The 1,153,433-nt window shown below is 38.5% G+C and overlaps 5 protein-coding genes and 1 non-coding gene across 17 annotated transcripts; 2 read left to right on the top strand and 4 right to left on the bottom strand.

Annotated features, from left to right (window-relative positions):
* Positions 1-184,192: 184,192 nt before the first annotated feature.
* On the top strand, positions 184,193-913,800 carry MAGI2 (membrane associated guanylate kinase, WW and PDZ domain containing 2). Of its 10 annotated transcripts, none has more exons than XM_071552710.1 (24): positions 184,193-184,721; positions 408,405-408,521; positions 622,536-622,655; positions 673,218-673,433; positions 681,723-681,936; positions 693,480-693,559; positions 760,752-760,809; positions 767,078-767,199; positions 768,606-768,788; positions 798,368-799,003; positions 823,796-823,827; positions 828,208-828,397; positions 838,742-838,780; positions 843,967-844,061; positions 850,436-850,628; positions 851,598-851,684; positions 853,698-853,946; positions 864,219-864,404; positions 867,639-867,813; positions 870,399-870,639; positions 872,360-872,503; positions 890,400-890,538; positions 897,098-897,186; positions 910,842-911,001. In XM_071552710.1, exons 1-24 carry the CDS (start codon positions 184,421-184,423, stop codon positions 910,896-910,898), a joined length of 3,963 nt encoding a protein of 1,320 aa, XP_071408811.1. In that variant the 5' UTR covers positions 184,193-184,420; the 3' UTR covers positions 910,899-911,001. The 10 variants fall into 10 exon arrangements, with proteins under 10 accessions (XP_071408811.1, XP_071408814.1, XP_071408805.1 ...); XM_071552713.1 differs by having other exon boundaries at positions 897,076-897,186; positions 910,842-910,930; XM_071552704.1 differs by lacking the exon at positions 897,098-897,186 and having other exon boundaries at positions 828,208-828,391; positions 910,842-913,800.
* Positions 719,642-719,760, bottom strand: LOC139670751 (5S ribosomal RNA). The gene has a single exon (XR_011697536.1). It is a non-coding gene; the product is annotated as a 5S ribosomal RNA (ribosomal RNA).
* A 25,088-nt stretch (positions 913,801-938,888) lies between the features above and the next one.
* On the bottom strand, positions 938,889-1,005,889 carry PHTF2 (putative homeodomain transcription factor 2). Its single transcript, XM_071552702.1, has 18 exons — positions 1,005,782-1,005,889; positions 991,095-991,171; positions 978,135-978,191; positions 974,835-974,904; positions 972,659-972,817; positions 967,770-967,935; positions 966,938-967,102; positions 961,992-962,193; positions 960,551-960,709; positions 954,831-955,049; positions 952,346-952,474; positions 950,918-951,190; positions 949,626-949,757; positions 947,560-947,646; positions 946,260-946,415; positions 942,898-942,993; positions 940,470-940,595; positions 938,889-939,691 (listed from the first exon to the last, which is right to left on the bottom strand). Exons 2-18 carry the CDS (start codon positions 991,137-991,139, stop codon positions 939,671-939,673), a joined length of 2,262 nt encoding a protein of 753 aa, XP_071408803.1. The 5' UTR covers positions 991,140-991,171; positions 1,005,782-1,005,889; the 3' UTR covers positions 938,889-939,670.
* Positions 1,005,890-1,006,252: 363 nt separating this feature from the next.
* TMEM60 (transmembrane protein 60) lies at positions 1,006,253-1,010,178 on the top strand. The gene is made up of 2 exons (XM_071552701.1): positions 1,006,253-1,006,339; positions 1,009,522-1,010,178. The coding sequence occupies exon 2, from the start codon at positions 1,009,564-1,009,566 to the stop codon at positions 1,009,966-1,009,968; it is 405 nt and encodes a 134-aa protein (XP_071408802.1). The 5' UTR covers positions 1,006,253-1,006,339; positions 1,009,522-1,009,563; the 3' UTR covers positions 1,009,969-1,010,178.
* Positions 1,010,179-1,018,224: 8,046 nt separating this feature from the next.
* On the bottom strand, positions 1,018,225-1,062,966 carry RSBN1L (round spermatid basic protein 1 like). Of its 2 annotated transcripts, XM_071552700.1 has the most exons (9): positions 1,062,343-1,062,966; positions 1,050,691-1,050,804; positions 1,037,741-1,038,001; positions 1,037,358-1,037,422; positions 1,026,734-1,026,871; positions 1,026,405-1,026,547; positions 1,024,115-1,024,282; positions 1,019,419-1,019,527; positions 1,018,225-1,019,333 (listed from the first exon to the last, which is right to left on the bottom strand). In XM_071552700.1, the coding sequence occupies exons 1-9, from the start codon at positions 1,062,926-1,062,928 to the stop codon at positions 1,018,677-1,018,679; spliced, it is 2,241 nt and encodes a 746-aa protein (XP_071408801.1). In that variant the 5' UTR covers positions 1,062,929-1,062,966; the 3' UTR covers positions 1,018,225-1,018,676. The 2 variants fall into 2 exon arrangements, with proteins under 2 accessions (XP_071408801.1, XP_071408800.1); XM_071552699.1 differs by having other exon boundaries at positions 1,037,358-1,038,001.
* Positions 1,062,967-1,075,596: 12,630 nt separating this feature from the next.
* PTPN12 (protein tyrosine phosphatase non-receptor type 12) lies at positions 1,075,597-1,153,226 on the bottom strand. 2 transcript variants are annotated; one of them, XM_071552697.1, is made up of 18 exons: positions 1,152,890-1,153,226; positions 1,118,924-1,119,032; positions 1,115,012-1,115,088; positions 1,113,903-1,113,998; positions 1,112,834-1,112,872; positions 1,112,027-1,112,098; positions 1,109,009-1,109,068; positions 1,105,698-1,105,840; positions 1,104,218-1,104,284; positions 1,103,564-1,103,641; positions 1,103,376-1,103,474; positions 1,092,820-1,092,905; positions 1,083,961-1,084,922; positions 1,081,132-1,081,209; positions 1,079,746-1,079,834; positions 1,078,412-1,078,442; positions 1,077,505-1,077,621; positions 1,075,597-1,076,904 (listed from the first exon to the last, which is right to left on the bottom strand). In XM_071552697.1, the coding sequence occupies exons 1-18, from the start codon at positions 1,152,986-1,152,988 to the stop codon at positions 1,076,843-1,076,845; spliced, it is 2,364 nt and encodes a 787-aa protein (XP_071408798.1). In that variant the 5' UTR covers positions 1,152,989-1,153,226; the 3' UTR covers positions 1,075,597-1,076,842. The 2 variants fall into 2 exon arrangements, with proteins under 2 accessions (XP_071408798.1, XP_071408799.1); XM_071552698.1 differs by having other exon boundaries at positions 1,103,564-1,103,602.
* Positions 1,153,227-1,153,433: the final 207 nt, after the last annotated feature.

The following is a 1,153,433-nucleotide window of genomic DNA, read 5'->3' as shown; positions in this document are numbered from 1 at the left end:
AACACAAGGGTTGTAATATGAATGGGCATTTTCAATGCTGTTCCAATTTGCAAGTAAACAAGGAAGTCTCTAAGGCATGAAGAAAAAGAGTAGAATCTTCAGAAAAATAGACTTTGGTTTCCATATTTATTAAGTAATATAAATACTCATTTTAAAAGGATAAAATATTCAAAAAATGGAATATTTCCAACAAGATTAATTTAGAAAATAGAATTTAGAAAATTGTAGAAAATAGCAAGGCAACTTTTTTGTATGACAGTTTTGTCAAGAGAATCAGTATCATATATGTTCTGTATCCTGCTGGAAGGATTAGTAACAGAGTGATTTTAAAATAATTTGATAGCGTTTGTTGTCTCCATACCTAAAAGTTGCAGAACAGTTTCAATTGCCAGCACACCTAAACATTATATAGACCAAATGTTTATTCCAAATATTCTCAGTGTTTTTGAAATCCTAATTTATTTCCATGAATGTTATTTACATTCAAATGATTGTAGTTTCACCTTAAGATAGGAGTTTTCTGTTGTATCTATTAAAACTTTACCAAATTGTTCTTTTCTTTCTGTTCCATCTGGATCTCTCTGAATAAGATCAATTGATAGCAGCTCTGAATTCATCAACTTGTGGGACTTCATGGACAAATATGATCTTACAGTTTTATATTTTATAGTACCTTACAGGCAAGCAGTCTTAAAGAGTTTAGCTATAGTGTGAGTACAGGGGAAATGTAAACAGTAAAAAGTGGAGGATTTAAAATATGGTTCCACCATTTTACATAAAATTAATATAAATTTATAGATATTTTCTAGCAGTGATATTTTGGCCAAAGCCAAATGCATAAGTAAAGAAGAAAGATTTTAACTGTCATTCTGATCTATCAGGTTCTGAAACGTGAACTGATCTATGAAGAAGCAATTGCCCACATTACTTGCTATTCTTTCCCACAGCAATATCAATCTTTCCAGGACAGAGACATAATAGAACCTGAATCATCTGGAAAATCAGGTCCTAGTATCATCACAACATAACACAGATGCAATTCTTTTTCAGTAAAATTAGTAAATCTGTGCATGTATATGTTAGTAAAAAGCAAATCAAGTGCCTGAAAACCTGTAAGAAAATGGAGGACAAGACTTGCTGAATGGCTGCACCCAAATAATTTATCCAACTCTGCAGATATTACACATAATTACTTTCAAAATTCCTCTGATATTTTACATACAATTTGTTTAAGCTAGTTCTGATTAATGATATGTTAGGCATATGTTTTCTTTCAGCAGGCTGTAGAGGCTGCTCCTCCTCTCTGGGCATCAGTTCTGCCTATTTTGGTTACTCTGTTTCATTTGTGTGTGTTTTGTCATTCGTAAGTGTACAAAAGTTAATAGCCCCCAAATGCATTTGCTAGCTGGCATTTAGAAACTTCATCAGAAGCATTTAAAATATTTTGCTGCAAAACAAATATCAGACAAGGTCATTTTTTTCATCTCATATGCTGCCACATCCATCGATTTTCTAACGTCTACTACCTTTCCACAGCACCCTCTAGAAACAGGCTTTTTGATTTGCCTTCACAATATTCATAGCCATACCTAATGCACATTTCCAGGAGCATAACACAGGAGGATCACTCACTTCTACCTACTTTACAAATGAACTGGAAATTCTCCCGTCAACTCCTGGGGAAGACATACTTAATAACTTCTATTAGTATTTATAGAAGTTACCAGCATGGATCCTGGTGCATTTTATTGAGGAAAGACTTCAAATTAGACTCTGAATCTTGTCATTTATTTTTAATTGCATTAATAAACCCATCAAAAATACAGTGGAAGATTTCCTTCCTTTCTAACCTGTTTCTGGATGAAATGTTAGCCCCTTTCTATGAGAATAAAAATTGAGTCAGTATTGCTACTGAGAAGCCAGGTACAATAACAAGAACTATGAGAGCACACTTCAATTCAGAAAGGAAAAAGAATAAAAAGAGAAAGAGAAAATGCCGTTAGGAGTATAGCAAACTTCTGCTTTTAAATTAGGTGGTTAATTATTAAGGATGAGTGGGCCATCTTTAGTGTGCACCGTTTCACACTTCAGTATAATCTGACCTGCTTCTCCGACACCCCCTTGTCTCAGGGGAGAAGCTTGTGTGTCATCATGAGGTTGTGTGCTATGCAGGCAGTGGTATGTGCCTCTGGTAGGGTCTCCCATGCCAGCCAGCTCTCAGCTGAAGGGTCAGACCAAGTGTGTCCTTGGGCAGGATGGGCTCTCTAGCCCTCTGGCTACCATCCTAGGAAAAGGACAACTCTAACTCCAAAATCCAGGCAGGTGGAGCTCGCTTAGCCCTGTAAGGCCATCCCTGTAAAAGAAGGATACTCTAACCAAACCTGCGTCCTGAGGTATTCGCTGTCACTGTCCAAGCTCGCTCGGTCCTGGCAGGTTAACCTTAGGAGTAAGGGGTGGGGCCAGTTCCACGCATGCTGTGCCTCACCTGTAGAATCTGGGATTCAAGGGGACACACCATTCACGATGCTGCTGCTTCCTTTGAAAACACATGCAGAGCCAGTCTCGAGGAGAAAAGACAGCACAGAAAGAGTTGTTCCTCAACAATATCGCCTAAGGAGACTTTCCGCAGTGCCTTTTCTGACTAGACTTGCCTATCCCGAATCGGCCCTTTTAGCCACGAGCATGCTTGCAGCAAGTGTGGGTAGTGCCCTTCCCAGTGAAGCCTAGCCATGATGATAATCTGACCTGCAGTAAAGAATATGTTTTTCTGGCTAGTATAAAACATTTTTGTTAACAAATATGTTGCTATCCTGATGACTACAGCATATCACCTCAGTTATGCCCTCCCGACTGTACCTCCTTTGACAGAGTGATGTCATTATCACACTTCCCAATTGTTTTGATTCATTCAGTGTCCCTTGTTGTACATTGGAAGAGGGCTGTCAACACTGTGAAATGGCTGGTATGATTCTGACAGCTTGTCACGGAGAAACATTCTGCAGACTCAATAAGAAAGGAAATTCATTGAATGGAGTTGTCAGTGGTGTTGGAAAAAACCTGATTTGGGGTGTGTGTTTTTTTTAACTTACCTGTCTATGCAAAGACTTCTGGAAATACCAAGTTAATTGGCAGAACAGCAAATTACCTGAATGATTTAGGACCTGTCTCTGAAGACTCACATTATTCTCTGTGCCTGAAAAACTTTTTGGAGAAGAAAACTGGCAATATAAATAATGACATCATGTTAGAAAATCACCTGCAGTTAGCATCCAAAATTTAGACATTGACATGTTATAACAAACAACTTAAATAATTTACTCTCCTTTTTTGGTTAGCAACATCATCATCCTTCTGCACTGATCAAAGAGAAGTGTGGCAGTTTTCTGCCATGATTTTGGAGAGGTAACCAAGAGGGATGTTTGTGCTGGCAGATTGTTTGTTAAAGGGCTTAGAATGACAAAGCAAGCTGAAAATTTAATCTAAGTAAGAACAAGAATCCCCATTACGGTTAACCTAAAAATGCATGAAATTAAGATTGGTTTGGCCCAATACTCTATAATTAAAGAGTTGTGGGCTTTCAATCAGAGAAAAATGTCATCTCACTCCCTTATTAAGTGCCAGAGTAACTTAGCTTCATTTCATGGTTCTTGCACATAAATTGCCCTTAGATTGATCAGTGTGGAGAAGTTCCTTAGTGATGCACATAGAAATTTATGTCACAACAATTCCTTTGGGTTCTAGGGAGAAATAGAGCCATCCTAGCTGAAAAGTAATCCCCAGGTGTACCATGGTTATGCTGCACCAGTGACCTTCCTTTTCAGGTGCATGCTATAGGTTGGGAAGCATCAGGGAACATAGACAGCTGAATTGTTCACAGTTTCTTCCCTTCCCATTGTTCAGTGGGAAGCAGAGTCCTACACTCACAGTTCATATTGAGCTATGGGAGGACCAAAAAGTGCTATTTATTTATTAGTTCATTGTGAGAAGAGGAGGACAAATGGATGAGTTTTGCTGGTTTGGTGTGAGGCTCATTAGATCTGATATAATTTTTCTGACTTAATGAAGGCATTTCTGTGGTCAAAGCTAGTCAGCCAAAAAGAGGCTTTCATCAGAGTTGTCAGAGATACAAACACCTAGATCTCACACATAAGAATTTGTAGAATCTTTCTCAAAGGAGATTCCAAGGTTCTTCTATCAAGTCCTTTAAATACAAAGTCAGTTATACTGCAGTTCCTATATAGACATGAAGAATTTAAATTTGAACCATCAAACCTGAAAATTATGTACCAAATCACCTCTTATCTAAAATCCTTTTGATCCTTCTTGAACATCTCCAGTATTTCATTCTGCAGTCAATAAGGAAGGCCTAGTTATTACAAGGTAGGCTGCCAGCAAATATTTTTGTCATAACCACATAATATAACATAGATGACAGATCTGTCATGCAAAACCTAGGCAGAATAGCTAAAAGAAAACAAGACACCTTAGTCATAGATGCAGATAACTTCTTATGTAGAGTTATATCACTTAGGGAGGGAAGTTGATGTCAATGCAGTTGCCTACCTCAGGTGAAATCAAGAGCAGAAAAAGATGGAAGCCAGATTTTCTGTAGAGCCAATATAAACCCCCCCTAGTTGTTCCCCAAAAGACAACTGAGTCTTTCTGAATCTGATTCTTAAATCCAAGCTCTGTAAATAGCTGTGTATAATCTTTCAGCTATCAGTGAGGTTCATGTAAAGTATTTGGAGATCTCAGTCCTGGATATAGACAGTATTCCTTAGCTTTCAACCCTCAAAATAACCCAAATCAAGACAGAATAAAAGTATCCAAAGTCTATACTGACTCCTATGTAAGAACTACCTAGTAATTCTGAAGACATGGCTATGACATCTGACAAATCACTGGCATATTTTTTGTTAAAGTAGGTTTGGAATAATACCCAATTTAAAGCCATATTCCTTTTGTTAATATTCCAAACAGAGGTTTTTACGGTTCATTATTAATCATTAATTTCATCAGTATAGGCTTTAAATGACCAATATATCCCCCTAGCTGCTTAAACTGTAATTTTTTTCTTTCACTTGTTGATCTTGATATTGAGATACTTCTCCAAAGAGCCAGAATACTGATTAAGCAATGATTTATAATTAAATTATCATTTATTGATCCATGTTCTCAAAAAAATTACACAAATTGAGCTGAGTTCAAATACTGCCACTTCTTTTTACAATGAGATCTTTGTACTTACTTTCATGTCTCTTGGAGTAGCTACTTACCAGATAAAGGATCACTATTGCAGTAAAGGTGTCAGAATCCAACTAATCACTTCCTGGTTGCTTTGTGTAAAATAGATACTTGATGTTATCTTTTGTGAACAAAACAAATATATCTCAAAGGTTCCATTTAGTTTCATATTAAGCTCTCTTCCAATTATTTTGTGGACTTCTCTGCTTTGACAAAGTCTGTCAAAGGATTTTAATGAATTTTAATTTAATTTAATTTTAATGAATCATCCCTAGTGTTATTTGCTCCAGAAAGCAAAAAGGGAGAAACATGAGTGTTTCAGTATTAAAACACAGTCTAACCACTGAAGTTGAGATCATGTGTTTTTACAGAGGACTCAAAACTGGTAAGCTGTTGAACTGTGGGTATGTAGTCCTGCCCCTTTCATCATGTAGGAGTAATCCTCAAAGACCTGCCAAATTGCCAGCATGCCTAAGGAAGAGTCTGAGAAATCTTTACTCCAGATTCTGCCTATAAAATCTAGCTGCCAGTCTGCCTCAGAAGAGCTGCAGAACAATTACCTCATCAGACCAGATCTGGAGTGAAGTGATGGTGGAGTGAAGTCCTGATTCCTGGATGGGACTGGCAGGCACGACAGCCTCTCTCCCCTGGACATGTTCCTAAAATAAGAGAACAAGCTTTGAGCTATTTATTCAGAATTTAGAATTGATCTGCTTTTGCACTATGAGTTCAACATGTCTAGAGCACATCTGGCTCACTCTCACACAGAAGGCAGCTGTGCAACATGTGTGTGTGTATTTCAGTCCAGGAAATCCCAGGCAGAAACATGACAAACAGTTCCTGGCTTCTTCCATCAGTTTACAAACATTATGGAGAAATTCACATACCAACATGTTTCAAAATTAGTGGCTTAAGATGATGTCTTATAGCTATATATCTGTTATTACAAAATGAGACCTAGGGAGATTTTTGTCTCATTTTGAAATATTCAGTGTCACATCTAATGATGGACCACTGATTTAATCCCAGTTTAAACTAGTCTGAAGTTCGACCCTACATTAGCAAGTCTTGAAAACTATTGAACTATCTCGAATTACTTGGGGGATAAGCCACCAAACTTGGTAGTTACAAATTAGTGTGCCATGATTCAGAACAGTGTCTCATACCAGATATTCTGTAGCAATATTCCCAATTCTTTTCATATCCTGCACTTCTAAGCTGAAGGCAAGAACTTGTTTTTATTTCCCCTTTACCCTAACTAAGCTCTTATGTAGAACATGGAAGAGATGTGTAGTGTAGAAATTTTTCATGAATAGGATGTGCAATTTTGTCAGTTAGATTGGTTGCCAGTGGCTTCAGAAATAGAACTTCGGCACAGCCACCACTCACTGTAACTTCCTCATACATTTTTTTTCTTTTCAGACTTCCCATAAAATGTCTTTGGAAAAACAGCTAAAAGAGATTACATTCCCAAGCTCTATCAGATCATGTATAAAATAAGCAAATCAATATGGCTCCAGTGCAGCATTTAAGTCTTTAAAACAAAAACTACCAGAATCACTTATCTGCTACTAGAAACAACACAAATACTGTAGATTCCCCCAAAGATAGTGGAGAAGGAATCAAGTACAAACTGCAAATCTTTGGATATAGATACATTCAACACAATTTTTGGATGGGTACTTGAGTTACAAAGCACAGTGTTTAGAGCTGATGACATCAGTGTTTAGTGAATTATATTCAAAAGATGAAATATATTGGGGGCTGGTAGATAGCTGACACATATGCTCTCCACCCAATTCTAGGCAATGCCCACATGTGAACACAAATGAATACAGGTGAACATTTACCAGCTGTCTTGAGAGTTCACCAGAAAAAATATGGCCTTATCTTGTGGTACAGCTCATAACTGTCAGTGATTATATTTTCAGTTTGCATTCAGTAAATTTATGATGGTCTGAGGTAATACTTCATGTCTGAAGGGAAGTGTGTAGTCCAAAGCAGCAAACACTCTTTTAGGATCCAGACTCTGTGATTTGGCAATGGTGTTTGATGTTATTTTTTAAACCAGTTTTCAACAGATTGGAACAATGTGATTGCACAACCCTTGCAATCATCTTCCAAAGTTTTAAAAACAAATCACAAGAGAGAAGTTGAACAGATTTCATTAGGTGCAAGGCAACACTGAAAAATTAATGTCAACCAAGTCATAGAGACAACAAGTATAGATAATGGTAGGTGTGAAATACTTGGAGATACAGAATTCACTGAAAAATTATTTTTTCTCCTTTGTTTTCTCTGTGCTGGCTTCCTTCCCAGCAAACAAATCTTTTGATAGTGGTGATATGTTTGAAGTATCATTTGTTATGACTTGCAAGAGTCCTCAAGAAGTTTCCAGGCAGGGCTAGAATAAAACTTACATACCAATAAAATAGGCAGAAATAGTTGGAAAGAGTAGAAGATATCCTGTATAAAAATATTTTACAAGCATCTGAGTTTGCAATCATTTTGCTGTCTTGTTTCTTATCAGAAAATTGTAAACAGCTTCCACAATGGTAGCCTATAAAACAATGTTCCTGATTACAGTAAATTAAGTTTACAATAGCCTTTTTGTGGTTCTCACAGTAAACTACTAAAGAACAATAGTATTATTCAGGGTATACATGTTTTGGGGAAATACTTCTACAGTATTTCACCTATTAAATTTGAGCAATTCAATCAACCAGCTTGATGGGTTTGATGGCAACATCTGGTCTGCTTAAGACTGTGAAAAACTTTTCTCTTAGTTCTACATTTCTAGGCCTTTTGTCTGTCTTTGGGTGGCTTTTTCTGCTGTAATCAGGTAGCTCCACTAAGTTCTGAAGTCCCTGATTTTGTATGTGAGTTATTCATCACCTTGGCACAGCTAAGTCCCCTTTTAAAACAGTGTCAGTTAGGGAATGTTAAGCTTATATCAAACTATTTCATATAGTTACATATTTCAGTTTCAGCTTTCAGGAAACCGGCAACTGTACAATAGCCTCAATACAGTTTCTCTAGCCTGAGAAAGGACATGAAACCCAGATGAAACCAGGCAGTACACGACCAGCATCAGAATTAAACAGTTCTTGAAGAATTTCTTCTATGCTCTGCCCCAGGTCCCAGGGAAAAAAGTGGGTCAAGGATGAGGTTTCCAACATTTCCAAGGGAAGGATGAAATTTAGCCATGGAGAGATTTTCTTTCTGTCTTCATGCATACATGATTTTTTTTCTTGATCCAAAGGGTTGCCCTTAGTCCTGACCACTGCATAAAAGCCAAAGAGTAGCATCAGCTGGTGCCTGTGGTGAAATCTCAGGTAGTGGAGAAAAGTCCTGTGATTTGGCTGTTTGACTGTGAGATAGGCAACAGAATTCCACCCCAACAGGCATCTAGGGATGAGTCTGTTGCTTGGAAATAGTGGCTTATGACTGAAAGGGGGAGGTACAGGGAACCCTAGAGCATTCAGAATTAGGACATCTCCAGCTAGAATTAAAAATTTATCCAAAATTACATCCTTCATATTATTGGTCTATTTAACTGCTTTCTGCAGCAAATTATATGAATCAGTCACGATGATGATGAGTTCAATTAACTGTAAAGCCAGCACTTACTCTTTTTGCTTTGTAACCTACAAACTGTCCAGTGGTAACATAATGAGATCCAAGCTGTGTATTGAACTCCTACACATCTTTAATGGACTTCAGAGTGGTGATCATTAATTAGAAACAAGGGGAAAAGTATAGCCAAACTGGATGAAGATGGCCACCAACTTGAAGGTAAAAGGTATTGTAAGTACTTTTCCTGACAACATTACTGGTGATTACTAAGTATCACAGCTAGAAATCAACTCATCTAGTTATTATTGAAGTATATTATAAATCAGGATCTGGATTCTATGAATAGAAAAAAATCGATGAGAAAAGACCTATTTCACATTTCACATGACATATTTCATGTTTCTTATTTCATTTCTCATTCTCAATCTCATGGACAGAGGTGATCTTGTATATACCTAGAGTAACTCCACTGGCTTTGTGAAGATGCACAAAGCATAATACAGCTCAGAGGCATGAGATGACAAAGCTAAAAATTAACTACTGAGTGCTATTTCCCAATCAGGCAGGTTACAAATGAGTGGAGTGTAAGCTTTGCCTATTACTCATTCAGTGACCTGATGGTCGTAAATCCTGTGAGGACAGGTCTCAGTTTCCACCTCAGGTTCTGCCCGCCAGTAAATGAAATGTAAAATTCTGACAATCACTTTTTCATTGAGTCTCTGTTATAAAGCAACTGAATTTGTTATATGATAAGATTAAAACCACAGTTGAACTAGCTGAAGTTCACTAGCTGAACTTCATTTAGCTCCTGCAAATGGTTGTCATAAGTGTGCCTAACAAAATCCAGTAAGAACAAATTATTCAGTTATTCAAGTTGCTTCCCCGGGGTTTAGTGCTCAGGTAGAGTGCTCTTGCAACTGGCAGGTGCCTAAAGACAGTGCATTGCCTGACATTACAATAATAGCAGATATTGAGTGTGCTGCTAAATACACATCCTCTCCGACAGCCAATGTTTCAGTGTCTGCACTGTGCAGACTGGCAGTGATTTCTTTAGGTGATACACATGGAGCTACAGCTCTGAGCCAGTTAATAAACTTGTTGGATCCTACTAGCTTTTGTGTTATGCTGTGCCTATTCTTTGTTGTCTAGTGTAGGAAATAGACTTTGATTTGCACATAATTCCTCTCCTGCTTTAACATCTAGTTTCACAGAACTAAAAAATTGGCATTGATTTATTTATTTACAAGGCATAAAATTGTCATAAACTCAATAGCCATTAAACAAAATTATTATTCCATGATAACTATGGTTGATTCAGCTTCACTTTCATGGCTGGATAATGTATTTATTCTGTATCATTTGAGCATGTGGTTAAGGATAACAATATTTTTATTAATATGCTATAAAGAGAGAAGTTTTAGAACATTTAGTTTATTCTTTTTGCATTTTTATGCATTTGCACCTTCAAAATTCATTTCATCATCCATACAATTTTAATGATTTTTAGTCCTTCCAGGTAGATTGTCAAATGTATTAATTTACAAGAAATATTTGGATTTTTAATTTATTTATGGTGACGAAACACTTCTTTTTTAAGTTGAGTGCACTACAAAGAGAAGGTACAACTAAAACCAAATATTTAGGCATATATGGAAAGAATAACCTCTCTGATTACAGAAAAAAATTGAAAGTCCTTTTCACACTGTGAGGATTAAATTGAACTTTCTATTCTTTCTGAATTTTCTGTAACATAGTTTTAAAGATATTTATTTTTTTTGTAAAAAAATATAAAGAAAAATGTTGAGGTTACTTTATTTAGTTTTATTTTGAAACAAGATTAGAAAAAGTTTGACTCAGATTAGAATTTCTATTAAGTTGGCTGTTTTTCCACAAACTATTATTTCAAAACAAAGCATATTATTTCTCTGTAATTTTCATTCATCTGTCACAAACATTTAGTATAAGTAGCAGAAGGCAAGTTATCCAATTGCTGTTAATTCATTTTAGAGCTAAGCAAATATTGGGTTTCTGTGTGAACAACCACAGAGACATTTTTTATATTTCAATTATTTGCTCACTTTCACCACCTTAATAAATTTCACTATTTAGATTTTGTAAAGTAGAACACTTCCATCTCTTAAAATGTAGTTGGTAAGTTAATTAAAAAGCAAGAGAAAGGGATATTTTAATTGTTTGGCAATGGAAGATTGGTGGGGCAGATGGTGGACACAGTACATCCTGTAGCTGAGCAGTAGATGGGGTTGCACTGAGGGGTTCCAGACCCAGAGACTCCCGAGGCAGAGCAGACAGCCCTTCCAGGAGCCAGCAGCTCTTGCAAGAGAGGATGACATTGTTTGAGCATTGCCAGGAGCAACTGCAAGAAATTGAAACACCTCCAGGGAATACTGAGCCTAATGCTGAAAGGCAGAGTTTCTCAACACCTCCTTCACCTCTGTCTGTACCAGCACTGTTGGTCTTGGGAACAGAAATCCAGGCTGATGCGAACATAGACCCACAGTCAGTGAAGTTAAAATTGGTGTGTGAACTATTACAGGAGCTTGAGCCCTACAAATCCATAGGCCCTGACAATAATCAACCTGAGGGTGCTGAGAGAGCAGTCTGACAGTACTGCAAGACCACTATCCATAATCTTTGAGAAGTCATGGAGGTCAGGGAATGAACCAGAAGATTTGGAAGAAAGTTAATGTCACCCAAAAATGTCAACCCCATCTACAAGAAGGGCCTAAAGGAGGCCCCAGTAAATTATAGGCCTATCAGTCTTACTTCAGTTGCTGGGAAAGTTGTGGAATAAAGCCCCTTGGGAGCTATCATATGCTAAATGAAGCACATAATTGGGAAAAGCTGGTATGGATTCACCAAGGGCAAATCATGCGTAACAATCTTATGACAAAGTAACCTGCTCAGCTGAGGGGAGGGGCAAGCAGTGGACTTTGCCTATCTAGATTTCTCCAAGACTTTTTATATGGTTTCCCATGGTCTTCAATGTTATGGTCTGCACAGGTGATCTGTGTAGTGGATGGGGAGGTAGTTGACAGTCCAAGCCCAGGAAGGGGTGTTAAATATCTCCTTTTCAAACTGGCAACATGCCTCAAGTGGGGTCCCCAGGGATTGATATTGAGTCAAATGCTGGTTAACATCTCAGACTAGATGATCCCTGAGGCCCCTTCCAACCTGATATTCTAGATTCTATGATTCTATGGTAGTGTCATGGGTAAGTAGTGGAGCTCAAGGAGAACACATTAACTAGACTGTCCAGCAGAGGGTAAGTTAATTAAAGAATAAAGAAGCAAGAGTCAATCTTCCCAACTCAGAGCTTCTGTCAGCTTTTTTAAGTTGAGCAGAATCATGCCCACTAAGGGGGTCAGAGCTCCAATGAAACCCCCAAATTATGTTAGCATTTCATTCCTCAGTCCAATAGTGCCCTCAATGGCACTATATGGGAACCTGCTAAATAATGTCAGGGCAGTTCTTCAGAATAATATAAGCAAAAGATATTTTCACCTCCAGATTCACATTTCATTTACACCTTCAGGACAAATGATTGAATTTTAAAGGGCAGTGAATCAGAAAATCATTTTGATTATCAAAAAGGCATATGTTCTCAGCAACGTAGTAGCTAATACAGTGTTTGGATGCACAGACATGTAGGGCTGTCTATTCATTAAGGCATGCCCAAGTTATCATTCAGAGCTGGAAGCATTGTATCTGACTCGGGGCAGTGCTCCATGCAAGACTAATCCATCCTGCTGAGAGGTTACACAGCCCTCAACTACGCTGTCTTAAACCCACAAAAAAGTCTTGAAAAAACAAATCAAACTCAGTGCTACTGTGCATAGTATTATAGAAATCTGATGAAATGTCATACACGTTCTGTGGCCTCTGTTCAACTTAGTGAAGATTAAGATGAATGATTGAGTCTTGGTGTACCAGCACGAACTCCCAGCCAGCATCACTCACTACTGCTGGGCAGCTGTCAGACCCAATGAGATTGCTGTACTCTTTTCAGTGTAGCTGACACACTCATCAGAAGAATATATGAAACCAAGGTGGTAACTGACTCCACCTAATTTTCTTAACTGTCTGCAATATAGGTGTTTACAGACCAGTCAGATCTATCTTCCCTCAGCACAGCAAAGAAGTCAATGAGAAAATTCAGTTGCATACATATGGATAGTTGAAGCCATTCAAGATGCCCTGGAGGATGTTGTACATCTACACAGGGCTGGACTATATGATGACCCCATCCCAGAGGGAAAGGAGGGTCTTGCTGCATCAGCAGCAGGAGGATGCACAGGTTAGCCCTCAACATCTAACTGGCACAAGGCATCCTCCAGCTGCTTTGGCAGCTGAATATTGCAACTAGAGAGCTCTTTTGCTTTACTGAGAATATCTATATTGAGAAGTCAAAAAGCACTCTACATTCTCTATGTTTAATAAATTTCTATTGTCTATAGTTGTCTAAACCTATCACACACATAAGCATTATACAACTCTGTAATACCTAAATTTGGTGTCTAAATCTGGAGCCTCATTTCTAACAATCAAGGATTATGTACTGGATGTTCTAGTCTATGCACTGCTGAGGCACAGCATTACTACATTTTTTTCCAAAGGGTTACCTCATTCCTGGAAGTTAATTTTGGAACAAAATTTTGTTTTCCACATACTTTCCAAAACACTGATTTTCAAGGGATGATCAATTTGTTAAAAAAAAAAAAATTCAGGTGGATGAATTCAGGCTACAAATATGGCAAGCTTTGCTGCAGCTTCCCTTTGAAATCCCTGATTTTATGGACATTTGACTCACCTGCAAAGCAAATCTGTCATTTCCAGAGGCAAATTACCTGAGACACATCAAATGAAATTTATCAATCACAACCACTAAGGCCAGACCTGTTTCATGCAGTGGAGTAATGTACAGAGATTTAAGCTACCACAGGACCAAGCTAGTAAGCAGAGAGTGCATAACACTGACTTATATCTGGAATTGATAGTTTATTTATGCATAACCATTTTCAGCATTTAGCTTATGCAAAGCTGAAGAGCAGTACTGAGTGAGGTTTGCTGTGCAGATTTAAGCCTTCTCTGCACTAGTCAACATGTCTGAATCCAGATCTGACATCTCTGTCCCTCTTTGGAGTGAACCAACAGCAGAACTAGGGAGGAAATGCAGTCTGGAGCCTCTGCATCCCTGTCCCACAGAGTGCTATAACCTTGCATTAAAATATGGGGGAAAATAACAGGAAAATCTGATCACCTGAATGCAGCAAGAAGAAAATGTCACTGTCAAAAAAAATTCAGAGTAAGAGGGAAGGGATTATCAGGTATTTTGTGCTCCCCCTGGCAATGTGCTGATAAAAATAAGGCAAATAATTCCAATTTATCTCAAATAACTGGATTTTCTCCCTGCTTGAGTTTCTTTCTTATCAGATAAGAAAGAAAAATATAATTTTAAATTTATAAAATGCTGAGCTTGTGATTAAAAGTAATGGGTACAAAATCTTTTCAGGTTTTGGTTTCTTTTTTTCCAGTTCAGTTGAATGCTTTTTTGCCCGTATAGGAAGCTGAGAAAAAGAAATATATTTGTTTTATTCGAGAACTGTAAAATAAAACATAATAAACACCTGCTATTTGCAGATACTTCAAAGAGACAAACTTGAAAAGAAAAAAGCAGTGAGCACTAAGGAATCCAATTTATATTTTCTGTCAAAAATGGAGATTTGGTCTCACATGAAGAGACACAGTAACTAGTCCAAGCTATCAAATATTAATAAAGTCAATGCAGAGGTCACTTGCAGTCTTCTTGCACTAATGCCAACTATTTTTACGTTTCCCCCTTTAATTCCTTTTTACTTCAGGTCTTGTCACCTAGAACACCTAGACAACCTACAACATGTGCTTAAAATGTTGTCCTTTCATTTTTCAGAGGCAAAAAACAGCTATCTGCAGCAGATGCCTCAATCAAGTCCTGATAGGTTACAAGTCTGCACCAGACATTACATGGGTACCTGGCGAGCTCAGAGAAATCTGCCATTAACTGAGTCTGTTTTAGGCCAATAGCCAGGAGGTCTCCTGGCCCAGGCTTCAGGCAGAGATAGCAAAGAAGCTTCCAACAACAAGCCCTCAGAAATGGCACCCAGGGACTTACATGCCTTGGCAGACTTTACAGTGGAATGTGGAAGGAGGAGATAAGTTTTACATTTGGATGCACTGAGAAACAGTGATAAAAATTATTATCAAATCATTATCACATTGCCAGAATGTCCAATTCAATTATAAATCTTGCATGGATAATAAATATGTAGCCTTGGGCCTGTATTCTTTTCTATGTACTACAATTTTCTTTGGCTATAGGACAAGTTTTAGTCAAGTAGGAAATTTCAGGGCCCGAAGAACATCATGGCTACAAGATGAAGCTCTCAGCTTGAGTGAATTTTGGCTTGACAGAGCAGAGGAGGAGGAGGAGCATCAGGGCACTAGGCATGTCTCCAACACAGCCTCCAGTCTCCTGCCACACACAGCAAAAGGTTCCTGGCTTCCTTCTGCCTCCTGACTGCATCTGGTACTGATTGGGAAGGTGGTGCTGAGGAACGTGGCAAGGAACCTGTTCTTCTTCATCTTCTATGAATTTTACACAAGCTCTTGACTATAAACCTCCTCCTCTGAAACTACCTTTAGCTGCACTGACACAGCTTGTGATAACTCTGGCCTCAAGCTTCACAAAACTTTTCACACTCTGATGATGCAACAACCTGTTTTTAAACCCATGACTAGACTTTACTGTGAAGGCAGTGAAGTTGTACTTCAGATAGGGAACATTGTGACTTGTCTACTGCTAAAGGTATTTTCACCTAAACTAACTCTGTGACACTGCTTGACCAGTTCTCCAACAGACACCACTTAGAAATTCTGAAGCCATAGTCTTTTGTGGATTCATTTCAAAAATCTCAGCTCAGTGTTGGTGATGCCAATGCTGCCATGTGGTTCTGTAGTTGAAACTGAGGTTACATGTTGGGTGCCAGAGAGAGCATGATATGGATAATTGTTTAATCAGGCAAGTCTTGGTGGACTAACACTGAGGAACAGCACAGAGCAGGAATCAAACATCAGTGGCATCAATGTATGAAAACAGCAACAGGAGGTGTAATGCAAAACCTGTTAATTGATGCATTTTAACAAGCTAAGGTGTGTGTACACAACTTGTAGCAGTGAGAGCAGAACATCATATGTAAACACAGCCCTGTATCATGCTAATCAAAGATCTGCCATTAGTTTCTGAAACAGAGCTTGCTTTGAAACCTCCTTCTGTCAGTAGCTGAAAGTACATTTGTCAGCTCAATAGGAGTTGTGCAGATCCTTGCTTCCAGCAGAGAGAAGCTGGAAAAGCCTGTATTTCTGTAATGGAAGGGGCTTTTCTGACCAGTCTGATTAACAAGACAGAGCAATTTATTTGCAAGCAGATAATTCACAGTAATGTCATTTTTCATAGCTAGTCATAGGGGTCAAGTATATTTCTTCCAGAGCCCTCAGCACGGACTTCTAAATACACCACAGGATCAAACCTTTTGAGCTGCTCTAGTTTATGGGTTTGGACATTTTTCACCTGTTTGGTTTCTTTTGGGCCTTGTTCTAACTCCTACATGGATCTAATCCAAACAGTTCAGCTGCCCTAATTGTAGAGATATGGAAAAAATAATTTACTTTTTCTTATATCTCATTATCAGAAGTATTTATCATTCCAAGGACTGATTTTGTGAGGGAAAACTTCTCCAGCAGTGCATGAATTCCCTAAGGATTATTAGTTGTATCACAGCATTTTCTAGTTTATGGATGCAAATATAAAGGTGACTAGTATAGAGAATTTAAAAAAGGTTCTTCTTTGCTCTTATGTGGGGAATAAAGAAAGACTAGAAAGCTTCTGTTAAAAATTATTTCCTCCATAGTGTATATTAAGTGTACTGTCCTGTTTTGTAGGAATCCTCTGAGATCAGAGAACTACTGAATGTATAAGAAACCTCTAAGTGAGATTTCACTGTCTAGGGTGGAAAGGGGATTTAGCAGAATTTTTATGTCATTTAAAATTACATAAATGAAACTTTAGCACTATTCTTGATAGAAATTGGCTTTTAGGAAAACATTCTCATTCCTTTTTCATGATATACCATGAAATACAGTAAGGATCACTGTTCCTGAAAGTACCTCTCCTTCTGTGTCTTGACAACATATCTGTCAATTCCTGAGAATTTTTGAACCAATTGGCCCAAAAGTACTACATTCCTGCAAATTTCATGGGGAATGGTGGCTATTCAGAAAAGAAAAATCTAAGTAAGCATCCCTACAGTGGAAAATATGGATTATTTGACAACATTATAGACCTTCATGTCATCCAGGTCAAGACATCTGTAGCTTCAAGTCTGATAGCTGGTAAACAAGGATCATGGGCTGAGGGTGTACTCTCTGGTACATGTTGGAAAGCAGAGGTGTTGTAAGGGTCGTAGGGCACATGGACCAAACTACATGTTGCAGAAAGGATCCAGTATTTTCTTAGCGAATTATCCTCAAAAGAAAAGGATTTCAGACAAATTCTTTCCTGGTATAAACCACCATGAACTTAATTATAGTAGCTGATTATCTGGCCACAGCTGCAGTGCTTATGAAAAGTGAGACTTAGCTCATGAAGGAGACTCTTGCCACAGAGAATTGTTTATCTTGTTTGTGCCTCTTATTTTTTCAGAAGGTCAAAGAAAAGGTGAATATTTAGATAACATTGGATATTACCAGAATTCTGGTCAAATTTTAATTAATGAATTGCCAGAGTACCTCTGTGAATGATGCATACATTCCAATAAACCATGGTAATGATAATGATATGGGGGAGATTGAAACACTGAGATTGCTTTTCTTGCTCCAGAACATGCAATGAGTCAGGAGGACAGGAATTCAGAGCAGCTGTTCATATTCCTTATGGGGGAAGTACAGCACTGATGAAGACACAAACACTGAGATTCCCCCAAGTCTTATCCCAAGGTGAAGAAATGAGGTAGAGAGTGATGTCAGTGATCAGTTACATGAGCAGAACTCGGTCATTTGTTGTGCTTTTATCCTGCAATTCCTTTTCTTCAGGACTACATTACAAAAGCTGTTCCTGTCATAAACACATTAGACCCACTAGGTTGCTGAGTATGTGATTTGTTGGAGATTGTTCAGCAATCTTTAACGAGAGCATCTCTAAAAGATTTTACTTCATCAATCAAAACAGTAGCATCTGCATCCTTTCTTCCCTATCAATTTTGCCATATTTTTTCTTTCTCCATTTTTGTCATTTCATCAGCTGCATCTCCTGACAGCCTCCCCCTCAACCCCCCTCAGCTGCCACAGTACAAAAAGATGATGATTTTGATTCCACGAGGGCATCTCAAAAAACAAAACCAGAATGGTTAACTCTAAGTCACTGGGGCAACAGCTATGAGTACCCCAACAACTACTTGAGTGCTGCTGTTCTCTTAAATTTTCTTCACACTGCAGAATTAACAGCGCAAAACATACTGCAATGACCAAGGCAGTGAGCAGAACTGGCAACTGTCCAGTGTGTTCCATGCTGGCGGGAGTTTCAGGGGGAAAAATCCTATACAGATGGGACAGATGCATTCATGTGGACCCCAAATCAAACAGGTGTAGAAATAGATAAAAAGATATAAAGCAGCAAACCTTCAAGGTAAAGAAAACCATTTCAAAGACGTTGCTAGAATCAGAAGGATTTGGGTTTGGGGTTTTTTTTGACTTGTTCTACTGTGTGTTTAACTTAGGCCAAGGGACAGAAGATGAATTGTATGATCTGGCAATAAAACCGCATAGCAATACTTCACTTCTCGGTAATAACTTTCAGGGAGTTTCTCATTAAAACTGCACTACTGCATTGTACATCTACACAGAGCTCAGCTTAACAGTGTAGCCAACAGCATAACACTTTGCTGCAACTCCCTTATACCCAGCCTGAGCATGATGTGTAAAATATGCTTTATTTTTATTAACACTCTTGTTCCAGAAGATAGAAGTTACATGTTTAAGCCCATCCCTGTGAGAACTGCTGATATGAACAATGATTTTCCAATATCAGGAAATTATATCTCACTGTAGGAACTATTTGTATAAAATTTAAATGGCAAGAACAGACTGAAGGAGCTGAACACACACTAGCATAGGTAGGCGTGGCAGTTCCCAGGAGACAACTTTGTGAAAAGTCTCTCCTGGTAGAGAGACTGAGAGTCTTTGCTGATGCTCTCAGACACAATCCCAGAACCAATTCCAGTATTTGCCCTGGCAAATAGGAACAGAAGACTGGTGAGTAGCAGTAACAGGGAAATGGGATGGAGAAAGAAACAGAAAGTAGAGCAAAAAGTAGAAATAACTGCAGCACTAATTAAAAGTAAAGGAGAAAACTGTAAATCTTGGTTACTGTGATCAGTAGCAGCCTTGTAAAAAAAGGTAGGTTAATGTAAGTGTGACTCTCAGTCAACCGACCCTTGGTTTTAAACTGCAGGTATGCACAGATATATAACAGCTGCATTACAGAAATTATGCCTTTCAGACAGGGAAAAGTAAAAGGCACTTTCTATGCAAGTTGCAGATAAAGGATGATGCTGAGATATCATTCTTTTATATCATCCTGAGATACTGAGAGATCTGAAAAATGCAGTCCTAGGTAAATATTTGGAAGTCAAGATTTTTCGTTGGTTTTTGCCTGATTAAGGCATTGGGTGAATGAATGTAACCACTTCACTTAGTTGCTGAAGTTTCTTCATCTACAAAAGTAATAATATTTAATTGTAAAGTACAAACTCAGAGGCAGGTACTTTTCACCAAATAGCATTTTATTACACACACCTCATCCTGCACTATTCCAAGGTCACTCAGGCTGTCAGCACAGAGATTGAAAGTGTCTGATCAGACTTTTCTCAGTATTTCACTATGTCTGAAATGAAAAGTGCCTTCAAGTCATGTCTTATATTTCTTTCTAATCCCTGAATGTGTCTCTCGTGTTCTGAGACATTACAGAAAATGATGACCAAGAAAATGAATTTCTACTTTAAATGATGCCTCCTCGCTTAAATTAGCATGATGCTATTAGAACACCATGTGACAGACTCACATTGAGCTAACCTTTTACTATTGCATATTCACTCCTTAATCAGATGGAGAAATGCCTTGCTAGCTCTTGAAAATGCTGTACCATGAACACTGACTAATTATCATATATTTACATATATTCAGACAGCTTTTGGCATACTACACTAGTATTTATCTGTTAGTATCGTAACCGTCTTTTTCTTTTGTAATTAAAAGATTTTATAATTTTTCAATTTACTAAAAACCCTCTCCTAGCATTAATTTGCTGGTACACTCTAAAATAACCTCTGCTGTCTAAACTGAGCCACATGTTTCAAATGATAACGAAGGGAACTTGATGAAACCAGGTAGTATACTCTGGATGATATTTGTGGGATAGGTATTCTTGATGATAGCAGTCTGTATCTGTAATACATTCTGGGACAATTCAATCAAGTTTTACTACCTCTTTTGCTTTCTTTGAGGCTCAAAGTAGAACTAGTATAAGGCAATCACTGATTCATCCAAGTTGTTTGTCCCAAAAAGCAGGTTGCTGGCATTATGGACCATGAAGGCAGGCTCCTAAAGACTGGGGCACTCATTCCTTCTCTGAAAGGTTCTCTTCTTTTAATGGCGTCACATTCACAACTTGTCTCACTGAGAGGCATCTTAATCCCATAAGTAGAGTAAAAACAACTCCTAGCCATAGCAATAGTAATCAGCGGCACAAGTTAGGAACTAGTCTATCTTACATGAAAACTTTCAGAGAGAATCCAGGTAATTTTTTAAAAGTTCTGAAAAATGTGTTTATGAATGGGTGCTGCTGCTGACAGTGCAATTCTTCTAAGTAGTTCATACCGAATCTTACTTCTGCCTCAGATGAAATACAGCTCTAGTATCGCTCACTGTAGGTTACTACCAGACATAACCAGCTAGCTGTCAACAGGATCACATTCTGAATTGACACACTTGTTTAATACACCACTAACATTACTAACAAGAAAGATCCCACAGGTTTGCAAAGGAAAGTGAATATACTGAATTTTTCACCAGCTGCTCTTTTTGTACGTAACAACCCTTAAAAAAACTATGCTCTTGTTCACAGCCCTGACTACAACATCAGCATGTATGTTACTGAAGGCTCATTAGGATATGTTTTGTGTCGCACTGGTACATTTATGTGTAAATTTAAGAGCAAAGGCCATAATTGAACTCTCTAGTATCTCAATAGGAAGATATATTTACCCTTTAAGAACAGAGATACTTTAGTCACAGTCATGTTTGCATTACATCAACAGAACATCAAAACAAGACAAAATCAAAGTAAAATTTTTTTTTGTACTGCTAATCTGAATGAGCTGAATACAGAATGATTGCCTTTTTGTGCAGTGGAGTACAGAGATCTCAAAGTCTGGTAATAGAACAAAGGTTTAGAGCATAATGACAAACTGTTTTGTAATTATAATTTTGCATTATGTATTTGCACATGGCAAAGACAGACAAGACCATTATAATCTGCACACCCCCATGAAACAAAGAACTTAATTTTCCTGATTAACTTCTACTTACAGCAGTAACTAGAGGAGTAGCCAGTGATTTTTAAATTTTAGCAGTGATGGAAAAGCCATGCACTACAGCTCTTCTTAAACTGTACTAATGATTAATGGCCTTTGCTGTTAATAGTGTGTGCTCTGCTTATTGACTAGGTTCCTTTAGGTTTAATTTCAAGCATTTGTATCTTTTTACACATGTCTCTGTGGAACAGAGGTGCCTCTGTTTTTATCAGATTTCTGTTCCACATGTAGGTATTTAAAAAGGTGATTGGATCATTGCTTGTAACTTTCTTTTTGATAAACTCCTCTGTACACAATGAAGGTTTCATTAGTCCCTCGGCCAAGTAATTGTACTGCAGCCAAGGTTCAGGTGGTTATCACTATAGTCCCAGTACGCCTGTTTTAAAGCTATTTCTAATGTGGGTAGAGCTCCCCATGCTGTAATCAGGGTCTGTATTCTTCCTTCTTAAATGGGTAATTTTACAGTCAATTTTATTGAAGGTCAAATTAATTGCTTGCAGCCTGATTTATCAAGTAATTATTGTGATTGGTTTCTTTCTGTAACATATCCTCACCATTACTTATCATTCTCATTACTTGTGTCTTCCATGAACTTTGTCAGCAGATATTTTCGATTTTCTTCCAGGTCAGCAGTACAATGTGGAATACATAAAATCAAGGAGCAGTCTCAAAAGGCCCTGTAAGAGGTCCAGCTTGAAGTGGCATGTTGAGACATAGCAGTTGCCTTGCTTTTAGAGTCAGCTAGGTAGATTCTGGGCTCTCAGTGAAAATAGTTATCAATCTCAGTTTAAATACTTCACAGAAATCTAAGTTTGCAAGCCATTCCTTTTGCTAGCCTTAACTTAAAAAGAAGCAGCAAATTAAATCGTAAAAAAAATAAAACACCCTCTTCTAAGTAGTTAATTAATTGTATTTTAGCTGTTATGACATTATTTGTATAGAACTGATGGTCGAGGTCATGCCTCTAAGCCACTGTTTACAGGGCTGCAGCATTTCTGTCCTTTCACTACTCCAAACCCTTCATGTTCCAAGACTTTGGACTAAGTGTGGGGGAGCCAGAGAATCCTCAGCCATCTTCCCCAAAGTTATTGAATGCAAATCATTTGAAGCCAGAAACAGGATAATATAATTCTGTAGTTGATGCTTTGCATCATCCTGAGTGTCTCTTGAACTAGTTGTCAGGATTTCTGATTGTCTCCTAGTGTCTCAAAGCTGATTTTTTTTTTTTTTATTCCACATGCTTTATATTACAAGTCAAAATCACAGTTTCAGTGCTGGCAACTACAGTAATTAGTGCAAAATTATACCCAGGAGAAAATTCTGTACTAATCTCTCCTTTGTTAATCTAGTCTCCTGTTTCCTCTTTTCCCAATCCTGTTCACCTGTTGCAGAACAGTGGCAGTTAATGTGCTAAACCTGTGTCTGGCTCCATTGCCATCTTAACTGGAAGGAGTTGAAAAAAACCTTCTTAATTGTGTTGCTTTGTTTACTCCAAGGGAATTTCGTGCACTGTTGGACATTGACATTTCTAAAGTTCTACTGAACAAAATTAAGTATCCACTACTACTGCCCTTCAACTTTAAAATCAGAAATATGCATGTCTGCCTAGTGGTATTTTTACTGCAGGAAAGGTTCACATCATTGTTTTGACATTCTACAGCAACTGTCATTTATGCTTTTATTTGTGTCACTTATGCTTTTATTTTGATGGTCATACATGTGCACTGCATGATGGATGACCTGAATTTTGTTTGTTGGTTTTGTAACCTGGAACCCTTGAAAGAAGTAAATTGTCAAACACTCCATCTGATCTAAATATAGCATAAGCAGCATGACAAATGGAAGGTTTTTTTAAGGTTTCTCTACACAGAGTTACAACAAGGTCTTATGGTGTCCATTAATTAATTTTCTTTTTTTTTTAATTTACATTTGAAAACTTTATCTTCTTCTTAAAAATACTCGTCACTTCAGAAGGAAAAAACAATTGTTATCACCACCTCATTATGCAAACATATAAATGCAAAAATGAAATTTGAGTAAAATAGTATTTTTGACAGAAATATGAGACGGTCAAAAATGGACTTTATTCAGAGGGAGGAATAAAGTCATCTTATTGTACAGCTTCTTGCTTAATATAGGGTTCTACAATCCAGGGGCAAGCAACATGCTAAATAATTCTTAACTAAGGAATTTACAGTTTTTATATCTGTCTACAGCAGAGGCCTAAAGCTAAACCATTATTCATGAAACAAGGGGGAGAAGAACAAAGAGTAATTTGACATAGGTTTTACAGTCTGGATACCGAGCAAGGTTTACATGTGCAATCTACATTTCTTTTAAATGCAAGGGACAGCAATATCTGCAGACGTTTATTCCAACTCTGTTACTGGCATCATTTTCAAGTTCTGCTGGTTTTCCAAGGGGCTGCAGACTTCCCAACCAATCTTCCCACATTTGGGGTGGTTTGTGATCCCACAGAAATATCATTTGAATTGATCTTCAGGTGAATATATACAGGCTTTCCCCCCCTTGGACTTGCTTGTTTATCCATGTTTCCCAGATTTTCCTTTATTTTACTGACAAGAATTGAAAAATTCCTTATGAAAGAAATAACTAGGTCTTAACTAAGTCAATGAAAGATATCTGCCTTATCTCCTGACAGTGTCCACTTTTAGGTCTCTGTACAGAGGAACGGATTCCTTCAGTGTTCATCCTGGCTGATCAACATTTCAGAGGGCACAAGACTTGTGGTGTGCTTAACAACTCCTTCTATGTTATGAGTCAGATGACTTTGTAACAGTGACTTTGAAAACCTGTGTGACCTCTGGCTTCTTTAACCCTTCAGTAACACCACTACATGAAGTCTGTGTCACAGCCTGTGATACACAAAAGTCTTGTAGTTTAGATTCCATATCAAGCCTAAGCTCATGAGGCTTCTGTATATTTCTCAGTACAGCAGGCACACACCTGTTTGAAGACTGTCTGTTGTAGTCATAAATTCTGCAGTCTGCTTGAAGCAGAGGCAGATGTCAGAGATCTTGTCACATATTGTCACTTAAAGCATGATAGGATGGTGTTGACTAGAGATCGCTAACAAAGGGTCAGTCGGATGGGTCAGGTGAGAGTGTTGGTGGAATAATAATCAGTGTGCTGGCAAAATGGAAAATGTAGCAACTGACCTTCCTTACAGTTCTATTGTGGGTTGAGTAGTATTTGATGTTTTCAATAATGACTTGGATGATGGAATGAAGAGTGAATTTAGTAAATTTTAAACTATTATCCAGTTTAGAGGGACTTTAAGTGTGTTGTAAGGTGGTCGAAATGACTTTGAAAAATTGAAAAATATTTTGGAAAACCAGGATGTAATTTTCTATTTTGAGAAGAACAAGAAACAGTAGGAATACAGGGTATGAAATTACTAAGGTAAAAGTACTGCAGGTTAAGGTGTTGTAGTGAATCTCAAACTGGAGAGAAATCTAATAGCTTTGCTGTTGCAAAAGAAGTCAAACATTGTACTTCACTTCAAAGCAGCACTGTCACATGAAATGCTTTTCTTGCTTTGCTTATCTGGAGTCCTGAATTTCATTTTGGACATGCAGCTCAAGTAGAGCCTGCTTGGACAAAGCCTAGAGGAGAACAAGGTGAATGTTTAGAGCTCTTGGATATATAACCCACTGACAAGTCACAGAATAATTTGGGCTGGAAAAGACCCTTGAAGTTCTTTGAATATAACCATTAACCCAGCACTGCCAAGCCCACCACTAAACAGTGTCCCTAAGCATCACATCTACACATCTTTTAAATACCTTCAAGGATGATGACTGAAACACTTCCCAGTGTCTGTTCTAGTGCTTGGAAATGCTTTCAGACAAGAAATTCTCCCCGGTGTCCAGACTAAACCTCTCCTGGTGCAGCTTAAGACCATTTCCTCTCATCCTATTCCTTGTTTCTTGGGAGAAGGGACCAAATCCCACCTAGCTACAACCTCCTTTCAGGGGGTTATAGAGAGCAATAAGGTCTCACCTGAGCTACCTTTACTTAAGACTAAACAACCTTAGTTCCCTCATCTGCTTTTTATTAGACTCCTAGTAAATAATGAATGAACCAGTCTAACTTAATCTAGAGAAAAAAAGGTGATATATTGTTTATTTATACATTAAGAGTCTTCAAATACATCCTTAAAGGGGACAGAAACAAACCATTCTAAATATCTACCGCCATCAGGTCATGGTATAACAAGTTTAAATGGGACAAGAGAGATGTAAATTAACAATCTAGAAATAAAATATTGAATAATGAAAATAGTTTAGCATGACAGGGTTCTTATAAATATTGTTGAATCATTGTTCTTTAATGTTTTGGAAAAATATTCCAGCCAGCCATTTAAGGAATAGAGGGAAAGGGTAGGATAACAGTCCTTGTCTTCTGCAGAGAGGAAAACATGGCTGGAGCTCAATTCCAGTTTTTTCACTGAATGTTTGAGTTCTGTCTTGGCTGCTGCATCTTACACTGTGCCATCCAGCAAGCATTCCAACGTGTCTGTGGGGCTCAGACTACAGGAGTGAGGGTCATCACTACAGCCAGAAATGTTTTCTGTTTACTGTGTTGCAACAGAACTGCTCTATACTGATCACCTCCTGTTTTGATGTTGTGAAACGCCTCATTGTAGCATATGGGTCAGGCAGCATAGAGTTGGAAAACATTTGATTATTTTTCTCAACCTTCTGTTGTCATTCAGTCTTATAGGGGAGGCCATGAACGTAACATCTGAACAGAAGAACATTGCAGGTGCTGAAAGTACCCTGAATATTCATGGACACAGATCATGTATATCTGCTCCATGTGTTAACCCCTGCCTGGGACACAGCAAAGTCACTCTGATTAGCACATTTTCTGTCTGTGCTGCAGATCCTGGTTCAAAACAAGTCTTGCAGATGGAATGGTCATTTGGGTTAGATATACCCTAGAATCATAGAATGGTTTGTATTGGTAGGGATCTTAAAGATAATCTAGTTCTAACCCCTCTGCCATGGGCAGAGACACCTTCCACTAGACTAATTTGCTCCAAGCCCCATCCAACCTGGCCTAGAACACTTCCAGGAATAGGGCATCCACAGCTACTCTGGGCAACCTATTCCACTGTCTCACCACCCTCACAGTAAATAATGCCTCCTTGCTATCTAATATAAACCTACTTTCTTTAATTTTAAAGCCATTGCTCCTTGTCTTGTCACTACATGCCCACATAAATGCATATATCAAGAGGCATTGTCTCCGGGAGGGCTAAGGGCTGTTCAACAAGAACTGTTCATGTTTTATGTTTTCAAAGTTCTGTATAGCAATGCAGTGTCTTTGGTTCTTGGTATAAATATAAGTGGGTCCAAAGGATATGGGTTTGTTTTGGTGGACGACCAGTTTAAATATAGTATGAACCTCTTTAACAATCTACCTGTTTTTCTCTAGAAAGTTTATGAAAAATAAAAAAAAAAAGACATAGCACATGCATATTTCAGCTTTCACGGATTCGGCACTTTAGATTTGTCTTTTTTTTTCCATTTAACGTAAAACATATTTTCATTATTTTTAATGCACTTTGAAACCAGCATTGCTCTGACTGTTTGGCTCAAGTAAGATCAACTCATGATGACTTGAACTCTTAGCAATTTTTTTTCTCTTAATGATAAGGATGATACTTTTCAAATCAACACATTTCTGAACAGACTGGAACAGAGGAAGTGCTGGCTTCAGTGACATTTTAATGTATTATAGAGTAAATATAGTGCTTGAAAAGAGAATTTTTTCCTTATATTGTAATTAGTCTTCTGATCGAAGCAAGATTATTTTATTTTTATGCTCCATTACAATATAATTTAAAATATTACATTTATTTAATGAGTAAAGCAATACAAGTGTTTTGGCAGGACAATATTTTTGCTGTACCAAAACTACTTTTTTTACTTCAAGCAGTAAGTCTCAGCACCAAAAATATTTAATTCTTGCTTGCAGTATGGTAAATATTTAATCATTCATTGTCACTGCTAAGCACAGCTTTTCCTCTAGTTCTTTTTTTACAGTGTGACATGACTAACTACTCTTGCCATTATGTTCTCATTTACTAATGTCATCATGAAGCAGTAGCTTGTTGTCTTTATAATGAGATCAGTGCCTGGAAAAAACAAAGCAGAGTAATCATGCATCATATTTACCATAACTGACATGTTATATAAGGAAAGACCTTGTTGCAGCCTTCCAGTACTTGAAGTAGGCTATAAGAAAGATGAGGACAGACTTTTTAGCAAAGCCTGTTGCTATAGGACAAAGGGTAATGGTTTTAAACTAAAAGAGGGTAGATTTAGACTAGATATAAGGAAGAAATACTTTACAATGAGGGTATTGAAACAGGTTTCCCAGAGAGGTGGTAGATGTTCCAGCCCTGGAAATACTCAGGGTCAGGCTGGATAGTCAGGTTGGATAGAGTTCTGAGCAACCTGATCTAGTGGAAGATGTCTCTGCTCATTACAAGGGGGTTGAACTACATGACCTTTAGAGATCCCTTCTGACCCAAACTCTTCTAGGATTCTATGAACCTGCTTGGATAAGAATAAACTATAATGGATCTGGAGCATTCAATACTGAACAAGAGAACTGCAGAAGCAAAGAAAAATGAGGTAACAGTCTCCTAACACAAGGCAGAGGTTTTGCACCAGGTTGGTCAATGTTAGCTTGGGTGCAGCTCTGTAGAGGATGTAAATTATTGTAGCTGAGCTGAAATCAATAGGGTTTATCAAAAAAGCCAAGAAAATGAGCAGTGAGGGGAAGAAAATGTGAAACAGAGGAAAGGGTTGACATTACCATTGAAAAATGCCTTCTGTGGATACCTTCTCTATACAATGGCAGTAATGTTGAGCCACTCACTGCTCTTATTCCACAGAACTTCAACAGAGTAGTGAACGAGACTGATTAAAGAAACATAGCAAGCAAAGCAAAGGTTAACTATCAACATTATATGAACTGTAAACTGAACAAAAAGGACTTAGTACTATTATCAATCTTTGATTTGAATTCGGAAATTCGTACTCCTTTGTACCTGGCAGTTTTGGGTCATACATGCAGATGACACATTATATACGTAATCTACAATTTCTGTATCATGGTATGCCATGCCTTTTGCTCAGTGCATGGTTTTAGCATTTACAATGTTTTCAAAAGTTACTTTAAGATTATCTTGTTATTTGAGAATTTGAATAATGTCAAGAATTTCTGAGGGGGGTAATGTTTTGAATTTTGTGCTGTGCATGAGGGGCAGAAAACCTTATCTTAAATGTTAGTTCCAAAAATTCTGTGTCCAAATAACTGCTAGGGTTTCTTCATGCTGATTACATGGAGTCTTCTCTGCTTGAATCTTCTCAAATGCTGTAAAACACTTTTTTCTGAATATGCCAGAGTCATTCGTATCAGTTCTTCATAAAACATGCTTGTCACATTTGAATCAAACCAGAACTCATATTCCCTTAGCCCTTAACATTTTCTCAATCTAAAGAAGAGGACATCAGCAATGCAAAGGTCTATGTTTGTTTTAGCTTGGGTAATAGAGCTGTCTGGACAGAAGGAGAAAGAATTCACAATTTAATTTGTGATGTGACAATGCAGCCGCACAGGAGAACATTGCTGAAAATTCCACGCAATGCATCAGCTGTGCTGCACATTTTTTTAATGAGAAAGAACTGGAAACGTAGAGCATAATAGCCTCTCAGACTAGCAGGAAATAGTAAAAAATACCTATTTCTTCTACAAAGATGATGTCATGAAGTTAAACATTGCAAAACAAGCTGAAAGATGAGGGCTACAGCTCTTGAATTCATTCTCTGTGGAGTTTTTTTATAAGTAGGAATTTACTCAAAGAGAACAAGTTTTACCAAGCCTTTATTTTTTAATTATTTTATTTTTTTAATCTCCTCACAGTGTCCCCGTTCAAATCTCTTCTGTGCTCCATATGACACTTAGTACATGAGAACAAAGATTTATGCAGCAGTTGCATTAGCTACACAGATGCATAAACTTTATTCTCCTCTTCCTTCTAGTAATACCTTCTCCTAGTCCCAATATCAGTTCTGATTTATTGTGAGCTGAAGAATTCTCTGACTGAAAATCTATGTGATGAAAGTACAGTAGTACCAAGGGATTATATATAACCAACGGCTCAGTGAGATCTCTGGGTGGCTGAGATGAAACATAAAAACAAGCCTCACTCCCAGCTCTGACAGTAGAGGGAAAATTGTTGTTCTCTTTTCTAGTAGGTAATGACAATTGGCATCATCACAGTGACACTGGAGAGGGATGGAGCTCACAGTCCCACTGTAAAATTGCATATAACCTGTGAAAAGGATGAAATAGCTTCCACATGCACTGTATGGGGAAACAACAAGCTTTAGCTGAATCCTTCTGTATGGTGGAAACAGCCAGGAAATCATTTTTTGCAGGTCTGCAAGGAGGGAAAAGTATTATTATGGCAACCGTTTGGGGTTTTTTTCTTTGTCTAAAGAGTGCCTCCAAAACTCTGGGATTCCAGGCAGCTGGGAATTTTACAAGCTTTTCTGACATGTAAAGTGTTATTGTGCACAAATATTTGCACAATGTTGTGCACGCCTTGAGTATGTGTGAACTAGTTATTGATGTCATTATATAACAACTACAGTATTGCTAATAACAGCAGCAGTAAAAAAAGTGCAAATTTTAGTTTTCTGTCCAAGAAAGAAACAGCATCAAAAGGATGTCTGTTTGCACAACATGTTGTGAAAAAAAATGAACATTAAATCAAAGCTCAGCAAAGAAATAAACCATAAAGGCAGGCTGGGTGAGATGCCTGGCCAGCTGGACAACATTTACATTCCAAGCATCATTCCCATGATTTACTCTGAACATATGGTGAGGTCATGACTATCAAATAACTCTAGTGCAGATTCACATTTCTTTGTGCCTGGAAAGAAAATTGAAGGACAAAAAGATTAAAAACTGAGCATTTAAAGAACTCTTTTAATATTTCACAGAAGTACATAATGTCTTCCATCCACAAGGATTTTCAAAAAGTTTCTATAGAGAAATAATTTTCTCCTTCATTGCCTTTGCAAAGATATTTGATATGGTGGGATGAAACTGAAGATGAAGTTCCCATAACATTTAGTTGAGTCTTCATGTAAGCTTTATTACAATAAAAATATTTGTCAAAGCTGAAGGCACAATACTGGAATGCTTTGTCAATGTAAAAGACATAAACCAAAGGCATTTATTATGGTGTTTGCTTTTTATCTAATTTTTATCTATTTTATGGCATTTTTTTAACAGATAGGAAAAACTACTCTGAGCTAATTAAGGAATGCTAGTAAATTCCAACAATTATGAACTCATATTTAGTAATTAATATGCAGCTTGTACACTCGACTCACAAGTGTATTCATCTCTACAGCTGTTCATTATCAGCTTACTCCTAATTCTCCAATTCCATTCAGTCTTCTGTGCCTTTTTCCCATGTTCTACTAAGTATCCTCTTTTTTCCCTCCCATATTCTTAAATTATTTTCTTCCTTTTCCTTCATATCTGACTACATGTACAAGACATGCTGAGTTCCTTCTTTCAATTGCTCCAGTACTGGCACTCACAACAAAATATGATTGATGTAGACGCAATTTCCTCCAGCATTCTGAATGAGACCTGATTTTTCTACTTTTCTAGATCCATTTGGCATATAGGTTGTGTCTAACCTCCTTCAAACAATCCGCTTATATAACTTAATTCATTAAGTCTCATCTTACATGCAAGATATTTTGTCTCGTATTTTGGCTTCTCTTATCTGTGAAAGACTAACATGAGCTTTTCCTCTGTTGTGCCTTTTTTTTTTTGTTATAGGTAGCCTATTATCCACATTCCTCAGGTGATTAAATAGACAAAATCATATAGTCTACAAAACTCAGACATCTGAAGAACCTGTTTGCTGCCTTAGGTCACTGCTAAAATCTCCCAGGATTTTGGTTATCATCTTTCTTGAAATACAAAGGTCAGATCCATACTGAAACATAAATACAATTGAGACGGTAGGAAATAACTCAGGTGAAGGTAATTGAAAATTTGTTGAGAAAGAAGAAAATATCTGAGAAGCAGGAAAATACCCCATAATACTTGTTGAAATAAGCCCAGCAGATGGACCTAGGCTGAAACAAATATAGAAGTTGAACTTTAACAGAGCTTCACAGTCAATGAAAGAGCTTAGTCTCTTTAGTAATCATAAAGCCAATGTCTACAGCTTGTGACAAATCTAAAAGGTGACACTTCTACCATCACCATACACTATTATTATCAGTGCCATTGGAAAGGCAGACATGCTGTTCTCCTAATTACCAAATGGTATATTGCAACTTCATGTCCTCTATGGGGGCAGCACAAAAACACTGCCTAGGAAGTGCTGAAAGAGAAGAGCTAAATAAATTGTGCTGCAGTCTTAAAAAGTAACAAATAAAGGTATATAGGTAAATGAATTTTTAGAACTTGAATTTTGAAGCAAACTACATGTGAAAAAAATTCATAGTAATACCTCTATGATTTTCATCGTTCCATTTTTTATTCCTGGTATCTGGAGACTTGCTGCCTGAGAGGAAATGTAATTAAAGTGGACAATTACGTCTCATTCAATTGCAGCAGTCATTACAGATTTGGAGTATCACTCAACCTATTAACATTCAGGTTTCATTAATCCAAATTTTTGTAATAGATGAAGTGAGGTTTTATTATTATCATTGCAAATAACCATATTCCTTATGCTTTCAAACTGCATATAAAGTATTATGGACAGATGGAAAGTTTTTACTTTGTGCACATTGGCAAAGACTGACATTAACACTCATAATCACCCACCTTACTCCTAATTGCACACTTACCTGAGGTCCAATCCTATGTCCCACACATGGGTGTTGAGAAACATGGTGTATCACATTTGGGCAATATGAATTTATATTGTTTCAGTCCTGGATTCCCAGGAGAAAAAACAGGGCTGAATTGGGTCTAGGCAGTCAGAGTCATTTGTTGACTTTCCTAGGAAGTTTTTCCAGGAGCCCACGTCCCAAGGCATGCTACCAAAAGCTTGACTCTTGCCCATCAGCCTCCCCCTGCCCAACAGACTGCCCCTCAGCCACCAGACTGCCCTTCTGTGTTGCCCTCTTGAGTACTTGCTGTAGAAAATCACACGGACCTACTGTCACCTGCTGGCATCGCAAGTCATGTGACATAGTCCTTAAGGGTCCTTTTTTAGGGCTAAGGCAGAAAAACTGTTCAGCCACCATCAGTCTGGCCCTGCCAGAACTTCTTCCTGACCCTGTGGCTATTGAAGAGCATGTTCTGGTCTCATGTATTCAATTATTTATGGTAGAAGAAGTCAAAGGCGAGCACATCAGCTTTCCTGGCCCCTTACCAATGGCTGAGCTCCCAGGCTAATAGAAACTAAGCATAGACCCTCCCTACTATCCACATCCCAGTAGCTACAATATAAAAATCTACCCCAAAGGTGCAAAGTATCCTGATGAGGATACCTGGGGGATGTTTCCATTCTCATTGCTTAGGCTGTCTAACCAAACTTTCAGCTGGAAACCCAGTATTAGCATTCTCTCCACAATGATATCCCACTAACACCTTTTTTTATGTTCTTTTTATTTAAGTATGCCTTTCATTTGTTAATTATAATTAATAAATTGCTTCTGAAACTCCTATGACGGAACATGACCACAATAAGATTAGTTTGCTATAACAATTGCACCATCTTAATTTTTTATTTATATTTTTACCTTTAACATCTAATAAAATACAAAAAGTCCTTCCTCAAGTAAACAATATAATATTAAGTTTCTCTAATATTCTGCAATACAGAAGCATGTGTTGCATTGAAAAACAGCTGCATTAATTCTAAATGTTTATATTGAATTTTCTATATTGAATTATTAAAATGACACATTAATTATTTATGTGCAGTGTTGATGTACTCCCTAGTAAGAAAATGTAGGAAATAGAGCTGTCACATATAAAAGAAAGGGGGGAAAGTTAATATTTGCAACAAAGGACTCCTACTTGTTCCAGACTGAAGTTTGTTGTTACCTTATCCATCACAGGTTGACATAAAGTGTTTTTCACTGAGATACATAGTTACAGGGACATCCAGATGATTACTGCCTTTTCACATTCACAGTGTTATGGATCACAAAAATGCATGCTTTCTAGATTCAAAAGAAGTAATTGATTAATTTTGGTTCTGGTAGTCAAGTGGCAGAATATCTTAGAGGTTGAAATGGCCCACATTGGAATGAGCAGTGAAAACAACTGCCTTAACAGAAAGGATTTCCTGTAAAGAATGTTTTGGTAGATGTGATTAATTATAAACTGATTTTCTCTCCATTAGTACTGTGGTTAATAGAACTGATAGCTCAAGGGAAAAAAAATCTAAAGCCAGATCATTCCACAACACACTTTGAATTTTGCTGACTGGTATGGACTGTACTACAGCACTGTCATTAGTGGGAGACAGTTATAAAACCAGGACCAGCTCTCTTGTGGCATTCAGTCGTGATTCTCTGAAGCCAAAACAGGCTAATCGTCTCCCATATGACAATCCATGACTTTGTGCACCAGGCAGGCAGCTGACTTGAAAGCACAAATAATTAACTTGTTATGATTACAGGATTGGAGAAGGAAAAAAATAGGATATGAGACTATGATTTGCTGACACAAATTTCGCTACCTTATTCCCAGGACTGTCAGGCAGGATGGTGCCCTTGGTTTAGGGTTTATGGATTAATTAATATGTAAAAGGTCCTGAAGAAATAAAGGGGAGGAATTCAGAAGCATCATTCTGCAGAGAGAGGTTCCTTGACTTGTTATCCTGATTTCCTACAGAACCCAATACTCATGGCTGCTCCTGCTCTCTGAACCACATAAAGGCTTTTGGTAATTCCTGGCAACTTCAATTAATGCTAAAAAAATGCCCCCAAAATAAAAAACAAAACAACCAAAAATCCCAAAACAAAACAACAAAAAATAAACAACCAAAAAAAAAATCCCAAACAAAAACCAAACACTAACCAAAAACCTTCAAAGACACTAAGTTCTTAAATGGACACACTGTATGCAAAATATATAAAGTATATGAAGTAGAGTACAACCTCATCCCTAACTGAGATATCCCAGAAATTGCATTTTGTGAACACACTAACCATAGAAGGAACTGTGATTGGAACTTGAACTTAGATTAGTTTATTACAAGTCATAAATGCGCTGGAAATGAGGTCTCATTAGGAATAGTTTCACAGAATAACATTTGCTAGGATAGAAAACTCCAAAACTATTGTGGAAAATCACCATTACTTTTGTCTTTGCTGTTAAATAAATTTCCCAATGACAGTTTTTAAAGCCTACAGTGATGGAAAGAGATAAAATACTGAAGTTAGAGGGATCCTCAACAATTACATATACTAATTACTAAGGGGTCTACAGTAGTCAAGCAGGAACTTGATAATTTCTGTAAAGTAAAAGTTCTATAATAGTTATACATACAAGACTACAGAAATAAATTTGTAATTTAATGATTGAGAAGATGATAACCTAAATTTTCATACAACCCCTTAAATTAATAAAAAACTTTGCCAAGTCTTCAAAACGATGACTAATCAGAAACATGAATTTTAATTTCACATAAAAAATTCTATTTCAAAATTTTTGGGCCTCTTTTTCTGAATCACAGCAAGCTAAAATAGACTTAGTAGAATGATGTAATCTGAAATATTTTATTTAAAATCAGTAGAGTTTTGTCTGCTTTGAACACTAACACATTGTAATAAATAAGATTGGTGGAAATAATAATGATCTCTTTATTTAACCAAACATGTAGAAGCTTATTTATGAAACTAACATTGTGCAATTCTGTATTGTGTGACATAAGATTGCTTTGAGAATGACTCAACTGAAGGCATATTCCAAACTTCACTTATGGATTATATTTGCTGTTTGTGTGTAAGTGATAGACATGACAACTCTTCACTTCATCTAAGCATTTAAGGGAAAAACCACCCACAACCCACCATGTTGATAAATTAATCTCCAGAGCTATTCAAGGCAATGGAATCATGGATACAACTTCATGTTCAGCAATGGTAATATTGTGCCCTGTGAACAGTAAGAATTATATATCCAAGTAGTGGAAATTGAGTAAAGCTACAGGAAGAAAAAATAAGCCTCATTATGCCTGTAAAGCATTTGAAAGCTGATCAACTCCACTGGAGTCTACAAATCTGCAATTATTTCAAGAAATTGGACATATTAAGAGCAGTCAATGTAGTCAGCAGCAACATACCCTCTTTGCTTGGAGGTCAGGCCTAAAGAGAATTCTACATTTATTAGAGAGTGATGTGTAATATATGTATATGATAGAGAACTATTTGTTGCTCCCTGAAGATTATTAAGATATCAATTATTTAAAACATTTTAATTTTTCTCTTTCATCTGGATGAGTATTTATGCTCTACTGCAGTTTTTAATAAAAGACTGTATCACTTTTCCAGTTTAGTTTCTAATTTAAACAGGTTTCCCATCAGTGTGTGGCTGATTAGGTGTTCCATCTGAGATTGCTATATCTTTAATGTGATTCTTAGATGGTTCCCTCACCTACCTAATCTATTGGGTAGTAACCTATTAATAGGAAAACTGATTAGAATTGGAGTACACTGTGCTCTCAATTACATGAGCCAAGTGCGGTGGGGTAGGGAAAACACAGTCTTTGGATTCAATATGCCTTTTAACAGAATTACCAGTCCATGAACATGAGATGTGGAATGTGCCTGTAGCATTGAGTCAATCCTAATTTTCCAAAAAGCTCTGCAAAGCAACATTATAACTTCTACACAGCTGTCACATGGAAGAGTTACTGGATTGCACTCTGGAACTATTTACCAGGTGCCGGGGAAAAAAAGAACCTTACCTTAAACTTTTTGTGGTTCAAAGCCCCACCTCTGCAGAAGGGAAGGGAAAAGCAGGAATCTAAAACCTCAGATGTTCAAGACAACTCCAACAAGCTCTGAGTGGAGCCCTTCTTCCTATTGCTCCAAAGTGGGTGGATGTCAGACACTTTTTTTGGCTTTTAGGCTGTTTTGTTTTATTTTGTCTGTGCAACATTTTCAAAGACATTGGTTTTACCCAGATAGATCAGAAGAAATTAAAGAAATTGTTTTTTCAAACCGCTACCTCATCTTTCATTCCACTCAAAATTTTGCAGGGAGAAAATATAGCTTGGGTAGATATTATTAAATGTCTCATAAGTATTACTGGGTAATATCTTTTAAGATGAAATTTAACCTGTAACCATGATTTTCAAAATTCCTTGTGCTGTTATGGGGGAAGAATGCTATAACAGTACTGACTAGGGGGAAGTTTTACTCAAGATAAGTATTTCTTTGGGCTACACAAATGCATTCAAAGATGCATCCTCTGTACAAAAAAAAAGAAAAAGCAACAAGCAAACAAAAACAACAGACAAACAAAACCAACCAACCAAACAAAAACAACCAAAAACCAAAACCACCCCCAAAAAAAAACAACACCAAACCCCCAAAACTATTGGGTTTATGCACATAAAATGACAGGAACAAAATAACCTTGCAAGTCAAACTCAGGAAATATTTCTGTAGTCTCAGATTCCTGCAGTAATAGATAGGAGGTTTCTTAATCTAGGATGAAATGTTTAAATTACTGAGCATTTTAGTCTGCAACTAAACTCTTCTTTGAGAATGGGAAAGGTCAGTTCCCTGGGGAATTGAGACCTCGCTGTCCATTTTGTCATTTCAATTACAATAAATTTGCTTTCAAATTGAGAGTTACTCCCTAAAACTTAAAACCATAAATGTGTTATGGACTGTTAGAAAGAGCAGACAAAGCAGATAATATCAGACATCTGCTGAGGCACAACAGTCTCTGGATTCTTTGGATTCTTTTCTTTACAGTCCGAGTTCTTTTACTGCTGCAGACTTACCATTCCATCCTGCCTCATCTCTCCTAATTTTTCCTCTTAGCAGTTAAATGGATTTTAGTTGTAACCACATATACATCACTCAAAATTACAAGATCTCTATGAAAGTTTTAGGACTAAGACCCTGGAAGAGGGGCTTTATAAAAAGGAAGAAGAGTTGCTAGACCAAGCCAGCTGTTTGCATGGTCCATGGAAGGAGTTGGAGGTCCAGAGACCATATAGGTGTTTTATGCAATATGTGATTGGCTTATTGGCTTTGGAGAGTAAACTGAGGATGGAAATTTTCCCTTTCTCTTTTCTAGGTCCCTCTAGTCTATTTGTTGGCTATGAAAGAGCAACAATATTAATGTAGATAAACAAACTGTGCAAGTTGATTGATTTTTTTTTTTCAAGACAAAAATATATTTAAAAAAATTAAATAGAGGAGAATATAGGGGTGTATTTCTAAGCATATACCTATGATTTGGGAGTCAAAAACCCATTGAGGAGAATATATGGTAAGTCAATTTGATTCTGATTCTGATTCTCCCCATTTCCCCATCAACAAACAGTAACTGAATATGTAACGATTTATTCCTGAGAATTTTTATTTCTTGTTCTGTTCCTCTGTGACATGCTCAGTAAATGAATGCTTAAAATTATTGCCATGGAGTTTTTACCAGGAAGGAACAGGCCATTAAGTTTCAAGTCAATGAGGATGATTGCAATGTGAAACTGACAATTTTCTTGGAATTAATCCTGGAAGTGAAAAGCTGTGTCAAAGAATTAAAATCAAGCTTCATTATTGGACACACTTCCACCATGTCCACAGAATTTAGATAATTAACTTTTATATAAGAAACTTACCCCATTTCTGATTTTTCAGAAATGCCCCTTTCCTAAAACCCACTAAACTCGATGAAAAGAATTTTGGAACTCTCATAAAATCCAAATTGAGTCTTTGCTTATATATTCATGTATATTTTCACAAGATCACTTTACCCAGTTTTATAATTCCCCAAATTCCTGAGAAATCACTTTGAAAGTGGATGGGTTTTGATGATGAAACAGGGTGGTGTAACCACTGACTAAGAATATCTGTATAAAACCTCACCAGCAGCATAAGTAATACCCACAGAAACTGCTGAAATATCTCTGTAATTTCTATAGCTAGAGCCTGTTTCAATATAGGGCAAGAAGAAACAGAGGTTCAGTCATCACAGAGGGCATATAGCTTATCCAAAAGGAACATATGCAGGTTCTGTAAGGCAACTTATCAAAACAGGCAGCTGGAAACTGTGTTTATCTAGAAGAGCTTACAATCTAACCAGCAAAGACAGTGAATGAGTAGATAAATACAGGTACAAAGCAGTCAAATGGTTTTGTCAAGGTTAGTGACAGAGCTGAAATTAGAAATCAAAGTAACATAAGTCTCAGCCAAAGGATTTCAGATCTGCTAAAGGATGTGCATGGCATGTGCCTTTAATAAAGTTTTAAAAATTATCACAAAGGAGATACTTGCTCACAAAAAATACCTCATGATCTGGCCTGGCTGCAATCAAATGCAGCTTTTTCATGAAAAGACTACTTTTTTCCCCCCAGACTCTTGCAAAAGAAATAAAGAGGCAGAAATCAAATTGAATTTTGATGAACAACTGGAAAATCTTATCTGCTGTTCCAGCATATTTTTCTGGTGTAGCACAAAGAAAAATAATAATAAAAAGAAATACAGAGAATGAAATATATATAGATTAGCTAATTTGGATTTATTGAACCTCACTCCTTTATAGGAACATAAAAAAACTGACTGGCTCAGTAGAGGAGACTGTAAGGGACAGAGGTTCATGGAGAGTAATATAATATTTTGATACAACTTTTCTTTAATGATGTGTCTGGACACATACTTGCTTTCTCTGACAGAACTCTGCCCATTTTTTTCTTAACCTTTACTGTCCCAAAGTCCAGATTAGATCAAAATGGATCACATACCTGCAATACATAAAACTAACTACACCATTTTCAAAATTACACTTTCCAAGGCTTATTATTTTTTATTGATTATTTCTTTACAAATTACTTTTAGAGAGGTTTTTGTGTATTATTTTTGCAGATGCAACACAGAGCTCAGGAAACTAAGCAATAACACGTTATATGAGCCCCCACCATGAAGAAATAACATTTGATTGAGAACAGCAATACAGCAGAGAGGGAAAGAGAGTAATATCTCTGAGCTGTTGGTTCAGAAGCTGTGGCACAAGTGGCAGCTGGTGCTGGTGCCTGCAGTTTTTCACACACATGGTATGATGTGCAGGAATACATACTCATGCATGAGATATTAGAAAGGCTGCCGAAATTCAATGCAGGAAGACAAGCCTGAATCATACAAAAGTGCCTGTTTCCTGCAATTACTAGTGCAAAGAGCAAAAAGCAAATTACTCCTCTGAACTTAACTGTGACACACTGTAACACAGTTCCAACAACACATGCCAAGATTGTCTCCTTTCAAGTTCTTTTGTTTCTTTAAACTCATAGGATGAGTTTTGTGATAGTCTCTGGGCAATAAACCAAATTTAATAATCTGAATCTATCAATAACAAAAGTAAAGGAGAAGAAAACAGCTACATTTCTGTTATTAACAGCTGCACCATTCTCTGAGGATCATCAAAAGCCTCTCAGCTGCTAAAAATACACATGAAAGGTGCACAAGGCTGTCCGTAGTAACTCCAGATGAGATACTGGATGTTACATGCAAAGTTACAAGTAACACAAGTAACAAGTAACAACTGTTGAGACATAAACACTTGATACTGAGTGCAAATGCCTTTTGCAGTTCTTACAGTGGAAGTTTCCCTTTGCTTGAACAATAACCTTTTAATTTAAAGACAGAACTTAACATTCATCTAGATTATAGATTCAGTGAGCGTATCTTGAAAAGATATAGAGCACAAAGCTATAGCTTCAAGTTAACTTTGGACCTGTGCAATACTTAAGTCTGAGCTTGTCAGCCCCACCTCTCTAGTCAATGGAGAGAAATAGGCAGTTGGAATGTCTACCTTGGACAACTACTTTAGGAAAGGATGAATCATGCTCTGGAAACATTTGTTTTCCCTTGAGCTTTCTACACTGTAAATCTCTCAAGATAAGGGTCTTTTATATGAGTTTGTGACTCCTAATGCCATAGGACATTGACATATGACTCCTAGTTTCAGTCCTAGAGAAGGAATAGGCTGTGAACAAGTATAAAGAAGAGGTAAAGGACAATCATTTAGAGTAATTCTGAGCACCACCAGAAGACTGGAAATGGGTGATCGATGCAAATGGCACAAAGATAGAAAGTGAGCTTTGTGGATCATTGACTTTTGTGACCTTGGTCCAGAAACATATGTACTAAGAACTGATGAAATAAATCACTGTGCCTAAGTACAGTGTCTTTGTCACAGGGTGAAATATTCACTCACAAATCTTCATCTCCTTCTGCAAACTTTAAACTTTATATCTCTGAAGTAAATTATTAGCTTCCACTGTCAGTGTTTCCCAGCTAATGCAATGGAAATGAGGAACAGCTTTACCAACACTGAATAGCAAGTCTATATTAGAAATAAGAAATAGAATGGGAGTTTTCTTAACAGGTTTGATTCCAGTTCCACTATGATTGCTACAGTAATTTTCCACTTAATTCGTCTAATACACTGCAATCCTTAAATTCAAATTGTTCATGCTTTCACAAAAATACTTTTCTTTGATGCATTGACCCATTGCATTAAAGTAATAAGTAAATTGTTTAAGAACATGAAGTGAAAATAATATGAACCATTTTCTTTCTAATTCTTTCAAAAGGACCATATATACCACCTAATAGCCTCCTCCAGCCTCCAGTGAAGTTCATAGAAAAACTCTCAATCATTTTATTGAGGGCTGACTTAGTCTTGCGATTCTACTAATTTAAACCACCTAAAAAGGAGTCCCCTGGTTTTTAAAATAAATGGGGCAATATTACCAGGAATAAGCATGTGTTCCACAGTATTTTATTTTTCTTTTATTACTGACTTAACATCCTTTCTTATTCTGACCAAATAGCTGAAGGAGGTGAAGAATAAAAACTATTCCCCAAAGAAAATATAAAATCCTATCTTCAGAGCTATGACCATGTTCCCAAACTTAGATGGCTGCTTGACACTCTAAACTCTCCTTCAGAACTGAGTCCCTGTTTTGCAGTGGGTTATGGTCAGCTACTGCTGCCAGCTTAGAGAGCTGCAGCAACAATAAAAGGTGCCACCATTCCTCAGTCACAGCTCAGCCCCACCTAGAGGTGAGAGCAAACTGAACATTTTGCTGCCATTAATGCAGTGAAAGAGGTCAGAGACAGACTAGAAGTATGGTTGACATTAGTTTCTGAAAAAGAGAGTGATGCAGAAAACCACTTTTTAGCCAAATCCTCAGCTGATACAAACTGACCTACCCCCACTGAAGTCTACTGATGTCACATCCATGGACAGCTGAAGAACTGGCTCATTGTCACCACACACTGGATGGCCTCAGGTTCAGACTGTCTACTCTGTTAGATTCATGTGACCACACAAGTGGCTTCACAGCTCCACTTTGCTTTTGATCACCAACTAACCTCACTGCAAGAATGCAACATAATGCTTGTTGTCTTCACTGCAGACATGCTTCTACTATATATTTATTCACTTAGTAACTGGAAGTTATTCTGTTTTATATACATCCATTCAGATGTAAACTTACATAGATATAATTCTGGGAAACAACAATCCATATTTATCAGCATTGAAGTCATGAAAACAGATACATTGTGCACCATTTGAAACATCCACCTCAGCTCATCAATAGGTTATTTCACAAAGAACTACCAAACAAGCACTCCAGAGCTGGTTTGCAGCATAATTGCTACCTTGCCTTGAGTGTACTGCAGACAGTGTGCAGCATTTTGGAGGGCTTGGGTCCCTCTCATTCCCAGGAAGGATAGAGACAGAGGAGGTCCTGATGGCAGTATGTTGTCTCAGGCTTATAATTTTTTAATAGATGTGAAAATCTTCAGAATTTGGAGGAGTGAGACCACTACTTGGACAAATTTTTAATTTAATCTCTTTGTCTTTTCTTTATGTCTGTCTTGGATCAGTTGCTGAGGTTTGTTGGCTTCTGAGAATTATCACCTCCTTCCTCAATTTCTGGATTTCACCAAATGATGTGATGTATAATATTGAAAAATAATCAAGCAGAGAAACTCAGAAACCACTGCTAGTAGTTGCTTTTCAGACTTTTTTTAAAAAATCACTTTATTAACTGTCTTTCCTTTTGTTGCAACCATTTTTTTTCATAGACAGCTCTTCAATATCAGTACATCTAGTTTGAAGCTGAGTCAAAGGATGCAGAAACATTTACTTGTGTCCATCTCTTCTGGTATCTAGCAAAGTTAAGGGAAAGACTGTCCTGGCCTTGACTGTGTGCTTGCTGAGCCAGTAAGAGAGCCTTTAGGTCTGTTGCACCTGACAATCACGCTGCATCCTTTTCAAGGTGAATGTTTTGATGGCTTATGACTAAATGCTATTGTTTGAGATACAAATACAATGAAAACTTTGAAAACTGGTGAAAAACACCATACCTTTCAACTAGAGCAATTCATTTACCAACATTCCCGGTTGACGCTTAGTGAATACACTGCACAAATTTAGTACTTTATGTCATTAACATCCCCATGTTTTTGTAATAAGGCTGTTTTATTTTAATAGCCTGTTCCCATAAGGCTATTCATGTGATTGTGATTCATTGTAGACATAAAAGCATTTGTTTTTATCTGAAGAGTGCAGATATCAAAACACTGCATGCAAATACAAGATAAAAGTTGAAGAGCAAAAGAGAAATAGAAGAGTGAGTTACTGATCTTGCATTAGGAAGAACCAGGCAGCACAAGTGGGACAATTGTGCATCACTAAGTGGGTCATCACCATACTGAGGTCTGAAGCACAAGTCCCCAAATTTAAAACTTCTTTGGTCATCCGTACCAGGTTCTGTTCCTCATGGTAAGCCACATATGCAAGAAGTGGGCACGGATTGCATGTTGCAGAGAGTAGTATTGAGTATTTATCATGACCTGTGCAATCTGCCTCTGAATTAGTCCTGCAGAAAAACCTTGGGGTTTTTTGGTATTCTATGCAAAACCTTGTAGAATTAGGGTCACAGAGCTTGCCTATATTCACACACACATACTAGAGGCAGGCTGGAACATTCACATTGCAGCACAGACCTTTGGGTACAGCTGGCACTCACTACATTTCCCCTTAGATGCAGTTCCCACTTGTACTTACGTCTGCAGGTTTGTATTTTGGACTTATAGCCTTTAGACCTCAAATAAGATCTGTCAGACAAGAAATTATGTATTAAGTTGTAGTATCAGATATTAAAGCTGAGTGTAATGACAGTATTTAATGCTAAAACAAGGAAAACATTCGCTGGTTGAAGAGCTTGTGGAAACTTCTCTCCTGACTATTTCTAAGGATAGACTAGATTAGTGTGACGTAGGTGATCCTGTCTAGTCAAAAGACCCAATTGACAAGTTGACCTGTTTCTCCCCACCACTTGTAAGGAAATCTAAGTGAGTGGATGTCTATGAACAGTGATGTTTCAGGTTTATACAGGAAAGGAGATGTACCTCTTCAAGAGTGAGAAATATGTTCATAGCTTTTACCTAAACAGAAATATATTTGCTTGTATCTTCTATATTATAGGAATGTAGAATTCCAAGATAATGAAGACATTCACTCAATTGCCAATTCAAACAAAAGGCAAATTTGGAATTAAGTGCAGACTGGGGTTTAAAAGATATATCTGCATGAAGTTTACATAGTAGTTTGCATATCCATTTGCTGCAGCAAATCAATTCAACTGTTCCTTCTTTAGAAAATACTCTATATCACTGAAATATTATACTGTATGAATTACTGTTTTTTGAATGGCAGATTCACAAATCTCAGTCCTCTACTGTCTAAATGTTTGTTGCAGCAACACCAGCTCACACCTGAAAAACTGGCAAGAGTCTTCCTTGCAGTATCTTGGGGTGCTGCAGAGCTCTAACTTCTGCACAGTCAAAAGTTAAATTTAAGAACTCCAAAAAGTATCCTAGTGCTTTACAGGCTATGCATTTTGAATTTTAATCTGGAAATTAAACAAAAATGATATTTTTTCAGGTGATTTGGTTGCTCTTATTTAAAATCTTTTTAGAACACCAGCTGCAGTCTCTGCCTACTTTATTCATTAAAAGAAGATACTTGTTAAAACAATAACATTTTAACTGAAATAGATCTTCAGATCTATGACTTAAGATCTTCATCACTGTTTTCTGCTTGTGACAATGCTACACTGGAAATCTGTATCAAGTAACACGATAATGAGCCTGCTTTTACAAAAAAATTATCCTCTTGGTTATTAATAATAAATAAGGTTGGACACTAATTCCTGGCATAATATGAAAAGCATTTTATGAACTAGAGTCAGAAAAAAAAAAAGAATGTTTATGATTAATGAGTTATTTTGAATCATTTTCAAAATCAATGGTTAAGGCTTTAAACTTCCTATGTTTAATGCAAAACACAATGCTGGCCAACACCATCTACTGCTCTTCTAACAGATGGACTGCTACCCAGGCTCCTGGACTGGTCTGACTGGAAGGTACCTGTTCTGCAGCCAAAGGTACCACCCAGCTCTGATCTTCCCTATTCCTCAAGAAAGATGAGGCAGCGCAACCCAAAAACAGCAGAAAATGTAGCACCAGAAGGAGAAAGATCAAGGTGAATGAATTTGATTTTAATCTGTCCACTTGACCTTCGCATTCATTCCAGCTCTTCTTGTACGTAGTGCTCACTGCTCATCAAACTTGCTACCTCAGCTTCTGATTCTACTTCTTCTCAAGAAACAAAAATCCTCTTAACTTTTGCAGAAAGAGGGGCATGGCCCCTGTAATCACTTAGCAGTGTTTCCTCTTTCCTCTAAAAATAAATTAAAAAGAGAATAGCCATAAGACTTGGGAAAAAAAAATCCCCCTAAGGAAAGAGTAGGTGATTTCGCAGAATTCCCCCCAGGGCTTAATGAAGGAAGGCTTTAATGACTTTTGCCTACAGTGAAATCCTCAGGAGTGACTCTGTGGCCCCTCCAGCAGCCGTAAGTCCAACGTGTTCCTGAAACCACATCTCCTGTGGTAGAAAAGTCTGAGCCTCTGCAAGCATTGAATTCTACTCTTACTATATCACATGAAAACCCGTCCCCTAATACCCAAGCTACATGCTATTCTTATTCATCTGGGACATGGAGAACAGCTTTTCTCTTTGAAGCAACTTTTCATATATTTAAAGAGTGTTACCAGAATCTCTTCTTCTTTTTTTTCCTTACTATATTTCCATTATATCTCCATTATGCTAAGCAGTTCTACTTTATTTAGCATCTCCTTGCAGCTTGTGTGCCTTGGATCCATGATTGCTTCCGTTTCTATCTATTCCTCTCCCACTTTTGCTACACTCTGTAGCAGAGCTGAAGAGCTAAGTGTGTACAGTGTATCCTAGACTGTTATGAGTTCTTATAACATCAAAAGAAACTGATAAACTATATGAATGCTGCCAAAAGATTTTTTTTTAGTGATACCGTGAGTGCCCCCCCAAAGCAGGACTCTGAGCCAAGTTAGTGTAGGGTAAGATAAAAAGTAAAGGTCCTTTAACATCACAGGCCTATGGCCCACAGGAATGCATGATGACATGCATGTGTCCTTCAGTTCTAGTTTTCATGGCTTTTATAATATGATCCTTCCAATCATTGCTTTACACATTTCTCAGTCCAGCCCAGGTTCCACCCCTGGTCCAACCCCCCCTAGAATTGAGACTGGGGTTGTCAAGACCCTCTGTCTTCATCCATCTCCTCTTCCTCGGGCACACAAACGTCTCTTGGAGCATTTCCATTTCTGACTTTTGGGTCACTCTGGCCTGTGTTTATGTTTCGTCCTGTAGGCCTTTCTGGTAGCATTCAGCTCTTTACCTTGAAGAGAGTCTAAACAAAATTAAATAACTAAAGGAATTTGAGCTCCCAATTTTGGGACAGGGGTAGTGATAGAAAGACATTAAGCTTAAACTAGAAATATTAACCCACTAAAAATCTACAGCTACTGAGTTCCTAAAATCTACAAAATGTGAAAATCAAAAATCAAAAACCCCCTTGGCACCATAGTGAGAAGCAAATCAGTAACAAATGATAAAATTTTTGGATAAAGAGAATTCAACATTTTTATTTAATATATTGACAAAAATGTCTTTAGAATAAAAGGCATAGAACTTTCCATGGCTATAAAAAACCAAAATAAATGTAAAAATTAAAAAAAAAATCTAGCAAAGTCCATCATTACTCTATATTGAGTCCATTATCATACTTATCAGTGAACTAGAAGTATATAGAAACTATTTGAAAAATACCATGTTAAAAAGAATTACCTGAAGTAATCCCATCCCTTACAAGGTATGCCTTAAATAACAAGGATAGCTGCATGAACAACAGTAATATCTTCAATTTTTCTTAGGTCAGCTTTTTAAGATCCCATGTCATGTTTGCTTTTCCCCCCTAGATTCTCTGCAACTCTCCTTACTGTTCATTATATTTAGTAGTCACTAACAGGTAAAACCACCATGAATTTAATGTGTCCCATTAGGTCTCTACAGTGCATTATGTCAATATGTTCCACACTTCAGTGATGCACTCTCTGAAAAAGTCTTTTCTTTTATTGTTTTAAACCTATTAAACTTTATATTCTTGGCTGCCCTGCTGTTGTTGAATTGTGAGAAACAGTGAATAATCAATTCCTATTCTCTTTCTTCAGGAATTTATAGGCTTTTATCCAAAATGCCTAAATCATTTATTTTCCAATCTGATTGTTCTGCTCTATTAATCGTCTTATTTTATAAAAGTTGTTCAAACTTTTGATCGGTTTTGTTCTACTAAATCGTCTCTGAGATGGAGTGACAAGGAGCCTACAAAGCATTCATGGCTGGAAATGACATATTTGGTGCTACTTGACATGCCATTTTTATTGAAAATATATAGTTTTTTAATGTAATACTGTATTTTTCCAAATTCTGAAGTAAATGTAATTTTTGGATAATACTTTGGATTTTCTTTCATTGTGTTGGAAACACAAGAAGAACAACCTAGTGTGTGAAACCTCACTGACTCTGACACTTCCCATTTCACATCTCATGGTTCAAACACTCAACAATTTCAAATGTTTGCTAAATGTAAGTACTATTTATATATAAATATATAAATATATAAATATATATATATATATATATATATAAATGTATATATATATAAATGTATATATATATATATATATTTGGTGCTGCATGAGTTTACTTTTTTTCTGTCCTAATTGTGTTATCTGCCTGACTACAGCTGACTATTTTTCTGAAGACCACTGTTAAAAACTCCACTTGTGCCACCTTCGCCTATTGATGTGTGATGATCCTCACTCAGCAGCTGAACTCTTCCCAGGGTTCTTCCTATCTTTCTTAATTCATTAATAGAATGTCTTCTTGCTTATCCTCACACCTCTGGCAAGCTCTATGTCATTTTGTACTTTTTTTTGTGTGCTTTCTGCCATTGTCCATGGATGGTCATCTGCATTTACCTGTCCCTGGCTTAATGTGTCCATGTCCACACTTCCTTCCTATATTGGCACCTTGCGATCCTGCCACAGCAATCTCTTCCTCCATTTCACCTTCTGCAATGGAACAGTTTGTAGTTGTCCCATTACTACAACTTTCTTGAGAGCTACCTATTAGCTCATTTTCCTTTTTATATAGGTTTGCTTTAAATAGTAATATTTTGAGTGTAATGATGCCCAGACAATGCAGGGGTGGAACAGACAGTCAGTCTAATGGGTTTCTTTCCTCAACAGACTTCAGTTTTGTTCAAGGAACCTACTGCCATTATAATTTGTATTGTGACTGATTTCACTGCCTACTCACAGAAAATTGTATCTATCTCCACAGCAAATTTGCCCACAGAGAACAACACATCTAAGTGTTTAGCACCTCAGCCTTAACACAAAAATCTTCAATATATATGGCAAAATAGATGCATATTTTGATGTCAATATTCTGACCATGTCAATAACCTTTGGCAAGATATAAGAGAGTAAATAATGATATAATGTTTTTTAAAAAAAGATATAATTGCAAAAAAAAAAAAAGGGAAGAGTATGGATATATACATGGAATATTTACAATGCCAGCTGCCTCCCCTGAAACAGTGTATTGTAAAAAAATGAGGAAAATTAAATTTTGCAGCATACACACAGGCACTTTAAGTACCAGACTGATAACAAAAAATACTATTTGTGTGTGAGAAGGTACTATATCAGGGATTCTCACTGGTTCCACTAAGATATGACAACTTCACAGAGTTACTAAAAGGCTACTCACAGATGTTACAGAATATAAAGCCCATTGGACCCTTCTAAACCAGCATCTCAGTGTTTAGTCAACTGCAGTTCCATGGTCACTGCATTTCTACATGAACCATTTTCTTGAACCTTACAACAAAATCCAGCTCTTCAAGTCAAATACTGCATTAATTTTATTTTGCATGACAAATACTAGTTTTCCTATATCTCCTAGTAACATCTTGGATAATCCTGCAAGAAGCCAAATTCAAATAATATGTGCAATACCATATATTCAACTTCAGGCCATTCAGCTGTAACTGATAAATGCTATTACCTTTAAAAGTCACTGCTCTATTTGATTATTGCTCTGATTGTTGAAAATGTCTCATCATCACCATTATTCAAGTTTATTCTCTATTTCTTGTGTGATTTGTACAACCTTTGTCAGAAGTCCCCTAACTTTTCCAGGTACATATCTACTGTTCTGCTTCACTGTCTTTGTAGTATGCCGTAAACAATAGTGTCTTAGCATTTTGGTAAATTGTCTGGAAAATTCTGAGGGTTTTCTCCCGTCTTTTTGCTACAGAAACTTCTTGATTATATTCAAAAATAACATAAATGTTAAAATCTATCATGAAGCTATGGTTTTTTTGTATTTTTTGTTCAACTTCTAGCATCAGAAATCAAGCCTGAAATTATTTCACACTTATGTCTGTAACACAATACTCATATTTGATATAGTGTCATCTATTCTTACATTTTTTCAATAATCATTTCTCTGCAAACATCTACATAATATTTTTTATCCTTGAGAAACTTTTCAAAAACAAAGCAAACATTTGTCTTAAAGCAATTCACATTGCAGCAAACAATTAGTGAAACTAAAATAGGAGAAAAAAACCCCAAATCTAAAAACTTTACTAAAACATAACAAAATTCTAAACATAAATAATATTAGGTGAAAAACAAACCCTGAAAGTGATCAGTAATTGAAAGTCATGGCATGCAAAAGAAAGAATGAATGCTATTATATTCCTAAATCAGCTGAGTTATGTTTCTGGATGTGATGTTCTGGGTCAGCAACTCAGGAAAACTTTATAATAGAGTTGTTCCAAAGAACATTATAAGTACTTTTACCTTCTAATGTGAAGGTCTTGAAAATAAACTTTCTTTTTGAAAGGAAAAGTTCAGTGTCTGTCACTGTATGAGTCCAATTTCTAATAAGCCCTTCAGCATTAATGGAGAAGAGACTCATATTCCATATTAATGGATCCCAGAAGTGCTATCTGATGACAAATGTACAAGTAGTTTTATCTTTTGGGCATAGTAACTGAATTTATTTGACTAGGCATGGAAAGAACAAAGATCTGCTGGTAGCTTGATTGTATTAAATAACATCAGCACTAATAAAAGTAATAATCAGGGAGCACCCACAGAACAAAATCCAGGATCACCAACAGAAGCAGAAGAGGGTAATTTTTTTTATCCACACCTCATAGATAGACATGGCTTCCTTTTTATTATAAACATTTTTTGAATACTTACACATCCCTATTGGAAGTTGTGAACAGAAAAATCTTCGCAGAATCTTTCTAAGAGTGCATTTAAAGAAACAGGTAAAGGTATCTCAGCTACATTCCAATGGGCAGCCCTGAACTCAGTGATTTCCTGACATGGGATTCAGGCAAACCTTTCTATCTTCAAACATAATGTGAGGGGGAGAAAAATCAGTAATCATGTAAACCAATCACATCCAGAAGTATCCCCAATCTCCTTTCCTCACATAAACCTTGATGTAGCTTCCTTAAACTTTCTAAAGGACAAAGTTGGTGTGTTCCATGTTAACAAGAGGTTTTGTTCATTTTTATGCAGTTTTAAAGGTTAGAGAACTATTTAACAATAACATTATTTTATTTTTTCTACATGCTACTTTGAATCAAAGGATCAATTTATCAATTGTTGCATTTATTCATCCAAACTATGGAATAAATTATATTTATATTGGCATTGTGTTGAGTTGGTTTGGGTTTTCATTTTTCCCTCCAAGAGTGCCATGTTCCATGTCATACATGCAACTATTATAGGCAGTTTTCTCTTTCAGATATGATGTTTTGTCTTTAAGTGCCACTGCAAGTGAGTGCTGTGGTTTCTGAGGTTTTATGCTAAGCCAACTATATTCAGTCACACATTTTATTTCTAGATGAAAGCACTTATACAGTTGTCAAAAGTCTCAGTCCTGCAATTCTTCATAGACCCATCTGTGTATTTAATCCATATAGTCCTCATTTTACATCGTTTAACTGGAAAGGCCTTTCTTTTTTTCCCAAAAAGCTGTAAGGCAAAGCTGTGAATCAGGAATTTTTTTTTTTCAGATGGCAGAGTGTTTGTCAACCAAGGTTCAGAAGGAATCAGACTGCAGCCTTTCCATATCTGTGTTGACAAAAGAGAAGGGACAGACAGAGTTGGGCACTGAAGGGGCCATCGTAGTGTATTCACTGCCAAGACCATCATAAACCATCTCTGGTCCAGAAACCATTTAGACACACAGTTGGAGACCCATGGAGGCCAAAGCCAACAGATCAGAGCAACCCTGTGGTCACCTGGCTCTGCCACATGGGAAATAAATGAAGTACTGCCTGTTTGGACATGACACACCAGAAATGTGAGAGAAACCAAATGCATGGGCTCTGTTTCTCTGCTGCTTTATTAGTTACAGATTCATATTGACAGCACTGCACTGGGCTAGAGTCACCCTGCATAAGAATACAACATGGTGATTATTTGCTGACCTGTTATAAATGCAAAACCCTCCCAGTAACATGGATTACAAAAAAAAGTTCTGCTCACTTATTTTGCTTCGAAAGTCCATCAGAACTCAATCACTCACAAGTCTTGTTTCCAAAGTCAAGTTGCAAATGTTCAAGTTAAGAACTACTTCTGTGAGCAAGACTGTGCCTTTTTGTATAAGACAAACCTACCCTGTATTTATCATTTCCCCAGCAAGGGTGAGTGGCTGCTGGGGCCCTGAAAACCTCATTTTCTGTCCCAATATTTTTTGTTTTAAATAGAGGATGGAAGTGTAGGAAATTAGGAGGGTTGGAAATGTTCAAAGCAAGAGTATATTTGAGCACCTGAATTGCTAAGTTCACCAGCAAGAGAATACATTGAGCTGAACCTCTGCTATGTTTTGGTATTATTTTTTCTGTGTTTCTATCATTATGTCAGGTTTAGTCTTTTTTTTTTTTTTTAATGTGTATGTGCATTAATGAACAAGAGAAAGTTCTGACTCCTGTTACTTTCAGCTATCTGATTTATGCAAGTTTTGCCAGCTGATATACAAATGGAAGCACCTGAGTCATGGTTAACAACATTGTTCTCCCCGTTCATTTTATAACACACAACTTTTTATTTTTATTTCTTAAGATATGTTTGCAGTCATGCTGAAATAACACACAGTCCTGGGGAAGCAAAACAGTATTCATATATATTTAACAGGCTCCATTTAAGTTAATATAAAGTCACTGTTCCTTGAGATTACATCCGAAAGAAGTTTTACTGCAAATGTGGAGGTAAGAAGGCACTATTTTGATAGGTAGAAAGCAGCATACATAGTTATTTCTGGGCAATGAATTTCTATTTCCAAGCAAATAGAAATCCTAATGTTTAATCTTATTAAAATACCAAGGCAAACCATTGAGACCTCTGAGAAGTAACATGGTAATGTCATCAAAATATGAGATAACTGAAAGCACAATGTGACTTCAACATATGTGGTAGTGTGGAGCTGCCATGCCAAATGGCATTACTTGTGGTTTATTGGCCTTCCGGGACTTCAGCTGTACCAATAGAGGTGTCTGCTGCCAAACACCATATCTGTATGCACAGTTAAATTGCACCTCCTATTTTTAGTTGCATACAATACCATTTTTTCCTATTTAAAAAATGTTTTGTGCTGTGTATGCTTTTCATCTTCACTGTGTCTGAATGTTTTATTGAAACACTAACTGAGCTAACTTGAGAATTACTGGGTAGAATATGTACTAGGGAGGCAATTTAGATGTGGTGGGGCTTCAATTTATTTTTCAAATAATGACCTATGGTGCACCTTACTGTCTAATTATTCCTGGTTGAAGGCTATTAGTCATACTTTGCTACAGTTTAACCTAACAAATTTGAAGCATTTATGAAAATAAATTTGTGATTTCAGAAGTGGAGTACATACCTTTATTTATGCATGTACTGCATAATAGAAATTATTTTCATACATTCCTTGTCTAGTTTTAGTTCTTATTATTGATTTTGATTTTTTTTTAAAGTTGACCTCTCAAGTGTAATGAGACATATTTATCATTTAGCCTTGAGCCATGATGGTCTTCTGTTAATATTTCAGCCATATGTAAGCCTTCAGTGTCTGCAGTCTTTCACTGGACACAATCCTCTGCTTTCACAGTCGTTCTGATAATTTGAAATGTTTCCTTAAGAAGAATGCCTGCATTAAAAAAAAACTCAGTTAAAACTCATGACTCAGGGTTTTTACCATGTTCAGGTCCTCAGCGATACTAAGCTACATATTGTAGAATCAGTAGCACATGAACTCTGTACTGTTTAAATTCCTTGTCACAACAAGTATTTGGTCCAAAAGATTGACTCATTGCATCTGTCTTAAATACACAGGATTCCTATCTAAACATGGGGAGATACCTCTAGAAAGAGATGTGCAAAATCTTAATGATGGCATCTATCTCTCTAGCCTATATAAAGCAAATATTTCCTAACAGGGCAATTCAGCTTTGCACACACCCATTGAGGAGCTGCCTAGAGCCAATGGAATAGGGAGCTCAAAACCAGAATGGTCTGAACTATACCCAGCCACTGCTCTGCATAGGGCAGACCAAAGTCCAGACTTGCAAAACCAGACTGCTAATTTCAACTGGTTTTGTCTGGTTGTGGGAGACAGAGGTAGCAATGATTACCCATAAAACAGTAATCAGTGCTATTCAATGCTATTCAATGCATTTTCTACCAAAGGTGGCTGGGAGGAAGCACGTTGGTGCTTACAGATGTTGACAAGTAAGTTCCCCCTTATTTCCATGAAATTAATTGTATACAGACTTTCCAATCTCACTTTAGGTGATGCAAAAAAAAATAGTATGATTGCCAATTGAAGTTGTTTAAACAGTCTAGAAATTACTGCCATATGATGACATGTATGTACAAGCACTGATTCTGAACACATAATTTTCTCTCTTCCTTAATGTAGCTAAATGGTTTTGCTTTCTCATTCTCTGAGCAGACTGGGAACTGTTTGCTGCAAAATCCAATTCTTTATTACATAAGACCAGCTAATTCAGGGACCATCTGTAGGTACTTATAACTTAAATCATTCCTTTCATTGTGTTTTATACTGTGCTTGTCAAGGTTCAATTTCATCTCCAGCAGTGCTGCCTGTTTACCTAGTTTTGCTCTTTCCCAATTGTCACATTCCTTTTGAGTTTGCACATAAATAATCTTGAGACGGCATCATATTTTACAAGTTCTCTATGTTTTGGTGGAACATGCAAAAAGGATGGCTAAATTGCAAAGGATACAGTACTGGAATTGCTGTCCATCCTCCTACGGCCTCTCACACGGCTGCACACCACCACTGCATGAAGCAACAACAGTGAAGTGCAATTTTCATCCTAAACATATATGGGGTCAGGCCCAGCCTTTCTGATGCCCATGCATCCTAGTTCAGACTAGAGAGGAGGAGTAGGTGTCTGGTAGAACAGTGGCTGGCACTTCCAAGAGTCCACTGAAGATTCATGTGACATACCAAGCACTTCCTGATGGATGACTTCTTTCAGAGAGCATGACTACAGCACGGAGAGAGATAATTAGCACTGAGTTAGCTGTCTTAGGTACCAAGAGCAATGATGCCTGAGGCTGTGCTATATGCAGCTATACAACCATATAACCACTTGCCAAAGACTGTTGCTGTGAATATCCTACTATTGATATCTAAGCCAGATGGACTTAAGGTACTGCAGGCGTATCAGCTGCAACCCTCACGCATAGGCATGTGAGTGCTCTTTAACTTGCTTTCTGTACATTTTCTGTCTTTTCAGAGATGTCAATATCTCTTATTAGGCCCAAGCACTTATAGGAGGTATAAAGGGTATGCGTCTCTGATGAGGGATTAATCTCCCTGAACTCCAGTTCTCAAGTGCATGCAGCTGGAGCTGCAGTATTGGCTGACAGTTCTGCACCCTGCTCTGTGTCACCAGCTCCTCAGGTTTTATCGTGTAGTTTTGTAGTCTTTGGGGATTTTTCTGAAAGTTCTAGTTCTCCTGTGACTTTAAATTTTTCATAATGTGACCATTTTATTGTGAAATATGTTTCATTTGCCCCACAAGCACTGGAAAGACTAGCATCTATGGTTACTAATGCCGCGTGATTTTAAAGAGGCTCAATTACAATTACAAAAAATTGATCAGTGCTAAATGTAGCCCCCAATCAGAACTCGAGACAACTTAGGCAAGCAACACATGCTGTGGTTGCTGTCAGCTGCCAAACTGCAGCGATAACCAAGTCTTCTCATGTTGAATCTTGGTCTCCTCCAAGAAAAGGTGCTGCAGAATTCACGAGCATCACAGGAGCTTGCAGCTAGAGAAAGGAGGAAACAAAAGTAATAAAAAGTGGAAAAAATGGCTTTATGTCAAGTGTGAAAGCTACAAAAGACGAAAAAAGGAGAAAATGGCATATCTACAAGTGCTCTGAGAAATGGAAGAATGTAAGAAATGGATGAAGGTGGTTGCAAGGTTAGGGAACAGCGAGGGAGGAGCACAGAAGAGAAGGGTGGGTAAGTCCCTACCTTATTGGCAGAACCACTGCTGTGCCAGATCCCATCTGTTTGTCCTCTCTCACGGAGTCTTGCTAGACAGGAATCTGAGGTGAAGGAAAGCAAATTACCCTTGAACATCTATCCAGGGACATTTTGCACTTGGAAGGAAGGGGCAGTCAGGAGAAATCCTTTGGGAGAAGGAAGGAAACATTGACAAGGGTTTACCAGTAGGATTGCTTGTCTATCTTTTCAAATTGTACATACATTGCAACAGAATCTATACCTCTGTATCTGCACGATGTCAAGCATATTTCAAGAGCTGTAGTCAAATAAAATACTGTGAGAAAAGGAAAGAGAGAACCATGGGTTTTGTGCACTCAAGAACTCAAGACAATCCTACTGAATGATAATTTATCTATACTTGAGAGTTTCATTCTTCCAATATGTTTTTTTTTGTGTGTGTATCTTCAGCTGTCTTAAAACCTGAAAGGTGATATTATGGAACACATAAATGTGCAGTGAATGGCCCATTGGCACACTGTGTCATTTATTATTCACTGATTCTCTGTTATGCAGATTTCCTTTCCAGTTTTCTGGGAAGAAATTTATAGAGGCAAGCCATAAAAAGCAGAGAGAAGGTGCAGGGAACAAATGCTCTTTAAAAGGAGAGAAAATACAAAGGAAAATTAGACACAGAAAAGAGAGGAAAAGGGAGTAAAATGTAAAGAAATGGAAATGAAGATCAAACTGAACAAGAATTACTCATCTAAGTAAAGTATATGTGTAACAATTTTTTCCTAAGAAGCAGTAATTTTTTAAAAGAAATTGCACAATATTTTTGTGCATAAAGTGATATCCTTCTATTGCACTGTTCTTCCAGAGGGGTATATAAGCCTGCTAATGCTATTTCTCAGGTATGCAAATCTTCTCTTAAATATTATTTTATCTTATCTCTGTAATGAGTGCAAAAATTCAGCAAAATATGATGTGTATTACTTAATGCATCTTCCTCCACCATTTGAAAGCTGTAATTATACAATTTTTTGGATACTGCTAAGACTGTGATCCTGCACTTTACCATGAAAAAAAAATAGGAACATCAAATAGCATTCTCTAACATATGGTAAAATACATTTGTTGACATAAATATTGTTTCTAAGAGTCCAGAGTCATCATGTAAGTCTGCTATTTTCTGGTAATTCTGATTGTCAACATGGCTCCCCTGCCAGTGATTTTTTCTCTGCAATCACAGAAACCTGCAGGGCTATGAAGGCTTCCTAGGCTTCCTCAAAATTTTTAGGCATCACAAGATCTTCCCAAATAAGTGTATGCTTATTAAAGGCATGATAATCTACATAAAACCAGAGGTTACTGCAGTGCCTTGACTACAGGTATGCTATCCTCACTAGAGAGACTTTTCTCTTAATTCCAATTTCATGCATTTTTTCAGCAACAAGAAACAATGAGGGAAATGTATTTACTAGGTGTAATTTTGTTAAAAGGAGCTTACTATATTCAATGTTAATGTCTAACACAGTTCTGATTATGAGGTATATGCTAATAATGCTTAAAATGCACTCAAAATGCCCCTGTGCCTTTGTTTGTCCATGTGAGATAATTATAGAAAATGGGAAAGTTTTTCGGGTGAATGGGTTCTTCAGTTCATCTCCTCTTAGTGCACAGCTGTAATTTGAAATTCTATATATCATGGCTTTATTTCATTAGATAAATTACTAATAAATAAATGAATCCATCACTGACTCAGGTTGTAACCTTAGGAAAGTTCTCCTGCCTTTACTTTCTTCACTTTTTTTAATCTGCTTTATCAATCTCATTAGATTTCTGAGTCAGGGATTATTTTATGACATATTTTGCTCTCAGCTATGGCTCAGTAAAAAAGACCTTGATCTCCTTTAGAGTCTGCTCACTACTGTAATATAAAGTAATGTGAATAAAGAGTTCAAAATAGTAATACTACTATTGCTGTCCTTGAAGACTATTCTATAAACCAATACTCAAAGGAAGTAGACTTCAATCAAAGGAAGTTTTCCTTTTTCATGTTTTGCCAGTGCCTTTTCCTTCTGTGCATAACTCTATCTGCTCTCAGCAGTTCTGCTCAGTGCTGTCCTGAACACTCCTTCTCTACCTCAAAAGTCCACTCATCAAAGATTTATAAATTAGATGAATGTTTCATCACCTCTTAAGTTAAATACACAGATTTCCCTTTCTAAATCCTTCTTCAAATCCCTCTCAGCCATTGGATTTCATTTTGTGGTTTGCAGTATTTCATGCAAAAGTACACTTTTTCCTATAGACAGCACAAACAAAATATCACCAAGATAATTGATGGCCCTAAAAAATTGCTTCACAAGACCTGAAATAGCAAAGCATTCATATTAATCCTGAATGTACTGTACTGCAGGAAAGTAACGTGGATCCCCAGTGACAGACCATAAACCACGCTTCTACCAGTTTTACTACCTTTCTGAGAAGAACAGCTTCTGTGTTTAAATTTAAAAGTAAATGTTAGATATTTAAAGCAAAAGCATTCCTTTTGCCCTTCAGATGCTTAGCCACTCATAAGGCACAACAGGAACTCCTTTGCCAGCACTGACATCCGGCTCTCATGCTGCTGGTGCCACAACGGATTACACTTTACAGAAATATGAGACTGCTAGCAGCAGGTTTAGGAAGGTTCAGCCTTCCCCCACCTTTGAAAAGCTTTGTTTCAAAATGTGATTCACAGCTCCTACATGTTTTTTCCCATGTGGATATACATTTGAAACAGTATGACATGGAAATAATGTTTGCTTGTCTTTTGAGGGATATGAATACAGCACATATTTTTCTAGTAAAATAACCCAAGAACACTGCATTAAGTGATGGACTTTTTTCATACAGAGCTCTTTTCTCAAGGTCAAATCTGTTCCCAATGAAATTCAGGGGAGATTCACAACTGACTGCAGTGGGATTGAGATACTGCATTTAAGGCCAGGTTCTCTCCTGAGTTTAGCTTTCATGTATGCAACAAAACCAGTGCTATGTGTGTGACATAGTATGTGGGACCTTTTACAAACTTTCTCATGGTTCATAGTATTATATTTGTAACTCCAAGTTAGAGCTGGAAGAACAGGAGCAAATTCTGGCAGAATCCATCTGCCTGAAATATCTAGTGAAAAATCACTATTTCTCTAAAAAATAAAATGAGAGTAATGGCAGCTCCAGCAGGGTCATTTGAGTAATTTTTAGTCAGTTTTGTTTCCATTCTTTTTACCTTCATTGTCTTTCATCTCATGCCACATCCTGTATTTTCTCTCTCTCCCCCTCCTCCCATTTCTCCCATCTTAATCCTTATGTAAGAATATAAACATCCTTCTGCTCTTAAGATACATGGGTATCTTAATTTTTCAAGGCACATTTCCACTGAATAAAATGTTATGTTCTGAGGATATAGTTCAATAATGGCTTTCAATAGGTATTATATCTGAGATTTCTAGAGGTTCCAGCTCTGTACAGTTTCACCTGAGCAATCTCTATACTCATGGTAGCACTAGTGCTGGGGAAGGTTATAAAAGTAGCCCAGCCACTGTCAGAGATATTCAGTTGCCTGTGCATAAATGTCTAATGAAGAGATTCCCTGGGGTATCTGAGACATCATCACAGCAGTAGCAGATGTAAGAAAGTCTGCAACCTGCAACCTTGTGCCTGTATTTGCACAACAGAATCAGACCTTAACTCCCACTTTTCTTGTAAGATGAACTGCTTTATGAGCTCTGAATTGAGCAGGATGGCTATAACTGTTACATAAGAGAGCTTAAATGTCACTGGCGAAATATAAGCACCTCTAAGTATATGCTTAGATTATATGTCTTGAGTTAAACCTGAGTTTCATCTATATTGTTTCAATTGGCACTAGCAGCACTGTGGTCATTGTCACATAATACCATTGCCAAAAGATTTCCTAGTAATTGGTGACAGTTTTGATGCCAAAGCAATGCGGGCTTTTCTGAAGATTAAAAATAAACAATCAACCAAACCCCAATAACCTTTTACTTAAGAATCACTTCTAAAGGGAAGGAGTGTCTACAGTCAGTTTCTTGAGATACTACTGAAATCATATTATACCAGATAAAGTATGGGAACCATCTAATCTCTTCAGTCTGCCATACTGAAATCTAAGAAAAGGACGATCCTTATCCAAAATAGGAATGAAGCTTCTTGCTGTGACACAGCATGAGCTCCAGTTCAGAAGACTCCTAAGTATTAGCAGATAATCTAGTGCTGGAATAAAGTAATTACTATTACTCTTGTATTCAATATATGGAGGCTGCAATATGTGAGGGGTTATTGCCTTCCTGAATTTGAGACAGGAATGTAAACAGTATTTTAAACAATAAACTTTCTTTATTGCAGTTCAGAAACATCTAACTGGCTCTAGTGAACTCTAATTCAAAATTTTGGTTCCATACACCAAATAGAGCGTAGTAATCTTGTTTGGAAACATGGTGTTTTATCAATACAAAAATGTTAGATTAAAATCAATACTATAACTGATGTTATTTTTCAAGAGGAGAGGCATGTATTTTATCTATTACATATTGGAGATCAGCTAGCTACAGACCTTAATAACAGCTAGACCAGAAGTCCTTGACATGCAGCAGCACCAACTCATTATTCAATCTCACACTGCTTTAAAGGCTGCAGGTACCAGAAGGGTCTTGAGACAGAGAAACTTTCCATGGAGTCTTACATGGCGGCCATCTCTCACTCTTCCTGCCAGAGTCAGCTTTGATGGTCTATGCTCTTGATCCTACAGAGTATTGGGAAATCTGAAATAATGCTTAATCAAAGGCAGCTAGTTGTGCTTAGAATTTCATCTGCTTTTGATTTACCTGCACAAAGAGTTGGGAAAAAGTCCATAATGAAAAATGTTGGCCAAGTTCATGCATGAGTAGTGCCTTCTTTAGCAAAGTAGAAACATGTGACGTGTACACAGCAGAAAAAGGATTCTTCTCTTAAAAAAACCTGCCTATAATATTTTACAAAAGCAACTATTCTGTTTCAACCCACTAAATTCCTCAACACTGTAATTATAAAAATAGTGTTCAATCTGAGGCACAGCAAAACAACAGAAATGTTTAGAATTTAGGGTTTGTAGAATAGCAATGGATTTCTACCTTCCCTCATGTTAGCGATTTTCAGCATCATTTATAATTTTACTTACACAGTTTAGGATCACAACAATAGATAAATCTAATATGCACAATCAGGGACTGTACACTTAGAAAGGAAATACTTCTGAGATTATGTGATCTTGATTGTGTTTTAAGTGTCTGAAGTGGAGCATTTCAAGGAGGGACCAAAAGGAAATGTATAATGAATGATGTCCTGAAAATTTCATAAAATGTGTTTTCAGATGGAGAAAACTGCTTTACTTATGACTCTGTCTGATTGGACACCACAACTCTAAAGCCATTTTAATGCAATCAGTGAAGCTTTCAGCTATGTAAAGCTAACAGTCTTAAAATTGGACCCATCTTGATTAAATAAACCTTAAAATCAGCTTTAATTTACTATATCTATCTCTACAGTGGGTTTAGAGTCTGAATTTTATCAATAAATTAGCATTGATGACAAGCCTATTCTGATTAAAAATAAAGATACATTCAGACAGCAAGACTATGTGAGATGACATCGGGTACAGATTCTATTAATGGAAGCCAGTGCTGCCGAATTCTTAGCTAAGACAGCAATTAAAGTATAATGCGTTGTTCTTTTAGACTTTCATGAAATGGAGGTTATTACAAACACTCCTTCACTTTTATGAGGTAATTGAGAGGGGAAAAAAACCTGGAAATCAGTCAACAGTTATTAATATGGAAAATGACATAGCAGATACAAAGCACTAAAGCTTTTTGAAATCAGAGTTTCTGTAAAAATTCTTGATCAAAATATCACTCTTGCTCACAACAACCTTGCAAATGTGCTGAGGTTTCAAATAATAGTCTCCCCAGTCAAGGAGGAGTGCAGGTAGGGAACTCAGCTGCTCCTTTACTTGTCACGGCTACAGAGGCCATGTAGCAGGCCTTGGGTATATTCCATCCCATTTCCTTGACGTGGATCACACCTCAGCTGATGTCTGTGCAAGAAATGAGCAATTAGAGAGCACGCTAAGATTCCTCTGAGTATGTAGGGAGAGGCAGAGAAAATGGGGATGTAATTTCAGACTCTGATATAAAGCTCTGACATTAACTCAGGCGGGTGCACACCAGGGATGGCTTTAGACATCATCCCTTAGCACATGCTGGCCCTTTATCCGGATACAGAGTCCATTTTGCTATTTTGACACAGGTAGTAGCCAAGTATTCATTTTAGATGTTACTTTGCTATCTTTCAGCCATGAACACCATCAGACTATGCAAACATGAGGCTCCATGGTGCTGGAAAAACCAGCTCCACATTCAGCATGTCTTTCTTTGCCTCCAAAGCCCATGCTAGCTGCCTCATGTATTCCAGCTGTTTCCAAAGTGTGGAGCTGTGAGCCACACATTTCTTGATAGCACAACATACCTATTTGAAGAAAGCTTTATTTTCTTTGGATGCACTCACAGGGGTGAGATTAGCTGAGTGACTGATCAGACTCATCAGACTGACTGCCTTTTGAGGGAAAGGGCATCATCAGAAGGGCATTTCCCATGAAGCATGGAACTGCTTTCACAGAGCTGCTGCAGGATCTTCTCATGCATAGAGAAGTTATTGATCTGGCAGCTCTGTGGGAAAGCTTGTAGGTTTGGTCAGAAGGAGAGGCAAAGTAGAGTTTTTTCTGTTGGTTTCCTTATTGGTTGGATATCAGAAGCCTTAACTTAAACCTAGGGAGGGAGGTTGGTTTGTTTGAGTCTGTGTAAAAAGCTTTAATTACAGATCTATTAAATTAAAGTCAATAGAGGTTTTGTATTGATATTTTTATTGTCAAATCAAAAATAGTGTAGGTCTGTGCCATATTTTGAACTGCACCATTAAGTGTAAAATCCAGATAAGTTCCAATAATGACTTTCTTGACTTTCTGTAATGAAGTAGGACTACTGAGGTGAGACTTTGAGAAAGAGTAATGCAGATAACAACACTGAAAACATGGGGGATTGTTTAAAAATAAAAATAGAGAACAATTAAAAGCTTTAAAGATGAACTTCATCAATCTTGGATTTCAATATATAATATAATATTATAATAAAGAATGTATAATATTTATAATAATAAATATTTTGCATATAATTATATAATAAACAGGAACATGAAAATCTATTTTGTTGAGGTCAAAGATGCACACCACAATTGATGCCCTTGTTGGCAGAAAAACACATCAGGTTGTTTATCAAATGCAAACTCAACCTTCCCGTCTCCTCAGCTTCCACCTAATTATCACAGATTTCAGGAAAAAAATATATTGACTTACTTGTTCTGATGTATATTCAGAAAGTTATCATTAAAGATAGCAATGCAAATTTCTAGCATCCAAAATATTTTTAGTGGAAGAGTGTTACATGTCAATTGAATATGAGTATCCAGCCTTTCATTGATCAGAAGATGGTGTATATAGCTCAAATGTTCCTGTCTCTGTTTCACAGTTTTATCTGTTATGACAGGTGAGCTTTGGTTTCCAATGGAAGGTGATAATGTGCTAGTCACATCATCCCATTTGATTAGTTATTTCATAAAACTATTTTGATGACTAATCACTTTTACCATGTCAAAATGAATCCTACTCAGTTTGAAGGGTACTGTACAGACACAGAAGTAATGGATTAAAATTACATGTGTATAATGACTTTAAATTTTTTAAAATGTAGAAAGAAACTTTAGTGCTCTACACAGTTTGTAAGCGATATATATGCCTGTGCATAACAATAAGGGAACACAAGACTGACTCCTGAAGTCTCATTCTCTAATAACACATATTGTATTATTCTTTTCATAAACCAATATGGCTTTCGTCTTAAAGTCAATTAAGTTTTATACCCTTATGTTCCTAATTGGAAGTCTGTTCCCAAATTTTGTTTCTCTCATGGTTAAAAATCTCCTCATATCCAGCCTAATTGCATTCTTAGCTAGTTTATATGCATTTATTCTTGTGTCAGCACTGTCCTTTACCATAAATAGTTTTTCCCTTCCTGATGCTTACCCATCAAGGATCTTTACAGAGCAGTCATATCCTCTCTGAAACTTCATGTGACAGAGGATACAAGCAAAGCTTTTTCAGTAACATTTTATGAAAAAGGTTTTCCATTTATTGATCATCTCTGTAACTATTATGTTTCTGATCCAGATTTTGACTCAACTTTTTAAAAAATAGCCAGAAAATCTGTAATATTTTGGATGGGGTTTTCTCCAGCATCTTGAACAACGCTAATACTTCTATGATCCATCTGTTTCATCACTCTTTTGCATGAGAATTTTTCTTATTGTTAGTTGTGGCATTTTATGTGTTGATTGGCACATGCCTGTCTCTACTATTCCCAAGACTTTCCCCACCTATTAGTTTGTCTATATACATCTGTGGTTTTCCTAAAATCACTAGCATTTTTGTTGTGAATAATCACAGGAAAAAATGCAGAATATCTTTCATTCGGCAGAGTATTTCTCTCTCCCTTGATAATTCAACTCTATGCTAATCTGAATAGCAATAGTCCAAAGTAATATTATTACAAAGTTTTGTTCCAGAGATTCCAAGTTTAAAGTTCCTGAACTTCTCCAAGACAACTTTACAGACAGTTAACAAGAATTAACCAACATGCAAATTTTTGAAATAAGTTTTAAAGACCTTATAATTACCAGCATTGCCTTTAAATATTTAATTGCAGACTCTGCAGATGAGTTCTAGAAAACTCAGGTAGGTCACATGGTTTGGGAACAGAGAATTCAAACCACAAAACATACCTGGTATTTTGGGTAGATCAGATGAGCAATGAAAAATGGCATAATGAGGCAACAAAAGTCTCCTCTCTTAGAATGAGCAAATGAAAAATTTGGTTTGTAAAGGAAAAGCAATGCAGAAATACTCTCCAGCATTAAACTACCATTAAAACTCCGTGACATGCATATGTGAATCTGGACACATAAGATACATGTCAAAACATGAATATCACAAGTTAGCCAGATGGACTAAGTATAAAGGTCAGAAAGATAAAATAATTTACCTTTTTTGTCGTTGTAGTTCCTTACATTTTAGAAGAATATTGCAACAGGTGAAAGAATTTTGCCAGACAATATTTTGACAGAAAAACTGGGACAGACCTGATGTACCTTTACAGTCTAAACTGCAATTGTCCTTGATTTAAGAAGTCTGACTCAGTACAAAATGAAATTATGAGCCATTGAAATTCTTAGAATTAAAAGTGATTGCTTTTGCAGTGAACCTGTGTAAGCAGGCAGTTACTTCAAGAGCTTTGTCTGTTTGAAGGAGTTTGCAAGCAGCTGTCACAGATCTTTAGCCAATTTTTCATTGTCACACAGAAAAAGCTCTGTCACCAGAACCAGACTGACTGTCATTAGCTGTTATGAAAACCACTTGGATTTCTTGGAATATTTTATGTGGAATTTCTGTAATATTTCTTGAACTTATGCAGGATGGCAACCTGACACCATGGGACAATCTGCTGATCCTCAAGACAGATGCTGGACAGATGCATTTTCCCACAGAGCCTTGCAAAGCACCGTAGCTGTGTTTTACTGTAGTGTGAGAACATCTGTGAGGAAGGATGGGCTTGGGGCATACTTCTGCTGTTCACCCTCTGGGTGACCATGACCAAACCCAGTCTGCCAAGCAGAGCTGAGGAGGTGATGATACTTCAGCATGAATGATGGTGGGATATTTGCATAGGGCTCATAGAGGGAAAGCTTTGGCCATGTCTACCTGCAAATCAGCTACCATAACTTTCTACTCTTTCCAGTCTCCTGGAAAGAGTAGACTGAAAGTGTGACTGAAATATGTGCTACTCATATCAAATAAGAAATTACCAAAACAAATTCAAAGAAAGTTTCCCTTATAGAAGCATCAGGTCACCAAGTGCAACTTGAGTCATGGATTACATATTTCCAGGGCCTGGAAGGGTGAATGGGTGATGGTATCTGAAACTGAACACCCTTTTGCTCAGACCCACAAAATGTTTCACTTTACCTCATTGCTGATCTAATCATAAATTCATGACTGCTGTAAAAAACTCGGGCTGTTGGCATTATTGACCCAAGCACGACACCCAGCAATTCAGGAGGGACCAATCTTAACATCTTGTTTCGTTTTCTTTCCTGAAGCCAAGAGCCCGTATCACTTTCAAGTTCATTGCAGCTTTCTTATGTGCTTCAGCAGAAAACAACCCCTCTATGTATGCTTTTGATCCACTAAAATAAAATTTATTTATGGTAAATGTCACAGAGTTTCTACAGGCGACCTTATGTATAGTTAGCCATACAGAGAAATGCATCATGCTGAGGAAAAAGAGTGAAATTTATATATATAAATGTGTAATGCCAGAGTTATTATAGGCTTTAAACAGGAATAGCCCTTGAAAAGAGTAAAGAACTATATAGACCTTCAGAGGCAGGGATTCAGAAAGTCCCCTGTCAGCTTTTGTAATGTTGTAGGGAGTTAAAAAGCTTAAGATATTCAAAATCAGGTTAACACAGATTTTGAATCAAAGGACAGGGGTTAGAATTTCCTTTCTTTTATTTTGAAAAAGGTATTAATTCACTCAGACTTTCAGTTACTGAATCAGTTTTACTGGAAATATATTCAATTTCCCAGAAAAAAAAAATTTCTTTTATGACTGAGGCACTGAAAATTTGCCTAAGAAGGACTTTTCCCACTGTATATAGTAAAATCAACTTGTATCTATGAAAAATATTGCCTGTAAGCCACAGTTTGCTGAGACACAGACAGCCTAAAAGTTAATTTGAACTTGGGTTGAACAATTGTTAATTAAATGGCACTAAAGCTAGGTGAGCAGCTTAATTTACTTACAAACTGAAATTAGTGAAAAAAAAAAGCAAAGACTTGAGTTCTGAATAAAGATGCCCAATTATGGATTCATAGCTTTCATTTTCTTTAAAACTGTCATTTTAGTTTGGATTAATTACCCTGAGATTCCTCACATACACACACGCAAAAATCCTGCATCTGTTTGACTCACTGAAATTTCAGTTTTTTCCAAAGTGGAAAATTGTGGTAAAATGGACAGAAGTGTTTTTGAAAAGTGATATTTAGCACCTCTCCAGTATTTTTCATACAGGTACAGATGGAGATAAAAGTAAAAATAGTTGTACATCAGGATCTTTTTCTGCCAAAGAATTGTAAGATCAAGTCAATAAATTTCAGTGCATATGTTAGGATACTTGCTTTCAGGTGAGAAGTAGGGAGAATTCAGGCAGAGCTTGATCATGTAACTGAGAAATGATAGGTTTTGGGAGTATGGTTGTTTTTCAATCAGCTTTTTAGGTGAGCTATCATTGCATTTATTTCCCACTTGTTTTTCTCCTACTCCAATTATGGTTTTACTCAAAACAAGTGTCTTATTTCAGGACATGTAAGAACTTGACAAACTTCCTTTGCACTTTTGTGCAGACTAGAATTTCCATGGAACACGGGCAACAAATACTGCCCCAAAATAGCTGCCACGTCTTCTGTCAGTGCTGAAGTGCATACATGGGCCTTTCCACCCCTGCCAGTCTCTGGAGCTCCTCCCATCCTGCCCACAGCCTACAACCCCATTCCAGCCCCTGGGACCATCAGTCCCTGCCCCAGTGAGGCCACAGGACATGTCTCCAGCTCTGCCACAGCCCTATCCCACCTGTCCATATAGGCTGTGCTAAGTCTGGGCCATCAATGGCCAACATACCATCCCCAAGGAGGTTCCTGATACTCAGGGATGGTGCTACCCTGGTGTCTTTGGCCACCTCTGCTCCTGTCTGGGATCTTCTGCCCCTCAGCCCCTGCACACCAGAGAGTGGATGGGATGGGTGTGATCCAGGCAGCCATGAGTAATGAGCTAGCAGCAGGAGAGACGTAAATCACAGCCTTCCAGAAGATTCAATAACTTGTCAAGCAAAAGGGTAACAGAGATTCTCTTGGATTGCGAACAGGACAAAGCAATTACCAGCTTTCTTTCATTTGAAGAACAGCAGCTGAAGCTGACTCATGTAAAATGTTAAATCTTATACTGACCTACTCTACCCTCTATTACAATTACTGTGTCTCTACCTGGAGACTTATGTTCTCCATACAATATGTTCAGCTCATGAAAGCGATGTATGCACACAAGCCTACATACTCGTGCTGACTTTCAGGAACACACACACACACACACACATATATATATATATATATATGTAGAGAGAGAGTGAGAGAGAGAGAGAGAGAGAGGGAGAGAGCGATAAATGGATTCTTGAAAGTGTATAGATAGATAGATATATCTAGATAGGGCAAAAAAATCTCTGTGAAATATCTGTATGTGTAGTCAGATTGACTTTTAAGCATACAGTTCAGCCTTGGTAAATGCTCACAAAAATGCTGCTTGGAAAACTGGTAGTAGTTTTAGCAAATGTGAATGTCCAGAAAATTCAGATCTATACACATACTATGCAGAGGGAAATATTCCTTGGTGAAGACTTAAAATAATCAGTCTTCAGGTAAGCAAGCCAAAAGTGAAAAGCCAATTTTACTTAATGCCAACCCTGAAAAAGAATATTTAAAATAATGAGGTTAAAAATAATAATTAATAATAATATTTTTGTGATGTGAATTTTCATATATTTTTATTTGAGGTAAAATTCTAGATGTTTTCAGATCCATGAATTCTCCTAGGGAAAAAAAATAAAACCAAAACCAAAATATTGGTTACATGTATATTAATTTTCAATTAATTAATGAAATATTTCTAGGTCCCAAAGAATCATTCATAACATGGATTTTATTCATAGCAGGGATTTTAATCACAGTTTCCCAGTCATCTCTGCAGCAAAGCACTACCATGGTGTTTCACAGAACTCTCTATGCTCCCCAGCAAAACATATTGCAAACTTGTCCTCAGTGACCTTTTATAAGCAAGCGATTTGTATTTTTACTTTCTTTGACCACCCTACATATCTTGTTTTGCCAATCAAAGCCCGTACTGAAAAGAACTCACCATCACATTGACAGATCGCCGCATTTCTGACTCGATTCTGCATGTTCACGTTAAATTCATCTGCCTTGGCAAAAGGATTGGGACCATTGTTTTATAGACAAATGTGTTCAACTGATCAATAATCTACTCTTCTGAGGCCATGGAAAATATTTACTTGCTGACAGTGAATGCCAAAATTCCCTGCCTAATTCAATATGCTAACAAATGAGGACACATTAAATTGCTTTCCTGTCTGTATATGTCTATTGACAAGAGATTTTAAGCTAATCTCCTTTATACCACAGAACTATTCTAATGGCTGAATGTTTCAGCCTTTGTATCTGTTGGGTAGTAGAAGCAATCATGCCTTCTCTTCCATAATTTCTCTTCCTTGCCTGCAGATGTAGACAGAACATTTTCTCTGTAAGCTTAATGGAACAAGTTTACATTTTTGAAGAACATGCATTTACTAATAATAAGTACAACACTCTGTAAAGCTGATGCTCAGGTCTGGAATTCTGCTTTTCACCCAGCACCATCACATACTTTCTGCCGTGCCAGAACAGCATAGTTTCAATACCATGCCCATCTGCCAGATCTAGACTAACATATATTTTCTTGGTAAAAGACTTTAAAGATTTCCCAAATTTTATTTACATGACATAGGGTTAGAAACATTATTTGGACAACTACCTGATCTAGGCCATCAAAATTTTCAGTGGTTGTATGTGTATCACATCAGGCATTCAGAATCTCGTAGGAACCTGAAGTTAATCCTTCTGCCATATGTTGTGGTTTCACTGTAATCAGTGTACAGTTGAGTCATACAGTAGTTTCCCACCACTCTGGCCCAAACCCACAGTATATGAAGCAAATTATCCAAGACACATGTGTACCACTGAGTCCCCTCCACCACAACATTTCCAAGACAACACCTTCATTACAGATTTGGCCAACGTTTCCCCAGCCTGATGTGTAAGTTAAATCAGGCAAGACTATCTAGGAAGGATACATCTATAATGTTATCAGTTAGATATGGCATGGATTTTACAAACATATCATATAATTAGGGCTTTTTCAGATTCAAAGATGCATAAGTAAATTGAAAAAAAATAAATCAACACCAAAAAAAACCCAACACCAAACTACTCATTGAATTAGTCATAGGGTAGAGTTAATTATAGATCCATGATCATCAAAATATCACCTTGACATCTAATTCATTATCATGTTCTACAGAAAATAAAACAATATTTCTTTGCCGCCCACACATAGTATTTGCAGAAGTATCGTGTTGGGGTCACATGAAGTATATTCAATGCCTGTATTTTTATAAATTTGATTTATATTTAATCCCTCATATTAATAATGTACTTTTATTATCAAAAGTATTCGTAATTTTATATCAGAGGGTAGGTGGTGGCGGTGGATATTCTATTTTAAAAAAAACCACAAAAAACAAAAACAAAAAATTGAAACAATAACTCAGGACTTTTGAAATACAGTCCTGCAACTTGTGAAGTATTGTAATTCAGGCAGTATCTCTTTCTGCTACCATGACTATGAACAGCTTCCTATCCACATCATGTGTATTGATAAGATAGTCAAATACCACAGGTCTGTGATTTGTAAACATCTGACTCAAGGGCACTGCTACATTCCCTGATCATTCATGCAGTGGAGTGCAGCAAAACAGAACAGAAAAGCTCTTTGGAGCTCTGACTGCATTGCCCAGAGTTCAATAAATTAACTGAATCTGTGGGAAGGTTAAAAGAAACAAGCTGGTTTGATTCAAGTTATAATTATTTTGCTTGTACAATTTTTGGCATTATCAAAGCTTGTTTATGCCCCAGAAAGACATGCACTTCTTCCAGCTCCATGCAAATTATTACTCTATGCATGACCTTGTCAGGCAGCCACTTTGAGCATTTCATTGTCTTTGGGAAAGCTCTGTTTTAATTCAGACAAATAATTGTCATGAAAGTGGTGCAGCAAAAAAAAATGAAACTGAATCCCTTGGTATAATGTTGCAATACCCAGTTTTCCTAATGACTTTCAAGACATACAAATGGGTCATAAGGTATTCTTAAATCAAGTTGTAGTGATTTTGATTCAAGTAACTGATAAAACCAAGCTCCAGGCAACAGGGCCACATATATTTGTATTTTAATCATAAGACTGTGTGCTGCATCTCAAAAGGGATTTCTGAACCACCACCAAAAATATGGCTGCAGTTCTTGCTCCCATATTATGCTGGCATGAGATTTGTTATTGCTTTTCAATTTCTGAACATTTGCCTGAAAAGTACAGATTCATGTGTCTCAATAAGAGCTTTCTCTTCATCTGACACTTGTCCCTTCCATCTTGACATAAAGTGATAACAGAGGCTCCCCATCTTCTCCTGTATTTGTGGCACAAACTTTGCAAAGATGCCCCCAGAGAAGTAAAATTGCTTCAGATTCAGACTCTTTCCCTGAGTTCACTTTAGAATATTAGGCAAACATTAATGGTAAAAGAATTTTTTCTTAACAAGCAGAAACGTTCATCTCTTCATTATAAATTGAAGATTTAAAGGGAAGCATTGGTGCTTGGGGATCAATTCAGTTGCCTGAACACTGATCTCTGACAATGTGGGGGTTGACATATGGTTTTCTTTTTTTTTTCTTTTTTTTCTTTTTTTTTTTTTTTGAGAAAAGAAGCCATAAATGATACATTAATCTAACATGTATGAGATGTGTATCAAAATCTCGGGGTTATTTTTTCTGTACACATAAATGCCTTTAATTTTCAGAGTGTCTGTTTTGTGCACACTCAAATTGTGTTTCATTTAGCAATTGCCAGTGAATAATGCAGCTATGGAATAGGGTTCAGGGCATCTGCCAGGTGCTGTATTCTGTGCCATTACTGACCTGCTTAGCTCTGTGCTGCTGGGAATACACTACCATTATCACTGAAGCTGATTAAAGATAATGTCTGTAGGTCTACATGACCTGCTGTGACACCTTCGAACTGCAGAGCAAATGTACTATTAGAATATGAAGTCACCACGAGAAGAGGTTACAGTGGGACACAATTCATTACACATTCCTTACACCAGAGTGTCCAGTACTTTAAGGTGTAAAAAAAAGCCTTTAAGGTCCCCTTTATCCTTCTCAGGTCTTAGCACTGAAGAATCCCCACTTTGCCCTCCAGAACCATGGCTTTCACAATTTAAAAGTAGCATAGAAGAGGTAACTTTTCACTCTGAAATAGCAGTCTTAAGAACCGTAGTTCTACCAATGAATCAAGAGGCATAATAAAAATACTGCAATCAATGCTCATTTTAGGCTCATTTAATTTTTAATTTTTATTTCTGAGTTTCAAAATTGGATGAATAATCTTCTTTATGAACATTTACATTGCACTGTAAATTTGATAGCAGAAATGCTAAATGTTACAATATTTAATTTGATTCCTCTAGTTTAGGAAAAAAATTTATATTAATTGCTTAGTTTTTTATATATATTTCAGTCTGGCTTTAGGAAAAAAAATAAAAATAGTGGCATTTCAGATTGTTTCTGAATCATTAGTGTTAAACAGCAAAATTTTCTCTGAAAATAAAGTAAACCTCAAAATTACACTTCTTGCTTTCAGATTTAAAGCCCTTATAAGAAAAATAAGTGAGATATGAGAAAGAACCTGTTATTTAAATATTCCTCATGAAAACTACTGTTTCCCTTTTTGAGATCCTGGGTCACTTACTGATTGAAAAGTCCCCTAAAGCCAGACATTTCAAGGAAGAAAAAATTCAAATGGTATCTTTCAAAACTTGCAGCCAGACATCCTCAGTGGTTTTGTGTGCTTAAATCAGTTTTTCTTGTAAACAAACAAGGCCATCTTTCTTTGGTTAAGTAAATATAAATAAAATTAACAACTGTGCAATAACTTCCTGTACTCACATAAGAGATTTTGTGACTTTTTAAACCATAAAATTAAGCCTTCAGCAATGTTGTTACTGGCTAGAAATTCAAGTGAGAAATGTTTTGAATTACCATGAGTCCAAGCTTTTTCTCTCATTTAATACCTTCAATTTAAAGGAATCTCATTCAAGGGCTGCATGCAGACATTGCTGGTGGCATCACATGTGAAACATCAGCAAGGATCATTACTGTTAATCGTGAAAAAAACAAACCCTCCCCCCAAAAAACAATAAAAAATTTAAAAGTAATCATAGTGCCATTTTGGAGAACATCCAGTAGACCAATAAAATTTATGTACTGTCTTGCTGCTTACTAGGCAGCACAGAAAATACCTGATATGGAAGCTCATTACAGGCTCAAAAGAAATCTCATAATTTATTATGAGGGACACAGAAACAAATAATATGTGAAAAAATACTCAAAATGTTTGTGGAGAGAGAACTAGGAATCCTGTTTGTAGCCAAGATGTATTCTTGTAAACTAAACCACAGACTGAGTAGGATGAAAATGGAAGTGGAGATCTCAGCAGACCTGTGCTCTCTTAAATCTCCAGGAATGTCAAATCTACTATTTTTTGAACAACTAAACTTTTTTCAGTAGAAAGGTTTCTTCTTCCAGGTGTTCAATGCCACTGTTTTCCAAGAAGTTCCTAACTCCCAGTAAATCACAGAATATCCTGATTTGAAAGGAACTCACAAAGACTGACTGCAGCTCTTAAGTGGCTCATATGCAGATCAAAGCCACAATCTTGGTGTTATTAGAAACCTGCTTTAACTAACTAAACTAATTTCAGGGGCTGAGCTTCCATTTTCCATCTGAACCACATATCTTTCTTAACACATTATTTATAAAATGATAATCATCTTATCAATTCAAGAGCCAGGGAAAACCAGTCAGGAAAACCAGTCAGGAAAACCCAGGTGAACAGATATCCAGATTGAAAGAATTATTTTTGTTTTTCCACACTAATTTATGCCTTTGAGAACCTGTGTTACAACTACTAAATCATCTCTTGCAAGTGCAGATTGTACCTTTAAAGTAAAAGCAAGCTGAAAAGTTCATTTACTATGGTTGTTAGACCAGGTACTGAATTTTAAGAAAAGTATTTCTGTAAAGGAAAGGTCAGAGTTTTGAAGCACTGAGGAAATGTAGAAATCACAGAGAACGAATAGTATGGTTGGAAACATGATGATTTCAGAGTAAAGAATGCAGGAAAATTACTTCTTTCTCTAGTTTGGCTTCTTCAACACAGTTTTGATGGTGACCATCAGAGTAGGAGTGACACTGAACTCCATGAGGCTGGGTCATGCTTTCACTTCACTGCCGATTTGCTGCTCTGCTGTAGATATATTTCCTATACTAGTGTAGTTATGGCCTTCCTGACTTCTTGACACTGTGAAAAGAACCACTTGAGATACAATTTTCAGGTCTAATTCCTTGGTCATCTAAATATACCATAGTTTTGAAGGAATCATTGCAGGCACGAGGCTGTAGGGGTGATCCTTGGGCTGTTGCCCTGTAGGTTGCAATAATACATATTCTGGATGACCCATATGAGGTCCTACACCTGCATGAAGACCTGTGCATCCCACAGCTATGTGCTCTCATTCTAAGCTCAGTGTTGCTGAAGCCCATCAGACCAAACTAAAGACCAACAAAAGCGCAAGTGTGCTCTGTGTGTGTGTTTCTGGTCCAGCCTTCTCACATGACAAGATAATTGATACCAAGGCACAGAGGAAGGGTGAAGGTAGAACAGTGTATATTAACAATGTCCACAAAATCAGAAGGGAATTTAGCTTTCTCGCTCACTAGTCTCCACACTGTGTAGCCTGACATAAAAGCAACTGGTAGAAGGAATCAAAGGCTAAGGAAAGACTACAGACTCAGGTTCTTCCAAAGACAGAGCCCACGTCACCTCCTTTATCAAGGCAGATCTAGAGATGTGAACAGACCCAAGGCAGCCCCTACGCACCCCTTTGCTTTCCAACAGCAAGAAGTGCCCGGCCACGCTCACGCATGCACACCTGCACACCCTCTCTGGCATTGCTGACCAGCCAGCACAGGTCTAACAGGCACCCGTCCAGTGCATTTGAAAGTGCTTGTTGGTCTCAATACACTCAGTATCAAAGGATCCCTGAGTGATTAGGGATGCACTGGTTCTGGCTGGGATACAGTTAATTTTCTTCACAGTATCCTGCATGATGCTATCTTTGGGATCTGTAATGAAACCAGGGTTTGATAGCACATTAATTTCTAGCTTTTGCTGAGCAGACCTTGCACAGAGCCAAGGTCTTTTCTGCTGCTTACCCCATCCCACCAGTGAGGAGCCTGAGGGTGCACAAGGAGTTGGGAGGGGATACAGCTGCCACAGCTGACCCCAGCTGCCCAAGGGATAGATATTCCACTCCATAGGGTGTTGTACTCAGCAATAAAATCTCGGGAAAGAAGCGCAAAGCAGGCGGTATTTAAAATTATGGTGTTTTTCTTCACAACTAACTATTGAGAATGATGGAGACTTGTTTTCCTGGAGGTGGCTGAACTATTGCCTTTCCATGGGAAGCAGTGAATTAAGCCCTTGTTTTCCCTTGCTTGCACACACTCTGTTTGCTTTAACTATTAAACTGTCTGTTTCAAACCACAAGTTTTCTAACTTTTCCCTTTGATTCTCTCCCTCATCCTACTGTGGGGGGAGTGAGTGAGTAATTGTGTGTGGCTGAGCTGCCTGCTGGGACTAAACCATAATAAGGGATTAATCCTGTAATAATCCTGTATTTAATCCCATTGGTTGGCCTGAATGTATAAAGCATTGTCACTCTGAAAGGGAACACAGCGTTTCTTATGGGTCACATCCTTTAACACTGGATTTCTGGACACATTTGCACCTCCTCGCTTACTAAGGGGTTGTGGAGTCAAAGGTCAGAACCCTTTGAATTCCATGATATATGTGGAGCTTTCAAGATCAGCAGAGTATCAATCAGCTTTCAGTCAATTTCCTTTTATTTTATGTGGATGAAAAGATGCACGGTTTTACTTAGTGGATGTTAGAACATAACACAGAACATGTAGTTATTCAGTTTCTGCCTAGGTGTGCTTCATCACAGCCCAACCATTTCTGAAACTCCACAGGTCTTATAGAATATAAGAGATAAAGGGTCTGTTTAAACACCACAGTTCTTATAAATTCTTATCTTGTCCATTTTTTCAGCTGGAAGGGGTGATAGAAGCATGAAAAAACATCCTAACAGGGTACAGAGTCCATCAGTGCCCTTAAAAGAGACATGAGCCTAGCAGTCATCCAGTAGTGTTTTCTTTGAAAGGTGGATAAGAAAGAGCCAGAGGTTGTAATGTGCAATGAAGATTAAAAGCACTTTTCCTGTAGAGAGAAGCACACCTGACATCCATTTAAAGATAATGATAGCAGTCTATTAAAGGCAGGTGAAACAAAGGGACAAGGCAAAATGTGTCTAAATAAAAAATAATGGTCATGGAGCTTAAAGGAATCAAAAATAAACACATATCAGGTCACTAACTAGTAAACAATAAAATCTTAAGTGCCATTTATCACAGAACTGAAGATACATACATAAAAAGAACAATGTTCTTCACCTCAAATAGTAAATCAAAAGCATGCTTTTAACCAAGAACAGCCCAAACGACAGAAACAAAGAAACTCTTGTGATTCACTCTTGACATTGCAGAGATAATGACATCACCTCTCAAGACAGTGAAGGCTACATCTGAAGTACCTTGTTAAAGCTTTTTTGGTTTAATTAAAAGCAAAGGTAAATGAAGGAAGATAGGGTGCTTGGGAAGTATCTTTTGCTGTGTGCTGGGTGCTGAGAGACAATTCCATCCAGCTGAACAGACATGTCCTAAATGATCTATAAAAACTTAAACAGTGTTCCCAACCAATCTGGTCACCATGAAGTATAAGACTCATTTCACAAGTTTTTAATTTTCCCTCATTCAGGCTGAGCTAAGAAGATAAGATACAAATACAGATTTCTCCCAGACTGCAGTTCACAGAACAGATTCTCAGCTTTTATACATGGTTGCATCTTGTTAAACGCCACAGAGACATGCAGATTCAGAGATGAGTATCTTATCCATCAAGCAAGTAATGCTGTTGTATGTGTGGAAAGGAACAGTTTATTTTAGGACTAGAAAAGGAAACTATTTTATTCAAGACTGCACTAGCCTTGCAGAGTTTGGTTTGCAACAAAATTTGCACACAAGATTCACCTACTTGAAACTTATAAATAAGGTCTTGTTCCACAGACCTGACCAAATTTCCTCAAAAAGTTGTAGAACTTTTCTGTCTCAAATATCTTCCTGCTGGCACAGAAGCCACTTATATGTATTGGATAGATGGTCCATAACAGAAGAATTTAGAATGTCAACCTCTTACCTTTATGCTGCAGGAAAATGATTATTTGCTTAATCTGATATAAATGGGGACAGTTTTTATGCCACTCAGCAAACAACAATGGTACACACACAGAGCCACATGTACAAAGATGTGTGCAAACACATACACCCATGTCTGCCAGCCAACCCCTTACAGTGGTTTTGCATAACATTTTGCATGTGAACTTTCTAAAATCCCACAAGACTACTTTGGATGTAGCCCACTTGGAAAATTCAAATGAAAAGCAGAAGGATGAATGTTTGAGTTGGTATTCTAACATACTTGGATGACTGAAACACACACTGCCAGTAAAACTGTTCAAGCTCTCTCATGAGAACTTAATATACAATTTCAGTATCTTTACTTGTCTGGTAATGTCTCTGGAAAACTAGTCATAATCATCACTGTAATTAAAAGATGTCTAAAATTAGACTGACAGAACCATCAGCCTAAGTCTGTATTCTGTCAGATTTGCCATAATATGTTTTGAACATACCCTATATCCCACATACCCTCTTGCTAGTGACTATGTGACTCTTGGAGAAAAATGTTTTCCTTTGCATTAAGAAGCATGAGAGAAGAATTTTTCTACATATTAAATCTTACTTACAGATGGATATTTTTCAAATGTTGGTATTTAAAAAATCCCCAACGAATTTCTACACAGGTAACATGTGCAAAACAATGGAACTAGACACAGTAACATTTGCTTTGGTGCCAGTTTTATTACTTCAATCAGTGTCACTTCAAGGTGGAAAATAGCTTGTGGAGAAGAGCTTAAAATGTTTTATAAAGAGAAACAAATACTTAGACAATTTGTGATATTGCTCCACAAAAACCAAAGACGTGTTTAACTGAAATTCTGAAACTAATTCAAATTTGAGAATGAAGAAGAAATTACTAATGACCACTTTAAAAAATTTTCATTCTCTAAATCAACACAAATCCACTCCAGCCAAAAAATAACTCACTGCTAAAAATAATTTATGCAAATAAGATTTGACTCAGGGCTCCCTCTGTGCTACCTTTTTATATGACTTCAGATCTGCCAGCACTGTCTCTCCTTTTCTTCTCCTTCCCTCATCAAATGAGGTGTAGAATACGACATGGGAAAGCATGGGAGGAGAAAGGGAAGAACAGAAAAAGGCTTTGACAATCTGTGTCTTGTGTAATGCTGCTCAGGGACAAAGCCTGATACGCAAAACTTCTGAACCATAAGTCTAATGTATTTCCTACTTGCAGGCCACTGAATTGTGTCATAGACTCTGTTTTGTTTAGGGTTGCATGGTATTCCTTGCAAGAATAAATTACAAAAACAAAGAAGTTCCATGACTATGTAAAGTCCTGTTGACAAGTGCAAGTGATGGGTAGAATAATTATTAATACTCTGTAAAATAATGATAAGTGTTTATTTCCAAGTTTCTTATGCACCCATCTATGCTTTATAAGGATGACTTGTGTCCTCTCAGTCAGTTCTTACTCTGGGTATACAGGGGACTCAGGTTCCAAAACCACTTTAGTACTTTAGAAAAGGTTCTCCATTATGAACTCAATCAGAATTTTCCTGAACTTTATGAGGTCCTCTGAAATGGATGAACATTGAAATGCCTTTGATATTATCATTTTCTCTCAGAGTAATAATTATAATTAGGTCTTTTCTAGCATCCTATTTTGGCTTTAGTACAGCTAGGGCTATAAAACAGACTTGAAATTTTTCCCAAGCACTGTTGGGAACTCTTTTGTATTTTAAGTCAATACCTAAATATAATCACTTTTCTTAATGGGAATGAAAAGTCTGTACAAAGTCAAAGGACTTTTATGATGTTCTCAAAAGATATTAGACCCTTATCCCCCTGAAGTAACCTTGAGTAAATGCCTAGAAACTCTTGTGAGGGCCATTTTGGAATGTTTCCTGATTTTCTTTGTTCTTTCCCCCACTTCATCAATTCATCCCTCTCTTATTACTTTTGTTCTACACAAAATCTTCCTTTCCAAGTGACCTGAGCCTCTTACACAATCCTGCCTCTCCAAGAACTTACTCGCTTTTCCTCTTTTCATTTCCAAATATTTCATGCATATCATTTACAGCCACTGTTTCTCTCTGCAGAAAGAAATCATGTTTAAAGACACCTGTCCATGGCTCCTTAATAAACAAGCTTATAGCAGATTCTGATAACTGCTTTCTAAAAAAAGTCCTCTGCCTTGCTGAGGACTGTCTTGTCTAGTCATATTTTTAACTTTCTTTCTTTCTTTCTTTCTTTCTTTCTTTCTTTCTTTCTTTCTTTCTTTCTTTCTTTCTTTCTTTCTTTCTTTCTTTCTTTCTTTCTTTCTTTCTTTCTTTCTTTCTTTCTTTCCTTCTTTCTTTCCTTCCTTTCTTCCTTTCTTTTCTTTCTTCCTTTCTTCTTTTCTTTCTTTCTTTCTTTTTCTTCCTTTCTTCCTTCCCTCCTTTCTTCCTTCCCTCCTTTCTTCCTTTCTTTCTTCAGCTTTAAGGTTATGGCTCTGTGTAGGTCATCCAGGTGTCCATATGTGTACCAGAGGGCTCAGTCATTGTCCACAGCTCTTTCCCTCCTGCAGAATATCACTGAGCAACAGTATTCAGAGCAGCTTTATTCTGAGGAGTCCCCATTTTTTTTCTGTGTGCAGCTTTCTCTTCTGATAGATATGTGAACTTCTTCTTGTGTTTCTGTCATATTGCTATCACAGGATCCTAAAAAAAAAAATTGGTTGGGAGAAAAACAGGAGTTCTCGAGTCCAGTCTGCTGCTCAGATCTGGGTCAGCTCTGAAGTCAGATCAGGCTGCCCAGGGTTTTACCCAGCTGCATATTAAAAACTTTCAGGGGAAGAAACTGTGCAGTCTCATCTGAGAAGTCTTATCATGTGCTGGGCTGTTCTTTGAATCTCAACCCGAACATCCTCCAGAGCACTCCAAAGGAGTGCTAATTTTCTTTTATGCCCACCTACTATGAAAAATCCAAATTCTTTCTTGTCATCAAGTTGCATCACCTGGATGCTGGTATTGCACAGACACTCAAACACTGAACTCTTGGTGTACAAGTTAAATTATTTGGATTTGGGCATAGGATCATGCACAGAGCATGGGGGATTGGACTGTCTGGTGGACCCCACAGGAGTCTCAGTTGCAAGAGATCTCATAGCAGACTCTTCAACGGAATAGAGTGAGACTTCCTGATACACTGTTCTGCTCAATTCATATAATCTACCTGACTTGTAGATTCATGATGACTTCAGCACACATGTAATAAAATATTATTGATTGTCTCAACTATACACAAAACACCTTTGAAATACCTTATGAAAGAGCTGTCCTACGTGACCATTTCTGTGTCTGTAGGAATATATTCTATTGACTATTTACACATTCTTTTCCATGTACATTTTGATTGATCCTGCAGGAAGAATCTCTGTGAGACTCCACCCACAATATTAATCAATAGGTGTAAGGAAATAAATTGGACGTGACACAGCAGGAGCAGCCCGGTGGAATCTCTAGGGCTGTCTGAAATTCCCACCTGGAGGGCTCTTGCAAAAATCAATAAAATACTTCATTCTCAAGGTGGCTGGTGTTTCAGACAATCACACAATTTTTAAATTCTGTGTTGGAAAATGATAATGACAGCATGTCCAATCCCTAACTTTCAAGAAATGGGGGAGTAATAAAGTCCTGGGAATCTTTTGCTGTTGCTGGTACATATATCAGTCATTTAAAAAAACATGTACCCCTCTGGGCATTAAGTGGAAGTCTCCAGCTGGGACTGAAATTAGCAAATAGTTTACAGTAGCAACATCATATTGACACAAGCATAGAAGTGGATTTAAGGTTTTGATTACTACTTTTAACATATAATAAGAAGAGCATTATATTCATTGATATAGTATGGACAGGTCTGGTTTTTTCACAGCTGATACATATTTGTAATGAATGTATTTATGTTTCTTGTTCCAAATGTATTTGTTCTACTTTATTCAGCTTTGCTAATTTGAGGTTGGTGCCTGATACTGTTGTTGTATTTGGAAAAAAATCCAGAAACAACCCCCCCCCCCAAAAACATAAAAGCTTATCCTTTTGTTTCTTACTTTATTTCAGTACCTTATTCTTGGAATGAAAGACTGAATTAAAGCATTCTGATGTCACTTCATTAATGAGGATTCATGGCTGACACTTACTTGTCTAAGTACTATTTTCAGTTACCCTGGTACAGCACAGCAAGGTTATTCATTTAATCAAGTTTAGAATACTCTTAAACCCCAGAATTTATGAATTTGAGATTGTGAAGAGGAGGGTGTTATATGGCCCAAAGAATCTATTAAAAGACTTTCACACAAAATAAAACTTTAAGTCCTCTGGAGCATGGATATCTGAGATGAAATGACAAGGACTAAAAGAAATTACAATGAACATAATTTTCTTTTACGCTACTTTAAACTTTTCTGTGAAAAACACTTAAAAGTCTTGGCCATGGTACTTGTTTGAAAGCTGCAAAGAAACAAGTTCATAAAATAAGTGTCCAATTCATTCAATCAGTATTTAGTCAAACAGTTCAGAAAAAACTCTTCATAATAAAATAAATCATATGTTTTCATAGGTGTGTGTGATTTTTATTTAACACAATCCTTAAACACTGGAAAACTGAAATATTCATAAATACAGTTGAACTGATGAAACTTTCTGTCTTCACTCTGGAGACCATAGTCAAGTTTGACAATGAATATACAAATGTACACAGATGCTCCAATCTATGAAATATTTGAATCGATTATATTTTTACAACACCAAGCAACTTAAAAAATCCTGTTGTTATCTTTTATCAGAAGGTTACAAAAGATTCCACCAGAAAAATTACAAAACCCTCTTGGTAAAAACATAATTACAAGTGAGTGTATTGTATACAAGGGCACATGATCTGTAAGATAAGAACAGAAGTCAACCCATCCTTGTATCTTGTGACTGACAGCAGCCAAAACAAATGGCCTGGGCAAATAAGAGAGGGGTAAGCACATAATGATTTTTCCAGAACATTTTTCCACCTTCCTGCTATTTGAAATTCAGAGTTATCTTGGAAGAAATGTGACAAATCTTGCCTATCTGGCCCGGCTGAGTGTAGCAGGAGGTAGGGAAAAGAGCAGATTTGGAGTTTGGGAATTAACATCTTTGTGCTTGGCAAAACAGCATTTGGATTTGTTTCATGCTTCTGTGTCAACATTCACATGTGTTTGGCAGGGAAGTTGTTCAGGGCAGCAAAGGTTCACAGCCTTTTCCAAGAGAACACAGCGTGCCAGGGGCAAAGTTACTGTGGTTTAAAAAGCTGACTTGGACTAGAATGGGCATGCATATTATCATCAAAATATCTCTAAATCTTCTGGAATGCAAAAAATTTCATTGACCTTTTCAAGATTTCCAGAGGTAGAGGCACTGCTGATACCCATTTAGGGTCTGATCCAAAACTGCCTTGCATCCATAGCAGTGTTTCTATTCCTATGGGACTTGTAATCCCATAAAGAGATTTTCAGCCTCTTTACTATTACTTTCGTTTACCTAATATAGTTAAGAAAACCTGCTTTGTTTAATTAGTTTAATTAAATAAGTGTGGTCTCCTTGTGTGAACATTATTCTTTTGGATTAACTGAATTTAGTTCAAATATTCTGAATCAGTTTATACCAAATAGAAATAAACCCAGTATTGAACTGCAATAGTTGCTGACATACAGTTTTCGGTGTTCCATATTTAACTTGATAGTTTGTGTTGAAATAGTGTAATTTCAAATTTTGGGCTGTGTATGATTCCATTCCACAGTACATCAGATATTTGAGACAATGTTTTCTGGGGTTGGGTTTACTTCCTCATCTATTTCTCCCTAAAAAATTCAGCACTGAGCTGAATTTGTTGACAACATTTGTTGAAAAAGTGCCAGAAAACTATTTTCATGACTATCAGCAGTCTAGAAATGTTGAGATCCAGAAGCTGTTGAAATCAGCAGGAAAATGCTTATTGACATTAAATTTTTTATCATGTCCAGCAGACCAAACCTTCAGAACTGATAGCAAGTTTTTTGGTGAGTGACGATTTCCAACATAAAGTATTTTATTTGGAATAGTAAAAAGAGTGGTTTCTCTAGGCTATTTTACAAAGCTAAGCATCAAAAGGGTCTATTAGAGCCAGATTTAAGCTGTTAAAAGAGAAAATTTTACAGGCAATTAATGGGGGGGTTTTTGCAACCCAATGTCTTGTAATCTCCCATTAGGGACAGTAAAGAAGATTTTTTTGTACACAGACTGTCAAAGGAAGCTTCTTTTCTTACAAATACTGTGTGTTAAGCTCAGTGAAATTATTGTAAAATGGAAATTACTGGCACAGTCTTGCTTTTTCACCCATTGAGAAATTACTTTAATTAAGATACAAGTCAAAATATTGTCCACCCATACACTCCATTATGAAGAGGGATTCTTAGAAATTTTATTGAGACAAAACCCAGAGCTGGTGACTTCAAAGGATATTTGTACCTCAATGTCAGGGACATTCAGGTCCTATGAATGTAACAGACATCTGTGAAGTGTCTTTGAGGGGAAATGAGATATGTGCCTTTTGTCATTGGCTTTTAAAGGAACAGGGCTGGGTCCCAATGAAGCAAGAGAGAGATGGCAACAGACTCCTATTCCTTGTACATCAGCAGTGATGGAAACAGAGAAAACAAGTATGTGGACAGCCTGGTCCACACCAGGATGGCCAGTGCCAGGGAAACAAGGCACATCATTGCTCTCCACATCTTCCTGAGCAGGTGAAGTGGAGAGAGAGGTGCTGAGCTCTTTACCCTGGTATTCATTCAGCGTCAAGACTTGTGGGAGTGGTTCAAAGCTGCACCAGGGAAGGTTCAGACTGGACATTAGGAAGCATTTTTTTATGGAGAGGGTGGTCAAACACTGGAGAAATCCTCCTAGAGAGGTGATCGATGCCCCAAGCCTGTCAGTGTTTTAGAGGCATTTGGACAATGCCATTAACATCATGCTTTAACTTCTCGTCAGCCATGAAGTTGTCAGGCAGTTGGATTAGATGGTTATTTTAGGTCCCTTCCAAGTGAAATATTTTATTCTACACCATTCTAGTCTAGTCTAGTCTTGCTCCTCACAGTCTCTTTTGTGTTTCAAAGTTTTTTTCCTTCCTCACAATCCCATGCACTGTGATCCAGAAGATTCTAGGGAGAAAGGAAGGAAGGATACTCTTCTTTACCAAGCTGTTTACCTCTCACCAAAATATTAATTTCCCTCTATTCCTCAGTGTGTAATATATTCTTGTTTATATGGTGATTCCCTAGAATTTGACGAAAGAGATGATATTGTTAGAAACAAGACAAATCCTCACCCTTAAAATCCTGGAAAGCAGGTAAAAAGAATAATCTTGGATTCAGTTGGGAATTCAGCAAATTTACTTTTTAAAGTAAAATAAAAACATTCTTATACTATTTTTTCAGAATATGACTTATTCTTTGACTTCTGTCAGGAATAGAGCTAACAGTAGTCCAGAAGATGAAAATAAATTATTCTCAGACTTTATTATTAGTTTTTAGTCAGATAAGTCCCTTGATTTTCCTGGTAGGCCTATTCTGAAGTCTCTTTACTAAGGTTTGATAGATTTCATCTTGTGTAAATTAGACCCAGTTCCAAATGGAACAGCAGAATCAAGAGAATATTGCAAGGAGAGAAAATTGTAATGGAAAGAATATTCAGATACTTCAAGTTCTTGTCCCCAAAATTACACTCAATAGGCAAGCCCATGAGAGCTCATTAACACAAAGCCTGGTTCTTGGCTTGGTCTGTCAGCTTGATGCCACTGAGCCCATGCAGTTACTCCAGGGTGAGATTGATGTAACAGAGTGAAGAGAAAATCCCTTATCATCATCCACATCTTGTCTCTTTTACTAAAAAAGTATACATTAATTCTCCTGTATTCCTGTAAGAAATTTGTATTTGCTGGGAATGAGACATGGTTTATAATATGACTGCAACCATTATTCTTTCTTCTGTTTTTTTTCCTAACCAAAGTTAACCAGAAATTGAATATCGAACTGCTGCATTTCAGTTGTAGAAGTCACCTTTACTTTCTATCTTTGATACTTAACTGGGAACGGGTCCCAGAATCATGACCCTCTCTCAGCATTAGTGGAGTAATGCCAGAGCCATTTTTGCAAATTGTGGTGGTGGTATCCTCTTTTTGGCCACTCAACCCACTCTATGTCAGTATCTGTAATAGTCCTGCTCCACGAGGCAATGGCCAAGTGATGCAAAAGGAGTTTAAGCAGGACCCAGTTTTGTTCCTGGAACAGTCAAATCCGTAAGCAGGATGCATTTCTTCTCAAGGGGATCTGAGAAATCTCACCTCTCGTTCCACACTAGAGTCAGCTTGGTTGTATTTATGTGAAGATACCAAAGCAGTCTTGGAGAAAAAGGTAGGCTATGTGTTTTTTTCAGCTAGCTGGAATACCTTCTGCAAGATATTTTAAAACATGAAGATTCCTTTGTTTTATCTACTGTCAATGTTTATGTTATCTCAATTGTTTTAGCAGTGTGCAGCAGCTGTGAAATTCTACAACAGAGATATTCTTGGAATAATCATCTCCTGCTGCAGTCTAATCAGAGTAGAGAATGTGACTGGGTCAAGGCTTTAGAGTTTGTTAAGATGAGATCCATGCAACGATAAATAATCTATGTGTCTAATGTGTTGCAACAAGATGCAAAAGAAAATTAATTCCAGAGGCAGTTTTTATTATTCTTGAATCTGTAACCTGTCATCTTCACTGTGAGTCAAATGCCAAATTACAGCTAAAATCCTGTTCTGCAAATGAAATCCTTTAGTCATGTTATTTTTAATTTTAAATTTAATTGTTTGCATTTTACAACTCTTACTATTAGCCTGGAAAGCAATTCTACCTCCTCAATTTTAGGACACACAGAAAGATCTTTTCCTATTCTAGTACTACCTTACCTCAACTGCTTTTCAGGAAGACTGTGGGTAATGAACTGAGGAGGAAACTGAGTATATTGGGAAGACCTGTGGGAAGCAGAAATCCTGGCGCAGGAAGAATCTAGAGATCTTTGGAAGATACAGTATGTACACTAGAAAGCAATAGAAAACTGAGGTTTTTATCAGATCTACTAGTTCTGCTAGAACAGTTTATTTCTACAGGAAAATAAACCCATGTAAATAAGCAATAAAGTTAAATTGTTGCTCAAGGTCAAAAAGCCTTCAGTAGGGTCTTGTGCCCCTTTGAGTTGGGAGCATGCAAAGTTGCCATGTCTCAGACTTGGGGACAGTGACTTCCTGCCAACTTTTAACACTATCTAGGTCAAATGCTCCTCATATACCTCAAGTTTTGGATCCTGTCCTCCGCTCCCAGTGCTAATTCTTCAAAATTACTTCAAGGCACTTCCCCAGACAAAAACATTAAAAGATTTACTTTCCCTTTAAAGTAATTGCTTTGGAGCGAAACACAACTCTTTTTTTCACAGCATGAATCAATTTTAAACAATATTTTATTGCAGGATAGGAAACATACCAGGTGGAGCTGCAATAACCTTTTAAATTGGCAAAATTAATCAAACTCCAAATCTGACAGGTCAGTAGAGTTAATATAGCTAGACTTTCAGAAAGTGCCCAGTAGTGATTACTGTTCAAGACTGTTACTTTCCAAATGGAAGAAAAAACTCAAGCCATTTAGGTACCATCTGCTGCATCCTGTATCCCCTTGCTCCCAAAGAGGTTGCACTATTGCATTCCATAACAAGTGACTGGACATGTACATAGCATAGGCTAATCTTTTGCTCTAAAAATTCACTAGCTCCAGGCAGACCTCTGTCTGGAGCAACTGTGAAACTGGGTTTAGGTGACCTTGATGTATATAACACAAAGAACAGAGACAATCATCTGAGAATATATATCTAAATCTAAACTACTGCAGATAAATGCTAGAGCTCTACGTTGAGTGGAAATTTGTTGAACATATTTGCAAATCGGTTTGGTTAATATCTAATTTTAACAGCAAAAGCTCTGCTAATTAGTTCAGCATTCAGCAACTCAGCCATCAGAAATGCTTTTCCCACTGAATTAGCTATGAGATGCACAGACCAGCTTATGAGAAGGCAAGTTATCTGAAGAGGGAAAAATAACTGGTATCATAGCACACAACACAACTATTGATCTGGCAGCTGATAGTTTTGAATATCTAACAGGACATTTGTAATAATCTAAATAAGCAGCAGCTGAAAATACTTAGAGAAATTAAGACAGGAAGAGGAGACAAGACAATATTCACTGAATCATCCAGAATATGAAACAAATTAAAAGTTAAGAGTGCACATAAACTTAAATGAGAGAAATGACAGGAACATTTGAGGGGAAAGTAAGATTTTGGGGATTTTTACATTTACTGTACAGTACTTTTTGAGATAATCCTCAACTTTCTATCTCACATTAGGTTGCCCAGGGACTCAGTTTCCAGACTGATAACATGAGGAGAAAGAAGTATTGCTTTAAAAAATTCACTCCTGCAGTAAGGGACGTTCCTATTACAGGACCAGTAAAGGAGACATACCATTTGCCCATGTATGCCAGTCTGAAAACACATATACATTTTCACACTGTGTATGTAAAGATCTTGAGCTTCTGGACCAGACTAGTTACTCAAAGCTGAGTAGATGCAAATTTTTAAATCAAACATTCTGATTGAAGGAAATCTGTCACGATGACCTCTAACTATTGGAACACTAAAGTCAACATGTACATGGACATCTTATTCCAAAGATTCCCAGGCACTTGAATTTCTGATTTTATGCATTTTCAGCATCATATCAGTGCCACAATATGTCTGCCAACCTCCAACCCATCTGGGAGCAGGACTGGAAGTTCAATGGAGCAATACACGAGTTCCCCAACCAAGGGACTCAGCAAAGATTTTATTTCTGTAAAATTTCAGCTCCAAGAGCATCCCTTCAAAATAGACCTGGAGGAGGTATTTGCATTGACACTCCTGTTTGGGAAGTGGGAATATTCCCCACTCTTTCTGATGATGTTGTTCAGCAAATAATTTGGCTACAGTGGGGGAACAGGGAACATCACTTGGTACCACAGCAATTACTAAGGTCCCATGGGATAACAGAAATTACAGAACTGATATAGCTACCTTGTTACCAAGCAGCTTTTCCCAGCTCCAATTTAGAGGATCTCAAGTTTCCAGCCACAGATCTCCCTTGTTCTTGGTAAATGTTAGGACAATACCAAATAAATGTCACCAGGGGCTGATGTGCCCAGGGGTCAGTTATTTCATCAAGGATGACCATGCATCTGGAAATCTGCACATGTCCAGGGGTCATGTGTAGTGTTATGAACAAAACTTGGGGTTTGGAAAACATCTGGCTCATTGATCCTCTGCTACAAGTCATAATGTACAAGGGGCCTGACTTACTGTGCCGGGACTCTGCATTCACTGTAGAGTAGTCTCAAAGGCTTACTATTAAAAGGTTTGTGTATTTGTTTAGATGGGTATCTTCACTTCAACAGTGTGAATAATCCTCTGTGTCTCCAACATTGCACACAGAAGAGCTTCACAAAGCTAGAGCTACTGTCATTGTTTTGGGTAAAATAATATGGAGGATTGTGATGTTAGTTGCTATAATCACAAAATAATAATAATAAATTATTGTAGCCTAATTATCAAACTAATATGATGGTGGTATTCAGGCATGTATTTCTCTCATGTATTAGAAATATCTATGTTTTTATTATGTGTGTTTCCAGAATTGAGTGTAAGATCTTAACAAGACAATGTAGACTACAGCCAAAAGAAAAAAAATAAAAGCAAACCAGAAAACCTGTGTGTTGCTGCTTTCCATATAATGTAATTCTACATAAATGAATTCTTTAAAAAATAAATTGCAAAAAATCTCCTGCTATCCTCATTGTAGCTTGCATATGCAATAAACTGTATAAAAGTCATAAAATAATCCTTCATTCAATGGTCTAGTATTTTGGAATATAGAAAGGAACATTTTCTGGGTGTAATGCTGCAGTACATTGCTACACTAAAATATGAACCACTTTCATGAGGTTACACTATAGATCATTTGGATCTTTTTGTAAAACCTCTTCTGGCAAATGCTTCATATCATATTGATTTTAGAAGAATACTTCAGATTCTTATGCTCTCAGGATGGCTTATTAGCATACAGTAATTCAAAAATTATATCTATTTTTTGACATTTTTTCTATCAATATTAGTTAACCCTTGACTATGTTAGAATGATTGAGACAGATGGCAGTATTATTTTTTTCCTTTTGCTCGTTATCTTGCTTACAAACTTTGAACTACAGATGCCTACTTTCATGAAGAGAAAAAACATCTAAAACTGAAATTCTCCTGGGTTTCTAGGCTCAAAAAATTAAAAGAAAAATGATGGTGTGGACTTCATACAGTTAAAAGCAGGGGTGGGAGAGAAAGGATGGCAGAAAAAGTAATTTCTGTATGTAAATACTGTCAGTCACCGTTATGTGCATCAGAAAAAAAAATACAAATAAGGAAGGTGAAAGGAAGATTGTGAAACAAGAAATTTTACTGATTGCTTCCTCTCTGTGCCCTTAATACCGGTCTCCACAAGACACTGTAATATCCACTCCTCATTAGAAAACTGATGTCAGGAACAGCCTGAAGGCTTTGGCCATTTGCTGAAATGGCAAATACAGCAGAAATAATACAACCAGTCCCCTCATGTTTGACAGCTGGGAGCATACTTGCTGCATGCAACTTTTAATAAATAGCCAACACACAAAAGAAGTAAATATTTGAAAGGATTCACTTGTGTATAGTGCACTCACCATGTACCAAGTACATCCACAATGAAGGAAAGAATCTTCTAAGGAATAGTCTTGAACTGAAAGTTTAGACAGAAAATATAAAAGGAACCACTGGAGATGATCTCATCCTGTACCTTGTGGTGCTCATGAATGAGTCTTGTTTGTTAAGATTTTAAGAGACTCTTCAGCCTTTTTCTATTACCTTAAATATATAATTTTCACAGTGATTAGAAAGTGTTTCCTTTAATTTAATTTAAATTCTCATGCCAAAATTTAATTCACTTTCCTACTTACTTTAAGCAGGTAGAAAAATGGTTATTTCTCCTCTAGCATAACCTTTGGCAAATCATAATATCATTAGTATGATTTTCCCCCTATATCTCTCTTTCTTAGACCAAAAAGAACTAATTCCTTTATGAGTTTGGTTTTGACAGTTCTAAAAATATTTTAATTACTGCTCTGGATGGTAATGGGTCTCCTTATCAAATGCTATCATTAGTAATGGTGAGACTATTATTTTTGTCTCACATTCCACTCAATAATTCTTGGAAAATGAAAGTTTATTTGATGTCTAAATATAGAAAGAAGTGGAGTGTTTCCAGATGACCAGAATAAAACTGTTCAATTATCAAAAATCTTACTATTACAATTTTAGTAGGATTGCTGGTTATTGTCATATATTTGTAAGTCTCTTGGCATGTCCTTTACTGGCCTTGTTGTCTGAAAATGCTTTGGTGTACAGATGGCCTGCAGCCCAGGTTGGAGGGCCATACTTAGAAAACGATTTTGTTTGCACTATGGCATGGAAAATAAAGAGTCTGTCCATTGGTATCCTCCTCACAAATAATGCAGATTTCTTATTGTTTTTGTAAGTCTGATGCAAACTTAATATTTAGTAAAAGTTCTTAAAATTGAACACATCTGGCATTACGAAACTTTTCATTCTCGTGCCAAGGTCAAGTCCCTCTAGGAGACACACAGTTTGCCATTAGCAAGTGGCATTGTGCAAAAAACCCTGGAAAAGCCTCTTGCACGCTACATGCTACAAGGTGATAATAACAATAAAAAGAAAAATACCTAAACCAAAAACTCTGCCTATAACTGCTTACTTTGTCTTAACAAGCATGTCAACCTACTCTCTACAGTGAGGACCAGCCGTAGAAGACCAAATTACTGTGTTTTCTGTTGCTTACAAATATGGAACCCTACATCCTGCCAGCATGGACTTGTGTTAGTGAATGATTGCCTTTTGCTATTGCTTCTAATGTCATTAAGGACTTCAAAGCAATATGAAGGACTTAAATTCATAATGGGTTAGAAAAATCAGCCTGTCGGTCACCATTTAAAATTGCTTATGTCTATCAAGCTTTCAAAATAAAGACAGAAATCTGATGGAGGAAAGGAGATCGATTCAGAAAGTTTCTGTGGATAATGTCATTCATGAGCTGACAGTTTTGTCAACAGCTGATTTGTAAATCACTGTTCTCTTATGATTTTCACTGGGAAGGAAAATCTCAAATCAAAGGCAGTGGCTCCTTGAATGTACAGAGTCAGATCCTAAAAGGAATATGATTTCCTAATAATAAACTTGAGGATGAGAAGATGAGAGCATTTGCATTATTAGATTAAATTAATTCTGTCCAAAGTAACCTCCCATGAGAAATGATCTCCTGATAAGGGAAGGAACAGTTTATTTGTTCAGTCTCATTGTCATCCCTTGTGTTGAAGAAGACTTTCCCTCACTTTCCAATAGTTAGAGAGGACCAGGGAGAGATCATGTGTAATTATTTACTACTACACATGGGATTCTTATCTTCTTTAAAAAACATGAGAGACTCAAGTTCAAAGTGGAGCACAAACACTGTCCTGTCACCAGTGCATTAAACTATTATAGTGAGTTCAGCATTAAAGAGAGTCTCAGAGGTGGACTTAAACTGAACACAAAGCACTCTCTGGTCAGAGACATTTCCTTCCACAAAAGTAACATTTACAAGACAGTCAGTGTTAGGGGAAGAAAAAGGAGTATGGAAATGAGAAAACCTACCAGCCCAATCACCCCATACTAAGACAGCCAATTCTGTGGCCCAGAGAGAAGTTAGCTTTATCCTGCCAAAACAGCACGTGGTTTTATTTATTAATTTTAGGTATACTTTTTATAGTATTCTGAATTTAAAATGGGGAAAAAGTACTTTATATTGATTTGTACATGTCAGTCAACAGTGGAAGAAGCCTTTCAATCATGTGAAAAAGATATTTACAAAGGTTCCTATTTTGCCATTTTAAATTAGATTTGTGAATATCTGCTGGATTGTATTCAATAGATATCATAGAAGCAGCTTCCATTACATTATAAAGAAAAAAAGACCTTTTCCTTCAGTGTTCATACCGCCATTTGTTCTATATTGACTATTTTGAGCTAGCACCATCTATCACTTTAATCAGACAATGTAATTCAATCTTTTCATTCTATATGATGGCATTCAAAATCCCAACAAACTTTAAGGACAAAACAATATGCAGCCTCCAGGGAAAATATATTTACTTTGTATGCCTTTCATATATGTTTTTATATGCCAGCATCTTGACTATGACTTAGCCTAAAGAAATGTTATGTGTCATCTCATACACTGGGAGGGTAGAAAGATGGTCTTTTCAAAGGCTTTGATGTGTATTAGGGTCAAATTGCCTTTAAACACTTTTTCCAGTGACCCAAAGGATATCTATGGTACTGATCAATTCAGTCATTTCACAGATGTATGTATAGTGCCTTTCAAGCACAAGTTACTGAGAATTCCTCTGCTAAGAATTCCTACAAGAAATTTTATACCTCCTGTGTTGTGAAAGAAAACAAGCTACGTGATCATTATAGTGTAATCTGTACATTAAATGTATGAATCTCTGAGGCATGCTGAGAGAAATTAAAATAAACATGTGGACTAAAACAAAGGCAAAAATTCTTAAAGTGACTATTTTTTAGTTTGTTTTGGGTTTTGTTTTTTGTTTTTGTTTTTGCTTTTTCTGGAAAATCTTACTTCATTTTTTCTCCAGAATCAATTTGTGGTTTGCTTAAAATAAATAACCCTCCTATCCTTTGTTGGTTAAACCTTAGAATTTTCAGTATTTAACAAAAAGAAAGTGGAAAATCTGAAAATATATGATGGATAAAACTCAAAAGGACTCTTAAAATCAATAGGCAGTGTGCTTACTGACAAAAATAATTATTAAAAAAGACATTTTGTTACAAAAGTGAAATGGGCCAAGTAGCATTGGTGTATATTTTCACTTCAGCTTGAAAAATACTAACAAAATTATTCAAGAATTGAGATAAATTTGAATAAAATATTCTAGAAGTATACTAAATGGTAGAAATACATAGACAAATCTGGTAAGTTTGAAACCATGAAGTGTTAAACTACTAGCCTGTGAATACTTCTGAGTTGGAAAAGACTGAATTAATGACGCAGCAGAGAGGAATCCTCAAAACCAAAGATCACATTCTAAAGGTCATAATTTTTTGTGTCTTAAGAGAAACATTGTAGAATCTATTCTAAATATGAGTCCAAACAACATTTCACATTAATATCATGTAACAATAGAGTTACTGTAAACCAATTCAGAGCTATTCATGTGGCCAGTCTTGACTAACAGTGCAAATCCAGCAGGAATCACACAGGAGAATGGTTAATACCAAATTAACCGTTAATACCAAATCTTTACATCATCTGCATTAACTGAAAATGTATTGCACTGTAAAAACAAATGGAAAAAATGGGGGGGGGGGGGGGGGGGAAGCATATTAGCCTTAAGAATTGAAATAACCTTCTGTGAAGTGCAGTTGTTTACTGAAGCATAGATATAAAACTTATTGCAATTGATATAATGCCTATGAACAGAAATTCCATGTAATATATGGAGGGAATTGACTCAGGACAGTGCTTTAGAAACAAGCACTCCTAAACAGGCTGGATAAAACACAGAATGCAGATTGGCAAAAGGAGTGCAAAGGTCCAGCCAGGGACATCAGTGCTGCGCTTAGACTTGACTTGACTCAAGGTCACTTGAGACCTTGAGAGTTCTTCTACCATGTCATTCTTTAAAGTCACACTAAGTTTCCTTGTAAGAAAATTTCTACACAAATGAGCTTATACCTCAAAGGCAATCACTTAAAAAACATCAGACAAGGCAAAAGGAAGGAGAATTCAGAAACAGCACAGCTGGTCACAGTCCTTAAAAATAATGAATAGTAAAAGAAATTATATTTTTCATTCATCACCACATTTTCTAGAAATTTTCAATTATGCTAGTTGCCACCAAAAATGCAAGAAATAAACTTCACAGGATGCACAAGACAGAAAGCAATTTTTGCAAGTAGAAGTTTGCACACATAAGAACAATAAATCTGTATTTACAAGTGTGTAAGGGAACGAATGGCTTGCCTATATGTTTTGCTTCTGCTCCTGAGTGCTCTTGACTATAAAGTGGTATTTACACTTTTCCTGGGTTTTTTTCCAGATATGACTATTCTCTTTGTTTTACTTGAATTAATAGTTTCTGCGATGATGTGAAAAAAACAATTCTTGACTGATTCTGCAGTGGAACACACAGTAGAAGCATAAGCAACTGTAGTTCCATTTATAAAAAGGTTTTGATGTCAAAGTAAAACAAATTATAAGAAAAATAAAATAAAATAAAGGATCAAACAAAAAAAAATCCACCCCCAAAAAAACCAAAACCACCTTCAACCCAAACTAAACCAACCAAACAGAAAACTAACCAACTAGTTAGAAATAAGGAATTCTGATCATTGAGCCTGGAATGGTTTCAAGTAAAAAGTGCAAAGACTATCTAAATGAATTGTACAGGAAACAATTCCATGTCTAACATAGCCCACAAAAATAGAAAACAATGTTTTATTGAAACAAATGATTGACAGAGTAGTTATCAAAGGTTCAATGTGAGAATGAAAGGATTTATTGCATGGGGTTCTGAAAACATCTGTTTTGGATTGAATCTAATTGATATTTTCAGGAATGACTTGAATAATGGCATTAAACACATTTCTTGTATTTGCTAATGACACCATCCCAGGTGAAACTGCAAGTACATTCACCTGGAATTCAATCAACCTTAAATTTGGGAGATTACCCGAAGAATAATAAGACTATCCTTAAAAAAGGAACCAGAGCAAGATAGTTGTGATAGAGCAGAAGTAAGTAGCTACAAAAACAGAGGAAAGAGATAGGTGATTAGGGAGAAGTTCCATAGGGTAGAAAAAGGCTTAGAGAGGATTACAAAATGAACCTGAATCCATCAAGCATTTTTATGTAAAAAAAATACAAATACCATCCAGGATGTACATGCAGGAAATGTATTTTTCAAAGTACTTGAAGCAACACCCTGAAAGACTCAGCTGACAGATGTTCTTGGGCCTAAGAATGGTAACAATCAGCTGGGCAGAGTTTGGAGAAGAGTAATGAGACGAACCTGTAGCCATCCACACAAGTTCACTCTAGGAAAAAGAATGGGACTGGATGTCCAGAGGAAAAGGTAGCTAAGTGGCAACTCCATAATTACTCAAAATTAGAAAGTGTTGCTGCAAAGAGAAAGGAAATAATCAATAATTACATGTTAAATTATTGTTTAACTTACTTTTTAAAAACTAATAAGCTTGCATTCAAGTAAAAAATGTTAAAATTAAATAACAGAAAGCATTTTGATAGAAATAATAGTGAAATACTGGTCTTTAGTAGTTAGGATAACCTGTGTAGCTGAAGGTCTTTAAGTGCAGGTTAGGCAGCTCTTTTGCAGTGGCCTCGGTTTGGGATGGGAAGATGACCTAAATGACCTCTTGGGGCCCTTTCAGAATTATGATTCTATATTTAAGATGTTAGAAATAGAGTGACACTGCAATTAAGTGAGGCTTGTCTAAGGAAATGCTCAGGGAAATCCTGAAAAGTATTATGGGAAACAAGAGTGAATAAAAAAAACAGAATTAGTCTCATCCATATAAATATAAAGACAGAAAAGAAGAAAAAAAGAAATAGAGTGTAATGTAGGAAAAATAAAGAGATTTTTAGAATAATATTGAACTAGGACAGATATGTCAAATAAACAGTGAGAAAGTAATTGAAAATCCAAGTAAGAGCAGGATGGTGTATTTATCATCTGAGGTAGGAGTAAAAAGGTTTATTTAGAGTTTTAGGAGGACAGAGCAATTTCCATGGCACAATAAACAAACAAACATACAAACAACAAATAAATAAAGGGAGGGCGAAATTCATTATAAAATATAAAATATTTCTGAGGATATGCAAATGCTAGAAGTGCATCTTTAAAAGTAATGAAAATAGAAACTATGTGGCACAGGAAAAAGATGTATCAATAGCTACAAATCCATTTTTTTTCTGAACTTTATATTATGCAAGACTTGGGAACAAATTTTTGGATTATAAAAATATTGAAAATATGCAGACAAATCCAAAATGGGATAAAACATCATCTGAATTAATCAAAAAACAGATTGTCTGAGGCTTGCCTGATCTCTCAGCAAGAAACTATTTTTAGAGGAAAAATTAAACATAGTAGGGTTTTTCTATCAGATCTTCAAATATTGTGCTGTATGGAAAACAGTTGGTAAAGTCTAGCTGTGTGGGAATTAGTAAATGAATTCTGATGGGAAAAGGAAATGACTTATGGAAAATGACACCTGGCCATGCTTGAGGGGAAAATACCAATCTGGATGTAGTTCACCCTTCTCTACCATTGATCTTTTAAAATGTTTTTCGACAACCTAAGCACCCAGGGTGTGCTGCTGAAATAGGGCATGGCCAGCACAGAGAGGGACTGGGACACCACAGCAAAAAATGAAAGACAGTCATGGTTTATGAGCAGTAGAAAAGGATGAAAATCAAGAGTACAACATACAGTACAATGTGTGTTGGGACAATAAATATAAATTTGTGATGTAAAATAATTGAGAATGGGATAAAGAACAATACCTTTGTAAGTGATAAAAACTGGTTCTCTCACCTCTTTTCCACAGGATACACAGCTCCCAGAGCTAGAAGTTAGTGATGGGGAGCTGAATAAAGACCTATAATGCAGGCTGTCATTGCAACAGTTTTCCCTTGGTCATTGGGAAACGGAGTGGCTTCCGCTTGCCTAGCCCAAGGCTGGCCGCGACAGGAGAGATGACATGACACTGCTGATGAGCCAAGGAAGAAGAGAAGCAATTTATTGAAGCAAGACACTCATATAGAGTTGGAGGTGGAACTTTCCAGAAAAAGGGGTGATTCCCCAATCCTCATTGGACAAGAAGAGGATTGAGAAACACACCAATCACAGCACAGAAATAACCATAAAACGACTAATAGGAAACTGTACTTAACAGCCAATAGGGACACAACAGGCTTAAACTGCAGGAAAAGAGCCCTAAGGGGATTACAGGAACAAAAACCTGGATAGGGATGAGTTAGGGAAAAGACAAATGGGACACCATGATAACTTTGTTATAACTGTGTCATGAGTATTTAATGTCCTTAAACAGTTGTTATTTTGTCATTCCTGTCCTCTTCTGGTGCAGAGGGCCCCAGCCTGTCATCATCATCATCAATCCGTTTCTTGTAATATGCTTTCTATTGTTGATAGCTTTGGTATTCTCCCATGCTATAACACAGAAGGTAATGGTGAGAGATCTGCTAAGCCAATTACACATCCACATGCTTATGGACCCAGATGGGGTACACCCAAGAGCAATGAGGGAGCTGGCACAAGAGCTTGTCAAGCCACCTTCAGTCATTTTCCAGGAGTCCTGGCTAACTGGAGAAGAACCTGTTGACTGGAAATCAGCAAACATAATGCCATCTGCAAAAATGGCTGAAAGGAGTCACAGGCCTGACATGCTGACCGCAGTGCCAGGGAAGGTCATGGAGAAGATCATCTTGAATGCCATCACATGGCAGACACAGGACAAACAAGGGCATGAGGCCCAGCCAGCACCGGTTTGGGAAAAGCAGGCTTGACCTGCCTGATTTCCTTCTATGTAAAAGTGACCCACTAGTGGATGAAGGAAAGGTTTATGTATATTGTCTATCTGGACTGCAGTGAAGTGTTCGAAATTCTCTCCCACAGCATTCCCCTGGAGAAACTGGCTGTTCATGGTTAGGACAATTGCATTGTTTGCTGCGTGAAAAACTGCCTGGATGGGCATGCTCAGAGCATGGTAGTGATGAATGGAGTTACATCCATCTGATGGCCAATCAACACTGGGATTCCCCAGGGCTCAGTATTGAGGTCAGTCTTGTTTAAGCATTTTCACCAATGTTTGGATGAAGAGATTGAGTGAATCCTCAATATGTTCACATGCAACATCAAGTTGGGTAGAAGTGTTGATCTGCTGGAGGGTATGAAGTTTCTGCAGAGGAATCTGGACAGGCTGTATTGATGGGCCATGACCAACTGTGTGAACTACAACAAGGTGAAGTGCTGGCTCCTGCACTTCAGGCATGACAACCCCATGCAGAACAACAGGCTTGGAAAAGAGTGGCTGGAAAGCTGCTCAGAAGAAAGGGACCTGGGAGTGCTGGTTGACAATCAGCTGAACATCAGCCAGTGTTTTCCCAGGTGGCCAAGAAGACCAAAGGCATCCTGGCCTATATCAGACATAGTGTATCCAGCAGAACCAGGGCAATGATCATCCCCCTGTATTCGGCACTGGTGAGGCCACACCCCAGATTCTGTGTTTAATTCTGGGCCCTCACTTCAAGAAAGACATTGAGGTGCTGGAGCATGTACAGAGAAGGGTGATGAAGCTGGTGAAGGGTCAAGAAAACATGTCCTGCGAGCAGTGGCTGAAGTTACTGGGATTGTTGAGTCTGGGTAAGAGAAGGGGACTTCATTGCTCTCCTCAACTACCTGAAAGGGGGTTTTAGTGAGGTTAGGGACAGTATCTTCTGCCATGTGTGAAGTGATGAAAGAACAAGAGGAAATGGCCTTAAATTTTGCCAGGGCAAGTTCAGGTTAGATATTAGACAAACTTTTTTCACTGAAAGAGCGGTTGAATAAGTGGCCCAGGGTGGTGGTGGAGTTCCCATCTCTGGAACTGTTCAAGAGGAATCTGGATGTGGCACTAGGGGATATGGTTAAGGGGTGTATACGATGGTGTTAGGCTGACAGTCAGTCTAGGTGAACTTGAATGTCTCTTCCAACCTGGATGTTTCTATAATTCCCTCTTTTTTTACCCCCACTATACAAGGATTCTGTTCTCCTACTTCCATAAATTATGCTCAGAACTGCCACTTGATTTTCCTTTTTTTCAGTGTAGCAAAAAGCCTTGCACTGGCACATTGCTGGTGAAGCAGCTGGAGGAACTAAACTCAGGGACAGCAGAAAGCCCTAGAACATCGAGTACTGACTCCTGTTGAATGCAAGATACTTGATATGGCACAGTATTAGACACCAGCAGCTTGGCTACATAGCTTTCCCATGCCCCTGCCACATGCTAAGGTTTCTGACAAATGTCTGTTCTGATTTCTACATACATTGTTTTGATAAGTAGCAGCCCAAGCACCCCAGTTTAATTACTTGTAAACTGTTGCTCCTAGTTCCTCTTGGCACTTACTCAGGTAAGGTAATTTTATCATTGTTAGTGCAGCTTCCTTTTGTAGATCCACACAATCATCTGCACTGCCTCACGTCTCCATCTTTAGCATTAACATTTGATATGGGTACTCAGTTGTGTATGTTTAGGCCAATTTTGACAGTGAAGAAAAAGACCTGGCCAGTCAATCAATCCTGAGAGCACTGTGCCTTGCAACCACCACAGTGGTCCCAGTCACGGGAAGTATATACTATCTCTGGAGGGAAAGTAATAAACCCCTGATGTAAGTTAGTGAAATTTTCTGTGTAGTTCTGGTTCCCTGTATTCAAGAAAGACCAGGCACAGAGATGGATTATTAAGCTTATTTGTTTTACAATACTAGCTGTCTGCAATAACATTTAGTTCAGGTCAGGACTGCTCTTCCTTGGGTAATTTCATCACCTCCGTTTACATTGTTTGTGTTCACTTCAGAGGCTCTCAGAGCACACAAACAAGAATGTTTTCTAATAAAAGTGAGCAATACCCAACCAGTGGGTGTTCAGCCCATGAGACCAGAGCAGCACTTGCATGCCGTGAGGCCAGAGGAGCAGACAGGTGCTCTCACAGTGGAAATGCCCCACTATGCACGTGCTATTTGGCCTCTGGAGAGTACTGATGGTGCTGGCAATGGTGAGAAACTGCACTGCACTGGGAAAAACACCCTGCACAGGGAAAACCCCTTGGAGTCAGGAGCCTGCCCCAAGGTGTGCAGCCCATGTTGGGGTTGCTGTGGGAGCCCCACAAGGGCTCTGTGGCACAGAGGTGGAGGGGGCAGTTCCCTGGGACATGACTTGTGAGCAGGGCAGTGTTAGGGTCACAGGTGGATGACTGGGATGTGGATTAGGCACTGGTCTGAGGTTAAGCCAACTGAACAGAATGTGAGAAATGGCTGGACAAGACACAAGAAAAATATCTGGTTTAGCAAATAATGTGAGAAGCAAAGGTAACAGCACTTTAAGGAATAGCTAGATTTTTAAAAGGGATAAGAGGAGGTATGTGAGAAACAGACATAATTCACAGATAATTGGTGACAGAATAAAGGGGACCTTTAGGAAGCCCAGAATTACAAAACCATCAGTCCCTAAGAAACATAGTAGTGCTATATAAGTTTGCAGCCTTGTTACCTGGGCAACTCTCAGAAATACTAAATATGTGTAGAGATGCAGCACTAGTGGCAGAAGTGAAGAAAGAGTAAATAGGGGCAGGCAAAAAAGGTACAAGAATATATCAAAAATGCTGACAGAAAAGAAAAAGAAAATTTAATTTTTCTTCTTCTGATGAAAGAGAGGAAGGAGATTTGTACTCTGCTTTCTGACAGATGAAGAGGCAAAATTTTAAATTCACAAAACTTTGATGCTATCCATTCAAAAGCCCAGGTGAGATCTATCCCTGTAGTTCTGGTGCAGCATCCTGAAATAAACATTAGAAAAGGGAAAGGCTGACCCAGGGAGAATAAGTGACAGAAGGAACTGTAGAAATGAGAGTAAATAGAAGAAAATTACTTTCACTTCCCAAAGGATTCCATCAGCCCTGAAGCTATGCAAATCAGTGTCTTCCTAACCTCAAGTAATCTAAAGAAATCCTGCACCTGCCCTTGCTTAAATTGTAAAACTAATACAACCTTGCAAGAAACCACTGCATGCTGTAATAAGCAAGATCATTCAACTGCAGCCCCATAACTGAAGTAATTAAAGACTTAGTTATACAAAAAAGAGCTCTGTGGCAACTTAATCAAATCTGGGACAAGATTATGTGCCCCAGCTTTATTGACAACTTCTGTCTTGGACATAGGAACAGTTAATGCATTTTCGCTGAGCATGACAAGAGCTATCACTCTACAGTGGTGGCTACTCAGGAAGAGGAAAAACTGCAACAGATACATCTCCTTGTTGTTTCAAAGAACCTGATCAGGTTTGTGTCAGGGCAAGACCTTAATCCACATGGATCCATTCCTCACCAAAATGATTCACTCTAATTTAACAATATACAACAAAATAAGAAATTTATTTACATTGTGATATGAATAAAGTTAGTTTATGCATGTTTTCCAGCATAGGAAATTCACGAATTCTCAAATGATCTGCAATTATACTTAAACTTTAAATGCCTAAATTGTGGCGACTGAACTGTTTCCAGTCGTTCTGGAGCTATGTGTTCAAGCTCCAACCAAGCTCAACACTTTGGCAGAGGAAATATTTATGAAAAAAATATTATTTTCCTTCTTATTTTAACAATTAATAATTTCCAGACTAAGGCATTCCTGAATTATGACCGAGATAGAGTATAGAAGAGTAGGGCAGAGCAGAACAGAATAGAGCAGAGCAGAACAGAAAGAACACATGCCCTTGTCAAAATATTCAGGTTGCACAAATGAAGTCATTTAGGAATTCAACTGAAAAAAACTACTTTCCCAGGCAGAGGAAATTCCTTCTAGACATACAGATTTATGTTTTCAACAGCTAGAGAAAATGAATATACATTTCTAAGGAAAGTAACAACAATGATTGTAGCTAAGTATGAAAGGTCTCTTCTTTTGCGAATCATCCATATTTTTCGGTGCTCACAGTTATAAGTTGAAAAATGCCATTTTCTGAAATTGTGCCCTAATTTTCTCTCAAAAGAAAAGTGGTTTTAGACCCTTGAGCTAAATTGGTTGAGCTTGCTGTAAACATTTTGAATATGTAGGCACAGCTTGCTGATGTAATTTAGTAGAATGGTCTCCCCAGCAAGAACAAAAACTTGAGCATAAACTCTAAGTCTTGGCTTTTCTGTAGCTTTTACTGAGATATATAAGAAAAGGATACCAACAACTCGAGATCTTGTGAATTTTTAAACATATGAATGATTGACTTATTTTGTCCTTGTAAACCTAAAAGAGGATGCATACACATTATGAGGTTGCCATGGGTCATGAAGACATCAGCATTAGTAGTAACTCCCAGTTACCATATATGAAGCATCCAGATTTTTGGAGTAACATTTACATGTTATTTATTTAAACCAATTGTGACATTTGAAGCAGCATTGATACATCTGTAGTGTGTAAAAGAAGAGACATGAGTCAGTTCTGTTAAAAGATTCAAAAAGGATATAGGAGTGATTTTCTGTATCACCAAAATCAATTGTAACTCTTGCATTCATTTTAGTGGCTCAGACCCATGCACTTATCTTTGTCCGAAGTTCTCTTCTCAGTCTGCCTCAGCTGAAGTCATGCACGTTTGGAAGAGAATTGTGATTCACTGATATTCTGCTAAAAGGGAGAAGTGTTACACCTGCTGCAGTAACATGTCTAGGTGGATTTGTTTCCAAGTAGGCAAATACAAGAGGAAAAAGAATGACAGTAAATTGATCTTCTATTGCTCACCAGAAAGGTGAGAATTCTTGTGAGTGTGAGAACTCCAGCTGGATATTGAGAAGAGTCAATACACTGGGCAGCAAGCAATATGAAATAATGATGCTGCAGGGACCTTTATATAAAACCCTCTGTATTTAACAATTATGAGAATAAATGCAGCCTCACATACAGGCAGTACTATACTCTTTAGCAGAGAGGGGATGACAGACTAGCTCACACAACATAGCCTAGGAATGAGCAGTGCAAGGGCATCAATATGTACCCGTAGCCTGTGGAGCACGAAGGTCTCCCATGACAGTTTTTGTAAGTGGACCTCTTTTCTTACATAGTAGGTCCTCTATTTAACAGAATTTTCAGATGAATATTGTCATTGACAAAAACAGGATCTCCAGAATGTTCTGGAGTGTGCACAATGTGGTTGCAAACTCAAACAGGTAAGTAATCTCAAAGGAGAATATCTTCAACAAAACCATCAAAGTAAAGAACAAGGAGTTCTCTCTCATGCAGTAGGCATGCCACAGAGGAAGGGTCCTGTTCAAGAATTAGGGAAATGGGATTGGCCACAAAAGGTGGCCAATTATAGTAAAAAGGGCAAAGATAGTGGAGAAATAGAACTAGGAAGTAAGCCTGCCTCTATAATCAAGAGCTGTAATTTTACTAGTGGCTGAACACTTTGAATTTGATAAGAGTTTCAGATGGTTTGCTTTGCTGGTACTTTTGAGCAATTTGTACCAGATTCCTGAATTGCATATGATGTCCCCCGCAACAACTAATAAGGCAGCTGATAAAGCTTCTATTCCTAGCACAGCATGAGAGTGTGGTTTAAATATGTTTGGATCAGCAAGGTGAGCCTCAAGTAGATAAGTACTGTGATGGATGAGCTAAGATGAACGTTTCAGCAGAGGAGGTATCAGGAAACAACATTCATGGATAATGTCATGGCATTCATAACAGGACAGTCAGCACACTTAGGGAGCCAATAGGTTTCAACATATAGCTGACAGCAGTGCAATACAATGTCCAGCAGTCCTACACTAACAGAGAGATAGGACTGGCTCAGGTAAGGATGCTAGAGTGAAGCTGCTTTCCAGGTGACTGTTAATGCTATTCAGTGAGTCCAGACTAGTACAATGGCCTCCAGCCACACATTTGTCACCAAAGTTGTTCCACGAGTCTAAATGCCAAAACAATCTCAACCAGAGTCCCTAAACAGAGGCAGTATCATTTATCAGACAGAACAGAACCTCACCAGTTGCTCATGCAGGAAATTGAGGGTCTCTCTTTAGTCTGTGGAGCATAAGAAATATAGGAAACAACTTTCTGGTAGCTGTACATTGAGAACTCCTCTTGAGATTTTGTGTCTCAATATATACCCTAATTAAAAATTTAAGTAATTAAATGACAGGCTCTTTTAAAAATGAGGACCTCATTTTATTAATACTGGATTTTTTCTCTCTCATAGGTAGCTCTGTGAATTTCAGCTCTGTTTTAATTTAACTGCAGGAATAATTGGACTTCAGTAGCTAGAAAGCATAATACAGTCTTACTGCAATGCTGCTTTCCCTTGCAGAATTATAGACTAAGAGTAAAAGATGTACCCTTGGCAGAGAAGAAGAGCTCTGCAATGAACATAGATTCATGAATTTCAAGGCCAAAAGAAGATTATTATGAACATTTATTCTTCCTGCATAGCTCAGGTTACAGAATTTCCCACAAGTGATTTCAGTGTCAAATCCAGTAATTTATGGCTGAATTATAGTACATACTCTGAGAATTATTGAAGATTTTTCCATAATGATGATGCAGAGAAGCCCAGTGGGCTCTGCAAATGTTACATCAGCTTCCTTACTAGAAACACACTGAGGAAATACAAATAACCTCACACTTTTGAAAGCATTTTTCAGCACGCTTCCACATCTTATTTTTGATTAGTTGACTGAACTTGGTTAGTGAGCTCTGCAACATGAGGTATTCATAGACAATTTGTGCAAGTATCACCTCTGAAAATAAGAGACCCAAGACATCTGGCACCACAGATGCACTTCTGCAGTGAAGGTTTATATGTAATAGACATATATGTGACCAATCCCTTCTTTAACTCCTGCTCTGTATTACCCTTGCGTCAGATGTAGTTACTCTGCACTTGTGGTCACTGTGCACCTGGGTACAGGAATGTTAGAACAAGCAAGATGGATCTCAAGTAGTTTCCTGAGGGTGTTCAGTAAATCTGCCTTTAGCTGTGCCAAGCTTAATGTGGTACCCAAGAAAATATTTGTTTGGTGCAAGGAACTTGCAATCATTTAACCAACATTGATTAACAGATCTGTCCAAATGGAGGCTGCAAAACCAAATTTCATCTTAATGCTCTTTCAAGCAACAAGGCTCATTTCTCAGCTGATGCAGAATTTGTTTAATTTACTGAAGTCAAAAAACCTGCAAGAAAATCCATTGTAACAAATGTGGATAATGTCATCTTCAAATTCATCTTTAAAAACTCCTGAAATGGCAGTGCTACCTAGAAAGAACTTATTGGTCAGTTTTTGTGGCAAGACTATTTCTCTCTGAACTCCAACAAACTGTTTCAGTACAATCAGTCCACCCATGGACTGCATACAGCCACTGTGGAAAACATGGAGAAGGGAAACAATGAGCTCCGCAGTGTCTCTTCTGCCCTAGAATAACAACGCCGCTATTAAAATCCACTCCTACTTCAGTGCATAATTATTGTTATATTTCTTTTGGAGATGACTGACTTATCAGCCTTGATCACTCCTCCCCTGGAAAAGGTCAGGGTCTCCCCAGGGAGGTCCTGCTCGTAGCCAGTGAAAGATTGCCTGGGACTCCTACCCTTTTGTCAGCTGACCTTTAAATACAATAATGTCAGTTTGTTAACAAGAACGTTTCATTTGTTAAAGTCCTTAGTGTTAGTCTGACATGGCTAACATTTAAAACATCTATCTGATTTTTCCTGCCCTGTGATCTCATGATAATGCTATAGTGTTAATCTTTGAGGTCAAAGATCTAGACAGATCCCCTCTCCAACCCTTACTTGCAAACTTAATATAAACACTTTCCTGTCACTAAATTACTTTTAAGGAAGTTCATACATAAATTCAAAGAAATATAATAGAATTTCCAAACGTTTTTACAGCAGTGGCTAAGAGTGTTCCTTCTGTTTCTCTCTGTCTGTGATTGGAAATTTTGGGAAACTTGTGGAAATTTTGTTATTGATTTTATGGGTCATTAAATCAGTGCTCTGTTCTACAAAACAATTACTATATTCATCTTCTCTGTACTAAAGGGGCAAATATTGAGTATTTATTTAAAGACAGTGAGAGCACAAAAAGTTTTTCAGCCGAGAGCTTAGCTAGAATACAGTTGGGTGAATATGAATCATCCAACATTGCAGCATAAATTCAGACATGCTTTCCCAAACTCTGAGGTTTTTTTTGGTCCTGCCTATATTCAGAATTACAGGCATGATATTAGGTCTTTTGGTGAGCACATATATTACCGGCAAAAAGTAAGGAATTTTCTGTTGGGGAGACATCATTTTTCTTGTCAGACTCTTCCACAAACAGAAGGTCAGGCTCTTACAGATCCTCTCCTAGGACTTACTCAAGCAGTTTACAAACTATGGGTAGCAGGCTAAATGTAAATCTTCCCTAGAAACTGGCTGAGTCCCTACAGAACAGCTCTTCTTCACAGGCTTATATAGGCAATCTATCAAAATGCACAGATTGCCTTTCTGCCTTCCCAGCTGTTTGCTTACAGAGGAAACTGAGGGTAGAATGTATGCTGGTTACTGCCACATGGGGATTGAGGCTGTGGGACACAATGCAGAGCACACCTGCCTCCAGCATGAACACATCCCTGAAGAAGACAAGAAACAAAGAGGTCACCCAGGCTTGTAAGATCTGTCACTCAATCCTGCGAGTGCAAACAAGGGGAGAGGAAAAAAAGCTATGCACCCTCAGAGTCTGAGAGTTGTTTGGAGTCAAGACACTGAGTAGGCAAAATGCAATTGAATATCCTTTATCTTGCACTGCAGAAGTCAAACATAGATATATGATAGATAGATAGATAGATAGATAGATAGATAGATAGATAGATAGATAGATAGATAGATATAGATAGATAGATAGATGTGTGGATGGACGGATGGGTGGATGGATAGATGGGTGGATGGATGGATGGGTGGATGGATAGATGGGTGGATGGATAGATGGGTGGATGGATGGACAGACGGACGGACAGATAGACAGATGATTGATAGATAGATAAGATAGATAGATAGATAGATAGATAGATAGATAGATAGATAGATTAAAAATCCAAGCTACAGTCCAAACTAATCTGTCCAAACAAAGGAAAAATGTTCTTCCAAACTCAGATAATCACCTTGGTCTTGAATATGTGATTGCTTCACACTTGCACCACTTCTAAGGATATGGATTCCCTGCAAATCACTAGAGCACTGACAGAGCTGTGCTGTTGATCTACCTCCAGCTGTGCCCCATAAGCAATGCTTCAGGCAAAGATGCACACACACACACACACCTCAGATTACTTTCCTAACTCTGCTTGATATATCTTCCTCTTAATGTAATTCTGAAGTTCACATTATCCCTTTTAGTCACAGCACTGCAGGCATCTCATGTTAAGGTAATTATCTGTGATGACCCTGAAGTCCTTCTTGGAATCTAATGTACCTATCACTCTCATTACCATAATATTCGAGTCTCCCTAGTATCAAGGCATTTGAGTCACTCATGTCAATCTGCAGAACACAACCTGGAGAACAGCAGAGGAGGAAAGTACATGAAGATAAAGATTCAAGAGCAAAAGCATAGAATTTTTAATTATTAGAATATGTTTATGAGATCAAAAGGGTAATGTAAATTTTCAGGAATAAAATGAAGCCTGAGTGACAATGTTTGATTGGAAATAATAATGTTGAAATCACTTTGCAAAACACAGTGCAAAACTGAATTGCAGGAACTGAAAGGAAATCTTTTTTGCTAAGAACAAATAGATTGAACAGAAGTAAATGACAGCAGAAGACTGATGCCATCCCCATGTACACTGCCTAAACCAGAAGAAATTTCATTGCAAACTGTGCAGTTACATACGTATAAGAGTGCTATAAAAACACAATAAAGCTCAAAGTAAGGGAAACTCAGCTGTACTGGTATTGATGTGTAACAGCAGACTGTCATGTAACAGTAATGGACATCACCCAGCATGGTTTCTGTCAAATTATGTGTTCACTGTGCTCTTACAGACCTGTCCTTGGTTACTTGTTTCTTGCTGGTTAGTCATGGAGTGACCTCCTTTAACAAATGATGCATACTTGCAAACATCTATACTTTTGCACCACTAATAAAGAAAGGATCAATCACATTTTTTCTCTGTTGAACTGTACATCTCATATTTGTGACCGCATTGAGGGAAGAGTCATTCTGGAACAACAGTGCCTCAGGGTGGGAATCATCGCACCTGACTTTATTTGTCTACAGTAGTCAAATTCCATTCTTCTTACAGCTAATTACAGGCTTTTCTCTATTAGGGCATAAATGGCATCTACTTTAAGTATAGGTGAATTATGATCTAGAAATGCCTATTTCTCTTTATTGCAAAGGGAATAACTAGATAAAATACAGCCTACGCAGAGTTGGCTGAGTGTCATCCCCACTGTTTACAATTTTGACAAATCTCACACATGTTTTAAACCAAATTTGTCCAGTGAAGCATTCTCTTAACAGAGCTCTTGGCAGCTAATATGCACTCAGAAAATAGGTCTTTCTGTGTAAACCTTCCCTGCTAACACACATGAAGGGAAGTCTGTGTCACTGTGTTGGACTATCTCTTAGACAAGCACTTTCCCAGTTATGAAAAGACAGCAGACTGAAATTGTATGGCTGCTTCCTGATTGCTTATTAGTCCTCTGTGGCATGGCATATAGTAAAGCATTTTAATGAAGAGATGGAAGGTAAAGTAATTTTCATGAATAATGTTTTAAAATCAGACAATTCTTGCTACAAATGTCAGGTTACTCCAGAAAGCCTGAAGGCCCTGTGGGATCTGTTGTCATGTACTGCCCAATACTCATGCAGTTAAGTGGTGTCCTCAGCTCACCTTATGCTCTTTTCTTCCAATTGTCACTGCAGGTACCAAACCTGATACCTCATCATGGATGATGAGCTAAAGGCCCAGCAGTGCAGAAGCCCAGAGTTTCATACCTGCTTCATGCCAGTCTAGTACAAGGTCTGCAATCATCTAGTCAGTGTAGGACATGAAGGGCACTGTCTAGTACCTCTTCTGTGTTTCATTTTCATTCCTTTTGAAACAGTGACATAGAATCATGGAATCATAAAATGGGCTGGATTAGAAGGGACTTTAAAGAGCATCCAGTTTCAACATCTCTGCCATGGCAGGGACACTTTTCACTAGATCAGGTTGCTCAGAGTTCCGTCTAACCTGGCCTTAAACTCTTCTAGGTATGGGGCATCCACAACTTCTCTGGGCAGCCTGTCCCAGTGTATCACCACCCTTACAGTAAAGAACATCTTCCTAATATCTAATTTTAACCTATTCTCTTTAAGTATGAAGCCATTCTCCCCTGTCCTCTCACTACATGCTACTGTAAAAAGTCTCCATCTTTTCTGGAGGCCTCAAGATACTGAAAAGCCACAATTAGGTCACCCCAAAGCCTTGTCTTTTCAGGCTTAAAAATCTGATTCTCTTAGCTTTCCTCATAGGAGTTGCTCCATCCCTCTAATTGACCTGGCAGCCCTTGTCTGGACTTACTCCGGCAGGTAATGTCCTTCCTGTGCTGGAGCCCCAGAGCTTAATGCAGAACTCCATGTGGGATCTCACAAGAGTGTTGTAAAGGGGTAGAATCACCTCTCTCAATCTGCTGGCCCTGCTGCTTTTGATGCAACCCAGGATACATTCTGGCATCTCAAGGGATATGCTTTGTTTACAAACAAAAGAAAATAAATTTAACCTCAGGCAATTAAAAAAATCTTTTGGTAGAAAATCCCAGGTAGAAACTCCAGCTAGAATAGTTCACCCAGAGAGATTTGTGAAGATAAAACCTGTCTGGACAATGTCCTGGGCAGCTGGGTTTAGCTGGCCCTGCTTGAGCAGGAGTTTGGACAAGCTGACTTACAGAGGCCCCTTCCAAACACTGTGATTCTGTGAAAAGTCTCACAAAGCAGGTGGTAGGAAGGCTGGTCAACAGAAAATGGAACTGATGCATTTGTGCCTGTGCCTGCAAAAGGTAATTGTGAAATAACCTTTAAATACACAGTGAGGAAGAATATCCCTGCTGCTGCTATTAGAGATTCTTGTTCAGCTATCCCGGTAAAACTAGAGTTGGAGATTTAATCTCTACCATAGAAAGTAACTGGAATGCCGTATGTCCCTCTCTATTTATTGCTCCCTTCAGTAGCTTCTTCACAGCAAGACAGCAATTTCTACCGTACAGTTTCAAATACAACAGATTTATTCATGTTACTCCATAACAGCTGCTTTCACCTGTATTGATTTTAAGATGATTCTTACATAGCAGATGTTACAGTTACTCCTGCTTCAGCCTGCTTATAAACAGAAAATCATATAGTTGTTCACAAATTAACTAGTCTAGAGAAAAATCATGTGCAATAACACAATCCATACAATGCCAGCATACAGCAGGGCAGTATTTTCAAGGTGTTGAAAGTGCACAAGAAACAGAGGACTTTGTCTTCTTCACAAAAATAGTATGTATATAATGTAAATTGACTCAACACGAAACATTGAAAAATGCACGCCTCATGATATTTTGGATATTTGGCCATATTTCAGATTGGCTTAGATTTCAAAATCAAGTTCTGCTAAATTAAAACTGAGATCTGAATGTCAAATAACACATCTTGCTGAACAATTGTGAGTTTGAAATTTCAATTATTTTGCAAATAGAACCACTGAGTCTCACTCATGATTCATTGGTTCACTTCAAATACTCAGTCTCCAAAGGGAAAACAATGGTTTTGGGGCTTAGTCCTTGTATTAGGACAAGCCTACAGTCCACAACAGCCTACAGTCCTAGAACCCCGCAGCTGGACTGTTTATAACACATTGCACAGGTTATGTTTTGTACCTTCTAGAGCTGCTGTAGTTTCAGTATTAAACACTAGCCTGTACTGTTAGTAGTACTTTTGTAATATCCCCATGCACAGTCATAGGAGTAACGGTCTGCAGATGTTTTCAAGATAGTCTGATCGTCCTTTAGTATTCTGTTGGTTGTTGCAAGATGAAAGAACCACTGAAGGAACTTGTGTTAAATGTCAGTCTCAGAGAATGACGTACAAAACAGCCTCATTCTATTTTCTGCACAGAGATTGCCTAGATTATTTTTTTAAATCTTTCTTTTCGGGTGGAATATATATGGACAACTCTTCCATGACACTTTTTTTTTTAATTTTAAGAATTTCTATGAGAAGTTGCCCTTTTTTTTCCCCCAGAAATTGACTTTGAGAACATTTTTTAAAATTCAGCTAACCCATGATTGCATTTTTTAACATCCCCAAAAGGGCTTAAATGTCATTCTCATCATTAAATATAAGTGCATAAAGAAAATATTTTCCCTGTTGTTATTTTATGAACATAAACCTCATCTATTTATTTAACCAGTTATTTTTACAGTACTTGTTCATGCTTTGTGGATTTTATATTAAGATAATACAATGAGAGGTGGGGTGAGTTAGATCATGTGGACTTACAGCACTGCTTTGGAAGTTACTTTTCCATTCATGTGAAATAGAAATGAAGGGGAAACTTGGCCAAAAGAGAAACAGTTTCACAGTTTACCCTCTGACTTGTCAAATGATGAGTACCTTCCCTGTGGGAAAGTGGCACACAGCAACTGTATGAGCAACATGGAAGCTTCAGAGAGAGAATTCAAGCCCATGAGACTTGGAAGGCTGAATAACAGGAACTGAGGGAGACATAAAAATTAATCAAACTCACTTTCAGGGACATGTTTGGGCCATCTAATCTTCAAAGGTAAGGCACAAATCCTACCTAAAAAAAACTCCTGAGAGATGAAGCTGTTCATTAAGGAGAAGATCAGAAATACCACAGAAGCTGGAAAAAGTAAAAAAAATTCTGAGTGCCAGGTTTCCTCCATTAGATAATATCAATGTAGCATCCAGCACTAAGGATGCTCCTCTGAAATCGGGAACACTATCTGGAAGATGGGGAAAAGCTTGGTTGGAGTAGAAGTTGTACTCAAGAAAAAAGATAAACATGTTTGCTACTTCAAAATGATTATAGAAAGACTTTTGCCCATCACAGTCGGTATGGACATCATAAGGAACCTGAATCATTCACAACCCCAACAGGAGAAGGCAAAGGGGAGGAAAAAGCTTGTTGACAAGTTTTGTTTGCACGTGGAAAGAAGGGCAACAAAGCTGTGAAGGGTCTGAAGCACAAGTTTGATGAGGTGATGAGGAACCACTGAGGGAGCTGAGGATGTAGAGCCAGAAGAAAAGAAGATTTGGAGGAGATCTTGCTCCCTGCAACTACCTTAAAAGAGGTTGTAGCTGGGTGGAAGTCGGTCTCTTCTCATAGTGGCAAGATGAGAGGAAATGGCCTCAAGTTGCACCAGAGGAGGTTTAGATTGGATATTAGGAAACATTTCTTCACTGAAAGGGTGATCTGGTATTGGAATAGAACACCCTGAAAATGTTCAAAAGATATGTGGTTTTGGCACACAGGAACAGAGTTGAGTGGATTTAGCAGTGCTGGGTAAACTGTTGAACTCAATGATCTTGGAGGTGTTTTCCAACATTAACTATTCTATTATTCTATGATGGAAAGACAAAATTATTCTAGTTTGTTGTGAATAAAGGTGATGTGAACAGGAGGGATGAACCCTAAGGGAAAAGAACAGCAAGGATTTAAAGTCAAGATGGTTCTGAGGAAACTTTTAAAACAAATGGTGGGGGAGTGCCAGTCTTTGCAAAGATATTTTAAAGAAGAAACCTAGTGGAGCCCCAAGTATAAAGATGAGATCAGTAAAGACAAGTTCATTGAAGAAGGCAGTTTAGTTCTTTGAATAGGCATTAGCTTTATGAAAAAAATGAGGATATTCCTAGATGAAAATCTTTCCTTGGGGGTAAGGAGAAAAGGGTCAAGTGTGTCCACAGAGATTCAGTTTGAAACCAAAGTAATTGTGGAAAAGACTATGGTACAATCACACATGAAAGATGTATTAGTGGATCTGTAGATATATACTGGGTGATTAAAAATTCAAAATTGCTTCTTTAAGGGCAAGTCCTACTCTATAAGTGTTAGAGGGTTCTGAAGAGGTCAAAGAATTTTGTGAATAATAATTATTATTTCACTGATTTAGTCTAACCTGATTTTCAAAGACATTTTAAAGGAAATTGAGAAGCAAAGTGTTGAGAGAAAAGGTCATGGTATTTTATATTCAATAAAATACATAAAACTTAGAAAAGGAGTAAATAACTAGTTCTTACATATCAAGGATGTCACTGGTGGTTTCTGTTAGGATCTGTTCTGGGACCTTTGCTGGTTAATATATTCCTAAATGACCTAGAAAAGACAGTAATCGATGATAAGGTTTGCTGATGGTTCCAAGTTATTAAAGGTAGTAAGATGAGAGCCAGCTGTTAAGTCTTGCAGAAGAACTGACAAGACTGATTGGACAATAAAATGTCAGATGGAATTTAATGTAGACAAATGTAAAGTGATGTCCCTGTGGGAAGCCAATTGTAGCTTCAGACAAAGTGCTTTATTCTGAGCTGTCTTTTACTTCTTGGGAGTGAGAATTTGGGATATGATAGTTGGTTCTACAAAAACACCAGGTCTGGACTTGTTAGAGTTACTAAAAATGAATAAATACAGAAAAAAATAAAATAAAAAATTCTCTTACTGCTGTATAAATTCACAACTCACCCATGCCATAGCCTTGAGTTTGAAAAACATATGAGCAACAAGTGTGATATAGATTTATAAAATCACATTGATCACAGAACATAAGGAGAAGGATGGACTGCTCAACAATAATTAAATCACTGAAAAATAATCAGTCTTCATCAATGCTCAACATCAATAACAAAATTAGATGCCATTTTAAAAACAAGGGGAGGTGGTTCTACACACAATGAGCAGTAGAACTGTACAGCTGCTTGCCAATGTCTGTTCTGTGTGCAGAATATTTAAATGTCCAAGCAGAGACTGGATGAAATTCTGGAGGAGACATCCCATATGAGGTTAGTGTGCAGACTTTTAACAGGCTCAGGAAGTCCACTGAGAGGAAAGCATTAGGAAGAACCTGGTCTAGAGGAACTATTTGCCAGGACAGAAATTATAGGACCCATGTTTCTATGTGCTATTGGTTTGCAAAAGACAGTGAGTACTTTGCCACTGATGTGATCCAATCACCATTCATGACAGAATAAAGCTGTATAATCCAATTGCAAGTATTTGTCTAAAAAAAAATCCCATAAACTGTACAAGAAATATATATATAGTTCTACAAAATCCTGTTTATATGTTAACACTTTGCACTCTTAGGTTGCAAAGCATTACACAAAGCTAGACTGTCCACTTTTCCACAAATACAGGACTGTCTTCGTCTCCACTTTACTACAACTGCTCTCCTCCCTTGCTTTCCATGTCTCGATTAGTTCCTACTCCTGTACCTTCATGTCCCATGAGTCAACATCTTACGTCTTCTTTAGAGTGAGGTCCCACCTCCCTTTTCCATGGCTTCTGGGAGATAAGGTAGGCTAAAGAACATAAAATGAACATCACATTTTTCTTTGATCATCTGGCATTCTTCTTGAAATATTGTCAGCTGATTATGTAAATCCAGTGAAAAGACTGCTTTTCAAGGAATGTAGAAGTTATTGCATAGCATAACTTTTAAATTATGCAATAACAGCATAAATAGCCAGGGTTTATTTACACAGGTACAAGCACACTAAGTACCCATGGTTTTGTCCTAGATCAGTACAGATCAAGAGCCATTTTATAAGATGTATATTCCCCAATGTAAATTAAATATTTTTACCTTTAAAAGAAAATACAAATTACATTCTGACTCTTTATTAGCCCATAGACAGCTTTACATTCAGTTGAGCAGAGCAAGTTTTCCATCACAGTTTAAACACAATCAGAGCATGAAGAGCTAGGATTTATCAGGATTTATCAGTTAAAAAATAATAACCACGGTATATTGAGCTATTTTTTTACCACAATGGTGTTTCCTGAAGATGCACAAGAGTACTTTTCATCTCAGTTTATTTGACTGCTTTAGTTTACTGCTGAGCTGAAGCAAAGCTATGAGATCCAGAGCATTGAAAATGTGGGAAAGCTTATTTTCCAGTTTCAGTTTGCAAGTAATGAATGATGAGCAGTGAAATGGTGAGACATACCCATTTCAAAAATTTGAAGAACATGTCAAGCACAAAATATCAGTTCACTAGTGATGGATAATATTTTCCTCATTCAATACATTAATTAATTTTTCATTAAAACGTGACTTGAGGAGTCTTTTAATGCATTTTTTGTAGTTTTGAGTCCCCAATAAACAATAAAAAAAGATTAATTTTTAAATGAGTGACAATTAAACTGAATTTCCATTCAAATGCAACTTCACTCAAATAATAATTAGAAAGACAAATTGTCCCCTAAATAATGAATTCACCATTCATTGATTTCCAGTATAATAGCAGTATAAGTATTAAGCAGAACAAGAAAAGCATGTAGTTTTTGAGCAGCTTAAACAAAGATGTAGCAGACACCCATCTTTCACTGAGCAAATAGCTTCATTAAACTTATGAAATTATATCAGCTAATTAGAGCAGACTATTTTGCAGAATATCTTAGAGAAAAGGATAAACATTATTTAAATTAATGCTTGTTGATTTAAATGGTACTTAAAATCACTATGACATAAATCACCCATCTTGGTGCAAGTTTTGCATATACATATTGGTTTTACATGCAGGCAATGACATCTCATTTGGAAAAGGCTGAAATCTATTCATGTCCCATTGTTAGCTGTTGAATATTTACATTTGCAAGTCTGATAATATTCCATCATCTGTGTTTTTGAGATGTCTGTTTTAAATTATATAAATTGCAAGCATTGCCTGCTTAATCTGCCAGTAAAAGATTTTGTTAAGAAATCTGCCTACAAATAGAATTTCCACAATTATTATAGATGTAGCTAAGGCATCTATATATGGGAGACACACCGGAGTGAGTACATCTGCATTTTGAACATTTGGAAGTGACAGTGTGATTTGCAAATAATGTGAAAATAGGAGTTTTATAGTAGAGCTACAGGATGTGAAATGGAGGAAATAATGAACTACTGAACTACAACACTCAGCTGCAGAAACTGAACACTTTATATGATTGTGCAGTGCCTCTAACCTCTTCATGATTGTCACCTAGGATAAATCATCATCTAGGATGCTGAAAGCCAAGATTAATTTCCAAAAAGCATTATGCACAGAAATAATGCACTTGAAAAGTCACAAATAAAGAAGAAAAGCTCACAATTTAAATCCTGGGGGGATTGGAGTTGGCATGGATTTAAAATAATTGTATTTGGGAAACCTCTTTTGATATCTAATTCACCTTAGCATCAGTAATCTTGCGGAGCTGGCTACAATTGTGAAGTGCACATTTGTACAGAGTAAGCAGCCGGTGAATGCTGCATCAGAGGAGGCAAGAGTGAAGGAGACTACTGTAGCAATCAAGAATACTGCATTACCTGCCAAGCAAACCCAGAGGAGATACAGCACTGACGAGCAACAAACACAAGCCAAATAATTTCTCCTTGCCTGTTCACCTTTGCCACAGGGAAAATATATATTTCTGGAACACTTGCTAAATTCAAATGTAAATACCCACATAATACTTGTCAGGTAGAATAACTGTAGAACAAACTGACTAATTTGAGGACATAAAAAAACCATAATCATATAAAAGGTTCCATTTTCAGAGTACATGATTTGTTGTAACTACTGAAACCATTGAAAAGCCACAGGAAAGCATGGCAGTTTCTTTTAAAGCTGAATCATGAAGGATTTATAGACGGCAAGTTACATACAAAATCACACATCACATTGGAATTACACATTAAATTGGAAAAATGAAGATGATTCAAACAAGAGTAAAATTTCCATGTTTGCTCATCTCTGGGCCTTACCAAAAAAGTAAATTTTTAATGGACATAATTAAAAGTTTTTTTCAAGGAAATAGACTACAAGCCAGACTAAGAAAAACAGTTTACAGAATAATTAGCTGACATAGATGTATTCAGGTAAGCATAGCTAGGTGTAATTCATCTTTGGCTGATTAAGGAAATAGACAAAATAAAGTCTGATTACTATCTTGTAGAAGTTGCGAGAGATAGATAACATCTTGAGAACTGGAAAACAACTACCAAAATCTCTCTCTGCAATTTAATGGAGAGAAAAGAGGACTGAGTGAAATACAGACCTAATCAGCCTAGTATTAAATCTTAAAATACACTGGAAACCTTATTAAAGGTTCAGTTTGTGGATGTCCAAAAGATAATTAGATGATAAACAACAACTAACATGATTTTGTCAAGAAAATTAATATGAAACCACTCTAGTTTCATTAAATAGCTTATTAGATAAGAACAAAAGAAAAATATATAGCTTATTTTAATAAGGTTTCTGACATTATCTAGTATGATGTTCCTTAATGTTATTAAGTAAGAATAAGTACTAATTCCAAGTGAGTGAATTAGTTAAAAATTGGATTTCAAATTAGATTTTACCTATGGTCTACTTTTTTAATGTTATGCGTAGTTCTATACATGTCTGATCTGTTTTTCATTCTTCTCAGAAATACCTATTTAAAGAGGAGGCTGGGCACATATTATGTTTCTTAGTTGACCTAGAAATTTCAAATATACTGCAGAAATCCCAGCAGATGAGATGCACTATATTTTCTCTTTCTAGAAACTTAGGCACCTCTTAGATGAAATATGGCAAATTAGTTTGGACTGATCTGATTTCATAAACCAATATTGCACTTAATCCCATTTTCCATTTATCTCCATGTCTTAATTATTCTTCTCTTCCAAATTTGTTCAAAAGCTTTTCATTATACTTAGGTCAAACTGACAGATCTCTAGTTTTCAAGATTACATTTTTTTTCCTCTCAAATATCATTAGTGCAATGCTGTTCTCACTGCTGTACCATCTCCAGTTTGACAGATTCAATACAGTCCCTTGCTGCCAACTTTGAAACTTAATGTACTAGTTCTTTCCAGTATTACACAATGCACATTATTCTTTCCCTCTAGACTGAGCACAGGAACTTTGCTTCTGCCTAAAATGGACAGGCACATTCATCACTCTTTTTCTTAAAACTAGAGGGGTGATGACAGATGCTGATGTCAACTTTCCCTTCAAGCCCACAATTCTCCTACAAGCCTGTTCTCCAAACATGAACCCAGCCCGCAATGAGCAGTAATCAGGTTTCCTTTTATTCAAGAAAACTGAGTTTGTCAAGAACCATGTTGATGGCTTCTTGCAGGCTTAACAACCACTGACATGCAGCCTTCCAGAAGGTGGAAGCACCTATCCCACGTGGTGCTCTTCTGTTCAGCACTCACGGATAACACAGTCTGTGGGCTTTTACACTCACTCATCTTTGTTCTTTCTTTACTCTGCATCATCTTCATTTATAATATACATTACTGCTGTCGTTTCTTTTAACACTTCCAAAATATTTTGACTTTCCTCACTTAAAATATAACTTGCTGAAGAATTCCTGCCAAAACACAGCTCATATAGAATACCAAGAGTATTCTCCCTTCTAACCACCTCTGTTAACATCTTGGAAGAAGGAGCATTCTGATTATGCAGTACTTACTGTCCTCTGCTGCTTAAGCCCTGCAATCCTAGAATTAAATTTTTCAATATTTCCTATTTTCTTGGTTAATCACGCACAAATTTTATTATACTGAATGAATCAAGCTGAAATTTTCACAGTTTGTGGTGTGCCTGATTTACTATTACTTCCCTCTCTATGCATTGTACTAGTTCTAATGCCTAATTGCAATATAGCATGACCATAGTAATTTTTTGCATGTAATTCTACAGCACTCATATCACATATTTTTTCATTTTTTGTCAGAGCTAGACAGACTTGTAATTCCTTTGCACATTTTTAATGGGAATCTATTGAAATTTTGAAATAATATTTATTTATACATACAGGTATAATAATTAATTTACTTAATAATTTTGCTTTCAAAGCAGCAGTCACAGAAAAGAATACATTCTGGTTTTAGTGATTATCTATATTTTTAGATCTTTGGACCAAAATCCCATTTGACTCATGCAAAAGAACCAGTAACTTTCTGTGAGCCTTTAGCAGCCAACGTCTCAGTCCCACAAAGGATATAGGGGCTGAAAAAAAAATTAGAGATGATTTAAGAGCCCAGTTTCATATGCATGATTTACAAATTCTGCATTTAAAGGCTGCCTAACTCTGCAATGGCCAAATCACCATAATACTTCAGGTTTTAATTTTTTTATGTTCCTAAGCACATGAAACTCTGCCACAGCTAATTTCCAGGATATCTTTCTTGACTAATTTGACCTCTTTTTTGTCCAACTTATGCCAATACACCAGATGGAGCAAAAGATCAGTCACACTTATGGGTCTCTGCTTGTGACCTCTATACTAACAGGGAGATGACTTTCTCCAGGAATATAGCGGTTAAAAGGCCAGGTTATCACAGCACACTGCATCTTAATCGATGGGTAGACAGTCTTGAAACTTCTGTAACAGATGGCCATTTTCAAGATCAGAAATTGCTACACCAATATAGAAGAATCTTACATTGGACTTTATTTGGGCAGAGAGAAGGAATTGAACTTCAAGTTTAAAAACTGCTGAAATGGCGCATAGTTCTGTCTTGTGGAAACCAGTCAAACCCGACCAAATCACCCAGGCTAACACAAGCATTAAAAAATTATTCTAGGAGGTGAATTAAAATGTTAACAAATGTTAAGGCTCTATTTGCCTTACAAGGATGCTTACATTGAGTCAAGATACACTTTGTCCTGTCAAAACCAGGATGTTGTACAGTTAGGAAGATATTCAAAGTAGGCAGGTTGATGATTAGGACTTTCACTTGGAAAGGTGGAAGACTATGAATCCACTCCACAGAACTTGTCGATTTTTTTTTCCACTGAATGTCAAGCATAGGAATAGTCCAAGGAGTAGACCTTGATCTGGCCTGGAATACTCATATTGGATTGCACTAAATAATATGTAATACAACATGAATAGCCAAATAAAGAAAAACTGTCTTCAAAATGGAAAATGCAATTCTATCATAGGCTCTTCTGTCATATCTGACTGTCACTTTTATTTAAATCCAGGGCCAAGCTCACTAGCAGTGGAAGGCACCAGAATGAAACTGCTTGTGCCTGATCCCAGGGGCTGAAGTAGGCAACTTCTAGGAGCTGGATTGTCATAGCCCATGGCATTAAAAGCTGATTTGACCCCAAAGCAGAAGGGCATACTAATCCAATCTGCCAGGATTTCAACACAACAGTTTTAGGCGTAGAGAATGGACAGGCTAATGGATTGCAGTTAATTACAGAATGCGTCGAGGTTTATTTATTCCACACTGGACTGGAAGCGTAGAAGGGTACAAAAGCAAGTAATAGCTCCTGTTGTTATTCTATGTGAGACATTTGGGAAGAGTTTGAGAAGATAAGGATTTATGTTCATGTCTGGTTTTTCAAATAGTCAAAAGAAGCATAGAAATGAAATGTAGAGATAGCAGACCCAGAATACATTAGGCAACCTGCAGTCTGAAGTGTGTAGTCTGCAGTGCATAAGAAATCACAGGGAAGGTACAGGGAAAGTATACACCCTTTCTCTGAGGGTTTATAAAGTGGCACACACAAGTTTTGGTCAACTGCTGTGAGAGACTGAAATGATTAATCAAAGAACCTGATCACAACTGCCTTGTTTTCTTTCTTTAGTCCACTCTTTATTGTTTTCCTCTTTTTCTTCAAAATATCACACTTTGAACAAAAGCTTTGGAGAGAACAGCAATTCTACAGTGCAGAGTGTCTCTTCAAGAATTAACCAGTTTGGACCTGGTTCATGGATGGGATAGTGTTGTGCTCCTAGAGAAAGCAGAGAGTAAGCAATATAGGCACAAAGTGTTGCATCTTCCAGGCCCTACAACTAACAGCAAGCTAGACAGGAACAATCACTGTTAACCAACAATCTGATCCCCTTCAAGGGTATCTTGGCTGAACCAACTAGTATGGTTCTCTGATATATAAGAAGAAAAAATACTGGATTTGTGTAGAGAGATTTTATCAGTGGTTTAACAGCAGTTAATCACTGACACTAGAACATTATGTGTATTTCTGCCTCTTTCTTGAAGAAGAACTAAAGAATGGAGAGGGTTCATGATAACTGAAGGTTTGAAAAGTATTGCATGCAACTAAATTTTCAAAAGTCTGAACCAACTACGGTTTAAAAAAAAAGGTGACTTGATTGTGGGCTGTAAATTCTAATTTGGGTAGCAAACTGATTGTAGCTGGCTCATCAACCTCCTATATAAATATAAAAGAAGATTCAGTGACTGCAAATTGAAGTAAGGAAAGTTCAGACTCAGAAATAAAAGAAGGTGAGAATTTTAAGAAGAGGTATAATTAACCACTGAGAGAGCCTGATAAGATTAATGTTATGTACATTGTTAGTTTGTTAGTTTGCCCTTTTTTAATAAAAAGAATATTTAATTCAAGCAAATTTATTCAGGAAAGACTTATGGCATGTATTATTCAAGAGTGTAGAATAGATGATGGTGATGATGATGATGATGATGATAATAATAATAATAATACAGAGAATACATCTATTCTGAGTGGAAGCCTGAGCTTATTTAATCCACAAGTATTTTGTCACTGGCTTGATTTCATTGTTTCATTTGATTCTATTAAAAATTCTTTCACTACACCAAATTTACTGGTAAAATGAGCATGCACAAAACCCAGCTGATGCAAAATGTTATTTCTGAAATAATTAAAAGACAAGGAAGAAGAACTTACTGAATATGATTGAAATTCTGCCATTGTTTATTCCATATTTACAGCAGTGTAGCACATCTCTGCCAGGGCAACTGCCTGTGACCCAAGCTCATGAAAGGGATCTGATCAAAGACAACACTGCAAGAATGAAAGATTTTGGGGGGGTTTAAAGCCAGATTCCCATGCACTTGTCTACAGTACACAACCACAAATAGTTAAACTGGCACAATAAAAAACACAGTTGATTTTGCCAGGACAACATGATAAATAGTCAGACCTGGCTTTGGCAGAGGGAATGGGAACTTTCAAAGCCAGCTTTGCCACCAAAATCGTGTAACCATCTCCTGGAGCAGAATATTGGGCAGAAGAGGACAGTACTGGCACACTGACCCTTCGTTGCCAAGGTTGTCGAAGCAATAGATTTTTTTAATGCAGTGTGTTTGAAACGTGTTCCTCATGCTTGTTAATGAAGAGTAAGAGCCGAAGTGCATTTACCACAGAACAGTTTTGATATAAACCACAACCCCACATTTCATTTGCTAATAGCTATACTTCCCATTTCCAATCGCTAAAGGAAATAATAGAGTCTTAATGGCATTCTTCTCTTTGAAATTCAGCCTCTCCCATACACTGACATTACACCCAGCAGTCATCAGGGAGAGAGGGCAGGATTGTGTTTTTCTTAGTGCTGAAGACTCAGTGAGCTGCTGACTCAGAATCACCTTGTTTGAAGATATGCCTTCCTCACACATCAGTCCTTTGCTTAGACCAGCAGAGCCATTTAAAGAATATTTGATTTGCCACATGGCAGCATGAGTTTTGAGTAACATTCCCATAGCACTTATAGTGTGGTTCAAAATAGCATCCATGTACGGTTATATATTAAGAAGATAATTTATTTTTAGCATTCAGCCCAGAGCATTTTTTAATGCCCACATTTCCTATTGCATTTTCTTTGATTTGTGCTGTGGAGAATCCCTAGTTAATGCAAAGTGCATCCAACGTAATTTTTTTAACATTTTTGAACTGACATGCTAATTTTAGACAGGATTAGTTATTCCCTCATCTAGCTACTATATTTTATTCTGTCGCTAACAGGCCTCAAGCCGGCTTTAATATGTCATGTCCTGAAAAAAAAGAGGAGAGAAACTGTACAAGGGAGACATAGCTGTGTATTTATATCTGCACAACACATACAGGGTAAAGAAACTCAGCTGAAAATGCCCATAAGCTTCCAGGTAGACAGTGAGGTAGTCAGAAAGGCATCCTCAATACCCTGTTGTAAAGCTCCAGGAGGAGTGACACAGCATTTCAAGAACCCGCCAGAACAAGCAGCTCCATCATTGCTCCTGACCTTGGTGAATTACTCCAACTATGTCATCTGTGATCACTCCGCTTTTGTAACTGAGGTGGAAGCAAGGTCAGGGACTAGATTCAGTTTAGTTACTTACTTTGGTGGGATCAGCTGGATAAGATCCCTGATTTATTGGCTTGGGCAACTGCTGGTATTGTCACAAGGGAGAGTGGGAATGTGAATCTGAAAGGGAAAGAGCTTTGAAAGAAGTTCTTCAATCTGCTGGCCAACATTTTCACACCTTCTCCATGTATATTAAATGCTTTTTACTAAGAAATCAGGACATAGTCTGTATAAGCTGATATAAACCCACTAGCACCTATATTATTACAGAGCATTTACTAGGTTTTATGACAGACAGTCTTAGAATTCAAACCAAACTGCCAAGGCAATTTTCTCTTGCGCAGAGCTGACATTAACAGTCACTAACCCAGCAGATTCTATATTCATTCCCTCCTCACCACTGCAAACCCACAGCCCTGTAGAACAGCATTGCCACTGCTAAATTAGAGGCCATAAGGACTGAGGTTTACCAGGGCTGCTCTACCTGCACTTTTCTTGACCTGCCTCCAACATTAAGGTGTTTATGGCTCATTTGTATTCCTTTTGTTTACCTTTATGTGGTGAAATCTTGGTTTTATACAGATAGCTGTAACAAGCAGTTATTCTGTGTAGAATGAAATAATTACAACTCTAGCACAATTATGTCATTTAGAGAAATACAATCCTGCTGCAATAGCAAAGACCTGAAGAAGCAGAGAGACATAGAAGAATGCAAGTCTGGAATGATATGAGGTGGGCACAGACTGGGACTGAGGTGGTCTCAGATATTAACCACCCACCAGTAGGCATAGAAATGCAGACCAAAAGCTGTAAAGTTCTAAGGATCATTAATGGTTTTACATATCTGGGGGGGAAGATGCTTAAACTGCTTTGATATTGAATAACCTCATTACAGGAGAAGCATTTTCAACAGGAAAACATCCCCAGGAAAACAATTGTCCTTTTCTAAATGAAATTTATATTTCCATCTTTTTGTAAAATAAAGATTAACAAAACTGGTGAAATTTTGCTTATTTTTGTTAAGTGAGAATTTCTCAATTATTTAGAGAAATTGGGTTTACAATTTTTCAATTAAAATATATTTCAAAATTTTGTATTGTATATTTTTATTATATTTCTACATGAAATATTATTGATGTATTTCAATACCTTCTCTTTATTAAACATGACAGAATCTGTTTTTCAGGAAAGTAAAAGCAGAGCTTTGTGAACTGCATGAGCTCTCTGAACAACTTGATTAAGTCTATTATGACTGAGATGAGTCAACAATTTTACAAATTGATGTTTATTAGTTCTGAAATATCCATTGATTTGTTCCAATTAAAAATAAATAAATTACTTTGTCAAGTTCATAAAATTCCTTCCAGAGTGTAATTTAAACCTTGTTCTCTTTGGATTTCAGGACTTTACATTGGCTTCTGCATCTGTTGTTCAAGATCCTCCTTGACTAGTAGAAAATATGTTTTAGGCTTCTCTTAAACTCTTTATTATGCTATTGATTGCAATATGTACCCAGCTCAATTAGGTAATTAAAAATTCTCAGTTAAAGCATGTGAAATATGTCATTGAACACAACTCTTCAGTGTTGATCAGTACTTAAAACTTGGTTTAATTTGGCCTTAGAGAATGTTTCTTCTCTCAGAGCAGCTCAAACAATACTTCTCTTAGTCAATTATGTCCTTGTCACTGATTAATCTACTTCTGGTCCCGTTCAAAAAGAAGAATGTTATCTTTTGATTTAGAACTAGATCTCAGTGCTTGGACTACAAAACCTACTCATTTGAAGAAGCAATTAATGTCTATGTCATGAATTGGGATATTTATTACCAGGTTTAAGATGTTTCATTAGAGGTACAGCTTGTTCCAGGGAAAAATAAAATAAAATAGTCACTGTAACACTGAGCACTGTAATGTCCTAATGTTTATGTTCTTTGGCTTCTTATCCTCAGAAAAATTCAAAGTGGTGCCAACAGTAAGAATTGTGCTGGCGAAGATCCACCTAAGTGTAATAGGACCAACAGGAGACAGGTAACTCATAAATCCCATCTGACCCCTGAGCACCCTACAAAGTCCCTACTTGGATCGCTAACTCAGCTCCAGCCAGAGCTACTCTCTCCTTTCTGCTAGCAGACACGTGCCAGCAGTCCCCCGTCAAAATGAGTTGGTGAAATAATTGAATAATAAATTGCTAGACTTGAGTGAACATACACTGTCCTAGTCCTGATACATGTCCAGGAAATTAATTGCTCACTGCTGCGAATACTGCACTGGCTCTTACATCTGCACTGGTACAACCATTGTGACTTCTCTTAAAGCACTCAGGGTGCAACAGACTGCCATGCTTTGCCCTTCTGAACAGGGCAGTCCCACTCTTCCCCACAGTCGAGGTGGGGAACAAAATCTGCTCTACCTGTTGAAATTATAGGAGGTTCTATCCTTTAATTTGTGAGATTTACATCTCTAATTTTATTTGCAGAGACAAAAAAAAAGCAGGTTTCTTGCAGGATCAAAGCTATCATATAAAATAATTCCATTCAACAGGAGCACATTCACGAGGCTTGGTGGAGGATCCACATGTCAGCTCAAGCATCTCCTCTTTAGTGCCCTTCTCTGCAGCTCCCATGTGTCTTCAACCCCATCTTCACTTTTTAGGATAATCCTTCTTTCAGGGCCTCAAACTAGAATAAATCTTAAATCTCTTAATGTATAATCCAGTTATGCATCTGCCCCAGACATGATTTTTGTATTTTCTTCTAGAAGGAATGAACATTAGTGGTTGGAATCAGAACCAATTACTTTTCTGCATATGTCTATTTATGTACCTGAAACTGCAGCCAAAAAATGCCCATATTCCTTTCCTTAGCTCTTGACCCACCTTATCTTCACACGATGTAGTGACACTTGGTAGCATCCTTGTCATGTAACATGGCACATTTCTTCATTTCAGATGATCATTTTTGCCCTCTTAAATCCAGAAAGCACAAATAGAAACTTTACAAAATCAAAATTACTTTCAAGCAAAATTATAAAATTTGGGGAAATAATGTATATTTAACATTTCACAACTGCACAGTTGACATATGGATTAAGATGTGACAGTTTTAAGCACACAGTTACCGATTTGACATCCCTGGATCATAGAAAATAATACAGGTCCTACCTTGAGACTCTGCACTAAATTCTGTAGTAGGTCAGATGGCATCAAGGTCTAGAAGTAGCACATATTAGAATTATGAGTATTTGAACATGACCTGTAAGTTCTCAGCATCACAGAGATAGGAACACTGATTTCCATTTTGTGCTGAAGACTAATAAATTTTAATCATTCTAAGAAAATTCCTAAGCTATTTCAATGACCACATGTGAACACTATTAACTGTAGTTTGTCTTTCATTAAATTGACAATCTTACTTTTAAAAGTTTTAAGATGTTATTATGAGCCACAAGTAGCTATCTATAAATTAGCATTTGAAAATCTACCTCTTTTAATCTGCTCAACATGACAAAAATATTTCTATTGCTACTGAAAACAGTTTCAGCAACTTTTAAAGCAGGGTCTGATAATGTTCATTTTATATCACTACTAAAATAAGTGTTTAATATGATGCACCTGCAATCAAGTAGTCACATCACTCCTGTTATTGCTATGGATGGTCACTAATACTTAAGGCTTTCATTAAAACCACTAATTTTAATGATACAGTTTTTAGGCTATAAATTAGGCTGTTCCTCAAGTATCTAATCAAATTGAGACCTAAAAGAGTAGCTGAATCTGCATTTCCTGAATTCCTTTAATATTATTATAGTAATTTGAAACAATTATGATATCAAATATTATTTTGCACTTCTGTAACTCCTTGTATAAAAATGCTGCAGTGCACTACAGAAAAAAAAGTTACACTTGAAATTGACCCATTATTGTCCATCATCACCCATTATTAATGGAGAAAATTCAGTCATATAGGTATTAACATCTTATGTGTCTGGCTAAAATCAGATGCATGAAGTATAATTTTCAAATATGATTTCTAACTCCATGTAAAGATGAAGTTTGATTCTTGAGGTTACCAAACAACCCTACCTTAAATTATACTTTTCTCAATTTCTCTGAAAAGTCAAAGTGACAAATGTGAACATTTTCATCTAACTGACATCCCAAAAATCTCCAGGGAATGTAGTGGTGTTGATAGTAAAATCCAGAATTTCCCAATACTGCTTTTGCCATCAGTTATCATGAACTTTCACAGGTACTGCATTCATTTTTTCAAAGTCAATTTTTCAGAATGTATTTTCATATTCATCAGAATATTTCTAAACTGGAATCATAAAGCTTTTAACTTTTTTGTATTAATTTGTTTGTGTTTCTTATTTTAAAATTAATTTTCAGATCTTGAGAATACATCTTTCCCCCAAAACCTGTAAATTTCAGTGTTTGCACAAGTTATTTGCCTTGTAATTGCCCTTTCAGAAAAAAAAAACCTACCAAAAAAAAACAACAAAAAGAAAAACCCCCAAAAATGATATTAATGCTGAATCCCTCACCCCACTGTAGTACTTTTAAAATCACTGAGAGTCCTACTGGTAATTTAATGTTCTGATCATTAGCATCAACTACTGTTCAACTGACCATGGGAAATAAAGATCTTGATATAACTTCATGCAGGAGAGGAATAAAAGCCTCTCTCAACATATTATTCATAAGGGTAGTGTCTATTTCTATTAGGATTCCTGAAACATGATGCAATCACAGGAAAAGAATGAACCATAGACTACAACAGTAACGCTTCCTGTATCATGATCCTCTTCCACAAATTTTCCACCAAAGGTAAATGCTCTCAGCTGGGGTAGGTTCCCTTACAGCTGTAGCAGGGCCACTGTGCCTTCCTTCACTGCTGAGCTGCTCACAGGCAATGGCATAAATGTGACATTTTGGTGTTTTTAAGTAGTTCCTAATAATGTGGATGAATTGCTGTTATTTTTTCACCTAATTCTTAGCACAGTGCAGAACAAAATCCAAAGCTCATGGGAGTTATTTTTTCTATAACTTCCCATTATCAGTGGTGAACATTAACAAATTTCTTGTCTGCGTTATTAAAAGAAAGTCGGGAGCTACATAACCATGGAAACATATCTTCCAGCCCCCTCAAGCACATGACTACTCCAAACCATGACAGGCAAAGCCCTGGAAGCAGGAGCACATGATCCAATAGGTCTGCTGACAATCTAGGCATTCACTTTTTGCTTGAACTTCCTTATAGTGGAGTTTTTTGCTCTGAAATTTGGCTTTTCAAAGCAAAATACAAACTAAAAGCACCAAGCAGTTTTCCCACTAACTGAAATTAGCTTTCTGTGTGTTTACCACTTCTGCTAAATTATGGGCTATGCCAACACCCAGGGACCTCACCACAGACCTGTTTTGTTTTGGGCATTCAAACAAAGACATAGTGAGAGATAGTTCTGGTCCTAAGGAGCTTACATTGCTTACAAATAAAATAGTCAAAGTACAAGGACAGAAGAAAGTCCTCTTTTGACAAAGTTTTTAAACACACACTATGATCACAGCATCACAAAACCAAGTTGCTTTACTGAGTTAATGCCTAAGTTCCTAGGGATGCACAGAAAATCTGCCCTGGTTTTAAAAGTTGAATCTCTATTTCCCATGTACCCCTGTTGCCTCAGCAACAAAACTTACAGTCTTCCTCAAAGAGAAGTGTGTCTCCTGTTCAGCTGATCAGGGCTTTCCACAAGAACACATTTCACTACAAATTTAAAAACTGTCACTATCACACTCCTTTTGCTTATCCATAAGGGGAGACTACAACTAAAGATCTTCACAAATGTGGAAAATGTTGGAAACAGCTGTTAACTTCCCAAGCAATACTCAGGATGGTGACAGAAAAGGTGTTGAAACAAAGCATTATTGCAACACTTCTACTGTTGATAAACCTGCTTCTTGGAAAGTTCAGCTTCCACTCTACATTATTATTCCTGTCAGAGCATCCTCTGAAGGATCCAGAATGAGGACATCCTCCATATCTAAAACTGGAGAGAGACTCTTGTTTAGGAGTAGCTTAGCTTTTTGTTCCTGTGGAAGCAATTCCTAAGGTACTCAACACAGCAAAATCATCTTTGCATTCTAAGAGCTCCCTAGTCCTAGGACATCCCAAACTTTGAGAAGGCTGCACCATATAGCCCTGCTGCATGGGACAGTGAATGGAGATGCTACACACACACTCAACGTTTAGAAAAGAAAGACATCCAGAAGCAAGCTCAGACCTCAGCACAGACATTCATTGGCACTGTCACAAACCCCACTTTTTTTCCTTCTGAATACACTTTCAGTATTGTTTCCAAGCACAGATTGCACAGTATGCACACTATTTATCAATTAATCTTCAAAGACACATGAAAGGTTTCTCCTTGGGGAAAGAAAAGAACTGCACTGATGCTGGATAGTCGTGCTGCTTACAGCAGTTTCAAACGGGTTTGGTACTGCAGTCTGGTAATTATACACAAAACAGAGCTGAATATTGACACTGGTGTTTGAAACACAAACACCCTAGAAGTACCCAAGCACTCCTGAAGGCTTCAGAGGAGATGATGTTGAGGACTGGGAGATAACATTTTCCAAGTCTGATCTGCCTTCTGTATCGTGAGGAACGAAATGTAGAGATCAAAACTGGCAGCTGCAGGATTGTTTCATCTTGAGGGTCCTGTAAGGTGATATCTTCCTTAAAATCTGACTAAAGCTTTATGTCCTGGGATGTAAATGTATATAGGTGCTTGCTGGTCACATCCCTTGAAAGAAGAATTCTGCTCACCCGCAGAAGTTCCTAACATGAATATTATCTCACAAAAAAAAGTAAACACTTGGCCCATGATGACTAAAAATATCAGCCCCAGATTTCTGTGCTCACACAGTGCTGCTGAAAACCTGCAGAGGGAAAGTCACTTGGCCTACAGAGAAGTGTCCATGCAGAGTACAAGAAATCAGTAATAAATATCAAGGTTGTTCATCTACTTGTCATCCAGACTACTCAGCCTTCTTCTGAGAATAAAAACCTAATGGGCCAGTACTGATGCTCTGGGTCTTTTACAATTTAGTTCAGTAATTAAAGCAGTAACCCAAGAAGTGAAAATGCTGAAAACACAGGACTAAATATTATTCCAGGTAGTCTCTTGCATCACCTTGCTTAGTCCTCCTTCTGTTAAAGGCAAACCATTGTGCAAGTCCAGAAAGCAGGACCTAAATGTCTAGAAGGACACCATGCAACTGGGTATCTACTTTACTGTTTGAATGGATTTGCTGAAACAGGAATTCTGTTTACATAACAAAATCTGAATTGAGCCCTGTAAATATAATGAAAGTCTTGTGACATAAATGACAACTCTGTGGTAGCTCTAATGCAGTGTGAGCTGCTCAGCTCCAAGGTAACTGAGCTTCACCTGCTGCAGGCAGACCTGCCCTTCTGTCAGTGCTAGAAGAGCACATCATTCCCATGCCAGCCAGCTGAAGAAATGCCTGGGACATACCACACTGCCAGTTGGAGTGCAACACTTTCCTCTCATAAAGTAAGAATGTCAGATTTAAACAAATCTAGTTGTAGCATTGTTAGGGATCCTGTCCAAAATAAGCAGATGTAATTACAACCACCTGAAAGAATATTGTGCCAGCCTCATGCAGAGTGGTTTCTGCTCACCCCTATTACTGAGTCAGATGAGTATGAAGAGAGGGAGTATGACAGGTGTTATACATCAGGTACTGGAAACATGGCTTCAGATGTGCAAGGGTAGTTTCATTAAGTGCCACCACATGTGGTAACTGTAAGACATTCAGTGTTATTTGGGGTTTTTTTTGCCCTATCAGATGACTGATGCCATTCTAGCCATTGCTTGTTGTTCTGCCTTGTCTTAAAATGTCTGCTGGGCCCTCACATATTACAGTTGTTGAAGTATTTAGAGGCTGATGAAGGAAATTTGTCCTCCCTGTTCTTCAAAGCAGCTACCTTTCTTTATCTTGCTGCATAAGCCTTTTACTTCTCTTGACTACTAAGGATAAGCCAGGTAAATACCCATTCTTTAATTAAGTTCAACCCAGCAGTCACAGAAAGCTGCCAGAGTTATTACACAAATACAGTATTTTTGCACAATAGAAATTAAAAATAAACTATCCTGTAATGTAAGTCAAGGCTCCATGATGCATGGGTACAAACCTCAAGTTCTTGATGGACAAATCTTAATTATTAAACTGTTTCATAAAAATTGAAAAGGTGATGAGAGAACATTATTGCTAGTCGAAGTGACATTTATTTTAATGCTGGCAGATTCTCTGGGAATTTTGCCAGAGATGGGTGTCCATCTGGCTACAAAGCACCCTTAGGCAGGACATGGGAGCTCATCTCACTCCTACTATTCCATGCAAAGGAACAACTACAGTCAGGCATCCAGGGAACTTTTAGGCTAAACAAAAGGGCATGCAATTATTATAAGCACTTATGGAGACAATACTCTGGGAGAATAGGCAGGCCAGGTTGTTGCTGAGTTTTTGAGATGCTTAATCAAATTTAGGCAACATTTAAGGAGATTAAAGTTCTTTAGAACTAAGGCTTAAAGGAGAATAAACATCATGAAGACTATTTCCTTCATACTCAAATCCCTATTGTCTAGATGAAAACAAATAAATTTCAGAGAATTTAAAACAAGGGATTGAAGGAAAACCTGTCTCTCAGTCATGCCTTTTTATCTCCACAGCCTGTTATGTACATTTTCACTTGTGAAATCTACCTATGCATTTTGGCTTGATTCTTGAAATACCCTATTTTATTTCTTGGACCTTACATTTACATCACTTCAGCATCATTAAGGTTCCATTGTTGTCAGAGCTTGACTTGGAAAGTATTGTTATAGGTTTGGCCTCAATACAGTTTGAACTCAGAAATATTACATAATTTCAAAAGTAAATTATTTAAATGCATGAATACTCATATGAGTATTATACTAATTAATAAAGTATCTGACTGTATCTCAGAGCACTAATTGTTTTTATTTATAAAAACCATGTTTATGTCTTAATTTATATTAGCTTATCTATATATATATTTATAACACAATCTTTATTTTTCTTGAACCAGCCTGTTGCCACCTGCTTAACTGTTGATATCTTCTTCCTGAGTGCTTCTAACTCATGTAGCTGGTGCAAAAGCTATACAAGTGTTGATGTTTTTCTACTGTGTAGGAATAGATAATGTGTGATAATATGTCAAGTATTTGACCATCAGACAGGGAGTGATTGTAGCCCCAAAGAAGTTCTTCCTTCTCAGTTTTTATTTCCTATCCTGTGGCAGGACAGTCCTACCCTGATATGCACACTGTGCATGCCATCTTGCAAACGATCATGCCAGTTCAACTGCTGACACCAGGATGTTGTCTTGGTGTTAAAATATGCTAAAACCATCCTGGTTCACCAGACTTTGAATACACATCTCGCTTTTTGAAGCAGGATTTGACAAATAAATTAGTCTGCAGGCTTGTAAATATGTGACTACCAGTCCATCACTTTATAAGGCTATAAAAGCCCAGTCCACATCCTTCCACATAATTCCTTAAAGTGTGGAGCTTATCCTGTGAGGCAGGGATGCCTCTTCATGTTTGCCCCCCAGGGGTTAAGTGAGAGAGAAATCTGCTTGCTGTCTTGTATGGTGAGTTATATCAGTCTCTACTCAACGATTGTTTCTTTTGCTAGCTTGGGTATGGTTGCTATAATACAATGGCTTTGTTACAGTGCACTATAATACTTTGTTAAATAATACCCTACTAGTAGATTTTTAGCTTTTATACTCTGTAGTAATTAATCCTGATTAAGCTCTTTCATCTATTTGCCAGTTTGTTAATTTCTCATAATAAATAATTAATTTTATATAAATATATCTGTCTTGCTGTCATCAAAACTTGGGGGTCACAGTGATTTAATCACATCTCCATAATTCCTTAAATCTAAAACGTTGACACAGTCTGAGACTAAGATTGGATTCAGCCTCACCTAAACCCTTCTCTGAGTTTAGAAGGCAAAGGAGTTCTTTCTGTAACTCATGACTCAATGGTAAGGCTTTTTAATAGCTTTGTTTAGGCCTTCCACTCTCCCATGACATATCCATCATAGGACTATACAAGCAGTTTAAAGAATGAGTGCCAAACCACAAGACACAAATGAGTGCCCAAATGAAAATGGAAGCACTTGTTGCCATCTATCTCTGTTTCTGTGCATGACAAATGATGTTCCTGTTACTCTGAAAGGGATTTCTGGGTTCTATGATTCATTAAGATCAGTCTGCCACTGCCAGACAGAGTGGGTCTCCAGGAAAACCAAACAGACTTCACTGGGTTTTTGCAGGTCACATTGATGAACACAAACCTCCAGCAATCTCACAGTGGGCATCCCTATCTATACAGCATGTTAAAAGCAATCCAATTGAAAGACATTTTTGAGAAGCAAAACTTAAAATTAAATCCTATAAATAAGCCAAAATTTGAAAGTGTAAAATACATCCTTTTAGTCAAGTCAATAGTCACAAAGGTGTCTGTGTCACTCTCATAAAGAGCCTCAGTGTCAAAGAAGAAAATGCAATACTGGGTCTGAAGGAGAAAATTCAATGCTGGGTGTAAAGAATTCTCTCTTTTGCCACAGTCCACTGTTCCTTCACTTTCGAAAGTAGCCGGGCAGGTGACATACTACAGCTACCTCATTTAAATTCAGCACTGCTGAAGGGAGCTTCATCAGCCAGGAGACCACAAGTCCTGGTTAAGGGAATAGCAAGAGCTGGCAGCTTAGATCCCACTCCTTTCCCTGTGGCTGGGACCATGACAACAAGCTACATCAGAAGAGGATGCCTTACTGTGTTATTTATGCATGGGGATCAATGCCCTTAATGTACTTGGTACATGATGAACACACAAAGATAAAAAAACAAAACACTTTCAGAATTTGCTTATGCTTAATAGATTTCCAGGCAGACAGACAAAAGAAGTTCTTGTCCTCCCTTGAAAAATTGGCTATGTGCTCATTTAATTACCATGTAATCATTTTTAATGAGAATTAGAAATCCTGGGTTATTCACTGAAATAATTTCTGCTACTACTGATCTACACAAAGAGAAGAAATAAAGAAACAAACATATGCTGACAATTGGTGTCCATTTTTTTAGCTTTTTTTCTACTCAAACACAACTTGTGGCTCTATATACGAAGATTTTATGACCATGAGACAATTTTTGTCATCACTACATCAGGTTTTTAATGTGATATTCTTCATAGCATCTAGTAACAAATACTCAATTGTCAGCCTCCAAAGGTTTTTACAGTATGTACTGCCAATAAAAATTAAATTGATAGTGACTTCTGAATAAGTGACTGTCCAGATCATTGACCCAAGACTTAAATATTAACTGAGTAGATGCCAAGGTCAATATTCTCCAAGATCACCAATAAATCCTGATATTCTTCCCAATAAAAAAGATGCATCTAATACCACATGTACTGAAACCTGTTGCCCTGATCCCCCATCTCTCTGCTACTCAAATAAAGGATATTCAGAACAGAGGGAAACCTTTGTTATAGGTAACAATAAAGAGGGAAAGGTGCAATCAACCAGCTCTGAGTGGATTTGCCATTCTGTTCCTTAAAATAAGCTGTCTGTTGTTTTAAAATATGCCAGGAAAAGTTTCAATCTGTAACTACCACAACATGGAGAGAACAGCAGGGTGCTGGGCTCAGCTGCAGAGGTTACTCTTCCAGATTCATATTCTCTGACTATGACTCTTCATCCAAATTTAGGTGAAACCACAGAGTGAACGAGATTTCCATCTTGCACCAATGAGCTGGGCAACCCATCTCATCTTTGTTTGAGGATCAGCTGAATTACTGGAAATTTCCTATGATGAACATTTAGGAAAATAGATGAGAAGAGCTGAAAATGGATAATGAGAGATATTTATGATGCAAAGATTTCCCTCTTTTTTCAATTAAAAACCCCCAAGTAAGTTTCAGGGAATTCAGTAACCAATAAAAATTAAATTTTGATTTGATCCATTATTGAATTTGCTTTGCAGGTAGTCAGAAATGTTGAAGTTGGGCTAAGTTATATATTAGCATTTATATTTCAATCATCTGAATTATCTGCATGTGTGGTCTTGGTAACAGTTTATTATTGCCCAGCTGCAGCTCTTTCAGACTCAATAGGATTTACTGTGTGGCAAAATGATCAAATCAGCAACAAGAAATGCAGTTTAGGGCTTGAGTGACTCACATAGTCACTCAGCAGATCAGGAGGAAGGGCAGAAACCAAATCAGGATGATTCCCAGTCTCACAGGTGGAATATTTATTCACCAAAGAGGTGAAGGTAAAGGTTAAAAAAAATCTGAAGTTATAAGGCATCTGGTAAAAGACATTGAGTTTAACTCTTACCCAAGGTCAGAATTAGAAGGCAAAACAAAATTTCATTTTAAGTCAAAACAGCCCTAAAGCAGCTACTTGCTTAGAGACTGTTATGAGATCAAAGTGATCAGCACAATTTCACTGTGAGAAGCAAAGTGATTAACATATCTTTATTTGATTGATTAAGCATAAAAAATAGATACTTCCACAGATAAACTGTGTTACCATATTAACCATCAGGCTCTAAGAGAGCAGCAAAATGATCCTATGCATAATTTGTGCTTGAGGAGCAAATGACCTGTGGATAAACGTGACCCAATTGATAGTGCATAGATCAAAAGCTGCGTTTTGCATATAGATGTAAGAATGACAAGTGTAAGAATGGAACCATAAATAGTGTAATTTAGCATTCAGGGTGGGAAATCCCATTCCAAGTCATTCAAAAAGCTGTGTGTCCTGCCATGTCTAGTAATTTTATGAGCTTTTATGTAGGTCTAACAAGACTCAATGCAAATTTTTTCAATTTTTCACACACAGAGAGCTTGTATAACACATGGTAGGATTCAACCTTGCTCTAACAAACTTTTTTGGGTTTGGGGATATTTTTGTTTGATTGATTGATTTGGGGCTTTGATGGTTTTTTTCTGTGTGTGTTCATTAATCCATTATTTCTCCCTATGGTGTCTTTGGAATAAGGGCTAAGGAATAAATTCAGATGAACAGATTTTTTTACCAGAGCAGAGTTTACAACCCATATGTCAAAGTCCAATATCACATAAAGAAATTTTCAAATGCTTGTTAGTACTTTTGCATTTTCTCCTGTGTATGTACAATCTGAAGAACACATCTCATTATTTATTTTTATACTGGTTGACACTAACCATGGAGGGGAAAGTGTGAGAATTTTTTTCTTATTTGCTAGCTCTACTTCTGGTATTTAAATGCAAATTACCTGCGGTTAGCAGGATTGTTATCTCCCTGAACCTTGTCTTTCTTGTATCTCTCATTTGTTCTGCTTTAATATCTGTGAACTATCTTTTTTAAATTCCTACAGGCAAGTTCCCACAAGTCTGTTCTAAGATATACAGTAGTAAATGTTCTCTTCTTTCAAGTAGTAGAGCCATTCATTTACATTTCAAGTCTCATGCTGCTGAAAACTGTGGAAAATAATCAGATGATTTGTTTATATATCACTGTTTTTCTAAAGTTCAAACCATTATAATAGGAAAATCTTATCCAGTATTCACAGAGAAAAATGTCAAACAGAAAATACCGACATATCAAGTATTCAGACGACTGAATCTCAAGCAATATTGTACTAGGGGAAGGGAACAAAAGCAATTTTGTAGTTAAATATTTCATAAAATGTAGAAGATGAACAGCAGGGAAAGGTCTCTTATTCGCATATCTTTTTTTTTTTTAACCTTTGCTAAAATCAAAACTTGTAAGACTGTAACTGAGAAGAGAGACAATGTCGTGAAAATTGTTTGGTTCACTTTTTGACTTGGAATGCATTGCCATAACTAAATTCCAATTTCCAGAGAGAAGATTTTATTGAAAACTGACATTTCTGAACAGTTGCAAGATAGAAAATAAACCAGCAATAAAACCACAAGGGCACGAGCCTGATGATAGATTCTTATGAGTATGCCCAAATTGCTTTATAAAATGTTTAAGAAATCTGTAGCTAAATGTAAACGGATGATTCTTCTTAATAGAGACAAGGCATATTTAGGAAACAAATACTGGCCTTTAAGTATTTGCTGCTGCTTTTAGTCTTTAAAGTTAAATTTAGGGTTTGTGGAAAATGTTAAATCAGCAAATTTTTTCCAAGTTAAGAAAAATGAAAAGAGCCACAAAACAGTTTTTTCGGCATAGCCCCCTAAATGCCTTTCTGCTGTGACCTAAGGAGACCTTGCTGCTCAGGTTTTGGACAGTGTGATGTGGCTTTCCATAAGGCAGCCCTGCTTGAGCAGCACTGTTGGACCAGGCGACCTCCAGAGATCCCTTCCAAGTTCAACAATTCTGGAAATCTGTGAAGGGGAATAAATGTGTTGGTAACTTTCTGGGAAGGGTACCTGTCCAGTATGTTCTTCTCAGTGCCTATCAGGGTTTGTTCTTGTGGATCACAAACCTGCCAAGAGAAAGTAACAAATTTCACTCCCATATGACCTGTCAGGTTCAGACCTCATTGCAGGGATGCCATTTAAGCACATGAGTAACTTCAATGTATTAGCAGTGCCACTAAATCAAGCCTACAAGGGTTTTAGTTATTTCTTTATCGGGCTATCTGTGTGCTTAAAATTATGTATGTGCATTTGTGTTTTGACCCAAACCTCAGCCTTGTCCTGAGTTTCCTTCCATCTGAGCCCCAGCCCCAGAACAGGCACTGGCTGTTCAGAACAGTCAAGCATCAAGGTTGAGAGCCCCTCACTTCTTCAAATTATATTTTTTTATGTTGTTTTTTTCTTTTGATATTTATCATCACTTAAACTGCAATACCTTTCTAAGCAGGTATTCCCTTCAGTGTAATGCTGTTAAGTCCTGCCCTGGAGAGTTTCATTCTTCACTGCTGTTCCAGGCTTATTGCACATAGAGCCTTGCAGCTAAGCAAAGTGCTGACCTCTGGACTCTGGACAGGTGCTTTTTTCTTTTTTTAATCAACAACCTTTATGGGGTTATTCTTTGTAAGGTCAACATTTCTGCCTATGGCCAGGATAAATCCTCAAATGCTATTTAAAATCCTTCTGTCAGCTTCTTTCTTCTATAGGTTCAGGGATAAACTTTTCAGTCTGGTTCTTCTAAAAAATGCATCATCTTATTTAAATGTGAAAAAGGCAATCTGAGTGTGTATTATGACTTCATCTTCGTGTACATATTAATTGCTCAGTAGCAGGATTAACTAGAGAGCTAGTGGAGATGCCACCTGTGACACACTGGGAGTTTCTTTGTAGTCTGAAAATGTTGATATAAACCTGGTCCTCTGGGGCCAGGTTTTTCTCCAGTTTTTGCTGTTTTAAAACCAGAGTATCTTCACTGACTCCTGTAAGATTTTAACTGACTTGCAAATTAAATAACTCAGAAAAAATAGTCCTTAATTTCAGTCACACTAGAAGAATTGTCAGTTAATTTCTTTTTCACAGAATAAAGTTATACTTGAGACCTTGGTTAACAAGTATGCTTTGAAAAAAATTAGTACTAAAGAACCCAAAACCTAATATTTTTCAATCATTGCCCAATTGCTAATTTATTTTTTACGTAATGAAGAGCTGGAAGAACAAATAATTATTTAATTATTTCTCTGAGGATAAACAATTTATGAAGCATGCTGGAGCATTCTTTAGCCCAAAAAGTAGTCCTCGGAAGGGCTTGGATAAAACCATAATCTGACAATCAAAAGGCAATGCTTCATAAAATTTCAACAATTTTTTTTCCCCAGAAAAATACTTAAAAGGAAACTATAACCCTTCCTTTCCTAAATTGCCCCAAATCCAACTTCATGAATCTTGGAGCAGGAAAAAGTCAGAATGTTAACACTTCCACTGCAGGAGTTTTCTTAGTGCCAGCCTAATTTCCCAGGAACTCATTCAGATGTTGTAGGAACTGGCAAGAGTACAAAACACATCAATGGACAGGTCAGGCAGTGCTTATCAGCCATGTTTAGGTTCTAGATGACCTTTTCTCAGTGCCAATGATGTTGACTTTAATCTTATTAGAAATTTCTGCTGCAGTAGTAATAGGTCACTGGTGAATTGTATGGAGAGTTTGTGCAACAGAAAGGTTTCATGTCTGATTTCATTATATTTATTATAGATAGATGGGCAGTGACTTTGTTCAGATCAGATTTAAGTTTTAGATGAGCCTTCAAAGTTTAGGCCTGAGTCATATAGGTTTGGTTTTGATAATGGCCAAATTCTCCAGGCTTACCTTGTAAGATCTCTGCTATCCCAACTCGGTAAAATTTTGTTCTCATGATGTTCTTCCTATGTCTAAAGTGGAACCAGAATAATCAGGATTTTAGTTTTGACTTGTCCTAAGTGTAACTCCCTAGGAATAGATAGAAATTTATATATATACACATATCGTGCTTCTCAGAATTAAAATCACCCATCTTTCACCCATCTTTAAATCCTAAACATTTGCTGTGTATTTCCAGTTTCTTCTTGGGCCATGTGAATATATTTTTGGAGCTTGTTATCACTGAAGCACTTCACATTGTCTTGTTTTCTTCAGTGATCTAAAATATGCATTAGATTTCAATTCTTATGTTAATATTGTGCAAGTTTCTTTGAAGATCAGCTCTAATCTTTCATCCATTTCTGTACTCGTGAGCTTTCCATGAGAAAATATATACCTTGCTACTCAAGAGCATATTAATATACAATGCTAATAAAAATTAGCTATTAAACTGAAATATGCAACTTTCAGATAGATGTCTTCTTTCTTTTTTTCTTCTCTTCAGCACCCTTTCCAGTAACACATCACCAATTTAGCTGGTAGGCTTAAGACTCTTAGTGTTCACTGATTGTGTATTGCAAAAGAGCCATTTCTAAGAACACAATTGTACAAGTCAATCTGGTCAAAACCCAAGAAAAATCAGTGTCTTCCATCTGAAAACTGGCTTAAGAGCAGAACTTCATTTAGAGAGAAAAAATACAGTGTAAATAACATTTTAATACATGACAAGCATAATGGTATGAACCTATTTTGTCCTTTTTATGGAAATAATGCTTTGTGAGATCACCAAAGGGGAGGATGACTTAATATTTTGCAAACTCTATGCTCTCTATGAATGAAAACATGATAGCTTAAATAAAGCCACTGTTTGCTAAGCTGTGAGAGCTCCTTCTGTCTCTGCTCTTTGCCTTCCCCCCCTCCATCTCTGGGGACTTTGATCTCCAGAGAGAGAGAGAAAGGAGGGTCACAGCTGCTTCAGGACACATTACAGGCCTTTTTCCTGGGGACCGACTTCGACTGCAAGAAGATTTCTGGGAATTACCATCACTCCTCAACTCCCAGCATTTCCTTCTTTTGAACAAAGGACAAGGAGAGAGAGAGTCTGCTCTTCCCCCACAGGAAAGGCTCCATGATGCTCCATGTGAGTTATTCGCCCCCTTGTCTATGCCTCGCTGGGAAAAGACTGAGAATTCACTTCGCAGCCAGCCAAGATGTGACACTGACACTGTCCATAAATATAACTGCACCAGAAGGAACCTACAGTTTTTGAGGGTTTTTTTTTTTGGTGCTGGGGGAGTAGTTTGCTCTGGTCTGTTTATAGTTATATCTCTCTATATATATCTAGTAGTTAAGAACAGTTATCCTTCTTATATACATTTTCTAATTAAAAGCTGGGTTTTTTTAATTTTATAAGGGGTGATGTGATTAATGAGGAGAAATCCTCTCCTCTGGTTTTGGTAAACATTTTGGTTTCCCTCAAACTAAGACAGAATCAAAACTCTTTAGTGGGGTCAATACTAGGCAAAGTTACCAGTACTCTTATCATTATGTCAGAGGGATGATGTATTCCTGTAGTGGCAGAGCACATATTTTATGATCACTGCACTTTACAGGAGCACAAGTACAAGAAAGAATTATCACATTTCTACTGTTTTATGCTTTCAACTTTAACTAGAAGGCCAGACACAGAGATGTTTTTACTATATCTTAACTAATACCTGTCAAGAATATTCACGAATCATGTATTTCAAAATTAAGGCTTCATTGTTTCAATGCCTCTCTCACTTTACTTCAGGTTAATTGTTTCACAGAATCTTGGCTATTATTTCTTGATATTCATAAAATGTTATTCTGTAACCTTTAAACTAAATGGTTAGGGGAAAGGAAAGCTAGAAATTTATGCTATTCAGGCTATAATTTTTTAAGTCCAAAGTAAAAGAAAAATAATCCATTGAGACAAATCTGAGTTTACTTGTCTTTGATATTTTCCATTTTTTCTTCTAGTCTTTTTCCAAAAGGAAATAGAATGCTAAATGTTGAAGTAGTCATATTAAGCTTTGTCAGTCAGAGCTCCTTTTTTCTTAATTTTCCATAACTAATACATTCTGTATCTATTTTCAATTGCCAATTTCCTAGCTGTATCTCATGGGGGAAAAAAAAGCCCTTTTTAGAACACCAAACCACATTCTGTGATTAATACATCAACAACAAAAGGAGGACTAAGGAGAATCTCCATCCTTTACCAAATGTGGGGGGAAACATAGTGACAAAAATGAGGAAAAGTCTGAGGTACTTCATGCTTGCTTTCCCTCAGTCTTTACTGGTCAGTCAAGTTGCCCTCCAGGTACCCAGCCCTGTGAGTTGGAAGACAGAGACAGGGAGCAGAATGAAGCCCCCATAATCCAAAGGCAAATGGTTAGCAGCCTGCCATACCACTTAGACGCACATGTCTGTGGGGCTGGATTGGATCCACCCAAGGGTGCTGAGGGTGCCTGGAAACTGAAAGAGGCTCTCCAGAGAAGTGGTCACAGCACCAAGCCAGTCTGAGTTCAAGAAGCATTTGGATAATGCTCTAAGGCACATAATGTGATTCTCAGAGTTGTTCTGTGCAGGGCCAGAAGCTGGAGTTCAATGATCCTTGTGGGAGCCTTCATATTCAGGATATTCTATGGTTCTGTAAGGGAACTGCTGGAAGTGCTCACCAAGCCCCTCTCCGACATTTACCAGCAGTCTTGGCTCATCAGGGAGGTCCTAGTTGACTGGAGGTCAGCAAATGTGACACTCATCTACAGCAAGCAATAGAAGGAGAACACAGGGAACCATAGGCCTGCCAGTCTGATCTTGGTGCCAGGAACGGTTATGGAGCAGATCATCTTGAGTGCCATCATGGGGCACATCTAGTATAACCAGGGGATCAGGCCAAGCCAGCATGGGTTTGTGAGAGACAGGTCCTGCTTGACCAACCTGATCTCCTCCTATGACAGGGTGACCCACTTAAAGGATTCAGGAAAGACTGGATGTTGTCTGCCTGGGCTCTAGTAAAGCCTTTGACACCATTTCCCACAGCATTCTCCTGGCAAAACTGGCTGCTCATGGCCTGGACAGGCAAACTGTTCACTGGGTGAAAACCAGCTGGCCAACCAGGCCCAGAGAGTGATGGGGAATGGAGTGACATCCAGCTGGCAGCTGGGCACCAGTGGAGTTCTCCAGGGGTCAGTATTGGGACCAGTTCTGTTTAATATCTTTATCAATGATTTGGACAAGGGGATCAAATGCTCCATCAACCATTTTGCAGATGACATGAAGATGAACAGGAGTGTTGATCTGCTGGACTGCTGTATCCCAACAGACAGCAGAAAAGTCTCTGCAGGGGGATCTGAACAAGCTGGATAGATGGACTATGGCAGTGTGTGAGGTTCAACAAGGCCAAGTGTAGGTCCTGCACTGGGTTCACAACAACCCCCTGCAGCACTACAGGCTGGGGACAGAGCAGCTGGAAAGCTGCTCAGAGGAAAAGGCCCTAGGGGTTCTGGTTGAAAGTGGCTGAACAGGATCCAGTGTGTGCCCAGGTGGCCAAGAAGGCCAATGACATCCTGGCCTGTACCAGTAACTGGTAAGGTCGCACCTCGAATCTTGTGTTCATTTTTGTGTCCTTCACTACAAGAAAAATATTGAGGCACCAGAGAAGGACAACAGATCTGGTGAAGGGTCTGGAGCACAAGTTTGATGAGGAGCAGCTGAGGGAGCTGGAGTTGTTTAACCTGAAGAAAACCTCAGTGGGCACATTATCACTCTCTATAACTACCTGAAAGGAGGTTATAGCCAAGTGGAGGGTGGCCCCTTGTCCCAAGTAACAAGTAATAGAACAAGGAGAAATGGCCTCAAGTTGTGTCAGAGCAGTTTTAGATTGGATACTAGGAAATATTACTTCCCCAAAAGGGTTGTCAACCATGAAAACAGGTTACCCTGGAAAGTGGTGGAGTTACAATCCCTGGAGATATTTAAAAGACAGGTAGATGTGTAAACTAGAGACATGGGTTAGGTGTGGACTTTTTTGTGTTGTGTTAACGATTGCACCTGAAGACTTTAAAGGTCTTTTCCAACCTAAACAATTCTATGATTATATGATACTTCCTTATCAGCCAAATTGCAACATTTGATTTACATAATTAAATGTGATTCCTCTTGCCACCTGCACAACATGACAAATAACTGAGAACAATTTTTAAAAAGCTTTACAAATATATCACCCTGAAGTGGTGTCTTTTCAGACTAACACATGTCAAAATACTCTGAGCTGAGGTAATATAGTAAAAGAGGTTTGAGGTAAGCAGGGTTTATGTGCATGTGCATTTCTTTCAGTATTTCTTGTATGAAACATCACAGAGAATATCCACAGTCTATGCAAGTTTTTATCAGTAGTTTTCTATATTTTCACTTACAACTACAGAAAAATACATAATTTTTTGCCTGCTACAATACACATCTTTGCTGAGGAATTTAGCTGCAGAACCTAATTGATATATTATGTTCTCTATCATTTCTATGACACTCCAGGGAAGACAGAAGGAGAAATTTATATCTGCAAAAGTAGTCTTTTCGCCCCAATGGGCAGCTAGGTCTTGAAATACTTTTAAATGGAATTTCAAGCATTATTACTTTAGCAGACAGTCATATGCTCTCTAACCACATCTGGTACTCACCCGTCACTTGCCAGTTCAACAAAAGAGAACTCTTTTTCACTTTAAAACAATCCAAACTGTAACAGTAAAGAATGGTATCATTAGGTCTTTATACAACTCAGAGTTAATGCTTCAAAATTATATGGAGCTAACTGGAAGGATTTTAATTCTGTCAGACCTGTGAGAGCTGGGGTTTATCTCATATCAAAATAAATCTAAATTAGTTTGTGTGAACTCAGAAAACCTATTAGCTCCAGTTGTTCTAGCATCTCAGGAACCTGGTGTTGTTTTTCTTAAGACAGTTTGTCTTCTTACCAAAACTTTCAAAAAACCTACAGATAATCTCAGACTCCAAAGAGACACTGTTATGCATTTCTAGTAGTTCTGATTATTTTGCTACCTCAGATTATTTGCCTGAGTTGCCCATTTGACGCTTCAGCTCAGACTCATCTCATCTGGTTTTAGGCATCTAATATATGTGAGAGTACTTGTACTCAGTTCCTGTAAAACCAGTGGAGAAAGACAAGCCACTCTCATGGGCTATACATGGCTTGGGTGGGCTGAGTCCTCCCCTGAGGTGCCCATCCTTCTCTTCTCTCTGAAGGAAGTTGCAACAACTGTGCATCTCATGAAGACTCCTGAGCGAGGCACAGACAGTTACTTTTGACTGCTCTGGACCTGGAGCCTCAGACCCTTAGCTGACTTCAGTTTGTGTGGGAATAATAAAATAGTGGTTTGTTCTGAAAGGGCTTTAATTGTAACACTATTTGTTCTTCATTGTTTTGTGCATGCCATTATTACATCACCTCCAGCTTGTGGATTATAAAACAAGTGAACTTGATATGTAATATTATATAATCAAAGCACTGATAAATCCCAGGAAAGTAGATGGGATCTTTTACTTTGCTTTACTTCACAAGCCTCTTACTTCAATTTTCATATCAGCATTGCCACAAGGTTTTGAGATCTGTTTTCTAATGACTTCTTAGCACAACAAAAATTATACTCTGATAGAGCTCTTCCCCATTCAACCTACAAAGTAATCAAAATGGCCATATTAAAATTTCTAACTTGAACTCTGTCAGGAGAGAAATAGCTTGAAGTAAAGAAGAATAGTCCTTTTCTCTCATCCTTTCCAGATGCACTAGAATCAACAAGGAATGACTTGCATATTGGTGGTAGTCAACCAACCTATATATACAGAATTGTGCTAGTAGCTAGCTGAGTCTGGGAAACAAGGATGAGAGTACAGGGGGAAATGTCCACACCACAGAACAGTGCAGCTGCAGATTTGAAGGCAGCAGGAGAAGAAAACATCCACATTGCCCAGAACCACCCATTTGTCAATCCCTCAGCTGAGCTGAGGTGGAAAATGTAGAGCATGAAATCTGATTTGAAATGGCTATTATTGAAATAAAATCAAATGGAGACCAAACTCCTGGAACTGATGTCTATCTCACATATTGAAACCCTGGAAGTCCATGACAAGAATTGCAGCACTGACCCCAGATGAAACCCAATTCCTCTTTCATCCACATGTTTTTAGTTCTCTGGACAGTCTCTCTGTCTCTCTTCCTGTTCCTGTGGTGTCTGAAAGTACTTAGACAAATTTATCTGTTCTTCATTATTATTATTAGGAAAGATATTATTTGATTCTCTTTCACTTGACATCATTGTATCCCTGATCAAAATTCCCACCTACGTACATTCTGTGAAGCCAGCAATGCCTTCAGACACCAATCCTGTTTAAATACACTGCATCTTTTCTTTCCCACTAGTAAAGTGCTATCACCCAAAAGGTTTTTGCATCCCATCTGGCATGAACATAACACATAAACTGCTTAGCCTAAGTCTGTAGACAGCAGCTTTTCTTCAGAATTATTTAAACATGATTTAATATTGTCCTTTATACTAAAATTAAGTGGTAACATGCTCCTGGCAATACCTGCTGGGGTAATAAATGCCTCCAGAGTTAGGACTGAGGGTCACAACAAGAGGGAAAAAGACTTTGAATACCTTCAGAGTGCTCCTAGTGCATTAGAAACACTGTGCTTAACATGTCATACTGTGAGCAGGAAATGAAAACCAAATAATAAGATGAAAATGCTCTGCATTAAAATGCCAGATGTATAACCTTTCTGACAATAAAGCAAGCAGATTCTTGTTTAACATTACACTTCCATAATAATAATTATTGTTAATATTAGCAAGTTAGTTACCTTTCCACTGTACACAGTAGGTTGCAGTCAGAATATGATTTTAAAACTGTAGTGTATTTGTAGAGGTTTCTCATGGTAGGAGAATCAACATCGAATCAACAACTTTTGGTGTTATAAGGTAGTTTTGTGCCCTGTTGATGTTTATTATTTCCATAGGCCATCTTCAGATTGTGTCCAGTGTGAGAAACTGTACCATAAAGGAAGAGATACACAAAAAGATGGATTTACAGAGGTAATTAAGGACATTAAAAGCTGAAAAGTACCTACTCATTGGGATTTACAGAGGCATGTAAGCACAGTAGACTCTAGACAGTAGCTTTTGCCAGCCAAATGCAGCTCTGCTCCCAGCATTTCTTTGACTAAAACTAGTTGTGCCCACACTACTTGCGAGGGCAAAGCGCTGATTTGCACATGCCCCCCCTACACTGCTAGAGAGTCCCTTCTAAGTGAGCAGGCAGGTCTCACCAGGGGAAGGCCGGATGATGGGCAGCTTCTGGCCTGAATGTCTGCTCAGCCTTGTCCTACACACTCTGGAAGGGTGCCACAAAGACCATTTTTGACTACGCAAGGATCTCAGATAAATGCAATGAATTTTTGAGAAACAATGATTTCAGAAGTACTTTTGACAATTAGAGACAGAGGTTCCATTGTTAAATTCTCTCTCATAGATGAGAACATAAACATAAACATTAATCTAAGCATTTTATTCCTCAGTCCCGAATTTGTCTCACTCTACTTGGCAATAGCACACGTGCAATGAATGCCTATAAGGAAATAATGTTCTCCCCTGCGCCTCCCTTTTCTATCAGTAGGAGCTTCTAATCTGATAATTTTAAAATTCTCACACAGAAAAATGTTTTCAGGTTTAATATATCAAGATAAATAAATTATACCAAAATGTTTGCAAAAGAACACTGCATAAATGCTGAGAGATTAATCATAAAGAACAATTACAGCAAACACACTTTGAATATTAAGCCTAAAATTTTTATAAGTGTATAAATCTTCAGAACATAGGCTTAGAACAAAGCTGTTGCTTTCAGAAGAAAGTGCAATGTAAGAAAAAGATTACCTATTGTTTATGTATATAGAACACCATAATAATGTAGCTGCATTGTCTAAAAGCACTAACATCATATTAATTACTTTAAAGAGCTAAATTATCCCCTACTTCAAGTGCCAAAGGTCTCTTAGCTGTAGCTGAGCTAAGAGAATTCTTCCTCAGTATAAAATCTTTTCTTTAAAGATACACTTTTTGGACTTAATATATATCATATTCATATGTGCATTAAATAAAAACCAGGAAGAGAAGACACAATTGTTACCTCTAAACAGCTGAAGTGCATAAATAACAGAAAGGAAGATGTGTCACAAGATAATAACAAGAAGATACAACAGAATAGTTCAGGCTGAATAGGAGAAAAAATGTCCTAATAATTATAAGGTTTATTAGACCATGGAATAGTCCTTAAGTGGGTATAATAGAAACCCCGTCTCTAGGCATAGGTATAAGGACTTTGGAAAAAATATTAGCTAAAAGGTTGCAAGAAACAATCCTGACATGACTTAAGATGAAGCAAACTATTGTAATTGTGTTTGTTCATTCTTAATATTTGTGACTCATGATGGACAAAGATAAAAAGTAACACACCTCACAAACACACCAGACTTGCTGTGACAGAATCAGCTTAGTAGATTAATATTTAGAAGACAGATTTGCAGACCTATCAGTCATCCTATGAAAGTATTTATTATTCAGACTAGATATTGATAATAACTGATTATTCATATCTAAGTTTTTAAGTCTCCATTTCTTCCCTTAATTCTCTCTGAGCTTCATTTAACAAAAAAAAAATACAGTAAACAAAGCAGTGGAGTCTCTGATATTTATCTCTCTAGATCTTGTCAGGGCAAAATCACTATGAAAATTATGTTGTCAATGAAGTTCAATTTCCATAGCACTTTTATCTTTATTGCCATGGATATTTTCTTCCTTATAGGCACTAAAAATACAAAATTGATTGAAGAATGTGCTTTGTAATATTACGACTCATGTTAAAAATATTGAAGTTGTAGTCTTCTGTGTTGAGGCCCTTCAGGTGAAGGAATACAGCAGTATTTTCCATTGGTAGAAGAGGACATTCAACTCCAGGAAAATGAAAAAATCGGGGGTTAGGCAGAATGGGGCCAGCAACTGTAAGTTTAGTCTCTAGAAAAGTTAGGGTGACAGGTGCTAGAAAGATTGTAGTTCAAACAGTCTCTTCTTTTAGTTTCTTTCCCAAATCTGTATCTAGTTATGACTAAATCTTCAGCAAGGCACTTCTGAAGATCCCTCTGCCTTCCAAGTCTGCAGCTACTTCAAGCAATAAGTGACTGACCTTGAGAAACTTGACATCTCTTGTTCTAGAAAGAAGGTGGCAAAGAACAACAAAGCAGATATCTTCAGGTTGTCATCCATGCCAGAGAACCTGTGATATCCTGAAGAACATAATAACTGCTGACAGTTTCCCACCAATCCTTACAGATGGAATCAGATGAAATATTTTAGCTATCCCAACTACTATTCAGAATAGAAACTGCATTTGCAATTGTGCATACCATTCTGTCTTACAGCTGAAAAACTATGTACACACCCAGACTCACCCAAAATACAAATTTTTGCCCGTTCCTGAAGCTGGGAAACGTAAGAAGTCATGACTCTGAATAATGATGTTATTTTGATACAAAAGAGATACCCAGTCAAAAAGAGGTCTGAGGTCTCCTAACCTGTCTTGTTATAAAACTAAAATACATGGCAGAGGCAAGTTGGTTTTTGCTTTCTGCAGCTGAGCTCTTGATTGTGCCAGTAGTGTCATATTATCTGCTTTTATTTATACTCTGCTGCTATAGCAATTTACTTCTACATTCTGATTCCCTTCAAAATTTAAAGGTTAACAGAACAGAAACTTCTTAAATAAAAATCCTCATCTTGCTTCTCTGCTTAATATGATACATTGCCTTTTAGTATGTAACACACATTTTCACCTTTGATTCCTGGTTCTCACATGCATGACATTCTGTGCTTACATACACTCTCCATCACAACTTCAAGTAAATAAAAGCCAACAGGTCTGTTATTTCTGGCTGCTCTGTGTCTCATCCCTCATTTTCACTAGCAAGACGGAAACAACATGAGCAGGAGAGGGCTAATCCTTGTAGTTAACTACCTCACATGCCCGCCCCTTCACTCCTTAACAAGCATATTGTGTTCCAATTTTCCACCCAGCATCCCTATCGACTTTTCAGGGTAGGCGGTAGCACATGCGTTGTCTGCTTCTGAGTTTGGAACACACTGATTGACAGACATGCATGCTGATCGACAAATTTGGGAGGTATATTTGGCTTTCCTAAAGCATAGGGCAGTAATTTACTCCTTCTGTACTTGGCTGCAAATTTTAATGACCAGCTGGTTCATTATGGGGGTAAAGGGAGACAGACAGATGGGAAAAGAAAGAGGCAGAAAATTCACTGTTGCTGTTGTTATCAATTGTATGTGGAGAACATAACTTCAGTCTCTCTGTAAATTGAAAATGGCTCCCAATTGTATCTAAATATTTCTGTAAGTATAAAATGACAAATTATTTGACTTCCTCCAGTCAGCTACATTTTCTAAATATCATTGCTATAGATACCCAGGATAATGAAGAGAAAGGTCTTTCAGTTAGACTGTAGGATTTAAGGGTCATTATAATTTATTCATACCTGGATGATAAAAGAATCAGCCAATATCTGGTAAGACCAGTTTTTCTGAGGAATTCTGGAAAGAACCTGAGAACGAGAATAACAAGCCATGTAAATCCACTTTGGATAAAGTTTTATAGAATCCAAATAATATTATAATTTGCAGCTTTGTGTCAGCATGTAGCCAAAGCCCTAAGCTAGAGCTACCTTTAGAGAAAAGCATACAGGGAAAACAGATAATCCCGAAGATGTATCTTTTTCTTTTGAGTTTGTAGACAAGAGACTTGAGCAGTTAGAAATACTGTGTTTAAGGGACAAGATTCCCAAACAGAGATTATATTTATGTTATATTTAGCCATCTAAAGTTAGATATCCAACCTAAGCTGGTCATCTAGATTCACTTTGTAGAAGGAGAGAGGTCATCATTCACATCACCCTCCATTATTTACCTGAGAGCAATGAATTAGGTCTTCAACACATTTACTGCTTTCTATAGATAGTTTAGAAAACACAGTTAATTTTTAAGTTTTTGATGTTGACTGCTAACCAGGCTGAATGGGTTGCCATGCACAACGAAAGATTTGCAGTCAACTAGGATGAGGCACATGAAAATGAGGAGAACTACAGGCACTTTTGTTACAGAGGGGTCACCCTGTGCTCTTAGGAGGCAAGCAGAACCAAGATGCAGAGACCATGAAGGACTTGGCCACCTCAGCATGGCAAAGGCAAAATGTAACTGTTGAATACAAAACACTGTAAATGTGAAAGGAACAGAAGAACAGAAAGCAGGCCAGGGGACACCTACACTTCAGGGTTGCCACATTGTTCTACCTTACTTTCTCCAGATGATGGTTTACTTTGGGCTCATCTCAAACTACCTCTAGTCTGCCGAGCACTTGAGCACCTGGCCCTCAGTGTGCCACACCGATTGACAAGTAGGAGCTTCTTTTTTTTATTCCCAGGAAACTTGAACAGAACAATCTTCTCAAACTGTTCCAATGCACAACAGCCAGTTGTCTTCTCCAAAAGAAAAAGTGCAGTAAAATTGCCAATATCTTTTTACCTTTCTCCTCATCCCCTTTTATTTATTAGTCTAATAGAAAACCACTCTCCTATGAAAGCAGCAAATGAAAGTTCATTTTCTCCTTCTAGCTGAGAGAAGTTTTGAATGGCAAAACATATGTTTTGCCAGTCATCTGTGCAAATACAGATTTTTGTCAACAGATTTTAAACCATCTATTATTAAGTGTATATTATTTTAAAGAAGCTGGCTAACTACATCCATCTTAATAATCTTAACTGCATCCACAGATGCAGTTCTAATGAACTGGATTTTTCTCACTGGGCATAACTTGGGTGTGTAATTTGTACTTTGGTTCTATAAGCAAAGTTTCAAGGGTCTGATCCCCCCTTGCACTTTGATTTACCATGAAACTTTTAAAAAAGTAAATTCAGGATACTTGTGAAACACTGCTGAATCTCAACAGGAGTATTACATGTCCATGGTATAAGATGACATTGATGCAAAATACAGGATAATGCACAATCTTAGGTCCTTAGATGTCCATGTTCATTTTTTAGTCTGTGCATTAATATTCCTCCATACTTTTTAGGCTTCCAGAAGCCAGTAGCATTTTAGATCTGCAGAAGCTTGTGAATAATAATGTGCATTAATAAGGTAGCAGAAGACAGAAGTTCCTCCTGATTGCATATCTAAGATTGTTGTTAATGACTACATTACTTGCTAAAAAAAGTAAACAAATTCCTACATAGAGAGATCCAAGATATGCCGGTTGCCTAGTTGCTAAAGAATATTAACATTTCTACAAAGAAATGCTCTACTGTTCTACCACTTTCAAGGGATGCATTTCACAAGTAATGTTCTTTTGGAAAGGGTATCAAAACCACTTGAAAGTATGATACATACACAAAAGAAATGCAAGGATTTTGATCCTTTCACATTGTTGTGGTCTCTATCATCAAGTCCAACACTAAAATGACCACATAATGAAGCTAACCTTCAGATAAGTAATATAAAATATTTTTATGACACTAAATTGCACCTTTTTGTGTTACAATTGAAAATAATCACATTTTTTTAACCAGGAGCTTAGTTTGATAATCTTATGTGTATAGTTAGCATTAGAATTCATCTTAGATCCTTAAGTCTTTCCCATTGACTTCAGCTGAGCTTTTTCCACGAGGCTGGATTGCAAAAGGATTAGGCTCTTTTCATTTTTTATTTCATACACTTTTATTTAGGTATATGAGCCAATGCCAGTGTTGAAGGAGTTTATTTTTGGAATATGGGAAATGTAAGTAGAGAGTTGCATTAATACAATTATAGAAAGTTCTGCAACATACAACAATACATTTCATATCTAGCTTTTTAGATAAATAAAAAGCCATACAATCCTGAGATCCACTTAACAGAGCCTGACTTATAATTTTGCCTAGGAAATAACTTATTAGTAGTTATACAATATACAGCTTCCTGAGGAGCATTGAATAGAAAGTGCAGATTCCAACTGTAAACAAAAATACAACATAACATTGTTTGGAGACTTCCACGAAAACCAAATTAAGGATATCCAAATGAGAGTTAAGTTCCTCTTCTGAACAAAAAGTAAGAAGCAACAAGTTGTGGTCTATTCCAATAAAATATTCACAAGGGACTGGCAGAATGAGGTTCCCAGTAAAGGACTGTCTGGCTGCTGTATGACTCACCAAGAAAGTTCATGTAATGGTTGCTCATAGGGTGAGTCTTCTCTGACCCAGGATGTTAATTGCTATCCCTACTACCAAGAAATAAGCTGCATTGTGCCAGATATTCCACAGTAGCTTCTCTATGTGAACATCAATTTCCAGGACTTACTCCTCTGGAATAATTCGTAATGCTAAATTGTTTCAAAACAAATTAAATCATAGTTGATCCTTCAGAAATATTATATTTCTTAATTTATTCTTTAGTGACAAGGCTGGAGAAGACAATGGAAAAGCCTTGAAGAACCACACCATGTCCTGGCCAATCTTTTTCTGAAGATTGTTTTCTTTTGTGGCAAATATATATTGTTCTAGGAAAAAGACAAAGACACCACACCAAAAGAACATAGCATAGAGGCACAAAGTTTTGTTCTGCTTAAAGTTCCAGCAGAGCTGGGACCATGCACATGCTATTGTATTATATGCAATATTTCCTCATTCACCTAGCATTAGGAATGCCCATTTTAAGCATTAGTATTGTGAAATATACATGGCAAAGCACAGGTTGGGTAAAAGACCTCTTTAGCATTCAATTTTTCCATCTGATCAGTGGTACCTGACAAACCCACAGTATACAATCACTATTTGCTTGTTACATTTTATCATGCCTGCCAGTTTATAGAGTACTATCACAATTCCTACTAATATTTATAGGCAGCATTATGTAGCATTTATTTATACCATATAGTTAAATTCTACTTTGCACATGGATAATTTTACTTTACACAATTGAAAACAATGAGGTGCAAAGTGAGTAATGTGCAAAACCAGTGGGCATGATGCAAATAAGATCTTAGAAATGTCAGTGCAGCATTTAAGCATAGTAAAGAGAGTAATTCGTCCAGATACATCACACTACTTAGCCAGAACCACAGTGCCTGTAATGCTTGCAGAAAGGTATTCTTGCTCTTGATGTTGTTAACAACCCTGCCTGTATCACAATCCCACAATACTTGGCAATTTTCCTGAATCATCAGGAAATGTGTTTTATTTTCCTTTTTTTTAATGGAAATTTCCTACTTCTTACAATGTTAGTGAAAAGTCTTGAAACACATAGGTCCAGAAAAGAGACTCAAAATCCCCTAAACTATCATTATATTTTATACCTAGATTTTTGATGTGTATCCTATTTGTAGATTTGTGATACTGGCTTTTCTTATAAACTCTAGCAATTTATTACTTAGTTTCCAGTTTAAAGACTTTTTTTTTCTACAAAAGTGATCCTGGTATGAAAAAATGAAACAGCAAATCAGAGCAAACTTTACACTAACCATTGCTCCCGAGACAAGGCAGCTTGTCAGTGAAACTGATTCCTTAATTTTACTGTGAAGTAGGGCAATTTAGCTGCTGAGAAATTGCTGGAGGCTCCATGTCTCCCTGGCACAGGGGCAGACCTTCCACCAGAGTTCCTTCCATAGTCCCCCATACTTCCTCTGAAAGTTATTTTATAATTTGACAAAGTACTCAATATCAGATAACACATAGTTTTTGACAATGCCTGGACTGGGTTAGACAGAAAGTTTGGGGTTTTTTTGTTTTTGTCTTTAATGAAATTGTTGTATTTATCTTCACGTGAATGATAGTCAAAGTCAATGTATTTCTTGTATGGTCATAGCCTGTAACCACAAAGTGACATAAAGAAGACATCATGTGTATACCAGCCTGAAAACAGATATACCTCTTTTCAATATTCTCTCACAGTAGAGCAAATGAATGCCATTCTTGGGTGAGAAGACAGAAAACCTGAGCCTTTCCAAAACCAGCACTGGTTTAATATTCAATAGGTGAACAACTTTAGCTGAAAAGATGAGCCATGAGAGAGAGATCTAAGTCATTTCTCCCAGTAATCAACTTACATATTTCTTTACTCATCTGATATTTCATACTGCTTTTCCTCTAAAATATTCTCCTTTTGAGGATCTCATCAGGACTTGTTCTGGGTACAGTTTCCCAGAGCTGATCAAGTACATTGCTGGGTGTCCCTGCTGCCATACTGGGATACCTGCAGAGAGAAGGATGGAAATAGGGCCAACTGAGAGGTCTATCTCAGACTAGAAGAGTTGGATTGGCTTTTTTGGGTAACACCAGTATGTGACTGGCAGTTAGCAGATGGCATTGGAAAGGATATAGTTGGTGTGCAGAGCTACATGGGGTTGGAAACATACTGTTTGGAAAGGGAAATAAAGCATGTGGATGTTGGAATGTAGAAACAGTAATAAAAACTTGTCTGTGCTAAATGTTCATTGAATAGTGACATGATTAACAGAATAATAGATTCTTACAAAATGCAGTTTCAAGCAGTACAGCTTCCAGAATGAAGGATTCCACTCTGCTTCCAGTCCCTGAGCAGTCACTGAGTCTGATGAGCAGGGTGGGGAGGGATGATGGCAGAGAAAACCCTGGCAATGCACAAAGAAATGCGCAAAACTGAGTGGCTTTTTTGTTCCGTTTCATCATTATTCATCTGTTCTGACTGTTCCTACAGCAAAGGTATGACACAAGCAACCCTGAAATTAAGGACAGACTTCTTCATATGAATAGTTTTTCCATGGTGGGCACTTCAAAGAACACTTCAAAGAACACTTCCATGTTCTCATGGAAGACATATACATTAAAACGAAGGAATAACTGCAATGTGCTTGGTTGAACAGGGAGACCCTCTGGTCCCTGGCCCCATAAGTATGGGGAAAGGCCATCTTTAAGAAATCAGCCAAACCCTGTGTTAAGGCACTAGGTTGGGAAATAATAGATGTGGTTTCCATTCCTTCTCTGACTTGCTCCTCCTGCCCGAATTTGAGCAAGTTTCTAAGCCTTTCTCTGCCTCAGTCTATAATGGAGTAATAATATTTTCCTGCCTCTGTGGGACACTGTCATCCAGATATTGTGCTGATGGGTACAATTGAACAATCTGCCATATATTAAAAAGAATATTTGTTCAGATGGATGGTACTTTATCACTAAAAAACGTCAAGTGAATGAGGTGTACTCGCTTTTTATAGGTTCCTTGTATGTGCTTTGTTGTAATAAGAAATACATCATCACTGTGGGGACCTGAGTCATCTTTGTCCTTATTCTACTCTTTTTCTAGTGTTTTCCTTGAATGCAATACATACAAATCACTATAAAAAGGGAGTAATACCATGGCAAATCAGAGTTTTGTTTTTCTCCCTGGAAGTTGCACTAGCCCTGCACTCCAAAACAATTACTACCATATAATTTATTTTCACCTTATTATGTCTCTCTGAAATTCAAATCGGAGTTTGCCGGTTATGCAACAGCTCCCCATATTCATTTCCCTACACAATGAAACTTCAGCTGGGAATACATACAAATTAAGGATTCAAATCTTTCTAAGAAGTTTTGCAAAACTTCCTTTATAGCCAACTTCTATCAAATCCCGTTTGGTTTTATAAGCTGCTGAAAACCCTAATCAGAAACATCTGTGCTTATGGGCTCAAAACAGAACATCATCTATATTTTACCTTACTTCCCTGCAAGAATCTCTGAATACCTTCGAAATGGCATGCCTTTCCTAATTCAAACATTTGGCAAAACAGCATTATAATAAATGATGTAACAAGGGAGATCCTAATAAGGAACATCTGTACAGATTGCTGAAGGCAAGCTCAAAGTGTGTCAGAGTCTAAGAATTTACCACAAGGAAAAATTACTGAGAAAAATATGTAAAAAATGTTTATGTTCAATGCTGCTTGAAAAGCAACATGAACAAAATGTGTAACAATACCACACAAGTAGACCACAATTCTTTTCTCATATTTACAAACCTATTTAAGGGCTGGCACAGGGAAGTAAACACCCATCCCTGACTAGCAGCTGCTTAGAAATTCCCACTGTCTGTGGGCACAGGTCTTCCTGTGGTGCTTCAGACTCAGTGCAGCTGAGCCTCATTTCACACAAATGAGTACATTGAGCCTTAGACCACTTGCATAGGACAGAGAAAGATTATTATCTCTCCCTTTTTGATAGAAAATCTCACGTATAGAAAGGTCAAGACAAAATTGTTCTTCTGATCTGAGTGTAATAAAACTTGAGCAATCAATTTCATTTACCTGTTCATCAAAATATGTAATGTGTCTGAATCTTCCATCACTTTCAGCTAAAGGAAATATTTTGCCTCCTTGGACCCCCATGTACAAGATTTCTAGAGTCAGAGACCTCCAAAATGACTATTTGAACTAGAAGGTCATCCATCACATAAGGAATTTGCCTAAGGACGCTCCTACATAGACCATCCTAATAACTTGATTCCCTGTGCTTCAACACAATACTGTTTTTCATTTCTTACAAGACTTCTTTTTTCATCCCTCTGTACCAGTAGGAAATGAGTAAAAAAAAAAAACAAAAACATGCTGCTCTGAAACACACTATATTCTGAAAAGCCATAGCGGGCCATTGCCAACAGGTAGGAAAGGCAGACACTGAGACTGTAAGCAGGGATATAAAAAAGTGCTCTCTGAATGTTATGCCTTTAGGCTCCAGGTGGAATAAGCAATGAAAGAAAAAAAAAAAAGAAGGCTGGAAGCATTCTGAAGAATGAATAATAAAGTTGAACGAGTGAGCAGCACCCTATCAGCCTCTTGCTAACAAAAAGTCAGCCTTTCCAGGAATTGATGCCCTCTGCCTGGAGTGGAAGCGGCAAAGGTGCTGAAAGACTTCACTGTTTTGTACTTTCTTAAGCTTGGCCAGGCTTACTAGGAAAATACCTGCAGTATTATGTAGTACTGAGTGGGGATGTCTCTGCTGCACCAGATAACTGATTATGAGAGCTCCAATACTAGTTACAGTGTATGTCACTGATACTCAAATGAAAATTTTTGCTCCATGCTTGACTAATAACTGGACTTTTATTTTTTGTCATTCCTCAGAGCTTTTCAAAGAGTATTTTAAATGCTGGAAAGACCCTCTTTCAAGGTTTTAGTTGTTGATAATTGTTTCTCCACTCATGAGCCTCCATAGTTTGGAGGGGAGCTGAGGGTGGCCTTTTAATAACAAACCCTCTTTTTCAGAACTATGTAAAATATCTTTTTTATTCTACAAAAATAGTGCTGATTCTGTTAAAATAAACTCCCTGCTGAGATGCTGCAGTGAGTTTCAGTATTTTTAGACCATTTGAGCCCCAGGCAATCTGAAGTAAATATATTTATTTTATCTTATCCCTGGTGTAAACAGAGAAAACCTGAACATCAGGTTAAAGGTCATAATCCCATGTGCAACATCTGCTGTCTTGAATTTTGAAGAATAGTTCTGACTGCATGAGCAATAAGACTCAAGAGCTCTGCTCTAGATCTCAATCTTCTTGCACCCCTCCAAGTCTCCCAGTCCCAAGATGTTGGAACCTTTGAATTTCACCTCATGCATCAGACAGGAGTGGGTCAGCTACAAGCTCTGGACAAGCTTCAAAACATGACTCAGTCTCAGTGTGTCCCAGGTTCAGTGAAAATCTCCAGCAAGCTTTTACTACCTCTTGTCATCACTCTGAATCAGGAAGTAAGAAACGCTATAAACTCACGTACTTTAATCCATTTTTTTTCAATCTGTATTCATTTTTCTGAAGAAAAGTTGACGCTATTCATTGATTTAAAACATCACAGACAGAATGGGTAGGATCTTTATGTTACACTTCTCCACACAGATAAGCACATTTAAAAGCTTTAACAGTTTGTCTTAATTTCGTTTTTTTCTATGGTGCTGGAAAGTGAGGAATAGCATTTATTAACTGTTTAACACATGATTTCCTGCTTTGCCAGGAATCAGAATATATTTCAAAACACCAGACACCTCAGTTATGCCTGTTATTTACTCAAAGTTATTTCATATGTTCTGGACAAAGAACAAAAAATAATTATAAAATCATAGCATTATAAATTATGCTGAGTTGGAAAGGACACATCAGGATAATCGAGTCCAGCTCCTGTCCCTGCATAGGATCCTCCCCAAGAATCACACCATGTGCCAGAGGAAGTTGTCCAAATGCATCTTGGACTCTGTCAGGCTTGGTGCTGTGACACTTCCTGGGGGATCCTCTTCTAGTGCCCAACAACCCTTTTCCTGATATCCAGCCTAAACCTCTGACATAGGTTCAGGCCACTTTATCAAGTTCTGTCACTGGTCATGAGAGTGAAGAAATCAGTACCTGAGCCTTCTGTTCCCCTTGTGAGGAATCTGTAACTGCAATGAGGCCTCCCCTCAGTCTCCTCTTTTCCAGGCTGAACACAACAAAGTGCCCTCAGCCGTTCCTCACATGTCTTCTCCTCCAGACCCTTCCCCAACCTTGTTGGCCTCCTTTGGACACTCTCTAATAGTTTAATATCTTTTTTATATTGTGGTGCCAAAACAGCACATAGTATCCAAGGTGAGGCCACCCCAGTACAAAGCAGAGGGGGACAATTCCCCCCCCCCCTCAACCAGCTGGCGATGCTTTGCCTGATGCCCCCAGGACACGGTTGGCACTCCTACCTGCCAGGGCACTGCTGACTGATATTCAACTTGCCATCCACCAGGACTCCCTTTCTGCAGAGCATCTCTCCAGCCTCTCATTTTGTATATGTCTATACAAGCAACTGGAGTTGCCCTATCTCAGGTGCACAGTTCAGCACTTGTTCTTGTTCAACTTGACATAGTTGGTGATTGCCCATCTCTCTGATTTGTTGAGGTCTTTCAGCAGGGCCTTCTTGCCTTTGAGGGAGTTGACAGCTCCTCCCAACTTGGTGTTGTCAATAAACTTACTTAGTATCCTCTCCAGTCCTGTGTCCAGGTCACTTATGAAGATGTTGAAGAGAACTGAGGCAAGGATGGAGCCCTGTGGAACCCATCAGTGATCAATCAATCACCAGTCTGATGTTCCTCCATTTGCTACAACTCTTCATGCCCAACTTGTGAGCCAGTTCCTCACCCACCACATAACACAGTTATCCAGCTGTGTGCTGGATGTTTTATCCAGAGGGATACTGTGAGAGTATCAAAAGCTTTGCTGAAGTCCAAAAAGATTACTGACTTTCCTGAGCAACTAGATGGGTTACCCTGTCATAGAAGGAAATCAGGTTCAACAAGCAGAACTTTCCCCTCATGAAGGCATGCTGGCTGTGACTGATAACTGCACTGTTTTCCAGGTGTTTTCAATACCCCCTACAATAATCTGTTCCATGATTTTACCTGACACTGATGTGAAAATAATCAAAAATACTTATTACTGAAATATTTTATATATAATTGAAATTATATGTATGCTATTGACATATTTATTATTATATTGTATAAAATATTTATTATTGAAAAGTGTATAAAAAGTGAAAAGTAGTTATAGTTTCATGTGACTCAGTCCTTCAAGGTTTTACATCTAAGAAGTTCACAGTCACTCAGATCTCCGGGATATTCAGATGTAACCCTGTTGCAGGTCCATCTCTTCTCAGTGTTTGCACTGGCTTATAGACACTGGGGTGCCTATCTGCTGTGTACCTGAAGTCATGATTTATAAATAACAGTTCAAAACAAACTGTTCCTGCATCCTTCTGCTCGCAAGAACTGAAATACGCATAGAACATGAGTTCTCCAGGATATCATGCACTGTGCTTGTTTCTAGTGAGGCTATTCCAAACCTAACCTAATGAAACATCTAGGTTAAAACCCTATTATATTTATTTGTAGGAAAGCAGCTGTACTAGTTCAAGGCATTTTATTTTCCCCAGCAAGCTTTAGCATAATGGTCTGCCTTTCTTGTTCAAATTGTGAAGAAAACAAAATTGGCAATGTATGACAGGAAGAAAGCAGACATAAGAAACACATTCCTGACATGGATCTACAATGACACAAAAAAGACCCGAGCCTGGGAAATCATCAAAGTCTGGACATATTTGAAAGAAAAGGAGAAAGTCATTTGCAGAGATCTCTCTCAAAGACTGATATTTTTAGATGAGCTCTAGATGTCCTTGAAATGTCATTCATCAAAACGACTCCTGACTGCAGATCCAGGCTCTGGTGCTTAGAAGGTGCAGCTTACCCACAGCTATGGTGTTTTACCATTATGACTGAGTTACCTCACCCTTTGTTATCTAAGTAAGCTGAAATCATGCCATCACTCCTACAAACCAGTGAAATCATAGAGGCACACTGAACATTTTTCTATGCCAGCATGAATAAGAAATTCCATTTTGCATTAAATTAGATATTAATTGATAGCAAGCAATTATTTATACTGATATACTGAAAGAGTCTTTAGGAAGAGCACATGCAATTGTGTTTTTCAGCTTAACTCTCTCTCCTGACTGATGATTTTTTTGATTTCTAAAGCTGTGTGATGCATAAATTCTAGGCAATTATGAGGTTATTTAGGATGTAGGCAGATTTGGACCAGCTATGGATACATCTTCCTTATATTTGCACATCATCCATACAGATGACAAAGGGTCACAGGCTGAGGATGTTGGCAATTTATGAGATCTCAGAGTCTGTCCTAAAGAATCACATGGAGCTTTAGTATTTATCAGAGTCTCCCTGTCAATTGACCACAGACTTGCAGACCATCTGATGCAAAGGACCATGTCCACAGGCACAAGTCCCTGGATCATCCAGCATTTTCTTGTCCATGCAGGCGTGTAGTAGTTTTGGCTTTAGTCAGCACAGGTCCCCATTTAGGCCTCAGTTTTTAGCAGCCCTCAAAGGTTGTGACACAGATTAGAGGGGACAGGCATCATCTGACTTAAGCAGCCATAGAGGTATTTCATATCATCTGACATCATCAGGAAGTGTCGGGGAGTATAACAAGCAAGGTGGGAGGAGTCTCTGGGCTCTTCGGTCCATGCTTCTGACCAGGACGGTTCCCGCTCCCGGACTGCTGATATCAGGCCCTCCTGCCGGTCGGCACGTCTGCTTAGCTGGGGACGTGAGCACATTCCTGTTAATTCCTCTTTCCCTCTTGCTGGGAGGTTTCCTCTGGGGAGGGGGTTTGGTTGGTTTGGAGTTTCACCTGTTAGCTGGGGCGACCTCGGTGAGCCTGTTGTTGTTTCCTGTCACTATGTGCTATTTCATATTCTGTGTTAAGCTCTCCTCTTCTCTGTATAAATATAAAAACCTCACTGTGTTTAAAGCCTCGTTTCTGCTGTTTTCCCTCACTCTCCTGCTCTGGGAGTGGACTTTTTGACTGGGTACCAGGCAGTTGGCATTTTGCCAGCTCAAACTATAACAAGGCGCAAGCACTTCACACATCACAGCATGGAAATCAATCCACTAAACTACATTTTAGATCTTGGAATTGTATTGCAGCTTAATTAACACTGGAAGAGACAACACAGTTCACTGAGTCCAGTTCTTCATAATCTCAGGTAAGCATGTCATTGTCACTAAGGCCAGAGGTGCGTGAGGCCCTTGCAATGGACAGAAAATTTCTTACACTAACATTCCTATGACCTGTATTTATGCTCTCCTAAACAGAAAGAGCTCTTTGTTATTTCTACAAAGTAAAAACAAAGAACAGTCATTTAAGAAATAGCAGGCAGTCTTATACATCTTAAAAACAATAAATGGTCAGTAGTGGGAGAGATTTTACTGGTCCCTCCACAGACTGGTAACACCTTAGCACTAAAACTGAACTACAATTAAGAGACTGAGACAAAATGGAAAATATAGGCTCAAGGCAGAAAGACTTACAGACCTTAGAAATGGATTTCTAAATCTCCAAACACAATTTTTCTGAATAGCAGCAATAACTTTTTATTGGAAACTGTCTTGTGCTGCTTTTATATTTTATCATTGTAGCACCAACACAGATGCACTTCTGTGTGGTCATGGACTCAAGCCTGATGTGTGTTTGACCCAGACTTTGTAGAAGTACCTGCATTTACACACACACACACCAAGGAAAAGGGTGCCCCCTTTCACAGTCCAAAACTGCAGGGGTACTAGAGCATTCCCTATGATGTTAAACAGTGATGAAATTAACTGAAAGAACAACACAATTTACACCGGATGATTTCCATAACCTCATAGGACATTCCCATGATGCATGCCTGATACTGGCACCACAAGCCACGCACTAAGCCACCATCTGATATAAACAATGGATGAATAAGCCTGGAGAAAAACTGTGGAGCAGTCAGCATCCCTGGGCAGCAGCTGGGATTGGGGCCCCCTGCCCAGAGCCCTGTGTTTAAAGAAGTTCTGTCAAATGTAATTTTCTACCAGGGTCCACGCTTAGCAACTCCTTTCCTCCTCCTGTGGCCTCAGAGGAACCTTATACATCACACTACATAAACTGTGCTACCTGGCCCAGGGCAGGAACCTCCCATGTAGGTTTAATCAGAAAAGCAGATGGTCTAAATGCACTTCTGCATATTTACCCAGGCAAATGCCTGTTTAGAGAGTACCACCTCAGCTAGGAAGATGAGCTCATTCAGACTCAAAACCACCATGGGAATAACAGAGAACATGACAGTAGGCACGTTTGTGTCATCAATATGTGGGTTTGTGATGAGAGTTACAAACTTGTCCAGTGAAAGTATCAGCCTTGTCAAATCTCTCCACAAATATAACCACAAAGAGGAAGTGAATACAACAGTGTTTGAGGAATAGTATAATAAATAAATAAGTAAATACATAAATAAGCAAAGCAACCTCAAAACAATGACAAAACCAAACATCCCCCACCCCATTCACTCCTATCTCATCCCTTTCTCCAAGCTGGACAAGGTATAGATTGCCACCAACCATGCTTTCTTTGTGCATATTACCATACCCCAACTTCTGCTCTCTAATATGTATATGTATCTGTATTTCCATGGTATAATTTAGCTAAAAAATACATTAATCTTATTTTTCCCTTTGGTTTATTCAGCATGTAAACAGTAATTTTTAATTGTATGTATTTTTTAGCTCTTCAGAAAAAATTGCATAAATTTATAGGTCAAGAACAGATTTTCCATGATGCTCCTCTGGTTTCAAGCTATTGTGACTGGTAAATAAGAAAATGTATTTACTACCATAACATGGAAGTAACACAGAGAAGAACTAGCTCATGGGTTGATTCAATTCAGAAGAGCAAGAATCAACAACAGTCACTGTCTACTTAACCCATCAGGGAACTGAGCAAATATGACTCAAAAATAGTTTGCCCCACGGTGCCAGAAACAGTGAAATACAAAGCCTGCCTCATGTGTACACATTTCAGTTCTTTTCACAGCCACAGCAAGAGGAAGAGGAGTGTTCCCAAGAGGTAAAAGTGTGCAGCCTCACTAGCTGTTGTTGTCAGCCCAGATGAAGTGAGTGGAAGTACTCTGAACCAGGCAGAGCAGGACATCTACGAGCATGAGCTGCAAGAAGCTTATGGAGGTAGTGGTCACTCCTGCTCTGGCTATTACAGATCTGTGAGGGATATGTTTTTATCCAGTCTCCAAATGACCAAATAATAAAGAAAATCCACTTTAGGAAAGTAATCACCTTTTGCCTAACTTTTCATGTTGTTTCACTCATTAGAAACATGAAAGCTGTTACTGAAACATGACCAGCCAGCACTCCATGCATCATTTAGGATTTTTCCAGGACTGAAACCATCTGATATGTCAAACCCATTTGACATCAGCCTCATTTCAAAATGGAATAAAGATTGCAACCCCTAAGAGAAATTACTGCATTTTTCTGAAGGAAGGCAAATAGTATTAAACCAAAGAACAGGCTCTCTCACAGTCAGGTGTGGAAAAATGACCCCTCCTGCTTCTGTTCCAGGCCAGTGCATGAGAGGATGAACAATTATGATCAACTTTTATTTCTGAAACATATAACATTATGTGTTTTAATACAAATTGCAGGAAAAAGAAGAAAAACAAAACTCAAATGTAATTCTGATCCTGTATTCTGCAGGTTTTGGAGGAATATCAAATCTAACTCCATACTCCTAATGAATACAAAAAAAGCTGATTATTCACAGTTGGCAGGTTAGTGTGAGCCATACAACAGAAATTTGTGGCTGTTCTAGCTCTCGAGTTAGAATTAGGGCTATCAAAATGAAATTATGGATGTTAAGAGATTTTTCACAGTATCTGCTCCAAACCTGCTTCTATTTTGCATGTAAGTCCCTTTCTCTGCAATGTGCTAGGAAAGCAGCAGATTTAAATGCTCTCAGTTATAAGTGCCAACTTTAAGGAACTCAGGTGGGATTGACAGCACAAAACTGACTTAAAAACAGCCCACATGAGAATGGAACCAGACCCAGCAGTTACAAAACAGCTATATTAGAAGACAGTTAGCTGTTTCCATAGAAATGGAAATATAGATTCAATCCCTTCAAATCAGAGCTCTGAACAAAGCAGGAGTAACCAAACTATTTGTAAACCTGTCATGTCAAACAGAAATTTCTGGTTAAGTGCAGACTTGCAATGCTTATAAAGATAATGTAACTAATGTTTAAAATAAAAAGTCAGGCAAAATCCAGGACCTAGTGTCTCCAGGCTGCCTCGCTCATTCTTGCTGTAGAGGGAAGGAGAACTGGAAGGCAATTATACATCACTGATTATCGTGATAGCTCAATCCTTGCATCTTGCCATGATAGTTTATTCTTACTGGTGCTTACCCCACTGTACATCTCCTGCCACAGGGGCATCACCCCTCACGTAACCAGCACTAGGATGCAGGGCCACCAGATGGCACTCCAGAATGCCCGGCACCACCCCAGCTCTTGCTGCTGGCCTGCACAGGTACCACCTCACTGTCAGGGAGTCGGGGATCAGGGCTGGTAACTAAACTGCTAGAAATACTCCCAGGCAGAAATGTTTGTGGGATATGGCTAGTGACATCCCTCTACTAGGCACAAATTTCTCTCAGTTATGCCTGTGGTGTAGAAAGTCCGGGCTCCGTGCCCTGCAGCAGTCGGGGTACCAGCAGCAGCACAGGTGAGCCCAGCCATGCTTCCCGATGCTGGGTGTTAAACACCAAATAACAGTGACTGGGTGGGCAAAGCTGTCCGAGCAGAAACTGAAAAGAACATCAAGGAGTGAGAGAGGAGAATAAGCAGGAAATTGCAAGTGCAGAAGACTCTAGTACTGCAAGGAAGGCTGAAGACTTGAAGATCCTGTAGTTGGGAGATGATAATAATGCCCTGGCAGCCAGAGCACAGACCATGTCCGGTCTTTCAACAGGGACCCAAAACTCTGCATTTTTATAAACATTCATATTCCACACATAATGAAAATCAATTAGCAGACACTTTTCTTTTGCACTTAATCCCAATCTTAGGTTTTTCATTAGCTGGGGAGGGTGTTGGTGACTCCCACACCAGCAAGAATTTCCCAATTGCTTACAGAAACGCTGCCTGCCACATTCCTTTGAGGAATGCCTTCCCATTTGCACAGTGTAAACAAGCACAGGCATGGGCGAGACTTTCTGAAACTTTTTACAGCAGTGTAAAGTGGACACTCCCCCACATGCCTTTATTTCAGGATGAACTGAACTTTGACTTTGGTGCTTCTATCAGTAATTTTAAAGTGTGGTCTTTTTGGGGGGTGATAAAATAAAAAGTAGATAAAAGCAGAAAGGGCAAAATGTAACTAAAACAACAAATTGACACCTCCCTAGAAAGACTGAAAAAATAATTGTAGTAAGTATTTTACACTAGACTTTATTCTTAATTTCCAGTATATTCTCTTGTCCACTGTGTTTTCATATGGTTTTTTTGTTATCTTTGACCATAGTGGAAGGCTCCAGGCCCTTACTCCCTATTTCCAGCACATTGTCTTCCATGTCAGTAGCAGACATTTATGGTTTTGGTAGAAATTCTATATCTGCCTTTGTTCCTTATTAGGAATGGCTGATTTGTGTAGGCTGAAACTACCGATGGCAGTAACAAAAATATGGGAAAACTTCTGACACATTCCAGATACAAATTTCATTATTTCAAGAATAAAGACCTGATCTTCCATGGTATTTTTATTCTGATTAGGATGTTCTAGTTTGATGTTCTAAACCTCCAAAATTGTCCTGTATTTTCCTTTCAGCTAAGACAGTCATTCTAACAATGGCCATTAATACACTCGGAGACATCGGTTCAGTAAGTTTAATAACTTTCACTTAAATATTTCTATATTGAAGTAGATAAAAAATGTATATCTAAAGTTCCTGAAATACCATGCAGAAGTATTCCACGCAGAGAGCTGTAGGAAGTCATGAAACAGCTGAACATTTTACACTTGCATTTTCAATGTTGTGTTTCACAAAGCAGTAAGTGGGTTACTATGTCATAAATACCTTATTGTTTCTATTTTGACAGATAAAAACAGAGAAGAAAATTTTGTTTCTGAACCATCAATGGAAAAATCTGTGACTACATCAATGCTTAAAATAAGAATTACTTGAAAAGCCCAAAGCATTTCCGAAAGCAAATGATTCTTGAAAATTCTCGCACATGTTATAGACATAAAAGCTGAAAAAGTACAGAACCCCCAATCTCCCTGATTATGCTTCCCTTAAGTAACTGCTAATTAAAATAAATTCATGCATGTCCTCCTATCGTAAGTGAAAATTAGACTGACTGTTCAAAAAAGAAAAAAAAGGGAGTTTTCTGTGTAGCTGCAAAATCAGGTTGAAAAATGAACATTAAATTAATTTCCCCTCCTCTCTTACACCCACCCACTTGCACAGTTTCTTTTAGTGAGGATTTCTTTTTTCATTCCTACACCTTTAGCCCTCCTCCAGTGCTTCCTTCAAACATTGACCTTATCTGTGAGTGTGCCTACATGCCATAAAAAAACCAGCTGGAAAGGTTTTGCAGCTATTACTAAACTTGATTTGATCTCAACTGCAACTCTAACTGTGAACAAATTTGGCCAGGGCATACTCATTCCTCCTTGTGGTCCCCTTTTCAGCTCCATGTGTAGCCCTTGTTGAAAGTCATATACTAGGTTTTCCATCATCCTTTTCCTACAAAAAGTTCTAAAAGCAAAACATACCCACCTTTTCACCCTCAGAACTAGGAGGTGATAACACTTCCCCCTTACCTAAAAGCCAGCACAGTGTTTGTGCAACAAACAAGACAAAACTCTACTTTCTGTCCAGAACTTTGAACTTGCCACATGTTCTCCCTGTTAATGCAATTCCCAGAATCACAGAACATGCCAAGTCAGAAGATATCCCCAAGGTTATTGGAATTTCTCAGTCCTTTACACTGCTCTACTTTGCAAGACATACAGAAATAGCCACTTGATGACACCAAAGACAGAGATTATGTGGGATATGATATATGCATTACAAACATAAAGGTGATCAATTCCTGCTGCAAAGTTACAGAAATTTCAGCCCTTGCTCCAAGTACTATTTATTCAGGCAGTACAGTATTTTATGTGTGCTTTTCACTGGAAGCTGATGTTCTAACCATGGGGCAAAATGTCATCTCTCCTTTGAATACAAATAGCTATTTGTTCTTTGTAAAATAAAATAAAATAAAAACAGAACAGCAAACATGCATCATGAGAAACTGAGAAATGCAGGTGCTGTGCCATCAGGCTGCCAAAGGATCACAGGCTGATCACAGACTTTTCATTTACAGGATGAAGATTAACCATTAGCTGTTGGAAAAATTGACTATAAAACATGGTTTGTGCAAATAAATGTCTTTTCTTAAAATTTAACAGGGCATGGGGCATAAGAATGTCAGCAATTTTTACACTCATGTTGAAGACATTAGTGGATCTCTTCTTGGGCACCCAATTTTTCCTATACACCAGGCAGACATCTAATTATCAACATATAATTTATACCTATACAAGCATATAGGTCCAAGTTTCCCAATTACTCAAAGTTGACTCCTGCAACACTAAATTTCTGCAAGACATAAGTCCTTCTGGAGTCCGACATCTGACACAAGTACAATGTATCTTTGAAAGATGCTTACCCAGATCTAGTACTGATCAGTCAATTCTTCTCTTCTGCAGAAGTTTTTTAGAAATTGAGATGACAATTCATTATCCTAACTAGGGACTTTGGACTCCATTAGTTTAATATGCATGGCAGGTTTCACCACAGCCATGTTATCCGCTATCTGCAAGTTCTGAATTTTACAAAGTACATAGATTGAACATTTTACAAAGTATATAGATTTAATTTTTTTTCCCCTTATTAAGTTTTCCTATTTCCACAATAACCTGTTTTTGCAAATGACACTTTAAATGAACAGTAGCTGATTTTGATAGCTGTGTTACAGAAATACAACATTTGGAGTCTTGCCCATAGAAAAGCAAAGCTAAGGGTATGGGTATTAAGAAAAGCATAGTTTATATTTCTAAAGAATTATGTATATGCTTCTTGCAGCTACTCATGTCGGCTTCCCTGAAGGTAACCTCTTATATACATTCATTTTAGGATTCAGAGTTCCCACACAAACAAGGACACCATGCTTCACCCATACATAACTATGCAGGAATATAGCACAAAAATAAAGGAATAATATCCAGGAAGTTTAATTTTCAAAGCATTTTACAATGTTTAATGAAACCTGAGTACTGCCTCACCATTGCTTTTCCCATATTGTTCCTTGGATCTCTCACAGTGCTGCAGTTGTTTCCTGAACAGATTCCCTTTGCCCACCACAGGAATCCACACAGATCCTGCAAACCTGACAGTTTGTTTTTCTTTGCAGGTGGTCCTGACACACCCTTGACTAAGACATGTGACTGTGGGTGCTGGTAGGACCCTCCTGTTTGAGATCTACTGAGCAGGGAAGGACCGCATCTCTCTGACATAACACCAGAAGTTAAGAAGGGGCTTGAAACCCCAGAGCCATGTGATTCCACCTACCTCTTGCCTCTTGACATCTCAGTTATTCCTCTGAGCCTTGTCAAAGATGCTTGAAAGGAATCTGGATAAGGTGAACTCCATTGGGAAAACTGGGGTTTTTAGCTGGTTATCAAAGAAAGCTTCAGAGACCAAAATCAAATTTAGCACCTGTTCATTGGAGCAGAAAGAATGAACACCATCATCTTACACAAATGGTTCTGAACCTTGTATCCAACACCAAAAAGGACAGGAGGCCCACCATAAGGAAAGAAAACTCGCTTCCCTACAATATTATCAAGTATCAATCTGCATCACTTTTATTAATCTAATTCTCATGTTCCATTGAAAACATTGCACCATATGTCATAGCACAGATTCAATCATGTTTGCATATACACATTTGTTAACAGATCTTGGAAATATAAATTATTGAAGTGTTACAATGACTTGGTTTTGAACACAATAGTAAAAATTTATCCTAAATAACAATTAATGTTATTTGTTCACTTTTTTGTATATAGGTAATTAAATTGTCCCCCTTGAGAAACAGGATAATTTCTAATTCAGTATCAAAAGCTTTTTACTATAACAGATATATTACTATTTCTAAATAAGAAAAACATCAAACATTAATTTCATTCAAAGTCAGTTTTAAGATCACTCCCTCTCAAATCAGGGCTTGGCTAGATTTATATTAATTCCTTCCAAAAAGGAATCTCTAAAAATGAAGGAATCTTCAGGCAGTTGGATCTGATTAAATATGCCATGTACAGAGAAGAAACAGAAAATATTAAGACCAGGAAAAGAATAAGAAAGATTACATTGTCCATGATTTTTCCCTTGGGTTTCTAACTAAATCCTGTCTAACATAGACAGGAGTGTGTTTTAACTTTCATCTACTACTCCACAAATTATTTTTATGTCCTGTTACGTAAGTACATCTTGCTTGAGTGCAACAATGCATTAAAGGGATAATAAATAAACAGCAACATAATAAAGAATGGTATCCTGCAAATGGCACTGCATGGGGACAGCATTCTGTTCAGCTGATTCTTTGCCAAGTGTGTAACCCACAGATATAGAAATATTTCATTTGTTTAATTTTAAACACTTGACCACCAGACTTTCAATTCTGTTCTAATAAAATGGAATAATGGATTCATAGTTCATCTTATTGTTACAAATTCATCTGCACTTGTAAAATTTGCCAGGTAAGGTGAACCTAAGTATGAAGCTAGGAAATGTAAGTAGAGAATTATTTTAGAGCTCATCTGAAGAAAATATGGGAGAGCCTTAGAAAAGTTTGCGAACTCTGTAGATAAAATATCTTTTAAATAATTTTGAACATCTCAAACATAATTACAAATTCTATTCCCTTTGGCTTCCTAAAGGCCGTAACAACATCATTTTCTGTGTCAAGATAACTATGCAGAGCACTGATCTTAGAAACACCTACAGGAATCTTTTACTCCTTTAATGCGCTGTGCCCCTAAAGTAAAGAAACTCCTTATTTGTTTAAAGTTCAACACATATTTTAAAATGTGTGCATTCAGAGGCTATATCCATTTGCATTATAGAATAGAATCACCCAATCATTTAGTTTGGAAAAGACCTCTAGGATCATCTAGTCCAACTGTTAACACAGCATTACCAGGTCCACCACTAAAGTAGCCCCTAAGTGCCACATCTATACAGCTTTTAACTACCTCCAGATGTGGTGGCTCCATCACTTTGCTGAGCAGCCTATTCCAATGCTTGACAACACTTTAAGAGAAGAAATTTTTCCTAATATTCAATATAAACCTCCCTTAGCAAAATTTAAGGCCATTTCTTCTTGTCCTGACATTTGCTACCTGAGAGAACAGAGAACAGACCAACTCCCACCTGGCTACAACTTCCTTTCAGATAGTTGCTGAGAGTGGTAAGGTCCCCCCACAAGCCTCCTTTTCTCCAGGTTAAACAATCCCAGTTCTCACAGCCAATCCTCATAATGTTTCAGACCCTCCACCGGCTCTGTTGCCCTTCTCTGGACATGCTCCAGCCCCTCAATGTCTCTCTTGTAGTGAGGGGCCCAAAATGGAACACAGTATTTGAGAGGTGATCTCACCAGTGCTGAGTACAGGGCGACAATCACTGCCCTGGTCCTGATGGCCACACTATTGCTGATACAGGCCAGGATGCCATTGGCCACCTTGGCTACCTGGGCACACACTGGATCATGTTCAGCTGACTGTTGAACAGCACCCCCAGGGCCTTTTCCTCCCTGCAGCTTTCCAGCTGCTCTGTCCCCAGCCTGTAGCACTGCATGACGTTTTTGTGCCTGAATTGTAGGATCTGGCACTTGGCCTTGTTGGACCTCAGCCCATCAATCCAGCCTGTCCAGATCAATTTGCAGAAACATCCTGCTCTTCAGCAGATCAACACTCCCACTCCACTTGGAGTTGTCTCCAAATGTACTGAGAGTCCACTCAACCCTGTCATCCAGATCATCAATACAGACATTAAAAATGCCTGGCCCCAGTACTGAGCTCTGGAGAACCCCACTAGTGACCAGCTGGTAACTGGATGTCACTCCATTCCCCATCACTCTCTGGGCCCAGCCAGTTTTCACCCAGTGAACAATTTGCCTGTCCAGGCCATGAGCAGCCAGTTTCTCCAGGAGAATGCTGTGGGAAACAGTGTCAAAGGCTTTATTAAAGCCCAGGTAGACAACATCCACAGCCTTTCCCTCATCCTCTAGGTGGGTCGCCCTGTTATAGAAGGAGATCAGGTTGGTCAAGCAAGACCAGCCTTTCACAAACCCATTTTGGCTGGGCCTGATCCCCTGGTTATCTATGTGCTGACACTCAAGTGAGATGGCACTCAATATCTGCTCTATAACTTTTCCTAGCACTGAGGTATTGTTTTGCATTGTTGTAAATCACAGTTTTAGAACAGGTAACAGTAATTTTTAATACTTTTTGGGAAAAAAATCCAAAACTCAAATAAAATAAAATAAAAGTATGTACTATACATTTTACCCAAAGATTAGCTCATTGATTAATTTAGAAGAAAAGTTTAAGTTAATAAATAATAGTTTCAATACTCTAATTTTAACTAGTAACCATCAATTAAATTCAATTCACCCACACCAAGATACTATTATGATAAATGGCTACATTTATTTAATAATTTAGTATGGTATATTAGATGCACCAAATATTTTTATTTTTATTTGTTGGCCCAATAAGGGCACTTAAGGAGCTTTCTTCCTGTTACAAGAAAAGTGAGCTGCATGGTCAGGGATGGAGCCACAATGCAGTCCTATAATTTGTCAAGCATAGTATTTGTCCTTCAGTCTTAAAAGAACAGATAATTATTGTGCTCTCTGTGTTAAGTCATCAAGAAGCATGGAATATAAAATAAATCCAAGTCCCCAAAAGAGTTTACAAATCTGGATTACAGCCAGACACAACAGTGAGTAAAGTAAGCAGATGGAAGAATAAGGGCTAGGATAAGGAGCAAGTTTTTCCTGCTAAGTAGTAGTCACAGCGTAACACCTGCCTACCACCATCCTCTTATCACTACAGAAAGCCAAGTGTTAGTAGTAACAAATACTGTCAAGTGCCATGCTTTTGCAAAAAGGAGTGAGCTCACAAAGAGTAAGCACTCATAACAGTTAAAATAGCTGCTTGAATCAGAATTTCTAGAATTATAAAAAAGTGCCCGTGATTCAGAATAAAAAAATACAAGCAGTTACATTCTTTGTAAAAAAATTATGTTGCCTTCTACATCTCCAGCAATTATCCTGGAAAATCATCCACTCTTCAAATGACAAAGTAATCATATAACTATTCAACAGTAACACATAAATGTCAAACTAAAGGTAAACTTAGAGATGTATCCACATGTAGTACAAAGCTGAAGTTCAAAAAAATCATTAAGAAAAGAAATTCCAGTTTATTTTTTAACTCTTTTCCCTAGTAGGATTAAAGTGAGTTTCTTAATATTAACACAGACTTTCTTTTGATAATTAATTATATCATACATGCTATGCAAATCAATTCCATGGAGTTTAATGTTATCACATTTACACCAAGGGCTGTAAACTTGAATAGACTCATTATTTCTAAATCACAAAATTGACTTATTTGCCCTAAATGTATAGAGAACAAACCAACAGTGGAAGGGTTCAGTTTTTACCTATTTCTTATCAGTTTAGTTACTGCTGTCTAAGAGACAATGTGACTTCTTCCTCCTTTGCAATGATTGAAAATGTGTTCTTCACAAAGATTTTCTGTAAGAATCACTGAAAATTCTAATCTAATTCTTTATTTGCTATGGATTTCATTTTTAAAAAATAAATTGGCTCACTTGAGAAGAAATCAGTTTCAAAATTAATGTCTTTTACATTTTACAACAGTACAACCCAAAAGCAAGAACCTTCAATACTTTTTCATGCACAAAAATAATTTAAAAAAATCTGACTTTTTTTCTTTTGAAGACAATGGTAAGAGAATGGACTTCAGTAGAAGGCAAGATACAATGGTGTGCAGATCTGCTTTAGAAAGATCAGTGCTCACATAAAATCTGCAGGTGGAAACCTGTGTATTATTTGAGAGAAGGGCATCCTGAGGTTATTAAATAACTGAAGGAGCAATATCAGGGTAATACTAAAATACTCCAGAAAATAATATTGTTAATTGAGTAGGTCAGACATTTTCTCATATTAGTAGTGCAGGGAAACAGCTGCCAGTGCAGCACTCATTTTTTAAGTGCAAGAAGCAAGGGCAAAAGATTTTTTCCACTGACATGTAAAAATGTATACACAATAGTTGTCACACATTGAATGCATCATTGTGTGGGTCCCACTGAAAATTTGGTTTCATTCCTGAGACCTGTAAAGAAATTTTTAAAAATAATTATTAATCATAATAATATATATTAATAATAATATATAATATGTAATGATATATTAGTTTATCATAGTAAAAATTCACTATTACTTTATCTATGTAGGATGGTGCAACTTTTTAACTATTTCAAGCACTCCTTTCTATTCCACAAGAGATAAAATCCTGTCAAATGAACAATTTCTCATTTTCTCTCATCACCGGAAGAGATCAGTTGTGATCTGAGACCAGTTGAACTAATACCAATTGCATCCATTTAGTGCTCTAGGAATGCCAATATATACACCACATTATTCATTCATTCAGGGCTCCTGGGTTTGGAAATTAAGAGGGTTATTAATACCGGTTTGGAAGAAGTGTCTTAAGAGTGTCAATTAATTTTTAAATTGAATTGCATATTAACAGCTTAACCTTCAGGTCAAGAGGTGCTCAGAAGCCAATTTAATATAAAAGTCAATGGGACAACTGCTATGAAGGAGTACTGCTCAATCTAATAATTGCAGAACCGGTCTCCATCCATAACAATATTGGTTTTGTACAACTTTATGGCAAAGACGATGTGTTTCAATGAACAGTTATGTCATAAGACTCCAGCGACTCAGGTGTTGCTGGCACAAAATCACATAGAAATACTGAGTTTTTGAGATTGGACAGGACACATGCAGATCACCTCATTCAGTCCTATGCTCAGAGCAGGCTCAAGCAGAGCAAGTTGCTCAGGGCTGAGCCCCATTGGCATATAAATGCCTACAAAGACAGGGACTCTGCGTCCTCTCACCTCTTCTAGTTTCAATCACGCTTAACTTCTACTATATGCTCTGAAAGTGATCTTAGAGCTACGTGAACTTGTCTGCTTTTACCCATATTACCCACGACATCTGTATCATAAACTGCTCAGACCATAAACCATGACTTAGGGTGTAATTCCACAGCACAAAGCTCATGGTCATTGTAGGAGTCCTAAAAGAATTGCAAGTAAACACTATTTGCCTAATTCATTCAATTTGAAATCTAAAGTGAAAATAAGACACATCCCAAATCAATATAATGATGTCTTAAGGAGTCGTTTAATTCTTTTTAAATCCTTTCTGATGACAGCAGTTCTTTCCCTCTTCCTCTCCTCTTTTTTAAAAACTTGTTTTAAATAAATCACAACGCATTTTGTTAGTCTCCTCATTATTCCACTACCTCATTATTAACTTTGGGATGAAAATTAATGGATTGAAGGACGGCAGCAGCTGAACTGTGGATTGGAGGCATCAATTCGTACACCACTAACTGAAAGGGACAAAAGAGCAAGTGTTACAGGCTTCAGGTACAACAATCCAGACGTTGGCTATGGGAAGAAAGAACAAGACTTACAAATAAAGGATCCTTATAAGAATAAAATAGCACCATGGTATGAAGGTTATGAGAGCTCCAATGTTATTTAGGCAAAAGAAAACTAATGTACATGAATAAGGTCTTTCAGAGATTAATTAAATAATCTGTAGAAAATTGCCAAAATAATCTAATTGCTCAGGTGATGTTTCTTCTTCATGTGTGTTTCTAACTACACAGTCGTAAAAACGTTTTTCCCTTTGAATAGTGATAAAAAATTCAACACCTATGCCAGTCTAGAAAACAGTACAGCTTTCATTTCCAGCTATCATATAACAAGACAATGATAAAGTACAGTATCTTTTCCTCCCAGCACTAGAAAATACATTCCCAAAGACAAAATCAGAATAATTTGACTTCTGAAACTTTCAAAATCTATTTTTATATGCTATGCATTCAACACAAATCTCTCTGCTGAGCACAGTAAGAACTAACTTGGGCCTGTCTTGTTTTACAAAGGTGGGGCAAGCTTCTTTCTTCAAATTCAGTGGAGAAACGTCTGAGAGTTTTCCCCAGGATAAGCTGGGGTTCTGTGGTCAAGCCTTAAGTATTCCTGGAGACTGTGGCCTTGACCTACAATTTACAGGAGCAAAAATCTTGAGTTGAAACCTTGATTGAGTGTTGTCTTTGAATTGTTAGATTTAGGTAATTACATCAGCTGAAGGTTTTTATTTTCCTGAAAACACCATCCAAGAACAGCATCAGTGACCTAACAATACTGAGCAGTCTCATCAGTGAGCTACTATTGATCGAAGTGCCTGTGCAGAAATGTTCTCATTGAGAATTATGTACAACTGTTAGTGTGACTGAGCATGAGGCCATATTCTGACAACACACCACCACCAAAACTGCACAAAAACGTAATTCAGCTTTCTTGAATGCACTTTTGTTTGTCATCCACATTCCAAAGCAAAGCCCATCACATGAATTTATGTGTTTGTGGACCAATTCCAGAACTACATAAACAAAACTGAATAAAACCTCGGTGAGTGCAAACGCATTATGTCACATCATCTGGAGCACACGCACTCTGGGCATAGGGCAGAGACAAGGCATTATCAGCCTCTGCGTTTACACTAGTATTCAAGCTTTTGAATATTTATATCTCAATCTGGAATGAAACTCTTCTAATTCAAAACAATTTTTGCTACTAACCTCAGTGTGATGATACTTTTACTTAAACATGCATCCATCACCAGATAATCTTTCAATACAACTAGCTTGTGAAAGCAATCCAGATGTTTTTGTAGTTGGGAAAAGCATCCACAGCAGGGAGTAGAGACTAGCTGAATTCTGATTCTCAGCATCCGCTGACCAGGCAAGGGATGCCCTGTCCCTCCAGCTGTCATGAGGCATCTCAAGTCAGGAACTCTTTTGAATTTACAAGCTTGATAGAGCAATGGAAATTAGACATCATCCTCACCCAGCTGAATTCTTTGCAGCTTCAGGCTTACTAAGGTAAAGAAGTTGAGGATTTGGCCAATTCAGTGCTTCAGCACCACTTGTACCGAAGCATTAAATTAACTGAGATGTAAGTCTTTCCACCATAGGTTTGCTCATGCACAGCCTCTGAGCAGCAAACAAGCATTGGGTGAGTTCCTGCAGGTATTACTTTAGAGTTGTTTTCTCTAAACTCCTCATAGCACCATGCTTTAATATTTATGGAACTGTATCTACAAAACATGTAACCTCTTATAAATTTCCATGGTGATATCTGCGTGAAACTATGCTACTTCTAACTTCAGAAGTATTTGCTAATTTTCATGACAAAAAGGCTTTGCAATCACATTAAGCGTAAGAATTTTGACATCGAAAGGTGATTCCTCTCAGAGATGAGAGAGATGTGCAAATAAGGTTCTGAATGGACATGCTGTCACAATTTTATGTGGAACATCAACAATACATCCCTAGAATAATATGCTTTCATTTTATCTTTTATAAGTTCATAAAATATTCATCTCCTTTCCCAGCCACTCTGAGAGATCAATCTCAGCAGCACTGTTAGTTCATACGAAATGTAAAATGAAACCGATTATAAACATGAAAGAGGAAAGTCTCATTTTGTCTAATCCAAGGGAAATGAAAATGTGACAAGTAAAAAAGAATTCAGAGAATAGGTCTACTGTAGTATGCTAATCTAAGATATCAACACATAAGGGCAACAGCTAAATGTTTATAGTTACTTTACTGGTGAGATAGATCACTGAACACTAAATATTAAAATAGAAAAATGAAGAGACTAGATATGGGATAATTGAAGCTGGAGAGTGTACAAACCAGTGCCGTGGCTGGAGAAGTCATCAATTCAAACCCAAGCAGCTGCCCAGCCACTTCATTTCTATTTTTCAGAATACCAGCCACCACAGCCCTGTGTGCTGCAAGGATCTCAGCAGCAGTAACTCAGTGAGCCTCAGACTTTCCCTTCCTTTCACAGTAACAGATACTTGTAGGTATGCTATCTTTCCACTGTCAGGCCAAATTTAAAGGATTATTTTCCGACAGGGTATTGTGTGTAGGGTTTTTTTCTGTCTTATTCTGTCTTCTACTGTGGGTATTTACCGGGATGCAATTTAAACTTGTATTTCTGTAGAAAGAGGCTATCATTTGTTTATTTCAGTGGCTCTTTCCAAATTTATTTTGACAGACTGTCTCCAGAACTTTGTCCCTGGGGAAGTTTTTTACCTCCAACAAATTTTCTGTATCTCACCTTATTCAACTCATGAGCAGCTAGCAAGAGCAGCACATGAAATATATAATATCAAGGTTTGGTAGGAAAAGAGAAAGGAAACTGGAACAAAAGCCAATACAGAGATGCTCAGGAGAGAATAAAATGTCTCCTGCAATCTTATAAACCCATTGTAAACTATACTATTTAAATGAACTCCTCTCTCTGTTTTTTCCGCCACTCCCAAAGGTTGCATTTATTGTTCAGTACAGCCATGGAGACTATTTTCTTTATATCCAGAAGTTATCAGATTTGCCCTCTGCAAGAGCTATTGCCACAACAGAAATTCTCCAATGGGTTGAGATAGCTGACTATTACCCATTATTTTCCATTCTAGCCAGATGTATACTTTACAAAATGTTGAAGTTTATAATTAAATAACAGATTATTTTGAATCACTGATGGCCAAAACTATGGAACATTTGGGTCTAAGACTTAAAAAAATCCCAGCCAAACACACACAATTATTATTCTTTTGCTCTGTAGTACAATAAAAAACATGTATTTTTTTTATCAAGCTTTGAGAATTTGGAGGACCTGGGAAAAAAGGTTTTAGATAAATAGCCTGAGGTTTTAGTGTTTCTGAAGCAAGTGTTCTGAAAAGCTGAAGCCAGAAAGTTGGAAAAGATTAAATTAGTAATAACTCTAGGCTCATACTAGTAAAACTAAGCTCATAGAAGACCTGAGTGGCAATAGTAAATATTATAACAAATCTCTAGTGAATTTTTTGTGAAATTTGCAACTGAGAAGGTTAGGAATTTCCATTTTTTATCCAGAAGAAGGACGGACTTAACATTTTCTCAGAATCCCAAGGAGAACATGTAGGACTCCAAGTAGAAGACGGTGAAACTAAGACACTCTGGTGCTCCACTGGTGGAAAAATTAGCTATTACAACCTTTTGGGGCAACTAAGGGCATAGGCAAAATTTTTGTGAATTTGGATTTAAACATCTGAATTCCTAGTCCTAAATGAAAATATGTCCTTTGGTGGATCTAGATTGTAGTGTTGAGAAGCTTATGTAAAAATAAGGCTGCTGCGTAGCTGACATGCTAAACAGAGAACTGTGGAGAAAAGAGGAATTATGCCCATACTAAAATGGAAAAAATAAGAGAAAGCAATGTCATGTAGTTATCCAGTTACACAGGAAGCATATGGTGAAGAAGGAAATTTAATGTGTTCTGAGTTGAAGCCCAATGTTACAAACACAATTACAAGGTAGAGAACTCCATCCCTGCATAAATAATACAAGTTAATGGATATATTCGCTTTTTCCCCCCCTTTGGCACATGCATTACATCATTTTCTGTTTGAGGACTTCACTTACCTAAAAATGTAGCATACTGAAAATACATACAGAATTCAGTTACTTTTTTACTGAATCTGTAATGTTACAGAAGGAAGGATTCCTTTCCAGCTACAAAATACATTTATTTATGAAGTCTCACACTTCAGCTTACTCATGTGCTCAACTTTACTCCCAAAAGTACTGTGACTTACTGGTTCCTGTGTTTACAAGCTCAGATCTAAAGGAATAATAAAAGGCATTTGTGTTGTTTGGTGAACGTGTTTCATTATGTGCTGTTTTTACTTTTGCTCATAGGAAATCCCTTGTGTTAGATACCCTTACATTCATACTCAGGGCTAGTTCACACACTCCTGCGATGAGCCAATGGAAGAGATTAACAGACAGATCTTGGCAAGTCACAAAGTTCTTTTCAGGCTCTTCAGGGGGCAAAGAGAAAATCTGCTCGCTCGTCCTCTGAGCCAGACACTGGGACACTTGCTATGTCAGTGACAAGAATAATCTTGTTTTACATATTGCCCTCTATCCCTGTAAAAATGAAACAAAAGTATCTGATTGAGTGCAGCTGATGCCAAAGGACTTTATATGAGGTTGATGGCAAAACTTTATCCGCATACAATCAACTCAAAACTCTAAGAACTTATGTCCCCTGTAAGAAAAAGTTGCACAGAAGCACTGAATACTTTAGCCATCCTTTAATGACAGTATCCTTCACTCTTTCCTGATCTTAACAGGTATGACCTGCCATTCTACTCAACAAATTTCTTTAGTCTCTGAACCAGAAAACTGCCATCTTTTCCTGATATTAGCATCAACTAATAGGCAGCTCTGCTTCGGGAAATGTCCTAGGGCTCCTTCCATCTACTTTCCCACCTCTCTGCCAAACTGCAGATGCCTGTGCTGGGGTCTGGCTGGCTGACATTGCTGCCCACCTTCAGAAGGCAAAGTTAATGCACAAGAAACACCAATTCCATCACCTCCACATGGTATTATGTTAAATTAATATAACTGCAGTAAGAAATGAAGAGCTCATTAAACTTGATTTGTCCACAACATGTGTGAAATCAAAAATACTTTCACTTGTAGGCCCTTTAAAATGGGAGTTTGTCTCACCACTTATTTAGCAAGGCACCTATCTATTACCTGCTGCCAATGTCATCTATCTTAAAATGGTAATGAGCACTTAAAAATTCTGATCAATAAATTATTGGAGATCCCTAAGAAATAGAAAAATAACACCCACAGGATGCCCTTCCCACATCTAGGAATATTTCCAATATTTCTTGACATATTTATTAAAAGTTACATTTTTGGCAGATGTCCTAGTGTTGTACATATATTATGGTAAACATGGAGCTATTTAGAAATTTATTTTAATTATCACACAAATCAACAACCACAATACTATGCTAGCAGAATGACTATTAATTCTAAATTAAGAAATGGTGACCTCTTTAGTAGAGTGGGCTTTAGTAGAGCACAGAACTCAGCAAAGAAGTGACTGTGGTAAAATTTGTGAAACAGAAGGATAACAAAATGCTATGATTTGTAAATCTTTGTGTCAGCCATTTGCTTCCTATCCCAATTCTGAACTAAAACACAAGATAAAATGCAAGGGCAGGGCTACAGAGAGACAAATCTACTCTCTTGCTCTTTTTCCAAATGCCTTAGACTGTATTTGTCCAGACCAGAGACCTTCCTCCTAGTGGTAGCAGGACACTCATGATTGTCTTCAGAAAAGGAGAGCATTACATAACCCTTGTTCAACCAGTGAAAACATCTTAGTACCTTCCAGTCAAAGCACCTTTCCAGTTCCCCTGTTATCTCCAGCTATCTGGGCTTATGCATCTCTTATTTCTAGATTTTTGGGATCTTGGTTTTGTTTTGTTCATTCTTTGAGCCTACTTTTGTGAAACCACTCACACTCAGAGCTTTGCACCTCTGACCAGGTCCTAACACAGAACAGGTGAAATGATTTGCAGAATACAGATGTCAGCAATTTCTCGTTTTCTTCCCCTTTGCATGTGCCTCTGGAACACAAGTAATTCTGGGAGAACATGAACTGAAGAACCCTGGTTTCCCACAGACTTATACTGAGGCTGATAATGAGCTGTAATTGAAACTTTTCTCATTACCAAGACATTTTTATGGTCTCTCAACCATGTGAATCACTGTTTAATAAGGGGCAGGTTCATATTACAGCCTTTGGGACATTTGCAGGATCTCTCAGCCCTAGTCAGCTGCCTGTTTCCATGAAATAATTATATTTGAGATAGATTTGGGTGAAACTGCCCAACAGCTTCAAAAGTTATTGGAGAAGTGAAGGAGACACAGCCAAGCATGATCGCATAAAGGCCTGTTTCCATAGGAACCTAGCAGGAAAACAGCAATATGATTTGCGAAAAATTTCATTGCAGAGTGACTTTAATTGAAATTTTAAAAATATCTGACCATCTTTAAATCACATGCCGTAACACATGGTACATTTCTTCTGTCTTCCCCCACTCACTACCTTGATTGCAGACCCCTGTCTTCCTGTATCCTGCTCTCCTGTATCCTGCAAGCACAAAAACTATGCTTAAAGTCAGGAGGTTGCTCAGTTTGTATTTTGTCAACCTCCACTTCGGATGGAAGCTATTTTTTTAGGCACCGCGAGATTCACAGAAGTTTCACAGAAATTTCACATGCCAATTGCTACACTCCATCGCTCACACATGTGTGAGGCATATGACAGACCTAAGTACAGGAGGAGCGAGTTGGGTATCACCGCTGAACAGTGTATCCGAGTGCTTGGCTGAGGAAAGCTCTCTGCAGGCTGGAGTCTGCTAAAGGTCATTTCGGGTTTAAGGCCAAGTAGCAGAAGGCAATGTGACTGAGGGTGGTGAACACCTGAGAGGTGACTGTCAGCAGATTTTATGGAAAGACCTGCCATCCCTATCTTTGTTATACCCTCCTCAGGTGTAGCACCCACCTCTGGCCTCCTGCGGCCACAGCAACTAGCGTTAACAACGCCCATGTACAACTCAATAAACCGAGTCTGAGACCTCCAGGTGGAATGAAACTACCCTGCTAAACGCCCGCAACACGGAGATCTTCAAAGCCGACAGCTGCCGCTTGGGTTTGTAGCCACTGGCCGAAGCTCGGCTGCCTCTGCGCCTCCCCATCCACGAGCAGATGTTCGGGACGCACTCCTTCCTCCGCGCCTCCCTGGGCATCTCCCCAGTCTCCGCGGAGCACGGACGCGGTGCCCCCGGCGCGGGACTCGGCAGCCGAGGGGCATCGCCATCCTTCCCCCGGGCGCCCCCTCTCGCCGGGGCCGTGCTGGGGGGGCCGGACGGGGGTCGACGCTCTCCCTCCCGACCCGTCGGGCGCCCTCGCCCCCCCGTCCGGGCCGCTCTCCGCCTTCTGCCGGCCGTGCCAGGCAGCCTCTGCCTCGGCCTTCACTACCGGGTCAGGCGAGGCGGGAGCGGCGAGGCAGCGCCCGCCTCGCTCCACCACCGACATCGACTCTCCTCCTCCTCCTCCTCCCCGCGCCGCGGCCGTCCCCTCCCTCCCGCTCCCTCCCTCCTCCCCGCTGCCAGTTTCTCTACAACTAGTACATCCACGCGCAGGCAGGGTCCGGCCGCCGCGGTGCCATGGATATCAGCTAAAGCACGGCGGAGCGGGCACAGAGGCGCTCCCCGACCCAGCTCGCAGCCCCGCGGGGCCGCAGCAGCGGCGGCCGCTCCTGCCCGCCCCGAGCCTGCCCGGAGGAGCGCGGCTGCCCCGGGGAGGGGGGCAGAGAGGGAGAGAAGGAAGAAGCACGGACTGCAGGGAGTGAATCGGGCAGAGCATCCCCACGGCAATGTCCAAGGGCTTGAAGAAGAAAAGCCACTGGACGAGCAGAGTCCACGAGATCGTGATCGTGAGGAACCCGGAGGGACAGCTGGGCTTCGAGCTGAAGGGGGGCGCCGAGAACGGGCAGTTCCCCTACCTGGGGGAGGTGAAGCCCGGCAAGGTGGCCTATGAGGGCGGCAGCAAGTTGGTGCCGGAGGAGCTGCTGCTAGAGGTGAACGAGACCCCCGTGGCCGGGCTCACCATCAGGGATGTGCTGGCCGTGATCAAGCACTGCAAGGATCCCATCCGCCTCAAGTGCGTCAAGCAAGGTAAGGCGGGCACGCGCCCCCCCACTTCTGCCCACTCCTTTGGGGGCCGGAGCAGGTCTGGGGGAGCTGGGGGGGCGAGCAACTTTGTTGCTGCAGTTTGACTTTCCCCCTCCCCGGCGGAGCCGCCCCCTCCCCGCCGGCGGTGGGAGGATGCGAGCGGCGCTGCGCGGTACCCGCAGCCGGGCGAATTAAATGTGCGTCAGTGACAGCGCTTCGCCATGCCAGGGGGGGACGGACGGGGGGCGGCGGCAGCACCCCCTGCAGCCCCTGTCTCACGGGCGCGGGGCGCTGCCCGACCCGACCTGACCCAGCGGCCCCGGCCACGCTCTGGCTGCTGCTGCCGCGGGCGCTGCCCGTGGGGCCGGAGCGGCCGCCGGGTTCGCCTGCGGAGCGGGGCTTGCCCTTGGCTTCGCCTCGCCCTGGCCGCCCTGGCGTGGGGACAGGGGCTGTGGCCGCGCGCCGGGTCCCTGGCGACACCCAAGGGATGGCTTTAGCATCTCTTAAGTGTCATTAGCGGAAAAGTCATTCATTTGATCCGTGGTGAAAAAGATCGATAATGCCAGGGAACGGGGAGCTCAGAACTGAGTGGGAGGAGAGGCAGAAACTTTTCGGAGAGAACGGATACTCTTTCCTCCCCTCCGTGTGTGTGTGGGTTAGGTTTTTTGGTTTTGTTTTTTTTTTTTTTATTTTTAAGTAGTCTAATAGGTTAATGCATTTCCAGGAAAATCAGTAGAGGAGACGCCACAGATGCTGTTTACATGTTTGTTTCTGTCCTCTTTAAACTATGCTGAGTTGAGCTCTCTGCAGCTGAACGCTTATGAGGAGGTTTCTGCTATCCCAGCAGCATTTCTGAAGCACGGGAGCTGCTTTGGGAACGGCGTCTGTAGATGCTCCTTGGCCATGGGTGGTGCAGCGGCTGTAGGCGTATCGCTGAAGTACGCATTCCAGCCGGGCAGTGAGCCCAGCCATTGAAAACTTGGGAATTTCTGCGGTGGGAAGTTTTTAGATGCCATACATCAGAGGCGCCGGTGCTCTGCAACCGTAGCCATTAGCCTATGCTCAGAGGACACAGAGGAGAGTCCCTCTGACTTTCGGTATAATTTAATAATTGGCGTCGTGTTGTTTAAAGCATAAGCTGTGATACTTCTGAATGCTTGAAGAATATGCCAATTCTTACTTTATCCAAACATGACAGAACTAGTAAAAAGAATTTGACTTCCACTCAGGCCTTCATAATGTACTTTATGATATATCAGTTATCTCAGGAGGTCAAACCTCTAAATATGGATACGATCTGGGATTTTTCTGTTTGTCCTTATGGGTAAGTTGTGCAATATGCTGTAGATCATATCTTGACAGTCAGGCAATGCAGAGAAACACAATAGTTCATGTGATCAGTGAAGATTAGAAATAAGTATAATGGATTCTGTCTTGCCAGTATACTGTCATCTCTGGGCACCTGAACTCCAGAAAACCTGTTCTGTAATTTCTTCTTTTTATTAGTAGTTTTAGTGTGAGTGGTCTTACTGTGAGAGGATTCAAAGAGAAGCAGCAGTGGAAGTGTCAAGAAGATAAGGGTAATTGTCTGTTATTTAAATTCTTACCTTTTTATTTTTTTTCCAGAATTCCTATAGATGCTTTACAGTAAGGCAGATTTTAGGTTACTTTGAGTTACTGTGTGAAATAGTCTCTATCCCACCTCTTCACTGTTTTTCTAATATTTCTCTTTAAGTCAAAGCAACCACCAGTGATTCATTAATGTGTGCACCCTTAATTAAGTTACCTGTCATACATGAATTAGGGTCATTAGTCAGGCTTTAAGTCCAGGAATTACTGCAAGTTTCTGAATGAGACTTAAAGGGTGAATTCTGAATTTGACATATTTTATATATCTGTATCTATATCTGTATGAGGAATGTCAGTTACAATTTTGATGCAAGTTCTCAAATCACTGTTCAGATGACTGCATGTTTGGAAATAACAGTTCAGCATAGATTCTTGGACTGAGAAAGACTTCCTGGCTGGAATGATCTTTCCTGTGCACCAGCTTCCTTGACTTTGCCAAAGGGAGAGGCCTTATGGATCCAAGCTTTCTATTTAAAAAAAAAAAAAGGTCATTGTTTTGTGTGTTTTACTACCTGACTCCTCCTTCAAGTGTGAGCTGGTGTAGTCCCTGCACCCCTCAGTGACAAAGCACAGACAGCAGGAGTCTACGCTACAGTAACATTACTATTCCCCAATAGTATTTTGCAGCAGTGGGGAGGAGAGAAAACGCTGGGTAATAAAATCTTTATGTGTTTTTGTAACTTTTGTGCTCCTTTTAATTATAAAGCACCTTTAGTGTGCTGGAACAAGGTTAATGACTCCCATTATCATTGTTTCCGCATAATTTATCAATAATATCTCTGTCAATTAGAATAGAATGACCTTGAATGCACCATGTGATGTAGCTGCTTCTTCAGTGCTGCCTAGGAATGAAGTCAGAGAGAGATCTGTGGAGGTAGGACACAACTATTTATAATGTGATCCTTAAGACACTGTGAGTATTTCTCTTGTTTGAAAGTTTTGACTATTCTGCAGTGAAAATTCACTTGTAAATGAAATCAGGGAATGGCTAATTCAATTTACAGGACTTGGCTTAGCTGTTTTGAAGTACAGAAAATAAAGGTGCTTTCATGATTTTTCATGATGTTGTGTCTGATTAAACATCCCCTCTTCAAAATAATTAAATAACTCATCATTTATCACATTACCAGGGCAGAACAGTCATTTTAAAAAGTCCTATAGAATACTGATGTTTTATGTTAGCTGACTTTCTTGAATTAAAAAAGCAAACATATAATGTAGGAGTGGCTGTACACCATCAAGAGGAGTAAGCTTCATGTAAAACTGATTTGCAGTTTCACGATTTGATCCAAAATGAACTTTCCTGTATGTGAGATGTAATAAATAAGATTTTAATGCAGGAAATTATTGCCTGGTTTTGAATGGAGAGAAAAGAGTGTAAGAACCAGTATTATTATTTAATCCTAATTATAAGAGTTCCCAAAGAAGTATTCCTTGGAGGCTATTTCCTGTTTGGGTTTTTTGTTGTTGCTGTTAGGGTTGTGTTTTTTTGTGAGCCACTTATTGTGCTAGTATTGGCAGAATCACAGAGATTCTCTTGAAACACATGGGGTGAAATCTTGCTCCAGCTGAAGTCAATGGCAAAGCTATCCTTAACATCAAATAAAGAAGGCAGGATTTCCTCTGCCAAGTCCCATGCTTTTTTGAATATATATCCTTCCAATGGGAGAATTTTATACAGCAGTTAGATTAGTTTGGTATATTGCAAATGTGCATTCTGATCTCCTGCTCTCTGGGGTGAAGAGACTTATGCTGCTGTTTCTTAAAGAAATACTTCTGAATTTCAATTGTGTTTGTTCTTACACGCAGAACAGTTTGGATTAAGTACTGCCGTCTTCCCACAGATGCACAGATGCGTAGTTGTGAAAGTAGCAATGTGTTAAGGAAAGGCGTCTTATTTTGGATAAGTAATCACATGGGGAAGAGTCATATGGGGAGCAGTGTTGTCTTCAGTTCCATTCTCTCTTCATCACTGCTGTCTCAGATCCACAGTATCCATCTTCATTAATTCCCACACAGGTCCATGATGCACACAGACTCATTCCTTGAAGGGTTGCAGGAACAGCCCACTCAGTTGTACTGTATAAGCCAGGATCTTTATTCTTTGCATAGAGTTATAAACTTCCATAGGTGCCCTCAGCAGAGTCCCAATGAACAGTCTGAAAACATGGATTTCAGATCAGGAGCGTTGCAACAGATTTGGTCCTGGAGCTGCTGCCTGACACATCTCTTTTGCAACAAAAATGGTTTGGATGCTCTAAGTAACCAGGTGATCTGACCAACTAAGCAATTTAATTTACTTCTAGAAGTATGTAATGGTATGACCATATGAAATACAAATAACATTGATACTTCATGTGTACAGTTCCTAACAGTTCTCTAATTTGACTCTAAATTGTCCCACTTTAAGGTTCAACCCATAACACTAGCTCCTTATGTAAAAAGACATTTAGTACACATAATGTAAGGAGGAACTTAAAACCAGTTTAATTTTCTCAGTCCAATGATTAACTTAATAGTAAGCATATACTAACATGTTTTGCTGACCTGGGCATGTTTTCAAGTGCTTTCTCAGTCAGTAGAAGATTTGGACCTTAATTAGGATGGATACAACAGTAGCAAAGTTTGGGAAGACTGCAGGCCTATATCCTCCACATCTTATTCCTGGTAGCCGTGACAATGGTTTTCCATTGAAGACTAAAAGGAGAGGATGATACTGTCCCAGCACTCATTGATTTGTGTCTAAGGCATTTGGTAGCCCTGTAGTGTTTTTTATTAATGGGTTCATTGATAAGCTTTGCAATTAAAACCTAGCTTTTGTTTGTTTGTTTGTTTTTTCTTTAAGTCTGTGATGAGCCTTTTGACAAACACTGAAATGCTGTGGTTTTCCAGAGTTTTTGCCTGCACATGTAAATACCAGGTCAGCCAGTTAAAATGTTAGTGTTTCACTACAGACTTTTTCATACACATATTCCTATGTATAGTTATATTTTTAAATAATTTCTTTGGTTATTTAAAGTCGTAAATAATTCTCTTACATGTTCATTAAAACACTCTGTGCATGCAGATTGACTTTTGGTGGTTTTTATTCCTGGGTATCAATATGTACTATGTTGCAAGATGGGTAAGTTGGGTAAAATTATCTTCATGAGAAGAACAGTATTTTGCAATAGAAGAAAGCTGCATGATTTTCCAGAATAAAAAAAGGTCTTGCAAAAAAGGTCTTGCAAAAACCAAGCCCAAAGAACTGTGAAAACCTTCATGGTTGTACTTCTGGTATGCAATGAATAGATAGTATTTGAAGCTAAACTGTACTTAAGACCTACTTCTTTTTCCAAATTTGTGCTCCTTAGGATTTTCCTAATTCTTGAAATTAAATTCAGAGTTCTTTTTTTTTTTCCATTACTTTCTGCCATTCTTCTGCTTGTCCATCTTAATTTAAAGACCATTGAAGCTGACTTCTGACTCATGTAGCTCGTGATTTATTCTTCGTCTCTTCTAGAGAGCTTGTGATGTTTCATGTCAGGAACTCTGTGTTCACTGGCAGTAGAGTTAAGTTCATCAGTCTTTTCCCTTCTCTGAGAATTACAAATGTGCCATTAAAGGATGGGGCCATGGCTTAGTTAGTGCATCATTTCCTTGAAGAAATTAAATAATTGAGAGTGCTCTGCTTAGTTCTGTTGAGTCACATATGGTAAAGTTCATTTCACACTAACACTTGTCTATCTGCTGATACTGTTGACATCAAAGGAAAGTACTGGTGTGAGGGGGTAGAATTGTGTCTGACTTATTTTATGCATCCTATAACCTCACCTGCATTAATTCAGTGTTTCATGAAAGATATGGATTCTGAGCCTTTGCTTTCAATGTTCTTGATCTCCTAGCTCCTTATAGATGAGGAGCTCCTTTCATGACATGAAAGAGTTGATAAATTATTCATCTACATATTTTGTATACAAAAACTAGTGTATCCATGGAAAAAAGTGCTCCTTCAGAGGGAATTTATGGAAGGAGGTGGTGGTCACAACTGTGATTTACAAACGGTGGTGGAGAGGAAAGTGCTGCAGCACTTCTAAAAGCAGATGTTTCTTTTTCTCTTCCTCATGGTGATATAAACAAATGAAAAACCTCAACTTTTTTTTTACTGGAGAGCATCAAGGCAAAGGTCAAAGAACATGGTGCTATTGCTTGACTGTGCTAACATTCTGGAGTCATTTTTGCTTACATAGGTAGGTTTTATAAATATGTGAGTATACATATGTATCTGTGTGAGGTTTTTCTGTTTGTTTAGGGTTTTTTAACACCAGTAGGAATTTTTACCTGTAGGTTGAGGGTGTGTAAGAATTTGTGTAGTATTGCTACAGTATTACTCTAGAATGTTTTTCATACAAGTTTTGATGCATATATATACATATATGATAGTTACAATGAACCTGTTCACTCTGGTGGCCAAGCAATGCGCCAAATGGCACAGGATTCCTCAGCAAGAAATAAAATTATTGTAAACTTTAGAGTAAGGTTGACTGGATGCCTACCCAAGCAGGCGCAGTCTAGAGTGCAGAGTTGGAAAGTACTGATTTCAGTAGCAAAGTGCCTGTCATTGAGTATTGTTGCTGAATGTCATTGCAGTGCTGGACTTAACTGAATTTTCTGAAATCACAGAGGCTGTGATCCCAACAGTACCTCTTCAGCACACCTAATTTGTTACAAATCAGCTTTTTTTTACCTCATAGGAATCTGTTTGGTAATAAGGTGTTGTAGTTTTTTCTGACCATTTTTATAGCTTTCTAGCTGCAGGCTGAAATTACTCAATGGAAAGTGCAATGGCAGACAGGGGCAAAAGAAAAGGAAGATACTAAAGAGCTTTGACAAAAAATATTTAGCACTCCTAAACTGAATAAAAATCCTCATTGGTAATTGACAATGTCTAAAACACTACTTATGGTTTGAATGTTCTTTTAATACCAGCTTTAAAAGTCTCATTTATTTTAACCTCCCATCCATACTTCAGAGCTGAAAGAAGGCTGTTGTTTATGTGTGTCTGCCATGTATTTATCCATTTTACAGTGTGTAAATGAAACATAAATGCATTATTCCTGAACTCTTAGCACATGCAGATTTCTGGAATTCAGACAGCTTAATCAAAAGTTATGTTGCTGTCAGCATAACACTGTCAGGTGTCTTCCTATTCATATATACATTATGATTAGTTGTATATGAATAATGCTGCTTCACTCTGCTTATCAGCTTCAGATGTTTCTTCTGGATGTCTTTGATTATTTCCACAGTACATGAATTCAAGACAAAGGAAAATAAGACGAGGACCAAAATGGAGAAAATAAATTTGTGCAAAAGTCTCAGGAAAAAAATTAAGGTATTATTAAAGTACAACTTTACTGGTTTTAGAAATCACATGTTCTGTTGTATTCAAGAGAGATTCTCCAGCACAGGGAACATGCATTTCCTAGGTCTGTCTTAGTTCCTCTAAATGCATTGAAATCATAGCCTCATTTAGGTTGGAAAAGACCTTTAAGAGAATTGACTCCAACTGTTAACCCAGCACTGCCAAGTCCACAACTAAACGATGTCCCTAAGTGCCACATCTTCAGGGCTAGTGATTCAACCGTTTCACTGGGCAGCTTGTTCCAATGCTTGACAATGCTTTTGGAGAAGACATTATTCCTGATATTCAATCTAAACCTCCCCTGATGCAACTGAAGGCTATTAAATGTTGTCCTATTGCTTGTCACTTGGGAGACGAAGACCAACTCCCATTTTGCTATAACCTCGTTTTAGGTAGTTGTTGAAAGCAATACGGTTTCCCTTCTGCTTTCTTTTCTCCAGGTTAAACAACACCAGCTCCCTTAGCCACTCCTTATCATTTGTGCTCCAGACTCTTCATCAGTTCCATTGCCCTCCTCTGGACGCTCTCCAGCACCTCAATGTTTTTCTTGTAATGAGGAGTACAAAACTGAACACAAGATTTGAGATGCAGCCTCACCAGTGCCAAACACAGGTCCTGATGTCCACACTGTTGTTAGAATCATAGAATCATAGAATCAATTGGGTTGGAAAAGACCTCCGAGATCATCAAGTCCAACCCTTGGTCCAACTCTAGTCCATTTACTAGATCATGGCACTCAGCGCCACATCCAATCTGTGTTTAAAAATCTCTAGGGTTGGTAAATCCACCACCTCTCTGGGCAGCCCATTCCAATGCCTGATTACTCTCTCTGGAAAGAATTTTTTTCTGATATCCAACTTAAATTTCCCCTGGCAGAGCTTAAGCCCGTGCCCCCTTGTCCTATTGCTGAGTGCCTGGAAGAAGAGACCAGCCCCCACCTGGCTAGAACTTCCCTTCAGGTAGTTATAGACAGTGATGAGGTCACCTCTGAGCCTCCTCTTCTCCAGGCTAAACAACCCCAGCTCCCTCAACCTCTCCCCATAGGGCTTGTGCTCCAGTCCCTTCACCAGCCTTGTTGCTTTTCTCTGGACTCGCTCCAGCACCTCAATATCCTTTCTTAACTGAGGGGCTCAGAACTGAACACAATACTCAAGGTGTGGCCTCACCAACGCAGAGTACAGGGGAAGGATCACTTCCCTGGTCCTGCTGGCCACGCTATTTTTGATACAGGACAGGATCCCATTGGCCTTCTTGGCCACTTGGGCACACTATTGCTCATGTTGAGCTTCCTGTTGATTAGTACCCCAAGGTCCCTTTCTGCCTGGCTGCTCTCCAGCCACTCTGTGCCCAGCCTGTAGCGCTGCATGGGGTTGTTGTGGCCAAAGGGCAGCACCCTGCACTTGGCCTTGTTGAACTTCATCCCATTGGAATCAGCCCATCTCTCAAGTCTATCCGGATCTCTCTGCAGAGCCCTCCTACCTTCCAGCAGGTGGACACTCCCTCCCAACTTGGTGTCATCAGCAAATTTGCTGATGATGGACTCAATCCCCTCATCTAAATCATCAATAAAGATGTTAAACAGGACTGGACCCAACACAGACCCCTGGGGAACAGGGGTTGATTCAAGCCAGGATTCCATTGGCCACCTTGGCCACCTGGGCACATTGCTGGCTCATGTTTAGTTGGCTGTTGAACAGCACCCCCAGGGCCTTTTCCTCTGGGCACCTTTCCAGCCACTGTGCCCCCAGCCTGTAGCACTGCATGAGGTTGTTGTGCCTGAAGTGATCTGGCACTTGGCCTTGTTGAACCACCTCACACAGCTGGTCGTGGCCCATCGATCCAGCCTGTCCAGATCCCTCTATAGAGCCTTCTGGTTCTTCAGGAGATGAACACTCCTGCCCAACTCAGTATTGTCTCCAGCTTGACTGAGGGTGTCTACTATCCCATTGTCCAGAGCCTTGATGAAGATATTAAACAGGCCTGGCCTCAATACTGAGCTCTGGGGATCCCCCCTAGGGACCAGCTGTCAGCTGGATGTAACTCTATTCACCACAACTCTCCACGACAGCCGGGCAGTTTTTTACTCAGGGAACAGTGCACTCATCCAAGCTATGACCAGCCAGTTTCTCCAGGAGAATGCTGGTCCAAAGCTGTTCCTCTAAAATACCCACAATTAACTCACTCCAAAGGGAAAAATAGCATTCCCACTTCTTCAGCTGAAAGCACAAGTTAATGCATCTATGTTTCTTTCCCAGGGTCTCACAAAGCTTGTGAAACAAATTTCTTTAAAAAACTACTGAAACAATGGTTCCACCTGAGAAGGGGGGAGAAACATGTTTGTGTAGGATGACTTTCATATGTGTGTGACATTCCTACAAAAACTGAGGTTTACCAGGTAGTGTTTAGTTACCACCCAGTGAGAACCACATGCTGTGTCCCTTGCTACTGAGGTAGCACCTGGACCTCCCTTGCTCACTTTCTTCTTCTCTGGTACTGAAATGGTTGTGGTGTCATTGACCTTCAGAAGCAGTGCAGGACCATAAACACTTAGGTCATTACTGTACCTTTCACCTTGGGAAGCAGGGATGAGAGTGCAGGGGTTCAAGACTATGTGAAAATGGAATTAAAAAAAACCCAAACATGTATGTATTTTATGGTTTTTAGGGAAGACAAATGGGCTATGCCTGCTAGCACAGAAAATCTATCGATGAAGTAATGCCTTCTTATATTTCTATAAAACATTTTCCTGACTGTCTTGAGCCATCCTTGGTCAGATCAGTGTACTTCATGGAGCTCCCCCATACACCTTTTCTTCTTTACAAGCCACAGAACCATATCTGCCACCAGTGTCCTTATTTCTTGCCTGCTCCAGAGCTTTTGTGCTAATAAAGCGTTTTCCTATGTCCCTGGAATTCACCTTGAACCTTTCAAGTAGTGCACCTTTCAGGTCTGATATTAGCAACAACTAATTTATTCTGCCAGTAAGCTATTTCTACTCTCTATGCTGAGTTTACTTCAGAAAGCATGCAGAAACTTGTTTTGACACAGAATTTTGGCATTCCATGATTCCAGATCATGCCTATTCTGATGGGAGAAAGCCTGGTAATAACAATCTCCCATTGTCCGTGGTCTGGGAGATACGTGAAGAGCCTTGACAACATATGGTAGTGTCTATAGCCAGTGATGCCAGTCATCTCATTGAATTATCCAGAATTATTAAATTGCTCACAGAGTTCCCAGATGACCACACTGGGGGCCAGGGTCTTCCCTTTGGAAGTCTGTTCGGTCAGACACTGAGGACAAATTTAAGATCACTTACTCTCTGCAGAGGCATAGCAAGTTTGTTTTTTAAAACTCTGAAAAAATACTGTGTCCTCAATATGCAGAAAAAAATAAAAACAACCCCTTCAAATAGATTTCGTCATTATGAGTAGTGCTGATGCATAGCAGAACTGGAAAATAATAGTAGAAGTATAATGGGCAAAATTTTCTACACTGTATAGTATCAAGTAAATTGTGTAGCTGTGTTAATGTAACATTAGTATTCCAGAGTGGAAATCCTTCCTGCAAACAGATACAAGCTGTCTTTTATTACTTACCTATTTAATCTTGGTATCTTCATATCTCACATTGTCCTTGCATTTGTCAGAATGAAATGTGCAATATGATTTGTTAAATAGCACATATTAAGGTGCTTTTTGTAGTATGAAATAAAAAACCCCAAATCTTCCGTCTTGGTTTGCTTCATGCCAATTATGAATTAGTCTGCATATTTCTAATAAAATATAGCCATTTCATAAAGCAACACCTAACCTGTCTTGCGGAAGCTGAAAGAAAACAAAATTAGGGCATTGGGTTCACTCCAGGACATCAATTTCACATGTCAGTTTTTCTAACACACACCTTTCTTTTTGCTTAAACTGAGGCTGAAAACTAAGGAATGGTCCTGTTTGTACCCCATATGAGTTTTATTGAATAATTTCTATCATGTTACATTCCCATGGCTGGATCTTTAACTAGTATGAAATGAAATGACTGCGTTAGTTTCTGTTATTTCCTGACTAAATCCTTCTTTATGCTAAATCTTCATTAATAAATAGCACACAAACCTCTTGCACGCTTCCAAAATTGTATGTTAATATCAACAAGGATTAATCCCATTATATTTTAATTCTCTGTCCTTGTTTTTTTAATAGGAACGGCATTTTATACTTCAAAGTGTTGCAGAGTCCTCTTGCAAGCTTAATAAGCTCATAGAGCAGCTTGTAGGTGCTGCCATCATGGAAGTGCAATTCTCATGAAGTGGGAATGGCAGCAGCTGCTGAACTCTTATTTCAGACTGAGGGAGGAGGTGAACACTTCTTCATTTTAAACTGTTGCGTGCTTTGGTTAGATGAAGTGTAATTGCCCCCTAAATTCCCTGCACAGCCACTACACTACTCGTGTGCAAAACTGCTTGAAGCTCAGGTCTGCTGAGATGCCTACTCTAAACTTGATGATACTGGATGGTGTGCTGTGACCCCTTCAGCTGTTATACAGTCATTGTTTTTGCTGGTATTTCTGATTTCTCTTTCCATGTATGGTTCATTATATCTGCCTGTTGTCTCATGCACAAAGTCTGAAAACTTGTGAGAGAAACTGCCTTGTTGTAGCAACTAGCTAAACAATTTCAAGTTAAGATCTCTCCTTTCTATGGCAATGCAAGGAAATATTCATGACTTGGTAATAGTTATTGGAGATATTCTGTATCATTTTAACAGAGGACCTATAACTCAAATTGATCATATTTCAGTCCTGGTGATAGAAGCTGTAAGGTGAATAAAGGTTGAGCAATATGTTTAGATTTAAGAGGGATGTGTTTAGATTTTTTTAGTTATTACTAATGTGGAACTTCTGTTATTGGTAGCACTGATCTGTTGTCTCATGATCTTTCTATTGCAGCTACTGCTAGTGAAGCCTATTCAAAAAACCTTAGTTATACTGTGGACAGAGAATAAATTTCCCAAAGAATTTAGCTTTTCATTTTGCCTGCTTGATTGCATATGGAAGAACATTTCTGCCCTGTAAACTTCTGGAAGAATTCCTGGAATTTCTGATAAGCCAGTAAAAAGGTCTTTTCCAACACTCACTCTATTCGGTCATCTTCCAGTAAAAATAGCATAAAAGATTTCAGGAAAAGAATGCATCACAATACTGGAGGTTTTGTTGGAAAAACAAAATCAAGATGTTGGGTTTGCTTAATTAAAAGTCAGTAATTGACATATTAATTAAAAGGTCTTCTGAATTCATATTTATGTCGAGTATTTATGTTATGTCTTTGATACTTACGTACTGGAATAGTCATCAGAACAGATGAACCCATAAAATTTAAAGAGCCTCCTTTAAATATGTGTGAAATAGTGTAGGGGTTTGTGTACTTTTAATCTGACTTCCAGAAGTGTAACAGCTGCTTTGCCTTGATAGAAATTCATGTCTGTGCATGTGGTTTAAGGGTAATAAAATTAATGTTTCCGAGTGTAAAAGTTGGAGAAACTGAAGATTTTAATTTTTTTTTCATATCTGAGAAAGCAACTCCTGCATGTGATGAGAGCAATACCAATGGCTTCTAGAAAAGTAGCAAATCCAACTGGAACCCAATAGTTTTCTTTTGGGTCAATATTAAGTAGGTTTCTAGTAAGTAGTGAGTAACTTTGTCATCAGTTGCTGTAGGAACTGCTTTCAGTGAGCTGCAGAATTCCTCCCTCTTAATCTGAACATTGCTGTCCAGCTAGTGAGGAGGATGAAACATTAAAACAGAAGTCTTCACTTGTATTTCTTTAGACACTAATATTAATCTTTTTATTAGACTGTCTGAATTGCTTCCAGATTATCAAAACCATTTAGAAAAAGAGCTTATTCAGACTCCCCCAACAGGGAGTTATCCTTGATGTCCTTAGCTACCTCTGAATTTCAGTGTGAGGAAGGAAGCTGGCACTGCCTAAAACTTCCTTGCATCTTTGGTCTCCTAACCTAAGTTATGAGATATAGTTCTTAAAGACTCCTGGGAAATTGCTGAGTTTCATACTCACAATGATTATATTTTCATTCTGTTTGCTGTCGTTTTGTAGTTCTGTTTGTTTCTCTTTTTTGTTATGTTATTTAAAGCCTGTTGAGCTTTTTAGGAAGAAAGGGTCCTTCTAAATATGTATGGCTTACCCATAGGACTGGTATTGTATTTCTCCAGTGTAATGGCTTAGTTTTTTCCTTTTATTCTTTAAAAAAATTATTCTCTTCCAACATGAATGTTATTAGTTTATCAAGACTGCTGAAATCAGATCCCATGGTGACAGGTACTACAAGCTGGCAGCGAAAAACAGTCAGTGCCCCAAAGGGTTTATAAGGGCTAATTAGACACAGTGGATAGGTTGGAAGAGGCAGAACTGCACAGTGGTGAAATGACTTGCCAAAAATCTCAGATCAATCAATAACAGAGTGAAGAACACTGCAATGTAATTTAAAAGTCTATGCAAGCAGTACTGCATCCAAGTAAAGGCACACAAAACACAAAAAATCTTCTCCTGTTCAATGAGGATTTCTATTGCTTGAGTAAAACATTTTTTAGGTGTTTGCTTTACATTCCATGACCCCAAGTCTGCACAGGTCTCTACAGATGCGACAATGTGATGGAGTGTTGTCACCTAAAATAAAATGTTTTTCACAAATATATTGAATATATAGGAAACCAAAGTAATATACATTTAATGAGATATTTATGTGTGTTTGCAGTGCGAATTGGGCATGTAGGTACATCAGTCACACTGTAAGAGACATCCATTAAAATTCTTCTGGCCTCTTAAAGCCACTGCCTGACAAGTAACAAATTACAAATAATTTATATGGGATTTCTTTTGAGGTGTTTATTCCCCCACCCACCCCCTTTGTCTTTTTGTTTTAAAACCCTCCTAATTTGTTTTGGAAATATGAGAAGTCCTAACAAATGTTACCATAGCCAAAGTATGGTTTGCCAAGTGAGACATATGAAATACTAATTAGCAAACCAGTGGGAACCCTTAACTTCTCACAATGCTGGGGGCTTCCCCTGTGTGGTGGCTTCCTTTTAACCCAGACTAGGTGGGTTCATTCTCAGAATTCTAGATTGAGCCCAAATTGCAAAACATTAGGGCTGGGTTTGAGAGTTGCCTGATGACATCCTTCCAAATTACTGAGGAATCATGGGGAAGTGAGCCTGTCCTTATGTTATGAGGACACCTGGTCATCCCAGGCAGAGCTCCCTGTCAGTCATGGTTAGACTATCATGCTTTGTAGCTCTATGGTTTTGCCTCTCTGTGGAGACCTATTGGTGTCTCTTTATACTTTCGCCTCCTTTTTGGCATTGGTTTTGCATTTCTCACTGAAAACTCTCTGCTCTCACCTCTCTTGGAGAGGCTGGTACAAAGGAATGTCTTTTCACCGTGCTGCTAAGTACATTGCATTATCTAGATGGTTTCTGTTTTTAAGTGCCTGGGGCTGGTGTGGAGTTAAAGCAACAATCAGTGAGAGGTCAGGGTGGGATTTTTGCCTTGCACAAGCAACTTGACTTGGGTCTTGAAAACACCCTTAGTTTTCAGGAGAAAGGAGTTGAGTAACAATAGGAGTGACATCTGGCTGAGGTTCTACAATCTTTTTTTAATCTCTTCCTATGTGCCACAGTACTTCTAGATTTTTAAACAGAGCTGACACAAGCTGGTGCAGCACATTCTAGATATCTGAACTGTTGCAAGCACTCAAGTCTCCTTTTGGCAACGATGTAGTCCTGTTCCATGTGCTGCACCCTTCATTGCATAGTTAGTCTGGTAGGACTTTGGTCCTGAAGTTGATCATGAGCGTGCTGTTGCCCTGTTTGCATTATTAATTTATCAGGGCTTTTTACAGGTACAATCATTGGTAGGTCTGAGCACAAAGGAAACCCTGAACAGCTGAGGTCTCCAGCTGATAAACAAGGGGAGCTGATTCACAGTGATACTATGGAACAATTTGGTGCAGAAAATGTGTGATGTTCTCTGCGGCCAATATCACCAGGGTGAGATGAGCTAGACTTTAGCTCAGGCACCAGATTTATTGGTCCACAGTCCTGTAAAGAAAAGGTCCAAGCTGTACTTGATGGAATAGCGCAGGCATCATTGCCCTCCTGAGACCATCACCAGCTCTTCTCTGTCCTGAAGTCAGCCAGTGATGATGCTGTTCAGGCATGGCAGGTGCCCTCATAGCAGGAGGTGAAAAGACCTGTGTTTGAATGGTGCTGGGTCATTCTGCACTGGAGAATGCTGATTTTTTTTCTTATGCATTTGTGTGTGTCTCCCATTGTCATCAGAAGTGTGGGACAGCTAAAGCTGCACAGAGTGCTGGGCCCAACCACATCCTAAACCAGATGATTGAGTAGTGGATAGCTGTCTGGGTGATACAGAACCGGAGGTTGCCCTATGCGAATGTTGCGTGGGTGACCATAAAGCTGTACCTGAAGACACACTTTCAAGCAGGTGACCTGGGTGGGCTATAATCTGACTGGGAGGTCATCTGGTGGAGCAGGTCTATACAATAACCTTGGTGCAGGACTATGCTTAGGTAGGAATTGCTCAAGTAATATTTGAAAGATTTCCTTCTTTCTTCTCCATTTTATTTTTTAAAAACACAAAATTAAACCAAATGCCACTGCTTTAGTTTTGGGTTTTTTTAGCAGAATCCTTGTTTTCTGACCAGTCTTTCTTAGCTTTATCTGTCTAACTCAACAGCAGGTGCTTCCTGCGACTCTGCCTGGACATGAGTCACACACAGTGAGGTGTTCCATCCACTCAATCACCAAGTAGTTGCAGCTCTCCAGTTCCTGTTCAGAAGCCTTTCTAGCAAGAGATGACCCCATCACATCATGTTTATCTTCTAAGATCTGAAGGATCACAGAAGTAGTGTGGCATTGCTCTTAATCAAAAGTTTATGTACATGTTTATTCATGTTTTGCCTGTAAACAGTGTTATGTGTCACTTCTGAGAAGCAAATTCTGATCAAACCCAGGAGCAGCCAAGCCTCTGTGTATCTGTAGCCTTTTTAATTTTTTTCCCCTCTCCGACTGGTAGCTACAGATACTACTGTCTCTTGAAAACAGACTGAAGTTAAGGAGGGGAAACCTGCAGTGTGTGATTTACACTGGAGGTTTTCAGAGGGACAGCAGAATAGAGAGGGGAAAAAGCCTCAACCAAGATGTTTCACCCAGATTGTCAAGTCAAGGAACCCTCTTTATACTGTAGATTTTTTGTCTGTTATGAAGAGCCTATCTGTTGAACTTGAAGTAATTATTTTTTAAATCAAACAGTTACATTTTATCGTAATGTGTAGATAACTTTGCAAATACCAGATTTTTTTCTGCCCTCTTTTTCCCCCTTGCTACCCTAACCAGCACACTGCAAGGGCTGTGTGCTCAGAATGCTTTGAATCGTATGTAAAACATACCTTTAGAAGTAAAAGGGACCTGTAGCTGAGAGGCTCCATCTTTAACACCTAAGGGTATTTTACACATCTGGGGTTTTGCATAAGAAACAAAGAAACCGCTGGAGAGGAATTTTTTACAAGGTCATGTAGTGATAGGACAGGGAGTAAGAGCTTCAAATGGAAAAAAGGGCAGATTTAGATGAGATACTAGGAAGAAATTCTTTACTGTGAAGGTGGTGAGGCACTGGAAGAGATTGCCCAGGGAAGCTGTAGATGCCCTATCCCTGGAAGTGTTCAAGGCCAGGTTGGATGGGGCTCTGAGCAACCTGGTGTAGTGGAAGGTGTCTCTGCCCATGGCAAGGGCGTTGTAACTAAATGGTTTTTGAGGTCCCTTCCAACACAAACTATTTTATAATTAAGAATATTATAGGTCATATAACTTTAGAATTTGGCTTTGAGGGACTAGAAACTGCAGATTTCTGAGAGCAGAAATTGCAGGTGCTCTGTGGCTTTCACGGTGAGATACACATTACTTAAAACATCTGAGCCAAATGGAGCTGCCCATGCTGAGCAGCCCAGCAACTGGTCCAGCTGGAAGTGGCTGTCATCCTGCAAAATGCTTCTCGAGCCTGCTGGAGCCTGCTCCCACTTCCCCTAGGAGCAGCCTGTTTCCAGTGCCATCCTAACACAAACAGTAGCTTCTGACTGCTGCAGCCCAGGGATGATCATAACTACTTCCACCTGGGTTTTTTCATTAGTCAGCTTTGAGATCTTCCTTAGCTCATTTTCCTTGGAAAAAATTGTCTGTCAACAATCAGCTGGGCGTCATGTTTGCTTGCAAAACACCTGCAACAACACACAATTTCTGCTTTGCTTATGTCAAACAAGAGAGCCAAGAATTACATGTGCATGCTGATTTATGATATACTGTTTGGAATTACATTGGAAATGCATGAATTTCATGTGTCCTGCTGAGCTCTGCTTTATTTTCATAGGCCAATATCAACTACTCAGGGAGATTTCATTTCAGTTTTATCAAGTTCACAGTACTGTGTGGAATATTTTGCATTTCTCTTACAGGAGAATTACCAATCAACTGTTTGCAGTTCTTGCATTTCTGTGTGTTAGAGCTGTGTTTTAAAGGTTTATAATTGAGTTTTGCTTACTAAAGCTGTCTGCTAGCAATGCCTGTAATTTGTTTCTGTCTTAGAACTGTTTATGAACCCAGGAAATTTTGGATTGTCATTGTTTTTCAGAGAGGATTGCTTACTATACATACAAAGAAAAATCTGACCAGAAAAGAAAAGTGAGAAAAGGGGGGAAAAAAAGGTTGGAGTGTAAGGTACTGCTTACCAGGCTTAACAGGCTACAAAGATTAGTCAGTCTATAATGCTGGTGCTAGTACATGAAAATTTCTATCTTTTCAGATAACATATCCTAGCATAGGACTCTTCAATTGTATTTTTTTAAGAAAAGCAGCATCTACTGTAAGAGCTGGAAAGTTTCACTGGGAACTGGAGGTGTCCTGCCTTTGGAACCCTGGCTGAGATGCACAGGAAGGACTGTGCTACAGCCCAGCCTGGGAAATGGAAGGGATCTGGAGCTGGTGCCTCGACTTTGACTACAGGCATGGAGAAGGGACAAAGATTGTTCTCCCCAGTGAGATGATTGCAGGCCTGTGTTCTTATCGGAAACCATGAGGGACAAAGGAAATTATGCTCTTATTCCTGAGACAATTGCCTCCCTACCATTCTCGCTGCCCATCTCCAGAGAGGAACTTTGCATCTCTACTCTCTCCCCTTTCCTTCAACATCACTTCCTGTTGGATTGATTCCTAAAGTTTAAAAATCTACAATGGGCTTCATGCTGACTGTTGTAAGGAAGTGTTGCCCTACCCTAGCTCTGTGGCACCCACCCACTCACTGTTGGAGCCCAGTGCTGAGGCTTTGGATTTGCACCACATCAGGCACCTTGCTGAGCCGAAGGCCTCACCCACCAGTGGGCTTGTTGCTGTGCCTCTCCCCCTACCAAGCTGCACATTCTGTGGGCTTTGGGCACAGGGCAGAAGGCAGTCCTCTGTGGTGCCTCGGGAGCCAGAATTACTGTGCAGATACCAGTGTAGAAGTCTCATTGTAACACATCATTAGAGCTGTTTGTCATCCTTCATCACTCAATACAACTCAGATCAACAGAGGAGATAAACATACTTGATCTAAAAAATTCTGCGTTCCTCACAATTTTTATGATTCTGTATAACAAGAATCTTTAATAAAACTGTATGTTTAATGCATAAGTGGTTGTTACAGTGATGTAAACTATTTGATTTAAACCAGCAGAAACAAGGATTTCCAAATAAAGTCAAAAATCTGCCTTTTCATCCAAATTTTGTTAAGCATGTTATGTACGTAAAATATTTTCTTTTTTAACAGTTTTCTGGTTTAGGACATGCTTTTTTCATTGTATTAGTGAAAGAGGTTCAGTTTTGCTGAACTACATTAAAACAGATCCAGAGCAACTAACCAATCCCGTGTGTTTGGGTCCTTATTGGTACATTGGAGTATGTTCAGCATCAATCAGATAAACACTCTTTTGTATCACAGTCTTTGATCCTGTGATTTGATGGGAGTTTTGTGTATAATTTCACTGTGTTTCAAAGATGTTGGCACTTTTAGTGCTTTTCACACTTCTACCCTGTGTTTTAAATACGTGTTTTATTTTATAGATCAAATGCTAGAACACTCACCATATAGAAACATAGACTCATAAAATCATTTAGTTGGGAAAAGCCCTCCTAGATCATTGAGTCCAACCTTTGACTCATCACCACCTTGCCAACTAGACCACAGCAGAAAGTGCCACATCCAGTCATTTCTTGAGCACCTCCAGGGACTATGATTACCAGGTATTATGTTGTTGCTATCATGGAATCACAGAATGGCTTGGGTTGGAATCATTCTGGAAGATCATCTCATTCCAGCTTGTCTGCCATGGGCAGGAACACCATCGACTAGACCATCTTGCTCAGAGCCCCATCCAACCTGGCCTTGAACACTTCCAGGGATGGGGCATCCACAGGTGATCTTGGCAACCTGTTCCAGTGTCTATAGTCTCCCTTTACCCTCACTGTGAAAAATTTCTTCCTAACACCTAATCTAAACCTACTCTCTTTCCATTTAAAACCATTGCCCCTTGTCCTGTCACTACAAGCCTTTATAGTCCCTCTCCAGCTCTCTTGTAGCCCCTTTAGGTACTGGAAGGTGTTCCAAGGTCTTCCTGGAGTCTTTACTCCAGTCTGAAAAATCCCAATTCTCGCAGCCTGCCTTCATAGGAGATCATCTGGTCATCTTTGTGGCCCTCCTCTGGACTCACTCCAGCCAGTCCAAGTCCTTGTTTTGCTGGGGAACCCAGAGCTGGAAACAGTACTGTAGGTGGGGTCTCATGAGAGCAGAGTAAAGGGGAGAATCACCTCCCTTGACCTGCTGATTATGCTCTTTTGATGCCACCCAGGATATGGTTGACATGTGTTTAGTGAATATGGCTCTGTGAAGAATGCAGTATTGTTAAACATACTGTCTGAAAGAGTAAAGATATAACAGCCCTCCCCACTACTCAGAAAAACCCAAAACAAATCCCCCAACAAAAAACAAACCCCCCACCCAACAAAAAAACCCCACCCCAAAATCCAAATTCTAAGAAAAAAAAGGACAAACAGAAGGGACGTTAAAATAAAAAATTAAAGCATTCAAAAGAGAGTTTGGAGACTCCATATTTTAAAATCAGTATTAATCTATTACAGGTGATGCTTTAAAAAAGGTACATAGCTTGTAGCTGGTGGAGGCTGGGGATGTCTGTGAAGGCTGGGGATGTCTCTGCTGCAGCTCATCAGTCACATGGCCAGAAGGGAATGAGGGTGCTACTGCTGGGGGTGTCAGGGCTGTCTTGGTAGGGCCAGCCCCTGCTGGCAGGGGAGAGCAGTGCTGCTGCCATCTGGGGCTTTGATGAGGATGTCTGGGTGGATGGAGGAAGGATTGGAGGTAGCTGCACAACCACTTCTTGCCATGCCATGACAGACCACTAAACTGCTCTTTGAAAGCTCACTTTTGTAGTTAATTACATGCAGCTGTACTTGGAAGGAGATGTCTGTACTATAGATATGACAAAAGAAGAGTGGTTTATGATGGATATCACGTGATGCAGTGCTGGGATATGATAATGTCAGTGTTGTGTTTGTTACCTTGTTTAAGGTGATACATTTCATAGTCTCAGTATTTTCAAAGGGCTGTTTGAAATGTGCGATGACATAGATTTTAAGATACATAAATAGATTATACAATGGGCAAGCACTCAGGAGATGTGGGCTCTGTCTGTTTCTCCAGAAACCTTAAATAAATTTCTCTGTGTCTCTGCCTTAGTTCCACAAGGATAATAAAATCATATAGATTATTAAACTATTAATAGGTCTGTTCCTCAGAAAGATGTTCTGAGGCTAATTCAATTAATGATTGTGATGCATTTGTCTGCAGTAGCAGTAAGAGTAGCATACTAATATGACTTAGAGACATGTAATTGCTAATTATTCAATATTGACCTGATCTTTGAAAAGTAAACTCTGCAAGCTGAATCGAATCTTGTGTAAATAAGTTATAATTTTTTTTTTTTTTTAATTCAAGGGTGTGTTTTCCTTTGTTAATTTTCGCTGTATATAATGCACTGGTTCAGGATATTTTCCATATCAGTTTTATGATAATTTGACAATTCTCTGATCAAGTCAGTGATCTTTTCTACCGTGTATTTATACCCTTTTTTTTTTTAATCTGTTTAGCAAATATGGGTGTTTCCCTTAGCTGAGAAGTGTCTTTTCTGCTATTATTACTTTTTCAGAGGAATAGTTTCTCTTTGCTAGCTGGTAGGGATAAGGAGGACGCTTACTGAGTGCACTGAGCTTCTCCTTTCATCATGGTAGTCCACCTGCTAAAGGCTTTATTTAAGCATACTTAGGGCCCAATGTTGGGACTTTGGGGCAGTTCCAGATGATTTAATTCCTTACTTTCCAACAGAACTCTAATAGTAGAAGGTGATGCTTGTGATTCTTATCTTGTGATTTTTCTCCTGAGAGTATGTGAATGTTTTGGAAGATATCTGACCAAAAATACATTTCTGTGTTGCTTTTTTATTCTTCTTCTGCATTGCTCTGGTTCTGCAATTTGTCTATTTATTTATATAAGGTATCTACATTCTGCATTATATTTCTTTGCTTTTCTAATCTTTTGCACTTCATTTTCATTCAAAAATCATACTTGTGGGCATTTTCCTGTTGGTTGTAGAGGCACCATTGTAAATGAAAAGAGCTATAAAAACCAGTCTCAGAGGCAATACGACAGGTAACTAAACTTTGTTTGCTGGGTTTTAATTGCCCAAATCCTACAGACTGGTTGCAATATTTCCGTAAAATTTAGAAGCACTAAGTGCATACAAAATAAGGCAAGAAAAAATTAAGGCCACCCTTGACAACCAAGTTTTAAACTTGATTCCAAATGAAGGTCGTTTGGAAAAGAAAAAAAGTATAAGTTACTCCTTTGATTTCTCTGTTTGGTATTAAAGAAATTGAAGTTCAGCATTTTTTCTGAACATATTGATTCTCATATGTACTTCAAAATTGTTTCAGATTTCTTAGGTAGCTTGTCAGGTATCTTACATGCCAGGACTGGGGCTGTTTATTGTTCTTTTATATCAGGTAAGGGAGGGTATAATTTTCTTTTCTTTTGCCTCAAAGTGATTTTACGAAACTATGGCTAGTTTATTTGGATAGTCTTGAAAGGGCACCTCTTTTAAAGGAAGGGAATTCCCCTGCATGAAAAAATACAAGGTGTAAAGAAGCTGAATTAGTTTATTAGAAGTTTTTATGCACAATTTTGAGGCAAAATCTGTTGTCATTTAAGCATTGTAAACGCTGATCACATCTGCTGTGGAATTACCCTGGATTCATTGAAAAGAATGAAAAAATAATAGGCTTCACTTTGTTCTTTGTATTTTAAGGTAGTGTAGACTGTCATTACTCCATTTACAGAGGAAATATCTGCCTTCAGTAAAGATTGATAAAATTATTATTTATCCCCTCTAAGTTAGGTTAAATTCCCTCTATTGAATAATAAGAACCAAGTTGTGTGGCTGTGGTGCATATTGAACTATTATCCACCAAAATATTAACTTTCAGACACTCCATATCTCTGCTATATGTTTCAGGTTTATTGTTTAGCATAATGTCCGATACGAGGAGTTGCAGGGGAAGGATTTGTTCATTTTTCTGAGGCATGAAAAGCTGAACTCTGGCTAGAATTGATCTTTGCTTCCATCCTTCTACACAGCTAAAATTAACTTATCAAATATTCATGTCATTCACATATAAATCAAGAAACAGTATTTAAAGTTTTCATCATCTTTAGTTTTGTGTAATCTGCTGCCCTCTGAGCAGTTAAGATGGATGATGTTATGAGCTCTTAGCCACTACATAAATTACAGAAATGTTTTGGGTTTTTTTTTTCTAAACACTATATGGTAAATTACTGTGGCAAACCTGTATTCAGAAGGATCAGTACTGTGCCATATATGACTTAAGAACTGGAAAAGAAACTCCAAGTTAGGAGGCTGCATCACAGTGGCTGAAAAAAACAGTTTGTAGGTGAAGCAAATGTTTAAGTTTGACATAGTGATAGAATCTGGGAGCAAAGCAATAATGTTCAAATTTTTTTGCATTCTGAGAAAAATTCAAACTGTTGTCAGATTTGGGTTTTAAAAATCCTCCACCAGGTGTGATGTAGATAAATAAGTATATTTTTCCAAGCAGCTGTGTAAGCCTTGAGAGCATTTTTGTCATTTAATTATAAATTTCTCAGATAAGACCTTTCTTATATGTTCTAATATAAGCTATTAGGTTTAGCAGTACCAAGAAGGTTAACTCATAAGGCAGTTAAAATTAGTATCAGGTTTACCTTGTGTGAAAGGCAAGAAATTTTTAAATATATAAGGGAAAATGTATGTGATAATTAAGACTCTTACCTAACCAAATTTATCAAAGCCCACCTGAAACTGATTTTTTTTTTACAATCCTACCTGAGATTCATGTCAAAACTGAAAGTCTTTTGGAAAATATTTTAAAATTGTTTTAATAGTTTGTCTTTTTTAAATGTTGAGCGATTCTAGTTTTTATTGATTCTAGATTTATAGATGCTGGATGGTTTTGGATAGTAAGCTCTGATATCAAATACCTTAAAAGCATTTGTGCACAAGGTGAAGTGAAATGGCTTTTCATAGCTTTTCTGAATCATCATTTATCTTACTAGGAAATACAGACATCTAATGATTTTTTGAAAATCATATTACAATTTTGGGCCACCCAGACAATAGAATATTGAGAAAACTTAAGTTTTGAGATAAAATATTCCCTATTGGGATTCTAGAGTGTGTAGGTCTAGAGGAAAGCATGCTGAGACTGGGATTTCAAAAAGATACATGGGAGCAGGAAATCACTGAAATAGAATAGTCCTCTTGAAACTTTCTCTAAGAGAGTAAGGTTTCAGTGCCTAGCACAGTGTTGGTTTCATCAAAGAACTTTATGATCTGGGGAACTCTGAGAGAGCTCTTTGGGATTGTTGGGCACTGATGATCACTTGGGGATTGAGGCTAAAGCTTGTACTGTGTTGACAATAAATGCAACTTGACCTCAGTCAAAATCACAACTGTCTTTTGTTCTCCGGGATTCCAGTGTACAAACTAAACCTGGTGTAGGGTTATTAGTCAGTCTGGCTTCTGCTGTCCTGTAGTGCATGATTTAGTTCATTAATTTGTTTAAAAGAGGTACTTGACCATTTTAGCTATTGATAGGATTTGGTGCTGTCTCATTCCACTCAGTAATACACAGGTCTTCATTTCTGCAGAGCTCCTTATTCTAGGGGAGGAACCATTTCATCTTATTCCTTTGTTGTATATACATATAAAATAGGAATCAATGTTTACAGAAGGGGTAAAGGAAGTAGCCAAACATCTAGAAGATGCTAACAGATTATTTTCAGTCTCTCTGAACAGAGAAATAACTGGACTGTGTGAAAAGGAAATGAGAATTTGTGATGGTTATATGACTTTTTTTTTTTAATTGTACTGACATACATTCCAAATAAATAATTTAGTGCCCATGGTATATCCAAGTGTTTTTTGCTCTTGGTAAAACATAGTGATTTTCCCAGGGTAAATACACCTGAGAAATTGTAAGTTGGAAGTCATATGTAATGCTACACTTAGAGAGCACCAGTGTGAATTCCTTCATACCATGAACATAACAGTTCACCTGCTTCTGGGAAGGTCACCTGGTGGCTTCCATGGTGCAGATGCTGCTGTGTGGGCATTTGGAATGAAATAGAGAAAGTACTTTTCATGTAGGTCTCTACATTGAGGAGGTTGTGTCAGATATGGACAGTGCCAAGGGTGGTGGGTCTGAGGAGTTCTGGACTTCATGTGCTGAGTGAAGAGAATGTCACTGGTCTGATCTATGCTACAGTAGTTTTTGTAACACATGTACTGTAAGATTGTTCTTTCTATCTCCTGCAGCCATTCGTGCAGAATTTCTCTATCTCCCAGTCACAGTAAGAGTCCAAAAATTTTGTGGGTGCCTTCTAACGGAGCAGATTGCTGGGAAATACAATCGATTTGGGAGGTATCAGTGGCAGGTGTCATGTAAATTTCTTGCAGCTTCCAGTAACTTGTACTCCCTACTGCTGTAGGCTGCATTTCACCACCAGATGCACAAAGATAAGTTTGGGTTCTTTAAGAATGAAGCAATCTGTACTGTATTTCTGGAATGACCAGGAATAATCTGTGAAAATGAAATACGTAAAAATTGTCATCACAACCCAAAGAGTAGTTTTATGTTTCAGTATCTGCATCCTTTTCTATGAGGAGAAAAAAAAAAAAAGAAAAAAAAAAGAGAGAAAAGAATTTAAATTAGCTGAATCTGTTTATCTGTTTTTAATAGATCGTTGTGAGGGGAGGAGAAAACCTAGGGTCTTCAGTAGCATCATAAGGGGCCTGAGAAATGGTTGTCTCCATTTAGTTGAACACTATTTTATTTTATTTTATTTTATTGGTCTAATCCAGGCTGTAACATTCTTTCTTTTGTTTGGTCATAGCTGATTCCTCACAAGCTCTGCATGCACAAGTATTCACTCAAACAATGTAAAAGTAGTGAAGGAGAAAAGTGAAATGACCCTGTTCACTGCAATAAATAAATAGCTAAGAATAAGATAGAGGTAGTGCCAAAAGTCTGTCAGAATGCAAATTGTTATCTACATGTATAACTCCATGGTAAGATTTTGCAAGAAATTCAAACTTCTTAAAATTACTTGAGTTTAAAAAATATAAATGAATTCTAAAGGGCAATTTCTAAAAATTGTATTTCAAGTGAGTTTCAGTAATAAGAACACAGAAGCAGTTACTGAATTTATGTCTTAGTTTTATTTTTTGTTTTTGCTGGATTGTAAAAAATCTTACTCTATATTCCCGTTTGGACGCTGAGGATAAAATTTACGTCATTACATGTAGTTTCACATGTTGGGGAAATCTTTTGTACAGAAGAAAAGCAGATTTGGTCTCATGTTTGTGATGTACTCAGAATCATGTGACTTAATCACTTTGGGTAGCAACTGGAACAGATAATCCCCTTGGAGCTTAAGGAAGTACTCCAAAATCAGAGTATGATCTTGCAGTCTTCGATTACTTGACCGAAGACCTTCAGCCTCATTTTTAAACATTGGTGCTGAAAGGTATAAAAGCAGCTAGTGGGGTTTTCAGGTGGTTTAGGCACTTAGGAGAACTTTGCTTGCCAGCTGCTCCTTTATACACTCACAGACTTTTCCAGATACTCCTCAGTGTGTGTTAATCTGGGACTATGAATGGGAAGCCTTATTTTATTCTAACCTAAATATGTTCTTGATTAAATGTAAGAATGTAGATGAACCAGTTCTAATTCCTAAATGGATTAAAGAAAAGTGCAGTGAACCTCCTCTTTGAAAAGCAGAGGGGATCTTCAGTGGTTTGGTTGGGTGTCTTCTCTCTCCAGCTTGTTTGCTGAGGATCTCTGTATCCAGGAGAGAGCAGAAAGTTGTTACCCAGCTGGCTGACAGCTTTTCTATTTGTTGGTTGGAGCAGCCCTACCCTCTAATAATGACTGATGAGAGATTTTGTTTGTATTTTTTCTTCCCTATCTGGGAATATCTTGCTTAAAGAGAGAATGCCTATTTTCTGCTGTGCAGTATTGTAGCAGCTGTGATGTTCAGGAGTTCACCAACCCCAGACATGCAGTGGCCCTCCACAATACCTTCCTGTCTCCAGACCCCTTTGAACAATAGGCCAGGTGCATAGGGAGTGGGTTTGAACTTAAGGCTTTTGCTGACATTGTAAAACTTTTGTTACATTTGCAGAAATGGGTAAATTTGTGGAAATATATTCTTAAACTTGGGAATGGGTTGTGGAAAATTGTTCCTATAGTGAGCTCAAAAGTTCACACTGCTGAAGAGTGTGGAGCTTCATGGATATTGGGCCTCTGTGAGGAAGAAAGGTTGACAGTGATAGATAGTTGTGGGTTTTTTTATAGAAACTGTAGGTAAAATGCATTTTTTTTTTTAATCATTTGTGGGTGCAGTATCTGAAACTGTTTGAAGATTCCTCCTAATCTAATTATTGCAGAATCCTAATACCTGAACACAAATAAAAAAAAAACAAAACAACTACACAGAATTTTACTTTGCTTAGGCTGCTTAACAGCTTATGTTTGAAGAATGATTTTAGCCTCTCCGGTCTGGAATGGAATACCAATAATCAGATCAGAGTGAAGAATGATGCTTTCTCTGTCTTTTAGTGAACAGCAGCAGCCTGAAAAATCAAAGCATCTGTGCCATCTTCCTCATAGGAGCATATGCAACCATGGTGCAGTAGTTTGCATGCTAAAATGCATACTGCCCAAACTGGGCAAACAATGTTGTAAGTTGTCTTCATACATATTTATATGAGTGAATGAATTCTTGGAGTGTCTTGCTTCTCTTTTCACTTCATAGTTGAAATTTACGCCTATATGATCAGGTATCCATTGCACTCTGACATTTCACTGCTCAGTCACTTTCCCAGAGGATAATTTATTTATTCTTTTTATCGGCTTGTTTATAAACTAGTATGGAAAGGAGTTTTACATAAGGGAAAATGAGGTTTTGGCTGCGGGGAGGAAATGTGGAGCACAAGAGAATAGCTAGAAACCCTGCAGGCTAAGAGGATGCTCTGGTTCATGGTGTTGTTAAATCCTTCACTGGTACATCAATACTGTATTATGTCGGAAGCAACCCCTGCAGTTTCCCAGCCAGAGTATCTTGTGAAGTTTCTGAGTCAGCAGATAATGGAGACAAATTTGGGATTTGAGGGAGTCCTTAAAAGAGAATTTTTTCTTTAAATTGACATAAAAAATAAACAAAGCTTCCTAAAACCCCACTTATTTGGTCTTTCTATATTTAATTTCTTTTGTTCTTATACATGTGTTATTTTTGTAACACTTTTTTTTTTCAGTCTGGTCTGTTTAGGTTTTTATACCATTCATATCACTTTTGTTTCTGAGTGCATTTTAATACTATGTAAAATGACACAACAAACATCCTGTCACATGTTGCTCTTTCATCCACTCCCCAGGGAAGAATCATGCCTGCAGTGCTGTATTTTTTCAGACCTTTGTTGTTGCTGGAGGTTTGGGGGTTTTTTTTTAAGCTATATACATGCTGCTGCAAGTTTATGTTACAGCAGGATGGATTAAAAGAGAATCTTTTGTACTTGGAGGAGAATGAGGTGAGTTTTGAGTTATTATCTGAATGTCTCCCCATTAAATATGGGAAAGGGTGGCAATACTCAACCACTTGTCTCTACTTTCAAACCCTGATGAGATTTTTGCTTGGCTTTTTCAGGCATGCCATGAGATAATTGTGGGAAAGTTAAAACAGAGGACTTGGGTTTGCCTTTGATTCAGCATGTGGTAAAGTCAGCAGCTGTCCTGGTTTGTGTTTGTGATCCACTTTCAGCTTCTGTGATATCATCTCTCAGACAAGCCCTCTCCCCTCACAAGTGACAGGGAGACACAGTCTGCAGGTAAAGTCAGAGATCCCAAGAGCTTTGTTGCAGGACCAGCCTTCATTATGGTGGTGGTAGTATGTTTTGTGGGAATGTCTAGGTGAGGAACAGGATCTGCTTACTGAGTATGACATTGTCTCAGGCAGTAGATCGAGACAAATACTCTTGGAATCAGAGTTGCTGGGAGGGCTCTGATACACTGATTGATTTAGTAGGAGTCTAAGTCTGGAAATTCACATTAATGGTCAGAGAGGGGTCATTGCAAGGGAGTTTCTGTGCTCTCAAGGCAGCTGGCTGCAACCCCTGCTTGTTTAGTTCTAGCCAATGACTCTTGATTGTTTTGGAAGACATGAAAATAGTTGCTTAAGTCTGGGACAAAGAAGCTACTGAAGTGGGCAATTCTTCAATCCCCCTATAAAAAATGTAAAGAAAATAACATGATCCACATTTAACAGAAACAGCTTCAATTTTTCTGACCAATCACATTATTTCAGAGCTACATTTAAATGAGTCTTTGCCTTTTTTTCAGGACTTTATAGGGTGTCCTGTAAAAATACTAATTTCTGTATGAAAGTTACTTTTACTCACTAACGTGCCAGGTGATTGTGCCACATCACACCTGAAGTCACAGAGGCATCGATTCTGGACATGTGGATTTATCAGCGAAGGTTTAGCTGAGTCTGGCCTTTCTTGGATTCACGGTTTTTTAGTCTAGCAAGTTTTGGAGGTTTTGTGTGTTGTTTCTTTAATTCAGGCATACCTTTTGGAAATGTGCACCCTCTTGATGTAAGGTCCTAAAGGGATGAGAAATTCATGATAGGTAAAGTATTCCATAGCTAATTATTTGAATGCTTAAAAAAACCTTAATTATTTCTAGTACATGTTTCTGGCTTCAGCTTCCAGTTGTTGAACTTTGTTAGGCAATTGAATGAAAATTAAAGAACTCTTTAGTGTCAAAAATACCTCCATACTTTATATCTGGAGAGGAAGACTAAATTGCTTCTTAACCTTCTATGTGTAAACTACACACCTGAACTTTATCAGTAATACCTGTTTTCCAGCTCTCCAGTTGTTTCTGAGCACTGTTTGAATGCTCTCCTGATCCATGCATTGTGATCCATGCAGTGATCATTTTCACAACCAATCACCTTTTCCTTAGCCACCACCTGGTATAACTATATAGTTTTTTTATTCTGAGACACAGAATGATAGGATTAATGCCAAATTAGGTAATAAATCTGTGTGAACAGAGCTATGAATTGTGAAACTAGACTTTGTGTCCTTACTTGCATGCTCCAAAATAAGTGTACATATATGATGCACAGTTACTTTCAAAGTCATGAGTATGACATGTGTATGAGTATGACAGAATAACCGTTCTGACAATTGCAGTGGGAAAAAAGACAGGTCAAAAACATTTTTTGCAAGTGAAAAAATACAATTCCATGTTTATTGGTATCTATCAGAAAACAGAATTATGTCATTTCTAAGTGATGCTCTTCATTAGCAATGCAGCTATTAGCAGTGACTCAAGCCGCTCTTAGGCATAGGGAATTCTGTGAGGCATGGCAGGAAAGGAAGAAAAAACGACTTCAGGCAATTAAATAATTAATGAATGAACAAGATTAGGTAGGGTTCTTAACCACAGTTTCCCTGCCACAGTTTTGAGAGGGTAGTAAAGCAGTTAAGTTTGCCATATTACAGTCAAATGCCACAGCTAGAGTAGAGGGAAGAAAACAGAATACAAAGTCCCTGTTCTTCCCAAAAGGACAGAGTGTGTCTGGAGGTAACCACTTATCCAAGTGAAGGGAATAGAGCTGTCAAGATCATTTGGGAAGTCCATACTATAATTCTTGGATTAGGCTGCTGATATCTTGGACTTCAGCTTCAACAGCTCAAGCTTGGCATTTCTCTGGATAAAGTAGGATGTGTTGAGCTGCCCTTTTTTCTTACATGCATCCAACCATCTCGGGCAGCTTTGTACAACATACAAACATAAGACATGTTCTAGCTATTCTGAGAAATAGTGTGTGATCTGATCTGTTAGCTCATGTAAATGGTCCTTCTGGCTGGATAGCTCAGTGGTCAGCCATGCAGAGAGTAGGTCTTCATTACCTTCCCATGGCTGAGCACACCAAGATCAAGTAATACAGAAGGAGACATAAGGTAGGATAGTGGTTCAGGGGACAAGTAGGTGGGTCTGCCACTCATGGGGGTGAGAATGGGCAGGACTGAAGAGATGAAGAGAAAATGTGGTCAAAAGAGGATAGTGCTTGGAAAAATATAGGGGGAGGTAGGTGATAATAGGGAAAGAGATTTGAAGAATAGTGGGGACTTGCAGAAGGCAAAAAGGACTGTGGGGTGTGAAGGGGATTGGTCAGACACAGGATGTAATGGCAGAAGATGGGAATGTGAACCACAGTGTTGCTAAACTGGAATCACTAAATACAGATTCCTTAATCTGATTGGCACACTACCCCCTTGGGCTTAATTTGAACGGCTTACATACCAAAAGAATGTGATTTGCTGACAAAAAAGTTGTTTAATCTATGAAAAGCAATTTAAGAAGCAGACTATCAAGAAGGTGCTTAGGGCATGAAGGATGATATGGCAGATAGGAATACAGTGGCTTAGAAACATAAATAAGAGAAATTTAGCAGCACTATTTCCATTTGTAGAGGTTTTACTAGAGCACGTGTCAGTATAACAAGTACATTTTTATGTCTTATCACAGTAGTACTCTGCCCATTTATTCTACTGAGCAAAGAGTAAACATAAACTATAAATAACTAGGGTTTCAGATAGTGTGGGTTTTTTTCCTCTGGCTTTTCAGATAAGATACGAAATTGCCTCAGCAGGACCCTGCTGGAACATGTCTTATTGTTCCTAGTTCCCTTCTTTCTCCTTCAGTTTGGCAGTAGTCTGTTTTATTGTCTTGGGTCTACCGGTCCTTGAGAATGAAGTTTACTACCCTAATGTTACCATCTGCATTGTGAAGGGAGACTTAAGAACATCAGTCCTTTCAAAAGATAGCTAAATAAAGGTGGCATTTACATATATATGTGTGCATATGTGTGTATATACATTAGCTTGTATTATGTATATATATATGTATATATATAAAATAGCCTAATGACTTGATTTCTTCCCAGGAAGTGGGAGGTCCAAGTTACAAATTCTTTTCTCCCAAATGAGATCTAAAATGTCATTTGCTACCTTCTAAGTAGATGTCCTTACTCCTGATGCCAGATTCACTTGTATAGTGTAAAAACACTCTACACAGTACTTCTGAAATTATATGACTGTAAAAAACTGAATGCAGGCTGGTCTGCTTTCTCATCATTTATTTTTCTTAATTTTGCCCTTAAAAGAGAGAAGTCATTGAGTTAAAATTGTCTCCTGCAGATGTTTATCATATATAATGGGGGCGTCATCCCAGTTGAAATCTTTTCATTCTGAATCATTTTTTCAGGCAGTAAAATAATTTGTTTGGTATATGAACTTATCAAAAGCCTAAACTTAAATGTTTAAGGCCATCCAACCTACTGTTCTATATATAAATCAGCATAAGAAGAGTGTCTTACTAAATTGTGTGTGGTAGGTGGTTGCTCTTCTGAGATTTGGGAATAGGTCAGAATTTACTGAACCTACTTTGTTCATGGGCAGAATTAATGCAATATCTGTGGGAAACGTAGTCTGTGGTTCTTGTCTCTTCTTTTGTTATCGTTTTTTAGCATATCACTAAAGAAGTATCAGAATTATATGTTTGCGATTAAGCCATTTTTGCTCTTAGCAAGGAGTGCAAAATTTAGTTCTGATTAGTGAATCAGAATTTTTTGCCTTACATAATTGAAGTTAAAATATTCAACAATCCTTTTTCCTCTGAGTAATGTCAGAATTACAGTCAGCTCTATTCCTCTCATTCTGTGCCTTCCATGTGAACTGAGGTCACACCATCATTCACTGTAGTGTCTCGCTCTCTGACTTGAAGGTCAGATGAAGAGTTTCTCAGAACCTTGGCTGTTGGTGGCCAAATGTATTAGTAATCTTTCACATCACTCTGGTATTACTTGGAGAGTCATTATTGAATGAAGCTATGATGAATCATCATCTGCTCACATGTGATGTGGTCTGGCAGGAACGCTGGGGAACTGGCCAGAGTGGATCTACGGCTGATATCTCCAGAATTTGGTAAATAATCAGCCTGGGGAGAGCACATGACTCCTGTTAGCATTCCATACCTGGATTAAGGATTACAGTAAGCACACTGAGCATGCTGTATGTTTGCTGTAGCTGGGGGTTTATGTAAACAAATCTCTAGAAGTGGCACAAGAGCCACTGTCCATAGTGGGGCAGCCGCAGTGCAGCTGCTTGGTGAGCTTTTGGGGTGGAGAAATCACTGCCATATTTCAACACTTAGTTGCGCAGTTTGCCAGGCATGCCATGTTTATGTAAATAAATAATAAGGTTATAGTAAGTAATTAAGTTCTTAGTCCAAAGTTATGATTACTGTTTAAGCACCAAATTATTCCCAAGTGATGCAAAAAATTGTCGATAGGTGCAGTTCTGAATTGTCTTCGTTTTCAGCAACTGTGAATTCTTTTGTAACTGCTGTGTACTGCTTAATGCACAGGCTTATATTAGGTCAGATTTTGTAATATAGTGTCTTTTGCTGTGGGAAATAAGCAGCGTAGAAGGAACTTAGATTTTCAGGAAAATTTGGCAAAGTTATGTTTTATACTGCTGCTGCAAATGGAAGGAAAGCACACAAAGAATTGTCTGGACAGAGATTCAGCTTCAGTTTCATGCCCACATCTTTTTTAGGTGTAGAATAGCTTATAAAAATTAATAGCTTAAATGCCGTACAGACTGAGTTCACACCACACTGATTATATTCTGTCTACTTAAACGATAAGCTCCTTAAGATATAGCCTTTTTCTTCACACAGCAGCAATTGTTATGGGGCCCTGATCTCAAGGGTGTTTGTGCAGGCAGTGTAGTACAGTCTCTAATGATACCTGAATAGCCAGGCTACTTAGTGAAACTCCTTCCTTCCATGACACCATAAAATACTTTTTACTTGAAGTCTTCTATATATAGAACTGGTGAGTGTTTAAAAATGAGCTCAGAAACTGCCCTGTGTGGGTGTGGAGTGTCCCCATTTATTTTCTTTTCACCTGGAATGCACCTGTTTGGTTTAGCCCTGGTTGATTTAGATATTTTTTCCTATGACTAAATCTTTTATTTTGTAACCCATAGTCATTTTGGAAACTTACTATAACTGTTTAATTACAATTTGTAATTCATTAGTTGATTCTTGACTATTTACCAGAAGTTACATAGATGATAGGAGTGGTAGGATGCTAAAAGGGTTGGCTAATTATCTACACCATTTCTAAAATGATTTTTGTAAATGGCTAAATCATTAGCAGCACATCAAAGCATTCTTCTTGAAAGAAAAAATGAAGCTGCTCATGAAGTCTGTCTCCAGCCAAAAATGCCTATCAAATTTAAACTTGATATATCTGTGAATCAAAAGAATATACTCCTAATCTGAACATCCAGTATTTTCTGAAAGTTATGGGACTTAAGGATACACAATAATATTTGAAAACTGATCTTTAATTAAAAGTTTCTTTATGCAAAGTTTTGGTCTTTGATAGACTGGGCTTCTGTGAAAGTTGACTGATGTGTTTGGTTTTTAACACATGGCAGCTTGTTAATATACAATCTATATGTTATTGTAATATATCAAACATAATTTAAAAATAAGGAGTTTATAGTTTCTTTTAAAGCTATTGGTGTTGATTTAGGTATAAAAATAATGAGGCAGAAGAAATTAATTTACTGCTACTTAGGTACTCTCTGTAGTTTCTCTTCAGTTAGTAAGCCAAGCCTTACATTGTGTGATCCCCATTTCAGCAATCACAGATGCATAGTTCTGCTTTACAGATATTTCAGCCCTGGTTCATTGGCAGGTAGTATCTAGTTTTGGGAAACTGGATAGAGTTATAATCTTGTTCTCGCATTTCTTATCTGTAGGGACCTTTCCTGCTCCAATCAAAGTGAAGAGGAGTCACTTATTTAACTTCAAGCAAAGTGTGTTTGGCTGCTCAAAGGTTTTAGGTCCTCATTGTGGTTTTTATTTTGGAGAGGAGCAAATAAACTTTAGAAACATTAACCAGAAAACAAACAACAATAACCCACTCCCCTCCCAGTTTTTATTTTTTCTGAGAATTAGTTATGTATTTCCATCTGCCATACTGTTAGACCTAATGATAAATCTGGTATGTCAAGAAAAAGTTCAAATTACGAAAAACGTTAATGGACGCTGTCTGCACCATTGTAGTGATGGCTCTGAGAGAAAAGACATAGTAATGGAGAAAAAAATGGCATGCACTTTTTCTGTGAAAGGGAAAAAATGCGATTTGTAGTAGCAGAATTGTGGGGTTTGATTATTCAAAGTTATACAAGAGAAAAGATTTTTATAGAGAGATTTTCAGACAACTACTATACCAACAAAAAAACCCCAAAGAGCATCAGCCATGCTTTAGACATGCAGTTTCTTCTTCAGGTTTCTTTTTTTCTTAATTTTTTTAGCATGAAAAGCAAAAATGCAAAGACTGACTTTTCAGTTTTTATTTTGTCTTGCAAAATGAGAACATCATAGTCACTAAAAGGAAAGTAAGAAAGTGTGCAAAAAAAAATGCCCACCCCCTCCTCTAAAATTCACATGGCAGAGGGTCCTGAGAGTTCTCAGTTTCTCAGAGCTGTATAAGGCTTGGCAGCTTTCAATCCCAGATAGTGAAACTCGTCATCTAAAGAGGCATCATGTTTGTGCTTCAAGAGGCAGGGGTTTATATTTGTATTTATAATGTTTAGCAGTTCAAGGGAATGAAAGAGCAGCCAATGAGTCACTGTGTAAGCTGACCATGAGGATAGTGTCTGGAGTTAATTCCCACTGCTCTCTCTGCACCTGCATTGCAGTAATACCTAGGCATATAGTTTTTAATTGCTCTTCTCTGAAAATCTCCTTTGGTCCCTTCTGAAAGTAGGATTCCAGGTAGTACAGACAATTGATATAATTTGATATAAGAGCTGTCCTACTCCTAAGTAAATGCAAATAGTGAAAAAAATATGAATCATACAAATAAGTAAACCCACAAAAATTAAAAAATTACACTAATTCAGCATGGCATCTGACCAGTCAAATCTAGGCAAGAGAGTCCAGCTGTACAAAACAGAAGTGTCCCTTGTGATGAGAGTTGAGCAACACATACTGGGTGTGCTACTGATTTTGAGAACAATCATTCTATTTTTGGACTGTTGTGGCCAACTGTGGCAGAATACCTCTTAGGGAAGACTATTACACTACTACCTATTATTTCAGCTATACTTAAAATTCTACCAGCATTTGCATGATAAATCTATTTCTAAAGCCTACAATTAGATGGTAAATGTTCATTCAGCAACAATGACAGCTGCAATTAACCATTTAAAAAAATTGGAAATAGAAGTTAAAGAAGAGCGTCTTGGATCCTGGCACTTGTATACAGGAATTCAGAAGATACACAAGCACTTCAGGGAAGGGAAATGCTGCTGGTGTGAGTTTGTACAGAACAGAGAGCAAGGGCTCCATCTATCCTATTCTACAAGAAAGCTACTGTCTTGTCTTTAAGACCCCAAATCTCTGAATATCCAAACTCTGAGCCATTAGAGTCCCAGCTGGAGTGCCATGAGTGATTTCTGAGGACCAAGCAGAATGTTTGAATGACTAAAATTACCAGGAGGAGCCTGATTTCTATGAGGCTGAAAGACTAATGCCATCACCCTTTCCCCTCTGTTTTTACACTCTCTTGTTACTGTTTTTCAAGACCTCTCTTAGTACAGATGACTCATTGTCAACTGGTCCCACAGGACACTTGTGGCTATTCTTCACATGAGAAGAGTGCAGCTGGCACCACAACTTTGCCAAAGCCTCTCTCGTGTAATGAGCACATTACCTGGGAATTTTCCAGCAAATGGGTCACCAGTGCTACATGAGGGCAGAAAATCTGGAAGAGATTGCATGGTTGAGTACAACTGCCCTTGCTCATGGATGATACCTGCCTCTGCACTGAATGTAAGGTTTGATGGAACTCACTGGTTTTACCATTTAGTTCATGTTCTTAGCTCTGGCTGTCTGTGGGACTGAGAAGGACAATGCTCATCTCTCTGGAGAGGATGCAAGTGAAACACCTACACCATATAGGTTCAGGCTTCACCTTTGGTAGGCTTGCAGCGCATGGAGGTGTGTGCTAGTCAAGATTGTGCCATAAGTGTGAGGGACCAGCCTTTCTCCAGAAACATTGTCAGATCTTTCTTGGCATGGTTCTCATACTGCAGCAGGCACCACTTAGGTCTGAAACACTTTGCATTGGGACAGCCAGTCCTCTTCCTCCTTCTCTCAGTAGACTCCAGCTCATAGACATGACTCCAACTATTCATCTTCAGTCCATCACCACCTGATAGTTTTCTGAGAGCCCTCTGACTGAACCATACACATTTGGCAGCTGACATGAAGAAGGGCTTGTTCCAGGAACCCAGCCCAGATTATGCAGGAGAAAGTTCTTCCTGGCTCTTGCTGGACAGCACAAAAGATTAGGACATTGGTGAGTCTGGATTTGGATCTTGTGTTTTGGAGAGGGAGGGTAAGTTAGGGTACCTTTAGGTGATTTTAAAGGGAGCAGCTCTGAATTTGTAGTCATAGGAAAGCAGTGACAAGGACAGGCTGGGCTCAGAGTACTGGGTCTTTTGCATGAACTGGACCTAGCACTTTACAAGTTTTTTTCTCAGAAAGAGCAGGTTGTTCAGACTGCCTAGAAGAAAATGAATCTGCTCAACTACTGCCTATGTGAGTCAGACCCACCTCTGGTCAGGACAGTCAGGAGTGACAGCCTTGTCCCTTACTTTCTTCACAGAGTCATCAGGCAGAATGGCTCAGTGGGATGGGTTTTCCTATGTCCCACTACTTCTCCAGCAGAAGTCCAGGCTGCAGAGTGTACACCAACCATGTAACACCCCAGATTTCCTGGTTCCAGTAGACCTGTACAATTTCCACCAGGCCATAACAAAGCTTACCAAGAGGGTGGATGAGCAGGATGCAGAGCTGCAGCAGCACCGTGTCGGATGGAGGTCTGGTGCAGCTGTGAGCTGCTAAGGTGGAAGAACCTGGTGGGGCATAAAGAGTTCCTGGCACTTCTCACTCCACATGTGAGAGTTTGACTGACAGTTTTCCTGGGAAACTCCATAATCACCTGTCATGTGGAGACAGCCAGGCATCCCGCACCACTTCCAAGCAGAGAAAGTGTTTACGGTCCTGGTCTGTTGGCTCATTTGTGAGTCCCTGTATTCTCAAGGAATCCACTAAAATTGATGGGGTGATGAGCGATGCAGCTTTGAAGAGGGCACTGCAAACTGATTGATACCAGTAGTGGAATGTCCATAGCCTTTTGTGGGTCACAGTATTCTTTGGGGTTTTTTAAATGTTGTTGTTATTGGCTTTCTCTTTGGCATTTGGAGATGCCCTGTTACAGACTGGTAATTTTAATTAAAGCTGAATAAATTCTAATCTAATGAGGAAGTGGGCAGAGTGATGGACCATTGTAATAGGGCAGAAAAGACTAAAATCTTCATATTTTTAGTGCATTTCAACAGACATATGCTGGTGCTGTAGATACTTTTTTTATCAGGGTGCCGTTAAGAACATAGAATATTTTAGTTCTCTCTCTGTCATCAGCCTGAGGGATAAAGCCCAAAGAGTGCCCCTTGGGGCATGTAATTTTCTGAACTTCAGGCCTCACTCGCTAAGGATGTCCAGTTTTTCAGTCTTGTGTGGCAACTGTGCGTGATCTCATCTGGTTCTAGTAAACAAGTGTGGCCTATACAAAAATATGTATGGGGCAATTCAACTGGTGGGCTCTGAGTGTGCTGGCTGCAACAAGAGCAGCTGTCCCATGTTGAAATGTCTTCTCTTTTTGCTTATTAGTGTCCCGTTGTGGTAGGTAATCCACAGAGTCAAATATTGGTTCACTTTCAGGTCTCCTGCTTGCCAGCAGCTCTTCTATATAAGGTTAGTACAGTTGCCTTGCACTTGTCAAACCGGAAAACAAATGTGATAACAATTAAAGCTTATTTTGTACGGTACGTGACTGTTCTGTGTACTCAGTGTCCTTTGGGAAGATTCTGAGCTTTATGACTGCCTCAGCCATCATATGGAGTTTAATTGCCCCTTGCCCCAGGACTGGGGAACAGTTTGGGGATGAACTCTTAGTTTCTGACAGAGGCATGGGGAATTTGGCATGGTCTGGGTGAGGGGGCTGACTCTGCAGCAAAGCTGCAGTACTGGGGAAAGAGTGAATGGAAGAGTTGGCAAATGCATGACTAGTATTTTCCGGGTAAACCTGTGGGCTTGGCAGGCATCTGAGACATTTGCTGCTGCTCCTTATGTTGAGTGCTTAGTAAACCTGTAGTTCCCCACAACCCTTGTGATGACTAAAGGTTCTTTAAGTTGTGGCTGCAGAGTTCAAACAAGAATTTTCCTACATTAAAAAATGTGGTTTGGATGAGCTTAGGAAACCTTGACATTGTCTAACTCACGTCAGAGGAAGAACAGGCTCTTGTCTCCAAGCCTTCTTCAGTCAGTGATAGTCTGTGTCTTGATGTATCAGAAAGGCAAATGTGAAAAAAAAAACAACCAGAAAAAACAACATTGGAAGAACTCTTTAAAAGATCAAAACAGGATTGGAAAAACAGGTGAGCCTGACATTGCAAAATAAAGCTGATGCAACCTGCTGGTAGAGGGGGATCTTGATGGTACATAGGAGGCTTTGCAGATCACCTTGATTGCAGATGCTATGTTGTTACAGCTGTGTCCAGGATTGCTGCTGGGGAAGTACTGCAATACCTCATCCTCAGACAGCCCCAGCAGGATTTTTAAGGGCTCCCTATTGTCTTTGCACATGTTTGTTCCAATAGCATCTCACTGGCAATGCCATTCAGCATAAGCTGATGGCTGTTTGAAACTCCTGGGCACTGTGGTCATTGGAAGGGATCATACAATATGGCACTAAAAAATGGATAGCTTTGCCAGCAACAAAGGTACTTCCACTCTCACATAGTGGGAGTTTCTGTTCTTTGGCAGAAATAAGGTACCAGCATGTTCTAGAAAGTACATGCTGGAGCTCTGATCATGTGTAAGAAGTACCTGGCTTTACCTGTGGAGTTTGTTCCATGGAGATTTCTGAAGCCTGAAAATGTGATGGGTTTAAATTCTTTATCATCATAATGATAATGTATTTCCTCTTGTAGTATTCAAGGGGAAGATCTATCCCATTTGGAGCCTTGCTTGTTACTGCATCTCGTGGCTTTGCACATCTTGAGTGGGGAATTACCATCAGTACTGCACTGGCCTTGCAAGCCTGACAGATCTGCTGACAGTGTAAGAGCTAAGAAGCCCTTAAAATAAACCCAGTGGCTGCCACTGCAGTGCTGATGATTGCACTTTTCCATTTTGCCTGGCCCTCCTTGGAGCCTTTAGTTTTCTCCTGCTTTTACTGAACCTTGCAAGCTTTCACCTGTCATAGCAGGGTAATACAGCACAGTCAGTGTGAAGCAGGAGGGCACTGGCAAACTGAGCCCTTCTAGGTGGATAATGTGACTACCTGTGAAACATGCAGAAGCTAAGAGAGCTGAGGGGAGCACGCTGAATTGTGGAGTATCTGGGGATCTGAAAAGTCTCCTGTCTTTGATGTAGTACTGAGACACTGAACACAAGGTCAATAATGCAGACATGAGTGGGCCATGGTAACCCACATCTCTCCTCTAAGGTCCTCAGGAGGTTGTACACCAGTGCAGTGCCGGTCCAGGCAGGGCACCCCTGGTGTTTTATTGGACTCTTTAATATTTCAGGTTTAGTGAGTGTGTTAGAAATTTTAGAGAGTTAGGTAGGTAGTAGGTTTCATTACCTTTTTTTTTTTTTTTCAGATTTCTTAAGGCAAAGTGAGAGTTTACAATCATGTGTCTTTAAGTTTGGAGAATAATCATGAGGTACATAGGGCCAAAAGGGAGCCTAAAAGCTTCATCTGGGATGGGGGGATGTGTCAGCTTAATGTTCGCAAGGTGTTCAGTTAGACCCAACTCTTCCAGTTTCTGGTTGAATGCCTTAAACATTACTTTATGTTAAATATTCAACACTTGCCTGTTATGCTAAAGACAGGTAATGGCCGTCTTTTTTTCCTTTGAAAGAACAGGGCTCTGTCTTTTTGACTGGACTGAACATGGTAATTCTGAGGCATAGTAGGTGATGTTAGAGCAAGCTAAAAAATGACATGCCTAGTTATTTTCAGCATAGGTACTAATTCTGCTGGGGCAGCATGGTGACACCTTTAGATATGCCCAGTCTGGAGACCTCTAGGTGCCGTTTTGGTTACTTGGTGTAAAGTAAGATGCCTGTGACATGTCAGGAAGCTGTGCAGCCAAATAGGGTTTCCATGGCTTTTTCACATGGATTTATTAAATTGCCTGTTTGCAGTGAGTGGGTGGTAGGACATCTGTACTTGACAAAGGGAGTTTTGAGGACAGACTAATAATAACTGTTGAGTGTTTATTATATAGAGCCATCCTTATTAATGTCTTCTTAAATGTAAGTGCATCCAAATACATGGGGGTTATCAATTATTATTAAAATGTACTTACAGAAAACATTTTGGTGAGGGCGAGGAAGGCGCAGAGGCAACTCTGATATCTTCATCTAGTATGGCTGTAGTATTAGACCGTGTTTTTCAGAAGAAAAGGAAAAAAAAATTGGCCAAATTTGTACAAGATAGTTACCATGAAAATAGAAAAAAAAATCTTCGTCCTAAATACAGGGACCATGGTATTTTAAAGAGCTGATAAAGACTATTCTTTATAACTAATTTTTCAATCAACATCTAGACTCAGAAGGGGAAAAAAAGGACAAAACCTCGTTCTGTACACTGGTCCATGCAACCCAAAAACTAACTCGTAGGTTAAAATTCCTAAAATATCATTATGCTCTGTAATGCAATAGTGTGGATTTACTGTGTTTCCCTTGTAAGTGCCCTTTGGAAAGTACTTAAATATGGTTCAGATAAGTTACTGCAACAGTTCTGATAATTTTCTGAGTAAATATTCTGTGTCTGGAAGTTTCCATACAAGGTAGTTTAGCTGTAGCCACAAGGAATTAGTTAGCAAGAAGTTCCTATCTGCAGTTTGTAGAAGTTTATGAACTATAATGCAATCTTAATCAGAATCTATAAATAGGAATGCCTAAAAGTAAGAAATATTTTCTCTTCTTTAAGATGCCCCTACTAAATCCACCTTAGGCAGCCTCACAGCACAACGTGAAATGGGATCTGCCTCAGGTACTGAGTTATATTTACTTTTAAAACACTTCCATAAAGAGCACTGTAGTAGATCCTTTGTGCTAAAAAGGAAAAGCTGTCCAAAGTTAATGGTCTGTGGGAGATCTTAGCTAGGGTACATTCAGACACAAAACTTCATCTCACTGCTCAGTGACCCTGATGCTATCAGATGCTGAGTACCTTCAGGTTCCTTTGCTGTCTTTGGAAAAAGACCTGCACACCTCAAGATCTGGCCTTTGGTCTGCAGCATTTGCATGCTCATGCCGTCACTGTATGTGCAATGAGATGGATGTAGACCTTGATGCCCAAAGACTGACACTGCAGGTATCCTGGAAATATTATTGATAGAAGCTGAAGGAGCATTTGCTTTGCTTACAGGATAAGAAAAGCTTTAAAGCTTCTCTGGCATTCCTTTTGAGATTTCATGCTAACATTTATGGCTTTCTGTTTCTTTCTGTGCTTAACATTTTCTAGCTTGCAGCTGAGTTACTGGTGCTGGTTATCTCCTGGAGACACCTCCCCCTGTCTCTTTTTCTCTCAAAGATGCTTCATAGCCTCCAGTTGCCCCAAGTGTGATCTGCAGGCTCCCTTCAGTGCCCCACTCCCGCAGGCCCCCCAAGTCTCATGTTGCCTGCCCCAGCCATGAGACCCCACTGACCTCTCTCCACATGGGCATCCACAGCTTGCCCAGGGTACCAGTGCCCAGAAACAGGACTAGGGGAGTTGAACACTGTATGCAGTCAATGTTCTCTGCATTAATCTGCTCAAGATTTCTGTTTAATGTATTTTCCTCTTCAAAAGGCTGATCAGTAAGTGTGACAATTCCTATTACTAATTCAGTGACTTTAAACAAATCCTAGGCAACAACTGAGGCTTTTCTCAAGGGAGAGTGTACTGAAAAAGATAAATGGCAGAGTTTTTCCCCACTTTGGTATTTTCCTTGTTGAGTAAACCTGCACATTTATATAATCACAGAGCCAATAGTAAATGTATTTTTGTTAAATTTCAAGGGTTTGGTTTTTTTCAACCCATCACAAATTGTGTTACTGGAAACAGGTACATCTGGACTGTAAGTAGCGTGATTGTAGTTTTATTGGTTAAGTGTGGATGTCTATATGCAATGTTTTCATATGCCTTGAACTTGAACAAGAATGTTACTTGCATTAGTGCATGTGTTTCATGGCCTTTCAGAATTAAATGGAAAAGAAAGCCTTTCAGGAAGCCTTAATGCCTTTCCATGTGGAGGCGTGCCTTGTTGTGCACACAGTGTTTGATTTCTTTTCAGTTATGAAATTTCTTACCTTCTGGTCTATGTTCCTTCATTTTTTTTTTGTAAGGAAGAAAAATTAAGCTTTATGGAACTCTATGTATTTATAATGCTGCAACTTTTCTTGTTTAGTGGGAGAAGTTGCAAATATTATTTTATAACAGGAGAACATGTTGCTATATGAAATTGGAAAGGTTTGCTGGAAGGCCTATTTCTGTACTTAGAATAATAATACAGAATTATAGATTTTTATAATATAAGAATTGCAGAGTATGAAACAGTAATGCTATCAGAAATAATTTTTTGTGTGCTGACTGTGATTAGCTAGACCTTTTCTGGTCTAGGAATTAAACTAGAATTAATTATAAATGGAGTTGTCTGAACTATAAGGTTAAATTGAAAAAACTCATCTCAGGTTTGCAGCATCTTAATTTGATTAAGGTCATCCCTTCTTTCTGTTAGGGAATTTGATTTCCTCAACCTTAAAGAATTGGCTGGTATTCAGATGCTGGGACTCAAAGTAAAATCCTGTGCACTAAAATCCTTGGAGGCTGAAAACCCACCAACCCAGGCAAAGATCCAGCAAATTTACTTCTCAGGACTGCATAACCTAGTACACATCTCCTTTTCTAGCCTGAAAGCTTTCAGGATTCCTGTTATGAGGAGATAAGCACTTACCTCCTGCCTAAACTGTATTTACAATTGGATTTAAGGAGGGAATAATTTATACCTCAGCTAGGTCCCTCAAGAAGCCCTAGACAGTCCAGAATTTAAATAACTGTTTCAGGCTGAATTCTTGTTCGTCTTTCCGTGCTCTCTAAACAGCACCCAAAATGCTCAGCTACTGTGGCATGTAAGGATGAGGACTGTATGAAGGCTAATGCCACAATAGATCAGCATTTCTTTTAGTACGTCTCTAAATATAGATCTTGATGGAATGATATTAGCCATGAAGGGAATCCCTTACTCTTTCTGCTGCTGTTCATAGAGGAGCTTTCACCAGATGTGAAATGAGGACAGACAGTGTTGCCAGAGTGTGGATGAACATTTCAGACATGGGTGCTGATCCTTTGTGTTTGAATTGTCCTGTTGGGAGAGGGGGCAGGATGAAACAGAGACATTTTTGCCTTGCTGCTGTCATTTAGCAGTATCCCTTAGAACCTGAGCAAAATCCAAGTGTGAACAGATCAGTGAACTCAAACAATGTAGCTCCCAACCACTGGTGTACCACACCTGTGGTTCACATAATCATGTGATAAAGCTTCAAAAAGAGCTCTGTGTCAAGCTTCTTATCCTTTTCCTTGTTGCTAGTGTCATCACTGATGATGAATCCCTATGTATAACATACCACAATCTGCCCATAATTCAGCTGAAGTTTGTATTTTCCAGTACTTCATCTCCTTTGGTATGAGTGTTTAATTGTTGGCCTGACTGTAAGCATCAAAACAGTTCCAGAAGTGACTGAAACAGGCTATGGTGCTTCCGCAATTTATATTAGGAGTTGTGCTGCATTTGCAGTGCCCATATTAATTGGAAATATCCCATCTGGAAATAAGCAACATAAAGCCTTTTAATTTATATTTCACATAAGAAGCATTGTCAGATACATCTCTCCTACAAAAGATGGAGAAGAAGAGCTTCCTTTCATCAGTCTGCTTCCAAATGTTCCTAATAAAACTCAATGATTTCAGCTTTAAGTTTAGTGGCACATGTATGTACTGTTAACAAAACCAGCTGGGAACCAGACCCTTATTGTTACTTTGGTAGAAAATGAGAAAGGTTTGATCCAGCTGAGCAATGTTCTCAACGTGCTAAGCACCCTTATCTTCCAGGAACTTTAATGAAATTGAAAGCACTGAATTAACTAGATTGACCTGGCATGAATTAATCAAGACAGCCCATCAGCCATTTAGCAGAGTAGAGCTGAGCAATATTTGCGTGGTCAGATATCTTTGTATAAGATACTACTCCAACTATCAACAGAAAAGTTATGTATCTGAAGTAGTACATGATGGCTTCTTCCTTGATGGATGAGTAACCTGTAGGATGATGAAATACCTGGTGAAAAAGGCTCTAATTCAACTTGCTTTTCAAAAACTTATATTTTTTTTATGAGCAACATGCATTATTTAGCTAATTGCTACTTTAGTCCTTTCTATGGATACTAATTATGGTAGTTTGAAAAGTGTGTTGAAAAGAAATATATATCCTGTTCATCATTGCCATTTGCATTCTATCAGAGGAAGATGGAAACAAATACAACATTTTAGGTCAAAAACTACTGTGAGGATCCTGCAGCTGTTCAAGTTCTGAGAAAATTATTATCTGTACTCATCAAGTCAATGAGAGCTGACTCATGCTTATGTAGCAAATAGATGCTGTACTTTAAGGTACAATCAGCCCTATAATACAAAAGTCAGATGAATTACATTATGCCTACACCTTCAGTCACACCAACATTCTGCAGGTATTTGGAAATAAACTTTTATAGCGGTGTTGAATTGGTTCAGACAGGGTGGGAGAGGGGCTAGGACATCTTCTGCAATGGATCTTGGGCTTTGGAACTTCTGAGTTTAGAAACAGGATACACATTTTCAGCAGAATAATACTCCTATGTGTGTTTGGTACTACATATGCATCCTAAGGTACAGCCCAAAAGAATAGGGAAATATTTGGTTTTTTTCTTTTGTGAAAGTATATTGCTTTATCAGTTTATTTGTCACTTATGTACCTGCTCCATCACTGAAAATGCAGTTTAGAATTTGAATGGTGCAAGCTTTTCACTTAGGAGTAAATGTAGGCATGCACAAAAGCCCATGCAGTCCGTGTCAGAATATCTCAGATTCACACTGGCTCCCCACATATTCCTGCAGCTCTTGTGTGTTCTTTTGTTTAGACAGCAGCTCTTGAAGCATTATTCATGGTTCTGAGTCCAGTCAGGACCTCCTTCCAGCTGACCAACCAACCAGTTGCATGCAGAGCATGTGGCCAGATGTGCCTGGAGAATAAAAATTGCTAATGGTCCCAAGACATCCAGGAGTTAACAGGCAGGAGCTGCTCTTTGTGACTGCTTCTTTGCAGCTGCATAGACATAGTTAGGGACTTTGAGAGGAAATGCTTGGGTTTTGGATTAGTTTCCTGAATTTTCCATCAGTTCCTAAGGAGTTGTACCTGCAAAAGGTAAAGCAATTTGTCTCTTCAGCAGCTTTGCTGAGCCACATAACAGAGTAATCTCTGACATATTTTTCTTGAGCTATGTTTTTGGTTTGTTTTTTTATGGGCAGAGAGACTATAAATTCCTATTAAAAGAAGAATCATATGAAAATGGAGATTACATTGGAGATAGTATGACCAAAATTCTGCATGCTTGACAGTGATAAATTAGACCATTTAACATACGAGAAGTTCAGTGGAGCAATATTTCAAAATGTTGCGTACAATTAGGAAGTTCTACAAATTAATGAAAGCACATAAAAACTGGAGTGCAAAACTCAATAAAGAAAGAATGTATTTTGAAATAAAAACAAGAGGATATAGAGTGGTTTATGTATCTGTTCCATATGTTCTTCCATGACAGGTATATCTGTGAGTGGGAAGGAAAATTTTCAGATTATGGTCACTTCAATAATTTGTTTGAATTTGTTGTAAAATGTGTTGAGAGGACATGCATGACACCTATTGCTTCCAGTGTTGGCAAGACTAGAAAGGAGATGCATTTTACATACTTAGGAACGCTACTTCTGAGAATAATATTGAGTCTAATGCCTTTTCTCACGCTAGAAAAGAGAGCAGAAACTACTGGTAGTGCTTCCTCACATGCTTTCTGGTTTTGTTGTTAGAGACTCTCTGGCAGAAGTCATGCTAGCTATAAAAAATTGGTGACAGGGACTTTTAGCTCTTTGCATCACAAGCAGCAGAAGTTCTTGACATTTCTTGTCATCTGCACCAGACGTGCCTTCACCAGGTACTAAAAATTAACCTAATCCTGCAGCTGAGTCTCCTGGGAGTTTGTATGCCTTTGGGAGTTCTACAGTGGCAAAGGAAAAAAGAAAAACTAACAAGAATAAAAAAGCAACCGGCCTGGATTCAGCAAAAAGTTTCTCTTCCTCTAAGACTATTGAAAACTTTGCAGTTTGCTTTATAGAATCATAGGATCACTTAGGTAGGAAAAGGCCATTAAGACTGAGTCCAACTCTTAACTCAGAACTGCCAAGTCTACCACTAAAACACGTGCCTTAATGCCACATCTACATGTCTTTTAAACAGCAGGATTAAAAGCAAAGTCTTTGGGATGGCAGCTCGCAATTCAGGCCATTACTCTCAATACTGTGCTTCAGCTTCATCAATATTTTCACAGGGAACATGAAACTTCGGAATGCTGTTGCACCCTCAAGACACTGTGGGTTGAGGCTCCTTACCTTTTGCACCCTTTCCTGTGACTCCTCAGACTAGCAGAGACTAGCAGGAGCTTTGTCTGCAAGACTGCATTTTGCCATGAACACTATGTAGTTGTCAGTTCACCATATGCTTTATAATACAAACCTATTATTACAAACTCACTAGATACAAAAATTCCAGAACTGGTTTCATGACTTTTTGTGACCTGGGATTCTGTCACCCGCTGTTGCCACAGCAGTGTCTGCAGTAGTCACAGTGTCACTGCAGCATCAGTGCTGAACAAAGGTACCACACAGAAACAAAGATGCTGTGGATCTTCCCAGTGCAGTCATCTGTCATCGATGGCTTATCTCCAAAGCAGCACGTGCAGTGCCTGAACAGTCTCATCCCATTCCCACCATCATTTGCAGAACTCAGCTGTGGTGTTACGTGTCTAGCCTCAGCTCCCATTCTTCATTCATCACCCCTTCTTCCTAGGCTCAACAGAGACACACAGAGATAACGGAAAAGAGTACCAAAAAAGGCAGGATTTAGTTGCATTTTTCTTTTCTCTTGGGAAATTCCTCTGGAAAATTCAAAAGGAGACAGCAGGATCCACAGTGAACACACATATGTGAAGTACACTCCATGTTCTCAACTATCCTTATGAAGTTCAGCTGTTGCCAGTAAACATATATCCCATTTGTGAGATCTGAAAACAAATCACAGATATGACAGGTTATAATAAGATAGATGAGCTAAAACTCAATATTAGTTATTGGATTCAAGTCAAGGAAGCTGTCTCAGAGCTCTGCTCTTTTCCCCATTTGCACCTTTTATTTTTCTTTTTTTCATAATACATACCCAAGGGAATAATGGGTGAAGACAACCAGCCTGGCTCAGGACCAGGAAGCATATTCTTTGAACCTGGGCCTCAGCAGAGCCTTTCTGTAAATACTAGAAGAAACCAAAGAGATAAAGCATATAGTTAGGGTAGAAGACATGGTCAAATTCCTCAAGAAAATGGGATTTGAAGAGTTTAATAGTGAAAATTACAGGAATTGGAATAAAAAGAAAGGATTTTTTTTCTTTTTTTCCCTACATTTACAAATCATTAAAATGTGACAAAAGCCTTCCAGGTATAAGGACAGTCACTTCTTCACACATAGCCTGCAGGAATTGTTCCCTGTGTCGTACCATGGAACAGTTTTACAATAACAGCTCTTGAGTTAGTTTGCCAGTGCCTAGAAAGCTCCTCCTGTTTTGGGATTAGGAACTGACAGTCTGGAATTGATTTTACAACCTTCACACACCACGTTGTCTTTCAAGGCTTTTTTTTTTGGCTTGTCTTTTTAATTTTATTTGTAAGGCTGAGAGGCTTTTTGAGGTTTTAAATTTTTTTCAACATTTTCAAAATTCTGCATCTAACAGCTACTGGGTAAGGAAGGCTGATGGCCAATTACTGCCTCCCTCAGTCAGTGGCCACAGGTCAACATTTAGAGATTGAACCCACTCAATATATAGAAATTTTTCTTCTCTTTTCAACATCTTTCTTATTCTTCTAAATGCCCATTTGATAGGACAGTTCAGGTTTATATGAATGAGGGCAGAAAACAACACAAGAACAGTCTTTGAAAGAGTGGGAGACCTCTGCATGGTGTACCATGCAGTTTTCTCTTACATTTCCATTATTGCATCTTTAGTTAAGTGGTAGTTTTAATTAAAACTTTTTCTAGGAGTAGCTCGGGTGTTTATAATGGCTTCCTGCCATGTATTTTTGTTGTTGTCAGAGAAGGTAGTTTGAACAGCCTTTAAAGCTCGGCATTAATATGGATTATGTTTCCTATCCCATGTGGCTAAGCCTTTCAAAAATAAATCTCAAAGACCATCCCCCTCCTTTGAATTTGATTAAAATTAACTGATAGGTTTAATAGTATTTAAAAAGGCTTGTTGGATAACCAACATGGTTGCTTAGACTTCATTTGTTTAATCAGGTATATGAGAGTGAAGAGTTAATTCCTGCAGTGCTTAGTAGAATCTGCTCTAAATTTGGAAAGTATACATTGTCAATTTTTAATGAAAATTTTGAGCAGTGTCTTGGCATCATTTTTCCTTGGACACAAGCACAGCACAAAATGGAAGATAATGGAGCTGGTTTTGCAATGGATGGGGATAAAGCAGTTCCACTACATCACCCCACCACTCCATGGAATTAGATTATAGTGAAAGGCTCAGGTGCATAGACTTGTGGTTCTCCTGGTTTTGAGACTTTATGGAAAGGAAAGGAAGCTTCCATTTATCTGTACCCTTTTGCCAAAAGCACCAAAACATAGAAGAACAAAAAGAAGTCATTTTAGTACCACTGTCAGTATGCTGAAAACCTGCAACTTTTTATGCTGTGCATCTCCCAAATCCAGAGGCTTGCACAGCCTTTCCACAGAAGGTGTTGAAGGAACCCTCCAAGGTGCATGGGGGCTCTAAAAAAAGAGGAGGAGTGAAAGTTTTATCAATGCCCACTGTAGTTCAATATCGTACACTGGCATCAGCTGATGCCTAACAAATGCAAAAAATAGATGTTTTATGTCTATCATTACTGAGCTCAATTTGGCTGTTACACTGTTTTCATCTACATAAAAGGAAGTGCTCCGAGAATGTACATCATTATAAGAATGATGATTGTATTACTATAATACATTTCAGCTCTAAGCACTTCACAAACCACAGAGCCTTTTGAGCATGGATATGTAAGCCTCTCTAGGATAAAGAAAAATTAGTGGTTGTATTACAGCACAAAGCATGACATTGGGAAGAATACACAATGCATATAAATGTCTTTCAATCAAAAAACCCCATATAGATAGAAGATGTGCTTTATGGTCTTCATGCCATTTAACATCCTGCTTTCAATTTTTTACCGTGTTTAAAAAAAATAAATTCCAAAAACACTTTTTCCAGATTTGCCCTCACTTGCAGTAAAATTTATCCCTCACTGACTTCTTGATTTAGCTTCAACAGTTGTTTTCTCCAGAAATCTAGAATTGTTCTTTTTTTCAGTTTACTTTATGAAAACTCAAGAATTAAACAGAATTCAGCACCGAAACCTAGTTTTTAAAGGCTCACTCAATATGTACTTTATTTTCTAATTTGATAAGAGATATTTTGATTTGTAATCTAAAAGACCTTCATTGACTTGAGGGAATTTTTATTGAACACCTTATGAAATTGTTGCCATTAGAAATTTTACACATCACTTAGATCTGTGTGAAGAAATACAACATCACTGGAATGTTGCAATGGAATCTGGCCAAACAGATTGAGTCTGTCTCATCTTATACTCTGTGTCTCAGTCTTTTTAGCTTGGTGACCTCTGTTCAAAGTAAAGAATTTCCACACTCTTTGTGGTATAGTTTTAAAGTAAGAACAAAGGAAGGCAGAAATACTAACAGTGGTAAACCTGTGTAAATTATTAGTGTGTCTATGTTTTAATGCATAATATTCAACCCTGAAGGACAGAAGCTCTATGGAATAAGATTTTCTATTATTATTGGATTTCAATATCTAGCACCTTGATGTTTCTCTTAATTACCTTTTTGTAATTTGTAGGTACTCCCGAAAAACTCCAGAGTTCACAAATTGCAGCTGTCAAGTGTTTCTAAAAATAATATACCACAGAGATGGAAAGAATTAAATGTTCTGATGGCTGAGTTACATCTCTGCAACAAGGTCTGCATAAAGGGATACAGAAACTGCCAGAGACCTAGGCCAGTGTCCAAATCCAAGTAAATAAATTGTTCCCAAAAACTGCATCTCAGTAAAGATAATTCGATGGAAAGCAGAACTTTCTGTTTTATGAGCGCATTGTGAAGACATTGTCTTTTTTTTGTTGTTGTTGAAACTCAAAAATCTTTAACCCAAGAGTTTACCTGATGACTGGGAGAAATTGTAAAACACTACACAAATCCAGTCTACCACCTGTTAAGATTGACTGGATTCTGAAAGCAGAACATGGACTTCAGCTTTGGTTTGATCCTCCACACCACCTTGGTATGACAGAGGAACAGGGAATAATAAGGAACTTAATGTACTGGCAAATAATGACATGTAAAAGAAGAGTAATTAGTTGGGACAATGCAATGTCAGGTGATGGCACCAGAAGGCATATTGCTGAGAATTTAAATAAAATAATAAAATCTTAGTAAAATATAGAAAAAGTTGCCTATGTGTGATTAAGTAGCGCAAAATGACAAGAAAGATGCAAAAGAGTAGAAATGGTGATAGAGCAAGGGAAGGAGAGGTTCTTGTCAGTAGATTTTCTTTCAGTTGTTCCTAAGAGGCTGAATTGCTCTTGCCTCTGCAGACTGGAAAATTATTCAAGATCCATTGGTATTTTACCACAGATCATGCACCACAGCTGCTTGTGTCATGTGGTCAGCGTTGGTCGTCAGTGTATTTCCATACTTAAAATCTAGGACCCATAACTCCAAGAATGCAAGAAGATTTTCACATATAACTGTGTCCTAGTTCAGCAGCCGGGACCTGTTTATCACTGTGTGGGTGTGACCAAAACTGTGCATTCTAAACCCTCTGTCATTTCTCAAGAATTGTTAACAATGGAACATTTGCAGCAGCTGCCCAGGGCACACCCAACCCCTCAGGATGTAAGCTGGATGTGAAAGAAGCCTGTGAGATAAAAGCTGTGATAACTCCCCTCCAGGGAGTCGTTAGCACCTCCACACCCAGCCTGAGGGAGGCATGTCTGCTAATTGGCCATGAAGTATTCCAAAAATATCCCATGACTCACAGAGTGAGATCACCCATTGTGGAACTCCCCGCCCTGGGGGAGGTACTAGGCAGTCCCACCTGAACCAGAGGGTATATCATCTTGGGGTTCGGAGGCTTCTGGTGCTACTTGTCGGATCCAGAGAAGGACCAGAACCTCAACAGGACTGTGACCATCATCTGCACCAGCAGGTTTTTCTTTCCCTTCCTTTTACTTTGGACTCAGAGGAACCATGTGGGGCTCAGCACGGGGGCTAACAAACACCATTCTGTTTGTGCCCCAGGGTGCTGGGTTGTACTTCTGGGTTTTGTGGGTTAAATCAATTTCTCTTTGTATCATTGCAATTATTGTAATAGTTTTATTAAATTGTAACTGTGACTTATAATCTCTTTTGTGTTGGGTTTGTTTCTCCTGCCAGTTTACCTTTAAACTCGCACAAACTGCAAAATTTTTGGTGAGGTTTTTTGGGAAGTCAAACAAGAAAAAAAATTCCCTTGAAATCCATATTTTCATCTTATTTCCCTGTTCTGTGACCTTGGTGTGGTCTCTCTGGGTAGTGTGGGAAAGGAGTACAGAACCACAGAGACAACTGCCTTTTTTCTGTGCAGTGGCACTGTACATGAGAATCCTTTAAATACAGATGGAAATTTTTCTCTCTCCCTTCTAAGCATGCTTACATCAGCTGTGTAGATTGTAAAATATGCAGATCATTCATAAGAACTCTAGTAAATTTCCAGCATCAGATCTGAACATTTTTCAACAGTGGATAATCAGAACAGATAAATACTTCCTTACCTCACTGCCACAGAGGACAAAGATAGCCAGTATTACACAAAATGAGGATAAAGAGAAGGAACTTGACTATTTTATGTGGCTGCACAAATTACTAAGATGCAAAATATCCTTAAAAAGAAAGTTACTTTTTCTAGTTTAGGGTCAATAAATATACCCAAAAGAGCCGGTTTTCAGGTGATAAATCTCTAAAGCTTAGCATAAAACCTCAGAAAAGGCAATTTATACTGTGGGCTTCAACTATAATTTTCTTTCTTTGTGCAAATCAGTCTAAGAAGTTTAATACATAATTCATGTATGTGAGTAAATTTATTTATTTTGATGGCATAGAACAATATTGTCTAAATAGAAAAGGATGTGAAAGCACAGCTACTCTGTAGTATCGTAAGATAGCATTCATTATCTTCAAATGTATTCTGTGTGTGTTGTCGATGGATGATTTAATATAATGCAGCTCCATTGCCAGGGTTCTTTATGCCACACAAGCTTTAAAAGGCATTATCTGGCTAAAAGACAGAAATGGCCTTATTTAGAGCTCTACTTATTATCTGATCCCTGAAAGTGAAGGGAGAAAAAGCCCATAGATTTTAAAGGTTTTTATGCAAAAGGAAGATATTTAAAACCATTAATCTAAAGCTTAGAAATCTTCCATTGGTCATGGGAGGTTCAGATGATATATAAAGACAATAACTTGGTAATTTGAATTCCTACCCACTGTTATTATTTCGCCAGCAACATTTTCAACTTACTTCATACAAACTCCTGTCTTCCTGACTTCTCAGTAGTCTAATAGGTGCTTCAGAAACACAAGCAAGTCAAATACAGGCATCTAGGTAGAAAAAAGTGATGTTATATATCCTAAGCAAAGCCAATTGAAAAAAAATGCCATCCAACTGTTCAAAAAAAAAAAAAAAGAAAGAAAAGGGCAGTCCAACAGTTGTTCAGTGGATGTCACAGTAACACCAAAGGATCAGTGATTCAGTCTGTATCCATTCTCAGGACTGGGACTGTAACATCAGAAGTCCTTCTGAAGAAGACCATGAGACCTTGAGAGCTCAGACCTCACAGCACACACTGGGCAGGGTGGTGGAGAGGGTCTGAACGGACATTGTACAAAACACTTTGTGTTTGAAAGACAGGGCATCCTGTTTCTCTAAGTGTTCACAGCTTCTCATTACCAGAGTGACACACTGATAGTCTTATCTACATTAGGTACAACTCATCTCCTAAAGCTGTTTCAGAAAAGCATGTACTCATGACTCAGTCAGTTGACAGGGCAAGAAATTCTTTGGATGCCAGATGGGGAAAAGCAGAGTTGCAGGGGGATGTTGTTTACTGAAGGCTAGAAGAGGTGCACATTTTTTTTAAGATTCTTACGGAAGAATTATACACGCAGGCAATTAGTCAAGTCAGCCACATATTATATCACTTGGCATGATTACATACATTTTCATGCTTCCCTAAAATTGTTGCTAACTTCTCAGATTTGTTTGGTTGTCCTGCATGAAGCATCTTGTATGAGTTACATTCATTGATATTTCACATATGATAAGAACTGTTCATTTAAAAGGTTAAGATTTTTCTTATAGTCTCATAGTTTTGATGTGTTTCATTCAGAATTTGGCTAGAATGGTGTTATATCAGGTTTTTTATTGAAGAAGTTGTTTGCCCACAAAATGATGTGGTATCCCATAACAGGGTCTGTTTCTTGCTCAGAGCCAATTCATTGTATCCAGAAGCTGATGTCTGAGCTGAAAATACAGAAGTCAACATTATTTAAGGCTGTTTTGATCTCCATGACATTGTTGGCTGTAACTTCTTATCCCAGTAGTATTGTCACTGAGGGTACAGGAATGACCTGCTGGAGAATTTCCAAATAGGCTTGTGCTTGTGATTCATTATTCATTAAAGGAGGCAATCTATACAGGATTTTTAGGGTAGTCTAGTATGATATGCTGGTTTCTTCCTCATCCCTTGTTATCTTTTCTGCTGATTAGAAACAGAGACTGAGTTTTCTGGGATACCAGGACAGCTTGATTAAAACAACAGGCAACAATATGATTTAAAAAAAAAACAAAAAAGGGCCTTGTTTTACAATGAGAAGTTAGGGATATGCTAAGTTAGGGAGATTACCTCAGTTGGTTAAAACTTGGTTGTAATAATGCCAAGGACATGTGTTCAATCCCCTGTGTGGGCCATTGACTTAAGAGTTGGACTCAATGATCCTTGTGGGTCCCTTCCAACTCAGAATAGTCTGTGATTCTGAGAGAAGGAACTTAAGTGACAGAACTCAAGCCAAGAGCCAGGTCCCCAGCATGCAGACATTTACTTACTGGTACTTGCTCCACCTCAGCACCAAGGTAATAGCCAGGGGTGGTCCGGGAGTGGCTTTACTCATTGCCCTTGGATGAAGGGCAGTGTTCCAGAAGGTGATACTTGATTCCCCAGGTGAAAGAAAAACAAAACAGATGACTCTGAATTGACAAAAACAGAGGACATGTCTGTTGAACAAATCTGGTGAAATAAACTGGATTATTTATGATGATGATTGATATTATGATGTGAAAAGAATGAGTAGTAGGAAAAATATTAATAAACTGTTAAAGGCAGATAAAATGATAACGTGAAAGAGATGAAGATCTATTTTATGCAGTTACTGAAGTTATTCTGATGTCTCTGTTTTGTACTTGAATGTCCCTATAATAGACATTTTAGAAAAGAGCTAAAGAAGGACATTCCTTCTCTCATACTAAGCGTCTCTTAGACAAAAAAAAAAAAAGTAATGAGTGCTGTGAGTCAGCACTTTGTTCATTGTCCAAAATTTAATAAGGCAAGGTACTCAGTTATTTTCATTATGCATATACCAAAGTTGAGAGTAGCAAATGCCTAATTTTAATATAAATATTTCAGGCTTGTGCTCTGTAAGTAGTGAATGATGGTACTGAATTTTGTATTTTGAATAATTTAAGTCTCATTTTTTAAAGTATACAGCATCTGTAATTTTTTGCAAATGTTTTAGTTTCTCCCATCCAAAGACTGTTGTTCAACAAGTTACTTACACATGTGCATAGTTTAATGTGTAGATGCTCATTGATTTTAGCTTAAACTTTTGATCTTTTGAAGCTTTAATTTGTTTAATTGCAGTACTGAATTAAGGCCAGAATTGTTTAAAAATATCTTGAATTTAGTTCTTTGGGTTGCTATAACACCCAATTAAAATTTGTAAATAACTTAGTATGGCATCAGTCATTATCCGTTATTAATTTGTACTTTATTTACTGATAGGCACAATATAAAAGTCTCTGTACCAGAAGTGGAACGTGCTTTGCTTTGCTTGCACTGTGTACCAGTCAAGAAGGAAATGAAGGTCTGAGGCATTTTCCTGTGGCAGTTTCCCACCATCACTAGAACACAGGCCTGTCCCACAACCACAGTGTTGAAAGAGGGATATATAGGCAATAAAATGAGGGAGAAAGCATTCACAGACTGACAGGGGAAGAAAAGACAGTTATATGTGGAACGTGACATGATTTTCTTGGTTTGTTTTTTTTAGGTGGCTTTTTTTAGGCAAAAAGCTCTCTTGACATCGTTTTATCTGTAATTGTGTGAAGTAACGCTCTAGGGTCAGGCCTGTAACTAGTCAGAGCTTATTTAAGTCACGGGAGTCACAACAGAGCTTTGGCACACAGAGGTTTCGTTAGTCAGAAACGTCTCCTCTGATGGAACTCAAAAAAACCCCAACAAAACCTTGAAAGATACTGTATCCTTTGAGGGTAAGTAGAATTCTGTTAGTATTTAAAATGGATTTTGGTATTGGTAATGTGACTGAAGTTGGTTCTGCACCAGATTCCTGGTTCAATGAACAAAACTTAAAGAGTCTGTGTCACTTTGAAGATAAAATAGTCTCTCTCAGGAAGGACTGTCAAAAGTCTGATGAAATGAAGTGCTGAAGCTTTGACTGGTTCTTTAGTTGTGCTTTGACTCCAGAGTCCTTTGGGTTATTCTTTATTAATCTAAAGAAATCACACCTTCTGGCTATTTCACACTGTTTGAATTGCTAAACAAGCCTGGCTGCTCAATTTCTAATTCCAAAGGAGTCCTCTAGATCATGTGAACGACCTCGGGCAGTACTGCTAGTACCTGAAAATATTTTCCGGATTTAGTTACTAGCAGTGTAGTCAATACTACACAGGCTTATTTGGGGAATTTCTTTGCATCCGGAAAAGTCATAATAGCACTACTGGACTTCTTGGGGATCAAACTGCAGTTCTGGGCTCCTTCCACAGTTCTGAACTTAATCTTCCTTTCTCCACGCTCTTAATCCTATACTGGCAAGGCATTGAAATTACTGACTGTTCCAAATGAACTATAGTCACTGGGTTTCTTTGGTGTTGAAGTATCACTGAGGTCTCCACACGGAGACTATGAAGGCTCTACCTTCCCATATGGAACCCCTAAAACCTTATGTACAGGTGTACTGATTTGAAAAATCCTTCTTACAGAGAACAAAGGAGCAGGTGACTTTTATTAGTTTCTTACTCTATGCCTAGCACAGAGGCTTTAATTCAGTTGCTATCCCAAAATACCAAGCAAACAATAATAACGGTAATTGCTAATGATTTAGAGGGTCTGGAAAATCATCATGGGATTATTAGGAGAGTTTTGTATTTACTTTATATCACTGTGTTGACTAAAAGCTGCCAGAGCTAAGCCTGAAGACTTAGTCCTTGTCCTGCTGAGTAATTGGTTGGGCTTTTTAATTTTTATTATTTTGCTGATGTGCTTATTGAATGTTGAAGTTATTTAATGCTTTAGAATGCAATGTATATGGTCTAGATCTATTCATCCCAGAAGGCAGAGGTTTTGATTTACTTCTTTTTATGCTACTCAGTATAGAGTAAAAGCAGACTGGGGAGGAATTCAAGAGACTGATTGTATATATTCTCCTGAGAGTAATTGTTTTTGAGGTTGCAGACAATTGGCTCAAATTCCTTTACTTTGAAGTTCTTTTCTGTTTTGTTTTTTTTTCTTTAATGCTTAAATTGCACCGAGTAATTCTGCTCTAATAATAACTTCTCTGAAAATAAATATTCTTTTTTCTGACTTTATTAGCAGTGATTCCTAATGTAAAACATTGTGGAGGATGAGAGATCTGCAACACAGTAGATTATTCATTAGCTGTTCTAGTAGAGAAGTTTAGCTGAAAACCATTCCAATCTATTGATTATATGTTTTGAGTAAGATAAGTTTAACATTTTTGATAAAATCCTAGTTGATTTGACGAGGGAAGTGATCCTTCCCCTGTACTCAGTGCTGATGAGTATTGTGTTCGTTCTGGGCCCCTCAGTTCAGGAAAGATATTGAGGTGCTGGAGTGGGTCCAGAGAAGAGCAATGAGGCTGGTGAAGGGACTTGAGCACAAGTCCTATGAGGAAAGGCTGAGGAATCTGGGGTTGTTTAGCCTGGAGAAGAGGAGGCTCAGGGGAGACGTTATCACTCTCTGCAACTACCTGAAAGGGCATTGTAGCTAGGTGGAGGTTGCTCTCTTCTCTCAGGCAACCAGCAGTAGAACAAGGGGGCACAGGCTTAAGCTCTGCCAGGGGAGGTTTAAGTTGGATATAAGAAAGAAATTCTTTACAGAGAGAGTGATCAGACATTGGAATGGCCTGTCCAGGGAGGTGGTGGATTCACCAGCCCTTGAGGATTTTAAGATGAGCCTGGATGTGGCAATTAGTGCCATGATCTAGTAATCAAAGTGGGGTTGGACCAAGGGTTGGACTTGATGTTCTTGGAGATCTTTTCCAGCCCAGCTGATTCTATGATACTATTTTTATTCTTTTATAAAGGGTTTATTTTTAAAGGTAGTATTTGCAGGATCTGGAAAGAGCATTCCATTCCCTCCATCCCTGCCCTGTAGCTTTTTTTCCCTAAAGCCACTGTTTCAGCTTTGGATCCTTCAGGTCCTTGATGTCACTTCAATGGATTCTCAGCCACTGTATTGTCCATTTGATTTCTTGATATCTACAAAATCTCATAGCTCAAACTTGTCCTGCTTCACTAGTGCCTCTTATCCTGTTGTCCTGCTGGTCCTGATGGCTCAAGTCCTCCTGATGAAGCCTGCTAAGAAGTCTGGGGCAGTCAGCAGGAGACAGAGAAATAGTGCAATCTTAGAAATCTGGAGCAAATCACTCAAATCAAACTGCAAACCAAAGTTTTAGTCACGGTGTAGAGCCTCCATTGTACTACCCAAGTAAATGCTTAATTAATATGGGTATTTCTGGCAATGCAAACCTTGGTGCGTGAAGCCATCATGGCCCACAGTGCTTCACATAGGGTTTGATAGTCTGCACTGAATCACACAGTTCCAAAGCTGTTACTGGTGCTTAAGCTGACTTAAAGTTTACCTGTACATCTTGCAAGTTAGTAGAATAGATGTATCCTGAGGCTGGCAAGAGTTTTCCGTGGGAAGATGTTGTCTAAGGGAAATCTCTGTTTTCTAGGATAAAGAGTTGATATTTTTCACTGAAAAATCTAATGAAAATGAAACCTTGTATTCTGGGAAAAGATCTGCAGGGCAAAACAAATTCTAATAAGCTTTGTGAGTTTTATTAAAACATTTATTTGTTTCTCTTCCATTTCCACTAACTTCTTTCCCACTTCTCATGCCAACTGTGCCACTTTATGACTCTCACATTCCCTTATCATATTCTTTCTTTCAGTTCATTTGATATCTCCTCTGGCTGCACCAAACACACTTATCTCACTGTATTTTTACATATTATCTCCTGCCACAAAATAAACTTCCCTGTTTGTGAAAGATTTACACAATCTCCTCTTTTCTCAGTTGTTTCTGAATCATTACTTGCTTAAGATTTTTAGACTTGCACTTTTGGCAGTAAACCCTATTTATTCCTTCGTTTATTAGGTTCTTATTGTCCCCTGAGTAATCCTGTTCTTTGCCTTTCCTTTGTATTGTAAATTCCTTTTCTATTGGGTCTCCAAGAATTTATAGAGCATCTGTTGCTCTGACTCTGTGCCTGGCTTTCCGTTAATGATATTCGAGCTGGTATATTTAAATCTACGGCAATGAACAATTGTATGACCTTCAGATATGCTTTGAAATTGGGGAGTAAACATTCTGGATGATCAATAGTTTTCACGGGAATCATCAGAAGACTACATTATTTTTTGTGTAAGGGAGGAATATGGTTGCAATGTTGAACTACAAGTTCATGAATCTTGAACATGAATCTTGATACAAAAAAAAGTTAATTCCACTTTAATGTCACATTTATGACCATTCCCCTGCTAAATCAAAGTCTGTTGGTATTGTTCTTGAGAGGAAATACTGCTTATGTAGATTCATTTTTTGTCTGAGTGTGAAAGGCCACAAATATTTCCAGAATGCTAATGACATTTAACACTGTAATTGTTGTGTTGCATCATGCACTGGGCTGTTATTTTTTATTTTCTTTCTGTCCGCTTTTTCTTTCTTCAGAGCAATAGAAAATAAAATTAAAAATGTTAAAGCTTGATTGTCTTTTCAGAGGTGAACCAGGGCCTAGATGGAAGAGAATAATCTCCTGACTGAATGAGATTCTGTAGCTGAGGTGTGGAGAGTAATTCTTTAAAATTGTGATAAAACAAACATGAGACTCCCCACTAAATTCCTTTTACAGTAACAATGTTTCATGAAGCATAGAGCATGAGCTGCAGAAGCAAAAAGAGAGTGATGTCTGAGGAAGACACATCTGGGGCTTGTTTCATTTGTTTGATGGCACTTTAGTACATTAAAACCATGGTTTTGACAGCTCTCATTTCTTTTCCGCTGTAAATCCACTATATTTTCATTTACGAATATCAGAATTTTATCCCTTGTATTGCATGCTCCTAATTTTTCAGAAGTTGTTAGGAAATGAAAAAATTTTTTCACTAGATCTCAGAAATTATTATGACAAATGCTAATACAGTATTTTGTGCCAATAGACTAGTGCCATTTTTGAATGGAATTGCACCACAAGGAAAGAACTTACCCTGTTATTACTCCTGCTGGTTTGGATATAATGGAAATGGTCAGTAAATGAAGTAATGCCACCTAACTTAAAACAGTGGTAGCCTCATTAATGCAGAGTGGTTCTGTGGAATTTTCTGACATGGCTGATGACTCTCCAAATTTTGGGACTTGCAGACTGTTGATAACCCCCTTAATTTCTCCAACTGTCTTCTTAGCAGTATGCCGGAAGTAGTTACACAGCTCGGCTGCAGTCTGGTTGTCACAGACCTGAGGGCTATTGGTGGTTGGAAGAATGCAGTTCAGCAACCAGAGGGCAGAATGTGCTCTCCTAGGAGCCTGCCACCATTGTACCAAAGTGCTCTTTGCCTCAGACAGGAGGTTTGAAACCACAAATTGAGCATTAAGTTTATGGAAAACTACTTAAGGAACAAGACTTTAATAATAACATACAATGTTTTTACCAACCCTGAGGTGTAACATATGATTACTTATAGACAAGTTATTTCGTAGAAAGTTTGTGCATTACCAAAGTTGGCAAAATATGCTCCTGATGATAATTGATAATATCCCACTCAGATCTTGAAGTGGAACTTGAAAAATAAAGTCATTAAATCAAACTTATGTCTTCATTTCTGTGGTGTTTGAAACAGTGAGTGATCATATGCCTAACCATAAGGGCCTAATGTTATTAGAGATGCTCTGTGCTATCCACAGCAGTTTCTTAGGGCTAGCAGATCACCAGGGTCTTGTTTAGGCTAAAAGCTGGAAGTAGGGAGACTATCCAGGAAGATCACATGAGATACAGACTATTCAGGTCACTAAGAAGAGTCCACCTAGCACTCTATAGACTTTTGATTAGAGCACTTGACTGTAACAGGACTGTAAACACAGAGAACTTGATTCAGCTGACCACACATAGGTAGCTAGAGCCACTAGGTTGTTTTGGAGACTCTGCGGCATCTGAGACACTTATGTGGGCTCACAGAGATGACCCACACCTTCCAGAGTGGTGGCTGAAAACCAGGTGGACTTACTGTAGTACATGTATGTGACACCAGACACTTACAGGCCTTAGTTCATGTATAGATGTCTAAATTTAGATGTGTTAAATCTGTGAGCTGAGTGAAAACCCTACTGTGCACCTCACTAAAACAGAGAATTGGTTTTTAAATATCATTTATTTTATGTTGCATTTTTCCTTAAAAAGTATTTGAATAACTGTGACTAATGTTAGCTGTTCTGCTAGAAATATTTTCTTTAAAAGTAGCTATGACTAAGAATTTATACCTGGTCTTCATCCAGGATGAGTGTCTGCTGTTCTGGTGAGAAAGCAAAAACTACCTTGATCAGAAACAGCAACTGGCTGAGGAGCTGAATGTCCCACCTCTATAGCATAGCTGCAACTTTTTTTCCTCATGTGGTTTACAAAACTTAATAAAATAAATCCTGTGAACATTAGGCTGCAGATATTTTTTCTCCAGAAGTGTGCAGACAGTCCATATATATTTTGGTGGTAAATGCCAAATTTTAAATTTGACCTTTTGAATTTCTTTGGTTTTGATAGTATTTGAGATCCCAAGAGTACTATAAGCCTTAACCACTTCACCGAGGAGGTTTCAGTATTCTGGTGAGTGTTTACATGAAGCTGTGAATGCAAATGAGAGAATGGAGTCCCTGTCTGATGTGTGCAAATTCTCTCATGTGCAGCTTAATAACCACCAATGTGGTTCTCCAGAGGTCAATAATATGCTTTGATTTTGTATTTGTACTTCAGAGATACCATTGGAAACTTATGTGCAAAAGGAGGTATCTATTTCCCCCCGACCTTATTATTGTTCCTAAAACACAAAAAAAGAAAGAATGGTTTGTGAATCTATTATTCTAGATATGCCTGTCCACAAAGTCTTCTCTCGGTCATTCTTTACCATTACTAGCTGTCACTTAGTTTGTATTTTGGTTTTCAGGGTTGAAATGAATGGGGGTAATGATCTCCCTCACAAAGGCATGGGGAGTATTAATTGGTTTGTGCTTGAGCAGCTATTACAGTTCTTAATGGTTCCTTTGTTAACAGGATTGTTCTCAGTGACTTATTTAAGGATATATGATTCACTTAATCCAGATGATTTTCTTAACTATAAGAACTTCATACATTGGGAGCCATTTAGAGACCTTGGTTAAAACCCTGCCTTCAGCTGAGTCATTTGAAGTTCTCTAAAAAATGTTGATGCCAGGATCTCCTTGATTCCCCTGCAAGCCAGGTGCAAAGCTAATATCTGTCTATACCAATATATGGAAGAGAACTGCAGTGAGATTGCAGTGGTCTTGATATAACTCTGTGTTGGGTAGTAAAAAAGTATTGGGTAATGAGAAAGTATCTGAAAAATATTCAGAGGACTCAAGGGGCACAGAAAGGTACAGGTAAGAAAATCCTCCTCTGTTGACATCTGCTGGCGACACACCCAGCATGAATACAGATTTCCACTCATTTTGGCAGGTGCAGTATGCCATGTGACTATGCTCTTTTGACTCGCAGGCAGCTGAAACATGGCAGTTTTAATTGCTCAATGCTGCAAGTGATAATTTAAATACTCAGGTTTGTTGTAGGAGTTTTTAAGGCTGTGCTTCTCTGTGAGTGCTTTGGGTTTCAGCAGTGTAGTAGACTAATTCCAGGTAAGAAAAAAGACTATGGGACTTTGATACTTTTAAATATAGGCAATTCTCCAGTAACTGTAATCATGGTGTTCATTTATGTAACAGCACAACCCTGATTTGAGATTTTAATTGAAGGTTTCTTTGATGCCACTGCTAATACTGAGTTTGCTTTTCTATATACCACTTATCATGTTGAAAAAACATTTATATCGATGGAGTTTTACTTGTTTATGTTGTTTTTAAACCCAAGGAAGTTGTAGTTTGGCTATCTAAGATGTTCTCTGTGACTGTGCTGGATGGCAACATGAACACTTTCTGTGTCTGCAAGGGCAAAAACGTTTAGTTAAGTAATGCTACTTACAGAGAGACAGCAGGTTCCACTGGCATTGTGTTAATTTGGTGAGAGACCGGGACTTTGGCCGTTTCATAGGTCTTCTGATTTCTTCACCTGATTTTCCTCTGTCAGCTTTCACACAGACTACTGCTTCTTCCCTGTTAGCAGTCATTTCAGTTAGTGTGCTATTTGTGAAAATAAGCTGATTCTGTGTTAATAGCATGCACTAGGGATGATGTCTTCACCTCTCATTTCAGGCTGGTGTCCTCAGTAGCCCTTGGTGGTCATGCTGCTGTTTGCTACTGCCAAATGCATCTTTCATTTGAGTGGACACCCACTGGTCCGTCTGTGCCGATCTTTCGCAGAGTCCTGACTTTCCAGGGTCAGACCTGATGATTCAGTCATCTTAATTTACTCACTCCTGATCCTTTGACCCTACCTGATTGCTGTTCCTATTTGGTTATTTTTGATTCCTGCTCCACAGACAATTTCACTAGGAGATTTAGGAGAAGACACATTGCCCAAATGGATGGCTAAAATCTTAGGAAAAATAGTTGAGACAAGTCAGGAATGATATTTATACTAAGAGATTTAGAGCTAATATGACTCATTTGGTCATGTTGTATGACCTGCTGTATCTTAAAAGCCAAATATATTTTTTATAACTTCTCTTAATCCTACTTTAAAAAGTAGACTTCCAAATATTGTAAGATTTGATATTTCTTTTTACTACAATTTCCAGCTAGTCTGATTCCCAGTAACATAAATTGGTAAGATATTTTAAACAATGTTTTTCCTATTTAATCTTTTTACACATTTTCTGGAGAGCTCAGGTGAATCTTTTCAAGTGTTGCCTAGACACGCTTTTAAAAAAGATAGTTGGTGCTGAGCATTGAGCCAAAGAATCTCTCCAACTGTTCTGTAGCCTTCTGTAGCTGTCTTTCTGATAGATACTGGTAATAACAGGAAGACTTTTAATGTACACAAATTTAAATAGCCCAACTCTAGCATTTTTCTGCCTTGATGGTGGTGCAAGGTATCCGGTAGTGTTTGAAACCCAAATTCAACAGTCTTTCTGCTGTTTATAGTTGCATCATCCTCAGATATAGAGGGATCTTTTTTACAGAAATTCCTACTGCGTGTTACATCAACTCCCAAACTGTTACATAATTTCTGACTTCTTTTTATATTCAGGGTTAAAATTTTAATACTTATATTTTCCTGTCCTGTCAAAACACTGTTGTCATGAAATCTCATGATATCTCTGTACCTGGTGACTACAGCACACCGCAAATATATTTGCTATTTGCCTATTGCCTATTTATGAAACATATGCCTGTGTTTGCCCAATACTCTGGCACACTTCACAGGAGGCAACATGTGGCACCTGTTTCTAGTTAAGGAAAATGCTGATACAATCAGAGGCCAATCAAGGATTCCTTTGCTTCACACCCAAAATTCCACTGCCTGAGGGAAGGAAGGAAATAAAGTGAGTTAAGTTTGACTGTAGCAGCTCCTGTTCTGTCTAAAAATTTTTGCCTAGCTGCTATATTGTACTCATTGAAATCCTTCCTCAGGATTTCCCCACATGCTGTCCTGCATTCATGGAGTTAAGCAGCTGCCAGCATCTATTAGCTGCTTTTGGAGCTAATCATATCTTCCTCCTGCTGTACTCCTTTCACAAGGATATCTGCTTTCCATTAATTATTTCCTATCACATATTTAATACGATTGTAATATCATTGTTTTTAATCTTTTTTCCTATATGATTTCACAGGACTTAGTATGTATAGGTGCATACATAATTGAAGTAAATAACTAATAAATTTACATCTTGCTGCAAGAGGATTTAATCTATCAAGAGCTGTTAGTTTCATTCACGGGAAACATTTACCTATCCATCCCCTCGGGCTATGCAGGAGATACACTTTAGATAAAAGAGCAGCCTTTGTGCAAATAAACTCAAGATTGTTCTCTACCTTGAGATGACACACAGATCATTGTCTGCCTGAAGAGTTCCCATGGACTTGTGGAAGTGGGACTTGCTGTCTCTCTCGTTTTATTTAGGATCTTCTGCTAGTCTTATGGCCTCATTTTCCCTTCTGTATGAGTCTGAAGTAAAGCAATCTGACCCTTGATTTTCAGTTAGCGGTCATTTGATTTATTTTTATAAAGGTGCATTGTTTTCCTAAGGTTCTTCAAAGAAATGCAAATTATTCTTAATAGTGCTGTTTTCACCACTAAATTGGTGAAATTCCTCTTTTACTTGTAAAGAAGAATTTTTGCATGTAAAAAAATATTTACCAAGTAATTGTCTATGGGGCCAGCATAGTTTTATATATTAGGAGCACTGAGGTCAATGAAAGTTAATGTAAGAAATGTAGTCTAAACTGGTTGCAACTTATGTTCCTTTTTCTGCTGGGTTAACCATCATTGTTGGGAACATGGTTAGGGATTTTCAGAGGGTCTTTTGTTGTTATTATATTTGGTTGTGTTATTACATTTTGTTGTGTCATTATTACATTTTGAGTTAAATATTTTTTAGCTTGCAATTTCTTTCTCCTGCAAATACTTTCCTATGAATATTGCCCTTATCACAAGCTTAAATTGCCTGCTTTCAATCTGATCTCACAATACGGATTCCCTCCATCTGAATTTTCCATATAGAGCAAATATAAGCTAAGGTCTTAAATATTAAATCCACAGTATTATTTTTTACCATTGTCATGAAGTGTTGTTGAATTAGATGGAATGAACAAAGCTTAGCAGGCAGCAGAGAAAAAACTGTTCCCTAAAGTCAAACAATATGATGTATAAAGATGAAGGACAGAGAGTCTGCATTAACAAATCCTGCCAGGAAGAGATCCTAAGACCAAATGAGCAGCCAATTAAAGCAGTTTGTTGCATAAAGACAAAGTGCTATATTATACCATTGGTCCCCACCTTAAACACTCATTGATTTCTACAAGGCCTTTCATCTGCAAAAGTGTGGTAAAAGATAAAGATTTTAATAAAAATAATAAATGAAGGTATAATCATACTATTTCAAACTAATTAAGATCTGCCTTTGGAGAACAAGTATGTTATATTGGCATGTGTTGTGTCAAGAGCTGGGCTGCTCAGTAGGCAAAGGACACGAACTGCCTGCAGCAAGTCCAGGAAAGGGCCACTGGAACACAGAAGGACTTGGAGAATCTGCTGTATGAGTCTGAGAGAGCTGGAAGTAGAGAAAAGTCAGGTGGATCTTACGAATGCATGAAGGAAGGTTATAGAGCAGACAGAGCCAGGCTCTTCCCGGAGCTGCCCAGTGAAAGGACAAGATGCAACGGGCACAGATGGAAACATGAGAAATTCCATTTAAACATCAGAAAAAACCACTTTTACTGTTAGAGTGGACAAAAACCAGGACATTGCCCAGGGAGGCTGTAGAGTATCCATCGTTGGAGATAACGCAAAACCAACCTGGACACAGTCCTGAGCAACCAACTCTGACTAACTCTTCTCTGAGCAGGGGGTTTGATGAGATGGTCTCCAGAGATGTGTGCCAACCTCATCCATGCTCTAATTATGCAATTCTGTCATGTTGAGCAGTTTTCTGATTGTCAGAAGTTTTCCAGGAGCTCAAATTTCCTCCGGCTTCTGCATGGCAAGATTAATTTTATAGATTTTTTTTTTTCAGATTTGTATATACTGCTAGGAGAAACACCTTTTCCATAGTCATTATATAGATTTTTGCAAAGAAAAATGTTGTTCTTCCCTAGACTAAGTGGGTCTGAAGGGCCATAAAATACTTGCAAAGAGGAAAATACTTTTCAGTGTGGAAAATATCAAGACTTCATTTTGAAAAAGAGTTGCTCTTGAAAGACTGTGTAATATTAGTTCAGGTTAAACATCTGGAGAATGATAGTCTGTATTACTCTGTCTGGTTGCTCAAAACTTGTACATTCAGTAATTACGTTCTTTATTTTCCAAATGAGTAAATTGAGTGACAGAGAATATAAACAGCACAGCAACACAGTGGCATATGCAGAAATAAAAACGTTTCTGGGAGGTGTAATTTCTAGACTGATACAGGATTTCATTGTAATAATTGAAAATTACATTGTGTTTAACAATAATTTTTGTAGTAAGGAAATTCTGAAGATTGTATAAAATCCATCAGAAGTTAAAATTAATAATCTTCTGGTTAAGTGACATTGTGGAGAAGAACCGATTTGTTCTTGTTCAGTGAAACAATGGTTGTTGAGGGACCCACAAAGGTGAAATCTCAGCTGCAACTGAAATTCAACAAACCCCAGGATCCTGAGACTCACAAGTGTTTCTATGTCTAACAACACACATTTCTGTAAACTAACAGAATCACTGGAAAATAGTGTGAAGAAAATGTTTGCATAAATATGAAGTTGGGCACAGATATTCTAAGAAAGCATGAAGCTAAACAGCATAGGAAATGGAAGCAAGGAATTCTTTTATGTTTAAAATATGAACCTACATAAGAACAGATTAATGAGAATGGTCGTGAAAATGAATTCATTTAAATACACGCTATTTCCTTTTTTGGACCTGTTAAGTTACAGTTTCATGAGTATTTGTCAAAGTTAATGTTGTGAAGCTGAGCTGTTGCTCTCTCTTGGAGAATAAAAACTTGTTGTCTTTCTTTGTTTTACATATTCTCTTTAAAAAATGAACAGAATGCAATAATTAATATATATGCTACTAAATTCTCATGCATAGCTTGATTCAGCTATGGATCAAGAACATTTCGCTTCTTGTGAAAAAGTAGTGAACTGTATAAATATAGGAATCAAAGCTTAAAGTTGGCTGAAAATGATGAAGGGCTCTTCTCCTTGGAAACTTAATCTTTTTCAGTTTCTTGACATTCAGATAAGAAGAGCCATCAGGTTTTTCCAGACTTGCTCATGCAGTGTCACATCCATTGTGGTGCTTGTGGTCTCATGGGAAGAAGAATACTTTGTCCAGATGCGAGGTGATGCACTTGAAATAATACAGCTGCTATTTCAGATGTAAAACATACAAACAACCCACAGTGAAATAGTAAGGCAACACATTCGTTGAAGGCAGTTTTCATATTTATAAAAAAATTATGATGATTAGTTTCTGAATTCGTTTTTTTGTGAGATGTGTTTTCTTCTGGGCAGGATATTATTTTAAATTAAAACTCTGATTTGGGGAAATCTCATAGCAGATTTCCAGAAAAGGATAATTTGCATTTCCTTAAAGAGTTTTCAAACAAACTCTGTATTCAGTATTAGATTGTTCTCAACTTTCTTTATTGTTTGTCCTTAACTTTCTTTGTCGTTTGTTACAGTAGAACACAAACCACTAAAAATATAGTTAATAAAAAAACTATTGGATTGAGGACCTGAGAAATAGATGAACGTCTTTCCGCAAGATGCTCATAACTTGAAACCACTTTGGCCATATTTGGTTTGTAAATTGTAAAGAATTTTGACCAGAAAATAGATTGCAGTGGTATTATTTGTTGTGAAGTACATTTTATTTGATTAAAGGATTAATGAAAACGTGAAATAACAAAACTTTTAAAATGAAGTAATAAAGTTCCATGTAAAGCAATATGAAAATTAGTGAGTACATACCTATATTCTAGTTGAAACTGGTAGGTATTTGGGTACATGATAAACATACCTCTGAATACTTGAGATACACCAATGCTGTAGTTTGGTGAAATCATTCAAGTTGTAGGAATTGTAATATCTTAAAATTATATGTAGATAGACAAGGAATATGTTAGTCTAGCATTTTAAACAGTGCATAGCTCTGACTTTGTTCATATATTAGCTCTTACGAACATAATAAAGAAAATTCTTTAGATGGTCACATATGCCAAAAAGAGTCTGTAATTGTTTCAGCCTAACTTCCGTGGGGTCAGTGGAGTTATTCTGCCTGTAGGAAGGGAAGGTAACACCAGTCTAAAGCGCAGCTAAGCTACTGCTGAATGGGCAGTTATGATTGCACTAATACCCTTCAACATTCAAACACAAAGAACTGAATTATTTTTAGAGTGATAGGACTTCAAACTGATGTCTTCTGTGTACTTAAGCCAGTTACGTGGGACATATATCTCAATATGTCATAAAATCTCAATGTAGGCCTATAGCACGATACTTTAAATACTTGGACAAAAGGACTCTTAGTATTTAAGTCAAATAAAATTTTGCCATTGGCTTTAATGAATCCATGTTTGGTTTTTTTGCTGTACTTTGGTTTAACCTTGAAACCTTGTTTTTAGTGTTGTTTATTCCTAACATCTTCTTTCCTGTGGCAGGTAGGTTTTGGCCTAGGGAGATATTTTTGAAAGTTAAAATTTGTGCTTCTGCCGTTTCTAGTCTTATAAAGGAGAAATTCTTCTCCATGTATTGAAGTTCTGTCTTGAGTACTGCAAAATTACTCTACGCTTGTATCTCTACTGCCATGCCACATGTAGTGTAGTCTGTGGTACAGAACATCTGGGACAGAGGGATGGTGGAACATAGAATAAGAGAACTCCTGTGCTCTTGGGAGCACAGGAGAAGGGTATCCAAAAATGTCTCCAGTACCGGTGGGAACCTTTTAGGCAATTAATCTCATGGCCCAGGTTATATGTAGATACCAAAATCTAGATTCTTATTCTGGACATTCATCTATTCATCTATCTGTCTAATCTATCTATCTTTTAACTGCAAATGAATGAATAATCCCACATGGTGCATTTGTCTTGTATGCACCTGCTATCTCTCATCCTTGGAGAGACTTAAAAGCCATCTGGACATAGTCCTGTGAAATCTGCTGTAGTGGCCCTGCTTGAGCAGAAGGGTTGGACAAGATGACCTCTAGAGGTCCCTTCCAACCTCAACCCTTCTGTGACATTGTGTGATTGCTTTTTTCTCACGTAATAAGCAGTTTTTTAGTATTGAATGTTACCAGGCTTCCAGCATGTTGTTTATGTAGCTCTTTTAACAAGTGCATAATTAAAGTTCATCACATACATAATTATTTGCAAGGTAAGAGGCTAAATGAGGTCATAATATTGTAGATGAAACTGATCCAGCACTGAGCCCCTCAGTTGTCTTTGTGCTAGCATGAGTCCTCCAAAACCAAATTATTTCCACCCTGTTTATGTCCCCCACTACAGAATGACATTGTTCCTTGACTATGGAACTATCCAAAATCAAAGAATTTTGAGCATGTCAGGGAATTCTGAACATGAACTACTGGCTTCAGTGCTTTATCACAGCTAAATTGGGATAATAATATTTTCTGTTTTCTCAGGCTACAGGAACTGACCTGAGAACTGTATTCGACTTGACTCTGTTGAACAGATGTTGTAATGAGATGATAAACTAATTTGTTGCACAGACAAAAGGAACAGAAAATTGTTTTATTTACATGAAGGGTGTAACCACATGAAAACAGTTCGATGAACACGTTTCAGGAAGTTGTTGCAGAACATAGTTAGGACTAGGGCATATAAAAGACACATCTAGAAGCTGGTATGTCAGTGGTTGCTGTAGACATAATGACCTGCTGAAAATGCTGCAGTGGTAACTGGGTGTCTGAGGTCCAGGAAACTGAATGGGTAAAACTGGAAGCTCAAAGACGCAACTTGAACACCTGAGATGGCGTGAGAAGTCACCACAAATTAACTGTTAGTGTACAAGAATGGTATCTGAATTTCAATCCTATGGCAAGAGCTAGCCTCCGTCATTTGATCCAGAAGTGAGGTGCCTCATCCATGGAGAGAGCAGTTTTGAGTCTAGCCACTTGCACTTTTTTTTTTTTTTTGGAACATGTGATCAGAACCTACTGCTGCCATTGTAAGGAAATAGTGATAGCGTGACAGCACTTGACTTTCACAAACAACTGTAAATGGGTGAACACCTCCCAGGAAGCAGGAGAGCTACTTTCTACAGGTTCCACTCACATATTACCCAGGTGAGAACTTCAACATCCCCATGCCAGGCTGATGCAGGTGGGCACCCTCTCCTGCCCACTCTCTGCCCAGCCCAACATAAATCAGAGTGTGACTGACCTGAGGGTGCAAAACAAAGCCTGACCCTGTAGCTTTGTGTCCTGGACTCCACCAGTGAGCTCTGCAGACACAGGCAGTCCACATTAGTCTCTGGTGAAAATGTAGAACCTATTCAGAGACTGGGTACCATGGATCAAGACTATTCTTTCTCAGTGATTTCCTCATATAGTCAAGTAGAGCCTGCTCCTCCATGCCTTGGCTTCTCATGTCCCCACAACAGCAAGCCTGGCCTGCAGCCTGCTGGTTCATACACTATTGGCAACATGGCTTTTGTTCACCTCAGACTAAGGAGGGAGTTCAGTCCAAAGCCTTCTTTACCCCAGGAGAGTGTTCTGTTGAATAGATGAGAGGCTAACAGGTTTCTTTCTCAGCTCGTGAAATGATTTCCTTGCGCGTTTCCAGACATGTGACCCATAATGGAGCTGGTGATGCTTTGTGATTTGGGAAATTGTTCATATTGACTGAATCCAACACTGAAGAGCTTTCTTGCTCAGGTCTTGCAAAGAACTAGAGCATGCCTGTTCAGCTCAGGTTCCAGTGCAGTGCAGGGGGAAGAGCATCTACTTGGTTAGCACAGGCAGGGTACAGCCTACTAGGGACTTGGAGAAGCCCTTTTTAGATCTGGCCTGTACCTGAATAAAATGCTAGAATTACTTAGTAGCTTCTTTAAGTAAATTTATGCATTTTAATGATAGGAAAATGGTGGGTTATGTATTTTAGAAAAGCATACATTCCCCTTATTTTAGTGCAGCATAAGGCAAAAGCTGAATGTGTTATGTTAATGGATTCATGTACTGTTTACATTTTATTCGTATTATTTTGTTGGTCCTTAAATACAAAAATATCATTATAAATATTTTAAATGTTTTCTACTTGTAAGTTCTTTTCCCACAGCTGGTGGTCTACTTTGCCAATTTGGATTAAAGGAACATCATCAGTTGGGAATCTAATCCATTTTAAAAACAGAGTTAAAAGGTGAATAAATTGCTTCACCTGCTAATAATCCCCCTGCCAGTTTCTCTATTTCTTTTAAGATTTTTTTCCCCTACTTTTCTCTCACTGTGCCAGGGTTTGATCATTTGCTTACTGCTGTGAAAGGCAGCATTGCCACTGCTTTTGGGTGCAGATTTTGAAGCTCTAGAGGTGGCTGCAAGGCTCAGTGTGCTGTGGGGATCTGCAGACCTGCAGCTGTGTTGTGTGGTGCACTGCCTGGAGCCGCTGTGGGGCCACCCTCCCCACATCACCATTCTCGTATCAGCACTGCAAAGGCTGCTCTCAGTAGAGATTTTGGCATTATCTTTAAATCAGCTAGCTCAGTCTGCAGGTGGCAGAGCAAAGCTCCGGGCAGGCTGGTTTGATGTGTATGTGCCCTTGGAGAAACGGTAAGCAACTGAAGGAACTGACTACAGAGGGAACTAAACAACTGTGCTCCAAGGACCAAAATATGCACAAAGCCATAAATTAAGGGGAGAGGAGGAATAGAAATGCTCATGAATAAACTGCTAGCTTGTTTCGTGTGCTTGCAAAATACATTTTATAGCGCAAAGACTCCCAAGCGCATCACCTTCCATGAGGTACCTCGAAAACTTGTGAATGTAAGAGCACTACCAGCAGATGGAAAGCTGCTACATTAAGCTTACACGGAATTCCCTGTCATTCTGACTCATCCGCCCACCCACCTGGTCTGTGCTGCCAGTGGGGTCAGACTTCACAGGCACTTGGCTTTCTCTGCCTTGTACAGATTCCCATTCTCATAGCAGCATATGGGGTGCCTCCCCTTCAGATCTGATGCTACCTTCTCAGCTGGGTCTGTCCTGGGATGCCTGAAGTAAATGAGGCTATCAGGGATGGCAAAATATCCAGGTAACTGGGCAGAACATAGGCAGCTGATAAAATCATCTGATTTCTTTATCATTATTATATGAGATTTGACATCAATTACTTATCAGAATATGTTCTCTTAGAAACACAGACTGTTCTGAGTTGGAAGGGACCCACAAAGATAGAGTCCAACTCTTAAGTCAATGGGCCCACATAGGGGATTGAACTCATGACCTTGGCATTATACAACCAAGTTTTAACCAACTGAGCTAATCTCAGCAGCTCTCTCTTCACACACATATAACCTTTTGGTAGCCAGACATCTCTTCTATTTATTGCTTATAGGCAATATAAGCAATATATATAGGCAGGACAGTGGCTGAAACTGCCTGACACTCATTCACAACTCCCAAGATCACCAACCACTGCCACAGTGCATCAGTTCAACCATTCACCTCCTACAACATCTTGCAACAATCACTTCCAAATGCTTTCCAAAAATGTGCTACTCTTCCTCAGTATATAAGTTATACAACCATAAGCCTTGGAGGAGAAATTTTTTTTTAAATCTCAGGCATCACAGCATCTAACTTTTCCTGTAGACATATTTTCTCTAGGCCAGAATAATATTTTTGTCACATGCATACCTTTTCCAGTTTCATTAATATAAAGGTCTTGATAAAATGACTTTTATTTTTTTTCAGATAATCTCAGGTGACAGATATTTTCTATCTCCTCTGACAATTAATCAGTAAAACCCTGTTCCTGTGATGCATAAAAAAGATGCCTTCAGCACTAACCTAATGATTAATTTATGCAATGTTTGAATGCTTTTCATCAGTTAGCAGATACAATGATTTGATTTTCCTGTATAATGATTTCATCTTAGATACCTCACTTGCCAAAAAAGCCTGACAGATCTGATGTGAATGCTACTTTTTATTCCAGTAAATGACTTTGTATTCATATTTTTTACATTTGGTACTTGATTACTTTAAGAGATAATTCAAAATAATTAACTTCATTTTAATTTTGAAGTTTCATTCTTTTAAATGAGTCACTGTTGATTCCCTAATGTGATTGAGAATCCAGTCTGCCATTTTAAAGAGCCTGCTACTTCACAAGGAGCATGAATGCCCAATTCTACATTGAGCAGTTCAGTCTGTCTATCATAATTCTGGTTTTCCTCCTATGTATTGAACAGAGGAACTTCTAAAAATGTACAGGATCCAGGCTGCCTCATTTAAATACTGATTACTCTCCTTTGACTGCATGGGGTTTTTCAGCACCTTGAGTGACTTATTCAGATTTAGTGCCAACCACCTTCACTAAAAGTAGAGAGAAACAGTACAAATGTTAGAGAAATGGATTTGACACCCAGTTTGCCCAACCTTTTTTTGTCAGTGGGTAGTAATATTTCAGCAACCACCTTATGCATTTTGATAAGGATGCTTTTCAAACCATGGGAATCTATGGGCTTTTAAGGAACAAGGAAAAAGACCAAGGAGAAGACAGCTAATTGCCAGTAATTTTAAAATCACTATGCAGAGCTCCGCACTTCTGTAAGAATTAAGATATAACCTTATTTAAGGTAAAACTTTTGTGGTTTACATTATATTATTGTTGTTTAAAAACCTCAAGCTGGCCCAAGAAGCAAAGCCTAAATCTCCCCCTTTCCAATGATGCCCAAAATAATAGGTTAAAGCCAGACTTGTACAGTATGCTTTCCCTTAGGACCATGTCACCTGTGGCTGCTTGGAGTAGCTGTACTCCTCATGGCATGTTCATTCTGGGAGTGCATGCTCAGGGAATGTCTGGCAGCATAAAATGCTATACCAATTTGTGAATACAAGAAGGCTTGTATCATCAAATCACCATATACTTGGTTGATTAAATTTAACCAGGCAAGAAGTTGTCAGACTAGCTGGAAAAGTATCTAATGATTTTTTCTGGAAAGAGACAGTGGACCAACATACAGAAATTCAAGTAGGCTGGATGGGTTCACTTCCATGCTCAGATAGAGACTACTCCTTGTTTTGCCCTTTAATAAAAATAGGTTTGTACAAATGGCATTGCAAGTTTTAAGCTGGCCTTCTGAACTTGACATCTAGGAAGGTCAGGAGAGAGCTGAAAGGTAGTGTTGAAACAGTTTGTGTTTTACCTACCCTCATTAACACCTTAATTAGGGTGTAAAGCCCACACGCTCCCTGATAGTTGACCTAGCTGTTATCATACTTCCTGGCAGAAGGCTAATCAGGATGCCAGCTCCAGTTCAGAGGTGGTATCTTCTCTCAGTCAGTATACACAAAGATACAAGTTGTGTTAGTGGATTTGGCAAAACATCTAATTCCTTTGTCAAATTGATTAGTCTGGTCCTTCGGACCCTCCAGCTCTCCTAGAGCCCTGTGTTGAACCTGGGAAAGGTAAAGCACTCCTGAATCTTGCCAGGTAAGGAAGAAGCATCCTGGGGCAGTTGGGGGAAGGGTCGCATGTGGATGTCTGTGAAAGAGCAGGGATTGTGGAGTGGGTTTTGTACAGTTATTGTTGGTGGAGTTAATTTGTGAGCAATGGAACTCTATGAAGAACTTAAGGGCTGAAGGTCATGGAATCAATTATCTTGTACCTTTTGGTGGAGGGGGAGAGGAGATGCATTACTTGTGCCAGGAGGTACAATGTTTTAAAAAGGTATGTCATTTCATGCAAATTGAAAAAGGTTGGTTTTTATTGTAGTCTACTGCTAGATGGAGAGTCCAGTGGAGGGCTATGAGGAAAGGCTTAGTGAGCTGGGCCTGTTTAATCTGGAGAAGATACAACTGAAAGGGTATCTGATCAATGCATACAAATAACTTAAGGGAGGATGTTAAGAGGATGGGGCCAGATTCTTTTCAGTGCTGCCCAGTGACAGGACAAGGGTTGACTGGCACACACTGAAACACAGGAAATTCCATCTGAATATGTGAACAAAATTTACTGTGAGGGAGACAGAGCAGTGAAACAGGCTGCCAAGAGAGGTTGTAGAGTCTCCTTCTCTGGAGATATTCAAAGCTGCAATCCTGTGGAACCTGCTATAAGGGGACCTACTATAGGGGAACCTGCTTGAGCTAGAGATTGGACTAGGTGATGTCCAGAGGCTACTTCTAACCCCAAACATTCTGAGACTCGATGAAATTGCTGACACTTAGTGCAGTGCAATTATGTTCTTGTTGCTCCTGGGGTAGCATAAAATGCTGAAGTAGTTACCCATATATATTTGACAAAATGTGTGTAAAAATTTGCCAAGAGTGTCTCGGCACTGCTCTTTAGGGAAGTATTAATTGGAATAGTAAGGTAATAAAAGTTGTTTTGCTGCTGAGTTAAAAATAGTATTAATATTTTAACAAACACCTTTCCCACCCTGAGACATCTTAAAGCTGAGCCAAAAAGTGAATATCCTCTTCTATTTTACTGTCTTTGTTGAAGAGAAAGCTTTGTTCTTTTTTCCACAGCAGTCAGGAGACTTTTAGATTGCACATGTCTCCAAAACAACATCAAGAAGAAATTAATTCTTGAATAGTTCATAAGTCAATTATTCCTAGTCAGATTGTGAATACATCTAAGTTTAATTATTTTAAGGACATGCTTCCAAGTATGTAAAAACTTCTGGTTTTAACAAAGCATGCAAAATTAATACAGAGGCATAAGTACTGTGATAATTACCTTTTTTTAACAGAGGCAGAAACTTTCGCCCCTAATAGAAAAAGTGATGGGAAATTTTGGTCTTTAGACGTGTGTATTAATATTAAAGGCTCTACTGAAGTTGATCTCTGTGTAGATGGGCAATACATCAAATTCTCTGCTTAGTATCTCATTCTGGAAACCATGTTTATAGAGACTAGTCACAGAAGTAAGTAAAGGACTGATTTTGTTGAAGGATCATAACTTTGATTTGTAGGTTACATGTATTTTAATTAGATCTCATTCAGAAACGGTACGCAGGCAAAAGTCTGTTCTGAGAGTTTCTGCTTCTATTCCTCTTATCCCTTCCTGCTAGAAGCTGCTTTTTAATTATTTATGTGAGCTCATAGTGCACATCCTATCAACTTGTAACTGTTTGGACTCTTCTTCATGAGATAACTCTGCAGGAGTGGTCCTGATCCCCTTCATGATTTCCTTGATGTGTCAGCCAGGGAAATGCTTCTCTCTCTGTTGAGTTGCAGTAGCTGTCATAGGGCAGGAAAGAGATACAGTCTCTGCCACTCTTTCAATACATAAAATTGGATTCTTAATCATACAAAATCCTAACCACATAACATCTTGGAGGTGTTGTTGGTTGCAGAAGAACATTCAGAGAGGACTTCAGTGTCTCATCTGGTCTGTGGTGTGGAAGCAGGAGGAGTTATAAGTACCTTTTGGTACTAAACTTATTTGGAAGGGCTACCATCAGCTTGGAAATAAATGTGATTATGAATCCATAATGTTCAAACCCTGCACCTACCTCAGGTTCCTAAGAAAAGATTAGATAAGTGTTGTGAATTTAAGGTGCTTTCCATGTGCTCAGCCAGTACTGGAAGAACTGGAACAAAATAAAAAGCATTTTAAAGAACTAAGCATGGTGTCTTCTTACACTTTATTTTTCTAAGCCTACTACTCATTGTTGTAATAGACTTTTTAATGTGATGTAAATATTTGATTGGTGAAATTATTTAAATCATTAGTTTTGTGTGTTGAAGGATGGGTAGAAAACTACAGGTGGTTATACTCAAGTCACATTTGAGCCACTTCAGGAATTGAACTGTAGTCTGTGTTATATAATTCCAGTCATGAAAAGCCCATGAATTCTTAAGTATATACTTTGATACTGTCTGACAGGTTGATTCACTGTGCAGAGACTCCTTCACATTCATACACTCATCTCTTCATATTAGAACTCTGAGAGAAAAGAGATTCTCCTCACTGAGGAGAGTGCGAGGGGAATCAGGCTCCTGGAATGATTCTAGGTTGTAGTAATTCTCTTTTTGTTGAGACTCTGCTGTCAGATTTTTCTTTCTTTTTTTTTCCCACCTTTTTCCTTTTTTCAGTCTTTGAGACATTGTGCTTTTAATTACATGCAATTTTTGCTTACAGATTACAAAGCCAGTTGTGTTATTGTGGTTTATAACAGACTTGGTGAAATCCATCTCTTTTTCATGGCATTTTTCTGTAAATTTTTTGCTCAAAAATCTGTTTTGCTTAAGGAACAGAGAAATTTTTAATTTATTCACTTTCTTTAAATATTCTTACCCATTCTAGTTCAGTTCGACTAAAAGTTTTTCAGGGCAGGAACCAGTTTTTACCTTGGAAGAAAGTCTTGTACTGAAAGTTTCTTGATCTTCTTGAGGCCTAAGGACAACAACAACAAGAAAATATCTTAATTGTGTTGGTCTTCCTGCAAAACCTTTTCAGTAAAGTACCTGTTCACTCTTAAATCGGTTGTTATGTAACATCTCATAAAGAATGGAGTGTATTCTTGGGCATATCTCATAAATTATTGCTGTCCTTGTTGAATGTATAATACTCCTTGGACAAGAAAGTTATGGTAAGAAATGCTGTTTATTTTCTCCCCACAATACATCAACACTTGAGTAGCATAAACTTCAACATCCTTAAGTATCCCTAAGTGGCAATTTCTAATATTTGGAACTTTGCTTTGCCACAATTGGAGGTTTTAGTGTTTCTCAAGCCACAGCTGCATCTCTCGCTACTGCTTTACTGCGTCTGCATTCTCCATCTTTTGATATGTAGTGCTTGATAGGGTTTTAAGTTGGAAATAGAGCTTAAAATCAATGCTGTAAGCACCTTAAACAGATACATAAAACCGATTAAAATTATCAAACTATTTTGTAAGCACATTATTTTTAAATTTGACTCTTGATTGTTAATTATTTTTCAATAGAAAGCAAAACATACATTCAGGAGGCAAATATTAGCAGTTCCCAGTTTTCTTCCTTGAAGAGTCTCCTCCCAGTGCTGTTGCAGCAGTCCTTGAATCAAATATACTTGTAAGTCCTCTTTCTGTGCCAGAACTGAATCACTCCCAGGAACTGCTGCTGTATATAACATGAAGTAGTGTATATATCTGACATACAGAAATTGAATGTTTGATCACTGAGCATTCAGCTGGGATATTTCTATTGTGAATAGTTTATAAGCCAGAAAGTGCCAATTTAAAATTTTCAAGGAAGTACAAAACTTTTTTATGTCTCAGTGCTTACGCATGAATGTGTAACAGTCTAGTTGTTGACTCTGCAATACAGATTGAAAATGAAGTTATTCTATTCTAAAAACACATTTTCCCTGGAGACAAAAGTAAATTGGAATAATCTCATGAACTTTGTTTCATTGTGTATTTTAGGGATAACTGTAGATTCTTGTGAATCTGCCACATCAAACTCACCATTTTTAATTTATTTTTACTTTTATATAGAATATGCTGGTAAGGGATAACAATTTTTAATTAAATTTCTGCTATCTCACTGTAATTCATTATGTTGGTATATTTCAGGTTTTTTCATACTCACTGACTATGCATACCATATATTATTGTAATTTTGAAAAAGTAAATAATGGTGTTCCTTAGCAGAAATATAACATCTTATTATTCTGTTTTAATTTGTGCCAAGTGACAAACAACACTATTGTGTAGTACTTGTAACACTACAGCAAATAAAACTTCAAGGATAAATGAAGGCTACTGTAGAATATGTCACACTGAATTTACTGAAATCCTTTAGGGATAATAAACTTGTTCATGATCGTTTAAATAAAGAACTGGAAAAGAGAAAAGCAAACAATACATGAAATAGGCATGGAATTTATGCTACAGAAATAATTAGGTTGTTCTTATGACAAATCAGATAAATTCTTTAAACTATTTTTTCCCCACAAAAGAAAGTTTATTAAAATGTTCAGAAGGTAGACTGCATCTGTGCAACAGAAAATGGCTGCTAGAGACTTTGCAACCTTTACAGATTTTGTACTGAAGCAATGAAGTAGGGAGGATTGACTGATTCTTCTGCACAAACATTGCTACATATCTAACAAATAATTCAGCTTTTAAAAAAGTCTTCTAAATATGTTTATCTTTTTCAGAACCATTAGACTGGAACACATCTTTTGTTATTTATAAAGTACCTTGTACATATGCAGCACTAAGACTTTTGTTAGTAATTAGGTCAATAAAATTCCCATTTAAAATCCCTTAATTATCCATGTAAATGACAGATAAACCCTCAGAAGAAACCAGATAGGCTCATCAGACCTGTAACACACAGTCAAAGGAAATCTCTAAAATTGATCAGCAGTAGACAATAATATAGAAAGCTTGTACAGATCAAATTATCAAATCAATCTCTCTTTATCTTTAATCGAAATAATCTAGACAAGATTTATACTTGCCATACAGTGTCTTTAGATGTAAATTGTCATGTTTCTTGATTGGACTTGCTTTCATGTGTGGAGCTGCCCTAACCCATTTAAAATGCTTCAGCTGTCCTGCATAGATATACTTTAATAATAGAAATTATACTTGGCTCTCTATAACATTTTTTTGCATTATTGTTCAAAAAAAAAAGTTGCTCTGTTTGAGTGGGCTCCTTAAAAGCTCCTTGAGAAGCCAGTTGGTTCTCTTATTTATCCCAGGACTTTTCTTTCTTTCTATGCTCTGTGTATTGTGGCTAAGCACTGTCTTTCTCAGTGCTGTCATCCTGTGCTTACCCCACGTCAGTCTCTCTCATTAATATTTCTCTTGCAAAGCTCTCTTTTCAAGTAAAGTGCTCTTCCACTTTTAATGCAGTCTTCACCTGGCATTTACCTTGCCAGACAATGTGAGAATAGAAAAGCAGCTTTTGTTTCTTCTCCTTAAGTTGGCCACAGATTTCCCTCTGAGGTCAGGAGAGTCATAAGTGTATTGCATGTTCACAATGCTCAAGGTAGATACTTTCTACAGTAGAAATTTGGGACTGTGTCCCCTTGTCAGCATTTTGATGAGATCAGCTCTGATACTGGTACTATTAGTATTAGTATGCTATGTCCACTGAGAGACAATTAGGTTGTTGCTGGCTTTGCTCCTTGTTTTCAGAGCACACTTTGTATTGCTTGGGGTTTTTCTTCTATTTCCTGAAATACGCATTCATAATCATGATTTCCCCCCCTGAGACATTACTGTTTCTTTTATGAGTTTTAATATTTGTGCCTGGAAAAGGATTCCCACCTAACTTGATCTTTGACAATTGGTAGAGAAAGTGTTATCTGTTGTTGCTTTTATTGTATCTATCTGTACTTATATCCTGTTTTAATTTGCTTTCTATATTGTGTTTGAGTATTTGACAGAAAATCTGATTTTATTTGAGAGCTCTCAAGAATGTGTTTGCTGAACTTAAATTATTTGGTTTACCTGGGAGGGGAATATTGTAAAGTGGCATTTGATTCTCCTGTGAAAATACTGTAGTCCTGCAACTTTAACTTGGTTGTAAATATTGCACAGGTTCAGGTGATAAGGAGGGTATAAATTTATGTGCATAAACTGGTATAATAAAATATATTATTGCCACACACTTTGTGAATGAGTTTAAGGACCTGCAGAATTTTCATTAATGTATTTATTTATGTCTTTCACTTTCTATCCAGTGATAGAAATTTGGCTTTACTTGCAATTGGAACATTAAAATATTATAGAATAGTAGCAAATTCGTCTTTCATTTCATCCAGGAAGCAAACAATGAACGCTGCAGTGAGATGACATACCAACTTTTACATTGTGGTTTTTACATTAATATAATAAATCGTGATGAAAAAGCTTATCTAAATATGTGAATATTTTAGACTTAAATAGGATGGAGGGAAAGCTCTTCAATATGATGACAATATTGTCCCTTGGGCTGTGAGGCTGGGTACTTCTGCTGCAGTTAAAGTAGTTGTCTGAGCAGCACAAAGACCAGCACTCGAGGCTTGAAGAGCAAACTGGGAGCAGACTTGGGAGCACAGACTGTGGCTTTGGAGTCACTGTGATGAGAGCCTATGGATCATAAAGTTATCATAGTTTTTGCTGTCATAAAGCTTCATTCAGAAGTACAGAGTGCCCCAGTACTCTTCCTATTCAATGTACTTGCCATGTATGTACTTTAATGAACAAACGTGCTTTGAAACCATCGCACTTGCATGATTCAAAGTGCAGGAACATGACAGCTTGAACACTGTCACAGCTGATGTACATATGCGGGTTTGTTAAGCAGACACAATGAATTCTTGACTTCTGTTCATTAGCATGGTGTTTCAATGAGGTCCTAACATGTTAAGAGCATGTTATTGAGATGACGTGTGCATTCTGCAACAGCTTAATTCTGGCTGCTTTATTTTGTTGTCATGATTGACTAAATTGTCAGGTGATTTTTCTAATTTTAAACATTGTATCCTTTTGGTAAATAGAGGTAAGAGGAAGCACTGATCATGAAATGGAATAGAGAGGGTGAAATGAAGTTCGTTATGACTGAAACTTTAAAAGAAATAGCTACTCTGCCAGATTGACATGTAGATAATCATCTTCTTACAGAGAAGCCCACCTTTCTGTGAGTAGCTGGAGGAAGCTTTCTTTATGCTTTTCTAAAGTAAAATAAAGTTATTTTGACAGGACTGAGGCTTCAAAATATATTGAACATATCCTTGCCTTGATGCCTGACTTGACTACACCTTGAGACTTGCTAAAGTCTGTTTTCAAGTCACTTCCCCTTGCTTGCAGTATTTGCAGGGAGACTGTTGTGTTCTAGTTGTCATTTCTATCCTCTGGCAAGTCAAAACACAGTGCCAGCAATCTGCTTTGCAACCTGTCAGCTCTCCAAGGTTATCTCTGCTCATGCTGGTTGAACAGATTTTTTTGAGCCAATGTTTTTGGGTGCTGGGGTTTTTTCTCCTCCTTTTTAATTTGGAGTCGTATTGCCTTTCACTTCTGCTGTTGCTTTCACTTACTACTTTTTTAGCTACCCAATGGTAATGCACAGAACTGGAATCTGTAAGCTGGAATTTATGTGATTCTTAAATTCTGAACAGCCTAGGAGGATTTGTAGGCAGTCTGCATTTCATGGTGGATTGACATGTATATGTCTTTCATCCTACAATTATCATAGTACTTTTTTATTAAGAGAATTTTCATGATCAAAAGTGTGATTCTTTGGGAGACTGGAGAAGAAAGTCTGTTTCACCAAGACAAATGCTTCCAATGCACTTGGAAAAGATTCTTCTCAAAGCTGTCTTTGGACCAAGTCCCAAACTGATGCAGTAGTAAATCTGGGGCTGTCACTGAACCTTCAAAAACCTTAAAAAGTAATTGTTAATGATGGAAGCAAACAGAAGAATATGGAAACACATTAATTGAAATTTACCTCTTTTTAGGTGAGCATTTGGTTTGCTTTATTCTTTGAAAATTTATCTTCATAATATTCCAGAGACCTCATATTTAGTGTCAGGTTCTTTTGGCTTTAGTCACTCGTGATACAGGCCTGCTCAAAGGCTTGTGGCACACGGTGCACCTGTGACATTTGTTAATTCAAAAAAATTATCACTAAATAAATTCTGAATTTTGTATTTGTTGGTTAATCTATAAGGTAATGAGAGCTGTACATGCATACAAACCCACCTTAGGTTGTGTTATTTCCTCTTCACCCAGTCCTAGAAGTTGGTGTAATCACTGCTACTCTGAAGTGGAGTACACCAGTACAGCATGAGGGATAAAGGGAAGGGCAGGAACTTCCTTAGCGCAGTGTTAATTTACTTTCCAATTGGAAAATGTCTGTGCTGTGTTTCTGGAAGGCTTTCTTCATGTGAAATCTCTCTGTAGCTGGATCACTATTGAAATCTGTGAACTAAAAAAAGAAAGAGGAACATTTTTCTAGTCCTGGGTTGGTGAAGACTTTTGGAATTGACTGGTTTGGCACCCATAATTTTAGTGTAACCTTTCAGGCTCACACTCACCAGATACTTGATTTCTGAGGTGCTGGCAAGTACTGAGATACCTATGATCTTGGTGTCTTCTCAACTAGTGTCTCTGGCACAAATTTTGCAAGACTTGTCTGTTGGGATCTGATTCAGTGAAGAACAGTCTACAGTTATCTTCAAAGATAACAGGACTTTTTCCAAAGAAGACAATAAAATCTTGCCACAACTTTTTGTTTTTCAGAAATATTCTGGAATAGTATTAACTAGAGTTTGGTTTTCATTTGTAAATATGTTTATGGTTATATTTTTATGCTAAGTGTCTTTATACATGAATGATGTGTAAAAATATTTATATGCAGATATGACAGTTTCATTACTACAAAGTTCTTGTACTCCAGGCTTCTTTCACTGCTATTCACAGGAGGGACGTCTCAATTTTCCATTAGGACTGGTCATGAGTTGTGAGCAACTCATCTGACAGGCTTTGTTCTACATAGGCTCTTACAAATCTCCACTAGGTCGGTTTTCACTGAAGGGTATTTAGAGACTACCAGTTTGTTTTAAAACAGAGCTGAAGGAATAAGTTATACTCTTACCTCTCCTTTCCACGTAGTAATTCAAGGGTTGGAACACTTTTTCAGTACACATATTTCAGATTATTGATGTTTCAGATGGAAGAGATAGAAATACCTACTTGATTGTTTGTGAACTAGAGAGTGAGTTAAGAAGGGGTGGGTGGGCACTTCTACTCTTATTTTTTTTGTCAGGATTAACTAGTCACAGACTTATGAAAGAATCAAAATGAATCAGAAAAGGAGAAATTAATATAGCACACAGGCTGTTCACCTGTGACTGGGGAGTCTTAGAGTCCAGTTATATTTCCTACTTCTGATTTTTAGCTTCTGGTGTGTCAAACAGTCCTTGAGGAGACTGCAAACCCAGCCTTCCATTTTTCACCTAAGTCTTCTGTGCAGATGGCCACAGACTCAAGGCTTGCTGCTTTCTAGGGCCAGCAGTTCACAAAGTATGCCTGCTCTGTAGGAGCACTTGCAAATGAGGGAGCTCCTGGACCAGACTTCTCTATACCACAACACTGAGTGAATGCCTGTAAAAGAGGGACTTGGGTCCTTTCAAATGAGGAAAGTATTATTGTTTGAAGTTAGCTGTGGTAAAATGCCCTGAGAAACTGTTGGATAAACCTGGGGCAACCAGCTACAGATCAAAACAAATTGATGACTCCTGGACTTCCTTGAAAGGAGGCGGTTGAGTGTCTGGTGCTGATGTATGAAACCCGAGTATAGAAATGAATGCCTGAGACTTTCTGATTAATATTAAAGGTGCACCTCTCTCTCTCGCTGTTTGTGCTAACTGAAATAGGTGCCTCCCTGTTCAGCCTGTTTTGTCTCTCTTTTCCCTGCCTCAACCCCTGAAGATACTAATGTAAGAAGTTAAGACAGATCTGATAGCTAACACTTTAAATGTGCTTGATTGTCTCTACCAATGAATAGGTGAACTTAGGGAGACCAGCTTTGATTTATATACCTGAATTTTAGGTTTCTAGAGTTGTAAAAGATTAATCTCATCTTTTGCTGCTGAAAGGAAGCCAAGTTGTTTAAATGTCTCACAGTAAGTGAATGGCACTTTCTTTTTCACTTATGAACACAATTCATAGTAATTTTTCCCTTTTCGAGACCTTGGATGAACCTTAAATTATGCTAGTTTAAGTAAAATTAATTATAGTATTAACTTCTACTTCTCCAGGGCACAGTTACCCAGAATTATCAACTGCTGTCTAATGGTACCATTAAATACCATGATTGTGAATATGCTTTAGGCCATATAATTTTTTGTTGTTACTTTTTTGGGTTCTTCTCTTTTTTTTGTACCTTCCTGTTTATTGTTACCTGATCTGAACCACTATTGTACATCGTACTCTAAGTAGTTTAAGTAGAGAATGGGGATAAAGAGTTGGCCAAACAGTCCCTTTCTGATGGATGACCCTGCTAATAGTGACAAGTGATTTCCTTAGAATGGTTTGGTCAATAAAATCCTCCTGGAGTTGTGTAGCAGTTGCTGGTTTTGTAGGCTTGACTGACATTTGATTTCTCAGGTGAATTTTTCTGCTTTGTCCAACTGGGGCTGTCATTAAAAGGCTTTGCAATATTTTAAATTATTTGAATTTTTTTTTTTATTTCAGATCAGGCAAAGGATTTACTTCAAATGACAACTTGTATAGGAGTTCTCTGAGGGAAATGTAGCTTGCAAAGAAATCTCAAACTTGAAGAGAGTAAAGGTCTTCTTGTAGACAGATGAAGGTTGAGGTTTGCTTATTTTGTTACCTAACAGCATAGGTCTGTAACTAGTGCCAATCAAAAATATTGTGGTGTCCCTCAGGCATTGGGATTAGGACTGGGACTGCTGCAGTTTAGCATTTTTATTGGCACTTGCAGCCCAGAAAACCACCTGGTCTGCATCACAGGCAGTGTGGCCAGAGGGCTGAGGGAGGTGATTCTGCCACTCAACTTTGTTCTGGTGTAAACCTCACCTGGAGTTTGCATCCAGCCCTGGGGCCCGCAACATAAGAAGGATGTGAACCTGTTGGAGCGAGTCCCAGAGAGGTCATGAAGATGATCAGAGGACTGGAGCACCTTCTCGTGTGGACAAGCTCAGAGTTGGGGTTATTCAGCCTGGAGAAGAGAAGGCTCCAGAGAGACCTTACAACAGCCATACAGTACCTAAAGGAGACCTCCAAGAGAGCTGGAGAGACACTTTTTACAAGGGCATGTAGCCATAGGACATTGGGTAATGGCTTTGAACTGAAAGAGGGCAGTTTTAGGTTGAATGGTAGGAAGAAATTCTTTACTGTGAAGGTGGTGGGGTGCTGGAACAGGTTGCCCAGAGAAGTTGTGGGTGCCTCTGGTGTTCAAGGCCAGGTTGATTGGGGCTTGGAGCAATCTGGTCTAGTGGCAGATTTCCTGCCTGTGGCAGAGGTATTAGAAGTAGATGGTTTTTCAGGTCATTTGCAACTCAACCTGTCCTGTGATTCCATGACAAAACAGTTAATGCTAGAAAATTTCCTTACTTATCGCAGTAATCTTGTATCTCTTGAAAAAGAAAACTATGCCAAGAATTCACTTTAAATCAAATTAACTGGTTGCACTAACTGGCAGAATGCTGCTTTATCTTAGTTTTTCTAGTCTGATGTCAGAATTTTATAGAATAAAGCCTAATTTCTCACAAATGCTAGTCATAAACATATATAAACAATTCATGAAGAGCTATTCTGTGGGAGTTAGAGGAGTAGAGAAGTTAATATTTATTGGTACAATGTACTAGGAATGCTGCCAGATATCCTCTGATGCAGACTGAGCTCGGTAGCAGTGAATATAAGATTAGCAGCACATGGAGTGCAAGACTGGCAAAGACAGGACTCTAATTCATTAACAGAGAAGTTGGATTTGTGCATTAAAATTGTTATTGCACAACACTGTGCAAAAGAAAGCACTAGAGAGAGCCTTTTGCCTTGACTTTACCCCTACTTAACTAATTGCTCCCTCTTAGCTGCTGCTGTTATGGTTATAAACCTCAGCATAAATACCTCCAGTTTTCACTATAATTGATCATAACAAATCTTTTGCCATCAAGACTCAATTGAACCGGTCGCTTTCCTAAGACTGGCATATCTTTAACTTTATTTTAGTCTGCAAGGCCTGAGCTTGTCCAGGCTATTTACATAAATCTTGCATGTCCTTTATTTTTTCCAGAAACATTTTCCAGATCTGTTGCTTTTAGCTGGGCAGTATTGAAGATCACATAAATGTATTTCATAAGCTTGGACTAAACTCTATGTTTTTTTTTGTTTTAAGGAAAAAAACAGATTTCAACCAAGAGGAGCCTTTGGAAGTACAGTAATGTCCAAGATAGAATTTATGCTCTCAACTGAAAAAAAAATAATACAGTCAAATGGCCTATGGGCTTGGCTGGCAGCTCCAGGAGCTGCATGTATGAGAACTGGAGTGATTTGGATTTTGGCTATTCCTCCTATAGGAAGTGAGGAGTGAGGCTCAGGAAGGATGCCTGTTGCTTGTGAAGTTACAGCCTCACTTTGCATCTGTGCAAGTGGTTTGCTCAGTAAAATATCTTCACATTAATAGAAAAGTATAAATCACTGGGATTATCTAATTGGAAAACAAAACTAAGATGATAATCAATCTTATTTACACAGTGGGCCCATTTTTCACACAGTGTGTCTTCAACATTGTTCAAATGACAACTCCTTCTTTTAGCAGGCTTAGGTTTGTTCTTTTGGTCCAGGGATTGTGCTGCACAGCACCACTTATGCTTGAGATATGGATTTCATATATGGAATCATCCTTTATTGTAGATGCTTTTTTTATTAGAGGAGCCATTAAGCAGCAGTTACTTTTTCACTTGTACACCTAATCTTGATGCTTTAAAGGATTCTACTTGTCTTCTAGATCCTGTTAGCTCTTGAAACGATGACTTCCAATGGCATTCATTAATAAGCAGCCACAGGTTTTATGACAAGAGCAACTTACAGAAATATGAGCATGACAGTTGTCTATGGGGTTATTCAGCCAAGGTGGGCACAGGGCCTTTGTGTGTTGTCCAACGGAGAGATCAGAGGACTAGTAGAAAACCCATTTGTGCTCTCATTGTAGGACTTCTATGAAATACTTGTACTTAAGAAAGAAACGCTGACATTATACCTTAGTGTGGCTGTCTTGACTGTCGCATGAAATATCTGTGCCTCTTCTTTCATTTCTTCTTCTTTAGTTTTTATTAGGTACTCTATATTTTTCTGGTTATTTAATGCCACAGTATCCATGCCATGCTTTGGCTGCATTTTCTTAAGTTTCCTTTGTTCCACTGAACTAAGATTTCCCACATGATCCATGGCACAGATAACTTTAAGCACCTTTCTTCAATGTCCAAAACATTCTAAAACATTAAACTGTTGTGGTCTATCCTAAAGACTTTATTATTTCATGATTGTTTTCTGTCTTAAACTTTATTTGCTCTAAAGTTTTCATTCAATCTCCCCACGTTAGCATCTGGAGGAAAATAAGTGCCTTCAAGTTACATACTTTTTGATCCACCACAGCATCCTCATAAGATAGTATAAAGCCAACTACTTTAATGTTTTATGACTGTTGTTACAAACATTTGCTACTTAATTAAAGCCCCAACTTTATGAAGGAAATATTTACTGTGAAAGCTTCAAGTGTAATGTAAAAGTGGTAAGATGCAAGTCCCTATGATGGTGGGAAAGAACTTGATAATGTGACAGTAATGTGAACTAACAGGTGAAAAAGAGAAGACAAGTTCCCAGGCCTTTCTTAAAGTCAGCCATATAATTTGCAGTGTACCAGATGGTGTGGTGAAGCTGATGAGGTGTGTGTTTGTCATTAAAATGTATTTCAATTTTACTTCTCTGGGTGTAAAAAGAATTCAAAGCCTTTTGCAATTCCTCAAATAGAGAATTCTCAAGTTTATGGCTGAGGATTGCAAAAGTTTTATATTCTGTGGAGCTTGGGCTTATTTTTTGTATTAGGACTTGAAACTCTGAGGTTGTCAGTTTACTGTTTGGATGGAACTGCCAAGCTTTCAGTGAACATCTTGCAATATTAGTTTGATTTGCTGACATTAAAAGTCTTGGTACATTTTCTTTTTGAACATCCAGGTTTTGTTTGTGTAGTGGAGGGATTTGAAGTTTATAGCACGGATATGCTTTTTTACTACGCCTGTAAAAATCCACCCACATTTGGCAAAGTTATAAACATTTGAAAAATCACATTTCACACATTCTTGGTCAAGTTTTATTAAATTTTTTAGCAGCTACATTTCTAAAAGATTACGTATGTATTGGATGTTTGCCTTCCGAAAGATGGGGCTTTGCTTGAAATTGCTGCTCTGAGTTGAACAGGTCAAACCAGTACAACCAGAGGAACTGAGATTAAGGAATTTGCCTGTCATGTTTTCTAGTGAGCAACCTGTTACAATCAGCTAGCACATCACTTTGAATCAGAAACTGAGGATTAAACTTCAGAAGGGATAGGGATTGGGCAGGTGGGTGAGAGGCATTGTTACTTAAGTGGTAAGTTAAAAAAAATAAAAATTTGTACTTTTCTGCATGGCTAAAAAAGAAGGGGGATAAGTCTGAGGTAAGATGAGGATCATAGAAGGGAGCTCTGGCTGAGCAAGGGATGGGATCTGAACTTGTGGCCTTGGATTCCTGGATTGCATGAAGAGAATATGCTGCAGCTGAAGAAAAACATGAGAGGATAGAGAGGCTGGATGGGATCACCTGGATATTGTAGAGAGGCATCCTGGGTGTGTGGGATGAAATCTCTTAGGTGTCTTCAATCGTGAGTTCTACCAGGAGATTAAGTACACCAAGAGAACAAACTATGTGACACTGAGTATAGATGCAATGCAAACTTTGTGTTATAAAATTAATGCCTTCAGTGCAATAAATTGCTAATATAGATGCATCCAGTATTCCCCCAAAAATACTTGCATATGCTGTTGCAGAGCTTCTCAGTTATTTCATTGTTGGCTACCCCTTATAGCCATAATTTTTGTGACAGCTTTCTCCCCCACATTTTTTTTTCTAGTCCATCTTCCCCTTTGTTTTGCACTGTGGAAAATCTTTATGTTGATGTATAAATATCCTGAAACTGGTTTTCTCTAACTTATGACTAAATTTACCACCTACAATCAGAGAGAAGTCAGCAGGTTGTCCTTGGTGTCAATAGAGAAGCTTTATGCAGGATAATTTGAGTTTCCAAGATTAAAAAAAAAAAGTTGTTTATCTACTGATTTAGTTCTCTTAGGAGGTTGTGCATTATTTCTGTTGTAAGTGAATGCCACATGCCTGCCTTCAGTCTTTTGCCTGAAGTCCAAAGTATGGGAACCTTCGGTATCTTCAGTTTTATTTGGTACACTGCTGCAGCTACTTGGTGCTTTCTTGGCCTGTTGGTATCCTCTATAAGACAAGAGTAGCTTTCACATAAATTTAGCATTCCTTCTGTAGTCACCCAGGAAGAGCAAATTGTCACCTTTTCATTTTTTCCCTCTCCACAGACATACAGGTTGGTATTATGACACCACCACACACACAAACACACACACATTGTCATTACTACTGCACATCTTCATATTCACACTTGGCATCTCTTCCTGTACTTAAATATTTTGATTATCTGTAATATAGAGACACCTTCACGGTCCTTGGAAAGCTTATGACATTGTCTCACTTTCTACGTAAACCAGAAAGGAGATAATTTGGCCTTTTATTTTTTTTCCATCTTGCAAATAGTCTTCGCATAATGAAAAACAAATTGTCCAGCACAAGTGAAAATCAGATGGTGTGTCAGCATAACCTGAACCTGCTGAAATAAATTCTGTACCCTGACCCACCAGGTTGATTCATACAGCTCAGCATGATTGTTTCAGGTGAAAACATAGGGAGGCAAAGTGAGCATTTAGCAAACATCTCCTTTGTGACTTGCCGGCCAGCTTATGAAAGAAAACCATTTAGTGACTTTGAGAAGTACACCTTTATGAATTAGCATCATTGTAATTTTAGCCCATGTGTAATTGAATAGGTCACCAGTCATAGGTAGCTTCTCTTATTCAAGATAGAAGTTCTATGCCAGTCCATCTACAACTTGCATAGCAGTTCATAGTCTGAGGCAAGAAGGTCTGATTTTTTGAATCATTGTCTTCCTTCTGAGTGTCAATTGAATGAAACCATTCTGGAAGAACAATAGCCAAAGTATAGCAAAGATTGATTTCTGCGATGAGTAATGATTTCTTGACTCTGGCATAAATTTTCCAAAGAAAAATAGGATGATATTGAAGCACTTATCAAAAATTTTGATAATGAATTATGGGGTCCCTCCCCTTTTCTAATAGCATTCTTTTGTTTGCTTCAAAGGAAATGGGAAAGAAGGAACCATCAACTGCTGAACTTACATAGATGTTTTGATTTACTTTATCCTGGCCAAGACAAGTAAATCAAGCAAAGATTCAAAACTATAAAAGTGTCTGTAGTTGCTTACTCTTACCCTGACTATAATGTGTTCTTCATTTTTCATAAGAAAAGTGGCTTATAACCATATAGTGAAATTCTTTTTGAGATGAATACAATGTAAAAGCAGTTAATGCTCAACAGAAGGGAGGCCTATGGTAAAATTACTAGGCTTCTCCCAGACCTCATGTTTATAAAGAGTAGGTTAGGCCCAATCCAAATTGCATTAAATTTAGTGGAAAGTCACTGTACTTTTAATGGAAAAAGAGTTGGAGCCTTTATTAGTAACTTTAATATAGTACTGTCTCAAGAGGTTGCATTCTACTGCATTTATGTTTGAATATGACTGCCTTGCCGCAAATGAGATGGTTATTGGGATTTCAGCAGCAGCAGACAATTTCTTTAACAGATTACCATTACAAGTAATAGCATTGGGGGGAAAAAAGTTTATTGCCTGCTTGTTTGTTTTTTTTTTTTGTAGATGAAGGGCTAGAAACACCAACGTTCAAAGAGGGGTTGCATTCCTTAGTTTTAATGCACACTGCAGTGTTCCAGAGAAAGGGGAGATAAAGGGGGAACGTATGTGGGTATGGGGAAACGAGTCTCAAAATAGCTGATTCACTGACAGTTAGAGCTGAGGTGCTACAAAAGGTCCCAAGAAGTGAGTTAGACAACGTTGACATCAGGCATTGCCTGAAGGAAGTGAAGCAAAGCTTCTTTTCACTCAAGTAGGACAAATGTGGAGCTGTCTCCTTGCTTTTTTTTGTGAATAATTCATCTAAATGCCATGGAGCAGTCAGCCCAGAGACAGTAGCTCCGAAGCTGGAGGCAAGACAGTGGTGCTCCTGTTGGCCTGTGGCAGAGCTAGTTTATGCTGTTGGCCCCATATAAGCTCTGGGCAGGACATCCAGCGGGAGAGCAAATCTGTTGCCAACAAACTTTTGCAGGGCTTAGTTTCTTATTTTGCCTCTTCATCCATCCTGGGAAAGAAAGTGGACCTTTCCTGCTGACTTGACGGAATAAGTTTGTAATAGTTCTCAACTCCAAATGTGTATTTCACATTTTTTAGTATATCTGTACAGAGGCTCTAGCTCTCACTTGAGTGACTTCTATCTTTCAAATTTAAAGCTGGTGTGTTGGGAACCAGTTTATGTGGGATCTGGATGATGCTGTACTGCCAATTCTAAGGAATACCTTTCTGAAGCTTACTTGGTTTTTGTCTGCTTGATCATTGGTATATTTCTGGATTGCTTATCTTTTCTTTTAAAGGCAGTATGTTGCATTTCTCTACTGAATTAAAGCAGCAAATACATTAAAAAGTTAGGTAAATCACTTCCAGATGGTATTCTGACAATTTCATTGTCATATACATAGAAATGAAAGTACAGCATTGATTAGAAAATCAGGAAAGATTTTTTTTTTAACAAAAGAAATCTAAAACCGACTTAAAATTTACTTCTGTCACTTCCCTCACATTTTAGAATATAAAGGCATAGCATTTTGAAGTGCTAAAAAGATAAAAATTTAAATTTGCATTTCTTTTTTTGATTTCAAGGCTGATATGAGGTGGTCCTGAAGTGAGATAGGAGAACACAAGCTTCTTAAGCTTGTCTAAGTATTATCTACTAAATGTTTGGGAAAAGGTAATTTCGGAAAGAAATTAGTTTTAAATAGAGTCCCATAAATCTGTTGGGATGCTGTGTTAATATCACCATATAGCCAGGTTTCTTGAAGGATGTGGTTCATGTATAATGGCTTTTCTTCAAAGAAGTTGACCCGTCTTCCTTTATGCAAAGCAAATTTCTGAAAGGATAATCTCTAAGTTAAGGAGGTGGAAGTGGGCTATGTTATAATGGTAACAACTTCCCTCTTACAATTTTTCCACAATGCTTGTGACATTTTTTTTTCATTGTGTCCCTTCCCAGCTCTATTTCTACTCTTCTGTCCCTATCAAGGTCTTATGCTATTGGAGTTTACTTGACTCTGTCCTGTTCTAGATTGATGACACATAAGGGGCTTGTCTGATACCCCATAAAGAACTTGGATGTTGGGCATGGAAGGATGAGATGCAGATGGCAAAATTGCTAGTTTAACATCAGTTCAAACCAGTAGAGGACCTGCCAGCACATTGTCACAAAGAGGAGGCAGCTGCTGCTTTTTAGTCTTGAGCATTTACCGGTGCATCCATTGGCAGGATGAAAGCCAGCATTGCTTGGCCCTGTCACCAAGTGTCTTGTGTCCCTAATTTTCATAGCAGTTTGCATGGGCTTAAATACTTACATATATATATATATATATATGTAAGTCATGTGGGCATTGTCTGTCTCCAAATTTTACTTCAGAGATGTTTCATTTCTGATTTCATTTACTCATTCTAACAATGTACATTAGCTAAAACTACCCTTAGTGTTTCTGCAGAACATGAGTTACTTGACCAAGTAATGCCAATGAACCTCCTTACCCTCAGCTATTCCAGTGCTTCATTTCCAACCAGCTTCTAGATAATCACAGACCAGCATCTAGACTAAATTTTTGCCTTTGTTTCCTTACAAAGATTTGTATCTGATGTTTTCAGAATGGAGAACTAATGTTCACATGCAGTGATTTTTCTGCAGTATAAAAAGGGCTAAAATCATTTAGCATTGATGTTTCCATTAAGTAAAAAATATGAAAACTCTCTGTAGGAAGCAACATTAAATTAGTGCAGTTACATTTCACTCTAATCACAGCAAACAGCATTATTATTAGTTGCATTTCTAACTGCTATGAACATGAAGTAATTTAAAAAATAGAAAATACAAAGAAAATAGCAGTACCATGCACATGGCCACTTTTTCCTGAAATTAGTGAGAGACTGGCAAGTCAGTAAAAGAGCAGAAAGCTTCTAAGAAAGAGACTTAGGGCTAAAAAAGCATAATCCTTCAAATATATGGAGACCCATTTTCTTCCAGGCATTGGTCATGTAGAAAGAACGCTGGGATTTTGTGTTGGTTTTCTTTGTTTTGTTGTTTTTTTTTAATATAGTAACTGAATCAATATTCATTGTAATACCTCTGCCACATCCGTGACAAAACAAGGCCATAGGAGACTTAGGGCAGATAATCAGCCTTTTCTTTCATCATGTTTTTAGCTTCATCTGTCCAGGTTGGCACTTTTTGTGGTTATGTATGCCAACTATTGAGGATTATTTCTTTGGCCACACAGCAACACTGCATAGCTCTGTAACACTTTGGTCAGTCACATTTAGTGCACCTCTTTTGATTGGCTTTTCTGACACCATTGTTTTTTCTTGGCCAGTGGTTGACAATTTATTTCAATTAAAAATAACCCTTTTCCACTGCTCTGTGCCATGTAGAATTAAAAACTTGTCACTCTTTTTAATATTTTCTACTTTGGTACTGGATTTCAAGGCTACATACAAAAGGCTTTTCTTTATTTCCTGTTGTTCCATTTACTGTACCCTGAATTCAAAAACTAGGCACAAACAGAATAAATTACCCAGCATATTTAAAGTTGAGAATACCTACATAGAAAAGGTGTAAATCTCTTGCAAGATGTTATCTATACGCTTGTGTGAACTGAGAAATCAGAACTTTTGCTTTGAAAGACATTTACTTAAGTTCTTATTTTATTAGAAATATGATCAGTGAGAGCTGGTCTTAAAAAAAAAAAAAAAAGAAAAAGTGATTTAAATAGTTTTATACTTACCAAAATGATTTGCATCCCTTGTTGCTCAAAAGTAATTATTATTCTTTTACTGCTCATTTTAAATTTGGATTACTGTTTTCATTTATGAAACAAAAAAATGAAATATTATTTAAGTGAAAAATGTAAGTTGTTGAAAAGGCACTCTCCAATGAAGATTAAAGTTCTAGTAGGTGCTGTAGCAACTAGTTCAGCTGTAAACATACCTGTATTATTTTTTTTTGGCATTCCTGTAACCCCTTGTCATTATTACGTTAGTACTAAAGTGTGGAGTTTTTTTCCAAATTAAGCATCATTTTGCCTACATATGAATGTACATATATATGAGAGTGATCAATAGCATCTTCATAAATCCCACTGACCCTTGAGAATACACATCCTTCAATCTTTGCAGAATTAGGGCCAAAAATAATAAAGTTCACAAGTGTCAATTTTGTAGTTCATAGTATCCACAGTCATTTATTCAGGTGCTGATAGTGGGGAGAAATAAACACTGATTAAGCTAATAGGAAACTGCTGGGGAGAATCTGAGGAGTTTGGATATATCTAGGTTACAGTACTTGTATCTTCTGTAATTGTGACTACAGTAATTGTATCTTCCAGCAAAAGAAAAATTGTGACTTAGTGCTGTGCTCAAGCACCTTGCTGAATGGCACTTCTTTTTTTTTCTTGAAACAATGTGATGGATTATTCTATGATTCAGTATTATGGGATATAGATTTTAGAAAAATGTAATAATACTGATCTTTATCAAATTCAAATGTTTTAAAATTCTGGGTTTAATTTTGACCCTTCTGAGGGTTCAAAACATGCATAGATTTAAGCTATTTACTTCTGGGAGAATGCTTTCTTACATTCCCCTTCAAACAGATTGAGGAAGGGACTTGATTTGATGCATAGCTCAGTCACTTGATTCTTTCTTAATTATTTCGAACTTTGAATCTTAAATAGATACATAGGCATCTTTCCATCATTGGGCCAGATTGGAGTAGCTTTCTCACTTCACAGAACCCCATTTGACTTTCTCTTATTTATTTTAATGTGTTCCATTTCATGTCTCCAAATGTTTTCATTTTTACCCAGCTCTGTGGGTCAGTTCCAAAATTCACATGCTATAACCATTCCTCTCCCCACCTCTACCAGAATGAGCAATCGTATTTTATTCCTTATTCTCCCAAGTGGGCTAGTTCTGCCAGACTTGTGTTTGTGTTGTTCGCCTGCCAAACTCCACCAAATGTCTTGCTTTAAAGATGATGGGCCAGTCTCCGCATGGATTCAGATGGTTCTGCAGATTTTTGGAGCGTTTATTTTGGTTTATTTTTTTTTCCCTTTCTCTCTTTTGTTTGGGCCTTTTTTTTTCCTTTTTTTTTTCTAAGGTTTTACTTGCAGATTTTTTAGTCTGTAAGACATTGCAGCTGAAATGATCTTTAGCCGAGGAGTGACTTTTATTCTGTTCTTCCAGAACGATAAATGTTAAAATACACTTTGAGGCGATCAGGAATTCAGAGCACTGTATGGCAAGGTCTTTTACTCATTTATGAAAGAAATTCCAGCTGTCCAGGAATTTGTGGTTTAAACACAGTATTTACAGCTAGTACACTTTAACAGCTCTTCACTTGGTTTACATGACCTGTTAAGGGCAAAACTTATGTTCACTCATATTCTTCTACAATCAGTGTAATCCTGAAAACTGCCATGAAAGTTCAATTTCAGTAGTTCACTGGTGACATTTTTATGAAACTCCTCTGGGATGTGAATTTTTTATTTCAGCACTGTGGGTAATGCCTATGTAAATCTATCTAGGAAAATAAATCGAATTACATGCTAGACTGAAATTATTACTTTTTTTCCCCCTGAACTATTTATCAATTCAACTCCATTCCAGAAAATGATAATGATGTGGCTGTCCAGGCTGTCATCAGCATATTATAATGTGAGTGGGATATTTTTCATACTGTTGAGAGCTCAGCCAAAAGAAGCAGCTATATTTGAAATATTTTTGTTTGCTTTTTTTAATTTTATTTTTATTTTTAATAGGAATTCAAAGCTTTATGTTCCATGGTGCTGAAACATAACTGCCTGTGTAGGAGAAATGGATCAGTATGTCATATTCCCATGGAGGCCGTACCCTCACAAGTCCCTGGGGGATTTATACATGCCTGGACCAGTTACAAGTTTTGGGTGGTGGTGAAGGTTGTGTGGCTTCTCTTTTAAGATGCTGCTGTCACATGTACTGTTTCAGGGAATGACTCTGGATGGGTTCTGAAGAATAACAGGGAATCCTAAGAATGCACTGATGTCAGTAGTGGTTTTCCTCATGAAAACTCTTGCTCTTTGGCTGGTGAGGCCAGCCAATTAGGTGAGAAGAAACTCAATGCATGGAATATGTTACTGTCTATGGCTCCTGTTCTTCTGGTAGAGGTGTCTGAGAAGGACTGTGGAAGGTGTCATGTCCAGTGTTGAGCCCAATTAATAACTGTACTTTATTTTTCCATAATTAAGGCATTCCAGTGAGTCCCTTCTTCTACTGCTCCCCTTCATCTTAGATTTTTCCCACTTCCTCCATACTAAATTCAAGGAGAAAACCACTGCTGTTATCTCAGGCAATAAACATGCAGAGGCAAACAGAAAAAAATGAGTAATTTCCGTCGGTCTTCGTATTCCTGTGCCTTGAAGTCTTACGTCACAATCTAGTTATCAAAAAAAGGCGAGGGAGTAAACAAGAAGAAATATAAAATCATTTCCTTATCCGGTTTTGCAGCCTCATAACAGTGAAATGAAAAGAGAGATTTGGTATTTGTGAATTACCCATGGATTTAGTGCTTTCAAATGGCCTGTATTTTGGAGGCATTTTTCGTGACTGAGTGTGCTGGTTTGAAGGTGAACCAGCAGGGGAAATGAACTCACCACGAGAGAGATTATAAGTCAGACCTAAAATTTAATAATAATATTACAATAACAACACTGATACACAAGGGAAATTGCTTTCAACTCACAATACCCCAGCAGTATAACCCAGTGTCCTGGGGCACAAACCCAAGGGGGTTTGTCTGCCCTTGTGCTGAGACCCCTGTGGCTCCCCCAAGTCCAGAGCAAAAGGAAAAGAAAAACCTGTTGGTGCAGGCGAGGGCTGTGGTCTGGGCGAGAGCAGTGATCTCCTGCTGTCGAGGTCCTGCTGCTGCTCTGGATCCGACGAGAAGGTCCTGAGGTCTTCTTACCCACCACTTATGTACCCTCAGGGAGCACTCAGTCCCTCCCCCTGGGCGGGGACTCACACAATGGGTGATTAACTCTGGGAGCCAGGGGTTGTTGAGCTGTTGATGGCCCATTAGCAGCTCCGCCCCCCTCAGGCTGGGTGTGAAGTGATAATGGCTCCCTGGGCAGCTGCTGCTAATGGCCCATTGTCCTTGGGGAATGAATAGAGGGGGTGGAATACACAGGTTTGATCACCACCACACAGGGTTAGCTGGTCCCTCCAGCTGAACTAGGACACTGAGTCTTCTGTTACTCAAGTAAAATCATCTAGAAGAGAAAAACTTTGCAGATGACCTTATAACATCTGATTTTGTGAATCTTTTCATCCTGAAGTTAACGTAACTGGCACTTCTGTCTTTCCTGAAACTTGTGCAGTCATTTACAGCTGGGAAATGAGACAAGATCACTGTGGTATCATTTTCCTCTCACTTCAAAAAATGTATAAAGCATCTGTAAGAGAGTAGGTAATAGAACAATTGACCCACTCTCCTTCTCCAGGGACTAAAGTTAATGTGTTCATTTGATATTAGCAATATTAGAAATGGCTATTTAGCAAATATCAAGTGCATAGAATCATGGAATCATTCAGGTTGGAAAAGACTTTTAAGAACAATGAGTCCCAACTGTAGATTTGAAGTTAATGGTTTGAAGTTTACATATGGTGAGCTTCAAGGAAGGGATTAAGAACTCCTTGTGTTTTTCTGGAGTTATTTCACTGATGGGTGGATTTTCTCCACTGATTTTTGTGTGTGGCATTTTTTTTTTGTTTCTTATGAAAGAAAGAAAACATAACAAGATAAAGGGGATGTGCCACAAACATACACAGATCTTGAAAAGGTCAATGAGAGATTTTTATTTTCCTCTCAGCAAACCTGTATTCAAAATTTTATTTTTTTTTTTAATTACTACTTCCTGACAGACCTTTTGGACTCTCCACTTCTTTTCATAAAATCATAGAATACACTGAGTTCAAAGGGCCCCTTCAGAATCAAGTCTGACTCCTGGCCCTGTGCAGGACACCCCAAGAATCACACCATATGCCTGAGAATGTTGTCCAAACACGTCTTGGACTCAGACAGATTTGGTGGTGTGACCACTTCCCTGGAGAATTTGGTTTAGGAGCCTTGTTTGTTTTTAAACAGTATGTATTAATCATTGCCTCTAAGGTGTCTCTTCCAGAAATTTAAATTTTAGTTTGGTTTATCTATCGTAGGTGGGTCTAGTGGATGCTTTTTTGGAAATTTTACTCTAAAGTGACTATTCCTTGACCGTTTGTGTGTGTATGTGTGTGTGTGTGTGTGTGTGTGTGTGTGTGTGTGTGTGTGTGTGTGTGTGTCTCGGCTTCGCGAACGAAGATTTGGGAAGGGCTGTCCCCACGTGGGTGTGCCCTTCCAGCCGGCGCAGTGGATTTTTTAGGTGAGGCTCAGCATGCACAGAACTGGCTCCACCGTTTAAGTCCTGAGGTTCATCTGCCATGGCCGAGCGAGCTTGGACAGTGACATTGAAGTCCTCGGGACTAGAACCTACAGCACCCGGCATTTCCCAGGAGGTCTCCCATCCAAGTACTAATCCGGGGCTGACCCTGCTTAGCTTCTGAGATCTTACCTTGACCATTTACACCAGGGAAAAAGTCAAAAAGCTACAATGCTCCAGGTTTTCAAACATGAGAAGTTTAGAGTCCAGCATTTTAAGGCCATTTAAAGACTGTAATAGAGAGAGTTGTGATGCCTTCTGTTACTACTGGTAGACCATTAATGCTGAAGAGAGGAAAATACAAGAGAGAAAACAAAGGCAAGGGAGATCCTACATCTGCATACAATAACTTGACTAGGAGACTCTAAGGTCAGTGAGGAGAGGACAGTCACCAAGTTTGAAGGTGCAAAATATGTCTTTGCTGCCATTTTCTTTGTGATGTAGATAATGGGAAACTTGGAGGTATTTTGCCATTCTCTGTTACCACAGATTAAAATAGAAGTGCTTCAGCTAGAGCCTTGATCCTTTAGTGCTTTTCAGGGTTTTACTGTGTGCTGACTGCCTGTGGCAATGTTTGCCTGATTCCAGTGAGTTGTTTGAAGAGACATTAAAGTAAGTGTAACATTAGACCGAGAGATCAAATAGCGTCTTTCCCCTCCTATGGTACACTGAAATATGGTGAAACTTTGTGGTTTGGACACTCTTATAATAGCAAATTATGATAAATTAGTTTACAGACAGTCCTCAAACAAGACTAGGCTTGCAGTGAACTACCACAGAAACAGAAATAAGTCATCTGCAATTTCATTTAGCTGTGTGATGCACAACAGAGAAGTTACAAATGGTGTTATTTAACATAAGGATAATAATCAAGGCTATTTTAAGTGTATCTACAGAGCTTGCTATGCAAAATTTATAACCTGATAGTACTACTGACTGAACTTTGCTTGTGCTCTGTAGGAGGATGTAACATATTGTGGATTTTTAATCTAAAAAAATTTATTTTAGGAATGAGGAAAGGGAAAGTGTGCCTCATATGTCCTCTCTTGCTATTTTTCCTCTTAAGATGGGCTTTGCCAGGACAAAAACATTAAGACTTGTCCACAGAATACATTTTGAGCCAACCAGCAAATAAATCATTACCTGAGGAGAAGCTATTTGTGTGTATATGTGTGTGTGAGTGTGTTTGCTTTTCAGGAAAAAGCCGACTTGCTTCCACTAAAAGATGTGACACCATATTCATGCAGGCAGGTTTCAGGACACAGAAAGAACAGCCATGAAATAAGACCAGATCATTGTTGTGTCATTTTACTCTTACTTTTCAGAAGTCACTCAATTACATTTGAGGCACACTTTTGCTGACCTGGCACAGTGTTTGGTTCTGCATGTCAGCTCTGCCATCCTCACAGCAGAGTAATGCTGCAGAACTGGGGCAGTAGCTCTTGAGGGATGTTGTCCTGCTCAAGTGTCAGGAATAGGGTCTTTTCTAGAGCATGTGATGTCAAATATGAAAAGCCTTATTTTGGCACACACATGTCTTCACACACATATGTGCACATATATGCTGTATGGATGCAATTCTAGTGTACTTAGTTTAAAGAAGTTTCATTTGACAAAAGAAATGTAAGGAACAGTAAGACATTAAATGCATAGCAAGAGAGAAGAGATAGGAAACCCAAACCCAACTCTGTGGCAATGAATACTTTCTGGGATGGTCCTGGAGGTGTACTTGATTTGATTTTAATTCTCAAAAGTGCAACTTTGTTGTGTAATATCTCTGCCTTTTACCTTTTTCCAAAAGGACAAGCAAATATTATTAACTTTTTTTTATTTACTTTCATGCTGACTAATACATCTTGGTAGAGGACATTGGAATCACTGGAATGTCTATCCATTGATGGTGGGTGTAAGCTGACTACCCCAATAACAACAGAAAAATGTCAGATTTGTAGGAACTTGTCATTTCAGTGCATTCTTATCTGTAAAGGCCGGATTTATTACTAGGCCTATTTCTGTACATTCTATAACTGGGTTGGAATAGTTGTCACTGAAGCTTTAATAGAGTCACACATCAGACAAGCAGAAAGAAGAGAAGAGTGGCAAAAGCTTTTTAATACTTCATCAAAATTTTATTTCTTTGCTTTAAATAAAATCTAGTTAAGGAAATATATTTATAGGACTTCTAGTATATTTATGAATTCTGAAATATAAGAGTCCCCCACGCTTACATAGCTCTAAAGGAAAACATTGCTCTTCAGACACTTTTTTCATTCCTCTGTTTTGGGTAACATCTTACTGAATGAGTAACAAACTGCTGAACTCCCACAGTCTGTCACTCTGCACCTCAGCCTCTTCTGTGCTGTGCTGGATTGAGCCTGTACTTTTGGCTTTCCAAAATGCACTTTGCACTTGAGAGTGGAGTTGTTGATCTTTCTCTGGCATTTGCGTTGGCTTTGTGGGGCGACTTCCTCTGATCCGTGCTGTCGGAACACATCGGGGTGTGTGTATCGAATACCTGCTGCGCTGTTTTGTCAGCTCTGTCTGGATTGTACTGCTTTGACCTTGTCTCATCCTCCCTCTTGGCTGACAAGAGTGCAGAAGTACAGTGTGTTGATAGAGGTCTCCATCTGACATTTCCAGGTGCCCCAGTCAGTCAAAGAGAGCTGCTGTTTCTTCTGCTTCCCACGCTTGCCTCCTTGCTGACTGCCAGCACGGACCCTGATCTGCTGGGTGTGTGCTCAGCTGTTCCACCGAAACACAGACACACAAGATGCTCTGGCCGCATGTGAAGCAGCGAATGTCTCTGATACTGTTGTTCCAGTCCTTAATTCTCCACAGCGGAACATTCCGCAGGCTCGTTCCTCCTCTCAGCCATCTTTCTGATTAACCAAAGGCTGCAGAGATGCTGCTGAGCTCTTCTCTCCTGATGTCTTAAGGTCTACCAATATATAACCCTAAGTAGCCTTGAAGAAGTCAGCATACAAGTGAAGAATAAATTTTCTTTAAAAAAATACTTTTTCATGAAAAATTTGAAAATCTCTTCTGAATGAGGGATTGCTTTATTCTCACCATGTCTAACAAGAAACGATGAGGAATGAAACACTTCTGTGGGAATAACTAAACAGTCATGATGTTAGTTAACTGTTTGTATTTTGGTCACTGATAAAAGCAAAAATAAGCAAGTTTATGGTTTGGGTTTTTTTCCTTACTTTCTGCTCACTTTTTAGAGTGTTAGTGAAATAGTTCATTATTTGTCTGTCTAGGATTTCAGAAAATCGTTCTCATTTCAAGTGTTGACTTTCTCTGAAATTTTAATTGTGACAATTATATATTTGCTTTTAATAGGTTTCAAAAGGCCCAAACTGCTTTCTAGAAATAAAATCTTCACATGAGCTTTGTAATGAAATGAAGATGTCAGTTGGAGAATGTCAAGAAGGTCTCTAAAATTCAGATCTTGCCCTTTTTCAAGGAAGTTGGGTTGGGAAAAGTTAATTATAAATGAAGGTGGGCTGGAGGGTTTTGTTTGTTTGTTTTTAATTTCTTTAAAATTATTTTTAAGTGCTTCATAATGAAATAGTCATGCTTCATTTTATTAGAATTGTAATTTAGTCACATATTTCTGGAGGGGCATGACTGAACTGTTCCATCTTCCTCAGTGTTGGTCCATTTCTGTTTTACAGATTGATTTAATTGGCTGCAGATTCCCTCTGCACATTGAACACAAATCTATTGTTTGGTTAAAATCCCAGAGTCCAAATCAGACATGGGTCCCACTGACTCAATGGGAAATCATTCCCAAGAGTTGTAGGACTGAAGTAGCTGAACCTGTTGTGCTTCAGGGAAGTGAAAGCATTCATATCAAAACTGCATAGGAGAATATTATCAATCTCCCAGTTAAGCAGCATTATCTCTTCAAGTTTTTACTCCAGTTTTGCTTCCTTTCTAGTTGTACAAAAATTCCCATGAATGGGGCAGGGCAAAACAGACTGAGCTCTTTAAGATTTTTTTCTCATTTCCCAAGTCCTTCAGATAGACGTTCCTTGTTTTTATTTATCATTTAGTTTAAGGTTGCCTGGGTCCCAGAAAAGCCAGGCTGGAGCCAGGGAAGTATATCTGGCAAGCCAAGCAGTTTATATGGCTCGTGGGAAGACACAGCAGTAGACTGTCCCGAGCGCTGCTCCGAGCTGTCATGGCACGGATGGCAGCGAGCTGAGAACTTGTCACACGGTGGGAGGTTCGTCTGTCTGAGCTGGCAGGCACAAGGTTAGTCAAAATGTGTAATACTCTTGAATGCAAAGTCACAACTGAGATCTTGTGTCTCGATCTGGAAATTGAAAAGGACTTATGCGCAAGCATAAAATTCATATCCTGGTTTATTCATTTCCACATGCCTGCAGAAATTAAGTAAATGAACAAAAGGCTGTTGAATTCAACAGAAATTGCTGAAAACAATCTAATCAATATCTTTGCTGATGTCAAATACCATTACAGCTTCTCACTGGGTGAATTTTCCTGAAATCTGTCAAAAAATTACAATAATTTAGGATATATCAGGGTTGCATTAATTATACTCTGATAGAAAAATCATTAAAGCCTCATTAAAATCCTTATGTAAATCTTTTAATGTGTTCATAACTACTTGCTTAAATAATAGCACAAGCTGGTCATTTAGGTGTTCACTGGAGGAAATTTCTTTGAAATGTAGTACACAGTAAGGACCTGAAATGGATTCCTCAATGAAAGTAGCTCTGACTAAGGTCCACTCTTATGTTATGAGCAAAAGTGTTGTAGTAAATAAAGTAATGCAAGAATCTTGGGTTTGGAGCTATGGTAGTTGATAGGATAGATAATGGATGTTGTTTCTTTTAAATTCTATGTGTTTTAAAATTCACTAATTTCCTGGAAGACTTAATTCAGTGTCAGGACTAATGCTGCATTTAATATGTGTTAGAAGAGGATGACAAGAACTGCTGTTGCTGTTGTTGTCCTCAGTTTCAGAGGGTTTCTGTAGATTATTTGTGTAAGGCAGAAAAAGCTTCAGCCTAACTGTATAAATTCAATTGTGGCTCAGAGGAGGGAAGAGTTAGCTGGGGTCACACAGTCACAGGAAAACCTTTGCTGAAAGAGCCAGGTCTAGAAGAACGATGCTTACAAGGCCCCATGTCTTGGAAAGGAGCAAGTTGGAAGCAGAAGTACTTCTCCAGCACTAGGGTGGCTCGGTGCTACAGAGCTTCCATGCCAAATTCAGTTTTTCAGAAGAGTGCACTTCACAGACTTACTGCCATGTGTCATATTGAACAGAAACAAGCAACAAGGTCCCCTGAGGTAAAAGGGAAGTTAAAGGATTAGCTGGCAATGAGAGTTCTTCCCTGACTCTAATTAAGTAAAAGATTTTTATTGTGAAATGGAAGTCTGACTGAATCCAAACAATTCTGGTGATTGTCTCCAACCTTACACCTCCTTGGACAAAGGAATTTAAGCAAATGTCTGTGACATTAAAATTTAAGAAGCCTCGAAATTCCTCTGAAATTTGGCATAGATGTGGCTTACTTTTCCCTCTTTGGAAGAAGGGAAGGGGCATAAAGACTTTAATGTTGTCAGGAACATATGGTTTTGGGGGAAAAGGGGTGTAATCTTTGCTCTAAAAAACCCTCAAATGCTTGAAATCAGTGAAATGAGAGGAGGAAAGGAAGAAGAAAAGAAAGAAAAGGAATGTTGGGAAGAGTCCAAAATCACAAGCCCCACAGACGTTCCACATCAGCAAATGCCTTTTGTTTTTGACAATGCTCTAAATTATGTATTGGGGGTAGAAATGGCAGATTTTCCACATAAACACAAATGACAGCTTCATGATAAAAAGTAAATGTGTAAAGAGCAATGATGTTCAGAGAGGGTGATAAAGGTCTAGGATAGTGCCAAGTGACCAAAGAGAAATATTTTAAATGTGTAAATAATTGAAGGGATTCACTTATTAGCTCTGTATTTGTGCTATAGACAAAAGTAAGAAGCTACTGCTTACACTTCATACAGATTGTGATCCCCCAGGACTTGTGTGTGTGGCTAAATTATGCAAGCACAAGTAGTTTTTACCTAATGGGACATTTCATATGCTTAAACTTACTGACAAGGTGTAATGTTAAAAAGCAGATTCTCTGTTTTCACTCAAATAGGTGACAAGGTAAATATAACTGGGGAAAAACCAGCAATGTGTGTACCCCTGTAAAATTCAGTGCTAGGACTAATATTTAGTAAATAGCAGTGTCTCAGTTACAAGACATAGTCTAAGCCATGTAGTTTTGTGAGTGCATGTGCACATGTATATGTTGTTTGGCAGAGAAACAGGAGAAAAAGTTCTCTATTTTGGCAGATATTATTAGATCATTCAAGCTATGAAGTTCCAGTCTGTTAGGTAAAATTGACTGTAAAATGGGATCTCTCATTAGCTTTTTGTCATTAAGAAAAACTGTTACATTAAGATCAAAGATCAATCACATTTTATTTATAATCTACTTAATTTTGCCTTGTAGCACAGTAGTTATATTTGAAAAACAATATTTATGACTGAAAATGTTAACTGACAAAAACTGTTGTACAAAAATTAATTATAAGAGTTTATTGGGGTTTTGCGGTTTTCTCTTTTGAAGGGGAGCAAAAGAAAATTTGCTGACTTTTGAATTCTTAAGTGAAAGCATTCCATAAGTTTCTGCTAAAAGAATTTAGGAATGAGAAATAGTTACTTTATCATTACAGTATCTACTAACCACATAAAAATGGTATGTCTGTTACTTAGAAATAAAATAAGAGGGTTGCCTGGGAACTTGAGAGCTCATCTAGCTCCTCTCTTATCTGGAGGCAGGATCAACTATACCTACGTACTTCCTGACAGATGTTTATCTGGCTCTTTCTTAAAGATTTTCAGTAATGGAAATTCCATAGTCTTTGTAGCCAGGCAGTCTGTTCTTGTGCCTCTCTTATACCAGAAGTGTTTTTTTTCCGCTCTAACCAAAATCTGCATTATTGCAATTCAAGGTCATTTTACTGAAGTGGAGAAGAGATTATTTTATTTGTAGCAGCAACTACCAGATATTTATTTAAAGAGTTATTATGATCCACCAAAGTCTTCTGTAAGATAAAAAGTATTCATTCTTCACTTAACATTTATCCCAGGATTATTCAGAAATCTAGAAACTGCAGTGTAGCAGGTATAACTGCACTTAGAGTGAGATTGATTTGGAGTACTTTAATTAAAGCTCTTAATTATACCTGCTTATTGTAGCAGATACCTGTGATGTCACCAATGATTGTCATGCCAGAATGGGAAGAATAGAAAATGTGTATCAAGAGCTTTTAACCTCTTGATTTGTGGTTGTGGTTGCACTATTTTATTAATGTGGTGTTTCTGTACTACTCTCCAGTACATATTATTTTTTGTTGCAAATGTATATTAATTTGGGCAATTTTGCCATAGAAACAATATGAAAGATGGGAATTTTTTGTTGATGTTTACATAAGGAACCTGTTAAAAGATTGAAGGGGATTCAATTAAAAAATTGCAGCAAACATTACAATAAATTTGCAATGAATTGCAAGTATTTGACAGAATTTTCCAGCTCTTACTAACCTTGATTTCCTTTCTTTTAATTATGTTGCAATTCTAAAAGCCAGAACATTTCATTTTCCCTATTTTGTTTCTATGCAGAGGAAATTGCATTTTGAAGTTAGATATACTGAATTATTTTGAATGCATCAAATTTGCATTTGTGCTTTGCTGCTTGATTGATTTTGTTATCTTTCTGTTTTCATCTAAGAATAAAAGCAGAATTGTCCTAAAAATTTACATTATTGAAATAAGGGACCACTAATAGAGCGTAAGATGGAAGTTGAAATATTTCTAACAATGTTGTTTTGCAAAGTATCCCAGAACGGGTTTTAACAGTGGAGACTTGATCAGTTTGAAAGTTCATCCAGATGAGAAATATAAAAATGCAAACACGTTTGTTATATGCCAAATGCAGGGCTTGGGATAGCCATGATCTGAATAGGAAAGAGGGGATAAGGGGAAGGGGCTGCTCCTACCACCCTCCAGTATGCCCTGAAGGATGTGACAGCATCACTGTCAGCAAAAACCATCCCTCCTCCCCAGTCAACACCTGAAACACCACTTGGGTATAGACCATGCATTAATACTTCTGATTGTTTTTTAGATTCTGTGTAAATCCCTCAGAGTTTAAAGCAGTCTTTTTCTAGATGTGAGATGGATTTCTGTTAATTTAGTTCTAAGAAAAGTACAGCCACAAGCAACTTCAGTGTGTTTTCCTGACTTTGAGGTTAGCGTGCTACAGTGGGCTGAAATGCAAGTTCAGAGTTACTCCTCAGAAAGGTCTGATAATTTGTTACACACAGTCTCTGTGCTCTTAATGTTTTAAAATAAATTATTTTTTTTTCTTCTGCTTTCTTTCACCAGAAGGCATAGGCCAATAACAAACAGAAAACATCTACTTTAACTTCTGGTCTATGTAAGCTTTTGAATACCTCATGAGCTTCACAGCTGTGGCATTCAGCTGCCTTTTCTCTAACTCACTGTCATTTTGTGGTGTCTCAATGACTGTGACTGTTTGCAAACATTTTTTATTTTCTCTTTTCTCTGTGGAGGCGGCACATTCTTCACATGAAGACCTGAATGCAAGTCCTTCTGACACCAACAGGAACTTGGGGATCATTAGTTTGGGGTGGGAGTGGGGATGAACATTAACTTTGTACAGATATCGGATGTTGTGGGTAGTGGAGAAAGGAAACCCATTGATGTGAGCACTGTAAGTGCCTGCTGTACTTGTTCTTGAGATGCAGGAAGCCAATTGATCTCTGAACTCAATAGGTCAGCAATCCATTATTGTAGGTCAGAGGGACAGTCTTCCTTTTGTATTTGTGCTGCTTTTACCCAATGCACTGGAATGTTTTTTCAAGGTGAATTTTGAAATGATAATTCCAAAGAATCACATCCTTTCAACCTTTTCTATTTGTGGCCATTATACTGGGATTCCTTGCCATTTATTTGGCATATATATATAATCATATGTAGTAACCGAAATTACAATGTCAAATTACAAGTATTTGCAAAATTATAATCATAAATTTGCTAAATCATTAATACGTTTATTTTAAATACTATGAAATTAATAGTGGAATGCATCTGACCAAACATACTGAGCTAAAATACATCCTAAAAGTGTTTGCATATCCCCACAAAGTGTAAAAGGAACTTGTAGTGATCAACTAAATATATGTATCCACAAGGAGATTTTAGGGTTGGTTTGCTTGGGGGTATTTTTGTGGGGGAATAGTAGTAGTGAGTTTAAGACACAATGTTTCCTACATCTGGACATGAATTCTTGGTGTAATTGTTTTCTTGTGTAGCAAAGTGTGTTTATATACACATATGTATGTCTTTTCATGTGTAAATATATTTTTGTAGATATATCTAAAAAATCTGATCCAACAATGTTTGTATAATTAAGCTTAGACCTGAATAGCACAAAAAAGTATGAGCCTGTAGATAAGTCTAAGGGTAAAACAAAGCACTGACCTAAACACCAGCAGGGTTGCTGCCTATTTTCTGCATTTTGAATGTATATCCTGAGCTAAGGTGGTTGTGGAGCATTTTAATTGAGTTATGTGTCAAAAATAAGTTCTCTTTTGAAAACAAGAATATTTCTTGCAGAATTTCAAGTTGCTGTTATTAAATTAGTTCAATTTCAAGGAAGTAATTAAAAATTCAAGTTTCAGTTATCAAATTAATGCAATTTTAGTGAAGTAATTAAAGTTAAGCCAGAAAATTCTTGTTTTGGCATTGCATCAAGCTACAGGTTTAGGAGGTATTATCCCAAACATGCGAATAATCAGAACATACTTAAATGAAGCACGTGCCAATAAATTAGGAGACTTTCACAAGCAGAATTTTGTAATGGTGACTAGTTAAAGAAACTCATAGAGTATAGTCAGGAAAATATAGCCATGGAAATTAACAACAAACCTTCTTGATATTGTAGTGAATATAGAAATTACTGGTGCCATCTACTGTTGGTAAAATAGAGATCACAGAAAGATGTAAGCCAAGTGGTGGAAACAAGCATGAGAAGAGAGAGGTCAAATAATTCCACTCCTTAATACCAAACTGAAGAAAAATGTGATGGGAAGGTCAAAGTAGTTTGTCATGTTTCTGAGTTCTTACCAACAAAAAAGAAAAAAAAAAAAAGGAAATAATTGAGACTGTATTTGAGAAATTTGGGCTTTTTTTAATCCCTCAGACTCTGTGATTGTTCACAGAGGAAAGCCAAGACCAGATATGTGGAATGTAACTATTTTGGGATTGGAGTTTGTCTTGATAACTTTATCCTGTTTTTCTTTAGCTATTAAATCTAATGGGGTCAGTTCTTCAGCTTCTACCAACAGGTGTTGTTTAGTTAATGTTAGTGTTGAAAGGCCACACTAAAACATGACAGGGAGGAATGCTTCCTCTCCCCACCCCTTGCCTCTGCTTGGCAGGAACAAATTTCCTTCTTTGGCTTCTCAGGAAGCAGATAAATGTTGGAGTAGTTTGAAAAGTATTAGCAAAAATAGCAGAGAGATCAAAAGGATAACTGCAATAGAAATAATTCACGTTTTTACAAAAAAACCCCAACACTAAAGGACAAGTGTCTCAACATAAGAAAACCTGTCAGGAATTTCAGAAATTCAACTGCTTGTGCTTTGCAAGTGAGCTTGAAGCAGTGACGGAGGCAAGCACAAGATGTTTCTGTCTGCTTGTGTGCAGAGAACATCAAGGGCTCTTCTGCTGGAGATTTCATCTCTTTCATTACGGTCTGGGTTGGGTGTTTTTTTTCCTTTTAAAACTACACCCTGGTTTCATTGAACTCAGTGCCAAAGGTCTTGATTACTTTGGCCAAGGTAGAGTTTCATCCACAGGTGACCCTGAAATATGAAACTTGTCCATCTCCTGGACAGAACCATGCTCTGGAACGTAAGCTGTTCTTCGCTTCCAGTGTGCCTTTGAGATGACTTTCTTAATGCGACTAGGATTTATTTTAAAGTTCAGGGTAAAGGAGGTGACTACTTTGTCAGTGGTCAGATCAAAACATAAATTCAAAGGTCCAATTTTGTTTCTTCATGCTGCTAGGAGCTTGTCTGTAAAACTCAACAGGACTTTACTGGGGAAACATTACTGGAGAAATAGAGCTACCATACAGAAACACACAGGTAATGTTTCTTTAATGTTTATTTTAGGGAAACCCTTAAGACTTCATTTGATTTCAGTAGGGGGAAAAAAGTGCAAAAAACCAAAATGTAAACTTGGACTCTCATAGTCATACATGACTTAAATTCAGGACAGCTCCCCATCAAAGCAGAATCCCAAGCGTGTACTGTTTCCCAGGCTCCCTTGGAGATTCTGGAGAATGAAGCAGCTCTGGTTGCTTATCTGGAAAGCTGTCTGGAGCTAAAGAACTGCTGGCTGTTTTCTGTTTGCTGGCTCTCAGGCCTCAGGGAGTGTTTGAAATGCACTGAACTGACTCAAGGCATATGCGTTGAACATGGTTAGAAATGGTACATACAAGCCTGAGGTGCCAGTGCCCTTCACTGTTTGCAGAAGTTGAGTGATAAAAACTTCCTACATAAAGGGCTTCAAGCCAGTGTTTCAGACTCTAGAGCTGGGGGGTACTTTGTCAGGTTGAGGAGGGTGATTCTCTTGGTTCTCCCAATGTCTGCTGAACTTGGCTGTTGTGCTGCTCAGGGTATGAGGTCAGGGCATTTGGGTCAGGACAGACACCTGTCCTGAAGTCCCCAGATTGCTTAGGCAATTCATACTGTACAGCCATGTGGTTACTAACACCACCACTGCTCTGGAGCAGGAAATACAGTCCCTACAGTGCTGCTGGCCATCAGGCCATGATCAGGTGGTCTCCTGTTGTCTGATGGCCCAGTGTCAGGGTTTTGGCTGGTGACACAGCAAGCTGTGCCTGCCTGCCAGCCAACAGGAGCCTATATATGTGTAGATGTTGGTTCACCTGCAGTAACACCTTCATGGTCATCTTACTTTTAATGTATGAAGTGCAGAGTTAATCCTCTCCTTCTGTCTGAAATGCCGAAGAGATGGGTTTGTCCACTTGTTTGTTTGCTGTGATGGCACTGGATGCATCATTGGCCAGAATGGAGGGGATTTAGGCAGAAGGGTTCCTGCATATGGGGAGAGAAGGAAATTCAGGGCTTCAGCAGTTACTGATAGGGAGCTCCAAAATTGCTTTCTGTACATAGAAAACAGTGAGATTCAGGTTTCCTGTGATTCACCGTGAATGATTTTTACAATTTTGCTTCATTTCATTCAGAAACCAGAAGGTATTGGGTGAATCAAGCTGAAGGGTAAAAAGAGAAGGGACTGTCATGTCTCTGGAGTAGTTCAGTGCTGCCTTGAAGGACTGGATTCTAACAATGCCTGTGCCACTGAACTCCTCTATTGTGTTAGTCAACTTGCTTAAATCTGAGTTTTAACAGAAAAGAGAAGTTGGGAGGCATGCTGAGCACTCAAAACTGAATGCTTTGGATATGTAAAGCCCAAGTAATACAAAGAGTTCTAAAAAAATAACAGATTGTATTCCTTGCTAACTGGGCACCAAGTCACTAAATATGTGCTACTTTTTTCTGTCTAGTATTTCTTCATCTGAAAATTGAGCACAATATTATTCTCTTCCTAGAAGGTGAATAAACCAATATTTGTGTAGTTGTCCAATACTATATTAAGGAATACTAGAAAAATTCCTCAAGCAAATTAATTGTTCTGTTTCCAGAGCAAGTTAGAATGGACTACACTAAACTAAAGCATATGCTCACACACTGAACATTAAGGAGAAAGCCAGATTTTAACTATCTGTTCATTGAATGAGCATTGCCATCCATCTTTTACAATAAAATGGGCAAAGGTCTTGCAGAATAGTTTGGATATGGCTGTGCACTTAAGAACATCATGGTGCAGACACATGGATGGCTATTCTTTAGTTTATGGCATTCTGTAAGTTTTTTGACTGTGTATTAAGATACAGCTGAAATTGCTGTAAGTGACTGTGGTTTTTTTAATATATTCCACCCTCTTGCTTTTACAGCCCCTACCTATTTAGTTTGTATGTGTTCTATGTTGCAGCTCCTTTGCAAACTGTTAAACTGATGATTCAAGAGTGAATCAGTACATATCAATGTATAGAGACTGTGAAATTGTTCCTTAAAATGACTCAAGGCAAACCTAGAGAAAAAAAAATAAAAATCTTAGACTAAATATGTTTTCTTTGCCCAGATAATTGATGATCAGAGGTATTTTAAGTTTGTGCCAGGAGCACAAATCACTGCACAGATGTCTCTCAAGTGTGAAATTGCTCAGCCCATCCAAGGTCTACACTACTTAAAGTAGTGAGTATTAAATATATTTTCACCTGTGTGTAAAATCTGAATAATGGCATTGTATCTTCCTGCTACTTTTCAAGGTTTTTTCACAGACTGATTAACTCCCATTTAGGACTTGGGTAATGCAGATAAAACAAGAGGATTAATCTTTTTGGTGTGCATGCTTTAGTTTTAATATATGTTGCAACAAAAGCTTTTCTGTGCTGTATTTGTATGGTCTTTGTCTGAATGTTGTTAGCATTAGCTATTGTTCAATTTTTGCTAGTATTAGATTAATTCTGCAGCACTGCTGTAAAGCTGTGGTGGTGCAAAGGCACAGCACTGATCTGTGTGTATAGGTAGGGACAGGCTTCCTCTTTGGTTGCCTTGTTGGTATGTGAGTTTTTTTATGAGTGCTTTTTTGGTTGTGATTTTTTTTCTGTTTTGGGGTAGGATTTTTTGGTGGGTGCTTGGGGTTTTTTTAGTTATTTTGCTTTGCTTTTGTGTGTGTGTTAATGCTTTAGGATTAGTCAATCTACTTTCTGCTGCAGAAGTACTTGTTTGTCCTTGGGGAGATGAGAGGAATTTTCAGAAGGGTATTGTAGAGACTGAATACTAGTGATTTGTGCCAGTATCTTCCCTTCGAAATAGATGGCTCCCAGCCTTGATTGAAGTGAAAAGTGATTTTTAGCATATGACTCAATGATTTGATAGAATCTCTAAACCTGTATGGATCAGGGGGAGAAGTCTGTGAAGGTTAAAACTGTGGCATGAATCCAGGTTAAAGTCTTCAGCAGATACCCTTAAATGAGCACTTAATGCACTCATCAGCTGCTACTCTAATAACACTGCTTTGCCTCTGGGCAAAGGTCAGATTCACCCTCTTTTTTTTAAACATTTTGAATTGTTTAGTGGTTTAGGATTTAACCACTCCTTGTTTGTGATGAAAACTCTCAAATATACCATATTACCAGACTTTCCTTTTGAGATGCTTCCATATAAACTTCATAATGATGTGTAAATTACATGGGTAGAATTGGAAACTTAATGTCATTTTTACCCTAATTATGTTAAAGGTACTTTATCAACAGGTAGAGTAACCAAGAATATCACAGTCATGTGGGGGTTTGCCTCAGTCTGTGAATCTAAATTATAGCTTTATTTATATTATAACACAGGTTGAAATCTATTCTAGATTCAGCTTATCTAAATATCAATAATGTAAATTTACCTCCCTTCTCTTCCTGTCCTGAGGTTTCATAGCAGTCCTGGTGACTGAATGTGGCTACACATTTAAATAGCAATCATTAGTTTGAAGTGTAAGAAGCTCCTGGAAACTGTCAATTTGAAGTCATTATAGTAGATATGCATATCTAAAACTCTAAAATTGAGAGCAGCAGCCAGTCAGTTAATGTGGTTTTTCAGTGCAGCTTTCTCAAATGATTTCTATTCTGGTCTAACTTGAGTGAAATATTTTAAAATCAAAATGCCTAGGTTTGGTGTTTCAGTATATTTGATTCTTTTAAATTTTTTTTAAGCTCTGCACTTCAGTTTCAGATCCCATCAGAAGACAAACTTGATTACATTTCTGGACTTTTGGCTTGAGAAGTCTGTTGCAGAATGCTGCCTTGCTTTTTTGTTAAGCAATTTTTCTTTCTCAATCGATAGAAATCATTTGTGCTGGTGGGGTGGGGGAGGAAAAGATCAATGTAAGGTTTACAATATTTTGTTGTTGGTTTTAGTTCAGAGCAAAGGGATTTTAGACAATGTGGTACCCAGACCCCTGGTTCATTGCAGGGACTGCTTTCTGGTGACTTGGCTCTGTGTATTTTGTAACAGCAAGGTGACACTGCCATGAGGAAATTTGTCAGATTTGGCAATAATTAGCATCACCGGAGGCTTAGCAGAAAGCTCAAGGTCAAACTGTTTCCTTGAACCGATTTCTTTTTTCCTCTCCTAGGGAGGTGATCCTTGCAAAGAAGGGTTGAGGCATTCCTGGGACTAAATGGGGAAGGATAGATTTTTGTGCTTCTCTAGATAATTAGAGGCCTTTAGTCTCTGAAGTTCTCATCCTGCAGCTTTCATGAATGTTGATTTTCACTGGAAAAAAATTGTGAAGGGGAGTGAGAGAAAGCAGAGGAAACTGCACTACACATTTATGAGAACTTGAGCTAAAAATCTCAAACATATCCAAAGAGAAAATGGGCTCTTTGGACTTGGTATTTTCTAAGTGTTTGTTTTCCTCGGAAGATCAGCCTACTACTGGGTTGTTTTAGCAATGTCCAGTCAGCAGAGTCCTGGCCATGAAACAGCAATGACCTTGCCAGTGCAGGGATATTTCTTTAGCAGTGTTTGAGCACTGTTCAGATCCTTCCCTCTCTGTGATCGTGCTCAGGTTAGTGATTTGATTTTATCTTTTCCTTTCGGCAGTTTAATGCTGCATTTTTAAAAGAAAAGGTGTAAGTGAACAAAGTAGATAGAAGTGATATGTTTTGGACACCTCATTTTAAAAATAATGCTTTAAATGCAAAGACTGAAATTAAGCATGTTAATCTTTTTAAAAGACTCAAGATTTCTTCACTCTTCTCTGCCAGAATAATAGCAAAGCTGTTCCTACCATAGCTGTCTGCATGATGTGTAAAGTAATTATGTTGATCTATAAAATTATTGGTTAAAATGTAATTAAAATGAATTTAGAATTAAAGACATGAGTAAGACTCTTTATTCTAGGTTATTATCTACCTTCTTAGAAACTTTCTGTTTCTGGAGTCATCTTGGTAAAGAGTCTGGGCAGTTTCTGCCTTTCTGGTGAGCTCTCATGAATGCTCTATTTAGTATCTATTTCAATATTTATTTTTTTAAAGTACTGAAAAATAATCAGCTATTGATGTTGCCAGTTCTTTCTCCAAAGAAAAGAGAAATCAAATTAGCTAAGTTTTATATGTGGACTTGTATTTCTGAGCTCCCATGTTCAAATGTGATGTTCTTCATATCTGGATTACTTACACACTTTCAAAATGTACAATACAGAAAAGCTGCATCATGTACTGTCAGTGAGTTCCTGGGGTCAGTGGTCAGGGAGCAGTGGTGGGGCACAGGATCAGACCCAGTGGGGGCAGCAGTGGGCAGATGGGTGGATGGGCAAGGCTGTGGGGACAGGAGTGCCTGGCTTGGTGGATCAGGATTTGCAAAGTGGCACCTTAATTTCTGCCAGTGCTAACTGAAATATAACGCAATGGGCAGTATCAATTCTGGCAAACCCTGAACCATTAGCCAGCACTTGCAAACAGTGCACCACAAAGGCTTAAGATGAATTTTAGGAACTGAGGCCAATTCTGTACAATATAATTTTATCTCTCATGGAAATTTCTGACAGTAAATGTGCCCACTGGCTTATAAATGTGCAGAGTCCTATAGATGTCTCTTTTCTCTGAAGCAATTATAGACTCATAATACTGTACAGTAATGTCACAGAGAAGAGTAGGCTGTAGAGGACCTCAATGAGCCACCTGAATCAGGGCTGTAGTCCCTTTGGTAGCTCTGGCAAGGACTGTGCTGTGCATGGACTGGAGATTGTGGGTTTGCTGCTCAAGTAACAGAGTGCACAGTTGGGTTCCAGCAGTGCTAGATTGGACAGAAAAACTTTATGTGCTCTGGCTCTCTCAGAAGGATAGAGTGCAAAGTCTATTCACTTCAATCTATATCACAAGTTGAAGAATGTGTTATGGTGCCTTTTCAGGTTTGAATGTTTATTGCAGAAGGTTTATTGCAACTTTTGATAATTTCCACCAGTTACTTAAAGTGTGTATTTGTCTAAATAGCATCATTTTAGTTTGTGCACATAACTGATTTCTTAACACAGAAACAATGACTAAAAGAAGGGGAAGAAACTGCCCTAAATTAGCACTTTTTAATTGGTACCTGTTCCTATTATGAACTCAATAGTGTCTTCCAAAACCTAGAATGTGGAATTATTGGAAGTGTTCTGTGTCATCTTACTGAGCTTTGTGATTCATCTCAAAGTCTCAAAGAGTTTTCTTTAAGAAAACTCTATTAGTATCTTCCATAATATTGCTGTGCTTGAGTAGACTGGTATCTTGTCCAGTGCTTGCTGCACAGAACAGGAAATAAGACACAGTCTATGCTTCTTCCTGAGAAACAGGTAAACGAGCCAACAGTCTCTGAAATCCTGGATAAGGAAAGAGTTGACTGGCTTTGCTGGACTACAAGGCAGAAACAGGCTGGAAGAATTTGATCTGAGATGAAAACCTGTGCTTTGAAGAGCAGTGACATCCAAATGCACTTGCTGGAATCTGCTTTATGTCTCAGATTGTCTAACAAAGATGAGAGTTCATAAATTACATTGTGGTGCAAAATGTAAAACAAGAGTAGAGAAAATAAATCAAAATAATAATTTACATAATCTAATAGTTTTAATGTAAGAACCTCAACAGCTGCTTAAAAAAGATACCAAAATTGACATTTCCAGTTCAAAGTGTATTCCAAGTGTACTTTCTCACTAGTTTGAGTTGCAAAGAGAGCAATTTTTTTTACTGTTATTCTGTTATTGAAAGCCATGTCATCATTGGAGAGATGTACGTCTTTATTCAGTGTTCTCCAAATTATTCCAAATATAACACTTCAATGTCTCTATTTATTCCTCTATCCCATCTCAGTTCACTGTAACATGGCCCCAAACTTTGTGTGATGGTAAAGTTTGCCTGGCGATTTATTGCTCATTGTGGCCTTTCTGGCACATTGAAGTCATGGGCATGATTTCCCTTTGAATCCCACTGGGAACAGAACTCAAGAACTGCATCATTTGCCTAAAATATCCTAATTCCAGAATAGTCATCGATCAGAGGTTTGGCTGTGTTCAGTACTTTCATGTTGGTAGCTCCAACTGGGTGTCCTGCTGGCTTTGAATTGTTTTGGTCTTCTGTTTGTTCAGAGATCATCCAGTAATTTCCCTGTCCACAAAAGCAATCATATGAGATTATAAAAAGCCACAAACCTTTCCAACCCCAAACTATTCTATGATTCTGTGAAGAGATTAGATGAGGGGATGTGTGTGTGTGTGTGTGAGAGTACTTTTCACCAGCCTGTGCTGCGTAGTCTGCTGTTTATTTAAGGACTTTTTCCCCCTGCAGAATCCTTGTCAGCCCTGAGGATGGGAATGTTTTGTCTCACTGAGATCACGATCTGATGTATTGCTTTGAGCATACCTATGCAGAAGCTGCATAACAAGGCCAGCATGGGAGCTGTGGGCAGTATTTTTTCCAGAGTGTGTATTTTGAGCAAAATGATTGACAGTCTTTGGTTCTGGTATTAGGATGAGCATTTCCAGAATGGCAGTGGATGGATCTTATTTTGTGCACACAACTCTTTTCTGGATTTTTATCACTGTGGTTTGTCAGCCTCCTTATTGTAACACATGGCAGCTCCTGAGAAAGAGAGACGTTATTTGTTCCAAGCTTGGGAAATGTAATTTGTTATTCTAATTTTCTTTTTATGAGTTAGTGGATAAAAGTGCATCACTCTTCTTGCCTATTTTTGTTTTGGCTATGAAAACGTGACATGTACAAGATGTTTTTAAAAAATTTATCATGTTAAAAGAATTGTGCTGGGTAGTAGTGTGCTGTTCCTGCCCTTCACCTTGCAGAAGCAAGGACCACAGAGGAACACATTGGCAAGGCATTCAATGGTGCTCCAGAAAGCCTGATAAAAGTATTCTGTGGGTTGACCCACATATTAACTGGTGGCAAATTTAATTTTGGGATTTTTAAAGTTGCTTTTCATAGTGCATATTTGCTAAGAGATGGCATTCTTATCACAGGATGTTTTCTGTATTAATTTACAAGGGTTTGAAGGGATATGAGCTGTGAGTCAGGAATTCCCTCAGCTGTGAACTGTTTCGAAATACAGACTATGCTAGACAAGTACAGTGTTAGACTTCTTTCTGTATCCAGTTTTGGTGCCTGTTGGAGTTAGGATCTCAGGCGAGGTGGATCTTTGTAAGAATGTCTGTACTGAGAGCCAGACTCCTTTTTATGCTATGCTTTTATGATATTCAGGGTGGAGGTATACAATGTCAAAATGGTATCTCAATTCTGAATATGTTAATAAAGTTTTCTATAAGATCATCTCACAGTGAAGCAGGCATTCTTTCCTAAGACATCTGAACTCATAAAAGATGAATAGTATAGCTTTTGTGGAAGATTAAAGAGTGTTCAAGTAATACAAAAGCAGGGGACCTTTTGGCCTCAGAGCCATTGGGGAGGTAATTACTGTAATTGAACTGCACTGTTTCCTTTCATCACAGCTTGATGCATATATGGTATATTTTGCTTAATATTTGTATAAAGCCTGTAATCTTAAGTAACACATGCTGTTCCTTGGTGCATGAAGGTTTACAGTCTGTTTAAAAGGGACAATCTGACGTACTTCATGGTTGGAGAGATGCAGTGACAGCAAAGAGAAAGATGGATCAGCACTACCAATCATGGTCATTATGACAGTGTTGATGAAGGCTCTCTGTGCTTTATAAACGCCTGATGGATTGGCTCCTAAAGGTTCTCTTTTAACTCTTTGGCTGATAATTTAGATTAGTCATCCAAGTCTGGCTCTTGCTTCTTACCGTGTCTTTCTCACTTGATGCTGACTGGGTTCAAAAGGAGGAGACAGCCATAAGAAAAAGCAAGGATACCTACTTCAGTCATTCTTACTTTTTTTGCTGAGTAGCTTTTCATAGCACACACAATTGCTTTGGCCAGGCCAGGAGAGAAATCACACGATACTGGCCCAGATGTGAAAGATTCCCTGCTTCTTTTCCCTGAAGAGGTTACTGCCAGTCAGCAGTGAAGAGGCACTTGAGTCACAAAAGCTGTCCCAGTAGTCATTCATCTGGCTGAAGAACTTGACTACTCAAGCTGGAGCATGAAGTCGTAGAGTTTAGGGCTGACTTCCTTCTCCATGCCAGCCTTCTCAGAAGATCTCTCCTGGTACCTCAGTCCTTCAGGGGCAAGGCTCATCAGAGGTTTTGAGTCCTGATCTTTAGACCATTTCCTAACCCTCAAGTGCATCAAGTATTGCTCAGAGGAAACTTTCTTCTTATTTGTTGGAAAGTTGAGACATTGGTAGACGCCTGGAAAAAGTCTGAGTTCAGTTTCGCTCATTTTTCCACAAAAGCTATAGCTTCAGACAAAAGGAGGAAAATCGGCATTGTCCAGCGTGGGAAACTTGAGCTGTACAAGAATCTTCCTGCAAAGTTGCCAGTGGAGCAGAAGCCATGAAACATGGATGTTGGATCATGCATAGGATCTTCAAGCATCTTTGAATGAAGCCGTGAAAAACAAACCTGGATTTCATCTATAAATACCTCCAAAAGAGATGCTGTTGTTAGACCCCCGCTCACTGTCCACATCTCCTGCAGTACCCAGGTGATTTTATTAAGCCATTAGCTTTTCTTTGCCTGGTATAAATAGAAATACTTTTAATTTGATCTTTAAAATATTTCTGAATAGTGAAAAACCTCCTAAGTAACAAAAATCAGTGTTTAGAAAAAGAAGATGAAAAAACATTCTGCTCATCATCATTCCCTTCAGAGACAGAAAAAAACCTTTATGCTCTTTTATTCAATATCACGATTTGTGATAAAAATATGTCTGGTGTAGTAAGTTAAGGCTGCCTGGATGGAATATGTAGGCTCATTTAGCAGAAGCTGATCTCAGAAGGATGTTAGATGATCTTGAAAGGACAGACATTAAAGACATGTCTGTGTCAGAAACAAAACTATAGCTGTTGGGGAAATCATCAGGGAATTGTGATTTCTTTTGCAAGTGTGCTTCAGTGACTTGGTGTTCATGTTAATCCTCTCCAGTAATTTCTCCATACTGCATCATATTACTCTACTGGCAGAAGTCAGGTTCCTAAATTTCATTCATTTATAAGGAATTCACCTGCTTAAGATGACAAATAGTCCTTAAACATGTGTTATTAGGAATAGTGAAGTGAAATAATTTGGGGACAGGATATCTAACAGAGAAGGTATAATATCCCTTGAATCTGAAATGAATAACTGCTTTGTTCCTACTGGGATAGTCAGCGTGCCTGGCAGATTTTCTGTGGAGAAATTGGGAGATATATAATAGCACCCTGCAGCTGAAAAAAATCAGCATTTTTTGTGGACTAGGTAGCAGTACTAAGGAGAAAACTTGCCCTGAGGCTTACAGGGTCAATAGCATGGAGAAAAACCTGTCCCTGGAATATCCTCATGCACTGTAAGTCAACTTGATGTTTTTGTTGGGGTTTTTCTTTGTACTTGGTACCAGTAATAAACTACCCTGTGGTCTCTTCAAGTGTCAGAACTCATCTGGATGGGTGATAAATGGTGTCTGGCAGATTGCAAAGGTTGCAGCTATTTATCTTCACGTTGCTCTCCAGAGCCAGATAAAGTACGGGTAGGGAGCAACAGAAGCAATATTTGTGCCTTTTTGCCCAGAAGGCTCTAGTTTGAAGTTCTAATTAGCATAAGAGCAGGATTTTAAACATACTTCTTTCTTCATTAGGATGTTTCAAGTTATCAAGTTCAACACTCTATTTTATAGCAGCTCAAAATAGATACTTGCATGAAATGGTGGCCACTTTCCTGAACTTTATAGCAAAGCTAGCAAACCTGACTTACTCTTCTGCTGAAGTCAAAGCATTACCATGAAGTTAGTGGCTCTAGGATCTTAGTACTCACATGCCTTGGTTCTAATGCTACCTTAGATGCATTTATTCTTATATTCAATCAAATGATCACTAGGCCTATGTGTAACCTATTAAGGGAAGAAAATCTGCCTAAAAGGTTAGTGCATCCCAATGGAAACCCTTCTGGCAGTGTTACCCATGTGGATATATAGATGAAGCATACGTTCTCTTTGTTCCTAAAGAAAAACATTGATTATTATGCCCATTTGTTGAGTTGGAAGCCTTCTTGGATGAGACCCAGAGTGAAACTTGTACTTTGGAAAAGTGCTCCTAATAGCCATAACCACAATTTACCTCAGTAAATGTGTTAAATATTTTTTTTCCTTTCAAGCTTAAACATTAAGAACATTAGTGTTGTTACAAAATGAAGGTGGAGAAATTAGGTGTTCTGTTAAAATGGCATGGTGAAAGCATTAGTATGGGCATTAGTTATTTATAATGGTCACTTGGTGGCAGATTTGAGCAGGTGTCTTTTTCAGTGGCCAGAGGCAAATAAGAACACGTACTTCTTAATTCTGAGCTATCCATATTTAAAGAGTAATTACTTTTCATACATTGGAGTTGATGATGCAGCAAAAATCCTCTTATGATAATTCTCATAGAATCATTGCAGTAAAGAATAGGCACGTTCTGTTTACATGAAATTTTCCTCTCCTCTCCCTTTCTCCAGCAAGATACGTTTCCTTGGTCAAAGCAGAGAATATTTTTCAGGTTGATAAATGTAATTTTCTACCAGAAGTTTTCATTATATCAAATTGGAGACCTGGTGTGGCTGTGATCTGTGATAAGAGACACTAAGGAAAAACACCAGGTAGCCATAACTCCTCTGTAATTGAGGAAAGCAGAGTGAAGTAATGGTTATAAAAGTTGTACTAGCAGATTAATTTCCAGAGGTGCCTGATATTAGCAGAAGATTGTGACAATTTGTGTTAGGATGGAAAGCTGATATCCATTTTAATGGATCTGCACACATTACTAAAGAACATATAGAGAAAAGCTAACAGTAAATATATGTAATTTAAATTTGTGGTAGGGCAGGTGCTTTAGTCTGTTATTTTGTGAAGCTTTGACTGCTGACAAAGAGTTCCAAGCAGAAAGTATGTAGTGCTTTGGATTTGCCAATGCTATTTGCATGAGAAAACAAGCCCATGCTTTTTCCTCAGGGAAAAATCTTTCAGAGGTTTTGTGATAATTTGGCACTTTTACAGTGCTAAAATGTTAATGAGCATTAGTAGCTCATTTCCATTCATCTTCCCTGGAGAAATGAGACTTTTGCAGTCCTAGAATGCAGGTAGTGGGATGCAGGTAATAATTTCAAAATCCATTGTCCAACTTAAGCCAGGTTTGACAGAAAGATGAAATTCCAGCAATTATGGTTCTGCAGGCTTTGGAAAAGGGAGACTAACAGTTCAGTTTGAGCACAGGTTTGTTAGACATTGGAGAATTCACATGGAAAAGAGCGGGTGTAAATGGTCCATGCTGGACTGATGTGTTTACCAATAGTTTTCTTATTGAGATGCTTGTAAATAAAAGGTTATCATATGTAGATCAACCTCATCAACCTCTGTTTTATGCCTGTGTCTGATCTAGTTCTAGGAAGATTCACACTTGCACAGGGAACCAGTAACAGAGCTGTTAGTAGCATCCTGTTCTGCTTAGTATCTTTCAGAACATGTTATTTTCTAACATTGCTTCTGATGTTTGTAAATATCACTCCTATTGTTGTACACTTTGGAGGAAAAAAACCCCATAAGCTCATTTTATCAAAATGGTTATTTGACCTAAGGCTCATGTGATAAATTCTAGCCAAGAGACACCTTTTACCTCTATGTTTTCCCTAAAAGTTCTTAAAATGCTTTGTTCACAGCATCTTGTGGGTCTTGCTCCAGGCCAAGAGCAGGTTCATTCCACAATATGCACTGCCACATCTTCCATACCTGTTCATTTTTTGCAATAGGGAAGACAGGGAAGTTCCAGACAAATCCCACCTCAGGAACGTTCCTGGATTTCACAGCTTTGACTTAGTCTGTGAGTGCTATCCCTTGAGCTGACCTTCACCATGAGAAGAAAGATGGTCTCCCTACCAGTATTTGTCTTGATTCAAATGTCTTTGATAGAGGTTTACAAATGTATGAAACCATTTCTTTTTCTTCTTCCAGCTACTACCATATTCACATCTGTACCTCCCTTAATTGCATTGGATGCAGAAATATCTCTTAATAGAATGAGCACCACATTTTTCAGTGTCACTGCAGGCCCATCCATCAGGAACTTTACCCGTCATCTAATTGTATTAACCTTGAGTGATTTCACTAGTTCAGCAGAACACAGAAAGAAAAAAGCCATTACCACTTCTATCTCTATGATTTAAATGTAGAAACTGCTCAACTATATAGGCAAATAAGCACAAACCCAGCCTATCATACAGGAAATCAGTCATTACACTGTTGCCCTATTACAGTGGGCAACAAAAATAATCATATTCTTCTAGGACTTCTGTTGACCTCAACCTGGAACATATTTTCAGAATCCATCTCAATACTTATGCTAATCCTATTAGACACTAAACAAGGAAACTTTTGCAGCATGTATTTCCTTAGTAAAATCTAAGGCTGGTTAAGTCCATGCAAAAAGCAGCAGTCTCCACTATCCTCTGTTTGAGCTCCAGCATCATCTGGCTACTTCAAATTTACAAGAAATTCAGAAGAAAAGGTCATGAAAGCTGCTGGACATAAGATGAATCAGTGACTCTTTCCTGCATAGCAGACAGAAATGTGTTATTTTAGGCACAGATTTGGAGGAAAAAATTAAAATTTCTTTTTTTTTTTTCGGTGGGGCAGGAACTGGTGGTGATGGTGGTGTACTTCTTATGATCCAAGATTTATGTTTCCTTATGACATACGTTGTCTTAGTCTGGTTTCAAAGCTAAATAATCATTGGAAAGAAATCTATACCTTTGTGACATGTCCTGTCTTCAGATTTTGCTGAACACTTTGTATTTTTTGAAGAGTCTGTTTAAAAACAAACAAACCATTAACAGGACTTAGAGAGCCTTAGAAGCTCTATTTAAAGACTACAGTTCTTAATTTTACCCTGTTTTCATGTAATTAAGTCTGGAAAAATGTTACATACTAAGTCCCTAGCTTCATTGAGCATGAGCAACAGCTTCCACCGTTCCAATTACAGCAAACAGGTCTAATTCAGTGGCAGCCTGCAAACCCATCAAGAATGGTGCAAGATGTGGTTTTCACACAACTCTGTAGCATACAGAAAGTAGCATATGAAAAATTCCCTTCATGTACTCATAGGTCACCACTCAGGACCCTTTAACTCCTGGGCTGATGGCAGGAAAATGCTTTGCTCTCTGCCATGCTATAATTTCTGCTGCTTGTTAAATACAACAAACAAGGACAACAGTAAAAATTCAGATCTGTTTTAAGTGCTTCTAAGTAATCTTTAATAGTAGTTGTCTATGTTTATTCTAGACATTATAAATGCTTATGGTAAGGCTTTTTGCAATGTACTTGTCTGTATCTTCTACCCTTGTCTTTGCTGGAGAAGGTGGGGTTTTTATGCAAAATATTTTTCATTTCTTATTTGCAGTCAGTCTTAAGAAAGTAGAAACTGGTATTTGCCATTTAAATAAAGACATTGAACTGAATAAATAATTGAATTAAAAGTGGAGAGTTATCTAGGCATCAAATTTGTTTAGTAATTTGTCTTCACAGTGCCACTGTGTATGTGTTTCTTTTCTGCATGATAGTTGATTAATCCGTTTCGACAGCTACTTAATTTTACTAGCTAAGATATAGGGCTGAGCATCTATTAGCAAGTATTTCTTGTGAGGCACTTGCCTGAGGCTAGTTTCTTATTTAAATGAAGAGCTCTCTAAAGCACAACAGCTAAGTATACCTGGGTGTGTTTGAAATATTATGCCTGTCTGTGTTGCTAATCAGAGAATGGCTTAGTAATGAGACTGAAAATCAGTGTGTGAAAATCAGTCATGATATGGAATTCTTCTCCTGTTTTCTTTTGAAAAGGAACTAATTACTATTTACTTATTCTCCTTTTATTGTGGGTCAGGGGCTTTTTAGGATGCTATTATTTTAGCTATTCCCATATGCATTAAAAATGTCAAGTATTTGTCATGTGCTGTGATTTTAAAAGTGGCATCATTTGTTCTATCTTGGTTGGTCTGAGATGGACTCTTAAGTAATCCTCATTGAGTATTTGAAAGAAACAGAACAGCAGCTTCTTCAGTCCACAACTATATCCCGACCAGGGAAATGAAATGAAATGGCCTAGGCAGTGCTGGAGTGTGCACATGTACCAGGAGCGAGGGGTGCAGCAGCCAAGGGGCAGCACCGTGGCACACTCAGGCCAGCTCGCAGCTGCCTCTTGCACCCAGCCGGGGCCACCCAAGCTTCTCCCAGGAACCGTCTGTGCAGATACAACTAGGGCCGTTTAAATAGCAAGTGTTGCTCCATGTGCCAGGGAGAGATTAAATTGCTTTGTATTCTCTTGATGTTCTAGACTGCTTCTGTTGAAGGCATTTTTAATTTTTTTTCATGCTCAAACGAAGCCAGAAATGTATTGATCCTGTTCTGAGGCAAAAACCCCTCAACCAAACAAAAGACAAACAAACAACCCCAAAACAAAACTCAAAAAAGAGGATGAAGTTTTTTCCTTGTCATCTGTATTAAATTCTCAGGTAGCTGCAGTGACTGTGAGACAAGAAAAGCTCAAGGTCAAGGGACAAGGTTGAACAGCTGAGTAAGGGGAAATATGTGTGATGCTTCTGAATTCTCTGTTTATGAGGGATTAATGGCCAAAATGTTTAGAGAAAGAAACTGTTCTTTGGAGAAGCATGGATAGGTTTTGAGTCTAGACAAAAATAAAAATGTGTGTGGTGGAAAGATGGAATGGGTGAGGGAAAATTTCTTCTGATCGTAATTTACCTGCTAGAACTTGAAAAATAACCATGTCTTTAAAAAAAAATCTTGGTAGCTGACCTGTTTTTTTTTTCCTTTTTTTATTTTCTAACAGATGATAGTTAAAAAGCCATCTTATTTTCTACGCCATCTTATTTTCTACTGAAACGTTTTATTTCCTTTCAATTTGCCTTCTGGAGTCTTAACATTACTATTCCTAGTCCTGACCTTGTGGCACTTGAATAAAATTGAAAAAAAGTGTATATTTTCTGATCAGAAGTTACAAGAAAGGACAGCCATAAGAAGGAACACGTTTGTGTAAAACTATTAGAGCTATGATACTGTTTTGCACTGCATTACTACATGCAAATATTGCATTGAAAGAAAACTGCTAAAGGGAGCAACAAAGACTGGAGAATAACTGAAAAAACTAAGTAAAGGGCACAAGGGGTAACAAACAGCAGAGGATCTAAAAGGTGGATTTGAGTGGGGGTTGTGTGACACCAATGATGGAAAAATATAGAAAGGAGCACTAGATACAGGAGAGGACAAGCAGAGTGAAAGTAATAGAGATTAAGGGAGCAAGAGAAAAACTGGAATAAAAGAGAATCAGAGAGATGAAAAAAGAAACTATAAGATTTGCAATAGGATTAAATTGAGCTTTAAGAGGGTATATGGGGAATTAAAGCAATAAAGAAAGCCCAAATATGGGGTAAACTGCTGTCTTTGGTAGATGATTCTTAAAAAATTTTGAACATTGAATGTACGCTTTTTTCAAATAGTGTTAATCTGGTGGCACTAATATCATTTAACCTTATAAAAATTGTTGCTTTCAGGGAACACTTACCACAAAAGTAATTTCCTGGACAACCCCAGCAATATCAGGTTTTAATAAATAAAAGGTACAAGCAATTAATTGAACTGCTCTGTTAACTAATTCCTGGTAAAAATCCCGCTTGAAATGCAGTTTCTAGGATTATGCCCCCTGTAGTTTTTTAAATATCCCAGAACTGGTAGAGTTCCCACTACTGCCCCCAAGCAATTATTTCACAATTTAAGAAAGCTGTGAAGATATCTTCTGAGCTCAGCTGTGGTCTTTGTCTTTTACTCAGTTAATTGCACATCCATGGGCTAATGAGAAGCAACTCATCCAGTATTAGCTTTTGTCCCTTGCAAAACTGTTTCCAAGTCCCTTCATGAGCTGTTGTTTAGCTGAATTGCGTATGTATTTGAAACTACTTTCTTAGCTATTTCTTTCATTTCTAGGGTCATATTGTAGCTCTCCTGTGGTTCTTTTCTGGGCTCTGCAGTTTTTCTTTCTTTCTCCTACATTATGCAAAATTGAGAGCCTTGACTCTATGTGGCTGCCATGGGGTGGTACGATTACTGTTGTATCTTTAACTGTGTTGTCTCTAACTTCTAATATTTAATGTAAGGTTCAGAATTAAGCACAAATAATAAAGGCTTAGATCTGGGTTTTGTTGGTTTTTGTTTTGTTTTGCTTGGGGGTTTTAGTTTTTTTGTTAGGTTGGTGGGGTTTTTGGTTTCGTTTTTTTGTTGTTGTTGGGGTTTTGGTTACTTTATTTTCTTTTTCTCAGTGTTTGGCACAATGGAAGCATTTCCCCACCACCACTCCCCGCTTCCCTGCTCCTTGAAATCCCCCAGAAAACAACAAAAAGCCATGCTGTATGGTAGCACTGCTGAAATGGAGTCCAGAGCCCCAAGGTTTTTTACTATAGGCCTCCACTACCTGCGGCCAAGGAGAAGCTGGCAGGCTCTCACAGCAAGCCCTGTGCTGCTCCAGTGCTTTCTCTAGCATGGATGTGAGCAAATGGTTGCAGCCTGGCAGTGATTGCTTTAAACATCTGCATGTGACACATGCTTGGGCAGCAGTGCCCCCAAGCCCAGAGCTGGCTGCACCCTCGTCCTGGCAAACCTCAGAGGGAGACAGGACATGTGGGTCCCAGAGCCTGGTCCTCCAGAATCTGGCAGCTCCCCAGCCCTCTGCTTCCAGGATGGAGCACATTGTCAAGGAGGGCCCAAGGAAGCAGAAATGAGCAGAAGCTTGATCTGTAAATCAAGAGCTTAATTAGGTAAATGAGTATTTTAACTTTTTTTTTTCTAATGGGCTGCAACCCATACAGTTAAAGATCTGAGATCCCTTCCAGTGCCCCAAGCTGGATGTAGTTTGCTATGCCAACTGTTACCGTTTAATTACAGGAATGTCCAACATATGTATCCGAGTAAGATGCTGCTTCCATGGAAAATAAGTTGGCAAGTAGTTGAAGATATTCAGCATAAATAAACAGGGATTGTTGAACTCCTCATTTGTGGACAGCTATTAAATATTCCAAGAAGACAGCAGTACAGCAGCAGTAAACCTGAGTTACTGTAGGCTTACAATGAATTTGCTTGCTAGGGTTTGTGAATTTTGTCAAGAGTCCTGGAGTGGACAGTGTTACATGGTTTTCCATGGGGATTTTGTATTTCGTTTGTATGATCATGCAAGCTTCCTGTAATTTGAGTTCCAGATCTTCAGTATTCCAGTTGCAGAAATGCTCCCAGTTCTTTCAGTGAAAGCTCTGCTCCAATCTTGCTGTGGTCTAAATTACCACATCTGTTGAATACAAGGTGGCCATTCCTACCTGACTAACCTGATTTTAGTTGTATGAAGGCCAGACCTAAGATCTATCCCCATCCTCAACAGTGCCTGCCACAGGTGTTTAAGAAGGGCTGGGAAGGCAGGATAGGTTGTGATACTTCTCTGGAATAATTTGATGGCTTCCAGCACATCATCACAATCACAGATTTGCTTTTTAATAGTTGTCAATGGATTTTTCTTCCATAAAATTGTCCAGCCAGTTTGTGAACTGAGGTAAGCATTCTAAGTCCTTTGGGAAGGAATAACATAGTTTAATAGTGAAATGTGTAGATAAATAGCTTCTGTTCAAACCTGCAATGTGATACCATCTTTTGATGCCCCTTAATCATTGTATAAGAAGGCAATGAACAAGCATTACCTATTCATTCATCATTCCAGATTTCTTACATTTCTTTTCTGTCCCATTACAGTTTTATATTTTCCAGGTTCAAGAGTCTGAGTGTATACAGTCTTAGTCCTCTTCTGTAATATTTCCTATTTTGCTTTATTTCAGTTTGAGTTACTGTGCCTAATGGAGTTTGCATTCATTCCATCAGTACTTTAGAATGATAGATATGTTCATTGGGTTTTTTTCTCTGAAATCCTAACCTTGAAACCTCACTCTCTTTGTGACGATAACTATTTCAGAGCCAGCCACAATGTACAATTCTTTCCCTCACATATGCCACTGTATTTTAATTTATATTTCATTATTTCTTTCTTACTTCTCACTGCCTTGAAGCTCTTTTACAGCATACCAAGTTGGCCTTTGTCCTTACTCCATGGAACAGGTTATATTCTCCCCCACATTTGTTACTGCACTGTTCATTCCCTTATTCAGATAGAACTTGCCTCCTTCCCGATTTTTTTTACTTTCCTTTTTTGCTGGTCCAGCTTTAAATATGCAAGAGAAAATAGAATTTATATGTCTCTCAGTCTTGGAGAGGTTTCCTAAAGCCTCATGCAAATTTGACTCAAGCCTGTGGCTAAACCTTACCAGCTCTAGGGATACCAGCTTTACCTTCCCTATCACTGGCAGGCTCTTCCACCTGCCCACCAAAGATAAATTCTCTGCCTCAAGGAGGCACAGCAAAGACAAGAGGAGGTATTGCAAAAGCATTTAATACAAGAGATACTCACAGCAGACAGCACAGAAGAGGCAGATGCCACAAACTTACAGGCAGAGAGGAATGGGGAAATGGCAACCAGGATAACAGCAGATTAGTCAGCCCTGTTTTTTCCTTTAGCTTTCATTGAGCTGACAATGACCTCAGTTTTTACAACATGTCTTTGCAAGGATTCTTTCGAGGAACTCAGAGGCTGCAGGTGCCATGACTTTTTCTAAACTATAGTGCTAGTTACACCTCAAGAAACAGCAAGTCCTTCTGACAAAGTACTTCAGATGAACGGATAGTTTATAGATTAGTGTCTGTAAATTCATTGCCCTGTCCTTGATATTTTTAGAAGAAATTATTAAGGTTGTAGTAAACAAATTGTTTGATCATTTAAAACCCCTTGAAAGATATGACTAATGCATTCACTTAACATTTTGTCTCATGCTGTGTGCTCTTTTTTTCCTCATCCAGACTGTAGGTACATCTCATTGAGCACCCCATGGCCATGCATCTCCTAAAGATTTTGTCATTCTAAATGCATCTCCCTGGTATTAAACCAGTGCTCATGCCCCACAGGGTTTGATTTCTCTACTAATGAAACAGCCACAAATGTACTTTTCAAAGAAATATTATGAGTTCTGCTGGTTCCAGTTTGCTTACCAAATGGACATTGTGTACTTGGAGAAGTGGAATCAATCCTATTCACTGGAATCAGAAATATGCCTATTTCCCTTTCACAAACAACTGGATACTTCTAGTCCAGATATTATTTAAGTAGTTAATTTTCTGAAGGACTAGCAGAAATACTATTTTTACTGAAGTAAAATAAGAATTTAAATCAATGTTTGGTTTAACACTGATTAATCATTGAGTATTTAATTGTTTACTTTCAGGGTCAACTCAAGAACTATCATAGAAACATCATGGGATGGTTTGGTTTGGAAGGGACCTTAAAGATCATCTATCACTAACTCCCCTTTCACGAGGTGTTCAAGTCCTTTTGCTTCCCAAAATAACCCTTCATATGTCATTTTCTTCAATGACTGTTATTAATTGTGTAGCCTCTCCTTATATGTACAGTTGTAAATAACTTGTTATATTTGGCTAAATAAAAAAAATATTTCTAAATTGGTAAAGAGCCTATCATTTTATCCCAAAGAAAGCCAAACACTGTGTGAACTTGGAATATGCAAAGTGTAGTAGATTATCGACTGTAGCTGACAATTTAAAAAAAGGGTCTGTCATCAAGTACAGCAGCTGTACTTTACATACACTTGAAAGTATTGTTATTATGGAAAAACAATGTAGAACATAACTTTTCCATTCAAGGCTTATTTTTTCTGTAAGCTTAAATGTTTTGTGGGTTGGTTTCTTGCTTTCTTTTTTTTTTTGTTTTTTTTTGTTTTCCCTAAAATACTCAAAATAATTTATTCTGAAAAAAAATCCTTAGTAAGTTTAAGTAAAGGAAAATTACCAGCTTTTCATTTTTATGAATACATCTTATACTTCTGTGTCACAATGCCTTAAGGTTTAGCAGGTCAGGATCCCTTGTTCCTCAAGCTATTTTGATGATCTTTTTCTGTCAAATCCAGGTGGTTCAGTTTAACATTGTTGCTTTCTTCTGTTAGAATCTGGACAATTTGAACTCCCCAAACAGTTACTTTTTCACCATTACCAATAATCCTGAGAATATGAAAACCCAGAATATTATGACAAGATTTATTACAGAAGTTAATAATCTATGAAAAGTTCAGCAAAGCTTGTAAAATATAACCTGTTAATAATCCTATGTGCCTGAATAGATGTAGGAGTATTTCAGCTTCTTAACCAGCTCAGTAGTTTAGCGTCTGTATTGAATTATTTAATAACATTTGCTTGATGTTATTGTAGACTTTTCAGTATTTAGTCATTCTTCAAAATTAGTTGTATTTATCTTACTCAACAATGCCTTTAAAATTAGTCAATTCAACTGTACTAATTATATCTTCATTTTTTTGAAGATCAGAATCCTTCCCTGTTTGCATCTGTCTTCTAAAACCAGAAGTGAACAATTACCAATTTTGCTAACAAAGACTCTTGGGTTGTCTCTGCTAGGACTGCTGGCAGCAGCCCAGGGTATTCCTAGAACATGCCATTAAGACTTTGCACCAGGTGACAGTAAAGGTACCAAATCCTACAGGTAGCATTTAGCTCCCAGCAGGCAATTCCCAACTGTGCAGCTTTGTGTGTCAACCGTAAAATGTGTTTTGTCTTTCTGAAGCCTGACTAAGCAGCTTTGGATATTACAAAGGCTCTGCTGCATGTTTTAATTTGCATAGATTAGTCTTTTTTATTACATTGACTAATCAAGAGACTATCTTAGCCCAGACATGTTTATAACCTTGTGTGGTTGTGTTTGGCTACATAGATAAAATATCCTCTCATTTGCATGATTATTGCATTTAAGCAATACACTTAGAAGACCAAAACACTAATTTAATAGTCCTTCCCTGCCTCTCTTCTTTGTCTTTCCCTTTTTCCTTCCAGAACTCAGTTGTCCATATCCTTACCTTTTTCCACTTCTTCACTTTGGTTAAACCTTTTGATAGCACTTACTGAACTACTTGGCTCAATTCTCAGGCTTAAAACCAAGTGGAAATATTGAAAGTGGATTTGGCAGGGATGGGGTTTGCTTTAGCTGGAGTTGGCACTTGCCATCTGGCATTTGCCCTTTCCCATGCTGTGCTGGGCAAACAGGACAACTCAGCTGAGGGGAAGGAGATGAAACCACAAAGGCAACAGAGACAGGAAAAGACAGAGTAGTAGTTTACTGTAGAGAAAGTCTTGGGAAGACAGGACAATCTTCTGGGTGTCTGAAGGCCCACCATAGAGTGGCTTTTGTGGCTGGCTGTGGCTTCTTTCCGGGCCAGGGGCTGGCAGGCAGGAGGAAACACCTTGACCCTGAATGTCTCCTTGCTCAAAACATAAACTACCCTAAGTAGAATAAAAAATGATTTGGTTTCAAAAAAAATTAATTAAAAATTAAGTGTATGTCCTTTTATTTCAGGAAACAAAATTATGTCAACATGTTCCCAAATCTGCAGAAGTACGGCTATAGCAGGTGGCTCACTGAACTATACAAATGCAAGATTAAGTCTCAAAGAAACATCTGGCCTTTCCATTTTTCTAACAGATGGATAAAAGAATGCTTAGCACAAATCCAGGCCTGAATACTCCTTCCAAGTTTTCACTGAGATCTGTATTAGCCGATTTAGGCTTTGGTATTTCATATCAAATGTTTGATAACTCTGTAATGAAAACAGAAGCCATTGCCTAAGAGTCTGATAATAAGGAATGAAACTTAGAAATAATAAATCAGTCAAAAGAAAGGTAAGTTTGGGGATGACACATCTAGACCAATCTGGCATCTTAGTTTTGTAAGATTTTAATAAAGCATAGTGGATAAACTTCCAGCAATGAATTGTAACACAGTTCTGAGAGATGAGAAAATGCCATTTGAAAGTGTGGGGTTTCTTTCATCTTGTTTGGAAAATGGGAAATTTTTTCTTAAATCGATTTTTTGTGGAAACAGAAATCATATTTGAGTTCAACCTGAGCTCAACAAATAGTTAAGATAAAATACTTGGAAATACCTCGGAAAAACTTTGGAAAAGTGGCAACTTTTAAAATGTGGAAATTCACACATCTGTGTGGATAGATATAAGAATTTTTCAAAACAGTGGTTGAATTTAAAAGAATTTAACCTAAATGCTGCTTAAATGAGTTACTTAATTTTGAACTTTCTTTTTTCTGGTATTACACCAGAAAATGTAAGACACTCACTTCCCCATGAGTGGTGTACCTACAGCAACAGCCTCAGCAACCAGAAAGAGCAATAGTGACTGTCTTAAGTGTTCTGGGGAGACGCATCTGTCACAGCCTCAGCTTATTAGATCTAACCCCATTACAAACCAGTATTGGCTGCATGCTCTCAGTGCTGTCATAAACAATGGCCCGAGTTTCCTTGTACAGTCATCCAAACATTGTTCCTAGCAAAGAAAGCAGAGTAAACTGTCTTCATAGATGGATGAATGTGCCCTCTGATTTATTCTATCAGTTCTGAAAAGCTGTTTGACTTAAACCAAGGAAAATGAACTACAGGCCAAGTGATCATCAGAGAGCAAGGAGAAATGGCTGATGATTTCAGAGCAAGGTAGAGTTGTCCTTGTCTACTCTTGTCCTTATGCTGTCACAGACACAACAGACAATCAAGATGAGGTGGTTTTGTACTCTCATGTACGTTTTTGTTTTTCATGTGGGCTTTGACATTTATTTGTTTGCTCTATCAATCTGTGTGGTACCAGTTCCATGGCTGACACATTCATGCCTTCCAAGTTAAACTATAGGATTATGGAGTCCTCATTTGTTTCAAATCTGCTGGTATTTGGAATACCTACAGTGCACAGTAGAAGGGTTAACTGCAGAACTGTAGCATCATTTGTTGTTTTCCTCTGATTTTCCTTCTCTCTTGTCCTTTAATGTGGGGTTAAAGAGCTGATTTGAAACAAAATGCACGTTCTGCCAGCCTAACATCTTTCCCTTTGTGCACCTATTGCCTGTTGCAATGGCATTTCAATTCTAATTTCAGCATCTTTTCACTGCTGAAGTACAAATGCTTCCATACATGGTCTAGATGAGTGGAAAAGTGTATCACTGTACTGTACCAGAACACCCCTTAATAGCACTGTTAATTATGGTTTCCTGAAAATGTTTCCTAACAGCTATAAAGATCCACTCCATACCTTCACCTACACTGCAAACCTTTTTGCCAGGATCTCTATGATATAGTGTCTGATATTGTTATCAATACTTATTGAAAAGATGGTTTTATGAGAAGCCAAATGTATAATTTTCTATTCATGGCTTTTAACAAAACCAGCCTATTTTCTGATCTTACTTACTCCATCTGATATTGTACAAATCATCTGAGCTTGTCTGGAAAACTAATTTTGTGTTACTTCTTGTTCAGAGTAGTAAGTTCTAATTTTTGTTTGGTATGCATGAACTGTAGTTTTCATTAATTCTTGTTACTACATTTTTAGCCAGAAAAAATGAGAGAACTGGGGTAATGGTTTGTGTCTGGATTTGCCATGCTTTTTGTTTTTTAATTTTCTTAGGGTATTGTGAATTATGGAGAACACTATAAGGGCTAGGAGATGATAGCAATTTTTTTTGTTAATTATATTTAAATTATAGAAATCAGGACATCTGTTCAAAAGTCAGGAACTGTTAGTCCAGGGTGAGCAGTCAATGCTACATTCACATTCAGACCCATAGTACTAAGATAGTCGTAATTTAAAAGTGAATTTATTGAAACTTAGTCACCTGACTGTCAGTTTCTAAAAAAAATTGAGTTCAATGGACACATGTACAGTTTTGCCATTGACCAATCCGTATGTGCCATCATCAATTTGAGTATTTACCGAGTGAGCTTACCCAGGCTTGGAAATCTTTTCCATATTCTGATTCTTGCAAGTTATCCCATTTTAAATCACATGAATGTGTTGCAGGATCAAGCTTTCAGTTTTTTGCTTTGCTTTTATTGTTTTAAATTGTAAGCTGTATACTCTTACAAGTAAATCAGAAAATTTAAGGCAACATCTCTTAGAGTTGTCTTAGGCTGCTTATATTTCAGTTGATTTGCATAAACCTGGCTTGCTTCTTTCTTATTCAGCATAAAATAATGTTTGTATTACTAGAAGAGACTCATAGAGGACTGTGGGAGGCACTTCACAGCAGCTGTATAGTGACTGGCTCTTCACAAGTTCCTAGTTTTAAATTGAAGTAATTTGAAGTTTTGTTGAACTCCACTCCTTTAAGCACCAGCACAAAGGTGATAGCCAAGACATGTGACACAGCTGTGCTCCTCTTGGCACATATGCTGTCAAGCATTCTGTGTGATAGCTCTTTTTGCATTCATATTGAAAATTGATTTAGGATTGTCAAAATAAATGGTACAATTATCCAAATAAATAACACAGCTACTAAGTTAAAGTTTGACTATGTTTCCGACTGAGTGATTCAAAAAAGTCATTTGCTTATGATTCATTAATGTAATTGTGTGGCCTGTCAAACCACCTGACTTTAAAAATGACTCATTAAAATGTAGTTATGTCAAATGTCTCTCAGTGAACTGCATTCCTGAATGTTTTCATTTTAGTCTCTCGTTTTCTGTGATATGTAAGAGAGACGTTTGCTACCTTCCTTATGTGGCTGGAAGCCACATCCAACAGGTCTTGTTTCTTCAGTATTGCCTTGAATATTTTAAGATCTAACTTTTAGTTCCTTCCTGATTTTGGCTGACTTTATAGAGGATATTGTGACTAAAGTGTTGATGATCTTTGGGTTTAATCACTTTACTGAGTGGAATTTTGCAAATCTGTATTGTGCAATTACTCTTTTTTTTCTGTTTCTATCATCAATTTTAATAATGATTGTGAATAATTGGGATCAGGAAGTTCAGACTAGATTTCCACTTAAAAGGTGTGCCCAGTAATCATGCTGATCTCAGAGGATAAAAAAGATTAATTACTGTACTCATCCTGGCTACTGCTGGAAATGTTGCTAGAAGAAACAGAGAGAAAGAGTGCAAAGCAATTAATTAATTGCTCTGTGTATGTTCCACTCCTAGTTCTCTTGCTCCTTTTAGTATTTTGGAGTGTTAGGATTTTTTTTTCTGAAGGTTTTATGATCACTTGCGAGTATTTAACCACTTTTGAAAAATTACTTAACAAATATATTCTGTGGCACACAAGTCCATTACAGTATCTTCCCCTCCCCAGACTGTGAGATTAGTAAATCACATTGTAAAGGAAATAAAATGTCTATTAGTCTTTTCCCTCCGCACCAGATGTGGTATCTTACATGCAGCAGCAGTAGAGTGGAAATGTAAATCCTTAAGAAAACATTAATATAGAAAGCATGTACGGTGATTTATGTACCATTTAATGAAGAGTAAAACAGGTGCAAACCATGGCCAGCATTTTGTACAAGACTCACTTTATTTGACTGTTTCCCCCTTTACATTAAAACCACAACCAACTGCAGCACACACTGATTTTACACAGTGCCTGACAACTTCATGTAAAATAGATCAGTGCATTTGAAAATAGTGTTCCCTACTCTTCAGGTACACCTCTGAGGAATGAAGGTACCAGTTTTAGGAGAAACCACTTAGAGATAGTGCAGGAAATGGAAGAGACATGAAGCAACAGTGTGGCTGACAGTTCATGGTGAGCAGCCCATGCAGAAGGACCCAGCTGAGTCACTGCTGCTGCCCCAGAGGTGTCAGTGGCACCGTGGGGTCTGATGGAGTCAGGTGATGGGTACCTGAGAGTGTGTGTGTGCACAGGCTCCTGGGCACTGCAGCCACTCCTCCATTGCATGGCAAACCCTCCCTCCCAGCCAGCAGCAGCAGTGGGAAGGGATACAGATGCTGTAACATCCTGACCAAAATTCTCGGCGTTTGTGGTCAGTGGCTCTTTGCACTGCCTGCCCTCGTCCTCAGGCTGTTACTCATGCTCCTTGCATTTCTTACTATTAATGTGGCACTCTTTTAACTCAGTTCCTTAAATAATGCAGTGGAGCCATTTGGTCTTTGTACAGATATTTTTATTAAAGAAGGCATCGATTACTATCATTTATTAATTATTATACCATGGCAGAAAAGCCCTACACAAAATTATGACCCCATTGTACCAGGCAGTGATTCAGCAAAAAAACAGAATGTTGTTCTGACCAATAGTTTTACAGTATCTACTTTTCTGTTTTCTACAAAGTTGAAGGCAGGGGAAGAAGATATATCATTTTAATGTCACATAGGAAAACTGTGACAGAATCTGGAATTTAAGACCTTATTAATCTTAGTCCACTGCCTTAAACAGAACAGCATTTTCTTTCTTTTCAGTAGTTAATATTATTTACTTAGTGTAGCTAAGCTTTTTCCCTTGCTTGGTAAGAAACACTATTAAACTATGGTATAAGAATACCATAAAGCTAAAACAATTAACATTATATTCACTTGGGCATAGACTTTGTGGTTTTAATATTTAGAGGATGTAAAGAGTATTTATTTTTGCAGTAAAGCAAAAATGTGTGTGCAAAAACTGTACTACCTTGTGTTTTGCTTTTCCCTTGAAGGAATGAACCAATTGCCCCTCTCAAGCAGAGCATGACATACTGGAGTAGATGTTAAGAGAAAAAAATTAATCAAAAGTTAAAATAAGTAGTTATGGCAAAAACAAAACAAAAGCCCTCTGCAAATTCAGGAAATTTGAAGTGAGACTGTAGCATGTCAAGAAGAAAATTACAATATGAATTTTCTATGTTATAAATGATACTGCTCTGCAAGGAAGGATTATGTAGATCTTTCTACTTCATTAGGATGCATTCACCTGTGAGATTATGGGATTCCCTACAATCCAAATGCAGTTATACTCTCCTATAGATGTCTGAAAAACAACTCTGTGGCAATGCAGGCGGAGAGGAAGAAATCTAACCAGAATAATATTGGCTTTTATTATTTCTAATTTATTTATAGAGGAGGAGGAAGAGGAGATAAATGCTGCTTTTCAGGCCTCGTATTTACTATGCTCTGTGAATGTTTTGCAGTGCCACAAGCCATATCAATACATTTGTTCTTAGCAGTTAAAACCCAGCTCTGTAAGGCAGTAGTGGGTTCTCGGGTCCAGCAACACCCCATGGCTCAGCTCATGACCTGCACTCACATTGCAGAGCTTTGCTAAACTTAGCAAATTTGTAACTGTGAGTTTTGTAAACAGTGTTTGTAGAATCCTAGAATGGTTTGGGTTGGAGTGGACCTATAAAAGTCATCTAGTCCAACCCCCTGCCACCAGCAGAGACATCTTCAATTAGATCAGGTTGCTCAGAATCCTTTCCAACCTGGCCTTGAATGTTTTCAGGAGTTTAGAGTCTCTGCAATTCATTATACCCAAACATTGTTGCCTTTGTCAAGTTTTTGGGTCAAAAATGTCTGGCATTTAAAGACTAAAACTCCATGTTTGTGGGTGATCCATAAGCCTGTTTAAACGAAACCATGTCAAAATTGTGACTGTAGACAAAAGTATCACATCTCCAGGAAAATCAGTTTTGGAACATTTTTAATGTTGCTACTAAACTTCTCTTGGATTGTATTTACACATTGGTTTTCCTACTTGTTCTTTCTAGTCAGTGTGCAGTGCAGTGGGAAGGGCTGTCAGGCACAAGGGATCTCCAGCAAACACACCTTTCTGAGGAAATGGTGTAAATGGAGGAAATATCTCACAGGCTCACTGTTTGCTCTTGGAAAAGAAAGAGTTTGAGGACAAACGGCATCTGGCTAGAAGAACTGGAACTGTGAACAGCCATGGCTGGAAAGAGTCTGGGGTATGAGAAGGGAATGCAAGTCACTGCCACAATGTCCCAGTGGCTCTGAACATGTAGGAGGGACGTCTCAACACAGGGAGTTTGTGCTTATCTGGGAGCACTTTGTAAACCAAGGCCGACTTACATAGAGGTAACATATGTGGTTTCGAGCAACTGTATCTAGTAAAATATATTAGCTCTCTTTGAAAACTTGGCTCTGGTAGTGGTCTCAAGATACTACCTTTAATACAACGGTTTTGTGCATATCACTGTATCTGCATATTTATGTGTACAAAGACCCTGCTCTTTGATCCTCTGTAAACTTTGCTCAAAAAATCCTTTTTTCATCTTTCGGTGTTTAGTTTTTTCAGCCTGTTTTCTATTCCATGTTTTTCTCCATCTCCTTTGCTTGTCACCATGCTGACAGCTGGCTCCTTGTGCTCTAGAGGAATGTCTGCACTTGCAGGAGGAAACCACAAAGGTCTCAAAGAGGACTTTATTGTAGTAAACTGAGGCATCGGGGGTACCTCTCTCTTCTCAAAACAGAATGAAAGCCTGAGAAACGCAAATCTGAAACTTTGAGAAAGAAATTTTTCAACTCCTACTTCTTTATATAAATTTGATGTCTTTGAGTGGGTAACAGTTAGGAATCCATGCTTTTAGAAAAGAAAAATCTCAGTCTTGTTGAATTGACTGCACATGCATTAAAGGGCATTATGTACAGAAGGAAGCTGTAACAGCAACCTGTGAAAAAAGATTCTCAGACAGAACACAAGGGTCTTTGAAAGCCATACTGCTGTTGTATCTCCTGATTTGTACAGGGTTTTTTTGCCTTCATTTTAACAAAGAATTGGTTAAGGCAAGGTACAGTAGAGGTTTACAAAAGAATTAATAGATAGAAAGGAAAGCAACTCACTCATAAAAACTGGTACAGAGTCACAATTTAAAATTATCTGGCATTTAGTAAAAGAAAACAATTAAGTACTTCATGCACTACTTCATGTAGAACTTCAAAATTAAGTTCCATAGAATTAAATTGCAGAACTTGCTACCATGGGACATCATACATTTCAAGAGGAGAAATGAGCCACAGTGTTATTGGACAGGTTCATTAAAAGAAAGAAAAAGAGACCTATTACCATCTCTCAAATTCAATTTCCCATTTATAGAGTCCCTAAGCAGTGGGTTGCCAGGCTCTGGAAGGTACACCATGGCACTACTGTGGGTAATTGCCACTGTCAGCTAAAAGATACTGACACAATACTATATCTTCTGAGGGCCTTTGCAGCATGTATGTATTTTTTGAAATTAATCCTAGAAAAAAATAAATCCCTGAAGTAAATAAATCTATATCCTTGGTGGAGGCTGAGAAGGGGGAGGAAATAGGGAGGAGGTTATGAGAAGTACTTTTAAGGATTTCTTTAGTGTTGTTTCAGACTCTTGGTTCTGTGATCTTTCCAAATTAGGTTCTGTGCTGATTGCACAAAAGGTCATATAAATACTTGTGCAGTAACAAAAAATTTAATACATCTTGGCCTGATTTTTTAGGGCAAAAGAGTATGTTCTTTCATTTTGGATTATTTATGAGACAAACTGAATCTTTCTGCAGGAACGACTTACAATGTATTCCATTGAGAGAACTCTTTTTCCTGATAATTCCATGGTGGGAAAACCAAGCTGAGGGGTAGGAGGACACACTATTGTGCAGATGCTGTTACCTTTCCAGCATCAGTCTCTTTCACCAGATCAGACCAATTGTTCTACTAAACAATAGTAGCACATAATCTTCCTTTTGCCAAGTCCAGGTAATCCCTTGAACTGTGTCTTGGAGAAAAGGAGGCTGAGGGGAGACCTTCTTGCTCTCTACACTCATCTGAAAGGAGTCTGTGGACAGGTGAGAGTCAGTCCCTTTTCTCACATACGTAGTGACAGGGTATTAGGAAAATTTATTCTCAGAAAGGTTTGTCAAGCACTGGAACAGGCTACCCAGGGAAGTGGCGAAATCACCATCCCTGGAAGTGTTCTTGTGGGTATGGCACTTGAGGATGTGGTTTTGTGGTGATGCTGAGTTGATGGGTGGACTTAATGTTCTTTGAGTCTTTTCCAGCCTTAAAGATTCTATCATTCTATGATTCAGTAGCATCAAACAGAGAATCCTGTTCTACATTTGCTGACCACAGCACTTTGTTGTGCCTAGATAGTGTATTTGCTTAGAGTTCCAGCTGGTTTTTCCTTGGACCAAGAATACACGACCTGTTTTGTACTGTAGACCTTAGCATTTTGAGATCCTGCTAATGAGCTTTTGAATTAGCCGAGTCTGTCAGAGGACCCGGTGGGTAACTGGAGATGGATGTTTGAGGGAGCGACAAGACATAACTGGAAGGAAGTGACTGACCTATGTGCAAGAAATGGAGACAGTTTGTAACTACAACTTGCAGTTTGCGATCATAGAACCAGGCAGAAACAGAGCTGAAAGAGTTATCTGAAAGCATTAGAATATAAAAATTTAGCACAGGGCAAGACAAACTTGTGTAGTCAGAAAAAGTTTCTAATGAAGCTGTTTTTACTGCATCTTCCTAAGATTGTTTTCTCATTTGAACATTTTTAAAAATGCTCTCTTACTGTACAGGTATCTTTGCATTCACTTGTTTTTTTGTGTGTAACTCCAGTTCATAGACTGTTTTGGCAGAAATTTTAATGTAATTAAGGTGCTTATATTAGACCATTGGAAAACACAACAAAGACAGATTCCAAACTAATTTTTAAAAAAATGTTTTGGAAGAGTGAGCTTCTGATAGCTTGGAAAGTGAAGTCATCTATGTGGACTGGATATCTGTTCATACAGAAAAGCCTAGTTGGGGTGGGGTTTTTTTTGGAAATCACTTGCTCTTACTGAATATGTTGAAATGGAAGGGAACCTGTATAGATTGCTGGAGATTTCTTCTATGAAACTTCCAAAATAAACATTCAAAGCACTTTTGAAGTAGGTAACAGCATGCTGAAGAAATCTATTCTGGGGGGAAGATTAAATCAATTTCTTTCCTGTGATTAGTTAGTGAAGCTGAGAATTTATTACAAAGACACCATGATGTGTGCAGCTAAATAGATACATACACATATATACTTCATGAAGCAAAATCATCTGGGAAACTGAACTGAAATGTCAAAATGCAGTACATATTGCTGCATCTTATATATAAATACTGATGCATAGTCTTTTAATAATCACATATTGAGCTTCAGCAGTGTAACTGCCTAAGCAGCTGCTTTTCTGCCAGAACTTCCATTTTTCAGTTGTCAGAAATTACTTTCATCTAGAGAAAATTTAGACATGCAGTATCTTTTGAGAGGACACTGTACATACTAAAGTCAAAACTCAGTAATGTTTTCATATTTAATAAAACAATTAGCTAAACTAAAGACTCTGAAAAAACTAGAACTTTAAATGTTGCTTCCCTGCTGTAGGCTGACAAAACCTAACAGCAGGCTGTGAAAGATTTTCTGAAAAAAACCCAAACCAAACGATGAACTCCAAAAGCCCCCCAAATTTGCTCTGCTGACTACCAGGGAAAGTTATAAGCTTTAAAATATTTTTTTTAAATTTTCCTCCCCAGCAACTGAAGTCACTCTCCAAATCTGAAAGAAATGAGTGGTAGTATACTTGAAACACTAGAGAATAGCTGTCTAGTTCAAATTCAGTTCTATAACTGAATGTAATTATTTTTAGCACCTGTTTTAATGAATATAGCCTAGATCAAATGGCTGTGGTGCTTATGCTGTAAGCACAGAAAACCAGGAGTCCTACTAATAAATCAAAGGATGTTTGTTTATGAAAAATTATGAATAATATTATGTAAAACTGTACAATTTAAAAAAAAAAGTTTTGTACTGTAATAATGAAACTTGTAATCTTTGCTGAAACTCCAAGTGAAATCAATCACCAGTTAGTGCAAGTTTTCATCTGGACAATGCTGGTTCCATTTCATAATTATTACTGCATTCCAAAATGTCACTATAGCTCCATTATAGAAGGGCCACACTCCGTGGCTCTGATTCTAATCTGAAGGTAGGGTAAAGTAGGCATGAGGTCAGTGAAGTTACAGGTACATAAAATACAGCAGTAAAGCCTGTCTCTGAGCTGGGGACAATCAACCTAGAAAGGATCCTTCTCACGACTAGGTTGTGGGTGTATATTTTATTTAAAATGGGAAGAAAGCAGTAATGGTCAAGGTCTAATGTCACTTTGATCTTGATTCATTGTCCCCTGTCAGGTCTGTAGTTTCCCTTAGGCCACAGGCTGCAGAGCGGGTTTGGTACTGAGTTAAATCCTTGGAGATCAGAGGAATGCACACACAGTAGGATGATAATCTTTCCAACTATGTCTTTGCACTCTGAAAGTTAAAGAGAGAAATGTTTGAATTTGAAAGCTGCCCTAGAGCCTGTAGACCAAAGATTAATGGAACAAATTCCATTAATTCTGTGAGACACTTCAGCACCATCAGCCATTGTTTCTGTGGAAGCTGGTGTTCATTTGGGAGACCAGTGGGTCTAATGGATATGAGGACATCTGCTGAAACCTGCAGGATTTCATTATTCTAATAAGTTACATATGAATTTAACTATGGATGAAAGGCTAAAAAAATTCATTGTTTAATAATAAAAAAAATATACAAAATTTTTGCAGTACCTCTTGAATCCTGCCTTTTAAATAAACACTCCCTGTTTCATTTCCAGGACATTAACAGGTACAAGGAACGTGTATGTAATATATTAGGAAGCGGTTTCCTTCTGCAGTTGCTTCACTGTGTAGTCTTATCCCTCATCAAGTTAAAATGTGTTCTATATTTTACCATCACATATCTGACTACCTCCTTATTGACATGATCAAGACTTTTTCTATGATAGCAGGTGGCAAATCAGTTTTTAACAATCTTACCCACTGAAAAAAGTAATTACTTCTGTACCTTTTTCAAAGGTTCTGTTTTAAGCTATTGCTTTTCATGTTGCCTTTGTTATTTTCCAAATTCCTTTTGTTAACTGCAATCTGTGATTGCCAGACTGCAGATAGCCACTAGTTTGGACAAATAGAATGTAGTATTTTTCAAGTAGGTATCCATTAAAAGGGATTTGTCTCTGCCAATTATGTTATTTATATGATATAAATAAACATTACAGTTGAATTTAAAGATAATTCTTGTTGTAGGTAACAATCTCTGGATATTTTAAAATTATTTTAAAGTTTTTTAAAAATTTTTAAAAAGTCTCTAAACTGGTGTAGTCAAAGTTCAGGTGTGTATCCCAAAAACTTAGCTGCAAGCACCAGGCACACCTAATGAAAATCAAGATGAAGAATAAAGATGTGTTTAATTTTAACTAAAAATTAATCTAATTTATGACACTGGTATAATTAGAAATATAGGTAAATACATACATTTATCAAAGAAGGAAAATCCAAATTTCTCTGGTTGAAAAACATATTTGTCAAAGTAAAGGAAACACAGTCTGGGTGTCTGAGTCACTATTTGTTTACTCCACACTAAGTTATCTTGCAGTGAAATTCTCAGATATGTAACTAGAAATTTAACCTTTATCTGGCCAATATCCAAGGAATGACACAGTATAAGAGCTTAGCAAAGGAGGAGGGGCAAACTTTGAAGCTGTGTAATGTGTATTGTAAGTGAGGAAATACTGATGGTTTTCAAAATAGGAAAATACTTTTCATTATTAATAAGGATCCATTTTTGGCAGAAAAATTTCCACCAAATCTCAATTAAGAATTTTTAACGTCTGTAGGTATGTGTAGTTGATGGGCTGCTGTTAAAAAGCTATTTCTGTTATCTACTGCTGACCTCTATTGGCTTATTCCCACTATATGCTCATGTTCTAGCACTGTTGCTTTTCTCCCCTGGGAATTGTGAGCTTATGTTTGATTTAATTTAGGGAGTTTTGTAGCAGGATGACAAACACTTGAGCAAATATTTTTATTTCTTGTCATGCACAAGTACACCCATTAAGTTACTTTTCAGTATCAGGTAAGTCAATGGAAAAGCCATTATCTTGAGATAGTGATTAGGAAGGAGCTGCTCATACCTATGAATTTAAAAATATGCTTAAATGGTTTTACTGAGATGTGGCCCTACATATACTGCACTATAAAAATAAAAATAAATGCCATAGTTGCAGTTTTCTTTTGCCTCTGTTAATCAAAAACTACTTTTGTTTTAGAAAGAATAATTTGGCAAATCATCAGACTGTAACGTAGTCTAATTGGTTTTGAAGTCACAACATAAAATTTAAATTGGAGAAGATATTTAACTGTGTAAAATATTCTGTTCATTCCCTCATAGAAGTCAATGCCATAATGTTATTTTCTGAGAGTTTGCGCTAATCACTTTTCAACTCTGTTTCTGGTTGATAAGAAACTCAACATGACCTGGCAATATTCACTGGCAGCCCAGAAAGCCAGTCATATCCTGGACTGCATCAAAAAAATGAGTGGCCCTCAGGTCAAGGTTTATCTTGGATATTAGGGAGGAATTCTTTCTGTGAGGGTGATGGGGGACTGGAACAGGTTGCTCAGAGAAGCTGTGGATGCTGCATCCCTGAAAGTGTTCAAGCTCAGTCTGGATGGTGGGGTTTTGAGCAAGTGGTCTAGTAGAAGGTGTCCCTCCCCATAGGAGTGGGGGCTGGAACTAGATGATCTTTAAGGGCCTTTCCCAACCAATCTATTCTGTGGTTCTATGAGTTGCATACTTTACGTCATCTTTCTGATATCTGTACACAGATATGTAATTTTATTTGCTTTTGTAATAACAATAGTGTCTTGAAACAGTTCTTAGACTAAAGCCACCTCCACTGAAAAAGATGTTCTAGCTCATACTGAACAGACCCCCACCCCAAAAATAAGATTTTTGTAAGGCCATTCTTTTGGTGTTTGAGAAGTGGAGACTTTAATGGAGATTAGTTTTCCAATTTGCTTTTTGGAGAGCGAGAGGGCCTAGGGTTAGCTCAGTAACAATGTACACAACCCTGTGGAGTCTATGCAATAGGTAAAGCAATGCTCAGGGTGCACTTTTTAGAAGAAACCTTGGTTTAAAATTATTTTTTAAAGCAGTTGCTTTAAAAATTAATTTAGAAAAGCATCTGTAGGATTTTCTGCTTAGAATGCTGAAATGGAATTTCAGATCTTAATGACTTCACTGTCTGGAGAGGACAGTTCAAGGAAATAAATGTCTAAGAAATAGGTTTTACATCATGGTAGCCTGTAAAAGCATGATGATTCTCCATATGAACCTTCTGTAATCACTCACACCACTGGGAGAAAATGTAAGAAACAGGTTTCAATGACTACACTGGGCTCAGAATTTCAGAGAATCAGGTCCAAAATAGTTTGGGATTTTCTTCTTTGATTCTCTTTGGGAAAATCCAGGAAATAGCACTGAGATAATGAATGATAAGGCTTAGAAAGTGTTTAGGGAATGCTATATCCCTCTGGGTGAATTATATGACACATGCACAAATAAGAAATAATTTTTCTTATTCTGTCTTAGACCTGCCAGAGAAAGACCAGGACATTTCTAATCCATTGGGATTCCTTCAGATCTAAAACTATTCCATTGTCATGTAGTCTTAAAACAAGCAGGAGATTCTCTTTGAAAAATAGCAGAAACTGCTGTTCTGACTATTCTCTATTAAAAGTTCTGTTAGAAAGAAACATTTCAAAGGTCATTTCCATTTCTAGAGAAGTATTTCTTATTTCTTGGCTTTCCAAGCAATCAAAACTTTGCTAGTGCTTACTAAGTCAAAAATATCTCATTGCATAAAGCTGGATTTAACTGTATCAAAATTCTTTATAGACCGTGATTATTAGTGCTCTTGCAATATGCTGAAGATTTTTCCAGCCCAGTATTCTAAGCCAGTGAAACTCTAACGATGGGGCTACTTATGGTCCAAACTAAGGTTTAGGCTTTGGGCGCATAGCCAGGATAATGAGTAGCAGGGATCAGAAAGATTTGCTGACAGTGAGGTAAGGCACAACCAAGTATCAGGCAAACAAAGCATGACAGCTTTGAACAAGGCAGAGAACCATGGCTGAAGATACTCAGAGCTTAGATTCGGGTGGATGTGAGGATCAGGAGCAAAAGTACTGACTCTATGCTGGGCTGACTGATCTGCTTTGGAAACCTATTCCCCAGGGAATGGTGGTACCTATATCTCCAGCAATCTCTGTGGGCACTGTGTGGCGTTTGTCTTTCTGGAGCCTTCAGGAAATAAGTTTGGTATAAGAACTACTCCAGTTATTTCAAGAGCTTTATTAAACTTTGCATTAATAGCTGGTAATCTTTATTCACCAGATCACTACAGATACAACTAATCATTTTATCATTATGATAAGGACTTTCAAAGTGTCATGTTTAATCTTACCTCATAAGGTATTCCATGACTATTGTAGGCATATGCTAATGATCTAAACACTGTCTTTTCTGAGTTTGTTTGTTTCTTTGTTTTCCCCAGAGGGAGCTTTATATTAATATTTGTTTAAAAAAATATATTAAAGAATTTCAGGAGACATTTACTATTTACCCCTGAAAACATTATTAAATTAAAGCAAGAAAAATCACTTTTCCATTTCCTTTTCTTGTTTGAGTAATCATCCTTGAAAAGCTTGAAAGTAATAGAAAATGAAAGTCTGAAAGACTGCATTTTCGACTCAGACTGGTTTATCTGATTCCCACAAGAATTTTACATATTAGATTTCTCTGTGTGTCTCTGCAACTATGCAGTTTCATAATGATAATATAAATACCCCTGCACTGGCTTCAGAATAATATCAAAGCCAGTACTGAGAAGCATCCTTGAGGCTGATACAGCTCAGCTTGCAGGTGGGGAGAATTCTGCTCTAGAAGACTCTACCCATTTCTTACAGTGCTTTTTTGTGGAACAGCAATGAGCATGAGGCATCATACAGCAGTATGATGCTGTTAAGGTACAGGTTTAGGAAGCTCTGATTGTAGTTGTCTTTCAAGCTTACATTCTTGTTTAGTGGTATTCCAAAAGTTTAGAAAAACTACTGTGCACCGAGTATCTGTTAAACCTCTGGCAGCAGTGTTTGATATTTTAGTCTTGTAGACAGCAGTGAGTGAATTGTGCTAATTAGCACTACTGCTCTCCTGCTCGGGAGTAGCAAGAATGTTTCTTAAGAAAAATTTCTTTTATAGGGTGTCTTTTATACATTTAATGTGTAAATTTATCCTCTTCAAATATTTATAATAGAGGGATTGTGTAACTACTCTGGGATAGGTTTGTAAAGAGCATGGAGCCATGTGGTATGTGCAGTGGGTAATTGGCCCACTGGTGAGAGGGGCAGAAAGCTCTTTGTGTTTCCCTGTACAACTGCCAGAGCAACATAGTTCACAGGAAAAGTAGTCTGAGGACATTCTGTAGGATTCAGTCTTGTCGAGTGGATTAAGCTTTAAGAGCACGTATCATAGCAATAGACATGCATGAAGTTATGAATTTAGAAAATCTGTCCCTCAGACACCAAGGAAAAATGCAAGCATCAAGTAATAAAAATCACCCTTTCCCAAGATCATCCCTGTCATTCAGCATTGCACTAAACAAGTCCAACACCTGTGTGACAAGAGATGTGTAATTCTGTGTTTTCTTCTTCAAATGCATTGGCACTCAGAGGTTTCTGCCAGCATTGCTGAATACACCGAGGGTGCTCAAGCCCTATGAAAGGTTCCAGTGCTCTGTGTGTTTGCTGCACTTCGTGGCTATAGGGGCTGTTTTCCTGGTGCTGGGCAGAAAACTAAAAGAATCTGATGTGTTCTTGAGAAGCCCTGTTATTCCAGTAATAGATTTAATGGCTCTTTGTTTTCACCACCTTCACATTCCACATGTCCCACATTCACACAGTTCCTTCTTCTTTCTCCTTCATCTGGTCATGGATTATTAAGTGATGACTGGGAACAGTGGGTATTAAAAGTGCTGTTGCCAGAAGAGCATCCATCCATCTGACTGGATAAGTGCATGTTCAAACCCAGTTTGTTTTATTTGTCAGTGCTGTCAGTTTGAACCCATACAAGTAAAATAGTTGATGGATAATATTTAGGCCAATGTCCTTCCCTATATTAGAAAAGCTAAAAGTTTCCTATGACTTAAACTTTGCTCTATTAGCAATATTTTCAGTCTTACATAAAAGACATTAAGAGCCACACCCAGTTTCAATGTCACGTGAAATAAACTCCCTGAGAACATTGGCTTATGCTCATTGACACAGGATTCTTTACCTTCTTTATGTGTCTGGAATCAAGCAGTAGGAGGAGGAAGGTTTTAATGTCTGAGGTACAGAAAAAAGGAAGAAATTCCCAACCATTGACAGAATAATAACACTTGTCCAACACTTGTAAAAGCTGGAATTCCAGAATTTCTTGTGTGAAATTAAATTCAAAATCTCCAACTAAACAAGAAGCCAATCTAAACCAGCATATTTGGATGTCACCTTCCATAGCTAGGAGAGAAATACTGCTTATGATATTGAATGTTCTACTTAAGCATTTATTCTAGTCATGTTTTCCTCTTCCACATTTCCTTGTATTAAAAAATAGTGAAGAATATATTCTTCCACAGATTTATTAAAAAAAAAACAAAAATCAAAAAAAACATTATTGTGACTAGAGGAGGCCATGTTTTCACAAAACCAGATGGGGATAAGCCATATTGTTGATTCATGTAAGAGTGGAAAACATATGGGATTAGCTCTTCTTTAAAAGTCTTTGCGTGTTTAATACAAATGAAGCTGTTACTTACTTACTGTTTAAGTAGCTGTGTTAGCATAACAATATTGAAAGCTCTATTAGCAGCAGCTTTTACTCTGTTAAAAGAAATTCTCATTTTTTTATCATGCCACATTTTCATTCTTCATGTCATTGTTATATTTGTCCAAAAGTTCTGTTGGAGATACTCATTCTGTTTGAGCAAATGAAGTATTTTGTATTAGTATGTTTCATGTTTAAAGAAGTAGTAAAGCATACCTACTTTTTGAGGTTGAAATATTTTGTCTTGGAATGAAAATAAATCAAATGGACTTTGAATAAGATTGAAAAATTTTATTATGAAATAATAAAATGAAAAATAATAGTTGTATCACGCTATTTTATAAGAACAGGTCATCTGCATTATAGAACATAAACAGTCTCTTGAGCCTTATTGAAAAACACAGCCTCAGAAAGACCTTTTTGTATTTTCAAATAAAACTTTAACTCCTTTGACAGAGTTGTAGTATTGTGTTATGGAAAACTACCTTCACACTTCCTCATATTCTCAGAGATGTTCAGTATACTGAACAGACTTCAGTATTTCTGGCATTTCTCACTTGGGAAATGTCAGTAGTGCTATTAGATATTTATGCTTGTGTTGTGGAAGTGCTCCCATGCATTAAGTCAAACTGGACCCTTGAGAATAGTGTTACTCTCATTTCCAATGCAACCAGCTAAAGATGTTTGCAAAGTATCCGAAACTCCTCAGTTAAACAGGAAAATAAGCTGTGAGTTAAATCACAGAATCTCTAAGTAACAGCGACTTTAATTTTAAGCACAGCAAAGTAGTGCTTTTGTGCCAGTTACCCTCACCTCCAATTCTATCAGCTGATCTATAGAGGTGCACCTCATTCTCCTGTAACATCCCTAAAAGTGTTCTGCTAACTTTGTCTCACATTAGCATTGGGAGGCAGAATTACAAATCCTCAGGTAACATGGTCAAGGCTGCTGGAGATGATTCTGCCTGAGTTAGGAACAGAAATCAGAGTGTGTGCTGTCCCTTGTATAATACTCGTATACAGAGGATTTAATCAAGGAAATAGTCCAACAGAAAGTTGCCATAGTCCCTCTATGTGCACTTGGTTGGTATTTCTACATGTCAGTAAATTCTCTGTGATGCAGTTAAATACTCACTAATACTTACTTGCTATGGCAGTACTCACTATGGCAGGTGTATGTAGAAGTGTGGGAGATGTTTGTTTGGTTTTGTTTTTTGTTTGTTTTTTGTTTGATTTTTCTTCCTGGGAACTGTGTGCAATTTAAGAATAAACAAGAAAAACGTGGTTTAAGTCACCATTTGATTTCCTCAGTAGTTAATTCACATCCAGTTTTAATTGTAGAGAAGTGGCTGTTTCCTTGGCAGTTTTCACAAAGACAAGAGGAGTTGCAATGAAAGGCTGGCTATAAAGTACTTATTCCTACAGGATTTCAGACTTTTGTTTTAAGTTTTAGGATAAGAACAGTTTTGCATATTTGTTTCAACAGGCCTTTCATCTGTAATAATAACACTTCACATTTTTGGTTTCCAAATGCCTTACAAACGACACCCCAATGATACAATAAGCATTTTATTTGCCCAAGGCAATGAAGGGAGTTGCTGTCAGCACAAGGATTAAAGTGAAAAGGAGAAGAATGTGTATGGAGAGAAATACTTTCAGGACAATTTTATAACAGTTCCTTATTTCATGTGAACTCCTCTTTTTTTCTTTGCCTTTTCCAAAATATACATTTTAACACTGAAGAGCTGAGAGCAGTAGAAGAAAACATGAGGGAGAAGATTTCAAATTTGGGTTTGTTCATGGACTTCTCACCTTCCGCAGCTCATTGGACACAGAAATTTAACACTTCTTTGTGGAACTTCAGTATCAGTCTTAACCAACCAGACCAAGGAAAATAATTATGGGGAGGCAAGTAGGAAACCCAGTGCTTGAGATTATTTGATGTACTGAAAACAATGTAGTACTGCATGTCCTTTAATGAATAAGTCAGGGTGTAAAAGTTAGAAAAGAACTGCAATTCCATTGTCAATGTCCCAAAATTTCAGTTTTTGTTTGTATCTAGAGAGGGCAGCAAAGAGCTGCAGTTTGAAACCTCTGCAGTAGGTAACCTGCCTTGTCTGCTTTTTCTTTGATAACAGCCTTAAAATAATTCATCTCAAAGTATTTTTGAAGTGTTCTTCAGTTTTCTGACTCCAAGTGTAATGACAAGTTTTTTGGAGGTAGCTCTAAGTTATGAGGCAGGATGGTCAGAATTAACAACTTGACCACAGGCAAAGGATATTGGCAAATCCAGAAAGTCTCATAATCACAACCTAAGCTCAGTTTATCAGTCTCAGTGCCCCCAGGTAGTTTAGGATATTAGAAACAGATTTTTTATTAAACCTCTGAGAAACCTATTCATTGCCAAATGTATTGCCCTGAAAGAGCAGGCTGGATGTGTACCCCAGATAGACTTAGCAGACATTAAACTGGTTTCATTGCTCTTCAGAAGGATGTCCTGTTCCCTCATGCACAAACACTGCTGGAGCAATTGTACTGCGGGCAGAGGGGACGAGTCTTTTGACAGTGAAGGAAGGAGGTTGGTCTCTGCGATATTTGGAGGGCAAATCCATGAAAGCCACATCATTAAAGGAAAGGAAGTGGGTACCAGTCCACTTTGCAGTGGTTTCAGCAGAGATTTCTCCTTTGGAGCAGCGATGTAAGAACAGTAGGACATTACTCTGAAGTCTAAACTCTTACAACATCTGAACTTTCCTTCATACTGTTCATTATTCCCAGCTGCCTGGCTTAAGTACAAATTTTTGTCCCAAGTGATGTCAGTCAGAATTTTGTCACTATTTTCAGAAAAGCTGGCATTTGAGCTTAGCAGAAGTGTCCTTACTGAATGTGCTGTGTTCCCGTGTGCTCACCTACAGCACAGCTGCAATCTCTCACATTCACAGCCACCCCCAATAACCAGCTTGTACATTTTGTGGTGTGCAACTATGCCCAGCAGCCCGAAGAAAATGTGGATTTATACCAGTTGCAATTTTCCCACATTCTGGGACCTAAAAGGGCTCTGTTTTATCTGTAGTGTGCTACTCATGTACTCTGATTCTTTAGAACAGGCTCAGAGCTGGCCCTGACCTCACGCACTGACTAGAATTGATTTCCATAACATCCCTCTTGAAAGCAGGAATTTATATCGTCTTTAAGTGGAAATTACCTGAGAGAGGAGGATCAGAAGGATGTTATCCATGTGTATAAATATCTGATGAGGGGTAAAGAAGGCAGAGGCAGACTGCTCAGCAACAGGGTAAGAGGCAACAGGCCCAAAAGGAGATGTATGAAAATCCCTTCATACATAAGAAATACATTTTGTATTTATTGTTTAAACTGTTGGAGTGGATGAAAAATTGACACAGGCAGCTCAGAGAGCTTGTGGAGTCACCACTCATGAGATATTCAAAAGCTAAACATGACCCAGAGCAATCTGCTGTAGGTGACCCTGCCTTGAGGACAGGGTTTGGGTGGGAGGATATCTGGAAGTCCCTGCCAACCTCAAGCATTCCATAAGTCCCCATCCAGATCTTCCTGATTTGCTTGAAAAAAGTGAATGGTTGTGCACATCCACTAAAAGCTGCATAAAATATTTGTTTAAATATAAAAATTATTACTCATTTTAAATTAGTTTGATTCTTTTCCCTAATAGTCTCAAAAAATTAATACCTTTTTAAAAAACATGTATTACAGTAACTATTTAAAAGATGATCTCCTTATCCCACTGCCTGATTTTCACAAAGAAGACTTTTTTCTGATGTCTGCAAGACTGTATAAATTCCCTTTAAATATTCCATTTGATAATCTTCCTTCAATCATAAAGTTTTTGAACTTCAAAAGTTATTTGAAGGTTCTGAGCACAAATAAAATATGAATTGTGGTGGAAACCTGTAGAAGTCATAAAGAAAATGGGCATGCTTTTTCTTACTCTTTTTGTTTTGTAAATTTTGTGACATATTAATGAAGATAAAATACAGCTTTTACAGAACTGTGGGAAAAAATTAGTGATTTTTTGGTAGTCTTAACTGGACATTCCTTGAAGTCAAGATTATTTTTACATCCTCAGTGCTCTAGTGTGAGAACTTTCCTAGTCAGGAAAAAATACTAAAAATAATAGTTATTTTTAAAAACCCCAACATTTTGCCAGAGAGAAACAAAACTGATTCAGAAACAGCTACAATATACTGCTTGGCTTGCATCAGAGGAAACTTTCAAGTGAGCTTTTTAGTAATCTCATCTCATATTAATCATTCTTAGATGTTGGGCCTATCATTTGCATTACTTTCTTACTGTTGGCAGCAGCATTTTGAGTAATTGAATACTGCTTTCATGTTCTGTTTCTTCATTGGTCACCCTATATTTAGGCTAAACTGTCATGACTGATTATTGGTTTGGGGTTCCCTCCATCCTTCTGTTTACTGTCCTTGCTGCCATGTGGACTCTGTCCAGAGGTTAACATCTCTCTTGATGTGTGGACTTGCACCAGTCATCCTGTCTGCCAGACAGCAGAGACTGCTACAACAATTTAACATTGCAGTTTTCAAGTAGATGCAATTTCTTTCAAGACAGGGCTTTTGTAAGAGTTGCTCCCTATCTGAGCCTTCTTAACTTGGAAGCTTTTCAAATCTTGAAGCTGGAAATGAGATCGTGGCCCTTGAGATACTCGTGTTTATTTGCTACAGAGGGAAAGCTACTCTTTTGTGTCCTTAAGGAGTTAATGTAGTGTATAAGCCACCCTGACGCCCAATCCGGTCAGATCTCGGAAGTTCAGCAAGGTCAGCCCCAGTTAGTCCTTGGATGGGAGACTGTGCTGGTTTAAAGGTGAACCAGCAGGGGAAATGAACTCACCACGAGAGAGATTGTAAGTCAGACCTAAAATTTAATAATAATATTACAATAACAACACTGACACACAAGGGAAATTGCTTTCAACTCACAAAACCCCAGCAGTACAACCCAGTGTCCTGGGGCACAAACCCAAGGGGGTTTGTTTGCCCTTGTGCTGAGACCCCTGTGGTTCCCCCAAGTCCAGAGCAAAAGGAAAAGAAAAACCTGTTGGTACAGGCGAGGGCTGTGGTCTGGGCGAGAGCGGGGATCTCCTCCTGTCAAGGTCCTGCTGCTGCTCTGGATCCGACGAGAGGTTCCCGAGGTCTTCTTACCCACCACTTATGTACCCTCAGGGAGCTCTCAGTCCCTCCCCCTGGGCGGGGACTCACACAATGGGTGATTAACTCTGGGAGCCAGGGGGTGTTGAGCTGTTGATGGCCCATTAGCAGCTCCGCCCCCCTCAGGCTGGGTGTGAAGGTGATAATGGCTCCCTGGGCAGCTGCTGCTAATGGCCCATTGACCTTGGGGAATGAATAGAGGGGGTAGAATACACAGCTTTGATCACCCCCACACAAGGTTAGCTGGTCCCTCCTGCTGAACTAGGACAGAGACCTCCTGGGAATGCCTGTAGATTCTAGTCCCGAGGACTTCACTGTCACTGTTCAAGGTCGCTCGACCATGGCAAATGGACCTTAGGACTTAAACAGTGAGGCCAGTTATGTGCACGCTGTGCCTCACCTAAAAAATCCACTGTGCAGGCTCAAAAGACACACCCGCTTGGGGAGAGCCCTTCCCAAATGTTCCTTCGCGAAGCCCAGCCATACACACACTGTATAAGACTGATTAATGCTGTTCACGTCTGTCTAATTGTGATAATTTACCTGGCCTGAATGGATTAAAAGGGGGTATGTTCTCCTGGTGAGATGTTTGCCCTCTCTATATTACCCTGAGATGGTTGATGTATTGACCAGTGCATAGTGGAACCGTGGAAATAAATAGGTCCTTTTGTACTACCAATTCAGTTACTTGTTATCCTAAATAAAATTTATAAGAAACTCTGTTCCTCATTACCCTTTATTTTGCTGCTTCAAATTCCCTGTCCACGGCCCCTGTAATCACCTTGAGTAACAGCATTTTTTTTTAAAGTGTATTTCCAGTTTGTTAGGATTTAATGATTCTCTTCAGGATACTGACAGTTCCTCCCAGCTTTTCTGAAAATTTCTATTCTTTTACAGAGGTCTTTGCTGCTTCTGGTGATTGTTATTTTTAGGAAAGGAAAAGGAGTAATGTTGACTGAAGAGTATATACCTGTCCATAATTTTCCCTATATGGAGAGAATATAAAGATGGAAACCATCTGCTATCTGTGTAGTTCCTCATGTTTCTGTCTTAAATACCCAGATAATATGACTGTAAGCATCTTATTTACATAAAATCTTTTACTGAATGTGGAAATTTGAATTTTGAAAGGTGAGGCATAGGTCCACCATTATATGATAGAAAAATTTTCCATGTGTTTTCTTGATCTGTAGACATACAGAAGTGCCCATATTGTTGTAGCTTGCTAGGAGAAGAGGAATCGGGAAAGAGGTGCTGGTGAGTGACCGGCTGGGGTCCCTGAAATGGTGTGACATGTTTGCATGGTGCAAGAGTGTGAGAGAAGGGGCAAATCTGCTGCCTCTCTGGGCAGTCAGGTCAGCCTGATCTCATTAGCTCCACTTCTGAGATAGCAAAGTAAAGAAATTGGAGAGCAGAGAGGGAGAAAAAGGTTAAGGATAATAATCCTTTTAATAAACCTTAAACGTAGCCCCTGTTTAAAGACTAGTCCTAGGACCAAAATTCAAGCTATGTATTGTTATGTTCTCAATTGGCAAATAGAAGACAAGTCAAGAAACGAGTGGGTTAGGTTTGCTAATATCACTGGGCTTATTTGTGTTGAAAGTGATGTTTAAATTTTAGCAATTCACAGATCTCTGTGTTTGTTTTAGTTTGTTTGAAAACAACTCAGTTTTATTGACTTAGAACACCTGAAATATGCCTAAAGGAAATCATAACAGAATGAAACATTGTGTTAAGAAAACCAACCCAAACCTTTCTCTGTGCTTCTTCTTCCCATTCAGAATGAAAATGAATTGAAGAGAAAGGATCTGAGAAGAAAGTCAGAAACCTTAGAAAAATATAACTGTCCTTTGAATGAGTGCTATTTTTCATGTGACCTCTAGACTCTCTCAAAAATTGTTTTGACCCTTGTTATGGCCAAGAAACAGTTAAGGAACCACAGGGGAATAGATATTATGAAAAACAGATTGCTTCAGTCTCAGATCAATCTTTTTTTAACTTCCTTGTTTAATGCTGCATAAAGTACCATTAAATCTCCCTCTAGGCTTTATGAATCCTACTTTGTAGGTGATAGATCTCAGACACTGGTAGGTATTCAAGGACTGGTGAAAATGAGTGTTGTAGAAAAGTTCAGAGGGGAGACTGTGCCCTGAGGACACAACAAAAACCAAAGTTTAGTACCTACAAATTTGGAGCCATCTCTGTTTTCTTGGTTTTCAAATACACCTCTAGTACCACTGAGTTGCCAGCAATATATTCTGGGTGATTCTGCAAGTAAGTGTTTCCTGCAATGTCTTAATTATGTTTTGTTTCTTTCATGATGGGATTCCACAAAGCCACAAGGATGCTTTTTAAAGTGTACTATTAAAAGAAAAGAAAACAGTCACCAAAGCTTCCCCAGTGACTAATGTTGTATAAATACTGTCATGGTACTGTTGGATTTATTTTTAATTATTAGGCCAGCCTGGGGAAGTGCTGTCAGAGAGCAGTGATAGCCTGTCCATTGCTCGTTTGAGCAGAACAAAGAGCTTGACTTGGAGCAAGTTGCAATGCAGATAGTGTTGTCTGAGTTTATTCTGCCTTTTTTGTTCTCAAGCAGCAGAAATGTGATCTAGAGCTGCATTGGAATTTAATGCTAGACTAGATTCCCTGTGGAGTTTTAACTACACTATATATTTCTCAAATTAACCATAGCCTTCCTTTTATTGTTTAGTTATGGTTCTGACCATAGTTAGGAAATCATAATTCTGGTCTATCAGAGGTGTTGCTTTCATCAATCTATTACCTCCTTTACTGAGTATCTTTCTTAATTTATACTTCTTTTTCTTCTGAGAAGTGTCTCATTATATTCAAATCAGCATTGGATCCAATAAAATCTTAGGACCTTTTCCTCTACAGTTTGTTCATGCTTTGTTGCTTAGGTTTTCAGGGGGGCTACACATAAGGAAATGTTGTTAAAACAGAATTGGAATAAGCTGAATGGGAATGAACAACTTACACAATGCATATCTCACTGTATTGTCTTGCATGTCATATGTTGTCTTTTCTTATCCTCTACTGCAATAGCTCTGTTATGTTTTATAAACCCACTGTTCAGTCTGACTCAGTATCACTGCTTTCCAGAAGTAGATGTGCAGTAAGATGCTGGTTATTTTTTTCTGTTACAGAGCCGAGACAGATTGCTGCAATTATAAAAGGAGTTTATTCTACTTGTTTGAAGGAAACAATGACTCACAGGATTAGCTTATGTTAAGACAGGTTGATATTTGGGGAGAGTAGTTGAAACAACCTGAATAATTCCTCAAACTCAGAAAGCAGTAAATAGCCAGGATGTCACATCTAGAGTAGAACTCCACTGCTTGACTGTGGACACCTAATGTAATTTTAGATGTTCTGGAATATCTGAGGTATTTGCAGAGGTTAAGTTGATTTGGCAATGGAGCTAATGAAGACCTGTTCTGATGTGCATCTTGGTGTCCAGGTGTTCAAGTGTCCAAGAACCAGGTAAAGTAGCCCGAGGTGTCTTCTTTTTTGGTGGGCAATTCAAAACTGGCCCTGCACTCTAAAACAACACAACAGTCTTGCAGTGAAAGGTGGATCCGAGATGCTTTGCTGTCTTTATGTCCCCTCATTGTCTCTGCATATTGCCCCTTTATGGGTTTTGGTTGGTTGGTTGATGGGGTTTTGTTTGTTTGGGTTTGTGTTTTTCCCACACAGTAGTGATGGTCTGCAAGCCATTTGTGAGGGAATACTTTCAGACCAGTTGAAACTTCAGCTAGTTTTATGTACGTGTTTATATAGATAGATTATAATAAGTTTTAGGAGCCTAGATATGGACTCCTTAACCCACATCTTGAATCTCATACCCACACTCTTCCTGCAGAGGTAATGTGCTGCTTTATGCAGGAAGCTCAGCACATTGAATCAGCAGTGCACTGTGGCATCTGTGGGTGCCAAGGTACTGGGAGAGCCAGGCTCATTGAATTCAGAGGATCACTGTGGCATAAGCTGTATTTAGTGTCTAAAGGAGCTGTGCCATTACTTCATTCAAATCTCTGTCCGATGAAATCTTCTTCTCAACCAGGCTTAAGTACATACCTTTGAAATGGTTTAGATCAACAGCAACCAAAAAATTACTCAGAACTTATTCTGAGTCTTGATGAAGAGGGAATGTTATGAAACCACACTGCATAATGTTGACTTCCTGCTTTTTGCACAAGCAAAAAGGCATGGAAATGCCTGAGACCAATCTGGTACCCACAAATAGTACGTAACATCTGGATAGCAGAGCAGTTTTGGATGGACAGGGAGAGATTGCAAACCCAGAGGAGACAGATATGCAGAATTATTTTAACTGTACTTTTTCAGCTTGGAAGGTCCTAGGGATTCAGAATGGAAACATAGGAAGTAGTGGCACTTGTTCCTTGCAGAGCACCAGGGTATTCTCACAGTAGAGGAGATCCCTAGCAGCTGTTAAAATATTAGAATTTAAAACGTTAATGTGTTTAATTGCAGAAAGTTCAAGGAAGGTTGAAAATGTCACATACAACTTACAGTTCATTATTCCTAGGTGGAACTACGCAACTCATCATTGCAGCCATTTCAGTGAGTGTCAAATCTAATCTTGAGAGAAGGCAGTTATTTTATAAAGGAATTGAACGGCAGAAAGGCTAAAATATTATTGTTCACAGGATCAGGTGAGAAGAATCCGTTCTTTCAGGCTCTGCACACATATAAGTATGTTCATAAAATGACAAATGATCAAGGCAGCTTCCCCCTCATCTGAGAACCGCTCATCAGGGGCATGGTTACTGCATGGACTCTTCTTGTCACTTGGAAAAAAAGTAGCAAGACTCATGAGCTGATCTGCTTTTGTGGCTAAAGGAAGATACAGTGTATTACTTTAAACTTGAGTGAAACCTCCTGTTCACTGTTGGCTATAAACAGCTTGTGGTGGCTTGCGCTGACAGACAGTATCTTGGTTAATCTCAGTAACTACATGGTGGGCTTTCAGTGTGGAGAGGTCAATAGGGCTGCCACCCTCTTGTCTGCTTAGGGAGCTGAGGAAGCCTGGGGGAAAGTCTGAAGTCTTCACAATCTGAAAAAATCCTTAAAAGTTTTAGTAAATATTTCAGTTTTCAGCATTTGCAATGGAAATGCCACGGTGTGTTGTTGCTGAAGTCTACAACTCAAAGGTCTTGTAGTAAACTCAGAGAAATGTAATGGAAATCAAAAATTCTCTAATAAAACTGATAATGTTGTCTTAAAGTCTGTTTTCATTATCCTGTAAATTTTCTTCCCTTTTAGTCTCACAATTAAATCTATTTGCATGAGCTACTTGGTGCTGCCCAGGTATTGAGAACTGGGAATTATACAAGGAAATATTTTCTCATCTGTGAGTTAGATTAAATTAAGCCATATATTCTGGAGTTTGTTCCTGTGTTGCAATAGTATTTTCTGTGAAGACATTTTCACAGTCTTTCTTCCCAGAAGGCATAGCAGTTGAAAGCCTTCTTTTTTCAGAGGCTTTTTTGCATAACAGGTTGAAAATAAAAAGGCAGTTTCATGTGAGAAGCACATGTGCACGAATGCTGCTAGCTTTATCCTTTTTAGTCCTACTTAGACTTTCTTCATTCACTACTTTAGTCAAGCACCTTTTAAAAATTCTATCATTTCATTATTTCTATTTGGATGAGAAAGTAATTATTAAGTATTTACAGGAGCTAGGATTATATTTTTTTATTACTGACTGAAATTGTGTTGGTAGGCATCTATCCACAGGTTTTTACCTACAGTCATCTACATGTTTCCTTCTCTTCATAAAAGTTCTGAGAAAAATGCAAAGCAAATATTCACAGAAATTTGTTCAATTGAAAGTAAAGCACGTCATTTGAGTTCAAACATGCCTCTATTGTGATAATATCATATAAATGTCCTAGTGCAAAAGTTAAACACAGAAATGTGCCTTCACTCAAGTTCTGGTCTTTAAAATTACTCTCATTGAAAATGACCTAGCCTGGACTTCCATTACTCATCCCATTACCTAATCTAATGGAGAAGATATGAACCTCCTTAATTAACCTGCTCTGAATTACATGTCAGGAGCAGCGCATGATTCATCAAGATAGAATTGTTTCCAACATGTGTCTTAGAAAGAGATCTCTACACTTACTCTTGTTTCCATTTAAATGTTAACGAAAATGGGAATCATAGGAAAAAAATCAGTATTTGACATAGCTTGTATAGATGCAACAAGATGGGTATTAGGAATATTGTCTTCTTTAGCTCCTACCAAAAAATTTGGGCTTATTCTTTAAGATTTTGCAAATGTTAATGTGACGGATTTGTTGTTGACATGGTTAATCTGGTATTTTTACATATCAAATATTTCAACTGATATATTTTGTAAATTTGAAACAAATATTTGCTATCTTATAAAATACAAAAAATAAGTGGTGAAAATGAATGGCATAATAAAATATAATAAAAATAATCACAATAATAATGTAACATCCTCCCCAGTTATATATAAAATAGTCAGATACCAGTGCTCCTGGATGTGAACAAGGGCTGCAGAAAACAGCAAAATTCTTGCTTGCTTAGTTCAAAATTAACTCCACATTAACGACATGCAGAAGTTAAATGCCCAAAAATCTTGGTTTCTTTTTTCCTTTCTCTTCCGCTGCCATTATTTTTGTCATTATATTGCACCTCCCTTGGCTCTTTAATCCCCTGAGACATTTCACAGTCCTGATTTTCACATTCCAGCTCTCCATTTTTTCCTGTGCCTAGTCAGCTTTGCGTTCTTTATAATCTTTCCTGCTTTCATGCAGATGTGTTTATCTCTCCACATCCCCTTATCTATTCACTCTCAAATCTCCTTATCCTAGATTCAGAACATACACTAACCTTACTCATGCTCCAATCTCCCCCTTGCTTTCATGGTGCATGTGGCTTTCAGTTGCCCAGCCCCACGTATATGTCAGTTTGCTTTTTCTCTGCTACAGCTCTTTCTGCCCTGCTTTGGTATGGGATGATCAGGGAAATCTGAACAACTAGTGAGTATCAATGTGAAAGTCCCCTTTTTGTCACTTCCTATTTGGTGACCAAACTAATATGCTGTGACTCGTTGCAGGAAGCTGAAGAAAGACTGACTGTAGTGTTTGCTGCAAGAAATATGTAGCAGTCCTTTTTCAAATCCCAGTCCCTAAAGCCTTTAAAAAATTTCATAAGGACACTAGAAGAACATAGATCTTGTGGGTTTAATCCATGAAGTAGCCTGAAAAATGTCACTGTCAATACTGGGATTAATATTCTTTGTTATGTACAACTGTACTAACAGGTTTGTGTGGAGTGGCCCCAGCAAGACCTCCAACCAAGGGTCTCCTAGCCTTCTTCCACAGCTTGGAAATGTGACTTTACCTGGTACTGAAATAGTTATTGCCTCTTACACTCAATTAGTTCATAGATACGAGTGACTATTTAATGTGCTGATGTGTGTTCTGGACTTTTTACCGATTTCCTGATTTACCGTACTAAGTATGTTGCATCTATTCTCCATTTTTGAAACAGAATTATATTGGGAGGAATGTGCTAAAACTATGTAACTTAGGTGAAAGAAAGATGATGTTGAACTAAGATGTTCAGCTGGTACAGTGAGCACTGTGCCTCAGGTGAGGAAGGGTATGTTGCATTTATCAAATTTCAACTTATTCTGAAATAAATTAACCTAGGAAAGCCACTGAGCTTTCAGGTGGGACTGGATTGTGTCCCATGTTCTGGCAATCGGGAGCAGTCTAAAGGGGAGCAAGTAGCTGAAATGTGTGTTGCCTTTCCTGCCTCACTGCTCCCCTCTTAGCATTCTCCACAGAGAAGTGACATGACTGAGTGATACAGCAACAAGGAAGGGGAATCTGATTTCTTCTGAAGCTTGTGAAAATGTTTTTTCTTCCTTCTTAATAGGAATCTCCATTCTCTTGGAGATGAACAATTTAATGCACATAGGCACACTTTGCACTTCTGGTTAATATAATGTTGTTCAGATCCTGGGTATCATATCCATTGAATTCAGAGGCTTTACTGATGTAGACATATAAATATCCTGTGTCCTGGGATGCCTTTGTAAATGAATTTTTCTCCTTTTTTTTTTTTTGTCTCAGCAGCTGATTTGTGTTATTCAACATCTGTTGCCTTTTATCATGGTGAATTTCAGCAATAGGCAGAGTGATTCCTTTCAGTTTTGGAGGAATTATAGAAGGAGCAGGAATGAAATATACACATACTGTTAGGAGAAAAGAAACACCAAAACCAGGAAAAAAACACCCCCCAACAAACTGAACAAACCACTCTACTGCTGTGTGTAACAATTAAGTGAAATATGTTGAATTTTGGTTTCTTCTTTTGATCACGTTAATCTGAGGGGTGGTTATTCAGAAAAAAATTATTAAAAATCTTAAGATTTATGGAATTCTAAATGATAAGAATAAATAATTCTATTTACAAGACTAGTCACCCTTTTTCACAAATGACCAAGATTGTATTGCATTTAATCAGCTTTTGAAAGGAACTGAGAGTTTTGTGGAGAAAAGACCACACAAGATGTGAAGGTGCCACATGTCAAGTGGATGGTTTAGACTTCCTTCACTCTTTTTTCAAGAGCTGAAGAGCTTTTTTTTTTTTTTTTTGATCACAGATTTGATCAGATTTGGGTAAGCCAAAACTGAGTTGATGTGCTAAAGGACTTTGTTCTGATTTCTTTAGAAAGAAAATTTCCTTTTTCTAACATTCAAGAGAAATGAATTTTTTCATTAAGATTTAGAGGTCCCAAAAGGATCAAGTAGTTATTTAGTACAAGTCAGGTTATTTCATTAGTATGAAAAGGCTTATGACTTTATGACTTGTAGTATACATGAGGAATAAAAGTACACAGGGAAGAGAAGCGATGGCTGTGCTTGTCTTGTGCAGAGGTGTGTGGTATTTGGAATATGCCATAAGAATGAACTTGAAAGGTCCTCAGAGAAGACGTGAATGGGGAAGGGATACAGGACACAGTATTTGTATTCTAGAGGCTTTATTTTGTACAAGTTAAAGCAGTATGCAAGGATGATAAGACTAATGAGGTAATTAAGTTGTAATTTTTTTATAGCCTTCTTCATTTGGAAGGAGCCTAAGAAGGTTGCTATGCTTAGAGTTTCTTTACAGAAACACAGGCTCTCCCTCAACCTGAGGTGACAGTAGGCAAGGTTATGGAAGAATAAGATAAGAAAAGACCAAGATGTGAGAGAATATGCTTGAATTGGTTAAAAACAATCAGGAAACAGGACAGGAATATGATTTTTGTATTACAGGTTATTCATTGGTAGGGGTTAAAAGGAATTTTTTTTTTTAACCTGGTCATGAATCACCTGAAAAATGATGACAAAGCTTGTTGATGATAATAAATTATTCTGTATAGCAAAGAAAAATGCCAACTTGAAAAGCTACTCTGAATAACTGAGAAATCCAGTGGCAGAGGACAGGATGTTCAGTATTGATAAAAGAAAAATTATGCAAATGAGAGAGAAACATTTTCTACCTCTGGCTCAGCAGTGAGCACTGGGATAGCGCCATTCTGGTTTCTATCCCTTATAAAACATCCGGGTTTCTTTCCCTTTTTTTTCTCTTTTTGATAATTTGAGAATTGAAGTTCCCAGCTGGTAGTTTTCCCTAAAAATAGTTTTAATGTGAGCACAGTATGTATATTTTCTTTCACTAATTTTGTAAAGGTATGTTACTAGTGGTACAAAATAACCCTAATTTGCTTTTGGATACTAAATCTACACAAAAAGATGAATGGGGGGGTATATGTACTCCATAGACAGCTTTCCTTTTGTTGCTTTGGGCAATCATATAGTTAAGTGGTAATGTTCCTGGGGATTGAGTCCATGAAGCAATAAATGGCTTTTATAGTTGATTAAATTCCGAAGTGCAGCTGGAGCTACAAAAGCCATCTCAAGCAGTAAGTATGTTATTACCATTATGGAAAGATAAAAGGAGAACATCATGGGACTAGGAATCTTTAAAATTTCAAGGCAGGGAGAAGAACAAGAAGGATAGTGTTTTCATTAAGAGTATTTGCAGGGTGGATATAAACCAATGCTGTCTATAGCATTTGCAATTCTGCACAAATCCAGGTCCATAATATGTAAGTCAAGACTGTTAACATTATATGTAAAACCTTGAAGGAGTGGTGTGATGACACTTATATTTGAGCTGGCTTGGATCTGAACTGGGCTGCTCATTTCTCAAGAAACTAACCAACCAACAAAACAAAACTAAAAACCACTGAGAAGGAACACCAGCGGGTTTTGCAGCAAGAGTAGTTTGGCACAATTTTCCTAAATCAATACTAGTTCCAAATTACAATAGGCTTGGAAGCTACCCTATTATTTTTTCTTTATAATCTGTGGTCTCCTAAGGCATCTCCCTCCCCCTCGCCAAGAGTCTTTTATTATTAAAGGAGGTTTGAAAAGGAAGGAACTGTGGAAAGGGTAAGGCTCTCTGATTCTATCTCTAGTTAAGTAGACAAAAGTTCTGCAGCAGCTGAACATGTTAATTCCTGGTTCAAATCCACAGTAAAAGTTAGGTTGCAGCTCCTTTTTTCAGGGAATGGATACAAAACTTAATCAGGCTAGGACTGAAGTGAACAGAAGCTCTTGTGCTGGTGCTATTAACTAAGACCACGGTGACCAAGTGGTCATTCAGGAAAAAGACATGATGTATTATGCCAAAAATTTAGGAACATGAGACAGTTGTGCTTTCCCATAAATATCTAAAGTGATTAATTTTCTTGCCCTCTCTGGCCCAGTGAAAGATATAAAAATAGTTACATGACACAAAATAATCCTTAGTTGTGTAGAAAATTATCAGAAGGGCTCAAAGCATATGGAATAAATCTGCCATAGTAATTGCCTGAATATCATATCTTCACTTTTGAACCAGCTCCTCAGGACTGGGCAGGCAAATACATCAGTATCCAAGTGTCTGAACTGAGTGATGAGCACTCATTCTCTGTCCAAGTCCATTCCAGACATTGGCGTTATTTTATCGAGAACAGCCCACGGTTGTACACTGGAGTACTGGTAGTTTAAGACTGTGCACGTGGACTGCTAGCATATACAGGGCTGGTTTTATGTCACATTTAGCCAACTATGTTGTGATCTCAGACCTTGTGATCAGAGTCAAACCTCCAGCAACTGCTGTCCAGTGTATGTGTCCCTGAATTTAAGACCTAAAATTGAGTCAACAATAGAGGGGCTGAGCAGAACTACTTCTTCATGGCATCTGACGTGCTTGGAGATCTCCAAGACTTTATCTCTTTATCTCTGGAATCATACATTTAGATTAACAGATGTGTCTCCTTTCCATGTATTTTAAGATTCATGAAAAATGGTTCAGTAATGAGGGCCCAATCTGTTCCCATTAAGTCAATGAAACTTTTGTCAGTGACTTAAATGGAAGCAGACCTGAGTCCCATACAAAAACATCCTGTTACTAGAAAAGCAAACAGAAAAAACCCTGAATTTTAACCAGGCATCCTTGTGTATTGTGTTGTTTAGACCAGGTTGTCTGCAAGTGTTTCTAGTCCATACCACAGCTTTAGCTTTTACTCTCCCTTGAGCTTGAAATATATTTAATATAAATAACATTGTAAAGCTGTTATTTTCACTAAATCTTGTACATAGGTCTGGAATGCATAATGTGACAATAGGAATACCATGTTTCTGACAGTTGTCTTTCTGTAATTTGATCCTGATGAACAAAATCTCTCAGGGACTGAATGCCAACCTTTATTCTGAATTACAGTCATTGCATATCTCTTTTTTCAGCCATTTGTCTAAATCCCTGTCTTGCTTCATGAAAGAATTTTTAATGTCTCATGAGGAAAAAAGTCTTTATTCCACCTTATTTCTTTTTAAATATAGAAAATAATATACATGTTATCTTATTTTACCTTTGTTTAAGGCATGATGGAAAACAGCATCCCTGCACTTTTCTCTTGTAAGTGTATTCTTGTGGCCTGAACACATGGAGTTCTTAACTGAAAACTTTAATTTCATCGTGTAACTATGGCAGCATATATTCACCCAAGTGTGAAAGGTCTCAAGGGTCCATTTGCTCAAAGCAGAAGCAACACTGAATTCAGAGCGGGTTGCTCAGGGCTTTGTCCAAGTGGGTCTTGGAAACACCAAGAATGGAGAAACTGCAGCCTCTGGGAATCCTGTTTCAGTGCTTAATTATCCTCAGAGTGATTTTAGTTTTTTCTTACACCCAGTGGGATCCCTCTTTTTCAAGTTATGCCCATCACCTCTCTTTCTTCTGCACTTCAGCAGAGAGCTGGGGTCTATCTTCTTGGTCACCTTTTTGCTATTTATTGGCAGGTTGCAATAGCTATCCCTGAAGCTTTCTTTTCTCAGGACTAAAAAAAAAAAAAAGAAAACTGGTCCCTCAGACCATACTTATTGAATTATATGTTCTGTCACACCTACAGTGTCTCTTGAGCTGTGAAGCACATAATTAATTGCATATGTTACTGTGTTTTTCCCGAGGTCAGATCATTTCTAGCATTATTCATTACAAATTTGACTGTCTTTTCAAAGTGGTAACTAAGCAAGTGGCTTATAGCTATTAAAGATTAGTCATAGACAATGTCTATCTGAAATTATTCGAACCCATAATTGCATTTTCAGTCAATAGAGTCCATTATGAGTATGTTTATCTCAAAAAATGCTGATGCATACCTTTATGTTTCATGTGCTTTAATGCATCAGCTGTCTAAGGAACTGTTAGTTTCCTTCAGGCTGCTTTCAAATGGGCATATTAATGCAGGGTGCATACAAATGCAGTTTATGGAGCAAGACAGGAGTTGAACATCTGCCTGCTGATACACACACAGGGTTCTTCTTTTGCTTCAGTTGAACATTGTGCCAGTCCTCTGGTCATCGTTGGAGGCAGAATGCAAAGGTACCCCACATAAGCCCACACATCATGCTCTTATTACTTGGTAATTATTTGCTTTACCAAAATGAGGCACAAAAGATCTTTCATTACTGCATTAGTAACAGAAATCTCAAGAGAAAGCCGTGAAAATGTTAGTGTTCAAATAAACTGAGTGTGTCATGTCAGTGCTTCAACATGACAGCTCAGAGATTTCTCAGTAGGCTTTCTTCCTGTAGCATCTCTAAAAACTGTTGGGAGCTGTTGAAACAGCCAAGTTCATGAATAGGTTGCATATTTGAGACTAAATTATATCCCTTTTTTCTCAGTTGCAAATATGTGGATGGACATTCATAGCTAGTATAAGGTTTTGGTAGCTATCCACAAGATTTTCACGTTCAGCTAAAGAGTGTAAACACAGCTGTTTACTTGTTTTCTACTCCTGTGATTAGTAATTGAAGCACTGTAATATTTTCACTTTTCAGCAAATCACATAGCCATCCATTGCTGACATTTCAGCAAATGGTATAAAATGCTTCGATTCTAACCCATGTTCCACAATAGTTGCAGGACTTCAAAACCACAAAATTATAGTTTGTATGTTTGATTTTTTTCCCAGTAGCTAAATTTAAAATAAAAATTGAGGAAAATATCTAACAAATCCAATGGTCATACCTATTTTCCACAAAGTTTGACATCTCACTCCTAGCAAAATAGGATTTTTTATTTTGTTCTGTGTTTCACCAATGGTTGCAACTCTTAGGTAGGTGAGGCTGCTATAGATGAAAGAAAAGGTGTGCAGGGTAAGTGGGATTTCATGAGCCATTGAATGTGAAGGCATAGGATCTTTTTGGTTCCTGATTCCTGGGAACTGTAGAAGATTGACAGGTATATGAACAAAATATTCCTAATTGTACGAAATAGATCTAGACCCCCTACTGTATCTGGAATATGTGATTTAAATGATACAAACCCTGTACAGTTCTAACATGAAACTTATATGTTTCACCAGAATTTACATTTCTTTAAGGATCTGTGAAGTGTAGATTTATAGCACTTGATGATCTTTGGCAATGCAGTATATACAGCAAATAATTTTCTGACTTGAAGCATGCATGAATGTTTTTTCTCCTTTATTTTATCAAATGGTTACACAGTGGATCATTCAGTCATTAGATGGTGTGTTTCTACCTTGTAAACACAGTTGTGTTCAGTGAGGAGGTTAGTGGCAGTGAGAAATGAGAAGTATTTCACCTGCTCTTGACATTATCATTATTAATTATTTTTATGGCCCACAAAAGTATGCTAGGCACTTGAAGGAACCACTAAAGCCATTTAATGCATTTTGTAATGCTCCAATAACCAGGGAATTTTTTATGCATATATTTTTCATTATGTAGATAACTTTGCAAGATATTCTGCCAGCAGTCACCTATCAGCGGATTAAAAATAGCCCACCGATACCGTGGAGAGGTTTCCGCTTCCAGGAGCCAGGCTAGGAAAGCGACAACCAGGGCTCCCTAGGATCAGGCCCCTTAGAAGCGAGGGACGGCTCCTCCCGCCCCCGGCCCGGCGACCGCCCCGAACGGAACAAGCCCGCATTTGCCAGGAGTCCACGAGGAAAAGCCGAGTTTCATGCCACGCGCTGGCTTTTGAGGAGAGCATGGGAATTCCCCGGATGTAGGCGGGGAAGAAAGGCGGAGACGGGGCGGAGTAACACAGTTCATTGGGTACATGCAAACGAAGGGAAGGAGGGAGGGGAGGAGCGGCAAAAGGACCAATGGGAGAATGAGATGGGCGGGGAAAGTCTACCGAAGGGCTTCAGGCACTTCGAGGCAAGCACAACCCCCACCCAGGCTCCAGCGGCGCCCCGTGGGCGGCCCCGCCGGCAACCGCCTCCATGACCGGGTCGGGCCAGGACAGGGGGCTGCGACCCGGAGGGTTTTGTGGGAAGAGGGAACCCGGACAAGGAACTACCAAGGGAAAAACAACCAGGGTAGACACATTGGGGTGTATAACATTCAAGCTGGGGAAGTGTCCATCCAAAAGCCCCCACGGTCCCGATCCAGCCGCTGCACGCGCTCTCCGGGGTCCCGGGCCTCCGCATCTTCGTCCGCCCAGCGCTTGCAATATATCTGCCATTTGGTGAATTCCTCATCAGTCTGGTCTCCTCCGACAGTCACCTGCCGGCTCCTTGTGTCACCATTGCATATGATGTGTAGGGTCCTGCTGATTTTTCCTGATTACTTGTTTTTTCCATTTCACGAGTGAGCCTGGGATTCTGACAGATTGTCACAGTGCTATGATATATGATTTGCATTAATTAAAACATAACTTTGCATTCTGCCCATTGTTAGTCACACCTTTATGTATGAAACATATAGATGTACCTAGAGAGAGAAGCTGATGTCCACAGGTGTTCTTGTGTACTCACTTCCTTGCTTAAGTTGGACACTGAGGGAGATTTTGTTTCAAAGGAGAATGAAAGTGCCTAGTCCTTTTTGCTCAGAGTTAGCTCTGGTTTTCTTATAGCCAAATCTCTACATGTCCTTTTACATTCAGAGCTGCAAGGATTTGCAGCATGAAAAGGCCTTGATGCAGCATGGCTTAGCACCTCCAGTTCATGTGTGTGGCTGCTTGCTGCCTTAGACATGGTCTAGGTTAGTACTGGTGCGTAGCACATCTCTGTGTACATCCCTGGTGGTATAAATGTAGAATATTTCTTGCCTACAATACAATTCAATATTTAGTGCTCATCATATATGGTACTACTCCATTGTGCTTGGCTTTACCACCCAGATAACTTTGGTTTAGTGCTGCTTATGTTTTAGGTATATGTGTATAATTATCTTATGTATTTCATTTTCTTTTGTGCTGGTTCTGCAGAGCAAGGTTTTGGTAGCGGGCCACTACAGGGGTGGCTTCTGTGAGAAGCTACCAGAGGCTTTCCCCATGTCCAGTGGAGCAAATGCCAGCTGGCTCCAGGGTGGACCCACCACTGGCCAAGGCTGAGTCCATCAGTGACAGTGTTAACACCTCTGGGATAACATAGTTAAAGGGAAAAGAAACCTGTGCAGCAGCGACTGCAGCCGAAGAGATGTGTGAAAGCATGAGAGAAACAGCCTTGCAGACACCCAGGCCAATGCAGAAGGAGGGGGAGGAGATGCTCCAGAGGCTGGACCTGGGATACCCCTGAAGTCTGTGGTGCAGACCATGGTGAAGCAGCTGTGCCCCTGCAGCCCACAGAAGTCCACAGGGGAGCAGAGATTCACCTGCAGCCTTTGGAGGACCCCACACCAGAGTGGGTGGAGGCTAAAGGGTGCTGTGACCTTGTGGGAAACCCATGCTGGTGCAGGCTCCTGGCAGGACCTGGGTCCCCATGGAGAGAGGAACCCAGGCTAGAGCAGCTTTTCTGACAGAACCCTTGTACCCTGTGGAAGGGACCCACAGTGGAGCAGTTCTTAGAGAACTGTAGCGTGTGGGAAGGACTCCCATTGGAGAGCTGGTGGAGAAGTCACCTGTGGGAGGGACCAGAAGAGTGTGAGGACTCATTCCTCTGGGAAGAAAGCTGTGGCAGAGACAATGTGTGATGAACTGGACACAACCCCAATTTGCCATCCCACTCTGCCACCGAGGGGAGGAGGCAGAGTTCAGAGTGAGGTTCAACCCAGGAAGAACACCAGGGGTGAGGGATAGGTGTTTTTATGATACAATGTTATTTCTCATTGCCCTACTCAGATTTGATTGATAATAAATTCAACTAATTTGCCTGAATCAGATTTGGTTTGCCCATGATGGTAGCTGGTGACTGATCTTTCCCTGTCCTTAACTCAACTCATGAGCCTTTCTCTCCTCTGTCCCACTGAGGAGGGGAGGGATAGAACATCTTTGTTTGCCACCTGGCATCCAGCCAGGGTAATCCATCACATCTTCATATAACTTTATGCTTGGACCAGTCTCATTAGCATTTTTTCATATAATTTGTCATAAAGTTTCATCATTATGTTTTTTAAATCAAATGAGGGTGCTTTTCCATATGATATCGAATCATGCCTGTTTAAGTCTGTAGCCATCAAGAATGTACAAAACAGGTGGACCATCATGATCTTTTGTCATTCCTAAGTAAACCTAAATCACATCTTCTTAATTAAAATGTAACTTTTTCTTTCATTTGCCTTGACTTTGAATGAATTGGAATGAAGAGCGAATGCTGCTTGTTTTAGTAAGAATGGAAGTTATATTGGACATCCAAGTGAAGTGCTGGAAGCACACCTCGTTAATCAAATTGGGAGCATTATATTTGACATTGTAAAGGGGTGCAGTAGCAAAAGCCCATTAACTTTAAGTGCTGCTTGGAATAGAAGTGTACCATTTGTATATGAGTTTTTGGAAGCAGATTTATACAAGGAGCAAACAAATTTAAAGTGCAAAGGGTATGTTTCTGTAATTTAAAGGTTGTCAGTATTCATAAGCTATTGAAACCAACCTATTAATTTGAGACAGTTCCATTATCTTAAAAAAAAAAAAAAAAGAAGAAGACTGAGAGAAAGAGCTCGGTGAAGTGTAACTGATTCCATATATGCGCTAAAATAAAATCATGGTGATAGAGATTTGTTCAAACAGCAGCTCAGGGCAGATTGGAAGATGTTTTAAAACAAGTGTGTTTTTTAGAGCAGGTTTTTAATGGTAGAGGAACCATATTTTTTTTTTCAATTAGAGAATGACAGTGGGTGTTTGTGAGTACAGAGTGCATGCATCCTCTTAGCATCTCACTGCATTTCCCTGGAGGGGAGATTACTGCAGTTTGTTTAAAAGATCTGGAATACAGAGTCAGTATTTTATGAATGTCCAGAAAGTGGAGTTTGAGTGTATTTTTTAAAGATATCTTATAGTACTCTTCATCATAACACGTTCCAGAGAGCTCTGCAAGGTTTTACAACACAAATCTGCATGCCTACAGGTACTTACTGCACCACTTGCCAACTTGCAGGTGAAATAGAAAATGCTTATTAGTGCTTTACAACAGTACAGCAGCCACCTGCATCATAAAACAGGGAAATTTCTTTAAGATTGCCTGCCTGTCTTAAGATTTGCTTCTTTATTATTTTACTATCAAAGTTCTCCTTGAATCTATCAGACTTGTGTAAAAATATCAGAAGGTTGTTTTAATACCTAAGTGTCCTACATAGTGTCTCCTGCTCCCCCATCTTCCTGTTTATGGGCAGTTCTTTTGGACCACATGCAGACACATGCAAGTGCTTTCAGAGCCCTCAGCAGCGTAGGCTCCTTCTTTTAAGTTTGTTTCAAAAGTGGCATTTGGAGTTAGAAATGAATCAGACATCACTGAATTACACATTGAATTTAATTCAAAAACTTCTTCTGCCACTAGTTAAAGAATTGATTTGTCTGTAAGAATCTTGTTATACGAGTGGGGAAAGCCTTGACACCAATGTAACAGAGCTGTGAAAATTGGCAAATGCCCAAGGACTCAGCTCTGGCAGGGCGATGATCCAGCTCAGTGTGAGCCCCAGCCCCGCGCCAGTGGAACAAGCAGCACCATTGCCTTCACAGTCAGGCAGGGTATCCTTTCCTAAAATTAATAGTGGTTACAGGAATGTTCCTCTGCACAGACCCTCCCATCATATTAGCCTTGAAATGCCCTATTTTTTTTCTTACTATTTTGCTTCTGTCAGAAATAGACAAAAAATTCTGTTGAAATCTATTAAGTTAAAGCCTTGTATTTAAAAGGTCCTGAGATTAATTCATTATTGAAACTTGCAGAATATAATTATTCAGCATTTTTTTACGCCCTATTGAAATTGCTGGGGCTTAGGAGTTGTTTGCACTTTCAGGTGGAAAGATTGCTCTGAGGGATTTGACGCTTCAGAAATAAATTGCTCCGTATTTATTGCTATAAAGATAATCTTCCAAACATGAATTGATGCGCCTCTGACTTCCTGAGAGTGAAGCACTTCTATTGTATAAAACCTTCTCAATCAACAAAAGAGGGAAGCTGCTTATTACTTTAGTAAGATTTCCTACTCCTACCTGGAAGCCTGAAGGACAAAGAGAGCATGATGTGACCATAAGTACTCAAAACATTGATGGAGGGGAAAAAAATCACACGGATGGTTGGTGACTAGGAAATGCTTCTGAGCACTCTGAGCAAAAGTAGTTTTTAATTGTAAAACTATGCCTGACATCTTTTTCACTAGACAAGTTTCTGTACATCTTCAGTAGATGTAATGGTTGTAATTCCTCAACTGAATTACAAACTGCACTCTTGTATTTGGTCAAGTTGGCCTCATGAAATTTAAAAAGAAAACAAAAAGAAAAATAAAAGAAAGATAACTTAATTGAAGAAGAGATTATTCCTAAGAGTCTACCACTCCACTTACTTACGATTTTCTTTTATCCCTGATCCCTTGGAGATTCTTTCAAAAGAGGGACAAAAGAAATGGTGGAAGATAAGATAATATCTTCTCATAAAAATAATTCCTGCCTTCCTGTTGTTGCAATCTCCAGGAAAGCAGATTATTTTGGCATCTGTTATAATACATATTTTATATTTTTCTTTAAACAATAATGTCAATAAAGGGTTAAGAAATCAGAAATTTTAGACACTGTGGGTGCTGAACAAACAAATTTGGAGACTGAATAAAAATCAAAAATGTCTAAAGGAAGATAATCAGGATCCATGGGTCAAGATTGATAATTTGTTTTATCTTACCTTTTTGTAGACCTTAAATACAGGGCTTGTGAAGGCAGAGGTAGAGATAATGGATATGTTTAGAGGAAAATTTTGGGAAAAGTGAATCACGCCATTAAGTATCAAACTTTTTAAAAGAAAAAAGCAGATTTGTTTACAAGTTTATTTTCAGTTTAAGTAGAAAAATATAGAAACATTAGACTAAAATAAAACCCCTTAATGTTTTTTATTGGGTGAATACATTATCTTTGAATGAGAAAATCAATGTGCTAGGAAAGATTTGTGCTCGTCAAGATTGTTCCTGATGGATTAATTTTCAGGATAAAGGTGGCATTGTTTGGAATCAGATGTGACATATTTTTGTAATGCTTTCAAATTACTGAAATCACTGCCTTAGGAAACAGAAAGAAAACCAACCATATTTCCTCTGAATACAAATGTGCAACATGTTCATTCCCTTTTCAGGAGCCAACCTTTGCCTCCCATTACAGGTCTTTTCTACAGGTATGCTGAATTCAGTCACAGTGTGACATGAGAGCCACATTTGTTATATGTGTGATGAAACTAAAGCTATATTAAAAAGAAATTATTTTGATTTGTTGAAGACACAATCTAAATGCTTTCAAATACAACCTACATGTATTTCAGACCTGTGATTACATGTTGTTGTCTAGCCAGTGTCTCTGTTAATCCTGAAAATACCTATTTCTGTTCTGTTAAGGATATTATCCACTACTGAAGTGTCAGGTGAGAGTTCATTAGATTTTATTGGTCTTGGGTTGCCATTGGCAGTGAGAAAGGATATTCTGGAATTGATAACCTTCTTGCCTCTTGGTCACATCAATTTAAACTTCAGAATCAGAAAAGATGAACTACATAAAATTTATTCATAATCAGAGATTGTATTTCACTGCAGTTTTTCAGCACAGCAGAAGCACACACCACAATTTCATCTCTCCTGTTAAGACTTAAAAGCTGTTCCAGTACTGAATAACTTTTAGAAGTGAATAAGCCACCAGCTTTTCTTCTTTTGTAAGTCTGTAATCCACTCTAATCTGTTTTAAAGATGGAAGTGTTATTGGTTGTGTGTAGGCTCTGCAGAGATCTTGGGATCAGTCATCTTTCCTGTTGCTAGAACATATTTCATTATCTAATAAAATCAGGAATTTTACAGTAATTATTCATATTTTTTGTTAGATCAGATAATGCCATTGGGTTTAAGTGACTTGTTTTGAGGTTTCTTTACCATGTCTTTGTATGTGTTGCACACATATTTTGTACTATGCAAAATCTTGTTGGAAAAGCAACTCTGCTTACTGCTGACTGGAGCCTGAAATAAAAGAATCAGAAACATCGGGTGATTTGGTTGCCCTGAGATAGCATCCTTTAAATAATTGTACAGCTTTATAAAAAATTGTCTGACAATGAACTATGATGATCAAAGAAGGAAAATGCTAGTATTAATTATAGTACATGTGACATCTACATGCTCCCTAAATTTTGAGAGTAAATTATTGAGTTTGTGGGGCATATTTGGAAATATTCACAATAATAAATATAGCACTGAATCTGTAGAATCCTTCTCTAGTATTAATCAAGTTCTTCAGTAAAGCCACTTTCCTAATAGCATTGGACCATGTTCTTCTCAGTAAAACAAAAATCATTCCAATTGTATAATTGATTAAAAGTTGAAGAAGTCCTACATGATGTTCAGAGACTGAAGTTCAAAGACTGTTTCTAGAGAAAATCATAAAGTTAAGTCTGTTCTCTGGCCACTGGAGCTGTTGGCATAGTCTGGCTCACATCCCTGTTGCTATTCTGTTTTCCAGCAGAGACAGTGGCAGTGGCCGTACTGAAGGAAACTCGATTCCCCTATCCCTTACACTTTATCCACTGAAAAATTTCTTCACTGTGTGGAAATGTTTTTTGTAAATTTAATCCTTATATTGGGGCTTGAAAGGATTTTGAAGTCAGGAATCTACACCTTTTTAAGTATGTTTGCAGGGAGCTTTAAGAGTGATTTATTCAATTGCCTGTGAGAAAATATCAGTTATATTTTCGTTCTGATTAACTTTGTAATCCACTTTGTTCCCAAGGTGCTAGCCTGCTATTTAAAGATTAGAGCCATACAAGTTTGTTGTTTGTTTGGTTTTTTTAAATCATCATTAGCTGCATTTAATTTTTTAAAATTTTTTTTATTATCCTGGTCATCTCTGAGTCCTTTCTGCTATATGATTGTCCTCAAATAGTTAAACCAAATAAGATAGGTGTAGGAACAACTAGTTGCTGGGTATGCTCTAGTTTTCTGCTTAGAAATTAATGGCATAAGAAGGCAACAATGTGAACAAATATATGAGGAGCTGTAGTTTTCAGTGAGGTCTGCAAGGTGAGAATGACAACCTGGAATTTCATATCGTGATAGAGAAGATGATGGGATTTATGAGTTGGGCTCCATTCCAGCAAAGTACTTAAAGCCAAAGCATAGTCCCATTATGGAAATCTATGTATAGAGGTAGATATATTCCCTCTTTAGTGAATGCATGCAAGTCATTAGCATTAATAGAATTTATGAGTTAACAGTAATGAGAAAAGGTAACTATTAATTTGAACAACTTTTTTTTCTTTCTTTTTTTTTTTTTTTGGTTAATAGCTTCTAACTTCTGTCCACAAAAAATATCTATGCATTAGGTTAGTTCACATTGTATCTCTGAGAGTCAGATAATTATGGCACTATCTTTTGGATCAAAATGTCTGTCATGTTCATGATTTGAGCTGCAGCTTTTGACATATAACTTTCATTTCAAAAAAGTAGAAATTAAATTATTAAAGCCATAAGAAAACTTAGGGCATCAGTCACAAATATGCTTATTTTTCAAGAATATGAACCCCTTGATAATCTCTCTTTCACAGTGTCTCTTAAGAATTCCCACAAACTTTAAATCAATGATAAATCATTTTTATGGGATCCTACAATTATTGATGAAAATTCAGAATATTAATATCGAGAGGTTGAAATAAGCATGAAAAATACTTATTCAAAAGGATCAGGGAGAAGTAAATGGATGATGTGACATAAAGGCAGAAATGGCCACTGGCAACTAAAGTTTTGACAATATGTATTTTTGAGTTACCTTAAAAATTAGTAAGAAGCAGCAAAATACTGTCTGTGCCTTTGTTCAAGTTTGGCCAAGCGCTGCCTGTTACAGAACTGCTTGTAGCTGCTGAACCATAACGGTATTTCCAGACTTAACCGTTTGGGAGTTCAGAGTCTGCAGGAAAACAATGTTTGGGATTTGGCAGAGAGCAGAGGAGGCAGGAGGAGGTGTGGCAGAAGACCCAGTGGAAAGGGAAACAATTTCTTCAAGATATGATGAGAGGAAAGGTTTGGCAAAGGTGGAGAAGAAAAGCAGGAGCCAAAAAAGAGTAAGTGCTGAAGAAGGGATTTTTGAGTAAGGCTAGAAGACTGATCAACCTGGGCTAAGGGATACAGCAGGCAAAGAAAAGCCATGGGTGATAGAGCAGAATTATGTGCAGCTGATATGGCAGGTTACCGTGAGTCCCCAGGCCAGGATCTGTTATTTCACAGCCCCACTTGTAATGAAAAATGTTCATCATCAGAACTAGCACAATACTGCTTGTCAAGTCCAACAAAACAGGGTTTTTTGCCCTAAGTAAAAGAGAAAATTATCTCTGGCTGCTGTGGTGTAGGACAAGAGTGGGAACACCTCCCTCTGTTCCTGCTGTCCTGTCCCAGGCACACAGGCTGGTGGCAGTGATAACAGCAAGGTGATCACCTCAGGACCATGCCACTGAGGACAGCTGACAGCCTGAATATCTCTTATGGGACAGTCTGTCAGTGTGGACTTAATTTTCCTCTGCCTGAAAGAGGCCCTATGCTTCTCTCCAGGTGGCAAGTCCACATAGAAAGAATCCCTACTTCCTCCCAACCACTACCCTTTCTTCATGAGCAAGCTGTCTTAGTCTGGGCATGTCCCTAAATAGCACCATAAGTGTTTTTCTTTTAAATTTTAACTTTTTTTTGTTTTTTAAAAAAAGTACATAAAACTGCTTACAGTTTGCTACCACCTTTTTCCTCTGCCCCTGAAACCCTTCTTTCCTCCACAAAATCTTGTCTCAGTCAGAGCAAGGGATAAGTGATGATCACTGAACCAGTAAGTACTCAATATTTCTTTTTAACATCAGCCATATGGTAAGTCTGTGATCATTGCCTAACTCGGTCAGGGGCTTAGAGATGTAAAGCTTCTTATGTCTTTGTTAGGCCAGCTGTTTCAATTGGGAGGTTGAAGATCAAGCAGCCATAGTGCTGAATTTATCTAAAAAACCTTACTGTGTAGGGAAGGATTTAAAAAAAAACAACAACAAAAAACAAACAACAAAACCTGACTCTAGTATGTCCTGAAGATTCCTACCTAAGAGTTCTTACCAACCATTCAAGGCTAGACAGAATGTGACATTCCTTCTTTCCTATCCTTCTTTCTGGTTCTTTCCAGTTCTTAATTACAGTATCATATATCCATTTCTTTTACAATGTCACAAATTTCAGCAACATCAGAAGAGGAAACAAGGATATTTCTTTTCCAGGTTTATTTTAAGCACAGTTCAAAAGTTTCCATAATAGCTGGTGGTAACATAAGAAACATTTTCTCTCATTCTAGTTTAAAATAAACTTTCCAGCACTATCACAAAAGCAGCAGCATTATGATCCAATTAATTCATGACAGTGCAATTACATGACAGATATCTAGTAACTTCTCACTTTGTTGGAGGTTGTAATCAGATGTGCTTTAAATGTACCTTATCAAGTAACACTGTCTTTAAAGCTCTTAAAGACATGGAAGTGGGGAGAAAAAGTAATTATTACCTAGAAAAAATAAGAAAAAAAAGCTTGTGTTTTTCCAGTATATATATAATGGCTTTACAGTGAGAGTAGAACTGGCTTCTGAGTTGGTTGTGGGTGCATGCTATGGTCCCAACCAGAGCCTACCCAGCTCTTGCCTTTGGCTTGCCCCAAAGCTGTTCCCATTAGCCCAGGCACTGATATTCCTGGTCCCATTCCCACAGGTTTGTTTCCTGCTACTGCAAATTGAAGCAATTGGATAGACAGAAATTATGCTTATCTTAAGCCTTATCTTTGGAAGGGGAAGAGAATGTGGTTGAGAGGATCTGAAACATCTCCTGGAAATAACTTACCATCTGCCTCTCCTGCTCAGCTCAGGAATTCTGTTAGAAACAGAAGGCTTCTACAGGTACATTAACCACAAAAGGAAGGTCAAAAAATGTGCACACCTCCCTCTCCCCTGGTAAACAGTGCTGATAAACTGGTAAGAGATGAGGAGAAGGCTGAGATACTCCTCAACTTTTCTGCCTCAGTCTTCATATCTTGGGCTGCATCCAAAGCAGGGTGGGGCAGCAGGTCCAGGGAGGTGATTCTGCCCCTCTGCTCTGCTCTCAGGAGACACCACCAGGAGTGCTGCATCCAACTGAGGGTCCTCAGCATAGGAAGGACATCAACCTGTTGGAACATCTCTCCTATGAGGAAGGGTTGCAAGAATTGGGATTGTTCAGCCTTGAGAAGAAAATGATTTGGTGTGGCCCAACTGCAGCCTTACAGGGCCTGAAGGGAGCCTACAAGAAAGATGGAGAGAAACTTTTACAAGGGCCTGTAGTGACAGAATACAGGGGAATGACTTCAAACTGAAAGAGAGTAGGCTTAGATTAGATGTTAGGAAGAAAATCTTTACTGTGAGGGTGGTGAGGCACTGGAACAAGTTGTCCAGGGAAGCTTTGGAAGCTGCCATCCCTGGAAGTGTTCCCATCCCAAGGACGGGTTGGATGGAGCTCTGAGAAACCTGATTTAGTGGAAGGTGTCCCTGCCCATGGCAGAAGGATTGCAACTAGATGATCTCTAAGATCCCTTCCAACCCAGGCCATTCTGTGACTCTATGATTCTTCCATGATTTTTTCAATCAAAAAGTCCTGTATTTGAGTCCAAATCCCCAGTTAGAAGGGATCAAATGGATCCTTCAGGACCGGTGTTGCAGAACCATTCCTGCTGCAGAGCGTGTACAGAGGAGAAAGAGGAGTTGCAATTCAATAAATAGAGCTGCAGTATCAGCTACTCCTTATTGTAACTTTCCACAATATCTCACAACGTATTCTTCAATAACTGCTGGGAAGTGTTGACTTGGGGAACACTGATCTCACTGCCAGCTTGTTCATGGTACTGGGGAGTTGCTGGTAACAGTGTGTCAGCAGCTGTAGTTACTGCCCTTTCCCTATCTGCCTCTAGGTTAAGAGGCATTTTCCCATGCTCTGTAATTACCAGCCAAACACCAAAGAATTAACACTGTCCATCTGACAGATTCTGTGATACTGTGTGATGGCTCCTGCTGAAGCAATAACCATTTGCTCACCGACCAGTTCCTGCAGGAAATTTGTTTTATAGCTCCATTCAAACACGTTTAAGAAAACAAGAATCTGAGGAGACTTTATGGGCTGATATAAGTAAAGCTAAGACATTGTAGCTTTCACACTGACATTTTCGGAGCTTTAATTTCAGCCACCAAATGTCACGCTCGTCGAGGCAATCAATTTAGAATGACAGAAAACATTTAGATAAACACCAAATCATCTGTTGCATAAATACAGGTACGGGGGGGAGGGGGAAGAGATTAGTTTACTAGTGAAAGAAAACAAATAAAAAGCCAGTCTATAAAAGAAAACAAATAAAAATGGAGTGATGGAGAGGTTCTCTCCAAATATCTGTTCTTAATGTGCAGTCATTTCAGTTTAGCACCATGAGGAATGAAAAGTGTAAGCCAGCATGGAGGGCTTCAAGCCAGACCTAGTGTACTGATTGTCAGCAAATGGTGATAACACTGTCAATTAACAAAAATCAGTGTCTGTCCTCTCTCACCAAAACAGTGATAATAAGCCCTTGCATCACCTGGCAGCATTAATTAGCATGAGAGACAACAGTCCTGCTGATGGGAAAGGGCCTTCACAGATAAGAACCCCCTGTACGTGGGTGGAGGGGCTCGTGGGCCGAGCTGCAGCTATGGTGTGGCCAAGCTGTGGTGGTGATGGCTGATGGGCTCAGAGGGGAAGAGCATGAGGCAGGAGTCTGGAAAATTAGAGAACTTAATTTTTCTGCTTATTTATGTTACTGGGTGATGCAGCTATGTCATCCCCTCTGCAGATGGAGTGAGGTAAAGAAGGCAGTGGATCCCAGGAAGAGGTGAATAACTTTTCATTAAGTGCTTTACATTTCCGGCAGGTAAGTGTAATGTGTCTTGGTTCTGAGACTCAAAGAAGAGAGAGGCATTAAGAAAATCAGATCCAGTACCAAAATATCACCAAGGGTTGTCTGGGAACCTTAGATAGAAGGAGTATAATTTTTTTTTTTTAATTTAGGGAAATGGCACTGAATAATCTGATCTTGATGTCATCAGTGGTAAGCATAGCTGAGAGCAGAGATTGATCAATAAAAGTCAGTCATAAAAGCAAAAATAGAAGTATTAGAAGTTTGCTAAAGTAGAAAAGGATATGAACAGAACATGTGAGAGCTGAATCCTTTAGCTGGAGATTTAAATGTGCTTCTACTCGTCATGAAGCTGTGATCCTGCAGAGCTTCAGTGCAATTGTGCTCAAGTGCAAAAATGAACTGAAGACTTGGATACTTGCTCACCTTTTGCTTTAAAATGTGGTAAATGGGAGGAAATTTTTCATTATCTTGTTCTTTGAAGTATTCAGCTTGTTGAGTTCAAGAATAAAAAATCACATCAGCAGCATAAAGTTTAAAGTAGTGAATTGATTTTTAACCTCCAACAGCCAAAAGGGAAGTTCTCAGTAACATAAAAATGTTAAGCCTTGGGGTTCTGGATCTGAATGCTGCTGTAGAGCATTTCCATTTGTGCAATGTGTACAGGAGAAATCTAGATCTTGGGAAATGCCTTCCTTTAAATTCCTTTAGCACAAATACATTAAAATCATTCATAGGTACTTGGAGCATCAACATTCATAGGTACTTAGAGCAAAAGTTATGAATGGGAAAGAATTCTCCGAATCCCTCTTAGTCACTGTCAGTGAACATTCAGTATTACTAAAAGGGAAAACAGTTGCTAATGGATATTCAGTAGTGAAATATGCTATTGATAAATGTAAGAAAAGACCTAGCTGATTAGGCAGTGCACTGCTTGTACATCTCAGAAGTATTCCCATCCTGTGGTCACATCTTTGGCTGGATGCTTCTTTTAATCCCAAAGTGCTGTGTTGCTCATTGCACCCTTTTGCTGTCCTTGTTGCAGTTTTTGTGAAGGTTTTACGTGTTTCAGAGCTGAGCTTTTTCCTACTGCAGGCAGCCAACACCACATAGCATAGTGCTGTGCTCTGCTCACTTGCTGGTATCGCAGTGTGTGTGTGTGGCTCAGCTTCGCGAACGAAGATTTGGGAAGGGCTGTCCCCACGTGGGTGTGCCCTTCCAGGGTGCGCAGTGGATTTTAGGTGAGGCTCAGCGTGCGCAGGACTGGCCCCGACAGTTTAAGTCCTGAGGTTCATCTGCCGCGGCCGAGCGAGCTTGGACAGTGCCAGTGGAGTCCTCGGGACTAGAACCTACAGCACCCGGTATTTCCCAGGAGGTCTCCCATCCAAGTACTAATCCAGGGCTGACCCTGCTGAGCTTCCGAGATCTGACGGGATCGGATGTCAGGGAGGCATTTAACTGCCTTGGTATCGCAGTAGTAGAGAATAAAAATGCAGATTGCATCTGCCTATTCAGTACAGTTGGAACTTAATAGAAATATCGAAATATTCTGTTATTTGGAAATTGGAAAGACAATACTGAGTTTAATTTGAGTTAACAACAAAGCCTGAAATCACTGCTTCTATTGGGAACTGTGTGGAATAGATTTGCTTGCATTTTGCCTCTGTGATTTCATTGATAATTTCAGGCTACTGAGCAATGTTTATTAAATTGTTCTTAATATTCCTGGTTGCCTGCTTGTGTCTGCATGATTAGAAAAGCAATGCTTTTGCACATTTCTGGGCATTTATGTAATAGAAAATATTTCAAGGGAATAAATGTGTCCCTCGAACAGGAGCTGGTTTGTAGAATGCATCTCATTGTGCCTCTTGCTTTAACCTCGGGACGTGTTCTTCCTGCTGTTGACAATGAACTTGGGCAGAGCTGGGGGATTCCAGAGAGTGTTTACAATGTTGTTCCGTGCTTGTACTGCGTGAAGAACATTTTAGACTTCCCTGTTTCAAAACTCAGAAGTTGCTAACCTGTTCTGCCGTCAACTCTTATTTTATAGCAATGCACAGGGCTGCAGATTTTGGGGTGTAACAATTTACAAGATTATTTTTAGCTTGGATTTAGTGTTTCTTTGATAATGGAGAGTAAAACAGCAATGGAGATGATCTCACCAACTGTTGATACTTTGCTGGCAAAAGTGATAAAATTTTTCGCTTCTTACATCTGATATTTTGTGACATTTCAATGGGAGGTTTGGGTCAGTGTTTCTTTCAGCAATTGCAGTCATATAGTTATTAATTTTCATAAAGCTGCATGAACTTCTCATAGAGATGGCAGCAGTGAACATTCCTCTTCACCTTTGTCCATCCTAGGCTACCCTATCCCAGACTTGCTTTTAACCTTGCAGTTTCTTTCACTGTTAGGCAAACCTGCAAGGCCTCTCTAGGGATAATAAGGTGTGAGAAATCTCATATTAACATATGGTAATAAACAAGCTAAAGTAATGTTAAGCAGTTGGAAAAGAAAACAGACTCAAAATTAATACTGGTTCTAGAAGATAATCAGTGAAATTAAGGACATTTAAAACTCCTGCATTATTTCCCCATTGAGCTGTCTAGAGTGTAGGTAAATAGTTACAAAGCAAAATGTCTCGTATTAACCTTTTCTTCCTATTTTTAATTCACACAAACTAAACACAGCCACTGCACAGGAACACAGATAGTTCCATAAGACAGTTATTCAGTTGGAAGAAACATTAACCTTTGAATATAAGGTGGTTTCAGTTTGTATTCTGTTACAGATTATGTAATGATTTTCATGTACTATAGCTCAAAGTGTTTTACTAAGCAATGGACTATGGTAGAGATGTGCCATGAATGCAGAACTCACCAGAACTACAGATACAGATGCATTAGAGTTATTTTTTGTGTCTGAATGCTGTCACTTGGACCTATACAAATGAGGATAGGGATGAGACCTGTGCAAAATAGATGTTTGCTTTTATGGACTAACCAGAAAATGTGAACCCAAGAGTAGTATTTGCAAACAGGAAAGCTATATTTGAGATAAAGCTTTTTTTGTCACCCCATGAAAACACAATTTAATATGTGTGAAAAATACAGGCAGAAAAAATATTAGTAAATAATAAGCAGTATTCTACATTTTGATTTTCTTTCATTTATTTTTTATATCACCAGCAGCTAGAATTCCATGAAATAACCAGACATGGATAGCCAAAGTAAGTGGTAGGAAATACTTATTCCCAGAAGATCTTGCACTCTGGATAGATAAGACCAGAAAAGTGTTGTGGTGGCAACTAAAAGATGAGGATTGATGTTTGAAAGCGAATGAGTTACAGTTGTATAACAAATTAATGGTGAGCAGCTGCAGAACAATGCACGCATTTTTAGCCTATTCAGTCATGAGGTTATAGCAATGTGCTTCATCATCCTTCTCTGGAAAAGCAGGACAGTCCTTGCACCTGCTGATACTTCCTTGACTGATCTAAAGTGACTTTGGTCACTACTGTGGCTTGGCCTTGTTTGATGATTTGCCTACATCCTCAATCACATAAAGATTGGAATAGTTTATGCCTTCTTTGATATTTGAATCTTGATGTTTCTATTCCTCTTTCCAGTATCTTGAACCCTCTTATCTTCCATGGAAGTCCCCTGTGTCTTGCTGTATTTATTGAAGCTTATAAGAAGATGAAGGTTCAGGATAGAATTTAAAAAGAGCACAGAATATTTTATGTGCTTCCTTGAAGTCTCATCCTTCTGTATCACAAGAGTGTGAAGGCAGTAGTCAGTGACTCTAGGAATAAAAAAAAGAAAGGGTATCTTAAAAATTAGGTATTCCAATTGCAGTATCTCCAGTCATGTGGTGTGGTATGTTATAGACTTTCTTAATAGATCCCTTGGGCAAAGTGAGTATCTTCACCACTTCCTGGTCTTACTGACTATCACAGAAGGGAACAGTGTGAAAATTGTTTCAAGTAAGAAGAACATCACACTGAAGCAACTACTGTAGCTTTTTTCCATCTCTTTCTGTTCTTCCTGTTGCTTTTATTCAGAGAAGGTCAGAGAATCACCAAATTCAGGTTTAGTAATTTGCAGAACTAATGTTTTTTCTTCTTCTAGAAGAAGAGAACCCCAATTTTTTCTGTGTATCTCATGCACATGTATGCATGAGATTGTACAAAAAGCACAATTCAAATAATGTAATAATTGGCCTGATATGACATTAGCAGCAGAAAACCATGAGAACATTATCTTTTGGAAGAGATGTATTACAGTTGAGGTAGCCCATTTCTGGAGTATGAGTTCTTCATGTACTGTTACAAGTAATAGTCAAATACCTTATCCTTTGGGCTGCAATGCTCAAATTTAATTTTTGAGTATGGTTTTCTTTTGGTTTGTTGATTTTTTGCATTTGTGCATAAAGGATGTGGGGCACATCTCCTTCAGATGTTGGCCAAAGTTGTATTTTTCTGTAATTATTAGACTGTCTAATTATTCACGGTGTGTCTACTCATGACACTTGAGTTTGATGCCTGATGTAAACAGAAGTTAAACTCTTTATTTCAATTAATCTTTGTATTCTAAGTAATGGATAATTTAGTTAGGTGAGCTCTGCAACTTTGGAGTAAATGTTTCAAGGAGATCGAATAGGCCAGAGTCATTTCTTTCAGAATCTTACCTGTGTTATTCTCTGCCACTGAGAGAGGTCAGCTCTGATGCCCTACATGATCTTTCATGGCAAGTCATTAAAACAAACACTTTTCTCCATGGTTATGTTATTTTTGCTGCAGGGGTTCTAATGGTCTCTCCATTCTTTGTTATGAATTGCTTGGTCCTTGCTACAAGCACACCAGTACATTATTATTTTTTAAAAAAATCAGTGGCCTGTTAACATGAGGTCTTAGTTCAGTGTGACAGCACTGTTTTTCATACTGGAGGATTGACTGTGGCTCAAAATACCAAGATCTGTGTTCTGCCCCTCACTCTTTAACAGTTTTGTCACTGTGCTGAGCAAGTCATGTTAACTGTCTTCTCTTAGAACTGTGGATGTTAACAAATACTGCAGTGTGTCACAGGGTGTCAGAAAACAAAATTTTGCTGCATGATCCACAAGGGCAAGGTATGGCAAAGGAAAGATACATTATTAGTCAGAAGTTAAAAGCAAATGCTATTAAAATAGCATTCAAATCATATGCATTTGAGGGAAATGCAGCTTCTGAGTAGCTAATAGAAAGCAGCATCTACTATATCTTATCAGGAGTGGAGAAAGAAAATGTCAAATGTGCTCTGCTTTGTTGCACTTCCAGATGCATCCCCTGTGTGCTCCAGCTCTCAGATGCCTTTGTGTCCCTTGCTGGACTGGGGATGTCTGTCTCATGCTGGGGAGCCCAAGCCAGGACATACTCTAGGGCTCCAGCTGTAGCCTCACCCAATGCCAGGGTGAGGTGGGGATCACTTCCCGTGAGAAAGGTATAGGTAGTGCAGAAATAGCTACTCTCTTCCCAGTTTAAGCTCTTCCAGAGCTTTGCACGTGATTTCTGTCTTTAAAACCACTGAAAGAGTCTCAAACACTTTAGGATTGGATCCGTATTAATTTAGCAGTCTTTTGCCCTAAGGATCTTTAGGTGTGGGGAGGAATTCATAGTACATTATGTGTAGAAAGCCCAGGGTAGGATTCTTTGCTGTTAACTGCTAAGGACTAGTCTCTCTGTGGAACAATTTTATTCACGTTCTTGCGGTTGATGTGCAGCGTGTCTGATATGTTAGTTGCCAGAGAAATAAGAATGTCTGACTCTTCTCTTGCATGACTTCTACTGTTGTTTATATTAAAAGCATGTTAGCAGAGATAAAACTACTGTCTGGCATGGCAGGAGGGGCAGTACTTTCCAGCTACACCTGGAAGTTGTATAGGAAAACAACTTTGGGAGAAGCCACCCATGAAAACAATGAAACTGGTTTGCATTGTCAATACTATGACAGTTACATAGAACTTAGATGTGATAATAGATGGGAAAATGTGAAAGTGCATTTACTGAAATGTGTGAATATTCTAACCAAGAGAGTGATTAAAGCCCTGTTTAACACATGTCAGTTCATGACACAAAATAGCAGGGAAATATTCCAGTATTTGGTGTGCTGATTACAGCCTAAAATAAAGTTTATTGCTTTGCAACTTGTCAAACAACTGTGTAAAATGTAAAACTAATCTAACAGGTTCTTTTTTCTTACTGATCGTACAGCACAACTGATGTAAAACCCTGCACCTCTTTTTAAATAAGACTTCAGTCACTTTAGAAAAATAACTATACACCTAAAATTCTTATTTCTAGGTTATGCCATAGTTTGATGAAAAACTGTTTTTGTGGAAGGGGCAGCAATCAGTTCTTAAAGTACAGAAGCAATCTTTTGTACTTGACTAACATTTAAAGCTGTCTTGTGGAATCTGTTTCTTGCCTTGCTCTTAGCTATTTGAACTTTCCTGTTGTCAGTAAAATCTATAAAAAATGACAAGGGGATTCTGGTTTATACACAAGTGAACTTTGAGCTCTTCTAAGACAGTGGTCACAAGCAAAACCTGAACATATCAGAATTATTATTTCAGAAAGCAGCAATGGCTGATTGTTTAGGGTGCTTTAGTGCATCCAACAAGATTTCAAATCTGAAAATTCTTTCCTGCAGTACTGCAAGAATTGTCCTCAAGTAAGTGGTGTCTGGTATGGGAAATAGGGTGTTTCTGAAGTTTCATGCTTGTTTACCCAGTAGTGTGTTTTGGACAGGAAACTTTGAGGAGATAGTTGTAGCTGCTGTTTGGCAGTATCCTATACACAAAGATGTCCAATGCTTCTGTGGTCTTCAGCTATAAAGACTGCTAAAGTCTTCCTGCAGGGAAAAACCTCATTAGCAAGTCATGGCTTCACCCTTGAACCACAGCAAGATGTTTTTGCTTAGTCAATAGAATAATGAGGTCTGAATAAAGTATTGCTTGGTTTGTGTTTATCTGCATTCATTCACAATGCAATAGCTGTATTTCTGTATAGTTGAAATTTTAAGCACTTTTTGGAGATGACTTTAAATGATTTTTTTTTTTATTTTCATTGCATTTGTTTCCTGTGGTAAGTATTGGCCAAGCTGTCAGCCTGGGAAACATGTATTCTGAGAGTGCCTAAATGAGCATTGCAGTGAGTGAGATTTTAGGACAAATTCTAGACTTTCTTATATATTTGTAAGAAATTACTTTCAAGTTGTATATGACAATTCTCAGTAGTTTAGGAGGTGAAATGTATACATCCAGTATGAAATCTAACCCCAGACTTCAGGTACTAGATTTATAATAAAAATGCTTTCCTGGTTCCAAGGCATGCTTTATAGAAGCTTTATGACAAGCAGATGAGAGGTTTTCTTTTTCTTTGGGGACTCTTTTGAAATTTGGGTATTTTTAATCCAAATGGACATCTGTTTCATTATTAGTAAATGAATTCCTGTTTAGAAACTATATACTGGTTTACAAAAGTGCAGATAATTTATATTAGTAAGGCTGTAGTTTTCACTAGAGATACTGGAGGTGCTGTTCAAATGGATAAATGTAAAAGCAATTTCTTAGGCATACTGTGTTTTATTTATAATTTTACATTAGGTATAAGTCAGCCCTTCTATGCGTAACCCAAAATTTAAGACTAAGGTCATATATCCATATATAATAAACATACATAATAAATAATATATCAACATAATTAAAATAACAAAAAAGTGTAAGATAAAATCTCATATCCATTCAAATGGTTTTAAAATCTCTGAGTTCAGTGTGCCAGGATTTCACAATCAGCCTTGTTGAGCCTCAGAAATATGTTACTTTCTGATGATGTCATCTGAGGCTGTGGTTAGCCCAGTGTCACTTTGAGTGCTCCCTGAGTGCTGCTAACAGGCCCTGGCAGCTCTTGTAAGACACAGTGCCTTCTGCCTTCACACCTAGATGAGTGCCACCTGTGTTTTTGGTAATACACTGAACATAAACTATGAAAGAAAACCCTTCAAATAACAGATCTTTCAAAATCTTAGCCCTGTGTAATAGTCTTTGTCCTTCAAAGCATATTTACTACAAGTTGTTTGTGCTTCTTGGAGTCTAACCTTACTGTGTGTGAGGGGCTCTGAAGGTGTAAAAACTGATGGATATTTGACAAGTAGGTTGATATCATTAATACAGGAGATATTCTTTAATGAAATTTGGAAAATCCAGCTGTGTTTTATTGATGGGGAAAATAGTGAAGATTTTGCTCTATTATAACTTGGTTGTAAGTCACCAGTCACATAGCAAAAGACCAGCCAGGACAAAGAAAAGAAACCTCTTTTCAGACAGATAAAGGAATTTCTCATTTAATCTGTTTCATTATATACTTTTAAGGGTTTTTTTCATGCTGAAGACATAAAAATCAAAGAGCAGCATATTGCCACTCACAGCTCCTTCTTTTCAAAATTACTTTTAATTTGCTTGTTGGTTGTGTAGCTCATTATGACACTCACAGTCCTTGCAAATTTTATGCATCTTTCTTCATTTTCAGTCTAAAAGATGGGTTTTTTTTCTTGTTCCACAGCAAAATCAAGCATTTACTCCTGAAAAACAGAGAAATCAAACAGAAAAAGTTTCGTTGGTACCCATGGAAAGTTGTGCAGCACAGATGCCTGTAAAATAATAGGGCTGCAAGAAAGGTAATAGAAAAAAGGAAAATTTGTTAAAGCAGGAGTGCTGCAAGATAATGAAAAATTAAGACTATTTTGAGAGAAAATTTAAGTCATAATCCCACTGTAGACATGTAAATAGGAAGGCAAACTGCTGAGGTATTGCTCTACCTCATTGGATGTGTATATAAAATCTTAAAATACTTGATGCTCTTGCTATTGCAAGGCCCCGTATGTATTTAAGAGTCAATACTTCACCAGGATGAGCACCCACCCAGGGTAGGGTTGTCAGGGTGTGCAATCTCTTGTTCAGGTGTGGATGCACTGTGGCATAATGAAAGTGGTTCTATCTGAACAGTAGATGCAACAGTTTTGCTGTATGATTCCTGACCTCTTTGAATATGAAAATAAATGTCTAATTCTGCTGCTCTTCATTGTAGTGCTGCTTGGACAGGGCAGCAAGAACCTTTGGACAGAAGCAGCAAGGGCTGGTTAGACTGCTGCACATCTGGGAAGCGTTTAGCTGGAATAGGTGGCAGGCTTCACCAAAAGTCAGGAGGGATACCTGGGGGTTTGTGCATCCCCTTTGTTTGCAGATGTTACCTGATCACCCTTGTTATCAGCACCAGCTCAAGAGCCTGTGCAGGTTGTTACCCACCAATTTCCGCAGCACTGAGAAAGGTCAAAATACACTTACAATTAACCTGACAAAGCAGGTCTAGTCAAAGAAACCTCAGGCTAAAGCCAGTTACTCCTATGGAGAGAAATTGAATCAGATGATACCCAGGTAGGTTGCTGTACAATTGCTCTTTATAGATTATGCAGTATTGTTTGATATTGGATATGTCAGCTCTACTTTTTCACCACTATGTTTCAGAGTGCATGCACAAACACATTTAAATATATGTGGAAATAGAAATATCAAAAAGATGGAGCTGAACTGAGCTACAGGGACAGCCAAAGTCTTCTCTTGTAAAGACACATTTTGAATTTGCCTTAATTTCTGTGTCACAACAGTTCAAGCAATAAAATAGTTCAAATCCTCCAAACTGTATGGAGGTTTTTCATCATGCTTACACAATTTATACCAAATATGACTGATGAAAAAAATTATTGAGCAAGACAAAACACTGTAACTATTATAAGCAATAATTCATATCCTTGCTAATTAAGAAATTAAGAAAATATTTATCTTATTTTTCTGTAGAAAAAATACTTAGCTAAATGTCAGAAAACAGTCCACTTTCTTTATCTCTCTGAAAGACTTTGTTATAAGAAAACCAAACCCACAACAGTTCCTTTAAAAGTAAAGCAAATTGTAAAATAAATTGATAATTACATCATCACAATCAGAGTGTCAGAAATACATTTAGAATAGTGGGAAATATTATTAGTGTATTGTTCTCTAGGAAAGAAGTATTTTGAAGTTGCAGTTTTCCCCTTGCTAGGCACTACACTGGCAAAGGAGGCAGACACCGAAGGTCCATCTATCACCTTCTCTGCAGGACTGCACAGAAAACTGACTTTTGTGGGTTCCCTGCTCATAGCTTGTTTGATGGTACCTGCACACAGTTGTTTCTGAAGTACATTAGCTTCCCTCTCTGTCAGTGGAAACAGAGGAGAGCAATTCCAGATGGAAATTCAGGTCCTTCTGATTTCCCTGATGGAGTTGCCCATTTCTTTTGTTGAGTGTAGAGGCAGTTTACTGTAATTATGGTGTAATTATGTTCACCTAATTTTAGATCTCCACAGGCATTTGTAGATCTGATTGGTGTGGCGTGTACTAAGCAGCTGCTTTAGAGTGAGATGAATCATGTCTAAAAATGCTCATTTCTCCCCATTTACTGTAAGAAAAGTCTGTATAACTACCTCTTAAGTAAATGCCTCAGTTTTCTGTATAGGAGAATAATTAGGTCATCAGCATTTCTGTGATGAGGGATTTAGTCTAAATTCTTTTCCTAACTCCTGCTCCACTTGGCCTAAACAATTCAGATCCACTAGCTAAAAAGAAAGAACATTATTGAAGGTTAACATAAAAAAAGAAGAATGTGGTTGTCACAGTTAATTAGCCATACCACCAAGGAACACATGAGTTCTGGTTTCAGGAAGTGCTGAGCAAAATGGTACAAGGACTGGAAGCCAGAACCTATCATCATGGATAAATGCCCTAAAACTAAGCCTTGTACTGAATGTCTCTTAGTCAGCAAATATTTATGCAAAATGGAAATGAGGAACAATTTAAAGTTGCCTACAGCCCCCTTGGAATACTCTACAGACTTGTGCTTTGCATACCATGTTAGCTGGGCTGAACCTGAGTAGGTTTGAGTCACCTGCTGCAAAAGAGGGATTTAAATGCAGGTCTCCTAACACATTTCTGAGCACATTCCTTAAAGGCTGAAAGGCAGAGAAGCACCACTGGTAAAGCAATCACCATTTCCTTCAGCAGTGTTTTGCAGGAGAGTGTTCCTTTCTGCCTCACTTCTGAAGGACAAGGCTCATTCCCATGGCTGGCCAGGGTCGTAGAGTGCAGGTTGGGGGTTGAGGTTTCCTATTCCTTGTGTTAATCTCACATGCAGCTAATCTATTGCAAAGCCTTCTTTTTTTTTTTTTTTGGTGACATCCAACTCTTCTCAATGTTCTCCATGCTGTCAGCCTCACTCAGTACTATGGATTATAACTGGGAAAAAGGAAAAAATCTGTGTGTTCCTTAATTTCTTTAGTGCTGAACCATTCCAGCCCTTATGACCAGACCTCTTGAATGACAAAGGACATAGCTTTTGTCAGCTCAGGGAAGCGTTTTTATCTCACCTGAAATCTGAAGATTATTAAAATAAATTGAAATAGAGTATGCATATATGCAAATTTCATTTTCAAGAAGCAAAAGATAACCCTGAAATCTGCCCTTCCCCATTTTCTTTTCATTACTTAGTAAGCTATCTGTGTGAGATCTGGTTGGTCTCTCAGGAATATAGTCTACCCTCAAAGTAAACAAGAGTACTGTATTCTATACATAGTGCTGATACTATAGCTTTAAAAAATTTAAAAAATAAAAAAAAATAAACAAGCTCAGACACTTCCAACACACTTTGACAAAAACAATTGGGTAATTTTACTGTGTTCAGTCCAGAATATGCTTGATAGTAAGACCTTCCAATTATATAGAACTTTGTATTTTAAACAATTTATATGTGCTCTGTAAAGAGAATCATAGAATCATGGAATCGATTGGGTTGGAAAAGACCTCCAAGATCATCAAGTCCAACCCTTGGTCCAACTTCAGTCCATTTACTAGATCATGGCACTCAGGGCCACGTCCAATCTCAGTTTAAAAACCTCCAGGGATGGTGAATCCACCACCTCTCTGGGCAGCCCATTCCAATGCCTGATTACTCTCTCTGTAAAGAATTTTTTTCTGATCTCCAACTTCAATTTCCCCTGGCAGAGCTTGAGCCTGTGCCCCCTTGTCCTATTGCTGAGTGCCTGGGAGAAGAGACCAGCCCCCACCTGGCTAGAACTTCCCTTCAGGTAGTTATAGACAGTGATGAGGTCACCTCTAAGCCTTCTCTTCTCCAGGCTAAACAACCCCAGCTCCCTCAGCCTCTCCCCATAGGGCTTGTGCTCCAGTCCCTTCACCAGCCTTGTTGCTCTTCTCTGGACTCGCTCCAGCACCTCAGTATCTTTCCTGAACTGAGGGGCCCAGAACTGAACACAATACTCAAGATGTGGCCTCACCAACACAGAGTACAGGGGAAGGATCACTTCCCTGGCCCTGCTAGCCACGCTATTTTTGATCCAGGCCAGGATCCCATTGGCCTTCTTGGCCACTTGGGCACACTGTTGGCTCATGTTGAGCTTCCTGTCAATTAGTCCCCCCCAGGTCCCTTTCTGCCTGGCTGCTCTCCAGCCACTCTGTGCCCAGCCTGTAGCGCTGCAGGGGGTTGTTGTGGCCAAAGTGCAGGACCCGGCACTTGGCCTTGTTGAACTTCATCCCATTGGAATCAGCCCATCTCTCAAGTCTGTTCTCTATTCAGATCCCTCTGCAGAGCCCTCCTGCCTTCCAGCAGGTCGACACTCCCTCCCAGCTTGGTGTCATCAGCAAATTTGCTGATGATGGACTCAATCCCCTCATCTAAATAATCAATAAAGATGTTAAGCAGGACTGGACCCAACACAGAACCCTGGGGAACACCACTAGTGATTGGCTGCCAGCTGGATGCAGCTCCGTTCACCAGCACTCTCTGGGCCCGACCCTCCAGCCAGCTCCTAATCCAGCAGAGGGTACACTTGTCCAAGCCATGGGCTACCAGCTTTTCCAGGAGTATATTATGGGAGACAGTGTCAAAGGCCTTGCTGAAGTCCAGATAGACCACATCCACAGCCTTCCCCTCATCCACCAGGTGGGTCATCTGATTGTAAAAAGAGATCGTGTTGGTCAAACAGGACCTGCCCTTCCTAAACCCATGCTGGCAATGAGTTCATGTGCCACCTTAGAACAAGCAGACAATGAGCAGTGATTGACACTACACAGGAGAACAGTGAGAAAGGAATCACCTGACCAAAACCAGAGCTTTATCAGACACTGGAAATAATTTCTTACGTATTACTTCTTGCTGATTTTGGACTTTTATTTAATGTAAATGAATGGACTAATGAAGCAGCATATCAATTTTAAATGCTGCCGCTCTTCTTTTTGATTAACCATTTTGCCATGTGAATGAGTGTACTTTCATAAGCAGACATTATCATTCAATCTTTTAGTGCTAATATTTATCATAATAAAAATGTGCATGCTATTGTCACATAGGTGTTAAATTAGATACTTTCATTTATTGGTGGAATGAATCAAATAACAGTAAGGGAATCCAGGTAAAATAAAGGATAACACTGAAGATAGAGCTGAAACTTTCAAATACATCAGTAATTGAATAATATAAATTTTAAGTTATAGCTATTTTAAAATTTACAAGCTGCTTTTTTTTAAAAAAAAAAAGAATTACCCCACTAAATTTTTAATGTATTTTCAAAAGGAAGTGCAATCTGTCATACTTCAGTGTGTGAAGTGTGCAATTGCCAATTAGTATGTGACTATGCAATTTAGACAAACATAAAATCAGGTAATATATCTATTTTTATTGAACTTTCCTTTGAAGCATCTAGATTAGCTACACTTAGGAATTCATTAGACTAAGTGGACTCAATAGCAACCCCATTTTTTGATTTCTGAAAAGAATTGTTTTTTTAATTACTATTTTTTGTTAAATATGAACTTCAATAATACATCCACCTTAAAAAGCCTATTATTTTGAGTGCCTTTTTCGAGCTTCTCTAGTTGTTATACAGACTCAATTTAAAAAAAAAAGGGAAATAAGTGGATTCTGTCTAGAACGATTTGTAATTTGTGATTGTTTCATGGCTTTCTCAGAAATCAGTGTAATTATGGTGTCATTTGTAACATTTAAATGTGTAAAATTCTTTTTATGTATTTTGGGACCTGTGACAGGAAACATCCTCCTATTTATGGCACAGACCATATATCTTACTGCGCTACGTGGAAAAACATGATTGGCCCTCCAGTGGGTTAGAACTATGTTAAGCTTTATTACCTTCTGGAACAGTGCTTTGCAAAGACTCTCTCTTCTGTGCTGAATAAAAATGACTGTTTTTTGCACTAACACATATTTTATTCCAGTGGAAATTCAGAAAATACAGAGCCGACTAAACTTAACTCTAGAAAATGTATATATAGCTAAGTCCTGAATACCTACTGTGTGTAGCTATTTATTTTTTCTCTCTAAAGAACAATGACAAAATGTTGGCCTGTGACTCAGATTAGAGGATATATGAGTCACCAACATGCCATGAGAATATCCAGTTGTCAAAACAAATTTATCATTTGTGTTAGCAGACTTGTTAAGTAGAAATAATTATTTCACTTTAAAGAATTAGGTCAAAATTTTATTTAAAAGTGAAATAAAAATAAGCTGCTGTTCTATTTTATTATAGCATTAGTTCCCACAGTAGTATCTTGATCTTACCTAAACTTCTGTCTTGGTGAGAGACATCACTGTTTTCTAACTGAATTTATGAGTAAAGAAGAAATTACAAGAATCTTAGGCGAACAAGTAGCTTAAGAATATGTATAATGTGGAAAGTATAAATATTCTTGTCAAGCATCACTGGAGTTTCTTTACATACCTAAATACAGAGACATCTCTCAGTTTGGGTGGACCCAATTGCTAGCAGAAGTATAACTCGACTGGTGTTGAGTTCTGGATCTGTGTTTCAAACTGGTGTTTGAAAATTTCTAAGTGAGTATATTCTTTTTCACAGGAAATGTAAGCCTTTCTAAACTGTTTCTTGCAGTTTCAAAATAGGTATGTTCTTTCTAGATTTGGTGTTCTTACGGTTCCTGAAACTAATGCAATAAAAATTAAAAAACAAACAAACAGCACAAAAAAAAAAAGAAACAACACAAAACCCCCTAAAGAAATAAAATAAAACCAAAACACAACAACAAACATGGATAATTAGTAGACTAAACACACCTTTTTGCATTGGAACAACTTTAATTTATGGCATGTGGAATAACAGTTACTTCATCACTTAAATGTGGTTGTTCCCTGTGTAGATCCACAATAGTTTCTAGGAAGATGGTAAAGATCTCTTCCTCTGGGTCAGACCTCTTGCACAAATTTTCTTTCTTTGCCATTGACTTGTACCCACATGGCTCATAGGTTAGCCTGCAGTGAGAGCTGTGGACCTCAGCACTGGCTGGTGAAGAAGGGCAGCAATGAGTTGGTCTTTGCAACATTCCAACTGATTCCAGTTTAGTCGCACTAATAAAGAATCTTTAGAATTGGCTCCTACACCCACTTTGGAAGTCTTTTGACTCAGATATAGGGATAAAACTGGAACCATCCCCTGAGAAAAGCTAAAGGACTGCTATCCAGAACTGTGAATAAACTGCTTAGCCAATACCAGCTTTTAGTTTTCTGAGCAGCTGCTGAGGTCTCAAGTAATTACAAAGCTTACAAAAGACTGCAGATTCAATGTGTTGTGAGGGGGAGTCTATATTCAGTTCATTTACCCTGAACAGCTATTCCACATCTGAGATGCTAAGCTTTCCCTTGTCTTTGTCTCTATTTAATGTATAATTATGGATTCTTAATTGCATTTTAATACCACCTGTTTTTTATTTCCGCATACTCCCTCTAGGTGCACTTTAATTCAAGCACAAGAGGAGTTTATATTTTAATTTAATATTTTTGCAAATAGGTAATTTTGTTTGGTTTTTAGTTACAAAATGTATTTTAAATTATTTTAAAAATGCCTAGATCAATCTTTCTTGCATGTATTAGCATTGTCATTAAAAATACCTGATTCAGAAGAAAAAATTACAAATTTTTCTGTTTAGATGATAAAAAATGATGATTGAAGATCTTAGCTTGAAAGTTGTCTGCTTCTGCACAATACAATGTAGTGCTACCAAGAAAATTCACAGAAAAATTTTTAAATCTTAAAAATTTGTGAGAGTCAATCTTCACTCAATTTCTCGTGAAAATGTCTGGCTCAAAGTCCTCCCTTTGAAGGCTTCATGTTGTACTGCTCTGTTATGTTACCAGCTGGGAGTAGCCCGTAGTACCTGTCTTGAGTTTTTCTTTTTGACAGGTGCAGACCTTTAGGCATGTTCCAAATTGCCCAGTTCTTACTGCCTACTATGAGGCATCTGTGCAGTTTGGTTGACTTTAGTAGAATCATTGCACAAACCTTAGAAAATAAAATGTTGTCAGCAGAATATTTTCTGGGAGGACTGAGGAATCTTATCAGCTGGACCTTCCTTGCAGGAAAAAAAATCCCTGGTAGCAAGCTGGGAAAGCAACAGGACTAGAAAGCTTGCTGCGTCTCCTTTATGCTAAGGATGGTGGTGTGAAATGTATGTTGCTTTGTGTTGGGAGTCAATTAGTTGTGGAGATGGAGCCCTACAGTAAAAATAGTCTGTTGGTAATGTGTTGGGGACAAAGTGAGGAAGGGGAGTCATTCATAAAATGATGGTTGCAAGTAGAATGTCTTACAGATGCAACATGAGAAGTTAATGGAAAATCTCAGTAAGTCTGTCTTGCTTTTGCAAGAGGAGGCTTATTACACTTGTTTAGTGTCCAATTCATTGAAAGATTTAAGTAGTTGTGGGTTGAGAATAGTAGCAATCACATTTTCGGCCCCTGATCCCAAGAGGGGGATGTCAGGACAGGGCTGAGCAACCAAATTGACTCCCTGAATAAGGGAGAACTACTTCAGGTGGTTGTTATTTTAATCTCTAAACTGTGACAGATGGAGTAGTATATTAGGTACACCTGAGCAAAGGACTTTTATTCCCACCTGATTTCTGCATCTAGATGTAGTTTGGGTAGGATCTTAGGTTTCTTTGTTTAGCCTTAGGCACAATGATCATTAAACAAATGCCCATGCCTGAGAAATTTTCAAACCATGAAGCAAGGAATTTCATTTGGATTTTTTTTGTAGCCAAAGTACAACATACTGAGGTATGTTAAATCTTTTTCTTAGATTGGGCTCAAAGTACATCAGATGTAGCTGTTAAGAGAATGAGGGCTGATACATGGTTTAATGTAATTCTTTATAGTGTGAGATAGTGTGAGCTTAACTGTTCTTCTTCTGGTAGTACCAGTTTGAAACAGGACTCCAGGAGAATGGTCAAGTGATGTTAGCATGGATTGGTATGTTTTAGCTTCATTCACAGAACTAAATCTTTTATGCATTAATGCATAGTCTCACATGTTTCTGACTTGGAAATTCTTTACACGTAGGCATTCCTTTTTTGACAATTTAAAGAAGAGCTTCCATTTACTAATGTTTTGCGCTTGTGCTTAAAAATTAGGATTTTTTGGTAGGGTATTTTGTTAAAAGTTTCATATGTGAAATACTTGCTGAAAAAAAGGATTATAATGTTGTTGAAGCATTGGACAGGTCATGCTGTGTGGCCATAAATGGATCAAATCCAAGCATATAGCTGTTGTGGGTGTTTGACTATTCAGAAAGTAGAAAGCAACAAATCAGGCAAGGATTTTAGTAAGCCTTCAGCAGATTTTCTGTGTGCTTATATGTACAGCAATCTGAATAGGTCTTTCTGGTGCAACAGATCATAGACTGAAGTTGTTCATATTAACTTGTACTGGGTCACCTGACTCGATTTACTCATGCCAGTAGCACACTGCAAAAATCATAGGACCACAGTATGGTTTGGGTTTGGATTGAATGGGACTATAAAGACCATCTCATTCCAGGCTCCCCCCACCGCCATGGGTAGGGACACTTTTCACTTGTCCAGGTTGCTCAAAGGCCCATCCTTCCTGGCCTTGAACATTTCCAGGGATAGGGCATCCAAAGTTTCCAACATCCTATTCCAATGCCTCTGTCCTAGTTCAGCAGGAGGGACCAGTTAACACTGTGTGGGGGTGATCAAAGTTGTGTGTTCTACCCCCTCTACTCATTCCCCAAGGACAATGGACCATTAGCAGCAGCTGCCCAGGGAGCATTATCACCTTCCCACACAGCCTGAGGGGGTGTGGCTGCTAATGGGCCATCAACGGTTCAACAATACCCCCTGGCTCCAGAGTTAATCACCCATTGTGTGAGTCCCCGCCCAGGGAGAGGGACCGGGTGCTCCCTGAGGGTACATAAGTGGTGGGTAAGAACACCTCGGGAACTTCTCTTCAGATCCAGAGGAGCAGCAGGACCTCAACAGGAGGAGATCACAGCTCTCTACCAGACTACAGCCATCATCTGCACCAACAGGTTTCTCACTTCTTTTTGCTTTGGACTTGGGGGGGAACCAGGCGGGTCTCAGCACCAGAGCTAACAAACCCCTTTGGGTTTGTGCCCCAGGGCACTGGGTAATACTGCTAGGTTTTGTGAGTTGAAAGCCATTTCTCTTTGTGTCACTGTATTTATTGTAATATTATTATTAAATTTTAGCCTCTGACTTATAAACTCTCTCGTGGTGAGTTAATTTTCCTTGCTGGTTCACCTTTAAACCAGCACAGCCTCACTACCCTCACAGTAAAGAATTTCTTCCTTATACTTCCTGGAGCCTTCTCTCCTCCAGGCTGAACAGCCAGAACTCTCTGAGCCTGTCTTCATATCAGAGTTGCTCCAGCCCTTGGATCATCTTCATGACCCTCCCATGGGCTTGTGTCAGCAGGTCTGTGTCCTCCTTATGCTGGGGGCCCCACGGAGCTCTGAAAATAGTTTTGCACTAAAAGAACAGTGTTTCAGTCATACATGGGTCACTACAGCAACATTTTTAAAGATGTTATCAGCTAATGGTTGCACTGCAGAACACCTTGATTTGAAAGTAATTCTTTCTACCACAAACTTCTGTACAAATATTTGGGTTAAGCTTTGAAGAAGAGGTTAGAAGTTAAGGAACTGGAGAGATGATTTACTAGAATTCATACATATTTTATTTCTTTTAATACCTCACTTTTCACCTCTTCAAAACAGGTTCTAATGGATTCTGGAGTATCTAGAGATAGTTTTTAACATTATTTTTTGATAGGATAAAGTGCATCCATATGTCTGCATTATTGAATGTTCCTGCTTGTCTCTGGAAAATAGCACTTGTGTTGACAGCAATACTTCTTTGCTTTACGTTTCTTCAATTAAACCTTTTGGGAAACCAATCCATATGGATTTAGGATCAAACTCTTATTTTGGTTGCACTGTTACATGATGTGGTATAAGCAGATTTAACATTTCAATAGATGCCTAAAAAGAATGAATGAAATCCTGATCCCAGTTTCTATGTCAATCACTGTTTTGTCCTAAGCCAGGTAAGGAATCAAAATTATATTCTTAGTAAAACACACAGAAAAACTTTTAATAGCTCGTTCACTTCCCATCTGGTATCCTAAAAAGTTTAAAATGAAGCTCAAAGGGTATTTAAGCAAACTTTTTTTGATAGTTTGGATAGGAAGTTTCATGTCCCAGTATGAAACCAAATTAGGAGCTAAATGTTGGGGGTGGAGGGAAGTGCATTAGAAGGAGTGACGATGCTGCTGGAGAATGTCTGGAAGTGGACTATAGGCAGTCTTACAAGATACTGGTTTCTAAATGCTAGAATTGGGTTTTCCTGCACCAGTCTAGGATAACTTTTTTCTCTCTTTCTCCTTTCTGATTCCACTTCTCTTTTACCCTGTCTAAAGGCATATCTACCTTGTGACTCACCTCCATAGCTGCAGTTAGCCAAGCAGAAGCAGAAGTCATATGTCATGCCCCAGCACTGTATTGTGCCCCAAAAAGTCAGCCTTGCTGGGAACCAGGATCTGCAGTGTGAGCACAGCTGTGTGGTGCTCCAACTGCATCAAGCGTTGGTCTCCTTGTGCCCCACTGTGCTCTGCAGAAGTGCTTTCCAAGGCACCCTCTCTCACTTCAAGTGTGTACAACTTAGGCCTATAGATTTCAGCCCCCCTGTTGGCACTGGAAAGCAGGCTGGCCAGAGCAGTTATTTTGCCATCTCAAGCATGTTTTTCAGTCCTGGATGATAGTACCCATCTTGCTCTATTAACAGCAGAGGGACACTGAATGACTACTTCAGACTGGATGTCTGACTCTTAGATACCTAAAGATGAATCATGTTCATTCTATGTTATCATTTAATTTATCCCCAGTAAGTGAAGAAATGGAAGATGACTGGAGCTACAAAAGTCCTGAATCCTTCAGCTTCAGTGGTTTGCATGTTTTCAATTTCCTCTTCCAGTATCTGTAGTATTAATTCTCTGACAATTCAAAACAGCATCAGAGAGACCTTTAAGAAATTAAAATCTGAAAGTGAATGAAAGCAAGTAGTTATATGACAGTAAAAATGGATGAGGAATAAGGACTTCTGTAAGAATTGTGCATAGTCCAGGTGGTGCCCTAGGGTACCAGATCCTCTGCCTCTGTGGCCTATTTGGAGTTTGCAACTTTAGGTATCTTCTTTTGCTACAATGCTGTCTGATATTGGGAGAAAAGAGTATGAGAAGAAGCAAATCAATTGGTAAGAATAAGTGCTAATGGTATAATAACTTCTACTTTTATGTTGTTGAATCTATGGGATTGTAAAGTGATTGCCTTAAAGAAAACCAAAGATTGCATTTCTATAGTTATGGTAAAAATCCTGTTGGAAGCAATCCCTAAACATTTTTCAAGATTCATCAATACATTTTTAAAAGTCTTTCTTCAATAGTCCAACAATTTTATTTTTGTTAAAGCGTAGCATGCTGTGACTGAAACCTACTGATGTGAAAACAGCATTGAGATATTTTGCTGCAAAGATGTTTATGTGCAAATCACAAGTGGTGAAGCATAGCAGCAGATTATCTGTGAAATTTGATCTTATGCATTTTCTGTAGGTATTTAGAATTAGAATTTCCAAACACTGTGAATTTATTAGTTGCACAATCCAGAATGCAACTTCCTAAACATGCTGGTTTTACAAATAGCTTTTAAATGGTGGCTTCAAAGGCAGAGGCTGCTGAATGATATTCTCAGATAGCACCTCAGCAGGAGCTTATTAGACAGCCTGGGAGGTGTGTACTTAAACAGACTCCGTTCCGTGGGTGGGAGGATGGTATTATTCTAATTGACCTTCAGCACATAACGTCCAAGTAGGTTTTTTAACCACCTAATAGGCAACAGACAGAGAACAAGGGTTTATTTTTAAAGTGTGTATGCTGGATACTTTAGCTTTCTGGTGCTTATAACATTTTTAAGGTAGCCTTAATATCGAATAAAGAGGTCTATTGGGCTTTTTATAGGCTATTATCACCTGTTAGCTGTACATTCTTGCAGAGAAAAGTCGATCATACTACTGTGTGGTAAGGGAAGTTCTACCACTTTTCAGCACCTCTCTTCTTCCTCTAATGCACTTACCAGCAGCAAATATGGTGTCTAACAAATCTGACTCAGTTCCAGGAAGCCCTGTTTAAACAATTGTTTTCCAAGCCTAATACCAGTTACAGCACCACAATATGTGAAATCCTACTTTAAAGAAGCCTGTTACACCTCTCACTGATGCTCTGTACCTTTTAATGAAAATATGCAAATATACTGTAAAGGAATGATTTGTTTCAAGAAAAGCGTCTTCCAAAATAACTTTTGAAGGAATATATGGCATTGGAATAAATGGACAAGTGTTACTGAATAAAAATACCATTTACACCCAAACTAGATTTCTTTTTAAATAAAACCTGTACATTTTTTAAATAATTAAAGCAGGGAAGCTTTCCTTCTGGGACTTTTAAATGCAACAGCTGGAAATGAAGTTGAGTGCTTCCTCTCTTAACCATACCGACACTGAAAGCAAACAAAAATTTCTTGTTGAGAAACAGGCTCAAAGAGTCTTAAAATATCTCTTGTAAGCTTTTTCCAGGGGAATGATAGTTCATGTTTCTTGGAGAAAGGACCAAGCAAAATGCCTGCCTTTAAAATGCAGAGAATTATTTGCAGCAAAAAGTATTATGTGTAATATCTGGTTTGGAACGTAAAAATTAACATGCCAGCCACAGAGGATTGAACCTGTTTATGAAGGCCAAGGCAAAATTGATTCATCTCTAAAGCACTGAGATTTCTGGATGGAGGAAGGCATCTTAAGTCCTTCAGTTATGACAATTTTTAACTGCAGTGCTTAAAAACAAGATAAATCCCACAGCTATAGGAAAAATCTACTCAGGCTAGAGTATCATTAATTTTGCATGTCCTGCTATGCCATAGGAATCAGTTCAGAGAAGTGGCACTTTTGCTGGCCAGGTCAGCCGTCTTTCAGATGCAGGAAGACACCAGAGAACCCAATGATACTAGAAGAGCTTGGTTATGGAGAAGGTCTTAGTTATGGAAAAAGTGTGAGTGATTTACAATACCCATCATTTTAAAAATAAGCCATAATAAGTCATGTTCTAGGCAAAGCAGAGAGAGTTTGTTGTTACTGTAAGCTTAGAAAATTTGAGTGGAAACTAAGAAATATCATGTTGGATAATCAGTGATCTGCTCTGCAGACACTGCTATATCTTCCATTTTTAAGGGACTCAGTGTACAGAAAAACAGATGTGAAAATGAAATTATTCCTTATTTGAATAATCAAATGTTAAGTAGAATGATGAATATAATCCTGTCAAGCAAATTGGTGTCCAGTCTTCTGTGGTGTACCAAAAGGAGTTTGGAAATTTCAACATGTGTCTTGTGTTTGTCAGAGTAATATAAATAAAAGTTTAATACAGGTGTCACTGGCTGAAATAGCATGTCCTGCAGCATGTGAGAGATCAGACTAAAGGATCTAAGGAGGTTTTTTTTTTCTGAGTTTGAACATCAAGCATTAGTATCTGTAATCTTAAGATATAACTGCGTACCCTTGCCCATATTTGGAGTGGTTTTTGATCTTTCTAAATCCGCAGCCATCAAATGACAGATCTGAATTTTCTGTGTTATGCTTTTAAGTTCCCCATATTTGTGATGCTGAAATTCAGAAAATATAATTTGCCTTAAAACCAAAAATAAGTAATATTAAGACTCTCATGCTCAGTTCCATATTTACAGACATTCTAAATTGCTCATTGACATTTTTCTAACACGATCATTGTTTCAGTAGCCTTTGGCAGCCTGGCTTCTTTGAATCTGAAACTCTGAATATTTAAAATATCCAGCATTTTTCAGTATCTTTTTTTTGTTTGTGGTGCAGTAGTTGGCTGCTATCTCGAAACACATCCTTTTTCCCTTTGTGGTATTCTATTTTTGGCACAAGGTACAAATTAATGCTTGGAATAGTAGTAATGATGATGATTATGTTAATGGAGATGACAATAATAATAATGAAAGTAGGAACAGTATAAAGTACCTGTTAGGGCAACAGATAACCTTTATGCCTGCAGAAAAGAAGCAAAATGAGAGCCATAGCATAAATTAGTATAGCATGAAAAGAAAATTTATAGCATGAGAAACCTCTTTGCAATGAGAAATTAATTTTACACTTTATTTCATCCTGCAGATCAGTATCACATGATGTAGACTGGGTTCATTTTGATTGCAGATAAACCAGAAAATGACCATTTGCGAGAGGTCTACCATGAGTCCATGGGATTAGAGTAGAACCTAAAGGATGCACAATCTACATGTTACATCCTCAACCAGTCACTCTACCAGTCTGCTGACACTGAGCCTCACTATTTGGTAATATAGATATAGCCTCTCTGTAACCATTCACAAAAGCACACAGCAGTAGCTAATAATGTTTAGGAGATGCTATAGTGCTGGCAGCATCTCAGGAGTTAGCTTTCCTCTTGGTTTTCCTTGATGTATGGCATTCCCTTCATCACTGAAATATCTGCAACCAAAAAAGTTGATACCTCCATATGCTGACTGTTCCCTTTCTGATGAGGCATCTGCCAGCTCTTCTTTGACAACTGGTGAATTAGTACATCTTTTGTGTGTTCTTTAAGAAGAAAACTCAGATTGTTTTCTTCTGGTGTCTTTGGTCTTTTGTTAATTGAAAGATGCCTCCAGACTGCAGTACAGGATTCTACTCAATTTTCTTTGAAATGCCTCTCCTTTCTTTGTTTAATTAAAGCACCAAAAATCAGATGCCTTTATGGAATACTTCTGAATTCACCTCATGAGTAAGATCATAGCTTCAACTGAAGTCAGTCTTGAAACGGTGAGCCAGTCTTTCTGATGCCCTGCTCCAAGCTTCAACCAACATTACACATTCATAAACTTCTTGAAATGTTTTGGTTTCTTTCTTTTTTTCTGGGACAAACGTGATTTGCACTTGCCTCGTTCTCTCAGTCAAAACAAGAGAGTTCTTCAGCGCTAAATGTTTCCCCTCAGGAGTTCACTATTTGATGTAGAAAGCTAGCACTGAATGTGAGTTAAACTCGCATGCTGAGACCATATGAAACATAACTTGCTTTATATATGTGTACAGAAAAAATGTGATCATTAGCAGGGCTCAAAATCGTATTTAATTTATAATGTTCTTTGATTGCAGAGTCGGAAAGTCTTTAGGGTGGTTGGTTTGTACTATACTAATATAGACGTATATATATTTCCCTTTTGACAAGGTGTTTCCTTAGGTCTGGCATCTATTGCAAGAAAGAGGTATAAGGACATAAATGCATTAGGTTCATGCAGATATATATAAACCTCAATACTTGCTTATTTGAGACATCAAGAGCTTTGGTCCTTTGGAGATTGCTTCCTCTGGGGGTTCTGCATGACTGGCATAGCTGGTAGGATGTGCTGTCTATTAATATGGATCCCATGCTGCATTATTTTTTCAGGTATTCATGCAGTTTCTGAGAGCTTCAAATACAGTAAGCCTGATGCAGTCTTTAAGTTCTCTCTCATGTAAACTCACTTATGGTTTTGAGGGGTCACTTGCTGGCTCAAGGAGCTTTCAGAAGCAACTTCGACATTTAAATTGAACCCGTATCACATTTGGGACAGAAGGGAGTCCTGAAACAAAAAAAATTCTTCCTAATGTGAGCGGATGATATGGTTTATTTATTGCATGAAATATGCATAATAAAGTCATTGTTTCTTCCTGTGCTCTCATCCTTTGTCTATCTTACTAAAGCAACAGAGACACTTACAGAGTCCCTAAATGTAACCATCTGTTTTCTCTGCTCTGACACCTCATACCCCAAAATCTGAATGCCGACCTACTTTGGCATTAGCATTATTTGAGCTTATTAGTATAGGATGACTAAACAATCTGACTTGCACACTAACATTGTTCTGCGTATGAGGCCCAAGTCTACCAATATGTGTCTCGGAGGCCTCACAGTAGTGTTTCAAAATGGATACAGGTAAAATAATGAAAGCCAAGTACGGAAGTTATTCTGTTTCCTTTCAGTCTTCAAGTGTGTAGAAGAGAATCCATGAAATGAACAATTTTCTTTGCCATAGCTGCAAAAGGATCCAGAATTTGGCTCTTTATTGTTTTGATTTCATTGTTTATTGCAGTCTTAGAGAAACAGAAGAAATTTATTAGCTTCCTAATTTAAAACCATAAAGCCCTCCATTATCTCTGCATGGTAGTTTAATACTGTCAAGCCTGTTAAAAAGCAGAAAAACACAAATTGACTGCTGGTATTTCTTATATGGTGTAAGAGTATATGGGGCCTGTAGCACTAAAAGAAGGAAATGGCATTGGGAAAGTGCAGGTCTATGGTATGCATGAAAATGTCAATGGAGAAAGGTAGGCAAAATTACAGGCACATCCTCCTATATAATAGTTACATCTGAGGCTCTTTTAATGCCATTGTACCATATGCAGACTGATATTGACCTTAACATGCAGAGATAAAGCTGGAAATGTGTAACTATTAATACACACCTCAGTGGCTTGCCAAATTCTTTATTGCCCCATAATTTTAGCCCACTAGTTTTTTCTTTTAATTAACAACTGTGAAAATGTAGTAAGTTCTGTTTGAAACAACTGAGCATACTCCTGAACTCCAGACTCAGTGATTTCAGTCCAGTAGATCATAGCCATGGGGACAATGTGCCTGAAGCTGAAGGGTAACAAAGTGAACCTAGAGCTCTGTCATCTGATTTTTGTCCCCTGATGTGACACCTTCCTGCTTCTGGGGATGCAGAGTGAGCAATTTTAGTCCAGCTGTAGTCCTGTGTTTTGTTCTGTGGATCAGCAAACTGAGGGACTGGAGAAGTGCAGCAGCAGTCCCTTCCCCAGAGGTTGAGGGCATGACGTCTCTGCAGGCAGAGTGCATGATCTTGCTGGAGTACCCACCATCTGCCTGCCTGCAGCTCCTGGGAACAGGAGCATTTTATTTCTCTGTTGAAACATATTATGTAAGCACACATATTTTGCACAATCTAATTTTGTACAGTGCCTCTTTTGGTCATTTGCATTTTCCAGCAGTGCTAATTAATTCAACACAAGGGGACTCAGCTAACCAACCAGACTGTCCCAGAATATAACAGCCTCTTCATGCACCAAGCAGCTGGTTCAGTGCTCCAAAACCAAGTGCTGTCTTTCATGCTAAAGTACTGTTCCACACAAAAGGTACCTTTGATGGCATAAAGACATTGCTTTATTGGCTAGGCTTAGCAATGTACAGTAATTTTGAAGGGTTTATCAAGTGACATTATTTTAAAAAAATCAATCCTAATTTGTAGCTTTTTGAGAACAAGCTAATTTGAAGCTACCTTGTCTTTTCATACTGGAGATCTACTGTTGTTGACTGACACAGAGCTATGGGTTCATGCAGGCTGTGTCCTTGCCTAGAAGCGAAGAAAGGTATTGCACTGCTTAGAAAACACTGTCAGCAGTAAGTAAATGGCAATTATTTGCTTTGTCATCTACAAATCTCTCTGTTGTGTTTGATGTTATTTTTTTCCTTTAATTTTATCTTGCTAGGTTCTCTCTAAAACAAATAGGAAGATTTCATTTTCCATATGTGAAAAAAAGAGAGGGACTGTAGGAACTGTATCTTGGTGGGAGTGATTCAGAGGCAGAATTAAAGAGTGTGTCTGCTCTGCCACATTGCAGCACCCAGGCTCTGATGGGCACTTGGGTTCTTCCTTTGCCTTGACAAAATGCTTGCTAGAGACAGACCACCCAGCAAAACAGTGCAGTGTGACCCAGAGTCAACTACTTGTAGCTCTTTGTTATGACAAATATTTTTGTATTTAATTAACATCTAAGTAGGGCAAACTGTCAAAGGTGGTTTAGAAACATTCTGTAACAAACCTGATACATAGTGCTGATCAAGGCAACTGAGGCCTCAATAACTTAGTTTTTGCTTTTCGTATTGAGTATGACTCAGTCTTTTACCCAAATTTGCACTGTTTTGATTGTACTTTTACTGTACATCATCAAAACTTGCCTAATGTGATGGGCTGGTGCCAGGAAACCCATCAAATGGTTTTTATATTAAGGTAACAGGTGCTATGTTTATGCTTGTTATAATAGCTTATAAGTTTGTAACAATAAAAGATGCTTCACTGACAAATTAGTATGTCTTTGAACCTTACTTATTTGTACCTTCACTTCTATTTCTCAAACTAAAAGTTATTTTTTTAGGCTAGTATTTTAATTCTTAGAATTATTTATTAATATTATAAGATTATTAGTCACTTTGTAAGACTGCATAAATAAACATGTTTTAGATGTCTCCGAGAAAGAAAAGAGGATTAATTATGCCATGTTATACAGTCATTTTAAACAACAAACCCTTATTGTGTTATAGATTGTTCTAGCTATATCTAGCATTTTAAAGAATGAGTGTTATAGTGAAATTATGTGCTATTTCCAACTTCCTGTGTACTTTTTGTCAGCATATCAGGGGTTTTTTTCTGATAGTCATCTGTATAATATTTAACCATCCTTAATGCCATAGAATAAATGGTTTCCCCAGGCTGGGGAGGGGGGGGAATGTGGTTAAAGGCTTGAACAACAAAGCCGGGGCAAAATGAAAACCTGACTAATATACAGCCTTAGAAATATGTCTACTATTCTTTCAGTGGTATCAACAATAGTCTTATAAACTTTTAAGTACTACATCTTCTGCTAATCTAGTTATTTGTTGTTTGATTTTTTTTTTTAAGCCTAATGATCTGTTCCACTAGTAGGGCAGCTTTCCTTCCAGGGAACCTCAAACACACCACAGTCTTCATCTACTGTTCTGTCTTGACTGAAATGCAGGTTACTTGGTGTGCAGCACATATCACCACTTCAACGTTGTCATACAAGGACTAGATATTGATGAAAAAGTAGATGTAAAGCACCTCCCCTTTTTGCTTTTCTCAGCATTTTACTCTTATTATGACTTTATATGGAATGCTGTGTCTCTTAATTCTGGAGAATAGCTTTTTGGTGGAAGGATACCCATTTGAAAGCATACAAGAAATTCAGTCTCAGAGATTAGCAATAATTTGGTGAACTCTGCAAAATTCAATTATCTATTGCAACACTGAGTTTGCAATTGACAAGTCTCGTGAGTACAAAGTCTGCAAAATGCTGTTAATGTATTTATGACTATCAGAAAGCAAGGGAGTGATGGATAAATGGTAGTGATTGTTACGTTAAGAGTTCAGACTGAGGTGCTGCAAAGACTTTAAAGAGTTAAGCTGCCATGATTCAGATACCAACCTAAATAATACTTTTAAACTATTATTAGAACTCATACAATGGTAGTCTCTGTGAGCTTGCTTTCCTCCTAAATTGTGTATTACTGGGATTCTTTTACCTAGATTAATCTTTCTTTTTACAAAGTGTCAGCACATAATTCACAGCCTATTAATATAGCAATATTATTTCCAGAAGTGAGAAAAATAAGACTCTATCTCAAGCAATTAAAATTGTGCAGCTATGATTTAAGTAAAATACCTTTCAAATAATTCAAGTCTGGTAAAATTATGTCACTATTCCAATTCAGTCTTTCATATTTTATTCAAATGCGTGTCAGACCTCAAAGTTCCCTCACAGTTGTCTTCCGCAAAGAAGATAAAATGAAAAGAGTATTAGAGAAAAAGAATATTTGTGTTCCTAGTAGATGAACAGTTGTATTGATGTATTAATGGAAAAGGAGTATTAGACAGAACAGTAACTTTTCCATTAGAGGTGGGGAGCAGTTGCTGTCTGCTTTTACGAGGAGTTGGCTTTACCCATTGCAAATCAAGGAGAGGGGAATGTTTGTCCACAGGAAGAGAAATTTGAACATACAAATTCTGCTTTTTCTAGAATAATAAAAATTTCAACAGATTGTTCTTGAAGATGGACAATCTATCCCTATATCTCTCAGCACAAGCTTTTAGGAGCAGGAGGAGCTTAGGGAGGACTGTAGAGGCTCTGGACAGGAGAGGTGGCTTTCATTACAAGTAAGATGTGAGTGGCTGATTCCTGAGGAATACTGTCTGAGCATGCCCTTCTTGCAGGTGTTGTGCTGACCCCAGGAGAGGTTGCAGGGTTTCAGTGCTAGGTGATTCACCCTTAAAGCACAGAGAATTACATGCACGTCATGAGGCATAATTTGTACCCAGCCTGAAAGAACGAGCACCACATTATCACCATTATAGTGTATCAGAGATTAATGCTGCATTTGAGCTTTTACAGAGAAATCAATTTGTATGTTTTTTTCTAATGAACATATCATTAAGCAGCACCCAGAGAGAAGCATGGGTTTTTTTTTCCAAGGATATATATGAAAAAATATTTTGCTATAGTTTGATTAAAAATAAAACTCTTACATCTTTATGACATTTTTTTCTCTATGGTTAGCTTTCTCTATTGGACATTTGTGGGTAATGCAGATTTTCTCAGAACACTAAACATCTTCCTGGAATTATATCCAACTCAAATAACAGCATAAATGTTTTTCTGAAGCTAAACCCAAGCTTAGTAATTCTGTTCAAGGGCTTTTAGTATGCTGCAGTCAATCTCTGGTTAAAGTTACTCTATGAGTTTGCATTATGCACCATCAATTTTCAAAGAGACTGTCTTTAGAAAAATACCAGTAAGATGTATTATTTCCATTTTCCAAATGACTTCTTGTAGAACTGTCTTTGGGAGCTGTATCTGGGAGTTGAGTTATATAAAAAGCATTGGATTGTTGTGATACCCTTTGACCAAATAAAAGGAGATTTCTATGAGTGGGAGCATCTAAATGCCGGGTAGTATTTGACTGCTAGTAAAAATTTCTGTAAATATGTACAAATTTCAAGAGAAACCTATTCATGCAAATATTGCTGAGCTTTATATGACTGCACAAGATGACTGTCATGTTTGACATTCTCACTTTGTAAGTAAATGGATAATCTCTTACAGTTTTATGTTTGTCAAAAACACCTATGAAGATAATTTGCCTCGTAGTAAGTCTTATAGGAGCAATCACAGTCTTTTAAATATCTCAGTAGCAATCATTAACGTTTGTATGTAAGTTATCAATAAAATCATTGATAAACTGGAGGCTCCTACAAATGGCTGTTTCATAATTAGCTTTAGTGAATTTACAAAACTGGAGTAAAAGGCAGTTCATTTCCAGACAGGCTTTGTAGAGACGCAGCAGCAGTATTTGAATATCACTTTATTTATGTACCCATTAAGTGGAACACTGAATAAAGATAAGTATTCTGAAAGCAAAGTGCCCCAAACTGTCCTCTCTGTTTGTTACATCAATGAGAACTGGACTTCTTTTTACAACCGGTTCAATCACGGGATTTCCCAGAAATTCCAATCTAGAACTGTGCTGAGAGGTAAAATAACTGAAGAGAACAAAACAAAGTACCTCTAAACAGCAAAGCTACAAAATGGTTTTCGTAGTTAAATGTTAGGTTTTTGAGGTTAACTTGAGGTAACTTTCAGATTAACAAAGTCCATGTTGCCAGCAGGCTTTGGAAGGTGCTGCAGCTGTTTTTGCAATGGATGACTTTCTGTAGCCAAGAGAAGTGGAAATCTGTATTGTAATAAGAACTGAAGTTCAGTAATCTGAGTTAAGGTACAAAATGCAGATGTGTTTGGCTCAGTTGATTCTCCTGCTGACAGTCTCCCTGGATCATTACAAACCACATTTTTGCTTCCTGCATAGTGCACACTTGGGTCTTCACATTTCAAGCAGAGGTTAGCCACAAAGCTAAGAAAATAAATGCAGGGCATTGTATGCTTTCATAGTGTTGCTGGGATCAGTCTACCCCTATGATGCTGGTCTCATCTTGCAGCTGCAGCAGGATATCTTTATCTAGTCCTTACCCAGCATAACCCAGTAGAAGGTACTGCAAAGGCAAGTGGAACACCATAGTGAACTGAACCCAAGTCCTTAGGCAGTGAAGATTCCTCCATTCCCAGCAACAGAGGAAGTGCAAACTCTCCACTGTGAAGATCACAGAATGTGCAAACCTTAGCCTGTCTCCTGGTTTTAGGGGAGCAGGTGGAATATATCACCCACAGAGATTAGGGAATTACATATTGGTACAGAGATGTAGATTGAAATATGAATCCTCATCATGGAGAAAATCATTCATTGGCCAGATTTTGTGCATTTTTTAATATGGTCTGTATATAGTGCCATCTCCATGCAATTTAACCTGTAATCCCTACAGTCTTGTATTTTAAATTTTTGAATTTATAATGGTAGGGCAAAGACATCAGAGAATTTAGCGAAGGATGGAAGTGTGTTATAAATACAATACATGTGTATGATATATAATGTAAAAGATCAATAAGCAAAAAGGTTAGTAATATAATCCATACCCAAAGAGAAAAATAGCAGGCTATGAAAGAGAAGACAATTTTCCATCAATGAACTAGATCTTAAAATGTTTTTCATCATCTATGGCACATATAAGAACACCAAGATGTAAATTTTTCCAGAGCCTTTACTCTTGAAATTTGTTTAGATCTCCATTAAAGGATCAAGGAATAGAATTTATTGGAGTAGCCCGAAATATGAAATAAATTCATTTTCTTCCAGAGGAGTCTAATTTTCTTGCATAATTCCCTCTTGGTTCTCCATCACACTTTATCTTACCATGTATTCCACAGTCAAACTCACAGATCATAGCTCACTCCTGATGATTTGAGACTGCAGATAAGTCAGATGACAGACTTGGTTGAAGGTAGTCATGAAAGTCAGGCAGAAGTTCAAAGAAGATTCACTGAGTTTAATCTAGGGATAGAAGGCTTTCAAAATAAAATGTGTGATCTGCAGCTGATGACTGGGGGTGTAATACTTGCTTCTTATAATTTACTAAATTTCGTTGTACCGTTTTCAAACTACTGTTATAGTGATGCCATATTTTACGTGAAACCTGAAGGAACTTCCGTGGTTGAATATGCTCATTATACCATGATTAACAAAATGCCAACATTCATCTTTATGCTACTCTGAGCACTAGATAGGTTTGTTGAGAATAATTTCCCTTAAATAATAGGCTTAGCGACAGGCTCTATTTTAATAATGAACCCTTATAAAATCCTACCAGAGTTTTGATATTACTTGGAATTTTTATATTCTCTCTTAAAAGTTATTTCTCTGGTTACTGTTGCCTGTTAAAGAAACTATTAAAGTAAATCATCTCATACTGATTCAGAAATTTTAAATGCCTGAGATCTTTATTAATCAAGTACTAAGTTAAGTCATACTCAATTTGTTTTAAAAGTACCACTTGTATTACCAACACTAGCAATTCATATGAGTAATGATAATCATCATTTTCTCTTGAATGAATGCTTTCTAAAGGATATTTTTAAGTTTATTGCAACAACATATCACTGAACTTGTGCAAAGAAAAAAGAATTCTGGTGCTCTTCTCAAGAGGATCATCTGGGGAAAGCACATGAGGATATGGCAGTTAATTTTCTTTTATGTTTAAAGTCTTTTAGAGCGTGAGTTGGCAGGAGTGTTTTGGAACCCTGGCTGATGAGATTTCTCACAGCTGGGTAGTACCACTGGCAGTGCCACTGCTGCTCAGGTTTGCATTGCTGAATCTTGTGTGTCCACCAGCCTAGAGCTGTGGGTCTGGAGAACAGGGCAGGAGGACAGGAATTGCAGGAATTACAACATTAGGTTGTATATAACAGAATGAAAAAATCTTAGAGAAGCTTATAGGTATGTGGTTATGGCGTCACTGAAATGCTTGTGTTGCCATAAAAGTCTGTAAAAAAGACTCCAAGCCAAGTTTTGTAGGAGATAAGATAATGGGCAGGCACTTTAATGAGCAACCCCGCTCATCCAGGAATACATCGACGTGCACGCATGCAAGCTCTAAGTTCTATAGCTTTTATAACATAACCTATCCAATCACTACTGTCCACATGTCCAGTTCCACCTCTGTCCCCTCACAGTTCCCACCCCTGTTGAATTGGGGCTGGAGTCATTGGGACCTTCTGTCTTCATCCTCCTCCTCTTCTTCAGCACACAAAGGTTCTCTGGACGCTCTCCAGGGCTTCGGGTCACAGTACTCCATGTTTATATTCTCTCTGATATTCTTTAATCAGGTACCTTGAGAAAGAGACTAAATAGCTGGCAGATCTTAGCTGCCTGTTCTGGAGCAGGGGTAGAGATAGAAGGACTTTATGCTACAAGCTGCTAAATATTAATTCATTAAAATCTACAGCATTACATCTACAGTGTTCCTAAAATCTACAAAATATGAAAATTGAAAAATCAAAAAAAACCCTTCGGCATCACTTGGAATGACTAAGAGAGGTTCTGTAGCATAACTTCAGATATTCTAGATTCTTATTGGACCATTTAAAAAGATATTCTGAAATGAGCAATTGGACCACATGGACAGTTTTTTATCTGTGATCACTAAAATTTTCTTGATATATCCCAGAGAGTCACAGAAAAAATATTCTTGCACATACCTTCATGGGCAAAAGGCTTATCTCATTGGTAGAGAAAAGAACTGATAAATCAGATATTTCTAATAGCTGATTTAAAGAATTCAGGTCATAATTTAGTCTACTGATTGAAGGTCAGTTAGATCACCTCTGGATGATGAAGGATAAGTTAGTCTAGCTTGCACCAAATTGTATGGCATCTGCTGAAGGTGTTCAGAAGAAACTTGAGCTATTTTCAAATATCACGGAGCCATACCATAGTATGGATATAAAGCTCCAGGTACCACCTGAGTAAATATTTGGGATGAGACTCTCTGGTAGAACAGTCCTGCTGAAGCTAGTGAAAGCCCGATCATTCAAGGTATTTGACTTTGCCCAATATATCGATTATATTTACAGTCAGAAATGGAGGTTCATTGAAAGCAAGGGGAGACCCAGACTGATGTAAATCAGGCAGTAGAAAAGAGGAGGCAGTTTATACTTCAAGTTTATAAGCTTGTCTGCTTTCACAGAGTAATGATGCTAAGATATTTCCTTTAGTTTCTCTAGACACAGATGCTAATACAGATCTGAAAGTCTTGCTTGCTCATAAATATTTGTAACCAGGAGTATTTGTAGGAGCCAGGGATGCTGAAGTCTTTTACATTTTAATCCCAGCAAATAAAATATCTAAGGCAAATTATTCTTGGCTGAGATGTAATTGATTGTGCTGTTAAAAAACAATTTACCTCACCACATTTTAGGAAGTCAGTTCACTGGAAGGTTATGATACAAGATGAGAAAATACTAATGCGTGAATACTCAGAAGTGTTCGTTGAAAAGTTATAACCGTAAAAATTTGTTAAGGGTAAGACAAATTATTTAGAGCTAACACTGAGGGAACAACAAGAGGAATGTTCATGTTTAGAAGTAGTCCTTCATGGAAAATAAAATACAAGAGCAGACTCCAGCTGGAGCATCAGTGGTTTACCAAATAGGAAGTTAGAAAATAACAGTAAAAATATTTAGTGCTAGAGAAAACTATAAACCTTTATCCCTGCCATTTTCTTGGAAATGCCAATTAACTTCTTCAGTTTTGAATCCTCTAATGAGCTACAAAGTATTCAGTATCCTTTTATCTGTGTATACTTTATTGTATTTCTTTTTTGATTGGACTTTGCTACTAGATTTTATAAAGGGAAGGCACCCTGACAGAAATGCATTAGAACATGGTAAAAAGATATACTCATTAAATTCATAAGTATAACATGCAAACAGAGCATTTTTTAGTTCATCCAAGTGTATCTAATTTTATAATATTTGGAATCAAATTCAGTCATGGTTATGCATTTGCCATTATGATTGGTAGCTCTCCCCAAACCAGACATACATTATGCAAGAGATCATTACTGGAAGTATTTAGTTCACATCCTATGTTTCCCAGCCAGCAAAGCAAAGGGATTCATTGGAGTGAATTGAAACTGAAACAGAGCACAGGCCTCAAGCCAGCAAAAAGAAAAAAAAAAAAAGATAGAAGCCCTGCATGGCTGCAAGCCAGTGCATGCTCCATCATGCAGTTGTCAGCCTCCTCTCGTGGCAGTGGCCAAAGAACTCTTTAAATTATGGTCTCTGAGTTGGGTTTCTAAAGCTTGAGCTGTATAATTCCTCTGACACAGTATGGCACATCCTTTTGCTGTCACATGTGGTGAGCTGGATGTGGCCTTGGTGAGCTCCTTGTCTCTGAGCTTCACCTCATGATCCACTGTGCAGCATCAGGGGATTTGTGCTACAGTGCCATGGGCACACATGGTCCCTGAGCATCATTCCGAACTTCTCTGCTGGGGGTTGCCTGGGAATAATAGAAAAGAAAGGGGTTAGGTTCGTGTCAGGAATTTTTCAACATCTCAATAGTTTTCAGTGTACTTCAAAAAGAGAAAATAAAGACACTGAATTATATAGAAACCAAGTCAGTCACTTGTTTAACTGGGTTGGATGGGACCACTCAGTGGTAGTTACTGACTGTAAAAAAACTTTCTCCATGTTTCTTTTCCTATGAACTAATTGACAATGTCACTGTTTCTTCTCTCTCTCCAAAGTAAACCAAATGATAATATTTTCTGTCTCTAATTTTCAGCCTTTTGGAGAACATAGTCCTATTATAATTACTCATGTTATTCTTGATTTATAAAGTCTGTAACACAAGCTGTAATTCACTGCTGCTGATTCAAGGCTGGCTTACGTACTTGTGATTCACTACAGTTTTCTTGCAAAAAGTCTTATGGGCCCATAATTGCACACATGGAATGTTGTTCTGATTGTGCTTTAAAAGGATCAGGCTGTTCCAAAGCTCAGGTATTATAAATACCAAGAAAGTACATCTGGAGTCAAGTGTGCTTTTAAAAAGCATCAGGTAAAACTACAAAGTTTTTCAGGGGAGAAAAGCAGAATGACAGTTGAAAGGAGAAGATAAAAATATTGCATCTACTCTTCAGGACTCTAGAAATATTTTTTTTTTTTACAATATCCGGGAGGAAAAATTCATTGTTGCATCACATGGAAAAACAAAGTTAGCTTGTGCCCAAAGAATTGAAAAACACCAGTTAGTTCAGAAAACAGAATTACTTTTGAAGAAGAAAATCTGTCTGTGGTTCATCTGACTGCTCTTTAAAATTGACTTTGCTAATCTTACAGTATATACTCGGATATTAAGAAAAAATTCATATTGTTTCCATTGTGTGTGGAAACTGGTAGGTTTTTTTCCTCTGCAGCATGTACTGCTTTTATTTCTGTTAGAAACTTGCTTGTGAATCTGCATGTAACAAATGTAAGGCTGTAGGCATCTCCTCATGTAAATATAAGTTTTTATACTCCAGTTTGGAATATGCAATTTGCTAAAAATATCAGGTGACTCTTTTTATGAAGGACTTAGGGAGTTTTAGTGCATTCATTACTCTTGGTGAACTGAATGAACTAAATGGCTGTGTTTGAATCAAGAGGCTGTAAATTAAAAATGTTCTTTGAGGGTCAGCAATCTGTGTAGGTTCCTAAACTTCCTTTGTGTTCTAAGTTGAGTGATTCAGGTTTGTGTCAGTGGGCAGGCTACAGCTGTTGTTCTCGAGCTGGCATTTTCTCAGGCTGCCAGAAAGCATCTGCATCACTGGGCATGTTCTGTATATTAGAGCAAGAAGAGCAAGAGCTGCAGGACCTTTACTCTCTGCAGCTGATCAGAAAGGACAGTAGATTCAGAGCATCTCTCTGCAGCCTCCTCTAGCCCTTGCCTCCTCTGGAATTTTTCAAGAACTTAGCAGGAGTAAGGATGGTCTGGTCTGCAAACCAAGCCCATTGCTTGAAACAGGGTTAGTGGTACAGAGTAGTAGACAAAGTGGCTCAGCTGGGATCCTGGAAGAACAGAGATCCATATGGAAGTTCTCAGCCTCTGGGAACTGGGCATACAGGTATTTCTTTGTGTCTGTTACAAGCTGGGGTGCCTTGTTTTTCTCTTGATTATGAAAGTTTGCTGATTTTTCTCTGTTGGCTAAAGATGAGAGAAATTATTTATGACCTTTTTTAAACCTGGAACAAAGCATTTTGAAGTTATTGACAAAGAGCAGCAATAATAAGATTATGGACTTGTAACTGACAGATAAATAGGAATAGCTGTAAAGAGAAATATATTTTCATTTATAACCATTTGTGCTTTGCAATGACTTTGAAATAATTAGGTAGGAATCTTATGTGTTCTTTTTTACAGAAAAATCTTTATATAGTCTAAGTTAATAAGACTTTTGCAAGAGTGTTCAATAGCAAATGCTATTTGAAAAGTGTTTTAAGGTTGAATATGTGAAGCAACAAGTTAGGGATCTATCTGCTTACTGTTTTTCATCTCGGAAATGTATGTCAGAACTCAGTGTAGTAATGATTTTCTATATTTTTATTATGTCAGAATATCAGACAGTGAAGAAATTGAATTATTTATAGACTTTTTCTCCATAATTATAAATCTGATCCATATATTCAGTGTTAAAAGAAATTAAGAGGAACCGTACCAGGAACTGTTTATTAATCTTGTTGGATGAGATTTGTAGATATGCCTTGCATAGTGAAACATGATGCACCAGTCAGTGGCTAAACAGCACTTTAATTTTTTTTCTCCTAAACTTATAATAAAAGTGGGAGATACAGGTTTAACTCACTTTTCTCCACATTTGCAGTGCTATGCTGAGATGTTGTATTACTAATGACCCTTTTCAGTGGTGGAAATAAAATATGAACCCATGTTGTGATAGTGTCTCTTTCAGATGTGAGTTCTATTAGAAATAAATAACACAAAATGTGATATAACATTTATATGATCACTAATTGAAACTGCATTTATTCTGGTTGCACATGGACTGAAGACACTGAACATTGCAGAGACATTTTGAAACAAGATTTTTGGTTTAAGAAGTAGATGGGAAATTAGCACAAGGCAGAGAAAAACATAATACCTAATAAAGTATTATTTAGATACTTATGTAGGTAGTTATATAATAGCAATATGATCAAGTTTCATGCAGGAAAAAATGAAACTGTCTATAATCCTTTATGTATTTTCGGAACCGTACAGGCTTGGCTAGTTATTTTTTCCTTAACTGTTTTTAACCTTTGCAATTATCAGTAGTAAATAATATTGTACCAACTTCATACTTTCACCAGAAAGCTTTTTGTTCTCCTGTCCCTAATCATTGTAGAACATGAAGGAAAATGAGCTACAAAGACTTCACAAGTGATTCATTGCTTCCATCAAGGCAATATAATTTTAAATTGTGCTTTCATTTGTCTTTTCCCTGACAGGAGGCATTGTTGATAAGGACCTTCGTCACTACCTCAATTTACGGTTCCAGAAAGGCTCAGTGGACCATGAGCTCCAGCAGATCATAAGAGACAATCTCTACCTCCGCACAGTGCCATGTAAGTAGGGTGGAGATGAACAAATTTGTTTCTTTAGTAGCAACAGGCTACCTGAATTAATGCTGCTGAGGCCATTTGCAAGGAGTGAAGAGGTCGGCTGTAGGTGATGCAGTCTTCCTGTAAATAGATTTGTGGCTTGATTCATGTCTTCTACATTGTTGCTGAGAAATCCAACTGTGTATTGCCAAATTAGTTTCTGAAGAGGCACAGCGTTTTCAAATTTGTATTTCCTATAAACTCTGGCTCTAGAATAGTGTTTCTTCTGCAGTTTTAGAAAGCACAACCTTAAAGAAAAAAATAAAAAAGCAGTTTTCTGGGCTGATTAAATTGATGTCCAACAAAGACGGTTTGGTCTGACTCACATTTCACAGTATTTACATTATATAATAATATATTGGAATTTAGAATGTAATAGGGCAATTGATGAAACTTGTAAAGTGGGAGATTTTGTTTGTGTGCAACAGTTTTTGAAATGAAAGTTCATACTGTCTTGCATATATGTTCATTTGTTGTCACATAAGTCAATGGTATTTATATCCAAAATATTCTGAAACCTCTAGAATAATTTTTGTTCTATTGACAGTATTCAGCTATTTTGACAGCAGACATGGAATTAAGCAGAGTCATGTAAGCCATGTCCAACTGTCAGGGCCATGACTTTCAGAACAGATCTACTTGGCTGACAGGCAATATATCATTTAAAATGGACTGAAGTTCCATTACTCTTCCCTCATAAAATAATTGCTTTGTAGACATAAAATGGGTCTTCTGGTTTGGGCAAAAAAAAGGGTGCACTTCTGAACTTAAGGGCTTGACACAGGAATGATAGGCAGAGGAAGGTACTCTGAGTATCTGTCTGTGCTATTTATATGGTAATGAGTGGATGCTCTTTGAAATCTGAGTTGTTGTGAATGCTGCTGTATTTTTTTGCTTTCATAACATTGAAGAATGGAACTTTGAAAAGCTCTACCTAAAAAAAGATGTTCAAGTGTTTCCTCTCTTTTTTGGGAGCTGATGATACATAAAGATAAATTGGTATTTTGAGGTTTTTTTGCAACTTATTAGAAAGGGAGGTGGGGAAAAGCAATTAAAAATTATTACCTGTATGCAGAAAGTCAAAAATATTACATGTATGTGAGCTTTATGATGAATTAGGTTTGTCTGAAACTGCTGAGAATCATCTCACCTGAAGTGGAAATGCAAGTACCAATAAGTTTTGAGATTAAATCTCACTTCTAAGGATGTCTGAGGGGGTTGTTAGCATAGAGTATATTTATTATGACCCCAGTACATGCTCATTAGTGCCAGAGATCCAGGATAAAGAAGGAAAATTCAACAGTATTGCAACTTCTGCACACGTACAACTGATATTGTCTGTTGGCAATATGGGCACAGTGAGGAGGTTTTGGGGTTGTTTTGTTTTTAATCAAGGCAGTAATAAAGTGTTCTCTTTTGTCAAGTAAAACACAGTACTCGGACCAAATTTGTCATTGAAAAAATAATAATTACAAACGTGAAGTCTACAGTTTGCAACCTATAAACACTTAATAATAACTTTTCTTTCTGCTATGGCCAGTCTATCTTCTGTGTCATTTTGGGGGTTAAATTCTTAGGTCATTGTTGTATTACATTTTGAGCATATCTACCTAAGTAAAAACTACATTTTGAAGTATGTGTTGCGGATGACAGCTGCTGAATTTCCAGATAAGATGGCATGTTCCTAGAGAGTTGAGAGGTCTTCAGCAGTGGTGGTAGAAAAAAAATTAGTGCCCAACTGTGATATTTTCTTCAAAATTTTCTTCAAAATCATATTAAAGCAATACTTCTGCAATGTGGGTGTTTTAAAATAAATAAATTAGCAAATGCAGACAGGATTTTATGTGATTAGCTAAAGAATTTTCCATAATCAGATAAATAAAAAGGACATCATGACATAGTTTGCAACCCAGACTTCCCCTCAATCATAATTGTGGTGAATCTTTTTTTAACGCAATTTTACTCTATCTCTAGAATTCATGTCTAGGAAGGAAAATGTTCTCAACTGTTTTCTTATTTTCATATAACTTAACTTATTTTTGAGTCTCAAACTTGCTTTTCAAATGGTACTGGAGTTCAAAATTTTCTCCTTTGGGCAGTGGGGGGTTTTTATGTAGCTCTATACACAGTCTAAGAGTACTGGTTAGCTGTACTGTACTTTACAACTGGTGGGGAAATTTCTTTAGTATGCGGTGGTAATATTTAACTGACCATAGTACTGCCCACAAGTTCACTTAATGAGTGCAGCCTAACCATGAACTGATAACAAATCTTACAATAGATGCTCACACAAAAAAAGCAGCACTCAATCTGGTCAAATTCTTGTGCAGAAAAATAGAGAAAGAAGGCCGACTACAGGCAGCAAAACTTTTATTTCCAAAGACAAAGCTGTAACACAAAGATGAAAAAAATCATTTCCTTTAAATACAATCTTTCCTCTGTTCTAGAGGCATAATTGCCAGTGAAACTGTGAGAACCTTTATAGCGAGTCCTTGACCATGCATTTTTACTGCTCTTTGCTTTCTGTTCATGCTGGCAGCATGGGCCCCAGCAGTGCAGTGGGCATGACCACTGGTTTCTCAGCCTTCTTGGTCAGACTAAGTCATCTTTCACGTCCATTAAATGAGTGTGTATTCTCTGAAAACTAGGGAGCAGAGCTTGAAGTCCATACCTGTTCTACATTAGGATAAGCCAATTTGAATTAGAACAGCTGAACCAGTATTTACTAGAAACTGAGTAAGGTTGGGGCTTAAACCCAACCGTGGGTAATGTTCAAGGCCAGGCTGGATAAGGCCTTGAGCAACCTGGTCTAGTGGGAGGTGCCCCTGCCCATGGTGGGGCGGGGGTTGGGACTGGATGATCTTCAAGGTCACTTCCAATCCCTTAACGCTCTTATGTTATACAGTTTGAGATAAGAATTTGGATTGCCTGTTGCACAAGAGTACATCCCTGTGTGCACCAAAGAAGGCATGGGCCAGAAGTACATGACATGAGCATCACAGATCAATTCTGCCCCCAGAATTTGTAGCCCCTGTGGATGGGCTGAATTGTTTAGGTTTGTGATCCTTACATTTCTCTACTGAATTAGAAATGACCATGTAACCCCAAGAGTCAAATGCTGCCTTCCTTAAGTGATTGCAGTTCTCAATGCCATACAAAATTGATTTTCCCTGTGTTGCCAACAGGAATTACATGCATGTATCCCAGGGCAGGATGTGTGATTGTATCTGCAGCAGTCAAGATACAGCTGCTAACAAGGCAGTTCTGGGGGAAAGAAAGGCTCACAATTTTCCAAATTCAGAAGACCTAGCTGAAGTTTGTCTTGTGAATTTTCTTCCCCTTTTTCTGCTATATGGGATTTTAGCAGTTTTCATATGCTAAACTTTCTCCTGAATTTACTTAGGCACACTAAACATTGAGGTTGTCCTGCAGAAAAGTAGGCATGGTAAAGAGTGGTGGCTGTTAAATACAGGTCAGCACTACCTGACACTATCCATCCAAGTCCAAGGATCTGGGGAAAGTTTGCGCCAATTTAAATAAGGACCTCATTTTCAAATATAGTTTTGTTTTATTGTATTTGACTATAATCTGGTCTATATGTAAATTCAACACACCTGCTGCACTGTTTGTGTACTGTTGTAACGCTATATATTGCAACTTGCTTCTGCTTATTTTCTAACCCTCTTCCCAGAAGAGAAAGTAAATGCAGTGATTTTTTTTTTTGTTATTGGTTTTATTTGTCATATATGACAAAAACGTGCCATTAACTTATATTTCTGTTCTACTGAAGTCAATAAAATGTGTTTCTACTTGAAGCAATCAGGGAATTCACACTTTCAGACCCAAAGAAATCTCCCCCTACAAAATAATGCAAACCAAACAAGGTCTCTCCCTCTGTCAGAGAAGTGTGTTACACTGGGAAGCCGCAGTCATTCATAGTCTTCTTCATGGGTACCCATCAGAAGTAAAGAACTTCTAAGGGTATGGGAGACTTTCCTCTCTTGGTTATAGGTGTTTTTGTATTTTATATTCCTTCTAATATATTTTGTGTTAGTCACAATAATGAGTAAATACTGAAAGAAATTCCCATTACACATCCAGATTTTTATCTGAGGTTTATGATTTCCATGTTGAGGAAAGAGTTGCAGAAGTCAAGTGGGCAGTAGCTACATATTGGTTGAGGGTAGCTCTAAACTCAGAAGCTCTTTGCATAGCTCTTCTGCTCTGAATAAGGATATGAGATATATTTGACTGATCTAATTTGGACAAATATGAAGCCTTTCATTTTTTTAAAAAGTTTTTTCCTGTTCTAAAAAGTATATAGCCAAGAACATTCAAAGGGGGATGTGTGAAAGAGACTGCCAATGGTTCCATCTATTTATCTTAAAAGTTTGTTCATTGTCAAAAGTATCCTACAAGAGATATTGTCAGTTAAAGATCTGCCAGTTTGTCATCATATGAAACTATTGTTAGGATAAAATAGCCTGTGCTTAGCACACCTAACTGCCAAGAAATATCTGTGTCACTGCAAGTAACAGTACCTAACTTTATTGACTACTTTATTCTTCCAGACAATGTTAGCTACTGCTTAGACTTTGATGCTTTAGAACAGAGCAATGCAGAACTCTGGAAAAGTGTTGTATATCTAATGGAGCACACCTCCAAGGTATAGTTTGGCAAGCATATTCAGTCTTTTTGGTGTGTCAAGAAAAACTAAATCAAATCAGGTGTAAATTTAGGGCCCCACTGTGCTACATTGCAGCACAACCAGTACCTAAAGACAATGAAGAAGTCACTTTCCAAATAACTGACAGCCTAAATAGCAGAGGTAAAGATCGATTGACAAATAAATGCACAGCACAGACAAATGCCTTGACTTGTCCTGTATGAGGTGGAATGGTCGTTGAACTGATGTTTTTGGACCTTGCTTTCTTTTCCACTGCCACATTCGGTATTCCTAATTACCTACTGGAAATGCACATGGTACAATGACCTGTTTCTCTGAAGACACTGGGAATGTCTCGTTAAAAGAGTTTGGCTTATGCATCTTTCCATGTGCTTTCATGGGAGTTTTGGTCTGTTCTAAAGCAGGGTGGTAAAGGTTGCAGTGAGCACCACACTTCCTCTCCATCAATGGGTACAGAGCACTGCCAGAGCTCAGAGCATCTCTAGGCTGCAGGCACTGCATTGCTCTCAGCAAGAAGCAGTGGATGAAAAGGAAACCAAGCAAAAAAAGAAAAATGTTTTTAATATATTTATCGAAGTTAATTCCTATTTTATTTTATTTAAGATCTTGGATGTCCAAATTATGTCTACAACTAGCAATGCTGATGGAAAATATTGTACGGTTTGTCATAAGTGGGAAAAAGAACATTATACCTGTCTCCTTTTCTCAGAAATTTCTCAGTTCTACATATTGAGAGCATCATCTCTTGGCTATTCAGTGACTAAATACTTACCTTGAAATAACTGTTATCCAAAGAAAATAAATACTGGTCTAAGTGAAGAGGGGAAGGAATGTATCTGAGGTAGTATAAATGTAATATGAAGTGATAATAGATGTAACAGAATGAAGAGCAGTAGTTGTGTACCACTTCTGATAGTACAGCTTGAATGTTCCATAAAGATCATATGAAGATATTAAACTGTTTTTATTGGCTGTATATTACAATAGCTTCTGTTTCTCAGAGATCCTTGCACCCAAATCACTTCTATAAGAAACTGAGGCTACTAATTCTATCCCCTACTCCCATTCTTTCTACTTCTTCATTACCTCCTTTCTGCTTCCTTAAACACTGTGCTATTCTCTCCCATTTTCAAAACCAATACCATACAAAATCAGCAAATATATTTTTATGATGCAGTGCCAATATAAATTGTCTAATAGGTAATCCGATGCCTCAATAACTGGAGAGTTTATATAATACCACTAAAGTCATTACAAGTTTTAGCAGTGGGAAAAGGATAAGAAAAAGTTCTGAAATTTCAAACCCAATCTTTTTAAAGCAGTTTTCTGACAAAAGAATATCACATATGTTCCTTAACTGATGCTAACTGACGTGCGATTTAAAGAGTTCTTGAAGGGTTCTTAGAATCCATAGACTAGCCTGTCATGTGATGATTCCATTTCTGGCAAGAAGCTCAGGTTGCTAGTCATATCTGTCTGGAATTATTTAGTTGTATATAACACATGCATAAAGGAAGAAGAGAATTCAGTTACAATATTTGTGCTGATTGTCCGCAGGAATCAATGCTTTTTTATTTAAACTTTGGGGAGGCTTTCTAGTGTTGCAGACTGGGTTCTCTAATTCACATGATACCAAAAGGATAGTGGCAGTTTTACATGAATTTTGATGACAACACTAATCTTACTGATTACTTGAGAACTAGCAGGAAACTAGAGGGGCAACAGCATGAATCTGATGAAGTACATTGTCTCAGCAGAACAAGAATAGCAAATAATAGAAGAGGCCACAAATAAATTATTTCACAAGTATAAGTGATAATTCTTGGCGGAGCCTAAAGCAGCTTGAAATTTGGGCACAGGCTGTATCTCCCTATGACAATACACTTTTCCAGCCTGAAGGTCTTAGATGTACTATTGACCTTTCTCCTTAAATAACCAAAGTATCTTAGAAATCTTAGAATTACAAGCATGATGAACAAAACTTGCAGCATTATTGAATGTACATGTTCCTATGATTTTTAACCATTTTTTATTTTGTACATGAACTTTCTGAATTGCCTTCTTGATGTCAAAAAATTTTAAAAGATATCTTCTAGATAAATCTAGCCTACATCTACAGTCAAATAGGTCAAAAATTTTATTTTTTTTCTTGAGGTAAGCTCAGATACTTTAAACAACTGAATCTTCTCTGTCAGTGGAAGATAAACTGTCAAAACCAGAATAATCTTGGTGATTTTCTTCAGAAGAACAACTGAACAGAGAAGATGGAGCCCCAAAAGCTGCTATTAGAAAATTAGAACAGTGTCAACAAAAGAAAAGAGTTACAGAGGGTTTTTTAACATCTGAAAAATGAATAATGCTTTGGTTCTCCCAATAGGGCTGAGATTAATTTATAATTTACTGGTGGAAAAGTGTTACGAGGAAACTCCTTTTGTGCAAGTCTTTTGCCTTTTATTTTCCCATATCCTGAGGATACCACTGTCCTGGTTTCATCCCATGCCAGTTTATCAAAACTTTGTATTTCTTCTGTGTCTTCAGGTTTTGATTTTACCTAATGCACCTTTCTTTTTCCAATGTATTACTGCTATTAACACATCAACCTCTTGACTAGCTATCAATCTAACATGGATTATTCAAATGATTCTGTCAAATTTATTTCAACAAGTCTGAATAGAAAAAATTTCTTACTGTGGAAATGGGGGAAATATATTTTGGTTAAAAAATTATTATAATAATTCAGAGATTCCAGACTGTATTTCAAAAGAAAGCAGGAATATGGATTTAAATGCAGAATAGTGTTGTAATTTCAGGTTTAAAATTCTCTTCCTTGAATTTTAAAAGCACAGCTGGACATATATTGAAGGGTCTAGAAAAGGCTATGCTTTCCATTTCAGAGGTTAGCTGGTTTTACTATTAAATTTCATAATAGATTACATTTGCCATTATGTTATCCATGTATTTCCTCTGTATCTCTGTTGAAAAAAATCACTAATACCTGTAATATGTTGCTAAGAAATTTTCACGTTGTTCACAAAAATAGTGGATTACTTAATAAGTAGGAAAGCATGAAATTCACACTAGGCTGCTGAAGGTGCAGTCTCTACCTGTGCTCTAGTGGCCTTTAGCGAGTGACAAAATTCACACCATCAGTCATTTTCAGTCATCTGTATTTTCTGATTCCCATTTTTGTTTCTGACTGATTATTGAGCTTTCTTTTTCTCCTTGGTCCTGCTGTGAGTCCTCCAACTCATATCGGTGCTGACTTGAGTAGATACTTGACCAGTATTTCATTTGGCATTTGCTACTAAGAGAAACACAGAAATGTCTTTTTTCTTTCTTTTTTTTTTTAATAAGCTTTAAATCAAAAGCAGCCTACCCCTTCTTGCAAAAATTGATTTTTTTTTCTGAAGGAGATTCTGTGGAGTGCTTCCTGGCAAGCTTGACCACAGGTGTGTCAGGAGTCATGCAGTAGAGCTCTCTACTGCTATGATTCACTCATTTCACAGGACACTTCTTTTAACTGGCAAATGCACATTGTACTGTCCTCCTTCTTGAAGAGCTCTTAGAATCCAGGGAATAGCCTGTCCTTTAGCGACCTTTAATTGAGTAGAAAATGTGCACTGTGGTGGCATTCAAAATGGTGATTTGGCAAGATTTCCCTTCTTATGTAAAAATAGAAGTTACTTTTACACTTTTCTGATTGTAGCACCATCTATAAAAAAACTCTCTTGTTCCCTTAGAGATGTCCTGCATTGACTTCCACTAAAATGCTGAGTGATTCTGCATCTCTGCAGGTTCTATCTGCTTGTGGAAGATGATCAGCACAACCTACATTTGCTGACTGGGGCTGTGTTGCTCGTGTAGCATCTCTCTTCCCTTCACCATTTTGGATACCATGTGCAGTGAAGAGCTGGGCTGTTGCCTTTTCAACCTCTGCAAACCCTTCCTAAAGCTCTGTGTAGCTGTTCTCTTCTGTGCAGTCTCATACAATAAAAAGGTTTTCCTTCTTTTGCCCTGCTAGTGATAAAGACAGGGTTAAAAAAGGATGTCAAAAATGCATCCCTGTACAGTGCTATTATACAGTGGTTGAGACCCTTAGTTAATTGTTGCAGTATACACAAGTTAGCACAACTTGGTGCCAAGCCCCTCAGTGCAGCTTGTCCTGGTTGCCCCAGGCTTTACTCAGACATATTTGATGAGGGCAGACAGTTGTATGTTTGTTTTAATTTTTTTGTGTCTGGATAGAAACACTTTGTACAAGAAGGAAAAATCATTCTTTGTGTATCACTACAGGTAATCTAAAGCATTATGGGCAGACTGAGGCTCTTCTAGTTATTTTGCAGCTTTTTTTCAAATCACTGCTCTTGTACTAACGGGAAGACCTCACTATACAACATCTGTGAAGTAGACAGTTTATCATTCTTCATTAAAGCCATGTATCTATATGCTACCAACATCAGTACCTAATCATTCTCATTTTCTTGTTTTTAATATCTTCGCATGATTTAAGAAGTATAAAGTGTAAGACTATACTTTGATAATCTCATTTTAATGTTATCTAATCAGAATAACTTCAAATAATATGACTTGCTTTCATATTTTTCAGAAGAAAATTTTAAAAAATTCTTGAACTAGAGGGCAAGAAAGACAATATTTATTTAGAGATGACGCTAATATGCTACTGAATTTTGGGAGGTGCTAGAGTAAATTAAAAATAGGTTAAAAGCATTCAAATTCTTCAATGGCATCTGACTTGGCATATTACATTCACTTAGTGGCCAACACTACTGCAATATTGCTGGGAAGAAGCTCTTATTGATGCAGCTAAAACAACATCTTGGTAGTATATACAGCTTGCAGTGCCAAGTTGTCTTGTTTCTGAACAGCATGAAATAGGAGGCAGTTGGTTGTGTGTCAAAAACTGCTCTAGGTGCCTAAAGCCATCATTCTTCATCATACTCCAGTTATTTTATATTTTCATGGCAGTGCAAAGGATGTCAGGGTTAGAACCACAGAGACATAGGTAGGTTTAGCTAGACTTTTGGGTTTTGTCTAGATCTGTGGTCATCAAAATCTGCTTTCTGTTGTCATCTAACTTAACAGAGAAGTAAAATTCCTAGTAGCTTAAGTTTTCATCACTACAAGTACTTAAGCACCTGTAAAATAGTTCTGGGCAGTCGCTCACATAAAATAAAGTTCCATACAAAGTGTTGTAGAAGTCACTGCTTTTGTTAGAAAACATTGCTAACAGGGAGAAGAGAAACACCCCACTTTGTTGGCTCCATATTACTGAACCCTGGCTGACTCCCTGCTCAGGAAGCTGTTTTGGTGTCTGACCCTGAGATGAGTTCAGTTGGTTGGACTGTGGTGCTAATAACACCAAGGTTGTGGGTTTGATCCCTGTATAAGCCATTCACTTAAGAGTTGGACTTGATCCTTATGGGTCCCTTCCAACTCAGCATATTCTGTGTTCCTGTGATTCCAAGCCTTCCTAGTCAGGGAAAGGAAGCTTATGACTTTAGGCTGTGTGTTTCATACAGGTTGCAGAAGTTGGCTTTCACCAAAGCTGGTCCTTAGGGCACAGAACTTTGTAACTCTAGTCCATACAGTAAGCAAGACACTTTCCCAAGTGTACCGAAAGGTTTATGTCCTCTAGATAAGCTCACACAGCTTATCTTCTTGAGGATACGATAAAAATCTCTCTCTCTTCTAAGTCCTCTGAGGAGATGGTGAAAGGTACAGCTGAATAGTGAGTCATTCCACTGTTCAGGGTTTCATTCAAGGAATATGTGAAATGTAAAGTTCCCCATCGATTACCAAAGATAAAGATTATTACCCCCCGTGCATCATGTAGAATGAGACTAGCTATAATATATATTAACTAATCTTTAGTTTATCTTTGTGTGCTTCAAAAATAATGATAATTTCTTACAGTGCTTCAAAACATGGTGTGAGATCATCAGTCACTTTTATTTGCAATGCAAATGCATCTGTACTTGTATTATGAGTTGGGCATCAACTCACTACTATTTCATTACACAGTTAAAATTGTACTGCCTCAGAAACATGACAGTGGGGAACAGAAACAATTTAGTAATCTGGATTTTAAAGCTGTCAAAGAATAGTTATTGTTGTTCTCATTTTGTACTTTATAGTGCAATGTCCTGTAAGAGAGAGGTGAAATTTTGGAGAAAGTCCTTCCTTTCATTATCTACACAAAAAGAGAACATCTAATTACTCCTTTCCTGTCATTATCCTCAATTTGCATCTCCCAAGTCTGATATGTCTGGTGGGCTTTTGCAGAGATTTTTAATTTTCAGAATCTTCTGAGTAAGATAAAAGATTATTTTCTGGCCTGGATGAGAGCAGGTCAATCTGAACTGGAGGAAACAAGTGGAAAAAGGAACAGGATAGCTGAGGGATTCAGTGTGACCTTGCTTCCCACTAGCTTCATGTGGCACTGTGCTTCTAAGAGCTTTTTTGCCTACTCAGTTGAGGAAAGTATCCAAGCTCTAAGTTTTGAAGAATTTATTTCTGTAATATAATTTCTACGTTATTGAAATTCTTCTAAAATTCTGAAAAAGCAGTAAAGTCTAGAAAAAAAAGAGAAGGCTTCTGTAAGATGCAATTATATTGTCTCTCTTTGTCCCTCTTGTATTAAATGTGGAAGACTTGAGCAACAATAATAAACATGAGAAAATGTTAATTCTTGTATAATCCTCCATTAGCATCATAAAAGAGAATTCTGAATAAAGATTAAAGGTTGTTTTTTAAAAAGAAAAAGGCTACAGATTTGTCTCTTCTACAAAAGAAGAAAACTTGACAGAAGATGAACATAAAGAAAAATGGGAGATAAAATAGAATGTTTGTTATAACAACAAATGTCTTCTAATATTGTGTGTCCATCAGGCAGTGGAGAGACCTGAAATGCAGACATATCATGGGAAAAACTGAAGTGCAGCTTTGTTCTTTAGTCCAGTACAGACCTTGGAATTCACAAAGTCATGTCTCAATGAGGGTTTTATGCAGAGAGCAGTGTGCACACATATCAACATTTCCATAACACTGTGCAATGCTATCTCTTCTTTTGGTAACTTAAGGTCGAGTGAACCTAATCAGGACTTAAAAATTTAAAGATTCTAACTGAAATTCTAGAAATAAGGTTGCAGTATTTTGTACTGAAGGAACAACACTGATAGAGTTGCCTCTCAAGGTCATGGGTAAAACTTAGTAAAAAGACATTAAACATTTATTCACCACATATATCACTTTCATTTTTAAAAAGTAAAGCTCCCCTTATAAATTTCTCACAACTCATTAGTCACTGCAACCTTTGAATGGTAGTTTTCACTGAGTTTGGAACCATGGAGGAGTTTCTGAGGATGTGTGTTTAACTGCATTATGGCCAGAGGCCAGATCATGCTCTTGTAGAAAGGCAGAATCCTTCCTGACTTGAACAAGAGCTTGCTGAGGGTTGTAGCATAGGTGTCATTGCTAAGGACATGCTGTGTCATAGATTGTGGTGTAAAGTGCAATAACTGGTCTTTTACTCTGCTTTGAAAGTTACCAAAGTCTAGGCAGAAACTAAATTTTAATAGAATAGTAATGTGTTTGGAGAGACAATTAGGTCTGAGAGAAAAATGCACCCTCCTATCCTCCCATGAAGTGATACCTCAGAGATCTCAGTACATGAAGTATTAGACCATGTGTCAGTCAACTATGAAGCCATTTGGGTGGTGGAGGGAGCATCAAAGGTAACTTCAGAAGATAAGTTTATAATGGATTATGTGATAAATTGAAAACTTTTTACAGTTTCTTGATTTTTGTTAATACTCATTCTGAACCCAGACCATTGTTTTAGACTGAAGATCACCTTAAATCCAGTTAAAAATATCTCATCTCATGGCCAGGCTTCGCAAACGGAGATTTGAGAAGGGCACTACCCACGCTTGCTGCAAGCGTGCTGGTGGCTAAAAAGGCCGATACGGGATAGGCAGGTCCGGTCACAAAAGGCACAGCGGAACGTGTCCCTAGGTGACATTGTCAAGGAACGGTTCTTTCTGCGTTGTCTTTTCTCCTCAAGACTGACTCTCTGTGCGTTCTCAAAGGAAGCAGCAGCGTCGTGAATGGTGTGTCTCCATGAATCCCGATTGGAGGCCACAGTGGACCATTGGTGACAGTCAATATGGCCAAGGCTGAGGTGTTGTTTCAGGGAGACCTTGTATCTCTTCTTCGGGGCTCCTCTCTTGCAGCAGCCGGTGGCAAGTTCACCATAGAGCACAATCTTCGGAAGGCGGTGATCCTCCATCCTGGAGACATGCCTTGCCCAGCGCAGCTGCGTTCTCATCAGCATGGCCTCAATACTGCTGACCCCTGCCTGTTCAAGAACAGACACATTGGTCACGTAATCAGACCAGTGGATGTTTAGGATTGAACGGAGGCAGCGCTGATGGAAGCATTCGAGAAGCCGCAGGTGGTGGTGGTAGATGACCCAGGATTCAGACCCATATAAAAGAGTAGACAGTACAATGGCTCTGTAGACACTAATCTTTGTACTTTTCTTCAGCTGTTTATTGGACCAGACTCTTTTATGGAGTTTTCCAAAGGCTCTGTAGACCCTAATCTTTGTACTTTTCTTCAGGTGTTTATTGGACCAGACTCTTTTATGGAGTTTTCTGAAGGCTTTGTATGCCTTTGCTAGCCTGTTTATCTCTTTGTCGATCTTACCGTCTGAGGAAATGATACTTCCCAGATAGGTGAACTGCTGGACTGACTTAAGCTCTGAATTGCCTATGGTGATGTGAGGATGATGGAAGACTTCTTGAGGTGCAGGTTGGTAGAGAACTTCCGTCTTCTTCAGGCTGACTTCCAGCCCAAAAAGCTCAGCAGCCTCTGCAAAGCAGGATGTTAAGCGCTGCAGAGCTGCTTCTGTGTGAGCAACGAGGGCGGCATCATCAGCAAAAAGCAGCTCACGGACAAGGTAATTCAGGGTCTTGGTGTGGGCCTTCAGTCGCCTTAGGTTGAATAGGCTTCCATCGGTACGATATCGGATGTAGATGCCGTTTTCTTCATCAAGGTCTGCTGTGGCTCTTTGGAGCATCATGCTGAAGAAGATTGTGAATAGAGTTGGTGCAAGAACGCAACCTTGTTTCACACCATTGGTTATTGGAAAGGGCTCAGAGAGTGCATCGCCATATCTGACTTGTCCATGCTGATCCTCATGTAGCAGGATGATCATTTTGAGGAACTTGGGGGGACATCCTAAACGTTCCAAGATCTGCCACAGGCCTTTTCTGCTCACAGTGTCGAAAGCTTTGGTGAGGTCAACGAAGGTTACATAGAGAGCTTTGTTCTGTTCCCTACACTTCTCTTGCAGTTGTCTGAGAACAAACACCATGTCTGTGCTGCTCCTATTGGCTCTGAAACCACACTGGCTTTCAGGTAGAAGATCTTCTGCAATAGTGGATACTAATCTGTTCAGAAGTATTCTTGCAAGGATTTTACCAGCAATGGAGAGCAAAGTAATACCTCGGTAATTTGAGCAGTCTGATTTTTCTCCTTTCTTCTTGTACAGGGTGATGATGACTGCATCACGGAGATCTGGTGGTAGTTCCCCTTGTTCCCAGCAACGCACAACAAGCTCGTGGAATTTGCCATGGAGTGCTTGACCTCCATGCTTCCAGATTTCAGATGGAATTCCATCAACCCCAGCTGCCTTGCCAGTTTTCACCTGTTGTATGGCCTTGAGTATCTCTCCCATAGTAGGGGCTGCATCCAATTCATGTTTCACCGGTTGTTGTGTAATGTGCTGAATTGCTGAGCCTTGGACTACACGGTTGGCACTGAAGAGAGTCTGAAAGTGCTCAGACCATCGGTTCAGGATGGAGGTTTTATCTGTTAGAAGCAGTTGACCATCTGCACTGAGTAGGGGGCTTTGAACCTGGTGTGTGCATCCGTACACTGCTTTCAGGGCCTCATAGAATCCTCTTTGGTCACCCAAGTCTGCGCACAGTTGTGTCTTTTCTGCTAGGTCGAGCCACCATTTGTTCTGGATGTCTCAAAGTTTCTGTTGGAGCTTACTGCATGCAAGATGAAAGGCGGCTTTTTTTATATGGCAAGATGGCTGAGCAAGGTGTGCTTGGTGAGCAGTTCTCTTCTTCTTCAGCAGTTCCTGGATCTCTTGATTGTTCTCATCAAACCAGTCTTTGTTTTTCTTGGAGGAGAACCCTAGGGACTCTTCAGAGGATTGCAGGATGCAACTTTTAATATGTTGCCAAAGCGCTTCAGGAGAGGGATCTATGGGATCATCTTTAAGTCTAGTTTGAAGGTTTCCCTGGATGCTGTCTCTCACTGTGGCTGTTTGAAGATTGCTGACTTGGAGCCTCCTCCTTGGAATGTCGCCTCTCTTAGGTTTGGGCTTGAAGTGGAGGTTAAGTTTGCAGCGCACAAGGTGGTGGTCTGTTTGACCTTCTGCACTGGGCATCACTCGAGTATGACGGACATCACTGACATTTCTCTGTTGTACTAAGATATAGTCAATGAAGTGCCAGTGCTTGGATCGAGGATGCATCCAGGTTGTCTTCAGGCTGTCTTTCTGTTGAAAGATAGTGTTGGTGATGGTGAGCTGCCATTCTGCACAAAACTCTAGCAGGAGGCGTCCATTGTCGTTGCAGTTTCCAATGCCATGCTTGACCAGGACTCCTTTCCAGGCTTCAGAATTCTTACCTACTCTGGTGTTGAAGTCACCAAGGATTATGATCTTATCATCTGCAGGAACATTTTGGGTGAGGCGGCGCAGGTCTGTGTAGAATTTGTCTTTTTCCACTGGGTCAGCTTGGAGACTTGCGGCATATACGCTAAAAAGAACAACATGTTGCTTGTTGTGTAGAGGGAGGCGTAAGGACATAATGTGATTGGAATGACCTGTCGGCAGATTTTCAAGTTTGGGGGCAATGGAGTTTTTAATCATGAAGCCAACTCCTGAAAGGTGTCTTTTGGTTTTGGGTTTGCCTGACCAGTAGAGTGTGTAGCCAGCACCATGTTCTTTAAGGCTGCCTTCCTCATGAAGATGAACTTCACTGAGAGCAGCAATGTCAATGAGCCGTGACAGTTCATGGGCAATTAGAGCAGAACGACGCTCAGGACATCCACTATCCCCAGTATCAAGCATGGTTCTGATGTTCCAACATGCGAGTGTTAGTTTGAGCACACCTTTGCAGGCAGGTGTATGCCTGTGAAATCTCTTTGTTTTTGTTTGACCGCATGGAAGATGCCAGTTGGCCGTGGTTATCCAACCGGGTGTGGAGATGAGCTTTGTTTAGGCCACCTTTGCTAGGCCCCTCTGCGTATGGAGCAAGCAGTGCTGTCCCTAGAAAAGGCTGCTTGGTCATTCAGGATGCTGCCGCAAGAGACTGTCATCTCCGGGGTCAAGTCTCTAATGACCCATATCCTGAACCGCCTGCATGCAGGGTTGGGTCTGCAGCTTCCAGCTGCTTCCTATCACCTGCCATTTTTGACCCTCGCCTGTTGCTACAGGGCTTTGCAATGTGGGTGAACCCTTCAAGCCTGCACAATGGATTTTTTAGGTGAGGCACAGCGTGTGCAGAACTGGCCCCACCCTTTACTCCTAAGGTTCATCTGCCACGGCCTAGCGAGCTTGGACGGTGACAGCGAATACCTCAGGACATAGGTTTGGTTAGAGTATCCTTCTCTTACATGGATGGCCTTACAGGACTAAATGAGCTCCATCTGCCCGGGTTTGGGGTTGGAGTTGTCCTTCTCCTAGGATGGTTGCCAGATGGCTAGCGAGCCCATCCTGCCCGTACACACTTTGTCTGACCCTTCAGCTGAGACCTGTCTGGCATGGGAGACCCTACCGGCGGCACAAACCACCTCCAGCATAGCTCTCAACCTCATGAGGGCATGCAAGCTTCTGCCCCACGACAAGGGGGTGTCCCCGGAGAAGAGTTAAAATTATACATGCAATAAAAAAAAGACACAAGACTTTCTATTTAATTTTTTGAAGCCTTTTCTGAAGTGTTTACTATTTATTTACCCATTTCTGTTCTTGCTGATCTTAAAGGAAGGAAAAAAATGAACACCTTAGCCTGGGTTAAGCAGTGAAAATAAACCATAAGTCACTTGAGGGATGATTTTAACCTACTAGGTAAGAACATAAGCAAAATTAGATGAGAAATGTACAGAGGAAGTCATAACTTGGAGCACAGTTTTTACTGCTCAAGTGAAATATCATCATGAACTTTCATTGAGTTGAAGTGAGAATTAATTTCATTCTCTATGTCCCTGGTAGAATTTTTTAAAATTACTACAGACCTTAACTTTCTGTCTGTTGGAAAATAATGCACCACTTCCCCAGACAATACAGTGAGTTTTATAGCAGTTTAATTTTCTTTCATTATGTGATTCCATGTAGGACCTATAAAGATGTGACCTGCACAATAGTTACAGTCCTTCAAAGTTGAAGCTTGAACAGTTCGTTGTCTTTGGATCCATTAGCTGAAAGCACAAAGCACATCACATTGGTGGCCAGAAGGATTAATTAAGGTGTAAGAGTACACAGAAATAAGAAAACCACGAGTAATTATGGGAACTAGTCTCAACCTGATTATTCCAGAAGTCTTACACAGGAGTTTCTGCAGTGCTCTGGCACTAGGTTCTTCCAGTCCACTTTTATTCTGGTGCAGGATCATGGCACGAGGTTGAAAATGTTTTTTCTTCCTCTTAGGTATTCCAGCAGTGGCGTTATAAATGTGTTTATAGAAACTGCTTCTGATGTAGTGCTGTATCAGTACAGAAGGAGGAGAGAAGGGGGATTTCCTACTGAGAGAGAGGATTATTTAAAATGGGTTCAAACCATGTATGTGCTCCACTGTGCAGAGTTGCTCCGTTCCCCCTGACTTGTGTACTGTCCCCATTCAGACAGTATTGTTCAGTACTGCAGCATGTGACAGACAGAGAAATCTGTGTCTCCATACAATCCTCCACGTGGTGCTGTAGTTTCGCTTGATATGCCAATTCTCCTTTCATATGCCCAAGAGAGACCACAGAAAATATGGGAACACAATTTCCTTGCCAATGTGGGGTGTCCATATCAACAACACACAGTCCTAACCATTTCAAGGTGATGGCTGTGTCTGCGCTAGAAAAAACTTATAGAGATGAATAGAAAATGGTGGCCCTGTAGACTGGTGGGAAGGGATTTCTTTCTCTTCATTATCACTTATAAAAACATATGATATAGTTAAATGTTCCATTAGCTTTCTCTCCACTGCTTCATCTATCTCTTATAGAAGTGAACTTCCAAACTTATTTTCCTATGACATTTGCTTCCATGTTTGAGATGAGAAAACTAATTCTGAGTGATAAAGCCCAATTTCCACTTCTGGAAGCTGAAGAATATTTCAGCATCTTGGCAATTATTCTACAGGTATTATACCAAAGCAATATTTAAAATATGTCCCTTAGCACACACATAGGGTTTTTTGTGGTAGAGTAGTTGGGGTTTCTTCGTGTTCTCCACAGAATAATTTAACAAATTTGGAGTCAGAGTTTTGGGTATGTTCTCCTTGTCCTTGGTTAGAGTGAGGATTCTGACCATCTGCTTTGTTAAATCTGGGCCATCTATTTCTCCTGTGTCACTGAAAAGCTTGAACAGGAAGCAACAGTCACAGCCTGATAATGTGAGAGAGACTAACAGTAAAGAGAGTTCTAACTCACCTTGCTATGACTCCCCAGCTCTACAAATGAGTTCTGCAATAGCATAGGGAAGAGGTAAGTATAGATAATCAGCCTGCTCTAATGCCATGGGTTCACTTATCGAGGCCAGAAATACATAAGCATAGTCTGCCTGTTCCAACCCCCTGCCATGGGCAGGGGCACCTTCCACTGAGGTGTGGAAGCCAATGCCCCTAAACTAACTCCGAGATTATCCTTCCAAGGGAAATTCATGTGAGGGTGAAGGCTCTGCCACTTCCCTTGATAAGACAGAGAGATTTTTCCCCACAAGGCAAGGATTTGGTTCTCTATATGTCACTATACCAGTAATGCTGCAATAATACTGTTGATTGGATAGAATTCTGCTGTTGGGTTGTTCTGCTATTGTGTATTGTTTGCTCATAGCACTCAAATAGTGGGTCAAGATCCTGCAAGGTATGGCAGATGAGTAATACCAAGAAAAGTAATCATTATTAGAGCTGTTTGGTGATTTCAGGAAGCAGCTTATTTTACATGAATGCAAGAAAAGGAGCTGGCAACTAAATAAACTACTTTATAAATTCCTAATTTTCTTTTTAGTTTCATCTGTATTATTTTTTTCTCTTGTATTATTCAAATGCAAATTCAGTGCATGGCAACTGAAGCATGCATAACAATTCTATTTTGTTTTTTAAAGGCTGAATTTTCTATTTATCCCCTTGTGCTTTAATCTATTCACACTGCCTGTAGTTACTGTATTTCATACATGTTGAGGGAATGCAATGTCTACATGGATTGCAGATGTGAAAGGATCCATATATCCTTGCTGGGCAACACACAGCATCCTGCAAGATCAAAGTCTAAAGCATGGTACTCACAAGACTTGGTGGAAGGGGACTTGTTGCATGTCAAAAGCTGTACCTTAGTGATTTAGAGCTGAATTAGGTCTGCAGGTAGAGCTCTTCTCATCCTCTTTTGGATTTTTTCTGTACAATGAATTTTAAGTTAGGACTCTTAAGAGTGAATACACACCAGCAAACTAATCTTCACTGATATCACTCAGTATAATTTCATTATTGTTGGAAACTTTCAGAGACTAGCCTTGTTATGGTAAGCAGGAAACATCAAATTCCTTTTCCAAATGACTACTGAATGCTAACAGCTCTCTGGATGTTACTGATATAAATTGGCACAAATGGGTTTGTTCACTGCTGAGCTAAATATGTTCCTTAAATATCAAAATAATTAAATTGGTATTTTTTTCGCATTTTTCTGTTGAGACTTGTAAATTGCTTTGCTTTGTTCTCCCCAATTACAAAAGAAATTAGCTAAAAATTTAATTATAGAACTGTGGAAGGTTTGAAATGTGAAAAGCAGGAGCTTTATTGTATTCTTTAAATATTATGTTGTTATTGTCATTTGCATAGTTTAAAAATAAACAAACAAAACACACTCCTCACCCTCAGGTTTAAATTAAGAAAACTGTTTTCATTCATTTTTATGTTTTTGAAACAATTCACTTTCGAAGGCTAATTTTGCAACACAATAAAGATTGTTGTAATTGCTGTCTAGGAAGGGATACCTTTGACAAGGTAATTTCTGTCATTTCTCCTTGTTTATTCCTTTAATCTTTACCTCTGAAAATAAATGTGGTGGTGTGGCTTAAGCACTATTATAAGCAATAACGTCTCTGAGTGCAGCTGGAATTGAGGCTCTACCTATTCTTCCCTTTACCATATCAGTGCAGGCTTCATAGTTAAACCCAGGTGCACCAATCACAATTAGAGGTAAGGTGAAAAATGCAATTCAGTGTGGTCTCATTTTCATAAACCTTATTTTGATTGGGCTATTTCAGCCCGCATGTGTTTCTGTGAACAGAACCAGTGCAGTAAGACAATGGGCTAGCACTGTTCACAGGCAAGAGGAATTCATTTCCTTGAAAGAATAAACAGCAGATATTGGAGGGAGAGACTGTGTTTTTATGACAAGAGAAGCAAGATCATGTTTTATCCTATCAGTCTTCTAAAGAAACCAGAGATAAACCAAGACATTCTGAGGACCAAATGTAAGTCACAAGATTCAATTACTTCAGTGACAATTTTGGGACTAGAAGTGACTTTGGTAGGAAAGGAATTTAGTCTGTACTGGGTATTTTCACAACAGCATAAGCAAGGTCAAAATAAAGAGGTGAGAGTGAGCCAGGAAAACAGCTTGGTAAGGAAGACCTATGTAAGGACAGAGTCAGGGAAAAAGAGAATGGAAAAATTAGAAAGAGTTGTCAGTGATAGATGATGAGATGACAGGGAAGAGATGCAGCCATTGAGACCTGATCTCCTCCTGGAGAGTCAGAAGCTGTGTAAGCAGCCTTTTGGTCAGAGGGAAGCTTGAATTATACCTTTTAGACTAAAAAGGACAGTATGTTGCAAGGTAAAAAATTTGTTGCAGCACAGCTCTTACATTTAGTAGGATGAGTGCGACAGATTGAGGAACACAGGAAAGAGTGCAAGAGGAGCAATCCAGAAAGGTGGAGTTGGTGTAGGGCTTGGCTGTACGTGGCAGCAACGAGGAAGCAGGGGGAGAAGGGAAGATGGACACTACCAGAAGGAGAGCAGATATAGGAGAAAGACTTCAAAACAGAAAGAGTGGAGAATCATAGAATCATTCAGGTTGGAAAATACCAAGTCCAATCCAGCACTGCCACCATATTCTCCAAACCAGGTTTTCAAGAGCTGTATCCACATGGTTTTGAACGTTTCCAGGGATAGTGTACACTTTCACTGGTTTATGCTGATTTTCTGCATCAGAACTCAGAATTGCAAGTGTGTGAGACAAGGCTGTGAAGTGTTATGGTCATGAGGTTCTCTAAGGTAAATGAAAAAAGAGGGTTTATTTTTCATAAGACTGATTGAAGTGGCAAAAACCTGGGGAAAATACTCTGTGACAGGATCATTAAAGATTGCATTATAATATAAATAAGAAATGACATGAATTAAAAGTACTAAACTATGACATTTTCTAATTTTTAAGTGCTATGGTTTACAAGTGTAGTAGTTTTCTTCTGTCGTAACTTACAGTGTAGAGGCAGTCATAACACATTTTTTAATTGTTTTTCCTTTCAAAGTATAATCACATTTTAAGAGGGATAAGAAAATATTTAGATTTTTATCTTCCTTTGCTCGACTACTCAGGAAAAAAGAGTTTTCAAGCTTATTTTAATGTAAAGTACCTACAGCTCTCAGAAAATGTGAACACTGAGACAATTTCTTAGTAGAAAACTCAGTATTGCTTTAAATATTAAAAGAAAAATTTTAGTTGGCCTTCTCAGGGAGACTGCCCATAAATTTACACTTTTTTCAAATGTTTAATTAGTTTTATGCAGTCATTCAGATGTTACTGGAGGAAAGAAAAAATAATAAAATACATGTTGGCAGTTGCACCTACAAATCTTGAGTAATACAGAAAACAAAAATAAAGATTCTGTAAAAGTAGAAGCTTGCTTAGAGCATATTTATCCCAGTTTTCATAAAATGGAGATTATGTTGTTTATTTACAGTAGTCGTGTAAAGCTTATGTGAGTCATGAAATAATTAATAACATGTGATCTTTGTGCCAAGCAGGCATTTATGTACCAACTAAGAAAGCCAGTAGCATTTTTTAAAAAACACAGTGGAGCTATGGTAAAAGAACAATAATTAATATTTTCTGCTGTCAGTTGATGTGGATTATGCTCTTTTAATCTCAAACATTTCTCCAGGGTTTCTGTCAAACTCAGAAGCACTTGAAATGCATTGTGAGTTCTGGAGTAGCTCGGGAATACATTGCAATGATTTGCTGCTTAAAATGAGGAATGTTTTTGTCTAAATGATAGTGTGAACTGAGCTTTCAAGGAGTTTTCTCCACACAGCAGCACTGGGCAGTGTTCCCTACCAAGGAATGTCCCTGGGCTGTCCAACAGTCAGAGGGGCTCAGGCATGTCTTGGTTCCATGCAGCTCTTGTGAGGAATCAGGAATAACTCCAAAGCCTGCAGGAGGCAAAAGAGTGAGAAATAGATGATGTCCCTTATGAGAGATGAGATAGTTTTAACCAAACTATTGCAGTAGAGGAGACTGCTGCTACAGAGAAAAGCTCTATGTTCAGTTTATTTTATCTTTGGAGATTTAAAACTTTCTAGATTAGCTGAATATTTACAACAAAATCAGTCTTGAATCTTATTTGTTATTTGACATTCACCTTTGGTTATATTATATATGTGTCTATTTTACTTGACTAGCATTTGATTAGCATTTAGCAAAATTAGAATGCATGTATGAATAGTTTCTTGGTTAATTCTTTTTTTTTAATAAATATTTTTAATCTCACCTTCACTAGTGATAACCAAGAGCTGCAACAGCTTCCTGTTAGTGACATGTCAGAAGGCCCAACAGAAGAATGTTCTTGAAAAGGTTATTTTGATGTTCATTTTAGTCACAGAATAACTCTGCTGTAGCAAGGGTGTGCAAATTAACAGATAGTGAAATTACTTAAGCATATTTAATTTACTTTAAACGCGAGTTAGTGATTGTGAATCTGATGGTTTTTGTTCTTGGCAAAAAGCAGCAACAGTTTATTGCAAGAAAGTTAAAACAGGAGCAAATTGAAATATGCTGATTTTAAATGTCCAAAATTGCAAATGTGAGCAAGCTTCACAGGATTTTATGGTGAATCTGGCTATATGTGCTGTAGGAAATTAGGGTCATTCTTGGGTTAGCAGGGGAAATTACTTAGGGTTACAAAAGTATCTGCTTCATTTTAGCATGTGTCTTGTTTCCTGCGTGATCTTAATAAATCACTAAACTTTTGCTGCAAAATCATTTTATTAGTATATAAACCAAGAGAAATAGCAGCCTTTGTACCTTTCTTGTGAAGGTAGGTTAATGAAGATTCATAAAATGATTTCATATCACCTAATGTAGTATGAAATAGAACATGCCAGCAAGTTAAATATATTTAGTTAGTATTCTCAAAGTTGAAGTCTAAAAAATTACTCAGATCAGAGGGAAAAACGTTCCTAGGTAGATTTCAAATAGTGGCATATTGCTGCACACAGTCATTGTAGGTTTTGTTTCCACCCTCTCTCTTTAATAATTCCTCGCCACACGTATTAGTGTAAGTCCTAATACATCAGCTCTGGAATCCTTGAGCAGGGTGTTTTTGTTAAACCCTAAATTTGTAAGACTTCACAACGTTGTGGGAGTACTCGGATTTTTATTATTTTATTTATCTGAAACATGTTTTTTATTTTCATGGTTATAGTTAATAAACATATAATCCCATATATTTCAAGAGGGAGAACATTTATTGAGAAAAATGCTAAAACATTCCTTATATGAGTAATCTCCTCATGGTACCCTTATGCCAGGAAGATAGTCTTGGGGAAGAAGGTGTTTTTGGCCTCTATGACTTAGTTGAGATTATTTTTCATGTAAGAATGGTGAAAAAAGATAAAAAAGAAAGAAAATAAAAACTTTTTTACTTGCTGTCCAAATATGGGACTTCAAATACAGATCTAGATCCATGAATAGCTCAGTATTAGTGTTAGCTAGTAGTTAAATGGAAGTTCTGCAGTACATTGACTGATGTCCCGTTCTTATGTTACTCAATTCTGAGTTCAAGATTTGCAATTAAATTTGCTGAGTGCAAGGTTATTATAGGCCTTAGTGGATTTCTTCTGCAGCTCTCTTATGCAGAGTATCTCCGACTATTATTTAATTTCTTATTTATAATTTTAAATTTGTAAACAGAGGTTGACAGAAATGTTAGAAGTGTTATGGCCTACTGTGTCCATCGCCCTGAGAACTGTTTTGTGAAGTGTCTCCTTATTGTCACTTGCATTTTCAAGCACAACTTACATGGAGAAAAAAACATTTCCTTTTCTTTTTGATAATTTGCATTGAAAAATAATGCTTATTCTGTAGAGAAAAATATCTCTATTTGGGCTATGGCACAAAAAGAATTTTAGCTGACACAGTTAATGACTTAGATGTTGTCATGTGAAAGGGAGAGGGACAGAAATACAAAGACTTCTAGTCCCACCTGTGTTAATATAAACTTAATAGCCATAAGTGTCTCCAGAAAATCAGAGCCTTTGGCCCCAACACTGCCCATCGACTTATGGATAGCACACAGGTTGGAAGGATCTCTAACCTCTGCTATGAGACCACACTTAACAGCAAGAAAAGAACTTTTTCCACAACAGCTCCTGAAATAACGTTTATTAATACAAGTATGTGACAGTTATTGTGGGTTTTGCATTGCCGGTGATAACATTTGGCTGCAGGATTGTATTTAATTGATGACAAAAACCCCAAAAGAAACCAGCACAAAACACATTTTACAGAGACAAGCACACCAAACTTAAGTTTTGATACAGTAGTGTATCCCACTCCTATGACAGACAGAAACTAGCAACAAAAAACTACTAACTAGAAACACAACCATCCAAAACACAAATCAGTAAAATATCTTGCACACCACCTTCTCTGTAACACAAAGCAAAAGGAAAGAACAGAGCTACTTCTCATCAAAATACATGTTGAAAATGAACTGCACACTGCACAGGAACACAACAACTAACATAAAGTAAGGTATATACCTAGTAAGTTGCAAAGAGTAAGGCAAGTTACTATTATTAATATTAAAGCAGCAAAACAGAGTTAGTAAATAAGGTGCTTATAGAGTAAGAATCAAAGCAGCTGTAAGCATAAAAGATAGAATGTATAAAGTAATAAGCTTTGTAAGAGAGTAAAGTATAAGATATAAAATATAAAGTATAGAAAGCACATGGTTTCTCACCCCTATGTTGTCCGAAGAGGTGGGAGGAGGCAGAGCAGCTGCTCACAGCTACTCCCACAGAGATGATGACATTTCTTCACAGTTTTTGCTCATGGCCAATCTCTTTCTATACCTTTTTTTTCCCTTTAAGTCCTTTAGGTATGTTGTGTGACTATAGTCAGTACTTTGGGGGTGATAAAGAGCTGCCTGAGGGGTGGCTCCTTGGGTGTCTGCAGGGTACCACAGGGTGCAGGGAAGAAAGGCCATGTCATTTCCATAACACTCCATTCCTCGGTAACCCCATCAATAAGCACTTTCAGGGAGACAATGGCTCCTGCAAGCATCACTCCAGGGAGGCTGAGGTGTTTCGCTCAGCTTATCAAGACCTTGTCAGGGCCATCACCCCACAGATGTCAAGGCCTTCAATTACACATTTATAGCATAGACATTTTTCTAGGATAAAGGAACAACTAAGAAAAAATGGGAAGTATCATTTCAATGTGTACCACATATATGTGAATTATGCTCCAAACATCCATTTTCAGATGTTGTCTCATAGCTTTCTATGCAGTAAACACTGAGTAAATAGTGTTTTGATCAATGGGGTAAGAAAAATGCCATTCATTTCCACAAAGAAAGTTTGCCTTTCAATTTTTTTCTAGTTCCATTTTCTTCTTTGATAACAGAAGATAAGATTGTGTGATTCAACTGAACACAAAGAAAGCAAAGTTGAAGCAAGAAACAAGAAAGCAAAAGCAGGCTGAAGGACACTGACAAACAAACAGGAAAACAAGTACATGTATGTTCACACATTAAAGTGTATGCTTTTATTATTCACAGGTTTTATTCACAGTTGTTCTTTCTGGAAAAAGTAAGGAGATATGTCAGATAACCTGAGAAATTCCATAGCCAGGGGGTAGCAGCTTTTGTAGAATGAATATGTAAAACCATCCAGAATTGTCTTCCAGGCAAAAGAAAAAAACAAAACAGAGAAAAATGTAATGTTTAACTACCCTAAAAAAATATTAGGAGTATGTGAAGAATCTATAAGGAACAGCAAAAACAAGAAAGTGTGCTCTGTTCTATTGGTTGGAAAGTAAGACTGAGAAAAATAAAATTGAATTAACCTTCCACAGAACAAAACAAAACAAAAAAGTAGGTTATTTGACAACCTAAATAGAAATGAAATAAGAAAAACGGTGGTTCATTAGTAGGGGCTGACTAGGTTTAGGTATACTCAGCAAAGTGCTTGTCTTACTGAAATAGCTTTGCCTAATTGCTTTAGCAAAGTAAAGCTCCAGTTTTAGTCAGCCTCTATAGAAAGATTCAAGAATTAATACCAGAGGGATAAAAAGAAATATTTAAGCTAAAAGAGGTTAAAGAAATGGTTAAAAACTGAGTATGAATCCATTAAGCCTGGAAATTAATGGCACTTTGGAAAATCTGATGGGTTTTGGTTTTAAAGGGAGCAAATTGAAACTAATTTTAGATATATGAATGAGGCCACCTTGTATTTTCCCTGTGATTGTAGACTGGTGATGTGTTTGTGTGCCGTAGCCTCACAGACAGGACACTAGTTAATGTTTTCGTGCACATTAGCAAAGTTTGTCAGTATATGCTTCAGTCCCATTGAAGTCATGGGTTGTTGAATTTAATTACTAAAATATATATTTCTGTATTAAAAAAACTTGAAGAAAGAAATTATCTCATTATTTTGTTTAACCTGGATATAGATAATTCCATCGATACTTTATAGACTAGATACTTTAACTATGCAGACTCAGAGAAACAGTGGAAGATTTCTCAGCCTTTCTTTAAAAAAGCCCTTCCTCAAATCTAATTCACAGTTTTGTGATTGTCATCAGTTCATGCCAGCAACAGAACAGCACTGATGTTAATCTGTGGTATAAAGCCATTATTATAGTATCAGAAGTGTGAGTTTCTCTTTGAGCTGGGTGTTTATATGCTGTTATGATATGTATAGAGAATTATAGTCAATTATTCTCAGTGTAGTCACTACTGTAATTTTGTACGTGTGTGATATAAGTGAGCAATAGAGGAAGCAATAGACAGATGTATCTGCTTTCATGTTTTGGCAGTTTCTGTTCAAATTAGGGACCACTTGAGGTTATGATGATCAGTGGGATGCACATTAGTGAGAAATAAAAAGATGAATGTGAGTTTGTTTTCACTGAAGCTAGAGACCACTAGGAAAAAGAAAGATGATAATGAACATCTTGGAGGTGAGACAGCTTCTTAAAGTTAAAATATGCAATGGTGTTAATTTAGTTCTGTTCTATTTTTAAATTCATTTCAGAACACTACAATTTTTTTATTTTGTTATCTGTTAGATTTTTATTGGTTCATTGCTGCATAAAGGATTTCCATGTACAAAGTGCCATGCAAGCACTTAGTTTAAAAATTTGTTGCTTTAAAAGTGTCATAAGTAAAATAAAACTATAACACATCTGGTGAATGGAGTGTAAGGCATATTGCAGAATGAGGGAGTATTCATAAGCACAAACATCTTTTCTTTCCCACATGAACGGTTTCTAGTGAAGAAGAGCTTCAGGAAAAGAAGATAAAAATTTTTCAATCCAGAACTAAAGGGTAGTTTGTACAGCACAAATTTTATACTAAAAGAAAAAAAAAATAAAAGAGTAGTATGTTAAACCTTTCCTGATACCAGAGGAGAAAATATTTGTCCTATTCCCTTCTCACTCCCTTTACCTTGTGTATATGTGTGTGTGACTCTAAACAAATTTAGAACATAACTGTATAAGTTAATTGTTAATGAAATCACCTTTTATGAGAAATGAGCTCTACAAAGCATATAAAACACAACACTTCTACTATTTAATGTCATGAGTACAGAAGTGCAGAGGGTCACCCACTCAATGTACTGAGTACCAGTACCCTGGGAGGCATTTTGCAAACACAGGTAGCTTCAAACACATAATCTGTGTAAAACATATCATGTATGGTAAAAGAAATGTGGCTGCAACCAACAAATACCTTGCATAAATATGTTCACACCACCTCCTAAAGGTTGTTTGCACAGAGATGGTTATTTCCACAAAAAAAAAAATATCAATGTAATGGTAGTAATGATAAGTACCTTCATAGTTAATAACGTGAAACTTTTGTTCTTTTGAATAGAAACTTTTTTACCTAGAACTCAAGAACAATAAAGAATATTTAACTGACAATATTGAGTTAGATGTTTATTCCTAGATGCAAAAGTCTCAACCCAGAATTTAAAGTAGTGATTCCCTTTAGGAGCAACAGATGGATGGGACAACACAGTATTTTAAGGCTGTTTAAGTCAATGAGCAGCAATCATCCATGGGCTGTATATCACTCAACATAATTTTTTGGCTATATGGGATAGTCAGTAGTAAAACTTGTTCATTTCAATCTCTATAACTCTGTTTCTAATTATTAAAAATTAAAAGCCTTGGGGTTTTATATGCATTTAAAAAAATAATTCCTACATTTTTTACAGTTTTGGCCGTATTCATGTGCCATCAAAACCAGTAATTTTTCAGTACTTTTGAGGAGATGCATTGGCATGAAGTGGTTGCTAACCCTCTCACTAAGTGCAAAAAAACCAGACACATCAAGAAAGGGCCTTGATTGCAGAATCTGTTCACAGGAAATTTTATGTTGTCTGAGAAAGTGACAGCATTGCCTCTGAATTCCAACTGGGCACTTTAAACCATTCTGCTAAATTTATATATCTTTGAATAGTAAATTTTGAAAGTACTGTGGCATTGCAGAGTTTTACTTAGAAAATCAGTCTAGAAAATCAGCAGTGTTGCACCTATTTGTGCTTTTATACTCATTTTATCTTTCTTATTGATTGACTTTTTAGGTGTTTGTCTGACTTAAGATTTGAGAATTGCTCAATTATTATGTAACATTTCCAAAGGTAATGACTTTGATTTATGAAAGTCTTTCAAAGGAAAACATTAAAAAATTCTTAAAAAGCTAGGGAGCCTTTTAATGGTCTTTAAACTATGTGTATCTTTTATATAGTTTCAGAAAGATACTTAATGAGTTAGGCAGGAATTCCCAGACTAGCTGGTTCTGTTCTCACCCACCAATGGCAGTGACAGCTGCTATCATTGCAGATCTATATTTATGCACAGAAAGAGAAGTGTAATTTCTCTTCTAACTTTCTAAACTAATCTACATATTATTATCTTCTCATTTACCTTATTCTCTTCTTACTCTACCTCACATATCTGCCCTCATTCCTGAAGGAGCCCCAATTCATCCCTTCATAACTTTAAGGAACATCCAGTCTAAGCTATAATATAATCCTCTCAATGTAAGCAGAGCTGAAAGTTGTCGGATTTTCTGCCTGGTATAAGCATTCCACATTGATCTGCTTGCTACACCTCACTTGATGAACTAGTCTTTTTAGGTAAAACTAAGATGTTGTAAACATCTAATGAGCATGTTGACAGCCTGTCTTCTTAGTGTTATTAGCTTTAAACATCAGAAAGTGCTGGGACTTTTCTTTCTTTATATTTTGCTTACTACTACCATAATCCTTTCCCTGAAAACATCATTTTGGGAATCCAGCCCCATAAGTGAACACTACTTTCTTCAGTACCGAAATATTTCTTTGGTCGCATCCCATTAAGCAGCAATAGGAACCCTAATATTGTGTTGGTCTCACTTTTAGCCAACAAGGCTGCACCACTGTAGAGTTGTGGTTTTACCTTGATTTATTTCTGAGTGTGTTCCAAACCATACATTCAATCTATTCTGATGTCTACCCTGGGAAAAATACTCATTTCTTTTCACCATTTATACACACAGGCTAAATAAGCATCTTAAACACAGATGTCTAGGTATGTAAAGTTGGAGGGTATGAGTTCCTCCTGAGTCACTGTTCTCTCAATTCACACCTTGCATTCATGATACTAATTTCACTTTTCCGTGGTAACTTTTCATCTTTTCCTTCAGCATGTATTTTAAATTCTTTGTCTGTCAAAAGGCTCTTTAATGAAGATCGTTTTTTTCAAAAATTAAAGTCTTTTATACACCAAAGTATCAAGGAAACTTAATTCACTTTGAAGTATATATGAAGAAAACTGCATTTCAATTGATTCAGGACTTTTTTCTCTAGGTGAACTTGGACAGGCAATAGAGACCCTGCAGCAACAGGGTCTCAGTGGTATCTTACTTGTAGTGATTTTTGCATTCAACATTTTACATTAAACCTTTTGTATATATTATGTGAGTGATCTTCAGTTGGTTTTAAGTTAATTCCAAAGGGGGCTGAAGGAAACCTTTGGAAAATGAATAGAGCTCATTTTTTAAAAAAATGGTCAAGTACTGAACTGCATTCAGCACTACCAAATGCAGATGAGAGCAGAAGGAGCTGTTTTGTGGCTAATTCCTCAGTGGGTGAACAACTCACTACCACTTCTCTGCCCCAAATGAGGTGTAAAAACAGGCAAATGCTGTCATCACTAGTGCTGTTTTCCATTGACTTTTGTTCAATGGAAAGTGAAACTCCCCCTACTCTAGGAACTAATGGAGTTTGTCTGTTCTCAGCACATCCACTCAGACTCCAGGAATCATACTTAACCCTTAACTTATTTCGCAGTTCTTCATAGCTCCCAAACGTGATAAAGTTTCAAAGCTGTAAAATCCAAGGTAGTCTTTCCCTTTAAGTCTGGCTTTTCTGAGATATGCTTTTTGCAGACATCCATTTTGGATGTCAGAAAACACCCTATAGCTAAAGAGACAGTGACAAAGTATATGTCACATGCAAATAAAAAGGAATTGTCATCCTTTTACCATGAGATAGAAATGAACAATAGAAAAAGCTGAGTTAAATGTCTTATCGTATGCTAATGAAAGCCTGAGAGTGCAAATATTTATGATAAGACAGACATTTTTTCCTCACCTAGAGAAGAGGTCAAGGATCTATCAAGCTGCTTCTGTCCAACAGAATCTCTTTCAGGTTCATACAATACCTGTAACAGGACGTTGATATTTGTTACTTCTTGTGAAGTGCCACTGTATAGAGGTGATTATAAGATAACACTGCCAAAAGTATAATGACTATAATCCTAATTTACTTCATTTGTAATGTGCATTCTCTGATGTACTGCTGCCATTTTATTTGAGTCAAATGAAAGGAGAATGCTTGACATAATTTAAAACATCTGAAATCATGTACAGGGGTTTTTTTTATTGTTTGCCAGCTTGAATAATGATATACTTTCTTTGGCTTGTCATAATAATGCTGTGGTAAAATATATACATTATGATTTACATGAGTTAGTAACCAAGGAAACTAAATTGGTATTGTACCAGTGTCCTCCAGGACATGTATAATTAAGGGCCTGTCAGGTTTGCTGAGAAAGATCTCCACTGTCTCAGGACTTAACAACATCCTTGTAAAATTCTGATAGGCAGACTGAAATGTAAGAGGTGAGAGAGCAGGTACTGCATCAACTGTAACACACTTGTCTTTGTCTGTAAATGTGCTCCTCAGCAAACTGTATGCGTGAGGTTTATATTTGTCAGTGGCTTTTCTGATGTCTTTTCAATTGCTCACAGAAAGCAAATGCCTCAAAAACAGAGCCTTCTGTTAAAATGGAAGCTATCTATTGTACTGAAATCACTAGCTGTGGAAAACATTGGGTGACTTCCAGTTGGATAAAATTGGAGGATTAGAATTATTTTGGATTTTCTCTACATTAGGACCTTCATTCATTTTGCCTAACCTTAGGTGAAAACCCAGTCTAGTTTCATATGGACCCAACTTGAATCTCAGTCATATGGACCTTATGTCAAGACATAAGGCCAAAGCATCTCAGGTGAAGATAAGTTGTATGTGTCTTTGAAGACCCTCAGAAGAAGATCATATCCACTTGAATACCTGAACCTAAATTAGTCAGGGAGACTTTTAAAGACACCTGCCTCTTTCTGTTTCTATTTGCTACATAGCTCATTAAGGTACCTGGAATAACTGCTACAGTAATTGCTTAAAATCTCAGCAGAGTTGAGGTGGCTAAAATGGACAGATTGGATCCCACACATGCATCCTGTCACCAGGGCAGACAACTTGGTCAGTTCATGTAGGTCAAACCGAGTCAGGATCAAAGCAGTTTCATTAATTTATTAACAGTGTGTGATTTTGTGGCAGTCAGCAAACTGTACCGGCTCAACCACTGACCATCCCCACAGGGTCCCAGGCACTTTGTCCCACACTGGCACTTCTCTGGTAGGGTACAGATTCTCTACTGCGTCTCTTGAGGAGGCAGTCCCTGATGCTGGAGTGGCAACTGCTGGCAATGACAAAACTGGTTTGGGCTACTGCTGTCCCCACTCCCAGGTGTCTCCCAAGTGTTACAAATTTCCACTTTTTCTTTGTACATCTTTAAAGCTGATGCCTTATTTGTTTTGGACTTCTCTGTAACTCCCCTTTCCTGTTTAATCCAGCTAATTATCATCTTCCTCCTTAAGATAACTTTTAGAAAACAAATACTTAGATATTCTTAACAGCCCTGGTTACCCAGTCCATTTTTCCAAGGGTTATTTGTGAAAGCCCCCCCCAGATATCCCCTTGTTCTCCTGTATTAACTGGGGACAGGTACTGTGTAGTTAAGGAGTCAAATCCTAGATGATCTGAACAAATTTGGAAATAGAGTCTTGGTGAACAAAAGAACCCCTGGCATTTCAATATTTGGACTCTAATTTTTAAGAGGAACAGGGTTGATTTTCATATAGTTTTCCAACTTGAATTTGTTATATGTGGTTCACTTTTTTGATTTTGGATGCAAGCCAGAACTGTGTGTATAATCCCCACATTTTTTCATAGGAAGTATTAAAAATTGTGTCTGTAACAGCGAATACTGCTATTTCTACCCATGTAGTTCTAAAGTTATTGTCTTAGCTTTATGGACTCTTGCAATCTGATTTCTTTTTCTTTCTCATGTATAGCAAGACAGTGCAGTTAAAATTGTGACTTAACACTTCCATGAAAGCTGCAGTTGAAGCTTGACAGCTTCATAGTATTTCTGATAATTTTAAAAGAGCACATACCGTAACTCAGAATTAGTTTGCTGCAAGCCACAAATAAAATATTGATGAAACATGCTCATAATAAAAAAGTCTTATAAAATCATTTTTCCTGACTCTAAAACATGGTCATTTCCCCTTAATCTATATCACTGGGTAAGTTTGGGTAGTATGCAAACCTCCTCTTGCACTGAGGCATAAATTATCTGACATTGGATCTGTTCATCAAACATACAGGTTCAGAAGTCTTCAGAGCACAGAGAAATAAAACACAGCTTTGTCTCAAGATGCTCATTTGTTTAAACAACAACAAACTCTACTTTATTTTCCTAATATTTTCAATGATCAAAAATGGCATCCTGGTATGAAATGGATCATGCTATTACTGAGTGTGCAGAACACCCAAGGTCATTGGGTCATAGCTCCCTACCTGGTGTGTGTGGAAGAGACTTGCATGAGTGTGAGGCAGGATACCCACAGAGTTTGCTGCCAGAAAGTTTAACTGATTTCTTCAGGAACTGAAGATGTATTATTGTAGAGGCATAGGACAAATATCTGTTTGAAATACCAAAAATAAATACAATGGTCCAATAGCTTCTATGTTGCCACATGTGGCACATGTTCATACTTTTCATGGATAAGAAGTTCCATGCTTCTGGGACTTTTTGTCAACTTGCATTAGTTACAGTGTTGTTTTCTCTAAAAGAAGAGAGGTTTTGAGGGTATTTAGGCATTTGGGTCTACTGTGAACTTTCTACTTTTTGTTAACTGGCCATGATGTGAAATCAAACACCATAGAGCAGAATCAAGGTTAATTCTGGCATGCAACAGAGACCAACACACACACAAAAAAAAAGGTTATTGTTACTGCCACACACTACACCATAAAGATGCAGACACTATAATACTTTTCTGTCGTGCATTCCACAGTTGCATGAAAATAATACGGTACAGGACAAAAATCGTATCATAAAATCATTCTGAAACCTCCTCCAAGCTGTTGTCATGGCAAAAGAGTCTATTGAGAGTGCTTTTAATTCAACAGTGTTTCAGTGAGCCTTAAAAAATGTGAGTTAGAGCCAGCTACAAAATGGTCAGGAGTAAATTACAACCTGATATCATCTTGTCTCTGTGTATTTTAGATATTGTTTTTCATCATAACCTCGATACTATGAGTGTGGGAGGCTGAGATCTTTCTGCTTTGTGCATTTTCAGAGATAATTGCTGGACAAGTTGCAGTGTAATAATGGTGAGGAAGGAATCACTCCATTGTTACCCCCAATCTTCATATAGTGTGTGGAAAATGTCACCACACTAGGAGACCCATTCTTTAGATCTCTGAACCTGAAAGATGTAAAATTATCCCTGTTTGGAATCTTTTATGGCACAACTGCAGCAATCTCAAATTACTTCTGCTTATGATTTCAATTTAGGAGTAATTTCAAAATAATCTCTTTGAAAAAAACAGCATTCGTTTTTTACTGTAATTCTCACTGTTTGTAAGGAAGAAAATAAAGATATGATTGGTCATTCATCTGTTCACTGTAGTGGCTGGCATCTCTGTGCCAGAGAACACAGTTAGGGAACAGATTTATTGTATGAGCATTTCAGAATCAGTAATAACACTAATTAGTTTTCTTTTTTCCTGGAGAGAAACCAGAGTAACTCATCTTTGTGTCTGTGAAAAAAAAATAGTTCAAGATCCAGCTGTTGGAAATAGAAATTTGAAATACTCAGACTGGAAATAAAATGCTGCTTCCTAACAAAGAGGGTAACTTCCCACTGAAAATTTGCTCTTAGAATAAGTTATCAGAGGAAATGAGAATTTCATCTATACCTGCAATCAATAGTAGCAAAATCAAAGAATGGCTGAGGTTAGAAGTGACCTGTGGACATCATCTGGTCCAAACCCCCATGCTCAGGCAAGGCCATCTAGCACCAATTTCCCACCAGACTCCACCATCTGGAGTCCTCCAGGTCCTTTCCTACCAAGCTGCTTTCTGGATGAGCGAGGCCCAACAGATATTGGTGTGTGGGGTTGCTCCTCTGCACTTCTCCTTGTTGAACTAGCCATCCACAGAAACTGGAAAGACAACTTTTAATTTTATAACTGGAAATTACAATTCATTTTTCTGTAAAATAAATTATTTGCTGAGGCTGCATTGTACCGGTTTGTCAATACAATGAGCTTAGTTGTTCTGACCTAACATTAAGAAGGGCCAAAAATGTGAGCTGCCTAACATGGACTAGCAAGAATGGTTTGAGTTTTAGAATATTTTAGTCCTGGTTTAATTTTGATTCATGTTCAAAAAATAGATGAAGTAGATATTACCAACTAAGGAAATCCATAAATGTATCTTATCACTTCATGTCACGAAGTTCAGAGCAGAACAACAATGGGCAAATGGTAAGTTACTGCCATGGTTTAAGTAAGTGGTGGTTAAGTATGAATTGCTTATCACTATTAACAAGAGTGGGCACAGAGTGGCTGGAGAGCAGCCAGGCAGAAAAGGACCTTGGAGTACTAATTGACAGGAAGCTCAACATGAGTCAACAGTGTGCCCAGGTGGCCAAGAAGGCCAATGGGATCCTGTCCTGTATCAAAAATAGCGTGGCCAGCAGGACCAGGGAAGTGATCCTTCCCCTGTACTCTGCATTGGTGAGGCCACACCTTGAGTACTGTGTTCAGTTCTGGGCCCCTCAGTTCAGAAAGGATATTGAGATGCTGGAGCGGGTCCAGAGAAGAGCAACAAGGCTGGTGAAGGGACTGGAGCACAAGTCCTATGGGGAGAGGCTGAGGGAGCTGGGGTTGTTTAGCCTGGAGAAGAGGAGGCTCAGAGGTGACCTCATCACTGTCTATAACTACCTGAAGGGAAGTTATAGCCAGGTGGGGGCTGGTCTCTTCTCCCAGGCACTCAGCAATAGAACAAGGGGGCATGGGCTTAAGCTCTGCCAGGGGAAATTTAAGTTGGATATCAGAAAAAAATTTTTTACAGAGAGAGTAATCAGGCATTGGAATGGGCTGCCCGGAGAGGTGGTGGATTCACCATCCCTAGAGATCTTTAAATGCAGATTGGATGTGGCGCTGGGTGCCATGATCTAGTAAATGAGCTAGAGTTGGACCAAGGGTTGGACTCGATGATCTTGGAGGTCTTTTCCAACCCAATCGATTCTATGATTCTATGATTCTATGAAAGCATTTATAGTAAAAAAAATAAAGTAGGTTGCCATTTTTTATTATTTCTCACAAAATAAATAAATACTCCTATTATAGTTGAGTAGTTTCTATTTTTCAAATTTCAACTTCAATTAAAATTTATCCATCAGGTGGAAATTAAAGATGTGCTGTCCTCTCCTTTTCAGGACACTGGCAGGGGCAAAAGCAATATGTAGCAGCTCTCATTCTAAAAGCACAAGCTGCTGATTTACACCTAGTTGAGAAGTAGTGGGTCTTAGTCTCCTGATTTTTAGTATGTGAGAACATGTAATCTACCATGAAAAAGATTTCCCCATTTTAATAAAAGCAGAAATGGTTGGAAGTGTTCTAGATGTTACTGATGACCCCAATTATTGAAAGTAATTGCAAGAAAAATAGTATTCTACTTTCTGATCTGAGCCTTGGTTACATTGGAACAGAGACCCTGGGAGAGGAAATTGGCAGTTATTTGAGTGAGGAACTGAATTTTGACAACTGTGGCCCTTCCAGGTTAGAGAAAGATGTCTACTAGACATGTGAGAAAGATAATTCTGTCACTAGAAAAGTGAAAAATAAACATGAGTTGAAGGGGCAGCAGGGCAGTTTGAAATTGAAAGCGTATAAAAGCAGTAAAAGCAAAGAGAAGACAGGTGAATGCTGGAGAAAAAAGGCCAATATGCAAAATTCAGTTATTTTCCTTGAGAGAGAAAGCAACTTAGAGTGTGATTAGGACATTATCTGAGATAACTGCATATCAAACCATTCTCCTAGTCCTTGTGACACAACAGTCTTTTCTTGTGTTTCTGTTAGCATGTCACCTGGCCTTGGAGCAAAGGAGGTGAGCTAAAATGGTGCACTGGAAGATCATGATGAAATGAGCATTCCTGCAATGGCTGTAGTGATCAACCTGTCTGTGTCACATAACCTTTGACTACAGAGAACTGCAGAAACAAGTTAAATTGGAAAAGAGCAGTACTAGGCTAAGAGGCTCGTTGTTGTAAAGAAATACAATTTCTTTGTGTAGTTGCCTATGTAGCTGTGCTTACGTGTATAAAACTCCCAAATCAGAAGACTGTTCTCCCAAGTACCCCAGCTGCACACAGGTTGGAGGAGGGATATTGTGGTGAAGGATAACAAAGAGGTTATCTTTGTTAAAAAAGCAATTCTGTCCTGCCTTAAGTGACTTAGAACACCTGATTTCTACAATACATCAGAAGAAAAATTAGTATTGACTTAGTCCTAATAAAAATGCAGGCCTTGAAAAATAATTGAGTGTGAGGAATAGTATCCGTAAAATAATTAACTTCTCTTTATGATCAATTACAAGTTAAAACTTCCTTTCTGTCATCTCATTTTTAAAAATAGGGATGTCAAGGAAATGGGGGGGAGAATTAAAAATTATCTTACAAATGAGAACTCAACTCAGTGTTTAGTTAATCATAGTCATGGATATGTCACGAGTGGGCAAGCTGCTAAATGGTCAAATAAGCAAGAACAGAAACAAGTCCTTGTGGAAAGGATGGCACTGTTTTGAGTGGGAGCACTATTTGCTTTCTCATAATTTAAGAGAACTTAAATAAGCTCAGCTATACTGAGTCATTTATCATTTTGAGTTGCTGTCTTTAGGAAAATGTTGAACAAAATGGTTGACAATTTTGAGGTGTTAAAATATCTTGTCTGACATGTTGACGTTATTTTTTGTTCTTGAATTTCTGCAAAGGTATAGCCTAATTGAACAAAAATATATGGTCATCTCTTCTCTGTGATGACCAGTGACAGGACCTAAGGAAATGGCCTGAAGTTGTGTCAAGGGAGGTTTGGGTTGGATATTATGAAAAGGTTCTTCACTCAGAGAGTGGTTGGGCACTGAACAGGCTCCCCAGGGGAGCGGTAACAGCACCAAGCCTGGAAGAGTTCAAGAAGTGTTTGGACAATGCTCTCAGGCACATGGTGTCACTCTTGGGGGTGGTCCTGTGAAGAGCTAAGGGTTGGACTCGATGATCCTCGTGGGTCCCTTCCATCTCAGAATGTTCTGTGACTGTGATTGATACTGTCATATGTCATTTTGCACATTTCCACTAGTGGGGCATGGCATTTAATCAGGTTTTTAAGGCCTCCTGGTCCCTTTTGTCCTCCTCAATGCACAAGTATTTTCAAGACATATATTAATGACTAAAGTGAATCTTCCCCTTCACCAAAAGTAGCATGAAGCTTCTTTTAAAAGGAAATGGGGTCAGAGAAACAGTGATATTATGTGGGCAGATAATAATCAGGAGCGGTGGGTATGGGCACTCTGTGGTGTTCTGGGCAGGGATTCTTTCCAAAAGTACAGAGACCCTGGTTTTGGGTTGCCAACAGTGCTACCTTGAAGGGAGGCTGCAACATCTGTGTTCTCTCCAGATGTACTCATGCAATTTTAGATGCTTTTCTCCCCACAGAAACACATGGTACCTTGTTTTTTTATCTTTTGGTGTGTGCATATGACATTTCTAGAGAGCTTTTAAAAGCTTGAAATCTGCTTCCAGCTGTCTTGAGAAAGCCCCATTCAGAGGGGCACACATTATAAGTTACTTTTATCAGTAACTCTTAAATAGCCCACTAACAAAACTTAAAAGCAACACATGCAAACACAACTTGTCCCAACATTATTTTAATGGAAATTGTGTTTAAAGCCATGTTTTCTAGAAATTTCTGGAGCAAAGAATTGTAGAGTGTAACACTTTTTATACTTTCCCATTTTTAATGTCTCTTAAGACAAAATGTTTAAACTGAAAATGCTCCCTTGACTGTCCTGGTCAGACTTGGCTAGAGAGATGTGAGATAAAGGGTAACTCCATAGTTAAAGGGAATAGCAGTGCCCTCTAGATGAAACATCACTGATGCCACCAGACAGTTTGCAGGTCTCTTGCTTTTTGTACCCAAATAGTAAAATAAGTTATGCAAGCTGATGCCTGCCACCTTTAAGAAAAGACCAGATCCAGTACTACCATAATCACTGTGAAAGAAGTAGGAGGAATCAATAATGAGAAAAATAAAACTTACAAGTAATAGGGGGAAAAAACCCCCAGGTTTGTACCAAAAATACCTTCATTAAAGCCAATGGAACAACTACAGAATTTTTTAGAAAGCAAAGTTAATGAAAAGTCTTTAGCCTAAACTGAGACCCTCAATAATGTCATCTTTATTTGTTTTTTAAGATGAATGTGTTTTTAATAGGCTCCACTAGAAGATTAAATGAACTGTTCCATTAAAAATGTTCTTTTATTAAATGTTTATTTTGGGGTTAGACTGCAATCTGTTAAAAAGAGCAACTCTTCCAAAACTGTCAGAATAGATCATGCAGGAATTTGAAAGATGCCGAATATTTACTTAAGAGGAAATGGCCTAAGGAATTATTGCTAATTTTAATTAAGTTTTTTTCATACCCAATTGGTCTGCTGTATGTGGACATCCTCAGAACTACTCGTTTGCTGCAGAACACTTCCTGGCTGCTGCAGTACCTTCTGGTGATTCATTCACAAAGATTGCTTGTCATTTCATCTTTATTAATGCAGAAGTGGAAGGAACAATTTACTTTTAGTATTTTTAAGAAAAAGTATTTGGTAAAAAAATAATTATGTCTAACACTGTATCTTCTGTGAAATTGCTACATTTGTCATTTTTTGGTTTTTACCGTGTGTGTGTTGAATGAAATAGCCTAAAAATTTCTCAGTGTTGTCTACATGTTTTCCTGCAGAAGGTAATACATTGGCCATTTCAGGGGCTAGCTGAGAATATTGAACCACTGAAATTTTACTTCAAATTGACCTGCATAGCCCAAGCTGCATTCAAAGGCAGTTTGCTAACTGACCCACAAAGTTTATGAAAAACATGAACTTCATTAACACGCCATCTAATAACCACTAATGGTCTATTCAGGGTAGCTAAGGCTTTCTCCTCTTGTCCATCTCTTCTCTTGCACCTGGAGTAACTTTACATACTGTCCCTTTTTAGTAAATTGCTAAGACCTAAAGATCAGTTTAGTATTCCTGGAAAAACAAACAAAAAAATCCAAAAAACCCCACGAACCAAACAAATGAAGGAATCAGAAAACCCAAACAACAGCCAAAACAAAACAAAACAAAAAAAATCAACCAACCAAACAAACAAAGAAAAGCAAACCAAAATTCCTCTACCCCTCTGCTAAAGCTATATTTCACTTGGAGTAATGATATAAAAGAACAACAGTCCAAGCTGGGCTGTTTTGTTGGGCTTTGTTTTGTACATGTGCATAGACTGTGCAGTAAAATTCCCCAATCCAAACAGCTACAAAACCACAGGTGCAGGGAGATTATGAGAAGTCTCTGGGTAATTACCCAAGGCATTGTTTTTGTGTTTGCCTATTGTCTTCATTCAATGGTTATAATTAGACTGCTTATTTTAAAAAATCTTTTTAATGAGATTCCCATTCCAGTTTACCTGGCAGGTACCCAGTTTGTCCCAACAGATTTCTAATTATGTCCAGTGAGTTGAGGAGAAGCGACTTGCTGAACTACCACCATTCTTTGACCAGGGAATCATTTTAACTCAGTAAACATAAGGCATTTAGATATCAAATGTCTTAAAAGAGCCTTAGAATTCAGTAGTTACAAATGATTCCTCCTGCTGATAAGAAGCCCTTCCTGGAAGCCAGAAACTTGCTAGGCACCTTGTAATTCCTCACAGATTGATTGTAAGGAGTTTATTGCAACAGCAATCACCAATTCTTTTTCTTAAGTGAGATGCTGTTTTGTTATAGCCTGGTACCAGCCAGTGAAGGTTACTCAAGAGAACAAAGTGGGGAACAAAGAGCACATTTCTTTGGATATAATGCCTTTGATATAATGTCTTTACTGTGATCTTTTTCCTCTTCCTCGCCAGCTCAGGTGGGAAAATTTTTGTTTCTTTCAAAGAAATGGCTCTGTGTCAGTGTTCAGAGCTTGCACTGGATTATTTTTATTTGGAAAGAATGTCTGATTGATAAGAGATAGCAATGCACAGTGGGAGGCCTTAAGATCAGAAGAAAACAAAATCAACACAAGATTTTTTGGGGTAGAAAATGTGATTCCATGGGTACCTTTATTGTGTAGGAAGTTTGCTTTCTCTTTGTCCATGACAGTGTAGCTTTTGATTTTCTGTGTTTATAAGGATCTGCCTGAAAGACCTTGAAAAAGCCTATCTCCACTTGACTGAACAACCGGACCTACAAAAGCCAGTCTTCCACAGGAGGTTTTACTTTGGGTAAAACAGCTGCAGATTTTGGCAAACTCAGACCTGAATCTACTGTAAATTAATCAAAATACCCAGAGATGTCAGCTTCATCGAAGCTGATACACCAGCATTCCACCTCAGGAAAATTAAAATCTTGTATCAAGTTGTAAAAATGCCCTTCCATAAGAGGATTCTGGTGTTGAGTCTCACAGCCATCCTGAACCCTGCAGCATGTTTGTCATGGGCATTTTTTTGTGATCAATCAGCACCATGAACAAGAGTTTGGCTGTTGATGATCAGAAAGTGCCTTTGTGAATAGAGGAACCTTTTCAGCAGCCTCTCTGCTCTCAAGAAAACTAGACACAGCAGGATCTCTCTACAGGGGAGTGTTTTCATTTGGAGAAACAGCACTTTCAGTAATGAACATTTTTTTATCCTCATGCAAAGCTAAGTGACATTGGTGGTGACCTAATAACACTGAAATACAACTTGTCCTTTAAAGCACAAGTAAATGCAGAAACAATACAAACATGGATCTATTAATGGGATTGTTTTTTCTATCTGTCCCATGGATAACAGATTGCTTAAAAATATGCTAATGTATGTATTGCATGCACAATGCAGTGGAGGGTATATGTCTTTAATGAAACCGTAACCACTTTAAATATACTTTACAGTTTCAAAGAGTTGAATTATCTGGAAACAAGTAGTTTAAAGAAGCAACTCTATCCCCAGTTTCTGTCATCCAACTCTTTCCCCACCACTATCCTATCTAACATATGCTGTAATCCCAGCATAGCTTCAATTGGCATGATATGAAAAAATCAGTAAAAGTGAATAGGGCAATCTCCACAGATCTTTTTACTTAAAGCACTTGTTAGATATTTTCCTTAAGGATGTGTAACCTGATCCATCTTGCTGTGGAAATAAGAACTCATGGAACCAGTTAGGATATTAATAGAAACAAGGAGTGTTAAAGCTGAAGAGTAACATTTCATCCCACCAAAGTGAATGTCTGTGAGAAGAGCACTTTGGGGAATATCTTTTGTCTGCTCTTTCAGGTTGCACACAAACACAGAGACACACACTCTCACTCATTCTGGCACCCAGCACTGCTAGGAAGATGAAGAGCATTCCCTTTGAAAACTAAGAATAGGATTATGGGTGGCAGTCAGATTTTGTCTGGACCAGTGGACTAGTGCCAGTTTTGGCATTCCTAAATCTAGGTGGGAACTTAGTCTTGTCAAAATACCACACAGGGGAAAGGCCTGGGCAAGCACACGTCTCTCCCCTAACTTGTTTATTTTTGATGTGAAGGACACCCAAAAGCATAACCTAGGAGGGAATTGTTGATCTCCTGCTGGGATGGACAAGACACCAGTGCTGAGCATGGTGTGCATCTGTATTTCAGCATGTGTCTAGGCAATCTATGTGCTGTCCAGGGTGTCCTTTCCTCCATGGGATGTCTTAGATGACAAGCCTGCCTCGGGTGTACCCTCGCTTCTGTGAGGGTTTCTTTCATCTTTTCGTTCTAAGTAACTGGGGATTAAAAGTCTTTGAGAAAAAAATAAGGTCAACTGAAAGAGCCTTTTTATTACTCTACTTTCTCAGTTATACAAAACCTTAAGTAAAGCATCTGACTTGGCATAAGAGCTCAGTGTCACGAAAATTACTGTCTGAGAAATGTATTAATGTTTCCTAAAAAGTTAGGAGTGCAGTTGTAATTTCTTTCTTTTTAGATCTAGGTCAAAAATGTCAGTACCTATCAGAGAGGTGATGCCTTCAAAAGGAAAAAAAAACAAAAAACACCACTACAGAGTGTGTGAATACTTCCAGGGACACCATCACAGTCTTAAAAAAGAGAGAGGTTCTGCCATACACCATTTACAGAGTATGAGGGTATGTCATGGACAGGTGTTTTCTTTAAAGAAAATCAGTAGAGAGAAAATGCATAGCTAAATTTCACTATCTAACCAGAATTTGAATATAATTTAATATTTCATTCTTTTTTCTTTCCTGAGAGGAATCAGTTCAAGTTCTTCATTCCAGACAATGGAAAAAAAAACAGCTTTTAGCCTAAGGTAATTACTAATTATCATAATCTTCACAAGAACTTCCTCAGACGGACATGAGTGTACCTGGGGATCTTTAATCAAATTGAATGGGTACTTTCCTTTTGCTAATTAAAGCTGGGAAGTTTGGAGTGAAACAAATTAACAAAACCTGGTTATTCTATGAAATGTTAATACAGTATTTTACTAGCACATCTTTGGGTAATTGAAACCCAGTATACCATCAAAATAATTCTCTAGAAATGCATATTGAAAAAGAATAGCTTTTTGAAGACTGAGATATTGTATTTAATCTAGGAGGTGGCAACTCATGCTGACACTGCAGTAAGCCATATATCACCTCCTGTTTTGAATAAATCTGAAAAATACTCATTTTATACACACTAAAAAAAAAAATTCGTGGAATTATATTTACTCATTGTGGTAATATTCGACATAGATTTTCCAGGAGAGAGAGGGATTTCAATGCAGCTGTAGTCCCTTTTCCCACAGCCATTGGCCACAACAGACAATGCATGTACAGGATGCCAAATGTTTTAGGTCTGTCTATACTGCAGGTTGGCAGCAAATGCAGGGAAATTTTCCACTCCTTAACTGTTTAGACTAACATATCTGAAGCCATGTGTATGAAAACCCAGCTTACACATGCCTTTGGGGTTTTTTCTCTGGTGCCTTTTTTTGCCATTATCACATACAGCAAACATTAGCTTTGGATGATAGTTTCATTTCAGAAACCTAGACATCAAGATTAATTAGGCATAAGGCATTTTTGGTTTAATGTTAAAATGAGTGTTTCCATAGAGGACTGTGTGAATTTCAATTCACCTGAAAGGATGGGCATATCTGAATAAAACAAATTCAACAAATAAGATTAACATTGTGCTGTTTAATTTCTGCCATACTAATGTAAAGGAGAACCAAACTAAGACAAAATACATCAATCCTTAAAAAAATTAGTTAAGCTCCTAATGTAGCAGTTGATTGGAGATTGTGTTTCAATCTGTGCATTGTCTTTTTGACATTACTGAAATCATATACAGGTATATTGGGAATAAATATTCTTAAATAGTTTTTGAGGAGAAAGTCTTAAAAAGGTTAGTTTATTAAAAGTACATGATCATGTGTAAGGTATACAGCACCATGGTATAAACAAGGACTGAATTTAAGATCTTAAAAATGCAACCCCCTACATAATATCTTCACTAATTATTCTTAAGATACAGAATCTCACTGATGTCATAACTAGTCAGGAGAGTTTCACTCTGTTGCAGGTACCAACATATTGGCAGTGTTTGAACATGCAACTCAAACGGATTTAGGAATCTGTTGCAGCAGGTTTCTTCTAAAAGCAAATTCAGTGTGAGGCAAACTCTGCATGTGTGCAACTCCAGCCATCCATCCTTTCACAGGAAATGCACAGCTCCATGATACTCTGCGACTGTTCCCGTGCTGGTCTGTAGTTTGTATGCAGTTCCTTCTCACCTCTGCTTCTCCACACAGATACTTTACACTCAAAGGATGTCAGTGTCCTCCTGTGGAGGATTTGGACCTGGATGTACATAAAGGTCTAAAAATGCCAATAAAGTTATAGCTCCCAAAGGTAAGGCAGTAGATTTCAACTAGTGTATGAAATAGAAGTTGAGCCTAGTTTCAACTTCATTGCCTAATTTCAATGCTGAATGGTAAGTTAGCAGCAGGATATTTTTTTTTGCCACAATTTAGTAAGTGGATTTTTCCTGTGTGGAAAGGTGTGGCAGTGGTTCTCATATGCCTTTTGAAAATTATAAGCAGGTTTGTGTATTTCTGTGCTGTCAACATTCAGGTACCTGATGAAGTTCTAACAAGTATAGTATTTCATCCACCATCTTCAGGCATAATGAACTGTCATTGAGGAAGTGCTGAATACTGCAAAGCTTGGGAGTGTCATCTGGCTCACTCTTGAGTTCCAGATAAAAAATTGTCACAATATATTCTGAAAGTGTCTAAGATCAAAGACATGAGAAGTAGCAGAGGATCTGAACCTTGTAACAGTAAAAGCAAAGTACCATGGCCAAGAAATTACCTTCATATTTTAATGCATCTGGACTAGGCCTAATTAAACTTGAAGATTTCTGTAAGAAAATTGGATTTTGAATCTTTCTTTACCTCAATGAATTCTTGTGCAATGACTAAAACCAACGTATCTATGTTGTTGAGTAAGCAAATATCTGTGTATAGACAACTTGTATATTATTGACATTAAAGATACTGTTTCCGTTTCAAATCCTCACACTTCCCTGAGGCTTTCAGATTGTGGAATTTCTCGAAGCTTCTATTGTGGAATAAGTACATTACCTGGGCAATACTTGTATTGAACTCTGCATTCTTAGTGAACTGAAAAGTACATTCTTTCTAAGACAATTGATCAGGGAAATCTGTTGATGTTTATATGTGGTCTGGTCTTCTGGTTCAATAGGTCACAACAGAAGACTAATTTTTCAGCATAAGAACTTCAAGTAAGTAAGCAGAGTGAATAAAAGTGAAGTAAAAGTTTACTTTGCAAATTATTAAGGAACAGCTTCAGTCACTCAACCAGTAGAGGGAACTCTAATACAGTACATGGCAGGTGACCTGTGGAACAGAGTAGCATCAGCGACACAAAATGCAAAATACATTTATGCTGTATATCATGTGTAAAGCAAAGTACCTACCTCATCTGTCACGTTTACTATTAAGTAAGCTTGTATCTCTTGACTTACTTCCTTTCCTTTCCTTCTTTTCCTTATATTCTATGGTAGCAGTTCATATGCCTGCCAAATTTAAGGGATGGATTATCAATGACAGTATCACAGTTCTAATAGTTCATAAATATTACAGACCATGTACCATTGACTATTTAGTTGAAATTAAGCCAAAGGAAAAAAATGAACTTTCTTTTCGTAATTTTTTAAGATATCACAACTGTGTGACAAAATGGCAGGTAGTAGTTCCTATTAGAATGACTGGCACATGTCCTTTCAAGGAGAGAGAAGCAGTTTACAGCCCTAAGACACAGGAGTCACCAAAAAACCCCAATGTTCTGCTAATCTGCCTTTCTATGGAAAGTCCATAAAAGGAACTTATTCGCTTTCTTTTTTTTTTTTTTGACCTTTATCATCTGAGTATGCTTTAAGCTGGTGTATCACTGTTTCATTGTTTTTAAGGCTTGATGTCTTCACTCAGTCATCATTTTGTCATTTACTGCTTGCGGTTTTTTTGTTGTTATCCTTAGAGACAAAATGTCACCACAAAAGTTGATCACTAACTAGGTTTCTTGGAGAAATTGTTTCTTGTTTCTTCCCAAATGTTAAAAGTCAGAAATAGATGTAACATTTCTTTGTTGAAACTTGAACTTGATATCCTTCCCGTGTCTGTCTTCACCAAATAGCCTTAGTTCTTCTCGCATGCTACACTGAGCTTTCAGACATGTTGTTATTTAAGCACATTGAGGTATTCTATGGTCCTCTATAAAAGATAAGGAAATGTTTAAAAAATACAAAACCTTATGACAACCCTGAGGATTTTTTAAAGCTTTTTCAAAATATATGCACCTAGGCTAGAGTATTTAGTATTAAGATCTCACATGAAAAGTGATTGAATCATAGGGTTTTGAGGAATATTTGTTCTTACAGAAAAGACAAACATTGCTACACATATGATGTGTTGGTATTTCCAGTGGCAGCATTTCAAACTCCATGCTCAGAAAAAGTCTAACCCAGCACCTGCTGTGGACTTGCCAAGTGCCTGGGTTGTGCCTGCTCAAACACAGCACAGTAGCCATGAAAAGCCTGATCTTTAATACTGTTAAAGTCAATACAAAGTTATTCTTTAGCATCTACAGAAGCAAGAGGCGAAAAAAGGTGCAGGCATTCCTAGATTTTTTTTTTACTAATTATATTTTGTAATTGCAATAGAGTATAACTTTTTGATGACAATTGGAACCAAAAAAAATACAGATGTGAAATGTAGCCTTTCTCTTTACCCAAATTTCTTATTGAGTTTGGATTCTACTTCCCTAGGAATAAATCTAAAATGCTAATTCTAAGAGGTAGCACAAAACTTAGGAAAAAATGAAGTCATGCATTCCAGGGGTCATTTCAGAATATCATGAGGATACCAAAAAATGAGGAGGAATTCCTGTTTACCTTTTACTTTATGGACATTGTTGAATATGTATTGATATCCATATACAGACAAAAAGATATCTTTGAGACTGCAGGCTGTGTGCCTGTTCATAAATTCCCTGTGTTTAGTGCTTTGCATTAGCTTCCTTTGCAGTATACCCCTGTTCAATGTATCCTGCATTAAAGGTGCTAAATCCATTAAACGTTCCTTTAAATTTGTCTGAAACCAAGGGGAAGAATTAGGTGCCTCAATAACATTGGAGCCCTTCATCAGTTCTGCAGTGGCGTCAGACTTGAGAACATCACTTAGGTTCCCTGAAAAATTACACTAATGCTAAATATTTCATTTTATAGATTACATGTCTAAATTAGGCATGAAGTGGATGGTCAGAATATGACACTTATTCAGGATACTTGTGCCATATGTTACTCCCTGGTTGGGTTTTCTATTCTCTGCTCTTCCAGGATGGCAAAGCAGGATACCTTACTTTGTTTAGAAATACAGTTTCAAAAATAGAAAACTGTAAATGCGTATTTATCCACCTAAATAATCTGAAAGCACCAGTCTTGACAGATATCTCTAGATCCTGAAATACACATTCAAAATTATACTTGCAGAACCTTGACACACCATCTCTTATGTGTATTTATTTTTGTTGTTTGTTTCAGGATAATTTTTGCTGATTATTTTTCCCCTCTTTGTTTTCTAATCTATGTCTAGAGGCAATTAACAAGCACCAAACATTTCCATAGCGTCTTTTTGATCAAATAAGCAGGGGTTTTTTCTGCAGGGAAAGGACTTCATTGAATTTAGTGCCTCCACCAAGATGCTATGCAATGTCAATTCCAATCGGTATTGACAGAGTTAAGAAAAAGAAGACCAGAAAAGGTAGAAGGACTTATTTTCATCACCTCTTCATAAATGGATTATTCTATATAGAGGATTGCTATAATGATGCACCATTGGTTGTGAGGCTCTTGCATTTTCAGAACATTTCTCCTTTCTTGGCATTTCCACTAATTGCATAGGAAGCTTTTGCATTTTTTGGGATAAACACTTTTCTATATACACAATGCAAGGTGAGTCTGTGCAAATAGATTGCCTGCTTGCGTTCTATTTTTCCTAATACTGCTGGCATCTAAAATATTTCTCATTTAACATGTTAGAAATTGATCTGGATAATTGCTGCATTATTCTAAGTGATGGAATGGATAAAAATTTCCTAAAGTAAATGCAGAACACATCATACAATATTAAATAAAATGTGTAAAGGGCCACATGTACAATACAGGAAGGTAATTTGATCTCTGTTAAATTATTTAGAGAACATTTCCATTTAAGTAAGGAACTAATGATAAGCAACCAGGTGAAACGTTGTACACTGATTTATGGATTTGTATTAAAGATTTCACATGGTTGATTACAGATCAGTAAGCCTGTGGTGTCGCTCCTGTATCTGAAGTATTTTATATTCTGTATATTGAAATGAGAGTTAATATTTACATTTCCAGTGCTAACATATGTGATAGGACAGATGTAAAAGGACAGTCACTGAAATAATAGGTTGCCATTTTATTATTATTGCTTCTTGTACAGTGCTAGTGGAACCTCAGGAATGATAGATTTCTTTTATGAATTTTGTCAGTACATCAATATGTTATATTTGTAGAAAACATTGAAATGTTTTAAATTTTTTTGCTATCTTGAGGGGTATTTTTGAATGTTAGTAATTAGTAGATTATACTTTACCTAATATGCAGTGGATGTGAATGATAAAGACAGCAGGCTGGCTGGATCAGATTTACTGGAAAATATTCAACAGACCTTTTTAAAACTGATATTCTTAGAGTATTCAATTTACCACTGAAGCCAAACAAAATACAATATATTAATCCACATTATAGCTTTATAATGAATATATAATTACTAACTTCAAGGGGTTTTACTTTCTACATTTATATTTGTAACATAATACTGATTGAATGTTCTGCATTACAAGATAACTGACTTGCTGACCAAAGAAGAGGTCCACAACTCTTGTCTTTCTGAAGAGCAAGATGAGACAGAAACCAAGCGCTTGTCTGGCATGGCATTTAAACATTTGCGACTGTGGTACATAAATGTGACTGAGCAAATTTGCTGATTGAGTAACAGTTAGGCCTGTGGTTTGCTGACCTCCCTTAGAAAGTTTAGACTGGATGTTGCAACCAGTAGCTCAGAAGCAGCTCTTGGCATTTGACATCAATTCCCAGCCATGCTTAATCTTCACTTCCTTCTGTGAATGCTCCCCTAACCAACAGGAGCCAGAAAGATGCCCTAGAACTGCAAGATCAATTTGTAGTGCTTATGATGCCATGAACAATGTACCTGCTCAAGTACAAAATCCAGAAGGCAAATCTGCTCCCTGCAACCCTTAGAGAAATAAAATTGATAGAGCCTGCCTTGCCCCATGGATCAGTGGGTCTAGAACTCTGCAAGTACAGCCAGTGGGGAATGCAATAGTATGATGTTCCAGAATCCCCTAGCTGATTTTAGGTGTATGTCTTTAACCAGTAGTGTAAGTTTACTTTCTTCCATGTGAAATGGGATTACTCATTTGAATAACAGATGAGAAAGAATTCAGTAATCCTTAACCTCTGCTAACTGGTTCAACCAAGCAGCCTGAAGAGGTGTACAAATTTCCTATATATAAAACAGGAAGAAGAAAATCAGCATTTGATCAATGAATCATGGAAGTCAAAAGGGCATTTGTAAAAATAGCTGATTACATTCACTTTATCTGTTTGCCAGTCTGCTTGTTTGCAAAAGTTTGCTTTATGAAAGATGATAAATACACAGTGAATTTTCTAGACATATATGTGCAAACTCATGCCTTAGCAGAAAGCAAAAATATGTATATAAGAGATCTAAATTTTTCACTTCTGACTTTAAATGTTTGTTAAGTTCAGCCTCAGCATAATAGTATAGTACAGGGGATTTATTTCATTCAATTTTGATGCCATTCAGCACCTTTACAAGGTATATATACATGTAGTGCTGTATACAGCATCTCTCTCAGGTACTTATATGCTTCCATTATCATGTTATCTGGGCATTTCACTATTTTTATTCTGTAACAGTTCAGCACCTTTGCAAGCAAGAAAATGTAGTTGGACCCATCATTCAATTAGGAACTTAGGCACACCATTAGGGAATGGTTAAGGAAATAATAGTTAGTGGGTCTAGCATTTTTCAAAATGTTTTTTCTTCTCTTTTCTGGTATTTTTTTGAAGTGACTTCAGATAAAATGGAAGCTCTTTTATTGTGTCTTGTCTGGCCAGATCTGTAACACAGAATAAGATTACTCTCACCTACCTTTGTGCATTTATAATGCAAATTTTACATTTGAACTAGTTACTAAACTCGTGTAGTAGCCCTCAGAGGGAAATGGGTGTTGAAGGTGTGAGTCATCTTGCCTTATTAACCACACAGGGAGTCTGGATAAGTAGCTGAGATATCTACCAAGAAGATGTCTAATTAAGCTAAATCTAACTCAAAGCAGTTAGATAACTTGGTCAAGACCACAAAAGAGCAGAACAGGGAGTTCAAGTAGTATTTCACCATTCCTGGGTCTGTGTCCTAAACTCTCACACAATCTGTCATTCAATGAACTCAATTACATTCTTATCTCCTCATCTTAATCCAGCCATAAATTACACAGTGAAATTTATCCCATTCAGCTTCCACTGCCTATGACGTGGCCACCAACTCAAGTACTAGTCACTTTAGGCTCTGTTTATTAACAATGTGTTGTAGAGGTCAAGGCCGAATGTTGACTCGGTCTCATTGACAGAGTCTGAGCTTTTGTAAAAATAAGGAGTTCATTTCAGAGAGATCAGATGAAGGCAACTGAGAAATCAGATTTGACGGGGGGGGGGGGGGGAGAGAGGAAGTAAAGTTTACTTTCAATGATTCAGAAAAAAAATGAAGAGGAAACTCTTGCTATGGTTTTTTTCAGCTTTGTGGTGATGATGCCACTGTTTGTGATTTGATCCCACTCTTTATTCTTGCGCAGTAGTTTCTATGAGGAAACATTTGTGTATGGAGGTTACAGACATCATGATATACTTTCAAACTACATTCTCATACATTACATCCAGTAAGATTAGAATCTGTAGCACATAGATTGTTTGCTTCTTTCTGGAGCAGAAGGTTTTGTTTTATTTCATACTGTGTTTTTTGAAAGTAAAAGCTATTTAACACTGATAGGCAGGTAGGTTTTATACTTTTTGTGGTCCTGTCTAGTTAGAAATCTGTTCAAGGTGATGTCAACTCTTTTTTTTTATTATTATTGTTTTTCATTTTAGGTTCTATAAATGATATATGAAGTCTTGAGACAAGAGATTTTGTTGTATTTCATGAGGGACCTTAAGTCAACGAAGGTGATGGATTGTGTGACCAGGAATATCTCTGGGAAGCCTCTGGTTTGCTGAGATTTACAACTTAGTAAGGGCTAGTCTTGTACAGAGGTTCAAAGAACATATGAATCAACTAAGAGATTTTGATTCAAGTATCTTTTTCATTCATTTGAGCCATAAAAAGAGCAGAACTCTTTCTCTGCATCCCATTTCTATCCCCAAGTCTCAGTACAAATTCTGAGGCTTAGAAATGTTGAGATGTGACCTGCTTTTTTATTTCAAACTACCTTTATTTTCTTCCCTCCTCTGTAAAGAGCATAACAAAGACAGCTCATAAAAGTTCAGGAAACATTTTAAAAGTGTGAAAGGGGACAAGGGAGAAAACTGTGATAAGTGGAGCGATTTTCTGCACCTGGGGTTTCTGTTGAGTACTTATTAATCACCCCTACTCCCTTTGCCGTCTGAAGTCAGTGAAACCACTCAGCTGAGTAATAGTGCAAACTTTCAGAAAAACACCTCTCAACAGGACAGACATTACAATGAACTTATCTAAGTTACAGTACCAGCAAGCACAAATGACTGAGTATTGATTGCAAGGAAAACACAAAAACTAAAGAGAGAATGATATTAAAAACAACAGAAGAGTTAATAAGGAAAGGTCTGTGATTGGGAACGGGGATGCTTTTGCACATTTTGAGAGTAAGAATAATGCTCATTTATCAAAATAGCTATTTTATTAAAATCAAAGAAATATATGGAATTTGCAAACTGTACTGTAATATTTATATTCAAAGCCTTATGGATTTTCCTTCTTTTGTAGTTTTTCACATGTCACTTGCTGATGAAGACATGGAGTATTTGTGTTTCTAATGAATACAGCTGTCAGAATAATGTAGCTGTACAAACAATTAGGTCTGTAACACAAGGTGCACACATGTTGAGTGAATATGGAAAAGGGAAGGAAAGAAGCCAGAGCTTTGGTCATAGGAAGAAGCTCCAAAATAAGGAGTTGATGGAACAAATATGCGCTCATTTTAAAAAGAAAGAAAAAGAAAAAAAAATGAAAAAGGAAAAGGTTTTACCAGTCAGTAAATGCCAAACCTATCAGGGACTTGAATTAAAAACCTGACACTTGTAGTCTTACAACATAACTATGTGCAACAAGTGCTGACTGTTGAAGATTCAAAGGAGTTAAAGTATTCAGAGTTTGCTGTACTGCATTACTAGTGAAGCTGCAGCAAACAGAAATTAATATTTCATATGTATAGTACAGGCAGCAAAAGAGAAATGAAAATGAAAAGTAAATTATTCTTTAAAAATTACTGTTTCTTCTATTTAGGTCACCTTCTATATTATATGGTAACCTGATTGTTTTGACATGCTTTTGTGCTCTGATTTTTAGTATTATTGAATAATTTTATTACTTGGCCAAAGAAATAATGTAAAAGGGTCCAGTTTCTGCCTAACATGCAGTGATACTAAAATGTTAGTTGGAACCAGAAGCTGTATTACGGTGATGGAGTAATAACAGGGTATTTGCAAAGTATCATATTTGTGGCTTACATCCCAATGAACAGAAGAGTAGCAAGGTCAGTTTATGATTCAAAAAGAGCTGAGAGAATTAGACTTGATCTGGGCCAGTGCTGGTCCTGTATCACCTCCACAGAGAGCATGATGTGGGATCCATATGCTTTTCCTAAGGAAGCAAGCCAGGGTCTCTCACTTGTGGAAACAGAAGCAGCTCCAGGGTTTTTGTTGTTTCTATGGAAACAAACTCCCACTTTGTTTACTAGGCAGAGGAAATGCTTTTTAATGCATGAATTAAGGGGACAAAGCATTGCACAGAACAGGTGAGCCTTCAAAAAATGCTGGGAGTCAAGACCGGAAAAATCAGTCGTGGCAAAATCAGGGCTTAACAAGAGCTCATCTGAGCACTTTGCTAGTTAAATGGAGGAGAAAAGCAAAGCATCAGCTGCTGCGTTAGGGAGGATGGATGGCTGCTATTATGACAACAAGTGTTTCAGGGGTTCCTAAATTGTCTTCTGTCTCACACTCAAAACTGCCACATTTGAACACTGAAAAATCCTCTTTCACTTCCAGCTAAATGCACTTTAATGGCTTGTAGACAGCCATAAAGCTGAGCAGCAGGCATAATTCTTCAGACAGGATATAACATCGAGTGTGTTTCTTGATTATCCAACTCAGTCGGGCGATCTACAAATTTCCAGTGCCTCACACTTTCATATAAGATATTTTTCTAATAGAATGGATTCATTTACCAGCCTGGATATCTTTCTTTATGTTGTACTGTCAGAATTTATCAGTCCCCATCAGTCTGTATTTTATCAACCTACCCTCTATAAATTTCCATAACAAGAAATGGTTTTGTTTCATGATCTCTATTAACTTTGAGGTCATATTTGGCTTCCTGCAACATTTTTTTCAACACAGCAACTTCAGGAAGTTTGGCTGCAGGTTATGCTAAAGTATTAGGGCCAAGTAAAAATGTTCACAAGGAAAATGATGGGGTCTATAAACACTTTGTAGAAAGTATTTTCTTAGAATCACTAGGAAAAAACTCTGTCAAACCTGAGCATCCAGCAATCATGAAATCTTCATTACCATCCTGTGAATATCTGCTTTTTCCTCCAATGGTCCTCAAAAATCTGTACTAATAAAGTAGAATATCATAGAAGATCTCAAGCTGGAAGGGAACCATAAGTTTCATTCTTCTACGTACTGGTTATTTTACTTTACTAGTTACATCTCTGTAGTAAATGAGTGTTTTAGAATGATATTGGGAAAAATGCTCTTAAATAGTACCTTCAGCAAAATCCCTGCACAAAACAATTTGCACAGATATGCTTCTACTTACTAATATTAGAGTTAGTAATTCTGAGACTACTGTGCTATCTGTTGCCTTGTCTGCAAGCTTCAGACACTGATTTTCATTAATATTGGTTTTTTTCAGCATCCTAAATGAATTGAGTAACTTCAGTGATTTTAGAGACTTTCCTGAACGAGGTCAGGTGGCTTTATTTTCTGCAATAACTCAGAACACATGGTTGTAATGTCTGGTGAGGCTCATGCATGTGACAGCAAATTTGAAAGGCAGGAGATGGACAAGTATTCAAAAGATTGAGGTTAGGATTAGCACTGTGGCTTTTTGTTTGATTCATTCAATCAGAGACATTTGGAAGAATCTCTCATGGCAGTTCTTTTTCCAAGTTACCATGTAATCCCAAAGGCAATGGCATTTTTGTGAGGTTCAAATACAGTTATATTGCTCTCCATTCTAGCTCTGACATTTTGATAGTTAAATAAAAGAAATCCATAATCTCAGTCATCATCCTAGGGTCATGCAATTTTTAGAAAATAAGATCGAATAAAAAAATTAGGTAGCTCTTCTACCCTTTTTTTTTTTCTCTCAGCCTTCAGTTCTACTGACAAGCCTTCCTGATGCATGGTGAATACCCATTCAAAAACAAAATGAGGATTCATTTACTGTAGTGACAGAGAAATGTAGTAATACTGACTGTGATACAATCAAAGATGAAAAAGGAGAAAAAAAGACCTGGAAAACGTGTACAATTGTCTGATTGCCCTCAAATTTCATCATGTTATTTGGTGCTGCATATTATTCAGTGACAATTAAATCTTATTATTTTGTTTTTCTTTAAAAAACAAACAAACAAATAAACAAAAAACCAAAAACCCAAACAGCATTTGATGCCAGGAAAGCAGTTGAACATTGCAAGTTGGAAAAATATATTTTGCTCTCACTTATAGCTAAAAGAGTACTGGTTTGATGGGGATCTTACAAGTCAATGAAAAAACGGTTTATACTTTGAGTTACTTTGTTAAATTGCATGCACATGTACCCTTGGAGTTTTCCTTCCTGATGATGCTGTCTTCATTTTGAACTGCTGTTTTGACATTTGTAAAGTTTTAGCAAATGCTTCAGGAAAAGGTCAGTTTATAGTGACATTTTCCCTTTTCAAAAACCTGTGGAGAGGACACTGAATACAGGTTTACTTGATAAGTCATTACGGATTTAAAACCATGTCTCTTTTCTACTGTATTTTAGAACACTTGTTTTTCACAATCTGGTTTTGTTTTTGAACTGCTCCTCTAACCATTTACTAGAAAGCTCTTTTCATAGAACTTGGTTCTCAGTGTCTTCCTTGCACAGTGTTAACTTTAAAAATATTTCACAGCTTGAGGGGGTTTAATACTAGAATAGAATGTTTAAAAACATTTAAAAGGGCTAGGGTGTTAATATTACTGATTTATGTCCAAATACACTAAAAGAGCTCCTGCCAAAACCTCCCCACATACCTCTGTGGTTGTGCAGTATCTGCTCCTGCTCTGCTGTGCTGGGGCTTTAAGTCCAAACTGTTTTTTCCACAACCTACTGCTGGGTTATTTCCATCTGTCAGTCTGTTCTGTAATGGTTTGAAATCCACCAAATTAATTAGAAATTGTCTGGTACCATCCATCAATACTTTCTAACATAGAGATTCTGTCAATGATGCCGTTGAGTAATTTAATGTTTGGGGAATAAAAGTCCACTTATGAATGAGAATCTCATCAACCTTTTTTTCATGTTTTCAAAATCAGAACATTCCAGTGCTTTCTCTCTGATACATTTTATCACAAAAAATATGATTCTTCAAAGAAGTTCTCTAAATACTAAAGGAGAAATACTGCACTTTTTTCAAAAGTACGGAGTTACAGCAAGAGAAAATATATTGAGAAATATATTTTTGTCTGGATATCAGCATATTCCCTGTCCCTGAGATTTCTGTGCTTTCAGTTCTCCAGGAATTATGTTGATGCCCTAGTGAACTCAAAAATCTCTATCAAAGTGAGGTCTATTAACTTTAAATAATAGGCATTTAGAGAAAAATTGTAAGAGGTTGTTCAATGTTTCTATTGACAAGGTGATTATTAGAAAGTAAATGCTATAGAAAAATGTCCATAAATATATTTTTTTGACTGGGGCATTAACACTTTCAGTGCTGTATGTTTAATGATTGAAGGAATTGACCTTTAGTCATTATGTACTATAAACTTTTTATGCAGCAATGAGACTGAATATGCAAACTGACCTTTTCTTTGCATGAATTAGAATAGAAATTCTCCTGATTGCTCAGGACTGGGTGCATGTAACTCACTAGAGCTGTCAAACTACCTGTGCTCAGTGAGCTGATAGGATAATATGATAGCAATACTTTGTGTGGCCACATGATAGAGGTCCCATGAGCCAAATGGCACAGTTCAACTTAGCTGAAAGGACTAATCAGGGTATCTCATTGACACATATTTAGTCAAACATTACATAGCCACTCTGCCATCAGAAAGCAGAGTGATCTAATTAAACATATTTGATGACTTTGAGGGATGAGGAGGATGAACATACCCGCAGCAATTCTACCCTTTTCTAGAGCCAGCAGACATTCATGTGAACATTCAGCCTTTATCAGTTTTTTATATTTCCACTTGCATTGTTTTAGAGGGGATTATTTTTCAGCATCTACTTAGCATGTCCTTATTGGTACACTCAAAGAAAATACTTTTGATTCCATCAAGTCAGAGCAAATTTTTTACAAATGGTTTACCTCTCTCTTGGTGAGCTAGTTTGTATCACAAGTATCATCAAATAAATTCTATGTTCATATGTAGTTAATGAGAAGCATGTGGTTATTAAACAGGTGTGTTATAACTAGGCCAATGACAATATTCATGGCATATAGTCTTCTGAGCTGCTGCTGCACGATTGGTTTTGGTGGATTCACTTACAAAATGATAATATTCATGGCAGAACACTTCACCATATCAAATAAAAATAGCATAGATGTTTCATTAATTGATGCTTTTTTAAAAAGGAAATATATATATTTACAAGTTGTTTATGGCTTTCACTGTTTAGCTTTCAGTTGCAAAGTCTTGGACTGAAAATTGCATGAAAACAGAAATGCAAGAGAGACGCAATATAGCACTCAAACATGAACATTATTTGCTATCTTGAATTTTGTATTTCTTCCTCTAACAAATATATTAATCAACTGACCTATAAGACCTTTAAAAGAGCTTTCCTTGAAATATTAACCACATTTACAAAAAAGATGTTTTATAAGATTTGAGATATTTTGACCTAACTTGATTTAGCAGTTTCATGAATTTCTGTTGGTAACTACTTCAACTATTATACTTTTATTACCTTTCTTGTTTTTATGTTCAAGCCAAATGAATAGGTTGCATGAATTATTTCTTTTCCATACTGACTAAATAATTCTACTAGATATTTGAAAGGTTGATTTTTTTTCATTTTTCTGCTAAAGCAGTGAAACTTTCAAAAACGTACAGCTTATAAGCTCTTATCAATGAAAATCTCTTTCCTCTTTCTTTCTCTTTCCTGTTTTGTTCCTTCATGAAAATTCCATAGTGGAAAGAAACCTGCCAGGGCAATTGCCCATCTGACCTAGTTCACTCAATCTGAGCAATAGTCCATCCTTTTTGTAATTGAGGAGTGATTATTTGGGGAATTTAAATCTTCTGTCTTTTATGGAAGAGCCTAACTGAAATTTTTTAGCCTAAATATCCAGTGCCAGAAGTTTTGAGTTGGATTCAATACTCCTAAACATATAGGTAAGCAATTGAATGCTAAATACTGAGAATAAAATTTAGTTTTGTTTTAATGTTGATATAGTGGTTCAAAACTATATTCTTTCCATAGGGCTGTGTACCTGCTGGGTTAGGGCAGAAGTGGCTCTTTTGAAAATCATTGATAATAACTATAACTATATGCATTAAGTTAAATATATGTGTGTCCTTTTGCTTTCTCAGTCTATGCCTTTAATATGAAAATGAAAAACAATTTAATGGGGTTTGTAAGTACCTGCAACAAAATAGAAGAGTTAACTGTGCTCCTTTATGCCACTGCATTTTTCAAAGCCTGTAAGAGTTGTCAGCTGAAGTTACTTGGAAAGCATAATTTTGAGCTTTCACTAGTGTAAGAGAAAAGAAGTTTCATGACAGCAGTAAGAGATATATTCTATTCAGTAAAACCTGCATATTTGGAAGGTGTTCAGAAAATAACAGTAGGATAAGGCTGGTTCTAATTCTAGAAAAGCTGACACAGAATCCAAATCTGAACACGTATAGTATAAAAAATAGAGAAATAAACAGCTGACTTAATCATGCAAGAAAGTACTTAAGAAAGAGGTACCTATGGAAGAGGTAGTTTCTGTGAGCAGAAATGTTTTATTTTAAAAGACAAAGACATAATAAAAGCTATAGCTGGGGATTGGATGTAGGGAGATCCAAAAGAAACAAAGAGGAGCAGGTAGCACTGCGTCTCTCTCTGAATAAGTGCCATAGGTTGTTCACTTGACTGTTCAAATTCTATCTCTGTAGTCTTTTACTGTGTTGATTTGATTTCGGTTGAACACAATAGTAATTAGAGCACCTGGCTCAAGTGTAGACACCTGTGTTCAGGTTTCTTAAAGCAAATCATTCCCTTCATGTTTTTCTAAGGAGTATTCTCTGAGTCAGGGAGACACAGTTGAGACAGAATTTCTGTATGAAATCCTGTGTGGGCCATGCCTTTGAAAAGGTTAGATTAATCTATCATATCACCCCAAAAAAGGCCTGGATTTTCTTACAGCCTGGAATTCCTTCATCAGTAGCTCTACCTACTTTAGTGGTAGAAATAATAAAGAATTTCTAGATACTGTATTCAGTACATCAGCTGAGTTTCAGGTTGTTCTGTCAGCCAATTAGAAGTGGTTCAGGTTGTGTTGTGTTAGAGATTAGCATCTAGAATACTGCTGAGTTAAGAGAAGTGAAGAGTTTGTAAAAGATTTAGGGATAAAATATTTATTCCATAATTCACATCTTCTCTTTTAACTTAAAAAAATCCTCCTTTTAAAAAGTTGAAAAAGTCATAAAATTTAAAAATGCCAATGCTTTTATATATTTTTGCACTATACAAATGTTGATTTCACTATGCCAAGTAATCAGAGAATTACATATCTAAATGTTTCTTAGTATTTTAGAAATCATGCTGTATATTCCCTCATGCTAATGCAGTACAATGGCATTTTCTCTGTCTCTGTGGATAATGTTATTTTCTTCTAGCTGGCTTGCAGTAAACTTCAAAATTTGTTGCTCTTGTATTCCTGTTTGATCATCGCAGAGTGCACTTATATTCTTCATCATATATTAAAAAGTAAAATTTTCTACCCTTAAAACTTACAGTGTTCTGTAAAAAGTGTTGAGTATTATAAAAATCAAATTAGAGACAAATACATATTTGAATGTGTTTTCTGCAAGGCTATAAAATATGTCAGACTGTAAAGGAATTCTTAATTTTTCATTTAATTAAGAAGTTCATCTCTCTTTTTTGAAAGTTCCTTATCATCTCTCTCTCTGAGAAAAGCAGTCACTTCCACTGGAGTACAAACATTGGTATCTATTGGAGCAGTGGGGAATTTTTTCTGTAAACTGTTTGCTTGATCAGCTTTAGATTTATTACTATGTAAAGTGATTTGAAAGAAGCTTAAAAAAAGAAAGAAAGAAAGGAAAGAAAGGAAGAAAGAAAGAAAGAAAGAAAGAAAGAAAGAAAGAAAGAAAGAAAGAAAGAAAGAAAGAAAGAAAGAAAGAAAGAAAGAAAGAAAGAAAGAAAGAAAGAAAGAAAGAAAGAAAGAAAGAAAAGGAAGAAAGAAAGGAAGAAAGAAAGGAAGAAAGAAAGAAAGAAAGAAAGAAAGAAAGAAAGAAAGAAAGAAAGAAAGAAAGAAAGAAAGAAAGAAAGAAAGAAAGAAAGAAAGAAAGAAAGAAAGAAAAGTTATATTCAGCTCTGTGTAATTTTGTACACACATTTCCTAGGATGGAAAATTTGTTGATTATATAGGAGGTCACTGGCTAATCACAATGGTTCCCTTGGGCCATACAAAAAAATCTATGACTAAAAAACTAGTAGCAGTTTCTGTAAATAAGTGAAAACATAAACACTATTGTAGTACTTGAAAAGTGTTGCACGGGTTTTTTTTCTTTATTTCCAATAAAGTTAGAGAGAAACTGCAGGTCTCTTTTCACTTATGACATACATATTAATCTCTTGGAATTTTGTTTATTCTGTTTTAGGAGAATAAGTGAATCATCTCATCAGTTTTGTGTTACTTCAATATGTTGCTTCTCATTTTTAAAGAAAATAGAACCATTGTAATGTTCTCTAATCATTTACATAACATGTTTTTACAGCAGGAAGAAAAACATCCTCAAGCTATAACCTCTGTTGTCTACTGTGAAATTACTAGTATTTATTTAGGGTATGAAGTCTGAAAAATATAGTCAAAATTTGTATCACAAGACATTATGGAGATTATCAGATGATCAAAATTTAACTGGATTAAAAATGTAGAAGTGGCAGGCCTATTACTTTGCTGAAGAAATGCTCAACCCGTCTCTCAGAGGATATGTGCATGCTCTATGACATAGGCCAGGAGCTTAAATTTATAAGAAGGAAGATGAGTATATTTATATTTTAAATGCTACTTCACAGTGTTGGCTTTTTTTGTCCATTCTGTTATCAGGAAGCTTCTAGGAGTGTTGGTTTAAAATAGATACCCTGATTAAAATTAAAGAATCCAACACTTTCCCCCACTGCAGCAATACTAAGTCTAGGTACATTTTTTAAAAGTATAAGGTACACAAACTTTATCACCTATTTAAAATAGAAGGAAAACCTGTCATTCTCTTGACATTCTCTGTGGTTTATACAGTAGATAATATGTGAAGCTGAACTGAAAGCTAAGATCTTGCAATGATATTGGCAGTACTTCTACTGCCCTTCTGAGGAAACGTAAAAGACATTGAGGACCCTGTAAATTATTTTACTACAGTAAAGAATAGTGGTGTCTAGGCATAATTCTAATTTGTTCAGATTTCTTTATATTTTCTCTTTCCCCAAAAGTCCTTCAGGGGTCTCAGGTCAACCTGACTCTCAGAATGAGTTTCTCCTGATGAAAGAATCTTCAGTGTAGCTGGAAGTCCAAGACAACAAATGCTCATCTTTGATGCTCACAACAGCTCCCTCCAGTACAGTTTTTTGCACAGCAATAAAATCAGGAAACTTTTCCCAAACTTGGGCAGAAGTACTGTGCCAGGAACAATAACTTAACAGATTAAGTGCAGTAAGTTTCCTGACTCATATGGCAGAACCATGTGCTGGCATTCAGGATGCAATACAATTACAGTATTACATCTTAACACATAGCCAGGGATCATTTCAGTCACTCTCTCTCTGTACCATAAGGCAGTTTAATAGGGCATAGCAATACTATAGCCATTTGGAGCTGGAATAAAGACTGCCCTAATCATGTGGAATTCTAACCAGAATTTTGCTGTAGAGTAGAAGCTTATGCAAAAAGACCATCACTTCCTGAGAGCCAGGGAAGGGGGGAAAAAAAAAAGTCAAAAATCAAGGTCATTACAATAAATATTTAAGAATTTTATGTATCAACCAAAATCATGTTGCCTGCTATCATTCTCCTGTATGTCAGGCTTAACTGTGTATTCCCTGCTTGAAACAGTCTTTCTCTTAACCTGATTGGGAACTAAAGAAAAAGAAGAAAACAAAAAAAGAAAATACGAACATTGCATCAGCTTTGCTTTCAGTTAGTAAACCTATTTTTACTGACAGAATAATATATTGCAGAAGTGAGATATGTCCCTTTTAATGCTTGAAATATGTGAACTAACAAATCCTCTTTTGGAGTTTTTGTGTATATGAAAGACCACATTGCCAACAAAAGTGGAGTTGCTCAGTTCATAAAGACGGATTCATGACCTCATGACTCTTGAACTGCAAATGTCTGAAAAGAGGATCAGGCCTAACCATAATATCTGAAAATAATTTTCACTAATTGTAAATTACCATGTGCCAGATTTCGGCAATATTCAGGAGTGGCAAAAAGACACATTCATATGCAGTGCACATTTGAAGACTATTGTTTCAAATATATTCACTTAGTGATAGGACTTAGCAAACTGTGGCAAAAACTGCTACAATGAGTGATTTTTCCTATAGTCCTGTTTGTTCCTCATGGTGGCTTTGAAGCCCCATAAACCCATCCTCCCTTAGCCAAACATAAGATAGTTGTTTTCAAATCAAGCAATCTTTCATGTTTTTTACCCTTCTTATGCTGCACCCAGAGTATCTTGCGGGCTGAGTTTTACACTAATAAAACCCAGTGGAAGGCATGATTGGGGACCATTAACCTTTAGAACACAGAAAGCTTAAGCTCGGGGAATATTTCTGAGCTGCCTCACAGGGCTTTGAAGCCACTGCTTCCATCCTTCATCTAAATTGCCTGAATTCATTTTCAGGGCTGATAAACTGTCAAGTGAATTATGAGACATAGGCCTTGGGTTAATTTATAGAAATGCTCCTTCACTGATGCTGAGTAAATCCACCTTTCCTTTTTGAGTATACCTGATTCAGTCTCCAGAACTATCCTATTTTGCCGCATTACAAGCTCTGGATTTCAAACTCTTCTTTCTTCAATCATAGAAAACTATTACAAAACAGGTTATTCTAAGGAGCATTTTTCTATCATGTGTTTTGCACTCCTTCAGATACCATAGCAGCAATACAATATGTAAACAGATGGTCAAGTTGGCTTATTAATTATTTTTTAACTAAGATGAGAAAGTCTGTCTCACAATACTGCCAGCACTTCACCTGTCAAAAATGAGTTCAAAGGAATAATTCATCTTTTATCTTCCCATATTCAATGGCTAGACAGACTGCAATTTATGCTTATCTGGCTAGCTGAGTTCAGAGGGAATTCTGTGCAAGGAGATTCTGTACTTGCCAGTTACATTTCAGTGTTAGGTTCTGACTCTTTATTTCCATATATATTCAGTATAGGTAATATGGAAGTGGAAATAGCTTGGTTGTTCCTTTTCAATTAACTATTTTGCATATTTTATAGATCAGGGAGACAAGTACCTCAAGCTGAGATCTTTAGATTGTAATCCCATGAAAATTGCTAACAAAAAAAAAAAACAATTAATCACTGCCATATTATGTTACCTTTCAGTATCTCTCAGATTGACATTTATGTTCATATTTAAATATTTGTATGATTGAACATTCAAATGTGTGATGATAAATAGAGTATAAGTTGTCTTACTGAGAGAAAAGGTTTTAATATATTTCTTTGGAAAGAGAGACAAACTATTTACACTATTTACACTAGTTTCAGGGATTTTTGCATGTATCATTCTAGTATCTTAGCACTTCAGTTTGGGTAAAATCTACTTGCACTTCAATCTTTATAGTATATGCATGATTAGTTCTCAAATCCTGTATCAACAAGATCCTTTTCATGGTAATGGTTGTAAAGACCTCTCATGTATAGCAATTATAGCATAATATGCCCCGAGAGAACACTTAGATTTCTTAGTACTGTGTAAGCATCTTGTCATGGTTTAACCCCAGCTGGCGACTGAGCTGCACAGCCACTCACTGACTGCCCCTGGAGGGCATGGGGATAGAATCAGAGTAGCAAAAGTGAGAAAACCTGTGGGTTGGGATAAAGACAGTTTAGTAGGTAATGCAAAATCCCTGTGAACACAAGCAAAGCAAGACAAGGAATTCATTCAGCACTTCCTAAGGGCAGGCAGGTGTTCAGCTATCCCCAGGAATGCAGGGCTCTGTCACCTTCAGTGGTGACTCGGGAAGACAAACACCATCACACTGCTTTTTCCTCCTTCCCCCAGCTTTATATGCTGAGCATGATGCCATACAGTCAGCTGGGGGCAGCTGTCCTGGCTGTGTCCCCTCCCAACTCCTTCTGCACCCCCTGTCTCATTGCTGATGGGGTGAGTTGAGGAGCAGGAAAGACTCTGAGTGTGTGTAAACTCTGCTAAGCAATAACTAAAATATCCTTGAATTATCAACACTGTTTCCAGCACAAATCCAAAACATAGCTCATACCAGCTACAGTGAAGAAAATTAACTATACCCCAGGCAGAAGCAGCAGACCTCTGAAAACATAAAGTCCTATGAGTGAACAGTTTACCAGGCAGTCATGAACTGTAAAAGAGGGTGGTAGAAAAAATTTCTTGTTCAGAGAAGGGGTACTGTACCTATCACCACGTTACTGGTTCCATTTTATTCACTTCTAGACTAAGAAATCTCCATTCTCCGTGCACACATTACAAATGCTTTCAGCAATGAAATAAGGATTAGTAACTAGGCATCCTGTTTCCTTCAGCGTGTCTTACTGAAAAAGCACCACATTGCTATAACATACTGCAAGCATTTAATGTTGGAAAGCAAAATGCATAGAATGGTAATGTAAACCTTTCAGAGGTCTTTAAACTTTGTTATATATTTGGCACAAAGAACTGTGAAGATCTACAAGGAGAATGATTTTTTTTTTCAATTAGAATACTTTGAAGCAAGTTACTTCTTTTTGCTCTGCATTTTTTCCTGACCTGAATAATTAAATGTTAATGTGTTCATAGATCAGAAGTGTATCCTGAAAGTTAATTCACTCAGCTCTATACACAATTAGTATTGAAATGGAAAACATTGTTTTCTGAGGTCCTGATCTTACAAAGAGCACCCCGTGACAAGGACTTGGAAAGAGCGAACTGACTGCATGTGGAGGAGGGGTGTGGAAAGAGATGGAGGAGGAGAAAGAGGTTGTGATTGATTGGCACCACTTACATCCCTCCCATGGAAATGACTGAACTGGTAGGCATTTCCCACTCCTTGCCTTCTATACACGGGACTTGTCAGCTGTCCTGAATATCTTCACTTTTCTTCCTATACATCATCAGAAAGCCATTCTGTCCAAACACAGATACCTTTAGACCTTACTGTAGGACCTTGCTAGCCCTATGGTAGAGATTTCTCTGCAGTTATAACACAAAGGTCTTGCACACAAAATTATCCAGGTAAGACACACATGCAGTAAATCCATGCAGTGCAAACCATTGTGGCTTTGCAGAGTTATGGTCACAGCCCTGGAGAAAAGACTGTTTCTTCTCTAGGTTTTATGTTGCTCTCACTGTTTTGTCCAAGATTAATAAACAGAATAAAATAAGAAAAATAACCAAATATAAGAGAACTAGGGCTGAGCAGACATGTTTACTGTAACAATGCATTTCTTTTCTATTATTTACCTTTAGAAGGTATATTGGAGTAATAAAGAGTAAATTGATTGTGTTTTCTAATTAAGAAGAAAATGAGGAAAGGGGCTGAATATTTATTTCAGAATTGCAGTGTGCAATATTTAAAATGCATGACAAGCTACAGTCTTGCTTCCCAATTACTTAGTCCCTGTCACTTCTCATTAACATGTAAATCATGTTATAAACATAGTAAAGGTGGAGTAAAATATGTCCTGAGGGGAAGGGGCATCCTGGAAAATTGCTCTGGGCAGTGTGGTGATGAGAGTGTTTCATTTGCAGCTCATCTGTATTCCACTCCCATGAGAAGCTGCATATATGAGATTTAAAGCAATCATATTTTCTTTGTCCTAGGCTGGAGTGGTTGTTGCACTTAAACAAATTGATCTGCAGGTTCTGAATTATCTGCAAGGAAATTAGCACACATACCTAAGTCTATCAAATAGATTGAGAATTCCTCTAAGGAATAATTATATTCTTCTTTGAAAAGAAAGAAAAATTTGTTTATGATTTGAGGTGATAGTCCTGGAAATAAGAACGTTGTTAATAAGATGTCTTGATTCATAGCTGTACATCAGCAAAAGTCTCTTATTATATAAAAATGGATTATACAAAAATACAACAACGCTCAAAACATGCAGAATTACTTATGTTAATTAGTGAAGTTATTTTAAAGATGAAGATATGACTTCTGTAAACTCAGTTGCCTTTTAGTATCTAATATTTAATATTTCTAAGAATAATTGTTTCAAAACTAATTTATGCAATACCATTAACACTTTTTACTTACTCAACTGAGCTGATAAAAAGGTATCAAGAACTATAATTTTATTGAGAAAATCAGTTTATGGATATGACTTTGCTCTTTAGTTTACTTACCTGTCACTAACTGAATGATGAATCAGCTAGAACTAGAAGGTTTCCTGCTCAAACACTATGCTCAAATATGAGGAAGAATACATACTTCTGAAAGAAAAAAAAAAATGTCATTCTGGTGCTTTTTTTCCTCTGTGAACAACTACTTTGGAGTCCTTTATCTGAACCAGAAAAGTGAATTTGACAATTTCACCTTCTTGCTATAGTCAAATTTCACAATGGCTCATGAATAAAAGTATTTGGATTACACATTATAAAGGAATGAGTGGCTTGTATGTATTTAGCATAGTTAGTAACATGATTTAGTTCAAATTGCACTGATCTGGTGATCATGTCTCTTAGCTTCACCTATCTGGGAACTGACTTCAGGCTGGAGTGCCATTGAGGGGCTAAAGGATAGCAGTGCCAGAAGACAAACCATGAGCTTTTGTGCTTCCTTTCTCAACCCTTGCTAAAAAGCATCTTTTTCTATATCTGGTACTGTCCCGCATGATCCAGAGCCCCCAGGAGACTCAGAAAGAGGCTGACTTGCAGCTTCTTCAGCATTTGTGAGCCTGCTGCCCTTGCAGCTGGGAGGAGCTGTCAGCCCCCCAGGGGCTCTGCTGCTCTACCTGCGAGTGCCCTGAGCTGCCATCAGCCATGCTGCGGACTCCCTGGCACCTCAGCTCTGCTCCTGCCTTGGCACTGCCTTATGGAACCACTGAGAAACCTCAGCTTGGCATTGCCCATCTCCTCCCTCTTCCTACCACCCTGAGCAAAGATATTTCCACCTATGTGACCATAGCACACAAGTTTATGAGGGCCTGTGAATCCATCTTATCAACAGCTTGTTGCTAACTTACAGACTCTGACCCCTTAGCCAGAACCCTGCTTCAGGTATGGACTAAATTCCTTCTCTTTAAGGAATAACATCACAGTGCAATGACCCCACTTCAATTCACCTTTTGCCATGCTGAGGCAAGTCTGTGTGCAGGCCCCTTTAGCTGAAGATAATCACCTTTCTCACTTTTAACTTAACTTTTTCTTGTAATAATCAACAGATTTTTTTTAATACTGACTTCTACAAAAAAATGTGATAACAACTAATTTTATTTCAGCCCATATCCCTGCATACAACAGTCCTGAGGACCATCCCGTTTCTGTCTGCACTCATCAAAAATCTTCTCTCATCATTTTCATCATCTCAAATCTCTTAAATTTTCTTTAATCAGGAACTTTAAAATTCACTTAATGTTCACTGTGACCATTATCTCCTTTTTGCTTGAGAGCCCCACATGTCCAGTAAAGCACACAGTGAGCTGAGAGAGCAGTCATTGCAGTGTAATTGCTATCTAATTAGAAAATATGATGCAAAGCACTGTCTAAAATTTCAATTAATTCACTAAAATATACATCTCCAGATCTTCTGACTGTGAAGGTAACACTAAACATGTGAATATGATGTCTTCCTAAAAGTACAGGCTTCATGAAATAAGAAGACTCAGAGGCAAATAAACTGTCCAGATAATTTCAGTGTAAATGTAGCTCAAAGCTGATACTTACACTATTACTAACCAGAACACATCATTTTAGTGAAATTATACAACTGGTGCTTTGTAAGTGGATGTAATGGCAGATAACAAGGCATGGTCTAGACAAACCAGTTGCTGTGAAAATCTGCAGAAGCTGGGGAATGAGATAATCCTTCTCCCCAGAATAAAGAAAATTGTTTCACTTTTCTCAGGATGGGATAGAAAATTCATCTTTTCCTCAGTATTAAATACTTCAGTAAGCTCTACATGTGTGAAATACACATCCTTCATGCCAAAAGTCCCAGCTGTCCACTAATCACTTGCCAGTACCTCTTTTTTGACTATGATGCCACACTCACATGGAAAGTGCCAAAAAGTACAGTATAATATGATATACCTATAATATATACACTTACAAGCTGTAGGCTAATTTTAATGAAACAATTAAGTGCTCATATTTTTTTTGTCTTTCTACAACTCTTATTTCTTCCTTAACTCAATAGTTAGTTACCTGCCATCATGGCAGCATTTCACTCTGCCCTCTTCATTGTCAGGGAAAAGAGCCTGACTTTAAGAACAGGCACTTCACCTTCCCTTTGACCCACACCAGACCCAGTTCCCTAAGGGCATTTTTGCTCCCCAGAAGATTCTTCCCCAGTCATCAACCTGCAGATCGAGAAGTCTGCGAACTCAGTCAAAGATTTTGCACAGCATCAGGCATAGGGCCAGCAGGAATCTGGAACCTTTTGGAGAATAGCAGGAAGCCACTGAAAAGGTGACAGTTTCCTTCAAAATAAGATCTGGAGGTGTTAGCACAGAGGTACAAGATCCTTAAATGCATCATGTACTGAGCAAGAAAATGTACAGGGGGAAAAAAAAGATTACAATGAAAAGCAACCTTTGGGACATGGCAATAAATATAGAAATACATTAAGAAATAATAAAAGTCATGATCACAGGGTGTGGGTGGGCATTGCAGTGAATAGATTCTCAATGGAGTTCTACAGACAATAATTATTTCTGCTTCTGTACTTGTCTCTTGTTGTCTGTGTGGATTCTTAGTGGCTATTTTTAAACATAATCAAAAGGCCAAGTTGTATCAACAGAAGCTATTAGTTTCATTTAATGATAACTAGAAAGGAAGAGTTAAGTAAACCAGAAAATGGGCAGTTTAGAATAGTTTCCTGGTAACCAAAAAATTATGTGAAGCACAAAGCAGAAAATGAAAATTGAAATAGAAGTTGGGGAGGAGCTATGCACTTCGGTTGAATTTTTGCATTTGAATTCTGACCTGTTATTAAAATTTTCTGAGCCAGACAGAAAATTGAAGGCAGCCTGGGAACAGTGCTCAATGACAGTGACATTCCCTGACAGAGCATTTCTTTGCCTATCAGTTGTACTAATTGTATTCAAACTGACAGCGACAGTTTAACCCATTCACCAGGGGAATTGTCTTGGTGAGAGACCAGTGATCTATGTTTCCATTTAGATGTCAATCTAGCCTTGTGCTGTGTATTTTAAAGGTAGATTTACCCTTAAATTATTATACTAACATGATAAATATCATCTTCCCTTGAAATGTTGCACAACAGAATCTTAAAAAAGCAACTTGTTTTCTCCTGCAGGAAAACTTCGACAACTAAGGCTTTTTGCCCTTTTCAAAGCCAGGTTGAATGAAATCACTTCTTTCCTAAGGCAGTTTTCTTTATTTGATCATAAACGAAAATAATTTTGAGCATCAGAAAGTGTTTTGCCTCCACAAATATCCAGAGTGCTTCATACATCTGGAACAACTGAAATCCAAGTGTGTGTGCCATTTTCTTCCAATGTGAGTGGGTTTTCAGTTTTTACATGAGAGCCAGGAGACCCTATCAAGCTGGAAGATGGGAAGGTCAGATGAAAATCACTTATATACATCCATTCATTGTAGAAATTATGCTGCCTATAGAAAACTTTATTGTGGGTGGAAATGGAGAGAGATGAAAATCCTCTATGACTTGCCAAGCTCAGAGGGTTGGAAGCTGCTTTAGAAGCACATTCAGTTGTCCTTTGGAAACTGTCAAGTGTTATAAATGCTTCCCAGACCTGTTTATCTGCTTCTACAACACTGGTAGCTGCTGCAGAAAATATCACCAGAATAAATCTTCAGAAATTGCACCCTGCCATTGGGTTGTACTGAAGAGGAGAGGTGGTGGAACAGACTTTTGAAGTACAGCTAAAATAGTCACTAAATACAGTTCTGGTGTGGAAAACTCAGTGATATGGGATAGTCTATTACTGTAATGTGTGAGCTCAATCCCAAAAAAAAAAAAAAAAAAAGAAAAAAGAAAAAAGAGGAGGTGAGAGGCGAGGGGAGGAGAGGGGAGAAGGGAAGGGCATTGTAGGTGATCTGCCAGCCTTCTGGGCCTGAAAACCTGTGGCTTTTAGGATACAGCTGGTTTCTGCCTGGTGGTTGACTTGAGTGGTGAATAGTTTATATACCATGTTAAAATTATAAGAATGACCCATTCTCATAAAAGACTGGGCAAAGAGAACAAGCAAAATGGTGGAAGAAAATGCAAGAGAGATTAGAGAAAGGAGAAAAAAAAAAGATGAAGAAAAATAATGAAGATAGTTTGGGTTTTGCAGAGAATCAATATAGAAATGTTAGCTTAGAAAAAGTCTAGTAAACCCTTTCATGTAGCACAGAAAACTACAGTGCATCTGTCAACGTGTTTGGTTTTCATGACAACTTTTGCAGAGCTATGATATGAAGACAATATTTACCTGGTAGCCTAGCCATAATATCTCAGTAGTGAGATATTTTTGAGAACTTGACTTATTTTTAGGACTTAGTCTGATCTCTCTTCCCACACACCCTTGATAAATAAAGCATGTAGAGCACTTCTGAAATTATTAGTGGAGATATTTCAGAATTTTCCTTGCTGAAAGATGAGGAAAAACTTAAGCTAAATAAATAACCAAAATGATTGTGAATGAATGTTTAACTGAAAGTAATGGACATTGATCCAATGGAAAGTTCTTTTCATAGGCCTTGTTTGCAGGCTCACCATTAATTTGATCAATGTATTTAACTGAGGTAAGGGATCTGTGCATTACTGTATAGAGCACAAGAAGGCATCACAATAATGTTTAACTATGGTCTGAAAATCCTTACAGATATAAAATAAATACAGTATTAAATGCACATATTCCCATACCAATCCTAAAATGAAGGACACATGATTTGAACAGGTTTCATTTTATGTAACTTCAGTCCTGTTAAAGTGAGTTGTCTAATTTCATGCTAGTCACACAGGCTGCCTTTGCAGTAAATGGAATAAATAGGCGTAGCTGAAAAATAAATAATCTGGCCTACTTTGGAAGCTATTTTTGGATGAAACGTATTATCTTTTGGAGGTGCTTGTTTCTCTTTGACAACAATGAAGAGAACCTTCAGTGACTGGCCCAAAGTAATAGATTTAGCTTTTAGACCCCTAAAATATGGCAAAGCAGTTGCATCCTTCATTACATGAATGAGAGTCAAAGTGTAAAACACTTGTCTTCCAACAGGCAGTGTTTTCATTTTTCTTTTCACAAAACAGGAGTTGTTGTCTGTTAGTAATTCAGACATGGAGTAATTCAAGAATCATCTGCTTTGTTCTGCCTTTGTTTTCTCACTGTTATCTACAGCTCTTGGTGGTCTGTGTTTCAAAGGCTAATTCACAGGTGTTTATGAAGACTGTGAATATGATGTATTATTTTTAAGGTGCAAGAATATTTTATGGAGGCTTTATATTTCCATATTTTGTATGCTCCACTGAATAGCATAGTAAAGTAAAAAATATCTTCCAGTATGAATTTTTTAACAAACAAAATGTCTTTAGATGTTTCTGAAAACTGTATAAAAATAGAACAGAAAAAAAAACATCAAATGTAGAACAGCACATAGGAATGTAGCTTATTTTGATAGAAGACTGGAGATTGCTTATTCTTTGCTTCCAGCTGATGACTACTTTTGAGTGGTTAGCAGCAGTTCCTCAGAAGCTGTCCTGAACTTTTGTATCTGTATCCAAGTTGTGTACCACTCACAGTGTCACACTCATCTTCTTGACATTTTCCCTGTGTTATGTAGAAGCATTCCTGTACATGAAACAAAATATGGTATTTCTATAAAGTATACATAATTATCTTTTTTCCTTTGAATGTTTGGAGCGTGCTGTTGTGAAATGCTGATTGTAATAAGTCCTGTTGATTTAAGCAAATATTTGGAGTTCCATCTGAGTGGGTCTCTTCATATGTGGCAAATGGCCTTGTTAAAGACTGCCAACAAGATGCAGTGCAGAGCACACACAGTTGTGTTCTCAAATCCATGCAGCTGCATGTAATTCCCTGCAGAATCTGAAGATCTGTTTTTGTCATTTGCATGCGATCATGTTTGCTTGTGATATCAATCACTTTTTTCCTGCTGTTTTGAAATCACAGATTTCTGCTAGGTAAACTGCTAGCTTTTTTATTCTTTTTTTAAGGATTTTATTTTACTGTTTATTATAAGGGCTTTGAAAACAGGTGCCACTGTTAGCATAGATACTCTTATCACTGTGAGGTTAAAGCTGTCAAGGACACGAAATAACATCAAAACATTGTGACTGAGTACAAGTGATTGTGCTGTAGTTTTGAGATTCTGGTTTGCAAGGTAAGTGTCAGTAGAGGTAACTCATTAGCTACAAGGCTTTCAGTAAAAGACCATATAGTGGATTGGCAGTCATGTAATGTTTAGCTATATCCTCACACGTGGGTTTTCTTGCAGAACAAAGCTTCTCAAAAGGTTTGCTTCTAGGTAAGCCAATATCTTTATTTTTGGGCCCCCAGACTTTAATCTCCTCCTTTTTAAAACACCACAAAGTAAGACTCTCACCTTTTTCTAGGTAGAAAAGGCCATGAGATGAACCATATTCTTAGAGGAGTATTCACATTGTACAAATATCATGGAACTTGCTGTCCTCTTGTTCTAGACCCAGTGTCAACAGAGCAATAGGGTTTAATGAGACATGTTGAGGATCAGATGGATGGGCAAAAATGCTGTACCAGGTACACTGAACAGTCATAATTTGTGTAAAACAGATGATATGATACATGATTTGAACTAATGTTTTTCACTTTTTTGTTTTAAACATAATTTCACATAATATTTTCTTCAAACCTGATCTGTATTTAAAATAGAAATGGAAAAGGAGCATCTCACATAAGAGGTGTCTTAATAAAGAACACATGAGCAACTTCAGTTTTCTGCAGTCATTAAGAGCACTGATGAAGAGTGTATTTTCTCACCCTCTCGTTGGACTCTATGTGTCAGTCATCTGGAGAAAAGTCAATAGTGTCAGAAAGGTATCAGTGAAATAGTTCTTGAGAAGTTTTGATGACTAAAAAGTGTATTTTTTTCTGTAAACTGCCATCAATTATATGTAACGTGTCTTCTGGTTTCTATAGTCCGTGGTGAAAGCAACTGTGATTTCTCTTTTCCTAAGCAGTATGTTTATATCAGGTATTCCAAAGGTATTTTAGTGAAAAGAAGTGGTGATATTTTTGGGGATTTTTTTTTGTTGTGAAGTTAAAGAATTTTGTTTGAATCACCACAAGATTCTTCCAGACTTGATGTGAGTTCGAATAATCTTAGAGACTTTTTTAAGTGTGTATGGAAAGGAGTATCAATAGAAATACCTTCAACTGTGCATGAACTGGTTTATGTATATCATATGATATAGATGTATAGATAGTATCAGAACTATTAAAAGATAGAGAAGTTACATCAATCATACCTTAGGCATATGGAAAGAAGATGGTTCAGATTCTTTTGGGGAACTACATCTGTCTGAGAGGAAGATTCCAACATGACCACAGAAGATTTACTCATTCAGATCAGTTCAAATCAAATAACAATTGATTTTTTTCTGGAGTTTTTTGGGGCTTTTTTGTTGTTGGGTTTTTTTTAATATTTTCTTAAGAAAGAAATAATTGCCTTTAAAAATAAGATTCTAAAAGGATTATAGTATTTTTCCCTGTATTTTCAGACTGTGATTTATTTTTTAAGGACATCTATTAAAAATACCCTGTAATTTCTTTGTTCGTGAATAGACACTGTTGAAGATTTTTAAGTCATGTCCATGCTTTTTAAGCAAATCAAATGTGGCTCTGATAGTCAGAGATTACAGTAAAAAAATTATGACCCTTGGAACACCAACTCTAAGGGCATGAGACTATGAAAGGCAGAACCCTTTCTAGCATTTTTTATCCATTACCCTGAACAATAGCTTTGAACATGGACGTTAAAGAAATACTGCTTACTTGTGTGAGAAAATTTGTCATTCACAGTCAGGAAGAATCTAGTCATCTTTTTGTGACTGCACCCTCAGCAATTTTGTCAGTGACACTAAGCAGGGGGATGTGGTCGACACGCTGGAGGGAAGGGATGCCATCCAGAGGGACCTTGGCAGGCTGGAAAGGTGGGCCTGTGCAAACTTCATGAAGCTGAACAAGGCCAAGCGCAAGGTCCTGCATGTGAATTGGAACAATCCCAAGCACAAATACAGGCTGGGTGGAGAATGGATTACGAGCAGCCCTGAGGAGAAGGACTTGAGGCGTGGGTTGACAAGCTCACCATGAGCTGGCAGAAAGCCAACTGCATCCTGGGCTGAATCAAAAACACTGCGGGCAGCAGGTCTAAGGAGGGGATTCTTTTCCACTATTCCATTCTTGTGGGACCCCACCTGGAGTACTGCATCCAGTTCTGGGGCCTCAACATGAGAAGGACATTAACCTATCAGAGTGAGTCCAGAGGAGATCACAGAGATGACCAGAGGTCTGAAGTGCCTCCACTACAAACACAGTCTGAGAGTGTTGGGGTCATTCAGCCTGGAGAAGAAAATGTCCTGAGGCAACATTAGAGCACCTTCCAGTAGTTAAAAGGTGCCTTCAAGAAAGCCAGAGAGGGACTTTTTTACAAGGGCATGTACTGATAGGACAAGGGGGATTGGCTTTAAATTGAAAGAGAATTGGTTAAAACTTGATATTAGTAAGAAATTCTTCACTGTGAGGGTAAAGAGAGACTGGAGACACTGGAACACGTTTCCCAGAGAAGCTGTGTATGCCCCATCCCTGGAACAGTTCAAGGCCAGGTTGGATGGGACTCTGAGCAACCTGGTGTAGTGGAAGGTGTCCATGCCCATGGCAGAAGGATTGGAACTAGATGATCTTTAAAGTCCCTTCTAGTCCCTGAACATTCTATGATTCTTTCATCTTTAAAACACAGATCATTCCATTTACTTGGTGTGGAATTTGTGACTTATTGTAGTAAAGCATTGTTATTGAATGGTCATAAAATAGTTCTCTTTCCTGTCAGTTTAGGATTATGAAATGCCTTCCTAGTATTTTGGTTAAGATCCTTAGTACTGCAGGTAGAAAAAGAACTAAATATATTGCATATATCTGAATTTCTACTGAGATATTATTTTTTGAGAACTTGACCTATTTTTAGGACTTGGTATCAAAGGTGGGGTGCCACTGCCAAAACTGTCAAGCACCAGAGAGGTTAAGATATTGGCAATATACCAATTTAATCAGTACCTCTCAGTATGAGTTAAATGATAATGCAAATTACACTGTAAGAAAAGAAAATAACCAAATAAAAGTTTTGAGAGATGTATTGCTGGAACAGCAGTGACAATATATTGTCAATATACCACAGAACTTCTTACAAGGAAGAATGATATGTCAACAGTGTACCTAAAGTAATCACAACTCGAGCAAATTTGTTTTGACAAATGAGGTGGAATTCCTTTTGTTTTGTATTGTCTTGAATAGAAGCACTAGAAACAGATACTGCAAACCATTAGCTCTGCTGGAAAAAGAGGAAAAAATATTTCCAGGATGCTTTAAAGTACAATATATCAAAGTCAAATGAAATATTAATGGTCTAGATATCTACTGGTATACCACAGTCACACAAACAGACATCAATGATTTCCTAGATTATAAATTTCCTTGTGATTGTGGAAATTGAGATTACATTTGGAAGATAGGCATGCTGAATTTAAAAAATAAATAATAATAAAAAATTCTCTGTGAATGCAGTAATAGGAGAACTCTATACAAGAAACTATGAAATCAGCAAGGATGTCAAATGGATTCTGTATTTAAAATAATTCACAAAATTACTGTGTGAGCTAATTAAAAAAGACTAGAGGGAGTTTTATTGCTTGGGGTGTTGGAAATTAGAGTGGATGAGACACTAGGGGGCTTGTTCAAAAACCTTTGAAACCTTTTGAAGTCATCAGAAGCTTGTCCCTTCAATTTCAGCAGTTTTAGAGTCAGCCCCAGATAGTTGTGCTAAAGGAATTATTCTCAGTATTGGTGAAGGATAGGAACTCTGTTCTTTGATAAAATTCAAGGTCTTTTGCTAGCCAAGGTACACAGAAAGCAGTAAATTTTCCAAGCATAAAATTAATGCTGAAGAAAATTTAGTAACTGAATTGGGAGTCAATAAGAAATGTAATTTTTCATTACCATTACTAATTAGCTAGGTGAAGAAGTGTGGACTCTAATATGGAACCTAACAGGAAGGAGCCGTCTATTTCCCATAAGTTTTTCATCAGGTATTCCAACATTTTACAATAAAATTTTTAAAATACTTTAAAATGGATGAGTACATTCCATTAGACCTGCATATTCATAACTCAGTGGGTTTTTTTCAATAAAGACCAGAAAAGTCATATGAAGTTTAACTTCTACTCCTGTAAGTCTTGCAAAACTGTACTATATATAAGAATGACTGTATTAAAAATTCTCTATTTTCTTTGAAGGACTAGACTCCATCAGTCTGTTTTTGCAGATATTTTCATATATTTATATTTGTGTGTGCAGGTGTGTGCATGTGCTCCCTAAAAAGTCAGCCTGTTGGAATTTCTCTTCCAATCCTTAATGTAATATCAGAACTAGATGAAAGTGTTAGCCATGGATTTTGGAGAGTCTCTGCTATCAGTGTGAATTCTGACCCTTAGCTGTGGCATCTTGGATAACAAACTAACCTAGAGGAGAGCCAAACACTGTCCAGACCCCAAGGCCTGTTGCTGTGCCAGTGCCCAGGGGAGTCTGCCCGCAGGAGTTCGCTCTGCAGCGATGCCCATCTGAACTGACAGCAAAATGGAAGTGGCTGCTGCCTGCTCACTCCAAATCTATTCTGAAGTAGGTCTGCCACAGAACTCGTAACTATTCCACTCCTGGCTAAAGTGTCATTCATTTATATCACTGTATAACCAAATTTCATACCTTCTGTCAATCTCGGAAATGAGACTAATGTATCCATTTTTAAGGTCATTAAAAGATGGCAATTTGGGATGTTTTTTATATAACCTAAAGATCAGAGCTAAATTTGTAGCCTTTTTTTTTTGGTCATGATTTTCCAGTCTGTACAGTGACAGCCTCATCCAACTAGTTTTTGCTTAGGTGAAAATTCCATTGGTTGATCACCATTCATCTGTATCTTCTGTACTAAATTAGCTACTCATGGTTAATAAAACACAATGATCAAGTATATCTATCAATCACTTAGAAATCATGTAAAATCCCCATCACTTCATATAGAAGTTTTAAAACTTTTTAAAGAAACTCTTAGATGAAAACTGTGCTCTAAAACCATACCTGTGAGAAGAAACAAATGGACTTTAAAATAGTTCAAGATCTGTTTTAAACAAAATGGGGTTTTTAACCCAGAGTTACCAGAAAAAAAAAACTAATTGCTGAAGCTTGAGTACATATTTAGAATACCTAAAAAATTACAGTTTAAAAAAGTCCAAGTTGATCTATTGAAATTTATCATTTCTATTCATCCTTGAGTGGTGAATTTGTGTCTCTAAGCTTGAATAATCCATTCAGTAGGTTCCAGTCAAGCAAAACCAGGTAAACAAAAAAGTGGAGCTGAAATCCAAGACAATGATGTTTTTAAAATACACACCATTTAATTGTAACAGCAGAGTTTTTACTGATTACATTTTATTATATCTGTATTTTCCAGTGAGCAGTAAACAATAGCTTTTTTTCCCCCAAAGATTAATGACATTCTGCCCAGGCTGTTACAAGTGAGCAAGAAACAATGTAAATTGATGCAGCATCACTTCAGTTCTATACACCTGAAGATAGTCAGAAGAAAACCCTAATTTTCTGTCTATCAAGACTAAATATAGAATTAAAAATATCTGCAAGTGTATTGTTTGAAATCAACTGAAATGTGGAACAATATGCATTTTATTTTAATGATCCCATATTTAAGTATATGTTTATGTTTGTGGTACAAAGAATGAAATTAAAATGCCGGTACTGTTCATGTTTTTTGGCAAGAAAGCTCAACAGTAACTCTCTTAGAATTGCAATAAGATGCAAAAGTGATAGTGAACCTCAGATAACTCTGTAAGGGAGGCCAGACACTCAGTCCTGACAAAACTGGTTGAAAGTCATTCTGGTCTTTTGGCTATAAACAATCCCCAGTGAATCGGATTTGACATCAAATTTTGTCAGTGACTCAGTTTATGTAACAAAACCATTACAGACTAGACAGAAATGGCATGCTCTACTTAGGGAAAGCTTAGGGGGGAAAAGGAACTATAGGCATGGCATAATTTCTCTTTGGATAAGTTACATGAAAGATGGGCTTCATATAGTATGTAATTCTTGCAAAAACCCCAGGACTGGCAGTCTGTGGATTGGCAACATCCAGGCAGGGGCTGGACAAGCGCATAACTGAGTACTGACTCGGGGAGGGCATGGGAAACACATTCCTCTCTTTGACAGTAATGGAAAAGAGGCCCTGAAGAAGAAGCTGCATTTGATAAAAGGTTCTTATGTCAAAACATAGTGCCAACAATTTTTGCTAAAGTTCAAAGCAACACTGCAGTGTTTTCCAATAATGGGAAAGCTGCATCACATCACAGAATATTGTTCTGTGTTGTCCTTGAATACTGTTAATTAATTTTTCTTTTGCTATCTATCCATAAGAGGCCAGAATGATTCTCCATTTAATATGCTATCCATATTAGTATATATTTTTGAGGTTGTCCTTTCTTCCATTCTTTTTCAATTCCTAAAAGCTACTGCTCTACTGAAAGAAAAAAAAACACCAAACCAAACTGCTGAAACTGCTATAAGTATAAAAATAACAACAAGTGGTAGTCATTCACAGTATCAGAAAGTTTTTACTTCTACACAGGAGTTTTTTCATCTCCACAGATAAGGTTTAAATAATACTTTTAAAGTATTTATAAAATGTTTCCTTCTTCAGACATCAAAATATTTTAAAAAGACGTAAATCAGGAGTTCTTTGTGATGTGAACCTGAAAATGTAGTTAGTCACATAAATTTCCTGAGGTCACAGAGAAAGTTGGTTAAAGACTTAGGAATAGACTAAGCATCTTGTTCATAATTTAAGTATCTTTGACCAGAAATTGATTTTAAATTCATTAAATATAAGACTCTCTCTTTTCTTTTTTTTTTCTTTTTTTTTTCTTTTTGCTAACAGAAAAGACTTCCCCTGTCTAGGTGGGAAAGGTTTAGATCATAGAAGATCACAGCAGGTCAAATTAGAGGAATCTAGATATTAGAAAAAGTTTTCTGTGGTTCGTGGACTGACGAAGTTTAGCTTTTATTTTTGGTAGTGCAGTTAGTGACAGTAGAGATATTAATAACCACACATTTGAAGAGTCATAGTTATTTCAAAGTTTCAATAAGATTTAATGATCTATTTTGCTGTTTAGTATCAAAGCATAGAAAATTCCTGACCCAAATAGCTAATTTCTAGTAAGGCATATAAGAAAATGAGGGTAGAGTCTTAGAATATGATATCCAAACAAATAAATGCAGAGATGAATTTTATATCAAATTTCCTTCAGGGCCCACATCTGTGAGCATGGAAACTTTCTAATGCAACCTGAGTGATTAGGTTGTGTAACTCCCTAAGTTATTTCAAAATTTATTTTCTGTGAGGAAATGCTATTTATATATGACAGAAGTTGGATGGCAGAATCCCTGTGCAGAAAGGTGGAAGCTTATTGACAATATGAAACTTATATTTAATTACGTTACTCTTCATCCACTCTGAAAAACTGCAAATATAAACATTTATTTATTGCACCAAAAGTTTTAAATAGATTTACTCAGAGAAGGTAAACTTAAGTTCCTGTTTAACTCCACAGAAATGCCTGTGTGATGTAGGGAAGAAAGGAAATGGAAAATAGTGGAAAATGCATAACATCTGAGTCGTCAACATTGTTTGATGGTGCTACTAGTAGTCTTATAAATTCTTTTCGTATGACTTTTATGCTTAGGTTACTAATAATTTCAGGTTATATTAGGCATTTATTTTTGCACTCTTCATTTACAGTGAGCGGTTGTCATTCACACTTCAATATGTAATTGCTCCAAAGAAGAAATTTCTGTATAAACTGAGAAGTAACTAAATATTTCGTGAGATTGGAAAACCCATTATTAGTTCCCGTTGACTGTAATAATAAAAAGCCCTAATAAATAAGGTGAGGGAATTTTAGGAAATTAACTCCATCAAATAAGGCTGTCTTGGCACGCATGTAATCGGTCAGATGCTTCAAATATTCTTCCTCAGCAATGTAACGGTATTTACACAAAGATACTCCTCTAGCTTTAGACATTATCTCCCTGAAAATTAGTAGCTGATAAATTAGGTGCTGATGGGGAGCCAACAGAGTGCAGTCAACTGTGAGTGCGAAGATAGCACTATTTGCATTCCTTATTATTCACAAAGAATTACAGGCCGCCCACACATCTGACATGATTAGAACGCATGAAGAGTAGATTAAAATCATTCTGTATTAAACATACAAAATGAAGTGGAAATGAAAATACAGTTTGGCCATTATAAGGAATGGATATTTTTTGGTATTTCCCAACTGCTGTCTGTGTTTCTGTGCCAGCTGTCTCTTCAAGCCATAGAAAGCTTTATGCTTCTGTTTCAATTCTCTGCCTTTACATTTCAGTTAAACTTACTGCCTAGGAATTAATTACATTAGAGGCTGTTTTGCAAGCCCTAAGTCACCCTGGAGCTGCCAGCTCAAGAGGTGATATTTCTCCCTGGTTTGTTTCTCATTTTTAAGTTATTTTAATGTTAATTTCTAATAGGAAGGGTTATTAATGAAGTTAATGTGTCTGTCTTAAAGAGTGGTAGACTGTGTCTGAATCCTTATATTCTGCTAAGCAAATGTAAATATACCTGTCTTTAAATAACTACAGCTAGCAATGTATGTTCAATGTTGCAAAAAATATGACAAGACAAATCTAATAAACCTGAAAAGAAGTTGGTGTGAAAACTCACAGGAGTCAAAGGGAGACTGAGTGAGTGTTCTGGATCAGCACTGTGCTCCTGGAATCACAATATATATCCTGGAGTGTGCTACTGCTTTCATTTAACTTGCAATTTTCATGAGCCCTTAGTTTCCCCTTTCTGTGAGGACTTTCAAGTCAGCAGAAGTTCATTGGCATTTTGTGACAGAAATCTGATTGACACAAATATATATATATTTTTTTTTAAATCAAAACATTCAAGCTCTACAATGAGATGATTAAATTCTACGAGACACTTACCCTGGTATACTGTAAATTGGTAATAATTCCACTAAAATCGTTCTGATTTGGATATCTTTTCATGAGTAGACACAATCAATCATCTCTTCACTCTGCCTATGATCCTTGCCACTGGTCAGCTGTGGTCCAGGTGGCAGGGGCTGTGTTAGAGTGCTGTACACCTATTTCAAAACCACACAGCTTCTGGATCAGGAGGTAATAGAAACAGTCATTTTGTTTGATTTGACAATGTCTGTCATACTGTTTGAGCAGAATTTTTCAAACACTCTCCAGGAAAGATCAAGAGCAGCAGAGGGGATTGCAAATTAAATCACAATAGTTAAGGGTTAGACATACTTAGCTTCTCAGAGACTTAATGAACCCTCATTACTTAGTTAGCATGATACCAGAAGAAATTTGAAGATGGTAGATGCAAAATAAAGAATGCTAAAAGATTTATTTGAATTATCCATAAACCACACTGGACCTAAAGATATAGAAATTGCTCCTGCTGAGGAACAAGGTACCATTTCAGGGAGGCGTTTTTTTAATAATTCTGTTTAGTGCACAGGAGCTTTCAAATAGACAATGATATTAAAGCAATCAAAGACCACCTAGAAAATAATATGGAGAGTATTCAGTATCATCAGTCTAAATTCTCTGTGCTAAATTTTATTAATCTAATTTAAAAAAGAATAGAGATATTTTGGAAAGCAAAATAAATAGAAGCAGAAGGCTTTGAAAGTCCTGAAGGGAGCATAAGAAGTCTGAAGGTAACTTGTATAAACAACAACTAAGATGTAATATATTAGGAGCACTGGCAGCATAATGGTAGCCCTTATTGTATCTTTTATCTTTATACCAAATAAAAGGAATAGTCTCTAAAATTGAAGGTAGTCACTAACATTGAATGACAATGTGAATAATTATTTTCTATTGTCCTTTACTTTGCATGATGTTGAATTTTTCTGTGAATAAATTGAAACTCAGAGTTTGGAAGTATTAAAAAACATGAGATACATGTGGCTGAAGAATACTCGTATCAGATAAAACATGTCCTTTTAAGAAGGGATACAAACTCATAGATTTCTGAGTTTAGGAAAAACCATGGCATTTTTTTTTGCCTATGGGCCAATTGTTTCATAATTGTCAACTGCAGAGTTCCTTTCTCCTTCATTTGAATCATAGGGTGGTGGCCTCTGTCAAAGATGTGATAGTGGATTAGATGGATAATTGGTCTGATTCTTTATGACAGCTGAAATAATTCTGTGTAAAGTCAAATTAAAGGAGAAGAAAATCAAGCTTGTGCATTTGTCTGAAGATGAAAGCAACTGCCTAGTGTGGTGGATACTTGCAGGGAGGCTAATTCTTGCAAGCATTTCTGCTACACCTAAATAATGAAATTAGAGCTTCTAGAGGTTATATGAAAATGTAGTTCATTGTAGAAATAGCTTGTGCTAATTTAAGTTCTGGCAAAGGTTTAAAGCTGTATGAACATTACTACTTTTGCCTGTAGTGAAACACTTGGCTGTGCTGCAAGGCCCATCATCCAGGCAAAATGCAGCAGTAGGTATGGTGATGGTCATTCTCATAGCTGACCCAGCTTGCATTTGACCAGTGAAATACATGTGTGGGTTGCCGTTTCTGCTGTATGTACTTATCCTTGTGGAATAAACTTGTAGCAGTGAATTACAGACATCTAGCTGACTGGTTATAGACATTTTAAGCCTTTCTGGTTCATTAGATTGACAAGATAAAAATAGATGTAGCTACCTTTCAACATCTACATAAATTACAAGATCTGTATAATGAAGTTGTCTGTTCATTAGAGAAGTAGCAGGAGTAGTTCTTTTTATCCTGAAGGGTGCTTGAAAGAGAGTCCTTTCCTTACTTGTTGCTTTCTTTTGGCTTTCAAAGAGCATATGCACAAACAGCCCTGAGTTATATTTAATGAATGCAACAACAAACTTTTCTTCTGTGCAATCCCTATTGCTTAACAAGTACATCAGGACATAGAGAGCATTCTGTTTTTCATCCAATGTTGTGTTGCTTTTTTGTCTGCTTTTGCACTCTTTTGGGCAGCTGTGATCACTGGAAGGACAAAATGCTGATCACAAGTTGAAGGGAAGCTTGGAAACAAAAAAAGAGACAATGTTTATGAGAGGGAGAAGAATATATGGATAAAAAAGGAAAATGCCAAGACTCATTATTCTCAAAACAATGCGTCTCTCTTATTTTCAGTTACAATGAATATTTGAGTTCTGCACTCCTCTAGTGTTACCTTTTGATAGGAGCTGATTACCTATTTTAGACTACTTCTAAAAATTCCAGTATGATTTGGTTAGTAAAAGCCTGTTATGTCAAAAAAACCCCAAACCAAAACAAAACCATAGAACAAAATTTTCTTCATAGACTGCTTATCAAGTGACAAAAGAAGAGGAGTGAGACTGTAGAAATACGAGGTCAAATGGTCTTGACCATCATGGATTTATAGCAGTAGTTTTTAGAGCAACACTAAGCTGCTAATCTCTCACGCCAGACACATAGAGAGACCTTGAGCAAGTCATGAATTTCTTTAGTGCATTTCCATAGATCGCTGTGTGATGGCTGTTACAACCCTTGGGCTTCTTGGGGTCTTGGGGCACCTGGGGCACCTTTATACCTCATCTAAGCCATACTAGTCTTCCAGGCGGTCAGACAGGGTCCACTGAATTAGCTCTTCTTTGGTCAGCTGACCAGCAGCAGTCCTACTGGGTGACCAGTGAAATCAGAAACACATTAGACGGACTTTCTTGTACAGGATGAATGGTCAGAGAAAAGTACATGGTATGTAGGAGTAATGGAGCAAATTTTATGCACTGAGCTTCCCATCTTTTTATGTAATGTTTGTGTTTTCTAGCACTTTGGTTAGTTGTTTGTTTTGTCATATCTTTAGATAGATAGCATACCTACAAAGCATAAAGTAGTAAAGAGTCCTCCAAGCAAGAAGATTGCAGTGTTTTGCTTTGCCTTGCTCAAGCTGTAGCTTCTCTGGAATTATTTTCCAATACCCAGAAAACAGGCAATTCCAAGGAGTGGTGTAAGTACAAAATATGCCAATAGCTCCCTACATACAAGTAATTTGGAGGACAGAGCTTTAGCCAGAAATCAAGATGATTTTTTAAAGCTTATCATGGCATTGCTAAATGGACTCATTTGTCTATGCCTTTATTTTTAGTATTTTCTGACATTAGAGAGCTAGTGATTGAAATAAATCCTTCCACTGATTTGCCCATATTCTTCCATGTAGTGCCTAGATTTTTCTGGGAAACTCTGACCAGGAATTTCTGGGGTATGGGAGGCTGCTTAGCTCATGCAGTTGAAAGTGGCAATTCAAATGTCAAGCACTGAGTGAACAACTGATTTCCACTGTTCCATAGTTCAGTCCTTTCTTAGGCATTTATGGTTCAGCAGTGTAGCCTTTCTCATTTTGTGGTCCCAGGTGTGAGAAGCAGCTGGTTGGCTGCGCTTGCACGGGTGACCAGCTGTGCCTGGCACGTATTCCTGCAAGAGAAAATTGCAGTGCACAGTGTGCACTACCTAAGAGAAGATGCTGTGTCCACAGGTTGGTACCACAGCCTGCCCCATAAAGCAGCCAGATGAGCTTCAGCTTTTCACACAAATGAATATATCAGATTTAGTATCTCCACAGACTCCTCTACATGTCCTAGTGCAGGGATGGTGCAATCATTGGGGAACGTAAAATTAGATTTCATGCACAGACTGAATTAGATATCTATTTTACATATAGGTATGTACATATATTTTGTGTCTGAGTCATGCAAGTTGAGATCTATGTGTAAATGTTAAAAATCTGGTATTTGTAATTAGAAGTTGTTGGACAAGTAACAGGATGCTGCTCCAGAATGCACTGAGATATTAAAGTCTGAGTGTGACAAGATTTAGATTCATCCTAAACAAATGAAATATATTTAATCTTGCAAATGCTCATATGATGACAAAAGGAAAAAAAGTGTTTATATTTTTTTCAAGTTATGATAACATGTCTTGCCTTTTTAGGAAAAGATACAATTTTGATAAATGCCAGATTTTTTATTTTTCATTAACCTTGGTTACAAATGCTGGTATTAAGGCTGACTGATGTACGTTGCACAAATATGATGTTTAAACTATGGACCCACACACAAAGTAAACAGTTTCATGCGGCAGACAGGAATGTATAATCCTGACAAGCACAGGCCTACCAGTGATACAAACTTTAGGCTATGCAGTTTTGTATTCTTGCTCTATTAGACTTTCTCTAAAAGAAAAAATCCTTCTCAATGATAAATGCTCCAGTTGGGCAACAACTGCATAGACTGATAAGGAGGCTGGAGAATACACTTCCTTCCAATATAACTCCTCATAATCCAAGTTTTTAGACTTACCTACAGTATGTGCACGCAAAGCATTCAAACATCAGTTTTCAGTCACTTGTAACAAGAAACAGGTTAAGATTTTTTTTTGTTTTGTTTGTGATCTTGTTTCACAAGATTACCAGAGTTTCAGCAAAGTTCTAATTTTAGAAAGGTTAAGAGATATAATTTGAATGTTGAAGAGTCATAGTAACTAATATTGGATGAAAGGTTGTTTTGTGATGGGTGGACAAAGAAATTTGAACTGTTAAAGGAGAAAATAGGCAAAAACAAGGTTGTAAATAGTAAATAAGTACTGGACATTGATAGATCATGGGCTTACAAGGTACTGAGCAGAAAGAGATGGAGAAGATGAATGATTCTGAAGGAGGTCAAATGCATCCATCGAGACATGGAAAAAGAAACAAAGCAGACTAATGACAAGGTTGAGCAAGTGGTAAATGGATGAGTTGATCCATGACTGAGACTCATTATGGGAGGTGGTGCTGAGGAGGTGAAGGGGATGTGGTTGCAGCTGTACCAGTTACCCAGTATGAAAAAAGAGAGACTTGAGTAGAGGGAAAGTTCAGTCAGCATTATTTTTCTCTTTATTTTCCTCAGTCTTTGTAAGCTTTGAAATATTATGTGTCCTATCTATAGGCCCTGAACTTTGGCTATGTCCATAATGTCATAGACAGAGTTGAGAATTGTTTGATTCATAATGCTTTTTCTTTGTTCAAGCATTCACTTATATGAATTTAGAGTTATATATCTAGATATACATTTAAGGAGATTGAAGCCAGTAAGATAAGTTGGTAAACTGCCTGCAGTTTTCTCTTCTTATATTAAATATGAACATACTGAATGCTAAAGCTGTCACACAATCAAGGTTGAGGCACCATTGTGGAGCTGTAAGCTCAGGAGCTAATCTTTTTGAGGACTCAAAGAAATTAGATGAATAAATCTGATCCTAGAAGAAAGTACCCTTTTTATGTGGATGGATGGGATTTATTCATTATGGGCATATTTCTTCCCATGTGATGAATATAGAGGAAAGGTTGATTTGGCTTCTGATTTTAAAGAAAATGTCCTTATCTGAAATGTGGAGAAAATCACGTTAACAAGGTTTGTCCACGAGTGTCATTTGGCTACAGGAAAAGACAAACTGATTCAAAAGTCTCTCTTCTCCTGAGACTCTTCAGAGGCTTTAAAAGTGGTTGAAAAGGTGAATTGGCAACTTTTGCAGAGTATCCATAGTCCTTACTGCTCTCCTCTAGCATTGTTTCATCTTTTCTGTATTCCTAGATTATAGAGGGCAGATATAGAATCATAGAATCATAGAATCATAGAATCATAGAATCGATTGGGTTGGAAAATACCTCCAAGATCATCAAGTCCAACCCTTGGTCCAACTCTAGTCCATTTACTAGATCATGGCACTCAGCGCCACGGCCAATCTGCGTTTAAAAATCTCTAGGGATGGTGAATCCACCACCTCTCTGGGCAGCCCATTCCAATGCCTGATTACTCTCTCTGGAAAGAATTTTTTTCTGATATCCAACTTAAATTTCCCCTGGCAGAGCTTGAGCCCGTGCCCCCTTGTCCTATTGCTGAGTGCCTGAGAGAAGAGACCAGCCTCCACCTGGTTATAACTTCCCTTCAGGTAGTTATAGACAGTGATGAGGTCACCACTGAGCCTACTCTTCTCCAGGTTAAAAAACCCCAGCTCCCTCAGCCTCTCCCCATAAGGCTTGTGCTCCAGTCCCTTCACCAGCCTTGTTGCTCTTCTCTGGACTCGCTCCAGCACCTCAATATCCTTTCCGAACTGAGGGGCCCAGAACTGAACACAGTACTCAAGGTGTGGCCTTACCAACGCAGAGTACAGGGGAAGGATCACTTCCCTGGTCCTCTGCTGACCACGCTATTTTTGATACAGGCCAGGATCCCATTGGCCTTCTTGGCCACCTGGGCACACTGTTGGCTCATGTTGAGCTTCCTGTCAATTAGTACTCCAAGGTCCCTTTCTGTCTGGCTGCTTTCCAGCCACTCTGTGCCCAGCCTGTAGCGCTGCAGGGGGTTGTTGTGGCCAAAGTGCAGGACCCGGCACTTGGTCTTGTTGAACTTCATCCCATTGGAATCAGCCCATCTCTCAAGTCTATCCAGATCCCTCTGCAGAGCCCTCCTGCCTTCCAGCAGGTCGACACTCCCTCCCAGCTTGGTGTCATCAGCAAATTTGCTGATGATGGACTCAATCCCCTCATCTAAATCATCAATAAAGATGTTAAACAGGACTGGACCCAATACAGACCCCTCGGGAACACCACTGGTGACTGGCCACCAGCTGGATGCAGCTCCGTTCACCAGCACTCTCTGGGCCCGACCCTCCAGCCAGCTCTTAATCCAGGAGAGGGTACACTTGTCCAGGCCATGGGCTACCAGCTTTTCCAGAAGTATATTATGGGAGACAGTGTCAAAGGCCTTGCTGAAGTCCAGATAGACCACATCCACAGCCTTCCCCTCATCCACCAGGTGGGTCACCTGATCGTAAAAAGAGATCCGGTTGGTCAGACAGGACCTGCCCCTCCTAAACCCATGCTGGCTGGGTCTAATCCCTTGTCCACCCTGAAGGTGCTGTGTGATTGCACTCAGGATGAACTGCTCCATAACTCTGCCAGGCACGTCAGGCTGACAGGCCTGTAGTTGCAAGGGTCCTACTTGCAGCCCTTTTTGTGGATTGGGGTGACATTCGCCAACCTCCAATCAGCTGGTACCTCCCCAGAGAGCCAGGACTGTTGGAAGATGATGGAGAGAGGTTTGGCAAGCTCTTCTGCCAGCTCCTTCATCACCCTGGGATGGATCCCATCTGGTCCCATAGACTTGTTAGGATCCAGCTGGCTCAGTAAGTCACTAACTATATCCTCCTGGAATACAGGAGGGCTATTCAGCTCCCTCTCCCTGTCCACCAGCTCCAGAGGCCAGTTGTCTTGAGGGCCACCTGTCTTACTGGTGAAAACTGAGGCAAAGTAGATGTTAAGTACCTCAGCCTTCTCCTCATCTTCCTTAACTATATTTCCCTCCAAGTCCAACAGAGAATGGAGGTTTTCCTTGCCCCTCCTTTTGTTACTAATGTATTTATAAAAGGACTTTTTGTTATCTCTAACTGAAATAGCCAAATTTACTTCAAATTCCACTTTTCTTTCCCTATTTTTTTTCCTGCATGACCTAGCTCTATCTGTAAATTCTTCATAAGTAGCCAGCCCTTTTTTCCATAGTCTGTAAACTTTCTTTTTATCCCTGATTTCTTGCAGAATCTCCCTATTTAACCAAGCTGGCCGCCTTCCCCTCCGGCTGGCCTTTCGGCACACTGGGACAGCCTGTTGCTGTGCACTCAAAATTTCCTTCTTAAAACATGTCCATCTCTCCTGGACCCCCTTGCCTTTAAGGGTTGTTTCCCAGGGTATGCTCTGAATCAGTTTTTTGAATAGGCCAAAATCTGCTCTCTGGAAGTCCAGAGTAGAGGTTTTAATGGTGGCTCTTCTTACATCCCTGAGGACTGAAAATTCTATTATTTCATGGTCACTATGCCGCAGGCGGCCTCCAACCACTACATCATCTACCAGCCCCTCTCTGTTTGTAAACAGTAGGTCTAGCGGGGCCTTACCCCGGTAGGCTCATTTACCAGTTGATGAAGGAAATTGTCCTCTATATACTCCAGGAACCTCCTTGACTGCCTCTTCTCTGCAGTATGAAGCTCCCAGCAGATACCAGTATAACTGACTCTATGGTTTTCTTAAAGAGAGAGCCAGAAAGGAGCACTTAGTGTTTCTTTATGAGTTCCATAGTTAGTATCCTAAAAATGGGCCTGGGAAATGTCTCAGTCTTGCTAAACCCCCTCACTGGGAGACTGCTTGTGCCCCTTGATCTCCTGTGCCGCAGCTGTGACTGACCTCTGCAAAGTGTGACTGTGCATTCATATGAGCTCTGACTGTTTTTACTTTTGTAAGTACAAAAAGGAAAATGAAGAGGGGCAAGTTATTAAAGGCAAAATTTTAAAATATGCAGCAGCTTATCCTGCAATGAAAGCCAGTGCCTGACAAAAAAATATTACAGCAGCAATAAAAGTGTCCCAGACTACAAAGCTAATGATACCTTTTGTAATTAAGATACAAAGCTAAAGTAAACATTGCAATTCCCAATATATACCAGAGCTGGTGGATTGCTTTTGTCTGTCCTGTTTTCTTTCTGAGTAAACAGATAATAAATTCATGGTTTAAGTTGAGAATAAACTATAATACAACATGAAGTCCTTAATTATTTGACCATTTGGAGTACAATTAAATATCTCTAAAAAGTCATTAGTAGTTTACTTACCATTTCTGAGTCTTAAATGCAAAACTGAATGATATCTAATTTACTTTAACAGCCAAAACAAATCTTGCTGTGGCTTTGAGTATGTAGCAAAGTTAATCTCCACTTGTGCTTTTTATAAATTGAGAAAACCAGCTGGTTCCAACCTCTTATTTAAACCTGGATTTTTTTCACTGGTAGTGGACAGACACCTTGCTGAATAGCTCTTATCTTGAAATAAAGTATTTATTCAAAGCATGGCTGCAGTCATATGTTTTAAAAAAAAAGAAGTGTAAAAACCTACTAAAACATTGACATAACAGAAGATATGGCAGTAATTTTTTATTTAGATTTTCTTTCCTGCAAGTAGTTGTGCAGACTTTTCAGCTGGAGATTTGAATGATCAGTGGACACTTTCAGTTAATTGACTCTCATGATTAAATACTGAGACCATCTTTTTTCATCCAGTTTCTATTTATTCTGCCTTGTCCATCTGGAGTCATAAAAAGAAGAAAAACAAAATGTTCTGAAATGTGTTCATAGGCATGTATTCGTGATTTGGTATATTTTTGGCATAATAGTCCATTTTGATGTTACCTGATTACAGGAGAGATATGCATTAGCATCTATCTGTAATATGATTTTATCCTGATCCCATTTCCTACAGGGTTATATTTCAATCTGTTTCAAACTGTGCATGCAGCAAAGCTGTCTGGCAGCGAAGTTGATAGAGCCAAGTAGGTATTTGCTACAAGATAATTTGATCCTTTACCTTCTGCACCTTTTGGAACCCTTCCTATCCTACTTTGCTATCATTTACACCTCACAAGCCAATGTGCAAGTCATCAGTCATTCCATGAACATTAGTAAAACACAAAGCCTGTCTGAAGATTGAGAAGCATATAAATGCATACTGTATTTTATTTTTAAAAGAACATTGTGCTGAATAACCCCTGAAAGATGAGGGGCTGTATTTTTTTATCTGTACAATGCTTATCAGTTTCCTAGCTAGTGGTTGAATGTATTCGAATACAGAAAAAAAAAACAATACGATAATAATGTTTTTATTTAGACTGAAGTGACCTTATCTGAAATGTAACTTCACCCAAGATAATAGAAATATGCCAATATATCATTATGCTAACAGTATGACCCTAGTACTTCATGTGAAATTTGACATTTAAGCAGTTTCTGTGTTTAAGTATAGAAACTTTAGACAGTTTAGCCCCATGCCAAAGCTATATAGGATAAGAGGGGAAAAAATGGAAAGTGAAATCAGAATGTATAGGCAAAATAAATTAATGCAAAAATCATATAAATATCTTTTTCCGGATGAATATACTGGTTAGAGTTGCTATTTTAGCCATGCACAAATAGAATTCTGTATAGAATAGTCCTGTCACTGAATTTTGAGTGGCCAAGTGTTTGTGTCAAAGCAACCCAAGGTAGTAAGAGCAGAATATATTCTCAGTATAAATGGCTATGACAGCCACAAACAGGCACCCTAATGTGGTACCCACAGTTGTAGTCAACAACTACTGCAATCTGTCCTCTGCAACACCTCTCTATTTTCCATTATTTCACGGCTTGAGGCATCACCAGGCGAGTTGCTTGCCTTCCCTGCAGGAGCTGCTGCAGCCTGTTGTGCCAGTGCTGTGAAGTGCAGTGAGGCTCAGGGTCACTGTGAAATTGAGAGAGACATGGGCAGAGAGGGAAAATAAGAAGGTAGTCAGGAGAACAGAAGGGAAAATGGAGCGAAATCTCATTTGTATCAGAGAGGATTGTGTCAGTGCCCTGGTATAAATCAGAAATGCCTGGATGTGCTTGGCTAGATGTCCAAGGGATCAGGGCTCACTAGCAATGGGTAGAGTTTCTAGACCACAGCAGAGACACAGAGACTCACCGGTCTTTGCAAAGGATTACCCCATCAATTCCTACATATTTCTTTTTAAATTATAAAAAAAAGAAAAGGAAAAAAAAAGAGAGTCAAGGTGCGGAAGCAAAAAGAGAGAGACAGGAATTTATTTTGTCTAGCCTCATTTCTGATATCCTTTCAGTGCACAGTTTTCAGATGTTCTTTATTCGGGTTTGTTGGTGAGGTTCCTAACAGACCAGATTTCATTGTGTTTTTTATGTCTGTGTTTAGTTGAAGGTTTGTTGCCTTGTTATGCCCTTTCTGTCAGAAATGCATCTTTCCCCTTAGTGTAACACTTTATCAACGTGCTGCAGCTGAGATGGTAATTGAGATGGATCTATAGGCCCCAGTTACAACAGTAAGATAGAGCCACAGCAGATACTGAGAGGCATTCCCAAACCGCAACTGTCCATCACTTTCGCAGCAGTTTCTCTCACACAATTCTACTTTGGGGATTTTTCTGGCCAGATATGGCCTGTTATACCCATTTTAAAAGGACACAGAATGTCACCCCATGGATCACCAGTGACTGGTTCAAGTGCTTGACCTGAGAAACTCTGAGGAAAGATTTGTTTGTTTAAGACCTGCTGATGGAAGATTTGCTGTTATTTTGACTGAGCAGAGGAATAGGCTGCATGGTTACCATGCTGTCAGCTTTGGTGATATCTTCAGTACCTGGAAATGCCACGTTCAGGGAAGCAGAGTGAGGGTACTTCTGATGTACTCAGTAACCCATGTGCTGCTATGAAGCCCCCTTATACAACCATTTCTAAAGTGATTTGACCTTGACATCACCTTTCTTCAGTTTATATAGGCAAGCACAGTAATTGTGCAGAAATAAGAGGTCACATTAGAAAGTTGTCATTTAAACTGTTTTTATAGTTGAAGAGCCTTTTTTTTTTACTTTGTGTGTGAAAAGAATAAAAAGTATTTTCCCCAGTAGGAAAAATATATATATTTTTGAGCCATGTGTTTACATTTCTTTGCCTTCTGGGGAGTTTCTTCTTTTACTATTGATTAAGTTGACATAACTGCTACAGATGGAGTAAATAATTCCATTGTTTGTAGGCGTCTCAGAGAAGGCCACTTCTGCAGCTGTGGTCTTATTTTGGCTTTTGCATTTCCATTTGTATGCCCTGACACTTGCCTGGAGCTCCACACTTTTCTGTTATAACCTTTACATGTGGAGTGCAAAGAAAGGTGAATAGTCCTGTCTTAGATATATTTACTGTATGGTCATTGTTTTAATTGTGATCACAGAATGACAGAATAGTTAGGGTTGCAAGGGACCTCTGGAGATCATCCAGTCCAACCCCACTGCCAAGGCAGGGTCACTTGGACCAGGTGACACAGGAACACATCCAAGTGGGTTTGGAATGTCTCCAGGCAGGAACACTTCATGACCTCCCTGGGCAGCCTGTTATAGTGCTCTGCCACTCTCAATGTAAAGTTCTTCCTCAAGTTGAACTGGAACATCATGTGTTTCAGTTTATGGCCATTACTCCTCGTCCTGTCACTGGGCACAACCAAAAAGAGTTTGGCACCATCCGCTTGGCACCTGCTTTTGAGATATTTATATGCATTAGTGAGATCCCCTCTGTCTTCTTTTCCCTACACTAAAACAGACCCAGCTCCCTCATTCTCACTTCTTAAGAGAGATGCTCCAGACGCCTGATCATCTTTGTGACCCTCTGCTGGACCCTCTCCAGTATCTCCTTGTCTTTCTTGAACTGTGGAGACCAGAATTGAACACAATACTCCAGATATGGCCTCACTAGCTTCAAGTAGAGGGGCAGGATCAACTCCTTCGACCTGCTGGCCACAGTCTTCCTGATATGCTCCAGGATACCATTGGCCCTCCTGGCCCCCAGGGCACACAGACAGGTCATGGTCAACTTGTCATCCACCAAGTCTCCCAGGTCCTTCTCCACAGACCTGCTGTCTAGTAAATCAGCCCCCAATTTGTGATGTTACTTGTGGTTATTCCTCCTACACTTGGCCTGGTTGAAGCTCGTTATTCTCCCCACCCAACTTTCCAGCCTATCAAGGTCCCACTGAATGGCAGCACAGCCTTCAGGTATATCAGGCACTCCCCCTAGCTTGTATTATTAGCAAAATTCCTCTGAGTGCATCCTATCCCTTCACCCAGGCCATTGATAAACAAATTGAATAAGACTGGATGATGATGACGATGAATTAGAACTGCTTTAGGTTGAATGGCTCAAAGCTTCTGCAAACATAGAAGAGCGTTTTCTTTGTAGCAGCATTTGCACATGGGCAAGGTACAGATCCCCGCTGCCTGCATATCTGTGCTTTTATGTTCCCTTTAAAAATTTGAACTTATATTTTAACTGAATGTGACAGAAGTAGAGGAATCTAATTAATTAAACAATTAGATTTCCACAGATGTATAAATGTTTCAGTTTGGCATCAAGGTCAATCGGTCACAAGATGCTTCTATAACCAATCATGTTTTATTAGTTCCAGTAATGTCAGAACTTACTGTTGTATATCATGAATCATTCAATGGCTTTGGTGCTAGAGGATATATAGATACACACAATAGAATTTAGATGGTCATGCAATCCATGAGTTTTGAACAGTCCAGATTTTCACATGTATTTAAAAGCAATTGAGATGCTATTTGAGCATCCAATAAAATGTCAAATACCTAACAGGTTTTCATTTCTAGAAACCTTGGGTATTAACTGTCTAAGCATTTTCAAAAGTCTCTGTGTCTCTGTGTACCTTTGCAAGCAATGAGAGAAAATTTGTTGTACTGTTGTAAGTATGGGCAATAAAGATGCCTTTTTAGTCCAGTGATGTGCTTGTTTTGAGGACACACAAAAGCTCTGAGTTTCAAATTCCTCTCTGATACTCTGCAAATAAGAATATGGACAAAGAAATTTTAAAAAAATCTTTGGATTTTTCAATCAACTGTCTGGAGTCATCTTTCTTTTCCAAGGTGCATTACAAACATTTCATGAGTCAGGTGCAATAATCAGCTAAGCGTTTGAATCTGAGATAGTTGCCTCAGTTTTCCTAATACTCAGCAGAAAGAGATAGGTTCTGCTGGAGGCTAATTCACCTACCCTAAGATAAGTACTAAAGGTAAGTGGAAAACATTGCCCTGTGGACATTCCTGTCTCTTTTTGCAAGACAATCTAGATGGTTAGGTTAGATTTGACATCTATCATTTCTGTTGCTAAAATTAGCCAAAATGAATCCCTCATCTAGTCTGCAAATTGACATCAATTTCTGTGAAGTAAAAATATTCCTCAATGTGGAACACGTAGGATCTTCCCCTTAATATTCCTTTAAATTATCTGTTCTATTTCATATGAAATTAATCAATATGGTTTTGTAATCATATTTAAAACTTTAAAAATGAGGGCCAGTATTCAAAAATGAGTACTTTAAGTAAAGGTTCTGAATCCTTATATTTTCAGAGCCTAAAGCAACTTCAAAACATGCTTAATCTGATTTAGAGCCCAGAGGTTGATCTTGATCATGAAAGTATTTTTCCTACTTATTTCCCATTGTTTTCAGTTAAAGTTTAGTTGAGAACTGTTTGCCTTGACCAGTCTATAATCATATTCATCGGCTCTCAGTGTCACTGAAGTATTTATCTTTGTCATTGATAGATAAACAGTGCCAGTTCTGTGTGAAAGTTGAGCTGAAAAGGTTTTGCAAGTATTACTTCAGGAATACTAAAGATGGCAATTTATCTGTGTCCTTTGTAAATATATTCTGAAAATCTGCTAGGAAGAATTCAGTCCTCTATCTAATTAATCAGTTATATTGTTTCTGAGGACTTTATGTTGTTCTCCTAATCCACAACAAAGCAACGTGCTTTCTACAGGGAAGTGTGCAATTCATTATCTCCACTCATAAAATAATGTCAAGCTTGAGAATATGGAAGAATTTATATTTTTTTAAAAGGTATTAAATTTTCTTGAAAAATCTCTCAGTACAAAAGATTCCAGTAGCAATAAGCCTGCAAGCAGCTTACATTCTGCTTCTAAATAAAGCTTTTCTTCCAGGCTCCATTTTTCTCACCTCACACACGCAGGCTCACAGGGGCTCACTCTTGGCAGTTTCTGCCACTTTGTCTCTAAAAACAGACAATAGTCTGTCATCTTCATTGTAGGCTCTTGATGTTCTATTACACCAATGACAATTGAGGCAAAGACAGCTTCCAAGTTTGGCAAAGGCTGAAGTCTCCTCTCCTGCTTCCCCATTATCCACCAGAATTCTATTGGAAGCATGACAAAAGAGGGATGCAACTCATCTAGAAACATGAGCAGCATTCCTAGTCAACCACCAGTAGATCGGCAATGCCACACTCACCACACTTTAAGGGACAGAGCTATAAACTTCTCAGATGTTCCCTTTTCTCCCCTGTACCATTAATCTTTTGCTCATTATCAAGGAATTCTCAAGGACTAACACAGCCAGTTTCCTTCCAAGACTGATACTTCTGGATGACAAGGCCACCTTCAGATGTTGCTAAACAGGGAGTGGGTCTACCTTGGTCTTAGAGGTCATTCCATTATCTTGCAAACAATCAAAAGTAGAAATGGGTTTCCTATGCCACTGGAAATTACTTTTCTGGAAAAATTAAATAAACTGGAAATCTATTTTTCTGGGGAAAAAAAGAAAGAAAAAATGTTATTTACAATATTTTATTTCTTTTTTACTATAATGTGTAATAACTAAATGCCTTCTGGTTTTGAAGTGTAAATCTATTATGAAATTATTTTTCTAACTACTGATAATTCACATTGGCTGAATTTAGAAAGGAAAACAGTTTTAATTTTGGAGGATTGTTTTGGCTTTTCTAAAAACTATTCCAAGAGCTAGAGAGATGTTGCAGATGTGAGAAAGGGAACTGGATTCTGTTTCCTTTATGTGCAACAGCTAGACCATCAGCCAGTGTCCCTTGGTCAGCCCAGCAAAGGATTGCATAAATGTGGAGGGAAAAACATGGATGCAGTCATTTCCCACTGGGATCAATAGAAATGGTGATCACATTTGCTCTGAAAATCATGGAGAATCAGAGAAGAGGTTGGTACCCAAAGCAATGCATCAGACAGGCAGATGTGTGCTGCTCCCTGCAGAGTTACATCTCTCCTGCTGGCACATGCTGTTGCTGCCTATCAATCCCCAAGTTACCTTCTCCTAATAGTAAAATCACATTTTAAAAGATGCTTAAAGAGAGCCATCAGTGGTATCCAGAAATATAGCAAGCAAGGGGTTTGAGACAGTTAAGTTGTAAACATTCAGAAATGCCATTTCATTCCTTATATGATGTAGTATTGTTGAGGAATCAGATGCAAATAAACATTACTTTGGAAAAGATGGAGAAGGAGGACATTGTCACATTCATTGAAATAAAAAGGAGTACAGCTGACAAGATTTTTTTTCTTCACTGGTTGATCTGATATAATAAATCATCCTTGATGTTTCCCCCATTTTATTATCATTATCTGTGAACAAGCTAGAAATAAGTTGATTCTTTATGTGCTATGGCATTCATCTGAAAAACAAGACTGAAAATTCAGTCTCCAGAGGAAAACATTAAAATCATTAGGGAAATAAGGAACAGAATGCCTAATCAAATGATGACATTGGATGGAGGAAAACCATGATTTGGCAATGAGGCATTTTGCTTTGTAGTCAGAATTAACTTGGTAATTATAATAAGTTATGAATTTTGCAATTATTATTTTTAAAAATATCTAACTGTCCAAGAGAGTGGATTTCAAAACAAGTGTTTTCAACATCAGAGGAAAAATTGTACTAAACTCTAAATTACTAAATCGAGAGTTTATGTACACACAAAATATAATTGCAGCACTTCAAGTAAGCCTAGTTTGCATGAAAAGTATAGTATTTACTGGTGAAAGCAGGGATATGTGACCCGGGAGGAATTTCAAAACACTGTAAAAACATGCAGGAACAGGGTTAGAAATGTCAAAGCCCTCCTGTAGTTGAATCTGGTAAGAGATATGATGGGCAACAAGAAGGATTCGTGCAGGTACATCAGTACCAAAAACAAAACTAAGGGCAAATATATTCTTGCTGCTGAACAGTACAGAGTACCTGGCAACGAAGGATTTGGAAAAGGATGAGGTACTTGCTGTCTTCTTTCTCTTGGTCTGTACTGGGAAGACTAACTTCCAGCAGTTCCAGGTCCCTGAAGCCAATAAGAAGTCTGGAGAAAGGAAGGTTTATCCACAGTGAAAGAGGATCAGATAAGAGAACATTTAAACAGATAGGACAAGATGGGACATACAGAAATATGGGTGCATCCCTAATGAGGATGAAGATCCCTAATGAAGATCCCTTAGTGCCCAGGGATCTGGCCAGTCACTGCAAGGCCACTGCTGGTTATATTTGAAAGGTCACAGCTGCCCAGAAAAGTTCCTGAGGACTGTAAGAAAGCAAATGTTACTCCTCTGTCTAAGAAGGTCAAGGAGGAGCATCCAGGGAACTGCAGGCTCACCATCCTCACTTCAGTCCTTGGGAAAATGGTGGAGCCAAAAATCTTGGAAGCCATTACTAAATGTATTAGGGACAAAAAAGTTGATTGAATATAATCAGAATGGATTTATGAAACAGAAGTCATGTCTGAACATGCCTTTGTGCCCAACTATCTTGGGGAATGAGAGGAGAGCAGGAGATGATGTGTATCTTGACTTTAGCAAAGCTTTCCAGATTGTGTCCCAAATTATCCTCATAGACTAACTGAAAAGGTATGGATCAGATAAATGGACTGTGAGATGGATTGAAAACACGTTCATCTCTTGGCTCAAAGAGTTGTGGTAAGCCACCGTTAGAGCTACAACTGTAATGTGCAGGGTAATAAAGAAGCAATAAAATTATCCTACTTAGCAGGTGTTTGTGGAATTTGAACCACACTGTACTGACAGACTGGTGCAATACAGAATACACTTTTTGTGGGGTAGGTTATACAACTCAAGGTATTCATATCTTATGGGGTATCTACTCTGTGCTGGCATGGGGATTGTATGACTTGTGAGCAAGACTGGGAAGTGAATGTGACACAGGATTATTCCTGTAAAAGTACTTTGGTCACCTTTGGGACAGATGTTGAACGAGTATAATGAAGGGGGGAAGAAAGAGAGGATGAAGCCATGGCGAATGTGCTCTGCACTGACATAACCTGCTGTCCTCTCTCAACATGAAACAGAGATATAAATCAAAGAACAATATTTCAGGAAAAACAAAGAACAAGATTTCAGTATGTAGGCACAACTGCCAAGAAGATTTTTTTCTGCTGCAATTATATCCCCAATTATATTTCGTTTATTTATAGACTGATTATCTTTCACTATAGAAATTGCTCGACACCATACAATAATGTGAAAGGAACAGCAGTTTAGGCAAAGTCATACTTCTCACATGGAAACAGGGCTGCTTTGGAATGTTCCCATTAGATTTATTTTATGCATCTCTGTTGTAAATTCTACTGAGTTGAGAAATATTCCCTTTGAAGTTGTGTATCTAGATCTATATTTTGTTACAAATGAGGTTAGAAATATTTCATTATTGATTGTGTGATTAATTAGAATGGTAGCTAGAAGGAAAACCTATATTAATGTTCAAGTTAAATTGGTTTGTTTTTCTTTTGTTGGATGAAGTACTAAGTATATCAAGGGAAATTGCTTTGGAAAGAATCAGCTGGTTTAAAAGGGTTAACTGCATTTCTGGGAGGGAAAACCTATTTATTTCCTTATCTGTCTTACACCAGAGAAGAGTAAGTCACATGGAAAATATTTTATAACTGTAGCTAAGCTGTTAATTAGAACACTTTTCAGAAACAATGGATTATGTGAACAAAATGAAACAAATCTTTGATGGAAGAGAGCAATTCAGAGCAGTTATGTAATGCTTTTGCTTATGGTTTTCTGCATACTATAATTAGAAGTTTCTAGTTTTAAAATATGTATTTTTTAAAATTTGTGTCTTATTTAGAAAAATACACAAATCTCTAAGTATAGGAATAAAAACGTAACAGCCCCAAATCTTTTAATTTTTCTTTTTTTTTTCACTTAAATGTGCACATCTCCAGCACAAGGCAGTGTTAAGGCAGTGGTGGTAATAAGCTTAGCTATTGGTGACTTTTTTGTGAATAATAGTATGTTTCCTGAAAGATGCAATTCAAGGCTTAACCTCCATGAGATCTTTGCTTTAAGCTCTTAGATGATTTACAGACAGGGAAGGGAAATACCTCTTTTGAACATTTTTGAAACTAAACATTTCAGCTTTTTTATTCCAAAGTATGACATTTAGAAACTTTTGTATAAAAATTAGATTTTTGTTTGGTTAAACACACTGGAGAAAAAAGTACTTTCTTTTGGCGGGAACTTCAGACTTGATGGGAATGTTACAGGGCTGAAAAGGAACATATCATTAGAACAATTATCACCAAAAATAAGTATTATTCATGCTAGTGCAGAAACAGATGTCCAGCATTTACCTGTCTTTGGCATTGTCATGTAGTACATTCTGTATAACAGCTAAGATTGGAATGCAGTCATTTCTGGTATTTCTCCGAGTTATGTAGCAGGAATTAATACAATGAAGTGCAGGTCCTCTAAAAAATTAGATGCCTACCATGAATAGAGTCATCATAATGTATTGTACTATTATTACTGCAATGCTTTTTCTTTAAAGAATGTCAATGTCTGTAAATCTTGTCCATTTATTTTTTCTGGTAGATGTTGCTTAAAGGGGCAATTTCTACACTTGATAACAAAGATATCAGAGCAAAATTGAATCAGAACTCTTAATTCTCCATTATTTCTCTTAAAATAAATTCATGCAAGATAATCCAGTCGTTATCACTTGTGTGGCTTGGTAATATGAGAAGAGTGTGAACTTTATAGACTTGGTGTGGAAGCTGAGGTGCCCTTCCACCTTCTGTCAAGCAACCATCTCCTGCCAGAGAGGAGCCTGTCTGGGGGAACTTTGTGAGAAACAAAGTCTGTTGGGTTTTATTCACTTTATGGTGGCATGAGCTACAATTCAGATTTGCAAACCAATTAAAATTAAAACATAAAAAAGGCAGTGATTGCTTAATTTTGCTTTTGTTAACCAAAATTGACCATTCAAAGTGCCAGTTAAGGTCAGTGGAGAGCAACAGCTCAACCCCTCAATAACCAGCTAATGAAACCTTGATCAGGCAGTGGATGAGAGAGCCTTACTAGTAGATGTCCTAATTTTTAAAAAAAACAACCAGGGGCTAAAACACCTGCCTCCTTCATCCAATGAACCACAAATCCAAGGAGACCTAATACTGACTGGCAACTAGATATTAGCAGGTAGCTTTTAAAGCACTTTATATGAAAATATTGGAATTTTTTTGTAAATACCTAAAAAGAATTAATGCCAAAAACATTTATAGAAAACAGAAATAATTCTTTGTGCGAAATATAGTAAAGGACAACTTTAAAAATCAGTACCATAGTTATCTTACAAATATTTATATTTTTGCATTTGAATATAAAATTATTTTGAACATCTTACATTTGCTAGAATCCAAAGAAATTTTTTTTTCCTATAACCAAACAGGGACTTACTGCATAACACAAATAAGGCACCTGTTTCTGATGAGTTTAACCCTTAAAACCCACTGCTTGTTACTGGCTGGCTATTTGCCATGAAAACTATGAGCTGCCAAAAGGAAAAAAATGTTTTATTTAGTGAACAAGGAGTGTTTTACAAATATTGAGACTAAATTCAGGCTGTATTGTCTGTGTACCACATGTAGGCAGCTAAGATTTCTCACCTCTCTTTTGATGCAGACACTGCAAATAACAACCTCTCATACACAGGGTAAGGAATTTTTAAATGAAATAAAATAGCTGAAGAAAATGATGCAGAAAGAGAGAAGCATTGGGCATGAATTTTAATTTCATTATATATGTGACTTTATTAGAGTTTGCTAGAGAAAGAAACTGCTTCTGGAGATGCTTGAAGAGTAAGAGAATCAAGCATTTCTCCTTATTCAGAGATAACACAATTATATAACACAATAATCTTGAAGCATCAAACCTCTCAGTGAATTTGTTCTATTAAAGAAAAAGTGCATGTCCCCACTATATACATCTGTTTTCACACCACTCTTGATGGCAATATCAGATCACCATTAATTAAAATTGATGCTGAGTTTTTCTTTGTGTATCCATCAAATTATGACAATAGGCTGTGGCAATCTGAAGGGAGTTTTTATTAAACAGAGTTGATCTCCATATCTGCAAACAGCCTTACATGGGGGAACTGCCTCTGGAACCAGCATTGTGCTGCACCTCAACTGGGGTATTTTAACTATCATATGAGAATCAGGCTATTTTTACCTCTGCTTTGACTGTCCTGCCAGCACAGTGCCAGAAGATGAAGAATATGTTCAAATTCACATGACCATCAAAGTGGGATTTTGGTACTCACAGCTGGTGACTAAAATGCATTTTTTATTATTATTTTCCTTAACTTTAGCATCATCTCAGACATAAGCCACTACATTCAATTTGACATCATCAATTCTTAGTGATCATAATGGTTCCTGAAGGTGTTTGATTTAAAATGGTGTCTCATATACTTAAGAATTTAAATCGGTAACTTTTCACTTTCTGGTGCCATGGGGAGGTAACAGAGCACCTCAAAGGTTGGCTTCCTCTGGAAATTGCCTTCCCAGTTATGGAGGTAATTTGGAAAGTCCTATTCCCAGTGTTGATGGCATTGGCTTTTCCCTCTTCCTGGGTGCTGCAAGTCCCCTGGTGATAAATTCAGAAATATGACACATTATATTGCTTTGGCAGTCTTTCTTTCTATCAGATAAATTATTAATGATTTTACTTTATGATAACCTAAAAGCAACTTACTCAGTCAGTGAGTTCTTATCACTCAGTAATACAAGGATGTCATACCTGAACTGCTGGTTCACCTGCCCTCCCAAAACTGCAATCAGTTGATCATTCTTATCAGTACTTGTATGTGTTAATTACTCTGCATCACCTATCCAAGCCCTGTCTTTACAGAAAGAAACACAAAGATTTCTGCCTCTGCTTTAGCCTCCTGCCTTGGAATGAAAATTAAATACATCACTCCTTTCTGACCTTTTCTCAGGTTTGGCATGTTCACTTCTGCTGAACTTCTTTTCTGTGAAGAAGCAAACTTTTTCCCATATAGGTATTTTCTTCCTTCAAATATAAGTGTTCTGTCTTGTGCTTCAGGAAACTGATGTGTTTGCATAGAATTTTACACAGTAGTTTGTCAGCACTTGAAATAAGAAATACTGTACAACAAATTGTCCATACTGGAGTAATGCAGTTACAGGACAATTAATGCAGCCTTCAGGGCTCTCCTGCCTTTGTTAGTGCATAAGAATATTTTCCATTCATAATTCTCTCCATGACAACTCATAAAATGAACAGTTTGTGCTCATTTTGTGCTAGTACTCGTTTTGTTTCTCAGTCATCCAAGACCATCTGCACATTCCTTTTATTCTAAAGACATATATTTCCATTTCAAATCAACTTGCAGTTTGCTGAATATAGTAACCCAAATACTGTGATTGAAGACCTCTTTAGAAAAATTCAAATAAAGTCAAATACTTTAATTTTTTCTTCTAAAATTCCTGTGGACTAGGTACTTCCTCTAACAGCATGCTATCTCTTGAGTATGTATAGACTTACCTAATTTGTCTTTAATTCAGGAAGCCCACAATGATTTGCAGTTTTTCATCTGATGTTGTATGGAGCTTAAAGCACTGATACTGTGTTTCAGTTTGCATGATGTTTTTTTAAAGAACCTTTCCTCTAAATCCAGAAGAAGCTGGGAAAAAATGAACTGAGAGCTGACTTTCTAAAAGACTAACACTTACCAAGTTGTTATTATGACAAAACCATTTTTCTTAGAAAATTTGTCTTCTCCCAAGTCTGTCCCATGTCCTTTCATGACAGCAGAAAGCAAAAATAGTGAGAATGCATAATTTTTCTGTAGATTTTATCTCTCTTTTCAAGAGTACAGTACTTATGCACTCTGTCTGAAAGAAATAAACTTAAGGGATGAAGCACCTTGAGACAGGTCTCATGAAAAATAGGAATTGTCTGCTACTTAAATGCTATACATTTTGCCTGTTAGTTTTAATTTTGTCCAGAACTTGCTCACTCAACTGTTTTCTATATTATATTTGATGATTTTTTTATTGTTTTTTTAGCTTCACTTAAAAAGGTAAGTTTAGTGGTTTAAGGATGGTCAGAGGCAAGCATGTAAAATCATGTAAAAAGAAGCTGAGCATCTCAATCATAAACACAAGCTGGGGGAAAAGTCAAGCAGCATTTATGTTACATTGCTCCGTAACATCCAGCTCAGATTACAACTTAACTAATAAGTGTTTGACACTTCCCTATTCATAGAGAGAGCATGTTTGTTCACAAAGAACTCACAACCCAGCACACTCCTGCACCAGCCACGCTCTGTGCTGATCATTATGAACCTCCTGCAAGGAGCCTCAAGTTAGGAAATTTTAGCCCTGTACATATTCTTTCAAAACCAGAGATTGGTAAAAATATCTGTCGTCTTTTTTGTATTTAGAAGGAGTGTAACACACAGAGATTGATGCTATTGAGATTTGAGAGAAACTAATAATCCATCTCTCATAGTATCTTAGTAACTCCAGCATCCACTGATGGGAATTATGAAAGTAAGGAGAATGATGATTACTATTCTGCTGTAGTAATGTAGTCAGGAGTGGAAAAAAATACTTCCTTTTACCTAATTGCAACAGCATCACAGCTTTCAACTTTTACAATAGCTGTATCCACCTAAATCCACTTCAAGTCTTCTGTAAAAATGGGTTTACTCTTATATTTTAGCATCCACCAAACTCCACAAAAAATGAAATTGCTGTTTATGGAAAGTAGTCCAACAGATTAATTGAAATACATAGGAGTTAGTTACAGATCTATAAATTTCCCTCTGTAGCCTGATTCATAAGCTACCCACCAGTGTCTTGACCTGTCAAATTTAAATTGGGGAAAATGAAGAAATATAAAATTAACTTTAGCTTTGCCCTTGCTAATACGTGCCCTGCCAGATATATATTTTGCATTCTGGTGTTGCAGATAATATAAAAGAATCATGGCAAAAGCACTTCACTTACTTCACAGAAACACTTCCCCTCCCCTCCCCCCCCCTTAACTCACTCTATATTTTACCACTCTGTCCTGTCATCCACTGCTTTTGGAGATGGGCTGTCACAGATATTCCCAGTGGCTTCTGCAGAGGTAGAATTGGAGTGAGTTAGACTGAGCTGTCATGTACTGTAATTCTTTATTTTATGCTTTTCAGAAGGTTTAATTTTTCTGAAGTGAGACTCCGTAAGAGATACTAGGGGGAGTCGTAAATGTACATGAAGAAAGTTTGTCAGAGAATGTGATTTCTTAACGTAGGAGGGTATAGATTATACCTGCTTTCTGCTATGCAGTAATGTTGTTTTAAGATTGAAAACCTAAGTCAAACACAGAATCCCCCTCCAACAACAACAACAACAACAAATAAAACCCAAGAAAAAAAGCCTACCAAACAAACCCCACAAAATAACCCAAACTAAAAGAAATTGTAAAAAACGAAAAGGACTAAAATTGAACTGGGACTATTGGGTGAGTCGAAGGCACCTCACATAGAAATTTCTCCCTATGTAAAGAAGGCAAGAAGGACATTTTTAGAAAGGTGCTGAGGATGCACCTTCCTCTTCATCATGACTGTCTCGAGAGAAGGATATAACTAACAATGTTTTAAAATATCTAAATGATTTCATGGTAAATAATGAAATAATTTGCTGCACTATTTTGTCCTTATGTTAATGTAAATGTCATAATTAAAGCTATCATTTGGCATAGAAACAAGGAGCCAATCATGGTTTGTGTCTGTGGCACACAGTGATAAGCAATGTACTTTGTAACAGTATGAACAATGGACTTTTGAACTTTTGGTTATGCACCAATGGACTTTAGTGCATAACCTTGTCTATCTTCCAGAAAAATATCAAAAAAATGTCCTAAGGCTACAGATTTTTACATTCAGGATGATGAGTGTCGGATTCTTGGCACAATTACAAAGGTGTCCAATTTTATCTTGGTTTTGCTTTCTCTAATTATGTGTAATTTACTACACGATGATGGGGGTGGGGGTGGGGAAAGCTTTCTTTACACCTGCAATCCAGGAGATTTCATGTCTTTTATTATTCAAAGAACTGTTGATACAGATGTTATGCTCATAAAAATTCACATGCATATAATGTTTTCTACAATGATCCCCTGTACTTTATGAGCATAATTAAGCCCTGCAGCACAGTTAAATGCCATTCTGATTTCATAAACAGGTAAACTGAGGCATTGCAGTCAGGACTTGCTTAAAATTACACCAATTGAATGATAATATTAGCAGTGGAAGCCAGGGAGTCTGCCTACCAATTGTTTGGTCTGAATTGTAAGAACATAATGGCCTCCATTAACCAAAACCAAATTCTACTACAGCCACATATCTTTATAACTTTGTATGACAAATGTTTCACTTGCATTAAGCTATAATGGTTGTTGACATTTATATTTCATCAGCTACCTCAGTTCCAAGTGCCTCTTTCAGAGGGTTCAGCTTTCCAAAGTCACATCATAAATCCCTTTTTATACACTCACATTTTTGCCTTATTTCTTTCCATTGAGTTTCTACCCTGCTCTACAAAACCTCGTCACTATGACCCTGCAGTGTGCTAAGCACACTTGAAAATTCTCTGTCCTTTCCTGATGATTTGTTTCATTAGTGACATTCTTCAAATCAAATGTACCTAATCCATGGTTCAGTCTACTAACAGGAAATCGGTTCAGTGAACAGGGTTTTATGTAACAAAAGAAGTGCTCACTTAGAGAGTACTTTTAATACTTTGTTCATTGAAAAAAAATGCTGACATTTGGATTTTTCTGGCTTTATTGCGCTGGTGTTTCAGTTTGGATTTAACTGTAAATGAAAGCCTTCGAAAGCCATATAATCCATCGATCTCATACTTGCTGAAGCACAAGTTTCATGGTATAGGAATATTTTTTTATTTCTTTGATTTTTTTCTCTTGTAATTATGTCAGCTTTGTTACTTCCAGGCATGCTTAATTCTGTTGTGTGCTCTGCTGTACAATTCTTAACCAAAGCCCAAAGGTCTATTCCATTTTATATTTGTTTAATTTTGGAACATTAATTGCAATCCCAGCATCTGAGTTCATTTGGTGGGAGTAGAAGGTGTCTTCTCTTTTATGCTATCAGTACTTCAGCTGTTGGGCTGTTGAGGCTTAGCTGTTCTGCTTTGAGATGTGGGTATCGAAAAACATAGTCATCTTGATATATTTATAATTTTTGTTTGTTTACACAGACTCTTAACTATTACATGAGACTATTTCCTGTAGTTTGACAGGAATAAGATTTTTATTTCTCTTAGCTTTTCAGATGGCAGTACTGAAATGAGAAACTATACCATAGTGCAGGTTGTTAGGTTATCTTATCACCTCTCAAATCAGTTTAAATAACTGCACAATTCAGTGTTTCAAGGAAATACCAAAATCTGTTGTCACTACTACCACTGTTAGCTTGGCTGGCTTTCAAAATTGTTAGTCTATTGGTAATATTCCAGAGAGAAAGCTGGACCTAAAGGTCAGGAAATGAAAACAAGGAAGAGCAATTATGCCAAAGGAACTCTGTCTGGAATTGTAACACAGTCTAAGGAATTATTATGCCAAATAAATATATTTATTTATTTGTTTGTTTACTCAGGGGAGAACAATTCCAGTGTTTTTTGTTAAAATATTTAGACCATAAAGTAAAAAAGTCTTTTTACTGGCTCATGTCATGGTTCTTTCATTCCTTTGTTTTTCAATCTACTAGAATAACCTCTACCCCACAAAACGCAAATGATCTTGTTTAGCTCAGCTGTCATTGAATTATTAATATAAATTCATTTTATAGTAGAAGTATGCATGGTGATCAGATTTCAATAAAAATAGGTTTCCAAAGAAAGGAAGTGAGAAGAACCCATCCTGAAAGTGAACAAGAAATATATAACATGATTTTACACTTTTAGAAAGTTGAGCTGTTTTCTTATGATTTGTCTCATGGATTTTCCATTGCACTTCAGTGGGATATAGATAGTCTTTGAAAATCATAGCACAGAATCATGAGACAGGTACATATTATTTATGCACAGATCCATAATTTTTAAAAAGGAGACATTGTGCCACTTTCTGGCACTACTCCTTGAAGTGATGGTCCAGCTCATCACTCATCTCTGATGATTCTCTTCCTTGCCTCTGGAATACATATCTCATTAAATGAGCTGCATAAATGGCACTTTTAACTATGCCCTAAATAGGAAGGAATTTCCTCCTTATATATTCTGCTTGACCTTCTGAAAGAGAGGACAGAAGCAGTCCAGCCATTATCTAGTTTTCAATTCAGAAAACACTTTATTTGACTGTAGCCTGGTTTGAAAGCAATTAGTTCTCCACATTTCAGTCATCTGTTTTTCCTGTTGTGATGAAATGACAGCAGTGTTCAGTAGGCTATGCTACTGGCAATAAGATCATTGTATTGATTAAGCAACTCTTCCTTATCTATGACTACCTGTAAAATACAATATTTCACTATGAGGTGAAAAATTGAATAACAGAAAAATAATGTCAATAGCTCAATGTAGTATCTACAGTACATTCCAGTACTGATGAATAACTATTCTTCTTTATTGACAGTTAAAAATAACTTTAATATTTCACATATGAAAATTGCTGCCTGCACCATCACTGGAATCTGATGAGACTTATTTGCAAGGCAGAAATCCGCAAGTCCTCTTTTGAATCTTGCAGGGAACATGAGATCAGCAGTAAAGATCTATAACCTAGCCAAGGCTTCAGCTCTCATTTAGGAGTAGCCATAGAAAAGTTACTCCTTTTCTGCTCATTTTTTTTTAATGAAAAGTCCTTCTGTAATGGAATAGCAAGCCAAAAATATTTGTAGTACAATATTTTGTGCTTGCTAGGCTATAACAAGTTTCTAACAATACTCAAAAGTTAGTGATTGTTTTATCCAATGCCTTATAAGAAATTGGAAGGGTTGAATGAATATGCACTGAATTTTGATATATGTAACCTTTGTTCCTAAGAATCTTTTTGTCAGTGGAGAACAGTGAGATAAACTGTGATATCAGAAATCTTGACATGCATGTCAGAAATGGGTTTCTCTGCATGTGTGAAGGTGTTCCACAGAATAAAGAAAAGTACAGTAGAATAAAAAGTAAGATTAGGCTCTTAGTGTTGAGTCTGACAACTGGATTCATGCCTTACACTCTGGAAAATCAGTAGTTGCAGCTACCTACCTTCTGAAGAGACTGTAAGTTTTGAGCTTTTAGTATTATTTCTGACTTTTACATGTAGCAACTGCAATTATTTATCTGTATTTTGCCTGTTCCTAGTGTTTCCTTTGCATGGGATATAAATCCTAGAAAATCTTAATTCTCTGTAGTTCTGTACTAGGTCTTCTTATTGATAATATTCACTACCCATTGCCAGTCACAGCTTTTAGCTCAGATTAGTAGAAGAACAGATAATGACAGATTATTATTCATATTAGTAGTAGTAGTATTGGTTGTAGTACTAGTATTTTGTAAAAAGATAGTGGGTGTTATTTACAGAAGATCTCGTTATCTTGTATTGCTAACAACAGTCATGTTGGAATTCACAGATTTCCTTTAAAATCTTTACTTGTCAACTTTCTTTAGCCAAATTTAAGGCTGCTTAATTCTAGAATTCTTATAGAAAATACCATTTCTGGTAAATTTTGGATATGTTATGATGTCCATCATAGTCAAGAAATGCTTCTCGAGAAAACACTTTATTTATGCTGGGAAATAACAAGACCCATTAGAGATAAAATATTGCTAGGAACACACTGTACCAGCTTTGGTTTCCATTTGACATTCAGTCTCAGCGCCTACAGAGTGAGTGGCATTGTCTTGTCTGCTTTTGAATTCGAAGGCGTAGTATCTCCTGGCATTGTAATGAGGGTAATTTCCCTTCCTCTTTCACTGCATGTGGAAGTAGGATCTGTGATTTTGTGCCACTGTGAGATCTTCCCAAGAAAGAGCTTCTTCAGCCCAATGTGCTTTGTAGAACATAAATTCACCTACAAAGTTTGTCTTCAGGTGCCAGACAGACTGTTCTTCATCCCCCATTGCCAGGTTCTGTAATGACTTATATGTTAGACCAAACTGAGTTCTGAGTAATCCAGAGAAAGGCTATAATTTGTTCATGATGTTTGAATGTGACTGCATTTTTATGCAACTTTGACTTATCCATTCTGGTCTAAAGGATGCATATCTATTTTCTTGAAAATATATGGATTTTACCCTTCAGACCTCCCACTTTATATTACCTGATTTTCCTACTGTGTATTGTTAAGTGCTTTGACTGAAAGTGGACTTTCGGTAGAAGGGTGACTTGGAGCCAATACAAGCAGTTTTTCACAGCATTTCATGAGTTTGACTGTTTTCATTTGAGGATGCTTTTTGTGTGTGTGTGTGTGTGTGCCTGTGTCTGTATCTTCTAAAGCACATTGCATGAGTGTTTTGTTTGCTGTGAAGAAAAAGAGAGCCTGCTTCTTATTCTGCTGCAGAGGCCGTTGCTGAGGATGCACTCTGAATTCTGTGTAGCAGGGTAAACCTACAAAACCCACAAACTGAAAGAGATGTGAAATATATTTTCAGAACTCTCCCAGCTTTTAAAAAGAAAGAATGATTCCATGCTGCTAAATCCACAAAACTGGTCTCATGAATCTTGTGGTTGATCTCCAAAATGAGCTTTTTATTCAGGCCATCCTGATTTCCTCTCCTCATTTGTATAATCACAAAAAGTGTAAAAGCTTGATAGCTTCAAGGTGAAAATAGTTTGAAATTGGCCATTGTGCTTCAGTTTAATAGTGGAGATTGAATGACACACAGACAAATGTATGTATATGTGTCATAGCCACATCCTTATTTTCTCTCTTCTTGCTTCTTTCTCATGATGCCATTACAGAAACCTAATTTTCCTTAAGAAACCAAAATAAAAAAATCCAGTGAGTTACACCAGAGAGTCTGTACTGACTTTTGGGAATCACTCTTGATTTATATCTGTCTGAGTTAATTAAGCTCCAAACTTTAATGATATCATTTAGAAACAGACTTGCAAGGACATGTCATGTGGTTTTGTACAGGTGAGTAGGTCCAGTGAACTGACTGAGATTATTCATCCTTGTAAGTTTTTGCAGAATCGGGGTTTTTTAGTTATAATTTCAAACTTTTAACAGGTCTTTCAAGCTTTGAGAAGAATCTGCAATATTAAAATGTCTTTAATACATAAAAGAAGATTAGTAATGGCAACTGCATTGCTATGACTGTAGTGAACTAATTTATATGACTACAAACACAATAATTTCAGGATTTCTATAAAATAACTTTTCTAACCGTACACATTGTAAAAGAATGCAGTGTATCCGACAAGGTACCTATAAAAACAAACAAACTGTAATGCTTGATGCAACAATTATGTTGAATGCTCCATGATGATATTGTCAACACTAAATATAAGGCAGCCTTACAGAAACAAACACAATGTGGTTTGAAGAAGGAAAGGGAGGGCATTTTGTTTCAGACAAAAAGTTGCAGCAACAGTAGTTGAAAAGAAAAAATATAGGGAAGAGGACGAAGAAGATGGAAAGGCATAAGAGACATATAATAAGAGAGAATGGTAATGGATGGAACAGGAAAGCGCAGAGCGATGCGTTTCCATGGACTGAGGGCCGCTGGCCGCGGGGTTCCGGCTGCTGCTCTCCAGGGTCCTGAATGCTGAAGGATCGCCGAGTTGGACAGGAGAGGAACAGAGGGGAACCGTTGAAACAAGAAATCTGAAGTGAACGAGACCAAAATTACTGGAAAAAAAATTAAAATACTAGATTAAATTTTTATAAGAATTTAGGCTATGCACTAATTTTTTAAATTTGTTTGTTTGTTTGTTTATTGCGGTGCGGGTTGTGTTTTGTACATCCCGTGCTGTTTCACTGTAGTTCTTATAGGGAATGTGTATGTGCATGTTTTTGCATGCTCATGCACAATATTTAGAAAAGACTTTGATGTGTTCTGCTGACACAAGCTTCCCATTGTTGCATTCCTTGTGCATTAGATCTAATCAGAGATATGCTTCCATTCTGCTTTTCATACTGAGTTAATTCCCTCTTCCAGTGGGCAAGCACACCACAGAGTGTTTCATTTACTTGTCATGGTGAGATCAGAAAATCTATTGTTAATTATTATGGTTTCAATTCCCAACTCAGCTGCCTATGTCAGATGTGTCATTGTGTGAGTGTTTGACTATTAATGACTAGATGAATTATTACTATGTACGCTATGAATATGAGGCTTTTTTTTTTTTTTTTAGTTTAGACAAATGGTTCTAGAAAGCAAAAAATCAAAATGGTGCCAAAAAAGTCTGACAGTCTCTTATACAATTGTCCAATAATTGATTTAAATACAAAACTATCAGTTTTATGAGCGCATGTAAGAAATAAGTGATACAAGTCTTTGGACTTTTCAAATGTACCTATCATGCAATGAGATATCCTTCAACACAGTGTATGAATACAGAGATGGATACTAATAATAGTAATAATAATAGGAGCACATTTTTGTTAACCATAAAATATTACCTCACGTATCTAAAATGCTGAAAATACAAGAAAGATGAAATAAAATAATTAAAATAGGATCTGATCAATCATATATCTATCACACAGCATACTAACGAATGAATAAAATTCTTTTATATGTATTGTGAGTAAGTTATTTATACTTGTTTTTAGTAGGAACTCCTGAGTCAAATTGATTTTCTTATTTTGTTATTAGCATTATATTAATCCAAAATTTCCAACTGAAATTTTAAGAACTGTTTTAAAAAGAGGTGGTATCGTAGATTAGCTCAGTTGGTTAAAACTTGGTTGTAATAATGCCAAAGTCATGGGTTCAATCCCCTGTACGGGCCATTGACTGAAGAGTTGGACTCGATGATCCTTGTGGGTCCCTTTCAACTCAGAATAGTCTGTGATTCTGTGATCATATATAGGGACTAGTGAGTGCTGAGCAAACATGCAGTTGAGCAAATAATCTCTAGCAAATAATAACTTGGAAGCACAGTGCAGTAATACTAGTTGCAATATTACATCTATCCCTCTTGCAAATTTAAACTTTCTTACTCTTATTTTTTTCATTTCTACTTGTAGTAGGATCAGCATTGCACATAGGATTAAAGAATATTTCCTAAAATGTAAATTAGTTCTTCTTCAATCGCAGTGAAATAATACTGGAGTAAAAACACAATCATGTGTTATTAATGTTGATACAACCACAGTGATTTTTCAAATTTACAACTTAATTGTCATTTACAACTCAGGAAATTATTTTTCTCCATGAAAAAGTTTTACAAATCAGAACTTGTTATGCTTGACTATTTAACAGAGGAAAGAAAAAAACTTATAAAAATATTGCTTTTATTTGAAATTTTATTTCATCAAAATATCATTTGCATAAAAGGGGAATTGGCAAAATATTTGAGCAGTTTTAATTCATTTAGGTAATTTTCTTTGAAACATACTAAGTGCTTTTAGCCAAAACATTTGATGTCTTTACAGTTTCAGATCTTAAACTGGATGAAAGAGGAGTAGGAAGCAGTCAGAGAAGCAGACAAAGGATATGTTTGTATTTAATTCTTTCACATAAGTTAAACAGTTGAAATCTAGGGAGATTCTTTCCAAAGTAGTCTATCTATTTCTCAAAAAGAACAAAGAAAAATTGTATTTTTTTTCCTCTTGCACAAAGGATAGCTTTGCATCATTCAAAAAATGATGTCTTCCCAGTTCCAGAGAGGGAAACTATCAACAGATAGGCAAAGTCATAGATGCAGAAAGACATTCCAACTCTAGCTTCAAATAAAGTAGGTCACATGCTGTAAACTCAGACCAGGTAGAGCTTTAAATTTTGCAGTCAGTGCCATGAGAGTTGTGTGATTATTCTGCTACTTAATAAAAATGTGGCATCTTTATACAATACTTATTCTCTGGGAAGAAGGGGAAGAGGTCCTCTAATAAGAGAAGTGTGCTGAGTGAGTCAATCAAGTGCCATTGGAAGTAGAGGTCCACACTGTGAATAAAGCAGTAATTGACATCTTGTGGTTACCCCTATTGTAATTCAATTATACCGTATTGAATTCCAACAGGGAAAGGCGGTAGGGGTGCAGATCCTCACTGCCATGCTGCCATAGACCGTCCTACCGACAGGCACTGGAAACCAATTAAAAACTTACTTATCCAAAATAACACACTTAATGAACACACTGACTGAAGAGGACTATAATTATCTTCTCCCTCTCATCATGAGCCTGAACAGGCAATATTACAGTCTCAAGGAGAAACAGTTGAACTATCCCAAGAAAGTTAAATTAATCTCCTCAAAGAAATAACCAAACATTTTTATGGTTCCCCCCCACCCATTGCTACCCACCTGTTTCTGCCAAAGTTATTAAGACTACTAAGTTTAGCAGTTAGATGAAGACATTCAGTGTTCTCTGAAACACAAGTCTCAGAATTGGTTGGCAAAGAATTTTTATAAAAGTGAGGATGAAAGTTGCACATTCCATTCCCCAAACCCTCTACAAATTGAAAATTGAACCATCTACAAATTTTGTACATGGGAATAACGTTTCCCCCTACTCAGTCCTAGTAAGGCTGTATCTGGAGTACTGCGTCTGGGCTCCTGTGTACAAGAGAAACATGGATCTCTTGGAGCAGGTCTACTGGAGGACTACGAAGATGATTAAGGGACTGGAGGAAAGGCTGAGGGTACTGGGTCTGTTCAGTCTTGAGAACAGCTGACTGAGAGGGGATCTTATCAATGTGTATAAATATCTGAAGGAAAGGTGTCAAGAGGATGGAGCCAAGCTCTGCTCAGTGGTGCCAAGCAACGGGACAAGAGGCAATGGGCAGAAATTGATGCACAGGAAGTTCCACTTGAACATGAACTTCTTCAATGTGCAGGTGAGTGAACGCTGGGACAGATTTCCCAAAGAAGGTGTGGAGTTTCCTTCACTAGAGATATTCACGAACCTTCTGGATGCAATCCTGTGCAATGTGTCCACAGGAAAAAGAAGAAAAAAAAAAACCAAAACCATGGACATTCAAGCAGACTTGATGGTGAATTTCCTCCTCACTGCCAAAGGAATTTTGTTTCTTCCATTTTTATCATTCCTTTGTTTATGAAAGAAGGGGAAGTTTCCATAATTTCTTCTTGTGACTTCCCATAATCTGACAAGAAATGGCCATGAGCTCCAAAGGATATTTGTATTAATCTAGCTCATCATCTCACAGTTTCTTTTGTCTGTTCTAAAGTCAGATATAATGACTAATTCATTCCATGGAAAGGACTGCATTAAAGGCTTTCTCTAGCATGAGTCACAGCTCAAACAAGTCAAATGGCTTATTTTTAATGTCACTGGATTCAGACCACATCTCTACCTCAGCCTTCTTTCTTTCACTTTCTTCTGGACAATCTTTATCCTGTGATCACACAGGAACATAGGTACAGCCAAAACACAAACCAAATACACCTCAAAATTGCTAAACTTATTGATTCTAACTAACAGTGTTTCTGAGAGTGCAAGACACTTAAAATATGGTCAATGCTAGTTTTGTTGTGTTTTTCTCCATTGTATAAATTAGAATTATCATCAGTAATATTGGTGTAAAGGATCTGAAGTTAATAGTGGTTTTCCTCCTTTTGCACTAATTTTCAAACACGGTCTTGCAAATTCTACATCGGAAGAGTAATAGCAAAAGAAAAAATTCATGCCTGTTTGCTGCACAAATTCAAAAAGACTTGATAAATACATGACATATCTGTTTTCTTACTGATTGAATATAGTTTCATTTTTAAGCATATACTTTTATGACTTGAATATAAATAAACTGTAAAAAAGATGCAATGAAGTTCTATGGCTTCTTTTAGGATTAAATCCAGCCTTAAGGCTGATACGTATTATAAATAAAATAGGCATTTTTATTGTTATTTTATGTTGATATATGCATGTTTTTACTGTTTTGAAATTAACATTGCAAATATTGAGACTATTTCTATCACAAAGTAGACCATTAATTTATTTTTGTCATGCCTCAATAATTTGATTATGTCTGTTGTTGTTTAAATTAAGGCTCTAATTTTTAATAGGGTATCATTTAAAATCACTGATTCTGATGGGAAATTTTCAAATTCCTCTCAAAAGATTACAGGTGATAAACTTAATGATTAAAAAATACTGTCTTCTTGAGTAAAGTATCAATCTGTGCAGATTTTTATTTTGATAAGTATTGGTGTGCGGAGTTTCCAAAACATAATTATTATCTGCATGGTTGAGACAGGTTTTCATCCATATTTATTACATGGATGGGTTTAATTAATTATGTATACATGTCTGTACATATATTCATATATCTGTGTGCATGTATACGTATAGGCTTTAGATGGATGATAATCTTCCAGTTTCTTTCAGTGGATTAGACCTGTACTTATTACTACATAGTCATCTGAATTCTGAATGTCTTGTCCCTGACAATGTGTATGGCTTTTTTTGGAAGTCTAAAATCATTGCTCTATTTCTTAGAAACTAAATTACTTTCTTTTGAGAGTGGTAAACCATACTTTGCACTAGATGGGATTGTTGAAACTCTGTACTGTACTCTGCTTTGCTAAACTGGACATTTTTGATGACTGTAATAAGTATGCATAGGATGTGATCCTCTTGGTCATCAAGAAACTTAGCACATTCAATAGGAGTCCTGTGCAGAAAGACACAACTGCATTCTAGTACTTGACTTTAGGTTGGAAATTTTGTTGATCTGTCCCATGATTTTCACAGTCTTGTTAATTACTGTAAGTATTGGGCAGGGTAATTTGTGTCTATTTGCCTTTTCAGCAATGGTAGTTTAGGCCTATTTCTTTACTAAAACGTAAAAGTTTTATGTTGGCTTTATAGCAATAATAAATTACTGACAATATCCAAGTTAGAAAACACCAATATGTATGTAACTCTGTGTTCTGAGTTCTGAAGACATGTAGCTTGACTGTCCCTGCTAGGATGTTCATGACTTTCTCAGATGACTCTCTCCTATTTGACCCTTTCTAGCCAATAAATATGTCATCACCCTTCTTTCACTACTGTTGCTTCAGGAGAATGAAGGGAATAAAGTAATAGAGTGTGGATAATAATGTGGATATACAGTCCCCAAAAAACCTGAAGAATTCCATTTACAACCAGAGACTTAGATGATTGAGATAGAGTTGTTTAGTTCTACTGTCTTCTGTTGGTTTATATGGCCTTCATTGCTGGGATCATAATAAATGTGTTCAAGTCTTAAGTGTGCAATAGTAATTATATATCTTTCTATAAGGATACCTTGACATCACAGGAGTTGGAGTTCTGAACTTTTTTTCAACATATAATTAAATTACATGTGGCAAAGCAAAATTCCAGTGAATTTTTTTTCCTCTGAAGACTGGTTTCAAAGAATGTCATATATTATAGTTATGGGAATTTTTCCAACCCCTTGGAGTCAGTATTGACTTCTGCCAAAAGCTCATGGACTGGCAGAAATTTTGGCTATGATCAGAAAGATATGAAGCACTCCTATTAAAGTATTCCTATATGTCAGGGTTAAAAACCTTAAGTCTCTGAAAGTCAAAGCAAGATAGAGTTGTTAGTGTCAATCTGGTAGGGATCACCCAGTAATATGGTGCAGATAATCCATGATCTCTCATATAGCTCTTTTGCCTCAGTATCCTGAAAGAAATCCAGGTCGCTTCTTTGTGTGCTTACCAAAGCAAATACCTTATATCATAAGAGTGCTAGTGTGGAAACTACAAGGTGGAAATTTGCGTTCTCTGTGTAGTGCCAGAGGGACTGGATTGTCTGTGGGCAGATTTTAGTTAATATGAGCTGGTTACATGGTTATTTATTATATTGTTGGAAATATTGGGAAGCTTTAGAAATGCCTGCGCTAGATGATGGGTGGGTGAGTAGAGTTTCTGTCTTTAACCTGAGTCTTTGAGAATATGGTCATAGAAACATAGATTTCCTCTGGAATGGGTGATACATCACATCCACACGTTTAAAGTTTCTTAGAAAGACTGCTTAAATGTGGATAGCTACTTTACCCTTTGTGCGTAGTTTTGCAGATTTTTCCTGTTTGCTGCCATTTTATAATCAATGCAGAGGAGATATATTGGGTGAAATTCTGGTCTTATTAAAACTGATAGAAATTTTTAATGGCAACTGGGGTTAAAAATGCAGTATTTTATCAAGATTTACAGTCTTTTTTTCTTTTAATATTTGCTTGTAGCATACTCTCTGCAAGTGCTCCTGACTTCTGCAAAAATATTTGGGTATTTCTGATTACTTGGCAATAACTAGGACTCTCACAGAATCTGAATTCTTTCAGTCTTTTAGAGCTTAAATTCCAAAGCTCTGCACAGTATGGTAGCTTTAATCAGGGTAATCCCTGCGAACAGGGCCATTGAATAAAATACAATTCAGAAAGTCAGGTTGACGTGTAATGGCCCTTATGTCAAAGGTATTTTGAATTGCAGTAAATAATGTGAATAAAGAACTAATAATTGTTTTCAGTTGAGTACGGTCCATTTTCTGATGAGATATTAAATATCGCTTCAGCATAAATATTTAAGATTGTATTGTAAAAAATTGCAATTGGGAAGAATCTGTAAAGGGATACAGAAGCAGCATAGCATCTAAGAAAAAAAATAAAAATAATTATGTTTATTTAGGAATAAGCCCCTACTTTTAAATATTTAGGAGTGTCATGGTATACAAACTATATGTGGTTATTACCACTGAAAAGTTTAATTTCATATCTTTGCACTATGCCTGCTTGTGTGGATTGCTAGCGGAGAGCTGGAAAGCAGAAGGATGTCTAATGATCTCCTCCGAGCTCTACTTCCCTCCCTGCTTTGTAATGTAAATGGCTAGTTTGAAATCCACCACGGATCCCTGCGCTCAATCCCCGAGCATCCTCTGTGTTTTTAACCGGAAGATCACCTGACCGCCCCCTGAAGCAGCCCCTTTCGGAGGGATCTCGGCGGCGCTGGCTGGGGCTGGGGTAGGTGGTGGCCGGGGCCGGGGGCCGGCGGCGGAGCCGAGCGCCCGGCGCTGCCGGGGGCGGAGGGAGCGGGAGTGCCGGGAGCGCCGCTGCCTCAGCCCCAGAGAGAGGGAAAACAAAAGAGCTCAGCTGCAGTTTTGTGTTGCTGTGCCTGGCTTAAGCAGAAGATTCTAGACATTCGTGCCGAAAAATCAAAGCATAGCTGAGACTACATCTATCGGGAAGATATTTTCTACCCCCAGGATGGGCTGGATCCAGCACAGGTGGTTTGCAGATCATGCGAAGACAGACGGGCTGAGAGCCATGGAAAGGTGGGATAAGGCGCTGCCTCTCTTTCTTGATCTTTTTTTCCCCTTTTCTCTCTCTCTCTGGATTTGTAAAGCAGTATAGCTGGGACCTGAGTTGGGATCACTTACAGAGATTAGATGGGGTTTAATCCCACAAAGCAAAATCAAAATGAGAGGCACTATTGTGTTCAGACAGATGTTGAACCCAAACTTGGGCTGAGTTTGCTTGCTGGACTTGCTTTGAGGGATCCTTGTGCTTCTTTTGATGTTGTCTTTGTTTAAAATAGTTCCTGCATGAAACACAAGGCTTTAGGACGAGCTTCATGCTTCTGTCAGAAACTGTCAGATGACTATTCCGATGCTGGTAGAATTTTGCCAGAGAAGCTGCAAATGCAGGCTTTGGAGGTGAGGTTTTTGAAAATGGGAAGATCTGTTGACTGAATTCCTTGTGTTGCGGGCATGGTTAGAAGTTGAGCTGTGGTTGTTGTTGTACATTGTCTGAGTAGTAACAATGGGCAGTTCGAGTAGAGCAAGTTTGAATGGTGTTTCTTCAGCAATTCTAAATGCATCTCATTCTTATAATCTTTGGCTTTTCACAAAAGGCAAGGAATTTTTTTTTTTGAGACAAAAGTCATCAATTTAAAAAAAAAAAAGATTGAAAACCAGAAGGGAATTAACATTTTTATTCAAATGGTGTTTGTTAACACCAGCATGCCTAAACATCTAAAACATATCCCAGCAATTTCTCATTTCTCCTGCTGGGCAGATGCATTTCTTTTGTTCCTGATTTTTTTCCCCTGCCTTTTTAGAACAAATGGCATTTCCTTCTATTCCATTTTTTTTCTTTCTTAGTGGCACTAAGAGAGTTATATACAAATTAGCAATTTTGTACAGGTTAATGCTCTGCTTCATTCTGAAGTAAACTGCCTTAAGGTATTAGGAGGGAAGGGGGTGGGCAAACAGGCTTGACCGATGCCCAAGAAATACTGAATTCAGATGGATTTAGATCATATAGAGAAGCAGACATTTATCTGTAACTGGATTTCAGCTCCATGTCATGCAAAATCTGCAGACCATAGCAGGGAGATACTTAGCAACCAATAAATCAGATTTGTAATGGGCCTTTAAAAATGTCTGTGAGGGGTGACTGCCTGGGTCCCCGTTGGCCAAATTAAGATGCAATCTGACAGTACAGTAGCATCTGTGTGCTGACATTTTCTCATGAACCTAGTGAAAAATGGCTCCAGATCTCTTCTTCAGCCCTTAAAAGAGAATTTCTGAATAGCTATGCATTTTTCCCCTGTATTGTTGTTTGGTATAATCACCATTCTCTCTGATAATGTCTGACTGGCTTGTTTGGCTTTGTTTTCTTTGACTGTTTGACTAGCTGAGGGGATGTAGTGGGCAGTTGTTTTACCTGAAATCAGCACCTCATGCCAGTACAAAAGCTCAAAAAGAAAAAAAAGTGTGTTGCAAATGTGTTGTATAAATACTGCTAATAAAGCAGCTTCTGCCAGTACTGGTGGAATTAGGTAAGTGGGTTGAGAAACATGTGTCTTAGATAATGTGCCGCCCACGATACAGGTGAAAATATACCAGCCATTGGTGAGTGCAACTGACAGGTAAAACTGAAAATCCTAAAAAAAGGCAAAAGAATATAAAGTTAAGGGCCAGAGGTATATGTATTAGTACAAGCATTTGTTTATCCAAGGGAGAAGTTCACATTGAGATACTACAAGAGCAAGGGGGGAGGAGGAGGAGCAAGAAACTCCTTTAATTGTACTACAAGTGTGCTCGTTGGGAAGAGCCTCGTATGGAACGGCCACTTAGTGTGACACCACAGCTCTGCCTCAGCGCTCCTGAGCAGGAGTTGCAGCTCAGGGGTGGGAGCAGCCTCTGTCTGTGCATTTGGGGGGTGAGTGCAGGGGAGCGAGGAAGGGGACCGTGTTTCTCCAGAGTGGTCTGTGCCAGCGAACTCATGGGGTGACAGGGAAGTTCGCTCTGTTGGAAACCGCTTCTCTAAATGTTCCTTGAGATAAGAAGGCTCCATAGCACAAAAGTAGGGCAAGTAGGAGGCAGAAGGATAGCTGTGAGAAGTTGTGAGTAGTATGGATCCTCTCCAGAAAATTGGGCTCATGTTTTCTGTGACTGCTTAATAGTGCCTATGGAGACTTTTGGAAAATCACTGTATTTACTGGACTCCCCTGCTTTCTCTCCAATTTAAGGTAATAGCTTCTCTGTATTACAAATACAGTTTCAACAGGAAAAGAAGCTTTAGAAGCTTCCCTCATAAAACAAATGGTATAAATATTTTGCCATTTAGCCATTGCAAGAGGCATTAAATTTTAGTCACTGCTTAAAAAGCATGTTGTATGCAGTACTTATAAACCCCACAAATGTTACTTGCCAGACTTGTTACAGTCTTTTTGGATTAATTTTCATGGACCTAAATGCTTGGAGTTTGTAGTATAAAATTCCACTACTGCTGAAGAAGAGTGAAGAAGGAACCTTAACACTGCATGCAGATCCCACTGCTCCTTTGGTACAGGTAGATAATTTGACACTTGTAAACACTTTGCTTTGTGAGAAGTGTCATAATCGCACTATGGGATTGTGAAAAACTAAAAAACATCTTACAAACCGTCTGACAAGCAGAAATATCAAAAAGAAATGTTTGAACAAATAGAGTCAAAATGCTTTGAGTGACAGAAAGATTTCAGATGACTAATTCACACTGACCATAGTTACAATGCCCGGGAATACAGCTGCAGTTTTAGAAGCTAAACCAAACCAGGCTTATTTTAGAGATGTATATGAACATAATCAGGAAAAAATGGGAGTCTGATACTGAACAGGAACAAATTAGATTTCAGAAATTTACTGAACACATTAAGGAAAACTGGATTGAAGATCACCACAGTCAGAAAAGTTTCTGGAAGAAATTAAATGAACAAACTTAACCCTAATGAAACACACACATCCCAGCTAGGAGCATTGTCAATTGATTATGTGTTTCTTAACTACAACATCATTTGAAGTAGATTTTAACAGTGAAAGTCTGATTTAAGAAATTAAACAAGACTTTTTACTTCTATTGTCATTGCACATTAAAAATTGCCCAGGGACTTTGCTTGGCAGTGCACATTTTCTTGTGATGCAGCACTGACACATTAGACCTCTGTAAAGGGGGAGAGGAAAACAAAGATAGAAATGAAATGGTGGCACTTTGAAAATTTCTCACCACAAGTTTCTTCAAGCTGTGTAAATATTTCCTGTGGATAAACATAAAGGGCAACATTGTCTTCTGGCTGTTAATAAAATAAATAATAACAAGAATTAGATAGATTAGTATGTATTAAAATGAAAAAATACTCAGACCCATAGTCCTGAAGTCTGAGAAAATTATATTTACATTGAAGCAGTCCAAGTAGTGATTGTCAGTGCTCCAGCTGACAGACTCAGCAAACAGCCCACCTATTTCCCATTTCAGCAGCAAATGTCTATACAGAAATCATCATGTTCTCACTGCAAAATAAGCTTAAGAACATTAAAGGCCATATAGTATTCCCAGGTGCTCTAATACAACCAGTTTAAATCAAGTTTGCTGTGAATGATATCACTGTAACAGAGCTAATTGTAGTCCATAGAGCCAAGAAAAGGGTATGGTCAGCATAATTTACTTTTTTTTTTCCTAATAAGAACATCCCAGCTATTTCTCTGTCATTGCTTCTACCTGTATATAGGACATCCCAGGCCCATGTGTTTCTGTTACTAGAACCAGATAAACATTTCAGACAGATCTCTCTCTTGTCACTCTTGCAACTGTTTTCTGACTATATTATGCTGTGGCATAAAAAGAAATATGATTCCTTTGGTGACCTTTGGTGCTTCCATACAGAGCATACCCATGTATTAGTGACTGCCCACTATTTTGTAGAAAATGAAACGTTAGTGGTAGGTTTAGCTGCAAACTAAAAAACTAAAACTGAAAGCTGGCTGTGTGTTCTTTCTCTGAGCATGGAAGGGTAAGTTGACTTTTTCAACTAAAGGAAGAAAAACATTCTCATCTGGAAACATGCAAGATACGCCTAACCTGACACTACATTCTTATTCCTATCACCCTTCTCATTTCTTTGTATTTTGCCTCTCATACTTTTTTTCCCTGACTTTCCACAAACTTGTTTAGTTATGTATACTTTCTTTGACCTTACCAACTTTTTCCTCCTAATCCACCTCCATGTTCTGGGAGAGTGAGAAACAGTTTCTGCCCCCAGGCCTTTGTTTGATCTGGGTAAATAGGTTGTACAGATGTGCATATCCAGGTGCCTACAAACATGATACTTTCAATCTCATCAGTCTCCATACACCAAAAAGGAAAATATTTTTCATCCCAGCATCAGCCAAACCTACTGTGAAGAACTTAGCCAATATTCTCATGATTCAAACTGCTGAAGAAAGTAAAGAGAACTGCTGTCTTTCTCAAGAGACTTTTATAATCTGTATCTGTATCCTGAATACCTGTATCATCATATAAACAGTACACAAAGAGATTGAGGTTTGGAGCTCAGTTCTGCCTCTGTTGAAATTGGTGCAAAATTTCACTCTAGAGATGAGACAAGAGAACATTTAGTAGAGAAAAGCTGATCTTGAACAGGGGCTCAGATTAAATACATTTTATCACCATCCTGGCAAAGAAAACAAGCAAATAGGATTGACAGTGGGTGATCACTGAACCTCTAAACCCCCGTTATGGAAATGTGAACCAAAATGAAAAGTGCCTGGGAAAATTTCTTTAATCTGAAGGTATTAGGAGTTAAGTCTTTACAGCCATGACAATCCCCATTGACAGAAATGCTCATAACCCAGAGGGGATGGAATACAAGTGGGCATGGATGTGGGAAGCATTGCAATAGAGAGCACATCACAATAAAAGCTCTCATTCTCAGTTATCCTTTCCAGTCAAATAAATAAATTGCAGTGATGTACAGAAGAATTATTGCCACTAGAGTGCTTTTCTGATGACAGAGATGACATAGGTTATAAAAGTCTGTCCTAGATAACAGAAAGTCAAGCTTGCTGGAAGTTAGTAAAGATTTAGGAACTCTTAGGTTCTAGATTGATCCAAGCATGCTAATTGGATATGGATTGCCTAACTCCAGATTTGGTCATCTGCTGAGAAACCTGTTCTGATGGGAGCACAGAGCCTTGGCACTCCTGTGCTGCTCATGCTCCATCTGTCTCAGCTCCCAAGGTCCTGACTAAAATCTTCAGGAACTGATGTTGGCCAGAGTTACTGGGGTAATTCTGTTTATCTCTGTGAAGAGTGATGGCAGAAGCCATGATGAATCCAGGGGGTGATGAAACCTTGGCATACAGAGCCTCTGCAGGGACAGGACCTTCAGGGCAGAGTTCCCTTTTACTGAAGGATTTATCACCTTCAGAGTCAGCTTCTTAAAAGAAACTCTGTAGGGTAGCTTGGCATCGCCCTGTAATGTTATGCAACCAGATACAATCCAGCACTTTGTACTTTAGAATTCTGTAATGTAGCATGTAAAGATGTGTGAGGAACAGTGCCTTTCTCACTAATTAAGGTTTCCCATCACATGGATGGGATTAAGTACCTCTAAAAGCAAAGCTTAAATATGACACCAGCCCCTGGAATATTCCATAAATCTAGAACATCTGGGGAGATTTGCAGACAGCTGAATAATGGAGGTTGGTTAGATCATAGATGATCATTGTCTTCTATGACTGAGGCAACTAAGAATGCATTTGCCTCTGTCTTCAGAGCTCTGCAACTCCTCACTGACAGAAGATAACCCTGCAGTTTTAGTGTTTCTTGTTCAGAAGATGTAATAGAGAGAGGTTCTGGGAAACACAAGGGAGCAGTTTGTGGAAATGTGGGTATCTTTGCATCATTTGTTTTTATATTCATGCACCACAGAAATCTTTATGGTGTGAGTGGTAGTGATCCCTTAGATAGCACTAAGAGGGCTGTGCTGCACAAAAGGAAGGGGTAGCTCAAAACTTTCCTGGCTTTCACATTGCTGGATTTTAAAACCTGGAATAACTGAGGGGATAGTCTGTTCCCATTCTGTCACTACAGCCATCAAATGCTATCATCAAACCAACTGCAGCAACATAACCATCCAAAAACACCTGGAAAGTCCTTCTGAGAAAGGAGGAGTGTGCCAATAGGGACCTCTTCATTGTGTTGGGTTTTTTTTCCTTCTGCAGATTCAGCAGGTGCTATATATTATCCTCTACAACCTTCAGCCATTGGGAGCTAGGACACTGTAATTATGTTCCCTGTCCATGGAAGTTACTGGCTATTACTGTGTGAAATATGAGCTCTGCTCAGAATTCAAAACTAAACTGAGGAAGCATGTTTGCTGCTGCTTTCATTGTTGCTGACATGTAAAGAAGTCAAATTGCCAGTGCTGATGGTTTATTCCTAGAAGTAAAATTTTACATTTGTGTAGTTCATTTTATTAAAAAACAATTAACAGGGATTTACTTCTTCAATAGTCTGAAAAAAACCTGGAACACTGATGCAGAGGAAGTACACAACCATTTTTAAACAGAAGTAACTTTCAGTCATTTCTGTAGAGATATCAGGGCACTTCTCCACCTGTTGTCTTAATTGCACATTGCTCTTGAATGTGTATATGGGTTGATCTGTAAATACCAGGAATCAATTCACTCAATGACTCAGTAGCACAGGAGAAAAGAAAAGTTGGGGTTTTGAGGTCCTGCAGCTCATACTTTTGCAACCTCATCTACATGAGAATTGCCTTCTGTGAGGTTTCACTACTTTCTGCCTCAAAAAATGTAGTCTAGTTTTATCTTGCTCTGTTCTTCCTGAAGTTATTCAGAGGAAGTAAGATATGGTGGGTGCCTTGCACACTATTCCATTAGGATAAATAATGTATGCTGTCTATTGTGTTTAGAAGAATGCTTCAAAGAAAACTCTCTATGGCATAGTTGTGATAACAAGCAGGAAAGAAATAAAAGGAGAGAAAGCAAATGAAAATGTAGGTGCTTTGGCATCTGCTAGTTCAGAATTGCAGTGCTTGATACTGGTATTCTTGTTTTGCCACAAGTCTAGACGATGGCCACAGCAGTCCACAGAAAAGGATATGTTGCTTCTCACTGCCCTAAAACAAAGAGAAAGTTTGTGTTCCTATGTACCTGCAGAAGGTTATGTGCAGACTATCCTTGACAGAGGCACACTGCACTGTGACCAGCTCTTGAACATTTTCCTGGCCTGTTCATTTCTTCTTCCCACTTCCATTTTAATAAGAAGTCTCACATGCCCCCAGAGTCTCTCATGGAAATGACTATGGAAATGGCCATGGCTTTTAAGGAGCACTGAGGTTCTCAGTTTGTCTCTGCTCACATGAGATGAATGTCTGTGAGTGATTATTGCTAGAAATGTTGGTGCACCAAACCTACCAGCTCAGGTGTGGTACCTCTTGAAGGCAGAGGACACATTCTTACCCTCCTACCATGCATTATTTTTTATTGTACTGTGTGTTTGTTAATCACTTGTGTATATAAGGATTAGTCTATTTGAATTATCCACTGTAATAAGAATGTGTGATCAGACAGCCCAGACTCCACCTCAACAGCAGATGCAAAAATCACTGGTAAAATATCTTCAGTGTTTTACATGAAACTTGCTTCCTCAGCTGAAGTAACAGCAGGGTATTTGGCCCAGCATCCTACTTTCACACTGGGAAAGAGTAGAAGCACCAGGCAGCATAGGGCAATACTTTCCTTTTATACCTCCCATTTTCCAATAAAAGTTGCCAGGATACTATGATATTTTCCAGGTGATATGACATTCTTGTTGTAAAGCACAAATTGATGTTTATGTGGCTGCACAATGCAGAAGAAATGTCTTTTCCAGTGTTGATCCCATGAATACATGCTCAGTGGTGTGTATGTAACCAGACCTTTGCACCTCAGTATAGGGTCACCCAGTCTTCACCTGAGCTTACTGCTGCCTTGGTGATGATCATATCCTCAAGCAAATCAGAGCTTCCTGTCATCATTAGAAATACTTTAAAAGTTTAAAAGTCAAAAGCTTTGAGTTTTGGTTAAGTCAGCATGTAAATCTGTAAATGTGTTTCATTTATGATAAACATTTTTGTGCTTATGAGTCATGCCTGGCAAAGGCAAAGTGCTGTAATCCAAAAAGGAAAAAAAAATCAGAATGAACTGTTTTGGGGGAAAGTTACTATCTAAAGAATCTATTAAAGTCTTTGACGTAGAATGTGCCTCCACTTCTGTGATCACAGTATTCTCTGCAAATCACCTTTTCTCTGTTACAGGAACATTTTGCCTCTTTTTTTGCAGACATGCCTTTCAAATGCCCATGATAAGGGGAACTTGGTTGTGCATATGAATTTGGTTTGCCTATTTGTTCATCCTTGTCAGGATTCTCCCTCCCTCCTCCAAAGATGTAGGAGGAGGTTGGATGGAAATAGCTGGATGTTGATGAACAAGTGCATTTTGTCTTTAAGTGTAGTACAGTTGTCTGTAAGAGACAGCATCTGCTTTACTTTAGAATTTCTGCCCCTCTCTGACAGTAGCTATCCTTGAGTCTGGACTAGAACACCTCACACTGACAGAGAGAATTGGCCATTGTCGACAAAGGTTTGTAACCAACTATCTCTGCACCAGAGATACCGGTGGGAGAGAGGGTGTTTACCAAGCTGAGTGAGCTGCATGGAGGAAGACAGAGCATGGAGGGGAGCTGAGAGCAGAGAGCTTGAAATAAAGCTCCTAGAAGGAGAAGAAATCCAACAACTTACAGAGAAACAGGGAAGGCAACAAAAAGGAAAATTAAGAGAGATGAGAAAGAAAGATTAAAATGAGTGAAGGCAGAAACAGGAATCCTTATGCACACCCTCAAGCTGTCATGGTAAAGAATATAAGCCCTACAGCTTTTCCTTCACTTCTCCATGGAAATAAAACAATTATCATGAAACTATTCTATTTTATTCTTCAAAGAAGTTATTTAAAAGCAGTTCCCCATTGTGGAAAGATTTGACATCAAGAACAGTTACTGTCTCTCACAAACCTTCTTTATGGTTACTTTTAACTCAAATGCCGTAAAACTGACACCCAGATGCCAGCATGCTACCTTAACAGAAATGGATGGGCTTGCCTTGTGGGAGCTGAGGGGTAGGGGAAAAAATGTCTTTAAAAAGAAATATAATTGTGAGCTGGATTGTGTCCTTTGGTCTGGACAAAGAGAGTTAAACTAGTAAAGTTTCCTTCCCCAGGTGGGACAGGTTTTCAGGGCATTGAGGTCCTTCATTTCCACACCAGGCTCTGCTCCTCGCTCATGGTGCAGGTTTTCAGCATCCTGGTGAACCATAGGCTTTTGAGGAAGGAGAGGGTGAGGATGGAGAAAGCTAGTCATTGTGGCTCACTAGCCCTACTCATGAGAAAAGGGAAAGAGGAAGCAGTGTGAGAGAAATGGTCCATAATCCCTGCTGCTTCATGGCATATTATTATTACAAGAGAGAAAGAGATAAAAGTGTGCTTTTTGATGGAAAGTCACTTTCTAGCACTTTGTCACTCAGGTTCTTTCAGCCTGAGCCTGAATGAAACCTGGCTAAATAAAGCTCTAAAACATGTGCTTTATCTTAAAGTCCCTGAAGAAGTGTCTTCACTCCTGAAACATGTTGAAGCTTTATTACAAGCTATACTCTGATTTCAGGCACTGCAGTGTAAATCTGCAATTACTCACTCAAAATCAGTGGTATTATCCTAGCAGTGGAAGAGAACAGGTTCACCCCTTCCTCCCAAGCAGAGGGATGAATCTGTTCTCCTGACATAGTGCTGGCACTTACTTTCATCTGAATGATTAGAATTAAGCATCACCTTCCTTATGCAATTATATTTAATTAAGTTAAATCATTATGTTTTCAACCTTCTGTTACAGTGCAGAAAACTTATTTTAGCTAGAACTCACCCTTTTATTTTACTTCAAAATTCTATGCTCAGGAATGTTTCTAAAACCGCGGGAATGCATATTAAAACATGGAGAGCTAGTTGTCTCTTAATGTTGCTCCCAATATTTCTGTTTTCACAGTTAGAGATGCAGCAAATTTCAGGGCAGTGCAAGGTTTGTCAGTGTGTAATAAGGCCAGCATTGCTGGGTTTATCAGAGAAGAGGTTTAGATGGTGATTAATGAGGAATCACTGTTGCACTTATATTAATGTTTAGGATAGCAACAGGTAAGACTTGAGGGCAGAAGGAGTTCGAAGGGGCCTGTGTGTCGGAAGGCTGATAGCTCAGCTCTCAGAACCTGCTGCAGCCAGTACACTGCAGAGGGGCCAACCTGAGCACATCTCACACGTGCAGGTGACCTTGGCAAGAGGAAAAGAGTAGATGTTCACAAGAGAGGTGAATAATTTTATTTGCTTAGCTACTCTACTTTTGCATCGCAGGTGGTGGTGTCAAACAGAGGATATTCCAGGAAATAATCAAAGGAGTTCATTTCTAGGACCATTAGTCCTAATCCTCTCATCATCCTTTCTTTTTTACCAGTAATATCATGCTCTATTTTTACTGAAAGTTGCTCCTCTTTACTAGTCCTTCACAAGTCTGTTTCCCCTCATTAAGATGACTATTAACTTATTATTTATTCTGTCTGATGCAATATGTTCTGCAGATCTTTTCAGTATCATTTGTACACATTTATGAAGAGAAACTTAGTGTCTGCACTAAAGGGGTCATGAACTTGTAGTTCTACATTTAACATGTTCTGTATCTGTACAAATGTATCCTGTTCCAGGAATTCAAGATTCTTAACATAAAAGCAGATTGTACAAGGGTAATTTTTTAGAAGTGTAAACCATGCAGTATTAAAGTATTTCAAATAACTTATCCATCCATAATGCAAAGAGAGACACTAAGAGGTTCATATACAAGATTATAATTTTCCACTCATTTTTTGCATAGTAAGGACCAAACCTGAAGACTTTCTGCATAGTAAAGGCAAAAAACATTTAACAATTTCCTCATAATAAAAACCAAAACAGTGACCACTCATTTAAATTACCAGAGCTGTAACAGTGTATCACAGATTACACACTTTTCTAATTAATTAAAATACTTGTACCATTTTTTCAGAAGTATAGAATTGGAAGAGGCCTTTGAGCCATTGAATTCAGTGCCTGTATAATCATGGGCAACTGTATCATATAATCTCCTGAATAAACATATCAGTTTTTCTACACTAAATGTGTGAAGCACCAACTATGTTCTCATCTGTTATCAATGTTTTCCATTGATTTTGGTGCTGTGCTCTATTCACCAATTAACTAGGCATATCACCTTCACTGACCTAAATACAGACATTCTGCAGAATAATTTCTCATCCAGCAGCCAGATTTGCTGCTTTATACTCTTCCACCTGTCTAGCTGCATTGTGATCATATTTTTTCTCTACTGAACTCTTTTCCATTTTATTTGTTATTTTAAAGTCGTAGTCATAATATTAAGTAATGGGTGATTTTCAGATGGGTCAGTCAATACAGGACAGAATAATTTTTAGTTTATGTTTTAAAATTAAATTTATTTAAAGATATAATCCACAATACAGGTAGTTTTAACTTTTATTGCCACTGTACACATCCAGTTTGTGTCAAACAAGTCTAATTTAGTAATGCAAACAAACATTGTACTTGGTGTTTCTATCAAGGCACATACTACAGAAAAGAGTAAATCATTAAGCTGTTAAAAATGCTGAATGGTGAAACTTCCATTATGCCAAATTCTCTTCTGAACTCTTGGTTGTATCGTTGTAACTGATGGATCAGCGAAACACTTCTTATGTATAAACATGACTGCTGTATTTACTGTGCACTCAGTTCTGGGTGTTTGACATTTCATTACATTTAGCCCCTTTAACTGTGATTTTTGCTGTGTTTTTCATTGTCTTAATGACTTTAACATTAAAGGAGTAATTCCACACCCCTTTGATCACATCACATCTTTTTATCATATTTTTTGTGCTTACACATTTCAACATTATCTAAAGTCAATCTCCTGTGACCTTGCTTGGTCACAGACTTTGAATAAAGGATGTTCTTAGAAAATTAAGACAGGCCATTCCTTCTACATTGTTTTGTTGTAGGGGTCTGAAAAAATCTGTAGTTGACAATTAAAAATGAATGTTTCAGGAGACTATTAGAATAGTCTCTTGAGTACTGGAAGACAGCAGTGAAGAAACACTTTTTTCTGTAGAGCACCCAACTCTTCATATTAATAGTTATCCTTTGATCTCCTCCTGAAGCTGACAAGATAGGAAGCAAATTGGTAATTTTCAGGGTTTATTTCTTCTAATTTAAAAAAAAAAAAAAAGAGAGAGATAATTGCAAAAACATGCTTTACATCAATGGGGACTTGCCTAGTCAAAGATCCAGACAGGCAGAAAACAAAATCTGGATTTCTAAACAGCAGTTTAGGTACTATGTTAATACAATCCTATAGTTAAAAGGTAGTATTTCCTGCTCTGAAATTTGCAGTTTGTGTCCTAAATTGTATTCCATAAACAAAAACTGTTCCTTGTAGGTGAAGTAACTTTCATTTCTTGAATATTTGTTTTATCTCGTTCTTTGAAATAGTGTTACCTTGGTCATTAAGAGCTGCTGTGCCTCTGCGCTGTTATATCTCCAGACCCTTCTGCCAATGAGAATTCAAAGCACTTGTCGGTTTACAGGGAGCATCGCCTGCAGAGAAATTAGAGACTGAACTCAGGAGTGAAATGGTAACTTCTAGCTATATTCACAAGTGTCTCTCAACTCTGAGATGCCACTTGAGAAAAAGCCACATTGCAAAATGCTTTGAGATGCTGCTTTTGAAGTGGCAAGAGGTGATTGACAGATGGGAGAGTGGGCTAAAATCAGGTACAAAACAAGTAAGAAATGGCCACATATGGACAACTGGGTTCTCTAGCCTTTGATGAAAGAGATGAGTGACTTAGAATTTATACATAAAAGCAGCTGCCAAGCTTTTATTTGCCATAACATTGAAGACAATCAAAGTGAAAATCTGTCTCTTTCACATTTGGTTGGAGAAGATATTTAGCTTCCTGAAACACGCTTTTTTTTTTCCCATGAGAAATATATGACCTGTAAAGAGATCACTGAGGAAAAGAAGTACCACAGTGACCAGTGAATTCTTTATGAGAAATGCATTTTCACATAAGAATTTCAAAACAAACTCTACCTTGATAAGTTCTGCTAAAGCTGCCAGTTTTGTAAATACCAAAAAAAAATTATGGGGAGCTTTCTATGGCTGACATTAGAAATGTAAATTAAAAAGAAGTATAAAAACTCTTCACACAGGTAACATGAAGTAGGAGGAGTGTGCACCCTGCTTTTCATCCCGTGTAGCTTACTGACCAACACTGATGTCCCACTGAATGAATTGGTTATTTGTTCTGACAGAACAAGTCATAGGAAAGAAATGTAATGAAATGAGACAAGAAACCAAGAGATAACCATCTAAGGATTGTACACCTACATTTGTGAGTGCTAATTCAAAATCAATAGAAATGAAAGAGGTATAAAGTCACTCCAAGAAAAGTGTTAAGACCTGTGACACAGCTTGTGGTTAATGGAGAAATAATGAAGAAAAATGTCATGCATTTATTTAGAAACTAAGAAAGGGATTGATGGAGTGGGAAGCTACATAATTGCTGAAAGAAGGATATTATTATTTTTTCCCAGTAACCTGATGACAGTGTTAGTACAGAAATTGAATCTGAAAAGAAAATATTATTGTGAAAACAAAATTCATAAAGGTCATTAAGAAACTGGAAGAAGGAGAGGAAACTTCCTGCTGTTGACAGGCATTTCTAAACAAGTTGAAATCGGAATAAAACCCTAAAGATTAACTCAGTAATTTGAAAATTACAAGGAAGGAATGCAGTGGCTAGTGCTTCACACTACGCTAACACTTAGGCCAAACCCTTAATGGGGCAGTATATTTGGGGTGCTCAGCTGTATAACCATGCCAACTGAAAGAAAGCTTTGTGCAAAAAGAGCCTGTGAAGAAATGGGAGTCACTGGGATATCTTAGCTCATTCTTACTGTTAGTTTACATAGTGATTCTGATCTCATTAATATTCATATAGTTAATGAAAAAAGACATAGTTGGGAGTTTGAGAAAGACACTTTTATTTTAAACGTAATCTACATTAATGTAAAGCTTTCTGTGTTTACACTGTGAAATTGCTGACACAAGCTGAAAGCCTCTCATAAAGCAAGTTTATTTTTCAATACATCAAGGACAGAATGCACAAAAAAGCTTACAAAAGAGGGAAGCATATCTCAGAAAGACAGAAAAATATTCAAAATATGTTTTATTAGCCTTAAAAATGCTGTTTTTCATATAAATCTTTTATTTGTTTTGCCTTAAAGACTTAACCATAGCTTGTGACAGAAATTGTATAACTCTATAGATATATCTTTTTGAGATTCACTGGGAAGCATCCAATATTCTTCCTTGAACCTTTCATATAAACTTAGCTAGAGGTTTTACTTAAGGCTAAAGCCTCTCATGAAGTATTAAGGCTGTCCCAGCTTTTCCCATTTAATTTCTTCGACCATGCAGTTGAAGAAATGAAAGTACTAATCCTTCTCAGCATGGCTTTTAGTTCCAGGCAGAACAGGAGTTTGCAGAGCAGTTGGACTCTCAGATTGCGTCATGCCTGGAAGCCACATCCCCATTGCCATGGCAATGCCATACAACAGCTTCTCCAGGCTGTATCACCTGCACTGAATCGCAGCAATACAGGCTGAGCAGTGATCTGATATTGGAGTTTTTATAACCACATTGGGTAGAGATGGTTTGTGGAATGTCTGTGTGTGAGTGTCCTGTGTAATTTTGTCAGTAAAAGTCTGAGTTAGTTATATCAGTAAAAGTCTGAGTTAGTTGTATCAGTAGAAACCTGAGTTGCATGTGTTCACATAGGCTCTGTATAGCAGTAAAAGTCACCAGCTTTCAATACAAATAGGTTATGCTATGCTAAGTGCATCCTCCTGTATCTGGGAATTATACTGATCTCAAATATAAGAATGCAAACACAGATTGATGTTTGTGGGAAAGTTGGGTGTTTCAGACAAGTCCTTTTATTGTGGGCCTCACAGATGTGATTTGGCTGAGCTTTGTTGGGCTGACCAAGCTGTGACTTGGCTTTTTAGAGGCAAAGACAGCACTGGAGATTCAACTGGGATTCAGACCAGTTCTGGATTTGTTTGGATTTCTTTTTAATAGTGGCCTAGTCTGTATTCATACCTAAGTCTCTAATGCCTTTGATCTTTTGACTGTGTGAAATACAGACATGGATAATGATGCCAGTCCTTCTATGCAACATGCTTAAAATTAGAGATTAAATACATGATTATGCATTTTTTTCCAAAGTGACCAGGTTTTCTTTATCAATAATTAAGAATTCTAGCTTCTTATAGGTAAGATTTGGTGTCTACCTTACATGAATACTGATAAGCTCATTTTTAAGACTTTTTGCTGAATATTCTATTCACACCTTATTTTTGTCTGCATCTTTCCCGGGAATGTTGGCACTTCTGTCAGGTGCATAGCAAGTTCCAAATATATCCACCTTTGGGTATGCAAGAGTAAGGAGAAGAGACATTACTTATAACAAAATTGCTCTCAGATTTCACATGTGTTACCTTCTCCTGCAGCTTCTTCTCAAGTTGTTGGAAAATACATTAAGATGGAAGAAAAGGATTACACTTCTCAAATATGTTTATCTTCTGAGACTTTCTCTCCATTGACTTTTACTCGGGGTCCCTTTGACTCATCCTAACTTGATAACAGAAATCATCTCTCTATAGGAAAAAAACCCTTCAGTTGTGTAGCTTTAAAACTGGTGAAAGGCTTATTTAAACACTGGGAGAATAATCAACTCACCTTAAAATCATCTCTCTACTTGAGACGAGCATAGTGTTTTCTCTCCATTTGGGCTAATGAATGGTGCTGATGTGTCTAGTACTTTTTATAACGCAGATATTGCTTATTTAAAAAGCAACCCATCAAAGTGATTTAATGCATTAATTAGATAAAAGGAAAAACAAGTAAGCCCCTAAATGAAGTAAACATAATAAAGCTGGCAGATCCTTTGCAAATAGAGAAGTATTTTCTTTGTATATTGCAGTTTTTTATCTGAAAGGGATTTTTTTCTTTTATTTAGCCTTGATTAAGTGTTTCAGGGGTAAAAAATCCAATTATGACTAAACTCAACGTGTTGAAAATACTCAGAAGAGAACTTAAAGCTAATTGATGTATCTGAATTCATATTCAAAGTGGAGAATTACCTAACATATGACTGTAAAGCACTGTACTAAGGTGTTCATTTCCATGAAGCATCTTTCTTCTTTCAAGGTATTGCCCTCAAAAATTTAAATCAAAACGAGCAAATCCAGTATCACAAATGTACTGATTGCTTTTCTAACTGTCTGAAGAGTTCAAACTGCATGTTGAATTAACAGATCAGAATTCTCTAGAACTCTTTCCTTGACTCCAATTAACTTGTTTTCTGACCTTGGAGAAAGTCATTGGTCTTTTTTTTTTTGTCTGTATATCAGTAATATAATGATAATGATGTTCATGTAATGATGTTTGGGGTTTGAGTTTTTTTAATGCACTTATACTTAAAGGTAGAAACATGTAGTACTACTGTTACTAACTCTCCAGTCTCTTTAAAACCAGAATCTCTAATTTGATGTTGCTTTTTGCTCCATTTCTGTCTAATTATTAGCTGCACCTTATCCAGGGCAAAGAAATAATTTTATGTTTCAGTGGTCAAAGAGTACAGACACTAACAGAAGGCACCAGTGAGGTGGCAGTGGGTTTCCGATTGCTGCACTGGCAGATGGCTGCTGCATTCATGTGCCTGAGCTGGTAAATGAAGGCAGTTGTGAAAGCCACTGGATGGTTTTACACCTCCCTCCCAGCCTCAGGAACAGCATATATCCACCAGATACAAGTGGCATGTTACTCCTCAGCCTCAGCCGATGCTACAAGTGCACTATATATTTATAGTGGTCTTGTAAATAGAGGTAGTTTAAAGGCAGTGTAGGAAGGATATAACAAAGGCTCTGGGCATCTTTCCTTTGACATTTTGAGTTGTGGATGAAGCCTGCTCCGCTAAAAGAATTTTTTTTTCATTTATTTTATTGTGAGGTCTGTTTAGCTCTCAGTTTAGCACCAAAAAACCTCAAAGTATGCTATTTTTTGACTTGGTGTTGGTATCAGCTTTTACACAAAGCTGTAAAGTAAGTAAGCTTAAGAAGAATTTGAACAGTTATTTCTAGTGTGCTTAATTAGAATTCGGTTAAGTAAGGACAAATCCAGAGTGTTAGACTTTGGAGAGACTGTTCCACTTAACCACAGATCACTGGTCCACAAATCTTTTTTCTATTAATATAAATGCTTCTCTTGATTTTTGGGTCATATTGCTAGGATGTCTGAAATGAAGGCTGTACACTGGTGCTTACTCTGCTTACCTTTGGGTGTATCAATGCATTTAAAAGTGCACAAGAGAGGATACATGTGTATAGATCGTACATAGCAACTCCCTGTTTAACTCATTGCTTTACATTCTGGTGAATGCATCCTCAGTATCTCAGATATGGGTCAAATAAACAAATATAAGAAGACCTAAATATGACATAATTAAATATGTTTCATGTAATTAACTTCATTTGCAGCATTATTAACTTCAGCCATTCAGCTTTTATACTTGAATGATGTAAGTGAACTTTTCAGCTGTTAAGAAGCCCTTTTGTCAGTCTTGCCAGTGACATGCCTGTGCTTCTCAAAGGAGGCACATTTTTCTCTGTGGCTTACACAACACTTCAGAGAATAAAAGGGAGATGTAGAAATTGTGAAATGTGTTATACAAAATGATTGTTAATTCCCTATCTGATATAACTGGAATTAAGTCAATAGAAATGCTATTTGGCTGATAGAAGTTTTTGAAGTATGGAGGCTGTGATTAAAAGTAATTAAATATTGAAATGTTTAAAAAATATCCATGAATCCTGATTCAAATGAAGCATATTTAAATATTGCTCTTAGATGAGGTACATATTTTCTGATGACTTTTCTAATTTAAAGTCTTGTACCACTATTCAAATGACATCAGATAGTTCAGTTACAGAGCAGGTTATGTGATTTTATGTGTAGCAGGCTGCCTGTGCAAATTGTATGAAAATGTGTTTCAGGTACATTAAAGGAACAACAGTCCATGAGTTAGAGCATCTCCCCCTTCTGAAGGTCTTTGTCAAAGCACTGTACAAGGGTGAACCAAGTGTTGACATAATTTCACTTTCCCTGTAATCTCTGGTAGTTGTTGCATGGTCTTAGACAGCAGGTGAATGAAATCATTGTGTGTGGTTCACAACGGAGAAAGTGCACTTCAGCTGATTTCTGTAGATTTGGAACTCACATACTCCTACACATGTGAAACAGGACTAGCAGAAGCTGCAACATCAGTTAATTCGATGGACCTCCAGAAGCAGTCATACTTTGCCCGCACCCAACATCTGTTGTCCAAAGAATTTCATTGGCTTTTCCCATCAGGAAATAGCTGTGGCTTAGCCTCTGTGAGGTACATACATGCCAGTGTTCAGCTATGTACATGGGGATAAACTGAGGTATAGAAGTATCCAGAAACACCAAGCAGGCAGGTCAGGGACACTGCTACACTGCAGTCAAAGACTTCTCACCAGTAAATATAAACTGGTTTTTTCAGTGTCTCTACAGCTCAAGGACTGCAACAGAAACCAGAAAAAAAAGTACTGTCTGTTCCCACTGATTTTCAAGCCTGCTGCTGATTGAGACATAGCAGTAACTCTGTGATGCTGGTGTATGTGACAACTCACACCCATTTACTGTCCATTAGTGTTATTCTTCTGGCTTTACAAACTAAATCTGGCATCACATTTTACGGCTTGGAAACAGATCCTATGAGAAGCAAAGCACAAAGATGCAATCAGAAGTGTCTCGTCACTAATACCAGTCACCATCTCAGATTTCAAAAGTGCCTGGATTAGTGTTTGACAGGAGCCTATTTGTTAAGAGCAGGGAAAAGTTTGTTTTAAAAGAGAATGTCTTGGTAGGATGCCTATTAAAATAACAATTACAGCCTATAGAATGGCAGTTCTGGAGGAACCCTGGAAATGTTTATCTACCGATCCAGTGCAAAAAACTTGTGTAGATAATGATGTCTTGAGTTTATTAAGGGGACTTTTACAAGGCTGACAGACCAGAAGTCTGAACATTCCTAAAAACACACAAGCCAACTCTACTTCTTTTTCCCCATATAAAAGTATTGCAGTGATATCAAACATTTAAGAGACTAGGCATTTTAAAGTTGCAGCAAGCAGGGAAACACTTGAAGCATTGTGCATGAGGCAGAATGTCCCTTCATTTCCAGGGATGATGCTTCAAGTCAGGTAGGAATTTAGAATACGTCTGTACTGCAGAAGACAAATCAGTGTATCCCTTAAGTGTTGCCACTAACAAAATATGTAGAAAATGTTTTCCCCACATGCTTGGGTTCTGCTGGCATATGAAACCTGCCCTTGCTGGCTCCTTGCAACTGGTGTGAGATGAGCTCTTGCTGCACTACCCAGGGCCTGCAGCGGAGACAAGCAGATGCTCAGCTTTCCCTCCTTCATGCTCATTGAACCTCCTGGGCTGACTTTGGATTCTCTAGTTGTTTATCCCTATATTCTGGTATCGAAATTTCCTTCAGCTTTCATAAATTGTAAATAATTCTTGGCCCAACTCTGTTCTTGTAGCATTTATATACCACTTTCCATCCTTCTGTCAGCTGTCTGCAAGGCAGCTGTATCCACCATGCTGTTCTGGTCTTGGTGATTAGGGAACTTCTTCCCTCCTTGTAAAGTCTGCTAAGTCAGATAGTCCTACGCTCAGGGATCCACATGAGGCCCTGCCACAGTTTGCTGGTATCTGAAATTAATGTTAAAGCCTGACAACATATTTGAGGACCTGTGGTGTAGGCATTTTCTTTCCAAAGCTAACTGGAAAAAAAAAAACCCACAAAATTTCTGTATTAGCCATCAACTTAAAAGAGAAAATCCACAATTCCTAATTCAGTACTTACCCTAGAATGTACTTGCTCTATTAGGACGCTGAACTTTTGCCTGAAACTCCTGTGCCTGACTCAGAGAAGCTGCATCCAAAGTAAACAGTAGCACTCAATGTACCTGTAAAAAGCTTCTTAGGGAGAAAGAAACTATAATGATTAGGGGAAAAAAATAGTAGAGAAAGGGGCAGAAGCATATTTCTTAAAGGCAGGAGAGTATGAGAGCATAGAAAGGTCAACACTGTCTGTTTAGGGCCAGATTCTTAATTTAGTGTACTGAGGGATGCTTCATGCTGGAGGGGAGGCTTTTCATGCAGTGTCAGTTTACATTTGGCCAGAGGAAGAAGGATTACCATCTCCTTTCCAGCAATGTGGAAAGGAGGCCACCATCCCACTCATCTGCAGGCATGTGGAAACAGTGGGGGAAATTAAACTCACAACAGCTCACACTGTTTCATGTGTGCAAGTTGGAAATGGTGATATCCAAAGCAAACACTGCCTCCAACACATTGGCTGCAGTGGCTGCGACAGACTGCAGGGAGCCTCAAATCAGCACTGACTGACAGCATTTTTACAGGCATTCCAGCCTTCAGAAGGGGCAAATGGCTGAGGAAATGGGTCTGCAGTCCTTGCAAAATCTTTCACTATTTTTTTTTCAATATCTTTGGAGGTTCAGGTTCTGCAAACTGGCCAGATAGGGTTGCAAAAGCACACAGGGGCTTTCTTTGCATGCTTCAAATCTAGCCTGCCTATCTAGCAACTCCAAACAAGTTTATGAACACAGCAAGCTATACACATCCCCTGCTTGCTGCTTGCTGGTACAGTGTGTCCACAGGACTGTCCAACAGGCTTCACACAATTTTCAGCCCATAAGCTGATCTTCACACTCTGCTTCATGGCCTTGCACTCAGAGCACTCGCACAGCTGATATAGATATCTTGTGGCTGCACAAAGGACTTCACTCTCAAGATTGTCTATTGATCACCATTTGTGAGCCCTGAAATTCCCACTATTGCTCTCTTGTGAATCATTCCAAGCTACTCTGAGAAATTTGCTGCTTTTTCTGCTCTCTCAATAAGTCACCACCTCCTTCTCATGAGCTGGCAGCTGACTGAAACGGATATGAAATTTTCAAAGCATTGAAATAATATTTAGCACTCTAATTATATTTTTGTAGCTGCTAGTAATAATAATGTAATATTGATTCATCAGATCTCAGGCTAAAAAACTCAGCAAGTCAGCAATATTGGGAAATGCAAAATGAATTTTAGAGGTACCCTGTTTTCCTAACCTATAATGAAATACTCACTTAAAAGTTATGATTTTGGAGAAATAGGGAAAATTTTCCCTAAATGAAAACTTTAAATAAAAATAGATAGGTTTGTATATGACAGAATTATGCTAGAGGAGGTGGGGGAGGAGGGGAAAGGGGAAAAAAATGGAAAGGGAAAACATTAAAAACTAGTTGAAACAATTCATACTAGGTTAGCATAAAAGGGAAACTGAAAGAAGTCCCGTCCCTTTTGAGTTTATGAGGTGCCTGTGGCATGATGGGTTAAATTCAGGGGTGAGCATGCAATGCTGGAGAACAGAAGACTGAGGTGTGACTTGCTGCCTTGTTGACTGTATTTCTTTCTTTGGAATCCTTGCTAGTGTTTAAATTAATTTGTCTTCCTATTGCTGCTCCTGTGAAATTCATTAGCTATTCATAGGCATGGAGATCTATGAGGCAGGAAGGGCACTGGTCTAGAGGAAATTTGCTTTAGCCAGTGCAGCTGAGCATTCATGTAAGCTCTGTAGCTGAGAATATGACTCTTTTTAGTGATGGACATGTTCCTGAGGCTGCAAAACCTCAGAAATTGGTTGATATTCTTTCCCATGTGCACACATCTATCCCCTCGCTACTGGAGATACTGAGGCAGTCCTTCCACTGAACATCAGCTACCAACATAAGAGGTGCTTTAGAGATCCCAAGGACAGCTTAGCTTTAGGTATAAGACATAATCAAGGGGAAGAGCACCCATGGAACAAAATTGCCAAAAGGTCACAGAGAGAAAGGCCATTGCATCCCTGTTTTAACAGCTGCCAGCTGCACAGGCATGATGGAGAGATGCTCAAAGGTCTGTGTGAAGCTGCACACAGGACATGGGGAGCTCAGTTAAAAGAGTGCTCCTCACCTGAGGCAGCTCTGTAATTGCCACTGCCAGGCTGTGGCTGAACAGGTCTGGCTGCCTGCAGACTTAATTTTCCCCAGTCTTGCACAGATCTCTTTCTTAATGCTCTCTAATGGATAAATGCCAGCACAAAGCAGTAGATAAATATGTGCTACCAGTACTATTGACACTGAAGATCAGGCTTTCATACTTAAGGCTTATTTTCCTCATTTGTTACTTACTTAACTAGAGAAAGTAAAGGGAATATGTGCAAGAGGCAAAGTGCTTTTTTTGGAGGAATAGCAACAATAACAAATCATTCTGGTTGGTGAACTGTTCAGGGCTGTCAGAAGGTAAGAATTTCCTGTTCATTTTTGATGTCAAATGTGGAAGGCAATCTATTTCCCCTTTTAGCCTCTTGTTCTTGGAAGAACTGACCCTTTCAGCAGAGAATTTGAGTGGTAGAACTCTCATAGACTTCAAAAAGATCAGATAGAGATGCTAATGGAGTCAAAGAGATGGCATCCTGAAGCTGGGGAGTGATTTTATCTATTTAATGGAACATCACACTGTCATTGGACATGCTCTAAACAGTTGCCTTGATTGCCTTTTCCTAGAAGAGGCATCACAGTACATGAAATACAAAAGCTACTCAGTGGGTTCATCAGGGATCTAACAGGCAGTTTGCAGAAATTGCATGAGCTTGATTTTAGGAAAATTAGTGGTTTATTTGTTTTTTTCAAATTCTAGTTACTACAGGAAACCCATTGCTTGACTTTTTGAACAGTAAGTGCATGTGCATATGCAGCTTTCCTTCTTCACTGCCCTGTGCTTTTGTTACTTCAGGCAGACAGCTAAGTGGGATATGCAGAAATCCTACAGTCCTGTTCAGTGAAGTGCTCACAAAAGCAGAATGCTTAAACATATCACCTCATCACTATAATAAGAAAACAGAGAAGACAAATATGGCTGGGAAAAGTATGATGTGTACATAAACCCAAGTCTAAAACTTAACTGCTTGGTCAGATCTTTTGAGAGCAATGACTTCAGCTCAATATCTCTGGTAACAACATTTGTCTCTGCACACGGCTTCTAGCTTGTGGATGAGAATGGGTTTGGATGAATAAATGTTTCTTCCTTTTATACCACATAGACCAGAACAAGTTAGACTTCAATAATTATACAGCAAACTCAGTGGACCAATAGAGTAACATGAAATAGCATTGCTTCAGAAAGCCTACATATTGTTGATAAAAAATTCAAAATTTGTCTTCGTTCAATAGAAAAAATGTCAACAAAATTTCAAGGCCTTCAATTCTGGAGTTTTATTGTGGTTGATACTGAACTAAGAAACTTGCTGAAGTTGTGATCTGAGTGTAAAGGGCGGGAAGGGACACAGATGGCTCCTATAAAGTTGGTTGTTCTCCAGAAGTTTTCTTTCTACACTAACTTTACAAATGTAGCTAGTATTTTATAAATAGGTATCATATGAAATGCAACATGGCCTGTGAAATTGAAGCAGCTCTTGGCCTTACCTCCAAAAGACTGATTTGGTTTAGCTAAACCCTGCCAAGTCAGGAGCTGATTTCAAGGCAATTACTAAGCCATATGTTGTCCTTATCTTAACACAAACAAAAACTTGTTTTTATAACACTGCTCCAGTGCTATCACGTGTTCCTTCACAGAACACAGCCCAGTCTCACACCACTGGTTGTCTCCCTTTGGCTGTGCCTACCTCTGCCTGCAGACCCCAGCATACTAAGCTGGCACTGCTATCCTTGTTTGAAAGATGTTTGGGGGCTTGGCAGGTGCGGCAGCCTCCACTCGTGTCCAGCTCCCTGAGCAGGATGCCATGTGAGCCATTGCCCACAGCACAGGAAAGGAGGAGCAGGAAAGTGGGATGAATAAAGTCAGTGACCACTGTCTGTGCCCATACATCCTGAGGTCCCAGGGTGCAGTTCACATGTGAAGTATTAAAAAATTGTGAGGATGGTTAAGGGGGAATGCAAACTGGCCTGTAGTCCAGAATAACTCAAAAGGTGAATGTGGCTTTGATTCTACTGTGTGCTTAGCTTTAGGGACCATATAACGTTAACATGGCTGATGAGAGATATGTCATCATATTTTTGTTAATGTTTTATGTACAGGCAGTTCAGTAAACTGTGGGCAAATCTTGGGACTCACAGGAGTGCATGTAACAGGCAAAGACATTTTCTTTAAGTGGAAACTGTATTGAGCAGCTACCTGTAACCCGGGAGTCTCAGATGGAGAATTACATTTCAGAAGTGCTTTTGACAACTGTTTTCTTGGTGTAAAAAGCCATACTGAAATCTTGGCATATGTAATTTGTGTTGGGATTCATTGCAAATCAGCTAGTGCTTTCTTTCACAGGTTCTTTCAGTGGTAAGTCGGTTGCTGAGGGAGGCAGGTAGGAAGGAAAGGATAGAAAGAAAGGAAGGAAAGGAAGGAGGCAGGCAGGCAGGCATTTGATTTCTGTGACTTCTGAAGTCTCATGCAAAATTCAAAGTTGTGTTTAGCACAGAGGATTGTTCTACTACAATGTATTTGTTGAAATCAGCCTGTTGACGATAGAGATCCATGTGCAAAATTTGGGGGATTAGGCTCAGCCTTCAGCATTGTCAAGATTTGCTGTGTGACCAGGAGTAAGTTCCAATGTTAATGTTTTGCATTTTTCAGTTGGGATGACAGTATTCCTGAATGTCCTGCATGTGCACTGCAATCATGTAACAGGGTTGGGCACAAATTGGGAGCATCTCTTATCAATTCCATTCCTACCCTATCCTATCCTATCCTATCCTATCCTATCCTATCCTATCCTATCCTGTCCTATCCAATCCTACCCCATTGTATTTGCAAAACCATCCTTCTTTTCACATGACTGAATACATCAACACATAGTTTGCTATCCATAAACATTACATAGTCTTTAGCACTGCAGAAGATATCATTCCTTTAAAGTTATGGTAGAAGTCCCTTGGGAAGCCTGTGCCATGACTGCCAAAATGGGATGTCAAAATGAAAATAACTTAAAATGCCAGTTAAATAATTTATTTCAAATACTTTTATATGTAGCTGCAGGATGTTTTTAAATTTCTTCTCTACTTTGAGAAATTCAAGCAAACAATCTCCAGTATGCATTTTCCTACTGATTTTAAAACCAGATGCTTTCCCATATATGTATTATTTTTCAAAGACTCTAAATAATTTGTTTGAAAACTTCTATCAATTAATCTTAAATTAGAAAAATGCACAATTTGGTCTGTATAATCTAAACAGATCATGAGGGATACCTGCATAGATATTTGTAGCAAGGAAGGACCATTCTGATCAAGTAGTCCACCTTAATGCTTACCTCTAAGCACAGAGTTTCACCTGATAATACCTAAAGCAGAGGGAAATATTTTTCCTTACTATATTAGCAACTATACATTATTAGGCCTAAGAACCTCTGATAGAATTTGAGCATATTTTTATGAAAAGCTTTGCATCTCAATTTAAAGATGATTTAAAGATGTGGCTTGCATCCGTGGTGCCAGTCCATGCCAGTGCTGCAAGCTCTAGAACAGTGCACACAAAGGATAAATAGCAGCAAATGAGACGGTGCTTTCTCTTGTCTGCTGCATTTTTAAATGGAGGACCCTCTTCTGAAAGTTCAAAATCAGGCAGAAATATGTCCTCTTTTCTTTGTCTCTCTTGTCCGTTTCCTTTCTCTAAAATGTCATGAAATGAAAAAGCAATTTTTCCTTGTTTACTGCACTTGAAATGCCAGTTGTGTCATAGCCCTCTTGCCACACCATGTTCTTCAGTAAAACCTTTCCATTCTTCCTCCTCTGCAGCTTCCCACAACCCATGTAAGCCCACCACAACACCAGGAAATGACATCCAGGTAATGACAGGGTCCTCTTCCACTCTCTAGCCTTGCTGCTGTGCAGAGGACAAGACACAGAAACAGTTTTGTGCACTGCTGATGCTGTGTTAGGGCACATCTGGAGTGCCACTGGGAGTGGGTGGCTCCCGGGGCCAGGCTGGGTGCATCTCACAGGCAGAGGTTTGCTCAGTGGCAGATGATGAGGTAACGAAGCTTCAGTGATGCTAAATTAGACATTGGGACATTTGAAGAAAGGAAGTGACGTGACACACAATCATGCTTGGGGAAGGGAAGGAAAAACAATAATTAAATGATCCCAGATTAGCAAAAGAAATTGTAGGATTAAAAGTGTGGCTTTAAAATGCCACTTTGTACTGCTGCAGGCAGGAAGCTGCATCCTGCTCTCCCATCCATTTTATAGTACAGTAATTCCATTGACTTTGCTGTCGTTTTTGCTGATTTACAATCATCTGAGATAAACACAAAACCCAGTGTCTTTCCAAGTCATCCATCTTTGTTTGTGGAGAACTACTTGAGAGAGAAACAGCTCAGCCATGCGTAAGGGCAAGTCATAATCTGACTGTACAATCTGCAGTGGCATGTTGTATTATTAGCTCCTGAGTACTCTGTTTTGTAGCACAAATAGACTGAAACAGATCTTTTTTTCCCCCCCAGCATCACAGAAGCTATTTTTAATGCAGATCAAACTATGTCAATAATCTAGGGTACTAATTTTACTATTTTGTTCATATTTTCATGTTGTATGAAAATTTATGCTGCCCTGGTGTATTTTCTGCAACGAATTTGAGGTGTGCTTGTTAAAATTGGAAAATACATTCCAAAGGTGTGAAAATTTTCAGAGACCTTGATTTTATTCCTTTCCCAAGATCCTAAGGTAGGCTATAACCTTTACTGCCTACAAGATCTACTGTTTAAGTTGTGAGCTCTTTAAGACAGCATCTGGTTTCAGGGAGTCACATTTTCTACTTTGGTGTGTTTCTTTTTTTTTTGAGGAATGTAAAATCATATATCCTGTGTACAAAGCTGCACACACAAAAACAGAGATTACATTCACTTAACTTGCTCCTTTATTATGCTAGTCTATTGTTGGAGAACATGCTAGACGTTGTGACAGTCTGTGTTGGTAGTAGTGGCATAATGAGCTAAAAAAGATATTATGTGTTATTTTATTTTAATTCAAATGAGTTTTCATATATTCACCCTCAGAAAAGGCAGAAGAATTTAGAAATAGTCCATTGGCCTGTAAAAAGCTTCAGATTTTCTTTTTTCTTTACATGGAAATTTCAGGTTAAAAGGGAAGGATCTGCATGTTGTACACTGTAGTTGCATATGCTGGAATCAGGAATTTCTCAAATTGCTCTATTCTTGTTGAATAGAGGAAACTGGAAACAATGTTGACCACATCTTTTTGCTTTGTTTCTCCTGGAACTCTGATCTGCATGATATATCCTTTCCAACTTTTACTCCCTGCCACTGACATGGCCCTACACCAATGCCAGGAGCTTTCACCTTGAATGTTGAATGCCTGTGGTTTCCTCTGATCAGTAGTATCCTCCACTGTCTTCCTCTACAAGTTGACCTTTTCCTCACTCTGTACTCACACAGGATTCATAACTGATAGTAGTCCAAGGCAGTGACTTCTTTGCTTGTCTCATCCATGCTTTGATACAGTTCTTCAACGTCATCATTGTCATCATCTTCATCATCATCATCATGCTGTGCGTAGTGATATATATCTAGCTGTATAAAGAGTTAATGACAGACTACTTTACTTTAGACAGTTAATTTATCCTGATACACTCATCTTGCAATTCCATCTCTGAAGGAAATTTTATGCCCTCTGCATGAAGCAGTTTTGTTGGAAAGCTGTTCTAATAGTAATGGGATCCACCTTCTGATCGATGGATCTCTGTTATGGGTTTAAAGGTTGCAACACTGCAATGTCATCTCAGTTTTCATAAAGCTATTCCTTTCATCATGAACCTTTGGGAATATTGATAACTTTTGTATTTTGCTTTGTAATTGTTTTAGAAGATGTAAGTCAAGCTATAGGCCGAAGACACTGAGCTAAATGAAGCCTCAAAGTAGGTAACACTGCAATGAAATAAAGCAGTTGGATACAGCTCATCTTCCAGGGCATTTATTGGAGATGATAGTTTATTCTGTATCACATTTTTATTTTCAGAAATTTTCTTTCTTAAAAAAAATCTGTAGTAAAACATACTGAAATCTTCTGACTATTGAGTAGTAGATAATTTCAAGTTAGATGTCAGTAGTCCTTTCTGAATGAACCCCTGACTTTTATGTATACTAAATTTCTTCAGATTATGCAGATTGAAAATGCTCAGAATTGTAGAAAAATGTGAAAACAGGCCAAGGTGGCATTCTTTAAGTACTTACTTATGGAAAATGAGGCCACCAAGTATAAATATTGGTCATGAACATGGTGCCAAAATGTATCACCATTGCTCCATTTTCTTTACTGACTTTAGATCAAGCTCTACATGTGCCAGTGCTGGTGTGTTGTAATGGTAGGACTAATTATAATAATAGATGCAGTAGTGAATTTTCAGCACTGAATGGATTTTTCAGTAACTTATTCAGGTCACCAATTCTTTTCATTCAGGCTATGAATAGAAGTGATTTTCCAGAATTTCCTAGAAGAAAAATAGTCTGTGCTCTGTTATCAATTCATAAATCTATGTCTCTCAGTTCTTCTAAAGTGACTGATAGTCCATTAAAAATAAATAAATTTTAAAAGTGATGTACCGAATACAGAATTAAAGGTGTAGATTATACTTTATAATAGTGCATTCTGTACACTAAAAGCAGTACTAATGATTCCCCTGTTAAAATTTCCAGCTTCAGAAACTGTAAAGGTATTGTGTTTTATTTTAAACATATTATGAATGGAAGACTCTTATCAGAGTGCATTGAGCCTTTAAAAATCAAAATTAGTGGTTGTAGAGAGTTCTGGAATATCTTCTGAAAGCTTCTCTCATGTTCCAGTGTCAGCCTGTAGTTTATCAGAGTTGGCCCTGCCTGTCTGAGCTGGGTGCTACTGAGGGGTGTGCTAGAGGCCAGGAGTACCTATGCAGTGTTTTGGTATGTGTGGGACAGTCAGTTTGGGAAAAATTTCATTGCCTAAAGGGACCAGAAGCAGTATAACATGAGGATTTCCTGTAAGAACAAATGCCTATCCCTCATGGCCAGTGAGCATTCCTGGAAGCACAACCTGAAGATTTAGGATAAGCAGCTGGCTGGGTGCCAGTTAAGCACCTGCACCTTGCCATGCATTGGCTACATTTTATGTGCTCTGTAGTTTTCCCTGAGAAATCTTAAGATACCTGAGAGGAGAAGTATTTCATGTGCTATGTAGTGGTGACTGACTGGGCAGAGCATTCCAAGCCAAAGGGCTTCATGGCCAAGAAAAAGGGCTTCCTTGTAAATCTAGGCAGGTGTCACCACATGTATTTCGCTGGGAGCTAGCATAGACAGAAGAGAGAAAAGTGAGATAAATAAAAACATTAAGAAGCTTATCTGTAATATTTCTTCACAGGATTCTGTAGAGTCTGTTAAAGGTAAGATTTAATCAATGGGAAAGGGCATTCTCCCTCCTCCCTCTGCTCTCCAGTAACCATAGTTCTTAAGTCACTACTGTCTATGGCTAAAGGCAGGAATAAAGAGCTTTATAGTAATATTGATACTTTTTGTAGTAGTTAGGACTATATAAAGATTATGGAAGGAATATGGGCTGTGAGCATGTGCTGGAAATACCTTTTGGAGGACAGCTGAAGACTGTGGTTAAGACTGTCCATCTGGATAGCCACATAGATCCTTGATATACTTACAGGTTGTCTTCAGAAGAAAATGTGCTTGGAAATCACCAGCAGGAAAAATGTGGTAGCAGGACACTGTTTAGGTGGCTTAGTGTGTTGTCAGAGCACAGTGCCATATGCAGGTGAAGCGGTAAATGACATTGCAATACTCTTTGCCCTTCTCTTCTTGCAAGTTCTTGAAAGACCGGGTATTAATGTCACAACATATTCACTGAATGACACTTTAAATGCTATTTTTAGAAGGCAACTTGCATTTTTTTAAATGTAAACAAACCAACAAGAATTTGTTTTCATTAAAAAAAAATCTAAAATTCAAGAGTGATGTCATGATACCAGACATATTACATAATTGCATAATATGCACATATTATTGTACTACCTGTCTTCTGAACAAAGTCATAATTCCTTTTTACTGAGACACTAAAAATAGCCATGGCTGTAATGCATGTCATGAGTCATAAATCAATAAGAATGTTCTGCAAGACAGTCTATTGATTTAGTGCAATTAAAGTAAAACGTCTATTTTGGACTTCTTGAGTGTGTGAAAAGGGTAGCACTTTTGTCAATGGATTGTCTTATGGATCTGGGGTTTGTTCAGTTGTAGTCTGATACTATTAAAGAAGGATATTTGTTATTTTTGCATGTTTGCCTATAAGGAACTAAGGAGACCAGGTTAAGAAAGAGGAACTAGAGAGAAGTGTTAGCTCATACGTAATAACAAATTCTTCATTTAGAGTGCAAACATAACAATTTTTCAAGGTGCATGGCATCAGTGATAAAAGTATTAAATACGTAGTATTTACGCAAGCAGTGTACAATTAAAATGAGACAGCATAGATGAGTTTGGAAATGTATTAATCTAACTTCCTGTTTTCAAAAAAGTGAGAGGAGCCACTGACACCATGTGGAAAACTTGGAAAGTGCCTTTTACAAAATATTTTCCAACTTGGTAGGCTGTTACATCTTTCTTTCTGACTCATCAGCTGTTAATAGGACAGGGGGAAGGGGGAATGGTACTCCATGAGACTGCAGCCTTTTAAAGGTGAAAATGCTGTTCTGTGTGCCACGTCTGCTACAAGAGACCATGGAGTAGGGATGAGTGAGTTGGATTAAAAGAATTCATGTCAACTAAGTCACACTGGTCTACAAACCTGAGAGTCGTGGGAGGCTGTTAACAGCAGAATACACAGTGCTTTGAGGATGAAAGTGGGCAGAGTGTGTCTGCATGCATTATATGCCTGATCATAATAGCTGATGTGTCACTTTGTGGGCCAAGTCCCCCACTGTAGGGTGAAACTCTGTTAATACAGACAAAAATGTTCCTTATCTTTTGGAAAGTGGAGGAAAAGCCCACCAGTATTATCTTCCTTTTTCAATATCTCTTTTCCTGCTAATGATAGTGTTTCTTAGAATAAATCTTCCTCCTCACGAAATTTCATAGTAATATTTAGACCATCACATTACATAAAAGACAATTTAGTATTACCTTCAGAAAGAGAATATTATCAGATGGCAAATGAACTACAGGCAAGCTACAGAAAGAAGGATACTCCTCCGGAATTAAACCTTTTTCACTCAATATTCCTAGAGATAAAAATGTCACAGATAATGTACCAGGAGAGGCAAGAAGCATGGATGCACAGAGAAAATGACTCAGACATTGGTTTCTCTAAATAGAATGCTTTTGAGAGGACAGAAACACAAATGGCTTTCTAATGGCACTGTGTATCAAGAAAGATATTCAACATATCCATCACAAAAGAAACTTTCTTTCCTTCTCTTTCTGAAAGATATGTTTAACAGAATTATGATGTATCATTCCTGTTTGTGACAAAAACATGTGACTGAATTTTTGAAAGATTTGTTAAAACATTCAATTTAGTTGCAAAAGAAAAAGCTGTATTAAAAATTTGTTGACTTCATTCAACTTTTTCTTCAGTGAAGTACTTCTGTTTTGCTCCAGTGTGCATGATGTATGCTTTAAAACTAAGTTTTCATTCATTTTCTATGTACTTATTTAAATTGTCTGCTTTCATTATTGAACTCATTCATAATTAAGTGAGACCCATTAGGGTATTCTACAGCGCTGTCATTAGGCAGTCAGGATTGTCTGATCCCTTTTATGCAATTACTTACTTATTATACTCCTGTATTGTTCTATGTTTTATTTAGAATGACTGTTACTAATTTTGTTGAAGTGTGTAATTAATAAAATATATTAAGAAGCACCAAACATTCCCACAGTTATATTGACCATTCTCATAATTTCCAGTTTATCTTTCAATAACTTCTGGTTCCTATAGGAAATCCATTTTTTACTCCAGAGCATCATTTAAATGAAAATGCTAGTTAATGAAGTAACCTGATCACTTTTATGAAGAAAAACTGAGAAATAAATTTGTCTTTTAGGTCAAAAATTCACAATTAGGCCAGCAGAAACTAATGATGATAAGTCTTTGCACAAAATCACACGTGGAATAATGCCACACAGATGTTCAGTATCTTATGAGACAAGTTAGCATCTCTGTGTAGACTAAGGTCTGATCAATCCCAATTGCTTTTGGTGTTTATTGCTATGCTGTGTATCTGCTGCTTATTTAAGATGTATTCTATCAGTCTGTTCGTACTCAGGTGCATAAAATCACAGTAGCCTCAATAAGCCTGTGGTTGAAGGAGCTGTGTAATAAAATAGTGTCTTGGTTTTTAAAGTGTATTTTTGTGTAACAGCAATGCGAGTTCTGATGGAATAATCCTACAACATAGTGACATTCACACTATTTTCAGTGATCGTGTTTTGTTCCCATTTGGGCTCCAGTCCTCCAAGTGATGGTTATATGGAAGGACACTTACACCTAATCAGATCCCTATTTAAAGACTTAAGAAGTCCTGACAGGTCTAGGAGCCTGTTCATTTCTGGGCAAATGCACAACCAAGGCCTTTTTGAACAAACCTAAGGACTTAACTTCAAGAACTTCTATAAAATATTGTATTTACTTTAAAAAATTAAGAATTTTCAAGCTGCAAACATTTGTGGCACTCAGTTGAGGACACGTAGGAGAACTTCATCTTTATTTTGCTCCACACAATTGTTATTTATGATTGTTTTGGTATATTGTCTGCCCTACATTCCCTATTTTTAGTAAGCTATTTTTTGAAGAATATTGCCTATTGCTAACCTGACCTTCAAAAGATCATCTACTTTTTATTTTTCCAATAGGTTTTAACTTACATGTTATATTTATATCTCTGTTAAAATACAACTTCAAGGTCAATTGGTAAAGGGTACTGCAGTAGTTATTGAGTCCTCGTGCCACTAGTAGCATTTCCTCCATAACCTGTAAGATATGGAAATACTAATAACCTAGATAAGCACTACAGTAATACCACCATTAAAGGACTTTAAAGATCTAGTTGGAGGCCTACCATTTATGTCTCCTGATTACTGCTTTGTGAGAAGTTATTAATTGCTCCTCAGGAATTATTTAGGGACTTGGGCTTCTATTATAGAGACAACTAAAATGTGAGCAGGCAACCAAAAAATATGGAAAAATATATGCTGGATTACTCCAGGGCCATAACTCCTATATCATAACTTAATATTTACGGTGTTATTACTTGTATATTGGAGAAAGTAACATAGTCTCAACTATTTAAAAAAAAAAAAAAACAAACACCAAACCACAGTTTTTTCTTTTCCTCCATCTGTTGAAGCAGCATGTTTTGACACATGAAGTGAGTTTGAAAAGCGTCACACAAAAGGTATGAGAGAGGTTTAATTACCACCAATATTACTTCCAACTGAAAATACCTGATTAAATGGTAGGCAGATAGGGTTTGGAGGACACTGACAGGTTTTTTGTGTCAGTTCCATGGGTTAGAATTAGAGGGAGATTCGTGTAACATTGTGCAGAATACAAGGCACTTCAAGGCAACCAGCGACATAAAATTTCTCTGTTCCCTCTACCAGTTACCTTTCAACTTTCCAGCAGAAACACTTTCCCCCATCCCCATTGCATGCTCTGGACTCCACTGTCCCCTTCTGCAGGTGTCTATAAAGCAAGGCTTTGGTGTTTTCTTTCTTATGTTGGCTGCCTTTGTTGGATAGGAAAGGAAATTTTACTCCTTTGCTACTTTTTAGTCTACAGTTCCTTTTCTTCAGCAGATGTGGTTGGTTGACCTTGTCTGGATGCCAAGTGACTACCAAAGCCACTCCATCACTCCCCTCCTCAGCTGGGCAGCAGCAGGGAAAATAAAGCAAAGGCCTGTGAGTAAAGAGAACAGGCAGAGATCACTCACAAATTCCCATTGTGGGCAAAACAGATACAACTTGGAGAAAAGAAAAAGTAATTTATTAGCAATCAAATCAGAATAGAAATAAAACCAAATCTTAAACCCATTCTAACACACACTCCCTCACCCCACCCTTCCCTTCTCCCCACACTTCATTTTGTCCATGAATTTTTTACCTCCTCCCATGCACAAGCACAAATACAGCAGGATGGGGAATGCATCTGTAGTCAGTTCATCCCACCATGTCTCTGCTGCTCCTTCCTCTGCAGTGGTAGGACTTCTCCCACTCTTCCCGTGCTCCAGCATGGGTGCCTCCCATGGGAGACAGTCCTCCATGAACTTCTCCAACCTCAGTCCTTCCCACAGATTGGAATTCTACACGAACTGCTCCAGCACAAGTCCCTTCACAGAGTTCAGTCCTTCAGGAGCAGGCTGCTCCAGTGTGGATCCCCCAACGGGTCACAAGTCCTGCCAGCAAATCTGCTGCACTGTGGGCTTCTCTCTGCATTGGGCCACAAGTCCTGCTAGGAGCCTACTCCAGCATGGGCTTTCCATGGGGTCACAGAGTCCTTTGAGCATCCACCTGTTCCTCTGTGGGGTCCTCCGCAGGCTGCTCTGCTGTGGATATCCATGGGCTGCAGGGGCACAGCTGCCTCACCACTGTCTTCATTACAGTCTCCAGGGAAAAATCTGTTCCAGTACTGAAGCACCTTCTCCCTCTCCTTCACTGACCCAGGTGTCTTCAGAACTGTTTCTCTCACATATTTTCCCTCCTCTCTTCTCTGGCTGCAGTTGCTCCTATACAGCAATTTCCTCTCCTCGCAGAAGCCATCCCTGTACCTCGCTGCTGTCAAAACCTTGCAACTCAAACCCCACACAGCAGCTCTAATCATGACCTATAGGTGCATCTCCCCTTCCATTTCTCCTTGAATTGGGCACACCAGTTTTCCAGCTTCCTTCACCCCAAGGTGTACTCTAACATATACAAGAGCAGGTACTTGATACTGCTGAAACAGAGTACATCAGTAGCCTGAGGAAGCCACAGTCGCCCATCCTGCCTCTAAAGCAATTGCAAACTTTGATTGTTCATCAGAAAGCAATCAGGTGGTTATTTAGACAAGACCAAGATTTCATACTTGGAGTGGAGCTTATGTTACACAAGTTTCAGCCATCTAAATTCCTCCAAAGCTTTCCCCATCTCTGTTATTGTGCACAGTTGAGAAGAATTGTATCCGTATCTAGGATTTAGATACACCCTGGCTTTAAGTGATTCTGGGTTTTATAACATTGTTCTATATGTCAGCCCTAATAGACCACTTCCAAAGATGAACAGATAGTTTCTGTGGCCCAGAGTTCTTGGAACATTGGCACTGAATGTGAAAAACATGTGAGGAAGGAGATAACTCCTTGTCATGCTATTATTTGAGCTGGACATTGATATCAAGATACTGTTCCTCATAGTGAACCTAAAAAAGACATTTACAAATAAAAATAAGAAAATTGCATTGGAAAAATATGCTGAAAAGGTTTCTGCACATCTGCTTTCACTAGTGACTGATTTCAATAATTAGCAGCAAACACAGATCCATATTTGTGCCTTCAGATATCCATGTTTAACCAGTATTGATTAATTTAAAATGAATGTAATTATTCATGTTGATTTTCAGCAATATTCTAGTTAATGCATTGGTATGAAATGCGTAAAAATTAAAATGGGAATGGGAACTCCAAGACTTCTTTATTCTAATTACTTCATTTTACTATTTTAAAATAATTAGTACCAAAATTTTGAGACATGGGAAAAACTGAGTTTGAGTTGTGATAAACACACCTGATTTCAGGGCTCACTCTCGTATTCCTGCCTACAGGTTCAGATGTCTGAAAATCTGTGTTTGTATTTAAATATGGCCAAATCTGTTGTAATCTGATAAAGCTTCATGTTTTGCCAATCATGCAGAATTAGTAACAATTTTTTGAAATGATGGCTTAAACTAATTATTGAAAAATACTTTTTCTTTATGGGATTCTATGAAGGCTGGTCATTTTTTATGCAGTGAGACCAGACCCTCATGGTACTTCATGTCAGTAGCTCAGTGGAGATGAGTGGGATGGTTTAAGTCCACAATTTAAGCTTGTCCAAGATGGGCTTCAAGGAAGAGTCATTTGCTTCCTCCTTTCTCAGTCATTTGACATCTCATATTTGATCCAGAGGAGGTACATGTAGCAGAGGGGTTTGTCATCAAAAGATTATCAGGTGCACCTGCTCAGGAGGTGGATTTTCAGATAATTAATTGCACCTGCCCAAGAGCTGAACATTACACCCATTGGTTGAGCTGCTATGCACACCACCTCTTCTTTGGGGTATATGAACACAGGTTCAAGTAACTGTGAGAATGAGCTAAAAAAGGAACATGAAGACTGACCTATGAAAATTAAGATGAGAAGGAAGACTAAGCTATGAGTTAACAGAGTACATATCTCTCCCATGAACTGGTGAGTTACTGCCTCCCTTGCTGCTACAGGTACACAATTGCATTTATACTGATTTAACAAGAACAAGCATTACTGAGTTTATGCTGGTTTTAAGACAGGTTAAACTTACAGAAAAATACCTGGACTGCTAATGCCTAACCTGTGGAAAAAACAAAGTCTTCTATTAGAATTAAGTTATCAGAAATATTTTGACACATTTGAAATGACAGTGTGTGTTAGAATAGGATCAGCACTTTGTGTCTTATGGTTATGGCATTTCTTGATTTGCATTATCACTGAACCTCTGGGAGTCAGCAGAACTATCTACATGGGAGTTTTTTGTTTGAAAACCCAAAGACACTGACATCTAGGGGTTTTCCCACTTGTGTTGCTACCAACTTTTATTTTCTGATAGCTGATATTAACACATTTTCACAGTAAGTGTAGTAATTTATAGAAGCTGTGTTTTTCATATATTAAACTGAGGTCCTATATAGACCAGCAGACTAGAATTGTTGCCATTCATTCCAGTCCATTGGATAAGTACATAATTACATATTTAAGACACAGAGATAAACATATAGTAGAGGTATCAGTGAGGACAGTCTTTAGCTGCTGTAAATTGTTATGAATTCCTTTGGAGTACATTTATAGTAGCTGAAGTTTTAATCAATATTATGTATGTATTTATGGTCTAGGCTGTTCTATTATTTATGTTAAATGAGCAATAATGCTATTAAGACAAGTACTAAAGAGGAAATTATCTTTATTTTATTGTGTGAAGAGCAGATCTTTACCTGTGCTTAATACTATTGATTTTAGTGAGAATATATATAAATTCAATTATTCTTTCCCTTAAATGTTTGTCAGCACTGCATTTATTAGATGCATCCTAAAGAAGAGATTGTGTAGGCAGCATGAAAGGCATTTTTTTTTCCTCAACTTTGTTGTAATTCTGACATTTTCCCCTGGTGCATATTTATTAAACAAAAATAATGGGATTGAGCTAATCCTATTTGTTCTTAATAGATTTCAGAGGACTTAGTGAGTCAAGTTACTCACTCTTTAATATGATGCTCATTAAACATGAAATCTAACAAAGTTAAAATAGACATCGCTGACCATGGGTGAGATATGCCCATAAGCCATAGTTTTGCAAGTACTTTTTCTTTTTGTAGATTCTTTTCCTGTGATCTTGAGGCAGCTTGTGTTACCTACCATGACATGCAGTTGCTGGAATCTGAAATGAGATGAGTTAATGGCATTGCATTATCTCCTGATGACAAATCCATTAGCATATGTCACCGCTCTCACTTATAATTCAAGTCTCTGCTTGCTTGGTGCTCATTGCAAGGGAAAATCTACAAGCTTTTATATTTCCATTTCTTTACAAATGTTTTGTACAGCTTTATAAGGCTGAGCAATGCATTCAAATGATGGACTAATTTGGGTATTCTAATGACTATACATAGATTTGTTGTCTTTAATTATTTAAAATCTTCTTTGTCAACTGGAATGACCTACAGTATATAATTCATAATTGTTATATTAATTATGAATTGCATGGGTTATTCTACTCTACTGAAATGAAAAATTTAGATAACTGTTCTATACTCTTTTTGAATAATTTGCTTTGCAGCAACTATATGCAGCATATGAAGGCAAGGTTTTAGTGTGTTTTACTCTGTGTTAAAAGAGTAAGGATTGCAGAAAGAAGCCTTCTTGGTTCCCAAATTTACTGACTCCCCTGAGACAGGGGGGCAAGACAGGGCAGCACTGCAGAGCCTGGAAACAGCAGTGCATCCCCTGTATGTGATGAGTTGGATTAAGCTGGCCTTTGGGGTGGGGTCATTTATGGAAATCGCTGTTAAACACAGGGCACCACTGAGCTGGGAAGTAGCACAGTGGTTGGCAGACACTGTAACCTATCTAGCTGTTGGGGTTTAATTCTGTTCTTTACTTCCTGAATTCAATGCAATAGTCATGAAAGATTTATACTGAGAATTAGGAAAGAGATTTGTCTGACTTTAGTGGGACAAGGGCCAGCAGTGAGGAAGGGCAGGAAATGTGTTCAATGCATAATAGTTGGGGGGAAAAAGCAGAGGGAAGACAAAGTGGGAGAAATGAAGTCAGAAATGGATGGGTAATTGTCCTGGGTGGAGGCAATAATGAAACATTGACCTTTTGAAGTGAAGATCAGGAATTTGTAAGAAGCCATAGGTGGGGAAGAAGTCAGAGTCAGTTAAAGTAGGGATGTAACTGCAATGACTTAAGAACAGGGTATAATTGCCTTGTAAGAATGCCACTGAGTGAAAATAACTATATAAAATTGCATTAAATTTATAAAATAAATTGGTTGAATAGCAGACTTAAATATTACCTTTAAACTGACTGCATCAGTGGACAAGGGAAGAGCTATGGGTCTCTTCCAGCTGAACTTCTGCAAGGCCTTTGACACATTCCCACACAACATCCTTCTCTCTAAATGGGAGGGATATGAACTTGATGGATAGTGTTCAGTGGAAGTGGTTGGATGGTTGCATCCAGAGGGTGATAGTTAATGGCTCAATGTCCCACTGGGCATCAGGGACAAGTGTTCCTTGGGAGTCTGTACTGGGACCAGTACTGTGTAATATCTTCATCAATGAAATAGACACCCTCAGCAAGTTTGCAGGTGACACCCAGCTGAGTGGTATGGTAAACAAGCCTGGAGGATGGGATGCCATTCAGAAGGATTTGGACAAGCTTGAGAAGTCAGCCCACAGGAACATCATGAGGTTCAATAGGGCCAAGTGCAAGGTGCTGCACCTGGGTCAGGGCAACCCCTGGTTCCAGTACAGCCTGGGGGATGAAGGAATTGAGAGCAGCCCGGTGGAGAAAGACTTGGGGGTATTGATGGATTAAAAGATGGACATGAGCAGGCAATGCACACTCACAGTCCAGAAAGCCAATTGTATCCTGGGTTGCATCAAAAACAGCATGACTAGCAGGTCAAAGGAGGTGATTCTGTCTCTCTGCTCCTCCCTGGTGCAACCCTACCTGGAATACTCCTCTGGAGTCTTCAACACAGGAAAGACATGGAACTTTTGGAGCAGGTCCAGAAACATGATCAGGAGAACTGGAGCACCTCTCCTATGAGGACAGGCTGAGACAGTTGGGGCTGTTCCCCCTGGAGAAGAGAACACTCCAGGGAGAGCTTATTGTCACCTTTTAGTACTGGTATCTTCATTTTGGGTGGGATAGAGTTAATATTCTGCCTAGTAGCTGTCACAGTGCTGTGTTTTGCATTTAGTGTGAGAATAATATTGATAGCACACTGATTGTTTAGTTGTTGCTCAGTAGTGTTTACTCTAAGACTTTTCAGGGTCTCATACTCTACCAGTATGTCAACTGGGGGGAGCTGGCTGGAAGAGGGGATGATCATGGCAGGGGGACAGGATAGCCATGGGTCAGTGGGTGGTGAGAAATTGTATTGTATGCCACCTGTTTTTCTTAGGTTTTATTCCTCTCTCCCTTTTTATCTCCATTTTCATTAATTATTATTATTGTCACTATTACTATATATTACTTTATTTCAATTATTAAACTGTTCTTATCTCAATCTGTGAATTTTACCTGTTTTCCAGTTCTCCTCCCCATCCCCTCCCTGGGACAGGTGGAGTGAATGAAGGTCTGTGTGGTCCTTGGCTGGCAGCTGGGGTTAATCACACGAGAAGGCTTGTGAGAAGGTTGGGGTAGACTTTTTAGCAGGGCTTATTGCAACAGGGCAAGAGTTAATGATTTTAAACTAAAAGAGCATAGATTCAGACTTGAGAAGAGGAAGAATTGTTTTACACTAGGGGCAGTGAAACACTGGAACAGGTTGCTCTGAGAGGTAGTAGATGCCCCATTGCTGGAAACATTCAAGGTGAAGTTGGACAGGGTTCTAAGCAACCTAATCTAGTTGAATATGTCCCTTATCATTGTGGAGAGGTCAGACTAGATGACTTTTAAAGGTTCCTTTTGACCCAAATTATTCTATTAGTCTATGCATATCAGTGGTCTTTTTATAATAAGATATTTATTTTTTAACTTAACCTTCTTTGGAATCTACAAATGAAATAGTATGGCCTATATTCACTCTACCTAGCTTTAAGCATTTAAGTGATGCATTAAGTCAAATACCAAAGTTAGGTAATTAATTGACATTTAGTAAAGCAATCATTTTCCAGAAAGTGCCAAAGCTCTTGAAAAGTTCCTAAGAAATGAATGTCTTTGTAGTAAGAATTTTTCCTCCTAGCATATGTGCTTCATTTTTATTGTCTTCCTAGTTATTCATATTCTATAAATTTGTCTCTTCATTATATGAGTTCTTACAGAGTATTTCCTATTTTATAAGATCTATTGCTAAAGTTATGGCCTCATCTGTGTTAAATACCTGCCAGCAGAAAAGTTCAGCTCGTTTAGCCAGCTTCAGCTGCCAAATTCCAATTTACACAACTTCAAAATTTAGCCCATGCATTTCAAGTTCTTTCCCTCTGCACTGAAGGCCTTCAGGTGGAGAGAATACAGCAGTGGGGACATTTCATTCATTATTATTCACTCATTGTTCCTTGCATTATTCTTTTATGCTTTTCTTCTACTCTAGTTCTCTTTCTCTCATTTTACAATAGGAACTGATGAGGATCCTTCATTTTAGGGAATCACAGCATAGTTCTTTCAAGGCTGACCATGCAGTGTTTAAATTAATTGGCAATGGTTAATGATCTAGCTTTCTCAGTTGGGTTAAAGCAATCTGTGCTGCTCAGTGCTGTTATATAGGCAAACACAGCACCATAAAAAGTACAAAAAATGCAGAGTTTAGATTACGGACATAAAGAAGGATAGGTTTGTATGTGTCCACCTTGCTATCTTCTAACATTTAAATCTCTCATTGTTTTATTTTGACCTTTGGACCATAGGGTGGGTATTTTGAATTTGTCCTTTATAGGTCCAGTTTTCACTAAATTTATTATTGCAGCTTTCTTCTTACAAGTTCAAGATATTGATAAAGAGCTAATGCCCTTTAGGAAACAGCTTGTTATTAAATGTTCTACAGGTACAGAAAGCATAATTAGGCTTCTCAAAGGAAGAAAGCACCCACTTCAACCATCTTAGGTGCAGAGTGACCAAGGCAGAAAGCTGAATGATTTGTCTGCTACCTCCTTATTTCCAGACTGGGACCTCTTGCACAGACCTAAGTAACATTTTACTGACTCAACTTTTGAAAATTTTCTGAAGAAAATTGGGAATCTTCTAATTCCATATAAAGTAAGTTTTGTAGCCTCAGCTTTGCATGGTGGTGAGCAAACTCTTCATTCACTGACTTTGGTAGCTGAGAGCACTCAGCATTTATTAGATGAAATCCTTTCTAATTATAAATGGGGAATGAGTCAGGCTGTTCCAGTCATGATAAATGAACCTGATTAAACATTTTGTGTCAAATATAGCACAGTGGAAAGGAAAGTTAAGAGTGAGTGGATTGAAGGGCTGCATAATTACCAGGAATGGAGCTCATTCATTTCAGGGAAGCAGTGCTGTGCAGCAGCATCAGTGCTGTGAGGTCAGGAGAAGAATTTCAAAAGTGGTCCCAGCTCTGGTCTCCACTGGAAATGAGCCTGGAAGCATGTGGATTTAGCTTCCTGGCCCCTGGATACACTCAGCTTTGCATGGTTTTGCTGTATGTGCCCCAAACCTTAAAGGTGAACTGAATGTCTCCCAGTGACCTGCTCAGACCTTGACTGGAAAGTTCATGAATCTTCTGCTGGAATGTGCTTACACAGGCCTCTAAGCAAAAGCCAGCTGAGGCAGATAAATAAACAAGGAAAATATTAATAACAGAAGGAATTTGAATCTGTTCTCTATTATGCTGTATTTATACTATATTTTAATTGATTCTGGATCTTAAATGTCTTATTTTATAATTGTGGATAGTTATTAAGCCAATTCTTTAAATCTGATTAATTTCTACTTACATTTCTGCCTGTGAATGGCTGTTTTACAGTATTTCTCTTGATTAAGAAAGCCACATTGTTTTCTTTTTAAGTTTTGCAGGGAGTGTTGATACATACTGTCAAATAAGAGCAAGAGGAAAATAAAGTGTGTTTTACAGCTTTGTTGTGATTTAGTAAATAGAGGACTTTTTGTTACCTAGACTAAAATTTATAGAGCTATTGGAAAATGTTTGCTGCACAGGACGGGAGTTTTGATTCCTTGCTGGGATTGTTTGCTGTAACATTTTTTGCCATAACTTCATTGCAAGTTCCAATATACAACATAATAGAATGACCACCCTGGGAAAACTGCAAAGCCAGCAACTAGCATCTCCCATGTTTCACATGAAATATCAGTAGTGCAAATATCTGCAGTCCCACAGGGATCCATCCACGAGCCTGACTCTACATACACCATTAAAATATTGGTGCTGTCCCAGGGCTGCAGAGTTAAACATTTGTGTCAGGATCAAGCATGGGACAATGCATGGGAGCCTTTGACATTTCATTAGTCCCTAACATTTTCTTGAGCTGACTGCTTGAGAAATCACTCTAAACTCAGTTGCAGGATAGAGAAAATGCAGTACATACTGTGCTCCATGATGGAGTGGTGTTCAGGGGTGCTTGTTTTGGAAGGCAGGTCCTGCTGTGGGACACTCACTGGCGGTGCTGCCCTCTAGCCCTGTCTGCCTCTGCAGCATCACATCCCTGCACAGATCATCAGCAGGCTACTGGGACCCTCTAATAGAGGGGGGCCATACAACTGCACAGCAAGCCTGGGAGATGCCAAAGAATGGGTTGTAGCATAAATACTGCCTGGGTTTAGACAGGACAAGAATGAGTACAGCAATAATGACTTTTCTCACTGATCACTTCTCACCTTTCAACATGAGCTTTGTGGCACATCTCAATACATTGTGTCATAAATATTCTCTGTGGCCGTTAAAAACCCAGTCTTATTTCTGAGGTAACTTGTTTCTTATCTGTCATAAGCACTGCAGGCATCAGTGACAGATTTTTGTTTCAAAGTACAGCTGCATTTCTCACAACAAATACAAACTTCCTATCAAAATTATATCATGAAAATGAGGATATGGCAAGTCTCGCCCTGGTTTTCCTTTTCATTTTCAAAATGTCTTGGTTTGTAGTTATTTTGTTTTGTATGTGGAGTCCTTGGGGTGTTCAGTAGAAATGTCTATCTTATAGTTTATTAAAATCTCACAAATTCAATAAGCTGAGAACAATAGGATTGGAAACATCAGGCATGGTTTGTACTGCAGAACTAATTCAGTATAAATTTTCATGAGAAGTAATGTCATACAAAGACATGGAATCCTTGATTACTCTTTAAAATAATTCATTTCTCCCTCCTAATCACATTTCAAGGACACATGTTTTGGTGATGCCCATTACACTAAAGAGTTTCAAAGTCTTGGTGCACGCTTCAGATTTACTATATAACATACAAGAATATGCTCCATATACTTTCAGAAGGATACAATATGTGCCAGATAAATTAAAAAGTATTCAGTTTTCTATGGAATACAAAAAAAAACCAAAACAACAACTTGCTTTTTCTTAGAGAAAAAAAATGGATGATTCTCTAAAAGAAATTTAATAATCCAGTTCCAGATCTCTCTGGACATGCATGAATAATTTTATTTTGAAAATACAAGCAATAATGAAGAAAACAAATGTGATCTGCTTTCTTCAGGCCTCTATGATTTAGCAGTGATCTTTTAAAAGTTCTTTCAATAAAACACCTTGTATAAGCAGAGTGTGTGTCCTGATACAGACTTTTGCACACAGGGTAATACCATTACATCCTACTTAGCTGCTGAGTGTCTTATTAAAAATTATTTCTCCTTCATTAGTTTTTGAGGATTTTTTTTTAATTTGGTTTACTGTGGATAAAGTCGCACAGAGGTTGAAAGTGTAAAATTGCTTCATGGTAATTGTAAATCAAGGATTTTTCAGGTCTCTTTGCTATCTTACCCAAAACAATGAGAATGATCTTATATGTGTGGGAGTTCCCTGTAATTCAGGACCCTGATCACCTTTGCCATGTGTTTCTCTCATGAAAACATTTAGGCAATTCTCAGCTTTTCTTCTCCCCCACCTCTTGGGTTTTGTATCAATGAATGTTTTCCTGGATTTAGCTCCTAAATTCTCAAGAATAGCTGTGTGGGACATAGTCCTTGGAATTTTCTGGGCCATAATGCTGCAGTCTGAAAAAAAAATAAAAGTACCTATTACTATTAATGTCAAGTAATCATCATTCAAAGACAAATCGACCTTCCAGTTTATTGGGAGCAGTGTATTAATAAAATCATGCTTATAAAATTAACAGGCTGTAAAGGAGAAGGCTGAGTGAATTAGGGAAGACAGGTCTTCTAAGTAACAGAGAATGGATCAGAGTGTTAGATTTGTTTTGTAAGTGCCCATAGAATAGATTATCCTCAACTAATTAGTATGTCCTTAAAGCAGAGGAAATACTTCAGCTTTGCTCTCATCAAGATTTTTTTTCAGGTGTGTTCAAAGCCATGATACTCCTTGAATTCTTGGCTAATCTAAGCAGTGAATCAGGTGTTGCTGCTGACACTTATGAAGTATGAAATTTAGTTAGAGAATTGAAAGGATTAGGAGGAGTTTTTAATTATTTAAAGGATGAGGACCTGCAATGAGGTTCCAATGCAGGGTCAAATGGCTGGCTTCCATGTGAAGGCCTGATCACTTGGTGTTCAGGGTTATTTGGCATAAGGAACTCCAGCAGGAGGCAAGTGGATTTAAGGACTGAAGTGTTCTCTCTGCAAGTGGGACTTGGTCTGCCTGAAGGCTTCCTACTCTTGAGCAAACTCTGGAGTCCTTGCATCAGGAAAGATCCAGTAAAACAATGCTGTCAGGATCATTTTCCTGTAGCTGCCTAAGAAAGTCTCCCTAAATGTTGGCTCACTGGCAACATAAAGCCTCAGGCTGTAAGCACATTTTGGTAAGAAACTCCTGCCTTCCTCCTGGAGTTACAGGTTTGGCACCAAAACAGGAGAAGGCCCCTTTAACTACTGTGGTTCATAGCTCTCTCTCAAGTATGTACCATGACTGATTTTGGACATGTCCAGATCTTTTGTGGTTCTTTGTAATGATCCTTTGAGGTAGCAAAATTTTCAGTCTTTTATAGTGGAGGAAATCAGGCAAACAGATTTTTCTGTAGAACTTAATATTCCACCTTTATTTTCCCTGGGAAGAAAAGATTTTTGCACATACAAATTCTCTCTCTAAGAACAGCCTGAATGTCTGAACTCTGCTCTGTGGTAGTGATTATCTGTGATTGCTACACCAGCAGCTCAGGCCAGAGCTCAGGTAGTTCTGCAAAATGGTGTATTTTATCCATGGACATACCTGGGAAGTCAACCTGACTTACTTGCCCACAGGAGGAAAGACAACTGTCACTGACTTTTTTTGAGTTGCCAAGCCACTGCCTCATCTCGGATTTATACCTGTGCTTTGACTATATTGTAACATTTTGCAGACATATGCTCTGAAAGCAGCAGAGAAACTGCCAGTGATTACATGGCTTTCTTAGATAGTGAAAAAATGGTGAAAAGTATCTGAGACTCCAATCAGCTGTGATTGTCAACACCTCCCTCAGTGTTGGCAATCTACTAGCAATGCTAAAACAGTCTATAATCTGGCCTTGGCTCAAGAAAATATCACTCTAAACTAGTAATCTTGCCAGCAGTTATCCTAGTTTAAATCTCCTCTGCTTAAGTAAGGTAACTGCCTTACTTTTACCTGGAAAACCTAAGAACCTTTTGAATATCTTTTGATTAGACTTTTGATGCGTGTCCTTATAACAACTTTGTACAAAAACACACTTGAAGGACTGTAGCATATTTCACCCTGGTTCATCAAGAGATGGCATTAATATGTTTAAAGGAGCTGGCAAATGCAGCTAAATTAATCTGATTCTGTTCTCTCTTCTCAAGTGATTCTGCAAAAGCTGGGATGAGTGCTTGTTTCCTCTCACCAGGCATTCTCACTTCAGTGTCCCTTGCTTCTTTACCATTTTATATATAAATATCTGTATGAATGTGTGTATGTATGTGTTTATCTTGTGCATATGTACATATAAAAAACAGGGGTTTCCTGTGTTTCTCTGTATCAGATGATGGACATATCTTCTGATATTTTCCTCTTTTTTCCTTAGCTGGCATCCCTCTCCACTCTTGGATCTCAATTCCTAAGTAATTGTTGCTTCCTCTTAAAATCAAATTCTATCATCATAATTAAAATATCTCTTAGCTAAATGCTTTCTTCTTGTCTTCACTGATGGAAATATGATTATTTCTTGCAGGTCTATTAAAAATCTCTAATTTTTCCTTTCCCCAGGAAAATGCGGAGAAGCACATCTTTATTACATCTTTTTTTCCCTGCCATACACTCTTCCCTGCCAGTCCTGCTGTTCTAACTTGTGAAGGCATCATGAAAATCTACACATTCTTGATCAAAGACAGTTCAGGAACAATGACATTTTTGCACATCTAAATGTGGTGAAATTTTATGGGAAATGTCACAAAACTTGCTATCTGCTGAGAAATTCTGAGGAAGTGACAAAACTAAGCTCCAACAGGTGGACTTTTTTAAATTTAGCAGACATAAATTAAGATGTTACCACCTTTGCTTTCTGCCCGCAATTTCCATTAAAGGTTATTGTCCCAGTGGGAGCAAGAGCAGTATCCTTGTGCTGATTTGTCAGTCACTGCTATACTTTATCCTAAGCGGGGGTTTATGTTAATACCACCCTGTGAGTGCCAGTGCCTGGAAAACTGGTATGTGTTTCTTCTGACATGCCTATTGTGGAGCTACTAATAGCCAAGAGTGCACAAAGTGGACTGAAATGACTGGTATCACCTTCCCCGTGTCTGCTGTGTCCAAGGCAGTCTCCAGGTGCAGTCCTTAAAAGTGGAACACAGAATTAATGGGAAATTAGGAAGCCTTCTGTTTGGCTAGAATATTTTAAACTAGTTTTATTAGTTCCATCAGTGACTAATGTGTTGTTCTCCATAAATCAGCTTTCATTATATGTGACCATGCTGCCTCTGTCATCCAAAAGTTGATGGAACATCTCCATGTTGCACAGCACCAGTGTTTCCAAGATTGTTTCTGCTGCTTTCTGTACTGCTGTGACCACTAAGAGCTTTTATATAGAGACAAAGTAGTTTAGATGATGGGATTTTTGTTTTGTTTTTATTCAAGCTGCACGAATTTGTTTTACCAGCCTGGGATGTCACTGGTAGTGTTCCATTTAATTACCTTGCCTGGTAAAGTTGAATCACGTGCAAAAGGTCTGGTGGTTTATTGTTACCTATGTGTGAACAGCTTTAAATGAATACAAGTACTAAAAGATTTCACGTAGCTCCTGTTTCCAAAGAAACCAGTTTCCTGTTGTCTGGGTATGTTCTGAGAGGGCAGGTCAATTGTAAGCTAAGCATAAACCTTGCTGCAGCTTTGCGCTGAGAACAGACAGGAAAAAACACAAGATATGACAGAAAAGCTGATTGTGATAGCAAAGCGTTAAAGCAAAGTCTTTTAACACGGATTGGTGAATGGTTGAAAAGGTGTCTCCAGGGATAAAGACAGAAGTTGATGGAAATGTTCTCACTTTTCTGTCTTTGATTAATTCTCTCCTTTCTTTGTTTCTTCTTGTCTCCTCTATACAGCTATTTGAATTGGACCAAGGGAAAGGCAGGTGGAGCAGGGTGAGATATATATTGGGAACTTTAATGTTTACATATTACTTTTTTTCAGATCCTTTCATTATGGGATGCAGCATATAAAAAACCTTTTCTGGCATGCTTCTTTTTCTCTGGAATTTAGATTTATATTTATTACCATTATCTTCCTTTACCCACTTATGAGCAGATCATAACCACCTAAAATCTTGGGGTTTAGTTCCCTAGTTCCTGCCATTCTCCCCCAAAATCAGCTGGACATTTCATCCTGATGCTAACAAGGACAATAGTGACCAAGGCCAGTGCACTCTGGGCTCCTTTTGTCTGCTAAAACAAAATAGGAATTTTATCTTCAAATAGACTTATGTTTCAGGCCAGCTACCACAAATATAATAATATTCTGATATGTGTGGACATCTCTAAACAATATTGACATAGGAGGCAACAGACAACTTCAGAAATACATATTTTTCAAACAATGTTATAAAGAAATCAAGATAAAATTAACAGTACAGACTTTGACAACAAAGCATTGAAAGCTTTACAAGCAACTTGAATTTTTCTTTCTTTCCACAAAAAAAACACATGTCTTTACTATTAATCTATTGGAGTCAGTGAAGTTTGCTGTTTGATACAATAACTTATCCTTGCTGATAACTTCAATGGAATGAGTAAGCATGTGACACTTAGATCTTATTTTTACTGATAGTGTAGTGTCATTTCACTGGATCCTGCTCATACAAAATGCATTAAAATGTGGACTGTTATAACTGGACACACTAAATTACTGTTTTGAATCACAGTCTTACTCATTCACTTTGCTTTCAATGAGCATATTTTTGAAAAAAATAGTCACTGCAAATAAGCTGCTTTTGTTCTGCTCAGAAAGCCTGTGCCCTAAATTTTCAGGAGTCACATTGCATCGTACAGTTCATCAGCCTGAAAGAGAACCATCTAGCCAACATAACTGCCAGACATCCTTGGCTTAAACAAAAAGCTATCCTGGTCTCTCTGCAGATGTCCTTCAAAGACATTTTACAAATTATTTCTTAACAAAGAAACACTTTCTTGAATTGGATGTGAGACTTTTATAGAGTATAGCAAAAACCAAACATGAGATTGTACTGCTGAACCTTACAAATACACAGGATGCTAAGACTTTATTGAATATTCTGCAGGTAAATCAGCTGAGAAAGAAGTTTATAGAGGAGAAAAAGGTTCTTGTGCACCTTGTCCCTCCCAGATGGCCTATTTACACAGAGTATCAGCAACAGCCTGATAGCTACTAATCTGAGTAGTGATGACATGTTATATTTATTCTCTGAACTCTCAGAGGGCCCTGGGAGTGGCCTTCTGTAAGAGCTTTGGGGTGCAATGTCTCTCCCACACCACAGTGAAAGCAGCAGATCAAGGAAGGTGTCCTGCCAGCCAGGTCTTCCAGCTCTCCCTGTGGAGGATCAAGGAGCATGTCCTGATGAAAGGTAGTGGGGAACTGTGACATTGTGCTGCTAGGATCAGGATGTCTCTTTGAAAATTGCTTCTCTGAAGTCCACCCAGGAAGAAGATTATGTTTCAGGCTTGCTCCTGGGCCACTCTGAGGGCAGGTCTAGTGCCCTCCATGCTGTGACCCCAAAGACTGGCCTGCCCACCGCTTCAGAGCCAAGGAGAATGCTCTGTTCCAAAACTCCCTCTTGGAAATCCTATGGCTTTACTGATCCACAATGTAGACAACTGCAGGGGAACCTGCAAAGGAAAGGGTCCTGGAAAATAATGTGTGTGAAAACATTTACTCTATCACTTCTACATTTTCTAGGAAGGAGTTACAATCCCATATGGGCTTTTCACTCTAGTCTGCAACCCCTTACAAAGATTGTCAGAGACAGAGCTTCCTATGCCCATTTTTCTCACTTTCAATTAAAATAAAAAACCCTTCAGTACAATTTTCCAATTCACCATGCAGTGGTTTAATTATCAAATCTAAATAAGCAAAGTACAGAACCTGTTTTAGGAATGGCAAGAAAATGTGAGAATGTCAGGTTTTCAGGAACATTTCTTGAAGCAGCTATGGTTTATTTTGAGAGACTGTCAAACAGCAAATATATTCAGAATGTCTTGCATTGTTTCAGACAGCACAAATGCAGGGTGATAAAAATTGTTCTATGAGTTCACATCCTTCCACTTTGCAATGTGAATTGCAAATAGTATGTTATTTGTTACCAGGCACAGAACTGATTAACTGTGTGAAATTGGCAGAGATCCATGTTTCTAAAATAGGGATAATATCTACTTTAAACAGATTTTAGAAAGATAACATTTAAGAAACTAATTCAAAAATAGCTGAAACATACTGCATTAGGATCATTGATCTAATCATGTTACAAACTGGTAGCAAATACTTAGCATGACCCATTAGAATATCTTTGTAAAGTATCCTGCTATTGTTAAAAAAAACCCCAAAGAATAAAAATGCAATATATGTTACAAATAAATAATAATTTTCTTTTGATGCAAGTAGAGAGCCTAGGCATATGGAAGAGCTCAAATGGGATTTTTTCAAAGGTGTCTTCTTCTGAATACGGCTTGTCTTGGTGAATTGTTTGGGATATTGATAAAAAGTAAAGCTTGGTAAAGAGCTGAATGCTAAAATAAGGGGAAAATCATATGAAAATAGTAAGAGAAATAACAGAATAGTGGATAGCAGCATGCAGATTGCAGTATGAAAGGTGGTTTGGGTGAGATAAATTTTCCTGTATCTACCATAATGCTGTATTTATTTAAGATAATTAAATTCTTGAAAGTGCAAATTAGTGTTGATAATGTAGTTAGATACAGAATAAATACCTTATAAAAAATTCTGAGGATTTACTGTAAGCCTGAAGCATCAAGGTCTGTCATACCCCTTACACAAAGTAAAATATATAACTGCTATTACTTGGCATATTAAAATCTTCATATTACTACTGAATATTACTCATCTTCAGAGTAGTCCTTTTTACTTTGTAAGTGTCACAAAGGACATGAGATTTTTCTCAAGAAGAAAGTCTGTACCGATAAGGAATTGATTAGCAGTACAACTTCATAATGGCTATGCCATCTATCTAAGCCATGAAAACAGATCAGTAAACAATATGCCTCCCCAAATAAAGTTATTTTATTTTTCGCTAGAAAAGTTTCTGCTCACTTATTACAGCAACTCTGATTAGTCTGGTTTTTTATTGGTTCGCTTTTGTTTTTTTTCCCAATCAAAATTAAAGATAATAATGGTGACTTGAAAAAACCTTATAAACCCTTAGGTACATTAAGTTCTTTTCTTTAGTGACTGTCCCTCTCAGAATAAGAAAAATGGGTCAAGAGTTTAAACCTGTTGCAAATATTATTTCTTTATATCAGGAAAAAGATCCTCAGCAATGTGTTCTAGGTACAGTAGTGCTATCAGAAAAAAATTTCTTACAGAGAGAGTAATCAGGCATTGGAATGGGCTGCCCGGAGAGGTGGTGGATTCACCATCCCTAGAGATCTTTAAATGCAGATTGGACGTGGCACTGGGTGCCATGATCTAGTAAATGAGCTAGAGTTGGACCAAGGGTTGGACTCGATGATCTTGGAGGTCTTTTCCAACCCAATCGATTCTATGATTCTATGTTTTATTCTCAATAATAATCACCTTTTCTACTTCCCCTCTGTCTTCACCAAAGTACCCAAACCACAAATAAACAAAAATTCACAACGTCATTCACTGCAAGACAACTATGTAAAAATAAGAGCCTCTGGGCAGATTTAGACCTTACTAACACTGGTATAAATGAAGTGTCCCTTTGGTTGACTTCAGTGGACTTGCAGTTAACTGTGATTGGAATAAGACATAAAACATTGCTGGTTTGGACTGGGATGACTGGCCAGATGCTGCAGTTCTCCCTGCAGACAATGTGTGAGCACTAGCACAGGTGGCCAGGGAGGCTGTGGAGTCTCCTCCTTGGAGACAGTTAAAGTTGCCTGGCCATGGTCCTGGGCAACCTGGATGGCTGTGCTTGAGCAGAGGCTGGACCAAATGACCTCCAGAGGTCTCTTCCAAACTCAACCATTCCTTGATTTTCTGTAATGTCTGTTCGTGGAGATTTTCTGCTCAGTCAGTACTATCCTGTCATTACAGACAGATCAAGTGATTTCACTTCTTAGCCCAAACAACTATGGAAATTTGGGTGTTGCTTTGTTAGCATGAGAATGAACCATCCAGCTGATTTTGGGGGAGAATGGCAGGAATTAGGGAACCAAACCCCAGAACTTTAGGTGGTTATGGTCTGTTCAGGATACAGCACATGAAATAAATAGAAGCCTCAGATATTGCTGTTTCAGAGCAGGAAATATGTTTGAAGAGAAAAACCACATAGTTTTCCAGTCTGGTTTTAATGTGATATAGAAGAAATATCATTAATGAATAAAGAAGTGCAGGAGGAAGAAGGCATGCACATGGAAAAATATTGCTAACACTGGAAGAGGTTGGTAGACATAAAAGAACGAGAGTTGTGCAATAGCATGAGATGTCAGAGAAACGTTAAGAACCAGGACAGAAAATATGATTGTTAAAATCTTTTGCTGGAAGTATGGTAACAAGTCTTGTTTGGATTAGATTAAGACACTTCTGAAGGCTTTGTTGTCAGACAGAGACATAGTGCAGAAGCTCTGCCATGAAATGGGTGGTGTGAGAACTGCAGTAAATTTTGTGAAATGGAATGTTGTAAACATCTGGCTATATCCTGTATTTACTAATAGCAATACTAGTTATACAGTTCTACACCTTTTGCCAGCAGTCAAAACCCTAGGAAGGTGATTCTTTTGAACTTACTTTCAGCAAAATATTATAGAAGTTGCTATAGAAAACAGACTGAATGTTCATGAGGTTATTCAGTTTAAATTAAATGGAAGAATAAACAAAAATAGGTCTGTAGTTAAACAGTCTAATTTTGAAAAGGAAGACCATGAGATTAAGAAAACTAATTAGTGAAGTCAACTGGAATGAAGAGCTAGGGGATTTGAATATAGACAAGACCTGGAATATAGAGGCTAACCTAGAGTGTGTGCAAAAACTATGAACAAATTTTGAAAGGAAGAATAATTACGGATATAATGGTTAAATGAGAAATATATCATGAGTTTACTCAGGTTGATCATGCTAAGGTTGACTGTTTCTAAGGTAACTCATCTTTCTGAAAAAAATAAATAACTTACTACAAACAAAGCTAAATTTAATCTGTCAGGATTTCAAAAAAGCATTTAATATGGTGTCATATAGGAAGTTACAGGTAAACCTTAGAAAATGAGGATTAATAGAAGAATTGTAGGGTAGTGGACCATAAAGGAATCTAGCTGACAGTAGCAGGCTTTGCTGAAAGGGCACTATTGGCCTGAAAGGAATTTTATGAAAGAGCTAACAAGGATCATTATTAGGACAAGTTGTATGTTATGATTTCTTTAATGGTGTTGGTGTACAATACAGACTTTAGATAAATTTTTAGTAAATAGGATGAATGAAATATTATCAAAAACTACAAATAAGATGAAACCTAAGAGTACTTGATTAAAAAATCACATAGCTTTGAACTAAATATTTCTGCTATAATTTGGAGACATATCAGTAAAATGTTGATGGAGATAAAATAGCACAGATTAAACAGCAAAGTCTAATTAAACTGATGTGACCACGTCTGGAATTTTATGCTTAGTGGAGGTAATGAATATTTGAGAAGACAAATTAGAATTTTGTTAGGAACAGAGAAGGATATTGTTCTACCAATTGTATTAAAAGACTATTTTATGACAGAAAAAAAAAGAACTTGATATGAAGGAAAAAAAAGTGTTAATAAATGATAGCTCTGTTCCAAGGCGCAAACACAAAGGTGGTAAAAGATACTTTACTGAAAGAGCAATCTTGGCACAAGGATAAATGGGAATAAATTGGCCATGAACAGATGTTGGCTGAAAATTGGAAGATGTGCCTTATTACTCATAGGTGCTAGACCAGTTTTTCCAAGGGAAGTGTAAGGATAAAAGCTTAGTTTTAAATGAAGCTGGTAGTCTTATGGAAGTGAAAATGGGACATGTCTCTCCAGGAAGAGTGGTCTGTATTTGGTAACTCTCTGTCATTGCTTTTGCTTTACATATGCAACCATAAATGCAGATATATATTGTGTGTCTTGGTTGTATGCCTTGGCAGGTTTTTTATTCCAGATTTCTTTGAACTTGACAAAGAAGAAGCATTAAATTATTTCTAAAATATTTATCCATAGTGCATAGTACCTATATAAAGCTTGTTTTCAAAGTATTCTTTTAACACATCTGACATTCTGACATCCCAACAGTGGGAATAGATTGTTCCAAAACTCATTGGCTTGCTCAAAGTTATACTACAAGCCAGTGGCAAAAATCAAACTGGAGGTCCATCAGAAACAGGGATGGTAATTTTTAATGGCAAGCCCTAAAATACAGTGTGCTTATTTTTCAGGAACAAGGTAAGCATAGTTAAGAAAAAGATTGGCATGAGCTCTTTTTTCCTAGTTAGGCATTCTTCAAAACAGGATTATTTCAGTTATAGCCCTTTTGTTCTTTCTGTATCAGCATTACCCAAGCATTGTTCATTGTTATGCTTAGAAGGTAAGACTACAGAGCCTGTGGATAGGTAAACATACAACTCTAATTCCAAATAAAATTATAGGTATGCAAACCCAAGATGATCTCATTAAAGTAATAAACTCAGAAGGATATTGAAGACCAGATGGAACTCCAAATAGAAAAATCTATAATGGGACATAAGGATGCAAATTACCCAGAGCAGAGTTTTTCCACATTTGAATGTAGTTCCTTATGTCATAAAAATATATATACATAAAATACAATCTGTTAAAGTATTTGTGTTGAAATCACAATTTCAAAATAGATATATTTTGGATGGTTCCAAATTAATGAATATGTATGTCAATATTACCTTTACTCCAAAAATTCATTTGAAAATATCAAACTTTGTAGGATGAGTGGAATGAAAATTTCACATTTAACATGCCTGCAGCTTTTCAGAGTCTCTGTTACCTGTTTGCATATATGCTCATAAAAGTATATTCACTGGACAGTTCATCTATGGAATATTAAGAACTTACGGATAATTACAGATCAACTGGAGATTTCTTGTTTAGTCAGTGTCCATTATTCTCCTTTTATCTCTCTCTGTTGAGCTTTGATAGTAGGACCCATGCCAGAAGGACTTGCTGTGGCCAGAATTTTGGCAGTGAAGTGCAGAAAGAGCCATCATACTGGCTTTAGAGATCCATCTGTTCTTCTTATGCAAATAATATTGCAGCAGTGGAAAAACTGGCTACCTTGAACATCCCTTTATGGCTATCACAGATCTTGCTTAATTAGTGTCTTACAATAACTATCAGAATGTTTCAGTGTTGGAAAAAGTCCTGCATATCTCTCCCCAAAGACTTGTAGTGCCTTTGTGTCAAATTTCAGACTTGTGTCCTACAGCCTCGTTCACAGTCCCTCTCCTGCACTCCATTCAGGCTTGCTGGAGTTTTGTCTTTTCTGTGGAAAACATGCTGGTAGCAGAAACAGTGAAGACTGATAAAGCAATACTAGTGAATGGAGTAAGTGGATTAGGATGTCTACTGTATGAACAGTTATTGCCTTAGAATCAGTTTCTATCATATACAGAAAATAGGTAAGAGTAAGGCATGAACAGGTGTTTGCTTGAATGTAACCCTTTGTATCACAAGAAGCAACAAAAGAGTATGTGCAGCTCCACTCTTAACAGCAGAGAGTCAGATGAAATAGGAAGCAAACATTTTGAAGTGTTGTTCACTCACTGGGTATTGTGTGGTGTCATTCTGTGGAGGGCTCCAGAGGCAAAAGCATAGACTTTGCTGAGATCATGTTTTTTCAAGAGAACATTATTGACTTCTAGCAATGCAAAGACAGTGTTTAGCACTCATTTTCAGTCATTAGTATGACCAAAAATGGAGCATTTAGCAATGTCCCAAGTTCTTGCAGTGTGGTAACACTCTGACTTTGTTTCCCAGACATGGTGGCTGGCCCTGACTTGAAGATCACCCTCAATAACATTTTTACAGTAAAAAAGGAATTTATCATGTTGCATAGAAATGTCAGGTGCAGATCCTTTTTTATTTCCTTCCCTTGTGCTACATTTTTCTCTCAGTTACCAGTTTTAAAGAAGACTCCTGTGGGGGTTTGGCACAAGGCAAAATAGAGCAGCTGGCAATCCCTAAACAGCAGAACAATCTTTGTAGTCCTTTTGCATTAATTGATCTTAAGTAATTCTTTAAACTCTATTGCTTTACACTGAGGTCAGTTTGGTTTTCATTCAGTTTGTAAATCATGATAGCAAATAGATGTTTTGGAAGCAGCTTGCCCTGTTGCTGTAATCTTAGATAGGCTGGTGAAGGTGGGGAGCCACTTCACAGTAAAAAAATAGTGAGGCCACATATAGTGTGAAAAGTATAAAAAGGCTTGGCAACATATTTCTTAGTTCTTTCCAGACTGGAGAGCAAATTAAGGTTGCAGTGCATATTTGGGATTATTATTCTGAGTGGTAAGTGTTCAAAAGCATCTTTAAACCTCACTTCAAATTATGTATGAAGTTGCAAACCACCTCCATCACAAAGCTTACAGTAGACTGTATTTTACACTAACCACAGCTAACCATCTTACAGTGAGATTACTTTTAGAAAGCAGTCAGCATGTGATGTGGACAGCATTCAATAATGACCTGCCAGCTTCTGACCTCACTCCAGCAGGAGGTCCAGTGGAGTCAGAAGAAGTCAATAGGACTGTCTGAAATTTACACCAGAGAATATTAATTTGAAACCTGGTCTGTGCCTGGCTGGCATCTCCTGAAGCAATGTTTCTATTCTAGCTGCTCTTTTAACTTGGTATTCTTCTGGTTATGGGGCTTAAAAGATTACCCTAACTTTATTTCAACAAAAGGTGCTTGTCCAAAAAAAAGAAAAAAACATTAAGTAGTAATAACACTTAGGTCCATTTTCAAATTTTGAATGTTTGAGTCTTCTTTTAAGCCACAAGTGATTTTGAATCCTGTTTCAGGTTCTAAACATGGAAAAGGCTAATTTCACAACAGGGAAGGTATAATCACCAGAAAAACAATTAAAAGCAATACAGTCTAGTTTTTCTGAAAGTACAGAATGGTTTCATGATCTGCACTGAAAAGTGGATGTTAGTCTTTTAGTTCACAAGACTCTTTCTAGACTAAACACATTATCATATATATATTTACTCCAATTTTAAAGCCAAAGCCAAAATTCTATGTCCCATGAGTTAGGGAAACACAAATCTATCCTATTGGTCATTACTATTCATAATTATAGATTATGAGTAGAGCTCCCTATTTCTCCTCACATAACAGAAAATGAAGAGTTTCTAAATTTTAAAGTCCAAAAGGCAAGTAAAAGGACTGTAGATTTATTTTAAAATCTAATCTTTTAAAAAATGTTTATGAACTCTAACTGTTTCATTAGTTGGAATTGGTGGAGCCTGAGGAGAAGCAGAGTACTGTCTGATGGTGTGAGGTCCCCAAGTAAGCAAAGTTCTTTGCTTCTTTGTGCAAACATCTCACCATACAGACTCACATGGATATTGATTCTCTTGGAGGTGAGAACCATTCCCGAGACTTAAGTCATGAGAGTTAGTCACTCTGCAGAACTCAAAAATGCATTTTAAACACTTCAAGAGTGGGAAGTTTTTCCTATATACCTTTGCAAGTCTGTCAGTGTGGAATCATGGGAGTATGAATTCATATTTGCTGTCAAGGATGTAAGTGAATATTTTAGACCACGTGTCACTTATTTGCAGAGTTAAATTTCCCTAAGAATCACTGGTGAGCACTTCAGAACAGAAAATTAGCCTTTACAATAAAGTTTTAAATTCTGTTCTGCATCAGTTTCTTTATTTCTTTATTCGTTTACCTTCAGAATCCATTTACAGCACATGCAGACAAAACTATTATTTTCTGTCTTCGGAAAATTAAGCTGGAATAATTGAACTAATTATTTGAGTTGTTTGTAATGGCTCTTCAGAGAGAAGGCATTCATCTGAATATTGTATTAGAATTCATACTTTCTACTATAGTTGTTTCCTGAGTCACATACTGCATTGGTTATGTGGAAGGAAACTCTAAACAAAGTCAAGGTACGGAGATAATATCCAATTTCACTCATGTGTCTAGTCTCCCAATTTCATGAGACTGTTCCAACATCCAAAATGACCAACTCAGTTAAGGTCTCTCAAATAGGCCTTTATAGTTTCTACACCTCCCAGCATGAATACCTACTGAATAGTAACCATATGCCTTCCAGGTCTGATGTCAAATATAGTGCATGCCTGGATGTAGTAGAGATATAAGGTCCTAGTTTCCCAAAGTTTAAGTGGAATCAGCTTTTCTGGAAACACATGTACATAAGTTTTAGGGGGTGGGGCCAGACTTTTCTGTGGCTGTTCAGAAAAGCTTTATCTTCTTTTATTAACAATACTGTTGATATTTCTTCCTGTGTAAGATCTCTTTTCAATGTCTAAGGTCAGACTGAAGAGGGAAATAAGAATGAGGGGTCTTGGAGTGTATTGATGTAGTTTTACTTTCTCAAATGCCACCACATCTGGATCAGTGTCTTGGGTTGAGCTGGCAAAATGCCAACTGCCCAATACAGAGGCAAAACTTCCCTCCCTCCAGCTGAGAAAAAAGGAGAAAGGAAAAAAAGATAGAAACTCAAACCAATTTATGCTTAAACTATATATATATATACAGAAAAGAGAAAATTCAAAGAAACTACAATATAACATACACACAAGTTAGAAATAACAAAAAAAAATAACTCCCCACTTCCCATCGAACACAAATCCCACCATTCTAACTAATCACTCTGGAGAACTCAATTCCCCAGAGACAGACCCAAGCAGAGAGAAGGACTAAGAACAGACATTTTACTTCCCTAAGATAACATGGTGGTGAGCTGGTGCTCTGGGCCTCCTGTCCTTCCTGGGAGGGCACAGCGTGTCCTTCTGGCACCACAGTCACAAAGAAACTGACCAAGCTACTCCCACATCAGCTCTTACACTTTGAGATGATGTCAGAATATGGTATTGAATACCATTGGCTAGAAGAAGTAAGCTGTCAGCTAGCTCAGTTCAGCTCAAGCCAGCTGATAGTCTCAGGCCTAGTCTGAAATCTAAAGCCTAAATTTAGACCTATCTAGCTAAACCCATAAAAATCAGTAAGTCTACCTCTTTCTCCCCTCTTCAAAGGATGGTGATATCTAATAATTGCACTGATTTTAGACTACTTAGAATGGTTGACCTTTAAGCAGAAAATTTTTTTCAGTCCCAGTTAGAGGAGAGATTGTACTTTGCTGTGATAATTAAGAGAACTGGGATATTAAAGTTAGTTTAAAGTATATTCATGGAAATTAAATGCATTAATGTTAGAGTGTAATCATGATGCGAGAGTATGATTGAGAATTTTCATATATGAGGAAGAAATAAATGTCACTCATCAGTGCTGAGCACACCAATGGCTTAAGTTAACCCCTTTCTTCTCATTGCAGCTGGCTGGGAACACCCAAATGTTCCTCTGTTTAATGTCATCCAAGCCCTGGCAATTTTCATCTGAAAGCTGTTAATTTCTTGAGATGAACTAACACAGTTGCCTAAAATTGTGAAAGTGTAAACTGCTGAATAAGATGCACACAAGTGCATGTTTTCATCCTTGTTACTCAAGGAGAAACAATTGTATTTTGGAAATAAGAAAGAGAAGTGACCATGTAACATCAACTCAGTTTTGAAATTAAGTATCTCAATCAGTTGCTGGAAATTTTATTTGATCTATCTCATGTGTTTTCCTCAACCTGGACAGAAAAAACTAAAGTGCTTAACAATGTCATGAAATAGGAAAAAGATACTTTGAAAGCATAGGAAAATAGAGTGGGTTTGGTTTGGTTTTAAACATCTGACAGATCTTAAGATGCTTAAGATATTTGGGACAGGCAGTGGCCCAGCTTGTCCTGTAGACTTGTTGGATCCTTGTTTGGATCTTTTTCTGTGATTGAGTCAGTTTGTGGGCCCATCTTCCACTGATCTGCAAACTAGAAATGTCATTTTGATGATCAGTTGTGACTGACTGCATGACACAAACCCCAGACTTCCCCAAATGATTTGTGCCTGAACCTCTCACCTTCTGTAAGTGTCACACCCTACTTTCATTTGAAAGACTTCATATCAGGGAACATGTCCAGCATAAAACCTGCTCTGCCCTGCATTTTTGACTCTTCACCCTTGAAGTGCATTTAAACCACTGCTGCACATTTACTGTTTTTTCCCTACTTCAGTTATAACAGATATACTAAGCAAATTTGTCACCAAAATGCCATTAGTGAACTAATGTTGAAGAGAGTTGTTTCTTGAAAAAGTCTGTTAAGAGACTATTGAAAAGACAAAAATTAGATGGTGCTGTCTGACTCTTTTCCTGTAATAGCAGACTGTTTAAATTTTCATTCAAGTGTACTGGAATTGATGTAGAGGTGATAAATCAGTGACTGAAGCTCCCAGTTGCTAGTTGAAGCCCTAAAGGCAGACTCATAAGGCTGCAGATTGTGAGGGACGTGTACCCTGGTTCTGTGCAGACTCAACTGGTCATGTCTAGGCAGTTGGATCTTATTAGAGCTGAGCTTTCAAGCTTTACTTTTGGGTTTTTTTTCCCCCAGAATAACTGCATCCTTACCTGGTGTGCTGTCCCCAGGGCTGCTCTGTGACCACAGCAGACAGTGCTGGAGTGACAACTTTGGATGGCAGTGACACCCAACCACATATGTATTCAGATCTGCAGTCTGAGCAAAGGATTTTCTCCACAAATTTGGTTACTTCCTTTCTTTAGTCCTTTTCTCCCCCAGGCTCACCCAGAGCAAACTCATGAAACAACAAACAACTCACAAAATAAATCAAAACCAGAGACTGTAAGAAGGGAACAGGTCCAGCAGAGGTTCTCCAAGACTTCCATAATTTTCCTTTTGCAAACAGTTTCATGCTCTCAGTGTATGATTCTTGTGGTTTGAGGATTTTAGTCCATGATTCCTGTGGTTTTCATCCTGGCTGAGTCAGGCTGAGATAGCGCTACAGCTAAGATAGATATCTCAGCTAACCCAATTGGTCTCAGCAATACCAGAATCTGATTTATGAACTGGCTTGTTGACCCTGGAATAATTCATCCCTGTAAGTGCATGTAGGAAGTGTTTAACTTTTGATCAACTTGTATTCAAAACTTCTTTCAAATGGGATTTTATAAAACCATAAAATTGCTTTTTCAACTTGCTTGCTTAGAAACACATGTAGCAAAAAGGAAATATTATTTTCAAATATGCTAAGAAAATTATAACTTTTTAAAAAAGAGAATGCTGTCCTTGGAAATGTTGTTAACAGTCACAGAAACTCAGAAAGCCACACAATTATTGTTGGATTAAAATCTGCAGCTCTTCATCCAATTTACTCACACAATTCTGCATATAGAAGAAAACAAAACACATTCATTAGTAGTGCTTTGGAGGCTGCCTTGGACTTTGCAGGCCTTGCATTGGCAGTTCTCACTCATGCCAGCAGGCATAGAGAATAAGGGTGCAGCAAATTTTGGAAAAGAGGCTGGAATGTATTTCTCTTTTGCCCCTTTTTTTCCTTTCTTCCTGTCTTCCTTTCTTTCTGTTCCTTTTACCTTTTTCTTCTTTTTCTTTCATGCCTTCTCCTTTCCATCTCTCTCTTCCTCTTTTTTCTCTTTCTCTGTTCTTTCTTTTTCTCTATGCTGTTTGGTTGGGTTTTTGGTATGAAGTGTCCTATGGCTTAGTTATCATTTCACTTTGAAACTGTAACCGTTTATGAAATAACATGGAAAGCTTTTAGTATAAAAGAAAAAAAATCAAAAATATTTACTGAAATATTTTAAGGAATCTATTTCAAAAATATGCTTATATTAAAAGGAAAACAAAAGTTAATCAAGGTGTTATTTTTTAAACCTATTATAAGCTACGAAAGCAAAATTACACATTTCATTATGATTAACAATAATTACTTCATCCACACAAAGTAAAAATGGATTTTTTTACATATGTTTTTCAAATTCATCCATGAAAAGTCAATTATTTGCAGAGCACTAATCAAAATTCTAAATATCTGTGCTTCCTTTTTCAAATTCCTTTCCTTCCTCCCAGAGAATTGCGCTATGTTTTTGTTATACATCAACTGATTTTTAAACATTTTTGTTACTGCCTCTGTGTGCTCTGTTAAGTTTCCAATACCATTTTTAATCCAGACTATGAAGGTCACCAATTAGCTCATTTTTGTTCCATCAGAGAAGAAACAACGTTAACTTCAGTTGCATGGAAACTGAATATAAATGCCTCATTAATCTTAGACATATCAAAGCAAGTATCTGAGGATGGATGACAATGTATGAAAATAGCCCTAGAGAGGAAGACACTGAAAGATTAGACAGTGTTTATTATCATAAAATTATTCTTATGTGCTCTATAGACTCGGCAAAACCAGGGCACAGTGCAAGGTTTTGGAGAAGTAGAGCATTGTGTGTAAATAGTGAGGTTGATTTCAGAATTCCTTCCCAGGCTGTGTCAGAAGGTGTCCCAGAGAAACGCTCAACATGTTCTTGGCTTTTACACAAAGTGTAGTTAGTACGCACACTGAATAGAAAGCTTCCTTCCAGGGCAGGTGCCGCCTCTTGGTTGCCATGTATTTTGTTGCTGTCTCCTCAGAGGTTCCTTGGCAGTGCAGTAGGAAATCTGCTCAAAGTCCAGCTGGACTCAAAGCAGTGCCCTGAGACAAAATCTGTGCAAATACCAAGCACCGTCCCATCTGGTGGAAGCAATCTGCAGGTGATTTGGTGTTCATTTAAATGAATTCAACAAATCAATGGATCATTTGGATTTTACATAATCATGTGTAAGTCAGAGAGGAAAATTTACTTATTAAAATTGAGGGCTAATTATTTCTTGGTGCTACTACATAGCAAGTCACAGAAGTTTTTGTGTGAAACTAAGGATATTGATGTTTTTATTCATTGCAGTTGGACTGGAAATCAGTTGATGGGTTTGTGGGTTGTCTTTGGGAATATTTCAATAGCAAATACAGTATTAAGTACTTAAGACACTATAATGCATAAGCCAAAATGAAGAAGGATGAAATAGTAAAATCGTAGCACCTCATTTCCACACACAACTTCTTAAATTGAGATGTTCTGACAACGCACTTTGATTTTAATGAAGCTGTCTTTCCAGCTGAAGAATATTCCACTGTGGTAATTAAGATTCTCTTAGTTTTCCAGTTAAAGTGCTCTAGAGAATTGCTTACTCTTTCAAAGTGTTTCTTTTCAAAGCCAAAAAACCCCACCAAAACCGAACCCCAAGAAATAACAGTCCTTTTAAAAAGGTTTGTTAAATCTAACTTGAGATAAGTAACTCTGAGAAAATCAGGATGATTTCTTAATGTCTCTTATTAAAAAAAAATTCTCAAACAAACGCACAGTATAACAAACTATTCTTACCTTATCAACATCCTTCCATAAATATTATGGGAGCATGTGAGAAATTTGAGACTGGTGAAAGTTTGTTTTGTGGTTGTTTTTTTTTAAGAAAATCTGAAACATCATCTTGACTTTTTTTTTACTTTATTCAGTTATCTGGCTGTAAAATAATTTGCCATTCACAGGCTAGCTGTTGCAGCTATGAAAATTTTTTGAACTATTAATACCCTGACTTACAATTTATCTATATTTCCTCTCTAAGAATATATATTTTTTTTGTATCAGAGAAATATAAATATTGGAAATAGGTTAAATCCAGTAACACCACCTAAACTGAAGAAACCAAATCTTATTTCTTCACTGCTTTAACTCATTTTTCACTCTGTTCTCTGAACAGAACTTCAATAGACAATACTAACATTTTATTTTCCCTTATTGGTATTCCTGATAAAACCTCACAAAGGAGGTTAAAATATGATTTTTGCAATATTAACAGATAGTGCTGTGTCCCAGGGCTAGCTTTATCCTTTGTGGGAAATTTTTATTTGATCATTGGAAGTGTGGTTTGAAGGACCATCATTTGGTTTTTAAAGGGCTACCCTGTTTATAGGACATCATACTAGAAAGGTGCATGAGGTGTCTTACAAATTAAAAGATTCCTTTATTTCTGTTATTTTTTTGCTTCCAGAAAAAGAAGTTTACTCTGTGAGCAGAGACTACAGTCTCAGATTCTGTTTTATAAACAAAACTATAAAATGTCAGTTCCTTAAATGAAACTATGAAATTTAAAAAAAATTAAATAAAGAAAACAAGATACTGTTGTCTTTTATATAAACAATAGCCTTTGTCTATTACATCATTGCATTGTAATTAGATCTATTATGGCTGTATGCTCATGGTCTGAGTAAGTGGAATATGTGATGTGAGTTTAATTGGCTTATGTGTTGTGCTGAGTTCACAAGTGCATTAGAGCCTGCCTTGTCCTGCTGCTGAAGGAAACATCTCCTATGAAAAAATCAGCCATTCCACCACAGTCTTTCAGAACCATTCCAACTGCAATAAATGCCAATATTTTCTAAATTAGATTGGAGACAACCCATCCAACAAAGTAGCTATTACCTCCTGCTTTTCCCCTCCTTCTCATCATATTTGAGAAATCTCTGTTCTTCCAGGTCTGGTGCAAAACCCACTCATCAAAAGCACAAATTCCCTTTATATTCCTGCCACAGGCTTCAGACTATTTCTAGCTGCTCAGAGAATGAATAACACTGGGCAGCTCATTTCATCTGTCTGTATCTTTATATAGCAGTTCTGTGAATAGAAGGAATAGATCTTAACCCATCCCAGAGACTGCTGAATGAGGTGTGCAGAAGGAGCATAATCTGTAATGAATGTTATGGATACTCAGAAATAATCCTGTGGAGTAATGGCATAACATGCTTGCTTGTATTTTTAAGTCTTCCTGTATGTACATCACACCAACCATATCAAGGTGAATTATGTCTAGGGAATTAGAATCTTCAGCTGAATGATCTGAGTTTACTTACAAAACCAATTGTGAGGTCTATTTTAATGTTCTTAAGAATATTGATCAATTCAAAGTGGGATTTAAACATGAACAGGTAAAAATAGGGGGGAATGTATTTAAACCTAATTTACAGGTTCATATGCAGTACAAGGTCTTATGGAGACTGAAACCATCTGATAAATTGTATGACTGTCTTTGAGTGATCTCTTATTATTAACATCAGGTGTTCACTGCATATCTATACAGGCTTTTTACAAACTTTTCCTATTTATACTACAACATCTGAGATTTTTTCCACAAACGGATAGTGAAGAGTGAATGATCAAAGTACATTTTTTTTTTGCAAACCCTTGCTCTTTAGAGAGAGAATTGGTGGCAATTTTCCAGATGCAGCCTCAATTAATACCGTGTATGAATTTTATTGTCTTGTTATCTTAGGAGTGGGAAGTGATCCTGTATTTCAATCATGCAACAATAATTAATGAATAAATAAATACATAACATTCAAATATTTGTCAGAATCTGTGAGCAATCTAGACTGAGCCATGCTCTGACATCCTGTCTGGTCAGATGAGATCATTTGAGTTGTCTTTGTGCATCCTGAGTTCAAATTTCCCTTTTGTTTGAAATCAGTAGCCTTGCATGGATAGAAAAGTCCTGTCTGCTCCCTTAGGACATCCATTATATTGAGGACTTTAAAAAACAAACAAAAGTTAAGTCTTTGGTTTTGCCAAGTTACTTTATGATTGTGCAACAGTTCTCTTTATTTCCTCTTGCTTTTTTCAGACAGTTCAGGTTTGCTTTTGATGAGCTCTATACATAGCTCTGTCTGGGCTTTTTGTTGCAGGATTTAGAAAAATATATACATGTGTGTGGAGCAGATAGTTTTGAAAATGTCTTTCTAATCAATTATTTAAATAATCTGACAAAATAACATGCAGAGGTCTTTATTCTATAGAATGCATATAAAAAGGCACATAAATTGAGCAATGAAATGAAATGCAGTAATAATTATAACCTGTTTAAAGTAATATACTTTGTGTAGGACTGTTTTCAGTACTGTTTTGACTGACTAAAGGAATTTGTTGGATTTTTTGAAATATACTTAACATCAAAATCTTTGGTGTATGATGGTTTATAGTTTTCCCTTGACCTCTTTGCAGGTAGTTTGATCTGTCATTGTTTACTTCCAAAAATAGAAAATCTAGTAATAGAACTGTCCTACTCTTTGCTTTAGAAAGAAATCAGTTATGTACAAAACTTGAATTGCTGCTACATGTGTTTGGACAAAAAGTAAATGATGTGTGCACATTTGTGTTGCTGAGCTCTGTGATTTTCTTTCTCCTTTATCCCATATGGACTGAAGGCAATGCTAAAGTTCCCACAATTTCAGCTGTTCAAGATCAAAACATGGTTCACAATACTCAGCAGAATAATTAAAACCAGAATTTGCCATTGCTGATTGCATCATAGGTAACTTGCTTTTAATACCGAATTTCTGATATGTCCTTAAAATCCCATCATTAGGAGCATAACTCCATGTGTCAAGGTCCAAGAGGGGCATTTGTTCAGTGCTGGAAGAGAGTCCTCCTGTCTGCTTTCTGCTCCCTGTGCTCTCTGCTCTGCCTTCCAGGGACCTGACTCACAGTGACCAATACCAACATACCTTTCTCAGGAATAGAGTGGAGAAGGTGAAAGTATTCAATTAAGAAAGTCACAGTGCTCCTAACCTTGAGTGTCACCCCACAGCTCAAACTGTGAAGTACTTACTCTTTCAGGGACAGTTTTCCAAAGCTACATATCCACAAGTCGCACAGACAATTTCCAGTGGACTTCAGTTCTCCAAACCTTTTGAGACCATTTAATCACAGAGCCCAGATCAGGTTCCCACAGTGGCTGGGATAGGAGAGCGTGTGGGAGATGGAGGAGAAGTCAGGCCTTCCCCAAAGGATTTCTGCCTTTCTCTGACACCCAGCTTGCACCCTGCACATGCCAGATCTGTGATACTGCTCTTTTCCTGTTCTGCAGGGGTTTGTATGCAATATTTTCTGAGCAGAAGGACACTAGGCTTCCTTGAAAATAAAACCTAAAGTTGCACAGGTATCTGTTTGGGAAGATGTGGTTTTGAAGGTTCTTGTTGTCTTGCCCCATTGTGAGGTTTACAGGTGCAACCTGTAACGAATGTAACATCATATTGTCAGGTGTTTGCAACCATACATTTCTGTCTGTGAAAATCTTGCCTGCCCTAAATCTGAGTGAAAGGCAAATGTTTTTGAAAGCGTTGAGCTTAATCTACAGGAAGACTTGCTGCAGTTGTTTGATAGGTGAAATGTAATTTATATGTAAGAGCTAAATAGTTTTTGTTGTTTTGAACCCACTGGATTTACACTAGGAGTGGATTTGACCTTTATACGTTATCACTTAGAAGCTGTCATAGCTCTCTGAGTCTTCTTACAGGGGAATAGGTTCCCATAAACCATGCAATCTCTTCCATACCAGACTGCATTTGATTTCCTGCCTCTCCAGGAAATAAAAAACTGATGTCTGCCATGTAGGATAAGGCCAACACATGAATCAACACTTCAGTATGTCTAGAAAAGTGCCTGACTACTGGGTCTGGTGGGGAGTGGCATTATTGTTATTCTTTTTATCAGTAGATTAAATAGATTTGCAAATTCCTCAGTTAGTAGTAAATAAATGGAAATACCATCAGAAGATAAGAAAGCAGCTAAAGAGCTGAACTTCTGCAAGACTCTAAAATAGCACTAAGACTGCCAATGTAATGCAAGTTTACTGAGTTCACAGATCTGTGAACTGTGGTCTGTATCTTCATAGGTATCTCTTAGTGGCTCTGTTAAGGGAGAAGAGGCGATGGTAGAAATGATGCAGCTGAATATGTGCCTGCTCAGTTAATTTTGATGTTGTAAATGTTCTAGGTACGGCTCTTGGCAGTATCATAGTAGCCTTTACTGTGATGTTATTCTACAGTAGTCCATCACTGTTTGGCAATTATTTATCCCCTGAAGACTATGAAGTGTGTGTGTGCTGCTAGAATTACAGGGTGGGTGTTTCAAAACAAGTGTGCAATTTTTGTAAAAAGAACTATGCTCTTATAGATGTAAGACAAAGAAAATAGTTGATAATCTTTATTGCACACTATTTCTCCAGATGATTTACAAATTAAAATAACAAACCCATTAAGAATTAAATGATAAAGGAGAGGAGGGGGAATTGAGAAGAAATGGGGTAAGTAGTGGTGAAGGATATCTTCTGTTGGGATCGTTATATGAAACAGAGAGTTACTGAAACAGAGACATAGCGGGAGTCTAATCCAGACAGCATAATCTTAAGGGACTAAATTTTGTGGAATTTTGTGTATGGCCATTTCTTTAGGGATTTTTACTTAAGTGTATTAGATCAATAACACAAATGTTTAGAACCAAGGCAGTTGTACTAGTCTATGGATACCTGCAGACATCTCAAAGTCTGAAATGTTATTTTATGCAAACAAGCAGGATGAAAGTAGTACCAATCAGGGTTCTGCCCAAGCTGCACCTTTGGAGCAGTTTCCCAACTAGTCTGTCAATGATTTAAGTGTTAATAAGAGACGAGAACACTGTACATACATGCAGTCAGCCTTGTTATTGTTATTTTTACTATCCTATGCTTATCTGCTATATGTAGCTTGAAATGTTTCTGATTTTGGGCTTGTCACATTTGCAGCAGAAGAAGATAATGTCAGTGTTTAAATTTCTCATTTCTGTGAGCTAGAGAATGTACAAGCACGTAGATGCATGATCCCTTCAGAAGAAGGTCACAGAGAGGAGGTGAAAGCAGCACTGCCTTAAAAATTACAGCAATGACAGTAAATGTCTGCAGAATTGCTCAACAGGAGAGAAAATTTCTTCCTTCTTACAGTGTGCTCAAGACCTCCACACTCAGGAGTGAGCTATTTGTGCCCATAAATTGGCATATTTATAGCTCCTCTAGCTGGCCATAGACATGGAATCTGAAATTAGTCCTCCTTCTCTTCCTAAGTAGGTGGAATTATTTTCAGAGCAGTCAAAGTCTTTAAAATCTCAGGAGAAATATTTTTTATGGCCGATGCAGAGTCCTTAAATGGAATTGCCTTCAGGGGGATTCACGTATGTTTCAGTTGATTACGTATTTAAAATCCAAGCTGATGAAAGCAGACAATCATGTGCACAGTGAAAAAAGTTCAGGAAGGATCAGCAGAATTTATGTTTTAAACCAAAAATTACCTGGAGCATTCTTCAGGTTGTTCCAAAGTCTGCACAAAAATAATTTGTGCATCCTTTGCATCACTTAGCATTTTATTTTGAATATTTTCAGCACGTCTTGTAGACATTCCACTTGTCTTCAATGTATATCTTTTACTCTGCTCTCAGGCATCATGGTTAACTAGAGTCTGAGCTCATTTTTTGCTTCATTATTCCTGGGGGAAGTAATCTGAACAAAAATCAGTCAGCCCCAACTTACTTGCATAGTTAGTCACTAGGTGGTACTTACTTGATCTGTCACATGTAATATGAACAGAGTCACTGTGGGCACTTAAAATACATTTCTTAAATGTTTGGTGCAGGCTGGACATCACAGTGTACATAATAATACGGAAATGCTTTTGCAGTTGAAAGAGTGTTTTTTGTGATCTTCCTCTAATGAAACACCAGCTCTTGTATTCACTGCCTCTCACCCATTATTTCTCTAATGCTGCAGGATAGCATGAAGATATCAAGAATGGATTATTATTAATTTTTAGCTTGGATAATTTTTCAATCTATCCCAGCATTTTCATGCTGCGGAAATAAGTACTGAGTTAATAATTTTGCCACTGTTACTGACATAGTATAATGACGAAAAAAAATCTACAGTACAATAGAATACAACAGAACAGACTTTCAGAGGATTTTTCATATGTGCGGGTCATTATATCCTAAAAGTTAGATGAAAGCCTAACTCAGTTTTTGCATTCAAAGTCTAGGGCACGATCCCAGTAAGGGCTGAAGCTTTGCTGTACTTGTGCTATATTTACATATCAAGTCCCTGAAATGGTGACTGTCATGATATGTATTTCCAAAATAAAACCTTAAAATACAAAACTCAGAATTTCTGATAATTGTTTTTACAGGCTTTTTATCTTATTTCTCTAACTCAGCTGAAATCTGCGGTGGTGGCTCTAGGTGGCACATTCTGTGTTTCAATGCAAATGCCTTACAGTGGTGTCACCTCTGGGTCAGCAGTTCAGGCTAATGAGTGTAAGAAACATAGTGAATGTACATTGGATATCCTTGAGTGAGCTCATTCTGTACCTGTTGGATGGACACAGAGCACCACATTTAGAGGCACAAATCAAGACGTTAGTGAGAAGAAATTGAAGAGTTGGTTCTCTCAATAGCACATGTGAGCAGAAAGCACAAAATGTTTTTATTTCTGCACTTAGTTTTGTTGTTTTCTTATGCGTAGAAGAGCATTGTGTTTGAGGTTTTCAGAACAGACCTGTCCACAGGTATTAAATAAGAAGGGAGTTTTATAAGAAAACAGAGTGAAAATAGACTGTAATTTCATAACAGGTGCAGTATGTGTCTTGCTCCCTGCCTTACATCTCTTTCAGGCCAAGTTTCGTGTGTCAAACTGCACCATAGGATGATTTTTAAGCACACTTTTTGAGCACTTAACTGAAGGCATCTGTCCTAACAGTATTTTTGTACTATAATGAAGTATTCTAAAAACCATAATAATGAAAAAAAAATTGAAGTATCAGAAGCGAAATGTCACTTTTAATTTTCCCATTAATTATGTCAAAATAAATTAGATTAATGAGCTGGGTTTAATTTTTACCTCTTTTTGTGTATTGCTAACCAATCTGAGTCTGGACTATTTCTGATTCCATGACTTAAAATGGTGTAATAGTACATTTTATTGCCTGAAGGTGAAATGATTTCCCTTCATGCTGTGAACCAAATTTAGAAGAGCATATTGCAACTGGTGTAGAAAATTTATACAAGGAATAATCATTATGTTTCTGATGGAATGGATATTAGGGGAAAAAATACCTGTGATATGAAAAAGCTCCGGTACATCAAGGAAGGACACTGGGTACCTCTAAACAGAGTAGAGGAAATGTTTGTACTTCAGGCACAAGATGATACTTCCTTGTTCACCTATCAAGGCTAAAAAAAAGCTTTTAGTACTTTAACTAAATTCCTCTAAACTCTGGAGTATCAATCTTTTAATTAACATTTTAGAAATAACTTCATTCTTATATTCAGTTTTGCACTGCTAAAAGCACAATTTGTTGTATTATCCATATTTCACATGAACTGTGGTCTGCACTGGGACTTCTGTTGTCAACTTCATAACATTTTCTGCTTTTGGTCATTTTTACAGTATCTGTTCCCTGTAGTTTTATGCTGTGTACTTTCACTGTTTTGGCGTTGTTGGTTTTTTTTAATCTGATTATTGCTTTTATTTAACTTTATAAGTTACAAACAGGGCCTATATGAAAGAATTAAGTATTTGGTCTCGGCCTTGGTGAAACATCAGCATATGATTAATTACATTTTTTCCTTCTGGTCATGTTTCTGACAAAGCAATGTGAAGTAAAATCATTCTAGAGCACCTTGTGGAATGCAGATGAAAACTCTACCACATGAAATGAGAAAAAGAATGAAATTTCAAAGACATTCTCTTTTTTTCCAAGTAGTAACTAATTCCCAATAAAAAGATAAATAGTACTCTTCCCAGTAGCCAATTTGTAGACATCATTCAATGAATAAATATAACATGATGTTATGTTTTACAGGATCTGCCACACTGTTTATTTTACCTCAATATAAAATGTCAGCAAAAACATTGTGTCTTCCAAAAATAAAATATCCATATATATATAAGCATTTCATAAAAAAGCAAAGTCGGACACTGGAAAAGTATTCCTTCATATATGGGGTATGTTTTTATGCCAAAACAGCTGCATTTTAGAAATTTTTTGCAGCCAACATACTAATATGTAGCTCATTCAAAACCTTTTTAACAGAAATGTAGTATTCTCAGTAATGATCTTTTACAAACCTTCTTCAGTTCATCATCAAAGTATCTTGTTAAATAAGCAGCAGAATAAAGAAGTCCATGGAGAATGAAAAGTTAATTTCAAATCTGTTAATTAAAGAAAAGTAAAAAAGTCTGTTGCCGGTGGGAAAATCTGTGTCTCCTTCGCATCTGTACTATGGTGCAGGTTAAGGAACATGGAGAAATTACATATTCCCTCCAGGGCCTTTTCATGCTAATGTGTTGTAGTGCCATGTGAGGTAAAAGCACATCTAGTCTTTAGTTTTCTTTGGCAGCATGAAATAATTTTATATATACATGAAAAAAGCATAGTATTCCAATACACCTGTTTATGTTAGTTCTGCATTCCCAAAGCAACAAAACTGAATCATTATGTCAGAGTACAAGGGAAATGACATTACAGGTTGGGATTTTAGGTTCTTCTGTGTCCTGCTCCTTATTGTTTCATGTAACATCCCCATGTCTCAGAAAGCATCAAGCTGTACAGTTGTGTACAGCCTGTTGTGTTGGTAACATCCCTTCCGTTAATATCAATTAACAAGGATGAGTTCCTCCAGGGCTCCTGCGGGGCTTTAAAAAAGCAGAGTGCTGAAGATCTTGTGTATCTTTGTTCAATAAACATTACTGTGGTTACTTTTATATAACATTTCACTTTTTATTACAGTGCTTAATCTGTTAGCAGAAGGCAAATAGATGTTGTTTTTCATAAAGAACCAGATAATTCTTTAAAACACAATAACCTTCATATCCTATTTTTGATCCCCATTGATAGGCTTACTGTAAGCAAATCATAATATATTTCTTGGCTCCATTTTTACAACAGGGAACATTTTCTTAAGTATTTGTTTGCCAGTCAGCTGGGGACAAGAAGACATAGGTGAAATTGAGCATTCAGGATAGATTTCAGTGCACATGGCATAGTTCGTGAAAGTCTGCTATGTGTTTTGAGAGTTGTGCTAGACACTCTCAGGTGTCTAGCTGGAAGGGAATAGTTCTCTCCTAAATGCAAGTTTTTATTCTAGATTCAGAAGAACAAAACAAATCTCAAGCAAACCCTGGTGCTGCTGATGCATTTCAACTTTGCTTGCAAGAAGGCAGCACCCTCCTGGACATCTGTAATGGACTAGCAGTGACCCCTTCATTTATTGATAAACTTCATTAACACAGGATCATCCAATGATTAGCCAGGAAAGGCTCTCTGGAGGTCATTTGGTCCAACACTCACTCCCAGCAGGAATAACTGCAAAGTTATAGCCATCTTGGATGGTAGATTGTGTTGCTCAAGACTTTGTCAAGCTGACCTTGAGCATCTACAATGACATGTAGTCTCTAGGATATCTGTTCCAGTGTCTCTCTAGGACATCTGTTCTAGTGCTTGATTACTTCTGATGTTATATTTTTCCCCTCTTAATGTTTTCATTGATAGTGTTTGCTACTTTTTCTTTCTGTGTATTTAACATTAGGCTGAGAAAATTAATTCCCCACTCATTCTTGGATGTCTCTGAAAAAAACACTGTATTGGCAGATCCAGTTTCAGTTCGAAGCAGTGGACACTTTCTTTAAGTGAAGGAAAAGAGTTACCAGAGGGTGACAGTTGGCAGTCTCGTTGGTCACCAGTTCTTGAGCTGCACTGAAAAGGTTTTAGATTCTGGGACATGAAATCCACGAAGTACAACTATGCAAAGATAAGTGTCATGCATCTTCTGGACCCTGTAATTTATCCCTGGATGGATGGAGGTATGCTATTCATATGACTGGAAGCTGGTGCTTCTATGTCCTTCTCATCCCATTGCCTGCCTTTCAGAGAGGCAGCTTGAGGAAGAGTAGAGGTACACTGCCCAAAAATAAGTGTGCTAATACTTCTCTAGCTGAAATCGTCACTAACTTCATGCTGAATTCATAGAGTCAGAAGTTCTACAGCCAGAGGGGATCATTATGTTCACCTTGTCTGACCTTCTGTGTTACATAAAAGATAGATTTCTTCAACTATTTTGAACAATTAAGACATTTCTTATGAAAGTAACATAAAGATACAGAGAAACTACTCCATAATAATAATTTAAATTGTTAATTAACCTCTGTGTTAAAAACATACACCTTTTTCTAGTCTCAGTGCATGAATACTCAGCTTCCTGCTATTAGATAGATCACGGTACTTGAAATCTTATGAAGCACATAATTATTCATTAAACCAAATGTCTGCTTTAAAGCTATTTTATAATTGGAGACATCAGTCACTCTTCCATAATGTAAAATTTGAAATATTAAATCCTTCCATTGCAAGATCCTAGAACATACATGTCCTGAACCTGCATCTGATTTCACTCATGCTCATCTTTACTCTTCTGTTCTCATCTTCCTTTTACCTATTTTCACCCTACTTGCTCTGACAGAGTCAACATGTTATGAGTTCATTTACCTTCTGTGTGTTTAAATGTATTCCTATAATAGCACAAAATCTTTAGGGACTGAGGGATCATGTAGATATAGAATATGTACATGATTCTTGTATTTTTCCTTCCATTTTTAATGGCTAGTAGATTTATTTATAGTATATCACTATGCATTGGGTTTTACTGTACCTGTGCTGTCATTACCATTCTGGAATTTAAGTAAGACATAGTGAATTTAAGTAAGACTGGCATATGTTTCAGCTTTTGCATCATTGTAAATTTGAAGTTTTTCATGAAAGAACAATGAGAGAATATTTATGTCACTGTTAGTTTTCCTTTGTTAGAAGGGCAGTCAGAATGAAGACAGCTCCATACTGCTATAAAACAAGGCCTTCTTGGGTAGTGCAGCTTGGAGTGAAGGCAGAGAATTTGATGCTGTATATTTGTTCTTTATTCTTGTGTCTTCCTGTTGAGGCTACTTTTGAAAGAGTTCAGGATATGTTTTACCTTAGGATATTGTCTTTTTGTTTGTTGGCAGAAATTACTTTCATTCAGCAAAATGCATCTGTTATTGAGATTGCCACCACGCAGAACCAATTCCTTTTGCAGTACTAATTGCTTTATCTTCCTAACATTTTCTCTGTGAAGTCTGCTGCTTTTGCCAAACACTTTGGCTTCTCTACATTTTAGTTACAAGGCACATTTATGGATCACAGACACTTTACTTATCCTTCTGAGAAAGCAATAGCTCACAAGAATCCATGAAGGTTGAACAGGTGATCAAAGGGTGGACAAAGTAGTGCTTTGTGATGTTAGAGAACTAATTCACCTGCAGTGAATTCCTTCACTTTATTGGATTCTAAGGTAGATAAAGCAGCATTAAGATAGAGAGCATTACTTATTGTAAAATTTTAGACTGAAATTAATATTAAAGTATGAGGAAATTGTGCTGTGTGATTTATAACCTTGATTTCAATTACTTGAAGTTTTTTAAAGCCTCAGGTTGACTCCTTGCCTGGCATAAATCAATAAAATTGCTGTTATTTATGGTAGTTGCAGATATGATTACATATTGTTGGATTCTTCATGTCTCTATTCCTTCCTTCATACATTTCAGATGAAAAGCACCATGGCCGTACTTCAGAATGTCAGGAACTGTAGAATTGGTTCCTGTGGGAGATTTGCATCAGCTGAGCCCACTTAGCTTGACTGTTTTTTATTTGTAGCTGATCAAAAATTAAACAGTCGATATTGTGTCTTTACCTTCTTAAGTAGTAATAGTCTGGGACTGCTTTGAAAAGATAAGAGATGGATGTACATTTATTTTTTTATAATTTTTGTTAAATTACAGGGGGAAATGTGAAGGTGATACAAAATTTAGATTTGTTAATAGATCATTTCAGATAGGAATATGACATACTCCCTCTAGTGATGAACAGATAATTTCCAAAATCTTCAGAAGTTTATAAGATGACTTAGTCAAAATGCTTTTGACTAGAAAAACTTGGAAGCAATCTTTTATGTGCTGGTGGTTACGTGATATGCAATATGCTTTATTACGTACATATTTTGAATAATGTCTGAACAAGTAATTGAAATGTTTCATTAGATGTACTTGAATGTAAGACTTATGGACATATATCATGATCATTAGTTCCATTTTCTGTGAAGCTTCTGTGGATCTCAGAACACATCAGTGGTGAATTAATTTTCTCTATGCAGATAAAAATAAATTCAGAAAAAGAATAACTGTGAGTTAAATAATAAATAAGCCAATTTGCACTCATAATTCCTACATCCTTAAATCTTCATAAAGTGTCATTAAAATTCAATGTTCCTTATACAGATTGATGTGCAAGCAATACATAGTGCAAAAATTAGATTCTATGGATATGCAAGAGGTGGGTTTATGCAGTAATTATAGCATTACTTCATTTATAATTATTATCTTTATTAGATGTAATTTAGCCAAGCAGTATAATTTAGATACGCACATGCATCTACTACTTTAATAAAAATATGCTTGCTAACCTTGACAGCTTTGTGCCTTAAATGAGCATTTTGTATTGAAAACTCTTCTGCTTTATGCTTTCTTCCCGTGAAGTTCTGCAAACAAAAAACTCTGCTGTTGCTACCATTGTTTTATTCTACTTTCAGGAAACTATTTACCATAGCTAAAACAAAAAAGACCTTGGATCTAGTAATTTTCTTTGTCAAGATCAACTGATTCAGCAACTAGTTCTTGACTAGGTTTTCAAAACCTAAAAAGGTGTTATCATACCTATTTTTTAATTTCAGATGCCTTTTATACTGGAATTTAAATTAAATTCTTTTAAACATATCCTTTTTTAAAAAAATCAAACAAAACTAAGCAAATTTTTTAAACCCAACAAATAATAAACAGATAATAAATCAATGATCTTAGTGTTAAACTGTGGAGATTAGACTTTAAAGTCATAGAGTGATGTGAGCTCTAGTTACTTAGTCATTGAAGATAGGCTGGGTTTTTTAGGGTTGACAGAGATGATGTACTAATTGTATACCTGTGTTTCCTGTGGGTTGATAGTTTTGTCTGGAGGATTTCCTGAGTTCCATGCCTGTTTGTGGTACACTGGTACTACAAAGTGGGCGTTAAGGTTGAATTTCAATCTGGTAACCTGTCAGAGAAAGGTACATGATTTAAATGTTAGTCTGTGTGAGCTGGTTCAACATCTGTACAGAAGTCCTACTGAGTGGCAAACCTGCGGCTTTTTGGTAAATGAGGAGGAAAGTCACTCCCCATGATGCAGATTACTCCTTCCTTCTCTGGGCATGGTGGCACAAGAGTTACGTTGGTAGCACTGGTGTGTTCACATGTTGCTGTTCCCATAAAATACTGCAGCAATGCCTTGTCCTTCCAGAGCTTATTGTTTTTCTCCCCTAGAGAAATAATTGTAACAGCAGTATTGGCTGAGGTTTGGCAGTTGTGCATACAGCAATATATCTGACTAGTACTGAGGGAGCACAGCAGTATTCATGTTTAAACAGCTTAGTGACAAATATCGTGTGCTGCAAAAACACAAGGAAGGAGCCTGAGCCAAAATAAGCTTCTGTCTTACCGTTCTCCATCACAATACCAGTGGTGGCAAGTCAGCCTTGCAGTGTAAGTGTAGGGACATCACCTTTTCCAAGAAAGGATTACAGTGCTCAAAGATGTCCTGAAGGAGCCAACTCTTCCCTACACATTCTTCAAGATAAAAAAACATTTAATTTCCTTTTTTCTGTTCTGGGGATTTTCATCACTATTTTTTGTGAGTGCAAATTTTTCTACTACATTCATACTGTAGGTCCAGACTTTATTAAACTTTGGGCTCCTAAGTGATCTGAGGCATATTTCATGTCTCTGATTTCTCTGAAGTAAATTTTGATTTTCACCAATATTAGTAAAACTGAAGCCAAAATTAAGCCTTATAAATTATTTCTGAGTAATGGGCCAGCATTGCTTGACTTTTGATGGACCTGTATCTCCATGATACAGTCTTGCTCTCATTAATAACTCAGAAATTGAGTTTCTTCTTGAGTTTAACTGAAGAAGGGAAGTGCTCAGTTGTTATGAAAATGACAGGCACATATGTGACTTTGTGACACAGCTCCTGATTGGGTGGATACAGTACTCTCCACTGATGATTATGATGTAGTTCTCATTTTTAATGTTTGTTCCTAATCATGTTCTCATTTCAGTGAACTGTAGTTTTGCTATTGACCACAGGACTATAAAGGACGGGCTTATTGCCTCTTCACTTGTTGAGTTTAGGGAAGTCACTTCCAAATTAGCAGTTACCAGATTATCAAAAGCACAATATTGTTTCTAATGCCTCCTGTGTTATCTAGAGACAAAACCACAGTTTGGTGGATAAAAATCAAACAGCAGAGGAGAGGTGGTAGGGAACAGCTTCTGAAGTCATCTCTCAGTTTTCTAAAACCACATTTTAATTCAGTTTGAAATCTTCAGAACTGGTTTAAACAGAGTTTTTATTTCTCTGCTAAAGGAATGGAGTCATTTACATGCTTAGATGGAGCTGATGTTCTCTCGGTCTTTAGCACTTCTCAGAGGCTCATTGCTGATTTAGCAGTCACCCCATAACACTGAGTGTCGAGTCCTTAAGGTAAGCAGTGGCTATCATTGAGAAAAAGTGCTGTGTTCCACCCAAGGCCAAACATGTACTGTGCATCCCTTCTTTTGGGTGATTCAAACAGAGATGGTTGCTGATGACATTTTGGTTTATTATTGCTTATCCTGTTTAGAAGTTACTTTCAGACTTAAGAAGCTAATTTACATTCTTTTTGCTTATGGGTGGTTACCTATCCGTATATGCTTTGATTCAGATTCTGCTAATAGAGAAAGCCTCTAGTGGGCTGTGATCATCTTGAGTGTATTGGTAATAGGATCTACTTGCTGGATTGGCACTGGCTGGAAATGTGTCAGATTTGTCAGTAGTGTGGCTTTCAGATGAATTTAAGGAAACTTTCTCACTCTTTGTAACTTCAGAGACCTTTTGAAGCAATCGCAGTTCATTGCAGTTGTCATTCTTAAGCTGGTGGACAAGATGCCACAATGACTCCAACTCATTGGCAGCTAAATTGATCAAAAGTATGAGCTGTCCCCTCTTAATAGCTGGGTCCTTATGTCTGAGGAGTGCCTTCCAGAAAATGATGTTTGGGTAATTTGAGAAGTGTCTTGGTGGGGGAAAACACCATGGACCTGAAGGGTCTTGTCTGGATTTATGTCCTTATCTGGGGCCTTGTGCTAAAACACTTTAGCTTGGCTTCAACTCATCTAACTTTAAGCAGATACTAAAGCCGATAAGCAGGATGCTACTGATCCTAAATGTCTTCTGAAGTCAGTGTAGGAGCTAGAAGTGTCAATCTGACTAAAAATAATCTCTGCTGAATGTATACAAAAGCCTTGGAGGTTTTTTTTGTACAGCACAGCCTTATACTGTATTGTATCAATGCACTTGTGAAACATCAGTGGATATTAGCCATTCCTTTCAGAGCTTTAAATTAGGATGGAGCAGCAGAACAGTATACAGTATTCTCTTAGTTAAAAAAAAAAAGGCACTAAATAAAAAAAAAGAGCTTCCCATTTTTTTTACACTCAATTAAAAAAAAAACCAACAAAAAAAAACAAACAAAAAAAAGCCCCCCAAAAAAACCAAACAGTTTGAAGAATGAAGAGAGAAATTCAAGGGCCAGTAACATAGGAAAGTTTTCCTATTATTGCTGACAGTATTTTGATGAAAGTACGCATTATGAAATAAGCAGATAAGCTGCAGTGGAAGCAATAGAATCAGTTTACAAGGATGTAGGAATAAGCACTGCCAGCTTCTCTGCTGGCTTCTTTGTGTTTCTAAATATGGATTTTCACTCTGACATGTGGCATCTATATACACTTGTGCAACATTACCAGTAAAAATTAGACCAGTGTTTTGCTATAGACAACTCATGGAGAAAAATCAGGGTGTTCAGTGTAGCATCATTTGTATCACTTGTGTAGAGTTGGGTCAATCATGCATGTATAGAGTTTTTCCCACACTGTAGATAAAAATATCCCTGGAAATCCATGACACTGTGTTACACAATAACACCACAATTTCATCTTGTAATCAAAATTTAAGTTCTCTCATGAGTGGGGATAAGAACGTATGATTTTGTTAGCCAAACCACTCAAGACTACCTTTAATAGTTGTCAAAAACTCAGTTTTACCAAAGGTGAATTTAAACACTTGTCCTAGTTATTAAAACTGCTTGTTATTCCCCTACTCTGAGAGAGCAGCTGCTAACTCTCAAAAGACATCATAAGAAAAGTGATAAGACTGAAGGGATAATACCCCCAAAATAGTATTTTAAATCTTTTAGAGCTACTAGGTATAATAGGAATAAGAACACACACAGTAAAAATACAAGTATGCTGTATTGATTTCATGAAGATATTTTATTTTTAAGAGGAGCTTTTCAGCTAGAGAGATTGACCACTGCTCAGAGAAGGCTGTCATGAAGATTTCTACAACTGAAGTGTCAAACATGAGCCACACTTCATGACGAGCACATACTTGTGCAGTTGACAAGCCCAGAATGAGCTATGTAGCAGTCAATGTATGTATGTCATGTACACCACTTTCAGTAAATTGACGAGTTATAAATTCATTTCAGATTTTACAGCTATTGAATGCAGTGGCACTTCCACATGCTGGGCTGGAGGGACCACTTATTAATGGCATGTGGTGCCAGAAAAAACCCATCCAAATAAACAAAAAGTAGCCCACAATGTGTTAGGATTTGGATCGAGATGATTAGCATGAAAAAGCAATAGTAATGTGGTATGTAGCTACACAGAGCTCATGAATTGAACTTTGGAGACGCAGAAATGCTAAGATGCTTAAAGAAAAGAAAGTGTATCATTAAAAATAGGGAATATTCACATTCTTTGAGAGCTAGGAAGCTGGAATTATTGACCCACACTCTTCAAGGAATTCAGCTTTCTGATACTAATTATTAGAGCCACAAATTCTTAAATACTAATTAATTACATCCCTAAAAAATAGGAAAATTAGATATGTTTCAATTTGATATAGGTACTTTTAATTTGCTCTGTTACCATCAGAAGGAACAGATGCTAGTTCTTGCTATCTGTTTGGAGCTAAAATTACTGATCTCTAGTGACTACTGAATTAAATGTTGCAAGATTGATTATTAGAACTCATCATATCAGAAAAGGAAGCCTCATTGTACATGAAAAGCATCAAGTTTAATTAGCCAACCAGAGTAACACTTGCTGCTCACCAACAACTTTTCTTTCAGCACTGTGGAATACCAGAAAAACATGAAGGTCACACCTGGGATTGAAATCTTTCAGGTTGTTCCAAGTCCTTCTTTATTCAGACACAACCTTCCACAGAACACTTAGTGTTTTTCTGGCATAAGGAAATTGTCATGAAATGACCTTCCTCAGTGCTGTAGTTACACCTCAGAAATAATTCCTGTGGGAGATAAGAATAGCAATGGGTTTCCCTGCATTCAGAATTACGTGACATTTATTTCCTCATCTTCACTCTATTTGACTCCTTTGAAGTTAAATCTAAGCTTATTTTTTGTCTACCCTCAAAAGAAGAATGAGCAAGGTTTTTAAATTTCTTTTTTAAACATGAAGATATTCATAATATGTAAATCTGCATCATGCACTTTTGTCAGCATGCTATAAAATAATGATTTCTGTATAAATAATTTATTCAACTTGTTTCTGAGGAATAATTTATTTTTTTTAATTAATGTGAGTTAAGCTGAAAGTAGGGGTTTTTTACTTAAAAACAGATGGAAAAAATATCTGTTCCAAATAGTTGCTTTTTATGGGGAGTAATGTTTTTAGGGAAAATAATATGAAAACTAAGATGGTTTCAAAATAATAGATTTGTGAATAGCACAGTAGAAGTGTTCCATGATGCTTCATTGATCTGAAAGAATAGATTTTATTGTTTTAAATTGGACTTTGTAGAACAGAAAAGTAAAACACTGTTTCCTTGGAATTTACTGCATAAGCTCATAGGTCAATGAACGCTTTATGAGAAACAATGGAAGAAAAAGAAATGGAAATTTTTTTCCCAAGAGGTTCACACCATTTGTTGGATATGGTATTTGTACTTTTGCTGTTTGCACTGGGAATTAAGAGAAGGCAAAAGGGAAACAAGATGTTTTGTCTTACCCTAGAAACAGAAGAGAAAACTTTTGCTTGCTGTGCCACTGTGTGTGAGAGGTGCTGCCTGTAACCTTCAGGTGAGAAACGCACTTCCACAGGGACAGGGCAGCGCTGCCATGGGAAACAGCCCCACAGCAGGACCTGCCTTCTGCTCAAAGCCCTCACAGCATGTGGTGGCATCCCACAGAAACAAATCCTGTCTAGCACTGCTGGGATCCCTACTGAGGGAAAATGCCATTCCCAGTGTCTCAGCTTGGTGTTTGCTCTGCTGTCTGGGTAGCAGTTGGCACCAGGCACTTCAGCTGTGAGTCTGCTGGAGGTTGCACACAGCATTGCACAGCCACTCTTCTTTTCTTTGAACTTGTTCAGTAAAAATGAGTGCAACAATTCTGCTGGTACATGAGCAATTTTTTGTCACCAAACCAAGGTCTAGTCCAGTGTCTGGTGAACTTTTACAGTTAAAGACAAGGAAAACAACCATTGAAACAGACTGTGAACAGGAAGATAAAGAAACCCAAGTAATTTCAGACATCATCCCTTGTAGTTTCCAAAATACTTTTTGATCGTGCTCTGGATCAGCTCTTGCTGCCGTGTCTTGTGGACAGATATTGTTCAGAGGTACAGCAGAACACAAATCTAAAGACTATGGAAAGAGAATTGACATATCTGCCTCATTTTAATTACAGATTTTTTTTCATTCACACATTATATACTTCTCTATTTTAAGCATAAACACTCCTCATTTTTCTGTATGTCCTCTGCCCTGATAAGTAAAAAACCCTTAAAATCCTTTTATTGCTTCATACTACTGATTAATTAATTGTTCTGTATTATTGACACAAAATTCAAAAAAACAGCTGAAGTTTGGTTAGGAATACATCTGTGGATGGTTTCTATGGTAGCCTATTCCACAGTCCTTCTTTAAATGGCTCTCAAAGTAAAACTATAGATTTAGAAAATCCATTTTTAAATATTTTCATGGATTTAGTAGCAACAGCTAACAACTTCATAAATCCTTTTAGAATGTACTATTAAACAGACATTATACAGGGTGGCTGGCTTCCTAAGTTTGAATAAAATACAGAGAGTGAATAAGAATGTTAGTGTTTTTTCAGTTGAAAACTTACTATTGCAGGCATTACAAAACCTTTCAAGGTACACTGCATATGATTTAAGAGAGTTCTTCAGCTCTCTGTTGTAGTAAGTATAAGCTGCCTAACAAAAGTCATCCATAAAAATTTATTCATAATGTTAATAAAATCAACTGATATAAAAGCAGGTTCTGTTGTTGATAGCAGAAATGTCCCTTATGCCACAAGTGGTGTGTTTCTGGGACTCTGGAAGTATATTTGAATGATGTGTAGTATAAATAGATGTTTTGATGTCACAGTTGAACAAACTATCCCAAATCTCACTTAATAATATTTCTACTGATGTTCCAATCAGTTGGAGTGTCAGGAGAAATAACAGTTTTGCTAGTACTGGACAAAAACTCAGCTGTGATATCTCACTTTTCAGCAGACTTACACATGCAGACTACTGTGCAAGTACTTCTTTAACTATCCTCTTGAAGAGCTGCAGAAATCAGACATTTCTCAGAAAAGACTTTGTTCCTCTAAAGACCATAAGAAACCATGTTCTAATTAAGCTTTCCTAAGAATAGAAAGCATTTTTCAGGTAATTAGGTGTCCCTTTATTTTACTAGTAACATCAAAAGTCTCTGTCTGGATCTCATTAGCAGATGATTTTTATAAATCTGTATGAAAACCTAAATGTTCATGCATGCATGAGTCTCTCATAAAGATGCCCTAATGCATGTCTTCATTCTTCAGATAGTTGTCTTGTGCACAGATATTCATTTTCATGTGAAACTTGTTCTCTGTTATTAGCTTTTATCTCTGAAGCTTATTGATAAAGTTTTGAAAGTTACTCTTGCCTAAGATAATTAAAATAAAGGTGGTTTATTTGCTCAAATGCTGTATTGCAATGAAACTTGTATAGTGGGCTTATTGGTGGGTCAAAGTTCTTAAAATAAAGTACCCTGCAGACTTAATGAGGAATAGCAGGCACATGTCCCAGTTCATGCCACAGCACCAGGCAATGACTCACGTATCCTTGTAGAGGGAACATCCAGCATATCAGTGCTTGTCACGGGATAAGAGCACAAACATGCAAAGATCAAATCCTTGCATTGTACCATGGCTAGCTCTTGGTAGGACACACTTTATTTTAAAGAAAGTCTTCAAGTATCTGTATCAGCCTACAGCTGCTGTGCTGCATTTCTTCTCTGAGTTCTTCTTGATGGTTCCAGTGGTCCTTTCATAATTAACCAAATAAATAACCTTCCTAGCTGCAGTCCTTAGCTAGAACTACTGTCATTCCCATGTCTCAGTTTTACTTTTCTGTTAGCTCCAATTGGACTTAATTTTTACAGTGCATAAATTTGGGCTGTTCAGTGTCTGTCACATTGCTCAAAACCAAAAGAATAAATAGAAAACCCAGTCTGTGTTTAGTCAAAAACTCCTGAATGCATTCTGAATCTTAAAAAAAAAAAAAAAGTATTTCAAGGAATGTGTGCATCTGGAATCTATAATCCTGCTACCCACCAGGCAGGAGCTTATCTAGCTTAACTAATGCATATGTCTCAAGTTTAGAAGTCAAAACCTGAAGAATTATTGACTGAATGCGCATTCTTTCCATACAGAGCATGCTTATCTGTTCCTATGTGCATTGTAAATCTCAAATTCAGGAATTCATTGTCTCTATTTTACAGTGTGAAATATAAAATACATTGTCTGAAGATTTACGTGGTGTTACAGAATGTGGGCGCTGCAACCTAGTGCACAGTCCCTTAAGACTGCTTTTCTCAGTCTTATGTTCTGCTTCTTCAGCAAAAATCAAAATGTATCACACAATGTCATGAATCCCAAAGTATAAGACAAACTGTTAAAAACAGGGGTCAGGCATTTTTTTGTCTTGTTAAGGGTTTCTTTTGAGATGATTCAAATTCACCAAATTTCGGTGGACACTAGTTTGAGCCATGTAGTTAATCTACTATTTTACTACTCTCATAGATACTGATTATGCACAGGGATTGCAAAACTTGCTTTTAGTTTGCATGAATTAAACACATAGAAATGAAGCTGTTAGTTCTGTGATGAAGTATGCCTTAGTGCTTTTCACTTGCTACTAAAACTTGGTCAGAAAATCCTGGAGATAGTAAAAACACACTGTTTCTTTCAAATAATGTCTGGTTTTTCTCTCTGTGTACAGGTAACTTTGCAAATAATGTTGCAGTCTCATCATTGCTAATGCCTGGCTCTCACAGAATCACAGAGTGGTTGGGGTTGGGAGGGACCTCTGGAGATCATCTTGTCCTACCCCCTGCTAAAGCAGCTTTACCTAGACCAGCTTGCACATAATCATGTCCAGATCAGTTTTGAATATCTGCGGAGGAGACTTCACAACCTCCCTGGGCAGCCTATTCCACTGCTCTACGTCCCACACAGTAAAAAAGTTATTCCTCATATTCACATGGAGCTTCCAGTGTTTCAATCTTGTCCATTGACCCTTGTCCTGTCACTGGGCAGTGAAAAGAACCTGGCCCCATCCTCTTAAGGCATTTGTATACATTGATCAGATCCCCTCTCAGTTGTCTCCTTGCCTCTGTTTAGAGCATGTAGCATCCTTGCTAATGGTCTTTGAATTGATTAACATCAGCATCTTCAGGATCACATTTGCCAATAACCTGATTATTAATGCAGTTTGAAGTTATTACCCCCCAAAAAAACATTTTCAGGAATCCAGAATTCATTCCTTTGCTTCTTCAGTTATTTTTATAAGGATGAGTCATAGAAATTGCTGGTATGGCACACTTAGAAAGAGGAAAAAACTTTTCTTCTTCATGACCAATTGGCAAGAGAGGACTTATGGCATTGTGGTTTATATTGTTACAAGAATTATCATAAACACTTGAAGCTTCCAGCTTTGTAGTACATCTAAAATCACTTTACTTGAAAATTATGTTTATTATTCTCTTCAACTGGGAATTCAGTAGATCAAGACAAATGTGGTGTTTCTCTGCTTAATGCAGTTAGTAATTTGACAGCATAGGTATAATTTCCCATACATTTCAGTTCCTCACAGTAATAGTGTTCCAGAGTAATTTGGCAAACAAACAAAAGAGCTAATTAAGCATTGTTGAATTTTTCTAAGGCAAAGTATATACAAGGTCATAGCAAGGGCTCAGCTGAAGTTTATTAAGGATTAGCAGTCTGTTTCTGCAGGAGGGATCCCTCCAGCTACTGTAATGTATGACAGCCTGGCATTCCACAACAAGCTGTTGTACAGAGCAGAATTACAGAACAAATTTTCAGTAGAATGTCTAATAAAAGGGGTTTATATATTAAAGACATTTTTCTCTTTGTGTTTTGTTACACTTGGAACAAAGAAGTGTAATAAGGCACTGTTTGCTTCCACACATTTAGAAAATTACTCTAGGAGTAGGTCATTATGGAAAAAAGGACTAGGTTGGTCCTGTGCCTTTCATTTACACTGTAAATCCTTGTGGCAAAGACACACTTTGGCTTTTGAATTTACCTCATTCAAAAGGAACCAGTCTATGCATTTAAATACAAATCAGGTCAGTATTATGAAGATGCTTGAATAATGTTGTTCCCTGTTTGCCCTTAACCTACTAAAAGAAGTAAAATTTAGATATTTATAATATACCTGTAACCTGTGAGCACAGTCTGTGAACAGGTATTGGACCATGCAAGGACTAAGGCCTTTACTTCTACTTTCCTGACCATCAGGTAGGATGTACAGGAACACTATCAGTGCAATATTGTCTTTTAGATGCTGCTAAAGACTGTAAAATATAGATTAATTACTGTGCCAGGATGAAGTGATCTTTAAAATGTGTCTACAGTACTGAGCACAGAACACTTTTCTGAGGCTTTCCCAGAATAGTTCTGGGAGTTTGAGCTAACATTCACACTGCTGTGCTGTCACATAAGTAAAGAAATTTGCTTTCTTTTCCGTAACTGTGTGAGGTTAACAATAAAAGAAATATTGAGAGAGCACCTTTCCTGCTTTTCAAAATAGCACAGCTGGACAGAAACTGTGAAGATCCGGTGTTTCTTAGTAGAAGTATTTTCCAGGTCAAACTCTGCACCTTGTTCCCAAAGAAGCACTAAAATGTGAATCTGTAACTGGATGCTGAGATTAAAAAGAGACATGTAAATTCCTAGTTGTTCTCCTACCTGTACAAACTGGCGTGGAGCTTTCCAACCCTGGAGCTCTTCTAGAATCAATAAATCTGTACTTTTTTTGCTTATAATGGGAATCTTATCTGAACACTACATGAACTGACCATTTTTTCAGTCTGCACTAGCAGTCAACATAAAAATTCCATGTTTTTTATTGTTCCCCAAGCTCATATAAGCAGTATTTCAAAAATAGTTTATTGCTATTAAATTAACACACTCCTTATTTTATTAATTGTAAAGATTTCTTAGGTGTTTAAATATATACCCTCAGGTGCCTTGAAATCAGTTAAAGAAAAAATATTCTTTTAAAGGCTATTTATGCAAACAGCACCTAATTCCTCTCCTGGAATACAGCACTGTCACATAACACAAGAGTGAGTGTGGAAAGCCTGCATTGAATTGTGGTCAATCACCATATTTCCCCTGGAGAAGAGAAAAAACAAACTGCAAAGGCAAAGGGTCCTTTTAAAAAACAGTTATAAAAAAGAAGATAGAGCGTGTAATTTAAATATCTCTAAATGATGGCAACTATCCATCTTGAAGCTGTAAATCCAGATAAAGTAGCAGCTCACTGAATGACCTTAATATTGATTTTGAGAGCAGATTGATGAATGATGCAAGTAGTGGTCTTGAAATCAGTCCAGATTTTGTAGCCCGATTTCTAAGGTACCTTGATGTGATGAGTACTTGCTTGAGTGGACTGATCATGGTTACTTGAAAGCTACTCATTTTGTGTCTTCAACAGCAACAATAGATTGCATTTGTCATAAATATACATAGAGCAAATATCCTTTGCTGGTTTTGATCCCGAAAGATCTGCAAGTATCATGTTCTTTCATTATTGAATTCAAACATTTTTTTCATGCGTTACCATGGTAACAAAATGGTAACTGGGTTCCTATTTTCATTTTACATTAATAAAAGGCTAAATATTATAAGCAGTAGCAAGTGTGTCCTATTAAGCCTTGATGCTGCATAACAAGAGGTGTGTTTCTGTAGCAGTGTGATGCTTGGAATTAATCCTTTGTTTTAACTCTTGAATCACCATAGGTTTCAGGCCTGTTTATCTCTCTATATGAATGTATTTAAAGACAAAATCTATTATAAAGTGTAACTCTGTGTTAGGTTAAAAGCAAGGAAAAAGAAAATTTGCCTATGATCTATAAGATCCCAATATATAGATCACAATGCTCAGACCTTGATGAGTGTTAAAGGTGCTCTAGTAACCAAGTCTGTAAACCTGCACACTGCAAACTCTATGGTACTTACAGAAAACTGTAAAGGATGACAGAAGTATTATTAGTAAGAACTCACTTCCTCCAGGGTAAAGGAGTAAAAGAGGCAATAACCATTGATTATTCCATTAGCTAGGGAATTGCTTTAACCATTTCCAAGATCTCAGGTCCTCCAGGCAGAGAGAATGGGAACACATGCAGGAGGGAAATGGGACTCAGTAAGGTTTTATCAAGAGGAATAAAGTTCTGCTGGGGTTGGAAGCAAACTGCTGTACCTGGGGTAAGAGTCACCCTGAACTCAGGCAACTGTTGATCATGGTTTGCTCCTTTCTCTCTCTTTTTTCCTTTTAAGGAACTGACTACATGACCCCTAATAGGTGTACAACCCTCAATGTACAATACAGTTCAGAGCTCTTAGAGCAAATTCTCTGAGGATTATGAGAAAACAGGGTGAAACCTTCCATATTACTATCCAAGTGATAGTGTTATCTCCTTGGAAAATCAGTGGGTAACTGAGATTTAGGGAGGCTAAATTAAGAAGCTGCTTTGTACAGTAGCGCACTGGCAGTCCTGAAATGGAGTTCTGGGTCTTTTGGTTTTGCCATAAAAATTCATTAGTTTCATTTGAAGTAAAACAGGAACCATTTGAAATCTTGGAGTGTTACAGAACAAGGTAATGATTACATTTGTGGTTCTAAAATCAGGACATCTCATGAGCACCTTACATGTTAAGATAGGTGATGAGCTATTTGACTGGGAAACAGCCAGGCTAGAGTTAAGCTGTGTTAAGGTTACAGAATTAGTCTATAATTGTCCAATGCATTTCATTTGAAATAGGGGAAGCAGATTAGACAGAATATTTAATAGCACAAAGCTTATGCAAACGTTATCATATATGTACTATATCCAAAAGAACATGACAAAGTCTCATAAAGGCAGAAAGGTCAAGTCTTTAGCTTTCATCTTAAGAGAAGAATTCAGAGTCTGAAATTTAGTCCATGACACTTTCCTAGGGAAGTTGAGTAAACACTGTTACCAAATTAGAGAAACACAGGGATAACCAAGGTTGTTGTTGGACTTCCTGTGAGACTTTCAGTCATCCCTTGTGAATAACTGCTGAATATCTGCATATTTAAAACAAACTGCAGTGTATTTACACTTGATAGCGTAGAATAATTGAAAATTTAGATTGTAAGGCCGACCACTAGATCATGTGGTCCAACTTTTCACTCAGAGCAGGGCTTATCTCCATATTTTATGTAACTTGTATTTTTGTCTAATTAATAAACTGCTGGTAATCCTAGTTAGGCCACAATAAAAAATATTGAAGAAACAGTAAGCTAGAGATATTAATCTAATATGCCAGCTTCTTCCCTGTGCCATGTCAGGGTATAGCACAGCCTTGATTTGCTGAACTGTTTTATGAGGAAGATACAGTTCCTATCAATAGGAATTTTTCACTTTGAGAGTGACAAATTTCTCAGGAGAGAGCATGCAGATCAAACATCTGATGTCTGTGCATTTAGCACAGCTACCAGGAGCTCAGGGACTCACCAGAATCCCTGCATTTCTATACAGTTCTCTCGAAGGGCTGGAGATCACTGGGGATGGTGCTGCATCCCCAGAGGTCAGATAAGCCATGGGAACTAAATTGAACATGTTTATGGACAATCCAAGTGTCTGAGTGCTTTAACCATACTATGTCTGAAACACAATAGCAGTCACAGAACCACGGAGTCACAGAATGGATCACATTGGAAGGGACCACCATGGGTCATCTGGTTCAACCTCCCTGCTCAGGCAGGGCCATCCCAGAGAACATGGAACAGAATTGCATCCAGATGGTTCTTGAATATCTCCAGTAAGGGAGACTTCGCAATGCCAGTAGACAATCTGTTCCAGTGTGTGGTCACTTGCACAGTAATGAACTTCTTCCTCGTGTTCAGGCAGAAATTCTTGTGTGCCAGTTTCTGCCCAGTGACCCTTGGCCTAGTGGTTGGTAACGGCAAGAAGGAGCCGAGCTCCATTCTCTTGGCATCCCCTGTTTAGGTATTTATACACATTAATGACCTCCCCTCTCAGTCATCTCTTCTCGGGGATGAACAGACCAAACTCCCTTAGTTCTTCTTTGTAAGAGAGATGCTCAAGTCCTACAGTTATTCTTGTTGCCCTCCATTGCACCCACTCCAGGACCTCCATGTCTCTCTTGTACTGCTTAGGTACTTGCACCTAAAACTGCCCAGAACTGCACACGGTACTCCAGATGGACACAGTACTCCAAATAATAACCCTAATGCAGCCATTTATGCAAATACAATATTCTCAAAAAAGAACAGCCATATAAGATGAGTTTTGATTTTAAAAGTTGAGATGAGCAGGGAATTGGAATCAGACAAATGAGGAAAAGGGTCTTACTGATTTATCACAATATATCCCCATGTTACTTACTGAAATGTTACCTTCAGAGGCTCATTCAGTCTTTTCCATAGACATTCAGGCTGCCTGTGAGGAGGAAAAGGTCTCTATGACAAGCAGTTGAGTTAACCTAACTAAGGCACTTTTATGTCTGTGTCTCCAACTAAAAGCAAGGAGGTTGGACAGCTCTGAAGGCCATCCAGGGCTTTGACAAAGCTGAGCACTGGCCAATAGGAATCCTGTCATCATCACTGAGAGAACCTTGGCACTGCTAATGTGCTATTTGTTGCACAGAGGTCTCCATTAGACCTAGAGTGGGATTCAGTATGAGATTGGGACAGCTGCATTTTGGTCAGTCCAAAAAACAATTTTGTCCATTTAGGGCAATGCAAGGTAGAGTCACAATACAGTTTAAGGTAATAACTTTAAGGGTTAGTAACTCAGGAAGAGACAACACCTTTTGCACAATTATCATAATGTTAAACTTTTGCCCAGAAAGTAGATGTGGTTTCTAGCCACTGCCCAATCTTTAAACCAAACCCTGCATGTGTGAAGTAATCAGTACAGTATTGATAAAGAATTGATTGATTAAGATGTTTCAAGCACTCTGAGACTGAGGAGAATCTCAAACTCTCTCATTTCCAAATGGAATTTTGAGACTTACTTAGTGGTTTCAAATTAGGGATGGCCTGAACATCATAAACGAGGCCATTAGGAAATCAGGTCAATTCCAGAGGCTTCCCTGCTAATATCTCTTCTATATCCCAAACTTCTGCTAAGTAAACCAAGTCCCTTCTCAGCATATATGAAACATCGTTCATCAGCATTTACAGAGTTCTGTCATCCAGAGATGACAATAGAGGCAATAACTAAGTATAAACACCTTTGCAGTTTGACACCATGGTGAGCAGGTGATTTCAATCCCTCAGGCCCTAAAGCCTAACCATTTGTCAGGTCCACTTACGGCTCTGAAACAAGTATTGTGAATATAACCTGTACAGATTAGTTATAGAATTACTGTTTTGTGTACTAAATAAATGTCTAAAATATCAGGAAGAAAATTAATTATAGACATGACTTTGTTTTGTGTTACCTCTAAATGCCTGATGTCACCAAGGGTCTTTCTAGTAATGTAAGAACAACAGCATGACAGGCTTTCATTTGTGAGAATATGGATTCAATAATGTCTGGCATGATCATGAACATACATCGCATATACCTCTGTCAGTTTCAGCAAACGTAGCTAAATTGTTTTGAAAGCCATCCTCACAAGGAAGATGTGCTAGTAGGATGTTATGTAAATGGTTTAGTTTGTAAATTTTCCTAAGCTTTCAAAAAGATCATTCCACATTTAGGCCATGTGCTTGACACTGTGTCTTTAATCTTATTTACAGGCACCACAAGGCCACATAAAGAGGGGGAAGTCCCTGGTGTGGACTATATTTTCATCACTGTTGAAGATTTTATGGAATTGGAGAAAAGTGGTGCTCTCTTAGAAAGTGGGACATATGAAGGTAAGCACACTTTTACAGCTAAATTTGTATTGTGTTTCCATTGTACTTTTTTCTAAGTTGATGGAATTGTTCTGGGACATTCTGTTACATACGTGTCGCTGCAGCTGTTATCAGAAATCTGTAAATAGCCATATGGCCATTATGAAAATATTTTCACATGTAAAAGGTAAGTGGGTTCATTGTAATTTTAGTATATTATAGTCGTTAAGAGAAACATAGTAATCCCTTACAGGGCAGCAACACTAGTCCTTTACACCAAACACTTGAGGACATTTCCACAAAATTTCAGCAAACAGCTGATTTTCTAATGTAGGACAGTAATCAAATGTAAGGCTGGCACTCTTCCTTTGCATGTGTGACCCTGCAAATAGCTAGCGATAGCAGAGGTTGAAACCTCACTACTTAAGTGAAAGAGCAAGGATTTGCTATGTCATGTCTTATGGGCTTTGTAAAGTTATTGAAAAGAACTCATTAATTTTGTAGTACGACAGAGAGATAGGAACTGTGCTAATGACTGTGTTAGAAGATGCCTGTCTATGGGGCAAAGAGCCAGCAGCTTATTGCAGAACACTGCTTCCCAGGAGAACTGATGATTCATCTGATTTTAAACCTATTCCAAAACACAGCTCCCCTGAAAGTGAAACTACTGTAAATAGGAGGGCAGTTACATATCAACGTATCTTAATGCAACCAGAATAGTGATACACTATTTTAAACCATATGTTTCTTAGAAATAGACTAGTATTTAAAATAACTGAGTAATGGATACTGGTTTTTTTACTGTAATATGCAAAACTACAGGGAACACCCTTTAAATGAAAAATACGATCCATAGATATGGGACCCATGGTGAGTGGAACAATTTTACAGAAAGCAGCCCCATATTTTGACCTTGCAGCAAAAGATGCAGTGAAGACCTTTTTTGTCATGACTTTGTCCCTGTCAAGAAAAGCATCTGAAGATAAATAAGAAGCTAGTCACCCCAAAAAAAATCATTAGCTGGGCTATAAATAGCAGCAAAGAAGATAATCCTTTCTCACATAATCAGCACAAATTACCTATTGTGAATTAAATAAATTTTCATTAAGAATTATATCAATATGGAACTTGTAACAAAGATCTACATTAATGAAGGTCAGATAATGGAAAGTGTATAATCTTTTACCTGTCGACTTTTTTCACTGCTGTCTGACATATAATAGTACAACTTACCTAAACATTAATACAACACAATTTCACATTTTTTGTAGATTCATTAAATAACAAGTCTTTCTTGAAGTGTCTTTTTGTTACCTTAGGTGTTTGAAATTCACATTAGAGGAGCTTAAGTGTAGCACAGGTCTGTCATTGCTTGACCATGTAATTTCATTAGTTTGTAGCAAGTTTGTGGAGATTGAGCTGCTACATTAAATTAATTCACTGTGCTCTTCTGTCCCTCGAGGGATACTGAGAAGTGTCTTTTAATACCAGCAACCAGAGCTGACTGGACAGCAAGGTGAGGTATTGGTTGAGGAAATCTGCATAACTCCTCAAACATGCTGAGAACCCAGCTAAAGAGAGCTCCAAAGTCGTGACTGTGCAACGTCTGTCATGTCATTTGCTTATCACAGAGGACAAGTTCACCGAAGCCAAGGAGTCAGAAGCTAAACATAAAACAAAATGAACCCAACAGACCAATTCTACCTAAACCCTGACTTTGATTCCCACATTTCCTAATCACCAAATGTGCATTGAGGCAAAGATAATATATTATGTGTCTATGCATTGTGGCAAACAATGGGTAACACATTAGAAAATATAACTACTTCACAGATACTGTTTCTCCTGTTCCTATGCAAAGGCTTTTGGACATGACCTTACAAAGTTGCAACCCCTGTTTCCTGATTAATTTTTGACGATAGCACTTTCCTCTGGGAAGATTTTGGTTAATCATCCTGAGCACATTAAGTCTGCAGGGATTAAGTTTGCTGGGGACAATTATACCAACCAGAGCACAGAATTTTTCTATTTCCCTCATGAAGAGAAGATGATTTTTGAATCCTTCTATAGATCAAGCAAGTTACATGAGCATGTATATTCTGGGAGATGAATTTTCTGTCCTTAATAACATTGGGTTATAGATCTCTGAAACAAATCAGTCTTTCTAAGGATTCTCAGTGTTAACAGATTGGTTTGCAGATTTCTTTTTTTTTTTAATCATTCTGTATTTAAGTTTCTGTAATGTAGCTGAGTCAGTCTATGCTGATTAACTAACCACAACCACTATGCAGCAGTTTGTCTCTACCAGAAATATATTTTAAAGAACAGATTTCTCATTTAGTTGAGATAAAAAGAAAGACTGTGTACATGTGTTGTTTTTCACCGCTTCTTGATTAGAAGGTTCATTTCAGTCAACCTACCTTCTACTGGGTGAATTCCAAAGAGAATCAGAGACCTCCAGGTAAACCAGAGGAGAAGGAGGTCAGGTGGAGATGTACCTGACACTGAGTATTTGTATTGTTCATTGTAGTACTTAGTATTGGGAGGGGGATATTTTCTCATAGTAATGGCAAAATCAGTGAAAAAAAATCAGAAATGTTTTACTCTACTACCGTCAAATAGTAGTTGTGATACCAACTCAGACAGGATATAATCAAAAAGTAAAAGCAGTGTATGTTCTTAGAAAGGTATAGTTACACTGTTGTTTTTTTCTTCTTTTTTTTTTTAAGTACACATTGTACTTTGAGTTTTAAAATAGATCTTTAAGTTAAAAAAATGCCAAAATTAAAAATGGGATTCTCTGTGACCTCCTTCCTACTTCAGGTTTTGAATACGTCTTTCTTTGTCTACCACTTTTGTGACAACTGTGAATGACTGTAGTATTCCAAAGTGCTGTAGAAAAGCAATAGTATATTCATAATAAAAACTCTACAAATTTTTTACCAGTTTTGCAAATATGAAAATACTTCATTTCAGTAGGACTAAATCCATTATTATTGCCACTCTCACTCAGATTAACAGTCCAAGTCACATTTACTTCAGAGACATTGTCTTTGAGCTCTGAATTTATAATAAAATTACAGATTTCATTATACACATTTATATAAAACTAAAAATGTATTATACACCAGCACCTTGCTATTTGGGGCAGGAGGTGTCTGCCTGAAGCACAACAAACTCATTTATTAGGAGATTTTTGTATAATATAACAGCCAAATCCTAAATATTTCTCTTTGTTTACTTTTTAGTGGAATTTCAATTTACTGATTAAAGGAATTCTGGTTTGGCTCAGAATTATAACTGCATTGGAAATAAAAATCCAACACAGCTGAATATCCAGCACAGATATTGGGATGACGTGAAGTCATTATGTTTCTTTAACCAGAGGAAGAGGCGTTCCGTGCAGAATGAAAGCCACTGTCGTGTAGACTCCTGTAACACAGGAGGACATGACCCAGAAAAATAATCCACATTACCTTCCTAGTTGCTGGAATGCAGATCATAGATAGCCTTTGAACTGACACAATGTGTCAAGTTATAAAATACAGGAAAACAAAAGCTGTGAGGAACAGACAAACTCTGTGTGTGTGTGTGTGCTGTCTTTTACAACTCCTCCAGCAGAAGGGTTGGCTCAGTGTGCTGTCATCTCTCTGATATGTCAAAACTTGTATGGAGACTTCATGGGTCACTGACATCAAATGTTGTTCCCATGTCCTTATTAGATCAGCAAAATTTCTTAGCCAGTGCAGCATATTAGTAGACTGAAAATGGTCTTGAACTGAATATTACTTGAGAATGTCAACACTCATAATGTAACAGCTTCAGTATTATTTCTAAAACCCAGGTATGTTAAGATACATGATTGAAGGTTATGGTAAGACATCATTACAAAGTGTTAATAATGTAAGAGTGTAAGAGCAATCCATGCTATGGCTTGAAATACCTTTTAAAAGTAACATTTGCAGTAGCAGTACCAGAAATAATGAGAAATGTTCGGTGTATAAATGCTGTAAGAAAAAGAAACATGGTTGTTGATAATCCATAAAGACATAAACATATTTCAAATACACAAAAGCAATAGGGATTTTAACAGCATGGAGCTCTACAGGAAATGCAAACATAAAAAAGCTTCTCCATAACTGTTAAAGATGTGGCAAAAACAAGAACTGAAATTAATTCAACCAGTAAACCTATGAATAATGAAGTAAAACACTTTTTTCCTATCAATTTTTTGTTTGTGTCAGAAGATCGCTGTAACAGGTGTTTTGTAAAATGCATTTTATTTTCTATTAATATAATAATGCTTCTTAATTTTTTCCATGAAAAGCAACTAGTTTAGTTATCGTGCCATTAATTTTGTCAAAACCCATTTTATTATTTGTTTGATTGTTGGGAATTGTCTAGAATTCATTCACTGGTGAAAATTTGAAGCTCACTGAAGCTGACTGACTTTCCTTGGCCCCACTGAAGTTCATGGTAAATTTCCAGCTGGCTTAAATGGAAACAGAATTTCACCCACATTTTTTTAACTGCTGCAGTATTATTTGGCAGAAGGCTGAGTGTTAGCTGGAATTTCCTTAATATTCCAGAAATTTGTAATTATTAAGCCTTTAAACACTGAATGCATCCCACAGGAGAAACCTTAGTGTTCTGTATTACCTGTTTATTTGAGGACACAAAACTTTTGGTTGTTTTAGGCACAGTTTTGAGGGGCCAGCTCCCGTGTTTTCAGTTGAGTGACCATTATGATGAGCTTCATTAGGAAAGAGAGTGTGAGTTGAAGCATTCAATGCCTTGCCTGTGATTCTTCCAACACGCCAGCACATAAGCAACACTGGGAGGTGCTCTGATTCCACTCAGCTGGAGACAGTCCTCACACTGTCTCCTCAAGAAGACATTCAGTTTTACATAGGCTTTCATTTCATCTCTCAAGCTGAATTTAGCCTAAAACTTAAATGATCGAAGCCATTCTGTTCAGCTAATGCATTTTCAATTAACATTTCATTTTAATATCTGTAAGTTTAAAAGTTAAGGACTGCTCCATGTAGGCAATGGAGTTTTTAATTACTGCTTTGTGGAGAAAATGGTTTTATAAAGAGCTAGTGTTTGATTCCAGTAGTTTTGATTCCATTCTTCCTTGTAAAAATTGCAAGGTATTCAAAATTCCACCCACTTACTGTATGCAGGATTCCCTTGTGTGCAGGACATCCTGAGCACTCTACAGCAGATGGATATAAAGAAAATTAATCGTCATAAAGAAAATAAAATGCTACCCTCCTAAGACCTAAACACCATAGTTAATGAAATATTCTGATTTAAAATGGAAAACAAAGGAATCATGAGGATAGATGTATAGAGATAAAAATAGAAGTAATCCTTCAAAAGCCATATCTTTTAACAGCAGAAAGAGTTTTCAAAGGCATAGAAGAATGAAATGTTAAGATACTTATGATCATATTCATGTTGAAAGTGCCTCTTGAAGTGGTAAATTTCATATTAATATGATATCCACTTTTCACCACCATGTTCAGTGCGCATGTAACTGTGGATATTTCAACATCTAGGTCAACACACAGGAAATCTTAAATACAGTCAGTGACTTCATGGTCTGATTTAGTTATTTCCCTGTTCTGTATTAGTAAGAATTTATGTGCTTTGTAATGTTTCCTCCCTTATTTTTGAGGCAGAGGCAGGAGTTGAATCTCATTATTGAATATGAAATGAGAAGAATGAAAATGGTCAGAAGCTTAAAAATGTAATGCCAGTGAATATATTGGCAATTATAAGGAATCCTGTCAACATTTGTTAATGCATTTTAAGTCATAAAATATCACATGTCCTTTTTTTTAAAGTTTATTTAAGTATTTTGTCATTTTCTCAGGAAAGTGATAAGGAAGGAATCAAAATTGAATAAATATTACTTCCTTTTTGTATGAAAACTCTCTGCTTTTAAAATTTATACAATTACAAGGTAAAGGGTGACTTTCATAACTTCTGTGGTGCCTTTTTTAACTTCCTGAAAGGTAGGATTAGTGTGGGAGAACATATACTTCATGTCTGTTCTGAGGCTGTATGAATGCTCATTATTTTGAAAATGGATATTCCTGGTGTGTGATTGCTTCTGTCTCCAGGAAATCAGGCCCCTATGTTTATAGCATCCAGAGACAGGAACAGCAACACAGGTTCTTGTGCTGTCAGTGGTGCCGCTTGCTCGCTGCTGCCAGGGCTCTCAGGTGACTGTGGTTGTCCACAGTCCTGCTGTGGTCCTCTCACTCCTGCAGCTTGAGCTCCTCTCCCTTTTGTGCAACTAGGCTTATGGTTAAAGGGTGCCCTGCCTGTGTGGGTCCCATGGCAGGTCACCATCCTCAGTAACTGGTGACACTTCAGCAAAGCTGCTGGGAAACTTACGGACACCTGAGGCTGCAGATCATATCAATATGCAAATACTATTATTTCATAAAAATTGAAGATATGATCAGTTTTGATCTACTGCAAAAATGCAACTAATAAAAGATCACATCCAGATGTACATCATAAAAAAAGGGCCACCTGGGCCACATGTGTCAGTATAGGTCAAACACACTCCCATGGTCATCCAGGAAATAGAAGTTTATGTGACTAGAATTTTATGCATAAAATTAGAAGAGAGGAGTGGGATCATTCTGCCTTTATATGGACAGCAGCATCCTAATCCAAAGATGTGACAGCTCCTTCATCTGGTGTACTTCCAGAGAAATCAGAGATTGATCGCTGGCTTCCCCAGGGCTTCTGACAGGGTTCAACTGAAAGGAAACCAACAGCCATTGGAATTGTCTCTGTCTCCAGGAGTATTTGATGCCTCCATCCCCTGCCCAGCAGATGGTCATGGATACACACAATCTGGGTGTGAGTTTAGTAGGCTGTGACTGGGATGCACTTGACTGAAGTGTGGTGCAGTCAGCACCTAGACTGAACTCCCTGTCTGGCCTGTCAGACAGCTCTGCTGCTGCCTAGGGAGAGGGTGCTGTGAGGCTCCAGAAACCCTGTCTGCTCAAACAGGCTCACTGAAGCAACAGTAGATCAACACCAAAAGAATCTCAACTGCAGGGAAACCAAAAAAGAAATTTTGCCTTTGTGCCTTTTTCCAGGCTGGGTTGACCATGTGTCAGCTCAGCCAAGGACTCAGCCCTATTCTTTACAATTCTGTGCAATCACTAAGAGAAAGGTATTAACAAACTGAAGTGCCCAGGCAAAAGTAATGCAAATTACTAGGAGAGCTGTAGGGAATAAATTTAGAGAACTCATCAGGTAGAGCTTTGTTGAACAATGATTGAGAAGCTCAGAGAATTTAAAATGTGTGAACTTAATGGATGAATAAAGATAATTCAAAGTTGGGCAAATAAGTAACCAGGGCTCATGTGATGAAACTGGGAAAGGTGAATATTTCAATACAATATTGGGGGGAAAAAATTCTCATACTGATGTGATTTAAATGTTAGAATAACCTCCAGAGACAGAGATTCAAGTTTCATCTCTTAGAAAGTTTAAAAGTAGTTATTAGTAGAAATATTCCTGCACTAGTAAAGGGATTAATTAGAGGCTGTAGTATAGTATTGTATTGTATTATTAGTGCTATCTGTGTGACACATTAGGTTTTGACTGTGGGTTTTTTTATGAAACAGGTCACAACTAGTTCATGTTGGCATTTCAGTTACATCTCTAGCTGAACTTTGCCTGCAGTACGTATTGTGCTGTTTTAGTGTAAATGCAAACTGTGTTAGAAAAGAACACGAAACTTTGTACAGCCTGAGTTATCAGGCTATCACACTGTGGCACATGTGTCTGTAGTCTTACAAAAGATGTAAAAGAATTTAACATTTCTAATTACAAATCATTGTGATATGCTCTGGAGAAATGATTATCTACACTGCTCAGTTACAGACATTCCATTTTTCAATACATTACTGGAAAGACAGAATATTTGTTATATCCAGTTTACATGCATTTATCATGTTGTTAAATCTATGTGAAATTCCCTTGGATTTTATTGCTCTTGGATGCTAAACATTCATATTTGTAATATTACTCATTATTAATTTTCAGATGAAAAATGATCACCTTCTGGTATCTGCTAAATATCATAAACTGCAGACCAAAAGTGTTTGGGAGGTTCTTTTGAAAACAAGTTGAGAAAATCTCCTTTCTGTTTCTGTCAATCTCAGAATTTTCCAAAACTATTGGAACAGTTACATTTTCTAAAGACAAGGTATACTGAAGCTTCCATAATACCTTTCTGTTAACATCTTCCTATTAATCAAGATTATTTTTTACGAGTATGTTCCCCAAATTCTTCTTGCCTTTTTTGAAGATTAACAACTGCCTTCTCTAGTCTTTGCTCCCTTAATCAACACAACTTTTCAAGCATAATAGAGAATGGTTCCAAAACAACATCAAGCCAATTTCCCAGCATTTTCTGATGTATCCTTTTCAGTCTTATGGACTTACATATATCCAGCTGACCTAATTAGCACCTAATTCAATGCTTCTGTTCCATGGGGTAGTACCTGTCTTTGCCATTCTTTGCTCCTAAGCAGAGACCTGAAGGGCTTGAGAGTGAGCAGCACTGACAGTAAAGGTGTGAAGACATTGAGTCCTTCACCAGGTTAGCTTTCCTATGCTCTTCATCACTTGGTCACCTACCACACTGGGCAGCAGGTCCACATTCTCCCCAGTCTTGCTTTTGTTGCTGCTGTGGCTGTAGAACCCTCTCCTGCTGCCCTTGATGACCTTCAGTAATCTCAACTCCAGCTGTTCTTTGGCCTTCCTAATTCTGTCCTGTGTACCCAGGAAACTCTGTTTCTTCTTGTTTGCCTGTCAATGCCTCTGTCATTCTAACACAACTGTTGTGAGGAGCTTCCTAAGGGCAAAACTCACCCTGAGAATCTTTCCTTTTTTGCACAATGTTCTATAAAACCAAAATAAGGCTGCCCTATACTAGCAACGATTCAGTTTCTGTATTTCTGTTCTTTTAGTAAAAATTTCTTTGCAGCAAGACATAAAAAATTCCATTTTATGGCCTTGGGAAGAATTATGGAGGTTTTTTTGAAATCTCCTTTTGACTCCTCTGTTTCTATAACAAGGTATTGTAGGACTTTGCAGTCCTGCATGCAACCCTCCTCATGGTTGCTGTGGTGGACTCCAGACAGGTGAACATAAGTGTGCATCTTGCTGCCTGCTGGCACAAAACAAGAGAATGGGCTGCTTCCTGTCAAGATGAAATAATGAAGGAGTTTGAGAGAAGCACGTTGTGCCAAGCACAGAATAATGCAGAATGAGCGTGGGAAGAAGGCCTGGGTTTGTGTGGTTAATTGAAAAGAAGGGTTCAGCTACTGATACAGCTTTTTCTGCAATAGAGTTACATTACATCCCAAGTGAGCTAATTAAACTGAGATAAAAGACAAAAAACCATAAGCACTAAAAGAAGTGTTTGTGTTTCAAAGCATGGAAGTTTCTGATTAAAACAAAACAAAAAACCCTAAAAATATTAAAAACAAATGAACAAAACCTTTCAAGTATAGGGAAATCTGTATATTTGGTTTACACTGTTTTCAGAAATAATTACTCTATGTTTTACCATCTGTAAATGAAAGCATAAATAGATCTACAGGGTTTTTTGGCGAGTCAAAGGTTCCCCTTGTATTTCCAATAAAAATAATGGAGAAGCAATGAGAAACCAAGTTTAAATATGCTGCTAGAGAATTAAATATAATAGCCCAGGTGAGGACCTACATTTACAGTTATTTTATTTTGTGCATAAAATAAAAAATACCCAAGCATATAGAATAAGCTTTGAAAGATACTACTGATGCAAAAGAAACCTGTGCTGGCACAAGTGCAATATATTCAGTGCACCAGCACTGAAAGTGGTGCAGAAGTGCTGCAGCATCTGCAAACTGAGTAGCTCTTCAGGATTTAGATGTGTTTCCAGACTCAGTTAAGGGGAAGTCGAAGCTGCTTCAATGTCCAGGAAGAGATGTGATGCAAGCTAGCCATGACCACTGTGGGTTGACATCTGACATAGTTTAGAGCTTCCTCAAGGCTGCAGAAAATCAGAGGAATGCAAAGACAAAAAGCTTGCTTTGATCTAAATTCACCCCCCAAATTCTGTTACATATTCCATCAATGTATCAGGACTATAGGAGTAAAATCTACAATAAAAATTAAAGTCCTTTTAAATTGCATAGTGATGTGCTTGATAATAATACTGAACTTTCAGATTGGTGATGGGGAATCAAATACTCTTTTTTGTCCATTGGTAGGCACATTTGCAGGGTCTTCCACAGACATTGAAGTTCATTGCAGGGAAATGATATGTTTGTTTGTCCTTTGTGTTCTGTGCATATGAATGTTCTTTCCTAATAAGTACAGAGGTTATAGGAGTTTTAAATGAAAGAATTTTTAGTAATTGTATTTACATGGTGTCAGAGACCCTCAGGCATACACTGGAAGCCATTGCCTAGGTGCCACAAAAGCAGAGAAAAATATGGAGAAAACCTGTTCCCTTGGGAATTTATGATTGCATTATGGGATGAAGGACAGTAGATGGAAGCAGTCAGTAGGGAAAGCAGCTGAATGTCAAGCAATGTGCATCACACTGTACATCACAATGATGTCACAGCTGTGCATTGGAACACTTAGAGAAAGAGGTGAAAGAGGTAACGAGACATGTATTGAAGAGGCAGTGGGCACAAACACAGACATGTTATGTCTGAATATCCCTCAATATCACACTTTTTTTTCCTGTGAAAGTGACCCAGTACTGGCACAGTTTGCCCACGGAGGTTGTGGAGTATCCATCTTTAAAGACATTAAAAAACCATCTGGATGCAGGCAGCCTGCTCCAGGTGACCCTCCCTAAGCAGGGAGTTTGGATGAAATGGCCTCAGCTGCCTGAAGTTGGTGACTTCATAGTGTGACTATAAATAGTCCTTCCTGAGGGCATGTCAGGAGCAAAGGGAGAATACAAAGAGATTTTGTAAGAGCTGGTGAAAGCAAATGCTGAGTTAAGCAGGTGGGAAGGTAAAGACAGTATGGAAAATAAGTGAGGAAGAGAGAAGAGATGGGTGCTGTGATGAATAAAATAGTGCTAGTAAATTAGCCAGAAGTGACAGAATGATTGTTTAAAAGGTAGGCAAATACAGTGAGGATTTTGCATGGCTCTTGCAGCTGGGGGTGCAGTATTTTCTCACTCTAAGGAGGTGGAAGGTCCCATCACTGGGAAGATCTGGGTTTGGTGTAGCTCACAGATGCTTTCTTGCCCAGTTTAATGAGAAATATGTTATACTTGTTTGACCACATGGAGAAACTGAATTATTTCATCACTTAAAGCTTCAGTAGGAGAGTTAATTCACAACTAAAAAGTTTTAAACTACAGATTCTGGTATGGAAAATATTATTGTCAGCATTTTTAACACATTCTGCACATTCTGTTAAAGAGAATTATATTCAGCCTGGTTCATATTAACTCCAAAAGGATTTATCTAAACCAAACTAGTTTACCTATTTTCTATTACAGTAGGATGCATAAGCTGCTTACTATCACAAAATATCCCATTAACAGAGTTCTATGATACGGTTTTGAAAGGCTTTTGCACAGAGAAGAGGAGGAAAGTGCAAGTCTTTCCTCCTCCCTTGCCCAGTCTGTGCAAGGCCTGTTACAGTCAGAGGACAGGCTGTGGACCAGGTCTCACACTACCACTGTTTTGAGGAGCACTTAATTTCCTGCAGATAGACAGAGTGTGCCAAGGAAAGGAGGGTCCTCCTCACCAAGCTGACACTTGGAATATGGCAAACAGAAGTTTGCTTTTTCAGTTAGACCTAGTCAAAAGCCACTGGCTGTTGTAATTGAGGGTCCTTTGAGAAAAATTCTGTCTGACCTCCCTGTGGAGATTTTTGATGCAGGTACTCATGTTAGTAATCCCCAGCACACACTTTGTTGTCATATTTTTCCCAGCTGTATTTGGATACCAGTCTGCTGAGTATAAAACCTCAGCAGCTAAAAGAAATAAAAATGAAATCTCCTACAGGCTACTGAAACTGGTATTATCTTTGGAAAGCCTCTACTTCTCTGTCTGAGACAAGATAAAAATCTCTTGATCGATGAAAATTCAAATTAAAATTCTGACTGATTCAGCTATAAAAAAAAGGAGATACAGTATGAAGATGTGCATGTGTATATGCTCAGTGGCAAAATGTAGCTGGAAAGAGAAAGTAAGGAAAGCAAAATGATAGAAATGAAGGAGCTGCCCCTATAACACTATTAAACAATTTCCCTTCTTAATGTCGACTGGCTGTGCCTTCACAACATCAGCCCCCAGCCTTTTCTTCCTCATTGCAACCCCCACATTGAGGGGTTATTGTCAGTGTCAGGGTGGGTTCTTGCTAAAGGAAGAACCAGAGATGAAGACGGTATTCTTTGATTAGGGTAAAGCAAAATATTGTTTTGTCACTGTGGGGTGATAGCCCTAATAAGGCTTGATGAGTTGAGGGAATTGCCTCAGCCCCACAGAGGGATGCTCCCAGCAGAGGACAAAGAGCTTTCAAACTGATAAGATTAACAAAGGATGGACTGTTGTAAAAAATGGCACGGCCCTCCTTTGCAATATCTTCTGTGACTACTCAAGGAGCCACCCCTCAGGCACCTCTCTATCACCCCCAAAGTATTGACTATAGTCACATAAAACCACTTAAAGAAAAAAAAAGTATAAGAAGATATGGAGTTTAAACCAAAACTGGGGAGAAATGTCATCGTCTCTGAGGGGGTATCTTCAAGCAGCTTCTACCTCCTCCCACCTCTTGCAACAATGTAAGGGTGAGAAACCATGTGCTTTTTATACTTGATATCTTGTACTTTACTCTCTTACAAAGCTTATTCCTTTATACATTCTATCCTACATCTTATGCTTACAACTACTTTGCTATAAACACCTTCTTTACTAACTGTGGTTTGCTACTTTAATGCTAATAACAGTAACTTGCTTTACACTTTGCTATTTACTAAGTATATACTTTGCATTAGTTATTGTGTTCTTCTGCAGTGTGCAGTTCATTTTCACCATGGGTGTTGATAAGAAGCAGCTCTGTTCTTTCCTTTTGCTTTGTGTTACAGAGAAGGTGGTGTGCAAGCTATTTGATTGCCCTGTGTTATTGAGGAGGTGCGTAGATAAATGTTTTGGATGACTGTGTTTCTAGTTAGCAGTTTTTTTGTTGCTAGTTTCTGTCTGTCATGAGAGTGGGATATACTGCTGTATTGAAACTTAAGTTTGGTGTGCTTGTCTCTGTAAAATGTGTTTTGTGCTGGTTTTGGGGGGGGGTCTTTTGTTATCAATTAAATACAATCTTGCAGCTAAATGTTATCACCCGCAATGCAAAAACCCACAATAACTGTCACATACTTGTATTAATAAATGTTATTTCGGGAGCTGTTGTGGAGAAAGTTCTTTTCTTGCTATTAAGTATGGTCTCACAGCAGAGTTTAAAACCCTTCCAACCTGTGTGCTGTGCATAGTTGATAGGAAGTGTTGGGTGCATAAGGCTCTATATTCTGGAGACGCTTATGTAGCTATAAGTTCTTTCCTTGGCTTAAGTATGGTCTCATAGCAGAGGCCAGCAACCCTTCCAACCTGTGTGCCATCCCTGTCAGTAGACAGTGTTGGGTGCATAAGGATCTGATTGTCTGGAGGCACCTATTGCTAATAAGTTCTCCCTGGCTTAAGTGTGGTCCTCATAGGGGAGTCAAAAATCTTTCCAGCCTATGTTCTGTCCAGTGTTTGACAGGCAGTGCTGGTTCATAAAGCTTTGATTGTTCCTAGGACAATTATAGCTAATAGCTTTATAAATACAGGTGGGACTAGAAGTCTTTGTATTTCTGTCTCTGCCCCCTTTCACCTGACAGTCACCCATGGGACTTTATCCTTACTGAGATTATTGCAAAGGGTAAGGTAGAAACCACTGACAGGAGCACAGTCAACAGGAGGTGCATTGTATCACAAAGAGGCTGAGCTGATCATGGCGCACTAACCCTCTTCCTCACCTTTAGTGAAAGCTCAGAGAAGTAAAGAGAAAGATATTTTTAGAGATATTTTTGGTGAGGTAAAAAGTTGGTATTATCTCCTTTGCTGAGGCTCAGGTTGAATAGGCTGTAGCAGAACCTGCATCTGTGACCTTCTGGGCTTTATACAGTCTCTGCCTAAATTCTCTGTGCTTCTTTGTTTTTATCAGTTATGAGTAATTTGCTGCATCCTAAACTACTTTTGACTCTTGATACTGCCGTTTTTTATTGGTGAAAGTCACATGGGAGAAAAAAGGAAGTCATTCCAAGCATAAGATTAAAGGATAATGTCTTAGGAAAATTGTTGTGGTGTTTGAACAATTCGCGAGCTCCTCATTGTATGTATATAGACTGTGTGTTTGGAGTGTTTACCTTAATGGAACATGGCTGGTACAGAGCCTGATTTTTATGGGTGACTTCAAATGGTGACACAGCTAGAATGAACTCAAGAGACCCTTTTTTGAAGTGTGGCAATCCAATTATATAAACAAGATTTAGAAAGAAACCTGTATCACATAGCAAATTTTTTGTGATGGGTTTTTTTCCCATAGAAATGCTTTGTTCTTGTAGAATGCTGTTACTGTATAGAAAAATGTGGAGAGGAGAGAGATTGTTTTGTTGTTCTAGTTACAGGTTGCCATTTCCTCTGTTTATACCACTGCTATAACTTTTCAACTTGTCAGTGTATAATCTTTATTTGTAAAAAAGAGTTGAGCAAAGCATAATGATAGATTTTATAATAGCCTTCATGCAGCTGAACTCCAGTTTACAAAATATTTACTTTGCATTCCTGCTTTATCTCATTCTTTCCACTCCTCATTCTGAAGGTGCTCAGTAATCCATTGGTTTGTGGGATAGCATTTACTTTCAGAAGTGCCATTCTAAATGAGTCATCAAGACAAAAGAAGGTAAAACAAACCCGCTACTTTGAATGCTTTCTCTGTATTTTTTCATTTTTCACAGCAGCTCAACTTGATGAACTGCAAAAGTTTGCAATGATATGTGTTATGAAGACACACAATGTTCAGATAAAAATAATTATTGAATACCATTCTTTCATTCTGTATGTTTTCATAGTGTGAATGAGTCAGGAATTCAGCAGAAAAAAATAGGATGTGACTGAGAGGTTATTCACACATTCAATTCTCTTTATTCTCTATATTGAGAATTTCAGTTCTTAACTTTGTATGCACTAAATTACAGGGCATGTGCTGAGGGATGAGGTGAACACTCCTAAGATCCCAGAAGAGGACCTTAGCAGGACAGAGGACAGTAAAATGCATGTGTTTTAGTCTAATGGGTACAGATACAGAGATGAGTTACCATTTTTATTGATAGCCCTGATGAGAAGAAATTCAGAGGAAGTCAGCTCTAAAATTCCCTAGGATTGCAAAAGAAGCCTGACAGGTAGGGGTCAGGTTCCAGGTTTACTCATATCAGTAAACCTGATATTACTCAGTGCCAACCACTTTCACACTTACAGTGGCTATCTACTATCTGACAGACAAATTGCCACAGTCTGTCTGCTCGTCTTTTCTGGCACAGACAAAAGGTCATCCTCAAGATCACAGGCTTGCAGAGTTTTTTAGGTTGGAAGGAGCCTTTTCAGGTCATCTAGTGACTACTAGCTTTGTGAATGAAGAGAGGGAAGGAAATGTTTTCCTACCTGGGGTTGAATAAGACTTTTGACACAGTTTCTGACAACACGTGCATAGACAAGCTGGCAAAATATGGATTAGATAATTGAAAGCATAAAATGGAAAACTGGCTAAACAGCCAGGTCCAGAGGGCTGAATTGTACAAAATCAAGTTGGAGGTAAGACACTGGTGGTGTATCTCAGGGGTTGATACTGCTGTTCCTCAAACATCTTCATTCATGATCCAGAAAATGTGACAAATTTGCAGATGATACAAAACTGTGAAAAACTGATACAGCAGATGGTTGCAGTGCCATTCAGAAGGACCTGGGCAGGCTGGAGGATTAGGCTGAGAGGAAACACATGAAATTCAGCAAAAGGAAATGCACTTGGGAAGAGTAACACAATGCACCAGTACATTATCCCCAGGCAGAGCTTCAGGCATTCCAACTGCAGTCTCACAAGGTCACCTCGCCTTCCCAACCTCTCTTTCCAAAAGAGCCTGTATCCAGCTATTGCAGAAATTTAGTTCTGTGAGTTATTGCATCATGTCTCCATTAGTTCAATGACTGTAAGTGTGTGTAGATTTCTGATGGCTCCTGTGGGTTCTCCATGCTGCATCCATTACTGTCTAATTATTTCAGGGAGGCACACAGGCATATTCATTCACCAGAAATCTCTAGAGTTTTCCCCACAAGATTGTTTCATAGGCACTTCCTTCTTTATGGGCCTGTGCTTGCAGTGATTCCACTTCAGCATCGTTTTTGTTGGTTGCTTTATCCCTTCTCTTCCCACCTCTCCTGCTCTTACCTTGTGTGTTCCATCCTCAACTTGCTCACTTACTTTTGAGGAAAGTCCACCTCTCCTGTAATTCCTGGTTTAAAGCCCTCAGTTCAGCCGTCCTTGTCACACATGTGCTTCTGGTTGTGTGCTTTGGCTGCAAGAACCTCCTCCCTCATTCTGCATCATTCTGTTACTAAGAAATGGCTTCTAGCCTTCTTCTGTCATAAGTGTATCAAGGTCTATCTCACAATCACAGAATATCTTGTCCTTATTTCATACAGAAATATTCCTTTAAAACTTCACTTCTGTTCTCCATAGAAAATGTTCTCTAATTTCTGGATTTTGTTCTATATAAGCCAATACCATTCACTTTTATATCAGTACTGGATTTCCTTTACATGACTCTGCTTTGGTAGCAAATCAAGGGTCTAAACTTAATTGCTCTTTGCATTTTTGGTATAACCTTGACTATGAATGATATCCAACATAGTTCCTATGTGGGACTGGAAGATATTATATATGACATGTAAGTATCGCACTCTTCTGCAGTAGTTTCTAGAGGCTACACAGCCTATGATATCTGAAGTGGCATTAAAAATTATGTTTAATTACCAGTTCATTTTTCATTTCACTCTTACATTACCCTGTGCAAATGTAGCCTCTTTGTGTTCCACCTCATCATTGTTCTGCTGAGCTGAATGCACCATTTTGGTTTAGTCACTTCTATGCAAGGGTCCACATAAAACTCACCGTGAAGAGAGATCAGGTTACCCCACCTCGTCTTCAAAGTGTGTTTTAAAGCCATGCATAGTTTTGAGGCAGAATAACAGGCCACTGTGTTTTTGGATATTTCCCCCTCTTTCCTAAATATTGGTATTTTATTTGCTCATCTTCAAACATAAAATTTGATAAATACATTTAATATCCTCACTACTAATCCAGGAAGACATATACAGGTTTTCTGCAATGAAAGTTACCTATTATCTCTGTTTTGAGAACACTGAACTTTTATTTGCCATTCTACTTTGACCCCCACATTCTGTAAAATATAATTACAGCTATATTAATTCCTTTTCAGTCATGGAAAATAGCTGTAAAGAATAATAGAGGGGAGAGTGAAGTGAATTTCAATAGCAGAAGTGGATTAAGAATCAATTAATCAATTTGTTCTCTGTGTTCTTTTCCCTTAAACTCTCCCAAAGCTTCATGCTTTCTCCTTTCTCTTTTAGCTGGAACTGAAAAGAAAAAAAAAAAAAAAAAGGCAGCAAATGAGGTATTCAGTCCTGTGAAATACATGTAGAAAAACTCAGGGGAGCAAATTTAGAATATCTTGCTGCTCAGACATGAGTGTTTTCTTATCAGTACTATCTTCTTTTCTGCTGCTGCCATTTTGCTTTGGCATTTCTCAAAGAGTGTCTGCAAAAGTAGATATTTCAAGCAGTAGGAGTCCAAAAATAAATGCTCTAACCATAATCATTCCAGGTATAACTAAATCTTGTTTATGTATTTGATTACCCCTGGCTGGCTCACCTTCTGGCAAGGAAAATTTGTCATTTCGGTAGGGGGGAGAGGGGGAGTGTTTTAAAATAACTTCCTAAATAATAACACAAGCCAGAGTTAATAATTAGTTTTACCTATCAGATATCTGAATATTTATGACAATTTATGTATTTTTCATTTGTAATCAGTCACTTGAGGAAATCAATATATGAGTGCTTCATAAAATGCTATTTTTTCTTGTTTTACTTAATATGAACAGACTAAAATGAAATGGAATGATAGAAAGGAGAGCTGGCTCAGTCTTGTCAGGTCATTGAGGTTGTCTGCCTGCCAGCGAAGCTGTGTTGCCTGAGGTATCTGCAGGTGCTTTGTTTCAGTCTAATTTTAAATGACTCATACAGTGAATCTCCTTGCACCACCTCCCCTGGGAGACAGTTCTGTGATCTGACATCCTAATGGGAAGAAAATGCTTCCTGATACTTGGCTGGAGATTTCATTTTGCACAGCATCAATCCACTGTTCCTATTTGTATCCACTGAGGCCATTCAAAATCATTTTTCTTCTTATTCTGGGATTGACCCTCCTAAGAGAGGTAACGATCATGTTCCTCCCCGATTTCTCCCACACAGCATTCTGACTTGTAATTACTTCAGTCTAACTACTACTAAACTATTCATAAATACTTTCTAAGTATTCCTAGAATCATTGCATATACTCTGATGCTATTCTTTCCTGATATGCTTTCTTTTTACCCACTTGGTTTTTGGCACTGAAACACTTTGAATTCTGGGTCCAAGGTGTAAATTGTCAACATGCCACTTCACTGCAACTCCTCCAGTCAGTGCTCATTGTTATTTCCCCACCAGCTTCACTAAGAGAAGAGAGCTCTAAGACTCTCCTCACTAGCACATGGATGGTGTGGTGTATGTAACCAATCAAAAAGCATTGCAGGAAGGGAGAAGAGGAATCAAGCTGAAAGAGTAACGAAAAAACTGAAAGAAATTATTATTTACAGATTAAATTAGAAGAAATAAGGTGGTATTAAAATTAAATATCCTTTGATAACAATGGGAAATTGCAGGATGTTTAGTCTGGAAGAAACTAAAACTTCAGGGTACCACAATTTCATGAAGGATGGCTGGAAATCAAGTAGGTAATCTAAAGGAAGGGAAAGTGAATTTAGACTATTCTTATTACAGCAGAATTTTTTTTTCAGAGAACAAATGCACAGAAAGCTATCCCATCTATGTTTTAGCTCACACTAGAATTGGTTTAGAAAAGCCACGTGTTCTGTGGCACATGGGTAGATCAAATTAATGATGCTTGGGTCACCATGGCCTCATCGTCACCCAGGCATGATGCTCAGTGGAAGGGAATTTTGCAGTAAGACTTCTAGTCTTCCTCTTCAGAAAGGCTGGAAAAAGAACTCCCTGCCTGTAGAGGCACTCTGGAAGCTTCATTCTCCACACTAGAACCTCCAGTGGGGCTTGGGACCAGCTATCGTTACTTATTAATGACTTCATTTTATGCCAGCAATTGTCCCCTGATATATTGTATTTGCCAGTCAGATCAAGTACAGAATATGTCCTTTCTCTTAGCTAGAATTAGTTCATTTTGTCCTTCATTGATGCAATGTTTTTCCTGCACACCTTAACTGATTTCTGCCTCCTTCTTAGACACATTATTGTTCTTCTTTTCATGGCAGCAAATATAGGTCATTCCTGGAGGAGCTTTCTTATCCTTTTATTAGTCCCTCTGGGATGATACTTGCTGGTGCAAAGTACCCCTTTGCAACTTTTAAGCTTTCCCAGCCTTATTCCAAGTAAATGTTTTTAGTGGTGCCTTGTGAAGAACCATAAGGATAAATAACTTAAATCCCCAAAGAACTTATTTCCCAATAGTTAGTGGTTTTGCTTTCATGGAAACTATTTCTTAGTAAATACAATCAATAGCTCATCATCATCTTCACCAAATATTCCAGTGTTCACCAGGTCATTGATTATTTCATACTTTTTAATAGAACATATATTTCTCTCTTACTTTTATTATTATTTGTATTTTCTGTCTGCTCTGATCCCTATGTGGTATACTGTGCAATGATACCTTTTCCTCTAGAAAACTTATGAGCTTTTTTGAAGATCTGTGTTTAAGGTGTATTTTTACACAACTGATACATTCCTGAATGGCCCCACATGAACCATGAGTAAATAACTGAAAGTGAGCACCTTTCACCTATATTTGGGGAGCAAGGCTTGCAACTGCAATCAAGTAAGATAGCAAGACATTCAGTAAAATAGACATCAGTGAGGCTGAGATAATATTGCTTTTGAGGCACAGCAACGAAATGGGATTTCAAACATATGTGTGAAAAGGGAACTATACCTGAGCAAATCAAGCGTACCTTAGGAGGAAAAGATCTGTCTTTTTTTTCCCCCCAAACAACATAATTTTTGAAACAGCTAAAATGGCACCAGTAAGATAAAAGACAAACAAGGTGGTAAAGAAAGGAAAAATACAGAAGAGAAATGTATAGACATGACCTAAAAGGCTCCAAAAAGGTCTACTGAGGACTTTCAATATTAGAAAAAGCATTTTATGAAAAAGATGAGAAAAAATAGTGTGTCTGAAAGACAGAAAACACTTAAATCTGAGAAACCTTTTGAAATTTCAGAAGTTTGATCAAAACTTTGGTTGAATATGAGGTAAAATTCCCCATCATTAGTCATAGTTATTATGTAAATTAATATTAATTTATTTATAGAGTAAAAGCTTTAAAGCTTGAATAGTGTTGTTTATTGAATTAAAGTCTTCTTACACTAAGACATATTTGCTGATATGTCTGAATCAGTGAAACATTCCTGAAATGTGCCTGATGTTAACAAGAGAGGTTGTATAAGGACAGAACTCCCACTGGTTCCATGAATAAGATAAATTATCCCAACAAAAGGCGTTCTTTGCTAGTATCAATATGTCCAGTCTGGGGCTTTTGCCAATGCCATCACATTAGTTGAGAAGGCTGTCAGAGGTAGTTTTTCACACTCCCAATCAAGTTCTTGTGACAAAAATCCCGATTAGTCCTCAATCATTTTGGAATTAAAGAAAGGAAAATTAGAAATCTAGGTGATCTTCCTCTGTCTGGTCTAAGGACAGTACAGAGGCATCTGTGACATTTCAGATAATTAAGAAGCATAGTTCTTAAATATTATATGATCTAGAATACAACATCTAAAGCTGGAATAATTTTGTATTGCCTCTCATAATTTAATCATCACCAGTTTCAATAATCTGGGTAAAGTTCTGGCTAATTAACTAATTACATGTACCATACTTGAAGAACCAAAGGCCTTTTATCAAACAGGGTGTTTTATAAGTCTGCAAAGGAAATTAATTTGTGACAGTGAACACAACTGGATCACTGAGTGCACAAATGGGATTTGGTTCTCAGGAGATTCACAGTATTCTCATTCAGGTGATTCATATCCATAGTGTAATGTTAGAGCCGTGAGCTGTAATTGCATCACCAGTATAATGACACTTCCCAGTTGTGGGTCATACTGGAGCAGCTACAGTCATTAATGGCAACTGTCTTCCTCTAGTCATTCCTGGTGTGAAGTTGTCACATATCATTTAGCCAACACATTCTATTAAAACAAGGTGAAAATAATCGTGGGGAAATTCTAACTTTTTCTGTTTGTTTTTTAAACATATTAATTCCAAAATCAATTGTTTTGTTTTCACAGTACCCTATGCTAAAAATGCACATTCCAAAAACAAATGGATCGAGTGTTTGGAAAGCAGATCATGGGGCATATACTTGATGAATATATAATGACACTATAAAACTAGAATTTGTAACATATAAGAGAACTTACAGTTTTGAGAAATATACCTGAATGCAGCCAGCTTGAAATAAAGTGAAAAATACATGTCTAGAAGCATCTTATTGCCAGTAGGAAATGACTATCATAAGGCTAAGAAAGTAGTTAAATGTGAAAATGATTTATGAGCTAGATTTCAAAGTTTGGGGTTTGCATATTATAGCCTTCATTTTCATAACCTAAAGTCACTTACAAGATCACCATTCTGTTCAAATGCAAAGTTATGATGTACTCCTCCAGCCCGGTTAATGCACCTGGAAAAGCTGAAATTGAAAGGTGCTAATTTGTACTCCATTATCAGTTAAAATTATGTTTTCACTGATAGTTATCAAAAATTATCTTAATGCATGTTATTTAGTGTGTGGGTTTGAAGTAACTGGTGTTAAGAAAAAAATGCAGTAAATAATATGACATCTCTTTCAGTGGTTATTACTTTGGTAATTGAAATATCCCTTCACTCTAGTACACTACTTGTTTGTATTCTCAGTTTTCTGATTCTCTTACAGCTTGCTCTGTTCTGACTATTTGAATCTCAGCAGATAGATTAACAATCAATGTGAATATTTGTTGCAGTGTTCCCATAAACATCCTGTTTCCTGATGCCTCTCCATTTAAGATTTTTCATATTATTATTCCCGTAATAACCCAAAACATGTGAACTCTTTGTTCGCACCAAATCACTAACCATAGCTCAGAATTTTAATAATCCTTGAAATGAACCATCCACAAATTATTTATCCACACACAGAGCTCAAGCAGTAAGAATGAGTAAATTTGAGAAACTGTCAAATTAAAGGAAAGGCACATCTTTAGAATCATGTTCTTTGGCTTCTTTTACTTTTCATGAGTATGAACTATTGGTATAGTGAGTAAAAAGCTCTTTCCACAAGTGTTTACGAAAACAGCTCTACTGTCTATGGAAAATACTTAAGAGTCATAGAATCACAGAATCGATTGGGTTGGAAAAGACCTTCGAGATCATCAAGTCCAACCCATGGTCCAACTCCAGTCCCTTTACCAGATCATGGCACCCAGCGCCACGTCCAATCTGCATTTAAAAATCTCCAGGGATGGTGAATCCACCACCTCTCTGGGCAGCCCATTCCAATGCCTGATTACTCTCTCTGTAAAGAATTTTTTTCTGATATCCAGCTTAAATTTCCCCTGGCAGAGCTTGAGCACGTGCCCCCTTTTCCTATTGCTGAGTGCCTGGGAGAAGAGACCAGCCCCCACCTGGCTAGAACTTCCCTTCAGGTAGTTAATGGGGCTCAAAAATTTTCCCATATACTTTCATATCCTCAGAGTTTTGTATTATTATAGGGGGCTGTAAAAACTCGGGATCCTACATTGGAAGTCACATCCCTGGTGTTAAGCAGTTTCATTATCAATTATCTCAGCCTTAACTAAAGTAATGATACAATTTCTGAAGCTTTATCTAACTTTTGAATCCCGTTAATTTAGGTTAAAAATTTAGATTAAGATGATTGAAAATACTTGTGACAAGAATCTTAGAAGTGCTGCGGAGAGTTAGAAGATGTTTGAAGTGAGCTGAATTTAGGGAACAAAACCAGATAAAAGAGTAAGCTGTGTGGATAAAGTAGATTTAGAATTTTACCTGATTACTCAGAGTATTTATGTATTTATTCAATTTAATTTTTAATCTAGCCCAAAGAGACCAGCATAATGAAAAGATTAAATGATTTATATACCTATGATGATAAAGTGATTGCAAAACACACTCTCAAATATTTGAAATTTGTAAATGTTAGTAGAGAAGAATGTTATTTAGGATATTGTGAGCATATTAGTAGAATAGCCAGATTAAATTTTAAAAGAAAGGATCACATCTGGCTCTTAGGGTTGGTTTTTGACAGCAAAATCCTTTGGGATATAGAATATTTTTGAAAAGAAGCAGAAGAAAAGTTCTAATTTAAGAAGTGAAAAGTAAACTAAAGCACAGACTGAGAAAATAATTTTAGGAAATTATTATCGTAAGTGTCCCTGGAATCCAGCTTTAAGAACAAAATAAATCCTTCCCATCTGTACTTCTGATCAAAAATGCTAATTTTTATGTGTTTATTTTACAAGACTCATCTTAGTGTCACATGGTGAATAAGTGTTGTTTATTTACATTTTTTGCAAGATTTGAGAAGCTTTTGATTAGTGCTATGAATTAAAATCCCTATTTTAAGCTAAAATGAAAATTCACAGCAGAAACTAACATTTGCCTACAAATAAGATAAATTGGCTTTTCACAGCCACTAACCTGCCCCCATGCCTCTTGCTTGTATGTTGACTGCAATTTGTTCTCTATTGATTAAAGATTTCAGGAGTACCTCACATTTAGGTTTTCTTTCAATATTTAGTGCAGAGGTTTTGAGTGTTATTGAATGTGGATAAAAACCTCAAAGGCCTACCAGATATCCAAGATCACCCACACCATTTCAGCTATTGCCAACAGAGGATGTGTCAGGGGAGACTGTAGTTTCTAGTTATCTCCACTGGGGATGGTAACAAAAAAAACTATTGTCCCTAAAAGATTTTGTGATGCTGACAGAAGTGGTGGATGTCAGTTTAGTGCCAAGACACTTGTAACTAGAAGTCTGACGTCCCACTGCTACAGCAAATGAGATCCAATTAATTAGCCAAGGGGAGCCTGAAGAGGGATTCAGCTGATCAACAACTAGATGTCAACTTCAGGCTGGACCGAATCATTCCCTCCCCTCTGCAAAGTGTCAGGCCAGGGGATTTCAGTGGCTTAAACAAAGTTCTTTACTATCATCTGGGAAAATGTAGGCTGCCTTTGACTGGGAATAGGGTGGTAATACAGCAGCAGCTCTGTAGAGAGAACCACTCACATGCTGTGGTCCCAGTTCTGCACTTGGAACATCCTTTGGGTTGGGCTCTGTGCCAGCCTTGCAGGTTGTCCACACTTTGGGGGCAGAGGGCATCACCTGGGTTAGTTTGACCAGAAAGGAGTACAGTCTGTGTGCTCTGAGGTGGCAAACAGGAGTGGGGGGGTGGGGGGGGAGTTGCATTATGTGTGCACTTCTGATCCAATATACAGACCTTGTGTATCTCACTGGACTTTCAGCTCCTATTCCAGAAGGGCACAACTCTCCCATGAGTCCTGTTTCAAATCTTTCAGTCCTGTGTGAATGCCGCAAGTATCTTTCTGACTCCAAAATTGCAGAGGGCCCTTGGGTTAGTCAGCTGGACTGTATTCTGATTCCCACTGTATATCATGGTAGTTTATACACTAAAAGTAGGTACTTAAATTCAGAATTTGTTATTGATTGCCAAATCCCATGCAGCAAAATGGATTGGAGTTAAAAAATTCAGTGTCAACCTCTGCTAATGTTAGCGAGCTTTCTATTGCAGCAACTGAACCTTTTTCCCCCCAGTTTCTGGCATTGCCAATTGTGTCTAAGTTCACTTCATGCTCTAGTTTCACATACTGCGTTTTTCACTTGTATTCATATTTGAGTAATGTAATATTTATACATTTGATCTTGGCATCCAGTGAATGCTAACCATAGTTAGATGTTCTCTCAGTTCCAGAAGAACCAGCAAAGTATTTTGTAAATTGCACATTTCTTATCACATAAAATCTCAGACAAGTATTTGGCTGTGTATCAAATGCCTCTAGCTCACAATTATAGAATTAAATTATGGAAGATTTGAGAGTGCTCTGTTTTTTGCTTTATTGTAGACCCATATTACCAGTTTTGTTAGGGCAATCTTGTGGTCTGTGTTTTATCCAGCATCCCAGTAGCCACAGTCTGGAGTGAGCTTTGGTAGTTGGTCATGGCTGGAGTTTGAGAGGGCTACCTTAACACAAACTATGGTATTATTTGTTCTTTAGATAGACATTCTCAAAAACAATGATGCAAAACAAGTTGATCTAAAAGCAGCTGTGAAGACCACATCCACCATGAACATGGTACATGTTCCCACAGTAATATGAGAAAGAAAAGTCATATACTTACATCAAAGATGTAACTGTACAGGATAAGCCATCTTACAAATGGTGACACTAATCTGTAATAGGAAATGCTGAAATGACGGTGTCAATGCTAAATGACAAAAGCAGAGCTATAACAACTCCTTCCAAACAATTAACATTTGTTTTTCTCCTTTTATTTCCCTTAGATTTTCCCCAGCATTTGTATCCATGGGGAAAATAAATCTGCAGACAGAATGACTGTTACAGGATGAGCTGAAATGTTAAGAGAAACCCAAAAGAGTCAAAACTCTGCCATGGTCTAGTTGATGTGGTGGTGGCCAGTCAGTCATAGATTGGACTTGATGATCCCAGGAGTCTTTTCCAACCTTATTGATTCTGTGGTTGGTTACAGGTCTGTGGAGAATTCAGCTGAGGGCTAACCAGTCATAAACTCATTCAAGCCTTATTCAGGTCATTGGATCCAAATGGACACTCCATTCTGTGGCCTGTTAATTAACTGCTGGATTCCGCCCCCTCCCCCCCCCCATCTCTTGCTAGATTTGAAGGTATAACCCATGCTTCTCTTAAACTCCTATGTATTATAGCTATCAGATCAAGCTGCTGGTGAAAAGGAAGTGTGAGAATATTTTGCACTCACTCTGACACACCCATTAAATGACTCATTGAAAATAATATTAATTATTCCAAATGCTGGTGAATCTGAGCCAACTGATCCACTAGTTTATAAATAGCACAAATACCTTTACTTGCTTTCATGCTGTCTCAAGCTATTACGGTTCATTAAGATCAGATGCATGTTACTTTTCTCTGCTATTTGGATTATTTAAGCCATTAAGAAGACAGGAGTGAGAGAGAAAATCATGAGAGCTTTTGTGTCAATACTGTTGCCAGGGAAACCACTTTTTATTTTAGTGCATGGGACACCAGTGTCACTTGGAGTCTGAGCTGCAGAAAGACAGTTTGAGAGGAAGGTATCAGGAATGAAAAACAATTAAGGAAATCCTAAACTTCAGTTGTAAAGAGAAAAAGAGTTATTCAAGGTGTTTCAGAAGCTTCCTAAATGACCTGAGAGTTTGGGGGTTTTTATAAATCTGAATAGAATTTTGAAGGGAATGTTAAAGATGACAGATAGGAGAGACTTCTGGGTCTCTCCAGACATGTCATAGATAATCTCACATAGCTTCTTCTGTACATGCATCAGCATTTAAGTAGAATGGAGTATATCTGTCTGGAATGATAAGGAATATTTCACTCTCTCCAGAACTGTCCTCTGCACACAGATATCTGTATAAACACACTTGTACCCTCACATGCCTGGAAGGGTTTCTTGACTTAACCTGAACAGTCTTTAACAATTCTATCATTTAAAGACCATTATAGGCCACATTTCTTTTAAGGAAACCTTTATGTGTACTTTGTGAAGCACAATAATAGTGAATTTAGAAATTAAAACAAGAACAAATGTAAATCCAGTTTAAACTGTGAAGTCTATATATAACACATAAGAAATTTCACCACTGGGTTGCCTTGTGTCATTTGTCATTCTCATTTTGATAATTTGATTCTTGAGCATTAAACTGTAAATAAAAAGAACTTGAAGCTGCACCAGTAAAATAATATTAGAAATAATGGTTTTTTCTTCATTCTTTAAGTGAAGGAAGCACTGATAGCAAAGAACCACTGCAACAATAAAGTTCTGACATTCCTTCACCTCTCACCATGAGGAACTGGAGCATTCAGCTAGTAGCTGGATAAATAAAGTGCTCTTTTCAAATTACAGTATTTGTTAGATTCTAATTTCTTTTTTTCTCAGTAGAATTTATCTTAACTTTATGCATTTCCTATTTGTTTGGAGGGAATTGGATTTTGAAAAACTATTAATTAAGATTGGTTTTATACCTTAAATTTATTTAAAATAAACACCAAAATGCAATATTACTGTAGTGCTGTACTGGTAGCTGCTGACCTAGACAATGCTATGTATTTTTTCTGCCTCTTTTTTGTGATGTTCTAGTCACTTAAGCTCTTGGAAGAGGAATGATGATGCTAAATAAATAATGAGTTTTGAGCGATCCTTTGGAACACTAAAAAGCACAAAACTTTTTAGAGCAAGTGGGGATTGCAGTTGTTCCCAAACAAAATCAAATAGGTTCCTAACATCAAAGCTTGCTGTCTTCACATTCATCTCATCTCCTTAAATTTCTTCCTTCTGTTGCCCACTCAGTGGGAAGTGGAAGCCAGTTTTTCTGGGATGAGCATCAGAATCAGGTTTCAACCTCAGACAATTTTACATGTTCGGGTTTTCTTCAGTCATGTGGTGAAAACTGTAGTTTTTCAGCTACACTTATTGATGTGTCAGTGACACGGAGTGTTTTAAGCATAATGTAGGAAGGTGTCTTCCTTAACAAGTCACATTAAATGTTCACAAACAGTACATCAGTGTAGCCTGCAGCGGGTCAAGAGAATTAAAAGTCCAGTCCCAAGCTTTCTTTCAACACAGCACATGCTATAACTATAACCAAATACCTGAGTATGTTATGACCTGAGTGGATGTGAAACTAGATGTGTGGAAACTGGATATAATTTATTATATAATTTATGAATATATACATTTAAAAATACTTTTATTAAAGAGTTTATTTAAATAAATCACATATTATAAACAGGTAATTGTTTTGGTAGCCTAACTAGGAGTCAAAGTATCTAGCGAGTTTCTGTAATGTGGAATGTTGATAACAGTCTTCATAAGAACATACCTCTTGTGTGAGCACTTGAAAAAATGGTTATTAAAGTGAGTGTGAAGAATTTACCTCAGTTAAAATTCAGATGGGTTGAAATTTGACTTCGTGCTTGCTTGGTCAAGGTTACAGTATTTCAATGGTCTGTGATGCATTCACTGTCTTGCATATCATTTATTTTCCAGTTACAAAGCTATAGAGCTAACTAATACAATCTCATGTGTCATTTTTGCTCCAGCAGTTTGTTATGTGTTTGCTCTCAATAACAGGATGAAATAGATTTTATGTGTATATATATGCATTTCATTGTTTTCTAAGGTTTTGATACAGGTCTTCCTGTTATGTAAAGTTGTGTACATCCAGCTCTCTTGAAGGTTTCTCAGTCATCATGACTTATTAGGAAGCAAAATATTTCAAAGAAGTATTTGTCTGTCTGTTTTAGCCTGTCACTGTTAAGCTTAATTCATTTTATTCTTGCAGCTCCTTCTGTATAACAGCCCCTTACGCATCAGTAGGTATAAAATTGTTTATAAAGATGGTGTTTTTCTGACAGGCAAACACCATACCTTTCAGTACTTGTAGTGTGGTTAGACACTATACAGTCTTAGAAACCGAAATCCAAACACCTGTAAACAGATGTTTTACTGAGCAGAAGGCTGGTTGCTTAATGACAGGTGATTGATTCCAGAGATACCTGCATTAGAAGAGCTAAGTAAATGATAGCAAGTTATAAATTTTTTATGAAGCAATGATTAGTCTGGGGCACATTTATGCAGGTCATGATTTTTTTTCTCATAATTGATGGTGGTTAAAGAGCATAGTGAGCCACATTAAATGAGTGTGAGCTCCTGCTCTGGTGTTAGGGCAAAGAGATAAGGCTGGTAGGACCTGGGAGGTTACATCATCTTTGTGTATGAAGCTGCTTGATGCTCTCTTGGCTGTCACTGTCCAGTTGTGGTGCATAGAGTTCAAACAGAAAAATGACAAATTGGAGAGGAGTTCATAAGAAATATTAAAAGACTGAAAAACATGATGTATGTGGGACACTCAGACCTGTATCTGTTTGGTTTAGCACAATAAAGGTGAAGGAGTGACTTTGTCATATTTTGCAAGTATTTCTGCAGTGTTTGTAGAAATAGATACCAAGTAATAGATAGTTCTTCAGTCTCACAGCCAAAGTATAACATGATCCCCTGACTGTAACTTGAACCTATGTCAAATTCAGACGTAAAGCACGTGTTTTTACCAATGGAGACAAATAATGAGATACTCAGGGTTGCCATCTATTAAATTTTTAATACTAAGTTTGGATTTTTTCCTAAAAGACAGGTGACAATTCAAATGGCAATTAATTTAGGGATGGATGTATCCACAAAGGTACCATAATATGTTACGGTCTGAGAACTGGATATGATTCCCTCTTACCAATTATTAAGATTCCTATGAGGAAGAAGAGAGGTGCCTTGGTTTTGGATCACACTGGCTCCTACAGCACACTGCTACAATGAGTGTTTCATTCTGTTGGTAGACTCCCAATAGTGACAAATGCCAACAGGCTGGATAAAGTCAGGGTTGGAGCTGTCCCAAGGCAAGAGTCCTTTTTCCCTCCATGCTCAGGTCAGACATTGAGCCTTGCCCGGTGTGGTGCTGTTGCAAAGCATCACAGATGAGTCTATTTCAGGAATCCTGCGCATTCACAGCAGATGGGGCCATCTAATAGTTTTGGCATTCCCAGAGTGCCACCAAAGCTGTGACACTGTGGGGTTTGGCAGTTCTGCGCATGGAGAGCTGCCCTAAGTATGCTTAGGGGATTGTGAGGTTCATGTGCACTGCCAGAAGGCACTGTGTGGTGCAGGCGTGGCCCCCTGCACTGCAGCCAGCTTTTTGGGGTGCTGCAGGATGTTGCACAGGTCCCTTTACACCCAGGTCTGATGCAGGTCCTGTGCTTGGTCATTACATGGCACATGGGCTGTGTACACGTGAGATTTTGGCTGCTTAGCAACTGTATAATAGGGCTGTCCCAGAAGAACACACCGTCTGTTTGGTCTATAAATGTAAAATTTCCATTTAGAATCTGCATAGCACATTCCCAAAAAACATTGGAGCACTCTCTGCTTTTCTAACACCAGAGGTATCTGGCATAGTCAGTGCAGGACCTCCTTAACACAGTAGCAGTGCCAGAAGTGTCTGATAGGTTGTAGTTGTGTGATGCATTGACCGCTTCATGCAATGAAAGCTCCCTCTGGTCTTCTTGTCCTTCCTGCCTTGTTTCACTCTGTAGAGAGCACCATGGGCCAAGAAATTGCTTCATTTTTCAATCAGCTTAAATAAGTTACCAATATTTCTTTAACTCAAGATTCACAGTGTGTATAGAAAATTAGTATGCAAAGCATGCTTTGGCAAAACAGTTATTTAAAAATATGATTCTTAATCTCAAATGTCTTCTTTTATAATATGTTTCCTAAGAAACCGTAATCCAAATTAGACAGAGAAAAGATCAGAATGTGGGTATATGAAATCTTAGGGATAGATTTGCTAAAACAATTCACATTTGACTGTTTTTCAAATCCTTCAAAAAATTATTTTCAATTCAACAATTTTTACTTAAATTAAAATGTAATCAGCGAAATGATCTTCTACGAGTAAATAGTTCTGCACATTAACTTTCCTGTTTCATCTCATGAAATGGTATGTCTGGAGAGATAAGAAAAAGGAAAATAACATGTAGTTATTAGTGTGTTTAACCTGCTTTTCCACTGGTGACTGATATCTGCGCTGGTAGTAGTTAGGTTATATTTATTTCAAAAGCTTCCATGAAGAAAGTTCTTATTTGAAAAAACAAACAAACAAAAAAATCAGCACAGCAATTTATGAAACATGTCATTTGGATGAAAAAAACCCCATACATATTCATGGCACTCCATATATTACTTTCTTCATATAAAGTCTCTGAATGGATTTTGTCCAAGAATCTCCAATCACCAGTTAATTATCTTCTACAACTGTCTCCCCACAAACAATCTTCCTGTTTAGTGAACAGAGAGATTGACATATGAGTTTTCAAGTGACCTGTCCCAAATCTTACTTCAAGTTAAAGACCTACCAGCAGAATGAAGCAGTCCTGGTTGTTTTACCTTCACATATTCCCGATACAACTTTGCATACACTTAGTGCTGTTCAGGTTTCTGGATTGCCAGTTAGTCATTTCTCCAGTGCATTCGGTGTACAACAGTCTTTGGTTTTTTTGCCATCTGAAGGACATTCAGTTCTGCATTTGTGAAGTTTTTCTGACTCCTAACTTGAAGTGCCTGTATTTAATCCAGGCTTGCATAAAACTAAAGGAGATTTAGAGATAAACACAAAACCTTGAATATTAATGTAATGCTAGGGTCAAAAAAAAAAAGAGTCAATGAGTTAAAAGATATTTAAATTCCCTTATTGTGCAGTGTTTGAGTTGAATTGATTATGTCAGTATGACAGTTGGATATCACTCCTTTGTTGGGGCACTGACAGACATCCTGCCCAGCACCAGCTGCCTCAGTGGAGAACCGGCCACCTTGACTGGTCACTGTCGCTTTCTCCCACTCCCCTCTTTCACATAGTTCCCATTTATCTGCCAGCAGAGCAGGTTGTACTCAACAGCCCTCTGGTCTGCTTCAGACAAAATCAGCTAGGAGCACTTGTGTGAACTATCAGTAAGGATGATGACCCAGTAACAGGGCAATGATGAGGAATTGGGGTGAGGTACAACTTCTGCTAGCCTTGGATTTATTCCAACTTGCAACACTGCTGCAGTCCAAAAGCTATTATGGGAACTTTACACGAGAAATAGGTCTTACTCAGCAAGGTCAGTGAATATAGTTACAATGACATCTGTAAAAGCAGTAAATTTAGTCCTTCTGGACACAAAATGTGTACAGAAATTCAGCATTTTCAAAGAAAACACGAACTTTCTGGTAGGGAGGCACTGGTGAAATATATGTTAACGCAGCACTTTAACTAATGGCACACAGCAGCAAGTTTTAAGATCATTCTGAATGACATTTTTAATGTGGAACATCCAGCTTAAAAATCAGAACTGACAGTAGCTCTGTAAGTTTTTCCTTGCAGCCTTCTCAGTAATCACCTAACCTTGCCTCCTGTCTGAAGATCCTATTCTTGTGTATTCTCCATGCCTCAGTCACCTTTGATCTTCTGACGCTGCGAACCATTAATAGCAGGGTTTACACCGTTTACTTATTTTATAGTAGTGACTACATATTCCTCTGATTTACTGTGCATTTTGGTTAGCATATATGTAGTGCCCTAGCAGGGTCAGTGGCTACATGCCATTTTCATTACTTTTATGTAGCTTCAACCTGGCAAATCTGCAATTCTCTAAATTTTGCATACTTAGTCAAGTTCTGCTGTAACCACAGGCCACAATACCATCAAAACTCTTTAGAAATGAGCAGAATTTGGCAAACCTCATGAAAAATTATGAAATCTGCAATTTTGGCCTGCTATAACAGTGTTTATTACAAACAGGTCAGACTAAGTGTTAACCAAGTATGTACAAGGAACATACTATTTTTAGAAATAAGGAACTCTGCTTGGTTGTCACTTATAGGATTAAAGACACAGATTTTAGAAATGCTATTGTGAATCTATGTCAGAGTAACAGTTCCTTGCTGTGTTTCATCTTAGGAAGAGATTGTTGGTATTGCCCAAATGTTCTCCAAGGGCCCGTGCATATTCCCAGTGGCAACTGCTGGTGACCTAGTTAGAGTCAAGCTAAGATAGGCTTTCAAAACTCTCATGTCAGTGCATGAGAAGTCTTACTAGTGCATGACATTACTACCATATGTGTGTGTGTGTAAGCACATGTATGTGCACACCTCTGGCTGCACAAGTTGCTGTGTTTTCAGCTTCTAAGAGAAGATGTAGGTTGCTCCATAGAGTATTCTTATCTGTCAGTTATTACTTGCTGTAGAGGACTGTATGGCTTCTGCACATAGCTAATTTGTCCACAAGCTCATAGACTGGCAGTAGAGCCCAGAAAAAAATGGTACATATCAACTACTGAAGACTGCCATCCATGTCTAGTCCCAGTTATATCTGCTTCTTCTTACTTTTCACTTTTTCAGGGACAGGAATGTGACTAGTGGGTCTCAGAAACTGCAGAAACATGGTACTTCAGAATCTCTGAAAATATCAAGATCAGCCTTTGCATCCTGCTGCTCTGGCACATGAAATAGCTGTGTAACTGCAGCCCCGTCTTGAGGACTCAAGACCATCCTTTGCCACTAAGAGCTGTAACAGCATATGCCCAGTGCATGCAGACACCCAGCAGTTAAAGGGACAGAGTGAAGAAATATTGCTAGGAATTAATTTGTAAGAATCCAACCTATCTGTAATAATGTATCCCAACTTCAAAGACAGAAAAGTGGCAGTAGTCTTTTGAAAGTCCATAAGGCTTTGCCAGTCTAGGCAAGAATGATGAGAAAGAAGGTTGTCCTGCCCTGCCAGTGCAGTCCTGTGTTCCTTGCTCTTTCTCCTCAGCCCACACTTGGTTTTTTTGCTACTTGTCTGCTCCTGTTCTGATTTCTCCGGGTCAGAATCAGAACCGCTTTGCTTTGAAGCTCAGGTCAGCACTAGGCAAAGCGTTGGGCTTTCTCGTTGCTAAGAGCAGCCCGTCCTCTCCCAGTTGCATGCTGGTGCTTTGACAGGCTCAGAGCATGATTGGAGGGTTAGACATGCACAAAAGCAGAGAAGGCTTGAAATTAAATAGTCCTTGAAACTTTTGCTTAACTAGCCTCACTCTGGCACAGACCCTGCCTTAGGGGAATGATCCAGTGGAATAGCAATGACCTAAAGCTACTGATCTACCTTTTGAAGTATGCAGGGAGGTGAATTTATCTCGAAAATGACCATCTGAGAATATCTGGGCTTCAAATAAATGTTTGTAAAGATGTACATTAACATTAAAAGAATCAAGACTTTAATTATTTTTTTCTGACTAAAACTTGAACTTTTTTTTTCTGAAATACTGAATGCTATGCAGAAACAAAAGAAAAAAAAATGGAAAAACCTTGGGTTGGTGAGACCTTTATCTCTTCTCTCATTTATTACTAGTGCCAATGGAGTAGCTGTCCTAATTATAAAGAACTCACCCTTTCAAACAGAGGAGCTGGATTCTGATCCAAATGGCCTTGTAGAAAAAGAAATTGCTGAATGAATTCATTACTCTAATTAACATTTATGCTCCTAATGTTAACAATGTGCTTGTAAAAGGAACCAGTAGCATAGATATTTCTCTTTAAACCATTTAATGGTCTGGTGTGGGTACTGATTTTAATTGCCCTGTGGTTATCAGTTTAGACTGATCTGCTAAGGGTAATTGCATTGTAAATCAGACATCTCAAGAAATTCACTAATAAGTCAATAGTTGTTTGCGAGATGAAGCTGATAATGCTTATTTAGACAAGTGGTGTACCTAAGTGTTCTGTCTTGATCCTTAACTAACAACTAGGTAACAATGTCTTAGCTATTGCTCACTCTGCTCCATGGTTTTATCTTCCCTTTTCCAGGATTAGCCCAATCCCCTGTGCTTTACATGCCTAAACCATTTCTGTGATTTTTAATTCACAGAACTGTAGTTTGGAGCCCTGCATCTCTGTTTGACTTTGTTTATATATTTCTTGTCTCCCTTAGCATAAATCATAATGACAGCTTAATTGGTTTGTATTTCTGAAGCATTTTGAAATGTGAAGTGTTGCATAAGTGCTCAAGGTTGTTATTACTTTGTGACTCTTCCCAACCATTTTCTGTCCAGAATGAAAATTAAAGAGAAATTATATTCCATTTACCAGAGTAAATATGGTGAATCCTGTCATAAGTAATCACTCAAGGATCACCAAAAAACTGCCTTTGTTTCACAGAATTGCATTTTTTAAATGCTTGAACTTTGCATTTCCTTCATGACACAGTAAATCCATTAGCTTCACTGAAAGTATTTGATTTATTCTTACACAAATGGAGAATCAGATCTTTGATATCTTTGAGAGGGTAGTTTCATGATGCTATAAAGGTTCTGGAAAATACAAGTCTTCTCCAAAGGTTTAGCTATATTTAAAACACTGGGCGATTTGATACACTTAGAATTTGAGATTTTGACATCTTTATTTCACAGAAGGAACAAACATGGTTGTCCCAGTCTTTAAAACACAGTATTAGTACAGATTAGACTAACCCTCTAGCTTTTCCAGAGGACCAGGCCAGTGCTTTGCATCACCAGAGAATATTTATCAGTTGCAGTGTTCAAAAAATAAAGTCATATCAAGGCAGATGTATTTAATTCCCTTTGTTGCTTCCACTGGCTCAGAGGGCAGAGTTAAGAGGTATCCATGACAAAGTAGAAAAGTCTCTTACCCCAGAACAGGATTTTAGGATCAGAAATGAAGCAGGCGGGCAAAACAAGGACAGCCAACAAAAGGTAGCCTGGGGCAACGCAGTGTGTCAATGAGAAAGAGAGAGATAAGAAACACTTGGACAGTTGTGCATGTTGGCTTCAATCTGTAATGACTGTGCAGACCACACATCAAAAACATTTGGCTGTCCTTGACAGAGAATGAAAAGAGCCCAGATTTTTCAGCTGCATCTTCCCTTTTTCTTTTTTCCCCACAGTCAACCTGGTGAATAGCAAATCATTTACTTTACCTCTCTTTTTAAATTTTTGTCAAATGGCCTTCAGTCAGTTGTTAGATACCATCTTTGAGAAACAAAGTGAAAACTCTTCATCTTTTAACAACCACTCTTTCTGCTGTTGGTCAACCAGATCTACAACTCTCACTGTTGTAACTTCATTTTTGTCGTATCTTTCTAGTGTAAATTAAGGGAAAGATTTCCACGATCAACTCCAATAACACTTAATTCAGTTAATACAGCAGTGACAGCTGCTGCACTTCTGCAGTTTGGTGTGTCCAGAGACCTCCATGACCTTGGGACCAAAGTGCCTATTTGTGCCTAAATTCTGTCATAATTGAAAAATGAGTGGGAAGTACCTGTATTTCCCACACTTCCCCAGCAGTCCTATCCATGCTCAGAGAATATGTAGTTTGAGGTGGACAAATGGCAAAATGCCCAGGCTCTCATGGTGGTGATGACACTTTCGTTGTAACCTCATGGCCACTTTCTTGGAAGCCTCATGTCCACAGAAAAGAATCAGTGGCAAGTCAGAGTTTATTTAATGTCTCACTTTGCATTCCCAGTGAGAGCCTTTGCTACTGGATGAAGGTGACCCTCCACTCCTGCTTTTGGAAGAATGACATTGTGAAGCTTATAGTCTGTGGGGCCTGAAGAAAAGCAAGTCAGAAGTGGCCTGATTATATAGTTTAGCAGCAAGAATTAGGAGCAAGAGGGCTCATCAAGTATGACCAAGTTTATTTATTAGAAAACCCATGACTCACTCTTTCCCTCCTCTGTTTTTCTACTAACATGTGAAAAACTCACCCCAGGCAATCTCAATTACATCATTCCCCAATACCCATTTGTTTATTGCTAATCTGAAATTTTCTAAATGATTAAAAAATAATTAGCTTTTAAACCTTTTTACCTCCTGGCTGAAGGTTGTGTTATAACCCAGGTAGGCTGTGAGGTTTTAGGACATGTCCTTGGGTCTGCATATTTCCCCATCATGCAGCTTTGTGTAGTAACTGAGCCCTGGATGAACTATATTGTTTTGTTATAGCACAAGAATGCACTGATAGTAAAGTTATGGATTAAAATTCCCATTAGAAAGGATCCATATCTCTGTCATATGAGGACCAAGGTGGTAGATAGCAAACTGAGTAAAAAAATGCCATGTTGGAAAAAGTCATCATATTGGCTTTAAGGGAAACACAGTCTCTATTAGATGCTAGTTATTGCTTAGTATTTAGGGTCTATAATGCCAAATTACCTTAGAAAGACTGATGATTCACATTAATATGGCCAAATAATAATGTGTTCATGAAAACAGAATTTATACAGTTTGTTGGTTTGTTTTTTGGTTGGGTTTTTTTTTAGGGGGTTGTTTTGGTTTTGGGTTTTTTTTTATGTTTCTTTGTTTATTTTATTTACCTGGAATTGCTGGGAGTCTTTGAAAAGTATTTTTATTTATTCTGACAACTCCTTAAGGGAAAACCAGTAGGGAACATCTGATTTATTCATGTTTTGCAAGATGACTATCCAGGACAATCTGCAGATGCCTTTTTAGGTACATAAGGCAAGGATTCCCTATGTACCTCTTCAATTGGCAAGATAACTTTCCCTGGTAGCAACTTGAATAAATGAATACAAAACCTGATTGACTACAGAGATCTCTTTTTTTCCCTCAGAAAACAATTTTGAAGGAAATGTCAGATGAAATTAATGGTCTAGAGTGCCTTCATGAGGCTGCCAAGGCAGTTGGAGACACATTTCCAGCTATAACGGAGAAAATGCCACTCTGAAATTGTATAAGGTGTTTTAAAACAACTTTTAAAATAAACCTAAATTCCGGTGGGGGCGGGGGGGGGATGAGGGGGGAAGTAAGCACAGCACTGCTCAAGCCAGGGGTGGGGGCATTAATCCAGTAGCTTCTCTCAGGCAGAAGACAGATCAGGCAATTCTCGGGCCTACAAGACCTCTGCAATATCCTCTTTCTGAGTATGCTTGGCCCCTGCTCCCCTACACACAGCATTTTCAGTTAGATCTGCAGCAGCTGTGGATTGACTGAACATATGGCCAATCTCTCAAAAACTTCTAGTATAGTGACTCTATGTTCTTGAAATTCATTCCCATTTTTGGGAATGAATTTTTGACACAAAACTTCATCTTAAAAACTTTTAACATATCCCTTCCTTCATACTGCCCTATTACAGACATATATTGGATTTTTACAAATGAACTATATTTGATTTTTATTATAGGAAGTTTATAATTTTACTTGCTTTTTTAAGAGCATCTTTTATTTCATTAATTTTTCTCCCTGATGCCGAAAGGGTTTTTGTTCTGATTTTCACATTTTGTAGATTTTAGGAACACAGTAGTTGTAGATTTTTAGAGGGTTAATATTTCTAACAGTTTAAGTTTAATGCCTTTCTATCACTACCCCTGTCCCAGAACAGGGAGCTCAAATTCCTTTAGTTAATTAATCTTGTTTAGACTCCTTTCCAAGGTAAAGAGCTGAAGGATATCAGAAGGCCTACAGAACGAAACATAAACACAGGTCAGAGTGACCCAAAAGCCAAAACTGGATGAGCTCCAAGAGATCTTTTTGTGCCTGAGGAAGAAGAGCTGATGAAGACAGAGGGTCCTGACGACCCCAGACCCAATTCCAGGGGGTTGGACCAGGGGTGGGACTGGGGCTGGACTGAGAAATGTGTAAAGCAATGATTGGAGGGATCTTATTATAAAAGCCATGGAAACAAGAACTGAGACACATGCATGTCATCCTGTATTCCTGTGGGCTGTAGGCCCTGTGTTATTAAAGGACCTTTACTTTTTATCTTACCCTACACTAACGTGGCTCGAAGTCCTTTTTTGGGGGGAAGGGTCATTCACGGCATCATCCCCTTAAAAAAAGTCTGGGCCAGCATTGTGTGCAATACAAGTCTTAGATTATTGAAGATGTGCATTGCACACCATTGTCTTCCTTCAGTTTATGATTCTAGCTTTGCTTATTATTTAGCAGAAGGAAGATGCTACCATACAGTGAGATGTCTGTAGTAATGCCATCTCTCTAGAAAGCATAGTCATTCACAACACAAAGGTTCCCTGATTTGCATTAATCAATAATGAATTGCAGGTACTGTGATGCCTTCCCCTAAACTTACAGTTTTTTCTTTTTTTTTTTTTTTTAGTCCATCTGAAGCTTCAGAAACATCCACTTCTGTGGCCCAGGCTACACTAGATAAAATTTTGTCTAAAAATGCTCTAAGTCTTTTCTTATCTTTCCAGATAATTTTTAAGGGTATAAAACATGGTAAGCATTACCCTCAAAACAGAGGGACTCTGTTGCAAGCTGTTCTCTACTGTGGCAAAGGATTTTTACTTCTACAAGAACCTTAGCAATAAAATACACAAGGGGAAATAGAAAATCCTATAGTTTGTTTAGCCTAAAAGGCAGAAAGTAATAGAACGATTTAGTTTGCTGGGACCTTCATCATTAAAGGTCTGAATCATGTTCTCTATCATTAGTAATCTTAGAGGTATCTGAACCTTTTTGTAAGGTCAACAGCCAAAAACCACATGTTTCCAGAGACCAGTTCATCCCACCTAAGATCACTATGCCAGGCAGCTGGGTAGAGAGAGTTCATTACTTTAGACACCTAACTTCTGAGCAGGAAAAGTAAGCTTAGTTAAAAACCCACTCTATATCATTTAGGGATCAGACACAGCGATAAGTGACTACTGAGTGGTTGTATCCAGACAATAACAGCCAGATAACAACAAAAAAGAGAGGTGTGGTGGAAAGTAGTTTGATATCTCTGCTTAGCTGCAGCAAAGAATACACTGCTTAGGAATTGAACTATGTCCCTTTTCTGGGAAAGCAGGAATTTCAAATTGTACTACTGCTTTTTAGAAGATGCTTTAAAGTGTGCAAAATACTAAAGAATAGTTACTAATGTGTTTATCAAGCTGTATTGTTGCATAGTTTTGTTCCAATATCCTACATTCATACCTCTGTAATTCTTGCTTGTAAAGTCCAAATCCCATTTTGTGTTAATTATTAAATCCTGTCCCTTTGTCCATGATATTCCTTAAATATATAAGAGTAGCCTTTTATAGAGCTCTATATAGATTTTTTTACTTCTGGTACACTGTGCTCAGTATAAGACCAAAAATGAAAGTTAAAGTTCATTTCCTATTTGCTGGTGGTTGGGAGGTCTGTGATGATGTGCAGTGTGTACAGCACACTGCTGCATCACATCAGCAGTCCTCTCTCTTCTAGACCATTATTTAAAACTGATGTGTTCTGCTTCTCAGAGGGAAAAACAGACTTGAAGAATATTTGGGAGAAATAAGGTCAGGACCTTAATCTTCGAGGAACCTTAAAGCAAGACAGTTCCCTCTCTGTAGCCACCTCCAGTGGGCCTTAACACAGGATGGTTTGTAGCTACATTATCTTAAATGTATTTACACTTTCAACCCATGGGATTCCCACATCTGACAGGAGAACTGTTATTTCCCTTCTGTGAGAGATTTCGTGCTCAGGAGGATTGTATCTGTTCACATGGTTTGGTCTTGGTAGAAATTAAAGGGATGATGAAAACAGTTCAGGCAGTATTGGATTTTGTAAAGGTGAAATTGTTCTTTCTACTTGCTTCTTATAGTCTTACACAGCTTTAGGGATTAGTCTTGCATATATGCTTAAATTTGTAGATGGGTTTTAGCAAATAGTTAAAAGATTAATTAGCAAAATCTAAGGAATGCAGAGTATTTATAGGTAAAAGCCACCCTAGTACTTTAAAAGAGGGGGGAAAAAAGAGTAGTTAAAAGGAAAAGCAGTATGTAAAATGGAACTCTAGAAGCAGGAATGCACAAAACTTAGGAGTTTGAACTCTCTGAAATACACTAAAGCATGAAGTGACATCTCTGAGGAAAATATATTTTTTAAAATGAGAATTAACTTATGTATGAGATAAGCAAAAATGCCATAAAAATAGCTGCTAAGAGAAGGTTTTATTCTAATAGCAGTAAAGGTATTTATTGACAATGTTGGAGGCAAACCAGTTCATACTGGGCAAAACTTGCCTGCCTTGTTTGAGTAACATCTTGGGCAGAGCTTTCCTTTTGGCTTCAAATTTGGGTAGTGGTCTCCTGACTTCATTCTTCAGGGTGGTCTTGAAGCGTCTTCATCACTGCTGGACTGCTGCCTTTTCTTTGTTCAGTGACATGACCTGTCAAACTTGCAAAACCTTGGCTTCAACTCTACAAAATCTTAGATCTTTACCATTTCATCCTATTGAATTGTCTAGCTTAGTTTAATGTATGACTTCTAACCATGGTACACTAGTTTTTATAATTACTAGACAATCTGTACCTGAACAAAGTGGCTCTAGCACTTCATGCTGTTCAGCAGCCTTGCTGTGCAAACATTTTGCAGAGCAGAATTAGAAATTTCACAGAACTAGGGGGTTTTTGGTCTCTTTTCTCTTTCAGTATGCCTTAATTTTGGGGTCCTCAAAACTTTTAAAAATCAGAATTGTTTTAGACCACCCCCTATGCATATGTGATATTCTCTATCAGAACCTTAAGATTACAAAAATTAATTTGCTACTCATATCTACCTTGAAAAAATACTAATTAAGAAGTAAAACTGTACTCATATATCCTTACTTATACAGTCTTTCCCAGTCTGCATGGAAAAGAGAGATTCTTACTGGGTCTGTTGGCATCCAACAGTAAGAGAACAGCAGGTCTGTCATGTTGGAAGGTTTGACAGCCTGTCTGTCTCCATCCCTGTATTTGTGAATTCAGAAAGTTCCTCTGCTATTGCATTCATTGGGGGCCAGAACACTCTTGGGCAAAAAAACACAGCTATAATTAGTGATTTAATTTTAATGTAGATGAATAGACAATCCTGAAGCCAGTTATTATAATGTCATTACTTAACACAGAAGTAGCATATCTGCCTAATGTCTGTTAGGAGAAGCTGCAGAGACCAACCCAAATGACAAATTTGCTTGTGGAAGAGTAGGAGCAACACAAGACATCCAAAACCTGCCTGCCTCTGGGAAACAGCTGGACAGCCCCTGCCAGAAAATGCTCAAGTGCTTGTTGGGAATGCACAGGCAATAAATCTAAACACTGTTCTGCAAAACCCCGGAGATGTCCAGAAAGTATTTCTTTTGAGTAGCTTTAGTTATAGCTAAAACCCAATACAGATAGAAAATAGCAAGGTGGGGGAAAACAAACTTTTTAACAAGTATCCCTAGGGATCTCTATATTCAACAGGTATGGAATTAGTTCTGTATATCATGTGTAACTCAGTGAGAGAGCACTCCCAAAGTAAATAAATTTTAATTTGTATTTTTAATTTAGACATTAATGTAGCAGCAAGGCTCAGAGAACTAAGAAATCTGGATTCAAAGACATAGTTAGAAAAAGAAGAGCAAAGATATCTCTGGGACCTTCAGTCTCTGGCTGAAAGAAACTGAAAGTAGCCAGAAAGAGAAATTAAAAGTAGCTGCATAGATCATAATAAAAGTATAATTATGCTTGCAAATATTTCAGAGAACAAAAAAGGAGCTGTTCAAAAACATAATTGCAAATCTATGTTATAATAACTTTCTTTTCTCTAAATTCTGAGACATCTGAACTATGACCTTTCCTGGCTTCTTTGCTCTCTGAATGTCCCAAGTTCATGATAAAAATAATGCCAATGTAAATCTAAAATCTAAAGGCTTCAGAAGGCTTCATTTTTTAATTCCACTTTCTTTGGCATCACGCTAAGAATTCTACAACTTTAATCCATCATGTAGGTTGGCAAAACCATCATGAAAATTTATGAACCGAAGAACAAAATCTACTCACCCAACCTTACAGCAATGATTAAAAAAGTCCTAATTATAGTATAGTCACCCGTCAAAATAAATTACTCAGGGTGAGTGGGTGAAAAGAAGTTTGCTAGACTTCCTTAAGGAGGTGGTAATTGTCTTGAATTTTGTTAAAATACATCACTAATTGTATTTTAGCAAAGTCTATGTAGTGTTTTCCTCTTCAGGAATTTTACGAGATGGCTGTAAGACTATTGAAAAAAGGAATTTTTCAGTTTTAATATATTGTATACTTGTGTTATTTCTACTGTACAACGTGTTTCAGGACATATAAAAGAATGCTTTAAACTACATATACAGACGATCAGAAATGTTAGAGTAAAGTGAGTTAGTAAGAAGATGTCAATTGATTGGGCATACTTCCATGGCAAAGTCATGTGTGAGCACAAAGTGAAAGCCATGGTTGGCTCATGGAGGTCCACAGATCCTCCATTTAAGAATTCCTTCCTGTCTTTGACATCTATTGCACACAATGAAACATGATGCTCAAGAAAGTGGTGGAATCACCCTGGAAGTGTTCAAAAAACATGTAGTTGTGGCATGGTTTAGTGGTGAGCATTGTAGTGCTGGGTAACAGGTGAGCTTAATGATCTTATAGGTGTTTTCCACACTTAATGATTCCATGATTCTAATACCAAATCCTTTAAAGAAGAAGTCTGCAATCCATTCACCTGGGATATATTTGCCATGAAAATTTAACACAAAGTTTGAAGGACTAACAACCACTTACAGTCTTATGCTGCTGGTTATACCACCAGTGTTGAGCCTGCCCTAAATAATATCAAACCATAGGCTTGCTTTCTTGCTGTCTTTTGGAAGTTACCAGACACTTACACTTAGGCTTGCCTCCAAAGAATGCAAGGTATTAACTCTAGACTGGAGCAGATTTTGAGCCTGATGTCCCAGGGATTGTAGGCTGTGGATCACTATAGATGGAGATATTTTTTTGGACACTTCCTAGAAGATGATTGCGTCACTTAATACCAATTAATTATATAACTTGGTTAGCATCAGTTAAATGCTTAAAGCTAGGTAGGGTGAATATAGATCATAATAGTTCGTTTGTATGATCCAAAGCAGGTTAAGTTAAATATCTTGTTATGAAAAGCCCATTGGTTTTCATAGAATCGTAGCATTGTTTGAGTCAGAACGGACCTTTAATGGTCATCTAGTAGGTAGGGACACCTACAATCAGATCAGGTTCCTCAGAGCCTTGTGGAAATTGACCTTGAATGTTTCCAGAGATGGGACATTACCTCTCTGGAAAACTTGTTCCAGTGTTTCACCACCCTTATCATAAAAAATATCTTCTTTATTATCTCTTATTACCCTCTTTCAGTTTAAAATCCTTATGCCTTATCCTATTGCAACAAGTCTTTCTAAAAAGTCTTCTTATAAGCCTGTTTTAGGTGCTGAAAGGCCACAATAAGGTGTCCCTGGAGCCTCCTCTTCTCCAGACTGAAAAACCCCAACTCTCTCAGCCTGTCCTCATAGGAGCAGTACATCATTTTTGTGTCCCTCCTCTGGACTTGGTCCAGTAGGTCCATATCTTTCTTCTACTGAGGACCTCTACTGGTGGGGTCTCACCATTGTGGAGTAGAGGGTCAGAATCCACTCCCTTGACCTGCTGGCCATGCTGCTTTTGATGCAGCCCAAGACGCAATTGGCTTTTGGGGGTTCAAGTGCGCATTGAGAGGTCACATCCAGCTTTCCATCCACCAGCACCCCCAAGTCCTTCTCGGCAGGGCTGCTCTTGATCTGTTCTTCCCCAGGCCTGCATTGGTACTGTGGGTTTGGCCTGACCCAGGTGCAGCACCTTGTACTTGGTCTTGTTGAACCTCATGAGATTCCCATGGGCCAACTTCTTGAGCTTGTCCCTGCCCCTTTGGGTGGCATCCCTTCCCTCAGACATGTCAGCTGAACCACACAGCTTGCAAAATTGTCGAGAGTGCGCTCAGTCCCACTGGTGATGACACTGAAGATATTAAACAGTACTAGTCTCATTATGGACTGCTGAGAGACACCACTTATCACCAGTCTTCATCTGGACACTGACTATAAACCAATATAGATTATAAACAAATGCTTCTTGTTGTATGCAATAGACTTCTAGCAATAAATAAATGCAACCATCTTCTTTTAGTCAAATAATAAAATACTCACATTTATTCACATTATTATTTTAATTAAAACTAATTGAATATCTTCCTGCCTAAAAATCTGTATACTATTGCAATCCATTAATTTTCACAATGTTTTTAAACTGTTAAAATACCAAATGTAACTCAAATATAGACAACAATTAGAGTTCAGAGGACTTTCCCCTTTATTTATTATCAACAATGAGTGATCACAAAAACAGATATGGAGAGCTTTAACATTTATCATAACATTTGCAGTTGTTGTTCTCATAACTGAAAAATAAGGTTTATCTTTCATTTCCTAGAGTTGTGGCTGACTCACAATTTTGACTGATACTTCAGCAATTCCAAGTTGTATAAACAGTAAAGACAGATCAATCTAAATGAGGACGCTGAATAAGCAGAAGCAGGTTTGTGTTTGTAGCTGGGTATTGTTTCATCTCACTCTAAAAATAAGCATGAAAAGGAATGTGTATCTGTTCTGGGCTCAAAATGTAAGAAATGTCACAGTTTGAAGTTTCATACTGTAAACTTTTGGCTTCTGTGTAATTGTTTATTCTTACTGTAATTTCCTAATTTCTCAACACCACTTTTCGCTTTTCATAACACATTTTTAAACTAGACTGTTTCATTTCTTGCATAAGATCAGTGGAGCTTCAGGAGTGAAGGACATTGTCAGCAATAACCCCCTTCCTCCACACTGTGGGAGGCTCAGGCTGGTTGGTCCCAGGAGCTAAAGGTGCACATCCTCCTCCACAGCCTGAGGTGCAGACCTGGCACAAAGCCCTTCCTCTCCCTTCTCTGTGCAGAAGGATGGCAAGTGGAGGTGTCCACCCTATGCTGCTTTTTAGCTCTTTCCTCACAGAAAGGGAGAGAAACTAGGAGGGCCAGGCAGAGGGAAATGCATGTAGGTCAGTCCCTTCAGTGGAGCACAAAAGAGATCACAGCATGGAAAACACATTTATAACTGTGCCCAGTAATTGGGATCACAGAGCATTGATCACATTGCTGTAGTGCCTCTCAGTAGATCTGAGTCTTGGTATCATTTTAGCATGATAATTTTTCTGCTTTTTTCTTACCACCCAAATGGTTTGTCTTTTTTTCTTCCCCAAGAGCTTACCTTTTCTCAGGAAGAAAGTTAGGATATTGCTTCATCATCAAACACTTTATCGATAAAATAAAAGTCTTGCTACTTCCAGACATAGATGAGCCTGGGTTAAGGCTTAAAAAAAAAAAAAAAAAAAAAAAGCAGCTGTTTTGTCCTCCTTATTTTTCCCTTTTTTCTCCTTCTTGTGAGTTTCTGACTTCCTGATCCGGTCTCTGCCACCTGAGCTAACCTCACCAGTAATTTGTCTGACTTTCTCCTGGGACAATCAGGTAGACCTTTTCATACAGCTTAGGGGTCGCAAGGGATGCTTGGTAATTGTAACTATGCCTTGGCTTCCAAGCCACTTTGGCAGCAAACAGGTTAGGCTACACCATCTTCAGTGCTCAGCTGCACTCAGAACCAGCTGGGAGCACTGAGGCAGTCAGGAACAGCAGCCACAAGGATTAAGCAGTGGTGATTTTTCTGCACTGCCTGTCTGCTTGGAGGCTTTGTTTCAACTTGCAGCACAAAGAACACAGCTTAAACTCTGCTGGATTAAATTGACCTCTTCACTCTGTGCTGGGGTGGCAGAGGAGGGGATGCACATTTTTTTAAGTACAACAAGGAGGCCACTGAGTAATAGAGCGGCAGCACAGTCAAATTGAGAGAAACTGTAGCCCCATACTCTGCCTCTACTGCTGCCCCTTGGTAGATGGTAAAGTGTAAAATCAAGGAACAAGGAAGGCATGCAGACTAACATTCTGCATTCCACCAATCTGACTGTATGGAACTGCTGATTCAGAATTGGTTCCTTTACATTTGATAGGCTTTCATGGTCCTTTTTTCTTCCATGACTTTGTATAATTGCTTTTTGACTGTATTTATGATACTGGCAGCATCTGGCAGTGAATGCCACCATTCCTTTATGCTGCGTGAAAAAACAGCCAACACTTTTTGCTTGTTTTAAACCTGCTAATTTCATTGGACATCCTTTTGTTCTCATGTAGTGAGAAGCCAAGCATCTATTCATTGATTTTTCTAGGCACTTTCCCAGTGTTCTCCTGTTTTTATACATCTCTGCCATATCCCCCTTCAGTTGTTCCATTTCCAAGCTGAAAACTCCAAATCAATTTAAGCAGTTCCAAGCTTTAATTGCCCTTCTTTAGTTCCCCCATGTAATTTTTGAGGCAAGTAACAGAACAGCAGGCAGTATACAAAAGAGAGGGTACTATGTGATTTTGTATAGTGCTATAAAGGTGTTGTCTGGTTTGTGCTCTATTCATCTTTTAAAAAACTTCTAACTGCTGGTGGTTTTGACTTCTAATGAGCATGGAATGTATGTTTACTTTAAGTAGGCTTTCCTTTTTTTATTCTTTTTCTTGATTTGTTTTTTAAAATTAACCACTACTGAATTTATTTATTTGGTGTGCCTTTTGCACTTACAGGAAGGTGAATTTCAGTACCTTAAGATTAGTGTTTCAATAGTAACCTCTTGGACCAGCCCTGGCCTTGCTCAGTCAAGATGAAAGAGTGCTGTTTTTATCAGAGGTTTTCCAAACATCATGGTAACAAAAGTTTAAACATTTAGTCTCCACACTATGCCTAGATATGACATTTGCTAAGGTTTTATGAGAGAGTCTCTCATTAGCTCTAATGTTCCAAGTACTAAGTAACGAATTTCAAGACACTGAGAATCTCCTCTTCTTAAAAGATACATTTACATTGATTCTAATTTTTTTTTTGTAATGGAGCATTGCTCTTTCATTGAAATGGCTGGTTCTCTCAGATATTTTGTCTATTGGAACTGTATGAGTTCTTTTACTAATTTTGTATGATGTACTTATTGTATCAATATCTGTGAACCAACTTCTTATTTTTATTTGCACTGTTTATGCATGGTGTTTTTTAATTAAGTGTAGGTAGATTTACAGACAGGTAGCAATTAATGTAAAACTCACTTTTAAATCAAAGGTTATTGGATCATAATGGACATAACATATTATGTTAGAGGCCAGTAATTGGAAATTATACTGCATTTTCAATTTGAAACCGAATGAGTTAAATCCTCCTTGGCTCCTAATCTTACATATGTATTTTTCCTTATATTTTTCTATGAATGATGTTCATAGATTTATTTTTTTAGTGAATTCTATCTCAGTCTCCACTAATGCATATAATCAGTTAAAGTGAAAAATTGTTTAATATTTAGAAATAAAATGAGAGTATCCTTCATTTAAAACATCTCATGTACTATTCAGGATATTAGCTTTACTGCTAATTACTACTGCACTTGATTTTGTATGACAAAGGCAAAATTAAGAACAAAGGGAAAAAAGCCAAGGTACTGCATTTTTAGTTTCTCAGTTTGTGTCACAGTGGTACTATAACCCCGGGAGATGTGTGCTGATATTTATGGAGTTAGTGGAAATCAGTGCATACTTTACAAGTTTTGTTAAGTTTAAGGCATCTGTGGCATTGACTGAGACTGGTAAAATGGCTTAGCCCAGGGAGACTTTTAATTGAGGAATTTTTTTTTTCAAAATATGTGATATTTCAGATATGTACTCTCACCAAAAAGGCAACATGTTCTTAAAGCAATAGAAAAGTAGACTTCCAGTGAAGCACTGCCTCCAAGGCTGCCATTTCATAAAATCCAAAGAACATCTTCAGCAACTCAGGGTTTCATTCAGCCAACCCCAAGCCTAGAGTGATGTGAGCACCATTTAGCAGAGTAAATTTTTCTAGTGTATTACAATTACAGAAGCATCTGAGTATTGTTTTGCCAAACCACTGTGAAAAATTCATGGAGTATTCAGTAGTTGCAGGGTTGCTCAATTTACATGTATTGAGGTGGTCATGTGGCTGGACATTGTAAGTCATTGGAAACACACGGGAATACAAGTGCTAGTAATAATTTTACTCTACCTGCAAAATGTATTTTATAGTGGTTTACTGTGCTGGCAAACCACATGCATTTATTTTTTTCATGCCTATGTCGTTAAAATATTTTTTGTCAGTGGCTACTGCTATTTGATCATGCAAAAGTCCTAAATTGTGGGATAAGAAATTAAAGAATGGTCATGCAGTCTACAAATATTTTCAGCAGCTTCATATCCTTATACAAGTGCTTTTTTTCCTTTTGAAAATTTTTCAGACCTGGACAGTGTTTTTCATTTCCCATAATAACTACTGCAAATCTACTTGTAAAGCATCATGTTCACTGCCCTTCAATGCAACTTACAGATGAAAAAAGATAACTGCATACATAGCATGTTTTCCTCTTTATGTCTTCTATTACTATTTGTTTGTTTCTAGAAAGCACATGCTTTTTATACTATTTTTATTTAATTATGCTACTATTTTATTTTTAACGGTATTTTGGATGACAAATTTTCTGTATCAGTAAGAAACCAATTGTGAGATCAGGTGTGCTAGAAATGCAAACATACAAACATCGATAAATAAAATGAAACCAGGGTCCATCTAACATAATAATCCTCCTGACAGAAAGTACATGACTCAAAGGAAGTTGCCAGAAATTTCATGGGAGACAAATAGAGGGTTATCTGTCAGCCACCTTAAATCTTCTCAGAATTCCTTAGTACTTTGAGAAAATGTTAAGCCCTAAAGCATAAGGTTTTGACTTTCTTTGAAAATATATTAGCATTGACTATTAAAAATTTGGATCTCATGAATAGCAAAAATTTGACAAATATGAAAACCAAGATAGTTCATATGTTACTGAAAACTTCAAATCTCTGAATCACTGAATGATTATTTACTCTCTGATACTTTTACCATCATTTTGATCCTTCAGAAATCTTGTTTTGTGGCATAAATGTTGTAAAACTAATTTGTCCAAAACAATTATTTGAAATAACAGACTAGCTCTTACAAAATGCCTGTTTGTAAGGCATTTGGATGAGAGGAATGTAAATTTAGCCTGTTCAAGTTTCAGGAAGTGTTATTATGATATGTGCTTGTGAGCATGATTTGATCACTAGTGCTACCACCAAGAAAATTAATTACCATTTCATGAAAGGTAAATATTCAATTTCACAGGAAACCTTTTGAACTAATCTTTATATTAGCTGATGAACCCGATCCTACCTCACACAATCCATCCATATAAGACAAAAGAAGCAGCAGCAGCACATGTATTTCTGCGATCTTATGTTTTGCTTCTTTTCTTTTTTTTCCAGACAACTATTACGGCACTCCAAAGCCTCCAGCAGAACCAGCTCCACTGCTGTTAAATGTGACAGACCAGATCCTCCCAGGTGCCACTCCCGGGGCTGAAGGCAAGCGCAAGAGGAATAAGTCTGTGAGCAATATGGAGAAGACAGGCATTGAACCACCAGAGGAGGAGGAGGAAGAAAGACCTGTGGTCAATGGCAATGACGTGACAGTAACACCAGGTCTGTTCTTCCTTCTTACTTTGCAGTGCATTTCTCTTGTTCACAGAGTCCTCAGTTACCTCCTTCTGCAGTGAGAATATGCACGTTCAGGTAAGGATGTTCTTGCAAGAGTGGAAGCCTGGAATCCTGAATAATAGGGTGTCTCTGAAGCCTAAAACAAATTACTTAACCTCCATTTTGGGGAGTCATCTGACTTACCTCAGCTACTGTAAAGATTTCTGTCTCTGAACTAGTCCCTTTGAACCCTCTTTATAGACCAAACAGAAAAATACCTACTTTCTGAAGATAGTTTCTGTGACCTGTTTTAGATTTCTAGCTTAGCAAATCAGTCACAAGTGCCTGTTTCAGTCTGTTGGCTATTGAGGGAGTCTGGAGAACTGTAATTTAGTCAAATGAATAAAGTTTCTGTTTCGGGTCTTGTTCTCAAATGGTGATACTCAAAAGACTGCTCACCACATCATGATGTGAACTTCTGAAAATTGTTATGAAATCTTAGCAATATTGTGGAAGTCATCACATTAGCAGATTTGTGGCAGTTCCAATGAAACAGCTGGCAATAGAACCAGGAGGACCCTTTTCAGCAATGTTTCAGAGCCTGCATAGAGCTGACATGGGTTTCAGATATCTAGTCCTAAAAGCCAACTGTTGTTTACTCCTTGGATCACAGTGCTTCAGAAAAAAAGGGGATCAGAGTACTGACTGGTATCCTGAGTGAGAACACTCCAGCCTTTTCTGAAGCAGGTAATTAACTTCCCCCTCAACACTTCAGCAAGGCAGAGTTTTACAGTGCATGGTAATTCTTATTCTGAAACAGCATTTAAGAAGAAATTATTTTGTTGATTTTCAAGTAGAAAATTAAATAATTCATACTGATATATCTCTCTGAAAAATAATTCTGTGACTCCTTTTTGGTAAACTTAGAAATTCAGAAAGAGAGTGTTGAAGTCTGTAGTGAAAATCATACACGTGAGAAGATAAAATGAAATATTGCAAGTTCTCTAAATGTATAGGTTACTGTTAAACAAAATATCCATTGCCTAATCTTCTAAGCACTGTGAAAGGATTTTCATACTGCAGAGTCTATATATACCTTTTTTCCTCCTACTGCCTTACAAAGTATATTGAATTTAATAGCTTCCCATCACAGATGTGTTTGCCACGTGCCTTCCTGCAGCTGTTCTCTAACATTCCACATAAGGGCAAATCCCTGTACAGAGTCCATCCCCATCTAGCAGGAGGGTGTCAGGGAGCAGAGGGGTGCATGGGTCTAGTTCTTCCCCTCAGCTCTCCAAAGGGCTGCAGTATTGCTCCCTGGCCACTGCCGTCACACGCTGTGAGAGCCTTGCTCATCCTTTCCACACAACATTGCATTGGCACCTAATGCCTCTCCTACACAGCTAAGCAGGAAAGGATGAAGCCCAGAGATCCTTACATAAAACATAAGCACTGCCTCTGTTGCCAGGATACTACCACGGTGAAAGAGGCAAAGGCAGGATTTGGTCTCTGATGTGTATTGTAGAAATCATTAGAAAGATCATTCTCTGTAGTTATTCAAAATGTGCCACATAACAGACCATTGCTGAGGAGCAATTTCCAGGACAATATGTTTCAGCTCCAGTATCAAGAGTCAATGTTTACCTGCATTTTCCTTGCAATCCATTCCTTTACAATTTGCTTCTCCCAGGCAAATGCGATGTGAACGATGACTAGGCAGCACCCAAGAAGCAGCACTGGCATGTGCTGTGTTACAAAATGAAATACATGAGCATGGGTGTAAGACAGCCCCTCCTCCTCCTCCCTTCCTTGCCCCCCTCCCCCCGAGTGATTCCTGTCCATGTGGCCAGCAGAACAAGCAGTGCCTGTGTTGGCTTTCATGGTTTCATAAGCAGGGGTTTGTTGTTCAAATACACTGACTGAGGACTTTGGGGATTGTAGCAAAGCGGCTCTGTACATACATGCTGTGTTGCCTTTGTTGGGCAGTGTGGCTCCCACAGACCCTGTTACTGCAGTCATTTTCTCTGTGAGCTGACAGAGGCTTAGTTACCTCTAAAATGTGAGTGCATTTCTAGTTTGTGTCTTTGAACAATCAGGAAAACCAGAATATTTTGATTCATTTATTTATTATTAAACTCTTGGTGGAGGCAGAAATCTAGTTTTTATAAAGAATCGGCAAAGGTAGGATATTTGTTATTTCCAATTCTTTTAGAAAGTGTATAATGCTTCACTTCCAGCAGGAGGCTTTTATTAACTATAGGACTCTTGGGACATCTGAAACATTGACGCATTTTTTAAAAGATGCTCAGCAACTTAATGTCAACTGCATATCTGAGCCTGTCAACTCAAAGGAGTGCTGTAGCACCTAGGACTACTAGGTTGAAATAGTAAGAGATCTAAGATCTGAGAAACCCATCTTAATCAACTTTTCAGCATCTGTTGTCATAATCTGTGTGTCTGCGCTTATCAATTTTTCATTAATATCTTCCACATGTCATGCTTTGTGTGCATTGGATTTCTCTGAAACAGTTGTATATGGAAAAACTGGCCATAATTGTCTTCCCAGTAATTTGTGATGCACAGTGTTTTTATTCTTTTGTATTTTTGTCACCTATCCTCAGCCTAGGACCCACCTGGAATCCTTCTCCATGCTTCAGGATGAGATTTTGGGCCTTTTTAGGATGGAGCAGTCTTAGTCCTTCATCCAGAATCATGTTCCCTAAAACAAAATCGTATCATTTGAGAGATGGGATTTATCTCATCCAGATTTAGTAAATTGTATGCCTTTTTGTTTCCATTGTTTGTCCCTGCTCTCTTGATATAAAGAAGCAACTGCAAAGAGTAAGAGAGCAAAGCTGTTTTAGATACCTATTTTAGGGGATCACCTCTACAATTTAGAGTGATTAATTCAGCCTACAGATGCAGAGAAGCCCAGATGGCTAAATTTAATTGCCAGGAAGCAAATATGAAAGACATAATCTATAGATCAGCTGTTAAGATGGCCAAGTCTAGAGTTATTACTGGGGTTCTTATGCTTAGTGCCTACATTAGTGGGTAAGGCATCTTGGACCTGAGAAGCCTTTCCTGATGGACAGTGTTCAAATTAATGATTTCTGCAAAACTGATGCTTTGACAAAAAGAGTCTTGGTCAAATTGCAACCTGCAACTTGTCAGATAGTCAGTTTTTACTGCTACTGCTGTTTGTGTCTGCAGAGAATTAAGTCAGTCTCCTTCACAACCAGCATCATGCTTTGACACTGTGTTGGTCATGTCACATTTGCTTCCCACTTCTGACTGATGAAGTATTTATCATCCAAACTCCAGAAGAATCACTCTAACCTTGAAGGCATGCTTATATATGTGCATTATTCTGACATTACTTGAGCAATGATAAGTTCCACCCAGAGAATAAAGTTCTGTCAGGCTCAAATTAATTGAGGGGTAACATATGACATAAAGTTTCAAAATTATTATTCCAGACCTTAGGATGATAAGGAGACAGAAGACTAGAGTCCCAGTGCCATCAGTCACCATGCCAGGTGCACGAGTCCCAGGCAATAGGTTGAGTTTATTCTTTTATTATTACACAGCAAAGACAGCCAGAGGCATGAGCCAACATACGCAGATTCCAAGAGCCATGAGATTTTAAAACATACAAAAGCTGGTCTCCATTGGCTGTTTTTTTCTGTTCTAGGTGTGTTCTTTGAACTCAGTTTATTACAGGTAGGTCACAACCTGTGACCCACAGAATACCCTGTGCTCCCCCATGACTCCTGTTTTCCTTCCCTATGTCCCCTCCTGGTTCTCCCTGTGTCCGTGGGAGCAGAGCCTTCATGCAAAGCACCAAGCCCTGAATGGGGCTACAGCTCTGTGGGAAAGGGAGCAGCTCCAAGGCTGCACAGTGGTATCTTCACAAGAAAATACATACATGTGTATTGGCAAACATGAATTCAACTACTCTGGTATCCAAAAGTTGTTTAAAATGGGTGGACTCTTTCCTGTACAGAATTTAAAAAATTAGTCTTTTGATATGATAGGAGTATAAAGAGATGAAATATTTTTGTTCAGAACTGCAAGAACCACCCATAACTTACTATTGAATAGGATTTCCTTTATTTTTTGTTCCTCTGCTGATATTACTTAGTGCATTTCAGTTGGTACTTCTGGAACAAGAGAACTACTTCTCTGCATGAAAAATCTGCAGCATTAAAATAAAGGAATAAAGTGACAAGGTCCTCTTACATGTTTAGCGGCAAATTTCAAGAATGAAACTTAAATAATAGAAACAATTTAAAGTGTAAACGGCAGCATTGAAGGCCCAAATGCTAAGATTATTACAACATAACTACCAGTTATTATTTAGAGAATATGTCATATCAGCCAGTAATATTTTAACTGCTGGTATTTGGAGCTGGGAACTACAGAGATAAAGTTGTGGTATTTAATGATAAATAGTTATTTTTAATATACACATTACCTTGTCCTCAAAGTGCTTTGTATTCCTCACATACTTGCTGGTGCTTTACTGGTGTCTATTCTGTCACTTCCCAGGACACTCACTCTTGAGAAACTGTGCTAATCTGATTTTGAAAGCTGGACCATATAATCTGTTTTGTAGTGAGACACAAGCTCCAGTAGGCTATTTCTCTTGACATAAAATCCATTGATTGGTTTATTGTTGTGACAAAAATACCTCTGGACTCATATTATGGTACAATTTTAGGATCTTTTTTATATCATATATTGTCCAAAGGTAAATATGCTCACAGTGCCTTATTGTAGTATTTCAAACTCTACTTGTGTACAAAGACACTGCTAGTTTTTAACCAGAACTCTGTGGTTTGTGGGTTTTTATCAAATGAAACATTGCATATGAATGAATATAGCAGAAGGAAAAACATTAAGGTGAATATCTACCCTACCTGAAGGATGATAGATACATATAACAGAAGATAAGATGACACCATAGGGCTGTGTAGTGTACAGTTATTAAATAGGATTAGGCAATTACACCTTAATTACTTGGATTTTTGTCATCATGATGCCTTTTCCATTTTCAAAGTAAGCTATTAAAAGATAATTATACAATAATTAATTATTCATTACATCAGCTTTAAAATAATTCTATTTTAAGTTGTTAAATAAGCATCAAGTCCTTTTTTTTTCCTTGGTATATTTTGATAGCTTAGAAAAGCTCAGAATATTTTTCTAATCCTTAAGGCTTGGTTGAACTTATTTTTTTCTGTCATCATGAGAGCTGAGATTTGTTAATATAGTTATTGAAAATCAAGAATCTGACCTCTTCAGACCTGTTGAAAATAAGATCTTGAAGAAGAACACATATTGCAGACAGCATGGTAAAATCGCAAGACACAGCAGTGTCACCACATCTGTGGTCTATCAGACCAATTGGCTGATCAATAATCATTGTGTGTGATGCACCTGCACTCCCAATGTATTTGTTCTACTGTGGTCATATCTCCCCTGGGGCCTTATGTCTTGTATTCAGTTTAATCTGTACATCTTCCTTCCTGTAACAGAAAAGTGGTCAAGACTGCAGGCAGCCTCAGGAATACAACCCACAGATCTGTTAATGCTGTGTCAAACAGATGAGGACTTACCTTTGCTTTGCAGAGATAAGAACAAAATACCAATAAAAGCCTATCAGCAGTTACATTTTCCTATTCTTAGGGCAAGTGGAGACCACATATTGTCTCTCCTTTGCAGGAAACTTTTATATATTTGAAAATACTTCCATCAATCTTTTCTCCTCAAGACTAAAACCACCTGTTTTTCAATCTTGCCATGCTTCCAATATTTTTTTGGTTTGTTGTTTTTTTATCATCTTTCTTGACATGACATTCTTGACACAGCACAGGTCTCCTGACTAAACTTTCCTGTAGCTGAAGGCGGAAGGACTTGCATTGCAAATGTTTACTGTTTCTGCCTGTTAGGATGTTTGTTTTCCTTTGCAATAGTATCATTATTGATTGAATATAAAGGTTAGACATCTCTCACACATCCCCATACCTCAGTTACATTTTTATTAGGAATTCTGCCTCGGCATTTGCTCGCTATCCTATATTTTTCCAGTGATTATGGAATTTGGCACCAGATAGGGGCCCCATATTTTGAAAAGGCAATGCAAGGCAAGGGATAGCAGATAAGAAGGGAACTTCAGCTCCCTGGAATCCTGCTGCTATGCTGTGGGATTGAATTAAGCAAAACTTGTATTTGTGTCTGTTGCAAATTTATTTCTTCCCACAAACAGATCTATGTTTCCAAACAGCATAAAATTACTGTGATATCACATAGCTCAAGTATAAGTTATGATTTAGCAGCATGAGCTGCATGTGGATGTAGTGCTGTGGATCATCACCCTGCTCAAGACTGGATCTGTTTGGGTTTTTCCATGCTATTATGAAAGGTTTGTGTCAGTGTCAAAAGTGTGTTTTTTAGATAATGAAAGCTGTATCTACCATTTCTCCTCAAGGAGCAGCAACACCTGTTCCTCTGTCATGAAAAAAGATTAGTTTGACACAATTTCTGTCTGAAAAGTCTTGACAAATACTTATAACCTCTGAAGAGTTTACATGCAGGTGATTTGATTGCTGGGTCCAACCTTCTAGGAATTAAAAAGAGAAAGATGTGAAGTTACAGTTTCATGGGTCTTCCTTCTTTTTTACAAAAAGACATAATGGCCTAATTGAGTAAATTATTTCAAAGGGATCTTAGGTACCTGGGAAAGTAAGCATATAAAACTATCTAAAAACCTAAATTGTAGATACTTTGCTGAAATTGGGACTGGGTCTGTCCTTTCTGTTTCTTTTCCCCATGAAGTCTCAAAGGTGTTGCCGTTACTAGCCATGAGTCTGCCTCTGTGGTTCTCTCTCTATCCTGGTTTTCATTTCAACCAGCTCTGCCAACTGAGAACGGCTGTTTCATCAGAGTTTTACCTGGCCTGTTCTCTGCCCACTCTACTCCATGTTCTTTAGCCCTGTTGCTGACGTTAATTATGTTAGTCATTTAATCACAGGTGATTTTTTGCAGTAGTGACTGAGGCAAAAAGAGCCTTAATTGCCTTGGGGGTTTTATGCGTCATAAACTGTTAGCTTTCCTTCCTTTCTACATGGTAGAATGAGTTTACTTTTGCTATTATTATTATTATTATGCTTCATATATATATATGAAGCATAATAATAATAATAATATATATATGTGCTTTCTTATTACCTCTATTGTCCCTGACTGTATCCCAGTTTCTAGACTGAGTGTTCTTTTTTACTGTTAGATATCCATATTGTTTTTCTGTGTTCATCCTTAGCAATTTAATCTGGTTCCCATCTTTTGTACAGTTCTTTCTCAAGTAGCAGACCATTGAAAAGTCATGGCTTAATCAAAATTATTTCTGATTATACTTACTATTTTTCTTTTTCATAGAACAATTTTTACTTGCAATCTTACTATTGTTTATGTAATCTTTTTCAGTTCTCCTAAACTTTTTATCTCTACCATTGCTAGCTGTAACATCAGATTTATTGATTTATTAAAATCTGGGCTTTTTAAAACTATTGTTAATTTTTTTTTACTCTTCTTTCTTGCTGCCATAAGCACCGCTAATTAGAACAATTCACCCAAGTTGTCCTCCACCTGCATATTTCACACAGGTATCTGCACAGTTCTTTGCTCTCAGTTAATTTAATAAACTGTCATCTTCTTGAACTTTATTGCAGACTGCATTGTTGCCATGTTGAAGCATTTGGCATTGGCTGTGGGAAACAGCCTCCCACAGATTCTATCAGCAATGAAATCACAATCACTTCCTATACAGTTAATATATTGCTGTAAATTGATGGGTGTCATTGATTTCTTTGGTATGTGGATATAGATAAAGCAATTAGTGCATATACTTTTTTACTTGATAAGGATCTGGAATCAGTAGTAAAACAGCAGGGTAGTTGTTTTATGTGTGTATAGTTAGAAAAGTTAAGACGCGAGACGGGAGCGCTGCTGGATATGAAGCTGCCTTCTGCTCAGCTCTTACTGCTAGTCTGGAAGCACTCCTGGGACAGAATGAGCCAGAACTCTTTATTAGTTTCTTGTTTCACTTTGGTTTTATTGCTTTATTTTCTTTTATTGTGTTTCAGATAAAATGCACATCAGAGGCACCTGTGTGTAAATCCAACAGAACTTTTCTCTTTATTTCAAGACTTGCAGTTCATAGAGTCTTTCACTGAGTAAATTCTTCACAATTAACTTGGAAATACAAAAGCCATCATTTTCCTTCTCTTGTAGAATCAAGTGAACATGAAGAGAAGAGTACAGCTGTCTTGGGTGAGGTATCTTCCCCCCAACCGTGTCCTGCACCAGGATATACTCAGCCTGAAGAAGCAAAGGAGGATATGGATGTAACAAAGCAGACCAAGCCTGAAGAAAATGATGACTTGGGCCCACTGCCTGATAACTGGGAAATGGCTTATACAGAAAAGGGGGAAGTCTACTTTATTGAGTAAGTCTTATGTCTTCTATTTCTAATAGCTGTGGTGTATTTAACTGGGCAGAAAAATGGTTGTATGGTGAAGTGGAGCATTGCACTCATTAAAACAGCAGGAATGTTCTGACTGTCAAGGCTACTGAGAGCAGGTGACAATTCCCACATTAGTGATTTACATTGAAGCATACTGGTTTTTAAGATAGCTAACTGGTCTGCTTACTTTGATGGCAGCAACTGAAGCTGTTATTTCTGCTGTTGAAAGCAAGACTTTTCTGCTTTTCTGGTGCTTATGGAAAAGTAGCACCTTTGCTGGGTTCATCCTTCCTTCTGTGGACAGACTTGGAGAGGCTGGAGCTTTTTGCCAGTTTAAAGTAAGATGGGTGAACTAAAACCTAGCTACTGAACAGTAGGGGCAGACCTTGATATATTTAGGAATAGTAAAATAAATGAGTGGATTGTAAGGAGAATTAATTATGTGTGGAAGCTTTTTCCTGTTGGTAGACTATATGTACCTGTTGCTAATTAGTGCTAAGGAGACTGAGGGGAGATCTCACTGAAGTTACAACTTGCTCGTGGAGGGGCAGGCACTGATTTCTTCACTCTCATGACCAGTGACAGCACTTGAGGAAATGGCATGAAGCTGAGTTGGGGGAGATTCAGGCTGAATATCAGGAAAAGGTTTTTCACCCAGAGGGTGGTTGAGCACTGGTAGACTCCCCAGGGAAGTGATCACAGCACCAAACCTGTCTGAGTTCAAGAAGCATTTGGACAATGATCTCAGGCACATGGTGTGATTTTGGAGTGTCTTGCAAAGGGCCAGGAGTTGGACTCAATGATCCTGATGAGGCTCTTTGAACCCATCATGTTCTATGATTCTTTAATTATATATGTTACCAGAATAAAAAATACAGCAATCTGAGGTCACAGAATATTGTGTTCCAAAACAAAACAAAACAAAACAAAAACCTAACATCATCATCAGAACACTATTACACTATTACAGAGGTAGCAGTAGCATTTATGTTTGCTTTAAGGTACTGCCTTGCTTTGGGGCATTACCTGTTATTCTGATTATTAGTAGGTAAAAATAACATTGGTGGTGTCAATTCTGCTTTAAGTCCTGTGTTTAAAGTAACATTTTGTGACTATCACATGAAGTGTAAACAAATGATCAGAATAAAGTTTGTGAGTGTGACTTTTAAAGGAATACTGGCAAGACCAACTATAGCTTCTGGCATATAAAGGCTGAAAATAGCAGTAACTATTAAAACATAAGTGTCTTTGCTGTAAAGGGCAATATGCTTATTCTAGAGAAAGAGTAATTATAGTAACTTTGCCTGAGCAAGCAGGGAAGAACTAGGATGACCTCGTGGATAGCTCAAACCTTTGTTTCCTTCCATCCTCACTCCCAAATTTAATTTTTCTGCACATATTGAATGCTCTGACAGAAAGCAGATTGAATTATGTGGCACTTTTATTTTACTTGTAACAAAAACCTCTGATACTTTGGTGTGGGGGAGGGGATGATGGGTAAGTCACTAACACACCAAACTGTGAGAGTAATAAATACTACAGCAGGCAATTTAATAGAAAATAAATGTATATATTGTAACAAATGCAGTGAATGCAAATAGCCTGATGCTTTACAGAGCAGCCATTCCACTCCTAAAAATTCCTTTGATGTTACAACTTACTTCCTTTCCTGGAAATGCTCTGGTTTACACTGCAGGTCTGACAATGCTCATCATTCACTTCCACTAAATGAATGTTATGTAGAGCAGAGAAATCAATCAGAGGTGCAGACTGGATAGAAAGGCCATTGTAGGGGTTTCTTGCCTTTGGGATTATATTCTTGGACAATGTAGTTTCAAAAAAGTGCAATTACGTATCTGTAAAAATACTGGCTTATTTCCTAGAATCCCAGCAAAGAAACAATTCTCTGATCCTTGGAGTTTTCACATTGCACAGTCTTCACGGGGTTAAGTAGGAATGCAATGCTGTGGGGATGCTGTTAAATTGCCTCTTTGTTTACAAGTCACTTTGGTTAATGGCATGAAGAGACTCCATTTGCTTTCACAAAAAAACGGAAAGATAAAAAGACAACAAAAACCTATTTGTCTAACAACATCTCCCTGAACAGTAGTAAAGATTGTACTAGATTATTAAATAATAGATGAAAAACAAACACTTTTAAAGTGTACATCACAATGACTGGGAAAAAAAGCCACACTAGGCAGACTCTTTTATTGCTTTATTTGAGGCTCATGTGAATTGTGCCTTTAAACACTAAAGACGTCTAGCACTAAATGATCTCAAGTTCCAGGTTGTCACAGGTATACCCAAAGGTCTTGGATTTTGTGGTAGCCTTTTCATTCATTCACCTGAAATTAACCTCTAAAATTTGTATGTGATCTCATTTATCAAAAGTGGCATCAAAATAATATGGCAGATTTACAGTGAGAGAGGAAGTGACTTCATAAGGAAGATAGCTCTCTGTAGGCAGGATTATTTATTTGTTAATGGTTCAGTTAGCATTTTGTAAAGCACACTGGAAGGAATTTCCTCTGCCTCAAGGACTGAAAAGAAGAAAAAAAATAATCTAACAAATTCACTGAATGATTCAGAGGATGGTTGTATTTTAGAGCATGTCCTAGTCTAATTCTTTCTTTCTTTCCCTTTTTGACATAGGTGCATGACCTTATGTGTACCTATTTTAGCATTCACAGACAGAACAGGAAGAGCATCTCTTCTTGCAAAATAATACTTGCCACTGTTTTTCAGGAAGAGCTACTTAAGTACATTTCTTGGGCTGTTTCCAGCCTCCCTTACATACAAATTTTCAAATACAAGCCCACACTACACAAATAGGACTCCATCTCCTACATTCAGAACATATGCTAATGAGAACATGCAATAATTAACAGACTGTACATAAATTGGAATACCACCAAAAATCTCCAGTTCTGCTCCTTCTTTCCTCCTTTAAATATGGCTGGTGAGTGTGCTTAAATAAATTATAGCCATCCCTGATTTTTAGTTTTTTCCCTCTCCCAGGCCTAAGGAAAGGCTGTGATTCCCCATAGCCTTCAGAATTCATCTTGCCAGCAATTCCCACAGCACATACTGGAGACAGGAGCTTCATGTCGTCCTCAGAAAGTCAGCAGGTGCTGTGGTGGATCCCAGGCAATAGATGTTAGCTATGTTGGTCCAGTGCAGTTTTGAACGGAATAAGAAAGGACCAAGATACTCAGTGCATCTTCTATAATGTGTAGTCTGCCTTAATGTGGCCCTCAACCAACTCTCCACTTCCATCCCATACATTGTTATATTATATACTGTCCTGTACATTGTAATACTTATAAAAGGAAGAATTGGTTTTGTCTCTCTCTCTCCACCCCTCTCTTCACCTAAAGGCAGCAGAACTCTCTGGAAGGAGTGAAGGGACAGTAGAACATGAAAGCAGGAAGAGCCACAGTTTGTTAAGATGAGCTACAGCTAAGCCTGGATGAATAGTTTCAGGGATATTACATGTTACATAGCCCATAACTAAAGCTATTTGACTCTATACTGTTCAAAAACATAAATGGTTTCCTTTGGTTATGCCATATTAATAATTAATAAAGTCAAACCTCTTTAGGACATCTTTAAAGGATCATATTCTTTTACATGTGGGGATGATTTTTAAGAGAATGTAGCCACATGAGGTTTAACAAACCACTTCCAGTACATCTCACACATGTTCAGTCTCTTACTACTTCAACACCTACTTCTCTAAACAGCATAGTCAGCATTGCTTTTAGAACCTGTTGTAGTATCTTTTCTAGTTGTTAAAGCTTTTTTTTTTATGAGAGCATCATAAAAGACTAAAAAACATCCATAAAATAGTCCTTTGCCAAGGACTCTCCTCTTCACTGTAAAAAACAGCCATTAAGTTTTTAAATACAGCTGGTGCTATTTCAGGTGATATCTGAAAAGAAGTACAGTTACAAATTGGAAAAGTAAAATCTTGACCTAGTTTGCTTCTAAGAATATTGCTACTGACTTCACTTGGGTCAGTATTTCTTCATAGTAGTTTTTAAGGAAGGAAAGTTTTTGACACAGGGATAAGATTTATACCAACATCTTGCTTACCTGAAGAATCACGATCTATTTAGTTGTTCCTGGCTGCTCCATAAGTTCACCATCAGAAAGTAGGATATATTAGTTAAGCCTGAATACACCATTACATTTTATAACTTTGTTTTGCACTAGAATACTAAAAGTACTAAGGTGAACATACACCCTTCTGCCTGCTCAAGATTACTTCCATATCCTGCAGTAACTACCTGATCTCTTACAAGCATGTTTGGCACTTTTGTGAGTATGTAACATCAGCAGGCTATCAGTCCATAATATTGAAATTTGCCATGTTTTAGCTGTATGGTTATTTCTGCTACTTGAATTAAGTAGCAATTAAGACAAAGGAGTTTTGTTGTTGTTTTTTTCTTTTCACATATTGTTATAATATTCACTTTGGGAAACAATCCATCTTGTATCAGTATAACTTCATTGTATGAACAGTTGTGATCCATCAGTTATGATTACACATGTCTGTAATTCTTTTTCCTTGTTTATATGTTGGGTTGAATTTGTCAGTTTTGGTCACCATAAAAAGTCAGATTTCTAATGTGCTTTGTACTTCAAAATGACATACAGTGGGTTAGGCAACAGAAAAGTTCCTTCTTTGTTTCTTTCTCCTGAGACCACTTCCTTGCCTCATGGCAAGTTAATAAGGAAATAGTAGAACTGGAAAGAATTTCTGGAATGCTGGTTACTTTTTTTTTCTCAGCTTTTGATGCTGTAAAGACATTCTCAGTCTGTACTAGTGCTATATTGTCCCTTGCTCTGACTTGCTGTTTGTATCTATGCTGACGTCCAGGTCAAACTGCCAGCTCAACTCCTCTTGTCTTTCCTCACTTTCTTATTTCATGTCTTTCCCCCAAAGGTCTCTGATGCTCTACTCTGCAGAATTCCTCTTCCAACACATTTCCTCTGATGTTTGTAGTGTTGCTATAACTTTTCTTCTTTCTATTTATTGAACTAGAAGATTCAGCTCACCTGCCTTGCCATAGAGCATTAGGTATCTAGTATAAACCCATTGCCAAGACTCCTTCTGTGGTCAGTGGAGAGAAATAATTACCTCCAGAGGCTGATTCATCCTGTCCAAATACAAGGGTAGAATTAATTTGCAAATATATATCTGCTTCTGCCAGTAAAGATGTCCTGAGATATCCAAAGCTATGTCTGCAGTAATATGTAGTTTGTGTCGGGTACACTTTTGAAGGAAATCTTATGGTTGTCTTCACACACTGTAATTTGGTTCATGTTTCAGTGTACTCACACTGGATTTCTTTCAGATGGAACTGAAAAAAGAGTTGATCTCTAGCAGTGCTCTGAGTTGTCCACAACCCCTGGACCCCTGAACTCAGTCCATGAGACCAGATTTGAGTTAAAATGAGTCTGAATTCCTTCTGCTCTAAACCATGTCCATATCTAAATTAGCAATATCAGCAGAGTGCAGAGTGAAACACTTGGTGCTGATGACCCAGCATCCACAGCTTCTATGTCTCCTCAGGTGCCATGGGCTTCATGCCTGTGAATGCAGTGCATTAACTGAGCTCCTGCTGTGTATCTTCTGCTTTAAGTTCAAGTGAAAAGCTTACAAGCTTGGAGGATGCTCAATGTGAAAATGAAGACAACTAAGAGAGATTCACTTAAAAAGTGACCTCCTGATTGGAGCCAAAGCACCACTGTAGCAGTGTACTCGTAGCCCAAGAATTTCCATGGTCATGGCATGTATGACAGAACTTGTCAAAACCAGCACCCTTCTGGAGTGACAGCTGTAGGCCATTTGAGATGTTCCATAGCACTCATTATGTCACTAAGAGTATATGGTTAGGAAGTCCCACTGGCAGATATGTAAGATAAATTATTTTATATAGATGTGTCTCCCTTGAATAAAGAGAAATCCTATGCAATTAGCTGTGCAATTTCTGTAGTAAAATGAGATGAAGCCCATTCTTTGTCAGAAATTAACTGCCTGAGTCAAAGAGAATTACTTCAATGGCAGAAATTGCCATAGGAGACTTTAGTAATTTATATATTCCCCTAAAAATCTTGCATAAGCATCTTCTGCTCCTGCAAGTGCCTGGAGGCACCACCACTGTATTTTGGCTGAGTACATAAGTGCTTATTAACTGCCCTAGGCCATCTAAGATTTACAGGACAGACACTCCCAAACCCAGGTCTCTTAAGGACTGTGCACTCTGAGCACATCTAACAGTCCAGCAGCATGAAGGGCAACACAAACTGACAGGCATAGCTGCTGTCATGCAAACCATAGCCAGAGGACAACTTGCTTTTGGATCTGTTCCTTTATGTGTGCAAGAAGTCTAGGTAGCATCCCTCAAAGGACGGATTGCAAAATTGATGGTTTAATGCTCTGTTTTCTTGTCCCTCCACACACAAATTACTTGAAGATCATTACTGTGCTACTTGAAAAGCTCCACAGATCTACAAATCTCTAGCATACAAAAAGGAGGGAGGAGTTAGTGTTTTAGAAGTCAGAGGGTCTGGAATGTGTTGTGGATTTCTGTCTGTCTCATATACTCCTCTTTGCTCAAGTTGTTAGATCAAGGACCAACTTAAATGTCATGTATTCACAATAAAACCCCAAACAAACCCGTATGTGCTGTCTCCAAACAAACTGAAGGAGCACACTGGTAAATACCCATTTTGAAATGCCTTTCACAATAACATGTAAATACATACCTTGCAAGACTCACACTTTAGAATACGTTTGCCCTTAAGACATTAAGGCTATTCCTATCAGTAGCTACTTTCTATATTTCCTTCAAAAATATTTCAGGACATTGTCTGAAGTCTTTGTTAGTACGAGAAACTCTGTCTCTCAAAGTGCTTTAAACTGACAGATTGCTAACACAAATCCATTATATTAAAATCTTAGGTAACATAATTTACTGTCTAACAAATAATGACAATAGAAAATAATACATTGTTGAACAAAAAAAGCCACACTCCTAATGTTTTTTGCTTCTTAAAGATATGGAGGAGTATCCAGTGAGATTCCCAGAGGCTCTGATCTGGTACCCAGCTCCAGGGCTGTTAACAGGGAACAGAGGCATAAACAGTGTCTGTGAAGTCTTAAAAGCAGAGCTACAAAGAAAATCTGGAGAACAGGAGGTTGAGTCAGGGTTTCTGGGAAGTATTCTGAGCTTTTTTTCATTCTGTTTAAACCAGGTGAAGAATGCTTTTTCCACATATGTTTAAAATTGTCTATAAGTGATACCAGAGGGCTCTGATTATAATAAACTATTTCTGGTAGGTGTAAATACTTGCCAAAGAGAGAGGATTTAAGTTAGCTTAGCAAAAATTATTTTATTGACTTTTGGCTATAATATTAAGCTCCATTGCCTTACTGAGTGACCTTAAAAAAAGTTGCAATACACTTCAGGCCTTGCAATACACGGTTTCTATTTTGTGTATAGCAGGTATCAAATTAGGATGAATTTTAAAATGTTATGCTGTTCCCAGGTTCCACCTGCTTGAAACAAGGTCAATTGCTTTCAAAGTTTCCAAAATTTGGAAATTGCTCTTGATTTTAAGAGAGATTAAGACAGGCATTGTTGATTTACCAGTACTTACCTCTTAGCTCAGTTTTCCTAGCTAGCAATCAAAATTATTGAAATTATGTAATGGTGGATTTTCTAGATATGTCTTTAATGATAAGGTGTAGTCATTGCTGAGTAAAAAAGCATTGGCCAGTGGAAGATGGTGATGGAGCCACAGCTGTAGTTCTCAAAGGATGCTTTTCTTGCATTACTTCATTCTCAGTCAGTAACAACTACTCTAAATGCCTGTCTGAGCATTTATTCCACAACTGCTGCTGCTATTCATCTGCAATTCATTCATAACTAATCTGTAAATCCCCAGCCCCTTTTCCTTCTGCTCCATCCGTAAGACTTCCCAAATGGACACGCATGATTAGACCTAGTGGTAAGGCAGCAGGTTATGCCATCTACATGGGGTTTAGTGCTTAAAAAGCATTAAAGGTGCACAGCTTATGCAGCAGATATTAATGTTACTTTTAACATTGGTGTTGCTTTGGCCAATTTAGTGTTCCTTCTGTTTTCTCTCCCGTAGTTAAAGCTTTTCTATCAAGGCTTCTCTTACATTCTATTAAAAAACATTTAGGACATAAATGTTGATTCCCTTTAACTTCTATAGATTCTGTTCCATTGCAGAGCTGAAGAAGGAATAGGCAGGGCCTTGGGACATGGGGGAGATGGTGTCCCTGCAGTGTGCTCTAGGACATTCAGCAAGCCAGCACTGTGCTTTTGTTCTCCTCATGTTTCCAATGTGTCCCACCTGTGTGGGGAGAAATCTGCCACTCTTCTGTTCCTGTGATTGACTAACCCCAATTCTGCTCCTTGCTGGAAGAGTAGCAGGAGGTTACTCTTGAACAACAAGCACTGCATAGTGCGAGCATGGCACTGGAGTCATGTAGTCATGCCTGTCCTCCTCCTAGGAGTGGTGTTCATGTGTTGTGTACCCACTTAAGATACTCTAAGCAAACAGCACTACGTAGAGCATGAGAAGACACTGATGGTGCTCTAGAGCTGTCAGAAAACAGGTGGAGGTTGATTCCGCCTTCTTTCAAGTCCTGTCTTCAGAGCAGGAAAAGATTTTTTACCCACTGGAATACCTGTTTAGAAGTATGTAAAGTCTGGCAAGAGGTAGCATTTATGTTTAGTACGGATGACAATGTGCAGAGGCAGGGCAAGGGAAAAGGCATGGATATGGGTAAGGAGTGGGATGAATTTTAATAGGTACTTTACTCCTTGAATTATTTGTTCTAGATAAAAGTTCTTGCCATGAGTTTTGCTAAGTAGCTGAGTGGGTTTCAGAGACAGCACCTGGAAAGACGAAATTGAGTGCTGAAAGAGCTGATGTAAATGTAGTGTCATGTTCGTTCTCTGAAAGGTTGCTGTGAACTGAAGGATCACTCTTCTTTTGGAAGAGCTATTGGTTTTTTAGTTTGTTTATGGTTTTGCTTAGTATGGCCACAGTATACAAAACTGTCAGTCTTGCTGCATTTGTGGAAGACACATTTATGCTGAAGGGAAGCTTAACTGTTTGCTTGCTGTTCTCAATTTCAAAGGAAGCCTTGGAATTTAAAATTCAACTAATTCACATTTATAAATACTGATATTAAATTGGGTTTTTTTTCAGCTTGGCACATGTATTTGCAGATACTTGAAAACTCTTTTCTCAGGTCTATTCTAAAAGTGTCAGTGTAGTGTTTTCAGGGCTGGGGAATTGGTCTGTTCTGATGGGTGGACTTGAGAGGAAAACATTGGCCAGTTCACTTGCAACAGATTTGGCTTCTAGTATTGCTGCTGCCACTGGCTCTTTGGGTGGCTGTAAACAGTAATTTCATGACTCTTTAACTCCATTTTCTCACCTTTAAAACAGGGTTGAGTATTTCCTGTGTAAAATGCTTTGCAGTTTGCTCTATACCACTGCAAACATTACTAATAATAGTCATCTATATTATTCTTTTAAAGACATAGGAAACTATCTGTGATTGTGATTTAGTCCCTGCAATCAGGGGGGAGCCCTAAAATAATTCAGAATTAATAGCTGGGAGAGAGTGGCTGTTGTACAGACAGTCCCACACTCCAGAGGTCCAACTGCATCTTCCACCGGCATGTCCAAGCTCTCCCTAAGCTCTGTCACCGCTAAGGGGGTGCCCGTGGTGCTGTGGAGCTCAGCATGTGCTGCTGGATACACCCAGGCAGTTCAGTGGGTGCTGGGGTGATGAGCCCAGGCTGAGCTCCATCCTGCTGCACTGACACTGTTGCCAACATCTCCCCTGATTAATTTAAACCCTGCTCAACTACGTGTGCACAGGCTGTGGTGAGGCTGGGAGTGTGGTGTGCAAATGCACCTTACAGGAGACCACGGGCAGCAGAACCTCAGAGAGTGTCTCAGTTACACTGGCAATCAAGCACAGGCTGCTGGCATCATTTCAAATTCATCTTACCTTGGGCTCATCATTCTTCATACTCTGCAAATATAGCTCTGCTCTCAAAGTGAGGGTTTGTTTATCCTCCTCACCAGTCATGAATGGTGTCCCAGACTAGATAATGTTTTTAAAAAAAGAATTTAAGTGTCTCAATTTTCATTCTAGTTGTCACTTTATCCACACTTAACTCTCATCTACCTTTCCCATCCAAAATGTGGAGGAAGCTTTAACAGTAGTTGAACAGTAGTAGGCGCTATCACTCTGTTTTTGAGAGAGAGACATCAAGGCAGAGGAAAATTTGTCTGCCATGGAAGGCAAGGTGGGAGAAGGAATGGGTTCTATATCTTTATTTTTCCCTAGAGGAACCAGTGGTATTTGGATCACGTGGAATGTATCAGTAAGTCCCCAACTACCAATTGCATCCTAAACCATTTTTTGCCAGGTCCCCTGTTTTTGTACACCTTATACTAATGTTTATAAGAGAAGTCGTAAGCACACTTTAAAATGACACAGCAAATTAATAATAAACTAAATAATTCAGTACTGTATGGAACAAGCTTCCTCCTAGGATGTAGCAGATAAATAAAACATGGGTTAGAAGTGCCTCTGAATGATGGTATTGTAGGAGAGGCATCTCAAGGAGTAATGATCACATCCTTTTCTGTTTTATAGTCTTCCTTTCTTAATATATTTACAATATTTGGTTCTAAATTTAATTGCTTATGTGCAAGGTATAAATTGAAAGGATCTGGTTTTAAGTCTCATTAGATGCGCTAAGTATCAATTCATTTGGAAAATAATCTCCCAGAAAACAATTTGTGCCAGTTCAACGCTATTTGATGGCTGATTTCTCAAAGATCTGTTCTGAGTATAGAAAGAGCCACATGATTCATTCAGCTTGTGCATATCTATTTTATCTCTATAGAAGGATTATATATGGAGAGATAAAGGTTTGTTAAACAAAGTATCATTAATCACCCTGTCCTGAAATGTAGACTTTGCAGGAGCATGCTGTAATTTGCATCACTTTTGCTATGCCTTGTCAGTGCTGCTGGTGAGAAATAACAAACCTGTATTTATGAAAAGGACAGATTTAAGATGAAAATAATTCTATCCGAAAACTGTGAGAATGGTACAGAATTCTGTCTCCTGCACTCGTTCAACGGGAGAACACTGTATTTGTAATAAATTCCTTTTGCTCTGGATGAGTTCTGCATTTTCAATGAGGTTAACTTGGCAACATTCTAGTTGATTTTAATAAAAATAGCTGCTTTGAGGACAGGGAGCTGAGGTTGCCAAATTTACAGCTGCCTTGCACAATTACTCTTACACCTCCTTCAGGGCTACTTAGAACCAGTAAGCAAATTAAGTGTATCGATTGCAATTTTGTTGGACTAACCCTTTTTTCTTAAGGAATAAACTTGATTCCTTTCAGTATGTGTCTGCTCAGAGTGATCTCTTTTCTTTTCAGCCATAACACAAAGACAACATCATGGCTGGATCCACGACTTGCGAAAAAGGCTAAACCTCCAGAAGAGTGCAAAGAAAATGGTAGGTGATTAAGTTTTCCTTGCTGCTCAGAGGGGATTTGCCTTTGTGTGTGTCTCTCTCTTTCAGTTCTTACAAAAATCAGGCATTTGGGGGAATGATGAAAGGTGTTTAATTGCTGCTTTGGTTAGAAGCCATAAGTGATACCAGTTCTCAGTGTGCCATGTGTTTCTGCTTTTTATTCCCCTTTCTGATGCTATCCAAAGCTGAGGATCACAAGTGTGTTTTCTGCCTGTTGTGTGTGTGACTCCGGGACTGACCCTCTCCCTCATCTCCTACAGAGAACTTTGGTCTGCAGAACAGAATCCCTTTTCAGATTCTGAGCTTTTAATCTACAGGCGATTCAATGCATAAGGGAAACTAGCAGCACCGTGGGAATATGAATATTGTTTGATTTGTATTTAAAGGTACAGTGCTATGCTATTTAGTAGCCAATTTAAACAAAACAGTGTCTGATAAAACAGGGTGTGGGAGGGAGAAAAGAGATCAGTGTCTGTCAGAGTTCAGGGCTGGGTTTGGGGGGTACTGCATTGTTAATGCTTTAAAATTTAAAAGCGTATATAGTGTTGAGGATGCTTAAAGGAGCTGTAGCTGTTTTGCAGGAGAGATGACTATGCTGACAGATTCAGAGATAGGAAATAATACAAATCATATCAATCTGTCTTTGCATTCAATATAATTTCTAATTTTTCTCTGGTAAAGTTAATCAGTAATCAAAATCATTTAATAAAGTTAAAATAAAAATGTGTTTTAATAGATCTTTTTCTGATAAGGTTTTTTCATTGTTTTATAGTTCCATATCAGTTTAATTGGTCAGTTAAGAAGTAATGATTTCTAAAGACTGCTACTGATTTTATTTTCATGAGATACAGAGCATTAAATGCATGCATGCTATGTGCATTAATTCAAAGCATTTTAAGATATTTTAATGGTACTAATAGGCTTTCATGTACTGCATCTGATTTATTCTAAATTTTCCAAAATATATGCATTGAGTTAATGTAAATGCTATTAATAGAAAGAACTCAGGGCTGATAAAGGAGTCACTGAGGCATCATTGGCTGTATGAATTGCAGGGTCAGTGGTTTGGTAAAAAATATTCCTGGTTTTTTTCTGTAAATAGGTTTCTTTTGAAAGATTGCTATATTCCAAAAATCCCTTCTTTATTTCAGCAGCAATTCTGATGTTCTCTTCTGACATCAGAAATTACATGTCTGAATGATTTTGTGATGCTTATTCTAGCACTGACAACACTAGCTCCCAGAGTAAAATCTACAGTGAATAGAAGTGTGGTGCTGAAACAAAATAAGGGCATAGGAGTTTTGCATTCTAAATCTCTCACATTACTTATATGAAGCTGTATCTCAGCCTACTTCTTCAGAAATTCTAGTGGAAAAAGCAGGAAAATGAAATCCACCAATATCTATAGAGTAACATCACAGAGTTACTTGGAGTAAATATGTGTTGCTTTTATTTCCTTTTTTCTTTTTCTGTTAGCTGTTGTATACTGAGATCACAACAAGAACTGAAATAGCAAAAAAAATTACCAAAGTATCTGAAACAATTTAAAATGATGATTGGTGCATTAAAGAAACAGCATTATTTTGTAGTTATTTGACTACTGAATTATTGAATTACTATAGTATGCTGGGTCATGTTGTTCTTTTAAGATTGCTCAGCTCATTAATGCAAAGTACTTGGAGTGATGCATAAAAGACTTTAGGGAGAGATTTTCTCTTCTTACACTGAGTGTTCTTGCAACATCTCTTTGCTAAGCTTCTTCTGTTGTTAAAAGTGTCATCTGTCCTTTTTTTTTTTTTTAATCCAAAGAAAAAGTTCCTAAAAATCACTGATATGCCTTAAAATGACTGTACCTTCCTATGGAGGTCCAACACCAGGGACTTTGCTATAGCACATGGGGATTTGGAATTTTTGTTTTGATTAATCTCACATCAAGAATTAATTTCAACTCTGGCTGGGTAGCTGTTTTATGCCAAACATCCTTTCTGATACACTTTATGATTTATTCTGGCACACTTTACTCAGAGATAAAAAATTTCAGAAAGACATCAGTGTTTAGATAGGAAGTGATACTTACCTTGCTGCCTTATCGCTATCTGAGTAACTTGTGCTTTTCATTGACATTCATTTTGTCACATCTGAAATTCATATTGATCCTCTGAGATACCTTATGACGTCCTTATCACATCAGGTTTTCGTTGTGAACAAACCAGCTTCTGTGTTCTCCTTTCAGTGCAAATCCTGCCAAATCCTCCTCCTTCATTCTGCCACCAGCACGCAGTTTCCACACCAGGCAATATCCACGCAGCATACAGTATCTGAGTCCTGATGCTCTGGGCTAGGGATGTTGAGGGCCCCCTCTGCTCCAGACATTTTCTCTCTTCCACTTTCAGCTCTTCAGTTATCCTTTGCCAAATATGATTTCTTCATTATCTCTGCCTTCTGTATCTGCAAATTCCAGTGCTTGCTCATTTCCTTTGCAAAATCTGAATCAACCTGCCAGCGCATCCTTCCTCTTGAAAAATTTTCACATGCCTTTGCCAAGACATTGACAAGCTCTACCAAGTCAAGCTTTCTTTACCTCCATGCTGTGACTCTTTCTGTTTTCCCTTAATGATACCCACTGCTCTAAATCCTTTTGTAGGTCAGGAGGTTTTAAGGCTGATCTTTATTTCTGCCTCTCTCATGGAACTTATGTGTGAGTTTCAGCAAATAACTTTGACTTTTGCTCTGTCAGATCTACTTAGATGGCAGACCTTTGAAGCAAGAATTGCCTCTTACTCTATGTGTGGTGCTGATCTGAATTTCATAATATAATAAGCAGAAATAGCTGGCAATTCTTCAATAACAGCTGCAATTTTTTACACATTTCTGATTTCCTCCAGAAAATCTTGATTTAATAGATACAATTGTGTTTTCTCTGTTGAAAATATGAATTAAATATTTAGGGTTTCTGAATTGAAATAGTTCTTTTAATTTATTCCTTTTTTCCCCATCAAAATTGGTTAACCAATTTATCTGTGTAGAATACTACAGAAGTTATAGCCCTTCCCCTTTTGTTTCTGTGACCTAGATTCCCTGGTTTCTGTAAAGTCAGGGTTTGCATAATTACAGGTATGTTATGTGAGTGGTCATCTAACAGAGTCTGTTCTTTGGCAGAGAATATGAAAAGGAATGACAAGTCCCTTAGGGTAGTAAGAAATGTAGTTTAATATTGAAGGGCAGTTCAGCTGTAGTGACATGAAATATCACAGGTCAGAAAGTTAATTTTTCATTAAGAAATGTAGCAATTTTTTTTTCAAATTCTCTAATTCATTTTAGGGAACTTTCATTCTAGGAAAAAAAAATCAACATTTTATTCTGTACCCAATTTGGAGATTAAACAGCTGTTGAAATTTCCTGTGACAGATATGTCAAGTTTTACTTATTTGCTTACTACAGATTTCACTAATTTCATTACTAATGTATCCTAAGCAGTAGTCTCCATCACTCTTAACCCTCCCTTTCTATGTCAACCTCCTTTCTCCTATCTCTTAATTTTCAAATACAAGTAGGCCTAAAGACTATAAATAAAACTTTGATTTCACCTAGCATTCATCTGTCATCTTTCCATCTCCTCTACACCCACCGACATGACTGCAAAATATAGATGTTTCTGTAGGGTGAACCGAGTTGCCTTTATACTTCATTGACTTTCAATGTCAGCTCTACTTTGACAAGTAGAGGACACAGACACCCGATTCACATGTAAACACCACCTTTGTGTAGACAGACTGTTGCATTTTGGTGTCTTCCTCTGAAACTGAACCCCACCCTCCCATCACATTTTGTCAGGCTGTGCTTTTCCCTCTTCCTGTAGTCACAGGCAGTACCTTTTGATGCACTCAGTACCCTCAGTGCTCCACTTCAGAATTTGTCATTGGTCATCTCATTCTCCACTGTACTGTAGTAAGACAAATGAACCTTTCATATTTTTGTTTTATAGATGCATTTGGGCATAGACATGCTGGGTTTCTGCGTAAAGAATTACTAATTGATTCCCTGACAAATATTTTCACTGGAAATCAAGTGGCAAACTTTTACCTTGTATGGATACTGTTTTGTTTTTCAATGCCTGCTAGTGCCAACTTGTAGCAGATAAATGCTTTTCTGTGAAGGGTTTTATTTGATTGTAGTGGCCTTGAGATTGAAAACAATTCTTTCAGCAGCCCAGGACACAAGGGATTGTGGGGCTTTTTGGCTGATTGGAATGTTTCCTTATCAGAGATTTACATGTGAAACTTGGACAGAGCACTGCTATACATGGCTAGCAGAGGAGGTGGAATGAAGAGGAAGTGCCCTGCACTGTGTGAAAAAGTGTTAGCAACACATTTGGCTACTCCAGATCAAGTGCCTGTCTCTACTGAAAGAAGGATCTCTATATGAACCGGGACAGAAAGCTAGTTTTTGGGGTTTGTCTAGTGCCATGTGAATCTGAGCACACAGTACTGTGTCTCTCTTCATGGGATTCTGCTCATGGCTTCTGACAATTTTTTCTCTCAGTGACTTGTTAAAAGCTTTTTTTCTTTCTTTGCTAACCAGACTGGCCTGTGCAGGCTAGAAAGCAGCTGCTGAGCTTTGGGGATCTGTTGCAAGGGGCAGTGTATTTATCTTTGAGATACCTGTGTCTCAGCTAAACTGAGCTGAAAATTAACAGTAGACTCAGACCTCCACAGAGGAAAACGGTGAACAAATAGTACAAACCCATGAAGTCCATTTCCTCAGGAAACCAAAGTAGAAAGATATATCATCTTCAGAAAAGTAGCTTTTTAGTCTTGATGAAAACAAGGACTCATAAAATTGTACAAGTCATAACTGATATCTAATCCTATGTGCTAGTTACATTGTGTGTTAAATAGTACCATTTGTTCCACTACAGTCAAGGGTTTACCAGCATTACTATTTTAAACCTTGTTTCCAGGGAATTATATTTGCTGCTGGGAATACGTTAAGGAGACTCTCTTTTTTAGACTTAGTACCCATGTAGCTTAGTTTTTTTTATTTCAAATGCCGGAATGTTGCTGGTTATTAAATAGGTCACCATATGAAATAATGCTTTTATATAGAGTGAGACATGACTATATACAAAGAGGCTGTTACTTAATTTATTAGCAGTTTGTAGATGCATTTATTCAAGAAAGCTGTCTCAGAGAATTTTATCTTAATGTTAATTTAGAACATGACTAAGTCAGAAATAAATAAGGAACACAAAAGACTCACTTTCTAATACATGTTCCAGGCCATGGCAGCCATGCACTTTATAAAAAATTAGTTTATCTATGTTATCTTTCATTATTTCTGTTGGCATCACTTAATAAAAAACAGCTACCAGCCATACTGAAAAAAAATCCATTTCCGTCCATTCACCTGTTGAACTCATGAAATTCAGAAATACTTTAAGTGGCTTTAACTCTTCTTCACTGAAGTCATTTGGAGGCTGAAATCTAAACCTTAGCTAATATTTTCCATGAAAAATACCAAATTGTTATGTCTCAATACAGACATAGTAAGTTATTTCAAATGGGAGGGCAGACATCGTGCACAATCATGATGGACAGAAGGTGGCTGAGGCAGTGGTCTCTCTCGGAAGAGAAAAGCAAAGAATTCCCCATCACAGCTGATGTGGGCATCTAACCAGATGCTTCCTGCAGCATCTGATACTTGGAGACCCAGTGCCTGAAAGGGAATCCAGATGCTTGTGTTGGGAATTTATTTGTGGGTAGGAAATCAAGTACAAAATGACAAGCCAAAAAGCCTGCACAGTCAGGAGAGGAAGATCACTGAAGGCAGAAAAGGGGAAAGGTTAATCCCAAGCTTGCATCTCGAATTTTTATCTCTTCCAGAGCTTAGCAAAATATTCGAGGCTCTCAAGTATTACATCCACCTAAGAGCCAGAATGTGTCATCCTCTGCATCATCTGCTGAGGACCAGTTTTTATTATTTGTGTTTCTCAAAAAAGTCTGGAGGGGCCTATTTGTTTTATTTTAAAGCAAAAGTATCTGCATTATGGCCTGGAAAAGACACTATCCTGCAAGTGAGAAAAAAGTGTTGAGTAAGATCCTGTGCTAGGTGGAGTGCAGAATATAATGTCAGATTAATCAATCTAGAGAGAAAAGGCAGAGAGCAGCTCCAGAGAGCAGCACAGAGCATTACACTGTCCCTGGACATTTTAAACCATCTCCTCTGGGATGGTTTGGGTTCCTGTGCCCAGGACTGTTGTTTGGGGTTTTTCCCAAGGGCAAATAAGCAACGCTTATTGAGTTCAGCTGAGAGTGCCAGGCACACATGAGTGATTTTGCTGCAAACTTTGATAGTGCTCTGCAAGCGCTTTTCAATTCAGACATCAAACCCCTTCCTGTTCCAGGCCTGAGTCACTCCTGAGGAGGGACTGCCCATCACGCTCTCCTGCCTGGTGGCTTTGTGATAGGAACAAATGACTAGGAATTAGGAAATGGATTGTCAGACTACCAAATTCATTTGCAGTTTTGACTTAAATCCAGGTGTTTCCAGATGATAAGAATATTGCACCTTTAAACCACAGAGTTTTCACTTAGAACTCTCTTTTGCAGATTATTAACACCATTTTAAGAACTATTTAATCAGTTTTGTAATGGAGCTGGCTTTACTTGTAATAATATTGATCACAAAGAATTTTTTCTGTAATTTTTGACATACTGAACGTGGTTTTTCAGCTTGCATTTTCAATTTTGGATTAGTTAAACTATAAAAAAATATCTTGAACTGTTATGACCTTTGGAAGGGCATCTCATGCTGGCAGCACCATCTGGGCATTAATTGACAAAAAAACCCTCCCATGCCAAACTCCCAATAATGATAATAAAAATAAGAAAGCGGTCACCTCATTAGTGTTTCTTCCTGGGAGTTCAGAAGACACTTCTCTGCACAACCTGGTTCAGTGGCATATTTTACAAGAGTAATTCTTCATTCTTGGATGAGTTCTAAGACAAAATAGCGATCCACATGTACATACCTTGGCTGTCTATGCCCTCGGCAACCTCCTCGTGTCTCCCTGGGGGAACTCTTGAATACTACAGTGCTTCCTTGGAACACACTTATCAGTGTAAGAGATAAGTCCTTTAAACTGTAATGGACTAATAAGTATTAGTTTGCTTTCAGAATCATTACAGTTTCTCACAGTCTCAGCCATACAAATCCCTATAGAGTACTAACCTTAATGTTAAATACAGTCAGTAATTGCAAGGACAAGAATGAATAGAAGTAGAGAAAAAAACTTCTGTTTTCCTCAGTAATTCAGCTAGCATTTGGCTGTCTTGCACTCACTGCTCCCACTGCTCACCCAGACTGTGCACTTAAAGGAGAGATGCCCAGGATCCAGAGGCATCCCACAGCTGCCTGCTGTCCCAGCTCCCAGCCCGCAGGATCCCTGCCTCTGGAGGAACTGGCAGCTCAGAGTAACTGTTCCAGCCATGTGAGGATTTTAAAGGTTGCTAAATGCAGGCTGAGGAAGCTACTCACTTGTCCCATGGTCTTTGATAAAGCAAATCGCAGATTTTCATTCTAATTAGTTCGTGATGTTATGAAAACAAATCACTTGAAGTTTCAGAGTTTTATCAAAGCGGGTCAGGTAAACACAGCTTTCATGTGTCTGTGAAACTTATTTGCTTCTAAAATTCACTGAGATTCTCAGCTGAAAAAGTTCATTGAAATACGAACTATTTTTTGTTATCTCCCTTTACACTCTAAGTCCTTAATATAATGTGTATAACAAATGCCCACTGTAATGAATGCAGTATGTTCATCAGTGATGTAAGATGTCTTGAATAATACATTTTAAAACAGCAGTAAATGTTGACTACTATTTTGTAAATATTTTTCAAATCATAATTTAATTGCAAAATAAAATAAACACATTCACCAGTGATGTACCCCAAAACAGAGCCAGCAAGCTGGAGCTATCATGATGGTCCAGTTTAAGCTACACTTCAGTTGAAAGGTGGTCCAGGGCTACATGGCCACTACAGAATGGCTGTGGTAGCTTGAGTTCCTGCTGGAGCTGCTAAAGCTCCTCACATCCAGTTTCTGATAGCATCTCTTTTTGATTTTGCTGCCAAGTTAACTGGGTAAGCCTAAGCAGTTTTTGTCTGGAATGAGTAATGAAATTCAGAAAGGGAGGGAGAGAGATTTTGTAAACTCATCAGGAGAAACAGGGCCAGAGTTTTAACAATTCACATCTTTAACAAGCTTTAAATTGGATTCCCCTCACCACTGAAGCAAGTAGCAAAATTCTTACTGACTGCACAAGGTTGATTTTTGCCACTAAAATACAAGCATTGTGTGATGTAAGAATAGAGGTGGCCTGACATATTCCTGCAAGGAGCATGGAAAGGAATGGTCCTATCTTTTCACACAGAAAAGAATTCACAGCACCACCTGTTTCAAAGATCACACTCAAGGTCTTGATGCCAATAAAGAGCAAAAGGTTGGAAGTCCTTTAAAATATTGTTTAATCATAGGTAGAAATCAGCATACATGATTTTCAATCCTATTCTCTCTATAGCTTTAATTCTTCAACCCTTGACTTCTAAATGGCAATGAAGCGTGATAAATTTAACAAAGAAGGGTTTGTGGGATTATATTCATTACAATATGTCCAGTTACCTTCATTTTTATCATTTCTCCTCCCTGTGAATCTTTTATGTAAGCTCTTGTTTATAGCAGAGATATTTAATGAAAAAGGAATGTCAATCTTCTCCTTTTAGAAAATTGTTCTCCATAATCACATAATTTTGAATTTCATCCAGAAGGTCAACAATTTCATCAAATTTATAAGGTGTTCTTTGTTGGAAAGTTTCCCTTCTTGTAGAGACTTGTTGGATGTTTCCTGGCAATTATTTCAAAGTCCATTGCTGACAGATAAGAAATATGATGCCTTGATAAAATCTTTAATAACACTTGTTATTTGTCAGATAGTTTTAATGGCAAAATATTTGTAATTTTTTTCCAACATCCTTTGATTGCTCTTAATTTACAAAACAATACAATTAAAGAGAGGTGAAGATGAGTCCAAACTTTCATGTACCTTTAGAAACTGAGCCTGACAAATAGAGTTACCTCAGTGTTTTTGTCCTAATATTAAGTAAATTCCTTATACGTATGACTCGCATTTTATTTTTGCAATATGCTTTTAAAAAGGTCTGTTATTTTCTTTTTGTGACACCTGGGCTTTGATTCTAGCCTTAAATCCTCAGAGTGAGTGTTGGAGACCTGTTAAATAGAGCTGGAAAATCCTGTCTGAGCACAGATATCCTGTATTTAAGATTTGACAGATAACGCAGCACTTTAAAAAGTCTCTGTCTTTCATGACAAATACCCTGGTAGACCCAGTGGCAGATAATCTCTGTGGGACAGGAAACAAAAGTCGTGGTAACATTTCAAGCTTTTTAAGAAGTGTATCTGCCCGAGTGGGAGGCAGGCACAGGCACTCAGTATGTGGATTTCTATTGTGGAACCATTGGGAAGGGAGGAACTGCATTTTCAAGTTTATAGTAGAAGACTGGAATGAAATAACTGGTTCTAAAAGGTGAAAAATATAAAAAGCAGAGATAGGAAGAACATGTTGCTGGCTATATGAAAAGAGTTTTGGATTTGTGGTGCCTTTAAACATTAGAATTGTTTCAGCATGGAAAGATAAAGAGGGAAAAAGATTTCTAGATCGGAGGAAATCCTGCACCTGTTAAAGATAGGAACAAAGGACTGGTAAGGCAAGGACTGTGGACTACAGACAGGGACTGTTAGAATTTAAACATCAAATCTTTATAAGTTATTACATTCAACAGAATACAGTATAATGTTTCATCAAAATAATAATTTCTGATTACACATTCTAGTGAAGCGTCAGATCTTTGTTGTCTATGCAACTGTAAAGATTAAAAGGCCATAGAAATGCAGAGTGATTCCAGATGAATGTAGTCACTTGCTATAAACAAACATAAATGAGCCTTACATATGAATGTGTGGGTATTTCTGTAGCCATCAGGCCAGATTTTTGTAGCTCCTGAGACTGGGAGACTGCCCAGGGATCTTCCCTGTACTAAGATGGAACACGCAGTTCTTCCAGTGAATCCTCTTCCTTCTGGTGCATGAAAAAGGGTAAAAAAAGTCGTATGAAAGGAAAAAAGTCGTATATTACTATCAAAACTATTAACAATAGTGAAAAGTACCAATTTTATTTGAGAAATTACTTAGTCTCACTATTAAAAGCTACACCTTTCCTGTACTGGCACTGCAGTGTTAACATTGCTGTGCTTGACTCTGGAGGTGTAACTGAGAAGCTGCAGCTTCTTTTGTCTACATAGCTAAAGGTCCTGGACAACGAACATGGTTTCAGTGTACTTTAGCTCAAATAGACTTTGAAAAATGTGAGAAATGTTTTAGTTTTAGAAACTTTTGTTTCATCTTTCAGCTCTGACACAGCCATGAAAGACAGGAGTTGCTTTGTCCAAATGTTATGCTGTTTTGGAAGGAGGGAGATGTTAAGGGAGAGATTTACCTTGTTAAACTATCTTTTTTTTCTCTTACACTCACAGCTGGATTTCTCTTACCTATTTTCTTTTTAGTAGTCTATGATATTTTTCTTCTTCCAGGAAAAATTTTTACTTAGAGAATTTAAAATTGCAGTTTACCTTCTCTATAACAGAACACTTACTTACTGGAGGAAGCAAGGGTTTCCCTTACAGAGCATTTTTCACTCTTTTAATGAAATTTTGGTGATCCCAGTTTTCCTATGACAGAAATAGAAACATTCAGTCCTCATCTGAAATCCCTGTTCCTTCTATTCAAAAAGCATCCAGAGTACTTGTATATCACTTTCAAAATTAAACACTTCTAGAAATACTACAGCATTCATTGTGATCATGTGCAGCTACCGAATCTGAAAGTGTCTGTCACTGCTCTCACAAGATGGAGTTCATGCTTTTCATACTACACCTTTTGCTTGACCACCAGTTTATCTTCAACCTGTGTCACTTTTATAGAAATTTTCACCGCTGCATTAGTATTTATTAAACCTGCTATTATTTTTCTGGTGATCCTCTTTTTTCAGAGATAGGTATCTCCATATTTTCTACCTCTCAGTTCTCTGAGCCATGATATTTTTTCTTGGGCAATAGTCCCCACCACTATTTGATTTATTTTGTCTCTTTGCAACTGAAGAATATGTCGTTACTTGCAACTCCTACATTAATATACAAGACTGTACAGTGTTGCTCTGATGAGTACTGAAAAATGGTATGGAAAGACCTTAGATTGTATGTCTCCCCAACTTCTAAAGACATGGCATATAATACCTATTCACAACTCAGGGGACTTAAAAAATTGTTTCAGCTTTCTGTGGTTTATCTCCTTCTTGTCTCTTTTTTTCACATCCTTGAAGGGTTTTATCACCTTTAGTTTCTTCTCACCATCCTTCTGTTCTCATGCTTCCCTATGATGTCTGGTCTCATAGTGCCGTATTTGACATCTGCCAAGTGGTTTAGGTTATTCATTCAATGTGGGTGTTAATTTTTGAGAAGTTAAATTGTGGTTTGGGACTTTTGTTGGTTTAGTGAAATAATCATGGCAAGCAGAACAATATTGCCTACTTGCTGCTTGCTACACCAAGTGCTGAAATTTGGACAGCAATTTTTTGTTTAAAAAATTCCTGATTGTAGCTGCAATATATCTATTAACATGTAAATTTCTACTGAAAAATAATGCTGGGTAGAAAAATACAGTCTTAGATCTATTTCAGTAAATGGTATTCCACTAAAATTTCATTATGCTCAGCTTGAATTCTGTGTTGTTTTGATGATTCAAATGGAATCCACGACATGGTTAAAAACAGCAGAATTTGGTCTAGCAAGGAGTAAAAGCAAATAGCCTTTCCCCCCTGCTCTTAGTCCTATAAGAAATATAGTTGCGAGGTTAAGGAACATTTGGCTTAGCAAGGAACTGAAGAATTTATTCTGTCTCCACTATCACTAGGTAGGCAAAAGGAGAATAAGAATAAATTGTTCTGGATAAGGGACATTAATAAACACAACTTAATCTCTTACTTGGTAACATTATGAGTGACATTACTACAAAGAAAGAGGACAGCTGGCTGATCCTGTTGTTGCTGATGTTTTTAGGTTAATTTTGAAAGAGCCCTAAGGATTTATTATTTGTTTAAAGAAACCCAAATAAACTCTCAGTTAGTGAAAGGTGTTAAGGGACTTCAAAACCCACTGAATGGCTTCTGTTGAAATCCACTGAGGAGCATTGGATTAGGCGGAAAGACATGTCATCTCTAAGAAGGAGGATTTGCCTTTTTCTCGGTGTAAGCTCCCATCATTGATTGACTTGAAGGGCTCCCTATTCAGATGAGGAGTGTGCTTTTTGAGATTTTGTTTATGCAACACCAGATATTGTAATTATGTCTTCATGAATATTCTTTCCAGAGAGAGCGATGTTATTCTGGTGGCAATGCAATCCCCATTTAAAATTTGTGTGCAGAGAGTGTTTATTCTGGATTGTTTATGCCTTTGTGATACATTTTACTTCTCTCACTTCTAATTGTTTTTGAATGACTGTGGCAGTGGTCACTGACAATTAATGACTGATGGGCAAATTGCATGAGTGCTGGCTTTCTCCTCATAATTACCGGGACTCATAATCAGTTAGGAAACCAAAATCAACATCACCCCTCATACACTTCTCTGCCAGTCATCGTTATTTCTTAGTTACTGATCTGCTTATGTTTCCTTCATTTGTTCTTGAGGTTCACAAAAATGTAGTAACTGTTTTTCTCCTTGGAATGTTTTTTATCAATCTACCAATTGATAGAAAGCCCAGCTAGAATATTTAGGGTATTTTTGTTGCATAGCTTTTAATGTAAGAGAGACTCATAATGACAGACTCTTTTTCCTTTTCTGGGGTAGTAAATGTGCTCCATTACTGCCATAATAATTAAGTTAGGCATTGTTGTTACAAATACAGAAGGCTTTGAAAAATCAAAAATAAAAAATTTTAAATGTTTGTGTGGCAGAAAGGTGGAGCTGATATTTATAAAATGTCCATCTTTGCAAGACAAAACCTGTGTTCCCAAAAAGAAGGCTTGTATTAAAAAGTTAATTGGGCTGTGTGTTATACAGAGGTAGTGAATTTGCACTTACTTCAGAGTACATTCACTGTTACCAGTGTGATTGCTTTGGTACTCATACTCTGGGCAATAGTGAGGGCGTGCTCATCTCAGGTCCTGTTGGCCTGGTCTCACTGTTTCTACCATTCTAATCACTGTAACTTCTGAGCCACCAGTTTTGCTCTCTGCTCTCCTTATGCGTGCAGCTGTCCCACTGTTGGAGCTGTAGGGAGCTGTGTAAGAAAAGGGCAATATTGATATTCATTAGTATCATGTGCAGCTGAGAGGAGACGTTGGAATGGGGAATATTGCCCTTCAGCTTTTGCTGTTGTACATTGCCTTTCACATGACTCAATGCCCATCAGCCGAGATTTTGTACAGCCTTGAATTTGAGGTTAAAATAGTGCTACTGTGGGTTTGATCCTTCTGAGAACTAAGTCCCAGCTTTTATTTTTCAAACATTATGTGTAGCCAAATGCCGGTTCAGCTTTGAATATATTCAAACACACAGAATTTTGCAACACCAAGCAAAGCAAGATAAGCTTTAAACTGGTTGAAAGAATTGTGGATTTCTTCTTGGAGTTTTTACTTCTGTGTAATGTATTCCCAACACTGTAAATCTTTGAGTTTAATGCCAGAGATATATTTTCTCCACAAATTTTAAACATTGCCTGTGGGAATTGCTCTTCAAAGGAGTTGAACTAAGAGGATAACTGCGATCAGGTGTTCCTAGGCTGCATAGTTCAAACAATGTGGATTTTTGTCATGATGTGATGAGAGTCTCTGATGAGAGATGAGAAATTTCTTGCTATTGTTAAAAGTAAAATCATGTATGGCTACCTCAGCTTGACTATTTCAGAATGTTGTTTGTGTGATGGGCTTTAGCATAAAGTTGTTTTGTGGAGGTTTTTTTGTAAAGTGCTTTGACTTTTTTTTTTCTTGGAAGATAAGGGAAGGTTCCCTCAAACCTTCAGCACTAGAAAAATATTCTAGGAAAGCAACTTTATGAATTACAAGCATGTTCAATGTAGGTATTTTTCATGGACTGTTGTCAGAACTGGGAAAGTATAGTCCCACAAAAAAGCTTTATTATATAACTGGATTATGAGCTGTAGAAGTCTTTTTGGTCTAAACTTATGTGTGATATTTTCCCAGAAAAACTAGAGATATCTATAATCTGAAAGTGGCTTTTATTCCTGGACAAATGAAACACGGTTTTCTTTCTATTTTAGCAACTATTCAAGTTGTTTTAAAAAATAATGCATTCTTAAGTGAATTAGTGTTTTTACTTTAGCAGGATAGAATTAGAATTAGAAACAGAATTCTGAAGTTTTTTAACTGAGATTATGTAGCTGAAGGAAAGTTGGATCTTGTGCTGAACAGAGATAAATTCCTACTTTACACATAGTAAGGGCACCATAGTAAGAGCACAAAATCTATTTTACTGGGTCAGAATAGCTCTCTGTCTAACCTGTATCCTGTCTCCAAGTACTGCTATGGGCAAATGGTTGAGAAAAGACTATGAGAAACAAAGTAGACATAATCTTGTCCCTCTTGCACCTTCCTACTTCTTTCAGAATCTCTATGCTGGTAGTGGTCTAAGGATCACTGTGCTCTAACTGTCCTTTATAAATGTGTCTAATTCCTTTTTAGGGCCAGTTAAACTTTCTCAGCCTCTGGGAAAGGTTTAATATACCATCACCATATCCCTTTGTGTGATAGTTCTCCAGCAGGAGAATCCTAGTCTACAAAATCTCCTACTGCCAAACGAGGCCTTCCAAATCTCTGATGACATTGGCTGTCCCTTCCTGCACCTCTGCAGGTTCTGCTGCCAGTTTTTTGGGTTGAATGACCAGAACTACACATTACTTGGAATGTGATTGCACTGTTGGGGGCACAGTGGTGTTTCCTGTTTTAGCTTCAGTTCCTTTGCTGAGATTGCTAATGTTCTGTTTGCTTTTTGTATACCCTTGAGTTTAAACTGGTGTCTTGAAGATTTTTTCCCTTAGTGGTAATAATTACTTTAGAGCCATCATTACGTATGTGTGTGTATGCAGTTAGCAATATTTCTGCCTGTGTGCATTTCTTTGCATTTATGGAGATTAAAATTAATCTTCCACTTTAACACTCAGTATTATGAGATTGTTCTTCAGGTTCTCACAAACAGTTTTAATGTGATTATCTGGAATAAGCTTTCAGAGTCTTTTGTCAATATCTCAGAATCAGGAAAGTGACTTCAGAATCACAAGATCTTGAGAAGGAATTTTTATTTACCTTCTTTTTCCTTGAACCCTTAAGATGATTATTTGCATAACTTTATCCACCAGTAAAACAGACTAAAACCATGCCAGAAAAAAAAGCCAGAAAGAGAGTCAATACAATCATCTTGTTTCTGAAATGAAGGCTTTAGGAATGCATGGTAACAGCAGCTCAGTTTAATTAGACTAATTTAATTACTACACAGAAATTGAAGTAGCTGGACCAACTTAATGATGGAAAAGTGAGATATTGAAATCGAGAGATGGCAAGGACTCTTTGTATCTACAGACAACTTCAAAGGGTGTTTCATCTCACCCTTAGCTTTTATGCTAAATCAGGTGATTTTTTCTTCTGACATCCCTGTTCTCCCAGGCATATAGAGGGAGTGAATGGGGATTGACCCTAAATGAGAGTGGCATGGAGGTCTTTAAAGTGGGTAAGATGCTTCCCACTTCAGTTCTGGTAAGATCCATGAAAATTATTTTTAAAAATATTTTTCCTGGGTATTATCTATTCATCTAAGAACTTTAAAACTTGAATGAAAAGATAAAAATTGGGGGCTAAATTTAAACCAGCTTCATCCAAATTTGGTAATGTGAAGCATGAATACTGTAGTAATATTAAAAATGTTAAACTGCTCTTCAAGATTAAGTATTTTAAGAATTACAAGAAATAAATCTTTTAGCTTTAGAAGATTTTGCTACTGTGTTATATCTCCTAAGTAACATTAAACAGCACTGAGAAAAGGAAAAAAAAAAAGAAGACAAGAAAACTGTGCACTACAGGAACTGTTTGAGAAATAATGCTAATGTTAATTGCAAATGGGTGACCCAGTACCTGGTTTATTTTGGCTTATTAGGAGTATATAATACTCACAAATTCAGATTCATTTGTGATATACAAGCATCTCAGTTTAGTGAAACTCTCTATAGCTTGATAAACTGTAGGACACTGCATCTGGGAGTTTCTGAATAATTTATCTGAGGTAATGAGTATCATCATGTGATGCTGTATCAAAGCAACTGCTCAAGTGAATGCCAGCTGGGTACAGCCGTTGTATATCAAATAGTTGCTTGAGTTGTCTCTCCGGAAAAATTAGAGAACATAATGAGCAAAATTAGAAAACCTGTGGAGCAGCCTCTATGGATACCTATTAGCAAGAAGTAATTTGATTAGTGTGAAATCTGTGAAAGTTCATTATTTACAAAGTTTGTCAGTGTTATAAGGGAAACACATGTCTACATACACACATCTATTTTTATACAATATGGACATAAAAATGTATAAAATATAAGATGAGTACTAGATGTACTTATTTTCTACATCAGCTTTATGAAACACTAATAGAGTACTTATTTGCTCAGAATCTAAAAGAAACTCATTTCGTGCCCAACAGAAGCTTTTGGGTTGAGTTTCCCAAAAGGTTTTATAGCATTTTGATAAAAATAAATGTTTCCAACACAAGATCCAGGAGAGGCTGACAAAACAGATTTGCTAAGGGAAGATGCACAGTCCTGTTAAGTATTAGATTGATGTTTTTATGAGGCAGGTATATTGAAAGTGCCATTTGTGCCCACTCTGCTTGTTGCTGACTAGGAATAGAGACATGATGTGCAGAACTGAGAGGACAGACATGCAGAATCTTCAACAAAGTCAATGGATGCTGCAGCTGGTCTGCATCTCTCAGAATGAAGCCCTGCTCCAGATATTATAAATGCTTTACTAGCCTGTCTCCTAGTAAATATAATATCAGAATGTTTTAACAGTGAAGTCATTTATGACACCTTTGGAATCCACAGCTTTAGATCCCAAAACCAATTTGATGATCTATTTGTGTCAATGGCTTTTGTAACTATGGCTAATTGGTTTTTTTTCTGAGACATGAGAGAAATACTGCTTCATAAGGTTGTCATTAGCCTGGGAATAAAGAGGCCATTGATTAGAGGCATGAATAGAATGGCTTGGAAGCCAAATTACTAGTTGGGGATTCCCGAATGGCCGAGGGCACAGCCTGTCTGATCGTAGCAAAACTCTGCATTGCAGTGGGGAGATCTCTAAAGGTTTCATTATCTTGTGATGTTGACCTTAAATCAAGACTTGCTTGAAGGAAATAAATCAGAAGGCTTTTATTTTCAATAACAAATTTTAAATGCACTAATTCAAATATGATACAAACATGAAAGAAGTCTATAGCAGTTCACAGTGACAGACACATTTCTTTGATATAGAGGCACATTTCTGTAGTGTGTGAAAGCAAGAATAGTACTCTTATATAGTACATGAAATGTGAATATTGCAGCAATATTCTATTACATGGAAATTTAAAAGTGGAGGACTGCATTATAATTCTCTAATATTGCATAAAGCACTGACACTCTTAAATTGTAAAAATAACCAGAAAAAACCCACTATGTACATTAAGACAATGATGGTTTTGTTTCTTTTCATGCAAATATATTTTCCAAGCATGTTCTTTTCACATTATAGTGCCCTTTGACAGACATTAAGAATGACAAAGTGGAATCTTTAGTTCTCCAAACTTGAAAATGTACTGATATCCTATTTAAATTCGCTCTGCTAAAAACCTCATATAAACATTAAATGCATATTGGAATGTTCGTATAATTTATTGGATTTTGCTAGGTAGTACCTTTCTAAAGGAAAAAATATTAGTAAATACCCTGACCCTTAATGTGAAATGGTCCTTTCCACATATATGTACAGAAACGTGCTTTATCCATACATCAGCTTGTTTACATTTTAATGAAGAGAGTTGAAATTAAAAAAAAATCAGTTCATAAAATCAATTTACAATATTTACAGGCTCAATGAAATATTTTATTATTTTCTGTCTTTTCCCTTTGTATATCATGAATGTTAACTGAGCCAAAATGAAAAGGACATAACTGATCTCTTTTGAAAATATAATTTGACCTACAGATTTTGGACCATCACAGGAACACATATATTTGTAGTGAAGCACACGGTATTGTGATTTCATAGAATGTCATGTTTTGAATGATTCTAGTTAAATTGCTAGATCTGTGATGAGAAAACAAACTTTCAGTTAGCCTTGTGAATCTTCTCTGTTAACCCTTTATGAGAGCTTACATCACCTAGGCATGAGTAGCTCATTCTGGCACCAAAACCTTCACTGAAATCTTCTAATTCATTTGTCAAGTTACTAGTTAGCAGAGATGGACGAAGCTCAATAACACATTTTGAGAAAATGCTTTTGCAGGAGCTTCAAATATCCTGTCCCAAGAACCACAAAGTACTTTTCTAATTTCCTTTTTTGTGGAAGGTGATTGGTGAGTGGTTCTGCAACACCTCTGTTAGAGCACACTATCTATTCTGCAGAGAATGCTGTAGTGATTGCTGTTTAAGGACATTTTGCCTGTTTAATTTTTCTCTGTATCCCACATATCACCCCTTTGCCTGTAAACTGGATTCTCTGATTCCCACTCCATGTCCTGGCAAGGCAAAGCAAAACAAAGACACAACATAGTCTGCTGAGTATTGGAATTATCAGTGTTAAATGCTCTCTCATTACTGGGCTGAAAATTGAGTTATTTATTACCAATTTGAATGCCATTCTGAAGTTCCACTACAGTTAACACTGCCCTACTTTCATTATAAAATCAATTTCCTGGAGATGCCTATCTCCATTGCTTTGATATATACCACAGTGAAAGCTGGCATAGAGGTGCTGGTGCTCTTCCAAGGTAGAAGTACTGACTGCTGAAGACGAGGTGTAGTTAAAATAGGAAAAAGCAATAGATTTCCCATGCTTCAGACTGGCTGGTGTTCTCCAAGCCTAAAGGACACATCTCAGCTATTTTTGTACTTAAAAATCCCCATTCCCACTTTAGGTGTGTGGGGAACAGCTCCCATTCCATCCTGACTGTCTTTTGAGAAGTACCTTCTGATTAATCCCAGCCATCCTTTTTCTCTCATCTCTCTGTTGTCCTTCAGTGGGTATTTCCATGAGGATAAACTGTAGATTTCAGCTTCAGTAACCTTCACCACTCCCATACTGAGGACATGGAGCACTGGAGCTCCTTCTAGGATTGTAGGTGTGGGCTGCCTTGCTGGAAAGGGACCCACATTTCCCTGAAGGGATCAGTCCCTGTGGGCTCTCACTGCCCTGTGGGAGGGTGTTGCCATGCCCAGCTCTGGACATGCAGGTTTGAGTGCTGCCAGCACAGCCATGCAGAACAGAGCAAACTCAGTCCCCTGTGCTCAACACCAGGCCACCTGTATCCTGCACATTCCAGACTAGGAAATCCCCCCAGTAACTGGGAACGTAAAATTTATTCAACATAGAGAAGTTTCCAGCTGCCTTTGCTTACGCTCTAGCAATGTCACTGCAATCACAAGGTAACAGGAACAACAAAGGGCACTACATCATGCTATTAATGTCTCTGGTTTGGGGCTGTTTTAAGAGGATTTTGCAGCTTTAACAGTTTTATGTGCCTACAGATACTCTTAGTTGTGGATTTATTAGGATATTTTTTCTCTTTAAGTATTATTAGATACATCTTCAGGAACAGGGTTTAAACCTGTCTTTTTTTTGAGCTAATTTAATGTATATAAAAAGCCCAACTTTTCCTTCTTTAGACTAGAAAGCTACTTCAACTCTTAAACTGTTTACCATCCTCATAACCTTCTTTTACCTCATTTCTATTCATCCTATTTCCTTTTCTACCTCTCTTTTCCTCTCCATCCTTTAAGTGATCTTAGCAGGTGCTAAAGATGTCAGGCTGATAGCTCTGCAGATACAGACTCTCTCTGAATCAGACTTTGGAGATGCTAGGAGTAAGCAATGTCAGTCCTATATCTCAGATTATCTGTCATGGACTTTACCCAGGACCCTCTTTAGAGAAGGAAAATCTATACACCATGTTCTTTATCTTCCTCAGTGGTGACTGCTGAAATATTTGCAGATTGATCAATGGTGATGAATTGGTATGTAACAGGTATATGCTAATTGCATCATGTCATTGTGTCAGAAGCTCCATGTTTGATGGCATTTGGGCTGTTAACCAATTACAATCATGCTCATTTAGTATTTTCACTACATAAAACCCCATATAAACCCACTATAAATGCATCACTAAAATCACAAAACTGAAAGCCACAAATGCCCTGCTAATTAGAAAAATCCTGGACCAAGCGAGAAAGGAAGGAAACTGTGGAGGGGGGGGGGTTTAAATACACTTTATCAAATTCTGCTCTAATTCCTTCTTTATATTACAGTTTAACCCTTACATATTTTTCTTTTGCTGTATGTCATAAACCATGTCAATTTTCTCTGCATTTTTTCTTTTTAATAACTTCTTCCTATTTGTTTCCTTGTTGTTTCTTTATTGGTTAAACTCCCTCTTTCTTTGTAGTTTATCCAAACTCTAAAGCCCTAATTGTGTCACCTGCCTTTGGGTTTCTGCAGGCAGGTGCTGCTACCCATAGAGCAGTGAGGTACAGGGAATTGCATGTTCATGGTGTTGGGCATGGAGAGTCAACTTCCACTGAATGGACCAAAGAGAAAAACCTGAAGGATAATTTTAGTTCTGCTGGCTTCCCATTCTGTCATTTCTAGAAAACTTTTTGGGGTTAGGTCATGAAAACTAACAAAAACTTCACCATTCTTTATAATGCTACATCCTCTAATTTCAGGTGTCCTGGGTTGAGCAGGCAAAACGCCAACTGTCCAAGAAAGAGTGAAAAGGGTTCCTCCTCCCCCCAACTAGCTAAGAGGAAAAGAAGAGGGAGGGGAAAAAAAAAACTCAAAACCAGGTTTATGTTGAAACTAACTACATGTATTTATACAGAAAAGGGAAAAGTAAGAGGAAACTACAATATAACACACACTTACACAAGTTACATATATATAACAAGGAATAACTTCCCACTCCCCAATGAATACAAAGCAAAGTCTATCACACTAGATCTGTAAGTACTCTAAGAGACACATAGCAAGAAACAGAAAGAGTAACAACAAAAATGTTTCTACTTCCCTGATTTCAAACAAAATGCAAGCAGAGGCAGCAGGGGCAGGAGCAGGGCCTGCTCCAAGACAAAAGCTGGGTCACGTCCGGCTTGTACCTCAGCCATGGCAGAACTGACCAAGCCACTCCCACACACTGGATTTTACACCCTTTGAGATGATGTAGTATGGTATGGAATACAATATTATTGTCTGGAAGAAGTCAGCTCTTAGCTAGCTCAGCCCAGCTCAAGTCAGCTGGCAATCCCAGGCCTAGCTGAATTTTTAAAATCTAAGTTTAGGCCCATCTAGCCAAACCCATAACATCAGGATTGTCACCCTCCAAGAAAAGAAAACCTACAGTCTAGTTTTGCTCTTGTTTTATCAAGAGATGTATTAATGCACTAGAACATGGAAATTATCCTTACCAGTTCCTTTTATTTGTTTAAAATGCCTGTTCAAAATCATCACTATTCAAAAGTACACATCAACTTAGAAGTTTTAAATATCAGTTCTTAAATCCACCATCTTTTTAGAATGTACTGTTCAGGCACTGAAGGCAAGCATAAAAGCTATCAGCTGCAGAGTTGGTATTGCTATATCAAATCAATAGTATAAATTTAAATTTAGTCTTTGGCAATTGGCAAAAGAGAGTCACCTGATTGACTGTTATGTAATGACATGACAAAAGTTATTGAGCTGTTAAATTAAACATTTTCTGTTATGATGCTGTTAATCAATACAGTAATATTTGTGTAAATTTGCTCTGTAATCTAAGGTGGGTGGGGGAGTTATGTCTGTATTATGTTTTTGCTTTTAAGTTTGGTTTTTGCATCAATTTAATCCTACAAGCACCATCATGTTTTACTGGGCAGATCTACTTTGCTGTCTAGTCCTAAACTCTAGCTAGTCCTAACCCTCTAGTCCCACCTTAAGCTCATGTGCATCAGCAGTTTGAAGTCTCTTAGGTGAACCTTCTCACAGCCCAAGCAGCAGTCTGAGCCCACACATGCTTCTGTGGTTGTAATTCCAAAGTACATCTCATGGCTATTGTCATAGACTTTGGGGAGGGCTTAGCAGTGGAAAGCTGCTCAAAAATCTTTCTGGTCCCACAAATACCACTGTTCAGCAATTTCACCCTTGTAATTGTCACTTATGCTTGGGCTACTCATTAAATGATCAGCTTTTAGATGCCTCCTCTCAACTGAGAGGAGAACACTAACTTCAAATTTAGTTTAAGATAAAAGCAAGTTAGTTTTCTAATTTGGCACTGAAACTTGACTTTAAGTGCTTGCACAGCCATTTTGCATGTTTCTACCACATTATTTTACTTCAGTGGATGAACAGCAGAGATAAGCAGCTTTCTAAGCTGCTATTCACCTGTTCCTGATGGCACAATCAGTCCTATTCCCTGGTATAGATTATGATAGTTGGTAAACTTTGCACCTGTAAGGGAGAAACTGTAATCCAGCAGAATCATGTCTGAAGCTGGTGCATAAACAAACATTTGACTGCACCTTGAGTTTCTGCTTAGCTCTCCAGGACTGCCCAGTGCTTTATTCTCTAGAGAGTATCTAAAAATACAGCTCAGACTCTCACTGAGTTGGGCAAGGCTTCACCTTTCCGAGAGGAAGGACTACATCAGGAGATTGAAAAAGGCATCCTGGTGTAAGGGAAGGAGTTTTATTAAGTGAACAGACAGGGCATGTTTTGTCATCTCTGTGCTAGACTTGCAGCACAGACCTGTCCTTAAAGCTTGTGACTGGGAAGTACAGAGTCTGAAAGACCAGGACTTCTGTACCAGCTTCTTTATCACAACAAATGCAAATTCAGTATCTTAGTGTTCAACTGAATGCATGTTAAAGTGCATAGTCAATCATTTTTCATTTCATAATTTAATGTCATTTTTCCAGTTTGCCACTTCCAGCTGGCCTTTTTGCAATACATTTTATTTTTCAGTCATCTTTTAGTGAATCACCAGATAGAGCAGCTGTGACAGCTATCTAATAATTATATCTCTGTATTAAAGTCTAACGAAAATATAACTTTCAGGGAAAAGTCTCCAGTAGTGCCTAAGTAGTGGTAGCAAAACTACCACTATTCGGTAATTGAATTGGTGGTTGATTAAATATTTGTATAGACATTCACATAGCTGTATTAACTTCAAATATTGTTTATGCAAAATTTGCCTTTGGGATTAGAATGAAGAAAAGCAATGGAGTTTTTATGTCTCAGGAGTAATTAGTATTGCCTTGATGCACATTTGCACTGTGTCAATCACAGGCATCCAAAATCACCTCTGTGCGTGCCATGGCCTTTCCCTTGATTTAGTCAAAGCCAGGCAGGACTCCTGTATTTGAAATACAGAAAAGTGGATACTATGCCTTATTCTATCTACTCTGATTTATAAAAAGTGAAGTGAAAATAAACAATGAGAGTCTAGAGGTCTTTTAAGATAGTAAAAATTGAGTGACATGCAGGATGGAACCAGCTATTTGGCTTCACCTGGAACCAGAAACTGAAATCAGAATGCAATGCATAAATGCATTAATAATTTTGTATCCCTACAAGCCCTCCATAGCCTTGTGACTCCCCTTTCCCCAGTTAAAACAGACTTGTGTGAAGTTAGATATGAGCAATCTGGAGACCCATTATTAACCCAAAGGCCAGACTCTCCCTGTGGGCTGGGGCTGGAAAGACCCCACAAACTGCAGCCATTAGAGGTTGGACAGAAATGAGGGGAGTTTAATTATGCAGCCATCTACACAAGGGATGCCTGGGTCTTGGAGAGATTCCCAGGAACATAAGTAAAACCCAATTCAGTAGGTTTCTCTTACAATCTCATTCAAGAGTCAACAGACTGAAGCTTATGCTAGGGAGGAAGACCTGTTTTGTTGATTACTAGAAGTTTCTCATCATCTGTTTTGTAGGATTCTGACCTTTTCCTAAATGAAATGGAAAGTTTTCAGTTTTCTCATTGGAAATAGATGCAAGTGCTGTCAGCAGGAACTGCAGACATACCATTTCTGCCAAATTTGTGCTTTTTCTGTCAGTTTTTTCTTTTTGTTACTGGTATGCCATAATGCTGACAGCTTTTATTCTTTGAACAAAACCTAGCAAGGAAGTTTCTGTTGAAATGTGATTATTCCTTTCACTGACACAGATGGGGACTGTTCCAGTTACTTCTGATTCAGTATCTGTGCTGCTGAAACTGTCACCCTTCACCTTGTTGGGTTTTTTCAAACACCAAATATTTTCTAGGGGCTGGCAGTAGTCCAGAGAAAATGCTGCTGTGCTCCTGCTGAAATCATATCAGAAGTCCTTTGTATTTCAGCTGTAGTGCATTCAGGAGTAGATTTTTGCTTACCACAAATGCAGATTATTCCTTATATTCCTTATAGTTATTTTTATTCTCAATGAGCCACAAAAATGAGCTTCACTACAGCGACATGTAGAACCCGTTTCTCTTTAAATGGTAGACTTTTTCTATTCCTCCTAATGGGAAAAGGTGGAATTCGTATAATAGATTTACTGCCACCAAATGTAATACAGCACAAGAAATATGTCTATTAGTTCTCCTCTTGGAAGGTTTCAGTATGCCCCAAATGGTCTAAACCACCTGATATTCATGTCATTCAATACATGGCAGCCACTGCCTTCAAGAGAGGGAGCAGCTCTGAACTTCCCTCTTCGCCCTCACCTGACGGGATGTGCTTGAGCCCATCTCCCTGCTCTCTTCTGTGAACCTGAATTTGTCCCGGATTGACTGGATGCATTTCCATGGGAAATAGCATCCATAGATTTTCTGGGAATATGAATGGATCCTGCCTGCTTTCTATATGTGGACTGCAGAGAAAATCTCAAGACCCGTAATATGGTGCATTTCTCTCCCTGTTCTTACCTCCGTAAAGGTAGAGAAATCATGATGGTAATACATCTTAAATGATTGGTAATTAATATACCTAAATTAAGATATAGTTCCTCTTACACTTGTCTTGGGTTGAGCTGGCAAAATGCCAATTGTCCAAGACAGAGTGAAAAGGGAAGAGGGAGAGAGGAAAAAAACCTCCAAACTAGGTTTTTGCTTAAACTGGCTACATATATTTATAGAGAAAAGAGAAAAGTAAAACTACAATATAGCATACACTTACACAAGCTAGGAATGACAAAAGAAACTTCCTCACTCCCCAATGAAAACAATTCTATCACCCTGGATCTATGAGCACTCCAAAAGACACTAAGCAAGAAACAGAAAGAGTAACAACGACATGTTTCTACTTCCCTGAATTTAAACAAAATGCAAGTAGCAGGAGCAGGGGCCTAGCACAGTAGAAGAGCTGTAGCATGTTCTTCTACTTCGGCCATGGTGGAACTGACCAAACACCTCCCACTGCTGCACTCATATCTTAGGTTTGTGTCATCTGGTATGAAATATTTCTTTGGTTACTTAGTCAGGTGAGAGCTGTCTTCCAATCCATGTAGATTCTCTGAGCCTGCTAATTTGAGGCCTAGCTAAAACCACTACAACTTCCACCCCTTATTTCATACCAAATGACATCAAACTTATATTCTATAAGTTTACATCTATTTATTCCCGCACTTAAACAGTCCTTGTTCAATCCAGGGCCGTATTAAAAGAAAAACCCTACAGCACCTGGTATTCCCAGGCAGTCTCCCATCCAAGTACTAGCCGGGCCCGATCCTGCTTAGCTTCCGAGATCAGACAAGATCGGGCGTTCTCAGGGTGGTATGGCCATAGGCCATATAATTTCACCCTCCTGTTAAGGAAAATGGGATGGAAGAAAATGGGATGGAGGAAAAAGTGATGGAAAGGTGACTGAACACACATAGAAGAGCCTGGCCAAAGGAAGGAAGTGAATCCAGATGAGCAGAGGACAGTAGTGGAACCTGAGACCAACTTATTCTACATTACCTCTTGGCCTGCTTTATGCTACGTAGTCACTCAACACTTAGAAGGGCTCTAAGTTTTTTCCATTAGCTTCTGACACTCCAGGACATATGAACTTCATTGAAATGATCTTATTTCAGAAAGGAACACAGGCATTAGGAGAATATGATTTGTATAACATTCACCCCTGATATGTAGCCACTAATTCATATCAAAATTATAACTAATAATGATCAAGACAATCACCATAATGATTGCACGTGGCAAATACAGTTTTCTGCTACTAGATTTAGGAAAAAAATATACCTAGTGTATTCATATTCTTTTCAGTTGACTTTTGTAGAACTTTTAAGTAATCTCTAGGCTTCTTTAAATATTTCTGATATTTAGAATCATAACTTCTTATACTCTTCTAGATTTCATCTTCAGCAAGGAAGCCTTGGTGAGTATAAGGTATCCCTTCACAATTTCCTGTATATTTTTTTGCTTAGGTGAAACAATGCAGTCTTTAATAAAAGAAAATAGAGAATAATTACAAAAAGTGTTTCTAAATGCTTGTCTTGTCTGTGCTTTTCAAATAAGGAAAGTAGCATTATTCTTAAAAGTAGTTTTCCCTTGTTTAGCACTCTTTCTGCTTCTCCTATCTAAAGAATTAATCCACTCCTCTGTATAGCTGCTGTTGAACTATGGAGAGCATTTCCACCTTCAGCTTTGTTAACATTAAAATACATGTTCCATAGTCTGTCTGGAGGTGATAGATGTCCTTTTCCTCTGCAGCCTCAGAACCCCAAATCTAATCAAGTCGCTGAAGCCCTAGGGGAAAGGCCAGGATCCAGTAGCGCCAGGGAAGATGATGGACAGGAACTGTATAAAGGATAGTTTATTAGTGAAAAAGCCCTCTTGTCTTCTTTGTTAACACTTTCTAGAAAAAAACTTATAGCAAAAACATTAAAGAATTTACTCCTGTTCAAAAACATTAAAGTAGACTTTCCACTGTGATTCTTCTAGTGCTCATTTTAGATTTTGAAATTTGAAATCTGCAGAGCCTGCAAGGTAGAAGAAATCACCTTACCTTTATCATTTTTCTGTAGAACACTTCAAGAATGTATTGATTCAGACTATTGAAGGACTAAGAACAGCACTGATGGCTAAACTATAAATGCTCAGGATTTTTTAGCAGCTTGACAAAGTATTCATATTTTTTCTTCTACAGAACTGGTTTTATGTAGAAAAAAATTACCTATCCAATGGCAACAAACTAGAAAGACTTCAACAACTAACTTGATAGGGAATTTTTAATCCATTGGAATTTTTTGCTTGTTTTTTTTTTCTCTACCAATTCAGCAATACAAAGACTTCTATTATAGTAAAAGAAAAAAATACTCAAAAAATGATACATTAATAGATACAGAACATGCTTATGTATACCAAACCAAAGAGAAACCTATTTGTGCAGGAAAAGTTTTCTTTTGGATAAAAAAGCAGAAAAAAGATTTTCTGAGTTTTTTTCAGGATGTTGTAAAAGTTGAAAAATAGTTATTTTTAGTTTATAAATGCAAACAGATCAGCTTATTTTTTGTTCCAGATTGTACTGTTTAAAATGCTGATTTTATATAAAATGTCTAATAATTTACCTTTTGCTGTGGGATGGAAAATTAGTGGTTCTAAAATTTTTATGTTTAATTAGAAGTGGCATAATATTTTTTTTTTGTGAGCATTTAATTCTGGATGGAAATTCAGTTTTTCAGCTGCTGTTATAGTTGTGCTGTTCTGAGCTGCACAGAGAAAGCAAACAGACAGTACTTCCTGCTGTTTGGGTTTTCTCTCTGGGGCAGACCATCTTGGAATGATAAGTGAACATTGAGTAAGAAGATATTGATAATGCCAGGTGTTTAAATCACATTGTGCATTCTGCTCTAAGCATTGTACACACAATATTAGATCCTGTAGCCCTGAACTACATTTTTTCAAGTTGTGCTTTGTGGCCCTAGCTCTCCCTGCCTGCGCATATGGAGTGTTTCATAACCAACGCTTCTATGGTAGTTACACATCACAACAAAACAGCATTCTTTTGGCATTATAAACAGCTCTGGTTTAGGCAGACATTAAAACCAGAAAGTTTTCCATCTGAACTTTTGCTTTGGATAGGCCTGAATTAATAGATTTTAAAGCACAACAGTAGACTTCTTGGAGAAGAATTAGGTGTATTTTAAAAAATGTGTATTTGTTAAAAACACTGGAGGTAGAGTCTTCCTTGGAAATCAATCACTGGAAATGGAAAACAAATCCTATCTGGTTTCTCACTTTGATTGTTAATGCTAGGTGGTATGCCATGTTGTTAAAAGAGAAAAAACATTCAAGCACCTTACATTTTAAGCAACTTACCATTCTGCTTTGTTAAACTTGTCCTACAGTCTTCATTAATGCACTCCACAAAGGATAATGGCAATATGTTGTCTGAACTTGTCAGTTAGTAAACTAAAACCACAGTTAAGAGTGAAAATAAAAATTATAATTTGCATTGAGTCATATATGCCAAAGTTCCTGAATTATTAGGTAATCCAGTGACTAGATACAGTGAAAATCTTAAATATGGGTGGATATCTATGGATATTATAGAAGCAGCATCTGCCTCTCACCTTTGAGGAAATATTATTGATTTTCTCTTCCAAACAGTGAAAATTAAACCCATAAAAATGCTCTGTGGAACTTTTGGCTAAATATGGGTTAAAAATGAGATTAAGAAAAATAATTATATTAAGAAATTCATGCGTCTTGATTAAAGATAGTGTAGAGATATTCAGCTCTACAACCTTAGAAATCGGTAACATGGTGGTCTGGAGTCTCTGGGTCTTGCCATATAAAGAAGGCCAGTGGGGGATTTCTAGTCTCAGTGCAGAAGTTGGTCCTGATGATTTGTTAGAGGGCACATATTTTTTCAGGCACTCCTGACCCAGTGATGATTTCTGCTGAGATTATCAAAGAGACGTGGGAGTCACCTTTAAGAGTCCTGTAGCATTTATGGCACAGATAAAGGCTCACTGGCATACTCAGATCCCATCCATTCCAGCACACGAGCTGAAGTGATACGTGTGAAAGAGCTCCATCTCTTACAACATCTGCAGTGCTCCAGTTGGTCATTGAAAATGGGGGTTTATTCAAGAGTGGCTGCAAAGAGAGTGGAATAACTGACTGAGGGACATCACTAGTTCCTTGCCTGTGTTGGGTCCTTATTTCTCCAGACTCCAAAACGTGAATTTGAAACACTTGGGGAAAGCAGTGCACTGCTGTAAGGATCCACTTTTGCCTTTCTGGACTTCTTACCATCCTCTCCTACGTGCCTTTCTCACCCCAGACTGAAATATTGATGGGTCAACTATATGGCAATGAGAAAGCTACTTGTGTGTCAGGGGACAACCAAATTCACACAGCCAACTAGATAAGGTTTATGGTAATGTTGTTCATTGTTTTAACAGTCTCTGCAACTCAGCCACAGCAGGAGACTCTGTCGATGTACAGTAAACAAGAGCTGATTGATTTTGTAATCTCATGAGGGAGGCCTGCCTTCACATTTAACTGAAGCTCTCATTTCTTTTGCTCTAGTAAATCTTACAAGCTAGAGAACAAACAGCACTCTAGTACTTCATATATTTAAAAAAAGAAAATCCATTTCCATCTTCCAGAGGACAGAATTGTAGGTGCAGAAGGTCAGCAGCACAAGTTCTCAGGCACTCTGTAGAACCATACTCCTGAAAAAGAGCTTTTTTTTTGTTTTTTTGAAACAGCTGAGACAATTTTAGCATCAGTGTGGTATGAACTGCATCTTCCTCACTGCATGCATGTTCCGTTTGTACAATTCTATTTATATGAACAATAAGAAATACGTTTTGTAAAACCAAATTAAAAAAGGAGAAAAACAGTCTATAGGTGTTGGAGTGTAATGTAAAATTTATGCATTTACAAGAAAGACAATTTTTCCTTAAACTATTCCTTGTGGCTTTAGACCCTTCTCACATTGCTTTCTTCTTTTTTCTTTCTTTTTTGTAATCTTTTTTGAACATACTAATTTTGAGAGGTATCACTGAAGATATTTAAAAGACATGTAGATGAGATGCTTAGGGACATGGCTCAGTGGTGAACTTGGCAAAGCTGGACTAATGATTGGACTTGATTATTTAAGAGGTCTTTTCCAAATTAATTGTATCATTCTGTGGTTCTGTATGCCTCTTGAGGGTGATAAAACTCTTATGACATGTTCCCAGGACTTAGAAAGGAAGATATCTTCCATTCCTCTTTCACCATTCTGCACCTTTTTAGTGCCTTGTAATTGTCCAATGTTTGGGTTCTTTTTGCAGTGCTGTGTTATCCCACAATGTAGAAATTTATTTTTTCCATTATTTACTGTGACTTTAAAGAAAATGAGAAGTCTTCCAAAAAATACCAAGAACAGCTTTTCAATAATTCCAAGTGTAGGAAAAAAAGTTTCATTTTCTCATTGAGGGAGCGCTTATTTCCAAGGAGCTGAGAGCTGTCCTGGGAGTGGGTGGGATCTCCCAGCATGGTCCTGAGCCCACAGGCACCCAGGCAGCTGGGTGCTGCTGCAACCCCACACACTCCTTGTCTCATTTAGTATAGCAGACACCCAGCACATAAATTTTATGCTGAATGGTTAAAGATTTACAAAATCTTTAAGTAACTCAAGATTATTTTCTAGTAGGATGTATTTACCATCTTAAACCGTCAGTAACTGTGCTTTGTGATGTCATCTGCCCACTTCTCTCCCCATAGTCTTCCTTCAAATTTCTGCTAGGTTAATCTGATTACTGAAGTTGAGATTTAAATGTTAAATGACACTAAAACCCAAATATTTACATCCTCATGTGTGTATATTAACATGCCAAAGTTCTTAGAAAATTAAGTTTCTATCAGCATTTCCTGTTAAGCGGGAACAAGTGTCACTCATTTTAAAAACAAGGAAAAATTCTCATTGGGAAGAACAACAAGTAAATATTGCAAGGTATTTTGAAAGGAGGATGATAGACTTTGAGATCATTGACAGATGAATTATGGTCAAAAGAAAGTAGGGGGCTTTTTAGCATTTACCAGGACTTCCACAGCTGCAATTGTGTTGAAAGATAGCATTAAATTCTTATTTCTAGTCAACCTGTCAGAGATGCAAACCACTAACTAAAATAGTACTGTGTGTCCCATCTCTTTCTTGTGCCACTGGGATGCACAATATTTTTCAGTTTGTCACAGAACTGAGGTACCTTTACTAGTATTTTGTCTTCATATGCCAATTGCTTCCATGTTCGGTCTTACATAGGAAAAAATGGTAATATAAGAAAGCAAATTAGGTGAGAATGTACTTTGCAAGTGGGTAAAACAAAAACTTAATATGTAATTACAAAGTAAAATGAATTTTGTTTGGGGCTTTTAAATTCCTTTTGGAGTCAATGTCAGTTTCAAAAGTCTAAGAGAAGAAAAGAAAAAATCACCAGGCAGTGCTCGGTCCATACTCTTCAGGTTTACTCCTCCAGGCTGTCATTACTCATTGATACTCTGACTGATGTGAGCTGGACAACTTTCATGTTCTTCTGGAGTACTGATTTTGACAAGGCAAAATTAGTAACATTTGCAGAGTGCTTAGCAAATCTCGGTTATATTGGCAGGCAACATTTATTTCTTCAGCCTGGAGGCACTAGAATTGAGGATGCAGGATCCCAGTAGAGCATAATTCTCTTCAGAGAAAACTTGATGTCAGCTTTTCCTACAGAGAGGTGGATGAATTTTAATTGGGTGCATCTGGGATTTCCCCCATCTCCCAAGTTTCCCTGCTGCCTCCCATCTCTAGCAGGGTCAGGTCTCCCCAGCCGCTGAATTCAATTTGATCCTTTGAGAAAGTCTCAGCTGAGATTTCATAAATATAGCATGAGAAAGTGTGCCTCCATTTCCATATTTACAGCTTTAACAAAGCCACATCAGAAAGCACTAATATAAAACACCAGATTCTGAAGTGGAGAAAGGAAGCAAGTTATGCAACACTTTATCCATTGAGGTTAGATAGCCTGAAACAACATCACCAGTATGAAACTTCCAAAAGGACAGAGAAACTTACTTGGTCAATTTGTTTGTGGTGCTATACATGTGCAGAAAAGGGTTGCAAAAAGGTTTGTGAGAATCAGATCCCTTGGACAACTCTATCGCATGCTATCCCCCTATCCCAATCCCTGGGTAACCTCTAATCCCATGGTTTCCAAACTCATTGATTAGATTCTTCCATACCTGTATCAGTAAGTCCAATATAACTGGAGGCTATTTCTCTGTCACAAATTTTGTATTTCAGATTTGAAAACCTTTACTGACTTGCTATGGTCCATAGTCCTTCCCATGGAGCTGTCAGATTTTAGGGAAAGTTACAATAATGCTTTAAAAATTGTAGATTTACCTTAGTTTGTAACAAAACCAAGGAAGTGATTTTCCTTGTCTAGTGAATCTATGGTTCTGGTTAGCCCTGAAAAGAAAAACTTCTCCCAAAGCCTCTGATCCTTTATAGCAGTAAAATTTCATCTCATCTCTTTGCCCTTCAGATAGCCTCACATCGCTCCTCTACTACATTAGTAACCTTCCCCACCCAGATCTCAGTGAAACATCAATAATTATCTGCCATCTAGAAACCCAGTACCCTGCAGGAGGCTCGTGTCACCTCTGAGAGTGTGTCTGAGTGAGGAAGGGAAGCAGAATCATGTCTGACTGTTTGCCAGGAATGCAGAGGAAAGTGATCCTGCCAGTGAGAGCAGTGTACTCAGTGGAGCAAGGCTGGAGGGCGTGGAGGGGCCAGAGAGTTTGGCTGACTGGCACTGAAGTCAAGGTCAAGCTGAAGGCAAGATCAGAATTAGTTTATTCACCATGTTGGGTTTCTATTATTCTTTCAGTTCATAATATCTTTTAAGATAAATACATTAGTAGATGGGAAATGCTGAGCCACAGAGCAGAGTCGGCTGCTTACCTTAAAATATGTACTGTCTCTGATCTGATGTCTTCCTTACTGACTAGCTGGAAGGACATTTGGGGAAAATCACCATGCTTGAAAGTTAGGGATATCATCAAAAGAGTGCAAGTGAGAAAGAGGATGATGTGAGAAATGTGATTTGACATGTACAGGATTGAAGTTTAACCTATATAAGGCTGCAAAATGCTGAAATTTCGTTATGGACATCTCATTAATATTTGTTTTTCTTGATGTTCATAATATCTATCTTGGCACTGGATGCACATGATACTTCTCTGTCTAGCTTCATCAGATCCCTGCCTCTGATCAGATCTCTGTTGAGACAGACTTTGATAGAAACCTGCTAAAGCTATTTCACATCAAAGTCTGTGTCTCAGTAATATACATTTTTAATTGGTCAGAGCTGTTGTTTATGCTGTACAAGACAGTTCCTTTACAGTCTCATGTTTATCATTTAAAAGACTGTCAGGAAGTAATTGTTGGGTTTGTTTCACTTTGTCAGATTGGCTGCAATATGCTTCCATTAAAGATTCAAATTGAAGTGTTGAATTTTGTGTACTGTCTGGTTTTCAACTGGTAAAAGTAAACAGTAATATAACATCCAGAAGAGGAATATCTGTTTGCTAAATGTAGCTTAATTCTTAGATGATTCTTTTTTTCTTTTTATACATGAATTTAAAATAACTCATATACTTATGTCATTAATTCTATGTAGAGTCTCTAACTAACATGATGTTTGAATCTATAATTTAAATGAGGCTTTGCACTCGATCTAAATGAACACAGGAGACAAGTACTGTAATAGCTTGCAATTGACCTGGCGGAGCCATTTAGAAATAATTTGAGAGTAATACACTTGATCCTGCAACCTTTCCTCCCACAGACTGTCTAATTTCAATCTTACGGTTCCAACAGGGGCCATTAGCATGGCATCATCTCTGATTCATGGGGATGTGAAGAATGAATTCATTATATATGGAAAGTAACATTTTGATCTCTTGGCCATAGAAGAATGTTGGAACTGAGTGGGATCAAAACACATGATTAGAATCTTGTAGCTGAGATGATGGTGGTTATCAACGCAGGTGCATAAAGGGGATGGATGCCAATAGGCTTCCCTGTTGCAAGCTGCAAAATTTAAATGTCTTGCCACCGAGTTGGTCTGTCAGAATAGGGAAATTCATCTCTGACTGATGAGTATACTCTTTTCTTCTCCTTTACTCATTTGGAAGGTGCAGTTTCATGTAAGACCCCTGTTCTCAGAGGAAGCTGAGACTGTGACTTGTCACATTCACTGTCCTCTTCTGCAAGAATTTTAGGAGTAGCAGGAGAAACAGAGCTGGGATCAGAGATCTGAACAACCATGGGGTCAGTTAGATGGGGGACTTAGAGAACACAATATATTTGGTGACAGAATAAACTGCTTGGGCAGGAAAAAGGGAAGATGTAAAGCAATGATTTGTTACACCCTTGCCACCCCAGTCAGAGCTGTGTTCTCCTGACTCCTCTCACTGTTCTCAGCTGTGACAAGGGGACAGGATGTTCCTGCTTGTGTGCACAGGCCCTTACTCAGATTAAGTGTGGAAACAAGACATGAAATTCTATGTGAAATGGCATGGCATGGGTAAAACCAGCAGAGCTTATGAATGAAGGGTGAGGTTTACCTCACTGCTACTGAAATTGCACAGAGTAAAACCACACTGCCAGCCTTTCCCCACAGGCACACCCCACACCTGGCCCTGCTGTGTCTGCAGCATGTTGCACATGGCTGGATACGCCTGGGACTTACTCCCTGACTCAAAGAGCTCCCAACAAAGAAATCACTTAAAGTAGTCCACCCTAATGCCTTGGGATTCCTCATATAGAGGGCTAAATGAGTTGGAAAGGCATAGCAACATCGTTTTTAATAATTGTTTGGACCTTTTGTGATCAGGGCCACCAACAGTTCCCAGGAAGGGCAGCAGTTGGGTGCAGCAGCTGGAAGTTCTGTGGAACTAAAAATACGTAACCTGAGGATTGCTGAGGCAGCCTGTGATTCAGGCAGGGAAAAACAAGCTGAGCAGGAGGAGCAGCATTGCCATGGAAGGTCCAGGCTCTGTAGGCTGTCAGAAGGGGTGTCAGGCCAGCCCCCCACCGACCCCACACCTGGGTGGCTTGTGGGGTTTCTCTGAGGTTTGGTGAGGAAAATAAGACTGACTCCCTGTGGATGCCAAGGTTTTCTTGATTGGATTTCGTGACATCATGATTCTGCTCTTTGCCAACAAAGTGACCTAAACTGAGTGTAAAAGAGTAACTGGAAAGGTCAGAGGAGTAAGCAGAGTGGCTTTGGACCTCTCAGTCTCTAATTAGGGGATGGTTGCTTAACAGCATTTGAGTGGGAGGAATAAGCCCCCATAGATAATATCTGAGGCTTCAAACTGTCTTCCTTTCTCTTGTCAGAGGGGAAAAAAAATGCCTGCTCCTGCAGGAAAGGCATTAGTGTCTCAGGCCTGTGGGGCACGGCAGGGCAGGTACTTCTCTGAGGACTCTTGTGCTTTTAAGTGGCTCTAATTATTTTTGAACGACTAAGTAGAGTGCTCATTAAGCATTTCCCTTAAATGACAATGATGACCTACAAGGTCATGTTAATTAAGAAGCACAGTAAGTCAGTGTAAAGAGGTTCAGTTAGTACAAACAGTGGGCTCAATCCTACATAACACCATGCTCACAGTGGTCTGGGTTTGTGTTCATCCTTGTAATATTAAGAATTTGTAGGAAATAAAAATTGCTGCAGCTCAGTCCAATCTGACAGCAGCCACAGGCTCATTATGCTGTTATGAGCAGTATCTACTTTTAAGTAATACTGAGCAGAGCACTCTGGCTTACTGTGACCAGGAGCAATGCCAATTTACCCTGTTGAAAAGAAAGTTGACATATTCCAAAACTTTTACTCGTTTTCCAGTTTGTCATTTGCACTGGTATGGTGCAAGATCATACTCAGTGATGAAATTTTACAGTTGAATCATATTTCAGCTACAAGTCCCATAAGTTGCAGGAGGCTCTGGCTGTCAGACACCCTCCAACTCCAATTAGCACAACACAGTCTGGGCTGGCCATGGATTTCTCCTCTGTGAACTGCTTTAGATGTGCTGAGTGTCACATGTTCTCGAAACATGTTCTGGCCCTCGCCTCCCATTGCCCCACAGCTTCTCTCTCACTGTCTCAGCACAGCCCCATCATAATCACATGGGAAACCCGTCCAGCTTGGGGCTGGGTCCTCTTGGGCAAATTTACTGTAGGGGCAGTACAGGGTTTGTGCATCAGCTGCTTTATTTTTGAATATGTGTGGATTATATTACACAGTCGTGTCTCAAGATATACAGGACTTTGTGGGAGCCATTGTAAGGGTCCCTTGCAACTCAGAATAGTCTGTGATTCTGTGATTCTGTGACTGGATTAAAAGTCCTGTTTGGACCGTGTGGCATTCATGTCACATTGCTTGCTCACCCTATTCTAGTCCTGACTAAGCATTACAAAGCCCTAGTGATGCTGCTTCCAGATCTGCTCAGAACTTGAGTAAAACCTGTAGGTGATTGACCCTACAGAGCATCCATGTATTAAAAATGCTTGATCTGGTGTCATACAGATAAGAGATACTTAGCATCCCAGATATTTAGACTTTGGGAAGATGAAACATGCATGCTCCTTCCAGGTTTACACAAACTTAAAATCAATAGTCCTCTAAGAGGATAGATGGGATTGTTGTAGCTGAGAGACCTCTATGGAATGGAGGAACATCCTCTGAAATACGCATTTGGACCTAAAACTGCAGAAATTTAACTATTAAATTTAGGTCTCATTTTTGTAAAGGAGTTAAAAGGCTCACTTTGTAAATGCCTGCACACAACCATAGGCCCCACTGAAATGTACCAGAGCATAGAGCATTCTTACTCATCTGTGTTTAGAAAGCACCAGCTTTCTACTGGTTATTAATAAAACTTTGTAATAGAGGAGGTTTCATACTGGTTTTAGTGCATTTATATCTTAAAGTCTTTACATTTTTCATCCAAACAATTAAAAAAAATGCACAATTTCAGTTAGTAGTTTGCCTCATGAAATATTAAGACATTAAGGTGGAATTTTGTGCCTCGTGTTACAGTACTGTCCCCCTTACCATTGCTTCTAAGTCACATACACAGATGACTATCTGCTTCTTTGTGTTCAGTATTCAAGGGCCTATCTCTGCCCCTGTGAGCTGTGACAGCTGTGTGGAAGCCAGCAGGGCTTGGACAGTATACACCAGCTGAGATCTGCCCTTAGTATTCACCCCATCTGCTGTGTGACTCAGGCATACCAGAACTGCCTAGCACCTGCCGGCCTGATGTTTTTTTAATGAGTTGAACTCTTCATGTTGGGTATGTGTCTCTGCCAGGTTCCAGTGTAATCACATGTAATTTTTAGTGTGAAGTTTCACCTTGGGCTTTGAACTTGTAGGCACGAACAAAAAGTCTTGTTTTCTAGAGGAAGTTGCATAAGTAGTAATAATAAAAAAAGCTAGGGTACAAGGCAAGTGTTTTAATTCCTAGGTTATGGCATTCAGCTTTTATGAACAGGAAGGGGAGTTATCCTCAGTAGACAGGAAATAATGAGGCTGACCCATATTCCGTAATAGTGTATGAAAATTAACTAAAGATTTGTGTAGCTAAGATAATGAGCACTTGTATTTAAATTTATAGCCTGGCCTAATTGCATAAAAGTTTGTGGGAGAAGATGTGTGTGTACACTAACAGATTAGTGGCTGTCTCTGGAGCGTCTACCCAACTCCTGAAAAGCAGTTCAATATGTAATAAATCAAACTCCAATGGCTTGCTTCTAGAATGTTTGACTAAAAGTATCCTAAGATGCATGAGACGTGCTTTCCCAAGAATAGAGAGTTGTTTTTTAACTTTCAGATTAGAGTCAATATGTGATGTGTGTTTTGCAGTAGACTGAAATGTGTTTATTTAAGTAATAAAATGTATTTATTTATCAGAAAGTAAAACTGTCACTAAGGGAAAAAAGTTACCTGTGACAATCTGGAACCATGAATATCTGCTTCTAGTGAGCTGTTTCAAAAACATAAATAACAACTTATATTGGGATTTCCTAAATTCTTCATTTGTCCTTAGGAGAAATTATTTTAATCTTTAAAATTCAGGTTTTGGAAAAGCATTGTCAAGGAAAAAATAAACAGACTCACACAAACTTCTCTTCTTAATGCAAGTGGTTTGTGAATTTATTAATAATAATAAAGTGGCTTTAGAAACATTCAATATGTACTAATAATATTATTTTTGAAGTTTTGTTCTACCATTTATCTGGGAGTCTGAATGTTTTCTATATTCTGCCAATGATCAACAAAATAGTATAAATTCTCAGTCTCCTCTAATATTGAAAGGGAAAGGTTCCCTAATGATACATTAGAACATTTTAGTGAAATAAAATGTCAATAAAGAAACATTTTAGAAAAGGAAGTAAAAAGATTTTTGCTGATCTGCTGAAATGGTTGGAGAAGTTCAGGGTAACAGTGAGCCATCCCTTTTATCGAGGTGGGAATTGTCATAAAAATACAAGTAGCTAAGCTCCACTGGTTGGAATATTATATATAAACTTTGTTTGAAGAAAAAGATTCTGGAATTTAATTTCTGTCACTCACAAAGGACAGCCAGCAGGGAGCAACTCCAACATGATTATTTAAAAACTGAATATGCAACAAATACTCAGATATAAAACCCTTTAAACTGCATGTCCTGGTTTGTCTGTAATTTATTCTAAAAATGAAAGGATGTTTTCCATTGTACTGTTGCTGCTAAAGACAATCATGTGGGACAATTTGACAACAGCATATCAAAGAAACTCAGGCCCACAATTCTCTTTCATTTTATTTGCAGGGATCCATCCTGCATCCCTTCTTGCTGCCTTTACATGTTTCACATTTTGCTGTGATTGGTAGAGTGTTACTTGTGAATATTCTTTTTGCAGCCTGGAAGGAGAGTCCATCACAAAAGACTGATATAGACAATCCACAACTTGCTGCCAAATCACAGCGTTAAGAAAAATACACACACCCCCACACACACCCCCATTTTCTTAGTGGCTATTTCTTGCAATAGAAATCACAGCATAGAAAGTCGGGGGGGGGAGGGGTTAGGTTAATGGTCTGGCTTTGCAAAGTGTTAGGCTATGAGCATAGACACTCCTGTTGCTGATCAACACTAACAATGTCAGATGCTTCAGAGAAAAGCACAGGAAACCCAGGAGTGGCAATTAAAGTTTAATTTGAATTAGAGGAACTTTCCTCTTAACATTCATTAGCTTGTAATTTGACCTCAATCTGAAGGACATTTTTCCTTCAGTTATTATCACAAATACTCATTATACTTATAAATTTCTAAACCTGTTTTAAATCCTGTTAAGTCTCTTGAAGCTGATACTCTGTGGTACTGGGTTCTCCAGGTGTTATAGAAAGAATTTATTTCTGTTACTTGAATTCACTGCCTTTAGGTTTCCTATTTAAATGAGCAGAAGAAAGATAACCATGATCAATTTATTTTCTGTAAATCCATTTGTAAAACAACCCCCATTTAAAACAATTCTGATCTTTTCAGCCTCCCTTTGTGTGTAATTAATTTGCCTCTACCTTTTTATTTAATACTAATTAAATTCCCTAGGGTGAGATTCAATGGTCTTGTCTACTGCCCTGGACCATAGGCAGTCTTTCAAGCTCTTTCTACACTCATTGCATTGTGTAGGCAGAAGTATTTGCCCATTTAATCTTCTACAGCACACAGAAGTTGGAATAGGCAGCTTCTACCTGCCAGCTGAGTTTTGCATGGCTCTATCCCTCAGTGGTGGGATTGGGTGTTTAGGGGCAGGAGCTCTCAGTGCAGGTTCTCAGGACATTTCTAAAAATATCTCCAATGCTCATAGGAGGCAATAGTGCTGATGGGAGAAAGGTTTGATGTGGGCATCTGCAGCAGTGATGTTTTCACCAGGGTAACTGCACTCACAGTAGCTGATGAGCAGCAGCGTGATGGGCTGCACAGCCGCCAACTGGCAGGGAGTGGTTCCCAGGAGAGCTTATTCCCAGGTGAAATGTGATAATGAATGACATGGTGCTGGGCTCCCCGTTTTGTGTATACACAGAAGAGAGGCAGGAGTCATGGAATGAAAGGAGGAAGACTGTCCTGTGTGCATCCTTGTGGCCGGTGATGGTGTGCAGTGTCACTCCCCAGACTGGCTTGCATTACAGTGCCATGGCTGGAGGCCACTGAACAGCCGGAGGTTTCCCAAACCTGTTCTTAAGGCTTGTTCATGGGCGTTACAACAGCAACACTCAAAAGCACCAGATGCATCTAAAGCTCCCACTTAGAGCAGTAACACCTGAGCTGCCTCAGAGCAGTCATTTAGGGCATTTCTGAAGGCAAAAAAGATGGGTGGCTGGTGAATTCAGTCTCAGACCTTGCCTCAAGCATGCTCTTACATGACATTGCAAGTACAGCTGCTGTGGGTTTGGGAATATTACATTTTGTGTTAAGACAGATATCCTGATAATTTTTGTTACAGAAAAATCTTATGAAGCTTTCACTGAAATTATGATCAGCTTCCAGACCAAGTAAATATGCCAATGACCATAAGTTCTGCTGCTTGGAGACAGCTCTTTTCCAGGTGCCTAATTAAGATGGCAAGAAAAAACATTTTGTTGTCCAAAGTATTTGGTGTATGATTTTTTCCATGATGGTTTTCCTAACCTTTGCAAAAATATAAACCAAAACTATTGCTATAAAGTTCTAAAACTAAATTAACCACAAATATTACTGCTGCAGCTCAAGGGAAACTATCTCATTAATGCTTTGGAAACTGCTGTAAGAAATGTGTACTTTTACACCTCTTCAGCTGAGATGCAAATATCCAATATCAAGAAGACAATTTTATTAGCTAGCTATACTGTAAAATCACTATTTCAGCCTATACCTTTCTTCAGTATCAGAAAAGAAGCTGGAATACTATTAAGCATTAAAATAATTAATGGCTGGAGCTACTTATATACTGAATTTGCTAACTATATCATTGGCTGCTTGGTGCTTTGTAACTGCTAAGCATATTGCTGAATGAAATTCATTAACAGAATTTCTATTAAGCTGTAAGATCACCTTTTGTCGATCTCAAGTAATAGAATCAGTAAAACATTATTTAGCTGTTGAGTTTATTATCAGATAGAATCTCTGGAGTTATAAACCACTGTCTGCTTTTAAATTTTACTTACCTTTTTCAACTACTCTGTAGTACTGTAATGTCGTAAAAAAATTTGTTTAAAATCCAATTGTTAATTTTAATATCCAAGTGATGGACAAGTGATTGACTTGTCCACTTTCCTTTTCTGCCATTGTGCATAACTATATACAACTGATTTGCTTGTCCCTTCAGAGACTCTTCAGGTCTTTTAGGTGCCTTGAAAACTTGTGTTCTTGCTCAAAGTAACATTATTTGCATGATTCTGTACATATATTAATTCATTTACAGTAGCATCTTTATGCCACCAAGTAATCAAAACCAGAGACTAAAACATTAATCTCAATCTGCATTCCATCTGAGCTTTGAGGAAAACTAGGATTTTTATGAGTATGTTGGTTTCTCCTGAGCATAGCAGTGTGAAATATGTATTGAACCTCAGATATGAAGAAATTGCCATGTGGTAATTGTCATCCTGAATCTTATACACGGGGAGACAGAACAAAACTTTGGTCTAGACAATATATTTCAATACATGAACACACACAAAGAAAAAGAGACTGTTAAGTAATGCTGTTATGATGACAGCACTCTTATTCTGCAATTTGGCAGCGTTCACTGTTTGGGTGGTGAGTTCAAGACTCTGGAACCCATCTTAACTTTCCAATTTTAATTATAAAATTTTAAGCTTAATTTCTGTGTCTTTTATTGAAAATTTTAAGAAAAGGGCAAAATGATATACTGAAATATTTCAATATGCAATTTCATCTACAGTTTTACAAAGAGCAGCTTCATCCTTCATGTAAGCAAACATCAGAGTGGCTGGATTGTGGCTGTAGGTTGCTCTATAAGGTCGTCAGCTGGATAGTCCACAGCAGACATGTGCTCCCAGCGGACAACAAATGGTGAAATTTGAGTATCTTGGATTATATGATCTTGAAATGAAAAGTACTTACAAAGTCTGATTTTGTCTCTTGTCCCTCTGTTGCCCCATGCAGATATGTGTGCAGTACAATTAGGCTGAGCTGTGCTAAGAAGGTGCACATTTCTGTCTCATCAGATGTCAGATTTGTGCATGCTCAGAAAGGACATCATCTAGAGAAATTTTACCTGGCCAGGACATTACCCATGTGCATATTGCAGGTTTTGTAAAGTTTAGTGATTTTTATGAGTCTACAAAAGGCCCTACTTCACATCAAAACATTCTCTTTGTAGATTTAAGTTCTTTTCCTAAGCAGAAACCTCCTTTTAAAGCATTTCAGGTCTATTGATTTTTTTTTTATCATTGTCCCAGATATGTTATTCTGACCTTTTTCTAGGAAATAGCTGGAGCACTTTCATTTCAATTTTCTATCAGAAGTTCAAAGCAAGTAGAAGGAAGGTTACAAGGGGAGTTTTCCAGCAGCTTGGTGACAGTCATAGTGACCAACACTGTCTACAACATAAGGGTCCTGCGCCAAAGTCACTACAAAGCAGTACCATGGACATCTTGTCTTCCAAGCTGATGTCCTGCCCAGAAATGGTCTCCTGTTTGCCTTCATCACAGCCAAGAGAACCACCTGGGTTCTGGGCACATATTTTAATCATCACAGTTGCCACTGGAATCATGGGCTAGGTGCTTTAAAATACAGTTGCCACCTATTTGAGGGTGAATATGGCCCTGTAGAATGGATATGCTTCTGTGTATGACAAGATTCCTGGACAGTTTCTCTCTTCCATGCTTGATGCCACAGGAACTGGTTAGATTTGTTCAGCCCTACGGAATCTGGCTGTAAGCAGGAGTACCATCCCTGCTTTCATTCATCTAACGCTTACCTGTCCTCTCCTCCAGAATGTCAAGGGCTAAACTCCCACTTGCTGATTTTCTGCATTGCAGTTTCTTCTCTTTTTTCTTTTTTTTTCTGCAAGACCAATTATTTCTTTCTTCTCTTTAGATCCTAAGTTGAAGTGAGTTACACTTAAGACTTTAAGTGTATTTGAGGAAATCCTGATAAATTTAGTTTAAAGAGACAAATCAGGTAGATTTCTGTCTTCTGAGGAACTGTTAGCATCAGATACCCTGACAGGATTTTATTTCTTTCATTTCTTTTATTTATTTGTGTTGGCTTTTTCTATGTTCTTTTATTAAATAAGTTTAATAAATAATGTTGTTTTCCATAATGATTTCATATTAAAAAAAAGACTACAAAAACAGAAGTCCTGTTAAAAATGGTAATGCAATGTTGTAGCTTTACTGTGTTCTCCAGTAATATAGCACAGACTTGGTCCCTGCCATACTAAGATTTTTTCTTTCCTTTTAGTTTGGTTTTCCATATATTTTAGAGCCATTCTCTGCTAGCTTGGTGTTTCTGCAGGAAGAAAACACAATGTCAGTGTTCAAAAAATAATATCGGAAAAACATCCACTGAATTATAAAATCAGGCCTCATATGTCTACAAGCTTAAGAGTGAGATCTACAAAGAATTGCATGCCTATAGATGCACCAAATTGGATGCTGTGTGTTTGGGTGCCTGCTCTGTTCAGACTCCAGGCTGGCTGCTCTTCAGTCTGCTCCTGGAGCTGTGTAGCAGCAGCACTGCAGCATGAGCCCAGCTTAATGCACCAGCATTTTGGTCTGAAAATGTTTCAATTATTTTCCCATATTTTACGTGCTACACTAACCATTCAAGTGGCTGTACAGTTTCTGAAGCCCTTCAAGAGATGAATTTGTAATAATATGGTTGTCATAGTTTCCTTGGTCACCTGCCATTCTCCAAAATCTCTGCTGTTTGTTGACTGGTGCTTCATTACGTCACTCTGATCCTGAAAAGAAGTGAAATACCATATTTGTACTCTACTTACAAATTACCCACCAGAATTGCTGGTTTGAAGCATTCTGTGACGCTGTGTGCTGGTGATGCCTGTGTACCAAGAATAGAACATTTCAGTAGTTAAGGATTCCTAATGAACTAAAAGAATTTGCCACAAAGGCATTGCTGTCTGTTGCATCATTCAGTGTCTTCAGATGCTGATGTACTTATTAAACATGCAGGTTAACCTTGCTCAAATTTAAAATGTTTATATCCAGCACACATGCAAAGTTTTTTATTTCCACCAGGCACTCTAGAGTAGCTTCAAGTACATATGTAATGGTATCAATAAAAAAATTATACACAAGGCACTATTTCACTGTGAATTATAAAAAGTGAATCTCGTTATAATTTTCAGAGGCTTCAGAAGGTAACATAATTGTCATAATAGTCTGGAGGAAGGATGAAGAGAGAAAGTCAAATTTGAACACATATAAAGTTCGGTTGAAACATTTCTACAGTATTGATTTTATCTACCATTTTCTTCTTCAGATTAGGATAATGAAACTACAGATCAGAATTTGGCTTTTTGAAGTGTCTATTCTGAGCATTGAAAGTTTTTGGCTATTTTAGCATCAAAACAATATGGTGTATCACTTGCTGTTTGAAAGGTCTGTTACAAAGAGTATCACGGTCACGTCTGGCTTTATCATTTGCTTTTAATTTTCATTTGGCCAAACAGAATCCAGTGTAATAAATTTAAATAATATGCAGTAACTAGGACTGAGAAATTATTACCATGTAGTCAGCAAATGTCTAATGATACTAGAGAAAATAATGAACACCTAATTTAGAACTTACATTTTGCTGCTTGCATAATGACTGTAAGCAGTTTATAATTTTTCATGAAACTAAGTATGCAAAAAAATACTTTTTAAAATATTGTGATTCAGCACTTAGAAACACTTTCTGTGAGAATGTTTGTTTCCAACATTTAAGTCAGAGGTTAATTTTGAAATTTTGATATAGCATAAAAATTTGCCTAATTTTCTTCTTTTTTTTTGTGATTGGAAAGAATATTTTTCAGAAACAGTTGCAGTGAATCACTAAATTTTCATAATTGCCTTTCTTCATATATTCTAACTCAACCTTATTGTACATAAAGATGTTCTTGACTGCTAACTCCTACAATGGGAAGAGTAAAGGAAAAGCTGATATTAACATAAAAATAGCACATATTTATGTATCTACATGTTCTAGTAAATCCTGAATGCTGTGGTGTGAGACATTAAACATAAAACAGATGAGTTTTTTAATCATGTCCATCATAATCTGCAAAGTCTTGGTGTGGCAGAGGGTTACTCAGTTACAGGTTTAAACTCCAGGCCCTTGACATCATTGCTTTCTTAATCCCCTCTGTGGTTAATCCCTGCCATTTTGTGCACAGTCAAACAGTAAAAAATGCAGAGTATGTGTAATTTTTATCCTGGTGAGAAGGATGCTCTCCTTACAGGAAAAGATGGAAATTCCAGGTTGTACCCTGTTAAATAAATATTCATAGGAATGGAAAAAGCAAAAGCAGATAAAAACAGTTGCTTTCTGAGTGAGCAAGCCAATAAGGGTATACTTCAGGAAAGTACTGAATTTCCTTCAAGTCTCCTCTGAACAGGAAGGCCATATCTTGATGGGCAGTACTTGCATACTGTATTTAAATTAAACAAGTATTATCCTTATGAATCTCATACAGAAAAAATATCAGCATCCAAATCTTATTCCAAGTTTCTGAATAGTTATGGAGTGATCAATTTATGATCTTTAGGAAAATTTGCTTATCATCCAATTCCATTCAGAGTAAATATTGTTAAGCTTAAATTCTATCTTTAATCATATTTTGATGTTTAGTTATGGATTTTGTGTTCAATCCAGCTTTCAGTGAAAAAATTAATGCCTTGTTAATTTCTCAATTTATGGTACATTTGTCCACATTATTAATTGTAATTAGCATTATCTGATCCATAATCCATGTTTGGCTGAAACTCAAGGCTCTCAGGAGCTAATCCCAAAACATACTGTGAAGTCAAAAACCTGGGAAATAGGATGAGTGGAAAAAATTGGAATTACAGCTACTGCCTGTGGAACCCTGCTGAGAATCTTTTGCAAAAATTATATTTTACAAAGCTGTCTTCTGAGACTGAAGGTGGCTCTTTAAATCATGCTGAGAATAGTGTAGTCTAGTGGTTCACAGACAGTCAGGAGTCCTGGACTCTGTCCCATGCATTGCCAAGGATTTAGTGCGTGCCTATGAGAAACTGCATCTTTTTGTGTTTCAATATCCCCATCTGCAAAAAGGAGCATAATAGTATATGCCTAATTTATTGGAGATTTTAAAACATCAGTGTATTCTGAGGAAAACACGTTGGAGAGCTTATGCTTTTCCTGTGAAATAAAATGGGAAAAATTTCCATTTTTTTTCAATTGAGTATTGCTACCCTCCTACATAAGCAAAACATGTTATTAAAGGGAGTAGTTAAAGATAATTTTAATAGGAGCAAAGGACAAAACTGCCATTTGTGCCTTTGGAAGTATTCCTATTTCTGCATTCCAGCAGTTCCTATGATAACCACAGCCTCTATAGGTAAAACATCTATGTTTCTAGGAAAGTAAGTAGACAATACACACAACTTTGCTAGCTATAAATGTCATCAGTTAATTTCTGATTACTTTCAGTGCAAGCAAATCTCCTTTCTATTGACTTTAATGTGACTTGGCCCAGATCCAAGGGATTCAGTACAAGCTGTAGCTACCAATCTCAAAGCAACTTTATGCCACCAGTAATAACAACTACACATTCAGAAGCAGGTGCTGTTATTTTGTCAGATTTAATCAGTTAATCTCTTGGTTTAAATATCATGAATCAAAATCACAGTTTAGGCTATCATACCTAAATGCTTCTTAACATAACTTTTATTGTATTTTGTAGATATTTTGAAGTAGTCTGTAAGCACATATCAGTAGTCTTGTGAAAAAGGAAAGCTGAGCACAGAAACCAGATTTGGCATTTCATTTGAAAAATGTTCTGCAAAGCTGTTGAAGAAATTAGTTATTCAACTACACTTTTGGAAAACAAGTATTGCTTTGAGCAAGAACTTTAAAGAACAAACATAAAATACCTCAGTGGTGAGGATGATGCTGCAGAGAACCATGATTTACCTGAAGTCAGCACATAAATTCTTGAATATAAGGATCCTTGCAATTCAATAAATGCTGAGCTGTAACTAGAGGCAAATTCAGGCTTAATTGAATAGAAACATATCTGCATGTCCTGGAAATCTCAGAAAAGCAAAAATATTCAACAGTATGGCTCAGAAGCTAAAATGCCATTTTATCAGTTTTTCCATCTGCTTCCATCTCAGCCTGCTGCTAAGAATATTGAATTCTCTAGTTTTGCTGCTTATCATAGATAAAGCTTTTTTCATTATATATCTCAGATAAAAACTTTTTCATCAGTCCTGTTTGTCTTTATTGCATTTGCTTAGAATTTTTACAGAAAAAATCATTTTGATTACTACATTTTTAAAACAAACATTGTGTTTTGCCACTGCTTGACCTGTTGCTACTATAACTTTTTGAGGTCACCAAACAAACAAGTATTAGCTGATCTTAGCCTATAACTTACAATCTAAGAAACCTCTTGATAACTCCAATGCAAAACATGTTGAGGGGGTGCCTGACTAGTTCTTAAAGGTCTTATTCTGCATGAGATGTAGCAGGATAAATTTAGTTTGCATGCAGCTTTATGCTGCCAAGTCAATTGCTAGACTGTTTCTTGGTCCTAAGATCTCATTCACATCAATAGTGTAAATGTGCTGCCATGGGGTCCCACACACTACGGACTGAGGGCAACATTTAGACCCTTTTGGTCATTGGAAATTTTGCACATAAAAGAATTTGGATGGGAGAATTTAAATTGGCAATTTTGCTTCTCCTAATTTTGCACCTTTTACACTTCATTTGGGATGGGGGGGGTAGGTGGTTTTTTTTCTTTGTTTGTTTGCATTCTGCTCTTAAGCATCAGAACATCTGTGTTTAATGAGCGGGAACTGAAATAGGTCAGTAAAATGTTACCTGCTTGATTAGAAAGAACCTACTAGGTATGTGAGTGTGATTGAGAGTCCTACAGCTTAGATTTGAATGAGATGGCATGAACAATTAAGGATGAAGGGAATATTTTTGTGACACAGAAAAACAAATTTATCTTTAATATGCAACTAATTATTTAAATTTAAAAGTTTTAGACATGAAAAGCAAGCATTCAACAACACTTGAACGTTTTCAGGTGTGTCTTCCCGAGTAGGCTCTGCATTGGAACATATCTTGGAACCAGAATCAATGGCTGAAGCCAAAATGGACAAAAGGAGGAATAAATACAAAGGCTAAATTTATTTCATCTATTATATATTATTGTACATTTTACTTTTTTTGTGCACTTCCATTGTCTATCTTGTGCCTGTTTCCATGCAGTTCTTTAAGCATTTTTTTAAATACTTTTGGCAAATCATAATCCAAATACCTAGACTACCTCAGACCTTGTAGATGCTGCCAATGCATTCTGCTCTAACAGAATCACAGAATGCTGGAATGTTGGAAGGCACTTCTGAACTCCACCATCTCATGGTCACTGCAGCCAAGGCTGCCTTCTACCTTCACATCCCCAAGTTCCCTCCTAGCTGGAGAGTATGACATCCAGAAGACTGCTTCTCTTCTCTGGCTTCACTTGGATAAGACAGTTGCTGATGTAGTCGAGGAACCTCTGCTGTGTTATCCCTCTGGTAGATAATGGGGTGCTTGAAGTAACCCACAAAGACCAGGGGCTGCAAATGTGAGGCAGCTCCTGTCTTTCTGTAGAGCATCTAAGCTACTTATTCTTCTGTTGAGGGTTAATCCACTTGTTCTTCCTGGTCAGGCAGCCTATAGCAGTCAAAGACTAACACTTACTTGTCTTTAATCTTCACCCACAAGCTGTTGATTGGCTCCTTATCCATCCCCAGGCAGAGTTCCAGCTGTTCTGTCATATAAGGGCAAGTGTACCGCCTTGTCTTCTCAGCCTGTTCTTCCTAAGGAGTCCTCCTCCCCCAGCTAGAAAATTGGTTGTTGTCAGTCCAGTCAGGTTTTGCACACTGCACTGGATCAGTTCACAGAGCTAACATCATTATTTTGGGAGAAGAATGCCATGTAAATGACTAATGTATTATTTGTCTTGTGTCTGCTTCAAAGGCATGGTGGTAATGACACCTTGCTGGGCTGAAAAGCACACCTACACCACAATCAAGAACTAGCACTTCTGAGAAAAGCCTCTTTTTGACAAATTTTGCAGAAACCTCAGTACTTTAGATTTCTGATTAATTTCCAGTGCTAATTCAGGGTGAATCAACACAAATTGTTAGAGATAAAACATTTAAAAATTTATTAAGAAAAGAGGGAACACATTTGTGAGAAGATAAATGAGAATGGAACTGGGAATCTGGAAAAAGTATTTCTTAACAGTGATTGGTTGGAAACAGTAGAGGGGAAAGAGGGAGTGGGAGGAACAATGAAAAAGTGACTTGTCTGTATAGAAACTGTAATTCCTGAAGACAAGTTGTCCACATTCCCACATTCCATAGACATTCATGTTATCAATTATCCTTAATATCACAGAATGGTTTGCATTGGAAGAGACCTTCAAAGATCATCTAGTCCAGCTCTTCTGCCATAGGCAGGACCATCTTTCATAGACCAGGTTTCTCAAAGACCTCCTTCCCTTCTACTGAAGATTGCAGTTCCATTGGAGTTTTTAATATGATTATTAGCACATTCCTTCCTCTTCTGAAGATAAAAGGGAAACTGAATAATCCATTAGATCTATATACTTTGAAAGAAGAACCTTGAATGCAGGGATCTTCTTTTCATATTTCTAGCTCCCTTTTAACATTCCATCTTTGTGTGTTTATGAAGTGTTCAGAACTCAGCTGAAGGTTAACCTGGTAAAAGATACCCTTACTCCAGAATACCACCCACGCATAGCGATAACTATAGAACAGCAAAGCACAGCCTACCTTCATCCTAAACTCTTTTCAAGGGGAAATAGATTCTGATGGGGAAAAGAAACAGGGTTGAAATGAGAAAATCTAGACTTCTTTAAAGCACTAAACTAGACATGTCACATGTCTCATATTTAAAAAAAAATAGATTTGACAGACCAGCATATATAACACTACAATTTGATGCTATGAGGACCACTAATGTGTGGGCTGGGATTTTGTGATATATCAGACATAAGAAGCTGACATATTCTTGAGCTACTTAAACTATAGCTCCTGGAATATTTAAGTGTAAGAAAAAAAATAAATGTGAAGCTGCTGGTCAAAGATTACATCAAGATATCTAATGATACTAAGAGAAAGTAATGAAAGAACCTGAACTATAGTAATAATGGCAAGAAACAGTGAAAAAAAGGAATGTTGAAGGAAAAAAGGGGAGAAATTAGTCATTTGCTTTAAAACTACTACCTTACCCAGCTTCTAATTGTTTAGTGGATTTTTTTAGTAGATTTATCTTTGCTGCCTTTGTATATGATAGTGATTGGGTGTTAGTGTGCTATAATTTCCTTCTCTACTAGAACATATGGCCACGCTGTCTGGTTTTGTTATTTTGATCTTTTTCATCTTGCATCAACTGCATACAAATGGCGTTTCAAGGTATTTTCTTTGGCAAATATGAAAATGTGGATGTTGTCAATCTATTGTATGGTTTGGAATGGACGTCAGAAAAGACACCGTCCTAACTGAAAATTACACCTTAATGTTTTCAAATTCTGCTGGTGCACATTTGGTTTATTCCTGTTGTTCATTTTATTGCCTTGGAAAGGGAATGTGAAATGCTACAAATAGAATCTTCAGCAGAGATTCCCATTTTCTGGCCTCTAGATAACAAAAAAGTTATCAAAAATATCCATTAAAATTTAAAAAAAAAAAAGCAATAGAGAGGCAAAAACTGATCTAGGGTAGACATTAAGGGCCTTTGTGTGCTGTCCTTAAGAGATCATGGTATTATTTGGGGAGAGAAGGGAGAAGATCTGCTCTCTCTTCTTTCTTCTAAACATTTTCTTCTACTTAATAAGATTTGCATTAGACATGAGTTTAAATCAAAGACTTCAGACATACACTTTTAGATAGATTAAAAATTGAACTTTATATTCATATTTGGCATCTCAAGGCCATTCATATTGCAGTAATTGAATGAATTTTCCCTTTCTTTAATTCAATATTTTGTTCTCACAAGATTGAGTGCTGATGTCTTTGCTTTTGTTTTTTACTGGTTTTTTTCCCTTTTACTGTCACAATCTTTAATTGTCTTTAATATCAGAAATGTTTATCAATTTATCAAAATTAAAAAGATAAGTGGGCAAGCCTACTTATGAGGCAATAGCAATAGTTTCTCTTAAGGACAGATCTCCTTCTGACCATTAGATTAGCTAAAATACAACAGAAAAAACCCTCCATCAAGAGTTCCTGTTTTCTAAGATAAGAAGTGGGTAATGGACAGTTACCAGGGGTTAAACTCTGCTTCTTCCCATCAAGTAGTGACACTGGTGCAGGTTCTTTGGGAGAGGAGCCCGCTGTGCTGCAGGGCAGAGTCTGCCCTGCTGTTTGGACAGAGCTGGATCCCAGCAGGGCTGGGCAGCAGGTGGGTGCAAGATACACCCAGGGCTGGAAAGCTATTGCCAGTGGGAGATGTTAATTCCTGTGTCCATGCAAAGAAATGTTTCTACTGCAGCAGCCTCCATATTGTGTCTCTATTTCTTCAGTCTTTCTGCCCTGCTAAATATCCCTTCTTTTTCATTCCTGTAGAATTACACAGATTACCTCAGATTTACACAGTGTTGGGAAAGAAAGGCTTTGCCTTATTTGTGTAACCTTGACTTGTAAAAAACTTCGCAGTATCTATACCAGCACTGTGCTCTGCATCACAATTTGTATCCTTTATTGAGAGATCCTCCTCATGAGAGACAAGTGTCATTACACAGAGTCATCCATAGACCCACAGGAAAATTTCCAGTCCTTGAACAATTTTTTTTAATGTATTCTCTTGAAACAAAAATAAATAAACCTATTGCTATTAACAGTTAAGAGAAAGATCACAAAAGGAAATGAGAAAACTTTCATAAGAAAGAGAACAGTGCAGAATCATGAGAGGGCTGCATATAATCTGGTTGAATAGTTGTCTGGTTGCTGTGAATTACTTCCGCTACAGCAAGGAAGGTGCTATTGCCTGTCGTTTTTAGGTCAAAACAGCCTCCAGACTCCAGAGTTTGCTGTGTGAACACACAGAGTTTAGGATTGATGATTACTGGAACCTTGATACTAACACAGTATTTTTCATTATTTCATTGGCTACTTCAGTATGTTGTAACAAAATGTGGATGAGAATGCTTGTAATAGATTGCTATGAATAGCTGTTGTCTCAGTTCATGTTATTAAATTATTTCAGAGCTTTGGTAAAATCTGAATGGCAGAAGTCTGACCTGCAAATCAAACAAAGGGCAGAGTTTAGCTCAGAGGGCGGAGTTTAGCTCAGAGATAGTGACACCAGTTGCTTTCAACCTCCCTGTTCCGAAGCTGTTCATGAGGTGTCCATTTTTTTCAGGTAAGCAGATATTGTCATACCCAACACAAGAGCGGAGGAGCCTGGAAATCTGAGCAAACAATGCATATTGGGTTTGCATGGCAAGGTCTTGGTGGCTGGTGGCTTCGGTGAGATGCTGCCAGAAGCAGTTTCCCCCCTGCCTGAAAGAGCCAAAGGCAGTTGGCTCCAAGATGGACCTACTGCTGGCCAAGGTTGAGACCATCAGTGATAGTGGCAGCATCTCTGAGATAACATAGGTAAGAACAGGGAGAAAGAAAAAAAATTACAGCAACATCAGCCAGAAAGAGTAATGAGAATTCATGAGACAAACAATACTGTAGGCACCAAGCATGAAGAAGGAGGGAGGAGAAGGAGATGCTCCAGGTGCCAGAGCAGAGCTTCCCCTGCAGCCTGTGGTGCAGCCCCATGGTGAGGCAGCTGTGCCCCTGCAGCCCATGGAGGTCCATGGTGGAGCAGAGATCCACCTGCGGCCCCTGGAGGACCCCACACCAGAGCAGGGGAATAGTGTGATGAGTCCTCCCCGCAAGGAGGAAGGAGCATCAGAGAAAACATGTGATAAACTGACCACAACCCCCATGCCCTGTTGCCCTGTGCCACTGCAGGGTAGGAGGTAGAGAATTTTGTTGGTAATAAATTAAATTAATTTCCTCAAATGAAGTTTGTTTTGCCCAGCCTGGTAACAAATGTTTGATCTCTCCCCATCCTTATCTCAACCCATGATCCTTTCATTGTATTTTCTCTGCCCTGTCCAGCTGAGGAGGGGAGTGACAGAGTGGCTTTGGTGGGCACCTGGCATCCAGTCAGTGTCATCCCACCCCATAACAATGAGGTGTTGTGAGCATCAGACTCTTTAGAACAATATAAAATTGGCAGACCTGATACAGCCCATACTCATCCTGTTTACAATTGTGGTCCTAAGACAACTGAGTGGCATTAATTACTTTTATTAAAGGAAGACAAGGAAATGCAGATATTCTCAGGAGAACCTTAGACTGACATCTAAATGAGTTTTAATTTTATGACATTCTCATGATGCTAAGCACTCACTGGTGAGTTACATATTCATATCACTGGGGGTTTTGTGTTTTAAAAGAGCAGACAGCACATGATCTTAAAGCCATATTGTACAACCCCCATTTTCTTTTCGACTTTGTACAGATATAGACTCAGTTTCTGCAAACTCAGAAGTTACAAACACATTCTTCCTTCTTTAGGCTGTAGGATAGAAACTGCATGAACATTTGTTCTTATTTTAACTTGCAGGAGATGCCACTGTCTTCCATCACTTTTAGGAAACCAAAATTTAGAATAGACTCAATTTCAAAAAAATTAAAGCAGGAAAAAACCAAAAAAAAAAAAAAAGAGGGGAAACTGGAAACAGAACTGACAAATGAAAAGAGATTGACAAACCAAGGACAGAGATAATATATGAAGGGAAATGAGCAATTCAGGGCCAGTCAACAAGAATTGCCCAGCCATCATGCCGATTGTTGTATCACATCTTCCTCCCCTCGCGGCCACACCAATGCTTTCTTTACACCCTTTTTTCATACTCCCCTTGTCCTTTTGCTCTTTCTCATCATCTATTCATTTTTAAATGGTGGAAGGAAAAAGAAGAAATTAAAGACAGAAAATAGACAGTTGCAACGCAACTCCATGTTCACTCCTTCCACTTAAATTCCTTTACTGTTAAACAGTACAGATTTTCCTGCAGCACCAGCTGCCTTGTGTAATTAGCACTGCAACTGCAAAGTGGAAAGCTAATGCATTTTTATCATTTGACTGTGTACTGAAAGACTGGCACAGCCTCCCTCTGCCACAGGTGTTGGCAGTGCTCAGACCCAACTAGTTTACAAACATGGCACTTGCATAACTTTGTCAGTGGAGCAGAGAAATTATGCACCTAAAATGCATGTAGCATTCAGTTCTCTGCATTTGTGAGACTTCTTTATGAAAGACTGGATGCTTATTTTTTCCCATGATACAGAAATAATTTTTCTCTGTGAGCACAGATCAGTGAACCAGATGTTAACCAAGCCTGTGAAATGCAAGCACCTAATTACATATCAAGGAAGAAAATAGACACTAGTTTAAATCCACAAGTCCTGACTGCACCTCAGCACAAAAGAAAAACTTAGAAACTGAGCACACATGTTAAGTAGGTACATAACATTTTCCTCAAAATCATTAAAGTTCATCAAAGAAGAACATAATTAGCTATTGATAAGTGCACACAGTGAATATATCATAACTTACAAAGAAACTTAATTTAGCCCATTCTGCTGCATCTGAAAGCTATGAATTATAATCCCAACATAATTTTTATAGCAGTAGAGTGCCTATCAAGAGAGATGTAAAATCAAGTCTCTTCCAGCTCTGCTTGACTTTCAGATAATAGTCTCTACACCTGCCCAGTATAGAAGTCTCAATAAAATTTTTGTCCTCAGTTCTGTCTGCAGATGGCCAGTACAGTTTATTAAGTTTATGGAGACTGCAAATGACTGAAAAGAAATATAACCAGCCACTAAAAGTTGTTCTATTCTGAGTTTATTTGCTCTTCCCTGGTTATAATACAACTATGCATAGTTACAGGCAATGACAACAAAATCAATCTTATAAAGCATTTCTTCTTCTGCATTTTCTGCAATGTATTTATCTGATAAACTCGGACACCTTTCTGCTGATTTAGGAACAGCTTTGGTTGAACAGTAGTTTTTATATTTTTCTTTTAGGGCCTCAGACATGTATTTTTTTAAATAACTGAGACACTAGTCAGTAAGGTCATGCTGCTGCCCTTCTCACTGAGCTTTCTGAACAGCATGTGCTGGCATTGAGGTGACCCAGCCTAATCACTCAGTCTGGATTGTTCTCATGGGCTGTAGGGAGAAATCCTCAAAAAATTTCAATCAGGTATCATAAAGTCAGTCTGTAAAAGGCCTGTCTTTGTATGCCTCTATCTGATTACTTCTAAGCTGGTTTACAGAGGAATTAGAAAGGCATAAAATAGAGTCAGGCAAAGCTAGGCCATAATGAGATACTGCAGTCAAAGATGTGTTCAGTTTTTATATTTGATGTTCCTGTAGGGTCTATTCTGTAGTAACTTTGTGGTAGACCATACATCTCTTGGCATAAAATGTAGGGGAAGCAGTTTAGAGGACCTCTTTTTTTTTTAAAGAAGTTGTAGTGACCTTGATATTCAAGATGAAAAGACAGAAGTACAGTAAAGAGCAGAAGTTAAAAGACTGGCAGAAAATGAGGCATTCAAACTGAAATTTGTTTATTATGCCACTGAGTTGGTACAGCTTCAATTTGAAGACTTACCTTCAAACATTAACAACAAACGCAATTGCAATTAATTAATTTAATTTAAATAATTAATTTATATAATACCCATGCAAGGGCATACACTGAGGAAAAGGTTAGTTTCTACAGGAATGAAATAGATCAGTTGGTGATTCCAAAATTGCATATATCAATATCCTGAAAGTCAGATGCCTCATCTCTCTCAGTTGATGCTTATGATAAAGGCAGCCATGTGGCTGGGTAACCTGAAAGGCCTCTGACATGCAAGTAGTCTGCTGCTGCACATGGGTGAGAAAAGTGGGCAGACACTCTCTTCTTCCATAACTGTTGTTTTTTTCCATCTCTCTGTCCTGTTTCCATCTCCATCCCTCTAAGAGTAGTCCCTCAGTCCCCTCTCTAGTGTTGACAGTTTATTCACGCCTAAGAACTTTTTACACTAAGAAGGAAGAGAAGTGGATAAAGGGAGTGCAAAATGTGTGTTGTCACTTTTTATGACCATGAAGCACGTAAAAATCAAAAATAATGACTATGAACATTAAAGAACTGCTTTACCTTCCTTTTCCTTTTTTTCTTCCTACAACTTTTCTTCCATGTTAGTACTTACCAACATTAAAACATGAAGAAAACATGGGTAGATCTTTATTGTCTTACAATTATCCCACTTGAAGGAAAAGTGACTTAGAAACCTGATTAGTTTGTCCTTGTCACAAATTGGTACATTGATTGGAAACAATTGCAAAGTGCCCTTATGACTGCAAACACAACATGTCTGGTAGATTAACAAAGGACCAAACATCTGCTTCTCATGCAAAGTTCCTTTCTGATGCTGTCACAGAACCATACTGAGAGTGAGTTTTGGCAGATGGCATTACAATTCAAAGAAAGAAAAATAAGCTTCTGAATTCATACATATTTCCTTGTCATTCAAATGCCAAGGGTTTTTTAGCATAATGTTTAAAGTATGGAGTGAGTGTCCTCATAAATATAACTAATGCATAGTGATGAATAAGTTATGACAAGAATTTTCAGGAAGCAGCTACGTGCAACCAAAGCAGTTTTTATCTATTGTGCAACAAAGCAAAAAGTAATAGAGGATGGGACTTTAAAATTTGTCACCCTCAACAAGGCAATGAAGCCACTGAGGACACAAAATCAGACTCTAATCTTATTTCACCAGTATAAATCAAGAAATGCTGCTTCAGCAGGTACAGTGTTAACATGAATTTTCCAAAGTGCAGTGTAATCTCTCTAATCAATTTTATTGATTTATCTATTTCATCAAGTACTATTTAAACAAGTACTGTACCCACATTACATATATCCAGTTAAGTTCAGAACTGTGAAATTATATTATTAAAAAGCATGGTAGTCATGGAAACAGATCAGATAGAAATTACCTTGAGGAAGATTTTTCTATCTGATTGTGTACTACTTCATTGGCCACTTGGAAATAAAATGTGGAAATGTAAGATACATTGTACTTGATTAGAGCACTGGTGAATTTAATCTGCTCTCAGATTTCTATCCAAGGTCAGTATCTGATGATTCTGAGGCAGTTGCAGTGCATCACAAATAAGTAAAGCACCTTTGCAATTTTACAGTTGGGCACAATAGCTTTTTATTTTGGACCACTCACAGGTAATCAGTTCATTGTAAGCATACAAAGTAGTTCTTGGTTTTCTTTTTTTACATTATCACGACAGATGCTACATTTTTCTATCTCGTTTATACTATGTCTATCCATTTGCCTCACTGGCCTGTCAAATGAAATCTAGTAATTGCCATTTGGTGTAATAACAAGGAAGGAAAAAAATCCCATGAAAAAACAGAAAGCATTATTCTATTTCTTTATTTTGAAACATTGACTTGAGACTCTTAAAGGCCCAGTGAGAAAAAGGCAGTCATGAAACAAATGTTTTCTAATGTTGATTGAAATTTTAATTAAAGCTCAATGTTGTTATTTAAAAAATCATTCAGAAACAAGGCAAAGTAACCTACTTGACCAGCAAAGATGGTTAGAGGAGATGAAGAAAAGGGACTTTCCTTTGTGCAGAGGAACAGCTTTGCTGTACGGAGCTTTCTGGTAGGATAGACAGCTGCCTGATGGAGAGGCTGTGGGGCAGGATCAGAGGGAGGACATAAAGGAGACCATGGTAGGTGGTTGTTATAGATCCCCTGATGAGGGCAAACAAACCTTCTTTAAAGAACTCAAGGAAGTTTCTGATCACAGATTCTGGCTTTCATGGGGGACTTTAACCTTCCTGACATCTGCTAGAAGGGCAGCAAGGCAGAAGACAAGCAGGCAACAAGATTTTTGGCAGTTTGGGGGAATAAACTCTTCATACAGGTACCAGATGAGCCACTGAGAGGTGATGCACAGCTGGCCCTGTTATGAACTAACAGCAAGAACTAGCAGGAGATGTAATAATTAACGGCAGCTTTGGCTGTAATGGCCATGAAATAGTGGCGTTCAAGATGCTGAGGCAGAGCAGCTCAGACTGCTGGCTGGGTTCAGACCCTGACAATGCCTGTGATGATACATGAAGTGAGTCCTCTGAGAACACATTCCTGGACACCTGAAGGAGAGGGTGGTGACTGAGTGTAGTGCGTTACCCTTGGCTGGATACCAGGTGCCCACCAAGCTGCTCTACCACTTCCATTCTCAGCTGGACAAAGGGGAAGAAAAGATGGGGGAAAGAAATCATGGGTCAAGATAAAGGCAAAAGCAATGGTCACATATGGAGGCAAAGGAAAAGACTTTGTTTTCTCTTCCCATCAGCAAGTGATGTCCAGCTACTTCCCAGGAAGCAGGACTTCAGCACACATAGTGGTTGCTCTGGAAGACAAATGTCGCAAATAATGAATGCTCTTCTTCCTCCTCCTTTTTCTTAGCTTTTATTGCTGAGCAGACAATAGTTTGGAATGGTATGGAATGTTCTTTTCATCAGTTTGGGTCAGCTGTCCTGGCTATATCTCTTTCCAAGATCTTGCCCAAACCCAGCCAACTGGTGAGATGGGAATGCTGGAGTGCCAGCACAGCTCAGCAGTAGCCAAAATATTATGGGTGTTGAGGCTCAGAGAGCAGTGGTTAATGGGCCATGCTGTACCTGAATGTCTATGGAAGAGGAGTATTGAAGCGGTTTATAGATGAATATGTCCTGTTTGACATCTCTGTGTACAGTCTGAAGAGGGCAACAAAGTCAGCTTTGCAGGTGACCCCAAAGAGAACAGTCAATATGGTCAAGGGCAGAGCAGCCACTGGAACCTCACCAGGCTGGAGGACTGGGCCACCAGAAACCCTGTGAAATTCAGCAAGGATATATGCAGGGTTCTACACCTGGGCAGGAAGAAAATCCTGAAAGAGTACAGACTGGGAACTGGCTTGTCGGACTGCATCTGTCATACTCAGACCCCAGTGATACACAGGAGTGAGTCCAGCAGAGGGCCACCAAGATGGACAAGGACAGGGACACTTGCCCTGTGAGGAAAGGCTGAGGGTATTCCTATTTTCCCCTTAGTAAAGTGTGGCACTGAAAATAGTATTGAAAGGTGCCTTTTGGGTTTGTCACAGGGGAAGAGATTTTTTTTATTTGTTATACTAGAGTTTAAGAGGTGAGCAGCTAACTGAAGTTGTTGAAGCTTTTGTATGAATTTGAGATACTGGTAAGAGAATATCTAGCAGCATCCCATAAGGTCTAGCCTGCACTATTAGCAGCTACATACTTTTATATGGGTCTTTTTAGGTCAGTAGCCACACTGAAGGTTTTACATTTTATAACAGTAAATTCAGTAACTCTATGAATTCACAGGCTATGCTGTTAAACATTTAACAGCAAAGGAAATAATATAAATAAATGAAGAGACTGAAAAGCAAATAGAAGAAAAGCCTAACTTTGTGAGAATCAGGCATTTATTAAATAGAAAACACTGGTTTGTCACAAGGCTGAATTGATACAGTCAGTAATGAGATACAAGCACTGAAAGATTTCAACATACAAAAGATCAAAAAGAGTGTTTCTTTTCAGTCAGTTTTTTTTTCAAAGTCTAAAGAATATAGCATAAACCAGCTGTATTAATAAAATCAGTTTCAAAGGCAGAATCTTCCACTGTGGAGCTGTATGTGGCATGAAGCAAATCTGTTGAACTTCAACAATACAAATGATACTGCAGTGTGCAGTTGATGTACTTGGGTCTCCTTTTCTACTGGTAAAATGAGTGTGCCAGTGGCAGTCCCTTTTCTGTGTATGGATGAACTTTGAACCAGCTAGCAGTGCCACCACAGCTCCTTGGCACATGGATGTGCAACCACCAGGGCACGTGTTGGGCTTCTACAGTTCACATTCTGCACAAAGCTTTATCCTGAAGTGACTTAATTCCTAGCAGTGCCCACGTTAGCTAGTTTAAAGTTATGAGCTGTGGGGATAAGAGTTGAAGTGACTCTGTTTATATGTAGCCTTTTTATATTAAAAATGAGATAATGTGCAATTTAACACAGAATTCAGAAATTATCCCAAGCTATTCTCGGAAGCTAAGACTAAACTGCTGTTTAATTGTTCTATGGAAGACTGGTTGCATTCATATCCTGTCTCCTGAGCAAGAACTTGTAGCTAAAAGGGGAGATTTTTCAGTCTTTCCTAGTGCTCTCTGCTTCTCTAGCAAAACAATGGTCACTTTGGTGGGAGCTGGGATATCAGCAAGAAGTTGTTTTAAGCTTTGCTCTCCCCAAATGTTCTTTGAAACAAACCAAGCAGTCTGTTTGGAGTCTTTTAACAGAAACTCTTAGCTTTCCCTTGAAAAGGTCCATGGAGAGTACTCTTGTCCAGTTTTAGCTATTGCCCTCTAAACTGTTGTGAATTAAGTTCCTTATTAAGCCTTTATTAAGGAAAACATCTCAAGCACTACCTACAGTAATCTAGCTAAGTTATTATATATGTTATTTTTTCCCTTTTTTGATTTCTTTTTTAATTCTTATTTCAGTTAACACCTAACAAGCCCTGTATGTACTTTTGTTTGATAGTTAATACCAAGCAATTCAGTAGATACTTTTTCATTGCACTAATGCAAATCTTGATGAGCAGTTACATGCCTCTACATGTCAGAAGGATCAACTACATCTAATGTTAAAAAATATTCCTACTGTTGGCAATATTTCCCTTGGTAACAATGCTGGGAAAAATATTATTGAATTGATAGTAATATTTAGTAATCTACATTCTGTACAATTAAGGATTGTCACAATAAACTGCACAGAAGGAATAAGATGCATTGATCAGATGTGTTACTTAGACATTTGTTTTCATTGTGCAAGAAGATATTTTGCATAATGGCATTTTATTTGTGTGAATAAATTGTGCATGAATGCTTTGTGATTACAGACAGAACATAAAGAGTTATGACTCTGTGAAATTTGGTGTTATGAGAATGGCAGTTCGAGAACTTGGATTTAATTGAAATAGAGCTTATGTGGCTTGACTTGGAGGTGGTATATTTCCTAAATTTTCCAGATCTTCTCTGCAGGAAATAGTGAATTGTTTCTTGTTGTGGAGGTGGAATTGCCCATCCTACCTTCGTTGTTATTTTCACAGAGGCAGTGAATAATTCAACTTCCAATTTTTTCCTTTTAATTTTTTTATCCCACTACTTTGGATTTGTATGCTGGCATAGAGAAATCCATGTCAGTAACTGCATTTTCCAGCTCAGGTGGTGACATTTGAAACCAGGCTAAGCTGAGGAACCTGTTGAGGTAGTACAAAGGATGTTACCACATACCTATCGATTTTCTTGCTGTTTTTGGAGTTCCCAGATGGTGTGCAGGTAGATGACCTAACAGACTTCACACAGGTATGTGGGTAAGTAGGTTAAGTCCTAATTTTTAGTGAGCAGTGTTATCTTGTCTTTCCTGTATAAGAGGTTTCAGGAGCAGCAGCACAACTACGATGTTCTTCATGTAACAGTTGCTCAATGTGGACATGCACTAAGAAGCATCCAAACCAGGCATGTCCAACCCTCAGCTCCTGGGGGAGCAGCACGGCATGCCAGGAGTGACAACCACTCTGTGTGCTCTGCCTCAGGGTATTACAGGCAATGTTTTTTGTGTAAATTATTTGGTAAGGGACACTGGTTTAGAGTTACAGATAAACATTTGCAAAGACTGTATCTCCTAAAGAAAACTGGAAGAGTGTGACACTGCACTGTACTGTGAGCTGCATGGTGTTTTGTAACTTTTAACCCAGCTTTTTTGATACCCTCCGTCGTAGGTAACTGACTTGAAAAGGCAAAGCTGAATTTGAAACAGGGAGAAAGAAAAGATAAGAGAGAAAGCAAGAGATAAAACAAACAGAGGTTGTTGAGTGGAAAGACACAGTATTTTTCTGAGAAGTCTCATATGTAAGTTAGAAAAGGATTTCTGGCCTGTGCCTGGGTGTTAACAAGGCAGGTGAAACAAAAGTCATGCTGACTTCCACAGCTGCACACCCTTATTGACAGCTTTTTCAATAACAGTAGGCATTATATTTTTTGTCTCTCATGCTATATTCTTTTGTAATATACAAATATTTTGATTGCAGCTGAATCCAGAAATATGCTCCAATCTTTCTAGCCTGTCAGTAAGGTAGTGACACAATGCTGTCTGTTATCTAAAACCTTGAGAGGTTTTTATGACTCTCTTTAACACAGTTAGTACATGATAGACTTCAGAAAAATTAGTCTTTGGGCTTGGTAATATGCTTTTCCATCTTGGCACATTTAGATCCAAAATGTGGTCCTCCCTCCATCCCCAGAGAATGTTAAGTGGCACTATCAAAAATCATTCTGAAACACGACAGCTTTCAGAAGGCAGAATAAGAGCATCTGGGCCATTACCATAAGCAGTCTGTGATGAGAAGGCACTACAATTGATTACTAAAGTGACCTGCTTGAATTCACATTAGCCCTTCCCCTTCCCTTTCCCTTTTCCCTTCCCCTTCCCCTTCCCCTTCCCTTTCCCCTTCCCCTTCTCCTTCCCCTTCTCCTTCCCCTTCCCCTTCCCCTTCCCCTTCTCCTTCCTTTCCACTCTTTCTTCTATACAGAGAAAGGCTCCAGCAGTGAATAAAGTGAATGATAGAAGTGCAGAGCTCATGAAGATGAAGACTTCATATTACAGCACAATGTCCATGAAACCAGTGCTTGCAAAAATTGTACATGAACAAGCATAGTAGTGGTACAAAATTATTATCAGCTGTGAGATACAGCTCCCCTTCCAATTTAAATCATGGTGGCCATCAGTAATCTCCTTCACTAGTGTTTTATAACAATTCTCTTTTACAAATGTTTACTATTCACTGACATCCCTAATGATCATCCCAGGGCACAGTGAAATCAGAAAGAGAAACTGTGATGCCCTCACTCCTAATTTGGCAAACACTTAACTTCTGTTTTATGAAGCACTAAAGTATTTCTGTCCTGTAACCTTTCATTTCAATAGTGAAAAATGGAATAGATGCCACTATTTAATGTAATGAAAATAATCACAGTGCTCCTGAAAGCTAATGTAGCAGAATATTCTTCTTATAGAAACCCTGTAGTAAACTACACTCCACTAACCTTATATTCTGTACTTGACAGGTGGCAGCCTGGGCTTTGTGTGCTGGCAATTCTGTTCTACTGGTCAGCACAGAGTTTTAATTGAACATAGCTTATAGGCTGCATCTTAAATGGAAAAATAAGATTACAGAATAGCCTTACATAGAATTTATTATGGTACAGAAAGGTAATCTTATTTTTCTTTCCCCTAAACCCATGACTCCCTCATGATGTTAGATAATCAGTGGTTCAATCACAGAATCACAGAAGTGGCTTCTCTGTAATATGTCCATTAAATTTTTACAGAGTTTTACAGTAGAAAATGAGATTTTTCTTTTGCCTTCTCAATAGTTGTGCCAGTTTATAAATAGATTTAAGTATTGCTTTAGGAAAAAATAGGCCAATAGGTTAATAGTAAATCCTCAAGTTATTTCAAATTTTCATAAATATGTAAAATAAAATATGTCATCTGCATCTATATACTTTAAAGTGTATATACTTACAGAAAAATGCCAACTTTTAAATTTGCACAAAACATCTACTTTTTTTTCCATTTCATAATTGGAAAAAATCTATCTACTAATACACTTTAGGAGACAGGCCTATGCACGTGTGTGTGTGTGTGTGTGTGCATGGGTGCACGTGTGTTTGTGTGTATTGTTATGTACAGGTTTTACCAGTACCTGTCTCACTTCTCTCTAAAGAAATGTAATTTTAGATGGCTGGATATGAAAGCAACCTTAAATTAATTAGGAGAAGGAAACCTTGCAAGGTTACATGAAAAAAATAAAGTATTTAAACTAATACTTTGTATTCATCATATTCATAGTGTTTGGTAAAAGCATCACTTTTTCTAGCAGTTTTTTGCCTTAATTATCATGCATGTATTGGCAGTGAAATTTACTGTAGGGCCAGTACAGGATTTGTGCATCAGCTACTTTATTTTTGAATATGTGTGGATTATATTGCACAATCTTGTCCCAGGATGTACAGGATTTTGTGGGAACCATTGTAGGGTCAATCAGCTGTCGGAGGAGACCCGGGGTTTACACAGTGGCAAAAATACTACAAGAGATGGATAGACGAGGACGCCGAAGTCCAGGAACCCGGCTCCCCGAATATGGAAGCTCTGCGAGAGATTTATAAGGACTCTAATAAGCTCACACCCTATATTGATGCTTCCCCAGTCTAAATGTTATACCCTTAATGTGGCTACCCTGGTAATTTTTCCCTTGGTCGTTCCTTATCCAAGTTTCCTCTTCCCACAAAACCCTCCGGGTCGCAGACCCCTGTCCTGGCCCGACCCGGCCATGGGGGCGGGTGCCAGCGGGGCCGCCCACGAGGCGCTGCTGGAGCCCGGGCGGGAGCTGTCCCTGCCTCGGAGTGCTGGAAGCCCTTCGGTAGACTTTCCCCGCCCACCTCATTCTCCCATTGGTCCTTTTGCCGCTCCTCCCCTCCCTCCTCCCTTCGTTTGCATGCACCCAATGAAGTGCGTTACTCTGCCCCGTCTCCGCCTTTCTTCCCCGCCTACATCCGGGGAATTCCCATGCTCTCCTTATAAGCCAGCGCGCGGAATTAAACTCGGCTTTTCCTCGTGGACTCCTGGCGAGTGCAGACTTGTTCCGTTCGGGGCGGTCGCCGGGCCAGGGGCGGGAGGAGCCGACCTCGCTTCTAAGGGGCCTGATCCTAGGGGAGCCCTGCTTGTCGCTTTCCTAGCCTTGCTCCTGGAAGCAGAAACCTCTCCACTGTATCAGTGGCTATTTACAATCCGCTGATAATCAGCTACAGATTTTACTCAAGTTCTGAGCAGATCTGGAAGGAGCATCAGTAGGGTTTTGTAATGCTTAGTCAGGACGGGAATAGGGTGAGCAAGCAATGTGACATGAAGGGTCACTCAAGAAAAGATCAGCTATTACATATGCATTGAAAGAAAAAATCTTTTAACTCTTAAATCTCCATTTTTTCAAGCTTTACTTTCCCATTTGCCTGTTTGAGCATGTCAGTAACTGTCTATTCACATTGTCAGTATGAAAAAAAAGCTCAAGTCATCCAGGAGTACTTCTTTATGACCAGTTTATTGACTGAGCAGTATGACCTACATCAGTTCTGTTCTATCATTCAGTAGTCATTATCTCCAAAAAGTTATGTTAAAAGTGCAAGTGAGTTTAAAAGGAAAAAAAAAATCTGAGATACGGAATTCCAGAACCAAATTTCCTTGTAGAATCTCAATACCACTCCCCATACATTGTGCCATGGTCTTTAACTGCACAGAAATCAATATGTGAGTGTGATGGGAATGCACATCCTTTTGTGAGTCTCCTCCATCAAAGTCATCACATCTGGCACTGATATTTTTATTCTCTTTGTGTCAACTGAGGTACTTATCACATCTCTGATGCCTTTTAAACACAAGATGACGTTCTGTTGGCAGTATAATAACTTTTTAAGCATTCACTGTGAGTGATAATAAAATACGTATGGATGTACCTAAATATATACATGACAGTTTGCTTATGCATGAACACAGATTGATTTCCAAGATCATAAAATTAATGTTTAAACATTTTAGTTGTTAATATTAGAATGTCTTAGAGATCTTTGTTTCTGCAAAATGTAGTTAGCTTTATGTCCAGAGGATGCTGTAATATGTTATTTTGGTTTGTACGCCCATGTGCTGTTGTGTACTCCTATGTCCCTGATATATAACTAAACTTTGAAACAGGATGCCTTTGGAGGCTGTGGAATTGCCATCACAGTAAGATGGATAGTACAAACTTCTCGGGAACATGTCGTTATACTTACTGTATTTAATGGCAGGAGGCAAACTCTTTTCATTCCTTCTAGACCAACTTTTCCAGTATTCATAAGAAAAAAGTTCAAAAAGCAAAGTGTTTTTTGTGTGTTTAGCTATTTGGGAAAATAGAATGCCCTTGCTTTCTCTGACAGTGATGTCACATATGATGTGCTACAGTTGTTGGCTGGCACAACTGTTGGAACAATAAAGGAGTTACTAAAATGTGTGGCTCTAGAGACTTAGATCTGTGTTTGATGCCAGTTTTCAAGTTGCTACCACTTGTGGCTGCCATGGGGTGTGTTCAACATTTGGCATTTGCTTTGGTCACTGTATCTAATTTCTCTATCAAGTTAATTCCCTCAACACCCAACAAAGATCCACAATTTTGTTACTAGAAATCCTAGCATTCTGTACTGCATTTACTGAGAGAAATAACTCTTTGTTTTTCAGAGCTTCCATATGGCTGGGAGAAAATTGATGATCCCATTTATGGCACTTATTATGTTGAGTAAGTTCCCAAGTTCAATATTAAGTTGCTGTTAATATGTCATAATCCAATACTAGTATCCCCTGTAATGCTTAACCTGGCAAGGATTGGGTACAATTACTTGACACGTTAAACTAAGGGTATAGCAGGAATTCTCAGTCATCAATACAGCTTGTGTCCAATACATTCAGTGTGTCTCAAATCAGTGACTCAGGCATTCAGTCATTCCCTTTCTCCAGGGTCTGCTTTCATGGTACCATTCCAGCTGATACTTGTACAAAGATCAAATTCATGAAGGAAAACCTGCATTTTCTATGTAAGCTTTGGATATCCAGTAAGGTAGAAACCTTGTTAATCAATGAACAGAGCAAAGCATAATCATTTTAGCTCAGTTAAGATCCTTTTCTGGGTAGTCCTTCCATGCTGCAAATCAAGTGTTTATACTGTTTTTACCAGAAGGCAGGTTATTTATATACTGCATGTAAAATTTTAGGGAAGTTGTGTTTTATTTTGTATTTAAAAGTGCAGCTGAAAAGAAGAGAATATAAATTCTATTTTCATAGCACAGTCCTTGCTTTCATTTTTTTCAGATTTTATTTTAGTCATGAAACAGGAAAAAGTCTTATTCCTCTGTTCAAAGGGCAACAGAAAGCTTTTGTTTGAGGTAGTGGTAGAACCTGGCCAGTTCGTACATAAAATACGCAAATCTGACAGATGAATTTCTCTGCTTTTTAATTAACACAGTGAATGAGACTCATGCAAAATGAATCTAGATTCAGAATTGTGATAGCTGTTCAGACTGGTCAGCCCCAGCCAGCTTAGTCAGTCCAGATTCAACCGAAAAGAAAAAGTTTTGAAGTCCATGCATAGTGCCATTAAATTACTCCCTCTCGTTCTGCACAAGTTCTTTTATGATGTCCCCAAGGAGGCAGAGGTTGGAGTATTTCTGCATGTGCAGTTATGCAGTTGCTGGTGTAAGTCTCCTGTCCCAGTGGTTTTTGCGTATTTTGGTGAGTAACAGGTGGTGTTTGATTTCTGTGCATTAATCCCTTGCTGAGCCCCCACTTGGTTGTTAGCACAGCCCAAGGCATTCTGACACTGGAGAGGCTCACACTTCACTGCAGAGTCAGAAAAGGAGCAAGTATTTATCTCCATGTCATGTCCAGCCACAGGTAAACAAACATATGGCACCAGACCCAGATGTTATCATACCATTACATACCTTAGGGGTGTTAGTGCTGAGTTTATTAATCCTACCACAGGTAAGAGCTGTGGACAGATACATCAAACCTACTGCAGTCTCAGAGGTTTTTACAAGTGGAATGGATGTTCATGGGATGGCATTAAAACTGCAGCCGTGCTAAATTCATATGGAGTTTTATAGTCAGTAAAATGTAGCTGCACTTTAATTCGCTGTCTGAGCTCAGTAAGTTTGAAACAAAGATTGCTTTCCATTTTTCCTGCTAAAACATAACAGTCACACCTTTTTTATTACCAGTATTCAACAGATGAGTTCCATTTTTAACTAGATAAAATCAGATTACAATAAACTCTCTTACTTATAAAAGAGGGTAAATCATGAAAAGCAAGGTTATCAACCTACACACATTCAAGCCCTCTCCAGCCTTACATGCAGGCCTACAAAACCATCAGTGTAAGAAGGGCTTGTATTCTGCTCACTGATTCTTGTATCCCATAGGAAATTTGTAAGGATGAGCAATGAGGCAGACATACTCTGTTTCACTTTATGTGAAGCAATCATGCTCAGCTCAAATATTCTGAGGCCAAAGGCAAAGCTACAAAAAAACAAAAACAAAACAAAAACAAAAACAAACAAAAAACCCACAAAAAACCACAGCACCTCTTGCTGGTAAAGGTAATAAAGACTCATCACAACATATTTGCAAATTTGGCTAAAAAAGGTCTCCAGTATAACTTCTCTTAATCCTGCATGAATGTAGGTGTGAGACATTTTCATAATTTTTATTTGCCTTGTTATGCAGGTCCAGACTTCACTTGTAAGGTGTAGACATTTGACATAAATGAGAAGTGCTTGTTATATGTTTGTTAACTTTCATGTAATCTGGTCTTAATTGATAACTAAGAACTAGCAGCACTTAGCTGTGCAGGGCTGTGGAGAGAAAGTAGTTATTAGAGTGCACTGGGTCTTTCAGGATTCTAATTGCCAGAAGATTGTTTCTCTCTTTAAGGATGATTAACTGCAACAGAGAACTCAATTTCCAGACATGGGCTGCTTAATTGAACAACTAAATTAGCAATACAGGTAGTTATTCTGGAAACATATACCTCCTTGACTTACAATTTCTGATAATACTCTGTTACTATTTAAATAGAAAAAGTTATTACAGGTCTTTTTGTCATTATAAAGTATTATTAACTGGAAAAAGTGAATGTAAAGAGGAGTTAGGCACTAACAAGTTATGCATTAGAATATCCATCTTTTAGGCATCCTGATCCTTGGAATTACTTTGTTGGGTTATATGTAACAATTCCAAAAGCTATAGTCAAAAACTACCAAAAACCCCCATACATTAAAGTAGTTAAGAAAAGAAGATAGGTTAAACTCCTGCTGCTGCACATGCTTAGACCATTTTGTCTGCTAACATTTTGTCAAGGCTCAACACCTTGGCCATCAATTAAAGTCTGCAAACTAGGAACTACTGCCCATAAATCTCCAAAGGATGTTTCAGTTGTCTCAAGCACATCTAATGCCAAATTCCAGCACAAAAACAACTTAGCTTGGCCCCACTGACTCACAAGGTGGCAGAATGGTGTCTATGTCTTATAGACTGGTGGTGGCAGTACTTCCTCATGACACAGAGATAGTAATTGGACATCAGAAGTAAATGCAAATCCTACCTCTGAGAGTTTATCCCAGGTTAAGATACGGTGAGCTGAGAGAGGAGAGCAGTACCAGCTACCCCTTCTTGGCTGCAGAGGGAAATTCAGGGTTCCTAGGACTAGAAAGCAAACAAAAGGCTGTGGGCTTCGTCTGTACAGCCACAATGGCACTAGGAGAAATTAGGTGGGTGAGGCTTTGGGTTAGACGTATAGGTTTAATATGCATTGTATAAAGGAGAGGAAGAAAATTGAAGTTAGAATTGTTCACTGAATGAGATACTAAGAATAAAGAGTAATACATTGTTGGCTACCATCCAAAATCCGTTTTAATGACAAAAGCACTTACTTGTAACATCTCTAAAACTTGCATTTGGCTTTTCTTATTAAGGCCTAGGTTAGTAATATCTATTTTGTGTGATGTTGAAGTAGCTAGATGAAAGACTAGAATGTCCTTTCAAGAGAACTATTTAGCTTAATAACGTCTTTCTCCAGTAAACTCATCAGGAGCAATTTTTCTGATTTAGCCATGAAGCTTTAGAGCACTCAAAATTACATTAAAGGGACATCAGTCTAGAGGCATAATCCAGTATTACTGACTGATAAATACAACTGATTATCAGAATAATTTTCCTTTCTTTCATTCCTCTTTGACACAATATTTAATGTGCTTTTGAGACTGCACACAACCTCAAGACAGTCAAAATATGGAAATGAACTTAAGCTAAAAACTTTTAGGGTTGCACCAACAACTTGAGGTGCTTCAAGTACTTCTGTTGGTCTTCCTATCTGATCTAAGAGTACAGAATATAATTTTCAAAATAGCTGTTATCAAAGACATTTCTGTGTAAATGGACCAAAGCACAACTTAAACTCTAGCTAGAAACTGTTGAAAACATTCTGGCTGTGATATCAATATCACAGTAACTATTGTTTCTTGAGCCATGGATGCATCCTATATTAGCTAAAATGACTTATTTTATATCACAGAAGCTCATATAAGTTGGAACTTAGGTCTGCAAAACCCCTCCTGCAGCACTGAGATGTGTCCTGCGATTATAACATGACACTAAGTATAGTTCAAGGTCCTCAATGAAGATCTGGAATGTAGTCTTGGATACCCATTACATCTGCAGAATATGGAACAAAAGTCATGGGAAACCTATACTCTTCTGGAGGGCAGCTGAAGAACATGGCAGGATACTTCAGAGCCTCTAAAATAAGATATGATTCCTATGCTGAAGCAATTAACTCATTGTGTAGCAACCCTGGTTTTAAACTTCTCAACTGCAACCATGAAACAAGTTATATATTGTACCCTGTATCTCCTACTGGAAGCTGTTTTGTAACTTCACATTTATCCTTGTAAAAAGCCTGCACATTTCAAGGCTGAAATCCTATCATCTTTAATACATTCTAGTATTTACTTCCAAATGTATTCGTAGAATGCAATTATATATCAGAATTAATTCTGCTTGAATGAAAAGCTAAAACTCCTTTGATCTTCTATCATAGAAGAGTCTTTTTCACTGGTCTTCCTGTAAAACCTTTCCTGTATATTCATTTTATTTGATCATGGGTGCTTAGAACTTTATGTAGTATTTCACATGATACTTCATCACTGTCTTGTGTAATAGCAAAAGCAGTGCCTTTACAATGTGGAAATACATCACATGATGGGTGGTAGCATGAAACTTACTTTTTCCATGCTTATGTTAGTAGTTCATGATCACCTTATTTAATGCATGTAAGTCTTGTCTTTCTCAAGGGAAGTTTGTCTCCCTTCCATCTTAAGTTTCTAGGTTTGCAATAGACTAAGGAGCTGAAGACCTTGACAATAGAAATAACAAGCAAAAATCGAGGAAAGGAAAGTGTACCGTCTTAAACAGCCTGTCTGAAGAAGGAAAGAAATGAAAAGGACTTCGCCTGCAGCATAGATTTAAATTAAAATTTACAAGAAAACTATTAATCAAAATTTTAGAGTACAAAAGTGAGTTACCAGCCTAGTGAATGAGTTATAGCCATGTGAACAAAGCAGCAACTTTAGGATTTATCACATTTACTTCATCTCATTAAATCAAATATTCTTTTACATGACTGGAAGTCTTTTCATTGCATTAACCCTGACCACAAAATCCTATTTTGCAAGTGTATTGCAGTCCCATAGGACTTGCTGCCTTTTCTCTACCTCGCTTCCTAATGACAATTCCACTTAGATTCTTTGAAGCAGTGATAGGATCAGAATCCCAAGGGACCTGAAAAGTGCTTAATGTGGCACAAAAGGTCATTTCGATGAAAATGGAAGGTATTCAACCCTTTTAGGATCTTAGCATTTCAGAAGTTCCCAGATCACCTTTCCAAGTGCTTATTTGGGATTGGATTTTCAGAACTCAATAGATAGTAGCCCACTGAGAACAAATAAGGAGTGACATGTTTGAAACCTGCCCTCTATATTTATGTGTTTACTTCCCCAGAAGAATGTTTGAAGCATAAGCCCCATTTATTAGTTGTGATCCTATCTTTCAGATTTGTTCCATGCAGCCTATTAAATTGCTTTGCTTTTGTCAGAAAACATGTGAAACATATCCAGGATGGTAGGATATAACAGGATGGATATAACAGGATGGTAGGATTGCTCAGTGATTCATAAAATCTGTGCTTTAAAGAATTAAAAACATGGATATGATAAGATGTATGTAGTTAAGATAACAGTTCTAAACACAGTATAGAAAATTAGTGGTGCAATGACAGAGATGTACTTAAAAACCTACAGTAGGAAAAGTAAAACATCAAGGAAAAATACATGCAGTAACTTTTCTTATATTTCATACACTGATCTGTGTAGTTCTGATCTACCATCTGGCTTAGTTTCTGCATGCAGTTTTTCTGTATAGCTGAGCAGACATACACCATAGTATTAAAAAGGAATAATCTTCAGTTTATTTCCTGGGTTAGATTTATTTCTAAGCTGCCATCATAAGAGCACTTCTGTGTTCTAGGCTTTTCCTTTTCTGTAAGTGATGGAGTAATTTCTCTTACAGCTAATCAATAATAATGGACAAAACTGGTTCAGATCCTTTGAATCACCCACAGAACAGTTCTCATGCTGAAGACCAGAAAAACTGTTGCTGTTAGCATGCTTCAGCAGTACCGCTGTTTAATATGTAGTCCCATGGATCCAAACCATTTGTCTCTAGCAGAGTTTGACATATAGAAATGAGAGGACACTGCTCAGTGCTGTTCATTAGGCAGTGCAGATTGTCCCCAACAAAATTGTGTGGAGTATCAGGGACATGCTCAGGCCCGTTGGGGCTTTGTAATGGTTCACCCATTAACCACACACTCCTTAGTCACATACAGCATCTTACTGTGAAAATTATCATTTTTCCCCAACTGAACCCAGTTTTTAATCAAACCAAATTTTTTCCAGCCACATAAATAGAAGAACTCAATTTGAAAACCCTGTCCTAGAAGCAAAAAGGAAGCTACAGCAGCATAACATGCCCAACGCAGAACTTGGAACAAAGCCTATGCAGGCCCAAGGTTTCCGAGGTACAGTACTGTTCAACTCTCTTAGTTAAGATGAAAGATCCTGTTCTCCTGTTTATGTGACAATGATTTTGTCATAGTCTGATTAGAAGAGTAGTGTTGCCAATTCTCACAATATTGTCACCTCTATTCTAACATTTTTCTCCCTTAAATGTCTAATAGTTGCAGGACTCACAAGCCACCTATAATGCCTAAGCGTCAGAGGTGCAGAGAAAAGACAGAGAACTTGACTCTAGTATTTCCTAAAGGCTGAGAAACCGAAAGCACAGTAAGAGCCCCAAAGTAATTTTCTAAATAAAATCAAATTCTTCCCTGGAAAGGTGCAACTTTTTCTTGAGCAGCCAAGGTTGGCAACACTGAAATAATTAATTGTACTTTCTCTAAATTACTCTTAATTGATGTTTGGTATGTTTCTAAGCTAGTTCATCTAGTAAGCATCAATTAACTTAAAAGCCTCAAGCATAGTGTTATAGGAGTTTACAAGAATACAGCCACTTAGTAACGTAAAAATTAATGTCCTTAAAATGAGCTGTGTAAGCAGCAAACAATATTGGTAGAGACGAATGAATTTTCATATGAGGTTGTAGTCAGAGAATGAGGCTTGTTCTCCTTTGTAACAGTACAAAGCTCCTCATCAACCTTACCTAGACCCAAATTTGCCCGCCTGTGCCTTGCTCCCAAGAGGTCCTGCAGCGTGAGTGACCTGTCCCAGTGGCGGGGGACGCGCAGGCTGTACGGTACGTGCTCTGCTGCCCCAAGCCCAGCCACCGCTGCGGCTGCAGCCAGAGCAGCGCAAGTCACAACCCTCGCACCTTCCTCCAACCCCTCCTCACCACGTGCAGCATGGGAGAGAGGCACGGGGAGTCCCCACCACCCTCACCACACCATGGCACGCAGAGAGGGCACGTGAAGGTTGCACAGCAGTTGTGTGTGTCACAGTTTGGATGCCAAACCCCCCGTGTGTCTGGAGAGGAAAGCACAAATGGAATGAGATGTTCAGAGGCGATATTTTCCTCATTGTGTTTGGGAGGGAAATTGTGGAGAATGTATTACTTTGCAGACAAAGCAGGATTTATGGGTTAGGAAAGAGGTTTTTAAATTACCTCACAGATCATTTTTATTGTTGTAATTATTTTAGCGACACAATATCCACTTCTAAATGTATTTCTAATATGAAAGAATATTTATAACTCCAATTTTATGGCTGATCTGCCATAGATAAGAAATATGTTTTAAGCTTTGTATTAATACAAGAACTCACAAATATTTTCCTGGAATGCCTGCACCCTTTATTTTCTTGTGTTTCATACACTGTCACTTGCTGCAAGCCAATATTGTTGTCTGCTGTCCCTGCTGTGTTATAACTAGATCAGAACTTTTGTCTTTTTTGTTTGTGTTGACTGATGTAGAAAAACCACTCTTCACCCGTGATGCATCACAGCTGAAGGGGACTTTCCTCAGCACAACTCTTAAGAAAAGCAACATGGGGTTTGGATTTACCATCATTGGTGGGGACGAGCCTGATGAGTTTCTCCAGGTGAAGAGTGTAATTCCTGATGGGCCTGCAGCACAAGATGGGAAAATGGAAACAGGTAATTAAGAAGGTTCCTCTATTCTTTTATATGAGAAGTAGAATGAGAAATAGGTTTCTGAGTCACTCTCTCCATGACTGCATACGTTTTTCCATATGACTGTGTTAATGTGTAGAAAAGGTAAGTTTCTCAGTAAAACTTTCTTGTCATTTTACTTTCTAATAAATGCCAAGTTGCTTGTTTTCCCATTTCACAATATTTTAAGGGAGAAAAGATGTCTACATTTTCCTACATACAAATGGGATATGATGTTCCTTGGTTTATAAGCTTAAGGGGAGTCTGGAAACAACAGAGATAGAGCACAGACTACTAAGTGAAAATTTATTTCTTTAGAAAGGATGGTTTTGCAAAATAAGCCCTTGAGTCTGATCCAACATTGTTGTCATTATAACCATCAAAACAAGAGTTTTCAATGTGGCATATGGACACATAGACACTTGTATCCTATTAATAAAGAATCTGTGAGAACTAACAAAAGAAAAAATCTTCCTCTGAAGAGATTTAAAGCTGCTCTAAAGGTCTGGACCACCCCGGGATTATTTTCCTCTCCACAGATTGATGAAGATTGCAAACCACTGTCTGAAAGGTTTGTAGGGTCATGTCAGGTCTGTGCGCGAATAAAACTTCTCTGGAGGAAGATGAAGTCAGTTTCCAAGCAAGCTGGCATCTTCTGTAGAAGAAGACATTCAGAGGATAATAGAATAATTTCAGTTGGCAGGGACTTCCAGTCCCTTACCTCGTTTTTACAACAGGTTTAACTTTGCAGCTGGATCAGGTTTCTCTGGGCTTCATCTATGAGACTTGAGGAAATTTTATATGATATAGATTCCACAGCTTCTGTGGACTCCTGTCCCAGTACTTCACCACTCCTGTGGTGAAGACTTTTACCCAGAGAAGCTGTGGATGCCCCATCCCTGGAAGTGTTCAAGGCCAGGTTGAATGGAGCTCTGAGCAACCTAGTCTAGTGAGTGGCATCCCTGCCCATGGCAAGGGAATAGGTACCAGATGATCCTGAAGGTCCCTTTCAACCCAAAACATTCTATGGTTTTATGATTTTTGTTCCTTAGATCCAGCTGGGCTTTCATAATAAAGAAGTGGTATTTTGGGATTTTTGTTGCCTCTGCAGAAAACCAAGTTCATGGTGGCCATAGTAACTGTGAAGATGATTTTCTAAACTGTGATATTGGGTCACCCTGGATGGACCACAGCAGCCGAGCAGGATCCTTGTAGTATGTTGTGGTCTGGGAGGCAGACATAGAAACACACACAGGCACAAATAATGCTGATGGAATAGTCTCAAGTGATTTTTCTGGAAATTTCCTTTCATCCTTCTTTTCTCATAGTAAATGAGTGATCTGGACAATCATATGTCAGAATAAATCACCCTGAACTCTAGTTTATTCCATAAGACTCTCCAGGACTTGGCAAGTAGGAAGTGTGAAGGTTGTTAAAAACATTTTTTTTTAAATAAAACTTAGTTTGCTTCAAATCTTATGTTATAGCTGGCACGATGTTTCTAATGCCAAATAGATAAACAGAAAATTGATATGAAGAAGTAAAATGTAAGAAAGAAGTGGAATACGGTTTGTTGGCATTGGTTTTAATAAAAAGATTAGTCTAACAGCTTTTTTAATCCTCATTGCTTGTTGCCATTTTAACTTAATGCAATTTGGTTCCCAAAGGCAAAGCTTATTAAATTAGCTGGTTGAGCATATACAACAGACTTCCTGAAGTTTGGAAGATTTCAGTAACATGCACTTCACTTTTCCCCAAATGTTTTCATATTACCTAATAGATGACATGAGAGCTTTTCCTTGTTTGTCATGGTTTAGCATTCTCAGATGCTGCACTCAAATATACTTGTTACTCCATCTGAAGTGTGGGCTGGTTATTGGTGAACTTGTTCATATGGAGTTCTTCTCTCTGGAAAGCAGGGTTTTCTTGCAACTTACTTAAATTTTTATTGAAATTGAATATAGGTTTCATAATATTATTGAAGATGATTATTGCAGACACAGATGAGAATATATAGGGAAAATGTCCTTTAAAATGTATGGAAATAACACTGATTTTTTTTTCCCTGAGGTAACTAATTTGATTACATTAAGAATGCAAAACAGAAATGTACGTTCAAATACATAATCACTCTATAATTATGTAATCTGCAAACATAGAAAATTACATCTCAGAACAAATTTTAGTCTCAGATGTCTTCATTGTTAAGAGCAACAGAGCTCTGGTGTAAAGTAATTGCAGAATCTCAGACTAAAGATTGTGACATCTAATGTAATTTCTATCAATATTTGAAGTAATTTCTAAAGATGATCAGGGTACACTGAAAAAATATGTGTAAGGTCAGAATGTTTATAAAAACACTGTTCAGTAAAGTGCTGGTGAAGTAGGATTGCTCTTCCTATTCAGCCATTTTTACACCTTATCTTCTGAAGATATGAAAGCCTCCCAGGTTCCAATAGCTTTTTGTTTATAAAGCTGCTAAAATCTTTGGTCAGAAAACTATTTGAAATTACATATGTTCCTTTTTGTTTGTTAGGTAGCAATCATTGAGGAGGAATAGAGCTTTTAAAATAGATTTTATTTATTCTTTTGACACAAACTGTGTGGTGTTGTTTAATTTTTGTGCACTCCAGCTATTGGATCAGCTGTCTGATCAGATATGGTCAGACTCATAGGAAGCTTTGATTAATGATCAAAACATCATATTGTGGCAGTAAGGCATCACAGTAGAAATTTTTGGGGTCAGGGACAATGATCTGTGAAGCCACCTGAGTGTAAGGGATAACTACAGGTGCTGATGCTCCCAGCTCTAATTTAATTGTGGACCCTTGCAAGGCTGATGTTATTCTTTGGCAAAGTGGTTATCAAAATCTTCATGCTTCAGACCTGCATCCAATTTGGGGAAAAAAAGAAAGATCTTACTGATCTTGGCCACAGGCTGAAGACACCATCACTGTACTTCAAGCTAATTGTTAAAGAAACAAGCTTGGAGAAAACTACCATTGTAACTTTGGTTTACTTCACCCAAAATCTAACATAGGGGTCAGATAGAAATGCTATTCAAAGAGTGAGTCTATGTAAGATACAGTCACCATTTAACACAATCATAACAGTGTGAGTTTACCTGCAGGTTTCAAAATGGAACCATTTTGGATTTCAACCTTTGGAACACAGAATCATAGACAGTCACAGAATGGTTTGTGTTGGAAAGGGCCTTCCAGATCATCCAGTTCCATCCCCTGTACCATGAACAGGTACATCTTCCACTAGACCAAGTGGAACTCCAGTGTTGACCAAACCACACAGTTTGGTGGTGTTGGGACCTTGTTGAAACTGCACTCAATCCCAGTGTCCAAGTCACCAACAAAGATGTTAAATGGTGCCTGTCCCGATACTGACACCTAAGGAACACTGCTGAAACCTTGGAAGCCACTGGGAACACAGAAGCAGCTGCCTGACAGTAACTTGGCATTGCTATGAAACAATAAAGCAGTGAGGCAAACTGAGTGCACTGAGATGCAACAAGAGATGTCTGAGGTCCTAACAATCTGTGAGAACCACTTGGTGCCCAGTGCTGAGCACTAAGAGATACTTACATTTGTCCTAGACCCACAATAAACCTCACAAGTAGACTCAGAGGAACCACATCTCAGTGAATGAGTCAAAACCAAACAAAATTGCATTCCTGATCCCATTTACCAGATGTTTCAGAATTCGTAAGGGCTCTTATGCCCTCATGTAAATCTAGCATCTGTGAGCTAATGGCTGTTAATAATACTGCAAATGCCTTTCTAGGACTCGTTTTAGCATTTGGAGCTCAATCAAGCTGCTGGATATGAACATTACACTCCACAGCATCTCTGTCTACCTCAGGACAGCCTGGCAGCTGATACCACATTGTTGTCTGGGAGGCTACATTGCTTTGTCTCGTCTGAAGCTTCATGCAGCCAATAGAAAACTGTCTGTATTTAAGAGGCCTCTGCATCCCATTAAAATGCTGAGTGAACATCACTGGTAAAACACTGCATCTACATGAAAGGATTTTTATACAGTGAGTGATTTTGAATGACTGCTGTTCTAAGGCAAACAAAGATTTAGGCCTGCGGCTGACTCAGATGAAAGCTCAAGCTGCAAAGGCAGAAACTTTCCTGAAATTCTCAAGGTTATTCAATGGACTGGATAAACTGGAACACTCCCACATAATCGAGCTTGAGGAAAGATTCTCACTCTGTATTTCAGCAAGCTCCATTTCTTTTGGTGAAAATTTCCAGGAAACAGCAAGTGGTTGAATCTGGTGATGACCCTTCTGACTAACAAAGATCTGTGGTGATTACATGTTGAACTTTCCAGAAATAAATATATCTATATTTATAGATAGATAGATAGATAGATAGATAGATAGATAGATAGATAGATAGATAGATCGATCTGTGGTGAAATGTCATAGGTCAACAGTGTGAATCAAGAAAGGGGAAACATATTCTTTCATTTCATCTGCCAGGCATACACTTGGCCAGCTTTAGATACTAAGTCATCTCTAAACAATGCAAACTTTGGCTTCTCGAGATGTTATTCTCTCAGGAATGGTATTTTTGCTATGTTAGCTGATCTGTTCTAGAGCCAGAAATTCATAAAGATAAGGTTCAGCTAGCAGATAGAGATGTCTGTCTACAAGATAGACGTCTACATCTACCATATAAGTAGACCTCTACCACTTTTGCATGACTGTAATAGGATGAAGCCTAGAGACTAGAAAGCTAGAGTCTAGAGTCTGGTCCCACATCTACCACTTAAAATTTCTACTGCACCTTAAAGGTCTCCAAATGGAATGAACAAGCTGTTAAAAATGCTAGAAGGAATGACCTATGGTCTTGTTGCTATTAGTGGACCTGCTGTCAAGACCCATAACAATCTTCTGCATATGATGAATTTTTCAAGAAGCTAAGGTTACTTTAAATGTAAGCAAATTGGAGAAACCACATTCATTAATCTACAAAGTCATAAATGTTGTTATTTAACTGAATAAGAGCAAAATGAAAGCCATTATCAGGTGGTTGACCCTACAATGTCACTAAGCTTAGGAAATAATTATCTAGTTTCATTAATGCATGTTCTTTTCACAGCAAGGCCAATATCTTGCAACCTCTGTAAAGGGTAGTTATGACAGAAGGATTTGGGGACATCTGTGAAAGGATGCAGTTCTAAAAATTCAAACAGATCCTTAATTCTGTTCCCTGTTTATCCATCATCAGTTCATACGAACAAACCAACATCTCAGATCAGATATGAAGCAAACTGTCCAATTTCAGCAATAGAAAATATGAACAATGTATGCATAAAGAATGCCTTCAATCCAAAGAAGCAAGTGTATTAAAATAAAATCCATGTTTTGGGAGTCATCTGAGAACGTCAGTACTGTCACAATATCACTAAAGGGCTCAATGTATCATGACCACTTACCACTGCACCTATCTTCTTTTTCAAACAGCTCATGTCTCTCTCACAGTGAAAATCCATCTGATGATATTCTCTTTTACAACATTTCCTTCCCTTGATGGCAACTGTTTACCACAATTGCCATTCCAAGAGGGTCACTGACCAGGATCTCGATGAAGAACTGGTCACACACAGGTAGGGTTTCATTGCCACATAACCAGAAACTGGCTGAAATTCAGTTATCTCACCTGCCTGACACCACCTCATCCAGTGGCTCCAGGAGACTGGCATCCCAAAATTAAGGCATGGTGTTTAGGAACATGGGAGACTGTGCTACTAGTTGGACTGCTGAGAAATGACAATCTTTTCATTGCTGTTATGAATCTTCAGTCTAAAACACTCTTAATATACACCAAGGCCTCATCAAGTGTCAGTCCTGCAGCTGCAAGCTGCTGCCCAGTGCCAGGTCTGAGAGGAGCAGCAGACACAAAACCAGCTTGTGTTATCAGCCTCCTGTAGTATGCCCGCTTTGTTTGGCAGCTAGGGTGTTTCATCTGGACTGGTTTAGTCTGTCTAGGGCTGAACATCTCTCTGTCGTCGTATGTTGCTATTAATCCCATGAAGTTAAGAGAAGGAAAATTAACTGTTTGGAAAGTAAGTAACAGAAATAACAAAAATTATTTCAGGCATCACGGAGAGTGATTTCTCCCACCCATCGGTGTGGATTTGTGTTATATTTACTGTTTGCATTCCAACATCCGCCAGGAAAATGATGAAATGGTGCAAAGCATGGTAGAAACACTATCTTTGTAACAGCTACAACCAAAACCTATCGTTCCTTTCACCTTTCTTTTTTTGTGAGGCAAACAAGAAGTAACTATTTATTAAAACTGCAGTCTGGTTTTCCAGTACCAGTCTTCTCTCATTTCACAGTTTAATTTGGCTTTTCAAGGAGAAGACATTGAGAGGGCATGGAGGCTGGAACTACAACACGAACACTGTGATCTTTACAGCACACAACAGGATGGAGCTAATAATGCCCTGCTAGTTCATAGCTGAGACAGATATAACCTTTTTTATAATTTGTGCAGTAACACAGCATCCCACTTCATTTAATCCACTTTATGTTTCTCACCATAAAACTTGCACATGTCATATAACTAATAAAAAACTGTTCAAGAGGTGTACAGTTAAAATTAACCCTATTTTAAGAATCTGTCAGTGTTGGTAGTCCTCACTATTTTATCCTGAATTTCTATGTAACCAGAATTCTTTAAAGCACAACTCTTAAATCTTTGTTGTTGTTGTTGTTTAAAGGGAACTAAATGTAAATCTTAACTTAAATTTTACAGGATAAAAGTTTCTATTCCCCTGTCACAGAGGAAAGTGCTGAAGTATGACCACATTATATTTAAAAGGTTTCAAACATAAAGCAAAGAAAAAAAAGCCAGTTTTACTATTTATTTGATGTCATATATAGAGACTCTCTTTAGCTAGAGGAAGGGATATGACTCGTGGTTTTAAATGTTTGCTGGTGACAGTAAAACTAATATTTGCATTTTAGGAATATTAATAACAATTAAGAACTTGGTAGCAGAAAAAGATTATTTTTAAATCCCACTTTTTTCATATTTTAAAGCAGGCAATTTGTTGAACTATGCATATAAATAGAAAGACTGGGAGATAGTATTTAGGTTGCTAGAAATTTTAGTACTTGCATTAATATTTTCTAAGATTAATTTTCCATTATATTTTTTGTATTTCTGTGACTTTCAGATAAAATGAATTTGTTACAGAGGTCACAGTAATATCTTCAAATTTCTCCTTATGTTAACCAAAGGACTGGGAAAGATGTCTACTTTTGTCACAAAATTACTGAAGTCTTATCTCTATGAGTTCCTATTTTAGTGTTTTCTTCATATTTTTGTTCTTTTGAGACTTACAGTATTGTTAGGTACTCATCAAATGATAACCAGGACAGAGATGAGCCTAAACTAAGAAAAAAGTATCTATACTTTGTGTATCACACACTGTCACTGTGTATGTCTGAGGTCTTTATGTGCACCTTGTCAGATTTTTTTTGATTGACTGGTGTGATATTCAATATCCTTGGAGAAAATCCATGTGTCTTTATTTGTTCTGCCTGATTTGGAGTTAGAGGCTGAGTCCATGTTGCCTACCTGAGCTACTGAGCATTCATTAAGCACTGCATACAATAGACATTCCTCGAGGTACAAAGGGAGCTACTGATTCTTTTTAGCCCTATCATTTGGCTATTCCCTTGAAGTCTTCAATTAAAATTCTATATGCAAACTGAAAGAACAATTACAGTAGAGCATCTAAGTTGGATTTCAAAATGCTTCTGAAAATGCACAGTATATTCCTTAAGTCACAGGAACAATTACAAAAAAAAAATCTTAAGAACTTCTTGTCTTCATGTCAAATGTCTCACTTCATGAGATGATTCTGGATTTGCACTGTTAGTACTAATGGAACTCCATGGTGTCTGACTCCACATCTTGGGGTTTAGCCCTGAAGTATGCCATAACATAGAAATTTCAGGAATCTTCTATCTCAAGTTTTGGGCTTAGTACCTTAATTCAGGGTGGTGCAAAGCAGGACATTAAGGAAGATAAATCTCCAATATGGTGTCAATAGGGAGGAAAAGGTTGCCTCCAGCAGATAACTGAGACTGCCTACATTTGGGTGCAATTCAGTTGCATAAATGTAGGTGTTCAGTGCCATTCAAAGTTCCAGGGATCCCACCCAGCCTCCTCCTGCCCTTGCAGGCAGCAGTCTCTTGTAAGTTCTATGTGGAACTGCAAGTCACATGAATACCTCAAATGCCTGCCCAAGGCTGCTGTATATGTGTCTTGGGTTGAGCTGGCAAAACGCCAAGTGTCCAAGTGAAAAGGGGGAAAGGAAAAAAAGTCCAAAACTAGTTTTATGCTGAAACTATATGTATTTATACAGAAAAGAGAAAATTAAGAGAAAACTACAATATAACACACACACAAGTCATGTATAGTATAACAAGAAATAACTTCCCACTCCCCAATTAATACAAAGTGTATTACTCTAAATCTATAAGTGATCTAAAAGACACCCTGCAAGAAAGAGAAGGTATAACAACAAAATATTTCTACTTCCCAGAACTCAAACAAAATGCAAGTAGCGGCAGCAGGAGCAGGGGCCTAGCATTGTAGAAGAGCTGTGGCACATTCTTCTTCTTGTGCAGCCATGGTGGAACTGACTAAGCCACTCCCACACACTGGATTTTACCCCTTTTGAGATGATGTAGTGTGGTATGGAATACAATATTATTGCCTAGAAGAAGTCAGCTGTTAGCTAGCCCAGCTCAGCTCAAGTCAGCTGGCAATCCCAGGCCTGGTCTGAACTTTAAAGCCTAAATTTAGGCCTACTTTGCTAATCCATAACAAAATGACATTAGACACCTGCTTAAACAACCTCCTTCCTCCTTCAACAAGGAGTGCATTAATAGACTTGTTTTTTTCCCTATCATCTCTTGCAGCAAACAGTGATTGTTTAATTACTGCAACAATAACCCTTTTCTTTTCTGACAATTTTAAGGATATTTGTTTCCCCTAGCCTAATTCAAAGCTCACGTTTGTGGTTTTATGAATACTTAAAGGAAACTACAAAAACCCTTTTAAACTTAATAGGCTTAATTTTCTCTCATTTAACTATTCAAACAACATTGTAAGTTGTCTGATAGTTGAGTTCAGCTATATACTGGGGATTATGAACTCATTTTCATCTTCAGCACTTAGAATATTTTGCTTCCATATATTATTGGCGCCCATAAGGAATATACCAATATTAGGATTGAATAATATATGTAACTTGTTTTCTTTCTTGTAGTGACTTTTCTTCAAAAGACTCTTTTTCTTCGAGTCCAGGTAATACACAGAAATGCAGGAGGAATCTGAAAAGAACAGCAGTCTTTCATTTTACTTTTATAAAATCCGTGTTTACACACAAGACAACTCATAGTATGCATGGTTTATGGCAGTTCGTTTTGAAAGCCACTTGCATTTGTTGGCACTGTATTTTGATCTGTGTTTATCAGTCCCAAGAATGATAATATGTGCTTGTTGCTCAAAGTAGTAAAATATTGGACAGGTAAATAGTTGAAGTTCTGGGTTCTGTAAGTGTGGTGCAATAGTCTTCTGCAGGAGAGAGCATATGAGCAGGTCTGCTTATATGTGGTAAGTTTGTTCTGATGTTTAAGCCATTAAAGCAACTCTTCCAACACCAGCTATAGAAAGCTGAACGTATTTGATTAGAGATGGCTGAGGACTGAAATGTTCAGCCATGCCAATATAGCACTTACTGTCTTTTTATCCGACTATTTCACCTTTGACCACTGCATTTATGTTTTTATTTAACCCAGAAACCAAAGATGAAGTAATTTGATGGGAAGACAGGGCATAATGGAGATATGATCTGTAATAATATAAAAATCCTGTATCTTTTGGACAAATGCAACACAAACCATATACAGAAGACATACACCCCCTCATTAACCTAAGCTACCGCTCTTGGTCTCTGTAACATGAGTAAATGAGATCTGCTAGTCAGAGGTGCCATATCAAGGAACATGATAAAATGGGAAAGGGCAAAGGTGAGAAAGCAGAGAGAATATTTGGGCATAAACTATTCAAGTATGTGTGGTCTCACATTACTACTAAGTAAAGGTCTGACTTCATGGGAAAAATGGCCACAAAGGCCAAAACCATGGACAAGGGTACTAAAACTATGTCATACATCTTGCAACATCCAAAATACAAAGGCAGAAAAAATGTTAAACATTTTATTCTGTCTATCACATAGTAATACACCAATTTATCCATTTTTAGTGTTTATATTGTTGTACACACTTGTTTTGTGTATGACAAGTCTAGGAAGCCCATAAATCTGTTCTTCAATCTGAACTCCATCATATGAAATCTGCAGATTCTGCCAGTAGCATATTTAACATTGGTCAGGAGATGACAAATATATTGTCATAATCCTCACATTTATTAGAGCAGTTTTTGTAAGTTTTGCAAGTTGAGTCAGCAGTGTGCAATGAACTCAGTGGCTGCCAAAAATGCTGCAATTACAGAAATAACTTTTCTTCTATCAAATGCAATTAAAATCTATCTCACGTGATTTGGCTATTTGTATGAACAGACAAAAAATATAAATTGAAAATAATAGGCATCATCTCATGTACTATTTCATTCAATAAATAATGTCTTGTTTCTTAACAAGAAGAATGCTCTTTGAGGTCAGAAACCATTTCTTAATATATAAAGAGATGACAGAAAAAGTGAGAATTTCATATTTCATAATGAAATTAATCTGGAACTGTGCTTTTCAGTATCATTAGCCATGTCACCTTTGATTTTCTTTTGGTATATAGGGCTTTATTATACAAGTCAATTATCAAAAAAAGTATACATTTGGCTAAGTTTCAGACTCTTATTTTCATTTTGTAATAAAAATAAATAAATTAAGAATGCATATTCACCTCTACCTCCACACTTGTGCAGCCAAATGAAATCCATTTCTATATTAAGATCTGAGAGTTCAGAAATTCAATTCATTGTTTGCCTTTAACTATTCTTTGGGAACATATTTTAAAGCTTAAGTTTAAAGCAAATTTTAAACCTTTGAAAATTTAAGAATAAATTAAGTAATGTCTTTTAAGATACAATTTCTGCTGTGTATTTAGAATGGGAAATATCTCTCTGGACAGCTAGTAAGTGTTTTCCTTGAACAAATTTGTTAACATCCCTGTACCTGAATTTTCCCATTCAACAGGAGAAACAGTCATTTTAGAACTTTGTAGAGTCCAATAATTGTTGCAGTTAGCAACTTTCATCATAAATACCAAAAACATTAGTGAAGAGAAGCCTAATGGAGTTCAGCTCAAGATATTAAGGTCAAACACTGTGATTGTTCACTTGTGCAGGATACATTAAAACAGAAATCTGTACTTAATCACATGTGGGTCAAATTTTTTGTCACTGCTCTGAGTTTTATCATTGCATGGCACAACATAAAATTATCCAGGGTTGCATTAGACATGAGGAAACATTTCCAGGTATATAACTCATATTCCAGGAGCTTTGCAAATCTTTAACTAATGGGAGTTACAGAAACATTTCAGGCAGTTTTATTTTAAGTTCACTTCTAAAGCATCTTTCACTGTCTCTTAGCTGAAATCAGGATATTAGCACAGACACACCTCTTATCTGACCCTGAGCCTTTGTAAGAAGAGCAAAGTTTATTCCAGCACTTATGCAACTGCCTCTTCGTAATTGATGATTCTGACATTTTAAAAAATGGCTTATTTGTTTAAGGACCTGTAATGAAAATTTCTCAATGACTTAAGGAGCACTTTTTGAACCAGGAAGCAGGCATGGAGTGAATCCTGATGAAATTCTTCCAGCCTTTTCTGTCTCTGCCCCACAAAAGCCTTCTCCTCTCCTGCAGTCACATAAGTGCGATATTGACTCGGAGTCAGTGGATGTAGGTGGAGTTTGAGATGCTCTGCTGCTCCCATATGCTCTGTGCATGCAGCAGCTGGAGCTGCCTGGGTAGCACTTCCTTCTCCTCATCCCCTGCTGCACGAGGTACCAGAGGGAAGTGGTGCCGTTGTGGTGGAGTCAGGATCCCCTGAATGCTGCTGTGCTGCCATGCCCAAATAAGTGAGGATTGTGTACAGGAGGTAGACAAATTCTTGGTGCCTTGGGCTTGGACATTTTGCCAGGTCTCAGCTATCAGCCTCAGGGGATAACTAGCTGGTGGAGGGAGGAGAAGAGGGTCCCGTCTCAAGAGACTGGATGCAGAACTGGGAGAAAACTGACTGGACTAGAATATGCTGGAGCTGAAGATGAGATAATTTGTTTTTGTTCTGCAGGGAGACAGGGAAAAAAGGCAGTAATTTTATGCTTAGAGATGCCTGGAGAGTGGGTGTTTCTATGCATGTGTGAGCATAAAGGAGGTGGGAGGAGGAGGGCAGGGTACTAAGGAAAAGAAGAAAGGAGCTCTGCAAGAAAGGTCTGAGAGCGGTGATGTGAGTACACTGGCAGTTTTGCTCCTTTTGATGTATTGCTTTCTTCTTCAGCTCCAAATGGAATTAAATTAAAATTCTTTGTATTAAACTGATCTTTTCTGCATTAAAATCGGCATCCTTTTATGCTGTATTTACTGAGACTTTTTTTGCCATACTGTGCAGCACTTGTAGTAGAGCTGCGGAAAAGTCAGATAATATTGGACACCTTTTCTTGGTTCCTTGAGAACTTATTCATAGGCTAATAGTGAGTCATGAAACATGTTGGATTATGCTGCTGCTCTGTTACTTGTGACATATTCCACTTTTATGTATGCAAAATAACAAGTCTTGATAAACAAAGTCTATCAGCAGTTTATTATTACTGGCCTGAAATCACGCCTTTGAATCCTGCAAACCCACCAGCTTGAAAGCTGCCAGGGCTGAGCTGGGGGTGCCTGTGACATGGTGAAGAGCTTAAAGAGCACAGAAAACATGGGGTTTGCACTGGGGCGATTCCATAAAAACAGGCAGCAGATAGAGTAGGAAACGGGAAAATGAGGAAATTGAGGTAGTGACGGCAAGCTAACAATGCTTTCATGTCTTTTAAGAAAGAGGTGCAGGTCATGGTTTAAAAGAAACATCATTATATGCAAGTGTGTGGGGCTGCATTAATGTTACTCCATCACTAGTATGTTACTGGGCTCATTCTCCTGATATTGGGCAGAGCCTCAACCAGTGCTCTCAGTACCCATCTGGTTTAATAGAGTCTGTTTGACTTTCTTCCACCAAAACCTCCAGAAAAGTCCACGTGCCAGAAGACAGCCTGGTGGACTCAGGCATGTTGTCCTCAGGCATCCAGCCACAGCAGAGACACTGCCTCCCATCATTGGCACTAGAATCCACATGGGTATTTAACTTTGTTTTTGTAATAAGGCAGTTAAATGCCACCCTGACACCCAATCCCATCAGGTCCTAGAAGCTCAGCATGGTCAGCCCCAATTAGTATTTGGATGGGAGACCTCCTGGGAATACAGGGAGCTTGTAGGTTCTACTCCCGAGGACTTCACTGTCACTGCCCAAGCTCGCTCGGCCGTGGCAGATGAACCTCAGGACTTAAACGGTGGGACCAGTTCTGTGCACGCTGTGCCTCACCTAAAAAATCCACTGCGCAGGCTCGAAGGACACACCCATGTGGGTAGAGCCCTTCCCAAATCTTCCTTTGCAAAGCCGAGCCAAGATAATGATTTAATAAGTGAGTTTGAGGGTAGATTCCTCTTTCGAATTTCACAGGAAATTCATGCAATACTAAACACGGTGCCAAAATATTGATCACATTTATGTATTTATACTTTCAATAACATTTTAGAATGTTATTAACATTTTAGAACACTGGTTTATTTTAGTTGAGGAGAGTTGTTCTAACACAAATACGAGAAGTCAAAAAAACTGTTGCCTTATCTCTGGTCATTTTCCAGACAGGACATACTCACAGTTCATAAAAGCTTCCTTTTTTTTGGTAGATTGTTTTTGAAAATCTGTTTAGTCTGTCTTATTTGAATTATTTTCTGCAAATCAGAGAAGAGTGTGTTTTTTTAGGCCAAACTTGATTGCATCAAAAGGAAATGCTGTTGACTATTATATAAGACATTCAAATGTTTCTAGTGCAGTTCCTATTTAATGAAAAAATAGTTCTGAATTGTTTAGGAAAGAAGGATAATATTAATAATTGTGTACTTGAGCAATTTTTCATGTCAAAAATTCTACTCTAGCCAAGGTGCCAAGCTGATTCATTTTTATGTTAAACTGCAGTGTTGTAAATACTATCTTTCAATAGTCAGTTCTGAAAGCAGGATTGTGATACTTTAATAATTTCATTTGCCACAAGAATAAGGAATTAATCTTTGCTAGAGCATCTTTTGTAATTTCAAGTCAACTGGAAGTAATATTTTTTTAAAAAATTTAGAGAATTTTTTTTTATTTCAATTGAAAGCATTATAAGCTTAAGAAAATTCAGTGAAGGAACAAAATCATGATGTTTATAATTCTGAGAGTCTTTTTAATTTAACTATTCCAGAAAAATTACCACAAACTGGCAAACTCTTCTTGCTAACCGAAACCTAGAAAAAAAATTCTCAGAAAACGCATTCTTTGTATAGCCTCATTTACCAGTTATATCTTAACTTCCTAATGGCCACAGCTCCTAAAGATGAGTTTGCACAGCAACATGCATGTCAGTGGTGGTGCATGGATAGGTGTGGACACAGCAGTGCAGCACTGCTGGTGCTCCAGCAGTGACACCACTATCAGCAGTCCCCGAGGCCACAGAGCATCCCAGGGTTTTTTACAGCCATTTTCAAAGGCCAGAGTTTCATCTGAGTCATCCAATTCTATATCAGACTTACAAATATATAATGCTTTTCCAATCACAGTGTGTCAGAGATAATCCGTTATAAAACAATTGCATGCATTGTAGTATAGTGCAGGTATCTGGATGTATTTAGAAGTACTAAAGAGGTAGTAATATAACATTTGGAATGCAGATAAACTATAATAGTAATTCATTAAATCAAATATTTTTACAGAGTTATCACCACGGGTCTCCTCAACTCTTCCACATAGAAGTATATCCACATTTAGATGTTAGTCTCAATTTGCATGTGTGTGTAGGACCTAATTTTCTTCCAGGATGAATTCCATGATGAACATGCTTTATGGTGGGTTCACAGAAAAAGCCAGGCTCTCCCTGATTTGGGTCTTCTACCAGTTAAGTTATACAGGAGTTGCAGTGGCTATAGCAAGCAACATCTGGTTTTCTCTCTCTCTTTCTCTCCTTCTCTAATAACTGGAATGCACCTGAGGGGAACAGCCAGACCAAATCTGGGGGAAAGGACGGACTAGAACAAAGACCCTAAAGCAAAGGATAAAACATCAAGACTGTATCAAAATCTGTTTGCACAATGAAATCAATATCAAGTGCATGTAGACAACCTTTAATCTATCATTTTCCAAAAGATTACCCCAAATTTGAGGTCCATAATAGATATCATACAAGAGACTTGAAACAATCTGTGTCTCAGAGTCAAGACTGGAAGGAGAAAGTCAATGTGTTTAGTCAGTGCTTGACAGCCTTTCTGTGGCCATGCAAGCAGCCCTGTCCAGTTGACAAACAGAGTGATGAATAATACCTGTACAGTATAATTGCATCAGCTTCAACAGACTACAGCAAGCTCTTTCCTCTTTCTTGCAATGGCAAGTTCTTCACCCAAAAATTAGCAATTACATGAGATAGGACTTTTTTGTAACCCATGTTTGCATCCTGCAATAGCAGTTTTTAGGGACAGGCTAAATATCAGACCTACTACTTCAGAGTAATATAAATTTCTCATGCACTGTAACCTTACTATTTGATTGCTATCAGTGATGGAATTAGATATTCTTTTACATTAGCTGTTAGAGAAAAATCACATTAAGCTTCTATTATTTGATTCTTATTTCTTTCATCTCTGCATTTCCGTGAATTTGAGGCAACACTCTTATTTTGCCACTAGATGAAGGCACGCCTTGTATTTTTGTGTTTGAATTACGCAGTGTGTCTCTCTTTTAATTTGGAGAGTGAGAGATTTGAGGAAATTGCAGAATGCTCATGTAACTAATTTCTCTTCTAATGGCAACCATTTTTAATATCTTTCACATCTTGTTAGTATCTGAGCACAACTGTGTCTGACTTGTGTATTCAAAATCCTTGTTATGCCTCAAGAGCATCCTTCTCAAATGAATTCTATTTGTGCAAGTGAAAAAGAATATATTATCAGTCATGTTAAACAGTCTTGCCTTTGCACATTCCCTGTAACTACACAGAAATAACCATGCAGACAAGAACTCATTCTGCTTTTCAGTTTAGTTGGGAAGAGGGGAGAGTCCTTCAGCAGAAGAAATGCAGAGAGTGGGTAAGAATCAAATAATTATAAACCAGAGTTGAACCTGAGTAGGGTCCAGTGATGCTGAGGCACATCTGTTAAGTGCAAACAGCTCTTTCCTGTGCATGCGGACAGCTTGCAACTGGATCTGGATCTCATCTCTAATATTACTTGTTTTAATGCTGGTATAATTTTTGAATACCAGGACACAGCTCTTAATAGGTTTGAGGAAATTGCTCTGTGTACAATTGTCTACTTACTGGCAAGGACTGTGCAAATACAGAATTGCCTTTCAGCTTCCTTGGCCAACATGTGGACAGTAGGCACTGTTAGCAGAGGGATTTGTGTGACATTTTCTCCACACCATTATATTTATCCTCCTGTTGCTGCTAGTATTTGTTTTTTCTCTTAAGTGACATACATAGTTCTACTATTCCCAGCCCTCTTGTGCTATGCTGACTTCAAGGGATCTTTGTTCTTACAGAGCCCTTTCTGATAGCAGCAACCTAAAACCGGACACAGAGGCAGATGCTCTCCCTCTGTCAGGGTAAAGGTTCTCCTGTGCCTTCAAATCCAAGCGAATACAGGTGGAAGAAAATGTGCCACCTCTGTTTATCAGAAACTGCACCAGAGAAACATCTCTGCTTGCTGTTCTATAAATTCCATATTGCCTCAGAATCCAAAACATGATCTCCAGTTTTAAGATTAGATGGACTACTTATTCTCCTTCTAAATCAGTTAGAATGTTTTAGAAGCTAGCTGAAGATGTATGAATAAGTGTGAAAATATGCAGACTTCTGTTTTCTAAAATTACCTTTTAGATGAGTTCTACTTGGTGGAACTGTGGTATTCAGCATTTAGTTTGCAGCTCATTGCAATAAATCTGGGAGCACAGTGAAGTGAGAGAATGAAAATGTGGTCACCACAAATTCCAAAGTTACTGTCCTCCCTTTTTATGGTTTCTATCACATAACAAATAAACATATTGAGAAGCATTCACACTAGTTATCATATCATATTAAGTAAGTCTTAGAAGTAGTGTTAGTAATTGTACTATAGTCAAATGAACTCCATGGTATCAGATTTTTCATTTCATAAACCTCCTCCCCTGTCCCAGTTAATCAGAATACTCCTTGCCATCAGACTCCTAGCAGTGCTGTTGCATTAGTTTGGTCATAAAAAATAATAATATACATATTTCTGGAGTAACAGTGAAAAGATCATGTAGATTAATTCTTAATAAAATCATAGAACTCTTCAGAATTTGTTTCTTCACAATGTTTAGCTGTAATTCCAGTTATTTCTTAACACTGCAAATCCAATCTTGCTGATGTTTCAGTAACAGTTTACCATATTCCTGACTCCCTAGATGTTCAGTGCACTGATTGGTTCATCTTTATGTATGTAAAATTGGTCAAGGCTAAACAATTTTGGGATTCCCTGCTGAGAACAGTTAAATCAGTGCCAGTTTGAAAATTATGTGATTCATTCTTCTAAATATTAATGAAAAACATAATTTATCAACTATTAATAGTATAAAATTAGGAAAAAAATTATATTTTGTAATTATAACATTTTGTACATTGATATCAGTTATTGTAAAAGCTGGTTCTGTTTTATGAATTGGTTTATTGTCCTGTGAACAGGTATAAAGTCTCCCTTCTATATCATCATAAAATCCATGAAATTGAAATGCACCAGGTCAAACAAACGCCCAATTCATTCACTCAGCCATACTTGGCTTAGCTGGTAGGACAATATTATTTAAGGTGATGTCTCTCTTGTTAGTGACAGCAGCCCCATCTTTGGTTCGAGTAATTCACAAAGACAATTTTGGGTTTCTTTTCATGAGCTTGTATCTTCTAGTTTATGATAAATGCAGAGAGAGCTAAAATGGACAAGAAGCCCTACTTTCATTTTTATACCCAGGGTTGTTTGATTTGGGTTTTTTTTAGTTTGTCCTTAGGTAACTGAATACCTGAGTTTCTGTGATTATAATCCCTATTGGAAGTGATGACTGTGTCATTTCACTTTATTTCTAAAAGTAGCTGTTGACATACAAGCATTTGACACCTAACTCTGTGTTGTGTCTGAAAATCACTTTTTGGTAGGGCATGTATGTGAGCATTGCTTGCATACAAGTCTGAAAAGTTATTAATTTCATACTTGAAATTCTATAAGAAGCAGAAAGAACAAAAGCAGTTTTAATGCAAATTGCCCTCCACTTTAAAAACATTAATTTTTGAGCAGGACAACACAGCAGGGCTCTTAGACATGCAGTCAGTTAAGATGTTTTTAAGGATAAGGGTGAACAAAGCACACAGTGCACATCAATTTCTGCTTTCTCTATCCCTGCTGCTGGCAGTCACATCCTGCATTCCTCCTGCTCCTTCCATTCCTGTAGCCCACAGCACACATTGCTCAGCCTCTGTTATCTCCTGGCTCTAATGTGCTGCATCCATTCACACATCATACTTTCACCTTTCCTTGTGCACTTCTCATGTAGCAGTTCTTAGAAGGAGGTTTATGGAATGGTTGTCCCACTTGCCATCACTTTTATGGGCTTACCAAATAAGGGGAAGTTGTGCATATAGTATAGCATGCTCGAGAGAACTTTTCCATGGATCTCCTTCCATCACTATGGCTTCCATCTCCAATGGGATGGGAGGCTACAACTTGCTCTCAGGTTTTGATGGACATGGAAGCATTGCACTCTCAGGACAGATGGGGCTACCTACTTTATCAGAAGAAGGATGGAAATATTGTTTGCAAGCAAATGACAGTAGGTGGTACCCTTTCGAGGAAAAATTAGATCCAATGATAATTTTTGGAAGGGCTTTTTAATTACAGGCCACCCATGGGATGATTCACAGTGACAGCAATAGGAGACAGCAGGCATACTGTGAGACTGCTTTTTCAGTCTTAACAAACAGTCTGATACAGCATCACAGTCATTCATAATAACCCATTTTAATTTCTTTTATTCATTAGCTAGTTAACAAATTAATAAATTTAGACATCCAGAAAATTAATTATTTTCTGAAGCAGACGTTAGGGCATATTCTTATACACAACAGAGTATTAATGCCACTTTATATATGAAATCTGAGATTTGACTACTGCACAGAAATTGATGCATTCATAATGCAGCTTAGTCTGTGGCAAGTGTTAGGATCCAAGCTGGACTCCTACAGTCAACTGGAAAATGAGAGAGTATTTACCCTCCAGTGGTGCAGTGGAAATAAATTCTCAACAAAACTGTGACTCCTCAGTGCTCTAAACCATCAAAGAGTATCACGAAGTCTCCTCTCTCTCAGAAAGCTGACAAACTGAAACAGAAAATAAAGAAGGTGGATGACACATGCAAGGAGGAAGAATAGCTAGTGGAAGATTGGATAATCCTCGTAAAAGGAGAATGTGATTCTTACCCATAAAGCTGTAAGTGTGGAAAGTGACCTTTTCCTAACTCTTAGAAGGCTGGAGTTTTCAGTGTGTTAATAAAGCAGTTTTAAAGAAGGAGCTTGGTGGGATTTTGTTCATGATTTTGCCTCCTTCATCTCAGAGAAAATATTATGCAAGCTGATTTTTGTGGTTCATACTCAGTGTAGTATTCAGAAATGAGCTGGAAAAGAAAGCGTAAATATTCAGTGGTGAAGATGTTAAATTGTTTTGCAAAGAATAAAAATATATTGCCCTTGAAAATGAGTGCATGGCAGTGAAAGAGGCTCTAGAGATATTAAGGCAACATTTGCTTGGAAGGAAGGTCAGTTTGATAATACAGTACCCTCTATTAACCTGAAAAAACACAGCAAAACCTGGGAGAACCAAAAGTAACTCCACTATTTTTCTTTGCCATACTATTTTAAATCAAGTAATATATTCATATATACCTGAAAAACTATTGAATAGATCTTTTGGGGTAGAAATTATGTGAGAAGCTCTCTGAAGGGGAGGTAATTTTTTTTTATGATTGTTAGCCATGCATTTGTGTGAGACAGTAGGTAATTAATTGGTAATCAAAGATGGCTCCATTTCAAATGCACTGAGATATTTATGTGTAGTAGACTATTAGTAAAAGTCCACTTATTTCACTGGAAATTATTTCACTGTTTTGATAGGTTTGATTTCTTATTGATACAATGATCCCTGTCTTTAATTTTGCATAAAATCATTAATCTGTAGTAATTCAGACTTCTTTTGAAGTATCTATCTCTGAAGGGTGTTGACCTTGTAGATCCAGTTGACTATTTTCAAGATACAGCTAGGCTTGAGGATTTATATATATGTACAACTATGAGTGCACATACAGATATTCTGAATTTCTGCTTTGGTGAGACAGTATAGGCTCCAATAACTAGGACAAAGCACTGAATGAGCACACATTTTGTTATAACAAGGATACAAGATGTTTAATCAGCATCAGATTCTTCAGCATAAAGTTTGGGAGTGAATTTATGTCATTAACAACAGCACCTGTGAAAACACAAATTGTAAACATTTCTCTTGGGAAGCATGTGGATGCATATTACTATTATAGATTGAACTTGATAAACAATATATCATAGCAACACCTTCAGATTTAGTGCCTGGCATTCAGCTTCACATCCATGGTTTGGCTCTAAAATAAGCACACTGAGTGCTGGCAACTCATGTGGATCCCAGTCAGCAGAATGTGGACCTGAGCAATGAATACACACAAAAAAAACCCCCAACCACAAATCAAAGCTATAAGCCTTAGCTTTAAATTAATAACCTGATTGATAGATCAGATTTGCACTGGTCTCAGAGAATCAGCTGGTGAAGTTAGGCACCTAGATGAGCACTTTTTGCAATTGTAGCAAGAAAAATGGAGTATTGATCAAATGATGATGAAAATCGTGCTCTTAGTAAATAGATAACAGAGTTATAAAACTGACCCACTTCTGCCAGCAGTGTCCAATTCAGTTACAGGGAGTCTCCTTGGAAACCATAATATCTCAAAAATATAAACAAACTCTCAAGTTATATCTCCATAGATTTTAAATGGAGACTAATCCTACTCATCTCTCTTTGCACATGTCTCTGAAGTGTCCAAAAAAGTGCTGTTACTTTCATAAAGTTCTAGTTTATTATGTGACTAGTTATTGTTGTCCTTGTGGTGCTAGCATTACTCAGAGAGAGAAAAAAATGCTCTGTTAGCCATCTTGGTTCACAAGTGACCACCTATTAGTAAAAGCATATAGATGGATGGATGGATAGATAGATGATAGATAGATAGATAGATAGATAGATAGATAGATAGATAGATAGATAGATAGATAGATAGATACATACATACATACATACATACATACATACATAGATTTATAAACATATAAAGGCATTTACCAATGTGCTGCAGTATCTTTTTAAATGCTCCATCCAGTTCTTCACCTCATCCATCCCCCTCTTTCCTTACTGACTGTTTATGTCAAGGATTTACCAGTGGCAATGGTGTGCAGTTGACAATGCTGCTGAAAATGTCTTCCACCAGGGACAGGTGGCACATTGCCAAGGTTCCCAGGGGGGCACAGAGGCTGCTTGGTATTTAGATCATGCTTTGCTATACCCTTCTGCCTTTAGGCTGCTGGGAGGCTGGTTGGGCTACTTTCCTCCTCCTGGGAGTCATTACCTAGATAAATGTGATGCGCTGCATACAGAAATAAAATGTGCGTACAAAAGCAAATGTGTTGTAAATTTTGACCTCCTTTTTCTGAAGAAAAAGAAGGGTTTCATTTCTACATGAGCCTGTGTACACACTGACACCTTTCAAAGTGATCCCAGATAGCTATGCAAACATGGCATACATTTTTTATCTTGCTCTTCAGATCCACTGATGTTCTGTCACACAGTTCATTCACACCAAGCATTTCAGGATGCAGAAGTAGTTCCTGCAAGCAAAACTTAGACTGAACAGGCTTACATAATTTGTAAATAAAAGGTTGCCTTGAAAATTAGATCTTTTTCTTTTTATGTGGTCTTGCCTCCAAAGTGCGTATCATCTTTTAAATAACTGCTTATTTTTTGTAAAGTGGCAAATTTAACATCCACGCTATGCTCCTGGATGCTTGAAGAAGTCAAACACTGTCTATCTAGAAAGAGAATTTGTCTACTCTTAACCACTTTATGAGCAGCATTCATTTAAGTATGCTTTTGCTATTGCTTTACTTACTTTTTTCAGTCTACAATGTTTCATGTTTACTGGATTAGCAAATAATCAAGGTCTTTAGATTTTTATGGAATGTATTTTATTCTTCTCGCAAAAGAAGTTAAATGCCTCTATTTAAATTGCTTCTACCACTATATGCAAAATACAAATAAAATGGAAATAGTTTTTTCTTCTAATCCACATCTGCCTGACTGTAATTACATGATACATGCTGGTTAAGCACAAAAATTTTGAATAGACGGCTTTTTAATTAGCCATATGCATTGGGTCACAGTAGAATTAAAGTGGGCTTTAAAAAATTGATTGTCTAAAAATAGCACCTGCTTACTCAACAAAGCTGATTCTTGGGTAAAGTTGCAGACGTGTCTGTGTCACATTTTCCTGTTGGCCCTAAAGCCAAGTTTGGAGCCAGTGTGCTCAGTCCTTCCAAGGATGGGAACAGATTTTAGCCCAAGATAGCCACTTCTACAATGATGCTTTGTGCAATTACTGACCCAAACGTGACAAACAGATGATTTACATCTGTGGCTCGGGTTTCAGTAAAAGGTTAGTCTAGGCTTATCTAATGCCAATTTGAATGCCTAGGAATACATTTTGAGTTCACTTTTGGTCTTATTTAGTAAATACTAATTTTTCTTACTGTAATTTCTTTCCCTGAACTTCAGTTCCTAGAGTCCAGTGAGTGAAAGAAGGTCTGTGGATAGTGGTTACCTGTCAGTTTTGCTGAGTTTGTCATACATGGGTAAAACTTTGTGTATGTGGTGAGGACTAGGAAACAGTTCTTCCATGCCAGTTTGAACAGTAATATCTTAATGGACTGGTCAGTGTTCTCACATATCAGCAAGTGGTCCTGAAACTATTTCTGAGTGCAGATATAGCTGAGCAGTCTGTCTCCCAGCAGCCCTTTTCGTTTCAGTGTGGCTGCTGCAGTACTGTCTATCGGAGAAAGTTGTTATAAAGTTAATATTAAAGTGGTCAGTTTTAAATTTAGCTCTTCCAATAAGGAACTGTGGTTATTGTATGAATGTACTTCTCCCTAGGTTACATTCTTGATCTATTTTAGCAGTCAATTTAATGTTCCTTTATAGAAGAAATAAGTAAGAATTTTCTTGTGTTTTAAGTACTTTGGTATTACTCTGCTATAGTAATCTTACACTACAATCTCCTATAGGAAGTTGTTATAATTCAGAAATTTTCATTTAAAAATAAGGGTAATTTTGTAATGAGCATTCATAAAATTAAGGCCACTTAAAAAAAAAAAAAAAGGGGGTAAATCAGACTGCCATGAACTGCAGGATCCTAGGTTTTATTTTTTGTCTGTAAAAGTCATATCATCATACCTTGGTAGCTACAGCCAAATAGGTTTTACAAGATTCTATGGCAGGTTGGAGTACAAGAAAATGCAGAATTTCTGTTTATGCTGTAAAATTTAACATCCAAATACTTCTATGCATTTGTAAGAGAAGTTATTTATTCACATACTGGATTAACATGTATGGCAAGTGGAAGGAAATGGGGGTTTAAAGTTTCAGAATATAATTTGGGTGCTGCTGTTTAACTAAAAGATCCCTCATGTGCTAGTTCTCTGTCCTGCTTCTAGAAATTGTATGTGCGAATGTAAAAATGACTCATTTCTAACAAATCTTTGCCTCTTTCATGACCATCAATCACGTGGTGTTGTTATTAAAATTGCCCCCATGTTTCATATCTTGGTACTGGAAATGTGCTAACACCTCTGCATTTATTACTAATGGGCTCCAGTGCCAGCAATCTTGCAGCCCTTTGCAGAAACAGAAAAGGTCTGCCGAGAAGTGACAGAAATATCTTTAATGACAGCAGAGTGTGGGTGGGCAGGTGAAGGGAAAGCTTCAACGATGAAGTAATCCTATATTGCTGTTTCTGAAACTCATGCAAAGTGTGCATATGCGGCGTTTAGACGATATGGATGAGAAATGCATGTGGGAATAAGTAATGCTGGAGAAGTTAGCAGAGTTTACATGGGCTAAAAATTCAGCAAAAAAATATGCAGCCAGAGCCCTGCAGAGCTGGTGATTCCTGTGCTGACTTGCCAGATCCTGGGCTGGCTTGGGCTCTGTTGCTATTGGCTTGTGCTGGCTGCAGGGAGGTAGCAGAGCTGTCTCTGCCGCCCACCAAATCACTGCATTCTGTCATATTTTAAGCATATAAACCTGGTACTAAGAGCATGATCAAAAACCCCTCAGAAACAATTAAGACATTTCTACTAAGCTTCAAATGTGATTGTAAATTAACAACAAAGATCTAATCTGCATTTTTTCCTCTGCATTCATACTTCACAGTTTAGTGAATTCTAAGTAATAGTAAGGGCAGCCCAGTAGACAATTCATTTCACTGAAGTACAGACAGGAATCCAAGTGCACAAGAAACAAGAAGAAGAAATAAGCAAAGTGTTTGTATACAAATAGTGGAAATGTGGGTAAGAAAATGGAGGAACTTTACAAACTGGTGCAAGATGTCTATCCAGGGAATCTAAGGTTAATAAACACTTTGCAGAAACAATAGCTGGAATCACTGAATAGTGTAGGTTCTTCTGAAAGGAGAGAAATAGGGCTGGTAACATTATATCAACCTTTAGTATAATTTGTGATGAAATTAAATGGCAACAAAACAAATTCTGTTTGGATCAAGCACTTCAAGGATGAAAAAGTTTGGGGGTTTTTTGAGAATTAATACTTGTGGAAAATCCTCGTGGTATCAGATTAAATTCTGCAGCATTATTGTGGAGAGGAATGTAACAAAGAAGTTGCCCTTAAAAGATATCAAAGCTCACAGTTGCTTCACCAGTCACTAAGCCAACAAAATACAATGATCATATAGATCTATTTTTTGTTTTGAAATATGTAGATAACAAAATGTAACCTTTAATCAAGTAATCAGGCACTGAGTCCATTAACATAACATGACAAAATAAGTAATGGTAAAAAAACTTCAACAAGCAAAACTAACTAGTAAGTGAAATATTATGGGACTCTGTATTTTTTTGTGTAAAGAAGGCTTCAAATTTCAAGTGTAACATACTGTGTTGAATCTGACAACAGGGTCTAAGTTCAGCCATCCAGGAAGTCCCCTTTAGGCCCGTGTTCCGAAATTTGTCAGTTAAATGCAAAAGCATTAAGTAAAGCAGAGGTAACTTTGGAACAGTTTGGCAAATTTGTCTGCTGTCAGTATTCTTTAACATTCTTTAACTCAAAGGTGAATTTGGACATTGACTGCCAGACAGAAGAATCTGTTTGTGTGACAGTGCAGGTGTTTGAGTTGTAGGCCAGGGTGTCTATTGTCTGCTCTGCTGGGTGTCTATCAAACCTGACATTTCATCTAGGGAGTCTGATTTAGATGCCCCCTCCACAGATCAGCCTTCCAGGTCTTCCTTATCCCTGAACGTTAAGGTAGGGTTGGTATGGTGTGCGTACATTTTGTACAGGCTAGTGAGGAAAATGAAATTGGGTAGAGCACCTGATAGTTAGGATGTTAAAGTAGAGATGTTCACCCTGGAGAAGAGAAGGCTTAGGGAGATTTTACAAATCTGTGTAAATAGCCGTGTAAAGAAGATGGAGCCAAGCTCTTTTGGTGCTCAGTGACAAGAGAAGAGGCAATGGGCGCACACACAAACACAGGAGGTTTCCTCTGAACATCAGAAAATTTCCTACTGTGAGGGTGCCCAGCACTGGCACAGGTTGCCCAGAGAGGGTGTGGGGTCTACCTCCTTGGAGATTTTTCAAAAGCCACCTGGACATAATCCTGGGCAACTGGTTCTAGGGGATCCTGATTGAGCAGGATTTGGACAAGATGACCTCCAGAGATCCCTTCCAACCTCAATCATTCTGTAAGCAAGCTCCAGTCATTTTAGTAACTTTAATTCTAAAAGTCAGGCAAAGTTTGGTGCTTAATATAAATGTTCTGCAAAACTTCAAAGATACCCACTCACTGTGAAACTGTGATTTCTGGAGGCAGACTACGGCTTGCTCAGAAAATCAGTCAGGAATTATGCAGTGGATCGCTATTATACTTGTCCATATGCACCCATTATTATTAGAAGCAGCAGGAGAGAACAGGCAGAAAAGATACTACAGGAACCTGCAAGGGAGTTTTCCAAAAGAAGAGAGGTTTTGAACTTTGTATTAGCATGGCACTGGCTCTGTAATGCTCTTATCTCTCTCTTCCTACCAAATTCTGGATACTTCTTTCTGTGTCAGCAAGGAACTCTCAGCCTGGAAAAACTATTTAGGTTTGGAGAAACTACAGTTGAGAAATTTCTGAATTTAACCCCTTTTATTTCTCCTTCCTGTCTCATGATCTGAAACTCTCTTTCTTCCCAGTGTAACACCACTGCATCTCTTTCTGTGAGTTGAACTCATGCCATTGTGCCTATCACAGTTGAACCTTTGGCTGTACATTCTCTCTGTGATAGCATATGAGTCCCAAACAGTTCAGCTGAGAGTTACAGCTTCAGAGTGTGCCCAGACATGCTATTCATGTTATACCTCAGAAACCACAAAGAACTTTAAAAATATTGATTTAGGAAATGCTGAAGAATGTTCTGCAGTCTTGTGAGGAGTAATGCAAGGTCGTTATTTGAAGTTCTTACCAAGACCTTCTAGGGCTCAGCTTTGCCTGTTTACTGACTGGGGAAAAGTGCTTCTTGGCCTGTATATTTCCTTTTGCAGAAGCGAATTTCTTTTCACCAGACCTATGTAATGTCAACCAGCTTATGTGATTTTCTGATATATGAAAACCACACTGGTTTAAGTTTTATGTCGCAGCTAAGCATGTCCAAATACATAAAGTGAAAGGGTGAAAACAGACAACGATTTACTTGCCCAACACAAAAAATGCTTTTTCCTTTTGCACTCTGCTTATGTATTGTAAGAGAGGACGAACAAACAGATTGGTCTCCTCCCACCACATAGCTGCGTTGCCAGCACTCAGAAAAATAAAGACTGCATGGATTAAAAAGTCGCAAGGTTACTGTTAAGGCATAAGCTACTGAAATAGGAGCACACATTGAAGAGGTCTCAGTTCAACAGAATCAGTCCTATTGTGAGCAATGTCAGCCTCACTGCTAATGTGGAAGCCAGGGATGAGAATGCAGGTAAGATCTTTCTATATCAGGGCATGAACAAATCACAGTGAATTGCAGCCATTGCCACAATAATTTGTACAGTGCATTTTTTCTTTCTATTAAATTTTGCCTATTGAAAACTGCTTTACTTTCAGCTGTTTGAGACAAAAGCATTGGAGGTTTTTCTGCACTGCCTATGAAGTGACCTGACTATTTTTACTTATGTTTTGAAATCTATTTATGATGCACATTTAAGAATGCATTTGCAGCTGCTAAGGTTTATGTGGATAATATTCACGGTCATTTAAACAAGCTTTGTTAGCCTTTTTTCCCAAGACGTCCTCTGAAGAAATCTTTCTCTGAATCACAGTTTGTGTATATGAAATTAATTATTGTCAGGCTGTTAGACAGAATGATCGTGTGGGAATTGACCATTTCATCTTCACATAGAAACAGCCTTTGCCTTTTATTGTCACATAGACAGAGCCCTTGCACTGGCATCTTGATGATGCTCTTTTCCTCAGTTTGCCTGATTAGATCCTTTGATTGAAGTGCTTGAAGGACTTAATTTCATAAATACACTTGAAGCAATTCCACCAAAACCACCTCATCCTCCCTAAATCATTCTCATTTTATTGATGATTTTCAAATACCTTTTAAAAGCATTATGTTGTGATGAGTCAGTTGTACCTTGCAGACATCTCACAGTGGTAAGACAATGTAGGATAATAAGAAAATATTCACTTAGAAAAATGTTTTAACTTCAAGAGTTTTCTAACCCAACATCCTTCTCCTTTCCTATAAAGATGCAGACTGTTTTCTAAAGGTGAAAACTGATAATGGGTCACCAAACTATTCTGAATATTGTTTGTACTGATTTCTCATTTTCATTTTAATATGCACCTTAACAGTACCTAAAAAATTATATAAATCTATTCTAACACCAAAAAGGAACTTCAGCTTTTCAGTAGCAGTAGCTGGTTGGTGCATGAGCAGTAGGGAGACCATAAATAGCCTGCTGACTTAAAGTATTCTGGTTTCATATATGATCTGACTGGTAGCTCTGCTATACATGAGACAAGATTTGGAGATAAAGGAAGTCTCTTTGTTTTTATTTGGCCAGCTGGTTAGGTGGAAATATTACTGATTTTCAGATATTTGACTGGATTTTTCTAATAGAAAACTATTATAGCTTCTTAAAAGATTTGTCCTGTCATTGTCCTTGTACCATCATGGCTACAAAAACGTACCACTAAACATCTCTATGTTATGCAAGATAGATAGTTCATGCCTAGAATAGGAAATGATGGCAGTAGTTCTGAATGTCTGATGGCAAGTAATGGCATTTAACAGAAAAATATCAATATCATGATCAATGCAAAAAGTGTTCCTTTATTCTCATGCATGCACAGTGTTGCATTCCAATTCCTTATTTGCTGATTCTCAAGTTCTCAAGTACTTAATATTTTTTTTTTAGTCTTCACCAAACAATGGTATTTCTTGACAACACACCCTCCAAATAAACTTCCATCGTATCTTAGAAGAAGAGTAATCTATGGACTAGACTGAAAGGAATTGGAAAAATAGGGAAGCAATGTTAGGAATAGGTGTATGTCTGTATCCAGATTAATTTTCCAGCTGCAGAATTCCACTGAAAATTACTGGTACTGTCATTGTCTCTTTGTATTACATTTGCTGGCAGACAAACTTTACTTTTTTGTCTGTATTATTTGAGTCAGTATGTTGATTGAATTTATTGTATCTTTTAGTAGACTTCTATATCATTGCAAAAAAAATTGCACTGCGTATACAGTAACCAAAGTTGTCTCATGTTGTCACTGTTTGTTCTTCTCGTTCTAGGTGATGTGATTGTCTATATTAATGAAGTTTGTGTCCTTGGACATACTCACGCAGATGTAGTCAAACTCTTCCAGTCTGTTCCTATTGGTCAGAGTGTCAACTTGGTGCTATGTCGTGGATACCCTTTGCCCTTTGATCCTGAAGATCCTGCCAACAGCATGGTGCCACCCCTTGCAGTAATGGAGAGGCCTCCGGTAGTGGTAAATGGAAGACATAACTATGAAACTTATTTGGAATACATTTCTAGGACTTCTCAGTCTGTTCCAGACGTAACAGATCGACCACCACACTCCTTGCACTCCATTCCAGCAGATAGTCAGCTTGATAGCACATTCCCACCACCTGCCCATGATGATAATGTATCAATGGCTTCTTCTGGGGCCACCCAAGCTGAACTCATGACCTTAACCATTGTGAAAGGGGCCCAGGGCTTTGGCTTCACTATAGCAGACAGTCCTACAGGACAGAGGGTGAAGCAAATTCTAGACATTCAGGGATGTCCTGGTTTGTGTGAAGGTGACCTCATTGTTGAGATCAACCAGCAGAATGTACAGAACCTGAGCCATGCAGAAGTAGTGGATATACTTAAAGAATGTCCTGTTGGAAGTGAAACTTCTTTGATTATCCATAGAGGAGGTAAGTTTGGAAAGTCTGTACAATTACAAAAATGTGTGTAAAAGGTTCTAAACCATAAGACATACATATAATCACTACATCCTTGCTTGCTAGATTGGAAATTAATTTCCGTGTTGCGGGAGGTAACGCCATTGGTTCTGGAAAAGTGTGCTTTCAATTAAGTATCCTAGGGAAAATCTTAAAGTTTGTTGTACATTCCTTTTTGTGTTTTGAGTGTCAATGATCACATCTCTGTAGAAGGGTAAAACTAGGGCAGTTCTAGACCTTTCACCACATAAGTTTGTGGTGTTTGCAGCAAATTTCTGTAAATCCCAAAGCAGTGCTGCAAGCTTTAGATATACTTGTATAGATTGACTCATTGTTGTAGATCAAAATCAGAGCAATCTATTAGCCCTCTACAAGGTTACTGGTTTTCATAAGCCATTTTGCCTCCTTTTCCTTCACTGTAAAAATTCTGTACGACAGTTGTTTTGTTTCTTTCTTGACAACAGAGATCCATGGTGTATGTTTCTCTGATTTCAACAAATAGCTTCCAGCAACTTAGTTTTTCTGACCAGCCTGATGCAGTAAGTTTGAATATTAACTACTGGAAGGGGAAAGTCAAGACTTACCTGTGAAGCAGCAATAACAACAGAAGTTTTGAAAACTTGAAAGTGATAAGTTATTTCATAACCACTAATATTTTAGCCAAACAAAATTTCTTAGATGGTTTGAGATGAGCATCCATCATAATTTATTATTATCCAACAGGAATAATGATTGGATTTTTTTAATTCAAGATCTTTGTTTCTCTAAAGGCATTCATATGTCACTTAATGTGCATTACCCTGTGCTTCAAAAGAAAAAAAAGAAAGGATTCTATGCCAACATACTACTTTCCTTCTGAAGAGTAAAAGTTGGGAAGTGAAGTCAGTGTTTGCATATGCCAAATGTTTGTCATTATGAAACTTACAAATCATTAGAAAAACGAATACAGTAACATTTTATCAAATTACAGGAGTAATAAACATAAGGTGATTAAAATATCTATAGATGCACGCTGTCAATAAACTATTTTTCATATAAGTACATAAAAGAATGTTTTACAGAAGACAGAATCTGACATGTCTTTGGAATGAAACCAAATTAAGAGTGATAAGTAAATTGGAGTCACTGTAGTATGTGAACTTGGAGAAAGATAACTGTTGTAGAGGTGCTGTATTTTTTGGTATTCAATCTGCTCTTACCTAACATCCATTAACAATCTGGAACAGTGGAGTAAGCAACTTTTTTTTTCTGAAAAAGTTGACAAATTAGGGAGAATTGCATAGCCAAAAGAGTATAAAGGGGATTAGAAAGGTAACCTCAAAAAGTGGAATTTTATTTGGAAAAATGCAAGCTAATCTCCATCTAGAGGAAAACAATTAAGAACACCAGTCTTCAGAGAGAACTAGAGTGTGAAATCCAGTATGCTGAACAAGCCTGAGTAATAATAGACAGCAAAACAGATATTTCAGCAATCAGTGCAGGACAGTAGCAAAAAAACCCTGAAGCAGCAACATACTCAAGTCCATGAGGATAATTTCTTGCTCTCAAGAGGATTTTTTCTTAGAGCATTGATTCATGATCAAAACAAGTTGATCAACATGATAGTTTAGCAAGTTGTGGTGCTTTAACTGAGCTGTGGTTATTTTCTAGACATCACTGTGACAGGTAGGAGACCCTACACTGAGATCAGTGCTCAATAAAGGCAGTGTAAACCTACACCATCTGGTCTTTTCTGAGGCCAAACACTGAAGTACAGGGAGTTACCCTTGCTCAGCTGACACAAAATACTAGATCCAAATGCAGTAACATTTAACCCTCTGTTGCTGGGGTAGGAGGTGTTTGGTTGCTTTAGAGAATGCAAGGAAGAGAAAGAGAGCATGTTTTGTTCATGGTAAAACAATGACCAAGACTGAAGCAACTGTTTGGAAGTACTACAGAGTCATCTAATTTAATGGGATGATACTGAACAAATGCAAGTTTATTATCAGAAATTTGTGAAAAATCAGCAATAATGACTGTATCTTAATGCAAGGTTGTGAGACTGAACTTTAAAAAAAATCACCTTTTTGAGCAATTCAAAAGAAATTAAAAAATAGAGTATATGAATCAAACCTCAACATAAGAGATGGCTAAATCACAGCTTAACGCAAGCATGAGAACTGTTTGAACATTGCAACATGGGTTTGGTTTCTTTTTTTTCATCAATTCCTAGGTAAAGGGAATCTATGTGACTAAATATACATCTATAATGCAGGTTCTTATAGCTATGCTAGTTGTCAGGTCTTCTTTTTTAGTACCTGTGCAGAAATAGGCTTTTCTGGAGTGTAATTCATGTAATTCCACTGTAGATGTTTCAAATATGTTAGGTATACCCAGGTATACCCAGAAAATGTATATTCTGCTTGACTGACTATAAAGGGAGTTGAGGGGACTGGTTCAGGTGCAAGTGTCTGTCCCACATGTTACGAATAAGAAACAGACGACATGATTTGGTCATGTGAGATAATCTGAATACAAAACAAAATTCAAGTACTTAGAGAAATCTTTGTTGATTCTAAAATATTTAGTCTGTGACACTAGTAAAGCAAGGCATACTTTCTCGTTACTCGTGGATCCAGTTTTTATTTTATTAACTCTGATGTGTAATGACACTTGAATAATGCCATCCTTTTCCATCATTACTCTATGCATCCTGTCTCTAATGTCTCATTTTTAAGATTAAGACCAAAGTGCTGTTCCTGCTTGTGGACAAGGAAGGCTGTATTTTGCATAAGGTTGTGTGTTGCCTTGTAATGTTCTCTGTCTCTGATATGAATATGGCCTGACTGCACAGCTCACTGTGGCAAATCCGCTTCTGTAAGTGACTTAACTTCTCTCTCATCCAGCAATCCTATCTACATTGCAGACAAGAGACAGATCAACATTGATGGAGATATATTCTCACTATAGGAAAAAAGCATCTCATAGTGGAAAAAAGTACTCCCTTGAATGGATATGGTTTGCCTGCTACAGCATTTAAAAAACCTTTGTCCCTCAAGCTTAGCAGGTCAACAGCCAAACTGCGCAGGGGAAGGAACAGTCTGTGTTTCAAAAAGATGGGGGAAAGGGCAGTACTCAAATTTAATGAAACCACTAAAAAAACTCTCTGAACGAACACCAAACAGAGACTTGTCATGGTGTACAAACCAACTGGAGGAAGTCCCACTGAATTCACAGTCTACTCATTTTAAAATTTCGAAAGCAGAAGTGGCAATTTTTCTGCTTGTGACAAAAAAATAATGGAAATAATATTATGGTCTATCAGAGAAATTAAAAAGCAGCTCTTTACCGCTGGCTAGACATCTTACTACCTTCTTTCTGCTTATTAGACAGTGTCTTTGCTAAACACAGTTGCACCAAAATAGTTCAATTTCTTTATATATGTTTTTACTGAAGAGCCATATTGTTTCCATTGAGTACCATATGCTGACAAATGTGGTTGTTCTGGGAAAAAGTAGTGGAAAAGTGTTTCCTAAAAAATAGAAAAAAATTAATAGGGGAAAGGAAAAGAATATCCAAAGAGTTTTACTCCTTCCAACTTTGCTTCAGCCTTTACGCTTCATCCTGTTTCTGTAACAGACTTCATTGAGTCTAGGCTGCTGAAATAGTGTGGAAGAGCTCTCAAAAATCAGTGTTTCTGAATGTAGATGGAGCATAAATTCTGCGTTAGTCCAGTACTAGTGAAAAACAGCAGTTGAAGTGGTATGTATCAAATTTAAGTAGAACGAAATATTCACTAATAAGGACATGAAAAACTGGTTTTGGCATGTTCTACAAAATGAGGTATCCAAGTACCTGACATACGCTGTCTCTTTGGAAAGTACCTTTGGAAGATATGAACCTGTAGACAGCAGCCCAGCTCCAGAACTGTTCCTGTCTGAAAAAGAACTGACAGATTCAAATGTAGATCCATCAAGACTATGTCAGAAATACCGTTGTTAAGGAAACCTGCAGACAACCCAGGACTGACAACTCATAACAGGTGTTGTGAGTGAAACATGAAAACTAAATCCAAAAAGTGGCAGCCTGAAAAAGTTCCACCAATCAGATGGCTACTTTATAATCATGGAATCAGAAAATGGTGTAATCCAAACTGACTCTGAGAACCTGAGACTGTTAGTGTGAAATGGAGTCAGAGAACTGACGCACTGTCCACACTGTTCAGTTGTTCGTCCAGTCCTGGGACTGGAGTAAGTTAGCAGCCGGTTTTCAAGGTGAGGAGGGAGAATTTAACTATGCAGTTGTAAGGTGTGTGAGTAAAAGAAAGTCCAAGTATCTTTCTCAGGGTTTGTATAAACCCAGTAGAAGTGTGTAGGTCCTTAAAATCACTAACAGATACCAGTACATCATATACAGCATTAGCAATTTTCAAAATAGACAGAAATTTCACCAAAAAAATCTCTGAATATTCTAGTGAAAAAAAGCCAGCCCCTCAAAATGAGCAGATGTTTCAATGGAAGGAATCCTACATCCTCAGTGCCCTTTCCATGGACTTATCTCAGATTTGCCTTTCTACCACAGAGATGATTTTTTTTTCCCACATTCTTGTTATAGGATGTGTTTCAATTCCTCTGGTCAGGAAAGCTCATACTTCTTTTTCTTCAAGATGTCTCTTGGAAAGGCTGCCCAAGATAAAGCTGCAGGCAACATCATTGCCCTGCTAACACTAGTCTGGCCCAGGAAATCTTGATCTTCTGGTTCCATGACCTCAGCCCACTACTGAGGTCTCCATAGCTTTTATTCTGATTCTGCAGTTCTTCATTCAAAATATTAACAGAGTACCTGATGCAAACTGGAGACCTTATATCTCACGGCTTGCTCATCCCCAGTTCAGGACTTTCTAGTCAACAGTCCTGAAGGTTTAAAGTAATTAAATCTTGGAACTATGTTGTAGGTTTTTGATTTGGGACTCCCGGAGGTTTTCTATCATCCTACTGTCTCTACTCTCCACATCCCTGAGTCACTGGCAATTTTTTCCTTCCAGTTGCTTCTAAGGCCCCCAGTCTTGGTTAAATTGCTTCCTATGGATTCTCTAAATTAACAGCAGTCTGTTTGTGCCTGCTTTGTTCATGAAGGTAGGCTTCTTCTGTTGTCTTTGAGAAGAGATACAAGGTCTGGTAATCTCTCCTGCTTCTAATATACTTTCTCCTCTCCAGACATTTAGTTCAGCTGTACATTTGCTGCTGATCCCTTTTCTCCCATTTCTTGAAAGTATTCTAGTGTTGAGAGGAATATTTAGCAATACTGTATTTTTGGCCCTGATTTATTCTTAAATGGCGCATGTGTCTCTTGTTTGTGAGTTTAAAGGACATTCAATCACACAAAGGGATGTGCACGTGAACATAGTAGTGAATCAGTGACATGTTTGAGATGACCTTTGTGATCCACTGAAACCTAGAAGTTGAAGACATAAATGTATTCTGTCAAACATGCTGCTGACCCCATCCTCTTTCAATTTTCTCTTTGCAATTTGCCACACCATTTTGCCTTTCCATCCCTCTAAGAAGTGCTCAGTTATTCCTGGACCCATCTGCTTTAACACTGATGGAAAACAAAGGTTCATAACTGACCTTTTCCTTTTTCATCTCAAAATTATGAGCTTTTTTTATTACATCATAAATTCAACAGTTTCCTCAGCATGAGTTCTCTGTACACATATCCTTCTCATGCTGCATTTTGTTGTTACCTTTTTTTGTGTGCTCATTTTTGTTGCTATTCTTAGCTAATAATGCCAGAAATATTTAATGATCAAAAATTTTGTGAGTCATGGTGCATTGTCCACTTCACTGACTTAGCTATTAAGATGTCATGATGTCCTTTTCCCCACCCTCAGTCACGGACCCTTGTGGTTTCCTACCTTCCCTACTTAGAAACCAATATTTAATGCAAAATATTTAATGCAAAGTAGTTTCCAAACAGCCTTGTCTTTCCTATATTAATTCCATTAAAAAAATCTCTGAAAGATTTTTAGAAAATACTGTTACCAAGCAAGAAAAGCTGCTGTTATATTAACATAACTCCTGTAACACTGCTTTCCCAACTCATTTTTACAAGGCATGTCTCACCTTACAGTGTATCATATTTCTAGTTGTGAGATACGTACTGTCCTAGTAACCTTCAAATTATTTACATCCTTTTTGCTCTACACATTTATACTTTTTGGATTAGCTTGAATAACTTTTTAAGCATCTTGTTGCAATTATATCTGGTGTAAAATCTATTTTAATATTAAACATGTTAGAGCAGGTAAACTAAAAAAAGTTTCATATATAGCCTCATTTATGAAGGGATTCAACCTAAATCTCATTAGTGAGAGAAATGGTAATTTTCAATAGCACAGGCAATGACAAATTTGAACAGAAGGAGTTAGGGCAGGAGACCAGTTATTGTAAAATTTGCACTAATGGAACTTTCATATCTTTTCTTGTATAGCTCTGATTAGCAGTGAAAACAGTGTGCAATTGCTTCCATATTTCTGAATAAAATAAAAGAAACCATAGAGCTCCTAATGAATATGGATTCTTTTAAAAATATACATTAATAATAGTTAGTAGCTATTATACTGTATTACTGAAAGTAGTATTAATTGCCTCATGTTTCTAAGTGGTAGTGCTATGGTTTTGCTGCTTCTTTCTTATTAATGTTTGTGCACTGCGTGGTACATTTGTGGATAATTTTGCAAAGCATTAGATAAATCATTTTTACATATGTTGCGTAGAAGGTTTTTATGACTATTAGAAAGCATTTTGTTTCAAAAGTACTTTTATTATTGGTGAAACTATTTTCTAATGTAGACTTCTATGGTCTGTGTGAAATCTGAACAGTGCTTCCCTTAAAATTTTGGGGGACTCTTCTCCTAGTGGTGTGTGTGCCTAACTCTTGTTTACATTAAGGGGCATTAGGTTGCACACTGGAGGAATAGGTCCCTTTAGAAGACCTTTTGGCAAAAAGAAACACAGGTGTACAGATGTATATTCTCATCATTGCATGTCATAAAAAGGTAGCTACCATTGCTCCAGTGGCTATTTTGCCATCAAATTCTTATACCCAAGATGAGGCTACAGAGAGAAGTCAGACCTTATCATTATTAGGTCTACAAAGAGACTTGCCATGCACGTAGGATTTATGCAGAGCTGCAGGAACTCCACCTTCAGGACAGGCAACCACTTGTCCCTGTTGAGGAGTGCAGGGCACGTTTGTGTCTGAAAACTGCAGCCCACAGCACTGCTAGAACCCAAGAGCTCTGCTGGCAGCACTGCAGGCTGCTTTCACTCTTACCTATATTAGTGAATGAATACCAACTGAAGAACAGTTTGTTTGAGAAAATAGACTTTTTGGCTTGCCTACATTGGAATCTGGCCAGGTCAGAGAAGTTTCTCCTCTGTTCTTGCAAGCAGTATTATCTGAAAACTAATGGGATTATCTTGGTTTGTCTATCTGAGTGAAAGATGACATCTTTTGAAGCCAAATACCTTCCAAGCATGGTACGTTGGAGAACCTATTGCAGTACTGAGGCATGAAGAAACTTGGGTGTTTTTTTCCCAGCTGCCCATAGTCTAGTCTCTGAGTCAATCTAGCATTCCTCAGAGGAAATCTGGGGGAACTCAGTCTAAGGATGTAGAACTACAGAGCTGGACTCTAAAAAAGTACCTTACAACCTGTGCTTATGTACCAAGGCATGTCTAAAATTTAGTCTAAATGTGTTGAACAATGTTTTTGTTGGTTCAGTATATAATGTAATGTCCTATTAAACAACATTTGTTGGGCTTCCAAATCTGTTGTCAAAGTACATTGTGTAGACGTTGTGATGTGGTGATTTGTAATATAGTGCAATATTTTATAGTAATAAAGTAAGCTAATACACTCTGAAACAAGTGAGTACATTATCTATTGTGCAACAGACTGGAGACACAGCCCTGGGGAGATGGGAAGGTGTGCTTCCAGGCACTTCCTAAGCCACTTACAAAAGCCACAAAACTCTTCTGGCCCCTGTGGTCTGCCTATCCAGTAAAAATGCAGAAACTAAATTAGTCTTCTAAATGAAGTATTAATCCCTGTACAATTCTTTAAGGGATTTTCATTTACGTTCTTAAAAAGGGAAGGAAAGCTTTAACAATGGCTATGCTTGCCCTCTATGATTAATGCTCAACTTTTTTTATTTTTTATAAAGCAAGAGTATAACATTTATTAAATACAACACTGCCCTTCTCAGGATGCCTTTGGGTGACTCATAATTCAAACACAATCAAAACCAGCATGAGGATACATACACCTTTGCTGTGTCACCTTCAGATTACAGTATAAAAAAGGACATGGAAGCCAAAGCTGTCAGGCACAAACTCTGAAAGCTGACTCCCAAGTGTGTTCAAACAGATTTCTAAAGGAAATAAATTGCTTTCCAAAGCCAGATTTGTCATAACTTGGAACAACATTTCAGCATATAAGACACATACCGAGCAGTGTTCCTGTTTGGTAAATGAGAGAAGTCTTGACTTATTTATTTTGTACCTTTTATAGCCATAAGCAAAAAGAAGACAAACTTTCTGTACACACATTCCCATGGCCATCTTATTTTTAGTGTATATTTCAGCTGGGTGCAAATTATAGTTAATAGGCTTTTTCAAATATTTTTCTATAAGATAAGCATTTTTATTTGCATTTCATGTGTTTTAATAGAGCACTTCTAAAGGTCCTGTGATAATTAGAAAAATACTCCATATGCATGAATAAAAGCTGAGATGTGGTGTTTTTGAATGAGAAAATATTTTAATGATTTTTACATCCATTATATCAATTAATTTCCATTTCTACAATTAGATTTTTTCCATAGCAGAAATTTTGCTAATATTTTAAAGGGATAAATGATGATTAAGACAGTAGTAGTAGTAGTAGCAGTAGTAATAATAATAATAGTAACATTTTTCTTAAAGAATTTTTTGAAATCATTACATAATACTTCAGGGATTCATTGACACCATAGAAAAGCCTTGCTGATTATGGGAAATACTGCAGTATTATCTGCATGTATTTTAATAGTTTGACTAAATTCACTTGTCAATACAAAGTCAATATCTTTTTCTTACTATTCACGTGAAATAATTTCTGTATGTTACCTCGATTATTTTAGGCATCTGGGGCCAAGCAGTGCCCCTCTATTGCAGTATATACACTATCATATCTCTGAAATAGGGGAAAAAAGAATGACCAGTAGAGAAACTGTAAATATGAACCTAGTAGGAGAGCATATCAGAAGACCTGGCTCCTCTTTTACATTGTTCTCAGGAATAAATATCAGGAAGCACTTAGTAAAGATGGAAAGATTCTGGCAGACTAATTCAGCTGTGTAACCAAAATCCAGAATGGAACCAGTGGAGGGTCCTGGAGCAGCCCAGAGAGAAGGCTGGGAAGAGTCCACAGGACTTTGATCTGTGGCCAGTGGGAGCCGACAGATGTGGTAAAGACAGTTGGTTCCATCCAAATTCTGCCCTTCTTCACTAGCTCTTTCCATGTTTTGCCCAGTCCTTCCTGGCTCTGCATGTTTATTGCTTGTCATTCTGGCTCCCTTTTCCCTCATTTGAGCGATTCAGCTATGCTGTCATTCTTGACTGTGGGCCCAGGCTTTGAACTTAGCCTTGCTTTGAGCAGCGTTTGGCCTGGCTGAACTCCAACTGTCCCTTTCAAGCTAAACATTTATAACATTTTACAGTTCTCCATATTTCTCATGTTTGGGAGCCCAAGGTGCTAAAAGGTCTCTGATTGAACTAATCATCATCTGGATAATTTTAAACTTCTTCCACAATACATCTCAGAGAGAAAAGGAAGCTGTTTTATCTTATCTCCTTATTACACCATACTGAATATATTTTTCTTTAGATATGAAAGTTCTTTAGAAGTTGATGCAAACAGAAAGAATGATGACACGCTTTTTGATTGCAGCTTGCCAGATGTGCTTTTTGCTCTCCTCTATTGTCTGAATGATAAAGACCTGCAGTGTAAGAACACATAAACTTTTATCATTAAACATAAATGCATCTATTGTAGAGTGCTGGTGTAGAAGTTGCAATTTAGTTATGTTTCTCACATGTTCCTTCTGTGAATAAGATAAATAAATATTCATTAGTTTTGTATTTGTACACAGAGGTACCAATTTTTGTTCATTAATATGTGATAGCTACTTGCACACTGGTTTTCTTCAGTTGCCTTAACAGTACCAAAAAACCCAAAAGTGCTTTACTTTGTCAAATTAAGGAGTATTAGAGATATTCACCATGTCTCCCATTTAAGGTCTCCTTGTATGGCAGAATGCACAACTTTCAGAACACTCATCAGGGGAAAAATTGGTCAGTTGAGGATCTGAAGATGATTTTGTTTGTTTTCTGTTGTATGTTTTTAATATTTTCTAATTGCAGCAATAATTTCTGAATTACTAAATTCTGAGTAGAGGGACATACATTTTTTTTAAACTAGAATGGGAGTGAAATTGGTTTCCTCCACTGAGAAATAGAACAACTTAGTCTAGAACCATCAACTGCCTGATAGATAAAAAAAGCTTATTTATGGTATGAGAAGCAAAGGCCTGTTTATAATAGGATAAATTACTTTGGCCTACCTGTTATCAGGGTTATCTAATATTTCATACTTGCTAAATATTAAATGATTCTGCTAAATGTTAGATGGTCAGTAGGTATTTTATCTAGAATTTAACTAGAAATTTCATCAGAGGTCTGATTTTGTGGGGTTTTTTACCAATTAAATATTCAATACATTCTGAAAATGCAGCTGCTTTTCACAAAAATGTTTTTAAATAATCACAATCCACCAATGAAAACTCCCTTCATCAGAACAGCACTAAAAGCCTTTAGTTTGAATTAACCCTTTCCTTCCTCTCCCCTGAAGTAGATCTTTTCTTGTTGATCCCTGTGACATGAATACTTTTTAATTAGCTCAGAAGAGTTAAAAGCAAATTTTTTTTAAAAAAGACCAACACCAGGGAAATTTTCTCTACAATTTCCTATCCTATCTGATTTGGTTTATCTGATTAGTAAACCTGTATTTTGACTAGGTAAGGAGCATGTAGATTTATCCCTAGTGTCTTTTTATTTATCCGTTCTTTGGGGAAACCCAAGGAGAAAGTATGATGACCATCAAGGATTAATTGTACTGTTCATCCGGATTCCTTGAGCCATAAATTCACAGTTTTGTCTTGTGATCATGTGGGGAATTGAGGTGTAAGGGTAAAGTGAGGAAGAAGGTGTTTTACAGATCCAAAGGCTACATCCAAGTTTACTTTCTTATGCACTAAGTTCAAAATAAGAAGGGACATACATGCTGGCTACCCTAGCAAGTCTTTCTAAAAGTGCTAATTTTTAAAGTCCACAAGGTGCTTCACAGCTGTGAGCACTATAATCTCCTCTGTTCAACTTGTCATGTTTATGTACTGTTCCAATTTTCTCAGTGTTGAGGGGTTTATTTCCATTACATTAGACTTGTCATCTAAATCTCAAATCTGAAACCAATTTATGTTCTTCTGAGAGACAGACCACTGTCACAGGGAAAAAAATTACCTATTCACAGTTTTTTCATCCTTTTCCTTGTAATACATTCATTTAGTACTTGTCACTTCCCAACTATCTTGTCAGGATCCTTTAGCAGCATCATTTTTTAGTGTTCTGTTCATTAACTTTTAGACGTACTTCACAGAACTACATGTGACCAGCACACAATATAAACATCATAAAATTCACATCAGTAGTGTTTCTCTCTCATTAGACTTTAGGACACAGCCCTTCTTTATGTTAATTGCTCATCTCCAAACTTTCATGAATTCACAAAAATGTGACAGTTCTCAATTTTTTTTTTTTGCAAGCCAGGTTATCCTGATCAATTCATCATAATTTATGCTCTTCAGTGTTCTGTACTGCAATAGCATCGTGCCAATCAATCATTATTACTCTCTCATTTTTTTTTGTTTAGTCTCCTGTGGTCTTATGCTAAATTTTCTTAACTTCATATCATTTTAACCATTACAATTTAGATCACTGCAAAGCTTTTACTAATTCTGTTTTATTCTTCTTGATAAGTAAATTGATTACTGGGAATTGCCTCCTACCTGGCAACGTGAAAGCAAAGACATTTATCTCTACTAGACCCATGTCAGTGTGGGCAATATCACATCTGCAGCAGCTCAAAGAAAAGTGACTTACATGAAGGTTCAACCAGGGAACTGTGAGTTTAGAACTTCACCATTTTCTTCACAGTTTTGTTAATCCTTGTACATGGGCCCTCTACTAAAATCCCTTTTCTGCTTTACAACACTGTCTGTTATACTTTCACAGCTAAGATTAGCCATGTAAACCTTGACTCTTGTGATAAGTTTGGTGCCTCCAGTTAGTCTTCCCTTTCACAGTCTCCAACTGTTTATCAGTCTTTCTGTTCTATCTGAATCCCAATAACCAGGAATATACCCTGTCAAGCTGGTGTAAAGGAACAGAAAATATTATTTTGAATAACATGAGTCTGAAGCACCCAATAAGCTTCTTCAGGCTTTCACCACTGATGCCAAGTGGCACGATTACCTTTTATTATTTTGCTATCGAATGTTTGTCATTCCACTATGTGGTATGAAAATAAGCAATTATGGTTAACACACCTGATCACCTGACACTTCCCATTGTCACAGAAGAGATTTCAAAGGCAAATCAATAAAATTCAGAACCATGCAGCCAGCTTGATGCATATTAAACACAAAATTCTGAACTTACTAGAGTGTAATTTAATCATGAAAGAAAGGTGGTCAGGGGAAGCCAGCAAAGTCTCTAGGTCTCTCTAACTTAACTTATTTGCTGCTTTATGATGAACTTTTGCCCATTGCTCCCAAATCTCAGAGAAATCAGGGGGACTGAGACTCTGACCTCACTAACAATATCCAGGCTCATCTGAGAAGCACTGGGGTAGCTAGAAGTCTTCACTGGAATGGCAGAGTAAGGATGACAACTGAAGCTCTAAAGTTGTCCATAGATTCTGTGTCATATCTGCCAATCTAGCACAGATTTCTGTGCCACACCATAAGGTATGGTACCCTTGGTACTAGAGTTGTGGTTGTACATCTGTGTTCAGCTCCCAATTCACAGACTATGACATGACAATATAGCCGGTTGAATACCAGTATCTAAATTTGTGTCTATGTGTGCATTTTAACTGCATACATGTAGGCATCCTATTGAGATACCCTTGGATATTGCACCTTACTTCCCACCTACAGGTGCCTTGGAAGGTGCCCCTGCCCATGGCAGGACAGTTGGTGGAACTACCTGATCTTTAAGGTCCCTTCCAACCCACCCCATTCTATGATTCTATGATATTTCAAACAAAAGGACACTACATGGTCCAGAAAGCAACTGACCTGATATCTGGAAAACTATTCAGTACAAACAACAGTGTCCAGTGGGTTTTTCAGGTCATTGTGATGTTGCTGTATCTCCTTGATTCATTGAAATCTTTCTAGATTCAGTTCTCTGCTGTTCTACTTCAGTTTCATGGTTCACCACTATTTCCAATGTGCTGGTTTTCTGCCTCTTGTTAGAGGAGACCATTGCACTGCAAGATCTCCCATTCAGAAATGGTCATGGACACCAAGGACGTTTCCCTACATTTAATTTTTTTATTCTTTTATTAGGAATTTTTGTGATTACTGTTTCAGTTATATGATTAGTTGGTTTTAAAAGTATTGGGACACAGAGAGGGAAAGCCTGGGAATGAGAAGACTGTGAGCATTTGAGCAGGCATCCAAAGAATGGAGTAGCTGAAAGAAGACATGTCTGAAGTGAAGAAATTTAGAAGAGGAACTGGCAGCATAACTGTCAACACTAAATATCTGGTGACTCCCTTTCATCTGTGTCTTAATATGAGGCTTACATACAAGCAAAGGAGTGGATTTGTTATATAGTATCTTCCCCCCACACTTGCTGAAGGCTTTTTCTGAATGTGCTTTCATGGAAAGGACTTTAGGACACTGTATGTAAACAACTTATGCTCCATCTACATTTTAACAGAAAATATTGGGGACATGCCTTGATATTCGTCAAAGGGACATACCATAATGTAAACAGATTTCTCTATTAAGTTTAGATAGTGTTAAAGCTTAAATGGGAGCAGAATTTAAACACATGAAAGAGCTGAGACACTGGCATAGTTAGGCAGAGTTTCTGACTGTCAGAGAACTCTGAAAATATAATGCAGCATTCCCGAAAAGTTTTTGAAGCTCAAATTAGCTTTCACTAGAGCTGGGCTGAGTTGTCAGACATATTCTTAGCAAGCGCAGAAAGTCTTTATGGGTATGGCAGCACTTGCAGGTCCTTCTAGAAGCAGCACTAGAAGCTGTCAAGGATCTGGAGTCTCAATTTATATTCTAAATTATGTTGCTGGTTCAGTGTGTGTGACATATACCAGGCTTTTCACCTTGCTGTGTCTGCTCTGCTCAGGGGGAGTTGCATGGAACAATGTTTCCCCAAGACAGCATTGCTTTCATTACTCACTCTCAGTATTGGAGCAGCACAGCTGAGAGTGTAATTGCTAGTCTGGACACGTGAACTGGTGACACTGATTTTAGCAGCAGTCACTGGACAACACACGTGAGCAAAACTGGAGATTCTTCAGGGAAAATTTCCTTCTGGCAAACAAATTGCTCTTTTTCTTGTCCAAACAGAAAAATACCCTTGACCTTTTCAAAGTGTTGGTAGATTCTACAACCTGTGAGCAAACTTCTGAGATCTCTTGCTCATCATACATTGGCACCTATGCATTTCTAATTGGATTATTATTTAAATAAAAATACATATTTTATAGACATCAGTGAGGAAAATAGTTCATCCAGTACTACCGGCATCTGCAAATCATAAACTAAGATATGAACCTAAGGATCTGAACTTTTAGTAGGAACTTCTGTCATAAAAGGCAAGAGGCAAGGCTCTTCCGCAGTCCCGTAAGATATCTTTTTTTACTCCAAGTCAGGTAGTCCCACTATAATCTGCACTGAATTGTACTGTAGCAGCATTTTCTCTGTTCTGAGACATGACTGTCCTTCAGATAATATGGTTTGCTGTCAACAAGGAATAAATCTGTAACACAGTAACACTGTTCTGGTAATAGGTGCTGGAAAAGAGAAGACAGCTCTTATAAAAGTGAGACATTCTATAGTGTTCAGTATCAGAATTTGTCTTGGGAAAATAATTTACTCTTGTTGACCACATACAAAGCTATTTCTTCCAAAAATGTGTTTTACATTTCCACAAATTGAGATTTTTATTATTTTTTCAACCTGTGGTATATTTAAGTATCAAAAACTGTCACTGCCACTGTTGCATTTGCCTTGGCACTGGTTTAGCTATGATCCAGGATTTCTATGATTCACACCCAGGTTAATGTAAAGGAGATGGCATTTGTTGGGCTTTTTTCTAGTTTCATAAATTATTTTAAATAAGCAGTTCACAGAGCTGTAGCAGCCAAACAAAATAAATACCTGTATGTCCATTAGAATGTAAATTAACTCATTACTGTGCCCGTTTCTGACCTTTTCTCATGGCTATATTCTTCCTAGCACAGACTCTTTGCTATTCATGAAAGTGAAATTTACTGGTGTCTTGAGAGTCTCTGTTGTATTTTAGATTATATTCTCATAGACTCAGGTGACTGGTGTGGGTCCCAGCTTGAACAGGGACTTCTATCATTCATGACTTTGAATAGCTATCCTTTCTCTAATTTTTTATGAAGATCTGAGTATTGTTGAAAATATGTTGCTTAAGCAGACTAGGGCAGTGAAACTTCATGAACTGCACAAAAAGTTCTCCTATGTATAAAAAGCTGAATATTGACTTAGTACATGATCTCACGGTTTTGTATAAGTTCTATAGACTTAGAATCTTAGAATCATAAAATGGTTTAGGTTAACCCAGCAATGCAAAATCCACCAGTAAACCGTGTCCCTAAATACCACATGTGCACATCTTTTAAACACCTCCAGGGATGGTAACTCAACCAATTCCTTGGGCAGCCTGTTCCAGTGCTTGACAATCCTTTAGGTGAAGAAATTTTTCTCAATATCCAATCTAAACCTCCCCTGTGTAACTTGAGGCCATTTCCTCTTGTCCTATCTCTTTTCACTTGGAAGAAGAGACCAGCCCTTGCCTCACTGCAACCTCCTACCTGAAAGCTGTAGAGTGACAATGTCCCCTCTGAGCCTCCTTTTCTCCAGTCTAAACACCCCCAGCTCCATCAGCCACTTTTCATAAAACTTGTGCTTCAGACCCTTCCCCAGCTCCACTGCCCTTCTCTGGACATGCTCCAGCCCATCAGTGTCTTTCTTATAGTGAGGGGACCAAAACTGAGCACAGAATTCAAGGTGTGGCCTTACCAGTGCAGAGCAGAGGGACAGTCAGTGCCCTGGTCATGCTGATACAGACCAGGATGCCACTGGCCTTCATGGCCACCTGGGCACACACTGTGTCATGTTCTGCTGGCTGTCAACCAGTACCCCCAGGCCCTTTTCCACTGAGCCACTTTCCAGCCACTCTTCCCCCAGTCTGTAGCGCTGCATGGGGTTGTTGTGATCCAAGTTCAGGACCTGGCATTTGGGTTTATTGGCCCTGAGCCATTGATCCAGCTTGCCTTTTTTCCTCTGCAGAGCCTTCCTCACCTCCAGCAGATCAACGCGATGTCTTCTGCAAACTCGCAGATGATGGTTTTGATCCCCTTGTCCATATCCTTGATAAAGATATTAAACAGGCTTGTCCCCAGTCCTGAGCCCAGGGGAATCTCACTGGAGACTGGCCACCAGCTGGATGTAACTCCCATTTCCCACCACCCTCTGGGGCCAGCCAGTCAGCCAGTTTTTTACCCAGGTCATAAAGTCTCTCCAACCAAAGTATCCAGGCTGGCCTTCTTGCCTCTGGCTCATCTTTCTGCACATGGAGAAAGCCTGTTCCTGCACCTTTAAGATTTCCTTCTTGAAGAGTGTTCAACCTTCCTGGAATCCTTTGCTCTTCAGGACTGTCATCCAAAGGAGTCTCTCAACCAGTCTCCTCAACAGGCCAAAGTCTGCTCTCCAGAAATCCAAAGTGGCAGTTCTGCTGACATCCATCCTTACTTCTCCAAGAACTGAAAACTGTCGTTTCATGATTAATGGGCCCAAGACAACTTCCAACCATCACATCATCCACCAGTCTTTCTCTGTTCACAAACAGCAGTTCCAGCAGTGTGCCTTCCCTGGTTGACTCACTCACCAGCTGTGGCAGGAATTTATCTTACACACACTCCAGGAACCTCCAAGAGTGTTTCCTTTCCACTGTGTTATATTTCCAACAGACAACTGGTAAGTTGAAGTCCCCTATGAGAGCAAGGGATAGCAATTGTGAGACTTCTCCCAGCTGTTTATAGAATATTTCATCTGCCTCCTCATCCTGGTTGAGTGGTCTACAACACACTCCTACTATGACATCTGTCTTGTTGGCCTTCCCCCGATTCTTAACCATTAACCCTCAACCCTCTTGTCACCATTATTAAGCTCCAGACAATCAGGACAGTACTTAACATACAGGTTAGGTACTAACATACAGTACCTAACCCACCACCTCTCCTTCCTTGCCTATCTCTTCTGAAGAGTTTCTAGTTATCCATTGTAGTGCTCCAGTCATATGAGTCATCCCACCACGTTTCTGTGATGGCAACTATATCATAGATTTCCTGCTGGGCTGTGGTTTCCAGTTCCTCTTGTTTGTTGCCCATGATATGTGCATTGGTGCAGACACACTTCAGTTGGGCTATTGTTCCTGCCACCTTTTGGGGGGCAGAAGCCCTAATTTCTCTGTGGCCATTGCCAGCTGCTTTCATGGTTTCTAGCACATCAATAACCCTCATGTCTTTGCTGCTGCATGGATCTCCATCCCCTACTTCTGCTGAGACAGCAGGGCAAAGGACCTTGATAGCACACCATCCCTCAAACATTGACATGAAGTTTATCTCTAGTGAGCCCATTTTTATCCCTTACCTTCAGCAAATCCCATTTAAAACTCTTTCAGTGGGTCCTATTAACTCCTGCGCATGGATTTCCTGATACTCCTAAGCCTACTCGCCTCCTCCTAGAGGTCTGTCACTGAGCAGAGACGTTCCTCAACCTGGGAGGGACACCTATTTACCAAGAAGTCTGAAACTCAGAAGAGAAGAAATACAGACTTAGACTCATGATGCCCCCAAGTGACCTGGAGTAGAGATAAGCCATAGAAGGTGATACCTGAATAGGTTCTAAAGATCTAACTGACCTTCCTGTGAACTGTGCCTGCTTTTTGCCTTGCACCTTCATAGAAGACTTATCTGTGGGCAGGAAGGCATCCATTCTCCAGGGTCACTTTTCACAGGTATATTAGGCCAAAGAGAGTGAAAACTAGTGCTGATTAAACTGGAGCATTAGTTCTGTTGCAGTTTCACTTGGGTTGAAGTCAGGAGCAATGGAGTAGTAGAGCATAAAGCAAAATGCCACCTCAGGCAACTACTGAGGATCAGTTTGTACTATTGTAAGTCTTTTTTCTAGGAAAAGCTGGGTTTAGTAACATCTGAGCATCTGTATATAGCCATAAAGAAGACAGAAGTATTTCACAGTTTTATTAATCTGAACCTGCCTTTGATGTAACAACTGATGACTGTAACCAGCCTTCATCTCAGGGCAGCACACTGCTCTATCAGTTACTTGCCATGCCACTAATGTATAGTGTACTGCAAGGGCAAAGGCACTGGGTCATGTGGAATGTTGTGGGCCTGATCAAAGATGATGGGTCATTCATCTCACTCTGATGTGGGATGTGTTGATTTTTGACCCATTGCATCAGGTGCCATCCCAGCTAAAGACCAAATGGATCCTCCACAGCATGGCACCGTCACTGAAGGACAGCTGGCAGCAGGACTAGCTAACTATGCTTGAAGAGCTAGAGTTCCCAGTCTTCTTACACCTACTCTTTATTTCAAGGTAAATCAACTTTTTGTTGTTGCTAGAGTAAGAGCTCAGTACTTAGAGGTGTCTGAAAAAGATGGACCTTTGAAAAAAATAGTGTGATAATGGCTGATGTTATTAAAATGGAACTACTAATTGCCATTCCCTATACATCATCTGATATTTTAAATATGACATGATCAATTGAAATGTTTTATCACTTGCTTGTTTTCATAAGTATTATATCCATTTATTTTAATTCATTGTTTCCTTTTAGGTTTTATTACAGTATATAGATTAATCAAATTTACTTGTTCACTTTGATCATGTTTCTTTTCCTGAAAAGGGGAAAATATTTGAATAATGATTGGATTAATGTTATATATTTGTTTTATGTACACATAAAATAAAAAATTACCTTTCCCACTAGTATTTTTGGAATTTTAGCTGCAGGATATTTTGAATCTTAATACATTAGCCCAATTAGCTTTAGTTCAGTGTACTCAACCTGACCACACCTAGCACAACTCAACAAAAGGCAAGCATACAGAAGGAGAATCCAGGTGTAACGTGAATGGTAAGAAAAAGTTCCTTGCACCCTGCTAGTGCTGTACACCTGAGTCTGAGCTCTGACAGAAGTTCTCCACTGTTGCATCCATTTGAAGTCAATGAGTATTTGACACCTTTGGAACTGAGGCCCCAGTGAAGACAACTGATAGATGTCTCAGGGATCCCAGTAAGAGAAAGAAAAAAGCACAGGGAAAAAAAATCTACTGTTACAGTGAATTTATACAGCACCTTTTCTAGAAAGGAAAACTTTCTGAAGTGAGGTGTTGTCACATGGATGTTGACAAGATGCCTGTGAAGTCAGTTAATGCTCTGGGAGTGCTCATCAGCCATCTGTTCAGTGGCTTCCCAGCATCAAGGAAGGAGAAGGCTCTGTGCAGTGGTTAGGACAGCTTTGCTCAGGAAGCCTTGTTTATACCTTTGTTTATATGCAACAAGGATATTAAAGAAAAAAAAAAGGCCAAGCAAAAGCTAATGGGCTTTCACCCATTAAAAGTGGAAGTGCCACAAGTGATGTGGAGGGATGTTGAGTTGCCCTGAATGTTGCTTTAGATGAAAAGGCTTTCTCTTTGATGGAGTTGAGTTCCTCCCCACAGCACTACCATACGCCGTCACTGCAGAAATCAAACTGTTCCCAGGCTTCAGTTTAATTATACATGCACATCTGCCACAGAGGTGAACATCATTAAAAGTCCTGAGACTTAGCAATAGCTCCTTATTAGTTACTCATGATTTTTCAAGGTGTGAAGAACTTTTCTAGGAACCAATACAAAATAGTAAGAATAATGAAGATGGAACTGTAGCAAAAATCATCCACATGACTGCAGACCAATAACCAAAGGCTGATTTTGTATTTCTGGCATTATGGAATATGACAAACTCAGATTTTTACTCAAAAAAAAAAAAAAAGGAAACAAATCAAGACTCTGTCTTGCAAATGCGCTAAGTCCTGTCTGATAAGCTGCTTTTAGAAAACTGAACTTTTCAACAATAAAGACTGGCTAAAGTGTAAGGCACGTGATATCTGTAAGCTCATTTTACAACAAAAACATACTTAAATTTGGAAATTTGAAGGAGTAGATACAATGAGTGTGATATGATTTGTCTTTTGTTACAGGATATCTTCATCAAAAAGGAGAAGTACAGTAAACTGAAGCTGGAATTTGCCTTGATGTGAAAAAAAAATTTTCACCCTAATCTATTTGAATCCAAAATCTTTTTTTCAGTTTTCAGTGGTTTTTAGTAAAGTCACAACATAGAAACCATCACAGCTCTGATTTCCAGGGAAGCTCATTTTGGAAGGTGGTAAATACAACTTAAAATGCATTGTCAAAAATTATTTTTCTAACACTGCTTTATGAGAAAATGTAATTCTGATTTTTAAAAAAATATGGTTGCTACTGTACCTCAGCTTATCTATTTAAAGTTAATTAAAATTTCAGTATGTGTTGGCCACCAGCTGCTGTACCTTATTACAGTTTGAATGGGCAACATTGAATAAGAAATAATTACATTAGTGAAACTAATATTGCAGAAGTATATGAGGTTATGTGGTTTATCCTCACATGCTTACATGTCATCACAGTATTTTCCTGCTAGCACCTGGCTGAATGGTTGTACACAAGCCAGTAACCCCACTCTCCTTTCCAAAACTAATGCAGGCTTGTACCAGCTGTCTTTACAAGGAGTGTTAATAAAGAGTTATTTAAAACTAGTAGGAAGATACAGGAGACTTCAGAAAGTGTGCTACAGCTTATGTGGTGAAATTACCATGAGAAGAGATGGCTGTCAGGCATATGGGTGAGCCGAAAGCCACTCATGGTAAGAACAGGCTGCGTGAAGTATTTATAGGTGGATCTAAGTTGACTCTTTTTTTTTTTTTGTTATTTCACATTTTAGAAGTGTATGTGGGTATGGAGGTGAGGGGTGTTTATATGTATAGAATATTCTCAGATTCTTGGGTTTTTATAGAACATATCCTAAGTTGGACAGTAGGAGTTTCAGAGTTTGGGCAGGGAGAAGTAGATATCTGGAAGTGGGATGAAGTTGCAAGACCTTATCCAGTGTATGTGCCTAGTTAGATGTGACTTGGTTTGAAGGTTGAGCAGTATTAGTGCTGTATTAATACTCAACAGAAGTTAAAAGCTGCACTCTGTGAAGAAGGAGTTTCAGCCCTGTTGATGCATCAGTATCAGTGTATGAACCAATGCCAATCTGCTGACAGCTGCCTCTCTGGTGGGATCCACTGTCTCTGCTGGGGAATGCTCCCAGCATGTGAGGAGCACCACAAAGTCAAATGTACATGGGGTGTTGTGAAGTGAGGGCAAACTGAGTGAAAGCCCACTGCTTCTCTTTGCCAGCTGTAGATGTGGCTGCAGAAGGCCAACCCTGTTGAGTATGCACTGAATACACATTACTAAGATATATTCTTCGGGTGAGATTTGAAGCCTCAGTTTTCTACCTGTAGAGGATTTGGTGCCATACTTACACAGAGCACTGTTTAAAAGTGAAAGAAGGGAGCATGCAGTCTACACAGGAAAGTGCATTTTGTTTTTATGCCTCTTCATGAGAAGTTTCTGTTTCACTTACAATGTGCTACATATGCTTTATACACTTGAATTCTTGAATTTGCAGCAGTGGTTACATGTGTTTAAACACCAGTGATAATTCTGGATGTTTGGAGCACAGTTAACCATAATCAGCCTCATATTAAATCATTGATAATGTCATATATTTGGTAAAAGTCAGTTTTGTTTACATTGGGAAAAAGGATGTTTATTTCAGCTGAGAATGCAGATCTTACATGAATCAACATTAAAATCACCAAGAGATACATAAAAGATATAATGCATAGTTTGCTATATGGAACTAGGCCTTTATCTGTTTAGCCTAAAACCTGGTCTTTGTCAGAGCTGAGAGACCATCTCATTTTGCATGAGGTCTAGGTGTAACAGCTGAACTTAAATCGGAAAAATGGATTTTAATATTAGTTCCAAGGTTTGCTACCTTTAGAGATTTTTGCTTCTGTAACATGCTTTTGTACATATGTGGATCTCCAATATTTTCTTTAAATCTTTCTTTGGATATTTTACTTCTCTGGCATCCTATATATGTTAGTTTCCTTAACATAATTTCATGCCATGTGAATAAATATTGCTTTTTTTTTGTTTTGAGTGTAGATGTTGTCATTTGTGTGTTGCAGTCTATGCCCATAACCTCCAAGCTAAATTTAAGCCCATGGTCTCCTTGTTTGGGGGAATAATTGTATTCTTTTAAATTGAGGAGTTTCTTTAAAAGAAATCTTCACTTCATGTATATGTCATTATTTGATTTATAAATACTTACTATATTTTTAATTAATAGTAAAATTTCTCTGCTAACTCCAGCATAACTTATTTTTAGGGGGAGGCAGTAAATAAATAGGTAAAAAGGTAAAAATAAATAGGTAAAAAGTGACTTTCAGGGAGTAATTTTTGCTGACAAGAAATTACAGGTGGTGCACCAGCACCAGTGGGTAAAGAGTGTTACCTCTACCAATATTTTCTTAACAAGAAATCAGTAAGTTGATTAGAGGAAGTTTCAAGTCTAATCTTTAGCACTGAGAGGAAAAGTATATTTTAGATTTCACTCTTACTAGCTGCACAGAAACATAGCAGGTTATATAAAGGTAGCCATCTGCCATCCAGTAAGTTATTAAATAAGTTTCTGCTACCGAAAGTGATGTACAAGGTCTATCAAGGATGGCTGTTACCTCAGCTTGAATTTGCAGATGGAAAGTCGTCTGTCTTGTTGGTAATATAGTGGGGTTTATCTGAGCACTGTAAAGTCAGTAAAAAGAAACCTTTCCAGGATTACTTTTTCCAATATACTTTTTCTTTTAAAAAAAGCACTATCAGCTTACACATCAGCATTACTGAACAGCCAGAGCTTCACTACAAATGGCTCAGGTGCTTTTACCCTGCAAAATATTTCAGTCAAAATGAATTGGGTATCATGGCAGAAAAAATTACCTCATTATCACAGAATTCTAGGAATCTTAAATACAAATAAAATTCCTGTTGTGATTTGTCTGTAGAAAGATATTTTCTTAGTGCTTCTCATGATTTTCATTTTCTTTCTAGGCTCACCTTAGAAAAATAAATAGTAAAGTCAGTACTACTCTTGCAGCTGGATTCATTTTTGAATGAAAGTGCAGCCTTCCTAATAGATATCTCAGTTTAAGTCCCATCTCTGTTTCTGACAAAACAAATGCATTCTTTGTTATTAGTTTTTAGTCTTACCTATAAAGGTCCACAGAATCGCTTTTTTTTAACCTGCTATTAAACTGAGCTTTTTAATGAAAGCTATGCTGAAAGCTGGTATTTTAAAAATGTGACCCAATAGCCTTTGAAATGCTTCTTTTTATTTAATACTTTGTAAGGTTTTTAACATTGTGCTACATAAGATAAGAACAGTGTTTACAATGAATGTTTCAAATTATCCCCTTTTATAAAAGAGATATGCAGAGCTTTAAGAATTTATAAGCTACAGTAGATAAAATTCATGAGGAAGCAAGTTGTCAGTCAGTCAATAACTAAGGAAAAGGAGACAAATACTTGTGTAAAAGAGCTATCCATGTCTGGCACTTGCTAACTATGACCAAAAACCAGGACAGTATCAAAACAAGCAATCCTCGCAAGACTTGGCCACCTTATCTAGACTGATGAAACAATTTTTTTCTCCAGGCTTTTCTTCTAAAAAAATCTCTTGTATTATTAGGTTTTGTTGATGGGATGTTCTGAATGCTTCTTCCTAAAGGTGCAACTGCATTTGACACATCAATACCAGGTCATTTGGTGTCTTATCCAATGTCCAGCAAGACATTTGGAAGTCCTTTTGCTTAGTTCTTTTAATTTCAACCTAATCCCATGCTGTTTGTAAAGTATGGCAATGATCTCAATAGCTCCACTTGCATATATATATATATATGTATGTGTGTGTATATATATATATGTATATTTCTATGTATTTTTTCTTAGAAATTATCCCTCGTGTTTTGTGTTTTCACTCCTTGTGTGTAGAGATTTTCCATATCTATCAATATTATCTGCGGACCTGAATGAGTATGGGAGCATAGACACCACTTAGCCTCCACTCTTTATGCATTAGAAAAAGCTGCTAACATTATTTTTTGTTTATTTCAGGTTTCTTTTCTCCATGGAAAACTCCAAAGCCTGTAAGTTCCCTCTCAAAATTATACACATTGAGTTCATAAGATGTCAGTCATTCAAAGCAAATTTCTGTGGGCTTTCCTCTAACCCTCCTGTTCCCAGCTCATGAGACGCCCCTCAGCAGTGCCCCAGCTGTAGGTGACACAGCGCCAGGGGTGGCCTCACTGGTAAGCTCTGGAGGTCTGTTCGCTGGGAATCTGCCAGCAGTGCTCTGGAGCAAGGAACATCTCAATGTTAACATGTGTGTCAAGAACCAGAAATGCAGTGGCTTAAAAATAAGGGTCTGGAAGAGAAGGCTGCAGAAGGCCCCAGAAATGAGGCCAGTTGAGTCTTCTAGTTGCCAAATTGTTTGAAATTACCAGGATGCACTTTTTCTGCTTTGCAAGTGGCTGTGGTTTAACATCCCCAAAGTGATTGTTATTCCTTCCTTCATGGTAGATCTAGAGCTGCAAATAGTCACACTTAAGTGAGAGCTTGGACTAGATAACTTACTGAGGTGCCTTCTAATTAACTTTTCTGTGTTACTATGATTTTGACATTAAAACCCTATTTCTACTATAAGACTGTAAGAAATTATTGTTTTTATTCAGTTGACACCACATTATGTAATTTTCAACGTTATGACAACATTCACATATAAAAACAAATGTTAGGCTACTATTTTTGGTTGTCTGATTTATTTTATCACTGAGGCATTTTGGTGGTGTTTCTTTTTTTTAATTTGGATTTTTTATTGAGACTTTATAGACCTTAAAGCAGTGCTTAACTCTCATAAGAGGTGTGTAGAGGGAAACAGAGCCCTAAGTGTGCCTGAAAGCTTCTAAGAGCAATAGGAATAACAAAGCAAAGTCTTTTAAAGGACTTACTTATTGAGAGGCAGGCAGGTGAAGTATGTTGAATCCAAACAACTTTGTATACTCTCATATGAGATCATGTCATGCTTAATTATACCAAAATAGTTTCTGTAGCCTGTCAAGTACAAGGAGCACTTAATTAATCAGCTGGTGCAACCAGACTGTTTGAGCTTGTGGTGTTTCTGATGTGAAAGTCTAGGGGATGTGTGCAATACACTGAAATAAGTATTGCCTAAGTTTCTGTATTCATCTGTGTAGCAGCACATTTGAGAAAGTAAATGAGACTATTGAGGCCTAGCTTGTTCTTACCATTTTAAGATTCCTGCCTCTCTGGGGCATTCAACTTTTAATCTCAGGTAAAAAGTGATGAAATAGAGAACTTGGAGCTTACTTGGTAAAGATCTACTTTCAAAAACCTCCTATTTTCCATATTTAGCTTCTTTATGCACACATCAAATCTATAAATACCAGCATATTGTTGATGGTTGTCTACACGGTTTTGTTACATAAACAGTGTAGTAGTTCATGCTCAAGTAGAACTTGCCAATAATCAGAATGTAGAGAATCGCCCCAAGAGGTGCTGTTTTTCAAGCACTGATCTGGTGAACCCAGGGATCACAGAATAACAAACACTGTTCTGTGCAGATGCCATGCTTGAATGCAAGCTAAGTGTTCACAGCTACTCTATTTTGGGGTACTCTCAGCAAGAGATTTTACAAATGATTAACCAAGTTAAGGTAGAGTGCATTCCTCTGTCTGTCAGACATAAATTTCTAGTGTCCGAGACATGAAGATAAGATTGAAGCCAAGTGCCTCTCAGCACTGAGTGTCTGCAGACAGTCTGAAGCAGTAAGCCCAGCAGAGGAGGGTTAGAAAGCCTTCCCAGCACCACAGCACAGCCCTGTAGCTGTGGAACAGTGAAGGAAAACAGAGTAACCTGGCCTGACAGGTATTTCCTCTGGTTCCTGTGTGTAGTCTGTATATTATATATCATATATAATATGATTAATGCAAAACTACCATGAGCAATGTCACCAAACCATCACCCTAACTTTGATTTAATACCCGGCACTAAATGCCATGCTTATTCTCTTCCAAGAGTTCCTTCTTCTGTGAGTTGGCATTATGATAACTCATATTACGGAACACTGTGTGACTGTTTAACTAGTTGATACGGGTTTGGGAAATATAATTCCCCTTCTGTTTATCTAGTTATGTAGATGATTATTTTATCACTATTACCAGCAAAGAAGAATGTTTTGCTCACTTTTTAACTTCACACTTGAAGATTTAGAGCTAACCAGCAAGCAAGAATTAGATATAAAGCATCCAGTAGGGTTTTGCCAGTTGGTCTCATTTCCTGTCCTTTCTCCACAGAAAAGTTTGCTCATCAAAGATAATTATATTTTCTTTTCTCTTTTTAAATCTTTCTTTAAATATTTTAATTTTAGCCAGTTTCACATTTTGAAAGAGGTAAGCGATCTATTTCCCCAGCACTGTCCAGGAAATTAGGAAACTTCCACTTCTGTATAGACAGGGCGCCACAGGTCTTTCAGCTTCATAGTGATAAGATAGATAGTTTGGTTTCACTGACTTGTATTCATTTATAAGATTCCTCAGTGAAAGTAAAACCTAAACATATTTGTCCAGTAATTTCCTTGGTCATAAGGAACTTGAATTGAGCCCAGTTCTCGTTTCCTGTTTAGACATAGGGGTCATAATTGGATTTGTCACTGTACTGCACAAGATCTACATACCTGTAGTGCCTCTTATATCACATCCTAGTTGCCATCTTTTGTATCTCACTGAAAATAAATGCATCTTCCTTGAACAACAGTGGCAAGTATTGAATACAGTATTCCATGTCTTCATCATTAGTATTTAACAAACTAATACGTTCCTTTCTCAACCTAAATATCACACCCAACAGATACTAGTGAATGAGAGTCCTCCTGCCATTGACTGAGATACCTGCATATTTCTTTTCTTCATTGTTCTGAATGAACCAGCCCTATTCACTGCTGAAACTCTTGATAGAAGTACAGCTTGAATTATAACATTTCTCTGTGAAAGCTGAGGTCCTCAACAACTTGAAATGGCCAATATCCACAATCTCTTTATTCTTAAATATGAAACTAAGAAGGTCAGATCCCCTGGGATGTGCAGCATTATAGTCAGTCAGCATGTTCACCAGGAGGACTCTAAAACATCTGTAGTCCACACATAGTTGGTGTGGAAAAAACCTGGTTCTGTTAATCATCAGAACAGAGAGCAAAGCCTTCCTGCTGAGGCAAACAGCTTCTGAAACCAAGGAGCTAAAGACAAATGATAATCACAGGATTTGTAGACCAAGCTTGCTGTAAACCTGCAGTAAGGCTCTGATTATACAACAATAGAAGTCGGTGGAATTTACAGTTTGTTTCCAAGAGGCAATTTTTGTGTGAATAACATTGTTGGGTTACAGTGAGAACACACTGTTCTGGAGGCTTTACCACCCTTGTCCTCAGGAGGAGGGAAATACTCATTTCCTGGGATAAAAATTTGTGTTTTGTGTTTTGTTTAACTTAGCCTCTTCAAATAAATTTCCTAATGCAATGTAATTAGTAGCCAGCTTCTTCAAAAAGAAAGTTGCAGATCTTCAAGCCTTCTTTTGCACAACTTATCCTATCTCCAAGCTTGATGTACTTGTGAGACTGTTACAGACCATCTTGGAAAAAGCATGGATTGAGGTGTCTTTCATGCACAGACAATATGCTGTTGTGTACTTTTTCCCTGTAAATAATCTAGAGAGTTAAAACCCTTATCCTGTGCTTGGACACTTGGTTGGATAATGCCAATTTAGTTTTTGATAGAAGAAAGGAAGAGTAAGAAATTAAAATGTCTCTATCAAACTAATGCTGTCTTTTCTCTCACCGTGTTCTGTATTTTAGCTTTGAAACTAAGTGCTCAAATGCCTGCTATAATAATTTTCTCTTTGGCTTTGATTTTCTTTTTGTTTTGTTTTGGGATTTTTTAATCTTCAGTTGAGGCTATAAATTCTGCTCCCAGTTCCAGTAATCTGCTTCCCCTGGGCAGCTGGTTATTGTCATGCATTCCCAAGAGACACAGCATCAAGATCATTCACTTGCTGCCCAGTCTGGCCTTTCTTTCTTAAGCACTACTTTCAATTCTGTATTTTGATGAATCTGATAAATTGTATCTTCACAAACCCACATATTCCACCGTTAGCAGAATAATTTCCAGTAGCTCAGCACATTCTGTGTGAGGCATTCCACATGCTTCAGAATCGTATCTGAGAATGATCACATCTTCCTATGAGCAACAAATTAATAAGTAAATATAACCAGGTGAACCCATAACACCAAGTCATTTTATAAACATCACAATGCTCACCTTTCATTTCAAAAGGCAGAAAATGGGTTTGCTAATTTTAAAAAACACACCTTCAACAGAAATCACCATCTTTGATGTCATTGTGAGTCACGGTTTTTGCAAAATGTCACCTTTATTCTCTGTGTGTTTTTATTGCAGATGATGGAACGATGGGAAAATCAAGGCAGCCCTCAAACAAGTGTGTCTGCTCCAGCTATGCCACAGAATATTCCCTATCCTCCCGCTCTTCACAGGAGTTCATTTCCTGATTCAACAGAGGCCTTTGATCCACGGAAACCTGACCCATATGAGCTGTATGAGAAATCAAGAGCTATTTATGAAAGTAGGCGTAAGTGAAAGTCCTGCTGACCGTTTAGTATTTTAAGCTTTTGCCTGTGAATATGTCACTGTTGATGTAATTTTCTGTAATTATCTTTTGTAATTTAAGGAAAGAAGCTATAAACGCAGTAAACAGAGGCCTTTATAAATGATTCAAAAATTCCACACTTATGTATTTTCCTGGATCCTGCCTAGATTCTGAGGTTTGACTTTCATAGGTTTTCTTCTTATATTTTTGCTCTCCACATTTTGACTGTGAGATCCTTAGTGAAGCACAGCATATGTGCCACCACATTCTACTGTGCTATTTTTCTTCATAGTTAAACCAATAGGAAGAAGTGAATTTATCAATGAAAAAACAGTTTCACTTACTTTCACTTCAAGGTGAAGTTTACTAAGGAAATTTCAACTGTATTTGTTTTTAAAATAATATCTTTGGCAAGTTTTCACGTTGTCCTTGGTAGTTAGAAAGTAACTCATTTCACCAAGTACTGTTTGAAGAGCTATACTAAGCAGTACTGAGCCATAAATATTTCCATCATGATTTAATTTGTCATGCTTTTAGAGAATATATTACATTTATTTCACAACAAGGGTATTTGCTCCTTTCATAGAGAACATTTTATCTAAAAATATTTCTCTAAATTGTTTGGAGCTTTTGTACTTACTTTTTAAGATCAGTTCTTAAGAAGAGTTTATTTTTTACTGAAAGCTTTTTCATCATAGTCATTACTTGCACATGCCACCTTTCAATTAATTTTCTTAATTACTTGAGCCTGTAGATCAAATTATACTATAAATTACACATAAAATATTGCAACTGATCCAGACTAGCCATTAATATTAGTTGAACCCAGCGGCCTGGAATGTACAAACTTCTCCAGCATGCAAAGGGATAGTCTGAAGGAAATACATTGTTGTCCCCAACACTGGGTTGATGCCCTTCTTACTTGTCTTGGCTTTTATACATTAGTTACAGCATCAGCATCTCCTCTTTGATTTTGGTGTTTCCAGTCCCAGCAGAATGGAGATGCTGGAGGAACACCACAGTTCATTTTACATCAACTCTAAGTGAACTCGAATCTTGCTGCTAAATTGCAACTCATATTCAGTTCTTTGCCACTGTGGCCGGTGCCACCATCTTCTGCCTCTCTGGTCCTATTAGGGATTCTCACCCTAAAATTCACTTTCCATGGTCCAAACTGGTTTTGGTTGGTTAGTTTTTGTTTGGTTTTTTTGGTTTTTGGGAGGTTTGTGGGTTTTTATTTTATGATTAAGTGCCTGAAAATAATTTCCCAAATTTATATCTAGGTACTTAAATAAATTGCTGACTTTTTTGAGGAATACCAAGTATCTTATCCTCCCAAAATATGGGTTTGAGAACTTACTTTAGAGCCCTATAAAAAGAATTTAATCTTCAATTATAATCTGTTAGGCATAGGAATTAAGCTTTCCAGCGTATGAAACACCATGTGGTCCACGCTGGCTGGTATTTTAATATATTAAATATTGTTTACTAATGCAGTATCTTCCTCTGCTCCAGATGTTAGTATTGATTGGACAGGATTCTCAAGGCAATGTACAAACAGAGGCTATAATTTTAGAAATCTTAAAACTCTTTGAAGTATGTATCAGGTTACTGTGTGGAGTGGGTCAGATAGGCTTGGAAGAAGTAGGAGTAGCTATGAAAAAAGTTTTGAAGTTTTCAGACATCTCTCATCTTTCACTTTCTCTTGTGGATTAAGTGCTAGAGTAAAAACTAAATAAAAATATTTGCCTGAGCTGAAATGCTATTGCCCAAAGTGCAAGGGTTTTATTTATGATAAAGGGAAAAGAAACCAATCCATAGTTAACAAGGGGGTTATCTAGTTCAGTACCTCTGCCCAAAATGCACTTGGTTTCATATGCTGCTTTAAGAAAAGGAAAACCCTTGGCAAATAACCACTTCCCATATGGATAATTCCTGGAGGTGAAGTAGTTCAGCAAAAACCTGTACTTTCCATTCAACAGAATCAGAATCATCTTCTGTTGTTACAGTTATCAAGCCAAGAGTGCAGACTGGAAAACAAGCGCATTGAAAGTCAAACTGCATTGAAACAAATCTCTGTAAGACAATGAAGAAGTTATAAATGCCACATGTAGAGATAAGATACATATTTATACAGCATCTTCTTTCATCTTGATCCCCAATATGAGGAGTTCTATATTAACAGAATTGCCTAAGTGTTAATGAAAACAAATAAGCTCAATCCATGTTTGCCCTCCATAAACCATGGGAGTACAGATCTGATGTCAGCTACAAAGATTGGCGTACCCTCCAGAAGATTATATATTGCACCACAAGATATATTATACCAATCAATAAAATAACTAAGTGCTTTATTATTCATGGGTCCCTTCTATGAGTTTTCTGAGCACTTCTTTGACCAATATGAACTCTAATCTTTTACTAGTATAATCTACTGTGTTCAAGAGCATATGCTACACCACAGGAAGAGCTTCTGACTGGTAGGTTGGAGTTATGCTAAAGCCTGTGTTTCAACTGTATAATTGCATTTCAGTTCTTTCCAAGAGGCAGCTGGAAATTGTATATGAGTCTTTTTAAACCAGCTACTAAAAAAAATTTAAAAAAACAAGGAGGTGAAGGATGGAAAGCAAGACTGCAGTGACCACTCTTCCCAGATTTCCAGCCGTGTCCCATCTTCCAGCTAATCTTGAAAATTTAAACTTGTTCTCTTACTACAGCATGAATTTGTTTGTTCTTTGGCATTTTCTCAAAGTGTTGATTCCACAGTTCCCAACCAGTTTTTGTCTGCAATCATTCATATCCCTTAGTCATAAGTAGCTGCCTCCAAAGACCTCTTTTCTCCCTGACATTTTTCTTTCATGAATGCCATAAGCACACACCTTCACAAATTCAATTTGTCAAGCCTTTGATTGCTTTTATTCTCTACATAGTGTTACTGTTTCCTGAAGAAAGAAACAACAGGAAGGAAATCCATTACTGTGTCAAGTAATTGTCATGTAATTTGAGTATGCAGGAGGGAGAGTTTCAAGACAATACAGTTTACACCATATGGCAGTGTCAGGTTGGTTGTCCTTGGTAAGGGCATACCCTAAAAGTGCAAAGGAAAAGTTCAGCTGCTTCATTTTTATGCATTTCTTTTCTCAAAAGAAGTTTGTCTTATCTCCTGACACGACCTTCTTTTCATCTTCGTCTTCTAAAAATAGGGCAAAGAAGTGAACAATCATGACCTGGAAAATTCAAAAAGAAAGACAGAGTGCTAGATTTTTGTTTCTCTCACAGTGAGTCTCTGTTACTAAACAGTTCATTTTTGTCCTGCTATAGCTCTGAATTTCTGCAGATCCTTTTATTAGAGGGTCTCCCTGCAGTCAGCAGCCACCAGGACCTCATCAAAGCCTCCTGCTCCCCAGTCAGGGAGCTGAGCAAGTTGTGCATCACAGTGGAGTTGTGTGAGGAGCACAAGCGACATGACTCAAAGCAGAGCAGCAGCCTGATTCACAAGGCTTTGCTCCAGCTCATCCCTACCTAATGATTGCAAGAAAGAGGCTTCGAGCATGACGTTTCAATGAAAAAGGATGATTTTCATTAGAGGAAATATGAAAAACCTGCAAAACCCTGTGTGGTAGGGAGATTCAGTTTTTAATGGCCACATATGAATTACAAAGAACTACTGCTCCTGCATGGCAAAGTTTTATAGAGACAATCAGATGATGCATTAGTGCAAAACCAGAGTGCAACTCTATTTTGTAAAATTGTTTGTTACGAGTTAGCTGTTACCTCTCAGCTCTTGTCTCTTAGCTGTCATCTGCCTCTGTTGTCACCCATGAACTGTGCTCAAAGCTTCAAGCAGCCAAAAAAAGAGCTTAAAGTGTTTCCAAGGATTGAGGAAGATTACCACATCATCCAAAACAACTGCTGAAAAGCAAAAGAAGGGAAATTGTTTTCCGCTTTCTTTCCCGTTTCTCTCTTTCTCTGTTTTTTTTTCTTTTGTTTTATTGCTTTGCTTTTTTTACTCTCTTCCCCCCTTCCCTCTTATTTCTTCTTCATGGTGAAGAGAACCTAGCCAAGTTTCTGCTGATGTTGTTTTGCTAAACTCAGAAACAGAGGAGAAAACCTGCTCAAATAACTGGATATTTTTTCCTTTTTTCCATCCAGCTTTTAATTCTAGGCAAATCCTTTAACTCCTTTTTCCTTAAGAAAATTAACAGATTGTAAGTGACAGTGTGATTCTGCTGATAACCATGGACTTAGGTACAGAAACGAGAAAATGGAACATCAGGCCAGGAATTTCCTATTAATGAAAAAAGTTATGACTTGATATGCAGCAGTTGTGACTGGAGCTCCATAGTTATCATTGGAAGAACTCATTCTCCTGAATTTTACATTTTTGCCTTTAGAAATTCTCCTTATCCTCTCTTATTTTTTATAGTGAACTCTGTTTATTGTAAATTCACAGTTTCTAACAAGCTTTGTTCAGAGGTCCCTGTAGGCAGACATTAGTCAAACAGGAGACACAAAGCTGTTGGGAATCATAATGACATAATATTTCTCTAGTTATAAAATGTATAAAAGAAATTTAGTTTTCTATTCCTCTATGGAAAGCAGTAAAATAAAACATTTTTTACAGTGCTTAGGTTACATTTGTCCTTCAGTTAGGGTGATAGCCACGACTGGTGATGTGACACAGAAATGCCAGTAGGAAGAATGACAAACCAGTGATAAGCTCTCATTAAAAGTGAAATCTGAACAACTACAGTTTCACCTTTAACTGGAAGCACAAAGGTTTCTTTCTTCAAAATCTCCCATGTTATTTTCTCCTCTGACCACAGTATTGTGAATTTCCCAAGTCCCTTTCAAATCTATCAGCTGTTTTATGCACTGTAACTTTTTTTGCTGCCAGAGATTTAGACAAGTTGGAGAAGAACCAAAAAGCAAAATTCACCAACATCTGTGAAATATGTAAATAGCAAATATATTGTCATAATTAGCTTCCATAAAATAAGGTGTTTTCTTAATGCAGATTTATAAATACCTTTCTCTAAGGATTAGAGATGAGCATTTCAGTTCATAGCCATGGGCTACCTTTCCTCCTTTCCTCTGGAGTATCACTGCAGGTATTCAGCACAGGTATGAGTTAAGGTAGGAAAGCTTTGTCAGACAGCATTATACTGACTCACAATGTGTAACTTTGGAAATACAAGTCTTGCAGAAAATACTAAGGCAATCAGTGTTTTCTTAAATTTGATAATCATGGAACATTAAAAAAAAATTAGGTGTCAAGAACTGAATGCTTTATCACCTGAGGGGTTCTGTGGTGAGTCTACAGCTCAGTAGAATTTTTTTGCCAGTGCTTGTTGGCTGAAGAGCTCCACAGTTGCATGCTTAAAAACAGAAGGAAGTTTTTCCCGCAATTGCTTCTACAATTTTTTTCAGACAGTATTTTCCTGACCAAAAAAAATTTGGTTCTAAAATTTTTCCAATTTTTGCTCATTTCTAGTCTAAAAAATTCACATTTTGTTTATGATGCTTTAAAATATATGTATACATCTGTGTGCAGATGTATATATATGTTGAACTAAGATAACATTGAATACATGGTATTCTGAAGTATTATATACAGGAGCATTTTGTATGGGTAAAGGGTTTTGAACTATAAATTAGAAAATCATGTTCTACATTCAAATCTTCCTTGAGCTCAGTTTGCCATATCTTTCAATATTTCTATTCACTACTTAGTGCCCTTTTTGTCAGTAAATCATGCCTGCCTTCATTTAGTAAATAAAAGGATTGGGAAATTGCTAATTAAGAGGTATTATCATCAAACTACTCCTTGATGGAGAGTATGAGCAACTGAGTTATAAGAAGGTAATTTCTCAAAGCAATTACCAAACAGCCCAAGCTGGTGTTTTCATTGCATCTCTGGCTACTCAAAGCCTAGAGAAGGTCTAAGAACTTAGATCACTAAATTAATGTAATCCTTCCTTTTTAATAAGAGATGATACATAATAACGAGAGGAAATTTAGCAGACCAATGTTGAATAGTTTTGTATCGTTGATCACTTCAGAAAGAGTTACTCACCATGACAAAATGGATTTGTTGCTTACAAGAACTGACAGTAAAACCAAAAGCATTTTCAAATGGAATTATGAGTATATCATCATCACAGTACCATGGATGTAAAATGATTTTGATTGCTGGGTTGCAAAGTAGGTCCCAAATGACCTCTGCTAATATGAAGTGTCAGTTTTACAGCTGATGGCAGTATTAAAGATGCAGTATTCCTTTCTCTTGAAAAATTTACACTTTACTAAAAGGTATACAATAGATTTTGATCTGCAAAGTGGCAGCCTGTACTTATGGAGTCAAAGTGATAATTGAAGCAAACTGACTTGCAGACATTGGGGGTTGGCCACAGGTGCATGAGCTGAAGGGGTTCTGCACTGCTGTGTGCCGTGTCAAACTGCTGCCTGCACTGCTGAAAGGGCACTGCATGTGATCACAGGCACTCTTCTCGTTTGTGAAACTCCTAATTGTCTAAAGCATGGCTAGTACTGAGATGCTGAAATGTTCCAGTGCTAGTTTTGTTCCATGTGTTTAGCATTCAACAAAGTCTGATTCAGAAAATAACAGAGTGTGGAAAATAAATATTATCATACGTACCTTTCATCAGCATAATTCTCCCTCCAAAGAAAACCAAAGGCTCCACTAGTGCAAATAAGAATATCCTTTTGTCATGTTGTGGGTGAATTGTGCTCCTAGGGCTTTAGCTTGACAGCAAAGAAACCTGCTATTTTCACAACTGATTTCATTTAAATCAGAATTATGTCCCAGGTCCTATCTGTTGCTTACCTGTTTTCACAAATATTTTGCAGTTTTCAGTTTAAAAACTGTGAGTGTAATTTGTTTTAGACTAGTCATGAAGGCAGATGTGCAAGCTTTTTACTGTTCTATCTTCTCATAACAAAACTAATCATGGCTTTGCCTTTGTCTGATGTGTAGGAAATAGTAGAATGGTTATCATAGAATAGTTTGGGTTGGAAGGGACCTTAATGATCATCTACTTCCAGCCCCCAGATCTTGATGTATAGCAAGATTCTTCAAAATGCACAACTGCATCCTCATCCTCCAGAGCCCATAGAGTTGTCCCCATGATGGTGATTTATAATTCCTGTTTCAGTTATATACAAGTAGTAATACAGAAGACTTCTTAGTTTTTCTTTCCCAATTCTTGATTCAAGGACAGGTGAGCTGAACTAAAAAAGTTAAATCAGCAAATTTACCAAGGGTTTTATTATTCAAACTCTACTTTGTAATTATTTCATTCCTGTTTCACATGAAAGTCTACAACTACTCATTGCAATGCAACTGCAGAAGTTCAGCCAAAAAGGCTTCATGTGGAGAATATAGAAATGTGATGTCATCATTTTAGAACTTTCTGCACTTTGGATGCCTGTTCATGGTGGCAGCGTTGGGTTGTCTCATCTCTTGTCCTGAGCTCTCCAAAATTGCCTTCTGCTGCCTCATTTCCTATGAGGTGGAAGCAGGGCGTTTAGAGTGTTAATAAAAAATTTGATTAAAAGTTTAGAAAATGTCAAGATTAATTTAGTAATAAGTAAATGGAAAGTTTCAAATTGTCTTATGTAAAGGTAAGTTTCCGATAAAAATTAATTCAGAGATTCTTATAAAACAAAGCTTGCTGGAGTCATTCAGTATCCTGCTGAAATTACTGGTTCGATCAGTTTGTTCTTAGTTGATGAAAGACACCGGGATGTGCATGAATTGTGTACATCCTGCTTGGCTGAGGAGCAAGCCCACCTGTCCTTCCTCTTCACTTGGAAGTTGCTTTTCTGTACAGCTTTGAGCCCAGAATGTGTGAGTTTTGAAAAACACTAGTTATCTCTCTGCATTTGACATGGGGAGACCTTGCTAATTCAGTCCCTTCTTGCATGTTAAACGTTCTACACAGATCTTTCCTCTTTTGAAGTTTTCTACTTGTTGGTAACAATTTGTTTGTCACGAGTCCAGCTCGTTAGAGTTTATACTCTGTTTTTCAGTGTCAGTGACATAATCACAATTATCCTGTACTGCTCAGAGACCCGTACTGCTGCCAGCAGATTCTTCCTAAAATGAACATTACATTGCTATGGTTCCCAAAACCACAAGTCTGCACTTAAGTTTACCTTTCTGGTGATCATACATTTAAAAATTTTCAGTCTTGATTCAGCATTTTCAGCATTGTACAGTTCCATGGTTTTTGCATGTGAATTCCTAAACTGCAATGAAAACACATGCTAGATGCTGAATGCTTGATTATAAGATGATAATCAATGCCTTGAGACTCTACATGAAGTTCTGCAAGGCAAAGGAACAAAAGCCATATGAGAAAATACCTCATTGACAGTCACTTTTGCTTGATCACAAACAATAGTTCCCAAAAAAAGACTCTGCTAACTTATTTAAAATAGAAGACTGTCTGTCTTAACAGAGCAAGTCGGCCTCTAATTTGTCATGGTGGTGTTTGCTGCTTGAGGCCAGTTCTGGAGGATATTGGGGCAACTGCAAGCAGAAATGGAAACACAGAATGACCCAATCTCACAACAGCTCCAAAGAGCAATTCTAGCTGAGTGACCAAGAGAAAAAGCTTGTGTTTTTTCAAACCTAAAAGCTTATTGAGACTATCAAGATGAAATTACTTTCTATACATTAAAATCATTCTGTATCTTTTAAGAATTCTGTTAAAATCTTGAAAGGTTGTGAGTCGAAAAATCATTTCTCCAAGTTTGCAGTGGAGCAGCATCAGTTTCAAAGTTTATGTTTTCAGGAATTGTGCTGGTGGAATATTTTCCATGTAGATAGCACCTCTTACTACAAGGGTCCCAAATCACTGTACAAAATCTGAAGGAATTATCACCTTTAACCATCAAAATAAAGACATTTAGCCACCTATAAACTAAAACAGCATAGCCCACATGACACAACTCAACACAGAGGGGGAACACTAATGCAACAGAAACACCAAACCCAAAGGGATATTCCCATCCAGTGAACCTGAATTTGAACAGCTCACAGCTATTTGTATAAATATTTTTATCAAAAGAGTCATAAGACATTCAGTGGCTTCCATCTCCATATCTGGGAAAATGTCTTCACTCTAGAGTAACTTGTTGAATATTGTCTCAAGAGAGCTGTGAGTTACTCAGCTCTGCCTGACAGCCCAGGCTGCCCTGGAGAGGCAGTCCACCTGAAGGCAGGGAGCTTTAGTCCAAACTCTTTCAAAGTGGCACGCAGCTTCCCACAGAGAGGAAATACTGTCTTGATCTCTCACCACATCCACAGATTTCCAGAAGGTTTAGCCAAAATTTCTGGCCTGCAGTACATTCTCTGGCATCCTTCTGCCTGAACTACCCACTTACAGTATTCCACACCTGTCCTCCTTCTCTCTCAGGAAGATAATATATACTCAAAGGTTGCATCTGTGTCCTACAAATGCTGATCTGAAAGACCTTACCCTGTTTATACCATGAAAAAATGCATGGTATGATATTCTGGTTTAGAGTCACATGAATGTGTTAGTGTTTTATTTGCCCTTTTGTTGTGGGTAGGCCACCTCTAGCTTGGAATATTTTGCAATTCACTCTGGATACTGCTAAGATAATAAAACATAAATTCTTATTCAGAATATTTCAAAACCACCAAAGAAGCTTGACTGAATTCAGGCATGGACTCGTTCCAGATTGCTCTAATGTGAGCTAAATAGTTTTATATGAAAACAAAACAGTTGTTTGCTGCGTTTCATCTAGTAACTTAGAAACTACCTGCATGAAAAATGTGTCAAAAGGATTTCCCTGCATATGCCTTCATGTGCAATCAGTTGTTATTAGCAATATACATCCCTCTAGCAAATTCTTGCTCTTCTTGATGATAAAAGACATTTGGCAATTGTGTTGTATAAGGGCAGTGGTCAAGTCATCTAAACACAGACATTAGACCTTTCTCTTTTATTGCTGAATTTGAATAAGCACAAACATTGTCACTAATTTTCACAGTTTAAAACACACTAACAACTTCATCAGAACCTATTATTTTAAAGAAATATTACCATCTTACCATCTATCTCACTTTGCTTAGAAATGGCAGGGAGGTCTTCTTCTAGCAGGAATATGTACAGGTACCACCTAGAAAGTGAGGAAGGAGGGGAGGAGAAAAAAATTGCAAGACAAAGTAGAAATTGCACTTTAGTAATTCAAAACACAGCAAAGAAATTGATGCTGCATCTTTAAATAACTGAGAAATGTATTTCATCTTTGATTCCCCATTTTCCTATTCAGAACAAGTGCTGCCCAGGACTGGTTTTCGAGCGGATTCCTCTGGCAAGTATTCTTCAGCCTTTGTTGTTCTGTAAATTAGTTGTCCTTCATTTTATGTTTTACTTATTCTTCTTTCTTTAACCATTTCTCCAGATAATGGCCAGTCATGACTGCCCAGTCACCATTTTATTTTGTATGATCCTTGTGGGGTTATAGAATGGTTACTCTAAATCTTTTTGTAATGGATTTGCATTTTGAGAAAGGAAAAACATTTTTTTCCCTCAGCCAGTTTTTTATATGTTTTACTGTGTTTTATGTGTACTTCCATACATTGGTGTTCAATGTTTAGCATAAAAATGTATCTATAACTCATGCCCAAATCTAAGCTTAAGCAATGCATTTGTAAAATTGAATTTAATTCTATCTACATTCTCTCACCAGTTCCTTGTTCTCATACATATATTTTGGGCTGTAAAAGGGTAAAAGCAAATCTTTCAAAATTGGGGTATTTTGGGGGAATCAACACAGGTCTTGTAAAACAGCAATGGACTTCTTTAAAAACCAGCAACATTTGATTTTCCAATGTGATCATATTCAATGAACAGTTAAAACAAGCATCCCATACAAAAAAAAAATCAATCCTTTTTTCTTTTTTTCCCTTGATGGTTTTCATGCTGACGTCTTTATTTGACAGCTTTTCTCCTCTATAAATGTCAAGAGGAAATATGTATGTTTTTTAAAAAGATACTCCCATTGCAGACCAGCAGACTCATGTTTGTTTTCAAGCTTTTCACGCCTTTCAAGAGCACCTGAAACTCAGATGAAGTTACTGTAGTTTTGTGTCAAGCACAATTCACAATTTATAATGATTTATATGAAACAAAAATTTTCACCATCTTCAGCAAAGGAGTCCTAATTAGTTTTTCTTTTTAGCAGGTAAGTTGAGTATACTCACAAAAACTGTAAAATTATCACAACAAAGCTCTTCATCTTTGCTTTAATTGCAATATAGAAGAGACTTAATAAAAATAATTCCATTTCAACCTTTACAGCAGCATCCCAAACACCAGATTATCACTGTAAAATCACAAAGCACTTGTTCAACTTGACTCACACAGAAATCAATCACCTTCAGGGATGTATTCTCTCAACATTTAAGAAACAATTGCATGTATGCTTATCAGTGTGTAATTCACCCAGCTATTCAGGTGAAGAGAGGACAGAATGCTAAGCTGAGAGTTGATAACCACACCTTCACCTGTGAGATCTCACTGTTGTTCAGTAACAATCTATTCTGGTATCATTACATTTAAAGTCAATTCCCCATCGTCCACAAAGCACAAAGCAGAATTTCCCCCTGCTCTTCCCCAACCTCACTGTGCAGCATGATCAGATCACAGCTTGTCCAATACCCTTCTCACATTCATGGAGAAGCCAGCTGATTTTATAACCTAGCAAAGTGAATTGGCATGGGTTTTTTTCCTTCTAGGCCAAATAATCAGTTAAGAAAGTTTCTCTTTACACAAAAAGAGAGAAACTAAATGCTGTAACTATGAAAAAAGAGAATGGAGTTACCAGCAGGCAAAGCTGAAGTCCTTTTTCTGACATAAACATGTAGAAAGTAAGGAAGAGGCACCATTGTCATTCTGTCACAGGATACCCCTTTTATATGATCAAAAATATTGACTTTAGGGGGAAACTCCTTTCAGTGAAACTAGTAGGAGACAGGACATTAAGGCATATTAAGTCGACTAAAGGATAAACAAACTGTGTAAAAGATTGTGTTTATTCAGTATTGGCTTGACTCCTATGTCTGAAAACCTATTAATTTCTTCCTACTTGACATGAGGCACTAGGTGCTAGTCTAGGTTAGCAAGAAAAACAAAGACACATTTTCCATGATGAAGTTCTATTAACCAACAGTTTGCAGTATATTGCAAGGCACAGGAGCATCATTTTTCTCTAAGCATGGGTAATTTTCTCTGTATGATCAACTGAAAATCTGCTCCAGCAAGAAAACCCAAAATTTAGTCTTTCTAACTATCCTTTGTGAGGGAAAAAAGGTACCAGACTCCTAAAAAGCAAGCACAGAAGAAATACCAATAAAAGGTAACCATTGACATAGTACTTGTTCAATGCATATTTAGGAATATTGACAGTGCTGCCACAGTTGGGGCTTGTGGTAAATCTACCAAGCATGAGCTCCTGTAGGAAAAGCACATAGCAAACAGCTTACCTGTCTTTCAGAATCAAGAAAAAAGGCATCTCAGAAGTAGCAGAGCTTTAGAACATATTTTCACTTAGAGATTAACTGCCAATATGGAGATAAACTACAAACCATGCACAAAGAGTTTAGAAAAAGCTGGTTGCTCAGACTAATCTAGTAACTGATTTTTTACACCAAACAAGTGATACTTTTTTAATCAACCTATACTTCAACTAGAAATTTTACAAAATGCCAAATACAGATGAAACACTTCTATGTTAGCATGGAGAAGACAGTGTTTAGCATTAAGTATACACAGCAATGGCTAGAAAGCAGATAAGCAATTCTACTAAAAGAGCAGTTTCTGGACTGAAAGGCTAATATTACTGGAGAGCCTTGCATTAAATCTTCTGGCTTATTTTGATTAATCAACTAAGCACAATGATCAAGGGCATAAATCAGGTCCACTTTCAGAGATGTAACCTCAGGAATCTATGGTGTAGCTGTCTCCAGACCAGTGGAGTCATATCATACCATACCAAGCATGAAAGCTGAAATAACCAGCAACAGCAGTGGAGGAAACTGTCTTGTGTCCTAGTCAGTCCCTGGAGATACTGCAAAAAAGTGAGTAAAATCATGGGATGCAATCCATCAGTGAAAACTCTGAATGAGGCAGGTGACCTGGTGGCAAAGGTCACAAACAAGCTCAGGCATCAGTGCCTTCTTTGCCTGTGCCTTTACTGGTAAGGTCTGTGTGCTGGTTGCTTGCAGAGTGTGCAATAACAGGAGGCTGCACTAGATGACCCAGCGATCCTTTCCAGTCCCATGTTTTGTTTCCATAGTGGGGCAGAAAAGAACATTACTTTTTTAAAGCAGTTTTCAGTGGCCTAATAAAAGTTGGCAGTGAATGGGCTCCATAGATTCCCAGCTCTTCAGGAAGGAGGGCTTTCCTGAGCAAGTGTGTGGCACAGTCAGTTAATCTGAAGGCTTCTGAACGGTGTAAGGGGTTGTAGAAAAGTATGCCCATATACAGCATTTTTTAGCTAAACCTTTTCCTGGTCAACCTGGCTTATCTATTCCATAATAAATAGGTAGAACAGCCTCTCTTAAAAGAAATAGCACCTCTTACTTTGGAGCATGGTGGTGGATCAGCATTGTCCATGTATTTGTTTGAAGGACATTTTCATCAGTATTCTTCACACCCTGACATTCTTATACTTTCTTAATATATTTCCACCTGTGCATATTCCTTTACATATGTGCAAATAAAGGTAGTGCTCAGTTTGTGACAGACTGCTGGAAACAGTGCCTTAGAGTGTTAGGTCTGGGTTACAAACAGGGATCATGCTGTCACTATCTACAGAGCTCTCTCCCTAGTGCTAAACCCCATCCTTGTAGGCACAGCAAATCACGTAGAGATAATGTATTACTTTCATCTGAAAATTCCTTTGCCTCTCACAACTTTGAAACAATTTGCATTAAGTTAGCACACTGTACATGCACAAACTTCATTTGTTATTTTATTTACTGTGGAGACACATCAAATAAATTGAAAAGGTCAGTATAATAAGCTGTTCAGTTCTCTCTGGGTTTGTCTTCTTAATATATGAGAAGTAAGTTGATAGGGAAAGGTGGTACTTTAATTTTACCAACTGAAATATTTGTGATTTGGTCTCACTCTTACCAATATGGATTGTTGAAATAATGCATTATGCTGCTGTCTACAGAGGATTTTTAATTGCACAGTCATAGTATAGAGGCAGTGCATATAGTTCTGTGTTTGTCTTTGCAAGACCTGACTGAAACAGCTTCAGCTTTAATCCCAGACTAAACCTGGGATCTGCCCAGTTCCTCAGTTTATGAGATGCTCACAGGTGGCTCTGGGGAGAGATATGTAGAGATGCTGAAGTACCATGTTTCAGCCATCTGTAGTCCCTCCCATCCTTAGGAAACAAGGCACAACTGACAACACTATGAGCAGTTCAGAAATGAACCTACTCATCCCTTTTTGTCTGTTGGAGTTGGCAACAAGTTGACACTGACCAAAAGCTGTCACAATCATAGACCAAAGTGCAATTCCTAGGAAAGACCATTCCTGTTAATCACTGTCCTCCTTTAGGTGATGAGCCTAAAGCATCTCTGAGCATGCAGACAAAATGATGGTCACAGTAGACAATTTCTTAGTCCCTTAAGTGCTTACTGTTTCCTTTTTTAATATTTGAAATTTCTATTATTATTATTTTTGACCCAGAACAATAGGTTCTCTCAAGTGAAGCTAAAGACACTTTTATAAGAAAATGTCTTTTAAGAGACACTTTGTTCCTGTACTGATGTATTCCAGAACAGAATATATGTTTACAGGCAGGTTACACAGGCATATGGAAGCGCAATCTTAAGGATTTGGAAAGCTGTTGAGATTTTAATTGAGTAGCATTAAGGAGTTCAAGTTAATGATGTTAGCTTTCAATTTGAACTCTAAGACTTAGAGGCTTATAATGATAGCTTTCATCAAAACTCTTTATTGAGGGTATTACCTGAAAGTGAATACTTAAAAGCTACATTACATAAAAAGACATACTGCTCTCTGTCTGTGTTCAGAACTTAAATGGCCTGTAATGACTTTCGTCTCTTGTAACTTGGACTGATGTATCTCTATCTCCCATTTCAGTTTATTCTTTTTAGGATTTAATGAACTGCAAGGAAAATACAAATTAAATACCAGAGGTGGATGAACAGCAGTCCATTATGCAGTCAGTTTTAGGAAGAAGGCACCTTTGTAACCTCTATTTTGGACAAACTTTTCTAGTACTGTTCTTCTATGAATGTATTCTAGCTTGGTTTAGTGTATTGTGCTGAACATATTCATCCTCCTAGAGATAACCTACATTTTCAATTTTCCTCGTCTGTGGCCCATTTGTTTCCACCAGCTCTAACCAGGATGCCATTAGTCATGTGCAATGAACACAAGGTGGGAGGGAAGATGGTGCAAGTTCTCAAGACAAAGCCAAAATGCTTTGCTCAGTGGGATTTCCCTTTAAACCAGGTCCAGATTACAAGGAGCTGGATGTTCACCTTCGGAGAATGGAGTCTGGGTTTGGCTTCAGGATCCTTGGAGGAGATGAGCCTGGACAGCCTGTGAGTTATTTCTTCCTGATTTTCCTTTTCCTTCCACTCTTTAAAATCTGTGTAAAGGTCAGAAAAATATTCCTACATAGCTGAACCCAAATGTTGAGTCTATAAGTAAAATGGCTTTTTATTCATTCATAGAAAAAACAGAATCCTCAGGTTGTTCGCATCTAAAAGGTGTCACAGTAAATTAAGTTAGAATCCGATGGCATTAAGGTAGAAACAGTGCCCCACTCATCCCATTGCTGCAGAGTGTGACCTGGCATCTCTTCGTCCCGACTTTCCAAAACCAAGTTTAAGCAGATTTTAAAAATCAAATTATGTAAGACTATCTATAACCATTTTCAGTGTAGGCAGACTGTAGCATGATGTATGTTAAAAGATACTGTCAACAATGCAGTTAATTTTCAGAAACATAGAAGGCCCCACCAGGGAACAGTGGTCCATGTTCCAGGTTAGATGACAATACCATATGATGCATCAGGCATAAAAATGGTAGCTTTATACCATTAGGAGGGAGACATCCCTGTAACCAAACAACAGGTAACAAAACCAACATAGATTCACTGCAGGTGAAATAAATACATAAAATAAACATATCCGCAGTATTTAAAAGAAATGTTATAGAAGCTCAGAAGATAGGGGACTAATGTGTGAGACACCACAAATATGTATATATTTTGATAAATTAGTGAAATATCTAAATACTGTAATTTTGAGAGAGCAGGTAGAATTAATACTTATTGTCCTGGGTTGAGCTGGCAAAATGCCAACTGTCCAGGACAGAGTGAAAAGGGTTCCTCCTCCCCCAAACCAGCTACAGGAAAGAGGGAGAGAAAAAAAAAACCTCAAAGCAGGTTTATGCTGAAACTAACTACATGTATTTATACAGAAAAGAGAAAATTAAGAGGAAACTACAATATAACACTTACACAAGTTACATATATATAACAAGGAATAACTTCCCACTCCCCAATTAATACAAAGCAAAGTCTATTACACTAGATCTGTAAGTACTCTAGGAGACACATAGCAAGAAACAGAAAGAGTAACAACAGAAATGTTTCTACTTCCCTGAATGCAAACAAAATGCAAGCAGAGGCAGCAAGTGTAGGAGCAAGGCCTGCTCCAAGACAAAAGCTGGGTCACGTCCAGCTTGTACCTCGGCCATGGCAGAACTGACTAAGCCACTCCCACACACTGGATTTTACACCCTTTGAGATGATGTAGTATGGTATGGAATACAATATTATTGGCTGGAAGAAGTCAGCTGTTAGCTAGCTCAGCCCAGCTTAACTCAGCTGACAATCCTAGGCCTAGCTGAACTTTAAAACCTAAATTTAGGCCCACCTGGCTAAACCCATAACACTTATCCAGAAAAAACTTGATGATTTAACCATAGTTTGGCAGCCAGGACTTATCTGAAGTCAATAATGACAGTGTTTTATTATCACAATCTTAGGCACAGTCTCAGTCCTGTGTTACCACATTTCTGAGATAATGTATAAATAATTAATAGATTTATATATTCCCTCATTGATAGATTTATGTATTCTGTATTCAAATTCATACAGAATAATATAGTTTTCGGTCAGGCATTAACATTAACCATGGCTCTGAGAAACAAAGAAGCTCTTCTATTTTAAAATTTTCAACATCTGTCAAAGTACTGATAAATATTAATAGTTTACTGATGTCTCCTGTAGAAAGAAATAATGCACTGCATTCTAAAAAAGGTGCTTCAAATGATGATTGAAATGCAGAGATTCTAGTTTTGAGTGTGTTTTGGAATTATTTTCAAATATAATGTATCACTGTAGAGGAGGACTCCAAAACAACACTCCACCTTGTACGCTTGCAGTGTGCCTGGGGCCCCTCTGACATCAACCTTCTTTCCATGCAGCATGTCCCAGTGCACATAAAATGAGGCCACCAAGCCATCATGTGCACATTCTCCAATTAAGCATTTTTCCTGTCCTTTCTGGATGGCCCAGCTGGTATAAATTCTCAAAGCTCACCTACTGGTTGAAGCCAAAACAGAAGTCTATTAGGAGCTAGCAGAAATGTGCCATTTTATCAATTTATACTGTAAAGAAATGGCACTAGTGGAAGGCACTACCTCCAAGACCAGATTGGCTGGGGCTTTGAGCAATATGGGATAGTGAAGGTGTCTCTGCCTATGGATTTTCCCCCCCTATGGCAGGGAGTTTGGAACAACATGGTTTATAATGTCCCTTCCAACCCAAACCGTTCTATGATTCTAGAAGATTTGGAAATCTCCCTCTACCTGCTTCAGACAAGCGTCACTTCCTCTCTTCCAGGAAACTGCCCCTGGCTACGAGAGTGCTCAGTATTCTGGGAGAATCTCTCTTAGTGTCTCTTTTTGTGCTTTTTTTCATTACACATAGATAGTTAAGTAGTCACCCACTGAGTGTCTGACTGGCTCAGCAGATTAGAGGTTTATCCCGTGGGTAAAAGTGCAGTTCAAATGCCTTATCTAAAAGATGATTGTTCATATAAAATTAAATAATTTCAACATAAAGAACTGAGAAAGAACTCATCTAGAGTATCCAATATTCTGATAGTTAAGAGTACATGCCAGAGCTGTGAGAGACTTGAGTCTGCTCAGCAATCCAGTACAGAGGGAGTTCTGAAACAAGTCTTTTGCCCTCCAGGTACATGCATTATGCACTGAACTCTTACAGAGGAAACAGGTCTTTCTAGTGTCTTTTCAGTAAAGGACTGACCTGACTTTATTGTCCGAAGTCAAAGAGTCATAGCTGGATACCAAGTGCAGAGATAAGCACCTTACTGTTTTTGGAAAGCAGGACCAAAAATGCTGCCTTCTGTAAACCACCCTCTAAGACACTTCACTGTCCTGTTGAACAATTGCTCCCAACCTGTGCTTAGCCTCAAGGTTGCTATCTCTATTGCAGGACTTGCAAATACAAAAGCAGTTTTTTCCCAGACTTATCAATACAATGGGACTTATGTCTCCCCACAAACCATGTCTCAAAGACCTGAGAAATTAATAAGATCCTAACTTGGGGCTGAGGAAAAAGGCTAAGGTAAAAAGGCACCTCCTCAGAACTAAGTGTTGCAGTGCTGAACTCAATTCTCATTCCCTTGTTGTTCCCATCTACTTGTTTTCACTGCTCAAATTCATTACCAACAGAGAAGACAGACACACTCTTCTCTTTTTTTTAGTGTCCCTTTATTTTGTATTCAAAGTACTTCTTAACTGTTTTCTCCCCTCCCTCCTGCTCCACCATGGACAGCCACCTGCAGCCTCCCATTTCTTTCACCTCCAGAACAGGAGAGGCAGGTTTTGCCTGTTTTCCAACCCCCTGCTTTTCCTATGAAACAAGAACTGAGATGCTTTGAAATTTTTGTTTCAGCTCTCCTGCTGTGCAGTCAGGTAACACAGAACAAAAGGAATCTTTTGTCTTTGTGGTTTGATGTCCAAAAAGGAATATGAATTCTTCAGCATAAGGCAATAACTTTTTCAAAGAAGCAAAATCTAAATAAAGTTTTTTTAGGAGGATAGTCCCTATAGAGGGACTGTAGCTTAGTTTCCTTCTAGTTATATCAGGTACATGGCACCTTAGAAGGATGAAGTGCTGCTGGAATACTCCACTTTCTGTATTTGTAAGCATAAAATGCTTTTGAAATTAAATACTTAAATTTTTTGAGAAATTTCAAATATCAGGACTGTGAGTTGTGGCAGTTCCAATCATCTCTCAAATCATATAATATCACACAAGTATTTATCACATCTCCCAGTAACTTGAGGAGTTAGAGGTAATCTGTCTTTGTTACAATGAATTATAATTTCCCTGAAAGGTTGCAAATGTACACAAATTGGAACTTTACTGAAGTTGCAAATTGCTGTCCCAAAGGGGAGATGTATTTTGAATACAGTTGTGCAGCTCCAACTCAAAATCTCAGGAACATATACATAATTTCACTAGGAGTTTTACCTTTTCAACACAGATGGATTACAATTCTCAAAAATGTCTGCAAGTTGAATGTTTATATTCTTTTAATTATCAATGCCAAGTCACAGACACTTCTAAGATATAACAGATGTCCATAGAGCAAAATGTTAGGATAATGCATGGGAAGTCCTATTTTGGCAGTGATTGGACAGAAACACAAAATCAAATAATTACCAAGAATCCCAAAAATACCCAGAACAAACAGGATTAATATGTATGAGTTTATAGAACCAGGTTTCAGTTTCTGACTATGCTCTGCCACAGTCTTCCTAATCCCAGTATTTCTCATGTTTAACATCAAGCAATAGGAAAAATTCCCCTTTTTCTCTACAACAAAATATTGCTTACATGTCATCATCCTTTTCCTCACATGTTCAAAGCAATCTCATGCCAGTTTGAAACTGCATTACAAAGGTAATATAATCCTGAGATATATTTCTCCAATTTGCATTTTGCATGTAGAATTGATCACTGTTATAACTACTCATCCATTAAATGAGAACAGATACTGGATAAGAAACAAGTTCAGACACAGAAAGTGAAAAAGTGGGAATCTTGAGTTATTCTTGCTATTAAACATGCCAAATAACAGATATGGTGACCATCATCTTGACAAACACACCTGAAGTGTTCAAAGTAGGACTCTGCTGCTTATGTTAGGAGTCCGCCACTGAGATGAGCAACAATCATATTCCATGGTGGACATGTGAAATATCAGTAATAATTGCTTAAATAGTCAAAACTAGAAAGAGTTTTTGCACTTTGCTGTGGATACTGGTGACCTACCATGCCATGATCTGCATTTGTGTTTCTCCAAAGGTTAAAGATGCATGAAATGTTCAATATTATGGCAGACAATCATAAAAAAACTTCAGGTGCCAAGTAAAACCAAAAGAGAAAGGTAGCCCCCTACAATCTTCCAAGCTTCTCTTCCCAAGAGGACTAGAAAAAAAAATCTTACTCATACAAAGTGGCCAGCTGGAAAGGTTTGGAGAATGCTCTGTGGAGATCTAGATAAATATAGCCTTGGAGAGCTTTTTTTCTGTCCAGTAAAGGAGCATAAATACATGTTTAATAGTTGGATTTTGTACAAAGCATTTTCCAGAGCTTTGAGGTATATTCTTTCACTATTTGAAGAGCAGAATGGAGAACCTAAAACAGTCTCTCTGGCCACTCAGCCTGGCACTGCTTAACAGGATCTCCAGAACACCAGAAACCAGGAAAATGCCACATCATGTTCTCTCTTTGCTTAGTTTTCAAAGCAACAGTAAGCCAAAGAGAGGCTGAAAAGTGTGGAAAATTCTCCAGGCTCCACGCAGGGTTTCATTTAAATGATACTGGGATATTTGGAACTCTGAAGCTAAGACCACAAAAAAGCCACAGGAGTACCTGTGTGACTACCATATCTAGCCTTTGCAGCTCATCTTGAAAAGCAGTGCTTCATAGCATTTATCTTTTATTATTTAAAGTGGATTGTCACATGGCATGTCATATCCATCACTCTGTGCTCACTCTCACACTGAAAAAGAGAAAGGAAAATTTGGAACGCTCTCTGAATGTTTTAATATTCTCTCAAAGAAAGCAAGGTTTGTTTGAATCAATCTCAACTGTTCTACCAGTTATTCCACGGAGAAAATATATATGTCTTCTTCTAATAAATCATGTGAAATTATATGCATATAAAGTGGAGAAAGTTATTAAAAGGTTTTGGAGACACTTTTTTACTAATTTATATATCTCATACAAATTACACTTAAATGTTGATTTGGGAAAACAACATCTGCCCACAGCAAGCTGACATTTTTCCTCTTTCTTCCATTTTGTTAATCAACCACTACCTGAGCAATTATTCATTATGAGTAACAACATTTATTATAACACTTCTTTTCACCTGAAGAGTCTCAAAGCAAATTCTATGTAGTAGGGTCACTTCCATTACTGACCTCAAGCACAGTCCAGGTACGTAAATCACACAGCAGTGAAGAACCTTTGATACGAAATATGTAGACTCACTAATTTTAAGTCAAAAGAATCCTTATGTGAAATTAATCTGTTTAGCTATTCTGCATAATGTAGTCTATAACTCCACACTCCTTAGAGACAGATAGTCTTGATTCGAAGGTATCCATTCAACTATCCTTAGATTAGGATTCTCAGGTGTATCATTCCTGTGCAGATAGGAAGCATCTTCTTACCAAAGGCAAGGAAGCATCTTCAGTCATACTCACAACAGGACAAGCACAGCTTTCAGTCACACAGATCTCTTCACCTGCACTTAAATGACTATCTTAATTCCAGAAGAGAGGGAAAATCACTGCAACATTCTTGTTGCTACATTGGAGGCTCAGCATTTAAATGGCAGGTGTTTGTTTCTTTGCTGCCTAGATTCTCATCGGAGCAGTGATTGCCATGGGCTCAGCAGACCGAGATGGTCGTCTCCATCCTGGTGATGAGCTGGTGTATGTAGATGGGATTCCAGTGGCCGGCAAAACCCATCGATACGTGATTGATCTTATGCATAATGCTGCCCGCAATGGGCAAGTGAATCTTACTGTGAGGAGAAAGGTGCTACCCACAGGTGAGTGAAGGCTGGGAAAGGTGAAATGAAAAACACATCCCAATGCTAGCAGCACAAGCCAGTGCTGTTTAAAAAAAAAATAGAGGAAATAAAAGTGAATGTTTGTGTCATTTTGAGACAAGAATAATTGTAAATATGTGACCCTTGTTTCTGTGACAAAAATATTACAGCTGAGTGTTGTTTCCTTGAGAAGTGGAAACAATATTGGCAACCCTGGCGTGGTGATCATGAGTGCTCTGGATTTCTTCCATGCTGTCTTGGTCTGTGCTGTCCCCTCTTGTCCAGTTTTGGGACTAAATGTTCACCCACGTTAAAGCCTTCTAAGCTGACACTGTCAATAAGCAATCAGAGAAAGGCTTAAAGACTGTTAACTGTTCAGGACAGGGACTCATTTCGCTCTTGTGTATGTTAAAAGCCCATTTCTGGTCTCACTTATGTCATCTGGAATTTCACCTCCAACTGCAACACAAGCTGGCCAAAAACCCTCTGTAGGGCACAAGTGGCTGTTAGGAACAGGGCCGGATTCTCCCGTCAAGCAGACACATTCAGAAAATGATCCTAAAACAACATTATTTGTAGTAAATGAGATGTTTAGACTGGCTTGGTCTCAAACATCAGAACCTGGAAAAATGAGTGGCAGCATCTATTTAAGCTTTAATGGGAGAATTTGATGTCATTCCATTGCAACAATGAGAGAAGTTTATTTAAGAACTTTTAAAATATTTGTGGTGAGTACACTTCAGGTGAGGCACCAGAAATGAGCACAACCACGTTCCCAGCCTGTCCTGTCTTCTGCCTCTCCGTGCCCTAGATCCAGTGTCGCTGCCTGCGCCATTCCCCTTCGCTCCCCTGCCAAAAAGCCGCCCTCCCACTCACCTTCGTGTTCGCAGTCCCCCTCCCACTGCGGCACCGCAGCTCCCTGCCAGCCGCTCTCTCGCGGGACTGACTTTCTTCTGTTACTGACTCCAGAGTCCTCCAGCCAGAAAGGTCCCCCTGCGCCCGGCGCGACGCCCCCTCGCAGCTCCCCCAGCGCGAGGAAAATGGCCAATAACCAAGGTAATGCGCCGAGTCCTTGCCTTTAGCACCTTTCCCGGGTCAGACGGCTGTACAGACTGCAGGCAAAATTAGCAAGAGGGGTAGCTCAGAGTGGATGCCAGCCTTTGCTGCTGCTTGTTAAATATTAAAGGGTCTACTAGCCAGTCTGGCCTCCTGGCACAGAGGAGGAAGCAAGCCGGTGAAACACCTGAAGTTATTCTTGGGCCTTGAGAGTGCCACACCAGGAAATATAGTGTGTAACTTGTTAACGTTTAAGCATTTCAGGAGGTGAACAGGATTTTAATGTGGTTTGTTACAACGTAAACTTTGTGGAAAGATTTTAAAACTACTGATTTGGGCGTGACTGCAAAATGCTATAGTAATCCATCAAGACAATTAATGTCATGGGAATTTCTCACTGGTGTGAATGTATACAACAGAGGGATCTGGGGTTTTCCTTACCTGTCTGTAGCTGATACACAAATCTTAGCCCTCGCCTGGAACCACCATTTTACCCATACACTTATCCAGATCCGGAAACAAAAATCACAATTCACAAGCTCTGGAAAACAATTTGTTTAGGAAAATGTGGTATTTCGAACAACATGGATTAAATGGACATTTTTTCACAGGCAGAAGCAAAATGTAATTTTTCTGATCAATATCTATTGCACAACTGACAGTCAAATAGCCATTTAAACTTTTCCTCCTTTATCTATCTCTTCCTATATTTTTAATGGCATTTGGTTGCATTCTTTTATGGCCAACACAGCTCTTGGTCGTTCTACAGGGTAAGATAATTTTCTTTCTATTGCAGCCATACTGACATAAACAATATTCAGCTTTCTGAGAGATGACAGCCAGAAAATGAGATCTTTCTTGTCACTGACTATGGCATTTAGTTGCAGATTTGGTTCAATAACTCTTGGAGATTTTCAGTTCTAAAGTAGGAGTATAAGAATTGTTTGTTTTTCTTCCTCTTTATACTCTAATTAATTTATTTCATAGTTGCAGAAGGACTGTTGAAGGACACACCTGACTGAGAAAACAACAGCTTGTCCTTGGATAATGTTTCTTTTATTAATATATACACATTGAAAGTCTAATTTGCAAACTCTCTACCTAGGATGTATGTGTGCATGTGTGAGCTCCTCACACGTTCAGTAAAATGACTGTTCCACTCTCATTGCTCAGAACAGAAAACATATTACTTACATTTATCTGGAAGTTCTGTATTAAACTGTCAATAAATGCTGATTTGTGTAAACAGCTTAGATCTGAGAGGAATATAAATCTTTTTTCCCATATGGAGATCTAACTTCACTGTTTTCAATTGCCAAAATGCTTGCTCAAAAAATGTGTAATCCCACAAGTTATAACTTGTTCCATGTTGTTGTTACTGTAAAGCAATACTGGTGTGGATGGACTCCATTTTCACTTCTGCCCTTTGGAACTCACCAGAGAAGAGCATCTTCAAACCCATTAAATGACCACTGCTTCTACCATGGCACCCACAGAAAAACTACTTGTGATCCTTTTTCATTGTATAACTGCTCTGTTCCATGAACATCCTTTGAGCATGCTAATCAACCTGTAAGAAGAACATAATGCAGCTAATCCTAATTATTCTATGTTAGCTCCCTACTTAAATTCCTGTAATCCAAGCACAAATAATTTTATATTGGATTAAACAGTCACATTTTCCTCTTGATGACATGTCAACCAGCAGACAAGGGAATAGTGCTTGCTAACATTTTTGCAATCCAGACAGACACTGTTTCTCATATTACTTTCCCCTCTTCTGGCTAGCTTAGGAGTGAGTGTTCATGCTTGCTTTATCTGATTGCCCTTGAACATTCTGCATAATTGTGTAGGTTCCTGTCTCTCTGCATCTATTACAGGTCCTAGTTTAATACTGGCAGTAGTCTGGACTGTAGACAGTCAACTGTATTCATGTTGCATTAGCAAATGTAGTGTAAGTCACAGAGCCACTGAGCAAGTCAGCCTGTGACACTGGTGTGATTTATGTTGTAGGAGAACCTTGCCCAGAGAATGGCAGAAGTCCAGGCTCGGCGTCTACGCACCACAGTTCTCCAAGAAGTGACTACACGACTTATGCGAACAGCAATCACGCTGCCTCCAGCAGCAATGCCACACCCCCCGAGGGCTTCGCGTCCCACAGCCTGCAAACCAGCGACGTGGTCATCCACCGCAAGGAGAACGAGGGCTTCGGCTTTGTTATCATCAGCTCTCTGAACAGGCCCGAATCTGGGGCCACCATAAGTAAGTAAATCACATTCTTCAGTTTCTATTTTTCCAAATATGCCCCAAATAAAAAGAAATCAATTAATTTAAACCTAACCACTAATAATTTATCTCTGCAGAGGTTAAAAGGGAAGATACTCTCAATGTTGCTTTGGGGGCACTGTTGGTCTCTTGTATTTTGAACAAGACTAAAGGTTATTCTGTCATCTCAGGCTCTGTGTTTCACATAGTTCTTTGGCTGTTAGAGTAATACAGGATTCACCCACAAAGTAAATTTTCTGTGTTACTATGTCCCAAAGAGACTCTCTAGGTAACCAGTAGGGTTATGTTAATAAATTATTCCCCCATGTGCAACTGAATTATACTTTTTTTTAATAAATCAAGGTGAAATTGGGGAAGTTGAAATAAAAACTTAGATCACAGCAAACCCTTTGACAGCAACTGTCCAGTTAGGGAATCGCAGAAGCAACTGGAAAATGGGAAAACTTGTTAGATGAAGGTTCAGAGAGGCTTATTTTTTAACTGGCTGGAGTACAGACAGCATAAAAATTATAACTTAATACTGGGAGGCAATGTATCTCCCTTACTAAGTAGTATAGGGATCTGTCAAGATCTGCCCTTCATAATAATAGCTCACTTTCTCTTCAGAAAACTGATGTCTATTGTGGGTCAATTTTATTGCTTTAATATAGGCATCTGATGCCATTTGAGATGTCCTGGGTACATCCAGGGACAGGTCGGGCAGATACGACACAGGACCTACAGAAGACTCAGACTGTTTCATAGTGGCAGCTGCAGGCACAGGGGCACCCTCAGGTCTTTCCAGTGACATTTAGCCATCTAAACCCATTGAAAGAAGGAAGCAAAAAAAGCCTTTATGTTGAGAGGCATCTACATCCCCCATCAAATCCACCTGAAATTGTGAATGCTCACCACAGCTGAAAAACCAAGGGAAGTGACAACATTTATCATCTTGCAAGTTGCAGCCAAATGCAGTCCTTTCCATGCATTCAAAGCATGTTTTGAAGGAACTGTTCTTTTGTCTAAAGCAGGCACCTGACAAAATAAAATCACAGTTTCAACTTTTAGGGCGAAACATCACTCTTCTAAATTCATAACTGAAAACCAGTTAAGAGAGTACAGGGAAAACCCTATACCACAATAGCAAATTATTTCAGAAAACCTCTGCAGTATTTCGTGAACGTGCAGTTATTAAAAGAGTTGCTTTTCATGTTACCTCAGCTGAATTTTAAAACTCCATGATTGCTAGAGTTAATATTGTAACAAAACCATAGATAATTAGTCTCTTGGGACTTTTGAGTTTTCACTTTATTGAATATAATAGGCAACTGGAAGATTTTTGCAGAAGATCAGAAAGTTAAAAAATAATCCATAGAGTACATTGAGGTGCATACATATTAATCAGTTAAGTCAGTCATGAATTTTTCAAGAAAATTGTTTCACAGATAGAGTTTGTTGTGGGAGAGATGAAGAGGCAAAGGGGAGCGGAAGAGAAGAAAAAATTCTCCAGCCAATAAAAATTCTCAGACTGGAATATTCTCCTAAAGACTACAGATGCAGGTTCAAGATCCTGCTTTGCCTCCTCCCCTCCAACATGTTCTTGCAGTACTTCTCTTCCTCCACAAGCTACTACATAGATAGTCATTGTTGATGTTCAATTGGACATCTCCGGTAGTAAAGGAAAATGACAGTTTGCCATGGAAGTGATAAATGAATTTATTCAAATAATAACTGCATTGAATTTCAGTGATCCCAAAGTGCACCAAATCCTAAGTTTGCAAGAACAGCAATGAACAAAAAATTACGTTTGCTGTAGACAGTGGCAGAACAGAGAAGAAAATAGCCTTTCTTTGTGAATTCTGTTAAAAAACTGTAGTAGAAAAAATAAGCTGAAAATTGCATGATCTGTCATCAGTCACAAAAACCATTGAGGTTTGCGAGACAGGTTATTTTCTTTACTCAATATTTATTTGAGTGAAGTAATTTGGACTTTATTAACAGGACCATAGCCAGTATGCCAGTGTTTCTGGTTTCAGAGCCAGTGCACTTGTTTCCAGTTCCTGGATCTCCCCGTGGCACAGGATGGTGCTGTGTAGACATGCATTTGGAGTTAAATGTTAATGTTGTAATTGCAAAGCAATTCTAAAGAATCAAAGTAGGCAAAATAGGTCAGAAAAGGTAGTATCTTCCAGTGCCAAACACCATTAGGAATAGCATAGCCTAAGAAGTCATCTCACTGGGAGCATCCTCAGGACAAAGTGAAGAGAAGTTCCTTTAAGCATGTTTATTTCAATAACTCTATTCCCTTCTCTACTTTCTTGTAAAAGCAAATGACTTGAGGTCTTGAAAGTATAAGTATCATCACCACTTTCACTCAAGAAGGGAAATAATCGTGTACTGAAAGTATTTTTCTTGTTCTCAAAATAACACTTAAAAACTATGTTTTACAATCCAACAAATTCCAACATCTCTTGCTGAGTGCAGGAGCGTGCACTTTTTGTAATTTGCTGCTTGTGCTTCAAGCACTGTTAAAATTGAAGTAGTCATTCCAGCAGAGTTGCTACTAGCTACAGAGCTGCAGGTTCATTGGTTTCTTGCTTTGCAGTTGACCCAAAGCTCAAGGGGTTACTCAAAAGCCCACACTCCATTTGACAGGCAAGTTAGTGCTCTCTGTGAAGCTGCAGGACCAGCGCATGAAGCATCAGTGCTCCAGCTGAGTCTCAAATCCTTTTCCCACCCTCGGGTAGGGTTCATGCTGTGCTGCTCCCACAGAGCCTCATGATGCTTCACGCTCCTTCTAACCTGAGAACAAGCCATGAAAGGTTCAAGAGCTCCCAGAGTTAAAAATGTCACTCTTGTTCCAAGAGACTTAGGTCTTGGTCAGCTTTTCTCTTGACATGCTAATATAATTTGGCTGGTTAAATTATTAGAGAAAGATGCCTCTGCAAAAGTTAAGTTGCAAACAAAACCATATGCCAAAGTCAATAGTACAGATTTTTATTTTAACAGCAAATGTGAGGTAGAGGTAGGAAGAAACAGGAAAAAGAGACAGAGAGAGGGGAGAGAAAGAGAGTGACAAACAGACAGATTAAATAGAAGAAATATCTCCACTCCATGGATTCCAATGGCATCCCATTGATCTTCTTCTTGTGGTGACAGTCACAGTCTTGTCGAAGTGATGGTTGCAGTCTGGATTCAAAAGCCTGGGTGGTGAGAGAAGAAACCCTAGAGGGTGTTGAGGGAAGAAGCCCATGGTGGTAAAAGTAGTCCCATGTGATGAGGGAAGAAACACCTGTGGTGAGCAAAGAAGTTCGTGGTGGTAAGGAGGTCCCAGGGATTTTTCTTATGCTTGGGCTAGATGGAAACACTGGCAGTACCTCCTCTGGGGTGGGGAATTTTACAATGGACGATGTAGTACTGGAGCAGGGGACATTTCATGAGCCTTTGGCACCTTTTAAGACATCACAGCTGCCTGTTACATCAGCACATCTGGGTCCATTACAGCCCATCAACAGAGAGGAATATTTTCAGGCTGTGTGTTCACTGTTCCAGTAGCTGAGTCATTTTGTAAGGACAAAGAAACACACACAACCATTAACTATTTCAGTGTCTCACACAAGCTTCCCAAGGGGTTTGTCCTTACAGTTGATTTACAGGCCTGCCTTTGCCTTGCAGAAATTTTTAAAATACTACATGCATTTTTTTTCACTATTGATAGAGACACAGAGTGAGGTCAGATTACAGTTCTAATTAGAGAATAGACTATTTTTTCACATTCTGTGATAGGCAGCACTGTAGTAGCTGTCATTTTAATAAATTAATGTTACATAGTTTGGAGCCAACTTTTAGTTCTACATGTCGTTTTTACTAACTGGTATGTGCTTGAACATCCAATTCTTGTGGCACATTTATTTTCCTGTGTCTGTAATGGTAGAAATTTTGTTTCCCCTTTGTCAAAGCATTGCTTGGGATGTTCTCTAATCCAGCACAGTAGATTATCTTGCACCAAACTACAGTTCTGACGTGGGTCAGATCAGGAGTGGAAAATGAATGACAAGGATTGAATGAAGAGATTTCACAGGGCAAAGCAGGAGCATAGAAAAGGTCAGCCATGCTTCAGAATTGTATCAGTAAAAGAAGATAAAGTGGATGGATAAAGAACTGTGCTTGAGTGGTGTATCCAGCAGCAAGTAATTTTGCCTACTGCAGTGCACAGAGGATCTTAGAGTGCTAGGAGATTAAGAAAAGAAAATACACCTGTCCAGGCTCCTGACCTACTTCTAGCAAGTGGATTGACTTCCACTGCCTTTAAAATACATTATTGTGCTTGTCCCCCACATCTGCTTCCAACATTAAAGGGTACTGTGGCTCTTATCCCTTCTTCAAATAGGAGAAATTACACCTAAAATACTTAAATTTAATTAATTATTCTACACTTTGCAGTACATTCAGGTAAATCTTTTTTAGGATATCAAGATAAAGTCAATATCTGCATCCCATGGAAAAGCACTTGCAACCTGCTGGAAATGGCCAAAATGAGATTTCTAGATGAATTTGTCCCAGAGTTTTATGGAGTACATTTGTCCCTGCCTACTTCGTATCTTCCTGCCACTTCTACTTTATGTGTTTGGGATGCAGCTTCTTCTAGGAAAAGAACTTGCAATGCCCTGTAAATCTCTTAACATCCTAATTTCTGTAGAAGGAAACCCTGTGTTTTAAACAAATCTCATTAACTTCCAACTTTGGTGAAATTGGAAAATTGGTGATATTTCCAGGAATTTTACTGTAGCAGGTACTGTCAATGAGCAGTTAAAAAATGTAAAGAAAGTGAAAATGCAGGCATAATCAATAAACAATTTTGAAAAAAATAAAGACAGATGACTGTTCATACTTGTTAGGATCTTCCTCCTGCTTAGCAAAAGAGGAGTTGTAGATTTAATTTGCCCCTACACTGCATATGCCAATGCCTGATGGATTTCCCAAACATGATAAACCACAGGCTATAGAAAAAAGTTTCTTTTATTTCTCAAAACATGCAGTCTTAACTAAAAAACATAAATCCAAGATAAGCCTCTGCTGACTGCAGAAAACTGCATTCTGAAATAAGTCCCACTCAGCCCAGAGTTTCTTTGAATTCCTTGCAGTTTAGAGATAAAACCAGCTTATCGATCAATGATAACCACGTGATCTGAGTTATTTGTGCAGCAATTTTGTCCAGGCTTTTCCTGGGTAAGATCATGCCTGGGGGCATAATTTTTGTGACCAATCTGCAAATTCTAAAGAAAACAGAGCTGTGGAAATGAGGATGTCTGTCTACCCTACCTGGGACATCTTTGGAGCTTAAGCAGTGAAAACCCACCTACAGTGTGAGTCCCCCATGGAAGATACTTGCAACTTGTGGGCAAGGAATCTGGATTCTCACTTTTATGTAGCTCTGATATTCAAGTTTCAGCTGTTCTTCTGCCTCTTCAACTGTAAAAGTACATGTTCTAAGCATGTTTAACTGATAGTAAAACCTGGACCTGAAAGAAATTGCTACTTGCTTTAGTTTTTCAAATCAACATATGCAATTAATTGTAGGGAAATTACCTTAAGAACTGAAAGAGATTTTTAATATCATCAAAATACATTTTGGCAGTTTGCGGGCATAAAAGACTCAATTGCCTATTTGATATTTTTTGGACATAAAGTGTGGAGGATCTTAACCACATCACCCCCCTCTCCACATGATTTCTGTCCTCCAACATGTTCCTGAATAGGTCATTTGGACCTACAGGTGCTGCTCTTGTGTTTTCAAAGAACAAACACTTTGAATTTTCTTAGCACAAACCCATCAAGGTTTTTCTAAGGGTTCCACAAGGCCAATTTTGCTTTCATGAGAAGCTTGAATTAAAATATCTAAATTCCTTTAATTTTTACTTGGATCTTCATCTTTCCAAAGTATATGCAATCCTTCCCACATACCTTCTTATGCCTTTGTTATGCAAGCAAATATGTTCCATATCAGCATACAATGAGATGTTTCAATTCATAGATTCATTAACCTTGTAAACAAAAGGGATCATTTTCATCTGTAACAATGCAGCATGCCACAGATTTCTATTTTCCAAATATGTCACATAAAATAGTCCATCAGCACCAGAAAAATAATTTTTAGTCCTGGTAGAAAGTCCACCATACTCAAACTGCAAATTTTAGATTATTTAATAGCAATGAAATTACAGATGTTTACATTTAATATATTCTTCCAATTAAAAACTGATATGCTGGAGCCTGCTGCTTGAATGAAAACTCTTGCACATTTAGAGAAATGAGAATATTATAAATATTCATTTGATTAGGTGTATAACATTGAAGAGGGCAGCTGGCTCAGGAAAGCTCATTTGCTTAGTTTACTGCCTGTAACTGTTAACATTAGAAAAGATTGCAATAATTTATCTGCCAGAGGGTTTAATAAATAAAGCATAGGTTCCATTTTTTCTTCTTAACTGATACTTTTTTGATATTTAGATACTATATAGAGGGGGAAAATAGGAAAGTTGTTTTTTACAAAACACAGTCTCACCAGTTACGTCTGAAAGTACTAATAGATGTAAAATAATTATTCATAAAGATTATTAATCAAATCAGAAAAACATTATATGTTGGTAGCATCATATTAGAATCAGCTATTTTTAGCTCTTGCTTTTTTTTAACTCTTTCAAATGCTGCTGACACAAATGTAAATATCTGAGGGAGATTTAGAAGAAGGGGTTGATGGCTTCAAACATCATCGAAGCTTTGGTGCTCTCAGGATTCAAATTTTCCCCAAGTCATCAAAAAAACACTGCAGAAAAGTTACATCCCAATGTAAGAGCTGTTGTTAGGGGCATTGATGTTCTCTGCTAGACCTTTTTGGATCTAGGATTATTCTGCCTTAGGAGGGTTTCTTATAACTTAAGGTAGATATCCAACTGTATTGCTCCGAAGGATCACATTTTGCATGACTTGATAGTATTAGAGAAAAAGACCCGATATGTCTATTTTGAAGGACTACGTGTTTTCTATACATATAAATGCATTCTCACTAATTTCCCACATTTTCAACTGTTAAATGCATATTAATCCCTGTATACAAAAATGGTTTTCCCTTGCAGTCTCATTCATTGTGTGGTCTGAGAGAACTAAGAAATGAATTGTTCTGCAAAGGGGCAGCTTGTTTTCTGTGCTGACTCTTAGTACAAATAATGGGATTCTTAAAAAAAAATTAACCACAAATCCAAGCATTTCCCTATAACCTGTTAATATTAAATGCTGCTCAGGTAACTCGGTGTTTTGAAGTAAGTGGATCAAATTCTCTGCAAAGTCTAATCCAGGCATATGCTGCCACTGCTCAAAATGTACACCCATTTGGAGAACAGCTTGTGGTGAATTCTTAAAAGAGGTATGAATAGATTTGTAAAAATTCTTAAGAACAGTGGAATCATTTATCAGTAGTCAAGTGATCTGGGATTTCCTTTAAAAGGTACATTATTAAATGCTCTGTTTAGATAAAAATAAAGCACCGAAGATGCAATTAAAAAAAATTATGGTGTGTTAGCAAAGCCCTAATTAAATGCCAGTCATGGGAGGTTTCTGCCCAAGAAGAGATCTGCCTTCCTAGAAGAGACCAAATAACCACACAGCTTCATGCTGTCCCTTGGCCATGACTAGAGAGGACAGCACGTACAGCAGGCAGAGACCTTTCCCAGGAATCCCTTCAGCTTTCACAGCCATGAAATTCTGATTTAATCAGCAGTGAGTCCCTTGTGGCCCTCCAGAAGGTTGCTCCATCTTCTCTTTTCCAAGTTTTAGGTAGCGAGTTCATGGACATAGCAAGCTCACTCCTTAAAGCAGAAGCTGTTCACTGTTTCTGACTACTGAGCTGCCTCTCTCTGAATCTTTGTGAATTCATTGCTATGACTTTTGAAATGAGGATCACAAAACTATCAGCAATACTCAACTTTAGTTTCATATGAGTAACATTTCATTTCTTATTCTTTTTGTAACTCTTAAAGACCTATTGACTATTTTACTGAATTTATGTTTTTGAGAAGTAGGAGCACATTTCAAGGTCTCTTGAGTGATAATAATTAATTTAGGGCTCATCTCTGCTTAAGCTTAGGCAGGGTTATTTTTATCCCATGTGCATCATCTTACATTTCTTTTCATGAGATCTTGTCTGCCACTTCCCTCAACCCACTCAGTACTGACTGTTTTACAGCTCTTCCATGCTTGTTTTAGATGTGACCATTCTAAATTATAAAAATTCTCCATTGTGGAAATTCATAGTTCATTTCTACCTTTGTTCCCTAGCTTTTACCTAATTAATCTCCTATGACAGCAGTTCCTTCTTATCCCTTCAAAGTAAGTAGTTCACCACCAAAGGCTCTTAAAAATTAAAAGTTTCATAACATATTCTTACGTGGTCATTTTTTTCTGAACAGCCTGCAGATCAGATAATCTGCATCCCTTAGAAGCACTCATCCTTGCAAATAAAGCCTTAAATAATCCCTCCCTTCCCAAGGAAGCAGCGGTGACCATGGTTGCCAGGATATTGTGGCTTAGGAGGACTCTCAGGCAGAGTTCCACTGGGAATAGAAGCAGAGACCAGAAATTCCTTAGGATATTACTAGGAGGGATGAAGCCAGAAGATAAACTTTTCCTCCTATTATCTAGAAATGTGCACAAACCAGTTTCTGCTGAATGGCTGTGAGTTCCATTAGTAAGTCACTGGATTTGCCCATAAACCCCTGATAGATCAGAACAGTATCACCTTGAATCCATTAGAGATTTAGAGATTCAGATTTCTTCTGCAAAAGCTTTCCACACCCTACTTTGCAGCAAGATCCTATGACAACACTGCACTAATACAACCTGAGAAGAGGAGCATTAAATCCTCAAATACCAAAGTGCAGTAGAAAAGGCACCTTGAGAGGCACAGCTTTCTTCTGATGGTCACCTATTGTTGATCCTTTCATAACACGACAGGAGAGGAGTGCAAGGATACCAAAACATTTAGAGTAGGTACCTTTATTGGGTAGGTAAAGAGCATTAGGCATAAGTGTAAGAAATAAAGAACAAATAAAGAGAAAAGTATTTGAACAGTTGTTTATTTCACTTTTCCAAGTTCCCTATAGATAATTAAGTTTTAAGGATATATTATTTTTGAAAAATGAAACACAATTGTTTTTAAACACCGGTTGCAGGTGGGTAGTGATGCTGAACTGCTTTTGTGCTAAGTTTGCCAAGGCTGAAGTGTGGAACTGGGGAGGGATACTCTGGCACCATTAGGATATTAATTGACTATATAGTCAAATTTAATTGTGATAAGCATATTTATGAGTAATAGTAAGGAAAAAAAATTGCATGCTCTTTGGGGAGCCTAGAGAAAAAAGTCAGCTTTAGCATATGCATTTAGTTAAAAAACAGAGGATAACAGGGTAGAAACACTGGGTGAAAAATCAAGAATAATATTTAGAAAACTCAATGGAAAATGAGGGAAAAGACAGAATAAGAGCATGGATGGAGTAAACAGAAAGGTGGAGACCACAGAGAAGAACAAAAGGAGAAACAAAGTTGTTCTGTATTGTTTTCAGAAGGGGGCTGAGATGCTGTGGTGTAGTATGTGTCTATGTACTAGTAGTTCACTGGAAATTCAGTTACATTCATATATTATTCATATCTAATCAGAGACCCACACATCTCAGTAAATCTTCAGTATTATTTCTATTTATCCATTAACAGATTTGAATGGATTTGAATTTCATGAACCCTGGGCATTTTCAGTAAAACCATCTATTTGTGTATAAAATAAATCATGTCTGTAGTGCCTCTATTGCAACATAGAAATAAAGAAATTCTGTAAACTAGGATGTAGGAGGCAATTTATGGCTACTACTTATTGTGCAAATTTATCCCCTTTCGCTGTTTTAATGCCTTATTATTCTCCTGTTCTGTTTGTTGTCTTGTTATGTGCCATGTTTGCAAAATAGCTGAACTGTAAACTTAGTTTGAACTTCATATATCTAAGTCATCTCTATTTACACAGCGAGATTCTGATTTTTTTATGAAAAAACACAGTACTGTGTTAAGCAACTGACTTTGCATCAGAATTTATATTTACACATTTTTTCACAACCCTTTCTTTAACTCATATTGAACTTTCTTCCAAATGAACTCATTTCCTTTTGCCTGTGAGCATCACCATTTTTTTCAGCATACGTTAACTGTGACTATTTTCTTGTCTAGCTGTACCCCATAAAATAGGGCGGATAATTGATGGAAGTCCTGCGGATCGCTGTGCAAAACTTAAAGTTGGAGACCGGATCTTAGCTGTGAATGGCCAGTCTATTATTAACATGCCTCATGCAGATATTGTGAAGCTAATTAAAGATGCAGGTCTCAGTGTAACTCTTCGCATCATTCCTCAGGAGGGTAAGTCAATGGCCCTTAAAAACAGGAAGAAAATTTTAAGCAGCCTCCAATTAGCTTAAATTATGTCACCGCTTGAAAGAGCATTTTGTTCCATTTCCTCAGCTGTAACATGCAGCACACCAAAATTACGGCTTAGAACTACCTCAAGCAGGATCTGAATTCTTGAAAAGATTTCTGGTTATGGAAAGGTAAATAAAGCAAACCTGGAGAGACCTGAAAGGGAGAGAGATGATGTTAAGGTTTTTTGAAAGAATTCTGTTCTGCAAAAACCCTTTAAAGAGAGCCAAATTTTGAGTTTGTTCCCTTACATGTTGCTATAAGCCAAGTCAAAGTTTGGCAGAATGATTCACAAGAGACTGCAGTGGCACTCACCAGGCTACCAGCTATCTGTGACAAAAGTGATGTGAAGAAAGAGTTCATATTTGGCAGTTTCCTCTATCACTATCATATTGTGATATATCACTATAAATGCAGGAAAGAACCAGCTCCAATTTATGTCATTTGTAGGGTGAGGATAAGGGGTCAGACTCATTATTCTGGTCATTATTCCACATCTAATCAGTGAAGACCTTTTGATGTTGATTCTGTGGGGTTTGGGATTGATTTCAGGGCTTTTTTTTAGTTTAACAATGTGCTACACTGCTGCATGAATTGTACCATATTAATGAAACTGCAGCTTTATGTCTGAGCAACAAATACCAGTACAGCTGGGAATGTCACACAGCAAGTAATGGAATTACTTAATGATCCATGGTCCAGTTAGATGACCTTCACCTTCTGCTGCTGCATCCAGCAACAGAACAGGGACATAGTCTGACACTGGCCATGGACTGCAACTGAGGGACCTTAACTATTTTATTAAATGAATTCAGTGAAGGGAAAAAGCACAAACATACACAAACTCAGAATTCACATCAGTTAGCATCTGTGTAATTACTGGAGGTCAGCTTTGTAAGCATCTACAAACAAATGTGATGCTTCATACAGTCCATGGAGCTTATTTAAGCTTCTCTGGTATCCAGGTTAAATAACATAATTAATAGTTCAGTGTTAGAGATGGATACCCTAAATTAGAAAGAAAGCAAAAGTGCATCTGAGTTGAAGTGCTACAAGATGTTCTCGGGTGCTAGTGGTGAGAAATTATCTGTGCCCAAGGCATGGCTTCCCTGTGTGACTGTGTGACACTGGACACTCATTTGCCTTCTGATATTGGCTTCCCAGCTTATAAAAATTGGGGGAAAATCTAATACCTCTGTAATATACTTTCAGGTGAAAAATACCATATAAATGCAAAGCAGTTTTAGAAGCAGGTCATGATTTGACTAGTTCATCCATAGTTATGAGAGTAATGTAGAAATGAGGGACATTTCCAATCTTCCTCTCTGAAACTTGCAATACAAAAGAGACTCACAGATGCAAAATGGGCAATTACAGCCTTAAGCATAGTAATTACACAGACAAGTATTGCTTATACCTGCATGAGAAGTGTTTTAAGTGCAAATATACATGCTTTTTTGACAATTAATCCAAATTGAAAATGTTTTTAATAAAGTAGCCAAAATTTTTTAAATAATTATGAGCATAAATAAGGTAAGTGGAGAGCCATTAGAAATGTGCAATCCTAGGGAAAATCTCTTATGTTAAAAATTTTGAAATAAAATAATTAAAAAATCAAACTAGCTTCAAATGTTCCAGCAAGATCTGGATTGTGTGTAGCTGTCACCATAAGGCATGTTGTGCCATGCACGTGTCTATTTTGGATGCTTTGCACCACACCACACTGGCCTCACTCATTCTGTAGCAAGCAGAAATGAAAAAGTACAATGTGTGCCTTTGCTGTTGATAATGCACAAACTTCTGAAGTGCTCCATCCTCTTGTGGGTGAAGTGTCTCTTATTTACACTTCTTAGGAGGTAAATGATGAACAGCATAACTGTGCCAGCGTGTCAGAAGAAATACATTTGATATGAGCTCAGTGCCAAATGTGCCTTCCCCCAAATGCAGTGGAAGCCTGAAGGAAGAGTGGCATCCTTTATTTGTAATAAGGCCACAAGACCATGTTCTCTACACCAGTCTCTCTGTGTTTTTGAATGTTTTGTTGTTTGGAAAGGAGAATTCTGTTTCATTGCAGTGTTCCTATGTGAAACCCTGGTCATTTGACACAGTACAGTGAAATACAACATCAGTTTAAATGGTTAGTCAGAATTTATTGAGATTGGTTTTACTGCTTTACTGTTCACAGTCTTCAAAAATTTATAAAGACAGGCAACTCTTGTTGAGCTCAGAGACAGCAGGAGCTAACATAAGGACACTGGTGTTCTAGCACTTGTGACAAGTCTGTCATCTGAAACAGGTGAAAGCACTAAAACTGTTCATTCTTGCACAATGGAAAGGGTTTTTTCTAAATGAAAAGCATTTCAAATATCTGCTAGCTGTGCTGAGGCACATGAAGGACAGAGAGGTGATTCAGGACAGCCAACACATCTTCACAGAGGGTAAATCCTGCCTGACCAACCTAGTGCCATTCTACAGTGGAGTAACTGCATCAGTGGACAACTATGGACTAGGCAAGAGCTATGAATCTCATCTATCTGGACTTCTGTAATGCCTTTGACATGGTACACCACAACATCCTTCTCTCTAAACAGGAGAGATGAATTGAACTAAAAGAGGGTAGATTCAGACAGATATAAGATAGATTTTATTTTTGTGATGAGTGTGATGAAACACTGGAATAGGTTGCCCAGAGAGGTGGTAGATACCCTATACTGGCATCCCTGGCAAAATTCAAGGCCAGGTTGGGCAGAGCTCTGAGCAACCTGGTCTAGTTGTAGATGTCCCTGCTCATTGCAGGGGAGTTGGACTAGATGACCTTTAAGGATTCTTTCCAACTCAAACTATTCTATGATTCTGTGGTTCTAGGATTCTGTGATCGGTATTTCTAAGCTTTAAAAGAAAATGTGAAACATGGAAGCAATTTACTTTTTTTCAATTGGGTCTTTTAAATAATGAAGGTGTCAACCAGAATTACAGAAGTGACCAAGATTTTAGATCCCAAAAGAAGACCAATAGGTTCAAATGTCTTAAAATCTAATTATATACCAAGAGAGTAAAAGCGACAAAGCATAAATTTGCAGAGGTAGAATGTGACCAAAAATTATTATTGTCTACCTTTGCCCTTTATTAAATGCTGCTCTGTGACAGGTCTTTAATCTCCAGCTTCCCATTCTGCAGAGCTGAACAGCCCAGCCTCGGCGCCCAGCTCAGAGAAGCAGAGCCCCTTGGCCCAGCAGCACAGCCCCATGGCCCAGCAGAGTCCTCTGGCCCAGCAGAGCCCTGTGGCCCAGCACAGCCCCGTGGCCCAGCCACCGCCTCCACAGCCCCTCCAGCCACAGGGACATGAAAACAGGTTTGTTCATTGTCTTGCATGTCTTTTTTTTTTTTGCCTTGTATATTAGAGTTCTGGAGTCAGGAAGATATTTTTATAACATACTTTTATATCTGTGGTGCATCATTTACCACCCAATTCTCACATGTAAATTATGCATATGCGTTAGCAAATTCATCTGTAATGGAAAATAATTGGTAGGGGAAGAGAAATTTTGTGACCAGCTGTATATATGAAAAGCACACTCAGACTATGGGGTGGTACAACTTTCTGTGACCTCCAATCAACACTATTTAGTCTTGGATCATTTTTTAGCATGTAAAATGAGGCTGATTAGGCTGACTGTCTTTATGCTAATCTTCAGTAACCAACAGACATCATCAAGACCCTCTTCTCCAAATGATGCTGGTTACAGGACTGTAACTTTGTGCTTCTGAAGATACTTGAGTTCAGTTGTGATTTAGACACTATGCCCTCTAAGTCTCCTTGCCTAACAGATGTAGTACTTTCACTTGCCCAAAATTACTTTCTCTCCATTAGTCACACTAGGAAAATTACTTTGCCTTATATTTCATTGAGGGCTTTTTCCAAAAGTGATCACCTCCTAGAAGACAAACTTCATTACAAAGCTTTCACAGAACTCTTTGCGCAGTTGGAAGTCAATATTAAATATCTGTTAAATAGGGAATTTTCAGATGGGACCAGCAAACATATTAATTAAAGTTCCACTGAAAAGTATAAGCTGTAGTTGGTCATATCACCATTTATATATTCAGGAAAAATTACAATGACTTCATCTGTGCCTAAAAGCATCATCTTTAAGATACAGCTGTGGTCATATCTTGGGAACCTGCCTAAGGATGACTCTTATTTCAGAAAAAGGCCCATTATTGCTTACAGCTTGTTTATACAGCCGCATACATTGTTTCTGTACCAAAATACTATGACATTTAAAAAGGAATACTAACTACTATTTTTGCTTCCAATATTAATTAGGCTCAGTATCACAGTAAGCCTGTTTTTGTTCTGTCTTCTTTTAACAGGATCATGATATTGAGTAAAGAAAGTAAGAGGATTGCATGTACACATGCAGGTCTTATTACAGATGCCATGTGCAGGTTTTAAAAGAACACGTGGCAGCAGACTATTTTAATCTTCCCAGAGAAGTCAAAGGAAAATAGTTCAGATATTTTTGTGTCTGATTACAGATTCAGCTTATTAAAGCTATTGTATAAGAAGATTTGCCATAATGTTACTCTAACTGTATTAATAAAGTAATGACATTTTGAAATGTATCTGAAACATTTTGAAACATTTAGATTCAGATTACTTTTTATATTTAAATTAACATAATCAAAAACTGCGCTCTCATTTTTTTCAGAATAGAATTTCTTTTAAACAATGAGTACATTTCAAAATCCCTTTCACATTCTAAGTGTGTCTCTGTATCTTCGTGTATCCATGTACATACACGATCACTCGGTGGACTGAAAACTTCCACACCATTATTAAAGCAGAGTTTGAAATACGTATTTCATGTATAGAAAAGAAGTTATTTCCTTCAGCACTGAGGGAAGAATATAAAAACATCCACTATATGAACGTTTTTGTTAAAATCTTACCCAAACTACAGTTACAGAATTACCTTGCTAAAAGGGCTCCAGACTTCCTTTGTGCCTCTTTAGCACACCCCATGGCTGAGCTATGGAGGTTTACAGTAAGAAATGTTTTTAACTTCACCCTGAAGTGTGAAATACAATTATACACTGATTTCCATGTGGTGAGGAAAATCACTGTCTGATTAAATTAAATAACTACTCACTGCACCTCAGAAGGTCACATTTCCTTTCTTATTTAAGGACACATCTCCCTATAACCGGTTATCTTAAAGCAATATTTTACTTGTTATTAATTAACCAAATTTATTTTCCTTTCACCCTTTGTTATTTCTGTGAATAACTACTGATAGGACTTACTGAAGAATTTTAGCCAGCTAGGGAGTGTATAGTAATAATTATGATGCACAGTCTATTAACAGATGTTATATCAAAGAATACCCTTCATTAAAAAAATAACAGCTGGGACAAAGAATGCGTGTTTTTAAAAAATAATGTCTTTTGACTTTAAGCCGCTCACAATAATCGTAGTTTATGTAAATGAAAAGGGCATAAATGCACTGGTGTTCTCTTCATTCTATAAAAATGTTAGTTCTAGAAAAAAACCTTTTATAAACTCAGTGAATTATTTTGTAGTGAGTATAGTGGGTGTTTTCATATGCAGTTTCATCTTCCAAATAGGCAAGGTAAGAGGGAATCAAGATGTTTTACTGTTTCTGTCCCTTTGAGTCTAATCCTGATCTCACTGGTACCAGCTGGAAAATTGCACGGTATGACCTGAGGTAAAATTGTTTATATCACTGTTTCAAAAGCACTCACTGGTTTTGGATGCATCAACTATTTACCCCCGAGAGTTTTTACTTCTCTGTGAAAATTTGTCTTAGACAATTTTGCAGTCAGACAGGTTGCTTTCCCCCCTCAATATCGCGTGCAGTGCATCTTCCTGATGGTTTGGTTCTTTCTGAAACGAAGCCATTTTGCCTTTCTCAGTTATAGGTCAGAAGTAAAAGCCAGACAGGATGTGAAGCCTGACATCCGGCAACCTCCATTCACAGACTACAGGCAATCCTCGACCGACTACCGGCAGCCCCCACTGGACTACAGGCACCCTCCAGTGATGGACTACCAGCAGCCACCTCCCCTGGACTACAGGCAGCCACCCCTGCTGGACTACAGGCAGCATTCTCCTGACACCAGGCAGTACCCCCTGTCAGAGTACAGGCAGCCCCAGGTAGGAACCAAAACACTTGGAGCACTCCTGATCAGGAGGCTGTAGGGACTGCAGGGAGAGGTCATGTATGTTGGTTAGGAAGATGGCATTAGAGAAGGAAAAGACACACTTACTGTTTTTACTCTTGAATTACTACTTCCCTGTAAAGGAAATTACTTCCAAACCTTTAATATTAATGAATAACTGTGTGATTTGTAAAATAACACTACTTTTATAACTGTGTCACTATAATGTTAAATAAGTGTCATTTTTAAGGTACTGTAGAGTTAAAATAAAATTTCTGACACAAACTGCCTGTACAGAAACATAGGAATTTTTTCCTTCCTAGGGACATAACTCAGTCATCAAACTGTGGGTGTATTTACGTCACACTGCATTTCTACAGCATTCTTGAAAACTGAGATTTTGGCGAATCAGAATAAATAAATAAATAAATGAAAATTCTGGCTGATAAAATTACATTTCTGTTAGTAATAGTCTGGATGATTAGAAACTAGCTTGTGCAACGAGTTTCTTTGACAGCAGGCATGATCTGACAAATTCAAACAGATAAACCTTAGATGAAGAGTTATGGTACCTCAGACAAGACTCCACTGCTGTTAAGTATTTACTGACAGCTGACAAGGTTGAGGACTTAGCTCAAAGTTCAGACTTTCAAAAGAAATCCTCCTTCCTCCTTACATAAAGTCAAGAAAAACAGAGGTCAAAAATTATTAAATAAGAGAATGTAAACTTCTGGATACTATATGCAGGAGCTATATATAGATGGTTTCTGTGTCCACATTTTTAAAGTCAGGCACATAAAGCTTATCAAGGAAAATAGTGAAATTCTTAAATGGGATCTAGAGAACCCTGGGAAAATATTCCGCATTTCAGTGTCTAAATAACAAATCCTTGTCCACATATGCATACCCCTATAAGATGCTTCTTAGCATCTAGAATGATGCTTGGACTGGCTGTTTGCCACCATTTCTGGTTTAATACTCTAACCACTTAGACTGCACAACCCAAGCTTGCTTTTTGTTTTCTCCTGCTCTCATGGCTCTTGCACTCTTGGCTGACAATGGATCAGAAACTAAATAGCAATTTCCCCTACCCAGACCCCTCTACAGAGATGGTAGTTTGGGCCCATCAAGGGGCAACTGCAAAGGGGAAACTGAATCTCAGTCTCTGAGGACACAGAAAGGGTGAAACTCAGATCTCACTCTTTGCCACCTCCTCCTCAAGAGACACATTTTAACCAAAGTGATGAGGGTTGCTGTACTTTGTGACTCCATGCAGCCAAGCCTGCTGATCACATTAAGTCCTTGTAGGAATTTAGATGTCTTTCCTACTAATTTTAACCTGTGATGATGCTTATACAGGAACTGCCTTCTGTCTCTCTTGCCAAATCAGCACTTATGAACACACATAAACAGTTACACCTGGGTGCCATGAAAATATTGAGGGTGAATATGGAACGCATCTCAAGAGCTTTTCGTACCAGGCATCCATTGTAAGATACTCTTTCAGGGTGTTTTAGACTTAGGCTTTACATTTTGCTAAAGTTTCTTTTCATACATGGCTGAAATCTGTCAGTGAAGAAGGATTGTTTAAGATCCCTTTGCTTACATCAGTTGGATCAATACATTTTCGAAGAGCTGTATTTTAAAGTTTTCCTGAATGTATACCACAATATTCATATAGTTAATTCTCTTTCATTTTGTATTTGTCTGTACAGGACTTTGATTATTTCACTGTTGATTTGGAGAAAGGAGCCAAAGGGTTTGGGTTTAGTATTCGAGGAGGAAGGGAGTACAAAATGGATTTGTATGTGTTGAGGTTAGCAGAAGATGGACCAGCAATAAGAAATGGAAGGATGAGGGTGAGTAAAATGCATTGTAACATTTTTTGTGACATTTACAGATACGTTTGTTGATGGGGTCAAAGAGAAAGGAGTTTTTTCATCTCTTATCAGGTTTTAAAGAACTAATGCCAAATACCTCTTACAATATAAACTCATTCTGTAGGAGTTCAAGAAATTAATTCATATATATGGTAGATCTCTACTTTCTTTGCAGAATAAATGTTTTACTTCTGGTTGATAATAGTTTTACTGTGTTATAAATTTTTCTCATTATGTATTTTCACTTTTATCTAAGGTACTTAAAAATTTCTGACAAGTTTGAATATTCTTGGAAAACAATAACATAATTAACACTTTTGTCTATAAACACAAAAGCAAAGTGATACCTATAGGACATATATTGGACAACTACGAAACCTAAGACCTCATCTGTGTTATTTTACTAATTTAAACAAGTTGCCTTTGTAGTGTTTCCTAAATTTTATTGATATTAATCTTGTTTTTAGGGATCAGGATTAAAAACAAATGCAAACACATCCTATTTAGAAAAAATAATCTGAGAAAAAAATGGGTTTAATCGGTCCAGTTATGATAAAGACAAGGTACAAACTCGTCCACGCTTGCTGATACTTTGCAGAATAGTGAGCACACAAAAAAAGGAGAAGGAAAGAACATAGGCAAGACTACCAAGAGTCAACATAAAAAATTGTTTATGTATCTAATTAGTGCAGTCATGTTCAACCAGTATTTAATTTTAAATATGGGCAATTAAAATTGTGTTCTGTGTGGTGGTAGGAAGATGAACAAAGGAAGCACAGTTGCGTACCCATATCTCCTTTCCTAAGGTTACATCATCTGATAACAATACAGGTTCATTCCCACTTCTTGGATGGGACCACCAGCCTGCTTGTTCCATCTCAGTATCTCTCTGTTTTACAGGTGCCTGTCTATAGCAAAACATTGCAAAATCAAGTTCTGTGCTTCTTGCTCTATATAAAACACCATCATTAAAGATCAGGTTCTCTAACCCTAGGCTTTCAGCACTGGGGAGAGCAAACCATGCTTTTGTACTGGGATCTTATCAGGAGGAGCACTTTGCAGATAATAGATATTCTGATGACTTGTCTCATTGTTTTGCTTCCTGTTTCCTCCTCCTTGAAGAGCCAGCTTTAGTTTAACTGAAGCCTTACAGAAAGGCTTAGAAGCAGATAAGGTGCAAATCATTATTATAGAAAGCAATAATACATGTAACTCCACCACTATTCCCACTCATGAAGCCAAGAAAAAGAAAATAAAACCATCTAGGCTGTTGAAAAAAATAGATCATATAATTAACATTTTACTTGGAGAGCATTTAGATATAATAAAGAAACATATTCCACAAATAACATTTTGTTTTCAATCTAGTTGTAACGAGGAAAAGCCCTGATAACAACACATTCACATTGATTTAAAGCTCACTGGTTTACAGAAATAAAAAAATAAGTTATCTTGAATAATAGAGCTGTGTCTATACTACTGGGTTTATAAAATGGTGTAATTGAAGCAATGTGGTCTCTGACTGAAGGCAGCTCCAGGTAGGCGAGTCAAAGACACTGCAAAACCACAGCAATGGGGTGAGCCCAACAGCTGTATTCCATTTGGACACGTTAAAAAAACTGAAAGGCTATCAGCACACATTCTGAATGTTCTAAGGTCTAAATGGACATCATTGTGTTAGGCATTACAGATGCAGAGTATAAATTTAAAGTAAAAGCTACAATTATAGGAAAACAAATGTAAATAAAGAACCAGAATGGATCTCTTGTAAAAGAAAATAGAGTAAATACATTTCTAAGGTAAGTATGAAAGGAATACAATATACCAATAATAGGTGCAAAAAGAAATTGAAAAAAAAGGCAATGATGAAACAGCATGAAGAAAGTGACATCAATATTGGGGCATCCTTCTGAGAATTTCAGTTTGATCTTCATGCTTTTAAGAACTCCACTGAGTTTGTTACTGGATCACAATTTCCATCATAACTTCTGGTCTCCCTTCCCATTTGGAATGGCATGCTAAGGTCTTTGGGTTTTTATTGAAAACAAATCCACCAAGGAACATTCCATTTTAGGATTATAAGATCTAAAATGGTCTCTAATTGCCTTTCATGACAGACAGAGCTTTCTATTTTGATTTTCTGCAGAATTGTTCTGGGAACTGCAAAGATAGAAGAGTAGTGAGTTGATGTCATACAGAGTTCATCAGTCTTACCAGCATAGTGCTCTTCTACAAGGATCCCTCTTGTCAGCCTACATTGACACTGCATTAAGTCATGAGTCAACAGATTCTTCCCTTAAACCTGTTTTAAAACTTTCATTATTCTTAGTCATGGCACCTTCACATCCACTGATACTTTATTTGGGCCCATAGACTCTTGCAGAAAGTCCAAGAATGCATTCTAGTTTAACTTGGATTCATCTATCACTACATACAGAAAGGAAATACACCTCAAAAGACCCAGAAATCTACAGGGAAAATGTTTCTTCACATGCATCCTCTGCTTGCATGGTTGGTAAACTATTCTCCACCAGTGTCAGAGAGCCACAGCCATGACTGTGCAGCTTTGTATAAAATCATATGTCAGGTCACACACCACAGTTAACTTTGGCAAGGTTGCACTGCAGTTCATGAATAAGACATACGGAGTTTGCTCACGGAAGATGGCGGTAAGGGAGAACCTCATCACTGCACTGAGAGCAAATACAGATCCCTCCGAATTCTGACAGCTAAGAAGAAAGCAAGCTACAATAGGGCATTCTGGAAAGCCTACCTGTGCCTGTGCTCCATAAGACAAGGATGTATTAAAAGAACCATGAAAAAATTTTGGAGAGTTATTAGTGCCTTTGATACCTTTTCCTGTAAGAGTATGCAGTAGATGGTGGTGGCTGAGAAGATTAATAAGGGCACAGTTCACAGGTATCACACACAAAAGATAGTTTATTAAATCACTCCATGAAGAAAGGGAAAAAATAGGTAAAAGTAAAAGCCAACTCTAACTTCATATTACAAAATATATATTCTTAAATCCCACCCATAGCTACCACCCATTTGTTGAATAGCAGTGTCCATAAACCTCATTACAACTTTTAATTGGATGACACTTTCTGGTCAGCTGTTCACTCTCCTGTGAGAAAACTTATCTCGTTACATTCTTCTCATAGGCAGGCTGACCCAAAACCTTCTTATCTTCCTTTGTTTTCATTAGCTTGTAGATCTTTCTCACAGGACTAATTTAGTACCTACCAGTAGGCTTTAGAATCTGCCTGCAGTTCCAAAAACCCTCTCTCAACTCAAAAATCCTTCTTTTCCTCCACATTTTCATAAACTGGCAGGAGTCTGAGCATGTCAGGATTCCATTTCTCAAGCAATCCTAACATCAGAGAAAAAAGCTGAAAATAGCTGGTGATGACAATGTTAAAAAATGAAGCTGCAAGGCCCAGTCTCAGAGTAGGGCAAGAATATGGTGCACACACTCTCAGTGACAGTCGGACTGAGTTGAGTCGGTCACCAGAGACGAGGGATGTAACACAGGCAACGTGGAGCACAGTCCCCACAGCCTTTGAAGAGTCAGACACTACTGGCAACAGTTTTACAGGTCAATTTAGATAAGGCTCACAATAACTCATATTTTGTTCTTGCCTCATGTTGAGGACAATGATTGTCAGAGCTCTGCTTGCAGGAGAGCTTCCTGTCTTAGAGATGGGGAACTACTGACTGCTCTCAGGAGAATTGTTAAGCACGGTCGTAGTGTTTGCTAGACATGTGAGATATGATCAACAGATCTCTCTTATTGCCTTGAATGATGTCTCCTACAGCCAGCATGTTTATTGAAACCAGTGTCAAACAAAGAGCCTGTGGCTGAGGGCTGCAAAGGTACAGAGGAACGCGAAATTCTTGAGGACTGAGGATGAAATGTGCTTTTTAATACACAGTGTGTATCTGTGTCATTTTGTCACTTTGTGAGTTACATCCTTTTTTTCACATCTTCCACAGAAGTCATACATCTCATCTCTGACATTTCTAGTTTCATTGTCTTGTCGACTCATTTTTCTCAGTCCACATACACCAGTTAGCCCTATCTCCGGCTTTCTCATATCTCCTTATACTACATTATTCTTCTCATTCTATGGTAGATTCTTCTTATATATTTGCACAACAGTCATCTGAAATACTGGCATAGCAGAATTTTGTGTCTATCATGCTTTGCAGTCCTGCCCTGACTCTGCAATCTTTTTTCCTATTTGTTGCTTTTCCTGTGTTCTGGAGCCCTCTTCTTGTTTCAATTGTACACAGTTGGAGATGAAAAACAGGTGCAAGGGACAGTGTCAAATATGAGCTTCTGTATTGTTGCACAGGAATCTGTGTGGCCTTGCTTGGTCTCTTCCAGGTCGCCAAGTCAACAGCACAGTAATGCTCACAACAATAACCAGTCTGTGCTGTGGTCAGGTTCATGGCATTCTGCAAACTACCATAATTTGTGTAGTTCATAATTTCATATAATAGTAGAATTCACACCAAACTTATTCGTGGTTATTCAGAAACCTTCATCCACCTACACCAAGAATTATTTCTAGCAAAAAGGGACAATTCAGTATCCAAAGCCAGGGCTCAAAAACTTCAGGCAGACAAGAGAAAGTCTGTCTCTTATTTATAAGGAAACAGAATTTGTTTCAAATCATGGAGGATATAAGTACTGCATTTGAAACTGCTGTCAAAACCCATGTATGAGCATTCAACAGCTTTCAAAACTGACATTTTTCTCTTTGTATGTGTCTTAAATCACGTTTGCAGTAAGAGAGACAGAACACCTATGAAACTCATAATCTGGTATTAAAGGCCTGTCGAACCCCTGGAGACATAATTTTAAGTCCCCTTTGAAAAGCCAAGAGACCAGGCTTCTAAGCAGTAGGTTAGCATGTGACAGCTGGCTGTTGCTAACTATGTCTTCCAGAATAAATTAGTTAGCATTGAATTTCTTCAGGCTTCTCAAAGAAGTAGGCAGTATGTGGGCATCTGAGCTCTGTAAACATTAACAGTGGAGTTTAACAAAGTAATATAAACCTGTCTCACTGGACCATGACACTCCTAAACATTTCAACTCAGGCATCCAGAACTCACTTGAGTTTCTTCTGGGTTCAGGGAATAGCTAGTCAGATCTGAGTTATGTTCTGGTAGTGTTTGGAATGTCTTTTATACAATGCAGAACAGAATTTTCTCTCTTTTGTTCTTGTGATGTTCTTTTTTTCCATTTCAGCTTTCCTGATTGCTTGCTGTTGCACACATTTAGCTTGGTGTCCATCTCGTCATTGTTTCACTCTATCTGTTTTTAGCAGATCACTAATCTGTTTCTACCAATTAAGGAATCATTCCGTGTCTGAGGCTCAGACATAATGCAGCTTCCATAGACACTTCTTTTAAGTCCATGTCAACATGTGTAAAGTATCCTTATTGTTTTTGAATGTATGTTTTAGTAGCTGTTGTCTTGCACCTCAGAGAAAACAAATCCAAGCAGAAGTGGCTGGGATGTCACATACTCTTTTGTGAGATTCCCATTGCATGGCCAAATTTTGTACCAGAAACCCCATGCAGTTTCCATAGCTTCACACACTATGTACCTTCTCCTAATCTTTGTGGTTCAGCTCTCCATGCATTATTGTTGTATTTCTTCAATGCCTCTAAAACAGTCTTTGCAGGGTTAGCTCTGCTGTTTGATGTCAAAAAACACTAATCATCAAAAGGACTGATTGTTCCCTGTCAGTGGCCATCAAAAGGAAGAGTGAACAATTTCGTACTCTACAATAAGCAGGATTATTTAAGAGCATGTTGCCGTGCAGACCCCAGCATTTGCACTGGCTCCTCACTGGTGCAGGGCTTCTCATAGACGTCTTGTTAATGAAGAGCATCTGTTTGGGACCCTCTATCAGTGATTAGCCCCACATTAAAGGGTTGTTTCCTACAGTCTGAAGTGGAAAACACCGAAGGTTGCAATTAGTAAGTGCAGTTATCAAGAAGTAGCTCAGCTCAGCTTGACTGTGATTAGAGGAAAAAGCATTAAAAATAGGAGAGAAACAGTTGTCACACAGTGGAGGAAGTGGGTGACACATACAGACATCTCTTTATCCAATCAAGAAAGCTACAGCAAAGAGATGGGAAGAATGGTGCTGATAACGCCAAGGTCACAGGTTCAATCCGTATACGTTTTTTTCTTCTTTTTTAAATCAGAATATATATATATATTTACATATATATATATATGTATTTCAGATATTTACAATCATATATACAATCTGCACACACAATGGAAATCTCCCAGGGGAAAAAGGGAGAAGGGAAGGGGAAACAGGGACAAAGGAGGGACAAAACAGAAACAAAACAGACAAGTACAACCAAAACCCCTAAAAAGTGGCAAAATACAATCTCACTAAAACTCCCTCAAGAGAAAACCAGCTCTCATCTGATCTCCAAAGTGGCAGATCATGGCCGACACTGCAACAGGGCCTCAGGCTCTGATGAGACCAACACAGGGACCAGCTGCTCCCAGACCTCGCCAGCAGAAGAAGAGAGGCAAACTTCCTCTCTCTCTCTTAGTTATATTCCCTTGTTATGTGATAAAAAACAAATGTGAAATACCTGGGAAATGTGCCTTTCCTTAGTTACCACTGCCTACCAAGGAAGGCCTGAATCAAAACTATCACACAAGAATACCTTGATCAGTCATTGCCTCTTTGCAAACATTTAGAGCAGTCACAGTATCCAAAAATGAAGCAAAGATTTATCAGTTTAATCCTTAACTTTGGCTATAGCAAACTTTGGAAACCTGTTTTGGGATTGGAAAGAAAGCATGAGACCAACATACACTGCTGAGTGAATCTCCAGGTTCTCCAGGTCCTAAAAGGCAGTGGTTGTCTGTTCAGAATATTGGAGAAAATTGGGTATTTCTGTTGGAAATTGTCTTGCAAGTTTACTCTAATCCCAGCAAATATAAAGGTGAAAGGAGCAGTGGTAGGTCCTAAGAGCCAGAATGGCCTTCTCTAGGTGGTGTGCTGGGCACAGTAGGGATTCAGCTGCTGAACACTTGGTGTGAGTGAGGGCTTGAGAAGACTGACAGAAACCCCACTGAAAAGTCGCTACTATTTGGATATGCCCACATATAAAGGACAGAAGTATACTCCAGAAATACTCCAGGAGCATATGATGCTCCACAAGCCTTGGTTTGCTTAAGGTCTTGTGCACACATCTGGAAGACAAATGAGTGATTCATGCCAGTTAAGCAGTCAATCTTTTCTACTTAAGTAGCACTTACTCTTAAAACCCGCAGCATCCCTGGCTTACTTTATGCAGTAATATATCTTGCCTTCACCTTCAGTGATTGTCACCACTGTCATTACAATGGAACAAAAAGGCAAAGGCAGTCCCATCCACTTATTCAGTGATTTGTGATCCATCTGAACAGTACAGGAAGATGTTAACTATGCTTTCCCACCTTATCCTGTGTCCCTTTGGGGTAATCTCATTCACATTCGAATTCCCTACTACACGTCACTGTCCAACCTCACGTAGTGAGACTGGGTGTGACTGATCTGAACTCAGAGAATGCAACTGGGATACTCAAGCACATGAGCTGGGTGACAGCCTGTGGCAAGAGGAGCTCAATGTCGAGTTAGTATAATTGGCAGAACTCGAGGAAGAATGTATTGACATGCAGACAAAAGCTACTCAACATTCTAGTGTCTGCACAACAAAAGAATGCAAACTGAGGTCCTCGGGGATCCTGAATATATTTTGGCAGTATTAAATTTTAATAAATCAAGTGAATTAACTGTAGGTGAACCACTATTCAGCATTTATCCCAAAAGCTGTGTGTATTTTTTTGAACTTTTTTGCAGAAAGGTAAGGAGAAGGAGTATTCCTCTCACACACATAACTAACATCATTCTCATAAAATGTGTTCAGTTTGACACATCCTTGTAACTTTGTGCCTTGTAGCAAAATCCTTCAAGCCAGCTGTGAAAGACAGCAAGTTAGTAATCTTGATAAAAATAGTTTAGTATTAATTTTGAAGACTAAAATACTGACTTGGCAGGCAGGCATCCTATTTCAGTCTGGGGTTTATAGAGTATTGGTACAGGTTTTCAGGTGTAATAATTAATTAACCCTAACTTAAAAAATTAAGAATCAAGAGTGTTAAAAAAAGTGGACACACCCCATGATGCGGCTCTGACAATTGAAACACTTTGTCCAGCAATAGAAATGACAGAGGCAGTTTCCCTTCTTTGTTTTCCCAAACCATGGCAAGTGGAAACTGGGAGACATCACCTCTCAAGGTAAAAGGATACAGATATGAGGCCCATTCCTATGTCCCACCAGCCCTGTATCCTCAGTCCAACAAGTAGGGGATGCTTAGGAAAGGAATGAAGGACGTGTATGAAATGATTCTTCACTGGATATGACATCCAAACCCCTGGCAATCAGCAATTCAATAGATATTTCTCAGCCAGAACTCATAGCTAGTGTCTAGGACTACTTTTTAACCATTTGTTTCAATGTACTCATGCTTTTGGCATTCCTGATCTGCTGGGCAAATGGATTCGAAGTCTGAATGCCTGCGTTGTTTGAAAAAAGATCTCCTTTGTTTTTTTTGTTCATCATTCTCCATATCATTCTTTATTCTACTGACATATCCACTTTTTTCCCACTGAAGCTTACCAGTCTGTTTCATCTTGCCTCACAAAGGAGCTCTTCTTTATCCCTGACCAGCCTCACTGGTCTCCTCCAAACCATTTCTCAATCTATCACATTCATTTGGAGGTGGAAGCACTGAAACAATCTGCAGTTTTCAAGGTATTTGTGCTCCTGAATGACACAATGATGCCTTCTTCTTTATTCTCCATTTTCTCCCTAACAGTTAATATCCTGTTTGCTTTTTTGACTGTGCTGACATTTTCAGCAAGGTATTCACAAGGACTATGGGACCTGTCTCTTCAGCGGTAATGGCTGACTTACAGTGATTGTGTGTGTAATTTTCCACATATACTGTACTTAGAGCTGAGCAGCTGACACCACTGAATTTCACCTGCTGCTTTAACACACTGGATTGTGCTATCTTTTTGGAGCTTTTAAGTTTAGATTTGGCAATGCTGTGTGGTGATGTGTTGTCTTGAAATCCTGTCACCCCAATCTTGAACCTCTTCACTGTAGCATTTACAAGTACATTGAACAGAATAATCAATGTGGTAAAGTCTTCTGATTGTGAAAATTGGTCACTTACTTATTTTTTCCTAGAATTTAATTTCCTACCTGGAAGATTTCTTTTTCTATCCTTTTCTATCCCACAGCAGAGCCTTTACTGAAGGCTTTACTATTAAAAGCTTTCTGAAAATGTCACTATACTAACCAGAGCACATTCATCTCTATAGTCATTGAGAGCTCCAGTGACCTGCAATAGATCTATGAGGAATGACTTCCCTCTACAATAGCCACACTGATCCTTCCCCACTATATCATCATTATCCATGTGCCAGATAACCCTCACCATCCTCGTTGCTTCCTTCCATCTGCTCAATTGAACACGAGACTCACCTGATTAATTTCCCAAGACCATTCTTAAAGACTAGTGTCACACTTGCCACTTCACATTCCTCTGCAATTCAGCAATTTACTTATTTAAGCAGTTGATGATATCCTATAGCTACTAGCTCAGCAGCTTCATATCCAAATTCCTTTAGAATTGAGGGTCAAAGTCATCTACTTGTGGAGGTTTCTGGCTATCCATTTCATCAGTCTGTTACAAAATCTTTGCCACTGACCCTGGCATTGGAGTTAGTTTCTCAGTCACCCCTGTGGTGAGCAGACGCTTTGCAGGAGTTTTGCTGCCCTCCTTTTTAGTGAACATTGATGCAAAGAATCTGTTTTCTGCAGTCTTTCCTACCTTGTGTCCAAACTATGTTTGAAGTCTGACAGGCTCCATGCTTCAAGTACGCTTGAAAATACGTTCTTAGGTCTGACATTTCAGCATTTTTCTTCCTTAAAATATCTTTGTGGTTTTACCTTTAACTTATCAGAGTTAACAGAGTTAACTTGTCTTTTCTGTTTTGCTGCTTGGATGCAACTTGGAATGAAGCAATCTCTGTGCACAGGCTTCTATGTAGGAACTATAAAAATCATCTTTTCAGATCTTGATTTTGCTCTGATTTTGCCTGATGGGAACTGTGTGAGACCATCAAGAAGATACCAGAAAATTTTCTTTTTCCTTTTTCACAGTTTCTTCTGGTTCTCATCCATAATTGTAGTGGTGAAATGCCTTAATATTAATATTAATATTACATTGTGCTACACTGAGCAATCCTAGCTCTATTTTAAAAAAATAATAGTATATCAATTAAATCCAGCACAGTAATGCATTTTCCTTTTACCTTTCACATCTCTATTCCAATATACGTGGATTATTTTGCAGCAATGCTGTGGAAGGCATCAAGTCTACTGTAGTACCAGAAGATCACTTTGCTGTCTTGTTAGTCACACACACAGCAAACTCCCATGTCTCTCTCCTGCACTCACTATTCTCTGCAGACACTCAGGCATGCACATTTTTCCACTTTCCAAGCTCTTTCTCAAATTGCATTTCTACCGTTTCCCCCTCTCTCAGGAGAAGGTGAAAAAGAGAAAAGAAAATAGCTAGAGCACCTGCTGAGGAGGGGTGCAAAGGCCCTTTCTTGCTTTGCACCATATCCTATGGCCCCTCTTTTCCCATTCTTTTGGGCAGGAGGCAAGAGCATCTCTGCAGGAACAAAGCACTTGGCATTTCCAGGGATAAGAAGCCACAGCTGCTTAAATAGCTGGTTGACCACAAGAAAAAAGGAGTTTGTCACTCTGAACCTTCATGGGTGGTTGGTTCAAAAGTGGTATAGAACACATTATTGTGATTCGTCCAAAGAGAAATGCCATGTTTCCTGCTGAGACATCCAAGCTTGCACCTCAAATGCAGTGGAGGGAGTCCAAGATTAGCAATACCCCCTAGCTTTGCTCAGGCTGTGTGTTACACCTGGGATTTCCAGGCAGCACAGATTCTCTGCTGGGGGGAAACTTGCACAGCAGATATCCAGCCTGTGCCTAACTCCAGGCAACAATATTAGGGCTTGACAGTGCTTGGAAATTCACCAAAACAGAAATTCTGGAGTTACTGTTTTGATCTCCAAATGCAATTTTTCAACCTTTTGGAACAATTAACAATAACAATAACAACAAATAATGTGTAAAAACGATTTCAGTTATACAACTAGAATGCCCATATAAAATGAATTAAGCATAATTAGTCTCTTTCCTGAGGTTTAATTATATAATACATTAATAAATTGACAGATAGCAATGCCCTCCATACAAATCATTTGAGGCTGCTTTTATCATTAGATTTAATATAGAATGAAAATGTGCATACAAATTCATTTAATTTCATGCAACTGGGAACTGTACACCTGCTTAGTCACTGTTCCTTATGCACTGATGGAGGCAAACATGCACAAGGCTATCATCCATGTTTCAAAAGCACACTCAAGCAAGGAAAACCCCTCCACTACATTAAAGCTGTGTGTTTCCTTCTGGTTTCCCCTGCTTCTGAAACTCTGTATTTATGGTGGCTTTTTTTAACAAGACCAGTAATAATTACTATAAAATATGGCCAGAACAAAGGCTCTGCATGTAAACTCACATGTATTAGAGGCACTTTATTTTTACAATTTTCTTTCTAATTAACCTATCAATAGTGATGTCACTTAAACATTCCTTAGGAGTATTTTCTTCTCATTATTGCCAGAAAACATGCTGCCCAATTTTATAGCTCAGTTATTCTTACACATGGATGGAGTGTCTGAATTAACTCGAACTGAAACAGATTTTTTTAAGAAACATTTCCCATACACACAAACTACTTTCATAATTACATTTAAATCATTAATATTCAAATTTCCAAACATTAAGAGGGTGAAGCATTCACTGTTTACTTTGTGCTTGCACAGTGTAAGAATATGATAGAGAAGCCTTCTCTTTACCAATGGCATTGGGTCAGGAGGAGAACCAGTGGGTTTGCTAGGCCAAAACAGCACAGAAACTCAGCAAGGATCACATTCTTTAGGAAGAAAGAAATACAGTGAGAAATCAGTGTGTGCAAAATTTCCAGATTCACAGCTGCAAAAAGCATGTTTCTTCAGAATAAAAACAAACAGAGCTCAGGCAGCACCATGCAAACCTCCCAGCCTGTCTTGCCAATGCACTTCAGCCTTAAGCTGGGAAGAAAATTTGCAGGATGTGGAGATTGATCATTTCTGCTTTGCAGTCTTTGCTGAAGACTGCCAGGAAGGTTACAAATCAGAGCTGATGCCAGTTTGTGGGAGTGTCCTGCCTGTTGGGAGCAGAAAGGGCTCCCTCCATCTGTTTCACATGATTGGCCACCAAACAGCTGCCAGACTTGACAAGGGCTCATCACAGCTCTGCTCATGGATCCCGTGCTTCAACACCTTCAAATTAAAGCTTATTCCAGAGAGCTGAAGGCACTCTGTGACTTTGTGAGATTAAAATACTGCATCTCAATGACCGTGCTCTCAAACCCTTTCCCTGCTGTTGAAGGGTTTAAATCTTGGTGATTAGCACACACGTGTCCTCTCAGGCTGCTATGCAAAAACATGGATGGCATGGGAGCTGAAGGTGTCAGCATAGGGATGACTAACTTTCCAGATTTGAGGAGTTGTTTTTTCTTTTAATTTTGTAACAAAAATTACATCATAAAATGTAATCTGACCAAGGACCTAAATGCCGTGCAAAACAATAATGTTGCTATGTTGAAGTCTATCTTTTAAAATATGCTGGTTTATCTGAAGAGCTTTGTATCTCCACAGAAGGCAGCTTGTTGAAATGCCTGTTAAAATAATGGTCTGATATTCAAATGTGTCACTTTCTACAAAAGGAGATAATTCCACAGGGTCATACCCAATAAAAGATTTGGACATTCAAAATTTGATGCTGCAACACCTGTTAGGTGGCTGGAGTCTCACTTGCTGAAGAGTGGAGATTAAATGTGCCAGAATTATATCCAAACAAAGAAAGAAAAGGTAACATAAATATATTTAAAGAAACATGAAGAACTGGGGAAAAAAGTCTATTACTTGCTGAGAATGTGAAAAACACTGTTTTCTTTTTATGCCTCCATTTACATGTTCAGAAGAAACATAAACTTAAAAAAAAGAGAAATTAGTATAAATCAGAATAGGGAGAAAACTCTTTAAAGCACACTTAGATTCAAGTTTTTAGAACTTGCTGATGTTTGTGTATGCTCAGTGACTAAGGGTAGGCAATTTATAGACTATTAGTAATTATTTCCAAGAATTCATGGAGGATAAGAAATTTAGAAGTAGACTAGAGAAAGTGAAACATATTCACTATTTTTAAAGTCAAATAATAGAGCAAAGTTCCTTTAACTTTCATTCTCAGAAATAATCTATGACAACTTATCAAAAAGTTGAGAAAGTCCAGCAATGTGTGAATCATGGGAAGCAAATCTTGTGACACCAGTCTAATTTTCCTTTCTTATGTCTGATTTTCATTCTTATTTCTTTGTGAAAAGGAGGGAGGAGAATGTACAATCTCCTTTTCACTTTTCAACACCACCTTCTACAAAATTCACAGAAAAATGATGAGGGAAAAGGTTCTAGGTGGGATCCCTGTTAAGGGATCACTGAAAATAATTCCTCTCAAAGGCTGCTCTGAATGGTTTACTCCTGAATAGTAATTAAAAGTGTGAAATTATAGGTGTGGTTCTGAGGGGTCTAGGATGAAACCAACTTGGTTTAATATATCATTAATAATTGGAGACCTGTTGATAAATAATAAAATGAAATTTGCTGCTGCCAAGATGTCACTATTCATAGAGAGATTAAAAGGACTTTGAGGAACTGACATTTCAAAATGAAAAATTCCTACTAAAACAGTCAATCTGTTAGAATTCATTGAGGTGCCCTTTGCTCAGTTTAGTGCAGGGAAATCAGATGCACAATGTAAAACAGAACTGCCTCAACAGGGCTGCTGGCAATAGTCTCAGAATCCAAACTGACTGTGAGTTGATGTGTTACAAAAAGGCAAAGGACTCATATTGAGAATGTTATTTTAGTAAGTGTTTCTCTCACGTGGAAAGAATGTTCTCATTTTGATCTGTTCTGCCTAGCCCTCACCTTCCTAATAGCTCTGGTTTGGACACTCAGGACTGACTTGTAAGGATTCAGAAAAGAAGTATAGAGAAATACCATGTGTTGCATAAACTGCAGGAATCAACTTCTGATCCTAAAAAGAGCAATGAGGATACCCTATAACAGACACTGTTGCTTTTGGACCTGGTTTTGTGCTTGCTGTTACCTCTGGCCTTATCACGGTGCAGCTTCAATATGTGGGTATATCTAAGTTCAGAGGATTTAAAAAAGACATAGACTCACAAATCTAAAACTTGAATACACAGTAGAAAATATGAGAAAGCAAGCACATTTGAATGCCTGGATGGAGAAGAAGCATGCAGAAGGGTTTGGGTTCCTCCCATACCAGCCATAAGAGAATCTACATCATGAAGGGAAAGGAAGTTATAAGTGTTCAAGTGCTGAAAACAAAACAAAACAAAAAAACAACAAACAAACAAAAACAGAACAAAAACCCAACCAAACAAAAAAACATACACACACCAAAAAAAACAAGAATAGGAATTTGCACCTCACTGACACACGGGGAACCACCCCTCAGTCAAGGTTTTCTCTTTGTATGAATTCAGCAGATATGAGTCTAATTGAAGCTTTTCTTGGGATAAGAGTGATGGCAACTTTTCTCTTCCTTGTTGTTTTTCTTATCTAATCAGAGCTGGGCTTGTGCTGCAAAGGCAGGATAATTCAGCTGTGCATCAGTCAGCCACAAGACACAAAAGCGTGGAACGCTGTTAACCCACTGTACCTGCAACTGTTCATTATACCTCTGCTCTCACTTTCTGATGTAAATTTCAAAGCACCTATTTTTGCAAACTTGTTTTTCTCCCCTCCTTCAGTCACATAACCAAGATGCTGGCCTTTTTTTAAGTTTTCCCAAGTTATTTGCACATAGTATTTTATAATAAAGGAAATACCAAATCAGCTACAATATTTTATAATAAAAGGAAATATCAAATCAGCTACATGCTGTCTACAGAGAAAAAAATATTCTAATTCACTGAAATATAGAAAAGGTTACATTAATGCAAGATAGTTCCTGCATAGTGACCAATGAAAACAAAAGAAAGGCAAACAGCAAGGGGAAAATGTGACATTAACTTAACCTTTTTACATATTAAACTGTATTTAAATCTTTCTGTCTTCCTCCTCTGGAGTGCAAAGAATTTTATTTGAAGGACTGTACATTCTCTGAACAGCTTTCAGTACTCATTTTAAAAGCTATTTATCAAGGCATGTTAGAAACACCTCTTTCATTTGGTCTAATCAGGTACTTATCTCAAAACATGCTACCAAGAATATTTTAAACACCCTCTGCAAAATGTGGTCTATTCAGGCAATGTGACACAAAAAAAAAAAAAAAAAAAAAAAAAAAAAAAAAAAAAAAAAAAAGCACTGTCTTTGAGCCTTTGGAAAATCTGAGTTTATGTTTACAAGGTTTCTACTGAGTTTGTTACCTGACATTTAGAAACAAGTTTTCCCAGACTGGTTGAATTCTGACTGTCTTTGGCCTGATTAGTATCCTTGTGGGGATCCCACAATTGCATCTTCTGCCAGTGCTACAGGAGGGGTAACAGATTTTCTATTTTTGCTCTGAGTTTGTGCACCAGCTGCATTCTACCAAACACTCCAGTAGTCAGAGTGATACAGAGACCTGAGGGAGATCCTGCTATGATCCAGGGAGCACCTTTGCTGTGTGTCACTGTTGCCTGGAGGTCATCAGAAGTATTTCAAATTGTGCACTGCATGGGACAACCAAATGCATTCTTCCTAACAGAGAAAATCGGATAAAATAAGGCCTTTCTGCACAAAAAAAAAAAAAAAAAAAAAAAACCAAACCTGATTTTTTTCCCCTCACTGGTCATTCTGCAGGATTAACAAAGTAATAGCAAGGCTAAGATGTTTTATTTGTATCAATGGCTTTTTCTAAGTGAAGTAACAGCATAGATTGTGCACATGATTGTGGGAGACTTCTGAAAATAGGTTACAAGGTCCTATTGACAAATTCCTACTGAGAAACACTGCCATGGTGCTTTTAGTAGTATTCTTTCTATATCTGAACAAATGTAGAGACTAAATAACTTCTTGACATCTCTTTCAGTTTCCTTCGAAGCCTGGAGTTTTGTTGACATTTTGTATTGTGCACATTTATTTGGTAGATACTATATTTCAAACTCAGGAAGGACGGCCTCTGAAGGATTACACTTGGAGCTGACAGAAGTAGAATAGTGGCAAAGAAAACATACAAAACAGAAAACATTTCAATGTGCAAGGCCAGCTAAGAGCTGGTTTTATTAAGACAGTCTTGTAACAGGAAGAGAAGTGCCTGTCATCTTGAAGTCTGTGTAATCTCCTTAAAACCCTCTCTAGGATGTGTAGGCAGTTTAGAGTAGTGGAAACACACTGTGGGGACACTGGAGGTGGATGCTGAGGCAGGTATGGCCCTGCTGAGCAGCTGTGTTTCTCTGGCACTGATAAATGAGTTTGCTAAATCCACTCAGCTGAGACCCTTATGCACCCCCTCTTGGCTGCCCACCACCAGGAGCCACACCTGTACAAGCTCTGGGAGATCATCCCTCCTTCTGGGCTTCAGTGGAGCTGTGAAGCTTCTGCAAAACATGAACTCCAAGGCTGTGGTGCTGCTAACACAGGGCTCATGTGTCACCTCACCATGTTGATTGTAAAGCTCTCCCACAAAATGAGTGGGCAGCTGTGGGGGCACTGCACAAGCTGTACAGCTGCTGCTCCCTGCATGTGATGTCTGCTGTGCCCACCAGGCACTGCAGAAAGCAACTGCTCACCTGCTTGGGGAGAAGGTTTCTAGTGTCAAAAGCCAGGCAAAACCAAAATGTTCAGGCTGGAGGAAAGGTTGTGAGGGAAACTGTGGTGGATGGGGGGTGCAGGCATCAGTGCTGCATTTTACTGCTGTAGAAGTAGAGGGGAAAAGTAACAATGAAGCTAACTCAGAGGAGCTGGCCCAGAGGTAAGTGGCAGAAATCCATAATCAGGACCCTGGAGTTGGCCGCTCTAACTAGACAGCTCAGCCACAGGCTGTGCTTACTCCCAGCAAAATACATCTGTGGTTAAATACTTCAAAACGTGCTCTTTGAACTCCAGCAAACCTGCATGTCCTATGGCATAGCAGTTACCTTTCTTTGTTTAATAGCAAGCTTCCTAACAACTTTGGTGCAAAACTTCACTACCAAGATTTGGATATTCAAATGATGGAAGTTTGTATTTGTACTTTGAACCTCTCTTTTCTCTATGAAAACAGCAAGTTAAGTGCAACAAAGTTCTTCTCAGGCTCACACAACAGTGCAAGTTAAGGCAAATATAATGTTCCAGTGATTCCAACATATCAAGCAGTTCAACAAAACCCTCTTACATGTAAAAGATGTGAGGGAAGTTACAAAGGCATTACACTGATTTCAGCAGAAGACAAGCAGCATTTGATATACCATATTCAGAAGCCACTTTGGAGGTTATTTGATCTGCCAGTAATATCCCTCAGACAGACAGGAACAAATTTACCTTGATGTGTCTGTCTGTCATTCAAGTAACCTGTGATCCACTGAATATGTCTCTTTCTGAAACGCTCATTTTACTGCAATTCTGTCTGACTCAATATTCTTCTTACCTGACAGGTAGGAGATCAAATAATTGAAATCAATGGAGAAAGCACAAGGGACATGACACATGCCAGAGCAATAGAGCTAATCAAGTCTGGTGGCAGGAGAGTGCGGCTGTTGTTGAAGCGTGGAACAGGCCAGGTCCCAGAATATGGTGGGTTTCTATCTTTACGTTTTTCTATGTGCATGAACCAATATAAATTAATTATATTGCTTTTGAGTTAAGTAGCAATTGAAGATATTATACATTGTAATTTCCTGGGTCACATTAAGTATGGGCTTAAGTGCTTACCCGAGTAGAGGTGGACTTTTATCACATGTTTAAGTGTTTTCTTGGCCAAGACTGTCCATGTGTGTGCATCACTGTCGCCTGCTGCCCTCCTGACACAGGCAGTGGCTTATAAGATGTGCAGTGGAGGAAGCACTTTGAACCTTTTAGGGGACATCTCTGAGTGTGCTAGGAGTTGCTGATTTGTCCATAAACTCTCCTTTTCTTCCTTTATTGGTACTTCTCTGCACATTTTGAATCACAGCAGATGATTTTGTGTCATGCAATTGGGGGGCTCAAGTTGAAACTCAAAGTATTAACAACAACTTACTTCTTTCTTTGACAATTTTATCCATTATATTATCTCTGACAATATACATGGATGATCAAGTAGAAGCCAATTCTGAATTAAAAAGAGGGCTTTGCTCATTGTGGTCAGAAAGCAGGATCCACTCTTGTCATGTTTTGCTTCAGAGGGACTTCTGGAACTTTTCTGAGTATTTCAAAAAGTGCGAGTCACTTAGACAATATAGAAACCTTTTTTTCAGAACTGCAATGACAATAAGTAAAAATAAATTATCCAAAGGTAATTTCAAAGACAAAAAGCTCTTTTTAAAAACTAAAATCAGAGCTTACTCCATAGTATGGTGTGACAAGGTCAGATATTTACGTAAGTTCTATGATGTGCACCTCTGGGCCTTAAATCTCTAGGGGAAAGGGTTATTTTTTTAATGAATACTCCTTAAGTTCTTTATACTATGGGGTCCAAAACTCTATTAAACTTCTCTAATGTTACTTTTGAAGTTCCAGCATCCTTTTCCATTAGAATCAGAAATTACAGTAGCATATGAAAATTCAAAGTAATACTTAGGCTTAACTGTGGGTTTAGGTCAGTCTTTGTTGCCAACATAAGTTCATTATCTCTCTTAAAGTCAGCTCCACTGAAAGTCAGTGCCTTTCTGGCTGTCAGTACACACAGTAATTGCAGCATTTTCTTCCCCAAACTAGAGCTAATTCTGTGACTGAGTCAATACTCAGGACAGTGTATGTTGCATTTTTTCAGCTTTCAAGAGCTTCTGAATCAGGGCAGAAAGGATAGGCCATAGCCCACTCATCTGGTGATAAAGTTAGTGAGTTATCCTTTTGGTGAGTTGAATCAAAGCTAAAATGGCTTTCAGGGGTTCTGATGAAATGGTACTAAGACATTTGATATCAACTTTAACCAGATTATAATCATTTCAGAGAGACCTCCAACAGAAATTCAGATCACCTCCAAAACTGTTTTGTCGGGGAAAGGTGCATCATTTTTAATGAAAGAACAAACAAATGTCCAGGACCCACAGAGTGATAGTAATCCATCTCAAATAGCAAAACCATTTACCAGCAGTTCTCCAGTTCCTCAGAAAACAATTAAATCTGAGATAGATCCCGGAGGCTGCTATGAACAAAGAATCAATTGCAGTGCAGACCCATTCCAAATCTGACTTTCTTAAGATCCCATTTCTGAATGGCATGGAAAAATCCAAAATTAATATCCATTATTTATATAGTCTTATAAATCTGTACCTCATTCCAGAATCATTAGAAAGTGTATATAGATGTAAAAAAAATCTCAGTGTAAATAGCATTGCTTTGGGAAAACAGAACTTCCAAAAGATGTAGACGTGCACAAGCCTTCCCTTCCACAGAAGTTCACAAGTAGGAAATGCATATAGAAATCCAGACACAGTTTTTAGTGCTAACAGAAAGGGACAAGGTGACTTCACAGAATTGTTTGAAACCAAGCTCACCATTTGGAAAGGAATACTTAGCATTAGTTGAGTCAAAATGCAGATTACTGAGAAAGAAAAGCTTCTACAAAGAAGTGCTGTTTAATCAGACCATTTTCCTTGCTGCATCTCCAGCTCCATATGGGAGAACTCACTAGCTCTGCTTGAAAATGCTGTTGTCCGTTGTTCTACTGCACTGAAAAATCAGCAAGGGTGTTCAGAAGTTACTTCACAGGGTACACAAAACCTACAGAAAGTGTCACAGCAAAGGATAACATCCACATGTCTGCAGTTCTTACTATGTGCATTAATGTGGCAGAGAAAAGTAAGTGCTGTATCCAGTCTGCAGGCAGAATGGGAGCAATATAAGAAGATACCTGTTAAAATTAACTGAGATGTTGAAGTCCTCCCTAGGTCATTTCCCAAAGCTCTGAGAAATACTCTAAGAACAAAGTGCACCTAAAAGCCAACAGCATCCTGCTTTAAGTTAAGAACAGAAATTAACAAACAGAAACTATTAAAACTGGAGGCCACATCTCAAGAAGGCCACATCTCAAGGGTAAGTCATTATGCTCCAAAGAACATCTGTCAGAGACCCCCAGAAAGAACATCCTTTCCAGATAATGGAAAACTGAATGCAGAGAATATTGTGACAGTGAGCTTGAGGGTAAAGTGGTCCTGAGAACACCAGGTAGACTAGTCAAAATTTAGTAGCTGTCTCTTCTTCCCACCAAAATATCACATCTGAAATGTAACAGGACTAATTGGAGCTCTTTTTACTGAAATAATCAGCATCTTTTTTAGTCTTTGGTTTTTTAGCAAGTAGACATCAGAAGTATTTCTTATCCTCATTAGGATCCAGCTCTGGAGACCATCAGTGGGAAATAAGACTTAGTTGAGTATAAAAATGCAAAGCTGGAGGACTGAGCTAGTACCAGGACTGTGATGGTGGTGTACAGCAGAAGCCTAGGGAGAAATATAACAACAGTGCAAGTGTACCAGGGTCCTCTCCTGGATACTCTTTCTCAGCCTCTGACAAGCAAAACGATCAGGGACTTCCCAAGTCAGTTGTAGTAACACTGTGTTTAAAGACTTTTCAACAACAGCAGCATTTAGATTCACAGCATTAAAAGGAAGAAAGCTTGCCTAGAGCTACCTCAGCCAACCAGCCTAAACCATCACATTGTCATTTTTCAGTCTTCAGCTTCTTGATTTTCCTTGTTCAGTACAATCGGTGCTTTTTGAAGTCCAAGGCAATGTCTCTGTTAGTACAATATATGGTGGTATATATGTAAGTACAAGAAATGTCAGTGTTTGAATAATGATGTGGTTGACATCGATAAAAGCAGTGTTGAAAATCATGAATGGTAAGAAAGTGATCTATGAAAGAATGTGTATTGAAAAGAAGAAAGCACACAGAGAAGAAACAAAGAGCAAATCTCCTGAATGAGTTATGTCAGTTTATACTGCCTGGAAATCTGTCCCTACAAGTACATCTTGGAAAATTCTGGCTGAGCTGAAGCACTATTCAAATCTAGGGTAAGAAGTAAAGTGTGCTGCAGGTGCATAATTTACCTACACTCCAACTGCTGATTTTGCTTGAAAACAAATGCCAAAGATCCCAGAGCACTTCAGAGGCAAAAATCCTCTTGTAGCATGTACGGTATCATCAGAATGTAAGGGAAGGAGCACAGATATGACTAATGCTGCAAAACAATAGCTGATTTCACAGCAGGGTGCAACAAAAGAAGCTTAGAAAACAGCTGTTTTATCACCCACATCTCAGAACATATTTGCTGAGGATAAGAATAGCCAGAGGAACTGTGCTTCCAGTGAAGGTGAATTATTGCAGCTCACCCAAAGTCGAAGAACATCAGCATCATGTTTCAGAGGAAATAGTCTGCCAGCTGTGTTCTCCAGAGAACCAAGGCATAGCAAGAAATCATATTACTGTGCAAGAAAGACTAGTACTGCAGGGAATCCTGATCCCAAAATGTACTTAATGCCAGAGAAATCTGGCTGAAGAGAGTGTGAGGCTTCATACATGTCCCAGGACACAAAACCCACAGTCATCACTGCAGAACTCAACCCTTCTCAGGCAGGTATTAGAAAGAGTTTGAGTAAAACACCACACTAAGACTTTCCTCACAATGGCTGCATAATTCCCTGTGTATGCATCTACCTAGGAGGTTACTGACTTTCAGCAGGAGCTACTGAGTGTGCAACCCTGCTAAAAATCTGTCCACACTGTGGGAGCCTAATTACAGATGCTCTTTTATTTCATGCTTTAGCCATAGCTGTAAAAACACCATGAGAAGGACATGTACTTTGCGTAGCCAAACACTGGATCAAAGTGTCATCCCTAAAAGCAAAATGTGGCAAAACTGTTCACAAAATCACAAAACAGTAAAATTAAAGAGGAATTAAAACTAACTAACATATCAGTCTGTATCTAGCAACGAGTTCTGAAAGAGACAAGTCAAAGTCACCTCTAATGACTGATCAGCCCCAGAAAACTACAGTTTTTTCTGAGAACAACTACTGTTTTCTCTAAGTATCTTTGGAGGAAGGTACCTAGGAAAGTCTGGGATGCTTCATTCTCAGTCCCAGCAGTCCTGGTGGTTGGCTTCTGGCTTACTTCTGGCCGTTCCTGACTGGAGCTTTGATTACTCACTGCTGCATTAAAATATGGAAGTTCCTAGAAATATCTGAAAGCAACAAGTCTTACAATCAAATGACTGCAAACGGGGTGTAAAGGTGAAGGCTGAGTCATGGTTAGCACTTGTAGGTGGACTCCATCCCTCCAGCAAGGCATAACCCCCTGCCCCAGATGCTTTCTGTCTGGCACTGTGGAGGGAGTAAAAACACTGAATTTCACCTCATCTAGAAGAAACTAATTCATCTCCCTTCCTACTTTCAGGACTAAAAAATAATCTGTCAGGTTTGATAACAGGTTTCTATCAAGTTTCACTTAGTTTTAAGTTGCTTAAGTGCTCTTGCAGGAAGTTGTAAGTTTTAGAGACTCCAGACTATTCACACTGAGATTTTGGAAAATGTTTCCATTGCCCTGTGTTGAAGTCTGGATCTAGCCCTGAGCTTGTTGGGTGTGTTGGTTTAAATGTAAACTGGAAGGAGAAAACTAACCCAACACAAAAGAGATCACAAGTCAGAGCCACAATTTAATAACAATATCACAACAAATGCAATGGCACAAAGAGAAATTAGTCTCAATCCACAAAACCCAGACGTACAATCCAGAACCCTGGAACACTAACACAATGGTGCTTGTTAGCACCTGTGCTGAGACCCACATGGTTCCCCCAAGTCCAAAGCAAAAGAAAGCAAAAAACCCCTCTGTCGCCAATGACGGTCGCAGTCTGGTAGTCACAGTCCGGTCGAGAGTGGTAGACTCCTCCTGTCGAGGTTCTGACCCTTCTCCAGATCCAACAAGTGGTTCCCCAAAGTCTTCAAATCCACAGATTATGTATCCTTAGGTGCAGGTGGGGAGAACCCAGTACCTCCCCCAGGGCGGGGAGTTACACAATAGGTGATCTGACTCTGCAAGTCATGGGGTATTTTGGAATTGTTTATGGTCCATTAGCAGACATGCCCCCTTAGGCTGGGTGTGGAGGTGCCAACGACTCCCTGAAGGGGAGTTATCACAGCTCTTATCTCACAGGTGTCTTTCACACCCAGCTCACACCCTGAGGAGTTGAGTGTGCCCTGGACAGCTGCTGCAAATGGTCCATTGTTAACAGTTCTTGGGAAATGAATAGAGGGTGTAGGATACATAGCTTTGGTTACCCCCCCACAGTGATAATCTGGTCCCACCTGCTGAACCAGGACACTAAGTCATGATGTGATGCTAAAACACACAGAGCCACAAGAACTGGAGTCTTTGAGGTTTGGTGAACAAGGAATCTGTGCTGTGGTGATGGTTGGTGCTTCATAGCTTTACACAACAGTGATTCCTTTCACCCCTCACTTTGTTTGGCTTCATTAAAAGGCATGTCCTGGGATTGCATTGGGTACTTTTGGAATCTCTGTTGCTTCACACGGTGTAAATTACGTACACAGCTCACCCCATGGGTTTGGGACATTCAGGTGATTATACAGATCTAGAGCTTGGATTCAGTTTTGGCTATTTAGGGGAGGAAGAATTCTGTACATGAGAACTAAAGTTTCAGTACACACAAATTACTGGTTAACAGATGAAAACTACAAGTTACTTAACAGTAAGTAATTTTGAAGGGCCTTGCAGGAACTCTTATCTCCTGTTTCAGCACTACCCCACCAACAAAACAAAAAAATGTCAGAGTTGATACCAATACAAGGATTTTTCATGTAAATAAATTGGCAGAGTAAACCCTTTGCTTTTGATTTGTTACGACTCCTTCAGGAAGCACCTCAAGATGTACTCCATATCCCTAGTCCAGGTGAATCTATGTCCTGAATATACATGTACAGTACTTTCAGTAATCCACTAATATTTAGATTTACAGCATGCTTATTTCTCTTAGCTATACAGAAATACTTATTTCCTGTTACATATAAGCTTTTTACTCAATTCTTCTAAACTTACTAAGAATTCTCTGCTCTAATAGTAAAATGTCTGTATGTCACTGGTTCTGTTAATTCTAATGATTGGTCCTAGGCTGTTCCTCCCCTTCCTTTAGGAATGGTACCTTCCAGTCTCTCCATGTGCATGAAAAGTGACAAGCATGGGTCCCCATATTTCTACTTATTGGGCCACCCTAAAGACACGGTTTGTAAACTCTGCATGTATATTATCTTTCTAATATGCTTTTGTTTCTCACAACTGTTAATAGAGTATTTTCCAACTTTTTCTTTCATGCTAGCTCACTTAGTAGTTTCTATAATATTCAACTTTTCTTTCATCGTTGATTAGCTTAGACATGAAAGCAGCTACAATGCATTCTACAAATGTCTTTTAATACCCTAAATAACAAGTTTGTCGTGTTACACTGCTGCTAGTGCAAAGCACATGGTCATATGTCTGTTATCTGTCCACTTTTTCTCGTGATAAAAATTTATCCTCTGAATATGACTTTTCAGGTAGAAAATCTTAGCCTTTTGAGAATCAAAACCATGTCCTTATGGCACTTGGCTTGCAAAAATGTTAGTAATGTGAAGGTGGAAGTTAGATGCTGATCTCAAACAATAGTTACACGCAGCCTCTTGAAGAAATAGCTAATGTAAAATTGAAGACTTTTTGGAACATGCTGTAATGCAATACTCATTTATTAAACCCCATGGTTATGCTGGTTATACATAAAGCACTTTCCTCTGGATTGCAAGCTATTTTCTCTAAAGAATCAGATCCAACCTCAAGGATTGTTCAGATACTTCTAAACCGTAATACAGAGTCACAGCCAAGATATGATACCTGGAAAGCAAAGGAAAAGGAACACTTATTTTTTCTATTTTCTTATCGATTGCTGTCATCACAGAAAACACAGCAGTGTTCAGGCGCATTCAGCTCTGTGTGCTGCTGACTTTGCACAATGTAGTATATTTGCTACAATTACAAAGGACAGTCTCACGTTTTGAAATAGACAGGCTGGAAATAGGGAGGTATACCCAAAGGTGTCCTTCCAGCCTTGGAGCTTCAAGCAGCTCCTCCAGTGTGATGCCCGCAGAATTCCTGCCCCCAGAACCCAGACCCTAAGCTGGGTTATCGGTCTTGTGCATGCAGATCCAGGGAATCTAGCAATTGCTTACATGTGTTTCCAGTTAAAGCCTATTTCCAATCTGTGCCTATAAATAAGAATTTTTTGAACATAGACATGTCCCTATACTTTGCTACTGCAGAGCTGGACACATCTAGGCCATCCAGAAATGTATCCATGTTGTTCACCATCAGAGACCTCCTGGCCACGAAGTTCTACATCTTGTAGAAATGTGAATGGCACTATTCCTTGTATTCTCACCTTACCTCTGCTTTGTTCTTCACTAAATGTAGCTCAGAGAGATCATAGGTTAGATATCCAGGCTGACTTTAGGGTCCTTTTGCAAGTCCCAATTGTCAGTTCAATGAACTGCAGTTCCAACACAAGTTGAATATATTTATAACCACAACTTTCAAGGCATCATCTTTATTTTTCCTCCTGTAGCATAACATACACAGGAAATAAGCCCTTTCCCTAAAATAAGTAGAAATATATATCTTCTGTAATTATAGCCAAAGTTAGTTTTGCACAGTCAGAGAGCTGTGAATGGTTCTTATTATTTATTTGGCAGAAAGTCTTACAACAGAAATTTTTAATCAGTAAAATGTATCCAGAAAATCAAGCACATTTTAGTTCTTGTCAACACCAAAAATTACTTGATTGATAAAAAAGCAATGTCATGTCAAATGAAAATATGTTTGCTATAAAATGTTTCCATTTCCTGTGTGTTTAATGAAAGGTTTCAGAGAAGGATTCTTCTAAAGAGCCTATTTTGATAGGGTTTATCCCAACCAAAAGTGTGTCTGTGCTACCATTCATTAGATCACTGAGCAAGGAGTCAAACTTCCTGATGCAGAACAGGTGTATTGACCACTCCACTATGCCTTAGAGAGGCCCTACCATAATGTCATGGTGCAGTCCATTACAAATCCACATTTCATCTGAAGGAATTGTTCCATTTTGTATAAATAATCACTTCTGGAAGATGATCAACAGGCTCACTGAATTAGATACAGCACACGAGAGATGCAGGTAGTTTGGAAGGTACATCCAGACCCAGTGATACATGCCTGTGCTTCCTTGCACCACGGGTTTGGTTGCCCTTACTAGTGACATTGCATTTGTATTGGAAAAAAAATAGGTTAAAAATTGGGATCTTATACTGTGATTTTATTTTTGCTGCAAACTGCATTTTTCTGTTTCTTTAACTCTATTAGAATGTCTGAAGCTTCTATGTTGGTCTAATAAATAGCTAAAGCATCTTGGCCTGTACTTTGAAGTCCGATACTCCTACCTGTTCAGCGTACTGATCAGATAACCCAATTCATCCTGTATTTAATGCTCATTTTATAAATCTTTATAGCTGAGGTTGGGTGTTCTTTGAAACTTGAACTACCCCATATATCATTCATCTGCTGTCAGTGTAAAAATCAATAGTCATTCTGGAAAAGTGCCCTTTCTGTCTGTGACCACCTTGGTGGAACTGCAAACATTCATTCATATTCCTGCTGCATTCCCTATACCACCTCCTTATTTCTAGCAATACCAACTTAATTTCAGGAACCTGTGGTGTGTAAAAAAAAAAAGGAAAAACAACCCTAACTAAATGAACCAATATACTGGTTAATAAATTGGTCTAAAACCTTCAGGCAATTTGAATATGGGCTCCCAAAGGTTCGGGAATGTTTTATTGCTATGGGTAAAAACTATTCAAGGGCAAAATTGAATATTAAAACCTGCTTAACAAACATGTCTTTAGTATTTAATAAATATGTAGCAGCTGGCAGGAAAGTAGAACATCCTTGTGTTAAATAACAGTGAATGTGTATGTGTATGTATTTGTGGGTGCAAATAGTTATTCCTGTCTTCTAGCAAATGTCTATTTTAAAAGATATGTAGAATTTTACACAGGTATCCCCTGATGTAGAAATAGAAAACACAGTTTGAAAGAAAGAGGGGCACGTGGGAAGACAATTTTAGTTTGGGGGCAATGGTTTTGAGCTTCCAGGAAGTCAGTACTTACTTTTTAAATGCAAAAATACTGAGTCCTTTCCCTAGTCCTAAACATTTCTTTGGCAATTACACTCCCAGTGGCTTTGGCCAGTCTGTCTGAATATTCTAAACCAGGCTTCCCCTATCTGTATAACAGGGATAGTAATATTTACTTACCTGTCTCAAGGGAGTGTCATGGGGATTAATTATTTAATGCTTGAGAAGCACTTTAAAGATTAAAATTCCTAGTCGACTACTCAGTATTATTAAAGGAGAACCTCACTAATCCTCATTCATTATAATCCACACCAAAACTGGCAGTGTCCCCCCCACATCTGAGGAAAGATTTAATAATAGAGCTGTTGAGTAAGTTCTCTTATTACTAAGGCTTAATTATTATAATATAATATTCTGGAGTAGATTTACTAATATGGTGTAAAGTGTAGATAATTACAGCTAAACTACAGTGAATAAAACAGATGAACAAATATTATCCCTGGTTTTGTTACCAGCCAAAGAAGGGGAAAGTCACACCCACGAATCTTTTTTTAACACTTCTTTTCATGGCTTCCTGTATTTGCATCCAATAGCTGACAATACAGAAGATAATACAGGAGCTGAAAGAATGCAGCCATCTCTCCCTCTCCACAGCATCAGTTTTTCCTTTATGTAATCCAGATATATAGGGAAAACAGAAATTCAGTGATACTTTCTGTGTCTTTGCAGTTTGCCATAGGATTAAGTCCAGTCTTCTGCTGTTGCAGTGTAATATCCCAGAAAATCCCCCTCCTGCCACTCATTTTGCAGTCCCTTGGATTTGCCACAGGCCCTCAGTTAACAGCGAGACTTCATCGCTGCAACTTGTTCTTAAACATGGTTTGCCTCCCTACATATCTGTGATGGTATCCTTGCCACAGAGAGCTGCATATTGAAGGGAACAGTATGAAGGCACAAACTGTTATTCCTGTGTCAGCTGATACAGCAATATTCCTGTTTCATCCAGTCAAGCTGATTCAGAAAAGCCTTACCTGATGCTATGATGCCCAAGACTAAACTAAATTAACAGGACCTCTCATGACTTCTTGTCATTAGCATCAGAAATGTGATGAGTCTAAGTGACCACATGTAGAGTGACACAAAACCCCCTGTTATTCCAACCATTAGCAAGGCAAAGGCAAACCTTGTCTGTAGAGGGATTTGCAGTTGGTCCTGCCTCTGCCCTTCTTGCTCCACCATCCTGGGGTGCAACTTCTGGCTGATGCTTTGTGGCCTAACTGCAGGGAAAGGTTAGCAAAGGTCATGACCTCCATCAGATTTCTTACAGCATCTTACTCCTAGCTTGGGAAAGAACCCTCAGAAAATGAAATGCATTTTTTTTAATTTGGCAGTATGAGCTAACTGTGGCTCTCCAACTGATGCTTAATGAACATGACCATACAGCGGGTTGGATTTTGTTGGCAACAGCAGCACATATGCAATCCAGAATTTTGAACATCTGGGTTTTCTAACACCATATACTTTGTGTTTACTCATTAGGAGCTGTATATTACAATGTGACATTCATTTATTCGTGCACTTCCATCTCATTTTTCAGTTCTCAGATAAATTTGTCTCATCATCTCAAATACATCAGATACCACAACAGCCCCAACAGCAAGTATGGTCCTGGGGTCAGCTCTGCACCTTCATTGCCTAAAGGCCCCCAGTTTGAGTTTGCTAAAGTGAGACTGAAATACTTCCACAGCTTCTACCCCAAGCAGAACAGGACTATTGAGTCATGAGCTTTGTGAATGAGTTTAAACCAAGTTTTTTGTTTAAGGTCCTGTGGAGCTCGTAAGTGAGAATCCCAGTCCCTGTCAGGAACAACTTTCTAGGGGCATTTCATATACAGTCAACATGCTCTGACTTCCTCACTTATTGAGTAAATTTTATGTATTATCTACCTATTTGTAATAATAACAGCTATTTATTGACCTGACAGACTATGATACCTACTGTTAACACCCATTTTAGCTGAGATAATTAATCATTTTAATATTTAAGTTTAATTATGTGTGTAATATCCAACTCTTAAATTATTCAGTCTCTGCAGAATGTTTTTCATTAATACCATACATCCTATTAACATATTTATGAACACCTTTTATGACTTAATATGGCCTAATTCTATTAATAAAAACTAATTTTAAAGTCATTATCTTTTTTAATTACACACTAACTTCCTATGTAGATTTTCCAGCTCCAGTGTGGCTCTGGAAGGGAACTGCTGAGGTTTCTGCAGTTCTACTCTACTGCCTGACCACACAGAAAAAAACAAAACCTTCTTTACTGAAGGGATGAGTTTCTTTTGCCTGAATAGCTCTGATCTGATAAATATGTGAGATGCTCAGCACTTCAAAACAGTTACCAAACCACCTCAAGGACCTGTTGAATGACAATGTGGGGTCAGGGTAGCACCACTCCAGACTAGCACTGAGCTGTCCACAGACTGAACATTGCCACAGCAGTGAGGAGCTTGCTGTGGAGGATAAAAGCACTGTACAGGCTGCAACTCTTCATTTCAACTTCTTCTGTATTAGTGAGTAATCCTGCAACATTTATGGAGATGGATTAACTTGATTCAAGGAAAAATCAAATTAACCAAGTTCACTCAGATTAGTGATCATGACTTAAATGTTTAAAGGATAAGATTGTTTACTATATCCATATCTGTTGAATAAACTAAACTGGGTCTTGGAATGAGAGATAAACTGTGTACTCATAATCATCTGGCCTTAAGATTCACAGCCAGAAGACTTACAGTAAATTAGTAAATGAATTTACTACACTAATTTGCCTGTTTCTGAAACACAACCAGTTTGTAAATGTGACTCTTTATTTTTCCCCCTGTCCCATTATGGGGTTTTTTCTGCATAGAAGAATTACCCTTTTTAATTCTTGCTATTGAAAGGGCAATGTCAAAGTCTCAACTCTGTTCTAGGGCAACCGATATTGGAGAGAGCCAAATGATGTAGAACTCAGGTGCTATTACAAAATCACAGGGAATTGCTTATGGATGTAATTTTAAGGGGTGAATAATGGCAAAGGGCTAAAGCGGCACCCCAAAGTCCTGGAGACAGTCCAGTCCACCTGCTCTCCAGGGCAGAAACTTTGAGTGTTTCTGAATTCATTAGTTACCTCCTCTATTAGGCTGAAATGTCTCAGGCCACTTACTTGCAGTGGCCTGTGTTTGGTAAAAAAGGGCCTGATGTGGAGTCTTGGGTGTAGAGCTCTGTGTTCATCCACTGAGCTTTGTTGCACAGCCTCCAAAAGGGCTTCCATGAGGAGCTGCCCAACACTGGCCATGTACGTGCTCAACAGAAGGGCAGGCATCTATTTCCAGAGGTCTTCTGAAACACTGCTCTCTCTGACTCTGTGAGGCTGTTAAATTACCATCTCAAATGACAGTAAAATACTGGTGAAGTGGTGCCATAATTAAGAACTAACTCAGGGAAGGGGATTTACTGAGGATGTCCTAGGTCTAATAATGTAGGATCAAAACCAGTGCAGAATAAGAACTCTCCAAATCAGATCAATCACTTCCCATGTTTCTTTGTTAATCATATTTAAAGAACACATTACATAAAAAAATTGAGAAGTGCTTTCATCCATAGTGCTTGTTGTAGATTAAAGCAAACACAGATCAATGTGTGTGGCTTTCTTGTTTCAAGAAAACATTCATCATTTTTCTAAAGGATTTTTATTTTTTTTTCCTTACAATATATGATTTTGCCCTTGCTGCCCCAAGTTTAAATTTTCCCTTTCTTTCTGTTCCCTTAGCTCCAAAAACAAGCAGTATCTCCTGAGCTTCTGTGGATTTGGTCTTCCAAGCATAACTAACAATCTGCTCTTTTTGAATTGTTGCAGTAATTCTCAAATTAGATCTCTGAACATGAAAGCACTTCTCTAACAAACCTCTATGCCAGGTACAGAAAATTTAATGAAAGTGAGTTTTATCTGAGATGAGATCATTCAAAGTCTCATCAGATGGCCCTTGCAGGGACTCTGTGAACACCATGTCTGCTGTAGAAATATTTAGGGCATCTTCCATTTAATAATTAGGTAAAGTATACAATGGAAGACGAATATAATGAACCCAAAGGAACTAAATATTTGCTCACGAGAAATGATCAGTCACATGAACAGAAGTAGGGCATCAGAGTGTCAGTGGCACTGGGAACTGAGCCAAGCAGGATGTAGAGCTGTGCTTCCCAATGTTGCAATGGGTCAATTTTCTGGATGTAAAATTAAACATTTCAAGTTTACAAGGAGGTGGAAACGTTCATCACTTACATTTACAGTCACATCTCTTCAGTTCCTTCCTGTGGACATCTGCAGAAGCCGTGCCACCGATAGCTCCATGTGGTAGTCATGGTGCCCATCTCTGCCAGTACTAGACCAGTGGCAAAAATAAAAATGGATCATGACTTTGGTGATGGAAAGACTAGGTCTGGCATTTTTTTATACTCCAAATATCAGACTGTGTTAATGAATCATTCTAATTCTTTGAAAATGCTAAGCATAAAATTTAGAAGTGAAATATATTGGGACTCGTATATATGTTTACTTTCCTGTTATCTTCCATGACTTTGTTAACTAACTGGTTACCAGGACCAGCCAACCTCAAAGTTTGCAAAAACAAATGTGTGAATCCAATAAAAACCAAATTACTGGAAAGCAGAAAGATTCCACTCTTGAGCAAATCTATGTTTAAAATTACATTTCTAAGCTTTTCTAAACATTCAAAGTCACCATGAGTCACCAGTCCACTGGCAAGAGGTATAATGAATGTGGTTACATTAAGATAGCAAGGAATTAGATTAGGTTTTCATTGCTTCAGAAATGAGACTTCAGAATACTAAACTGATCACTTAACTGCATCTGTGGGAAAGCAGAAGTAGTTCATATACTAAAATAACTGAGTATAACCTGGATTTATTTTTGCGAATGTATTTGGCATGTAGGTAATTTCTGCACAGAGAGTGAACACGTTGCACCCATAGCACTCTGCCATCATAGCTTGGCAAAGCAGTGCTGATGATGCCAAGGCCATCCCACCTGGGAGTGCCCACACTGACTGACCGAACAAAGGGCCTTATCACAGCAGAAGGCACTTAATCCACTGATGTTTGCTTCCAGAGCTGTTGGTGTTCAGGGATCTGAATGTGGGCAAGCTCAGTGGAAGTGGAGACAAGCAAAGTGTAATGCTAACCTAAGGAAAGTGTAATTTGTGAGAAAACGTTTGCATAGCATATTGAATAATTAACAAGTGCAGGTTTATAGCCAGAAGTACAGGCAGCCTGTAAGGTGGAGGCAGAGCCCTTTGCCACCCACTTTCTGGGAGAGGCTGGGGGAAAGGTGACTTATCTTGTCATGTTTCCATAGAGCTGATAGCTGGACAGAAAGTACCAAGAGCTTTTCTAAATCATCAAAACCTCAGAGAATCATTTATTTCAGGAGACAAAGGGTGCTGTATGTCTAGATTGTGGAATTTTCAGGATAAAAGAGAAAGGATATATTCTGAAATATCCCTCTCAGAGAGCGTTAAAGAAAAGCTGCAGGAGACCAATGCAATCAGGAACATCAAAGACATGTCAAGCTATAATGAGAAAGAGCCAAATGCATTCCTAGTGTAACACTGCCAACATGAGTGGATACTCACCAGGGGACAATTTGTCCCATTTCTGTTATTAGCAGCATCTGTAAGAACTGTTTTATACCTCCTGGCAATCCATAATTTCAGACAAAAAGGGGGGGAAGGGGGGCAGGAGTAAAGCATCATATTTTTTATTTAATCAAAACTTCTCTGATTCCCGAGGAAACTGATTCTAGGGACCTGCTTAGACATTGCAGAAAACATTTCATTCAGACTATTGAAAGCATTCAAAGCTTTAATATATTGTACATTATTCGCATAATTTGAAAACTAAAAAGACTTTTAGATTTTATTGTACTTTAGTAAAAAAAGTGATGTCATTTTTACTCTTAACATTACTATGAAATATTCAATAAATTAATATTAATGCTTTGTCAGTAATTATATCTGATGAAAATTCCCACATTCTTGATAAACTATCAAGTAATTCTTTGAAATATTTTGATGCGAAGGGAAAACCCAGTCACAAATTGGAGCTCCAACCTCTTTTGAACGGAGTTCTTGACAGAACAGACAAGCACAGCAAGACTAGACTTGGCAGAATCTTAGAAAGGTGACCTGTAAGGAAAATGTAAGTAATAGAGGAATTTAAATCAACTTATCAATAGGCAGAGCTCTGTCCTCTCACTTAGTACCTGGACAATACTTAGAAAGTAAGACGGGCAGTGCTCTCTTCTCTTAGCAGTAAAGGCAGATTTTTTTTGCCTGTGGTTCTGACAGAAGCCATCAGCAAGCACTGGATCCAGGTAGAAGAGTGGGCTTCAATTAAGACAGTGGCAGACAGACACGAGAGTAGTGCCCTTATTTCCACTCCATTGATCATGTGTAGCCTGACATAGTAAAATAAACAATTCATATATGTGGCAGTTCTACCTCAAACAAAAAAGCCTTTAGACAGAAAACTGCTGCTCCTGATGTTTTCCCCTTGTCACTCTTCCTCCAAAATGGCTGTGTTCATCTCCTGCTTGTCCTCCCACACACTCAAGATCTTGTGTCTGTGGTGTCTCTTACTCAGTTATCAATTTACTCCCTGCCTGGGAGTTATGAGAAGCAGGTCATAGGTGAGTCATTCTTACACATCCCATGGAGAAGTGCCACCAACCTGCATGACAGTAGCTTGTGGAAACTAAAAACCACCAAGAAAACACCTACTAAATTACACCAAATGAAATGCCATCACAGTGACAGATTATAGTGCTGCTCCCAGCTCATTTGTCTTGTCTAAATTAGTAGGTCAAGGGAGATTTTCTCCCTTCAAAGAAGGGAAGAAGGCATCTATTAGACTTCAGTGAGATGCATCCCTTTGAAAAACAATTTCTCTCACAGTAAGGATGTTATTCATGGTGACAAAGTCAGAAACAAATTTAAAACTATGTTGTCCGTAAATCTCCCCAGCAGTTTCAACTGAATGTAATATCCTTCTCATCTGCTTGCAAGTGGTTTGGGCATTAGTAGTTCATGCTCTATTAAACAGTTCCTCCCAGAGGTGAAAGGAGAAAAAGATAAAAATCAGTGCTCTGTCTGTCGTTTAGTATCTTTACAAAATGTTTTAAGATACCTTGGAATAACAGACATTAAAAGTAAGTTATGTTGACAATTAACACAAAGGTTTTATTAAAAAAAATAAAAAATCAGAAATGTTAATAACCATTCCAAAATGCAGCCAGAACCTGAGTATAAGCATAAAGAGAAATTAGTTCAGCTGCCCTGCAGGTTAAAATTGTGCATTTTTCTTCTGTTTATATTTGTTATGGAAAAGCAGTCATTTTAGTGCTGGTTGAACAAGTCCAAATGAACCCTTATGGCTTGAGCACAGCTCTTTAAAAGGTTTCTCTTTTGAGCAACAAATTACTTACATTACTGCACTTTGCTCTACTCTAGTAATTTTAATATTTTCCCATAATATTCAAACATTAGAGGGAAGTGGGTTACAATACCCTCACATCAGTATTCTCCTCACTAGCCAGTGACATATTGCAACAATGGCTTGTTGACATTAACTTCTACCAAAGTGAGGACGACTTTCTGCATAATGACATTTCATTTGAGAGAAAAAGCAGGTTAGCTTGGGTTTGGCTGTCTCAGATTGATGGTATTTAAATCTTAAAGAAAGTCATTTGGTTTTTACTTGGAAGTGCTATATTGCCACTGAATAGAAATGATAGTTTTATTTCACTTTTTTTCCCAGCCACTGGAAGCACAGTCTATGTAGGTGCCTTCCCAGCAAGTATTTTAAACATAGTACAGCCAGTGATCCACCTGGTGTTCTCCTGCAGCCAAACTTCCCTTTAAGCTGTGACTACAAGTTTTCTTGTTTAGTTGTCCAAGTTGTCCTTATCTTTAGGGTTTCTGGGGGAGAGATAAAATCCAGTAATGCATATATTATGGCGTGTCCTGTTTTATAGACACCTGTATTTATGTATCACTACATATAAGAGATACAATGATTCGGTTTTGTTGAAGTAGATTCTAACATGCTATGATTTCTCACTGCAACATTTTATGTTTTTCTATCCCCTTTAAAAGACAAAAATTGAAGAAAAAAAAGAAAACATAAGAGAAAAAGAATAAAAAAGAGACTTGTCTAGCAGGACAGCCCATTAACAAATCAGTTCTTTCATCTCTGGAGAATAAAACAGCAGGTCACTCGCTCCCAGGTCTCCTCCCCTGAGTGTCCCACAAATAGCTGGTACCATATTGTCCTTTGTGCCTCAGAGGGGCCACAAGAGATGTTTTCCACTCTGGTTCTGAATGTTGCACCCCTGGCTTGCCCTCCTTCAGAAGAAACAGTTGATTTGAGTATAGTGGCACATTTTCCACAGAGGTAATCTTGTTACCTGAAAGCATCTTGCTGCTCCAGGCCATTTGGTGGGTTTACTGGTGTACAGCTGATACTACCCAAAGTCACAAGATATTTCTGCCATCAGAAATTCTCACAACCTAACACGAGATCAGATAATGGCCCATTGCTCTTCACTGGCACAGAATGGAAAATAATACCTAATGGACAACTGAGAAATGAAATTGTAATTAAGACAAATATGTTGGTCAGGTCAACCCTGGGCACCACCTCTGCCCTGTGGAGGAGTGCCAATGCCAAGAAAGGTACAAACTTAATTTTCCAAAGCTCCAGGTGGCTTCTTCAGAGCTGGCTCAGGTACCTTGCTGCTGCACACAGGCTGCTTTATGCAGAGTCCCAGGATAGTTTCACTGACTTGAGCCCCATGCATAGGCCCAGATTCAAGTGATAAACAGAATAGGTTCCCCTGAATTTTAGATGGAAAAAGGGCCAGGGTGGGATCTGTGCCTCCCCTGTCAGGCACTGGCTGTGGTCCTGTGCCAGGGTGGTAGTGCTGAAGAGCAGAAGTAAAGAACACGCCCACCAAAGTCAATGCTTTTTGTAGGCAAATTCTTAGGAGCTGAACATGAGCCTTCCTTTAATTTTTCCCTTGCTCAAGTGCCAAGCAGGGAGCAGATGGTGCGTTATTCAACCTTAACTGGAGGGTAAGAAAGTGTGATTTCTTTTTTTTTTAAATTCAATTGAGACCCTCAGCCCATTTAGATTCCCAGCTCAATGTTTATTTGTCTTACACAGAACTTGTACTTTCTTCCCCTCTCAAATGCTAATCCTCTCCACACATATGCTCATTATGCAAAAGCATATGACAAACACCATCTGGGAAAATAAATAGCTCCTCAGCTAACAGTGCTGCTCCCTCTCTTTATGTCACCCACCTCACTATTGTCTCTCCTATTTTTATCTGCAAGACAGCAATCACTCAATCCAACTATTAACTTAAAAGTGCCATTTTAGTCAAGCAAGCCAGATATCCCAGGCTGGGCAGTAGAACCCATCCCATTTTTCAAGATGTGCATCTTCATGATAATTTGAAAGCAGCTGTAGCACTGAGAAAAATACATGTTATCTTTTAAAGGGCAGTTGATATCATGGAGAGATACCAGACCTGACCTGCAGAAGTCCGTGCTTTTTTTTTTTAGCTAGAAGGTTACATTTTGTTCCCCATGAAATATGCAGCTCTTGCCACAAGTTGCACCTCATTTCCATGGATTCCTGAGATAGTCCTTCATCTCTGACATATTACTGCTCATACTGTTCAAAGCCAGGCAATGGTGCTAAATAGGGAGTGACATTAGCCAATTCAGTGATTTCTCTAACCTCTGTGTAGATGGGTAAGAATAGGAGTCATGCCATCATTAATCATGAGGGATTCATTGTCTGCCAGAATGTTAATCAAAAGAAACTAGGATGTATGTGCAAGAGAAAAGCATCTCAGAATACTCTGGTTTTTACCAATGGATTAGGAAAATCATCGTGATTCAGCAAAGGAGATGTCTGTTTAGCTAAAGTAAACAGGATCTTCACAGCCCAACCATACTGTGTTGAGCCTAAGTAACCAGGAGAAATTCAAAATGCACAACCAGGAGACTCAGCAGCCGACGCTGTGATATAAAGGCAGAGCTCTGTAAGTACTCTGTAAGAATTGTGGGGCCATAAGCACTGCAATATTATATCTGTTTAGAAAAAATATGAGACAGAATTCAATGATGACCTTATCAGAGCTACAAATTCTTGTCAATTATTATGTGCTTGTAGGGACATGTTTAATAGATGGCAGAAAGTCTTTCTCATTTGTCCTCAGAGACAGCGCTGAATATTGCCCAGCTAAGAAATCCATTATTGAGCTACAAAAGAGGCAATTTGGTTTCATGAGCACGTGTCTTTATTATTTTAAGAATAATTTAACATAGGCAGAGGAAAGCAGAATCTGTATGCAAAAAAAATGTCCAAGGTTTCCAGCGTTTGCAGTTACCAGTTTTGTGGTTCTAGCTTCTCCCAAACTTTTTTTTGTGGAGAGATTATTTTTCCTGCCTATTGACTCCACTGGGAGTTTCACCTCACCTGAAACAAAGGGGTTTAAGTCTGGAACATGGTTTGGGTATCAGTGTTGCTCAGAATTTATGTGCCTATGCAATACATACCCTGTGCTGCCCTTAACTCTCCTCTCTTTGTTGTTACAACAGACGAACCAAACTCCTGGAGCACTCCCTCTGCCACCTCCCCAGGTCTGCCGGAAGTAGCTCTTTCCCTCGATGACATAATCTCACCATTATCTTCATCACACATAGCCCCACCCTCTGACCCTTCTCACCAGATAAGCCCAGAGCCAACATGGGATATCAAGAGGGAACACGATGTAAGGAAACCAAAGGAGCTTTCGGTGAACGGTCACAAAAAGAAAAGGTTAGGAGAACAAAGAGAAAGGTCAGCAAGTCCTAAAAAGGTAGACAGGTCAAAGCATGAAGAGGCTTCTTGGAAAGGATATTCAGAAGGCAAAAATAAGACCACTGATGGTGGCAGGCCCACCTCTGAAAGCAAGGCGGTGGGACACAGCATTATGATCGAGGCTGGTACAAGAGAGCACGTGTGTGCTGGAACCAGCGATGAACAGTTTGGGAGGCTGAAGAGGCCGGAAAGCAAGAGAGGAGGATCTCTGAGCAAAAAAGAAGATCACAGATCCACGAACACCAGTGAGAAGAAGTCAGCTGCAGCACCTGACCATGTCAGGATCGATATAGGTGCTACCAAGACGTACAGTAGCAACCGCTGCAGCTCACCTGGAAGTGATATGGACCACAGCCAGAGGGACCCTGACGGGAAACCCAGTGAGTTCCCCAGGAAGGGACATCTCCACCCCATTAGCACTCGCAGCACCAACACCGCAGTTCGGAAGGCAACGGTCTCCCCAGGGCCGTGGAAAATCCCTGGCTCGGATAAGCTCCCGAGCGTCCTGAAGTCTGGGACTTCTGCCATGAGCAGATAAGGAAGGGACTGTTGCCCTCTAACTGTTTCAAACTGACGCAGAACATTCTTCTTAGTTTTTGTCTCACATTGGTTTGTTTTAATTTATTTTAACTATCACACATATACACAAAGCATTGAGGAATGAAAACATTAGTGTGTAATTCCATGACAATGTGCACAGTATCTAATAAATTCAAAAGCATGTAGTCAACACAGAGATTTAAAATTGACCCTAAAGTCCCAGTTCCATTTTAGGGACTTTGGCAGCTATGGAAGAAACCAAAACAATATGAAGGACAGTACATCAGAGAAGGATAGTGCAGTGTAGCTTTAGCATTTTTTTCCCACTGCATGAAGGACTTGGATTTCATTCAAACTTTATATCAAGAAACTGGAACAAGTTAGAGCAATCACAAACTGGAACATCGCCTTAAATAAAACTGCACGGAGCAAGCTGAAACCGAGAGAGGATCTTTTCATGGAGCTAAAGTGTTGTAAATAAATTGTTCTCGACATATCTAGACAGGGGTTAAAGGGTTTCTTTGAAGCATCGTTCGGGACTGTACACCCATGACACGTCTCCACTGTTAACGCTTTGGGATGGTCCCCGTGGTGCCCTGTAGCAGAGTTCACTGGGTGCTACGGGAGGAGTGGGGAATCCGGTGGATTAGTTTCTGTGATACCATTTCTACTGCCATTTTTGTGAACAAACCATGTTTCTGTACATTGGAAAGGAGTTAGGGTGGAGTTGTATTTGCAAATTATTCTCAAAAGAGATTTATTACAGGTTCCCCAAGTCCTGTGAGGTAGCACACAAATCAATTGGTCAGGCTCAAACCCCAGACATCTGCAAGGCCCTTGCAATGAAAGGAAGAGTGCTACAGAGAAAAAGCTGCAGTTTCCTTAAGGGAAGGCCTTTCCTTCCTGCAGAAGATGATAGCATCACTTATCAACAGTGCTTTGTTTCATACCCATCCACATTTCCTTAGAACACTCTCACCTCTCATCCCCTCAGTTTGGCAGAGCAGGTGCCTTTCAGGCACGCGTAAACAATAATTAGACTGGTTTCTGAAATACAGTTGTTGGTGTCCTCATTCAGTAAATTTGATATATTTCCATTTTATCATTTTTTCCCTTTCTCAATTTTTTTTTCTTTTTGTCTTTTTGTTTTTATCTTTCTTGCTTGTCTGTTTTGAATTTCAAGCCTTAAGTGCCAGGTAAACATTCCAGTCTGCCTTCACAGGAAATAACTCCAAGTTCAGTCAATTAGTCATTATCTTGTTTCAAAAAGATGTGTGTGTGTCTGTGTAAGTGTGCATATGCTTATTTGTCTGTCAAAATTAAAACAAAATCCTGGGCAATAATACATTGGTAATTAAAAAAAAAATCATAAAGCTAAGTACTGTCAAAAATTCGTATTTAAAAATTATTATTCACTAGCAATCTTAGTTCCTCACATGCTCTGCTGAAAAACTAGATTGAGATTGGCTTTGTTCCAAGAAATTAGCACATTACTGTATGTCTCAAACATTGCACTGGACTGTGAAATTTGTAGACATGTTTCTTCCTGTCCAATTATTTGAAAAGCCTCAAGTCAAGGATTTTGCAGCTTTCAAACATTTTTTTTTACAAAACAAAATCCATTTATAATTTCTAAAAAAGCACAAGTCCATGTAGCTGTTTATAAAACTCTTATTTAATGAAAAAAAAATCTTTATCCCCTGAACTAGAATCCAATATAATTTGCCATTAATTTATTGAATCAGATTTTGGACAATGCTTCTGTAGTGTAGATGCACGTCCCAGTATCCTATTTTTATGTATAAAGAAAGCAAACAATGAAATCTGAAAACCAGTTGAGATTATGCTTGCATAAACTCTAATTTGCACAGTTCACAGCTACTCCTTGTGCAGTAATTGCTTTATGCGGCTGTAATCGATAACCTGTGAAGACAGCACATCATCTAAACCCCATTCCAAATAATATTTCTGTGTAGTGTTAGCTGTGAATTTACCCTGTACAGCTCTATCTCTATAAATATAATTCCATGTATTAATAGTCACAGAAAGGCTGTAAGTGAGCAACTATTTTTATGAAACGCACCACTATGGATAAATTAACTTTTACAGAAATCTTGTTTACTGTATGATATTCTAAACCACTGTCAAATAAAATATATATCCAAAAAGCTTTTCTTTTTCAATTGTACATAGTCTGTGTTAATTTTGACTAACAAGTGTTATCCTGAGAAACAATCATTTTCATCCATGTGAGCAGAATTATTTAGCTACTGCCTTATAAAAAAGGAAATAGTCCATTTTGGTGTCTTACTCTAAAGAAGGGCACAATTTATTAATACACATGTAGGTGACCAAAAAAATTCCTTAATGGCAAGTTAACACCTATGAGGCTACAGACACAGAGAAATCTCTTCCTTGGTGCAGAAGCCTAAATTCTTAATCTCCTTCCAGTCCCAGGAGACACAGGACCAGGGTGGGCAGACTCCCAGCACAGCTTCTGAATGTACCATATACAAATATTCATCTGAGCACACACCACCATTTACCACAGAAATCTGGTTCTAACTAGCCCTAGAAAGGTTTTGTTGACAAGCTGAGTGAAAGGGGCATAATTGCATTTCCAATTTACTTAAGAGAAATAATGTCTTAGAAAACAAATAAGTGTATAAAACTCTTGGTAACCAGACAGTCTTCTGGGGACAAATCCACCCCTCCTTGAACAGAACAGGAAAAAGCTCCTTACTTTCAGTTAGTCAAAACAAATCATCAGTTTACAGACCGTAGACACCATAAGATATGCTGCCTGGCAAACTAGCAATATTTTTCACACAAATATGACATTTTTAAAAATAAATATTTCCTGTTTCCCTAAAGTACAATTTTCTTCAACAAATAATAATTTGCCTTCATACAGCCTGAGTCAACCTCTGCAGAGCCTTGATTTTCAGAAGATTAATGTTTCACATAGAAAATTTCAACCAGCTGAACTAGTAACATCATTTTGCATTACTATAAACACACAGAAAATATGAAGCATCTTTGATACTCAAAAAAGCATTTGCTGCACTATTTCCATGGCTGGAAATCTGAGTGTATGTCTAACTCAGACCCAGAGGTATTGCAGGGAAATGTGCTGAAGCCTCATTCAGTCTAACTTTTTCTGTTAATAACATGTCTTTTCTCTTCAGACATAACAGTACAGCATTTGCATTGCACTGCCATTCCTGTGACCCCTTTTAATCTCTCTTTTTCATACTTATGCAATAATACAAGGCAACAGATGCTTGTTTTGATGCAGATTCTCTGCTCCAAACTCCAGCACCACAGTGAAAATAAGCTTGCCAGCCTATGATCAGCAATGCACATTTGGGGAAGAGTTTTGGTAAAACCCTGTAGACAGAATTTGGTTCAGCCCTTTTCTTAATCAGTGGCAAATGTCCTCTCTCAGGTGCTTCCCTGCTTCAGGAAGTCCATGCTAACTGCGGAATCTGGAAGAGCAGATCTTCAAACAAGTTTAATAAGAAAGCTACGAAATGTAACAACTCCCACAAGGTCTCATCAAAGATGTCAGCTTTTCTTCCAGAAAGCTACTGGGCTGACAGCATTCTTCATTTAGTTACAGCTGAGCACAGGTTGCAGTGGTTTCATTACACTGTGCTCCCCTAAACAGGAGGGACATTCGTAACCCGTGTATCTACCTACTCCATGGCCTCAGTGGTAAGACTGCCAACAATTTAGCCCCAGTGTGAATAGATTTCCTGCTAGGAATTGATGCAGAAGTTCAAACACGGCCCCATTTCTTCCCTGATATTTTTTGTCTGAATGTGCAGCCAATCACCATTGCCAAAGAGTTTCTCATCTCCATCAAAGATGAGTTTCCATCTCATTAGTGCCATCTCTGCTGAACACAAACATCCCGTACTTAGCCCCCTCTGCATCCCATGTGCTCTCAGCCCCACCAGATCTACTCTGAATCTCTTCCTCTACTATTCTGCACTGCTTTTGTTCTTAATCCTGTCTCTAAGATAACTGCCTTTCAGTAGATCAAATCTTCCATGCTTCATTTGCTCCTTTTGTTCCTCAGAAATTTGTCTTTCTCTTTTTCCCTTTCTTTTGGCCCTCTCTCACCATCTGGCATAATTTGTCACTCTCAGCCTCTACCTGACATGTCTCAGCAGCCCAATGTGACACACCTCTCCTAAGAAGTGTCATGAGCCGTGACACACCAAGTCATTACCACACTCCTGGGTGTCATACAAACATACAGGCACACCCAATGCCTTGCACTGAAGACCAAATCACCTGCCTTGTCCTCCAGAAACAGCCAGCAGTTACTCATTAGACATACTAACTCTCCATGCAGACAGTAACTACCTTTACAAGTACAAATAAGGTTTTATCTTCATTGCTAAAGGTCTGTACTGATAATGATTCAAGCATTCAGGCCAGGTTTTATGAATGCAACATGCCATGATCTCTACTGGAAGTCTCCAAATTTGTTTTACAAAGGCAAGAACAGGCAAAGCTGCAGCCATGTTTCTGTCTTAGCCACAAGATTCCTTTTGTACATCACTGCTGCCACAGAAACCCAGGGCCAGAACTGCAGAGGCATGACTAGAACACACCTCAGCAAATGAGGATGTCACCCTCAAGGTTGCTCCTTGCTAGGAGGGAGACTTTGCTGTGAAGGGGAACAGTTTCTTGGTACCCTGCCATGGAGCTCAAAGCTAGAGAAGGCTTTGGACTTGCCATGGGATGACTGATCCCATTAGAGATTGACTTCAGAGTTCTCATCCATAAGTCTCCAAAAGAATCCTTTCCCTCTTTTGTCCCCTTTAAGCCTCAAATATTTTCTGTAATTGCTGCTAAAAGGCCATGTAGGCCTGGCACTCTGCCTACTCTCATGACTAATAGAGGACTTGGAGAGAATTGCCATGGCTGTGTCATGTCACTCCTGTCATACTCAAGGACTCCCGGGGCTCTTTTACATCTTTCAGTGCAGAGGCCCAGAGAAGCCAGCTCTCAGAACCAAACAGCAGCTCTACCTTCACAGCTGTCATTGAAACAGTGAGCCACTTTAATCAGTCATTGCTCCCGAAGGGAAATCCAGTGCCCTATCTGGACAGAAACAGCTGTGCTTCAGGCAGAACTCCCCCCACATCATCAGCACTCCAAGCCCCTCACAGGTGCACTGCTCAGCACCCAGGACTGTCCTCTCCCTTGGAGCAACAGCCTCCCACCACCACCCAAGTAAGTGCTCACAGTCTCTGTGTAGCCCCCCATCCTCCCAGGGCCAGGAATGCCTGCTCAATCCAGCCCTGAGGGTTCTGGAATATTTTTCTTGGTATTTTTAACAGCAATTACATGATCACGCTTTTATCTCCATAGCTGGCACCTGAACTAGAACAATTTTTTTTCAAAATACCTTGTCAAGACACAGTAACATAAGCAATATCTCTGAATTACAGCCAAGCTTAAAATTATGTTCTGCCCTTCCTGTCTTTAGTGCCTTTATCGCAGTAAGTCACTCTGCCTGTTCAATTAATCGATAAGGAGAGTTTTGCTTACAAGGTCCAAATATATCTCTTTTAAACAGTTGGGGAAACACAGATGCACAAACACCCACTCCCACACACACAGGGGCCTAGAGCACCATCTTCCACTCCCACTTAGGAGCTGCCCAAATAACCACGTCTGAGATGAATGGTTGTCCCTCTCAGGAAAAAAGCCCCACACATATGGATGCAGACTAATCCACAAAGCTATTGTTCATCCACAGATCAACTGCTGCACATGTAGAAGACATTTAAACTGAAAAAAAAAATCAAGAAATTGTGTGGGAAGAAAGAAAAGGATTGATGAGATTTTCTGTGATGCAGCCACTTGCTGACCTGCTCTATTTTCAATTTCTTCAAGCTTAAAAATTGAAAAAATGACCTATTAAACATGACAAATGTTGCAACAAAGCATTGCAAGTCTTGGGCATAGCAAGAAAGATTAGTGATTACACTTCTGAAAATAATTTCTTTAAATTAAAGGCCTGCAGTGGTGCCAAGGAGAGGAGAGCACAGAGTCCTCTGCCCTCCAGGGGCAACACCAGGGTGTCGATGAGCTCTTTAGACTCAGACTAATCCCCCAGTTTCTCCAGAGGTTACAGTCACATTGAGAAGCCTCAGCAGTGGGCTGGCACTGGCATGACAGGCTGGCAGCAGCAATTACTTTGCTGGAATGTAGGAAGGTCAAGAATCCAAACCCTGGGATGCTTCTCTTCAGCTTTGTGCCCAGGACTGGTGCACAGCACCAAGGACAGCCCTGCTGATCATCCAAAGATGATGTAGATGTGGAAGCAGTGGAAGGAGTAACTAAAACATTAAATCCAACCCAGAACTGTGGGGAGAGCCCCAGTGCAGCTGTAAGCTGGAAGAAATGTTCTAAGCAACTGCAGATCCCCAGCTGCAGCAAGAGTGAGGCCAGGCACTAGCATCCTTCCATCCTTCCCCGTCAGTAAATTTGGGCAACTGCTGTCACTGAAACCACCTGAATTATTTACACTGCTCTTCTAAGAATCTGCAAGAAATATATATATGTTTCTTCCTGGACTGCCCTTTGCTCAAAAGCAGTGAACAACAGGCACCCCAACCAGCCCCAAACTCTCCTGCCATCATCAGACAGCAGGGCTGCCCATAGCTCCTGAAGTTTCTTTTCATACATATGTATGAAATTAATGAATTTTGGTGTTAGTACTTTCCAAAAGTGATTAAAAACTGTGCCAAGAGCTTTAACTAAAGTACTTAAGTAATTGCAGTCCATAAACCAGAAAACTGTTCACCCTGTCACTAAAGCAGCAACTATAAAGAGCTAGAGCTAAGTACCTGCTTAATTCAGGAAGAAAATTGGACCTTTCCCTGCATAGTCCAGAAATCTCACCAAGTACTAAACACCTATTCCAATTAGCACTTCACTCACTCCAGAAATTTTTAAAAAAACAAGCCCAGCAGGCAACATGGAACACTGCAGTGTGTTAGTATAGAATATTTCAGAATATCTCAATCCTTGAACATCACAAACAATACTACATTGATTACTTTTTTATATCATCCCAGGCAAGATGAATGCCAGCAGGTGCCTCCTCCTGAATGGCTCCTGTCTCCCTGGAACTGCCCCGGTTTTCAGGTTGGTTGCTGGAAGAGACATGCCCCGATGTCACTGTGCCACAGTGGCTGCAGGTTCACAAAGGTTTTCGGATGCACCTTCCCACCTGACTTGCACAACACCTCAGCACACCTCTTGCACCCAGGAGCATGGAGAGCCATTCTGCCTGGCTTCCAGCTGAGAAGGGGTCATCTCTGAGCTGTGGAGCTGCACAAACAGCTTTGCATCCCTGGGCATGTGATACTAAGTCCTGTGTTGTGACACCTCCCAGTTAGCACCCAGTAGCACAAGCCTCCAAACTATCCTGGTGTTGAAAGCAGAAGCTCTTTCCCTAACCACCACAGTTTATCCTGAGCCCCTGTTTTGGGGTGTACAGACTCTTTAACCTGGCTGTTTATTTCTTTGTCATGTGTCTTCCTGAAAGAGGGCAGCTCCAGCAATGCTTCTGCCCTGACTTCACATCCCAGTACAAGATCAGCTTCACATCTGACAAAATTGAAAGAGCCAGGCCCCAGGCTCTGCTCATGAAGCATCTCTGGAGGATCAGCAAACTCATTCTCTGTGGGAAGACTCCTCAAGCAGCCTCTGCCCAATTCCCCACTCTAGTCTGTCATCCTGATCTCTTTATACTGAACATTTTTCATACTGGCATATAAATTGTAAGTGCAGCCCAAATTGATCCCCTCCATACCTTCAGTCCCCTGAGGTTAACAAGTAGGTCTCTACGTCACAGTTTTATAGGTCCTTTATGTTCTTTGATTAGCAGCTCCTTCCCAGGCTCAATGGCTTTGGAATCAATTCAGAAGGTTTGATAGCTAGCATTTTTAAAACTCATTGTAAAAGTGTTTTGCAAATTACATAAAAATCACTCATATTTCAGCTCCAGTTATAAGCACTAGCATCCTTGGGCTTCATTAGCTGCAGTGAGCACACCAGCAACGGGACTGGAGGTGATGCCACCAGAGCTCTCTGCAATTTTGTCAGACCTTCCAATTCAGGCATCCCTGCTCTGCTCTGCAGGGCCCAGCAATCCTCATTGCTTATGCAACTGATGAACTCCAAAGGGAATAAATGATGGACCAACCTAATGACAAGCTCTGCCTCGATTTCCCCATTGATTTCAGGCATTTTGCTCACACCAGGAGGACAGAGTAAACAACGTGCACAGCAGGATCCTACTGTGCCCAAGGACAGGCTGGCCTCAGGCAAACTACCCTGCAGAATCAGATGCTGATTTTCCCCATGCAGGTCTGGATTGCCTCCTGGTGATCCAGCCAACACAGAAAAGTGATTGGGCACCCCTGCCCTTGGACTGGCCAAGTAAACATTGCAGACTCGGGTAGAATAAATGGGCCTCATGAGTCCAAGTGGAGTAGTATGAGCCGTCCCTATACAACAGCAGCAATTACTCTTACATCAAGCTACCAAGCACAGGAACCTCAGCTTGCATAGCCTGAGGGACAGTAAGGAACTATTTTATAGGGTTTTTTGTAAAAGATTGTATTGAAGTAATAGATTAAAAAGCAAAAAGGCAGTTGTAGCATGTGAAATACAAAGCACGAATTGACTCATTCTTTTAATGGCATCTCCTACTCCCTTTTCTTGCAGTTAGAGCCAGCCTTTTTATGTCAAAAAGCTGTCCATGGCTTTTGTAGGATACAGGGGTGGTTGAAGCTGCCCTGTAAGAAACAGGGGGTAAAGTCAGACCAGGTGGGCTGTCACTGCCATTGCTCAGTGCCCTGGAACATGGCACATGCCTTCGTGTGTGCAGTCAGACACAAGGCCAAAGCAGAGAGAATGGTGGTGCCGACCCTTCCTCTCAGCCTCACCGCTGGGAAAGGACAACTCCTGGTCACTCCAGCCCCCAGCAGGCTCACTGCCAGGCTGGTGGGACCATGCCACTGGCATGCAGGGTATGGCAGCCATGCAGGCATGGCCCTGCTACAGCTCTTCGGTCCTGTATATGAAGTTATTTATAGGCAGAGTTATTTGTCTATAACCCAGCGCTGATCTTCTGAGCTTTAGCAATAAGCATTAGGAAAAAATGCAAACATCATATTTTCTACTAAGGTCTTTCACCAGAAAAGTCATTCGATAGCATAATAAAAACCCCAAATTATTTTAAAAGGAAACAATTGTATCCTTTAAGTCCTAAATAATATATATAGTCATAGAATTCTTATCAGTACCTAATATTGCACCATTTAAAAAACTATTGTAAATTACTGTGTAAGTATGTGACCTTGGGGAACTACCAGATGTTTTACGATGTCTAATGGAATCAGGGCATGAAAACACAGCACAAAACTGGCACAGGAGAAACTACAAAGTCATAAGAACTCAAATCACAGCAACACAGTTACATAGACTGATCTACAACTTAAGTAACACAATCAATATGATCCATGAAAAGTAAAGAAAATCAGAATTACATAAACTTATAAAATTAGTATGACAAAATCAATTCATACAAAAAAGAGTCAAATTTTGAGTCTTTGTCAGAGAGAAAATATTTTGCCTGTGCTGGTATCTGCCAGATGTCTGGTCAGCCTGACACCAACTGGAGTCATCTTCTCAATGGCAAGACTTTTCTGCCAAGAAGGTCACTAATTTCTTCTCTGTGGCATCATTATGCAATCACTTTTTAATTCGTTTTCCACTTTGAAACAAAATTTGGGGGTTTTCCTGTGTTTTCCAACATGGTAAGTGTTGTGTAGTGTGTCTCTGTCAAGAATTCCAAGGACACATGGCCTTAATCAATACTGGGAATCAGTCATCAATGCATAAGTCCATACTGTATTGTAAGAAGCTCTGAAAGCACAGATGTCACAAATGACAGCAAAGGAGCTCCTCAAAAGATGCATTAAGGAACAGGATGACACCAGAATCATAAGATGGACAAACAGAAAGCAGAAATTATCAATCATTCATCCTAGGAGTTGGGAACAACCCATTTTAAAGCACAGCTGAAAACATAACGTGAACATCCTGCATAGAGTGACAGTGTGAAAAAGGCAGCAAGGGGGCACAAAAGACAGTGTGGACCCTTCAAGATCAAGACCAAAGGAGAAAGATAGAAAATAATTGCTTCAGCACCATATCCTTTGCTGCTCTTAAATTAAGCAGCATTGCTGCATATCTACAGCTGTTCCATCATCTCCAGCAAGAAAAGAGCTCTGTTCCTGGGTTTTCCACTTTCCACAATCTACTACTGCAGCTCAAGCAGTTGCCTTTATGAAGTTACCTTTTACTATGTCATTGGGTAAAGAAAACTAGTTAAGAGCAATGTGTGTGTGTGTGCATGTCCTCTCTGCTTCAGCTTTCCTCCAAGACTCCATGGTGCTGCAGTGTTCAGAGGCACAGCCAGTCACTCAGTATTAAAGGTAAGTCCTCACTCCCTCTAAACATTTATACAGTATAGAGCAAGTGAGACTGAGAATAATCAGTAGCCCAATGGTTAAAAAGAGGAATGTTAGTGTCCCAAGTTCAGTCCCTGCTCCAGAGACTGATGGGATAAGAATACACAGAAGGATTCATCTCAACCAAGTTTATGTATCTACATTACTGTTACTCATTCCAAGCTTTTGGCAGAGGGGACCAGTGGGCACTTTCAAAAAGAGATTTTGTCCAACACCCTTAGGAATGAATCAATTGTTCTGCAGAAACATCTACACCTTTCCACTGACTGGAAAGAGTATGCAGTGTCACTAGCTCTGAGTCATGTCCAGCGTTTAGCTTTCCCTCTTGCAGACCAACTGAATCATTCAATTTTTTGGGGCTCAGGGGGTTTTTCCCCAATAAATTGTTCTTATATTTTTTTTCTCTGTTTTAAAAGAATGCCAGATATTTTAAAAATCTAAACCCCAGTCTCTCGAATAAATAGGAGCAGACCCTTACAGAATATGGAGGAAATAATAATTGGGTACTCCCTTCTTCCTCTGGGGACACAGAAGCAGAATTTTTTTCTACCTCATTGCACATGTGATAGGATTGGTGGAGAACAGAAAATTAAACAGAACTTTCCTACCTAAAAAGGGCATAGCAAAGAGGAGCTATACATACACAGGCACACACACATGCTCACAAAACCACATCCCAACAGTGGCACAAACAACCCTGCTCAGATTTTTGCCAGAAAAGCTTGTGTGGCTACATTCAGGCTTGATGTTCTGTCATACTGGGGTCATTTTGGTTTTCTGTCACGATACCTGAATGTTGTATTATTTGTCTTAGGGTAATCATGACCTTGTATTTATGTATATCAAATGATTATTCCATTCTCAAGGACATAAAAGGTGACTCAAATGAAAACAGTGAAGTGAGTGTGCTTGCTGAACACCGTCTGTACCATGCCCCAATCCTAAAATAGTTTTTAACTTCATTGGTTTTCTGAAAGACAGTAAGAGACTAGTATAGAAGGCCAGAAGATAAGGGGCTAATGTGTAGGTCTCAAACACTGATAGCCAGGTGGCTGTGGAGCCAACCAAGGATTGTTGATAATAACAGCCAAGGATTACTAATAATAACAAGATGTGGGAACAAACAATGTATCTGGAGAAGAGGAACATACAGAGGTGGGGCAGCACTTTTCAGAGACAAACATCCATTTTCTGGGTGCTGGAGATAAGTCCAGCTCAGTCCAACACAAGTTCAAGAAGAGGCCAAGAAGAGGTAATGTACTGTAGGGGGATGTAAAGACCACTCAAGCCCCCTGAATCCTCCAGCCCATTTCCAGAAAGGTCTGAAAGAACAGATTGTGCATGATAACTAATTTGCATAAAAGGCAAGAAACCTCCTCAGAGCAGAGAAAATCATGCACAAAAATGTAACCCCACCAAGGTCAGGCAGTGCCCCCAGGACCCTGGACATCCCATCGGCTGGACTGACACTGGAACAAACTTTCTTTCTTTCTTCTCTCTTTCTTTCTTTCTTTCCTTTCTCTCTTTCCTTTCTTTCTTCCTTCCTTTCTTCCTTTTCTTTCTCTCTTTCTTTCTTTTTCTCTTTCCCATTACTCAAACCCCACTGCCATGTGCTTATATAGTAGGTCAGGTCTAACATACCACTTTCCATGCTGAGTGCGTAATTTAACAATAAAACTTTGTGAGTTTTTGCAGACCCTCTGAGCTTTGTTGTTCCTTTGACCATGAGCATTTATGAGTGTTGGGTGCTCCCTTCCCCTTAAGGGTGGGATGACACAGCTGTTTAACAGAAAATTGATTATAACTGTTATCCCCTCTGTACCAAAGTGACCTTGGTAGAAGAGTAGGATATTATGGTCATGATGTGCATACTGAACTGTGTTTATCCATTGCAGAATTAGCCCATCCAGGATTTTTCATATCATAGGAAAAAGGAGATTGTAGCACTAACAAGCCATGTCTGTAGTTACAATCTACCTGTACCTTCACAGCTCACTTAGATACTCCATTGTTACTAAGTGGCATAAAGGGTACAATACAAGCTGGGGCACACTGGAGGCAATTTTTTAATTCTTACCTAGATGGTACCTTAATCAGCTGGATTTAAAGTGTGGGGATTTGGGGAATGGGAATTCAAAAGTAATTTTTTTTCTCATTCCCTTTTACTGACTAGAGTATTTTTGTTTCCTTCTAATATTTCCTCCAAGGAAGCAAAAAGCCTTTGAATTAAACAATGTCAGTTGCCTATTACTGGATAGCACAAAAAGAGAGAGAAATTAAGGACCAACAACATTCTGAAACTAGCATGACCTTAAATTACAGCAGGTTAATAAATCACTTCAAATGTAAATCTCTGTCTGCTCTCACCTTGAGATCTGAATACCTTTAATCAAGTGGCATAATGGAAATTTTGATGATCAAAGGCTGCAACTGCTGGTGGAGTGAGACTACAAGTTGGAGAGACAGCTGGGACTTAAAGTTCGAGCTGTTCAACAAAAAATGTTTTGGAAATTCAGTCTCTCAGGAATCTGTAAAACATAACAAACTGTTGCAAAAGGTTTCAATATTTAACAAAAGCTATTGTAACACTTCTGATGTCCAGCATGAGTGATGCAGGTGGGAATTAAGAGGCACCAAGGAGGCAGGAAGGAAACAAAGAGACTTGGGGCAAGTCACAAATCAGTGTTCACAAGCATGGCTGGGGGATGAGTTGTGGCATCCTGTGCCCCACCAGGGGACACAGCTCCTCATGGGAGCTGAGCCAAAGGTCCAGTGTTGCTTGTTCTGTGATCTTCTTTAACATCAGTGCAAAAAACACCTGGATGCATCTGAATTTTTTTTTAAATTACCTATATACCAAAATAATGGTGGATGATGATGCCACCAAATATTGGTGAGGGTCTTCAGCTCTGAGGAGCTCAGTGATAAGCAGCTTAAGTGATAACAGCTCTTTTAGCCTCAGCCCCTCAAAGCCCAGGACGGCTCCCTCTGCACCGATCCCGCACAGAACCCTGAAGGAAGATCCACACTCCAGGCTCGGTGGCAACAGAGGAAGAAACTTTATTGGAACTGCAGGGTTTATATACCGGTCTGTGGGGAAGGTTCTGGAAAAGGGGGTGGAGTGAGGCTTCTCATTGGCCACGGGGAGGATTGAAAAAAGAACCAATGGGAAACAGGGATGGAACTTCACAACAGCCAATAACCGAACAGGGATAACAACCAATCAACTCACAGGGATAAAGACCAACAGAAACATGGAACTTTAACCAATAGGAGAGAACGGTGGGAAAGGAGCCCTGAGGGATTATGGGAAGAAGAAACTGGGATAGGAGTGGCTAAGGGAAAAGACAATAGGGAAGACGTATTAGTGATGCACTTTTAATTCAACATTAGGGGCAATAGAAATCGTAGAATCCACATCCTTGTAATAAATCCAGGGTATTCTCCCACACCAAAACTCTGTAAGTATAAATAGGCAGTGTTCATAAGCCTTCAGTCTGAAACTGTGGGAGGAGGAAGACTTGAAGATGAATTCAAGACAGAAGAAAACTCAGAGTGGCATGAACCTCCTTCACATACTTTCCTCCCAACATGGACATTGTACTGGGCTGTTAATATGAGGTGTTCATGTTTTTCTGGGCATGTTCTTGTATATGAATTTGCCCTCTAAAGAGCTTTATAGTAGGTGCAAAACAAAATGCAGCCACAAAACAGTCCCCATCTTAGGGGCAGAATTTATGGGTGTGTCTGTCCCTGCCCACTTAAGCTCAAAAAATGGGAAAAATATATCCTTACAAGAACAACTTTTAAAAAGTCGTAATCATATAAATCAGAGTAAACTTCTTGTGAAATAAAAATGAAACTTAGCTCCACTGGAATTAAACAGAAACTTTATACTCAAGGTGGTCAGAATTTCACATAAACCTGGAAGAGAAACGGGCTGTAAAGCCCAGTTTATTCCAGTGCAGGGGAAACATCACCAGCAGAGTACCAGGCTACTTGAGCCCTTCAAGCCCTTTATGAGGAACATAAAAGCCAGAGACCTGGTGCCAAGTCCCCTGCTTGGCTTTCTCCAAAACGGGGAGTAATTCTTATGAAGCATGCAGGATTTCAACATGTTCTCAAATGCAAATACCTAGATTGGCTCTACCCTGTTGTCTCCAATGCTGAGTTGGCCTGGGAATATGGATAACCACAGGGCACTATACCTCAGTGCAGGAGCGTGATGCACAGCAGCCATCTCTGATTATCAGTGTAACAACTGCAAGCTGGTCCATCTGCAGTCCAAGCAACCCCTTCACACAGAACCAAAAGCAGGCTTGCCAAGCTGCCCTTCCCTGCTGCTTTGTGCCCCAGAATAGGCAACATTCAAGACACTTCAGCCATGGTTTTGTGTTTGATATATAAACCAGAGCATACTGAATGCATGGATGTGTGTGTATGTGTATGCAGTCCCATGCACTTGAGCCAATTTCTTACAGCGCTCTGCACCAATAAATTGTGTTCCTCACTGGTCCTTGGGTTCCTTCTGTTTCTCAGCAGAAAACCTGGGAAGCCAGCTCAAGGGGAAGGACTGCTGCTCTTTAAACACTGCATGCCCCCCTCCATGAATTGCTGCTCTCAGGAGGAGGCAGAGCCGGGCTGGCAGAGAATGAGTAATTGCCTTCTGGAACTGAGCTGCAGCACTCCAAGCATCTGTGCCTTCCAAACTTAGTTTTCAGTCCCCATCTGCAGGCAGGATGGAGCAGGGCAACTCAGCATCCCACATGGGCTGGGGGCGTGGGGCTGAGCTGGGCCTGGGGCAGGGGGCACTGACCTGAGCTGGGGAAAAGCCATGGCGCTGCAGGGGAGGGTGAAGAACAGCCATTCTGGGCAAATCATGGCAGGGATCTGCAAATAATAACTTGTCTACCCTTCACCATCAGCCAGAGCATTAAGGGTCTGGTCTCCTCGCCTGGATATAAAGGGGCAGCTGTTGTGCATTGCTGCCAGTCAGGCCCTGCAGAAACTTGGAGTATGAATCAAGTGCTGAGGGTCATGCCTTGCTCTGGTGACCCAAAGCACCCCTCAAACAAGAGCAGCTTCCCAAGCCTCACTCTGGACTGGGATTTCATGACAGCTGAGAGAAGAAAGCAAACTACCTGCTCAGACAGCAACATATGGATCAATTACTTGAGCAAATCCAGACCAATTCCCAGATCTCCAGGTCAAAGAAATGGCTACACACATGACAAATTTGGGGGGAGGGTGCATGCAGTTGAACTGCAAGCTCTGTAGCACCTGTATGGTGGCTCACTGCTCCCTCAAACACCAACCACCACCTTGCTCCTGCCTATACCAATGACTTTGTCTGCTTGACAAATTGGTGCCCAAACCCTATGGCAGTAAAATCTTAAAGGCGAATTTTTGTTACTCCCTACACTGGAAAGTGGTGATTGAGACTAAGGTTTTGAGGTTCAGCCCAAGGCAAAAGAAAAGTACAACTCAATCAATACTTTCAGGTAAAATACTCTTCCTTTTAGTTGAGGAACCATGAGAAATCCAGAGGCTTTGATTAAAGTCCACTCCTCTTTTTAGGAGGTTTCACCATTACCTGAGCACTCTTTGTCTGCTTACAGGCAGCTTGCTAATATAGGCAATATTACTCAAATTTGTCAAAAGCAATTTAAAATCCCATCAACATCAGCAAAGTGAAAAGGAAAGTATTAAGCCCTAAGTCCACCTAGTCAAGAACTGCACTTTCACTAGTTTCTAATGTAAACTACTCTGTACTAAGTTTGTCTTCATTTTTTGTTGTGACCTAGTCCTTTAATTAATACATTTTTACAGCCAAAGTAATGAGTTTTCTCCATCATATCTGTCTGATAATGTATCTTCTAAGAAAAATGAGATTAATCATTATTTTAAAATATTGGCTTCATGGGATTTTTATTTCATTTATGATATCTGCATAGATAAATAAAAAAAAAACCAGTTTCCATCACCCTCCCAGAATGGGATTAATTTACCATAATGAAAATGGATGGGAGCATCAGAAGTGCTCACTCCAAATATGCTCACAGTGACTAATACCATGAATATGAAAGGTTATCTTCACTGATTCTACGTTGCAGATAGATCTTGGCAGAAACAAAGACAGAGGAAATGAATGTAATCACTGCAAAATACATAAAAATGACAGAGCGAGCAAAGTCTAGACAATATGAGATGATTGCTTTGCTCTCCAGCTTGGAATGCAAAGTTCATCTGATTGTTCTGAGGTTTAGGCTGCTTAACACACATCTCTCTTCGAACCCATATGGGCAAGTAATTTGCCATATGTTTTAGTACATGGCACAAGTACCCAGAGATGCACCACTGCTAATGCCGCAAATAGTAAAAAGGCAAGAAATGCAGCCTGTGTCTCTCTGACACATTAACAAGAGAGTGGAGCATCCCAGGGTTGTTTTAAAAACAATACCAGCCCTCTACATGGTATCTTCTCCCTCTCCATGCTCATAGCCATGTGAGCTGTCCCTGACTCCAAGAGTTCTGTCCTCACAGAAAACAATCTGGGGCTTTGGGTTGGTGCTAAGTTGAATATGAGTCAACTTTGGGTCTGGCCAGTTAAAAGGGCCAACTGCATCGTGGGGTGCATCAGGCACAGCATCGTTGCCTCATTGTGGGGGGTGACTGTGCTGCTCCACATTGCAATGGCAGGACCCCACCTGGAACACTGCATGGAGTTTTGGGTGCCTCAATATAAAAGGAATGTAAAGCTATTAGAGAGCACACAGAGAAAGGTCACCAACATGGTGAAATGCCTTGAGCACAAGATTTACAAGGAGTGGCTGAGGTCACTTGATTTGTTCAGTTCAGAGAAGCGAAGGCTGAGGGGTAACCTCATGGCAGTGTAAAACTTCCTCAGGGAAGGAGGGGAAAGCTTAGGGTCTCCTCTCTCTGGTGACCAGTAACAGGACACAAGGAAATGGAACAAAGCTGCACCAGAGGAAGTTTAGATTAGACATTTGGAAAGGGTTTTTCACTGAGAGGGTGGTTGTCACTGGAACAGGTTCCTGGGGCAACCAGTCATGGCACCATAGTCACAGCACCAACCCTGTCAGAGATCAAGGAACGTCTGGGTAATGCTCTTAGTCCTATGGTTCAGTTTTTGGTTGTCCTACAAGAGGGAGGCAGTTTAACCCAATGATCTTTATGGGATCCCTTCCAACTTGAAATATTCTATGATTACAAACCATCCAGGTCCAGGAGTGCACTGCAGCCACCTCAACCTTGTACAGAGAAAGACCCTGGGACAATTGTCCCCCTCGTCTCCCACCCCCTCTGGAACACAGGAGGAAATTGTAGGGACCAGAACTTGAAGGAAACCACATGTACTCCATTTAGCACATCTTTCCTGTCCTACACCTCAGCCTCCCCATACCATGAAGATATTACATGGGCAAAACTGTGCTTTGGTGCAACCTTCCTTCCAGTTTCTATCGCTATTCTAAACTTGAATGTTCCATGCACTCAGCCCTTAATGCCATTTTTATGTAGGGAAAACATGTTCTCCTCAAGATCCTAGATGGTAATTCTTGGTCTTGTCCTAAGTCTTTCTTCTCCCACCATGCACCCAACACACAGTGTTCCCCTTCTCCATGCCTCAGCAATCCATTGGTCTGCTCCTCCCAACCACACCATGACTCCTCTCTCTTTTCTGCCAAGTTCACACATAAACAAGATGTCACTCCATAATAAAACCAACTTCTGCAAATATCAAAAGAAACTGTCAGCTGATGTCCTAGTTCAGCAAGCCAGGACCAGTTTATCACTTTGGGTGTGACCAAAGCTGTGTATTCTAAACCTTTTCTGTCATTTCTCATGAACTGTTAACGGACTATTTGCAGCAGCTGCCCAGGGCACACCCAACCCCTCAGGCTGAAAGCTGGGTGTTAAGTAAGCCTCTGAGACAGGAGCTGTAATCTACTTAATTTTCTTGTACTGCAGTGACAATTATTAGTTTTAGAGACCTGGGGTCATACCCTTGATGAGTAGGAGTCACAGCTGCTGTTAGAATAAGCTGGTTCAAAACATGAGATCTGGAGAAAAGAGCATTGTGGTTCTCAGTACATACCCCAGCTGTGAGTGCTAGGTATTAAATCTGTATTATCAGTAGTAACTTTAACAAGGCATCAACCTAAGTTTCAGTGAAGTCCCCCTTATCTTCATAGGGGGTTAAATGTTATTTTCAAGCATTAATAATCTATTTTGCCTTTTATTTCAAGAAAGGTTACTGGCCCAGTTAAAAGAATTTGAAAGAAACAAAGTATAAAGGTAGTGACTAAAGCTGCTGCACGAGTCCCAGTAGTGCACTTTTTGGCTGTGCATTATTAAGCCAACACAAAGAACATTTTCAGGAATACCATTATGCTGCTGCATACAGAAAAATGTTTCTGATTAGCATGTACTTGTTATGCTTGGAAAATTAGTTCTCCTTCAGAGAATTCCAGCAACAAGTGAAACATCTGTTGTTTCCTCCAAGTTATAACAATTATTTTGCAATTCCTCTTTTTCGTACTTTGAATTTCTAATTCTTTATTTTTATCTAAAAATTCAGGATTTGTGGTGAAACTGAAATTCACAATTTGCACATGTGTGTGGGAAAGAAGAATAGGAAATGATGGCAGTCCCTAACTGCAGCATTATGTCACCTCAAGGCCAAAATTGTTGGCCATCTACATTATTTGCGTTCACTGTATTAATTCCACTCTATACACAATGGGAATTAATCCCATTTCAATCATTTCAATGGCTCCTATTTGTTTCAAGGCTGATGCCAGTGATCCCTATTGTTTGTAGCCACACAATATGCTTTCTGCAGCCAAAAATCCAGCTTCCACCCCCTTAGAGCAGCACATCACTTGTGCAGCTGTAACAGTTCCAACGCTCGGGGTATAAACAACACTGAAATAAATTGTGTTAAAAGAAAACCACAAGTGGGTTGAAGTAGCAAACAGCATGGCAGCAAAAACGTGCAGAGGCACTCAGGAGCGGCAGGGATTGCTTAAGCCATCTTCACAAGCAGTGAAAACAAGTCACAGCACACGATGGCAAGAGCTGCAAACTGTCAGACCCCTCGACAACACAGGAGTAAAAGAAACAACCAGAGACCTTGTCCCACAGTAACATTCACATTCCTAACACTGGAGATAGGCTTGCCTCATTATATTCAGTTTAGGTTATCAAGAGCTACTGCTTCAAAAGGTGATGAGCAAAGAGAAGAGAAATGCATGTTAAATATCTGTTATGGGTTCACCTAGGTGGGTCCAGATTTGGGCTCTGAGGTTTGGATTAGGCCGAAGCTGTCAGCAGACTTGAGCTGGGCTGAGCTAACAGCTGACCTCTTCCAGCCAGTAATTTTGTATCCCATACCACATTATGACATCATCTCCAGGGAAGTAGGAACCAGTGTGGGAATGGTTAAGGCTGTGGCTTCTCAGCCTTCCTCTTGGGAGGATGCACAATGCTGTCCCAGGGGGATGGAGAGGACCAGGCCCACCACTGGCTCACAAGGTACCTCAGGAAAGTAAAATGTGTTGTTCTGGGTCTCTCCTTTCTGCTTGAGTTTGTCTCCCTGGGGAATAAGTCTTTTCTTAAGTAATGTGTAGTTAAGACAGTAGAATTTGTGTGTTCGTTAAGAAGTGGGGAATTTGTTGTTGTAGACTTGTGTGAGTGTATATTTGTACTCTCTTCTAATTGTCTCTTTCCTTCTGTGAAAAATATATGTAGTTTTAGTATAAATGCAGTTTGAAGTGGTTTTTTCTTTCCCCTCTCTTTTCCTCCCTTTCCCTGGTGTTAGGAGGGAGGCTTTTCTCTCTGTGCTTGGGGGGGTTGGCAGTTGCTTATCTCAAACCAAGACAATATCCTACTTTGCTCTTCCTGCTGTGTTTGCCTGCACAGGCGCAGCACAAGTGACAGGGGCCACAGCCTGTTATGGAAAAAAGGCTCCACCATCTGCCTCTGGGGTCATTGTAAAGTGATTTCTGCCACCCACATAAGCTTGAGTAATAAATAACAAATATGCTTATGAGCAGTCTAACTTAGCACAGGTTTACAAGAGACTTGGAATCAGGACGCATTGCTGAAGGACAGACGTACAATGTCAGTGGTTTCCTATCTGCAAGCTAGAGATTTTTTGTGCTATTTTTATCTACCCTGCAAACACTTCTAGGCCAGCCAGCAAAGGCCTTCGAGGAGTATCTTTGACTCAGCTGCAAATCTACAGCCTGAAGACAACACAGGAAACATATGGAAAGCCTTGTCTCTGTCACCTCTACTGCCCCTGAGCACAGGGCACCCCTGATTCCAGCTGCCAGGACACACATCACAGTGACTGCTCTGCAGAGATCCTGGTCAGGCAGGGAGGGCTCTGCTTCTGGATGGGTTTTAGAGCTCAATGGCATCATACCTTTACATTTGGCTGCAACATTGCCATAAAGGATTTCCAATGTGACACTTAAAAAGCAAAATCACCATTCCCACTACAGCTCCTTGCCAAAACAGGAGTAGCATTTCCTCATGTATGGGGTCGAGTTCAGAGCCGATCTTACCCGTCCTTCAAGTTACTCATTTTAGTAATAAAGACACAGATCTCTTCAGGTGCACCTGGGTGTTCCTCAGGCACTGGCTGTGGAGCAGCAGCTGTACAGAAGTGGGCAAGTCACCAGCTGCAGTGCCACAGCACAGGGAAAGATCCGAGTGCTGCTGCAAGGCCATGGAATTCATGTTTGGAAAGCTTTTTTAAGAGAAAACATAAAATAGAACAAAAAAGAAAATGAAAAAAAGGTCTTCCTGCTCAGCAGCAGCTGAACTGATTACACAGCTGCAAACTGTGAAGGCTTTACTGTACAACAAAATAGCAAACTCAGATTATTTGCCCTAATTTACATGGCTAAAATTTTGCATCTGATTCTAAATTACCCACATGCTTTTCCTTTTACACAAGAGAGAAACTTCCCAAAGATCACTAAAATTAGTGTCAAAGAATTCCCCTTTGAAGGTAAATGTCACTTTCTAGTACCTGCTGAGGAAGCCTCGAGTCCATTTGACATCTAACTTTTAGAGAGCTCAGGCCAACAAACCCTACACAAAGTGTATGACCAAGGCTGATAGTGAGCAGGGTGTGCAGAGCTGTAGAAGAGTGACCTCTCATCAAGGTCAAACCCTTATCCTTAGGCTGATTATCTTTGATCCCAACCAGCACTACAGTACAGACAGTTTAATGAAACAGTGGAGTGCTCCTTGATACACCAAGCAGCTATTTCACCAAAAGTCATTGGTTTTGTGCCAACTTCCACTTAGGTTCCGTTTGTTTAACTGCATTTTTCAATTAGCCAAGTAATTCACTTCCCCTTTATTCACATGCATGAGACAGGAAAAGCAAAAGATTTCATTTGATTCATAACCACATGTCTTGAGACTCAGGCTTGGATTTTGATATGGGCAGGAGGCAGCCACCTAATCCCCAACAAATTTCATTACCATAAGGCCATGCTCAAGGAGCAGGAGATGTTTGTAAGGGCTAGAACTAAAAAGCTGGTGGGTGTTTAAGAATGCAAAGGTGCCTAAACATAAAATCCTGTAATTTTTAATCATAGAAAGTAAGGTAATTAGTTACCTAGTTAACTAAGGAAATTAGTAATTAATAGAATATTTGTGGGAGCTTCTACTAAAGTGCATGTGCTTACTTTTCTTTGAACTGATTAATCAAAGATTGGGGAATGGACAAATCTTTCTGTGGCATGACCTTATTTCTTACTCCAGCTCATAAACTTACACAAAATTGTACTGGAAAAATTGAATCTGACCAGCCATCAGTGCTGTTTATTTCATCAGAGGTGCTTATGTCCATACTCAATGTTGTAGCTTCACCACTCATGAGCTACAAAGGAAATCTCTCTGATTTCTCTCTCCAGAGAATTCTGTTACTGATAGCAGGAGACATGGCATTGCTTACAGCCCAGAGAATTGACTTTTTATCATGAAACCAAATCCGCAGCAACTTCAGATTTCTGAAACTGTGTTTAAAGATGGCAAGGGTCAGCTCAAGTATAAAATTAGTAAAGAGCGGAAAAAATAGGGGAAAAAAGGTAAAAATATAAATTAAAAAAATAATTTAGTATTTTTAATAACACTTTGGGAGAGTTAGTTCTAATACGTTGAGGTACATATTGACTTTCCAATGCTTTATCTAAACTAACTAATCTGAACCAACTCTATTCAAATATTTTACACTTGCATAATTCAGTCATTCCATAAGGACCTACCTGACATCCAATCCCGTCAGATCTCGGAAGTTAAGCAGAGTCAGCCCTGGATTAGTACTTGGATGGGAGACCTCCTGGGAAATGCCGGGTGCTGTAGGTTCTAGTCCTGAGGACTCCACTGGCACTGTCCAAGCTCTCTCGGCCGTGGCAGATGAACCTCAGGACTTAAACGGTGGGGCCAGTTCTGCGCACGCTGAGCCTCACCTAAAATCCACTGCGCAGGCTGGAAGGGCACAGACACGTGGGGACAGCCCTTCCCAAATCTTCGTTCGTGAAGTTTGGCCATACATACACACAGGTACCAAAGGTAACTGGGGTAAGCTCTCAAATGACAAGCTCATACTGGCAAATAGCATCGAAGAAATGGGTTTCTTTGCCCTTTCACTTTTATTCCTATTGCCATAGTGCAAATTTTCTCTAGTGAAACCAAGATAGGACTTAGAATCTGCCCCAAGCTTCTGTATTACTATACAATTAAAATTCATGGTCTTACACACCTGCTTTATAGATAAAACTCCATGGGTAAGACTCCTTTTCTTTGGTATGACAGCACTGAAGGAAGATCTTGCTCCCTTGTTGCCAGAAAACCTGACATAGTATCAGGCAAGATGAAATGGGTAAGCCAAATTATCTGCAGGCATGGGTTGACAAAGCCTTCAGCCTGCAATGTGACCACCCACAGCTATACCAAGTGACAAGGGAGAAGATTCTCAGCTGCAACTTCCTCATACAAGTGAACAGTTGTGCTTTGTTTTCTCTTTTTTAACAAAACAAACAACATGGGCATCTTCTCAAGATGATTTCCTCTGCTGTCTGGCAAGAATTACACTGGAAAGACGGTTGCTTTCCCCATACAGCATGTCAGCTTCTATTTATGACTACAAGATTTGCTTCCCTATCTCCTACACCAATACAGATATATTTTGTGCAGTCACGCAATAAAAATGAGATTGCTTTATGGATTAAGAATCATATATTCCTCCTTCAAAGTCCTCTCTTAACATTCCAGCAAATTCACTGCTAAGAAACTGGTAACAAAAGTCTACCTTAGGAGGCAGTAGTGGGTACACAGCAGTACCTACAGCCTTTCCCCTCCCTCTTCCCTCCAACAGACAACTCAATGCCTTGGGACTTGAAGTATCCAGTAAAGACAACAGCAGCAGCTCACCATCACCATCTGTAAAAAAGATAATTCTCTCTACTGTATGCTGCTGGGTGCCAAAGATGGACCTTGGAAATTTGAACCAGTAATAACCTTAAGCATTACCTGGAATAAAGTATGGTCATAGTCCAGAGAAGTCCAAAGAGTTTTAAATGACCCATGCACAGAAAATAGCATGAAGAACTAATCAAATTATTAAGGTATGTTTCTGCATTTGTCTGTACTTCTAACTTATGCTGTTCTATTCTGGCACAGACCAGGCTGAGGTAACATCATAATTCGAACAAAAGGGTTGAAAACGACACTTGCTTTTACAACATATGCAATCTGCACACTGGAAGGCTCACTGGAGACTACCAGAGGCAGTAAGCTCGCAACAGGTTTGCAATAGTATGTTAAGCAAGCAGCACACAGGTAAAACCTCTTAAAACTCACTTCTCTGGTTTCCTGAAAGATCTTGTGTCTCTTCAGATTCCAAATGTGGCACTTGGGAGGATCCATGTGAATGTAGCTCCATGTTGTGTGCTCTCTCTTTAGGTGGTAGCTGGATTTCCCAATCATAACAACCAGCATGAGACAGAGGACATTTGGCATATGCTGAGTTTCTGTCTGAACACCAACAGCTGCCTACATTCCATTAGGATTTAGTATTGGATGGGATGGGGGTCAGAATTGTTAAAAATGGAATGTGATCTGAAGAAAGTAATCAACAATGTATCAGTCAGCTCTTACCAGCTTCAGCTACGTGCCTATCCTGAAGAGTACTTAGACATACATGGGGTTTGGAATAAGGAAACCTGCACTATGAATGACATTTTCAGGCAGTACCTGAGAATTCTGGCACAATAAAGTGTCACCTAGAGATGGATGTTAAAAAGAATGTCTCTCAGAAGTTAAATCTCTCAATGCATGCAGTGTCTTTCAAGACCACCAAAAGAAATTTCAAACTGTAAATAGCCTGCATTTGGAATAAGCTCAGAAAAGGAGCAGATGAACACAGTGAATCTGCTGCCCACCAGTCAGTGCTCATGGGGATACCAGGACAGGTTTAAAGTCCAAAGACTCCACTGCTGAAAAGGCAAAATGAAGCTAATTAAAATAGCTGTTAATAGAACAGTTTTCTGTTAGAAAATACTTCACTACCCAGGAAAAAAGTAGATAAAATACCTAAGTTATCACATATTATTTCTGTTCAAATATTCTGTAACATGTTATTGAAGCTTCTCACTTCAGTTTCAGTACTTTAGTTCGTTTGTATTTTGATTTTTACGGGTAAGTGTATCTTGTGACACAGTGCACACTCAAAAAGGTGATTAAAACTGATCCCTTAAATCCTGGTGAAATAGGATTGAACTTTGTTGTAATATTTTGCAAATAGAAACAGTTATTTGGGAGCCACATGCCCAGTAGTCTTCATAAAATTTAACTCCTTTGCATAACTAGGTGTCTTGCAATAAAGTGTAATTCTGACAACCATCATTTGTATTCTGTGCACAGCATTTCTCTCCCAAACATGCTTTAATTTAAATAGAATATATGGATTTAAATCAAAACAGGCAGACTCAGAAATACACTGATGTTACTAAAAGATATAGCGCACAGCATTGTTTCTTTTCTTTTTTACCATCAACCATAGAAAGCTTTATTCCAAGCCTGATCACACTTTCAGTTACAAAACACGTGGCAAAAAATAACAGTTAACACGCAAGATCTGCCATATTTCTACTTGCCTCTATTCTTATACTGGACTTTCCACATTGAGGGATGGAGAATAAACCTCTCTCATTTTTAACATAATGAATATACCTAAGGGTAGCAAATAAAGGTTTTTATTGTTTTTACTTTCATTTCACAAATCTTTGACTTTCCCCAAGCCATTTGTTAGTGCAACAATCCAGCACAGTGCTCGTTGCTGAGGTATACAAGGTTCAACTAATTTCACCTTCAACCGAAAGCACAGAGTTTTCTCTCCCTCCTTTTTTTTAAGTAATGAAAGCCATATATTCACTATTTCACAATTATTTCTAAAAATAATTCCACTCTAGAGTAAAGAATGGTTTTGTTGCAATGACAGGCTGTAAAAAGTAACAGCCTTAGCTTTTATCACCCATAGAACTCCTGCTGTTCTTTTTTTTATTTTTTAATACATTTTGTGCAAAATTCAGTTCTGTGTAGGTCTGTACCATATTTTGGAAAAAAGTGTGTATAAAATGTACTTAATTTTTAAAAACAATCTCAACATCAAACAACAGAGAAAGGAGAAAGATCAGATGCAGCTGAAGTTTTCACATGAGAAACTAAATATAGTATGTTTTTAAAGCTCCAGTAATACATTCTTTCAAAAACCAGAATGCACTTTGGTCATTATTAAACATTAGTACAGAGGCAAATAAAATACAAAATGCTTGTTTGTGTTGCTTTATATATAAAAATATTTTTATACCACATAAGTTTAAGACTCATTACTTCAAATCTTTCAAGATTCTGAAGATTAGCAAATGTAGTGCAACATCCAGATTCTTGTCACAAAATTACTTGACATTTTTCAATATGAAGCCACTGTTTTAAAAACATAAAATACAAGACTACATGTGCCTGGTGATATTAATCCTCCCAAAATAATTTGTAGAAGGAAAGTTTGTTCCAAGTTAATCTGTAGAAGGAAAGTTTGTTCCAAGTAATTTAATTCTGCAGGGAGGAACAGGTATTTTTGTCATCCTGAAGAATGACAAGTCTCTATGACTGGTCTGTGTGGGAGGTAGGAATAGAAGTCAGAGGGAGAGCTGGGAAGCCCAAGGCTGGGAAATCCCAACAGGAAGCAGGAGGGAATGACACCTGTGGGGAGGAATGGGAGGTTTTTTGGAGACATACACCTGCCCACACCAGGCTTCATGGGCTCTGCTGCTCACCAGAGAAACTTGCTCTCTGTGTTTAACTGTTCTTAAACTTCCATGTGGTATGAGTGGCATATACTATAGTGTACAAGAGGAGAACATCTATCTATACTTTGCTCAGTCATTCATAGCATTGCTTTCCCCAGTAAATAATTCTTGTTTAAATACTCAACTTCAACATATAATACATACTGCTCCATAGTTCACCATAATATATTCCAATTAATAGACATTTATATGTATAAAGTTTCTCATTAAAAGTAACAAAAAGTGCACATGCACAGTCAGAGCTGCACAGAACAGCCCAGTATTTCAAATAAATACAATATTTAATTTTTATCAAAATATCATACAGCATGGTAACCATTTACAATTATTGCTCTAATAAAAGTGTTATCAAAGAACACTTTTTGACTTGTTATGTAACACCTTATTAATATCCCAGGATATTTAAACTGTAGCTTACATGAGTTTAGATCCTGGAATTACTCAAAATATTAGAAATTCCCACTTGTTTATAGTAGTAATATAAAATATTTCTGTTACCTGTCATACTGTATTGTCAGTACTTTATTTTTTGTATATGTCTCATTTCTCTATTGCAACCAAACATCTATTGATGTTACATTGTCCTCATAAATGATTGGTACAAATGAAATATTCTAAGCAATTTTACCACACTATCAAAAATCAAATTACTTCCATATAGTGTTACTATAACTAAAAATGTCCAGCATTGGCTTCAGCTGTAATAACAGAGTAATAACAGAATAATTAATTTAGTGTAATCCATTTTCAGGATTTCAAGTTCTCAGACAGTTTTTGACCCTTCCCAAAACTAACCTTTTCCAAAACTAAACAAGTAAGTTTGAAAATAAAATATAAATGTCAACTAAAATGAACATAAAACAGGGAGAAGATGAAATAAATATAAAGATTGCACAAGACAGATGTAAACACTTCAGTTTTCCAAATGACATCCTTGAAGAGGTTGTAGCATTTGAAATACAGATTCAGTGGCTGCTTTGAGGCAGTTTTGTCCATCATGAGCTTTTCTATAACACTGTATTATTTCATCTTCTTTCTATACTGTCAAGATTTGATCTTCCAGAGCTGCAAAAATTAGAGCAGTACATCAAGGTTATTTCTCATCTCAGTTTTCTGTTTACCAGAATTGCAATAGCACAACAGGTTTTTTTTTCTTACTGCATTTGCTGCATATTCTGTGATACACAATATACATTTTACATTCATTTACTTCTAATAGGAAAGAAATAGGCAGATATAAGCAACTCAATGGCAAATTAAGGGCTTTGTGACAGCTACAAAATCGTGGAAACTAAGATGCCTCATAACCTGCATCTTTAAATAGTTTCCAGAGTTTGTAGTTCAGATGGAGCCAGAGAGGACCTAATGAGGCAGCCCTTCAGCCAGCACAAAACAATGCTGTGAAGGACTGGCCACAGTAATCCTGTGTCTGCTGTAATACTTCACTGCAGTGCAGGGACAGCCTGCATCTTCTGCATCCCTTCCTGAGAGAGCTACACAGTCAACAGTGAGGAATTAAAGACAGAAATCAAATCTGGGATACGAAGAAAAGTTAAAGCTCTTGTATTTCTGTGTACAAATGTTTCCATATTTATGTCTAATAATTCTTCTAAGTGTCCTAAATTAAGTTACAAAGCCAAAAAAACAAACAAACAAAAAGTTAAAAGGGCTGCTCTGACAAATCCATCATTATTCTTCTGATACAGCTTTAATTTAATAACCATTTTCAAACAATAAATATTTTAGTTCATACAGCTGAGAATTAACTAGGTGACAATGTATGATCCATCTCTCAACACTCTGAACACTAAGGTGAAAAAAAGGATGTGACTCAAGTATTTACCTTTAGGTTAAATCCAAGCAAGTCACTGATGACACCTGAAACAGCTGACAGGATGACAACTTGGGTGATGTTATAAAGCAGTGGATTCATTGTAAGCCCATATAACCTAAAGGGACTGTCCAGTTCCTAATAATGCAAAACAAGGGGATCATTAAAAGCAAAAACTTACACTTTGTTTTTTGTTCACACATGTATTGAGCAACATTAGTTTAGGAACTTTTCAAGACCCAGCGGAGTAAAACATCTCTTATTATTCTGGATATAAAAAACAATGTGCAGGAAAATATCACATTAACTGACTGTTGATTGAAAAAAACCCTTCAAACACTTGGAGGCTGCCCATCCATAGCATCTATCAATTTGCACATGAAGCCAAGAAAATAAACAGCTCGGTGCCATCACTTTAGAATTCCTTATAATTTTCCAGAAATCACCTTCAGTGTTAAAAGAGCTGACAGACAGAAGAACCACAAAAACAAAGAAAAGAAAGGTTTTCTAGAATAACAGAAGGCTACCTCATCATTATGAAAAAAATTTTAAAATATCTTTTCTATTGAAATTCCCTTCCTTTTCCATTAATTTTGAGACTAACTACTAACCAACATAGCCAGAAAAGGACAATAAAGGACAAAAGTACTAATATTCATTTCACTGCCAATATTTTACTTATTTTTGTGTTGGAAGGAAGAAAAAAATCAGCCCAAATTAATCTGCAACAAAACTTGAACAGAGGCTATTGCATTTTTTTCAATTATTGGTGTATGAATACAGTCACTCAAACTTTTCTGGCCTAGAAATATGTCAAAGGAAGGAAGGAAAAAGTTTCAAGACATAAGAGCGGATTATATAAAGTATAACAACTACCACTGCTTTGGTCCTTTATGTTTGCTAGCTTTAAATTCATCTTCATCCCTCTCCTGCACTACATCCTGGGCACCTTGAACAAGGCCTTAAAAACCCTTTTTTAATAAAGAAGAATTTCAAAGCTCTAACTCTTCTTTCAAAAGAGGTGAAATAAGAATGAACAACCTTTTCATTTAGATGTAATGTGGTATAAAACTCTGCTGCAAATACAAAAGATATAAAATACATGATTCTGAGGACAGCAGAGAAACTCTTTAAGGAAAAAGTGTTTAGATTTTGTATTCATCTTACCAATTTTGTGAATAAGAAAACAGTAAAAATGTTCAACATTATCTAGTCTTTAATAGAAGCTTAAAGATCAAAACCACCCAAAAATCAAATTAAAACCCCAGACTCCATTTAGCTGCTGGGCATGAGACATATAATTGCGCTGATCACTGATTACCAAGAATTAATTTACAGCTCATAGTAGGTGGCTTGGAAGAATCACTTTTGGGCAAGTTCTCACAGTAAAGTGAGATTTGAGACTGGGATTTGTCCCACAAAAGCCAAGTCCCCTTTGTCAGTTGATAACACTTCTGGCAAGAGTGAAACACTTCTTTCAAAACACTGAGGAGAGCATGAAAAAGATGGAAGCAAATCAGACCAAGGGTTGATCAACATCCTGCCACCAACAGCACTTCTCACCCTACCCACCTGCTCCCAGCACACAAATATTTCAGCCCATAAGATTATATCCTGAACCTGTTGTTCTCTGTCTACTCGTCCAGCCTCTCCTTGAATCCAGATAATCTTTCTGTATCCACAGTGTCCTTTGACCAACACTTGCAGGACTCTGCTACCCAAAGCACAGAGAACATTTCCCTTTGTTTGCTTCAAACCCAGGTCCTAAAAGCTTTGAGTTCCCTTCTTACCCCAGGAGATACAGTCAGCAACTGACCTCACCAGGCTCTCCTTACTGCTATAGCATTAACTCCCAAGCTGTTGCTGTCAGCTTTGACACCATCAGTCCTCTCATGGAAAGTGCTGTGTACTTCCTTTGAGATGAAGAGACCAGCACACACCTTGTTACAGGTGTGCTGGTGGGGGGAATTACCTAACTAGCAGAAATGCTCATCTTGGCTACTAGCTAGATTAAACCAAGCTGAAGCTTTATTTTAAGAACTGTTCTTTGGCACCCAGGAATCAACCGGTTAACTGACCAGAATTCAAGGGGTGGCACAAAGAGGCCGCAAGGGCTGAAATCACCACTATATCAACACCCAAAACAGATGATAAAATTGCAACCCCCTCCAAGGGTTCATTATCCTGCCCACCCTGAAGTACCTCCTCTCACACTGCTCATATACCGTCAAAGAATAAAGCTGATGTATGTAATAGCAACGTGCAATCCACAATGACAGCAACGTAACCACCTGCAGTGCAAGAACAAGTGACATCACTGTGGGAGACAGAGTCCATTTAAACCCCAGCACACTGCACTGCCTGCAGAAGGAACACCACAGCTCTTCAATCTACTCTGCTTCTTCATTCCATACAACACAGGAATACATTTTAATCTTACCTTCAATAACTTAGTTGCAAGTTTTAACACATTGTTCACTAGTGTCAGTTCCTCCTTCTTATTAGGCTTTTTCTCCATTTTCAAGTATAAGTTTATCTGATTTTTAAAAAAATACAAGTATCATGATTTATTCAGAATTTAAAAGAATTCATTTACAAATATTCACTATTACAATTACTATCACTGCTAAGTGATTACATAGCATCCAAATGACAGAACTGCTATGACATTTCTGCAAGGAAGTAAAATTTTTCTTTTTTTAATATTTAAGCACAAGTACTGGCTCGGCATCACAGGAAAATATAATGTTTTATGATATAACAAAATACATTTGACACTATTATAGCAGTAAGTGCAAAGTTTAGTCCAATCCACAAATTAGGCAAGAAAACCCACCACATATGGAAGGTTTGCATAATTACTTTTTCCTCCTTCAACAATTGCCTGAGGTTTGCCAGTTCATTCCAGGTTTTTATATTGGTAGGCAGACCTTACAAGGCTTAACATCCCTAAAAGCTATTGAATAGACCAAAATGCTGAAACATAATTCTGCTAAAGTGTCGTTGCTTTTAAAAGATTTCAGTATAATTTAGTACTTTGCAGGCACCTTGAGTGCAGAAAAATCAATCTTTCCACTGCCTTGAAATATTTGAAAAATTATTAAACTCTTCATTGTTGTAGAAGAACAGTATATTGAATATTTCAATACTTCTGTGATGCAGAAGTTTTCAGAGCATTGTTTCTGAGAAAGTTAAGAGTACAAATTCTCTTTCAATTCATTCTCAAACAACCTATGTTTGATATCCTAAATCAGACAAAGGCTAGTTTTTTTCTTTCCTGTTGCATAATGAAAGCAAATCAAAGGAAAAAACCTTGAAAAGCCATTAATATTTTATTTTAGGATGACAACCTTTAGCAATATAAAACCCAAACCATTTAGCAATGTGAAGTAGTTCTTCAGATGGCACTTACCAAGATACAGAGCAAAGTTGCAGAAGGAAGTAATGCTATATGATGCTCTGATATATTTAACCACCTTGTTTTAAGGTACTTAATGAAATAAGGGCCACAGACATCTAAACAAAGCACCTGAGTATTATCAGATCTCCCCTAAAAAGGCAACTGTAAGTTTCTTACAGATAATAAAAATAAAAAATATACCTACTATATTCCAAGGCATATTAAGCTTCTGAACAATCAATTTAAAGCAAAATCATGCTTTCAGAATAGAGAGATTGCAATCTTTATATAAAAAACTCCTGATCTCAAGCATTCAAGATTTATAAACAGGGTTAAACTAAAATAAAGACTAATTAGCAACTCTGAAAACCCTAGGAAGGTTCAAATCTCTTAAAAGTTACTATGATTTCATTCATTTCAATAACAAGTTTTGAATCAGGAGAGGAGTTTGAATGTGGATGTGCACAGCCAACTACCACACCTATTTTGAGACTCAAAACTAGCAAGATGCCAACTTTGATCAGACCATAGATTGTATTTTGCCCAACAAATTTCCAAGGTCAATTAAAAACACATTCAGAAGGACTTGAAAAATTACAGGCAAACAGCATACAGTCAAAAATCCCTTTATGCAAATCAGTTTCCCATCATGACTCCTAATCATGAAATTCATAGGCTGAAGTTAAAGCACACAGAAATGCCTGGAACTTTGCAGGTTGAAAGCAGAAGCTGCAATTTTATCTTATTCATTAAGCATTTAAATTGAATCTGGGAGTTGAGCCTTGTCCCTTTTTTTTGTCATTGTTGTACTTTTCTCTTTGTTTTACAGGTTTGTTCTCTTTTCAGTAAGCCTAAAAACTGTAGTGTGTGATTTTCAAGGACACTAGACCAGATGTGATTTTTTAGCTAAAAGTGAGTGTCAGTCAATTGTTTGGGCTTGATATCTCATGAAAAGCCAAAATGTCAGACTCACAAGTTCATCTCAAGAACACTGTAAATATGCTGTATATCCAGCTAGCAAGTGAAACCAGTCCAAAATGAATTCTACCCAGGGTGAAATGTATCATTTTTATTTTCTGAAAACCAATTCTGAATTCTATTTTGGTTCTTATTTCATAAGGCGCTCAGGCATTTTGGAGGAAAAAGACTTTCGATGGGATAAGCTGGATTCAATACAAAGATAAGTGTCTGATGTCATATCACTTCCTGAATTTTTATTTTTACTTTTATTTAAGTTCTGAGTACACAGAGAAAGTGCTTCTTTCAATGTCCATGCCAGATTAAAATGTTCAAACACTGACTCTCATGAAAAGCACAGAGTAGAAAGCTATGAAAGCAAGAATAAGGCTTGACAATCTCTCTCTCCCCTTGCTCTCTGCACTTTTTCCAATCCTTATCCCAAACACTTCCCTCCATTTCCATTCCAGAAACAGCAGACAATTTCACTGGGACATGAGGCTGTTCGTACTCTTGAGAATTAACAGAGCAATGTAACACTCTCCAGGCTCAGGAACCTCGAGAGGTTTCAGACTGGTGCCAACTAGCACACTGAGGCCAAGGCAGACAGGCAGTGTGGCTCCTCAGTGTCCACCCTCATCCCCTTAGCAAAGAGAGTGAATTCTCATTGGGCAAAATAAGCACACAGACATTTATACCACCTGTCATAGGCTTCACAGCCCCACTTCAGGACACACAGTCAGGATTTTACTCTCCGACTTTAACACATTTTCTATAGGAAACCTGTGAAAGGTTCTTGAACTGCCTATTTAGCTTGCCCTGAATGTTTTGTACCAGTGTGAAAATTCTCCAAGAAGAAGGAGATTTCTACATGCTTAGCATGGAAAACTATCAGCAGTACCAGGTAGAGTAGAGGGAGTTTTGCAGTACAAACACCACCAGAACATTCCTGAGAAGAAAGACACATAGACCCAAAGCCAAGCTTGACTGATGACTGAAGGAAAAAGTTTCCAAAGAGTTGAGAGGAGCCCATGGAATCCATGAAACCTTGCAGTCAAGAGTTACTGCACTGGAAACAGTGCAGGACAAGTGAGTTTTCAAACCTTTCACTCTCTCATCCAATACTTTAAGATTTCATGTTTCTTTTTCCTATTTAAAAACTACCTTTTATGTTTGTGTTCTATCTTAAATTATATCAAACAACTTATACTGGTATCTCTAAGCCCACTCAAACAGAAATTAGGATACAGCCGTATCAGTGTTCCTTACAGCTTTTAAACAAAGTCACACATCTCAGAAACTGAGCTGTGGGTTGTAAAGTGTTGTTTCATTATACCATAATGAACTCCCTAATCCAAACTATTTTAATACATCCAAAATGTCTGATACCCACCAGATGAAGGACTTGTTTAGATATAAAAATATAGGTCTACACAAATTCTCACCTGCTCTGTAAGTAATATTGAGGTATTGCTGTACTTTTTACTGGTTTCAGAACCAAGAGTAACAAATCTTAAGAGAAAAAGAGTTAGTGAAATGCACCAAATTACGAGTTCCCAGTTGTAGTGACAATCAAGGAAGATCTCATGCATGTGAAGCAGCTGAAAACAAAAGAGGAAAAAACGTGAGAATTTAATTCGAATTAATAATTACATTACAACCTAAGAAAATAGTTAGGTATCTCCACCACTCAGTGAAACATTTCCCAATAATAAATATAAAGTAAGTTTTCAGGCATATAAGATTTTTGAACCACAATTTTAAATTGACAGCATATCAAAAATACAAGATGTGAGAAAACATATTCTGAAAGGCTTAATCAGAACATAAGATTCTTTTTCTTTTAACATCCCTAAAGCAATACAAAAAATATACTCTAAGACAATCTTAAACTCATGTTCAAACTTGCAAGGATGCTTATGGGATAAAAACCAAAATACAATCTCAAATGTACTAAATTCTATATAAGTGTTATTGCTAAATTACATTCTTAATAAAATGCTTATAGTTAGCTACCAGGCAAACACAATAGAGTAACTAGGGAAGAAGCTGTTAAAAACATACAATCAGAAGCCATTCAGAAGCTCCTCTGCATTTTGAAACAGAATCTCAAAGAAAATCTTAAGCAGTAGAAATCTTCTTTAAACACAGATTTGCTTACTAAGAGATATTCCACTAGAGGGCAGGCAAATACAGCCAACAAGCTTGTTTCTCACAAAAATCAAGGTCAACCTCAACTGTCTTTGCAAAAGTGTGTTTTGATATAAAATGTCAGGGAGAAAAAGTGTCTCACAAACCAGAATGAAAAATGAAAGAGGAAAGAGAGTTCAATAATAATAATGGTATCAGAGAGTCACAAAATATCCTGAGTTGTCCCAGACCCACAAGGATCATCGAGTCCAGTTCCTGGTCCTACACAGGACAAGCCCAAGAATCACACTGTCTCAGGTACAGAAGCCACCTTGTTAAAATCCACATCATTGGTGATTGCCCGGCCCTCTAATTTGCCATGATCACGTTAGGAATTATGCTATAAATAAGTTTATTTAGCTATTAGAGAAAAATATACTAAAGTAGATAAACAATTCAAAATGGAACTCAATCTTCTGAAAAGCTTTAACAGCCATTACTGGTTTTTCACTGGGCTCTTCTAGCTCACTAGAAATCACAATGCAAAAGGCACTCAAAACTGTTTCAGAAACTATTTGAGCCATGGCTGTGTCTATACAAGTAAAATTTTCTCACCTGTGCACAACAGATGAACACAACTGAGATAGTCAGTAGGAAGGCAGACGAAACTATGACATCAACTGAGCGCTGAGGACCTCGACGCTGAAAATAAAGGATTTGCACAGATGTGAATGAGAACCTATCCATTAGCATTGATATTCAGCATAACTAGTTAGAATCACATCTTGAACTCGCATAACAACTCACAATGTAGCAATCTAAGTTCTATACAACATACTAGATTTCAATAATTTGAGTACCCCTGAAGGCATGTGAGATGAATTCAGATGCAAGCATTGAAAGACAACTGTGAGAAAAGAAAATATTCACCCCTTGTTCAGTTAGCTCTTTCATGATGTGCAGTAACTTTTATTTAGGCAGCATTCTCTGACACCACGAATTTGATACAGCAGTGGGCTTCAACCCAAGTATCACATCAGTGCAAACAAAAGATTTCTGGACACCAGATCACAACAGCATATCAAGATATGATTTCACATGGTTGGTATTTTCCATCACTTGCCTCTTTTTCTACACACAATAGTTGTTTCTAGCTTTTCATGGGCTTTTTTTTTCCTGATTAAAGAATTAGACATCTAGTGCTGCATTGAAACATGCACAGGTTGTCACATACATTTATTTCTCAACTTTGTCCTCCAGACACGTCACTGTACAAAAGTGAGAAGAATGAGAGGTGTGCACATGAAAGGTACAACCCTGGAACTTGGAGAAAGAGATAGAAAGCTTAACTACTGTAAAAATTCCAAGTGCAAATTACTACTGCAGGGATGCACACTGTGCTTCTATAGTGAGCCTGTGCAAGACCTGAGATATGTCTGTATCCCTGCTCACATCTTCCCAGGTGGACACATATTCAGATGGTTTAATATGTATTTGGGACAGATGCTCTGTTAGTACATGCCAGCAGCACCACTGCAAGAAGACAGCTCCTTTGCTGCCTGTCTCCACTTCTTGCTCTCTGCTGGCACCAGGTAAGCAACAGATGGAGGTCAAAATTACTGTCCTTGACTGGTTATTTCTCAGCTGGGTCAGTTCCCTGTGTACCTGCCTCGGACCACTGATGGCTTTGTTAGCCACACTATTACACAAATGTTCCTGGTGGCATAACAAAAGGTGGAATACGTAAATGTGGTTGTGATAAAGAAGGCAAGACATTCTCTCCACAGCAATGCTACCACATGCATCAAAACCACATTCTATTATCCAAGTGATGTTACCCTCCTTTCATTCCAAGCAGCACCACACTCCAGACTACAAGGTCTCTCAAATGTATAGTGTAAAGGATACCTACTTTTTACAACCTCCCCAAAAGATACTTCCATAACTCCAGACAGTGTTGTAAATGAATCACCTCAAGTCCTCTTAAAATAATGCATCTTTCCAATTTAGGATTGTACTTTTCATTAAAAATTTTGCTTATTCATAGCTCCTGCTTTCCACACTCCCCACTCTCCACACCAGAACTCCTTAATGTTTTCACAAAGCTTTTCCTGCTTCTAAAAACTACTGATAGATTTCAGGCATCAGAATGTCTTACAGATAATACTTGGGCATAATTTGTAGCTTCATCTGGCACATGTACACTCGCAGCACAATATACACAATAACCATCTTGCTTTATAGATTAATAAAGACTAATAACACATTAAGGTGTGTTAATGACATCTGGTGAGGCTCTTACAATAAGATACTGTTGGTATTACACAAGTGCTCCATTTTTACCCAACATATTAAGCTGAGGGACTTTTCTGCTGGCATTAGTAAGACAAGACTAACTCTGAACACATTCAGACTTTATTCCAAGGTGAAAATCAGACATTTACTTTCTCACAATCTGCCTGCCCACATTGCTGATCCAGAGTCACTAAAACAAGGTATATATGGGACATATGTATCAATAGTAAGTGCACAGGAGGAAATACTCAGACTGGAATACCAACCTTCCATTAGCAGCATAGGAGATATTTTATGTTAAAGCATAAATACACATTATTTTTAAGTGTTTGAAATTTATCAAATGCATTAAAATGTTATTAAAGCAAAAATATACATGATTTTACCTTTAGATAGGACCTGAGAGAAAGCCACATTTTTATATTTTGTACTTTCTTCAAGCGGAAGTGAGGAACCTCCGATTTTCTTGCCCTTCTGGCAGATGTTAGATGACCAAAAAGTTTGGCAAAAAGTAGCCTCTGCAGAGAAGGAAAAAAATTACTTCAACTGTTAATTGATTTTCAAGGGTACTAACAAAAAAACAAAAAGGAGAAAGGGGTTTCACTTAATATGCCAAAGTAACATACAATGTAACAGTGCAAATTAAATGTTATAAAAGCAGAAATATGTGTAGCATATTATGAAGAAGAGGAAATACAGTATAACATTTTAAAAGTCTCCATGTTCAAATGATAAACAAAAGTTAGCTACACTTAGATTTCCTTTCTCCAAATTTTTGATAACAAATCTGCTATGCTCTTAAATTTGGAAAAAACCCTCAAACCTGCCAATAATTTGCATTAGAGAGCACCTGTATCACAGGAGTTCCTTTCAACAGAAATTATTAGAAATAGGTTAATTCTATTCTACTGTATTATATCACATATTGTGATTATAATTTGAGAAAAGGAAGTATAAAAATATTTCATTTTCAGACCAATAGGTACTCTATATTCTGCAATTAGTAATGTTGCTCCCTTCAAAGTTCAAATTGCAGTAACAACCAATAAAAGCCCAGGTGCATTAGTTCAGACAGCAGCTCTCAAGATCTCCAGTCACAGAAATGATGTAACAACAAAGCAAGCAGGACTCTTGGATAGGGCCTGGATGGAACCATTTGGAATGCCCCAGCCCTGGAAGTGTTCTAGGCCAGGCTGGACAGGACTTTTGAGTAACCTGCTCTAGTGGAAGGTGTCCCTGCCTTAGCAGGAGGCTTGGAACAAGATAATCTTTAAGGTCCCTTCCAACCCAAACCATTCTATGATTTTATGAATTAAACTAAAGATTTTGAATGAAACACATTGGTAGAACAAACTGCAAACTCACAGTTTTTTTACTGAGGCCCCTTCTCCTTGTGGAAGCCTGAGACAAAGCGGGACACAACTTGAGTGTGGGTTAATGCACTGAGCCAGTCTTCCCTTGGAAATGCTCTCCAGGGAAAAAACACTTAAGATACAGAGACCTCAGTCCATTGCACCCGAATCATCTAAACTGTAAACCCACTGAAGTATTTGTCATCACTGATCTATGAATCACAGGGTGCTGAAGAAAACAAGTTTAAAATATCCCCAAGGTCAAAAAATGCAAACATTTAGCTTTGCTTTGCTTCGGATGAAGCCTCTTGGTTTGCTGTTCATACCTGTTTATACGTCCTCTCTGCTACACAGAGCAGGAAAAAGAAAATCCACACTAGAGACACACGGACCACAAAACTTATTATAACCATTGAGAGGACCAGAATATCTCCATCTGATCCAAATGCAGTCATGCAAAGTTCAGTGGCAGAATGTGTAGCTAGTTGTTCTAAGTCTTTAGCTTGGGAAAGTCGAAAGACAAAGGGCATCAAACCCAAGATTAAAGATATGACATTTCCAAAAATCTGGTAACCGATTCCTGGTATATAGCTGTTCACCTAAAAACAGAAGAAAACAAGGTATATTTTTATTTAACGAATTTGGCATCAATTCAATAAATAAATTATTAATGTTTCTGTCTTACCACAAAGAACATTTTATAACCTAATACATTATATGAAAACTTCAACCAAGCATCTTCACATTTTACTATTCAAAAGAAAGGAAGTCCTCAGAGAGTACTTAATGTACAGAAACCAAGCCAAATCATTTAAAAACCCAACAACATAACATTGCAGATAAACTCTGGTGCATATTCCTGTATTAAAAATTCATTGAATGCTGAATTAGCAAAATGCACTAATCAGAGTGTGCTGCTTAAATCCTGTTTGTTGCTCCTACTTGTCTTTTGGGTTTAGGCTGTATCCTTTTAATGGAATCAAAGCGTTTACAGTTCAGACAGGACTGGAGTTCTACACTGCTGGCTATGGCTTTGCTAAGTTTACTTCTGTGTGAATTGTCACCAAACCTGTACAGTGTCTGAGCCAGGAAAAGGTTAGAACTGGGTTTTTAGCAAGTTGGAGATGGTAAATATCAAGTTGTCAGAACTGGTGAGTTAAGCTCTGCTAGGATTTTCTGTTCAACCCTACAAAATAGCTACATGGTCTATATTGAAAAAGAGCACAACACTTATCTGTTTCCTGAAAAGGAGTATTAGGAAAAAGGGGGTGAGGGCTAGTGAGACATCCCACTGATCCTCCTAGATGTCTCCTTCCTAAAGTAGAAATCTTTTCTTTTCCAGTCCTAACTTTAGCATGCAAATACTTGGATCTGTACATTACTGACCCAACACATTATTTGTTCATCAGAATCAAGGAATTAAATACAAACATTCACAGCATCACTTCGTAGCAACAAAAGAGAGATTGGGTATGTTTGCAAGTACCTAACAATGCAAACACATTTTACTGTCCCAACACTCAAGATTTGGTAGCTTTTAATCTGCTAGTAACAAGTACATCAGAGTAAGGTATGCCATAGAACAATGATGTGAATAACAGATACTATAAAATAAAAACACGGACAAACAGAAAATCCACAACCAACCAAAACATAACCAACAACAAAAGAGAAAACATCATAAAACAAGTTTATTTTTGGTAGTGCTTAGACCTCTAAATACAGTACTTGAATAAAGTAAAATGAATACTCACTCTGTTCATTATCATACCACTGATTTCAAGTACAGACATATCTGCTTTCTTGCAGTCATTCCCCTCCCACACAATTGCACTTATTTTTTCTAGTCCTGGATTCAAACTGTGGATCCAAGGCAAATGACTCTGGGAAAGATAAGGAATATATTCCATCAGAATTAAAAATCTATCTTCATGTCAATATGCCTTTGTCAGCAACATACTGACAAAAAACCCCACCTGAGACTGACAAATATTGCTCCATAGCATTTACTTCTACTATATTTAAACCTCATTCCTCAAAATCACCCACTTCTTTTCCAAGAAACAGCTGTGAGTACAGGGATCTCTCCTTCTCCACACTCCCTCTTCTAACAGTGATGAGTTACTGTGATTAAGGATTTATTGGCTTCTTTTTCAAACATATCAAAGAGAAGAGAAATATGAAAACAAGGGTTTATTTATAAGTCATCTTTAATGCTGCCACATTTAGTGGATTTTTTATTATTATTTTTTCCTCTAACATTCTGGAAAGTACTCCTTTCAGGTTGAGCCTAAGGAAAAACCTCTTTTTTAATTTGCTCTTAGTGATATTTGTGTACTTCACAATCCTTGTTAGGGATAAAGCCTCTGCCATGCAAACTGTATCTGGCAAGACTCCGAGTGGTGGGTGTTTAATCAATACACAGTGACCAAGAGCCAGCCAAGCAATTCCAGTTTAATCTACTGAATGCACTTAGAGCTAAGGGACCTTTTTCTCTAACCACAGAGTCAAGTGAAAACTGAAGGATATGAAAAATGTTGAGGTGACAAGTTCTGCTGAGGCCATTTCTTGACCTTCCTCAGCCCTGTCTCACTCACCTCCCATTTAGGTGATTAAAATTGCTCTCGGCTTTAGTCACCTGGCACCACTTCCATCACACTACTGAAAGTGGTGGAGCTGGCTGGGAAAGGGGCATGAAATTATTTTTAAAATTTAACTTATCATTGATTAAAAGATTTATTTTATTACTTGCTTTATCAGTATTTATCTGAAATCTTTGTATTCTACAATGTCCTCTATTATCTCCCTTTCCATTTCCAATGGATGAAAAAGAATTATTTATACTATTAAAACAACACAAGTACTTGTTGCAGGAGTTTCTTAGCCACAGATTTCCAAGGTGTCCCTCTAGAGGGAGTATCAACACCAGGAGCTGAAACTCAAAAATTCACAATCAATCAAACAGAAAAACCCTCAACTGCAGAAAACCCGAGTTTTATATACTGCAATTCAACTCTCTGCTGCAAAGCTTACACTTTAGTGTTCTATGGAATGTGAGCAAGAAGGTCTAAAAATAAATCAAAAAAGCAAAGACTGCATGAAATCCAAACTGCTCTCTCTCTTGTTTTTTGTTTGGTTTTCTTTTTCTTGGGGTGGGAGGCTTGGCTTGGAGGGCCTTGTTTTTTATAATCAACAAATACCTGATTTTCAATTCTGGCTGTGAGTGAAGAGCCTGCCTTTTGAAATTCTTTCCCTCGGTAGCATTAACATCATCCCTTGCATGACATTCCTCAGTAGTGATGATGCACTAGTAACACATGACACGTTTACCCAGAAGAACGTTTCACATTCTCTCCATCTCTTTACTTTAATGGTTTAGATACACAAAGTAACTAACATGCAACTTAAGGATAAGACATGTACAAATGAAACTGACACTGAGACACATGAATGGATTGCAACAAATGAAGACTAAAACTTGATTGTTAATGATCAATTAATAATGCATTCTGTCCAACTTTAGCCTAAGGCAGGGAGCAACTGAAGTATTGCCCAAACAAACAACACATTTTCAGAAATGACTGTCTATCTGCTGATACAGAATAGTATTAAAGAAGGGAAATAAAATTATTAGCTGTCAAGTAAAAAAACCAGTAAATATAATTAGGCATATATAATACATGGGACATCATATATATAAGACACTACGTATGTCATCTTTCTGTTTGATTTTTCTTTATATACATTAATATACAAGCAAACAGAAAGATGTTTGATAAGGCCTTACAAAAAAGTAATTCCACTACAGGAAAAAAAAGAGGTGGGGAAAAAACCCCACCCAAAACCAAAGCAACAAAGAGCAAACAAAAAAAGAAAGAAAAAACTCAAACAAAGAAACAAAACAAAGTCCCAAAATGAAAAAAAAAAGCACAAGCAAACAGATCCATTCACCAGAGGAAACTTAAATCAATCAGTACTTGACCTGAACTAGAACGAAGATTCAAACACTCAAATATTCTACAAGCTATTTTTGTCTTATCCTTTTCATTTGACAAATAATTGACTGAGTAGCAGAAATCAAATTTTCCTTGTTTTAATTCTACCAAATCACTTTGGTTTCGTTACTTTCATTTGATAGAGTTCTTCCTCTCAGGCCTCCTGTGAGATACGATAAAACAGAAAATTCTGAACTTGTGTGGTAGTGTACCAGAAAAAAAATCACAATTAGCAGATCCCCACCTGATGAAAAGGGTCATCTCTGTATTCTTTCTTCACACATGGATTCACTTGAGGGCTTTCTACATCTGTCTCACTGGTACAGGAAGAGTGGCACTCTGCACAGTGCAACAGGTCCTCCCACAGCACATCTTCCGTCTCCGACTCTGGCCTCGCACTCTCCGAATCCTGCCTGGAGCTTGAACACCGAGAACTGCAGCTTGTACCTGATTTAGGTGTATCCTGAAAGTTAAATTTGCACTGAAATTAATGCAGCTTTTTTATTCTACATCATTTCCTGGAAAAACAGTTAGAAGTTCAAATTAGTGAATCTGCATTGATCTGGGAGTTTTATATTCCAATCTATTATCTTTCTCACCAGAAAGATTTAGATGTTTTTTGAAGGTGTGTCTAAGAGGTTGTGCATTTTAGACACTGTACAAAAAAGTCAACAGTCCATAGCCCCTGCTCTGTTGGGATGGGTTGACATAAAGAACCAAATCATATTAACAATTAAAAGGAAATAACAAGTTCACAGACTTTTAGAACTAATAATTTAACAGCAATTATCAAGTCACAGATGCCAGATATGTCTCAAACTTCTGAAGAACTGACTCTCAAAGTCTCCCAAAATCACATTGTTACTACTAACATACCTTCGCAAAGACAGAGTGTGCTTGTTTGAAGGTGGTAATGCCTCAGGTACAGAGGAAAAATAAGCAAGGGTACTGTGGGGTGATAGCCCTGATATGAGTTGAGGGAAACGCCTCAGCTCCCTGGAGGGATGTTCCCAGAACCACTGTTAGAGAATAAAGACATCCCAGTGGCCTTCCAAAAGTCCTAGTCATAGATGGGGTTACCGAGGAACAGAGTGTTATGGAAATTACATGGCCCTTCTTTGCCATACCCTGTGACACCCTGCGGAGAGCCAAGGAGCCACCCCTCAGGCACCTGGCTATCACCCCCAAAACTGTTATTGGTTATAAACACTCAACCTACCTAAAGAAAAAAGGTTATAAAAAAAGACTGAATATGAACAAAAACTGGGGAGAAAACTTCCACCACCAAGGGGAGGGCAACCAATGAGCTATCCTGTCTCCCCCCTCCCCATCGGACATTGTAGGAGTGAGCAACCAATCCTTCCTTTGTTTTCCTATGCCTTACTAGTTATAATTTGCCATAACTCACCGGGTGCATATGTGTTAGAGGGAAGCAGCTATATTCTTCCTGTTGCTTTTGCTTTGGGTTACTGAGTCTGTTTAGTTGTTGTGTTTCTGGTTAGTAATCTGTTAGTTGTGTCATGGGGGGTATATTGCATTTTGTTTGAGTTTTGGGGAAGTAGAAACATTTTGTTGTTATACTTTCTGTTTCTTGCTGAGCATCTTTAGGGATGCTTATAAATCTCAAGTGATGAAATCTGTTTTCGGTGGGAGGTAGAAATTGTTATATCTAACTTGTGTAAGTGTGTGTTAGATTGTAGTTTTCTCTTAACTTTCTCTTTTCTGTATAAATATATATATATAGTCAGTTTAAGCATAAACCAGTTTGAGTTTCTAGGACTTTTTTTCCCTTCTCCCTCTTCTCGGCCAGAGGGAGGGAGGCTGACTCTATATTGGGCAGTTGGCAATTTGCCAGCTCAACCCCAAGACACTGCAGCCAAATGTCATCATTGACTAAGCAACCCATATAGTCATTGTCACATACTTGTATTAATGAAAGCTATTTCGGAGGCTGATACACGGAAAGTTATTTTTTTTGCTATTGAGTGTGGTCCATAAACTGAGTACCAAAGACCTTTCCAGGCAGTGTGCTGTCCTGTGTTGTCTCTTCAGGTGAGACACAGACAGGCTGATCTGGGTTATATAAAGCTTGGATGTTCTGAGATGCTTATAGTTAATAAGTTCTCCCTGGTTAAAGTGTGGTCCTCATTGGAAGGTCAAAAATCTTTCCAGCCTGTGTTCTGTTCATGGGTTGGTAGGCAGTGCTGGGTTCATAAAGCTTTATTGTTCCAAGGGTGCTTATAGCTAATAGCTTTACATTAATACAGGAGTGAGGTGAGAAATCTTTGAAATCTTTTTGCAAGAAATCTCTCTGCCTCTCCTTTTCACATGACAGGTACACATAGCTAACAACAGGTATGTGCATAATCTGTGTAGTCATACATAAGGTTTTCATGATTTTGAACCAACTGCACTTGGAAACAAGTACACCTTAGTAAATTCAAATTTGACCCTGGTCTTCGATAAAGAAAGAAGAATATTAAGTTTGGGACACAATCTCCCAATGCATAGACATGAAACAATCCATTGTTGTCCTCAAGACAAGAACATAGAGTCAGTTTTTAACTACTTTCTGCAATAAGCAGAATCCATTTCCTGCAACACAGGGATGCAGTATTAAAAGCAGTACCATCCTGCTCATTGCCTTCCTCTGGAAATTTAACACAAAATTTATTTTTCTACTAATTTCTCTGGAGAACATTCACAGTTTTTTACACTGAAAAAATAATTAAGCAGTGTTTCAACAGACATACTAACTTAATATGATTTGTAAAGCATTACTCTCCAAAGAAATGTTCTTTGATCTTTCTGAAATTATGCTTTATGTATTTTATGTAAACAATTTTGTAAAGAAACACTCAGAAAAAAATGAGTCTGAACTCTTCCTCCTTCTTTTACAAAGTGAGAGGTAACAGCAATGCAGAAAAAGTATGAACTATTTTTTTTCCTTAAAAATTAAAAATGAAGATATTTATAGAAGGTGGTCACTACTGGGTACAAGTGAGGATTGAAGTTAATAAAGTAAGAACAATAAAAAGATTGCTTAAACAACAATTAAGTTGACAAGTAAACATGAAGGTAAAAGAAAAGACAGAATTTGAGAGTATATCCACTGACTTCACTAATTTTTTTTAAATACAAAGAAAGCTTTCACTGATTCTAAAACTATTGTTTCATTCCCTTTGTAATGGTGTGGGGGAGGCGAGATAGTAACAACGAAGAAAGGCTTCCTCTTTCACAGCATCACTCAGAGCAGTAAAAGGGGAAAAAGGGTAAACCAGGGCTGCCAGAGCTCCACATGGAGCAAATTGTGTCTCTTCAGTTTCTGAACCTATCTAGTCTCTTTCTGCTTTCTCTTGTCAAGCACCACAGCAGCACAAAGATACAGTCAAGAGACATCTTCTGTAATATGAAACAAACAGTTTCAAGTATCAACCTGTTTAGTTATCCAATAAGCCTTCTTGACCTTTTTAACCAAAATCTGTGAGAAATCAAAGTTCATTTAATAAACTTTTCTATGCAAAGCATCAAGGCTTTGTAGTTGCGATCAGAGAAAGCACTAACTGCACCACTCCAAGGAGACATTTCTTATATCAAGTAGAGAGTTTACTAATGAGGCTCTGCCTATCAAACCCATCTGTCAGTGGACTTTTTTCAGAGTTGATTTCACTCCTTAAACTCTTTGCTGCTCCTTTGAGTGGACAAACAGTAATACAGCCTTTAAAGAAAGTGTTCCATATATCTGTTAAGTTGCACACCATTACAAAAAAAGAGGGTTTTTTTAAATGCATACATACGTACAAATAAATCAACAAAACCACAATAAGCTATCCCTTTCTCTTTCAATTAATGACTCTGCTAATACAGAATCTATGAATTCTCCTCTTCTAAAATGTGATGCCATAAATATTATAGTTTCAAATTTTTCATGGATTTTTTTTCTCTCCTTTACTAACACAGAGGTGTTGGAGCTGAAGAGCCAAGACAAGATAACAAAGGGATGGCTGACAGCTTTGCATTCCCACTTGAAGGCTGGGGGAAGTCAGAGTGGGTGGGGAGGAAGGAAAGGTTTCCTTCTGGTGGTGGCCACATTTCTGTCTCTGGCTGCTCTGAGTGTCTGCCACTGTTTGCTGGGCTGGAAGCACTTGGAGGGAGCTTCCCTGGCATGGCCCACACTCTGACTCCTGCGCTCCCTGTCTTTGGAGAAAAAAGTCACTGCTTCCTGGATTCACTGCAGACTCTTCAAGGGACCAACACCATCTGCAGAGGAGTTGCCACCTCTTTCCCACCCCCTGCACCAATTTTTTTTGGACAAAGGAAGGTGGGAGAGGGACTGTGCACTGTCCACAGGAGAAGTTTCATCACATCCTTGTGGCCACCATTCCCATGGGAGTTATCGGAGCCAGTGTCTCTCCTTACCCTCTGGCTGTGCCTCGCTGGACCCCGGGAGTGACTTTCGTGGCTGCTGCCTCCTGAGGCGCAGCATCGCCTCCCGCTGTCTGTAACTACAACTGCACCAAAAGGAGCAGAAATAGGACTGAATTTGAAAGTTTTGGTTATGGTGTTGCTGTTTGTTCTCTTCTGATTCTGGTTATATATATATGTATATGTATTTTTAACATATGTGTGGATATATATTTTCATATATGTATATATATATGTATTTTTAATATATGCATATGTATGCATAAAATGATGCCAAGGGATCTTTGATTTTTTGATTTTCATATTTGGTAGATTTTAGGAACACAGTAGATGTAGCACTGTAGATTTTTGGTGGGTTAATATTTCTGCCTTAATTCTAACGTCTTTCTATCATTACCCCTGGCCCAGAATGGGGAGGTAAGATCTTCGATCTGTTTAGTCTCTTTCTCAAGGTACAAGATTGGAGTATATCAGAGGGAAACAAACACGAGGAAGAGTGACCCAGAGCACTGGAAAGCGTCCAAAAGACCTTTATGTGCTGAAGAAGAGGAGGTGGATGAAGACAGAGGGTCTTGATGACCCCAGCCTCAATTCCAGGGGGGTTGGACCAGGGGTGGAACCAGGGCTGGACTAAGAAATGTGTAAAGTAATGATTGGAGAGATCATATTATAAAAGCCATGGAAACTAGAGGGCACATGCATGTCATCATGTATTCCCGGGGGCCGTAGGCCTGTGATATTAAAGGACCTTTACTTTTTATCTTATCCTGCACTAATTTGGCTCAGAGTCCTGCTTTGTGGGGGGTCACTCAAGGCATCATTATATATAACACATACATGCATATATAACATATATATGTTATCTTTTACTATACATTTTCTGATTCAAGTCTCTGAATTTCAAGAATTATGGTGGTTTTTGAGAAGAGGCCCCCTTCCTAGTCCAGATAGATATCTTAGTTTTCTTTTAAATGAGCCAGTGAAGTCTCTTAATGTTTCAGTACTTTTATGCATTAACAATTCTATTAAGACTTCATGGCAATATTTTAAACTATTGTTTCAACAAACATCAGGGAATGAAAACTCAGAGTCAACCGGCCTACTCCACAAGAAAGCTAGTGAATACAAAATACTAACGCAATGGAGAGAAACAGGAGCATGATGAAAATTTGCATATCACTAATAACTACTGTTTGTGTAACAATACAAATTCCCAGAGGAGATAACTGGTGTCAAGAGACAGTCACAGAGTTGCCATAGACTGATGTAAGACTTATGGAACGTATTTTAGGCTCCTTGTAACCAACTGAAAAATAAAATGAAGCTCAAACAAACTACATTAAAACATCTTATTTTCAAAACACTGTCATTAAACTAAAACAAAAAATAATCTCTGTTCCCCATCAGCATGACTTCCAATTAACACACTCCTAAAACCCAATATAGGAGATAAAAAGGTTTGAGAAAAACATACTTATTCAGTAAGAAGTCAAGAAGTTTTAACAATTTACCAACAGAAAGCCACCAAAGCGAACATACCTCCAGAGGATAATGTTTCTTGTAATGGTGAGATTTCCTGTTTCGAAGTGCACAATCACTAGAAGTGCGTTCTACATTGCGACGTAAAGAATATCCAGTTTCAGGCCCTTCCTCACTGGAAACTTCATCTGATAAATTTGTCATAGGCCTGTGAGTATCCTAGTGCAGGAAATACAGTATTAGTAAGACATAGTCACACACTAATTCCTGTTCTCAACTACTGAAATCAAAGTTCTTTCTACAACTTCACTATTTGTGCTCAGCTAAACCCAATATTAATGTTTTTTCAAGCATCAAATTTAATCAGTACAGCAAGAATTACAAAATAGAGATTATAATATGAAAAACATTTTTCAAGTGAAGGTGTTCTTTATATTATACTCAAGAAAAATTCTGACATTTATTTCAGATGTGATTTTGTCTGAACTGAACCTACCAAGAAAGGCTTAGAGGAAATGTATCCTCACTGGGAAAAAAAATTAAAAACAAAACAAGCAAACAAAAACCCAACAAGAACAACCCCAAACCACCAAAATCCCCCTAACAAAACTGTGATAGCACTCTAACACTGAATTATCAACACATACAGCACAAAGCTGACATTTACCTCTTCTCTCAAGGATAAAAGATAGATTCCATGTTGAAAATTGAGATCACTAATTTCTCTTTTCATTTTCCTGATTTTAAACTAAAGTTAAAGTAGCCTTTACAGTAAAAAAATGAAAAAAGGACAGCAAAAGATCAGCTGTGAAAAGCTTTTTTTGTAAATTCTCATTTATTTTAAGATCACTAGAAAGAATCCTGGAAAGTTTTCTTAGGAGTCTTGCTGTCATCAATGAAATGCAAAAGGGAAAAAACCAGCAAAGTTGCTCTCTGTGAATAAAACAAATCCTTCGTCCCCTTGCAACATCATCCTCTCTTCCATGACAAACTCTGTTTTTTGAGATGCTTCAAGGGCAGGACATTTCCCCTTTTTAACAGCTGAGTTGCATACAGCAAGAGGGCAGGTAGAACAGTCTGAGGTGTCTTCTCCACTGTGTTTTGGACTGGCTATGAAACACTTTGATTTTCTTTGGAGGAAGATACAAGAAGGGGAAAAGAGAGGACTGTATTCTAGTCTCTGCCAACTTCTCTTTAATGTGGATGCATTCTCACCAAGCAAGTTCAACACAGACAACATCTCATTCAATCAAAGAAATTTAAAACTGTTTCAAATTACTTTTTCTTAAAAATCCTTGATTTGCTGAAATTCATAAAGAATGTAAAATGCTTGGAACTGATAAGACAACTAAAGCTCAGTTGCTATCACTGCTGAAAAAGCACCTCCTGCAGAACAAGAGAGAAGTTTTTGCCTCAAGATGAACCTTCATCAGCTTGATTCTGACTTCATCATCATCTGACAAGTTAATAATTCTGCTTTGAAAGCAACAGGCACACTTACTTTGTGATGACTGTGATTGCTGAAGACATCTCTCGCTGCCGGAGCGCCCCACCCTGTCTCCTCTGGCCTGATCACTTCACATCGGCGCTCGTGGGCCTGCACACCTTCTTCACTGCCTTTACCTGTCTTTTTCCCATCGAGGGACACGTAGCCATTATCGGTCTCAGTGGATTTATCTATTGAGTTTTTTGCCTTTTTAGATCTATATTTAAAACAAATACATGTATTAATTATTCTCTCAATTGTTTCCCAGTCTAAATCCTGCTTATTCCTCTCTAATCCTGTTCTAGTTTTACTACTTAAGATGACCACAAACTAACAATGCTAACATTTGATACAATATTTGTAACTATTTAATCTTCTAAATAATGCCCATTATCCTTTCCTAAAATTGTTACAAAATAAACTGTCAGTATGCAAAAGAAATGTGCACCAGTATCTACTGTAAGATGACAAAAGGAAATATATGTTTTAAAACTTTGGCAATAAAAGAACCACAAGTCTCAAATGTAAATAAGAAACTCCTCTATTCTATCCTAGCCAAAAAAAGAGGTATAGTAGAAGATGCTTAAAGAATTATTAATTCAAAGCAAGCATGCAATTTCCTGGAGCTGCAAACAAACATGCTGTTTAGTACTCTGTACACAGATACTTGTTGTTGTTTTAACAGAAGGGGATTTACCCTTTTCTGCATTATCCCGTAACATCCCAGCAACATTTTTCAATATATCTTACAAACACACTAATTAGCCTTTTTTCAAAGCACAAAACCTTAAGACCACTTACATTGGTGAACAGTCTTTGGTAACATTCTCCAGAATCAAGGCCCTTGCATAGTCAATAGATATAGTATCAAGACTAACACAAGAAAAAGGCTTTCTCAAAGCAAATATTTGAATGATTAGACTTTCAAACTAGAAGGTGCAGTGGATGAAGGAATGAAAAGGAGTAAGAGCTTGCTACCTTACTGACAGAGGTTACTTTCAATCTTCATTTAAGTGTCTGTGTTCTTAAAGGAAATTAGATTTTGTTCATTAGATTCCCAGAATGCTTGGTGGGGGAAGGATGGGCAGCAAGGGCAAGAGGAGAGCATTATAAATAAAGCTTCCAGAATTTCTTATTTTTATTACAAGTAGCTGGGCAAAGGTCACAGAACTACCAAGAATCTGCTCAGTTGATCTTGTGCTCCTGTGAGGGAATATGCATTGCCTTTCTCTTTAAGAAGTGAGTCATTCTGTGAGGGCTTGGATTACACAGAAGATTAAATTCCTCTTTAATATGTACATCAAACAAATTGGGAGAATTTGGATAGTCGCTTCACATTCCTTCCAAGATAGGGTACCCCACACATAAAGGGGAGTCCTGAACACAAAAATTGGATAGCAAGAGCTGGATAAAATGGAAAAAAATCCCAAAAGGTCCAATTCTGCTGTTGGAATGCAGACAAAGCAAGGATGAGAAGGGACAATGTTACAATGTTTCATCCTCCTTTCTCATCTTTAATCTTATTCCCTTACCCTTAACTAGGAAAAAAAGCTAACATATTGCTTTTAAAGCAAAAGAACTGCTGCTCCACTTCTCTTGTAGAAAGCTGTAGAACTCATCTAGTATTCCCTGACCTCTTTCCAAAATTCTTGGTCTATTTTGAAAAGAACACAAAACCATCAGGAACACTTTCTGTAGTTACTATGTATTTGCATGGATTAAGTTTTATTATAAGCTTTCAAAGGTAAAGAGCCAGCACATGCTTTAGCATGTGTGGTGTGCTGGAGATCACAGTGAGCCTCCTGTCTGCTCACTGCCAGTGTGAGAGCTCACATAAGGAGCTTGAATTTTCTAGGTTCATTAAGATAATCTCAAACATCACTGACGCTTTGGACAAAAAGGTCAAACTATTGCCAGTGAACACATTAGAACTTTATTTCTGTGCCATTCCTTAATGTCATTGTCTAACTAAGTTTATGAAGATAAAGCAACTCAAGATAGAGAAAGTTTAGCTTATTTTTGCATGGAAAAAATTTGCTGTTCCACATCTGGAATAAAGCAAGTACTGGCCTTTAAGTGGCAATTCACTGTAAAAGTCTCAGTAAGGTCAACAGCAATAAGGAAGAATCCAGAGTGGCCAATTTATTGTTCATTGAATATACTTTCAGCACTGCTTAAAAATTTCCTTCCAACAGTGCAAATGCAAGCACAGTTCTCATCACACACACATCCAGCCAGAGAAACTTCTTCCACAAGTTACTAAGCTATATGAGTGGATTAACAGGACAACTCTTCTGAGTCTGAACAGAGAAATTTTGTATGCATTTTATCTGAAACTTTAAATCTACTAGGAAGAGGTAGCCTCAAACAGTTGAATAAGAACAGACAAGAGAAAGAAAGAATACAGATATGTATGTACAATTTGTTCAGATAGGATTTCACCACTCCAGCAATGTTTAAGTGCTAAAATCACAAGAAAAATACCACTCATCTGGTATCAACTAAGGCTCATTCTGAAAAACAGGTAGGCTTGTCTGAAGTCTTTATTTGCTTCTAACATAAAACCCTATATTTTTTGTAAGAATTCCTAAGTTTAAGTCCAGAAAAATATACATTTGGGATTAGAGTTAGGTTTTCAAGCACTATATTGTATTTAAAAGAAACAACCAAAAAACCCCAAACAACCAAAAAACAGTAACCAACACCAACAGTACTTCTCTAGCTGACAGAAGTGTGTAGTTTCATTACTATATATGCATACATCATTAATCAACTTGTAAAATATTATGCTAGAACTAAAAGTATTTAGAGCAGGACAGACAACACTATGAATAAATGTAAAGTCTTAAAAGGCTTGAAAATATGCAAAAGCTAAGTCAAGAATGACTTTTAGCCTCAGAGAAATAGTAAGCAAGATTTAAATCAGGTTTCTGGAAGACTAGATTTTCACTGTCAAGTATTCTATTCCAATGTATTTCCATTGGGGTTCATCATAAAAACTCTTCTCCCATTGCCAAACTTTTAGAGAATTTAGAAGATTCCCACTGGAGCAAGGACACAGAGCCCAGAGCCAAGCCCCAAATGAGTACCCCATCCTGAATAAATCCTCATATGGTTTGTATGGCTCCACACATACAAAAAACTGTGCCTCTGCAACTGAAGAGGTGACAAAAGACCAAGGGCTATTTACAGCATTCTCAGTCCCTCTGTGCTTTTTATCCTTTGAAGATACTGTACATGCTAAGTAGTCACTGTGGAGGTTTAACATCTATACATATACACACACTAACTCTCATTAAATGGTTTAATACAAATCTTTAAAGTAAGTTCCACACAGCCCTTCTCAGCTGAAAAGCCCTTCTCACTCCAAGCCCAGTAGGAGGAAAGGTAAGAAAAAACCCAGATCTTTCAACACTCCTCTTCTTATTGCAGATCAGTATCTTCAATGAATGGAAAACATTCAGAAGTTTACAAGATTACACTCAAAACATACCACAAAATAATGCATTCAGACCCAAAGGACAGCCACAGTGCCTCTTACTGTGAGCCACAGTTTATCAAAGCTAGATTAATCTACACAGGAAAAAGTCAAATGAACTCTCCTCTTGCAATATTTTTAAACATCTTTAAAACTTCTTTGCGGTATCAAGTAGACACTCCCAGAATATAATAAGTTTTACTTGTGGTTAAGAGCACTTATCACAGGTACAACAGACATGTTAGTGTTGCCATATGTAAGATGCAGCATGCACAACAAAACATCAATGTAATAACTTGCAATATCCCTTTTCTCAATTTCATACTATTTTATAAGCATATTTTCACTTGTTAATAAATGCAGATATATGGCATTCAAAAAGCTGCATGTATAGCACATCTTGAACACAACTCTTGAAATGCCCAGAGCACTGCATTAGTAGATCAATCATTTCCCAAACAGCTCTGGAATCTAACAGTTTTAGGTGTTTCTTCCAAACATTACAAAACATATCTTCTGATGTTTATTCATAAACTGAACACTGTGCTTATTTGAACCCTTCAGAAAAGGGGTGTGATTTGATGACATTACCAGAGTTCAATAAGCATCTCTCCAATAATCAGCCAATGCAATAAAGTAAAATGAAAGAGTTGAATTTTTCTCATTGGATTAAACTTGAGAAACTGAGTTGGTTTGTTCCTGATAGCCCAAATAGAATACTCCTACACCAGAATACAATTTAATTAAAAGTTAATTCTCTGTGTTGCTCTCGTGAGATCCCACCTGGAGTACTGTGCTAAGTTCAGGGACACCCCCCACCACATGAGAAGGACATGGGCCTGTTGGAATGAGTCCAGAGGAGAGATGAGAAGGTGATCAGAGGGGGCTGGAGCACCTCTCCTATGAAGACAGGCTGAGAGTTGGGCTTGTGCAGCCCAGAGAAGAGAAGGCTCTGGGGTCACTTTGAAGCACCTTCCAGTACCTAAAAGGGACTACAAGAGAGCTGGAAAGGGACTTTTTACAAGTGCATGTAATGACAGGACATGGGGCAATGGCTTCAAAGTGAAAGAGGGAAGGTCTAGCTAAAGATATAAAGAAGGAATTATTTACTGTAGGGGTGCTGAGGCACTGGAACAGGTTGTCCAGCATCCCTGGAAATGTTCAAGGCCAGGTGGGATGGGGCTTTGAGCAACCTGATCCAGTGGAAAGTGTCCCTGTCCATGGCAAGAGGGTTAGAACTAGATGACCTTTAAGGTCCTTCCCAACCCAAATTATTCCATGATAATTCAATAATATTTCAAAATTATTGCATTAGCATTTGCAAAAGAAACAATATATTAGTACACTTTCAAATACTGAGATGAGTTTGCCATTAAGAACAAAACCTAGATCAACAGAAGTTTAATCATTACATCCATGTTTACTTATTTAGAAAAGGGATAGTGCAACTCTAACACATAAGTAGCCTTAAATAAATACAAACCCTGATAAAAAGAAAGCAGCATGCCAGATATCTCTGAAGACAGCGCCAATACTGCAAGAGGTGCTTGTACCGTAGCTCTGCACTGTTCCCTCCTGTGTGTTATCTGTGGTACTAGAGCCATCTCCTTCCCTATGTACTTCCAAATGTGCTGCTTTCCTCAATTTCCTTCATCAGAAGAGATTAAAATTGGAAGGTAGCTTTGTAAGTGCAATCAGCTAATGTGTTCAGCAGTTTAAACATGCAAAAAACAAGCAATGTTTCAAAAGTATTTTGCTAAAGCTTTATCATATAAATCTTATAAATTCCATTTAATAAAACTAAGCTTAACACATTATCATACCACTTAAGAACAAAATACATTTAATTTCATCATCAGAAGCTTAGACTACAAAAATCACTAATGCAGGGTTTCCCATTTTAATGGGACAACTCACAGTCAGTGGAATGCTTGGAAGACTTAAGTTCTACCCTTCAGAGAGCTTCTCCTTTAATGTATGCTTCCCACAGTCACTAGCCAGTACTGCACAGTTACAAAACTAAATTTGCAGTAATATAAACATTGTCACTTCACCACTATTCAGAAAGAAACTCTTTCAAGGTAAAAATTCAGATTCAATGCATTAAAATTCAAATAAAACAATGCATAAATTAGCCAATGCATAGAAGTTAAAGACCACCAATTAAGCACCCATTTTAAAGTTTCAAATAAAAACAGAGCACCAGTTGCTCATCTCTTGCAAAACAGAGACTAACCCCCTACATTTTTTTCATGCATGTTCTTTACAGTAGTTTAACAATCCTAAATTATAAAGTACTTGAACAGAGACTATACCTTCTTCTTTTACCCCCTGTGCTGGGAGGTGGCTTAGGAGTTCGTGTTGAGACAATCTGACAGTGCACAGTCCCAAGTAGCAACATGAGCCATATCGGCCCAATGACTTCAGTCAGAGGTATGTTATGTGGGCTTTGGGCTGTATAGAATAGCACTACAGCAGCAACTGGAAAAGAAGGGAAATGAAGTTGAGTTCAATATTTGAAATGTCTGAAGTGGCCAACTCACTATACAGCTTCTGTTAAAAACAAAAGCAGGCAGATGTAGTCCTTTACCTGCATTTCAAACTGCCTCATGTAACCCAGAGAAAGAAATCATAATTGCTAAAAAACAGCAGCAACAGTTGCCTACTGTCTTAATACCCACCTTTAATTTCACACTATGTGACACAATTGTTATTGCTCAAAAAAAGGCAGCAGAACGAAGGTGGGGGAAAGCATTTGGAAAGTTGTATCTGTCATGAAGCAACTTTAAATTACGGCTAAACATCTGCAGGAGATAAACCCAAAAAGTACATGTCATCCTTAGAGCAGCCCAGACAATTAAATTCTGTATCACCTCTAAGAGCACAGCACAATCCAACAATATGAGACTTGAGATTAGAAACTGTATAGCTGACTGCATTTTAAACTCCAACTCCAGTCAAGAGGCAAAACTGCCCTTCTGGATAGACAGTCACACACAAGTGCAACTCTGTGGACACTTCACATATACTTGTGCATGTATTTTTTTAGCAGTGAGAAAAGATCAGAGACAAAGCATGTAAACTATGAGGCAGTCCAGCTGCGGTGACCAGGACTTCAACTAGCACTTGTGGCTGGAAACGGAGCGGCTTCCAATTCCATCGCTGTAATTTTGTAACTGTAACCACTTTTCACATACAGTTAACACACATGCAGCTATTCTTGCTCCTGTACCCAAAGCCACCACTGAGAATCGTCTTTACAGGCCCCAGGTCAGTCTGAAGACATCCACCAGGCACAGGGCAGGCAGGAGAGGCAATCCCCCTCTCTCTCTCTGCTTATTCCATGTCCTTGTTGCTCTGCCTCTCCAGCTTGGAGAGCTGTGTCTGTAACTCAGCTGAGAGAAGCTATCAAGAAAAAAGAAAAACAAAACCAAAAAACACAAACTCCAAGACACAATTCAGAGACAGAACTGGGAAATAACTCTCTGTTCCTAACATCTGCACATCCCATGGGAACTTGGTTTTGTTCTTGTACTACTAAGAAATCAAAGTCCCATAACTTAGACCTACTAGCATAAGAAATACACAGTACAAGTTCAACAGCTTTCACCAGTTCTCTACTGAAATTAACTGGAAAAAATGCAGTCACATGCACAGTTAGATGGCACATTCAAACACCTAAAATAAATCACATGAAGCCACACCTAACACAGCAGACCCCTGGACGGGATGTTCCCCACTAAAAGGGATATGATGTATTTTTCATTAACTAATCTCTAGTAAGGTAACCAGTATTAGAAACACGATGAACATACAAAACAATGGAATTATTTGAGATTGTGGAAAAACTAATTTCTCCTCAGTCTTTTTCCTAAACTAAAGGACAAAAGACTTGCATAGAACACACAGGATATCTTTTATTATTACATGTAGACAAAGTTTTTGCTGTATGAGGTTTCTCAGAAACACAGTATGCATCAATGAGAAAACCAACTTACTAAAAAATAATTAAAAGGGCACAGATAGCAAAAGGCACAGTTGTTATCTATTTCTAAATGAGCTTATCTGAGTTTCTCACATATGCAATTAGCTTTGTGAGATAAAAGTGTAAAGTAGCCAACTTTGACTCCCACCAAACAATTTGGATAAACATACACTTCTGAGAACAGAGAGCTCCACAGGTCCACACGAAATGATCTCCAGGAGCAGGTCTACACAAAATAATTTTAAACTTGACCACTGCTACTTAATAAATACTTCACAAAGCAGAGCTGTCTGGAAGAAATCATGTTCCACAAGACAGAAATCTGTAGATTGCAGATTTCCACTACGATGCTTCACAGAGATTTAGGAAATTATTACCAAACCCCTGATCTTTTCAATAGGATGGGAGGGGAATCCAAGAATTTCTTTCTGCACAGTGTGTCAATATGCTCTGCCTTCAGGTTAACCAAGAATTGCTTCTACCAACAGCCAGGTAGGAGTGGTCAGAACAGGATTTCTCACAGCACTTTCAATTATTTTTTACATATTTACAGTATTTGGACTTACATTCTCCTAAAACACAGTGGTTGCTTTTGTGAAACAGACACAAATGAAATTATATCACATTGAACAAAAAGCTGTTTCAAAGAAAGCAACCATACATTCTAAAGACCAACCAGTATTTTTTAGAGCATTTGAAGGTTTGAAATATTTCTAATACCAAATTTAGAAATGCATACACACACCTTTATGTATCTCACCACCACAATAAAGAACCACTACATCACTATTAAAGTTTTGTGCTTCCTACATAAGAAGCACAATAGAGATAAACATTGTAATTTCATTCTTCATTTTCCTATTAAAATAGAAAAATATTTTAAAGTGTTGTAATACTATATACTAGATGGAAAAGGAGTCACAAGAAAAAGATTTTACTTCTACCTTAAGTCATTGGCCTGTTCTGTGACCTTGAACAAAAAGCATTTGTCTGTAGTTCTCTTATCACACAATGTGCTAATCACCTTATACTAAGGGAGACCAATGCAAATAAAACCTGGAGTTTAAATGTCCAGCCAAGGAAAGAGTTTATTCTATAGACTTACATAAATGCTAGAAAGTATCCTGCTAAAGCTAATCAATTTTAAAGCAGTAATTCCAAGTAATGCAGCTCATACACCTATAGAAAACACTTCATAATAAAATAATTTAACTAAATGTATATAAACAAAATAAAGTCGACTTTTTTACTACAATGTCAGTGAGAATCCGCCATGATGACAAATTCCAAGCTACAATACAAAATGCAGATTTCAGGGCAGAAATGTGGCCACTGGAATTTTAAGTGTTTTGTCCTTAAGTTTCCATCATAGATTCTGATGTTTTGGTGCTGCCTTACCAATCTCGTAAAAAATTAAAAAACTGAGTGCACCTTCCAAGTAAAATATAAACAAAAACATACACAGAAGTGCCTGGGCAGGGGGAGGAGAGGGGGGAGTTGTTTTAAATAGTTTCCAGTAAGTAAATCTGTCAATTCAATTTCACTTACATGTTCTTTTAATTTGCTTCAAACACTATCAAAACCTCTGCAGCTAATTCATCACAGCTTAAATATCAAGTATTTAAAATAGTTGGATTACAGTGTAATATAGAACACTATTAATTATTTTCTGGTATCTGTTAAATCACAACCTCAGAAATATCAGAAATACTTTGTTATATGACAGACTATATGGATTAGGGAAATGACACATTCCAACCATAACTTTGTAAATCACAGATCCCACAAAATCTGAGGGGGGAAAACATTAATTATACGATAGTTTGGTAATTAGTGCCCTAAAAACTTGCTTGCATTTAGCATCTGCTTTGTCTTACTATTTTGCTACTTTCAGAGTCTTATGAAGGTTCCACAAATTAAGTGTGGGTATAATTTTTTAAATACATTTACAAATAGGAATATAAAAAATTACTGTAATAGTGTTTCTCAGAATAAGAGACCTCTGAATAAAGTAACAACAAACTGCTTAGGAACCTATCTCAGGAATGGGAATAAAAACTACTCTTGATAGGAGGCCACATGAATATTTATCAGTATTGCAGGTCTTCAGACAATGGCACTATGAAAATAATTTTATAGCTGCTAACATCACCAGATGAGGTTCTGTCTTTTTTTTTTGTATTTCATATCTTGCTGTAATTAAAATTTCCAAATGATATAGTGATTCACAACTGAAAGGACAGATGGTAAAATTAAAAAAGTAATATTGTATTTTAATTGATTCCAGTGGAAAATCTATTAGTTGCTTAGCTTCTCAGGGTGCTTAAACAGCTCCCAGCTTTCATTAATCTTCTGTTCCACTTCTGTTGTGCTTACTTCTGAAACACTTTGGTGACTTTCACACTGTTATAGAGACTGACTCACTCCATTACATTTTTCACTTTCTAATTTTCCTCATATATACATACAATTAAGAGAATCATGAAGTTAAATTGCAAGAACTCAATAGTGAATACCCAAAAGCTGTGAACTCCCTTCTGTTTGTTAACAGTTGCATAAATGCCCTTCTATAATCTAGGAAACATGAAACGAAGATGCACATTTTCCACACTGCAACAGAAAAAAATAGGAGAAGCAGAGGACAGTAAACCTCTCATCTGACAGTCACTCAGGAGCACAGCTGAGGTCGCATTAAAGTGGAAACCAGAAGGTCATTCCCTCTGATGTAACAAAACACACAGAAGGACAACTGCAAACTGGTCCCTCAGATCATCCCACCAGGCCACACAAGCTGCACACACCTTGGCAGGCTTGGCCTTGCTTGTTCTTGATCACAGCCCTTGACCTGCACAAGTACCAGAGAGAGCAAAAGCCCAAGACAAGATGCATTGCCCTCAGCCAAAGGTTTCTTCAATACTGCTCAGTCCTGAACTAAATCAGACAGTCCTGAGAACCTAAATTACACACAGAGGTGACAAACTACTGTGTGCTGAATGCTGAAGAAAGCCTGTGAGAAGATACTTGAATTTTTCATTGTGCCCCCATTATATATGTAAAAGAAACATTAATCAGAAGACATACGCTTAGGAGTGTATCATGTCAATATTTTCAGAATATGTTGGAATGACCCTAATGGCATGAAGTGAACCAAGCAGCAATACTGCAGATATGGTTAAGATAAGGCACTCAGCTGAAGCTGATGCTGGAATCCAACTCTACCTTGGAGAAGGTAAAGAACAAGCAGCCAGAAAAAAATGACCCGCGATGTCACTTGTAGCCACCACTTGTAGAAGAACGGAAAGAAAACAACTCTCACGATGCCTTTGCGGGTCAAAGATGTCCAAGGACTTTCAGGTTTTGCTTTAGCAAAAGCAGATCCTTAAAAAAAAAAAAGAAATTCATATTTATTTCATTTTTACTGCTAATAAACCCCCAGGTGTTCAACAGCAGAGTAGTTAGGACAGTTATTTAAAGGAGAAATTATTAAATACAATTATTTGAATAAATCTCATACTTCCATTTCACTAACTCCTCAATCCAAAACTGGCATAAAATTGTTGGTGTCCTCTTGACTGCCCTTATCAGGAATTTCTACAAACAGCTGTACTTTGGAACATTTGAATAATTAAACATTGCCATTTCTTACTATGCCAAAAGAATTTTAAAATAAATTATTAAGAATTGTTCTGTCTCACAGAGTTATGAGAAACTTGATATAAAGCAACAAAAAGTCTTATGAAAACTCTCCATGCCCATGCAGGCACAGCAGGGCCCTTTCCCAACACAGCAAAGGGATCTAAAATACCTGTAAATTGCTCCAGCTGTGTCATTTGGGGAAATGGAGGAAGGCTGAGAAGGACTGAGGTGGATCTGACCAAATGAGGGCTCCCCAGGAGCAGGGAAACCCCTTGACTATTTTTGTCTCTCCTACACCACTTTTTATCTCTTTCAAATGTCCTTTCTCTTCCAAATCCCTCCATTTCTTTTTCTTCCTCCACATTCCCAGCTAGAAAACTGTGTAACATTTACATAATGGGGTCAATTTATGCCAAGTTAATGATTGGAAATGGCAACCACTGTACACTGCTACACCATCCCCACCTCAGCTACAAGCAGAACTGGCATTAGGGAGCTCTGTGCGGCCTCAGGTAGAACTGCCAGCACTGAAATTCCTTTAATGCCAGCCTACACATCCATGCAGAGCAGTCATTTAAATGCTATTTATGTATGTCACTATACTGAAGCATGCTCCCTCTGCTTCTTAGTTTCTTTAAAGTTCAAAAGTTTTTGATTTTGTTTCTTTCTCTCACATTCCCATTTTTAGAAAGTTATATTGTTAGGTGATGTGAAAAAAAGCTCATCTGTCTATCCACAGAGCAGGTTAAAGGAGATAATGGCATGAGGGGGAGCCCAAGAAATACCCTTCCAGGGTTTTTCTGGACCCATCACTGGAACCATCAGCTCATGTCAGGTCCATCTCCACAAGCACAGAGTAGGGCAGAAGTCAAAAAGCAGGTGGGAATCCAAAGCATGGAATGAACACCATGACCAGGCCCCTCCCAGGGCTGTCCCAGCAACACCATCAAGCCCAGTGTCCAGGTGTGAAACCCTGACCATGCACGGCTGGGAACAGCTTCCCAGGTCACCTCTCAGGAAAGGGAGACACTGTTTGGGCAGGTGGGTCTCAGTAAAGGAGGCAGGGAAAAGGAGCTCGGATTGCACAGACTTACTGTCGGACTTGAAGAGAAGAAACCAGAGATGAGAGAAAGGAGGGGAGATTTGAAGAGGAACAAGTGTGGGGAAATTGAGGGAAAGGGGATAAAAAGCACTGGTCATACATAAATAGCCACTGCCCAGAGCTACCTGGAGTGGATGCAGGAGGCTGTGCTGGCTGCTGGGCTCCCAGATAAAAATGCTAAATAATGCTTTCCCTACCCTTTATGAGGCGTATTATCATCTAACCTTCTGTTGTTTTGTTATTTAAAACAGACAAGAAACAGTCATGGCCTGTACAATTTTAAGTCTCCAGAAACTTCAACATAACCTTTCCTCTAGATGATAGAAGATTGGGAAGAGGTTTGAATACAAGGCAATAGATTTCTGAACTGATAACTTGAAAACATTTATCCATGACAATATACGTTTCTTTTTCTTTTCCAAATCAAAATCTGTACAACAAAACTTAAATAAAACTCTTAAGCATTCAGTTTAAATGTAGACATCATCATTTAACAATATTTTCTATCCACCCACTTTAGAGAGGGGTTATATAGGGCAGGTTGTGTTTGGGTTCTTTTGGGGTTATTGTAAACACACTAATACACTCTTGTTATAAAACCTGGGATGGCTGTTATTTTTATACTGAGAAATTCAGCTTTTCTTAGCTCAGACCTACCTCTTACAAGATCAACATCTATGAGGTCTGGTTTCACATGCCCTGTTTTCTTTGGTTTGTTTCTCAAACCCTGCAATAGACAAACACTATCAAAACAGTTTCATGGAGATGACAGACATTACAAAAGACAAAAATAGCTCTGTGGTCAGTAATTGCATTTAACCTATACTACTACTGAAAATTCAGACGAAATTAAACATTCCAAAGAACAATGGACAATAGATGCCTTTTACACACTTCACAATCTAAACAAAACCCAACCAATTACTGACCCATGAGGCAGCTTTACAAACAGCTACGCACTGAGCCCTCGGCTCCCATGGCTTGGCATTATGCAGACAACATATGCACACACTTGCAGGAATTAGTAATACATGTCCATTAGGTTCTCAGAACTTTTGCAACAAAGCACACTCCTGAATCTCTTGTCTCCTTAGATGTCTAATTAAACTTCTCAAAATGCTTACATTGCAACTCCTTAATTCCAAATCTAGATAGCAAATCACATTGCAATGCAATGCACTAATCAGCAAGCTCTTAGAAACCCAAATTTAAGAAGTATTGATTTTTTTCTTAATTGTGAATATAGATTAGCCTATTAAAAGAAAGGGGGGAAACTCCCACACAACAGGGAAGCAGCAGGAAGAAAAGCAAGTTTATTTTGTATTTTGGAAACAGCATCTTCCATCACTGAAAAGCCAAACTCTCTTGCAAAGCTTTTGAGTTTGCTTTAAATGCTAAAATGTGATGCTCTAAAGTCTCAGAGGCAGCTGTGAATTTATTCTGCTCCCTTTAGATTAGACTCTTGGTCATGTTAGCCAATAAGGAAACCACAGAGTACAATACATACAGAATAAAATAAAATATTTCAAAATATATTTAGGATACAAATTGAAATGTTATGAAAGTCATTTAACTAATTTCATTCAAAAAGCAGTTAAATTCACTGGTGAACTGTACATTTCTACTATTGCCATATTTCAACCATGTGTAAAAACACTAATTACTTAACTCTGAACACAAAATATAGATGAAAGCATAAAACTCAAATCATTATCAGTGACAGATAGAGCAATGAAATTTGGTGATGTTAATCTTCAGATGAACAATATCAAGCAAACTGTTCAATTGAGTACATCTCAAAATATTTCTCACATCTAAATTCAATTGGATTTATTTTTCAGGCTGAAATAAAGATAAAATTAAAAAATCACTGTTTACAATGATCTAGATATGTAGCCATTACCTGATGTGTCTATTAGAAAAATGGGAGTTTGCTTGAAACAAAACAAAATTAATACAGAGAACTGAAACATGGATAGGACAAAATGCACTCAGAATGGCAAATACAGAAAACCAGTTGTATCGTAGACTTAGACACTGCAAAGACCTTCATATGCAAGATTTTTAGAAAACAGCCACTCCCAAACTGCAGTAATTTTATGCAGAATAAGAAAAGAAGCCCATAATTAGAATTGAAAACTGTAATTCTAGAATCAGCTACAGATTCTTGTGAAATCTTGCATAAGTGGGCCACTCCATTTTATAAAAAGATCTGAAACTTAAAAAAGAAAATGCTGAATGATAGAATCATTTTCAGATGTCTTAGTGCTTATGGGCTGCAAGATCTTTCTTGAAAGTCTAAATAAAGATGTGCTCCTTACAAGAAATAATCCTCTGCAAAAATATGCACAATCCACAGAAAAAATCACCATTGTGGCTAAAATTATGTTTTCATTTTAAAGAAAGTATTCTGAAAAAAATCAGTCAAGAGTATAACTTGATGCAACTTTCATAGGAAAAGAAATGGTGACTCATTCTTTAAAAATTTCATTGGTCAAACTGCAAATGCTCTCAGTGTCCACAGACTACACTGAGTTAGTTCTTGTACTTTTTGTCCCATATAGTGAAAGAATTCCAATTATTCAGATGCAATTTTTCCACTCTCTTAATGCATCACAAGTATCTGTAATATACATAGAAAAGAGTAGTGTTTCAAATTAAGGTTATTTTTAAAAAGTATTCATAGTGTTTCATAATACTCAGGCCCAGTCAGTTGGTTCATGTAATTTCTATTCAGCACCAAACACATTTCAGCTAAGTAATAATAAAAAAGTGTAAATAAAATGCTTAAAAGTAGTTGCTGTTATGGTAAAGGTTCTTTTACACAAATTTTAGAATTAGTCTTAACAGATTCCCGTATTGCATGAACTCAATCAGCACAAACTCACACAGACACCATCAGCAGTAACCATTTGTTACTGGATTCCTGAGCAAAGGATGCATTCTGAATCAGCCCAAGGCACCATTTGCAGTAAGTATTTGAGAAATGTGCTATTACACAGCAGCTACAAGAAGGGTCTTAGCTGGGACTGGTTTCCATGGCCATGGGAAGGCCTGTGGGGCACCCTGGGCTCAGCCACAGGGCTGAACCACCATCGGGGCTGACAGTGTGTGTATTTCTGTACAGAAAGCAAGGAACTCTGCAGCTCAGGTCAGTAACAGTTCCCACAGGAGCCAAGCAAGTCCCTCTGCACATTTTATTTAGCTACTCAAGTACGGGGAGGGGAAAGGCTCACTTCCAGGGAAACTGAAGCAATGGGCATTTTACTGATGTTACGTATTAGCAACACCTTGAAATCTGCGCAGCAACACCATACACTTCTTGCATGCAGTGTTTGGGGGAGGGAGGGGTTAATTGCAAGAAAAGGTTAACTAATTTAACACCATGGAATATGACATAATGTGCAGCCCATAAAACTATCACGTATAGCATTGATTTCTTTTTCTCCAAAGCAATTTACCCATGTGGCAGACACTGATGGCACTGTTAGTTACACCAGAATGCACAGAACGCTGTTAAACTGCTTGTTCAGAGAAACAAAGCCTGAGGTACTTACCAGTCTAATAAACTGTACAAAACAATGACAGCATCATAAAGGAGGAAAAGTAAACTGCAGGTATAAGGTAACTAACTGAAAGCAAAGAGAGCTCAGATAACTGATGTTAGAATTCATCACAAAGAAAAGTGAAAGACAGAAGTAATAAAACAACTAAGCCCTGGCTTAAGATAAGTGAAAAGAAAAGAAACCATACAGAGATACAAAACTATGTATCACACTAAATGCTGCAGTTATTAATTATGTAAAATAAATAGAGCACAGTAGGCTGGTTACATTTGGTTACACTCCAGAAGTCTAGTTTTACTTTACCACTATTAAATACCACCACACACAATGTAAATTACATCAGAGTACACAACCAGCAAAAGAAATACATGTTGAAATGCTGTTTTATTACCTTTATTTCTCTTTGCTCTACTGACTTTTCCCATATTTGTTGATCATATGCTCCAATCTAAAAAGAAGGCAGAAAAAAATAACATCATTAGGATTTAAACACATTGATCAAACAAATTCAGTCAACCTTCAATAATAGAAGCATGAACACAGCAGGTTGTGGGAGGGACTTGTTTACAAAAAAACCTTTATCTTCTCCATTCCATCTTGGTTGGACAGGATGTAGCTGACCTGCAGAGGAGTTGTGATGGAGGGGAGAGGTGAGACACAAACAGCCCCAGCTCATCCCAGGAGTTGTGCAAGTCAGAGGACTGGGAAGATCACACTCCCTCTCACCTCAGGTCAGGATTCCAGTCCATACCGATAGTGAGCACAACTGTGGCAGCAACACTGACTTGGTTTTTCAATTACTTTAAAGAAATACCATACACATGTAGTTGAACCCATACCTTCAATTATTTTATTATTTTTAAAACCATCTCCATCTATAACTCTCATTTCATTTCACTCACTTGTACAGCTACGTGATCTTTAGTGTTATCTCTTAAGAACACACAGCAACAGATCTATGGGTCAAGCTGACAATCAACTAGATTATAGGTCAGGGGAAACTCAAAGAATATCAGAAAACTGTCCTTTTCCCACCAAAGCCCTGATGAAAATGTGTTTCTGGTAGCCCTATTCCCAAACTTGTTCACTCTCATTTAGCTGCTAGTTTATTTATTCATGAAACTTATCTAAACTTCATTTTATTAAAAGTGAGCAGGTTTGAGCCACAAAACTGACATAAAAAGGAAGTGTTTTTTCCCAGGCTCTAACCTCACCACAGTGTTGGAGAAAACCATGTGTCTGTAAAAGCAGGACCATAGATTGTTGAGCTTTAACCCCAGGCAGCAACCAGGCACCACAGAGCTGCTCACACACAGCCCCAGAGCAGCCACTATGAAGAAAACTAAATCTATCCCGGCCAAAACCAGCACATAGACCTGAGCACCGAGACCAGTTTTGATGGGTTCTGTTATTTTAAATAACCACCAATACAGCAAGCAATACTTAACTGAAGAAATTCCCATGCACTCGCTGATCCAAGAGAGCCACTCTATGACTGCCAAGTATTTTGAAGGACATTAAACTTCAGGAAATTCCCAAGTAACATAGTGACAAGGATAAGTCAATATCTGAAACAATTTATCCAAGTTCCCTGATAGGTTATCAAAGATCATCAGATTGCTTTGAACTCTGCACAAATAGTATTTCTAGGTAATATTCAGTAATGATCTCATTTACTCTGGCAATTTTAAAGCCTTGCATTCCCAGCAGTTCTACCCAGACACACAAATCACGTGCACAAATGTGCACACACAGTACTGGAATGTGGGTTTGATAGAGATCATAAACTGAACCGGTAAGTGCAAGATCACTTTTAGGTCATGAGGGAGAGAGACAGTTCCTGAGACTCAAACATCCTTTACTAACCTGCAGAGCTGATACCAGCAGCTCAGTGAGACACCCAACAGAGGGGCCAGAGCAACAACTCCCCTCATTTGGGCCAACCTGCTCAAATCCAGTGTTACTGCAAGGGTTTGACTCCTTCCAGTTCACAACTGCGACACGCAAAGGACCTGAGCACAAGTGTACACACCTTGTACCAGAAAACATTGTTCCAATTGCACTTTTACCATTTCAGCCTTTAACATTAATTTAGATGTTACAAAAGAAAAAAAAGTCATTCTTGGTTGAAAAGGATCTCTAAACCAAGGACCCAACATAAATGCAAAAACATATCCAGCGAAGCCAGCAGGCAAAACACTCAGAAACACAGAAATCTAAAGGCATCTCCCAGTGCCTCCAAACCAACCAGTGGGAAATAATAATAAAACTCTAATTTAAGAGTGGTAAAGCTCAAACCACATCTAAAAGTCAAAATGAGAACAGTTCACTGAATTACCTATTCTCATATTTATATATTATTGCCCATTCATAAGAGCTAAACAATTTCTACAGTTTACTATTTTAAAACTTTGGAGGGGAAAATATCTACTGGCTATTTGGTAATAATAAATATTTTACACCTCTCACTTGGAAAAAAAAAAAGAGAGGCTGTGGAAAATAACGAGGGAGTCAGGCACTGCACTGGGCAGAATTAAGCACTTGCTACAATTAAAGTAATTAAATCAAAGGAAGTTCAAGAGATAATTCCACCTGGATAACAGCCAGCAATTAAAAAGTCAATATATTGAATAACCGTTCCACCCTGGCATTTATATTTAATTGTTCTGGCTTTTTCTCTAAACACATTTCAAACTAATTTTCAAGCCTTCCTGGTTTTCATTAAATTTGCTAAGAGCCCCAAGTGAAATTTTTGTTCTGCAAAATATTGTGTCCTCCCCACTTCAAAAAAAAAAATCTTTCTACGAGGACAGAGAAGGGGATGCAAGTGTGTGTCCCTCTCTGTTATGCAAGAACCAAATGTGGAAGGAAGCCTTTGTGCCAATAAAGCTGCAAAGCAAACTCTATTCCTAACTCCATTCATAGCTGAAACTGGTGTAGAGTTGAAATCCTTTAAAAGAGCATTCCTCTTTTAGACAAATAACAAACCTTTTGTGGGAGGAATTCTGGGAAACACTGGTTCCAGAAGACATCTAAGGCAAGGATATTGACTGATTTAAGATCTGACTTAGTTTATATTTTCCTTCAAGTACTTCTTTTCCCTCCCTAGGTGCTAGCACAGCTTCCATCTCCACATAAAGACAAGAAGTAGGGATTTTGCCACTCATTTTTCTTCATTCCAAGTTGCCCCATAAACCAATTCTTCCAGCAGCAGGTAAAATAAAAGAGCCAAAAACTCCTTTAGAGCATACAAAGTTTTACAACTTTTATTGGAGGAGAGGATGACCTCTGACCAACTTCTGTGATTAAAATCTGAGCACAGGACTATTAAGTGAAGGCGCTCTGATGCAAACTGAGACCAGCTAGAGAATTACAGACTGTGAGTACCATTATAGTCTCTCACAATGCTGGGGGGTTTTTTGACTGGGTTTTCTTTTTTAATCTGCCTAATATCACCTCTTTGTGTTTTAACACAGTTTTAAAAGGGAGCAGGCATTCGTGCCATTTAGCACATCCACTGCAGATCTGATACTCCATTTCCCTTCTCGCCATCTGCAAAGTCATCCCTCTGTAATTCTCTTTCAAGAACACACATGAGAACAAAGCCATTATTCTGAAGCAGCATACTGGATACTGGCATACTTCATTTCCCACATTCAGCAAAAATAGGTAGAACCACTGCTACTGAAACAAGGCAAGAGTTTAGAGTTTGTGAAATGCGTTTTGCAGAATTTATTGAAAAGTGTTTTTCACTTACATAAAACTAAAATTGCAACATATAATGATTACCAGAAGTGCTAGACATCTGTATGAATTTAATCAAGAACATAATTTGTGAATTAATTGAAGAATGTAAGTTAATAATAGCAAATATTCCCAGTTTAAGTTATTGAGAGCAGCAGCCCATTCCATCTTCGAAAGAGTATTTGCATTTGAATTATTTCATGTTAAATCCAGTGTAAATCTAACTCAAATTTAGGCTCTAGCTCTTGGCTGTTCATGCAATTCTTTACAATTGTAGATACCCACAGGACACTGAAAAGAAGTCTAGCATTTAACAGTGCCAAAGAAATTAAGATCTAAAGGAAAATAAAAGGAAGGAACTACCTTCCAGAGGTAAGATCAGATTGGAACCTGGAGAATTTAAATATACACAAAACTTGATCAAAGCAAGGCTTCCCTCAATATCCAAAGCCCCCAGGGCTCCCCAGCAGGCCCTCACTCTGCCCTGTCTGGAATTGTCCCAACAGAAATGCCTGATCAGCTCCAGCACTGACACACTCCTGAACCCACCAACCCTGCCCCAGTCTCATCCATTACAGCTGCGAGTTCTGCAGCGTCCTCCAGAGAGAATTAAAGTACCACACACAGGAGTCAAAAAAATGGTCCCATTTTTACACACACAACTGTAGGAAATGCTTTTAGAATCTCTTCAAGACACAGTGCAGGACTGTTTGCCACTGATACTTTCAATCCATCAGTCCAGTCTACAACTGGCAATGGACTTTTTTTAAAGCAAACTACACAACACAAGATCCCAGTTCTAATCTCATTACACAGAAGTTTATTCTAATTTAAATTATGAAATATCTAATCCAAAAGGATCGAAAACTGTATTCTCAAGCATTTTTTGTTATCATTTGGCAGGAAAGAAATGAACAAAAAGTTAGATAAGCCTATTTCCTAATTTGTAAATGCAACTTTTATCACCAAGCACCAACAGCAACCCAACCCTGCTGCAGGAAACTTGCCAATAATAAGCTACAGATATTAAAAATTGTGGGATAACCCACCTGCAGCAGAAGTAGATAAACTAGCAGATATTTTATTTACACTTAGTTTAATCCGTGCATCCCAGGGCTCCTCAATTGCAAGATTTTATACAAATCAGTTACCTCTGAAGTGCTCAGTTCTCAGGACCTCATGCCTCAATAATCACCAAGTAAGAAAATGAAAGGAATTCTGTTTCTTTATGTATTTGCAGAATTAACCACTTTTCAAGCAGCCATGAAAATTTTCAGTTATATGAGATTACATGCAAAGACTGAAAACTCTTTCACAAAGGAAAAGTAGAGGTTCAACTTATTAAACTTTCAATAAACTTTCAAGTAAGTTTTCTTGAAAAAAAAAGTTCTCACAAGAAATTAATTGCAAAAAAAATTATTAACATGTCTGTGAATTGGTATAGGATATTAAGCAATACAATTATGCATTTGGTAAAACTAAACTCACCTGATAAAACCAGCTCTTTATTGGAAGATTAAATAAATTTGAGATCCTTTTTAAGTGCAGGTTCCTCATAACATTTTCTGGTTTTAAGAGATATGTGCACCTCTTGCAATTATCTAAAGTAATTGCACTTATTCCTTCCCAATCAAAAACATCAGAAAGCATTTTGACCACATTTCTTTATACACCCAAGATTTGTTTGCCCTCTGTGCAGTTTGGTCTTACAACATTAAAAGCAATTAGCCTAAGTAACCAGTTAAGCTATTGAAAACACAGCAATTTTTATTTCAAACAAAGCCCAGTGGAAAGGGCTTTCACACTGTGTAATATTTCTTCCCAGTGCCTTTCCCACGACAAGCCACATGTGCATCAAGATTGAATTTGAGCTTTGTGAATGACACTGATATTCGCTTTAAGCTAATGTAGTGATGGTATCAGCCTGTAGCCCAATACTCACAGGGCCTTCTGATTCTAATGGAATTGATCAATATTTCAGGAGACATTTATAATTTATGGCCATGCAGACTAGCAAAGATTATAATCCTAAGAATACATAGTATTTCCTGTTGGATCTTAAAACTTTAATGTTTATCAATAATGAAACCTGCGTGCTAAGCTTTGCGCGTTAAAACCTGTAAACACTTTACAAGCCACATCACAATGGTATTACAAATCCAAAAGATACAAGATACAGAGTTTGGTAAATAAAAAACAAAGCTGCTCCCCTGGACTGTCCACCAATGAAATTAAGAGTTTAACACCTTATTAAATAATTAGTGCTAAAATGTTAGCTAATATGCTTTAATAACTCTTACAGTGCAACATTACCAAAATAACTATATAATTTTATGTATCAATTCTAGTATTAAGGTATCAAGATAAAAATTTCTATACAGGTAATAATTTTTAAAATACATCTCATTTTCTGAAAACTCAGAACAGGACTATTACAAGTTATTTTAAAACCCATTTCTTTCTTAGATGAACTGATCCCCATTGCAACAAAGGCAACATTCCAGCAGCTCAGTAGTATAATTATCTCTGTTGCAGTAGATTTCTACTCTTAGGATGATTGTTTTTTTCAGGAGGGCATTCATTTTCAAGAGTGGTGGGGTTTTTTCAGTTTTGTTTATGGTGAATATACAGACCAGACAAGTTAAGCTAAGTCTAACTTAGCGAATAAAGCACAGATAGAAATCACCATATTATAGTTGAACACCCATAAAACACAGTTTAGTAACTTTTAGTCAAGTGGAGAAGGACAAGGCAGGGATTAAAGCTGTATATCCTAACGTGCAGAGCTTTGAATTTGTAACTACTACAAAATTGTTAGTTCTGGCTTAAAAAATTTCATAATTCCTCTCCCTTCTCCTTGTTTGGCCCCAGAGAGAGAGCTGAAACCAATTATTAAGAGTAAAATTAAGCAATTCAAAACGTTGAGTTATTTATTCTTAATTATTTCAATCGCCAACTAATGACCCGCTTAAACACTGGCAGTCACTGCAGCAGCCCTGTATTTACAGTCATTTCACTGAACAATAATTTTACCAAGTCTTCCTTCAGAGACACTGTCCCTTTCAGAGTCCAATAATAGCTAATTAAACATTTATCAGCTGTGTATTAATAGTTTTTCTGGATTATTCTTTACAGATTAATTCTTGTTAACATCTGTCAGCTGTGCTTATTCATTGCCCTGAGTAATGGTTTACAGATTTTAGCATACCTACAAAAAAACAAGAAACATCTTTTTTTGTCACACAATTAAACATTAAAAAACTATATACAGAAGAATAGTTAGAAACAGCTTGAAGGTTAAATGAAATGAGTGTACAGGAACAACCAACACCTACTCTAAACTATGTCCTAGTGACATAAACCAGACACGGGGGTAACTTGGGATACCATTCTTTTGGCTCAAGGGGACTACCCAGCAAAACCTAAAAAAAGGCACAAATTGAACGAGATTGCATCTCCATAATTAATGGCAATTAAGCACAATCTCACATGACAACGTGTGCTCATCTTCAAATTTCAAACTAAAGTCCTCACAGAACTGCAGAGATTGGAACCTCTGGGGGTCATGTAACCAACCCAACCTCCCGTGCAAAGCAGGTCCTGTTACATCAGGTCACTCAAGGACTTACCCAGTAGAGTTCCAAACCTCTCCAAAGACCAGAAATTTCACAGCCTTTCTGGGGTCCTGTCCTTAATGCCTGGCAAACATTACCTTGTAACTTTTTATCCTTGTATCTGAACAGAATTTCCCACTTTTCAACTTGTGCTTTTGTCTCCTGCAATCCCTGTGACCCTCTGGGAAGCGCCTGGTTCCATTTCCTCTGTGGCCTCCAAAGCAGGAGATGCAAGAGCAGGGAAGGGCTCCCTTTTGCCCTCTCTCTCACAGGCCAAGCAAACCAAGATCTCTCAAACTCTCTGTACATCCCATGCTTCAGCCCTACACAACCTTGGTGACCTCCACTGGACTTGGCAAGGAATGTCATTGCCCTTCTTGCACTCACAGCCCAAAGCTGGACACAGCACCCTCGATGCTGTCTCACAAGAGCTGAACAGAGGGGAATAATCCCTTCCCTTGGCCCACTGGCTACACTATTGCTCACAACACCCACTTACTCTCCCAGTGTTAAGGATTTAAGATCTCCAACTTCTTTTTTTCCCCTACAATAATGTAATTGCACAGAACAAAACAGCCTTAAGATGTAACTGGGAAAAGAAAACAACTGTAGCAATCTCATTATTCAGTATAATTCCCTGAAGATGACTGAAAATCCATCAGTTTTACCAGTGTTCCAAATGGGATTTTAGAACAGCACTGCCCTTATGTCCCTGATCATTTCCACTTCCCACAACACACTTTCCTTGTGCCACTGCATTCATCCAGGTGGCTGAAAGATCAATCAGGAAGAGAAAACAAAATGTTAGATTATCATTAGACAAGGCCTAATGAAACAATTTAAGAAGCAAAGACCCCCCTCGGGACAGGGGGATTTAATTTCATTGCTCCCCCCATGAGACAGGTTCAGCTCCTTTATAGATTTGCAGTCTTAGTTTAAACTAGATCAATCATGTCCATATTCACTAAATAAATGTATGAATTTAGTTGGCAAAGCAGGGATGGGAGCCTACAGGCAGGCCTAATGTTTAGTCCAGCCCCAGCACCAATTTGAGTGATCTTTTGCACAAGATTCAGAAACGGGAGTTTTGTGTCACCAAACAAAGCACTGAAGGCAAACCCACATTAGGTGGTTGGTCATGTGACTACTTCAATACCAAATCCCAGCACAACCTGGAAGGAACCTACCTAAAAATAAATGTTTTCTATCTCAGTGCTTTCTCTAACACTTGTCAGGTTTTGGCACTTGAGGGCACACCGTTTTTAAACCGATGCAGTTTCAGCATCCCAAGTTTTAGGTACAACAGACATACAGCCTGTCCATTTGGCAAACACTGCCTTTGGTGCCAGAGTCACCAGTGCATGACACAAATTCAGTGACAAGAAGGAAATCAGGTGGTTTCAGGGAAGGACAATTTCAATTTCATTTCCACTTTTATTAACTTAATACAGAGAGACTGAGCAGCCAGGGGTCAGGTTAGGAAAGCTAAAGCCCTGGTAGAATTAAACTTGGACAGGGACATCAAGGGCAGCAAAAAACTTCTACAGGTTTGCTGATGATACAGGGAATACCAGGGAAAATGTGGGCCCCCTCTGGAAGGAAACGGGAGATTACCCAGGACATGGAGAAGGTTGATGTACTCAACATTTTTGCCTTTGCCTTCACTACCAAACTGCAATCTGGTCTGGTAGGAGGTGTCCCTGCCCACAGTGGGGGACTAGAATGAGATTAATGCCCTTTTCATGATTCTAATTTCTAAATTGGCATGTATAATCTTGGACTGATGAGCTGTAAAACACTGAGTATTACAGATCTTAAAGCAAAGCCATTAGAAGTCTCATTCTGCCCTTTAAAGCCACGAGAGAGGAAACATCTCATTTGTTTTATGGTGCCCTTTAAGTCGTACCCAAGGGACACCCAAAACAGGGAAAGCTGCTTTGGCAAAGTGAACTGATATGCAATCAGGTGCAGGATTCAGCATCAATTCATTAAGTTCCATTTTGCTCTCCCATACAACCATCCCCAAGAGAAGGAACAACGTGATTACACAAATTTGTTGATAATATTGCAGGAAGAAAGTCGCCCATTTTAGCAGCAAGGCTTCTGTAAGGCTGAAAATGAGAAAGTTGCTAAATTAAATTTACACATAGTCTCCAAACTGAAAACCAGACCAACAATTCCATGTCTACAATTATCCATAAAACTTGAAAGTATTATAAGAAATACATGCAAAAGTTGCAAGCACTAGAAGCAATATTTCAAATTAAGAATTTGATTATTTTTAATATCAGTTACTGTTAGGGAGGCAATACCTCAAGTACATAAAGTATCAATACTCATACAAAAGATATACCACCAGACATTGAAATAGTTTAAAATTTATGAGTGTCAGATTTTTTTTTCAGAACAAGCATTATGATGGGTTTCTTCATAAAATTAATCCATTACAAAGCTAAAGCAAATTCAGAACTCTGGTAAATTCACATAATCCCAGGAATTAACTAAGAAAGTGCATCTATGTGAGTAGTAGCTTGGGAGCTGCCTGGACCCTTTCCAGAGAGCAGCAGACACCACTGCCACTCCCTTTTATTGCAAGAACCAGGGCAGCTCCAAGGGCTGAAAACAAGCCAGACAAACCCTGTCTGACACACGAGGATCTCAGCACTGCACTCCCCAGTGCATCCAGAACCACTGCAGAGGTTTAGTTTTATTCCTACAGAGCCAACCTGTATCTAGCAGATTTCATGCCTTTGTACCAGCTGGGAAATGCAGCCACTGGAAGCACTAAAGCTCTGCCCATGCAATCCTGTATCTCAAGTAAGAAGCTGCTATAATACACTGTCTGAAATAGAACAATCCAACTTGAAATAACACAGAATTGATTACTGTATTTTTTACAGGACAGTAATCAAGAGCTTCAATGCACTGAAAGCAGAGTAAGTCTATTGCCACAGCAAAAAAACAAGTTTACATAATAAAGGTCTGACCTTTTAAACAATTAAGAGTATTACTAAATCATCCCCGTGTGAGGAGCTCAATTTCAGACAATAGTATGAGTCATGAGTAAACATGCTGTTTGCAAAACTTGCCTAAAGTAGGGTTGGAAAAAGCTCAGTTGCTCAACTCTCTCCATTAAAGAAATATAAAAATGTCCCTTGTTTGAGAAACCAACACACCTTTGAAACTCAGCAGAGACACATAAAATAAATATATCACAAAATACAATAAAACTTAAAACTAAGAAATGCAAGGAGCAAATTATCTGCTCATTTCTTACATAGCCTCAACTTACTTAAATACTTTTTTCTTAGTTATGTATGACTAGAAATACCAAAAGTTCTTAATGTTCTTTCTTAGGGCTTTCATACACCAATTCATTAATCTGAAAACATCACCCCAAGACAGCAGTTTATTTTTCTCATGTTATCATACAGGTCAGTCATATCCCTGGTTCTCTCTTGCTCCAGAAACAAACTTTACAGCCAGAATGTGCTGTTTTGATCCCTTTCCACTTTCAGTTACTGTTGTAATGAATCAGTAGATTTAAAAGGCAAGTGAAACAACTTTAACAACTAAAATAAAAACTGAAACAAACATTTAAAACTGTGAACAACCACCAGTTCAGAGTTCAGTATTTTGCCATTATAAGCAATCATATAATAAAAAATGTATCAGAAAGGACAAAGAAAAAGTCTGGTATCAACTGAACATCAGCACAGCTCTTTTTGTTCCCCAAATTGAAATCTTTGGTGCAAACAAGAAATCCATGGGGGAAAAAATGCTGTACCATGTAAGAAATTTAAACAAATAAATAAATCAATTAAAAGGGCATGGATGAAAGTATAGATACTCCCAAGAACACATCAGACTGCACTGCAAAGTTAGAGAAACCCCTGGGATTATCAGCCTTATCCAGGACAACCCTCAATAACTGGTACCTAAGAAATTACAAACTAATTAGCATGAACATTTCCATGAGATGCCATTTGTCTCCTAACAGCCACTTCCTCCTACTGAAAGCAGCATAAATTGCTCAGTCCACATGTGGATGGCCATTAAATTTTGTCCACACAGGGAAAATACTGACTTCTGGTTTATGCAAGACCTTTATCCCTCCTGAAGGCAGCTCAGTTTTCACAAAGTAACAGAAGTCACCCCATCACAACTCCTTGCCCTAAAGGCACTGTGGGGTTTTTGGCCAAGCAGAAATATTGTTGTTGCTATGAACAACAAAATGGAAACACGTGTGAGATCACCGGAAAAAATGACAGAACAAGGGTTAAAAGAATGATCCATACTGATAATGAGTAATCCTGTTAGGAGCATGGCCTGGGAAAAGTAAAACTGAGGAACGTGCTGTTCATATCAGGAGCTGAAGGCCTGCCCTGGGCAGAGATCACAGCAGTGATTTTCAGCAGAAGATCCCACCTTCCTAACACCAGGAGGATGGAAAGTTGGAGCATATCACATAGGGCATTCCTTTTCCTCTGTGATCAACAGGAAAACAGGCATGTATTTAAAAAACCCAAGCACATAACAAGTATGAGCTTCATTTAAGATTTACTCATTGCAGGCTCTTTCTTGCATCAAAGGACCCCTTACATATAAAGCTAAATACCATAAAAGATCTGTCTAAAACCCTGAGCATCATCAGCAATGGAATTACCCTCAGAGACACGAGGAGGATGTGATGTCCAGCCCCTCCTACATGACAAAGGAGGTTCTGGCCAGACCAAACACACACACAACTTCTGCTTGAAAATTCCATCAGTATCCTGGTATTACTTTACAGTGAGGGAATTAAATTGAAGACAGAATGAGCACAAGCAGGTAAAATCAGCATAATTTTCCCTTTCCATGAGATCCTGCACTGAATTCTGTTATATTAAATCTTTTTTACAAGTCATCTTCCAAACCTTGAAAACATGGGATTGGACCTGCAGGCAAGAAACTGTATTCCACTGATATTTTTACAAAAATACTCTTTGCAAAGATTAAATAAAAGAAGGTAAAAAGTACATAGTACAAAAAGAAAATCCTCAATTTGTGAATTTTCAAATTTTTAATATGTAATTGAACAATAAATTAAGTCAGCAAAATTCATTTTTTTCTATTTTTTCATCTGTACCTTTAATTGACCATTGTAAAGACCTCAGCAAAGCACACCAGTATTGGCTTATTTCTAGAAATAAACTCTTGCTGTGTAGAAGTTAACACAAACTTCTCATTTGAGGACCACTGCCCTCAAGGAGAACAATAACTCACAGAAACTTATTAAAACATTGAGAGCCAAGGGGAAAAAAACCCCACCATCATCACACCTTATTTTAGGTCTTAGTAAAGATGCACCTCTCCAAGTTTAGCAAGTTTTTCAGCTTTTTAAAAGCAATTTAACTGAATAAGTCAACTGGCATGTTACTGTCAAAAGGATATGACAACTTGAAATTGTCAAATTCATGAATTAGAAAGATGTATCAACATTTCTATGTGCAAACATGAATCAAAAGATACAGTAATCAGGCAATATTGTAATTATGTATATCTCCAAAGAAGAGCTTTTTCTTCGCCCCCTCATATCCTTTTTTCCCTGACTTGTAAAACTCACAAGCCTATCTCTGTTGGGTGTGGATGACACAGTTTTTTGTTGCTAACAGAAAACACATTTCAATTCTAATTTTCTACCTAAATACAAGGATTTTTAAATTTCTTTTCTGTGCTATAGAAAGACCATTCTCCTGTATGTTAACTAACACACTCCTAAGAATGAAAATTTTCTTTCCTTTTTTCCATAGCACAAGTAACCAAAAGAGTGAGGAGTTCAGTATAGACCAAAAGTCATTACATTTCTTTAGATACAGTCACTAAATATTAATTCATTTCTATAAGAAGAGTTTCAAGCTACTCACCCTTATGTAATGCTAACAAGCAATGCAGAAGTATTTTATCTTTGTTATACTTGACTTATAAACACAATAAAAACAAAGAAATCTTACCTTCTTCTGGTACCAAACTATAGCATCAGTTACTTTGGACGCCATTTATTCCACTGAAGTCACAGAGGCATTTTAGGCTGTTAACAAAGAGAGACAAATTTACTTCCCAGTTCCCTGTGAAGGTCAAGGCAGGGAATGCAGAAACACTCCCATTACCTGCAAAGCACTGAGCAGCTCTGTTTACTTTACCCATTGCCTCACTGCTATTTCAGTAAGAGTTCGGGGTTTCTCCTCTAAGCAAACAAAAAACCACAAATCTGTTGCTGTAGGACATCAGAAGCCTCAGTTCTGCCCTTCCTTCCCAGGCTGCACGGAGATGACCTGTCATTGGTATTACATGCAGCCTTTTTTTTTCTGATAAATTAAGCAACCTAGAGTTCCTAGCCCAACACAGTGTGCTGAAGTCCAGGAATAATTGTTATAAAATGCAAGAAAAATTCATACAGACTATTAGATATGTTTGTGGGGGAAAAAAAAGTGCTAGAACTTTACTAATCATAAAATTAATACCCTCATGAAAACAGGAGAATAAAACTATGTCAAAAGATGAAAACCAAGGAAGAATAGCACATTTGCTTTAATGGTAACAAATAGCAATAGCATTAGTTAATCTCTGATGTCACTGTCATTACTCTACAATGCAAAAAAAAAACCCCAAACTTCCAGCCTTCAAAAAATATTTTACCTTAAAAATTCATTTTTAAAGTGTTTTTTTCATGCAATCAGCCAGAGTTATTTCCGGGGGGAAAAAAAAAAAGAAAATAAACATAAAAAGCATTCAGGTTGTGTCTGTCATACTGGGGAGCCCAGAACTGGACCCAGCACCCCAGGGTGGCCTCACTGATGCCAAGGAGGAAGAGGGGTAGCTTAGCCCCCAAACATCAAACTATGCAACAAGACTGACCTCCTAGAAAACAAACAAACAAAACCCGACAAAACACACCAACATAATTCTGGGTTTATTTCTCATAAAAATACCCCTTTTATAACATTGTCAGTATCAACAGTAACATTACACCATGTATTTCTTCATTGAAAGGAAACAAGAATTATTAACCTCTAGGCAGTTTTTACAGTGAAAGATTAAAAGTGATCTTTATCTTTCTCTTTGATTTAAAGACATTTGTTTACAGCGTTTGCACAGATAAGGAAAGCAAAGAAAAATGCGAGATTCAAGAAATGGGATGGAACCAGAAACTGCAATAAATTAGGTGTCTTCATGAAACGCCTGAGCATTAGAGTAACTCATAACAGTTTACTATATATGTTGCTCATCACAGAACATTCAGTTAATAAAGCAGTTATTAGATTACTTTAGCACACTAGCTGTTAGTACAAAAATCACAAATACTCCCTCTACAAAAGCCCTCTCAACACAGCCATCTGCCAAGACCTTTCCTGAAAAGAAAAATGGGCAAAACGTCCAGCACACAGCTGGATAAATACAGCATGGGACAGGTGAGCAAGGGGCTCACAGGTCAGGCACAGAGAGTTACAGTGAAGGGGGTGACTTCAGGCTGGCAGGGGGTCACTGGTGGGGCTCCACAGGGCTCCATCCTTGGCCCAGGCCTCTTCAACATCTTCATAAATGACCTGGACACAGGACTGGAAGGAATACTAAATAAATTTGTCAATGATACTACATTGGGAGGAGCTGTCAACTTCCTTTAGGACAGGGAGATCCTGCAGAGAGACCCCAACACATTAGAGGCCTGGGCAATCATCAACCAGGTGAAGTTTAACAAAGCCAAGTGTCAGATTCTACATCTTGGATGGGGCAACCCCGGAAAGGGTTGAGAGGTTGGAGAGCAGCAGCACAGACAGGAGGGACCTGGGGGTCCTGGTCCTACTCAAATTGACTTTGCAGCCAGAAGAGCCAACCATGCGCTGGGAGGCACCAGGCAAAGCATCTCCAGGCAGCTAAGGGAGGGGATTGTCCCACTCTGCTCTGCACTGGGGCGGCATCACCTTGAATACTGGGGCAGTTTGGGGAACCACAATGTAAGAGAGACATAAAGCTATTAGAAAGTGTCCAAAGGAGGGCCACAAAGATGGGGTCGTCCTGTGCAGGGCCAGGAGTTGCACTTGATGATCCTTGTGAGACCCTTCCAAGTCAGTACATTCTATGATTCTACTTATTTAAAAAATGACCCTCCAAAAGATTCAGTTCTATATTGACAGCTGTTCATTCAATCTTCTCTGACTTGCAGATGGATGTACTTGTATTTTACACAGTCCATTGCTTAAAAGATACTGTCTTTAGCTTGGATATGCATCATATACACTATGGTACAAACCTTCACCAAATGGACTGATATTATACCATCTCCTGAGGATTTCTGAGAAACATAATGCCATACATTTCTATGTTTCACAAAGGGTTTTTATTCAAAAAAGAGAAAACAAATATAAAAAAACGTATTTAGGATTTCCAGCAGTGCAACTCCAATATCTTATGCAACTTTCATCATGGCCGGGCTTCACGAACAAAGATTTGGGAAGGGCTCTCCCCAGGTGGGTGTGCCCTTCCAGCCTGAACAGTGGCTTTTTTAGGTGAGGCACAGCGTGTGTGGAACTGGCCCCACCCTTTAACTCCTCAGGTTCATCTGCCATGGCCGAGCAAGCTTGGACAGTGACAGGGAAGTCCTCAGGACTAGAACCTACAGCCCCCGGTATTGCCAGGAGGTCTCCCATCCAAGCACTGACCACGCCTGACCCTGCTGAGCTTCAGAGATCTGACAGGATCAGGCAGTTAAATGCCACCCTACACAACTTTAGATAAAACCCAAGAGCAAGAAATGTCTCAGTCATTGCAAATTTCAGAAATATCTGAGCAGTGATGACTGGTGCAACTGAGCAAACAAACACTGCAATTTTCCCACTGTTGATAATATCATCATGTAAGTCACATCAAGTCATTCAAAGCTGGCAGCCATGACTGTGTCAACATCTGTAATTGCTTCTGTCCTATTTGTTTCTGATAATAGAGTCTGTTTGTCTAAAAGCAACTATCAATTACTAAGAATTCATTGTCACAATAAATACAAAAATATTTATATGCCTTAGAGCCAGGAGTCCAACAGAGACATACTACATAGGCTGGTCACCCTTCTTCCTGACTCACACAAAGCTTACAATAGGATTCACTTTCTTGTTTAAAAGCCTGTTCAATTTAACTTAGTCAAAATCCTTTGCTACACTGGACTGTAGACTCAATGTGACATAAGACCCTTCTCCACACGACCTACATCACCAGTGCTCACAGAGCTGCCAGTGCAGGAAGGGGCCACAAACACAGATCACACTTGCACCCTCCCCTCTTCTGTGTCCTCATCTTGGAGGATCTGCAACTCCTCCTCACTTCTCTTCAACCAAGACCCCCCTCTCACATACAATATACCCTGTTTCCTACCACCATAATCACAGGATGAGAAAAAGGTTGGAGCAACTCACTATCAGCAGTAAAGAAGTGCTGAACCTGCACAGAAACGTTTCCCTCAACTGCTACATCAACTCAGTCCCTCCCGCCAAGGTCACTGATTTTTCAGGGAACCAACATTAACTCATGAATCAAAGACTTTGAACTGCATCAAATATGGCTAAAATTGGAAAATTAAAGGCAGTAACTTCTGTTTGCAGTAGTTTTCCAATTCACTCAAAAATCCTTTACCTCAAAAAATAATTACATCACAGAACTAGTAGTTTCATTTGATTTCTATCAAATGTGTTATTTATATTATCCATGGGTTTTGTATTTTTAAGAAACTCTCCACATTAAATCCTCCATAGAGTCTGTTTTGGTGGCATTTAAAGCATATTGGCATACACATTTGCATAAACAAATGCAAATATAATGCTTACAAAAGTAAATACGACAAAGTCATGGGATGGATGTCTCAAAACAGTGTGTGTGCTAAGTAAAAATACCTCTACAAGGAAACATCACATGCTTTCTTCAAGAGATACACAACAATTTCTGAGACAGCGCCGCAATGAAAGATGAAAAGGCTTATTAATTATTTCTGAGCACTGTTTCTGCCTGCAGGGGCTGGGATTTGTCTGTGATTTGGTTTTTTGGTTTGGGGCGGTTTAAGGATGTGAAGGCGAGTTAAATAAATTTAAAAGACTCGGTCTAACACTAACTTATCTGGATGAGAAATGGATGGTAACAATTCAAGGCACTTCAGCTGCAGCACTGGCTCAGACTCTGCATCTGCCCACAGCTCACTGAACACCTCAGACTGGAGATTAAGGATTGCAGCAATTTCAGAATTGCATATTCATTACAGGTTAATGTGTCACTCAGCTGACAGCTCATATTGACATTGATCCTGAAATCAGTCTGTACAAGCCGAGCTCTAAAGCACATCAGTATCAACTGGGTGAAAGTGAACAAGTCAAAACAGCTGATAGATATCCACAAGTCCAACACAACGCTGTGTGTTCTGCCTGGTGCTCCTTCCATCCTCTGGGAACCCAGCCCTCTGTTTCCTGCTCTGTGTCAAGTATCTGCATCAGTGACAGGGACCAGCTTAAGCACTCAGCTGTACAATGGCCTTTGCAGAGTAACTACCACAAGATTAAGCTAATCTTAACTAGTTGGAGACTTAATAGCAAAAAAAAAAATACTCCCAACTTCAGAGATTAGACCGAGCATCCAAATACAAAAGCTTGATTACAGCATCTCTAACATTCAACAGAGCTGTTCGTTACGTCTCCATCAAACCCAGAGTTAATGCTACAAATAACAAGCAACAGTTTTAATCAAAACTTCATTACTTCCTTAAGGCTAAAAAGAGGATTACCTGCTTTTGGTGATCCCTATTCAGAAGTGGGGTTTCTTAGCTAATTCCCATTTAAGGGCATAATCATACTCCATTTTAAGTACACACTACACCTCACAATCAAATGAGCAGTTTCTCAAAAGCCACAGAAATCTATATTTAGAGGTCTTCAGGTAGCTGAATGCTCATTCAAGCCCTGCAGCACTGCAGTGTTTATTGTGTAAGAAAGGATTTCAATAAAGTCAAAGTATATTTAGAAATTTTACTCATTTCCACAGTGTTTTGGAACCCTGGGCAGACATGAATGCATATATGTCTAACTGACAGTCTACAGTAAATGAAAGCAATCTGAACCCTAACAGAAGTCCAGAATAAAATTGTGTTACTCAGAGTGACAGAGAAAAAAATGTCAATTTTTTGAAGAATATAAAAGTCTAAGCAGCGAGAATTAACAAAAGGAGATAAAAATACAACACAAGCAAGGACACACAGGCAAATAGTTGCTTTCCTTGCCTGTAAACACTGCGAATCACTAAGTATTTCAAGGAACCTGTTTCCTCTATAATAATCCCAACCTGAATGGTCAGGATACCATCCAGCTGTTGAGTCAAGACCTGAATGTCTTTTCCCACTCATTAGGTAACAATAAAGTGATTAAGTTGGTATGTTCTAGACATTATCAGAAGTAAAATTGCAAAACTGTGGTATTTGTCCCAAATACTTTTTAAAAACGCCATTGACTTAAATTACCCTCAGAAGAACTTATCTTCACAGCAAATTAAAGGAAGTTTTTAAAAGGTTACTACAGGAAGCCATGAGAATCCTAGAACCTGTTTCAGCTGCTTGCCGTGGTAGAACTGTTTTACCATTATATTAGATCCTCCGTTAACACAGTTTCAGTAATTTCACTAAGATTCCCTGGTATGTAGAGTAAGAAAAGACAATCAGAATAGTAAAGCCCATGGCTTATTTTGTAGCAACACTTGTATCACAACAACTCTTGAAATATTGCATCTGCTCATGCACAGCTAAAAAAACATTTTAATGACAAAAACCCCCTCATTTTCCAAGGTTTAACATCAAAATGGAAGTTAACTTTATCATGAAATTGCACACATTATTTGAGAATTTACGTTAATTTTAAATGAGCCCAACAAACAGCTTAGTCACATTCGGCATCGGCTGTTGACTGAAAAGCTACTCCTGCCATGATGTAACAAACCAGCGCAGGTATCAGCTTAATGCGGACACAGCGCTAAACTCACCCCGAGTCATCCTTCCCACACTCACATCCACGGGAGTTCTGCCACTGCCACGAAGAGGAGCATTAAACCCTGAAGCAATGTTCCACAAGAAGCCTTCTGTTCCATGTGCATTACAAGTAAGCCATTAAACCTGCATCTCCTATTTGAAAGGGAACATCAAATACTATGAGATGCACTCTGTTCTTTTTAAGTACTTTATCTATGCATCGCTGTTCTCAAAAGAGCATTTCAGAATTGCAAATTGTATACAAGCAAATGAGAAACTTGTCACTCCCAGGTTCACACCTTTCAGTGGAGGTTTTATCATCCTCCTTTCACCTGGGCTCAAGAAAACCAGGAGTAGACAGAAGGGAAGGAAAAAATTTAAGATAAATTAAAAAAAAACCCAACAGACACTGCTAACCTAAGGACGATATCCAGCAATCAGCATGAAAAGTACTCTTGCTGCCATATCTGCCAAGCCCGCGCCCCAAGCTGTTGTCTTGCACTCCCAAGTAGTAATAGTTTGGAAATAAAGGGAAATTAACATACTTGATTTCCCCGCGGAACACACAACTCTGCTAAAACTGGATACCAGCATTCCTAAAGTGCTGCTGATGAGTCAGCTTTCAAACTCTGCTCTTCCAAACTTTGCTCTTCACACTACCTCAAAAATAAAACCCCAGGAAAACTACAGAAAACCCAAAATACAATCACCCCCGAACAACGGACAACAAAAGAAATTGAACATTCCCAGATGTCTATTTGGGGAGTTTTTTGTTTGAGGAGTTTCCCAGGCCAGCAGCATGAACAATAAAATATCTATCAGTTCCTATGCTGACTGCTCTGCACCAAGCCCTGTTCTTTATGAACAGAGATGTACTAAACACGTGTCATATATCATGACACATACACAGACTCGGCAGCACGTCCATGCCTGCCTGGGCCTCCAGTAAGATGTCAGGTACTGAAAAACTGATACTTTCTCAGGCCCGTGTATTCTGTCCACAAACCACGGCACCAGATCCCATTTCTGCCACTGCGTATCTTTTCTTCCTTATAAGCTCATGCCCTTTATCACTTCTGAGCCCGGCAGGAAGAGCTCAGACACAGCTTGTCGTGAGAAACAGATTTCAGATTCAGATGGGAAGTAGACTCAGCTCAGCCATCTTCACTTCCACAGCAAACCACCAACATTTAAAGCAAGAAAGTACCACAGAAAATAACTGTCTCCCAAGGAATACTTGTGTTTTGCCAGTGAATTACACAACAGGGTGAAATAGCAACAAAATGTTGACTATCAGGATTTCTGAGATTTATTTCAGGTTCTGGTAAAAGAACATTGCGTGCAGTTGCTGCAACTGCTGCAGCCAGTTCTGGATCTATACCCTCAGCTTTAAAATATGTGCAAATTTCCTCATTTTGTTACATAACTGGTTCGTGGCTCCACTTGAGATGACATGACACAGTCTCATGGATACCTTAATCATAAAAATAGGGGGAAAGGGCTCTGTACAAAGAAGTCCAGGATTCTACACCACTCAATTTACCCTTGAGCCTGCTGCAGTATTAATTAATTAGCAAGAAGCTTCTAATATTTAAACATTCTCTACTATTTAATGAAGTAGATAAATCCAAACCCTTAAAGAGAACTATAATCAAGTTAATTTTGCTTATCTTCTATAAGAGAAGTTACTTGCAAAATCCCCATCAATCTAAACACAGTAATTGCTGCTAGCATGTCTGATCCAGAAGCCATTTCTGAAAACGCTCTATCTTTTAAAAATATTAAACACAGTATAGGGTCAGTCTCAAGTTCTGTTCTACTTAATTCTTGGGGGTTTCCTACTGAATACTACACACATACATACATATCCTACTAAACATTTGCAAACTTATACTGAGAAATCGCTGAAATATTGCTTGTATATATTGTTCTTATAACTGTAACAGCTTCATTAAGGAATAGAATATCTATAAACACCAAGTTTTTAATTTATATATGCAGTCACCTTAAATACTAGAAAAACTCAACAAACCAAATACAGTAGTCACCTTGAAATAAAATGCTATGCTCCAGTTCTCCTCCTTGTGATTGCAAACCCAATAAATCTTGCTCACTGGAAATACTGACTTGTGTTTGGGAAGACTTGTTTATCTGTCACCAGGCACTGCTCAGCAGAGTTGTGGCTTCTCAATGACTACAGTCAGGAAGCTGAAAACCACTCCTAAAGCACCACGTTTGCATCATGTTCTACAAATAGTTATCCAGCAAGTTTTTGGAGCAGCTGAGGCATGAAGAGGCTGAGCTGTCAGAAAAAGCTGCTGCCTCTTGTAACAGCCACTGTTCTGCAGGAACACAGTAGCAAATGCTGAGGCTCTATTCCCTAAAATGTCTCTGGAGCCATCCAAGCAAGGAATTGCAGAGTAACAAGCCTTACATGTGTATCTGGCAAGATCCTCAAAACAATCATTAAAAATGGAACACCATTATACCTGAAAGACCATCTGATAGGGTCTAATCAGCAGTTTCTGCAAAGGAAGATCGTGTCTCAGTCTATCAGTATTTCTGAACATGTCAAGCTAACTGATAAACAAGAGCAAGTGATAGAACACATGTGGACTATCAAAGAGCTTTTGGAAACGTGTCAAAGACTACTAAATAGACTGTTGTCTATGAAAAGCAAACACTGCCACAGAACAAAAACAGCCAGAACACTCAACGAAATTTGGGGTCAACATTCCTCACTGCCACGGGCTAATTGGATAAGAAAGATTAACAGCAGCATCCAAACTGCACAAAGCAGTCCATTGATCACCTGCTCTGGTGCATGGGAGCTCCCTGGATCACACACCACTGGCCTGGAGCTCTTCCACCAGTGTCAGCCTAAGGCAAAGCGCACACAAATCTGTTTGCCTTCATGCACAAGTGCCCTAATCCCAAAACTAAACTGAGACAAAATCTTCCTAGCCTGGTCTCTATGTTCCACCAGCCTTCATGCACCTGACCACTATGTAGTGACAGAGGTGGATATTCAGGATCTCATAAAGCATCCACATGCCCTGGTGCCTACATCTTTCCCAAGGTCTCCTGTTTAAGGATGAGAGCATCCAGAAAACACAACTTCCAACTTTCTAAGTATGCCAACCATCAGACTTTTACTAGACAGACGAACAGACACTCATCACGCTGCAGCTTCATCAGGCACTGACAGCCACGACTGGCTTAGAAACACACCGAGATGCCCCACATTCCTTCTGGCTCCCAGAGCTTACAGAGGGAACTTCCAGCAGAAGCAAACGCTTCCTAAAGCCACGAAAGGTCCACACAACCGATGGCAAAGGTCAGGATGGCCTAGTAAGGCTTCACAAGGGTTTTAACCACCCTAACCCAGTACCACCACAGTCACCAGCTCTCCTCTCAACTTTCTACCAGCACCAGAGCCCATCTCACAGGGGACAATTCCGAGGAAGTGAGTGCCACTACTGAGTACACGAGCAGCAGGCACAGCAACCACCTACACAAGTGTACAGGGTGCAGAATAAGCTGAGCACTGATGCCACTGCTGGTCCTGAGGCAGCTCTGACCAAAGCCAGCATGCACACTCTGGATCTCTCCCTGCAAGCCCTTCTTAAGCACCATTAACACAGTCTTAATTAGTCCAGATTATCTCTCCTCTTCTCCTCCTATTTGGACCAGTAGACTAGAGTTTTTACCAAGTACTGCCTAAATTAAGTCCTGAAATGGAGTGAACTGAGCCCTGTCCTATTATTCTAAATTTTAAGCTTCTGTAAATAGGTCCAGCAGTGCTCGCTATATTTATCTTTTGTATCTCAGAGAAGAAAACCTGAAGTAGTAACATTTCTATATGAAAATTAATCTAAAACTGGCAAAGCTTAAGAACATGGATCAACTTTAACAATGAACAGGCAACACAAACATAATTCAGTATCAACCAAGACAATGTTATCTATAAGGGAAGGCGGGGAAGCAAACTATGCACACCACTCAAAGCTTTAAAAACAGGTATCTCAAATCCAGAAAGGAACTTTGGCAGCTCAGGGAGCTCTTTCAGCCAATATACTACAGTCAGAAGAACACGGAGACACCTGAATAAAAGAGGAATGACAAGGAAAACACTGCAGTACAGCTCTGTTGACTGGTTGTGCAACCTCATTTGGAACACACATTTTACTGGAAGAAGAATATTAAAATACTGAGGGAGGTATTCTGAGAAGGGCTATGAACTAGTAACCACTTAAAAGATTCTCCTGTTGAAATAGACAAACAGAAAAATAAGGAATTATAATACATTAAATGAGACTTTAACAAATATGCAGAAAATAGAGTAAGAAAACAACAGCTTCCAATAATACAGGGAACTTCATTCATTAATTGAGCTGAGAGGATAGGAAAGCCAATTTTTTAACAGAGAAATATTATATTACAACACATAATTAGACTGTTAAAGTCAGTACCACAGGAAGTCATTGAAGCCAAGATTTTACTCTCATTCAAAAGGAAAGCAGCTATTTAAACACACAATAACACGACAAAAAAAAATCAACACACAGCTGAGGGAATCTCAAGCTTCACAACCCAGGATGCGAGAAAACGTCCAAAGAGATCCCTGGGCTGTATTTGGCCATACAAACACTCCCCTTAACTCGACCCCTCCACGGCCAGAAGCCAATGCCAAGGAGAGTCTGAGCAACACACAGAACAAACTGTCCCTCAGACAGATCAACACCGAGAGTGTTCAGCTGCCAAGCCGGCATCTGCCAACCACCTAAACCCCAAAAGCATCTGGCGCTGGCCAACTTCCAAAATGCAAGGCTTGCATGATTTCATATTTGATGTGATATTGCTTTATATTCTTCTCCCACTTTGTAATTGCATTTTATTTTTTAAGAACAGAGCAACAAATTATTTGCAAATGGGAGTTCAATCCTATGTTTGGACTCATTCCAGGAAGCCGTCCAGGCTCTCTGGAGTTCATCTACCAAGACCACCTCAACGAGCAAAGAATTAAATGCTGAACATTACATGTTACACTTAAAAAGTATTCCCAGTGGAAAATAAATTTGAAAAAAAAACCCTTTCCACGTGTAAATTAGGTAATAAGAGAATAGCTCCAGGAACTCTTTGATATCCTTTCCTTCAACAAAAAAACCCCACACCACAAACATAAGCTGTGCTTCCAGATTTCTTGACAACATAGTGGCTATCTCTATATATGTACACGTTTGCTGTAACTTGGAAGCTGCTCTGAGATGGGGTTAGACAGCACTGATGACTTCCAATGACCCCTTTCAACTAAATTATCCTATGATTACATGTAGAGCATACCCAAATATTACACAACAATCCATTATAGCCCAAATCACGACTCCTTTTCTCCACTATAGTCAATTTATTAAGCACTTTGTGTTCTCTTTACAAATATAATTTCTTCAAGCAGTTAACCATTTCCTCCGCACCCAAAAAGGACCTTTATAAATAACAGCACAGTAAACTCAAGGGAGAAAACATGGTATTTAAAGCTTTCAAAGTCTTACTTTTCACACCGCCACCTATCTTTGAGTAAGTGGTGGTCAGCTGTTCTTGAACAGTCAGAGGGAGCAGTACCTCTGAAAGACTAATTTCAAGAGTTTTGTTTTGTTTCCTTCATAAAATAAACAAAAAATCAACAACAACAAAAAATACAGAAAAAACAGGCCTACCTTGCTCGTGAGCAGAAGCAATTAAGTCTGTCTGTTTTCACCAGTGTCCTGTGGCTCCCAGTTGTTCTGCTCCACCTCAGCCATCATTTTTTTCCTGCCCCCCACCCATTTAACAGCCACTGTTTGGCTGGGCCAGAAGCAGCAGGCACCAGGATGGCTCCCAGCTCAGCACACACACTGCCAGCAGTTGCTGCTTTTTGAATGAAAGGACTCAACTATAACCGCCCTTTTTTGGGTGAGAATACTAATCTGGGTCATTACCTGTCAAAAGTTTTATAAGTATCTGTCAATTTTGTAGGTACTTAATGTCTTAGTTGCAATTGACTTTGGTTTCAGCATCTGAGAAGTGACTCAAGTGGGAGAAGACAAAGAAAGTAATTGTACAAGCTTTGTCCCTTAGAAAGCCTTGCTAAACACTCACAAACTGTCAACACTGTTTATTACAAAAAGAACACCCTCACAGCCAAAAAAGAAGCCAATCTTTGACAGTCATCACTCTCAGTTACAGAGGGCCTAAGAACAGAAACAAATTTCTTCAACAGAATTTCTACTATAAACAAGACATGATATTTAGAAAAAACCTGGGAGGACAGCATACACAGCTTTGGAGAATTCGGAAAGAAATTATGTCCACTGCTTTCCAGTGACCCCTGCCAGCTGTGACAGGAACAGCATTGATCAACTCCAGGGGCCGCTCCGCCCTTCCTTGCCTGCCCAGCTGCCTCAACCAGCATTGACTGAAGCCTTTAACGCACCTGTGTCCCTTCTAACACACACCAATAACCTGTGCCCTGTTTCAACACCTACAGGTCTGAGTTCTCCCAGAACCCACACCAGTGCCCAGCAGCATCTGGGACCAACTCTTTGAGACCAGCAGAGCCAATTCTGCTTTTGGAGAAATCCAGTTCTACCAGAATACTTGAAATGCTCCATGGAGTTCCCAACAATTACTGACAATTTATTTGTATGTCACATTCCACACAACACAAAAGGAAAAAAAAATTCTAGTACAAGCATTGAATTAAAGCAACTAGGTTTCCAAATTCTTTTCCAGGTGACTCAGGCTTGTATTTTATGCTTTGCAATATTTATATCCAAAATAAAAACACACACTGGCAGTAAAACATAGCAACAGAACATTTAACTGCACAAACATTCCACTTGAAACGTGGATCAGGATCTCAAACACACCAGGCTCCAAGCTCTCAGCCTTCACCTTCAGAAACAAAAATTGCCTGCAAATACTGTACACTGGAGCCTGTGGGGGTGATACATCAGTTCATACACACCTTACAGGAACAGAAATAAGACTTCTGAGAAATGGATTATCCTTTCCAGGGAGTCAAAAATAAAGAGGCAAATCAAAGAAGATCATGAAAACCTCCAGAGTTACAAAAATAGCCAAAAAATACAGCTATTTATAACCCAGAGATTTATTCACTGAACACTTTTAGCCTCTTAACCCCACGAAAACAAAGTGTCATGCCAAGTGCTAATGTATATAACAGAAATACATCCTTCTACTACTTACTGACCACTCCAAACGCAGCTAAAGATATTAGGATTCACTTACTAAGATTAACAGGTTATTTCAAGTGATGCATTTCTCCCCGATAAAACAGATACCACCATCTGTTTAACAGCATCAACGGGAAGATACAAGCAGACAAATTACTGATGACACACTGCATTTAGCTTCACTCCTATTAGAGAACTCGTGTGTCCCAACTGCAAAAGCAGCTGCATTTTCTGTAAGAACATTTCATCACAAAGAATTTCAAAACATTAATTAAAGTACTTTCAACAAGTCAGGTTTCCCAATTAATTACTTTTTTCCAGTTAATTATACGACGGATGGATAAGACACTGGCAAATTTGGAACACAATGGAAGAAGACTCAGCAGCACAACTTCTCAAGCGACCAACAACATGTGAAAGAAATAAAAAACAAAATAAGCACAGACCTTGACAGTACAGATTAAAACTTGGCCTGAATCTGATACACCTGGGTCACATCTACTCAGAGACTATGTATGAAAAGTAAAAGAAACGAACACCTGGATAGTTCTACTGCTGTGGAAGAATTTTTCCCCAGCTTTGTTTCTCATAGAAAAGACAACACATAAAACACCAGGGAAAGGAATGCGACAGCAGAAACTTTAACTGATGGGAAGTCTCCTAACATTTTGATTCCCAACTTAAAAACCAAGGACAAACTGCAGTCAGGTTGCCACTGGTCCAGCCTGGAAAACAGGAAAAACAAAAAGGGGATAAAGAATAAGTAGGAAAACATTTGAAAAAGAAGACGGTACGTGAAACATAAGAACACAGGAGGTGAGGCCACAGGCGAACGTGAACATGCTGAAATTTAGGACCTTTAATGGGAAGGAGCGAAGTGCCATCACCTGGCACGGGCACTGGGGCAGCGCGGGGTGCGAAGGAGCCCCGGGCAGGGCCGGGCCGTGCCTGCCCCTCCGCGCCCGCTGCAGCCCCGGCGGGGCGGGCACGACCGCGGGCACCGCCGGCCCCGAGAGGCAGCCCCGGCGGGAGGGGCCGCTGCAGCCGCTCAGACCCCTCGCCCCGGAGGCCCCGACCCCGGGGGGCCCCCGCTCGAAGAACCCGCGGCGCCGGGGAGGCCGCGGGCCGCCCGCCCTTGTCCCGGCCGGGATGCCCCCGGTGTGGGGAGCGGCAGCCGCCCCCTCCCGCCGCCCGCCCGGGGCAGCCTGGCCGGGGATGCGCGTCCGCCGCCTCCACCGCCGCGCTGTTCCCGGCACGGAGCGGGCACCGCCGCCTCGCTCCCGCTTCGCGCCCCGGTCGGGCCGTTCCCCGGCGGCGCGGGGGGCTCGGCTGTGGCCGCGCTGCCCCCTGCGGGGCCGGGACGGGGCCGGGACGCCCCCGGTTCTGTCCCCCCTTCCCCCCCCCGGTGCCCTCTCACCGTGCGCGGAGCCGCGGGCAGCGCGCGCCGCACGCAGCGGCGTTGGGAGCGCGAGGCGGCGGCGGGAAAGGCGCGCGAGAGGCAACAGCTGGCGGCGGGCGCGGGGCGGGGGCAGCGGCGCGCGCGCCCAGGCGGCGGCAGCAGCAACAGCGCGCCCTCGGGGGGCGGGGCCGAGGCGGGACTGGCCGCGGCGATGGCCAATAGGAGCGCGAGGGGGCGGGCCTGCGCCTGACGGGCAGCTGGCGGGGCGGAGCCGGGGCCGCTATGACGGACAGCTCCTCGCACCAATCGGCGTTGAGGGGCGTGGTCCACAACAGCCCCGCCCCGGCCGCGCGGGGCGGCCCTACTCGAGGGGCGGGAGGCGGGGATTGCCTTGATTGACGTGGCAACTACCCAATGGTGGCGGCGCAAAGCAGGACGGCCGTGGCCGCTGCCCAATCAGAAGCGCGGGGCGGGCGCGGGGGCGGGCGGCCCGTGAGGCGCAGCGGGCGGGGAGGGCCCGGCGGCGCCGCAGCTGAGCGCGGGCCCCGCGGACCGGGGGATGCGCCGCGACCTGCGGTAGGTGCGGGGCCGGGGGGGACCTCCGGCACGGCCCAGGACAGCGGGGTCTGGCGGAACGAGGCCCCTCCGCCCGGGGAGGGGCCGAGGTTGTGGATGGCAAAGCTGTGTTTAAACGGGGTTTGAACAGGGCCTACCGCGGTGTTTCTGTCTAGATGTTAAATTACTCATACTGAGTACATAAATAGGTTTTAAAATGCCATCTAATCAAGTTGGCGTTCTGTTTAATTTGGTTTCAGCATAATAAAAATTTCAGGACTTTTTTAGGCGATGTTAAAAGTTTAAATGTAAATGTATAGATCTGTGTTATCATTACCACTGAGCCGAATGTCATGTGTAAGTTTCCCTCCCCTTATTTTTTTCATTCTAAATGGGACATAATTAGCTGTCATAATATCCTGATTATGCAGCTTATTCCACCAAGGTCAGTGATGCTCTTAGATGTCTCTCATCGCGGAAAATTGTCACTTCCAGACTTTGTGGGTCCTACAAGGTGTCAGGAGCTTTTCTATTTTCACACTCAGCTTTGCCGTCCCTTCAGTGTTCTCACAGAAGAGCCACTTCAGGCCTGTCCCACAGCTGCATCTTGTCCCCAGCGCTGCCCGTGGTGCTGGGATAGCCGGGCTCAATCTGCCCATCCTCTCTCATCACGAGATGCTCCACGGAATCAAACACTCCATTATTGTCATCTCTATACCCAGCTGTCTCTCTGCAAAATTTGGTAGCTTTTTTTACCTGGACTTTCAAGATCTCAAAAGAACACTTGGATTTTCTTGAGTTTTCACCAAAAAAATCCTCTAAAATTGACTGAGGCTGAGCAGTTCTGCCCAATCTTACAGTAACTTTAAGTCCGATCAAGGCATGAGTTCCCGTGCTGAGTGTTCTGACTCTGCTTTTTACTGTTGTTACAAAGTGGTTCTGAACACTTGGGAAACTGAAAGTATTTTCAGTGAGCAACCTTAAAATTGAGTAGCTCCATGTAATACATCTTCAGCAGCTTCCTGTTTCCTCCAGAGACAGGTGATAGCACCTTCTTTGAGTGTCTGATAACCTGATACTTCTAACAGTGTTGAATTTCTTTTTTCCTTTCAGGCCCAAGTTTCCAGTCTGTTTCTTTGGTTTCTGCTTTCTCCAGTTTGCTAATAAGAGAGTCTCCTTCTTGTTGTGTTTTTAGTGTTGATTTCTAGAACTGGTTTTGAGAAAACATTCTCAGGAAAAGAATGTTGAAACTTCAGATCACGACTCTTCACTTTAGCCACAGACTTGTACTTGGGAATATTGGAATTGTTTTCCAAATACTGGAAATGCTTTGGGCAGAACACAGTAATTGTTCTGTAATCCTCTGCCCCTGCCACCTGGTTTGGGTTTGTTTCTGTACCAAGAGCAGGACAAGGCTATCCAAACCTCCCCTGATTTTTGTCCCCTTAGCAATTAACTCTTCAGTGCCACTGCAGAGCTTGGCCCCTTCCCCAGGGAAGGTGAGGGTGGGGGTCTTGGTTGCTCCCTGCCAGTGACTGGCCTTCCCCACACCCTTTGGTGATCTGAGCAGAACTGGGACTGTGAAAAACAGATTACAAAATCCTTTTTTTTTTTTGGCTCCTTCAGCTGAAGGAACTGGCCTGCCTTGTGTCACACAAGTGCCAGCCCCAGCACAAAGAGGGGATGCACTCACAGCAACTCCCATGTTAGGATTATTTTAGGCAAAATTGGATCTTTTCCTTGAAAGAAATCCTAGTACTATCCACTGAATCAAGTCCATTGAAATTTCAAACCCAACTGAACAAAATAGTAGATCTGTTGTACTGTGTGTCAGAAGACACAGATTTCAATTGTAGAATAATTTTAGTGGTGTACAAAATGATTATCCCCTCGCCCCCAGGGAGCAGGTCATCTCCTCACCACTGGAGGCACCAACTGTGGCTTCCCTCCTTCCAGTTCTGAAACTCCTCTGAGCACAGAATTTGTTCAACTTCCTAATGTGGCAAAAAACTAACCCAGTTAAAAAGGAAAAGGTGGTAGGAGATTTCTGCTCATTGGATGAGTTTAACAGGGTTAGTCTGCTGATGTTGTGAGGGTTGGTGATACTACAGAGAAAGAAGCAGCAGCAGCTTCGTGGGCAGGGACACTGGGGAGGCAGATCTCCTCCTTCCCTGAGCATCTGGTGCTGAGGATTAAATGCTTCACACAGAACACAGCATTTCACTTTTTTCAAATATTTTTGTAATCTGGACTAAATCAAAGCTCATTTTCTTATTTCAGGTTAAAGAATGTCAGTGTTCTAAAGGGAATTATTAAATTTCTAAACTCTTAATTTTTAAAATAATTAAGAAACCTATTTCAGCACCATTTCACTGGTATGTATATATTAGTTATTCATCTTTGTAGCATGAAATACAGAGGAAGGTCACAGCTCTTCTCACTGTTGCTTTTTTACACTTGTAATGAGAAGCCTCTGGCAGATGCAGTGGTGAAAACTTTCCAGTTAGGAATATAAAAACCAGCTTTCCTGACTGGAGTGGCAGATGCACTTGTCCTTGTTTCTTTTGTCACAACTACATAGAAATTCCAATACCCCACCAAGGCAATAGGCCCAAGGAGTGTTCCTGTCAGCCACGGTCTGCCTGCTCAGACCCCTCCCTGCCTGAGAGCAAACCTGAGCCGTGGCTTTCAGCAGTTCCAGGATTGCTGCCTGACAAAGCTGGACAGTGCTCACGGGCCAGGTCACTTCAGCTGCAGCTCTGCAGGGTCTCGCAGGGGTTTGTTACTCGTGCCCCATAGTTGGTTTGCATTTACTGTGGTTATTTTATTGTATTTGTTTTCAGCTGTCAACTGTGAGTGCCTCAGTACTGGTGGAAAATGGATCTAAACACATTTTTAGCATTCAGAAATCCCTAAATGAGTTCGACAGCCGGTTCAGGATTAAAGCACAGTTTGTTTCACACACCAAATTTAGATTAAGGCAGTTACACAGCTGACTTAAGGCACTTAAAGGGAATGGTGGACTGGAGCAAACTCTGTTTGGCTGAGCAAGGTAGTTACAAAAGAAGTGCCAGGAAAGAGCATGGGGGTGACGTTGGAAGGCAGGGACAGCCAGAACCAGAAACTGCTCTCCTCCAAGGAATATGCTTAATGGTCATGTAGTGCCATCTTTGATGCCTTCCCTCCCCCTTTTGTTTTGTTAGGTTGTTGCTGACAGTGAAGGACTTCCTCTCAAAGCTGTTTAAATGAGAATGTCCCTGGCACAAAGGGTACTGCTGACATGGCTTTTCACGTTGCTCTTCCTCATCATGCTGGTGCTGAAGTTGGATGAGAAAGCCCCATGGAACTGGTTCCTCATTTTCATTCCAGTGTGGATATTTGATACAATTCTTCTAGTTATGTTAATTGTAAAAATGGCTGGGCGGTGCAAGTCGGGCTTTGACCCTCGCAACGGCTCCCAGAACATGAAGAAGAAAGTCTGGTACCTCATTGCGATGCTGCTCAAGGTGGCCTTTTGCCTCGCCCTCTGCGCGAAGCTGCAGCGCTTCACCACCATGAAACTGGCCTACGTCTTCATCCCCCTGTGGGCCCTGCTCATCGGGGGCATGGTGGAACTTGGCTACAACATCTTCTATGTTCAAAGAGACTGAGCTTTGCCGGGGGTTTCAGTGCCATGACTGGCAGCAAAGTACTAGATTATTGCCATTTTGCCACAGATTTTGATCTTCAAACTACAAAGCCACGTGAGTCGAGCTGGAGACTATCTAAAAGCAGGTTGAAGACTGAAAATAGACTTGTTCCATTTTTTTATTTTAAAACTGTCACATATGCTCTTGTAAATAAAAGTATTTGTTCCAACATTAGCTGTTCTAGTATGATTACTGTTATTTGTTACATGGAATAAGACACAGGTTCTTCACATGCAGGTAGAAGATCTTCTCAAAGGAACCACAAATGTTCTACCCAGAGTATTCAGCACACTGAGTAATCCTTGGAAAGAGGACAAACATTTTCTGCTACTTATGCTGTAAGTCAAGAAATAACCAGTTAACAGTAATTTCCATAAGGAGCTAAATTTGCCTTTAAATCAGTAACAAGTGACAGCTGCCAAATAAGAGCAGAAAAGGAATAAAGTGACTCAGTGGGTTTGTTTTTTTACAGTGAGACTGAACTTCCACTAAAAATAAGCACTATTTCCTAAGCTGCTGAAAGAGCCACTAACCAGTACATTAACCATAGAGAAAAAGGTCAGGAGCTGAACTGTGCCAAGTAGTCCTCAGATCCGGAAAAAAGGGAGACAGTGGCAATTCCTTTCCAAGTGAGAAGTCCCCTGTGCTGCAAGAGACTGAAGCCACGGGGTAAGTTCAGCCCTGCATTTGTACCTGCCAAAAGGGGTACTTGAACAAGACAGGTTTTAATGCCCAAGGATAAGAAATCTTTGGGGGTGAAGCCTTGGCTTTATTTAGGGAGCACTGGCAAACTCAGATGTGAGCAAACTTTACTTTTTTGGGGGTAACAAGGGAACAAGTGGGAAGAACTGGAACTATGAGCATACTTTGTGGACTAAAGTGCTGTTTCAGAAGCTACAGGAACACCAAATTCAAACGTAGCAGTTGTCTAGCACACTATTAACATGCACACTGAAGGTACTGATCCATTTACAGTTCCTAGGGACAAAAGAGTGTCAGGGGAATGAAAAGAGCCCATGAAAAACAGTCTAGGGTAACAGGACATGACAAGATCAAAGAGTCTCACTGATAAAAGTTTAATTATGGACATTGAACTGTATTTGTTTGGGGGAAAAAAAATCCTTCCTGAAGTGTTTGAATTTACTCTTGCTGTTCAGTCACACAGATGTGGGTGAAAATACAGGGGAACCACATTGTTTGAGACTGCTGAAAGAGCTTCATCTAAGAGAACATGTTCCATTCCAAGGCACTGGGTCTCAGTTCAGGTCACAAATTATCTTTAGAAAGAATTGAAATCATCTTTGCGTCAGAGTGGTTGACTGCCCTACCTCGCCAAAGCAGAAGCCAAGAAAGGACAAAGACAAAAGAAATCTAAACCACAGCTGTTGTCAAAAAATGTGAAATATTTATAACCCCTTACTATAATGAAAATAAAAAAATAACACAAATCCACATAGCCAGCCCCAAGTTATGAGCATCAGGTAACCCACACACCTCTGGTATGGGACCAATGAGCACTCACAGTGCTCACCCATCTGATGATTCTCACAAAATAAAAATCCCCACCCCTACACAGCTCAGAAGGGCAGAGCAGCTTTGCTCAGCCACGCTGGGGATGGGAACTGATTGTTATAACTTAAATGATGGAAGAATAAGAACTGGCCTCGTTAAAACTTGGTGTATTATTAGCAACATGGGCCATGAATGGTGACTCTGCCCCCTTAATAAATCCCTTCTCTTCCACAGATGTAACAATTATCTGAAAGTTTGGCATCTCTAATTAACTAGAAGCTCACAGCTATTACAAATCTCCTTTTAATTGCTGCCTCTAATTCAATAGGAAAAGAGCAAGAGTTTTGATTGTGGGTTTGACTTTTTCTTTAAAAAAAAAAGGTTTACAAACCTTGAAATAAATTAATGATTTTGAAAGCTGAAGTAGATGTTTCTTGCTGGTGTCATACAGAAGTCACACACTGCCAGCTGGAAGTGCTCAACTTTCCAAGTTCCTTGTCCTTACAGGGGTACTTGGACATGAGGAACATGAGGAATACCCGATTTGATTTAGTATTTTGTATCACATGTAGCTGATCTGAACTGTGCTGATACTTTTTGTACACAGTGTTCCTTTTCTGTGATATCAGAACTTCACTCGAAGTATTTATGATACAAAGTACACTGTCGCCCACTCTGACCTTTCCAGAAGCTGCTGTGGGAATTAATTACACCTGGTCATAATTAGGCTGTTCTCAAAGGCACTGGTTACAGCTTGCAGTGCAACCAGTGCTCCTCACACATTGTCTTAAATTTACCAACGGATCTTCATTAAATTAACAAGATAAAACAAGTGAAGAGCAGCTTTACTGACGTTGGCAGGGCAGATGGCTCACAGTGCTGGGTGAGAAGGGCACACAGGGACCTTGTCTCAGCTCCCTCTGACAGCTGATGGGGGCAGAGAACTTGGCCTTCAGCAGCTTTGTTTAAAACTGCAATTCAAAAGCTTGCTGGAAAGAAATAGCAGCATTTATCTGTACTGCTGGTATCTATTGTACATGGAGAGATACATTCCACAAATTTTTCTTCCAATCGCTTACAGAAGTTTGAACACTTCAGCTTCCATTGCAGGCAAGTTACTTTTATCTGATTAAATATTGAATGTGTATGTGTGAAAGGTCATGAAACTATATTGTCAATTACCAGTTCATACTGCTTTGCTTGATTTGTTACCATTTAGAACAGTATCCAGTTTTCTGTGTATTTTATACTTGGGAAATGCAGTTGTGTGACATTTACATCCCCTCCTACAACAAATGCTCTAAGAACGTGTGTCCTCGCACACAAAATGCACTGGAGGACAATACCACAGTCGTGGGCACAGGACTGAGGGACAGAACCATTGAAGGGATGCATTATTAGTATTATTTTCTGACACATCTGCATCATAATACAGAAGCAAAATCTTTGGGTAACCTCACAGAAATGTTCACATTTGCCCAGTTGGTTGACACGAAGTGAAATTCAAAGTGAAAATTATGAGACTGCCAGAAACTGATAATTTTAATGTCAGATGTTCCCTGTTGTAACATCATTTTGGGAACAAATAACATGGCTTTTCAGTAATAAAGCTCCTCAATATCTGCATCCTCAGGAATAGGTTGGTTGAATTTACTAGCACAATAAACACAGCACTAGCATGGAACACATCACAATTTCAATTAAGACTGAAGTAAAAATAACTATGCTGAGTTGGAAAAGTGTTTGTACCTTTTCACTGTACCTTTTTCAAGGTTTGGATGAGCCTTTTAGACCTGAACAGCCCTGGGTACCAACTTGCTGCTGAAAAGCACCAGGCTTTGAGAACTAAGGCAATTTAAGGAACCTCTGCAGTTGGATCACTACAGTACTGTTCAATATAAATTCTACATTTTCTCCCAGTATTTGTACAGAAGTTGGATAAAAAGTAAGAAAATCTGCAACTCAGTAATGCCACTCCCTTCAGTTTGCCTTTGCTAAAAAAACCAACATCCCAAGCAGGGAAATGTAAGAAAAATATCCATACAGTGTAGTAAACAGGGAGGAAAGGAAAATGCGAGCTTAGTTCATCTGGGTTACCTTTTATCTCAGTGCTCCTTCTGAAGTTCATAAAGAAATCACTGCAAAAAGATGTTTTTTAGTCTAAAAATGTCTTCCCTATGATTAACTAAAACACTCAACTGCATCAGTGAGATGGGCGAGTTCCTGAGTGCTGTGATTGTTTAGGATAAAGCTTCAGCAGCCTTGACTTATGTTGCATTAGTCTCCCACACACAGATCTAATTCTCAAGATTTTCATTCTGAGACACACAGGGAACAGCTTTCTCAGCTCACTGCCCCGTTTTGTGTCAACACAACTAGACCAAAAAGCTTCCATAAAACCCACAGGCCTGAGCTCTTCCAACAGGGCACTGTCATTCTGGTGGACAGCAAATTAAACGGTAAAAGAAAACACAGTATCAAAACAGCTACTGAGAAAACAAACTTGATAAAAATAGAAGTTTAAACTGCTGTTTTAATCAATGTTTGTATCAGGTTTCTGTACACCAAATATTAAAGGACTATTTAGGACTAACACCCTCATCAGTAGGCTCATCTATCAGCATGACCAGAACAAGAGAAGATCAATGTTTAGCTGGCACTCAAGTACAGCACAGTTCCCAAGCAGAGATAATATCAGCATCAAAGCACAGAGAAAAACAGTGGTTAGAATATAATACACTAAATTTGCAAAGTCAGTATCCCTGATGATTCTAACAGAAACAGCAGCCTAGATACTGTGAAGTTAATCACTGCTTCTGAACAGAACACAATTTGCATTTCTAAGAAAAATGAAATGAGTGACTGATGGGAATCGGTTCCCCAAATTTCCCCACAAACGCTGCAAATTCAGTGGGATCTGCACAAAATATCAGTATCTTCTATTATACAGTTTTAAAGTGCATTTCACCTGTGTAAGAAAGTAACAAAGTATCAGCTGAACACAGTGACTCACAATCAAACATTCTCAACAATCATTCACAGCAAAGCACAGAGCAGTGAACGTTTTTCCTTTCCATTTCCAGCTTGGGCACATCCAGGGCAAGGTACAGGCGCTGGACTGACTGAAAGGCAAGGCTCTCTACGTACCTCACCACTAGAAGAAAACAAGTAAAATGACACTTGAGAAGTCTGCAGAGTTCCTTGATCTCTTGCTCACAATGTACAGCTTTCAGCCTAGCACGGTCACATGGCAGTCTACAATCTCACAACAGTTTATTTTGCCAAAGAGCAAGGAAAAATCATGGATTTATTTCGGTCAATTCAGCATCCTTATTCACATGCAGATATCAGAAAACAGTTTTGATCAATGAATACCAGTCCTGTGTTTCTTGGAAGATTTTCTCATTTTTTCAAATCTCTTTCACAGCATTCTACTATTTCAGGTTTCCTTTTCCTACATCAATTGCAATTCCAATTTATTTACTGTGCACATGTATATCTGCTTAAAAATCAACTTTATTGATAACCAAGGAATTCTTTCACAGATGAATAATTAAATCATCACCCTCTGAAATAATACTTTATTTCTAATACTAGATAGAATTAATATTTCAGTTAAAGTAGTATTGAAATACCCACTATAGTAACAAGGAAGGGAAAATCTGCATGCCAGCAGTACCTGTAATGAAAATGTTCTTTCATAGTCAATTTGCAGGCATTTGGAGGGCTGGGGGTGACACAACACTGAGTAACACTTGTATGTAACACATGAAGTCAGTCGCCAGTGGATTCAAAAGATCCAGTAATATTAAAAAAAAAAAAGTAGCAGCTACCCCCTTTGAAAGCTCTGGTAACAACTGTAACAAGGCAGTCCTTTGCCAGCCAAAAATATGTACCAGGACCCAGGAAAACATCTACATTTCTGCACGTCATGTCATTAATTGAACAGCACTGCAAGTGCAGGGAGATGCCAACAGTGCCCCAGGCAGGCCAGGGGCCTTGGGCAGATCTCTCTGGTCTGCACAAGAACAAGGGCCAAGACAGACAACTGGAGATTTCAACCAAATAAATTCATGTATCGCCAAAATCCAGAGAAGGGGGGAAAGCAGCAAGCAAGGACCAATTTCAGTACACCAGAAGGCATGAAAGATTTATTGCTGAAGCAAAAGTCTGAAGATGAAGTTGTATGCAACAGGAATATAGCACAGGACCACTTAAAACCAAAGCAAGACCTTTGTCAGACTAATGAACAATTTGGGAGGTGAAATTCTCAGAAGTGCCCCTCCCTCAAAGAACAACCACAGGGAGAAGACACCACCTGTTTTTTGGGGTTTTTTTTCTTTCAAAAGCTGACACCTGTGAATGCAAAGGGAGGTCTGGTAGCCATTGGTAATCCCAGTATGGTTCACATTCTGTCTGCAAGGAATTCTGCCTAAAGTGAGAATCTCGTCTGTCTCAAAAAACAAGAAAGAAAGCAGAAAAATTGCAAAAAATAAGCCACCTTTCTTACTCTCTTAATTCTGAAAGTGATTTAAAAAACTGGGTTGAAAATGTGGCAGTTTAGAAGTAAAATCTCAAAACCAAGAGATACCGGAGCAAAAACTCGAAGCCACTTCAGCCAAGACCACTGACCAGGTCTTCAAAAGGAAACAAAATTGTACTCTTAAGTGTAAAGTCATATTTGCTAAACTACTTTCAAAGATTTATTATTTCAGTCTGGACAGGGCTTATGCTGCAGAGAGTTATCAGCTGTCCCAAGGGATGTAAACACCAAAATCCAACAGGTTACAAAACATTACTTGAACCAGCATGTGCACTGCCAGCACACTGGTAAGATTTCTATTTTAAGTCAACCAAATAGTTTTAGGGGGCTGCCTTGTGTGTTTTTTATTTTAAAAAGCAGTATCTAGCAAGGCTGGTTTTGCTAAATCTGGCTGACCCTCGAGAGCTGCACACTTGGTGCAAATCACAGCCTGCAGCTCTGCTGTTTCTGTTCTCCCAGGGCCAGCACAGAGGACAGGAAGGGAAGGCCATGGAATTGTGTATGGATGTTCATAAAGCCAGAGAGATTATGGGTGGAAGGTTCCAGATAATCCAGAGCACACAAAGGGAGCCAAGACCACATTCCTACTATCAGGAGAGCTCAAATTCTTACATGAACAAAATAATTGTTTCAAATCAAGAGTCTGCAAGAGTAATAACTTACCACATCACACGTGAAAGTGCTCACGGCGTGAGGGGAAAGTGAGATCCCTGAGGCTGCAACACTGGGAGTGATCTCTCAGCCAGCATCAAAGAGAACAGCAGTAAGACTTAAGGACGTATCAGCCACATCCAAGAGACTCACGTTTCTATTGCTTCTCTAATACGTAATTATGGCTATGCAGGAGTAATGTTTAGCAATTCAAATATCGATTTAATTAGTAATTCCTTTACATACCTAACAAATCAGGGCACTCATCCATTAAATAGCTGATTTTAGTGCCAGGTGTGAGCAAATTTTAAATTTTAACAGCCTATAAGCAAAAAACATTTGCAACACAAGGACCTCCAGTAGTTAAATTCAACATCACCTGAAAATCATGTTGTTCTATTGCTGCAGATGAAGCCCAAGGGATCACTAAGTGCACTGAAAGTTATAAACTGGGTACATAAGGATGTACAACTTACAGAAAGTTCTACAGAAAAATCCAAACAAAAATCAGATACTTTGGAAATAACAACAGGCCTTGGATTATAAGTTTTACATACGTAGCTGAAGGACATGCTCAGAGCATTTACTGCCATGTGTAACTACCTGAAAAAGACACATCATTCAGCTGTGCTTGAACTATACAGGAATACATTACACAGAGAATAAATAAGTTAAGTGACAGAGTTTTGCCATTACCACATCAGATGCTCACTAGCCTTGAAACCCTCTTCCCTAAGAACACAGCTTAAGCCAATACAAGTGTTCCATAGGTGGGGAAAGACAACAGTTAACTTGGACACCTCTGCTATTTCCTCAATGAAACACCTCTCACTTCCAAACTGTGATTCATGAGGAACCTTCCTACTACACACACTGGCAAGTATCTTTATTGCCTGGCACTATCAGCACATGGATCAATTCAAACCCAGACACGTCTCTGTGAATCACAGGTCACTGCTAAAGTTCAGGCCTTTGTAGCTTGATAACTAACCACTTAAATATTATTTGTTTTGAATTCAGTCAGGTAGCTGATCTGAGAGGGATGGTTGCTTTTTTGGTTTGTTTTGTGGTTTGTTTTTTTTCCATGCCAAATGGAACTCTCTCAGCTGTGCCTTGAGCAGGATGAAGAGGCAGGCACAGAAGGGAGTTTGCTCCCTTGCACCAGCTCCTCTGGAGAGAGGCAGGTGGGTACTGGCAGCGCTCCTGGAGCCCACCGGGTGTCCAACTACCCCCAAAACAGTTTGTCTCTCTGTTCCACATTAATATCTGACAGCAGGAGGTTGGGGAGTGCCTGGAACAGGCACCTGTAAAGACTCCTGTGAAGGGATGACTGATTCTGCATTCTGACTAATCTCCATTTCCAAAGATGCCTCAGCTCTACCTCAGTTCCTACAGCTCCTCACCCTCAAGGCATAAGGGCATCCTATGCATTAGTGCAGGTAGAAACACAACCACTTAAGAGAGGCAGTTTAACTGAATTATTTTTTGCAGACCCAAAAATAAAACCAATCTGTTATTATGAACCTTTATTAAGCGGCTCACATTTCAGTATAAATCACACTAAAAAGATTTTTAAAAAAGATATTTACACTACAGTGCTGACACATTTAAAATGAAAAAATTGGTATAAATAAGCTCTATGGAAAAGCCTGGAATTGTCAAAAAGAATTCTGGCTCATCTTACAAAAAATATATATGTTAAATGTCAGCTCTACTCTAAAACCTACAACTCAAAATTATTTAAAGACTTCTTTATGTTAAACCTGCAGTGTTTACAGTGCATCTGGCCCTAAGTGCTTTGATACTTCACAGTTATGGACAGGCACTGAGGAATGTTACAAAGCTACATAACTATTTTCTGTAACAGATGCAAAGGCAAGTCACAAACTTGCCTCACAATTTATGATCTTTACATTATTACATCATTAAGTTTAAAAAGGAATTTAAAACCATATATACAAATTCAGCACAAAAAATCATCCTCTCTTTGTCCATGCAGTTTTGGATATGATGAACTATGTTGTCTTGTATCATCTGGATGCACATGACCTCCAGAGCACAACTTGCCTTGCAAGTCCTTGTTGCCAGATTCGAATTTAGAATCCATTTCCAACTTTAATGACATCAGCTCCGCGTGATCCGGCCTAGTCTGAACATTCTGTCCCCTGATGTCATTGGGTGCCACTGTCTTTTCAGCAACATCAACATTCATGGGTTCTTCTTTTATTCGGTGAGATGCAAGAGGTTCATGTTTTATCGGCATAAATTCCTGCTGCAGGTACTTGCTCTGCAGAGCATCTGAGAATTTGGGGTCCTCGGAGGTGTCTTTGCTCACCGCACAAACTCTGCCGTCCGTCTGAAGTCCAACAACCGAAGACTTGGGGTCTGCAGAGGTCCCTGCTTCAACAGTACTTGTGTTTTGAGAGAGTTCTTCCTCTGAATGGTAGAGCTTGAGCCGGATGTGCCAAGCCAAACTGCACACAGCTGAGACTGTCTTGAATTGGTGCACAACATTCCTCGGGATAAAATAAATGTCATTATCGAATAACTGGATTCTGGCATATCGAATGCCTTCCCTTCGCAGTTGATTAAGTTTTGCATCATCAACCCACTGGACACACTGTAGGGAAAAAGGAGGGGGTGGAAATGGTGAAAACCAACGTATTACTCAGAGAACACTGACCATCAGTTCTCAGCATGCTTACCTGTGAGAGCGGAGGCTCATGCAAATCCAGCTGCATTCGCTGAACTACCTCTAAGAAATCCTCAGCGTGAAAACAAATTACATCTTTGGTTATACGAGGCTGCTCAGACCTACAGAAGAGTAAGAAGTGCACAATCAGGGGCTGAAACTCACATGCTATGCAGAATAACAAAATCAGCAGGCAAGGATAAAGAAAAAACCCAATTCTAGCATAACCCAAATCTTTAAGAAAAAGGGTTGATCACAGTGGGTAATTCTAAAACACATTATCATTGAACTGGTTAAACAAATTAACCCCAATTTCTTTCTAAGTGGCAGTAAGAGCAGCCATGAAAGGTCAGCAAAACAGGATTTTTCATTTCTATTTTTACCTGACCTCTTGTCTGCCCTGATGCTGAAAGGCAGATACCCCAGATAGACTGGGCTTACTCTGTCAACACTCCAACATGATACTCCCATCAGGTACCTCGGAGCACGCAGCACTCTGACTGTGAGCACTATGGCAACCACTGCTCAGCATCTCAGCCTCAGCCACCTCGCTCAGAGTTAGGAGTAAGAGCTGAATCCACATTAAGCTGCCACAATGCCAGTAATCAGCCAATGCAGGCAGCCTCCACAAAACATCCCTTAAAAATATATCCCTATTTGTGCTCACTAGAGTGCTACAGGAATCAGGCTTTGTCTCCATATTCAAATTGTTCAGAGAAATCATCTCTTGTCCCAAAATGTCTCTCCTAAAGAAATGCAAACCATTTATATAATTTCTCTGGAGACATTTTCTAGAATTAGCCAACAAAAGGTAAAACCACCTACAGTCCTTATAACTTTCTGATCTGAAGGCCAAAATCTGTTCCTCACTGGAAACACATAAAACTGAGCCATATGTTTGGTTTCAAAGGGTGTTGGGTTTTCAAAGCATCCTTTTTTTTAATGTGGTGATAGGAAGATTTCATTTAGATAGGGTAAAGCTCACACTGGAGTGGTTTTCCAAGTACAGTTTCTCAGCCAGAAGGAGCCCAGTCGATGACTTCCTTCCTTCCCCCTCCTGGGGCTGACAGGAGCACAGCCCCTCGGCCCACAGCTTGGCATGAGCTGTGCATCCAGCACTGCCCATCAGAGCCAGAGCAGCATCAGGGATCAGAACCAGGACCCCCCCCCTGTCCTGCCTCTGCCCCCCAAGGCTGGGCGACACCCCCAGGGACCCCCTCACCTCATCCTGACCCCACAAACACGGCACAGTCAGACCTACAGGGCCCAGGGAGGAGCTGATACAGCAAAACTGTTTGATACATTTCAGATTCCATTTAATGGATGTTCAAAGGCACTTCTCTAAAAGCAAGATGATAATTTATTTTTATATAAATATATGTGTCATGTTATTACCATTTGAGGAAGCAGGCAAGGATGTACAGTTCATTTGGGCTTTTTAAACTTAGGAGAGATGTTTATTTTATTTAGGTCATGACCTCAATAAAGTAAAAAATAACCAGACTGAGGCTATTTTCAGAAGAAAAAAAAAATCCCCCATCAAATACTGAGAGCACGCTAGGGAGACTTTTCAAACCACTTATTTTGCTTTCAGTTTTACAGAGAATAAAATATGTCTCTGTATTTTGGTCTGATTTAAGCACTGAAAGCAAAAAGCTTCAGAAACATTTCTAATCAGTGGCACTAAAAATATTAACTGCATTAACCTACCTTTTATAGAGGAGATGTCTGTTTTTAAAATACAAATTTGCAGTTGAAGTTACCAGTATTTGTAACTGAAGTTAAGAATTAAAATAGATAGAAAGAATACTTCACACACTAAGAGAACTTCAATCCCAAACAATGTGTTTTCCCAGCAGTGTCTATTTTGGTTTCTGCATTATCATTCCAATCCTCAGTCCCCATTATGTGTCCAGCAGGATGCATCACCAACTGCTGCCATTCCATCACAAAGCACAACATTCCTTTTGCAAACAACTGAGAAAAAACACTGCCAGATAATTTTAAATTCTGCATTTGCAGATTTTATCATTAGCACAACTTTGAGATATTTTGCAAAACCTGAAATTTAGAGGGTGTTGTGTACCCCCAAACAAAACAGTAGCACAACAGTTCATTTAACATCCAAGAAGGCATAAAATCAAATCAGAAAAACCCATTTGAGCCTCTACTAGAATACTGCTACAACTATTTTTGGCAGTATTTTTTTTCCTTACACTCCTTTCTGTTCTAACTTTTCAAAAACAGATTAAAACTACAGGTTTTACCATTAATATTTCTGACCTAATGCACAGTCTGGCAATATACAACAAATTCCTATGATCACACAGAAAAGCACTAACACCTTCAGCCTCTGGAACACAAACTGGAAAATGCTTCCTGAAGAACAGATTTCATTTTGCAACAACTGCCTTCTGCTGTCCCTGCAACACCCTCCACAAATTTCCCACAGAAAAACCTTCAAAGTTTGTTTAACTTAAAGCATTTCCCAAGTTCTGAAGCTCACTTGGTATCACCTACAAAAATGGCAGTAAGGAAACTGTATGATCAAACCCCCATTTATGAGACTTCAGTGCAGTGCAATCTCTAAAATGTTTGCCAGCAATGGCCAAAGTTGTTCGTCAAACTGCAAATACACAAAGCGGTTTAAAAAAAACATAATCCAGCAATTTTACAAAATCTCAAATGAAGAGCCACATGTGGGAAAGGAAAAAGTATTTTTATTTCTTCAGAATACTATGTTTAGTTTCTAGTTGTGTTTCCAGCCCCCAAATCTGCTTTTTGCCCTTCAACAGTTCTGTTCCTGCCTGTTCTGAAAGACACACCAATTACCCACCTAACATTAACATTTGTGCCCATCAACTACTCAGTAAATCCCATTTTCTCTAAATCTACAGCAACTTCTTGATTATAAAGCTTTCTTTGCAAACTTGATCCATTTTCATACTAAACATGAACAATCAACTCAGTCCAGCCAGTCCAGGAATTGCTTTATTTTCTCCTCCCAGAAAACATGAATTTTATATACATTATCTCATCACTGGAACACATCCATTTGTACTGACATAGTGCCTTAATCACCCCAGAATATCTCCAGGTTTTCAGGTTCATTCAACTACTCAAACAGATTAAAAAAAAAAAAACAACATTTTTTTCACAACTTCCATGCATTTTGTTTCCTTTAAAATAAGTCTACCCACAGATTACAAACTATGGTAAAATGAATATCTGAAATTATTTTAAAGTGTCACATTAATCAATGATGTTTCATTATCATAAGCCCTAATTAGTTCTCATCATGTTAAGTACACTGAAGTGGCTTTTCAAAGTTACACAAAAGAGGAAAGGGAAAGGAGAAATTGTAATTTGGGCCAAATCAAGCTTGCAATAAATAATTTTCATTGTGCTGCTTTTGTGGTGTATTTTCCTCCTCTCCAGACATCAGTCCCAATTTTTTTTATATGTTAAAATGTTTATATGGTTTTTTATAGCATTAAAAGATACATTTTCAGTCTTTATGCTGAAGTGAAATGCTGATATTTCTTTTATATTGCCCAAACTGAACTATTTTCAAGTATGTTACAAAGCTATATGATGAGAATAGGAAGAATTACTATCAATTTAAATTCTTAATTATCTCCACAGACACCCAAGTTTGGGGAGTGGGGCTTTGGCTGGTTTGTTTATTTCCTTTGAAAGTCTCTCTCTCTGTGCAAAGTGAAATCTAAAATACTCAGACCTACCCAGTTATCTCAGCTCCTGCCCTGCTAATTCAGCCCAGTGGCTCACACAGTGAGCAGGAAGCTAAAGGCTCCCACTATCACTGACCTGAAGAGGAAGGAAACTACAAAACCTCAGTCCTCCAAAAACACACATTACTACCTGAACAACCCAGTTCTTCCCCAATGGCAATTATTCTACTTACTATGTCAATGAACTCTTGCACTGTAACACAAATTGGCATCGTTTTCCCAAAGGGAATCTGCCCTTCTAATTTCTAGACACTTACAAAGATCAAAAGGTATTTTTAGTGTTTACATATGCAAAGGTAATCTCCAAAAGTAAGGTCACTCTCCCAAACCAAAATCAGAAGATCCTGAAAAATTCTTCTTAGATCTGAGCCAGGAAGCCCATATCATTATAGGCTTTTTACCTGGCTGACACATAAATTCCTTCAAATGAGACACATTCATTTCCTGACTCTCACATGGGAATTTCAAGGATGGACACCAAAGAATTTCATGTAACTTCCAACAAGATTCTTCCCAGGTGATCCACCACAAATAAATCAGCTTTATAACAGCTGTGACTTGGAAGCAGAAGTTTAAGAATTCTGCTCATCTGTAGACAACATGAAGAAGTGCCAGCAGGTCTCCATGTGCACCTCTGAGGCAGCAGCTCAGGTCAGTCCACACGCACCAGTTAAAGCAAAACAAAGCGTGTTCTTACATCTAACATGAACTCAATTACAGCAACTCAATCACAGCTATTACACTGTCCCTGCAAGTTACCTTTCTAGTTTCAACCCCAAGGAAAACCATATGCAATCTAGCAGAGGAAAAACCTACCTAGTGCCCAGCCATTATCTACCAAGTCTTCATTAAATCTCTAATCCTAGATCAACCCATCCTGCACTCCTACTGCCAATTCAAAATGGAAATTCAGGCAAATGTTTTTCAAACGCCTTGGGGAAGCCAATCAACACCTACCACTCCCCACAGTGCACAGCCTTCAGCACTCCCACAGCAGCCGTGGTCTGTCGTTCAAAGCCTTGTCCTATGTGATCTGCATGGGCCCGTGTCCGGTCTTCAAACAGCATTTCACGGGGTTCACTGGTTCGAGGTAGGTACTGCAAGTTTTTTATTTCATTGGTAGTTCTGTGTAAGAGAAACAGTAACAGTGATACAGAAATTTCTCAGAATTACCCGATTTCCACCACAGCCAATAGGACTGGGTTTCCTCCCTTCAGTGAGAAGACAGAAGTTAAATGGGAAAAACAGTAGCAATTAAGACAAATTAAAAATGTAATGGGCTATGCAAAGAATCAGAACACTTGTTTCAATTAATAAAAGTAAAGACAAAAACCAACCAACACTAACAACAAGTGTCAACAGCCCAAAGTGAACTAGAAGACCCTAATGGCTGAGCATCCTCACTCAGTCTCCACACAGACACAAAGAGGCCCAGAGCTCTGTTTAAGCTCAGCCTGGACCCTCAGTCCTGGTCTGTGCCACGCTTCAGGAGCACTGGTCTCCATCTCAGCCAGAGGTGTGCTGGGCCACAGACTGGCTCCTCAGCTTGTCCTCAGGACAGCTTTGCCATGATGCACCCACCTGGCAGTCTCTGGACCTGATCCTCCCTGGCAGACTGACTTCCTGGCCTGCCCTCAGACCTGCCCCATCACCACACACCTGCCCAAGACACTGGATGGGGTCTGAACTGAACCTCTATGATGCCATTCATAAAGACGCTGAACAAAACTGGCACAAGGTATTAAGGTCTGAATGACTCCACTTGCAATTCTTTTTCAGTTGGACTTTATGCTGCTGCCCACAACCCTTTGAGCACAACAGTTAAGCCAGTTTTTGGTCCATTTCACTTACCTATCAATCTAGTCTGTCCTTTGTTAGACTACCAGGATGTTACAGGAGACAAGTGAGGAAAGCCTCAACAAATTTGAGACAAACCCTGCTCCTAGCACTCATCTCATCCTGGGAGCCAATCATTTTGCTGTAGATCAGGTGGATAAGGCATAGTTTCCCCTTTGTTAATACTAACTATTCCCTACTATCATCTCGTACCTCATGCTTGAAATTGAATATTTTCCAGGAAGGAAAAGGAGACTGGCTGGCCTGCAGACTGGCCTCTTACCCTTCTAAATGAGTGGAGTGACATTTGCTTTCTTGCAGCCCTCATGAACCTTTGCCAAGTGCCATGACCGTTCAAAGAGGGAGTGGCCCTGCAGTGACACTGGCCAGCTCCCACAGCACTTGTGGGTATATCCCAGCAGGTCCCACAGGCTTATGTCTGTCTAATCTTGAGGTCTAACATGTTCCTTAACCTGATTTTCCTACACTGAAGGTAAAGTAGTCCTTGCTTCAGACATTCCCACTGGCTCCCGGACCTGGCATTCCTGAAAGTGAATCTCCCAGAAAAGACAAGGGCAAAGAAAGCACTGAGTATCTTGGCCTTTTCTGTGTCCTGTGTCTCCAGGCCCTTTACCCCATTCAGCAAATGCCTTACACTTTCCCTCTACTGTCCATATGCCTGTAGAAGTCCTTGCTGCCTTTCACATTCCTTGCCAAATTCAGCTCCAGATGGTCTTTGGCTTTAACTGCATCCCCGGCATGGCTGGACAGTGTTTCTACACTCCTTCTGAAGCACCTGACTCTGCTTCCACTTCTGGTATCTCTCTTGTTGTGTTTGAATTTCAAACAGGAGAATTCCCACAACAATTCCTCATCACACACAATGTTTAAGTTCTGCAGATGTTGCCCCCACTCTTCAGCTGGTACTTATGCCCAACACAACAGCAAAGCCTAAAGGCATTATTTAATGTTGCAATTACTACCTTTCACGTGAGAGAGAAGCCCTTGTCCCTTGAGGTCATAAAACATCCACTCAGATTTAACAATAGGGATTATCAATTCCAATCTCATGGTCTACATCACTAATTGCACGGCTGTTCACATTTCCCTGAATTTTTCACCTTAAATTCCTACTAAAGCTCCACAAAGGACCAGCACCATTCTTGGCCAGACAGTAAAAATTTAAAAAAAAACAAAAAACCAAAAAAACCCAACACCAAAAAAAACCACAACCAAAAAAAACCACCAAACCCCCCCCCCCCAGTAAAAAACCAGAAGTATATTTGGAGATGAACATGAACAGAGGTTTATATTAAGATATAATATCAACCAGTATAAGGTTTGGGATAAAAGGAATTGGTACAGAAAAAATAGTAACCAGACATTTATAAAGTAAGATATTCCAACTTACCTCTTCCTTTTGAAAGGTGACTTTGGCATGTCAGCCACAGGGATCATCTGTTCTCCTGGTCGTACCCACATAATGGGACCATCATCACTGTCTTTACGACTCTCTAATTTTAAACTAGAAAGTGTTCCCCATGGCAGTGTACACTAATGGGAAATACAAGCCACAATTTTGAAGTGAGTGACTTTAAAACCTTTTTAAAAGCAGCCTTTATCTATCTTGACATTCATCAGCACACCCAATTATCTAAGCAAGTATCACATACTCTCACTTTATTATAACAGCACTAGACAGCGTCCCCCTTCTCCCAACCCCAACCCTTCTGTCCTTACTTTTAAGAAGGGTGATTCTTCCAACATATCAAGGAATTCAGGGAAGTAATCCCCCACTTCCTCATCAACTGCTCCAACCAGGCTGATCTGTCTCATTGGGCCAGCTCTATACGTACCATGAGAGTATGTTCTTTTTACCTACAAGTAGAATATGACAACAAAAGTTATACCGAGTCCACTAATGTGCAAAATCTACATTCAATAAACACTTTTAATCTCTATGCTCTCCTTCAATCTTCAGTATATTTAAGATTATTATGATGCTAATTATTATGAAGCTAATTACTATGAACTCAAAGATAGAACTTCTGATTAAACATCCATGACAACATGTATTTAAAACCTGAAGGTAAACCAGAGTACCTATTTATTGCCTTTCAAGAAAACAGCATTTCAAAGCAGTAACTGAAAAGCTACCAACACATGTTCTGCTCAGCACCTCGTACATAAGGATTCTTAACTGGATTACTCAAGCCTATCTGAACTTTTACCTTTCTCTTGTAACAAGCAGAACTCTGAGTTACAACTAAATTTAACTACAAACATTTCCTCTGCAATATTGATGAGGATCATGACCCCTTAAGCTTCTGATTTCCTATTTAATAGGCTGAAAGACACAGTGGTGTTACGAGATGAAATGTGATGAGATCAGAACAGAGGGAAGAGCAGATGAATTACCACACACCAAGTAAGGCTCCTGTACTGCACCTCTAAATATTCTGCATCCAAAGCAAGAAAAGAAAAAAGTGCAAAGAAAACAGTTCATGAAATACTGCTTAGCTGTGGCCTCACCCAGACAGAGCACCAAAATTCCCAGTAGTTACAGCAGTGCAAAGGGGAAATAGCAGCAGTCCCTGAAAATAAGACTAAGGTCGTGAAACAACACTGTGGCCTCCTGAGAAGCTGGACTGATGTAAGGAGCTGCATTCCAGAAAGGCAGAACCAAATACTTTTCAGATCATCTCAGTCCTGTCACACACCCAGGAAATGGAGGAGTACTAAAAGTAGGATTTTACAAAATGTCTGAGCTAATGCTCATCACAGACATCACAGACACACTGCAAAGAGCAGTCCTGTTAGACAGCCGTATTCCCGTATCCCCCAAATCCTTAGTCATACTTTCCTGCAGCTTTTTTTGCACAGACAGCTGGTGATTTTGTGATAAAGCAACAGAAAACATTAATTTCTGCCAAATCTGCACCAGCTCAGTCCTCAACTGTATTTGCACTGGCACAAAGCACCAGGAGCTCACACACAGTACTGGGCAAGGAAGGGACACATCTCCCATTATCCCAAGCCACAACACTATGCTGCTGTTTTCACCTACACCCCTGATACCAGAGAACCATTTTTCTGCCTGTTTCTGTGCTTCCTTCTCCTGCCAAGACCATTCTCCCCCTGCCACGACCATTCCCCAAATAGCAAGTGATGAGATGAAAGGAAATGGCCTCAAGTTGTGCCAGCAGGGGCTTAGAGTGGATATTACGGAAAATTTCTTCACCAAAAGGGCTCTCAAGCATTGGCACAGGATGCCCAGGGAGATGGTTGAGTCATCATCACTAAAGGTTTTTAAAAGATGTGTACATGTGGCATTTAAGGACATGGTTTAGTGGTGGATTTGGGAGTGCTGGGTTAACAGCTGGACTCTTAGACAGGTCTTAAAGGTCTTTTCCAACCTAAATAATTGTATGATTCATGTAGCATGTGATAAAGTAGTTGTGAAACTACTCCAAGAGAAAACTCCAAAACTTCTCCCAAAAACACTAACTTCAGTGAAGTTTGGAAAAACTGAAGCTTCCACCTGATCAGCTCACTCATCCAGCTTATGTACTGCAGGGTGTTGGTAATGAGGCATTAAGTCAGCAAAGTATTTAAGTGCAGCCTAATGCTTGCTTGAGTTGGATCAAGTAAGAAATTTCTTACAGTTTTCCAAAAAAGATCACACCACTGAAAGTTAGAATTGAAAGATCAACTCAACTCTTTTAGGCATTATTTTTCTATCCCCTTTCATTCCTAGCTCTCCTGGTCAACTATGCTCCCCTTGCTTTTCAAGATCTACCTTAGGAGAGAAGAAATACCAAAATAACTGCTAAGATAATGTCAAGGTTACAAGTGATGAGTGGTTTCTTCTGGGACCGTATCAGAGTTGTGTCACTGCCAATACAGAATGAAGTCTGAGCATTCAAGAGCCCTGTGGTGGCTTTACCCCCAGGCAGCAGATACTTATCCTACAGTCCCCTGCTCACAGACTGCCTGCAATAGCGAGACATGGGAGAACAGGAGAAACAAGGAAACACACAGACCCACACAAAGATAGTTTTTTAAGTGAAGAAAAGAGGAAAGTAAACAGTAAAAAACATGCAGTGGTGTTTTTCACCACTCACTAACTTCCACGAGCAGACTGATGCCCTGAGCAATAAGCACCTTCCAGCCAGTATTCCCTCCCTCAGCCCCCTCAGGTTTTTATTGCTGGGCATGATGTTATATTGCACGGAATATCCCTGCGGCCAGTCTGGACCAGCTGCCCCAGCCATGTCCCCTCCCAGCTTCTTGCCCACCCCAGCCCTCAACTAGGGGGTTTTCTGTTTGTAGAAGTCACAAAGTGGAAAGAACAATCCAGAGAAACCAAGCATTTAAATATATAGATTTAAAAAACAAACTGAGGCAAGTCACAATTTAATTCCTATTTTTAATAGCATAGGGTTTGGGGTCTGTGTTTTGGGGTTTTATGGTTTGTTTGTTTTCAGTTGAAATGTTATCATTTTCCTGCTAGAATTCTAGAGGTTTAATTTTCTTTCAATTTTTCACCTTTAAAACCAGAAAGGTCTGGAAAAATAGTTCTCAGAGTTACAAGAAAAAAACAAACACAAAAAAACCAAAGAAAACAAAACTAAAGAACAACTGAACCCAAAAGAAGCCACAAAGAAAGTTCCACTAAATCACCGTACCAACATGTAAGGACACTGAGGGAATAGAGGGCCTCCATTCACAACCAGTGCACTTAAACATTTGTATCTCAAATGGAAAATGTCCAATTCCACATCTAGCATCATCTCCATCACCACAGCCACGAAGAGGCCATGTAGCATTCCTGCTTGTTTGGTACACTTTGATGAAGTGCCCAAAAGGCTTTCTCTTCCTTTCCAACTCTTTTCAAATCTTTAAATTATAACAGATATTTTCAGTTTCAAATGGGAAACCACACTGAACAAATATTCATCAAAACTGCTCTGATTCTAAGAATACTGACTATTCTGCTTGGCTGCTTTTTAGTGTTAAACCACACGTCCTTCATGCTACTCTGCCTTTCTTTCCATTTTTTAGGTCAGGGTTTTGGCATCAGGATGGGATGCCCTGACAGTTCCGGCATTGCTCAAAGGTGATCCATTGTCATTAAAGATTTAATTTCAGCAAATAATATCATTTCCCAGCTGGAACCTTCTGAAAATGCAGTCTCAAAATTCTTACTACCTTACTGGTTCCACCAGCACCCTTTTACCACTGGAGCTCATGAATCACTTGACATGTTTCAACTTGTAGCTGGAATTCTCAAACAATACCATGGATGAACAGAAGTTTTTAAAAGCAAGAGGACCTTGTTTTTATTCTGAATTCCATGGACACAAAAACAGTGAAGCAGTTAACAAAGAATTTTAAAAATTAAGGACAGCATCAATTGAATACCTTCATGGAAAAAGACCTTGTGAAAGTGAAGTAACATCACTGCCCCTGTAGCTCAGGGGGATCCCTGACAAGGGTCAGTCTCAGAGCCCGTCCAAGCTGCCAGGACAAACCCCAGGGCCTTATTTAGGTTTAGGTTTTGTTAATACAGAATATGCAACTAAAAAGAGCAGCGTAAGACTGTCAGCTGGTATTGACTGGCTGAAACTGTCAAGAAACAAACTTTAAAGATAACAGTTCTCTAAGTGGAAAACAGATGAGCACATACTGCAGAATTCTGTCACTCCCTGTGAACTGAGTCTTTGTTCAATGGCTCTCAGTAAGTGAAAACTTTAGTTTGCTTCAAGACAACAGGCTGCCGTCATCTATCAAAAAGTCTCTTACAGAGAGTCCTATACGTTAGTTTAAAAAAACGTATTTTTTAGATTTTTCAGATAAAAAAATCTATTTTTTTAAAGAAGCATTTTTTAAATTATACTTTTTAGATAAAAAAGAGAATGGGACAATATTTATGCTTTAACAGAGATAAAATTTCATTTTTCATCATCCAGAGGGAATTTAAAAAAAAAATAAATAAATGAAGGTGTATTTTGGAGCTGTTGCATAACAGCAAACAGTTGCTAAAAATGTTACAACTTTTTAATAACTAACCAAACATTTGAACAGCCTAAAAGCAAGGAACAAATTCTGTTGAAAACAAAATTTTACTGAAAACTGGTGAAGCCCAACTCAAAAGAAATATAGTTCCAATATAAAAGAATTCTTTCCAGAACATAGGAAAATAATACAACATAGGGAAATAGACACTGTACAAATCTTTAATAAGGAAATGAAACACTAACCAATTATTTGAGATTTTCTTTAAGGAAAAGCATTTTCAGCAATGCCCCTCCAATACTAAAGGAACTAATATTTTCAAGCTGGATTTCACAAATTAGAGAAGAACTAAACAGCAAAAACCTCTGCAAAAGACAAATGTTCAAGAGCTAAAGAGGGAGGACAGCAAAGAGAAGATAGAAGAGGCTGAAGAAGAATGGCAATGACAAGGTCTGTGTGCACAACGTGAAGTGAGGACAACCCCTCCCGGGAGAAGTCACACCACAAACATGGACTACCATTAGTACTGCAGTTCTTCATCATAATATTTGTATATTTAATGTCCATCACAGTTAACATGGCAACGTGAAGTTATTTCAGACTGGGAACAAAACAAAAACATTATTTCTCTGAAGACACGAACTGCCTGTTGTTACAGAACGGGGCTGATCGGGTAGTCCCACACTCATCCTTGAGTTACCTCTGACATAATAGAAGATAATTTGCTAACTCAGTAATAAAACCAATCCCTGAACCCCTCAAGAACAGTAAGGTTTTCTGCTGGATTAATGAAACAACTTGGCTGAACAGTTTGAGCAGCAGCACAGCTTGGCACAAGGGAGGGGAAGGGGAATGAGGACCCTCTTTAAGCAGCAGCAGGTGCCAGATGGGCCTGACCATTTGTCCAACTGCACCCTGAGCAGTCAGAGGGACTTTTCCTGGGCTGAACAGTCAGTGAGGTGTATCCTCACACACCTACAGCACGAAGGCAGTAAGGCAAAAGAAATAAAGCTTTAATAAAGCAGCAAGAGTCCAAGCTGTGGGTGGAGCTGCCACGATGGAAGGAAGGGATGCCATCCAGAGGCTCGGAAGGTGGAGGTTCAACAAGGCCAAGCGCAAGGCCCTGCACGTGGGTCAGGGCAATCCCAAGCTCAAACACAGGGCAGAGAATTGACTGAGAGCAGCCCTGGGGCGGGGCTGGTGGGTGAGAGGCTGGACATGACCTGGCAACGTGCACTTGCAGCCTAGAAAGGAAACAGTGTCCTGGGCTGCAGCCCCAGAGTGTGGGCAGCAGGGGAGGGAGGGGATTCTTCCCCTCTGCTCTGGTGAGACCCCACCTGCAGAGCTGCCTCCAGCTCTGGGGTCCCAGCACAGGAAGGACATGGGCCTGTGGGAGCGAGTCCCGGGGAGAGACACAAAGATGATCAGAGCACTGACACCTCTCCTATGAAAAAACTCTTCACAGACAGACTGGAGAGGAGGCTCCAGGGAGACCTTGGAGCAACCCTCAAGTACCCAAAGGAGGCTACAAGAGAGCTGGAGAGGGACAATTTACAAGGGCAGGATATGGTGGGATGGCTTCAAACTGAAAGACGGCAGGTTTAGATTAGGTATTCCTAGGAAATTCTTACTGTCGGGGTGGTGAGGCACTGGAACATGTTGCCCACAGAAGCTGTGGATGCCCCATCCCTGGAAGAGCTCTAGGCCAGGCTAGATGGGGCTCTGAGCAACCTCATCTAGTGCAGGTTGTCCCTGCCCATGGCAGGGGCTTGGAACAAGATGATCTCCAAGGTCCCTTTGAACCCAGGCCATTCTATGATTTGAACTCAAACCCACAAATCACTCCTTCAAGGCTGGAAGACAATAACACACCTTCTTAAAGAAACAGGTATCAAGGGAAAGACATGGAGGAGTCAGAGACTGTTTAGCCTAATTTCAACTTCCAGAAAAGATGTTTAGCTACACACAACCATCAACCAAAAAACATGGATGTGAAAAGCCAAACAACACAGATGTGAAGAAAACCAATCAAGTCAAGCAAACCTCTCATTCTATGACTGGATAGGCTTTTTCAGAGGACTCATACACATCTCAACATTTGACATTTGCAGGATGTCCTCAGAACTGCTGCAGACAACATGGCCTAGTAAGAGCAAACAGTGGGCAATTTTGTCTGTGCTCACGTAACTCTCAATATGAAAGGACCAATTTTGAGACAGGCAGCAAGGATCTTCTTTTTGAACACATGAAACCCACAAGTATCACAAAGCTGCAAGTTCACTACAGGAAAAGATCAAAATTTACAAGATCTTGAAACTGGAGAAGGGCCTGAATGCAAAGGATAAAATTCAATTTGAACAAAAGTAAAAACTACACTCACATGTATATAATGAACTGCACAAACATGCAAAGGGGCATGACTCAATTAGCAGGAGCTGCTGCTACAGCGGATCACAAACTGCTCTGAGAAAAAGAAGAAACGGATAACTAAGAGCAATAATTTGCCAGACGCAGCAACCTTCTCATAGTCCTTGACATCAGTACACCAGGCAAACACTGCCCATTTTCAGTACTGCATTTTAAGAAAATATAAAGACAACTGAAGAGAGCACAAAGGGAGAGCAGAGAGACCAATAAGTTATAACATGCAATGGTTGACGGAAATAAATTACTAAATGTAGGAAGGGGGAGAAAGGAGCTCTTAATCAAATATAGGGAAAACTGAAAGAAAAGGATAAATTGTTTGCTTTATCCATTAAAGATCAGAATAAAATGATAAGAGGACAACTAAGAAAAGAATTATTTTATAGCAGATTTCTTTGCAAAGTGTTGAATCACCTGAAGATCTCCAGCAAACACATCAGACAAAGGTTTGTCAGATATGGCCTCAAACAAGTTAATGGCTTCCTAAAGCACAGGAATTGGTGGGGATTGCTCAGCATTTCACTTGTCTGTACTAAGAAGGTGCCTCTGAGGCAAGACAGTAAAATCAATGCACTGAGCATTGTTCCAGTCAAACATCAAGTCTGCCCCTGGGATTTCAGCAATAAAAATTTGCACTTGCCCAGCATGAGGACACAGTAATGAGTTCAAAATATTAGTGGCATTTGTCTCAACAGAACTAAATAGCTTAACTGAAGTGATGTAGGCTGCGAGTAGGTGGCAAAAGCTGATTATTTACATTCTTTAAAATCCTCCTAAGACCCTGACAAGATTCACAGCTATCAGGTAACTGATGCAGCTGCTGCCATCTACACAAACAACAGAGCCCATGGGTGCTGGACCTGCAGAGGACAGTTTTTCACCACTTGAAGGACTGACTTACTGGCTACAAGGATATCCAAACTAATTCTGTTTTGTCCAGTTACGGAAACAGTCTGACTCAGCCTTATGGTCAGTTCACAAACAGGTGTTCCAGTAACCCCACAAAAAATTTAAAGAGTACTTAAACATCAAGCCAGGTGATGAAAAATTCCCCAATTCCTCTCCCCTCAAAATTTGAAAGCTAATTCTGTTTACACAGAACCAGTTCCAGCACAAATTTGTGTCTCCTGTGCCTGTTGTAACTATTCTCACAAGCTTCTGTCCACTTCCAATCTAACAAGTAAAACTGCATTACTTGTCTGACAGGTGTGTTGAGGAGGAGGCTGAGAGTTCCATTTCAACTCTTGGACTGTGAGTAACCCACCTGAGAGATGCAGATTTCCAGGCAAACCCAGGAGAACTCCAACAATGTGGACCTCAGCAACAGCATTTACTGTGAAATTGGCCTCTTGCCACAGAACTTGGTGACTTCAAAATACACATCACTTAAAATGAAAAAAACCTCATCTGCCACAAATCAGGAGGTGGAAGATTATCGAGTAGTACTGAAAGGATTGAGGTCAGAAATAAAAACTGATAAAACACACTATAATAATTTCCATTTCAGGCTTAGCTCATCCTTCTTTCTCATTATTATTATTTTTCAATACTTTTTTAGATCTTTTTAAATATTTAAGTTTGTCAGACCGATGTGCTACAGTGAGTTCTCAAAAACAACCAAAGAACCTCATTCAGCCTCATCTCAGTGTTTTAGTTAAAATTAGCAAAGCAACACCCAAGTTTCTTAAGGCTAATGAAGCCCAAGATACACACTCTAAGGAGACTTGATAAAACTTCCTACTTGGACCTCAGAAAACAACTCACTCCTCAACTTGGACCATACTCCAACTGCCAGACCTTGCTCAGGCAGCTCAGGACAACAAACCCCACAGCACAGAGCCTGGGCAAGGCGGAAACAGAAAACCACATTTAAAGTTCCATCACAACATACTGCAACAGCATATTAGAATCCCTTTAGAAGATTCATAGAGAATCCATGAGACAAGGGAATGTTCTCAATCTGCACAAAATGTAACAGGAAGGAGAATACTAAGCTAAAAAAAACATTTCACCCGTAGCAGATCACCTGAGTCAGCCAAAATAAGCAGCCAAAATGAGATAAAAATAAAGAAATTCCAAGGAAAAACAACAGCTAGGCAACCAAGATACTGACTTAAATATTCCAGGAAACAGGGATGCTGCACAGAAGAAGTGAAGTCTGATGTTTGTCTGCACATGTTATTTATACCCCACACACCCCTGACTCAGCAAAACTACAAGGAGCCAAACTTCTTCTGCCAAGCAACCCAACTGAGAAGTGATAAAATGCCATGAAAACTAAGGAAAATAGATCACGGAACACAAAGGAAAAAAGATATCAGAACTAAACCTCCAGCCAAGTACAAATGTAGCTCAGAAGGCAGACCACGGGCTGACCAGATGAACACTATAATAATACAGTTTGGCTTCTTTCATCTTCCACTCTCTCTGCTCCTCCTTCACGTACACAAAAATGGGAAATTAGGATCTCAACCCCAATGAACACAGGATTGATTTAACTATAGATCTGGATGTTACTATTATAATACCAATTTAATCTTATCTTTTTAGTAAAATAATTCTCATATAATTCACAACAACAAAATGTGGGCTTTCCTTAACCATGTCTTTAGGGCAAACACTGGCACAGCTACACTGGCATTAATGCTGCCCAAGATGACAGACTGGACCTAAAGAACATGCTTAGAAGGACAGATCCAGCTTTTTTTATGAAAAATAGCCAAAGAGCAGGTCTGGAGGGCTGCCCCTAACACCTCCCGTGATTTTTATTACTAATGATTCATTTTACATACAGAAGAAAACCCCAGTGACTGTAGTTCACAGAATATTCATATTCCAAGGCAGTACATATTTTCTCAACCAGCACTGCAGATGTTCTCTTGCAGCAGCATTTCAGTTCTGCATATCCTTGTGGATAACACACACCAGAAATCTGTCAATAAATGCAAGTGTTCTATGCAAATGTTTATGTAGCCAAAGGAAAAAAAAGCGTGTTTTTCATCCATCCAAGAGATGACAACGTAACTCACACTTGAACTATCAAAATTGTTTAAAATTGAAGACTAAACCAGCTTAAAGGTGATCCATACAACATCTAAATTCACAAATAAAGGAGTTAAGAGATAAAGTCGATATAAATAAAACACCACTGAGTTTCTCCCTAAGTTGTTTCCGAGTATCTGTACAGGTCTTACACAACACCCTCATCACCAAGGTGGAAATCTTAAGAAAGGTGCAATTTGTTTTTCCCCTGAAGACCTGATACAAATCATTTATATGCAACAGAAGTGTATATTCTACAGCAAGTTAATAAATAGCAGAGGTGATCTTTAATCAGTAGCTGTTGTTAAAGTTCAAAAAAATAAAAATGAAAAGCTGCCTGTCATTTTGCCATCTGACTGAGGAGCTTTCCACAGAACACAACCAAGTGGGGAGAAATGCAAAGAACTCAGTACCAAATCAGTGGCCATGTCAACAGCCAAGTTCTCCTTTGAGGACGGATTTCAAAGACTCAAACCACAGGTTTTATGTATAACATTGTACCAAAACATTCCCGTGTTACGGACAAGTTCATACAAATGAACTACAGTTTGGATGCTCAGACAGCCACAACTAAATAATTTCAACCCTCCAAAACTCAGGGTTAAGCTTCAGCTACAGAAATAAATCCAAAGAAACCTACACACACAAGCATGCACACGCTTCCCCTCCCCCATAAAATCCAATTTTATGTCCCAGTCAACAGCCTTCTCATCTTCAGTACTGCAGAACTGACTTATTACTTGAGAATCCCCTTGTTTCTAGTCTTCCATGTCATCCCCACAGCACAGCTCACAGCAACTATTCTAACAACAAAAATCTCCATTCACAGTTGTTTGAAACCATTATATGACTTTAGAAAGTAAAATGTATAACCTCTTACCTGAGCATGAAAATTTGACATAGTCGTTGTCTCTATATCTTTCTTTCCCAAAATCTCCATTTTCACTGGTGAATTGGGAAAATTAAACGAAAAGTAGTCTAAAAAGTCAGGTAAATAAGTAGCTGCCCCATGAACAATACCCATTACATAGTAAGCTGCACAGTTTTCATTTTCACTAAAAACCAGACCCACAAACTCTTCTGCAAATCTCTCCATCTCCACAGGAGACAAGTGGGAGAGTTCATTACTGTAGGCATGGATAACTGATGCACCTCCGTTAGGCTGGTGCTCAATATGAATCAGCTGTTTGAACTCCAATGTGTCCAACCTTTTGAGTTTATTTTGAACCCGTGGCTCCTTTAACGAGACAAATGGAAACTCACTGTTCTCTGGTATCTTGGACTCACAGTCCTTCTTGGGATCCATATTTTTCCCATTGAAATCCTTAAGATGATCATCTATGATGCCTTTGGCTTCCTGATCCTCAATGTCAGAAACCAATCCTGAGCAGATGGTCTGAATGGATTTGCTGTACATTTTTGGACGCTTCCTCTTCTCATTCTCTTTATGTTTCTTTTTCTTTTTCTTCTTAACTTTTTTAATCTGTAGCTCTTCTGCATTGGTTTTTGGTTTCTCCTTCCCACCTGTTGAGAGAAAAAAGATCTCTTAAGACTATTTACAGAATATGTATTTAAAGATCAGAATTTGAAGTCACCAAAGCCCCCACCATGGCACAAAAGATCAGAGACCAAGAGGAAGGATCACAAGGTGCATCTTGCCAAAAGTGAGCAGAGAAAGCGACACCCCCCATGTTCACGTTCTGCCTGACAAATAAGGGAAGGACATCAGAAAAAAACAAGTTTCCAAAGGCTGTTTTTATGATGACTCAGCCCTTCATCATTGCCTTTAACTGGTCATCAAGAGTCACTGTCCCAGAAAGCACAGAGGCGTCACAGGACACCCACCCCACGCTGCCAAACAAGGGATTTACAAACCAGCCAGGAATATCAACCAGCAGCACCAGCTCTTCACAAGATGCCACTGCCAGAACCCACCTTGCCAGATGGGTTTTCCACGGTCATTGTTTCATAACTAAATAAACTTCATTGAAATATATGTGGGAACACCTAAAAACTGACCTCATACTTATTAGAAAATAAATAGAACTTAAACAAAACACAGATTAAGGAAAATGCTCACCAAACAAACTAGTTTCAAGTTTACATAACAGGCAAGCTGAATTGAGAGCAAACTGTAATGCCTGAAGGCAGAAAGTACTCACTTGAGGATAACATGCTCAGCAATTCCCAAGCTAAATGTTCTCCCTTGTTTTGAAGTGTTTTACTTCAAGTGTTTGGGTGGTTTTTTTGCAAGTAATAGAAGTGGTAGTGAAAAAAACTTCTGACACTGCACTGCCCTAAAATCCAACAGTTGAAATTATTTAGCAACCAGGGACATGAAGTTACTGGGTATGTTTCAGTGCAAAATCATAATCACAACAAGCAACTGAAGACAAGCAGGTTCAAACACAGATTACAAGTTTAGAAAATACATATTTCATTGCAAGAGTAAGTAAGCTCAAATTCACAAGAGCTCAGTTAACCAGTCTCTACTATGATGCTGCAGTAAACTATTTTCAGTTTGCAATCCTCAGCCCAAATAATTCATAAGAGCCCCTTGGGGAAAAAAAAAGAAAGGGAAAAAATAGAGATCACAACTGTTGGTGCACAGAATCACGAATTCTTGCTGATAATTAAGAGGTTTGGACATGGAAGATGCAGGTCCTGGAAAGGAGAACAAGCAATTAAGTCATTTGCCTCTGAGCCCCTCGAGGTTTGTGACAGCAGCTACACCCTCTGGGACTCCTCAAGCAGGGGAAGGCAAACTAGTTATGGGCCTGGATTCCATTTTCTCACACATGAAGGGGGAGGAAGAAGTGCCTCGAGATCACTTCATTTCTTACTTGGCCCAAACAAGGAAATGGGCTCTAGGATTTATTAACTTAATCCACACAGTTAATAACTACAAAGATTGCCTTCACTCAACGTCAGGTTTAACATGGCACACTCCATGAGCACAACTTCACTTTCAGGTAACCAAGTTCAGCTGCCAAAAGGCAGAGTATCCTCATGGAATTCTGTCCTTAGGCGACATTTCCTGTAAAACCAGCACCACCCCTGCAACAAGACTGCTTCATCTGGGAGATGCAACATTCACCACTTCTTTGTTAACATCTTCCTTCTGTCCCTAAAGGCTTTAGATCTGACAGGCAAGAGAAGACCAGGAAGAGCAGCAGCACATGCACAGCTGGGGGACGCAGCCTTAGGGAGTCCTGAGAACAGCTCACAGAGGGCAGCAGTGAAGTGTCACCTCCTGACAGAAACCACCCACTGCGCCCACTCTGGGACACTGTAATGGGGCCATTATGGCACAGCTCCATTCAGGGGGAAATAAGAATAAAGAAATGGTTTATGACAGTGAGAAGTTCTGTATTATAGGCTTAGAAATATAAATCGGAATCTCAAATTACAGACTACAAAACAGACATTTCTCCCCTACTCCTGACTGCAGGAGTACACAACCAGAAAGGATCCAAGAGCACACAGGTATTTCCAACTTGTACAAATGCTTTAACTGACCATTTTAAAATTGTTTCGCTCTAAACATGAAAATTTGTTGTTATATTGATGGATATTGCAAAGAAGTGAAACATTTCCAGACATTACATTAGTTTGAATATAGAAAAAAATAGAATTATAGGACCAAGTTCTGGCGCAAGGTGAGAGGGGAAAGCAGGAGATGCCCATCAACCCACTTCACTTGTCTGAAAATCAAGCTCAGATTTCTGTGGGGACACAGAGCTGGGACATTGTGCATGGCAGGGAAAGGATGGAAATTTCTATTCACTTTGGTGCAATCAGCAATAATATAAATGGCAACAAATACAACAACTAAGTTCAAAGCAAGAAGTGATTTGCTATGGTAAGAGCCAAACTACTCTGTTGTACTTGAACATGTTTAAAATCCCCATGGAAAACCTTAAGACAACTGAAGATTGGCATCTCTATGTTCTTGCTGAACATCCAACTACACAATTGCATCCATTACTACTGGTTGAAATGTGCAGTACTTATATGGGAGATGGGTACAAATCTGTGTGTGTGCAAAACTACTTCAAAAATTATAGACTTCCATTCCTACAGTACAAGAAAGATGACCTGATTTCCCCTCCTAATTTGTTCCATTTGCTGCCTTTGACTCTCTGTTCTGAGTTTTACTGGCTAAAAATCAATCTCACTTGACTCCTTCTGCAGTACATGGTGGCTGATGTTTTAATTCATCACTTATTTCGCAGATGCAGATGTACAATAAAATAAAAAAATATATATTAAAAATAGAAGTCTGCTACTAAACTGGCCTCCTTGGAGACGTGGTGGGTGCCCCAAATCCGTCCGTGTTTAGGAGGCATTTGGAAATGCCCTTAATAACACACTCACTGTTGATCAGCCCTGAAGTGGTCGGGCAGTGGGACTGAAGGATCACTGAAGGTCCCTTCCAGCTGAAACAGCTGGTTCTGTTCTAACCACTTAAAAAGAGCACAGCCATGGCCTTGCAACTAGTGGTGTTTTTAAGACAGAAACAACAATAAAACCACTATAACACAATTAAGATCAGACAGATGGAACGCAAATCAGTCTCAAATTATGCAAAGTTCACATGAACATCCAAAAAGGTTCATGCACAAAACCAGTTGTAAAAATACATTTTAGTTAACCTGCCAAAGGTTTATGGAAGAACTTAAACCTTAGCAGGAATTACACTAAGACATTTTTGAAGTGAAGAACATTTGTCAGTCTCTGTTTGTTTTCACACTGTCACTGTGAAACCTTCAGAAGGGAAAAGAGCTTTTAACAACACGATAATAGAACTCATTTCTTTCCAGCTTGATAAGAAATTTTCTGTTCAGCTTTAAACAAATAGATTTTAATGTAATCTGTTTTTACTTTTGAACACAAGATAAAAGGGTTATGCCACTTACACATGTATCAAGTATTACAGTTCATCAGTACACACTTTCCTGAATCACGGTAAGTTGCAAAAAAGCAGTGCACACAATTTGGAACCAAGTCAATATGTGCTAACAGCCTCTCACCTCTGCACACAACTCTCTTCCACAGAACTGTTTGGATTTGTAAGTATGGGAGACCAATTTAAATTCTGAAACACTTGGAAACCAAGAGCAACAATCACTGAAAGAACAGAAGGCAATAAAATAAAAACCCACAAGATTTATGATGGAGAGTAGCAAAGATCCTTGAACTGCTACTTGCAACTGGAAAATAGGGGGAAATGGTGTCTATGCTTGTGAGACAAAACATGAATCCCTTCTTTAAGGGTCTGAGGCACTAATGCCACTGAAGAGGAAAAAAGCCTTAAAACACAGAAGTCAGAAAATACAGATTCCAAATGAGATTTTTTAAAAATATTTCTAGAATTCAAGACTTTGAAAAAAATTCGTGCACCATCCCCACCACCGACTGATCCCGGCACACATTCCTGCACCATCCCCACCACTGACTGATGCTACTCTGACTGCACGGTAACTCAGTGGCTCAGCAGAAACTACTCACTTTGCTGCTCTGGAGCAGCCAAAAGAACTGGTTCCCAGCACTGTCAGACACGAACTAAAGCACGGGGGCACCACAGGCAGGTAATGCGGGTACCAGAGCCCACCCTGCATCAGTGCCAGCAAACGGCTCCATCTGCCCCCCACACCTTTGTCCCTCCACCCCCCGCACTGAGCAAGGAGGAATTTTGGGAAGGGGGGGAGGTGGGAAGAAGTCGCACCACTTCACACAACAGTGCATATATGAGAGAGGGTCCATTTCCTACCAAACCTTACGAAAAAGCTTTCTAACCCAAAGCTTGAACTCTTAAATTTAACATACAAGTTAGACAATTTACATTTTAAAGGTACCATTTTAGTTCATTTAACTCTAATATGGATCTGACCACAATTTCTTCCCTGTCCTGTCTTACAGTGCTTGCCCCCCCATGCTGCTTTGACATCTATATATGCCCAATTCTAGAACATTCATATTCAATTCTTTCAGTATACAGACAGTTTCCTGAAGAACACAAACACAAAGTAAAAAACTGATTTCTAGAAGCAAGCAGTGTTTTTCAGCAGAGCTTGAATAGATTCTGACAGAATGAGAAGTAAGCACATTTCTGGCCTAAGGCTTCTGCTTTGCTGAATTTCAAAGTCTGACTCTGAAGTAGGTGTTTAAAGCTGCTCAGAATTTGCAAATACTCCAGTGGCAAAGTGAGTTAGTTTGCTGAAATACTGGGATTGCTATCAGCAATGCCAAACAAATACTTTCATCTTCTTCTGCATTAGCTGTAGAGAGGAGCAGAAATACCCTCATTCAGCCACTCCTCCGCTGCATATATCAAAATAGTTGAAAGTAAAATGTGCTGCTTCTTCCAAACCCAAGAATGCTGCTTTGACACTTGGCTAATGGACAACAAAACAGAACAGCTGCTTCCCGCATCTCCCTAAGGGCAGTAATCGAGTGGCCTCAGAGCAGACATACAGAATTTTGTGAAAACACTCAGTAAGCAAACCAAAAGGCTAAATAAAGATCCCAACACAAGCCTGAGACACCCAAACCAGCTCAGTTTTAAGCAAGATCTGGCAGCAGCAGTGCAGTGCTCAGCACAAGCTCCCAGTACCTCCCACGTACTGCTGAGGCGCTCACGGCCCAGAAGTTCCAAGAAAGGTGATTCAGAGAGGCTTCCCCAGCCATTACAATAAAGGTGTGAAATATACACGTGCATATCCACACGACTGCTGGAACCCAATTTCAGCCAAGGCAGTGTCCCATTGTGAGTGCACAGCACCTTTGTTCCTGTGGCCTGAGATGCATTTAGATACACACAGCTACTGAACCACCTATAAATAAGCTCCTTACACTGTATGGTTTGGAAGCTCAGGACAGAAATTCACCATTTTCACTTGTATTAGAAACAAGTTAGTTAAGGTGAGTCAGAGAAATGCTGTAGGACCCCAAGAATGAGAAATAACAGGCACAGGGGATGAGTAGAAAACCCTCAGCACTCACAGACCTCGACAGGAACTTTCCCTTTAATCTGGTGTTGAAAAGAAGACTGAGCTCACACTTTATTGGACTGCAAAAAAAGTAAATTAAAAAAATCAAAGAACAGCAAAATTTTAATTCTGCTTCTGCTCTTATTTGGCTAACAGTGTCTACACAAGGATGGAGTTATAAAGTTTGCACGAAGTTAAGGAAACGAGAAGAATGGAAATGTATGTTCATTCTGTTCATGCACGCACAAACTCAGCAGTATCAGAACTACCTCTAAAAAGCTTTTAACCATCTTTAGACAAGTCAGGCCTTACTTGTCCCACACACACATCTATAGGAAAGGCAGATCTTTCAAGGTAACTCAGCACATTTCATTTCTTGTGGTGCCACAATATCCCTGTCAGTCACAGCACAAGACTGAGATTCAGAACTGTTCAAATGTTACAAATAAGCCAGTGTTATCACCAGATGACTCATTCTTGTAATTTAAACTGATGCTAAAACAGCCTGAACGCTGGTTAACTACAGACACCTTCCCAGAGCAAGTTTTTACAAGTAGAAAAGTCAGATGTTACCTGAAGTTTACTTTAGGTTGTGTTTTGTTCATGAGAACATTTGATCTGAAATTTTAAATAAGCAGAGGCCGTGAAGTAAAATGGTTCATTCAGTTGTTCAACCAGAGCAGCGTTTCTCAACTTTGAGGTCCCAGTCAGCAAAATTACTATGGAAGGACTGTTGAGACTTCAAAACAAAGACCAAATATTAATAACAGCACTAAATTAATCATTTCCCACAGTTTTCTAGCTGACAGATAGTAGCAGAAAGGCACAAACATTTTTAATAGCAGACAGTAATTAAAGTCAGTTTTCACTTCCTCACTTAAGGAGAGCCCAGTTACCAAAATTTAACAGAGCTGAGGAGCATTTGGTGGGGAATAGAAAGACAAAAGAACCTCAGTGCACCAAAGCCTGAACAGGGACCTGATTTCCTACATTTTTCCAACTGAACAGGACTGGAACACAGCAGCTCACTCCTCACTATGAAAGGGACCAGGGAGAACCAACCTTCAGCCAGTGACCTTCACTGTCTGCCCACAGTCCCACACTGCCAGACACGACTCTCACTGCAATCCACACTGAAGCTGCTGAAGAGTCGAAGCTCTGCTACAGCCCTTCAGGCTGAGTCCTTAAATAGCCACCACAAAGCTCCCAGCTCAAACCACAGAGTGTCCCCCTGGATCGTCCAGTGGGTTTAAAGTTCATAACCAAAAACAACTGAAAATTTGAACAGGACCGGCCAAGATGCCACTCAGGAACTAGTAAATAAATAAAATATTCCGTGTTCTCGGAGCCATTGCCACTTAACCAAAATCCCTCAAGTTTGTACCAGCCAGGTAACAAAAAGATAAAACTGTCAGTCAACTAACATATCACATTATATATTTCTTTTTATGTATATTTTTAATAGATATTATTTTATATAATAATTTGATGAGTTAATGAAAAGCATATTTAAATAGTTTAAAAGTATTAGAACAACTGACCTCCTAATAGAGTTAAAACAGCCACATGGAGTTCTGAACAGACATGAAGTGCATAGTCACTCCACAAGTAAGAACAAAGAGCAAGATCAGCTGCTGGCAGGTGTTGAAAACAAACAGAATTTTCAGGTGTTTCAGTCCAGAGCCCAGGAAACAAACCAAACAGGAGGAGCACAACCAAGAACTACAGCTATCTTGTTCTATGTACAGGCTTGAAAGCTTGACTATTAAACATAACAGAAGTCAAGCCTAAAATACATCAAATAATTCCATTTCATGTTGTTTCAGCCCTCCTGGAAGCCGAACAGTCACAACCACCTCGAGAACAGCCACTCAGGGTTTTCAGAGAGTGACACCTATGGGTGTACAAACACAGGATGTGACAAAACTTCCTACAAAGATGGACATTGACTTCTAATATGTTTAATTATACCATTGTTAATGTAACTGTCTCTTACCTACCAGAGCCATACAGGAAGATCCCAATGTGCTTGCCCCTTCATCTTTTCCAACAACTCCACTTATTAAAGCTTCAGTGACATATTGTAAAATAAGCAGAGATTTATAAAGTGATGAATTAAAAAATATAAACCTTTAAAATATTTCCAGTAGTTCTTCTACAACAAACAGACTGAAAATATTAAGTATGCAAAGGGCCTCTGGATTCTGGTCATCTGAGTTACCACACTAAATACGTATATAAAATTATAGATTGACTACCTTATGTACCTTACAGAAGTTTTTCAAAAAGAAGCAACCCATTATTCTCTCCATACATTTAAGTATCTGTTCTCCAAATAAGTGACAACCCAAATAAAAACCATTAACAGAAATCCCACCTAGACTAAAAGCAAGGACAGAAAACTTGTGGAGAGCAAAGGTCTAACAAAGATTTCTGTTCAAAATTTTAAACCTGCATATGAGAAGAAAAATCTGTAAGAGGAATCAATGCAGGACAAAATTTTTGTGCAGTTCCACATGCTTGGATCTTAAAATACATCGTGGAGTGAAAAAGTGCTGAGTTAATCACGCTATTCCAATGAAACCTTCAACAGCACACACTCCTCTGCCAGCATTTCTCACCCTGCTGTGGAGAACTTTAAAGGCAGCAGAGACACCCACACAGAAGCAGAGGGCTGTTCTGAACTGTCCATCACAGTATTTTAATGACTCTGCAGCCTCAAAATTAGAACTGAAACCCACTTCCCATACACAACACAATCTGAGGGTAAATGAAAAATATTTTGTGTGCACTCAGCCCAACACTCACTTAAACACATTTATTAGCAATAATCTGGAGGTACAAAGATTGTTCTCAAGGGAAGAACTCCTATAAAAATGACAGCATTGAAATTCTCTCTGAAGTCTTATCTTTGAAACACAGTAATTAAAAAACTACAATTATCTCCACAGTCTTCACCATAAAAAGACATTTCAAATAATACATGTGCAAATGCTACACAGCCCATCATAATTTGTAACCACAGCCCTTAGATCAGTATTTCAGAGCTCATCCAAAACAAAAATTTCATTTAAAAAATCATAGATTTTGCAGGTAGTGGTAGAAAAAGACTTGACCTTTACTTTTCATTGAACCAGAAGGCTTTGCTTCAAGTTTCAGACCCCACCTCAAGCAAGACACACTTCAAAGGTTCACAGCACAGCTCTCCCTCCAGCTGCTCCATCACATCTGACATCTGTGTTTTACCTTCTACTCACATATTTTATTGGTAAAAGTTGGTAACTTGGTGCTTAAGGACTGTGAAGCAAACTCAGCATTAGAGGCAAATCAGTCTGGTGGGGGGTGTGCCCTGCACTCCCACCTCGGTCTGACCCATTCCCTCAATGTCCCATCAACTAAAGTGCAAATCCTTCAACATTTCCCCTAAAGACACCAAAGACAAAATACTGTGGATGGGGAAAAGTATGTGGTATGACTCAGGTCTTATGTTCAATATACTAAATTTATAATTACTTCTGTGCAAAACCCAACTAGAAAAAAAAATCTAAAAGGTTCATAAGAATGTACATTCAAATGTCATTCCTTCCAGAAGGATAATAAAAATCTTCAAAACATTTTGTACTTACATATGTTCATGCCAGCAAAATAAAACAGTCACTTCCAGTTCTTTCCTGCATTTCAGCATTCAACAAACCAAGGCATTTAACCTTGCAGAAACACACGGTAAGAATTTCTCCTACTGCATTTTTAGCAATTGCTCTAATATAAATAATGAGAAAAGCAATGCTGACTGGTTTTTTTGTTAAAGGAAAAACACAAATGGGACTGTTTACAAATAAACCTGTTAATCATTTTCCTTTTTGCAGGCCCCCCAGTAACTTTCAGTCACATCACATCGGTGCAATTTTTGTACAAAACTCCATTTCTAGAATGTAACTATTTACTATGAAGATTAGTATAAAAAACAAGTTAAAAATTCAGAAACTGTAAGTGATTTAAACAATCTGCATGTGCCAAGCAGCTTTTTTTCCAAAAACTGAGCTCTTCCTTCCACATACAGAGTGAGAGACACAGAGGCAACTAAATATCCTTATTCTACAGAGAATACATCTGTGGGCTCAACCCAAAACAACATCTTCAAGAGCAAAAGGATGACAAAACCCCTTTTCATTCTAGGTTCATAACAAAAGCCATCAGCCTCCCTGAAAGTGCCTCATTTCCTTTAGCAGCCTCAGGAACTGCAAAAAAACACCCTCTGTAAGAACTGTCGGTCTCCAGCACTGGCAGGTTTCAGCACTGCTCCCAACAACGCCAACCCACGTTTCGGCAGATGAGCAGCTCACACGCCTGAGCTTCCTGATACAACTCTGCCACGTTTGGCTCAAAGCACCAAAATCGGGCTTGTGCTCCAACTCTCCCTCAAAAGGCGTCAGTCCCTCAGTACCGACCTCTCTCTAACTGCTCCCCTTTCACCTTGGTCTGAAGTCACACAGGCTGTTCCCTCCAGCCCCTCACCCAAAGTAAGTCACAAACAGATTGGTCAGAGCAACATTTTACAACACGACATAAATCTAATAACCAGAAGAAGGAAATAAAATGTCTTTAGGCACTGTAATGCTGATCTCTAGACAAACATACAAAAAAAAAGAAAAAGCAACCACAAAACCAAAAACCCAAAAAAAAGGAAAGCAGACTTGTTCCAAAACTTTGTTCCAAAGCCCACACAGTAAATTCTGAGCTCACACAGGGCTTGGAGCCTTTGCTACACAGGAAGATGCTCTTAGATAAAGAGTTAAGAAGGTCACAGAGACACTGACCACTGCTACACACAAGAAGCTGTATCTTAAAGCACTTCTGCCTTTGCTCTCTGGCCCAGGATGTAAAGCTAGACCACCAAAAGGACTCAGGAAATGTTACACGAACCTCACAGCACATACAAGCACATCCAGACAGATTTTGGAGGCCCACAGGAGACACTGAGATGCTGTTCTGAACAGGTATAAACCCAGTGGGGAGAATCTATCTGCTCTCCTGGCACATCTCCTTTTCCTGAAATAGGAGTCAATTTTGCAGGATACTAAAAACTAAACACAGCCTCTAAAAATACTTCCTGCCAACAAATTGAAGAAAACCTAAAGCATACTTGACTGATAACAAGTCAAGTGAAATAGGGTAAGGCATCTAATGCATTTGTAGCACTGTTCTCTGTGAGAATAACCCACCCTGCTACTCAGCAAAGGTGTTCCAAGACAGACCCTGGGCATGTGCATTTTTACATTAATTTGAAAATAAAGCACCATTTTAGGCTCAACAGCTGCATTAGGCATCATTTATTAGATGTGTGTAAGAAGCCTTCTGTCTTTGCAGCTTCCACCTCATCTGCTGAGTAGCAACAGAAAGGGGACCCAGTGCAACAAAAAGGCTGTGACTCAAACAAAGCCTGAAGGACCCCAGTGCTGAGACAGTTCAGTGCTGCCCAACCACCGACATCCTTCCATGCTCAGCAAAGACAAGTCACACCTGTCCTTTTCACAGGAAGTCACCAGTTTATGCTCCTCATGTTCAAGACAATACCCTGAGATCTGACCAGCGCAGGTTTGAAGCTGTCATAGTTGCTAATACTTGTCTGTAGAGTATAATATGTGACATAGTAATTACAGGGTTCTGTGCCTCTGACCTCATACAAACATTTCCGAGATCGTTTTGATTTGGGGTTTCAGTTTCTGGTTTGTAAATTAAATCCTACAGCAGGCAGTGTAACAGAAAAACTATCAGGAATCTGTTCCTAACATCAAAAGCAGAATATGAAAATAACAGATGAAAAAAAAAATTGGTCAACTCAGATAAGCAACACCCTCACAGAAAATCTGATGCAGGCTGACCTCAGTGAAGAGTAAGGTGGTTCAAGTGGCTTAACTGCTGTGCTCCAAGTGTTGTGAAGAGCAGCACAAAGCCCAGCTGGGAAAAACTCGCTACTAGAATAATCCAGACCTCGATACTTTGTGCTGGTTTGTTCAGGACCTTCATTAATTCCATCATGGGACAGAGCACACCCTCAGCAAGGTGATACAAAACTGGAAGGGGGGGTTGACACACCACAGGGTTGTACAGCCAGTGAGAGGGCCTTTGAGAGGCTGCAGAAATGGGCCCACTGAGGGAACTCATGAAGTCAACAGAGGGACAGGCAAAGCCCTGCCCCTGGGAGGAATAACTCCATGAACCAGCACAGGCTGACCACCTTCTTCGTTCCCTTTCACCAGGTGTTTGTACACATTGGTGAGACTCCCCTTGAGCCTCCTCTTCTCCAGGCTTCTCAGTCCCACTGTCTCTGCCTTTCCTCATAGGAAAGATCACACAACAGATTCATAAGATAGTTTCTGTTAGAACAGACCTTTAAAGGCCATCCAGTCCAACCCCTTCGCAATAAGGAGGAACATGTTCAATTTGTCCAGTTGCTTAAAGCCACGTCCACCCTGACCTTGAACGTTGCCAGGGATGGGACATCTACCACCTCTCCGGGCAAGCTGTTCCAGTCTCCAACCACCATCCTAAGAAAATCTTCCTTATATCTAGACTCCAGTTAGCTGTCCAGCGAGACTGTGTTGCCTTCACCTTTGGAGATTACCTGAGTAACCTGTTCTAACTGACCCTCCTTGGAGCTGCCTATGACTGAGTCCCTTCCAACCTCAACTGCAGCACAATTCCAACGTTCAGAGGATGTACAAGCCATGTGATAAATTATCTTAACTACATTCCCTCACAGAAAACAAAGCTGAAGAAATCAGCCAAAATTAAGACTGCATGTTGCATATAACATTTTAGTATTTGACAAAGTTCCTGAATTGTATCTCCTTAGTCACTCAGTTTTGTACAATTAAAGCTAGACAAAATGTAACATGCATTCATTTTTCATTTCCACAATACATAAAGTGGTAACTTACATCTTCTCTGCAGTTATCAAAGGAGGCATTACCAGTATTATTCTCCAAGTACTGATCTTTCCTACTACTAATAATGTATATGCAACACTGTGGCGATTGTTCTATCTTTAATCTCCGGTACCCAACACAGTGGACAAAAAAAGTAACATCCACACTTGTTTTAATTTGCAACCTGAGAAAATGGCATAAGTTAAATGAAAAACATAATATTAAAATCCAGTATCTAACCACAAATACTTTAAGTACTTGAATGAAAAAACACTATATAGTTTGAACCTACCTTTCTGCAATGATTTCATCTCTCCATTTTCCTTCTTGATTTCATTCATTATTTTATGCTTCTTCTTCTCTTTTTGCTTCTTTTCCCTTTCTTTAACTTTGTCTTTGATTTGAGCTGAAATGGAAATATTTCACAATTAAGTAGGAAGAGGAGACTAATTGTGACATACATGTTTCATATTACTCTTATGTAAACTCTATTAAGACAAAAGGAGGAGTTACAAGGAAATTCCAGTACTCATAATACAAAAAGCTAATATTTATCTGTTGCATAATCCAACATAAACTTCTTTAACTCTGACAAGTTTTGTTTCTGTCATGTTAGAACTGCACAAAACAACCCAGCAGCCCAACTGTAAACAGTTAACAATTGTTGCTTACTCCTATGCCTTCTGCTCTTATTTTGCGTCTGCACAGCAGCTCATTCCTTGAAATTCAAATTACATGCATTACATATGAATTAGGGGGTAAAAAAAAAAGTAAAAAAAGTACAGTTTGCATTTTCCTGAGTGCACATCTACACATACTCTGAACTTAAAAGCTTTTGCAAATAGCTTGGAATGATGAATTCATTTGTCAGCTGAAAATCTTTTACATTATGTTCACAGGCTACACTAATGCATCAATAGCAGCCAGATGTAATTAATAAGAACACATGAAATGTGCTGTATTTGCAGTGCCGATGTAACTCACTGGTGCTTCCCCTGCTTACCTTCAATCAGCAACTGCTGACCTGCCCATTACTCATTTACTTTCTTGTCAAGTCACTCCGTGCTTTTCAATCCCCGACATGCAAAGCAGAGCCTTAGATACGCTTTCTGCATGTAAAGTACTAAACGCAGAGGAACTGATAACTTCAAGAAGCAACCTCTTCCAGTCGAGTTTAGATTCACTTATGAGGCCAAGCCTTTAGAGAAGTCAGACTCTACTAGGCTTACATGCACTGCAGCCAGCACTTCTTGCCTCGTTTTTGGCCTAAAGCCAGTACCTGCTCCAGGAGCTTACTGAGCTTTTTAACCTCCGCAGGCAAAGGGGAAATCTGATTTCAAGCCTCTACATAATGTTATGCTTCCGAATACTTTCTCAGTAATACAGCTGAGACAATCCTGATGTTTTATTCATGGCACTTGCATTATAAGCCCCAAGTGGAAGCAAAGAGAAATTCAATTACTCTTCCTTAAACATCTACATAAAATAGAAGCAGCAGGTATCTTCACTACTAACAAATCAAAAATATTTCTCAGTTCCAGAGGGCTGTAAGGAGTGGCCCCCAATCAAACTACTCAGGAGGCACGTTAATGAAGGTGCAAGCAGCTGGCAGGAATGCACATAAATGAATGCTCTAACAACGACTACACAGCACTCATACCTTTCCTCTCAGGAGTCTTCTGGTAAGGATACAAAACTCGAACCCTCAAAGTTGTTAGGGTGAAACAAAGAACGTATTTTAGGGAGAGTTTAAGAAAGTAAATAAAAATCAAAAGAGAAGGCAGTTGAAATATGTCTGTTGTCTATCCACAGACCAAGACAAGCAGCTGAAAGGGAACAGAAACTATGCTGGCACAAAAGTAATTTCAAAGAAAAAAGGAATAAGGTAGCTGTGCTTAAAGCTGTCTGAATGTGTTTGTTCCACGTGACTGGAACAGTCACGTCCAAAAGAGCCTCCTAAAGCTCAGTGAGAAGGGATGGATGACAAAGCAGATTTGCGTACAGCAGACCATGGAAACCAAACAAGTTTTCCTAAGCAACACAAACCTTTCTAGGAATAGGTTAAGCAGGCGTAACCTTTCTCTCCAGCCTGTTTCTCCCTCCGCAAAAATCCCTAAATTGTAAATCCTCTGCAGCTGAAGAGAATGAAGTCAGAAATAAATTGTACAACAAGAGTTTAAGTAACACTCTGAGAGCAGACACTCGGTAAGTAAGCACTAACACCAGGCTTGACTTGTAACCTGTGCTGAATGCTCAGCTAAGCCAGGATTACCATTATCATGGGAAGACCCAGATTCTATCTCCACTCTTTGGAATGGTTAAGAGGCACACTTGACTTTTGCTATCACTTACAAACCAAAGAAAGACTGAAGAGCACATACAAATGATGAGCCTTGCTGAAAGAGGACAAAAGACTGAAAGAATCCTTTACTGCCAGCTCATGAATAACCTCACAGGCCAATGAATCTTCCAGTTTTGTCAGAAGCAAAATGTAAGGACAGAGAACACGCCAAAACTTTTTGAAGAGCCTCTAGTTTATTTTCACATCTAGAAAGCAATTAGCAGAGTCAATGGTGAAATCGTCCCAGACAAAAGAAACAATGGAAGCATCTGGTGACCTCCTTCAGCAAAAGCCACAATCATTATCATACCTGAAGCCTTTGCAAATAGAATGTCAATGCAGCTGAGAAAGGTTTGGAGTTAACTCTTTCCCTTCTAGAAATTACAGTACTGTAAGAACACCAATGTACAGTCTGAGGCAAGTAAAGAACAATTGAGAATCCCAATTGAAATGTACAAATCCTCAGATTTCTTCCTTCAAAGCTCACAGAACAGATAAGCAATAGATAGTAATTCTCCTCAGAAAAATAAACATCAAAATATGCAAAAAGCTTCATGCATTAAAAAAATCTCTGTCAAAATGAAGAGTCGTTCCACGGATTAACACTTAAGCTTTATTCTCAATTCAAATTACTTCAGTTTAAAAGTATTACAATATATTTTCTAATCTGGCTTGCAGAACTGAACACAACTATCAAAATTCTGCAGATTATTTTCTTCTGGCATAGATATTCCATTTCACAGCTTTCATTGGGATGCAAAAATTAAAAAAAGGCAACCAAATTATTTCATGATTGATCTTTACACAAAACCTACTGCAGCTTAGCTAGGCTGGCTCTGCAGAGTCAGTAAATTCAGGAGTATCCAAAAGTCATTTCAGTCGATAAACAAAATGGCAACATGCCTGTGGCACAGACACCTTACAAGGAAGGGCAAGTGCAATTTCCCAAGCAGTCTCTGTAGGAACTGCAGCCACCACACGATGCTGCCCAATGGAGCCAATGCAGTTCAATACAGGCCTAGAGCCCTTTGAGACTTCCCAAAAATGCCACAGACCAGAACCACACAGAGTGTCTTCTCTGAGGCAACGTAATAATTCCCTTCAGCTACACGTAATTTTAGTCCAAATATCACTTTCTCAACCAAACACAAAAATTCTTCACAAAATCCTGCTTGAAAATGAGTACCTTCAACATTAAGCAACTCATAATCTACATGTCACGAAATAAACAACCAGCAAGTGAAGCTGCCGAGGGAAAACAAGAAAAACTTGTTCTGTTGAAGTTACATATACCTGGAATGCTCTTTTTTGACCTTTACTGGTAGGAGCTACTACTGGTACTACATTCAAAGGGCAACAGGATCACAAAGTAGTAAAGGCAGAGAGATGTTTTGCTAAGCTTCCCATGTCCACAGAATATTCTGCAGTTAACTTTCATAATAACAAATAAAAAAACACAAAAAGCTTCTTGAGCTGGTGAGAGAACAGCATGAAATGAGTCCCCAGGGAAATAATGCAATCCAAACACACTGACTTCCTATGCCTTTACATACCTCTAAAGACACTAAAACTAAAAGCCAAGTTTGAAATAACTTGTACCCCAGGGTAAAAATGAAAGAAATCTGTATCTTCTCACTGATTTTTTGCCCTGTCAAAACACACTTTTACTTTATATGATTTTGACAGGAAAATACACTATTCAGGAAAGAATTTATAACAGATTAAACAGAATTAGTAAATATTCCCTATCAGGGTTAAAAAAAAAAAGAAAAAATACCAAGCACAGTAAGCATCAGGTACACAAGCCCGGTAAGAGTTAGGCCCAATCCTTAGTTTTCAAAATCTACTGCCTGAGGGGAAAAATTTTTTTTTTAAATTTTTTATTATAGTGTTATTTATAAGTCTTGTGGCAAGTCAACCCTACCTGGACACCAGCTGCCCACCAAAGCCACTCTGTGACCTTCCTCAGCTGGACAGGGGAGACAAAGTATAACAAAAGGCTCATGGGTTGACATAAGGATGGAGAAAGATCATACATAATAGCAGTTACCATCATGGACAAAACAAACTCAACTTGGGGAAAAAAATAATTTACTATCAATCAGAAGTAGAGTGGAGTAATGAGAAAAAAAATTAAATGTAAAAACCATCTTCCCCCCACCTCTCCCTTCTTCTCAGGCTTAACTTCACTGCCAATTTTCTCTACTACTTCTCCCAGAGCCACACGGGGGGATGGGGAAGGGAGGTTGTGGTCAATTCATTACAAACTGCCTCTGTCACTGCTTCCTCCTCCTCCTCTCACTCTTCCTGAGCTCCAGCCTGGGGTCCCTGCCACAGGAGACAGTATTCCACAAATTTCTCCAATGTGAGTCCTTCCCATGGGCTACAGTTCTTCACACACTGCCCCAGTGTGGGTCCCTTGCACAAGGTGCAGTCCTTTAAGGACAGGCTGCCCCAGTGTGCGTCCCCAAAGGGGTCACACAAGCCTTGCCAGCAAATCTGCCCCAGTGTGGGCCCCTCTATCCACAGTGCACAGGTCCTGCCAGGAGCCTGCTCCAGCACGGGCTTTCCATGGGATCCCAGCATCCCTTCGGCATCCACCTGCTCCAGCACGGGTTTTCCATGGGGTCCCAGCACCCTTTGGGCATCCACCTGCTCCAGCATGGAGTTCTCCAGGGGCTGGAGGTGGATCTCTGCACCCCCACGGCCCTCCATGGGCTGCAGGGGCACAGCTGCCTCACCACGGGCTGCAGGAAAATCTCTGCTCTGGCGCCTGAAGCTGCTTCTGCACTGGCCTTGGTGTCTGCAGGGCTGTTTCTCTCACATATTCTCACTCATCTCTCTGGCTGCAATTGGTCCTGTCAAGTAACTTTTTCCCCTTCTTAAATACATAATCCCAGAGGCACTTCCATTGTCACTGGCAGCTTCTCACAGAAGCCACCCCCCCCTACAGCTCCCTCACTACCAAAATCTGAGCAGGCAAACCCAATACAACTCTACCAAAAAAACCAATGTATATTTTTTAAAATATAGAGCTTTGTAGGAATAAGTATCCCTGTTTGGAGAAAAAACAATACCCAAGGAATTAAGGGATTTCTAGATGTCTGTCTCAAGTTCACAATACCAGTGTCACCACAAAGTCAACACTCTTTAGTTTTAATGTCACAAAAACAGTACACCAATGAAAGAAATGCAGCAACAGCAACATATTAAAATAAAAAGAGTGCTATATGCAGACAGGAAGAATTCTATTATGAACAAGTGTTACACCTCACCTTCCTAAATGGCATCTGAAGAATGTTTTTGCTTCACAACGACGCCACACAATTAACTGAATTAATTGAGAATGACATGCATATTTCCTACTCAAATCCAAAAGCTTCTACTTTTTCAGGATGTTGGGCTAAATACATAAATAAAACAATTGATATATACTGTATTTATATGTTAAACAGCCACTTAGAACTAAAGGCTACAGTTAAAGTTTGCTGTTTCCAAACTCGGGAGATACCTTCTCGTAATGACTGCAGTGATTTCCTAAGGAGTAAATAAAGGAAGACAAATTCACAGAATACACCATTCTGATTTCAGGAATGTAATCAGATCTTTGCCTCTACTGCAAGCTTTCTACAGACAAAAAGGTCAACCAAGTATACAGAGTGGGAAATGCTCCGCAGGGAATGGATTACGTGCAAGGCGGGCTCTGCCAGACTGGAAAATTCGCACCTTGAAGCTGCTGCAGGAGCTCAAGCAAGTCCGTTCAGCACTGAAAGAGGCAAGATGTACAGCCCTGTCAGATGCCAAAAGCTGCAGCTGCTTTGCATCAGTTTTCCAGATGGTAATCCACATTAGTAGTCAGTCATAGATTATGTTCAAAGTATTCTGCCTCTCTCGCCTCCTTTTGATTTAAGGGCTGTCACTGCACATGAGGCACAATATTTACAGACTACTGCGAAGGGCCGCCATCAATACGGATAACACCAGCAGCAGTGTGACTGAAAGGGAGGGGGATAAGCAGGGGAGGACAAGAACATCAGTCATCCTCCCTTCCATCAGCACTCTCCTCGCTTTAAACAAATACCCATAAAAAAACCTCAAGCAGCCACGCTTAACTGGTTATGCAGATACACGGAGTACATTTAACACCACTGTGTTAACAGCTTTGACACCTGCACTTTTATTAGGTACTACAAAGATACACTGGAGAGCAGCTTTCCTGACTTAATGAATGTGAAAAAAACCACACAGTATTTCCAAGACCTAAAAAATAACTCCCCAAAATTATAGTTTTCACATTCCAATAACCAGGAATATCTGCCTGGCACACCTTTCAGTAATTTACGTTTAAAATCCAAGATATGACTGAAGAAATATTCGTATCAGGTAAGAACATTTCCCCAAGCTCTTCAGAGAATGGAAAGTCAGACCCCTTTGAGAATGAAAACACTTCCAAGAAACTGAAATCTAATGTTTACAGTTCCCAATTCCTCTAAACTTTGCACTTCTAAGGAGACCTTCTATATGTAGAACTGAACGAGCCACGTTTAACCTCAAGCACTGGGTGGCTGCAGCAGAAATCGGTAAAGGAGAATGTGACAGCTGCAAACAAGGCCCTTACAAGAGGTTTCACATCCGATTTTTCAGCATTCTGATCTTGGATCAACCGAAAAAAATTATTTCATATTCTAAAATCAGAGCCAAGTTCTGGTGTTTAAATTACAGACAAACCTGGATTCTGGGGGACAAGAGGGGCTTTGTTCTCCAGCTTAGAAAGTGAAAGACTGTATTCTGCCTAGCAAAGCTCCAGGTCATCCCACTGAAAAAGGGTCAGGGTCACTCAGGAGAAAGATACACTGCTTCAGATTTATCTCAACATTGGATACCTACAGTTAATGTCACTACCAGCTCTGAAATCTAAACTGCATATACATCTCAAATATCCAAAGACATTTGAGAAGTCTCTCTTCCTCTTGAATACCACTCTTAAAACCCTAAATGCTTGCTAGATATTGCTGCTTACAGTGGGGTATCAAAATAGAAACACATTAAAGAATTCATAAGGGGGTGATCAAGAGGCCTCACAAGCACGAAAATGCCGGCTGAGTTTAAGGAGTTCGACAGAGGGGAGGGGCAAGTGAGTCAAGTCACAAAGCACAAAAAGAAAAAAAAAAAGCAGAGGAAATGGAAGTTAACTGAAGGAGGAAACGTTTAGCAGAAGACAACAAAAGAAGCAAGATTCACGGTTCCAGTTCTCAAGAAGGCAAAAAAAAACTTTCTGCAACCTACTCTGGTAACATACACTATGAAATGAGCATTCCACAGGATACAAACCAAACTTAGCAAGACTGAAAAGTGCAACTTCTTGAAAGCTAAAAACTCAGCAGTGTTATAAAACACAATGCAACAGTTATGAGAATAACTGGTGGGAAACGCTCACCTAAAATGTAAACTGATTTACCCTTCAAAGACAGTAGGAGAAATAACTGGGGGAGAGGGGGTGAAGGGAGAAATAATAGTAAAAACAAGAGCTACAGCACCATATTCAGCTTTCCTGCTCATAAGGGGAATCTCCATGTGCAAATTAAAGATACCAGTCCCATTTTGCAACTGCTTCTATACTGAGGTAATCATCAGCAAAGGGATCAATGAAGAGAAATAGGAATTCTGGACAACAAAATAGCAAGAAAAGCAGAATTGATGGGTCATGCAACTGGATTACACCTTACAGCAAACCTACGGACCAAAACAAAAAACTGGGCAGGCATGGTCTGATGAAGAGGGGAGTGGCTGAGCTGAGCTTTGCACTGTTATGAAAACAATTTCAACTATGAACTGCTAGAGCAGAGTATCAGTTAAATGACTAACTGAATCAGCTCAGTCATAACCTGGAAGAGCAACCACTTCTGTCAGATTCACACAGTGTTTAAAACAAAAATATTGCACAACTTCTACTCTCAGAACGTACTTGACAAGTGAAATTTAAGCCTATTTTAAACAACCTAAGCCTCATAACTGGAAGATAAATCATGCATCTGGCAAAAGGTTCTTTCAGGTTCTCTGCATGCTAGAGCATCACCTCAGAAGGGTTCACTGAACTCCATTCGTTTAAGGGAATCACAAGCTGTACAGCCTCGTTATGACTCTGCAACTTGAAGGTCTTTGCAATGAATTAAAAGACCAGAGAGATCTTTAAATGAAGACTTATTCAGGGAAGAAAATCTAACCATTTCGAAGAGCTTTAAAGACATCATGAATCTTGGCTATAAGCAAGTTTAACATCTTCCTATCACTTAGGAAAGAAAGGTACCCCAAAAGCTCTCTTACCGAGCAATCCCTGTTGCAAGCAAAGGACAGACATCAGCTCTATCATCAGCATTTTTGAACACTAGGTGAAAAATCTTCTCACAGTTTCCTCCTCAGTGCCAAATCCTTTATCAGCACCACAGTCATTAAACCAGAATTAGGAAAATACAATTGTTACTACTCCAAGTCCTATAATGCTGATCTCACATTCATTCACTCCACATCACTGCACACCCTGAGTCCCTGTATTAGCTGCCCATACCACAGGCCCAGCAGGCCCATGAGACAAATTTTGCCATTCTTCCCCTGATTCCCTGAGCTCTGCTGCTCATTTTCTCTAATACTGAGATCTGTGCAGGCCCTCAGTCTCTCTCATCAAGGTAAAGACTTTTCTCCTCTCTTCCCAATTGCCCCACGGAGCCGAGCAGGCCCTCAGCTCCCTCCTCCCCATTCACAGGCACTGGCACCCTGACCAGTGCAGACTCAATTGCAAATTCCACTCCATCCCATGCTCCCCCATCTCCACTTGGCTGCAAAGAGGAGGATGGAGTTTTTCCATCTTCAAAGCCTTGTAACAACCAAAGAACTCTCACCCATTCCACCTGCCTATCTCTTGGTATTTCTGCCTCTACACCTCCAGTCTCCTCACTGGTACCGTTTCCTCTCTGACAGGTACAACACTGCTAAGTGCATCAGTTCTGAAACCTGTGAGAGAAAAGACAATCAATACTGTCAATTCCAAACTGCTGCTCATTTTTCACTGCACCAAAACTGAAAAGGTGGTTCAACTGCAGACTCCAGGAACAAGAGGCTGTGCCTGTCTGCATTAGGTTGATTTTCAGAGTGCATTTCCAACTGCATGGACAGCAGCTTCCATGAGCTCATCTCATGACACCTAAGGGGGCATATTTTATTCCTATTCCCCCACCTCCCATATATTCTGTATGTGCAAGACTCTCAGTTTTATATAATTACACAAAATCCTCTAAATTCACCCAGAGGTCGCATCTGTAGGCTGCCTAAAATTTCCACTCTTCTACCCTTTCTCTACCCCTCCTTACCTTTTCTACAGCACCGAAGCACAGTATCTTTTGCCCCAAAACAAGTTCAGAGTCACCTTCCTCTTACACAGCTTTTGCATGCTATTTCCTCCCTCTTTCATGTCAACATCTCATATTCACCCATTCCACAATCACCCATTATATGCTGCAACCACAGTCTCTGTGGTTTCTTCTTCAAGTCTCTGCCACAGTTTCAGCACTACCAATGCACAAGCCCTGCCTACTCCACCCTCCCACGGGCCATTCCCGGTTTTCCTCTGTACTGAGGTTTCTACGTGCCTGTCCCCATGCCATTCTTTTCTTTCTGCATTTCATAACTGCATTTCTCTCTTCCCCTCTGCAAAGTAAATTATTCACAGGATTAACAGCACAAACCTGTTCTTTAATCTACAGTCAAATACTGAACCACTTTGAAAAGGCTGGCTGCTCTCAGCAGAAGACTCAGTGCATCCTTCACTTCCTTACAGCTTTCTCTGTAAAAATATAGTCTAATGAACATAAAGTTCTTCATTCATACAGCAAATTATGCCACAAAATTTTAGATATAGAGACTACTGCATCTAAACAGAAATCTGGAGACTGAGATGCCAAACACTAGCCTTGGAAAATTTATTTGTTGCAGGTACATAGGTTTTTATGAAATAAATTAAAGGTAAAAAGATCTGGTCTGAGCAATCAGCAACTAAAGTCATGAACTTGTGCCTGTCAGTATTTTAGTTCTGAGAAAATATCCTTTCCGGATACAAGGTGCAAATCCTCCTCTTTAAAGACAAATTGCAACAATTATTCAGTTAACGCTGTCAGTGCCGTAATTTCTTTTACAAATGTGAAAAAACATTTCACCTTGTTATTGTAATATTGTTCCCAGACACTTAGTAACAGGACTGTGTAACACCGGTAGGGCACTGTGGCAATCTCACTGAATACGCTTATTGATTACATAGCTTTGCTGGAAGGATGTTGGGTGAGCTTCTTAGCAGCTATCCTTGAAGACAAGAAGGCTTCACCAACAGCAAATGTGTACAGAGCATCATTTCTGAAGACTTTTTCCAAGTCACCTTTCAGACAGGAACAAGGAAAATAACGCTAAAATGAAATACTTGGAAGCACTAAAATTACGTACTTGAAACCCACTTGTACACCACCAATCCAAGTAATTAAAAAAAATGCCAAGGTAAGTGAATCATAGACCACGATGCCCATGGAAATCAGTGGAAAATGCAGTAAGGCAGCCAGACAATGTAACAGACCAAAAGGCATATTGATACAGTAAGATTTCTCCACAGACTTGTCTGATCCTATGAACAGAGGCATAGAGCACAATCAAAGTAACTTAAGTCTGCAAAACAGCTATAATTTATCCTTCCTTTGAAAGAAAAGAAACTCTCTCAAACTAGGTAATGGGGCACATGTTTCAAGTTCTTCATATTTCAAAGTAAATGCAAACGCATCAACATCTGGTTTAAGGTCACTGGAGACTGGGAAAGGACACTGCAAATAAAAGCATGTATTCTCATACTGTGTTCATACATTTATGCATTGCCTTTTACTTTCTAAGATTTACTGCTGATCACAGTCAGAAGAAATCCAAGCAAGAATCTGGCCTAACATCTTGTCCTACCTCGTATGGCCTTTTTTTGTCCAGACCCACTCCTCCCTTTCTCCTGAAGGGAGCATTTCTTGGAAGATATGATCTTCAGGAAATACAGCAAATCTGAGAATTCAAAAGCCCAAGTATCTAAATTTTAACTGTATGTCCTCTAGCTCTCAATGACTTAGGCTGGAAAAACTAATAGCCTAATAAACAAGAGCATTCAGGATTTAATTCTAAATCGGGGGATTTTTTTGAAACGTGTTCTCCGTTTCTCCCCAATTCAGTTCTGTCCGCAGATCTCTAGTAAATTACTCGGCACCCTTATTTCCCTAATAGGTAAGAAAACCTAAGGCCTCTGGCAGCTTCTGGCTGACGCCATCGCTAATTCCACACCCCCTTTTTTTGACAGGATTGACGGCGGACTGAGCCGCCGCTGCCTTCCCACGAACTTACACAACGCCGGCGGTGTGACCGTGTCCCGCAGTGCCCGCAGCCGCCAGCCCGGCTCCGCAACCCGCTCCCACCAGGCCCGGCCCCGGCCCCGCCACCCGCTCCCACCGGCCCAGCTCCTGCCGGGCCCAGCCCCGGCCCCGCTCCCGCAGCGCTCCCCGCCCGCCCGTGGCCGCCGGCGCTGCCCGCGCTCACCTTTCGGGAACAGCAGCTTCACCTCCCCGTTCTCCTCCCGGCTCAGGCTCCCGCCGCCATCTCCCGCCGCTCCCGCCACCACGGGCAGCGCCCCGTGCTTCCTCTTCTCCTTGTCCCGCTTTTCCTTGGGCCTCTTGGGCTTGGCGCTGCCGCCGCCGCCGCCGGCGCCCGGCTCGGCCGCCAGCGCCAGGCGGTGCCGGTGGTGGCGGTGCTGGTGGGACGAGGAGGGGGCGGCGGACGGCGGCAGCAGCACGGCGGGCGGCAGCAGCTTCCGCGGCAGCGGGGCAGGGAAGGCGAAGCCCCCGGCGCCCGCCGAGGGGCCCGAGGGCAGCGCGAAGCCCCAGGGCGCGGGGCCGCTGTAGCTCGGCACGACCGCGGGCAGCGGCTGCTTGGCGCTCCCGCCACCGCCGCCCCCTTCGCCGTTGACGCGCTTCGCGCCCTTCAGGTTCCGCTCCTCGGCTCCCTTCACCTTCTTGGCGGCCGGCTGGGACCCGCGGGAGCCCTTCGCGTCTGGGGCCGCCCTGGCGCCGAGCGACTCCTGCTCGGGGGGCGCCGCGCCACGGCCGGGACTTGGCGGCTCCGCCATCTTGGGCTCCGGCGTCTATTTACTCTCGGCTCGCCCCAACCGACAGCGCCGGAGGGGCGGGGCGGCGCTGTGGTCTCGCCCAATGGGCAGCGGGTGCGCCAGACAGACAGCGAGAACAACCAATGGTAGTGCGAGTGAAGGGGCGGGCTCTGAACGGATTGGCGTGGCGGGCTCGGCTGAGTGCGCAGGGTGTGGGGGAGGGCGCTGAGGGGGGAGGCGGAGCGGGACCGGGCACGGAGGGGAGGGGATGGGAGCGGAGCTGGGTCGGTGCTCCCGGGAAAGGCGTTTGTTGGGGAATAAGGGAAGGTTCGCACTAGTGCCCACTCCGGGTTTCGTTAATGCCTCAGGTTTGGGGCTTCCCCGCTCTGTGGACCGCTGATGGGCTGCTCCTGAGAAAGGCGTTTGTTCGGGATGTGAGGAAGGTTTGGACTAGCGCTGTTCCCGGCGGATGCGCTGCGGTATCCCGGGAGGCGGTGCAGCGAGTCCCTCGGGGCGTCCCGGAGCCGGGAGCGGCGTTCCATCGGCGCGAGTGTGCCCCGCGGGGCCCCAGCGGCGATCCCGCGACGCCCGCGCTGTCCCGCACCATCCACCCCCTCCGCAGCCCCGCAGCGAGGCACAGGAGGCGGCAGGTTCGGGGGCCGGGGCAGCACTGCGGGCGCTGCCCAGCCCTGGCAGCCCCTCGGGGCCCGGGGCAGCACGGCGGGCGAACCCCAGCCCTGGTAGCTCCTCGGGGCCCGGGGCAGCACGGCGGGCTCTGCCCAGCCCTGGCAGCCGCTCGGGGCCCCGGGTAGCGGCTGTGCCCGGTGCCGATGCCATCCCGCCGGGACGGTTCGGTGTGTGTGCCCGGCGGGAGCACCAACCGCGGTGCAGGAACTGGGCTCGCACCCGAATGGGAGCCCCCAGCCGTGCTTTGGCACCCGCGGCTGCCACAGGGAAATGCCTCCAAGCGCCGGTGTCAGCGGGAGGCCCCGCGGAGATGAGGAGAAGGTTCCTGGAGCGCTGGCATGGCCGGGCTGCTGCTCTGGCCGGTCACTCCCGAGGGGCTCCTCGTTGCAGTGGGAAGGACGGGGTGGCTGCCACGTTGGACCGTGCCTGGCAGGCTGCGGGCAGATCACATTGCCCTGTGGAGCTTTGTACGTGATGTATGAGCAGACAAGCAAGCTTTTAAGATTGGATTGGGTTTCTTTTATTTCACAAACCATTTTCATTTGTGCTGACACTGATCAGCCTCAGAGTAAGCTCCTGGCACTTGGACTATCTCCTCCTGTGTTTCATTTTCTTTGGAAATTCTAAACCAGACTGAGAGCTATTCAGCAGTGAAGAATAAATTTTCTACATTCAGGGAACTCTGCTTTTTCCTCAATTCAAGTTTCACTAGTGTGAGATTGTGCTCTCAAACTGTATTTCTGGGCATGATGAGGAAAATGGTGTCTACATTGAGGCACAAGAGGAACATTTCACAGCACATATTTGAGTTGTAGTCAACTCACATCCAATTCCAGACTGAAATCCAGGTACAAATCTATGCATACATATGTAGACCTGTAAAATAGAACAGGTCTATGAGTTTGAAGGTCACCTCCCTCAGAAATGTTTTTATTTGTGTCAGTAGGTGAGAAAAGGCTGTGCATTTTAATAGACATGCCCCTTTTCCAGGTTAAGTAAAGGTGGCCCATCCACCTTAGTCAAAATCAGTGATTTTGTCTCAGTTGATGTTACAGGTGCCATGTCATGCATACAAGCCTGTTGGTATCCCTGTATACCAGTCCCTAATGGAAACTGGATTGGGGTGACTCTAAAGTGAGAATTTGAGGCACCTCATGGCTTTACAACCAAGTTTATCTTTCTTCTCTGCTGATATTGCTACTAAATCAACAGTACATTAAGTTGACTCAATAAACTTTAGATAAGCCACAACTGTATTTTAACCTGTCACTTTTGGGGGCTTTGAGAAACAGACGAGCAGCATTTCTTCGATCTTTAACTAGATTACATCCTAGGGCTTGCTTTCAGTTCAAGGAACTTGACCACAACCTCTGTGAAATGCCAAAGTCACCAAGGAGAACAACATCACTTTCCTCCATGCAGCAGGCTGAGCAAGATTGATTAGGCTAATGAGGCTACATAACTGTATAAACAGCTGAATATCTTGATATGTGCATGTATATCAATGTTAATAATTAAGACAAATCTTCATATTTCTGAACTTATCTGGCATGTTGGATGTATGAAAAATGCATTGAATTATAATGCAGGATGTCAATATGAAAATAGATACAAAGACAAAACTAGTGGGAGGAGAAGTCATAGCCCAACATTAGACATAAAACCTGACACATAAATCTAATAGATGTGCAGCAAACAAAGAGCTGACAATATACTACTAAACTGAGGTCAAGCTGAACTTGTTTCCTTTGCTTTTTGAAGTAGTATAGTGTGCTTGTAAGCATAAGCCAGGTTTTTATTAGCAACTTCTTTGTAACCCAGCTGGAGCAAGATGACAGAGTACCTATTACATGTAATTGTTGCTTGTTGGAAAGCAGTGTGACTAATGTTTGGAGGTTTGCTGCTGCTATCTCATACCCATTTGTCAGCGGAGGAAGTTACAGGTTCCTTGCAATCCAGAAGCCGGTTGTGTTTGCGATCCCGCAGTGCTGTCACAGCCAGCCTGGAGGGACCGCTGGAGGAGTGGGCGTTGTCCCTGTCATTTGTTTTGTCACCCATCACACGGGTGTATCAAAGTGCTCTACCAGACCTATGTGTGCTCACATTCCAAAATATTAAAATGAAATTTCAGGTTCTCTTCTGTACTTCTTTTTACTTTAGTTAAACCTCTGCCTGATGGTGCACACATTATAAGCAGACATTTCTGAATGAGGACAAGAGGAGAAACACCAAAGCTGCTTCAGAGTAAAGACTGCCTTTGAATAAAAGGCATAAATACAAGGAGTAAACCTTGTGTAAAATACAGGTTAGAGTCACAAATTTCTTCTGTTAATCGAAAACATTGGAATGTTAATGCTTATAATAAAATGATAACAATCCTGAGAAACACTGTCAAAACACTGTCCCCCAAACCAAGAGAAATACAGTAGCATCTCCTGTCACAACTCCAGAGCTTTCCAGGACCATAGGGAGATGTACAGGCAGAGCCTTTGTGGGGATCGCTCCTTGGTGGGGGGATGGCATCGCAGTGCAGAGTGCCCAGACACGGAGACCAGGGAGCTTCTCTGTTTCAGCAGAAGCCTTTAAACTGATTATGGAAATTGCATCAATGTGCTTTTGTCTATAATTTTATATGCACTTAGGGAAATCTGTGAAGATTTTCCAGGCCATGAAAACCTAAATGAGGCAAAACCATAACAGTAAAAATGCCAGGCACAGGACGTCCAGTATCCAACGTGCATTAAGGATAAGCTTCCCAGATTATTAGCCTGCTCATTACAAACGTGTTGTCATTTTAATTAGAATAATTCTGAATTGTTGATATAAATGGTTATTAATCAAAACATTTACTTAAATACCTATCTTGTTTTGGCTTTGTGCACAGCTGCCTACCAAAATGATGTTCCGGAACCTTACTCAGGTCTCTAAATAGAAAAACAGTTTTCAGAAATGTTACTTAATCTCTATAGTTCCAAGAGTTTGCTCTCCATGGGCTTACTTCCTTGGTTTGGCATCTGCTCAGTTCCTAAGTCAAGCATGGAAATAATTGTGCCAAGTGTAAATTGAAAACATTTGATAACAGTCATCTTTATGCTGGTTTTTGTCTGCAAAATTAGCTTATTGTAGTTTTTAATGGTATTCCTATTTTCTTACAGTTTATTTAAAGTCAATTGATTCACATTTGGAAACGGAGGTGAAACCTAAACCTTATGTGCACAGAAATGTACTGACAAAGGTGGTTTCATCATGTAAAAGTGTGTTTTATTTTAGAAGAGTCTCATTTTCCACAGGCAAAGTTTTCATAACAACCAGTGACATATCCAAATACTTCTGCAATTACCACTCAAACAATTGAACTAAATGAGCGAGTCGGGACTCACTTGGCTCATAACTGGGAGCTGCTGACAGCATGACAAGCCTTGCTGCAGGGGAGTGAGAACTGCCCCCTCCTGCCATTGTCCTTCGCAAGGGACAGATCCCCTCGCCTAAGGAGTGGGAATGTGCAGCCCAGCACCTTCTGATTAAAGACGTGACAAAGGCGGTGTTTATCCTAAAAAGCCTTTTCTTTCCCCTCAGAAGCAGTGGGTGTCTCTTCACTGACTGCTGAGGAGTGTTGGGTTAGACATCTAGCAGGGGGCAGAGCAGACAACTCGGGACAGTCGTGTTTTTTATTACACTGTTCATTTGACAAGACTTTATAGAATCCATAAAAACCACAAAAGGGAGTTTACACTTCATGGAGGATCTACAGTATTGTTTTGTGTTTAATGTTTTTTCAAACTGCTACATATTACTGCTTTAACAACCCTTCAGTTTTTACAACTGTTTCTCTCACCTGCATTTAACATGGGAAACACCCCAGCTCCTGTATGTCTTTTTAATTGCGGTATCAATCACAGCAATAGAGCAAATTTGGCAAGTCTTGATATACACACTTTCAAATTGTATCTTTTTGCAGTTGAAAAGATAATTTGCTTTGCTGTTGTCTTCATAACATCCAAAAAATTTAGACTATTTGAAAGGTCTTCAGGATTTTTCAATACAAAAGGAACATAATGACTAAAACGAGTATGGAACCAAGAGGATGCAATTTAAGCAAAATTTTATTTCCTTGCATATGGAGGGGAGGAGGAGAAGGTGGGTAAAGTCTTAGCCATTTTCTTATTTCAGTAAGTATTAATTGAGGCATTAATTTTCTTCAAATGAAGCTGCTGGTTTGCGAGACTGGATTCTTTACAGATTAACAAGGTCCTCACTGCAATTGGAGATACCTGAATTCCCTGCTACTCTGCACAGGTACTTGTACAAATAACAATTTTTTCATTTCCCTTAGGATCCATTACCACTAGAGCCACCTTACCCTAAATTCCTTCATAGTGTGTCCACTCTCATATTTTTCCACTATATCCTGCATGAATTTTAAAAAAACAAGACAGAGCCTATACCTCACAGTGTATATTCCACTAGGACAAGGCTGCTGCTGGCCCTGTCCTGGGTGAACAGGGGTCCATGGGAGAAAGGCTCTTTCTGTGCTTGGAAATCACCGTCTTTTCCACCTGATATTCCAGGTGCAGGCCACTTCAAAGGTCAGGGAGAGCAGCTCCTGCAAGTCACCTCTTTGCTTCAGCAGGCACAGGAATCAGTATTTATTTGATGCAACAAGGAGTTACAGCAGCTGCATTTCCAGGAACAACTAAGCTGAGCTATACCTGATTAGGCTGAAAATAGCCCCATACCCCAACCTTTTCTTCATATTGGCTTGGAAATTCCATAGGAGTCTTTCACAGGAGGCTCTGAGGACTCCACAGGTGATTGTGGATGTAGTTTGGCTTTGACTAAGGGCTTGTTTTGTTTAAATTTTGACAGAGCTTCTCTTGTATATCTTTACGGTCCCTTCCTACCCAAACCGTTCTGTGATTCTATGAAAGAAAAGCCATAGACGCTCCCAAACTAAACTTCAAAGTACTTATTTCTTAACAAGCAATTCTGGGAGGGATGCACACCCCTTATTGTTACCAGAGTTCAAGTCAGTGAACTGAAATCATATGGATTTCCTGATGGATTTTGTTCCCTTATCCCTAGAGGCTTATAGAATGATTAACAGGTCGTAGAATGGCCATAGAATGGTTTGGGTTGGAAGGGACCTTCAAGATCATCTAGTTTCAACACCCCTGCCCTGGGCAGGGGCATCTGTCCCTAGACCAGGTGCCACTAGACTCAGAGCCCCATCCAGCCTGGCCTTCATTTGGAGTACATTTAGTTCTAGGAAATTCAAGTTTTGTGTTTAGAGACTGGCACTTATTAGTAGAGTAGCAGTTTATATTTGTAAACGCATATATAAAAAGAAAATAAACAGGTACTTCTATGTAGCAGCTAATCTTTTACTGCTCACCTCAGCTTCTTGCTCACATAAATACCATATACATGGAAAAGTCCACAATAAAGAGCTTTCTGTGTATTTACAAATCTTATTCCACAGCAGTGGCAGCAGCTCCTCAGATCGGCTGCCTTGATGATTCCCAGAAACCGTTCCAGAGAAACTGTTGCAAGTAAAAAGGAATTGGCCATGATGTCCTGGGACTTTATGAGATGCATCAATGTAACTGGAAGATAATTGCACCTGAAGTTTCTAGACCATGGGACTAGGAAAGCCTCTCACAGTAGTGCAGGCAATGTTGTAGTGGAAGATTCTGTACTTCTCGTTAGAACATATTTACATTAAATAAAGTAATTCCATAAAGTTCAAATATATGTGCTGGTTGGCCGTTAGAACTTTTGGGATCCACTCAGGATGGAATGAACAACATCAATGCAAATCTAACACAACACCATCAGGCTCAAATCAGGGTCTTGAAACAAGAGATGACCTGGCTCCTCCCAGCCTGTTTACACGCAAACCCAATTGTACCATACCTGGTCACTTGTATGGTCTTGCCCTGGCTTAGAGGCAGGAATGCTGAGCCTACGTGATGGATTTCCAGGAAACATGCAGGACAGATTTGTCATGTCACCACAGTCTCTGGCCCAGAGCTCCCTCGTGCTGGTGGCTTCTGATGCTCGGAGTTGATGGGGAGGGAGAGAGAGAAGCAGATGGAAAAATGCTTCACATGTAAAACAGATCTTTATCACTGAAAGACTAGACACTGAAAAGTGTTTGCGTGATACACGTACATAACACCCTTGAGATAAAAATTGCAATAAAAACTCCAGCCAGCCTTCTGAATTGTGTAACAGAAGAGTGCAGCCAGTTTACAAGGCATGACTTATCCTGGTGCCCTCTCTCTGGATCTGCTATATATGTTTTGGTCTCCAGCAAAGTATTTGTTCCATGGTTTTGAATATAGACAGGTGCTTGATGTCGTCTGTAAGGACATCTATACATTTTATGAATGATGAGGAAGTCCTTAGAAGACATCACATGTTCCTGAAGTGGTGAGGAGCCCTGAACTGCCCAAACACAGAGCGTTCAGTTTAGTGACAAATGCTGCTCCCTTCTAAAGTCCTTTCCCTGAGATCCGGGTACTGTAGACACGCCCAAGAGGGGACCTGTCTCTCTAGAAACCAAACCTGTCCTTGAGGCAGAGTTAAGCTCAATCTTGTAGACTAATGCAGAAGATCTACAAGAGAGACCTTTTTTGCTCACACAGCCATCTGCATTTTCACCAGAGAAGGCTGGCAGGTGCCCAAGGTCCAAGAGGCCTGATATCTCTCATTATTTTAATTACAATACTGGATGCCCCCTTTCTTATGAATCAAGGGGTCTGAGACCATCCTCCCTATTGTGGAATAGCTGCTTGAGAGAGGATTCCGTTCTTCTAAACAGAACATGTGACAGGAAGAAGTGACAGAAAAGTAAATTCATGACAGCTTTGACCATTACCCTGTGTCCAAACTAATTTAAGAACTAATTTAAGAACTAATTTATCTGTAGAAATATGTTTGTAGAGTCTGAAAACTTATTTTCAAAAGAGTGAATTTAGGTGAACAAAACCCAACCCATTTGAATGTTCTTCCCAGCATCACTATACTTGTATTGATTTGCTGCCTGAGGACACAGAAGGGGAAAGAGCTGCTCAGCAACACTTTTCAGAGCTGTTAGGTGTCTGCTACTCATAAAGTATAACAAAGGTTGATTTACATTATAAAAAGAATTACTTGCATTGCTTCCTCCTTATCAATGATTTACATGTCAACAGGCAGACAAAGATGTATTCATTACATGGCAATGGTATCATAAAGTGCCCCTGTTCAGGTATCACTTTGAGGTCTCAAAATCTAAGTGACATCAGATGGTTTTCTGAACTTCACATTCTTCACCCACTGCAGGACATTTCAAGAGTCAGCTTATCCTTATTAAGCCCCACCACCGACCTTTCCCTGAGCCTGCTCAGGAAACCCAAGAGTCTGGTACTCAGTTGCACGATTTTGTAGAAACTCAAACCCAACAATTTGTTTAAAGAAGTGTTTTCATTGTGCTGCATTCCTGTTACCCAACCACACCTCTCTGCCCTTCTCAGGAGCTTACAAAACTGGGAACCTGCTTAACAAGTTCACTTCAGCCTTTTATTACCCACAGGCAAAGACAGCTTCCTCCTTGTATTTGCTACAGTTCAGCTCTTCCTGCCTCTCTCCTCCAACTACTGTCCTCCTTGTTCTTCCCTACCCTGCTGCCCTCACTTCTTACCATACACCAAGCAGAGACCATGATGTTTTTTATGTGCATGTTTTGGATCACTTTCTCTATCCAGGCAACTTGCTTCACTTTTGAAGTTCTCACTAAATACTTCCCACAGATCTCATGACCTGAATTATGAGTCACTTTTCAATTAACTTTTATAAAAATCAACATACAAGTGCTTTTCCAGAAAAGCTTAAGGGTATGGGCTGTTCACATCAATGGGAAACGTAATCATAGATTCCCTACTGGAGTTCACAGGGATGACTATTGTAGCTTTTAATTGTCTCTAAGGAAACAGATCAGAAGCTTCATTATTGTTTTTTACAAATTTGCCTTTCAGTGGTGGTTTCAGCTGTGTCCAGACACCAGAATAACATGCAGAATGAACACAGTATCAGGCCCAACCTTCCTTCACTTGCAGAAAAATAAAAGTAATTGTGTTCAGTGCATGCATGAGTGAAATCCTTAAACAAGAAATGAAATGGGCAGTGCTGATAAAGTGTATAAGCAATATTACAAAGTTAAATGTTCACCATAAAGCAGATCCATTTTGGAGATACAGTACTAGCTAAAGCAAATGGACACCAGAAGGCTGGCATGTTTCCTCACAAGATTTGTGTCTTCCTCCTGCCAGCTTCTCCAGATCACTTGAACAATGAATATAATGTTTAATGTGAAAAAAGCAAGAAAGCACACAAAAGTTTGAACAAATGTATCAAAATACTTGAAAAATCCCCTCAGATTATGAGCCTTTTTTTTTCTTTTAACATTAGATCAAAGATGTAGCCGCTAGAATATATACTGGGATGGAATCACACACCAGGCATCTTCCAGTGAAGAGTGAGCAGAGTCAAGTACACAGAAAAGCTCAGCTGTCTTTGATACTCCATGTTTGAACAATGGGATCCTGTTTGATCCAAGTCCAGCTCTTCATTTGACTTGACAGTCAAACTCACCATGTGATTTTGGCCCTACCTGACCAAAAGATCAATTTTCTTACCTGCCTGTGACCTTTTACACTAAGGACTGTAACTCTGCAGATCAAAGTGGGAACTGTAGATGTGAAAGACAACTTCCATCTCCCTAGCTGAAATCCATGGAGCTCAGCCTCGCTGTCAGAGCTAACCACCCACCTTAGGAGTGCCCCTGAGCTGCAAACATCACCTCTCCCGCCAAACCCCGCGGATGAATTGCTGCATTGAGCTCACTGCGGCTGTTCACACGCACAAGGTACGTAACCTTGCACGATTTGAGCCAAAATGCAAAACTAATTTCCTACCTTGGCCTCACCACAGTAAGTTCTTCATACAGACAGAGTGTAATTTCAGAGCCAAGAGTCAAGTTATTAAAGAAATTGACTGTTACAGCAAGGATGACTGAATAGGTCAAAGCAGAAATGTTCCCAGCTAAGCCTCTCCAAGGAAAGACCATTTACCCCAGACTGAGAGATGGGAGCACAGAGGCAAACAACATTTTATTTACTCCCTGTTTTAAGACTGCAAATAGTAAGCTTTTGCCATGTAGTCTTAGAAGTGATGAAGTGAAGCATTTGGTACGGATCTTGAGGCTACAACACCATTGCAAGCCAAGAAAACAATATTTTCTAGCTCTCTTTGGCCCAACATTTGACAAACCTGCATTTTAATTAAGTGCATGCATTGAAACGGTTAGAAAAAGTCACATCAGAGAGAGCCTGACTATTATGGGATGTTACTAAGGCTGTTACGAACCACTTTGCAGACTTTCTGTCTCAACAGGCTCAAGACACGCTGAGGTTCCAGGAGGGCAGTCCGTGCCTTGTGCTGGCTTGTCCCAGCTATGCTGTCCCAGTTTCATGCATTCCATGCATTTAGCCCTGACTTTCAGCCCGCACAGGACAACCTTCCCTCAGAGTTGAAGAGCATTTTCAGATTATGAGAAAGCCACTTCGTGGTGAAGGGCTGCAGTAAATGCAACTTGTTTGTTTATGCTATGGAGATGTTACTCCTCCAAGCGGTGAGAAACTTCTCAAGGTATTTGGTTGCACTTGTATCTGCTTGAGTATTTGCTCAGTTACATTGTCCAAAGTCCTTAACTCCTTGTTCCTCCTCAGTCTCCCTTTCTCAAGGTGACACTCATTACTAGTTTTTCCCCAGTCCAACCCTCTTGCTGTGTTCTTTCTCTCTAGCTGCAGCGTCCCAGGGTTTTAGAGTTGAGTGCTGCTTCCCAACAGGCTGATCCACAGCTACAAGCAACTACGCCGGGAGCAGCACAGGGTGGTCACTCTGCCCGGTCACTGCGACGCACCTGATCTCATTCTTGTTTCTAGAGATCTGCCTCCAAAGAAATCCAATCCCAGATTTCAATATACAAAACCTCAGAGGTAAATCTTTGAGATTTTCATTGCTCTGCCCAGTCCCCAAGTTAGGAACTCCTTAAAGAAAATGTATATGTAAACACAGCAGGTTTTCCCAATAAGTAAAAAATAAAAATGCTGACACTGATTACTACAAAAATAGAACTCTACTTGCCAAATCAATGCAAAATCTGAAATATGCTGTGTAATAGAGATAAGCAATGGTATCAGTAGAGGTCAGCTTTCTTCTTAGACTTGAGAATTCACATTTCTAAAACACGGAACTCATTCTTTTGACATGATAATTTACTGCATAATTTGTTCAATATTAATACATTAATTATTAAATGGTGTATTAGAAAAATACTGAAGGAACAAGCCAATGCAGTGGTTATGAATAACAGCTGTCTAGCATTAGTTGTTCTTTGCTACAGTGATCAAGACAACTGTATGCCTGAAAAGCTGCACTTCAGAGACAAAAGTTGACTGCCTTCAGAAAAATTAACATGGAAGCTTGGAGTTAAACAGGATTGATTTCAATACATGTACAAAATTACTTGGTCTAGATCTGTATTCAGAGATAATTTGCCGGCTAACGTAATACTTTAAAATCCTTTAGATTTCATTTCAAATAAACCACAAAGAAAGGTCTGGGGTTTTCTTTGATGAAGCTGTTAAGACTGGATAATATTTCCACGTTATGACGTGAAATTCCCCAGCATACCCACCCAGCCCTCCAGTTATCTCTGTACCACCCACAAGAGTGGATACTGAAAGTATTGACATTGGGCAGGTTTCACCTTGCACTTAAATTGTCAGCATATCTAAATACAACTGGTGAAAATATAAACCACATATGAATGTGAGCAGGCAACAGCGAGCTCTAAAACAGCTCTGTCAAAAGGGCACAGAAACCCACAGAGGACAACTGCAGTTTCCTATCCCTAAAGCAAAGAAAGGATGCAAAATTTCTGTGACAAACTCAGTCTTGGAATATGATCCAAATCCATGCAAATCTAAGGGAAAAACAGATGAACCTGGATGTTCTTTAATTGAACATTGCCAGATGGCCTGTATAATAGTGCAGGAATTTGGGTCACCCTTTGCTCTAAGTGAAATTCGCTTGTGAAAAGCAGAAAATCTACCACCTGCACAGTTCTATATTTTCATGGTATGGAAATGATCCTTGAAAAGTACATCCAAAACATCATTTGGAAATGTTCTTATTTAACTTTTTCCTCCCCTCCCCCCCCAAGGTTCCAGTGATTTGGACTGTCCAGGGGTGATGACAGCCCATCTCACATCACAAAACCACAGCTCTGTAAGAGTGAAAGTCTAAGCTAATCATCTGCAACTCCAGGGAAGGGAAACAAAGTTCAGGCCAACTTTATTCTGCCAACTGCAGGATATTCCAGATGTCTGAACTGTTTACAAATCAGGAATGTAGTTGACATAGGTTATCCAAGATGGCGTATATCATTGAAATAATTATTTTTAGATGAATAATTGCAAAACTACATCCATGGGAAGTATTTATAGTGTGCAGAGTTCTTTGAAAGTTCTTCTCAGCTCAACAGCCTGCCACGTGGACCCAGTACATGGTGATTAATGCACAGTCAGAGACAGTAATTGCAAGTTATGTACCTTTTGGAAGTTACTACAGGGCTGCTATCTGGGCAGCTAATGCTCTCTTTTAGCAGCAAGGCCCTAAAGGAACAAGTAGTAAATTAGACATAATGTTTCCATGGCTAAAGTCCAGATTAATAGTTTCACTACCTAAAATGAACATTTTTCCTCTAAGCACCCTTCTCTTCTTCTCTGGCATTACTGTCAGCCAGAACTTTTAACGTTGTTACTGAAAATAAGGTCCTGAGTGTCAGTATTTTGTTCAAGTATGAGATCTACGAGCTAAGCCAAACTGCCATCCTTCACTCTGTTCCACTTTGCTTCTGAATAGTTTTCTTTCCTAAGAGTAAAGACAGCCATAAGTGAGATTTTTACTTTCTTTAATTTAAAGATTGTATTACAGAAAAGTTTAATAAAGGAATCCTTATAAGGATTAACTCTTGACGCAATATATTGCCAAGATACAGTGTAGCTGCAAGGGCTCCAGGTGAACCTTCATATAAGTTGCTTTCTTACATACACAGTCCTTGAACAACAAAAATGGTATTCCCCATCTGTAAGAGAAGACAGTGGTATTGAACTAGTCCTTTTACCAGTGTGTTCTGGTTTTCCCAAATTAGAAACACGCCATATTAAAACCGTAAAATCCTACTATACAGAAAGGTGACAGAGATGAATTTGCTAAAGATTGCAACTGATGAAACACTAAAATGAAAACTAAGGAGTGTTGATCATGTTAAAATGGTTTCTCTTTTACTCTCTGGTCAAATATACTAAAAAACATACAAATATTTGTGATAATCTAGTTCCAGATGAACTCAAAACACTGAAGTAACATACACAGGCTAAGAGAATTCAATACTGTTCCAAGGCACTTACTGAATCTCCATGACTAGATGAAAACCAGAACAAATTAGGTCTGACAATTAAACAGTATATAATATAAAAATAACCTTTTGCTTACAATTTACAAAATGTATTACAATCTTTATCTCTGCTAACCTGCAATTCTGGCTGTGTGTGTCCAGCAATTTTTGTAAAAAACCCCAGAAACTATTTTCTAAAACTTCAGGGCAAATAATTTACAAATAAGGTACACAAAAATTTAGATCATGCAGAGATTTCTTACATCTTCTGTTAATATTTTATGATTGCAACTTTATCAAATTATATACTTACTTGCCCTGTACATATACAAAATAATGCATACATGGTAATCAAACGTTAGCAAAAAGTAGTCCATAAACACAATCTGTCAAAAGTATTACTATATTAACATATGTCTACAAGCAGCGTGTAACAGGGTTAAGAGACATTAAGGCAATAATACTTGAAGTTACAAAATAAATCATATTAATACTTTCTCCTAAGTGTAGTAAGGCAGGTAGATGGCCCCAGCAAAAAGTTAAGTTGTAATACTGGACTCCACTGTTTGAACCATGTGTCAGGTTTTGCATGGGATGTACTGCAAGAGTGTACCATTGATAGTTAGATCTACACTGCTCTGTGTTAGTCGCCCCCCAGAAAATGGAATACTATTTTTCTAGTTCTCAGTGGCACTCGAGTTTTCCAGTATAATTTATTGATAGTATGTCCATTGGTTCTTGGATCATGTCCATTCTGAGGGTGGCTCTCTTGGTCCTCTGGGCTTTGCACAGCGGTTACCAAAACCTAAGGAAAGAAATGGATTTAATCCTTCTGCCCACTCAGACAACACAGGCTCCCCAACGCTGGCAGCAGGCAGAAGGATCACTAACAATTGATCCAGCTCCTACAGAACATGTTTATTTTCAGAGCTAGAAAACAACTTCATAGTATGAAGAGTTCTAAAGGCACTATGGCCACAGGAAACAGATATATTAGGGATTTGTGTATCACTATAATTCACAATTTAACCTCACTGGAAAGTATTTATCAGTAAATACACCATTACAGCCTTTGTTATCCTTTTCTTTTCTCCTCCTCTGCATACCAAAGCAGTTATCAGATATTATTTCTGGAAATTTTCAGTGCTCTGCGGAAATTATACCCCATTTGACAAATTCTATGTTTTATACATTCTGAGAAAAACATAATGAAGAATTACTCAATCATTCATTCTGGCAGAAACTCCTTCAGCACTGCTGAAGAGACAAAACAGGCTTCTTTATCCGAGTCCTGCACCTCAGCGAGCTGGAGGGAGACAGCAGCAGCACCCGCCCAAACTGGTACTGTTAATGAACCCTCTGTTTAAGCCATCTGGTGATTATGTTTTGAATTAATTGTAATTACCAATATCTGTTACTTCTGCAGAAAATTCTGAAATTTGACCTCTTGTATCAGTGGAACCAGAAAAAGAAATCTGAGGTAAAATGTCAGTTGGTGTTTTGTTGCTTCTTTCAGGACGATCTGGAAAACACACAGACCCTTTACTGTAACACTCACTTAGTCACCACTGTGGCAATGCCACTTGTAATTGCAGTCCAGAAAACAACTGGCATCAAATATATATTTACAAAAATAAAGCTTTACAAGTCAGTTTCTCATTTCTTAAAAATTATATTTAAAAATTGTTTATGAAGTAAATGTTCATTGACAGTGACACATTCCTGCTTGCCAAATCTGGACTGTTATTTTGTCTTACAGTTTGTATGGATATTTGAAATCCCACACAGCATCTATTTATAGCAAGTCCACAGTGCCATTTAATACATCAACATAAAGGCATCTGTTCATGTTCTTTCTAAACTAAAGGTGCTTAGACATGATAGGTAATTATGTGCTGCATTCCTTGAATAACCACTCTATTAGCAAATCTGTAGTATTTCTTAAAACTGATTTATCTTAAAAGAAACTACTGGGTATTTAACATGCAGCTCCAAATGGACACTACAACCCCCTTCCAGCAGAGGCAGAAGAAACAAGCAGACATCTGTTTACAGCTGGAGCAGCTGCTGCAAAGTTAAACATCAGCTGATGGACCAAACTTCTTACTCAAGCCTTTTCAGAAGACCAAAAATTAAAGACTTCAGTGAATATGCAACATACATATAGAGATACATTTTAAAAACAAGCCCTTTTCAGAAAAGACAGTGTTTTGACAATATACTTGGGTATCTTCAGAGCAAAAGCAAATGTTTGTTCAGTAGGAAAAAATGTATTTTGGAAAAAAAATTAGAAAAGCTTTTCCATTACTTACCAGGTAGTATAGGTGAAGTTGTTTTCAAACCCTGTTAATGAGAGATATATAAAATAATTATATAAACAACTTACAAAGCATTAAAAGAAAATCAGAAATTTAAGGTGATGAAAATGTCTCCAAAAACAAAAACCACTTGTGGAAATACCTATTTGTCTTTACACTTCTGCCTTGCTTCAACACTGACAAAAAATGCTACAGCAGTTAATAAGAGAATTTCCTACTAGAACCTTACTTAGCATTTAATAAAAATTTGAAAACATGACACTACAACTCATTTGCAAAATTAGGTAGGTTAGTTCTCAAACTACATTTACAGTCCCTGAAAACTCAGTTCTATCTCTTTTGTCATAATTTTAAGTGAGGTATTGGGGGTGCATAAAAAAAGGCAGAAATATAAAAAAGGGCTGATATGCTTTTGAAGTTTTGCCAGCTGTTCATGCGGGATGACTTTGAGCTAGATGACTGAAAACTGAAATCTAATAGGCAAAAAATGGTTTGTTTAAAATAAATATGGACATAAGAAAAAACCTTTGTGAGGCAGTGAAACAGGGTCCCCACAGATGATATGAAGTGTCTGCATCTGGAGGTTTTCCAGTCCCAGCTGGATGAAGCCCTGCTCAGCCTGGGCCAAGGTCCTGCTTCATGCAGCAGGTTAGACAAGTGACTGCACATCTCTTCCAGTTTGAATTGGCCTAAGGTCCATTGAAGGCATACAACAAGCTCCATAAAAGGAGCATGTATGTTATCTATGGCCAGACTCTCCCCAGGTGGGTGTGCCCTTCCAGCCTGCACAGTGGATTTTTTAGGTGAGGCACAGCGTGCACAGAACTGGCCCCACCGTTTAAGTCCTGAGGTCCATCTGCCACGGCCGAGCGAGCTTGGACAGTGACAGTGAAGTCCTCGGGACTGTCACAACACCGGGTACTTACCAGGGCTGACCCTGCTGAGCATCCGAGATCTGATGGGACAGGATGGCAGGGAGGCTTTAACTGCCAGGGGACGGTCCCCACTGAGACTCGAACTCAGGACCTTGGGATTTGGAGTCCAGAGTGCTCTCCTTTACGCCACGGGACCGTCCTTAAGGCCATAATTTAAGCTATATTAAGGGTGACCTATTTTAAAGTATTGCTGAACTTAGAAAAGCCAAATAATTTTCTTGGAAGGAAACCACGCTCTTAACACATCAGTTCAGTGGCTCAGGCAGAGGAAAAGCTGCCCAGTTGTAGGTGACCAACAGCTGCACCTTCTCACAAGCATGTATTCTGCTTTTGTTGTAGCTCCCTATCACACCAGAACTGACTGATCAGCACAGACCTGTCTCCTGCACTTACTGTGTTGTCAGTTTGCTCAGGCAGGTGCTGCTCACGCAAGACGCTCCACTCCGACTGTGCAATCACCACCGGCCTCGGCAGGGGCGCGCCTGGGGAACATCACATCAAACTCAACACACCTCAGCTCATCAGAACACAGCATTACACGTGTGCTCTAGAGCAACTCTTTTTAGATTAAATGCTTGTAAAAACATGAAAATCTCTTCACATGAAAAGCATTCAAGATAAGGCAAAATGCCACAACGTAATTCAAAACACAAGACTGCAGTGCTTGCAGTGTGGATGTTCTTTTCCTTCCTTTGGGGACTCCTAACCAACAGGGGAATTGACTTATTTTTCAAGGACATTTTAGAAATTTTGTTACATCAGCTATGCAGGAATAGTATGTGTTTGACAGACCTTCTAAGTCAACATACAAGTCAGGACAGACATAGCTGTCCTTTATAGACATCGTGCAAAACCAAACCAAATGGAAGTATTTTAGTGATTCCAGTCTCAGACTTTTTAAAAAAGGGAACAGCTTTGTTTCTTATGTTGTCACAGAAAAGCAGTAAGTCCATAATATTCAAAGAAAGAATGACTTTGGCTGTGAACTACCTATGCTTGTGATGCTCAAGGGACACATTTACAAAACATCAATGTTTTTATGCTGAAAGTATCTAGATTAACTACTTGGGCCAAAAACTTTTGAATTTCACCAAGTGACACTAAACAAAAGCCTCAGTAAATAACCACACCTTATTAGGTTTGCTGGAAGATATAAGCATCAACCTAAATTGTCACTTAATTTCAATTCATCTGTTTTGAATTCTGCCATGACCAGCTTGATGAATGAACTCTGATGACAGGACCACATCATTTGTGTCAGCTTTGTCTTTCAGTTACCCTTTTGATACAGGCAAAGTGTGAACTACATTCAGCTTGAACAAAGTGGGCTTGTTCACTACATGCAGCACAGTATGAAGTGTCATCATCTTTCCTTTCCCCAGGAAAGGGCAATCAGATAAGGACAGTTCATGTGTGTTCCCACTCCCTACCTGGGAGCAGTAGGAAACTAAACAGCTGGGAAATTCCCTGACTGTATTGCATTTCCCCTCTGTATCTCATTTCCATACCCTTCAGACTGAAAACCAGCTTCATTAATACTGACATCTCCAGGTACTTAAATACCATATAACAGCATGTTTAGTCAGAAAATGAAAAATAATTTCACTGTGTTCAAGGGCTTGTGAAAGTTTAACCTCAAAATAAGCTACTACACATGCTAGATTTCATTCTATTTTATAATTTGCTCCAACAGACTAACCAAAAGTAGGAGTATTCAAACACAATGCTGAAATGCTTTTCACATTTATCTCCAGTTATCACAAAACATCAAAAACTCACTCTGTTCACTTGCTAACACAAATGATTCTGGTGTTCTCTCTGGGAGCGGGGGAGAGGGATCTTCACTACCATCAGCATCTAAATCAAATATGACATTTAGATAAATTAAAAAACACACTTAGATTTTCCTCCTAAACTTTTAAGAAGTTGATCTTTTGATACATGAGATAATTTATTCTAAATATTATAAAACATTTTGGTTTACCAAACTAACACGCCAGAGCAACTTCATGCTAACAACAGTGACTTCACATTAAGGGAGTAGAATCGGTTTGTGTGTTATGCAAGGAAGAAAAGAAAACCACATTTTCAGGCTAAATAATCTGGAAGAAAAAGACCTCAGCAACCCCGATGAATACTTTTACTTCATTCTTTCAGGTCTCAGTTTTGCTTCCCAAGTCCATCTCAGGGCACAGTGGCTCCCACATCACTGACACAAACTAGTTAAACAGTCTAGCGCAAAGTTGATGAGTCAGAACGGTAAATGGGAGCCAGAGAGGGCTACTGTTGGGGCCAGTACCACCTCCTGTCCCCAGTCTGTTCCCCTGGGCTGTTCTGGCAGCAAAGCCCCACTCCGACCTGCTAGAAAACCTGAAGTAAAAATCAAAGCTTTAAAACAATTTCAAGTAGCTGTTGCCCTAAGAAATCTCATCTGACAACCGTACTCTGCACAAGATTCAAAAATATGAACAAAAATTTCAACTAATGGAGCTGCTTCAGGGACAGAATTCCATCACGGTGTACAAGTCACTGTGTTCCAAGTGACTTCTGAGATGTGCTCCATCCCAAGTTTACTACAGAGCATAAGAAAATCTTCATTAATGGAAATGGCCTCCATAAAACCAGCAAATAAAGTTATCATGGATATGCACTAATTTAAAGTGAGTTTTTAGGGTTTGGTTTCCGGTGTTGCTGCTGTGGAGTTGTTGCTGTTTTATTGTTCTGTCAGTTTGGTTTTTCTCTTTTACCTAAGGGTACATCTACTTTTCGCTTAATTTGAATTAAAAAGAGGATTTAACTGTGTGGTAAGATCGTGCACACCAGCAGTTATGGTTAAGCAATTATGCTGCTGGTGAGTTCACAGGCAAGTTTCACCAATGATTGCACCCACATTCCCAGCTTCAGATAGAGGACTCCTGAGCAAGTATGAAAATGAGAAAGTCACTGTAAAACAGGATTAGGATTGCTGGTGCAAAGCTGTCTATCCCTATATTCTTGAGTCCCAGAGGGACTACAAGACCTGTAATCAGAATATAGAATGAAAAGTATTCACTATCATACAAAAAGGGAACAGATACAAAACAATAACTCAATAACAAGAGATAAATCATAAAAAAATTAATGTCAAAAGTTTTAATCCATTCCTGTGAAATCATCAACATACCAGCAGCACAAGGGCTGTACTGTTATTTCAAGACATCTCTCATACATAAAACAAGTTCTAGAGTGACATTTCTTGCATTCTTTGTCATTTATAACATATCACTTATTTTATTTGCATGTTCTTACAGCATCTACATAACAAGATGCATGGAGAGGTAATGATTTCCAAGCAATGATAAACAGTGACTGCCCTGGGAAAGAACTAAAAAATCCTGGCTAAAAGGGGTATTGGAAAAGTACTACAGATTTACCCTGTAAATCTGACAAAGAAATCCAAGGAAGACTGCTTGACAAAGCTGAAATAGCTATGACATAAAGGGTTTTGTCAGCTCTGCAGAGCATTTTTAAAGTGTCACAGCATTAAAAACATACACGTATGTGCAAGTATTGTTCCACGTGTATACATAATATAAGCAAATCTATAGAAACAGATTGTTTCTAAGGCTGCAAAACAGTTCACATTTCTGAATACATGACTTTTAGTGAAAGCTTAGTTCACAAAGCCAGTATTTTCAATTCAGCTGGTTCTGCATCTCCCATCATACACTGAGCCCCATTTCACCTCAGAGTCATGAAGTCTGTACAGACTTCTGAGGTGAGGCCACCACTGTAAGCAGCCCCAAGCACAAGAGTCTGAGCTGAACCCAGGAGCTCATGCTGTCCTTTCAGCTCCACAGCTTTTGCACAAGCAGTTACTGAAGCCTAATCTGTTCTTCCCAGCTCTGTCCTCCATCTGATCGAAGTGTTCCAGCCTGACTGAAATCTGCCTGTTTTGGGAGTCTCTTGCCTTGCTTGCAAACTTTCACAAAAATTTTTTTAAAAAAGTAGTAAAAGATTAAAAGTCACTAAATAATTTCCAAAGCATAAGAAAATTATTTTTAGATGAACAGCAATATTAGCTTGTCTCCCTCAGCCATGTACAGGAAAAAAGCAAAGCACAGTTAATTATTTACAAGGCTATTAAAATGCAGGAGCCAAATCCTGAGCAACTTCAAAGACCAGCACAGTGAATGAGGTTACATCTATGTTTTTAGGAACAGCACATCAACCAGTAAGCATGCATTTGTTCTGTATTTGGACAAGCCTGTTGAAAATACTTTGATTAGTCAAACCCCCATTATTATACACACTTGCATGAAACAGGGAGTGGAGAAAAAAATGTGCCAACTAATAACACAGAAACCTACAAATATGAATGCATTATAAATAAAGCATTAAATAAAGCTTTTGAAGCAGCTAATCAAGGTCTGTAGCATCTTATAACAAAGATAGCTTACATGCAAACTGCAAGTTGGCAGGAAAAGTGTTGTGCCACCTCTGAAGCTGCCATACTGCACTGATGAAATTTACATTTAGAAAATTGCACTGAAAAGAAATTCATGTTGTCCAACCCTACAGATGCAGGTCGGTTAAAGAGTAGCACTTCTGAACCTCAAGGAAACCTACCTTTGCCATCTTCAGAAAACGTTACAGCTGTTAAGTCTTGCCTAGCAATAGACATTGGCAATACTTTCCTGGCAGAAACGTTCTCAGTATTAGTGGCAGCAGAGACTGTGGCACTTGCGGTTGACACGTTAGATGCAATTTTGCTCACGGCTCCATCAAAGTTCACCTCCGTGTCAGAATCATCTGAATGGAGAGGATTAGTGAAACAGAGGGGTGCTCGAACAGAAATAGGAGTATGAGCAACACTGTCACTGGAAGGATGTTCAACTGTGGTGTCTGATACTAGAGAGAGAGTTTGAACATCGTGACACAAGGTGTCTGCAGACACGTCTCCCGACGCTGAGGAACGCAGGGCACTGTCAGCCCCATGCAGTGACCACGCGGCGTGTCCCTTTTCTGTCAGAGGCAGACGATCTGGCCGTGGTGGAGTATCAGAGACCTGTGGACTCTGCAGACTTTCTGGTGAAGGTATTAAGGCTGTGTTAGACTGTGGCACGCTGTGTTCCACACATGAGTTTTGAGAGGCATCTACAAATGAATCCCCTGATATCTGTTCCTGTGGCTTAAAGCTTTTATCAACTACACAGGACGACACAGGCTTCATTTTAATTGCATGTCCCCTGTTCAACAGGGAGTTTCCATCAAAGCTTCGTGGTCCCTCCTGAAGAGGTACCTTCTTGATCTCAAAACTCAGGTTGCGCTCCAGCCTTTTCTCTGCACGTTCACTGGGTTCGTTTTTCCCTGAATGTTCTGTTGACTTATTATAATTCTCGTTGAGGTCTGTTGAATGCTCGGTTGAAACCATGTGCAAAACCGGCTTTGGGTGGTATCTGTCATTGTCCTGCCACACTGTAGTGACTGTTGGATAAGCTGATGGGGGAGATGGTGTTAGGATTGGTGGTACTGGCTGAGGCTCTGGAGGCTGCAAGATTTCTTCTTTAGCATCTCCTTCTACAAGGCAACTGCAAAACAATGAAAGACAATTGCCTAAGTTTTCCTTGTTCTGACAGGATTTTAGGTATCTGTCCATCTCCCTCTGCAGTAGCAATGCTTTCTTACCAATGCCAGACTCCACACGGAGCTTCCACTGCAGACAGACAATGTTTATAGAATATGACTAATGGGATAGGCAAGAATTAAGTAAACACACTCAAAATATCTTTCAGAATATCAGAAAGACATGTATTCAGTTCACAGCTAATCCTCACTGATAGTTCAAAGATTGCTCACATCCTTTCCCAGAAGCATTTTTCAAAGACACTGTAAGACAGGCCCTCTTGTGGCAGCATTTCATTACTTTTTTCCTCCTTAAGTGCCTCAGAGAAACTTGACATATGGAATTCAAATGAAAAACTTCTTTTTAAAAAATCCTTACAGCCCACTTCATACCAAATAAGCTCCTTTACTTTTATTTTTCTGCACATGCCCAGGAAGATTTTATTTTTATATTTGTGTATTTAATGGTCTGTGAATAGCTGCAAGGCTAATGATGCAGACCAAGCTTAGCTGACATGAGGTGCAAACAGTATAAAGACCATTCACAGTGGAATAAATGATCTAGAATATACAGAGCATATTAGTGAGACCACAGCACTTACAATTGCAGTCCATCTCAAGCTACTTAAAAGGAGAAGGTCTTCAAAAATATGGTCCCTTTACTTTCAGATTAGATCCAGAGTAACTGATAATAAACATTTAGCATAACCGACAAAAGTTGTAAACCCAGGAAATCAGGCATTTTTGTAATTTTCATTCATTCAGAGCCTTTAAAAATACAGAATGACCTGGAGGAGCTCGAGAAGATGGCCCGTGGGAACCTCACAAGGTCCAACAAGGCCAAATGTAAGGTGCTGCCCTGGGCCAGGGCAAACCCCGGTACCAGCACAGGCTGGGGGATGAAGGGATTGAGAGCAGCCCTGTGGAGAACGACTTGGGGGTGCTGGTGGGTGAGAGGCTGGATAGACCCAGCCATGTGCACTTGCAGCCCAGAGAGTCAAACATGTCCTGGGCTGCACCCAGAGCAGTGTGGGCAGCAGGGCGAGGGAGGGGACACTGCCCCTCTGCTCTGCTCTGCCCTGGTGAGACCTAGCCTGGAGTTTCACATCCAGCTTTGGCCATCCCAGCGTAAGAAGGACCACACAACGGCACAAGAATTCCTGCCTGTCCACCAGAGAAAGGCATCAGACAGGGTTACTTGTCTGCATGTCACATGACAAAGTGATTCTATCTGCTGCCCTACTTCCAAAACAGCCCTAAAATGGACTGAGTCAATACAAATTCTTGAAATTATCATGACCTACAGAAACACAAAACAAAACAAAACAACCCCAGGGGACTGCCTCACACTCTTGTGCAGAACCACAAGCATACCTGACCTGGGACAGGCTACAGCATGAGTTGCATTCTTGTGACTTTATCAGCACCAAGGTATAGCAGGATGGGTTGAAGAACTAAAATTTTTACACAAGGGATTCTCCTAAAGAGAACTGTTTGAGTTTTCAGTCTGTGAAAATTCCAACCCCCTGAAGTACGGCAGGCTTCCCAAACTTCCAAATTATCTTCTAAAAGTTACTGCATATTTGTATCTGAAACACCCCAAATCCCCCTGCAGTTCTCCCAGGTGACCTCTTTCATTCTCTCTCTGATTCCTGTCACAAAGAGTTGGGCCTCGAATTCCTTCTCTCCCTCTCCTCCCTGTGCTTATATATTGCTGTTTTTCTTTACATTAAAACAGTAGGAATATAAAGCACATCAAAGCTATTTAATAGAATAATTTGGGAACTTTTGCCTCTAGATGTCACTGAAAAATGAATAAGATTGAGAACAAGTTGTTTGCTTTAATTAGGAAAGATAAGACAGGGAAGGGGGGATGTAAGTCATGCTCCAATTTAATACACACTAAGGACAGGAGAATCCCTCCTTTTGGAATTCTCTACTCACTTCTGAGTGGGGTAGGAGGACACGGGGAGGGGGAAAGAGAGAGTGCATTTGCACAAATGTTTACATGCCCCCTTTACCAGCAGTGATGCTCATCAGTAATCTCCACTAAATCCTCCTACTGAAAATAATGGTTTTCCCTTATTGACCTCATTTTCCTGACCCAGAGTTACATATGCAATCAACAAAACTAATTTCTTATCTGGTATAGACATACCATTAAGCATTACAATTAGCCAAAGGAGTAAATTAGCCTTAAACTAGAAATAACAAGGTTCCAGGCCCACAACATCAGGCAAAATTCATTAAGTTCTTCACTGATTACTGTTCAATGAAATCACTCTACCCTTTGATTCAGTAGTAAACAGAGCCCCACTGCACAAAAACAGTTCCCTTACATGTATCCACAGAACTGATGACATGGGAAATGCTGCCTAAGTCAGCAACCCAAAGGTTGATTTAACAACTTCCTTGTACACAGCCCCACAGAATTACCACAATTTTCTCCATTACATTTGAAGTTAAACCTCATTCCTTCACTCTTAAATGAGAACTTAAATGGGAAATTATATGCCAAAATAATTCTTTGCCTATTAATATTGAAGGATATCCATCCTCAGAAATTGAGATGCCCTAATAGCAGGAATTTTTCTCCTTAAATGTAGTTTTTCTCCTTAAATAAGGAAACAGATGCAAATAGGTAAAAATTTCTCCATTTTACTGACATTTTTCTATTATTAATTCACATGTTCTACATTGCAAATAACGTTTTTGTTTGTTTCCACACACCAGAAATATTAGGATGTACATATTCAGAAGGCCTCTGTTTGGCAGTAGCTTTTTCTAAAACTCTTGCCTGACAATCCTGGGCATTTTGGGCTGCTGCATGATGCTTTCTTTGGCATGGCCTTCAACAGCTGTGCTCCACAGACACTTCCCCCCGAGAGGCAGAAAACTGTCCGAAGATGAACTACTAATACTGTTACAAACAATAGGAGAGAGCAAAACCAGCTTGATTTAAAATACCAGGAAACTAATGGAAAATTTGTGAAAGGCAGAAAAGAGTCAGCGAACAAAAGAGAGCCAGAGCACTCAAGGAAGGGAATTCAGCTTTCCTGTACTCGACCTTTAAATAAACCCTGCATTGCCCTCATATACTGCAAAAGCAAGCATTTCACACACACATTTGTCAAGTCCTGCTGTGTACTAAAAATATAGACAGCTTTGTCATGACACAGCCTTGAAGCATCTTTTCACTGCTACTGATTACCTTGGAATGCCACTCCCTGGCACTTCCTCACACACAACTGGCTGTGGAATTTCCCTGGGTGCCCAAGGCAGCTTTTCTGTGCCCTTTCACTGCCACATAGCCTGAGCTGCTGATGCACTGCCCCAGTGCCAGTGGCTCCTCAGGTGTCAAGCAAACAACAAATCAGGCAATAACAGCTTCACAAAATTATTTGTCATAATAACAATTAAACACAAGTTGTCAAAAGCACTGTTATTTTTCAAAAAAAAAAATCCCTCCCACAGTTTTCCAACAACAACATACACATGAAAAAGGCCAAAACTAAAATGAAGTGCTGGCAACATCATTTTTGCTTTTTCTGCAATGCATTATAAATTTTTGGAATGTTTTAAAATCTAAGCTCTCTTCCTAATGAAAAAGAGCTATATTATTAAAACTGGGCACCATGGGTTCAGATTTAAATGAAACTTGGCCAGTGTTCAAAAGCAAAAAGCATTAAGTAATCCATGGTTATTCTATGCAGCATACTGTGGAGTGTTTCAAATAAAAGAGAGTGATGCCAAGGTCATGGAATGCAGCTGCTACGATCAACCAAAAATAGACACCGAGCTCTACATCCTCCCTCATAATTAAAATAGGAAAATTAAACTCAACATAAGCAGGCTGAAGGTAGACAACCACATTATTCTACTTCAGCATTAAATCACTGCCACCCACATGAAAGAAAAGAAACACTGCAGTCAGTGAGTGAAGGTGTTGCAAACTCTACTATAGATAATTCATATACTAAAAACATGTAAAAGTATAACAAATGAATAAAAATAACCAACTGGGGAATTTATTTTGGAAAATTTACATACTGAGCCTTTTACTTTTTTAATTGTGGCATACAAATTACAGACAGCTAGCTAAGAGGGAAAACCAATCAATGCATTTTATCTTAGCTTTGCAGAACATGCAGGGCTTGACATGAAACAGTAACACATAACCCTGGAAATGTATTTACTGTCATCAGATTGAAGCCCAAACATAATCTGATAAATTAAACTGCTACAGGATTTCACCTTTTCTCCTTCAGACAGTAGCACTTCATTACACTGCATACAAAAAAGCTGTTACCTCATCTTTGCTTTTTGTGAGCTTACGTCTGAGTTTCTGCTTTTATTTCAAACTACATCTGAAACCGAAAATAAAGAACTTTTTGCAACCAAGTTTGATTAAAATAAACCACCTCTTCTTCCAAATGCTACTAAATACACAAATATTTTGAGGACTAGCACTTAGAGGTATTAAGATGCTCCCTCTGAATTCTGAAGCATCAGTCAGGTAAATGTAAGTACAGTTCTAAACTGTAAATTTTAAACTTCGGTTTTGCACAGTCTTATACGTAACAATAAAGTCAGACCGTACTTGTGTCCTCTTCCTGCCTTAAGCTGAAAATAGTTAAACATGTCTAACAGAGAACACTTTCCATCCCCTCATGTCTTCCAAAGAAATGTAACAATTCAAATTTAACAATCACAAGAAGTGATCATCAACTGCACAGCCAAGCAATTTCTAGAAAGAGGTGCTGATGTGTGCACTCACGAGTTGTTCCGATGTACTTCTGTAATAATCAAGGACCAATACCAGAAATTTTTTATGTTGACATCAGATGGAGAGAGACCTTAGGCTAAATGACTATGCTCTCATATTGCACAGCAAATATTAATTACTTTAAAGCATTACAAGGTGCTAAGAGATTAGAAGGCAACACAATTCCAAAACCTCTGCAAAACAAGTACATCTATATGCTTCATGGTGCGCTAAGTAAATAAAACATCAATTTAATATCAATTTACTATCAATGGCCTACAGATATTTGTAACTTCCAACAAGAGAAAGAGGTAAAAGCAGCCCAGACAAGTGCAATTAGAAGTTATACTTTGTAGCACTCCTTGCCTGGACATGCCCAGACCAACACAAGGACTAAAAGATTAATTATCCCTCTCAGTAAGCTTCCTATCTTACATGGTAAAAGTCTCCAGTGACATCTCATCCTTGCTTGGCACAGACAGGAGATTCAACTTTAAGAGGAAGAGATCAACAAATTTCAAGAAGATACAGAGACGTCATGGTAAGGTCATGATAGTGTCACAAACAAGAGAAGAGACAGGTGAGAAAGCCACCTCCATGGAACAATTCTACCACCTGCTGAGTGGGTGGCCAGTGCCAAGGGCTGTGGGGGAGATGTCACCATCTCATCCAGCAAACAAACAGCCTTGGGGCCGTCACAAAGCACTGACAGGCACTGTAAGCTGTACTGTCTGAGCAAGTATGGCCTGGTCTGGCAGCACTGTGGCAGACAAGCACCCCAGTCCCAGGAGATACACACCAACCTCCTGCTGCTCAGTCAGGACCACCCCAGGCAGCTCTCTGGAACCAGCTGGCCCACAGTGCTCTGCACTATCAGTCACTGTAGCCCTCTTTCCTTTAGAAAACATTGCATATATGGCCAGACTTGACCAAGGCAGATTTGGGCAGGGCTCTCCCCACATGGGTGTTCCCTTCCAGCCTGCGCAGTGGATGTTTTAGGTGAGGCACAGCGTGCACAGAACTGGCCCCATTGTTTAAGTCCCAAGGTCCATCTGCCAGAGTTGAGCGAGCTTGGACAGTGACAGTGAAGTCCTTGGGACTGTCACAGCACCCAGTACTGACTGGGGCTGACCCTGCTGAGCATCCGAGATCTGACGGGATGGGATGGCAGGGAGGCATTGAACTGCAAGGGGACGGTCCCCACTGAGACTGGAACTCAGGACCTTGGGATTCAGAGCTCGGAGTGCTCTCCTTTACACCACGGGACCGCCCCTTTTAGAAAACGAAGCAACTGCTACACCTTCCACACACAGAGCCAGCTACAACACAGAACAGAAAGAATTTGGAAACCTCATTTCTTTTCAAAAATAGCTTTAGCAACATGCTTGTGACTTCTTCAGAGACCATGTACAACTCCAGCACACGTTTGGCTGGCAACACAAAAATGTTTCCTTCTCCATACAGAGTTTAAACTGGAATCTTTCATGCATTTTCTCTGCCATCCTCCCCAGGAAAAAGATGTTAACCTATGCCAAAGCATCCACAAAACACAAAACCTGGCTCTATGTCCTGACTGAATCAGGCTGCATATTTGCAAAGTTACCTCGCTCATTAAGAAAAAACCCACACTCATTAGTGGATATTCTGAGCAGATGTGACTAATAGCAAAAAAAAATCTTTCCTCTGAAGCATCTTCCATGAGGGGTGTAATTAATTGTTTTTCAAAAATAATCTCTGTTTTTCAGAGACAACAGCTTTGCTAAAAGCTTCCATTTATTCACCTCTAAGGAACCAATCTGCCTGCCAGTGCTGGCAGATGGCAAAGTATGTTTATGGAAACAGGTCCAAAAACCACTAGGATTTTAAGGAGAGATTAAAAGATTTTAACTTAATGCAGCAAGTAAAGAACAATGCAATACAGATATGACAGATGTGTGCTAAAACATGAATTATATATATATTATTATTACATTAATATATAAAAATTATAAAAAATAAAGTACATCTAAGATTATTTCAAGGAACATTAATAAGGAAATGACCTACTGAACAGAAATCCTATTTCTAAGTTCTGTGACTAAGTTTAAAGAAGAGCTTGGAACTCATCATGAACACAGGTTAACTGACTCCTCTGTCATCACCTTAATCCACATAATTGAATACAATCACATTACCACCAATCTAAAAAAGGTAAAAAATGTATCACATAGCATAAACTGTCAATTGGTTATAAAAAGCCCCAACTCACTTCCATGTTTCTTTCTTTCTTTATTTTAAAGCAATAAAGCTTTCCTTGTGATTGTTATGTAACAATATTAACTGGCTGGTGGTTTCTTTTGTCACTCTACAACTTCAGGAAACCCAAGTGGTTACCTTATGTCTGTTTAACTACAGGCAGTGTAGCACAGGGCAGCCCAAAGGTGCCTTCCACAAACCAGCATGGGCACTGAGTTTGGCAGAGCTGCTTCTTCAGCTGTTTCAACACTCAGGCTGGGGACCCATTTTAGGCTGATGAATCTGCTGGTTCAGATTCACTTTGGGCTTTTTTAAAGTTAAGTTTATGCATTTTACGAGCTAGAGAGGATTTTTGTTTTCTTCGTTGAAGGGAAAGATTGGCGAGACCAATTTTTCTTCTCAGTAAGCACAGAATTCTGTTGGAACACTCTTGTCAAAACCAGCACCTATCTGACATTTTCTGGAATAAACAGGTATGTGTCATTATGGTTTTGTCTCCAAAAATGAGGGTTCAGTCATTATTTGAGCCTATTTTGAGGATGTTTTGCTACTATCACCTTGCAGAGTCAGAGCCCATGTAGAGCAAACACATCTGACTAGTAAAGGTGTATCCTTGTCTGCTCACAGACAGTCATTGCAAGATTGGGATATTCAAACACAGACTGCCCAAAGATATTAAAGCTTATATTTAGAGTCAGTTACAAGACTTCTATCTGCCTTCTGTATATTTCTATTTATAAATTAAAAAATGTATCTTCTTCAGTCTTTTTAGTATTGATAGCTTTCTTTTACTTTAATATTAATGAAACATGTCAATCTTTCAATCTTTCAGCTTAAAATAGTCCATTAACATAGTTAACTACCTGCGGGTCCGTGGAGGCTTTGGTGGAGGGGAATCCTGTTTCTCAGCATCTGAAGAACTGACGGCATTCTCTGTATTATTTTCATCCTGATCAAAAGAAAAAGGGTTTTTTTACTCATGCCTATAAAGCTGATACACAACATTTGATCTGTAAGGTCCAAAGATCCATAATGATACTTGACAATAAAATATAACAACATGACCTATTTTTGTCTGTCACGTAGAGATCATCAAAAATCTACTCTAAATGCAAAAAGTTATTCTATGTCTTGTGTATCCAACCTCAGATTTCTCTAGAGATTTGGTTCTGCTTGTAATTGCACAATCCACTCCAGAAAATTCTCAAAAGCTGATCTTTCAGGTTAGTAGTGAGCAAGTTCTCTTACACCCTCCCAGTTATTCATATTGAAAGCATTTATTTTCCAGTCAGTCTAATTATTTTCACTTGTACAGTCACTTAATTGAAGATAAGCATAATCTATATTGTAGTAAGAAAATGAGAATTTCAGGTACTGTAAAGTGACAAGAGGGTGAGATCTAATGCTTTGATGTAGAACACATGGAAATCATCTCCCATTTGTGTACAATGAGGCATAAAGATTTTAATTTTGCTTTAGGAGGACCATAAATATATTTTATATATGTATATATTTATAAATATATATATGTATCCATACACACTTACATGTACATATAAAATATTGTGGGTTAACCCTGGAAGGCATCTAAGCCCCACAAAGCCACTCACATGCTTATTTCTCCACCCTACCCCTGGAAGGGGAAGAGGAACAGCAAGAAAATTCGTGTGTCAAGACAAAATTGTTTAGTAGATAAAGTGGGAGAAGACAAAAAGAAATCAAACAAGCAATGCAAACACCATCATTCACAACCCCCCCACAGGTAAGCCTGTGCTCAACCAGTTTCAAACCTCACTGAAGCCCCTCTTGTCCCTCTTTACTGCTGAGCACGATGTTATGTGGTTATGGAATATCTTCCTTGGTTAATTTGGGTCACCTCTCTGGTTGTTTCCCCTCCACTGGGAGGTCAAACTGAGAAGCAGAGTCCGTGTTGAGTGACCAGACATTGTTCTGCCATAGCTGCAACATGAGTTACAAAAAACCACCAGCACTGTTTTCACCACAGATCTAAAACACAGCACCCCAAGAGTGGCCATGAACTACAGCCCAGGCACTCAGTAGAAACATGTAAAAACATGTATGTGTAGCAATAAAAACAGCATGAGCAAGAGTCTAAAGCTGACATACAATTTCCATACATGTGCCACAGCCAAAGACCCAACTAAACCAAGGAAGTCCTTAGTGTTATCTTGACTTTAATGCTGATTTTACCTAAAGGCTTTTCTTATAGGAATTCTCATTTGAAAAGTAATTTTAGAAAAGAATAACAAACACCCCCAAATCACTCTAACACAGTTCAGAGCACAATACCAGGTTCATGCAACAGGCTTGCTATCTGCCAGCCTGCTGCTCAGACTGGAGACAGACTGGTGTTCAGTCTTACAAAACAAAAAGGAATTCCCTGTTATATCTGCTTCAAATGTGACAGTTGCCTTTGGTGAGCAATTTCTGCTTTGGAACACAAACTATAACTACGTTAGCTCAACAACTAACTAACCTCATTTAAATTTAGATTCATTATTTTTGTTTTTAATTTCCATTACTAGTCTTAAAAGTTACCATACCACTGTTGGCTACTCTGAGGAGTCTATTATCAAATTCTATTCCTCAGTATACTAAGTGGAGCTTTGCCTGCAAAAAATAAATTAAATTTTTTGATCTTTCTTACTGTTTTTCACTAACCTCCCCATTAACTCACTGTCAAATACAATACTGCACAAGTACTCCAGCAGAAATACTCTATTGTTCCTCAATAAATGCATTGTGTTAGCCCTTTCAGAGAAACTGCACAGCGAGTTCATTGTCCTGCTGACCACGAGCTGTAACTGTCAAGGTTTTTGTGGAGTAAGATTCAATCAGCAGATAAAAGCCACTCACATTTAAATGAACACAACTGAAGCTCCCAGTCAATCAAGGTTGGTGGTTTTTCACAGAATCACAGAATGGTTTGTGTTGGAAGGGAACTTTTAAGGCCACCAAGTCCAACCCACTCTGCAATGAGCAGGGACATCTTCAAGGAGATCAAGTTGCCCAGAGCCCTCTCCAACCTGACCCTGAATGTTGTCAGGGATGGGGCATCTACAGACTCTCAGGGCAACCTGTTCCAGTGCCTCATCACTGTCATCATAAAACATTTCTTCCTTCCATATAGTCTAAATGTAACCTCTTTTAGTTTCAAACCATTATATCCTGTCCTACTGCAACAGGCTCTGCCAAAATGTTTGTCCCCAGCTTTCTTATAAGTCCCCTGGAGACTTCTCTTCTCCAGGCCGAGCAACCCCAACTCTCAGTCTGTCTTCATAGGAGATGCTGCCCATCTTTGTGTCCCTCCTCTGGACTCCAACAGGTACACATTCTTGTTCTGTTCAGGGTCCCAGAGCTCAGTAGCTGCAGGTGGAGCCTCACCAGAGTGGAGCAGAGAGGCAGCATCACCTCCCTCGATGTGCTGCTCACGCTGCTTGTGATGCAGCCCAGGATACATTTGGCTTTTCAGGCTACGATCGTACATTGTCAAGTCACATCCAGCTTTTCATCCACCAGTAAGTGACAAGCCATTAAACTGAGATTAAGGCAACAGAACAACTGCCCTCTGCTCCAAACCACATTCTACCACTTTTTGTTTCCAGAGCTGAGCCTTTACATTTTTCAACATTTTGGTCAACTTGCCAAATAGCCCAGAACTACTTTTTGTATTTATGTCAGAATATATTGTTTCTTTAAGTCTCTGTTACTTCTATTAATAATGATTATTGGCTTTCCTGGGGTAATGCTTTATCTGTTGCTTGGCTCTCAAAGCCAAGTGTACTGTGAATTAAGTTTCAAAACATTCAGTATACTGGGGTTTGTATAATCCTAGCTTCTAATAAACAGTATTTGTTGCAAGTCAAACATCTTTAGAGATTTATTGCATCAGCACTACCTTAACAATCATTCTCAGCAAAAATGTGCTTTTATCAAGACATAGTGTCCAACTGTTGGGACAAAACTGTCTAATGAGACACTCAAAAAGGAAAGAGTACGAATGCCACTCTTGATCTGTAAACTAAATGCAGGACCCTCTTATCTTAAAGGGGTACCTTTGTTCCTAGATAAATCTTTGGTCAGTTTTCCATGACTTACTGAACCATTAAGGGCTCACAAAACTTTTAAAATCCAGCTGCAAATCATTGCTGTCACACTAATTTGAAAAAAACCCTGACTACATTCATATTTTTCTCTAGTCACTGACAGAAAGAAACATTACCATGGGGCATGAGCATCCAACCCCTCCTCTCAAACATCCAAAAAAGTAATTTCCAGCTTTTTGACATCAGGTAATGGATAACCACACTAATCATACATGAAAGCAAGTTTCATTGCTCTCATTGAGGCAGAGGGCCATTCCAAAGGTTGGTGCCAAAGATGCTCAGGCTCTCAGTATTCAACAAAAGCAACTTGGTTTCCTGCTCAGTGGTTGTGTTATGTTCCTCCTGGTTACCCCAAGCTGTGCACTGTGAGCTCTGAATCTCTCCAGCATGTATTTTTTACTATGGATAGCACTAAACGCATTGATATTGTACTAAAAAGGCCCCCACAATCCAAAGTACCAACAGTCAGAGCCAGAAACTACCACAATTGCACCCCGAGAGCAGAGCAGGCTGCTGGTTCTGCTTCAGCTCCACAGCACACCCGAGTTTCACAAGGCAGAAAGATACTAGAAAGAGTGACTCTCCACAAGAGTTCCTTCCTGTGACCACCAACTTCTCCATCCTACAGCAGCTCAGAAAAGCCTCCTGGTGCAGCTCCACCAGCACCGAAGTTTTGAGGAACAGATCTCTTATTTATGCACTCAGTTTTCTAAAGAGTATTGGCAAGGGAAAGGGTGTGCCTGTTGGCTGTGGTGCAGACTAGCTTGTCTAGAAAACAAACCAGCAGCTGCATCCCTGTCCTTCTGTGTTTGTAAAGTGAAGTGTTTGTGAACAGAATGTTTCCTGAGATACGATTTTCTCACAGGCAGAAGAAAAACCTTATTAAAGAGGCTAACACATGTCAAAGCTTTTTAAAACTCCACATGTACAGTAAGAGGTTGTTTCTAGTCGAGACAGAAGTAGCTGAAGAGGCATTGCCATTTTTGCCTCTGGTAATAAAAGGTATGGATATACCTTACAAAAATGTGTATGAACTCAAATGTCCAAGGCACATACACAACCCCAGAGTTTACAAAAACAACTCCTTGGAAAAAAACAAACAAAAACCAACAGAAAACCCACACACAAAATGGCACTTTTCTATCTAACTCCATAAAAGTCAGTGGTTACCCCAACTTTGTACACTGGAAAGGCTTCAGGCAGATTGGTCTTAAAGGTGTTCACCTATGCATTAGGTTAAACTCCAGATCCATTCACTGTTTTAGTTACATTAAATGAGGACCAAGAATGTTACAGGAATTATTGTCACCAAAAAAGAGGTACTTCACTACTTGCCCTAATTATCTTAACGGATTGATGTTTCTGTGAAGGCTTTGTTTACTTTTAGACAAGTCATTTCCCAGTAAGTGAAAGATTTTTACTTCAAAGGCTGAAGACGATGTAAGTTTAAAGCAGTAACCAAATGCCCTAACACATGCAGGAAAGAGAGCACTCATTTCAATGCTGCTGCAGCATCAGTTACTACTGGCTCTCTTCTTGTTTTTGTCTGAAGAAATACTGCTGGCTGAACTCTCAGAGCAAGTCTCTCACTTTTTCCCAGTTCTGTGTCACAAGAAATAGGAAATGATGGGTATTTTGAGCACCCTTAAATGATAGCAACTCACAGATTTCCCTGTTGTATATCAAAAGAAGCAAACAGGCACAAAAGCGGAAAAACAAACACAGCAGAACAGGAAGCTCAGCCCTAAAAGTGAAAATAGGGTTACTCACTGGGATGACCACATCTGTTGAGAAGAGCAGATGGCAGTATTAAGAGAAAGCCTTCCACAGCCTTCCTAATCACAGCTTATCGACTTCAGTCGACACTCTCCTGCTTCTCTAGACAGATGTTGCATTCTCAGGCAGAATACAGTTTCTAAAACTATCAGCTTAGACAATCCAGGACAACACACATAGTTCACAGGAGTCATACAGAATAATTTCTAAAAAATGGATTCACAAACATGCAATTCAGTGAAGTGTTCAGTGCAGCACTCTGCTTTCTTACAGAAGGTACTCAGCCTACCCTGGCAGGCTTCTCACTGCAACAGAAGCCTTAAAAACACATGGGTAAGCAAAACAGGATCTATCCCCAACCTTTGTGCCAATGTGCATCAAATGTTCAACAGTGCAAGAGCTCCAATGTCCTCACTGAGGAGGCAGCTACTCAGGCCAACACTCACACTCTGTTAAATTACACATACATAGAAACATGTGCATATCTACCTTTGAAACACTACATTAACAAGAGGAAAGGCCATAAAGTCAAATACTTAGAACTGTAGATTAAATCTAGTCTACTACAATCTAAGAGCAACTCATGTTCCTACAGCAATTGAGGAATTCTCACAGCAGATGCAGTGTCTGAATTCAACTTGCCAAGGTGACCTAAACTGTGTTGTCATCTCCCAGGGGTGGGCCCTTCCCCCAGTGGCTGAAACCCCAAAAGGAGCTGGCAGGAACTTCAAGCAGACAGAGGGTCACAGACAGATTTCACACACACTGCCTACAATTCAAAACCTCTTGCCCAGGAATTGCAATGTATAATTTTCTTTTGGAACTCACAGTGGAAATATTTAATGTCATTCAGAAACTTTCTAAACTGATAAAATACTGGCAAATTCACTGCAGAGACTCCTCCAGAAATAATCTCATGTTTTCCCTTAAAAGGAATGGAGGCATTCCTTTTGCCCATATGATCAAGCAGCATGGGAATCACTGAGCATCAGCAGATAAAACGAGAAATACTTCAGACTGAAACGATACACCCAAGTGACTCAGATCAAATAAAACATTCCAAGCACAGGCAACAAGATAAATGTCACTGAAGACATAAATGATTTTTTAGAATGCTACAATGGCAAAAATATCTTTCCAAGCTGCAAAACAGCTCAGATAATAAGAACAGCAAAGTCTTTTCACTTACAGTTTCTAAAACACTTATGTCTCAAATATCAACATTCTTCTTATGGGAGCTGATTCCCCCACGACTTCTAGAAGTGCCATCAACCACAGCAACAGAATTGTCGCTTTGTACAGCAAGAAATGCAAGAGACACTGGAGAGTACCAGCAATGGCAGAGTTTGGAGGAAGTGTTTATTAATTCAAGCTTCTACTCGTGGATAAGGGTAAAACAAGGACTTGCAGTACTGCAACATGCTTGTTACTGCCAAGAGACAATTCAATAAGAAGTATTTGTGAAGTGATAGTGAACTTGGTTGTTTGTCTTTTAGTCAATTTTCCTTTTTCTACATCCAATCAGAACATCCAACTGGATGGAATTCCATTTGATTCAGACTCTCCATGACAGTTATGGTTCACTTCACATCATGAAGAGGCTTCTCAATTCAAAATATTTTACTGACAAAATCTGACTGATATCTTATCAAACGATCAAGACTAATCAGCTCACATAAGTTTCAAAGCTTCCAAACACAACACCAAATGTAATATTTTCACAGCAGTAGTAACAAAACCAATTATGGAGAAAAGCTCAGTTATTGACTTTATGACAATATGAACAAAAATTTCAGTGGGAAAGGGGTGAGTGCATGACTCTGTTCCAATTTAATTGCTTGGAAATTTAAGAGTACTAAGGGAGAGAGGGGGGGACAGTTCTAATTATCAAACTCAGAAACTGAATTATTTTCTCATCAGAGAAAAATTGCTCCTGAGAAGCAATTCTTCACCCTGAGCTTTGGCTACTGTGAAAGTACTGGTATCTGAGCAGAGCTTCTCATTTCATTTCATTAACACACTAAGTATTATTTTAAGTACATTTGTAGTTCTATAAATTCACAGTATGTATAACTACATGGTAAGAGTATACAATTACTACATTATAGTATATTATATATGCATTTTCTACATCAGTTTGAATCTTTCCATCAAACTCAAACAGAAATTCTAACCCTGTAAGTCTATTTTCAAACATGTCTTGTTGTTGACTTTTTACATTATTGTTTCCAGCAGGGCAAAGCTGGCAAGTGCACAGGAACACACATTCCGGATTGTGTCTGAGCTACTTCCCTACGAATGCTGTGCTGGCTGCCCATCAGATTAACCTGAGACTGTGCTGTTACTGGCAAGCTCTGCTGACAGAGGCCTCGGGAACTCCATTCACTTCAAACACTGCTGGAAATGAGAACAGCAATCGGCCAACAACACCATGAAACCAATCCCACAGAGCACTCCAACTCTTTAGAGTATTATCAAAACAGAGTAAATGAAACATTTCCTCCTCAGCCCAGTAGTATCTCCTATTCAACCAACAGTAAAATATCCAAAGTAAGCACAATATTTTATTTGGAATTGTTTCTACTGGACATAATTAAAATCCTTCACATGTTCAAGATTCCACAGTTATTTTAGCATCTGCAGGCAGAGCAGGATCTGTGAAGGAACCTTAGAATATTACACTGTATTTAATAAAGTTATTTGAAAAATTCCTGCATCAGAATTAGCTTTTTAACTGAGACTCATCTCAGAATGCTTGTTTGGTTTTAAGAGAAAACAAACTAGAAAATTTCCAGGGAAAATCAGAAATTATATACAACAGATGCTACATAAGACCCTTGGACTAAAAAAGGGAGATTTTTCAGAATAGCAAAACCACTGTGTCAAGTAAATCTCAAAGTTCTGAAAATCGGGTTAAAGGTACAAGAAAATATTAAACTGGATATGTGAGGTAGAAGATTTTCTTATAACCAAAACAGAAGGTAAGCCTACACCAGTTAATTCCCTGAAGGTAAATTTCCTAACAAATGGACAACAGCCAACTAAAGTTCCAAATCTTTAGATACAGAAACTCTTCATCTATGAGATTCATCTATGAGACCTTTTCCCCCCTCAATCTTCCTGCTGAAATATTCAAGCAGCAATAGGAAAAGCATCATTTCCCAGTGCAGAAAAGGCTGTGCCTGGTCAGAATGAAAGGCTGATTTTGCCCTGTTTCCACCAGTAATGAAAAGGAAGCTTACAGGATAGAATAAGGTCAGAGCAGGCATGCAGGGATCCTTCCCTATAGGATGCTCTCCAGCAGACTGCAACTCTGGAATTTCATAGGTCAGAGGTTGGGCAAATTCATGGAAGAAGATTTCAAGATGGTGAGACATTGATCTCAAAGCTACAGACTTTCAGCTGCAAGGAGCTCTGCAGTTTGATGTGCATTCTTTATACATATCACTTTCATATTAAATTGGTCAGTTCTCACTGATACCCTTAGAAAAGGTTAGTAGACAGCAGCTTTTCCCTGTTGCTTAGCCTCTACTGTATTTAACTTCAGCCACTTCTTCTCCATCTCAGTGTGGCTGTTCCTTGGATGAAGCCTTCCAACACCTTTGATCCTTGTCCAGTTTCTGAATGTTTGATTTCTGTAATATGCTTTCCAGATAAGCAGACTTGACCTGCAGACAGTATTCAAGTTGCAAGGTACCCACACAAGGACAGTATGATCCCTGCTCTTATTAGTTTCCAAATAACTACTAAAATTCCATTTCCTTTTCAACCTACTGATTATAAACTAAGCTCATACCCAAGTAGGACTCCAAACTCACACTCCATCACTGCCTGTTCAGAGCTGGGATTTCTCCCTGTCTCACCTCTGTGTCATGACCCATCCATCATCTATTTGCTCTTGTTTTAATTGCTCAGACAGCAAATCTCTCAAGCTCTGCAACAGACAGCACTTGCCTTTGTTACAGAAACAGTATCATGCTCATTCCTCAGAAAAAAAAAAGTCAATTCATGTATCAGCTTAATCAAACTTGTAACTAATAAAACCAGCCAGCCCTATCCATAATGCATTCAGTACACAGGCTTCTTGTCATGACTAAAGATTCCAGAAGTGTTGCAGGGACTATATAAGTTCTTAGGAGTTAACAGAAGGGTGTATGCCTTTTTTCCAAGAATGAAACACATTCTAGACTTCCTAGAAAGCACAGTATAGGACAGCTAAACCCCTAAAATTAAAGAGATGCTTATTAATAAAAGCAGATTTAAAATTGCTTCCAGACATTTCAAAGGGTCCTGCAATTACTAGTCATACTCCCTCTAGAGAGCTGTGGAATCTACACCAATTAGGGTCTGAAAGCAGAGATAAAATAACTGAATAAACAAAACACAGTCCAGGGATAAAGGATGATACAGAGCACTGGACTGTAGGAAAGAAAAAAAATATAGATCCCAAAAAGCCATTTTTCATATAGTGTCCAGTAGCAAACAAGAAAACACACCTAAACATGAAGAAGGGAAAAAACCTATAGGGGACCTGAAATTTAAAGTGGAAGGACAGAAAAAAAAGCCTCGAATACTGTGATTGGCAATAAGAAATATTATTTTTTCCACTTTTTTTTCTCCTTTGTTAAAAGGATAGAGTATGAAACTTGCTGAAAAAGGTATTTTAAACTTAATTTTCGTTCTCCCAATCTATTCCAGTGCAAACAGTACTTCAGTTCAACATGAGAGCTTAGTCAGATCATTCACTGCCAGTCCTGCTCAACTCTGTCAAAGCTGTGTTGGGCCAAGACCAAGGCAGAACACATTGCCATGCAAAACCCAAGTCTCAGGTGAAGAGTCAGATTAATGCTTATTTACTGCTTTAAAATTGGGCACAACACCACACTGGGGAGAAGGAAGAAAAAAGACCAGTAAAATTTTTCCCCTTTTGAGAGTTTAACCTAAACGTAGACCAGATAGAATTCATCTATGTACACGTGTGTGTATTAATTTATTTTTATTTGTATATAAATACACATATATGTAGGCTGGAGTTTTACTTTTTACTTGCTCTTCACCATTCTGTTTAACAAGCCATGTGCAGAAGTTCATATTTTACACAAAATCTGAGCTGCCAATATATGAGAAAAGGGCTAAATATTGACAATCAAAGCCACAGATCAGCTGACAAGTACTGTCTCCTCACCAAGGTGAGGGCACATTTCACAGTTCTAGAGAGCTAAGGGCCCTCCATTTCATCCACATGCTTTCCATTGCTTCCCCCACACCAAATGCATTTGGTGTGCATTGTAAATGTTCCTTTAATTACCTGACAACTTTTACAGCCAAGTCCTCAGTGTAAGTTGAGCACAGACCAGCTGTCCCTGCTCTGCAAAAACCACTTGCAGTTCAAACAAGTTCTCTATGTGCCTTAACACCACTCAACACTTAACTTTAAAAACTAGATTTCACAGGAAAATCTTGATCAGAAGGTAACAGCTACAGCTGATTGAAATTCATATGGGGAAGACACCTACCACTCCATCTGCAATCTTCCAGTCTGCACAACTCTCATATTTTTGCAGTTGCTTTTCAAATAGTTGTGCTATGGCTCGATGGACAAGTTCATACTGCTCCTATAATAGGTTACCAGACAAAAATTAGTGCACAAGAACTTTACAAAGAATAATGACATATATCACATTCATTTTAAAACAAACTATACCTTTGTCTGTACTGCAGAATGCCTCTGTGTCCTCATTTCCTGTATTAAATTAAATACATTGAATTCTTCAGGTATTTTCTGAAATACAGAAGCAAGTCAATTACATTGACATAACTTACAATACAAAAGTTGTTAGGCATAAAAAAATAAGTCTAACTTCTGCAGGTAGAGGTGATCTGTTCTTTACACGCTACAAATATTCAACAGTTTTTTTAAAAGTAATTCCAATTTGACATTTGATTTAGACCAGACGAGAGCATTTCGGGTATTTTCAAAATGAGACATCCAATGTCATTAATATGACACTGTCACATGAATGATGCTTCATAATGTAAAAATCCCCCAAAGTTATCCCTTCATATTTGAAATATCAGGCTTTAGCAGCTGCAGAGAAACTAAAAGTTGAATTCAAAATCACCTTATATTGAAATGTATTCTTTTAAAAATCAGAATTTAGACCTTTTAGATAAAAGCTTGATGTCAAAGGAAAGTAAATTCATGGGAGAGCATGAACACAACGGAACTAAACATCCAACCTGTCAAGAGACTTCTGGAATGCCTTCAGCATTTCACTATTTTAGAACACTTGGAAGCTCAATCAATCACTGTTATGCAATTACAGAATGCCACAAAACTTCTTTTAAGATTCCTTACCCCAGCTTTAAGCAAATTCCATGTATAATCTATGGCACAGATGGCTCCTGTTCTTCCACACCCTGCACTATGAACATCAACAGTTACGTGTTAGAAATTATTTTAGTTTGTTAAAAACACACCATAAGCTTTATATTTCCTGAGTCCACATTAAAAAAAATATTACCCAAATCCCTCAACTATCATTTTAAGCTCACTCAATGTGACAATACAGTGTCTTAAAAAAAACAGTAGTGCAAAGTGAAGCACTGAAGGTTATAGTGCAAGTTTTTCATAACCATTTGGAAAACTTGAAAGATGCTTCAGTGTTGATAATTTTATTGCCTCTTTCTTTCATCACACCACTCCTAGTTACCACTGCTTCAACAGCAGGGATTTTGTCTAAGTTTAATGACAGACATGTTAAATGGCAGAACTGAATGCATTTAAAGACTTCCTGCATTTTTCTGATTTAGTATTATACCTGTGTTTTCTGCCTTTCAGCTAAAAAACATAAATATGCAAGTTATAAAAATGCCAGTCAACTATCACATTTATTTTTCCTAATAGTATGAATTCCTCTATTTTACACATGAGCAGTTATAATTCATGCATATTTATTACATTATAATTACAGTGTTGTAAAGAGCCAACATTTACAACTATATTGACATTCAAGAGAAACAGGACAAAGTGAAACAGATTTCAATGCTAAGTAAGTTTTTTACAGGTTTAGACATCAATTACTTAAGAGTGACAAGTTAAAAAAGAATGCAGCTTAAGTCAGTAGAGTTCAATGCACTTTAAGAGAATAACTGAGCTCTTAAGAGTTAATAAGCCCCAACAATTTACATTTCCTAGTTTACAAATCTGAATTCATTTTTTCCTGACATAATACATGAATTTTTGTTGCTTTAAAAAGCATTGAATATCATAGTCAAGAGTTTTCCAGATAAATTATCAGAAACTGTCAATTCACCAAAATGTATTCTTCAGTTTCAACAGTCCTTCTGTAGCCAAATTTCAGGCCAGAAGCAAAGACTACCCTACTGGAAACTACAGTCTGCTCATTAAAAACATTTTCTGTCATATCAGAAGACAGACAGAGTTCTTGGTGATGCACCTGCTCTGTAGTCTCTCCTACTGAGAATGGAGCCTTCACTCCCATATCTGATTTGTAATGATCTTCAAAGGCTATTTTGGCCTCCTGAGGATTTAGATGCCTTAAGAACCACAAAATGGTTTCCCTTTCAAAGGCCCATTCTTTCCTGATTTATAGTCTGTCTGAAACTGAATCAGAAGTTACACTTCACTGTGGCATCAGTTTTAAGAAAATGAGGACTGTGTGATTTTGAACTAAGTTTTGACACAAGGAATTTTTTTAAACTCAACTAAATAAATGAATTCTGATTTAGAACCAAACTAGCACATCTCATACCAAAAGTCTAGGCTTCAAAAAACAAAAATGTATATAAAATGAAAGAATAAATATATTTGATACCTGCAGTGTATGCAAATTGGTACATCCTCATGTTCCTGGTATTCTCTCATCAAGCTGATCATGTCCAGAATAGAATCAAAGGATGAGGGGACATCATGGTCAGGCCAGTTAACATAATGAAACTGATAGACACTGCGAGTCTCCTGAGGGAGAGGAGAGAGAAAGGCATTCATGAGAACACATACTTGAATGTGTATAAAATAAATAGTTCTATGAACCTTCACTTTTTGAATGATTAAATGTGATCAAGCAAAATCATTTACTGTATTAACAATACTTCCAGCTTATACCACTTCAAAAAGCAAAAGAGAAATTCTGGAGCTGTACTTTGAGGGCTGCTAAAGCACAAGAAAATGCACTGTGGGACAGCTCACAATGCCCCTCTCTATCACATGGGGTTAAAGGACTCACAACACTGTACCACATTAAGAGATTCCATGTACCTGCAGTCATGAACTTGGGAAGGAAGAGAGAAAGGGAAAAACCATATGAAAAGTCCTTTTTCTAATTGTACATCGGTAACTTACACAGGAAAAGAAAATGGGGATGTGGGGAAGTGCCGTTTGTCACAATACAAAATGTGAGTATGTGCTCACACTCAGAGGGAAATCAGGAAAATGAGAGACATAACTGAGACTGTGCCTAAATATGGATCACACTCTCAAAAATGATAGGTACACTTTAATTCTAGTAGCATGAGCTAGGCCAGTACTAAAGACAGGGGAGGAAGCAGCCTTAGAACAGCCTCGTTACTCAGGTCTCTGACCCCTGAAAATCCTCTCTCTCATCATTGCCCAAAGCACCCACAGCTACCAGAACTGGCAGCCAGCTGTACTGCACCTTTCCGTGCTGCTGGCACATCTCCAGACTCCAGGGCACCCTTCCAAGTAAGGTACTGGAGAGCATCAATTTTCTGCTCAGTGTTACAGGCTACAAGTTTCAAGGCCTATGCTACCTCCTGTTTAGGTATCTGAGCAGCAACACAGCAGCCTCCTGAGCATGGAGAGTTATCTGGGTTTGATGCTTGACTTTTCCCCAGACCTGTGGCAATGCCATAGCTACTGAAAACAAGAGAAAATGCAGCCTAAGAAAACACAAATTTTAAAATCCAGATAATTATGTAAAACCAAGATCATCAGTAAAAATGAAGAGTTATGGCTGCCTATTAAGGTCCATCAAGAAGTTTCACTTTGTTACTTTAAAAAAGACCAGTGATTTTTCACATTAGCAGAACTGTCAGGAAAAAAAATCTGAATTTGTTTTGTATAAGAAAATTGAAACTTAAAAAGAACCTTCATGGTCCTTTTATTACACCCACTTTTAAGCCAAAACACCAAAGTTCTTTGTTGAAAATAATCAAGCTTCTGTCAAACTGATTTTCCTTGTAGAAATAATTTTGTACATTTCCATGAATTCTAAATTATTTTGCACAGTTTTTTTGTATGATACTCCATTGCAAATGTTACAGAAGCGATAAAAACTTATTATTCCAGAAAACCTGAAAGCAAACTTAAAGGATATTACTTTACACTACAAATACACTTTTTCCTGCCCAGTGCAAGGCTACAGGTAGAACTCTTCCAAGACGAAAAGTCTGTAATTCATTACCAAAATGTGTTTCACAGAAATTCTGAAGCAAATTTGCTCCGTAAGTCTGAAGAAAGACCATTTCACGAGATGCACTAACTGAATATCGACACATCTTTGTAATCCTTTCAGTTACTTTGCTCCTTATGGCAACACAAACTTCAGGGCCTTCGCTTAGGCCTAAAGTCCAGCACAAACTGCAGCTCTTTGTTGCTCCTTAGTTTTTAGCAGTCCCCAGGCATCTACCTGGGACAGAACTCCTGATAGTCAAGAAACTAAACATGATTTGCATGTATAGTACATGCAAGCAAAATATAAATTAGCTAGAGTTTCTGATATAACTAATTATTAGAATATTCAGGTATTAAAAGTAATGCAGGTTCTGCTTTGGGGGTTTTGGTACCTCTTTAGTTCTGTTTTGAAATGCACCATTTCAAAAACTGTTGCAATCCCTGGTTACTGTGCAGAGTTTCTGCCATCTAAACAGTTTCACAGCCCAGTCAGTTATGAGCATTCAGGACACACTAACAGGAACAAGCTGACTAAATTCATGATTCCATTGCAAGCACCTAGCAAGATACTGCAGACAAAAGTCATCCTCCAAAATTACTCTCCTCATGATTTAGCAGTTTTCGTAACTGTTGTGCTGTCAGTGCTGAAATGGAACAAAGCACTGCTACAGAAAATACAACCATAAAGGAGACTAACCTGTAATAAATAATTTTTAATACAGGTTACCAATTAAAATGACAGCTACTCTGTAAAATAAACTTCCATGTTTTTGCAGGATGGCTCTGCTGTTTTTATTCACTGATAGTTGCTTTTCAGTCAAATGAAGTCCTCTGACCCTTCAGTATAAGTTCGTAAGAAAAGCTGAAATCATTCATTCTTAATACATGAGAATGGAAGTGCTTTTATTTCAGTGAAAACAGGCCAACTTTCACAATTAACGTAACATACTCAGTTTATGAAGTAGATCTCATGTTCTACAGTAGTTTCTGTCAAAAGTTATCATGATAATGAATAAATTAAAATTCTTGCATGAAGGGACTATTCATAACCATTTGCAATTGCCACCTTAACAAACAAAGCAAATGAACTGGTTTACCAGAATGCTTGTTTGGTAAGCCAATTCTACATCTTGAACAGTAAGATATGAATCTTGAAGAATTCTGAAGTCTGAGCTGCCTTTTGAAAGTCCATTTTTATCTGCAATTTCCCCACGCAGAAGGGAAAAGCAAAAAGACAATGCAACTTCAAGTTAGTCAAGAACACTCCAGATTTTTCGGATGCATTTCCACTCCAAAAAGAGCAACTTTTACAAGCTACAGTGAGAAACTCTGGGGAGGGGAACCCACTAAGCTGTTGTCATTCTTCCTTTATTTTAATTTGTCAGTACAAATGTTTGACTCAGTTTGTGATTATATTTTCAGTTGGATTAAACAGTGAAATTGTCCTAGGGTGGCAGAAGCTTTTGAGTTATGACCATATGCTACTGAAGATAAGCACACACCTTTGGTAAAGCAAGAACATACATAAAAGACTAAGAATTTCACTACTCTTCCCTTATATACTAAGCTTTTAACATCACTTCTAAACTTCACCATTTACATACACACAGAGTCAGTACCTAAAAAAGATATTTTCATGAATTTCTACCACTGTATCATTTTTGAGACTTTGAACAACCAATGAAGGTGAGACCAGAAGTACCCTGTACTTACATTTTGAAATTCAAGTAATAATGTTCTAATGAAGTAGTCTGTTCTTGCTTGCTCAGCTTCCTAAATGTGAAAAAAGAAAAAAAAATTGATATGCAGCACACAGGATATAACTAAAAACTCAAACTTTAAACTCAGGTGTCTTTTTTTGTAATTTACAAAACTACAGTTGCATCTGCAACTTCCTCAAAGGAGAGGCAATCAAAACATTGATTAACACACCAACAACTTAGTTTGCTACACGGGATGTGTGAAAGGTGTTACTTTTACTTTAAAATGTGAGGTTTTTAATTAATACCTTGTCTGCTCCTGAAACTAACAATACACCTTTTAAGAATATTTCTAAGGACCTCCTTTGTTTTATTTGTCCATACTTTTAATTTACAGATTGCATTCCACAGCCATCCCTCTGTAATGCTTTTGTTGTACAAGCTTCAGCCTCTTATCATTCTGTCCTATCTCATTTCATTTTTTCCCCTTTCCATTATTTTTGATTAAGAGTGCATCTGAATCAATCACTAATTATCTTGGTTGTGGCCAAAAAGCCTGGCTTCTATGTTCACAGATTATCCAATCTGCCTTTGGAATATCAAAGGAAGTCTACACTGCAGACACCAAACAATATTATTGTACTTAGAATATCAGGAACATCAGAATTTGAAGATGCCTTTAAAAGCTCAGCATCACAGCTTCCCAGAGAATTTAGGAGACTGTATATATGTTTTGAAGTGTTTCTGTCTCCTGCTGGGAATTTATCATTTCCCAGGAACAACAGCAATATGACAGTTTTAAAGGAGATAGTGCAGAGCAACACAGCCCAAGGACACCTGTGAACCTACAGGTGATACATCGTCAGCTGTAGCCAAGAAGTTAATTGCACACACACAAACCCTTTTCACCAATACCACCAGCTACAGGGGAAAAAACCAGCTAAATTTAAATCAATTTATAGTAGGAAAAAGCTACTCGGAATTTTTATGGACTAAAAATTGCAAATACGTATTTTCCTGACAAGATGAACTTGAATTGTACTTAATTCTTGGTAAAGTAGCATTAATAGCTCAATCAACTGCCATGTTAGCTCTCTAAACACGTTAAAAACACTTCAGCTAGAAAACAGCAGCAATTGATGTCCAAATCCACAAAATTTCAAGGAGAAGTAAAAAACAGTTTTGAGATGAATTTGGAAGGGATCGATTCCATTATTTTAGAATATGAACAGCTAAGGCCAGTGATGAACAGCAGTGTAAAAAGTTCACAGTAAGATCATTTATACTCAGAGAGCTGTGCTTGTGACTCCAATGCCACACAGTTCATTCTCATCCTAACAGAAACTAATGGCACACAGCGTGTGTGGCTCAGCTTCACGAACGAAGATTTGGGAAGGGCACTACCCACGTGGGTGTGCCCTTCCAGCCTGCACAGTGGATTTTAGGTGAGGCTCAGCGTGCACAGAACTGGCCCCACCGTTTAAGTCCTGAGGTTCATCTGCCGCGGCCGAGCAAGCTTGGACGGTGCCAGTGAAGTCCTCAGGACTAGAACCTACAGCACCCGGTATTTCCCAGGAGGTCTCCCATCCAAGTACTAATCCGGGGCTGACCCTGCTTAGCTTCCGAGATCTGACGGGATCGGATGTCAGGGAGGCATTTAACTGCACATGGCACACAGTACAAATTAATTAAACTACCCTGTGGCAAATTAAAAGTAAAGACACAGGGAAGTGTTTTCTTCCAGCAACACCATGATGCCAATGTCAGAAAGAATAAGTGACAAGAAGCAGAACTCAAGCAAAAAAATCATCAAGTTAATCCTGCATTGAAAGATTTACAATCCAGGGACAACACCCAGCTAAGTAAGGAAGTCTGTTTGCCCTTGCTAGAAGGTGACAAGTACAGGGACAAGGATCATGTTATAGATGGCTTCTCTCTTCTCTTCCCTCAGGTCATTAAGAGATGGCCTGGATGGCCCTTGGTTTCACCTGGAAGCAAAGGCTGTGTGATCACAGCCCTAAGAGGTTCAAGCTGGACAAACAGGCCAGCAGGAGGGAATAACGATCCATAAACAGGTGTGGACAGCGGTAAATCATGTCCTGTGCCATACCTGAGGATTGTTGCTCATTCTGATTTTGGTGGCTGTGGTCCCACACAGTATCCTCCCCATACCTGAGACCCTCACAATTACTAGAGTCAGTTTCTGCTATTTCCTCTTGGGAAACGGCAATTGCACCGTGACTTCTCTTACTATCCAGTTTCTCTCTGCCAAGGAAAGATGATTGCAAAACCCCACAGGAGTATATTTTTGTGTGATGCTGACAGGACAGGTGCCAATGGAATGATTACTTTCAACCCATCTCAGTGGCTGGTGGAACAGATCCCCACAGTCCCTCTTCCTGCCTAGCAATCTGCCAGAAATCCTAACATTATCTTCTATGAGCAAACACCAAAGAAGAGGCTCTTGTAGTTATGCTCAGAGATCAGAACTCCTGGCAATACAGACATAACCTACAATGGAAACATTTGAGTTTCCTCTATCCTTCTGGAATCTTTTACTTGACAGTTATCCCCTAGGACTCCTTCAGGAAGACTGAGACCTCATGGTGACCTGCTACTCATTTTTGTTTTGATTTTAAAAGCAGCAGAAGAGATTTTCATTTCTCATGCACATTCAGAACATGAAGTCATAACAGACAAAACAACTGCATGAGTATTTGATTTCTCGATTATGGTACAGACCTTCAAGACTACATTATGTTATGCTGAAGAAATAATAACTACAAACACGTAAGACCAAGGCACACAAGGTTTCCTACTTCGAAAAAAATAAAACAAAAACAATCATAGAGGATTCAAAAACCACACAGCTTAGATGTGCACATTCCTTTGAGAATCCTTGTGTAAAACTTAGTACTGAACAATCAAAGAAGCACTTCTTTTATGACACAAATCGTCTGTTGAACATTTATTTTAAATCACAAAAGCACTAAATCCTTACAAAATTAATTTTTAAAAGCTTTATACTTACACAAGAAACACGAAATGGTCCAAAAGTTACAGCTGCTTCTCCATACAGGGGCCAGTAACGCTCACATTTTTTCTGTTAAAGCAAAGAATTCTAACTTAATTCATGCATAGCACTGAAGATGATGATTAACAGAAGCAGAGCAGACAAAGTGATAACCCCAAAATGCCTTATTGTGGACTTCTAAGATAGCAAAATAACTTTTCTTTTGGATAATGAAAGAAAAACAAAACCAAGACTCCAGATGACCAATAAAAACAGTCAAAAGACACTTTGCAAGTCAGGACATGAACTCAGGTCTGTTATATCATAACATATGTGGCAGCTTTCACCACACAGAGGGAGCAAGGAAAGCCCAGTTTGCCTAAAAGATGGGAATTCACACTTCTGGACCACATTTTTTTCTCATCTAAGGTCATAAGAATAAAGCAGAGAGATTTCAATAAAATTGTTTTAGCAGCTGTATCAATTTGCTGAAGGACTCAGGATTTCGCTGGTTGGCTACAGCCCACAAAGGACAAGACACGCTTTTTCCATAGTGACAGGACCAGAAACAAATCATTGGCACAGTTCTGTATACAAACACATATTGCTCTGAGGTGACACCTAAATAATAATGTAACACTACCAATGGAGCAGTGAAATGCAGACTATCAACTGTTTCCTATGAACAGAAATGTAAGGACAGGGATCTCATTCCATCTAGTGTTTTATTATTATTATAATTACAGTTATGGATTTGGCATATGAAGCTTTGCAGGCACTGCCCCATGTGGGCAGAGCTTGTTTAGTTTTGTGTAGGATACATACCCTTCCCATTTCAAACTCTCGACAGGCCATTACAATTATCTGAAAAGAAAAGAAGATGCTCCAAGTCAGCTGGTTTTAGATCAACTAACTCCAACCAACACTTCACTTCTTGCTCCCATCAGGGAGATGCTGATACTCCTTAACTGGCTGCCACCAAAGAGACTAATTAATGCTATTTTCCTGTCTGCACATACATGCTCTGTTAATCCTAAAACAGCAACCAAATTTCATCCTCCACAAAATCTACACCACTAATACAACATTTTAAGGCTACTTCAAATTTACTCTAATCCTCTACAAAAACGTTATTTATTCAGCCTGAGTGTAAACTCTAAACTTAAATCATAAAACCAGAGAATCATTTGCCAGCTGGAAGAAACACAGTTCTAATTACTTAAAGTGACATAGAGTGCATAAAATATGAGCAAAGCCTCCTCAAAAACCCCACAAAACAACAAAGAATCAAAATTCTTAGGTGAAGCTATTTAAGATACACTATTGTGAATAGCACAATAAAAATGCACCAACAGGGAAGCTATTTGTTACAGTAAGTCATTATTTCAGTGTTTGATAAAACAAAAAAATATTTTCAGAAGTGATTTGTTAAACATATCCAATTTTAACAGTATTTAAATTAATTCCTGACAATAGCTGTTTGAATAGATGTAGAATATAAAACCAGTAAGTACTCCAAAATCATCATAAATAGAAAGATAAAGGTGTTTTTGCATCACATGCTGTTTCTCCATTTGATTTTGTCAGTCCACACCAAGTCAGAGTTGGAAGGTCTCCCACAGGACAGATGTAAACAAGGAAGAACTTATTTATAAATATGAAGGATTTATCAATCATTCAATAAAATTACTACTTTGAATTTATACTGTTGAATTGAATAAATATTATTAACAATATAGAGAATGCTATTTAAAAGACAAAGAACTTGATTTTGGAAGTAAATGAGCTAAATCATTGTCAATATATTTTGGTAACAAAAGCCAGCTCAGGCAAAAAATAGTCAATTGGTATTCCATGAAACAAGACAATACTCAGTTTTTCAGCAGGTACTTACAGCAACATTGTATTCCCATATCATCCTCCAGAAGTCTATGACTGTGTTGGCCAAGGGGCCCTGGGTGGCAACATATGCCTTTGGCCCATGGACTCCCTGGAATTGCACAAAGAACATGAATGTTTACAAAGAAAATTTATCTGCACTGAATAAAAGAGGGTTTAGGTTATAATCATGTAAAATGAGAATATCCTTTTTTCTATATACAACAGGAAAGGTAAATACAAAACACGAATCCCAGTTACATTAGTGGGAATTTTGCCAGTGATCCCAAGGGGTCCAAGATCACAACAGCCATGGCACTGCCATAGACTGTCACAGAAAATAAGTTTCTGTATGTTTAGATTCTGAAGATTACCTTCAAATCCACATTTTCTTGGTTACTCAAACATTCTATGATGAAAATTTGAAAATCTTTTAGCTAAAAAACATCCTTTAGAACAAATTTAAGTTCCCCCTCCCACAACACATTTCAAAAATACAAAGTTTTGAAATTTGTTTTATATAAATCTGGAAAACATTAATTTTCAGCTTTTCAAGCCAAACATCCAGAAAGGGAGAAAGAACCACAGGAACACCTGTTTCTGAAAAATAAATACTGTGTGAAAGCACCAGAATAAACAAAGACAGCTCAAGGTATTAATGTTTTGAAACAAAACTGTAACAGGCTTTCAGTCAAATTCTGGCTCCTCTTTTAGAATTTTGACATAATTCCATTACCACAGTTCTGCCATGAACAGTGAGAAGTGTGTATTAATAAACATAATTTGTTAAACTCCTCACTTATGTTCCTAAAACTCAGTCTTTCTTAAAATGGGATATTTTTAAACACAACAACTGCATCTCAATTTTCCTATGGTATAAATTTCCAGTTTACTTGCCTGCCACTTTAAAAGGAAGTATTTTATATTTCCTCTTAAGAGGAATTCCAAAAATTTAAAAACTCTGCTAGAAATGGCATCATGTTTGCAAATTTATTCAAGTCATAATAAAATAGTATCTTCCCTCACAGCTTTAAATCCTATCTCAGACTACAATTTTAAAAATTGCACTGACATGAAATGAAAGCTTAAAAAGAATTCAAGATCTGCTAAATTAGTAATACATACCTTAATAAAGTTTGCATTGATGTAGTCTGAATCTTGTGTGGGAGTTTTCAAGGTCAGTTTAACTCGGCTATGATCAACTAAAAGAAAAATTATGTTTTTTTAAACAAGAGTTACAACACATGTTAATCAGTATGTAACAGTAAATAAAATATATAGTACATTAAAGAATGTTTCCCAAAGATAAGTCACACAAGCAAGTCAGTTCATTTCATTTATGGGTGAAACAGCTCAGGTAGAGATAAGCAGAGCAGCTCCTTGTGGTGCTTCTGGTGCTCAAGGTCCAAGGGTACCATCTCCTGGAATTCCAAGAGCGATTCGTTACAAAGAGGCAAAATTCAATTAATCAGAAGCCACCAAAATTGTAGTTACACAACATTAACACAGATCAAGATGGTCAGACTTAAAGGGACACTTAAGGAAAGTGGAAAGAATAAAACACCAGTGCACAGTTAAAGCAGCTTGGCAGGTCCTGAAGTGTCTGCCAAGGAGGGCTCTGCCAGGTACTGCAACACGAAACCTGACTGGGGTTATTGCTCAGGCACAGACTGACCTCTCCCCAAAACCACTGGGCTGGGCACTTGGCTGGGGCACTTCTGAACGAGAAAGCTGAGGATTCCTTCATTTAAGGGCTTCTGACAAGTCAAGTTTCTGCCTAAAGGATTACTGACTGCCTCAGAGAAAACTTTTTACAAAAACAACAGATCTTTGGAGACCAAAATCCTCAGCAGTCTTAAAAATAGCCTTACTACTTGCTGACAGACTAAACTAAACATTTTGGTATTCTTTTTGGCATTGAAAAAAAAAACAACTGCACCTTTAATACAGCAACAACTTGATTGTTACTAAAAAGGAGTAGGTGGTTGGCAGGTTCAGCAGTCCTTCCAGCTCTTGTTGACAACAACAATTCCTAACTATGACACAAAAATCACTGAAATTATCTCTACAATAGAAACTCTTTCAGTCGGAAATACAGATCAGAAGAAAATTATCTTCAAAAGAGGGAACAGAAGTATCTGCATAAACAGCATCTGCTTGAGCAATTTATGTTACATTCTGCTCCCAGGGTCAATTCCTCAACCACAGAACAGCTGCTGAGCCTTTGATTAGACCAAAATTCAAGGAAAAAAAACCCATAAAGAACAAATATATTTCAAAAGAAAAAATATGGCTAGTTGGGCTTTCTGTTTTGTTGAAACATCACTGACAATAAAACAGGGACCCATGCCCAAAAGAGTTCTAAGAGTTACTTTTATAGAAAGAGGTCTTTTAAAAAGCTTCTAAGTTGGTGAAATCTTTCTTCCAGAGCCCTCATAACAGGCAAAAAATATTTGTGTTACTATGAAAGGCTTCCTGAAAAAGCACATGTGTAAATTATAAGACTTTTAGATCACAGATCTAAAGACAACAGACTCACAGGTCTAGAGAAACCCTTAAAACTCATTAAGTGAATTATGCTTTGATACACAGAATGGAAAAGCAAGAATATTCTCTAAGCATGCAGTGGTGTCTCAAACTTTATACTAAAAACTGCTTTTAAGTGGCAGAACAGACTAATTAATGGAGGCTAATGAGGGATCCTATCTTCCCAGTAGAGTAGATCTAAAATTTTAGAGCAGTTTTCAAAAGTCAACATTTCCAGCATGTTCTATGTGCCACAGCCCAGCTACTACAGAATTTTAGGTCTGGAAGAGAATTCGCTGAGAAAAATCCACCCCAAGTTTCAGCTTCAGAAGATTAAGTGCTTGGATACTGTTGTATAACTTAAAGGCTCAGTTCTAACTGGTTCCTCAGCTGACCAGTGAACACCATGTTTCATGTAACTATCAGAGGATGGCTTGGTGAACTGCACCAGGAACATGTACCTTTTCCTCTGAGGCCAGTGTTGAGTTAGTGCTGCTGTGCTGATCTCTCCGGTGGCAGCAACAATGTCTGATAAACACAGCACTAATCTCTGATTAAGTTACAAATGTACATTCTTTCCTCGATTTATGAGAGACAGGCAAATTATTATTCCCTTTCTCCTGGTTCTCCTCACCTCTGTCAAGCTGGTCTCCCATCAGTTTATTGCTGGAAACCTTGGATATCTAAAGACATTCTCATTTTAACTGAAAATGTGTGTATGGCCAGACTTCACAAATGAACCCACATGGGTGTGCCCTTCCAGCTTGCACAGTGGATTTTTTAGGTGAGGCACAGCATGTGCAGAACTGTCCCCACCCTTTAACTCCCAAGGTCCATCTGCCACAACTGAGCGAGCTTGGACAGTGACAGTGAAGTCCTCGGGACTGTCACAGCACTCGGTACTAACCAGGGCCGACCCTGCTGAGATCCGAGATCTAATGGGATCGGATGGCAGGGAGGCTTTAACTGCCAGAGGACGGTCCCCACTGAGACTCGAACTCAGGACCTTGGGATTCAGAGTCCAGAGTGCTCTCCTATACGCCAAGACTTCAATTTCCCTCAATGTCAGCTTTGAGGTTCATTTATTTCCCCACTGTGAGCAGTGTAGATCCCAATGGCTCAGGTTTTATTTTCATGCACATGAAAGATATTCACACCTCCTGCACTAGTTGCAGCCCTTCACTGCTGCAGTGCTTCTGTCTCACCAACTCAGCCTGGGTGTTACCAGCATTTTGCTATATTGTTCACCAAAACTGTTCTACCAAAACACCAGGACAGAAGAAAGTAAACCCACTGTTAATAAGGTGACAGTAACATCTTCCTCTCTCTTTTCACTCCATTAAACATTTCCTCCGAACTAAAAAAAAAAACCCCAACCAACAAAACAAACACAAGGCGCCCACCTCAATGATATTTAATTATTTTGCTGCAGCTCAGCTTAGTGACACGCTGCTCTTCAGGATGTGACCTATGTTATACACACATCCCCCAGCAAAAGCCAAGCACTGCCTATTTCCTTCTCGGTGCAGCAGCAACCACCATGCCCACCTTATTGAAAAGGGCCTTGGCTAAAGTTTACTGCTGCACTTGTTGCTCCAAGCACTAATAAACAGTAAAGATTTCAGCACTAGAAAAACACAGCACGCAGGAATACAACAATCTTAAACACATAATAATTCACCAGAGTTTATTATTAGAACACATTTTGGAAGTGAAAGCTAATGATGCTTAAGACCATTTTCAATAGCAAAGTGGTTGTAAACCTGCTAACAAGTCAGAGAAAGCAAAGCAGTGCCTAAGGTACCTGTTGCTGACAGGCTGCCTAGAAGCCTTTCATCTCATTGTCAGCTGTTCATATCAAGGAGCACCATAAGAGCCTCTGAAATGCACAGCCCCACAAGCTACACAAAGTGAGCTTGTAACAGGAAGTCTTGTAATTTCACTGATCTGTTATATTGAGACATTGATGGTTTCACAATTCAAATTCTGTTCTGAATCTTCTGATCTACGTCCACACATTAAACAGAATTTAATTTAGGCTTTAGCAAAATAGAAACCAAAGTTAATCCAGCATTGAAAGTTCTCCAGCACCACTTGCAGGATACAAACACACAAAAACATCTGCTTTACTTCAAACCAGTTTCTTTAAGATCCTTAAAATTTCTTCTGGAGTTTATGCTGACATTTGTTTGCTACCATGAATAACATGCTGCTAAATTAAAAATACATTTAAGCACCTAGTAAAGTTCTCAACTATTTTGAGCTAAAATGGAAGTGGTGGTTTGATACGGTTTCACAACCAGCACAGATTTCTCTTCAGGCGATACCTCTTAAAATATAAGACTGTTCATTCACTTTGCCTTCCAAGTTAAAAAAAATTTAAGGAAGTTCTCTTTCAACAAATTATCTCCAATTTTGTCTTTCAGTAATAACTAAATAGTAACATTCAAAACACGTGAAGAATAACAAACACTTTCCTTTGCCTTCTATTAAAATGTAAATCAGACTTACATGGCAATATATCCTTGTATCTATTCTTTTTAACATTTTCTTCTTTTTCTCCAGTGGCTGTTGGGTAGATCTTCTCTGTCCTGTATTTTGTTGATAATCGTCTTAACCTCTGAAATGAAAGATTTATGTTATACTTTCAAGTCTCAAGATAACAATCTTCACAAGGTATGTGTTTCACTGATGAAGATGACTCAGAAAAAAACCCTCTTCTCTCCTTTTACAATATTCACTATGATGAAGTTTAAAAATCTAATTATCCAGTACTTTCAGCACATCAGGAGCTTATAACCAAGTTGAAGCCAGCTCTCCAGCCAGGAGAGATGGAACTTTGGGAAAGCCACTATGCTTGTCTCTCAGTTACAAGCTGCTCACAATTAAGATGAGTGACAGGAGGTCTGCAGTATTCACAACAGTGTGTCATCTTTCCCCCACCACCTATTTCAAATCCTAGAAATTGGAGAGAGTCAAAACCTCTAATAAGAACCAGTCCCTGCCTTTCGGCAGCCTAGGAAATAACAAGAGCAATACAGCTTTTATCATCCCAAACAAGTTAGACCTTTGCAACCTTAAAACTGAGGAAGAGAAGGGTGTAAGTTCTCGTTGGAAAAAAAAATACAAGACGGATCAGCAGTGCTTGTTATTTTAGATGGTGTAGACACCCAGATTTCAAAAGGAACACAAAAGAACTCAAACTTAACTCTGGTGGTTGCAAACCCAGCCATTCCATCAACACTGACACGGTGGTGATTTATAAGGCTATCAAGAGGAAGACAATGGAGCTTCAGACAAATTCAGCATCTCCAGTGAGTGGTGTCTGCACAGACACAAGGGCAGAAGCTGTTTGTGTTTTCCCCTCTATATTCAACACATCGTTATCACCTTGAACACTCAAAACATTCATGACTTGCCCTCCTTTGGGGAAGGAGGAGAATGGGGGAGGTTTTTTGATAGACTATGCAACAACATACAGGCAGAAGGGCAGCATAAATAAGATCAACTGCTTGGAAAGTATTTTTTCTTCCTGAATTCTTCTAAAACTACTAAAACACTTGAGACACTCACTACACACTTCAATTAAAAAACTGATTTGGCAACTCAAGTCCTTCAATAATTCTTCTTCAAGCAATAGAGAAAAAGAAAAAAAATACATAAAATTTAGCATTTCTCTTCCATACAGAAAAACATTTTCATTACATTTATCTGGATATAGTTAAAAAAAATCAAATTATTGATGCAAATGTGGATAAAATTTGACGTTAATTTAGCTGAATAATACACATTTAATAAGCAAAAAAAGTGGCATTTAGAAAGCAAAGACAAATGGCAAGGTAAAATTAAAAAAGAAAAAAAGGCATATCAAATAGCATCAGTATCCAGTTTCTTTCTTTTCTACAAGGACTTAATCACAGATTATATCACTGAACAGTAAGAAGAGTAAGAGAGCTAGACCACAGGGGTTTTTTCCTTAAGCTGAATCTGCCTTGAAAAACTTGCAATATTAGTCAGTGAAGTAAAACCAGTAAATATCTGGAGAAAGGACAGTAGGTCTCCAACCACACAACGATCCAAGTGCTAAATATATTATCTGACAGCATTGCTACAGTGAGGCACAGGAAGATGCAATTCTTAGAAAGACACATGAAGTGTTACTGGAAGCCCCACAAAGGCCACGCTCATCTCTGCAACACTGAATACAAATCCACAGCACAACCTGTGAACAAGGCAAGAGAACAGAACACTGTGGGCTGTCCCAGGGCACAGGCAACAAACACCACTGCACAGGGAAGACATTCCTGTGTAACACTGACCGTTCCTGTGTCAAAATAAAAAATACCACTTGTGATAAGACTGAACACAACCAGAGTCTAGAAATAGCAGAATTAATGCACATAATTCAGCTATATCAGCTATAAACTGCAAGGCTGAGATAGGCTGTAAGCCTCCAATTAAGAGGAAAAAAAAAGCAAAGAGCAACACTGATACTTTCCAAGCACAGTCACTAATATGATTTTGTGTGTTGTTCCACATCTCAGTGTGGTTGTGAGTTTTAGAGGGGTTTTTGTCCACCTTATTGATTTTACTCTGCTTTAAAAAAAGTAACAAAGATGTTTAAAGAAAAACTACCTTTACAAACTATGAGTAGAAGCAAAAGTTATTTTGTATGAGAAAGAACAAACTTAGGTTAACTCAGGTTAAGTATCGAAAAGCACCAAAAGAAATGATCCTTTTTGCTTTAGCCCATTTTAAAGGCATGCAAGAAAAAATACGTTCACAGATACAACTTGGACTTGTAAGCCAAAAAGGCCAAAGTGACTAACAATAATTTTCATTTTCCAGAAAGCAAAGATGTAAGAGTTCAACACAACCTTCTCCCCTGCATGATTCCATCTCCCCTGCTCCACAACCTGCTAAACAGACCAGAAAGAAGGATTAGCATAGCCCAGCTCCAAGGCAAAGGCTGGAAATTAAATACAGGTTGATTTTAACACACATCTGTTCCTACAACACTTCAGGATTCACAATTTAATGCATGTTTGCCAGCTGTTCTGTGACATGAGTAATAGAAGATATGTAAGTACAGTCCTGAGAGCAATCAAAAAGAGTTAAGGAGCACTCTTTAAAGATTTATAGTAGTATCCCCTACATAAAATAATGACTACTTCATGCTTTGGAAGAGGAAGAATTGACTAAGGAGTAAGGAAAGAATTTTAAAAATTGTGCTTTGAACAAACTACCACAGGAATGGAAGAGTGCCAGACTCAGCAGAGGATTCTGCCCTAAATGCAGTAGAAAAAACCCTGCAGAAAGCCATGGCAGTGCTCACAGCCTGCTGGGCCTGCAGGAGGAGACCCAGGGTGCTCACAGCCTGCTGGGGCTGACCCAGGGTGCTCACAGCCTGCTGGGGCTGACCCAGGGTGCTCACAGCCTGCTGGGGCTGACCCAGGGTGCTCACAGCCTGCTGGGGCTGACCCAGGGTGCTCACAGCCTGCTGGGGCTGACCCAGGGTGCTCACAGCCTGCTGGGGCTGACCCAGGGTGCTCACAGCCTGCTGGGGCTGACCCAGGGTGCTCACAGCCTGCTGGGGCTGACCCAGGGTGCTCACAGCCTGCTGGGGCTGACCCAGGGTGCTCACAGCCTGCTGGGGCTGACCCAGGGTGCTCACAGCCTGCTGGGGCTGACCCAGGGTGCTCACAGCCTGCTGGGGCTGACCCAGGGTGCTCACAGCCTGCTGGGGCTGACCCAGGGTGCTCACAGCCTGCTGGGGCTGACCCAGGGTGCTCACAGCCTGCTGGGGCTGACCCAGGGTGCTCACAGCCTGCTGGGGCTGACCCAGGGTGCTCACAGCCTGCTGGGGCTGACCCAGGGTGCTCACAGCCTGCTGGGGCTGACCCAGGGTGCTCACAGCCTGCTGGGGCTGACCCAGGGTGCTCACAGCCTGCTGGGGCTGACCCAGGGTGCTCACAGCCTGCTGGGGCTGCAGGACACCCAGTGCTTCCCAGGATACAGCCTGCAGTGACCAGGAGCAGAGGAATGTCCTCAATAGCAGAACAGGGGTAATGACAGGGCACAAGAGGAAAGAATTTTGTTCAGACTATAGTGAGCTGATGACAAGACAGCCAGCAAGATCCATCTAAGTCCACTTTCATGCTAATTTTTAATAAACAACTGCCTACAGAACAAAGCAGCACTCATTCGTGTTAAGGCAGTGAACTGCCAAAACGCTTCCCAAAGATCCTGGGCCGGCAGCAGCACACCAGAGGTGCAGCCTGGTCTGGCGCCCCTGCAGACAACACTGGGCACTGCCGGGACACTCGCCTGTTCACTGAGTGCTATTTGGTACCACACAAAATGTCAATGGTATATTCTTTTAGGAACAAAATGGTCAAAAAGTAAGCATGATGAACCACAAACATACCCTTAAAGAACTACAATCAGAAGGCCTTTAGTTCCATTCTCATTAGAAAAGCTCGATTTTAACTCTGCTTATTCATCGTGTGACAGAAGTGGTTTGTGGGGTGGTGACAAACATTTACCGCATGTGACAGAGGGGAGATGAGTCTTTGACACAGCTGAAGTTTCAGAAGCATATTTCCAACTTCCACGGTGGTTTTACAGTCTGTACTACAAATCTACTGCAGTATTTTACAAAAAGGTAAACCAGCTTTTCAAACCCAACTTGTGGGATTCTACCATATTAAAAAGAACTTTGCCCAATCAGTTCAGGAAATACAGATCTCTGACTTAGTTGTTTATTCAACACTTTAGAAAGCCTGTAAAGGCCCATTGCTTAATAACATGGAAGTGCTGTTTGTGGATTAAAGAAAGCATCTATAAAGCCTACTGAGATTTTATGAACTCTCCTCAAAAGCATAAACCTCATTTAGGAAACTGAAGTACTTGTGACTCCTTTCCAGGCTTTTTTTCAAAGAGAACACAACAAAAACAGTTTCACTTATCTCAAGTCCTCTGTCTCCTAAGCCTTGTCTGATATTTCTAATTGGCAAGAACATCAGACAGTACAACAGTGATGTTCTCCTGAATCTCCTTTCTGACCATCCCTGAGAGCAGGACATGCCAGAGTGTCATACAGCAGCTGCTCCAACACTCCAGGACAACCAACCATGGTTCACTTGCCTTGCTCTACATGGCCAGCTCTGGCAGTGGTCTCCTGAGACTGCACCAACCACACAGGAACATATTTTGTTTTGCAAAATTTGCTTAAGTGCGTTAAGAAATACTCAATGAAACAAAAAATGAAAGAAAAGTTTCCATAAAATTTACCTCAAAAATCAAAGCATAAAATACGATACTTGAAAACACTTAAAAAATGTTGTATTCGTGCACTCATTTCATGAAATGACAGCTATTTCTATCGTAAGGAGGACATTGCATTTTTCTTATTAACAGAAGAGGAAGAAAAACACAAGAATTACATTCAACTCTGGTCTCATTAAAATAATTTATATAAACATTAATAGGGTAGAATAAATTCCAGAGTACATTTATATAGTGACAAAAAAATGTACCTGTATGGAACAATGTGAACCAAATTACCACAAAAATGTGAAAATTACTATCTTCTGGCTATCTATGGTCAGAATACAAAGGTTTTAGATTCTGTACCTATGAACACAGAAATGCCAGAGATGCCTTTGGCAACAGACAGTTCAATGCAGACTTAGATATTGCACTGCACAAATGGGGCTCTGACTTCCTAAAACTGCTTTGGTTCCAGAAGTATTTTAGCTTCAAATCCCTGCATATCCAACTGGAGATTTCCTACACCACTTTCTTATCACTGAGGGCTCTGGGAAACACCAAGACAAGCTGATGGCAACAAACCCAGCTGGAGAAGGGATTGTTCAGGAGTGCCTCTGCATCTCTGGGTTGCAATAGCGAGGAATAAACGACCAGAGTGAGCTGCGTCTCCTTTAGTCTCTCTGTCAGAGGAGCTGTGGGAGAATGGGGCACTGTGTAACAGCTCAAAGTTTCTGGGGAACTCAGGTCCACTTTGGCTGAATCAACCCTAAACTAGGATAACACTGGTTAACTTATTCCCTGCTAAGCAGCAGAAATAATGGAGAGTTTAATATTATTTCAGGCATCACACTTTGCAGTTTATATTGGTACGTTAAATGCTCTGAATCTGTTGTTGTGAATAAACACAGCATGAAAACAGGGAAGACCTACATGCAAGCCAATGGCCAAAGAGCCTAAGCTGACAATTAAAATTAGTTATCATGCTTAGTATATACATATGCTATTACAGATAAAACTCTTTTTGGAGAGAATGCCTCTCACCATTTCATCTTAAAGAGTATTGGAAAAACAGCATTCACTTGTGACCCATGTCAATATTTCCCCGTTGATTCCTGTCTGCTTTCAAACAGCAATTGCTTGTAAGAATTCTTAGCCCTCATGACGGAAGGAAAAAGCCTTCCCAAACACCAGTCAAGCATAAAAAACAAAAGCAGAACGATCTAGTTCTGTAAAAGCTTCACTGTACCTCAACATTCACAGATGGCATTGGCTGCAAATAAACAGGTCAGCAGTCTCTACTTAACCTATTTCTCTGAAACAAAGCCCTGAGAGGAGATTGCAAGCTGAAGGGATAGAAGGAGGATTTCTCATTGCCGTGGCATTCTCTTCTGACATCTACTAACGCTCAAGCTCCAGGTGCTCCAAGGCAATCTCTGCTGAAGTGATTACTAGACAAGCCTGGTAACTACAGGCCCTTCCTTAGGAGCTCTGACTTTGGTGTTTCATAGCAGGACAATGATGGGGCCAAAAACCCCCACTGTGTGTTGCAGGATGCTCGTGTGAAGCTCGTAAAGGAAAAATCCCTCCAAAATCACCCAGAGAACTGAGAATAGCATCATTTCAGTAACAGATGGTATAGTGTATTCTATACAGGAGTTGGGCTTCAATGATCTTTGTAGGCATTTCCAGCTCAGGACATTCTATGGTTCTACAACCTCCTAACTCCGAGATTTTCTCAGGAAAGAGGGGAATTCATGTTATTGCACATTTCTATCCAATAAAGAAGCATCAGCCAACGAAGACAAAGCTGGTACAGCCTCATGTAGAGAAGGCAAAATGAAAGCACTGCAAGCACCCAGTTGGGTACATCCTGTCTTCAGTATCACTTTAGAACCAGGTAAAAAATCCCAAACAGCAGCACACTCTACAGAATTAGGTCTAACAGGGTAAGACCAACATTTTCCATCTTTTGAAACCTATATTTTTCCTAAGAACAACGTTAGAACCAGACATATCTTCCCACATTGCTAACAACTAAAGATAACTTTACAAAGACATTATCAAAATGTAGGCTGACTGTCTGAAAATTCTTTCCTCTCCCTCATTTCTAAAACTATTTTTATACTATCGGCATGTTAATCCCAGTCTAAACTATTATCAGTTACAGTTGCAGTTCATTTATGTTCAGCATAATAATTGAGCCACAGACCTATTGCCAGTACTGGGCTTGTTTTACCAGGTTGGAGAAGACTAAGTAGATCTGTGGTTTGTTTGATGAGCAAGGAAATAAAAAACAAAGCTGGACATTAAATTACCAAAGCACAATCAAGTTTGAGTTAGTGGGTTGCTAAAGCACATTCTGAGATATTTTAGAAAGTTCTGCAGCATACTCATTAAGCATTGGGATTGTAACTTCCCACCTCTGAACTGCACAGTTCCCACAGCACACTCAGTTCATTGCAGGGACCACTGTGAGAGCAGCACAACAAATGAAACCATGCAGGACAACAAAGCAGTGACAGTCAGTTATGGGCTGTAAGCGAAGAACTGGAAAGTTGCTATTAGTGCCCCAGCACCTGGTTAGGAAATTGTCTGCTCTGAGTTGAAGACTGGGAAGCATCTTGATGTAAAACCAGAAAAGGTTAACTTTAGCACACACTACAAATAACAAGCTTCTTAAGAGTGTTAAAGCAATGCCAGAACAATTGTTGGTAATTCAGAACAGAAATAAGCCTTAGATTTCTTGCAACAAGACGATTTTCTGACTTCACAATATAAACCCAAACAGCAAATAGAAGCAAAGCACTTGTAGAAACAAATAAATCTCATAACCAGGGAACCCCCTGGTTATTTAAAACCATGATTTCCAAGTTACTAGATATGTTCCTCTTATTATTTCAGTACTACGTTTTATGCATGCTGACAGCACAAGCGTAGTAAAAACATCACATTTAATCTTGATTTTTTTCTTAAAGACTTTTTTTAACATACGCAGCTCTTAATCATCTGACTTTGCTATGTGATTAAAAGGGAAGATGCTCCTAAAGAAAGCTGCAGCAAATAGTTCTTGAGAAACTTTTTACAACATTAGTGGATGAAACATTTCAATGGAATCAACCAACACATCTGGAAAAAATCCAGCAGCTTGTTACTGAAGAAAACAGCTACTAAATACAGCAAAAAATTTTGTTAACTGTAGCCTATAAAATGCATAATCTTCATATTTAAGGCTTCTATATCAATCTCCTCACTGATTCATTTTTCACAAGCAGTTGAACTTACAAGTCAAGATGGTGTCTAAAGACTTGAGTTGTCCATATAATTTTCTCCAATTTTTCAAGGCAACTAACACCATGCATTTAAGGACAAACAAATGATGATGGTTTCTTACGTGAAAAAGAATAATTGATATCGCGAAAAATTTTAAACACTTCAAAATTGCAAAATAACTACAAATGTCAGTCTACTGAACAAAAACCCTACTTGAAATAAGGAAGGTTTTCCCCACCTCCAGGTCTTTTTGTCGACACTATAGGTATCCAGGGTACTAGTAGTTCTACAATTTTACTGCCACCATTTCACTAGACTTGATGATTTGCTCAAGAAACTGATGGATGAATATTTATGCCACATTTAGGCTTAATCTGCATTCAAGTCAGAGTCAGAAATTCAAGGTCTTGGCATAGGACAGCAATAAATAACTTGCAAAAAAAAATTGTCAAACTCAGTGCAGTTTCCATTACATGCATGTGGTTTTTGTTGCAGGAAACTACTGTACCATCACCAAAAGGGTACAAAGACACATAATCCTCCCCACCTTCAGCAGCTTCCTCAGCAGGGGGCTTGGGCCCATGTGGAGGACAACAGAAACTGGTATGTATTGTTATCTGTTCTCTGATATGTCATCTGTACGTGCAATGAATGCAGGCATTTTCAGTGCCCAAACAAAACAGTGTATCTGGTCCTAGACTGTGACAATCTTCCAAATCTTTGGGGAAATTCAGCAACCCCACAGTGAAAGGCCAGTTGGGAATGTGCACAGACACCCTGAATCCAGAGTGTCTTGCTATGAGACATGAAAACCAAGAGGATGGTTTAGTCTCTTTGCAGTTCAAATGATTCAAGCTGCTCAGTAAGACAATAACCAGGAGCAGAATGATGTTATTAAGCAGACATTTAGACTTAAATGAAAAGATGTAGAGAACAGTTTAAGTGCCCACCTCATCTCCCATCTCGGTCTGCAAAAGCAAACAGAAGCAAACTGCAACACCAACAATGCCATAGGCAGAGATTCACTGAAAAGCCTTGCCAGGATTTGAACTTTCCACTGTGATTCTGGAAGGGGGGATGTTTATTGTTTATTTTGAAACAAAAAAGTAGTTATAAGTCCAGGTAAACTTCTTCTCAAGAGCTACTCTGACTCATCCAGGAGAGGTGATCCCACTACAGTCCACTCCATCCAGACAGTCTATCCCTGAAGTCAATCAAACGTTGACACCGTGAATGTGACACTGACACCGTCAGTGCAGCATCTGAGTGAAGACTCACAGAGTGTGTCCTTCCCCTGAAATGGAGATGAAGCAGCTACTTCTCCTACCTCCCTCATACACACCAGATTTAAAGTTTCTCAGGAAGAGCTTTGGAAGATGAACAAATACCAAAGTAAAAGCATCCCCAGGACCAGCCTGTGTGTACCTGGAGGAAATTATCTAAAGGCAAGTTGAGACTTTTTCCACAAAGAACTCCCCAAAGGCAAGAGCTTTTATTTCATGTCAATCAGGCAGCTAAAAGGAACACAAGCCATGCTTTTTCACAGCCACACGAGAGGGGCTGGATGAGTCACTGTTGGTTATAACTTTGTGGCTCTTCAGCTTCAGTGCTCATGCCTCAATAACACAACACCCTGAAACAGTGAAAAGCACCCTGTGCAGCATTCACAGGAAAAACTGCATAGCAAATGCATGTGAGGTACAATTCACACAAATAAACAGCATAAGGATCTAAATAGGCACCAGCTAAGCCTCTGTCCCTAAAGAATATATAGGGGTTTTAACCATATCAATTCTCCCTGAAATATTTCATAATCTATTACTCCCCAAAGTATTTACCATTCCCTTGTTTGTGTTGTGACTTCACAGCATGTGGAATGAAGCATTAAGATCCATGGAGAATGTATCTTGCTTTTGTTTCTGCTCAGCACTGGAGAAAAGGGAGGGGAACCAACCCAAATCCTCCTCCTTCTTCCTTCACAAGATGTAAAACCCTTCCTCTTTTCCCACGCCTTGGAACACATTTCCTTGAGGTCAGTGTTTGTTTTCAAAGTAATTCATAAGAGATGGAAAAAAACGCACCACAACTGAAACAGGAAACACTGAGCTTTCACTCCAGCAGCAGTAAACTAGAATTTCCTACCTGCTAGTCCTCCACTACCAAAGCTGCCACAAATAAAGACACAGGAGAATAATCTTAGAGCCTTATTAAAACCTTACTAAAGCTTTTCAATAAATCTGCACATACACCCCCATCCCCCCCAAAGGGTCTGCTATAGCTGTTATGTCCTGCCTTCCCAAAAAGGCTTTGAACAGCCATGTCTTGCCAATTTATCTGAAACACAGATCCTGCCCTGTAACTTTCCCCGAGAATGACTTTAAGCTGAGAAGCTGGAGCCCAACAACTGCTCTGGGTAAAAGGCAGAGCTTTGTGCAGTCCAGAAACACGTAACTGAGCTCTGCTTTTGGGTCTCATCACCTTACCAGAACACCTCCAGGACTCAAAGGTGCTGTTGCTTTCAGCTGTGTGATATCCTCTGGCATACAGTTGAAGAAATTAGCATTAAATATGCAATTCCAATAAAAATATGCCAATTTTGTCTTTCCCCAGAAGGGTAACTTGTTTTTTTGGAATCAAGCTTGAACCTTGTAAAGAAACACGGTATCTTTAGAGACTTTCAGCAGTTTAGAAACCCCACTTTCATCAGCCAAGACTAGGATACTGCTAATATAGTTATGTTAGTTCATGACTGGCAAGTAAAACACCCACAAGGTTTTAATGACTCCTTCCCCTCCAGAAAAATCACAATCTAATAAATACAACCCCAACATTTTTGACAAGAGCTGAATCGGTACTCCCATGCAGCAACACATACACAGGGAATATGTAAGACTGTAAAGAGAGAGAGAAAGTAGGAAATAAAAAATACATTTCTATTATCTGGAGAAAACACGCTTACCATTATTTTCACCCCTTCTTTGAGACTGTGTCTGGAAGCCAAGGAATGTGCTTGTTATAAAGAGGCCATTTATGACAGAGTTCAATAGCATTTTAAGAGCCAGAAAGAAGTAGCCTCATTAAAGATACAAACTCGTACTAAGATTTCAACTGTAATAACCCTAGCTAATAACCAGCACAATATTTACAGAGAGACAAAGGAATTTTGTGTAGTAATTGTTTATACTTGCAATATCTGTCAGTTTTTGCCTAAGAAATGTGTCTCCAACAGCTCAAAAGCACACACCTTTCAAGCATAATTCTGGTTTCAAAAAGACAGAGAACAGGGAATCCAAAGGCCAACAAAATTCTCATAATTCTGGCAGAAAGAGCTATAAAGCAACTATTGACAGGAAATCACAGCAGTGGCTATTACAGAGACAACAGATCTAGACAACCAGTTATTCACACACATAACTTTAGATTATTCTCCTCCATTAAAGTTCTTGCTTTAATGGTTGAACATTCAAGAGTTGGAAGGAGCAGTGGTCAATAGTCAAATGCTTGAACAACACAAACTCTACCATTTGATTTGTTTCTACTGGATTAAAAAGTCTCTAAATCTTCTCCATATACTGTACACAGTTCTCTTATACAAAGTAACACAGGCATATACAGAGTAATACCAATTTGGCATTACCACTAACAGTATATATTATAGTATTACAGTATCACCCCTCAAAGAGACTCTTACCATCCTCGTATTTTGCTCAACAAGCCAATTCAAGAAAAGGAAAAGGTTGTGATGCTTCTTGAATAAAAGCATTTCAAATGTACTGTTTGATATACAATTAAAACTTCTGAGTTCCATGGTAACCTTAATCCCAGGTATTCTCAGGCCAGCAAATCCAAGCTATCTCTTCTGCAGCCCTGCACCATGATTTCATTAGAGCACGCAAGGACAAGAATGCTACAGCGAAGCTACCAAAAAGTAAATAAAAATACTGCTTTAATCAAACACTTTGAAATTAAACCTTTTTAAAATCATGAACATTTTTGAGGAAATTTTTAATTCTGAAGACTCTCAAAAGCTTGTACCACACTAAAGGGTCAAGTAATGAGTGTTCAGTGTCCATCCTCGTAAAATCACTGTTGGAACCTGTATCCCTAATACTTCTTAAATAAAGCCTTTATATAAACTTTATTTTGTTTTGTACACCAAAACCACAGTTAAAATGTTATTTTCCAAACAGTTGCAGGACGTCTTTATTACATTTATAATGTATTTACTTCTGTAATTCTATTTCAAGGAGCAGAGAAACATTTTCCTCATATGAAGAAAATACTCAATCAGCTAAAGGTTTTTAAATACCCTGCAGGTGACTTTTGTTACACAGCTAATGTGTGAAACACAGCCCTACTACAGTGCCAAATTTCAACAAATGGAAAGGTACTCAAGTCAACAGAATGAATTTGGTTCAGGCAAGTGCCTTTCAATCAAACTGCTGATAAATTTAAAATAACCCCCAGCTGCCATTCCTTTAAGAAGCTGAGTATTTACAATGCAGAAGGTACAAGTTGATAGTTTGTTTGGTAAACAATAGCACAGGTTTTTATCTGATGTACAAACAACTTTATTCAACACCTCCGGGTCCTGGATGACAGATTTACTTCCAGGTATTTCAGAAACGCACAGGAACACCTTCAGATCCCACCTCAGGATTCTTATCTATAATTCTCATCTATGTGGAATATGTGACTCCACTTCCTTTCTTGGAAAAGGAAGCTGTTCCAATCTGAGCTTCAAATAAGTATTTGATATGGTGCCAATTCAAAAGAAGAGTATGTGAATTTCTACAAGAATTCAGGCGAGACTGGTCTCTAGTTTGTTTTTAAAAGGAAAAAATTGTTTTAAAAAATCATCTGACTGAAGGGATTTCACAAGCAGAGTTTCTCAAAAAAACTTCCCAGGCCAAGCAGGCATTTTCCTTCCTGACCTCTTCAGCAAACCAGTGCACACTAACAGACATCTGATGGGAAACTAGAAGCAGTTAGAGATGAAGATGGGAATGTAACATTAATCAAGCAGATGGACTGTCAGGGTAAAAAAAATAAGAATAAACCTCAAAAATGCCAAATGAAGTTGTACACTAGAAGCTGATAGTGAAGGAAACATAAATGCATATTATCACAAATAACTAAGTGGCAACTTGTAAGTGGTTCTAATAGTCCCCAAGGAAATAAAGACATGGAACAGTTACTGATAGCCTGTACTCAGAACTCAGTCCAGCATGCTGGGAAATTTTTAGATATGAGGCAATATAAATTCTCAACAGGCAACAGGAGATAAATTATTTTTTCCTTTTTTAATTAACATAACAGGTCAGTTAAAGTGATGATTTTCCTTTTTTGATGGATTTTATGTTCTTTAATTTTCTTTGTGGTCTGAAATTAGTAAAACTGATTCAACCTGAAATGGCTGAAATTTTCCTCTTAGGACAGAAACATTCATATTCTACTTTATCTATTGCTTGCATTGCCTAAGTGTCCCTTAGCACACAAACAGTGTTAGTAGCTTTTACATTTTGGCTTCTGGTACTTCATATAACACATGTAATCTCTTTTATATCAGTGGTTTTGTTTGTGATAACCTGGTTTTATTTGGTGATACTTTCAATGTAACTGAAGAACGGCAGCAAACATTAGCATCTTACAGAAAATAACCCAACAATGTTTATTCTGGACAAGGAAGCAATACTTTCCTTTCAAAAACAGTCCCTGAACATTTCAGTCTAACACCCTCATCCAAAGCACTGTCAGTCTATACTTTCTATGACTCTTGCACCGATAAAGGAGCTGAAAGGCTTTTTTTGATTTTAAGCCTTCAGTTCCTTGAAACTGTCTCGTTTGAACCTCATTTAGAAAGTTACCAGATGGTCAACAACTCCAAATCAGTACATTATTGTTTAATGAACACTAGTGCAGAATAATTTAAACACTCAAGAGATCAAACAATAATCTGCAGCAATACTTGAGCATGGCATGTCCTGCTGTCAAGCTTCGGGCAGTGTTTATTTTCTCTGATAAAGAAATGCGGATTTTATCCTAAGGAACTGAAATGTCTATTTTTGTCTTTAAAGAAATACTACCATTTTGGTGAGTATTTTCAGACAGTTTGATTTCTAAGCACTGTTCCCTGCCTAGGAACATTCCTGGAAAAACTGTGGTTTTGTTAAAACTTCTGACACTTGGTTCCCAGTTAAACTACCAGATGTCCTGGACAAGCTGCAAAGCCGCTGTTAGGCAGTTACTGGGCTTCAAGTTTCATTGAAGGAACAGGCACAGAACTGAAGGCAACTCAGAGACACTGTCTGTCTCTGAGGTGAGAAGCTGCAACACCTGCTGAGGGTCGTGGTTGTTCAGCCTGGAGGAGGCTCCAAGGAGACCTCAGAGCAGCCAACGAGAGAGATGGAGAGGGACTTTTTACAAGGGCACGTAGCCATGGGACAGGGGGTAATGGCTTCAAACTGAACAGCACAGGCTGAGATTGGATATTAGGAAGGAACACTTTACTGTGAGGGTGGTGAGACTCTGGAACAGGTTGCCCAGAGAAGCTGTGGATGCCCCACCTTTGGAAGTGCTCAAGGCAAGACTGGGTGGAGTTTTGAACAAGATGATGTTCCTGCCCATGGCAGAGAGATTGGAACTCGATCTTTAAGGTCCCTTCCAATGCAAACCACTCTGATTCTGTGATCCACTTCTTGCTGTGCTACACAGGTAACTTACCATATTCACAGGCTGAGAGGACAATCAGGGAATGAAAAAACTTCAACCATTTTATTACAAACATCTGAAGGTCATATGCAGGTCATCTGAATGAGCAAAAAACCTCAAAAACTCAGCAACAAAACACGACTTCAACTGCAGAAACTTTATTCCTTAAGCTCCAGAAGTTACACAAAACTGACTGGGCTGGGTTTTTTCCTTCTTCCAAACAATGCTGAGAATCTAAACAAAAGCAAAATTTAGGTAGAAGTCCAGAAGCAAGATGGCCATTAAACAGCAGTTCGCTTGCCCTGTGTCATGAAACCCGCCCACTAGATGTCAGTGTCCTCTTGGGCAGAGGAAACCTTCGATCCCAATGGAAATTGGACAGCTGGTAGTCCTTGGTTATCAGGGCAACTGTACAGGAGGAAATCCTTATGCTGCAACCCTGGGCCACAACAGAACCAGGACAGTAGCATTTGTGGGTAAGAGACACAGAACATGTACAGTCCTGGACACAAAGTTTAGCCAATAAGGTTAAGAGGCAAAAGAACTGTTTTGTACAACATTACTGATTAAAATCAGCAGATTCAATAGGATGGTGATAAAAAGACTGAAAGATAAAGGTATTTCTGTTTCCTCTTTTCTGAATGACCCCAAAACACAAACATTTTTTGTAAAAAAAAAAAAAAGGAAGAAGAAGACGACACAAGAATGGTCTCTAGCTCTACTAAAATTTCAATCAGGCTTAAGGAAGCTAAGACTCGGAAGCAATAAAGTAAATTATTACAGCACAGTGTGAAATCCTCTATGATAGGCATGAAATACCACACCCTAAATAAAGGGCAGAGCAGAAGTCAAAGTTCAGGCACATTGAGTGCCTGTTGTCAGAAGAATGGGAAGGTCTTTCTATTCACCTGCACCACACCTAGGTATTACTACAAATATAGTAATATTTATAGTAATAAATATAAGTTTTGAATATACTATTTTAGGTGGAAGAGACTTAAAATGATCACCTAGTCCAACCGACTGACCTCTTCAAGGGTGTTGAAATTTGAGTCTAAAAGGAGAATACTGATACAAAAGGAATCTTAAACTCAACTGCAGGACCACATTCTTATAAAGTAATGAAAGCCCCAGAAATAATGTTGGGCTCACGGGCAAGGGCCATGTCAGAGCAGAGGCAGCATCACGCTTACAAAAGCAGACAAACAAAGGAGAAAGGTGAGAAAAAGCAAGCCAAGTTTTTATAATATATGCTAATGAACTCAGGATTCTTTAAGACCAAGACTATCAGTAGAATGACCACAGTATGGCAGCACAATAAAAATCCTGATGGTTCAAGTAGAGGCGACTGGGAAGGCTATGAAGCTGAAAAGTTAGAAATTCAGTATTTCAGAGGGGCACAAAGTAGATTTCTTTCTTTTTAAAGATATCAGATCAATTTGCCAGAGAATCTTTCACTTCATCCCCAGCAAGAAGAACCACTCTGAAGCAAATTTGAGCTGGCTAAAGGTTACTGCACACTTATTATACCTGTTATCCTTGCCAGACAGGAAAAGGCGAAAAAAAAATTCACCACAACTTTTTCCTTTAGAAATAGGAACTTTAAAAAAAAAGAAAGAAAATGAGGAAGTTGAATGATAGGAAATTATACAGAGCTAAACAAATAAAACATTTGCAAGCAGCCCAGGGCCTGCTGACATCGGCCAGGTAGCAGTACCTGCTGCTGCCATGAGCAGGGGTGGGTTCTGTGTCCTGTGCTCCCCACCCCACCATGTACCCTGCTCAGGATCTGCCACTGAGACACAGTGGGGACATGGTTCCTTTCATTTCTGACATTCTACCAGTACCCACCAGTCAGAAAAAAGGATTGCACTAGGTGCACATTTGATTTGACATATTACGGCATTCTGATACTCTGAACAAAAAGGTATCATATGATGCTAAAATTTATCTACCTGTCTTCCTCCCCAGTTAACAGTGCACCTACTGCACATGCACAGCAGAGTACAGTGCACTCACTGCCTGTAAAGCATAAAAAAGGATCTCATTTGTGTCACTGCTGTGTCCCGACCACCACAACTGCAGTTAAGATCACTTTAACTGCTCATTGTTTTATAACCACGTTATTTTTAAGGGACTGTCTCTCTTCTACCCAGAGCCTATTTGCCTAAACAAGTCTCAGACAGTTTTACCCTTTGCTCTCTTGCTGCAAATCCAAAGGAATCTCAAAAAAATTGCCCTCAATACAGGAATAACTCCAGGTTGTATTTCCCATGTGCATACATGCCCTGTGCTTGCTGGTCCATCTCTTTCCAAGGTAATTGTTCTGACAATTTTAATGAACAAGTGGTTCTTGAACAGCAACAAGGGGAGCATCCTGGCCAAATGCCAACTCTCCAGCATTTCCTGTAAGCCTTATTTACACCACACCCTCACTGACCATGCTGACACTATTGATTGGCCAAATACAGGTGTACTCAGCACCAACACAACTGATCTGTAGATTCATCTACTTACCCTCTTCCCCAGTTACCAATACACCTATTGCACCATGTGGAGCAGATTCCAATTTCAACACCACTTAAAAAAACCCAATTCAACCAAACAACAAAATATATTTATAGCATTTTGAGAGCCTTTCCAGGTAGCATAAGAAAATCCCATTCATATCATTCCATTGTCCCAAACACCACAATTACTGAAATTCAACAGATTTACTGTGTTCAAGAAACAAATCCATCACCTCAGCATACAAGGAGCCTTCAAAAAGCAGTACTTCTTTTGTGGTTTACTGATTATGATTTCATTATTATTAATTACATACTTAAATGTTTAGATACTATCCAAATCCTCTAAGTTACAAATGCTAAAGGGTTAGTGAAACAGAATGGAAATTATAAGTTTCTTATTTTAAGAAATCAGCAAAAATAGGAAAACGGAGTAAAAGCAGATTATAGACTTTTCCATCTTGTAGAGAAAGGCAAGTAACCACTTTGGATACAATTCTAAGGAATACTTCAGATTTTAAAATGTTTCCCTCCAGATAAAACTGGTAGTGCATAAACCACTACTCATCTGCTTCCTTCCATCACATATTGTAGAATCTAACAAATGGAGACAGGTTTTGATGATGTACATGATTACAAGACACAAATAGAGGGGTTCCTTTCTTTATAGCTTTAGGATTTTTTCAGTTTGGTACAAGCCATGCTTCATCAATTCAAGTCTGTTCAACTTCTGGTACTATGAACTAACACAAAGACAGATTTTCATACCCATCCCTACAGCAAAGGGTTAGCTGGTTTGTTTTTGCTGTACCAGAGGCTACAGTTAACATCAATAACAACAGCTATTTATACAGAGAGATTTTCTCCAGCTGTTGCATCAGGTTTAAGTTTTCCACCTCTTAGCTTTTTATTCCAATTCTGTTCACTTTAATGTTATTTTCTAAGCCACAAATCTCCTTTATTGCCATTCCTTCCTCATATGTCTGTGCAGTGCCCTGCTACTGCCACGGGCTGCAGCCCACCCTTCCCCACCCAGGAACAGGAAAGCTGCTCAGCACTCAGTCAAGTATTCCTCTTTCTCTTGTTTACACATACATTAAAAAAAGTAATTCCAAGTTGTGGTCAAATTCACATCCTGATTCTGAAAAACCAGAAACCATTTCAGCAAAGGCACAGAATTAACAATGTGGCTGAGACAGTGGGTGCTCCAGAGCAGCAGCAGCCCCTGGACCAGCATCACAAAGCCCTGTCTGCAGAGACCAGAGCCAGACCTTGTGTGACTGTAAAATCCTGGGGACAGCTCCTGGCATAGCCAGACCTTCTCCCGCACTTTGCTGTCTCTTTAAACTCAGTACATTGCTCAACATACACTATTCACAGAGTGAGCAGCAGGTCACAAACCTGCACACAAATAAGCCATGAACACCTTCCTGTTTCAGCTCACTGTAATCTCCACAAACTCCTCTTTTTTCAACAGCTTCCTCCTAACCTTTACTTTGCTTCCTTCTCCATCAAAATCTTTGTGGTTTTTTTTTTTCACTTCCCTCAAGACACATTACACTTTATAGCATTTTAGTGAGTATTGAACTTGTATTTCCATTATCTGAAAGTGTAATCCGGTGTCATTTCTCCAATTTTAGATCTCCAGGTTTGTGAAACTGCTACTCACAGCTCTTCAGAATGACAAAATAAGTAGATAAAACACAGGAAATGAGGAAAGTTGCATTACCAAAGTAACTTCCTCTGATCTATCAAAGCCACTCTCAGGAAAGGTTAGACAGAAAGAATGGAATCTAAAATTTGAAAAGTAAGATAGGAAATTCTGAATGCAAAGTGTGAATTTCATATTTGTACTGAAAATAGAACTGGGAAAGATGAGGCTACAGAGCACTTAACAACTTAAAAGGAACAGGTTGTGCTGCTGCTTAGAAGCATGAAAACTATGGGACTTGCTTGTGTGGAAACAGATGTGCCTTTAGTCAGAAAAAGCCAAACTTCTGAGTCCCCACAGCTGTTGAGGACTGCCTCTTGCAGCGTTTCTAGCTAGGAAACAGGCAGGATAGTGCATGAAGTGTGGATTGGGGAGAAATGATGACCTTTTCCAAGTATCAGAACTCCCCACACTTACTACAAGGAGAATTATTTAAGCACAGTAAATAGGACTCAAACCAAGTTTCTCAATCTTATTTTCCTTTGATGGAAATGGCAGCATTTCAAACAAAATCCATCACATCAGTTAAGTTTAACCTCAACCCCAATGTCTGCTGCAGTTTAAGGGGCAGTAGCATTTCTCCAAAGCAATGCTGTCTTTAATCCTTGCATTGTGCCTTCCCTTGAAGGTTACCTTTGTCTCATTCCCAGTTTCCAGCACAGAGCATCAGTATTCCACTGGGTACCCAGAACAGCTATTAATGCTAATAAGTCCAGACAGGAATACATGTTTGTTCTAAAGAGACAGTAACTGCATGACAAGTGATAGGATGAGACACACGGGATTGCTGAGTCCTGGCTTTAAAATGCAAAACACAGAAACACATACTCTAGAGCCAAAGTGAATTAATTCACAGGAGCAGTGAAGTATCACAAGGTCCTACCAGGATGCAAGTGCACGATGGTGAATAGCACAGGATGGGAGCACACTCCAGTCCAGCACTTACTGCAGGATTGCACCACAGCCCCACTGCTGTCCCCTCTAACACTGACTGCAGGCCTTGTACCTGCCAGGGCCCAACGCTTATTTCTAAATATTCAAATTAGGCTCCTGTCTCCATGAATCTCTTCAGCAATCAAGCTCAACACTACAGTTCCTCTTCTGAGGAAAGGGATCCATAAGAAACATTACCTGGTCCAGTACAAACCCTGGAATATTAATCCTGGTGAAATGAACAAATCATAACAGGAAAATTCATAAGGAACTCTCTGAATGAAGATTCTTACAAAGACCATTTAAACCAGTCTGGTTAAACCTCATTATCCTGCTTCACAAGCTTCTTGCTTTATCATCTGCTGTCATTAAAAAACAGTGATTATCAGTGCTGGGTAACATTTATAAACTCAACTTTGTCTTTAAGAGGATAACAAAGCCAATAAAATGTGTGGCTAAAGCTATTTTGTTCTGAATTTAAAACCAAACCCAAACAGACCAGGCAGTTCTACTTTTACCACTGAATTAAGAAAAAAGGCAGAAAATTCCACATATACACCTTCTTATAATCCAACAATTGATTACTCAGTACTCACACAGCTTAAAAGAATACCACACTACACTACAGACAACCATTTACCTTCAGCTGATTAAATCCATGACAAACTGCATAAAGCTAATGCTTGTTCTGAAGAGCTTCTAGTCTAAAAGCCAGAAGTTGAAGAAATATCTGAAATTTAGTCACAAGGTTTTCCACTCATCATGCAATGGCTTCTGTCTTCCCAAAACAGTAGAAACCAAAGGTTTACAAAACTATGGAAACCATTCTAGCAGCACAGGGATAAGGCAGTACAAGCACAACAGCAGAGGTGAGGGCAGAAAGGAAAAAACAGTAAAATCCAACCACAAGATAAAGAGAGAAAATGAAAACAAAACATTCAAGACTAATCAGAGTTGATATGAATCAAAAATACATGTTGCAATTTGCATAAGATCTGACAGAAGTATTATGCCCAGTGGAAAACTACACACTTTGTAGGATGATTCAACTTCTAGCTGACATAAATGCAGAATTCCTGAAGGATGTCTTGTTTATACAATGTCCAGAAGCCAGATCCAACAAGCCACAGACAAATCAAAGCCAGGAGTATGAATGCAAAAGGAAGTTCACATAAGCAAGCATTTCTGTCTTTTCTTCTGCAAAAATCCTTCTTCCGTGGTCTTTGAGATACACTTAAATCAAATTCACAACACACCTTGCATAAGGAAAGTTCCCCAACTTTCTTCTGGAGTTTTTCTCAAACCCAGTTTATAAATTAAAAGGTTTTATGTACTGAACTTTCCACATAACATGACAATCATATACCCATTAAGCCTGCCAACCACAGGAAGGTTGTGATCTTCATGCAAACAAATCTTCAATTCAAGCCTATGAACTTGGTAAGCTACTGTGGTGGGGTGGCTCTGGCTGGATGGAAGGTGCCCACTAAAGCCATTCTATGCCCCCCTTCCACAACTGGACAGGGGAGAGACAAATATAATGAAAGGCTCATGAGATAAGGACTGGGAGAGATCACTCACTGATGGCCACCAGGAGCAAAACAGACTCAAGGATATTAACTGAATTTATTAACAATCAAAATCAGGGCAGGGTCATGAGAAGTAAAACAAATCTTCAAAAAATCCCACATTTCCCCCACCCCTCCCTCCTTCCCAGGCTCTACCTCTTCCTCCCCAGAAGTGCAGGGAGATGGGGAATAGAGGTGACAGTCAGTTCATCACACATTTTTTCTGCTGCTGTCCTTCCTCTGCTCAAGCATTGGGTCCCTCCCCCAGGAGACAGTCCTCCATGAACTTCTCCAACGTGAGTCCTTCCCAAGGGCTACAGTTCTTTGTGAACTGCTCCAACATGGATCCCTTTCCATGGGATGCAGTCCTTCAGGAACAGACTGATCCAGTGTGAGTCCCCCACAGGGTCACAAGTCCTGCCAGCACATCTGCTCCAGCATGGGCTCATCCCTGGAAAGAGCCTGTTCCAGGGCGGGCTTCCCACAGCATCACAGCCTTCCCTGGGGCATCCACCTGCTCTGCAGGGGGGTCCTTCACAGGCAGCAGGTGGATCTCTGCCCCACCATGGCCCTCCATGGGCTGCAGGGGCACAGCTGCCTCACCACAGTCTGCACCACGGGCTGCAGGGGAAGCTCTTCCCCAGCTCCTGCGGCACCTCCTGCCCCTCCACCTTCACTGACCTGGGTGTCTGCAGGGTTGTTTCTCTCACATATTCTCACTCGTCTTTTCTCTGAGCACAGTTCCATTTGCATAATAACTTTTGTTTTCCCTTCCTAACTGTGTCATCCCAGAGGTGCTGCCACTGACGGGCTTGGCCTTGGCTCTGCTGAACGTGGGGGAAGGTTCTGGCAGCTCCTCACAGGAGGCATCCCTGCAGCCCCCCCTCCTGCTACCAAAACCTGGCCACACACCCCCAGCACAGCCACACTCCTACAGGAACAACATTTCGTCTTCTCAGTTGTTACCAACAAAGGCCAAATTGCAATACCATAATAACAGCAATCTGTTAGCAGGGAAAGGAGGGGAAAAAACCATACAAATCTTTTAAGTAAATATTGTCTGCTGTGACTTGTTTGGGAATAGTTTGCATGGAATACCTGAACATCAGTGCATAATTTGGGAAACTTCTGACTTCAGGATCAAGTTCTGGAGGTTTTAAAGTGGTAAGTAATACAAAAACCCCATACAATCTAAACCAAAATGCAACAATAGAAGACATTTACTTTTGCATTTATCTACTGAAACCAGTTCCACTGCCTCCCTGCCACGCCTCACAAGATCCTTTACCTAAAATCATGGTAATTTTCAGTTCAAAGATTTTGTCTCTAGAAATAAATCAGTTCAATACCTAATTATATCCCTTCACTGGATTCCCTTTTTACTTCATTGCTGCTTTTCTCACTTCTACACACATCCCGGCCTTGTGCACACTTGATATATCTGGAAGTTACCTTCATCCATGAGAGCTAAAAACATCACTGTTGAGGCTTTTACATCCACCTACTTTCTTCATGGGATGATCTTATTGCCTTACTGCACCAGACAGGGAATATTTTTTCTATGAATACAGGAAGGGAAGCCCATTATGTATGCTGTAAGACTGGAGAAACAGGATGCTGGCTTCATTTTCTCACAATCACCAATTTAAACAGTGCTAATGCTTTTTAAATTGCTGTGCCAGAAAGATACAGTTGGTGTAGCTTTGCACCAAAAATACTATAGTGTTTAACCATGTATAAAGGTATCAAATGCAAGCTCTCATTCAGTCTGTTCCATGTTAGAATTAATTACAGCATTAGCTGGCATTTCAGAAGCAAATATTCTTTCCCTTCAGGAAATCACATTATTTTATGGCAACAGCTTGCTGACTTCGGGATACACACATTTTTTCAGTGTTATTGGTCTCTTAATTTGAATAATTTATTAACAGGCTACAGATTTCTGCAATTTGTAAGAAATACAACTAGGCTTCTCTCTGTCACAGTTTCACCTGCACTTTTCAGAACAACAAAAATAGGAAGTTGACCTCTGGGGTAACTTGCAGGCTGCATTTTCATCATAAAAAAAGGGAAAAGAAATGAAAACTCAAATTTCATCTTGATCAAAATATTAAGAAAACATGTGGCACCAGTGGAAGAAGCAACTGTGGCAGTGCAGTGGTACAGAATACCAGGACAATTCCCACAGCAGTTCTGTGGAACAGCCTCTGGAAAAGTGCTTCCATTTATAAGGAAAATATAAAAGGTTGAGATATGGCTTAGCATGCAGCTTTAGTGACAACCTGTTTCAGAGCATTCAGTTTGAAAAGGAGACTTGTGTCTAAAGCTTTAAGGGCAAAACTCCTGCAGCAAAGAGCTGTCAAAGGAAACCATGTACATTTCTCCCTTTTGGGAGTCTTCCTGAAGCAGAAACAGAAAAATAAAGCATCTATAAAACACCACATTCCTTTACTAAAATTAATCCCAATGAGTGCCTGTAATACTTTCCAAGCCCCTTCTACCTGCCTAAAATCAGTCATTTTTTTCTCCATTAACATTTAAATGTAATTACCTATATGTGCTTAACTTCAGTTTTGCTTATGCAACCTCAGAGAAAATGAGTTAAAATTAATTTTACATTATAATTTGTTCGTAATAAAAATGCACACAGCTTTGTATAACCACCTAAACTAGTAAAAACTGAAGTCTTAGAAGAAACTGTCAAACGCTTGGAGCTGTCTGGGGACATGCACAATATCTAAGAGATTATTTCCTTCCTTTAGCAGTTTGTGCAATAGGGGTGCTGCCCTATAGGCAATTTATGATTAATTCATCTCTGCAGGAATTTTCAGTTTCTTGAAACAGTTCAACTAACCTACATATGCCCTTCCCTCCAGAACATTGTTTCATTTTCCAGCTTTATTTTGAGCTAAATGTTTCCCTTGAGTACTCCTACTGGACAACTGTATTCATTTCAATTAACAATTACCTATTTGCTAAAATTATCAGAATGTACATGAGGGAGTAACTAGTAACAAAAGCTTCCAGTTGTAATCCTGCTTCCCATGCATGAAGGTAAAGATTCAAGTAAAAAATAAAGGGAAGATTTAAGACTTTTCTACATGCGTAAAAAGCAGCAAACCCCCCCATTCACTGCGAAAAACATGCAGGACATCACACATTTACCACTGAGACATCTCCACGATTACTTTAACTCACAGAATAGCCAGTCAGCAGCTTACACACCCAGCCTATCCACAGTCTAAGTGCAGTGCACTATTCCTACCGCTTGTTTTTCTCTGTTATTCCCACCACTTGTTTTAGTTTGCCTGTTCTGCTTTCCATGTTAATTGAGCTCTCAGTTTTATGCAGTGTGACCAGGCAAATACTGGACAATTCATTCAATAAGAAAATGTGTCCCAGTAGGAAGGTACACCCAGGTACCAAACACACTGTCAAACACTGAGTACCTTGAGGAGAAAAGACACTGCTCCATCACAAGGTTATGCACTGCACAGTCAAACAAGAAGTGAAACATTTAGGACAGAGTAGAACACCATTTAGGCTTCTCAAGAGCAGTGCAGTTCCCACAGCGATCAGTCATTTAAACATGATGCATAATCTACACTGGCAAGTCCTCTGAACACTTGGACAGGAAACCCACAAAACATCCTTTCAGTTTGGAACCCGGTTGTTCAAAGATAGCTGTGTCCTCCAAGAACTATCACAGAAATAAAAATAATGCCATACTAACATAGAGGAAGACAGGATATATTTTAAAAATATAATCAGCAATGGAAAAACAATATGAAAATTCTGGAACAATAGCCTCTTGAAACCCTCAAATGTGACAGGTGGCTGGAAATCATGCTTATAAGTCCAGGCTAAAACTGCACAAACTAGTCTAGCTCAGCACAAGAAATGGGTTTCTCATCCACGATATTGACCCTATAGCAAATAGGAAAGAGCAAGGACAGCACTAAAAACAGAGTGCTGACTGCCCAACCTCAATAAAAGCAGGAACATAAGACAACACCACTCATGCACCACATCCTTTTCAGCCTCCCTTTGATTGTTCTGTACCAGCTGTCCAGAAGAACAAGTTCTGGCTCCTTGTTCCCACGGTAGCCCAGGTGCCCAGCAGAAAGATGGTCATCTACCCTGTCTCAGTCTCATTGATCCACATAGAAGCTGCCCTTCCTGAGATCACAAAGAGTACAAAACATCTGTGTGTTTTCAGAAGAAAAACAAAAACCAGATGTCATCCACATGGAGCAGCAAGAATGAAGACAGCAGGACAGACAAATGCAGCAAGATTCAAAATTTTTCAAGAGGACACCACTGTACCCTGACCTTAGAAAAACAAACAAACCCAGCTACACCTTACATGACTACATAAGAAGGAAGGTAATGTTAAAAAGTTTGTTTGAAAATGACAAGTTCAGTGTCATAAATAAATGAAAGAGATTAAAGTGGTCCTACATTCTTTAAAGCAATATGGTTTTAACTAAGTTAACTTCCTCTTAAAGACTGATGCTTTCCAACCCATGACTTTATGCACCAAAAATCTTAGCTAAGATCACACAATTAAAATTTCAGTAACATATAGGAATCAAGGCCTGGTCTTCAACATGAAAAAAAATTAAGGGTACAGCCCTTCTGGCAAAAAGAAAGGAACCTAAGTTATATGGACACCCTTAGGAACCCTTAACAACTGTGTTAGGATTTCTCCAAATCATAGCAAATTAAAAATTGAACAAGCCAACCGATACATACAGCCCTTAAAACTTTCAGCCTATAAATGTAGTGGCCCTTGACACATTCCCAACACCAGTTCCTTTTGCAGGAATAAGGGAGCTCAGAAGTAAAACTAATGTAAAAAATTAACTGTCAGAAGCATTATGCTAGGATTGCCTTCAAAATTATTGATGTTTCCTTCTAGAAATCTGAAAGAATGAAATACGTTTCTTTATTTGCTTTTGTTCCTAATAACATGTGTAGCCCACGAGGCAGCAACGTTCAGTCCTCCCATAACAGCCAGATATTTTACCCCTCTGAAGTAGCTGCCACATCACCTTGCTACTTTTTACAGCTGATAATTCAATTTTTCTAGGCTTTTCTTTCACGAGACACTTCCATTAGGGCAATAGTACCTTTAAGTCTTCTCATAAATTAACACCAATAAAATTACCTTTTAAAGAAATTAAAAGTATTGGCTTGTAAGAGGACAAATAGGGGGAAAAATTAGGTCAACCAAACTAGGTCATCCATTTATACCTCTATTTATCTGGTACCATTTGGGAAACATATTTCTCTGCTTAATCTTTTTAGCTGTGTAAGAATTTTTTCACTCTCAAGCTGATGACAAAAGGGTAGCCAGAACAAGGCCCTCAGGGACACAGGCAGTAACTTTCCTATGCAAACCTCACAGCGACTGAAACATCCTGAGCTCAGTATTCAGAGATACTTTAAAACAACAGTATCCAACCCAGACTGGCAGTCCTAAAGCCGAATAGACTTGACTGCGCTCTCTGCTCTTACAGCTCTTTCCTTACCTTGCTGCACTCTCAGCTTCCCTAGGAAAGCCACTGCCTTTGCTCTGGCGTTGTCTCAGCGTTGTTGGGTCTGAACACAAACTGGTTTCTGGAAGGTGCAGAGGGACTCCAGACAGAACTCCAACCACACAGCAGCTCTCTGGGACTCCAGGTTCTGGATTAAAAACTCCACAGCTGTACCAGAGTGTTCTCCTTTCATAAACACATTCTGACTGCTCAAATTTGAACAAACAATTCATGAGTTAAGTTTATATTAGCAAGTTTATTTGTCAGATGAAGCAGGAAAACAAAGAGCTTAATCTCTCTGCAACATTCACGTGCTGGGTAACAGAAATAGAAATGCATGTCCGTGCTTCACTGAGGGCACACACAGAGCTGAGTTATCTGAACCTGTGCTGGCATAACTGCAGCAATTGTGGAGTACAACAGCCTCTGGAAAACACCAGGATGCAAACACCACACTTCCTAATGGCACAAAAAGCTCCTGCTCTACCCAATTAACTTGTGCTTTACTCAGTTCCATATCTGACCTTTACCACTGATGCCTCTCCCTAAATGAAGGCTGTTTTGTAAGACCAAGAAAAAACCCCAACATTTACCTTCTGATTTCAGTTCTACAAATACATCCTCAAGGTACTCCTATAGTTTCACCTTTTCCCAACACTAAGAATCACAATTTCCTATGCCAAATATTTCCCTATGCCAAATGTACTACATAGTAAGCATACTACAGTAAACCTGCAGTAGTACACACAGCAAAGTCCATGAATCTTAAATAGTAATAGTGAATAAAATCAAACAGAATCTGTTTATTACAAATCAATGGCTTTAACATTAATACAAAGCCTTAGACTCTTGTTGCACTTATGATTAAAAAATGTATACACATTAGATGATCTGAATATCTGCTTAACCTTCCTCTGCCTGCTGATAACTTCTATTCAGCTATAATAGCATCAAGGAAATCCCCTGAATCTATTGCAGTTTTAAAGTCAACTACATACACTCCAAAACAAGCAATTTGTTCTGCAGCACCGGTCACACACATATGCAGAGCAGTACACAGACATACAACCATATATATACAAATATATAAGCATGTACATAGAGCTGCAGATCTATAGATTAGGATCATCTGGGGTTGATGAACTATGGTCACATGAGACACATCCACACAGAGGGATCTATGGATATGTATCTCTCTATCTATCTATATACATATGTATAACTAAATACAGCAAAAGGCACTGTAGGGTTGAGATAAGAATAAAAACAAAGTACTATTTAAATTATTCAGAGTGCATGTAGTATGCCATGAGGTGCAAGGTCAAGATCACCATTAGCTCCTCCAGAGCGAGTCTGTAACATTCCACAAAATCTGTACACCACCCTTTACTCCATAAGAACAGCAGAATTACACACTGCTGTCTTTGGAAACTGAGCAAACAGAACTTATTACCACACAAGCTACTTGACACAACCCAGAGCATTGCCTAACTGACTTGGTTTAGTTTCATGTGCCTGAAAAAACTGCAATTTCAGGCAGAGTTTGCGAGTTCTTATACCCCAGGGTCACTGCAGCAGCTTTGTGGCTGTATTCAACTGCCTCTATGGAAATTCAGCGTGGCATCACTGAAACAACAGAATAGCACTCATTTCCTCAGAAGGGGACAAAAATGCTGAGTGGTTGTTCATGTAAAGTTCTATTTTCATATAACATTTAATGAGCACTATTTCCCAGAATTCCAGGCGCCTCTGGAGTTTGGTTTTACTGAAATGACTGTTCAGTCACATTGCTCCAACCAGATTCAGTCCATGTCAAAGAAGCTTTATGAATGGCCTGGGTGACCATGACCACACACCATGACGTGATGTGTTGGCCTGCACCCCCTCCACAAACTGACAGCATCGAGCCGAATACAGTTAACGGAAACAAACCTTAAAAAACACATTAACACTCAAATTTCAGCATAATATGAAAGGTGAGTAGTAACAGATCCATCTCTTAACCCTGAAGCGATAAAAAGGCACAAGGCACATCTGAAGTGACAGCTGTCTATGACCTGGTAACACATCACTAAGAGCAGAGCTCCCTATACCTGATCAGCTGCACATCACACTCACAGGCTATTTGCTCCAAGGCAATTACTTTCTGTCACATTTAAGGGAAAATAAATGTTCCAAACTGTTGATGTTTGTTCAAAAGCGCCCAACTTACAAGAACTCCATGCAAACCTGTGCTTACACCAATTAAATCTTGGGTTTGAGGTTTCAAGAAGCTTTGCCATCCAGCTGATTCTACCAAAGCATTTCTCCTACTTTAACAGATACAAATTATTTCTCTTAAAAGAAAACATGTGTTGTATAACATACATGACAAAGCATTAATATTTCTAAGTGCTAAAAGCATGAAATTCATTAAATAAACACTAGAAAACATCACTTCCAAAAATGTGTATACAGTGGGATCCTAAACTTGAAAAAATAATGCAGAGATACAAAACTCTTATCTTTTTATTTTTTACCAAGTTTCCAGAGTGTGTAGTTGCTTTATAATTTTGAGAGATACCTTCACAGATACACAGAGGTGAAGTAATCTGAATTTTGAATCAGTATTTGAATCGGAAGGGCTCACTCAAATGCACATTAGTACACAGACAAGCTTTTAAGAGGGGCATTTCTGAAGTGCTATAGTTGAATATGATAATTCTGGAATACTTCATGCTGTTTCAGAACCAGAACTAAATCTATGTCATTATTAGAATGTGAACTTTCATTATGTAGCTTAGCAGTTTTAATCAGCGATTTAGAATAGTATAGATGGTCAATTCATTTTTAGTAGCCTTTAGGCATTTTAGAAATCACACCTTTTCCCGAAAAAAATCAAACAACCAACCAAAAACCCCCAGAAAAAACAAAACACAGAAAGCAAGTTTTATAACATCTGTTGTAGCCCTGGTTATGATTGTTACATTTTATCCTTCAAAGTCAAGCACATTCCATTTTTTAAACAGGACTTTCACATAAGAATGAAGTAGAAGTACTTAAAAATAAAAATCTCAAAAATAAAACCATCAATAGGTAAAAAGCATAGAAACTACTTTTTTAGCTGTTTCAAATCAATGACCCATTCAAACTCTCTTTTGGAAGACATCTCCTTGAGTTGTTTCCCAAACCTAAGAGTTTCAGCTTAGACACACTGAACAGAACACAGACACACAATAATCAGTTGAGTTAGTTACTTGTGTCCTCTTGAATGAAAGAAATCTGTGAGGCAGGCAGCTAATAACTCTGCAGAGTTGTAAAAAAAAAAAAATCATTATTAACTGATGACAGGATCATTTTGAGACCACTACCTCCAAAGAGCAGCTGAGGGTCCCCTACACATTACTCATCACAAAAAACACTTTCAGACATTCACTACATTCCACGACAACAGATGAACCAGACACACAACAAAAAGGTGAAGCAAGACTGTCATATACCACAAAACAATTGAAACATAACATCTGATTTTTGAAGGTAAAGCCTTACATCTTTCATAGTTCACTTCTCCAAGTACAATGGGAATCTACAACAAATAATAGAAAGTATCAGAATGCTTCTGTCAAGATTATTGCATAAGAAAACAAAAATGTGGATAAATTAAAATTTAAAAAAATCAGCCAAAAATACTTATTAAGGTCTTTCTAAACTCTAGAATCTAGGAAAGCTGTTCTCTTTGCCTTCATATGGACCTTTGACTTCCCACCCTTGTTTGATATAAGACATGTGTCTATTACAGAAGATCAGACTCCAGACCATGCTGGTTGTATTTATGCAGCATGAAACACCAACAGGAAGCAATCTATCTTATTTCCTTCTGGCCAGAAAGCAATGTCAGCAAAAGCCACGGAAAAAGTACCTGGATGTACTGCCACCACAGTTGCAAAATCCTGTTCTACCTGATTTTAGGAAAAAGCCCACTTGCCCCCATACCCACACGTACCTACTGACTGGTAAGGCACAGACACGCCTGTCCTGTTTTCAAACTATCCACTTCATTTAATCCCAACTGTGCACACCCAAAGTACTGAAGTGATCTACTAATAAGTCCTGTTTACTTCCTAGTGCAAACTAATTAAATATATTTGATTTCCAGTAGCGGCCTCGCTATTGGCGCCCAGATTATGGAACTTATCTCGTGCCTGAATGGGGAGCAGGCCCTGCTGGAGTGGGGAATAACCAACCCCCACCTTCCAAGCGGAAGTTGTTTCCAGGTATGTCAGTGGCATTATTCAATAGCAGCCTTAGTCATCTACACTCTGGACTTTCAGCAGCAATCAGCCAGGCTTATCAGCTGCTGCACACCCCTCTGGCTTCTCTGCCCTCTCCAGCACCCACCAGGTACCTTCAGCTCATCCACCCAGGCCTACGTGCCACTCTCTAGGGATTACTCCACACATTCAAAGGCAATAAAGACACAAAAATAAGGAATCATTTTCATCTGTGTTCTCCCACTATTCCATTTGTATTTTAGATTCCATTTTGACTTGGAAATGAAGCAATGACTTACAGCAATTCCTATTCCATAAACTTTCCACTGCTTAGCAGCGACAGCACATCCTGCACTTAGATGAGAAAATATAACTTCCTCCCTTCCTACCCCCCAAAAATCAACTAATTTTTTAAAGAAAATAAAATATTGAAACTTATATCCCCTTCACATCTTTTCTTCTCTCCTTTCAATCATTTTAAAGAGCACCTAAGGATGGCTCTGTTAAGATAACCATGCACACCTCAAAACACATATTCTCCCCCCAAAATAATATATTCAAGTACATTCACAGGGAAAAAAACCCAAACCAACAAAATTCAGCAATTAAGATTCTTATCAACACACTAATCTCTGTCTGCTTTACTACATAAAGGTGAATATTAAGGCTGAAGATCAGCATCTTAGTTTCCTGGGTTTCCTTTAATTTATGACAAAAAAAAAATCAAACATGAAAGTTTGAAATACAAAGCGCTAAGAGGGCAAAAGAAATTTTGAACACAACTCTCTCTGAAACATTTAACACTGTTTCAGGTAACACATCTTTCTCCTGAAATGCCTTGTCCATTAGTTCCTATTTTGCTGCTTTTAGCAGCATTCTCTTTCCTGGCTGCTCCAGGAAACCAATGGTAAAACTCACTGCCTATACAGTTGAAAGCTACAGAAACAACAGGCTGCCAAACAGAGAAATTGAAACAAATGCTGGTTTTCCATGCAGAGGTGCCACCACTTCAAAGAAAGGATGACAAAAGATGGTATTGTATACCATTTGACTAAAGTAAGGCTAAAACTTTGGGATATTTATCTGATATGAAATGGTAGAAGTGGGTTAGGAGAACTAGTACAAACTTTAAACATAAAGGTTACTAAAAACGTCCTGCATTTTGCACTAATCCAGGTCACCCTTTCTGTAAAGTTCATGTAATTCACATGAACAGGACAGATTCATCGGTACAAGGCAAGATGTCAATTTGTGTTAAACAGCAATTATATTACTAAAACTATTACTTAATGAAACCCTTCTGTCAAAGTGTGCAACCTTTAAGCTCTCATAGGAAGAATTAGAAGGGTCCTATCGCTCCAACGCCGTCCTTCATTGTACATATTTCTCTCTTCCTTTCCCACACGCTCAGATGTTTCAGCAGCATACTTTCAGTATTTGCAAAATCCTGCCCAAAGAGCGTGGCCGATTTCCCACGGGCTCCCTCCCCACCCTGGATGAACTCGTTACTTCCCAAAGTCCACTCCACTTCCTCTTCCACCGCTGGACCTGCCAGCGCTCCCAACGCCCCTCCGCCTTGCGCAACATCCGCGGCCTCCTCCCCACATTTCACACAATCCCCGATGCGACATTTACATTGAGTTGGTTTTTTTTTTTTGTTCCCAGACCACTAGTACAGGCTGACAGCTTAAAGGGCTAACGATGTGGTTTTAATACCAAAGAGTGCCGAATAATAAAACAGGCTACAAAGACACGTACACGGAGGGCACTACCCCGCTCTCTTTCAGCTCTTCTTTGGGTCAAACTGCATTTTGATGGTGAGTATTTAAACGATATTGAAAAGTGCCGGTGACATCTGCCCAATCAAAATTATTGTTGGCAGCTCAGACCATCTATTCAAAAAATGAATCTCCCGAGATATTTTAACAGCCCGATTAAACAGCTAAAATAAACCAGGAAAAGCACTAATTCTCCAATAGAATTTTCCCCCGAGCACACACGTTAACCAAAAGCTGACGGTGAACTGATCTGGAAGGAAGAAAGGACAAGGGATACAGGCAGGGCTGCGATGGGGGATGGGAGCGGAGGGAGATGTTCGGGAAGGGAAGATGAATATTCCTCCAAGGACTATCAATACATTTAACACATCTCCTCGGAAAGAAGAGAAATCTCAAGCACAGAGCTAGAGGGACAGATAAAGGGGAAAGGAGGTAAGGAGCGCTGATTATCCCCAGCTGACATCAGACACGACAGCCCTGCAGAAATGGGGCTGCAAGGGCGAGGAAGCGCTGGCAGCCCCCCCTCCTTCTTCTCCCCCGAGCCGCCTCTATCCCCTTTATGTGCTCGGGGAGGAGCGGGGCTGGGGGGGCGAGGAGCCTCCCCATTAATGTGGCAAGAGCCGATCACCCCCCGCCTCCCCGGGCGCGGGGAAGGGCCGGGGCCACGGTGACAAACCTCCCGGGCGAGGAGGGCAGGAAGGAGGGTGAATCCAGGCGGACACCATCCCTCCCTCTCTCTCTCCCTCCCTGCCCGCGCCGGGGCGCACGGGGAGCCGGCCGAGCCCCGGGCACACAATAGCAGGTCGTCCCGGGGGAAGCGCTGCCCGCCCAGCCCGACAGCCCCTCGGCCGCCGGGGGATGGGGATGGGGCCGCGGGTCTCCCCCAGCCCAGGGGCGCAGGAGCCGCGCCCGCCCCGCCCGCGCCGCCGCCCCTCACCATGAAGTCGCTGGCGAAGTTGTCCTCCCCATTGTGGTCCGTGTCCTTCATGGCCTGGACGCGCTTAATGAATTTCCTCAGGATCTCCTCCTGGCTCATCCTGCCCCGCCGGCCGCCCTGCGGAGCGGGAGCCCCGGCCGGCCGCCCGCACGCCCGCTCGCTCTCCGCCCGGAGCCCCCTCCGCCGCACGCCCCGTCACCCGGCTGGCTGCCTTCCTTCCCCGCCTCGGCTGTCCCTCGCCCGGGCCCGCTCACGGCCGCCGGCCCGCCCGCTCCATCCCGCCTCGCTCCGCCCGACCCCGCCGGGGCCGCCGCCGACACGGACACGACGCGCGCCCTCCCCCGCCCCCCGCGCACGCGCCGCGCGCGCCCCGCCCGCGCCCCCTGCCCCGCCCTCGCCGCGCGCCCATTGGCTGTCCCGGCAGCCGCCGCGCCCTACTGGCGGCCCCGAGAGCCAATCAGCGCCCGGCCCGGCCGCCGGGGAGCGCTCGCTGCGCTCTGCGCTTCTCCTCTCTCCGCAGGCCCCCCCCGCAGCTTCCCGCGGA

Source organism: Pithys albifrons, chromosome 3 (genome assembly GCF_047495875.1).
Source record: "Pithys albifrons albifrons isolate INPA30051 chromosome 3, PitAlb_v1, whole genome shotgun sequence".
NCBI lineage: Eukaryota > Metazoa > Chordata > Aves > Passeriformes > Thamnophilidae > Pithys > Pithys albifrons.
The sequence above is the reverse complement of the archived record's forward strand: the minus strand, read 5'-3'. Positions and strand labels throughout refer to the sequence as shown.

Coding starts and splice junctions, on each gene's coding strand:
- MAGI2 (XM_071552703.1), top strand. CDS start 184,421: ATGTCCAAGGGCTTGAAGAAGAAAAGCCACTGGACGAGCAGAGTCCAC. Junction 408,522..622,535: donor CTACCTCCGCACAGTGCCAT/GTAAGTAGGGTG, acceptor TCTTATTTACAG/GCACCACAAGGCCACATAAA. Junction 760,810..767,077: donor TATGGCACTTATTATGTTGA/GTAAGTTCCCAA, acceptor AATTTTTTCCAG/CCACATAAATAGAAGAACTC.
- PHTF2 (XM_071552702.1), bottom strand. CDS start 991,139: ATGGCGTCCAAAGTAACTGATGCTATAGTTTGGTACCAGAAGAAG. Junction 974,905..978,134: donor TAGAGCAAAGAGAAATAAAG/GTAATAAAACAG, acceptor TGTCTATTGCAG/GGTTTGAGAAACAAACCAAA. Junction 951,191..952,345: donor GTGGTATGATAATGAACAGA/GTGAGTATTCAT, acceptor TTCTGTTTTTAG/GTGAACAGCTATATACCAGG.
- TMEM60 (XM_071552701.1), top strand. CDS start 1,009,564: ATGAGAATGTCCCTGGCACAAAGGGTACTGCTGACATGGCTTTTCACG.
- RSBN1L (XM_071552699.1), bottom strand. CDS start 1,062,928: ATGGCGGAGCCGCCAAGTCCCGGCCGTGGCGCGGCGCCCCCCGAGCAG. Junction 1,050,805..1,062,342: donor GAAGCTGCTGTTCCCGAAAG/GTGAGCGCGGGC, acceptor TTTCCATTTCAG/CTCAAATCAAAGACAAAGTT. Junction 1,019,528..1,024,114: donor GCTGTGCACTGTGGGGAGTG/GTAGGTGTTGAT, acceptor ACTCTTCTGTAG/GTCTGAGCAGCCTCGTATAA.
- PTPN12 (XM_071552697.1), bottom strand. CDS start 1,152,988: ATGAGCCAGGAGGAGATCCTGAGGAAATTCATTAAGCGCGTCCAGGCC. Junction 1,105,841..1,109,008: donor TATTACTTGAATTTCAAAAT/GTAAGTACAGGG, acceptor CCTCTCCCTCAG/GAGACTCGCAGTGTCTATCA. Junction 1,076,905..1,077,504: donor TGCAGAAGTAACAGATATTG/GTAATTACAATT, acceptor TTCTTTCCTTAG/GTTTTGGTAACCGCTGTGCA.